We start from the raw sequence: 1,059,083 nt of genomic DNA, 5'->3' as shown, positions 1-1,059,083 counted from the left end.
CGTATTTGAGCCTTTTGGCCTCTATGGAATTGAGGCACCTTGGACTTGCATTCCCACCATTAATTTTCTGTTTCACTGCTAATAATCTCAGCATGGTGAAAAGGACTTTAAAGAACTGGACCGGCCTTTTTGGCTTCTAATACTTTATGTTTGATCATTAGCCAGATAGGATTTCTTGGAAATTGGGTTTTCTAACTTGCGATATAAAGCTAATGAGGATAAATGACCATGCCTAGTGTTACGCTGAACTTTGTGGCAAATGTAACTAAAGAACAAGTGGATCCTACTCAGAAAAAGGGTTGCATTCCATTCTCCTTTTGAGTTAGGGGTTATTTAGCCAGGTTTCCAAAAAGATGCAAAACTTTACATCATGATCTTTATACACTAATCTTTGTTATTCCTTTATAAATCTGCATATCCTTAAGTTTTATAGAGGAAAAGAAAATGAGGAAGGAAGAAGTGATTCTTTTTTAATCCTCACTGAGGATGTTCATTGATTTTTTTTTAAGAGAAAGAGAGAGAGAGAAACATCTATCAGTTCCCATACATGCCCCAATTGGGGACAAACCCACGACTTGGGTATGTGCCCAGACTGGGAATTGAACCTGCAACCTTTTGGTGTACGGGACAACGCTCCAACTGAGCCACCCGGCCAGGATGGAACAAGTAACTCTTAAGGATGTTAAATGGATAAGAAGCTGAGCCAAAGCTGAGCCATGTCTTCAGAGATCTTTCTCATTTTCTTTATATGCAAGGTCTCACTTCAGCATCAAAGTGTGTGCATTTATTGCCATCCTATTAGCTCTTAGGGAGGGAAATCAATTCCAATCACACTTGACCAAGATGGAAGATGTTTTCTCATGAAAAATGCCAATACAGGTTTTTAAAAATCTATTCCAAATGCACTTTCTAATTTTTTGCTTTTAAAATGGCTTCTTGGAACCAGTTTAATTGTATTTGTATTTAATTTTTGTTCTCATCTAAATGTGCATTTTCTGACTGTATAGAAGAAGCTTTGTTATGTAATTTAATAATAAATTAGAAATCTAAATGGTTGTGCCTGTGGCTGTTGGTTTTGAAATAGTGTCATCAAGGCAGTTTGGGGTAGTGATTATGAAGTCTTTCGTTTCGGTAAATATTTCTCATGAGGTCCTGAGACCCAGGGCGAAACAGTACAGGTACTGGAAATCTATCACCTTTTATTCCAAAACATCATATGAATATTCCACTAATAATTTAGCTCAAGAAGTGAAGGAGAAATCTCTTATCAAAATGAAACTTCAGAAGGTATGGTGAGAATGTAAAAATTAGAATTTAGCAAGAAAAATGTTCCCACCCTCCCTAAATAGTGACTTTTTACCCTATTGATCAGAACTGGGCTCTCCACCCCACCAGAGAATTTGAAAATTCCCCATTTCCTATCACCTTCCCAAATGTCCTTATGTTTTCTGGAGCCTTTTTTAAAAATAATGGTATAATTGGGATGTCATTAACCCTTTCAAAATGTACTGATGGGCTTTTAGTATATTGTGCAACTGGCGCTACTAACTTCAGGACATTTTGTCACCCAAAAAAACCCTGTCCCCATTAGCAGTGACTTCCCATCACCCCTGCGTACTTTTCATCTGACCACACTGTCCTCCCTTGCCACCCCCCACAGCTTTTCCCTTTGGTCCACTCACACAGCCCCTGAAGAGGCACCTCTTCCCTGGGTTTTTTTCTGTGGCTACCTCACGTGCACCCACCCGTGTGTGCACACCTCCACACAGACCTGTATAGAACTCAAACCACCTAGTGAGGTCACCGCCTGTTCTTACAGAGAAGGAAACAAGCCCATAAGATTAAGTAATTTGCTCAAAATCAGAATGAACAGTAAAGCAAGGATTTGAGTCTTAAGGGCTCTTTGATACCAACAAGTCTTGTGATAGTTCCACAAATTGCATTTTAAGTCATGCTGTGTGACTAGGAGAGAAGCTCTTAAAGGACCACTAACATTGCCTGCTTAAAGGCCATACACTCAGAATCTATCTAAAGCTCTGTGTCTTGATTATTTTCAAGGAAGGCTAACTACTAGACAAATGCTTAAGAAGAAGAACTCATTTGTAAATCACTTTATAAGAACTAATGCAATCAATTTGTAGAAAATGTTTTTTCTAGTGGCTTTACTTTAAACCAAACTTCCAGCCCAACTCTTTGTCCCTTCCAGTTTAGAACTGCAGAGACCTTCATGGAGACGGCGGCCCAAGCACCTCAGCCCAGGTCCTCAGTCAGTGCCTCCCACACCGGGGCGGTGGTGCGTGTCCCTTCCAGGCGGGAGGGCTTCAACAGGCTGCCGCCCCTACTGAACCCAGCCTTTCCTTGGGAGAGGATCTGAGGCTCTGCCCCATCACACCTAGTCTGATATCAGAGATGCCTAGAAATAAAAACTGGTGGCTGGAGAATCTCACTGAAGTCGTTTGCCATCAGGACATTTTCTCTCATTTCGCTAAAGCAAAAGCCAGGAGAAGATGCAGGTTTGCTGTCTGAGTTGGAACAGAGAGGAGTGGAGGCACTTTAGCCCGATGCCTTCCGCTCCACTTGGCTAAGCTTACCCCCTTGGCAGGGCTGCTCGACTTGCAAAGCTCTTTATTACTTACTCTCTGAAGATGCTTAAAAGCTAAGAAGACTGGGTGCTGAAAGTCTAGCTTTCTGCTTAGAGGAACCCAGCAAGCCCTTGGCAGTGTTCTCCTCACCCTTGTAAAATTACCTTGTAATTGGTTACCTTGATCTGTGCTTGCCCTGATCATCTTCCCTCCTCTGAGATACAAAGCTCTTACGGAACAGTCACTTTCTCTTAATTAGTATACATCTTTTAGCTATTTTCAAACATCTGATTGGTCCTTTACTCATGAAATTGCTAACAGCTTCGGGGGAGCAGGGAAAAAGGGCTGGTGGCTACTTGTAAGTCAGTGCCAAATGTATCATTTAAATATCATTTCGCCCAAAGTGACAAGTCATCTCTAGATGCACTCGGCATTTATGATTCTCCCTCTTGTGGATAATATGCTGAGAATGTGGCATTTGGCATTTTTCACCCTGGAATAAGCGCTCAGTCCTCTCCATTTCCCTCTGTCCCACGTTGCTTGTCCCACAGCTGGGTCCCTGTTGTTCATTCCTGGGCTTGCATGTAACCGCCAGCCCCTGACCCCGGTGCCCCGCCTCTCATCTGACCCTCAACCCGCTCTGCATGTAGCCGAGTGGTGCATCTTCCTAAACGACTTCCCACTCCTCATTGCCCGGCACGAGGATGTCCGGCAGCTCCCAGTGTGTTAGTGAGTTACCTCATGGAAGGCTCAGCTGGCATGTTGCTTCCTTCATACGTGCATGAGTGCATGTGTATGTACATGCATATTCCACACAAAAAGAACAAAATCCTGTTCACTTAGTGAGGTGGGATTGTCCACTTCAGATGAGAAACAAGCCCAAGAGATCAAAGCACAGCAGGTCCTCAAATAACGTCATTTTGTTCAATGTCGCTTCATTATAACATTTATGGATGCCATAGCAAGTTCGCTCTCTTTTTAGCATCAATTAGCCTGTGGTAAAATTGGTTTCGTTACACGTCATTTGCTTAAAGTCGCAATGTACCAATGTGAAGTGAGGACTCACTGCACTGCTGATGGCCGCCAGCTGCCCGACCAGAGCTTCCTCGCCCCCGTGAACTGCAGTCAGCAGTGAAAAGAATGAGGCTTGGAGTCCGAAGTCCTATGTTCTGTCACTGAATCAGCTACTTTTAGGCCGTGGGCAATCGCTAAATCACTCATCTGCAAAATGGACTCTAGCAACTTGATGCAGTTGTAGAAATCAAACTGAATAAAAGATTACAATGGTACGTAATTCCTCAGAGTGTTCTCACAAGTAATGTAGGGACGGGGGGGGGGGGGGGGGGGGGGGGCGTTCCATTAAGACTTCAAGCCCCTGCAGAGCCAGGGCAGGGATCTGTTCATCTTTACATCCTGTGTGATACAATGAATTTTATGCTGAGGCTGTCATGTAACTCCTTAAATTCAATTGAATCTGATTCAGAGCCCCCATCCTGCTGGACTTTGCCAAAAAAAAGGATCTTGGTCACAATTGAATCTCCTTCCTTTCACCTCTTGGGTCGTACAAAGCTCGCAGAAGTCTTTCACAGACCAGAACATCTGGGACAGGCGCTCAGTCCACACTGGAGGCCACTGATAGGTTCACTCTCTGAGCCCGTGTCCTCCTTGAAGCCACTGGCTGCTCTGCTTCCATGTCACCCTTGGGCACAGGGATCTTAGCCAAGGAGCTTCTGGGCCAGCGATTCAGCCCCCCTAGTACACCCCACCCCACAGCCATTCCCTTGAGGTGCTGCCACCCCCAGGAGCACGCTGGGGACTGGGACACTAACTAGCAGGGAGCAAAGCATCAGCTGCCACCAGCGACCCCTCACTTCCTACCACCTCCCAGTCAGTCTCCCACGGCCTCCCCCCACCTTCCAGGATGAACCCCAACTCTCTGAATGTTGCCATCTCCTTTGTGAGGGTGGGGAGCTGAAAGAATGAGATGTTAAATCCCTCAGTAACTCCTCTCTGTGATGGGTTTTTTTTTTTTTTTCAGTATTTGGGACATAGTAGGCATTTATGGTTGTTGAATAAATAGAGGAAGGAATAAAATAATGCCACAAACATTAAACACTCATTTGCTTGTTTGTAAGCTTGGAACCTAAATCCCAGAGATGGTCCCACCCCATGTCTAGTTGTCTCCACATGGCTCAGGGCGCGGCCAAGGGGGGTGCCTCCCATAGCACCACATGATCCACCCATCCAGGCATCTCAACTGGGGCCAACTTTGCCCCTCCCAGGGACATTTAGCAAGGCCTGGAGATATCTTTGGTTGTCATACAGGTGGGGCAGGCTGAGGTGGATTCTACTGGCTGTTAGTAGGTAGAAGCCAGAGATGCTGTTAAACATCCTGCGAAAGGAAGGAGGCCCTGCACAGGAAAGGACTATCCAGTCCCAAATGTGTATCAGTAATGCCAAGGCTGAGAAACCGGCTCAAACAGAATTCCTATGGAAGTTGACAACACCCTCCTCCCCCCGGGATGAACGTTACTCACGTGGGTCCCACACCACCAATTCCTCCTTCCTCCCCTGCCTGGCTCGAGCTGCTTAGGACGAAGCTGCCACGCGTCGTCCTCACTGCCCTTGCCCTGCCTTTCCCCTCCTGCCTCCGCAGGCACCTCTTCTCCCCAGAACACACATCTGCACCATCCCGAGTGACTGGATGTCACAAGGCCTTTGTAAATTTCCTCTTTGGGAATGGCGTCTTTCAAAGCCTTCCCGTGAAACGCTTCCTCCTTGCTTTAAAAAACCCTGCCTGTGAGGAGGAAGTACTTAGCGCGGGAGCTCCTGTGGGGTGATGAAATGTTGGAACTACATAGAAGTGGTAGCTGCACAACAATGCGAGTGAATGCACTAAATGCCACAGAATTGTACACTTTAAAATGATGGGTTTTATGTCGTGTGAATTTCACCTCAATTGTTTAGAAAAAATAAAAAGGACTATTTAAATGGCCTTTCCTCTGGGAAGACTTCCTGACCTGCCCCTCCTCCTTGCCGCCTACTTTCGTCTGTGCTCCCACCACGCCTACCCATAGGTGCTCCATAGTTCCTGAGAGAAGGGGAGAGACGAGGGGAAGGGTGCGCTGGCCCTGTCCTGAAGTGCAGTGCTGGTAACACTTGGAGTGAGTGTTGGCAGATGCTACGGCTCCGCATTACCTGCCGCCTCCCTGTTTTCAGACAGCCCAGCCCTTCCGTTTCCTTGCCCTGAGGTCAGTTGGGTAGAGGGGGCACCTCGGGACAGGGTGCCTGACTTCCCATAATTGTTTCAAGACAGTGCTACTGCCAGTGAGAGCTTGGAGACAAAGAGGGGTTGCAAACTGGCCGCACTGTCCCCTCATAGGAGATGATCACCAAGGAAATCCCACTTCACGGAACTCAGCTGCGTGGCAGTTCCTTTAATCCCCATGGGACCATCTCTTCCACTTCAAGCAGCAGGACTTGGGCCAGTGAGAAAAATGGGGCAGTTATGGAGTGTCTACCAAAATCACAAATTCGTAGAACCTTTGACTCAGCGATTCCACCTTAAAAAAATTTTATCTACAGGTGTAAAAAGACATGTAAGGATTCATAGCAGCACTGACTGTAAGAGAAAGACTGTAAATAGCCTAAATGTCCATCAGAAGGAGGGTGGCTCATGAAGTTATGTACGTTTATATCGTGAAATACTATTCAGTTGTTAAAAAGAAAGGTAGCTTACTATGGGCAGATAATGGGATCATCTCCAAGACATGCTGTTAAGTGGGGAAAATGATATGTATGTGTCATATACACATATATCTGTTTTTAAAGCAGATTTATTGACATACAATAAGCTCCATATATTTAAAGGGAACAGTTTGCTCACCATAATCAAGACAGTGAATGTGTTCATCATCCTCCAAATTTCCCTTGTGCCCCTTTGTGAGTCTCTTCCTGCAACCCCTTCCCACCCCGCACCCCAAGCAACCACTGCGCTGCCTTCTGTCACTCTAGATCAGTTGGAATTTTCTAAAGTTTTATATAAACGGCATCACACAACCTGTACTCTTTCGGAGTGGGCCTGGCTCCTTTCACTGAGCATATTACTTTGAGATGTATGCACGCCATTGTGCGTACAAACAGACCATCCTTTTTTATTGCTGCCTAGTGTTCCATTGTGTGAATGTACACAAGTTGCCCAACCTCTTCTCTGTTGTTGGACGTTTGGGTTGTTCCCAGACTGGGGGCCATCACACACAGTTTTTATGAACGTTCACGTACATATCTACCTACAGACACACAATCCTTTTTCTCTTAGGTAAATGCCTAGGAGCGGAATGACTGAACTGATTGGCAAGTGTGTGTGTTTAACCTTTTAAGAACTTGCCGAGTTGTTTTCCAAAGTCTACCATTTTACAATCTAGTCTATGAGAGTTCCTGTTCATCCTCTTCTTCATCAACATTTCGTATGTCTTTTAAGTTTTAGCCACTCTCATAGGTGTATAGTGATGTCTCACAGTGGTTTTAATTTGCATTTCCCTAATAACTAATGATGTGGAGCGCCTTTCATGTGTTTGTCACCTATGTACGAGGTCTGTCCAGAAAAACTCCAGCCGTTGTTAATATAACGAGAACAGTTTGTGTAACACCGATATAACCTGGCAGCCAAAGAGAGTGGACTGGAATGCACATGCGTGAACAATGACGACTTCACTGCACTAGTCAGTGGGGGCGGTAGACACCGTTGAGTGAGCATGTGTACTGTGTGTCTGTCGCACTCAAAATGACTGATAGAGTAAAGCAATGAATCTGCATCAAAGTTTGCGTTAAGCTTGAACATTTCTTCTGAGAGACTATTCACATGATTCAGAGGCCGCAGCTATGGGCAACTGGCAATTGGCAGCTTCATCACAAGAACACTCCCACTCCTGCATCACATCTTCTGCGGAGTTTTTTGGTGAAACATCAAATCACCCAGGTGACTCAGCCCTCCTACAGTCCAGATTTGGTGCTCTGCATCTTCTGAATTTTCCCAAAACTAAAATCACCTTTGAAAGCGAAGAGATTTCAGACCTTCAGTGAGATTCAGGAAAATATGATGGGGCAGCTGATGGCATTGGGAGAATGATGTGAAGTCCCAAGGTGCCTACTCTGAAGGGGACTGAGGCATCACTGTCCTGTGTACGATGTTTCTTGTGTCTTGCATCTTCTTCAATAAATGTCTCTATTTTCATATTATATCATTAGATACCTTCTAGACAGACCTCATATATCTTTTTTGGTGAAATGTCAAAATATTTTGCCCATTTTAAGCATAGAATATTGGCGAAAGACATTCAGAGGATGGTATGGGTGGTTGCCTTTGGGAATGAGCAGACTGGAGGTAATAGATGAAAAGAACTCTTAATTTCTCACCGCACATATACTGCATTTTTAATTGTTTAAATTACAGTTTTAAAAAAGAGAAATGGACACTTTGAAAAACGTCAGTATTGAAAGCATGCTTTTAATGGATGGATGGAGACTGTTCTGTTCAGCCAAGAGCACTTCAGAAACTCGGCACGGTGGGAAATCGGAGCACCGAACCGTTAATGGGACTGCAAGCATTTTACATCGCACCACATTGAATCATTTATGGTCGTGCACAGGTGGTGATGCTGATGCCTAGGCCGTGGCCCCTCAAGACCCCATCAAACATGATGTGGTATTTCTGTTTAAGTGAATACTGTTCTAGCTTTCTAATTTCCTCCCTCTTCCCTGCTGAAGGTGACCTGTGGAAAGAGAACCCAAGAGTAGCTCTCCCAGCTTGTCCGTGATAAAAGATTTGGTAAAGTTTTCTTCTCACAGCCTGCTTTCTGCTTCGAGCCGTGCTTCCCACCTGGGACGTGACTGAGGTTTGTGGGTGTATTGCAGACCCTGAGTATGTAAGTGCCTCATCCAAGTTCATGTGCTTTTAGGAAAGCAATGGTGAATTAACAAGAAGTGCTTTATCTTCTAAGACCTCTTTGTGACTCTATTCTGGTTCTGCTCTTTGATCCAACCCACTAATCAGTTCATAAAAATTTCACATAAATAAAATTTATTTCCTAGACTGGCTGGGTTCTATCTGATTAATATTTAACTCCAAGAAAACATAGGCATTTGCCTTAAAGAAGTGCTTTATTCCGGGGGAAAGATCTATATATTATTGTCATTATTTGAATGTCTTTGATTATTCTATGGAATTTTATTTCAGCCTAAAACTCTCTATACCCTTCTGTTGAAAATGTCAAATTCTTATGGATCAATTCACTGGTTCTACATCTAAGCTTTTATATTACTTTCTTCCTGTCAAAATTAATGTGTTTGTTAGAGAAATAAGGATCAAATAGAATAATACAAGGAAAATAAAAACTCCCTATTTCCTCAACATTCTATGAGAGTGGCTATTAACACTTGGGATGTTTTTTTCATTTTTAAGTATCTAAACACTGACACGCAGTTTTAAAAATTGGGCTACTTACTATCTTGTGGCCAGGTGTTCCCGTGGAGCACAGCATCGCAGCTTCCCTGCCATTAAATTTTCATGTGCGGCCTACTTTGCAATGGCTGCGTTGAGTTTCATTATGCAGACACCCAACTCCTGATTGTTTAATTGTGCAAGTATAACCAACACCCTATTTTTAAACTATAAAGTGGTTTCCAATTTTTATCCCATTATAAGCAACGCTCAGTTTTTCTTTTTAAAAATCCTCAAAGCAGGATACATTCTGCCAACTCCCAGACTACTGGGGTGTTTGAAGCCTCTTTGTTTCTCTCTCTTCCTGTGTGTGTGTATTTGTTTTCTAACTGGGCCCAGTTGAGCCCCCCAATTTGCCATGAGGAATATCTAGGATCCTTCTTGTAGATTTAAGAAGGGAGCCCAAGAAGGATGATGCTAGAGAGGAGAGCGTAGCACCTCCTAGGGTGGCCCAGGAGTAGTTTTCACGGAAGCGGTGCTGAGGGGGGAACTAAATGACCGCCCCTGAATGGTTCCTTTTAAAACCCTAAGTCTCACGGTCCCCCAGTGCTGTCTATTCTTTGAAACATTCCACCGCCTATGTGTTGATTTACGACTATGGTCATGCTCGATCCTTATTGCACATTAGAATCACCTGGGAGAGAGGGGTTTACAGATATATGTATGCCGTACCTACCCCGGAGAACTTTTGACCCAATTGGACTCTAGTGTGGAATTCGTTTTAAAGTTCTCAGGTGATTCCAACTTGCCACCAGTGGCCAGAACCGGTGCTTTATATTCCAGCGGGGCTTGAGTCGCTGGCCTTGGTGCTGAATCTCTTCCAGCTCCAGGCTTCTCTCAGGGTGTCCCCACTTCCCATTGGGCTCTGCCAGTCGCAAGCAGCAGCTTCAAAAACGCTGATGCATGGAGGAAGCAATATCCCAGCTCACTCAGAGTGATTAGGCGGAAAGATCAGCATTTCACTGCAGCTGCGTCCACCTCCCCAGACAGCCAATTAGCTGCAGAAACAGCAGACACTGCCTAAAGGAGCTCTTCCAGGGCTGAGCTTTTAATGCCCAAAAGAACATTATGTAGCTAAACAACACTATATCCACATCAAACAAAAGCATCTTGCTTTAGGTTACAGTATTCGGTTCCTGGAGAAAGAGGGCTTTGCCTCGGGCCTGGAACTCGGCAGCACCTGGAGAGGAAGGAGGAGCTTGCCTGGCATTCTTGGGACGCAGCCAGCGACGGAGAAAGGAGCATTAGACCCACAGTCAGAAGACGTGGGTTTGAATTTCTACTTTTGCCTAGCAGCATGACCTTGCAATTAATCCAGCAGGTGGTTAATTCCTTCTCTATAGAACAGACATAAAGATGGCTACCATAATAACGCTCTAATTATGTTGTCACTGTGTAACGTAATTCTCGTAAGTACATCAGCAAAATCAGGGCTGCAGAGCTGACGGCTATAAGAGAGATTTGTGCGTTTTGTACTAATGGTCTGAAACCAGGCCCCCTCTTATGCCTCCTTAGTGCCCCTCTTACTGATGTGGGGGAGCAGCGAACACTCAAGGGGGGGCTCGCTGCCACCTTCAACTGTGACAAGGGCAGCGAAGGGGAGGAAACGTGAGGTATGTTCTGGGGGTGCCAGAGGACAGGCAGGTGGGGCCCAGCAATCAGTGGCTCAACAAGCCCCGCGGGTGACTTGGCCGCACACCAACGTCTGAGAGGCGCTGCTCCAGAGAACGCCATTGTCCGGAGACCCACGTTCTACTTAGCCATGCCATTAGAGGTGGTCATTTTTATTTTAAGTTTTGAACTATTGCAAATTGTGCTGCTCTGAACATTCTTAAACATGGGTTTCGGGACACATATGGACACTTTTCTGTTGGTTATACATACCTAGGAGTAGGACGATTGGATTATAGGTGATGTGTGTGTTTGACGTTAGTATATACTGTCAAAGAGTTTTCCAAAACAATTGTACCAATTTCCTTTCCCATCAGCAGTGTATTCCTGTTCCTCCACATCCTCACCAACACGGGGCTGATGGCCTGAATTTGCATTCTTCTGGTGACCAATGAGGTTGAGTATTTTGATATGTTCAGTCTCTATGAGGATATTCCTTATATAGCACCCCTCAAGGTTTTGCATATGTTTAATTGAATTCTTTTTCCAATTAACTTGCCATTATTGAATAAATATATTACGAATATACCTTTGCATTCTGTGGCTTGTCTTTTTACTTTCTTAATGGTGGTTTTGATGAATACTTCTTCATTTTAATGTAACCCAATTTATCAATTTTTTCTGTTATAGTTGGGCTTTTAAAATTTTTAAATGTGTTAATTGGTTTTAGAGAGAGAGGAAGGAAGAGAGAGAGAGAGAGAGAGAGAGGGAGAGACATCAATTGGTTGCCTCCCATATGTTCCCTGACCAGGAATTGAACCCACAACCTTTTGGTGCATGGGCTAGCACCCCAACCAACTGAGGCACACCAGCCAGGGCTATAGTTGGTTATTTTGTATCCTGTTAAGAAATCTTGCCTACCCCCATCGTCAGGAAGATATTCTGCAATATTTTTTTCTAGAAGCTGTATTATTGCACTTTTCATATTTAGAACTATAATCACTCTGCTGTTGATTCCTATGCATGATAAGAGGTATCACATTCCATCTCCTGTATGGATGTGCAGTTGGTCCAGCACCGTTATTGAAAAGGCCATCCTTTGCTCACTGCACCGGTGTGTCAACTTCGTCAAAATCAAGTAACCATATATGTGTGGACTTCATTCTGTTCCGCTGGCCTATGTTTGCTATCCCGAGCCAATGCCACCCTACCTTGATCATTGAATTTTATAATAAGTCTGATAGTATAAGTGCTGCGGCTTTGTTCTTTTCCTCAAAATTGTCTTGGCTATTCTTGATCTTTTGCATTTCTATATAAATTTCAGAATCACTTTGCCAGCTGCCACAAAAAAACTGCTGGATTTTTATTGATATTATGCTGAATATATAGATTGGAAGAAAATGAACAACTTCACAATATTGAAACTTTGAATCCATGTACGTGGTATTTCCCTCCATTTATTCAGAGCTTGTTAATATTTTAGTGCCTTTTACTGGTAGATGCTAATGTCCATCTGATCACTCAGTCCATGCGAACAGAGCCCTTCTCCCTGAACATCCTCCCTGTTGCTGGAGACAATGAGCAGGATGTACAACTGTGGGCTTACACCTCACCCCCATTAGGGCGGCTACTATAAAAGAGCAAAGAACAAGTGGTGGTGAGAATGTCCAGAAGTTGGATCCCTTGTGCACAATTGGTAGTAATGGAAAATGGTGCAGTCCCTATGCAAAACAGTGTAGCAGTTCCTTAAAAAATTAAAAATAAAATTCCCATGTGATCCAGCAACTCTACTGAGTATGTACCCAAAAGAATTGAAAGCAGGTTCTCTAAGAGATACTTGCCCAACCAGGTTCATAGCAGCATTATTCACAATAGCCAAAAGGTGGAAGCAACCCAAGGATCTATTGATGGATGAGTGAATGACAAAATGTGGAAAGTACATACGATGGAATATTATCCAGTCCTAAAAAGGAAGGAAATCCTAGCATGCTACAATGTGAATGAACCTTGAAGACACAATACTGAGTGAAAGAAGCCAATTGCAGAAAGATAGATGCTGCATGATTCTATTTATATGAAGTACTGAGAGCCGTCAAATTCTTAGAGACAGTATAATGGTGGTCACCAGGGACTGGGTAGGGGTGGGGCTGGGGGTGGGGGTAATAGGGAATTAGTGTTTAATAGGTAAAGAGTTTCCACTTTTTTACATTTTATTGATTATGCTATTTCAGTTGTCCTGATTTTGCCCCTTTGCCCCCTCCACCCAGTGTTCCCCACTCCCTCAGGCAATCCCCACCCCCCACCATTGTTCATGTCCAGGGGTCATGTGTATAAATTCTTTAGCTACTCTGTTTCCTATACTATAGTTTATATCCCCATGGATATTTGGCAACTACCTATTTGTATTTCTTAATTCCCTCACTTCTTCACTCATTCTTCCTCCCCCTGCTCCCCACAATCTGGCAACCTTCCAGTAACTAACCTCTTTTCTCTTGCTTTTAAGAATCTCTATCTTTAAAATTTGGCCTTTTAATAATGATATGTCTTGGAGTGGGCCTCTTTGCATCCATCGTAATTGGGACTCCCTGTGCTTCCTGGACTTGCATGTCCATTTCCTTCACCAAATTAGGGAATTTTTCTTTCACTATTTTTTCAGTTCGATTTCCAATCTTTTGCTTTTCTATTCTCCTTCTGGCTCCCCTATGAGGCGAATGTTGGATCTCTTAAAGTTGTCCTAGAGGCTGTTTATACTGTCCTCATTTTTTTTTTTTTTGGATTCTTTTTCCTTCTTGTTGTTCTGTGCACTTGTTTTTGCTTCCTTATGTTCCAAATCATTGATTTGATTCTTGGCTTCATCCATTGTATTGTTTCCCTGTAAATTGTTTTTATTTCACTTAGTGTATCCTTCATTTCTGACTGGGTCTTTTTTATGCTACTGAGGTCTTCACAATGTTTCTTGAGTATCCTTATAAACAGTGTTGTGAACTCTGCATCTGACAGATGCTTATTTCCACTTTATTTAGTTCTTTTTCTGGAGTTTTGATCTTTCCTTTCATTTCGTCCATGTTTCTTTGTCTCCTCATTTTGGCAGCCTCCCTGTGTTTGTTTCTATGTATTAGATAGAGCTACTTTGACTCCATGTCTTGGTAGTGTGGCCTAATGTAGTAGGTGTCCTTTAGAGTCCAGTGGCCCAGCCTCCCCAATCACCCAAGCTGAGTACTCAAGGTGCACCCTTTGTGTGGGCTGAGTACACCCTCCTCTTGTAGTTGAGACTTGGTTGCTGTTGGCAGATCAATGGGAGGGATTTACCCAGGCCAGTCAGCTGCAAGGGCTGGCTGTGACCACTGACCACAAACCTCTGCCATCCACGGAGGATCAGCTGTGCAGGGGCAGGGTGGTGGTGCTCTGATGTGGTCTTTGCTGTCCACTGGGTGCATTGGCCTTGGGGTTTCCTGGGTGGTGCAGGCCAGGGTCAGCCCTCACCTGTGTTTTTCCTGGGGCCACCCTGCCTGAGCTGTAATCTGACATGGCTGATACTTGTGCTGGGTTTAGAGAGTCCCAGGTGAAGCCAAACTGTGAATCTAATCCGGCTGCCAATGGGAATCACTGAAGCCAGCTGTTGCTTGTTGATAGGATTTAGGATCTAAGACCAGCCATTCATATGGAGAAGCAGCTTGGGTGGGCCCATAAATTGGGTGGGGAGGAGCGTCAGTGGATCTCTAAGGCGGGTCACACAGTGTTAGCCGGGTTGATGGAGTTTCAGATACGGCACCAGCTTACCGGTTCTGTGGGGGGGAGGCTCAGCAAAGGGACAATGGCCTCTCTTCGCCTGATGCCAGACACTTCAGTCTCTCCCTATATGCCACTGGTGCCCTTCAAGCTGCCACCCTGGTGCTGGAGCTCACAGGGAGTGAGTCTGAGTAGGTGAGTCCATATGTGGGTTCCCCAAGAAGAACTGATTAAGGCTCCAGCAGCCTCCTCCACTGATTCAATCCCTGCTAGTTTTCGCAACCAGAAGTTGTGGGGACTTATCTTCCTGGCACTGGAACCCTGGGCTCAGGGACATGGTGTGGGCCTGGGACCCCTCGCTCCTGAGATATCCCTCCTGATTTTTTATGCATATGGGTGGGGGGCCAGCCGGTTCCCTGTTCATGCCTCTTCTACCAGTCCGGATGGATGTGGTTTTTTCAACTCCGTAGTTGTCAGACTCCCATTCAACTTGATTTCTGACGTTCTTGAGTGATAGTTGTTCTCTATTTTAGTTGTAATTTTGACATGGTTGCGAGGTGAGCCGAGTCCGCCGCCGCCGCCGCCATCTTCACGTTTCGGTTTTGTAAGATGAAAACAGTTTCGGAGGAGGACGGACGGTGGTGATGGCCGCACCGCAGCGTGGGTGTGCTTAGCACGACTGAACCGTGCACTTAAACTGAGTAAGAAGGTGCACTTTGTTATGTGTTTTTTTACCACAATTTAAAATTCGTTTTTAAACTGTGGGCTTAAAAATGGTTTGGGAGAGATTCTTCGCTGCCTGCGTGAAAGACTAAGCTTCATTTGTTGTTGTCCAGCAGTCACGGCTGTGTGTCCTTGGATAACAACTTCAACGTTATAAGCTTTGATTTCTCATCTGTGAAACAGGGAGACTAATCCCCACCTAAAACAGGCCATGCTGTCGTGAGGATCACATGGGACATTCATGTGAAAGTAAGTGGTACAGAGCAGATGTTCAATAAATGTTAGTTGAACGTGAACTTGTTCATCTAAAACAGAGCTTCTGAGAGTGGAGTGGAGTATTTCATGATTCCCCCTCAGGTAATTAGCATTAAGAATGAGACTGAAGGTTTTCGGTAAACATGAAAACCTGCAATTGACTATGGGTTTCATTCACCTGTGCTCCACCTGTCTGCTCTGTGTTAGCCATCTGCAAAGGGGGTGGCTTTTTCATGTCTTTTGCTCTCTAGTCACAGGATAATGTCCCCAGATGGAGGGTTTCCTTAACTTCTGCATCACTGACTCCCTCCTTTGAGCAGCGAGAAGGCTTCAGGGAGGCAGTTTTCCTCCTCTGCAGGGCCAGGTATCCTCCTGAGAATGAGCCTCCCGGCTCAGACCCTGCCAACCCCGCCACCTCCCCGCACCCCTGATCTGCCCTAGAGAGGTAATCGTCTTCAAGGAGGGCGCCAGGGGGCAGAGGGCTCTCTGGAGAGTCCAGCCCGCTGGGGCACGGGTTCCCCGAGGAGGCCCCTTGGGCAGGTGGCACTCTGTGCCTGAGGAGGAGCCAGGGAGAGCTACCACCAGGGCCGGGACTGAGCTGGAGGACCCTTTCAGGAACATGAGCATGCGATCCAGGAATGAGAACCCTGAGGCTTCATGTTAAAATGATGGTTTGACCCGTGCAGTTAAATCCATGCCAAGCATGGTTCCGGCTGGGTACAGACGAACGGCTGTAGGTGACCAGAAAGAAGACTGACAGCTGGAAGGAGCCAAGATTTGGGGGACGGAAAAGTTTGCATTAAATTTTAAACTGGAAGCTGTCAGAGGCTCTTTTGCAGGCTCACACTTGTCACCAGTGGCTTGTGGGAGACCGTGAACTGCAATAGCCATCTCGGAAGCACTCTGAGATGGTTCTAGAAACGAGGACCCAGAGAGGTGGGGTAACTTATTTTTCATTAAAAGTGCAACTGATACTTGATTTCATTTTGAAGTGATGAATATATGCAGTTGGTGAACTGTTACCATCTCCAGCCTTAATTTTTTCACCATTAGCTAACATAGGTGTTACAAACACAGAGCTTCGCATGGTGGGTGGGTTAAGGTGAACTCTTACATCAAACCAATCCGGCAGCAAGAGGATCTTTAGCTCCCCGAACTGACAACACAAAGGGTTGCCCAGTGTTAGATCACCACAGGGCCTTCGCTTCAGTTCATCAATCAGCTCATCAAACCTCTTTGTCGAATCCAACCTTGCAAAGCCCATTTCCCCATCAGGACACACTAAGGCTTTTGCTAGAGCAGTGTCAAGTGAAAAGGACGTTTCGGCCCCTGAGATGCACTTCAGCGCTTCTTTTTGATGGAAAGCCTTCTTAAAATGGAACCCATATTTCTGATTTGATATGTTTTTTCCAAAAAATGACGGTTTTTAAAAAATCCTCACCCAAGGATATTTTTCAAGCTGATTTGACAGAGAGAGAAATGTTGATCAGTGGTCTCCTGGGCCGGCCCTGGCTGGGAGCAGACCTGCAACCCTTCGGTGTGCGGGGAGACACTCCAACCAACTGAGCCACCCGGCCAGGGCTAAAAAAGGAAGATTTGTTATTATACTTTATATTATGCTATATTATTATTACACCTGCAAGGCCAGGTCTACCTCCATTGCTGGCCACCTGTGAGATCTTGAGCCAATGCAACCGACCTCTCAGACGTCTGTACAAACCACCCCAAAGGTGAGGATGCACGAGGAGTCCCGCGGGCCTGATGCAGAGTGCCGCTCCTTTGCCCTCACTCTGCCCTTCTCAGCGGTGCGCTTGGGTGGACGTGCAGCTCCCGCATCCGGTTCCTGGACTGCCTTCTCTGTGCCCCTCCCCCACCCTCCCTGTGCCTAGCCTGGGACCAGGGCTGCCCCTTCCTCCACAACCCCCACTGCCCAGCATGAAGAACGTGAAGAAATCAGTATACAAAACAGCATGAACTGAGTGATTACAACTGTGGGAAAACAGATATATTGCCCTGGATTCATTCATTCATCAGACATGCAGTAAAGCACCTACTATGTGCCCAGCCCCATCCTGGGCCCTGGGCATTAGCTGTGTATGAGAGACTTAAGACAGACTCTTTCTTGGGCTTCTGTACAACTCAACTTGTATATATTGCATCCACATAACCAGCCGAAACAAAAGCTAGTGGCAAACACTTAAAAAAGAGAGAGAGAGACACAAGGTGGTGGGGGAGAACAGGAAACAGATCAACCACACGAGTTCAGATAGTGCTGGTGCTTTACAGGGAGTAAGTAAGTCCACGTCCCATGAAAAGTGTCTGCAATCTGGGGACACTTTTGTGTGTTCATTTTGCATTTTCCAAGTTTGCAATGATGAGGTTGTATTAATTTTGTAATCAGGGGAAATTAAAGAATTAAAACCCACTGCACACTCTGGGGAAGTAGCTCAGGAGGAGAGCGAGCGTGCTCGCAGGTAGTGGAAGTGTGGAGGCGGCGGGCTGGTGAGAGGTTTTTTCCCTCCATCTTCCCCACTTTCCTTCCCATTGTCATTATGCTGCACTTATAATTAAACCCGCTGCGCAGGGAGCCCCTGTCCCTGGCCCCCTCCGCGCGTGTTTACCTCCTGCCTGTTTAACCAGCGCAAAGGCGGCTCCCAAGGGCCATGAGCAAAACATGAGTTCATCAAGCTCATTCTCCTGGGAGGGCAACCCAGCCCCACCTGGAGCTGTGTGTTCCCCCCAGACACACACACGCACCCCTCCAGGGAATATCCTCAGACCTCGGGAAGTCTTCCCTGGCAAACCTGCTGGAGAGAGCCTGACCCGGGACCTCCTTTTGTCCCCAAAGCCCTTCACAGCCTTGGGGAGAGCTGTGGGGTCTGGTTTGAGGGGTAAGAGGAAATCACACAAAACCTTTCTTACATCCAGGTTCAAAACCATTATGTGGACTTACTGGCATCCACGTGGCCCCTAAATGGACCTCTTGCTACAGCCACAGGCCCTCAGAAAGGCTAATGAGTAGAAAAGGGGCTCTGACTTCAGTGGGGGAAGAAGGAGGTACCTGAGGCATCTGCCCCCAGATGGGGAGATGGGAGGGCAGGGTTGCAGCAAAGGGGACCTGGGGCAGGGGCTGAGAGGAGATTCTGGAGACCAGAGCCCAATGGAAGCACCCAGTTCTAGGATGAAGGTCAAGAGCAAGAGTGCAATCAAAAGCAAAGGCCAGCAGAAGTGAGTCCTGGGGAGGTCCCTGGAGGCCATGCCAAGGGAGGGAGCTTTCCTGAAGACCTGCTTGGTCGGTCAGAGAAGGAGAGGGCACCTGTGCCCGTCTAGCCCCTCTGAACACACCCACCCCGCCCCTCCACCCCCCATGTTGTGCCCACGTTGCCTGTCCTTTCAGTCTGCGAGCCTGGTGTGTGTGAAGGGGCAGGTTAGAAGCGAACTGAAGGCGCCTGTCACTTAAAAGCACTACAGAGTCCGGTGACAATGCAAAGAGCCCTTTTATTATAAAGTGGCAGTTGCTGTATATTAAAAACAAATTCATTTTTAAAAGCCTGGAAGAAAAATGCTCAATATTCCCATTGATTGCCTCGGCTAATGGATTGTAGGGAATATTTTCCCTCCCTCATCCATTCCTATTTTTAAAAGTAATACAGAAGTAAAGGCTTGTCGTAAGACCCTGAGGGTATGCAGTATACGGAATACAAGTGGGAAGGCCGCCTTGATCCCCCCACCCATGGGCAACTGCTGACATCAGTTTGGTGTATAATTTGTATCATTTTTATGGGTTTTTTTTTTAACTTTAGAGAGAGAGGAAGGGAAAGAGAGAGAGAAACATCAATTTGTTGTTCAAGCCATCTATGCATTCATTGGTTGATTCTTGTATGTGCCCTGACTGGGGATTGAACCCGCAACCCTGGCATATGGGGATGGCACTCTAACCAACTGAGCTACCCGGCCAGGGGATTTTTGTGTGGTTTTTTTTTTTTTTTTTTTAAAGAAGAGTTGAAAGGGTGAGTATTGCATTGGCTGGGGAGCACAGAAAGCTCTTGTGAAGGAGGGTTGCTTAACCGCATCTGTGTGCCCGTCTAAGAGTCAGGGTAGGCATCACACCATCAGGCGCCTTGGGACACTGGTCCTTGCTTCATGGTCCCCTCGCCGCATTCCTGGGACAGTCCCAAGAAGACAGGTCTCCTCTCACCCAGAAACCTCTTTGTCTGGCCGGCAACTGTGCACAAGGGCATCCTTGGGAAAACTTACTTGAGGAGCCTAGAATTCAAACCAAGTTAAGAAATGTGTCGAAGAACATCCTCCAGCCAGTGAAAGGCCAGTGGAGGAACTTTGGAGAAACAGGAGTGAACTGAGGCAAGAATGAAGGCTAATCTGCCCCCAACCACCCACCTTCCTGCTCTGACCTCTGCCTCCCACTTTGCCCCAAAGACAAATTCGTGGTGAGAAGGAGGCTTCTGGCTCAGAGCCCTGGTAAGCCTAGTGCTACAAAAGCTGTGAAGAAAGGAGAGGCAGCTCAGAGACACATCCGTCATTCCCAGGTGACCCCCAACAGTCAGGTCTGGTCAGCCTGGGCACAGCAGGCCCCAGCTGCCTGGCCCTGGAGCTTCCTTCCGTACCCCACCTGCCAGCATCTTCCCTCTTCCTGACCCAAGCGGTTGCCATGGAGACTAGTCAGCTGTCCCTGTGGGGAGTCCAGGTTCTCCTTTCAGGTTCCCCAGAGCAACAAGACCTGCTCCTAGAGCCCCTTCAGAATATGTTCCCCTAGTGCTTAAGCCCTGTTTTAAATTATAGGCAAGAGAAAAATTGGAGAGAGAAAACCTGGACACCTATGTGCACAGCAATGGGAGGAAAGATGAGTAGATAAATAAATGATGGTTGGTGCATATTATACAGCCACTAAAAGCGATGTTGACATAAAGTCTTTAATAACATAGGCAAATGCTTGGCTCAGCGAATCTAAAGTAAGTTTGCAAGAAAATGCTCCTCAAAGGGCTTGACGGCACATCACATGTAATAACTACTGCACGTCTGTCCTCTCGGAGACTCCTGTTGCATGGCGGCGTGGTGAAGGCTCCAGAAGCCTTAGAGTGAAACGACGGTGTTTAGGTGTATTTAATTCAGAGCTTTCCTGCTCCGTTGGACGGCAGGGCCCTTTATCTAGAACCCCCTTTGCCAGCCAGAGGGCCAGAGCACGTCTCCCTGCCTCGCTGTCTCCCTGGCGGTCCCTGTGTCTCCAGCAGATGGCTGGCTCCCCACAGCTCCCTGGAGGCCCCCCCACTGGCGCTCCTCGGTCGGTGCACGGGCTGCAAGTCCTATCTCCCCGCCTGCCCCTTGTCTGTGGCCCCTTCAGGGCTGCAGCAGCAGAGTTGATTAGTTGTAACAGATACCACATGGCCTGTAAAGCCTAACATATTTCCTATTGGTCCCTCACAGATCCCCACCCCACGGGCTGGCTCAGGGGGGTTGCAGTAGGAGCTTGGGGGTTGGACTGACTGAGAGTCCATGTTTGTTTCCAGTTTAGAGCCTACGGATCTGACTTTCCCTCCCTTCTTCTTTAAATGGTGCCGATCGTAGGTGTTACTGTAAGATAAGCAATTAATTAACCCCACGACTATCATTCATCTACCCATAGTCTAACTGGGTAGGAGCCAGGTGCACTCACCCGCCTTCCTGACATGGCTGCGCGATGAGCTCAGCACGTTCTACTTTCTCACCTGGACCTTGGCCCATGCCAAACCCCCCACCCCAAAAAAACCCTAGCCAGCTTCTGCCACGGAAGCTAACGTATCGAATGGGTTTAGAGCAGAGGTCAGCAGACTATGGCCCGCAGGCCAAGTGCAGCCCACCACGTGTTCTAGTACAGTTTTGTCGGAACCCAGCCGTACTCATTCCTTTCCGCACCTGCGCCCTCAGAGATGTTGTAGGTCAGGTGCCAGAGCGCCGCAGTAAAGCGCAGGTTGTCATGAAGTCAGTCATGGACTTTGTGCTGGGGGAGGGGCTCGCCTTTACTTTGTAAAAAACTCAGAAAAGCACAGCACAATAAAACGATGTGGGCCTGTGCTCTGTGGCTCCCTCGGGGCCACAGGCCTACAGCGCCGATTAGTAGTAACATGTGACACCACACGGCCCTGCAAAGCCTAAAATATTTCCAATCTGGCCTCTCACAGAGAAAGTTTGCCAATTCCTGATTCACAAGATTCCCCCAAAAGTTTTATGATTACTTCACCCTGTGCAGTAAGGATAGGAAAAATGTCAAGTCTGGTGGGGCAAAGGTAGGTTTACAGTTGTTCATATGGAAAACAATACAATAATTAATAAATAATAATACTATAATAAACTCTGTATTTCATGTACTCACAACTGGAAACCTACTTTTACCCGACTCTGTGTCTTGCAGATACTATTTCAAAGCAAGAAAAAGGTAACCTTGTACTCTAGCAATTGCTAACTGCAAACTAACTGCAATTGATGATGATGATGATGATGATGATGATGACGACGACGCTGGCTTTAATGTGGGTCCTCTTAGCTCTCTGCTTTAATATGGAAGGTGAAAGCAGTTGAGCGATAGGAAGTCGGTATCCCCTCCTGATACAGCAACTTGACGAATCGGTGGCCCCACGGCCCTGCTCCTGTAGAGACGCGTAGTCAGAGGCAGGCGTCACTTAGGACAGGAGCAGGGACCAAAACAAACTTCCTCAAGGGTGGGGCCCTGGCCACAGGCGGGGCTCCCAGGCCCCCTGTGATCTGGCCATCCCCGCCTATCTGCTCCCACCCTCCCTGAGATGTCAGATGGCCTGATGTCCCTGGCAGGACAAACCCCGCCACTTCAGACCTCTGGGTCTTTGCTCAGGCTATCCCCGCTCCTACAACGCGCTTCTTTACCTTCCCTTCTTCCCACGCCTGCACTCCGCTCAGAGCCCTGCTGTGCAGGAAGCCATTGCCCCTGCTCTCAGCTGCTGGGGCTCCCTCTGCTCACTGCCCTGTCCTCCCACAACCCAGACTTCAGTCTTCTTCACATGTCTCTCTTCCCTGCTACACTGAGAGCAACTTGCAAGCAGAGACCACGCCGTCTTCACTCTGGCACGTCTGCTCATGTAACGTCAGCATGTGACTTCCAGCATAGTGTATTTGTGGTGCGATGTTATTTTGAACTATTAACCACATTTTTTTCCATTTTCCTGTATTCCCTTGAATCCTCATTTCCTCCATTCACTCCCATTCCTTACCTCAAAGTAGGAAAAACTCAGGAAAAAGGAGAAAGTGAAAGGACACAATTCTTGGCTTTGAGTTTCAAAAGCCTGGTCTTTGGAGAGAAATAGAAAGAACTGGGGACTTAAGAAATGTAAGCTGAGTCAGAGCAAGGGACTCCCGACCCTCAGAGAATCCTACCCTGGGAACCTCTAGTCGGGAGTGAAGTGAGGAATGCGGGTAGGGCCCGTCTGCTATCTTCCCCCCGCCCTCCGGCTGAGTCCCCGTGGTGGTGGTGGTGGTGGTGGCAGTGAGGGGGACGCGCAATGCAACCTCAAACTGGTTTACAGGATCCAAGAACACAGGGGCCCTGAGCACCTTTCTCTGGCTGAGCAGATGGGAAGGAGAACCCAGAGATGACAGCCTTACCCGGTGGGTCCAGGCAGGCAGCACCTGGGACAGCCAGCCTAACAGTTTCTGCAGCCCCACAGAGCACACATGGGAGAAAACCGATTGCTATTCAGTATCCATTCCCACATCCTGCCTAACAGAACTCTGATTTTCCTGGGAGCAACAGTATATACCCAGCCAAGAAGATTGTATGTCCCAGCCTCCCTTGGGCCTTGGGACACAGCCGTAAGGCTGTGTTACATCAGAATGTAAAACAGGAGTCACTAGATGGGACTCCCATGAAAGCACTTTAAAGGGAGCCTACTCAGCTTTCATATGCCCTTTTTGCCGTCCTCCTTGCCACTTGGAATGGCCGGTGCTGTGGCAGCCATCCTGTGGTCATTAGGCAGCAACAGGCTATGGTGGTGAAGCAGAGACTAAAGGCGTCTGGATGATGACCTCCCCGGGCTGCCTACCTTTGGACCTCTTAAATGACAAAAAAATAACCCTATCTTGTGAAGATCAGTGTTTGGAGGACCTCAGCCAAAAATATTTCTCAATAGAGTTAGTGAGGAAACAACTGAATTATCCCTGGGTGTGTGAGAGGGCAGAGGAGCAGTGGAGCCAGAGCTGGGACGGAAGTAGGGGACTGAAGGTGGACTCAGCAGCCCTCTGCAGGGACTAAGGGCCATGGAAAGAGGATGCCTCAGCAGTGACAGCGAGGACCAGATTGTTGCCACCCCTGTCCCGAGCACCTCAGTCTGCTGTAATCCCCAGGAAAGGGGAAAGAAATCTGAGCTGACTGGGCTTAAATTTCTGCCACCATGCTGGATGGGGGAGAGGAGAAACTTGAGATTCAGCAGGATCTCTCAGAAGCCCCTTTGGCAAAGAAAAGTAAGCCCTGAGCTGAGAGCTGGGGAGGAGCCTGGATGCCTCCCCATTTGCAATCCTCAGCACTTCCTTCCCCTGATGAATTATTCACGTCCATGGCCAGGGGGCAGATCAATAATGCAGGAGGCAGAAGCCCAGGCAGGGCCCAGCTTCCAGCTGACCGACTCTGCCCCCAGCTCCAGGGTGGTCCTCTGTGCCTGAACCTCTGAAATCCATTTGTCCTCAGGGCACCGGGCTGCATACATACCCAGGCGGGGAACTTTGAACAATTTCAGTACCTCCTCTGCCTGCAGGGACCCATTCGGCCATCCGCACAAAGGAACCATGTGCACCAGGGTTGGCCCTGAGCACAGGAATTCCTGCCATAGGACAGAGTGTGAGAGACAGGGCAGCTTCTCAAGGCCCCTCTCCCTCTGTGGCCCCAGTTTGGGCTGTGAGTAGAAGTCTCCACGCGAGCAGCTTCACACCTGCTTGACTTTTCCCATCTCTGAGCAGGTTCCAGCGGGTCCCTAGTGAGGGTCCAGAGGTTGGGGGGAGGGGGGAATCCATGCTTCCTTGGGAACTGTGCATTGGGGGCACACACCCCCCACACACACACAGGCTGCAGCCTCACTGGCAAACACCCTTGGAAGTGGGGTGCAGGCATCTGCTATGAGAGCCCCTGAACATCTGTGGGGTGCCTCTCTTTGTCCTTCTCTTCTCAGTATAGCCTAGATTTGTTTCAGTTTGTTAACGATAGACCACGTAGTCAGTAAGTAAGAAAGTGATGCTTTTTCGAAGGGAGAGCAAAGACCCAGTGGAGAAGGTGTGCCTCAGGTGAGCCTGCAGCAGAGCTTGGTGGAGCTGGCCCGCTGGCTTCAGGAGCCCAGCCAGGAGCTTCCCCGGCTGGAAAGGGCAGATATTCCGAGTCAGTACATTAGGGCAGGGTGTGGCCTGAGTTTCTGCATTTCTGGCAGCTCCAGTGATGCCCACGCTAATGGTCCAGGGACCACACTTTGAGTAACAAGACTCTAGAGTCTAGCCCAGCGGCTCCCAGCCTCAAATGACCGCTGGAATCGCCTGGAAAGCTTTTTAAAAACTGGATGCTCCGGCCACACCCCTGATGGTTTAAACCACATTCTTGAGGAGTGGCAGCCAGGCATCCACATTTCTCAAAGTTCCCAGGTGGTTCCCATGTGCAGCCAGGGTGGAGAAGGCCACTCTGGACCGGCTCAGCTCATGGTTTTACCTGAGGAGGCTGAGGCCCAGCGAAAGGAAGGCCTGTCCAAGGTGACAGCCAATGAGGGAAGGGCTGAGGGCCTGGGCCAGAGAGCTTCCTTGTCTTCTGTTCTGCATCAGGGAGGGCTGGGAATGGAGGAGAGTGGGACTTAAGAGTCACCTAGTGTGCCCAGAACCTCCCTGATTCTGGGGTGCTCTCCAGGCTGTGCCCCGAGAAGTTGTTATTCATGTCCCCCACATGTCTTCAGGAAGTGCCATCAGGCCTCCCACAGCCCTGTGGGTGCAAAGCAGATCATCACCCCATTTGCAGGTAGGGAGGGAGTCAAGTTTAGAGAGGACAGGCTGCCGTCAGTCCTTTGAAATGTCCCGCATTGTGGAAGAGCCAACTTTTCCCTTACTGATTCTAAGACACGTCTACCCTCCTGTCCCATTGTAAGTGTCTACAGTCGGGCTGTGTCTGACCTGATGCCAGTAAAACAGCCAGGCTACCGCGCTGGACAGTAAAGCGCTGGGACTGTTCGTGGTACCGCCCATGTGTGGAAGGCAGCAGTTCACCTGAGTGTCATTAAATTGGTGGCATTACACAGGTCACAGGTCGCCAGGCGGTGCTTCAAATGCCTTTGAACGGGTCACAGCGCAGCACTGAAACACGCTGTAGAGAGACAGGACTGCCATCTGCCAGGCTGGGCAGCTAAAGGACATTGACTTGGCCAACTCCCCTGGGACAGCTCACGGACTTTTTAAGGCAGGGGAGGCCCCTGTCACCAAAGCATTTGAGAAGGACTGTCCTGCTCCCCTGCATCCTGACTGTATGACCTTGGGCCAGTCACTGGGCCTCTCTGTTTTCTTCCCAGGAAAATGGGATGACGCACCTCACGAGGTGCTGTGAGGGTTAAATAACTTGCACAAACCACAGAGCCCGGCGCCTGGAACGTGGGCCATGCTCCCCTGGCCCCTATCCTGGTTGACAGGAATTTCCCCAAGGGGGTCCGCTAACACATGGCCGGGCAGGATTTGAACCCAGGCAGGCTGGCTCCAGCTCCCACACCCTGATCCACTCTACTCCACTGCCTCCTGGGTCCTGTGACTCTCACTGCATTCCAGCCCCACCCCAGCCCTCTTCCCTCGCTTCTCCTTTCCCCATCCTCTGCCCTCAGAGTTGGCAGCTCACCATGGCTGTGTGGCAATTCCTTCCCTTCCCACTGCTTGCCCAACCTGGCGGCTCTCCCCAACCCCCCTTGCACACTTGGCCTGCCTTTCTGAAGTCCTTGTTGCCTTCCACAGTCAAGCAACCCCTGCCTCTTCATTCTGCAGCCTGGGAAATGCGTCCCCCCCACCCCCCCCACATACATCTCTCTCTCTTTCACTTCCTTCTATAGGGCTTTCCTCTCTGGGCAGCAGCAGGGCAACAAGAAGCCGATGTGGGGGTCTGACCTAGGCATGGGGTCAGTTCACCTGAATCCGCTCAGTGTCTTCTGTGCGCCAGGCATGGTGGGACCTGGGACCAGTCCTTGAGCCTCTCCGAGCCTCGGCTTACCAATTCAAACCCCTGGGCAGCGCTAGCAACCCCCTCGGATGCTTTGTGGATTTGCCAGAGTGTGTCAAATGCCCAGCGCCCACCAGGCTGCCAGCAGGTGCGGTTTCCTGCCCCTTCTCTCCACTCCAGAGATCTTTGTTCATGTGCAGAAAGAAGCACCTGGGGAAGATGGGACCTGCCCTACTCACCAGAGAAACTGAGGCTTGGAGAGGGCCAGTGACTTGACCGGGACAATGCCCGATGCTGGCCGTGGTGTCCAGGCTTCCTGGTGCCCAGCCCTGAGATACCACCCCACCCCCTACTCCGGCGGTTGTCTGGGAGCCCTTGATTGGTGCAACCCAGCAGCACAAACACACAGACTGGGGTGCGCATGTATGGTCAGCTTTATTTCTTTCCATGCTGAGAAATACAGAGGAGCGAACTGGTGAGTGTGGTGCCTGCAGAGGGGAGGGGAAGTTCTTGCTTCTCCCTATGGGACCCAGGAGAGGCCCGGTCAGTGCCTGGGGCCACACCGGGAGGCCACTGTGTTCATGCAGCCAGCGGCTGGGCCCACAACGGAACTGGGGTGGCAGGGCCACTGTTCCTTCCAGCTTCAACGAGGCCTGGGGGGTGCCAGGACGCCTGTGGGGTGGGGTCATTGGGGACCTTCCCTCCCACTCTTACCTCTGAAGGATTTCTCATCCTCGGGCCATGTGCTCCTCTCTGATGGAGAAACTGGTCTTTGGGGGCCTCCACTCCTTCCACACACCTTGGAAACCTCTGAGCTACGCCCTTGGATGACTAGAAGACTCCCAAGTTGTTCTTGCCTGAATGGAAGAGTGTTCCAGCTGTGCCTGCTCCTGTGGCTTCTTTCTCACCTGAGCTGGGTTTTGTGTGTGAACAAGTGTGCACATGCGTGGGAGTGCGTGCGAGGCGGTGTCTACACAGGACTGCAGAGGCGGGGTGGGTCTGGGTGCGCGCTGGGCCCTGCGCACATGCTGTCGATGGAGCCCAGCCTCTGCCGTCTTTCTCCCCTGGCGCCTTTCCTCTCCCTCAAATGCTGAAGCTGAGGACCCCTGGGGCCAGCTGGGAGACCGGCAACTGCTGAGCACTCCTTCCAGAGCTGAGGCCTATGACCTCCCATCTCCCCTGGCCTGACCTGACTTTGCAAGTGACACAAATACTCTGGGTCACCCCCAGACTCCCCCAACAAACAGGGCATCTTTACTCTGGCCTCAAAGTTTCCATAAAGCATATCCAACCAGCCCCTCCTTTAGGGTGTGTGGAGGCTGGAGTTTATTCCCTGGTGGGGGACTGACTCAGGAGAGCCTGGCCCAGAGGGATCCCTCTGCTCCCCTCCCCTCGTGGTGGTCCCTGAGGCTGGGACTGCACTGAGGAGCTCTGTGCTAACAGATGCCCTCCCAGGGGCCTATGCGGAGGGTGGGAAAGACTACTAGGGACCCCAAGGGGAGGCATGCTTGGCCAACCTGGGGCCAGTCTGGCTGGGGCCGGGAACCTGCCCTCCCACTGAGCTCAGTAACCCCAGCTGCTGGGCAGGGCCTCCCAGGGTGGGGAAGCCTGGAGCATCCCCCTTCGAGAGTCTAGGAGCCAAAGCCAGTGGGAAAAGTGGGCTCAGCAGAGGTCCTGTGGACAGAGCCTGTATCAGAGAGAAGTTGGGGCAGTATCCAGGGCCAGAAGCCAGTCAGGAGGCCCAGGGCCCCGCTCAGTCCTTTCAGGCATTCCATTAGGTCCTTAGACAGAAGCCATGGTGTCCAGCCCCATCTCCCAGCAGGTAAGTGTACTCCCAAAACTGGGGCCCCTCCCTCTCTCACACACTGGATCCTTCAGCCAAGCTCTTTCCTCAGTCTTGGAATTCTCTAGACCAAGAAACAATAAGCCCTCATAAAGACCCTCTGGCCCACTTCCCTACCGGGAGCACACATACTGCTAATGGCCTGGGAGCCCAGGGGAAGCATCCGAGAGCTGATCCCAAAGCCACCACCAGGGAAAGCTTCTGCTGTTTGCGGAAGGCCAGGAGCACAGGGTGAGGCACAGAGAGAGCATCAGGTGAGGCTGGGCTGGGAGCCGGAGCCCGTGGTCCACCTGTGCATCTCTGCCTGGGGCCCCAAGTTTGTATCCCAGACCAGGGCAGCCGAGGCAGGAGAGAGCTCAGGCCCAGGGTCTTTGCTGGCTGACCTGGGGGAGGGGTGGGGGAACGGGACAGGTCAGGGTCCTAGGAGTTCTTGGTTGGTGCTCCAGACTACAGCCTACAGCCGGGTAGGGAGCAAAAGGTGGACTGGGTCGTCCTGGGAGACTGGCGGGTCGTAGTTCTCAGCAGAGATGCTCCCGAGGCTGAAAAGTTCGGGAAGTGGCCCGTGGGTCCTGCTGTGCCTGTTCCTCTCTTCGCCAGCATTCTTCTGGGCACCTCCATCCTGCTGTGGGGGATTTAGGTGTGGCCGTCACCTCCTTCCAGGGCAGCTGCCCATCTGTGTGCCGGAGGTCCCAGGGCACGTGCTGAGTGTCAGCTCGGTCTCTCGGCTTCTGAGGTGCGGGCCCCAGCTGGGATCGCAGCAGGCGTGTGGCACAAGGCAAGCAAACAGTCCTTCTTATCCCTCCTCAAGAAAAATACAAAGATAAAGGAAGTCCCACGTCTGCTCCGGGTCATGCAGGGAGCGTGCTGCTTCCTACCACAGTTCACCTGTTCGCTGGGCTGGTTTCTTCTCTGTCCGGCAGTATGTGCTACTCAGTAGATACCAGGAGATTGTGGGGATGAGGAAAGGCCAGAACACTGGGGTCAGAACGTCGGGCTGTGTCCATGAGATTTGACACATTTCTCAACGGTTTCACAGTAAATTTAGTTTCCTTCCTTCCTTCCTCTGGCTTTTCCCATCTGATGTGGACTGATGATGGAGTGACTTGGGAGTTGCCCTCCGAGTTTGTGCTTTTGGAACTTGGGGACAGGTGAGCCCTTGGTGGTCACCATCCTGTTGTCCGCAGTGTGTGGGGTGTGTGGGTTGGCAGCACTCCAGCTGGTGCGCTCTGCTAGCGCCGAGGCCTGGTTCCTTCTATTTCTTCTGAACTGTAAGGGAAGGAACAGTGAAGGCAGAGCAGAGCTTCAGGTCCCTGTGTGGAGGATCTGGGTGTTTGTTCCCTAGTGGGACATGGCAACGGGGATCAGGGAATGGTTTGGGGCTCTTAGTGGAACTGCGCTCCTGTCAATGAGAGGGCTGTGGCCTGGATGATTGGCACAGAGCTGGGCATGTGACCCCTGATCATAGAACCGCTGATGCTTGAGTTTCTTACTGAAATCTAACCAGTTCCCTTGACCTTTGTGGGTTCAGTAGTTGTCATGTGCCATCGCAAGTGTCATGGCTAAGATGACAAGCAGCAACAGGTCAAAGGAGACTCAGGCTAATGCCCTGGGCAAGTGGGTTCCTGCCTCTCACGTACCTGCGTGTCTGTCGGACTCAAAGAGACCATGGAGCATGCTTCAGTCCAGGCAGATAGGAAGTGGAGGGTGGGGCTTCCTAACCCAGGCAGCCTGACCTCTTCCCCCTCCTTACTGGCCAGGGTTGCCCAGGACCCCATGGCGGAACCCCACGCTTTCTGCTCCATTTTGAACACTCTGTAGCCTAGACCAGTGCCTCCCAAACTTAATGATTGGGCTGGAAATCTCAGTAAAACGTGGATTCTGATTCAGTGGGTCTGGGGTGGGGTCCGAGATTCTGCATTTCTGATATGTTCCTGGGGTTAGCAGCCATGGCCACTGGTCCATGGAGCACATTTGGAGGAGCAAGGTCTTAGGGGAAAAGCTTAGGATGGTCACTGCAAGGGGCAGAGACCCCTGGGGGCTTCCCAACGTGAGAGAGAGAGAGAGAGAGAGAGAGAGAGAGAGAGAGAGTGTGTGTGTGTGTGTGTGTGTGTGTGTGTGTGTGTGAAGAGAGGGAGGTGGACCACGCTGGCTACGTAGCCCAGAGACTCTTGAAGCTGCATGGGCCTGTGAGCAGCCGGGACTCACCCTGGAAAGTGGTTCCTCTGCTTGGATAACTTCCTTGGGCCACCTCTGGGTGCTCCCGGAAGTGTTACTTTCTGACTTCCACCATATGCGTTGCTTGCCTCTGGCCTGTCCTGGCTGTCTCAGCGCGGACACTTGTGTGGCAAGCCACAGTTTACAAAGACGGTGACATCCATTACCTCAGGTGAGCTGGGGGCTTCTTCCTACCACATTAGACCTGCAAAGCCCTAGGGTCCAACTAGACAGACACTGGCCTGGGGCCCAGGGCCATCAGAGCCTCTTTCTCCACCCTTTCCTCTTAATCCGCGTTCCAGGCATAAGGCGAATCAGACAGCCAGGCCTACTCATCTGGGCGCTGCTGGGGACTGGGCTGTCTTTCGAGAGTGAGAGGATAGGCTGTAGCCCCCATGGGCTCTTCCCTTCCCTCCACCACCCCTGCCCCAGGGGCCCAGGCTGCACCCTTGGCCATCCTCACAGCGAGCAAGCTGGGCCTCACCTGCAATGTTGACGGTCACGGCCACAATGATGATGATGATCCCTACGATGATGAAGCTGATGCTGAGCATCCGGGCCAGGCGGCCCAGCCTCCGGGCCCCGTCCAGGTCTCCCTGTTGCACGCTACCTCGAGACTGCAGAGAGAGAGGGCAGAGACCTCAGGAAGGTGGTCCTCAGCAGCCCTGTGGGGGGCCCTGGCCCGGGCCTCTGGAACATACCCAGTCCCCACTGCAGCCGGCGCTCCAGCCGCCTGGACTCAAGGGGCAGGGACGCCAACCAAGCCTGCCCCTGGCCGGCTGAGGACAGCTGGAAGCAGAACCAAGCAATGCAGAATCACAGAACCACAGGGAGGGACAGTAGACTCTGAGGGCCTGACACGGTGGACCAGGCCCAGGCTACCCTGAGCTGGTGGGAGCAGATAAGCCAGGCCCCTGCAGACCCCAGGCCCAGGCTCACTGCTGTGGCTGCACCAAGATGCTAAGGCTGTCCCTGTGGCTTTTTCTCTGGCCCGATGGGCCTGCCTCCTTTTCTCTGTGACCCCTTCTTGCCACAAAAGAAAAAAAAAAATCCCTGGTCCTCCCCACCCCTGCTCAGCCAAGCCCCCTCCCGGATCATACCAGAAGAGCAGCTGTCTTGGTTTTGAACCAGGAAGGCTGGGCCTGGGGGTAGGGGAGCCACACATGGCTTCACAGGGGACCCACTTGGTACTTCACTCCTCATTGAGCTGGGGTTTTCTCAGCCCTGTGCAATGTGGTGAAACCAGGGGGGTGAGGGGAGTGAGGCGACTAAGGACAGAGGGAATCCTGAGAGGCCCCAGGGGGCTCAGTAGGCGGTGTGTCCCAGGAGATTCCATGGTGGCCCTGTGCCCCTGCCAGAGATGGATGGTGCACTTGTCAACTTGCTGGCAAGGGCTGGCCTGTGTGACCTTGAGTTCTGGCGCTCCGGATGTTTCCTGGACCGCTAGAAGAGGCGGGAACCCACGAAAGGTGTGACTGCCTCAGGCCACTTATCTGGTTATTATTTTCTGATCATTTGAGACTCCTGAGTTCAGAATGGAAATGTAGTCAAGTACCACAATGATGAGGTTGATGAGGATGATGACAACAATGACAATGATGACTTATTGTGCCCTTATTTTGTACCAGGCAGCTTGCTCAGAACTGTACCGAAAGCATCTTTTAGCTTCAAATCATCCCACGAGGTTGGAGGTGTTGCCCAGTTTTTCACTGATTTCACTATTATGAACATGTCTGAGACAAAGCACACAGCAGGGCAAGGAGTGACCCAGTGGGAACCGGTACCAGTGTTGCTCTCTCTGAAGCAGCTGAAGTCCAGAGAGGCCACCCTGCCCCTCTCTGTGCTCTTTACGCGGGCACCACCTCCCCAGAGTTCCTTCACCCCTCAGAATTCTGACCAACCCACTCCCACCCTCACCCCATGGTTCCCTTTACGCTCCTTCCAGGCCAGCCCCACTCTCCAGTCACAGGGCCACCCAAACTCGCTGTGCCCCAAACCATAGCTTCCGACTTCCCAGTTCTGCTCCTGGCCTGGCACTTGCCCAAGCCCAAGTTATTGACAACAGCCTGGAGTCTTCCCGCTTCCTCACAAATCTTCTCCCACCCCACCCTACTAATCAGTTTCCGTTCTTGGTCAATTTCATCGCAACTCCCCTCTCTAGGTCCTTCGCACCTGCCCTAGTTCCAGGTGCCACTTCTCACGTAAGCCAGGACAACCGCCTCCTGAAGATCCCCCGGCCCCAAGCTCTCTTCTCCATTCTATCCCCCAAACCACAAATTCACTCCACAGATAGTTGCACCAGGCCCTGGGCCAGGCCTCTGGATGCAGCACTGTGCAGGGGGTTCCAGGCCTGGTGGGGAGGCTGGCCTCCACTGTGATCACACAAATAGAGGTAAATTTGCAACTGTGGGGAGTGATACAAAAAGAGGTACCTGGTACTATGAGGCCTTATAAAAGGGGGAAATCTAAGAAGACTTCCTGGAGGAAGGACATTTAGACTGAGATGTGAAGCCTGAGTAAGACTTTTTTGAAAAGATTTTATTTTTAGAGAGGGGAAGGGAGGAAGAAAGAGAGGGAGCGAAACATCAATGTGTGGTTGCCTCTTGAGCGCCCCCTACTGAGGACCTGGCCCACAACCCAGGCATGTGCCCTGATAGGGAATCGAACCAACGACCCTTTGGTTCTCAGGCCAGCACTCAGTCCACTTGGCCACACCAACCAGGACTGAAGGCTGAGTAAGACTTAAATAGACCTTTTTCAAGAGGAAGAAGAGTATTCCAGGCAGAGAGAAAAGCACGTGCAAAGACCTTAAGGGAGATCCCGCGTGGCAAATACGTAGATGTGCAATATATCATTGTCCGAGGGAAGCAGGAGGGACTAGATAGAGGCCAGTGTGGATGGAGCTGAGAGAGTGAGCAAGAGGAGGTGGGCGGAGCCAGGCCATGCAAGGAGGAGGTTGGTTATTGCCGGAGGAGCAGCGGCAGCCAGTGAAGATGCAAGGCTAAGGCAGAGGAATGGTTTCTAAAAGGCCTTATGGGATCAGAGAGGAGGTTGGAATTCAGGAGCTGATGCAAAAGATCAGCAAGATGATGGTGACTGAGTTAATCACTGCCTCCCAGTATCTTCCATGGCTGTCCACTGTCCAGAGATCAAAGACCAAACTCAGGTTAGCTCTGCATTTCCTGATTTCATCCTCTCCTATTCTCTTCCACAACCTCTGGGCCCAGCCAATCTGAGCCACCCAGGGTATGAGTACCAACTTCCACATGCCTTTGCTTGTGCTGTTCTCCGGCCTGCATGCTGGCTCCCCACAATACCACTTGTCCACCTCCTCTCCATCCTTCAAGGGCTTGCTCCAATGCCACCTCCTCTGTGAAGCCCACCAAGATTCCTCCACCTTCACAGGAATGATAATTATCCCTAACATTATTTGAAAATGTACCTTGTGTCAGGAAATATGTTAAATGCTTGCCATCCACTAGAGCATTTCATGAGTTAGGGGTTGTTATTAGGCCATTTACAGATGAGGACCTGGAACAAGGAGGCATCGTGAGAGAAGCAACCGGAGATGTGGAGAAAGGCCAGATCAAGAAGGGGCCTGGCTCTCACCAAACAGAATCTGGATTTTGTTCTGTTGGGGAGTGTACAACTGGCTGAGACAAACAGAGGATTTCTCTAAGACAGGAAAGAAAAGGATCCAGTGCAGAGGGAGGGGTGAAAGACCGAGGAGTGACTAGCACCCCAGTGTCCCAGGGCAGCAGGTCCGGTCTTGAGCAAAGGAATGAACTACAGAAAGTGGGCGAGAGCACTCCTGTCTGTGGAGACTGGCTGAATGTGGGTGCAGGTGACCTCACACCTGGACAGGTCTGTAGGTGGATCTGGGCAGGAAGTTGCGAGTGTTAGTGCCTCTGGACCTCAGGGCTATCAGTGACGACAGACTGACATCATCCGGTGAGAGGGAAAGAGAAGGTGGGTCTGGCTTCAGGAGGGCCATAGAGTGGCGCTCGGGCAACAGCCCATCCTGAGACTCACCAGCCCAGCTGGACATGGCAGGGACCAAGCCAGGAGCAGGTGTAGCCTCCAGCTCTCTAGAAGCGGGGGGCACCCTGGCTGAGGACACAGTTTCTGGAGCCAGACCTCCCAGCTCCTTCATTTACTACCTGTGTGACCCTGGACAGGTGGCTTACCTTTACTATGCTTCGATTTCCTCATCACATAAAATTGGTACCCACCTCACTGGGTTTTGGGGGAGATTAAGTGAGATCATACAAGTAGGGGGCTCAGCGTGGTGCCCAGCAAGAGGAAGTGCTCAATGATACAGTAATGAGACACTTTTGTTGTTAACAGGACATCCCCTTCCCTCCACTGGGTCTGAGAAGGATGAAGGAGCATAACCCGTCAACCTGGGCAGAGGGGGGCAGGCCCGCTGTAGAAGACAAGCCTCTCTGGTGGGTCTTGGTGAAATGACCAACAGCACTCCTTTCAGAACCGCCCCAGTTAGGGCATTCATTACATGTTGACTGAGTGTCCAGGAACCTGCCTCTCCTCCCTTTTCTCTTTCTTTCCTCCTCTTGATGGCAGTGGGACGGGAGGACGGGGGAAGATCCTCCTGTATCTGCCTCCCCAGCGGAGCACAGTCCTATTCCATCCTCATGCTCGATGCCCAGCCTCCTCAAGGCTCCTGCTCTGGCAGGTGCTCCATGAGTAGCAAAGCCTCGTTGCTGAGCTGCATCCTACAGCTCCCATTTCTGAGAGAGAATCCTAGCATCGCCCCTCCTGGACTCCCCCTCCAGCGCTCCCCCCTCAAATACAATCGGTAAGATAGACCTTTCTAATGTGCCTCAGCTCTGTCCTACCTCTCTAGTCCCACTCCACTGCCCGAGCCCACTCCCCGAGCACATTTCATCTGGAGCCTGCATCAGCCTCCTGCTCACTGGTCTCTCTGCCCCTCCTTTGGCCCATCCACCCTCTTCTTAACAGCCAAGGTGAGGTCTTTGAAACACAAGCCTGGTCACACGACTCCCATAAAAGGGTCACATTTTTATGCCCCTGTGCCTCTGCACGTACTGCTTCTGCTGGGATGCTTTTTCTCGTTACCATATCGCTACCTCGACGGCTCCTCCTGGTCCTTCAAGAGCCACCCCCAGTAAAACTTTCCTTGGCTCCCACAAACAAGCAATCGGCCCTCCCTGGGGCTCCCACAGCATCTCGCCCCATTGTCTCTTTCTCTCTTACCACCTTGTAGCTTGTCGGTCTCTTTCTTCAGGCTGTAAGCTCCCTGAAGGTAGGGGTCGTGCATCCTCAACCCCGGTACCCTTAGGTAACTTAGAGGAAGATACTAGTAGGTATCCAGTCATTGTTGAGGAAGTAAAGAATAAGAGCAGAGAGAAGAATAAGAGGAGAGTCTGTTTTCTACCCATTGAACCAGCCAGTGGAACGCTCAAGAGTAACGAGACTAATGAAAGAAGTAAGGGTACTGAGTCCCCTAGGAAAGGTATCCGGGGCTTGGCCCCACCCCCTCAGCTATGCCATCTCCAGCTCTCTGCATGGCTGGCCCAGGTCACTGAACTCAGGACTTCAGCACCCCGGCCACACTGGGAGGGAGACGGGGCAACAAAACAGAAAGGCTCAGGGAGTTCAAGGAGGTTCGGCTTTAAAGGCTCTGGGGCTACCTTGAGTCATGACCAAGGCGGGCCGGGAGAGGGGAGCAGGGGAGCAGGGTCGCAGAGGAGTCCTGCCCCCACCTTCCAGAGAAATCCCTGTGAGTGCAGCTCATTCAGGGCCGCGGAGTGAGCGAGGGGCCCACGTGGCTGCTTGGGGATGAGAAACGGAGGGGAGGGCCCGGGGAGGATTGTGTACAGTCACATGGAGCCCGGGTCCCTTCTCTGCCTATGGAGCCACCAGGCCTTGCTTCCTGGTCAGGCTGGGCAGGGCGGACCCGAGCCCGGCTGCTCTGCTGGGTTAGACCCTGCGTCCACACTGCAGTGTGAACCCCTCCACTGTTCTGCACGTCCTGGTTTTCTGACCTGTGACACGGAGGGGAAATACCTGCCTTTCAGAGCAGAGCCCTACTTTTAGGTATAGAAGTTTCTCACCACTAGCTGACACTCATTTCTGAACCCACCCCTCCCTGTCCTGTCCCCACCCCCCCATTAATTAAATGATAGGTCCATTCCTTAACTGCAGGGATGGAAGAAGACCCTTCATTTCTTTAAAAAAAAAAAATTTTATTATTGGTTAGAGAAAGAGAAACATGGATTTGTTGTTCTCCTCATTTATGCATTCATCAGTTGATTCTCATATGCGCCCTCACCGAGGCTTGAACCTGCAACCTTGGTGTGTGGGGACGACGCTCTAACCAACTGAGCTACCCGGCCAGGGCACCCTCATTTCTTTTTATGAGTAAGAGCCAGCTGCTCTCTCCTCCCCACTTAAGTGGCATCATCTTCTCCTTGTACCAAATGGCTTAAGTCAAAGGCACAGGAACAATTGCAGCAATGATTGTAATGACGGTGATTAATAGACCATCTGTGACTGCAGTGGCCGTGGGAACAGTGCGGGGGAATGAATTCAGGCTAACAGAGCAGGGAAGAAAGACACTGGCAAAGTCTGAGAGCGCGCAGGGGGTTGGGGGGAGGGATGCTGGGGAGAGCTGCCTGAGGCTGAAACCAGCCAGAGGAGGGTACCCAAGGGAGGGGATTCTCCACAGCCCCCCCTCACAACCTCTCTCTGCAACAACGCAGTTGCTTCCAGAATGCCCTGACTAGAGGTTAACCCTCCAGTGGCTGAAGAGTGGGGAACAATGGTGGGGAGTCCCGGGGAGGAGTCAGGGTAGCTGCAATGGTGGATGGGAGGGACTGGAAATGCTTAGGCGCCTGAGATAGCAGCTAGTTACCAACTGATTTGGAAGCTCGTCAGTATGTGAAGCCAGCTAACCAGCTGACCAGCTGACTGTCAGGCCTGGTTTGGACTCTGCACTCTTGTTGAGTGAACAGATGAATACATGGATGAACGGTAGTGAGCCTGCAACATGTCAGTTAAATAGTGAGGTTATTTAAACTGTCCGAGAAAAGGTGTGCTGAAGCCACTCTGGACCTCTGCAATGTTCCCACATGTGGCAGGAACAACCTATGGAGAAGGGACTGCTCAGAGGTGCCCATCAAGCCACAGACAGGGCTGCCCACCCGCCCTGGGTGGTGCAATGAGGGAGACTTCACTGTCCCCAAACTGGGTAGAGTCAGAATTGCCTGTCCCCTGGGGATCTGCCCTTTCCCCTGACACTGCGGATTCACTCAGTGTCAGTAATAACAGAAACCACTTCCACTCACCATGTGCGCGCTCAGCGTTCGGTGCTTCACACATATTAACGCATCTAATCCTCCCATGAACCCTATGAGGTTGATGGTTTTATGGCACCTATTTTACAGATGAGGAATCTGAGGCTAAGGAAGGAGGCTGAGTGATTTGGACATGGCCGTGTGGCTTAGAAGGGACAGAACTGAGACGCTCACACACGTCTGATGTGTGTTTTATCACTATTGTCAAGCCAAGACCCACCGCCTGGCACCCGGCTGCCCTCGTGGACAGGAGACCTTGTGGGCATTGAGGAACAGGGCCTTCTCCGCCTGGCCCAGAAGGAGAATGGGTGAGGCCAGCTTCGCCCTGGCCACCGCAGGAGGCTCACGGGAGGCCGCGGCTCTGAGCACGGCTGAGTCTGGACAACTCCTCAGGCACATCCCCTGAGCCACCAGGCCAGCAGGCCACTGTCAAAGGCCGTGTAATCGGTAGGAAGCCACCAGTGGGAAGGATGCTGCTGGTTCATTGTCTTCCGCTGATGCATCTGGGGGCAGGGAGAATAGTGTGGGGAGGGGCAGGGACACAGAGGAGGAAGGGAAATTCCTCCCGCCCTGCATGAGGTTTGGCTTCCCTGGGAGGGGCACACATCCTCATCCCCAGAGGGAGGGAGACGCAGGGTGGGACCCTGGAGGGAGCACCGGTTTGGCTTGCAGCTGATGTGGCTCTTCCGGGTCGTGTGACCGTGGGCAGCGTACTGTTCTGTGCATCCCAGGTGCCCCGTCTGTTAAGTGGGGCCATTTAGCCAGACTCTGTGAGCCACATGTCAGGACACGCTCTGCAGACAGTAAATTAGAAAAGCTGCTGGGGCTGGGGGTCTCCTTCCAGCCCAGATCACAGGTTTGGCTCTCCACCTGGTAACCAGTAGGAGGACCTGAGCTGAGGAGTTCTGAAGTCTGTCCCAGGGCTCAGACACACTAGCCCAGGGGACTGACTGCCTTTCCACACTCTCTGGCCCTCCTTCACCCTGCTGCTGTTCGGGTGGGACTGAGGGTTTCAGCCCTAGGTGAATAACTGACCCCCTCCCTCCCTGGGAAATGGGAGTTTCCTATGAACTTGACTGGCTCCCAGAAGAGGGAAGACAGCTGTGGGCACCCTCTGATTCAGGAGGCAGGCTGTGGAATGGGTAGGAACAACAGCTTGGCCTCTAGGCACCCCGTCCTGGGCTCCCAATCACTAACTAGCAGGTGATTTCACACAGCCGTACTTCCGTTTTCCCATCTGTACATTGAGAGTAGTAGCGATACCTAGACTTCACAGCATTATAGTCTGGCTTAAGTGAGAAGATACATATAACGTATTTGGACCAGTGCCTAACATTTAGCAAGCACATGGTGTTAGTAATATTCCCTCATTCCTGGGCTTCCTCGGGTTCCTTCTCTCTGGCTCCTGGCAGTTCCCTTTAGAAATCCATTTCCACAACTATACTCCACACTTGCCTTGGCTCCTCCTCTGAAATCACAAGCCCCCAATCTCTCTCTCACCCTCACTCTCGCATAGCATCTGCCCTTTGACCTCTCTGAGCCCCAGCCTGTGACCAGCCTCCATCTCCACCAAGGCTATAGCCATCTTCCTGGCCTCGCTCCCTCCCAGTCCAGCCCGATCCTGGGTGCGGCACCTCAGCCGCCCTGGCTCACATCTCCTGTGCCACCTGGTCCTGCCCTCATGGCAATTCGGCCATCCCCAGGTTTGGGTGGGCCCAGTGTCACATCAATGACTCTATGTCTGCAGCTGGACAAAAGCCACACCACCGGGCAGGCTGATAACATCTCAGACCCATGGTCTCCGGCCTCAGCGGAGCTCTCGGGCCATTGACCTATCTGTCCCTAGTCATGTCTCCTCTGCTCTGCCATCAGGCCCTTATTTCTCAGCAAACCACCTTGCCCTCCTTGTCCCTGGTAGCATGGGGCCCCTACAGCATGAACCAATTTCCTTTTCTTTGAGTTTCTATCTGCTTCTGCCTTCACGGCCTCTCCTCCAAGCTCCCAGGAAAGAAGTCCTTCTTCTGAGTCCCATCTCTCTGCTCTTCAGGGAACTCACTTCATCAATCATTTCTGCCCAAGCTTCTCCATCACCGGGGTCCCCAGGGTCCCCAGGGGTCTGTGACTGGCCAAGCCAGGGGACACTCCCGTTCCTATTGAACCTGATCTCTCCGCAACATTTGCCGACTCCCTCTTTCTTCAGACTCGCTCCTGCCTGGGTGTCTCTCCCTCTTTTCCAGTTTTCCTCCCACCTCCTGGAATCTTCTTTTCAAAACCCTCTTCTGTCCACTGCCCTCTGCCCACCCCTTACATGCTGTATGCTGCGGAGCTTTCTCTAAGGCAGTTCCACTGTTTTGGGGGTGGATATCCGGGAGCCAAAGTCAATCACTGCTCCCACCTCCTTAGCAACCCCACCTCGGTGCTGCCTTCCTGGGCCCGCTGCTCAGCTCAGGCCTTCGCTTCCCGGACAGACACAAGAGCCTCCCGCGGGGACTCCCTGACCCCCATCCTGCCTGCTCTCATTCATTTCCCACAATGCTGTTGGGTATTGGTTTTAAAATATGATCTGACCACATCACACCTCTGCCTAAATTTTTCTAGCGGCTCCTGAGAGCTCTAGGATGAAAGTTAAGTTCCCGGAGCAGTCCTTGCCTGCCCCCCTCACCACCACACTCCTGCATCCCTCTCATGCCAAACAGGCCTCGTCTTATCTGAGCACTTCCCAAATGCCTAACTCGGTGCCTGGTGCATAAAGACACATTCGTTCACGGGGTCCTGATTCTCCTGCTCCACTTAGTTCCCTCCCAATAAGCAACTCGCCATTCAAGTGAACGGCTGACGGAATGGAAGATCCGTGGTACCACTGCCAGAAGGTTCCCTGCCCCCGCCGCGGTCCCAGCCTCATCACTCTCGCCTGCACTCCTGCACAGGTCCCCTCTCCCAAATGCCAGGCTCGGAGGGGCCCATTGGTCCCTCCTTTCACCCTACACAGGACCGATCCTCCAAAATGGAAATCTGACTACACCCCCCTCTGGCTCCAAACCCACCGAAGCTTGAAAGTGCTATGCCGAGTATGAAAGAAGCCAGTCGCCGAGGGACCACATACTGTCTGATTCCATTTATATAAAACCTCCAGAAGAGGCCAATCCATACAGACAGAAAGATCAGTGGTCGCTCAGGTTTGGGAGGGATTGAGGAAGAGGTAGGGGGGCGGGTGATAGAATAAAGGCACAGTTTCTTTTGGAGGTGAGAAAAATGTTCTAGCACTGACTGTGGCCCTGGTTGCACTTAACCGTGAACATACAAAAAAATCGCTGAATCATGCTCTTTAGGTAGGTGAATTGTGTTACGTGAATTTTATTTCAAAGCTCTAAAAAATACCCACAACAAACGTGTGATGCTTTCCAACCCTCACCAGGGACACGGGTAGCAGCCTGACTGTGTGCTGGGTGCTGTTCTTAAGCCCTCTGTGGGGCCCGTCTCACTTCACCCTCACACGGCTCCATAAGGTAGGTGCTCTGGTGACAGCCCCTTTTGCAGATGGGAACATTGAGAAGAAGAGAGGTTTGAGTCATTCGCCCAAGGCCACACAAACCTTGTGGTTTTGTGTAGCGCGAATACTTCCCGCAATGTGTTGTAGGATCTGTTTACGAGTTTCTCCCGCTGGACTGGACGCTCCCGGGAATTGGCGGTGATGTCTGGTTTAGCACCCTATTCCCTGCCGCTGGCCCGGTGACGATCACAGCTGACTCAAGAACTTGAGGAGGACGTAGAAATGCGAGCGTGGGCTCACTGGTTTCACAGTCTGGGGCTCAGGTTTCCTTTGACAAAGGCAGCTCTACCTGCCTGCCTGTACCCTGCCACCCCCACCGGGGGACAGATTCTAGCAACTGTGTTCTCCTGGGCCCTTGTGTGGTTTTCCTCCCCAAGGCCTGCCTCCCCTCCTGGGCTTCTCCCTGTAACTGAGAGGCGGCCCCGCCCAGAGCGCTGGCTGCACCTGGGGCCTGGCCCTGCCCCCAGCTGTCCCGGAGTGCAGCAGGCACGCAGGAAGCTCCTCAAAAACCCACCCTGGGCCCTGTCCAGCCCTGGCTCTTGTGCCCATGCCAAGTCCCTCTGACTTAGGAACGCTGCCAGTGAGCCCTGACGTCCTGGTAGGTGGTGCTGAGTTTGGTGGGGGCTGGGGAAGGCGACCCCATCTGGGGACTGGGCATCAGTGGGGTACACAGGGAAGTGTGAGAAAATAGGGACTTTCTAAGAGGACAGCCGGGAGCAGCAAGAGTGACCACAGCTCCAAGGGGCTTGGTGATAGATGACTCAGCAGTGACATCACTACAGAGGGAAGCAGACAGTCCCTCCCTACCCAGTCCTCTGGACTTGACCAGCCCTGGGCTAGCCATTCACTGCCCCCGCCCCCTCTCCTAACTTCATTCTAGAAGTCACTGCCTGCCCCGTCTTTCTCTCTCTCTCCTAGACCTCAAAAGTCACATCTACTGACATTTTCTGTGGCTGCTCTGTAATTAGCTCTATCCGAATGGCTTGGTTTGGGGACAATCCGAGGCAATGTACTCAAAACCCTACAGCACAAGTGTGTGAGAAGCAAAGACAAGCCCCTATGCCCTCCTTGGCATGTGTAGCCGTGCCCTCTGCCACATTTTTCACCCGGGGCCCAGACCTCCCCTACCCTGATCTCAGATGCGAAATCAGTGCAGCCGCCAAGGCCCATGAGGCCCCAGGGAGCACCATCCCCAGGGGAGCGGCCTGGGGAGCCAGGCACCGGGCCCCCAGTGCATGGCAGGGAAGACACCTCTGGCTTTTGGAAACCAGAGCTGGTAAAGTCTAAGAGCGCCCAGGTGGCCCCGGGGCGAAGTGCAGGGGCCACTGTGGGGGGCTGGCTCCCCTCCTGAGAACTGGTCCCTGGGACTCCATGCCAGCTGCAATCTCTGCTGATAATACAGCTCTGCTCAGGAATGACTCCTCAGGAGAACCCTCGGCCACCCCACCACCAAAGACAAGCCCCCCGACTTGGCTGTCTTTCTGTAGTTTGGAATGTAGCCCCAGGGGGCTCCCTGGAGCCCCCTACCCAGCAGGGCTGTGTGCAAAGTCAAGCTTTGATCCAGGAGAAGAGATGAAAGAGGACACAGCAAACCAAAGCTCTCCTGACCCCTGGGCCCTTCTCCAAGGGGGAGCAGAAGGCCAGCCGAGGAAGGGAGTCTCGCCCCCAGGCCCTAGCACCCAGCTCTCTTTTCCCTACACCCACACCAGGCACCAGGGAGCGTGCCTGCCGCCCCTGGGCCCAGCCCCTGCCCTGGAGCAAACAGCAGCACTTACCATGATAGAAAAGATGAGGGGGATGAGGTTGAGGGGCCAGACGGGGCAGAAGCAGGAGGCAATGGCCAGAATAAGGTAATCTCTGGGGACTTCTTGGTCCTGGGCATAAGAGGTGGTGGCAACGGAGGATGCTCGTCTGGAGCTGGCACGAGAGGGTGACCGGGTGAGTGAAGTTTCCTGGTGCCCCCCGGGCGCTGCCTTGAAGGGCAGGCCATGGCCATTCTGCTCCAGGTCCAGAGCCCCTGACAGGGACTTGGACAGCTTTGGGGTCTTGTCATCCTTGTCCCCCACCTTGGTGAGAAGCATCTCCATCTCGGGCAGGTCCAGGGGTGAGGCAGTGCCGGGCTCCCCCGCCGGGGGAAACTGAGGCTGCACGGGGTTGGCCATGTTGGCTTGGACCTTGGGCTGCTTCGGTTCCAGGCTGTGATAAGGGAGTTCCAGAGGGACCTCAGCGCACCATTCCTCAGCCCAGACTGGGGGCCTACAGGTCAGAGGCAGAAGTGTCCCCAGGGAACAAGGGCCAGCTGTGGACTGGGAGGGTCGGCTTCTCCAGGCCAACAGAGTTCAGAGTCTGTGTCCCGCCTGCTGCCCGGCAGAGCTCCTGGGAGCTGGAGACTTCAGTTCCGTTCAAGTTCGAGGTCAACTTTGCTGGTGCTGCTGACAGCACGGATGGGCGGGGAAGCAACAGAAAGCAGCTTCAGGAGCCGAGAGAAGATGCTCCTCTCCAGACTGAGGCTTAGGCTAAGTCAGGGCGGCTGTGTGTGTGTGTGTGTGCGTGTGCGCGCACGCCGCAAGGCCTCCCTCCCTCTCTGCCCTCCTCAGAGATGCTTTCCCTTTTCAATTCCCCTCTCCCCAGAGAACGGCCCAGCAGCGTTCTGCCTCTGCCCCAGCCCAGCCCCGCTCTGCCCAGCCTGGCCCAGCCCAGAGGGACTCGGGCTGGCCTCTGCTTTCCATTGCAGCCACGACACCTGCTCCTCTGGGCTGGGGGCTCTGGACAGGCAAAAAGACAAAGTGGGTCACAAGGGGGTGTGTCTTCAACTGTCACGGGAAACTGAGCCCTCCGCTTTTCTTCCACTGGAGCAGGCTGCTGCTTCCTCCTATCTGTAGGGAAACACCGGGCCCTGAACCCCAACCGTGATCTCCAGCTCCGGGAGGCATGGAGGCTGGGCTCTGGGAGCCAAGGGGAGACTGAGCGCCAGTGAGGCCCCTGCAGGATCTTGTCCGGACCCACAGGGACCTCTCGGTGGGTTTCTGAGCCGCTCACCAAGGTGAGGGGCAGAGGGGTGTTGGGGGGAGTGTTGGCCCCATCTCGCACCCATCAGAGCTTTTCTGTGGCACCAAAGAGTAGGCAGATGTCCTTGTATTAAGGGCCTCTGGGGGCTCGTGCTGACTCCGAAGGCCCTCGGTCCTGGCTGCCTGTCCACTCTGATTCTCGGTGTCTTTGTTCCCTATGTCTCCTCCCTCCATTTCTGCCTCCTTCTCTATTCCCTGCGTCTCTTTCTGTGTCCCCAAAGGAGTGACCTGGGACGACTAGGGTGTGCGTTTGTGTATCTGTGTGTGTAGTTTAGAGGAGGGGCAGCTCAGAGTTGCAGGCCCTGGGGTCCTGCACGAGGGGAGGTAGGAAGTGAGAGATGGAAGGGGCCTCAGAGGGGTCGCAGCTCAAATCCATTCCGATCACAGATTAGAGGACCGAGGCCTGGACGTGGAAAGAGACACCCATCTCGAACTGCATCCTCACCCGACATCAGTCTCTGGTCAGATCTGGTTCGGGGGCTAGTTTGAAGCAAAACGAACCGTTTCAACAGGGAGAAATGGCTTTGGATTGTGTATCTAGTTGGCTTCCAAATGCTGCTTCCAGCGGGGGCAGCGCGGGTACAGGGGGGAGTGTGGCGCTGGAGGCAGTGAGGACCTGGCCGCAGAGGGAGGCGAGGAGAGCAGCGAGGAGCCCCATGCCAGGGGGGCTGAAAGGACTCCTGGAGGCAGATCAGTTTCAAAAGTAGTTTGGGTCAAACGTTCAGGTTTGATAAATATGACTACATTAAATTAAGAACTGTTGCTCAGTAAAGGAAACCCACTGTTACTCGGAAACTACAGACCTCCAGTGCAATGAGACAGCAGCTCCCGGCCCTGCACTGGGCGTGGAGGGCCTTCCTCCCCACCCAGGTCCTCAGAAAGACGCTCACCCACCAGGGGGATGGGGCTGAAATGGGTGTGGGGAGGGGGGAGCCGAGCTCCCTGGCCCAGGAACTTCCAGAAATGTGCTAACACCTTTTGGAACACGCAACTTCCTGCAGAGGGTGGCAAGGTGAGTCCCTGAGACCCCTAGATTCTAGTCAGCATCCAGCTTGGACAGAATTCTGTGTGAGGGCCTGGTAGCTACGCCTTGGGTGTCCGAACTCGAGCCCTCCACAGGCCTGCGGCTGCCCAGCCGGACTCCACATCCTCCAGACAAATGGCTTCAGCGCTCTCAACGTGCCTCGTCCCGTTTGACATGTGCTGTGAGTAGAAAACACACAAAATTTCAAACACTTAGCACAAAAAAGCAGAATGTAAAATATTTCATCAATACTTTGTGCATTGTTTTGACATGATATTTTGTATATACTAAGCTAAATAAAACATTGTTAAAATAATGTCACCTGTGTTTACCTTTTTTAACGTGCCTACTAAAAAAATTTAAAAGGTGGTTTGCATTATATTTCTATTGGGCTATGCCAGCCTCGAGGACAGAACCAGCCTGACACAAAGGGGACTTTAGGACTTCATAAAAACTCAAAAAGAAAAGAAAAAGCCAAGAAGTCCCCAGGGTGGCCATGGCTGGGTGGGCTGGCAGTCAGGACAGGGCGACTCAGGTTCCCTCTGTCTCTGTGAGATGCTGGGCTCCTGGTGCCACCTACTGGCCTGAAGGTGCTGAGGGGAATGACTGCAGGTGGAGTGGAAACTGGGGCGAGGGGGAGATGGGGGATATGCAGGGAGAGGCAGGGAGAGGCAGGGAGAGGCAGTATCTCGTTTGCACTCCAGAGCCGCTGAGCCCAACCCAGCCGGCTACTCCTGTGGCCAGGTCCTGCTCCAGCCTCCCACTCCCTCAAATCCCAGATGAAGTCTTAAGTGGAGGCCCACGGGCCATATTCATTATATAAAGTTGGTTTGGCTCACACAATATTGACTCAACAAGTGTTGATTTTTTTAAAAATCTATTTCACAAAAATATAGGCATTTTAGGCTTTTTAACACAAGGATCTTGGGACCCTGGGCCCATTTTCTGCAGAGCCTCAGGGTCAGCTGCAGCCTTTAGAAGAGAGCATGGAGCTCCTCTGATTCCACCTGCACCTGGCCTGCCTGCCTTCTCTGCCCAGCCAGACAGATGGGTGGCCTCCTTCTGGTCCACAGCTGGCTGCTTCCTAGTATGGACGCAGGGAACTGAAGAACGTCATTCCCTTCTCTGTCCCTCTTCCCTGATGGGCTATGAGGTCACGGAGGAGTGGGCGTAAACCCAACTCCCTAGCCCAGTGCCTGGCTCATAGTTAAGGGCAGCAGGGTGAACCGGAGGAAGATGAAAACTCCAACCAAGCACCCGAGGTGAGTCTGCACCAACACTCATGCCAGTCCTGCCCACCCCCAGCCTGAGCCGTCTGAAGGATGAAGGATGCTGAGGTATGCACAGTGGAGGGGGGATGGACCTGCGCAGTGGAGGGTGTCCTTGCGGGCAGTGGGGTGGGCAGGAAACCTCAGAAAAGAGGGAAGTTGGAGCCTAATCAATGGGGAAGAGGGAATGCAGCCCGTCATGTCCGTGCCCCGCAGCCCTCCCTGCCCTTGGCTCACTGGGGTCAGGAGATCCATGGGGCTGACAGGATGGGGCGAGGAAGCAAATTCCTCTTCTCACTGAGGACTTCCTGGGCCCGGCTCACCCAACTCCTGGGGTAGTAGTGTCTGTACAAACACACACGCACATGCCAAGTTGACGAAAACTCCATGTGATCAGCCCTGGCTGGTGTGGCCCAGTGGATTGAGCCCAGGCCTGAGAACCAAAGGGCCACTGGTTCTATTCCCAGTCGGGGCACATGTCTGGGTTTCAGGCCAGGTCCCCAGTAGGGGGCGCAAGACGCAACGACACATTGATGTTTCTCTCTCTTTCTCCCTCCCTTTCCCTCCTTAAAAATAAATAAAATCTTTAAAAAAACAAACTCCATGTGATCATGCTTCCAACGCAAGCACCCTAGTTTCACACCTGTTAGCTGAGGTCCCTCCAAGGGAATCTACTTGAGATCCTTTGTCCTTCCCGTCATTGCTCAAAACATTTCCCTATTTCCCTATTTCTCTTTGGAAGGTGCTCTAAGGAGACGAATCTTTCACCTTTTAAAAACAATTACAAAAAACACGATGGACATTAACCCCGCTTACACCCCTCCCGCACCTACATGCTTGTCTACAGTCACGATCAGCGGGCACGGAACATTTTATGACCAGCTTCTCTTCCTCACCGTGGTTTCCATTCAGGTAGCAAACCAGAGTGAGCTTTCCCAGGCCTCTCTGGCTGGGCATTTGTGTTGTTTCAAATCCCTCACTATTATGTACGGTGCTGCTGGGACGGCCTTCTTGCAGATTTGTTTTCCTTTTGGATTATTCCTTGCAGTACTTCCATTTTTGTTTTGCCAAGGTTTTCTTTACCAAAAAAGGAGCAGATACACAGTACAACTAGAAATCTGTAAATGTGCCCTTTCCTCCACATGCCCGATGACATTGGGTGTTACGATTGTTAGTGACTTCCGCTGGCGTGTTCCATGTTGCTGGAGAGGTGAGGTCCTGTTTGCTGGGAGGGAGGCGGCGAGTGGGAGGCAACGGTGCAGAAGGCACAGGGTTCCAAGAGACTGAGTGCATGAGAGAGCTTTGTGAGCTGTAAACTTGCTGAAAGTGCTATCGGGTTTTTTTTTTAATCCTCACCCTAGGATATGTTTATTGATTTTACAGAGAGAGGGAGAGAGAGAGAGAGAGAGACATTGATGTGAGAGAGAAACATCGATCAGTTGCCTTCCGAACACACCCGACCCCAGGAATCAAACCTGCAGCCTAGGTTTGTGCCCTGACCAGGAACCGAACCCACAGCCTTATGGTGCATGGGATGATGCTCCAACCAACTGAGCCACCCAGCCAGGGTGAAAGTGCTACAATACTTATTACTCTCTGCCCTTTAAAAGTTAACTCTCCCCTCTAAACACTATTTAAGTGGGCCGTGGGTACTAACTTTATAGATACGTAATTTCTGTCTTTATACATATATCAGTCCTTCATAGCTTTTGGCCATAAGTTTAGCAGCTCTGTCTTACATATGTTTTCTCTCTCCAGTACTTTCCACTGTATACCCAATTAATATTCTCAGTTAGTACCTGTCCTGGTACTAACTGTTTTTCTCTCTATTTGGACAAACCTATCTTGGCTGATAACATCCATCTCTTCAGCAGTCACAGATTTATGTCCTCTCCACAGCAAACAAGTTAGCTTGGAGAAGGGACGTGGTCTTGGGAACATGAAAAGTCGAGCAAAGGTTCCAAAAAGCCTGTAAAGCACACAATTAAAGGGTATTCTGGCCTAGGACCCCCAAAGCCTCAGGGGGAGCCTGTTAGATCAATGCAGACACATATGTACACAAATACTCACTCGTCCGCACATCTGTGTAAGCAGGAACGTGATGTGTGCGTGTCAAAACCCCTCAGAATGCTAGGCAAATACACGTCAGCAGGTGCGTGCGCTCACACCCACAGCCCTGATAAAACAATGACAGTAACTAACAGGTCGTGGACTTTCCATGAGACACCTTCCTACGCATTCTCTGCTTATAACAACCTTGTGAATAGAATATGTCTTAATAGCTTCCAGTCAGTGAGTGCTTGCCTGGGCCAGGCACTATGCTAAGTGCTTTAAATGCATTATCCCATTGAGCCGGCCCCACAGCCTAAGATGGAAGTACTCATTATGTAAGTCCATTACACAGATGGGAACGTCAAGGCTCAACATCATGAGGCAATTTGCCAAGATTACGCTGCTGGTAAGTGAGGAGCCTGAGAAACACGCTTGGAAAACTGGGTGGGGTTTGAACTGAGCACCTTCTCATACGCATGGATTTTTTCAATTTTCTGTTTGAGCGGACCTACAGAGTTGAAACCTGTGCTGTTCGAAGTTCAACTGCATTTCCAGTCTGCAGCTGGGAATCCACATATGTGGACTTCTGCCTGTGCGTTTGGTCTGTGCCCTTAACCCTCCCGTATTTGTCAAAGGTCAATTGTACTTCAAGGGAACTTTCACAGCCCCCAGCTGACCTTCCACTTCTGCTGTACACTCCCTTTTCCACCTGCAGGGGGCACCCTCACCACCCTGGTGTGGAAAGCACCACTGGACCAGTGGACCCTCAGCTCTTTCTATCCTGGAATTTAGGAAAGCAGGGCTTGCTGGTCATAGTACCATGTTAGCAGAGAATAAGAGCCTCAGGCTGAAGCAGGGTGGGAGCGTGGCCCAGGCTGTTCTGTCATATGAGCATAGTAATATATAAACAGGGACAGTTTATGGGACACCTTCTAATCGCCAGAAACTGTGTTTCAGAGGAATGCGAATCCTCACAGCTACCCCGAGGTAGAATCATCTGGGACAGAGGTGAGCAACTAGAGGCTCAGAGAGGTTAAGTGATGCCATGGGTCACACGTGCAGCTTGTGGAGCAGAGACTGGACCTCAGGTTCACCTGTCTTTTTTCTGTGCCCTCTCAGACTGTGGCACTGCCTCTCCATGACAGGGAGGCTCAGTGACCAGGGCGGGGCCAGAGTCCCACATTTCACTCCTATCTGGACCCCTGACCCTCACCACCCAGAGTCAAAGCCTTCCTGTGACCTGTGCCGCAGCCACTTGCTGCGTGAAATTGGGGGTCTCTGAGCTGAGATGCCAAATGTACTGGCCAGAAGGCAAAGCCCCCTTCAATTCTTCTGAGGAACCCTCTCTCCTCCAGGGCTGAGGGCATCTCTCCAGCTCCCATGGGGCCCCCATTCTGCGCTGTGTAACTGTTCTCCCCAGCTGGCAAGAGCCCCACTCTCCACGGAGACCCAAAAGCTCTCAGCCCACTCCTGGCACAGGTGGGCTCTCACCCAGCAAGCGACCCCGCACCACCAGCCAGGCCAGCCTGAGTGAGGTCGGATGCGAGCGCAGGGGCGCTCATCCTGGATGAGAGCAGGTCCCCAGACATCTCCGGGGAGAAAGGGGCTGCTTCCCTGAACCTCCTCCCCATAATCGTTCCCGGATTCGAAGGCCACCCCTCCTCACAGTGGCCCTAGCTGCACTGGTTCACTGGGGACTCCATCTCATCACTCGGGGTACAGGCAGGGCTCACTGACCCCCAGTCCTCGGCCCTACCCTCAGCTTCCTCCTGTGAGACTGGCCCAGACTGTTTCCATCGCTGTCCTCACTGTGGCCGGCTATGATGGCAGATGTGCAGAGATCCGGAGATGGGGCTGACCACATCCTTAGTCTCCCAGGCCTTGCTCCCCCTCTCCCATAATGTCCTTTCCCACAGTGCCCCTCATGCGCTCAGCCACACCTGGAGTCTTGACTCAATGCCACCACGTACCTACCTGGGCCTTCAGGGTGAGTCCCCAGGCCTCAAGTCACTCAGGCCTTCCTGCCCCCCTGGGCCACCGGGCCCAGTCCTGGAGTACTAGTAGCAGACAGAAATGACAGCTTCCTTTTTATTTGGCTGCTTCTGATCACCTCTCCCAGATCACAGACTTGGGGCGTCAGCACAGGCAGAGGCAGGGGACCCCACACTGTCCCGTCAGACCACACCTGGTGCCACCCGCACTCCCTCGTACAAGGCCCCCTGTCCAAAAGCCCCCCTTGTCCTAAAAGTCAACGAGGGATGAAAGGACTCAGAGACATGTGAATACAAAAGTCACGTTCGAAGAAGAGTTCATCAAGTCCAAACGTAAGAAAGGGTCCAGCAGGGTCCTGCTCCTTCCCCGGAGCTGCCACTCCAGGTTGAGATTGCGGAGGTGGGGTGTGCCGCCCCAGGCTTCAGAGCTCCTTCCCACAGGCCAGGAAGCATCAGCCCACGCCCATTCAGTTTTGCTGAGTCCGGTTGGGTTTTTTGTTTGTTTTGTTTTTTGTTTTGCAGTCTTCCCATAGTCGTCCCGCCATTGGCTCCTCCCTGCACTGGCCGGTGTGCTCAGTGAGCAGGCAGGTCAGGAGTGCTGGTAGCTCGGCCCGGAATCCGCACGCAGGTGGCCCAGGGGCCAGGCAAAGGGCGCCCCTGGACACCGGCGCCAGCTCCCAGTGGAGGCCTGGGTCAGACCCTGCGCCTCGGTCACTGGCCGTCCCAGGGGCGTGTGTGGGGAGCACAAGGCACAGCGCGGTGGGAAGAGCCCCGCGGGCGGCGGCGGGCTGGAACCCGAGTCCCCGGCGTCCCCGGCGCGCTCTGCCTGGCCGTGGCACTCCAGATGCCCGCAGGGCCAGCGGGGCGCGGGACTGGCGCGCAGGACCAGGGAGAGCGCAGTGATGCGGTGGATGGCCCTGCGCAGTGTGGCGATCTTGGAAAGCCTCTTGCCGCCGAGGTCGTGCCGCAGCGCCCGGCGCAGCGCGTTAAAAGCCTCGTTGTAGTCCAGGATGCGCTTGCGCTCCCGCACGTTGGCCGCCACGCGCCGCGCTTTGGACCGCACGGGCCGCGCGCGCTTTCTGCTGCTCGGAACGTCCTCTGCCTCGCCCAGGCCGCAAGGGATGCCGTTCTCCTTCAGCACCCCAAAATCCTTCCCGGCCTCTAGGCAGGAGCCCCCCAAGTCAGATCCCTTGGCAGATCCCTCGGCCCCCTTAAGGCCCTTGAGGCCTGGTCCTGGCACACCTCGGTGCATGGCCTTCTCCAGGCCTTGCTGCTCACAAGGCTGACAGTCCCCCCTCTGAGCCTTGGCTCCTGTAGGCTGGGCACTCCCAGGACAGCCCTCTTTAGCTGGGCCTTATGACACCACGTGGCTCTCCGCCCTCCCCATCCATCCATCTCCCTCCTCCTGCTTTATTACCTGCCTCCAGGTAGATTGGCGAGGGAGGGACCAAGAGGAAGAAAGAAAGGAAGGGAGGAAGCATGCAGATTCTTGTATGAGGGGGCCAGGGCAGCCAGGCCACGCCCGGGACAGTGCTCCAGGGAGAACTTGCCCTGCCTCGCTCAAGGGCCTCTCTGGGGTGGCTGGGTTCCACATTCTTCCTCCCCTCTACCCTGCCCCCCAAATAGATTGCCAAATTTCAAGGACCTTGAAAGTTCTTGTCAAGTCCTGTGGGCAACCACAGAGCTGTCACTGAGGAAAACGTGACTGTTCTCACAGGAGCAGTAACGGAGGGGTGGGTGTGATGCAGCAGGGCCTGCCGGTGAGAGGGGCCTGGGGTCACCGGCCTTTTCAGCTAGCAGAGTGAGGCTGTGGGAGTCAGGTTCAGGTTTTGAGTGGGCCTCACTCTCCCCTCCCTCCCTTTGGCTCTCCTTTCTGCCAGCAGAGCTGGGCTGAGTCAGCAGCAGAGGGTGAGGGAGAAGATTGTCTTGTGGCCTTCTGGAGCCCCTCGTGGTACCCATCAGGGGCATCTTTGGGGGTCCAGAGCCCTTGGGCAGCCCTGCCTCATGACACAGCACTGCCATGTTATGAACTCAGTGAACCCACCCGCCACTCCCTTCTCCCAGGGATTTGATTTTTAAACAGGGTCTCGGAAAAAGAATAAAACTTCATCCTAGAGGAAGACCCCCAGTGGAATCTCAGGCATCCCGGGGGGAGTGACTTGGAGCACCAAGACCAGTCTCATTCCTAGCCATGACCCAAATGCCTCCAAAATGCCAAGGCCTGCTGCGGTGTCTGCTGGGATGACATGGGGTTCCCACCCATCTTGCCAAAGGGTACACCATTAGCGCATTATTTCTAACTCTGAATTAGTCTGTGGAGAAAAAGAACTGGGCACTAGGCAACAAATGCCTGTATTTGTGTGACTATTTTTTAAAGATTTTATTCATTTACTTTTAGAGAGAGAGGGGAAGGACAAAGAGAGGGAGAGAAACATCAGGGTGTGGTTGCCTCTTGAACGCCTCCTACTGGGCACCTGGCCCAAAACCCAGGCATGTGCCCTGACTGGGAATCGAACCAATGATCCTTTGATTCACGGGCTGGCACTCAATCCACTGAGCCACATCAGCCAGGGCTAATTATCTGTTTTATAGTCTGCCTTGCCTACTAGATGTAAGCATCCTAAGGTCGTTTGTATTTCTGGGGCTATATCCCCCAAATCTGAACTCTCTGTGGAATTAAAAAGTGAATGAAAGCAGCTAAAACTGGAATCCACTTCTCACCACCCCCACAACATGCACACACAGGCATGCACACAAGCACACGCAGACACACAGAGATGCCTGCCTCAAGCAGAATTCCGTACGGAGCACAGGCCCCGATGTCTGAGCATCCATGTCCACCCCCCAAATAACACCATGTCAGTCTTGATGGGTCTCAGAGTGGGAGGCAGGACGTCAGGTCTTTTAAGTGCTTTATTAAACACCCTCCCCCAACCCCGGCCAGAGACTCCTCCCAAAACTTTGCCCTTCGAGGGCATGGGTGGACACAGGAGTGCTTCCAGAGAATTCTTCTGGACAGGTGGTCAGGAGGGAGGTCTGTTCTGGCTGCATGACCTTGTGCTAGTCGTGCCCCCACTCTGCACTTCAGTTTGTTTTCTTTGCAAGGAAGACCCACTCTCTACAAAAGAGGGCAGGCGGCACCAGCAACATAATTTGCCGGGCCCAGTGCAAAATGAAAATGCGGGGCCCTGTGTTCAAAATTATTAAGAATCTGAAGGTGGTGACAGCAGAGCACTAAACTAGGCTTGGGGCACTTCTAAGCATGGAAGGCCCCCCACCCATGAAGCTGGCCCTGAGTGTGGGATAGAGTAGTGTAGTGGTAATGAGCTCAAGCTTTGGACCCAAACTCACCTGATACCCAACATTTTCATATAGACCTTGGGAAAAGCTCTGAACCTCCGATTTCTCCCTGCAAAATGGAAGTGATACCAGCCTCAGAGGACTCAGTGCATGGAGCAAAGTAAAGAGTGGGCCTTAAGAAATACTGATCTGCCCTGACAAGTGCGGTTGGGCCTCTTCCTGAAAAGTGAAAGGTCGCTGGTTCAATTCCCAGTCAGAGCATATCCCTGGGTTGCGGGTTCGGACTCCAGTTGGGGTGCGTGCAAAGGGCAGCTGATTTATGTCTCTCTCTTTCTCACATTGATGTCTCTCTCCCTCTCTTTCTCCCTCCCTTCCCCTCTCCCTAAAATAAATAAGTAAATAAAGTGTTAAAGAAAGAAAGATGGAAAGAAAGCACCGATCTGGTTATCTGGAGGACAGTCCCAGCCTGGGTGCATGCAGGGAGCCCACAGGACCCATGGTCAGGGGAAACGGATGGGCAGGCCCAGAGCACCCCCATGGAAGGATGGAGATGACCTGTCCACGTATAGCCTTCCCTTCCCACTCATCCCAGGCAGCCTCACAGAGGGGAGCCCCTGCCTGGGGCAGCACAGGAGCTGAGGAGCTCGTGTCGATTAGATGATAAACAAGTTTAAACTGTTTCCGGAGCCAAGCCTTCTTCCACTGAGAACTCACAGTCCACAGGATGCTGCTTAGTAATAATTAGTAATAACAATAGTAATATTGATACTGACTTCTATCAAGTGCTTACTATATATAGGCCAGGCGTGGAACTAAGTGCTTTTTAAACCTACTTTTTCTTAGCCTCACAACAATCCTATACCGAAAGCCCTATTATTATAATACCCATTATACATACTGGGAACTGAACTCCAAGAGAGTTAAGGAACTCGCCCCGAGTCAGGGGGATGAGCTGTGGCTGAGCCAGAATTTCAATTCCGACTCTGCGGCTGCTCTTCGAGGACCAAGCTCTTAACCCTTCTTGGTCTGTGTACCTGTGGTTTCGTTCAGAGAGCATCCCCACCCCCAGCCCAGCCCCTCAGCCCCCACTGACCTCCTGTAGGTATTACAGACCGGCATCTGCCCTTTCAGACAAAATCCAGTGTGATATATTCAAACGTGAAAAACAAAAAGAGCGTGGCTGATATAGAGAAAACTTGGGGTGGGGCGATAGGGAAGGAGGGTCCCCCAAGTGAAGAGACAAGCAGGAGAGAGTGGAGAGTATGGGCTGGAAGCCAAGAGAAGACCAGAGCAGCTCAACTGCCTGCGTCCTGGGCTGAGATTCGCCGCCTGTGGTTTCTTGGACAATTCAAACTCCGAGCGCAGCTGAGCTGATGGCTGCGGGACCCCAGGCAGAGCGCAGAAGTGACAGGCCAGTGCCCAGCAGTTGACCCTACTGCAGGTGAGCAGGAACCCAATGAGCCCCGGGCAGCCCGAGGGGATTCAGGGTCAGCCTGCAGCCCGCTGCGTACCTGTGCTGGGGCGTCTCCACGCCTCTGTGCCTGTCGGAGTTCTGGGTTGAGTTCAATGGCCTGTAGCGGTCACCAGCTTGATAACCCTTCCTCTTCGTGAAGCCAGTCCTCAGCCCCCTCCACCCGCTCCACCCCCACTCCCACCCCACCCCCACCAGAGCTTCCCTGTGTTTTTTTTAATCCCACCTGAGAATTAGGCAGATCATACTGTACTTTCATGTCCACACTGGGACCACATCTGGATCACTTCCATATTCCCAGCTCCTGCCTAGCACAGTGCCCGGCACGACGTAGGTCCAGAAAATATGTGCTGAATGTTGAATAAACGGGGCAATCTCTGCAAATTCATGAAACTCTGGAAATTCCACACCGGTCCGATCAAGCAAGCTCTATATTCAAGTCCAGTAAACATTTATTGAGCACCTATTAAACACCAGGCCCGGTGCTATGGGCTTTCACATGTGTTGACAGCCACAAATGTGTGTTAACTTGTCTTTGAAGCTCGATATTAAAAGAGAAGAAAGTAAGCCTTGCAGCCAAATAGAGATGCTTTAGAATTCCTCCCCCACCGGGCACCTGGGGGAATCTGAGGTCGTCTTAAAGCTGCGGTTCTCAGCAGCGGCATCCTCAACTTCGCAGACTCCACCCTGGATATTCCGAATGCAAACTTCTGTCCTAACAGCAAAGCGGCGTGAATGCAGGCGGAAAGATGCAACAGATACTTGTTCCTCCAGAGTCTGTCCCCGCAGCTATTTCATTTCAGCTTGCCTACCAGCTTTTCCGCAGGGTTATAAGGCCTCGCGTACTGCAATTTAAGTCTTATTCCAGGATAATTTTGACTACACACAATTTCTTTCTTGCGCATCAACTTGAGAACATCCCCACCCACGTGTTGGATGGAGGGAAAATTCACCACAATGGACAACTATGGGCCGCAAAAAAGAAGAGCAGAAGAGCACTAAGGAGAAAAAAATGGAATTGAAACACAAATTTCCCTGCTGCCCCCCTAACCGTGAACCCTCAAACCGACATTAAGAGGTTGGTAAAAGCAAAGAAGATGCCCAGACAGCACAAGTTGCCGGGTGCTGGGAGCGGGCCCCTCCCCAGAACTGGCCCGGATCTCTGCCCTGGTTTCGGACCTGCGTTTCCAGGCCGGCCCCAGCCCGAAATTCGGAGGCCACACCCTCTTGACTTATAGCCGGGGCTCCCGGAGGGAGGCCCCCTGCCCACGAACCCCGGGAATCCGAGGGGTTTCCCTTGGATCGCTGGCTGCAACCCGGTGTGGGGGCTCGCGGGGCGCGGGGCGCGGGGTGCGGGGCGCGGGGCGGGGGCAGGCGCGGGCCCACTTCAAAGGCGGGCGGCGGGGCAGCTATTTCCGCGGCACCTGCAGCGCTGGCGGATCGCGCGCCCCGAGAACGGAGCCGCCCCTGCCCGGGAGCGCCGCTTCTCCGGGCCGGGAGGAGGCGGGCGCGGGGAGGAGGAGCCGCGGCGGTGATTTAGGGCCGGGCGGTTCCGCCGGCGGCCGCGAAGGTGCCTATTACCGCTCGGCTCAGCCTGGATTTCACAAATTCCTGCTCATCCCCTGGAGTTCCGGCGTCACTCCCCCGAGGGAGACAGAACTCCCACCTTGGGGACAAAGCCGGGGACCGGGGCCTTCCGGAGAAGCCGAGCCCACGGGGTCCTGAGCCCTGGACCGTTCCCGGAAAGCGGCCTCCGGAAAGGCCGGCAGCCTCCCTTCTCTCTTAGGTCGGGACCCTCAGCGTTTCAACTGAGAACGGACTCCGTGTGCGGGGGTGGGGGTTGGGAATCAGCAGATTGGGGCTCTGCCCGTGTACTTATTCCTTCATTTATTCAACAAAAATGTATTGACTGCCTCATGTTCTAGGAGAGCTGTAAATAAAACAAAAACCTGTCCTTGTGGAAGTCACATTCTAGTGTGGACAGCAAATAATGAGGAAAATAATCTATGTAGTAAACAAGTACTATTAGAAGTATGTTAGAAAGTGGTACATGCTACAGAAAAAAAATAGTATCAAAAAAGGTAGAAAGCGTGAGTACGTGTTTGAGGTAAAGGGAGGCAGGGTCAGGGAAAGCCCACCTGGGAAGGTGACCTCAGAGTAGGGATTTGGATGAGACAAGGCAGTGAAGCTGGGGAGCGAGCTTCCAGGCAGAGGGAACAGCATGTGCAAAGGCCCTGAGGCCGGAGGGCATCCAGGAACAGCAAGGTGGCCAACGGGGCCAGCAGAGTGACAGGTGAGCTGGGGTCCGTGGCATGGGCGCACAGGCTGCTGCAGCATCTCCCCCTCTTACGTGGCAAGAGATGGAAAGACATGGAACATTTACCTCCTCCCCTCACTTTACGGATCTTTGAAAACAGGAGAGAGACCATGAGCTGTCTACTTGTCTGACTGCTGGATGAGGGCCCCCTCCATCACACCCCTCTCCGGGCGGCTCCCACCTTTGTGTCTTAATTCCTCCCTCCTGCCCCAGGTATCCCCCACTGTGCTCTGGGGGTCGTGTCCTCTTCTCTCCTTTCTGCCTCCACCCCATCCCCTTTGGGGGCCTTGCTCATCCATTGCCCCTCCCTGGATTTTAATGCTTTCCCTCTCCATTCGCCCCTTCCTTGGAAGTACAAGTGCATTCGGGCTGCTTTCTCCAACAGTCCTTCCCTACTCCCTGGAATTCATACCTCTCCCTCCTTTCAGTTCCCTGCCTACATTCTCACCCCTCAGACGCCAAGGCTGGCTGTTGCCACCTTCCAACCTCTAGTCTCCTGAAGCCCTGTTCTCTTTCATCATCCACTGTGATCTCAGCAAACCTTTCCAGGTCAATTAAGTTTATTGAGCACCTACTATTTGCCGGGTCTTGGGTTAAATACTGAAAATATGATGATGAACAAAACAGACATGGTTCCTCAAGGAGCTTGCCACCTTAGTGAAGAAAGCCAGCTAGCGAACTCTTGCAATAGCAGGCAACGGGAGCGTGCGCAAGGTTTGAAAGCGGTGCAGCGGGTGGAGTAGGAGCTTCTCTGGGGGGTCAGGGGAAGGTTTTACAGGGCAGGTGATGCTTGAACTGGACTTCAAAGGATGAATAGGACTTTGCCAAGGAGACAAGGGGTGGAAAGGCATTGAAGACTGAGGGAACAGCATGTGCCAAACCTGGAATTATAAACCTTCATTGTATAATGAGGAAAATACAGTAAACTGACTTCGCCAAACCATGATGTGCAAGACCAGGGACTGGTAGGAGATGAGGCTGGGATCCCTCGGTGTCATGCTAAAAAGCTTGTTTTTTGTCATGTGGGTAACTAGGTACTACAAAGGGGTATTCTGCTGAGATGTGACACGGTCATATTTGGATTGTCAGTAGAGTTCCTTTGAACAGTGTGGAGAGCGTCTCTAAAGCAAACTCCAGCTAGGAGGCCACAGTAAGGGTCCAGGCTGATGCAGAGATCTGATCAGGTCACTGGGGAGGAGAAGGGAGGGGGCATAGGAGGAGGTTGCAGGAGGTAAACAGTCTAGGACGGGATTGGCTGAGAAGCTGAATGCCTCCAGAGCGCGTGGAATTATGGGCCAGAAGATTCGAAATAAAAGAAGGGCTCTCGGGCTGGCTGGCTCTGGGGCTCTCTTCCTCGAGGATGCCTGGGTTTCCCAACGGACGGTATTTTGGACAGGAAGGAACTCCGGGTGCAGCGGGCCTGGCACGGGGTGGCAGGTGCATTCTTTGGGTGTTCCAGAGGGGACGACCTCTGAGGCAGAAGCCTGCCATTCTTCCAAAATTGTGTAGCTTTGTACCTTATGTTGTTTTAGTTTGTAAACTAACCCTATGGAACAAGATAATTAAAACTAACAGGGGGAAATGCTAGGAGAACTCAGGTGTGAAAGAGTTTAGCCTTAATTGATAGGTTTAAGAGATTAAAGCTGTAACTAAAGAGTTAGAGTTTAGCCTTAATTGATAGGCTTAGGTGACTAATGCATGTGGAAAGCTGTTATTCTAAAATTGTGTACTTTTTGAATAGAGACTTCTTGTCTTTATCACTAAACCTCTGCCTCTGGAATTACGCCTAGAGGGCGGTGGCGGGCAGTGGGACCCCACTTGCTGTTGGGTAACAAGGGGAGAGTGGAGGAGCCAGAGCTGTGGGCGGGGGTGAGGGGGTGTTGTACGAGAGGGAGGCTGGTGCCATCACCTGTGTGGAAAGTAGAATGGACACGTGGGGGTGATGATCGATGGGTGCAGCAGAGCCTGAGGCCTGAGATTTCTGAGCAGCCCCTACTGATCGGCGCTGAACTAGGGCTCACTGTGGACGTGGGAGAAGTCTCAGGAGGGGCAGAGAGCTGATGGCACAATGCTCACTTCTTCCTGGGAGGCTGGGAGACCCGGGGCCCCTGGGGCTTGTGGGAGATTTTTGTTCTCGTCGTTGCTGACTGCTGGGCAGCATTTGCACAACCACGCCATCTGGGGGGAGGGCGCCCCCTGGTGGAGCTCTGGGCGGGAGAGGTGTCTGGCTGGGACAGGCAGGAGTCTGGGTCCTTGACTTGAATGTGGAGCAGGTGGCCCTCCCAGAGACACGGGCAGCGGTGGGGCAGTTGCCGTACCAGTGCCAAGGCCGGTGGTCTCCAGTGCCCTGTGGGGGCATCCACAGGAGGTCACTGGCTGCATTGTGGGTCCAGCAACCCCGTTTCCTGTAATTCCTGTAAGTTTCCCAAACTTAATTCCTAGACTTTCTTTTCAACAGATCTTGTGAGAGACCTGGGAGCTGCCCAGTAACTTCCTCTTTCGCTTATGTGACCCAAGTTTGGTTTTGTTATTTACAACCAAGAACCTGGACCACGCAGAGCAGAGAGCAGCAACAGCCCTGTTTCTCCTCTTACCCCAGCCAGCCTTATCCCTGCCATTGGCTAGATGTCAGGCCTGGAACAGGTGACTTCTCTGAGCCTCGGTTTCCTCGGTTTCCTCAGTTTCCTTATCGGTAAGATGGATTGGTAACTCCGTCCTCATGGAATTGAATTAAATGACACCCTTAGTGCAGTGTCTGGAACATAAAAGGCACTGAATAATATTTAGTTATTGTTATTATTTCGTATCCTTACCTGAGGACATGCTGATTGATTTTAGAGAGAGGAGAGGGGAGAGAGAGTAAGAGGAAGAGAAACAGCCATTCTCTTACATGCCCTGACTGAGGCCAAACCCACAACCCAGGCACGTGCCCTGACCGGGCATCGAACCCACGACCCTTCTGTTTACAGGAAGATGCTCCAACCAACCGAGCCTGCAGGCAAACAGCCCTTTTCCATGCCCCTACTCCCAGCCCACAGAGCAACATCCCTCAACCAAGCACCTCCTGACACATCATCCCTTCTTGGTCTAAAGCTAGACAGTTTCTTAGCCCTTCACCTGCGCCCAGCCCTGCTGCGCCACAGCGCTGACAGCAGTGCGGTTGTTTGGACTCTGGAATGAGACCGTTACTTATGAGCTGTATAGCTTGGGCGAGATGCTTCGTTAACCTCTCTGAGCCTGTTTCCTTGTCTGTAACTGGGGATATGTTATAACGCGGCTTCATAAGGTTTGCTGTAAGGATGAAATAAAACAGAACACGGTATGCTTCAGCCCAGGGCCTGGCCTCTCTAAGATGCTCTGTGAATATTAACTTTCTCCTCCTCCTGCCTCTTGGCCCCCTTCCCCAGCCAGCCTGGCCTCTGAGGCTGTAAATCATCCAGGTAACCCAAAGCATCCTCCTCCCTCCCACCCAGTACCAAACTCCTCATCACCAGCACCCTCTAATGACCTGGTGATTAGCTTCTCATTAAGTGATGACAAAGAGGTCTGTGCTTTCAGCCAGGGTCTAATCAGCCATAGATCTGTCCCTGGGTCAGTCAGGGCCAAGCAGCAATTCTGGGTCTAGGGCCTGATTGGGTGTAGACAGAGGGGTCTGTCTCCCTGTCTCCCAGAAGAGACAGCCTCTGCCCCAGCCTGGAATTCTTGAGACAGGCTCCAGCTACTGAGGAGGGGCTCTGTGACCGGTGACCAGTGACCAGTGACCAGGAGGCTGAGCCATGTGTGGTCCGAAGGAACCATTTCTGCCCTTGTGAGGTTCAGCTTTTTCATCTGTCAAATTGGAGTAATAAATGAGAATACCTTTTAGGGTTGGGGTGAGGATAGAATGAGGTAAATCAAATACAAACGTCTAGCGCTTTGTAGTTGTCAGCAAATGGCAGCCATTATTATTGTAGTTATTGCTTTCATTAGTATCAGATTTTTATTTTTAGTATTGGAAACCAGGTGCCAATTTTTCCAACTCCACTTGGTGACTAGTTTATGCTGTCTCCAGTTATTTGTAAGGCTACAACTCTATAATAACAATAATATAATAATGATAATAATATAATGCCACCTCCAGGTATCTCTGTTTAATGCTTGTTTAATGCCTTCGCCACCTTGTTTGTTTTCAGAATTGTTTTTGGGTGCCCTTGGCCTTTTATACCTCTATGGTAATTTAGAATTGCTTTGTTTTGTTTAATCATCCCTATAATTATAAGTATTCTTTTGTGACCCTTTCATACATTGTCTGCGTATGTTTATTTCTCAAGGTGGCTTCCCTCATGGTGGCAGAATGGCTGCAAGAGTTCTAGGAGTCACATGCATACTCCATCATGCACAAAAGGAGGGCAGAACCATCCCAGGTAGGCTGCTTCTGAAATCCTGACCCATAGAAACTGGAATAATAAATGTTCATCATTATTTTAAGCCAGTAAGCTTTGAAGCGATTTGTTACACAGCAGCAGATAATGAATACAGCAGTCACACCATTTCCTAGCCTTTCCTGCAGCTGGTTGAGCTCTCCTACGAACGTGAGTAGGGGGCTGTGCACCGCTTCCAGGTCAGCCCATAATAACGTCCCATGTGCAGCCTCAATTCTCCTTCTTCTTCCTCCTGGTTGGAAGACCTAGGACAGCCACGGGATCCCCCGGCTAAATGATGGTGAGCCGTGCCCTGGCTGGGTTGCTGAGTTGGTTGGAGCATTGTCCCATACACCAAAAGGTTGTGGGTTCAATCCCCAGTCAGGGTACATACCAGGGTTGCGGTTCGATTCCCAGTTGGGGTTCATACAAGAGGCAACCAGTCAATGTTTCTCTCTCCCACTGATGTCTCTCTCTCAAATTAATTTTTAAAAATATCCTTAGGTGCAGATTTTTTTTTAAAAGATGATAAGCCAAAAGGGGTAAGGAGCCTGGGTCCTTCAGCATGCCTGGAGGAGAGCTGCCCAGGGAGGCTGTCTGACCAGGAACACCCACATTGAATGAGCACCTAAGAGAGAGAAGGACACGTGTTTAAACCGCTGAGATTTGGAGATTTATCTGCTACAGCATCTGACATCATCTTAATCATCATACAGAGCTTTACAGATAACTTTTTGATGCAACCATGTTTATTTAAATTTGCTCATGTATTTCCCAATTTCTTTGCTTGGTCTTACTTCCTGCATCTCAGACATTCCATCTGGAATCATCTTTTTCTGCCTCAGTTCCGTTCTTGAGAATTACCTCTGGTGAAAGCCTGCTGGCAAGGACACTCTCGCCTTGACTTCTCCTGGTGGAGTCTGGGTCGATGGTCATGCGTTTTAGTTGCTTTGAAGATACGACGTTGTCTCCTTACTTTTGTTGCTATTGATGAGATGTCAGCTTCAGAGCAACTATTGCTCCTTCGAAGGTAATTTTTTTTCCAGATTTGTTTTGAAAACTTCTCATTGTTTTGGCTTTTGATTTTTCACCATGGTGCATTTAAATTTTTTATTTTTGGGATTTGCTGGACATCTTGAACACATGCATGTCCCGAATCGATCAGGTCGCTCACTCTTACCTGTGCACCTCATTGCTCTCCTTCCGTGTGGTTCCCCAGTCACACATGGAGTAGACTTCCTCACTGTTTCCTTCAATCTCTTCTCACTTTGGCTTCATTCTGCAAGTTTAAAAAGCATTTCCATAAGCTTTGGTTTAATTTGATCCTTCTAACCCCTCAGGAGGTGGTAGGGCAGAGGACCTCTTCTGCAAATGAGGACTGAGACTCAGTATAGTAGGGGAGTCTGCTCAGGGTCACACAGCTCACAGGGGGAGCAGGAGGACAGGGAGGCAGGCCTCTGGTAGCAAAGAGGCTGGATAAGCTATACGAAAAAATTAAGCCCCAGGGACAGATAGCCAGGATTATGAGTCCTGGACCCACTGCCCACTTGCCTGGGGACTACAGAGCCAATCACTTCTTGCTGGGATTTCTCCATCCACAAAATGGGAGCAGTGATGACTGACTTGCAGAACTCTTTGGGGAAATGAATGAGATAATAATATATGCAAGAATCCTGGCACCGAATAGGCATCCGATAAATATTTTAGGAATGAATCAATGAAGTGTTTAGCCCATTCAATTAACGTTAGCTGAGGTTACTATGTTTATATTTTATTTATATAATTATATTATAATTTATTACTGTCAAGGTTGTCATTTCAACAAGACCCTCAGAATTTGGGAGCCTCTCAGGTCTCCAGCCCATCCCTCCCACCCCATCCCCCCATCCCCCACCCCCCACCTCTGCTCCACCCCTCCAAGGCTCCCAAAGACCGCCAGCCGAGCAATAAATCAGACCCCGTAGGCCTCCGCCCCCGGCCTGTAATTAACACGCCGCAGTGCCCAGGACTGGGGAGGTCCCGCCCAGCCTGTCCCAGGGGCTTCCTGCATCCCGCCCAGACAGGAGAGGGAGGGCGCAGGGAGCTGGGGGATCCCCACCACTTTCTTCTGATTTATCGCCCTCTGTGTGAAGGAGATTTATGAGCTAAGGCTGTGTCGGAAGGCGCAGGGGGAGTGGGGCCCAAAGGAGAGGGAGGCCGGTGGTCCCCCCCTCAACCTGCATTAAGTCGTTTGCGGGAGGGGCCCAGGGCCCGGGCTCACAGACCCCCGGTTCTGGTGGCTCGCTCACTCTATCCCCCAGGGCCAGACTCTGAGCTGGGACTTACTGATTCTCCAGGACATCCTCCAGCTTCCTGGTACCTGTCGAGGTTCTGTCTATTCTACTCAGTTACTTCTCGTGGATAGATACGTATTTATTTTTCCATTTGGCTTATCATCCTCCCACCTGGCAGAGCCCAGGTCTGGCTAGGGCGCCTGCTTGGGGTGGGTCAGGGAAGCGGGGAGAAGGGAGTGGACACTCTCCGGGCATGGCAGAAGTCCCCGTAGCTTTAGGACAGCCCTTTGCCATGGTATTGTTATGTCCATTTCATAGATGTGGAAACAGCGTCCCAGAGGGTTAACAGCGGGTGGGCGGTCAGGCATGTGGACTGGTTTTCAGTGTGGGCTCAGAGAAGGAGGAGGGATGGGAACATGGTGAGTTCACCTTCACAGGGACTTGTGGGGGCTTCTGTGAGGAAAGGGGCTTTGGCTCCACGGGCCTGTCAGCAGAGGAAGAGACCACCCAGGCGGGTGTAACCTGTAACCAGACCTCTCTCCCTCTCTCTCAAGTATTTTCAGTAGCCAGTAGTACCAGCCACTCCTCTGGTGGATTAGGAAGCCTGTTCTCAATTGCAACCCCCTCTCCACACACACTTTACCCTGGGGTGTGTGGCAGCTCCCGAGAGGGACTAGGTTTCTCCCCCCAGCAGCAGCAGCACCACCACCACCACCCCCCCGCCCCCCCCCCCCCCCCCCCCCGCCGGAATACTTACATTGGGAGGAGTAAGTGTAACCCTCCCTCACCTCTGCATGGTTATCAGGATGTGGAAGAAAGACCTGTCAATGGAGTTTGAGCCCGACAGCTTCAGGCTCAAATCCCGGCTCCACTTAAACTCTTGGAGCCTATTTCCTCACTTAAAAAATTAGGGTAATAAAACCCTCCTCGTTGGCTAGTGGGAAGGTGAACTACGACAAAATATGGAAAGCATTTAAGAGAGTTCCTGGCCTCCTGGCACAAACGGGCTCGAGCCCGTATTTCCTCCCAGGATGCAGGGCTGGAAACTGTCTGTTTTGGTTTGAATGAGCTACACAGTCAACATCAGAAGGGCTCAGGGTGGAATTTCATGGACTCCAAGAATGTTGGGGCAGGGAGAGATTATCTTATTCCAGGATTCGGAAACTTGGCTAACTTCAGATATGTGTGTGGGGGGTGAGTCTGAATCCCCCCAAATTCGTTCATCGGTATTTATGGAATGTCTGCTTTGTGGCAGGTTCTGCTCTAGCCTATGGCAGTGAGCAAAACAGACGGCAAACCCTGTCCTTGTGGAGCTTACATTCTGTGGTCGAGACAAAGAGACAAAATATGTATTGAGAATCTAAAATGTTACATCTACACTCCTGTGTTGCTCAAACACAGGTACGCAAGGTCTGTCCAGAAGGTACCCAGCCAGGTAATAGGAAAAATAGAGACATTTTTTGAAGAAGATACGAGATATAAGAAACATCATACACAGGACAATGATGCCTCAGTCCCCTTCAAAGTAGGCACCTTGGGACCTCACACAGTTCTCCCAGGCGCCATCAGCTGCCCCATCGTATTTTCCTAAATCTCATTGAAGGTCTGAAATCTCTTTGCTTTCAAAGATGATTTTAGTTTTGGGAAAAGCCAGAAGTTGCAGGGCGCCAAATCTGGGCTGTAGGGGTGCTGGCCAGATCACCTGGGTGATTTGATGTTTCACCAAAAAACTCTGCACCAGACATAGTGCATGGGTGGGTGTGTTGTCATGCTGAAGCTGTCAATCACCAGTTGCCCATAGCTGCGGCCTCTGAATCATCTGAATAGTTTCCACGGAGCAATGTTCAAGCTTAACACAAAATTTGATGCAGACTTGTTGCTCTAATCACTCAGTCATTTTGAATGTGATGGCCACACAGTACACATGCTCACTCAACAACATCTACCACCCCCACTGACTAGTAAGTGAAGTCGTCATTGTTCACGCATGTGCATTCCAGTCCACTCTCCTTGGCTGCCAGGTTATACTGATGGCGCACAAACCGTTCTCGTTATATTAACAATGGCTGGACTTTTTCCGGACAGACCTCATTTGTTCTGAGAAAGGCATCGTTAGGCGATCTCATCATTGCGTGAATGTCATAGACTGCACTTGCACGAACCTAAATGGCAAAGCCTACACCACGTGGTACGACCTCCTACACACCTAGGCCATACGACACAGCCTATTGCTCCCCAGCTCCCGGCCTGCTCACCCAGTCACTATACAGTACAATGGGAGAGTAAGTCAAGCACAAGAAACACCGGTGTGATCAGAGGCACAGTAAACGTGATAAATGAGGCTGCTGGGGTAACACACCACACTGTTTTACAGCAAACTTTTTTGTAAATGGAGTACACACTAAAACAACGATGAAAGTATAGTACAGTAAATACGTAAACCGGTAACAGAGCTGTTTATTATTATCGTCAAGTACGGTGTGCGGTGCTAACTGCACCTGCTGTATGTTTATACACCTGGCAGCACCGCAGGTCTGTTTACGCAGCGTCACCACAAACCCGAGGAACGCTGTGACGTCACAAGGAGGTAGGCATTTTTCAGCTTCTCATTATGGGATCGCCACCAGATGTGCTTTCTCATAGGTATGTCTATATAGGAAAAACATAGTTGTACAAGGGTTTGTACTATGTGCGGTTTCAAGCTCCCACTGGGGACCTTGGAATGCAGCTCCCAAGAGATGGGGGGGGTGCTGCTCTGCTCAATGATGGTGGTCATGTAATGTCTAAATTCTTCCTCTCCAAAGGTGTTCCTTTGAGCTATTTTCAAAGAGTTTTTCATCTTTCAAACATAGGTAACTCAGAAAATACCTTTCTACTCCTAGAATCAAAGCCTCTGGAACTTTGGAAAGAATATTGGGAAATCTAGGCCCAACGTGTGGAAAAGCGGAAGAGTTGAGTGGTGTCTCAGCGCCCTCTTCTGGTCAAGATGTGAAACTCCAGGGAAATGGGTCAACCTGGGCCTGCAGGCAGCCCAGATAGCTGATGAAAGGAAATTTCTCTATTCTGCCCCAGGTCAGCTTCCTCCTGTAGTCCCCTCAGGGGCTCTCCAAATGTTCACGACCTGCAACCCGAAGTCTTTCCACAGGCCCTCTCTCAGCCCACTCTCCCACCTCCTGCGTCATGGAAGAAACATTAAGGTCATCGAGGTAAACCCTCAACTTCCTGCCCTGGCCTAGAAAAGATCTGTCTAAACCCAATTTGAGCCCCCTCTCCTCCTGCAGTCCAAGCTGATCCCGCCTGGTGAGCTGGAGAGCCCCGCCCCTCCCACCTCACAAAACCTAGACTTTATCCCTCTCTCTCCTGTATTTTTTTTCTTTTCCTTTTTCCTTTTCCTTTTCTTTTTTTAATCCTCACCCAAGGGTACATTTATTGATTTGAGAGAGAGAGAAACATTGATCGGTTACCTCCCACAGGAGAACGTGGCCCGACTGGGGATCAAACCCACAACCTTTCGGAGAAAGGGAAGGTGCACAGGACAGCACTCCGAACAACCGAGCCACACTGGGCTACTTTTTTCTTTAATAGACTTTTTTAAAAAATGATTTTAGATTTACAAAAAAATTGAGAGGAAAAGTACAGAGTTCTCCATCCTCTACACCCAGGTTCGTCTATTATTAACGCCTTACATTACTGTAATACATTTGGTACAATTACTGAACCAACATTAATGCATTATTAAGTAAAGTCTATAGTTTATTCAGATTTTCTTAGTTTTTGCCTAATGTCCTTTTTCTATATCTTTGGAATTTCAAATTATTTGGAATTCTTCTGCATTAGAGATTTGTCCATCTCCCCCATTTATTTATTCAATCATTTATTAATTTCCTTATGGACTCACAGATATTCATCTAATATAGATTTAATATAACTTTGGATTATAATCCAATAATACTTTATTTACTTTATTGCTCAAATTGTTCTCTCTCTTATATTTTTTAATTAAAGATTTTATTTATTTTTAGAGAGGGGAAGGGAGGGAGAAAGAGAGGGAGAGAAACATTAATGTGTGGTTGCCTCTCATGTGTCCCCCACTGTGGGGACCTGGCCTGCAACCCTGGCATGTGCCCTGACTGGGAATCGAACCAGCGACCCTTTGGTTTGCAGGCCAGGGCTCAATCCACTGAGCCACACCAGCCAGGGCTGTCTCTTATATTTTTAACTTCTTCCTTCTTTGGTGTTGGACACAAAGCAACATAATCAAGGCTTGCCCTGTGATATTTATTGCAGCACTGTTTCAAAAGCAACACTGGAAAGAACCTACATGCCCATAAGTTGAGGGATGATTAAATGAGTTTTGGGACAACCATTGTATAGAACACTGTGTGGCCCCCTCCCCACTCCCTATCACTTTCTTTCAATGAAACTGGTCTTCAAAATACAGTGATGAAGGCCACAGGCCCTGCAGACCAGCTGAGTTTAAATTCTGGTTCCATGACCTTGGGCAAGTCGCTTACCTTCTCTGAGTCTGTTTCCTCATCTGTCAAACAGTGGTGACCAGAGAACCTGTTCAGAGGAAAGTTGTGAGAGTTAATAATACCCACAAAGTGCCCGGAACTGTGCCTGACACGTGGTAAGCTTCAGTAAACGTTATTTTTTATCGGGATTATTATGGAAAGATCTCCAAAACATTGCGTTGAATGAAAAGAGCAAATTGCAGCTCTCTGCCCCTCCTGTTGGACAGACAGCTGTGTCTTCCTGCTCAGCGCCAGCCACAACCCTGAGACACGGCAGTGAAGGTCACAGTGAACGGATTTGGCCGTATTGGGCGCCTGGTCACAGCGCAGCTTTTAACTCTTGCAAAGTGGATATTGTCGTCATCAGTTCCCTCTTCGTTGACCTCAACTACATGGTCTACATGTTCCAGTGTGATTCCACTCATGGCAAGTTCAAAGGCACAGTCAAGGCTGAGAACGGGAAGCTTGTCATCAATGGAAAGTCCATCTCCATCTTCCAGGAGCAAGATCCTGCCAACATCAAATGGGGCAATGCTGTTGCTGAGTGTGTTGTGGAGCCCACTGGTGTCTTCACCACCTTGGGCAAGGCTGGGGCTCACTTGAAGGGTGGAGCCAAGAGGAGCCCCCATCTCTGCCCCTTCTGTGGATGCCCCCATGTTTGTGATGGGTGTGAACTGTAAGTACGGCAACTCCATGAAGACTGTCAGCAATGCCTCCTGCACCACCAACTGCTTGGGCCCCTGGCCAAGGTCATCCATGACAACTTCAGCATCATGGAAGGACTCACGACCACAGTCCATGCCATCACTGCCACCCAGAAGACCAGGGATGGCCCCTCTGGGAAGCTGTGGCGTGATGGCTGAAGGGCTACCCCAAACATCATCCCTGCTTCTGGTGCTGCCAAGGCTGTGGGCAAGGACATCCCTGAGCTGAACGGGAAGCTCACTGGCATGACCTTTCATGTCCCCTCCCTCAATGTGTCGGTTGTGGATCTGACCTGCCACCTGGAGAAAGCTGCCAAATACGATGACATCAAAAGGCAGTGGAACGGGCATCAGAGGGCCCCTCAAGGGCACCCGGGGCTACCGAGGACCAGGTTTTCTCCTGCAGCTGGAACAGCTGACACTCACTCCTTGACCTCTGAGGCTGGGGCTGATGTTGCCCTCAATGACCACTCTGTCAAGCTCATTTCCTGATATGACAATGAATTTGGCTAGACCTTATGGTCCACATGGCCTCCAAGGAGTAAGCCCCCTGGACCACCAGCCCCAGCAAGAGGAAGAGAGGCCCTCAGCTACTGGGGAGGCCTTGCCCCAAACTGATCCCCCAACACCTGAGAATCTCCAGACCTCCAGTTTCCATCCCAGACCCCCTGCAAAGGGGGAGGGGCTTAGGGAGCCTTACCCTGTGGAGCACTATCAGTAAAGTTCACTGCACCCAGCCCCAAAAATTTAAAAATGAACAACCACAACTGCCCTATAATATGAAGTTTGGGGAGAATACAAATACAGGTATCTACCATCCACCTTCTTTCCAGAATGGCCCTTCTAGAAATGTTCCTTTGGCAAAGCACTCACTATTTCCCCTTCATGCACGCCACCAGCTGTCAGCTTTGCATGAGATGGGTAACTTTCTCCCTTTCGAATACGGGCAGGCATCCTTTCCCACCCATCGATCGTATCAGCGACTTTCAACGGGTGCGCCGCAAGGATTTTTGAAACATGTGATACCTGACTATGCAGTCATGGGCACTGCCCTCTTTTCCCTTAGATTGTCAAATAAAAAAAAAATGACAACCACCAACACAACAATAGCCATCCAGTGTGAATGAATCAAAATTATACCTATTTTTTGATGTGCCATAGAATTTAGTAATTCACTTATGTGTGCCATGAGATGAAAATGTTGAAAATTGCCACGTTATATAATTAGACTTGTTTGTTGTATGTTTATCACCTGATTCTATGCTAGAAACTGAATGTGAAAGGCGATGTCTCCCCCTACTCTTCACAGCGAGGCAGCCAAGCAGCGTAAACACGACAGGCAATCCAGACGGAACACCCACAGCTCACCGTGCAATGCACAGGGTCACAGCCGGCTTTGAAGACCAGCCCTTAACCGTCTCTAAGCAGTGATGGAGAGCCAGCCCTGTTCTTGCTCGCTGACCTCCACTGATGCATCTTGGGAATGGAACACGTTGTTCCACTCCGGTGGGAGGCCCGTTGCTGAAGACTCCTAGTTCCTCTGTTACAGCCGGTGTCCTTCCAAAAAGAACGGCCCTCTCCTTTAATAGTTTCCCAAACGCAGACTCAGGTGTACAGATGAACGTCCAAGTGCAGTTCCAGCTTTCTCAGCCAGTACGTCTTAACGGAGCAAGGCCACACCCCGTTTATTACAATGGCCATACCAATGTGATTTATTCAACAAACACACATTAAACCTTTATATGGATCAGATGCGGTTACTGGTGCCATGAGTACAAAGATGTAGAGTGATCCATTCTGTCAAACAGCACATTTTTACTGAGTGCCTACCAATTGCCAGGAAATGGGGATGCAGAGGTGAGGGTGACAGACAGGTACCCCGTACCCTCAGGGACGCTGATGATACACTCAGGGAGCCCAGGAAAATGTAAAGGAGAACTGTCATTTTTTCCCCGGAGCGCCCTGATGCGGATTATCCAACTGCATGTGCTTTCTTGCAGGTAAATGTTTGTACACCAAACTTTAGAGGCTGAAAAAGCTTATACATTATTTGCAATTGAGATTTTTCTTAACACATAAAAATGATACATTGTTTTCTTTTCTTAGTATGTGCCCTGGCTTCATGGAGGTCGCCTTAGAAAAAACAGATGCGCCGATGTCACAGCTCCGGCTGCAGCGGTTCCCTGACCTCCTTGAAGCAGGCACCTAGGTGTGCTGGCAGGTTTTCTGGAGGTAAGGTAGAAGCCGATGGTCCTTTTCCTTCACTGCATTTTTGATCTATCATATTATTTGACTCCTAAAACTTTGAATGCTTGAAAATGAAAACTTTTCCAGTAAGTTCAAACAGTGGCAAGAACTGCTTGCTTTCAATGAACACAGCAGCACTGGTGATGACGGCCTTGGAAAAACAGCTCTCGGTATGGAGCCCGACTACAGTGACGCCGTACAAGATGAGAAAACGGAAGAGCAAGCTGAAATTCTTCAAAGCACCTTCCGTCCTGAAGAAGATGGCCCTGATCCCTGTGCCCAAGAGTTCAGTGAAAAGCCTCAGGACTCCACGGAGGGGACTGCGTCCTGCCCTGCACTGCCCGAGCAGGCAGCTCTGCTGGGTCCTTTGGAACCGTTCCCCCGCATTGTCTCTTTCTGGGGGTCAGGGTGAATGCCAAGCAACAACTAAGGAGTAATTAGATAATTCAGAGTGTTGGGGTTTCGGTTTTTTTTTCAATTTTTTCAGTTTCTGCTTGGAAATGGATTCTATTGGGGGAGAACCAAGATGGCGGCGTAGGTAGACACACTGAGCCTCCTCGCACAACCAGAACTGACAGAAAATCGAACGGCAAGGGGGACCGACCAAGGAAATAAAAAATAAATATTCATCCAGACTGGTAGGAGGGGCAGAGACGGGCAGCTGGGGCGGAGAGGACTCGCGTGGCCGTGGCGGGACCGAGACTGGTGGAGTGTGGGACGAACGGGGCCGGCAGTCTGACCACTAGCAGACCCTGCGGCCCCACAGTCGCACAGATAAACCGAGAGGGCCAGACTCAGAGTGGCGGAGAACGGGGCAGGCAGAGCAGCAGGTAGCACCCCAGGACCCCACATTCGTGCACAGATAAACCGGACAAACAGCGGGGAGCAAAGCAGACCACACAACCCAGGGCTCCAGCTCAGGGAAATAAAGCATCAAACCTCTGATTGAAAACGCCCGTGGGGGTTGGGGCAGCAGCAGGAGAGACTCCCAGCCTCACAGGAGAGGTCACTGGAGAGACCCACAGGGACCTAGGGCGTGCACAAGCCCACCCACGTGGGAACCAGCACCAGAGGGGCCCAGTTTGATTGTGGGTAGCCGAGGGAGTGGCTGAAACCTAGTGGAGAGTGGAGTGGGCGCCATTGCTCCCTCTCTGCCCCTCCCCCACATATAGTGTCACAGCGCAGCGAATAGCGTTACCCTGCCCTGGGGAACACCTAAGGCTCCGCCCCTTAAAGTAACAGATGCGCCAAGACAAAAAAAAATGGCCCAAATGACAGAACACTTCAAAGCTCCAGAAAAAATACAACTAAGCGAGGAAGAGATAGCCAACCTATCGGATGCACAGTTCCAAACACTGGTTATCAAGATGCTCACAGAATTGGTTGAATCTGTTCGAAAACCAGATGAAAAAATGAAGCCTATGCTAAGAGAAACAAAGGAAAATGTACAGGGAACCAACAGTGATGCGAAGGAAACTGGGACTCAAATCAACGGTGTGGACCAGAAGGAAGAAAGAAACATCCAACCAGAAAAGAATGAAGAAACAAGAATTCGGAAAAATGAGGAAAGGCTTAGGAACCTCCAGGACATCTTGAAACGTTCCAACATCCGAATTATAGGGGTGCCAGAAGGAGAAGAGGAACAACAAGAAATTGAAAACTTATTTGAACAAATAATGAAGGAAAACTTCCCTCATCTGGCAAAGGAAATAGACTTCCAAGAAGTCCAGGAAGCTCAAGAAAGTCCCAAAGAAGCTGGACCCAAGGAGGAACACACCAAGGCACATCATAATTACATTACCTAAGATGAAACAGAAGGAGAGAATCTTAGAAGCAGCAAGAGAAAAGGACACAGTTACCTACAAAGGACTTCCCATAAGACTGTCAGCTGATTTCTCCAAAGAGACCTTACAGGCAAGAAGGGGCTGGCAAGAAGTATTCCAAGTCATGAAAGGCAAGGACCTACATCCAAGATCACTGTATCCAGCAAAGCTATCATTTAGAATGGAAGGGAAGATAAAGTGCTTCTCAGATAAGGTCAAGTTAAAGAAGTTCATCATCACCAAGCCCTTATTACATGAAATGTCAAAGGGACTTACCTAAGAAAAAGAAGATCAAAAATAGGAACAGTAAAAATGACAGCAAACTCACAGTATTAACGACCACACCTAAAACAAAAACAAGAGCAAACTAGGCAAACAGCTAGAACAGGAACAGAACCATAGAGATGGAGATCACATGGAGGGTTGTCAATAGGGGAGTGGGAGGGGGAGAGGGGGGGAAAGGTACAGAGAATAAGTAGCATAGATGATAGGTGGAAAATAGACAGGGGGAGGGTAAGAATAGTGTAGGAAATGTAGAAGCCAAAGAACTTATAAGTATGACCCATGGACATGAACTATAGGGGGGGGGAATGTGGGAGGGAGGGGGTGGGCAGGATGGAGTGGAGTGGGGGGGGGATGGGACAACTGTAATAGCATAATCAATAAATATATTAAAAAAAAGAAAATGGATTATATTCAGTTCCACATGGAAACAACTTAGATCTGTTTTCTTTCTTTCTTTTTTTTAAATCCTCACCCAAGGATCTGTGTATCGATTTTAGAGAGGAATGGAGAGAGAAAAATATCACTGATTGCCTCCTATATGCATCCTGACCAGGGATAGAACCCGCAACTTGGGTATGCGCTTTGACTGGGGACCGAACCCACGGCCCTTTGGTGTACAAGAGGATGCTCCAGCCAACCTGAGCCACCCAGCTAGGGCAACCTATTTTCTTATGTAAGAAGTTATACTTGGGTAGAAGCTCTATCAATTCTAAAATTAGGATTCTGAATAAATATCAAATATTTATAATAGTTAAGTACGTATTCAGGAAGGTCTCCAGAGATCAGGAGACTGTTCAGTGATAGAACTCTGCTGGAGCCCTGACCCCCAGACCAATCTGGAGCACACACCAGGCAACTGGGGAGAGCTGGGGCTGCCTGGGAGGTTCCAGAACACGAGGCTATTTTTAGCCTGGCACAGATGCCCAATTCCCAGCCTCGGGAGGGGGCGAGGTAGGTGGGAAGCAATCTCACTTTTATCGTTTATTCTATTAACCACTTCGGATGCAGCCTGCAATGAGCATCACCTGGTTTCATTGCTAGTTTTCCTTTTCGTGTTCCTTCCTGCTTATTACTTTCGAAACAACATTCTTCCCCAGGGACCAGAGAGGGGTCAGGGAGAAAATGAAATTGGCCAAAGTGACAATGAATAAGGGCAAGGAAAGGATAAATATTCCATCCTGCTCCATCAGCAGAGGGATCGGGTCCAAAAAAACACTTAGCCTCACAAATTGCTCACTTATCTTCCCTGTAGTGAGTTGGTTGCAAATGGTTTGGAAAACTATTGCTGCTAATCAAAGGCGACAGGCCCACGGCTGGAGCAAGGCCAGCCCAGGCCCAGCAGGAGTCGGAGTGGGGCCTGGATTCATTGTCTTTCTCTGGTCCAACATTTTGTGTAGGTTTTTGTTTGATTTCAAAGTGAGATGGTTAGGTCATTATTTGTTAAATTACAGCTTTTAATTAGCGGATCTATTGAAATGAAATGCCTGAAAGAGGCTCACATGCCTCTAAGTTTTTGTTTGGAATTTATAATTATCACTGTTTGGAAAAGATTGGTTGGGGGCGTTAAAGTTTTCTTTTAAGAAAAATCCTCAAATTATATGCTCTTGGGGGAAGGGAGATAGCAGTGTGCTAGACATAGTTTTTACACATGATGCTATCTGTGTTATTACTCACACCCAGGCACCTTGTATTTGCAGAAAAAGAGGGGACTGGTGCTTTTCCCCAGGGTGGGCCCAAGGTGGGAACTGAAGCACCAAGGAGGTAGTGAGTTGGCCGGAGAGTGGATAGCCAAGGACCTGGTTACAGATGGAATTTTGTTCGCCACTGACCCATTCCTGATTCCCCTGACGGTAGGGATGGACCAGCCTTGGTAGATTTTTGTCCTTGGGGATTAGCTTTCTGCATGTGGGAGGAACATTGTCCAGACTTGGGGTCGAGCAGCCTTCTTCCTACTTGGCTCCGAGGATGCTCGCTTAGTTGCAGAACGGTCATGTGTCCAGCAGGGGGCGCGCCACCGCCTGATTTAAAGCTCTTGCCCCCGTCCCTCCGGAAACCACACACCCACCATCTGCTCCAGCGGTGTGCTTTTCTCCCCTTCCCTGTGTTGGTTTTCCTTCTCTATTAACAGCAAGGTTGCAGATTACAGTCTCTGAGTGTTTTGAGAGGCTGTCAAGGCCGGCGCCCCGGTTTTCTCCATCTTTTCACCTGCATCGATGCTCACTGCACAGGCGGCAGAGGCAGCTAGAGGCACCCCCGGAATCTCCCCCAAGACTCCTTCATTTGGGCTCTGCAGGTCCCACCGACAGCTGGTGGGAAGCCTGTCTAGAGCACGGGGTGAGCGCATATTTACTGTCTCTCCTCCCGCTGGAGAGGTTGGACATCCTGTGCCATTGGGCCACAAACCCCATGAGGGCGCAGACTAGGGGTGTCCTTTGATCTATTACCGGCACCCAGCGAAGGGCCTGCCCCAGGTACCCGATAAATACTCGATGGATGAATAACTAAATTCTTGGAAACCGTTATCTTAATTGCTTCATTCTTTCATGTACCGAGCATGTACTGAGTGCCAGGCGCTGCAGAATCAGATTGAAAAGGTAAATCCCGTCCTCAGGGAGATCACAAGCTTGGTGACAGAGACAGGCATGAACCTAGGCAACTACAACTTCCAGCTTTCCCCAGTTAGTGGCTAACTGACTTCATTTAGCCAGCAAAATCACACCAGTCACATAGTAGGGGTGCCTACTGGCTGGATAAGACAATGTCCTTCTGAAATTCAACCACTTCTTTCCTTAGCAGTGAACTTGACTCCAACCCTCTTCCCAGGGTCCAGGGCGTGGGGGCAGGGCCAGATTTCAATTCAGATGCCTCCAGTCTCCTATCACTTTGAAGCTCCAAAGTACACTCTACATCCTATATTTCCGAGGAGAGCAGGCCACTCTGCAAAGGTCACTTCGACCCCAGGCCCTTTGGCTATGCATCAGGGTCTTTCTGAGAGATTTTCCTCAAAAGGAGAGATGAGAAAGAGCCCATTAAGAAATAGCACTTTGCCTAAAGGAGGTTTGGGCTTTTGCTGCTATTGGGGTTTTGTGTGCTTGTTTTGATTTTGCAGTCAAGTATAGATTTGATGTTCTGCCTCCCCATCTTGCCTCCATCTCTATTCTTAATGACCACAGCTACTCCTGTTGTAGGGACAATAAAAGAGATGAGACTCTCCCCCTTTGGAGACAGTGCACAGAAGCAGCCTAGAAACAGGAATTGTTTTCTGATGCGCAAAGTGTCACATTTATGGAAGATTAGCTTTGGGGATTGGAGGGGGGTTCTCATTGTGGCCCGAAGCAACTAGACATATCCCCAGAGCTCTGACGGACCAGAAAGCTGGGTAAATGTTTGGGAAGTGGTTCAATGAATATATTTTGGTCTCTGAAAAAGGCTAGAGCATGAAATAAATTTTAAAAAAAAGACTTCAAAGCTTTTTGACTCTTGCAACAACAAAATGCAAAAATTTAATCTTTATGATCTCATGGTATTGAAAATTTACTAGGAATTTTTTAAAGTCATGCAATTACTCCAGCTCCAGCTGTGTGCACTGGTGTGAATCACATACTGTCTGTCATTTTTATTACAATTCTTCCCTCCATAGCCCCGCAGCAAGCCAGCAAGGGTCCTGATGACTACAATTAAAAGCACTGCGCTGCATGGTTGCACAGGGGAATTCTACCCAACCTTTAAACGGAAGATAACCCCAGGATTGTTTAAACTGTTACATGATACAGAAAAAGAAGGAAAATTTATAAAGTCTTTTTAAAATGTGAGCAAAAGACTGATACCAAATCAGTGAAGACTTCAGTAAAGCACATAAGTATAGAGAATCTCTCTCTCTCCTTTTTTTTTTTTTTTTTTTTTTGCACTTGTGAGAATTTAATGAATTCCCCTGCATGTGGCTTCAAGCTACCAGCACCCAGGCCCCACTCTTCTCCTCAGCTCCTCTGCTGAAGAATTGGGCCTTCACAACGACAGGGTGCTTTGGGAGCAGTCCCTTCCCCAGAACTCTGTAGTAGCCGATCGCACCACATCAGTGATGGGAGTGGCTCCAGTCTTGTTTTTCCAGCATTTACCCGTGTCTGCTCACTGACCAGGTCCACAGTCTATCGCGGCTGGCAGTTGGGCAGAAGCTCTGCTGCTTCTTTAAGTGGTGATGCCTCACACCAACTTTCCCAAAGTTGCCTGGGTGATACTTGTTGAAATTAATCCTGTGATGACCAAGCCACCAGCATTACCTCAGCCTCCCTGGTGCTTCCTGTGCTTGCTGATGCAGCCGTGGCTGTGGCTGTGGCCGTGGCCCGTGTGGCCCTGCAGTTTCATCAGCCTGGATGGCACGTTGGTGGCCAAGATGCCTAAATATAGGGAATCTCATTAATTAATGTAAATGCAAAAAGTCCAAATGCATTACTAGTAAATAGAATATAGTGTATTAAAATTAATATGTCATGACCATAAGGGATTTATTCCAGGAATTGAAGGACTGTTCAACGTAAGGAACTCTACTACCCAAACCCAGAACTCCCTCTCCTGGTGGTAGTGGACTAGGTAATTTAGAACAATCCTCTCTATAAAGAATAATCCGGTATGGCTCAGTGGATTGAGCACTGGACTGCGAACCAAAGGGTCACCAGTTCGATTCCCAGTCAGGGCACATGCCTGGGTTGTGAGCCAGGTGCCCAGTAGGGAGTGTGCGAGAGGCGATTACACATTGCTGTTTCTCTCCCTCTCTTTCTCCCTCCCTTCCCCTCTCTAAAAATAGATAAATAAAACCTTAAAAAAGAAGAAGAATTATCAAAAAGCTGGACAAAATATAACAAAAATATTTTTTAAAGCATCAAAGAGTTAACAAGATAGGAATTAATTACTGGATGAGATCTGAGATAAGATCTTGGAAATGCAATTGAGTGAGCAAAGCACTTCGGGTCACTTCTAAGATATATTTTGGACAGTGCCACAGAGATGGGGGACAAAAGACGGAGTCCACCTAAAGTAGGGACTCTGGTAAACCACCCCACGCCAGAGTACTCATACAGAATCGAAAGCCAGAGGGAGAATAGATTGATTTCTCAGTATACGCTATTGGAACAGCTGAGTAGCCAGTGGAAAAACAAACTTGGATCCCTACTTCACACTGTATATGAAGACAAATTCCAACTGGATCAAAGTTCAAAAAAAGAAAAAGAAAATCATGAAAATAATAGAAGAAACTATGAGAAGATTCTTTTCTAATGCCAGAGGGAACTAGGAACTCAAGGCCAGTAAGTGACCACAGGCTTCAGCATCTCCCCACTGTATCCACAAATGGTCCCTGGTTGGGTTTGGATCTTCTGTCAGTCTTTGTCCTAGGGTGGAAAGGCTTTGGAAGGACTCCTGACTCCCCCCCCCCCCCCCCCCCCCCCCCCCCCCCCGGGCTCGCCCAGACGGGTCTGCAGCTTCTACCCAATCGCCTTGAGCTGGAAGCAGAGCGGTGCCTCTTACTCTCACAGTCGTTCGCTCTTCTTGGCCCTTGCTAATAAGAACTCTGAGGAAGGCTGCACGCACGTGACCAACCTGCTGACTGCCTTCGGACCTCCTCTCAGAGGGCTTCTGAGCAGGGCACCCTACGCAGCAATACAGGCGGGCGGAGGCATCACCCGCTTCTTGAAATGAGCCCCCTGCCCTGCTCAGTTCTCTGGCATCAGATTTTGCTCGCCCTGGACAGAGAGTGAATGGCTGTTTTCAAGGCTGCTGCTTCTGCTGAAAGCATCCCCGACCCTGGCTGGGCCAGGTCACGGGGATGGTTGGAGTGCTGGCCTAGTGCACCAAGATTGTGGGTTGTGCAGTTGGTCCCCAGTCAGGGCACAGAGGGGAGTCCACTGATGACGCTTCACGGTGAAGATGGCACCGGGCAGAGGGACAAAAAAACTTACACTTTCACCAAAAGTGGGGCACAGATGAACATGAGAAGCGCGCTGAGAAGAGGCTCAAGGGAGAGAGCAAAGAAGGATAGAAAGCCAGGGCAGCCTGACCAGCGGGAGCCGCTTGGCACCGGGATGACGAGCTGCACCGGGGCTCTAAGCTTGGGAAGACCGTGGTTGTGACCAAGACCGCCCACGGCGGGAAGGTATTACTGCGATGTCTGCGATGCATCCCGTCCAGGGTCACAGCGATCAGAAGAACCATCTGCGAGCCCAGGCACGTCTGTGCGTGTGGAACGTTCCACCTTGGATCAGGGGAAGAAACGTTTTGAAGTCAATAAGAAGATGCAAGAGAAGCAGAAGGATTACGGTTTTTGAGGAAAGGATGAAGGAGCTCAGAGAAGGAGAGGAAAAGGCCAAAACCTACAAGAAAGAAACAGGAGGAGAATGAAAGGAGGGCTGAGGAGGACTTGACGTTTGAGGTGGAGGACTTGGGACGGGGTTCTCTGGCCCTGGTTCCCCCAGGAAGAGTCACTGAGGCTTTCTGTGCTTGGCCCTCTGCTGGGCTGAACGTGGTGTGTGTGTGTGTGGGGGGGGGTTACTTGGGAAAGTCCTTAAGAGTGACAATGGGGAGGATTAGACTTGGGGGGGGGGGTCCTTCTGCCTTGAGAGAGCACGCAGGAGGCAGAGGTGATGCTATGACACATTCTTTCAGCCCCAGTGTGTCACGGGGCTCACAAGGCCTCTGCCCGGCTGAGTTCCCAGTGAAGGAAAAGCTCCTCTTCTGAGGCAGCTCTCCCAGGACTTCCCCTGCATCTTTCCTTCTTCGTCTGCCCGGTCTTCTCTGAGCATCTTACCTCTATTTTGTGCTCTACCTTTGCTTTAAGTTCGACTCCTGCTCAGCCAGCAGCAGAGAGGTTCTCTGGGGCTCCAGTTTCCAGTTGATGCCATATTCTTGACCAGCCCCCCACCCCCACCTTCCCTCAGTCCCCGTCACTGTGGTTCTCTGGCCACCTGTGGGTGCCGGTGCTCCTCTGCCTGGGCCAGTGGTATGTGTGTACGTGGGCGCGTGAATCTGTCACGTAGAGGGAACCTGAACTAGAACCTCAGAGCATTGCCGCCTTGGGTCCTGATGCTCTCGGCTCCCTCGGGGCATGTAACAGGGAATTAAATGGGGTGAGTGTTTGGTGTGGGTTTGTCTGGTGAGTTTTCCATGTGTAGACTGTTCAGCTTTTCCTGTTTGTTTTATTTTATTGAGGATTACTCTATTTTTGTCTTCCTTGTGAGCAGGCTCTTGGAAGAACCTGTTTGAAGCAAAAAAAGAAAAAAAACATCATATGGGAGCCCTTGGGTCTCAGAGGCTGTTTAGCAAGTACATTAAGTGCATTGATGGGGCCTATTAAAAACAAAAAAAGAATCAACCAATGAATGCATAAATATGTGGAACAACAAATCAATGTTTCTCTCAAATCAATAAACAAACAAAAAAAACACCTCAAACCCTTCTACAGTTGGTAACTTGGACACTCCCACTTTCGGACGCACACCTGGTCACCAAGAGGAGCCCGTTAGGACAAGAGCTGCCCCACATTCACCCTGGGTGCCATTCCATATGAGTTGTGTGCCAGGCAGAGGGTGGGATGAGGCTCACCCTTATCTCCAAGAAGATAAGGGCAGGAAAGTGTGTTCAAAAACAACCTCTGCCCAGAGGAGAAGAATAGAGTGGAACGGTGAGCTCTTGGGAATGGGAGGGCCTTTCGGGGGCTGTTATTCAACCCAGTGCAGACACTTTTGTTTGCCAGCCCCTCTTCTCTGGACAACGCCACCCTGATGTCTCTTGGGGAAATCAACCCTCCCCCCACCCCAGTCTGGCCCCCCGTGGTTTAGGTACAATTAACCCCACCCCCAGCTCCAGCGATGGATCTTGATTGGCTTAAGACAGAGTGTCCCAACTCCAGGAGGCAGTGATTGATTTAAAATGGATGGTTAACCCAAGCCAATAAGGTGCAAGAAAATGTTTACTGGGGTTTCTAGCAAAGAAAAGCCCCCTTCTTTGAGGGGAAATATGTAAATTAGGAAGAATGTAGCCTCAGGAGTTCCTGGCAGCTGTTTTGCCACCACCACAAGGGAGAGCACGCCTGACATTAAAACTGTTGCTGAGGTTGCTGAGAATCCAACAGAGAAGCTGGGACCTGGGCGCATTGGTTCAGTCAATATTAGGCCCCCACCTGAAGTCAGCCCCATCTCTGAACTGCTCACTTATGTGAGCCAATTAATGACCTTCATCTTTTAAGCCAGTTTGACTTGGAGTTTGTTAGCTGCAGTATAAAGTTGTCCAGCTAACTCAAGCCTCCCTAACCATTGCTACAATAAATACAGGTCTTCCAGTGAGAAAAAAAATTGTTAGCTGTTTCTTTTTTTTAAGATATTATTTATTTTTAGAGAAGAGGGGAAGGGAGAGAGAAGGAGAGGAACATCAATGTGTGGTTGCTCTTGTGCACCTCCAGCTGGGGACCAGGCCTGCAACCCAGGCATGTGCCCTGACTGGGAATCCAACCGGTGACCCTTTGGTTCGCAGGCCAGTGCTCAACCCACTGAGCCACACCAGCCAGGGCCGTTACCTGTTTCTGTGCTGCATTGCTAGGTGTTCAGCAGAAGGGCAGGAGCACGGGAAACGTGTAAGGAGGAAATTTGGAATCTGCCCACTTACTCAGCAGGGGAGATGCTGCGTCCCAGGTGACTGAGTCAGGGACATCTCTATAAAAATCGGAGAAAGAGGACAAGTTTGTCCCAGGTGGACATCCCCCAGGATTCCCATTTCCTCTTTATAGAGTGAGGATGATGCATTTGCTAAGCTCTGAGCCCAATCTAGTCCTAACATTCTACACATCCTGTTTCTGTAGAAAGATCACAAGCTTTGCAACTTCACACACCTGAGTTCAGGTCCAGCCAGCACCAGCTGAGCAACCTCAATCAAGTTACTTAACCTCTCTGAGCCTCAGTTTCCAAGGCTATAAAATGGGGATGCTGACCACACCTTCCATGCTGTAGTGATTTCTGTTAGGACTAAATGAAATAGCATGTATCAAGGCCTAGCACAGTGCTGTTATGTGGTATGTACCCCACCAGTGTCAGCTCTCCCTTCTCCATCCCACTGCCCTTCTCTGTAAATGTAGAACAAGCAATGGTAGCCTCCAGCTGTTACCGGACGGGGGCCTGGCCCTGAGCCGGTCAGCCTATGGCCAGCTGTAGTGGGTGGGTCCTTGACTTCCTGTAGGAAAGATTTCACAACACAAGTCCAGGTGACTATGAGGATACATTTATTAGAGCTGGGGACAGCGAAACAAGGAAGGGCTCAGCATAGAAGAAGCAACAGGAGAGCCTAGACTGGGCTGCCTTAGCTCACTAGGAAGTCAGAGAAAAGGGGATTCGGGGAGAGGTTCAGGGGATTAGCATGGGGCAAGTTGCCAGCTGCCCATTGCCTTAGAGTTTAAGAGACACGTGCCTGTGAAGAAAGAAGTGGGGAGAGAAGGAAGGGAAGGGAATGGGGCAGGCTGCTGGCTCCCCAGAGGGAGAGCTGGCAGGCTGGGTCCTTTGTCCTGAGGCTTTTATCTCTTTCTTGGGAATCTCAGGGGAGGTCTCAGGGGAGGGTTTCAGTAGAATATCTATTGGTTCTCCAGGTGTCTCCTTCCAGGGTTGTGGTCTCCACTGATTGGTCAGTGGCAGGGCAGGGGGTCTTTAGTCATTGCAGTTGGTTCTGGCATTGCCCACCTGGTTTTGCAGCTTTTCTGGGCCTGGAGCTGAAACACAACTGAGGCCTAGATGTTATCTCCGGGGAGGAAAGGCCAGCTGGGAACGTTGCTAGGGGCCAGGTCCTTGTTCTCCCAGTGTTGCCCCTTGTGTTCAGCTCTCTCTGTCAGGTTCCCTCTTCCACTTTCCAAGGAATTTTCCTAGTTTTCACTACCCTGTCTCACAGCCAGCGAGCCAAGTCTGGCTCCTGCTTTTATAAATAAACCTTTATTGTAACACAACTATGCTCTTTCGTTTATGTATTACCTGTGGCTGCTTTCTAGCTGCGAGAGGATAGTTCAGAGGAGGGGATAGAGACTGTACGGCCCACAAAGACTGTAAATTTTAGTATCTGATCCTTACAGAATAAGCTTGCTGCTTCCTGATGTGGGACAGAAGGTGTAAGCTCATTTAAGGAATTTCGGTCACTGGGCTGCAGGCAGGGGAAATATTCAGACAGTATGAAGGACCCCTTGCGTCTCACGCTGACTCTGGAGTCAGGATGTAACAGTGAGCGGTGGGATATTGTAACCCACTCCACCTTTCTTTTGACATTGTTTCTGTAAGTGCGGACTCTGACTAATATGTAGCTTGTAGATGAACAGCATGTTTGTGTAAGAATCCTAGTGAGACAGGATAGTGAGAGGCTAGGAAAATTCCTTGGCCAGTGGAATAGGGAAACTGAGACAGAGCTGAACACTGACCGAGCAATATACAACCAGATGCATAAGGTCACCAAGGCGGAAGGCCCCCGCTCCTGGCTGGGGCAAAACTGGGAAAACAAGGACCTCGCCCCTGGGGTAACCTTTCCTCCCCTTTCCTCCCCGGAGATAACATCTAGGCCTCAGTTGTGTTTCAGCTCCAGGCCCAGAAAAGCTGCAAAACCAGGTGGGCAATGCCAGAACCAACTGCAATGACTAAGGGCCCCCTGCCCTGCCACTGACCAATCAGTGGAGACACAACCCTGGAAGGAGACACCTGGAGAACCAATAGATATTCTACTGAAACCCTCCCCTGAGATTCCCAGGAAAGAGATAAAAGCCTCAGGACAAAGGACCCAGCCTGCCAACTCTCCCTCTGGGGAGCCAGCAGCCTGCCCCATTCCCTTCCCTTCCTTCTCCCCCCACTTCTTTCTTCACAGGCACGTGTCTCTTACACTCCAAGGCAATGGGCAGCTGGCAACTTGCCCCATGCTAATCCCCTGAACCTCTCCCCAAATCCCCCTTTTCTCTGACTTCCCAGTGAGCTAAGGCAGCCCAGTCTAGGCTCTCCTGTTGCTTCTTCTATGCTGAGCCCTTCCTTGTTTCGCTGTCCCCAGCTCTAATAAATGTATCCTCATAGTCACCTGGACTTGTGTTGTGAAATCTTTCCTACAGGAAGTCAAGGACCCACCCACTACAGCGGGCGGTAGGCAGACCCGCCCCATGTTGGGTAACGATAGGAACTAACTTCAGAAAAGACAGACTCCAACCTTCAGGCATCTCAGCTCCAGGGGATCTGCTGACCTCCAAAGCCAGGATGACGCACACCGGCCTTATCAGAATGGACGGTGCTGTTCTGTGCGTAGAGAACTTCTCAAACCCCTTCCTTGATCTCTCTCTTCTGTTGCCCTCTCCCTCCTTATAAAAGCCTCTGCCTCCACTGAGAGGTGGAGATGGGCTTTGAGACATGAGTCCCCCATCTTCCAGCTGGTTGGCATCTGAACATAAACCACTTTCCTTTATATCAGCACCTGTCTCTCCAGTACTGGCTTTGTTTGTGGCAGGCAGCCGGACCTGCTTTTGGTTACAATGTGAATCTTCATTCTGAGGGTGGAGGCCAGTCTCTGAGAAGAATGTCCCGCAGCAGGAAAAACTCCCAGTGAAACAGTTCAAGTTTGTCCAGGATTCAGACCTTCCTCAGCAGTGGAGGTAAGTGGTCAAAGGAAGGTTGTCTCCCTAGACATCTCTCTTTCTCTCTCTCTCTCTCTCTCTCTCTCTCTCTCTCTCTCTCTCTCTCTCTCTCTCTCACACACACACACACACACACACACAGCTTCAAGGAAACTACTAGAGTTTTTTGTTTTTAAGTACAAAAAAAAAAAAAGTAAATGTTCTGGTCCAAAGAAGAAACTCCTGTCTTTGAGGGAGCATTTTCAGTGGGCACGGCATTACCAAAACCCCAAAGATTTCCTTGAGTCTGCTTGCCTGCAGGACTTTGCAGTATAGAAAGTAAGTTTAATATTGAACTGGCCAATCAGAGGCAGGGGGCTAATGCTCTACAGACCCTGACTCCCTGATGGCATGGAGGTTATATAGGGCAAATTCATCAAAGCTGTGACCTTTCGGTTTGCAGGTCGGTACTCAGTCCATCCACTGAGCCACACCAGCCAGGAGATTTCTTCAGGTCTGAAGAATAGCTCTGAGGTCTTTTTGGGTCCCTCTGTCTGTTTCAGGGGAAAGTAGCCAGGGGGCAATTTCACCAGGGGGCTCAGGAACTGGAACTTAGTTTAGGTTTGATGTTATCTTTAGCCTGGGGGAGGTTGAGAAGATGGAAGGGTTACAAACCTTGCCTTCAAACCAGGAAGGGACTTCAAATCATCTACTGCAACTTCCCCATTTTGTGGACGAGGAAGCTGAGGGCTCGAGTGGCGATGTGGCTTCCCGAAGATGCCCAGCCGGCTCACAGCAACTCTGCCACTCCCGGCCCAGGCCCTCTTCTCCGCATCAGGCAGTACAAGCCCATCATCATTATAGTGCAGTTGCCCCTGGTACCAAGTGAGGCAGGCATTTGGTCTGGCTTTCCTCACACATAGTCTTCCTTGTGAAAGACACGTTGACAGGGGGCAATGCCTGGCGTCTCTCATTCTGTTCGGCGGCAATGCCAAGCCTGTAGGGCAGGGATTCCCAGAGCGAGGAGCCAACCCCCCAGGGGGAGTACCCGAGATGATTTCAGGTGGCACCACTTTTTAATTTGAAGAGTAATATGTGTATGCTAATGTGTACCAGGGAAGTATATAACCAGAGGCCAAATATATTAATGTTTTATTATGCTCATATATGACTGCTTGGGAGGAGGGCTTGGTGACTAAAAATATGTTCGGTGAATAATAGCATGGGCGCTTTATTAGTCAGGAAACACGTACTACGAAGACGACTGAAGGCCAGGAAATGCTGTGGTGGGAAATACCGACACTGGGGGAAGAGGCTTCAGGAGGGATTTGCCTGTGCCGAAAAGACACACGCGCAGCCTCATTAATTACCAAAGAAGTGCAGGATAAAACCGGAATGAGATACAGTGTTTCACCTTTCAGACCGGTGAGGGTTATGAAGCTTGTTCTCAGTTTGGCGGCAGATAAACTAAATTCAAAATGTCACAGAGATGAATGGCATCGTCTCCAGGACAGAGGACATGCAAATTAATGACAAATCCCATGACGCTGTTGTAGGCGTAATCAAATAAGTGTTATTGAGAAGATGGGCTCCTTTTTGAGGAGAAAAAGCAGGAGAAAGTGATATTTATGAGTTAAGTAAAAATGTTGTCAAAATTATTAGATATGTATTTAAACCATGAATAGTATATATTTTTTCTAGCTTTTTGCACTGAGAAAGTGTATAAACAGTGACTAACTCAATAGAAAAAAATGCTTCTAATATCCTGATGGATGTCTCCAGATGCCATCACCCCCTGAAAGGAACCAGGGCTCTCAGAGAAATATCTGATTTTGTTGCTGGGACAGGAAATGCACAAGATAAGCCTTGAACATCTCGTCCAACGAGCAAGCAGCAAAGCTATCAAAGAGCACACGACTGCGAAAGGCTACTTGAAGGGGCTCCCATTAGTCACGGACGGGGCAATCTGAACATCAGTAAAGATTATAACTACAGTGGATCAAGATACATACATATATTTAAATCCATGAATATATCATTATACTAAAAACAATTCAAAACAAAAGAAAATGTCATTGGTTGCCTTTCAAGGGCATTAGTAAACCAACTCATTTAAAAAAATTGGAAATAAAGGGAAAGAATCAAGATCTAATGTGTTGTTTCCTTTACAAGCTACAGAAACAACTTGTGTCCACCTGCCGTGAATAAGTAAAGAAGATGTGAGATATATCTGAAATATTATACATAGGGAATCCTCTTTTTTAAAAAGATTTTATTTATTTATTTTTTAGAGAGAGGGGAAAGGAGGGACACAGAGGAGAGACACCTTAATGTGTGGTTGCCTCTTGAACACCCCCTGCTGGGAACCTGCATGGGCCCTGACTGGGATTTGAACCAGCAACCCCTTGGTTCACAGGCTGGCACTCAATCCACTGAGCCACACTGGCCAGGGCCCGTATGATTTTTTAAAGAGGACTGTTGGAAGACGTACACAAACTGACTTAAGACGTACTACTAAACTGCGGTATCAAGAAGGGCGGCACTGCCATGAGGCCAGGGTTTGGAAGTGGATCCACACTTAACACGGTCGGCTGACTTTTTACAAAGTTGCTGAAGCATTTTGGTGGGGAATAAAGTGTCCTTTCTAAATGGTGCTTCAACAACTGGATACCTCATGGGAAAAAATAACCCCTGCCTTTACCCTATTCACACTCCAAAATTAAATAAAAGTGGATTACAGATTGAAACTAAAACTATTAAACTTCTAGAAAAAAAAATATGGGAGAAATCTTTGTAATATTTGGTTAGGCAAAGATTTCTGAAATAAAACACAAAGAGTAGAAACTATCGAAAAATTAATAAAATGTACTTCAGCAGAAGTTTTAAAGAACATTTACTGTTCAAAAAGTCATAGATAAGAAAATGAAAAGGCAGACCACAGACTAGGAGACAATTCTTTGCGAAACATATATCTGACAAAGAGTTTGAATAAAGAACTGTTACAACTCAACTGTAAGAAAAAAATCCAATAAAAAATGGACTAAAGATTTGTGCCGATACTTCGCAAAAAGATGCATAAATGGCCCATAAACACTCGAAAAGTTGCTATGGCTATGTATCACTAGTCATCAGGGAAATGCAAGTTGAAACCCCAACGAGATACCATTACTCAGCCTCTGAAGTGGCCACAGTGAAGGGCTGACGACACCAGTTGTCGCCGAGGACGTAGAGCAGGGAGCTTTCATACGCTGCTGGGGGGGATGGAACATGGTCCAGCCACTTTGGAAAACATCGTGTAGCAGTGTCTTACAAAGTTAAACATACAGTTGTCATACAATCTAACAATCCCATTCCTATGAAGTCTTAGAAATGGGAACTCTCCACACTAAGACCCAGGTGGCCATCAGCTTGAGCACGGATGAACACATAGGGGCCTGTTCACCGCGCGGAGTACTGCTCAGCCATGAAAACGCACTATACTACCTTTACGACTCTCTCAAGCTCATCGCACCATAGTTTGTGTGTCTGTCAGTTGGTGATAATACTTCTGCCTCGACACTGTGACAAGGGTTGCACGTGATAAAGTACATTGAAACGCTTCTTCTTGACTCTGGACAAGGAGGAGGGAAGGGAGAAAATTAAATGCGCATAACATAGGGCAGGGGTGTCAAACTCATTTTAACCGGGGGCCACATCAGCCTCCCGGTTGCCTTCAAAGGGCTGAATGTGATTTTAGGACTGTATGAATGTAACTACTCCTTAACAGTTGAAGGAGAGCTCAGCGCTGCCGCCGGGTAGAAACAAGGTGCCAGGCCAGAAAAAACAAGGTGGAGGGCCGGATTCAGCCCACAGGCCTTGTGTTTGCCACCTGTGACAGAGGTGAAACTCAAAAATGTTATGTTACGTTTCAGCACTGATTCCAACACCAAAGATTGTTCTCATTCATGTAACATTCTAGAAAAGACAAACTACAGTGGCAGAAATGACAGAAAACGCTGGCTGCTCGGGACTGGCAGTCAGGAAGAGGGACTGAGTGCCAAGGGCAGGAGGGAACCGTTCAGGGTGGTGGGCTGTTCGAAAGCCCGTCTGTCATGAAGATCACACGCCTGCTTGCAATCGTCAACATTGATCAAGTTGCATATTTAAATAAATGACTTTATTGTATTATACCTCAATAAAGCCAAAAATTAATTAATACTGCTGTGAGGTCCCATTCCTGAGATCCTGAATGAATTGGTATTGGAGAGAGTCCAAGATTGGATAGTCTTAATAACTCCAGGCCATTCTAATTTGTAGTCAGGAGAACTTGCATTTGAGGAAGCAAGCCTGGTGGGAATGGTACGCAAAGGGAGGGGCCTTCTTTTTTATCATTTCTTACCTTCCGCACTCAAAACGGCAGGTCCCACGCTTGCCCAGTCCTTTTCAGGTGACCCTGATCCTTCTGGCTGCACTGTTTCCATTCTCCGCTCTGGCCCAAACTCCCAGCCCTTCCACACTAGCCTCAGATAACCTTGAAGAAGGCAGGGGAGAAGGCCGTTCACACTGAAGTGTGAATGACGGATAGTCAATTTTTCTATTTCCATACAGGTTGCTTGAGTGTCCAAAGGAATTTTTTTAAAATTTTTATTGTTATTCAATTACAGTTGTATGCCTTTTCTTTTTAAGCAGAGCTCCTGGTAACAGGACCTCAGAGGTATGGTCTCACTCTCCCTTTGGGTACAGGTGGTCCAGCCTTAACATGGCAGGAAGTTGCCCTGGCCAGTGACTCAGCTGGTGGGAAAGTCGCCCTGTACACCTAAAGGCTGTGTGTTTGATTCCCGGTCAGGACACAGGGCTAGGCTGCAGGTTTGATCCCTGGCTTGGGCATGTGCAGGAGGCAACGGATCGATGTTTCTCATATCGATATCTTTCCCCCGTTTCCTCTCTCTAAAATCGATAATAAACATAATAAGCATTATCCTCAGGTGTGGATTCAAAAAAAAAGATGCCATGCAGTTAAGGAGTAAAGAGTCCAGATGGAGTACTAATCATTCACTCATTCATCGTTCATTCATTCACTCAACAGACATGTAGTAGACACGGTTTGGCACCGTGTTAGGAGTGGGGCAGTTGGGGGATAAGAGATGCCAGTTGGCCAGAACCAGGATTTCCTCAGATAGCTGCAGCATTTCTTACAGTGTTTATGGCCAGTGCTGGAACCAAGGCAAATAAACCCCTCTGCAGGGAAGCAAGCCTGTCTGGACCTGGGGAGGAGAAGGCTTCAAAGAGAAAGTCACAGGTAAGCTGGGCTTTGACAGGCAAAAAAGGGATCTCTTTCTTTTTTGTAGTCCTCACTGAAGGATATGTTCATTGATTTTAAAGAGAGAGAGGAAGGGAGGGGGGGGAGAGAGAGAGAGACAGAGAAACATCGACGTGAGAAACATCAATGAATCATGGGCTGGCCATCTTGCCTCCACTACACGCTCAGACCAGGGCACGTGCCCCAACAGGGGATTGAACTTGCAACCCTAACTAGGAATCAAACCCTTCACCTTTTGGTGTGCAGGGCAACGCTCCATCTAACTAAGCCACCCAGCCAGGGCCAAGAAAGGGATCTCTCCAGGTAAAGCAGGAAGCAGAGTGGCAAAGGAAGACCAAGGAGGAACTGGGAATGGTGAGGCACCTTATGTGTCTGCATCAGAGAGGTCATGGGGAGGTGGAGGGTGTCCTAGTGAGGCAGCTAGAGGGGGAAAGCAGGAACTGACCCAGGACCTGGTGTGTGTATTTTATTGGGAGGTTATCCTGGGAGCAGGAGGGAGGAAGACAGGGAAGAAGGGAAAGCCAATAGAGAGCTCACCCTGGAGTGGTTCCCACTATGAACAAGTGGGCTCATTCCTGGTGGAGACCACTGAGCAGAGTACACCTCAGAAATGCCTTCCAAAGGCAGGCGCCCGAGGCACTTATTAACCAACTCCCGATCCCACTGGCCATGAAACGCCCCGGGGAATAACTTCCCCCATAGAAGCTTCCATCTGCGATACCCATGAGAGCTTTGTGACTTTGAGAGAAGCCCTAAGGCAGTAAAGTAGAGAGTAGTAGGGGTGCACGCTTGAGGTGAGACCCTAACAGCCCCTGGGAACTGTCCACTGCCGCTGCAGGAGAAATCCGAGGTAGGCCAAAGGGAGGTGGCAGGGGACACAAAAGGCATCTGCTCAGAAGGTGACTCAGATCAGGGGCTGAATGCATTCAGCAAGCAGAAGAAATTCAGGAAATGGGCTTGGAAAAGTAGGCTGGGGTCAGGGGTCCATTGTGAAGAGTCTAGATGCCAGATTACAAAGTTGAAATTTTATTTGCCAGGTTTTGGCACCTAGTAGGTGCTCAACAAGTATTTATTGAATACATGAACGCTAATGAAGACGTGCCCGGGCCAAATCCTTGCAAAGTTACTGGACTTTAGAATCTAAAAGATTGGCTGTATGACCTTTAACCTCTCTGATCTTCCATTTCTCCCTCCCTCTGAAGCGGCAACAATAATGTCTTCTTTACAGGGTTGTTGTGAGGAATTAGATGAGATCAAAGATATATGGCAACTAGAAGTGGGGACTCAATAAACGTCAGCCACTCTCCCCCTGCCCCCGTGATGACCCAAAGCCAAGTAATAAAGCCGAGCTACCCACAAGCTAGAGACAGTGAAGGCTGCTCCTGGGATCTGCTTACAGAAGATATATACTGGCATTTCCAGCTCTATGGGTCCTCGTGGAAAAAATTAGTAGTATTGGTAACAACTTTCTTATACCAAAAGGGAATCATACTGCCGCTTTAATTAAAGGACAGAGTTGAAACTAACCTCCCAGGAAACCTACAAATTCAGAAATTGATGCTTATAGTAACATAGGTTTTTTTTTCCCCATTGTGCACTTAAATATACATATTGAAACATCTTCCAATCAATATGCCACTGACTGGGGTCATCCATCCCTACTATGCCACCTTTCTCATTCTGAAACCTTAACAGCGGCCAAGATGCTTGTGGACGTCATTTGATAAAATACTCCTGCACTGGCTGCTGTCGCCACTGGGATCGCCTCGGTCCTTCTCAGTGGACAAAGGAGACTGTGGTGGCCTCTGGGGAGGAAGGGACAGTCTCTCCAAAATATGAAGCTAAGCCGGTCAATGGTTCTCTCACACGTTAATGTTTCTCTTCCTCTCTTTCTACCGCTCTAAAAATATATAAAATCATTAAAAAAAAATATGAAGCTAAAGTGGGAGAAAACACTTGAGGAACTAGGTGAAGAATGGAGAAATCACACAGACTCAAGTAACATATTTTAAAACATATCCACTCCCCAGTAGCAGTTGGGGACAAAGACAAGCACTGTGGTGAGTCATGCCAGTGGCACACCAAAAAAAAATTTTTTTTTTTAGAGGAAGAAGGGGTATTGGGAAAATGAGTAAACACAGACTTTGTCAAGGAAGGAAATTCTGGAGTTGGGTAGCCGCTGTGGGAGGCCCATTTGCTCCCGGCCTGGAGTGATTCACAAATGGAGATGCCAAATAGGGACGTAAAGGTGGGTATTCCTTCATCTGTCCATTCATTCATTCACCTCCACTCAACAATGCGCAGTTACCTCTGTCACTCTGCAAGAAGCAGCAGGAATATGAAGGCAGAAAAGACACAGTCCCTGCCCCTGAAAGGTTCTGAAAGCAGGGGAAACAAAAGATGCCACTGATACTTATAGTAAAGTGGACCAAGGGCAACAATAAAGACACGTCCGAGATGCAGTGGCGGCACAAGGAAGGGGAGACACCAGAAACAGCTTCTCTGAGTGGGGATCCTTTAGCTGGGCCTTAAAGGGGGATTGCAGTCCCCCGGGCAGGAGAGATCTGTGCCCATGTGTAGGGACAGGAGTTCTGAGGAAGAGGAAAAGGCACCCATGAAGAGGGAGACGTCTTTGGGTACAGCACAGAGTTGGCACAGCCAAAGCACAGGAACGGCAGAGACCAAATGTGGGAGGACCTCCCGTGTCACGCAGAAGAGTCTGGACCGCCCGATGAGGAGCTGCTGAAGGGTTCTGAGCAAAAGCGTGGCATTGTCTCATTTGTGGTTAGGAATTATCTTCCTGGCAGCCCTGGCTGGGTAGCTCAGGTGCTTAGAACACCGTCCATCCAGGACACCAAGGCTGCTGGTTTGCCCCCTGGTCAGGGTACATACAGGAACCATCCAATGAGTGCATGAGTGAGTGGAACAACAAATCTCTCCCTCCCTTCTTCTCTGTCTAAAGTCAATAAAATAAAAAATTACACATTTAAATAAGAATTATCTTCCCAATACCAAGTTTTCAGGGATAGATTAGAAGGGGTTGACAAGCAAGGGGGAGCAGGAAGGTCTGTTCAGATGGTTCGGGAGAGGCGGCTGGCGGGGGGCTGGACAGAGACATTCTCAGTGTTTAGCTCCAGTCCCCAAGGGGCTTTGAAGACATGAAGGATTTCCAGCCCTTGAGGTACTTAGTGTCTTAGAGCACGATTTCCAACCTTTTTCATCTCATGGCACACATAAGCTAATTACTACAAGTATGTGGCACACCAAAAATATATATTTTGCTGACCTGACGAAAAATAGGTATACTTTTGATTCATTTACAGAGGACAGCTATTGTTGTGTTGGCCGTTGTTACTTTTTATATTTGACAGTCTAAGGGAAAAGAGGCCAGTGCCCCTGATGAGTCAGGTATGGCCTGTTTTAAAAGTTCTTGCAGCACATGGGTTTGCGGCGGCACACGGATTGAAAATAGCTGTCGTAGAGGATCAATTTCTTCATTCTTAAAATGAAGGAAATGTGCATCACCGTTAAGGTCCCCGCCTTTCAGCAAGCACGAGACAAATTATCAGGATATCTCTCTACGGGGACAGCGGGGGACCCTTTAAAAGTGTGGTGCGGCCAGGAGCGGAGCGGAGGGTGAAGCGGGAGTCCCTGGCCACCCCACCCCAAGTGCCAGTCCAGGCTGTTGCCCCAAGCTCCTCCTTTTTCTCTCTAGGGGAATTGTTCAGGCCACAAAGAGGAGCTGAGGGTCCTTTCAGGAGCCCAGGTGTCTAGGCCCCTGCAGTCCTGGTTTCCCCGGCCACTGGGGAGGATCCCCAGCTTTGTAGCCACGGGGGCCACTAAGCGCAGCCAATCGGAACTGTCGCCCTTGCCTATATCTCTTTCCGGAAAAACTGTAGGGAGCCGTGGACAGGACACTTTAAAATGACTTAAAAACAACAACAAAGTTTTATCCCAGCTTTGGATTAAATAGCTCTGTGATTTTGATCAAGTTTGTTCGAGGGACTCAATAAATCCCAGCGAAGGACAACTCCGTGGTCAGGAGACCGCTCCTTTCGACACCTGCCACGCCACGTCGCCTTCCCTCCACCTTTTCTTCTTGGCCCAAGGCGCCGCCCCGACCCTGGGCCGGCAGCGCAGCGGAGAGTCGGGCGGCGGAACACAGGCTGGGGGCCCAGGCGCCCCTGCGCGCTCCCTCGCGGGGGCTCCCGCCTCCTCGGCCCGCGCGGTCCCGCGCTCGGGTGCAGGGAGCCCGCGCTGCGGCTGAAGCTGCGCAGCCAGGCTGGCCGCGAAGGCGCACAGCCGGGCCCACGGCGGCCAGCTCCAGGGGTCGCCGGCGCCTGCGAGCGGACAGCGCGGAAGGCCCGCCCCGCCGCGACCCCCTCCCGCTCTCCCGCCGCCAGCTCAGCGCCCGGGCGCTCCTGCAGGGCCTGGCCCCGCGCCACCGAGGCTCCGCCCCCGGCGCGGCGGTCCCCGCGCCCGAGCGCGCGGGCCGGCCGGCCGCGTGGCAGGGGTTGTGGACCGCAGGCTCCGTGCGTCCGGCCCCGGACAGGCCCTGGGCCCCCAGGCGCCCGCCTCCGCCGCGGGCAGACGCTTACGTCAGGGAGGCGAAAACCAGCAGGAGGGCGAGGAAAAAAAAAAAAAAGACACGAGGGCGGAAGGGGAAAAACTTTATTTTTTCTCTTATTCTCTTCTGGGGCTGAAGTGAAGGGCAGGCGACTGCGCCAGCGCGGCCTTCCGGAGAGAGCCGGGCGCGACCCCGGCCGGCCGCGCGGAGGAGCCGGGCCGCGGGGGCCCGAGGGGCGCGCGGCATGTGGGACCCACGGGACTTCGAGCGCCACTGGCAGGCCGAGTTCCCCGGGCAGGAGGCGCCGGTCATGCGGCTGGACTCGGTGCTGGACATGGAGCGGGAGCTGGAGAGCTGCAAAGTTAACCTGAGGCGGCTGCAACAGGTGTTGGCAGAGGAGAAGTTTAAAGTCTCCTACCTGCAGTCGGCCCTGGCAGGGGAGAAGCGGGACCTGGGCTGCGGGCACCTGGAGCGCGGAGACGGCGGCAGCGCGGGAGCTTCGGCCGCGGAGCCGGCGCCGGCCGAGCCGGAGCGGGCGCCGCCACCGCGCGAGGAGGGCGCAGCGGGCTGCGGCGGGGACCTCCCGGGACCCGAGCGCCCCAAGCCGGAGGTGGCCGCCGGGGCCGAGACACCTCCGTACGTGTGCCTGGACCTTCCGACCTGGCCGGTGGCGGCGGGGGCGGGGGGCACCGTGCGCAGTTTGACCGCAGCCATCCACCAGCAGCTGCTGCAGCCTCGCCTCCTCTTCAGGTCCCGGGAGGACTGTGCGCCCCCCGGCCACGACGGCACAGTTCCCAGAGCCCCGAGAGAGGAGCCGTCCTCTGGGACCCGTGCGGGGCGGGGTTCAGAGGACGGCGAGCCGGACGCCTCGGGCGCGGACGATGGGGGTGACAGCAGTGACCACGACTTCGAGATGGTGGACTTAAACGAGAAATTCGTCCTAGGCCACTTGCTCGTGGCCCCCTGCCGGCTCGGGACCCGCGATGAGGCTGAAAAGCCGGCTCGGGCGAGCAGCCCCCATCGCTGGATGCACCTGATCCCGGGGGGCTGGAGGCAGCAGCGTCGGAGCCGCGACCTGGAGCAGCTGGAGTCGGAGGCCAAGGACGGGCGGAGCTCGCCCACAGCTACAGATGAGCCCTCCAGGCGCGGGGCCCGGGAGCACCTGCCCCCGTGGCGGCGCAAGAGGTTCCTTCGGGTGCCCGAGCGGGACTCGCCCAGCCACAGCTCGCCGGAGAGGGGCAGTGACTGCAGCCACAACAGCTCGGACCACGAAGACGGCTCCTCTGCAGGTAGGCGCGCCCCTCTCTCGGCCCCTGCTTCGCGCACCCCCGGGAGCTGCTGATCACCTCCTGCGCCCCATCCCAGGCACTTCCTTTTGCTCCTGTTTAACCTCAGGCTCTTGGGGGGGAAAAGGAGATAAGATTTACTTGTTTACCTTGAAGCCACTTGTGGAACTTAAAAAAAAAGGAAAATGTGGTGCGAAGTGATTTCGACTTGGGCGAGTTCTTGAAAATAAGCTTTATGGCGATGGCAGGGGGTGATGGAATTGTGCTTGGCCAGACAGGGGGATGAATCTTTCACTTAGGCCTTAGCCTTTCTGCTCTGACTATGGAAATATCATCCATTCTCAACTCTTCCAACTCCGCCTCCACAGGCTGGCCAGATACCCTTGGGCCACACTGATAGTACCCTTCTCTGCACAAACTCCGGTCTCCCGTTTCCCCCAGGTTCCCTGATGTGGAAGTCTAAATCCTCCCCTTAATTTTCTGAACTTATCTCTCATCTTCTCCAGCTGTATCTGTGAACAGAACAAATTGGAACAGGTTCTGACTCCGGGAAAGGTACCTAACCCTTAGTGGCCCCTGCCTTTGCTGACTGGCCCTTTTCCCAGGAGGCTGCGCTTGATCTGCCAGCTTCCAGGAGCCTGGGAGCCTGAGTGGGAAGGGAAGGGTTTAGAATCATGGAGTCTTCAGGCTGGCCCAGTGCCCAGAGATCATGTCTAGTGCAGTGCCTTCACTTGATAAAGGAGGAAACTGAAGCTCAGGAAGATTGATTGGTTGGAGTGAGCTGATACGTCCCCTTGGACCTCCTGTCTTGTTGCTGTTTTCCCTCACATCTGCCCTCTCTTCTGACGACAGCACCTGGTCTTGGCCATTTTGCATCTCCTTGTAGTGGTCCGCATGGTGCCTTGCACATAGTATTGAATAAGTACTCGATAAATATTTCTTGAATAAATGTCTCCCAGCCACCCAGCTCCTCACAGGTTGGGGAGGAGGAAAGGACAGGGATGCAGAGTGGCCTGTGACTGCTCCTTTGCTGCCCCAGGGACTGTCAGGGTCCCCTCAGCTGCAGGGAAAGTATAAATTGGTGTCTCTTTGGCTCATGCTGTGACCAGGAACTTCAGATGCCTTCCTGCTAAGCGAAGGAAGAAAAAAAAAAATTACTGATGCTGGGATTGTTCCAAAATCTCCATTATTAGATCTTATCTGGGTAAGTTTGCACTTGAATGAAAAATGGTCTACTTTGCTAAAAGCACATTTGGAAGGTCCATCAAGTCATCTGTTGTGATCAATTACACTTATTCATTATCAGTGATTGGCTACTTTTCCCATAGGTCATGCTTTTGCTGCCTGTGCTAGTAACATTTTTTATGTGCCCCTTTAACTCAAAGGAAGAGTCTGAAGATTGCGTTCTAGTGCCAAGTTCCAAATGCCCTCAATGGAGGCTACTGAAGTGGTCCAGAGCTGCTTCAGAGCTGGCTCCAATCCCATCTCCCCTCAGACCCACATCAATCACCCTGCCAGGTGTGCCCAGTGCGCTGGGTTTTCCCCAGGGGTTGACTTTTATTTCTGCATGCCGTTTCCCCTCTACTCACGGGCACTCTCGAACAGATCGCACCTTGATGCAGAGTAGGAACTGGCATTCCCTCGAGCCTACGGCTACAAAAGGTGGCCCCGCTGGGTGGATCAGTGGTGAAAAAGATTCTCCTTCCTCTGGACTGAAGACTCCAGCCAGGCACTCATGGCTCTGGCTAAGGGTGCCCGGGCTGTGTTTTGGGCCCCATTCCAGGACCTCCCTGCAGGGCGAGCTTTGCAGGGAACCCCTGCAGAGTTGCATGTGGGTGCCCTGCCTCTGGCTCTAAAACCTCCCCAATGAGGAACTGAATGAGGGTGGACATGCACATGCATGCATGCACACACACTCATCCACACACTCCTATACATGTATGTGTACACGTGTGCACACAGTCACATACATGTTGTGCCTTGGCACACACTAGGAGAAAGAGACTTCGGGTATACAGAGAGGCACTAGAGCAGAAGGATTAAGGGCAGAGGTTTTCACGCTGCGGGTAACAGCCCACTGAAGTCATGTGGTAAGGAACGAAAGTATTACCAGGCCTTCCTTGGCCACCCTTGGCCATCCCTGCTTTATTTTTCTCCATCCAGCTCACCAAATTACCACCTCAGATGCTACAGTTTTGCATGTGGATCTTACTCATCCTTCTTTGCAAAAAAATGCAAGCTCCAAGAGGGCAAGGATTTTTGTCTCTTTCATTCACTGACATTGCCCCAAAGCCTAGAACAGTATCTAACATGTTAGGTGTTCCATACATATTTGTTGAATGATATATATATTTTTAAATGGGGTGGAATAGAATAGAAAACACCAGAGTGCATTGCACATGGTCATGGTGAGTATTATTCTGTTTGAAAACTTTGTCTCAATTATGTATACATGTGTAGGTGTATACTGGGTCCTGATATAGAATGTACTTCTTGGTATGGGCTGGACAAAAAGCTTTGAAAACGCTGATAAAGACCATGGGCTCTCAAGCTAGACTGCTTGTGTGATCTTGGGAGAAGTTATTTGAATTTTCTGTGTCTCAGTTTTCTCGTCTGTAAAATGAAGCCAACACTGCTTACCTCATACTGTTGATAGGAGAAGTAAATGGAATGTTATTTCTAAAGGGCTTCAAACAGGTCCTGGCACACAGCAGCTTTACCCATAGTGTTCACCAACCGTGACTACAGGTTGTTGTCTTTGAGTTAATGCTTGCCACTCCCAGATCATTCTCAATCACGGATGCTTTGGGGCTCTGTGGTGCATGTGTTTTTCCTAGTAAGGCCCTGGCTCTTTCTGGTACCTTCCAGGCAGTAGGGCAGGACCCAGGGCAGAGCGGTCATGTTAGCTGGTGAGGCTGTCTTGCTGGATTGGCCCTCGTGCTGTTTCTCCCTCTCCCCCAGCAATCGTGCACATTTTCTGTATTTAGACATCCTTGACTGGAGGTCAGGTTTATCGGGCAATTCAGGCTTTGCCTGCCTCTCCGTCTCAAGGAGAGAAGAGAGCACATGAGACCTCTTATGAAAACATCTTGAGGCAGAGCTACTCCCCACCCCGGAAAAGGGTTGTTTTCTCTTAGATGAGGGCAGGTACCCATACCATTTGGGGTGTTTTTCTACACAGAGTGGCCAAATAAGAATTTAAATTAGTTAGAATGCCTACTTTTATTTCATATTTTAGAGAAAGGACATCAGTTCTCTTTTTAAATTTTACTTATTTATTGTTAGAGAGAGAGGAAGAGAGGGAGAAAAACATCAATGTGTGAGAGATACATCAATCAATTGCCTCTTGCGCACCCCCAAATGGAGACCTGGCCCACAGCGCAGGCCTGTGCCCTGACTGGGAATCAAACGGGCAGCCTTTGGTTCATAGGCCAGCACTCGATCCACTGAGCCACACCAGCCAGGACAGAATGCCTATATTTTTTTAGTATCTTCCTTTTAGTGCCGTGTAGCCTTGGTTGGTACAGAGAAAGACTAGGCCATATTGCCGTGAGTGAGGGTGGTGGTGTGAATGGGGTGGGGCATGGGGGCTGCGCAGCTAGAATCAGCTGCGCTGGGGCATGTGCGCTGTGAAGTCAAACCTGAGTGTGTGTGCTGGTTCTACCCTCACCCGGTGTGAGACTGCGGGGAAGCCACCGACCTTTCCCATCCAACACTTTGTGCTGGCTCCTGTTCAGAGCATTTTACATGTATGAACTCATTTATACCGTGTAACAGATTTATGAGATGGGCACCATGATTCTTTCCATCTTACACTTGCAAATCTTCAGGTCCAGGGAGCTTCAATACCCCTGCCCAAGGTCACCCAGCTTGTAAGTGTCACTTAGGATTTGAACCCAGGCAATCTGACGCCTGAGCCTGTGGGTTCAAATAATAGCACCTACCTCTCAGGACAGTTAAGATTAAGTATAATAAAGTATTTAAAGAGTTTAGCAAAGCACCTGGCACATAGTTCCCATTGAGTTCATACATTGTAGTGTATGTATGTATGTGCATCATTATCATTTTCTTTATCAGTAGAGTCCCCAGAAGACCAGTCCACGTGCTGCTGAGGTCAACCATCAGGGCTGCTGCCCACGTATGGGTTTTTGGGCTGGATTTGGCCCCTCAAGTGAGCAGACCACCTGCTGGAATTTAGACCTCCCCTCCTCAGCTGCCACTCTTGGGCAGCCACAGCCGTGTGCCCACAGGAGGAGGCCCTGGTGTTCTACTTTTCATGCCGTGCCGACGTGCTTCTACAGCCTGTGGCGTCCCCTCTGCCACACGCACTCTTTGTGAACCAAAGTGCACGCTCCTAGCAAAGTCCAAAGGTGGCTTTCAGAGTCAGGTATCCTTTTGACTGGTAGTAACTATTTATCTGATATTCTGGTTTTAGTTCGGATGATAAAGTAGCTATCATTAATATTTTAAATTGGTAGTGTTTTCTCCTTGCATTAAACTTTGCTCAGTGGAGGAGGAGCAGTTTCTATTTTTGCTAACCCTTAAAATTCATTCACTCATCCCACTCAGCGAGGATTTATTGAGGTCTTACTTCATACCGCTGTGCTACGGGTTGAGACTGCAAAAGTTCATGACCTGCCTTTACGTTCTCATTGGCTCTGTGGTTCCTGGGGTAGATATCATAGGTTTTTAAAGATTTTATTTATTTTTAGAGAGAGGGGAAGGGAAGGAGAAAGGGAGCCGAAACATCAATGTGTGGTTGCCTCTCGTGTGCCCCCTACTGGGGGCCTGGCCCACAACCCAGGCATGTGCCCTGACGAGGAATCGAAGAGGCGACCCTTTGGTTTGCAGCCCATGGTCAATCCACTGAGCTATACCAGCCAGGGTGGTGTCGTAGGTTTTTAGATAAAGAAATAACGTGCCAGCAGGTAACTTGTTAAAGCCCGAGATAAGCAGCTAAGAATTGTTATTCAGAACCTCAGCAACATTCAAGAGCCTAGAACCAAAAGAGATCTTAGAGTTCCTCTAATCCTGCCTCTCTCCAGACAGAGGAAGATCCTGGGGCACTAAGAGTAACCTGCGGTCACGTGTTCATGATACTTAAGGTAGGGCCTACCAGCCAGATCTAGGCTTTTCCCATTGTCTCCAATGGCCTTTCTGTCCTGGGATTTGAAGCAGAGAACACGAAAGATGTGAGTCCTGCCAAGGCTGTAGTAACAGGAGCAGCAGACCCGCTCATTTAGCCTCACAGCTAGCTCGGTGGGTGTGAATTAGTCCCATCTTATAGGCGAAGGTGCTGGGACTTGGAGAGGTAAAGACATTTACCCAGAATCAGATGGTTTATAATGGAGCCAGCATTTGAACTTGGGTCAGGCTTGCAAAGCTGACGCTCTTCACTTCCGGCATGTACTGCTGTCCTGGGCCAGCTGTGGAGTTCTGCATTTCTCAGCGTGGGAGGCCCTGCCATCAGATTCTGCCCAGCTGCCAGCGAAGACTTTTTCTTTTTAATCTTCATGGGACATGTTCTTCCTGCTAGGTACTCATGTTACCTATTTCATTTGTAACCTGGTAGGTTTTTCCCCCTTCCTGTTAGTGACTAATGAGATTTTTGCTCCAGAAAAAAGTTCCTTGTGTCCGGCGGATGTGTCTGAATAACTTAAAGAATTGAATTTTCAGCCTCAGCTGTGATAGAGAAATTTTTTTTTTCATTCCCCATTGTGGTGAGACATTAAAAAACTATTTGAGACACACGAGCTGGTGGCTGGCCGTCATTCATTTGTAACCAGAGTGGACATGGTGTCACTGTTTGCTTGGTTCTTCAATGCTGGCCTCCCTCCTCCCCTCGCCCCCACTGTCTTAGCGCCCTCTGCATCTTGTGAACGCTTTACTAATCAGTCAGAGGATGTGGGTAGTTGAACAATTTCTTCCTCCTCTACAGCCAGCCTGAAAACTTTTTTATTCCTCTAGTCCGTTTTTCTTCTTGTTAGGAGACTGTTCACAAAGCCATCGGCTCTATATTTGACTCTGGACCTTTATGTTTTAAAGTCAGGATCTTCATACATTTTCCTGGCTTTGAAATAACGGTACAAATACTTTCTGCATCTGAAAACTGGGTGTGATGTTCCCCAGCTTGCAGGGTTGTTACTGCAGGGTTGTTACACTGGGCAAGTTACTGACTTTCTCCAAGCCCCAGGGTCCCTGTCTGCCAAGTAGGGGTGGTAACGATAGGACTATGTCGTAGACTTGTTGTGAAGCCTCAGTGAGATAATGTGTTTAAAGTGGCGTAGCACGCAGGCGGACATGTAAGAGTTTAATAAGTCTCAGATGGTGTTACTGTTACTGTCCTAAGTACAGGGATTTTCACTTCGACTGAAGCAAGACACAGCCGATATTCATTCTCTTCACGTAATGAAGTTCTCCAAGCCTCTTCGTCTGCCTTTTTCTCTCCTTTCTTACCTTCCTCCAGGTCTGGAGGTGTGTTGCTCCTTTTTTGTTCCTTTCTGGTCCCTGGTCCTTCCCCAGTCAAGCCCTGTCTCCCCCGACATCTGCAAAACTGTTCTCCGGCTTCTTCTCCGCTGCCCTCTACCCACTTGCTTTCAGCCAGTGCTCACTCCTGCCACTGTCTTTTCCTGCGCTCTCTCTGGCATTTGAGATGCCCTCCCACCTCCATTTGCCGGGTCGCAAAGCCAAACTCTCCTTTAAGGCCTAGATTTTTAATGGAACCTTTTATTGGTTAAGATATGGGTTTTCTGCATAAGACAGAAACCCCCAAAAGTGGCTTAAACAGGGTAGAGGTTTATTTATCCCTCATATAAAAGAATTCCAGAAGTAAGCAGTCCAACACCATCAGAAATTCAGGCTTCTTTTGTCTTTCTGCTTTTCTGTCTCAAGGTTGCCTCGTGGTCTAAAAGAGCTGCTGGAAAGCCAGTCATCACATTCATGCTTCAGACAAGAATTAGAAGAAAGGGAATGAGTGGCAGCTACTGGTCTGCCTCTTAAGGCACAAAGTCTCTCTTACCAATTTCTGTGTAGATTTCATTAGCTACCTCTAGCTACACGGGAGGCTGGGAAATGTAGTGTTTTATCTGGGCATATTGCCACCTGTATAAAGTAGGGGCTCTGTTACAAGGAAAAATGGAAGCGTCGATATTGGGTAGGCAACTAGCAACCTCTGGCACAAACGTTTTCCAACTACTCCAGCCCATCTTATGGTTCTTAGAGTGAGCCTGACACTCGCACAATTGTCTTACTGTCGTGCCATCTATTAGTGCATTGACCCAGTGAACAAATAACAATGGAACCACTGCTCTGTGCAAGGCACGATGCCTTTTATGTATGTACTGTGAAGAGTTGCTCTCAAAGTAAGAGGTTAGCTGGCTCCCGGAGAGCGAGGAACACGGCTTGTGCTTCTTTGTCTCCCTCACAACAGTATCTTTCTCGGGGCTGGGCACATGGTAGGCACTTGATAAGTACTGGTTGCTTTGGGAAATATGAATTCCCTGGCTTGGTACTGTGCTAGACAGTTCTGGTTGTGTAAGGGTTGTTTTGGGTTCATTCTTGTTTTGAGGAATCATAGCGGGGAGAGGGGGTGTGGGGTATCTCTAAACATCACGGCTGCATCGTAGCCACATAGACTTGTCCAGGTGTTGGGGGAGATGTGACTGTTTTGGAAACAGGACTCTGTTTATTTACCAAACTAGAAGCAGAAGCAGAAATCTCTGTGCCTGCCTGAGTTTCTTTACCACTGCTGTCTCTGGAGCTGTGTTTGCACCACGTGAACCTCTCCTGTTGTTTCTGCACGGCGCAGCTGCAGAGTGGATCCGCAGTCTCTCCGCAGTGAGCGCCACCTGCGGCTCGTGTCTCTGTCTTCCCGTCTGATCCTCGCTCCAGTCTGCCGGAGACGAGACTGTCTGGAGGGAGGTGGCCGAGGGCTTGTGTCACATCCTGAAGCTAAGAAAATGATTGTTTAAAAATTATTATTGGTACTTAGGAGGAAAGGAACTGGAATATATTTAGCTTCTACTACCTGCCAGGCACTATGTTAAGTATTTAACCTATGTTATCACATTTTAACATTCAGAACAGTTTTCTATTTTGTTCTAATTTTAAAGTACTGTTCTTCTTATAATTTTTTAACCCTCATCTGAGATTTTTTATTGACTACAGAGAGAGGAATGGGGGGAGAGAAAGAAAGAGAAAGGAACATCGATGTGAGAAACACCGATCCATTGCCTGCCGTATGTGCCCCAACTGGGGGTCAAAGCTGCAGCCTAGGTGTGTGCCCTGTCCGGGAATCAAGCCTCCAGCCTTCAGTGTGCAGAACCATGCTTCAACCAACTGAGCCACTTGGCCAGGACTACTATTCTTATTTTTCAGGTGACAAAACTAAGGCTCTGACCAGTTAACTAACAAACCCAAATTTGCTTAGAGCTAAGTAGCAGGGTTATTTTCCCCTCCTTTTTAAAAAATTAATTCATTAATTTTATTAAGACATAATTCATATATTATAAAATGCACCCCTTTAAAGTGCATGCTCATGCCCTGGCTGGGAGACTCAGGTGGTTGGAGGGTGGTCCTCACACACCAAAATGCTGCAGGTTTGATTCCCAGTTGACACATACCTAGGTTGCAAGTTTCATCCCTGGTCCGGGCACAGACGGGAGGCAATGATCAATGTTTCTCTCTCTCTCTCTCTCCCTTCCTCCCCCCTCTCTAAAAATCAGTAAACATATCCTCGGGTGAGGAGTGAAATAGTAATAATGAAGTAAAGTGTGCAGTCACGGTATGTTCACAGAGTTGTGCGGCCATCGCCACTCTATTCCAGACCACGTTCGTCAGGTGGGAGGGGCTGTTTTTGAGTCTAGGCTTCTCCCACAACCGTGCCATTTCCTTTTCTGATTTGCCACGTGTAGTGGTTTGAAATAACCAGACCAGATCTTGGGAAACAGCAGGGCGGGCTTGGGGAGATACGTGCACGAAAGGACCATCCGCTCCTTCAGTTGCTTTCCCATCTTCGAGGCAGTGTTGGTGCCGGATGGGGCTGGCCTTACTTCCTCTGGTCCCATCTTTCCCTGTTTCTGTTTTCTGGACTTGGGGCAGAGGGCAGAACGTCTCAAACTTGAGGTTCCATGAGCACCCCTCGTTCCTGCCATGGGGTTATGGTTGGCATGGTGAGAGGGGCCCTTGTACTGACCTGTGTCTTTTTTTTTTTGTCTTTGTAGCCCAGAATGTCATAGTGCCTGAGATACAGAAGGTGCTTAATAAATGTTCATGAATATTTAGACATTCATTCCATTGCCTCTAATCTAAACCATTGCAATAACCAATTGTTCTGCCTCTAACCTTTCTCCCCTAGCTCCCGGTTGTCTTCCAAATTAAAAACACCGTGGTTGCTCTAGCCCTTAGTCTCATTACACCAAAGTGATCATACTGGCTGGCTGTCCCTTTAAAAAGCTTTCCTCCCAAGCCCTACCTAGCAACTGCATTTTTCATGCTATTGGCCAACACTGGGTCACATGACCATTAGCTGCCCAGAAGGCTGGCCAATCAGAAATTTTAGCTCTTCAGCCTCTGGTGCAGAGAGTTAAGGGGAAGGGGATTATGTATGGCTTTTGGAAAACCGGCTCTGGAATCCTTCCCTGAATTTTGTGCACTCACTCATTTGAGCAATCAGAAAATGGTTTGCTTGTTTGCTACTGGCGTGGGATTCTAGGCCCGTGAAGTGTGTGTGTGTGTGTGCACATTAGAAGGGGACCACTTCTTTTAATTCTAGTATCGCTGCCCCTAGCACAGTGCTGGCATATTGTGTTCACTGAACAAATAAAATAATTACTGTACATTTTCAAGTAAGAATTTTATGGGATTAGAATAGCTGAGCAGACTGTTGGGTTCTCAAAGCATTTAAAATCCTTTTTCTTGGGGAAGGGAGGTGGGTTCAGCTGGGGTGGGGTGGAGGGATGGGGAGAAAAGGCATACAACTGTAATTGAATAACAATAAAAATTTTTTAAAAATCCTTTTTCTTTTTCCCTCCTTGCTGTCTTCTTTGCCTTTATCTTCATCTCTCCCTACCCCCACTTCCCCTCTGTTTTTGGATCAGGACAACCCATTGATAAGACATATTCTAGAGCTGTGGTGGGTTTTCCTCCCTGAAGCCGTTTCTAACTTCACATGCCCCAGGAAGATGTTGGTGCGTGCCCTTCAGCTTACTGCCCTGTCCAGCAGCCCAGCAGTTGAGGATTGGCCATTGTGTGCCCCTCTTCCTGATGGGAGTGTGTTGTTTTCCTGAAGGCGGGCAATGCAGAAAAAGGCTGTTATTCAAACCTGGCCAACGAGGCCCTCCCCAACTAATGGAGACCTGTGCTAGTCATTAGGACTATAAACTAAATTTTTTTGTTTCCCCTTGCTTTCCAGGAACATGGTAGGTAGGACTACATTACTGGTTTCCTTGAAACTGGGTAGGACTATTTGCCTAGTTCTGTTCCATGAATTTGAATGGAAGTGATGTGTGAAACTTCTGGACCAGAGCATCTCATGCTGTAGGCCCACCAGAGCTTTCCTTTCCCTCTGCTATTGCAGTGCCCGGCGTTCTACATGGGGACTGCTCTGTCCGCGAGGGTCCTAGAGGGAGGGAGAAACAGAGCAGAGCTCCTAATCAGCCCTCCATGGACATGTACTTGAGTGAGAAATAAACAACTGTGGTTTTAAGTCACTGAAATATTTGGTGCTTTTTGTTGCTGCAGCATTATCTGGTTTATCCTGACTGATACAGTTATGTACCTGACTTATATTCATACAGAATAGCAGGTGATACTCATGGCTAAGCATTTTTTTTAGAGAATACAGAACAAAAGTAGCAAAAAAAATATATGTATCAACAGACTGCAGAGAGGTCTAGCATAGGCTTTTGGTGCCCTTCCTTCGCTGAGGCTACATAGGAGTCCTCTCTCTCTCTCTCTCTCTCTCTCTCTCTCTCGCTGTCATAGAAAACTACCAAGACATATGTTTGAGTCTCAAGGTTTGAGACTTCAAGATTTGAGACTCTTAAGGGGACTGGCCACATAGGCATATCCTGCTAAACAACCAGCCATGGCAACCAAATATAAGATCCCCCCCAAAATGAAACCAGGTGTTCATTACCAATCTTGATGTTTGTGCAAAGGAACTTGACAAGCCATTACAGCACAGTCCATTGTTCCAGGTGCAAAATTTTGAAACCACTAACATAGTGAAAAGGATAGTAGAATTAAAAACCATGGAAATTAATTTCGTCCATGATCTAGTAGTATATTAACTTCATTTGTGGGGGTAGCGGGCCTAAACGTCTGACTGCCCAGGCCTCTGAGAAATGTGATTTCCTTGGGGGATTTTTGCACGTTTGGAATGAGTGGGACACTCAGAAAACTTCCAGAAGGGCAATGTAATTTTCCAAGGTCTTTGTTAATTAGATTTGTGGGGCCATCCTCTAAAGCATTCATCACTTACACCATTATTTATTTCAAACCATAAAAAAAGAAAGACTTGTGAACAAAAGTTTGAAACTATCAATCTGTACATTGGGGATACCTAATTGTAATGAGATGGTTTTGTAATGCCAAGTGTTTAGTAGGAGTATATACTGTACATATATTTTAATCAGTTCAGCCCCATGAGACTAAGTATTATTATTCCCATTCTATAATCAGGGGTCCCCAACCTCCAGGCCAAGGACAGGTACTGATCCGAGCCCGTTAGGAACCGGGCCGCACAGCAGGAGGTGGGCTTGAATGTAATGGGCTTGAGTCATCCCGAAACCATTCCCCACCTGCACCCCTGCTGCCCCAGTCTGTGGAAAAATTGTCTTCCATGAAACCGGTCCCTGGTGCCCAAAAGGTTGGGGACCGCTGCTACAGTAATAAGTCTAGGAAGCTTGAGTCACTTGCCCAAGTCACACAGCTAATAAAGGGCAGAACTAGAATGGAACCCAGTTCTTCCTGGGGCCAAAGTTACCCTACTCCATCTTATGACTAACTCTTAAGCTCTTCAGGCTGCAGCTGCTCATTCTAAAACAAGGTGATTGGACTAGGTGGTTTTCCAAGCCTATTTTATAAATACTAGTTAAGTGAGATGGGCTGGGACTCTGTTCCGAGGGGTGGGTAAGAGCTTGGCTCTGAATCACAGGAGCCTGAGTTTGGATCCAGCCTGTAGGCTGCTTATTATTTTGTGCCCTTAACATTTCTATAAACCAATTAACTTCCTATAAACCAACTTCCTTCCTTCCTTCCTTCCTATTTATTTTTAGAGAGGTGAAGGGAGGGATAAAGAGGGAGAGACAAATTGATGTGCGAGACAAATGTCCATTGATTGCCTCTTGCACCCCCCAACCAGGGACCTGGCCCGCAACACAGGCATGTGCCCTGACTGGGAATCAAACTGGTGACCTTTTCGTCCACATGCTGGAACTCAATCCACTGAGCCACACCAGCCAGGGCTATAAACCTATTTTCTTTCCTATACAATGGAGATGATTATACCTCACCTGGTGTTGTAGAGATTAAATGGAATATTTTGGAAAATGTATAACACAGGGCCTGGTATATAGTAAGCTCTGTGTAAATGCAAACAGTCACTGGTATGATGGTCAAGAGCATGCTGCCTAGGACTGCATTGCCTGGGTTTGAGTCCCAGCTCTGCCACATAACTGCTGTGTGACGCCGAGCTAACTTAAGGGTTTTTGTGCCTCAGTTTCCATATCTGTAGACTGAGGGTGATAATAATGCGATAGCAATACCTAAGTAAGTTGGTAGGAAGATAAAATTACTCAATATATAAAGCACTCAGCAGCTGACACACAGTAAACTCTGCATTGGTTAATGTCATTATTATCACCACTGTCATTACGGGTTTGGCCTTGTCTCTTGCTGAGATAGACTGTGAAGGTGAAAAATGGTATCTTACTCATCTTGCTGTCTGGTCATATCCCTAACTGAAACCCGAGGCTTCTGGAAATCCTGCAGTTTGAATAATCCAAGAGCCGGAGCAGTGGAGCATCCAATTACCCATGCTTCACAGCTGCAGCCCAGGAGGAAGGTGAGGCCTCAGCACTGTCTAGCTGAGGTTGTGGTCCTATTATGGAGAAAGCCTTGCTTTGTATGCAGCTGCCTTGCCTTGGTTTGGCTGCATAATTGTGCCTTTTTGTTTTATTTTAAAGCATCTTGAGGAATTCAGAGCCCTCTCCCGCGGAGAGCAGAGAAAGCCACAGGGTGTCCTGCCTCTAATGAGCCTTGTGGACTCTGATGGCCCCGCCGAGGCAGCCAGGCAGGGAGCGCACGCGCAGGCCCACACCAGCGTCCACAGGCTCCCTTCGAGCACAGGCCACCATGCTGGACTTCATTATGGGGCTCCCTGAGCACCCCCAGGGGACCCTACGCCTGTCCTCTTTGTCTCAGAAGGGCACAGAGTTGCTTCCTGAATGCTAGCCTTGTTGGTAACCTTTGTGGACTGGCAGTGAGAAAACAGAATTAATTATTCATATCAGCAGGCCTGAAGGAGCTGTTGTTTGCAGGGTTGACTCCCCCTTCTGGCTGCCAGACCCAGAATTCCCCAGGGCCTTTGGACAAGCAGAAGACAGTGTGGCTCTCGAAGACACGGTGGCTCTGATAGCAGAGGTGGCAGTGGCCTGCCTCAGCCTGCATGCAATCTGCGGATGTGCTTTGTTTGGGCTGCAGAGGGTTAAAACAAAATTAAAACAATTTAAAATTGGGAGATTTTACATGAAACCCAGATTTGTGGCTTTTCTCGAAAGATGGGAAGATCTACAATACATGTGGAAATCATCAGACCAAACAGCTGACCTCTGCAGACCAGGCGTGATTCCCTAACTGCTTCAGGCTTCTTCTGGCCCCTCATCCACCCACATTGTGAGAGGAGCGTGTGCAGAGCAACAAACAGAGCAAAACTCTGGAGCTGAGCCGCCTGGCCTTGCAGCCTGCCTCTGCCGCTTACCAGCTGAGCGCCTTGAGGCAAATTACTTAACCACTGTGGGCCCCAGTTTCCTCATCTGCGAAGTGGGGACGGTACTTAGTTTACCTCACACGTTTGTGAGACCTGAGTTAGTGTGAGTGCTTAGGACAGTAACTGTCACATTTTAAGTGCTGCTTCGTTGATAATAGTTAGTAGCATTACGCTGCCTGCCTAGTGTTTTAGGCATTTGAGGTCACTATCCCTGTGTTAAAGAGTTTTCCATAGAAGAAAAAAACATGTATTTCTTTCCTAATGTGCCTCTTAACTCACTCATAAGTGTTTACTTCCTCTTTCAGCCCCCGATCTCAGCCCCTTGGAATGTAATAATTAGAGCAGTGCTACCTACTGTAACTAACCAACTGCAATGTATCAGTGGCTTGAGGCTAAGTTTCTTTCCATTCACAGTAACAGTGAATGCAAGTGCGCCTGATGGGCAGGTTGGCTTCCCATGGTCACTCAGAACCCAGGCCCAGGCTCTGTGGATCTGCCTGCCCTCCTCTGGGTAGTTCTCAGCTCTCAGAAAGCACTAGGGGAACAGGAGAATGAAGACGCACTTGCTTCTTAGCTCTCTTAGTCCAGAAGTGTGATACCCATTTCTTCCTTTTATATTCCATTGGCAAAGACGAGGTGCATGTCCCCTCTTAGATGCAGGGGTCCTGGCAAATGTAGCCCCTGACTTGGGCAGCTGCTCCCCAGCAAAAGCCAGACTCTGGGAGGAGGCTGAGGCAGGAATCCTTGAGGGTCCCCGCGGTCTTTGCCGTCACAGCCATTGAATAAGCCCCAAGTCAGCCTCCTCCTGGACCTGTTTTCTTGTTGCTTCTTTTAGCCTGTGAAATGTTTCCAAGGGTGACTGCCTTGTTTTGGGTTTTTTTTTTGTTTGGTTTATTGGGGAGAGATGGAGAAAAACCACCATTTTATTTTTAATTTCATGCTTCCAATTTGTCCAGGGGTATCCAACCTTTTGGCATTTCTGGGCCACCCTGGAAGAAGAGTTGTCTTAAGGCACCCATTGAATACACAAACACTAACAAAAACTAACAAGCAAAAAAAAGGTTTTAAGTACATTTACGATTTTGTGTTGGGTCACATTCATAGCCATCCTGGGCCGCACACGGCCCGGGAGCCATGGGTTGGACCCCCCTGCTAGGGTTAGGGTGAAAAAAGAAGGAAGAAGTCCTATACGGCATTTCACATCTCTTCAAAATAAAAAGCATCTTACACTACCTTCGTTAAACCAGCTTGCTCCTTTGGAACCACAGAGCCCGTCATCGTAGAAGTCAGCTCACCGTGGGTTCTGACGGAGGGTCTTTGCTGGACTTTGTGTGCAGTCTCTGAAAAGCTAGCACAGCAGAACTTCTTATGAGTTAAGGAAAAGACCTTCAGCCTCTGTGACCGTAATTCAGGCTAAATAATATCTGCTTTAGTCACCGAACATAGGGCTACCTTCCTGCTCTACATGCCCCTTCGTTTGCTATTCTGGTCCCAAATTGACCAACAGCTTTCTCTAGTCCCCCAAATCACAGTCTTTAAGTGAACTCGTGGCAGGCACAGTGTGCAAGGAAAACCCAAAATCTTCGGTGTCACATCTGACCACTTCCTAGCCCGACTTAGCTCCCACCCCAAGCACGTTACAAAACCGAGAGTTTTAGAAACTGAAAAGTGGAAACAGCCTCCTCTGGTTTCAGGCTGCAGCTCGTTTCACGCCACGGCTGGACGACAGGCCAGTTTTAGAACAAACTGAGTGGGTGCTGCTCCATCGGATGGGTTGACTCTTGCTGATTCCATGTGGCTCCGCTCTGGGATTTGCTGGGGAAGTTCACACTCCTTTAGCTGTTTAGCAAAAGGGCGAAAAAATCTCTTCAGTCCAAACCATCGTCCCAGATCCAGCTTCTCCCCCAGCTCCCGTCTTTGTATCTCAGTTTAACACTTGCTCATTCGCCTCTTCTGGTCATTCCCACGTCACCCCCACCTCACAGGGCTCAATGAGGGCAGGAACTGGTTGATGGTGGTAAAGGGTGCAAGCTGTGGAGCCAGATTTATGAGATATGAGGATTTAAAAAAGTTATTTCACCTCTTGTGCCTTGGCTTTCTCATGTGTAAAATGGATGTGGTAATAGCTTCCCCATCCCGGAATGCTGTGAGGATTAAATGAGGTAATCCACGGCAAGCATTCAGTACAGTGCCTGACAGATAGTGAGGACTCAATAAATAACATATCATTCAGCCTCTGTTTTCCTAGCATCTGCCGTAGGGCCTTACGTGTCCCACCTGCTTGACAAGTGTGTGCTGATTAACCCGAAAGGGTGACGGAGGAAATTACTAAACACTTATTCTTCTACTTTTGGAGTAATCAAGATAAAGAACTGACCTCCAGGCGCAGTCCTCTGCAGGAACACTGTCAAACCAGATTTCTGGTTCCCAGCCCCATGGAAGTGGAGTCCCAGCGGGTCTGGGCAAATCCTGCAATCTATGTTTTTAACAAGTCAGGGGGACCCTTGGCCCCCCAGAGTTGGGCTTGATGTGAGGTGGTGGTCAGTCTCTGATTTCTTTTTTAAATATGCACTTTCTAGTTTTATTAAAAAAGAAATTTTATTATAGTTGTCACCAAATATGGAAAATAGGGTGAGGCTGTATACATTATATCCCTTCCCCCCCACAAAAATTCTACTGCGGTAAAATACACACAACGTAAATTTATCATACGAACCATTGTTGGGGGCGCAGGTCAGTGTATTCAGTACACCCGCATTGCTGTGCGGCCACCACCACCGTCCACACACACAACTCTGCTCATCTTGCAAAGCCGGAGCTCTGTCCCCATAAAACAACTCCCCGCCCCTTTCCCACTACCGCAGGCAGCCTCCGTGCGGCTCTCTGCCGCTGTGGATGTGACTCCTCTGTGAGCGTCTCACATATGTGGAATCACACAGTGCTGCTGTTTTGTGACTAGCTGTTTTTACTTAGCGTCATCTCCACAAGGCTCACGCGTGCCGTGTGTCAGAATTCCCATAAGGCTGGATAATATTCCATTTTGTGTATCCATTCATCTGTCAGTGGACACTTGGTTGCTTCCAAGGTTTTGCTATTGGAAATGATGCTGGCGTAACGATATCTTCTGAGACCCTGATTTCAATGCTTAGGGTATATACCCAGAAGTAGAACTGCTGGGTCCTGTCTGGCGAGGCCCCTTCTGCCCATGCAACCCCAAAGGTTGACAATAAAAGGAAGCCAAACGAACAAATGCCAGTTTACTTAAGAACTTTAGGTGCTTCTAAGCAAAATGTGGAGGGAAAAAGCCCTTTTGGGTTTGTGTGTGAGTAGATAACAAGTTGCCAGACAGATGATAAAGTAACCCATTTGCAACAGGAGCCAGAAGGCAGTCGGAGTGAGGAAGCGATCCAAAGCGACCTTTGGCCAGGGGCACACACAGCTGTGGAAAGCTGCGTGATGCTCGGCCCATGGTACAGAGAAGTCCATTGAGATCAGCTACTTTGAAACTTAGTCAGTTGTGGTTTTCAACATGTGGGTGGCCCTCTTGCTGCTCCCAGATAGTGATCATGTTGTTTGAAGGTGTCAGGTTCTGGGTTTGAATGCTTACCCACATTCATTCCCCCTGCTGATCTCTGCAGAGGATGGGCACTGGGGTGGGGTCCCATCTTTCCACTGGGGTAGCAAGTGACAGCCCCAAACACAGGTAGGCTGAGCCTCTGCCTCTCCAAATTCCATTACTTTCTGACTCTCCTTCCTCTGTCAAAGAGATCAGCCTTCACTGACTTAGATGTAGGTGCCATGAAATATGTGTGTGTGTTTTCCCTTTGGAGCAGAGATCGATCGATGTGGAATCAAGGTGGTCACTTTGCTGCAATTTGTAAATTTGCTGAGTTTGTAAATAGGCAAACCTTCTAGGCTCTGATAAACACACCTTTTTTCCGGTGTTTTTTCAGAGTCACTGCAGAGAGCATGAAGTGCTTGTAACCTTCAAAGCAATCAATAAAAAGGTCATCAAAACACCTTTACAAATGTTCAAAGTTCATGGAGTATCTAAATCATCAAGCATTAGAGGGTTAAAGAGAAGGATTTGGACAGTAAAACAACACCTACTTCAAAGCAGGTTCCGGAGAGAAAAGGATTGTGTGCATGATTTTATGACCACGAGACGTTAATGCTGGGCTACCAGAAACTTCCATCCAGGAGGAGGAGAAAGGACTGCAGGCACCATTAAAGCAAACTTTACTGACGCCCCAATCGTGCCAAGCAGTACACCTGGGGAAAGCGTTGAAACTTTTGCTTCAAGAACCTTCCGCTCTCTGTGGGACCAGTCTAGCAAACAGCTTTCCACTGCCTAAATGTACACAGACACCCGTGCTAAGGGCTTGCCATCTTTAACTGGCTCACAGGACACAAGGTGGGACTTTATAAATTGGCCCTGGCTGGTGTGGCTCAGTGGATTGAGCACCAGTCTGTGAACCAAAGGGTTACCGGTTTGATTCCCAGTCAGGGCACATGCCTGGGTTGCAGGCCAGGTTCCCAGTGGGGGTCATGTGAGAGGAGGCAACCACACATTAATGTTTCTCTCCCTCTCTTTCTCCTTCTCTTCCCCCTCTCTAAAAATAAATAAATAAAATCTTTAAAACAATAAATAAATTGTTGGCAGCCACTGCTGTTCAAATACCAAACAGCAATACACCTATTTGCTGGTTGACTAGTAGTTAAAAAGGTGGTAGCACCCATTCCACAGTCTTGGGGGTACATCTGGCCTTTTTCCTTATTTCTTCAGCTCCGGTGCCCACAGGCCTACCAGCAGAAAGTCCCCATTGAAGCTCTCCTTCAGAGAGTCAAAGAGGGAGCAATCGTTGGTGCCTGGATAGCCAGGCTGGCAGAGAACTTATTAGCAAGAAGGACTTTTCACACCACGTGGGACAACAGATGACCGTGGCACACGAAGGCGGTGCGGAATGTACAGCTGGAGACCCAGCACAGGCCGCCAGTGTCCTTGGAGAGGAAAATGTCCGTTCCTCGGTGCTGAGCTTGGCAGGGGCACCTGCTCCTGATACCAGTTCCTTCAGGTCACAGAGCTGCTTCCCGCGTGCCAGCCTGCCCAGGAAGGCTGGGCGGGATGAGTTCTAGCATCGACCACCATTTCCTTTCCATCTGCCGGGACCCGTCTGGAGGAGTGGGGGCAGGGTGTCTGGCTACTTCTCTTTTTCAACCCTTAGAACACAGTCAGTCTTCTTATACCCTCTTCCCTACACTGTAGAAGGGGGGCCACCTCTGATGCCAGGGGCTCCAAAGTGGTCGATCTTTTAAGAGAGGAATTATAAGGTCATTAGGTCTGTAATTCCAAAGGGTTTTTTTTTTTTTTTTTTTTTTTTTTTTTGCACCTCTCTTGCTAGAGAAAAGAAAATAGGGACAAATGTACTCCCTGGCGGGGTATTCCTAATTTCTGCCCTTCCAAACAACTCCACAGTGGAACACATGTGTGTATGTCCCCCGCGTGTGCGCACTTCTCTAGAGAATATCTGGACGTGGAGTTGCTAAGTTGAAAAATACGTGCTTTAAAATATTAATAGATCTTGTCACATTGTCCTCCAAAATGTTGTTCCAGTTTACACTCTCACCACACTTTCTGAGAGAGCCTGTGCACTCTCTCACCAACAGTTGTCACTGCTTTTCACTTGTGCCAGTCTACTGGACCACAGAAGGCATCTCACTGCACACGCGATCCTGATCGCTGGCGAGGTACACGGTCTTTTCCTATACTCCTTATTCCTATTTCTTCTTGACAGATTTTTTGCCCATTTGTTGACTTAATGTGAATGAATCCATTTAATAGTTCACCATTGAATAGTATGCGAACTATAGATTACTTCAGTTAAGAAAACGTGTTTTTCTTTTCATTTCTAGTTCCCAGGAATTTTTTTAAAATTTTCGTTAAGCAGAAATAGGTGTTAACTTTGAACAAATGCTTTTCTCACATATGTTAAGATGATTATGCTTTTTTCTTTCTTAGTCTATTAGTATAGTACATTATGCAAATAGATGTTCTAATGTTGAGCTAGGCTTCTACTTCCGGAATAAGCCCTGTTTGGTCTGATACGTGGGGCTGCAGGTTGCTCCGGGGTCCACTAAACAACTAACTCACTCACACGCAGCCCGGTGTGCGCTGCGCAGTGGGCGGCCCTGAGCTGTGCTGATTTTTAAAGAAACACTGCTACATTCATATGCCAAACAATTAAGATCATTTGCATTATGGCCTAGAAGACGTCGACCTCTAGTTTTCTTTCCCTTTACTGCCTTTACTCAGTTTTAATGTCAGAATTATGGTAGCGTCATGAAATGAGGTGGCTTCCCACCTGCCTCTGTGCCCGGACACAGTTTATGTAGCATGGGCGTTTTCTGTTGGTAAAGGTTTGGGAGCTCACCTTTATAACCAGCTGGGACTTGTGTCTAGATCTGTGCCTACTTGCCATTTACTTAAAGGTTAGTAATTTGTTCAGGGTTTCCCGCCCCACCCCCCAAACCAATATTGGGACTTTATATTTTCCTGGAAAACTGATCACTTCAAATTTTGATTAAGTTCATGCTATGAATTCATGCTTTAAGCTTATCTTTCTGCTGTAAATGAAGTCATGATAAAAAAACATTTTTTGAAAAATTAAACAGATATAAGTGTGCTTAAAAATAAGATATACATCTCCATGAACAAGAAATGGAAGAAAAGCCACAGCCTGTTGGGCTCTGGGTCAGGGAAAGGGGGAAAGGGGGAGGGGGTGGCATCGGGGTGCTGGTCTGCCTGGGTGCTCCTCCTGCCTCCTGTCCGCTGGTCTCCCAGATAGCTCCCCCTGGATGCTTTGCTGCTCCAGGATCGGCTTCTTCCCTGCACCCTACCCCCCATGTGTTGGTAGCAGTCACCTCCCAGGCATGTCGTGGCCTGCGGTTTGCTTCTCTGATCCTCCTCTCCCCTTCTTTCAGGGGTCAGTTAGAATTCCTGGTCCGTGGGAGTACCCGGTGTCACCTTCCTGGGCTGGTACAGGTTTTATGTGAATGTGTGATCTGCACCGTGTCTAGAGATTGGGATGAAGAGGGAGAGGCATCTGACACGTTCGTTACACTAGTGTGGAAACACGCACTCAGTCTTCCATCTGGAGCCAGACACCCCAAAGGGAAGTTAAGTTAGAACTAAGATCTCGGTTTTAAAAACTCACACCCTAGTATACCATGAAGCAGTCCCTGTACTTTGCATAAGTGTGTTTTCAATATAAAAGCTATAAACAGTACTAAAGTCTTTGGAATAAAGCGTGCCAGTTCTCGTCATCTCTCCCCACCCCTTTCGACCCTCTGTCCAGAAGGAACCTGCAGTTAACAGTGTGTCGGTTATACGTCCTTCCCGTCCTTTTATGGCATCTGTACAAGGATTTGTGTATAATTTGTTTATTGTTCCATTTAGTCTCACAACAACCATAAGAGGTTAGTAGTATTAACCCCATTTTGTGGGTGAGGAAACTGAGACCTAAGAGGGTTGGGTGATGTGCCAAAGGGCCCAAGGGGCCCAAGGGGCCCACAGCTGATTAGTTTGAGCCCATGTTTCTCATTTTGAAAAGAGCCAATGCTGCTTTTTCAGATCGAGACACTACACATGAAAAAAAAAAAGTCTTGTTCGGTGGTGTATTTCTCACAAACCCAAAATAGTCCAAGGGAATCCCAAGGGACCCTGAGGTCTCTCACCTGAGCTACAGTCTACTCATAACAGCTGTCCTTTGGGAGACCTAAGTGGGCAAGCCCTTGGCCTGATAATTTGAATTTCAATGGACCTTTATCTGGATTTCAGATCTTCCTTCCTTCTTCCAAGGGCGGTTTAAATCCTGTGAAAAGACATCTCTGAAGTGTGCCTCCAAGAAAGGTTTTCAGGGGCTAGGGATACCCACAGGTCCCCCGAAGTGTCCCTGGGGGAAATACGGGAGACCCTGGCAGTGGCTTCAGCCAGGATGAGTTTGGGGAGAAGCCAAGAGGGGTCTTGGGCAGGTGAACTTGTGTTTTCTTGTTCATTCCCCGTCTTGTTCATTCAAATCCCCAGGGATTTGCCCAGTGGACCCGGCACTAAGACCAGGAAACGGAAACTCTTTGATCTATTTATCGATTTTAAAGCCAGAATAAAGCGTTGGAGCTGGTTTCACCTTCCGCGTCGGCCAGCGGCCCAGAGTGCCCAACGCTTCCTGACGGTTGTTTGGCGAAGGCGTGGCAGCACCCACACCACGCCACACCCCCGGGCCGGTCCCTATCTGCCGCCTTTCGGGAGAGCCAGAGCCTCCCTTCACCCCCCTTCCACGGTGCCGAGGGTGTGGACAAGCCCCCGGAGGGTTGCGGCATCTGCCTTTCCGCAAGTCACAGAAACAAGGCCCCGAGACCTGAATGTATTTGCATCGCAGTCCCTGTGCAAACCTCAAACACCGAGCCCCTCCCCCGACGGCTCCTGGAGCAGCCGCCACGGGGCTTCTGATTTGATGGAGTAGTCAGGCGGGCAGGAAGAGGCCCCCCGCCGCCCGCAAGCTTTGGCCGCCGGTGCTCCGGTGCACATTTAAATGCCGCAGCCGCGTCACGTGGCCGGGAGTCCGCGGCCCCGCCCCCTGGCGGCAACCCTCGGAGAAACTGGCGGGCGGCGGGAGAGCTGAATTTTCCCTGCTCCCGGGCAGGCGGCGCCTCCCTGTTGAGAGGGCCATTTATCTTCAACTCCACTGTTTCCGTGCAGTGTTCCTAAACCCTAAACCCAGGCAGGCTTTCGTCAACGGTCTGCGGATTAGGAAGAGGTGATTCTGAATCATCTTTCCTTCCCCAACAGGATCATCAAATTTCATGCAACTTTACCATGAGCTAGTATGTCAAAATAGGAAAAGGGCGACATGCACTTTCGTCGTCGGCACACCATAGCGGGGGTTGGGAATTTGGGCCTCCTCGTCCGCAGGGGAAATGCCCTGAGATGTGACTGCGTCTTGCGGGTGCGTGTTTTTTTCCTGGCACATTTGTGTTTGGGGAACTGTTTGCAGGAGAGTACGTAAAAAGGCAGCCGGGATACCCTTTCAATTTGCAATTTAGAATGAGAGGTCATGCTGAAGTCCGTGACGAGTAATAGAAATAAACTGGAGATTTCTTTCTATTGTAAGCTGTGGGGCTCTCGTAGAGCTGAATCTGTTATTATTAAGGCTTCTTGGATCGCAACATGTCCCTGTTCTAATACTCAGACGTGCCCAAAATTTATTGTGTGTGTGTGTTGTCTACACACAAATTTCTGATTTTAAGAAATTGTTTGCTTGGCCCAGCATTTTGATTTAATGTTTCCTTTGGATAACCCAAGGTTTCCAATTTTAACAGAAAACTACCCACTCTCTTTTTTTCCTTTGAACACACTTAGACCCTTCAGGCCCAAATTTCCCTTTGGTCCAGGGCGGTACTCCACCTTGGCGCCCTTGAGAGGACTCTGTCCAGGAAGTTCAAGCTGGACTCAACTCTTCAACCTCCACTGTCCCTGAAATCTTCCAAGGACTTTGAGCAGCCTAAAGCTCCTGCCCTTTTTAAGCGGGACAGCCCTGGATTTAAGGCTAGAGGATTGCTTTTCCAGATGGGTCTTCTTTTTCTGAATCTAGCGGCTATTGAATAGCTAAGTTAGGAGCTGGCACATGTCTGAGGAATAGGGTTGCTTTGACTCAAAAAACGCGAATGAGTTGTTAACTCTGCAATGACGATGAGAAGCCTGCAGAACACAAAGGGTGTGGTTGGACTTTGGTAACCTCAGCACAGCGGGCAGTAGCTGTTCAGCAGGCTTGCGGTAGTGTTCTGGGGGAGGGTGGCTGTTCCACTGTTTGCCTTGTTTGGCCCTCAGGAGAGAGAGATGTGTGTGTGTGTGTGTGTGTGTGAGGCTCAGCCAACACAATGATAATAGCTAACATCTTTTTTAAAATAAAGATGTTATTTCAAATATTCTTAGAGAGAGGGGAAGGGAGGGGGAGAAGCATCCATCGGCTGCCTTTCTCCCACAGCCATCTGGAGACCTGGCCCACAACCCAGGTATGTGCCCTGCCTGGAAATTGAACCGTCGACCTTTCAGTTTGTGGGACAACGCCCAGCCCACCCAGCTACGGCAGTCTGGGCTAGCTAACATTTCTCCATCGAATATGATGAAGGCCCTGTGCTGCGTATCTCACCTCCGTTATCTCATTTGATCTCAATCATCTCAAGGTAATTACCATTGGGATCTTCATTTTAAACTGGAAGAAACTGAGGCCCAGAGAAGTTCAATTACTCAGGGACACAAAGTTTTGCACACAGGTCTGTTCGGTCTCCAGCACCCACACCCTGCCCATAACCATTAAAGCCTACAGCCAGAGCAGTAGCAGCACCTCAGAAACCACCCCGAGAAGCCAGTACTGACATGAGCAGCTTTGGGGGAGTCTGCTGCCCGCACGGGACCCAAGGTCTGGCAGCCGTGCCCAGGGGAATCAGCAGGTGTTCAACCTCCCCCCAACCCCCACACCAGGCACCTGGGAGAGGAGGATGGGTGAACCCAAGCCGAGAGTATCAGAGAAGAACCACTACTGTGTTGGCAGTTCTGCTTTTGTAAAAGTATCAGCCTCCACCTTGGCTGGGAAACGGGAACCTTTTGACAAGATTGGCATAACTGATCCCTGGCCCAAGCTGTGGCGTTCTCCTCCTGGCTCTCAGTCCTGCTTTATCAGCTGCCAGGCCCAGTAGATAGGGTGCCTGCCTGGGACGGTGCCCCAGCCCCATTGGCCAAGTGTGCAGGGGAATTCTCCTGGGCATTGCCAAACTTCACCTGCTACATGGGCCAGGATTGCTGTCTTAGAGGGAATTTCACGGATTTATCTTGGCCGTGTGGGGGCTTCCAAAACCAGAGAAGCTGACAAAGCCTGCGTCCAGTTGGGAGGGTTTGTGAGAAGCAGAAGGCTCTCTCCCCACTGCCTCTCCCAGAGCTTCCCGGTCAGTGTGCCCAGAATGGGTCTGCGTCTCAGGGTGACTGGGTACGTCCTGCGGCAGTGGGGTGCCCCGTGGCCTCTGACCGCTGACAGCTTTGTCTTCTTAGCCAAGGGTTCTGTGCACACATTGGCGTTACCTGCATGTGCCGCCATGTGCCAAAGCTTGGAAAGGACTTCTCTCTCTTGCCCTCCTCAGATTGTAATGGCAAACCCGGCCTTCCGCTCCCTTTGTCCCCATGAGGGGTTTGGATTTGGGCACTGACCTCAAGCCTGACTTTCTCTTTACAATTCTCCCTGTACCCACCTCCCCTCCTCCTCAGTTTCCATGGCTAAAGGGCTGATATCAGTCACACAGCCTGCCCCTGCCCCCCAGTGTGAGGTGGGTAGCCCTAACCAACCCCAAGATTTCCTCCTAATCTCAAAGCTGTTGCCCTGCCAGAGGAAGGAAGAGGCCTGGGGCCCCTTCCTGACTACTCCTGTCAGGAGTGGTTCTCAGCTTCCTGCTGAGAAGAGACTTGACCTGTCTCTCGTGTCCCTGGACAGCTCTGACAAGCAGGTGGCATTCCTCCCGCCCCGAGGAACCAGACACATCCCACTTGCACTGTGAACAAACTTGGCTGAGGAGCTGGAGTTTCCCTCTGGGGACTCATCTTTGTGTTTGGGGACGAGCAGACCCCGAGCAAAGAAAGGTTGTCGAGGTTTTGCTCCTCTAGTTAGTGCCTGTCCTGCTGGACGTAACAGGACAGGCGGGGGAGAGAGTCTGGACTGGCCAAGAGTCAGCGGCCAGGCCGCAGAATGCCTGAGCAGGGTCTGGAGACCTGCTTTGGTTATCACTCTGTAAAGACCCCCGCTGCGTGCATGCCAGAAAGGGCGGAGAGTGCTGATCGAGGCGGCGCATTTCAAAATTGTTTTTAGTGTGGCTTTATTACTTTTGCAACAGAAAAAAAGAACTGAATAAACTTATAGTTTAAAAAAACACCTCAGCAGCTTATGTGGTTCACACCTTCCATGTGGTCTTTCGATGACATGTGACGTGCGTACAAATGAGCAAATGACGGGGTGCTAATTGCAGTGTGGCTTCTGAGCCAGCAGCCCCGGTGTTCCTCTCAGCAGGACCTCAGCAGGACTGTGGTTCCTCTGTTTCCCGTTCTTCCCTGCCATGCAGAGCTGGAGAGAACTTCCGATTATCAGAACAAGGTGTCTGTGACCCTGACCTGATCGAAGCTTCCAGAACTTCACCAGCTCCCTCCGAAGAACGAGGGTGCGAAAGGGAGATAGCTCTGTCCTTGGAACCAGGTGCCTGCCTGTGTTCGCAGGATCAGGGAGGCCAGGTGGGAAATCAGCTACTGTGGGTGTCTTGGGCCATGTTCTCCTCCACAAGGCAGAACCTCTTCCTTTTCGATCCCGGAAACCACACTAGAAATGCGCAGAAGTGCTGCCTTGGCTAGAGGTGCCCGCAGGCGCTGATGTTGGGCTTCGTGGTCTTTGTAGGCAGTCAGGGTTCCTTGAGGCCTGGAAGGAGATGTGGGCGGCTTGCGTGTACGGCTCCGTGTGTGGCCTCCAAGACAGCGTTAGGGAGCCAGGAGCTCCAAGGGCCAGAGCGCCTGTGTGGCTGCTTCCTCATCTGTGGTTAGCCGTGGCAGGTGGCAAATAGGGTCTCTTGTACAAAGGCAGCCCAGAGAAAACCAGCCCAGCCTCCCTAAGGACCCCTAAAGAACTAACCCCCAGTGTGGAGGCTCTGGCGCAGCCGCAGCCTCTAGCATGGCTCTGCTCCAACAGGCAGCAGATGCATTTGCCCCAAGAGCCAGGGACCCAAGTGGCAGAGCGGGCCTGGAGCCAGGTCTAGCTGGTGTTAAGAGGAGGCGCTATGTCCTTCCTGGCCTGTATGGAATGGTTGCTTCTGCCTTCTGCTTTGGCTTGCCTGGCATAGAGCCCATGTGCAGGGGCCACTTGCAAGGGATTATTCCCTGGGGCGACTGAACACCACGTCATGATCTCATTTGGGCCTGCACTGGTCACCCTGGGTGGTCCCAGGCTCCCTGTGCTGGCTGCCGGGAGTGGGGAGATGCCACACAAGGCTCTGGGGTCCAGGAAAGGGTGCTCCACCTAGCACCCTCCCCCGCTTGGGTGACCTGTAGTACTCTCATGTGATGAGCCTGTGGCTTTGTGGAGGAAAGAAACTTGCATAATCAGAAATAGGAACCTGGAAAAATAACTCAGTGGGGCATGTGAGGGATTGGGCAATGAGTTGTCTAGAAGATTTGGGGCCCTGAGACGAGGGTTAGGGTGAGGAACCAGGTTTCATCTGAGTCATGGCTGAGACCTAAGGGGATCCCTGGAGCCTGAGACTTTGGAGGGATCAGGAGGCAAGGGGACAGTGTCTTCCTGCCTTCGACCTGTCAGACTAGAAGTTGGGCACGGGGCCCACCCTGGAGGGGGTGGGCAGAGGTGGGAGTTTGAAATCACTCTGCAAGAAGCTGAGGCTGCTGCAACTCCAAGCTCCCAGCCATTCATTCCCCTTTCCACCCCAGAGCATGAGATCGGACCATTTCCTGGTGGCTTTGGAATAGGAATCATTCTCCTTAAAGGCTCCGTACAAAACTCGCCTGGACCTGGGGCCGTCAGGGCTGGAGGCTGCCTTTGTGGGAGAGATGCCTCAGAGACTAGATGACCCTGCAGCATTGGGGGGTCGGGCAGCCCTCCAGTGGGTGCCTGGCCCAGGTGGCACTGCAGGGGAACTGGAATTCGTCAGAGCTTTTGTCTTCTGAAGTTCTGTGGGAAGGTTTCTCAAATCCAGGGTCCTTCTTAGGAAAGCGAATCGCTTAGACCACATCTGGTGGTGTCACCTTCCTTCAGTGGCCTCTAGCTCTGTCCAGAGACTGGGTGTGCCGGGCCTCTCGGGCCAGAGCAGTGGAGATGTGAAAATTTGGATGAGGCAGGTGTAGAGCTGATACCCCAATTTTTTCCTGTATTCCCCTGAGAAGTTAGCTAAGGAATAGTTTTCCTTAAAGTGGTCCTTACAATACCTGGCTGATCCCGAGCCAGGCAGGGCTGGGAGCTGCTCCTGAGAGAGCCGTGCCCCGGAGACTAGGTAACTCTGGTGGCATCGGAAACACCCTCCCTGCCGGGCACACTCTCCAAGTGCAGGCCTTGTGCCCACGGAGCGGTGGAAGGACCCAAGAACTTGTCAGTCTCCAGTTAAGGAGAAAGAGGGTAGAAATGCATCATTGTGTCGTCTTTGCCCTGTCACTTCCCCTGGAGTGTAGTTTTAAAAGCTCTGCTGATAAATCCCTATTAGTGTCAGATGCCAGTGCTAGCTGGCGTGCTCAGGAGCTCGGCTCCCTTGCCAGTGAAGAATCTGGTGATGTCGAAGGCTAGGATGCTTTCTGCAGCATCGTGACGGTAGGCAGGTGGGGTCATGTGGCACGTGTCTCGGCTCAGGCTGCTATAACAAAATGTCATGGACGGGTGGCTTAAACAAGAGACACTTATTTCTCACAGTTCTGTAGTCCTAGAAATCCAAGATCAAGGTTCTTTTTTATTTTAAGATTTTATTTATTTATTTTTAGAGAGAGAAGAGGGGGAGAGAAACATCACTGTGCAATGTGTGGTTGCCTCTCACATGCTTCCTACCAGGGACCTGGCCCGCAACCCAGGCATGTGCCCTGACTGGGAGTCTAACCAGCAACCCTCTGGTTTGCAGACCGGCACTCAGTCCACTGAGCCACACCAGCCAGGGCAAGATCAAGGTTCTTATGAGGACTGTCTTCCTGGCTTGTAGTCTGGCACCTTCTTGCTGTGTCTTCACATGGCAGAGAGAGAGAGAGAGAGAGAGAGAGAGCGAGCGAGCGAGCACGTGCGAGCTCTCTGGTCTTTCTCTTCTCACAGGGCACTGATCCCATCACGGACACCGCACTCATGACCTCATCGAAACCTGGTCACCTCCCAAAGGCCTCACCTCCAAACACCATCACTTTGGGGATCAGGGCCTCAACCTGTGAGTTTTGGGGAGACACAAACATTCAGTCCACAACAGTGGTTGGGGAGCTTGGGCTCTGGACCCAGTCGGATCCGAGTGTGAACTTGATTCTCTCCCTTACTGGAGGAGTGACCTTGAGCCTCTTCTATAAAGTGAGAATAACGACTGTGTCTTCCACTCAGAGGGATCACGTATTAACAATTAGAGTGACATAAAAACAGTAGATTGATGGTTACCGGGGGCTGGGGTGGGGGTGGGGACGCGTTGGACAAGGTCACGAACTTTCAGATATAAGCTGAATGAATGCTGGGGACCTAATGTCCAGCACGGTGACTCTAGTTAACAGTACTCTCTCTATTGTATACTTAAAATTTTTTCAGAGAAAAGATCTTAAACGTTCTCACTTTGCGCACACACACGCACGCACACACACGCACACACAGGTAACTGTGAGGTGAAGGATGCATTGGGTATGTTAACTGATTTTATTGTGGTGATAATTTCCCAATACATACTTGTATCAAGTCATCACACTGGTTACCTTAAACTCACACAATGTTACTGGCCGATTATATCTCAACAAACCTGGGAAGAATAAAGTAAGAGGGAAGGTAATGTACCTAACCCAGTGCCTAGAACGGAAGTACGGAAGCCAGGGACACACTGACCGGAGGGCTTTCAGTGACTGGACGCCTCTGCCTGCAAACACAGGAAGGGGAGTGGGCCCCAAACCTTTGTGAGTGCTGAATTTGAGAGTGTGAGGGTGGGGGTGGGGGGCGGCATCCCAGAAAGGCTTCTTTATAAAGACAGGCCTAAGAAAAGCTACAGATTCTGTCGCATCCCCAAACTCATGCCGAGGCCACCTGTTGTGTTCGCAGTGGTCTGTATAGTGTGCCCCAGTTCCCAAAAGAACCTCCGCCACCAGTCGTCCATGCTGTTCCCCTCTTCGCTCCCATTTTGCCTCTGCGTGATTGTTATGCTCTTTGCCCCTCCCGAATGCCCTGCCTCCCCGCCCCACCGCTTTTGCCAATGATACAATATATTAGGTGTCCTTCCGGGCCCCAGTCCAAATGGCATTTCCTCTGAGGAGCGTTTTGTTATTACCTCAGATCGCAGTGGCCACCACTCCCCTCCATCCAGGCCATCATCTGGACCCACACCAGGCACTGCCTTGGCTCTCGGTGACTTCTGGGCATGTCTTAAATCCACTCTCATGGACGTCATAGGCAAAGGGACCCTGTTTCATATCCGGCTCAGAGAATATTCAATGAACTAAGCAATAACTTTTCTAGCCCTCACAACTGCACTTCCTGAAACATTGGGACCTGAGGGGTGGGAAAGAGGAAGGTTTTTCCTCGCCCTTATCACCTATTTTCTGGTTATGTACCTCTCGGGAGTCATGGACAGGGTGGCTTTCATTCCTGCATGTCAGAGTGAGCAGACCAACGCCCAGAGAGGGAAAGAAGTTCCACGGGTCACACAGCGAATTAGTGGCAGAGCGAGGCCCTGGATTCAGGGTGTGCTCAATTTGCTTCTCTCTCTCTTCTGTCGAGAGAGGTAGTGGAGTGTTGAGGGGCGAAGACGTGGATTCTGGAGCACTCGGGGGTTACTGTGATAGTTCAGCGGTTAATACATGCGGAGTCCTTAGATCGGCTCTAGTGTGGAAGCACAAAACAAGACTCTGTTGCTATCACCTTTGTTATCCCTCTGCCCTTCACTGACAGCCACTACCCCCCACTGCCTGGCCCCTTCGTTCTAGCGGAGAGAAGAGCCCTGAGAGGACTAACTATGCCGGAGCCCCCTCGCTAGGCAGCAGGTAGCTTAGAGAACTAACCTGCGGGGTTACTGACCCCAGGAGCCTAGGGGGACTTGCTGGACCATCACAGACCCAAGGCCCAACAACTCCAATCTTATTGCCTCTCTGTTTCAGGGAAGGGAAAATGAAGGGGAATGTTCTCCCCTCGTTGCAGGTGCCCGGCAGACCAACTGAGTCGGAAGCAGCGTGCCCTCCAGGCTCTCAGGCCTGCCCAGTGCTCACCATGGCTCGGTGCATGCGGCAGCCACAGAGGTCTGCCTGAGCCCTGTCCGTCTGTCTGTCTGCCTGTCTGCCTGTCAGGCAGTCTGCAGACCCTCTCAAGCCAGGTCCTTGGCTTTCAGCATATTTCTCCCATCACTAAGCTGAAAGCAAGGCTTCCCATCTGTCTGGTTCGAGGGACATCAGAGTCATCCCTGCGAGCCTGTGGGTGACAGCTTCAGCCTACCACCCCCTGAGACGGGGAGGCCAGCATTGCTGCAGCCAACCAGCATCTTCTTTCTCAGATTCCCAACGCCTGCACCTTACCAGACAGCAGGAGACACAGGGTGGGCACGCACCCAGAGACTGCTCTTCCCTAGGGCAGAGCTACAGGGTGCCTCCCTCCTCTGAAAACACATTTCATTGCAAATTTGGGGCAGGCCTAGGAGAAGGACTGTGAGAATTGAGACCGAAGTTCCCTTAGTGGGCTGAACCGTTTCTGGGTTTCTATTCCACTTCTGCGTGGGAGCCTGATTGGCTAAAAACGAGCGCAGCCCCAGATGCGGCCGCTTAGCGCAGGAGCCCTGTGCATTAGGGAGTTTTTAGGTGGGGTCTTGTGTGAGCAGCTGGAGAATTAATTGGAGCAGCAATCCTCCTGCCCCAAATCTGATTCTACGATCCTGTTGTTTTTTTCTGAGTCTTTCTGGAGAGTGTGGCTGTTGTCGATGTGACACCCGAACCAGCCCAGACAGCTCTGTTCCAGCTGGTAGCTGGGCTGGCGGAAGCGGCCGTCCTCCCTCGGTCCAGGCCCTTGGCGACCAGAAGCATAGTTGGTCTTCACTGAAATCGCTAGTCAAGGTGCTGGGGTTACAGTGGTAAACAAGAGCGACGTGCTTCCTAACCCCTCGGAGCTCTCAGTCCAGCAGAAGACACAGGCACTGAGTGACTTACGAGGACACTGGGGGATCTGAAACGCAGGTGTCCCTGGTCTGGTGGTTAGGGAGCGCTTCCCAGCGGAAGTGATATTTAAATTAAGACCAGGAGGAAGAGTAGGAAATATCTGGGCAGAGTGGGGTGTGGAGCATTTTAGCCAGAGAGACCAACCTGTGCAAAAGTTCTGAAAAAGCAGGAGAGAACAAGGAGGACAGTGTGCCGGACGAAGCTGAAAGGGGGAGCAGGGGCCAGGTGCGAGGGCCTGCAGTGCCCTCAAGAGGATGTGGGTGTTCTTTCTGACGGCAGTGAGAAGCCATAGATGGGTCTTCGAAGGGAGTGACCTGCCAGGTGTGTTTCAGAAAGTGCTGTCTAGTTCCTGTGAGCTGCTGGGAAACTTTTTCCTCCCACTGATCATTCTAGCGATGATAGCAGCCTGGTGAGCCTGGGGCTGCTCAAGCTAACAGACCCGGCTCAAATGTGGCCGCTGTGCACTTTCACGGACCCCACAGCCAGCACGTCGGTCTTTTCAGACGCTCCCTTCACTGAGACACAAGTCTCATAGGTTGGCCTCTCACAGTCAGCACCAGCCTGTGTTTGTGAGACTGAGCTCGCCAGTCCAGGACACGGGGTAGTGACCTGGGAAAAGGGGAAATTGGGAGTCATGAAATTGCATAACCAGAATCTGAAAGTGCCTTATGTAAAAGTGCACATCCTGGGACAGTCCAGGGACAGGGCGCAGGGCCAGCCTGAGTCACCCCTGTAGGAAGGAAGGCAAAGGTGGTCCCTTGGGGGAACTGTGTGGCCGGTCATCTGATTTCTTCTCGGAGACTACCTGCTGGTTCCAAGCCCGCTGAGTCTGTCTGCCTCCCCCTTCCCAGGGTCCTAGTGACTCAGTGCAGGCAGGGTGCAAGCATGTGTCGAGCTTCTGGGGAAGGGCAGCCAGGGACACCAGCATCCCTTGTGAAGGAGGCCTGGGCCAGACCACTCCCTCTCCCCACCTCTAAGATTATGAAGGTAAAATTCAGGGTGGGCATCAAAGGCAGAATGCTGAGGACAAGAAGAACAGGGGAGGATGAGCTTGCCAGGTAACCATCCTCAGTTCCCCATAACCAAGTAGTGTTCTTACCACTGTTGGCATTTGGGGACGGACATTCTTTGGGACAGTTTTGCATATTGCAGGACATTTTGACATCTCTGACTTTAAAATGCTCCTACATGGTGGTGGAGGGGGGTGGTGGTGGTATTTAGGAGGTGGAGGGATGGAGAAAAACAGAAAAAGAACTCATGGAAAAAATGTATTTCTTGGTGGACAGTAAAAAAAAAATGCTCCTATACTTTACAATGGAATAGTACATGGCTGTAAAAAAGAAGGAAATCTTACCCTTTTTGATGGACCTGGAGAGTATTATGCTAAGTGAAATAAGCCAGGCAGAGAAGGGCAAGTACCATATGCTGTCACTGATATGTGAAATCTAATGAGCAAAATAAACTGACCAGCAAAGTAGAACCAGAGGCGTGGATACATGGACTAGACTGACAGATCTCAGAGGGGAGGTGGATAGGGGTGGGGGCACTGATAAAAGAAGGTGGAGAGATCAGCCAAGGAACCTACTGCATAGCCCGTGGACACAGACAATAGTTGGTGAAGGCCAGGGGATGGGGGAGGGGGCTGGGCGGAGGTGGGCAAAGGGGGGGAAATGGGGACATCTGTTATAGTGTCAACAGTAAAAAAAAAATGCTCCTACCCATTTTCAAATACTACCAACTGCCTCTCTCCCAACTGAGAACCACTGTCCCAGTGTTTATGGGGACAGGGTAAGCATAGCTGTGCTTCAGATCCTGCAACTGGCAAGCAGGGAGCCTGGGAAAATCCCGCCATTGAAAATATCTTAGGGAAGGTTTTGTCCTGTGGGATGGTTTTTCTTCTCAGGCCACTGATGGGGGCTCCTGCTGTCTCCTGACCTCAAATGGAGTTCCTGCTGACTTCCCTAGCCTTGTTGTTGTGTGGAATCTGTGGACTAAGCTCGGATTTTAGCACAGGCTTTTGCAGGCCTCTTAGCTGGACCTCTCCAGGAGGCCGAGGAGCTGCTCTGCTGAGCCACCAGATGGCGCTCCAGAGCCCCACGCTGTCTGCCGCAGGAGCGCTGGTAACAGGAGTGACTGCAGAGGGAACTTGCCTTAAAGAGGCCTGGTCCTTAAAGGGACAGGGCCACACACCCACGAACTTGAACCGTAACACCTAAGCGAGACTCCACCAATGACGAGCACCACTGACTAGGCTGTGATGCTCCTTCGTAGCCTTTGTGAATGTTGAGCTGCCACCTTTGGAGCCAGTCTCCTTGACAGCTTGCCCTCAGCTCCTGTGGCCACTCCTGGGCCTGACAGGGACTGGGTCAGCCTGGTTGGTGGCGTCAGAGCTCCTGGCAGAGCAGCGCAGGCCTGGGATGTGTCTGCAGAACTCTGGCTGAAAGAGCGAGGAGCACAGCCAGCTTCACGGGAACGGTGGCCTCAGAAGGGCAGAGGGCCAGCCTGTGAGCTCTGGCCCCAGCTGGATTCGCCCCTGCTGCACTTGGAGCTGATAAGTTCAGAGCCACTGAACTTTGTCTCTGGGTTTTTGGGACTTAGAGAATCCTTCCATCTCTTCTACTGGCTTCTTTCTAAATGCTGCTGAGGATGCTGTGGTAAGTAAATGAGGAAGGGGCTCTGGATGCTACTCTTGAGCCCTCTGGTCAACTCTCTAGGAAACCTCTCATGTTGACCCCTGGGTGGTGCAAGCTGAGCCGTGTTGGGTAGGGGCCGTCTTAGCTGGGGCTTGGCACGAGAGTCTCCTGAAACTGCAATTGCTTAATCAAACTACGGCAGCGTCTCCGTCCAGAACGCTGGGCTCACTGTGGACCCGTCTTGGGAGCAGGGCTTCCTCTCACCCGGGAAACATGTGGGTGGGGGCGAGGAGCTTCCCAGCTACAGGGACCTGGATGTCACTGTGCCTTCTCCTGGCCAAGGGAGGCAACCAGGGGTGAATGTTGCTCTCAGGTTTATATCTTGCCAGAGCTGCAGCTCTTTCCCATGACTCAAGCTTACACAAAACTTTGGTAGAGAAAGGAATAACTGGGGAGGACTGAGGACCGAGAGTCCGTCTGTGCTGCCTGCAGATCTGACTGTCCGCTGCGAAAGCGAGGAGGCTGGGAAGAGGCAGGTGGGAGGCGGGCCAAGGACAGAACTGTGAGGCCAAGCCTTCTCTCCCTTAGAGGTGACTCAGAGATTAAACATGTGGACTCTGGATTCAGAATCTTGAGTTCATTTCCAAGGTCACCACCTGCTCACCAATGGCTTGTCTTTCTGCTTCTGTGGAATGGAGAGGCCTGGGGAATTTTCTTCTTTCAAGGCCAAGGATTGAGGGTGAATCTTAGAACAGTAAATGCCACTTTATTGTATCAAAGTGAAGGAAATGAAGCACGGAGCGGGAAACAGGCTACCCCAGGGTCTGCTAGGAAGCAAAGTGTACGGTCCTCTGGGGCTGGTAGAAAGCCTGGAAGCCATCTTCTGATCCATCTGGCCACCCACCTGCAGATGTGCAAGCTGAGGCTGGAAGGGCTGGGGACCGGCCCAAGGCAGAGAAGCAGTGGGGTCTGGCTGGGACTGGAGTTCAGGAGACTGTCATTGAACTGCCTGCATGTAGCTCGTCTCCAGGGTCACCTGCCTGGTGTAGTAGCTGTGGTTTTCTTTGGGAACCAGCTCTCTTTCTGCTTAATCATTGGTGGCCCTGGGGGGTTTGCTCTGGATTTCTTCCTCCCTTTCTCGTTGTTCATTTGTTCACTCACTGTAGCCCAATCCAGAGATTACATGTGTGGGCTCTGGATCAGAATCAGGGTTCATTTCCAAGGTCACCACCTGCTAGCCAATGGCTTGTCTTTCTGCTTCTGTGGAATGGAGAGGATAGTGGTACCTATCTCAGGGGTTTATTATGAGGATTAAGTGAGATAATTTATGGGAAGCGCATAGAGCAGTGCCCGGCACTTCGGAAGCACTCAATAAATGTCAGCTGTTGTTAATGTTACTTATTCAACATGTATTATTGAATGCCAATCTGTTGGGCTTTTGACAGAAAGCTGATCAGGGGTCACAGTGTGGTTACCGCTGCTTCAGAGGGTCTACCTGAGTCTCGTTCATCCACTGGACCCCAGTGAGAAGCGATGCAGCCTCAGCTTTTAAAGAGCTGATCTGCCGCGGAGGGGAAACTCTTGGCTCTTTGGCTGTCACAGTCTGCTCTTCCTTTGTGTTTTTTTAAAATTTGAATGCAAAGAGCTCCACCCTCCTGGCCGCCTGTACACCCAGCCTCTGCTCACTGGCGCTCCCTGCTGGCCCCAGAGTGGGGAGAGGCAAGTGGATATCCTCTTCACCAGCAGTGTCCTCTGGGGGATTGCAGCAGTGGAGATGGGGGGGGGGTGGGGGGGAGTTTGTTGTGCACAGTGGAGCTGGGTTGCCAACAGTGAGGAGGGAAGAAAAGTGAAAATACCCGGTTCTAAGCACAGTCACTGTTTTCCATCCTGGCCAAGTGGCTGGTAGAAACAAGAGTTGGTTGTTGGAAAGGCAGTGAGTAGCACACCCCTGGGAGTTACGTGTGAGGCCACTGACCTTCAGAATGGGATACAACTTCTTCCCCCTCAGGTGAGGTGGTGAGGCAGGAGCAGGGCAGTCAGCGTGGGAGGTGAGGAGCAGAGGACAGCCTGCGGACACAGGCCAGAGAGAGGGCTGGGGAAGGTGGGGAGCGTTCACTCATAGGACTGGACAGCGAATGGCTAGTGCGGGCTTGGAGGACGCCTTGTGACGGGTGCTGACTCAGTGCCTCGGGGTGCGGTGTGTGGACAGGTCTACACTTCGCTGAATCAGGGCAGCTTGTCCCCAGGAAGGCACCCCTGCTGCTCTGACAGATTGGCGCTGCTGCTGGCCCAGCACTTCACCTTTGGCAAAATGCAGATGAGAGTAACTCTTTAACTCCTTCCTGCCTAAGCTGTGGATTGGTTGTCCCCCAAACTCCTCCCCACCATCAGAGCTTGGTTCTGGAGGCTTCCGCTCCAGTCTGAAGTCACCCTGCTGCTCAAAGGCCCACACGTGACGTGCCTCTGTAGCCAAGGTTAGAGTCAGGCTGCGTGCTGTTGGCATCTAGTGAAAGCCACCCAGCAGAAGCATCGAGGGAATCTCAAAGTAACTGTCCTTTCCTGGGACACGTGTGAGACAGGTGTATGGTGACAGAAGAGGGCTGGGAGGGTTTCCTAGAAAGTGGTCTTTAACCCATGGACCAGCAAAGATTTCCAGGGACCTTTGTCACCTTGCTTTCACCAGTCACTGACAGTGCAGGCAGCATGCATGGCATTTACAAGCATGAGCAGACGGCACTAGGGTTCAAGTCCCAGCCCTCAACTTACTGGCTGGGTGGGTTACTTAGCTGCTGCTTGCCTCAGTTTTCTCATCTGGGAAATGGAGGGAGCTGAGAGAGTGAGGCTCACGACGAGATCATCTTGTAAACAGAGCACTAAGATCTGAGCCAGGTGCACTGCAGTCGTTCTCTGTCAATTATTAGGAGTGCTCCTCCTCATGGCCTCTAAGATTCCTCTCTCCCTCTCCCCTGAATTGTGTCTGGAGTGGGAGGTCCAAGACAGGATTGGACAGAATGTATGTAGAAAAAAGCAAACTATGGCAACGCTAAGGAGAGCGACTGTAACATTTTAGTTTCAAAAATGCTGAAAATAGCTTGTTCAAGCCTTTGTAGATAAAAATGTAAAATGTATGCAAATGTATGTGACTCACGCAGAAACATACATCCATGGCCTGCTCATAGCCAGGGCCCGGATGTGGCCATCAGGAAAATCCCTGCAGCACGGAGAGAGGGCCGGGGCTGCCTTGGGGGGGGTGGGGGGAAGGGGCAGCACTCCTGGTTCCCTGGGCTGTCCTCTCCTCTGCTTCTACCTCTCCTCTGGGTTCTGTGCCTTCCCAGAGTTCTCTGTGGGAAGAAGAGAGGTCCTGGGCCCCTCTGCTCTTCCACGATCCCTGTCCTCCCTCTGGTTCCTCAGAGAGCCCACTCGCTTCCTCTCCCATCCGGGCTCTATTTCTGGAGCATCTCATTGGAGATGTACGCCTCCCTCTCCGCCAAGCTCCTTGTGTGCAAGGCAGGAGTGGTGGGAGGGTGGTAGCTGAGCAGGGAGGGGCTGCAAGGTAGCAGCCAGGGCTGGAGCCTGGAGGGCTGGGGTAGGGGAGAGCCAGGTGGATGCAGGGAGGGGCCAATGTTACTTGACAGTTCCACTGCAGCTACCTGTGGAGGCTTTCCACAGCCCAGAGCATCTTCCGCTGCACCTCCCAGCCTGCTGTGATCCTGCAGCCACCATCTTCCCCTGGGGCAGCTCTGCAGGCCGCTGCAGGGGCCGCTGCAGGGGCTGCGTGCAGACTTCCTTTCGGCATCATGGTGAGGGTCTGCTGCTCCCCTTAAGAGGAACTAGACCTACAGTTGTTTGGAATGATGAGAAGCCTCCTCCCCCATGCTCTGTGGGTGCTGGCAAGACTGCCCCCCACAAAGGGCAGGGGGATCTGCATCTTGTGGGCCCCTCTGTAGAGCTGGGTCCCAGCTTTGCCCTTAAGCTGCTTGGGGGTGGAGATTTGGAGAGGGTCACCTCCATTATCTGAGGTAAAACCAGCATAAACGGCCCAATGCCTCCCTTCCCTTAGGCTCGGGAGCTTCAGCCCCTGCTGCCCTGGACCACCCTAGGCTGGCCCCACCCCTCCAGTTCCTTCTCTGGAGTCCTCTAGCCTAAGGAGGCCTGCAGAACCCCAAGTTGCCTTGGGTCTCACAGAACCAGCACTCAGGGGACAGGCACCCCTGCCCCACCTCTTCACTGCTTTCGTGGGGTCTTAGGAGGGACTTTGTCTCTGAAGGTTCTGTTCTCAGAGGCGTCTGGCCCCAGACTTCCCTCCATTTGTGTGTGACTATGTGTACATGGTATGTCTCCTGCGCTGTGCTAGGAGTCCCCAGAAGGGGACCCTGGAAGGGACCCAGCAGAGACGCCGGAGCCTCTCCTGTACCCCAGTGTGTCCTTCACAGCCCCTCACTCACCCCCAGCCTCTGGCCTTTCTCCAGCCGCCGCCCCCTGGAGCGCAGGGCAGGAACGGCCCAGCTGCTAGGTCAAGTGTGTTTAGAGAGACGAGGCCTTGTTGAGGTTTGGAAGGAAAGAGTCCCCGGGCGGCCAAGGCTGCCCGCCGGCCCGCAGGACACTAACCCCGTCAGCGCCGCCTCCCAGGCTTGCCTAGGGGAGGGGCCTGGCAGCCGCACCGGCCCCTGAAACTGCGCTTAGAGATCCCGGGGTGGCAGGTGATGTCACCCCTGCGGGCCCGTGGGTCTCCCCGCGGCACCTAGTCTGCAGGTTGCCAGAATTCGGCCGAGCCCAGCGAGGTCAAGAGAAGGAGCCTGGGCCTGCGCCGCCGCGCGGAGAGCCCCGTGGGGCCACGGCTCCGGTGTCACGCGCTGGAGCCCTTCTCCTCCGGGCGTCGGTGGGGACCGCGGCCGCTTCCCCACACCCCCACCGGGTCTGGAGGCGTGCTGCGGCGGGGGAGGGGGCGCGGGAGCCTCGCTCAGATTGGTCGCGGTCTCGGCCCCCGCCCCTGGGCGCCGCGCAGCCCTGGGGAAGTTGCTAGTTGGCGCGCGGGCTGCGGGGCCGAGGCTCCAGGATCCGCAGCGGGGCTCCCCGCGGCCGCAGTGGCCCGCAGGGCTCCCGGGGGCGCGCGGCTGCCCTCGCCTGCCCACCCCCGCCCTCCCAGCAGCTCCGGCTCGCTCCTCCCTGCTACCTGTTTCCCTGCCTGCCCCCCGCCTCCACCCAGCGCTCGCAACTTCGGCCTTCAGGGCTGGCCGCCCCTCCCGGCTCCCCGCCGGCCCGCCCGCCAGCCGCCCGCGCCCTCCCTCCTTTGTTGTGTGCGGAGGGTCGGGTTTCCGATCTGACCGAGCCGCCGCCTCCGTCGCTCGGAGCCGCGGGCATGGAGCCGCTGAGCCACCGGGGCCTGCCGCGCCTCTCCTGGATCGACACCCTCTACAGCAGTACGTGCGCGCGCGGGCCGGGGAGGCTGGGCGGGAACCGGCCCCGCGCCCCGCCAGGCGCCCGGACGGGCGCGGGGCCCGAGCCGCCGGGCTGGTCTGGGGAGCTGGGCGCAGGCTGGGGGCTGCGGGCACCGCCGGCCGAGGGCCCAGCGGCCCCAGAGGCGGGGGAGCGGCGTAGGGCCCCCACGATCGGCCGCAGATGGGGTCCCCGGAGCGGACTTCGGGCGAGTGGGAGCCGGGCGGGCGGAGGACCGACGGGGCCCGGAGAGCGGTGTCACCCCTCTCCCACCTGTTGCGTAGCCGACCACTCTCCGGCCCTCGGGAAGAGGGGAGAGCCCTTGGGGGGTGCTGCCTCCGCTCCCCGACCGCCTGCCCCTCCTGTCCATGCTGAAGCAGAAGGGCCGTTTTGGCAAAGTCCTTGGGGCCGGAGTTTGCCACCCCAGGGGCGTCCTGAGACGTGTGTGTTGCGGGGAGGGGGCGGGCGGGGAGGGAGGTACTGTGTGCGCAGATCTCCGCGGGGGCCGATGGGACGGAGGAGCTGAAAACCCCTGGCCCCGCAGTCTTCCCTGCCGGCCTCATCACCGCCCCCACCTCCACCCCCCCAACAGAAAGCACGAACCTTTTGGGCTTCTCCACGCCCTCACTCCCAAATCTGCCGCGATCTTGTGATTGCCCTGCGCTGCCGCTGGGAATGTGCAACTGATTGCTCGCACATCTGGGGGTGGGGGGTGAGCGCCCCCACCCCGCCTTGCTTAGGTGGCTGATGTGCACACCGCTCCCCTGCCCCACTCCTGCTTTGAGACACCTTCCCCGAAGCACTCAGCGATGCAGGAAGAGGGTCCTGCTGGCCCCGGAAGGAGACAGGTAGTGGATTTTCCTCTCCCCATCACTGCAGTTGGACCCTCCCTCTCCCTTTGCTAGGCTCCTAGCCCTGAGCCCTGAGGCAGGAGGTAGGGGTTGAAGGAGACAGGTGGAGCGGGGTTCTGGCTCTGTCCATGGGTCAAGGACATTTTTAAGAGCCAACTTAGCTCGAATTCCTTATATCAGTCATGTAGAAGGTGGGACGAGAGAGTAGACAAGGATGATGCTTTGGACCCCCAGGTCTGGCCCTGGAGGCTTCTTAGTACTCAGTATCCAGCCCCTGACCTCTGTACCCCCTTGGGTCACCGCGGTTCCTCATACCTTCTCCTCCTTCCTCTTCTCCCTCCTCCCCCACCTCCACCCTTTTTTCCTTCCTTTTCTCCCCCTACCCCCACCCCAGGAGCTCCCCTTGTGATGGTTCATTCTGCTTTGGTTTTTCAACATCAAAGGGGCACCGCCGGATCCCCCGGGTGTCAGTCCCTGCGCCAAGCCCAGCCACTCCATCTGCTCCTTCCCCTGCAGAGGCCAGCACTGTTGGGTGAGGTCAGGGCCCTCGGCTGTGTGGCGTGTGTACACACGTGTCCGCGTGAATGGGAGCCCACATCTGTTCAGAGCCCTGCTGCCGATCAGCTCCTGACCCCCAGGAAGGATTAGTGACCTCCTCTTCGCTGCGCTCTTGCAAATGACAGTCATAACAATGCCTCGTATTCACATGCTGCTTACATTTCTGAATATTTCTGGCTCTTGGTGAAACCCAGGATTGGTTTCCTTATTTCCCAAAGCATGGGACCCTACAGAAACCTGGCTCTGGCGTCCTCTCCATTGCTCTGAAGAAGAATCCAAGACCTGATCATTTCCAAGTTTTCCTCTCTCCCCCTTCCCTCCCTACCCTCCTAAGCAGAGAAGCAACATTGCCTGAGGCTACCTTGCAAATTTCTGACCAGAGGAAGCCTGGGATTGGAAAGGGAATTAGACCAGAGGGCCTCTTTGGGGATGCTTGTTAACCAGCCCTGACTCTGGCAGGCTGGCCTCTGAGCTGTCTGTTCTGCTGCTGCTCTGCCCTGGCCCCTGGGCTCCTGGGGCAGGCAGCCTGATGGAGGGGTGGGAGGGGGCACTGACTTGGCAGCAGTGGGAGGAGTTCCTGCCTCCCTCTTCAAAACAGTTTATTTGAGAGCTGTAGAATGAGGCTTCCTGGGGAGGTGCTGTGCAGTCATGTTTGGGCTGTTAGCCATGAAGTTTCCTCTTGACAAGAGCCTAAATTAAAACAAATACCCGGGCTGTCATTTGCCTGGCAGCAGGGTTTTGTGGCTCCCAGAGGAAGTCCCTCTGCCTCTCGGGAAGCTGTTTGCTTACAGGGCTCACCGTCCTGGGGTGGCAAGTCACCACAAAAGCCAAATCCATCAGGAATTGTAAAGGGGATGTACCTGGGGCACAGGGTGGCCAGCGTACTTCTTAGAGACCTAAGTTACCCAGTGAGAAGGTTTCCTCCTAAGCACATGATAATAGTGTCTAACAGCGATGATGGCATCTCCTGAGGACCTGCTATATGCCAGGCTCTCCGCAAGGCACTTTCCATCCATTCTCTCCAAACCTCACAACGTGGGCCAGATACGTAGTCTTACCTCCACTTTGCAGAGATCACACGCTGGGAAGACTCGAATTTCACCTGGATATGTCTGAGTTTATTCCAGGCCTTGAAATGGTCCAGCAGGGTAAGTGGCCTCGATAACTCTGACCCCGGTCTGTCCATGTGTCTATGGGTAGTGGGGACACGACCCATCTCCAGGTGATCATTAACCCGCCTCAGTTTCCCACCTTATTCCTGTATTCGCCACAGGCCTGGCAGACTGTGTGGGCTTGATTAGGGCCACCCTCGCAGCCCGACCACCCCTGATGTGCTGAGACCTGGTCCCGGAGTCAGGCAGGGCTGACTGAGGCTCAGCTCCCTGAGGCCGGTAACTCTCTTCCCCTAAGGTGGCTGACTGCCAGCCACCCCTCCCCTTCACACCCTTCTTGCCTTCGGAGTTACCGGCTCCTTCTGGCTTCAGCATCTGTGCCAGGAGGAGCATGTCCACTTCCATTGCAGGCTGACAGTCATGTGATAAGGGAGGGTAGCAGCCCCCGCCTCTCCCCTGTGACAGAAGTCTTGAAGGGCTGCAGAGTGGTGTCGATTTGCCAGGCTCGAGGAGATGGGCTGGCTCCCAGCTGCCAGAGTGGGCCAGGACTGATTGCAGCAGGCAGGGTCTTTGCCCCTATACGGTGGTGTCCGCTGAGGGTTCTGGCCACCCCTCTTCCTGTCTCTGTGCCACGAATTTCCCAACATTAATGTAATAATGTCAGCTTCGCCACCCCCCCGCCCCCACCGCCGCCTGGTCTAGATTCTTTCCCCAGAGCTGGTGTAATTCTCTCTGTAGAGCTGTGATCTTCATTTTATCTTCTTTCTGTCTTTTTCTCATCACCTTTTCCACTAAACATATCACTTCCTCTTGGTTTTCTTCTTTATCATGGGATTAGGTTGGATTAAATTAAGTTCTGTGGAAGGAATTACCTCCGAATAGGGGGAGGGGAACTGGTGCTCTGAAGCTTCCTGTGTCCCTGGAGTGGAGGCAGCCTCCACTCAGGTCCGAATTGAGATGTGTGTGCCCCAGGTATGCTAATGATTTGGCACCTCTTCAAATGGAAAGTCTTTAGCCATATGTTCAGGATTTATTCAAAGAGCCGAGGGCTCATTTAAGGTCTTTTCCTTTGCCATTCCAGCCTCTTTTTTGTCCCGAGCCTTTCAGCTCTGGCCTCAAACATTCCTACCCTACTGAGCCAAACAAAAGCTTGCAGCTACTGGGACCGCACAGGAGGCAGAACTCGGCCATCTGTTATTAGAACCTACCTTTCGGAGCTCCCACCTCTTACCCCAAACAGCATTTCCAAGGCACATTTCAGTACGTTAGGAAGTTCTCATGCCCCTTGTAGACTCACTGCCCTGTCCAGGGGCCAGAAAAGCACTTGGGGCCATGGGGACACAACCCATCTCCAGGCGATCATTAACCTGCCTCAGTTTCCCACCGTATTCCTGTATTTGCCACAGGCCTGGCAGACTGTGTGGGCTTGATTAGAGCCACCCTCGCAGCCAGACCACCCCTGATGTGCTAGTGAGCCCTCGCAGGTGGAGGTCTTCTTGCCCTCTGAACAGCCCCAGTCAGGACTCCAGAGCACGGTGGCGGCTGCTGGAGTCTCAGAGGTGGGGCTGGCAGAGGAATGAAGTCATGTGTTCAGAGAAACGTAATTTGTTGTGGTGATTGCTGCTGCTGTTCTTTGGAAAGAAGAAGAAATAGCAGGAACATTTGTGGAGAACTAGCTAGAAAATACAGTGAGATGAGTAGAAGGTGGGAGAATAGTGAGAAACGCCCACTCTGCCTCACTCTGGTGGGTGGGAGGGGAGACGGACTGCTCCCCGAGGTCGGGTCCCTGTGCTGCACGATTGTGGAGCCCACTCCCTGTGCATTTTCCTGTAAAGGGAGGCTGTGGGCGCTGTGGGGATTAATCGGTTAATGTTTACATAAAGTGCTTTGAAGATACGGGGTATTATTGAACTGCTCAGCTGTCCAGCTCATCACCGTCCCCATTCGTGACAGGCTGGCAGAGGAGTTTGGAAGGGAGTGGGAAGGGGGCAAGGGGACTGGCAGCAACGGAGAGTCAGTCCAGGTTCTTAGATGGTGCCTAGCCCAGGGCCTCACGCGTAATATGCCCTCCGTAATTTTTGGTTGTATGAGCGAGTATGAGAGGGGAAAGAAAACTTCTCTGTTCTTGGCTCCTTTAACTCCTTACTCCACTGGAAACCCCAGAAACCCATTAGCTGGCCCATTCACAAATTTCCAGCTGTGTGCATTTGGTAATTGTAGTAACTTACAGTGGAGTCGGAGACCCCCCAAGGGAGTTGCACGCATTGCTAGGGCTTGTGATTGTGTGATTGGAAGACCTCACTGCCAGTGTTGGTGCTGTAGCTGTTTAGCTCAGCTTGAGCTCTTTGGGGGTGAACCAGGAACTACGTGGCTTTAGAACAACTCCACGTCATCTCCACACTGTTTGCCTCTGTCTGGCCCCCGGGGATGGTAGGTAGACTGAGGCGATCCATGGGGCTTGGCGTGCCCACCACACATTCTTACCTGCAGCATCCCAGCACTTTCCACTGATGCCAGTAGGGGAGGCCAGCCCCAGGCTTACCTGCCTCCCGGGCAGGATGGGAGAGACTGATGTTGACTTGTGGCTGTGGTCTGCCTTAGCCTACATTTCAATGGGGCGAGATAGTTGGAGCCAGGGATGCCCCAGACTGGCAGTGGGAGTGTTCTGCTTGTCCCTGAAGCTTAAAGAGGGCCTGTCCAGACCTTGCACCTGGGGAAGAAGAAAGAAATCAGGGCAACAGGAAGACTATAGGATGCTTCCAAATCCCCTGCCCAATGCATTGGCAAAGAGCCCTTTGAGGTGGGGCCAAGTGACACCATGACCAACTGTGGCTGGGACAGCCAGTTTCTCTGTCCCCAGATTCTGACCGTATTAGGGCCTCTTCCTCAGTTTGCCACCCCTATGCTTTATTCCTGCTTTCTCTTCCTTGCCCTTCCTTTCCCATCACACACCAGAATCAAAGTGACTATGAGTTGACTGGCCATATAGAAATGGACCAGGTCGATGTGGTCTGCAGGGGATGGGGCCAGAATGGGTGGAACATTCCCCTTTCTCCACCCTCTTCGATGCCTTCATGCCCTTCGAGACCACAGGTAGACATGGCAGATGTGGTCAGGCTTTTGCCTAAGGTGAGCAAGGTCTCCAGAAGGGGCTGGGCGGCCAGTGCCGATGGAGTGCAGAGTCCTTGTCACTCGGGATGGCGTGGCCATTGGCTCCCCTGGTGTGTCTGTGGAGCTGGTGCTGCCTAGAAAAGCCCCTTGCTGGCTAGGGAATCTGTGGGTTTACTCAAGGCTGTTGGGGAAGGATGTGGCCATAATTACCTCCATGGGACTGAAGGGCTGATCCTATTAGTGTATTGGGCTAACCCCTTCCTCCTGGGCATTGCCTGCTGGCCAACAATAAGCGTTTAATGGATCAAGATTACAGAGCCCAAAGATGTTGTGTAATTAAGCCCAGTTATTCCCCAGCTGGGGGAGATCTCCCCACTGCAGCGATTGGTTTCCTCATTGGTGGCCACCCTGTTCGGCTGCACGCTACCCTCGGCCCTAGCAGTGTGTGGGCCGTCTTTTTGAATGAGTTTCTCCCCTGAAGGTTCAGTTTTAGGAGAAAAAACCCTTTCTGAGAGTTTTTGGATCGGGGCGGCAGTGTGTTCCACGTGACGGTGCCCCCTGGAGTTGTGGGGTGGGGACCTCTTTGGGAAGTGTGTCTGGGTTCTGCAAAGGGGCGTAGCGACCTCATCTGTGGGTCTCTCACAACCACTGGGCCCAGGGAAAAGAAAGCTCATTCCTCCTCCTGGGTTCGTAGAAATAACATTGTTTCCATTTGGTCTAGGAAGGGTGAAAGAAAACGTAACACTTAGCCATCCCTACCACGTGCCAGGTACTGTGCTAGGTACTTCCCTCGAATTGTCTGAACCCAACAAGGTACCTGTTATCATTTCCCCGACCCCGTTTTGCAAATGAGGAGACTGAAGGCTCTGAGAGGTTGGGTTATTTCAGAAGGTCTCCCAGTTTGAGCTAGATAATGTCTCAGGTATATGTAGGAGACAAAAGTAGGCTTACCCTTGTTCGTCAGGAAAATCAGTAATTTAAACCTACTTTTGCCCCACCCTGTGTGTGCGTGCGTGTGTGTGTCCATTCAGCTTTCAACAACAATAACCATTACAGCCACTAACAATTGAGTGCCTACTATGTGTCAGCAGTGTCCCAGGCACTTTCCATGTATTGTCACCAATCTTTAACAGCTGTATTGAGGGGGCAGGCATTATCACCTCTGTTTTACAGGGAGACAACTGGGGCTCAGGGAAGTGAAATAATCCAAGGCCCTAGAGCTAGAGTGCAGCCAGGAACTGAACACAGTTTGGCCTGACTCTAAGCTGCTCCTTCTCCCACAGTCCCTTGCTTTTCACAGAGGTGCCAGGGAAGGCCCCTTGGCAGCTGGTGTTGCACGGAGACTGACCCGTTCACGTGTCTTAGCTAGAATGACAGCTGTGAAGACTTTCTTGGCTTCTCCACGTGGCACTTGAGTGGCTCTCACCAACAGGGCCGCCTTTTCCTCAGGGATGATCCCAAGGAGATCTCCCCAAGGGCACTTGGAGCCCGTGTCCCAGCGTCACCTTGTCCCTGGGATTACTACTCCAAGAAGCACCCAATGTTAACCCGAGAGAGAAAGGAGAAAAGAGAAGGTGGACGTAGGGATGGGGCGCAGCTTGTGCCCAAGTTCCAGAGCAGAGCAGGGCCAGGCGCAGGGAAGTGGGGATGGGGGAAGAGAGGACTTGGCAGGGCCCTTGTGTGCTGGCCTGGCTCGCAGGCCTTTTGAAATTCACCTCCACAGTTTCCAGAGGAAAATAAAGAGAGCCCTGGGCCTTAAATCAGGCCACTGTGCACCAAGGTCCTTTGCCGAGGCCAGGGCCAGCTGGGCCGCGCATCCAGCTTCTGCATTTGAACTCACCCATGAGCAGCATGTTAATGATGGGGCAGTTTGGAGCAGCCCCTGCAGCCCCACTCCCCACACCTGCCCAGCTCCCCCTCCCCAAGCCCAGAGGGTCCTCTGCCTTCCTCCTCCGGGGGAAGCCTGTGGGGGTGAGAGTATGGGGGTGGCTAACACCTCAGCAGACCCCTCTTGGGCTGGAGTCGAAAAGGCCAGAACAAGGTTGGAAGGCTTGTTTCACAAAGGGTTTGTGTTGGGTGGTGAGTTTTTCCCCATGTGATAGAGGGGATGAAAGCAGCCCTGAGCTGACAACCAAAGCAGGAATGGGAACGTGGGGTGGAGGGAGGGGGTGCTCTCTGCCTTTCCCTTTGCGGCTCAGAATTTCAGTGGCAGCGCACTTCCTTCACTGAGCCTGTGGGCCTTTTTAGAAACCCCTGCTTGGCTGGTTAGAGGAACCCACAAGCCCACCCTCTCACTCAGTCATCTGTTTGGAAGGGGGCAAGTGTGGAGTTTCAGTTGCTCCTGACCCCTTCCTCCCACCCCCTTGAACCTGCTACCCCAGCCTTCTCCCTCCTGCTGCTCCACCCTCCCTGTGGTTCCAGGGTTCAGCCAGACCAGAGCCTCAGCCTTGACAAGTCCCCATCCTCCAGGGGCCACCCTGTGGTGCCCTCTGTCCTCGCCCCCACCCAGAGCTTCCCCCCAGCCTCCTGGTGGGGAGAGGTCCCCATCACTGCCTTTCAAGGGGAGAGACATGGTCCAGGGAAGACTGAGGAAATAGGGCTTCCCAAGCCTGAGATCGTTGAGAGGAACAGGAGAGCAGCTCCTGGTGATGGGGATCCTGTCCCTCCCAAAAGGACGTGTTCTCACTCTAGTGCTTCTCCGCAGTTCTTTCTGTGCAGGTTGGAACAGTGCCTCTGTGAGAGCTGCTCGAGCCCTTCTGCACCTTAGCAGAGACGGAGCTGGGGAACGCCCGGTTAATAACCCGTGGCTGGAGCCACCCGTGTCATCCCTGTCAGGAGAGAGGAGCCAGAGGGCTGTGGTGGGGACTGCCAGCACGTAGCATTAAGGAACATTTGCTCACGGATGGCCTGGCCAAAGGAGTCAACTCCTCACCATCGGAAATAAGTTAGCGGAGGTGGAGGCATCTACCCAAGGGAGAGGGGCCTAGAGGAGGGAACTGCTAGCTCTTTAGACTGCAACCCAAACATATTACGGTCACCCCTCCGTGTCCACGGGGGATGGGCTCCAGGGGCTCCTGCGGATGCCAAAATACGAAGATGCTCAAGTCTCTTATACATACTAGTGTAGTATTTGCATATGACCTACACACATCCTCCTGTCCACTTTCAATCATCTCTGGATTACTTGTAATACCTAATACAGTGTAAACGCTATGTAAATACTTGTTCTACTGTTAGGGAATAATGAGTAGAATAAAAAGTGTGTATGCGTTCAGTACAGACACAACCATTACAGGCCTAACTACGTCGTGTCTGTCAGCAACAACATACACTTTTAAAAAATATCTTTGATCCGCGGTCAGTTGGATCTGCAGACGTGGAACCCAGGGACAGAGAGGGCGGACTGTCCATGCGTTTTACACTGTAAGCCAGCGCACACACACACTGAAACAAAAGTTTCACGGGCCAGTACTTCCTGTTTCTGCCACATCTGCATTACACTTACAGCTTTATTCCATTCCACCCTATCCTGTCCTGCCTATGGGATAGTATCCTATCCCATACTATCCTATTTTATTCCACTCCATTAGAAACACATCCGAGAAGTGCTGGTTGTGAGTCACTACAGTAGACGAGATGATCTCAAAGGGCTCTTACGAACCGTAAGGGATAGTAATTCATCAGTTCCGTATATACCACTGTTATGATTTTTCCAGATTCACACACTTATGTTATTATACTTAATGTTCTTCATGTGATTCATTATTTAAAATGTAACTTACTTAGAAAGGAAACTAATGGAAATCTGGACCACTTGCAGTAAGTCAAAAATTATTTTACAAATAACTGCACTAAAAATTAAACAATGTTATTAATGGTAGTTATATACACTGTTGCCTTTGAAAGGATCTAGGTCTCAGTCTCCCAGTGTCTTTGTTTAAAGGGAAATAAACACAGCACAGAGGATAGAGGGATGTGAAAGATGTTGGTACCAAACAGAGTCTTTCTTCTTCAATAACAGAAAAATTGAAAGGAACCAAGAAGGGAATAATTCTCTCAACATGTGATTGAATGTGCTTTACTGTAGAATGGCAAGCAAGCAGGTGCTGTTCACAGGGCTCTTCTGCTTTGGGGTCCCTGCCTACCCAGAGTCAGGGGCTCCATATTTCCCGGGGTGGGAGGGGGAGGGAGAGGATGGTTTTCTCCAGGACCAAACATGTGAGAGCAGCATCTCGAACTCTACTGTGCATTTGAATCACCTGTGGATCTTGTTAAGCTGCAGATTCTCATTCAGGTCTGGGATGAGGCCCGAGGTTCTGCATTCAGGCAGGTTCCTAGGTGATGCCAGTGCTGCTGGTAGCCGTCCGGGGACCACCATTCGGGTAGCAGGGCTCCAGGGTCCCCAATTCTCACTCCTAGGGGATGGACTGCAGATCCCAGATGAAGCCAGACCCTCCTGTAACACTGGGTTCTGGTCAGATAAAGGCAATCCATGACACTTCTCTCTTCTGAGCTTATTTCCCAATAAAACTAAAAATAACGAAGCAATTGATTGGACACCTGATGGGTACCAGACCAGTGTTCTCACACTCATGATCTCATTTAATCCTCACAGTAAACCTGTGAGAGGCTGTTACCCTAATTTCAAGGATGAGAAGAGGGAGCAACCAGTGTGACCCACCTCTGGTGGGGACTCTGGCTTTGGCAGGGAGGGTACCTGCCATGCGGGGGACACACCAGGTCTCTGCCCACCCCCTTCCTGAGGTGCAGAAGCTCAGGCATCTGGCCTTCAAGAGTGTCTCTGTCTAGACAAAACCTTGGCCTCCCCACCCCCTTCCTGCCTGAAGGGCCTACTTCGGTGTTAATGGAGCAGAAAGCCTTGGTTGTTAATTTCCCAGTGCCTCATTGAGAGGGTTAATGAGACACCAGCTGGTGTGCCACCCAGCCATGTAGGAGCGCCATTTCCCCTTGATTTAGGTGGATTTTAGCAGCTCCTGACCAAACGTCCCCCCATGGGCCTGGACGGCGCCTGCCTAGATGGTCAGCGGGCACCGTGTGCCGTCTCTGGGTGTGGAACCTTTCTTTAGAGACCAGAGCAGGAGCAGGTTCTGTCTCTTGCTTCCTGGGAAGGAGGGGTGGGGCACAGATTTGGTGTCAAAAGAGCTGTATCTGGCTTGGGGGGCCCTATGGTGGCTGATCAGCTGCCACCACAGCCAGGCCCTTGCAGGGACACCTGAGCATCCTCAAGCCCCGTCCCTGACCTGAGACATGACCCCCTTTCTAGCTATCTGTGGCTACACTACCTCCACTTCCATGCACCTCTCCTTTTTCCAGAAACCTCCAGTGGGGCATGTTCTTTCCCACCACATTCAGGTCCCCCGTGCTGGGGGGGCCACCCCACACTATCTATTTGGATTTCTCAGCATTCCAGCAAACTCTCCTTTCTGCCCTGCCCCCCCCCCCCCCCCCCGCTCTGCCCTGCCACGGGTCAGTGAGTCCCTTCACCATCCCATAACCAACTTGCACGTGCTCCAGTGAATTCCCACCCAGCTTCAAGCCTTGGCGTGGCTACCGACCTCTCCAGGAAGCACCCCCTGCCTGATTGGAGCACTCGGCTCAGTGCAGTCGCCCAGGCAGAAGGGAACACTGCTTAATCTGGGCCACATCACTGAGCGCTCTCTCACCTATTGTTTGGTAATGCCTACCTGCAGGGTCCGGCAGAAGTACCACCATTGAGTGTGGTGGGTACTGAATGTCTCCCACCTGACGGCCAGCAATTTGAACATTTCACCTAAAGTGTCATGTGGTACGCTCGAGTGTGATACCGTCGTATTACAGAATTACATGCTTAGGATTTTGTAGTAAGAGATCGGTGCAGATCACCAGCTCAAAGAGCAGTTGTTTGTGCCGGGCCCTGTGTGCAGGGCTTCGTGTCTGTTGTCATTTCTTCTCTGCCAAACTCTAAACTCCTTAGAGGCGCGGAGGAGAGTAACAAAGGCGGCCATTGACAGAGTGCCAGCCGTGTCTTTAAGCACTTTTCAAACAATGTCCCCTTTAATCTTTAACCTCCCAGGGAGGTCCCAGCTCTTTTTATCCAGTTTTATGGATGAGGAAACTTTTATTTATTTGTTGTTTTTTTAATCCTCACCCAAGGACATGCTTAGAGAGGGGAAGGGAGGGAGAGAGGGAGAGAAACAAACATCGATGTGAGAGAAACATCAATAGGTTGCCTCTTGCACGCCCCGACCGGGGACCCGACCCTCAGCCCAGGCACGTGCCCTGACCAGGGATCAAACCTGCATCCTTTTGGTTTATGGGATGATGCTCCAACCAACTGGGCCACACCGGCCAGGGTTGGGTCAGGAAACTTTTTGAAAAAGGTTCTAGAGTGGTTAAACTGCTGTCCTAAGGTCACACAGCCGATGAAAGGCCTCGCTGGGCTCTGGACCCGTCTCTCCTCTCCATGGAGGCTCAGCCTGTGCTCTTCACCAGAGGCGCCCGAAGCCCGGTGAGAACCTGGGCGGGGCCCAGGCATCCGTGCGTTTGAAAAGCTCCTCTGCGCGCCCAGTCCCTTTCGGGCCGGCTCTTAACCACGGGCGTTCTCCCTTCCCACAATACCCGGCTGAGCCCCGGGAGTGCAGGAGCTGGGACACACTGTGGCTGGGAGTTAAGGGGACAGGGAATGCCCTGGGGGTCTGAGGGCCATTGCTCCAGCACAAGGGCTGCCAGGAGCAAGGGAGGTGTGAGGAGGGCAGAGCTGAGTGGAAGGGCAGTCAGGGAAGGACATTGGAGACATTGAGCTGGGGACCCGCCCTCTGCCCCAGAGGGGACTCGGGACTCAGGGCCTCACCTAGACTGGAGACTCTTGTGAAAATGCAAACTCTGGTCCAGCAGGTCTGGGGCAGGGCCTCCAATTTGATGTTTCTAATAAGCCCTCAGGTGATGCCCAGGCTGGGTAGGAAGGACCTAAACTATTCCAAGCCTTCCTGGGGGATCTGATTCAGCCACTCACCAGCCTAATACCTCCCTCCTTCCTGTAGGATAAAAGCTAAACTCCTTGACATAGTGTGGGAGCCTCTCAGACACTGGCTCCGCCCACCTCCAGCCTCACTTCCCGGCCCTCCCCATCCTCCAGCCGCACTGAATTCTTCGCAGCTGCCGGGACACACCATGGCCCTCACAGTTGGTGCTTTATGTGCGTGCTGCTCCTTGGCCTGGGGGAACACCTTTTGGTCTTTCTTGGCCAGGTAGAGATGAGGCTGAATGTCACCCCCTTGAGAAGTCACAAACCGGGGAGTAGGCTCTAGACCTAGACACCTGGTCCTGTAGTGAAGCCCTCAAGAGGTTTCTGGAACCCTTCCCTGTCCCTGCTCCCAGCAGAGGTCAGCCCTGGTCCCTGGCCTTGCAGAGCCATGGAATCAGGTGACTGAATTGTCCTTCTTTGAACATTCATTGTTTCTTGCCACCTTTGAGTAAAAATAGAGCCGAGAATGACTGAAGCGAAACTCCCTCTCGGAGTACAGGGGGCCCCTCCCGGGACGGTGTGGGGGGCGCTCTGTGGAGCCTGAGGAGGCCAGGGGCCTCCTGCCTGAGCTCTGGAGAGGTGGCCCTGTGACCGAGGACCGAGGCTGCCAGGGTACTGTGGTCAGGCTCTGGACTCTGGTGCTCCCCCACCCCCCCACCCACCATTGGGACTCTGAGAGCTGCTTTCACTTTAAAGTTTTCTCTCCTGGCTGTCAAAATATTTCAGGACTTCCGGAGGGGTTTCCTTTGGTGCTTCCTGAGTTTTCTCCTGGGCTTTTTGCTTCCAGGTTCCAGCCCGAGGCAGGGGTAGCTCCCGGAAGGGTGGTGGGTGCCACCCTGGCTGACTGCAGCCCTGGTTGGGAGGTCCTTTTCTTTGGCTGCCTGCCCCCTGCAGGGAGGCTCCCTGGTGCACTGGTTTTGGGGAGCAACAGCTCCCTCTCTCTGGGAAAAAATAATGTGTCTTCCTGCCGGCTCCATCCAGGGGCTGGGGAGCGTGGTCTGACTGTGGTTAGGTAATTGAGGGCTCAGTTTCTCTAGTTCTGCGCCTGGAATTCCCTCTTCTGAGAGGAAGAGTGCAGCTGCAGAGAGCAGGAGCACAGCCTTTGAGTATTTGCTGGGACAGTCACCTCGGATGATGTATTTCGCCTCTTAGAGTTTCATCTTCCCCACCTATAAAATGGGAACAACCTTACCAATGCCGCCGCTAGGGTTGCCAAACTCTTTAGCCAATAAAACTATAGGGTGTCCAGTTAAATTTGAATTTTAGATAACCAACAATTTTTTTACTAGTAGTATATCCCACACAAAATTTGGGACCCACCAAATTACTCACACCACACACTTATTTGTTACTCATCTGAGGTTCAGACTTTACTGGATGTCTTGCCTTTTATCTGGTGTCCCTCTCACCGGATTGAATGGTATGCATGTGACACTTAGCACGGGACCCACGGAAGTGCCTCGTGTTCATTACCTTCTTCTCTCCTCCTGCCGCCCCTGGCCCCTAGAGGCCAAGCTGCTGAGAACTTTCTGTGGGGTTGTCACAGAAATGCTGAGATTGTCCTTGGAGAGTTGAGACCCCAAAATGATGACGTGGTTAATAGACAAATGCCAGCAACCGTGCCTGTCACTTGCCCGGCACTTGCTCTGCGTCCCACCTTGTTCCAAGCCCTTTCCGTGTATTCGTTCCCTTCTTCTCGACAACCATCCATGAAGAAGACTCTTACCTCCACTTTACTGATGAGAACCCGGAGACACAGACTAGGTGAGTGACTTGCTGAAGGACGCATATCAATAGCTAGGGGGTGATGAGCCCGTGTGTGAATTCAAGCAGCCCGGCCCCTGTGTTCTTGCTCTTAAAATAGGACGCTACGCTGCATCTTGCCTACCAACTGCCACAGTTAAAAATGTAAAGTTTCTTTAAGGTCAAGGACATGGATACCTACAGGGATGTTTCACAAAGTAGGTCAGAGGGAGGTGCGAATTCCAGGGCTCCCCTAACCACCACGTCTCCCCCCGCCCAGATCCCTGAATGGAGAGAGAGTTCAGCCAGGCTTGAGGAGCTCACAGCAGAGGTTCATATCTTCCTGCCTGCCACCTTCAAATGTTGTGGAGACACCGGTCACGTGTCACCTGTCACCGGGTGCGGAAAACCCTGGTGCATCCCTGAGTAATTGTTCAGAGACTGCATAAAGTGAGTGTCCCTAACGGGCCCAGGCCCCAGGCTTGTCTGAGGTTCATGCCTGCACATCCCAATTCCAGGTCCCCTTCAGGTGTGTCAATTCACACCTGATTGTGCACCGTGTGTTGTCTTCCTTCTCCTTGAGAATCCCCATGATTCCTCAGGAAAGAATTGTTTTCCCTTTGTGAAGTGAAAGCATGTAGTTATTAAAGACTAAAGAACACCTAAAAGTAAAAGGAAGAAAATCCATGTGCCATTGTCCCACCTCTGAGAAGAGCCTTCCTCTTTGCTCTTCTGGGCGGCCCAGCGTCTGGTCATGTGGCTCAACTATGAGCCCCTGGCCGAGGTGAGGTTGGAGGCCAGAGCGTGACCTTGAACAGCCCCATGTCCCAGCACCCACCCCAGGTGCTTGCAAGGGGGATGAATGGGAAAGGGGGCCTGGAAACCAACAGGTGGCGTCTTCCCTTCTCTGCTGCTCTTTCAGGCAGGATGAGGACCAGGTGCCCGCAGTCTCCCTCTCTCAGGCCACCACATGCCCCATCCTCACCCTCCCCAGCCCACCCCAGGAGCACAGTCTGGAAGTGCCCACTGTTGCAAGGCGGCTGCCCCGGCGTCCCAGCTAGTGACTAGAGGCCAGTTTCCAGAATGCTCACGTCGGCAGCACTAGTGGCTCTGCTTGGCTCGAAGCCCAGCTGGAAATCCTTCCCGCCTCAGGCCTCCCCCAGGCCTGCTTCTCAGTGTTGTGGTCTTTCCACATTTTCCAAAGGTTAACTCCAGTTAATTCAAAGAGAAACCTGAGACCAAGAGCTTTGCCTGCTATTTCTACTACTGGCTCCTTCCAGTTTTCTGCCATCTTCCTTTTCTCCCTGTCCCCTCCCTACAAATCCCCAGGGGACCACTCAGTTATGCTGGTTGGCAGGTTGGCAGAGGCCCTGGTTCCTCCATCAGGAGACCAGAGTCCCCAACCTGGTTACTTAGTGCAGCATCCATCAGGATCCAGCAGGAAACAGGTGGCACACTCCGGCTGGGCAGTTTAGGGGGAACTTACACTGGGACTGTGGCCAAAATATGGTCAGGGTGGAGGGGTGAAGGGGGGGTTCTGCCACCTGGAGACACAGAGACTGAGAGGCTTCCTCGCAGGAGCTGTAACCTTCGTGGAAGCACAGGGCCTGGGTGGCCCACAGGGAGGAGCTGGGGGAGAAGTATCCCAGCCTCACCCCCCCTCCCGTCCTCAGATCTCGGCTGGGGCACGAAGCAAGGTGCAGACGCAGGGAGAATGGACCTGGAGGGGCACATTCCAGGAAACTAGCCCGTGTCCAGGTAAAATCATTCTCGTTGACCCCCATGGGCAAGGTGAGGGTTGTGAATACCTGCCCTGTATACATACGTCCCGGGGTTGCTGTGAAAATCAGCTGGTGTGACGAATGGTGACAACATATGTTCGTCACACTGTTTTACACCAGCGTAAGCAATCAGTGTTATCATTGATAAACACTTTTGGGGCACCCTTCACAAAGTGAATCTCACACATTCTCACTTCTGCTGGGGAGCCTCTAATCTCCAAAGGATATGTGGGTGAAGGGAAAAGAAATTGCAAAAGCCTGGATTTGATTCCCAGAGCCCCAGCTTAATATTTGTGTGGCTTCGGGTGAGTCACCTAATGAGCCCCTTGGCAGCGGAGGTGCACTCATTGGTCTGGTTGGGGTTCAGAAGAGAAGGGATGCTGTCATGACTGTTAGCCACCCACACGGGGGGCGGGGGGGGGCTGGTAAGAGGACCTAACAGGTGTCCTTGGCCCAGTTGTAAAGACTTGACTTCTAGGTGAGTGTGGCTTTCTGAAAAGCCCAGGATGGGTGCTAAAGAGGAGGCGAGATTTGAGGGCCCCCTCCTTTGTGTACCTAAGAAGGGATGGCGTACCTGGGCTGGGGTCTGTGGTTCTCTAGAAGGCAGTGAGGCCTGGCCACCACCTACTCCTTGTGTTGCCCAAGGCACTTGGCAGCAGCACTCCCTGGAGGCCGAAAGATAAAGAACAACTCCACCAAGTTACAATGTCTCCACGAGATAAGTGTCCCACCTTGGGAGATCTCCCTGTAACGGAAGATTTATGAGTGAGTAAGTGATCATTACTTTGCATTAAACGTTCTCCTTAGAGAGACCTGGATATGAAACTGATTCTATGAGGTCATTACATCTTAGAACCTCAGTTTCCTCCTCTGTAAATTTGGGATACAATTTATACGTATCAAGCAGTTGCAAAGCTGACATTTGAATAAATCCAGTTATATAATGTGTGCAGGGTGCTGGGACCACGGAGGCACGCAGTGTCACTTTCTGCCGTTTAGCAGTACATGTGACTCGAGGCGCTGTGGACACAGGCCCCCAGGGCTCTCTGTTCCAGGCCCTGTCTGTGCTTTCCTCTGGGGCCTGCCTCCCTGGCTCCAGGCAAGGCCTGCTGTGGTCCCTCCCCTCTCAGCCCTGAAGGACTTACTCTCTCAGGACAGCACCCGCAGCTTCACTCATGGGCCTGCAGTTCAGAGCAGCATCCCTTGTCCCGGCACCGAGTCCAGGCCTTGCAGGGGTCCCCTGCTCTGACGCATGGGTCCCTGGATCTCCCCCTCAGCTTCACTGGCCCAGGCCCAAGGAAAAAGAAGTAACTCCTAATGTTAGCAGTACTATCCATTGCTGACTAGTGCTTGCTGTGTACAGGCACTGGTCAGTTACTTCTCCTGGACTCACCAGCGTCCCCATGGCTAGAATAGCATTTCAGTAGAACTGATTTCTACTGTGGTCCTATGTGTTTTATTCATTTCAAAACATTCTTCTCTGAAGGGGCCATTGGCCTCACCAAACTGCTGTGGCCATGGCACAAAAGCGTGAAGGTCCCCTCCTGGTTCCCAGAGCACTGCGAGTTCCGGGGTCCCTGTGCTGAATTCGCCCTTTTCTGGGCCCTGGCTGCGGCAGTGGCCTTCACCAAACCAGGAGGCGGAGACCTGGGCTCCTGTTCTAGCTCTGGGGCTCCCTGGTATGTGTCCTGGGCCAGGTCCTCGGAGCCCTCAGCGGTAAAATGTAATGGCTGGACTACCCCTACGTGGTGTTATCTATTTCATATGTGAAATACATCATGGATACAAGAGAGTATATACAGTGTCGGGGTTTGGTTTAATAAAGACAAAGCCGACATCCACTTGCCCTCTGTTAAGCTTAAGGAGTCCACTGCCAGTCCTGGGAAGCTACCGCGTGCCTCGCTGAGTTCGTGTGCTGGTGCAGCACACCGCAGACGAGGCCTTACCGCAGACGAGGCCTTAAGCAACAAGGGTGCAGCCTCCCAGGGCTGCAGACCACGTCTGAGACCAAGGTGGCAGCAGGCTTGCTTCCTTCTGCGGCCGGGAGCGGGAATCTGCCCCAGGCCTCTCTCCCAGCTTCTGGTGGTTTGCTGGCAGTCCTTGGCGTTCCCTGGTTTGTAGGTGCGTCGCCTCGATCTCTGCCTTCATCTTCACCTGGCGTTCTCCCCCGTGTCTCTGTGTCCAGATGTCCCCTTTGTGTAGAAGAGTCAGTCGTATTGGTTTAGGGTCCCCCCCCCGATGGCCGTATTTCAACTTGATTACCTCTGTAAGGACCGTATTTCCAAGCGAGTCACACTCGGAGGTGCTGGGAGTTAAGTCTCCAACATCTGTTTTGGGGGTCACAAGTCAGCCTCTCACGTTCATCCTCACCGTCCCCCCGTTGCAGACAGAGGTAACCACCATCCAGACTTTTGCGTTAATTATTTCTTCCTTTTCTTTAGAGGCTTCCTGCATAGGTATGCATTCCTAAATAATATAATTGTGTCATTTTGCCCACGATTTATAGAAATACAATCATAGTATAAATATTTTTCTGTGACTTGCCTTTTTCTGCTTAAAATTATGTTTTTGAGATTCATAGTTGTTTTTGCCTGTAGCTCTAGATTATTCATTGTCAAAGCTGCACAGAATTTCATTATAGAAGTAAACTACAGCTTATTTAGCAGAAATAATGGTACTCCTCCACTTCTGGACAAAATCCACAGCCGGGAAATCATTTCACAATGCGACACAGCACACACACTATGAATACCTGAAACAAGCTTCCTGAAACAATGCCTGCCTTTAGCGTGCGCGATGCTCCTTTTCCATTCCTTCCAGAGGCCACCTGCCGGACTGACTCGTGAGCACTGACAGCCCCGCCTGCAGTGGCTGCACGCACCCCATTCCGTGTCGGGCTCCACGGCCCCGGGGTTCTGTGCTCAGCAGCCAGGCACAGGGCATGGCCCCGCTGCTCTCACCAGGGCTGTCGGCCTGCACACTGTTTGGCACGGGCCCAGTCTGCCTTCTGGTTCTCATCCTTCCATCTGTCGTGTCTGTTGGCTTCTCGCTGCTCCTGCTGGGCATGTTAGAGCTGTGGCCTTGCCCTTGTCGTTTTGCATCTTATGGGCTATGGCCTGAATCCGCCCCCTGGGTGTGGCAGAAGTGCCCTGTAGCAAGAGAGAGGGTAGTGTCTGGGACGAGGCTGCTTAGGTTCCAAGCTCAGCCACTCAGCACCTGTGTGACCTTGGGGAAGACATGTGACCTCTGTGCCTCAGTTTCCTCATTCATAAAATGAGGCTTTCAGAGTCCCTACCTCATTGTGAGGCTTAAGTGAGTTACTACGTGTACCAGGCGCGTAGTAACTGTACTCGTCTGCGTGTCGGGTGAAAGCGCCCCGAGGTCGCGGGCCGAGCGCTCTGCCCCCAGCCCCGTCCCTGTGGCCTCGCACGGTGCCTGGCACACGGCAGGTGCACAGAGTTATCTGTGAGTGAAGCGAAGGGAGCCGCCTTTGCCTTCCTTGAAGGGATGTCTGTTCAGATGCTTTGCTTATTTTTAGTTGGGTTGTGTGTCTTTTTGTTGTTGAGTTGTAAAGTTTCTTTACAACTGCAGGTCCCTGATCAGACACATGATTTGCAAGTGTTTTGTCTTGTTTTGTGGGTTCTCTTGTCACTTTGAAGCACAAGAGTTTTTTTTAACTTCGGTGATGACCCGTTCTCTGTTTTCTTTTGTGGTGTGTGCTTTCGGCGCCACGTCTAAGAACCCGTCACCAAACCCACTGTCAGGAGCTTTACCTTTCTCTTTTCTTCCGAGCGTTTTAGATTTCACTCTTCCGCTCAGGCCTTCGACCCACGTTGAGTTAAATTTTGTATATTGTGTGAGGTAAGGGTCCAACCTCATTCTTTTGTAGGTGACCATCCAGTTGTCCCAGCACCGTTTGTTGAAGAAACTACCGAATGGTCCTGGCACGCTGGTCGGAAACCGGTTGACCATGCGTGGACGTGTTCATTTCTGGACTCTCGAATCCACTCCGTGGACCCATAGATCTGGAAAGCCACCTCCAGCTCTGACAGTTCAGCTGCTCCGCCGGTCTGCTCTCGGCAGCCCCGGGGGCTCCCGCAGGCCGCGTTACCAGGACATGCCACAGCAGATCGCCATCCCCCGATGGCCCCTGGAGATGATCACTTCCCACTTCTGTCAGGGTGACCACTGGGAGGGCCCCGTGTGGCTGGCCCCAGAGGGCTCACAGGGAGGGGGCCCCCAGAGACCTACTTTCCCTCCCTCCACCCGCAAGCCTGCACATCTCCCAGCTCAGGGTACAAGGTCCCAGAGCAGGGCCTGTTTGTGCTGATGCCCAGCTCCTGATTGGGTAGATGATGCCCTTGATGTGGGCCGGGTAGGAGGGAGCACAGGGGGGAAGTGGCTGTCGGGATGGAGAGGACGGGGGCCTGCAGGAGGGAGAGCATTGCATACCTGGCACTAGAGGCATCTTCACCCGGACAGCAGCCTTGGGAGGGAGAGCGCTGCATCCATGGGTAGGCGCCGGGAGCCTAGAGAGTGGGAGGGCCACTAGCGCTCCAAGCTCTCTTCCTAACAGAGCTTCCCTCCCTGTTTCCATAGTGTGTGGGGGGTGGGGGGTGGGGGAGTAGAACTGGGTGACTTGTCCCCCCTTTCTGAGTGCTCGTTCCATGAGGTTGGGAGCCTTTGATGCAGTAAGAAGTCAGGTGGCTCTTGGCCAGTGCGTCCTCCTTATAGAACTGCTGTCTTACCTTGACTCCAGCCGGAGAAAAACAATCCCCAGGGCAGCCAGGGACCCTTGGGATGGAGAGCCAGGAGGACGGGCATGGCGGCAGCCTGGGGGAATTGTAGCTGGCAGGGGCGTTCCAGATTGTGGGTGCTCTCCTGCAAGTGCAGCAAGAGACACCACTGAGCAGAGAATGGTAAAGCTGTACCTGTTGAATGCTAAAGAGCTGGGCTTCCTGTTAATTGAGGGAATCGGGGGTGCTTAGCTGGTAGAGTGCGGGGAGGGTGCTGGCTCAGAAGGTGGGGAAGGGGCCCATGATGGCAGCGAGGCCCATGGGCGGTGCTGTCTGCGTCCCACTTCTCCAGATCTCCTAGGGCCTTGCAGATGGATCTCCCAGAAGTGGCAGCCACTGCGGCGGCACCACAATTGTTAGGGACACGGGAGGGGAATCCACTGCTCTCTTCAGGGCCCACATGCCTTGGACCCAGCCCCTCGCAGGAGAACTGGGGGGGAGAGCGGAGGTTTCTGTAGGGCGTGTGTCCGTCTCCTCCCCCTTCATTTGTTCTCCCACTTGCCCGCCCCTGAGTGGGAACAGCGCTGTTTGAGTTGGAGTTGCTCACTGCCTGAGAATTGCGTCAGCCCCGCCTGGTAGGCTGGAGCGGGAGCCTGTTGCTATGGTGACCACTAGGCCTCAACCCAGTAAGAAGGACGAGTTAGTCACAGGGTGTGGTTTTCCTGCCTAGTGATGCTGTCATGTGATAGGCACATGAGTCTGTGAGCCTGTATTCCCAGCTCTTCCACCAGGAGATGTGTCATCTGCTTAGGTGGCACGAAGGGGCAGCTGCTCCCAAAGCCGTGTGCGCATGTGACCAGAGAACACAAGTGGCTGCCTTGGCCCTTCTGCCTAATTCAGGGGATGGTGGGTGATTTGAGCAAATAAGTCAGCTTCTGGGAAAGGGAGGAGGCCAGGACGCAAGCGTAACCCAGCACAGAGGGCTGCTCCGAGGCCCAGTAACAAAACCCGTCCAGGCAGCGCCATGAGTTTTTCCTGAGCCACCTGACAGCTCATCATCATCTTGCTAAAGACGACAGACTGCCCGGCCAAATGAGCACAGCACCTCAGGTCTCTCCTCACACTTCGCCTATGATGGGAAAGAAGGTCGCACAGGTCGTGTTCCAGCCGCGTGGAGCACCTGCTGTGTGCCGGGCGCTGCACTGGACACTATTGCATCGTTTTATCTCCTCCTTGCCTCCGCTCTGGAGGGTAGGGAGTGCTGTCCCATTCTGCAGTGAGGCGAACTCAAGGACCCAGAGAGTTTAAGGGACTTGTCCAAACAGTTAAACCTTAACCTTTGGGCGTCATGTCCAGTGTTCTCTTGGATTCCAGATGCCCCTATAATCAGCAGATCTTGAGATGTCCAGTAGAGAAACACTGTGCATCTTCTGGAGGAAAAACCATGGCAGTCTCGCCCCAGAGGAAAGCACAGTGTGTGTGTGGGCTGGTCGGCTGGAGCTGTTTCCGGTTTCCCAGCGGGAAGAATGAGAGATGTGGGTGTTGCCTGTGGACCGAGGAAAACCCAGGCAGCAGTTGGTGAGGTCAGGGCAGGGCATCGCCAAAGCCCAGCCTTGGTACATAGGCTGAGTGTGGGATTTCTGCCTAAAGCCCACCGGGGTGGGACTCGTTGTCTGCTGAGTTCTCGGCAGGGAAGGGTCCAGCCTAGGATGTAGAACCAGAGGAGAACTGGAGTTTCTGTGAGAGCCTGGCAGCCATGAGCTCCGACTCGCTGAGCTTATGAGGCCTGGTGATAGCAGTTAATGCTGAGGTGGTGCTGGTACTCTTCCAAGTGCACTTCAGATGTACTTACTCACTTCATCCTCACAGAAACCCTGGGAGTGTGAATGCGGTTATTTCATTCTGCACGTGGAACAGACACAGAGAGGTTAAGTGATATGACCAAAGCCACAAAGCTGGTAAGAAAGGCAGAGCTGGGATTCAAGCCCAGGCAGTCTGGTCCAGCAGCGCATGGACTCTTGACCAAAATGTTCTACTGTCTATGCTCTTCCCTTTTGGAAACAGGATAACGAGTTAACTTGCATGGCCCCCCCAGAGGAGTGTGTGTGTGTGTGTGTGCTCACATGCACACGCACACCCACTTCCCCCCATACACACACCGATACACCAGCAATGGGAGGGGAGGCTCAGGGCTGCACCTGTGAGCTGCTGTGCATTGAAGGCTGCACCTGTGCATTTGTGGGGCCCAGGGAGACCTGAACCTGTGCTCTTCTTCTCTCTCTGCCTTTGTGGTTCCCAGGGGACTGGGTGCTCTGCCCTCTCTGGCGTAGAACCGTAGACTGTTACCTGGGTAGCTTCCTAACTATTGAAGGGCTCCAGGCTCCCGGAAGGAGGTCAGACCTGGAACTAAGAGCGGACAGTGGCCCAGGAGGAGCAGGCAGGGAAAGTGGGACATGGTTGCGGTGTGTGGGCTGTTCTCTTGTGGCTCTTTCGGTGCTGAGGTAACCTGTGTGCCACCCACACAGTGTGCAGCTGTTTCCAGTCCCTCAAGACACCAGACAAACGGGCTTCCTCTCAGTGTCTCTCCCAGGGCCGGGACTGTGGGGGGAAATAATAATGACGGTGTCACCAGGGATAAGCGTTAACATCATTTACTGCATTACTTACTACAGACACTGTTCTGATGCCTGCTGGAACTAACTTGTTTCACTGTCACGAAAGCTCCACGAGACAGTGTCGGGATTGAGTTGGCCAAAAAGTCCGTTACTTTTTTTTCTTTCATAAAATAAAAGGCACATCTTTCATTTTCACCAACAACTTTATTGATTTGGATCTTCTGAGTATGTCGGCTGTCTCCTGCTCTTGGCCTCTAGTGGGTGGAGGCCAGAGGTGCTGCTAAACATCTTCCAGTGCAGAAAACAGCCCCACGGCAAAGAATTTTTTGGCCAAATGTCAGTAGTACCAAGAAACTTCGCAAACACATTCGGTTAGTCACAGCACCTTCTCCATACACTGCACAATTTTTTTTGCCTTTCAGTTGTGTTTTTACCTTTCTTAAAATAATAAAACATAATATGCTGAAAATGTTGCCTGTTTTTTTCCATCTTCAATATTAAAATGGCTGCACAAGAATTCACCCATTTCGATAAGTTGTTTTTAAATGCACACTGATATGACAGCTGTCACAATGCAGTCTAACAAAATTGTTTCTAATGAAGTTAAGGACAACTGAAGTTAAGCACTATTAGAGCCATCATACAGAAAAACGTAATGGACTTTTTGGCCTTATGAAGGAGAACACTAAGGCCCAGAGAAGTTAAGCAAGTTGCCCAAGATCACACAGCTAAAACTGGGATTTTTATTTGGGGAGCCTGGCTCCAAAACTACCACCACCTGACTCCAGAACCAGCGCTATAGTCTTTCAAGGCTCCCAGGGAACACCTCCAGACCTTGCACCTCTTCTCTTGTCCTCAGTTCAGAATCTTGATTTCATTTTCCTGGGAGACGAGGGTGTGTCCACTTGCCTGCACGTAAGCACTGTGCCTGAGATGTGGCCTCTAACATCAGCCAAGTTCTGATTTTTATGGGGACTGTGCCCCTTCTGTCCTGCTCACGTGCCTGGGCATGAAAAGGACATTTCTAGGAACTCTCCAGGGAGTAGAGGTAATTGACCTTGGCCACTGCTGCTCTGGCCTCATCCCGCTGGTCTGTCTGCGCACAGGTGGTTCCAATGTAAACACCTGGGGCAGGGCAGGTCCCGCCAGGCCCTGTGGGCCCTGGTGCCTGTCTCTCTCAGCCTGTCTTCTCTGGCCTCTCTGGCCTGTGGTCTATAACTGCTCTTGTTTTGAGGGCCAAGTTCAAATATCTCTTTTCCTTTCCATCCCCTATTCCATCAACCCCTGGGCTATGTCTAGTCCTAAGCTTGATTCTTGGAGGAGGCTGCCTTCCTGTGGGAGATAAGGCTGGCATCGCTTGCTGCCAGCTGGAAGGACGATGCTGTGTGGATCTGAGTGGAGGACTCGGGAAGTAGCAGAGGGGTAAGGGGAAGTTTCATTTTTCAGCTGTAACCCCCTGGGGTGTACTGCATGCTCCTGGAGACATTGGCATTGGCATTGGTTGGGTGTGGGGCAAGTCAGCTCTGTAGTGAGTGCCCAGGTGCTGCTGGGTAGGGGAAGGAATATTGCAATCAGAGCTGACAAATGCCTGGCAGCCCCTGCCTAGGCCACAGCCAGGCTCGTCCTGTGCCAGGAAGTTGGCAGCAAAGCAGAAAGGAGCTGTGGAGGTGGCACCTGCCTTGGTAACGCAGGCGACTCCAAAGCCCTCTTTGGAAGCTGAGTGGACTCTGGGCCTGGTTTAGTCCCCTTGGCCCTGCTAATTCCCAGGAGAGAGTTTCCGTCTCTGGTATTGCTCCTCCACTGACTGCCTGCTTTTTAAGACAAGTTGTATTTTTTTCTATTTTTTAAATTGTAGTAAAGTACAAATAACATACCATTTAAATTGCTAACCATTTGTGAGTGTGCGGGTCAGTGGCGCTGAGCACGTTCACACCGTTGTGCCGCCGTCACCGCCGTCATCTCCAGAACTGCCCATCTGGCGAAGCCAAAACATCGTGCCCGTTAAACATGAACACCCCCTTCATCCTTGCACCCCCAGCCCCTGGCAACCGCCACCTGACCCCTGTCACTATGAATTTGACTACTCTATCTAAGTAACGTATTTTTTCAGACTATAAGACGCACTTTCCCCCCAAATTTGGGAGGAAGAGGGGGGTGCATCTTCTAGTCCGAATGTAGCTTACCTGGCTCACTACAGGATTTCTGCTTTAAAGGATGTTATTAAATATTTTACCACATTTTTTGCTTCAAAACTTTTCTTCCTATTTTCCTCCTCTAAAACCTAGGTGCGTCTTAGGGTCTGAAAAATACGGTATCTCATATAAATGGAATCATACAGTCTTTTTGCGACTGCTTATTTCACTTGGCACAGTGTCTTCAAGGTTCATCCGCATTGTCGCACCTGTACAATTTCCTTCCTATTCAAGGCTGTATAATATTCCATTGTATGTATAGATCATATTGTATCTGTCCCTTCCTCATTGGTCACTTGGGGCACTTCCACCTTTCGGGTCTTGTGAATGACGCTGCAATGAACATGAGTGTGTCCCAGTCTGCTTTTGGGCTTACTTCACACATCAGCAATAGGCCGTCCTTGGAACTTGGTCAGGGATGGGCCCCCTGACTCAGCCCCAGGAGAGTGGTGGGTAGGTCACCAGGGGAAGGCTTGGCCCTCTGCTGCCACCTTCTGCCCCCAAACACTAGACTGAGGGCATTCCAGAGCTCCTTCCCTCAGCCCTCAGGGAGGTTGCTGCGTTCCTGGTTCTCCCCGGAACAGGAGGAGGATGGCTGGGGCTCACCACGAGCCCAGCATGGGTGGTGTTAAGACAAAGGGACTGTCATGCATTGGGAAGTACATGTGGAGCTTCTCTGAGACTGGCGCTGGCTGGTGAACTTGCATGGAGGAAGTGGGGGAGCGTTAGAGTAGCTGGTTATGCTGCAGAACCAGCTTTATCTTGAAACCCCCATGACTTAACACAAGCCAGGTTTACTGATTGCTCACACTGGTCCATCACAGGTGGGCAGGGGCCTCTGCTCCACAAGTTCACTCGGTACCCAGCTTAATGGAAGCTGCACCATCTGGAACCCATGGCCTTCAAGGTCCCTGCAGTAGGGGGAGAAGGAGAATGAGGAATTGTGCACGAGGGCTGACTAGAGCAATGTGAGTCAGGGGTGTCAGGGCCATAAGGAAGTGGGTCTGTCTCTGGCCTGAGTGTGCCTGTGTGTGTGAGTGTATTTCTGTGCATGTGCACAAAGAGCAGAAGTGAGCTGGCTGGGTGAACCACACTGCCTTTGCTGAGCTCAGCCCTCACGTGTGCATGCCCCAGAGGAAAGATGATGTTCCAGGAAGAGGCCACTGACTTGGGGAGGTCCCCTCATCTCTCCACAGTGGGTGGCAGAAGCAAGCTGGAACAGGCCAAACCACTGATACTCCGGAGGGGAGGAGGACATGAAGTTTGAGGTGCCCTCTAATGGCTCTGTTCAATAGAAGAATTATTTTTAAGGTCCAGAGAGGCTCAGTGTGGAGAGCCAGCAAGCAGCTTGAGTTGAACAACATCGAGTCGGGCCTCCTGAGAGCGATGGCAGAGAGACACGGGGTGTTTCTGTGGGTGTATGTGTGAGGCTGTGCAAGCGAGTGCAAGCTGGGAACGTCCTGGCTGACTTCTGCAGAGCAGGGTGGGAGCCTGGAGCCACTTGGCTCTGGGATTGAAAGGAGCTCCCGGAGTGGAAGGCAAGGGTCGTAGATTCTGATCCTGGCTACTACCAGCACGCAAGGCAGCTTCGAGCACCTTACTGGCCTCCCTGGACCTTCCATTACTTATCTGTTCTCTGAACTGCCCCTTCCTACTTCTCAGCACTAGATTGAGAGTCATTTAATTTTTCATAAATACCCTAAGGACTCATGAAACCATATATAGAAGGGGGCTCCGAGGAGGCCATCCATCCCAGGCGGCTGGTAAGTGGGATTGGATTTGAAGGTCATTGTCATAATGGTCCTTTGATTCTCCCTCCTCATCGCCTCCTGACTGCTTCCCCCTCACCAAGCATTTTTCACCAGCATGTCCGGGAGGGGAGGAAGAGCTGAACCTCAAATCAAATCAGTCCAGGGTCATTACTTGTTATCAATTCATGGTGGTTCAGAGGGGAAAGAGGAAGCAAGTCAAAGGTTTTAACTCTTTTTTTATACTATATATATTTTTAAAATACATTTTATTGATTATGCTATGACAGTTGTCCCATTTTCCCCCCTTTATTCTCCTCTGCCCTGCACCCTCCCACTAGCATTCCCTGCCTTAGTTCATGTCCATGGGTCATACACATAAGTTCTTTGGCTTCTCCATTTCCTATACTATTCTTAACCTCCCCCTGTCTATTTTGCACCTACCATTTATGCTTCTTATTCCCTGTACCTTTTCCCCCATTCTCTCCACTCCCACTCCCCACTGATAACCCTCCATGTGATCTCTATTTCTGTGATTCTGTTCCTGTTCTAGTTGTTTGCTGAGTTTGTTTTTGTTTTTGATTTTTTTAGGTTCTGTTGTTGATAGTTGTGAGTTTGTTGTCATTTTATTGTTCATATTTTTTATCTTTTTCTTAGATAAGTCCTTTTAACATCTCGTGTAATAAGGGCTTGGTGATGATGAACTCCTTTAACTTGACCTTATCTGGGAAGCACTTTATCTGCCCTTCCACTCTAAATGATAGCAAAGCTTTTAACTCTGAACAACCGTTGGAGCCCCGTAGGATTTGTCAGAGTAATCTCCTACATAATTGGATTGGTTGATACGGGGAGAGAGGGAAGAGAGTAGGAAGAGTTTCAGGGACCCGAATCAGCCAGCGGGGCAGTCCCGGAGCACCTGCTATAGTGAATACAGTCCTGGGTGCCTCCGAAGACCAAAACCGAAGAGGCGGTCCTTGCTCTCCAGACTCCTGCCACCTAGTGGGGAAGCCAGAATATACCGAAGTCCAGATGATTTGACTTCCTAGAGGATTTTTTTTTTTGGTCTGCCTGATGGAATGCTCTACTGTTGATGGAATACTCTTCTTGTCTGGTCTCTCTCCTGGCTCTTCGGAGCAGCCCTGTGAAAGGGGCAGGGCAGCTGTGACACCCCGTGTACCATGAGACTCCCAGAAAATGAGTGACTGGCCAGAAGGAAGTCAGTAGAACTCAGATCCAGCCAACCTCGACCAGGGGGGCTCAGCGCACTGTGTTCTGTTGCCTGGCTGATGGGCTACTGGTAGTAGAGGTGGGGGTGCCGAGTCTTGCTTGGGGTCTCATTCCTGACACTCTGTCTGGCACGTAATATGATGAGGAGATGTTTGTGGAATAACTGACTTGCTTATTTACACATGAAGTAAACTGCCATTTGCACCAATATTGCTATATATTTAGTGGGCGTGTAACTACTTTTCCTACAGAGTACTTGGGAATTTTAAGCCCCTCTTGCCGGGGTGGGAGATGTTGTCAAAGTACCAGAAGCAGTGGACTTGGTGGAAGGAGCAGGCTTTAAGTTGTGGCTCAGTTTACTAGCCAGGTGGCCCTGCACAGGACCCAGAACAGTTTTGAACTTCAGTTGCCCCCTGTGTAAAGTGGAGAGTAATTTCTACTCTGACATCCTCCCTGGGGTGTGAGGATGAAATGAGATCCCAGCTGTGGGCTTGCGTGGGGAGGGTGGGGGGACGGGACTGTACAACACTTCCGATAACCCTCCTCTGATAACAGCGTTCCGATCCCCCTCTGAGCTTGGACCCTGACGCAGACACTTTCCCTTCTCAGCCCCGGGCCCACTGGCAGGCCCCCATCCTCTCCCCGCTTCTGGCCCTGGTGCAGACATCCAAGACCTAGTCTTCCTTTGTCTCAGACTTTGGAGCCCCGGCTTTTCCTGGAGGCCACCGTCTCTGCCTCCCTCCCAGAGGGAGCCTGGAGGTGGAGTGGGGGTCATGTGTCCATGGCAACCAGAGAGGCTGAGCGGCACCACACCACGGCTGGGGGCCTTGAGTCAGTTCCCAGCAGCAGGGGCGGAGCCAGAACCCAGCGCTCCAGCTTCTCGTGTCTGCGTCGTCACTGCCCCGTCTTCCAGTTGTCCCTTTGCTGGGCTCATTTCCTTGCTCCAGGCCTACCTGAAGGCCTCAGGGACAGGAGCGGCCATCCTGTGGCCCAGGCGCATGCTGTAGGCCGAGGCTGAGGGCCCAGCGTGAATGGGACACGGGCTGCCCTCCCTACCTGCCCACGTTTACCATCAGAGTAGGCCCTTTCTGCCCACCTCTTTGCCCCCTCCTAGGCCAACCTTCAAGTCCTCGAGACTTCATTCAAACCCTGCCTCTTACAGGAAACCTCTCCTGTGCCTCTCGTGTAGTCCTGCTGTTGGGGCTTCCCCGGCTGTTGCAGAGTTTCGTCCCATCTGACCTCAAGGTGCTTGTCATAAACTGGTGGTTTTCAGCTTTACAACGCATGTTGGTGTCACCCAGGGAGCTTTCAGCAGCCCTGCTGCCCCCGCCAGCCCACACCGACGCAATACCGATCTCTGGGTTGACAGCCAGGCTCCGGTGGCTTCCGCACTCCCCAGGGGATTCCAGTGTGCCGCAAAGGTTGGAACTGGTGTCTTCAAGTTTAAGTTTGAAACTATTTGAGGGGCCTGGAGGGGCACCTAGTAAATGTAGGCCGACCAGTGAACAACTGAGTTGCTGACGGAGGGAGGCCTGCTCTAAAGCCCTGGTTTTGTTTTTCGTTTTTCAAGTACTAGGAGGTCCCTGAGGGCACTTACTGCTCAGGAAGAGGACCAGGGTAGTAATGATGACGATAGCCACTGTTAATTAGCGCTCGCCCTCAGCCAGGTGCCTTGCATTGCATATACTTTCTCTTTGCGAACCCACAAAAAAACCTCATAAGGTACAGTCCTTGTGTGTTGGCCCCATTTTATAGAGGGGGAACCTGAGCCTCTGGAAGGTTAAGTAGCTTGCCCGAGGTCACAGGGCAAGTGGTGATACTGGGATTGGAACCTGGGTCTGACTCGAAGCCTGTGCGCTCCATGCTGTCCTCGCTCCCCACTTCCTCTTCCATCTGCCCCAGAACGGAAGGTGCTGGGGGGTGGGGGGGTGGCCTGTCCATGGGAAAGATGCTGGTCCTCGCTGAAGGGCCCCTACCACTGAGGGGCTCCCAGTGGTCAGCTGGGGTCACGGGGCCCCAGAGGAAGGTGTCCGCTCTCTTGTTCCTTCAGTGTGGCCTCTGTTGAGAACTGTTCTGCCAGAGGCTGCCCAGGTGGTTGAGCCTACGAGACATTATTTAATGTCGTCTCACAACCAGCCTGCGACGTGAGCATTGTTATCTCAAAAGGAAGAAACCAAAGATAGAGGGACTCAGAGCCAGCCAGGTGGTGACAGCGAAGGGCTCAGCCGGGACCCACCCGTGTGCAGCGCTGCCCCTGGCTGGGGCCGGGCTCTTCCTCCCTCTGCTCCAAGGCCCCTCACACCCTCCTCCAGGTGGTCTCTTCCTCCTCCAGACCCAACACGGGCCGCTTCTTTCCCAGAACAACCTGCCTGTGCAGTTCGTTCTGTTTGTGTGAGCCCCGGTTATGCCGGTGAAAGGGCGGGGCTGGAGTCAGACCAGCTGTGTGCCTTCTGGTTTCCCTGCAGCTGTTAGACCTCGGGCGAGCGACTTAGCTCCCCGCCCCCCACCCCGCTTCCTCACAGTGGTAGTGCTTACTTGGTTTACCTTTTTCTTTTGTTAAAAGTTTTTGAAGTTCATCAATGTGAAGCAGATAGCTTAATGAACCTTTACACAGGCCTACTTGTCTCTCCACCACCCAGATCTAGATACAGAACATCTCCAGCATTCCAGAAAGTTCCCCGATACCTCTTCCCAGTCAACATTCACTGCCTCCCGCCGCCCACCCCCCAGGTCTCGAACTTTACACAACTGTGGTCCTACCAGCCCGTGCTTTTCGTGTCCGGTTGCTTTTGCTCAGCGTGATGTTTGTGAGGTTCGTCCAGCACAGGGGTTCTGAGGGTGAGGTGAGGCAGGGCACAGCTCAGTGCTTGGTGCTGTCACGAAGGGCAGTGAGGGTGCGTGAGGCCACTCGGGGAGGTCCTGGGGGGCAGGAGCGAAGTCTGCGCCTGGTTGCTCTGCCACCCCCGATGCAGCGTGTGGCATACAGAGAATTTTGATGTTCTCCGAAGGCTTTTAATGCTACGTCCGTGGGACTGATGGTCAGGCCTGGGCATCCCTTGGCTGTTCTCCCAAGGCTCCCCTCTCCCACCGCCATTTCCAGTTCTAGAGCAGAAAATAAGTTTATCACCTAATGCCATCCTTTGTACCACCCCTGTAGGGAGGACAGGGCCACTCCATGTCCAGCACTTTATCCTGCGCTGATGGGTTCTTAAGAGTGTCCAAGAAGAGGCTGGAAAGATCCCCCAAACGGCCCTCGGCACCTGTTGGGGGAGGGTTGGGGGTACCAGGATGTATCCTGGCTGTGTCCTTTGGTCGCTGGTGCTGGACAGTCTCGAGGGAAGGTTATAAACAACTTGACATCTGTGTGCCCCCAGCTCTTCGGGGACCCCTGTCTGCCCTTTGGGCCTGCCAGAGCTTAAGAGGGCAGAGATGAGGGCCGGGGTCCTTTGGGTTTGAACCTACCCTCTGCAGGTCCACTCTTCACATGGAGCAAAAGAGCATGTCCCCCTGGCCTGTCACCGGTTGGCTCATGTCCTGTCATCTGGCACGGGCTCCATCCATTACAGGCTTGGAACAGGTAACCCTGTGTTCACATGTGGTCCCAGTCTGGTGACTCCGGGAGATCAGGAGGTCACACGGGTCCCCCTGTATTGCAACGCAACAGAGGAAGATGTGCTTCGGGAGGAATTATCTAAAGTTGGAGATTGGCAGCCGGCAAGACCCTGCAGCGGGCATGGCCCTGATCAGTGGTCCCCACTGGGTCCTGCCTGACTCTTAGCCCGGCTTGGGAGGCTAAGGCACTTCCCCAGCGCTCTCTGCGCCCTCAGCCGCCTGCTCACTCAGTGTTCTAGCCATGCTGCGCTATTTATAGCCCCCTTAAGGGACCCTGCTGCTTCACACTTTGAGCCTTTGCCAAGCCTCCTCGTTGCCTAGAACTCTGCTCATGTCCCCCATCTGCCTGGCAAGCACCCACACATCTTTCAAGATGCAATTAATAATGTTAATAACAGCAGCTGAGACCTGCTGGGTGCTTAACCGCGTGCTAAGTGCCTTGTGCGCAGCACCCGGTTCAGTCTTCGCAGGAGCCCTGAGCGCTCAGTCCCTCCGTCGTCCTCTTCATGTTCCTGCAAGTCACCATTCACTGTCCGTTTGCAAGAGGCTGCCCTGCGCCAGGCCCCCTTCTGAGCACAGAGAGGTCAGAAAGTGGTGGAGCCCGGACTGGAACCTAAGCTTTGTGCCCTGCACCCTTGCTCTAAGCCACAGTGATAAACCAGCTCCCTTCAAGTGTCACCCAGGCCCTTCCAGCCGTCCCCTCACCCACACTGTTGCCTGCCTCCCCGTCTCGGCCTCGCCGATCAGCTCCTTCTGTCATAGCATCTAGGGTGTTTATTGCTTATTGGACTGCCTTTCTCTCCCGGGCTGTAAGGGTATCACCTGGAAATGTGTTCATTTTAAGTGGCAGAAAACCCATCATGTAAGAGCTTATATTAACCACTTAGCAAAAAAAAGGGGCCAGCTGTTTGTAGTGTGGCTCAGCACCTCCCAGCATCAGGGAAATGTCTCTGTTCTTTCTCGATCGTTTCTTCATGGCAGCAACCTGGCCACTGTGGCTGTGGTCATCCTATCTGAGTTCACGGCGAGAAGTCTTTTTTTTAACTAACAGAGCAAAAGGTCCCATTCTACTTCACTTGGTCTCGTCGATCAGAACGATGTCGAATAGCTGCTCCTGATTGTGAGAGAGGCGGAGAAAGTGGGTATCTCGCCTGGGAGCGGGTCCGTTGCCGCCTGACAGGAAGCCAGCGTAAAGTAAGCAGGGAGGAAGGGAAGGTGGGTATTGAGTAGGAGACAAGCAGTGTCTGCTAGTGTCCTAGAGAGAAAAGAACATGTATTAATTTCTCTCGACTTCCTAGAACCTGAATGCCTTTTTTTAAAAAAAAGAGTTTGTTTATTTATTTTTAGAGCAGAAGGGAGAGAGAACGGGAGAGAAACATTGATGTGAGAGAGAAACTTCGTTCGGTTGCTTCTTGGACATCCCCAACCAGTTACCTGGCCTCAAGCCAGGTGTGTGCCCTGACTGGGAATCGAACCAGTGACCTTTCGCCTTGCAGCTGGATGCCCAACCCATCGAGCCACAATAGTCAGGGCTGAGTGTTTTACAATTGATTTGTGTTGTCGCATTGCAGGCTTTATTCTATGCACGTACAGACATTTTTATTTCTTTCCAACATAATGCCATGCTGTACGTACTGTTATTAATTTCCTTTTTCTCTTAATAAGATGATGTACATCATCCATATCACTTTTAATGGCTGCATAGCTGTACATCTCGGAGATGCACCCTAATTTACTCAACCAGTTCCCTGTAATTAATCATTTAGGTTGTTTTGAATATTTCACAATCATGAACAGCCCTGTGATGAATAATCAATCTCTTAACTCTATTTTTATGTACATCTAGAATTAATTTCTTAGGACACAGTCTTGGACTGTGCTGAGTTAGAAGCTGTACCAACAGTTAAAAAAAATATTTATTGATTTGAGAGAGAAACATCAATTTGTTGTCCCACTTATTTATGCATTCATTGGCTGATTCTTGTATGTGCCCTGACCGAGGATCAAACCCACAACCTTGGCATATTGGGGTGATGCTCTAGCCATGGAGCCACCCAGCCAGGGCAGGCTGTACCAACTGTTGAAGCTTTGATACCAGTTGCCAAATTGACTCCAGAAAAGCTGTAGCAGTTATACGTGCCCTCCAAGAGCTTCTGAGAGTGCCTGTTCCTGACAACTCTCAGTATTTTTTTAAATCCTTGCTGATTTGATAGAAAAATTGCAAAAAATAGAAGTTTGCATTTGGGCACTTGTAGTTCTTTTTTAAATTTTCTGTTCATTTCTCTAACTCATTTGGAAAGCTGAGGTATTCACCTCAACTTTCTCATTTTTTTCATTGATTTGCAAAAGTGCTTTATCTATTCAGGAGATGGGAGGTTCCCAGGAGAAGGACGCAGCTGAGCTGGGTTTGTAGGCCAAATGGGATTTCACTGGGTGGGCAGGGGTGAAGAGGTTGTTCCAAATACGGGAGCAGCGTGTGCAAAGGTCCAGAGGTGGGAAACAGGGTTGCGTGTTTGGGGACTCTTCATTTCATAGGGCTGCCGTAAAAAAAAAGGATCACAAACTTGGTGGCCTGAAACAACAGGAATTCATTTTCTCAGTCTGGGGGCCAGAGTAAAGTCACAGTGTGGCAGTGTCGCGCTCCTGGCCGAGGCTCCCGGGGCAGAATTCTCGCTTGCGTCTTCCCGGGCCTGACGACTCCATGCATAACTCCAGTCGCTGCCTCCGTCCTCACACGCCTCCTTCTGGGTCTGCGTTTTCTCCCCTGCTGTTCCCTCTAGGGACACATCCTCAGATTTCGGACCCACTCAGCTAATCCAGGGTAATCCCATCTGGAGATGCTCACCGTAACATATCTGCAGAGATCTGTTCCCAAGTCACATTCACGCATACATACACATTTGGGGGTCACTGTCCAACCCGCTACAAGGACCTAGAAAATGTCCGACATTACAGGGCAGCAGAGTATGACCCTGTAAAAGTGAAGTCAGGTGACCACGAGGGGCCTTGAACTGAGGAGTTTGGGCTGTACCTTGAAGTGAATGTGGAAATGTGAAATTTTGAACAGGGAAGAGTGTCGGCATTGCCCCCATGAGAGCGGGTGAGGGTGTGCGGCAGGGTGGGGAGTGGGGATAGTTCAGGGGGTAGGAGATGAGGAGCAGGAAGAGGGAGGAACCTGAAATGACTCCTGGGCTTCCAGCCTGAGCGAGCTGGCACAGAAGGCGGAGATGTTCAGGGAACAGTCAGAGAGATAGGTCTGCAGCCCAGACCTCGTCCTGGAACGTAAAGAAGAGTTGGGAGAGGGAGCACAGTGAGAGGTGACAAGCCTGGAGAACACCAATTTTTTCCCACCATTTTATTATGAAAAATTTCAAACACACATAAAAGTTTAAAGAGTTGTACAGTGAACACCCACACACCCATCATCTAGAGTCTATAATTATCATTTTTCTATACTTGCTTTATCGCACATCTATCCATCCCTCTGAACACCACCAACCCATCTTATTTTTTATGTGTTTCAGAGTAAGTTGCAGACACTTATATCTTAAGTGTACTATTTGATGAATGAATCCACCTGTGCACCCCAAGTCCATATCAAGATACAGAACATTTCCATCACCCCAGAAAGTTCCCTGTGCCCCTTACAGTCAACTCCTGTTCCTACCCCACTCCCAGAGGCAACCGCTATTTTTTTTTAGCCATAGATTATTTTTGTCTGAGAACTTCACGTAAGTGGAACCACATAGGATAGGCCCTTTTGTGCCTGGCTGCTTTCACTTAGTGGGAGAGCCCGCAGGCGTCTGTAAGTCTCACTTCTGTTGTCGCCTGTGTTCGTAGTTTGTCTCTTCTTGTTGCTGAGCAATGTTCCGTTGTAAGGATGTCTAAAGAACATCAGCTTGTGGAGGGCGGGCAAAGACAGAGGATTCCACCAAACAGGCTTAGAAGGAACGGTGAGGGCAACAGGAAAAGCACCCAGGCAGAATACCAAGGAAAACCATCTGGATCAGTAACAATTAGCTTTGACTGCATGTAACATAAAAAACTAAATAACAGTGGCCCTGGCCTCTGTGGCTCAGTTGGTTGGACCATCATCCCATGGCTGAAAGGTTGTAGGTTCGATTCTCAGTCAGGGCACATATGTAGGTTGTGGGTTTGATCTCTGGTCCAGATGGTATGATCCCTGGTCTGGGCGTGTGTGGGAGTCAACCAATGGATGCTTCTCTCTGGCATCAATGTTTCTCTCTCTCTCTCTCTCTCTCTCTCTCTCTCTTCCTTTCTCTCTAAAACCAATTAAAAAAAAGTTCTCAGGTGAGGATTAAAAAAGAAATCCAACAACGACTAAATAACAGTGGTTTAAATAACAGGCATTTTTTTCTCTCATGTAAAAGAAGTCCAGAGGTAGACAGTCCTGGGGTTCCCAGCTTTCTGTTCAGCTATCTCTAGTGCTGGCTTCTATCACTTCATGGTTTAATGTGGTTGCTGGAGCTCCAGCCATTCCATCTACTTTCCAAACCAACTGACAACAGGAAGAGGAAGCATGAAGAGGGCCAAAACCAAACAAACCAAACATACCTTTCAGCTAAAACGATCTCTTTTAGCAGCATTTCTCAAAGTTCCACACATCTCATTGGCCAGAACTTAACCATATGACCCACACCACTAGGAAAAGTAGTGTTTTAGCTGGCCACCAGGCACACAGCCACTCTACATATAATGAGGCTTATGTTACAAGAAGGGAAGTGGATATTGTCAGCAGCCTCCTCGACCTTCTTTCTTTCAAGACCTGATGGCCAAGCCCCAGTCCACTCGGCATTCCTGTCTGTGGTCTTTCACCAGCTGAAGCCCCTGCTTAGCAGATTTCCCCCCTCCCACATGTCCCCAGGGTTCCTTCCTCTTTGAGGGTTGGTTTCTCAGTCTTTTCTGTATCCCTTTGTCTAGTAGGGGTCTCCTGGGTCTCTGACGTCCTGGGCTACGGGGGTCTTATGAAGGGTGGAATGAAAGGGAAAGTGTCTAGGAACTCAAGCAGAGAGTTCTGTGGGTACTTTACTCCTGAGCCTCCCCCTCCTGTGGCTAGCACCTCTCTCTCAGCCACGCCTCCCTTTCCTCCGTGGTCTGTAGACCAAGGAAGGCTGTAGAAGATTTCTCTGGAAGGTTAGTGATATTCAGAGGGAAAATGTTGGCATCCGGAGACAGACCTAGGTTCAGACCTTCTGTGTGTGAATCTCTCTGAGACTCTGTGACCTGCTGCCAGTCTGGGACAGTAGGAACAGCCTCACGGATGTGACTCGGCCCACAGCCGCCACTCTGATAAGGCGGGATTGTGCACACTGGGAGGGAGGCTGGCAGAGACCTTCCTGCCCTGCTGGGACCCAGCCAGCTCCAGGCTGTGCGTTGGAGACAAGCCATACCACCTTCCCTGTTGTGCCTTCTACCTCTGCCCTTGGGAAAGGTCCTGAGAGTGAGGGATCTGGTCCCCTGACCCCTGGGAATTGGTCAGTGTATAGGAGGGTCCGAGTGGCCTGCTGGACTCTGAACTAGGGATTGCCACAGCTGACACTCTGGGCCTTGACTCCGGGAGAAACAGGGCAGCCAGGAGGCTCCTGGAGGAGAGACGGCAGGTTAACATGATGTTTAATTTCCTCCTTGTGCTTTTCCAAAGTGAGCAGGTCTCAGGAAACAACCAGGCTCCCTCCCAGTGCCAGACTTGGGCAGACTGGGTGCTGCGGCTCCTCTTTCTTCTTCCAGTCCCTGGAAATAGCAGAGTTGGCTCACTCCCTGTCTCACTCCCAGCCTCAGACATGGGCCCTTTGTCCTCTCGGGCAGTGGACCCTATCTCCCAGGCACACGGCATGCACACAGCTCAGTGGCTGGATCACTAGATTCTATGGTTCTCCACGTGTGTGCCTGTCCTGGGAAAAAAGGAGTAGCCATGTCCCCGACAGCTTAATGGGCTGTCAGCACGGACTGGAGAGGAAGTCTGCGGGAGCAGGTGCAGCGAGGCTGAGGGAAGCTCTCAGCTGCCAAAGGGCCAGATTGCACTGAGTGTGGCTGTGGCCAGGCGCCCTGGTGACCTGTTGACACCATTCTCAGGCTGCCGTCTGCCCGGAGGCTGGTGTGTTGTGACAGAGGAGGAGGAGCCAGGCCCCAGGGGAGAATTTGGCTCCAGCCTCAGACCTGACAGGGGCAGTGCATTCCTCCGCTCATTCATTCCCTCCACACCCATTTCCTGAGGTCCTGCTGCGCCCAGGGATGACCCAGACACCCAATCCCTGCCCCCAGGGGCCTAGGGACAAAGGGGCAGGATCAACAAGGGCACTAGAAGGCCATGGGCTGTAGGAGTTCTGAGCTGGGACGCCAGGGAGGACATCCTGGAAGAAGTAATATCTGAGCCGATGATGGGTCAGGCCCAGTCAGGGGCTGGGGCGGGGAGGGGGCGGTAGGGCCCCTCAGCCTGTGGCAGGAGAGACCCCCACTTGTGGGGTTTGACCAGGGGCCTTTTGGAGGTACTGCCCTTCTGTCCCAGGGAAGGGGTGGGGTATCTGCGTGGGCGCCAGGGCCTGAGTGGCGCTGGCAGGCAAGGGGGCTAACAGCAGCTCGACTTCCCTACAGCCTTTTCTTCCCTCCTTCTCCGAGGGAAGCCTGCACTGGAATTATAGATGTTCCGTGCTGGCTTTTGAGGAGTCTGTTCAGTCGTGTCCCTGCCAGGCCTCGGTGCCGCCTTCTCACCCACGCTCTGCCAGCTTTGGGCCCCGTCCGTCCTGCACGAGGCCTTGTTCGGAGGTGTTAGGGCTCCCTTGGGTGCTGTTCCACAACCCCCTACCTGAAGCCTGCCCTGCCTCCCTCACCCAGGGATCCAGCTCAGTGTATAAATGGTAGCCCAGGAGGAGGGGCTCAGGAAGTGACATCGCTTGGCCCGCCCCCACCTCCTTATTCCCTATAAAAAGCAAAATGGTGACTCAGAGAGGAGAGTTGGAAGCGTCCTGCCTCCTGCTCCCGCTGTTAATTTTTAGACTTGGAATTAAGCAGGAGGCAAAGGAAACAACAGCTCGAATACGCAACTGACATGCTATTAAGCGGGTGGCAACAGAGAAACCGCTCCTCCCTGGCTCCCAGCAGCCCCTGAACTGCTGGCGCTCCCCAGCCCCGCACGAAGCCCCGGCCCCCTGTGCAGCCCCCGCCTGGGCCAGGCCGTGGATGCTGCGGCCAGGAGCATGGCAGCCGGGGGCCGCCGTCGGCGCCCACTGCGCTACCAGTCCCTGGCAGCCCTCGTGGAGGACTCTCAGTGGCCTTTCTTGTTCCTTGTCTCAGACTTCAGCTACGGGGCAGACGACTACGACGGCGAGGGGAATGAGGAGCAGAAGGGACCCCCGGAGGGCTCAGAGACCATGCCTTACATCGACGAGTCGCCCACCATGTCGCCCCAGCTCAGCGCCCGCAGCCAGGGCGGCGGGGACAGCATCTCCCCTACCCCACCTGAGGGGCTGGCACCTGGGGTAGGTACACCTGCTTTTCCTTCCGGGTTTGGGAAGAGGGGGCTTTTGGGGAGGGGGTAGACAGGCATAGGTGTCATGGGCCAGGCTGTGCTTGGGAGGCATGGGGGGACACAGTAGGACTGGGGAAATTTGGCTGTTTTGGGTGCCCTCGTCAGCTCTTTCCAGTCCTGGACCCCTCTCAGACTAGCTCCCCTCCCACCCCACCTGCTGCTCTCCCTGCCTCCTCTACCAGCCATCTGTTCCCCTGCCTGCTGGTCACCCTCGCCTCCTCTTTCAGCACCCCTAGCAGGACAGGGCCTTGGGGAGGGAACAGGCTCTTCTCTCTGGGCCTGGACTGGACCGTGGCTGCATATGTGACCTGTGGCTGTAAATGTACAAATGCCAGCTCAGCACACCAGGGCTGGCCTCGGTGCTGCCATGGGGTGGCATGAGCTGTGTCTGTAGCATTCCTGAGGGCCAGGGACCCCCATCTAGCCCTCTTCTGGGAAGAAGTGAGCTCTCATACTGTCCACCTCAACTCTTGTCGACAGATGGGAGCTGCGTTCCAAAGGGAAGCATTTTACAAGGACTCATAAGTCTGCTCTCTGAGAGAAACCAGGGGGCTAGAAATGAGGAGAGGTTTGCCATCCTTGTAATTAATGCTGTTCCTGGCCACAGCGACCACTGTATCTGGGCCTAGCTTGTGCACGTGCGCCTGAGACATGAGCAAGCGAGGCAGAAATTCCTGGGGCTGTTATTCTGAAGTTGGGGAGAAGCAAAGCCATGCCTCCGTTGGTGGGGGCAGGGGGGGCTTTGGGTGTCTGGTTCTGCTGGGTAGAGGGCTTATCCAGGTGTGTTTTGTCGGGGGACTCCTTTCTTCCCTCTAATACCCCCAAGGATCCATCACTGAGATGCTGTGAGATACTTGTTCCCCTCCTACAGTGCCCGGTACCCTGCCCCCCATGCAGCCAGGGAGTGCTACCTGGACTCTACCATTTCTCGAGAACCCCCTGCTTCCTTTCTTTCCAGCCTCCTTGGCCACCCTCCACCCCTCTGCTGAGCTCTTACCCCCCCTCTTCTCACACCGGGGTGGCTGTTATAGCCTTTGGCAACAAGGGCCTTGGCAACCAGCTTCCCACTTGGGGAAAGCCACATTGTTGCCATGGCAATGGAGGCAGAGCTCAGCCTGCTGCCAGGCAGTGAAAGTTTGGGAAGGGATGGTGGGGGCAGGTGAGAGGTAGAGGGGGTGTGGAGGGTGTTGGTCAGGTCCAGGCCCCCCACAGCCAGCATTCTGGTGTGTTGCTTTGTGGTCCTAGGAAAGGTGGCAGGTGACGGACAGCCATCTGGGACATATAGGGCAAGATTCGGTCCTGGTGGAAGGGAGAGTATTCCAGGACCTGAAATGAGGCCAACAGGGAAAGCAAGAAGACTGTGGCTTCCCATCTCTGCCGTTAGGTCTCTTCTCGTACCAGGGCTCAGAGACCCCCCGGGCGCTGGGCTGTTACCCTGATGTGAGCAGGTGTGAGCAGGTGCAGGAAGTTTTGAGCTAGGACACAGCACGAGGCCAGGGGTGCTGGCTGCAAGTTGAGAACATGTGGCCAAATAGAGCCACTTGCTGAAGAGAAAAAACATCTTTGCCATTTCCTTCTCGCCTCTCTGCCTTCCTCCTTGCTTCCTGTCCCAGTTCCTTCCCTCATCATGTGACCGCCCTGCTGGGGTGCATCGATTTTTAGATTGGGGGGGTGCTGGCAGGTGCTTTCACTCTCCAGGTGAGCTCATGGTGGTAACGGGGAGGTGCCCCTGCTGGGAGCGTGAGGCCTCAGGGCAGTGACTGACATCTGTTTGTGGTTGCCCCCTCTGCCTGGTGACTCACGAGGGAATAACTTGGTTTGAGGACTTTGAAATCCAGAGATGCTACAGTGACAACTGACTGAAGTGTTTGGGAACCTGAGGACTGAGTTTAACACCGTTGGCTAGAAGTCATGCAAGGCAGAAGCAGGAAGCATTTACCCAGCTTGGGGATCTCAGCGAAGATTCCCGACCAATGCACCGGACCCCCTGCCTCCCCACCTTCCCTCCTGGAGTTGCATTTTCGCCCTTTCCAGTGTGTCACTAGCTCCATCTAGTGGACTCAGAGAGCATTGCTGTTTACATTGGGGTGCTGGAGGGCACTCTTCCTGAGTACTTGGGGAGCAGTTTTAGTTAGAAGAAAAAAAAAGATGAGGAAGAAGAAGAATAAAGGAAGAAGGAGGAAAGAGGAAGGAGAAAGGGGGAGAGAAAGCAAGGAAACCAAGGTTTCTGCTACTTGGCTCTGCTCATTTGGCCAGGCAGGTCCCTACCCTGCCAGGCTTCCTGTTAGGGCCTTGGGAACCAAGGGGACTTGTAGACCAAATTGGACAATTGTTCTGGATATTTAGATATCTGGCCTCTGGCTGTTGGGCTTCCACACCCAAGGGTTGTGGTGTGGCCAATATGCGGCACCTCGTGCCCAGGAGCCCAAGGGTTGGTCTTTGTATTAGTCAGGATTCTCCAGATACAGAATGCATATGTGCATGTGTATATGTATATAAAGAGAGAGAGAGATTTATTATAAGGAATTGACTTAGTTATGGAGGCTGAGAAATCCCAGGATCTACGGCCAGCAAACCGGAGACCCAGAAAAGCTGAGTTATAGTTCTAGTCTGAGTCTGGGACCAGCAGAGCCGATGGCCTTTCAGACGAGAAAGCCAGCAGGCTCGAGTCGCAAGAAATGATGATGTTTAGTCTGAGTCTAAAGCTGAAAAAGACTCACGTCCCAGCTTAACCTTCTGGCAAGCGGAGTTTGCTCTTACTCAGCAGACTTTTTGTTCTGCTTAGGCCACCAGCTGATTAGATGAGGCCCACGCACCTTAGGAAGGGAAATCTGCTTTACTCAGTCAACTGAGTCAAATGTTACTCTCCACCCAGAAACACCCTCACAGACATACCGTGAATAATTTTGTTCAGATGTCTGGGCACCTGCGGCACAGTCAGGTTGATTCATAAAATTAAACTCAGAGTCTTACTCTTCCAGCAGCCCAGAGAACGGGAGGAAGGGGAGCTTTGGATGGATGCACGCCTGCTCCCTCTAGCTGTGAAATGTTGGAGGAGCGTCATAACCCCTCTGAGCCTCAGTTTTCTCATCTCTGAACAGACTGGTCTGTCTAGCTCAAGTGAGGCCCACAGCACTGGGCGCAGCTCACTGTGGGGCCTGAGTCCCCAGGTGACTGGGGCCTGCAAGAGTCCTCACCAGCTTTCAGAGGACTGGGGAGCTGGTCTGATGCATGGTTGCTGGACGAGACTGAACCCACTTTAGCAACCTCCTTTCTGGAGTTGGGTCAGTCCTGCCCCATGTGGGAGCCCGGATGAAGCTAGGTCTCTGTAGCCTCACACACTTTCCACTCCCCAGGACGGCACCCCCACTCCCGAGGTATCAGCGTGAACCCTGAAGCCCTGCCCTGCAGATGCGTCACCCTCCCCGAGCCCAGGCTGAGCAGAGCTCCGCTCCCTGGCAGGGCCACGGCCACAGGTGGTTCAGTTCAACTGACAGTGCTTGCTGTCGTCCTGGGACGGAGAGGCAGCTCTCCATCCCAGCTGACATGCCTCTGCTAAGACCATGGCCTTACACAAAAGCTTGCTCCCCACAAGCCACGGACTCTTGTCTATCCTCTTGGCAGGTGCAGAAAAAGGGGCCACAAAGGAGTGAGAAAAGCTGGGTGTCGTCTCAGTGCTGCCACTTTCTAGCTGTGTGACCTGAGGGATGCCAGTCACCCTCTCTGAGCTCCAGCCTTGCTCATCTCTAAAGTGAAGATACTGAGAATTTCCTCCCTGCTGATTTCACATGGCTGTTGTGAGGCTTCTGTGAAAAGGTGTTAGGCAGGGTGCTTTGTCAAGTCTGTATACATGTCAGCTAGGACTGCTCAATGTCAAAGCCAATCTACAGTTCCTATGATACCCACAGCAGGTCAAAGGGTGTCTGACAAAAGGCCGAATGGCAGGGTTCTGACTATAGCTTGCAAGAGCATCCAAAGATAAGGAGGGGGGAGCTTTGAAATGATTGCCATTGTCCTCCTCATCTCCCTCCCCCTCTCCTTGCCCCTTTCCCCCTCCTCCTCATCACCATCACAGACCCTTAGATTTCCGCTGAGCCTTTTCTGTGGGTTGTCTCGTTTAAGGCCAACCACACCCCTGTAGGTAGGTGCAGTGACCATCATTTTACAGTTGAGAAAACCGAGGCTCAGAGAGGTGGCTTGATTTGTCTCAGACAAGCCAGTGGGGCCAGAGGTTTAAACTCGGCTCTTTCTGATGCCAGAGGTCACTGCCAGGTCTGCTCAGCGAAGCATTTACAGCCCATTGCCGAGCCCTTTGCTGCCCGGGAAATTCACCCAGCTCCAGCCCCGATCACCTCCATGGCCCCCGACAGCAGCTCCCAGGCAGGCAGGCACCTAGGGCTGCTCCCCTGGTGTTTGTGGAAGGGCACTGAGAAGCCCTGGGATGGCCAGGGGGGAGGAAGGGAGGGCACATGCAGTCTTGGGGGATGAAGCTGGGACAATCTTCTGCCTCCTCTTCCCCTCCTTGGTCCCTTCTGAAGACTTGGGGTTTGAGATTCAAGGTTGGGAAACAAGGAGTTTGCTACTAGGTGAACAGAGAAGCCATGGAGAAAGCAGGAGCGTCTGTGCTTGTGTTGCAGTCTGCTCCCGGTGGACTGCACTCGAGCCCTGAGTGGGGCGGGCTAGCGGGTGGTCTTCACGCCTCTCGGTGTCTCCAGCTGCCGATGGAATCAGAGACATACTGTCCTCAAGTTGCCAGCCTCCTGTCTTAGCAGCCTCAGCCTTGCTCCTCGTTTTTCCCTTTCTGGACCCTTGATCCTCACTGCCAGGAGACTGGCTGGCTTCTCCTACGTGCCAGGTGCTGCGCAGGGAGCCCACCGGCCTCGTGGCCACCTAACTCCTCCAACCACAGGGGGAGCCCCTGTGTTGTAGATGAGGAATCTGGGGACGCTCCTTAGCTTGTGTGAGTGGAGAAGGAGGTAAATAGGGAGACTTAGTGCCCTGGTAGTGACCCTTAGCTCCCTCCGGAACTGGCCCTTCCTGTCCTCTGGCCCATCCCAACTTTCACTCCTGGCTGAGAGCTGGCCTTCCCTGATGAAGCACACCTGGCCAACCGGGAGCGTCCCTGTCGCCCGCCCAGCCTGTCTGCGCTCTCCCTCTCGCTGCCAGAGTGCCGGGGTCACATCTGCCAGTCAGGCTGTGTCCAAAGTAACCTTTGCTCAGTGAAGGTTTGCTGATCTCCCACAGGTGCCAGGCATTGGATATGAGGGTGCACCAACGAGACCCATTCTCTTCCCTTGAGCCCTGGAGTCTTTGGGGGTGGGACGGGTAGGCCGACTGACCCACGTAATCACACCAGCATGTGTTAAATTGCCCCTGAAACAAGTGCTGCGAAAGCCCCCCAGAAGGCCTTCACATTGAGGCATTTGGCCACACAGGTGAGCCTCCAGCGGCAAAGGCTGGATGGCCTTCAGGCTTTGTGCTCTGCCAGGGTGCAGGAGGGCAGAGACCTCGGATCAGCAGCCAGGCCCCCCTCCCAAAGACTCTCTATTTTCCATTGTCGCCACCTAGTTTCTCCACTAGTGGGAGCTAGCGCTCTCTTTCTCTGGACGATGCTCTCCTTGACTTTGGACTGGTCTCTTCTACATGGAGGGCCACACAGGCCCTCACCCTCCGGCCTGTTTGGTAGAAAGAGGAAGGGAAAGAGTAGAAGCACTTCCACAGCACTTGCTAAATGCTGGGCACCATTAGAGTGCTTTATAGATACTGACTCATTAAGTCCTCACCCCAGCCCTGTGAGGGGGGCTCCATGACAGCCCCCTTTGTACAGATGTGGAGCAAAGGAACAAAGAGGGCACATAACCCTTATAAGGTCCCATGGCTGGTGAGTGTCGGGGATGCTCGTCACTCCTGTCCTCTGCCACCTCTCCTGGACAGGAGCCTTGGCACCCATTTCAGCTCCCCTGGCCGCGTGACTTTGGGTGCCCTGTAGCAGCATCTGGGTCCCCTCACCTGCAAATGAGCATAAACACCTCCTATATGGAGAGGCTGCTGCCAGAACCAAGTGACTTGTCAGCTATGAAGATGCCTAGTGTAGTACCACACAGAAGACCTGCTCCCCAGGGTGTGGCTGAATGTGAATCTCTCCCAAGATGTGAGAGAGATCCCTCGCTCTGCGTGAGCCCCCAGCTCTGGCTGCTCTTGGACCTTCCCACCCCTGCCCCAGTCCTGGCAGAAGGGGCAGTACTGCCAGCGGCGTTCCTGCGGGGCAGAGGTCACCCTCGAGAGGGTGCCACTGTGGGGCCTCAGGGGGAAGAGAGGCACTAGGACCCAGTTGCTAGAGTTACCTGGAGCCATCTCCCACTTGGCCATCATCTGCCCTCCCTTCTCCTGTCCCCCAACCCCCTGCCCCGTGAAGGCGTCCCCCTCAAGCCCACCTTGCTGGACGCTGCAGTATCACCAGGGGCTGTGAGGGGAGGAAGGAGAAAGTGCTGGGGAAAACAGTAGCCCTTGGCCTGCTGTATTTGGCCCTGGTGAGTGCTCAGCTCCCCCTCGTCAGAGCCTGGTGTCTGGCTCGGGACTGGGTCTGGAGCAGAGTCTGCGCTCTGGAAACGGCCTGGTGGGGGAGACCGTCCTGGGTGTGCACTGTAGGGTGTTCAGCAGCTTCTGCGGCCTCCGCCCTCTAGATGCCAGTAGCAGAGCCCAGTGGTGACAGCCCAAAAATGTCTCCAGACGTTGCCAGATGTCTCCTTGGGAGCAAGGTCACCCCTGGTTGAGAAGCCCTGGTCTAGAAGGAGGTTAGAAACGTGAGGGTCTAGAACAGTAGCCCTCGGGGTGGGGCGGCAGGGGTCGGGGGAGAGGAATAAGAGGTCCTTCAGGGGACATTTGGCATTTACTAAGTGGGAAAAGGTAGGCATGCAGAAAAGACTTAACAAGTGGCAATGACCCCAGGAGGCTTACAGGGCAAGGTGGGGGCTGTCCTAGGGAAGGTAAGTCAAGGCATTCAGGTTGCCTAGATGGTTTCTGTGAAACCAGTTTCTAGCCCTGGATGGTGTGGCTCAGTGGATTGAGTGCTGGCCTGCGAACCAAAGGGTCAGGGCACACGCTTGGGTTGCAGGCCAGGTCCCCAGCAGGGGGCGCATGAGAGGCAACCACACACTGATGTTCCTCTCCCTCTCTTTCTCCCTCTCTTCCACTCTCTCTAAAAATAAATAAGTAAAATCTTAAAAAATAATAAAATAAATTCTTTAAATAAAAGAAAAGAAACCAGTTTCCAATCCTAGGGCTAAGGGGAAGCCAGTAGACACGGGGTCCTAGTAGGCTAACATGCTAGAGAAGGGGTCCGGTACTCTCCACCCTTTCGTACTCATTGCATTTGAAGGGTGTGAAAGTATTACCCAATTAAAATGAAACTATCTGGTTTTGCTCTGGAGGGCAGGATGAGAATAGAGTTACCAGGAGGTAACACTTGAGTAAATATTAAAAATATTTCAAGTGTTAGAAGGCCTCGGAAGGATGCAAGCAGAGGTTGCTGACTGAAGGTAGAGAGACTGTCTCTGGTGGGACTGTGGGTCCCTTCAGCCCTCAGAGCCCGCACCATGGGACCTGTTTTTATAAGAACCACCCGACCAACGTGAATCCTGGATTTATCTTCTTGGGAGACCCTTTGCCTCGCCTCCGGGGTTGCTTCCACTCCCTAAGTATTTTCTGAGCACCTACTTTTTACCAGATACAGTTCTGGATGCTGTGGGGAATTCGTGTGAACAGGGCTTGCCCCTTATCCCCCCACCCCTCCACACACACACAGCGGGAGAGACACACAATCGCTCTGTTTCAAGGCCATCTGTGCAATTAAGGGGCGGTCATGTGACCTCAAGAATCAGGGAGGGGAGCGTGGAGGAGGCAGCCTCAGAGAGTGGGTGGTGTTCTGCCTGGCCACCAGTCAGGAAGGCCATTCTAGATAAAGATGTGAGTTCTGGAATGTGGGGAAATCTCTGGAGGTTTAAGAAAAGGAGGGTGGTCTGGTGAGGTGGGGGGACTGGGCTTACTGGAGGAGGTGGGAGGTGTAGCTAGGAGTGGGCTAGGACCCCCCCCTTCTGTACACCCCCCGCCACGGCCAAGGAAGAGAACAACGGGTGCGCACTGAGGGCTTGCCGCACGCCAGGCACCGCCCTGTGTACCAGCCCTCGCTGCAGCTGGAGAGCCGGTGCCCTCTTCGCCCTCTCTGTACCCATGAGGAAACCGAGGCCACAGAGTCACAGTGACTTATCCAGGGTCACACCGCTGGCCAGAGGCAGACAGGGGAGTCAGATCCGGAATCCAGGGGAGCGTTTTGTTTTTGTTTTTGTTTTTGTTTATTTGTTTTACTATACAAACAGCGTCATGCACTGGCTCATGCCTAACACCTGCTTTGTGCCCCTGACCCGTCTATACGATTTTTGGAATGACTTCTACTGTAACAGAGAAAGAGCAGGCAGAGGGAGCAGCGCAGTCATTGGGCAGATGACGAATCTGACCCCATCTGCGCTGTAGCCAACTCCGCCTGCCCCTGCCCCTGGCCCCCGGCCCCCCGTGAGGTCAGTCCTCATCAGCCCCGGGGATGCTCCAGAAAATCTAGAGGTGGGGCCTATGCTTCTGTCAAGAAAGTGGGGAGGCAAAGAGGAGCGAGAAGGGGCTTCAAGCCTAGGGCAATGCCCAAAGGTGAGACTGCCTGGTCCTTTCCTGGGACAGAAAGCAGAAGAGGTTGCTGTCCACGGTTGGATCAGCTGAGTCACTAGCGAGAGCCCACTGCCCTTGTTCGGGCTGACTTGGCTTCCCTCTGGGCCCAGGACAAGCAGGGTTTTAGAAAAAATAACCTGATGTCAGCGGTAAAGATGCACTGAGGAATGGTCGGTCACACCCTGCTTGAAGCCCTTCCCTGCCTCCCTCTGTCCTGGGGGTGCCATCACGGCCCTGCCTGACCTGACCACTTGACCCCCGCCTACCTCTGAAGCCTCATGTGGAATGTGAGCTCTGCAAGCTTCGTCAGTTTTGTAAGGAGACGATCGCTCAGTGCGAATTCCAGTGCCTAGAGCTGTGCCTGGCACTCGGCGGGTGCTCGGTGCCTGTTGTTTGAATGAATGAATGAATGAGTGAGTGACACTCGCCACCCAGACTGACCCCGGTTCATCTCGCCTCGCACGGTCGTGTCTGCCCCGCAGCCCCCACGGCATGGCTAACCCCTGTTCACTTTTCAGTGAGTTTTAGTGTCTCCTCTTCCCCTCTTGCTCCCTCAGAGGCTCCTGTCTGCGCCCCCAGAGCTCAGTCTACTTGCCCAATCACAGCACTTACCCCACTTCTTTTTTTTAACTTCTTTATTTTCCCTGATTACATCACTGAAAATTCTCACTTTACAGAGCTATCTAATATAGAAAGTGAAAGTCTCAAGTTCCATCCTACAGAGAGTTTTTGTTGAAGAGTTGGTTGTACATTTTAGGTGTTCCCTTTTTTCATGTGACATAGGACATCTATATGTATGTATACATAGCTATACATGTATTTATACATAAAATGGGATTGTATTTCCTACTATTGGTACTGTTATGCAATTTGTTCTTATTTTACTTAATTAACTGGACATCTCGAATATCGGCAATTAGAGATCTTCCTGGTTTTTCTTGATGGTCACATGCAGTATTTCATTTTATGGTAATTCACTTAACCAACTCCCCTGAAAGCGGCGTGGCTGAGTCAGAGGGTGTGAACATTTTAAACCACGGTAGATGTTTGCCTGTGTCCTTTCTGAAAGAGCTGTTCCTCAGCACCATAGTTCTGCGGTCACGCACCTCTCCTGGCACTGCCGTGGCCCACAATGTCAGTCCGTCCCTGAGACGGTCAGCTCCGTGGAGGTAGACGTAGTGTCCCGTTGACGGCCGCAGGCACAATGCCTGGTGCACAGTAGGCGATTAATAAATACTTGTTGACTGAGTGGGTAAGGGAATGAGGGCAAGGAGAATGAGTGGGAGAGAAGGCTGTGGGGCTGAGGAGGGTAAACCCGGTGGTTTTGAGAGCATGGGCTTGGTGAGCGGTGGGTATGTTAGTGAGTTCTCCTTGCCCATGGGGTGTCCACGCCCCTCACTCTGCGACAAGGTGTGGTTCTAGCCGCTTCTCCAAGTACTTCATCTGCCCCTTTTCTCTTCTGTCCTCCAGCCAGCCATGCTTCCTGGGGTCCCTTAGAAAAGGGTTTCCTTTCCCACCTTCCTCCCTTTGCCTGGAAACCCTTCCCCTTTCAAGATGCTGCTCAGAAGCCATGTCCTGTAAAGCTTTTCCTCTGCAGCAGGGTTAGTGCCTCAGTCTTGTGTCCCCACTCTGCCGATCAGTGTGGACACTGCCCTGTTTCCTCGTGTGACCTTCGGCCCCTGAGGGTGGGGCCGTGTCTCCCGGTGGCAGCGCGTTTGTGTGCCAGGCAGGCCTTCTCTCTGGGTACGAATGAGCAAGGGAGTGAACAGATAGATGGACAGGAAAACACAGGGGGCAAAAATGGAATATTACTGTGGTGTGTAGGTGTGAGATGCTGCAAACCTTGGTTGGGGTGGTGGCGTTGGAAAAGAAAAGAAGGAAGAAGCAAAGGGACTTGGTAAAAGGGATGTGGGGCCTGAGGGAAGGAAGAGTCACAAGATGGAGGCGCTGCCGACAGAAGTGGAGAAGCCAGAAGGGGAAGCTGGTTTAGAGGGGGGAGGGTCGAGTGGCCTGTGTATATGGAGTTGAGGGGCATGGATGGGACTCCGAGTGAGACGATCTAGCAGACAGCACAAACGCCACATTTGGAGCTGAGCAAGATGTTGGAGGTGCAGGTGGTGAGGGGCTGCCACTGGCCTAGGAATGACGAGGATGAGTTCTCTGAAAGCAGAGCAGAGGACGGAGGCCTGGGTCCTGAAGGGGCAACTCCACATCGATAGGAAGCAGGAGAAAGAAGCACCAACCTAAACCGGAGTGGTCAGGAGAAGCTGCGGGATTTGAGAATGTCCATACTGCAGAGGCCAAGGAAAAGAGAGGGAGACCTCTGATTTTGGAAGAAGGCAACCCAGGGGCCTTTGGAGCGGCTGCTTCTCTGGAGAGGAGGATCGGGAGCCAGGCTGGAGTAGCTGCAGTGTGGTGGACACGGGGAGGAAGCTCAGGTCCAGGGCTGGCTCAGGGCATTTGTAGGGGAAAGGGAGGGAGCATCACTGGGACTTGTGAGTCACTTCCCCTTGGGGGGGAGGATTGAGGGCCTCTGAGTGCAGTCAGTGTGCCCGGTGGAGCTGGAAGGACATTCTCCTTACTCACTGGAATTTCCAGCCGACTGGGCTGGGGTGGAGTGGAGGTGCCACGGATGTTCAGAGAGCAGCTTCTGAGGGGCTTCAGGGTTTGGGGAAGGACTGGGTCTCAATCTCACCATGCTGAAGAGGGACATGGGGAATGGAGATGAGGATACTCTAGGAGACTTCTAAGGCACCCCTTGCTCCTTTGGATGGGGAAGGGACACAGGAGGGGCCCTTTACCCATGCCACCTGCTTGTCTGACCGTGGGCGCAACCCGTGCCATGGACTTGGAGCCTGTAGGATGGGACACAGAAACTGGCACAGAGCCCTGGGCTGGCACATTTGTGCCCTGGGGAATGCCAGGCCTGGTTGTTCCCAAGCCCTGGGAACAGCCTCATCCGCCCACACCAAATGAGGAATTGTGGCTGAAAGGGCTCTTCAGATGTGCCCTGGCTATTTATAACCCGGCGAGGGCAGGGGCAGGGGAAAACCAGTGACTGAGGGAGGCGGCGGGGCATGGGGTGGGGTGCGCCTCTGTGGAACCCTGTCAGCCCTGAGGCCCCAGAGAGCCTCTCCCAAATCCCTTGTCATTGCAGCTTTGGTGACAGAGAGGAGCCTGTCACTGGTGAGGACAGGTCCTCTTCTGTAATAGAATGGCAGGAGCCCCACCTAGAGCTTAGAGCATCCACAGACTTAGGGAAGGAGGTAGGATAAGAAACCAGGTCCATTTTCTTTTTCCCTCCTCTCTCCTTCTCAACCCTCCACCCAGCTTGGAAGCGCAGCCAAGGGCCCTGCGTTCGTGGTTGACCCTCCTTTGGAATGCATTTCCAAATGAGTTCCAAAGAGTTTGACTTCCCCCCCTGTGGCCACACAGTTGCCACGTGACAGGGGATGGTACATGTGCATGAGGATGCCAGTGGTAGACGCACATGAGAAATCGATGGACAGCTCAGACACTGTGCCATTAAGAGCCACAGTGTCTGAGGCACCTGTGTACTGGGAGAGAGAATTGTGAGCTGGAAGCATCAGGAAGGTTACAAGGGCATCCCTGGCTGGAGAGAGGGCTGTGGGGCTGCTGGGAGATTGGGGTGGGTAGGCTGTTGGCTTGAGTGGGGCTGGAGCTTCGGAGCTTACCGCCCAGAATCTTGAGTTTTCACTTGATCTACCTAGTTGGTGGCGCCTATTATATAGGTTTACAAAAATAAGTGTCTGGTTATTACTGTGTGAGGTTGAATTTGGTTCCAATGAGGAAAGGGGACAGGGGGTATTCAGGGAACCCCCATGCCCTCCCAACTGCCAACCTTCTCTCAAGGAGCAGCTGGCTGCAAGGAGGCAGCAGCCTTGTCTGCGGGCCTACGTCAGTTGCACGGACGTGTTTCATTTAGACCGTGCCGTGGTTTGTTTTATTCTTTACTGTGAATTTTTTTTACATCGGAGTTTACTTTCAATATCATTTTGTATTGGTTTCAGGTGTACAGAGTAGCGGTTAGACAGTCACGTACTTTACAAAGTGCTCCCCCAGTATTTCCAGTGCCCACCTGGCACCGTACCTAGTTATCGCAATGTCGTTGGCTGCACCACGGTCTTTCTTCTTAATGTAATTTATCTGCCGTCATTTTAAAATCGAGAGCTATCACCTAAGAATCCAGATTTCCAGCTTCTCTTGAACAATCCAAAATGGGGCAGCCTTACGCCTGCGTTGCCCCTGGCAGCCATCAGCTGGAGCTTAGTTCACCCAGCTCCCACCTGGCTCGCTTCACTGATTGGTCTTATCTACAGTATAGTGGGTGCTGGAGTTTGCAACCTTCGCCCTAGGTGTTGTGAAAGAGCTTTTCCGGGCGCTGCCCCAAGCTCCTCCCCCACACGAGTGGGTGGATGTACATCTCTAACCAGAATGTGCCCCTTACCCTTTGGGTGGATTCGGCTTTGTAACTGTTGAAGCAGCCAAGGGAAGCAGGCTGGGGGTGGCAGGGCTGGGCATGCTCCCTGTCCTGGGTCGCGTGCACCGGCTCCTGTGAGGCTAGCTCTATTAAGCCCAGGCTGCGATTGAGGGATAAAAGCCCCAAGGAGGTGGTATTGCTAATCTCAGCAACATCTGTGTGTAGATGTGGCACGGAGACCGTGGAGGTGGCCCCGCTGCAGACCCTGGCTTAGCACTGGTGCTTCTGTTGTGGTGAGGCAGATCAGGCCTTCTTGGCACAATGGCTTGTTTCCCCAGCCCCCACCCCACCCCCACCCCCCACCGCCGGCAGGGCTGGAAACTGGTTTCACACTAGGCTGTCGCCTCCACTCTGCAAAGGTGTTAGAGCCTGAGGCAGAGGTGAGAAGAGGACTCAGGCTTATCGGGATTCCAAGGTGACACCGAGGTTGGCCTGGGTCGTCCGTGAGGCTGTGCGGGCAGCTGCTCCTCCGCTCCGCCCCCTGCGTGCTCCCGCCCGGCCCAGGAGAGGGGCTGTAAATAAAGCCTGTCTCTGGGAAGCCGACCTCCCCTTGCGCCTTGCTGCCTGCGGCCTCCTCGCCCCTCCTCCGCGCTCGAGAAGCCTCCGCCAGCCGGCTGGCCCGGTGACCACAGAGGGAACGGCTCCACCTCGCAAGTCAAGTTGTGCATTTCCTGTGTATTAATAGCAAACGCGAACCTCGGAGCCCAGAAAGGGCGGGATCGCCGGGGCCGGCGGCGGCGGCGGCGGCGGCTGCGGGGCGCCGGGACCCACCTCGGTAGCGCCGGCCGGGGAGCGCGGGGGCCCCGCCTGCGCCCGGCCCGCGCGCACAGCAGGAAGGGCCCGGCGGCCGCGCAGGGGCGCCTGCTGCTCCGCCCGCGCGCCTTCCAACGCTGACAGCCCGGACATCGCGGTGGCCGCGGCAGCGGGGGCTCCGCCGAGAGGTGGCCGAGGCCCGCGGGGCTGCCCTGGAGGACCCGCTTCCCCTTTCTCAGGGCGGGACGCGCGCGCGAGGTGGGCCCGCAGCCCCGCGCTCAGGAGGGCTGGGAAGCGGCTGCAGGAAAAGGTTCATAATGGAGCCTTTCATCGCGAGCCGGTGGCCAGGTGCCAGGACTGACTCCGGGGAGGCCAGCATGCTGGTTTAGGCCTGCCCTGCACGCTCTTCACTCCCTGCCCGCCTGCCTCGCTCCCGGGCGGCGGCAACGGTGGCTGCTGCTGCTGCCGCCACTGCTGCGTGGACCCTGCTTCCTGTTTGCCCTCCGCGGCTCCGGCTGCCATGGAAGAGGAAGAGGAGGCAATAGGCTATTTGGACAAGGTTCTGGAGGATGAAGATGTGTTTCTCCTGGAGGACTGCGAGCTGGGAACCCCATCCAGCCCTGGCTCAGGGTCCCCCTTCTTGGTGGCTGTGAAGGTGGGAATGTGACACGCCCTGGATGCTTGCTGAGGGAGGGGGCAGGGCTAGGAGCTCTCAACTGCGAAGCTGTGTGCGGGCAGAAATGGCTGATGGGTGCGCAAACCTCACTCAACCTGAGAGGGGCTGGCGCATGCCTGCGAGGGGCTGAGAGGGGCCGTGCACGCCGGCAGCTGTTCCTGGGGGAGAGGTGCTGCGCCTGCCCCCTCCCCTGGAGCAGTTGTCCTCAAGGGGAGTGGTTGCTGCTTTACCCAGGCCAGCTGTGCCGCGGGCTTTCTCTGGCAGTGACATGAGTCACCTGGTGGGCATGTCAGCGGTATGAGCCTGCTGCCCCAGAGGAGCTGGCTGACTTGAAACCAGGAGGCTATAATTTATTGTTTCCATGGCAACGGTAGGGTAAGTGCACTTAGGGAAGTTCAGGCAAAGGGGGCCACTCTTTCCCAAGAAGACTTGGGGGATCTTGCTAGGACAACAGGGCATTTGGAGAGAGAGAATGAGAGAGAGCGCCGGAGCTCACTGAGCTCCCTTGAAGGAAAAGAACTGGAGCCGCTGAAGAGGGCTCTGGCGGTGACAGCTGGCTTTGAGGCAGATGCTAGGTACATAGTCACTTTTCCTAAGGTGGGCGTAGGCAGGAAACATCTGCGGGACCCCCGCCCGCTCATCTACTCTGGAGCTGTGGGCACTCTTGGTTGTGCCCCCGTGCTGTCAGAGAAGTTGCCTTAAAGCTGGAGCAAGAGGGGACTGGCTGCATCAGTCCCTTCTTTTCTCCCCAGGGGCAGGGCTGCCCCTTGAAACCACACCAGCATTGCCTGAAGCATGGCACACCAAACCCGTCTACCTTCCTTTCTCCTAAGCCCACTTCTAAAAGCTCTAACCTCAGCCTTTTGCTCACCTCCTCTCTGTTCTGTGGCCAGAAGGGGGACCAGTTAGAAAGTATGGCAGGGAGTTCACAGACTGCAAGCCAGGCTGCCTAACTGAGAGCACCCATCTGTGGGCCCCAGGCCTGTCGGCCCAGGCAACACTGCACCCCAGAGGGCATGGTGCCCAGAGCACTGCTGTGGGCAGGAGGCTGTCGCTGGGCCTCTCTGTTCCTCCAGTAAGATGGGCATCACAGCCCTGCCCCACCCACGCCACAGTGTGGTTCCGAGGAGGAGCTAATGAGGATACAAATAGACCGCAGCCGTGGTGGGTAGCTGATGTGTGGAGTCGGGGTGGAGCAGCAGCCGTAGGCCTGGGTGCAGAGCATTGAGGAGCCGTAATGGGAAGCTGGCAGTGCCTGGTGGCCCTGTGCCAGTTCTCCTGGTGCTAGCTCTGAGTTCCGAGGGGAATCTCTTTCCCGATTGGGCCCACGAAGGCCTCTTCACTTAAGGTCTGACCAGCCTTCCCACCAGGAACAGGAAGGGAAAAAGTCTGATTATGAACCAAGAGCGCTGGCTGGTTCAGCAGTGTGTGGGATCAAGGTATGTGGAGTTCCTACTGGGCCTTCTCTGCGAAACCCTTCCCAGCACAAAGGGGATCCTGCTCTTCTGTTGCCATATGGGTCCACTCTGACTCTGGACTCTGGCTTATACCTCAGTCTCAGCCCATGTTTCATTCTGCTTGGAACCCTAGACATCTGCCTTCTCCAGTGTATCCTATCCCCCTTGAGGGCAGGGGCCACGCCGTATTCACTGTGGACTGCCGCATGGTGGTTGGCTGGTGCCCAGTGAATTTGTGGAATGAGCGAGGCTCGCGGGAGCCTGCAAAGGGTGTACCATGTCTCTGGCCTTGTGCCATCTCAGAGGTGTTCTAAGGAGGCAGCGCATGGATGCCAAGGTGTCCTGGGCACACGGTACACCTGAAAACACTGCTCCTCCCAGACTCCTGTGAGTCTTCGCCTCTACCTGGCTGCCCGGGTGTTCTTGGACCCGTCTCCAGCATGGAGGGCGGGGGCCTTTCCTGAGGGTTGGGGAATTCCAGGCCCCGTGTCTCATCCTGAACACCTCTAGGGTGCCTTCCTCCCCTACCAGGCTTGGCTGTCTTTAGTGAGGGCAGACCAGCAGGGCGGCTGGAGAGAGACGGTGAGAAAGCTCATTAGTTCATTCGGCAAACACCGTCAGGTCGGGCTCTGTTCTCAGCACCCTTCCGGGGATGGGCCGGGGACAAGATGAACAAGGTATGGCTGGTTCTGTCAGAGTTCGAAGTTCCGGGGGAGGGGGCGAGTGGGCAGAGAATAGAAATACGATGAGAAAGTAGTCAGAGACATGAGAAGAATTTTTTTAAGTATATTTTATTGATGATGGTATTACAGTTGTCAACTTTTTCTCCTCTTTGTCCCCCTCCACCCTGCACACCCCCTCCCACCAACATTCCCCCCCTTAGTTCATGTCCATGGGTCGTACATATAAGTTCTGTGGCTGCTCCATTTCTTACACCATTCTTACCCTCCCCCTGTCTGTGCTGCACCTACCAGTCATGCTTCTTATTCCCTGTACCTTCTCCCCACTCTCCCCCTCCCTGCTGACAACCCTCCATGTGATCTCCATTTCTGTGATTCTGTTCCTGTTGTAGTTGTTCGTTTAGTTTGTTTTTTTAGGTTCAGTTGTTGATAGTTGTGAGTTTATTGTCATTCTACTCTTCATAGTTTTGATCATCTTTTTCTTAGATAAGTCCCTTCAACATTTCATATAATAAGGGCTTGGTGATGGTGAACTTCTTTAACTTGACCTTATCTGGGAAGCACTTTATCTGCCCTTCCATTCTAAATGAAAGCTTTGCTGAATAGAGTCATCTTGGATGTAGGTCCTTGCCTTTCATGACTTTGAATACTGTAAGGTTTTTTTTGAGAAATCAACTGATAGTGTTATGGGAACTCCTCTGTAGGTAACTGTCTCCTTTTCTCTTGCTGCTTTTAAGATTCTCTCTTTATCTTTAATCTTGGGTAATTGAATTATGATGTGTCTTGGTGTGTTCCTCCTTAGGTCCAAGTTTTTGGGGACTCTCAGAGCTTCCTGGACTTCCTGGAAGTCTCCCTCCTTCACCAGATTGGGGACATTTTCCTTCATTATTTTTTCAAATAAGTTTTCCATTTTGTGCTCTTCCTCTTCTCCTTCTGGCACCCCTATGATTCGGATGTTGGAACATGTAAAGTTTTCCCAGAGGTTCCTAAGCCTCTCCTCATTTTTTTGAATTCTTGTTTCTTCATTCTGTTCCTGTTGAACGTTTGTATCTTCTTTCTCTTCCAAATTGTTTATTTGGGTTCCAATTTCCTTCCCTTCACTGTTGGTTCCCTGAATATTTTTCTTTATTTCACTTTGCATAGCCTTCACTTCTTCCTCTTCCTCTATTTTGCATCTGTACTCAACTATTTCTGTGAGCATCCTGATTACCAGTGTTTTGAGCTCTGCATCCGATAGGTTGGCCGTCCGTGAGGAGGATTCCGGTAGGACGGGACTAAGATCACAGGAGGGGACCCCAGCTCTTGTTGAGTCAAGGCTGGACTGGGAGTGTGTGCGTGTGTGCGTGTGTGGTCAAGGGGCCTTTCTGGAGAGTGCGCTCCTGTCCCCGCCTTGGCACGCTCTGGCAAGATAAACTCTTCTTCAGCGGCTGGTAGGAATCCAAGATGTTCCCTCTTCTCTATTATTTTATTTACTCAGGAGTCCTTACCTTAAATAGTTGTCATGGTCCCGAGCGTGGGTCCCGATGCCAGTCCTACAGATCAACCCTGTCTTCAGTGTAATTTCCAGATGCTTCATCTGCGGCGGGGAGAGGGGGGCAGATGTGGAGATGGCAGTGGTTTTCTCCAGGGCGGGAGCTCGCCTGTCTTGCAACCCACACTCGCCTTTGAGGAGTTAATGATCTATAAGCTGATAATAATGTGAATACTGATAGCAACATCACCTCCCAGCTGTAAAGTGTCGTATACTTTCCAAAAAGCTTTGATACAATTCTATTTAAATGTACAGAGGGATAATAGAGTTCTTGCAATATAAATGCTGCTATTTAAGGGAACTCATTCGTCAGGAATGAAAATCCTTTTATAATGCAGATTAACCCTTCAGGTGTTATCCTGTGCAGGGTTTTTAATGGATTGTCTGAAATGCCTACATTTCCTTTCCACCTGCCCAGATCTCTTCTCCCTCCATGGGCAGTGGTGGGCGTGCCTGTGGCCCCCACTTTGGGTGTTTCTTGAAGTGAGGGCCACATAATGTGCTGATTCGAGAGATGGTTTTACGTGGCACCTGGATATGGATTTTGCACTTCGGTGTGTAGCTAGGTATATACGCTAATGTATATTAGAAAAAAATATGATTCGTACCTCTTTTCTGTGATTTCATATGCCATACATGGGATAAGGCTGTGCTTTTAAGAAGTCAGTTGTAAACAATGTTAAGTAGGAAATAGCTCAGGGGGGATGTGAGTGTGACCAGACTGGAAAGGTGGGGTAGCAACGACTGAAGTTCGGAAACACTCCTGGATCCCACGGGGCCTGCCTAAAGCCTCAGGCAGCCAGGCACCCAGAATGTAGGGATCCACCACGGGAAGAGTGGGGTTTGGGCTCCATCCACCCCCCAGCATTTGCCCCTGTCCTCTCTGCTCTTCTGTTTTGTTTCATTTAAATAATTTTATTATTTATTTTTATTGTTGTTCAAGTACAGTTTTCTGCCTTTTCCCCCCACCCCACCCCAACCCTCCCCACCTCCCTCCCCTGCTCTCTGCTCGTTATTCTCTGAGGAATTTGCTGAAAGACACCTCCCCGGTGCCTGGCACCAGGGAGAGGAGAGAGAGTGGTGGACTCCCTGCATTGGCAACTCGGAGAAGTGCTGTCCAGCTTGAGGCAGATGCCTGGTAGGGATACAGCCTCTAGACCCGGTAGCATCTGCTCCGAGCAGAGCCCGCTGGGTGCTCCTTGCAAACTGGTGGGGCCCGGGAGCTGAATTCTGCTGATGGGGAGCTGCTTGGCCTACGGTTCTGAATGACAAGCAGCTCTTCAGTCCTCATCGTTGTTCTGGAGGAGATCACAGCTCCCATGTCTTGCTTGGCTTAGAACCAAACCTTTGGAGGCTTTTTTTAGTCCCTACTGTAGTGGACCAGGCCAGAGCTGGTTCAGCCTCACTTGTAGACACTGTCCCTCTGTCTGAGTGACTTGACCTGTTGGATTTGGGGGCCTCAAGCTGACAGACTTTGAGACTCTCAGATTGTGTCAAATGCCGGGCCGAAGGAACCCACCGTGGCCGCATTTCATAAGCTCCGCTGCGGGGGGAAGTGCAGACAGTGCTCCTGGGCAGGCATCTCTGCTGTGCTGGGGGGCCCTGAGCTCCAGAGCGCTCGCCCTGGGGGTGCCGGCACGTGGGCACCTCTGGGACAGAGACTGTCTCCCTCACTGTGTCCAGAGTGCCTGGCACCTCGCGAGGCACAAAGGAGTGAGTGTTGAGCCCTGATCATTTATGAGATGAGAATAAATTCAAGAAATTTCAAGAAACAATTGTGAATTTCCAGGTAATTCTACGCCAGGAACACGTGGGGTCTGAGGAAAGCAAAGAAAAGATGGAAGAGTTTTTTGGGGGGGCACAGAGAGCAAGCCTGTTGTGATAAAATGTGCAGTTATAATTTCAAGTCACCTCCACCCCCGACGCCAACTCAAACTCCAGAGTGATTGTGGCCCAAACTGGGGACTCTTGGGGGTGACTTTTTAACCCCTTTGGGGAGCCCTTTCAGGATCGGACTCCAAGGTGGAAGTCTCTTACGGAGTGGGTGGGTCTTGCTGAAACGGGCTGTACACAAGCTATGTGCTCTTGCCCGGGTGGGTGATGGCTCGGTGGGCTACGAACCACCAGGTCCTCATCCAGCCAGCTCTGCAGCTACAGTGTTTCCCTAGTGAATTCCAGGCCCTCAGACATATCCTCGGTTCGCAGGGAACAGGAGGGGAATGGGGCGCAGCAGGGGAGTGCTGGCCCTCCAGGAGCACGGGAGAGTTCCTGTTCTTTGGTCCAGCTGGGGAAGCCACAGGGTTTGTGTGATGTGCAGCCAGGGGCTGGGGCCCTGCCCCAGGCTCTGATCTTGTTCCTTGGAGGGGGGTGCTGCCCACCTGCCGCGCAGACAGCTCCAGACAGCAGCCGCTTCCACTGTCTGTGACTCAGGAGAGTAATGGTAACACCTTCCGGAGTGTGGGATTTCAGTGAGTGAATCCAAGGAAAACTTAGGACTGTGCCTGGTACTTGTGAAGCCACCAGTAAGTAACTACTGTCCCTCCCTAAAGCTCGGCGCCCTTGCTAGGTTCCTACCGCCACTGAAACAAATCACCACACATTCAGTGGCTTAAAACAACACACATTTACTCACTTACACGCGAGTCTACAAGGGTCAGCAGGGCTGCGTGCCTTCTGGAAGCCCTGGGGGAGGGAATCTGTTTCTGTGGCTTTTCCAGCTGCTAGAGGCCTCCTGTGTTCCTTGGCTCGTGGAACATCTTCGAAGCTGGCAATGCAGCATCTTCCAATACCTCGCCAGTCTCCCCCTTCCCTCGCTCTCCTCCTGGGGTCGTGGCACCTTTCCTCTGACCCTCTTGCCTGCCTCTCCTAGGACCCTTGTGATACGTAGGGTCCACCTGGATAGTGCAGGATAATCTTCCCATCTAGAAATTCGCAGGTTGGGGGGATTAGGGCGTGGACCTCTTTGGCAAGACATTGTTCTTCTATCACAAGATCAGATACCAGTTTCCTAGACTGGGGGTGGGGGCAGGGGTGGGCAGCAGCCTCTAGCACAGATCTGCTAACTGGCTTGCTAATGGACGGCCAAGTTTTAAGTCTCTCACCTAGGGAACAGATGGAAGAACAGGTGAGCAATCACCCCACCCCCCGCCCCCACCCTCCCTGCCAAGGGGAAGCACCTGGGGGAAAGCAGCTCTTCCCAGGACCTGGGAGGATGCTTGAAACAGGAACGTGAGAGTGAGGAGTTTGTTGGAGCAGGGGAAGAGCTCGGAAGTGGTGTTTGTGGCTGTGTGACCCTGGGCTAGTCCCTTCCCTCTTCTAAGTCTTGTTTGTTTCCATTTGTATAATGAGAAAATACAGTATCCACCTCAGTGAGGCATGTGGGGGCCAAATGAGAGCGTGGAAAGGACTTACAAGCCTTAATAAATGTCAGGTGCCCACACGTCAGGGGTATCACGTGGTGCTAGGCTCCAGGGACGTGTGCAGGCGTGTGATGCAGGCACTTCAGAGGCCCCCATGAAACCAATGGGGCAGGTAATGAAATGATGGGGTTCCCACAGGTTCGAGGGCCAGTGCCGCAGACTCCGTGAGAGCTGACGCTGTAGGCCGGGGGCTTCAGCTACACCTTCTGGAAGAGGTGGGATTCAGACAAGGGTCTGCTGGGCATTTAGTAACTACTTGTCGAATGAATAAGTAAGTGAAAGAATAACCTGAGTCCCCAGTAATCACATGTTGTTGTGTTGATACTCAGTCCTTGGCAAAATCAGGTGTGAGGGGGCGAACTCCCACGATTGATCCGGCTTTGGTGTGTAGAGTGGAGGGAGAAGGGGCAGGGCCAGAAGAGTCGGCCTTTAGAGGGGGGTGTTGTGGCTCCCCCGCAGCAGCGGGGAGGAGTGGGTCAGGAGGGAAGAGTCGTGGTAAGAGGTTAGCAGGGTGGGCGTTCAGGGCTACATGGGGCAGGGTCCCCACCACAGGGATGGAGAGATGGGCGGGGGCAGGCGGCCAGCTGGGGCCTGTGCCTTACAAAATGAGGCTGCCAGGATAGGGTGGGGGCCCCACAGCTAGTACCTTTCCTTGTGAATTTGAACCTCTGAGGACAGGAAGATACAATCAGAGGTGTAGCTAGAAGGCCACACAGCTGGGTCCCCATGGCCACTTTCACCCCATTCTTTCCATCCCTGCCCTCAGTGTGTAGCTCACGTCCTCTGGGAGCCCTCCTGCCCCTGCGGTGGCCCCCTGTGTGACCGTGCCCTGCCTCGGTCATGGCTCTGATTTCCCTTCTCAACTGTGCCCCCTGTCAAATTGCCCCCCACACATGAGGCCAGGTCCTTTGTTGTCTTGCTCACTGTTAGATGGTTGAATAGGTGGCTGGGTGGATGGATATCAAGTAAGGAAAGGAGGAAAAAGGAATGAGAGAGAAACAAAGCAAGATGTTAGCATACGAGTATGGGTGGTTGTTTTTCCCTTTATATTTTTGTACTTGCCAAATTTTCGGTAATAAATATATTTGGCACTTATCCCCTACAAAAGTGTTAGAGAAAACCTAAAGGCCAGAAAACAGACCAGTCAGGATTCTGGCCTCCTTTCTCACGAGCTGTTGGCTTTTGGTTTGTTCTTGAACAGGTGGAAGCAGGGAAAGGCCTGGAGATGAGGAAGCTGGTTCTCTCAGGGTTCCTGGCCAGTGAAGAGATCTACATTAACCAGCTGGAAGCCCTGTTGCTGGTGAGTATGTGCTCTGGGCCCTTCTGCGCCGCCGCCCCCCCCCCCGCCCCCCGCCTCCGTTGGACAGGGTCATGCTCCTAAACTGCTTTTGGCGTTGGAAAGGAAGGAGGACCGGAACCAGTCCTTCCCTGTGGGCAGGTACTGCTCTGCCTACAGCTTGGCACCCGGCAGCCGGGGCCATTGGCGGAAAGGGCCCCCACTCTCCATTACCTGCTCTGGGAAAGGCAGGAGAAGAAGCACAGCTAGGTTGGGGGGTGGCAAACGCCCTGTGGCACGGGCATCACTAATCAGTCTGTCCAGGTGAGTCTCTACCTCCCGCTTCCCCACTATGCTCTGGGAGTCTCTGTCGGTCCATCGAGTTGAGACCTCCCCATTATTGCTGGTCCCGGTCCTTCCTCCTTCCTGCAACTGTGAGCCATTTGCACCACCCCAAGGCCCTGTGGCAGGAAATCTCTGTGCCTTGGGAGACATGCCATAGCTCTGAGGCATTAGACCAGCCCCAGCCCTTTGTGAAGGTGCCTCAGTTTCCTCTCCAAGATGGGAGCACTGTTGTGAGAATTAGACCAGCAGGGGAGTGCTATTAAAATGTTTTCAGAAAGTGAAAGTACTACACAGATGTTTCAGCCTTTGAAGAAAGTGCTTATTAGATGCGTCTGGAGATTATGCAGAGTGATTATGGCATGTAAAGTTCTCTCCATGGGTGCTTTGCAGTCTGAGACAGGAAGATGATACCAGAACAAAGGGGGAATAAAAAATGGAGATGTGGCCCTGGCCAGGCAGCCCGATTGTTCTGAGTGTTGCCCCGAACACCCAAAGGTTGCGGGTTTGATTCCTGGTCCGGGCGCATGCCTAGGGTGCGTGTTCCATCCCCGGCCAGGAAGAACTGATTGATGTTTCTCTCTCTGGGTCTAATCAGTGCACATATCCTCAGATGAGGATTGAGAAGAAATGCAGATGCAGAGCAGTAGCAACTCACTCTTACAAGAATTGTAAGATACAGATTTATGTGCTCATGAGATGTTGTCTCTCAATGTCCCAGGGGGCTTGGCCTCTATTAGCCAAGGAATAACTGTTGAAATGTGCGGATTTTACTTTGTAACACGCCGGACTGAGTCCGGGGTGAATCTCCCTGGGAGTTTGTCGGAATGCACAGGAATGTTTTCAAGTGTGGCAGATAAACGAGGAATCTGGTCTGGGGCCAGCGCTGGGGCAAGGTCAGCTCTGCCACTAATAACAGCCGTGTTACACTGTTAAACAAATCATGCGTCTTGGCCATTAGGTGATTGACCCAGCATTTCAATACAAATGGGGAAGAAAATAGCAGCACGCATCACATACGTACTATTTGCTGAAACTTGCGGTTTGTTGTATGACTGTGTGCACGCATGTGTGTGCGCTGGCCCATACTGTTTTTTACATGTGTTGTAGGGCTTGAAACCGTTGGCTTTGGGCAAGCCTCGCATAACTTCCTTGAGCCTCAGTTTCCTCGTATGAGGTTGAGAATAATACCATTAACTTCTCTCTCCTCTTCCTGGGGGTTTGGAAGACCAGGTGATCCTTTTTGGGACCTGGTACAGTGCAAGGTACTCGGGCCCTCAAACATTAACTGGAGGAAGGAGGACAGGCAGATGACCAGTCGGACACATGAGAAACACAACTCACAAACTACGAATCGCTGTCCCCAAATTAGAGGGTGGTTGGCATTACTAAAAGGATGCACATTTGGAAGGAGTTCAAACAAGGGAAGAGTGTTCCAGCTGTGAATCCCTGCTTGGCCGCTTATTAGCTCTAGGCCAGGGGTGTCAAACTCATTGTCACAATGGTGGGGGGGGGGGCACATCAGCTTTGCCTTTAAAGGGCCGAATGTAATTTTAGGACTGGATAAATGTAACTGCTCCTTAACTAGGGGCAGGGAGCTCGGCACTGCCGCCGGGAAGAAACAAGGTGCCGGGCTGGGTCCCGAGGGCCTTGTGTCTGCCCCTGTGCTCTAGGCCTTCAGCAGATCAGTGAACCTTCACGCCTCATTTTTTCCGTCTGCAAACTGGGCACACTGGCGTTAGTGCAGCAGGTCCTTGTCATCCTGTTGATGAGACGCCCTAGAGACCTACCTCTTGTGTGTGTCAGTTAGCCCATGGCCAAACTGGTCTTACTTAAAGTCACAGAACCCGTGGAAGGCACTGAGGACTTAACTTTGTTCAACGGGTGGTTGTGAGGGTTCTATGAGTTGGTACCTGAGCTCTGTACAGGAAGCTCTTCGAAAAGAGCCGGAGTGTTCGCTGATTAGCTGACAGTGTTATTTTCTCCAGTGCTGGGAGAAAGTGCAGGTTAGGGCTTGTTTGTCTCTGGAGACACACCCTTGCCCTGAGGGAAGGGGAGGGAAGCCTGCCACTCTTGGTTCCAGCTTGTGGTTGGTTCTCATCTGTCTTTGGGACTGACTTGAGTTTCCGTTTGTCCCAGCAAAGATAACAGATTTAGGGGCCCAGACACTCCCTCCCCACCTCTCCTTTCCGACTAAAGCTCATGCCCCAAAGGCAAAAACTGTGAGGCTGGGGCCCTTCCTCTCTCCTCGGATTTACTTGCTGTGGGCCCCTGATTGGTTCTTTCTTGAGCAGAGCCGAGAGTGAGGGAGGGACACACCAGCCCAGAGGCCTGGTCTGTGGCTGGAGGGCTCCAGGAAGAGGGGGCAGGACCCACCACAGCCACTGCCTCTGCTGATAAGCCTCGGAGATAAGGAGTCAAGCCCTCCCTTCCTCCGTGAACTGGGAACCCTCCCTTCTCAGCTGCCTAGTAGCTAAACCCTTTGCTTTTTGGGGTGATCTGACAAAGGGGCTCAGAGGAGAAGCTCTGCCTTCTCTGAGCTCCCTTCTTCCTCCCAGGCATCACCCCACCCCTTGCCCACAGCTCTGCTCCTACTGTGTTTGATTGTTCTCTGCTTAACACTTCCTGATAGGCCAAGGGCTAGGTGGGTGTACCAACTACTGTGTACAGACGCAAGCGCAGACAGGGACGCCACACCAGAGCCTCTGGTCCTGCCCCTGGTTGCTGGCTGGGCAAGGCTTGGTCATCTGGACTCCTCCGTGTTCCTGGTGGGCTCAGATTACAAATGGAGTGGGTCTGAGAGTCTGGGCTGGGATGGGGAGTGGAGACAAAGCAAATGCACGTAATTCTGCATCCATCCTGCCGCGCCCCCACCCCCACTCTGAGTAATGAGCTGGGTACTAGTCTGGCTGCACCTCCCACCGCCAGGCCATGACTGGCCCTCCTCTCTGCAACTCTCATTCTGGCATTTGCTTTGCAGTTCTTGGGCCGGTTGTGCTCGGGCTCCTTATCTTGTGAAATAGATTAATGATGTTCTTCTGCCTGGGCCCCAGGGGTCAGGAGGTGATAGTTAGTAAACAGGCCTTGCCCACAGCCTCCAGGCCTTCTGGGATGGGAGGGTGGAGGAAGTGGGCCTCGGATTTCTTCCCCCAGTTTTGAAAGGCAAATTGCCGGAGGATGGAGCAGAGAAATGACTGCATAGTCCCACCAGGAGTTAGAACCACCTTGTCCTTCTCCCGGAGAAGCACTGCACGGGACAAGTAGACTCTAAGGTCCCTTAGGGACCCTCTCTGAGAAACCCCTTCTCCCCTGGTAACATGGAGAGCCCTGCCCTGGCCCTCTGCTGCAGGATTGCTGGAGCTGGAAGATGGAGGAGGAGGAGGAGGAAGCTCCTCCCTGGCAGAGGAGGTGCTGGGTTGCCTGCGCCTTTTCGCCCAAACCACCTGAGGCCTGTATTCCAGGTGGCACCAGAGAAAAAGACCTGCCTTCTAGGGTCTCCAGGCGGCCAGGGCACACACCCAGAGCTTTCCTCTCCGTTCCAGTGAAATCAGGGCTAAGACCAGAGGTCCCAGCCTAGTCCTGAGAACCGTCTGGTGTGCCAGTGCAGGCCCTGCCCGTGTGACCTGCTGCTGGAGAGCACCCATTTCTTCCCCTTTTGTAGGCAGAGCGGGAAGTTCAGGAGGAAGCAGAGCGGTTGTAGCTTGTCCTGCATAGGCCGCTCACGAGTGCTTCCCCAGCAGCTTCTGAGAAATCCTGGCTCCTGTGCCTTCCCAGGACTGTTGTCTCCCCACTCCCCCCATTTCCTTGATGCTCGCCTTGGTGAAGACGGTGCTGTGGCAGGGGCAGGGGTTAGTGGTTCTGGCACTGGGTGGTGACGTGGACCCTCCATCGGCCTCTGGGCAGGAGAAGGGGAGTAAGTTACAACAGTGATGCTGAGACAGTGTACCCTGCCTGGAGCGCTGGGAGCCCCGAAGCTGAGTGTGGCCACCGCCGGGAGCTGGGAGAGCAGTATTCCTTTCTTCCCGGCTCCTGGTTCCATCTGTTTCCCTGCTGGGCATGCTTACCCAGGCCCCACCTCTCCACTTGCCCAGATCTTCCCAACTTTCAAGGCCTATTTCTGTCACCTCCTCTGTGAAGCCCTCCAAGTGCACCAGCACGACCTTGAGACCAAGTCGGTTGGTATTCACAGGCCCAGCTGGGTAATGCCCTGTCTTGCTTTGTCCACTAAGGTGTTTCACTTGTGTTGGTCCAGTTTACCTGAGTAGAATATAACATTCTCCAGAGCAAGGATTGAGAGTCATAAAAATACTCTCCTGGAAAGAAAACTGGACCCCATCATTCCCCTGCTTAAATCCCTCCAGGGAAAGCCAGGTCACTGCTTGGGCTTAAAAGCTGCGTTCTTTCCCCTGCTGTGACCTGGCCGCTGACCCGCCCCCACTCCAGCCCTGGCCCACTGCACACAGTCCTGCTGGCCCCATGCCAGCTCCTCTCTCTCACCAAGCCAGTTCCCGCCTCAGGCTGGGGTGTTGAGGACGTCTTCCTGGAATACTGTCCCCTTTGCCCTGAGTCCCCATTTCAGGGTAAATGTCCCCTTCAGCACCTGTCTCAGAACATCCCCTTCTTACTTCCCTCACTGCATGTATGTATGGTTGTGTGTTTACTTCTTTGTGTTTTGTCTGTCTCCCGTACTAGATGGGAGGCTCCACGGGGGCAGTGATCTGCCAATCACAGACAACCACCCCTGCAAACCCACGTCCCAGCCAATCACAGATCACCCCCTGCAAACCCCCATCCCAGCCAACCACAGACCACCCCTGAAACCCCCGTCCCAGCCTAACCTCACATTGTGAGGCACTTGGGATATTATTTGTGGGGCGAGTCATAATAATAGTAGCAGCCAACGTTTGCTATGGCCTTCTAGGTACCTGGTACATACTCAATTATTTTATATAACTAATGGCTTTAATCTTCCTGTCAGTGTTCTTAAGATGGTAGTATCACCCCAGTGTGACGAATGAGGCTGCTGAGGCCCAGAGATGCTAAGTAACTTGCCCACAGCTATTAAGTGGTAGAGCTGGGACTCACACCCACACGGCCTGGCCGGCACCATCCATGGCGCGGCCCATCCTACTCCCCTAGCGAAGAGCTGGACGTTAAGGGTTTGCTGGTCTCAGCGCTCAGTGGGTCAGAAGGAGGCCTTCTGCTTTTTCTTGCCTTTTCGTCATGTCTGGACCTTTTTAGAGCTGGGAGGACCAGGGGGCCGGAAGTTGGAGAACTGTCTGGGTGTCTGAGTAGGAAGGACTTCCTCTTGTGGGCAGGCTTGGGCTCTGCCACCATTGGAGTGTGACAGGTGGGAGCATGGAGCGCAGCCTGGCCAGCAGTGGCGCCGCTGTGGCCAGCTCGAGCTGGTGGTCGTCTCTTCAAGTGAGCCACTGGTGGCTTGGGTCCCCCTCGGTGTGGTGTTCGCTCCAGTCCAGTTCCGACTCACCCACTCCCTGCTACAATGCTCCCCTCGTCGAGGAGCTCACTGCTTCCTCCTGTGACGTGGTGGGGGCAGCTCCAGTGAGTGCACACCCGCCCCCATGACTTCTGCTGTCCCTGCGTCTCCAGAGAGACCCCAACGAAGCCAGGGCCTCTATCCACGCATCAGCCGTGTCCAACTCGGGCTTCTCTCCTCCAGGTGAACGCACCCTCCCCTCCCGTGCCTTCTCTTTGGGGCGGGTTCCGCACCTGTCGCCTGGAGGGCCTTTGGAGGGCAGTCCGGGCTTTGGGCTGAAGGAAGGGCAACCAAAGAGGAGCTCTTTATCCTTCAGGATCAGTTTTGTTTGTTTGTTTCTCCCCGATTATAGAATTAGTGTTTCTAAATCACTCACTGAAGGTGATTTAGAGAACACAGAAAATCACACTGAAGAAAATGCACCCTAGCCCCATAGCCCCACGGTCCCACGGTCCCACAGCCGGGCATGAAGGTGGTGGCCTCAGCCCCGAGCCAGCGCTGGGCGAGGGTCCTGGGTCACTGCCTGTCTTCTCCCCATCTCCACCTCAGGCTGTGCAGCATCTTGGTGTGGGTGACAGGTGACAGATAGGCTTCATTTTGTCTGTCACCCTTGGCATCGAGAAAGAGTCTGAGACCGGGGCCTTGAGAGAGAGGCCGGGGACAGCAGCTTCTCCATCCGCGGCCTTGTCAAGGCAGACCTGCGCAGCAGGAAGAGCTAACCAGGGCCCTGGGCCCGCTGGCACTGATGTACTTGCCCACTCCTTTTCCCCCTCTCTCCCAGCCCATGAAGCCCCTAAAGGCCACAGCCACCACCTCCCAGCCCGTGCTCACCATCCAGCAGATCGAGACCATCTTCTACAAGATCCAGGACATCTATGAAATCCACAAGGAGTTCTACGACAACCTTTGCCCCAAGGTGCAGCAGTGGGACAGCCAGGTCACCATGGGCCACCTCTTCCAGAAGCTGGTGAGTGTCGCGTTGGTAGAGGGTCCTTATACAGGGCCTCAGTGGAGCTGCTGGTGGGGGTGAGGACCAGTCAGCCCTAGCCCTCTGGTTCTCCCTGGAGCTCTCCAAGGCCTGGAGGAGAGCCTGGGCCTGGTGCCTGGACTCCCAGCCTCCCCGTGCAGCCTTGAGTGTTCTAGGGATGCTGGAGACCGGCCGTGTGCAGAGATGCCCCTGGCAGGGCACTGCTTCTCTCCCCCGCTGGGGTTCAGGTTCTCTAGCCCTCCATGGCAGGGGCGTGTGCCTGGCGGACAGGCAGGGGTGGCTCACCTGAGACCTCAGGCATTTGCTGGCGGCTGGGGAGACCATGTCAGATACTGAGCTTCTCCCCTGAGAACCCTGGAGCAGAAAGCACTGACCGCCCGGCCCTCCCACCTCTGCAGGGGAGGGGAAAGGCTGGAAGGGGTAGAATTATGGGGAGGCTTAGTGCTAGGAAAGGCTGGCAGAGGTCTTCGCATGCCCAGGGCTTCTGTGACACCTTCTCCCCTAACTCTGTGTCTGTGTCTGGCTGTTCTCAGGTGTGAATGGGGGGGGGGGGGCGGGAGCAGCGCCTCTCCTCTTCCTCCCCTGCAGTGGTGGGACGGGCTGAGTGGACAGGCCTCGACTTTCCCTGTGCCGGAGAAAACTCTCGCTCGACTGCTCCCAGGGTTTACGCACGGCATGTTCAAAGCTGAACTCATTGTCTCTGAGTTGTTCGCTCTTCCTGCCCCTATCTGAGTGGGCCGCCCTGTCCTCCATCCATCTGGGACTCCCTTCGACTCACCCTTGGCACTGCCCCCTCTGCCCCCTTCTCCCTCTCTCTTACCTCCCCCAGAGTCTGCGTCTTTAGCTGTCACGGCCACCTGCTTGCCCATTGCTCTGGGTCCTCACTCAGACCACAGCTGTAGCCTCATGAGTGGCTCCTGCCTCCGGGCCCACCTCCTTGTCCACCTCCCACCTCTGCCTTACAGCAGGAGTTATCCGAACTTCCAGCCAGGCCTCCTTTCTCCCCTGCTTGAATCCCTTCAGCGGCTCCCCCTTGCCTGTTGGATGAAGACCAGGCTCCGAGCAGTGGCTTAGGAGACCCTTGGAATGCCACCCTCTGGCCATATAGGGCCTCTGGCTGCTGCCTCCCCTCCCCCGCCCCCTGCCCCCCATGCCCCTGACACTGAACTTTCTGTTCTCCGTTCACACTGCAGGCACTCTGGAACTGTCTGTACTTGTGGCTCTAGCTGCCTGAAATGTCCTTCCCCATCTGGTCTGGCTTCACCTGGTCTGTTCCCAGCTTAGAAGTGACCTCCATGGAGAAGCCTTCCCCAGCTGCTCGAATGCAGCCCCTCTGGTTGCCCCCTTGGTGAACACTTTAACTGCCTGTCTCCCCAAAACCATAAGCTCTGGGACGGCAGACTGTTTTGCTTCATTGTTAGACCCCCAGAACCAGACCACTGCTGAATGAATGAGTGAATGAGTACACTGGGACTGCGGAGAACTTGGGAGGGCATTGAGGGAGACCTCCCAAGGTCTGAGGTCTGCGTCCTGAGGGACCAGCAGTGTTGCAGAGACAAGGGACAAGCACAGCTTCTAGGGTCTGAATCGGGGTCTCTCACAGATTAAGCCTGTAACGTCGGGCCACTTACCCAGCCTCGCTGTGACTTGGATTCCTCATCTGCAAACATGAGGATCACAGAAGTAGCTATTCTCATTGGATTCTTGTGAGGACTGCCTGGCAAGTGCTTGGCACAGGGCCGGGAACATAGTGAGTTGGCCAATACTCAGCAGTCAGCCGTGGTCGTTACTGTTGTCGCTGCTGCTATCGTTACTATTACTATTATTAACGTTAGTAGGGAGAGGCGCCCCAGGGGGTGTTGTGAGGGAATTCCTCGCTCCTGGTGCTGGCAGCCCTGGAGTGTCGGCCCCATTCAGGGACACCCTGTCACCACTCGGCCTGGTCCCAGAAACCTGAGCTGATTGGCTTGGGGCAGCCTCTCTTTAGCCTCGGAGGGCAGAAGAGACCAAACCTGAGAGCAGGAGGGTGCCTACCCCCCAGGATAGCGGAAAGGCTGTCCTTGTTTATCTTTGTCACTCTGACCCTGCTGTCCCCAGGGTCCCCCATTCTGGTCCCAGCTCCCTGGGCCTGGTCATGAATGTGCTCCCCGCCTCTCCTTCCCCAGCATCACAGACTGAGATCTGAAGCCCTTGGGGCTGCGGGCCTGGGAGGGGACGGCCTGCGTGGGGCCGGGATAGATGCCCGTGTCTTTTCCGCTGGTCTCCGGGTATTTGATTATCCATCACAGAGAGAAGGGAATTAGCATGCCTGCTGTTTGTTTTATGAGATCACCCCAGTGCCAGGCTGCTGTTTCCAAGCAACATCCGCTTCCTAGTCAACAGCCCTGGCAGGCCAGGCCTTGGGCCCTATAGGTGAGGGTGCCTCATGGAGGTGACAGTGCCCGGGATGGCCGGTGGCCCTGCTGCCCAGGCTCCTGTTTCTGGGTCACCTCCTGCTGCTCCCTTAGGCAGTGAGGTGGGAGGGTAGTGTTCCAACTGAGCGTTGGCCTTGACTCTTCTCGTGGGGAGGGGGCAGGAGAATGCACGTCTGCAAGAAGAATAGCAATGATTTTTACTTTGATGTAGGAGCGACTGGCTAGCACGTCCTCTGTAGCTTGGGACGCCAGTAGGCCAGTGCTTCCCCCTGGAAAAGGGAACAAACACCATCCCTTCCTGCCCTCCCCAAGATGTTTGTTGTCGGTGGTTTGTTTTTCTTTTCTTTTTTTTTTAGAAGTCTGGCCTCTCTGGGGGCTGAGACCCGCATGGCTCTGGCCTTGGCTTCTCCACAAGCATCCCAGTTCTCATGCTCCTCCTGGCTTTCCTGGGCCCTACTGTCAGCTTCCTTGGGCTCTGTCTCTGCCCAGGCTGCTCCAGGCCCCTGGCCTCACCTCTTTGGGCCCCTGAGGAGCACACGGGTTGTGCAAAAAGCAGAGTGGTCCAGGGTAGGGCTCAGGGCAGCACTTTGGTAGGGGCACCGAGGAGGCCCCCCAGCCGCTGAACCTCCTTGCTACATCACTGAAAAAAATGTAAACCAGAAAATCTAGAGAATAGTTTAGCAAACAGCCACGTTCTCACCTCCCAGAATTAACAGATGTTGAGCTCTGAAGACACAGAGCAGAACTGTGTAATCAGGAGAATAAAGCATCACAGACGAAGGCGCAGTCCCTCCCTCCCCTTTGCCTCTGGCCTGTCCCTTCATCCTGGGAGCAGCTGCCGGCAGGTGTGTGGCCTTCTAGGCTACAGTTTGTGTTTTTACTACATATCCGTACCTTCTCATGGCATTGCATGGGCTTTTCAAATGTACATACATAGATAGACTTTCTACACTTTGCAATTCAGTCAGTTGTTTTGAAACCTGTCAGTGATGCTACCCGTAGGTCTCGTTCATTCATTTGAGCTGCGGTGGGGGGGGGGGGGGGGGCTCCCTTCCTGCAAGCGCTGGTGTCCAGTCTTTCCGCTAGAGGAGGAGTGAGGCGGTGAATATCCGCACTCACGTTTTCTGGGGCGCACACACACACAAGTTCCTCTAGAGCAGCGCTTGCCCGTGGAAATACAATGTGAGCCGCGTCGATAATGGACAGTTTTCTAGTAGCCGCATGTCTAGTCTAATGTGTAGGTGTAAAAACGCACAGGTGAAGTTAATTGTAAGAATATATTGTATTGCCCGGGCCTGGTGGCTCAGTTGGTTAGAGCGTTGTCCCGTACACCGAAAAGCTGCAGGTTTGATCCCTGGTGGGGGCGTACAAGTGAGGCAACCAATTGATTTTTTTCTGTCTCTCTCTCCATCTCCCCTTCCTCTCCCTCTAAAACCAATCAGCATATATTTTTAAAAAGAATATATTGTATTTAGCTCAGTAAGTCTAAAATGCCATTTCAACATGCTTGCAATATGTAAAAGTTAATGAGGTAATTTACATTCTCTTTTATATGCTAAGCTGCGGAAACCCAGTGTGGATTTTAGAGTTAAGGCCCCTCTCAGTCTGGACGAGCTACATCTCACCCAGGTGCTCGGTAGCCACACTTAGTGAGTGGCTCCTGTAGAGGGCAGCAGAGCTCTCGGTGGAGAAGTGGGTTTGCTAAGCAGGAGGCTGAACTTTTAATTATTTTAATTATTGGTTATCGACAGATGACGCCCCAAAGAACTGTATTTAAATTTACACCCCACAAGCAGTTTGTGGAAGTGCCTGTTTCCCCACCTCACGCCAACCCTTGATATGACTGGGCTTTTAAATTGTGGCCAGATGGATGGGTATAACATAGTATTTCATTGTCATTTTAATTCACACTTTCACCCTTTGCTCCCTTAAGAGGAAATGCGTATGCATAGCACAGAGAAAGCTTTCCATAAATATTTGAGAAATTGAGTGACCATGCCTTGGTTTCCCCTTTTGCAGAAGGGGAAGATGGCATCTGTTCTGCCTCCCAGAGGAGTCATGAGTCATGAAAAGCTTTGCATCAGGTTCATGCAAATGTGTAGTGAGGCAGGGCCTCTGGTTCCTGGCAGGCGGAGGGAGGTGGGGACTGCTTTGCAGTGCTGTGCCTCACACTTAACATGGGGCGTGGCCCACTGAGCAGGCCACGCCCACACATGCCGGGGGTTGGGGGGGCCCTCCCTGCTCCAGCTAATTCCAGGATGTGAAAGAGGTGTGAGACATTGAGGGGCTTCAAACCCTGAGAGACCTTGATGATGCTAAATAAAGCCAAATGCTGCTGATGAATTGAATTTCTAGCATGCCAAACCAAGGCCCTATCTTGCTCCCCCAAATCCCCCTTGTTAACCTTATTGGCTGAGTCAGTTTCCACAGAAACCGTCAAGTTCAAAGGGATACTGTAGTATAAGCATCCTGCCTTTGCCCTCTTCCCAGCTAGCCCTTTGGAGCCAAGTTAGAGGACCTGAGTGCTCAGGGAGCGCCAGGTACTCTGGTGAAGCTTTCATCCATTCATTAATCCTCTCTCCCCACCCCACTCCTGCCCTCCTCTGTCTCTCCTCTTTCTTCTCCTTGCAGGCCAGCCAGCTTGGCGTGTACAAAGCCTTTGTGGATAACTATAAAGTCGCTCTGGAGACAGCTGAGAAGTGCAGCCAATCCAACAACCAATTCCAGAAGATCTCCGAGGTGGGCAGCTCCCTGCGCAGCCACCCCTGTGACTCGGGGCTTTGGGGGCTGCTGATAGCCTTCTAGCCTCTGGGCCTCTCCTCTCCTGCTTGCTAGTTAGGGAAATGGTCCCCCTGATGGGTAACACTTAGCCTGACATTTGCTTTCTTGCACTTGACATTTTCCCTTTTAATGTAAGAACGCCAATTTGTTTGATTTTTGTCATTTTGTTTTAGGTTATTCTGTTAGAACGGGGGAGGCCAAAAAAAGGCAGTATTTCCCACACTGCAGTGACCTTGAGCAAGTCACTTCCCTTCCGCTGGCTTTTGTTTCTATAGAATGAGGGGTCTGACTTGCCAGACTTGGTAAGAGCCACAGGGACACTGCTTAAAATGCAGGTCGTCAGGCACCTTCCATGGAGCTTCAGTTCAGAAGGCTGGGGGTTGGGGGAGTCTATATTTAATAAGCTTCCTGGGTGATTTTTATTGATCAGGGAGATTTGAGGAAGTCTGGGCTAGGCGGGCTTTTCAGATCCTTGCATTCCCCACGGAGAGCACAGGGGCCACTTACGTGGGGGAGAAGCCACGGACTCTAGCTGGAAATGTGTCTGCTGCTGCCACTGAGCCTTCCCTCCACGCTCCCCTGCAGGGCAAAGATGTGGCATCGTCTGCCAGTGACGTTTCCGTCTCTCGTCAGGGTGGGGCTCTAGGATCCCTCAGGAGCACAGCCCAGCTCACCCCTTTAGCCAGAAAGATCTCAGTGAGAACCCCACGCTGCTGGCCTTGCAGTCAGAGCACCCAGCCCCAGGCTCAGGGCAGGAGAACCCCTCTTCCGGTTCCAAGAAGCGGGAGCACCTAATACAGTTTCGGAGGCCCTGCCTTACAGGCCCCTCTGGACCCTTGGCTTTCTTGCCCCAGCTCTGATGCTAGAAAAGTGGGTGAGATGCAGCATGGTTTTCATGAAACTGGTGGGGTTATGGGTTATAACCGAGTTCGGAACTGGCCTAGACGCAGTACAAGAGTCAGGCGGAGGTGCAGATGTCAACCTGATTACAAGAGCCAGATTGGAAAAATGTGGACTTGGGTCTGTAGCTGCGTTGGGCTTGTTAATGCTTGGAACCGTCCACAATTAAACACATCTACTAGGGGCGGAGAGAAGAGGGCTGAGCTCGGTTTCTCGTCCCAAACACAGGGGCCAGGCGAGTCACCCTCTGCCTCAGAGGACAGAGTGACGGTGGGGAAGTCCCTTTATGTCGAGTCACGAGTCACGAGGCCGGAGAAATGGTGCTTCCCCTCACAGCTCCCAGTTCTGTCTGGGAACAGTCTGGATTCCCTGGCTCTGTTCAGAAAGGCCTGCCATGGCTGCCTGGGTGCCTGGGGTCGTGTATAGTCCAGAGTGGGGAGGAGGGGTCCCCTCTTGTGGTGGGCAGAAACCCCTGCGCTCATCCTGAAGCCCCTCTCAAAGCCCTCTGGCTCCAAGGGCAGAGCCAGCCCATGGCCCGCTGCCAGGCGCTGACGCTGTCTCTCCCTACTGGAGCTGCCACTTAATTACTGCAATTAGGCCCTTCTCCTCTGCAGCAGGAGTGATTTCATACCTCTAGGCTGCACTGGAGGGGGGAATGGAGAAAAATTCCCTAAAACTGGGAATCCAGACACCAGCCAGAGACATCGATGTGAGGAGCTGAGTAACCCCCCTTCTCCCTTCTCCACCTCCCAACCCCAGGCTCAGTCCCTGGGGGTTTTCTCTGTCTAGAAACAGCTGGAGGCAGGCTCAGGAGAAGGGGAGCTCCTGCTGCCTGAGCATTTCCTTCCGCCCAGGCGGTGGGCAGTATCACCAGGGTACCTGACCTTGGCCTCACCTCGCCCCTGCCTTCTCCCCCTTGTGCACTCAGCCCTCCAAGTGGGGATTGCATGACAGCTCCAGTTACAGGCCACACTGGTCTTTGGCAGGAGCTGGAGCTGGACCTCTCTCAAGGGAGATAAGAGAGGTGTGGGGCAGATAAGCTGCCCTGGAGTCTGTTTGCAGCACTCACTGCCTGGTCACTCTGCCTGGGATCCCTGAGGGGCGTTAGCTCTGCTTTCCCTGAGGTTTCCTCTCTGATGCCCAGCATTAGGTCCGGAGGGAGGGGCGTGTCAGTTGGGGCTGGGGGCCCTGTGAGTACCTCCTGAGTAGGCTGTGGAAGTAAGCCTCTTGGCCCCAGGAGCGTCCCTCATCTGTACAGGTGTGTGGGACCCCCTCACTCCTTATTCGAGGAGCTGCTCTTGTCCCCAGGATCAGCTGGTACACCTGGTGCTTGTCCACTCAAGCCCTGCGTGCCCTAGGCTGACATGTACAGACCCCTAAGCTGTGCGTGGGCGGGGGGTGGGGAGGGCTCTGCTCCTGCCGCCTCTGATTCTCTGGAAGTTGCAGGGGAGGGGCTTTAAGGGACAGGTCTGAGGACCATGACCCTGCTGCTGGACTTCACGGGCTCCAGGAGACCAGGGGTGTGGCACAGGGAGGCCCTTTGCCCTTTGGTCTTTGTCTCTCCTGCGTCTGGAGCCCTGGGGTCGGAGCCCTCCTTCCCACTGTGCTCACCTTTGGTGGGGGGGGGGGGCGGGGCAGGCCGCGCAGTGATTCCTCTCCTCTGTTTGGCAGGAACTCAAAGTGAAAGGTCCCAAGGACTCCAAGGAGAGCCACACGTCAGTCACAATGGAAGGTACTTTGGGGGGCAGGCTGGATAACGGCCCCTTCCTTTGTCTGGATTTGTGGACTGTGGTGCTCCGCTTGTGCGAGCCTGCGCACGTTCACGTGGGAGTGTGTGTGTGAGTGTGTGAGCGCGCGCGCACGCGGCTCAGCCTCTGCCCCCAGGCAGCCAGCCAGCTACAAACGTGCTCCTCCTTAGGATGCCAGCAGGCAGCCAGCTCCCTTCCTCCTCCTTCCTCCCGCTGCTGCTTCTCGGTTGTGCCTCCCTCCCCTCCCCTCCTCTCCTCCCCTCCGCTCCCCTCCCCCCTCCCCTTGCTAGAGGAGCACTCGGGAAGCGGCTGCTTGATTCTGGAGGCTGTACAGCAGCAGCGTGCAAGGTGGCTGAGTGGCTGGGCTGCTGACGGGCGCTGGGAGCGATGGCCGCGCGCTCCTGCTCCTGCTGCGGGGACAGAGGCTGCCATGGAAATTCTCCTCATCATTCGCTTCTGCTGTAACTGCACCTATGGTAACCCAGGCCCCTCTCGTGGGAGGTGGTGTTTCTTCCCACCGCTTGGGGCTGGCTGGAGTGGGCTCAAATGTGGCCGTCAAGGTTTGGGGGGCAGCAGGGAAGGGAGGGGGCGCAAGTGGCTAGATCTGCGTTTGCCCCGGTTCACAGGATTCCAGCCTGAAATTGAAGTCTGGGGGCCCCTTGGGGCAGGAACGGCTTAGAAAGGGAAGGACCAGGCTTGAAGGGTCCAGGTGTCTCCCGAGGGTCTGTGTGGAATTGGTGGCTTAGCTTGCGAGGCTGTGGGCAACTTCCTGGAGAGGCTGTTAAAGACAGAAAGTGACAAGACTGTCCCTGCAGGTATAGCAACCTAAAGGGCTGGAGAGGGGTCAGCCAGGGGCCTGTCAGAGTGACAGGTGGTCGGGATAGCAGTGCCCTGGATGAGGAGGGCGCGGCCGGAGTGAGAAGTTGGCAGTCTCTTTGTTTCGGGGAGGAGAGGGGGTTGAGCGCCCAGGGTATTGTGTGCTCAGAGAGCGCGTGCTGCCTTTGAGACACGCTCGCTCTCCTCCCGGAGCAGCAGCGCAGGAGACCCTAGGGGAGCCGGGTGCGGCTGGGAGAGCGGGAAGCAGTGGGCTGCTCCGAGGGGGGTCATTTCTAGTCGCTGGAGACCCTGGAGCTGAGGCGTTGGCACTTAGTGAATGCGGGTGGGAGAGGGGGGCGTGGCAGTCTGCTGCTCCGTGAGGGTCACACGCCCACCATGCAGTGGAAGGGATCAGTGCACACTCTTGGCAGTCCCCTCAGCGAGGGGTCCCGGGACAGACACCTGCTGTCAGCCAGGCTCTCGCTCAAAGGAGGCTGAAGGAAGCCCAGGCAAGGAGGTGTCGGGAAGCTGGTGGCCCTGCTGTCCGAGGCGAGAGGTGCCTTAGGGATGACCCCGGCTGCCTTTGGCGGGGGCGTGGGGTCAGATGTTACCTCTGGGTCTCTGCGTGTTGGAGTGGCAGGCAGCTGGTCCTGTCTCTCCCCTCCCACCAGGGGCTTTGTCTCTGCACCCTTCCCAGTCACTAAGCTTTCGCATCTCCGTGGTAACCTGGAGCTCCTTATCAAAGGCTGAATGGGGGGGAGGGGGGCAGTATGCCAGAGGAGAGATGGTGGGGTTTCCTGGGCTCTCTCCCAGGGGCCACTGTGCCAGAGGGACTGCTGTCCCCTTCTCAGGCTGTCCTGTGTCAGAGGCTCCTGATGGAGGTGACCCTGCAGCTACCCCAGCAGGACAGCTCTGGAAACTCTAGTCACTGGGCAGAAGCAGTCCTATGCTTCTGCCCCCCACCTCAGATTCTGACAGCTTGGGGTCGAGAGGAGAGCTGGGCTGGAAATAGCCTGTTCGAAGATCAGAAGGGAAATTCTCCTTTGATCTGACCTAGGAGTTGGTCAGGTCTCACCTCTGCCTCCCTAAAAAAGGAGGGGGCCAGCCCTTTGCTTCCTCTTCCCTCCCCAGAAGAAGCTTAGTCTTAGTGAAACAGGCCTGGGACCCGGATTTCAGGGTTTCTTTGGTGCCTGTGATGCAGTCTTTGAAGTCAGCCTCAAAGCGGGGAGTAAGGAGTGAGTGAGCCCTCGCTAGTCACACTGTTCAGAATCTTCTCAGCTCCTCCCAGCGATGCCGGTTCTGAGGGTCCTGTGGAGACTCTGCAACTTGGGGCTCACTCTGGAGTTCACGGCTGTTTGTGAGCTCCGCAGGGCCCCGTGCCAGATGCTGTGGGGGGTGTGAAGGAAAGTCATGTGTGACCCAGGCCCCTAAGGAGGGGCTCACCTTGGCAATAAGAGAGGCCAGCTCACCCACCCCTTCCTGGTGAATCTTTCTAACAGCAAGTTACATAACTTCTCTGGGCCTTAGAGAAGTTTCCTGTCTGTGAGATGGGGCTAGTGCTAATTGCTTCCCTCTTTAGTCAAAGGAAATAATGCATGTAAAACAGTACCACTGGACACAGAGCAAGTACCCAGCAAACTAGAGAGGGGCCAGCTTGCTCATGTCAGTGGTCTGACTTTAAGGCACTGTGGGTATTGTTTGCAAAAGTCCTGGTCACAGGAGGCTTCCTGGAGGAGGGGGAGAGATAGGTGCTGCAGCTTGGTGAACGCTGTCTATTCCAGGGACAGGAATGGCATGGTGAGGAGCAGAGAGTGGGAGAAGCAGGGGCAGGAAACTGGCGGGGCAGGTGAGGGGCAGGAACAGGTGAGTGGGGAAAGGTAGGCTCTTCCCTCTTGCATCCTCAGGGGAAGCAGGCGTGCAGGAGCCCTGGGAAGCGTGAACATCGGGTCGCTCTTCCTCCCCTGGTTCCTTCCATATGTGGCTGTGTCCCCAGGGCCCTCTCCTGCACTTCCCTCCCTGCTCACTTCCTCCCAGCTGCCCTTTTCCCACCTGGGCTGAGGTGCAGGACTCGTTCCACAGCTCTCATCAGGTGGACTCTTAAGGCGACCACAGGCATATTACAACCCCTCTGAAACCCAACCCAGCATTTGTGCAGCCCTCTGAGCTTAGCCAGAACCCTCTTCCTCCTGGGACCCGAAAGAGGGACAGAGGGAGCTGACACCGCAGGATCAGCTTTCCCTGAGTGAGCTGGAGGGCCTGCCCCAGCAGGTGTCTGCTGAACTCGCACTTTCTCTTGGATCTCTGGGATTCTTGGGGTGTGATTTCCCCCCAAGATGAGTGAAGCCACAGGTGCATACCCTAAACAGCCTCTGAACTGGACCCCGCCCCCCCCCACCCCGGGCTGATCACTGGGCTCAACCCTCACTGTCCCAGGATACCCCCAGCCTGGTCTTGTTCCTTCGGGCTCCCATAGCCCAGGGGGAAGGGCTCTAGAAATTGCTAAATTAAGAAAGGGCTACAAATAAGTCATGGGAAATATGTTTGCATAAAGCAATGTTTTTCAGTCATTCCTGCATATCCAAATCAGCAAAGGAGCTTTTAAAAAAATGCTGATACCCAGGTTCCACGCAGCCGAGCTTGAGAGTTAGTTGATGCGGTGAGGAGAGGGAGGCGGCAGCTGTGTGTTTTAAGAGCTCCCCAGTGATTCTAGTGGGCAGCCAAGCAAAGACTGCAGATAAGGCTCGCGGCACACCACTGAGACTGCGTCTTCGCCGCTGCCGGCACAGTGTTCCCAGAGTGTCTGCTGAGCGCTGCACAGGGGGTTTCTATCTAGGGCTCTGGGGGACTCTCGGGGCTTGGGGGCTGGCGAGAGCATGAATGTCAGCTCCCAGACCTGTCACCATCTGGTCTTGGGGGACAGCCAATCTAGGGTTCTCCTCGCCACACCAACATCCTGCCTCATTGCTCCTATAGCGGGAGGACAGAGGTCACGACCCCACAGCCAGAAGCATCCAGGTGCAGCAGGACTGAGGGTGAAGCACCCATGTGGGGAGAGGCAGGGCACAGCTGCTTACAGGCAGCTTTGTTTGGAAGTACTGCTCGACCAGCTGCCGCTTCCACCTGTCTCCGCTGAATCCCAGCAATCCTCATTTGCTGTCCTGGTCACCAAGGGGTGTGGCGGATAGGGGCCCTGCTGAGCTTGCATTTCCCCCCACCTCTTCAGGGCTCCCAGAAGCTCCACTTGAATTCCTTCAGGAAATCTGTGCCCCCTCAGCTGCCACTGGCTTGGAGCAGAGCCTTTCTGTAGAGTTGGCCTGCCTCCCTCAGCCTGCCCTGTTCTGTCTGGGGGCTTGAGGGCACGGAGAGGGGTCTTCTCCTGGAGGTGAGGCTGGCTATGTGGGTCAGAAGGAAGCCTGCCATTTCCAGCTGGCAGTGCCAGGCCTTGGACCAGAGGAGTGTGAGAGTGATCGGGCCTGAGGGAGCTGCCCTCCCTGGAAAAACAGCACGTTTCCTGCAGACATTCTGGGGCTCCAGATGTGACCCAGAGTGTGCCGGAGCTCTGCAGGTTAAGGCTAGGCATAGCTGTTGGGGCCGGGGCGTCAGAGAGGGGCACCTGCCTCCATCCCTGAGCCTGGTCAGGCCAGGACAGGTCTAGAGACGGCCCTGGGCGAAATCACACCTGGTGGGAGAGGGCCCAGGCTGTCAGGGCTGTGTGTCTGCCCGCTGTGTTGTCCTGCCTGCCCCGGGGTGAGTGGAGGTGCGAGTTGCCGCAGAACCGCTTGTCTTGTCGGGTGGGTGTCCTGCACGTGGGTGTCTGTGCAGGGGAGTGAGGCGGGTCGGGGGGCAAGACTGGTTCCTAAGGCCTCAAGCTGTTTCTGTGTTTCATCTGTCCTGTGTCCTCCCTGCCTTCCCCAACAGCTCTGCTCTACAAGCCCATTGACCGAGTCACCAGGAGCACCCTGGTCCTACACGTGAGTGTCAGAGCCCTGAGTGGCCAGGGACTGGTCAGGAATTCCATGAGAGACTGAGCCCAGGGGGGCAGGTGCTGGTATCACTGAGCACAGCCCATCTGGGAAACTGGACAGAGGGGCCTCGGGCCTCAGCCGCACCTGCCTGGCCTGCGGTAACCATGCCAGTGCGGCCAGGGCCTAAATATAGCCGGGCCACTAAGCTTGACATTTGGCCAAATGCTCCCTCAGAGGCAGGCACTTCCTGCCTCGCTGTCCCTTGCCTACTGTTCTGCAGTGCCCTTGGAGCAGCTGTGGGGTGGGTAGACGGGTGTCTCTCCCAGCTGCTTGGTGAGATGAGACTCCACCTGGCTCCCTCACCCTGCAACCCGAGGCGGGGAGAGTAATGACTTCAGCAGAGAAATAAAGGGTCCCACTGCCTTCACCCCTGCTGTTCCTAATTTTAGTTCAGATTTCACAGGCATGACCAGATTAGAGTGTGGGTCCCTGAATGCCCACCCCCAGAATTCTTTCAGTGAGAATGGGGTCTCCCCACTGTCTTATTAAAGCCCCTTTAGAACTTCCCTCAACTCACCACCCCAACCCTCTCCAGGACCTGCTGAAGCACACACCTGTGGACCACCCAGACTACCCGCTACTTCAGGATGCTCTCCGCATCTCCCAGAACTTCCTGTCCAGCATCAATGAGGACATTGACCCCCGCCGGACTGCCGTCACAACGCCCAAAGGGGAGGTGAGCTCAGAGCCCAGCGCAGCCACTCGCCCACCAACCAGATCACCCACCCCTGCTCTCCTGCACCCACAGGCAGTCGCCCCGTGCCCTGTGCCTCTGCAGCCCTGGCCTCACTCCCAGCCATGGAGAGGCCTTTAGGCCCTGGGCTAACAGCGTTAAGTCCAGTGTCTCATTTGTCTTCATAATCTTCACTGTGGCAGAAGAGGAAACTGAGGCCTGGGGAGTCTCTCCAGGTGTGGCAGATCTGTTAGCCGTTAAGTGTCAGAACTGGATTCTTTAGCTGTCTGTAAGCCCCATGCTCTGTCCCCCATACCAGGGACTCAGGGGGCTGCAGCTATCTCGGTCTTAAATACAAATACCGCGCCCCCGACCCATACCATGGGTGGTATGATGCCCTCAGGGTCCCCCTGAATGATAATGGCTCAGTCTGAGGAAGCTTTGGGAGTCTGAGGGAATGGGAGCTCTGAGCTGCCTCTGATGAGCCTGCATGAGCAGGTGGGAGAAGCTAGGGAGAGAGCCCTGTAGCAGGAAAAGCTGGTGGGAGAGGTGGCTGAGGCAGCCAGGTTACTGGAAAGTCCCAGGTGAGCACCTAGATGTGGTACAGCAGCTCCAGTTCCCTGGGGGCCCTTCCTGGAGGAAGGGTTGGGGGGGGTGACCCAGTGAGGAGAAGCAATTTGAAGAATCAGAGATAGTTACTGGCGTGGGTCAGCAGCCTGGCCCACGTACAGCACTTCCTGTCCAGCAGAGGGAATTGAGCGGTGTTTAGGAGCGCAGGCTGGCTGGGTTTATGCTCCTTTGTTACATTTATGAGTCCCCAGTGTCTCCTGGGGAGGGAAGTAATGAGGGACAGGATCTAGAGAGTGACTAATGAGCACAGAGAGCTGTCCCTGCTTGCAGCTCCCAGCCCTGGTTTGCAAACCCTGGAATGTCACTTGTTTGTTTGACTCGGGGATTAGCTGGAAGACCTCCAGCGGGCTGATAACACCGTCAGTGTCAGATCATTTCAGTGTATACTTTCGACATACTTACCTACACATTGCAGTGTAACTCTCACGTGGTATGTAAAGCAAGGAAGGCTGGGCCAGACTGTGACAGCCCCGGGGATTCCAGCGCCTCTGAGAGTGGCAGGAAGGGAACTCTGGAAGGTCTGCATGGAACAGAGCTCTGGCCCCTCCAGCGCCCAGGCTAGAGATGGCTGCAGGTTCCCTCGGACACAGCTGCAGCCCCACAGAGGGTAGCCCAGGGCCTCCCATCCGTCTGGGCTGGTTGAAGAATTTACTCAGAAGCAGCATCCACAAGCCTGAGAGGGTCTGCAGGTCAAGTTGACCTGAATCTAGATCAACTTCTTAAACAGGACTGTGGGGTGGGGGTGGGGTAGGGGGTGGGAATGTTTGTGCCCCAGGGTGGAGGAACCAAGTCATCCTGAACTAGGGTCCATCCAGGTAGAGCTGTTGAGAGCTGCGGAAAAGCATCAGGCTCCCATATGTTGATCCCACCTGATGTGCTGGCCCTGTGCCATTCTGCACGCATCGTCCTGGTGATCCCTCCTGTATGGGCAGACATCATACCCCCACTTTACAGATGGTTAAACTGAGGGTAAGCGAGGTCAGAACACTTGCCCAAGTTCACAGCTGGGAAGTGGCAGAGTCTGGGTTCAAGCCCACGTCCATGTGACCCCCAAACCATCGCTCTTAACCACCAGGCACTACGGCCCCTCCCCGCAGCCCACCCCTCAGGGGGACGGTGCCCCTGAGCAGGCTGGGCCCTGGGCTGACTGCGCCTGAGTGGGTGGGTGGGTGTGCCATCCCCCTCAGACGCGGCAGCTGGTGAAGGACGGCTTCCTGGTGGAAGTGTCAGAGGGTTCCCGGAAGCTGCGGCACGTCTTCCTCTTCACAGATGTCCTACTGTGTGCCAAGCTCAAGAAGACATCCGCAGGGTGAGTGTGCATGCGCCCAGGGCTCAAAGTTGGGGTGGAGCTTGACCCTGCCCCCCCGTGGAGCCGCTTAGCAACCTGGAGCAATCCGCATATGTTTTCCTTTTTAAGAACATATTAATTTATTTTATTTTACTGCCTAGTCTTTTTCTAAAAATAAATGATGTTTTTAATTATAAAGATAATATAACCAAATTACAGACAAAAAACCCCATCACCCATCCGAACATGAGCATCAGTCTCCTGCTGCTATATTTCCTTCCAGTTTCTTTAATTCTTACGCGTTTTTTCAGATACTTGTAATCAGAGTGAATGCCCAATTTGGGGCTCTGCTCTCTCCATTTCACGTCATAAGCATTTTCCCTGTTGCTGCCTAATCTTCATAATCATCATTTCACTTTCCTGCATGAAGTTACAAGTAGCTACGCCGTAATTTACTTAAGCATTCTTCTTTTATCAGACATCTCTACATTTTTGCTCACGAGTCAGTGAATATTCATTAAATCCGCTGCTATCATTTATTGAGTGGGTCTGCCATGCCAGGTGCCATGACAAATGCTTTGAATTTATTATTTCTGATCTTCCCAACAACTTTATAAAGTAGGTATTCTTTTCCGCATCTCACAGATGAAAGGAAAGACTGAGAATAGTAAAATAAGTTGCCCCAGGTTGCACAACTACCAGGTTGCAGTAGCCCCACTCTGCGCCATGAGCAGAGAAGGTTGTTTGGTATGCATCCCACATTCTTTCACCTACTGTGCGCCAAGTACGCTGGCTTACAGTCCAGGGAGACGAGCCTTGAGCTTGCTGCCACACTGAGGCGCCAGGACGAGAGGTGGAGGCCTGCGTTCTGGGGAGGAGAGAGAAGGCGGGGTTTTATGAGACTCGGGAAAGGGCAGGGCTCCCTGGCACGAGATCTGAGATGACTTTCAGGCACAGGTGGCAGTCACAGGTAGACATGCCTGTGCCTTCAGTCCTTTGCCCACGACAGACTTTACTAATGAACCGCGGCACTGTTGCTCTTGGGGCTCGAATATGTCTTTATAATCCTCTTTCCAGTACCTCAAGTGACCTCAGTTGATCAGAGTTGGCATTCAAAGTAACGTTTGTGTTCCATCTCTAAAAGGATAATGAGTGTGAGCTAAGTACGGGTAGGCTGGAAGGGAGGGGAGAGTGTGGGACGGGGAACAGGAAAGCATGAGCCCTCTCTTGCTCCTGCTGGAGAGGTTTGGGATGTTTAAAAACAGCAGTCATACCAGACCCGAAGACTGGCAAGGCCAAGGTCCAGAGTCCTCACCACCGCCTGACCCTAGAACCTCCATGCGCGTGTTTCTTGATTAGGCGACTCAAGGACAATGGATCATTTTTGCCTGTGACGAGTTCTCAGTAAATCGTTTTTTAGGTGGTTTGGGGTTCAGCGGTTCAGGCTTAACGAGCCAAGCTCCTTCTGGCTCAAGTCCTCCTCTGGTTTATTGGCAGGAAGCACCAGCAATATGACTGCAAATGGTACATCCCCCTGGCCGACCTCGTGTTTCCGTCCCCCGAGGAGTCCGAGGCCAGCCCCCACGTGCACCCCTTCCCGGACCATGAGCTGGAGGACATGAAAATGAAGATCTCCGCCCTCAAGAGTGAAATCCAGAAGGAGGTAAGCAGGGCCTGGCCTCTGGGCTGGCGTAGGGGAGTCGGCTGTGTTTATTGGGGCCCTTTGAACCGGTGTATCAAGAAGTGCAGGGAGGGGTGGTGGTGAGGGTTGGGAACCTGATGAGGATGGAAGAGGCAAGAGAAGGAGGCCTCAGGCATACACACACTTAGGGAAAGACTTTGGTCTTGGCAGATTAGCAATGAGCAGGTGAAGGGCGACCCAAGGAGTCAGTGCTCAGAGGTTAACGGGGTTAATCCTGGGAAGTTTCCTGGAGAACATGTGTATCAACACTGTAGAAAAGGGAAGCAAGAGAAGAAGGCCTTCCTCAGGGAAAGCAGGACATGTACGAGGGAAAGGGCCTGGGAAGCCATCTACAAACTGACAGGCCAAGGAGGCAAAAACCAAGGAGAGAGGGGCCTTGCATGTCTCAACGCACTTGATCTAGAAATGCACAGAGGCTGGTGCCCTGACCGAGAACTGAGATTCTTCTCAAACACAAGTGAGACATTCACACACAAGGAACAGGTTTTAGGCTGCAAAGGCAATCTCAAATTTTTTAAAAAAGCGATGGTATACCTGTCACATTCACAGACCACGGTGCGGTAAAGTTGGAAGTCAACAACTAGAATATAGTTAAACGTAAGCCTGGCAAGTTAAAACTTTCAGAGTACAGAGGAATGAAAATGGGAACTGCATGAAAAGGAGAGCCCTGCATATCAGAGCCCGTGGGGTGTAGTCAAAGCGCTACTTACAGGAAAATGCATAGCCTCCAGTTCGTGTGTTTGAAAGCAGAGGCTAGCGGAAAGCCCCCAGGAGGCGTCCCCCCCGGTAAATAGCAGGCAGGGCATGGAGGGGCTTGTTTGGTTGGTCTGCTTTCTTCCTCACCCGTCCAGGCTCTGCTTGAGCCTCCCTTCCCCTGAGGGACCTTCCCTAATGTCCACCCACAGTGGGCTGGGGTGGGTGCCTTGCTTCCTGGCTCCCGAGGTTTGCCTCTTTGCTTCATCGGTACTGATTTGTGATTGCGTAGTCAGCTTTTTCCTTTACTGACGAGGATTTGAACTCTAGCAAGGGGCTGTTTTATGTCCCTAGTACTTGGCATGTAATAAATACTTGTTTCATGAATGATTGTTGAGGAAGACGAACAGATGGCCTCTAAGGATCCTTTCATCTCAGACACCTCTCCTTGAACGGGGGAGAAGGCCACAGTAATAATGCCAGGGGTGTTTGGAAGCGAGGGTCTGCGGGGGGTGTGTCCGTCCAGAGGGAGTGCTGGGCCGCACAGGTGTGCCCCCCCCCCTCCACCAAATGGCTGGGCCCCACCTGGCCTCAGTGGAGCCTGTCGCCCCATCTGGCGCTGCCCACCATCCGCCTCTGGCCCTGGGAGCCGGTGGGCTGGGTGCCTTCCCTCCTGCCCCGGGCGTGTAGAATCAGCACTTACTGAGCGCCGCTGGCTGTGGCTGCAGTGTGCTGGACGCCTCAGAGCGACTCGTCGGGGTGGTGGCAGGCGTGCCCATTACCGCCCACGGAGGCGAGTCCCTGGAGAGGCACAACAAAGTCGTTCCCTGAATCACAGAAGCAGCAGTGATTTACTTGTTTGATAACATTTTTTACACTTATTTTTTTCCCCTAATCACCAGCGTAGCCCTGGCTTGTTTTAAGGAAAACTCACAATGCCCAAGTGTGTCGAGTCAGACTGGCCGGCTGCCCCCGACCCCTGCTGTGAGCGGTTCGAGGCTGTGCTTCCCGACTCTCCTGTGCTGGGACTGGGCGCACGCGCTTCTTTTCGTACTGTAGTGAGATTAGACTACAGGTGCTGTTGTGCAATTTAAGCTTTTCACTTAACAGGGCACCTTAGTTTGGGGCTGTCAGGTTCTTCCTAACGGCTGCATTCTATTCTGTTGCTTGACTGCAACAGTGTATGTGGGTATTTAGATTATTTCTGGTTCTCTACTCGTCACAGGCAAGTGTGCAGCCAACATCGCTGCGCTCACGTCTCCTCTCTGGCAGACTCCCTACAAGTGAGATGTCCGGGGCAAAGGGCTTGTGCGTGTACTTGCCGGGCGCCCCTCTGGAAGGGTGCATCCGATTATGTTCCGACCAGCAGTGTGCGAGAGGCACTCACGCCCCACACTGTTACAACACTGGTTGGGGGCCATCGTTACAGTTTTGCTAGTCTACTGGGTAAAAAAAAAATGCTGCAGAAATGAATTTCAGCTGTGGAGTTTGAGTATGGCATGGGATCATACTTAAGCATGAGTTGTTAATAAAAGGACAGGGTTCTTTATAAAATATAAACTTGGAAAATTGGAGAAGAGACACCAGCCAGAGGGAATGGTTTGTCAGAGAACAGGAACAGCACCATGAGGCTGAGGTGGAGGGTACAGGGTGGGGCATGGGGGCACAGAGGCTGTAACCCAGCCTCGGTGGGCCCTGTGCCCCAGACCAGGAATTGGGGCTTTGTGCTGAAAGGTGTCTGAGGTTTTTAAGTAAGGTATCTTGCTTAAAAAAGTGTCCGAGGTATTAATCAGGGTACTGAAGATTTAATTTATAGAGGCGACAGAAGAGGCTAACGCCACTGAAAGAAGATTTTTACTAATGACAGTCTTTAAGAGAAGGGCACACGGCCATGTGGGGGAGCAGCAGGTTTGGCCGGGAGGTAAAAGGAGCATGGGAAACCATGGGAAACCGTGGCCTGGAGCCTGTGTGGCGCTTTCCCAGAGAAAGGAAGGCAGGGCAGGAAGCGGCGTAGGACTGGCTAGTTTGGATAATGTTGGCAGGCGCTGGGCTATAGAGGCTGACCCCCTAGTAGTCTGGTGCCTCGTCCTGGGTGACTTAGGGCAGGGGCATGACGGGTGAGGGTTACATAAAGGAGGAGGTTGGGGATATGTTAGGAATTAGCATGACTCGGGAGAAATAGTTTTCTCCCTGGCCAGGTGAGCCTCCCAAGGTGTCACAGTGTCATAAAGTATTGAAAAAGAAAAGAAATATGATCAACACACAAGGGGAAGGTTGTGCTTGGAGGTGCAGGGTGAGGGGTGGAGCCTGAGTGCCAGGAACACTGTCTGCCCTCCGCCCCCACAGAAAGCCAACAAAGGGCAGAGCCGAGCCATCGAGCGCCTGAAGAAGAAGATGTTTGAGAATGAGTTCTTGCTGCTGCTCAATTCCCCCACAATCCCATTTCGGATCCACAATCGGAATGGAAAGGTCAGGAAGGGTGGGGATGGGACAGAGACATCCCCCTTCCTGGGTCCAGGGCTGTCCATTCTCTGTGGCTTCCGGCCCTGACCTGTGGGAATGAGGGACTCAGACCCCTGATCCTCAAGGAGGCTGCTGTGGCTGCCACAGGGAGGCCCTCTCCCCATTGGTGTGGAGCTAGTGCCCTCTGCTGGCCACCATTGGCACTGCCACTCCTGTCACTGGGCTTCCCCCAAAGCCTAGGGGGTGGTGGTACTTGGGTAAGAAGGAGCTTTGTTGGAACCCCAAAATCCAGGAATGCACTTGGTCTGACTAGGATCCCCCCACTGAACTTTCATCTCCTCTCTTCAGAGCTATCTGTTCCTACTGTCCTCGGACTATGAAAGGTCGGAGTGGAGAGAAGCGATTCAGAAACTGCAGAAGAAGGGTAAGGTCCTGCCCCACTCTGCACTGCCCCGATGGCCTTGTGCATTCCCAAGCACTTTCATGTCCTTGTCTCCTCTTCAGTCCCCACAGTCACTCTATAAAGTGCCAGGGCAGGTGGCTCTTAACTGATGTTACTGAGCCATTGAGGCCCAAAGCATTTAAGTGATTTGCTGAAGGCATACAATGAATTAGTAATAGGACCGGACCCAGAGCCGAGGTCCCCTCTCCCCTTCTCATTCACACTTACACGAGCCTCTTCAGTTGGGGTCCCCCATTCTTACCCCTCTGACAGCACCGATGTGGAGGTTCACAAGTCTTCCCCTTTCTTCCAGTGACTAACTCTGCTCTTAGTACCAAGTGGGTTTTTTGCCCACAGTAGCCCCCAAAGGGAGCTGCGGTCCTAGTGGACCTGCGATGACGTCCTTTCTCTCTCTCCTCCTGCAGATCTCCAGGCCTTTGTCCTGAGCTCAGTGGAGCTCCAGGTGCTCACGGGATCCTGCTTCAAACTTAGGACTGTCCACAACATTCCTGTCACCAGCAATAAAGACGGTAAGATCTGGAACCCACGGCTGCCCAGTCAGCAGGTCCAGTGCCCCAGGGCACTGCTGGGGCCTTCCGCAGGGGCCGTGCCAGGGACAGAGGAAGCTTGAACAGGGGTTGTCCATTTCCCCAGAAGGCCCCAGCGCCTCCCTGGCCCCCGCTGGCTTAGTGCGCTGGGATCGTGTCGTGAATGTATCCACGAGGTGGTCAGACAGTGGAAGCAAAAGACAAGTGTGGGGCAGGGCTTGGGGCAGGAGGAAGGGGAGATGGGCTAGAACAGTGCGTGAGAAGTAAGGCCAGACGTTTCCAGGAATTGGGTCTCCAAGGGCCTCGAGTGCCCAGCAGGGGAGTTTGTTGTTCATTCCAGGCGCCTGTAGGAGGTTTTTGAGCCGGGCAGGGCTGTGATCGGGGCTGGTAACTGGCCTAGAGTGGGTGGAACCTGACTGCCCATGGGTGCTGGAAAGGGGTTTTGAAGGCAAGCTCTCCGCCGCAGGTGAGGGTCACCTGCCCCCTGTGTTCCAAAGAGGAGGCAGAGATGGGCCTTCTCTCCCATTGTTGGCTCAGTGGCTTACTGGCTAAGTTTTACTTTGGAAGGCTAGACTCAGAAGGGCAGCCATGGGATAGCAGAGGGCGAGGAAGCGTGCCCCTTGGGGGTGGCACAAAATCCTAGGTCCAGGAGGGAAGGTGTCGACTGGCCTCCCAGGCTGAGTGGAGGCGAAGGGGCACCAGCTCATGATCGCGGAAGCAGTGGGCTCTGGAAACTTCTTCATCTGGCCACCAGGTGGTGCCGTCAGACCTAGGCTCAGGCTGCATCTCATCCTTAAGTTGCTCACCACCCCCACCCTGGGGGCTTTGCTCTCTTGCAGACGATGAGTCTCCGGGGCTCTATGGCTTCCTTCATGTCATCGTCCACTCTGCCAAGGGGTTCAAGCAGTCAGCGAGTAAGTGTCCCTGACCACCAGCCCTAGGAAGAGGCCAGGTGGGCCATTGTTCATCCTGCCTGGGAAAGTCCCTGTGGACCCACGGGGCCTCCCACTACGCACTTGCTGTGCTCTGGCCTTCCGGGCTGGGGCCCTGCCGCTGCCTTGAGATACGGGGCTTGCTCCCGAAGGCCAGGGCAGGGGCTCCCCTGGGCAGGGGCATTGTCCCACCCTTTGTCTCCAAGTCTGCTGAATTCCTGGGCTCCAGCCTCACATCTGCTGCTCCCAGGCTGCGTGACCTGGGGCAACTCTCCTGACCTTTCTGAACCTCAGCTTCTGTCTCCGCAGAAGCGATTGCCCTTGTTGACACCGACCTAAGAGCAGGCTGCATTACAGCCGCGTGTGTGCAGTGCCGGCCCACTGCCGCACACCCCCTTCTCTGCCTTCTTCATCATCACCTACTAAATCTGTGCGGCTGTTGGCGGCTCCCAAGATACAATTACACTTTGATCTAGTTTTTCTCCTGCAGGAGTTTGTGAGTCAGTTAGACAGGCAATAGTTTCTCCCCATTTGCCAGATGAGAAAACCGAGTCAGAGAGATAAAGGGACTTAACATCACACAGGGTCAGAAACCCAGGGCTCCCGGCCCCCCGGCTCCTCTCCTCTCCACTAGCCCCTTCCCATTCCCTCCTCTTCCTCCCTGGTGTGTGAGGTCTGCCCTGAGGTCTGTCCCCTCGCAGTGTGCCGTGCTGAGGCCATGCCATTGGCTCACAGACGTTCGATAAACATGCATGCGAGGCCTGAGTTCCTGGGTCTCATCAGCCTCCTCGCTCTGTGTTCCCATCACCCGGGCAAACTGCTTACAGCACCTGTCATACTGTTTTGTCACTTCAAATTTGTTCCTCCCGTGCGAGTTCTTAGAGGGCAGAACCACGTGTCCTTTATTGTTGGGTGAACAGGAGCTCAGAAATGCTGAACTAAGCAGTTAATTTCCAGACACCTACTGCGTGCCTGGGCACCTCACTGGGTGCTGGGGAAATACATCAATGTGGCTGGTGTGTGGCCACGCCCTGGCATGTCACAGCCTTCTCAGGTGGATTGCTCGCTCCGATCTTCCTGGCTTCCTGCTGAGTTCACTGACACTGTGCGCATTTTACACAGGAAGAAGCGGAGGCCCCGGGGGCGCAGGGGTTTTCCCAGGCGGCACAGGCAGGTCACATGGGTGGTGGAGTAGAATCTGTGTCTTCTGCCACCAAAGCCCACGCCCTTCCCTTCAGAGCATCGTCCCTCTCAGGGTGGCCGGGACCTCCGCACTCCTCACTCACGCTGTGCTGCGTGTACACGGGGCAGCTTCCTGGATCCTCCCAGACCCACAGAATCCCCTTGTGCGGGGTGGGTGGGGGGCACTGCCCAGGAATATTTCTGGTTAGTACGCTTTGCAGAGCTGTTACACCTACCCAAGTCGGCAGCTGGGCGGGGCACCTCCCAGCTCCATGATGCCCAGCTGTCTCGCCCTTCCTCCTCTCCCAGCTTCATGTTGGCCGGGATGGGAGTGGTCAAAATGGGGTGAGCTGCTCCAAAATCTCTCCTTACCTCCAGCCTGTCTTCACTTCCTCCCTCCAACTGGCCCGGATGTTCATTCTGATCCGTGGGGTCAAGACCTGTGAGTCTTCAGAGTGGCTTCTCGTTCTAGTGAACTCCCTGCAGCCGCACAGGCAGGCCGAGGGCATGGGCACCGTGATTACTCCTGTTGTTCACATGAAAGCCGTCGGGCAGAGAGGTTGGGGGTTTGGGCAGAGCTTGGATTTGAACCCAGACAGTCGGACTCCAAAGCCTTCCCTTTTCCCCCGTGAACCAGCCCCTGGCCCCTGACGGAGGATTTGCACCAAATCAGTAAATGGTGGCAGCCCTTCCTGCCCCCCTGTCTCCCGGCCACCCAGGCCTGTGGTCCGATCTGGCAGAGCCTGGGCACTTTGGGCCCTCAGCGTTGCTCACCTTTAATCTGCACCCACATCCCCATGTGCCCCTATATGCAGCTGTATCTGCTCTGCACCACACCCGGCTAGAGGCAACTTGGGGGCAGCTGAACCTCCATTCTCATGGAAAACAGCCCAGCTGGTCAACTCCCCCCACCCACCGGGCCTGAGCTGTATGTCCACTCTCTGACCTCTGCCCTTTGCCCCTTGATTCATGCTGCAGAGGGTTGGCTGTAGTGCCCCAAAGCCACCCCCCACAGCACACACATTACCCTGGAAAACCTTGGCAGTTCCCGTCATGGGGAGGAGGAGGCTGCCAGGGTCCCAGCCACAGATGGAGCGTGTGGATTGTGGAGGGCCTGGGGCCACCACCCGGTGCTGCGGCCTGGTCAGTTGGGTCTCAGGGTAGAGGGGAGATTTTCCGCCTTAAAAGTCATGAGTCAAAATGGACGCACTAGGGAAAGCTCCGCCTACCCCCGGTCCCAGCTTTCCATGGCTTGGTTACCTGAAGTGCTTGGGGGGGGGGGTAAGAGCTCCGTTCATTCACCCCACATGGGCCTGGCTGAGAGGAGACGAGCCGGGAGCCCTGGGTTTCTGGCCCTGTGTGACGTTAAGCCCCTTACTCTCTCTGTGACTCAGTTTTCTCATCTGGCAAATGGGGAGAGACTACTAGCTATCCGGCAGGGCTTGCCTGCCGTGCGCATGCCTGGCTCTTAGTACGAAGGGCACGGTCACGGTGGCTGCGAACACCAGGCTTCTGCCCGTGTGGTGCTGATGAAGCGAAGGGGTGACAAGAAAGAGGAAAGACGATTTCCGTTACAGTGAAGGGGTATGAAGAAAACAAACGGAGCTGTTGGAATGGGGGAGGCACTTTCGGTCGTCTCAGTGACGGGGGTTGCTCCAGTTTTCTCTCCCCAGAGGCCAGGTGCCCTCCAGAGACCCCCACCTCAACTGCCAGGGATGCCCTGCAGAGGGAACCGGGGTTGGTGGGGGAGGTGGGGAGGGGTATCTCCTCAGTCAGCATGGCCAGTGAAGACGTGACATGAGGCCTCGGTGGTGAGGAGGCACATGATCAGGGATGAAGGGACAGCTGGGCACCTTCAGGGAGGAGACTAGTGTGGCCGGAGGCTGCTGAAGGGGGCAGGAGGGCAGCACCATCTCGGGGGAGTACTGAGGGTGGGAGGAGGGGCAGGTACATTAAGTCCCTTTCCTCGGGCCACACTCAGCGTGTCTCTGCTTGTCCCCCCTACAGACCTGTACTGTACCCTGGAGGTGGATTCCTTCGGCTATTTTGTCAGCAAAGCCAAAACCAGGGTATTTCGGGACACGACAGAGCCCAAGTGGGATGAGGTGAGTGGAGGGGGCTGGTGTCCCCACAGGGACTCCTGAGCTTGTCACCAGCCATCCCACCCCACTCCCTGGGCTCATCATGTCCTGCTGGCTGGGGTGGCTAGGCCAGCTCTGCCCCTCACCCCTGCCCCTTTGACTCCTGATCTCGTGTTTATGCCCCGACTCGGGGTTGCAGCCCAGGCCCAGACTCCCCTTCATCAGTGCTTCAGAGGCCTGTAGAGCTCCAGGAAGGGAGCACGCTGCCCCATGCCACAGGACGGGGTCCCATGGGCCCTCCTCCCCCGCTTCTCAGCCTTGCGCAGTGGGGCCCCCACCTGCCGGATCCACATCTCCAGCTCCAGAGGTTCAGCACCCTCGTTCCGTCTTCCCTCAGGAGTTTGAGATTGAGCTGGAGGGCTCTCAGTCCCTGAGGATCCTGTGCTACGAGAAGTGCTACGACAAGACCAAGGTCAACAAGGACAACAACGAGATCGTGGACAAGATCATGGGCAAAGGGCAGATCCAGGTGAGGGCCCAGATGCGGGCAGGGCTCAGGGAGCTGCCAGGCGGTGGTGCCACTTGAGAAGGCATCTTTGTCACTTGGCTTTGTGGTCAAGGTGCTCGGCCTTCCGTGACTCGGGCTCAAAGCCGGTTTGAGAAAAGTTCCCCTGCGTGGTGGTTCTCCCTGCTGGAGGTGACGTCCTCACCTGTTCTAGCCCCGGACGGCCATGTACACCTGGCTCAGGTGGCTCCTCCACACTCCTGCAGGATGGACTGGAGGGATGTCAGCTCCCTTTGTTTTCACTTCCCGACTCTAGTCTGTGCGTGGCTTTTCCAGGAGCACCGCGTTGCGGGCTCGGAGGCTGTCTCCCCACATGCTGTGTGATTAGCAACGTCTGTTGGAGGTTTGAGGCCCCAGCCAGCCATTGGGCGGGCTCAGGATCTGCTGACCTGCTGAGGGCTGGTCTCCGACTCGTCACTGGGGGTCGCTGGGCCTTACTCCCCTGTCCCTGGCGTTCATGGGCTTACCGTTGGTTTTGTGGGTATCGGCAGGAGCAGGTCCTGAGTCAGTTTCCGAGTGTACCTGCCTCGACTGTGTTTCTGGCGCTCTGTTCATGTATGTGGGGAGAGGGTCCTCGTTTGCAGCCTGTGTCCCTGGAAATTCTCCCAGTTTTGAAGGTGGTGCTCTTCCCTTAACTGTGAAGAGGATGCAGGCATGGGCAGGCATGAAGCCATCCACACTGCACCTTGTGTGATGACCTCAGGCTTTTGACACAGGTGGCCCGGTGTGAGGGTAGATTCTGTAACCGTGACACCGAGGGAAACAGTAACTGGCGCGCCCTGGGACTGAGCCATGGCAGTGGGCGCCGTGGGCTCGTTAACGGTTACATCAGACGGGATCTGGGCGCAGAGCTGAAAGACGTTTTTTTGTTGCAGGAAGCATTTGTTCTCTGATGCTTTGTTGAGGCTTTAGAGTTTGGATCTGGCTCCTGGCTGCGTGTTCTTGCAGCACGGCCCCTTGGGGACCTGCGTGGGCCTCCTGCTCCCCCAGTCTGTTTCAGACTCCAGTGTTTGAAGGGGGGTGGCTCCATTTGGTGGGGTCCTGGCCATCTGCCTCATGTCACCCCAAGTTCCTGAGCACATCTTTTCCTGACGCTGTGGGGCCTGTGCCCCAGTCTTCAGCACTGTCTCCAGGGAGATGGTGTTGCCAGGCAACCATAAGTTGGTCCTTCATTATTTTATTCATTATTTAGGAAATGGGGGCCGAAGAGCGAAAGCTCTCTAAATTCAGTCCTGGAACCTACTTCCTGCAGGGGTAAAGAGTGGGGGTTCCATCTCCACACTCCTGGGCTGGCAGAAGTGATGGGCAGGGACGAGGGGTCCGGGCTGGCCCGTGTGGCACCAGGAGATACCCAGCCAAGACACATGATCAGCTGCCATGTGCCCCGGGCCATTGGTGGCTGTGGGATAGAAGACTTAAAAAGAGTGTCCAGCACAGCCAACTCAGCATGTCCCCTGAGCCCTGGCCCCTCCAGAACCCAGATTCCAGGGCTCGATGGCGTTGCCCCACCTGGACTTCAGCCCTCCTGCCGCCTCCTTCTCACTTCTATCAGCAGCACCAGCCCCAGGGGAAATACCATAAATCATTACATCTTGGAGACAGGAGCAGATGGAGGCACTGGGGGAAGGGGAGGAAGCCAGGTTATGTTTGGCAAAGCAGAAAGCACAGTCTGGTAAGGAGAATGTTTCTGTGTTTAAGCTTCGAGGAATGTTAAATGCCTGGGAGTTGATATTAAAAGAAACACAAACCTTCCTGCTGCCAGCTGACCTGGGCCTGTGAGCGGCCAGTTCAGAGCCGGCGTCCCCTGGAGGGCTTTGAAGTCTCCCAGCGCTCCACCACTCCTGCCCACCCCCCAGGTGCAGCCTTGGTGCAGCCTGTGGCCCTCTGCCAGGGAGCCTTCTTCCCAGCCTTGCGGTGAATTGGGGAGGGAGAGGAGTGCCCTCACCAGGGCTGTGCTGTGCCTTGTAAAGTCCTGATCACCCTGTGACTGTCCTCAGAGACACCAAGGGTGACCAGGCTGCGGAGGGGGCCTGCACCCAGCCATTCCCACGTGACCAGGCCCCACAGAGCCCTGGGACAGTCTGTTCCCACAGCTTGCTGCCACCTCCCTTCCTGTCACGTGTCCAGGGAAGGGGATCTGGCAATCGGTTCTGCTCCCCTTCAGCTGGCGCCACGGATGGAGCTGAAGGTGGCCTGGCAGTCGGGGCCGAGTCCTTGGGGGTGTTGAGGTGGCCTGAAGACAAGGCGGGGGGAAGGCCTACCCTTGCTGCCCTCCTTCCCTGCTTCTTTCTAAGCCCCTTCTGGCTCAGCCCTCCAGAGAACATCAAGCGGCCTTAATTCCTAAGCTGCAGGCATTTGTCCCAATATGAGTCTCCCTCCCCGAGTTTGCTTGGTAGGGCAGTGGGGCCAGGGCGCCTGGAGCAGGGGGCTGGCGGTGGGTGGGGCAGCACTTAGTGACAGACAGAGGGTGGTGTTAATTACCAATCTGTGTGTCCCCCTGCTGTGCTCGGAGGCCCTTTCCCAGCGTTATTGCGTGACCCTTGCAAGAGGTCTGCAAGGAAAATGGCAGCCGTATCCTCCCTGTTTTACAGATGAGGACACTAAGGCCCGGGTGTGTCCGCTGAGAGTGCACAGGGAAGTCCACACTCTCTCCTTTGTGCCATGTCCCTATGTCCCAGGCCGTCACCTGGGAACCTCCCAACCTGAGTGAGGGCTCTGGCCTCACAAGGAGTCTGGCGGGGGAGCTGGGGTGGTGTTCCACCACAGCACCCTGCTTTGTGGCATAAGGTGAGCCTCAGGCTTCTTCTTCTGCTTGGAATCACCTTACCTCTGGGCAGGGGACATTTCTGTCCCATGTACCTGGAGGGAAGCATGCATGACAAAGAGCCAGGGGGCGGGGCCTTCCTGTGCAGGTGCAGTGTGCCCAGCACAGGCTGGCTACTCCCAGCGGTGTAGGGGGGTGGTCTCAAGGAATTGACTGCCAGATTGCAAGACAAGTACATTGACATATTTCAAGCCACTAAAGAACAAGGCAAGACAGCAGTAACGATGGTGATCACATATATCCGAGGGCTGACTGTGAGCCTGCACTGGGCTGGTGCTCACAGCGATGTCTCTGGGGACCGTCAGACTGCCCCGTGCAGTAGGAAAGTTATCACAGTTTCAAAGATGAGAAAGCTGAGACATAAAGGATTAAGTAACCTGTCTAAGGCCAGGCAGCCACGTGGGCAGGGCAGCCAGGGCCTGAGGCAGGCTGGGACCAGACCCAGGCCTGGCCTCTGCTGCTGCCACCCGGTCCCCCACGCCCGTACATCGTGTGAGGAAGCCTGTGCCAGAGGGATTCAAAGAAGGAAAAAGCCCCCCGGCTTGGAGTGAGGGAGGCTTCCAGGAGGAGGCGGAGCAAGAGGGATTTGAGAGCGCTGGCTTTTTTAAATTCCAAAAGTAATGTTTATATTGGAGAGGAGATTGCAGTAATCGGAGATTGACCTGAAACATAACCACCAGCCATCCCTGCTCCCACTCCTCCAAAACAGCCGTCCTATTTCGTGCCTTTTCCCCTTCCTCGAGTACACAAAATTTTATATCGTTTTAATCACAGGGTGCATTTTGTTCTTTTCCTATTTTCATGTGTCATCGTAAACCCCCCTTTTCTGAGGGCTATGTGTAGTCCGTATAATTACCTTCCGTGTTACAACGTCAGAAGTGCCTCATCTGCCTTATCAAAGTCATTTTCCATCATGACCGGCCTGGGGATCGCTGTTTGAGGCTTGTCCTTGCTCTGGCTCAGCAGAAGGGAGCGGGTGGGCGTCCGGGAACGGCGGGGCAGGAGGGCACAGGGAGCCCGCCTGCCCTGAGCAGGAGAGCTGTGAGCGAGAAAGTAAGGGCGAGAGTGAAGGATGAATAAAAGAAGAGGGTTTTAGGCAAGAAGCAATCCTAGGGGACGTTTAATCCCATCTTGTTTTGGGGGGAGAAGAAAACAGACCAGAAAGGGGGGTGACATGGCCACAGTCACACGGCTCATTAGCGATTGAGCTCCGGCTCCAAATTCAGGGGCCCAGTGCCAGGCGGGTCACGCTTGGTCAGCTGCTGAGCAAATGAGTGCATGAAAATACTCATAAGAGGGGGCAGGGCAGACCTGGGCGTCCGTCAGTGACCCTCGGGTTTGTCCCTCGTCACTACAATTTTAGTGTTGAATCCTACCAGCTCCGTGCATTTCTCCTTCTCCAGGCTCAGGAATCCTCCCTTTCTTCACCAGACCTGAGGGGCTGCACCTCAATTCTCTTTCCAGGCCACACCCCTCACCCCCGACTGCCCGCCTCCTCCTGGCTGCCCCACCCCTGCCTGGCCCAGGAACAGCTCAGGCAGGAGGCCCCCCCTCCTTCCTCTTTGCCTCCCAGGCCCTGGGGAACTGCTGTGTATTTATCCCAGTCTATTTCCAACCACTGCTGCTGCAGGCTCCAGATGTGCTGTTCCCAGCGGGGACCTACCCACTGGCTGATTAGCATATTCCCAGGGTCTAGCCCTTGTTGGCTGGCCGGGCCAGGGGGGAGAGCTCTTCCTGAGGACCTCACCGCTCAGGTCCTGCCACCAAGACCTAAGAGTTACCTAAGCCAGAAGAGTCTCCAGGCCCCTGCTCCCTCATTCCCAGCTCAGCCTCAAGCCTGTGGTGCTCCCCCTCAGCTCTATTCCCTGCACCCCCCCAGGGTGGGAGGTACCTTCTCTTTCCTAGGAGCCTTCCAGGGGCAGCCCTCCCTGCATGGGAGTACTCAAGGCCCTGGGGTGGGAGGGAGCATGGTTCCAGGCCTGCAAGGAAGTCCCAGCTGTCCCAGCTCTGGGATGGGAGCACCCCTTCACCCCCAGTTGCCAAGTTCGGGTCTGATGGAGGCTGTCCCTTCTGAAGCTTGGAGCCTGTCTCTGAAGAGAAAAGGGGGGTAATTTCTTTGCCATTCTTGACCTGGCCACTTGGAAGCGTGGAGGGGTCAGAGCTATTAGAAATGAAACTCCGGCCACTGGGAGTGTTCACAGGTCCAGATTGATAAATCCGAGTATCTAGACCCTGTCGCATTGTTTTCCAGTTGTAGGGGAGCACGCGCACCGTTAAGTTCACCCTCTTAATAATGCCCAGGTGTACAGTCCAGCGGCATTAGGTGCGGGCACGCTGTTGTGTTGCCACCTCCACCCTTCATCTCCAGGACTTCCTCCTTCCTCCTCTTCCCCAGCTGAAATGCCGAGGACTCTTAGCCACACCCACCTCCCATCTCTGTGAGGCCGGCCGCAGAGACCTTACTGGGACCTCGCAGAGGAGGGATCACACAGTATCTGTTGACATGTGGCCAGCTGTTGGCTTCTCGTAGTGTCTTTAAGGTTCCCCCACATAGCGTGTATCAGAGTTTCCTTCCTTTTTGAGGCTGAATGACATTGTATGTGTCTACCACACTCTTCTTATTCCTCTGTCGTAGACATTGCGGGTGTTTCCACCTTAGACTTTCTTTGAAGTGAGAGAAAGAGCCTGGTCTCTGAGAGTGGAGATTTCATGACCTTCTCTCCAGACCTTGGGGTGTCCTCCCTTTTCCTGCCCCCAGTTGTCCCTCTCTCTCCAGCTGGAACAAGAGAGTAGGGCCCCACGGCCCCAGAGCACACTGGTCACCGTTCCCTTTCAGTTGTGGGAAAGAATCCGCCCCCACCACGCCCCCCTTCCCTCAGCTCCCTTGTCCACACTCCCCTCAGTCCCTGTTTGGGTGCGGTGAGCGTGGATTCTGGGTCCCCCGGCACTGGGCAGAGCACTGGGCCTCGGGCCGTCGGTTTCTGCCTCTGTTATATGGAGCTAGTTGTCGCAGCTCCGCCCTCGTTACCAGCTCGTTGTGAGGCTCAAAGGGCAGAAGGCACCTCGGAGAGCTGGTCAGAGCGTGGCGTGCCCACCCGCGTGTCGCTCGCCTGTGCGTCCTCTTCTGCCGTGGAGTATGGGGTGGCAGTAAGGAAAACAGAAGAGAATTCTGCTCGTCCAGCCGGTGACGACAGGGCTTTGAGGCCAGCCAGGTCCGGGGCTGAGTCCAGCCTTCTCCGTTCACGCGTCGGGAGAATGGGATAGGTTATCTCTCCGAGCCTCAGAGCGAGCGAGCGACGGTCAGGAGACTGCTCGGAAGGCAGTGGAAGGCCCTCCAGCTCCAGGTCCCTCCCTCTGGCCCCTGAGGGGTCTGCTATCCCTGTTTGAAGGTCGAGCATGCCAGCTTTATTGCCCTAGGAGCCGAGGCTCTGGGGCATTGGCCTACTTGACCCAAAGCCCCTTCCAGTTCTGGCCCAGCACTGGTACCAGAGGTGCTTGGTCCCTCCTCTGGTGGAATGGCAGGCAGTAATGTGGGTCCTTGATGCCTTCTCCGTGTGTCCTTTAGGGCATACTGACCACAGCTGTCCCTGGCCCCCGGGAGTGGCCTGGTTTTGACTAGGGTGCAGGGGGAGGAGAGGGTGGCAGCTGTGACAAAGCATTGGCCCACGAGGCTGGCCAGAGAGCTCTTACAGCAACCCCCAGCCTGGCACCTCGGCCCCAGGCAGCTCCCTGCCCAGGACACCAAAGTGGCCATGCTGGCCATGGCTTTCCAGCCTCTTATCTGGAAAATGGACCCCTTCCCTTCCCCGACTTGGGCCAGTGCACAGCCAGGGGGAGCGTCTGCTTCTAGAGTTCAGTTTTGCCTCCGTCCCTCTGCTCTCAGAGCATGCCCGCGTGCCCCGTCAGCACCGCTGTGCAAGCCCAGGGGCCCACAGAGAAGGGGAGGGGCCGTCACCAGGACTGGTACCCTCCCAGTCTCAGGCAGTACCTCCTCCCCTGGGCCCTGGTGACTGGAGCCATTGTCCTGCCCTGGCCCCGCCCACCCCAGCTGTTTCCAACCGTTTGTCCTCCTGCGCCCCACCTGCTGTCAGTCCTTCAAGCAGGTCTCCATGCTGCCTACTTGGATGCAGGCAGCAGGATGCGGGACAGCCGGGGCAGGGTCCCTTGAGAGAGCCCCCCTGCTGTCCAAAGGCTTTCCCAAACTGGAGCATAACCTCTCCTCGTCCTGCTCAGCCGCCTCCTCTCCCAGGTGTTCCTGATTTGGGAAGCCTGGACTCTGCCGGTTGGATTCTGGAGACAGGAAGCATTCAATACGAAGCAGATGGAGGCTCGAGGCCCCCTCTCTCTCTCCTGCCCCATCTGGGAGTGCCACCTTGGCAGGCAGGCTTGGTGCCTGCACCCTGCCCACCCCGGAGGGTGGGTGACAGGCAGAGAAGCTGCTCCAGGGCCTTGGGAAATGGTTCCTTCAGCCCTGAGAACGTTTGGCCTCTCCGCAAACCACAAGAGGGGTGTGTCCTCTCAGCCCTGGGACTGGAAGTCCCTCAACTCAGGCAGAGGACCCAGCTTTGGTCCCAGCTCCACCCCTTCACAGCAGGGTGGCCTGAGGTGTCCTCTTCAAGTGTGTCTTCTCGAGCCTGCGTGTTACACGTGAGTCCACACAGGGGAGAGCACCTGGCGTATAGCATGCACTCAGTGCGGCTGCCCTCCCTGCGGGGGTGGGGGCTGCAGTGTCATCCTCCTAGAACTCAAAAAAACTGGTCTCCAAGGATGTCCCACTTACGACTTTATTTTTCTTCTCCAAAAATTTGAGGAAAGGACTCAGCAGAGGAATTGCCAGGGACCTGCCTGACTGAGGGCTGAGGCTGAATGTGGATTCTGGGGCATTCTGGGGCCAGGGCTGGGGGCGCTTTAGCTGGGGCCTGCCAACACCTTACTGTGGGGAGCCAGCTGCAGGGCCTGCTGGGGCCCCTCACTGGTGGCCCAGCCTTTGCCATAGCACACTGACAGGTGTGGGCAGTGGTAGCACTTGGTGAGGGTCTGACCCCCAGGTGCAGCCTTTTCCCTGGGGGCTGGGATGGGTACAGCCTGACCATAACCTGGGAGGTTTAAGAGCTGCGCTGCTCTGGCTTTGGGGCCAAGGTGACTCAGAAGACACCTGCCTGCCTGACTAGGTGACATGAGTGTCCTCCCATTATAAGGCCACTGAGGGGAACTCACACCAGGGAAGCCAAGGCCTGGAGTTTTCCCAAAGCAGAGAGAGAAGTCGAGGTAACATGGGAGTTTCATCCGGGAGTCTGCCTGGAAGTTTCCTGTAGAAAGTCCCTAAGCTCCCGGCCTCCACGCCCGCTCCACCCTGAGGGAGAGCCAGCCCCCATGGCCGTGGCCAAGGGAGACAGCAGTTCCATGAGGACTGTCCATCGGGACTGCTCACAGCCCGCCACCCCGAAAGGAGGGTCAGGGGCTTCAGGTTCTGCCTGCAGAGCTTGGGGATTACTGGGAGGGACCCGAAGCACCCCAAGGCGGGGCCGGGGGTGGTGGATGGAAGCGGTATGAGCAGATAGGTTCCATGTCCCTCCTTCAGCCAGGGACCTCTCTCTCTGCTTTTATCTGATTGGGAGGCAGGGAGACTTCAGCATTAGATTTCATTTGGAAAGAAAGGTGGGGAGTGTTCTTTTCGGTTAAAAAAAAAATGATGACTCTATCTGGTCCAAGGTCCTGTTTTGACAGGTGTGGAAACTGAGCCCAGAGAGACAAAGTGGCTGCCAAGTCCCCAGTGACCAGGCAGGACTTGTGGCCAGCCCCCTGGCAACCAGGAGCTTTCTCCTCTTCCCTTGGAGCTTACAGTTGAGTGGGCAAGTCACTTAGTAACAGAGACGGAGAAGACAGAGCTCAGAGGCTCAGTGGATGGGACCTTTCAAGCCCTCCCGCCCAGGGTTATGTCTTCAGCCCTGGCCTGTGCTCCAGCGCCCCCTCCACTCTGGCTGTGCTGGGAGACCCCGGCCACAACCCGGCCTCCCTGTGGGGAGGGGTAGGCCAGCAGCCAGGGTGGCCTGCGCATTGGTCCGGCGGTAGTTGTGTCCATGAGTTGTGTCAGGAAGGAATGGATGGACACGTGGTGGGTGGGCTCTGCATTCTGTTCCTGGGTGGGTTTGTTTTAGATAAGCAAGCAGTTCCCAAACACTCAGGTGGGTTTTCCATCCTTTCCCGTGACCAGTAGGTGGTGAGAATCTCTAGGTGCTGCCAGGGACATGCCTCAAGACAGCTCCTCTGCAGCGTGCGGGCTCCGGGGCTGTTGCCGCCTCTGCGGCCCATCTAGAGCCTCCCGGCACCCGAGAGATGCCCGCGGGGTCGGGGCAAGCAGAGTGGAGAGGGAGCCTGTGTGGGGAGCAGCCGTGCTCTGTGCTGAGCTGTGAGACCGTGCGGGCCTGTGGGGAGCGGGAGGGTCGAGGCACACCTTGGCAGGCTAGGTCTGGGCTGTGGAGCAACCAGCTTCTCATTTCCACTGCCCCTGTCCTAACTCCATGCACACCTTAAACCTTGGGTCTACCCTGGAGCCTGCTCCCCACCCCCACCCTGGGCATCCATGTAAGGTCACCAGTAGCCACTTATCTACAGAGCTGAGATTCCAGAGCTTAGAGAACCGCATCCCCACATAGAGCTGTTTAGCTGTAGGGTCCAGACACTGGGAGTTCCGGCCCGGGCTGCCAGAGAGACCCCCACCGCTGACAGTCACCTCCTTGGAGCGGCAGGTCAGTGGTGAGGCGGCCAGGGCTCCGTCCAGCCAAGTTAGACTATGGCCTGTTCAAGGTCCTCCCCAGCCTGGCAGTAGTAGGGGCGTCTATTCAGCGATGGGCAGAGGAACGAATAGGTGAGTGAAAACGTCATTTCGAGGCTCAGCTCTGCGGTTGCTTGCTCAGTGACGCTGAGCAAAGGTTCCTGTCCCTGGGCCTCATGCAGGCCTTGAACCCGGCAGATACTCAGGAGGTTGGATAGGGAGAAAAACATAGAGGGGTCTTGTTTTACTTTGTGATTCTGCGGAGGGCTCTGCCCGTCCATACACAGGTCTGGATTAGCTTCGGCACAGAGCAGGGTGCGAACACGTGGGGGACGCAGGGGTCACAAAGCCAGTCGTCTGCAAGGGGCTCTCCCACCCCAGTCTCCCCCAGTGCCCCTGGGACATGCCACCCCTCCCCCCAACAACCCCCACACCCTCTACCTGCCCCACCCCACTTTGCCCCCCAGCCCTGCTCCCTCAGGGCCTGCTCCATGCTGTTCCCAGGGACTGGGAAGGAACATCCTTGGCGAACCCCTACCGTGACCCTCCCAGGCCTCACCCTCAGCACTACCGCAGCCTTGGCTCCCAGCTCCAGCACCCGGTCTCGCCCTTCCCCCCTCACTCCAGACTGTCCTCCCTGGGCGGCCTGTGGCCTTGGCCTAGCTGGTCACTCAGAAACCCCTTTTCGTGCCTCAGTGTCATTTGATTGAGGACAGGGACAGAGAACCGGGGTTCTGGCCTGGGCCTGAGGGAAGATGAAAGTCATTCCATTGGGGAAAAGGAGGTCACCCTGGGGAAGTGGCAGCAGCATCCCAAAGTTCTGAGAAAGAGCCGCCTTTCTGTGTTCACACCCCGGAGGATCTGCCTGGAAGCTGCCCCTCCCCCAGCTGCCACCAAGGCAGCACCGGTGGCAGCCCCTGCCTCTCCCACCCACGCATCTCCGGCTGCATATACGCCTTGCTGGCCTTTTCCTCTTCCATTGTGCCAGCTCGTCACTGTAGCCCGATTTTACCTCAGTCACAGGGGTGCGGGGCGGCTGGTCCTGGGTGTTGCCCAGGGTCCTGCCCTGCCTCTCCTCGGGGTCGGCCCCTCTCCCACCCCTGGCAGAGAGCCGGGAGGGGGTGAGAGACGCCTGGACAGCCTCCAGGGAATGTTTTTAGTTCCAAAGACCGTGACATCCGTCCATGTGAGCCTTACAGCCCAGGCTCTGTCTGTCCTGGCAGGGGCCCTCTCATGTCCTCAGAGGCGGGTCCTGCCAGGTGTGGCTGGATGGAGGGGTGGGCAGAGGGGGAGGGGATGTGGTCACTTCCTGGGTGGCCAGGACAGCCTGAGCCTAGCCCATTCAGCAAAGGTGAAGAAGGGTCCATGGTCGGGTGGACGGACCAGAACTCAGATGGCTGCTTTTGAGGAGTTTGCTGGGAATGTTTGTCTTGCACCCACCACCCTGTGGCCTCTGCTCCCAAACCGTGGGCTCCAGGAAGGACTGAGTCAGGCTTGGGGAAGAGAAGGCAAATCTGTGCTACCCCGCAAAGAGAGCTCCCAAGGGAGGAAGGGAAAGAAGAGCAGCTCAAGGGAACAGCCTCCTAACAGCTACCCATCTGCTAAGGCGCTTATGTCACCATGGAGACTAGCTGGCCATCTTTCATCCAATCAGAACTGGCTTTACCCAGACGAGTGTTGAGCCTGGGGTTCCTAAGACAGACAAGCCTAGAGCTTTGGGAACAGGATCTATTCTGTCCCCCTTCTCCCACACACCTGCAGATGGGGGGCACTGCGTTGCCCCAAACTGCATCCTGGGAAATGTGACCCAGATAGAGAGAAGAGGCCTCAGAAAGCCAGCGAGGGGCCGGTTTTGAAGTTAACCAGTCGGTGGTGCCCAGCGCTGACCGTGTGTCTGCAGCAGGTGAACGTGGTCCGCAGTTAGAATGGCACCTTACCAGCCCGTTACACAACCAGCAGTGCACTGGCCGGGCGTGCAGAGTAGAGCTGGGGTGGATGGCCTTCTTCCACGGCAGTTTGGACCACGCCGACCCCCCTCCTTCAGGAAGCTTTCCCTGATTCCCTCGGGCTAGAAATTTCTCTTTCTCGAGACTTTCATGGCATTTATCCGTGCTGTTCTTCCAGCATCAGGCTGGGCTTCTTTTACATGTATTTTTTATTTGTTTATTTTTAGGGAGAGGGAGAGGGAAGGAGAGAGGGAGAGAAACACCAATGTGAGAGAAGCCTCTCGAATACGCCCCAACTGGGGACCGAACCCACAACCCAGGCATGTGCCCTGAAGGGGAATCAAACCAGTGACCTTTCGCTTTTCAGGATGACACCCAACCGTCTGAGCAAACCTGGGTTTCTTGAGGGCAGTGACATTGCTTTGTCCATCTGAGTGTGACGCAGGGCAGGGGCACAGTTAAAATGCGCCAGATGCATCGATGCCTTTCTGCCTCCCGTTGAGAGGAGTTGAAGCCCATACCTCCTCTCCCCTCTTGGGCTGTCAGCTTTGTCAGGCACAGGCTTTCCATTCAGCTCCATGACCCCTCAGCCCCTGCCCCGGGGCCAGGCACAGGGGCCCCCAGTGGAGGCGTCTTGAGTGACATGAGTGGGACGAGGAAATGACTGCAGGGATACACAAAGCCTTTCTGGAGGAAATGGGTTTCGTGGCGGCGAGGGTGAGGAAGCTGCCCTGCCCCTCACGGGGTGGAGAAAGACTATCTTCAGGGGTGGCACCCAGGTGGCCTAGGAGAGGCAGGCAAGGGATGGGTCAGGAAGAATGGCTTAGGCCTCAGCTGGGCAGGGGCACAGGTGCGTTGCTGCATCTGTGGGTCTCGTCCCCTCACCCGTGAGGTGCCGGAGAAGCTGTGTGGCTCAGCCTCAATTAGCGGCAGTGGCTTTAGGCAACCTCAGCTAGGTATGAGGAGGCTCTGTACAGCCTTGGCCGCCCATCTGCACTCTGCAGAAGGTGGTGTGGACTGTAGAGCCCTGTAGGAGATGGGCCTGGCCTGGGTGCCCTGCAGGAACACCCAGAGCCCAGCAGGGCCCCAGGACCCCACCCCCACCCGCCAGGCAGAGGCAGTGCAGGACCAGATGCTGCCACACCGGCTGTCACGGCAGTGCGGGCAGAAGCTTGGCCATCAGCCAGACCTCTGCTCACCGCCTGGCCTGGACTGGCCTTGGGCACGTTGCTCAACCTCTCAGGGTCCTTCTTTTCCTTCGGTGGAAAACGGGAATGCCAGCACTTACTTAATAAGGGGGGAGCACTGAGTGAGTTAACCCGTGTGTGGGTTCAGCGTGGCGACCATCGCACAGAAAACTCTCAGGAAGGGCGTCTCTTGCTACAGTCAGGTCTCGGCTATTTGCAGGGAAGCCACCTCTGTCTCTGATGGTAAACCCCAAGCCCTGTATGCTGGTTGAGACCCAGCAGGAGTATTTCAGAAGCCAAGGGCTGGTTCCAGGCTCTGCCCCACCTGCCCTGGGGTCAGCCAAGAGATGTCCCGACTCAGCTCTTTTCCCTGAATTCAAAGAACCAGCCACACTTCGTGGCTGAGGCCCCGTGGTTGTGAGCACCCAGTGCTTTGGAGATGACCTGGCACTCCCCAGCTGCAGCTGCGTGACCTCCGGGGAGACCTTTACCTTCCTGAGCCCCAATCTCATCGATTCTAAAACCGGGACCCCAACACCAACACCACAAAAGTTGTGAGACTTAAATGCAGTCGGGTACTTCAAAGCTGTTTGCATGGGACCCAGCTCATGGTTGGCACTATGAAAATACTGGTTTCCTTCCTGCCCCGTGCCTCGCTCTGCATGGTATCACATCCTGGACGCCTCTGGGTTTGCGTGCCCTAATCATTTGGGGCTCAGGCCTCTCTCTTTTCTCTGGAACACTTGTATCCGAAGTGTTTCCAATGCTCCAATTTGTATTGTTACCTTGCGAAACAATTCACTTCTCACTCAGGTTAAAATGTTCACCAGCTTCATGGTCAGAAACAAGTTCATGCGTCTCTGGCTCCCTGGGCACCCAGCACGGACAAAGCACCAGCTATCCCCTTTGCCAGCAGGCATCCTCTGCCCCTGGCAGCACAGGCCTTTTTCAGGCTTTTCTGGTGAGGTGTACAGGGCCACAGTTCAAAGTGGCCGTGTGAGGAGCACCTCTTGTTGGGCACTGGTGACCAGTGTCACCCTTGGCTTTTTGCTCCTGTCCCAGGAGAGGGCCCATAGTAGCTGATGCCTTCTGGGGCCCCTAAAGCCCAGGGCGCTGCCCCACTGGGCACCTTCCTTATTCTTTACACTCTGCACAAGAGGTTTGGTGGCTGGTCCATGCATGCTTGTCTGGCCCCATCTCAGAGTTGGCGTTGAGGGAGCTTCCTTGGGGCAGAGTTAGAGGTTAGGACGCAGAGCTCCAGGGCAGTGCAGACCCTTTCCCAGGACGTTGGCAGCAGTTGGTGGCCAAACGCAGCTCCTGCCCCAGGGTGCAGCCCGGTGGTGAAGGGGTTAACCTGGGACCTAGAGGAGAAGGGACTGGATTGTGTTTAGCTGCTTGTCAAACTTTATTTAGTAGGGGCTGGAGGGAGAAAGGCAGGGTCCAGTGAGGAGGAGCCCCAGCCTGCCAGGAGTTAAAACCCGGAGGCTGGCTTTTTTTGGAGGGGGCAGCCTCCGTGCCTCTGAGTCACTTCCTTCGGTGGAGGCGGGGACCTCCCCAAGCTGCTACGGCCGGCCGTCCGTGGTGCACGCACACACTCGGGCGCTGTGCTGGGACCAGCAGGCAAGGAGAGGGCCCTGGCCTCGGGACTCCTCCAGTGACTGTCTCCCGGGAGGAGAGACAAAAGGGGAGGAGAAAGCAGAGCCTTGCACCATGCGCTTCCCTGCTCAACTCCACTAACTGCCCGCCGGTGGGGGGCCGAGCGCACTGTACGCTCCCTCTCCACAGTGGAACTCCTGTGCCGTGCCGCTCTCGACCCGGAGCTGTTGGGGCCAACAGCCGGGCCGCCAGCATGACCGACGTCCTGCCTCAGCCTGACTGTAGCCTGAAGGCGGTGTGCGAGCCCCTGGAGCGCTGCTGCCTGGACCAGCTGGAAGAGCCGGGGAGCAAGCGGCCCCCCAACACCGGCGCCCGGCTCTGGGGCCGGGTGCGCAGCAAGCTGCTCCGCCAAAAGGTGCTGGTGGGGGTCCGGAGGGAGCCTGAGGGGGGTACACTAGAGGGGCTGAGGGAGGCTGGGGGTTGCCGGGCTGCTCTACCCCCTCCTCGTGGAGCTCCATTCCAGCTCCTGCCTGACTGTGGAGCCCTGGGACAGAGCTGGGGTCTGCTTCTAGGTCTGCTTTAGTGGCCTTAATTGGATGATTAATGCTGGTTGCTGCCCCCACGGCTGACCCTGGCTGCTTTCTCTGCGTCTGTCCCTGTCTCCGGAAAAGGGGGTTTGTCTCCTGTGGGAGGGCATTGCCTGCCTTGAGTCTATAGGGGCAGGGATATGAACAGACTAGGCAAGGGGCTCCGGGGTATCAGGGGCCCTCCACAGTGTTCAGCCAAGCCCCTACCCCCTGTACCCAGTGGACATTACTAGCCGCCCCTTTGCTGAGGGGCACTGACAGTGGCACCTCCACACCATCAGCCATGCGAGGTCTCTTTGTATGGGATGGGACCTCATCCCCCACCAGGGTGGGTGGGGGCTGTGGTGGGGAGGCAGAGGTGTGCAGAGTCAGGGGTCTGTCTGCTGCTTCTTCAGGGACCCCCAGCTGACTGCTGGCCCGCTGCCAGCTAGGCACCAGGCAACTCAGTCAGTGGGCCAGGAGTTTCCTGCCCCAACGGGCAGCATAGTCCAAGCTGTGGCAGGGAACACTGCCCATCCCGCCTGCCGCCCCAGACCTGGGTGGGGATTGCAGTCTGAGATAGAAGCTGACTGTCCTGCAGCTGGGCAGGCGGCCTCGGGGCTGGCTCCGGGCCCTGGCATCAGATGTCCGAGGAAGAGCCAGGCCCAGGGCCTAGCACGCAGTGAGTGCTTGGTAACCGCAGACCGAACTGACTGCCCGAGCCAGGTGCCACAGGCCGCCTGAGCTGGCGGCCAGAGCCGTGCCCTTCAAGGTGGTGATAAGGGAGGCTTGGGCTAGTCTGTGTGGCTGATGGGGACTGGCAAGCCCTCCTGTGGCTCAGAAGGGGACCCTTTGCGCAAGTCCTCGCTGTCAGCCAGCAGAGAGGCTCCGGGCACCTGCCAAGAGGAAGTGATCTTGGGCCCTTGGCTCCTGGTCTAGTTTCATCCCCTGCCAGTGGGGTTTACTTGACCTCCTAGAGGTGACATCAGTCCTGGAAAGTGCTGGGCAGGGCAGCAACTTGAGCTGTCCTGCATTGGCCACTGTGTCACCTTCAACCTCCCTGGGGACCAAGCCAGCAGAACCCTGCTGGCCTCAGCTGCTACCAGAGCCCCCCTGTGCTGAGGCAGCTGTCTGTGCCCAGCAGCATGGAGCCATCCCCCCCGGCACCCCCTCCCAGAACCATGCTGAGGCCAGCAGACACAGGCCCAAAGCTCATCACCCAATCCCACCCGTGGAGACTGGCAAGAAACTGACCCAACACGTTCCTGGCCCATTGCCAGCTAATCAGAGCCCTTCTGCTTTACCTGTACCTTTGGAGAGGCACCTGGCAGGTAGGGGGCAACTTTTAAACCCTATAATCCCAGACTTTCCTAGACTTTTTATTCTTTCCCTGCGTATTTGTGACTGGCAGAGCCAGCTTCAGGAATTCTTCAGCGGGCTTCGCCCCTGGGGGCGTCTGGTGGCTCCATGTCCCATGGTGCTCTCTGGGCACGAGTGGCGGGCCAGCCAGGTCCTGGGCCATGGAGCTCATGGGCATCAGTGCAGCTGCAGGGGGCTCCGCCTCTGGGATGCTCTGTGTGGTGGTTGATTCAGTCTCCTGGCCCCTGCTGTGTGACAAAGTAGGTCAGTGTCACAGACATAGGGTCTGCACCGTGGGTGACAGAGGGGCCTTCATTCGCCCTGCTGTGCCTGCCTCACTGTGCCCACACTGGTGGGTGAGCAGCCCTTCCTGTGTAGCCAGGCCCACCGCCCACCTCCTAACTTCCCGCAGCCACATTAGGTTTTTGTAGAGCAGCAGGCTCCCCGCCACCGGAAAGGGGGCCTAGGTCAGGTAGCAGCTTATGTGGGTGGGGGAAGGACGCCAGGTACTGCCCAGCCTGGCAGGAGGGGTCGCCTCGTTAACCTTGCCCTAAGGATGGATGCTGTGGATGCCTGAGACACCTGTGGCCCTCCTGCTTGCATGTAACTGAAGATTCATTCATTACAGGCTGGAAGAGGGTGCGTGTGTGACTTGTCTGGGGGCACTGCTGGGGTGGAAGAATCGGTTCAGATGCAGACGTCCCAGGGTTGACCTATATAAGGGCCTCTGGCCCAAGGAGGCTGCAGTTGCTGGAAGAGGGGAGGCAGGGGCCACTCACGGGCTCTCCTTTGGGTGCCAGGAGACTATGGTTGGGGGCTGGTCTTATCCCCGAAAAGAGTTCTGGGGCCGAAGCCTCGTTCTGGCCTCTGACTTGGCAGTTGGTTTGTTGTGCAAGCACTTAGCAGAGGGGACACGTGGCATCTGGGTTCGTGGGTTCTGCCAGTCCTCTCGGTGTTTTAACCTCGCATTTCTATTTTCTTCATTCTTTTTTTTTTTTTAATTTATTTGCTCCAAATCACACTCAAGGGGACCAGGCTCAGTGCTTGTCCTTCCTCCCATCCTGTCTGCTTCTAGATCCTTAGGTTGCACTTTGGACAGAGAGAGGCTGAAAGACATATCCCAAACCCCACCCCCTGATGTGTCCACAGGTTTTAGTGGGGTCACTCGTGGGAGCCGTAGAGGCCTAGAAGGGCCCAGTGAGGCTGGGCCAGAAATACTTGTCTGGGGGCCTGGTGGGGGGCGTATACTCTAGGCCCCACTCTTGCCTTGCAGCCAAGCCATGCCCACTGAGGCCAGGCCAGATACGGGCCGGCACTAGGGAGGCAAGCAGAACCAGCAGGGTCCAGGGGAGTTGGGGATGGGGGGGAGGTTGGTTCCTGATGCCCCTGTCTCTTCTCTGAGGGGTTCCTGTGTGGGTCTGAGAATTCCCTGCCTCCAAGGAGCTTCTGTCCAGAAGCTGGAGGCCAGCAAGGCAAACTGAGGGGGTTGCCGCTGAACCCTAGTGAGTTCACCGCTCCGGGGTGGGGTTTGCCCCCCTGGCTGCTAGGGAGGGTCAGAGGTGTTACCTGAGGAAGGACAGGGTGAGGGGCCACCTTTGGGCCCCTCGTCTGGGGAACCTTAGGGTTCAGGAGGGTCTGTTTCCTTACCTTCTTGATTGCCTCCACAGGACGGCACCGGGACCCCCAGAGTCTCGTTTAAACGGACGATTGTCCCTAACGGTAGCACCGGTTCTGCAAGCCGCGTGCACTCCCAAGGCGCACTCAGTCAGTTGCTGGCTGTGGAGGGTGCAAGGTGCTGGGGTGTAAGACAGAGACGTGTCTTGAGCTTGTTCATTTTATTTCATGGTCCGGTTCTGGGCATCAGGAAAGATCGTAAAACCTCATGCAGCAGACATGTGTCTGCCCAGGCTGCCCGCTGCTCGGCCCTGACCCCTTCCCCCAGCCCCACCTGTCTGCGCCTTGTTTGCTGAAGGGAAGGGACCCGCATCTGGTGTCTTCACCTCGCACACGCCCGCCCACCCCTCTGGTGTGATCCCTCAGCGGTAGGAGAGGGACGGGGCGCCTCTCCTGGGACTGGAGAACCTGGGACTGGAGTCTGCTCATGTTCTCTGGGGCCGCTGTGAGGGCCAGGGACTGTGACCAGGCCAGCTGGAGGCCTAGGGGAGCGGAGTGACCTCCCTGCATTCCCGAAGACACTGTGCTGCTCACAGCGCTTGCCCCCTCCCTAGAGAGAGAGGACCTCACTCCTGGGGTCACATGGGTGCCCTCCTGACCCCAGTGCTCCCGCTGCCCCACTGAGCCGGCTCCTGAGAGCGCTGTGGGAGTCCAGGAGCAGGGGTCCTTGGCGCCGAGTGTCTGACGAAGGTTATGGAGCCGCCATGCAGACCCGGAGACAACTGCTCGCGACGGTGTGGTGCCTCGGAGGGGGCCGCGGCCCCGAGGTGGGAGACGCCTTGCTCGCTGTAAGTGGACTTGGCAAGGTGCTCTTTCTTGGTACCTAGGGAGGTTAGAAAAGGCACCAGCCCTCCCCAGCGTCTCTGATCCACAGGTGGCTTGGCCGGTCAGCCGAGCTGGGCAGGGTGCCCCAGCTTTGGGATGGCCCGGGACCAGGGGAGCTGAGCCTGCCAACCAAGGTGGCTCCTGAAAGGCCAAGGCTGCCCAAGCCCAGGGATGTGGGAGTATCCAGAGGCGGTGAGGCCCCAGGAGGGCAGACATTTTGGAAAAAGCCCAGAAACTTCTTCAGGTGCTGGTTTGGGGAGCTACCAGGCACTGGTACGCCCCCTGGAAAACCCCAGCCCTCGGCTGAGTGGCCTTGCTTGCTTCCCATGTTGTTAGGAGCTAGTCAGCAGGTGCCAGATGGGCTTGCTTCTTTCTCCCTGTCCAATCATGCTGGCTACAAGAAGAGGGGGTCCGTGTTCTGGCAGCTCCCCAGCCCCCGGAGGAACACATATGTTCCTACACCTGCCTGCCGAGGCCCCAGGAGGAAGCCGGAGTCAGCCCTGGATTGGGGTTCCAATTGAGCCAAGGACTAAGACCCCACTGTCCTCGGTCCCCAGGTTGGGCCCCAGGGAGGTGGGAAGTAGCCACGGGGGCTGCCCTTTGAGATTCCTCAGCAGAGAGGCTGCAAGGGCTCCAGAGCCCCACGGTGATTTCCCTGGTCCTGCTTCGGCTGAGGAAGAGTGGCCTTTACTCCTGAGCCGGAAGCTGGAACGGTCGCTGACCCGGACAATGACCCCAGACAGGGTTGGTGCCTCCGATGTGCAGGGACAGCCACAGCTCCCCCTCCCGGAGAACCCCCACCCCTCAGCTTGTGGCATGCAAAGCCGGAGCAGGAAGGGCGCCCGGCTGGTGGGGCTTGTCCTCAGTCTACTGTCTTGGCTTGATGTACGACCTGGGGCAGATCTTCCCCTCCCTGGTACTCTGGCATCAGCAGAAAGAAGGGGCTGTGCAGGATGGTCCCCTAGATCCAGTTCACATGGCGATTTTGGCCATGTCTCAAGATTCCTGTTCCTAAGCCTTCACCACTCTACACGCTGGGTGGGACGGGTCCTGGGCCACCGCCAGCCATTCACTGAGCATGGGGGGGTAGAGAGGTGAGCAGGGATGCGGACCCGCTCAACCCCAGTCCTGAGGGAGCCCTGGAGGGAAGACACTGGGTTCTCCACCCCCCACGTCCCAGTTATGGTCGTGGTCCCTGACCATTGACGGGTCACCTTCAGGGTGCTGGCCACTCCGGAGGGCGGGGCCCGGGCAGGAGGCCTTGTTCTCGTGGGACTTCCTGCCTGTGGGAGGAGTCTGGCGATAAATAAGGTGATTTCGAGCTGTACAAGTGGCCCTGCGGAAAATTAAACTGGATAACGGATTAGAGAGGAATGGGGCGGGAGAGGCTGTGCTTAGAGAATTTTGAAGTAAGATTTAAACGACAGGAAGGATTCTCGAAAGATCCAGGACAGTACATTCCAGGCTGAGGAACTAGCCAGGCACAAGCCCTGCAACCAGGGGGACCGTGGCGTGTTCAGAGGTAGACAGAGGCTGTGCGGGGAGTGTAGATTACCTCGGGCGGAGTGGGCAGTGGCCAGATCGTGCAGAGCCTCGCAGACCACCACGGGGAGTTCGGTTCTTAGCCTGAGTACGGTGGGAATTCCCCAGAGTTTACGCCCAGTGTTTGTGATGCTGGTGTGCTTTGGGCACAGGCTGAGTGGGCACCGGGCATCGTTCTTAGCTCTGATGTGAGGTAGGTGATAACCTATGAGGTGCTATTATTATTAGCCACTCGTTTTACATATGGGGAAACTGAGGCTCAGGCGGTGACACAGATGAGGTTATACGGGTGGCTTAGGAGAGAACCCAGCGCCCAAACCCGGCAGCCCAGATCTCAGCCATCATACTACCGTCCTGCCGAGGAAGAGCCCCGGAGCCTACTGCAGGCCTGTGGCTGTGTCTTAGCTCTGCGCTGTCTGGGCAGTCGCGGGCCCCGTGGGGTCAGAGCTGTCTGCCTTGCACGGGGCACTCCTGGAAGCGGGGGTCCTGCCCAGCAGCCTTGTGGTGGGTGGTACTGGCCGGTATGCTGCGTGCGGAAATGGGTGGTTACTTTGCATGATGGCCAGTGAACGTGAGGCTCACAGCCTGCAGGGCCCGGGGCAGAGCCCACTGGGAGGCCCTTTAGTGGACACAGGCAGTGGGGGTGCTGGTGCCTCTCATTCTCCCTAACGGGCTCTGTGCCTGGGTGGCCGTCCCGGCTGGGGAAGGGAGGATGAAGTCAGCTGCAGAGGACTTTCATCATTTTTACCAAACAACTCCAAGTTCAGAGGGAGGCCCTTGAGCCCACAGTCATCAAAAAGGCCCTTGCCTTGTCCTCGCCGTGGCAGCTGGCATGAAACTTCCCAGTCGGGACCTGAGGTGGCCTCTCACCTTGGACTCTGACCTCTAAAGTGGGCCCTTCCCATGGCAGAGAGGGCTGCTGGGGGCTGTCTCTGTGCTGCTTTGACCCTGACCACTTCCTTTTCCCCAGTGACCCTGGCCTTATTACCCTAGTGTCCCCAACATGTCCCTGACCTGGGGTGGGGCGACTTCCTGGCTGTTGAGTTTGAGGCCTGGTTCTGGGGCGAAGTCTCCGGGTTTTGTGAGGCAGGGAGGGAGGGGTGGGTGGGCCCCAGGGCTCTGGAGAATTGTACCGACCTTGGGGTCTCCCCAGGCAGCCCAGGTTTGCGTTCCGGCCGCAGCTATGCCCAGCGCAAGGGCTAACAGTGTGGCAGGCACAGAGCAGGCTGGGCCGCTGGAATGCAGAGTGCTGGGGAAGGCAGGTCACAGTGGGTGCTGTGAGGCTAACCTGGCTTCAATAAAAGCCTCATTCAGAGCCGCTAAACCCTTTCCATATGTGAGCCTCTGGGAACTTCAAAGTGCTGGGGAGGGGATGGCGGGGAGGCACACTGAGGTGAAGTGGCCTCATCCCAGTGCCTTGCACCAGCCTGTCGTGTGGCTGGCCAGGGAGTGGGTGCCAGACCTGCGGGCCGAGGGCTGGAGGGCACAGCCTGCTTGGCCTTGCGGGGAGGGCGGGCTGCTAGGAAGGTGGGAGAGTTCACAGAACCTGACCCTGGTCTCCCCAACCCGGCCGCTGAGCTGGAAGCCAGGGTAGAGGCCCAGGCACCCCTCCCACTCCACCCTGCCACGTTGATGGACCCTCCAGTACCCTCCCCACGAGGGAGGGGGGCAGGCTCCTGGCAGCTCCCTATTCCCCCGGTTGCCAGCCCTGCCGTGCCTGTCAGGCCTGTGGTCTGTCCCAATGACAGGCTGGCTCTGGTGTCCCAGGGGACCCAGCCCAGAGTGTGTGCATGCACTTGGAGGAGGGCGGGGAGACCAACCCAGGGCCGCCACCATGGCCACTGGCCTGGGAGCCACAGGAAACGTGCCCCCAGGCAGACAAGACACCTGGCTCCAGGCCTGGTCACAGCCTGGCACTCAGCCTCTGGCAGACGTCCCCAGAAATGCGGCCGACTCTCTGCCTTCTGCTCAGCACCCTGCTCGCCTCAGGGTGACAACTTGGGCACGCCGCACTGACTGCCCTTCCTGGTAAGAAGCACTCAGGTTTTATTAGCCCTAAACACATGCTGGGCTCCCAGGGGAGTCCCTGCCACCACTCAGGACAGGCCCAGGGTGCCAGCCCCTGGGCTCAGAGAGCCAAGGGGGCAGCAGTGCCCGGCCTGGAGAGGGACAGGCGGTGGGCCGGGAGCTGTGCTGGGGGGCGGGCCCCTCAGGGCCTCCGGGCCCGGGCTGTGGAAGTGATGCAGGGAGACTCTGGTGGAAGGGGTGGAGCGTCGAGGGACTGTGGGGGGGGGGTGCTCCTGGGAGCCCTTGGGGCCCCTGGTGAACACTGTCTTCATGGGCCCCCGTCACCCTGGGAGCACCCACGTTACATCCCAGAGTAGCACCCTGCTGGCTGCTCCGTGCCTGTGCCTCCCTTCCCTGAGTGCACTGCCACTTCTGACAGCGGTTGTCCCCGCTGCCCGTGGATGGACGGGGCCACCTCAGGCCCCTCATTGTAGACTGAAGTAACCCACGCGAGGGTGAGGGGAGGGGGCGGTGGCAGAAATCACCAGAAGACTTTCAGCCAGCCCCGCGTTTGGGAGACTTGCCCACCGTCAGAAGGGCCCGGGTTTGAATGTGGGCTCTGTCACCTACTCGGGAGCAGGGTGGGGACCCTGGACTCTCTGGTGCCACCGAAATCCCAAGCACAGTGTGGGGTGGGGAGAGGGGCAAAGAGAAGCACTGGGCTCACCTGCCCCAGGCCGGTGAGAAACCGGCCGGGAGGAGGGGACTCCTGAGGACATTCCCCAAATGAAGGTGATGGCCGCCGTGTGGAGGATGCTCGGGCGGGCCCAGGGCGTCCTCCCTCGCCTGCCCGGGGGTCCTCCGCAAGGCCACTGGGCGCTTCCTGTCCTGCACGTGGGACCGCTGAGGCCCGACCAGGAAAGACGGCCCCCCCAATGCACCTGTCAGATCCGCTCAGGTGAATCTCCTTTGGTGGGGAGGATGCGGGATTCCCAGGAGGAGCCCCGGATTTTATCACCGGGGACCTGGTGGTTCTCTCCTGGACACGTGTTTCTAAGGTCAGCCGCTTCTCCCTGAGAATCTGACCAAGTCCAAACTTGAAGGCAGCTCAACACAGTTGAGGGGCTTCCAGCAGTTGTGTACCGCCCGAGTCTTCTACGACCTGTTTCTGTCTTCTGTGGCCCATTCCGGTCTCCTGTCTGGGCCCCCCCTTGGGGGAGCCCCACTGTGTGTGTATTTCCTATAGGGTGAAGGAAGGGCCCTCTGGGGATCTCCCCAACCTTGCCCTGTGTAGCCCCCTCCCTCGGGTGTTCTGACGTCCTGCAAGGCCAGTGGATGGCGCCTGTGTGCTGGGACCGGAGGGGGAGCAGTCAGGTGTTCCCACGCACCGCCCCCCCGGGGCTGGGGCTGGCCCCGGCCCCTCTGCCCCAGCACTAATCTAATCAGGAAATAGCAGGGTCCACATTTCCCAGGGGTTATAAATAGCCACAGCAATTCAGGCATCATTTCTCTGGAAAATGTGCCATGTCCCTCTCTGCTCCGCGCCCTCCCTTCTCTGTATTTAAATGACATCCTGAAATAGATTTGGCTTCTGGAGAATGCTGACGTCCTGGGAGACAGAGCTTCATTGCTGGGGTGCCGAGGGGCCAGGCAGGCCTCCTTGAGCGGGCACCGGGGCACACCTGTAGAGGGGAGATCAGGCCTGTGGCTGCGGTGGGGACTCGCAATAGGACTCGGAAGTGCCACCTCACCCAGACCTGGCCGCAGACAGGCCGGTGCGTGTGAAACAGCCGCAGATGGTGCCGGCGGGCTACGGGGGCAGAGGGGAGCCAGAGAGTCCTGAGGCCTGGAGTTACCCAGGAAGGCTTTCTGGGAGAAGCAGGGCCAGCTCTGGGCCATGGCATCAGGAGTTACTTTTCCCGTCTCAGATGCTCCCGGGAAAGTGTAGGGCTGCTGCTGCTGGCAGCTAGAACAGAAACGGTGGGGAGAGGAGTGATGGAAGGATCTGTGCTGGAGGCGGCCTGCCAGCACCCAGGTCTGCCATGGTGCCCGACCACGCGCCGGGAGCCCTGATGCCTCCCTTCTAAATAAATAACGGGAACAGCAGCACCGTTGTTGCCAAGAGGGGCAGGCGCCAGGCCAGGTGCCTTACACATGCTCTTGCAGGTTTAGCAGAGCGGGTGAGTCGGAGACTTGAGCGTGTCCCCCAGCTCTCACCTTCTGGGGGTGTGGCTCGTTCTTTAAGCCTCCATGTCCTCATCTGTAGAATGGGGGCAGCTGTGAAGCTTAAGCCTGTGAGGCTTGCCCTGGTGATTAATTGAGATGCTGTAGATAAAGGGCCTGGTGTAGTGCCAGACTTCGGGGAGCTGATTCCAAGTCGTTATCTGCTGCTAACTGCTCTCCCTCACGACCCTTGAGGTACGTAGGTATTTCCCACGAGGAAACCGAGGCTCGAAGAGGTGAAGTGACGTGCCCCAGTGCACACAGTTGGGTGAAGAGTGAACCTTTGGACCCAGATCAGTCTGCCTCTCAGTCCCTACACTTCGCATCGTCTCCCCTCCCCTCGGGCTGTGTCCGGATGCAACTCCAGGACCCATGGAGGGACCCCCGGCTCAGTCAATGGCAGCTGCCGGGGTGCCAGGCCAGGGGAGGGTGGGGCAGGGCAGCGACGTTAGGTGAATCTGGCCAGGTGCTGTGACCATGGAATGGGCCCGAGGGTCACGCTGACGCCTGGAGAGACCTGCATCAAAAGGGGTGGTCACTCCAGAGTGTGTGTCCAAGGTTAGCACCTGCCTCTGTCGACAAAGAGCCGCTGAGGTCTTCCTACTCCAGGTGGCCGCTGCTGGAGGCCAGGGCTGGGGCAGAACCAGGGTCTGTGTCCTAGACCCAGCGCTCTGGATGAGAGGAGGGCCTGGTGAGGGATTGGGACGAAAAGTTCAGAAGGGAGGGAGGCTTCGGGAAACGGAGGCTGAACTTGGGGCTTCCTTGGGGACCCGGTAGGACGCTGGGCCCCACGCCTTCTGGAGCAGAGGCCCTGGCAGCAGCCAGGCTGGTGAATCCACACGCTTCCCCGTGTTTCACTGAGGAGCCAGGGGTGGGGGTGGCGGAGCTCGGTTCTCTCCTGTTCTCAGTTCTGTCCCTCCTCCGGGCTGGAAGCAACTGCTGGAGCCTGGGCCTGGGCTGGAGCCGGCCCACACGCAGACCCCAGATGCCACCAGACGCTTGGGCACCATCTGTCCCCCATGGGCATGGGTGTGATGGTGGGTTCAGGAAGGCCTTCGCCCCTCCAAGCTGTAGGAAGCCCCGGGGCCCGGCTCCCCTCCCCGCCGACCCCAGGCTAACCCAGCTCCAGTTGGCCTCCCTGGCGAGGCCCATGAGAGCGGTGGGGTTCAAACTGTTCTCCTGTCCCCCAGGGGTGGGGCCGAGACTGCCCAAGGGTCCTGTGGCAGGGAGATTGCAATGGAGTCAGTTTGCAGACCCTTAACCCCCTTGGGTGCTCCCGTCAAAGAGCAAGCACCTGCGCGGGCCTTTTTCCATCCCCCGTCAGGGGCTCTGGGCTCGCTGGGGGCCTGGGGCCAGGGTCTGGCCCCTCCTGGGTGCACAGCGGGGCGGGGGTGGCGGCTGCTAAAGAGATGAAAGACACTGTTGCCCGATTACAGATCCTTTCGGGAGCCGGGCGCTTCCTCCGCTTTGTTTTCGACAACACGGATGGATCATGAGCTGAGAGATTATTTAAAATAAATTTTCGTAATGGGTATACGTGCAAAGTAAGGCAAATAACGAGGAAAGAGGTTAAAAATTGCCTAACATTTCTATAATAAAACTGTCTTCAGCCTCATCTACTTTCTCTTCACCTTATTTACGTGAACAAGATGTTTCATTCTTTACATCTTTCAAAACAAAATTAAAAAAATACAAATAGAATTGATGCTGAATCCTGTGTCACCCCAGCAAAAAATCATATTCACATGCATCCATGAACTACATGCCCCACCCATCTGATTAAGAGATGCATTTCCACCAAAATGGCACTTTGCTGCTGAGTATTTACTAAAACTTGTAATTTGTTGGTTAATTTTTTTACTGTATACTCCTAATTATTGTCATAACTAATACAGAATATGATTTAAATATTTGGAACCTTGTGGTCTCAGGAAACTTTTTATTTCCATTCATACAGATTTTTTTTGTTGAAGTAAAATAGAAATAGGATGAGAAATACAAGACTTTAAAATGAAAAAGACAAACTAGGGCAAAAGTCTTTGGGAAAACAGAACAGAAAGCAGCTCGGGGCGAAGAGGCAGTGTGGGGTCTCTGGAAGGGGAAGGAGAGCCTGTTCATACTTTTAAGTGGGTAACAGTGGGTATCAAGTCACTGTGGTATTTGGACTTTACTGAACACATTGAAAAGAATGAGGTAACAGTTTTATTTTAAGACGTAAATATTTACATTATTTGGGAAATTTTATTCCTTGCAAGTATTTGAACTTGCTGTGGAAATGTGCAGTTGTTGACTTAAAAATGTGCCAGGGTGTGTCTAGTGTTCCAGACTTTGTGGGTGCACAAGGAGACACAGTTTGAAGGCCGCTGGGTCAGAGAAACAGAGTCCTGTCCAGGCCCTGGGGGGCGGGGAGTCCCCGTCCTCCCCACCCCCCTGGGGCTCCGGCCCAGTGTGGGGGCCTCCCCTGCAGAGTGCTTGCTTCCTTGGGGTCCGGGCAGCCACGTCCCCGAAGATACCTCCCTGAGCCTTCCCAACGGTTCGGCGAGGAAGGCTCTGCACACTGACTGCCTGCAGCAGCAGATGAAACAGCGAGGCCTTAGCGAGGTTAGAACTGCCCACAGTCACGCAGCCGCCGGCGGCAGAGCCAGGAGTCTGGGTCAGCACCTCTGCACTGCACTGCTGCCATCAGCATCCCCTCCTGTCACTCGAGTGCAGGGACCGGGGGAATTACTGTCTGTGAGCCTCACCTCTGCATCTGCGAAGTGGGTGATAATCCCACCTCCACCGGGAGTGGTCAGGACAGAAGGAGATGTGATGGGCAGAAGTGCCTGGCAGTGCGCCCTGCCTCCTTCCCTGCGTGGGGGGCAGGCCTTCCCTAGCAGGGCAGGCGGGGCTGCGGCCACCCTGAAGGGCCGCCTTCAGGATGAGCCTCCAGCCCCCACTCTGCCTTCCTGACCATTTAGGCAGCTCATGAGCAGCGGCTTGGTCTCTCAGCTGTCATCCCTCCCTCTCTCACCTTCTCTTTTTTTCTTGTTCTCTTCACAGCTGGATCCACAAACTGTGGAAACCAAGAACTGGCACACAGATGTGATCGAGATGAACGGGGTGAGCTGGAGAGATAGGACATGTCTGCACGGTGGGTGGGCTGCCTGACCTCTGGCTGGTGTCCTGGGGGTGCTCCCTGCCCCTGTCCCCTTAGCCCAGCCCCTCTCCCTTGTCCCCCACCTACGCCTTTCTCACTACCGCCCTGCTGGTGTTAGTTCAGGGGGCCCTGGGTGCTAGAGGTAGGCTTGTTTGCAGCTCTGGGGGAGGGGACCCTAGGTTTTGGGGGTACTCCTCAGGTACTCATGCCCTGCCTCACCCCCAACCAGATCAAAGTGGAATTCTCCATGAAGTTCACCAGCCGAGATATGAGCCTGAAGAGGACCCCGTCCAAAAAGCAGACCGGTGTTTTCGGCGTGAAGATCAGCGTGGTGACGAAGTAGGTGCCACCTCCGTGGCCCTCATGCCGGTGTCAGTGCTCAGGGTTCCTGCCAGCCCCCCCTGCCCCCGCCCGGCCCCTGGTCCGTCACCCCCCAGTTCAGTAGTCATGATGGCAAGTGTGGAGGCCGAAAGTGGCCCACAGAGGTGTGCCCGCCACCTCGCGTGCTGCTGGAGAAGTAAATGAGCCAGCGTGCAAACCCTGGGAGACCGCCTGTGAGAGTGCCGGGTCGCCAGCTCCCCGTAATAAATGGGACGGCCTGACCACGATAGGCCCACCTTTTACCTCGGCGGAGGTGGGCTGGGCCCCAGGCACGGCTGGCCCTCGGGAGAGGGTGTGCACCCTCAGCTCACCACCGTCCCCTCGTCTCCGGGACTGGCCCTTGTATGGGTCACCTGCTGGGTCTTCCCTGGCGTTTGAGTCTGAGACCTCTGTGCTAAGGGACATTCTTTCCTCAGTCTTTGGGCTTATCTCCCAAAACTCCCAGCCTTTGTCCCTTGCTGTCTCTCAGCAGGCTGGCCTTCGTGGGCCATGGGGGGTGGGGGGGCATAGCCTCTTTCTCAGCCCTGTCCTTGCCCCCCACTGTCCCCACCCCGGCCTCCTAATTCCAGAGGCTAGAGCTCTCCAAGGCCAAGCTATTCGGGGAGGGGGGCTTTGTAGTCACCACTGGGGGGGCCCCGCTCCATCCTCCCACACGTCCCCTCCCCACAGGCGGGAGCGCTCCAAGGTGCCCTACATCGTGCGGCAGTGCGTGGAGGAGGTGGAGAAGAGGGGCATCGAGGAGGTCGGCATCTATCGGATATCCGGGGTGGCCACAGACATCCAGGCGCTGAAGGCCGTCTTCGATGCCAGTGAGTCTGGGAGGCCCAGCCCAGGAGGTCGCAGGGAGACGGTGCCCCAGCAGGCTGAGCTGGCAGGAGAGCTCTGTGGAACTGGGAGACCTTCTCTGTGGGGAGGCCCCAGTTAGCTGATGGCAGAGGAGCTTTGGTCTGTGGACTCCACAGTCCTGGGGCCCAGGGCGGACCGTTTCTGAATCCCTGTGTCATGGGCCCCTGTCCTTTCTCAGGTTATGCCCCTCCCTCCGATCTCTTTTCCATTGCTACAGATAAGGAAACAGACTCGGAGGTCAAGTCGTTGGCCCGGCCTTGCCCAGCGTGTAGGTTTTGAGCCTGACTTAGGCTCAGATCTTTCTGACCAGCTCCCAGGTCCCTGGGGGGTGTGAGAAAAGGAAACACTTTGAGCCTGGGCTGGCTGGCTCCCGCTGCCCCCTGCCATCTCCGGGACCCCAGGTGCCCACCCTCTGGGAGGGGCACTGCCGTCTCTAGCTCTGGCCGCAAACTGCTCAGTGGTGGCAGACCTGAGCTTTCTCGGTCTTCCTGCCCCCATCTCGCTAGTTCAGGCTACAGCAGCAGCATATGCAGAGTCAGGGAAGCCGAACTGGGCAGGCAGTGCCGATTCCAGGGATGCTGAGAGGGGCCCATGGGTGTTCCTGGGTGGCTGCCAAGCAGACATGTCGGGGAAGCCTGGGGTGGGAGGCTGGGGACATGTTGGCGCACAGCTCCTCTGTGCAGTCTGGAAGCTGAGGCTTTGTTGCATCGTGATTTTAGTGTAAAAAATGTGCACTGCCTTCCAGAGAAGGGCTTAGCAATGGGGAGATTCCAGTTGGAGGGAGGGAGTGCCACCCCCAGGGTTCAGATGTGGCTCCAGAACTCTGCTCCCCGCCCCCTGTCCCCGTGGATCCGAGCCACAGACCACCCGTGGGCACTACGCGCATCTCGCCTTTCTCGGGGACACCGGGCCAGAGATGGAATGGGTGCGCAGGAGGGAGGTGGCTCACGCCAACGAGGCCCCTGACCTTCACCTCCTGTGCAGATAACAAGGACATCCTGCTGATGCTGAGTGACACGGACATCAACGCCATCGCCGGCACCCTCAAGCTCTACTTCCGAGAGCTGCCCGAGCCCCTCCTCACAGACCGACTCTACCCCGCCTTCATGGAGGGCATCGGTGAGGCTCTGGGGCCCTGAGGGCTGGGCTGGCCAGGCCTCTGGTCAGCAGGGTGAAGAGTCTCTGGCTTCCCTTGCTTATCGGACCGCCCAGTGTACCTGAGTGCATGGCTGAGTGGCCAGGGGGGCGAGGTGCAGCCTGCTAGAGCCTGGGCCCAGGGCTGCACCCTCTCTCACCTGCCTCTCTCCCCTCGTGTCCTATGGGCTTCCCTCTGTCCTTCCTCTGTGGACAGTGACCTCCTGCCTTGGAAACCTGGGTGTCCAAGAAAGGCCACCCTATAATGGATGGTCAGGGACCGGTGCCCCAGAGTTAAGGAGAAGCCTGGTTAGGGCTAGAGTGCTCCTGCCCTGGCTGGTGCTGAGCCTTCTTAGAAGGAGCACTCGCTCATCTCTCACCCGTGCCATGGCCGGGGAGGAGGCAGAGGGCCCTGGCTGGCAGGACTCTGGCCTCCAACCTCCTGGGCCAAACCCAGGTCTGGGTGCCCCCCTCCTGCCTCTCTTCCCCTGGGTCGGATCAGGGCTCCAGCCACCGTGAGAAATGAGGAGCCCCACATTAGGCTGCTCCCTGCCGCGCTCCAGCATGGGATGGGTTAGAGAGAAAACCTTCACCCGAGTGCCATCATTGTCTTACACCAAGCCTTACAGACCAGGGAAGGGAGTGGCATCAGCCGCGAAGGCCTGTGCAGTGGGGGGAGGCGGGGTGTCTGCTCCCCAGCAGCCTGCCTCCTGGCTGAGTTACAGGTTGTGGGTGGGCTTCCTGTGAGAACAGGCTGTTCAATAGTCCACCCTCTGAAAGATACCCAGCCCTTCTCTGCAGGGTCTGCTTCCCTGACCCCAGGCAGCCTGGGCTCTCCCTCAGGGTCCTGTAGCCTGCTGACCACAGGGGTGCTGGCTAGGGCCTCCCTGCGTGGGAGCCAAGCCCCTCCCTAGCCCCGTCTCTCCCCACAGCCCTGTCAGACCCTGCTGCCAAGGAAAACTGCATGATGCATCTGCTCCGCTCCCTGCCCGACCCCAACCTCATCACCTTCCTCTTCCTGCTGGAACACTTGAAAAGGTAAAGGACGGGGCCCCACTGGGGGCGGGGGCCGGGAGGGGCAGGGAGCCCAGGGCAGGCCCTGCTGGAGCGCATGTACCAGTTGCAGCACCCACCTTCTCATGGGTGGCAGCCTCCACTGGGCCGTCCCGAGCAGGTGAGAGTTTGCATTTCAAATTTTTACAATTCTGGTTTGAGAAATATTTGGGTCTTAATAACAACCTGAAAAATTGGCCATAGAAGGCTTAGAAAGGCAGAGCTAGAGCCAAAAACCATAGATGAATTTTACAGCCAAAGCGGGTCAGTCAGTCAACTTAACATGTTCGAAAAGGAAAGAATAGACGGCGTCGGGGTGCGTTGCAGGTAGAGGGTGCAGCGCGTCCTGTGTTGTTCAGTCACACACGGCCCCGGGCGCTTTACAGCGTCAAGTGTATTTGTTATCGTGTGTCCTCAAAGAGGTCTTGACCAAGCCTTGTCTGACAGACGGGGGAACAGCCCCGGCCCTGCAGGGATGTGCCGTGGTCAGCAGGGCTCCATCCCTAGAATCCACATCTCCCAAATCCTACACAAGGCCCTTCCCACCTTCTCCCCGCTCGCTCACTCCCTGTGCGTAATCAGGTCAAGCTAAGAGCTGCTGAAGTTGAGGCTGGTGGCAAACTTCAGACTGAAACTAGTCCTGAAGATGTCCTTATCGGTCACTTTTGAGCCCAGGACTGGTCTGGGGTAGGAGTGGGCGGGAAAACCCCCAGGTGTTTTTAAATCCCTTAAAATCCACCACCCAGGACCGAGGAGCCTGGAGAGGAGCCTGGAGAGGGGCCGTGCCACGGGTCCTCCCTGAGCTCAGCCCCGCCCTGGTCCCAGGCTCCCAGCTACGGCTCAGGGGGGCCAAGAGATCTGGAAACTCCTGGGGCTGCTGTCTTGTTTTTCCCATTGTGAGACATTCCCTCTGGTTTGGCCAGGACCAAAACCCCAACCAGTTCCCAAATAGCTTGGCGAGCACCGTGGGGAGGACGCACAGAGGAGCGCGAAGGGAAAATTCATTAGGTTTTCTACCCTGGGAACCAGGCACAGTCTGTCCCCACATCTGGGCCCCTGGATGGGGGGTGGGGGTGTGTAAGTGTAAGGGCTGGGCCTGCTGCACAGCTGCCTGCTGGCACGGCAGTGTTTGCGCGTTTCCAAAGCAGTCAGCGGGCACATCCATGACTCGCCTGGGGGCTGGGGTGAGAGGCACTGCTCAGATCGTGTGGGTCTCAGCCCCAGAAACATTTCCCAGGACCAGGGGGGCCCAGGGCCTCTCTGATGCATTGGGTAGTACTGACCTTCCTGGATGGTGTCACAGGTGGCAGCCCTCGCTGTCACTCGGGGGAAATACCTGCAGAGCACCCGGCCTGTCATGCAAGAGAAGCAGAGGACAATCCAAGGGGAGGCAGCCCTGGGGTTCCGTGAGGTAGGCCCTTCTGGAAAGGATTGGGAGTGTTCTCCTTGGGATTAGGGTTGTTCCTGCCACAGAGCCCTGGATCTAGTCGGCACGTGCTGCGGGGGCTCCAGCTCCCCACTGTAGCTCCTGCCCCTGCCCCACCCACCCTGCCTCTGCCCCGGGCCACGCGCCACAGCCCGCCTGGTCAAGGTTAAAGCACAACATGGTGGAGAGCACGGTCCCTGGAGGCAGGCTGCCTGGGTTCGCGGCCCAACCCCACCACTGGCTAGATGTGTGACCTCAGGCGAGTCACTTAAGCTCTGTACTTCAGTTTCCTCATCTGTGCAGTGGAGATGCTAATACCTGCCCAAAGCACTCTGAGGAGTACGGATTATTATTGGGAAAGGTCTTGGGCAGTAATGTCATTACCTCTGAGGCAGAGGTGTGGGAGTGGGTCCCTGTGGCCCTGGCAGTTTACCGTCGGTTCTGGGGGTGGCCCCAGAGCTGGGAATCTGTTACAGGAAAGTACCAACACAGAGCTGGGGACTGGGTCCCTCGACCTAGTTCCCTGCCTACCAAGAGGTCTCTACCCTTCGGAGAGGAAGTCTACTAACCACCTTCCAGGAGCTTTCATACCTAAGGCCAAGGGTCTGGAGCTCCAAGCAGCTGCTGAGAAATGACTTTCCCCTCCCCTCCCTTTCAGGGTTGCTGAGAAGGAACCCATCAACAAAATGTCCCTTCACAATCTGGCTACCGTGTTTGGCCCCACGTTGCTGAGACCCTCAGAAGTGGAGAGCAAAGCACACCTCACGTCGGCTGCAGACATCTGGTCCCACGATGTCATGGCACAGGTACTGCCACACTGCCTGGGCCTGTGGCTGGCCAGTAGGGGGCGGGACAAGCCCCCCAAGGGGTGCAGAGAGGACAGCTCAGAGCCCCGCACCTCTTCCCTCCTGAGCGGCTGGGCTGATGGTCTGTAAGCTGTCACCAGGGCTGCAGGGCTTTGGACAGTCCTACCTGCTCAGCCCAAACCAGAGGTTACACTAAAGGCCCCTAGACCAGCGCCTAGGTGTTGGCTGCGTTCCTGGGAGTGTCTCTGTCTCGGAAGGGAAGCCCAGGGGTGTAGGGAAAAGCTGGGGCCTTGTCCTCAAGCATGGAAGCTCTAGGATTGCTCCTGGGTCAGGAAGCTTCCTTGGGATCCCCACAAGACCCAGCAGGGTCCAGTCTGAGATAGGATGCCAAGCCAAAGCCAACCTCTGTAGACAGGTTGGAAGCTTATGACAGGTTGGCAAGTGACCCCAGGCTCCTCACCCTCTGCCCTGCAGCGCCCTCTACTGCTGCAAATGGGCAGACACACCTGGGCTGCCGAGGATGGGGAAAGTGGCAGGGGCCAGCCTGAGAGGGAAGGCGGGCAACACAGACTTGACCCCAGCCCCGGGACCATTCCTTCTCAACAGATCAAAGGAGGGCCATGGGGACAAGGGCCCTGCCTCAGTCTCCCCTGTCTCCCCACAGGTCCAGGTCCTCCTCTACTACCTGCAGCACCCCCCCATCTCCTTTGCAGAACTGAAGCGGAACACACTGTACTTCTCCACCGATGTGTAGCGCCAGGTGGGAGCCGCTGTGGGGGTGGCCGAACCAGCCCCTCCAGCCGGGGGACCCAACACAGACTTGAAAGACTACAATAGAAAACTCCCAAACCCAGCACTCCAGCCTCCAAGGGACGCAGATTTCCAAGAACTGGAACGTGCGCACCTTCCGTGCCGCCTTGTACAAAGCCAGCTGACCCGCCCCCAGCCTCAGCCACACCCTGGGCTCCGGCCCGCCGTACCTCTAGTTGCGTCCAATGCTCCATGCTGTTCGGGAATTGTTTTATGTCTGTCTGTCATGCAGAAAAGGTAGTGACTGACCCGTTACGGGCACAGAGACGGCCTGCTTTGTTCTTTCATTTCCTCCAACACTTTTTTTCCTCCTGAGTCCAGTCCAAGGGCTTTTATTTGGCATTCGGTAACCGCTGCCAGCTTAGCCTCTCTTGGCCCTGCTCCCAGATCGCAGTCTCCCCTCGGTTTCCTCCTCCCTCTCCTCCCTCCCAGCCTGCCCGCATGCATGTGCGGCCTTGGTTTGCACTCCATCACTTCGGAAGTTCTGAGGAGGCCCTGGGTGGCAGTGACCACGGTGGCCCGTCGGAGGCTGCCACATGCCACTCCACCCCCCCCCAGGCTTTCCCCTTGCCCTCCACCTGTGGAAGCACACCTGCTTGCCTTGCTGCCTGTGCAAATGTTGGACAAGGAGACACTCACACTAATGCTCAGCTTAGCACAGAGCTGGAAAGTGGATTTCTGGAATTTTCCACCTGAGAATCTCCATTTCTGGGGTTTATCTGTTCTGTCTCCTGCCTACCAGTGAGGCATTTTGACTGTTTCTTCTACTGCTTTTCAGTTCCTTTCTCGCCACGTGCTGTTTCCTTTGAGTGTGAAGACTCAGGAGCAACCTGCTCTCGCCAGGGGGTGAGGCAAGACGCAGGGGAGGTGGGAGAGGCAGCCACTGAGACAACACTGGTCGGACATAACAGGAAGGCCACACAGCACCGGGTGTCCTGAGTTGGGGGGAGCTGCTGTGGGCAGTGAGGAGTTGTGGTGGCTTTTGTGGCAGAGCTAGGCCTCCAGGAGGGCAGCTCATATGGCTGAAGCAGGTGTCCAGACACAAGGAGGCTCCATCCAGAAGACTAGCCCTTCCTGGCGCCTCACGTACCTTGTGTACCTTTGCCTTAGATTTTACATTCTCCACAGCCAAGCACTGCCACGGGGCGTGCTCCCGGGCCTGGCAAGGGCGGGTGTGGTCCAACAGTAGCCAGCCCTCAGGGTGCTGCCGCCCCACCCTGGCTTCTCAGTGCAGCCTTTCGGATGAACTTTGGGAACTCAAGAAGCTGCGGAAGGCTGAGGGGTTACAGGCACCTCCTCTTAGAATTAGGTTTTGCTGGAGACCTTCAATGTTGACGCTGCGCTCCGAAGTCAGGGATCAGCAGGTCCCATTTCCAACTTTGAGACTCCGTTGCTCAGCACTGGAAAAGGGTGAGAAGGGTAGCCAAACGCTTGTTTCTTCCCACGCAAGCAGGAGCGGCCAGCCTGCGGTGGCCAGCCTGGAAGGGCAGGCACTTCTGGGCTGCAGGGGACTGAGTTGTAGTGCAAGCTCCCCGGCCTCCTGTGTGGTGGAGAGTAGATTCCCGGCTCTCAAGGTTGGAGAGAAACGCTCTTATAGCTTGAGCTCAGGGCTGTTTTAAAGGTTGGCTGGCCCTAACGCTGTAGCACTTGCTCAGTGAGAAGTGGGGCCCTTTCTGATCTTGTTTACACCTGTTGCCCAATCTTGGGCAGAATGGTACACATTCTGTGCGCGTCAGATGGAAGAGAGGCCCGAGAGGAGGGAAATAACTGGCCATTTAGCTACCTGTTAGCAGCTTACCTGGGAGCCCTACTTCCTGAGACAGGAGATGGGGAAAGAACTTGAATCTGTAGGTTGCAGCATCTGCCCATCCCTGGAGTCTCTGCTTGGCACTCAGGAGTCGGAATGTGGCACGGAAGGCTCTTGCTTCCAAAGCCATTGATGGTAATGAACTGGAGGCCCAGCTTGAGCTAGTTACAGCCAAACATAGGTGCCTCCCACCTCCCCAAAATAAAGGATGTTTACTTCTCAGCGTCAGGTAGCTATTGCAGCCCCTCAGTGTAGGCAGTGCAATGGGAGGAAGGCTAGAAAGACTGAGAAATGCAGAAGGCTCAGAATGTTTATAAATTCTACCCCCAGAGTGGAGGGGGCAGGTACCAGACCTGGACTAAGCTGCACCAAGGAAACAGCCCATGGATTCTGAGAAACAGGGACTGTGCAGCCCAGGACCCCCAGCCCCTGTGCCCAGCACGGCAGGCTGTGCCAACAGGCCCAGCAGACAGGCCACAGGAATCCTGGTAGGCCCGTCCTCGCTGGCAATGACCACGGGCTGCTGGGTTTTGCCGATACAGGTAGGATGGGACCCTTCATTAATATTTCACTTTAATAAGTTGGTAAGGATATATTTTTTGTCTATGTTCTGTTTCAACTTATGTAGATTATTATAAATTGATGTAAACCACGTGAGAGAAAAATGTTAATAAAAAAATGCAAAGCCCCAACATTTGCACACAACTCAGCCCTGTGGTGCGGACGTGTGTGTTCTCCTGGGCAGTCCAGGGAAGGCCACCAATCCAAAGCTGTTAACTCTTCGGGCTGCACCCAGATGCGCGTTTCCAGGACCCGGTTTACCTAGTTAACTCCCCCTGAGCTTTCCCATGGACCGCGGGGACTGTGGTCGTTTGAGGGAAGGAGTGCAAGCCTTCTCCTTGCTGTTCACAAAGGCCTCCAGGTCAGCCAGCAGCTGTGTGTCCTGCCAGGGACGTGGCCATCAGTATGCTTCAGAGAAATGGCAGGAATTTGTCCCAAGTGAAGGCTTCTTATTTTACATAAACTTTTCTCTCCACTTTCCTTGGATGTGGCTCATCTTTTGGCCTAATCTGCTTGCAGTGAAGCTGCATCTCCTGGAGGGCCCAGCCCCCCTTTAGGAGAGCCAGTGGGGTTAATGGAGGCTCCCATCAGCCCCAGCCATTGGACACTGTGTTTATTCTGGAGATCAGGAACAGATGTCTCTGAAAATTAGTGTTTGGTTTATGAGGTCATACTGACTCCTTGGCCATCTAAAACAGGAAACTATTCATCTCCTCTCGATTCAATAGCCAGTGTGGACAATGCTCCGCTTATTGAACTGACAGCTACTGACAGCCGCAGGGCTCCTCGCTGCCCAGGCCGGCGGGAGGGCAGCGCGTCGGCCGTTCAGTGAGCCTGACCCCACGCACTGGGCTGGCTGGGAGAAGCCGCTGGGCGTCCTATCGTCTTCTTTCGGCAGGTGCCAGGTAGGAGCATGTGCTCTGGCTCTCAAAGTGCTTATAGACGACTTATTTAGGACAGTGTAGAAAACAATTGTGAATTCGTCCTCAGACCTCCGGGGTTGCTCCGGACAGCCTGGCAGCAAAGACGCCTTGTGCCCGTGAGACCCGGACGGGCGTTGTGTAGAATTCACCATAGAAGGAGCCCTGTGCACTGCTCACACTCCAGAGGGAACAGCAGGCATGGCCAGAGGAAGGTGTCACCAGCTGGGTGTGGCGTTATCACTCACGACACACACACGCACACACACTCGGGACGCCTGCGTGTTCAGCCCAGTCTTTGAAATCCGGGTAAGGGTGGGTGGGCTAGAAGACAGCAGGCAAGGGAGAAGGAAGAAAGGGGAGGTGGAGGAGTTACTGCACGGTGGAAAGAGATGTAACCCCTGGCTGAAGGTGGCCAGGACTACACGTCGCCCACCAAGCCCACCTGCCTGCCCGAGAGCAAAAGCCCGGGCTCATCAACTTCATCTTGCCACCAGAGCACCAGAGTAAAGCAGAACCTGGGGCAAATCCCAATTTTTTTAAAAAAGGCTTTTTTGCCCATGGCACACAATTAGGCTGAGCTTCTGTTGTCAGAAAAACGCTACCAGTTCAAGTCAAAAGTGCCACATCAAGGTAATAGAACACACACCAGAGAATGAGGGTGGAGGTGAGCAGCCTCTCCTGCTGTCATTCGGCCGTCAGGGCAGTGACAGCCGGACCCGTCATGTGCTGTCCTGAGCTGGGCCTAGTCCAGCGCTCAAAGCGTAACAGCAGCGAGGGGTTCAGGCCAGCCCACAGGAGTTTTTGGAGGAAGCCAGCAGGACTCACGCGTGGATTGCAGTGCGTCCTAGGAAGGAGCGAGGATTGGCTTCCCGGGCGGAAGGCCCTGGCCAGTGTCATGGTCCCCGTGACGGTACCACCACTGCACAAGCCCCGAGCATCCAACAACCCCACACTCCTCAGGGGCTTTCTCACTTTTCCTCCTCTGGATGTTTAGTCTTTGGCCCACCTGGCACCATTTGGGGGAATTATAAAACTGAAAATAAAAACCATTTAAACTGTAATATAAACATATATTTTTAACAAGGAGAGCAGAATACCAACCAAAATGACACAATTGGCCAAAAAGTATAAGCTCACTTGGCCCTGCCCCAACACGTGAGATGGTGACCCCGTGGAGTTCCCAGGTAGAACAGCTTCCTGCGTCTGAAGTCCCGTCCGCTCCCACAGCACGAAACAATGGGAGGGCCGGGGGTGGTCGGGACTGAATCTTTGTGCAGCTTAATTTCTACCAGTCAACGCACTGACTCCTAAGCTGCCGGAAAGAAAGGCTGGCGTGGCACATCCCCGTCCGGCCTGGCTGGGGTCCCGGAGCAGGGAGCGTGGCTGCTCAGAGGCTGCAGGCATACAGTGGCCAGGCGGCGCCCTCACAGCATCAGCCACCGGAGGGAAAATCAACGTCTTCAGCGTCTGAAGCAAGTGCCCAGGGTGGTGCAGAAAACGCGCCCCTCAGAGCAGCTCTGACCCTGGGCTGCGGCTGTCCTTCCCGGGAGGCGGTCGCTCTCACCGTAGATAGTAGTCGATTGCAGCAGAGAAAGCAGCAAAGCCTCCGCAACCAATGACCCCAGCCTTTAAGCCAGCTGTGAAGTAAACAGAAACGACATTACCTGTGGTGACAGAGGCTGGGTCAGACTGCACTCACAAAAAGTCTGCATACTCACAGACGCAAAGAGACCAGCTCAAGCATTCTCCGCCATTCAGCCCACCAGAGGCCTGCACGACCTCAGTGAGGCCGCACACAGGACCTGAACCAGTGTGCTTCAGCTGAACTGTGTGTTCGCTTAACTTCTCTCGTTCCAAAGAATTACTATTTCCAGTCTCATGGAAACAGCCCCTCACAGGCAGGAAACTGGTTAAGAAAACCAGCCCTTAGAATCAAGTGAAAGCATATGGCCTGTCGCTCGGACTTGTTTATGGACTGAATTCCTGGGACGGCGATCAAAGCAGTCCTGGGGGGAGCGGGCTTCTCGGGGGCCCTGACAAAGCCGAGCAGTGGGAAGACCAAAGGCAAAGCTACTCTCTAAACCATAAGTGGCTGTTTGAGGAGCAAAAGCAGGTTTGTAATGATAGCAAACCATCTTGCCTCTCAGAAAATGAGAAAACAAGCCTTTTGCTTTGGGTAAGTCGAGGCACAGCAGAGAAAGTGGCCCAGCAGTGGACACTGTTAAGGGAGGTCAAGTCGCCGGCGCCCTGCAGCACACTCCTGACGGGACGGCCCACAGGGAGAAGTGGCGGGGAACTGGTTTCTTTCTTCATTGCTTACGGCTGATAGTGAACGTTTCTTGAATACCTCCATTTGGCTTTAGACATTACCGTGATAACTTATACACAGAATTAAGAAAAATGTCTCAGTAATAGAAATGCATGGAGCTGACATTTCAGCATGCCGTGTGGGCAAATGGGCTTCCCAGGGCTGAGTGGGACCTAGCTACGCTCCCTTATTATCCTGCCTTTCGACACACTCAAGGGGGTACTGTGAGGAAGTCCTTCCCATGTTTCCAATATGGGGGGCAGTTCTTCTTTCTAAGACAGATCTAGACCTATCAGTGGTTCTCAGGGGAGAACCCCCTGAGGGGACATCTGGCAATGTCTGGGGACACTCTTAGTTCTCACAACTGGCATCAAGTGGGTGCAGGCCAGGGATGCTGCTAAACATCCTTTAATACTTGGACAACCTCCCCTGCCCCAGCAAAGATTCATTTGGTCCAAAATGTCAGTAGTGCCAAGATAAGAAACCCTGACGCTTCCGAAATTGAGTTGGACACATAAGCAAACATGGTTAGTCTGTCTGAAGGGAAGAATATCAAGTGTCCACATATACCTTGGGCTGTCCCCGGAACACTCATGTTCAGAAATGTCCACTTCCGCACGTTGTCCAAGGCCACAAGGAAAACCACTCCAGGGTTGCTTACTGACCTCTGAAACCAATGGCTCCTCCGGTGACGCAGCCGCTGATGACACTGTTCTTCCAGTCGGACCTTCCCCGGTACTGCAGGGCACAGCAGAGGTGCGGTTCGGAGCGGAAGAAACAAGCAGACAAGACCGTTACGGGAAAAGCACAGGGTTTCTAGCTGGCTAATGTAGCCCCTCCCAAAGGAAACCTAATGTGTTTCTCTTTCAGAAGCACAGTTCTTAGAATTCGGATGTGCTCACAGACGCTTCCTGCCGGTGGTACCAGCGCACTGAGACCGAGGGCAGTGTTTGAGAAGGGACCAAACTCTCCTCTCGTTCCCCAGTGAGTCTGTGTGCGGAATCATTAACCGACTCTGGCCTACACAAAGAAGTAAAGAGCCATGCAAGCCCAAATCATACACACACAACGTCTGCACTAGGGCTATTTAAAGGAAGTCCAATCTAGAAAGCTGCGGACATCTCGATTGTTTTCTAATAACATTAAGATGAATACTTCTCTTCGGACGTTGTAAGATGGCAGTAGGCAGGGGTTTCTCAGAAGGCAGAGACACTCACCGATTCCACCAAACACTCAGTGCAAGAAAACATGGCGCCCACAATGGCAAAATTTTTGGCGTAGGACACTCCTCTCTGCCCCATGTCTTTAAGAACTTCTCTTGCCGTGGGAGTACGATAAGGATCCTTGGGGTCAAAGCCCACGTTGGTATCGATGCCGGCAGTGAACACCCCAAATGCACCGCCCAAGACAAATCCTAAAACCAAACAGAGATGAAGATTTCTTTGACATGCTTTCTGAATTACTGAAAGGGGGTCATACGCAAACAGCGCCTTCTGGGCGGCCACCAGTGAAGAGGACACCCCACACCCAAGCCCTCCACTTGCCTGGTTTCCACATTACACAATCCAGGATTTATCTTGTCCACTGCTGCTTCTTCCCTGTCTCCTCTTGCATTCCCCTCATTTCATTTTCTAATGCTGCATTCCTCAAGATTCAGTCTTTAACCCTCTGTCCTCTCTCCACACTCTCGCACACGTCACCAGACACCCTGGGACTGAGCTACCAACTTTGCACACCACCCCCTTAACAACGGTAACATTCACAACAGTCATTTAGTAAATGCCACGTGCCAGTTGCTGAGGCACTTGATAGTTACAGCCTCGTTTATCCTCCACAATTGTCCTCTGAGGTAGATACTATTATCCTCTCGTTTCTGTAGCTGAAGAAACTGAGGCTCAGAGAGGCTAAGTAACTTCCCTAAAGTCACAAAGCTACCACATGGCAAACGCCGCACTGCTGTCCCCATCTGGCCTTGCTGAGCCTGCTGGACATTTCCACACACGTTCTCTTATCACCTCAAGGTCAATACAGTTGACCCTTGAACAATGCAAGGGCTAGAGGTGCCAAGCACCCCACAGTCAAAAATTCACACGTAACTTTTGACTCCCCCAAAACTTAGTTGTCCTGTAAGATGTAGCGAGGAGCCCAAGAGCCAGCACACATCCCGCCAGCTGGGCCGCCCTGACCACCAGCCGCGCTAACCACCCACCACCCACCAGCCACCACTGAGGTGCCAAGTGAAAACAAAGGAGGCGGCGGCATGAGCCACACAGGCGAGGCTGCCACCACCTCCGCCCTCCCACAGGCTCCAACACAGCCCAAGAGTCCCTGCACTGCCATCATCCTTGCGGAAACCCCGGTGGGGATGTGGCCACCACCAGGGGTGAAAACGCAGAGCCAAAACGTTCTCGCCACTGAAGTCCCCGGCACTAGTGGTCAAGTGGTTCAACATCAGAAATGGATATGGATTTACAAATCGAAGTGACACCAAAGATGTGTCTGTACATCAGACGGCCACCAAGAACAGCCCGCAGAAAGATCTGCGCACGGGAGAAACTGTCGAGTCGAGTTGGATGTAGTTGAAGGAGAGGAGGGTGCTGACGCACCGATGTGACTGGCCAGACTGAGTTCCTGCGGAAGGGAGTGGGCAGGCTGCGGACCTGCGCTGTTAGACGTGGCTACTGTGGCAGATGCCGGGGACCACCCCGTAATCAACGATACGGAGGAGGAGGAGGAGGAGGAAGGAAGGAGCGGCAGCAGTGAAGAATATGACCCCCTGCCACTGGCTGGCAGTTCCTTGGGGGCGGAAGTCCGCTGCACAGTCCCAGTATCACCCTCAGTACCAGCTGGGTTCCCGCCCTACCACGTGGGACAGACCTTTGACCTTCACTCCCAGGTCTTTCCCATCCCACCAGAATGCAGGCTGGTGAGATTGGAGAGATGAAGGATGAAGTCCCAGAGAGAGCACAGCTTCAGGACCAGTTCATCAAAATCCAGCTTACCATCCAAGGTACTGCAGGGGACCTCCTCGCCCACGACCTGCCCCAGCTGTGGGAGAGGCTGAAGGTAAAGAGAATAAACAAGAGGCAATGGTACAAACTAGCCACCTGCTCACCAGGGACACTGGCACCTTACAACTATTGGTGTCACCCCCGTCCTCCTAATGCTCCTTCACAAGATGGCAAAGGGCCCAAGGCAGGTGAAGGGCCATCTGAGAACCCCACTCCAGCCACTGAGCAGTGCAGTTTTAAGTAACACCAGGCTCCCCAGGCACCTTCGCCATCAGCAGACGACCTAAAGAATTAATGGTCATTCAAAAAATAAAACACAAAGCAGACCACAACCTTACCAGCACCAAAGCAATAAAGTGGAAGACTAGTAACCGAGATGTGGACACTGGAATGTTTACACTGGTTCCTTATGAAACAGGTACGAAAGGAGACTGTCGGCCACTGTTCCCAGCCGTGTTTCCAGGAATGCCGGCACAGAAGACGAGGGCAACCTCCCCAGTTTCAGCAACCACTAGGTTTGCACTTTTTTCCCTGGCTTTTACTATTTTGGTAATATGAAAGATGGAATATTAATGCCACATGGGGAGAACCCCAACCAAAGAAATCTGAAATGTACAGTAAATGCCTCCCCTCCACTCCCGTTTCTGTTAATTTTGGATGCTGATCCTAAATTTCCAAGTGTCATCATTTAAAGAGAAATGTGATGCCCTTATTTATTTCTAGGATGAGGGGAGGATTACCTTTTTGCTTTCTTATGTGACTCTCTTTGAAAATGTGCAGCATGAAGTTCCTCAAAAATAAAATTTTTACCCTTAGTTGTCCATTGTTATCTGTGGGGGATTGGTTCGAGGCCCCCCCACGAATACCAAAATCCACAGGTGCTCAAGTTCCGTATATAAAAAGATGTAGACTGAAAAAGATGCATTCAGGAAGTCGACTGCACCCGTGGACTCCCAGAGGAGGACAGAAAACAGGACAGGTATTTGTTGAGAAACATCTGCACATAGGTGGACTCACACAGTTCAAAGCCATGTTGTTCTAGAGTCAACTGTGTATGTTTAATGAAATCATGGGCCCCTTCTCCACATTTTCTTGCTTATGGCTCCTGTCCAGTCACTCCAGCTGCAAACCTCGGCGGCATTTCTGGTTTTTTGCTTACCCCTGCAACTTCATGTCCACAGCTATCTGAGTCTAGAGTCTGTATCAGTCCCACCCTGGAGCACTACAAAGACTCGTTCATTTCAACAAACAGGTAAGTGATATATCAGGGTCAAGCAAATGATGGACAAAGACCCAGTCCATACCTCACTGAACCTTCAGTCTAGCAAATTTCCTATCTGGTTGCCCTATCCACAATTTTCTTTCCTTCACCACTCTCCATCCTGAGTCATGCCCATCACCCCTTGTTACTCTCCTTAAAAAACCATCAATCACTGCCCTAATGCCTATAGGCCTAAAGCCCAAATCCCCCACTCCACCCCAACTTGAAATGACATCTCTCTTCCTCTTTGCCAATCCCCATTCCCTCAATCCTTCAAGACACAGCTCCAGTCTCCCCACTCTTTGGGGCCTTCCAGCCAAACCAAAAAATGTTTCTCTTTCTTCTTTCTACTGTACTTTCACATCTGCATTCTCGCTGTATTCATTTCTCTGTCATTCTCAATGAGATTTCAACTCATCTACAAATGCGGTCAATCTCTCTACGCTGCATTGCACACAAGAGGGGCACTGTACATTCTCATATCCTCAAAAGAGTTTTATTTTTGGTTTTTTTGTTAAAAAAAAAAAAAAAAAGCCAAGTCCACACTTCTTTCCCCTTTGTTGACTGCTGTCTAGTCCACTGGCCACAATGGCCCGTTTTCAAACTTCAAGCCAGCTCCCGCCAGACCTTTGCACTTGCCGTTCCCAATATCTTCGGCATTCTTCGACATATAAATATAAGAATGTTAGCTTCACCAGAACAAGCCTCTTGTCTCTCGCCCAGTCTCTCCACCGCCTGGCCCGTGACGGCGCTCGGGAAAAATTTATTGAAAGAATGATTATTTAAAAGTGACTGAACGAATAGTGAACGGAGCCAGCCATTTTATAACGTCCAGGCCCCAACCCATCGCACCGAATCTCTGATCCAATTCCCAGACGGTCCAGAGAGCGTTGCTAAGGGAGGTCACTGAGGGTGCCGTGAAGGTCGAGGCCCAGAGGCTCCTCGCCTCCCGGGCGCGTGGTCTTCTTGGCAGAGGACCCCGCTGCCACCCAAACCCTCAGCCTCCCAAGGGCGCCCCCTCATACTGTCTCACCTCCCACGCAGGCCAGCGCTGCCTTGAAGGCGCAACTTTCCATCGCCTTCTCGATCATCTTCTGTTCCTCGCTCTTGGCCGGACTCGGGATCCCGCCCAGGCTTCCAGGCTCCAGGAGCCGGGGCTGACGCTTGTCACCCACCAAGTACTGGAGAAGAAGGCTGTACTGCAGCGGGGCTTCGGCGGACCCCGCCGCCTCCGGGTCGGAGCCGCCGGGACTGGGCGCGGGGGCCGCCATGACTGCAGTTGCCCAAGAAACCCTGGCGTCCTTCCTCCTGCAGCAGATTCCACGAGCTTCGCGTTACGGCTTGGCGTGCCTAGGCGCTGTGTCGCAACGGCAGATTCGTCACCGCGAGCAAGTCCGAGGAAGTTGCAGGACTTAAGTCCATTAGTGCGCACCTGGTAGAACTACTAAGTTCCCCCAGAGCCTCTTGTGGTACTGGATCAGGTTTCTGCAGCATTCCCAATGGCACTGACAAGATTCAGATGCTGCAGCGCGTCCTCTACGGGGCTGCCGCGCGGTGCCCACCGGGATTTGTAGTTCCAACTCGTACGCCCAAAACATTTCCCAGGAAGCCTTGCGCTGGCACTCTCCCCAGTCGTCCTCTGTAGCTCTGTACGGGCGGGAGCCGAGCTGTAGCGCGCCCGTGAAGCTGCAGCGCGCCGGGCCGCCGGCAGGAGGCGCCTCGCCACTGCCCTTACAGTCTATTCCTTGCAGGTACTGAGATGTAATGGAAGGTAATTTGTAAATGAACGTGAAATCATGGTATAAATGTATGGCGTAATTGTTTTGTTCAATAATTAAACCTCTGACGGATGAAGCCAGCCAAGGGTTAAGAAAAGTCAGGGGACGGTGTTAGGAAGTGGCGGTGACTGGATGGATGGAGAGCACGAGGAAGGCTGAGGCTGCTGTTCACTGCGGCTGGTTGTTTACAGTGGAATTTGTGATATGACTAAAATTCCTATGAAAAAGCCCAATTTATATTATGTCGAACCAATTAAAGTGTTTACCAGCTTGAAAACTCAGAACCTGAAAGTAAACTGAGATAGCACTATATATGAACCCAGAAAAAACTTTTGTAGTTTTTATGGTACTAAAATAGAACTCAAACTACTGTATTGATCCAGACTAGTGATGTGTTGGGGTGTATCCGCTAAGAGAAACATAATGGAAACAGAAGGTAGTGAGGATAGCCAGTCAACATAGGCAGAGGTCCTTCTTTGGTTGCCGGCGTCCTCTGTGCTGCCCAGCATAGCATACACTTCACCCACTTCTGCTCCTACAACCGCAGGAGCTAGTCCTATGGTTCCCAGGACTTCACACTTGTTGAGTCTAATTCAGACCTCATTTTACAAGACTTCTCAGCTGCATTTGACACTGTTGACTCCTCCCTCCTTCTCTGAAGTTTCTTCACAGTTTCAGTGGAGCTTCTGTCTCCTAGTTTTGCTACAGGCCCTCCAGTTGCTCAGTCTTCTTTGCAGGCACCTCTACCTGACCTTTCCCCCTGTTCCTCTTGGTCCTCTCAAGGCTTCATCCTTTATTCTCTCCTCCTGAAGCTCACTGTACCTGAGCAACTCACCCACACTTGTGGTTTCTACTACCACCTCTAATGCATTAATGACCGCCAGATTTTTATCTCCAGCTTAGGCCTTTTTCATAAGCACAAGAACCAGACAATTTCCATAGGCACTTCTAACTCAACACCCAGACAAACACCCGTTCTTTCCTATGAATGAGGGGCCTAGAGCTCCGATTCATGCTGAGGTCTTAAGGGCCAAAATGGACCTAAGAGATAAGCTGGGACAGGCCCCCAGGCACATCTTAGGCAAGGTGGCCTTGGAAATCAATGGTCTAAACAATTAATCTGTACGACTAGCTAGGGAGCAAGAATCGATCTGAAAATTAAAGGTCCACAGCAGAGTTCACGTGAGATCCAAGGAGGCACATGCAGGAATTCCAGACGTCCGTGGTACATGACGGAGGGGCCCTTTCATGCAACATCGTTGGCCCAGGTTACAGGTGGAGAGAGAACAGTTACAGACACAGAGACAGACACTCTCTCTCCCCCCCCACCCATCTTCTTCAGTAGGTGGAGTGAGTTTCACCTGGTGGAAAACTTGAACCTCTTCAAGCACATTCTAGAAGTAAGGGTTGGAGCAGCATATCAGTGGTCAGAGAGAATGAGGGACACTTATTTATTTATTTATTTAGGGACAGGAAGGGAGGGAGAAAGAGAGAGAGAGAAACATCAGTGTTTGGTTGCCTTTCACACACTCCCACTGGGGACCTGGCCCGCGACCCAGGCATGTGCCCTGACTGGGAATCGAACTGGCAACCTCTTAGTTTGCAGTCTAGCACTCAATCTACTGAGCCACACCAGCCACGGCAACAAGGGACATTTAAAGATGAATTAGATTCACAGGGAGTGTTGTAGGAAGAGTCTGCACACACTGAGTTGGTGACCATCCCTTGAAGGACTTCAGGTAGTGGCACAAACGGGCAGATGCTGAACTGGAGGAGGGCCCGATCATATCTCCCTTGGGTGCCCAAGACCCCCACTGGCCTGCTGTTCCCTCAGTATGTCACTGGAGCCCAGAAGTAAAAGAAATGGCATGAGTGGGATGGAATGTGGAGGTCCAGGTTGAGAAGGGCAGTGTGTCCTCTGTGGATTTGAGTTGTATGTGAATTTGGTAACGGTGAGTAGTCTGAATAATCCCGTTGCTGGTAGGAGATACGGTCCCGTAGCTACTCTTGAGTAGCCAACTGATTTACTGTAACTAGTGGGTTCTGGGCAAGTGCCTTTGTATTTAAAGGGCCTTGACCCATGTCCTCCAAAGCCAGAGTATAGCTAGGAGCTAAGGATGGAAATATGGCATCTGGGAAACTCATGGGAGGAGGAGATATTAAGAAGTTGTGGCTGTAGCTGGGCTGGAACAGGAGCTGAACTACTCTGAAAAGGTGACAATGTCCACCATCATCACCATCCTCCATCATGTGAGGAGTATAGGTCAGAGGTGAAATCTAAGGATGTTTAGGAATCAAGAGTTGGTTCAATCCTTGCACTGCCTGTCCCGTGTGGTTGCAGAAGCCCTGCACACCTGTTTGGCTGGAGTTGCTGGCCAGGAAGGAATGATGGGTCATATGCTACACCTGGGCAGAGGCTGCCCCTACCTCAGCGCACTGCCACACCACCTGTCTCTTTCTCCCCAGAGGTCCCTCCTAGACAGCCCTAGGTCCCCCAAAGATGCCTCTACAGCATCTCTTAGGTCAGCAGCAAGTGAGGCAAGTAGTAGCCATTGCCTACAATTACCTGTCACTGGAAGTAGGTTCACACGACTTGGAGCCCCACTGAAATGGGTAACAACTGTTTGGCTAACGAGCCTGGAGTACATCATGGGTCTCGGGGCCCACTCTAGGGTGGCCATAGGCTGGAGAAGAAGGGAGAGGCAGCGGCACTTTGCTAGCTTCATGTCTAACTTTAAAGCAAGTCACGCCTCCTCAAAGGGCTGGTGTCCAGGGCTTTGGACCAATTTGTTGTGGAAAAAAGCCACTGATTCCCCCTGGTCTTTTGTTCAGCTCTGAAGAAAGGCGCTCAGCTTCACAGGTCCAGCAGCAGCCCAGATGGCCACGTCCTGCCAAGTGCAGAGCAGACTTGATGCTTGATTTGTTAGGAGGCCCCAGGGACCGTTTGACCAGTGGAAGACCCGGATGGAGGCAGACTTGTTTCTCTGCTTTCCCCTCGATGCACAAAGGCATCGGTGACCCCTCTTCCCACTCACCAGCCTCCCCCAGCCCAGAGCTTTCCGTGTCTGATATTACTTTCGTAGCTGAATGAGAAAGCCTGGACATGCCCTGGACTGGCAATGAACTTTTCTAGGAGTGGGACAGCAGGGGTGCAGCTTTGCTGGAGCCACAGGCAGGGTGAGTGGAGTTCTGTATTTTTTGTTTTAACTATTTTTTTTCACATAAAACCACTTATAATTTAGCCCAAACCCTGGAATTTATTTACAAAAATATTGTGTATTTATTCTTACATGTTTAAACTTGAGTCACCTTCAAAGCACTCTCCATTTGATGCCATGCACCCATTGAGACATTTTTTCCACTGCTCAGAACAGTTTTTGACTCGTCGATTTTGATGCCTTTTTAGTGCTTCTGCCGGTTTTTGTTTCACTTCTTCTGCATCGGTAAAACATTTCCCCTTAAGGATTTTTTTCATCCAGGGAAACCAAAAACGTTACGCATGGCAAGATTAGGTGAATGGGGAGGGTGGGGCACAAGGGTCATGCTGTTTTTTGGTCAAAAACTGCTGAACACTCAGCACGGTGTGGGCAGGTGCGCTCATAAATCACCCATCGTGAAATGGGCAAACGAGTTGAAAGAGTCTTCAAAAACACATTCACTGAAGCCAAACACAGCCTCTCACAACAATGCCAGCTGATACACTGACACAGATGAATTCCTAGAATACTCACCTAGTGGGGGAAGCCTGTACTACAGGGGCCCACCCTCCAGAAGGTAATGCCGGGTTTTTTGCTGGGGGTTGGGGGCCATTGTACAAAGGGCTAGCATTATTTCTGCAGTAAGGTGGATGTGTTGAATGGCCCATTCAAGGACGTTCACTTAGTCCAACGTATGAAGCCTTTGTCCTTCGTGCCTGGACAGGAACACTGGCAGCCATATTGAGGCCACATTTCCAGATCAGACCGTGCAGTTTTGAGCAAATGCAGCGAGAACGAGAACCCTGGCCAAATTTTCTCAAATGGCTCCAGCAGAGCTACTGATGACCCATCTTGATCTCTCCGATGCAACGAGGCAAAAGGTTGTTATAATTTCTCCAGCTAGCTGAGTCACCCGTCACTCAAGAGGGCTGTTAGTCTGGAGGAAACACTGGCAAGTAGGCTGTGACCAGGCAGAATAATAAAAACCCAGCACTGAGCACACTGCTTGGGAGTTGCTGCCTCGTACGGACAACAAGAGTGTGTACGATTGAGAGCAGAACCAGGACGCAGGATGCTGAAGCCAACCTGGGTGTCAGGGGAGAACTCCCATCCCTGCCTAAGAGCAGGCACTTAGGTATGAGGTGGGCTCTCTGAAGCCTCAGGGGCAGGATCATTATGAAGGTTGGCAGGAAACACTCTGGGCTTGTGAACTGGGAGCGAAGGACTGATGCCTCATTCCCCATTAGGAAGACTCAGAAGCAAGGAATAGTCTGAACTCATCAGGGTAGCAGTTAGGAAAAAAAAAAAAATCAGAACTCCAAATCAGCCCCTCCCCTACCCTGAGCTCAGAGGAACAGATCGGAGAGGCAGACTAGAAGGCTCCCTAAGGGGGTGTGGCTCTTCCTGCGCATCCACAGGTGTAGGCTGTTCTGGGACTGTGAGGTTTGGGTGAACTTAAATTAGAACTTACTCTCCTCCTCAAAGCTGCTCTTCCTGAGTTTCCCATCTGGGTGAATGGTGCTTCCATGCACTGTATTAGTCTTAGATGCCTTGCTTCCTGCATCCCCTACGTACCTTCTAGCTAGCTTTCCAATGCACCCCTTCCTTTGTGTACTCGTTGCCACTGCCGTAGTTTGGGCTCCAGTCATTTTTCATTTACTAGAACCCATGGGTCTTCGTGCCTCCTACCTTGCTCTTCCCCAAACCATCCACAGCACAGAAATGCCAGCACGTGCTGCTCAGAATTCTTCTCCGTGCCAGGACGAGATCTGAACTCCATGTGTTGCTTTTACAACTAGTGCCCAGGAAGACACATATGTTTCAGTCCAAGTTTAGTTCTTAGTCGAACATTTCCATTCCCAGTTGTCTGCTTCGATATCTCTTTTGGATCTGGAAGTGATGGCTCAGAATCATTCTCAGTCACCTGGGCTCTGTGGGGTCTGGGAGATGAGTTTGGGCTTTTTGGCTCCCCGTCATTTCTCTGACTTGTGCCCTGTCCTCAGTCAAGTGTAAATTAGTAGGAATTATTATCACTATTTCTTCATTTTGCTTTTGACTTGTGATAGCCACTGTGAGGACAGAAGTGCCCTGTTCTGCCCTTTCCAGGGACGGGCCATTGGACTCTAGGCTGGTTCGGTGGGCGGTCTCAGCGTGCTGGGGCGGGTCTCTCCCAGGGCATCATTCTTCGGAAGTTGTATTTACTCACCCACGCCCAGCAATACAGATTTGCTTACTGTCTCTTGTGCTATTGCTTTGGCTTTGCTTACAAAAGGTCGTTGGAGATTTGGCAAACAGTCTGGCAGTCTGGTGGAATGTTTGCGCCGACTTCAGACTTGGAAAACGCTTGGGCTACGTCTGCAAGGGGATCGCATGGATGGGAAGTTGTGAACCCGAGGTTTGATCTGAAAAGTATTGGAGGCAAATAGAAATATGCGTTATGCTTTTCTAGCACTTTGCACTTCTGACTCAGAAAAGAGTTAGGAGGCTTCAAGAACTAGACTCCTGTTGCTTTTCTAGGGGAGAAAATGAATAAAAAGAGCAATATGGTTACTTCCAAAAATGACATACCCAGTTGGTGCCAGAAAGATAAGCAGCACGCTCTGCTATCAGCAGGGAGGACGAGACCCTTCCTCACCTTCCTTCCTCCTGATCCTGCTCGGCTCCCAGCTCTCTATTTTGCTTCACTTACCTCTCTATCAAGCAGTTCCCCTTATCAGTGGGTTGGCGGCAGAAGACCAACTTTTTAAAAAGGAAAAGATAAAACAGATGTGAAAACTGTAAAATAGCATTAATCTACAGGTAAAATAATTCACAAGGAACTCTCAATGAAACAGAGTGCAACTTATTGTTTGAATCCGTTTTAATTCAAATTTTGTTCATTACTCTTTGAACTATGGGGACCTGGCAAGCTTTCATCATCAAACGCTCATTTTGTACCTCAGTTTTGTTGTAACATTTTGCATTTTGGTACATTTTTTCTCTTTCACTTTGCGATGTCCCAATGTACTTAAATATTCCTTTTCCACTTATAGTTTCTGATCTTTTGAATAAGTTCTTTTTGAAATTTCAAAAAGTACTTTTTTCTTGGACTAGAATTATAGCTTCCATATTTTTCTCGCATTTATTTCCTTCAGCTCCTTTCCCCGAGCAATCTGTTACTGTTTCTTAAATATCTTTCCAGATATATTTCATGCATATGTAAACATTATGTTTGTGAGGATATACATAGGTGTTTTTATCCATTTAAAAATTTACAAGTGGTGGCCTAGGACCGCCTACCCATTCTGCACCTTACTTTCTCCTGCGCTGCATCTACAGATGTTCCACGTCAGTGGATGTGATGAGTCCAGGAATCGAGGGGTGGAAATGGGAGCATCATCACTCACTACCACCTCAGTCACCCACTGGCAAACTGTTGGCTCCTTGTTCCCACAACCTTATGTTCTGCTGGCCTAGACATCTTCGTCCCTCAGGGAAAAATGCTCCCACCTGGAGGCACGATGATTCCACCGCACTGGAAGTGAATATCCAGCTGCTTCTCGAGCCTCTGAATTACCCGGCAAAGAAAGGAGTTACTGCGTGGGGCGGGGTGATGGATCCTGACTGCCAAGGGGAAATTGGGCTACTAGTCCACAAGGGGGTGAAAAAGAGTATTCTGAAATGCAAGAGGTCTCTTCATTACCGTACTCGGTGATTAAGATCAGTGGAAAACTGCAGCAACCTAATGTAGCTGGGACTATAATGGCGCAGACCCCTCAGAAATAAAGGTTCAGGTCACTTCACCAGGTAAAGAACTGTGACCAGCTGAGGTGCTTGCTGAAGGCCAAGGGGATTCAGAAAGGGTCGCAGAAGAAGGAAGATGTAACTGCCAGCTATGATCACACGACCAGTTACAGAAATGAGAGCTATAACCATCATAAGCATTTCCTCCTTATGTGGTTACGAATATGTTTGTGTGTGGATATTTGTGTCTGGCAAATATCTTTGTTTCTTCTCTCTTATTCCCTTATCACGTACCATAAGATGATTGACTTTATATCATAGTGTTTAAGTTATAGGATGTCAAAGAGAAGACTCTCTCTCCTCTTTTGCTGACGGGGTTAGTGCATTTTCGGTTGTACACAGGACAGTTGTGTCACGCTGGGTGGAACTGGACCCCTTCCCGTGTTCGCTGGAGAGTAAGTGTGGTCTAAGGAGATGCGCACAACTGCCACGTTGACGAGGGGGAGCCTTCGATGGGTCAGCTTGACTGGGCCACGGGGTGCCCAGATGTTTGGTTAAATGTTATCCCCAATATGTCTGCGAGGGTGCTTCTAGATGAGAGTAGCATGTGAATAGGTAGGCTGAGTAAAGCAGGTCGCCCTCCCTCCCCAGTGTGGTGGGCCTCATCCAGTAGGTTGAAGGCCCGAGTAGAACAGAAGAAGTAAAGTAAGGTGGCGGTGCAATAAGCATTCACTCTCTCTGCTTGTCTTTGAGCTGAGACACAGGTCTCCTCCTGCCTCCAAACGCAGACTCGGACTGGCACTTGCACCATCAGCTCTCCCGAGTCTCAGGCCTCAGGACCCTGACGGGAACTGTTACTGGCTCTCCTGGGCCTCCAGCCGGCTGACCATAGATTTGGGGACTTCTCGGCCTCCATATAATAAATCTGTCTAGCTATCCTGTTTCTGTTCTCTGGAGAACAAGAGTAATAACTGTACAGAGAAATCTCCTTAATTCTTTTCAGAGGCCAGATTACATCCGTGGTGATGAAAGTGGCCTAACTGTGTTATCCTCAGTGATAACACAATGAGGCTCTTCCCAGTGTTTTTCTCATTTCACCAGCATATCAATACATATCTGCACACATACATCCTTGTGCACAAATGCCACTTCCCCTGAAGATCAATGAATGTGATTCATGAATCTTAAAGGTGACAAATACGTATTTGTTCTGTGCATGTTTTGTGTGACATCATATACCTTAGAACGCCACATCCCAACAGGAAAACTCTGTAGTACGTCTGTTCGGTTCAATGTCAGACATGTTGACATTAGAACTATTTAATAACTATTGTAAAACAATAATAGTTTTCAGAATAGCCAGTCAATTCATGTAACATAACTAGCCAAATACCAGTAAGGACAGTCTCGTGAAGCTGATCTCTTGAACTACAGAAGCAGAGAGAGTGCTTTCAGCAGGCCAGAGGATGTTGGCCCTTCTTTTCAGGAAGCCCAATGAGTCTCCTTGGGCCTCTTCTGGTAACAAACACCCACTGGAATTATGATTTTGGAATCCTTTCCATCACAAATCCCCTCTTTCCACGCCCCTTGAAAACGCAGCTGTGATATTTGGCCCCTGACCAAGCCAACAATTCTCTACATTTTATTTATATTTCATGTGCAGTATGTTCAAACTCTCACTTTCCCAGGTGCCAGATGCTGGTTTGGACACTCTCCAGTGGAAAGTGTTTTCCTGTAAAATAATAGAAGTAAAATGCTGAACAAACCGGCTCTTTATATTGGACTTGCACCTAGTTTACCAGAGTTAAGTGCTTTAATAATGACCTCACTACTGTCCCAGATGTGCAGTCCCCCGAATCCCCTCTTCACCTGCCTCCACACCAGATTGCCCTCTGGCTTCCGTAGGGTAGAAGGGCTTGGAGTCGTTTCACATTTCTTCAGTGTTCACGTGAAAGTGTTAGAATGTGGGAATCTGCCTCGCATGCTGTCAGAGGTGCCCGATGTAACCCACACGCCGGTATTTCGAATATGATTTGGGTGAGAAGATAAAGCATGAAACCATTGACAGGATTTCTAAAGATATTTAATAACTTAATGTGTGTTTTGTTAATAGCTTTAACATGTTTTCATCAAAAAGTGATGCTTTCTGTGTTTTATGATAATTCTGTCCCTGCGGGGGTCCAGAATTTTGGCATGACACGCTAAAAATTAACTCAGAAGGTGTGTTTGTGCTACGGTTGTTGCCTGTTTAAAGGCAGTCCTCAGTCCAAAGATCCTATTTGTGAAATGAGCAGCAATGTTAGGTAGATAACAATGTTAGGTATGTCCATAAGAAAATGGACATAATTTTTTTAGAGATTGCCAGTCCACTCTTGGCTGCACCACCACCCACTGCATGGGTTTTTGTGGTAACATTTCACTGAGCTGAAAACCAGCAAAATTCCTTGTTCTATGCTAGAAAAATTGAAAACCTTAGGCATCAAAATTTGTGCCAAAAGCTTGTGGTTCTATTCTGAGGTTTAAATGCACTCTGTAAAGCGTGCTGTAATTTGCGTGTGTGTTTGTGTGTGTGTAAAGCCGCTATAAAATAACACAAGTTTCTGCTTGGCTGCCAAGTATCTCTTTTTACAGTATTGGGCTCTGGTAGATCTCATTTTCTTTTTCACGATTTCCATTAGATGGCGGTAGATGCCCAAGAAAAAACTTCGGAAGGGCCGGTGGAGGGCCTGAGAGGGGCATTTTTTTCTTTTTGCTGGATTGTTGGTAGTTGAGCAGACACACACTGAAGGTCATAGATTGTGGGTGGGCGTGGAATACATTGTGTGTGTGTGTGTGTGTGTGTGTGTGTGTGTGTGGCTGGCAACTTTACCGCAGACCACCTGTTTAATCCAGGTTCTCTCTAGCCTAGGGTAGCATTTGCCAGCTGGCAAAAAAAAAAAAAAAAAAAAAAAAAAAAATCCCTAGAATTTTTCTGAACTATCAACAGACGTGGGATAAGCCATGGAACCCAGTCAGGAGAGCAGCCAGCAGTGATTTAGAGATGCTGCGGCATCTGCTGCACACACTTACGGACAAGGAAGACAGCCACTCGCTGGTGGGGAATGGCCACTGCGGCTGTGGCCTGAAATCCCACAGTACGACCTGCGATCAACCCACAACGGAGAGAATACTTCTTTACGTATTACGGATTCTCTCACGTGTGCCTAGCACCAGATCAGATCAGAAACTACAAAAGAAATATAAGAGGTGGCATCCTCCAGTCCTCTCACAGGAGAAAATACAAAACATACAGAGAAGTAAGTGCCCAGTGAGACCCAGCCTGAGTCAGGAAGGTGGTAATTCCTACAAACCTTTCGAGAGGTCAGTGGGGTACGAAATTGCCGAACAGTTATGCTTTGTGTAGGGAGAGAGAAGAGGGAGAGGAATAAGAAAGGGTAAGAGAACTCCGGTGGGGGGGGGGCGGGGGGAACGGACCGTGGGAATCTTTGGAGAAGTCCGGAGAGAACTGAGAATTTGGAAAGGGAGAGGAAATGGAGGGGCTAGGCCAAGTCCAGCAGCTTCGGAAATGCGGGCTCAGCGGGCCCTTCTTTATTTAGGCCCCGGACATTCCTGTTAGAATGGGGCGTTTCCGGTCAGCTTCCACGCTAGGGTTGTTTCCCGAGCACTTTGGCCACGCGGTGGAAGCCGGCACCCGGTGTCCCAACAGCTGCGGGTATCGCCGGGACAAACCGCGCGGCGAGAGACAGCCAGGGAGGGGGCGTGGCGAGGGCGGGCCGGAGGGGGCGTGGCGAGGGCGGGCCTGTGTGGGCGGGGCTCTCCTCTCCCCGCCGCCGCCGCCGCCGCCGCCGCCGCCGCCGCCGCAGCCTCTGCCAGCCTTGCGGACCAAGAGAGCCGGGTCGCCGCCGCCTGCACGCCCGCGTGCCGGGGCTGCGGTGCGCCAGGATGTCGGGCTTCCTGGAGGAGCTGCTCGGCGAGAAGCTGGTGACGGGCGGTGGCGAGGAGGTGGACGTGCACTCGCTGAGCGCCCGCGGCATCTCGCTGCTCGGGCTTTACTTCGGCTGCAGCCTGAGCGCCCCCTGCGCGCAGCTCAGCGCCAGCCTGGCCGCTTTCTACGGCCGCCTGCGGGGGGACGCGGCGGCCGGGCCGGGGGCCGGGGCCGGGCCGGGGCCCGGGGCAGGGGCGGCCGCGGAGCCGGAGCCGCGGCGCCGCCTGGAGATCGTCTTCGTGTCCTCGGACCAGGACCAGCGGCAGTGGCAGGACTTCGTGCGGGACATGCCGTGGCTGGCGCTGCCCTACAAGGAGAAGCACAGGAAGGTGAGCGGCGCGGGCCTCCTCGGCGCCCCCGGCCTGGGTGCACACCCCGCGCGTTCCTGGGAGCCAGGTCGTCGCCGCTCCTCGTCGGCCAACCCACCCCACTGTACCCTCTGCCTCCTTCATCTTTGCACGCGCTTCCCTCCCTGTCCCTCAGTGTCCCCTTCCTCTGCCTGTGCCCGCCTCCCTACCCGGGACCCCGCCGGGTGGAGGCTCCCGCGGGAACTCCTCGGTGCCTGTGCCAGGCCGCGCCCGCCGGGAAGTTTGACACTCTACGGTTCTCCGACCCAGGCAAGCGTCCTGAGGAGTCCAGAGCCCTGTCCCCACAAGTTGGGAGACTCGCGTAGGGGGTGGCTGCGCTGGGGGTCCGGAGTCCGTGACTCCTATCGCGGGGCCAGAGGTGCCGGGAGAGGCCGCTTTCTTCCTTCAGCAACTGGACTCCTGGCGGATACCTGTGTTGGGTGGGGGAGGGCGCTAGCCCCCTACCCATAATGCTCAAACCAGGAAGTTTCTTTTCGAGAGAAATCTGCTTTTCTGGGCCCCCCCCCTCTCCCTGGGACCCTGGACGCAGAGGCCGAGGACAGGCCGCCCTGCACCCCGGGGAGGTGGCTGCCGACCGTGGCTTTGGGCAAGAAAGGAACTCACTCCTCTACCTTTCCCACTCTTTCTGCACCGCGGCTGAACTGGTGGCCACCCGGGAGCTTTTCATTGTCTGGCTGTCCAGCCATTCTCCCCAGATGCCTCCCAGGCACAGGAACAGACCGTTCTTGCAGATCTCAGTTGCTTGGTTGGTGGGCCACTGCCGTCTTGGCAAGCTTCGAATTAAATGCTGAGCTGATTCCATAGGTGCAGATTGACCAGAAGAACGAGGATTTGGGGAAATTTATTTATACTTCGCTGTCAACTTCTCATTCCTCCCAGTTTACTGCCGAAGTTAGTTTGGGTTTTTGAGTGTATCTGTTGGATGAAGATGTCTGTTTTAGCAAGAGGAATTGAGGAATTTTTTTTATCATGAATTGAAACAGAAAAAGTTTTGGGGTGCTCTTGCTTAATTGGTATGCAACGTGTGAGTCCAGGCCTTTTTCTGAGGAGAATCTTGGTTTATGGACAGGAGAAGGGCTGCACGGGGGGCCTTAAGGCCCCTCTGGGGAGGATGGTAACGGCAAACCGTGTGTTTGTTTTATGTGTATAGAATCTTGTTGAGAAGCATGATTTAGATTTAGTGAGAGCAGGAGGCTTATTCTGTGACCCCAAATGTCTCCAGTAAATCATCCATCGTGAAGCAGTGTGAGGTACAGACTTGGGATTTAAAGTATGAAATACAGTTTGTACATGTAACACTGGAAAAACATGGGCTCACTAACCACACAGAGGCAAAACTTGGCATTTTAAGCCCTTTGTAGGTGATTTTGCCCATCTTTGATTTATGCGTTTGCTAGTGCATTAATAGGAACGGCTAGTCCTTTTTTGCTTTACAGTATGGAACCCTTTGTTTTCCTAAGTGGTCGTTTTTATAGGTCTTTTGGGGAGGAATAATGTTCAGAAAGTGATTTACCAAATAATATTTTCACCATCATGGCAAGTTTCTATCGTAGACCAAAATCTGGGTTAAATAATGTCCTTATTGGGTGATGCCGGTGACTTCTAGCTTTTGCAAACATACAGAGACGGGAAACCGTGACAGACCTGAGGCCCGCTGTGATTTTCACAGTGGGAGAAATGCAGTTGCTGGGTAGTGGAAATGTGCAGCAAATTGAGATGTTTTGCAAACGCTTAAAGCTTTTTCTTGAAAAAGGAGGCCGTTAGGTAGGATATAGGCCATGCCTGTTTCTCTATGCCCTGGCCAGTCCCTTGGCACGAAAAAATGTGGCCTGTGGTCCTAGCCCGGGCCGGCTGATTCTGCCAGGTTGAGAGTCCAGATGACACCAGGCAGACCCTCCTTTGAAAATACAGTTCAGCATGTACGTGTGCCCAAACCCTGCGGTGTTCGCATTTACAATTTTTATTATTTTGCTCCGAGTTTTTCTGTTTACTTTGTTCTCTAAAACAAGTCCATTTTTGAGGCCGCAGTTTCTGTTCTTGGATGCTCATGAATAGGCAACTCAAGATCTTATGCCAGAAACGTTCTTATTTGAGGTGATACAACCAGGTAAAAAGGCTCCAGCTGTGTTTCTTATGGAAAACATACTCTTGGAAATTACAAAAGCCGCGCACTCACTCTGAAAGGAGTTATTTTCCGCTGGAAACCGAAGACGTGTAGAACAGATTCCTTTTCCGTAATTTTGAGTTTTTGTCTTTCTCATTTGAAATTGGGGTGCCTAGAAACCTTCGAGCTTGTGATGCCAGTTCCATGATAAGAACAGTGAAAAGTCCCAGGCACCCCCAGTTCAGGGTGCTGGGTGGGTGATCACCGACCTCCTTGCTGATGGACTCTGTCCGTGTCTCACCAACTATAAAAATAGCTCTAAAGAAGAGAATTTTGTTTTACATTGAAGATAAACCAGAGTTCCAGATTACTGATTTTTTTAAAGTTCTCATTAACATTTGTTCTTTAAGGCCATTCGTATACTTCTTCCCTTTGGGATAACAAAGGGTATGGTTCTAATTAGTTATTGGCTGGCATTTCTCTAAAGAAAATTGAAAAATTATGGTGGGGAAAGAAAATGCTGTGTAGTATTGCTTTTTTTTTCTTCTTTTATTAATTTCCCCTTTTATGTAGTAAGAAAGTCTGCGGATGACCATATATGTTAAGTCTGCATTTTGCCTGGTTCCTCTCACCTTGATTGGAGCTGTGAGAAAACAGCAAGTAAGAGAATTCTGGCATCTTTAAGAATCGTTGATGGAAGGTAGTCCTGTTTCTACTTGCTTTAGTGGAAGGTGCAAAAGTAACCGAAGCTTCGTTGTCTGGCTTCCAAGCACACACTTATTAAATAGCTGTATAAAAATTGTAATTAGGCGATAATAGAACCTTGAGTGAATTTATAAGAGCAGTTTTGTGAGGAAACATAATCCTGAAGTTTACGCAGTTAGACTTGTTTTAAGTAGGTTTGTTTTTTGTTTTGTTGTTCACATTTTTCCGATTTCTGGAGAGAGAGAATGTGATGAGTAGTTGGAAAGTGGTGAAGATTCCGGCTTTGGGATTTGATCAGTGGAAGTTACTTAGTTACAAAGTAGATCTCCTGGATCTACTTTGGCATCACAGAGGAAAGCACTGGTTTTGGGTTTAAAGCCACAGGACTCAGCCTTGCCTGGGCTGGGAGCCTGGTGGGAAACATTTGATCAGGGCGGGTGCGCTGACATGGAAGGGCACCGGTTTGCTGGGTCTGGTTTCGTCCTAGAACTTCCTGCCTGACAAGGGGAAGGAAAGGCCAGGGCGGGAGAGTGTCTGTCAGCACTCAGGACCAGCATCCCTGGTCTACCTGTTGCAGCTGGGATGAGGGAATCTGTTTACTACCCTTTGTGGGTTGCTTGCTCTGTGTGTTTCTTTTGGTTCAGACTAAATCAGAGGCTTGGCCTAGAATTCACCTGAATCCCTTTGGTTCTTTGGATAGGGCAGGATTTGGTACCAACTGAGTCTTACAGCTCCATCTCTCCCAGTTCTTTCTCCCTTAAATCCTAATAACCTAGCCACTAAGAGAATGGTTTTTATAATGCTGACAGACTACTTTCTTTTTTAAAAAGATTTTGTTTATTTTCAGAGAGGGGAAGGGAGGGAGAAAGAAAGGGAGAGAAACATCGATGAGTGAGGTTGTGCCCTGAAAACCCAGGCCTGTGCCCTGACCAGTAATTGAACCAGCGACCTTTCGGTTGGCAGCTGGTGCTCATTCCAGTGAGCCACACCAGCCAGGGCTTTTTTTTTTTTTTTTTTTTTTTTTGACAACTACTTTCAATCAGTGTAGTAAAAGAGAGCAAAAAGGCGCGGGGTTTTCTGCCTTCCGCCTAAGGAGCCTGTACCAGCCAGGAGAGGCGCCCTCTCTTGACTGTGTTTCCTGGACTTGGATCTGTCTAATGGAAAACAACAGTCCAATTAAAGTAATAAGAGCAATTTTCCTTGAGAGGCTTTTTCCTTGTTCCATTATTTGTAATGCATTTTTAATCTCATTTTTCGTCTCTGCATAATGAAGCTGTCTAGTATAGTGCCTGAAAATACGAAGTCTTGCCCATCTGCCTGAGTTCAGATCCTGGCTCTGCCTTTTATTAGCTCTGTGACCTTGTGCAAGTTACCCTATGTGTCTGTGCCACTGGTTCCTCATCTGTAAAGTGGAGATGATTGAAGCGCCTGCCTTACAGGACCGTTGTAAAGACTGCTCGGGATCATGTACACTTGCCTGGCATACGGTATGTGCTTCCTAAGCACTAGCTATTATTCGTTAATACGTTCTCATGAAACTTAGTAGTTCATGTCATAGCTTGAGCCTTTGGAACATCTCACACTGTAGAGTTCTAAAACTGTTACAAGGTGTATTTTTTAACTTTTCAAACAAATGACTTTTATGAGCATACAAAGGTATATAGTTAAGCAGTTGAAAGAGTTGCCCTTGAAAAGATTGTAATTGAGTAGAGAGATCTAGAAGAATGAAACAAAAGCAAATGAATACATAGTTTTAAAAAAATGCCTGGCTAGAGTGTCTCAGTGGATTGAGTGCCGGCCCGTGAACCAAAGGGTCGCCGGTTCGATTCCCAGTCAGGACACATGCCTGGGTTGTGGGCCAGGTCCCCAGTTGGGGGCGCACAAGAGGCAACCACACACTGATGTTTCTCTCCCTCCCTTCCTCTCTCTCTCAAATCAATAAATGAAAATCTGTAAAAAATACTCTTCCATAAAATACTGACAGTACTGATACTGACTGAGCTCCTTTAATTTGCCTTTAAAACAGGGACAGCAGATCAGTGAAGCCTAGGCGTGTAAAGGGTAACAACTTTGATGAGGAGGCACTCTTCCTGAGAGAGATGAATTATGTACTGGGTGATGGTTTCATGGTGTGCCAGAGCTATTCGGCCTGTCTTCCATGGGTGGCTGCTTCCATCTGGGCAGCACGGAAGTTGCAGCTCGCTACTCTTTCACGTGGGAAGAAATGGTCCGTGCTGGGTCTCTGGAGCAGCAGAAACCTCACTCCCTACGATGGAACTGCCTCCCTTCCCACCTCTGGAGTGTTGTAGGATAACTTTGCTCAGACTTGTAGCCTTTGCAGGTTTAATACTCGTCTTCCAGTTAGTGGCAAAGGCCCCACGGACTAGCTGTCCACAGCTCTTGCTAATTAATTTGTCTTTTGATAATGGGTTGGAACGTGAGCCAGAGCTCAGGGGTGAAAAGCAGTGGGTTTTGAGGTTAGGGTCACTGATTTTATTCCGTTCTGTTTTTTTCCCCCGTACTCTCTTTTTACTACTCTGCCTTTGGGTGGGAGTCGTTGTTCTAATATCAGCACAAATTTGAGAAAGAAGGCTTTGTGTCGTATAGAGCAGGGGTTGGGGATGAACAAGCCCCTCCGGGAGGAGGGTCTTCTTTTTTTCTGAGAGAGCGTGGGGCTCCAGCTGGCTCCATTTGAGCTAGAGCAGGCTCATTACTGCACGATATCCTTCCAGGGGGAAAGCGGAGGGTGTGTTTTCTTCCTCACGTTCTGAATCCGCAGTGGCTAACCACCAGGGTGCTTAGTTTTCTGTATTTCATTAATTTACCATTATGTTTAATCAAAGGCACTCGGAGAAAACGGCAATGAATTTAGAATCTTTTTGCTGACTTTCATGAAGCTCTTACATACTGTTGCTTTACTTCTTGCCACAATTTTAAGAGTAAATAAGAATTCTTGAGTCTGAGGAGACTTCCTTGATTCTCTTCCACCCCTCACATCAAAATGGCGCCACGTCTGGTTGATTTGACCACCTTAATTGCTCTCACCCTTGACGCTTTCTCTTCATCCCTACCATCACTACTTGAGTTCAGGTTTCATTCAGATCACTGCGTCCTGGCAGCCTTATCCGGCGGCACCTTGCTTCCAGCGCTGACCTCTGAAATGATGATCTAGTCTAGATTAGCTTTTCAAACTGTCTGTACTCAGCCATCAGTTTTGTTTCGTGTTGTTGATTTCCAGTCAGTCCTGCTCCGCCACCAGTGGCCTCACCACCCCTGACTCCTATACAGCCTGAACCACCTGCGCACACGCTGGTCTCTGTCCCGTTCCACAGGACCAGCCCATCGATCGTGAGCTTGGATGTTGCTGTGATGTCGAGCTGCTGCGAACGTTTCCGAGTGCTCCTTCTCAATTTCCTACTTGCCTGTTGCCTTGGCCGGTCCCAAACCGCTGCACAGGCGCTGGGCTGCACACCCACCTCGATCAGCACTGCTCTAGGCTCTTTCCTGAGTGGAATGATAAGCCCAAAAAGACAACTTAGGTCACTGCACCCTCCTGCTTAACGGTCCTTCAGTAGTGCAGGTCTCAGGGTCGGAGCCTGTTCTCCCGGCCTGTTATTCTCCCTCATCTCCCACGTGTGCTGTGTTTTCTCTCTCGCCTCCCACCTGGCTGAGCGTGGCGCTTCCAAACTCAGCCCTGGTTCCCGGCTCTGAGAAGTTTTCCTGTCTCTTTTCCCTCTGGGAAGGATGCCTCTGTGAGCATCCATAGATTGTATGCACAGATGTCCTCGTAATCAGCCTTTCGTGTGTGTGCGTGGCTTCTTTGGGAGGGGTGGGGGGGGTTTCTTTAGATGGTAAGCTCCTTTAAGATGGAAACCAACCAAAGGGAGGTGTTCAGGTGCTGAGACCTGGATCACAGAAAGCAGGCGTGTGACTTTGAGATTCGTAACTTGAAAGCATGGTCGTTTCCACATCATGTGACCTGGAATGTGCACTTTCACTACTGCTTAGCTTGACTTAAAAATTTATTATTAGAGTTGGGCCTTAACGGAATTGTGCCAGTGTATATACCCACACACAGTATGCGGGCGTTTTGTTTTTGTTTCTTAATTGGTGCCTTAAAGAGCACTTAAATGAGCAAATGGATGCATGACTCCATTGCCCTGTAATTCTGTGCTTAAAAATAGGAAGAGACTCCCCTCTATTTCTGACATGCCAGAAATCTTAGTGCATTAAAATAGTCTCGTGTCTGCAGACCTATCATTCCGTGCTTTTTTAGTTCACACACGGTTGGTGTTTCTCTAACATCGTTCTTCCAAGCAACTCCAAATGCATGCATATCACCTTCTCCCAGCAACTAGGAATCAGCAGATATTAAGCAGTGTCATTGTTTAAAGTAGGTTTGAGTTGGAGAATTGAAGCCAAGAGGACTGATGATATTAGATCAGGGTCACGGTGCTGGCTGCAAGGTCTCGGCCGAACAGCCTGAAATTCAACTCAGTCCTTTCTGTTCATGAACTTGTATCTTAACAAGTGTGCACATCAAACATTCTCCATGGAAGAGGAGGGAGCCGAAAGTTCTCTTTTCAACCGATGGCTTTTGGTGCGGGTTCACCTGGATATGCATAGACTCCGAAATAAGCTGGAGGTAGGTTAACTGCTCAAAGCCTTTGCTGTTGCTTGGAAGACAGAAGAGCCAGAGCTGCTTTTCCGTTGCTGCCTTTGGTGGTGGTGGTGGTGGTTTTTAAGGGCCTCTTAATGATTTGGCTTTTTTTAGATCAGCCAGTGAGGTGCCCCCAACTCCCCTTCATCCTATGCAAAGCCTGCGGGCTGCTCTAGTGCTTTTGTTCCGAGACGAAATTGAACTTCAGGTATCCTGCCGAGATCCTAGGACTAAATCAGTCCTCCCTTTTATGAGGTTTTCAGAAACTGCTGTTTAACTTCCAGTGAAATTTCAAACATGTGCTTTCTGCTTTATGACAAGTAAGAAGTACAGTAATTGAAAGTCGCCCGAGTGCCGTTATTCTGGAGTGAAACCCTGTAATGGAAACTTTTGTTCTGTGGCATCTGTGATTAAAAGCAAACATAAATTTTCTGCTGCTTGCCGGACAGAACTCTTGGGCCAGATATACAATGTATTTTTGCATGACCTACTCTTTAGAAAATCCTCTTTACAAAACAGTGTGAGCCTTCACTGCGGCATTCCTTTCTGTCACCTATCACCCACTCCCCCTTGGATTACTTCAGCGTAGACACCAATTACAGGTAAATTCAAGTAACTTTTCTGCGGTTAACAATGCTTGTATCTTGGAAGATTGTTGAATAGTCATAAAACAGGGTGTGGTGAGTTCTTGCTGTTCGAGGGGTAGAGTTTCCCTCTTTGTTTTTCCCTCGGAGAATTTTATCCAGATGAATCGGTTTTACAGTTTTTTATTTGTCTTTTTTGGTCAATATCCCTGGGATAAAAATCTGAATGGATTTAGTCTGTTTAAAATCAGAAGACGTCGCCTTTTTTCCCCTTTAAACGAGATCAGATCAAGACAGTTTGCTTTTGATCGTGGGGGCTCACCGCGCAGCTGCCCCATCTGGTACTCATTTCTCAGGGTTTGAAGTGGAACACAAAGATTGGGCAGAACGACGTGCAGCAGGGAAGAGTCGCAGCGCTGCCCTCTGCGCGCAGCCCGGCAGGGAGGGCGGCGTTCTTCCGCTCCGGGCACGCGTCGGACTGCAGCTTACGGCATTCATATCCGTGGGCCTTCAAAACGACCTCACTGTCATATGTGAATGTTGAAAATCTGCTGCCCAGCGGATGAGTGTGGATGCTGCGTCCGGATTTCCTGGGTTTGAGTCTTTCTAGCAGTGACTTGGGTGCACGTTACTTCACAGGTGTCAGTAGTTCCTGGTCGGTAAGATGGAGATGGTAGTACCTGCCTTACGGGATTGTTAAGGGTTAAATGAGTTAACATTTGAAAAGTGTGTAGAGCGGTGCCTGGTGCAGTGTAAGTGCCATTTAAATGCTTACCCCAGGCACTTGGATTTCTTTCCATATTTTATGGTTATTCCGATTATAGGAGAAAAGAACTTTCAGCTTTTTCCTTTCCTTGTACTGCCCCCCACCCCGCCCCCACTCTCCGCACCTGGGTCTTTGCATCTAGTGGCCTATCAGATACTCTAGTTTCTTTTCCGCTTCTTACTAGGGCAGCAATAATTACCTGCCAGTTGTTGGCTTGAGGACTGACCCATGTCTTTGAATATGGGTAGAATTCCCGACCAGCTCTTTTGACTAATTGGTTGCTCAGTTTTTCTTAATGGATTCTGTTTTTACTGTCGAGCTGGGAGCGAGCAGGGGAGAGACACTGGCTTGCGCATATTTCTCCTGCCATTCGTTTTGACTTTTTATTACGGAAAACTTCAAACATCACACAGGTAGGGGAAATGGTGCAGGAACCCTGGCGCCCCCGGCACCCAGATGCGATGATCATACACTTGTGGACCCACCACCTGCTCCTCACTGAATTACATTGTAGCCGCTCCCCGATATCATATCTGTTTCCTTAATAAACATTTCAGTAAGTAACTTTTAAAAAGCCATAGCCACAATATCATATCACACCTAAAAAGTCCAGTAATTCCTTAGTATTGGCAAGTGTCCAGTCAGCATTTAGGTGTCCCCGATTCTCTCATCGTTTTTCCGTTGGTTTGTTTGAATCCAGATAAGGTCTACACATTACATTTGGTTGCTATGTCTCAGCGCAAGTCTTTAACCTACAGTTTCCCTTCACCATTATTTGTTGTCCCCCCCCCCCAAACTTCCTGTCTCTGGGTATACCTCTTTGCCAGGTTCCTAGCCTTTTCGTATGCCTGTCTCCCCTTTATATGGGTCTGTAGATTGAAAGTGCCCCAGCCTCCTGCAGTGGAGACGTCCATGTGTAGGGCCCCTTAGAGGCACGGGTGGCTCAAATGCTGTCCTCACAACAGGTTGTCCTTTTCTCCCCCTCTGTGCTCTGCTCTCTGTGTGGCCCCTGACCTTCGGCAGGCTGTTCCTCGTAGTGACGAGACGTAAGGGCCACCCGCAGCCCTGCATTTGCTTTCTGTCCTGCCAGAGCCCCCACAGAAGGAGGCCAGCTTGGTCATCCTGCATTCTAGAGCCTGTTACCCGGCCAGAGTGTGCAATGCTCTTATTGGCCCAGTCTGACTCCTACCCACACCTGTGTGGCCAGAAGTGGGATATGAACCAGGTGGACCGAACCAGGAAGAGTAGTCCCAAGCCCTGGCCCAGTGTGTGGCTCAGTTGGTTGGATCGCCGTCCCATACTGAAAGGTTGCAGGTTCGATTCCTGGTCAGGGCATGTGCCTAGATTGTGGGTTCTGTCCCCAGTTGGGGTGCACAGGAGAGCAACCAATCAGTGTGATATTTCTGACGTTGATGTTTCACTCCGTCTCTCGACCTCCTTTCCCCTCTCTCTAAAATCAGTAAGCGTAAGGATTGAGAGAGAGAGAAAGTTCCCAGACCTAAACAGACTCCAGTGTGGTCTGCCCCAAGCACAGAGAGTAAGCTTATTGCCTCCTTTGCTCTAGATATTATCTAGACCTACATTATCATAGCCTGAGATTGCATTAGCTTTTCTGACAGCCGAATCACACCACATTGACTCAAACTGACCTTTTGGTCAACCAAAACTCCCAAGTCCTTTCCACCAATCTTACACCTGAACAAATGAGAACAGCCCCAAATTTTATATCTACTCTCTTTAAGAATCAGTTTATTTAGGTTTGATCAGGTTTCACAGTCTGTTGAAATCTTTTTGTTTGCCAGTGTGGTCATCCACAATGACCATAGCCCCTTCTGAGTGTAGAATGGTGTGATGATCCCTTCTAGACCTTGAGTAAGCCTGGGGATGGGCCCACCCCCACCTCCTGCCCTGGGCAGACCACTAGAGACCTCCTCCACGTTAGTTTTCAACCAACTTCAAGTCCAATCACTTCTAAACCTGCCTAATTGTATTATTATTATTCAGCCCATATTTTTTCACCTAGGTAATGTGTTTATCGTAGGCGACTTAACAGGTAGCAACTATAACTTAGCAACTATAACTTAGATATTTGCTGTTACCCTTTCAAGGAACCATGGTTTGAAATGACTTGTGGTTTTTGCGCTCATGCTTGCTTTTAAATTGATCTTTTCCTCAGTGTGTGTTTAATAACTGTAATTAGCTATAGGGTCATATTTAAGGGTCAAAGTTTACTTCACCGATCTGTAGTTTGCAGAATCTCCCCCCTTTTTGCCCTCTTGAAAATCGATACTCCTTCCATCTGTTAGTTGCTGGTGATGAACTCACTGACAACAGTTGGGTGGTATTATGGGCATGTTTCCTCCCCGGTGGATGTAATTCGTACCTTAAAGGGAGAGCCGCGAGATCAGCCGTGCACGTGTGGAGCGGTGCCACGTTTGTTTCCTGCAGAGTAGCCTGTAGGAGTAGCTGTGGCCAGACACCCCTGACAATCAGCGTGTGGTGGAGAGCACCCCATTTGTCCCAGAGACCCGGGTCCTGTACTTTCTGAAGGCTGTGTGGCAGTAGTGGCCACCTTGTCCCTGCCCCCCCTCCTCTCATTAGGGCACTAATAGCGCCTGAGGGAGCCTTTTCCTTAATGCCATTTCTCCCCATCAGGCGCGCTTGGGAAGAGAATCTGGCTGGCTAATTAAGTGTGGCATTTTGTTTCAAAATTAGCAAGAGACAGTAACTAGCTACAAAGCAACCCAGGGTCCTTGTGTGGGTAGATTTGTTTTTCTTAACATTTGACTTCTTAGGACGAATCAGTCCATTTATTCTGAGCGATTTACCTTCCTTTAAAATGGATTTGTTTTCTTACCCAAGTGTATTTGCACATTTGAGATTCCACATGAATCTTTTATGTGCTTTACAGTTTGGCGCCTAAGAATTCTGACATTTCGCGTGTTAGACATAAAGGTAAATTGTAATTAAATGCCTTAAAACACTTTTCCTGGGGGAAGTCACTTTCCTAAATTTGCAGAAGGTCGCCGGCTTCAACCCTCCAATGCATTATTTTAAGCTTTTACAAACGTTCTTAAGAGTAAAATACCACCTAATACCCCTTGAGCGTGTCCTCTTTCATTCGGGTCCGTGGAAGGTATTAATTTGCAGGGACTGGGGTGGAACACTCAAGTTTCGAAGCACTTCCTGAAGCACTGTTTTCCCGTGGAGGCTCAGCTTGTGCCTTTTCTTCTGAGACCGTCTGATTCTGTTCTTCGGTTGACACGGCCACAGCGGCGGCAGTTACCAGGCGGATCCAGTCCCCGGAACAAGACACGGTGTGCCTTCCCAGGGAGAGCGGGGTTTGTTTGTGTCTGTGGGCAGCACGGATTACGGCTTTACTGCTGTTTATATTAAAAGGCCATTTACTATATTCCTTTACTCAGCATATACTTAAACTCTATTTTTCCACTTAGTAACTTTTTTCCATTTGCAAGAGAAAGCCAGCGTTTCATTTTTTCGTTGTAAAAATAATCCTCTTTCCAAAGATAACCACTGTTAATAGTGTCTTGTGTATTCTTCCAGCAAAAAATAATAGACGTATACTAAATATATAACTGTCTGTGCTTAAATGTTTTTCACACGGATAGATTAAGCATTGGAAAATAATTTTCATTTTCTGAAAGGATAGTGCCTTCACATGTCACCAAAAATTTTTGAATGAAAAGAAAGGCTTGCAGGGAAAAAAGTACAGCTCTCTCCTGTGGCTGACTATAGTTTGCCTCCCCGAAGCAGCCAGTTATGAGTTTCTTGTGTGTCTCTTCAAAGGTGTTTTGTACATGTACAAGTGTGTGTATGTGTGTGTGTTGGGGGGACTCCGACACATACACAGTATTTTTTAACCAAGCCTCTTAACTAGATCTTGCTCATATTCTTGGCTGCCCTTGCCAGGTACTGCTTTTTCTGTCCCAGGTGGGTAAAGACTAAGCTGTCTCTGCATAGCCCTGTGGCTACTTGGTATCAGTGAACCCCACGCAGAAGCAAGGAATAAAGTCCCCAGAACACTCCCATCAGACGCTAGAAGGAAGCTGGCTTAGCCTGACAGGCTCACCGAGTATGGTGGGCTTAGGGACCTCCGAAAGCAGTCTCCCTGCCCCACCCCCAGCCCCCCCCCCCTGCCCAGGGGCCCCCTTTAGGATGGACACAAAGCAACGGGAAGACAATGTCTGTGAAATACTCTCTGCTGGGCCCTGCCATTTGGATAAATTAGGAAGTTCATTCTCTGAGAATGTCAGTCCTCCTTTGCAAGGGTACTGGATTTTCCCAGGGACAAAAGACTTCCCCATACCCCCAGGCACATACATTATGCTGCGCCTTTTGTGGTGACTAGCATTGGAGGACTCGTATTTAAGGTAGGCTTTTATTTACTGAAGTGTGCTGCATTTCTGGAAAATCCACCACCCCAAAATCCAAAATTAGGAAACATAAAAAAAAGAGGTTATGAGCATTATTTTCATTTTAGAAGATTCTTCATTTTATTAGGCCAAATCATTTTAGATAGTAAGCTTCTAAGAAGTGTTCAAACTGATTTCTTCTACTTAGAAAAACTCCCTTACATCTTTGGATTGGAAAGCATCTATTTTTCTGAGAAAAATGCACAAATATTACATCAAAAGTCACCTTACCTGGCGACACACAACCCTTTCCGAACATTCCTTACTCTTTTCTGTATAGGGCAGCTGAAAAAACTTAGAATTCATTTGGTGGATTCATGTAGGCAGGTTATGGGAATCAAATAGATTTATTAAATTGACAGATAACAGAAATTATGAAAGGCAAACTTTGCAAGATCCAGTGAACCTTAAAAGGGGACTTGATCTAAGAATGGGAAGGGAATAGTGCCAGCTTAGAAGTGAGAATATTTTCTGAACAGCTAGTCATAGATGCAGATGAAATGTGTATCCTGTGGGTCGGAGCCAAACGGTGATGATGCTCGCCTCACCTCGCCCTGAGGGTGTTCTTTAAAGCCGTACATAATAGGAAGACATTGGGAATGCTCCACGTGTTCAACGTGGAGGAGTAAGCACGTTGCAGTGCTCAGGGTCAAGTCGAACAGCTATGACAAACGGTGTTCATGACCTTTGTTGGAACATAGAACTATATACTTCAGATAATTTGTTCAAAAGAGCAAGATCCCAAATTATACAGATGCCGTGGTTACGGCAGTGTTTAAACTGATGTATAAGAAGAAAGACCGAAATACCCCAAATTGCTCATCATTATGTTAGGATAGTGGTGGGTCCCTGATTTTCAAATGTTCTGAATATAATCACTTTTGTAATGAAAACATAAATGTATGTGAAGAAAATAATTGTGCTTTTTTTTTTCCTTCTAATCTGCACCTGAGGACATGCTTACTGATTTTAGAGAGAGAGAAACATTGATTGGCTGCCTCTCGCACACACCCTGACTGGGGACCGAACCGGCAACCTAGGCATGTACCCCAACCAGGAATTAAACCTGTGACCTTTGTGTTTAACGGGACGATGGTCTCACGAACTGAGCCATACTGGCCAGGGCAAGATGGTTGTATTTTTTGCCTGAAAGAGTGTGCACCTGGTTTTTGAATGCTTGTTTTACTGTAGGGTTTTTCCCTCCTTTTGATCTAGTTAGCGGTTTGGTGGTGTTCTCAGAGGTGAGTAAGTAACCTGGCACATAATCATGTCTTACTGAGCAAAGGAATGTGGGGGGAAAGAATTAGCTTGCAGCCCTTTACTTCAAGAAGGCTTTCTGGAAAGAAGAAGTTGAAAGTGACCTTTTAAAATGAGGGGGAGGATAGTCCAGTGGATTAAGAAAGAAAGATATTCCGGATATAAATAACCATGTGGGAATGAAGGGGAAAGTCGAGAAGGAGAAAGTTCACTTGATCCAGCTAAAGGGAGTAGGTGTGGCCTGGAGAAAGACGGTGCACGCTGGGAACCTGATCAGTGACAGAGGCTCCCCCTGCTCAGTGGGGACGTTTTTACCTTGTATAAGGAAAACAAAAGTTCCTTTGGCAGATGGCCAGGAAAAGCCATTTTAGGTGATGCTGACTTGGAGGTGCGAGTTCGTGCGTGAGGACTCTGGGAAGCTGCCTGCGGTGTTCCGTTTGCAAGGTGATGGTGGCCTCTCTCAGGGTTTGGGCTTGGAATGAGAAAGGAGGTCTGGATTCCAGACATGCCACACAGTAAGGAACAGATGCTTTTCCACCAAGGTGGCCAAACTCAAACCAAAGAACTGCATCCTGGGCCAGGTTGCAGAAATGCATTTTCTGTATTCTTCCTGAGATCATAAAGAAGAAACTCCTGGTGAACAGCCTCTGTTTGTTAAATAAAGCAAAGGAAATTCCTCTAGGAGATTTCCACTACTGAGTGTTAGGGGGGGCTGATGACAGGGACCAAGAAGCTCCCAAACCGGATTTCTCACTTAGTGTGTGTTCATATTATAAAAGCAGGGTTGCACGTTGCTTTGCTCTGCTTTATATTGGCATTGCCCAGCCTTGGTCAGCCCCATGGTTCTTGAGTATCTCATTCGCCGCAGGCAGTGTGAGGATGCAGAGAAATGAAGGACAGAGTCCCTGCTCTTACAGGCATTTATAAATTAGTTGGGGAGATGAGGCATGAGATGCACACATACACACATTTGCACACACAGATGCACACATTTAGAGTCTCTAAAGGATGGTGTCTGGTGTGGGAGGGGGTCACTCTGAGAGCCTGGAGTCCTGTGACCTGGTCACACGGCAGCCAGAGAGGCTAGCCTCTCTTGTGGACGACCTGGCTCAGATCCCTCCTGCTCTCTGGCTTTGAGATCTTGGGCAAGCTACTTTAATCTTTCCAAGCGTCAGTCTCCCCATCTGTAAAAGCGGAAGGATAACAGTATGTACCTTGTAGGGTTGCCGTGGAGATTTGCGATGGAACACGATATAAAACGCTTTCAGCATCGTGGGAGGCCGTGGGGATTGGTCGGCGGTGGTGACTGCCGTTCGGGCGGAGCAGAAGGTTTCTAAGGGCAGGGGCTGTGGTGCTCTTCGTCGTCACGTCATTCGTACTTAATGCATTTGGTATAGTAATAAATACTTGGCACAGATATTTACTAAAAGAAAGAATAAGTGGTTTGGACTGAGAATTGAAGAGCTGGCCAGACTCCGGTAGAGAGAGGAATGGAATTCAAGGCATAAAGGTGAGTCTGAAAGTTAAACAAAGGCGTGCATTCTTCTTCATGTTTGTGCTATAATCATAATTAAACAAATGCTCTTATTATATAACATGGGGCGATGTGGTCATTGAATGTTAAGCTGGCAAGGAGACTGAGGCCCAGAGAGCAGGTGGCCACGTGGCCGACCAGCTTCTAGGTTCTTGGTCTCCTTATTGCTGGGTCGGTGGTATTCCTTGGCACTTTTCCTGGTAGCCCTTAAAAAAAAAAACGCCAACCAGTGACTGAGGCGTTGCCAGATTTTGCCCCTAGAACAGAGAGATAAGCATCCTGAAAAAGGGAAATGCTGTAGTCCTATTTTTCCTGAGTAATTTTGTGTATCTTGGCCTCTAGAAAGCAGGACAAGTTCCCTGGTTCTGAGAGCAGAGCCGTTTTCCTGTGGAAGGGCCGGGGTCAGGCCCGGGGTGCTGGTCAGACCTCCTCTGTGGAAAGCCTCAAGTGGCTGTAACTCATCGCTGTAAAAACAAACATGTTACCTCCCCGAACAACAGCACGGAGCACTTAAGAACGGGATTACCAGGGCAGAAATATGGGAAACCTAAAGAAAGGAATTCAGAAAGAGCCAGGTGCTTCAATCTGTGCATCTGGGCTGATGAGACTCTGAAGCGTTAAAGAGAAATTCCATTCTGATGACTCGGGCACAGAGTATTTTTTCCTGTTGGGCCAGTGGGGAGGGGAGAGGAGGAGTGTTATCCTGGGGCCTGCCCAGGCAGTTAGCGCCCTTCCCGTGTTGAGGGATAGCTGGGACCTGAACCCTTGGCATCTGGCCCTGGGGCCTGGGGTCAGGGGAATTTGCCCTGTGCTTCGAGGAGGTTATTCCAACCTGAGCAGGAAGATAGAAGCCAGAGCAGAGAAGAGCAGAGTCAGTACAGAGCAGCCCTGGACACATACTTGGCTTCAGCCTCAAGAGTTTGGAACTGGGCTGCTGGGGCAGGCCAGCTGTTTCACTAGAGGGAGAATTGAGATGTTCAGAAACTCAGAGAGGGAAACGTTCCTGAAGCCAGTGCTCATGGTAATGTCACCTTGGTGTGCCTTAAAGTACTTCCTGAAACCCAGCGCAGGTCTCCTGGAAGCTGTGACTTGCGGTTTGCTATTTAGAGAGGGGAGAGGCGACGTGGAGCTAAGGTGACCGTATGCATGCATGGTCATCTCCCTCCACGGTCACTGTGTGTGGAACTTGTTTTATATGTGTTTCTGATTACAGGCACCTTATTCAGTGTAAATTGTCGACTCAGTACCACTGAACTTTTGGCCTCAGCACTGTGCCCTGTGCCTGAGTAAAGCTCATCTAACACACGTGGCCCACCGCAGCGGGCGTGCACTTCCGAACGCGAGGCAGCACTTCAGCACTGTGCTCGGGGGCCATCTGAACTAGCGAGATCACCCGCAGAAAGCACAGCAGTGCGGCACGAAGCAGACCGCGGAAAGGACACTGTCTGATTTGAAACAAGGCAGAGTGCTGCCTTGTTTAATTAACCTCAGCTGGGGACATGTGTCCTGGGTGACTCAGACCCTTCACCACCACGTGCATGTCTGCGAATGACCGCGGAGGTGTTGCTAGAGGGATTTGGGGTTACAAAAAGTTTTAGCAGGTAAGTGAGTTCACAAGTACGGAATTCTTGAATAATGAGGCTCCACTATACCCATTTTTCTAAAATATCCTGAATATGCAGACCCTCTATAACTTAATTTACTGCTTAACTTTGGGGCCCAGTCCTCTAGCACGTTCCTTTACTCTCCCCTCCTTTTTAATCCTGGGGTTATTTACAAAATTAGGAAATACAAATTTGCAAAAGGAAAAAAAACTTAAAATCATCCAAATGGCCTGAACCGGAGATCATTATTGTTTACATTTTAGTGCCTATTTTTCCAGAGTTTTGAATGCCAATATATATCCATCATCTGTACTCTTGCACATTTATTTATATGTGTAGATATATGCATATATTTATGTATATATACATGTAAACAAAATTAGCATCATACCATACTGACTTATATCACCTGCATTTTGCAGTTCCTCATTGCTGGAGCCCAAAGTGAGAGAGAGGCAGGAGTGAGTGGTCAGGGATTGGGCCAGATGGGCAAGTGTGTGGGGTGCAGCAAATGAAGGGACATCAGAGTGTGGGACTGTGTCCTCACGAGGCCGCTGAAGGGTTCTAAGCAGGGACATTCCACAGTCGAATTAGGGAGAAAACCGTGGTGGCGTGCAGACAGTGGACTCGAGGGAGAGAGGCTGCAGCCGCGCTGCCCGGTGTGGTAGTTCTGCGGCTGCGATCCTCGCAGTGTGGCCGGGCCCAGCTGCGGTGGGCTGTGTTAAACATCTACCGGGGCCCACCGAGGGGGTGTGAAAAAAGTAATGTAAAACCTCTCAATAATTTTTATATCAGTTGCATGTTGAAATGATAATCTGAATATATTGGCTTAAAGAAAATAGATTATCAAACGTCATTCCACCTGTGGGGTTTATTTTCAACTTTTTCACGTGGCCATGAAGGCTTTTTTGACCGCATGTGTTTGTGTTGGACGGCACCGGGCCGGGCGCGGGAGGTGATGAGGGCAGTGGGGTGGGCAGGGGAGGGAGGGCGAGTGGCTCTGAGAAGCATTAGGAGATACGCTTCCTGGCTGCGTCCTGGCTTTGGAGCGTGCAGTGGACTGAATGTTTACATCCCTCCCAAGTCCTAACCCACCCCAATGTGATAGTATTGGGTTGGCCAAAAAGTTCATTTATTTTTTCCGTAGGATGGCTCTAGTAGTGCTTGGTTGTCTTTAACTTCATTTGAAACAATTTTGTTAGATTGTATTGTGGCAGCTGTCATATCAGCATGCATTTAAAAAAAAGATCAAAATAGGTGAATTTCTGTGTAGCCATTTTAATATTGAAGATGGAAGAAAATAAGCAACATTTTCTGCTGAATATTATGCTTTATTATTTCAAGAAAGGGAAAAATGCAATTGAAATGCAAAACGTGCAGTGTATGGAGAAGGTGCTGTGACAGGTTGAACGTGTCAGAAGTGGTTTGTGAAGTTTCGTGCTGGAGATTTCTTGCTGGACGGTGATGCTCCACGGTCAGGTAGACCACTTGAAGTTGTTAGTGATCAAATCGAGACATTAATTGAGAACAATCAACGTTATACCACGTGGGAGATAGCCGATGTACTCAAAATGTCCAAATCAATTACGTTATTGGTGAAAATGAAAAATGTGTCTTATTTTATGGGAAAACCACACAGACTTTTTGGCCAGCCCAGTATTTGGAGATGGGGCCACTGGAGAATAATTAGGGTTAGATGAGGCCATGAGAGTGGGGCCCCCATCGTGGGGGGAGGCCCTTGTTGGAAGAGGCGATCGCAGCTCGCTCCCCGCCAGCCCCCCATGTGAGAACACACGCAGCGGGCGGGCAGCGGTGCGCAGACCAGGAAGAGAGCCCTTGCCAGGCACCTTGTCTGCCAGCCCCTTGGATCTTGGATTTCTGGGACTCTCCAGAATGGGAGAGAGAAATGTCTGCTGTTTATGCTGCCCAGCCTGCGGTTTGTTCCAGCAACCCCAGCTGACTGCGACAGGGGTGAGACAGGAAGACGTTAATGTCACCAACTGAGATAGGGAAAATGGAAGCAGGTGTTGGCTTGTGGGGGCGGCTAGGGAAAGTAAAAGCAGGTGGAGGTGTGCGGCTGTCTAGTTGCTTGGTTACAGCTCTGTGGGCAAGGTAGGTCTGTGCCTGAGACAGATCTCTGGGTCGTCAGCAAATAAAACCATGAGAGGGACTGAGAGTCCTGGAGAGTTTGTGGACAGAGAAGGAGCTGGCCTGATGGGAGAAGCTGGGGAGCACCACATGGACCCGGGGACAGGACAGCAAAGGAACAGAGAAAGGGGTACAAGTGGGGGTTGGTCACAGAGGTCAGGGGAAGGTGTACCAGAGAGGGAGGTGAGCATGAGATCTAGAAAGAGTTCTATAAATCTTCATGAAGCAATTTCTACTCTCTATTAGGGTTGAGAATAACACCTAACAATTATACATGTACTTTGTGCCCAGCACAGCACCGCAGGCTTCGTACAATCGCCCCCCAGGGCACCTGCTGTTGTTATCCCATCGCACAGGCGAGCATACTGAGGCCCAGAGCTGTGAGGTGAGTGGCCCAGCGTCGCGGAGTGACGTGGCACCTGCAGGGCTCCGGCCTTGGTCTGTCTGACTCCAGTGCCCACAATCCGACCTAAAGTTATTTTTGCAGCCCCCAGACTTGCCTTGGCAAGAAGTGGACAACTGTCCTTTCAGCCTCAGTCACAAGTCCATTCAACCACAGGAAAAAATTCTACCCTTCCTTCAGTGCTGGCCTTGTGGGAGCAATGATGATGGATTGAATTGGGGAGAATTTTGCATTCCACGGTGCTGAGGTCAGGGTGTGTGTGAGCCAAGTGGCACTGATGTCCAGGGCTCGGGCTTTGCTCCTGTGACCGCCTGGCCGCCATTCATGCTCTGGGGGTCAGTGCGCCTCCCCGCCTGGGTGCCTCCGGCTGTTGACTGTGCTGCGCCTGTTGCTTTCCCGAGTTTTATGACTTCTGGCCGTGTGGCAGTTCCACTAATGAATCTACAGGACCCCAGGCCAAGGGCAGGGTTGGAAGGCCTCCTGTAGCCCATCCCTCCGGGCCCAGACTTGCCTTACAGGGAGGAATGCCGCCCCCACCCCCAGCCCTGCCCAGACTCATGCCTGAGGTTTTACTGCTTTCGCTCACTTCCATACATGGAAGTGGGGTTGCCAGCCTCTGCCTGGAGAGTGCCTGGAGCCGAGTTTGTTTCCCCACAGCTGACAGACACCCCCTGGCTCACATTTTAAAAGCGTATTTATTTTAAAAGACCAGGGACTGAACCACACATGTCTGCAAAAAGAGAACTGGGGCATCTCAGCAGAGAGAATAGGCAGTAAAAGTTGCAGTCTAGTTCCTGAATGCTGTGGGTACAACACTTACCTCCAACTTTTTTTTTCTTAAAAAAAAATTATTTATTTAATTTTAGAGGGGAAGGGAAGGAGAAAGTGAGGGAGAAAAACATCGATATGCAAGAGAAACATCAATCCATTCTCTCTCACGTCATCTGGGGAGCTGGCCGGCAACCCAGGCATGTGCCCTGACCTGGAATCGAACTGGCGACCTTTCACTTTGCAGAATGACTCTTAACCCACTGAGCCATGCCAGTCTGGGCTGTCCAACTTTGTGATTTTTAGGAAGTTCTAATGATGTGAGCGGTAAACTCTTAAATCTTAAAATAGGTAAAGAAACTTTTTTGGGGGGAGGTACATTTTATAATCATATGTGTACTTATTAACATATATTGATATATATTATATATTCACACACACACACACACCCTCACTGATTTGAGGGAAAGGAAAGGAAATCTGAGGGGCGAGCCACCATGTAGAAGTCCGCTGACGCAACCAAGTGATAGGAGCAGCCCACACTGTCCGACCGGGCCGGAGCGGCCCTTGAAGTTGCCAAGCTCTTGCCTGCGAGATATTTAAGAAATTCTTTGGTTCTTTCAAGGAAATGCTCTCCTGACGCACAGTGCTATGGTTCCTTGTTTTTGTTCTTCTTTTGTTTCGTAAATGAACAAGGAATAGACCTTGTAAGAGTTAGGCTTCTAGAAAGGAATAGTGGACAGCAGCGGATTCCAAAGGAGTCTTGGGAAATAATGAAGTATATTAGGAAGTATATTATAGTAATGTAGCATATTTCTCCTGGAGCTATCTTTACTGGTTTGGTACATAATTTGTTGGTCCACTTGTGCCAAATTTACCGTATTGTCTGGTTCTTTTCCCTGCTCCCATCGCGGCCCAGTTCTTTGGATATGTTTTGCTGGACTTGCTTTGTGCTGTGCCTCACGTCTCTGAGATTTGTTGTAATGGAATCTGAATGATTTGAAAGCCATAATTCAGGATTGTAAAATTCTGGAAGCACGTGATGCACTCTGGTTTGGGTTTTGGGGACTGGATGAGGGGGTAAAAAGACTGATGCTGGTCTGACAGTTTGCTCCCCCCCAACCCTGCTGCCCAAATGCTAGATACTGTCCCTGCCTTAGAGGAGAGATGAAAAGTAAAATCGAACCATCTAGTCCTTTTTTATCGTGATTTATTTTGAGCTTAAAATAGCAAACCGTAAACTTCTTGATCTCTGTCCTTACTCCTTTCCCCTCGCCGGGTCCCTTTCTTTAATGGTATAAAAAATTTTTTGAAATTCTTCCTTGAGTCTTTCCTGTCTCCAGGGAAGGGGGCGGATGGGCACCAGCTTTGTGGTACAGTCCCCATGTGGAAATGAATTCCTTCTTTTACTCCTTTGCTAGTTAAAAGGTTCCCTCCTGAGACAGATGGAAGTGTATTCAGAGGACACTGATTTGTAAGTTGGATGGAAGTGCCTTCAGAGTGAAGGGGCTTCTTTTCAGCAACCTCTTCCCCCCCTTCTTTTAAAAAAAATAATTTCTGAAGCATCAGGCTGTCATCAGCCTACTAAGTGTTTTGCTTCCAAGCGGGACCAAGACTTGGGCAAATTACTTTTCCCTGTTGAGCTCTTAGGCCTCAGCATCATCCTTCCAGAAGCTGCTGGCCAAATGGCTGTTATCACAAGGTGTGGGGCCTGCAGGGGGCCTTGCACACACCCCAGCTGCTGCTCTCAGGCTGAGTAAGTCCCCAGGCTTTGGGGGGAGGGGGCGGGGGTTGGAGGCCCTCACTTTGCTGCCTTGTCCAGACTGAGGAAGGGAGGTGGGACTCTTACAAAGGTCAGTGGGGGGAAGAGGAGACTGGCTCCCCACTCTTCCAGTTCTGAAGCGTGGGTTCCATATTATTGTGGAGAATACAGTTCTTAACCTCAAAGTGCACAGGGGAGAGGCAGGGACCCCAGTTCTGTTAGGTTGACTTCAAGAGCCTTATTCCAAGTGGAACCTCAAGTGGTGGTTTTCAATCCTGGCGGATACGCAGAGTCCCCTGGTGAGCTTTTAGAAATACACATCCCCAGCGCTTGTTCACTGTCATGTCCCCAGCAGACACCACAGTGCCCAGCACATAGGACATGTGCTATGTAAAATTAGTTAAATGCATGGGAAACCCGTTCTGTCTGCTCATAATGCCTAGGAACGTGAGTCAGTACAGTATCTTAGCCAGTCGTTCGTGCACACAGTCCGAGGGAGCCGTACGGTGTGTCCTGCCTTCCCTGTCAAGCGCCATGTGGAGCTGTGAGCTTCGGTCCACCCTGGACAAGGTCTTGCTGGTGATCATTGCTAACGTGCTTTTAAGTCACTGCTCTACCGACGTGTCTTCTGCTTGTGATCTAGAATGAGACTCTTAAATGAAGGGGACGCCGAGAATAGGTAATCATACAAGCATGAGAATTACAGCTTTCATTTATTGGGTTTGCACTCTGTCAGGCCATATCTCAGGGCTTCATTTGTATTCGGAACCCTTTGAGTGAGGCGCTGTTGGACTAAGTAGTTTTCTCAGTCCTGCTGGTAAGCGGTTGAATCAGTATCTGAACTCTGGCCCTTTGCCTGAGCTGTGCTGAACTGCCTAGTAACTGAGCAGGGCTGCCCCCTCAGGAGGCGCCTTCCACGTGCCAAGCACAGAGACAGAAAGCACTTTACGTGTGCTGCCTCGTTTCATTTCCGCAAGAACCCTATGTGTACATTACGTGCCGTGGAGTTGGCTTCAACTCCTAGCAACCCTGCGAATGAGTGGTGTCCACACTGTCCTGTCCTCAACAGCCCTGCTCAGCTCCTGTGGACGCCCGCCTGTGGCTTCTGTTGAGGAGTCAGTATATCTCGTACTTGGTCTTCCTCTTCTCCTGCCGCCTCTGTTTTTCCCAGCAGTGTTGTCTTTTCCAAAGAGCCCTCCCTGCCTTTTTCTGAGGTGCCTGAAGCAGGGCAGCTTGGGTTTTGTCATTTTTGCCTCCAGCGATGCATCAGGCTTAATTTGCTGTAGAGCCCATGTGTTCATCTTCCCGCTGCTCCAGGGTGTCTGTAGATACTCTCTGTAGATAAGCTCCGTCCCCCTGTTTCAAATATGTCCAGTTTTTCTTATCAGCCTTCTTCCCTGTCCAACATTCACATCTGTGCATGGTAATTGGGGGTACGAGGGTGTGGGTGATCTTAGCCTTGGTCTCTAAGGACACATATTTGCTCTCGGTGATCTTTCCTAATTCTTCCATTGCTGCTCTTTGGAGTCTCAGCTTCCTGTTGGTTTCTCTGCTGCGGTCTCCATTTGAATTGATGTTTGAGCCAAGGTAAGCAAAATCTTTTAGCAATGCCCACCGAGCCAGTAAGTGGCAGACTCACTGGATGAGTTCCCTCCAAAGCCCATTCTTTTTCTCACCGTGCCTCACCGTGTCTGCTGGGGAGCATGGTGTTAGGCCCATTTGGAAAGCAAATACGGCCCCTGTCTTTTAGCAGGGATTTCTCAGCGAGGGTATTACCCAGGAGAAGGCAGGCTACGGTCTCGAGCACACCAAACATGGACTCTTAGAAAGAGGAGAGTTCAGAAGAGTGATGGAAATCCCTCCGTTCTTTGAAAACGCCCTTCTGAACTTTCAGGCATGTAGAATCCATCAACCCCTTGTCTTCTTTCAGTTAACCCAGCCTCCCCCACCCCACGTTCACACAGTTTATCTGTACCCCAGGGTGAATGTCTGTCTGTGGCAGCAGAGAAAGAGCCCTTTGAGCAGCCAGCAGGGTGAAAACAGCCAAGGTCCCAGGACCCCAGGGACGTTTCTAGCCTGTGGTTCGCTGCCCCAACCCGAAGGAGATCCTGATTGGCTGATCATCTCTGAATGATTAGGTTTCTCTGAAAGGACAGAAGGGACAAGGCTCTAGAGAAAGAAGGTAAAAATGAATCCGAGAGACAGCAGTGGCAGCCAGTGGGAGAGGCATGCGCAGACACCCTGAGGGGTGGGGGTGGGGGGGAAGGTGTGAGGATCGCTGTGCGCCCTGGGGGCCCCGAGGTCTACTTGCAGACACCTTCCCCAGACCTCTCTACTCATATACTGGGAAAAAACACCCATACCCTTAGTGCCCACTGGCTTCTCAGTGTTTAATTTCTAACTCTGTAATCTGGAACACTGATCTATTCCCCCAGGTTCCACTTGGGGTCCCAGGGCATGCTGGGGTCCCAGGGTAATGCAGGGCAGCAAGCTCAGATACCCACCGTCACTTAAGTGCATGGAACGCAGGGGGGCTTTCTGCAGAGTCTTTCCTTGTGTGCTTAGGGAACAGGAATAACCTCTTCCACAAAGAAACACGCTCCTTGCCTGCCTTCCTGGAAACACACGTTCTAAGCTTTGATAGAGACTCGGGAAAGGAATTCACTTTAATCTCAGCTCTATTGTGTGTAAGTCAGTGGTGTGAAGTGTGGGTCCGGACCTAGAGGCGTTAGAGAGTGGTGGGCCTGCAAACTGGTGAGAGCATCCTTCTTCTCAGGGGCGGCCTCGCTGGAATGCAGACCCGCTTGGTCGAATCTTCCAAACTGCTTACAGAACGTCGAATCTTCTGATCTCTGGTTAATTCAAATGGTGGTGTTGGTTAATTCAAATTTAAAACATTGTATGTGTGTCGAACGACACATCCAAGGGCCAGTTTGGCCTTTCGGGGACCTCTTGGTGGTTTTGGCCTTAAGAGCTACCACCAGTGCATCAGCTGCCAGCTTGGTGCTCTGTGTATACCTGGCCACCTGTGGGTCACTGTGGTGGGGATTTGCTCAGGGAGTTCTCGGGAGCATTCAGGAACACGGAGTGTATGTTTTCCAGGGAGTTCATAGTCTTCGTACAGAGAAAAGGCCCTACCTGGGTCAGCCATAAAGAACATAAGCGATAAAGAACAAGAGAAGCTGGCATCCAGCTATGTCTGGTGGTATGGGCGGAGTCAGAGGCAAGCCCGTCCCCTGAGTGATCAGAGAAGGCCCTGGGGGGCAGGACTTGCCAGGGACCTGGAAGGGGAGGCGACAAGGAGCATTTTAGGGAGATTTCCCAATGTGAGCTCCAAAGCCATCATAACACATACTTTCTACATGGCACTTAATCATTTTCAAAGCACTTCCCCCATTACGTATTCCTGACAACAATGCTGGGTCACAAGGGAACTCACCTTTGCAGACACTGAGGAAAATGTGCCAGGGACTGAGCATCCTGCCAGAGCTTTATCTACTCTCCCCCATATTATCCTCCACACCACTCCGTGGTTATTAATCCCCATTTTCAAGTGAGGAAATTGAGGCTCGGAGAATTAAAGTGATTTACCCAAGCAGTGCAAATTAGCAAGTGACAGATGTGGGATTCAAGCCCAGGCCTGTCTCCAAAACCCAACCTCTTTTCCTCACAAAGCTGTTCTGGACCACACAGCAGTCCAGGTCGGACCCAGGACTCAAACGTGGGTCGTAAGGGGACGGCCCTGGCTTGTTGGGAGTAGAGAAAGAGAAGTCTGCTCTGAGGGTGGGGCTGGAGAGGCAGGCTAGAGATTATACCAAGTGGAGGATGATGTAAGCAGCCGTTAAAGGGCTTCGAGCAGAGCCAGGAGAAGATGACTGTGGCGTTTAAGGGAAGTTATTCTGGTGTGATTTTGTTGGAGGAACTGGAAGGGGAAAGAGGGGCTTGGAAGGCTAATGAGTGCCTAGCCAGGGTGCTCACAGAGGGCATGGCTCGTCACAGGGGCAGGGCCCAAACGGCGGGCATTCAGCCCCTTCGGCACTTCCATAAGTACTTTAAAGAGAAGCGCTTGCTGTTACGAATCGCTAGTATGTTGTTGTGACCTAGACAACCATTCCCGGGGTTCTCTGGGGAGCCCTTCGGGCATCTGACTCCATTAAAAACCAGAATCCATTTCCATTTTGCACCCAATTTTCTCAGGGTGCTTCCCAGTTGGTAGGTGGTTTGTTATCGCTGGTTTTTAAATTTTCTCCAGTGCAGCCCTTGCCTGAAAGAAAACACTGACCCCGTTGGCCACAGTTTAAAACATTTTGATCGCTTCCCAAGCATTTCTGGATCTTTCTCTTTGTTTAGTTTCTAAGAGTGAGGAATAGAAACTCGCTGGGAATCCCAAAACAAAGCTGGGTGTTTTTGAGGTGGAAATGAGGGGAGGGGTTCTCTTCCCACTTGGTTCAGCACTTTCACCCCGCCAGCTGCCCGAAAAGGGGCTTTTTCAGAACCGGGTACTTTGTCAGGGGTGAAAGAAAACAGCTCTGGTCACTTTTAGTGATTTCAAACAAATGAACAACAGCAAAAGTCTACCATACTTTTGGCCCTAGGCCTTCTGGGCAACTGCAAGAGGCCCCCTGGCGCTCCAAGAATGGCCGCTGGCTGAAGCAAAGTGGGCCAGTGAGAGAGCCCACCACGGGGGCGGGAGCACATAGCGAGGCCTTTGCCGCTGACGGGAGGATCACTTGTTTCGGAGGCAGCCCTTGTACAGGGAGGGGCTGTGTAACCTTCTTTTGAAGTCAGAAGTATGTTTGATCGCCTTGGAGTTGGAAGCTGATGTGGATGAGATAGGAACCCGAGTCACCTAGAGTCCAAGCTCTCCTTACAGAAGTTTTTAGCAAGTTATGTAGCAGGCGATTTATTTTTTAAGTGGAAGAGTTATTGAGCTAAATGGCTTCTTTTAAAAAGCTTCAATCTGTAGCATGCACAGAACAATTTGCCATGTTAGCCGTCTTTAAGTGCACATCGCGGCGGCACAGGGCGCTCGGGTGGTTGTGCATCCGTCACCACCACCTACCTCCAGGACTTTTCTTTAAAAAAAAATTGTTTTTAATTGATATCTTTTTTTTTTTAAGAAAGAGAGCAACATCAATTTGTTGTTCTGCCCATTTGTGTGTTCACTGGTTGAGTCCTGCATGTACCCTGAGGATTGAACCTGTAACCTTGGTGTAGGACAGTGCTCTAGCCAGCTGAGCTACCCAGCCAGAGCTTTCTTGTCTTTCCCAACCTAAATTCTGTATCTATTCAATGATAACTCTTCATTGTCTCTTCTTCTAGACCCTAGCAATCACCGTTCTACCTCCTTTTTTTAACCCAAAAAGTACTTATTGGGCTGGTTCCCCACTCATCTTGACGCGGGGTGCTCTTAGTGCTGCGTCCTTCTGAAGGAACCTCCTTTTGCAAGCCCCGCTTTTCCTCCTGTAGTCTGTCAGAGGAGAGCGGAGCAGCCAACACACAAAACGACCGCTTGTGCGTGGCTAAGACGGTGGTGATTTACAGCATCCTGGGCGCTTCACACCCATGGAGTAGGAACCAGGGCTCTGCGCCTGCACTTCTTGTGTTTCCTCTTCTTCTCTCTGGAGAGGGATGAAGGAGACCCTTAGTGGGTGGCATATTGTCATGGGGAGGTTCTCATAGCTGGAAAGGCCTACCATTCTTTCTTTCCTTCTTTCTTTTTAAGTCCTTACCCAAGGACGTGCTCAGGGATTTGAGAGAGAGAGGAAGGGAGGGAGAGAAACATTGATCAGTTGCCTCCTGAACGCACGCCAACAGGGGATTGAACCTGTAACCTAGGTATATGCCCTGACCAAGGATCGAACCTGCAACCTTTTGGTATAGCGGACAACACTCCAGCCAACTGAGCTACCTGTCCAGGGCCCATTCTTACTCTCTGTCTCTAAGAAAAATGTATGTAAGTTGTGGAGAGCAGACCCACCTGGGGTGAGTGCCGAGGACCTTGCCAGAGAATCTTTTCTCCCTTTCCAGAACGCTAAGGTCAGCAGATCCCCTTGGAGACTCCATTTCCCTGTCTGGAAGTCCTTGAACTGGGAGAGTTAATATGGAGTTGAGAGTCAGTCGTCCACAGGGTCACCTCCTGCAGGACAAGTACCTCGGTTGAGAGATTTAAAATTCACAAACATTTTAGTTGAGAAAGAATTATGATACCTGAGCAGGAGCTTACCCTAATATTTACCTTTAGAAATTGACAGGTTATTTAAAAATAGTGAAATATGTTGGCACAGGGAAGGGAGGTTGGAGTCTAGTGCCTGCCTCCCTGGCAGTAAATTAGAAGAGGCCAGCGTCCCGTGAATTTACAGCTCTGCAGTGGAATCCTGTTTTTCAGTGTGCAGGGGAGCCCGTTGGGCTGTTTTAGAGTAAGGCAGACTGTAAGGTGCCAACCCTGGGTGGGGAGGAGATGTCTAGGGCCCAGCTCCGCAAGGGGCGCTGCCTTGGCCCTCAGTGGGGTAGATTTCCGACAGCCCCGTTCTTGCATTTTAAAGTTGCTCAAGGCTCTTTTTCTTGTTTTAACCAAAACATCTATTGGGGCATTTTTTTTCTCATTGCAAAGTAATACAGGATCATTGTAGAAAATGGGAAAACACAAAAGGTATATACGGGGGACGTCCTGTCGGCCTCCCGCCGGAGGCCGTTGGTGTCCTTTTCTCACAAGGCAGCCTTGCCTCCTTCTGTGCTCACGTATTTCCATGTAAGAATCTATTTTAAAAGATGATCTCTAATAGCTACATGGCATTCCACTGCATAAACGTACCGTACTTTGACAGTTCCCTGTTGGGGGGAACTTAGGCCAGGTCCACGTTTTGCTACACTGATCAGCGGTATTGTGAAGTTCTTACATACGTCTTGTGCACACACGTCTGCTGGTTTTCGTAGGGTAAATTCCTAAGGATAGCTGTTGGGTCAAAGATTCGATTGTATCTTTAGTTGTTATTTCCTTTTCATCTGTTCTATCTCAGTTTCATCTTCTTTTTCATTATTTTAATTGTTTTGCCTTTCCCTGTTCTTATTATTGTTCTCAGTTCTACAGAATTGGCTCTTTTGTTTTTTTTTAATTGCCTTTAAATTGAAATTTTTTAAAATGCATCTGCATTTTTAGTTTCCTTACAATATTTCCTCACTCTCAGGCCTGCCCCCCCCCCTTTATTTCACATTTTAGTCTAAAAAGCATACATGTTCCACATTTTCCCTATGGTTTCCAGTGGACTACTTTTGGTCTCTTAAATGCAACGTTGTGCTCTTGTATTGGAGACTATTTCTAGAAGCTTCATAGTCTGTATTGTTTTTCGTCCTTGATGGACAGAGTCCTGTCCGTCCTGTATTGGCCCTGGCAGTGTCTGTACTTTCTGCTTGCTTCTCCGGTGTCTGCCTTGCTGCTGACAGAATCTCTTTTTAGTCTTGAGTTCGTTAGTGTAAATTTACGTCACTATTTCAGCTCTTCAGGATCCCCGTTGGGAGCGGGAAGATGCTGGACACATGGGCAGTTCTAGCAGGAATCTCTGTTCTCTTTCTCCGTGTGTTGGAGCTGCTGCAGCGGGGACAGCTTTGTGCTGGGGACCTTTGCTTTTTTGCTTCCTAGTAACTGTGAGCTGTGACTGTGGCCGGCCCGCCTGTTGGTCACGTCCAGGCAAACTCTCGCCCACCTGCTGCAGATGCCACACCTCTGCCCTTGGGTCTCGCACCCATGCTGTTCAGATGCTGCTGTTTAGAGCAATAAACAGGCCAAGTGAAATGCGTATCCTGTCTCTCAGGTCTCCCCAGAACCTTGTTCCTCAAACTGAGGGGTCATTAGTCGGCTTCTACCTGGGTCTTTCTCATTTAATCTCTGTGCCCTACAGCTGCTCTTCAGAAGGGCAGTTGCCAATCTGGCCTGGACAGCCTTTTCAAATCTGGCCCCAGCTATACTGTTTGTATCCAGCAGTGATTCTTTTTCCCCTTTCATGTCCTTATATGAAGCATAAATCTTCTGGGTTATTACTTAGTGAAGAGAGACTAACCCTAAGCGGCTGGATTCCTCTGTTGCTTCCCACCGGGTGCATCGTGGTCCCCTTGCTGGCCAGCTGCTGAGTGCTGCTCCGGGCTGGGTGACTTCAAAGCCATGGCCCCAGAGGTGGCTGTCCTTAGACTAAAACTAAAACCAAAGACATTTCTGAGCTCTTTAAAAAACTCCTAATAATAATAAAACACCCCGTGAATTCTGTGCTTTTCATGTGGTTCCTAGCCTCCCTCTGCCAGCGCGACCTGTCCCGGGCTGCCGCTCTCGTCCCTTTGATGTCTGTCTCTGGGATGCCTACCTGGAATCCGCGCAGGGAAGGGCGAAGTTGTCGGGGCGAGTGTGTGGGGTAGGAGGGGGGTGAGGAGAGACCCCAGTAACTCTGTGGACGTGTTCAGAGGGAAGTGAGGTTTCACTGGCAATACTCCTGGAAGAACATATGTTCTTCTTGATTAAGGAGAATCGTTCAGGTTTTTCCTCCCTTTTTATCCCCCACCCCCAAGTTTTCGCTTGCAGCGCTGCTTCAGAATTCATTGGGTGGCGGTCATTGACTGGTGGGTTTTGAGGTACTTGTCGTTTCCCAAGTGTTTCAAAGCAGGCTCTCTCCTCTGGCCGTTTCCCTCTCTGGAATGCCTGGGCTCTCTTTTTCCTCAGCCATTAGCGCTCTTTTTTCTTAAAAAATAAACAAAACAAAATTCCACAACAATGTTATGTTTTTATTACAGAGAATTTCAAAAATACACAAAAAAGATAGCCACAGCATGAACCCCATTCGCCACCCATCATCCGGCTGCAACAGTGGTCAGCTCACAGCCAGCCCTGTCTCCACTCGCCCCCCACCCCACTGTTTTGAAGCAAATCTCAGACATTTTCACTTCAGCCATAAATATTTAAGTGAATAATGGTAAGGTCTTTAAAGAACCAATAATGACCTTGCACCCCCAAAGTAATAATTCCTCAATATCATCGAGTATCTAATCAGTGATCAAATATTCCATATCTTACTTTATATATACTTAAGAGTCAGTTCTTAAAATGACATGTACATCTTGATTAATCTCGAGCTCTCTTTTACTTGAGTGTTTATCCAGCCACAGTCCCGGAGAGCCCTAATTTAATGGCTCCTCAGCTAGCGAGGAAAAGTCGGCAGCCCATCCAGCCGCCCTGGCCGGGCCCTCACTCAGAAGCCGGCCGGCCCCATGCCGTGGGCCCTCGCAGCCAGACAGCCCTGGTGGCTGCAGCCCTGCCCCCCCCCCATACCCTTTGGGCTTGCAGGCCCTGGGGGCTGTGGGCAATTTCCCCGTAAAGTTGGACTGTCTGGGGTCACAGCAAATTTTTGTTAAATGTGATGTATCAAACTATCACATTTAAAAATGTTATTTCTGTTTTCTTACTTAACAGACTTGCAGGGCATTCCCTCTGTAATGAGCACTGTTATAAGTGCTTATTATACGTTAGCGTCAGTCAGTATTGTGATGGTGGACACGTGTCCTGCACTTTCTGGGACACTCCCAGTTTTATGGCATTTTTACTTTTTCAGTAAAGGTGCGTGTGTACGTATAAATGTGACCTCTAATGCCTCTGTAAAGTAATTCATATATTCCTGCAGACTGGGTGAGCCAGCGCTCTGACGCCGGACTTGAGGTTCCACAGGCCTTTTCAGTCAGGGGTCCCGAGCATCCTTCTGCCCTCACCGCACAGGGAGGCCCTGGCATTCTGGAAAGGAGGTGGCTGACACACCTCCACATTTCTTCCTGCTTCTCTCCAGCTCTGGGCTTTTCATCCAGGTCCATCTTCCCCCATCCGTGTTCTGTCTCCAGGTCACGTGGGGACGGGAAGGTGTGGAAGGGGAGAATTGCAGGCCACGCCACATGGCGTGTCTGTCGACAGAAGGAGCTTTACCTGGTGTGCCAGCCGCGTGTAAGGGCGGCACCTGTCATGTAGTCACACTCCACGGGGCGCACGGCGGTGGTGCTCAGACAAAGGACAGCTCTTCTACTCTAATGGGGGGGAAAGGGTAAAAAGAAAAAAACCCAAATCTAAAGGGTTTGTAATGGAGAACAGTTCTGGTCTGGTGAGAGCAGATGGCGTTAGCCAGGCCCTGTTTGCACGTCTCCCGTCCGTAGGTCGGGTGAGCGGCATGCTGGTGATATGGAGACACGCCAGCATCCTTCGGAGGACAACTGAAGCGAGCGGGCGGGGTGACCACGGGTCATGCAGCCTGGTGGAAGCAGGGCTGCAGGTGTTATTTGGGGCAGGGTTGAGGGATGCTAAGCAGACCCTCGCGCGGCTGGCATGGCATGAAAGGCAGCTCTGTTCTCCAAAGACTACAGCAGTCAGTGCCCACGTTAATAGCGTTTTCTCCCAGGGCTCTATCAGAGTCAGCTGCTTCTGTTACTCACGGTCCCCTTCTGCGCAGCTCAGGGTCTGACACACAGTAAGCGCATAATAAGTAGTGTGGGGCAAAAGTAGGTTTACAGCTGTGAGTACACAAAACAGAGTTTATTCTTGCATTGTTGTTTATTAATCATTGTATTAATTTCCATACGAACAACTGTAAACCTGCCTTGCCCCTCCCTGTGTGTGTCCCTCGAACCGAATGGGCGCACAGCTCATCAGTCCAGGTGCCCAGCTGGTGCAGCCCTCCATGGGTCCCAGAGCGCTGTCTGTCCTTCGCACGCGACCTCACCGTGCCTCTCTAAACACCATCGCCTCTCTTTTTCTAGGGTCCTCCTAACTCAGCCTCAGCCAGAAGGTCCGAGGGCTTTGCTCCAGCCACACCCCAACCCGATGTTAGAGCTCTCAGTTTTCAAGAATTGCCGTTTCCCAAACCTCATGGCCTAGTCGGCCACCCGCAAAATAACCTTTGGTCTCTCCTTGTCCTGTCAGCACGGTCGTCCGGTGGCAGCCCCTGCCTCTCGGGGTTGTGGAGATGGGGGGTGGTTTTGGCCATCACAACGACCACATAATACAGGGGAGGTGGTGACTCCTGCCAGAGGAGCCCCAGAAACGTAGGAGCTGGGGCGGAGCCCTGCGGCTGTTCTAAGGAGCACAGCAGACTGGCGCGACGGTGAGTGGCGGCGGTGGAGACTCTGTCCAGTGAGAAAGCCGGCCTCGAAGTGGGTTTGGAGAAGGTTCTTACTGGGCTTGGAGTTTGGCCAGACTTGGGATTTTTATTGACTCTCAGCCATCAATGCAAGAACTTTTTCAGAAGCGACCCCCTGGTTTTGTTATTCTACTTCCTAACTTTCCCGTAGTCAGGGAAATTTATTACTTTTATAATCATAAGGTTAAAAATAAAATGCCTACTTAAAAGTAAATGGAAGTTTGAGAACATGGCGTCATTTGCTAAGTTGCGTAGTGAGGTTTGCACCGACGTCTTCTGTCCGTTTACTTTTCGGTTAATAAAGGGTGAGGGGTGTTTGCACCCGAGGCTCGAGGACCCTTGGCTGCTTGCATTAGAATCTGTGAATTTCGTCCAGATTGATAGTGTTCTGGTATTCGTGTAGGCTTTATTTATGATTATTTTTATACATAAAAAACAGCTTACATAAAGGCATATTTCTCCAGCTGACCACATGGAGTTCAGGATAAACAGCCTTGTGACTAACAGGGATCTGGGTTTGCTGTAGAGATCTTGAGTATTTTTTAAGTGCAGTGTAGTAAGTCAGTGGGAGGATAAGATGAAAGGACATTTCAAGATACGCGCTGTGAGTAGTTGCCGTGCGGAGCTGAGACGGGTGGGATCTGCTTTGGCTTACAGGCACCGTCCCCATGCAGAAAGTGCCCGGAAGCAGAGTGCTGCCCGGGACGCATCGGCAGTGCAGGGGCCCTCGTTTTGGCTGGGGTTTGGGAACGGAGCATGTGGTGAGGCTAATTTTAGAAGATCAGTTCCTACCCTTCCCCCCGCTGTACCCTTGAAGTGCTTCTTGTCCCTTCACCCAGTGAGCACTGCGTCTCTCCCCATCCTTTCTCTTGTGTTCTGTGAGCAGTCATTGAATTTTTTGAGACGGGGGTTGCTGCTAATTTTTTTATTAATCAGATTTCCTCCCTTGGCCACGCTGTTCTCCCAGAGGCCTCGCCAAGCGGTCTTAGGTGCAGCCAGCCAGTGAGAATGGTTCGGTGTTTTAGATGCCAGTGCTGCCTAGTCTTCCGTCTGTGGCGACTACTCCCTGAAGTGCAAAGTCACACCAGCAAAGCCCTCCTGTGTGATTGGTTACATTGTGTCTTGGTCCCAGTGGCACCCAGAATGAGACACTAAGTTTTCTGGCATTTTGGAACTTCTGAGGAGTTGGACACGGGTGAATTTTTAGGCCCCCTGGGGGATTCAGGCTGCCAATATTGAAGATGGTAGGAAGGGACTGTTTCAAGTGGTCAGGGCGAATCGGAGCGCGATGAAAGAGCAGGAGTGGGCTGCTTCATCTCTGATTTCCTTTGTGATCGTGGACAGTTCAAATCAATTGAAAGGAAAGTCTTACTAATCACTGACAGGTAGCCTGTCTGAGTCTTAGTTTTCTCCTCTTCATAAGAGGGAGGTGGTTAGACTGAATAATTCCTGAGTTCTCATCAGCACCAGAATTGTACGTGTGAGTATCAGGTGGGTATGTGGATTCTGGTGCGGGTGAGAGATGTTTGAGTTTTCTAAGAAAAACCAGTGTATTGGTTACTTTGGAATACATCATAAAAATAACCTTCGAACTAATGTAGTTAATAGGTGGGATAATGAATACTAGTGATAAGAGCTCCATGTAATGAACAGTTACTATGTATGAGTCATTGTTTTAATTTTTACCCGTATTTGTTTACTTGAGCTACATAACCCTATGAGGTAAGTGCTATTATCGGCCTCATTTTATAGATGCAGAAACCGAGGCACAGGGAGGTTAGGTAACTTTTGTAACATCGCAAAGTGGTAAGGGATTCCGCGGGGTTCAAACGCAGGCAGGCTGACTCCCAGCCCAGCCCCTTCACCGTCCCACCCTCCCGCCACTGTACTTCGTGCATTGTGAACGTGTTGTGTCAGGTGCCCTTGGTGATTCCCCAGCCCGGGGTAACCTGGAGGAGCTGCCCGGCTTCTTAAGGAGCTGAGTGCAGTGGCGAGACAGGGGCTGGTGAGACTGGTAAGTCAGGGGGGTAGGAGGAAGCGGCAGGGTGCTGGTTTGAATTCCTTGTCTTGTGGATGGCAGGCAGGGAGCAGACCACTCAGTGTCATTGTACCTAAGAGACCTGAGGAAGGAGAACATGGGTCCCCATCTTCTGTCGTGCTGTCCCAAGCCTCGCTTCATCCCTCACGCTTTGGGATGAATCTTTCTTAAATGCCACATCCCCTCAGTGGGTCGTCAGAGCAGAGGCTCTCAGCGGCCGGCAGTGCCCCTGCCCTCCATGCTGGGTGCTGCTCCACCCCACCCCAGTCCAGGGTCAGCAGGCAGCCCCCGGCAAGCAAGGCTGGTCTCCGAATGGAGCCCGCACAACAGGCTCGCCTCCATTTTCTTCTCTCTGCACGGGTTGCTCATCCTGCCTGGAATGTCTTCCCTTCCGCTCTCTGCCTGTCCAGATCCAGGGTGACCCCCACGGAGCCTTCTCCAACTCTTGGGTAGTCCCGTTTTGGAAGCTCTGATGTTATTTTCTTGTCAGCAGTTTGGCACTTAGGTTGATCTGTGTTTTTCTTTTGCTTTTCATACTGTACTGTAAGCGCTTTGAAGGAAGGGAGCAGGACGGAACATTTAGATTGCTCCGTTTGTGTTCGGGTGGGATTCAGACCACTTTTAAATGGGTTTCTGGAAGTTTCCCCTTTAATTTCCCTTATTAAGGATGGTTAGGCCCACAGATCAGCTCACCAGCTTCTGGACCTCATTTCTAGCAAGGCTGTTTAGGAGAAATGGAAATGAGCCCTATTTCATGTAGCCAGTAATAAACTTATAAAATTCATGACCCCAAGAGGGAAAATATGCAGAAAATGATAATTAATGACCGTCGCCTGTTCCTGCGAAGAGACTCCCGGGTAACTGTGTCATCGATGACAAGATACTTAGGTGTGCTGAACCGCACATGGTAAAGTTTGTGTTGTCTGCCCGCGTTGGCTGATTCACAGCAGCTTTGGAGCTGAGTGTTGAGAAGGATTCTGAGGCTTTGTCTGATTGTTGTGAGTGTCAAAGGCTCTGTGGGAGGGAAATCGCGGCAGTCGTGACATGTTCTCTACCTTCCAGGAACTCTGGCCCCCTACCAGCAGAAGCAGAAGTGAGAGGCTGGCAAAGCATATGCCCTGGAGCCCGTCATCAGAGTGTATTAGGATGTAAGATATTGCTTCCCCATTTCCACCTGGGTCTATTTTAAGTCAGAAATAGCCAAAGGATGTCTGAGAGGATATTCCGTTCAGAATGTCAGGAGCCAGAAGTGAAGTGCCTCCTGCATCCTTATAACAGCAGATGACTTACGCAAAGCCAGCCACAGGCCCTCCCGACCCACTGAGCTGCTCGGCAAAGGGGTCACCCAGCCTGCTTTTACTGCCCACTGATGGCTGTGCCGACGGGTGCCTCTCAGAAGCCACTTCCTGTGGCAGGGCTTTCCTGCTGGCTCCCACCAGAATTCACACGGGCACACGTCACTTCTGTCTGGCTCTGACCCTGGGGAAACTAGCTCTGGAGGTTCAGTGAAAATGCGTATTTTCTTAGAAGGGTCTTAGGCCTTCGCCTGAGGTATCTTTAATGGGCAGTGAACACTTCAGCTAGAAGAAGGTAACACCAAAAACCGCCACTTTGGGGTTGCCAAGGCCTATGGTTTTCAGATGAGTCCGCACCAGAATCACCCGGAGGGTTTGTTAAAATGCAGATTTTTGGGCCCCATCCCAGACTTTCTGACTAGGGAGGTTTAGGGTAGGGCCCCCAAATCTGCATTTCCGACTAGGTCTCAGGGGATGCTGCTGATCCTGCTGATGCCGTTGATGCTGGTACAGGGATCCTACTTTGAGAATTATACTCAGGACAAAATCATGCAGCACTGGTTGGTAGCCAGGTAGGAGACACCTGGCTTATGATGTCGCTTTAGCTTTTAAAATTTTTTTTAGGTTTTAAATACATTAGATGTATTTTAAAAATTAAATAATACATGCTTATGGCTAAGAAATCAGGCAGCATACATGACTTATAATAAAAAGTGATCTTTCTCTGCTTATTCCTGTTCCTAAAAGCTCGCGTTTTAAAGTGTCTTGGGCCCTGGCTGGCGTGGCTCAGTGGATTGAGTGCCGGCCTATGAACCAAAGAGTCGCTGGTTTGATTCCTAGTCAGGGCACATGCCCGGATTGCAGGCCAGGTCCCCAGCTGAGGGCGTGCAAGAGGCAACCACACATTGAGGTTTCTCTCCCTCTTTCTCCCTCCCTTCCCCTCTCTAAAAATAAATAAAAATCTTTAATTAAAAAAATAAAGTGTCCTGGCTTTTTTCTTTTTTTAGATTCTGGTAATTACATCCATATCTTTAAATAATCTATGTTCCTGCTGCGATTTCTCAGTCAATCCCTTTTCACCATTATTTGTTGCTTTTCTGTCAGGGTAGATGACTGCTTAGTTCACTTAAACCAACTTTGCCTCCTGGGTCCTGTTGCTGTGATTGTATCACCATTTATGGTTCTCTCGATTACACTCAGCTTTAAATGACTTGCTTATGCCTTTAATTCTTGCTCTCAGTGAGGACTTTTTATGATCTGAGAATGTCAGTATCTTTTTACTCTGCCCTCCAGTTCTCTCTCCCCTCTTCCTCCTGTTTTCTTACCCTCATTTTTACTTTGTCAAAGTTGATGGTATTTACATTCTGTTACATAACTGTGATTGAGGCTTTGTGTGCAGGTTGAAATTCATGCTTAGTTTGCAGTTAAAAATCTGTAAATATTGTTCAGGGTGAATTCAAGTGGTGTATTATGATTACATTTTTCTACAGCTTTTTGTTTTCCCTGACGTTTTATAATTACCTCCCCTGCGCCCGTATTATTTGACTCTGTCCTCAATTCCCCCCTGCCCCAAACTCCATTCAGTTAGGTATTCTACTGAGTTCCCCTTTGACCTTGAGAGTCCCCCTTTCTGGGAACTTTCCAGTCTTCCTCCATTCTGGACAGGTTGTCCTGAGTCATTCTGTCATCCTGGAACTTTACTGAATTGACTTTGCAATTGGATTTTATTCTAACTCCAGTCACTGATGGGATCCAAGTTTTTTTTGTAGCCCAGATACCAATTACGGGTGTTACCAGGGAGATCTTAAAGAGCAAAATGCATTTTCAAGAGCAGAGCTTTAAAATTTAGTGTGTGAGTTCAACATAGGTTAAGTGTGAATGAGAATCAGCTGTCTTTGGATTAAGCACCATTATATAGCTTTTTCAAGAGGCAAGTCAAGCAAGGATGCCAAATCTGTCCTCTTTCCAGAGTGGCCCAGCGATTTTGCAGTCCAGATCTGAGTCTCCTCCAGTGGGGTCGTCCTGCTGGCCCTCTACAGGGGGTGGGGGTTGCATGGTATGGTGGGAAATAGCGGATTAAGATGTAACCCAAGTCCTGAGTTGAAATCTTGCCTTTGGCCCCTGTTAGTTCATTGATCCCCCTTATCCCATAGACAGTAAGCTCAGACTTCCCAGAATATTGGGGAGATTAAATAAACCGGAGGATAGGAAAGCACTCTGCAGATCGGAAGTGTTCCGCACGTACACGCTCTCATTGTGCAGTCGCGATCAGATGTTGGGTCTTGCTGCAGGAGCAAAACCTGCAAAGGCTGAAAATGAGAGAGAAAGTTTAACTGGCGTTTAATGCACAATTAAAACAAGTGACAGTAAATTGGACAATGTAATAGTATGACCCAACACCATTGGACTGCAGGAGTCAGTGACTCAGATGCCGGAAGGGGCCAGGCAGGTGGAGTGGAATGAATTGGGCCATGCGGGTGCCCCAAATAGGGACCCATCCGAGGGCCAGGGCAGCACTCCCCTCCAGTAGGTATCACCCTGCAGGAATGAGGTCTTCTGCTTTTTCAAGCTAAAAACCTGAATTTTTATGTGATGCTCGCTAATTTTTACATGCTGTTAGCCATTAAAATTTTTTTTCCTTAACATTGGGCAAGCCAAATAAAGCATATATGCAGTTCACCAATTTCAGGCCTCTACTTTATGTACGGGGATTAAGTGTAAATTGTAAGCAGTTCATAAAACTTATTCTGAGGCTCGCATTTACACGGCTCCTAGTTTTTGGATCTCTGCAGTCAAAGGCCCTACCCCGAGCTGCACCCCCTTGTGATACCCGTACGTGTGAACCGCATTCCCTGATTCCTGCTATGCAAGGGAATTAAGGATAATATCCAGCTGACTATGGCCAGAATGGTGTCCTATAGAACACAGCGAGAAACTTCCTTCCAGGTTAATATTTACCCAAGGGCCCACCGTGTGGGAGCATGCGGGTTCGACTGCTTAGCAGTTCACCTATCCAGCCCTCAAGGGTCCGTCTTGTGCACAAGACCCCATGGAGAGAAATCTCATCGAACGTTTTCCTTATGAAGCCACAGGTGCCAAGCCCACCACCTTCCCCCAAACTGCCCCTCTTACTTTTGAAGTGAAATATGAAGTTGGTTGGATGTCACTTGTTAAAGCAGGGGTGCTGAGCCGGTGCGATCCCCACTTCCTACACTCCGCGCTCATCAAGCACTTGATTAGCACAACACTTTCATCTGCGTTCTCATTAGGTCCTTACAAGAGGCCTGTAAAATAAATGTCTTCCAGAGGTTTGGCCCAGATGTGCTGCACGCTCGTAATTTGTGGTTCTTTATTCACGATGTTTGTTCTCTCTTCCCTTTTTAACCACCACCAGCCCGGCTTCTCAGAGGAGGTGGCTTTGTTAGCCCAGGCCTCTCCAGCTGGGCAGATTCTAGGTCGGAGAAGGGGAGAGAAGTGCGGACTTGAGTAATTCAAGGACAGCTGGTGAGAACAGAGCTAATCTCTAGGCAGTATTTTGAAATTAGCTTCACCCTTCTTCCTTTTAGCCGGTCTCCTTTTTATTTATTTTTTAATTCTCACCTGAGGATATATTTTTATTGATTTTGGAGCGAGAGGAAAGGGGAGAGAGAAAGAAAGAAAGAAACATCAATGTGAGAAACATTAACCGGTTGCCTCCCGTGTGCACCGCAACCGGGGCTTGAACCCACAGCCCAGCTATGTGCCTTGACCAGGAATTGAACCCACAACCTTTTGGTGTACGGGTTGACGCCCCAACCAACAGAGCCACCCGGCCAGGGCTAACCTGTCTCCTTTTTACCTGCCTCTGTTCTCTGCCCTCAAGATCCCAGTGTCCTCTGACTGCTATGCAAAGCTTCCCACACAAGTGCCCCTTCTGCTGCCCCGTGGGCACATCAGCCCAAACCCCCCGGCTGCCATTTGCTTCTTTCACCTGCCATTCCTGCGCTCCCTCCAGCCCTCCATCAGGTCACCCGCTCACCTTCCGAGGTTATAATAAACACTCTTCCTGGCTGCTTCCGGGGGGAAGGTGGGCTAACATATTAAAGAGCAGAGCGTTTTATTCCCTACAAGCATGTTTCCAAGCATGTGCGGGATGGTGCTGTTAGTAAAGAGATGGGGGGCGGGGCACAGAGACTACTACTTAGAATTCTCAGGTTTAGCACTGTCCCAATTTTTAAAAAAGCTTTAAGTGAACCCAAATGTTCCTGACAGGTAGTGATTTGTAATTTTGCTGAGGCACAGATTCGAATTGCAGCTCCGTTCTAACTTTTAACTAATTACAACTTTCTTTGTCAAAAATGGCTCTTTGGGAAAGAAAATCAGCTGCTCGTATAGATGATTGTAGGAAAGAAAAAGCAAAGATGTCCAAAGAAGGGATAGGTCCCAGTCCCCCCCCCCCCAAAAAGGCGCTTTGGATCAATAAAAGGCTACATGATGAAGTTTGCTGGGAATAAGTTCCCCACATACTTCATAGCGAAAATGGAAGTGCATGAAAATCTTACCAGTTGCTTGAGCCAAGATGGAATTTCTTCTGGTGAGATAGAGTTTTGGAGAAGAGTGAAAGGGGGTTAACTTACAGTGGGGGGTGAGACTTAAAAAAAAAATTGGGAAAAATCCAGAAGCCTCTACAACCCTCTCTGTGTTTATGGGCTTGGGGACTCGTGAAGCTGGCCCGGTGTTCTCTGGAATGCCAGGGCTCTGCTGTGCCCTGTCCTTGGACGTGTGCGGGCAGGTGCTGCACGGCCAGCTGTCAAGAGTACTGTGGAGGAAATTCCTGCGCTTGGTTCCTGGGAGGCCTCATTCTTTGACGTTGAAATTTCTGTATCTCTGTCTTACCATCCTTCCTTCTTTCCGTGTGTGTGTGTGCGCCAGTGTGTGTATGTGCGCGCGCCCCCGCCCCCTCGCACGCTTCTTAGCTGCCAGAGGCAATCAGCCCTGAACTGAAAGAAGCAGAGATTCAGCTTGGTGAGACCTTGCACCCGAGTACACTGGCTCCTCCCAGGGCCCAGGGCCAAACTTCAAAGCAAGTAGTTACTTTGCCTTCCCATCCCTGTTCTAGAAGCTCCTCCCACTACCGCACCTCTCATCCTCTGACTGTCCAAAATCGCCACCTAGGCCTCTCCCAGCTCTGTAAAAGCTCTAGCTCCCGCCGGCCTTACTCAGGCGGCCTTTCCTAGTGATGGGAGTTTGGCAGATGAAGGAAATTTACACTCGAAGTGTGAAGGCGGCTTTGAAAGTTGGCGTTTTAAAATTGAACGAGGCTTGGGCATTGCCAGGGGCTGGGGGAGCGGGCATGGTGTGTCTGCATTGAGTGGGTGTGGAGTGTCCCTTTGGGGTGGCAGAAAGGCCTGGAGACTCATGGTGGCGATGGTTGCCGAGTAACGTGGATGCGCTTAATGCCACAGAATCACATGCCTGCCACGGTTAGAATTGTATGGTGTGTACATTTTACCAAGATAATAAAAAAAGGTTTAAAAAAATCAAACAAGACTGTGGCAAAGAATATTAGACAAGTAATAAAAGAGCTTTCAGTAAATTTGGAAAATACAGAGAAGCCCAAGGAAATAGGAACCCTAAACTCCCTGCAGCAAACATTTAGCATTTTACTGTTTATATATCCTTCTAGCCTTTTTACTGTGTAAATCTAATTTTTGTACAAAAGGGGGACTAAACTATGTATTCTGGTCTGTGGTTTTCGCTTAACTATTTCATGAACATTCATCAAATATCCATCAACATGTTATTTTAACAGTTGCTTGATATCCCATCATCCACACCCCAGATAAGGCCCTCTTCCCAGGGTGGTAGGCACTCTCACTGTAACCTATGTATTTACTTTGTACCACTTTTCGGGGTTCATGATGTGCTTGTTTTGGGGGGTGCTGACATGGCTCCTCCTGTAGAGGGTAACTCCTCGAGGACGGGCGCGGGGTGTGCTCACTGTTCTACCCCCAGGCCTGACGCTGTGCCGGGCACGTCGTAGGTCTGCAGACAAAAGGTGAGTAAATGAGCCCCGGCCAGGTGGCTCAGCTGGTTGGAGTGTCGTCCCACACACCCAGAGGTTGCGGGTTCAATCCCTGGTAATGCACACACCTAGGCTGTGGGTTCGATCCCTGGTTGGAGCACGTATGGGAGGCAAGTGATGAATGATTCTCTCGCACATCGATGTCTCTCTCTCTCTCTCTCCCTCCCTCTCTCTCTCTCTCAAACCAATGAACATATCCTCCGGTGAGGATTTTGTAAAAAACTGAATAAATGAGTACATTGTTGGACATTTCACTTTCCAATTTTTGCTCGTTTTAGATTATACAGAAAAGCTCATTTACTTATAGAGAAAACTTTGTACAACTTTGTAATTGTTTTAAAAATTTCAGGAAGTCAGATAGATTCGGTGTTTCTAATTAGTAAAGTAATGCACGCTCTCTGTGGAGTTTCAGAAAAACATAGAAAAGAATAAAGAAGGGAGTAAAGATCACCCACAGTTCTGGTCCTGGGCCCTTGGACAGTTCAAACCGCATGGTAACTCTGTGTTCCTTAGGGGTTTGGGAAATTGCCTCTGAACCCGTCCAAGCCCAGTGTCTTTTTAGGCAGGTGGTAATTTGGTAAGAATGTATAGGTATTCTGCGATCATGGTTATATTCGAGTATTTTACTTCTTAATTTAATTTTTTGGTCTTTTATATTTTCTTTTGAGAGTATCCATTTCATCCAAATGAGCTTTGAACCAGTGGGATTCGGGGAGAGACTGTGAGCGTAGGTCTCAGCCCCAAGTAGCATTGCTGTCACCAGGTAAGACAGGCCTCCAGTGCCGAGTCACCTGATTCCTGAGAGAGGGCAGCAAAGGGCGGGATGGCTGGCCAGTCTCACTCCCTTGTAGATGGAGGTGATCAGTGACTCCCTAGTTCTCGTGAGGATTAGATGAAATGGTGCACGTAGAAAGGTTAGTTCTCACTAAATGGCTATTTTCATCATTCTTCTGTGCTGAACCCTGAAATAGCACCCCCTGGACATCAACTTTGAGTGGCCTTTGTGAGTGGGAAAGACAGAGGATAAGGGGATGTGAACGGCTGGTGGGTGGAGAAGGGACTGGCTGTAGAGCTGCCTGCGGAGGAAGCCTCAGTGCTGCTGAGGCATTTGCTGCTGCGTGTGACAGAGAAGCGATGGGTGGCGGCTGTAGGTCGGCTGGGCTGTAAGGGGGGCTGTTCCAGACAGAGGAAGGGACCTGTGTGGGGGGTAAAGGGGCGGCACAGAGTGCTGGTCCTTCGTTGTAGCTGTCGTGCTGCCTACAGAGGCGGGGAAGGCAGGCTGGGGCGAGGCTGTGAAGGCCAAAAGGGCTTGCACTCATTCCTCATGCAGTTGGGAGCCACTGAGAGTTTTCAAGCCGAGAAGTGGTATGACCCCAGTTCAGGCTTAGAAAGACCGGGGGGGGGGGGGGGGGGCGGGGAGCGGTGAGAGAGACTCGCTGTTGGGAAAGGTTGGTGGGTGGTGACCATTTGTGAGGTGAGAAACAGAGAGATCCTGACCTGGGGGGATGGTGGCGGCTGGGAAGGTAGCTGGGGAAAACCTGGAGACCTTGGGGTCGACGTGGCTGTCGGAGTCGCAGTGGGAAGAGGGGGAGCTGAGCGAGGCTCCGGCTCCTGGAAGTCACACACAGCACCTTCTCAGAACCTAGAGCGGGCTCCACCTGGGCCTTCTCTCATTGTTCACGTCTGACTGGCTTACCCTCGGCCCCAAACTTGAAGGCCCATACCCTTGAGCTAACTGGGTCTTTGGGAAGGCACCCCTTACACTTTGTCTGTGGACCTATCCTGCTTTTGACTAATGAGTCTCACACTTGGAATCCAGGTCCACGAGTGCACGGCTAGCCTTCCCTTTGCCGGCACGGTCAGAGATAGCCCCGCCGTGCGTGTCCTTTGCCCAGCACACTGCCAGGGGTTTGAAGCAGGGAGCTGGGTTGAAGAAATACAGAGAGAGAAGCGGTTTGGGGAAGGCAGGAACCTCAGTTTGGACATGTGAATTGCAGGTCCCCTTGGGATAACTAGGCGGAGACAGCCTAGCCGATAGAGCCACAGAGAGGCTGGGTGAGGAATGACTGAGGAGTCATCAGCATACCAGGCATTGTCCAAGGGGTGGGAGGAGATGAGCTTATCTTTGGGGGAGGAGGAGAAAGCCAAGCGTGGAACCAGCAGCATCTAGGGGGCTGGCGGAGGGGCTGGTGTAAGAGACCAGGAACAAAATCACAGAAGCAGAAGAGCCAGGAGAGGCGAGTGCAGAGTTCCAAGGAAGTGGTTTTAGATGGCAGAATAGACTGAACACTAGACCTGGGGTTTGCCATCAGAAGTCGTCGGTGACCGTGCTGAGAGCGGATTCTGTACCGCTGCAGGGGCAGAAAGCCTTCCTGCAAGAGCCGAGGAGTGAGCGGGGATGAGGAAGAGGTGGTGAGCCAAGAAGCTGGGTGCTGAGCAGGACAAAGAAAGCGGTTGCTGGGGCACAACCAGCTATTTTGGGGGGTGGTACAGATCTCATCTGTGGGTTCAGGAAAAAGAGAGGGAGCAGGAACAGAAAATACCCTCGTGTGCGTGCCCGTCGCTGTTCTAGGTGCTTTATGTACGTGGTCCCGCAACCTTCACTACACGTCTGTGAGATAGATGCTCTTCTCTGTATTTTGTGGGTGAGTGGCCGATAAGGAATAACAATAAGAGCACAGATGGGAGCATGGGTGGTGGGAGGTGGGGTACCAACTCCTGAGATTGGGGGGGAAGGAGATGAGGGGAGAAGCGGGAGGAGGGGCCAACAAGTCCTTAGTGGTTGCCCTCTGTTCTCTTGGTGAAGACGTGACAAGATTGTTGAGCGTGAACAGCTGCTGGGGTAGGAGCCTGGTGGGTGCTGGAAGCCGCTGCCATGGGCCCAGCCAGGGAGCCGATGGAGAATCACCGAAAGGATCTCTGGGCAGTGGAGTCCTGCTTGGCCAGGGAGGGCCCGGAGGGTGGAGAGCAAGGCAGTGTCAAAGGAGCTCGCTGACAGTGTGGTGGATGCTGCCGTGGGAGTACGAGTGATGAGACTGACCCTGGGGTACAGGCTGACGGCGGGCGAATGTGGGTAAGGGTGCAGAGCCTGGGAGGGCACTGCAGACCTGCAGGAGCTGGTGCGGCCGGCCACTTGGGGAGGCAGCCGGCACAGGGAGTGAGAATGTGGGAGGAAGTGGGGTAAGTAAGAGACTCTGCCAAGGCCAGGGGGTCTGTGCGGGCGCTGCTGGGTTGTGAACTCGGATTCCAGGGAAGGGCCTGGGTACTTTCAGGTGCCCCTGGCTGAGCAGAGAGCCATGTGGGCACCTTGGCTCCTTAGGCTCAATTCGAACAATCTTAAGATGTTGCCAGATTCCCCCAAGACAAACAGGTCGCTGTCTGGGAGAGATGAGGGACAGGAAGCAGGATTTCTAAGTTTGAAATCTTGAATTTGGGAGTATTTGGGTATTAAAGATTTAGGGTGTTCCATGCTAAAGGGAGTTGAAGGTGAAGGCCCTTAGCATGGAGGTGGTTCTGGAACTGAGTGGGCAACCTGGATGGGTGATGCAGGTACCAAGGATGTTAGCAGGACTCGAGGCAGAGAGACGGAGGTGCATTTTTCCATGGCGTGGAGGTTAGTGAGTATCAGTTTGTAGGATGAGCAGAGGGAAGTACAGCCAGATGAGCTCACACGCCGGTGTGGTCTGCCAAGATTGAATGGAGCGTATTTTCCAGGTGTTTTCTATCAGGACTGCTTTGCATGTAGGTGGATTTTCTGGATTCCTTTCCAACATTATTTCTCCACTTGTCGCTTGCCTCCAGAGCTATGTACTACCTCATAAACGTTGATTGATGCCGTTCTCTTTCTCATTTGAGGGCCAAATGAGGTGAATGCTGGGATTTCAGCGAGTGAGGCCTGAGGGGACACAGAGTCTATAACTCACAATAAAACTGGGTATATAGAAAGCGATCTGACTTCACAAAACTGGCTGCATTAATTTAGGTCCCAATTACGCTGAGATTATAGAGCTTTTTCATCGTTGTTACAATGTATTTAATAGCATCTTAGATTAAGGAATTGTCGCACTCATTGACAGAACCCTGTAACAAAGGCTGTTTGATTGAGATAATCGTCTCAGAACCATGTCCAATAAGGAAGGAGACTGGGCAGACTTGATTTAACTCATTTTGTTACCCAGATCCTTAAACTCGCCAGGGTTCAACCAAACCCTTTTTAAGTCAAGAAGCAAAGACAGAAGGTGGTTGGAACTGACTTATCGACACAGTAGCCAAAACCAAGACAGGAATTACGGCTCCCTGAGTCCAGGTCACAAATGAACGGCTGTGACCAAAGTCCCTGACGCATTCTGGGCTCCTCCAGTTTCCTTGTAGGTCCTCCTTCCTTTCCCCTGCGAACCGATGTTACAAAGGGAAATAGCCTTAATCAAGACCAGATCCCAATGGGCCCGGGGTTCGGTGGCTCTATTTCTGGCACCAGGGTCTCGGCCTCGCAAGGCCTCATTTGTCATTCTGTGAGTACAGATGGGAAGAGCTCTGTTGTCTGGGAAGAGAGGATAGTGAATTTTCTGGGGGTTTTATTTCTGTTTTTGGTGCGCTTCTAGTTGGCCCATGTTGCAGATTATTTTCTGATTTAGACACAAAACTTTATTTTTTAAATGCAGCTGATATTTCATTTATTCCACAAACAATGAGTTTCTGTGATGTGCCCTGTACTGGGCCACGTGACTCCCATAAAGTTGGGGGACAGTAAACGTTTTGTGACCATCCATCAGGGGTTCTTGTCGACAAAACTGACCACAAAATCCATTTGTTTTCCTCACTGCCATGCTGTTTCCTTTGTTTGGAATGTCTTCCCACCCTTCCTGCCCTGCTCACCCTCTGAGACCCGGATTGGGCGTCACCTGCTCTGCAGAGCCTTCCCAGAGAGCGTTAGCTGCCCCCTCCCCTTGCTCCGGGGAGGCTCTTTGTATGTGCTTCTTGTAGCTCTGGAAGCTGGGGTTTACCTCTCGGAGGCTGAGGCGGGTAGGAACACCCACCTGGGCTAGGTACTCAGACCTGGGTTGTGACGGTGAAGCGGGTCTGCGCCAAGTCCCTGAGGGAGCAGCCCACGGGTACCCGTGCTACATTCAAGGAGTGGGCAGACATAAAAGATGGGACGTGAAGACAGGGGTCAGGAGAGAAATGGTAGCGTGATCAGAGAGCGGAGCAGGTTGAGAAGGAACCAGGAGGATCTGGGACATTTGCCACAAATGACAAGGTGCCCCCTGGGGCTTGGCTTTCAGCTCGTGAGTAAATGAGTCCCAGACGCAGAACACTTCGCCCCTTTGTTCACAGGAGAACAAACAACCTGTTGGAGGCACAGTCTCTTTGATTTGTGACTCCAGCGTGTGCAAGGGAAACGGACACGGAGTGCGAGTCTAGTAACTGTGATCCAGGAACGCAGATAAAGACCCTAAGCGAGGAGATCTTGGGCGTTCTCGCCACCTACACACAAACAACGGTTGCCGTGCGAGGTGACGGACGCGTTAATTAGCCTGCTGGTGTCCATCACGTCACAGGGTATGCGGGTATCAAATCATCACACGGCACACCTTCCATTAGATACAGTTTTGTTAGTTATACCTCACTGAAGTTGGAGAAAAAGAAAGAATAAATAGTGAAACACCAGGAAAGGAAGGGAGGGAGGGAGAGAGGAAGGCAATTCCTTAGGAAGAGGTGAAGATGGTGTTTAACCCAGAGGCCCACTGGCTGCTGTAACTTACCAGCCTAACTGTTCAGGCTCTGGATACTTTGTGATAGTTTCACAGCTCCCAGATCACCATCTTCTCCTTTCATTCCCCCATTTGCTGGTAACACTGACCTGTGAGCTACAGGGACCCCCCTGGAATCCCCGAGCACTCAGGACGTGCATTCCTGGGGACTGGTAGTAGCTGATCCAGTGGGTGCCCTGTCCCATTTCACCAGGCGGGACCATTGCTTAACTGTATCCTGAAATCTTCATTTCAAAGTTTGGGAATATATTTATTCATTCCCTACGTTTTTAGTTCAATAAATTTGGAATTTAATATATTAAGTTTACTTAAAACAAGGGATTTGACCTTTAATCATTTCCAAAAGCCCCCTTGTAAGGAAAAAACGATGTTTCAAATAATTGCATTTTCAGCAGGATGAAGGAGAAAAGAATAAAATGGATCCTGACCACAGGAGCCCGAAAGCATATCACTGCTTGCGGTTTTTCCTGTTTGATACTGGGCTTTCTGGAAGATGCAATTTTCTCCTTCCATTTCTGTTGTCGACATGCCAGGATTTCCAGCAAAGTGGCCCCAGTGTTTCGCTGGAGGTTACTTTTCATTGGAAGCAATTCAAATAAAATCATCGTTCTGTTTCTCCCCTTTCGTTTGACATTTGACTAAAACAATGCTTTGGCAGCTGGACAGGAGCTCTTAAGAGCTTCAGTATTTTTCTGCCAATCTTTGCCTTTCAAAAAGTGCCTTTTCAAAATGTGGTTTAAAACTGAGCATTGAAATAAAAACAGGGCTGATTGCTTGGAGACCAAAACTCTAGGGATGGGGCGGGCGGGGGAGACCTAGCAGGGGAACCCTGGAAGTCCCAGCTCCGCCCTGTGTGGGGTCACCCCCTTAGCCTCTTGTGCCCTGGTCCCTGGGGACGGCCACCCTTGCTTTGTTGGGTCTCCTGTCATGTCGTTGCCAAGCTTCCAGTTCCGGGGCATGTTTGTTGTATTCTTTCTCCATTCCTGCACCAAAGCTGGTGAGCATTGCACTGTGTACCAATTAATTCTCACTTTATTCCTTTCTTAGAAACAATTTCTGGACGTCATCCAGAATTTTACTTTTTCTGTACTCTGAAGGTTCTAATCATAATCCCTCTTAATCTCAATTATAAAATCTTCCTTTTCCAATGCAAGTTCTTTTCTGCCACCCCAGTCCCTTAGCATTTTTACTTACCCTGTTTTCTTTCTTTCCTCTACCTCTGGTCTCGCTGCCACAAACTTCCCAGTTCCTCTGGGAAGTCCTGATTCCCCACACAGGGCTGAAGCATGGTCTCCCGTGCACTTAACAGTTCTCTGTACTTCCCGTGTCGAGGCACGCTCTCTGTTCGCTGCACGTTGAGTTAATTACCGCGCTCCTGTGAGCTCCTCCAGGGTTAGACGCAAGTCTCCATTAATTATCTTGGTTTGCATCTAGTCCAATGCTGGCGCAAGGTGGCATTTAATAAATATTTGTTGGATTGTGTATATACCTGTCTCCTCTGGGAATTTTGCTTGCTACATCAGTTACAAACCCGAGTGTTTGTTTCTAAACTTTCCTCTACCGTTCTTGTCTAACTTCCTCCTCCTTCAAAAAAATCTCCCTTCTCCCTAAATGAACTCGTAATTAAGCTCTTATCCTATCACTGTGCTTTTCATTTCCAGGCTCGTCTGGAACAGTCCACACGCACCGTATCCGTAGTTTTCTCCCTGACTTCCCGTCTGGTTGGATACACCCCCACATTTCCCTGCAGCACTCAGCGCATTCTCCCCCGAAAAGGCTAAACCAGGTTGCTGTGGTCGTCGTTTCACACGTTTCGGTCTCTGCTAGACCGTGTGCTTCTGCAGAGCAAGGAGTCCTTGTCTGTAGGTCCCGGTGCGCGGCAAGGACTCAAAAATGTTCACTAAATAAACACACGTTTGTAGAGGGGTTGCTACATGGACCCCCTGTAAAGAATCTTTGCTTCTCACTGTGGTGGCACGTCGATCGTTCCGTTTTCGCTCTCCCGCTTACACAGACATTAATTTGTGATCAAGTACCAAGAACAAATAGAATGCAGTCAGAATCGTCCCAGAACCTGGGAGGACACACCATTTCAATCAGTGAAGTTCCTTGCTATAACGTAAGTGACCCATGGAGGTGAAAAGAGAAGTTGTTTTGTAATGTTTTTCTTCCTGCTTCATTTTCCCCTGTTCTTTTACTGGAATCTTTTACTGGAAAGGATAAGAAGGAGGAGGTGCCAGGAAGGGAACAGTCATCTGTGAGAACATCTGTCATGTGCTCACTCCCCGGGGACTAGTAGGTAGGTGGAAAACCTGCCTTACTTCTTTTTTTTTTTGGTCCTGTGTTGGCCATAGTCTCTCTGGGAAACTGACCAAATACCTTTCCTTTGCCTGTGGAACTGGGCGTCGTATCGAAGAGTCTCTGCTGTAGCAGGGCGAGGGCCAAAATCTTCATCTGTGTTCACTTCTGTTTGGAACTAGCTAAGCCAAAGCCTCTTTTACTAGAGGCACAGAGGGTTGCTGGGCTCTGGGAAACCAACAAGCCTCTGGGCATTTCAAACAAAATGAGAAAATATGCCTTTCTAGAGATCTGTAGATGGCACTTCGATGAGCTACGTCATGGGTGCTGGCAGTGGTTTAGTTAACAGCTATTTGCTCTTCCGAATTCTCCCAAATTCCAGGGAAGGATTTTTGGTGACTGGTTGTTAATTTTTTTGTCTGACTTTTTAATAGAAAATTAACATATATATATATTCGTGGTCAGAAAATTAAGCTAGATTTTGTGCGTGAATATAAAAGCGATGACTCTAATATAAACCTTCTCTGTGGCTCTGGCTGGTGTGGCTCAGTGGATTGAGCACCGGCCTGCGAAGCAAAGGGTCGCTGGTTCGATTCCCTGTCAGGGCACATGCCTGGGTCGTGGGCCAGGTCCCCAGTAGGGAGCGCACAAGAGGTAACCACACATTGATGTTTCCCTCTCTTCCTCCCTTCTCTCTAAAATTAAATGAATAAAATCTTAAAAAACAAAATAAAACAAAACTTCTGGTTCAAAATACCAGAAACCAGATGACAAACCATGGACTGGGGGAATATTTCTAACATATGACAGAGAAAAGGGCCAGGATTTTAACACATAAAGAGCTCTTAAAATCAATTTGAGTAAAGAACTGAAACAGAGAAAGAAATGTAAACATGTTCATAAACAGGAAGAGATACCCAGTTCCCCTTATAACAACAGAAGTGCAGCTGATAAACTGTGATACGTCACTGCCAGGCTGCCAAAAACAGTGCTGGGGTCACACGCAGTGCTGGTGGAGGAGAGGGCCTCCCACGTGGTCAGAGGGGGTGTGAACAGTCACAGTTTCTTTGGCAGTGCCACTCAAAATTAAAATGTGCATCATCTTCTACCTACCGATTCAGTTGTAAGAATTTATCCCACAGAATTTACAAAATACAAACAGAGTTGTCTGTGGAACGATATTCATCATAGCAGTATCTGCCATTGTTAAAATGCGGAACAAGGTAAGTGCCTGTGAATCAAGACCGCTGGAGGACTTGACGGCACAGTCGCGCCGAGCACCGCTGCCGCCACTGCGGGGACTCGGTCCGTGCTGCCTGGAACGTGCCTGTGTGTCTGGAGCCTCAGTGCCCGGTGTCAGTTTGTTTCTCAGCTCCAGATTCACCCTTCATTGCCTGGCCGATGAAAATCGTTCTGTTCCCTTTAAGTAGTTTTTCTTTCCCAGCGGAGAGTTGCTAAGTTGAGAACTGAGGAGAGATATTCATGCTTATATAAATCTGCATATGCATGAACATCCTCATGGAAGCTGCGTAAGAACCTGTCGAGGGGCGTTACCTCTAAGGGGCAGACTGAAACCTGGGGTGCGGGGGAGAGACTCACTTGAAGTCTTTTACTATGTGCATGTTTTGTTTTTACAGTTAAACTACAAAAGTTTGGTTAGGCATTAAAGAAGGGGGGGAAAAAAAGACTTGCCTTAATGGAGAAACACATTGTTCCTAGCTGGAAATATGAACTATTGTAAAGATGTCATTTAATCAAAATTAATTATAGATTTAATGCAGTCACAGTAAAGAAAAAAATCCCAGGGTGGAGGCAGGGGCCATGGTTTTTGTCGTTAAGAAGCTTAGAGTGTAAGTTTGGGAGACAGAAACAGAATGTTCACCAAAAATGCCTTGAACAGTTAGAAAGCAATATATCAAGTGAGAAGCAATAAAATTGAATACATATGTATTGTGGGAACTTGGAGTCCTTTTAGAGAATAGACAGAATGGAGTTAATCGGCAAAGGATACTTAAAAAAAAAAAAAAGCTAAAAAAAAAGATAAGCTATAACAAGAAGGAATCTTTCTTAAGGTCCGCATTCTCTCCCCTAAAATGGAAACCGCCCGTCCAAAGCCGCCTTCATCCGGGGAGGGAAAGAATTCTCCCTACAGAGTGTTTGCACGGAGAAGCCCTCTGTGAGCACGTCCGAGTCCCTGCGCCACAGCGCTTTTTCTCCTGCCCAATCAAGTGGCCCAGAGGCCTCTACTTTTTCACTCTTGAGTTTGCAAATGACTGAAAATTAAGTAATGAAGGACAGGCGGGAGTGGGTCGACTGTAACAAGGAGTACAATTGCTTGAAGAATCTGGAAACAATACTGGCCACATTTGTTGGCATTAATTCATCGAAGCAATAATGCTGTGTATATAGAAAAAAAATTTTTTAAGTCATCAGTTCTGAGTATTTGTTGCAATTGAACTCTAACTTGGAACTGATGGTAAATTCTTTAAACACACACACACACACACACACACAGCAGACAGTATTATGCATTGGGAGCTTTAAATAATTCCCACAGCATTTGGAAAACATTTTATCATCCCTCCATGTCAGTTACAAAGATGAGAATTTAAGTCCTAGATTGTTTGATTTAGAAGGTGACAGGTTGTCCCGTGCTAGACGTGGGCAGAACTTTTAGTAGAAGACAACAGTGGCTTTTGTAGGTCTTCACGAACTCTTCCCTCTGAAGGGGTGAAATGACTTTTAAGATTTTCTTCTGACCAATAAATTACCTTTATGTTAGGAGTATTTCACAAAGGCTTTTTTACAGCGTCGATGGTGCATAGAAATAGATAGTAAAGGAGCTCTCATTTGCTGGTTTTTCTGAAGCTACATTATTTATTGCGTAGCATTTACCCCTCGTGGAGTTTGTAAGATGACATCACTCACGGTAGTTCTCTAGGACTTGTTTCCTTTGGAACACAAGTTTATAAAACCCCCATTTTTCATCCTTTTCAGAACTCCAGCAGAAGTAAAGAAGTGCTGTCTTTTGTGAGTTGTCACAGGTTGTCATGGTTTTGCTGTTTTTCCAGTCACTGCAGGTTTGTCAAAATGTTTTACTGGGTCTTTATCCTACAGGCGCACGGCAATGCCCAGTGGGGGCGCTGTGCTGTGTTTGGGGGTGTGAGCACGTGTCCTGTCAAACTCCACTATGTCTCTGGAGGGTGTGGCTGAGAAAACCAAAGTGCGTGTGTGTGTGTGTGCGCGCGCGCGCGCGCGCGCGCGTGTGTGTGTGTGTGTACCATTTAATCCGCATTTCAAAGCAGGTACTGAGATGTATCAGATTACTGGCAGGGGGTACATTTATTAAAAGTTCTGGTCCCCGGGTTCCAGGTTTTTAAAACACGGGGATCCCTTCTTCACAGGGAAAGGTTTCATGGCCTCCATCACATAATAGCAGTTGTACTTTTGAGTTTGGGGCCTGCAGTTGGTTTTTGGTTCTCATGTGGTTGGAAGGACCCCACGGCCCTTGCCCAGGGCCCCTGGCTCATTTCGGGGAGCCCCTGCCATGCACTATTCACATTTAACCAAAATGGGGCATCCAGAAGGGTGGCACATGGGTTTTTGAAACAGCCAAATTGACTCTAGAGGAGAAAAGTCAGAGGTCAGGGTTGAAATCTTCCTTTCTTTACAGTGAGAACCCTCTGTGGGCCCATTCAATTAAGATAAATAAAAGGTATGATTACATTTTGTTTCAGAATGTCAACACCTTTTATGTTGGTACCTTCAAGTACAGAAGCAGGGATGCTTTTGATTAGGGGCCACAGGTGTCTAGGGGTCGGGGGATAACCTGGAAGGTAGAACAGAGAAATCGCATGTAGACGGCCAGGTTACTACTGAGCCTCTGTCATCAGACAGCGCTGAGTGTAGTACCGTCGAGGGTCAGCTTTGATGTGCCGCTCGGCGAGGATAGAAACAAAATAGATATTCAGCTGGTTTCAGAAGAGAACCTACATCCATTTTTTTCCCTGCCACTCAGTAGATTTCGTAGCTATTTATAGAAGTGGAAGTGTCTGCAGACGTGCTTCTGGCTACTTCAGCATACTCCAGATTGGATATCTGAAAAAAGGTTCAGTCCACGGTCAAAGCCCTTTCTCCCCCCTCCCCCAACACTGCCATATTGATGTCTCCGAGCAGTAGGGGAACCCGGTGGACTGTGTGGATTCGGAATTTTCCAAACTCATCTGGCCACGGAACTTCCCCGCCTGCTCCTCCATAGTGAAGTGAAGGCCGGGAGACATTGTGAGGAACATACTTTGGGAAAGGCTGATCTTAGATGTAATCTAGATGGACTTCAGAAAACCGGATGCACTTACGGCTTAATTGTAAAGTGAGGGTGCTGTCATCAGTGGTCTTCCTGACTGTCACCAGGGTTGGGGGGAGGGGTCTGTGTCTCCAGGGAGGGGTGCTGATGCCCAGTACCTCAGATGGCCTTTGGAAACAAGGATTTGTTCTTTGCCTACAATTAATTCTCAAAGACAAAAGCTTTTTTGGATTTCCTTTTATATAACTCACTTTTCATAAAATAATTACTACTTCATCACTACTCAAGGCTTAAATTTTCATCTTCATTACAACTGTGTGGGGTGGGGAGGGACATCTTGCAGTGTTTTTGTTCAGCTGCCAAATATTTAGACATCAACTCTCTTCTCAATCTTAAAACATCGGTAGTTTCTATCCACCCAAATTCAAAGATAGTTTGTGAAATCTTGTAAAAGAGTCAGAGGGCTGGAGGAAAGGGAACAACGGGGCAGGGTGGGTGGGTGTGTGGGGTGAGGGAGTAGATGTTCTCCATCTTTGTTCACTAGTTCACAACATTGTTTTGAATTGTCCAATTCTCTTGGAGGCAAAGCTAGTTCCTGCTGGAATCTGCTGATCCGTGATATCTTTATGTTTTTAAAGCAAGGTCTTCCTTTCTTTTTTTTTTTAGATTTTATTTATTTATTTTTAGCGAGAGGGGAAGCGGGGGGGGGGGAGAGAAGGAGAGAAACATCAATGTGTGGTTTCCTCTTGTGGGCCCCACTGGGGACCAGGCTTATGACGCAGGCATGTGCCCTGACTGGGAATCGAACAGGCGACCCTTTGGTTCGCAGTCCAGCGCTCAATCCACTGAGCCACACCAGCCAAGGCTAAAGCAAGGTCTTCATTTTGAAAAAATACCTATTCAACAGTTTAAATTTCACTTGGAAATTATAATGGGATCTTTCTCGTGAAGGAGGTTTATGGCTTCTGATATGGTAACCATGTTAGGGAATTGTGGGTGTGCATCCCATATTGTTTGGATGGCTCCAGGAAGGAAGGCCAGCTGTGTGCAAAATGTTTATAGACGGCAGAGAAGAATGCTGTTGATCTGCAGGCATGATCTATTCTCGTACAGGAGCTGTTTAACAATAATTAGCATTTGCATATCATTGTGCAAAAACACTTCCATATGCATTACAGTGTATGATCCTTACAACAGCCCCATAATGGAAGTTGTATTGACATTTTTAAAAAGAAAATCTCCATTTACATGTTTTAAAGGTTTTATTTATTTTAGAGAGGGGAAGGGAGGAAGGAAGAGAGGGAGAGAAACATCAGTGTGTGGTTGCCTCTCACAGGCCCCGAACAGGGGACCTGGCCCATAACCCAGTCATGTACCCTGACTGGGAATCGAACCAGCAACCCTTTGGTTTGCAGGCTGGTGCTCAATCCACTGAGCCACACCACCCAGGGCTCCATTTACATGTGATGAAGCTGAAGTCAAGGTTAAAATTACTTGCCCAGAGCCATTTAGTTGTAAATGGGGAAGCATGAACTTAAATTTTTTTCTTATTAAAAAGTCTTTTAAAACATAGTATGTACTCATTATTTACAGGCCAATCATTTAGAAATACACAATTTAGAAGTAACCCAGTGCTCTCAACCTTTCTTCTTCTCTCTCTCTCCTTTTTTTAATCCTCACCCAAGGATATATTCATTGATTTCGGAGAGAGAGGACCGGAGAGGGAAACATCAATGTGAGAGACAAACATCAATTGGTTGCCTCCCGTATTTGCCCTGACTGAGAATTAAACCTATGAGCTTTCGGTGTATGGGATGACGCTCCAGTCAACTGAGCCACCCAGCCAGGGCTGAACCTTTCTTAATTGTACTGTACCGATTGCTAGAACTGTGTAGTTCATACAGTAGCCACCAGCTTCATGTGCTTTTCAAGGGCTACTGAGCCCTTGAAATATGACTGGTCCAGACTGAGGTGTGTTGGGTTTAAAATGCACACTGGATTTCAGTGACTATGTATGAAAAAAAGAATGTTGGATATCCTATTTATAATAGCTCATATTGATTATATGTTGAAATGATAATATTTCAGGTATATTGAGTTAAAGAAATTAAGATTAATTTCACCTGTCTCTTACCTTGTTCATGTGACTATTAGGAAATATAAAATTAAATGTGTGGCTCACACTATATTTCTATTGGACAGCAATGGCTAGAACCATTTGTCACGGTTTGCAATAGCATAACTTGTATCTTCCACAAATAAGATGCCTTGATATTTTATTGCCATTCCGTCACGTAACCGTGTCCCCTGCCTCAGGGTGGGCTTCCCTTACTGTTTCAGAGACTACTTTAAGAAGCCTACAAATTATTTGATAATTTTAGTATAATATTTGTGATTGTAATGACACTGCCTTCCTGGAAAGGCTGGCCCCGACAGCACCCTGCTTGTTTGGGGTCCGTTTATTAGATCCGTGGCACTGTGAGTGTGAGAGCGTGAGTTTGTGTGCCGCTCACCTGTGGGCATGGGCTTGTGTGTGTGACCAGGACAGAAAAGGAGAGGAAGATGGGAAATAGATTCTCCCAGGGCTTTGCCAAACCGTGTAGGTCCCCACCCTGAAAGATACTGATTCTTGAAGGACCCGGAGTAAAGATTGGCTTCTCCCACCGCCTCCTGCTCCACTTACAGAAATACCGCCCTGTGGGCGAATCCCTGTTACTGATGGGAATGCACTGAGTCAGAGCAGGAAAAATGCTGAAAATCATCACACCACAGAGAAGTACTTTATAGCCCTCGGCTTGTAGTAGAACGGACACTGTTGGGAAAGGTTTTCCTTCCCATGAGCCTTTTCTGATTCATTGTGTCCCTTCCCTTCACCCCTGGGGGCTATGGGATGTTATAAAAGTGGAGCCAGTTGTTGGCTGAATGGAAGGCAGAAGTCCCCCCAATGACCCCCGAGCACACCGCCTGCTCCGCCAGCCCTGCTCCGTGCTTTCCGGGGTTTCCAGGATAACTGTTAAATCAGCAGATGTTGTTAGGCATGTACCGACAGAGTTTGTTCTAATTCAGTCTGATTATTAAAATTCTTGGCAGGAATTCTACATGAATCACCTCCAAAAAAATTTACATTAAAGTTAATGCTACAAGTCTGACTTCAGCGGGCAAAACAGAAAACTTGGAGTTCCAAGTCTGCAACTGTCTCCTTAACTCCTCCTTGTCCACAGACTAGTGACTTACTTCTTCCTACAAAGGAAGCGGAATTTTGATTAAGGACCTGTGTGGGTGGGGGTCAGTCTGCAGGGGTCACTCCAAGAGGGGGATATTCTGATCTTTGAATTACGACGGATGTCTGGCCCCCTGGCCGTGGGGAGACAGCCCTCCCAAGCCACTTCACGGGCTTCGTGACTGCGGGCCGCGTCCTTAGCCTCTCCACACCTTAGCGTTCCATCCGTAAAATGGGAATAATAAGACCTCAAAGAGCTGTTGCATGTACAAAATGTGCATCTCATGACTGTTAGCTGCTGTTGTGGCTGGCGTTACTGCGGTCACTGCTTGTGCTGACTGTTTTGACAGCAAAGCAGCGATCGTGTGCACGTGGTGGGTTGCAAGCTGCAGCCGTGCGAGTCTCAGTGCTGCGCCTCTTCCCTGCCGCCCTCGCTTCTTTGCAAGTGGTTCCGGGGGAAAGACTAGTCCTGGAGAGCCCGTGGCATTGCCCCTGAATGACAACTGACTTGCAGTAGCCTTCTCTGGTCCCCTGTGGGGGGTGGAGCAGGGTAGGATGGCCCACTGATCAGCGCCGTCTCCCTAATCCGCCTGCGCCTGCCTCTGTCTAGGTGTGCGTGGGACCCTCACCGTGATTTTCCAGGATCAGAAAGACCTCGTGATGCCTTCTACGTGAAGGCCGTGGATATCAGAGGTGGATACCGGGAGTTAAATTCTCTTTTCTGTTACCTTTACAGTTTCTAAGAATGACAGAGCTAACATTGACTTATGTCTGGGATAGATGATATTTGTTCCTTGTACATGTGGGAGCAGGAAGTAATAGGAAACATTGGTGAGAGGTGGGTGGACGGCAGTAATGCTTTCCCTTGGTTTCAGGTTCAATCTCCACCTACCAGCGGGGAGCAAACACCCTGGGGGTATTTTTGGGAGATGACCAGGGAGGGCTGGACGCCGCCTGGTCTTGCTGTCCAGCTGACCGACAGATGGAACTGCATGGGGCTGTGTTTAAACAGCCAGTTGAGGGGAACTTGCATGATGAGTGTTTACAGGACAAATTCCAGTTGATTCCAATTTAGCTAACATTTATTGGGTGCCTGCAACTTGCCAGGCACTGTGCTGGTTTTAACCAATGCAGTGTCCTCTAATCCTGTGACTGTTCTCCGAGGTAGGTTCCGGCGAGGAAGCCAAGGTCAGGGCAGTTAAATACCGGGGTCTCGTTGAGTCTGGGAAGAGCTGGGAGGTGAAACCAGGGCTCCTGTTTCCCAGGCCGAGGTCCTTCCCCGGCATAAACTGCAGAACGGAAGGGAGCTGACATTGGGTAAGGGTCCACTTTCATGCCAGGTACTTATCCCATTAAACTTAGATATCATACCTCCCACCCCCAAATTTGCAGAGGCTAAGTGGACGCAGATTAGAATGCAGATCTGTCTTGAAATCCATGGCTGACCCTCGGGACCACCCTGCCCCTCAGAAGATGCTTTCCAGCCCCACAGGTTGGGTCATTTTTAACATCTGTGTAGCACAATCCTGATCTTTTAAATATTACAAACCTTTCTCTCCCCAAGAAGGAAGAAAAAAAAGGCAGAAATTTTTGGCCCTGTTCTCTTAGGCGTAAGCTTTTGAGTGATTTTTGGCCTTGCTAATAACGTGCTAAAGTTCAGGCCCAGTCCCAGAGGTAAGAATGTGAAAAATTAATGTCATTCATTTTTCTTCTCCTTGAACTAGCAGATCCCTTTTGCCTGTAAATAAACTCACCACCTCCTCCTTCCCACCCTGGGAGGATCCTAAATGCTGGCCACAGTCTGCCCACAGCCTTCCGTGAGGAAGACGATTTCCTCCTGACATTTCCACCTGACTTGCGCGTGTCTGATTCTACAAGAGGCAGTGATGTGTGCTGGGGGAGAGCCTGGATCTGGGAGCCAGATGCCTGGTCCGGTTGACGGGCCACGTCACCTGCGCAAGTCACCATTTCTGAGCCTCCGTTTCCCCATCTATAAAATGCGTTTCTGTCCTCATAAGCATTTTGGCTATATCTTTAGTAAAATGTTAGTGTTAACAACTAGACCTTGAGGAAAATAATTTAACAAGTATTGGGGTTTTTTGTCTGCAGATTTTATAAATTGGGCAGGATCCTCCTGACAGCCAGGAGAACCCCTGACCCTGAGTGTCTGTGACAGAGCACAGGAAATGTCGTGTACCTGAAGAGAAGGGGGGGACGTGCTCAGTTTGCTTTGTTTTTGAAGGCTCAGTGAGTGCTAAGCCCTATAGTTACAATAAGGAATAAGGCAGACTTTGGCCTCAAAGAGCTAAGTCTCCTTGGGTAGAGAGGCCAGCTATATTTTCTTTCTTTCTGTTTGTTTGTTTGTTTTCTTTTTAATTTTTTCTTCTCTTCCCAATTTTGTTATCCCCTTTATCTCCCCCGTCCCTGCACCTGACCACCCTCCAGCATTGCCCCCCGACCACTTAGTTCATGTCCATGGGTCATACATGGAAGTTCTTTGGCTTCTACATTTCCTGTACTATTCTTAACCTCCCCCCTGTCTATTTTGTACCTACTATTTATGCTTCTTATTCCCTGCCCCTTTCCCCCCTATTCTCCCTCTCCCCACTGATAATCCTCCATGTGATCTCCATTTCTGTGATTCTGTTCCTGTTCTAGTTGTTTGCTTAGTTTTTGTTTTTGTTTTTTAGGTTCAGTTGTTGATAGTTGTGAGTTTGTTACCATTTTACTGTTCATATTTTTGATCTTCTTTTTCTTAGATAAGTCTCTTTAACATTTCATGTAATAAGGGCATGGTGATGATAAACTCCTTTAACATGACCTTATCTGGGAAGCACTTTATCTGCCCTTCCATTCTAAATGATAGCTTTGCTGGATAGAGTAATCTTGGATATAGGTCCTTGCCTTTCATGACTTGGAATACTTCTTTCTAGTCCCTTCTTGCCTGTAAGGTTTCTTTTGAGAAGTCAGCTGATAGTCTTATGGGAACTCCTTTGTAGGTAACTGTCTCCTTTTCTCTTGCTGCTTTTAAGATTCTCTCCTTATCTTTAATCCTGGGTAACTTAATTATGATGTATCTTGGTGTGTTCTCCTTGGGTCCAGTTTCTTTGGGACTCTCTGGGCTTCCTGGATTTCCTGGAAGTCTATTTCCTTCACCAGATTGGGGAAGTTTTCCTTCATTATTTGTTCAAATAAGTTTTCAATTTCTTGCTCTTCCTCATTTCCTTCTGGCACCCCTATGATTCAGATGTTGGAGTGTTTAAAGTTGTCCCAGAGCTTTCTCAGCCTCTCCTCATTTTTTTGAATTCTTGTTTCTTCATTCTGTTCTGGTTGGATGTTTATTTCTTTATTTTATTTCAAATCCTTGGTTTGAGTCCCAGTTTTCTTCTCTTCCCTTTTGGTTCCCTGTATATGTTCCTTTATTTCACTTTGTATAACCTTCATTTCTTCCTTCATTTTGCGACTGAGCTCAACCAATTCTGTGAGCATCCTGATTACCAGCGTTTTGAACTCTGCATCAGATAGGTTGGCTGTCTCCTTGTCGCTTAGTTCTTTTTCTGGAGTTTTGATCTATTCTTTCATTTGGGCCATATTTCTTCATCTTGGCACACTTGTTATGTTGTAAGGGGCGGAGCCTTAGGTATTCACCTGAGCGGGGCAACCCTCTTTGCTTCATTGTGGTGCTGTCTGGTGGGGAGGGGCCAGAGAGGGAACAATGCCACTTGCTGGTTCTGCTCTAGCCCTACTGTCCGTCACTTCCCTCACTTCCCACAGGTGAACTGTAGCCTTTCAAATGCTGATTCGCACATGGATGGGTTTGTGTGTGTTCCAGGACCCTGTGGGCCTCTCCCAAGGACTCTCCCTTGATCCTGAGAGTTTCTCCCACTGCCACAACTCCTGCAGATTTTTACATCCAAAGGTTTTGAGTCTATAGTTTCCCATGCTGAAACCCTGGGTTCGGCGGTCTGTCTCAATTCCCAATGATTCTTTCCGGCTTATCGGCTCACGAATGTGGAACCAACTGGTCCACCAGGCACCTCCTTGACTGTGCGTCCTCTCCACCTTAGCCGCCCATCTCCGCCCCTCCTACCAGTCGGAATGAATGTTTCTTTAACTCCTTGGTTGTCAGCCGTCCATGAAGTTGAATATCTGGCAGTTTTGGTTGTTTTTTGTTTTTAAATTTGTTGTTGTCCTTCTTTTGGTTGTGCAAGGAAGTGAAGCATTTCTACCTATGTCTCCATTGTGGCCGAGCTCCTGGGCTGCTCCAAATCCTTGGCCTATCAGTGCAGGAGCAGATCCACCTATATTTTCTTCATAGCTGATATTAATGCCTGCCATTTGTGGTTTTTGTTTATTGCCAACTCCTCTATCACTAGACTGTAAGCCCACGTGAGAGCTGCAACCCGTGTGTCTCATTCACGATCCCGTTTCCTGTGCCCAGCACCGCAATATTCATTGAAGTAATTAACAGGCGGATGAATTATTAAAGGAGGGAAGGAGACAGTCATGATACTGTAACAGGTGCTAGAAGAAAAGCACACACAGGGCAGGGTGGGCACGTGGCGGAGGAGTCCCAGCCCTGCCCTTCTCTGGGGGGAACGCTGCGGGGAGGAGTGTCAGGGTAGTTTTCCCAGGGGTGACATCCAAACTGGTTCCCAGCAGCAAAATAGGAGTCAGGAGATTAAAAATGGGCCCAAAAGTATCCAGGCAGTGGGAAGCGGAGAGGAATTTATTCCCAAAGGTGCATAATGCACAGAACTAGACCAGTGGCTCTCAACAGGGGTCAGTTTTACCCCAAAGGACATATTTGTGACAACTAGGAGGAGAGCTCTAAAGATCCTACTGTGCACCACGGTGCGCAGGGCAACCCCCCTCCTTCCCCCCCAACCCTGAGCTATGGGAAGAACCACTTGGGAGGCCTGGGGGAGGGGCTGAGGTAGGAACAAAGATGAACAGCTAGCCAGAGGGGAGAAAGGGGCAGCAGTGGTGGGTAGTTACTTGAGAATTCAGTGTTGTTCAGCCAGCTCGATACCCGGAGAACTTGTAGGTGCACAATGTCGGGTCATCCTTAAATAATCCCTTACCAGGAACTCATTTAACACCCAGGCGAAGAGCACACTGTATTGAAGGAGTCTGCCGATCACCCTGGGGCTGGGCGGTATGAAGCTAACGGGTTATGCTGTCTGTAGTTTTTCTGTTTCCTTACAGTAATAGCAGACCATGCAGGATGTCACTGAGGCTGCCCAGCATTTTCCTCCTGTTATTAAATTTAAGTGATTGCCTTTCTGCATTTGACTGATGGGATAAAGAATGCATCCGGCCCTGGACGGTGCTTTCAGAAGGAAATCAAGTCTCCTGTTTTCCTCGCAGCCGCAGGACCCATCTTGCTAATTGATTGTCCCCTTAAGCAGCGCTGGGCAGCCCGGGTGGCTTTGCTCCCACTGCCACAGCGCTGACTCTCACCCAGCTGCCTGTCCCAACGGGGCGTTCAGAGTGGGAACGGCCCTCACCTCCACCTCCCTTTCCAAAAGGCCGAGCCTTCACGCTCTCCAGTGAGCCTGGCTTGGGCTTGCCCGGGACCTGCCAGGAGCTGAAAGTTGTTTTCTTTTTCCCACAGGAAATAATTTTCCTGGGCACGGCAGCCCTGGGTTGCCAATCCCTTGCTTTCACGAAAGCTCACGCGTGTGTGACAGTGGCAGCATTGTGGGGCGTGCTGGAGTTTCCATTACAGACGCCCTGTTGATCTGCCTCAGCGATTTCTCTGAGAGGCATAACTTTAACAGGAAGGCATAAGAAGGGACCGGTTTGAAAAAAGGGAGGGAGGGTATTTTCTGGGACACCAGGCAGCCAGGAACTGGGGTGCATTGTTGAGTGGGCACACGCGGGTGGTTGAGCCGAGGTCGGTTTCAGCGGCCTGGGCTGCTTGGTCCTTTCCATTGTTTCAGAGATCTGGAGAGGCTGCAGTGTCTGCTGGGAGAGGGTTCAAGGGGGTTTTGAACAGGATGAGAAGGTCCTGTTACCAGGGACAGCGCTCTCTGTAAAAACATGTCATTCCACAGAACTCCCCTGGGCTGGGGTTGATGGGATGAGAAGTGGGGGGACTGGAGAGCTTAATAAATGTTTAGATTTAGTTAAACGTGAGGTCAAAATGCAAATGAAGATAATAGGTGAAACCATCTAGAAATAAGCACAGTCCTACTTAATCATCCCAACGACCCTGGGAGGCACACAAAGTCATAAGGCCCATTTTACAAAAAGGCTCAACCTTGGAGAAACTGGCAATGTAGAGAACAGTTCACGGTGCTGGGAAAGACGAGGTCTTTCCGAGCTGGACAGGGTTTGGCAGAAGCTTCAGAGTGGCGTTTGATTCCCCGTGTCCCTGCCCCTTGCTTTGTCATGGAGTGTGCCCCAGGGTATTTCTCTTGATTCTATATTACCGTCTCTCCTGTTTCCACTTCTTTGGGAGGCTCTTTCCTTTTAGAGAAGAGCTACATAAGGATGGGGGTGGGGGGCGTGGTGGAAAGAATGGAGGAGAGGAAGGTAATCAGGCCACAGGCAGAAGGGTGAGTCAGGACTCAGGGAAGCCTCAGGAGGGATACATTGCACTCTAGAGGAATCCCCACAATCCACGAACACTTAGAAAACTCACCTTTTCCACCCTCCATCCGGAGCTGTGAGCTGGTACTACTGGGCTGATCACCTTGAGGAAGAAGTGAGAGTGTGTCATCGCCAGGGACGGTGGTTCTCAGCCGGAGCAGTTCTGTCCCACAGGGACACATGGCAGTGTCTGGAGACCTTTACTGAAATGAATAAACTTCAGTTTTTGGAGAAGTTTTAGGTTTACAGAAAAATTGAGCAGAAGTACAGTGTTGTCACAGCCCCTCCTGACTCCCCACCCCCAGTTTCCCATTATTCACATCTTACGTTGACGCGGTACATTTGTTACAACGGTGAGCCATAGTCGTTACGTTATTATTAACCAAAGCCCATAGTTTACATTAGGATTCATTCTTCCTGTTGCACGTTCTGTGGCCTTTGACAAATGCATGATGGCATGCCTTCACCATTCCAGTATCATCAGAATAGTTTCACGGCTCTGAAATTCTCCTGTGGTTTGTGGAGACGTTCTCGATTATCGCAATAGGCGGGTGTTACTGGCATCTAACGGGTCGAGGCCAGACACTCTGCAGTGCCCCCAAGACCGTGCCCCGACAGAGTGTCCTGGCGCTGCGATTGCAAACCCCCGTGCTACAGACACTCGTGCGGGTGTGGCTGTGTGCCTGGTGGGGGTGGGGTGGGAGGTTCCAGTGCTGGAAAGGAACCCGGGGCTTGGCTGCTGGGAGGCCTGGCCGTGCACTGGCAGAAAAGAGGCACCTGGAGGATTTGGACAGTCCTGTGTAGAAAATGAACTATAACTTGCAGGCAGCGTTCCAGCCATAATCCCTGCACACATTCCTCCAACTCTCGCCCTCTTAAATTCAAACCCTGAGGTCTGAGTCTAATTAAAATGCCAAAAATTATAATTATCGGGTTGTGCTTGGCGGGGTTAGCTTCGGTTACTCTCAGATTAAATGCACTTTCTGATTCATCCAGAACTAAAAGCCCAAGTCTTAGGTTCGGGTCCCCACTGTTTAAGCAACATCATTGTTTTCTTGCTGCCTCAGTTTCCTTTTCTGAAAAGGAAGATAGTTGTCCTCCCTGTCCCAACTCAGAGTGTTTTCCTGAGTTGGTATCTGCAGTGGACAACTGTGAGCTTTTGCAAAGCCGGTGTTGTGTGCTGGGCAGCAGCATACACTGTTAAAGACTTAGTCCATTAAAAACTGCCGGAGAAGTAGCATTTTTATGGAAAGGGCTTGTGATGCTGAGGTTTGTGGGTGGGGGTGGTAAGCTACAAGATGACTGCTTTTAAAGACTAGAGATTTATAAGGGGAAAATGCAAGCTTTGTCCAAGTCAGCAGTTCTTGCAGATGGAGGGCCCGTGGTGGTGAGGTGGGGGGTGGTGATGGGGGGGGGGGCTTCTGCCGACCTCACGGTGCTCCATCGATCTTGTCAGGTGGGGCGAGGGCTTTATTCCTCCGATAGGCGCAGGAGGAGAATCCAAAAACCAAGCTCACTTTCTTCTAGAATGTAAGTATGGATAATGAGAAATACTTTTCAAAAATGACCTCCTCCACCTTCATTTTCCCAAAGTCGTAAAACCTCAAATGTCAGGAGAAAAAGGATCTTTTGGGGGGGAAAAATCTTCCTTTGTGGATGCATCTTTGCATTGGAGAGGGGAAAGTTTTGCCAAACAAAAAGGTTCCAACTAAGGCATGTAAAACAAGTTTTATTAAAACTTTAATTATCTCCCACCTGCTGGCACTTTGCGCCGTCGGAGGAAAAGGGCTAATTAAGAACAGCGTTGGATGTGCATGGTGTTGCTGGGTTCTTTCCTCTGCTTAAAGGGTTTGTTCTTAATCAAGCTTGTTTCATAATAAGTAGGTCCAGACACTGAGTTTCCATTTGCATTTCTGACACTGTTTAATTAAGATCCTTTACCCAGAAGGTGTTGACTTGTATTATTTTGAATTTAATGTCTTCCTGAGTTTGCGCCCTCTGCTGGGGGTGTTTTTCTTTACACTGATGGTAGGGGTCAGGAACTGGCCGGGCCCCTATATGTTCTTTGGAAGTGGGGGTACATTTCGTAGGGGAAGTCCAGGGGGAGTCAAAACAAAGCCTTCTGGTGCTTTGTTCTTCACGCTGGAGTACAGAAGTATCCACGGGCTCTGAACTTGAAGCCCCAGGCTCCACCCGCATTTTGTATTTGCAGCCCCCAAGGGTCAAGCTCTCTGCGTGTATCGCTTGTCTCCGCCTTCCTACTGTCTCGTCTTGCCTTGAATCGCACGCAGAGTCACTTCAGGTTTCAGGACTCGGCTTTACAGTGTGTTGCAACAACAGTAACTTCCCCACTTAAGCATTTCACATGCTCGGCGGTGACTGGCCTTACTGCTCTGCCTTCTCCCTGAATCCTCCAGGAAGCCAAGGGTCACGTGACTAGTGGGTGGTAGAGTCGAGATTCGAACCTGTTTCCTGACCAGAATCAAGCCTTTCACTATAGGCTGTGGAGTTTCTCTTTGTGCTCTTAAGACTTAAAAACTCTCGACTTTCTGGCTCTTGGTTTTGCTTTGTTTCGTTTTGACTCTGGAATTTTGAGTGGGTCAGTGTTTGTGTAAATTCCAATGTATCTGGAAAGTCCTCTGCTAACCCCGCTGTGTTTTTTTCATTGTGATTGATAATAGCATTTGTCTGAAGCTCTCAGAGTACCTGACTTTTTTGCAGTTTTTAAAATCTTGCTGAACTTCCTCTGGCCCTGGTGTGAGATGTGGATTATTCTTTTTTTCCTTCATTAAAAACTCCTTAAGCCCAGTCAGTCGTCTGTCCTTTCCTGCAGCTGCGGTGCCCGCACTGCATCGCTTAGGTGTGGCGTGAGCCCAGCTGAAGGCAAAAGAACACCCGCTGGGCGCTTGCTGTGGGCCAGGTGCCTTCTGAACATGGATGATCTCTTCTAGTTGTCCCAGCAACGTGTGTGATAGTTACAGACGTCTGCATTGTACCAGTGAGGGAACCAGGCCTGGAGAGTTCGGTATGCTTGCTCATGACCAGTGGGTTGTATTAGGACGAGGGATCAAATTCAGACCCAGGCCTCTGTGTCACCGAAGCCCCAGCTCTTTCCACTCCACATACTTTCTTTCTATTGAATTCAAATTGGGTTAAATGGAATTTTGCTTTTTCTTAGTAGAAAAGGCTTTAGAAACACACGGACAACTTTTCTCTTTTTTTCCCCCCAAAGCCAAAGAGGCCATCTCTCTCAGTAATGGGAATTGCTTATATCAAGTGAGTGGAAAAACCGGGTCACGGAGCTTCCAGGAGCCTGCGTCTCTGTGTAATTGGCTACCACACACTTTCTCTGTGTTTGTTTACCTGTGGCTGGTTCTGACAAATAAAACGGGTTCTCTTCTTGGCCTCTTCACTTGGGAGAAGGGAGCTGTGGGATTTTAGTGGAAGGAGTAAAGGACTGAAAATGCCTGCATTTGGAAATTTTCCAAATATGTGGTGCAGAAGAAGGTATTCTTACTGACTTGGGTGACAACAGCATCTAAATGACAGCTTCCTGCATCACCCTCCCTAATCACACACCACCCTGTTACCGCAGAACTTCGTACCCCATGCCCCTTCCCGCCCTCCGCCGCTGCGGCCTCTTCCCTGGCAGAGTGCTGGCCAGCCTGCTGACAAGTACCCGTTGAGCTCCTACTATATAAAAGTTCGTTGAACCCAGATTGTCCAGCAAAAATGTTAGAATAAATAATAGAGTGACGTCAAGGCGTTCTTCCTTTTCCTTTAGGTCAGGATTCCTTTTGCTTTAGGTGAAAGCATCGCGAGTGAGAGCTTTTGCTTCTGTACCTTCTTTACATCATATCCTTTCTGGACCACTGGGTTTTGATTCACTTTCTAAAGCTGAAACTTTCAGGATCTAGCAGTTTTCCTCCAGGGCTGTAAAAGTCATTGTATAATTGGCACTGTACGTCCTGTCCCCTTTTCCCTTTCTCCTGCTAAATTATTATTTTTTTGTTTTTGTTTTTCCCCATACCCCGGAATCCCTGGCCGTTCTCTTGCCATAACGACTGCTGGTAGCTTAGCAACGTGGATTGTCTTGAAGCAAAGCCTGTGTGCTGCTGGCCCTCCCAAGGAGAAATCATGTGGAAGTGTCAGGTATCCAGCAGAATATATCTCCTTGGTCTAAATAGCCTTTGGCTTGGTACAGGCAAAGCCCTTTAGTCCAGCTTGGATGTGAGGGGACCTTTTGCTTGCTTAATTTATTGATACTTTTAAAAAGCCAAAGCAACGCTAGCAGGGCCAAGAATAATGTTGGCAAGGGCCTGTACCAGAACATACCCTTGCATGGTTGCCTGACAGGAGTCCAGTCCACCTTACACGCGGTGCCCGGTGGCGGCTTCAATTGAGAAATTCAGCACCACGCTCAGAACGTGATGGGTGCCGAAGGCAGAGCCTTTAACTTCTGATGGGGCCCTCCTCACGCCAGCCTCTTTCTGCCTTTTGTGTGGTTCTGTGCCAGGGTGTTGAGCTGTATTTGGAAGCTTTGTTTAAATTTCCCTGAGGGATAGCAAAAGTAAGTATCACAGTTCCCAGGTGGGCACAGAGCCTTTCTTCAGAATGGGGCATGTGCGAAAAGAAAAAGGCCCGCAGTGGCCCGGTTGCTCAGTTGGTTAGAGCATCCTCTGGTACACCAGGGTTTGATCCTCAGTCAGGGCATATGCAAAAATCAACCAATGAATGCATAAATAAATGGAACAACAAATGGATGTTCTCTGTCATCTCTCTCAAATCAATAAATTAAAAAAAAAAAAAAAAAAAAAAGCCCTGGCTGGTGTGGCTCAGTGGATTGGGCGCTGGCCTACAAACCAAAGGGTCGCCAGTTTGATTCCCAGTCAGGGCACATGCCTGGGTTGCAGGCCAGGTCCCCAGTAGGGGGCGTGCGAGAGCAACCACACACTGATGTTTCTCTCCCTCCCTTCCCCTCTCTAAAAATAAATAAATAAAATAAAATATTTAAAAGAAAGAAAGAAAAGGCTATTCAACTCCAGAGACATTCCTGGCTGAGAAACTGAGCAGAAGAAATAGGGGATTGGAAATAGGAGATGTACAATGGAATCCTTAACCTACCTCCTGCCCAGACAGGCACATCTCGTTAATACAGTCACCACCCAAGCCCTGCCTGGTCTGTGGGGCCCGTCATCCTGACAAGACCCTTTTCTTGGGATTCTCGCCCTTTTACCAGTTCATCCCACCCAGAAGACCTGGCTCAGGGCCGCCCCGTCCTTCCTACCTCTCGCTGACGTGGGTGCCGCTGGACTTCTCTTTGCTACATTCCTCTGTCCTCAGCTACGAATCTGGGGGGAACTCCCACACAATAATAATAATAAATGGGCTTTAATACTTCATTTGTATTGCGTCTATGCAATTTATGAATGTGGGAAGGTGGGCAGCCCTTCTAAGCAGTCAGTGACTGTTTCCAGGATGAGGTCAGCCAGCTTTCTACCAGAAGCTTCAGTTCACCCTGAGACTTTATTGGGGTAGATTAATCACATATGAGCACATGGAAACCATGCTTGTGATCTCTGGTTCCTTAGGTTCTAGGTTGGTGGTTGGGATATAGCTGCTTGAGAACTGTTTGTTCACATTATAGAAACACGTTTTACCAGGACCTTCAGAGGTGGTGAGACACTTTGGTTCAGCCATCAGCTCGGGCTAGTTTATTAATTCACAGGGGGCCATCCATCTCTTTTCTGGTGTCTGAACGTTTATATTCTTCATCCATGGCACTATAGTCCCCCATTACCTAGGGGATTAGGGAGCAAATTAGGAACTAAAAGGTTTTTTAGAAAGACAGGTGGATGGAGAGGTGGAAGGATACTCCCTCCCGCCTGTCCTCAGCTCCTGTGACTGCTGAATTTCCTACTTTCAGAACTTGCTTGTGTGAACCCTGATGTTCTCTGCTCTTTGCTGATCACATCCTGTATCACCATCCGCAGACCGCCCGAGTCTTTCTTTAGCTGTGCTCATCCCACTGACTAGACCAAGGTCTTGTGGTCTTGCCGCCTGCATTTCCATACTTTGAACTCTGAAGTTACCCCAGGCATGTACCTGCTTGCTGGAGCGGATTCCCAAGGGTCTCCTCCTAGGTGATCCCTCCTGAGAGGAGGTTTTAGTTTCTCAGCCTGCGATGTGGAGGGCCAGCTTTCTTCTTTCTTTAGCCTGAGGTCAGGAAGGTGGTGGAGGAGGAGCTTAGAGCTGTGGATGTAATGGAAATTCGAAGCCCCTGCTGGTTGAACTCCAAGAACAAAGACTACTCTTACCACAGCCTTCGAGCAGCTTCTGCTGGGGGAGCTCCGGGGGAAGAAGAGGGAGAAAAGGAGAGGCCTGGGCTGTGAACAGGGTGTTTCCACGTCTGAGAAGCTAAGATTCAGGAAGAGTCAGGTTCCTCTGTCCAAACGTGCTCCTCTCCTCTCCCAGCCTTCACTGCCCGGCCTCACTGGCATGGTTCTTGCCCACATTGATATGAAGAGAGAAGCGGTGCGAAGGAAAGATAGCAAAATTGTTCCTCCCACCCCATTTAAAAATGGGAAGTTTTACATTCTGTGAATTGGTGTCCCAGACACAACGAAGGAGGCAGAGGCTGTATTAGTTGCTAATAGAGCTTCCTCTCACCCCGCCCTTCCTCAGCAGAGACCGGACCACCACCTGCCTGTAGTCTCCTAGTGCCCCGTGGCCTGGCCCCTGGGGACCCTGCTGGCTTCTCTCTGGTGGCTACACAAGGCTGGGGAGAGTGCAGCTCACTTTGCTCACATTCCCCCCGGGTTCCGCAGGCTCTGTTCTCCGTGCAGCTACAGTGCCCGAGCCCAGTCCCCGCTCTTTATCACCTCTCGGAGGATGTGAGCCCTCGCCTCCTCACATCCTCAGCTGTTGATAGTCAGCCTCGCCTTAAACAAAGAGCTTCCCACGAGTGTCTCCTAGATCCTCACGTCCTGCAGCTTCTTGTCCTAGAATCGCTTCCAACACATCACCTGTCCCTTAACACAATCCTCATGTAAAGATTCTCTTCTCAGTTCTGCAGTCTTTACCTACGAGGAGTTGGGCTCTAAGGAATTTTGCTGTTTTAACCCAGAGTCATTAGAGACAGTAAACATACTGTGATCATTTTTCTAGTTCTCTAGGAATTCTAAACATTAAGCCCCGTTCTTGACTAGCACTCACAGCCATGGGAGGGGTTTGAGCAGGTAGCATTGGGCACGTGGGCTGAGCGGGAAGGAGATGCCTGCTGGCCGGTGGCCTGGCAGCTGCCTAGCCAAGCAGACCCGCCCAGCCTCCCTCCATCCTTACTCTTGCAGTGGCCTCAGCAAGGCCACAGTCGCAGTGAGTCTCGGTTTCCCATTCTATAAAAAGTGGATGCACGGCCCTGGCCAGGGGGCTGGAGCATCTTCCCGTACATCAAAATGTTGCGGCTTCCATCCCCAGTCAGGGCGCGTGCAGGAGGCAACTGGTGGATGTTTCTGTCTTACATTGCTTGCTCGTTCTCTTTCTCTCTTTCTTCTTCTCTCTTCCCCTTCCTCTCTCTCTAAAAATCAATGAAAAAATATACCTGGGGTGAGAATTTTAAAAAGTGGATATATATCTATGTAATGACTCAAAAAAATCTCAAAACAGTAGACAAAGTTCCTGAACCTCTCTGAACGTCAGATTTTATCACATATGAACATGGGATGGTAGCGATACCCACCTTTCCAGGCTGCTGCGGGGATTAAATACCGTTCTGTGTGTGAGAGGCCAGGGCAATGCAAGGTATACAGTAGGCACTTCATACAGGTGGTTGTAAGGATCTCGCAGTTAGAGAAGGGAATAAGGCGGTTGAGATGCCTGAGGACTGGGGTAGTGAGTCACTTATCCCCAGGAAGTACTTTGGATACATTTGGATGTTGCCACCGCACACCAGGTAACCTGAGCAGCTTGTCTGTCCCAGGTGTTCACTTCGCTTGTTGGAACACAAAATGAAAATGTGAAAACAAACCATTTTGTGCCTTTACTTGTGTGACATTCCTTCATTCATTCAGCTAATAGTTAAGCTAGTGCCTCTATTTTCCTAGTGCCTGAAAAGTTGAACAGAATAGCCCCTATGAACAGCTGAGTCTGTTTATTCAAAACAAAATCAGTCGTCTCTACACAGAGCAACAATTGCTATTAAATGAGCGAACACACGTAGAGTGCCGGCACCTGGTCCATCGGCATATGCGATCTCATAAGCACTTAAGCCCCGTACCAGTGTGTGCATGTTTGGAGGCGGAGGGGGATATGTTGGAGAGAGCCTGTAAGAATAGGCAATGCTTCACCTAAGCCTTAAGGACGAGTAGGGACTTACCAGGCGGGCAGGTGTGAGGGTGGGGGTGGGGGGAGCACTAAGGGGGAAGCAGTAGGAGGGTGCTGTAGGCTGCTGTGACCCCACAGCACAGCGAACTGAGGGAACTGCCTGCCTTTGCTTGTCTTGCTGAGGAGCTCGGTCTTCATCCTCAGGGCGACTGAGAGCAGTCGGGTGTTTAGCAGAGGCTTTTACTTTTGGAGAAGGACAGACTGGGGGGCCGAAGGGAAATGGTCTGGAGGCGGGTAGAAGAGCCTGAATTCAGACTCCAGCTGGGGCCGGCGGGATGGAGAGGAGAGGAAGGGTGGATTCGGGAGCTATCTAGGAAGTGATGGGGTAGGAACCAGAAAGAGGGAAGGGTGCGGAAGACTCCCAGTTTTCTGGCTTGGGAGATCGGGGTGGAGGGTGTTTGGTGCCATTCACCTACACAAAGAATAATAGCAGAGAAAGAAGCAGGGTGTGGTGGGGGCGGGGGAGAGGAGGCCAATTTAATACAATAAAATGCACAGTCTTAAATGTTTAGTTCACTTTGCTTGGACAGCTGTTACGTAAACATCACGCAAAACAAGAGATAGAACATTTCCACCCAGACAGTTCCCTCATGCTCCTGCTCAGCCAGCCTTGCCCTCTCCCCACACATCCTTTGTCTTCACTCACTCTCGTGATTCAGCCGTTCTAGAGCTTCACCTGAATGGAAGCGCGCGTGTGTGTTACCTGTCTGCCGGTCCGTCTGTATTGTCGCACGATCTGTTGTTTGCCCTCTGCTTCCCCGAGAACTTTGATGTTGTTCATTGCGTTGAATGAACCTGTCACAGTCTCCCCGTTCTGGACGGAGGCCTGAGCTGTTTGTAGTTCGGGGTGGGGGAGGGCTGTTCTAGGCAATCTTGCCCAGTCCTTCTTATGGACACATTTCTTTCATTTCCCTCCGAGAAATGCCTGTGAGTAGAATTGTAGAATTACAGGGTCCGTGTGCATTTACCTTCATAACAGTTCTTCACGGTGGTTGTTCCATTTCATACTCCCACCAGCGCCTAAGAGAGTTCCTGCTGTTCCCACTCCTCCCCGGCACTTGGTGCTGTCACTCTGCTCTGTTTTTGCTGTCCTAGTCCGCGCCGAGTGGGTTTAATTTGCATTTCCCTGATGACTAATGATGTTGGACACCTTTTCTGTATGTTCGTTGGCCTAACTATGCTTTTGAAGTGTCTGACCAAATCTTTTGCCTGTTGTTTATCTTCTTATTATTCATAAGAGTTCTGTATATAGCCTGGGTAGGAATCCTTTGTCAAAAATACATTTGCATAAAGTTTTGGATTTACTATCACTTGGCTCAGCCCGTTCTGAGGCCCTGAGCATGAGAGAGGCATTTGCAGGTTCCTGCCAGGAAACTACAGCAGGAAAGGTGCCGCACTTCTCACAACAGCACGTCTGTGTTGTGAAAGACGGGCGGCGCACTGCGGCGGGCTCCCGGTCCAGGGGGGGACGGGAGCCGAGCACGGCCCACGCCGGCATGGGACAGACTCTGCGTGCTAAGAAATACGTTCATTTGTGGTGCCAGGGAGTCCTTCCCAGCTATGGGACTAGTGTTAGAGTCTTTCCAAAATAATGTTCCTCTGCCTTATTTTTTAAAGAGATGGTAAATTCCAAACCTCAAATACCGCGGCAGAGAGAATGCTGTGACGAACACTCATGCCCCCATCACGGGTCTCAGCAGTTCGCAGCCGGGCAGCGTTGCGTCTGTGTCTCTGCCCTCAGCCCCTCCTCCCCAGTTTATTCCGAAGCAGATTCCAGATGGCGTATCATTTCCATCATAAATGTTTTGGGACGTATTTCTAAAAGATAATGACTCTTTAAAGAAACACACACACATAGCCAAGTAGCATTAGTACATCTTAAAAGATAATAATTCCTGAATATTACTCTATTTTTTACAGCTTGTTCGAATGACCTTTGATTGCCTTTCGGTCATCACTTAGTGCTGACTGAAGACAAGCCAGCTCCTTTCATCCTCACTGGCTCTTCCTGAATCTGCCTGCAGGCTCTTTGGGGTCCTGGGTGGTTCAGGCGCACTCCCGCGTTCTGTCCGTCCATCTCTCTGCGTCCGCTGCACTTTTTTTTTTTTTTTTAACCTTTACGTCCAGTATAACATGAAGTATACAGAAAAGTGCACAGGACATGCATCACAAGCTAATTAATGCCTTATTATAAAGGGGATTCCCACATAACCACGTCCAAATCAAGAAACAGAACCTTCGTCAGAGCCCAGGAGCCTCCAGGGTGCCCCTGCCCTGACACCCCCCCCCACACTCCTGCCCGAAGGGAGCCATCGCCCTGGCTTGTACAGCTGTCACTTCCGTGCCTCTCCCAGGAATTTCCACCTAAATGTGCTTCCCTAAACACTCGCGCCTCTTCGGAGCTTTATATAAATGGAATTATTTACTCATCTTAACATGGAGTCAAATTTGTCAGGCCTTTCATTTGAGGTTGATGCTACGTGTCACGAGAAGACATCTTTCGCCACCCCGAGCGTTTCATCCTAAGTTTGTTCTTTCATGTTCTGTTATCGTTTGTAAACTTCCTTGTTCTGCCCTTTTGTGCTTAGGATTCCTTTTCACTTTTCCCGGGAAGACATTTCACAAGCATTCAGAGGCTAGCTGATGGCTCTTTGTTTTAGCTCCTCACTCCCCGTACAGCAGGTAAAGCTTTCCGATTATTTAGGCTGTGCACTCACCAACCAGAGGCCTGGGCTCACGCTCCCTGCCCCCTGACCTAGAGGGAGCAGGTAGAAGGGGAGGAATTTGGACCTTTTATTTGAGCCACCGGACCCCGGTGTGATAGGCCTCTGGGAGCTCTGGCCCAGCTGTGGGGTTTGCGGAGGAGGGCCTCATTTCAGAGGGCCTTAGCCTGTTGTCAGACCAAACGCCCTGCGTAGTTTCTGGTTGGAAGTACCCGTCCTTCACAGTCAGCTTACTCTTTCGTCCGAAGGGATGCTCTGCTCCTAAACAGAAGTGTGTAGGGTTTGACCCACAGCTCCCTGGCTCTGCCCGCTTGGGGGAGGAAGAGCAGCTTTTCCTCTTTCCCCTGCTTCCTCCCATTAGTCAAGGTCTTCGGGTGTGCCAGCCAGCTCAAGGCCACTTGGAAGATTGTGTGGCATTTCTGTGGCCTCTCCATTTGGAGTCTTGATTGTTTGGTTTTGATCAGAAAAAAATAAACACTTATTTTGAATTTTCTCCCTGACCTATCTGAGCTAAGTTCAAGCGATCTCTTTTAATTCTACCACATGTGAATTGCAGGAAATGTGTTCCTGTTGGGGAAATGGGTCATTTCCAAGATTTTTTTTCTCCCCAGGAAAAGTGTAATTTATTAGTTTGCTAGGCAGAACTTAAACGGGCAGCAAAGAAGCACTTATTGAGACATTTTCTTCTTTTATGGGCCCCTAATCACAACCTTATCCTAAACTTCAGCCCTGGTAGTTAACCCAAAGTTATTAATTAAATTACTTAATTGTACATGTGTAGAAATAAAGAAATATCTCACTCCTCCTCCCACCACCACCAAAAAAAAGGTCAATGTTTTGCACAAGAATTATGCCCTGAATGAGAATTTAAAAAACCACCACCCTATAATGATTTTTTTAAATGACTGTGATCTCACTTTTTTTTTTGCTCTTATTTCTGGTTGAAACCTCACCTTTGAGTTTGGTGCATCAGAAGATTTGCTTGGAATAAAAGTGGAACTTCCATTCCTACCCAAACAAAATAGATCTCAGAGATTCTACTTGAAAGATGAATTGGTCTCTGTCATTTTGTCCATCCCATTCTTCTTGGACCAGACTGGCGCTTCACCACAGTGGGTAATGTGGTTGAATTCCATACCTGTGAGAGAAGCTTCTAGAGACCTTTGGCTTGAAATACACACTTGCTTAGTCAGCCAAGTTCTTTCTTCTGAACCATCTTTTTTTGCTGCCCTCTGCTGGAAGCCAAAAAGAGACAATTGCAGAAAGCTCCCCTCTGTGAGATCTTCTCTGTCCTGTCCCGAGAGAGGGAGAGGTGCAGTCCCATCCACTGCAGCTTTCATGTCGGACGCCGTGTACTCAGCAGTCTGCCGTGGTGTCCTCACCTGGCTGCTGGAGAGACCTCAAGTTCCACGGATCCAGAACGAAGCTTGTTCTCTGACCTCCACCAGTTGTTTTTCCACTCTGTTCTCTCCTCCTTCCCTTTCTTTCTTTTTCTTTTTTTTTAAAGATTTTATTTATTTATTTTTAGAGGTGGGATGGGAGGGAGAAAGAGAAGGAAACATCAGTGCATGGTTGCCTCTCAAGCGCCCCTACTGGGGACCTGGCCCACAACCCAGGCATGTGCCCTGACTGGGAATTGAACCAGCAACTGTTGGGTTCACAGGCCATCGCTCAATCCACTGAGCCACACTAGCCAGGGCTTCTTCCCTTTCTATCTACCCATTCTTTCATTCACTCCACACATATTTGGGCCTTTCACTGGTTCTCCCTGCTTTTTGAGACTCTGGTTAACTCTGATAGCAGTGTCTTACTGACTTAGTGGCCCAAGCGACAAGCCTTGGCATTTCTCAGCTCGCTTCCCCCACTCTCTGCATCTACCTAGGTCAATGCATTTGGTGCAGGGGTTCCTTTACTTGCCCACTGACCTCCAGCCTCGCCCCTTCACACAGCTTCCAGCACGACCTTCCTGTACCAACAGTTCTTCACCTCTCTGCCCTACACACAAACCTTCCTCTCGGTGGGTTAAGTCCCATACTCCTTGGCGTGGACTGCAGCACCTCCCACCACCCAGCCTCACGTTGCTGTCCGACATTGTCTCCAGCCCTCGCCTTGGCACTGAACTCCTCCACACTGATCCACTCCCCGCCTCCAACCCCCATCCACTGTCACCCCTGTGAGCCTCGGTGCCTGCCGCTTCCTCCACCAAGTGTGGCCTTGCTTTCTCTGTCTAGTGGAGCTGTGCTCAAAAGTAAGCAGTACACATTGTCCCTTCAGATGTCACCTCCTCTCAGAAACCTCTCTGCTGTGCAGTTACCATTGGGCTCTCGGGTCTCTGGTACGGCATCTGTCACCTGTTTTAGAGTTAGCTCTGTACTTGTCAGTCTGCCCTTCCAGACTGGGCCCGCAGGGTGCAGCCCAGGTCTTCTAGGTCTGGCCTTATTTCTAGGAGTTTGTCTGAACGATGACAGAGTCAGAGTTGTCCGTGTCAGCCCACACGGCTCCAGGCCCCCGTCCCCGTCCTCCAGGCCTCCCCAGCAGCCCCAAAGCTCCGTGTTCCGAAGCACTGAGAACCTCGCAGGCCTGGCACGGGCTCTGCCCCGCCTCTCGCCCTGCCCCGGACGCCTTACCCCATTCTGCTCGCGACCTGCCTGGTAAAATCCAGTTCCTTCTTTAAAAAGCAGCTCAGATGTCTCCTCTTCTTCCCTCTTCACTTGCTCTAACTTGCAACAAGGTTAAATAATAAAAATGGCCGACATGGCTGTGACCCGAACTGCAAGCCCCAGACACCATTCTCAGCCTGTGGTGCTCGCCACAGAGTGAGTGCGCAACCAACAGTGACTAACGTTGCTCTTATTTTAATAATAAATTATATTATGTTAACTGCATGTTGATGCGTTTCTTTAAAATCATTCTTTTCTCCTGTCATTTTTGTCTCTCATTTATCCATCTGGAGCAGACGCCGGCCGTCTTCGGCGGGACTCTGCAGTAAGAACTGATTGCCTCTGTGACAGAGGGGCGGTGCTTGAGACCAGAGAACTCCCGTGGGAGGAGAGGGGGCTCTGTTTGAGGAGTGAGTGTAGGCGAATTAGAAGAAGTGGGGAAGCGTTCATCCTCTCCAACCCCAGGTTGTCCTACGCAATAAATGCCCTCCCCTCGCTTTTCCTCAGGGAAATGGTTTAAATGCAGGCTTAAACATTTCCCCTTAATCAGCTGTGGGAGGGTTTGTTTTATCTTTGATGAAAGGAGGCAATTTCCTACAAATGCTTTGGATATTCTCATCATTAGTATGAACAAAGCTTCTAGCACTTCACTCCCTCCAGACTGGCTAGCGTAGGGGCTGAGGAGGCCTCAGGTGAGCAGAAGCCAAAAGAAGGTTCCAAAGAGTCTGCAGTTCCCTGATGCTTATCCCAAAGGTCACAGACTGTCTCTGTGAGCTGCAGAAGTTACTGACTTGGGCTCTGTGTTAGTCTGGGTCCTCCAGAGAAACAGAACCCATAGGAGGTATGTGCCTGTGTCTGTATATATTTATGAGTGTATAGATGTTTACAGACAAAGAGACTTATAATCAGGATTTGATTCAGGGAGTTATGGAGGCGGAGAAGTTCCAGGACCTACAGTGGGCAAGCTGACGCCCAGGAGAGCTAGGGCTGTGGGTTCCAGCCCAGTCTGGGTCCAGAGGCGAAGACCGATGTCCTAGTTCAGAGACAGGAAGAGAGTGAGTTCTCCCTTGCTCGGCCTTTTGTTCTAGTCAGGCCTTCAACAGGTTGCATGAGGCTTACCGGCTCTGGGGAGGGCAATCTCCTTTACTCAGTCTGCCGATTCACATGTTAATCCTACCCAGGAGCGCCCTCCCTGATGCACACGGAATACCATTGAACCAAATGTCTGGGCACCCCATGGCCTGGTCTGGTGGACGCGTTAACCATCGCAGGTGCTTGCACGTGCCTCCTCTCTCTCTCTCTCTCTCTCTCTCTCTCTGTCTCTCCCTGTCTCCGTCTCTGTCACTGTCTGTCTGTCTTTTAATGGTGTGGTTCGGAGCCCTGGCCCGTGAGTGTTTGGCAGCTTCGCTGAAAGACTGGGACTTGATACTGGGACTTTCCATCTCATCCCAGGTTCCTCCATTGACAGCTGGTGTCATTTCAGTTCTTTGTTCTCCGTTAGAACAGCCCTCAGCTTTTTTATTTTCCTTTCTTTGCCACAGCACACATGGGGTATGAAATTCCATGCATAACATACTTCTACGGGCACGTCCAAATTGTGGCGCTTCCTCCCCCATCCCCCCACCCCCACATTTCCCAAGAAGTAAAGCGAGTGGCACCACAGATGCCTTGCGACATGTTGCTCATAAAAGCACTTTCCAAGCTTGGGAGGAACTCTTGAGTGCTCCCCAGTAATGCAGCACAGCTAGACTGGGGATGGCTAACACGTGTGATTCCCAGTTAGCTAGTGTGCTTCAGCTTTCTCCACTCAAGGAGGCTTATCTGAGACAAGTGTACGTGCTGTGGTTTTTATTTGAAAAATAAGCGGCAAACTTCCCTTTGAGTGATACTCGTAATAGATACTTGCTGTTTATCTCATCACTGGAGCTGCGGGGTCCTGGGAGGTGCATCCTCCCTGGTGCGTGGTGGTTGCACATGTGGCCCCAGAACCAGAGCTGTGAAGTCAAAGCACACGCTCCAGAGGTGTGGGCTCCGTGTTCAGCCTGGCCCTTCTGTTCCATGACGGTCCTTCAGGCCTCCTGACTCGCGACCAGATTGCAGAAATGAGACCGTGAAAGCTCGCCCCTGACTCTGCCACATCACACAGCACAGCCACGGTGCTTTGCCTTTTAGCGATACATGGCGGAACCAGCGCCTTGCGAGGTGACTTTCCCGTCATTTCCCTAGTGGGTGTCCTCTATTCCTGCGTCGGAGAATTGGAATGGGAAGTCGTTCAGGAGCTAAGGCACTCCAGCAGGGGCTTAGAGTAGGCATCCCCACCTCGGCACTGCTGACATTTTGAGCCAGGTAACTTGGGGGGCGGGGCTGTCCTGTGCATTGTAGAATATTTAACAGTATTGCTGCTCTCTACTGCTACTCTCCACCTACTCCATGCCAGTAACACCTGCTCTCCCCAGTTGTGACAACCAAAAGCGTCTTCAGACATTGCCAAATGTCGCCTGGGAAACAGAAATCCCCGCCCCCCTGGAGGGAGACTGGGCAGGACTCGGCAGTGCACTGTCCGTGGAATACCAGAGAGCAGAGGAAACGAAAGACAGTGACAAGGTCTTGCCTGCGGGGCACTGTCTCCTTCCCTCTTCACGCGTTTCTCCAGGTGACTTAGGGAACTGAGCATTTGAAATGACAGGTCTTTTCCTAATGGGCCGAGCTAAGGAGTGAAGTGTTTCCACTGGAACCTACATACACCAGCTATTCTTACCGCGTTTTTCTAAGGCACTGCGTTTGTGTGCCGAAGAAATCACACTCAGAGTATAAAGTACACGGATGTGAACAGGGACAGGAACTTTGTTTGCCAAAGTGCCTTGACTGGAAGGTCCCGTTCGCAGCTTGGGTCCATTTCAGGTACTTTCGAGGCCTCCCTCCACTTTGTACTCTAGGTAGGTTTGAAGCCCTTATGGGATCAGAACAGAGATGTGATAGGCAGCCCCCTGGAACCTAAAGTCGCCTGCCCCGAGCTTCCTGATCAGAGAGCACGAGCCGCAGCCTGGGGAGTCAGAAGCCGGGACACTCCTGGGTCGGTGTCGGAAGCTGCAGGAGCAGCCGCCAGTGGCGGTTCTGGCTGGCCTCCTCAAGGCACGCCGCCCTTTGATGTAAGCCCGTGTGTGTAATGACTGTCTGCCCTTTAAAGAGAAACAGACTGGTGATGGGAAGGGAACAAATAATTAAATAGAAAAAGAGAGGAAAGGAGCTGTTGGGTGCGTGGGGTTCGCCCACGTCTCACGTTCCTCTGTGAGAACGGCCGGACTTGACGCAGCACTGCGGCCGGGGTAGTGCGCCCTGTCCCCCGCCTCACTTCCGGGGTGACAGAAGCCGCCCTGCGAAGAGCTGACCGTGTGGGTTTCCGCGTGCTCTGCACCTTTCATTTGTGCTGTGATCTCTGAGATGAAAGGAAATCACCTTTTCCTCTTCGCCCCTCTGGGTTGTTCCTTCTGCTCATTTACTCCTTCTACAAACACATGCTTGACTGTGAGCCTGGCACAGGGCCCGTGTGACACTGGGGCTACCGCGGAGGAGGGACGGGTTTCTTTCTGCTCCCAATTCTCTTCTGTCCCCACTGACACCAAGGTGTTTCAGTAACATGGCACAGGCTGGCCAGTGGGGAGGAGATGGAGGTGAGTCTCAAGAACACTGGCAGGGAGGCCACTCTGGAGCTGTTGCAAGGGTCAGGGTCCAGCTAGGAGATGATACGCAGGCCCTGCCCCACAGGCCCCGCCCACAACATAACTTGCATCCCCCACTGCACCCCGCAGAATAGGTCTGGTTCCTGTAACTCTGCGGGTCTTTATTAACAACGGAGAATCTTCATTCAGTACCTTCCCTTACACCTCGGCATGGTCTGCATATCCTTTGCAAGTTAATGGACTATTAATACATTTGTTACATTTCGCGATGCAGACATCTAGGATTTAGGATGAGCCAGAAGGCCAAACTGCTCTTCTCCCTGGCTTTGAATAAAAGCCATCAGTGTCTGGTAGCTACATAGTTTTGTCAAACTTTTCCTTCAACAAAGGAAACCCTACCCCGAACACAGCGTAAGGGACTGGAAAGAATTCCCTGGAGAAGCCAGAGACTCGCTGACCACAGTGACATCAGTTTTCTTTCCCGTGACATGTTTCCACTCGAAGGGTCGGACTCCGGCCCGAGCCTGGCACGGGCAGAGGGTTGGCAGCAAAGACGTTTCTGAATGTCGGCCTTGGCCTGACCCACATTCAAATAATTTGTTTCACTAAGAGTATATATTTTGAGATAGCAAACTAGATTAGCTCACATGCAGCAGTTTAATTGCTGATTCAGTTAAAAAGTCTTCACTTGATATGTCTGGCTACCTCCGAGGCTGCCGGGATTTTTCCTGAAAGAAGAAGCCTTCCTCTTCTTTTTTGTTTTTGTTTTTTGTTTAATTATAAAAGCAGAACTATATGCACATGGTGGAAACATTGTGAGTTGTCCTAAAGGATATAACAGAGGTATAACTCAATAACCACACATCCTCCTTGGAATATGAGTATATATAATATATCCTTTTCTGTGCATTTATAGTCATGCATCTACGTATGGGGTAATATGTGTCTTATTTGTAAAAACACGGACTTGTAAAAAAGTTAATTCTATATCTTGACCATCTTTTCCTTTCAGAACACACAGGTCAGCATTGTATCCTATTGAATGGATAACAACATAATTTCCTTACCCAGTCTTCTGTAAATACTCAGCCATCCCCTAGGCCTTTGCTCTCTCTAATAACGCTAGGACAAACATTCTCACAATGAAATTTGCATACACATGCCGATAATAGGATAAACTTCTAGAATGGGAGTTGCCAGGCTCAAGGGCAGATGCATTGTGAACTTTGATAGACTTCGCCAAGGTCCTTCATGTAGGGGACAGAGCTGGGGCTGCTCTATAGAAAATGTCTCACTCCAGCTGCCGACAGCCAGCCTAAAATGCTGCGAGTGTCCTCTTCCCAGACACTGCTGCTGCTCCTTCATCCAGAGGCGGTAAGCAAGGGGCCACAGATGGTAAGGCAGCACTGACAAGGAGCGGGAACAACAGTTGGCAAGACAGGTGACCTCTGGGGATCACGGGTGCTTGTCTTTTTGGTCACTGTGGGCAAGATGATCTGTTTAGTCCCCTTGTGATTTTACACAAACCCAGGTACAGTTCCAGTTCTGAGATTCAGAAGCCTGGCTCCTGGGAGGGGCTTAAACGGAAAGCAAAATGCCAGAACCAGCCTTTCAATTTCTAGACTATTTAACCAAGTGGGAAGGCCTCGGGGCGTCTGGCCCTTCCCTGGGCAGGAGACAGCCTGCACAGCTCCTGGGTCACCTACTTTTTCAAATTTCATAGCAGTTTACATAACCTTGCATCATCCCCTTTGCTCCTTTAATGCCAAATACATTCCCTAATTAGAAGGGCCCCAGAGTGAGGGATGGGGTAATTATGGTTTCCATTACAATTAGCTTGGAAATGACCTCCAGGTGCAAGTCTGATTTAAAAAAAAATCTCAGATGTTGGACCAGACAACTGTCTGGAGAGGGAAGAAATGCAAGATGAGCTCTTCCAAAGCCTCACACTCACGCTGGCCTAACTGACCGTTTGTCGGTGAAAGAGCCTATTCATACGGCAGAGCCTGAGCGGTTCCTCTGTCTGATTTCCTTCACTGCAGCCCCTCGACCCACTACCTGTGAGGTTGATGTCTGAGCCCCACCTTGCGCGGGGACCGAGAACACGGATCTAACTAATGGAGCACTCCCCAGCATTTTTGTACATTCGGGAACCAACAACGTGAAGAACTGTGGTTTAGATTTCCTGAGGGAATGGATTAAGACTTCTCTCTACTACCAACCTTTTCTTTTGAGAAATTTTAAACCTGCAGAACAGTTAAAAAAATAGTACAATGAATGCCCATCTAGACCCCTCACCTGAATTTACCAGTTGTAATCATTTTGCTACATTAAGTTCCTTAAGTGCTGCTGCTGCTGCTGGTATGGGGAGCTTATTTTTAAGAACCTGATATAACTCTACACATATGTATGAATAGTGGGCATACTATTTTCCCTGAAATATTTAAAAATAGATTGTATACATCATATTTCATTCCTAAGCATTTCCTTAATGTGTCCTAAGAACAAGAATGACCTTGTCATAATAATATCATTATAATACTCAAGAAACTTAACGTTGATAGTGAAGGGTGTAGGTCAGTTGTCTTGTGGAATTTTCCAGTCTGAATTTATCTCACTGTTACCTCCTGACTAGACTCAAGTCCAACATTGGGTCAAGAATACTGTAAAGGTGATGTGTACGCCCTATTGTCTCTTACCAGGGGGCGCGTAATGGTTTGGTTCCGTTATCAGTGGCGAGTCTGTCTGGGCTGCTCTAACAAAATAGCATAGGCTGGGGGCTTAAATAACAGGTGTTTATTTCTCACAGTTCTGGAGGCTGAGAAGTCTTAGATCAGAGCACCAGCAGATTCGGGGTCTGCGGAGAGCCGGCTTCCTGATTCATAGATGGCTTCCTTCTTGCCCTGTTGTCGGGGCCGTAAGAGGCGAGGGAGCTCTCTGGTGTCTGCTGTGTAAGGACACTGACCCCATTCACGAGGGTGCCGCTGTCATGACCTGGTCACCTCCCAAAGGTCCTGTCTCCTAATACCGTCACACAAGGGTTAGGATTCAACATGAATGTGGCAGGGGGCGGGGCAAACATGCAAGTAGGTCTGGTTAGGGTGATGTTTGCCAGATCTCACTCTGATAAAGTCACTTTCTTTCAAGTTTGTAATTAACGAGCAATATGTGGTGTGGAACTTTAGGGTCCTAGGAATATTTTGTTCCCAATAACTTGTCACCACTCGTCACCTAGTGGCTTTAGCATCCACGGATACACATTGGTGATCCTTACCTGAATCTGTGTTTATATCAGTCATGGCAGAATGTTGATCTTTAAATTCTGTCACTCCTTCTACATTTATTAGTTTGTGTTCTTTTACAGAGACCCTTGTGTCCCCTGCTTTTTAGTATCACTTCAGACTCATGGATTTAAAAAAAAAAAAAAATTGGCCCTGGCCAAGTAGGCTCAGTTAGTTGGAGTGTCATCCCAATATGCCAAGGTTGCAAGTTCAATCCCCGGTCAGGGCACATATAAGAATTAACCAATGAGTGCATAAATAAGTGAAATAACAAATTAATGTCTCTCTCTCACTCCCTCTCCCTCCCTCCTCCTCTAAAAATCAATCAATAAAAATTTAAAGAAAATAGGGAAGATGCCTTTATCAAAAAAACTTAATCATGCCCTGGTTGGTGTGGCACAGTGGATTGAGTGCTGGACTGCAAACTGAAAGGTCACTGGTTCGATTCCCAGTCAGGGCACATGCCTGGGTTGCAGGCCAGGTCCCTGGTTGGGGGCGCGTGAGAGGCAATTGATCGATGTTTCTCTTGCACAACGATGTATGTTTCTCTCCCTCTCTGTCTCCTTCCCTTCCCCTCTCTCTCAAAATAAATAAATAAAATTTTAAACAAATTTAAAAAGCTAAAAATAAAACCTGACTGCTATAGTCCATTAAATAAATTATTCTTTTTAGTGCTCCAGTTATTCAAAACTTGATAAATTGGAACCTTTCAATATGGCTTGTAACACGTCTCCAACGTTCTTTGAGTATTTCTTTGCTTTTCTGACACACGATAAGATATTTACGCTCAGCTTGTCCTTTCTCTGCCCTGGACTTGAAATCAGCTATTTCTCTAAGAAACTCTTCTTCCTTTTGGAGGAGAAATAGTATTTAGAAAGCAAGATCTGGGCTTAAAGTGTGCTCATTGCTAGGGGTGTCACTGCTTCCAGACACTCAGTGGGAAGAACTGAGAATTTTGAGTGTTCTTTAAACCTTGCTGTCATGGGCGTGTGTTCCGTTCCCATCACAGGGTGCTGGCTTACTTGCCGCATTGCACGTCTGTGCCCCTGTTGTCTGGCAGAGAGAACTGCGCTTACAGATTCGTAACCCTGATGTTGTGGCCAACAGTAAACCCGCTAAGTAAAGCTCCGGGATTTCTTTTTAGTTCTCTTTGTCCTTTGACTACATCCAGGTAGGGGTGAGCGTCCAGAGAACTACATCCAAGTCACTTGAATGACTTCACTTTTTGTGCAGAAAGTGTAATAATTATCATACGTGTGTGTGTGTGTGTATATATATATATATATATATATATATATATATATATATTTTATTTTTTTTTTTACCCCACCAACCTTCCCCACCCCAGCCATAGATAGATAGATAGACAGATAGATAGATTTAGATTCATATGATTCTGTTCACATTCAACTTCAGGATTTGCTTTTTCCCCTCATGTTTTTTTATGTGATTTTATTCTTTTAATACATAAAATATTTACATAGTCTAGAAGTCAAAATCGTATAAAACAATATACCAAGAGAAGTCTCATTTCTACTATTATACAAGAAGTAACCACTTTCATTACTTTCTGATTGGTCCTTTCTGTCTTCCTTACTGTGAAAGTAACCAGCACCTATCTGTGCATCAGGCTCTCCTGTACGTGCCCACAGGAATGATCTGAGGTGCCGGTTCTCGGGGTCCGCCATGCCCAGGGGACACACGTTAGAAGCGGAGTGAAATGTGGCGCTCCTTGTCGTCCCATGCTCTGTTAAATTGCTTAGTTTTGTCTGTTGCAAAATACAAAACACTCTGTGGGAAGGTAATTAACCAGTGACTGGGAAGAGCAGAGGTGCCGGCCCCTCAAATAGAATGAAGATGTCTGAGTGTGGTTTTGACGGTCCCCTTAATCGCTTTTGGCAGAAGTGGAGCTAACTCCGGTGTCCCGGAGCAGATCTGAGACCCGTGAGACAGATTTTGACTAAGCAGATAAGTTGCTTCTCTGGCGGGCCTTTGAGTGCAGCTGTTGTTTTGTACTTGAGTGACTTGGGTTTCCCTGTCCTTTCCATACAATACTATCTAGTTTTAATCCTCTCCAGCATAAGAGTTGCAGGGAACACATTTTTTCTTCGGAATAAACATCTTGGGGAAGTTAACTTTTCACATTTGTTGTTGTTCCTTACTTGACGTTAAGGAGCTTTTATAAGCAGTGAAAACTAGGAGAAAACCTAAACCAAAAATTCCCCTAAACTCCAAATGACCTCAGTAGGAATGTCTTCCAGTGTTTCAGGTCTAAACTCCTTTGATGAGTTTAGGAAGTGACTTTTTAATCCCACTTCAAAATGACAACCGAACTATTGGTGAATGTGGATAAACCCTTCTAACAGATTCCATGAAATACAGCTTTGGGGTCAGAATGAAGAGCTAATCTTAAAACTATCGCTGGACAGGAAACTGGACCTGAAGGTTATTTCCTCCATGACCGGGTCCTTTTCTTGAGTGGTGAGAGCTCTCAGCCTTTGAACCAGATCCTGCCAATATGAAGTCGCTTTGTCGGTGTTTCCTTGGAGGGCGAGGTCCATTTTGATCAGCCGGGGCGGACTGAGTACACTCCGCAAATGGATCACCGCTGACACGGGCTAGAAAGGGAAGCATGAGACTTTCGCTCATGTTTTCCATTTGTCTTGTCAGAATGCCTGTTGTACTACCACTTACTTAATATTTTTCTGCAAGTATACTCACTTCTAAAATTTAGATTTATATCATTAAAAAGGGGGCATGAGAAGGTGGTTGAGGAATGTTAATCATTCATTGGCATCAAACTAAGACTTTCCCCCTAAAGTAATTGGAAGGACCAAAAGAAAATTGAAAAAGGGGTAACACTTGATCACTGTTTGATTCGATGTTATTTAGTGGGGAATCCTTGTGCCACTTAAAAGATGATCTCCATTAGTATAAATAAAGGGTCCCCTTAGGGAAGCATTGTCTGGGGCCATGTTCTGACTGCATTGGTGATATTTGGGAAGGTGGCAATCATTGGTACAAAAAGCTTTTATGTTCAACTTTTTAGAATGTCTTACTACTAGGGACACCATAGTTGGACACATATTTCAAAAAATCTTATTTCACGTCAAGACACCAAGGTTTCCTCTGGAAACAGAATACACGCATCATACTCTAATCCACGTTCAGAAAAGGCTGTAGGTTGACCTGTGAGGAAGCATAAAATGTGGCAGAGTTCAAGGTGAGTCAAAATAAGATAAACCAGGAAATAAATTGCATAAGAAAATAAGGAAAGGGAGGATAAAATAAAATTATCACAAGACAGCCGGGTGCTCAGTTGGTTGGAGCGAGTCCCGGACCCCGAAAGGTTGTGGGTTTGATTCCCAGTCAGGGCACAGACCCAGATGGGGGTTCAGTCCCCAGCAGCGGCGTGTATGGGTGGCAACTGGTGTTTCTCCTTCTCTCTACCCCGTCCTCTCTCTAAAGTCAGGAAACATATTTTCGGCCGAGGATAAAAAAGACCTATCGTGAGAGTAAAGGTGCATCTCATGGGGACTGTGTCCCTGCTACGTGGGAACACGAAATTTGGCATGAGCTTCCTCACAGCCAATGAGAAAGGTATCCGGTCTCTTCCACGGCTCCTGATGTCTGTGAAGTAAAACCAAGTGCTTAGGAAGAACATGGGCTTTTCTTTCGGGAACCCTCATAGAGGGGAGTTTATACTGTCTGTTGAGTGATGCCTTCAACAATATCTTATTGTAAGTGTATAATTTTTGAGATAATCACTGATAGACGCTGATGGCAGTCCACCGAGGGGGAATCAAGTAAAACTGATTCTAGGAGTGGACCGTGTGGAGTTTGGCCCCCTGCTACTCTGCCTTAAAGCAGGCACATGTTTTAGGTTATCCAGGCGTGTATTCGTCAAGAATCCTCCCCGAACGTGGTTCCTCTCACTCCGGAGAATGGCAGTGGGTTTGGTTGTACTGCCTGGATTTGCCTGGACCATAGGTGAACTGGGGGGAGTTTGGTGCCCAGCAGGAACAGGCTGGAGGGCCCCACTCCTCTCAGAAGCTCGTTTGAATCTGCTCCCGTGCACAGATAGATGGGGGGAGGGGGCGACTGAGTTCCCAAAGTCCACTCAGGGCAGCGTGGTTTGAGACTGAACAAAGTTTAATGTGCATAAAACTAGCCAGGCACCTTGGCCAAGAAAGGAAACCCTCAGCAAACCCCTCACAGGCTACCCAGCTTTGATCCTGGGTCCTGGCGAGCTCTGTGAAGGTAACTGAAGGGAGCCACTTGCCACGTGGGATTGTTACTTAACTTACAAATCAATGAAAAGCCAGGAAGTGGAGGTGTCTACCAAAAATAACAACTTTCACTTTAGAATCCTTGGTGTTTAGCCCTTCTGACAACAGTCAATGAACAAAGTCAGTTGTCTGTTTGAAATGATAAGCTTGGAGAACCAAGATGGCGGCGTAGGTAGACACACTGCGCCTCCTCCCACAACCAGAACTGACAGAAAATCGAACGGCAAGGGGGTCCGACACCAAGGAAATACAAAATAAACATTCATCCAGACCGGTAGGAGGGGCGGAGACGGGCACCAGGGTGGAGAGGACTCACGTTGCCGTGGAGGGACCGAGACTGGCGGAGTGTGGGACGAACAGGGCAGGCAGTCCGAGCACTAGCAGACCCTGCAACCCTACATTTGCGCAGATAAACCGAGAGGGCCGGACTCAGAGTGGCAGAGAGCGGGGCAGGCAGAGCAGTGGGTAGCACCCCGGGGCCCCACATTCGCACACAGATAAACCGGGCGAACAGCGGGGAGCGAAGCAGACTGCGCAACCCAGGGCTCCAGCTCTGGGAAATAAAGCCTCAAACCTCTGATTGAAAGCGCCCGTAGGGGTTGGGGCAGCAGCAAGAGAGACTCCCAGTCTCATGGGAGAGGTCGTTGGAGAGACCCACAGGGGCCTAGAGTGTGCACAAGCCCACCCACTGGGGAACCAGCACCAGAGGGGCCCAGTTTGATTGTGGGTAGCGGAGTGAAAGACTGAAATCCGGAGGAGAGTGAAGTGGGCGCCATTGCTCCCTCTCGGCCCCTCCCCCACGTACAGCGTCACCGCACAGTGACCAGCGTTACCCCGCCCCGTGAACACCTAAGGCTCTGCCCCTTAAAGTAACAGACGCGCCAAGACAAAAAAAAAAAAAAAAAAAGGCCCAAATGAAAGAACAGATCAAAGCTCCAGAAAAAATACAACTAAGCAACGAAGAGATAGCCAACCTATCGGATGCACAGTTCAAAGCACTGGTTATCAAGATGCTCACAGAATTGGTTGAATCTGTTCGAAAAGTAGATGAAAAAATGAAGCCTATGCTAAGAGAAACAAAGGAAAATGTACAGGGAACCAATAGTGATGCGAAGGAAACTGGGACTGAAATCAACGATGTGGACCAGAAGGAAGAAAGAAACATCCAACCAGAAAAGAATGAAGAAACAAGAACTCGGAAAAATGAGGAGAGGCTTAGGAACCTCCAGGACATCTTGAAACGTTCCAACATCCGAATTATAGGGGTGCCAGAAGGAGAAGAGGAAGAACAAAAAATTGAAAACTTATTTGAACAAATAATGAAGGAGAACTTCCCTAATCTGGCAAAGGAAATAGACTTCTGGGAAGTCCAGGAAGCTCAGAGAGTCCCAAAGAAGCTGGACCCAAAGAGGAACACACCAAGGCACATCATCATTACATTACCCAAGATTAAACGCAAGGACCTACATCCAAGATTACTGTATCCAGCAAAGCTATCATTTAGAATGGAAGGGAAGATAAAGTGCTTCTCAGATAAGGTCAAGTTAAAGAAGCTCATCATCACCAAGCCCTTATTATATGAAATGTTAAAGGGAGTTACCTAAGAAAAAGAAGATCAAAAATAGGAACAGTAAAAATGACAGCAAACTCACAGTTATTAACGACCACACCTAAAACAAAAACAAGAGCAAACTAGGCAAACAACTAGAACAGGAACAGAACCATAGAGATGGAGATCACATGGAGGGGTGTCAGTAGGAGAGTGGGAGGGGGAGAGGGGGGGAAAGGTACAGAGAATAAGTAGCATAGATGATAGGTGGAAAATAGACAGGGGGAGGGTAAAAACAGTGTAGGAAATGTAGAAGCCAGAGAACTTACAAGTATGACCCATGGACATGAACTATAGGGGGGAATGTGGGAGGGAGGGGGTGGGCAGGATGGAGTGGAGTGGGGGGGGGATGGGAGAACTGTAATAGCATAATCAATAAATATATTTAAAAAAAAAGAAATGATAAGCTTGCATCATAAATGGTAAGAGAAGGCCTGTTTGTACAACACTTTGCGTTCTAGCGAGGCCTGTGCCCAGCTCAGCTGAAAGTGGGGTCAGTCATCGGATTACTGGAAACAAGTTACAAAGAAGAGAGGCCGGAATGGAAACCTGTTTTAATCTGATTGAAACTGCTGCCCCAGGAAAACAGTTGAGTTTCATTGTGACTCTTAAACTGTTCCAGCCCAGGATCTCAGTGAGCCTCTGTAGTCCAGAGTCAAGTTCATGCCCTTGGCCTCTGACCTTGTCCTGAGGATCCAAAGGTCCTGAGAAACCCCAACTAACCAGTATGCTCTGTTGCCTCTTTAGCCAGGGCTGGGTCAGTCTCACTTTGCTGTGGATCAAATGTCTGGGCCTTCTAGACTCGTTAGCTGGAGTCTACCATGGTCTAGGTGAACTTGGCCATCCGGATTTGGGGCAGACTCAGCCATAGAAAGTGGACTTTCTCGTGAAAGACAAATACTTAGCAAAACCAATGGAGACATATTTTAAGACCTAGTAGGTCCCTGGGCCTAGAGCATGCCCTACAGTGCCGTGCCGGAAGATTCTCCTCCTGCCAGAGCGTGGCCATTCAGCGTCCCAGAGCACGGGCCTCCATGAGAAAGCTTTCCTGGGGGGGTGTCATGTTTGTTTTGCGCTTGCAAAAGCCTTACTTCAGAATGCCATCTCCTCTTATGTAGGGTTTTAGGCCTTTCCTTTCTTTGGCCATCGTGGAAAAGAATTTTGGCAGAGGGAGGCTAGATTGGCCGCCTTATCTCCATCTCCCCTAGGAGACCGCTGTTGAGTTGCCTGTCTCACGTGACAGGAATCACTTTCTGCTGGTTTTGATTGAGTTCTCTGGCACACTGCATAGGATTTGTTATAGCACGTACATTCCCCCTGCCAAGGTACACAGTCTTTCGACCTAAAGGCTTGTTTTATGATCCCCCCCCAACCCCACTAAACTTAATTTATTCTACACATCCCATGGCAGAGCTAAACCTTTGTGGGTACTTGGCCGCCAGGACCGGTGGTGGATCAGATGGGCCATGTCTGTACTTGTTGGAGAACGGGAAGGTGGCTGCCTTCTGGGGCCTACTTTCAGAGAGAGTTGTACAGATCACAACAAAAATTTCAACACCACGTATTCACGAACAGAACTTAGATGTTTATCCTGGAGTAGCGGTCAAGTTCGTTTGAGCCCTAGGGAAGGCATATTGAATTGTGTAGAAAGCATCCAGTCCCTCTGCCTGTCACCCCAGGCACAGCTCCCCTGCCCCTGCTGTGACATACGGACCCCGGAACTCGGACCGAGGAGAGCAGGCGCATCTGTGCGGGCTTCAGGGTCTCATGGTGCGCTCAGGTAGAACGTGTCCATTTTATAGCTTTGAAAACTCCATTCAGGTGAGCAGATGGGATCATTTAAAACCCCTTTAACTGAAAAATATCTCAGCACCACGATTCCCTGTTCCCAGGACCTGCTGTGACTGGGGCGTGCAAGTACCCGAAAAACCTTAGTGAGAAGAGTGAGGTGTGGCAGGAAACGAGCATTAGAGATCGCTATTCTAGATTAATTCATGTAATCAACAAATACTGCTATTGGATGCCGACTTTGCACCAGGAATCCAGTGCCTGGAAGCTGGGGCTACACTGGTGAGCAAAGTATCAGCCCTGCACTCACGGGCTCTACGGGCCAGGGGGGAAGACGGATGTTATTCATGATGTCACACAGATCTGTTATGAAAGTCGTGACCAGGGTTCGGAAAGGGGAGAACCGGGACCAGGACCTATAATGGGGCCTGCTCTAGACAGGGAGGTGGGCAGACATGGCTTCCCCGGAAGCAACATTGATCTGAGATCTGCAGAGCGAGTAAGCAATAACCGGGGAGAGGGGAGCAGTGTGGGCAGAGGGACACCGTATGCTAAAGCGTGTGTCTGGCTCAAATGTCAAGGGACATAAAAATTGCCCTGGAGCTCTCTTAACTCTGACCCTCTGAATCAGCAAGCAGATTCAGAGGGTCAGAGTCGGGGCCCAAAAATCTGTCCCCCTCCCCAGGGCCTCCTGATGCAGGCTGTCCTGGGAAAACACTGCATTAAACCTTGTTGGCAAAGCCCTTTCCTTCCAATTGGCAGTGTTCGCTAGGGAGAACTCCAGGCCTCCTTCGTAAGGGTGGATGCAATCAGGTTTGGCGTAAGTGTAAGCCCAAGTGCTTAGGGGGTCCTTGCCAGCATCCTGGTCATAGTGAGTTTTGTGTTTCCGTGATGGAAACAACCCTGGCTGTGGCCCAGCCAGGTTCTCACGGAAGGGGGAGAGTCATCGCGTTGCCCCCGGACAGCAGCAGGTGTGAGACCGAGCCAGCAGGGTTCCCTCCCTGGCGAACAGCTTTCTGGATGCTCCGGGGTCACGGCCAGCATGCAGGGGTCAGCTGGGTCCCACCAGATTCTCAGCCCCCTTTTCCCTCCACTGCCTCCATTGGCACAGGACCTAAAGAATTCAAGGTGGCGGGACTGTTACTGGGATCGGAGCCGCCAATTAAGCTACATCATGCGTTTTCCACTCTCCCTTTCAAGTCTCTGCTTATATCAGAACGTTTGGACATGAGCTCCTTTAAACCTCTGGGACGCTCGCTAATCTCCTTGCAATACAGAAAGCAGACCTCGGAGCCTTCTGCAGGCAGCAGGGACCAGCTCAAATGCAATAACTGTTTGGGTTTTGTTCTTTTTATTTTGACACTCACCCTCTATTTATGGTAAGCGGCACTGCTTTTCCATTTACAATAGCAATATACAATTTCCTTTCCAAATAAATTGCTTTTACAAAAAAAGAGTTCATTTTTAAAAAAATAAGTAAACAAGAAGAGTTAGGAGCACAAATTGTAAATGATACATGTGCACCACTGAAGTTTGGGAAATATGGGCACTGGAAGGAGCCATCTGGATTTTCTATCTTGTTTAATCCTCAGAGCAACGCTGTGAGGCAAGACGATCATTTTCCCAGTTCACAGCAGAAGTAAATTTCTCGGAGAAGGGAAGAGACTTGCACAGACTGGCCACTCTGCTCCTCCTGCTCTTGGCTGTGGCTGGGGGACGCAGTGAACCGCACACTCCCGGGACCCTTCCCCACCCCCGTCCCCGCTAGCTCTGCCTCCTGCTTTCTGGGCATTTCTCTTCCTGTGGGCAGGCTGCAGCGGCTCTTGGAGGAGCAGGCAGGATCTATCTCCCTTTTGTCCCGCCCTTCTTCTTCATTTCAGCCTGGAGAACTTTGGGGAGTGCAGCAAAGAACAGAGTTCAGGGACACGGGAATCCGGTTTCCCGCGGATTGTTTGGACACGGATTTTGTGGGCAGTCTGGAGCCCAGTTCAAAACTCGCTGACATTTAACAGTTTGGCTCTGGCAAATGTTGACGGGTTTATTGTGCTCTTGAAAATGGTCAGCGTGTCCCAGAAAGTCGATGCTCTGTATGGAGAGGCAATTTGCGTGTGGTTTCTGTTCAGAAGGGCTCAGCATTTTAAGTTTCCTCAGTGAGTGATTAGTGGCATAGTCAAGGTCTGATTCACCGGGACATTTCTGTCCTGGGGGAGAAAGTCCGTCCAGTCGCAGCCTCAGACACTTTGTTTTCGTTCCGTGGCACCGGAGGCTTCTGGAACAGCCTGCGAGAAGGTGCTGGCGCGCCTGGCCTGGGAGTGCCCGCCAAGGACAGCCTCTCACTGAGCTGTCTAGGGAAGGTCACGTTGGTGGAGACAATCCTCCACAGCGACCGCTTCTGAGTGACGTGCGTGCTGTGATACCCCGGCGATGCGCTGTAAAGCATGTGAGGTTTGTAAAAAGTGGCCATTCATCTTGTCTGTAGAAGAAACCTCAGCCTTTCCTCCATCCCGGCTCAGCTCTGGGCAGCTACTTCTGGAGACAGAGAAAATGCAGAACCTTCTCTGCTTGGGAAGTCAAAGAAATGGGGTGCTTTCCTCTGCAAGTTTGTGACGGTTGGTTCACAGCCACTTCCCTTTGACCCAAAGTCTGAGAAGCAGGCTGGTTTTTCTCACGTCTGCACATGGTATTTTAGGCTCACATTGAAGAAGTACCACATTTTAAGGGTTGGTGGCCGGCAGAGAGCACAGAGGCCCTGTTATCTTAGGTGAGTCGTCTTGCTTCCATCCCTGCATCCATGGCACACGGAGTGGTTTTCTCCCCAGGGCCCCAGGATCCCGTGGGGACAACAGGAGAAGGTATATGAGCAAGGAATTTGAAAGGGTTAAGAGCATAAGGTAATTGGCTTTTCTTTCACCGGTGTTTTAAGCAGTGAGGGTTTTGTGCGGCATGCTGGCCCTCCCTGCACACACACCCAGGCATCTGCCTCACCCAGGAATTGTTCACGAGGAACAGAAATTCACTCAAGCTGGCATGAGCAGGTTGGGTCCAGCTCGCAGAACACAGTCGATAATCTCACGAGCATCCAGATCCAGAAGTCAGGTTCAGCTGGGGTGCAGCAGAGCTGGAACGGGATTTCAGATACAGGTCCCTCTTGCCCTCCCCGGGGGCTGCACAGTTTCTCTGATTTGCTTCTCGGTTCTCTGACTCTGTGGTGTCTGTCTTCCTCACTGTCCCTTCTCCATCATCTCTGTTCTTCTCTGCTAGTCCCTGGTCCAGCAAGGCTGCCCCTGCCTCCCCTTGATGTGAGCTGCTGCCCCTACCTGCACCACGGCCCGAACAGACGCTCCACCTTTTCACGTTCCTGTCGCACGTAAACAATGATCAGTGTCTGTCTGATGGGATAAAGAGACAAGGCCGCTTATGACCAGAGGCCAAGGACTAGTGGAGGGAACCCAGCTGCCCAAGGGTCAGGAGGTCGGTGTGGCACCCGCCCTCACCTGTCTGGAGCACACTGGTGGGGAAGCTCCGAACTAACTGAATCTATCTTTGTATCCAATTTCCAAATTCCCAGCAGAGCGCCTGATTGGTGTCAGATCAAGTGTCCATACCTAGGACAGTCCCCTGTGGCCTGAAGCTGGCACCTATGGAACAAACATGCCTTCAGGCTCCCCACAGTGGGGGTGGGGGTGAGTGGAACAAGGAATGGCACCGCAGATGGAGTGTCCAGCTAGCAAGCAGGTTCAGGGGCTGATCAGCCTCCTTTCCTCCCTCGAAGGCAAATAACCTTTGTCCTTAATTTCAGATGCTTGGTAGGTCTTAGGTGGACAGTAATTGTCTCTTGATGAATAAACAACTCGGCGTGTGCATGGTGTACAGCTGACGTCCTGCCAGGCTGAATCTTTAAATATGACACTTGACCTGTCTGGAAAACCCCCGCCCCCTACGTCATGTCCTTGGGTGCCGCTTCACCCCACTTCTCTAGCACATCTAGAACTGGGAGCGCTCATGCTGTTTCCCCTCCCTCGTGCCCACCTGAAGTCTCACACTGAGAGCAGTTCAGCAGCGAGGTGGGCGGCCTGTGTTTTTTCTCTGGAGGAGGCATTTGGAACCAATTGTGCGGTGGCCCCTTCGAGTCAGCTGTTTGGAAGTGAGCAGCGCACACTGGTACTGCATTGTAGAAATGGCTTTCCGGCCAATGTGAACTTTTGTGTTTCTGTGGAAACGCCCATCTAAATTTCCTGCAGGATTTTTTTTTTAAATGGCTGGGCATTAACCTGGGAAATTCTACAGTATTTTTAAAAATTCTGCTGATGTTAAGCAAGCGGCACCAATACCTTTTAGGAAAAAGAAATCAGCATTCAATAATGGGAAATAAATTGTTGATGGCTGACGTCCCGTTGAGAGGGACGAGAGACCAATGAGAACCTCTCCTTAATTAACAGTTTCACCCTGGATCCTTCACTCAGCCTGTTTTACAACAGCTTCGTTCGGCAGAGAGAGAGATGGGGATGGATGTTTCTTTGTGAGGCCAGGGGCGTGGAGCACCTTGTTTTGTGTTGGTTCCCATAGTTAGTTCTGTATTGGGTGTGTAGCTCTTTGTTACTTATCCTACATGAATCACTTGGATGCATAAATTCAAGGACATGTGTTTGCAGCTCTCACACATCTGTCTTGAATTTCATCTTTTCCACCCGGTCTTCTGCTTTCCAAACAATTGACCTCCCTCTTTCTTTCTGTGCCGTGGAACCCTTTTAATGCAAGAGCTGGTAGAGGGGAACAATGCCAGCCACGACCCATTTCTGTACAAAGGTGTCTTGGGGCATGGCAATTGCTGCGTCCTCGTGCAGGGTCCAAAGGGGACATGGCTGGCCCACAGCAGAGCGGCTGGTGCCAGTGTCAGGGCTGCGGAAGAGCCTGGCTTGCTGGGGCCCCGTGAGGCACCGCTCCCGGCATGGGCCAGTCCAGCCCGGTGTTCAGAGGACCTTCGTGTGCCAGGCTCCCTGCAGGAGGGTGCCTTATGCCCATCCTCTTTGATCTTTTTTTTTCCAGACTGGGAATTTTTCACATCATTGTAAATGTTTCCTTTCCTCCCCTGGTCATTTGGCTGGGGCTCAGTGGGACTTCCTGAGTCAGGAAAGCCGTAACAAGGGGTCTAACTGGGCACTGGGAAAGTTCTGCCAAGAAACCGTTTTCTGTGCAGCCAGGGCAAGGAAAAAATGAAAAACCACCCTGATGAAATAACAATCAAGTAGGAAATTGAAAGGAGCGCTCTGCTGAGTGCTAACGGCTCCACGGTGGAACAGGTAGGGATGGCGCTGAAATGATAAACTTCTCTGTAATTCTCACAAACCACACTTCCTGCTCCTGTTTTCATTTGGAGAGGGGACATGGAAAAGCTCACCCTGCCGACTTGTAATTTATAGCATTTGGGTTAGTAGGTGTTATGCAATCGCATTCCTGATCTACTGGAAGCTGCAGAGTGTGGAGCCTATTTGCCTGATTCCTTTTTTGGATAGCAGCTTATTTGGTAGCTATTTAGGAACGATGATGGATGTGTGAAAACGAACTACCGGCTTGCTTGCTTTTCAGGCTGCATCTGTGGTGTCCATTGTGAGAAGCTAGTAAGCGATTCTTCCTCAGCCTGAACCTCATCATCCTCACTTACCAAGTTCCTCCCATGCATAAGGCAATGAAGATGCGAAAGCAGCACAAGGTTTAGTCCCCTGGCTGCAGGAAGGGGGTGGTGTGGGGGGGCGCGCATGATGAAGGAGATGCGGGACGGCCTTTTGGCTCTGAGCCCCGTGAGGATGACAGTAGGGTTCCATGCTGGCGGGGCTGTCTCATGCTACAACGGACCTGGTGGGTCACTTCACATCTTAAAGCTTTCTTGTTTCCATAGCTTATGAAATCCACCTCTTTCTGTCATTGGAGCTTTTTCTCTGGTACCTGGTCCTAGGGGTTCTATCATGGGCAGTGAATCCTGGCTGGACAGGTGTTGTTCAAGTGCTGAGTCTGAGAGTTAGTAGAAAGCCAAGCCTGGAGCTCCAAGGTTATGGCTTGTCAGCCCACCCAGAACTAAGGGAGGGGGGTGCGGAGGGAGGAGTCCTATTGTCCTTCCTCAGAACACCGGCTCCTGGGAGGGGGGCATGTCTGTTTTCAGATTCAGAAGGCGTCTTAGTATGGATTTTTTTTTTTTATTTAAAAGAATAAACCAAACCCTGCCGGCATATTGTTTTGCAAACTCCCTTCATCAGCTACGGCCAGTTTCCAAAGTTCCCAAATTTGATCAACTCCTATTTTGTGTTGAGCCTCATGGGATGGCCTAGGTGGAGTGAATGGAAGGCATCCACCACCTTCCAACTAAGGGAGGGGAGGAGGGGAGACGGCACTGCCTCGACATGCAGCTTCCTCCAGCAGCAGCCCCAGGGCCGCGCGCAGTGGCACTTTCCTTCCACATGGTCCTTGTTCCCAGGGTTCCTTTCTTTATTGTTTTGTTTCAACCTTATGGGCCCTAAAAAAATATGGCGTGCAGATGCTAAGAATTTATTTCTCTTCAGTATGAACAGAACATGCCGGGTAGAACTGGTATGGTGACCCGCCTTTCACAGGAAGTGGCAGATCAAGGGTCCCAGTGTTCAAGTGAAAATGCACCGCTCAGAGGGATGTGGGCGAGCCGGGGCTCTTCCCCGACAGTATCGGCAGAGGGATCCACAGTGACAACAGCCACAGAAACCCTATCCCCCGCCAGAAGTGATTGCCTCTGGAGCTGGGACATGGTCTCTCAGACTCCAGACCAAGTCTGGCTTCTTGTCCTCTCTTACACGGGAACTCCAGCCACTTCTCCACTTCTTTTTTCTTTGTAGCATCTAGCCCTAGTCTGTTATTACTAGCCGCCCCCTTGCTGTTCCAAACCACTCTGCCCAGTGGAGGTTTCGATACCAGATGGGGCTTTAGGAAATCCCTCCGTCAGCTTGTGAGAGTGTTAGCCCGGGGAAGCGGAGCGGCCTTCCACTCCATCTGTGGTGTCGGCCAGAAAGAACTTGGCAGCCATGTGTCGCTTTGTACTCCCAGCGACTGCTCATCTCCTGGCTTGTTGTTGAGTCACCAGGCAGGAAGTTGTATGGCACAGCCAACGAACCTCTTCCGCGGGTGTTACAGATGATACCAGGTCCCAAGTGTTTGGGAAGCAGACTCTCCCAGCCCACTTGAAGAACTGTTTTGCATTTCAGCACTTTTGAAAGGGTGAGAAGAAAACACTTATATTTCTGTCTTTATATCTGCGGCCATCATTGTCATCTCATTCATGTGCTGTTGAGTAAAGGCCAGTCTGAAGGCGCTAAGAAGGTGGCCATGTGGCGGAAGGGGAGCCCAGAACTGTGCTCAGTTCCCTGTCGGCTTCCTCAACTACTGGCCGCATGTGGGCTGCGACCTGCTTCCCAAGCACAGCCTTCACTCTCACCGGTAACCCACTGTGGCCTTCGTCACCAGAATCTCAAGACTGCAGCCCACTGCCAGTGCTAGCGGCCAGGCCTCTCAGCCATGTGGAACACCACCTTTTTATTTCCTAACTTCTCGTGTCCATCTGCATGGTCACCTCAGAGCCCTTTGTGCCTCTGGTGCTTGTGGTCAGAATTATGGGCCATTTCTTACTTTGAGTTCCGCCCCTCCCCCATGTTGAGAAAGAAGGAGCCACAGACCCGATGCTAGTCTGACAAGTGTCTTCATTCCCACCATGTAGTGGAGATGCTGCCGCACCCAGAGCCACTGCTGGGGCAGCAGAGACTCCTCGGCGCTCTCCTCCCTTGGCCGGGGTCGATCGGTTCACCTCCTGGCAGAAGGCCCCTTGCAAAATGCTCTGTGTTGTTTCTGTGGATTGGTCTGGGTCCCCGCCCTGGCCGGGACTGGTGGCGCTGGGGTGTCCTGATCACCAGAGTCAATACCGCTCAGTGAGTGCTCTTGCAGTGTGGGGGCCATGTGTGGGACCCGTTGCCCAGAATGGGCTTTCATACAAGGTCTGGGAAGACGCAATGGGAAGTGTTCTCAGGTGAACGTCGCTGTCTGCCAGGGGTGGCCCTGAGCACTTGCTGTGTGTGACCTATCCTCACAGTAACACTAGGGGGTAGGGACCATGGATCGTTTTGCAACTGAAGAGAGCAAGGCTTGGGAAGGCCCAGTCGTTTGTCCAAGATGGCAGAGGCAGGATGCAAAGCCAGGCCATCTGCCCCGAGAGCCTGTGCTCTTACCCACCACACTCTGCTTCCTGTCTCAATGCAGTGAGGATTTGGGACTCAGAGCACAGCGGTCCCCTTTGGCAAAGGACTAATGGGCAGTGATTGCTTTGTGTTCGGAAACTAACAGGAGCGTATGGTGTGCGGGCCTTTATCCCGGCCATCCGCAGTGGATTTGACATTTGACGGCACTCAGGAGTGAAGAGTTGAGGGGGAAGCCTAGCTTGCTGTGAACCTGTGAGGCACTCGGTGGAAGGCTCGCTGCTGCTGAGGATAGGCCTCTCTGGGATAAAGAGATAAAAGGAGGAAGTAGCCGATCAGATAGATCCTCCACCTCTCATACTAGCAGCAAATCGGTTTCTGTTGTCAAAGAGTATCTTGCAAAATGAAGCAACATAAGGAGTCCCCGCACCACCAGGCTGGGACTAACCTGCATTTAATGTGTGAGGTTGTCTCCTGGCCTTAGTCCTCTATCTGCAGATTCCCAAACTGATACAAGGCCTGCCGCCCCGCCCCCACCCCGCCCCTTCCACCAGGACGGGAACATGCAGCTGTCAAGGCTCTAAGTGGATTTAGAAAGCTCATCACATTTTCCCACTTACTGTCAAGGAGAAACAACAGGATTCTTTTTAGACGTCAGCACCATCATTTGTACCATGTATTAAAAACTTATATACCAGGCAGTGTTCCAAGTGTTATACACATATTTGTCCAATTAATTCTAACAACGACAATATGAAACAGGTATTTTTCATTTTATTTATTTTTAGAGAGAGGGAAGGGAGGGAGAAAGAAAGAGAGGGGGAGACACATCAGTGCATGGTTGCCTCTTGCACACCACCCACTGGGGACCTGGCCCGCAACCTATGCATGCGCCCTGACGGGGAATAGAACCGGCGACCCTTTGGTTGGCAGGCCAGAGCTCAATCCACTGAGCCACACCAGCAGCAGGTATTCTTATTATCCTAGTTTTACTCATGAGGAAGCTGAGGCTCTGAGAGGTGAGGTAACTTGGCCAAGGTCGCCCAACAAGTATGTAGTAGAGTTGGGATTTGAACCCTGGCAGTCTGTCTCCAGAACCACGTTCTTGACCATTTCCCCATACCGTACTGCTTTCTGATGAACAGAAATATTGACTGAAGATTCTACTAACCGAACTCAGCTACTAACCGAACTCAGCTGTGAGCTGTGGGTTCCTGTGGCCACCCCGTCTGGAATGGAAGTGGTTACTACACATGGGTGTTTGAAGTGGTGTGTGTTTGGCTGAACATTCCTGACACAGTCACTAAACTGGGACAGAGCCAGCCTTCCTTGTCGCCCTTTTTTGCTGGTCTGTCCTGGCACTTGTCACAGTCTGCCTCATGTTAAGCCTGTACATATGTACCTGTATCCCACATTGTATTTACTGTGGTAAAACATATGTAGCATCAGATTTACTGTTTTAAGCATTCTCCACGTCTAAACTGGAAGGCTCCTGAAGGCAGACGCAGCGTCTCCCCCGTTCATTTCCCGCCAGCACTCTGACTAATGTTTAAGTAACTCACCCCTGGTGAAGCCCTCTTGGATTGCATGGGCCAGTGAGGTCAGCTATAAAGTGGTTAGAAAACTTACTCTTCTGAGATTTAGAGAAATGAAGAATAAATTTTTAATGCCCCTTCCCCCTAGTCCTTTTCTTTTACTACAGCCTGAAGCAGAGTTGGACCCAGAAGGAGGGCGGGCACATGGTGTTTAATGCTTGGTGCTTTTGTGTGCAGGAAGCAGAGTGAATCCGTTATTTTCCAAACCTCACGCTCTTGTGACCCCTGGGGCCGAGGTCTTCTTTCTGAACGAGCTATATGAAGGGAAAATTGATTGTTAAACTAGCTTCGTAACTGCAGGTCCACGCACAGGGCTTTGATTTCTCATCAGCTAGGGACGGTTCAGACCATTCTGGCCCAGCCCACCGCTTCCTTTCTTTGGTCTCTCAGGCTAGTGTTGGCTTCAGGCAAAGGAGAGCCAGGAAGGTGACAAGGGTGCAGGGATCAAAGGGCTGTTGGATAAAGGGAGGAGAGCTCTAACTCCACTAGCGCTTGTTTTGGATAATTTATTCTGCAATTGAAAGAGCCTTCTGGGCACCCATGTATCCCAAGGAACTAGGAAGAGGCTTGTTCCGAAGGAAGCCCTTTCAACTGCCGAACTTGACTGCTAGCTAGGCATCCAGGCTGGCTGATCCATACACAGTGTTTTCTCTCTCCCTTCCTCCATGTGTTCCCTTCATTCCTTCCTCCATTTGTTCCCCCATCATTTATTGAACACAAAACACGTGCCAAGCACTGTTCTTGGCCAACAGCTGTGCCAGGCTGTGAAAAATTTCAGTCACAAGTCACATCACACAGTGGGAATCACGCCTCAGAAGCAAGATTCGGTCTTAACTCCGAGGATCTGGGGCCAGGTCCTGCTGGAGCATTTAGAATGGTTCTGGGGGAACAGCAGTAGCTGACATTTGTAGTAGCAGCTAACTGTCATCACATCATACCGATTTGTGCCAGGCCCTGTTCTGAGCACTTTATATGTCACACATCTCACCTTCACAATAGTCCAGTGACGTGTGGGCACTGTTATCCCATTTGACAGGTGAGAAAACCTAGAGAGAAATTGAGTAGCTCTTCCGACCGAGGTCACCAGCTAGCAAGTGGCCAGAGTTAGACCCAGGCAGCCTGTGCCAACTCACTCGAGTGTATGCACGGCCTTGATATTGGAGGGTGGGGTGAGGGGAGTTTCTCCTTTCACACTGTGTGTATAATGGGCTGCGGTCGTGTTTGGTTAGGAAGGGTGGGGACACTTTGAAGGGTATGTTTTCAAAAGCCGCTCGCGCTCCCAGAAAGGGTGGCGTTGACTGTGGTCCGCATTTGCTGCAGGGCAGGAGCGAGGTTTGCCTGCGAAGGCTCCGGCCGCCCTCGCCAAGGTAGATTAATCCTGCATCTGTGTTAGCTTTGGCTTGATCCCATGGATTTGCAGCAGCTGTTGAGAAATAAAAACTTAGACCCCCAGTCAAGTGCAAGGCCCCGTCCTCAGAAATGAGAGGCAGACTCCACATCCCACTCAGGAGGTGGGGCTTCTCGGAAATTGCCAGGTTGCCTGTCCCTGTGGCATCTGTGGGCGCTGACTAATCCCGCCGGTGTTTCCGACCGGCGGGGCTGTAGCGTTTGCATTTTTGCAGTCCACCAGTTTCCCCGTCCTGTCCCTTTTGCCCTTCGCCTCATTGTTTCGTGGGTCACTGTAAAAGTGTTTCTGACCAGCGTTCCCAGGACGGTAGAGCTTCCACCACAGCCTCGGAGTCATTAGCCAGAACCAGCCGCGGGGCTGAGGGGTGGGAGCTTTTACAGAACTCGAGAGCCCATTTTCTCATCCTTCTTGATTTTTGCCAAGTTGAGCTAATATCTTCTCTTTTTTTTTTTTTCCATTTCGTCTTTGTTGCGTCTGAATTCGGCACACTAATCATAAACACTCCGATTTCTAGGCTTTGGGGTTTTGCTGTGACCTGGGCTCTGGGCAGCTATGAAAGAAGGTGATTCAGCACTTCCAGCGTGACATCAAAATGAACTTTGGGTGGACTCTTTTGCCAGGACAGTCGCTGGAGGAGGAGCAGGGTTTGGATATAAAAGTCATTCAGTCTTTCCCAACCAGGCAGCGCCAGTCAGGGTTGCCCCTCAGCCTGCCTGTTTGTCTCCCAAGGTCCCTCGGACATGAGCTCTTGCTCCCCCTCCAGTCTTCGGGTTCAAAGGCTGCGGGACGGGGACTGCCCGATGCAGACCCTCCGCCTCCTGCGCTCGTTCCTAATGGGCTGAGCTGCGTTTCACGCTGCAGTCATCCGAGCCAGAAGGTGAAGAAACGAAGCGGGAACCCCGTCAGAATCACATGTGGTGTCAGAGCTCTTGTAAGTGGGGAGAAGAGTAAAACCCAGAGAGTCAGTTTTTAAAAAAAATTCCAGATGCCGCTTTAAAATCTGGAACTCCAAAATGGGAGGTGGGAGGGAGAAGGAAAGAGAGAAGAAGGCAAACAGACTACATAAAAACTGGCCAAAAAAATGTATATGTTCTGCAGAGGGTGCTTATGGCAAAAATACCACTTTTTACAGAAGGAAATCTCTGTTTTTGGAGTTTTATGTACAGCCTACTAGCTCTATACAGTTGATGGATTAACTCTAAAATAGAGTTGACAGGAAAATGTTTCTTTGAAGAGGATGCTGACAAGAAAAGAGGAAAATAAGCATAAATTTGATTCAGATATTAATAATGGGCCCCACGTGTACAGTGCTTTACTTTTCAGAGCGTCTCCACACACATCACCTCATTTACGTTGCACACACCCTGCGATGTGGGTGTCACTGTGCTAGGTGAGGAGGTGTGACCTGCCCGAGGCCTGGTGCCATGTCACCTTCTGACATCTGATCAGATGTCAGGGCCAAGATGGAAACCCAAGCCCCCTAAATTCTGTTTCCTTCCTATACTGCCGTGCTTTCTTCCAAGGAGGAACTTTAAGATAATCAGGAAGGCACTTATGCTCTTAACCAATTAACGGCTCTACTATTGTACCGAGGGAAAATAAGAACTCATTTCTTGGGGCCTTTAAAAGTAAGTACGTTTAGTGTCCAGGCCTGGGTGGTTCTGATCTTCCCCATGCTAAGGGCAGACAGAGGTAGAGACAGCAGGGGGCGCCCAGCTCTGGGTAAGTTTAGAACACAGCCACCACGCACAGTGAGATTTTAATCTCCCACTCTGCGCTTTGGTATCATTTAGAGTGTAGGCAAATGCTGATTTTTACTAGAGGAATTTTCACAACAGGGATAAAGATGGGGCAATAGCGTAGCTCTCCCGGTTGAACCAAGGTCAAGCTATGCACTAAAATGATCTCTTGAGACAGCGGGGTCTTTATCTGGGGTCCACACGGGGATGGGATCAGACAGGCTCACTACCGCGCTTCAGGGGATTCCTGAACTCGGCAAAATTGCACCAGAACTTTTTTGTGCAGGCGCATTTTTCTCTGGGGAAAGGATCTGTATCTTTTATCCTCAGAAGTGTCTGTGGCTCCAAATTGGATATGAAACCACTCTTTTTTCAAGAGGCCTTTTTGAAAACCTTTAGTGGACTTCAGATGGCTCACACACAGAGGTGAATGTCGGAGATCGTTGCTTTAAGCTCCGGCGTGTCTCATGTCCCATCAGCATAAGAAAACCTTCATCAGAGCGGGCCTGTGTGACTTCTCTGACTTAAAGCTCGCTTTCTGATTTGCGTGTCGAAACCCGCATGGTTGGAACGGTCATTCGCATGCCTTGTGCTGTTCCAGAGCAGAGCGCCTGTGATGCAACAGCCTGGGAGAGTCCAGTGCAAATGTGCAGATCACCGGCGGTGACCTCGCGTCATTCCTGAACCAGCGCTGCTGTGCAGCGTTAGACCGCGTCCTGTTAGGCTACAAGAGGATCGACTTTTCAGTGTCGGGTGTATGTCTAGAAGCCTAATTTTCTTTTTCTTCACTAAACCAATAGACCTTTACTTGGAAACAGAAGATTCAACAACTATTGATAAGACATAATCAAGACCTCCTGTCTTTCCCATGGGGAAAAAAAGGGGAGGAGCCCTGGGAGGGGAGGGAAGATAAGGGTGGTAGGTGCTACAGTTCCTTCGCTCTCCAAGCAGGATACTGAGAGAAAAGAAGTATCCGTGTCCTTCTGCCTACACAAGGGACCCAGAAAAAAACAGCCTTCCTTATCTGTCAGTGGGGGAGTCTTAGGGGACTAGACTAGTGCCCTTGGGCTGTCCCATGAGGGCCCACCCTCAGGGCCTTCTTTGTGAGGTTAGCTGGGGGAAGGGAAGGGTCCTGACGCCTGCTGAGGGGCCAAGCATCTAGGGACCAGGTTGCCCAGGTTCTAAAACCCACCATTTAAAAAAAAAAAAAGCTAGCTAAGAGCCAATCACATGCTTACATTTCAAGGATAATATGGGTGCCTCCATTCAAACTGCTCTGTGTAATCACATTGCATCTAACATCTTCATATGTAAGGTTCGCAGGCTGCCATTGACTTTAGGGAACAGTGTAGCTACTCACAGAGAGTCTTGTTACAAGGTTGTAGGAGCCCCAAGTGCCAGGGAAGATGTGACTGTAGTGGTCCCTTACTGCACGTGACCAGGGAAGAATTCTTTATGAAGGAAGGGTGGGTTAGCCTCAGAGTGACTACTAGGAATAACCACAAAGGAATCGTCCATTCCTAGTAAAACTTTTCGCCAAAAAGTTATGGAAGGCTATTCTTTTTGTGTGATAAAGTTTGCCATCTTAACCATTTCTGAGTGCACACAGTTCAGGGGTACTCAATACTTTCACACTGTTGTGCGACTGTCCGTCCCCGTAATTCTTTTCATCTTGTAAAGCTGAAACTCTACACCTATTGGACAGTAAGTCCTCACTCCCCCGGCCCCAGCCCCTGGCAACCGCCCAGCAGTTTCTGTCTTTAGACCACCCTAGGACGCCCCTCCTGCAAGTAGGGTCACACAGTGTCGTCCTTTTGTGACCGGCTTCTTTCACTCGGCATGATGTCCTCAACGGTCACCCATGTTGTAGCATATTGCAGAATTTTCTTCCTTTTTAAGGCTGAATAATATTCAGGACTATTTTGTTTACTGTGTTAAAGACTACCTGTATGAAACCAGTGGCTAATATTGCATACAGTAAAATATTATATATTTTTTTAATATTTATTTATTTTTAGAGAGAGGGAAATGGAGGGAGAAAGATGGAGAGAAAGGTTGCCTCTCACACACCCCCCCCCGACTGGGGACCTGGCCCACAACCCCGGCATGTGCCCTGACTGGGAATCGAAGTGGTGACCCTTTGATTTGCAGGCTGGTACTCAGCCCACTGAGCCACACCAGCCAGGGCAAGACTATATATTTTAAAATTAGCTGTTTTTACAACTCCATCTTTTCGTTTGTGAACTAGATCCTATTCTTTTGCCTATTCAAGGACTTGGTTCTTATATTATTCCTTTTCATCAATTTTTTATTCTATTCTGGATTCTCTCCAATGGCATATGTTGCAGTATCTCCCATCTTTAAAATATTCTCCCTCTGACCTCAAAATGCGTTTTTCCAGCTACAGTCTCACTTCTCTGCTCCCTTTATAGCTAAACTCTTAAAGAGAATTGTCTATAGTCCCACTCGGCCCCTTATCTGCCATTTTCTCTTTCTCTTTTTATAAACTTTCTTCTTTTTTAGCTCCTCAAGATGCTTCCGATGTTGGCAAGAGGACTCAAACTTGTCTGGGCCCCTGGCCCACTTCGGGCGTGTGTGCCAGGCAGAGCTGCGCCCGTTCCCGCCTCTCCCCCTCCAGTGTGCCCTGGAGCTTTACCACCGCTAACAGGGCCACGACTGCTCCCTGCCCCTGTTAAGGTTGTAGGCGAACTTAGGTGCCTGTCTGCTGGTCAGTTCTCAGTTTGCCCCATGTCTTACCAGGATTTGACACAGTTGTCTACTTCAAAACACTTTCTTCACCTGCCTTTTGGGGTCCCAGAGTCTCCTTGTTTTCATCCTACGTCACTCGTCACTGCTTCTCAATCTCCTGTGCTGGTGGCCCCTGGCTGTGCCCTGAAGTCTCTTTTCTTCTGTAGCTGTGTCCTTTCTTGATGACCTCATCCAGGCCCATGACCCCTAATGGCATCCAGGCACTGATGCCCCTGATCTATATTTCATGCCTCACCCTCCAGCATCCAGATTTGTAAGTCCAGGTGCCTGCCTGACATCTCCGCTCGCACATGTAACAGGCAACTCAAACTTGACCTGTGCAAACTTGATTTTTCCCTCTCAGACTTCCCCTCTTCCGTTGTCTCATCTAGGTTCATCACACCCTTGATACACCTTTGCTCGATCCCCCAAACCACAATACATCCTTGATCTTTTCTTAAAAATTTTTTTTTTAATTTTATTGATTTTAGAGAGAGACGGGACTTCCGGCCAAGATGGAGGTGTAGGTAGACACATTGTGCCTCCTCGCACAATCAAAAGAAGGACAACAACAATTTAAAAACAAAAAACAACCAGAACTGACAGAAATCTAACTGTATGGAAGTCTGACAACCAAGGACTTAAAGAAGAAACATTCATCCAGACCAGTAGGAGGGGTGGAGATGGGAAGCTGGGTGGAGAGGACTTGCATCAAGGGGGCAGCTGGCAGACGCAGTGGTCCGGGAGGAACAACTAGGGAGCTAAACAGACCATGCAACCCCAGGGCTCCAGCCTGGGGAAATAAGGCCTCAAAGCTCTAATTGAAAACCCCCTGGGGGTTGAGGCAGCAGCGGGAGAGACTCCCAGCCTCACAGGAGAGTCCGTTGGAGAGACCCGCAGGGTCCTAGAACGTATACAAGCCCACCCACCCAGGAGTCAGCACCAGGAGGGCCCACTTTGCTTGTGGGTAGCGGAGGGAGTGACTGAAAACTGGCAGAGAGTGGAGCAAGTGCCATTGTTCCCTCTTGGACCCCTCCCCCACCTACAGCATCACAGCACAGCCACAAGCTTACCCCGCCCTGGTGAACACCTAAGGCTCCGCCCTTTACTACATAACAGGCCTACTGAGACCAAAAAAAAAAAAGGCCCAAATGAAAGAACAGATCAAAGCTCCAGAAAAAATACAACTAAGCAACGAAGAGATAGCCAACCTATCAGATGCACAGTTCAAAACACTGGTAATCAGGATGCTCACAGGATTGGTTGAATATGGTCGCAAATTAGATGAAAAAATGAAGGCTATGCTAAGAGAAACAAAGGAAAATGTACAGGGAACCAATAGTGAAGGGAAGGAATCCAGGACTCTAATTAATGTTGTGAGCCAGAAGGAAGAGAGAAACATTTAGCCAGAAAAGAATGAAGAAACAAGAATTTTAAAAAATGAGAGGCTTAGGAACCTCCAGGACATCTTAAAACGTTCCAACATCCGAATTATAGGGGTACCAGAAGGAGAAGAGGAAGAGCAAGAGATTGAAAACTTATTTGAACAAATAACGAAGGAGAACTTCCCTCATCTGGCAAAGGAAATAGACTTGCAGGAAGTCTAGGAAGCTCAGAGACTCCCAAAGAAGCTGGACCCAAGGAAGCCCACACCAAGGCACATCATAATTACATTGCCTAAGATTAAAGATAAGGAGAGAATCTTAGTAGCAGCAAGAGAAAAGGACATAGTTACCTACAAAGGATTTCCCATAAGACTGTCAGCTGATTTCTCCAAAGAGAACTTACAGGCAAGAAGGGGCTGGCAAGAAGTATTCCAAGTCATGAAAGGCAAGGACCTACATCCACAATTGCTCTATCCAGCAAAGCTATCATTTAGAATGGAAGAGCAGATAAAGTGCTTCCCAGATAAGGTCAAGTTAAAGGAGTTCATCACCACCAAGCCCTTATTATATGAAATATTAAAGGGGTTTATCTAAGAAAAAGAAAAAAATATGAACAGTAAAAATGACAGCAAACTCACAGTTATTAACAACCACACCTAAAACAAAAACAAAAGCAAACTAAGCAAACAACTATAACAGGAACAGAACCACAGAAATGGAGATCACATGGAGGGTTATCAACAAGGGAATGGGAAGGGGAGAGAGGGGGAAAGGTACAGAGAATAAGTAGCATAAACGGTAGGTAGAATATAGACAGGGAGAGGGTAAGAATAGTGTAGGAAATGTAGAAGCCAGAGAACTTATAAGTATGACCCATGGACATGAGCTAAAGGGGGGAATGTGGGCGGGGGGGGGGGGTGTGCATGGCGGAGGGGAGTGAAGAGGGGGAAATGGGACAACTGTAATAGCATAATCAAGAAAATATATTTTAAAAAAAGAGGGGGAGAGAGAGAAACATCTATTTGTTGTTCCTCTTATTTATGTGTTCATTTGTTGACTCTTGTATGTGCCCTGACCAGAATCGAACCCGCAACGTTAGCGTATTGGGACAGTGCTGTAACCAACTGAGCTACCTGGCCAGGGCCATCCTTGATCTTTTTCTTTCCATCACCCCTTGACCTTAAATTTGTCAGCCTACTCTGTCAGCTCTCTTCAAAATCAATCACATCCTCACTGCCTCTGCTGCTGCAACCCAAGTCCTGGCCACCCCTCTCGGCTCCTGCCTGAGCTGCTGTCAGTGGCCTCCCTGCTGGCCTTTTGCCTTCCATGTGTCTTCCCCTGTGGTGGGTTCCTTCACAGGAGCCACACTGACCTTTTAAAATCTAAATCAGGGCATGCCACTCCCCTGCTATCCACAGCCTATTATATACTTAGAATAAAATTCCGTTATGTTTACCAGTCTGCAGGGCCTTAAAGGTCTGGTCCCTGATTGCCCTTCTGACCTCCCCTCCCCATTGCTGCCTGGCTCCATCCACTCCAGCCTTCCCTGGTCCCTGCTGGCCTCTACACCCTTCACTGGGCCTCAGGTGGCTTTCTCTCATGCGCTTATGGTTCACTCATTGTTGGGGTCTTCTGCTCAAATGCCATTTCTTCCAAGAAGCCTTCCCTGATTACTCTGTAAAATATATACCACTCCCCTCAGCATACTTTGTTCTTACCCTGCTTTGTTTAACTTTTATCAATTACAAGTGTCTGCAGTCATTTTTCTGTTCATGTTCTTGTCTCTCCCACTAGAAGAGAAGCTCTGCAAAGGCAATTTCTTCATCTGCCTTGTTCTTTCTCGTGTCCCTTGTGCTTCGAACAAGGCTGGCGCTTGGAAGGTTCTCAGTTAGTATCTGTTGAATGAGTTTTGGCACTTAACCAGTTATAAACATACTGGGGAAAAACAGTCTTCATACAACAGTTTTTTATATATATATATGTTTATATATATGTTTATATATGTGTTTATATGTATATGTTTATATGTATATACACAAAAGAATGGGATCTAGGTCACAAGTGGTAAAATGGAGTTGTAAAAACAGCTAATTTTAAAATATAGACTCTTAAAAGTAGGTTTTCAGTCTGAAGAGAAAGGCACACTATTCATAAAAAAATAATTAGGCATATATACATATACATATGTGCCTAATTATCTATATATATGTGTCTAATTACCATAAGTAAAAATATTTATATGCCTAATTATCTTTATATATACATATACATATGCCTAATTATCAAATAGGTAAAAATGAGGCAGCAAAAATGGGGTATCTTTTTTCCTGCTAAATTGGAAAGCTAACGCTGGTGATGATGCTGGCGAGGCTGCTGGGAGTGGGCATCACATTTGTCCCTGGCGGCGATCCAGCATAAACATATGTCTGAGCTCTCACGGGTCGTGAGTCATGGGCGATTCCTGTCTCAATTTTTGTGATGTGCTGCATTTCCCATTTTTCCAATAATTACCTTTTGTCTCCTAATAATTACTTTTTAAGCCAGAAAAATCCAATGATCTTAATCTTCCTTTTTTTTCCCCTTTAAAATAAAGAAATTACCCTGGCTGGATCCTTGCACTAGCTAGTTTGCGAAGCTAACCCCAGCAGCCGACGGTCTGGTTTAGTTGCTGAACCTCTTCTCTTAAGACTGTTTACTCTGAATCCTGTACCAGGCATCCCTGGGATGATGCCGTCAGTGCTGGTCTTTGAAAACTAGATGTGCAAAGTCACTCTTGCTCTGAGGGCCTGGGCTGGCTTGGGGATCCCAAAGGAAACGTGGGCCTGGGAAAAACACGCAGCTCGAAGGCGGGGCCCATCCCGTGTGTGGTGGGGTCCCACACCCTTCCTGCCAAGACCCAGATCTCCACAGGCAGGGGCAGCCTAACGTTTCTTGGCAGATGTGCTGCCCAACTCCCTCACTGCCTGGGGTTGAATTAAAAACAATAATCACAGCCACACGTGGCTTTCCCTCTGCTGGACGCAGCTGGACTTCTGAAGCCTGTTTCCTTAGACATATCCGTGCCCTTTTCTGCCCATGCCCAGTAGCCAGCTCTCCTGTCTGGGCCCAGCCCCCAGAAGAGAGGCTCACAGCTGAATCACCGATGGGCCATTCTTCAGTTTCCCCTTGTTTCTTTCTTTCTTGGAGGTGCGCTGAGAGCTCTGCATTTCGTTTAATTATGTCGCCTTCTGGGCTCAGCAGTGACGTTCCCGAGCACCCAGAGGCTCACCTGAACAGTGTTCACCCCCATGGCTGGGAGCATAGTGAGCCCGCACGTACTTGGCTCCTGTCTGTGGGCTGTTGCATTTATGTTGGCTCAGCTGTGTCCCACTGGGATGCTGGCCCTCTAACAGGGCGCACAGTCAGCCTCCAGAACCTGCCAGCAGATTGTGGGTTGTTTTGAGTGGCACCGAGACTCGAGGGCTGGGGCTGGCTCAGGGTATTGCTCCCTAGAGTTTGCTGGCCGAAGGGCACACGCGCATAATGACTGCCAAGAGTCCCGGCGCCTGATGAAGCGGTGAGCGGGGCAGATTTTAACTACTGGTCTTCTGTAGGATGCCCCATCCCTTTTCCCTTGGGGCGGGGGGGGGGGGGGGGGGCCCCGCGGGGCACAGCACAGCAGGGGAGCATCTGCCTGCTGATAGGGTGGAGAGGCACCAATAAAAAGCCTTCCTTTTTTCTTAACCACCTGGTCTGATTGTGTTCAAAAATGCCTGATCCAACTTCATTTTTTTTAAAGGCTTTATTTATTTTTAGAGAGAAGGGAAGGGAGGGAGAAACGGAGAGAAACATCAATGTGCAAGAGAAACATTGATTGGTTGCCTTCTCGAATGCGCCCTGACCGGGGCAACAAACCTGCAACCCAGGCATGCGCCCTGACTGGGAATCGAACCCGAGACCTTTCGCTTTGTGGGATGGTGCCCCACCCAGCAAGCCACACTGGTCAGGGCTCCATGTTCATCTTTATGCTATTAGAGAAAGTGCCAGGGAGAGGTAGGAGAGAGATCTCCTATAGTAAGTGCCGTCCATCCCTCGTCAGCCTCGCCTGTCCACTTTGCCCAGCCAGCCCTGCTTCCCATCAGTGACTCATTTCTCTGTGCTTTTGTGTTTTCCGGTCCCTCCACCCCTCAGGTCCGAGGGGTCAAAAGAACTCTGCAATCAATTAATCTAGTTCGAACTTAACCACCTTTAACTTTTCTTCTTACAGCTAAAACTTTGGAACAAATATCGAATTTCCAACATTCCATCGCTAATATTCCTCGACGCCACCACCGGCAAGGTCGTGTGCAGGAATGGGCTGCTGGTGATCCGCGATGACCCAGAAGGTGAGACCTGGCCTGCCCATCCCATGCCCCGACCCCCGTGCAATCAAAACTCCACGTATAACTTTGACTTCCTACTGTTAACTTCCCGATAACATAAACAGTCAATGAACACTAATTTTGTATGTTATATGGATCGTGTACTGCATTCTCACAATAGCGTAAGCTAGAGAAAAGAAAGTGATGTTAAGAAAACCTGAAGGAACAGAAATACATTTACAGCACCGTGTGTTTTATCAGCACTGTAAGTTCGCATCATGGTTCCGGCTACGTGGCTTTACCTGTGAGTTTTTTCAAACTGTCGGTTAAAAAAATCTACACATAACAGACCCACACAGTTCACCCATGTTGTTCAAGGGTCAGCTGTATATGTAAGTGGGTTCATTTGGCTAAAGAATATTGACTTGGTGAAATTATAGTATTCTCCAGGTCATGGTTAAGACTTTTAAAGGGATCGGAATGTCCCTCCTGGGAGCTTTCATTCATGGGCTGAAGGTGCTGGAGTCCAAGGGGGGAGTTCTGCTTTGGGGGCTGCGGAGGCTGTGAGAAGCTGCTGGAGCCCAGGTGCTGACTGCTGGTGCTGTTTCCACGGCAGCTGCCGCCTTAACAATCAGAGGCCGGCTAAGCGATTTTATTTTCCTTTAGAAACATTACCATAGCAAGGTGGCAGTCTCTGTTGCCCTCATGGGCTCAGCGGTGAGGGCACCTCATTTCTTGATGCTGCCCACGCCCTGCAGGCCTCGGTCTCGCTGGCTGGCCAGCTGGTTGCTCCGCTCACCCTGCTCAGTGGCTGTCGAACGTCTGCGTCTCCCGCCTTGTGCTGCAGGCATAAAAGCGTCCTAAGGCCTTCCTCCCACACGGATTGACTCGGCTACAGGATTCAGGCCTGATTACAGATTTTCCAGTATAAATTCCACCTGCTTCAAAGAATTGCCTTCAGTAAAAACCAGGGCATGATAGAACTAAGTTTTTACGTTTACGTTCTCAAATTCACACACACACACACACACACACACACACTCACTCTCTCTCTCTCTCTCTCTCTCTCTCTCTCTCTCTCTCTCTCTCTCTCTCTCTCCCCCCCCTGAAGCTCCTTAAAATGCTGATGTCCCTCCTCCCTCTGAAATGTTTGGATCCATTTGTTCAGGGTGGGCTTGGCCACCTGCATTTTCAGCCAGTCCCAGTTCCTCCCTCCCATCCTGCCCTTACCCCAGGCAATTTTGAGGCAGTGGTCTGTGGACCACCCTGTGAGAAAACACTGTTGATTGAGCTGAGAGCATATTATTTGCTCTTCCTGCCTGGGGCTTAAGTGTCATCAGAATTCAGACCATCTGGGTTGAGTGGGTTTTACTGTCTCCTTTCCCTATACTTAAATTCTTATCTCACTTGGTTCCCTGGGCCCCAACCCACACTATCCTAACCAGAAATTCTGGGGGTGGGGCCCAGGAGCATCATATTTTAAAATTCCGCAGCAGATTCTAGAACACAGTTGGAATTGTCAGGCGATGCTCCCCCAGCCTGGCCCATTGTCAGAGTTACCGGGGGGGTCTGCTTGGCAGTTTTTAGACACACAGCTTTGGCCCTGGGTCCCGGGACTTGGGGTGTGACCTGGGCTTCTGTTTTCTTCAGAAACTTCCCAGGAGATGGGCCCTGGGATCACGCAAGTTTGGGAACCGTTGCCTGGAGGGTAGGTAGGACTCTGTCATGGAGAAATCCTACTTTTACTCCAGTGTTCTTAGCTGCAGATCTGTGGGTGTGTTAACAGATACTATTTGATGATGAACATGTCACACTCTGCAGCCCTGAGGCCTCTTGGGTCAGAAGCCACACCACGGAAGAGTCTTAACCTTCTCGCGGTCTATTGCCTGTTTCAGGTCTGGAATTCCCTTGGGGACCTAAACCCTTCCGGGAGGTCATTGCAGGGCCCTTGCTGAGAAGTAACGGGCAGTCCCTGGAGAGCAGCAGCCTGGAGGGGTCTCACGTGGGGGTCTATTTCTCCGCACACTGGGTGAGTGTCCGGTCCTTCCTTAGCCCAGACAGAAGGAAGCAGTGGTATCACCACCAAGACCAGCTGTGATTGGCTTCCGGAGGTGGGACTGTTTGGGCATAACTTCCCCGTGTCCTTCCTTCCTCCTGTGCCCAGTGCACTATTGGCATGCAATGAGTGCTTACGGTTATGAATGATAATAGCGGCAAGAAAATGACTTCTTTTGACTGGTCTAAAAGGATAGCTTTCTTAACCCATTATGAGGCGTCTAAGAGGCCCTGAGGGGTTTGTTTAACAGAGGCCTGCCTGCAGTTTGTGAGGGGTGGGGAGGGCACTGTGCTGGATCCTCGCATTAGGAGAGACATGTTTGTTTCTGCCTCTTGTATGACCCGGTTTTGCTGGCCCGATTCTACTGGGGTCTCACTTGCCTGCCCTCTGATGGCAAGTGGCTGGGAAAGGGGACGTTGAAGGTTCAAAGTCACGCTACAGGGTCCCAATCTTGTCTTTCAGTGCCCCCCCTGCCGAAGCCTCACCCGGGTCCTGGTGGAATCCTACCGGAAGATCAAGGAGGCAGGCCAGAAGTTTGAGATCATCTTTGTTAGCGCAGACAGGTAATGTTAGCGCGGCTTTCCTTCCCTGAAGGTGATGGACGTGTCTTTCTGTCGCCTCACGCTTCCCCCTTCCGTAGTGTAGAGCTTGGAGACCGGGATGGGGGAAGACATAGCTGGGAGTATTGGCAGAGGGGCAGGTGCATTTCACGTTTACTCTCAGAACTGTCTGTAGGGAAGCCAAGAAAAACTTGTTCTTGCTGCAAATATGGAGGTACGTCCCAATTCAGACCAGGGTCATTTAAGATTATTAGGGTGCATTTTTGTGATGGGTTCAGCGTTTGGGGTTGTGCTGAAGGGTGTTGGGGGAAGGGTGGAAAGAAAAGGGCAGAGACGCATGACTGGTGCCTGTCTTAGACGGCTATGCGGTCACTTCCCTTTGCTCTGGGCGCTGGCACAAAACCCAGAAGGGCAGACCTTTTCCTGGAGTACGTCAGGTCCTTTTAGCCTCAATTTCCTCTGCGTTTTGCCCTCTCACTGGCTCTACTCCCCAGTGACCTTCCTATATCACACAACTCCGGCCCCAGTTCAAACGGAGCCACCAGCTGCTTCTGCCAGGTGCCTGTCACAGAGCACTCTGAGATGCCAGTGCACGGAGGGTGTCATGCGCTCTTGTGGCCTTGATGTCTGTGCTGTTTCACGCTCGGTTCCGTGGCCTGTGGTCTCGTCCCGCTGTCCCACCGCTCCCCACCTCAGGGCCTATGAGCCGGGCAGGCTTGAAGCTGTGCCAGGTGGAGTAATCACTTGTTTAAAGCTGTAAAACAAGTCTGCTTTACTGAGTGTAATTCACATACAACAAAATGTGTACATTTTAGGTATACAGTTCAGTGAATTTTGACAAATGTGTGGACCAATGTAAGCATCACAGTTAAGATAGAGAACATGTGCATCACTCAGAAGACTCCTTCATGCCTCTCTCGGTCAGTCTCACCCCCAAACCCCAGTTTCAAGGAACCCCCAACCTGCTTCCTAGCGCTTGATTGAATTTGTCATGTCTGGAATTTCTTGCATGTGGAATCATGGTGTTGACGATCGGTTAGAAGTGTGGTCCTGTGCACACCGCTGTTACGTGCACAAAACAGAAGTGTGACGGGAATGCAGTGTCCAAACATCTAGGGTTTTTATAAAAGTAAGATTCATCTGTGTTGAAAAGTGAAAAGGGCCCCGGCTGGGTAGCTCAGTCGGTTAGAGCGTCGTCCCGATGCGGTTGCTGGTTCAGTCCTTGGTCGGGGCACATCCTGGAGTCAACAGATGAACGCATGAGTCAGTGGAAGAGCAAGTCCGTGTTTCCCTCCCCTCCCCTTACTGTCTCTCTGATATCAATCAATCAATCAATAAAAGGTTGGACATGAGTTAAACCAGCAGGATGCAGGGGAGCGAGCTATGGAAGTGGCCTGGTGGTTCCATTTGGTCTCCGCACGTTGTGTGGAGCCCTCTGCTTCCTGGTGGACCCAGAGTGGGAGGAACAGCCCCCTCCTGCGTCGGAACGTGATGATCAGACACCCCTGCATCGGTAGAGCCCCAGGCACAACTTGGTCGAAGGTGGGGAGGACCCAGTGGCGGTGCATTCGGGGTAACAGAGCCTTGTTCCCCCGTGTGTGTCTGTAGGTCAGAGGACTCGTTCAAACAGTACTTCAGCGAGATGCCCTGGCTTGCGGTCCCCTACACCGACGAGGCCCGGCGGTCGCGCCTCAACCGGCTGTATGGAATCCAAGGTAGGCAATCCCGACTCCGGGGCTTGTTGGAAACCTGCTCAGCCGGGCTGTCCACCCCTTTGGCTTTCCTTTCAGAGGGGAAAGAACTTCTGTTTTTCCATGAATGTGCACTTGCTAATTTACCATCTTCTAAATTACATGCGATGAACTTCATGTTGTTGTAGGTTAAGCCCCATTGAAACCGTCCTAAGCAAAGTACTTGTCCAATGAGACAGCTACTTCTCACCCCCGGGCCTCGTGGGTTCTGACATGGCCCCGCCACAGAGTACACGCTCCTCAGTGCCCTGGCCGAAGCCCTGTTCCTTGGGTTTTACTGTCAAGCAGAGCTGCGAGTGGTCTTCGGTTCCATCACTCAGGTGCTTTGAGGCTCAGTTTCCTCATCTGCAAAGTGGGCGTGATAACTCTGCACAAAGACCTGCCGGGAGCGTTCATGGGGTAATGGACATAAGGCATTTCTCCTGGTTCCTGAGCCTAATGGTGAGGGTTAGTGGCTGTTACTTTGTAGGTGAGAAAATTGATTTCCCGAGAATGTTGCAAACCAGGACTTGGAGTACTGATCATGTTTTTTCAGAGAAAACGATTATTAGTGAGGCCACTACGTTTTGTTCTTTAGTATGTGGATGCCTCCTTCCAGCCTTCATCGGCCGGGTGTTTCCTCGGCAGAGCACTTACCGGGCCTGGTCAGAGTTGACTCATTGCCTTTGTATCGGCAGCACCAGGCCCTGATCAGCCTCAGGCAGAGAGAGCTCGTGCCTGAGTCCTCAGGGCTCCATGGGTTACATGGGGAGTGAAAAAAAAAAAAAGACAAGATTTACCTACAAAGTCCACGGCTTATGGGGGAGCGCATCAGGTTCTTTAACTTTTTTTCTTCACCATTTACAGCAAGCACATGGCTGTGTTTGGAGCCAAAGTTTCAAAAACAAGTTGAGTTCTCAGTGGGTGCCCTCAATTTTGGATGTGCCTAGGAGTCTCAGCGGGGCTGGCTGGCCCGCATCCCTAGCCCGCCCCCAGGTGACGCTGGTGCTGCTGGTCCAGGGCCCTGCCTTGGGTATTAGCAGTCCAGGTCTGCTAAATTTCTGAGAATGTTGGAGGCTATGCCTCCTATTACTAAAAAAGATGAAAGCAGTTCCCTTTCCTAAGAGCAGTTGAGTGGCCTGGCATTGTTTACTGGTCTGCAAGGAGAGGCGGCGAGTTGGGCGAGTTAAAGGGGACGTCACGGGCTCCTGTCTCGCGGCATCCTGCTCTCGGCGAGACTTCATGCTGCGTGCTCTGGGTGGGACCAGATGGTGGAGTAGCCACATCAGGAGGGGAGGAAACTTCATCTCCCTTCATTCATTTATTTACTCATTCAACAAATATTTGCTGAGCGACCCTGAGCAAGTTACTTAACCTCTCTTTTGCTAGTAAAATCAGAAGGTTTCAGTGTTGGGCACAGAGTAGTCACTTAATAAATATTTAACTGACTGTCTCAGGGGAAAAATGAGATTCTTACAGCCTAAAAAACAATCCACTCTTGGATGTCAAAATGCTTAAACACAGGCAGCCGACAATATCAGTAACAAGACGGCAGAAGGATGGATCCCCTCACAGAAGAAGAGTGCTTCCCAGGTTCCAGGCCAAAAGGGGGAGGAAAGACGACTCCGACTACGAAGATGGGAGGGGGGCCGTTGCCCTATGATAGCATCAGAATGGATAGGGAAAATATTCAGCATGATTTACTTCCATGAGTTACAGATGAAAACACGGATTTTGTACCTATCACATTTGCAAAGAACTCCCCTGCCAACCAAAATAATAACTATAATCCCCAGGGTCGGGAATAGAGCGGACGGAGCAGATTGCTGGTAGGAATGTAAATCAGGACAACCTTTCAGGAGAGCATTGGTGATATACATCAGAGGCCTTAACAAAATCCATAAAATGTTTCATTTAAAAATCCCTCTTGTGGGAATCAATGCTCAGGAAATTAACCTCAAGCTCCCAGCAAAAGCTGAGCTTCTCTTGAACAGGTGGTGAATTTTTGGTTTTAGGTTATCTCTTTCATATTTGTGTACTTAGAATTTCATTACAGACCACGATTCTTTCTTTGTGTTAGTCCCTAGAAAACCCAGAGATGAATTGGTAACCACTTGAGCCATTTTTGCAACACTGACCATTGCTAGGCGTGCCCTTGACCCTAGCTTCGCTTTGTCTTCCTTTCTTGGTTTCCCTTCGGGGTATGTTTTCATCTGTTTCTATTGGATTTTATCATGCACTTTTGAAGCCACCTGAAATCCTTTTTGGAAGATAGAATAGATTTAAATTCACAGGATTCTATTTCTCAAGCTCCACCAGCACCGAGCTCAGTGGGTGGCCCAGGGCTGCCCCTGAGTGGACAGGGCAGACTTACCTCGGGAAACTACTACAGAGTGGAGTGCAGCAACATTAAAGAGTGTGGTACGGGCACATGGGAGACTGACACTTGTCCCAGAGGGTGGAGCCAGGGTCAGGAGGCCGCTCCACATTTCCAAGCGTGTGTCATTGATGGGGCAGCATCTCTTCCTCCCCAAGGCAGGGAGCTGCGTTGCCCTTTCCTGGTTGTGGGGTCCAACATGATGCAGACCTTCCTGGTAGTCAGTGCCAAGGCCGTGGGGTCAGCTGAAACTAATAAATGACCAAAGGACAGTCTATGTATATAATGCAGAGGCAGTTTGAGGGTGGCGGCCTGTGCCCTCCCCATGCTCTGTGAGATGCTTCAGAGGACCCTTTGTCGTGGGGGTGGGGTGTATAGGCACAGAACAGCAATCTCGTAACAGAGATCATGGGCCGTTCAAGAATTCAACACAAGCTTTGGATGCACCGCTAAGGCTGGAGGGCGCCCTTCTGTGGAGCGTTGGTAGGGCACAGAAAAATTAAGTGGATTATTTTCTGTCTGCCTTCAGAAAGCAGAGAAGGGAACTCTCCTTCTGAATCTCCAGTTTTCACCATATAAGTATTACAGATGGAGGAGCCTTGGTTGTTAGGTGTGGCCAAGACAGCCAGAAAGTGGGTGACCACCACTGAGGAGGAAGAGAGTGGAGTTTACCGAGATCCACTCATGCGGCACCATCTCCGAAGGCCCTGGCAGCGCGTAGGGGTGAGAAGTACGTGCATGGTCCCTGACTTCAAGGAGCCCTCATCTGAGAATCGGAAAGCTGATCTGGAGAGGCTGTGCACCCAGGCGAGCGGTGGCCAGCCAGCCAGCCAGCCATGCCGCAGTGAGAGAATGGGAGGTTCATGAGGACCCCGTTCCAGCCAGGGTGCCTCCACTGCATCCCAGCCCTGCACCTGGCCCGTCCCCCGGCTCCTCATCTGCTGGCTCCATGGCACACACTCCCCTGCCATCTGTGCTAGCCTCTCTTCAGCTTGCATCTGTCTGCCCTGCCACCTTCCCACCTCCTGCTTTCTCACTCTCGGCTTTATAGTCTGGCACAGTGTTTTGTGCCAGCTGCTCCTTGGTCACTGACCTCTTGAGCTAAAGCCTCAGGACTCATTCCTGCGAGCTGCCTGTCAGACGTGGCCTACTGACCGTGATCTGTCTGCTCTGGCCCTGTGAAACTGGAGATGCATTAAAGCACAGTGAAATGAGACTGTAGAAGAGCAATACAACATTCTTATAAAGGTGGCATTTAACAAAGGGCCACATGATGGAATAATCTGAGGTCAGAGAAGACTTGCTTGGAGCTGTTAAGCCAAGGAGGCTTCCTGGAGGAGGTGGCTATGGAGCAGGGCCTTAAAGAATGTATGGGGTTTAGTAAAAGCCTTGGGACATTTCTGGGCAAAGGCCAGAGTAGGTTGCCCATGGTATACTACAGGGAGAATGGGCAATAGGCTGATGATGCCGTGCTGAGGTCCGTGGACTTGACCCTTTGGATTTCTGGAACCTTTTCAAAATGTTGATCGAGGGGAGATCAGTACAGTAGTAACATTTAAGCTACACTGGGAGAGAAATCCCAGAGGCCAGTTGTCCATTGATGTTTCTTTCTTTTTTTTTTTTTAAATTGAGGTAAAATTGGTACATAACATATTAGTTTCAGGTGTACATAGTACACAGTAATTCAGTGTTCTTTACGGTACAAAGTGATCACCACCATATGTCTACTTGCCATCTGTCACATTTCTAAACTTAATTCTACATCTTCTTGGGTTTGAAAGATGCTCACCTAAAAAGGAAATAATTGTGTCCTTCCAGTTACATCGTTTTAGAAGTGTCTTCCCTGCTCACGGAGGTTGCATATGTGGATGGCCCTCGTCACAGTGCTGTGTCCTTGCCCTCCAATAGGATGCTCTTCCCCTTTGGAGCCCTGTAGCTCAGGTCCCTGGTTTGGGGTCATTTCTGAACTCTTCTCTCTAGCCTCAGAAGCTGGCGACTCCTCCCTAGGCTACACCATCCTTTGATTGAATTTTGCATTTCTTTACCTCTGAGGATAATTGAATGCCTCCAGTGTAGCTCTAAATACCTTTGAACTTGAAGGGGTTATATATTCTTTCATACTCTTCATGGCATCACAAAGCTGAAAATTGTTTTTGATTGAGTTCTGAATATTTCTGAGCTTGGTGTGACTCTGGTTGTAACTTCCAGAGTCACTGCACCCATGTGTTCATATGTGTGCCTGTGTAGTCGGAGCTGTTTTTACTGCAGTACTTCCGGCCCCAAACGGGCGGGGATCAGCCCACACGCCAGCGCGTCCTTTGGCGCCCGCTGCCGCACGCACACCACTCAGTTCAGTACGGACGCCAGGTACTGGGTTGGTCAGAAAGTCCGTTGAGTTTTTTCTGTAAAGTAAAGGACACATTTTTCATTTTCACCAATAACTTTATTGATTTGGACATTTTGAGTGTGTTGGCTATCCCCTCCTATTGGCTTCTAGTGGGCAGATGCCGGAGTGCTGCTAAACATCTTCCAGTGCATGAGACAGCCCCGCAGCAAAGGGTTATTTGGCCAAAACGTCAACAGTACCAAGAAACTTCACAAACCGCTTTTGACACGTTCAATCACTCACAGCACCTTCTCCGTACACTGCACAAATCTTTTTATTATTTCAGTTGCATTTTTACCTTTCTTGAAATAGTAAAGCATAATATGCCAAAAATGTTGCTTATTTTATTCCATCATCAATATTAACATGACTACACAAAAACTCAGCGGCTTTAATGTTTTTTAAAAAATTCATGCTCGCAGGACAGCTGTCACAACACAATCTAACAAAATTGTTTAGGATGAAGTTAAAGACAACTAAGCACTATGAGAGCCCTCATATGCAAACGAACTTTTGGGCCAATCCTGCCTTGCCCCCACTTCAGGTGCCACTTGCAAGTCCCAGTCCTTGTGACTGACTGGCTATATACGTCAGGGTTCCTGTGACCTCCTCCTGAGCTTCAGTAATTTGCTAGAACAGCTTACAGAATTCAGGAAAACATTTTACCTACTATTACTGGTTTACTATAAAGGATACAACTCAGGAACAGCATAGGGCAAGGTTCTGGGGAAAGGGCGTGGAGCTTCCACACCTTCTCCAGGTGCGCCACCCTCCCAGCCAACCTCCATGGCCCCAGCACCAGCCTGGAAGCTCCCTGCACGCGTCCCTGAGGGGTTTTACGGAGGCTTCATTATATAGGCACAACTGTTTAAGGCATTGGCCATTCGTCATGAATTCAACCTCCAGCTCTTCTCCCTTTCCAGCAGGTCATGGTTGGGGGGAGGGGCCTGAGAGGGTGGAGCTGGATGTTCCAACCTTCTAACCTTGCCTTCCCAGGTGGCCAGTTCCCATTCTGAGTCTATTTAGGCCACCTGCCCCCAGTCATCTCATTAGCATACAAAAAGCCACTCACCACCCCCAGATTGCAGGGGTCTTAAAAGCTCCTATATCAGGATCTGGGACTAAGACCAAATATTATAACAAAAGATGCTCCCTGTTACCCCTTATGACTCAAGGGAGTATAAGGGTTGAGGAGCTCTGTGCCGGAAACTGGGGGCGAAGCCCACTATTGCCGTATTATTATATTACACAATCACACACACATACACACACAAGGGCAGTGGGAAGGGTGCTGTCTCACGTACCTGGCCCTCAGTGTACCCTGCAGGGCAGGCTCTGGGAGGACCCAGGCTCCCCCTTGGGCTCTGTGCTCCCAGCTCTCTGCACTTTGTCTCCTCCTGAAGCATTTAGGAAGGCGCTTCCACAGAGCAGCTGCAGGCGCACTCCCCAGCACCTCCCAAGGTGAGCCACCTCCCCCTGGCCTGTCCATGCTCCTTGCAGGAAGCCCGCATCTTGACCTGACAGTCACTGTGTGCGCGGAGGTGCAAGGGGGCAGAGCTTCCCGCGCTGTCCTGACAGGCTCCGCCGGAAATGTCTAGTGCAGAAAGGACTCGGCCTCTCTCAGCCTCTGGGCAGCGGGGCTTAGAACGTGCCTGGGCCCAAGTGCCACCCAGCGAGAGGAAGCAGGCCTTGCATACGTGCCAGCAGTTACAGTTGGTCCAGGTGTCCACCCGTGTGGTGGGAGAGTTTGAGTCTTGAGACCGCTGTCCCTCAAGTCCCCATATCACAGAGTGGCAGCGCCCACTGCGGCCCTGATGATGGGTTTGTCCCGGGCTGGCCAGGCCACAAGCCCCACTGCTGCCGGCGGATGCATCGCAGGCTTCCTCCTGCTCTGGACTGAGCCCAGGATGTTAGCCAGCAGCCTTCACCCGCCCACCTGAGTTCACCAGGGCCCTGGCATTCGGCCTCCACCCATTTCCTTTGTTTTCAGAGAGTAGCTGGGTTGCCCCGAGGCGGAGGGCCTCCCTACCCCCAGAGCTTTATGCAGACTGTGGAATTTGCAGCCCTATAAGCTTTTTAAAAATGCCTTTCTGAGGGGAGGGTTTAGACACATTTGGCAAAAGGCAAATCCCATTAGCAATTGTCTAACTAATCCTGGCGGTCAGAGAACACCTTGTTCTTCCCAGGGAGGCTTAGAGCCCCTTCCCTCCTGGGTGAGGGGCCCTAGCTGGTTTTGTGCGCCCCCTCCCCTCCCCCGTCCCCAGCCTTTGGGGAAGGCAGATGGAGCCTGGAGTGGATGCTGGCCCAGCCACCAGGGGAGCAGATGCTTTAGGCCTGGCTGCAGGGAGGCCGTGGTGCGAGGGCCATTCGTTCTCCTAGGATGTGTTTGTCTTCAGTTTCTCTGTTGCCTGCTTGTTTTTCTGCTCTTCCTTCTCTCTTTCCTTTCCCCTTCCTTCCTCTTCCATTTCCCACCTTTCTCCTCTATCGTTCCCTCCCTTTGCCCTCTCCTCTCCCCTGCCCCTTTTAAACAATAGAGTTAAAAAAAAAAAAAAAACAGAGTTGAGGCAGAATCTATTTATTTTAGGTATAAGCAAAGCATTTGGAGACTGTCTTTCAATCAGTGGAGGGCAAGGGGCCGACAGTGGTGTTTTGAAAACAGAGCTCAGTGTTAAAAGGGCTGGAGCAGGTTATCTGGAGATGGCCATGGACCTGAGGTGGGGGAGCTGGCCATGGACCTGGGGGCATGGAGCTGGCCATGGACCTGGGGGGGAGCTGGCTGTGGACCTGGGGGTCGGAGCCAGCCGAGGACCTTGGGGTAGCTGGCCCTGTAGGCAGAGGCTGGGGGCTGCCTCTGGACCTACTGAGGAGCTTCTCTGTTCTGTTTTGTTTGTGCTGTTTTAAGAAAAGGAAAGAAGGAAGGAGTGAGTAACAAACACCCACCTGGGTCTTTGAAACATAAGCGAATGGGAGCATTAAGACAGACAGGTGGGGTTCTCCTCACCTCCCTGCACTGCCTTTCCCCTTCCTGCAGCCCCGGGGACTCGGCCTTATCTGTAGTGTGTATCTTTATAACCTGTTTTCATACGAACTGCACATATACGAGTCCATGAGTAATAGGTAGTCGCGGTGGGTATGTATTTTGGAAGCATACTTAAACGCTGACGTGGTGTAATATTCTGCAACTTGTTCTTCTTGTTTAACATTATGCTCTCAAGATTTAGCCTTGTTGATATTTATGTCTGGTTTGTTTCTTCTCAGTGCCGAGCAGTGTTTCATCGTGTGCCTATGTCATGGTTTATTTATCTGTTGCACTGGGAATGGACACTTGGTTGTTTCTGGTATTTTTATGTTTTCAGAACATCGCCACTAACATCTTCCTGCCCCTCTCCCGATGCAGGCACGTGCCAGGCAGCTTCGGGCCTTCTGGCCGCGTTCAAGTGGGCCCAGACCCACCGCTTTGATTCCCTTGGGTTTCTTGGCGCCTCACCATACAAACCAGCTCTCTAAGCAAAGGAGAGTTTTAGGGGAGCCGGGAGGGATAGAACTGGCAGTCAATGAAGCCAAGGCACGGTTTGTACTGTCAGCCCCACCCCACGCCGACTGCCCCTCGGTTCAGTTTGCTTTTACTCTGTTTTAATGCATTTATCATAACACCATTGACGAAAGCTCGGACGTGTCCATCTCACCCGCATTCCTGCCTCACCGGCACAACTGTTTTCCATTTCTGCGCCCCCTTTGGTCTCTGTCCACATGCGTACTTATCTGCAGTAGTAATTGTACACGCAGCATTGCACGTTCTGTGTGTCCTGTGTAAGGCTACATCACAAGCACATTTCACCTTGCCACAGTCTTCCCCGTGACCTTGGCCGTGGCCGCACAGTATATCCCTCTGCTCACAGGGTAGCTCCCAGCACCCTCAGGTCGTGTTGCCACCTGGAAACAAAGAAAGCTCTCTGGGCTGTAACCTGCCCAGCTTCTCTGTCCCAGACGCCCCGTTGCCGCCACCTCCTTTAAAACCCCCTCTCTCCCTGGCAACAGAAAAGCACCGAGACTAAACTATGGGATAGTCTCAGCACATGTGGCTTTGACATTGTTTTAAATACCAAGAGGCCCCTCCTGGGAGGAAACAGTTTGGAGGGGCTTCCGGGGCCTTGTTCTTTCTTCTCTAGGTTTGGAGGGAGGAGGTCAAGGTGATTCTAGGCTCTGCTTGTGGTCCAGCACAGCTGCCCGGGCAGGGCGCTTGGGCTGGAAGCCCCCTCTAGGAGCACAGAGTATACGTTCTAGGCCCAGAAGTTAAGCGTAGGATGGTGCAGGTAAAAGACACCAACCCCAGGCAGACGTCACACGGTTCCTGGACCCCTTGCTGCGGGGCTCACGTTGTCCCTGTCTTCCATTTCTGTAGCTGACTCCCTCCAGCCAGTGTGGGGGGTTCCGTTTATCCTCCTAGAGTGAGGCACCAGTCTCCTGTGCCTGTGCCTTCTCCTGAGCCGAATACTCAACTTAGGATGATAGAAAGATAGTGATGGCCCTGGCCGGTGTGGCTCAGTGGATTGAGCACTGGCCTGCAAACCAAAAGGTCGTCTGTTCAATTCCTAATCAGGGCATGTGCCTGGTTGCAGGCCCGATCTCCAGCTGGGGGCATGTGAGAGGCAACCAATTGATGTATCTCTCGCACATCAATGTTTCTCTCCCTCTCTTTCTCCCTCCCTTCCCCTCTCTCTAAAAGTAAATAAATCAAATCTTCTTTAAAAATAGGGATGAACTTAATAATAATGAGACCTAATATTTATGGCATACTTACTCTATACCGGATTCTCCGCTAAAAAGCATCTTATACTTGCCATCTTACTTATTCTTGCAACAACCAAATAAGATAGGGAACTGTCACTACCCCTGTTCGACGGCTGGGGAGACGAGGCCCCAAGAAGCTAAGTGACTTGCCTGGATCTGCCTTAGAATTCTAGCCAAACTGCCCCCCGCCATCCCAGCTGGGAAACGGTAAGTTTGAGCAAAGCAGAGATGAGCTGCTCCTTTTCATCCTCTCCAGAGAAGCCCCTTGCTGATGTGCACGTTATTTTATATAAAGGCATCGATTAGAAATATTCCATTCCCTTTAAATTTCCCCTTAGAGGCTTTGCCCTATTTTCTCCTCAGAAGCCTCAGAAGTCCAGGGGAGTAGGAGCAGGGAATCCCTGACGGGGAAGGGAAAGGAAGAGGGGTTGTAGCCTCAGCCTCCTCGCCCACAGCCTTGGTGAGGGAGAGAAGAGGAAGATGGGTGGTGCAGAAACCAGCAGGCGCAGGGGTCTTCCTGTGCTCTCGTCACTTGTCCCCCACCCAGGTGCTGCGGGAGCTCAGTAGAAAGAGCAGCTGCTTTTACTACAGGCAGCCCAGGGTCCCTGTCCCAGCTGGGCCACTTACCGGTTGGATGGCCTTGGATGGATAACCAACCGTACTTCCCACAACCATCTGCTATGAGGGTCAAGGACTGATGGGGGGTTAGAGTCTGTTGAGCCTGGCACCGAGCAGACAAACCAGAGAGGCCAGCCTCCCTCTCCTGCCGGCCCATTCCTCCTGGAGGGAAACATGCACGCCGGGCTCTTGGGCCGAGCTAACCGAGACCCGGTGATGGGGCGGGGGACTGGCGTGGTGCACTTGGATTCTTTTCCCCGTCCACGTGCCAGAAGCGGGCATCTCCGGGGGAAGTCTGAGTGTGTCCGCAGTCCGTGCACCTTGTCGTCTTGGGCTTTCAGACTTGGGCTTCCGTGCTCAAAGACCCAAATACAAGCGGGGACGGCTTTCCCAGAGTCGTGGGGAAGCGGTGGGGAGGCCCGAGGCCTGGTGGGACTGTTCCTTCTTGGAATCAGCTGAGGACTCCTCTGCAGCCAGCTGGGGGCTCTCGGCCCTTGCCTTGCCATCCCGGTCCCCACAGGAGTGGACGTTAGAGAGGATGCAGCCATGGTAACAAAGAAGGCCCTTTAGAGAAACTGCGGCACCCAACCAGAAAGTGGACTTCTTTACCTTCAGATTTTGTTTCTCCTCCCTTCTCTGTCCCCTGTTCCTGCTTGCCTTCCTCAGGCCACCTCGGAATCCTACATCTGGGCTACACGCAGGCCGGCCGCTGTGTCTGACCATAGCAGTGGGCGGGCCTGGTTTAACCCAGCGCTTGTAATTGCCCAATTTTGGAGAGACACTGATTCTCTGATTAAAGAACTTTGCCAAAGCATTTTTGAGATAGGGCACGGTGATGGGAGGCACCCCTCTGCAGCCTTGGGTAAGGCTGCTGACTCCCAGCCCAGCCCAGCCCAGCCCTCTGGGACAGGGAGAACGCGGGCCTCCAGGGGCATCGTGCAGCCGGGAGGGTGAGGCTGGACCTGCCCATGTCTCCTGTGCTCCTACACACAGCCAGCCTCTCAGAGGCCCGGACAGCTCCAGGCGCATCTCGAAGCCCCGTGAGAACTGGCTGCAATGCGCTGCGGTGAGAATGGCTGTCCTCCAGAGCCCGTTTCTCTCAGGGCTTGTTCCTTAACACGCCAAGCCACTCCTTCTAATAAGTGCGAACATAATGGATTCGTTTATTCCTTTTGAAGACAGGACCGCCACCACATGCCTGCTGCGCGGACCGCCATGGCAGGTTAAAATCACCAGGGCCTTATTTCTGGTACCTTAGCGTACCCCCCACGGAGAAGTAAATGTCAGTGGAGCAAATTACCAACTGAATGCATTGGAATCTATAAATATTAAATTGCTCCGGCTTTCACTTGCCCATGTACAATTAAGGCTCTGGTAAGCTGCAGAGGACCGGCGGCTGGATAGTGTGAGGTCAGGAGGAACGGGTTGCTGATGGAGAGACAAGGGTCCCCGAAGGGCTGGGCTGAGGCTGACGCTGTGGGCTGTGGTCGGTGAGGGGTGGCTCCGGCTGCAGGAGAAGCACCGGGTACAGAGAGCCGGGAGGTGGAAAACCCAAATGCAACTGTAACCGAGGGTGGGGTTGCTCTGATTTTTCATTTGGGGCTTTATGGTCGAAGGGGTGTGGGGTTTCGGGAGCTCTGTGTTGCATTTCTTACCCCAGCCCAGGACTCCAGTGACAGGGTGGCAGCGTTGCCCTCTCAGCGTGCTCCCTCCAGGGACTGTCCCCCTCAGAGCCGGTATTGGAACCTTCCCAGGCAGCAGGGCTGGAGTCGGGGGCCCCTGGATCGCTGGTAGCCGGCTGTCCTCCTCCTGTCCTGCTGCCGCCCTGGCCCCAGGCTCCTCCCGGACTTAGCGCCCCCCGCCCCCTCCACCTTTGGTCGAACCCCCGTGGCATGGTGGATTCATGTTGGTTTATGCCTCTGTATGCTGCCTGGGAGTGTGGTTTTTACACCATCATTTAGGTTTAGACTCCTGGCAGGTAGGGGAAGCTTTTCCTGAGTCTTTGGGATAGGGTTAACATTTATCGACCATTTCCATGGGCTAAAACCCTGTGCGAAGTTCTTTAAGTACACAGCTCATCAATCTTTACATAGTGGGATAAGGTGGGAACCTCAGGACATCCACCGTGTGGCCCAGAGAAGTGAAGGGACTTGCTCGGGGTTCTGTGGAGAAGGTTCGTACAGACCTATCAACAGCATCTGCGGCTGCTCAGCGGCTGAGCCTGGATTCTGTCCCCAGGCTTTCCTACTGTCAGTCCTGAGCCGGGTCTTCTCCTGGGTCCCCGTGAACTCTGGGGGGAGCTGTCCCCTCCTGCTGGGGCCTGTGACCAAGCTAGCTCTCTCTCTTGCAGGCATCCCCACCCTCATCGTGCTGGACCCGCAGGGGGAGGTGATCACGCGGCAGGGGCGGGTGGAGGTGCTGAACGACGAGGACTGCAGGGAGTTCCCGTGGCACCCCAAGCCTGTGCTGGAGCTGTCCGACTCCAACGCTGTGCAGCTCAACGAGGGCCCCTGCCTCGTCCTTTTTGTAGGTATGAAGCACAGCGGGGGTGGGGGTGGGGTCAGGGTGGGCGGGACAGGACGGAACTCTTGGGGGCATGTCTGTCCCTACAGCTTCCTTCTGTCATGGAACAATGCAGAGCCTGGGCCTTTGTCTCTCCCAGCAGCCTTGCTTTTGACCCCAATGATTTATTCATGGCTCTCCCCCTGCAGGAGGTGTTCTGGGAGCTGCTGCTGTGCTTCCCTTCCTAGCTGCTTCCAACTGCCAGCTGGGAAGAATAGGTCAGGCCAGAGATGCTTGGGGTGGGGGTGGGGGGGGCCTAATGAACAGACCCTTTGTTGGGGAGGAGGCGGGGCTGCACCGCAGCAGCTGCAGGGGCCGGGCCCCTTCGGGCTCAGGCTCAGCCAGGGCTGCTTCCGCTGATCACCTGTGTTCTGACCAGCTGGCCCTGGGCTGCTGGAGCTGGCCCAGCCTCAGGTGACACCTCTGGCCAACTGCCCCTCTCAGTCTCCCCTGTCTGGCTCGCTGTGGCACTTGGGGGGTGACTGCTGGGAGAGGCTGGAGGACACAGGAACATTTACACTTGGCTCCCTGCAGCCCCGAGGATGACTGATCCCTTTTGCAAACAGAACAACTGCTGTGCAAGACCCTCCACACCCTCTGCCCTGGGACGTGTTGCTCAGCTCCAGCTCCAAGTAGTTTTGGGTCCGAGGATCATGGCTGAGAGGCTGCCATTCCTGCTTCAGTGAGGCAGGTTTGGGCATCTGTGCAGCATCCTGCCCCGTTCTCTGGACGTCTGGTTTGGAGACAATATGCAGACTTAGGGGAATTCTTAAGCGAACTACTTGCAGTCTGGTCTTATGCTTAGAGGACAGAGGCCACCTGGGGAAAGGTGGCCTTGGGGTTTCCTGCCTGCTGCAGCTCCCACACCTTTGTCCCGGGGGCTGGGAAACAATTCTGAACTGCGGGGCAATTGGGAACCTCACTGGCCACCTGCAGGTGTGGAAACAGGGTTCCAGAGGGCCAAAGCGAGCTCCCAGCATCACGGGGTTAACTAGGTACGGATCTAGAGTGTGTCCCACTCTAGAAGACTCGCTGCACCTTCTGGGTGAAAGTCGTCTGCTGGCACCTGCTCCCCCTGCCTCCCAGCTCTGCAACTTGGGGGTGTTGGTCTTGTTCTCAGTTACAGGGTTCAGCAGGAGCGAACCCTGGGGCCCCCAGTGTGTGCCCGCTCCTGGAGGCAAGAGATGCCCCATAGGGGGCTCTGGGGAGCCTGGTTGGGTGCTCTGCGTGCAGCAGCCCATCCCCTCCCAGGTGAGTCTGTTAGCTGTGCCTCCCCACGGCCACCACCTCTGCCATCTTCATTAGGAAGTCAGTGATCCGAGGTCATGGCATCTCATCCTGTGACTGAGAGAAAATCTACCCGGGACCTCGAGTCCTGGCTTAGGGGGAAGCTTAGCTTCCCAGGTGGGTTTGTGAAGCATTCAGTGAAAAGGATCTTGTTCGCTTGGGGCATCGGTGCTACTCAGTGAGGTGAGGTGCTCCTGGGGAGTGTGGTGCAGGAGAGCACTGCGTGGGCCAGCGAGTACCTGAGACCCACCCTCCTGCACCCGGGAAGCATGACCTGCACACCCAGGAACTCTTCCATTCAGGGGCTGCCCAGCTGAGCGATCAGGCCCTGGACGCAGGCGCCCTCACAAGGCACCACTCGCTGACAGGCCATTGTGCTTCCCGTCTCTCTCCCCGTCACAGATTCTGAGGATGATGGGGAGTCTGAGGCAGCCAAGCAGCTGATCCAGCCAATAGCCGAGAAGATCATTGCCAAGTACAAAGCCAAAGAGGAGGAGGCGCCACTTCTCTTCTTCGTGGCAGGAGAGGTGAGAGCACAGCCGGGGCCAGAACAGGAGCCAACGTTTAGAACATGAACGATGGGCTTTTGGGGATGTTGAAGGGTGCCCTGGGTCAGGGGTGATGGTGCTTCTTTCCGGGAGAGCCCATAAAGTATGGCGTGAAAAGGTGTGTCGTCATCAGTCACGGAAAACCATTTCCTGCCTCTGCGGCTCCCTCCCTCCTCGATCAGCGGCTGCAGAGCAGCAGGCTGATGCCCTCCCAGCACGTGCTCATCTCCCAGGCTGCCAGGGGGCGCGGCCACCACCAGGATTGTGGTCCACACTCACTCCCGTGGGGCTGGGTTCAAACCAGGCCCTTGAGGCTTTACAGGGTGTCTGCTGGGTTAGTCCCTCCTCACCGACCTGCCAAGTGGGCTTTTCCCCTTACAGGGGTCCCATGGGGGGCCACAGCTCTGACCTGCAGCCCCCCAGCCAGCACAGGGAGAGTGCTAGGGTTCAAACTGCTGACACCCCATCTCTTTCACTCAAAGCCTGACCCCTGAAGCTGGGCTGGATGGAGCAGAGGGCTTTGCACAGGGTGAGAAGGCCGGGGCCTGCAGGTGTGGGAATATCTGTAGGAAGGCCACACAGGTGTACTACTTTGGTTCCTGCCCCCAAGAGCCATCCTCCACGCATGCTCCACCGCCTCCCCAACTCAGCCAGGCTCCAGCCGTAACCTGGTTATTGACAGACACACGTTTTGAAGCCGCTGCTCTCCTTCCACCCATCTGTCCCTCCAGTTGGTCAGAGCCCCGTGCTCATTTCACGCTGTGTCTGGATCCCAGGAGAGGCAGTGGCAGCCAGACACTCTGAACCAGCACCCATTCATCACCTCCTCAATGGCCTCCCCTGCTAAGCCCTGCTGGGCCCCTTGCAGGCAGCTGAAGTCACCCGGCTCGGCGGCTGTGGGGAGGAGGGAACAAAGCAGGTTCACAGGGCCCTGCGGGGCTGCACGAGCCCACCCCACACAGAGCACACACAGAGGCTGCTCTGAATGTATTAAACTAACCCCCTTCTACTGGCTCTGGGAGAAGAGATGGGGCAGAACAGAAAGAGCTGAGCTGGGGCTGGGGGTGGGGCTGGAGGGCTCCTGGAACTGCTGTAGAAACGCGGCTGGAAAGGAGCGTTTGCGGGTTTTCTACATACCAGGCGCCAAGCCAAGCGCTTCCCCTGCACCACCACATTTGTCCCCAGCTCTCCGGCTGGGAGGTCACCATTACTTTGTCACAGGTGAGGAAGGCGAGGCTCGGGGGGGGGGGGGTGACATTGCTCCAGTGGGGCCAGCCTCCCCCAGCCCCGTGTGAGCTGCTGTTAAATCCATGTTACAGGGCAGGAGCCCTGGGCTCAGAGAAGGGACTTGCCCGAGTCACACGTTGAGTAGGCAGCAGAGAGGAATGGGTGTGAGGTCGGTGTGACTTCAGAGGCAGGACTCTGCTCCTTCTGTCCTTGTGGTTGGCAGGTGAATGGGCCCACCGGGTATTTGGACAGAGGACCTTGGTCATCCATTGTTCCATTCCCTACCTGGCCACCCCACCCTTCCTGTGCACCTCACCTGGGCCCCTGGCCTCGGCAACTCTTGTGGTCCAGTTCTCAGTCCTGCCGAGAAGCACGGCAGCGTGGAATGAGGAGGGACCCCGGGTGCTGGAGCGTCAGGCAGTGACTGGGCGCCGGCCCTCTCATTCCACCGAGGGCTAAGGGGTACCCTGGGCCGTCTTGATCCTGGCCACTCTAGCAGGCAGAAGTCATCCCTTCTGAAGCCTTAATGGACACTAAAATTCATCTCCCTGTGGCTTGCTCAGGGGGAGAGGGGAGGAGAGGTGGTGAGAATTCGATGTACGGTATTTGTCCAGGTGTCCCCCCTCCAACCCCATTTATCGTGAAGATTGTTTATTTGCCCGTGTGGGGGACCTGAGTTGGGTAAACGGTGCCAGAGACGTTGAGTCCCCGGCAGTGCAGGGAAGTGTGTGTTGTTTCTGGCGTGGTGACCGCCAATAATCTTCCTAAAGATTTGCCCTTTGAGGAAGCGACGGGTTTTTTTGTCTCAGAAACCAGAGAGCTATGCATTTCATGGTTCTTGCTCGTCAACAATTAAGGCCAGGAGTACCCCTGCCCTTTCTCGGCAGGGTGACTCGGGGGCTTGTCATTCAGTTCAGAATGTTATACATTGTGTAGTGAGACGACCCCGGGGCGGCATGGAGAGTCTGTTTTCTGTTACCTGCCAAAGAGGGGCGACAGCGTAAAAGGTAATCCCAGATGATTGGCCCCTCACAAATCTTCCTCCTCTGGGAACGTGGGGCATAGGCCACTCAGGTACATGCAGCTACGCTTGTAAACTTCAGCAGTATGTTTGTAGCCCTGTCTTCTCCACTGGGTCTGCAATGCGGCCCCCTGAAGCTACAGGGTGGGGAGGGGCAGCTCTGTTTAAACACCTGCAGAGCTGAGGTCCAGGTTGGCCTCAGGGAATCCTCAGTGGGGCCGCAAATGGTTGAGTGTTGATTGTAAAAGTGAGTAATCGAAAGGCCTCGCATTCTGGCAAAGCAGAGGGCGTGTGAAAGTGGCTCTCCTGCCAGTAAAGAACGGAGACTTGCTGGGAGTTTAGGGTGCCGCAGAGAGAGAACTGGACGAACCAGCCTGCCCCTCCACAAGGCAGGACAGGGTCCACTGCCCCCCGTTCGGAGAGCCCATCTTTCCTGGAGGGGGCCCGCCCTGCAGGGCGGTGAGGGAGTGGCTCCATCCCGGGCCATCTGGGAACCTGGGCCCAGGGTTCTGTCCACTCTTCCTTGAAGACTTACGGGTTTTCTCTCCCTTCTGGTGACTTCCAGGATGACATGACTGACTCCCTGCGAGATTATACCAACCTGCCCGAGGCTGCCCCTTTGCTCACCATACTGGACATGTCCGCCCGGGCCAAGTACGTGATGGACGTGGAGGAGATCACCCCCGCCATTGTGGAGGCCTTTGTGAATGACTTCCTAGCGGAAAAGCTCAAACCAGAGCCCATCTAGGGGAGCTCCAGCCACATGAGACATTATTTAAAACTCGGTCTTCTCTTCCTCCTCCTCCTTCCCTTCCTTCCCTCCGCCCATGGACTTTTCCAGCGTGTCCTGAGTCACACAGCCCAAGTGTCCAACCTCTCTGCGGTGCCTTGTTTTCTGCATTAACTCCTCAGCTAGCACCCTAGGGTGCGCGTCCTCTCAGTAGCAGAAGAACCCACCATGTTTGGAGACTCTGCTTGGGATTCCCGGGGCTGCCGTAGCCCAGCCAGAGCTGGGGCCGCGCCTCTGTCTCCGTCACCCGCTCTCGGTGAAGTGTTTGCCAGAGTGTCCTGCCGGGCGAGCATGACGGGACCATGCATCGGTGCTCTGGCTCACGCAGTTCAGTGACACAGACGGAGCAGGGAAAGGGCCGCCGCCTCGTTAGGCCTCAGCTTAGGGCTTCTGGTGAGAAATCGTTTTCTAGGTGATTTAGTCTGTCTCGGTCTGAGGGGGAAACTCTAGTCTGTCGGTTGATTCTTGGGCAGGGGATCTCAGATCTCAGAGGAAGTTTGCGTTCTTTTCTGGTGAGAACAAAGAAATAGCCACAGCAATGATTCATGGAGTAATTGCTTACTTTGATCGAGCTCCTACCATGGGGTAAGAGCTTCTCATTCCTTCCTTATCTCTTTCTTCCTTGATCTTGACCTTCTCTAAGTTTCTGCCTTCTCATATGAACAGCCCCTACTAGCTTGGAATTTTGTTAGTAAATTCTTCCCCTTGGACATCTTCCCAAGAAGATGCACTTGGCCATGGTTCTTAGAGGAGCACCGCCTCTGGCCAGCACAGACCTGACTCGGCCCAGCTCCTGGCCTGGGACCGCTGGAGCTTGCTGAGTGCTTGGGTCCCCCTTTGGATACCCGTCATTCCCTTTTCTTTTCAAAGCAGAACTAAAACAGAGACAATTTATCAGAAGCCTGGCTTTTTCCTAAGAACCTGCAGAAAGAGCTGTGCCCTGGGGTGGGAGGGAGGGCAGAGGACACCTCCACGCAGAGTAGGCCTTGGATCCACTTTGCCTGGTAGCTGGGCTCCTTATTTGGGCTGAACTGAGCACAAAAAGGAGAGTAATGTCTGTGTTCTCAGGAGTAGGAAAGGAGGGCTTTGCCTGGGGGCGTGCAGGTGTCAGCCTCTCTCCACCAGGTGTCAGGGTCTTGAGAGCAACCCCAGGCCTTACCCTTGGCTCCACTCTCAGCGCTCAGCCAACCAAGACCTTTCATTTGGAAAACCCAGCCCCCCCCCCCCCCCCCCATTTAGCTGTAACACTCTTGCTCCGGGCAGAACTGGACTGTTGATTTGTAGGTCAGAGGTACAAAATTAGTTGGTAATTAGACTGTTACTTGATGTCACCAGCCTGAAAATGCGGTCACCTCGTAAATAAAGCAGGCATCTCTGGACGTTATCAACCACTTGGCCTTTCCTGTCCTTAATAACAAAAGCCTTCTAGCTTGTGGTGCTGTGCCCTCTTAGGAGGTGGGCAGTGGGGGATGGGACACAGGAGGTCCTCTTGATTTTCACTGGGTACCTGGTAGCTGTGTGTCAGAATTGTCGAGAACCCTGAGACCTACCGTGGCCATCCGTCAAATCCTCCGGGAGTTGGGGAGCTTGTTTGGATCAGCGCGTCAGAGGCAGGTCCCTGCAGGAGTTCTGGCTGCCCGCTCTCCTGGGTGGACTCGCCGTTGCAGGTGGTGGACTCTCAGGTTAGACATCCTGGTGGCCACGCGTAGGGGGCAGGTGCTCTGAAGAGCGGGTGGGGAGACACGGGACCCCTGCCTGCGTCTCCCTGTGAAGAATGGGGCAATAGTTGGAGACCCTCCGACCACCTCTATCTTAGGGCCAGGGGCTTCTCTGGGAACCTGCCAGTGTCTCCTCTGGGGGCTGGGGTGGGGGTGGGGACCAGTTGAGGTTCATCTTGATAGAAAGATGGGCGGGATTTGTTTGGACCCTGTATCACGACGACCCTGGAAGAAAGGAGGTCTCATAGCAGCTACTTCTGGGGTGGAAGGAGCGAAGTCCAGTGAGGAGTCCCTCCCTGTAAGTCATCGCAACAGAAAAATCAGTTCCTCTGTGATCCTTCTATGGCCCAGACAGGGCTGACTGAGCTGCTTGCCACTGATGTCAACCAGGTCCTTGACGCCAGGCTCCCCCTTTTAGAGTGGGTGTGTGGGTTACTGAAGGTCACCGGGAAGGCTCACTGGGAAGGCGTTAGGTTTATGTAATGGCGACTTGGGGGGGGGAAGCGCCGGGGGAGGCACAGCCAGTGCCAGTGAAATGTCGTCTTGATAGTGTGAGAGACCTTAAAGGTGATCAGTGCAGGCCAAGTGGGTGGCTTCTTAATTTCTACTAAGCACCTCCAAAATACCTTAAAATTCTTGTCGCTAATTGGAAGCAGGCTACACCGCCAGCTGCGGCGGCGGAGCGGCCGGGTATTCAAGGGTTTCTGACAGCAGCTAAGGAAACCGTGCCCTGCAGGTTGAGGCGGGATGGTGGCTGTAAAAATGCCACCCGGGGGCTCCAGGTTTGTGTTCGCCACAACGACTTCCAGATTGGATCTACAGTTTTCACAACAGAGATTTTTTTTTAACCTGTCCCCAACAATAAAGATCTGCTTGAGATAAAAGGTATGTTGGGGACTGGTGTTACAATGCGAAGCTGCGAATGCCAGAGGGCAGCTGTAAACCAGCTTCCTCTGCCTCTCCACGTGGGCCCCTGACATGAATGGCGCAGGGAGCCAGTACTGCTCTTCTGGCATCAGCCAAGCTCCAAGTGGCAATTTTCAGCCAGACTTTGTTTTTTCCTGTTGCCTAATTAAAGACACTGAAAAGCTGTTCTCTCCTGCTGCTTTTTTCTAGGGCAGCAAAATGAATTCTGCAATGATGTAAAGACATAGTAGGACGTGGTCCAGGAACAGACCCACCAGATCTAATAAGCTGTTGCACTGTCACCTCAGGGAGAAACCACACGTGTGTGCGAGCATGTGTGGAAGGACTGTACACTTGAGTTAGTGCTGGGAGGGACCTGAGCGAGCGTCCGGTCCATGCCCCCTGGTCACGCGGTGTGGGCATGCACACATTCCGTTCACTGTCATTTCCCCTGGACTGGACAGGTCGTGCCTGCCCAATAGGACCGGGACACCACCGCAGTACAGACTGCAGGGAGGCTCGGCCGTGCTCTCTGCAGCTCTGCCCCACATGCTGCTCTGTGAACCGACTGGCAGAGGCCCAGGCTAGGCCTTCAGATTCGCCCCGAAGCGGCTGTTGGAGCGAGCACTTAGCCCACATCCCTCTCTGCTGGTACCAACAGGGACAAGAGCACGCCTGCTTCCCTCCAAGCAGGCTGCTCAAGGGGAAATTCTTTGGGGACAAATAGCTGTTGCTTATTAGCTTTGTTATTGGTGCTAATGGTACAACATGTGCAAAGGGCGAAATATTTTCCAGGAAACAAAAGGCTTGTATGTAGGAGAATTTTATATCAGGTCTGCTTTATGGCTAGGGTTTCTCCTACCAGAAGTAGGGTATTAGAATATTCTACACACCTTATGTGAAAGCATGAAGTAAATATGCTTCAAGACGTGCCCCCCCCCTTGATGTTTGGAGTACTTCCCAAGCCAGGAAATGTTATTAAATTTGAGTAGAACTTGTTCTGATGGACTTAAGTTCCCATCAAATAATGTGCCACGGCATGAAAGCTTCTGTCCCCAGGCCAAGAGGCCAGTGGGAAGCCCAAAGGAGACAGACAGCTTCAAGCCTGGATTTGTGAGTGCTTGTGCCTCACACAAGGAGTCACCCACATGGCCTAGGACCCAGCAGGAGGCAGGATCTTAGGACCAGGGCCATAAAGTAATCTCTGGACATCGGAGGAGAGGGGAGCACCCCAACAGCCGAGAGCCACTCTGCCGGCTTGCACTCAGTCAGTGTGTGGTGCAAGGGAGGCTTGGAGGCCAGACCCTGCTGCGGCCACGTCACCTCCCCAAACTTTGTTCCCTTCTTGCATTTAGAGGAAGCAGCAGTTTTGGTGATGGCCCTTTCCATAAGAGGGTTCAACTGAAAAAAGCTGCTTTTTCCTACAAACAAATGGAGGAGGAACAGAACTGACACCATCTGTAATGTGTTCAGATTTCTCGGTTGCACTTGGCCTTTTGAGCAGCAGCCCCAGCTGCTGTCTCAGCTGCTTCAACGTTGTAACACGGCCACCTAGTTCAGAGACTGTGATCCAGAGCAGTCACGCCGGCTCATCGTTTCATTTGGCTTCTAGCTTATTGCCTCTGAGTATTAATTGATAAAAATGAGATCTTGAAGTTTAAAGGTGTCCAAGTGAGTATTTCCTAAAAAACTAAAAGCTGAGCCAGTCAGATCTGCGCCTGCAGGAGGACGGGGGACTCGGCCAAGCAGGGAGCTCTGAGCCCTGCAGGGCAGCCGGGGTTTTCAGCACTAGCCCTGGAACCCTGGGTGAGGTGCTGTTTTGGAGTCTTTGGTGGCAGAATGACAAAAGTGGAGCTAGATGCAGCTCAGCTTGGATGGTGGTGACATCTGGTATTGCTGTGGACCCTGGGCAAGTGCTCGGTCCCAGCTGGACCCTCAGTGTGGGAGCCCGCAGCTGTGACTGGGGAAAGGGAAAAGGTCTCAGCTCCCCCTGCCCTGAGGCTCCCAGCCAAGGGCCAGGCAGTGGGTCCCCAGTGTGACTGGGACATCCTCATTTGCCCAAAGCTGCTTTCTTAGAGGCTCCATTCAGAGGGGAAAGTTATGCTAGTTTGTTTTTGCTGTGACCACTTCTCATTCAAATGTATGTTCTCCTCCTTTTGGTTCCACTGTCCACACATACTTCACATTCTGCCTGGAGAATGAGGGACAACCTGGATGAGTCTCCAACTTCAGCACCTCTGAGTACAAATGGCTCATAAAGGCCCCACTGGGAAGGGAGGCTCTTCACTCCGTCTTCTTTTTTCAACTAAAACCCAGAAGTCCCCACCCTTCCAGTCAGGGTTAGGAAAGGCTTCGAAGCATGGCTGCCACCTTGTGGCAGAAGTCATGTAACGATACGCTCAAACACAAAGGCAAGGGGCAGCTTGGCCAACCTGACAGCCTCCCTACCAGCCAAGCAGTACTTTGCTTATCAGATACTGCTCCCTTTTTATTTCCTGGGGAGATGGTGACAGACAAATGCTGGTCTCAACACTGAGGAAGAATTCCAGATAGCAATTTTCCAATATTACTCTGCAAACAAGAACTTCACCACTTCTTCCCCTGTAGTCACTTTAAAGAAAGGAAAATTCGCCCTCCCCTGTCAAATTACACCCACAAAAATACGAAAGGAACTCCCAAGGCATGGTGCCACGTAAGCCACGACCACACAGTGAATGCAATCTAGACTTCATCTCCATCTCACACCCAGGATAAAACAGGCTTAGAGGTACTGTCAGGTAGGTACTGTTTTGCATTGTTGTTTTTCTGAACAAGGACAAGGTCTAGGGTTTGTGGTTCTTTCACTGATTTTTATTTTGTAACAAAAACCAGCAGGAAGAGTGATGCAGGGACGGAAGCCGTGGGTTGGTTTCACGCTGAGCACTGCCTGCCTTTTAATGGTTTGCTTCTGGAGCACTTTTCCAAGGTGCTGAGACCAAGTACCAGCAGAGGAGTGGTAGTTTCCTGGGCTGCCTCCCAGACTTAGCCTGCTGGTGTGACGGGCAGTGTGGCCGGCAGACTAGCCCCAGCCTTTATGGGCTCATCTACCCTGTAAAAGCTGATGATCAATCTGTGGGACACTTGCATGGGACACTTGTGTGGGGCGCTAGGCAGGCCCAGACTGGGGGTGAGGTGGGGTGGGGAGGGGCACCAGAGCTGCTGCAGTTCTGGCCCGTAAGCCTGGGGGAGCACAGGCTAACCAGACTGTTCCTGCAAAAACCCCTCTCCTCAAACACGCCAAAGCAGTCCCACCCTGCCACTTGGGGCATGAGTCATGCTCAATCTTCTGGTTCTCTTGAGAGGAAGTTCAACCAGGACCTGGTGGAACCAAAGGAGAAGGGGCATCACAGGTCCTCTCAGGCGTGCCGGCAACTCAGCCTCCCTGGAATGAGCAGCGGAAGGGCTCCCGAGGAACCCTGGCCACTACAGGAGCCACTGCATGGAAGGGATGTGGTAAAACTACACCACCAGTGTCGTTTGTCGTCCACAACTCCAACTACATTCTCTGCGCTTGCAAACGCACTGCTTGAAGTGGGTCCCCCACTTCAGTCCCACCCACCCTCCTCACAGTGACTGAAACAGTGACTACTCTCTGCATCTGCCCTCACGTCCAGGCTACACCCAGCTGGCCCCTGGTAAGTGAGGATCTGGCTAGCTCTTGTCCCCTGGGGGTTTGACAGAACAGCAGGGTCTTGCTGCAGTGTTATGGGCCCAAGGGTCCCAAGTTCACATCCTCAGAACCGCAAGCTCCCTCCCGTCGCAGCAGCCAGGAATGCTGGCATTTCCTAAGCAGTTCCGTTCCTCTGCGCAGGAGAGAGGCTTAACGTAACTCCAGTCACTACGTTAACCAAGTGTTCCGGAAGTGAGTAAAAGGGGTACAGCTTTCCTGACAGATGGCAGGGTTAAGCTGAAGATTATAGAACTGTTGTCCTCCGTTCCTCAACAGAGTCCTCAAAAAAGATATCTGCAGAGGTGCTAAGAACGTACACCACCCCCCGACGGACCAGGTTGTTTCTACCAGCCGCTTCACCAGAATGGGGGGAACCGCATTACCCGTACACAGTGGCTGTAAGTCAGGGCCTGAGCGAACAACTGCAGGGGCAGGGGCAGGCAAGCTGCAAGAACAGCCAGCTACTGAGCACCATCACCTGGGGCCTTTACATCTACATAAAAAATCAGGGGAGATGGGAGATCTCAGAATTTTGACCTTTGTTATTTTTGAGAATAGGCAGAAATCCTTTAAGGGAAATTATTTTTCCAGTAACCAACAGCATTGTGCCTACCTGCTGGGAAGCCACCATTACTAACTCTGTAGGAGGAGCTGGAGACAACCTCAAACCAAGGATGACTTCCACATCCCTTCTCAGTGGCAATTCCTGTCTCTGCTTAAGTGTCTGCCCTTAACCGCAGCTGTCTCTTCGCTTCGAACAGCAGGATGCTGGCGGCCATGGCCGAGTTTAGGCTGTCCACACCCGGCACGACAGGGATCAGCAGCCGCTTGCCCCCGGTGCTCTCGGCCAACTGCAGGGACTCCAGGCTCACGCCATGGGTCTCTCCACCTATGACCACAGCTGCTGGTGCCTCTGTCCAGTCCAAGTCATAACTCTGGACCTCAACTTCAGGGAGCCAGCCTTTACTGGCTCCAGTTTCTAGATCCTCCTCCTCCTCTTCCTCATACTTGTGCAACTTCGAGAGTTGTCGGTCACACATCCAGCCATGGTCACTGGCTTTCTTAGATATCTGGGCCTGGGCATAAAAGCCACAGTTGTCTGCCACGTAGACACGGGTCTCGGGAGGCAAGTAATTGGGTACTGACTCCCAGTCCAGGTTGTTGATGATGGGCACCTGGAAATGCGCGCCCATTCCCGCCCGCAGCACTTTGGGCTCCCAGGCATCCACACAGCCTAGAAAATAGAAGAGAGGATCCAATTAAGGTTACAAACCTTCTACCCTGGCCGGGCAGCTCAGCTGGTCAGAGCATCGTCCTGATACACCAAGGCTGTGGGTTTGATCCCTGGTCAGGGCACATATAATAAGCAACCAATGAGTGCATAAATAAGTGGAATGACAAACTGATGTTTCTCTCTCTCCCCCTTCCTTCTCTCTAAAATAAAAATTTAATAAAAATTTAAAAAACTTAAAAAAATTATAAACCTTCCCAGACAAGGGGACTATGGAATAAATCAGCTAATTTGTGATCAGGAGTTAAAGCACAAAATGTCCCACGGTAGCCTTCATCATCGCTGGCACCTCTGCCTCCCCCATTTCAGCAATGTCCAGCAAAGGAACTGCGGGAGGAACTCCTGTGTGAAACTGGGTTTACTCATCCCTTCAACATCCCGCATATACATCTGCTAGACGCTGTGTGGGAATGTGAAGGGCATTCAAGTCCCCAGCCCTAAGCAGCTCATGGTACAGAAGAAGCACAAACAGGGTAACAAAGCAGGACTATCAGAGGAACATCCCAGAGAACTGGACACTGAGCTGGACCTTGAAGGACAGGAGGGTCTTGTCCGAGAAAGGCCCGGGCGGAGGATGAAGTACCACTGGGAGGAGTGCCACAGTCTGAGAACTGTAAGTACGGGGCGCCGGGAAAACCGACGGGTGGGTGTGGTGGGAAGTAAGACGGGAGGCAGGCAGGGACCAACTGAAAGGAAGCTGGGGACACTGGGTATGAGGAGCTTAGGGTTTTCTTGAGGGGACAACATAATGACACTGAAGATTTTAAAACAAAGTAGCGACAATCTGGTTTGTTTTAGAGAGACCCTTTTGGCTCCAACGCTGAACCTGGACTGGATGCAGGGAAGATGCTAGGGAGAAGGGAAAGAGACGGGAGGCAGTCACAGCAATCCCGGGAGAAGCAAGGCGCCAGCCTGGTCACTTGCGTCCGCACCTGCTCTTACCGGGAGGAGGCTAGAAAAACTACTCTTCTCTGCAGAGGCCCGTGCTAAGCCCAACCACTGCTGCACACTGGCGACACTTCGCCTCCCCCGGGGACCACAGGCTGGAAGAGACTGCAGGTCCAGAGCACCACAAACCTACCACGTTCCCCTGACTTGTTAGCACAAGTCTCCCCATTTCACGTTATTTTAAAAAAGAGGGGCCCAGACTCGTGAGGAGAGCCATCTTAGAGTGACCCCTCTTCTTGGCGCGGAGCACAGGGCAAGGTAAGATTCCCCCACAACCTCACGTCCTCAGTAGTGGGCACCACACCAAGTGCTCCTGACTCTTTCCCTACCTCTTACTAGGCACCAGCATTGTTGTGAAGACCTGAGCTTGGATTACACAGGTACATTTCCAAAACCAGACAGCTCTCAGAGCTCTCAACAGCGGGGCAGCAAGTGCATATGGATGATGGAACCCCAGCGCCTCGCTCTCACACTGGCAGAGAAATGTACCCTAACAATGTGTGACTGGGTGAAGAGTTAAAAGGAGCAACTTAGGCGTCTCGGCAATGGGCGCCAATACTAATTGGGAGGTCCCCTCCCGCACACCTTCCCCCTAAGTTGTAATAGGCATTTTAGGCTTCTCCCAACTGTTAGGTAAGTCTGTTTAGAACCAAGCTTACTAATCCCTATCTCTAATGAGACAGAAAAGAAATGTAATGAGGCTAATTTGTGTTGGGGGGATGTCTGACTTCTGAGGCTAAGAAAAACATCAGAATTTCATAGTTGCGCTCTGTGGAAATCATGCCTTTCACAGGATTCAGAACGTCAAAGAGTTAGAAAGGTATCACATACCCAGCAATCTGGGAATTCAAGATCATTAAATAAAAACTTGAAACCGAGTGTTAAAACTGGCATCTATCTCTTTTCCTGAATGCAGTTCTTTCTTTAACAACCAAGCAGGTGTAGAACTGATTCTGACAGATAACCAACACTTACTGAATTACTGCGTGCCTGGGCAGTGCTCAGTATTTCATGTGCATCAGGTCCCTGAACCCTGGAAGCCGCCCTACCAGGTAGATGGCTATTATACCCACTTCGCAGACGAGGAAACTGACACTCAAACTACTACTCACAGACACGTAACTGATACGGGGCAGATCCAAGGTTCAAACCCATGTGTGTCTGCCCACAAGGCCAGCTCACTTACAAGCAGCCCCAAGTCCCCCCAGTCCCGTGCGCCTTACCTTTGGTGAGTAAGACTTTGCAGCAGCCTGCCCCAGCAGCAGATCTCAGAATCGTCCCCAGGTTCCCAGGGTCGCGGAGATTGTCACAAATCAACAGTAAGGGCAGTGAATGGTGAAGCTGAGTCTCTGGGAACGTCATCTTAACATGGTCGGGTTTGGCAAAAATCCCTGAGGAAACAAAACAGGGAGTATACTTGTCCAATGTGGACACGGGGGGTAAGCTGACTTTTCCTTTACTTATCATTTTTATATTGTTAATCACATGAATACATTCCAATTGGAAGAATTTGAAAATAACGTCCTACCAGCGACCCCCATATAACTGCTATCAATCTTGGCACGTACCCTATTCTCTCAGAACTGTTCCATGCAGCTGCCTCCATATACGTACATCTACCCGTATATAGGTGCTTTTATTCTTTTACACAAAAAGAAATCTTACTCTGTGTTATTCTGTAATCTCATCTAACTATAACATGTCTTGGCGAACGTAACACGTCAATACGTTCAGAGCTACCTGATTCTTTTAACTGCTACATGTTATTGTGTAACTTAAATGTACCACATTTAACTCTTCCTCAACTCAATTGACATTTAGACTGTTTTCGGTTTCGTCCATTATAAACCACCTTGCACGACTCTCTCTGTGCATACGTCCAACTACTGCCCCAGGAAAAACACCTGTGAGTGACATGAACAGTGTGTGTGCACGCTTAATGTTAACTGATGCTGCCAAACCACCCCCCTCCCCAAGTTATTCTAGTTCATTCACACCAGGAATACACAAACGCCTGTACCTACCCTACCAGTGGAGGCAGTGGAATGGTAGCAGGCACCCGTGCTGTAAAAAGACCCTCCATGCAGAGTCACAGCCACCCGACCATTCAGCAGGGCAGGGAACCTTAGAAACCCTTTAACTTCTACTTGAACTGCTGTAGTGATGAGAACTCACAACTTCTAGAGGCCCACTTACATAACTGGATTTCGGAAGTTTGACAGGCAGTGCTAGAGCTTATCTATTGCTCCCTTTACCCCCCTACTCAAATTTGAAATAAGACATGATAAGGACATGCTAAATAATATGTACTTTTAAAAGCCCTGAAATCACAACAGTCGTAGTGAAGAAGGGGCTACTGAAGTCCAGGATGGGCTGGCCACAGCACCCACGTCCCAAGTGGCAAGCATGGTAGAAATGAGTGATACTTTCACTGTAGCATGGAATAGTGACCAGAAATAGCTAGTAAAAGTAGAGTTACTTAGAGTGGGTGGGAAACTTTAATGGTCCAAGTCCTCATCCTCAGGGAGTTCTGGGCACAGAGGCACGGATTCCTGTGACTTGCTGGGTTATAGAAACGAGAGTCCCCAGAATCTTCTCTCCCAACAAATAGTGGCACAGTGAGCCCACAGGCACAGGGAATACACAGGCGCACAGGTATGATGGGCCCTGGACTAAACATCAGAATCTTGAAGATAACTCCGCATGCCCAACTGTGGCTTACTGTCTAAGGGAAATCTCTATATGTACCGCCATGCAACTACAATGTCAAAAAGGGGTAAAGAATTTAGTCTTTCCTATTTAGAAAAAGCTTTCTAAGTGCTAACAGACATCAGTTACATTGGTTAGATACAACCAAATGAAGACAAGGTTTCCTGTTCAATGGGCTAAATGGGTCAATAAACTGCTTACTGCTCAGATCTGCTTCTAGAAAAGGGCTGTCAATAACAGGTGTCGCCACACTGTCAGAGGTTTTGAGGAAATGGGTGGCTAAATATTTTGATAATCATTTTCTTAATTTTTAGTTGGATATTAAAGGTTGAAGAAGTGACCTAAAAAAAATGTGTGAGGAATAAACAGCCAGAATACAAATGACGATGAAACACTGGCTTCAGTTTCCACTAGAAATACTCTAAGATGCATGATTTATATAAGATTTGATTTGATTTAATGACTGTATTTTTCTGGATATCTTAAGAAAAGGTTAGGCAATAACATTTTGAACTTGGTTTAAATAAAACCTATTACCCTAAAACACGTATAAACCAATAATGCCAGGTGCCTACTTCAGTGACACACTGTGTAACCACTGACCCATTATTCCTTGTGGTGTTACTAGGTCGGACCAATCCTTGATATCCTCAAATTTCACCTTTATGAGGCTGACGCCTTTCAGCTTATCAATGGGCAGCTCCTTTAGGTACTCCACACGGCTAAAGAAGACGACTTTGGGCACAGCACCAGCCTTGAGAGCGTCTGCAATCAGCCTGCGACCTTCCAGCAGGATCTTCCCCTGCTTCTCCCGAAACGGCCTGGACTTAACTATGGTCATTACAGTGCTGTGGGTGGAAAACAGACTAGTCGTTACCAAACATCCCAGATACCGAGACACACCTAGCTCCAACAGACACAGAGACAGAAACAAACTTATTCCGAGAGATACTTATTCTGCCTTCCTGGCATAATAAAAACCAGCGGGTGGCACCGGAGTAAGTCAAAGGTTACGGCCCCGCGGCCAGGCGGGAAGAGAAGCAGGACTCCTCCGCAAGCTTTGGGAACACATCACCTCAGCCTTCTGTCCCCAGGTAAAGCCTTATCGTAGCGAAGCCCGGACTCTTCCCAAGTGCTGGGCTTCTGGGACGCGGGCGCCGGAGGCGGCCGCTGCACTCGCGGCGCGTGGGGGCTGCCCTCGGCCGCCGCCTTCTGGGGCTGCTTCCCGGGGCCGCGCTTCCGTTCGGCCGCCTGTCCGGATGGAAACAACACCTTCACGGGGCTCCGCCGCAGCGCCCGGACCCAGCGCCGGGCGTGCAGGTCCCAAGTCTGGGCCACCGGCAGCAACGGTCGCGCGGGCCACCGCACGCCCTTCAGCAGGCTAGCCATCTTCCCCCACGCCGTGGGCTGCGTCACGAAAGTGCGCCGGCGGCGGCCAATGACGTCGCTGGGCTGTATTCGTCCTCTGTGGGCGGGGCGGCGCTGGGTGCCGGACGGGTGCGTGGCGCTGGTGGTCATGGCGACTCGCCGGGCACTGCACTTCGTATTTAAAGTGGGAAACCGTTTCCAGACGGCGCGTTTTTATCGTGATGTCCTAGGGATGCAGGTGGGCGTGGCCGAGGGGGACCGGCGCGCGAGGGTGGCACGGGCGGCGGAGCCTGACCGGGCTGGGAGAGGACAGAGATGAGTTCCAGCCGGAACCCGGGCGTCGGACCTTAGCCCCAGGACTTCCCCTTAGCTCTGCGGGTTTTCAGCTTCAGGAAGAGTTTCGAGTCCTGGTTGGGTTAGATGGCCTTTAAAAGGGGACGCACGCTTATTAGTCGCCGACTATGTGCTCATACACGTTCTTTCATTTAAATTCATTCACAAATAGAAATTGTATATTGAGCTCCCGCCATTGTGGAGGTTCCAGTCTAATGGGAAAGCCAGTAACTAAACAAAAATGCCAGCGAACAATACCTCAGCCTCTTTGGGTTTGGAGCCTTTCGGTTTCGGTAATCATCAAATTTCATACCTCCGTTTCTCTCGGGGATGGTTTGAATAGTCTCTAGGATGCTCAGCCTCTCTGGGCGAATGCTGCGACTTTCCTCTCGGCGGTCCAGTTCTAGGTGTGAAGTCGGAACACAGTCTCCTCTCCCACACCCAGAAGCGGCCTGTCTGCAGCCCTGAGCAGCTATAACTCTGCATAGGTCACTGGGTGACAGGTGAAAGCTATTGGGGAGTTGCTGAGGAGCAAGGACTTCAGAGGTACAAGAGTCCAGTTTAATATAGTGAGTGCAGAGGACGTGGGGAGCAAATATACTGTCTAGTTCCACTGTGCTATGTGGAGGTTTAGTAACAAAGATGAAAACAACTTTGATTAAAGCTGGTCTGGGATGGGAAGGGGGGGCGGGGAATTGGATTTGTACATAGCTACCAGTAACGGAAGTAGAAATTTGGGTGATAGAAAACCACAAAGCTTCAGAAATTACCATCTGTGTACTGGGAAGTGAACCTTCTCCAGACCTCAAATCTGCCAGCACCATAATCTTGGACGTTCAGCTTTCAGAACCATAATAAAGAAATGTTTGTTGGTTATAAGCCAAAAAGAAAAAACCCAAAGCTTTCCTTTAATGTGTAAATGTTATCCACTATTATCCAAATACAACATAAGGACAGACTTAACTCCAGCCTGGGGTGGTCAGGAATAATTCGTGCAGACTTTGCATTTGAGTCGACGTCTAACGATAGGATTTCCACAGACCACGCTTAGAGGGAGTAATAGAAAAACTAAAGAGCCAGCGCAAGGATAAGGTATGTTTGGGAAACACCACTAGTTTTATATGCTTTTAGCTTGGATTAATTAGTTAAAGTTGAGGAGGTAGGGTGTCCCTACAAATAGGCTGGAACTGCTTCCAGTAGTACCTTGATTTCTGTGCTAAGGAGTTTAGATGTTGTGCCACAGTGAGTAGGGAGCTCTCTTGCATTTTGGAACAGGGCAGTGATGCGATCAGTGCTGTGCTTTACAGTGGTGTTGATGTAAGAAACATCTGAACCTGTCGGGAATTTTTATTGTAAGAGTTTATTTGAGCCAAACTGACACAGTGCTGGGAAGGAAGATCTCAAATGCTCCGGAGAATCACACTTTTGCAGTTTAAGGAGGGGACGTAAGGAAGAATACACGGGGATGGGAGAAAGCAAGATGAGGGGATTGGATTACAGGATAGTTAACAAGATCCTGTGCTCTCTTGAGGATGGTCCTGCTTCTGAAGGGTCTGAAAAAGAGGCATTTTAAAGGTGTGTTAACCTAGATGCACAGAAACAATGGACAAGGCTTGCTTAAGGCACAGATAAACTTTTTAAGGAAGTTGTATGCCTGGGACAGACTACCCAGCATGACCTGCCCAGTTAGAATTTCATGATCAGATCACCCTGTGAGGTTACTTCTAGCCACTGGATTTGTCAGATTTAGTATAGAGCCCCTTTTTTTTTGTCCACAGTGGTATTAATGAAGGAGATCAGTAAATATGATTTTTAATTGAACTTTTAAAATATTGTATGTACAAAGAGCTAGCATTTTGCAGTAAGGTCAGTGTCTTGATTGACCCACTCACAGAAGTTCACTTAGTCCAACTAATGAAGCCTATGTCCGTCGCATACTAAGAGAAACAGGCAGCACCTATTGAGGCCGTATTTCCGGATCAGACTGTGCGTGTGGGCCTGGGCAGATGTGGCAAGAACGAGGACCCTGATCGACATCTCTTGATTGGCTCCAGTAGAGCTGCTGGTGACCAATCATCTTGCTCTTTCGTGCAAGGAGGCAAAAGGAAAAGAGCTCCAAATATTTTTTTAAGATTTTGTTTATTTATTTTTAGAGAGAGGGAAAGGAGGAAGAAGAGAAGGAGAGAAACATCGATGTGTGGCTGCCTCTTGTGCGCCCCCCACTGGAGACCTGGCCCGCAACCCAGACATGTGTCCTGACTGGGAATCAAACCAGCAACCCTTCGGTTTGCAGGCCAGCACTCAATCCACTAAGCCACACCAGCCAGGGCTCTAAATATTATTTTTAATAGTCTATGAGAGAAGCGATAGGAGCTTGAGCTGGAGCAGTAGTAATGAGAATCAAAAAAAAAAAAAAAATAGAAACCGACACATTGAGAGCCTACTGTGTAGTAGGTTCTGTGCTGTAATAAGTTATCCATTTTCACAGCATATTAGGAGACCCAGATCTGAAGCAACAGTCCCAGGGATACACAAGTACTAGGTGACAGCCAGAATTTCATGTCAGACTTTTCTAAGGCCAAAGGCCACTTTTTTGCTATATAGCACTGCTTCCCAATCTAAGTAGATTTCACAACTGTGCTTGGTTACCTGGCCCTAAGTGTAAAGCTGTTCTTCCTCACCCCGCTACTTCTAGCCTGGGAAAGATACAAAGCTTACTATCTTCTGTTTGTTTTACAAGTAAAGCTTACAAATGATAATGTCTGTGTTCTGATTATTTTAGTGTGTGCGGACTATGCTGTGTGTAGTACTAGTAAAACTTTACAATTTATTCTGATTCCCTTACCAGATTCTGCGGCACGAGGAATTTGAAGAAGGCTGCAAAGCTGCCTGCAATGGGTATGACACCTTGTTTTTAAATTCTCCTTCAGGCTCCGAAAACCCCTGGAGAACACAAAGCAGTTCCTCAAAGTGGCGTAAATGAAGGAGGCAATAAATTGGGCAACTTCAGGAACACAAACAAGTATATGCTGTGGGAAAACCAATGTCTTATCAAGTGTCTCTTAAGAGCTACTGTCCCTTAGTAGCCATGGCAAGCTGGAAAATTCCAAAGCCTGGTGGAAATTACATGCTTGTTGATGGATTTGCAAAAAATTAAATTAAGGTCAGCTTGGAGGACTGCCTTTATAGGATTCTGTTCCCTACTTTAGAGAACAGGTAAATGAATCTTTTCCTCAGGTAAGTGCCAGCCAGCCAGTCTCTGGAGCCTTCAGTGATGGGGCCCATGCGCACTGTCTGCAGCCACTCTTAGCTGGAGCTGAGTTCATCGCATCCTTATGGGTACTTAAGACCAGAAGGGGCTTGCCCACCCCGCTGTCCCAATAGTTCTTTGGGGGACGCCTGAAGTGTATTTTGTCTGAGGTTACTGGATTCATTTACTTTCTTTTTTCTAGGCCTTATGATGGGAAATGGAGTAAAACAATGGTGGGGTTTGGACCTGAGGATGATCATTTTGTTGCAGAACTGACTTACAATTATGGCATCGGAGACTACAAGCTTGGCAATGACTTTATGGTAAATATTATTGTGTTCTAGACTTTTGCCTACACCTTTCATTGAGGTCACTGATACAGCTTTAGGTATGATAACTGCTGAATGGATGGCCTTTTGGAGTAGTTTAGTGATTAGTTTTATGACTTTTTTAAATATATTTTTTGATTATGCTACTACAGTTGTCCCATTTCCCCCCCTTCACTCCACTCCATCCTGCACACCCCCTCCCACCCACATTCCTCCCCTGTAGTTCATGTCCATGGGTCATACATATAAGTTCTTTGGCTTCTCCATTTCCTATACTATTCTTACCCTCCCCCTCTATTTTCTACCTACCATTTATGCTATTTATTCTCTGTACCTTTCCCCTCTCTCTCCCCTCCCACTCCCCTATTGATAACCTTCCATGTGATCTCCATTTCTGTGGTTCTGTTCCTGTTATAGTTGTTTGCTTAGTTTGCTTTTGTTTTTGTTTTAGGTGTGGATGTTAATAACTGTGAGTTTGCTGTCATTTTTACTGTTCATATTTTTTATCTTCTTTTTCTTAGATAAATCCCTTTAACTTTCCATATAATACAGGCTTGGTGATGATGAACTCCTTTAACTTGACCTTATCTGAGAAGCACTTTATCTGCCCTTTCATTCTAAATGATAGCTTTGCTGGATACAGTAATCTTGATGTAGTTCCTTGCCTTTCATGACTTGGAATACTTCTTTCCAGCCCCTTCTTGCCTGTAAGTTCTCTTTTGAGAAATCAGCTGATAGTCTTATGGGAAATCCTTTGTAGGTAACTGTCTCCTTTTCTCTTGCTGCTTGTAAGATTCTCTCCTTATTTTTAATCTTGGGTAATGTAATTATGATGTGCCTTGGTGTGTTCCTCCTTAGGTCCAGCTTCTTTGGGACTCTCTGAGCTTCCTGGACTTCCTGGAAATCTATTTCCTTTGCCAGATTAGGGAAGCTCTCCTTCATTATTTGTTCAAATAAGTTCTCAATTTCTTGCTCTTCCTCTTCTTCTGGTACCCCTATAATTTGGATGTTGGAACATTTAAAGATGTCCTGGAGGTTCCTAAGCCTCTCCTCATTTTGTTGAATTCTTGTTTCTTCATTCTTTTCTGGTTGGATGTTTCTTGCTTCCTTCTGGTCCACACCGTTAATTTGAGTTCCAGTTTCCTTCCCATCACTATTGGTTCCCTGTACATTTTCCTTTGTTTCTCTTAGCATGGCCTTCATTTTTTCATCTAATTTGCGACCAAATTCAACCAATTCTGTGAGCGTCCTTATTACCAGTGTTTTGAACTGTGCATCTGATAGGTTGGCTATCTCTTGGTCTCTTAGTTGTATTTTTTCTGGAGCTTTGATCTGTTCTTTCATTTGGGCCATTTTTTTTCTCTTGGCATGGCTGTTACATAAAGGGGCAGAGCCTTAGGTGTTCATGAGGGCTGGGTAATGCTGGTTGCTGTGCTGACTCTTACGTGGGGGAGGGGCCAAGAGGGAGCAATGGCACTTACTCCACTCTCTGCTGGTTTTCAGTCACTTCCCCCACTACCCACAATCAAATTGGGCCCCTCTGGTGCTGATTCCTGAGTGGGTGGGTTTGTACACATTCTAGGCCCCTGTGGGTCTCTCCACTGAACTCTCCTGTGAGGCTGAGAGTTTCTCCCGCTGCCGCCTCAACCCTCGCGGGTATTTTCAATCAGTGGTTTGAGGCTTCATTTCCCCGCGCTGGGCGAAGTCTGTCACCTGGTCCACCAGCTGCAGCTTTGCCCGCCCTGCTCTACAATCTGCCACCTCACTGGGTCTGCCAGCCACCGCCTTGCCGCGAGTCCTCTCTGCCCTGGCTTACCGTCTCCGCCCCTCCTACCAGTCTGGATGAATGTTTCTTCTTTATTTCCTTGGTTGTCGGACTTCCATACAGATTGATTTTCTGTCAGTTCTGGTTGTTTTTTGTTTTTAAATTTGTTGTCCTTTTGGTTGTGCGAGGAGGCACAGTGTGTCTACCTACGCCTCCATCTTGGCTGGAAGTCTAAAATCTCCACAATGTTTTCTATTTGAAACAAAACTGCTTGGGTACCCTGGCTTCAGGATGAAATGTGTCCTTCCCATGGTTTGGAATCAAACTCAAGACTTAGAGACATCTTGGAAGGAGACGACACACCTCTACATTAATGATGAACCTGGAGAGGTCACGGGCCAGAGTCATCGGTCTGGTCGGGTCCTGATCACCTTCCAGAGAAGTGTTTTCTCTGGAGTGGATGTTGTGATTGGACTGGGCTGTCACAGCCGATCCTAGTCAGAGAAGGATCTAAGAGGGTTTTTAGGGTAAAGAGAAGAATGCATTCAAGGATTCCAGTTACCGTGCACCTGTTACAGGAATAGTATCGGCCATTTATTAAGCAGTCACCATGTGCCTGCTTAGAATGCCACTGGGACCACATACGTAGCAAGAGAGGAGTGACTAATTTTTACTCAGAATTTACTGAGCAAATCTGCCTTTTGCTAGATATTATTTTGGTCATTTGATCTCACTATTCCTATTTAATTCACATTAAATATCCACTATTTAACTCATATTAAAATGATGATAGAAATTTTTGTGAGAATCAAATGTCTACAAAGTGTTTTGTAAATGGAAAGGACTGCCCAGATTCTACATATTAATATGTTTGTTTTTCTCTTTTTCTCTCTTCGTGCCTCGCACTAATTTATTCATTTAACGGATATTTATTGTGACTTACTGTATGCCGTGTATCTTGTTAGGTCCTGGGGGTACACTAGAGAGTAAAGCATGTTCCCTGCCCCAAGGAGCTTCCCGTCTCATGGGGGAAACCAGTAAATACACAACAAGAATGCAGCGTGATAAGTGCTAAGATTGGGATAAGAACAGGGGAAGCGGGGACACATGGGATAATTCCCAGCCTGTCCCTGGAGAGGTGAGGATTCAGGAAAAGCTTTCCAGAGGAGACATCTGGGCTGGTGAGTGGAGCCAGGGTGGGGTGAGATGAGTGTCCAGAGCATGCGCACTGACCCGGAGGTGAGAGGGACCGCGTCACTCAGAACTATGAGCAGCAGAGTCTGACTGGAGCTTAGTGTGTGAGGAAGAGAGTGGGTCGAGTTGGGGCTGAAGAAGTAGGCTGGGGCACATCATAGTAAGATGTTTTTTAGACTTTATTCTGAAAGCAGAGTGAAGCCATTTTTAAGCAGGGGAATGCCACAGTGTTTGTGATGTGCAAGAATCCACCTGGCAGGGCGTGGAAATTGGGTCGGAAGGGAGCAAGACTAAAGTGTGGAAACTAGGTCATAGAATACAGTAAGTGACCAGCAGCTCCGTAACTAACGTGGTAGTGGGAGCCAGAGAGGAGCGGATGAATTTGAGAGATGTTTAGGAGGTAGAGTTGATAGGGTTTGCTAATGGAGTCTATGCGAGAGTTCCTTTGTGTTTCTCCTCATCTCTTTACTCTCCAGACTTAAATCAGGGAGAGAAAAAGGAGCAAACCCATCTTGGTGCCATCATCATTTAACTGGCTCGAGTCACGTGGTGATGGGTGGGACTGCAGGTGCTCGGGTCACGTGGGTAGAGAACAGCTTGGCGGCTCCACCACCATCTTCCTGAGAGACCTCGGCACTAAAGAGCCCTGATGAAGGGTGCCGTCTGTGCTTCCCTCTTTGTGAAACAAAGAAAGAAAACAGGTTATATATAAAGAACTGCCATATATATAAAGAACTCCTGTACATTAAAACAAAAAGGATCAACAACATTATAGGTTTTTTTTCAAAGGGCAGAAACTGTGAACAAATAGTTCAGAAATTAGAACTGTCTCTTAAATATCGATAAGATGTCCAACTTCCATGCTGCCGCCGGTCACCTCTCAGATCGGCAAAAATACAGTGTGATCACACGCTGAGGTGGGAAGGGTGTTGCAGAACTGCTTCCCTTCCACATTGCTGCTAAAGGTGTAGACAGTACCCCCCAGTCTGGCAGTGTCAACAATGAATGCATTCATTCCTTGACCTTGTAGTTTCATATCTAGGAATTTAGTTTACATCACATCTACTGTGTTAACAGATAGTGAAATGACCTATGTAGTTTTTAAAGATTTTATTTATTTACTTTAGAGATGGGAAGGGAGGGGGAAAGAGGGAGAGAAACATCAATGTGCAGTTGTCTCTCACACGCCCCCTACTGGGGACCTGGCCTGCAACCCAGGCATGTGCCTGACTTGGAATTGCACCAGCGACCCCTTGCTTCTCAGGCCAGCACTCAATCCACTGAGCCACACCAGCCAGAGCTAATATGTTACTTTAAAAAGTGGTTATTGCTTTGGGGAAAGAACAGAGGGGAATAAGGGGACTTGGAAGTGTAGGACAGATGACTGGTTTTAATTTTAAGGAATGTGTTGAGGGAAGGTGTCAGTGAGGAGCTGACATTCGAGCAAAGGCCCAAGGAGATGAGGGAGTTGGCTGTGTGGATACCTTGGGGAAAAGCACTTCCAGTAGAGAAATAGCCCGAGCAAAGCCACCAAACGGCGCCTGACATGTTGAAGAAAATGCAGGGAGGCCAGTATGGCTGGAGTGGGGTGGGGAGCGGGGATGGGAGGACATGGGGTCAGAAATGACATGGGGTCAGACTGTGTTGGGCCTTTCAGGCCTTTATGAGCCATGCCTGAGAGAAATGAAAAGCCAGCAAGGATTTCAGGCAGAGGAAAAACAAGGTGGGGTTTGCTCTCTTGAGAATGACTGCAGGGTGTGTTCAGAAAGTCCACTTTGCTGCAGGGCAGCTGGCCGGCTGACAGGACTGCAGGCAGAGAGAAGCTGTTGCCATAATTCCAGCTGGAAGTGAGGCTGGCCTCATCAGGAGGCAGAAGTGTGCATTTTTAGGTATTTTGATCACATTTAAATTAAAAGATGCCTTGATAGTTGGTATAAACTTTTTGTTTAAAAAGCAAAAAAGAAATTTCTCTCATTAGATCTTTAAAATTAGGAGAGATTACTTTTGGTTTCAATTCAGTGGCATTTGAATTTCTGCCCTGCAATTCACGAAGTTTGGAATCTTGTCCAAACTTAAGAGAAAAATGCCCAAACCCTACTTTAAAACCATTAGAAGGAAATTTTGAATGTCAACTAATTCTTAGGTGATTTGACATTGTCGACCTAAAAAAACGCCCAACCTGCAGAGAACGTTTGGGAGAGTTTATTTGCGCCAAACAGACTACATTGCCAGGGAACAAGATCTCAGGAGCTCATTCAGGAGAATGAGTTTTGCGGTTTCTTGTATACATTTGGAACTAAGGAAGGAAGGTAAGGAAGATTAACACTTAACAAGATTATGTGCTCCCTTGAGGGCGGTTACACCTCAGAGGGGTCTAGAAGAGAGGATTGCACCTGGCATTTCAAAGGTTAACCTAGGAGCACAAAACAGTGGACAGGGCTGCCTTTCAAACTTTCACTGAAGTCATTGTAGGCCGGGGGCTTGACTACCTGCCATGACTGGCCAGTTACACGATCAGATCACCCCTGGGGTCACTGAACTTGGATTTACCCTCTTTGCCCACAGTGTAAAGCTGTTGGGGTTTTGTCTCCTTATCTTGCTCTGTAAAAGATCTGTTGTGGTTGCCCACTTGGATGATACTGCTGTTCTTCCGTCATAGGGTGTCACACTGGCTTCCGGCCAGGCTGTCAGCAATGCCAGGAAGCTGGAGTGGCCACTCAGGGAAGTTGCAGAAGGAGTTTTTGAAACCGAGGCCCCAGGAGGATATAAGTTCTATCTGCAGAATCGAAGTCCACCTCAGTCAGGTAATTATACTAATGAAAGCCCTACATCTAAAGGCATCTTCGATGGAAGCAGAGAGGGAGCTGGACTTCTTTCTCCTGTGGAGTCTTTCCATGTTGACATGACATGCCTTCCCCAAGCCAGTGTGGTTATTTGTTCTCTGAGAAGTTACATTCTTTTATGGGATCTTTATAATTATAGGGGATCTAGACTGGTTTATTCTACTGGTAATGTAGCTATTTACAATACTCTCAGCTGCGAAAACAAAACCCAATTCAAACTAGCTTGAACAATAAGTAAATGTTTTAGCTCACAAAACAGGCATTCTATAAGTAGGGAGGATTTCAACATTAGTTGATTCAGCAGCTCACAAATGGCATTAGGAACTGAAATTTGCTGTCTCACTCCATTCTCTTGTCCACTGGGGTCCGCTCCTCCCAGAGCCGGCGCCCCTCGTCATAGTAGGCGCCTGCATGCTCCCACATTCTCTCCTGGTAGGGCAGGGCAAGACCGGCTTCCTCTTGCTCTTTTTAAAGAGCAGAGCGAAACTTTTATACTAGTCTTTCAGCAAACTTCTTGGTCAGGTTTGCCTCCTGTGTCCATGCGAGTGAACCAATCACTGGCAAGAGAAATGGGATTATCTTTAGACCAGTTAGTTAGTCGTGTTCTCCAGCAGAGGTCAGTTCAGTTTCGGAAACTAGAACGCTGGTTCCTCAGAGGAAGGGAGGAGCCGCCCACCTCACCGACTGCACACACAGCAGGAGAGAACCCGCGTGGTGCGTTTCATTTACGGCAGAGGCAGCCTCATCACAGTGTATTTTCATTCCTGTAAATTCTGCTGCCTGCTCTGCCCAAAGTGAAAAATAGTGGTGACTAGCAAGGGCAATTCTGCCTGCTACTTCACTCAGCGAATATATGGACCTGAGATGAGAGACGTCCTTCTCTTTCCTCCACTGGTCTGCCGCGAGTCCCAGAGTCCCCACATGCTGAGTCTGATTGTTGTGTTGAGTGTGGTTCTCCTGGAGCTCAGCAAAAGAAAGTGATGTGTTCCAGGGTGGGAGGATAGGCTAGCGCTGTGGGACTTATGGGGAGGTGGTATTTCTGTACTTCGTTAGTTGTTTAAGGGATTTATATGATGATTTTGTACTGATAAGTGATTGTTGCTTTATATATTAACTTTAAAACTTAACTCCTGTCACTAATTCCACTGTACACTTTTGCCCTAATCATGGTGTTTCAATATGTAAAATAATGGCAAGCCCCACGACCCTAAGATGATTTTGTCCTTTGGAATGATAGTGCCTTTAGGGCATTAATTTCCGATTGATAACATAGCCAGATCTATCAGTCTAGCCGGTGTCCACGCTTCCTGTGAGCCACTCACTTAGCTGTAGTTTCTCCCACTTGGTACTTTTCCTGCCGCTGCATCCCTTTGCAGGCAGCTGGAATTCGTTGATTTCTCAATGAGCAGGAAAACCAGAGCAGCCTGAAACACCTTGCCTGAGCTCACGATACTGGTATTCTAGCAAATGGGACCGAGGAAGTGAAAACGGAAGGAGGTGTATTGAATTTGTCGTAGCCGCAGACTTGGAGTAGCTCTTCAGAAACTCACTTTACAGTATAAAAGTTTGCAGTAAAGATGTTTTATTATAAGATACTCTTTTTACCAAAAAAACAGATTTTCTCACAAATAGATAAGCAAAAAAAGAACACTTCCCACATATACAGATATAACCACTGAACATTTTAGCATATAGCTTTCCAATCTTTTATCAAACAATAAATGTAACATTAACTATATGTATATATTTATTCCCGTCCCTTTGTGCGGATTCCATTGTATTGCACCGTAGGAAGTTAAACAGTTCTCCACTCCTGGATATCCGTGTCGTCCCCAGCTTTTCGCTGTTCTGAGCAGCACTCTTGCGATGGGAGCCCTGCACGGGGCCACGACCGCTTCTGTAACTGCCCACAGAGGGGCGCTCTGTGAAAAGCAGGGTGACGTTTTAGGCTTTGGACGTATTCTGTGAGACTGTTCCCCAGAAACGAACTAGTTCACACTCTGCCAGCAGACGTGACCGGGAGTTTCCCCGTGCACCACCACAGGCAGCGCTGCAGACTTGCAGAATTATTTGCCAGCTAGATAACCAGATGTTTTATTTGAATTCTAATTTCTTTATTCGTGAAGCTGAATATTTTTCATATGTTCACTGACCATTCCAATTCTGTGTCTTTTGGCTATTTTTCTAGGATATTCATTTTTTCCTGTTGTTTAAAGGTGACTTAACTAATAAGGACTTTGTGTCATGTATTGCAAAAAATGTTTCTTTGTTGTTTAGTCTTTAATTTTTTTTTTTATTTATTGATTTCAGAGAGAGAGGGGAAGGGAGGGAGAGGAACATCGATTAATTAACCTAGCAATATTTCCTTCCTGTTTTTGTATCTTGTGTCAGGTTTAATAAAGTCTTTCTCCACCCCCAAATGTATAAACAATCACCTACTTCTAGTATTTTTATGGTTTCATTCTTTAAACTTAGTCCTTTAACCCATCAGGAATGCATTTTGCCATCTAGTTTAAAGGTGTGGCTTTTCCCCATTAAGTGAGAAGCCAGTTATTGAATAATACTGTGGCCTTTTGTACTGACTTAAAACCCCTTTCTTATCATAAACTCAGTTCTTGAGCCTGTTTTGGTCTTTCTGTTCTACCCCATCGCATGATCTCTCCATTCCTGCTCTTTTATTCTCCTACAGACCCTGTGTTGAAAGTAACTCTAGCAGTGTCCGATCTTCAGAAGTCCTTGAACTACTGGTCTAATCTACTGGGAATGAAAATTTATGAAAAAGAGGAAGAGAAGCAAAGGGCTTTGCTGGGCTATGCTGATAACCAGGTGAGTGACCTTGGAGAGAAATAATCTGTTACTTTGAGTTCGGCTTATAAATGAGGTTAACATGAAGGTTAATTTCTTCACAGTGATTTAATATTTATATAGATAAATAGAATGAATGATATGAAAATTGCTGATAACCTCACCATATAGGTATTTGGGGATCTATCCTTTCAGAGGTGCAGTTGCTGAGTCAGAAGAGATGTAGACAGGACTTAATACTGTAATGATAATGCATTTATCTTCTTCTTTTAAAAAATAACCCAACATTCACCCTGGCTGGTGTGTCTCGGTGGATTGAGCGCCAGCCTGTGAACCAAAGGGTCGCTGGTTCATTCCCAGTCAGGACACGTGCCTAGGTTGCAGGCCAGATCCCCAGTAGGAGGCACATGAGAGGCAACATGCATGGATGTTTCTCTTCCTCCCTTTCTCCTTCCCCTCTCCTCTGTCTAAAAGTAAATAAATAAAATCTTTCTAAAAAAAGCCCAGCATTTGAGCATGATCTAGTCCTCGCATTTTGACCCAGCAGGTCTATTCCTAGGAATTTATTTTACATACCGAACATACATATTCACAAAGAACTGTGTACAGTTATCTGTTGCAGCATTGTTTGTAATAGCAAAATATAAGAAATAATTTAGCCCTGGCTGGTGTGGCTCAGTGGATTGCGTGCTGGCCTGTGAACTGAAAGGTCACTGGTTCGATTCCCTGACAGGGCACATGCCTGGGTTGTGGGCCAGGTCCCTGGTTGGGGCCATACTACAGGCAACCACACATTGATGTTTCTCTCCCTCTCTTTTTCCCTCTCTTACCCTCCCTCTAAAAGTAAATAAATAAAATGGTTTTTTTTTCTTAAAGAAATGATCTAATGTCCTATGGATTAGCAGAATAGTTCAATAATCTATGATTTATCCATAGAATTGATTACTATGCAGCTACCAAAAAGAATGAGGTAAATCTATGTGCTGATATGGTCATATTTACTGGAGAAAAACAAGGGACAGAATAATGTATAAATGATGCTACCCTTAGTGTAAAAAGAAAAGATATGTACATGTCCCGTGTCTACAAGTAGACACAGGAAACTATGCCTCTGGAGTGAGAGTAGGAGAGAGACTTAGTTTTTACTTTATTCCTTTAGTACTCTCTGAATTTTTTTTAAACCACATAGCCTGTTCTAACAAATAAACCACACCCACTTTCTTATTTTTCAGTGTAAGCTGGAGCTCCAGGGCATCAATGGGGTAGTTGATCATGCAGCAGCTTTTGGAAGAATTGCCTTTTCTTGCCCCCAAAAAGAGGTAATGTTTGGTACCAAGTCTTTTGTTTAAGCTCTGTGACCAGCTAGTTCAACTGCTAAGTACCTTGGGCCTCCCCTTTTTTAGGTTCATTCTGATCGTGGCTTTGGTATCAAGTTCAACAGTTGCCTCAAGCGTTTGAGATTAAAAAAAATCAAACAAGTGGCTCCCGGGTTCTTGCTGGTTGAGCGGATATTTCCTCTAGGGCTGATGAGGACCATGGCCTAAGAGGGTGCATGACCCCAGCTCACTTTTCGTTTTCGTTTTCCCCAAGTTGCCAGATTTGGAAGACTTGATGAAAAGGGAGAAGCAGAAGATTCTGACTCCCTTGGTGAGCCTGGATACCCCAGGGAAAGCCACAGTGCAAGTGGTCATTCTGGCCGACCCTGTAAGTGTTACTCAGGAAGGGGACAGGCTGCACCAGGGCTTTCTTTTGAGGTGTCTTTTTGCCAAATTTCTTTTGTCTTTTTTTGGTGTAGGATGGACATGAAATTTGCTTTGTGGGGGATGAGGCATTTCGAGAACTTTCTAAGATGGATCCAAAGGGAAACAAATTGTTGGATGACGTGAGTCTCATTTCTGAATTTACACGACCATAGGTCCAAGGAAGGTGCCGTTGAGTGTGTGTGCGAAGGGCCGAAGCGGCAGGGGCCGGTTCTCACCGTCGGAACCACGTCCTTTTGCTTTGGGGACGACTTCTGAGTCAGGGACTTGTATCTTTATTTCCACCTATGTGACTCTTCTCTGGGTGCAGCCTCTGTGCCCTCCCACCCCCGCAGGCTCCCCTGGGAAACGCCTGCTGCCGTGTGGTGACTATCCCGCTCATTGAATGGAGATGCGCGGATGCGGCCCGCTTTCAATTCCTAGGTGTTTTGGTCATCTCTTCCCCTTCTACAGCATCATTCTCCTCCTTTCTAGTGAATTGTTCTCAAGCCCCAGTGTCTTCCGTCTTTGAAAAATCTTTTATTTACCACATATAACTTCTCCAGACTTCTTTTTGTAAAACTCTGCCTGTGCACTTTCTAATTCTTACCCGCCATTCACACTTCAGCCTGTACTACCCCGGCTCCTGTCACTCAGTGGAACGTGCATTTTGATCTCATCAGTGATTTCCATTTTGCCAAAATCCAGCAAGTACTTTTCTGTCCTCTTCCGACTCGATATTTTAGCAGTGTGCAAGCAGTTGTTCACGGCTGCCCGAGCATCTAACCCTACCTGGTATGTAGTAGGCGCTCAGTGAATACTCCGCTGATGATTGAAGGCATGAATCAGCCTCTCCAGTTCTGTCACTGCATATCGATGTGATGGACCTCCAGCTATCTACTTAGTCTCCTAACTTAAGTTTTCATAGCCAGAAATTTGAAGAAATAAGACTACCCACCAGGAGGATTGTTGTGTGGTTTATAGAGCCTGCCAGACTACCTGCTGACGTAAGAACAGACACTCAATTCATGTTAATTATGGTAGAAGATGGTAGAATAAAGAGCATTTTTAAATTTTACCATAAAGAAAAATAGAATCGTAGGCAACCTGTCAGTTGGCAAATTTGCTAAGTTGTGTCCTTGCTCTCTCATATCACTGGCAGGCCCCTCCTCTTCCGAGCTCTATTCTTTGGTTTAGAGACCCTGCTGTCTACACGCCTGTCTGCCAGCCTCTCTGCAATCCCAGGCGCCTCCTCCTGCGCCCGCTCGCACTCTGGTTGTGTGTGATGCTCGTGCTGTTACAGTGTCTCCTCTGAGCAGATGTCCCCCTCCCTGGTTACTTCTGCTCTTCAGCCGTCCTCATTTCTCTGGCTGCCTCGTTTCTAGTTCCTACTCCTTCTTGAGCTCCAAACAAGTATTTTGTTGTTGCTGTTACTGAGGTAAAAATACACATAGAATTTAAATGTACAGAAATTTACTGGTCACTTTGATGAGTTTTGACAGTCCTATGCACCCATACAACTGTTACTCAAAATACAGCATATTTTCATCACCGCAGAAAGTTCTTTTATGCCATTTCCAGTTAGTGTGCAGCCCCGCCTACCAGGGGTTCTGTCTGTCCTAGGACTTCATGTAATGGAATCATTCAGTAGGTATTCTTTTGTGCCTGGCTTTTCTCACTCAACATTTTTGAGATTCTTCCATGTAATTACACGGAGTTTGTTCTTTTTTTATGGCTGAGTGGTATTCAGTTTTATGAACATTTTTACCCATTCTTCCAAGGGATGTTTGAGTTGTTTCAGATCTTCATTTATTATAAGGAAGACTGCAGTGAACAGTGTTGTGTAATTCTTCTTGTAGACAGACATACGCTTCATTCCTCTTGGATAAATACGTAGGAATGGCATTGTTTTTACTTTGTAAGACCCTGCCAAACAGTCACCCCAAGTGATTGGACCTTTTGACGCTTGTCAGCTTGTCAGCCACATCATACGCAGTCAGGGTTCCAGCTGCTATACGTCCTCACCAACATTTGTATTTTGTTGTTGTTGTAGCTATACTAGTGCAAGTAAAATGGTTTCTCATTGTGATTTTTTAAAAAAGATTTTATTTATTTTTTTTAGAAAGAAGGGAAGGAAGGGAGAGAGGGAGAGAAGCATCGATGTGCGAGAGATACGTCAACAGGTTGCCTCTCGCAGGCCCCCATCTGGGGACCTGGCCCGCAGCCCAGGCACGTGCCCTGACTGGGAGTCTTGCCAGTGACCTTTGGGTTCACAGGCTGGTGCTCAGTCCACTGAGCCGCACCAGCCAGGGCTGTCATTGTGATTTTAATTTGCGTTTTCCTAGTGACCAGTGACGCTGAGCACCTTCTCATATGTTCATTGACCATTTGCTTTTCTTCTTCTGTGAATTATATGGGGGGTTTTATACATTTCTTTGCATAACAGATTGATTTTTACTGCTTCACAATTAAAACTCGAAATATACACAAGAGGGTACAACAGGTCCCTGTATGACCGGCACCCACCAGCTCTGTCCCATAATGTTCTCATCATTCTTTCCCACCCCACCTGTTTTTTGCTGGAGGATTCTAAGGCAAGTCTCAGACACTGTGACATTTCATCCCTAAGTACTTAAATATTTTATACATCTTTAAGACAATTTAAAAGAAGTAAACATTAAGGAATTTTCTTGTTTTTTAAAAAGATTTTATTTACTTATTTTTAGAGAGAGAGGAAGGGAAGGAGGAAGAGAGGGAGAGAAATATCAATGTGTGGTTGTCTCTCACGTACCCCGCACCGGGGAACTGGCCCACAACCCAGGCATTGGCCCTGACTGGGAATTGAACCGGCGACCCCTTGGTTCACAGGCCAGCACTGAATCCACTGAGCCCAACCAGCCATGGCTGGAATTTCCTTACATACCATACTGACATCATCACACTTAAAAAATCAACGGTATATCTTTAATGTCACCTCAAATCCAGTTCTTATTAAAATTTCCCTGATCCACTAAAAGTAGGTTTATACAGTTGGTTTGCCCTATGTGTTTTTAAATTAGCTTTAATGTAATTGGAGTATGTAAATACAGAACAGTTTATAGGATCCATTGAGTTTCACAACAAACTAGTTGGAAGACACACCTCTGATCTATTTTCATTTTAGCCATTCTTGTCTATTCTCTAATCTCTGAATATGCCTTTGCTCACTTTATTTTCCTAGAGTGTCCCTTCTGTTATTTGCATATTTGCTTAAAAATAAGGCCAAATCAAATCTATTTACTTAGCCCTGACTGGTGTGGCTCAGTGGATTGAGTGCAGGCCTGTGAACCAAGGGGTCGCTGGTTCAATTCCCAGTCATGGCACATGCCTGGGTTGCAGGCCAGGTCCCCAGTTAGGGGCATGCAAGAGGCAACCACACATTGATGTTTCTCTCCCTTTCTTTCTCCTTCCCTTCCCCTCTCTCTAAAAATAAATAAATAAAATCTTTTTAAAAATTTAAAAAATGTAAAACCTGTTTCATCTTCTGATAGCTCCTGTTGCCTCAAAGGTACATTCCAGATGCTTTGACAGGGCCCGCCTGGCCCGTCGCTGCTCTCTGATCTTCTGCGCGCCCGTTCCAGCCCCAGCGAGCTGTTTGTTTTAACCAAGATGTATCTTCTTGCTTCCACCCGAGGGTTTTTCTTTTCCTCCCCTCTTATTCAACTTATCCTTCAAAGCTCGGAAGTTTTCTTGGGTTTTCCATACCAAAGTTTGTTTCCCCCACTTTTTAACATTCAGAAATTTCTGCGTGTTTGTGAGGATTTTTTCTGCATATCTCTGATTTAGAAATACTTGTTACCTTCGTCAAAGCCCAGCAGCGCTGAGATTTCATGTGAGTGCGATGCCACACCGTCTTGCCCCCCACTGAGTCCCGCTGCCCAGCACAGCCGTTTTCACCATCGCTGTTGTGAAATAAAAAATACGTATATTTGTTTCTTCATTTCCAGTTGCAGGCAACATCTTCTGACTTCTTGCTGAGGTAGACTGTACACTGATTTTGTGCTATTTCTCCAAGCAGTTAGTTACTCCTTTTCTTTCATGCTATCACTTTGTTTATCATTCTGTTGTAGCACATGTTCCCCCCTCCCATATGCCTTTATGCAAAATAGTTGTTTTCATATGTGAGTCCTCAGCTATCCTCTATGCCCTTCAAAGCCTCAAAGTATGTCTCTACTGCCACACCCAAACCCAAGTTAATACCCACCTAGCTCCTAATGAAAACGGGCATTTTTAAAGGTATTTCAGTACTTGCTTTTTGCCTGAATAAATGAATGTATTTCCTTATGAAACAGCTATTTAGCATATGCTTGGTTTTACTGAACTGGAAGTTTTAAGAGGCTTAGATTCTAAGCCTCCACAAGCCCCACTCCTTGTTCTCAACCTCATAGAACAATAGGATAAAAGGTCTCTGGTGGAACCGAAACATATTGTTATTAACAAGGCTTCCTTTTTAATTAACTGACCCCAAATTAACCAAATAGTACCAACATTGGTGGAATGGCATGGGAAGAAGTATAGAAAAAGGAAATTGTTCCAGGCTCAACAGCTAAAATGTCAGAATAGCTTTTCATCTTTGGCCTCATCGTTAGGCTGAGTCCCAGGAGCACTCCTGATTCCCGAGAGCCTGACCAGGTGCTAAGAGTGACAGCACTTTCTGCTCTGCCGAGGATCCCGAAGCCTGGTGGGCTCCATCCTTGCTCTCCAGTCAGCCACCCTCACTCCCTGGCTGCAGGCCCTTCACTCCACAAGCAATTGCTCAGTGCTCACCAGCATCCTCTGTCAAAGTAATGCTCCACGCTGAACGGACACATTTCATTGGTTAATTTCTTGATTATGAATGATGCAATGAAGTACAAAGTAAACTATATGTTTTATTTTATGGACTTAGATTATTTAGAATATATATCCTATTCTGTTTCTGTAGGCAATGGCAGCAGATAAAAGTGATGAATGGTTTGCTAAACAAAATAAACTAAAGGCTTCGGGCTAACAGAAGACATCCGCAAAAGAAGCATTCGTGATTGCTTCCCGGCACCTGGGGGCTTTGATGTGTCCGTTCGTGATAAATGCTCTCACAGCTTGGTGGTTCCCTGTACGGGCAAGGGAGCTGGGGTGGGGAAGATGTGTGTGTTAATCTTTGAAAGGTCTGATATGTTTTAGGTATAAAATCCTTTTATTGCCAGTCCAGTTAGAGGAGAACTCTTCCTGTAACCTGCACGGACTGGAATGGCACAGTCTGTGTGTAACTGTATTAGATTAGTAATAAATTATTTTCCAGCCTGGGGCAGCTATATGGGATATTACCTTTGGTTGGGATGGAAGGAATTTCATAAGCATGTGGATTTTATGAGAACACCTGTTCAAATAAATCCAAACCAGTTGCTTATAAAGGAGTCTCCAGCACCTGACAATAGTATGTTGTTCCGGTGTCCTGCTCCGGCCTTGACATTTAAACACGTTTTAAACATTTTGTTCCTTGAACGAAAAGATTTGGTTAACACCCCCACATTCCTTGCTTTAAAATTTTGAGTAGCCAGAGAAAATAGAAAGGTCTGATGTATTGTGTTGCTGCATGCTTGGCTCAGTGCTAGTTTCCTTATATAGTTTTTTAAAATATAAGAGAACATGTTACATTTCTTAAAAATTGATTAGATGATTTATTTAGCCTAAAAAAATTTTTAAATGTTTTCCTGTAATTTTCTGTTTGGTTCTATAGAACAGATAAAGTTTAATCACTGGAAACATAATTATATTGGGCATATTTATTATTAAATGTTTTTTGAAGATGTACTTCTGAAATCAAGCTGTTAATACCAACCTGTAAGAGTCATTATTTAAAGTCGTGGGCAGGTTCAAATTTTAGGAAAGAAATTGATGAGATTGGAAGGGACTGACCCAGAGGATACCAGTCCCACAATAATATATATCAAATTACTTGTAAGTGAAATCATGGTAGCCTCTGTCTTCTCCCTTGTTGGCAGGGCTCAGTATGGGAATTTCAGGGTCAATTTCAGCTTCCCTGCTTATAGGATGATCGTATCTTTGCTGAGAGAAAAAAATCACTTCTTGTTTCACAGAACTTTTCATTCACTTTAAATTCTCCATCTTAAGGAAGCAATCATGAGTTTCAAAGCAAACCAAGTCACATATATTCTTGCTCTAGACAAGTGGTTCACTTTTCTTTCCTATACATGGGGAAATTATTGTACAAATTTTGAATAATCAAATAAACTTCTGTGTCTCTTTAGACGATGATTTATTCTCAGATTTTTTATTAGATTAAGTAGTCTTGATGTTTATCTCTAATAATACTGTTCTCCTGGGAAAAAAACTGTACTTTCCCAGTATATCAGGCTGCTGTGACGCGGCTTTCTAAGTTTGCTGGAGTAAAGTAAGTGGTGTATGTAAGTACCGAATGACTGAACACATACTGGATCCCCCTTTATCTGCTTACCTTATGTTTTAACATACCCCAAATATTTTCTCGTAAATGTACGGTTATGCCTGCTAGAAGTTAATGCTGTTTATCTGCCTGGGATACTGGCTTTATGACACCAATCCCTGTTTATTTACCTCATCGCCTGTCATCTCCTCCTTTGTTGTAATCTTTAATATTTTATTCACCCTAAAACCCTTCCCTCTGACTTTCCATTCAACTTTGGCCTTCTACCAAGGAATCGAAACGTTTTCCTCTGCACATTGCAGCTAGTAATTTTCAACCAAAGTTTATGATTACCTTCCCACCTCTGCAGATGGTATGATCATACCATACAAAGGTTTAAGAAACATGGTTTTGCCCAAGCTGGTATTTTTAAACAGATGAAGTTGGAGAGTTCTTCCGTTTCTCCAGATTTATGTTGTTTTCAGAGTAGTCATTTTGCTTTTTCACTTGAGAGGTGTGGAGTCCCAGATAAGTTCAAATACACTGTGGGTATAAATCCAGAAAGGTTTAGAATGGCTATGCTGCAAGAGGTCTCCTAGATCAGCCTAGAAAGTTAATACGAAATGCCCCTCTGCCTGACATCTTGGTGGAATTCGCGAAGCCGTGGACATTCGGTTCTCCTTTACATGACTTTCTGCCCCCCTCCCCTCTCCCACACAGTGCCGTTGTGGTTTAGCAAGAGTTTTCAGGAGGGCTCCACCCTGTCCAAAAGGAGACCACCATGAGGTACAAGATAGAGGGAGATTCCAGTTGGGTCTAAGGTTTGTTGCCTTTACTCTGTAAGAAATGTACTCTGGCGTCAATGTCCAGTGAGGAAGTGCCCTTGCCTCAGACCTCTTTGTAAGTTAATAGAGTCAGTGGTTCAAAAACCACATAGTGTAAAAGGTGCGCACTGAAGAGTCTTGCTCCTACCCGACCCATCCGTCCCACTCCCTCACCTCCAGTTTCTTAGGTATCATGTGTATATATTCATATTTTCTCCCTTTCCTCCATAAAATTTAGCACACTATGTACATTATACCTTGCTTTAAAAAATAATGTATCTTACATTGCTTTCTACAGTCCTAATTATGGTACATTTTTACTATATCAGGTTTTACAGGGATTTATAGAATGTTCCATTATAATTACTATTTTTTAATTTTCTTTAAGATTTTATTTATTTTAAAGAGAAGGGAAGAGGGGGAGAGAAACATCAATGTGTGGTTGCCTCTCACGTGTCCCCCAACTGGGGACCTGCCCACAGCTGTGCCCTGACTGGGAATTGAACCGGCAACCCTTTTGGTTTGCAGGCCAGCACTCTGTCCACTGAGCCACAACCGCCAGAGCTATTATTACTATTCACATTTAATGCAAGTTGTGGTTTTAAAAGCGTCAAAATGTGTACCCTCTAAAGAAGAAAGAACAGTACAACTTTTGTGCCGTGTGGCCCTTGCCCAGTTTATTGTTATACGGACCAGTTCTTCCGTCACTGTGTCTCCTGGGTATACCTCATTCTTAAGTAATGTGCTTAGTCTATAGCAACTTCCTACAAATATGTTAACAGAAGATCTCAAAGATACCCGGTGAGGTTTGGTTTCCTTTGACTTTCCTCTGAAGTCTTTGTGGTGGTTGCTTCTGTTGTTTAATCATCCTTCATGAGTTGGAGCTAACCCCATGTCATGATTTACGCAAATAGTTTTGGGGTTTTTTTTTTTAACATTTTATTTACTTATTTTTAGAGAGCGGGGAAGGTAGGGAGAAATAGAGGGAGAGACACATCAATGTGTGGTTGTCTCTCATGCACCCCGAACTGGGGACCTGGCCTGCAACCCAGGCATGTGCCCTGACTGGGAATCTAACAGGCAACCCTTTGGTTTGCAGGCTGGTGGTCAATCCATTGAGCCACACCAGCCAGGGCAAATAGTTTTTAATTGAGAGAAAGTATTGGGAAGTTCTATGCCACCGCAGACCTGTTGCTTTGAAATGTCTCTGCCAACGTCATTGAGCACTGCTTATCATAGCTACCTGCATGACAGTCAGTACTAACTAAGGGCTAGAAGCCGAGCTCAGACTCTCTGGCCCTTTTGCATGGGTCAGGGTTTGTTGTGCTCCTAAACCAAATCCCATGTACATACATGTACATACTGCCCCCCAAACACCCCCAGGTAGAAACCAGGATTAGCTATGCAATCGTCTCAAGAAAATTTTGGTTGCTAGGCCTTAGATGTTTCAGAGATGGGATTTTGAAACCATCTGCTCCAGGGTTTCTCAGCTGCTGTGTTGTAAGGGGGTGCTGAGCTGCAGGTCTCCCAAAATCCCAACCCACCCCTCCCCATCGCTATCACTTGGGGGATGAGGCAGGCAATCCCAACCCACCCTGCCCCCATCGCTATCACGGGGGATGAGGCAGGCAAAGCAGGGCCAGTGGTAGCTACTTTGCATATCTGAAGGACTTGTCCAACGTTTCAGTAACGTTAAAAGCTGTGCCCGCACTTAGAGCTGGGTAGACGGGCAGAACTCTAACCTCTGATGCGATGTAGCGGAAGGGGCTTCCCGCATCTGCCAGAAAGGCTTGGAGGCTACCCCTACATCATGTGGCCACGCTTGCCCAGACTAACAACCCTCAGTGGAGAAAGGCAGAAGAATCCAGACTGCTGGCCGGTGTAAACCAGTGACCAGTGTGGAAGGAGTTGGAAATGGGGCTATGGAGGAAGATGTGCGCAGGGGTTTAAATACAGGCGCAGCAGCCTTGCTGAGGTTTTTACCACGGTGTTTGGGAGCGTGGGAGCGGGAGGAAGGTGGCTACCTTGACCACCTTGCAGACATGGTCTTGGATTAAGAACAGGAGCCTAGATGAGCTTCTATTTCTTTTCCTGAGCTAGGGTACCCCTGACTGGCCTGGTTTGGAAAGGGGAGGCAAAACTGTGTTTGTGGTGTTTTAAAGGGACTTTAGGATTTAACAGCGACATTCTGCCATTACTCTGAACCTGTATAACTTTTGAAAAAATAGTTCCTTTCCTTTTTTACCAAACTTTAGCATTGAGAGCCACAGTTCTTAACACACTGGTGGGCAAAAAGAACCCCAAGGTAACCCTGTGGAGGTAGGGGGTGGGGGGAGGGGTTTCCCTAACATTGTGATGCGTCAATTACCTCACTAAAAGTGACTTCCCTGAAAACTTTAACTTCATCAGGCCTGGTTCCAGTAGGGGCTTTTGGTAGTAGGACTTGACTTGAGCTTTTTGGAAGACAGAGCCCTTTTCCCCTCCCTAACGTTGGGTTAGTAGTGAATGGATAGCCCCTGGAGAGAAAGGGGCCTCTCAGCCTGCTCTCCTTCCCGGCTCCCCCAGAAGCGGAGCCTCTTCACTGGCCTCAAACCTTGGGCATTTTCCTAGCATGATTTCCTAGCATGACCCCCCCTCTCTACTCCAGCCAAATATCTACATATGATCTGAGAACAGGAAGGCTGGGAACACAAAATCATACCGAAAGCCAGTTTTGATGGAACTTTCCCTAGAGGAGAGATGCTTTTTATACATGAAGTGTATAAAAATACAGCTCCCCAGGACTCTCAGTCACTTTTAGTTTGCTTTTCCAACAGCACACACACACTTTCATGCAGTTGAAGTAATTTATTGATGTCTCAGCTGTGGTCGCTACGGTTTCCAGGCATCTCAGCCAGCAAGGTCTTTTACGAAGCCCATTTCCCTACCAGAGGAGCCATGCTATTGTACTTCATCTTGTTTGACCCTGTGTCCTCCCTAACAAGGTTCCTTTTTCTTCAGTTCTTCCACTTTAGCAATGTACACCCTCATGGCGTCCATCTTGGACATCCCTTTTTTCTTGTTCCATGCCTCCCACTTGGCCTTGGCTTTCACATCCGTGGCAGGCGGGGCAGGGATGTTGCAGTCGCCCTTGGTGGCTTGTTTGTAGAAGCTATACACCAACAGCTTCTCCTGATCACTCACCGGTCCCTTCAACTGCTTTACAGCAGTGCAGGCCAGCTCAAACTCCACTTGGCCCATTGCTGGAACTGAGGCGCGGCCCTTCGGTCTCTTCTAGTGATACCTGGCGCTAGAAGCTGGAGGAGGGTGGCGAGTTAGAAAACCCTGGAGGCTGGTGATTAAGTCTGGGTAGAAGAGAAAGGGAGAAAAGGAGGCAGGATAACATGTGGGAAGAACACAATATTTGTGTGTTCTCAGTGAGAAATCAAATGTTTTTATAAAGAACACACTGCAAACTGGGGCCCATTGGATTGGGTCTCCCCCCACAGTGGTTGGCTCTGGCTCTCACAGTGCATTTTCTGGAGAGGACAACCATTAAATTTCAAAGGTGTCTGTGATAACAGAAAATTAAGGAGCTGCTGCAGCTGTGGTCTGAAGGCGGAGCCCTGGGGGCGATTAAGAGGCTGTGGTGCCCAGCGGTCTGGGTGAGATGCAGAGGCCCACTGCCGGGTAGGAAGCCTGTCATTACAGAGGGGTGCGGCCGTGCTGGTTAGTCGGCAGCCTGGCAATGGACATTCAGTGTGGGGGTACTGGGTGGAGCAGAACTGGGGGTCAGGGACCCACTGGGGTCCAGAAGCAAGGCTGGGCAGGAGACTGGAGATGGGTGGCTGAGCGGAAATGGAGAGGGCCGGGCGGAGGGGCCAGGGTCTAGACCTGTGGAGGAGGAGGGGAGGGGCACGCCGCGACCTGAGGGCGAAGAGGGTACTAGCCTGTTGGCGGTTTGCAGACCTAGGGCCGATAGGAGGCGCTGTGAGTTGGGCGGCCTCGACGCCGCGGGTTCGTAGGTGAGGACCGCGCGTGCGCGCGGAGCGGAGGGAGCCGGCTGCTGACCCGCGCGGAGCCGGAGCTGAGACTGTGGGCGGGGACCGAGGCGCGGCCTATTGTCCCGCCTGCCGGGGGCGGCCCATTGTGCCGTGGTGCCTGCGCAGTACTCGCAGCCGTGCGGGGGAGGGGCGGTCCGCGCTGCTGCCTGCGACGCCGCCATGGACCTAGGTGGGTGTCGGGGTTCCCCTTCTCTGAGCCCACCTGAGCCGAGTCCCGCAACGGGAGACCAGGGCGTTGCTGAGTGGGCCTGGGCTAAGGGAAATCTCCGGGTGGGGGAGGGGTTTGGGAGAGTTGGGGTACCTTTGGAGACCAGGGGTCGTGAGACCTGGGTCTAGCCGCGGCCCCACTGCTCCTTGGCTTGTCTCTTGCCCCCTCGGCCCCTTTCCACGTGAAGGGCCAAACGGGTGTGAAGTTAAGATTTCCTGACAGTGCAGAGGGTTCGTGCACGTGCTTTAGAAAATGCCGGGCTTAGAGGACGCCCGGAGGAATCCCGGATGCCTGGCTGTCTCATTTGTTGAATGGCTGATAAGTTCTTGAGCAAATGACTTAGGCTCATCGATCAAACGGATATGATAATATGTCCACTTGAGAGTTGTGGCGAGTTTTCATTGAGATCACGTGTATACAGTGCCCTGTTCAGTGCCTTGCACGCAGCTAACGTTCATCAGACTAGCGGTTGTGGGGAGCTGTTGTGGCAGCTGAGACGGCACGTGCACCTTCTTCAGAATCCTCAGAGGCAGAGTTTGGAAGAAGGGAGGGAGGAGCTGGTATACATCGGTGGCTCCTTGCCCAGTCTCTTTACTCTTCTGGACATGTTCCTAAGAGGATAAGACCAGGAGCCTGCTCTGGGGGAGTTGGAGTGAGGCACCCCAAGGTGTGCCTGTAATACTAGGCTGTGGAGAAAAGTTCCAGTCCCTGGCCCCAGCCAGCCCCCAAGCGGTGGACTGCTAAGAAGTGTTCGGAGCCCTACACCTGTGGGTGATTTCTGCCCAACACCTTTGTAGTTCCAACATCCTGAGCAACTTGTTTTTGAGTTTTAGTGTTCTCTTCTATAAAACAAGAAAAATATAGTCCTTAAAAGGTCGATTTGAAGATTTAGAGAGACCTTACATGCATACCGCCATGTACAGAGCCTGGCCCGAGTGACAGTCAATATGGAGGAGTGGGCACTCACAAGCACCCGTTAACCAGTAGTGATAAAGCACTTGGGGAGTTTTCCAGCTATTAATAAATGCTCCTGGGGCTTATTCCTGTAATTGGCACGAGTATTTACACAGTGTCTCTGGAAAGTAGTTGTTGGGGGCCAGACATCTCAGCTGAGCTGACAGCGCAATGAAATTAAATCCACAGAGTCATAGGGAACCTACTTTGGAGCCCTGGAGAGAAGCCTGAGCCAGAGAGGAGGTCCAGAACCCACAGAGAGACCCCTTCAGCCACCCTAACCCTCCTTGGGAGGCACCCTTGGCCACTGGGAGCCAAGGTGGATAGCCTTCACCAGAGGGCTGCATCGAAGTGCTGATCCCTTGGCCTTTTGCTGCTCCCATAAATGGTGGAAGGAGCAGGATAGTCTTCAGTCTGCTAGAATCAGGAGTCTCTGTGTTGGCTCTTGGCCTGGGAAGATAGGCTCTTGGGGCCATGATGGACTGAGAGGAGTCAGGAGTATGGGATGGTGAGCAGTGTTCGTGCTCTGATGTAGTTTCTGGGCCGGTGGAAACACCTCTGAGAAAGATGTACATCTTTTCATGTTTCTGAGTTCAGGGAGGTCAAGAAGGGTGATAAGATTCTGATCCTGTCAGCAATCAAAAGATTTGGGGAAAACCAGTATTTATTAAGCACTTCATCGGGTTCTTTGTCTCCTGATTCTTAGTGTAGCTGTATCCTGTTTAACGCTCACCATGCCTGGGAGATGGGGTCGGAGCTAACAGCACCAACCCAGTGCCAAGGGCTTGACTAGGGTGTATCATCTGATCCTCGCAGTCGTTACATGCAGTTTGTGTTATCCCCACACATGCAGGAGGGAGGCTCAGAGAAGTCACCTGTCCAAGATCACACTGCTTTTAAATGCTGAGCTAAACTCATGTCTAATTAAAAATCCCAAGACCTTCCTCGATAAGTCTCAAGTTCATGGCTCACTGAAGGAAGGACTTTTCTTTCTTAATGTAGTGCATTATTTTTTTGGTATATCACTTGGTTTCTACCAGAGAACCAGGGACATGAGTAACTGTTCTCGATGGAAGAAGCTATGGGGTGGATTGTCTCCCTGAAAGGCAGGTCAGTTGAAAGCTGTTTGCAGGACAAGGCTATAAGAGACAAGGGGGAAGGCGGGGTTTGTCTGATTGCTTCCATGCGCACCGCTCAGTTTCATGTCCTGTAACATATCTGGTGGCCCCTGTAGTTTGATATTGTCCTTGTGCCCGCTCTCGAAACCCTTCTTCCCCAAATCCTCTCTGCTGGCCCGTCTTTTGCTTGGCCGGTGGGTGGAGGGTGGGGGTTCTAGCGTCTGTAGTCCAGCTTTTCCTGCAGGATCTCATTCTCTTCGTTGGTTCCGTTGATCCCCTCTGACTTCCCTCCTGAGCTTCCATGCATTTCCATTGGTGGAGGGCATCTTTCCCTTACTATTATACCTCCAACTCCAAATAACCAAGACTTAACAGTGTTCCCTCCAAACCTGTCTGAGTCTCCTGTGTTCACCAGGGGTGCCTGTTGTCTTTCCAGTTTCCACCTAGAGAGTTTGGGAGTCCTTTTTTATTCCTTGGGTAAGTCCTTTTGACTCGAGCTCTGCAGTGGCTCCTAGAAGATCACCACTTTCTTCCCCCACTCCCACCGAGCCTATTTAGAACTCATCTCTACCCTTGATCATGACAGCCAGTTTACTAACTGCTCTCTCTCCTTCTAACCTCTGCTTACTGTTTTGAAAATTTTCCCCACACTCTATTTTACTCGGCTTCTCTCTGTACAGGACCCTTGAATATCTGTGAAGAAATGGCTATTTTGCATGGGGGCTTTTTGCTGGCCGAGCAGCTGTTCCGTCCCAAAGCACTGGCAGAATTGACAAAGTCTGACTGGGAGTGTGTCGGGCAGCCCATCGTGGAGGCCTTGAGGGAGATCTCCTCCGTCACAGCGTGCTCCCAGCCCCTGGCCTGGAGGAGGAAAGCTCTGGTTGTCATCTGGGCCAAGGTTCTTCAGCCTTTCCCCGTCACCCCTTCTGACACTGAAACTCGGTGGCAGGAAGATGTGTTCTTCTCAGCAGGCAACATGATCCCTACCATTAACCACACGGTCCTTTTTGAGCTGCTCAAGTCCCTGGAAGCTTCTGGACTCTTTATCCAGCTCCTGATGGCCCTCCCCACCACCATCTGCCGTGCAGAATTGGAGCACTTTTTGGAGCACATGGCCGTTGACACTTCTTCGAAGGATGTGGCCTTCTTCCTCGATGTCTGGTGGGAAATGATGAAGCACAAGGGCGATCAGCAGGACCCCCTGCTCTCCCAGTTTAGGGCAATGGCCCATAAGTACTTGTCCTCCTCAGACGAGTTCTCCCACCCTCCAAAGAGGTTTAAGTCGGATCCGGACGTGTGTCCCACTATGCCGCTGTTGGCCATGCTGCTCGGTGGGCTGAAGCAAATTCAAAACAGAATCCTGTGTCCCGGGATGAAGTGCTGTGCGTTAGCCAACTTGGCTGACATGCTGACCGTGTTTGCACTGATGGAAGATGACCCTCAGGAAGTGTCTGCGACTGTGTACCTAGACAAACTGGCCACAGTGATCTCCGTGTGGAATTCGGACACCCAGAACCCGTATCACCAACAGGCACTGGCAGAGAAGGTAAAGGAAGCAGAGCGAGACATCAACCTGAGCTCGCTGGCCAGGCTCCCGAATGAAACCGTTTTCGTCGGGTTTGAGTTCATGCGCAGCCTGCTGCGAGAGTGGGGGGAGGAGCTGCAGGCCATGCTCAGCAGCACCCAGGGGACAAATTATGACAGCTACCGGCTGTGTGACAGTCTGACTTCCTTCAGCCAGAACTTGAAGGTCTACCTGGATACCACCAGCTTGTCCAAGGAGGAGAGGCAGGTGGTCTCCGAAGTGGCAGAGTGCGTTGGGGATTTCTTGAGGAAGACGAACAGGGTACTGAACAAGGGCGTGGAGAAGGACATCACCGCCTCGATCGCCATGGCCGTCATTGAGCAGAAGATGGATCGGCACATGGAAATGTGCTCCATTTTTGCTTCTGAGAAGAAGTGGGCCTTCTCGGACGAGTGGCTAGCCTGCCTGGTTAGTAACCAGGCCCTCTTCCGAGAGCCAGATTTGGTGTTAAAGCTACTAGAAACAGTGGCAGAAGTCAGCACGACAGACAGAGCCATCCCCGAATCTCGGATCAAACAAGTTATCAACTTGATCCTAGAATGTTATTCAGACCTGTCCTTGCCAGACAAAAATAAAGTTCTCTCAGGTGTCCTGGTTTTCTGGGGGCGAAAGGGCCTCTCCGAGAAGTTGTTGGCTTACTTGGAGGGGTTTCAGGAAGACCTCAACACGACTTTTAACCAGCTTGCACAGAGCGCTTCCGAACAGGGCTTGGCTAAAGCCGTGGCATCTGTGGCCCGCCTGGTGATACTGCACCCGGAGACCACAGTGAAGAAGGTGTGCGGCATGGCTGTGGTCAATCTCGGTACCCACAGGTTCCTGGCTCAGATTCTCACCGCCTTCCCCGCCCTCAGGTTCATGGAAGAGCAGGGTCCAAATCCATCCACCTCTTTCGTGGTGTCATGCCTCAAAGAAACCGTCTGGACCAAGTTCTCTACACCCAAGGAAGAAAAGCAGTTTTTGGAGCTCCTGCAATGCCTGATGAGTCCCGTGAAGCCCCAGGGGATTCCAGTTGCTGCTCTCCTTGAGCCAGATGAGGTACTAAGGGAATTCGTCCTGCCTTTCTTGATGCTCGACGCGGAAGAGGTGGACCTCAGTCTGAAGATCTTCATCCAGACTCTGGAAGCAAATGCCTGCTTAGAGGAGTACTGGCTCCAGACCTGCTCTCCGTTCCCCCTCATCTTCAGCTTGTGCCAGCTCCTAGACTGCTTCAGCAAGTACTGGCAGCTCCCCAAGGAGAAGCGGCGCCTCTCTCTGGATGGGAAGGATGTGGTGATCCACATCCTGGAGCTGCTCTGTGAGATTGTATCAGCTAATGCTGACACCTTCTCCCCAGACACCTGGGTCAAATCCCTGTCCTGGCTTCACCGGAAGTTGGAGCAGCTAGACTGGACTATGGGCCTGAGACTGAAGAAATTCTTTGAGGGCCACTTCAAGTGTGAAGTGCCAGCCACACTTTTTGAGATCTGTAAGCTTGCTGAGGATGAGTGGGCCTCCCAGGCCCACCCTGGGTATGGGCCAGGCACAGGGCTCCTGGCCTGGATGGAGTGCTGCTGCACCTCCAAAAGCATCTCTGAGCAGATGCTCTCCCTCTTGGTGGTGGGTGTGGGCAACCCCGAGGAGGTCAGGATGTTCAGCAAGGGCTTTCTGATAGCCCTGGTACAAGTCATGCCTTGGAGCAGCACCCAGGAATGGCAGTGCCTTTTCCAGTTGACCAGGAGACTGCTGGAGAAACAGCTTCTACATGTCCCTTACAGCTTGGAATATATCCAGTTTGTTCCTCTGCTCAACCTAAAGCCCTTGGCCCAGGAGCTCCAGCTGTCGGTACTCCTCCTGAGAACTTTCCAGTTTCTCTGCAGCCAGAGTTGTCGTAATTGGCTTCCTATGGAAGGCTGGAGCCACGTGGTCAAACTCCTCTGCAGCAGTCTGACCAGCCTCCTGGACTCAGTTAGGTTGATACAGTCGATTGGCCCGTGGGCCCAAGGACAAGAACAGGACCTGACCCAGGAAGTCCTGTTCTTTTATACCCAGGTATTCTGCCACACTCTGCACATCATGGCCATGCTCCACCAGGAGGTGTGCGAGCCACTGTACGTTCTGGCCTTGGAAATCCTCACCTGCTATGAAGCCCTGAGCAAGACCAACCCTTCTACTAGCGCCTTGCTCCAGAAGGTAAATGAGCAGCACTTCCTGAAGTCCATTGCCAAGAACATTAGCCCCGAGGAGCGGCGCCAAACCCTGCTGCAGAAGATCAGCAACTTCTGATCTGTGTAGATCGTTGAATAGCTGGGCCTCCGCTGGGCCCTCCGGGTGGGGTCTGTAGGGGCTAGAGCCAAGAAACGAACTTTCCAGGTGTGTGAAATTGTGCACAAGCTAAGAAGTTTATGGCAATAATGGTGTAAAGAAAATAGTTTCTTAGGTATTTATAACATACAGATTATAATAAAATTCTCATTTTGAGTTTCATCTTGTCTCTCGAGCCTCATCCCTAGTCCAGGCTTAGATACGCTGCAATTGGACTCAGCTAGAATCTCAAAGATCAAATCAAGCTGGGAGGAATGTGTTTATAACTGGGCTTCACCCTGAAATTTGGTAGGTTCAAAGTTTTCCACCCAGTGGAAAAATTGTAAGGTATGTGTGTTCTTTTGCACTGCAGCCCTCTTCAGAAGTCATTCTGTGGTCTTTTGGAAAGGGCAGCAATTAGGAAAAGAACTATTCTGCCACCAGTTGGCCATGTGATGTGTGTGCCCGAAAGGCCTGTACCACTGTAAGAGGGTAAAAGGAGAGGGCTGGACCAAGGAAATTGGGCGTTGGGGGTGGATTAAGGACCTCAAGAAGATGGGTGGCTTCTGAACTGAGGACTTCTGCCGTAACTCCAGCCATTCGGGGGATCCAGAGGAGCAGTGCTAAAACTAGCTCTGGGAAGCAAGCAGAGATGCTTCAAAGGATGAGTGTAATTATCCTCTGCCCAGGGCAGCTGTCGTGGTTCTGAAGAATGAGTGGGAGCAGGGGATGGTGTCTGCAGGCACATAAAAATGCAAATTGAAGGTGCCCGGGGCCTATTACAGAACTGTGCGGACTGGTTTGGGAGGCAAGGACAGGAAAAGGATGTACTCTAGCAACTCCTTCATATCTATGCCCTCACTTAAAGCGGGGCATTATTCACATTATTCACTTACAGTGGGCTGGCTCTGGGGCCTACAGTGGGGTGTCTGCCCTCCCAGGTCCTAATTGGGATTCACCTACGAAGAGAAAAAAGGGCCTGAAGTTTCAGGAGCACCAGGATTGAACTCCGGGACCCTGCAGTGTGGTGGACCATGAATCACAGAAACGGTGTTAGAGTGAGGTGCGAGGTAGGCCCGTGTGGGAGCTGAAAGCATTAACGTCCCCCTCCCCTCGAACCCCACCTTTGCCAGTTACATGGATGTGAACACAGACCAGAAGCAACACCACACAGTAGCCAGTCAAGGCAGGTCACAGGATGGGTCTTACAGGAAGTTGGTATTGATATATTGTATTTCACAAATGAGAGTAAGTTGGGAAATATTAGTGCAATTTAATCACCACAGGGGTGATTTATACAAGATATACTGACAGTGAACAAAACAATAACAATATTTTGCATTTTTTAAATGGCACCCATTAAAGACAGAAATATTCAAAATTTGAGGCACCGTTACATATTCAGGACTTTAAAAGTTTATGGACAACAGTGAATTAAAAGGCACTTTAAAAAATCTAGCTTTTCACAACCACTTGAAAAGAATTTTGTGGTAGCAGTTCCTAAACCCATCCTAGTTGATAAGGAGCGATTGGCACCAGAGAGTCCCATTTGCAAATGGTAGTGAAGGAGTCCGTCTGCGGACACATTTGGCCAGGGCTGTCACGCGCTCTTGCTCTCTGGCCGCCTGTAGCCACAGCGGCGCACTCACACAGGAACAGGCTTTGGACCCCAAGCTCTGGATTATCGGGAGGCAGTCTAGGCGGGACTTCTAATGGTTTGGAATGTAGAAGTCCATTTCCACTTCATATGAAAAGGACAGTGTCAAAGAGTGGGGTTACCCAGTAAATAGCTCGGTAGCCATCTTTCCACTTCCCCCCTGTAATTTTTTACAAGAGCATCCTGTGTGTGTAGATACAGGGAAAGCTGGGCTTGAAAGGGAATAGTATGTGTGTGTTTACAACAAACTCACAAGTTTGACACTGGTCTTACAAAGTCAGCCTGCAAAGATGCTGACCTACTAGCATCCCTACCTACTCAAGTGCTTCAGGTTCCCATCTCTGCCTCCTACCTGCCCGCCCTCCCCACTAATGCGACTACCCACTGGAAGTCAGTAGGCATGAGAATTCAATGTTGGCACATAGATGAAAGACGGAGGCAAAAGACCAATGGACTGGTTATCTAGTAAACAATAAAAAACTACCTACCCACGATTTCCGCAGGCCAACATCACGAGAAATTATTTCAAGAACCAAGTCATCACTTGCTTCTGCTGGCCCAGTATGTGTGGATATTGCCCTGAGTGTTTGCCAAAGTGGGTAGCCGCCAATATTAGGGCCAGTTGAGTACCCAGCTGTCATCACGGCCCACCCGTCTCCACACCCCATGCTTCTACCTCCCAGAGCCCTTGAAGTAAGACCCAAGGAAGGACCCTTGGGCTTGCATTATCCTTGCTGCCAGGGGAGGTCTGACAGGGGCCACTAGTTGTTACTAAGAAAAGTGCTTTTGCAAAAGGGGCAGGTTAGAAGAGGGAGGTAACACGAATGTTCTTTAGAAAAACTCAAACCCATCTGCTTATCAATACCCAAAAGGCTGAGGCCACCCAGGGCACAGTTTGGTCCGTGGAATACTGAGTGGAAGAGGCAGCTGGTGTGAGGAGGCACCTTCACTGCCTGACTCCTGGGAGCGATTACCCATCCTTTTCGGCCGGGGGAGCGTCAAAGAGCCCGGCTGCCTTCTTGCACAGCAGAGAAAACCAGTAGATCTGGGGAGCGATGAGGAAGGCATTGGCCACGTTGCATAAGAAAGGGATCCGGAACGGCACTTGGAGCAGGTTTAGTTTCACCTGCTGGCCGTAGGAGCAGTACATGAAGGGGAAAAGCAGGATCCGGCAGCAGAAGAAGGTGGTCAGCGTGAGGATCCCGTTCACCTTATACAGGAGGGTGTGCTGCTGCTTTAGCTGCAAAAGAGGGAAGGAGAATGCAGAGTCACCAAGAGGTTGGGCCTCCAGGAAGGGACTAGCCCGAGTCCTATAGCAGTAAAGGCCAAACGTCTAGCTTTCTGACACTTGGAAAATTTGGTTGAGCACTGCTGTATTTATATATACATATATCCTTGTGGGTTTTCCACCAGTGATGCTGGATTTGACCTGAGCCACCCAACTGACAGGAACAGTGCAACAGAGAAAATCTATGGCCAGGAAAAAAACAAACAAAAACGTGAAGGACTGTACCAAATTTGAATCAAACATACAATTTTGTCCCCACTGGCTTGGAAGACCAATTGACCTTTAAGTCTGTTCAAGGGTCTCCTATCCCTCTGTTCTGGCCCTGAGATTTCTCCAAGCCCCACAACACCGCGGAGAGGCAGAGTCTGCCCCTGCACTGTTGCTGCCGTTTCCTTCATACGTGCCTGAATCAGAATTTTGCCCAGCGACACAAATGGAGTGCTCAGTTCAGCCGTGAAGATGCAGCCAACAAAGAAGTCCCCCCGTTCTCCCCTAAGCTGCAGATGAAAGAGGAAAAAGGGAAGTAAGACATGGAAGTTAAGGAACCACCGGAAGGAAAATTCTAACCAGGGCTGTTGAAAAGGGTAACCGTGAGAGGCCATGACGGGGAAGGGACATGCGAAGTGGGCAGGGGCAGACCCATTTAATGCTCTGCTGGTGCCCCTGCTTTGATGGTCGAATCGCTAGGATCCAGAGGCAACTTCTGTTCGGCCGACTGCATCACACACCAAGCTTTCTCTGAATCAATGTCAGCCGGAAGGAACTCCGCAGCCTACTTTTGGGTATCTAACTTAGTCATGCCAAGGGCACTTAGCCAGGTCAGTTCAACAAAATCGGTGCCAGATCCTGTGCTAAATGTTAGGGAGACTTCTTTCAGAATGTAATGTGCTTTACCCTCTCCTTTTGTCCTTTCAAAAAAGCGGCATATAGCATAGCAGAGTAGCAGCTCTGTCATTTGGTACCACTGACTGAGCTACGTAAACTCTTACAGCCCCAGTTTCTTCATCTATGGTATAGGGCTAACAACTTCTAATGTCATTTCTAATTATTAGCAGAAAGCTAGGAGCTTTTAAATAAAGTGCCTGTCAACGGGTAGGCACTCAAAAATGACTAGTTTCTTGTCTGTACTCCCATCTTCTCTTGGGTGAAGTTTTTATGGGAAAAATGGATTGGGGAGAACTTTTGAGGCTATTGGCTTTGAGAGCCTGCTTTTGTGACATCAAAATAATGCAAACAGTGCTCTTGGCACTCTTAGAGCAAATAATCAGTTGACTGAGCTACTCTCATTTTTAAAAAATTCTTATGTTGTATTTTACATTGTTTTTCTATTGTATGAACTAGCAAAGGCTGGGGAATCACAAAGCGCCGGGGGATTGCTGGCAAGGACGATCACGAACATTGCTATGTGCTTTGCCCAGGGGATTCGACTTCGACTTGAGAAGCAGCTGGCGCGACCAGAGTGGGTGAGACTGGAAGCGACGGAAATCCTGACTCCTAAGTATTGGTCTTCAGTGGGAGAAACGAGGGGCCTAGATGGCTGGTGGCTATATCCCGGGAGGCCATACCTGGGCAATTGGCACAAGGACCAACAGAATGGCCACGTGGTGCGTGATCATGAGGCGGTTTTTACTTAGGTAGCTTCGAAAAATGGTGCGGGAGTCTCTGCGGTTCTGTTCTCTAGTTCGGTACCATTCACACAGGTACATGGCGTAGGTGTCATAGACCATATAAGGAACCAAAAACCAGATGTATTCTCGGGCAAGCCAGTGCCTGAAAGAAAGCATACGAGTGGTCCGTAAAATAATTATGGATACCGATTATGCAGGCAGGCTCAAAGCCAACCTCTTCTCAAAAACATTTCCTTCGGCTTTGTATTAACCAGATGTTTTTACTCCAAACATTTTACAGTGAAGATGCTGAAATTGATAGTGTGAACAACTTTCTCTAGAGCACAGGGAAACGTCGAGTCAAAGGCAGAAAGCATCCATGTGTTTAAGTGACTAGCTGTCACTATTTGCCTGACTTAGCTACCCATTTGTAATGGATTTTCTGGCATTTTGTGATATAAGCTGACTTTGATATTGATATCTCTACCAATGATTCAACAGCTCCACCAAGAAACTGGTTTGGAAGGCGTCCCAAATCCCAATCCCATATTTCCGGTTTAACTCCACTCGTTGCTCAACAGTTGGGAGTTTCCTCTTGTGTCTGCTTGTAACCCTCCTGTAGGGAGTCTCCGGCAAGCAACCCTGGCCATTTTCTTTACAATTCTATGGCTCATCCCGATTCCACTCATTAAGAAAAAGATGTCTGGTAATGAGCCCAGAGCTCAAGGACTACCTAACAGCAGTCAGATACCAAACGAGAAGCTGGGACAAAGGACGAGTGTTGCCATTAACTTCGCCAAAGGGGTTGAATCAGTGTCTGCTGAGTCAAAGTGATAGTTTATCACGGTCCTACAGCAGATTAGAAGGGAAGTCTAGAATTGCTACAATTTTGTTCCCATGTGATATATCATAATTCTACAGAAAATTGATGTGGGAAAAAATCTAAATTGAAATCATGTCCTATGCTTGGGAGAATCAGATTCACTAAATCAGCAAATTTTTATTGAGTACTGTGTGTTAGGTAAAAGAAACAATCAGTTTTATGGTTTTCAAACTACCTGAACATCAGAATCACCTGCAGTGCTTGTTAAGACTCCACCCCCCCAGACTTTAAAAAAAAAAAATTTATTCTAGAGAGAGAGGAAGGGGGAGGGAGAGCAAGGAAAAAAAAAAAGAAGAACACTGATTTGTTGTTCCACTTATTTATGCATGCATTGGTTGCTTCTTGCATGTGCCCTGACGGGAGACTGAACCCACAACTTTGGCATATCCAGATGATGCTGTAACCAACTGAGCAACGCGTCCAGGGCCCAAAGACTTTTAATGGTATACATACAGCCCTCAAATCTGTCTTTGTAACTTTGTCTCAGGTGATTTCCTAAGGAGCCAGTCCTCAAAATGCAACATTGGGAATATACTAGATAGTGCCTATTCAAGTTTCTTTCCTGAATGATTCCACACTTACAACAGCATAACTCAATAATGAGTAACGATGAAATAGGCAAACAACTAAGGATGGAAAATATGATATATATGCAGGTGAATTAATTAACCAAATTCCATTTAGTCAAAAAGATGCAGTATTCTACCGCCCACCTATGGTCTCCATTGCTTTCTTAAAGCAATTCCAAGTTTAATAAGTATAAAGAGCTATTAAAAGCTGAGCTGAAAAGCCGAGCTGGGCCTCTCCCCTTGAGTGGAGCCTAGGGTTTTCATATTTTGCACACAGTACTAATTCAATAAGATCTGAAATTGTAACAACAACAACAACAACAACAACAACAACAACAACAACAAAAGATCTGAAATTGTGGCTGCTTGGTAGAATTCCCTCAAGATTCATTAGCAAGAGATTTATTGTCATCTTAACTACCCCCTCGCCTGAAATTTAGCTTTCTTTATAAGATGAAGATAATCCTTGTCTTCCCTGACAAAGTTTTTGTAAAGATTAAAAAACTGAAAGTGTAAAAGTCCTTTTACATAAGTGCTTAAATTGAGAAAATTGCCTAGAGCTGTGACTCTTAGCCCTTTTAGGGATCCTGACCTCTTTAAGAATCTGATGAATTTCTTGGCCACCTACCACATTCTGCATATAAACTGGAGGGATACACAGATACCCCCTATCTATAGACAGTGTACATGAAGGCATAAAGTAAAAAGGCATATAACAGAAAAATACTTGGGTGTATAGTCACCCAAAGGCCTTTTTTGTTTTTTAAAGATGATCTAGTTGCCGGGAGAGCATCCTTGCGCATCCACGTGAAGGAAGAGGGCACAGAAATGTGTCTGTCCCTAAATGTGTGTCCCTGGCACTAAATGTGCAGGCCAGTGAGACAGGTGCCCCCGGGGCTCTCCTCCCACTGCAGAGTCAACCTGAGGGCAGGGTCGGGATCGGACTTCCCTGTACACTATCCCTCCTCAACATAACAGACAGTAGAGTGGTTCCAGAAAGACAGGTGGGGGGAAAAACGGCTTCAAAACCAAAAACAAAACACCACCATTGCCCAGGAGGAAACACTATAGAAAGTAGACCACCATTGTCTTTATGATTTGTTTCACTAGATGCCCACTTCCGGACCGGCCACTGGACTGAGCTCTAACACATATACAAGGCAGTTTTCTCAAAGCGCCAGAACCCTCCTTATCGCCTTCAGCAAATCACAGGAAAGACGAGCAGCATTCCTAAGGCTCTGCCAACCAGACTGCAGGTATCCTGGCCAATGAATGCTCCAGGCAGGGCCCCAGAGAGAGCGCTTCAAAGAACCAGAAGCCACACTCTCACCTCTGAACGTACCTATTTCATAAAGAACTTGGATCAATGGGCCACACTGTCCTCTCACATGCCACCTTAAATCAGGCTTAAACTCTGTCATTTTCTAGCATTTCCTCAGTTTACTCTCTGCTAAGGTGGCCATGCAGAAAGAGGTAAGGAGAGGAGGCGGGAACTAATTATGGTGCACAAGTTTTCCCATTAATCAACTTTCCAACAGCATGTGCTAATAAAAAACTAGTGTCTGAGAGCCACGAAAATGTGCAAACTTAGAAAAAGTTCAGTGCTGATATCTGTACTTTTCACCTGGCATTGGATGTTACCTGTCGGTGACCACGTCTCTACAGTAGATGATGATGACGATCCCAGAGCCGGTGGCCAGCACAGCCTGCGCTGAGGAAACCAGCCTAATGTGCGGCAGAAAAGAGAGAAAGAGGGGTGGGGGAGCGTGCTCAATCCAGTCCCGCGGACAGCATAAAGCCAAACCTCCTGGACCTGACCTTCCCCTAGGCTGCCGGAGCCTGGAGGAAAATGGTAGGGCTGCCGCCGCGCTCCCGACCCCCAGGGCAGCTGGCAGCTGTGTACAGGGGTTTCCTTCCCATCCTGACCAGAGCGGGCAACCCTCCGCCCTACTCCCCTCTCCCTCCAGGACAGGACGCACAGGGTCTTCCCAGAGCCCTGGCCAGCGCCGCAGAGAGGGGCAAGGAACTAGGAGGCAGGCCCCTCGCTTCCTGTCGCCCCCCCTTTCGCACTCCCTGGGCGCAGGGCCAGGCGCAGGCTGGTCCGGGCAGCCCGCGCGCGGCCGGGTGGGGCGGGCGGCGCCGGCGTCGCCGCGTACCTGGTGCTGATCATCAAGCAGTCGTACACGGTCCATTCAGGCCGCGCGCGGCGCAGCCCCCAGGTGCAGAGCGCGAAGAGCCCCAGGAAGAAGAGTGAGCCCCAGGCCAACGTCTGCAGCATGGGTGCTCAGGGCTCGGCGCCTCGATCGGCGCCCTCGGCGTGGCTCAGGTCAGCTCCACTCGGCTCCGAGGCTGCCGCGGCCCGCCCGCCCCTATTTCTACCCTCCACCCTCCACCCTCCACCCCGCCCCGGCCAGCCCGCTGCGACTCCGGCAGCCGCAGAGCGCTGGCCGGGATCCCGCACCGCCACTCCGCGTGACCAGGCGGGCGGCCGCGATAGGCGCGGGCTGGCGGCCCGGGGCGGGGTCTCGCCGCCACCGCCCCTGGGCCCAGAGGCGTCCCTGGGTTCCCCGGCTGGCCTGCGAGTGGACCACGGGAGCTGCCCAGTGGGGTCCCGGTGCCCCGATGCTGCGCCCTGGACAAGCAGCGTGCCAGTGGCCGAGACAGAGGTGGGAAGGGCAGAGGTTCTCGGGGCTTCTTCCCCCTCCCTCTGGGACCAGACAGACAGACGAAGTGCCCACAACTGCCACAGCCCTCCTCTCTTCCCCAGCCCCAGGCGAAGGGGACGGAATCGGAAGGAGAGGGCCCTGAGAAAGCCAGGTAGGAAAACCCAACCTGTGGAGAACACCTACCATCGGAGTGGGATGAGCCCTCCAAGCAGGGGCATTGCCCCTTGCGAACGGAGCGATGGGCATGCCTCCTTGGGGGAAAGAAGGAAAGGGTGGGTGAGCTTGTGGCTATCTGCTTGTCTGTGGCCTGACTTATCAGCTTCCATGCACTCTTGCTTCCAAATTGGAGTCTGAAGGAAATGGCCTTCCTGCAGGCCAAAGATGGCGTTTCCACAGCCTTCCGACTGCTGCAATTTCTCCAGGAGGGATTGCCCCTGAAAGCATTAAATCCTGCCGCAGAATGCATCAGTTCCTCGCAGGGTAGCGTCAAGGTGGAAGGAATATCATGTCTGCAGACTCTGGCTGTGCCATACTGCTCTCGGTTTGGGGTCAAAGTACTACCCAGGGTTTGGTGACTGTTTTGTTTTTGGCAGTGGCTCTTACTAAAGGTTCCAGGCCAGGTGCCCTAAATTTGAGTGGCCTGGAATTGATCACTTTCACTCAGTACCAATTACATCAGCCAATACAGTAACCTCAGCATTACCTGCTTCTCTCCCTCTTGGGACTTACCAAAGTTTTACTTTGCTTTGGTCTGTATCTTCCTCAGCTAATGTGGGGAGAATACAATTCATGTATGTCTACTGCAATTGAAAAGTACTGCGGGTCTCCTCAAATCAACCTCGTGCAAAAGGCGCACAAAAGCCCCGTAAGAGGACTCTGTCTGGAACAATCCCACTAAGCCTCTCTGAGCCTCTGTTTCCTCGCTGTGACACCAAGAGGCTGGATTGCAAGCTCTTTAAGGCTCTTCCAGCTCTAAATTCATAAGACTGTATGACTTTTATAAGGTAACAGATGATGCGTTTGATGCCAATTAAATTTCCCTAACATGGCACTTATGGGTATAGAAACAGATAGTGTAACTACAGTTTTTAACATCTTCCTATATGTTGCTTAGATGAGGGATTTAGCAAATATTTAGAAAGCAGAAAGCCAACGAAAACTGTGAAATTTCTTCCACTTAGGGCAACATTTGTAACTCCCAAATTCCCTGCCAACATTCTTGGAGAAATGGGAAAGACACGTAAGTCTGGTAGCAAGGTCCAGAAGGCGACAAAAAGCCTTCTGTACTTTCACACTTGCATGTGGACAAAGGACAGCTATCTGTAAACTTCCCTTTCTCTCTAGAAGAATGAGTCCTTGTGCACACCACTCTTCATTCCTCACGCATGTATCTCAGTCACTCTGGCTCTCCCGGAGACCAGTGGTTGGTTACAAGTCCGCCCAGCCTTTTCTCCTTAATGGGATCGACAATGTGTACCAAGGATGCTAACACTTTCAAGTGACAGGAGCCAATCTATACCCTATGCAAGAAGTTGTTTGTACAGCTCTCGAGGAGTCTATGAAATGAAAACAAAACAGATGTTTCACGTATGGAAGATAGCTAGTAAAATGTGTTTCCAACACTACGCTTTGAAGTCACCAGAATGTTTAGGTTGAATCACCAGAAAGCCAACAAGCATAAACATGAGTCTCTTCAAGGGATCAAACCCCTGTGGGCAAATGATAAAGCCAAATAAAAAGCACTAAGCCTTTTCGCTACAAACTTCTACTTACCCTTCAAAAGTCTTTTTAAATTTTTCTTCTGAGAGTACATTTATTAAAGCCGGGTCAGGGAAACAAGGAAGGCTTTAGGACAGAAGAAGCAACAGGAGAGAGACTAGGCAGGGCTGCTTTGGCTCTCTAGAAACGTTGCAGGAAAGAAGTGAACCAAGGCAGGGCTGATGTCAGCTCCCTGGGAAGTCAGAGAAAAGAGGGCCTTGGAGACAGACAGATTTAGGGGGTTAGCCCAGGATGAGCTACCGCTGCCGCTGCCCATTGCTCCCCTGGTTGCAAGTCTTGTGGTGACCCACAGAGTTCAGGAGAATGAAAATTCACTCCGAAAGAAGCTTTGAGTGGGCGTGCCCCAGGGAGAGCATGCCACCCTTCAAAAGTCTTGAGTCAAATACTTTGTCCTCCAAGAAGGTTTCTATGTATTTGTCTCTCCAGGCAGATTTATAAGTTCATTTTTAAAACAGATTTTATTTAATTATTTTTAGAGAGAGGAGAAAGAGAGGGAGAGAAATGTTGATGTGAGAAACATCTATTGATTGCCTCTCAAATGTGCCCCAACGGGGGGCTGAACCTGCAACCCAGGCATGTGCCCTGACTAGGAATCAGCAGGCAACCCTTGACTTCCTGGGACAATACCCAACCAACTGAGCCACACTGGTCAGGGCTATATGTTCATTTTCTAACCTGCCTTTGTACTTGAGTAGTGAGCTTTTTTTTTTTTAAATTTGTATGTATGTTTCCCCACCAAACTGTTGGCTCTTTGAAACAGGACCGTGTCTTTTCATTTTGTTTCCCAAGTTAGGCCTGGCACATTGCAAGAGCTCAAGAAATGTTTCATACTTTTTTTTCCTTTTTAAATCCTCATCCAAGGATATGTTTATTGATTTGAGATAGAGAGAGAGAAAGAGAGAGAGTGGGAAAAAGAGAAAGAGAAACATCGATTGGTTGCCTCCCATACACACCCCGACCAGGATCGAACCTGCAACCTAGGTATGTGCCCTGACTGGGGATGGAAACTGACCGTGTACTAGACAGCCCTCCAACCAACTGAGCCAACCAGCCAAGGCACGTTTGATACTTTTTAAAGCTAATATTTATTGAGTACGTACTATGTGCCAGGCACTATATCAAACACTTTGTGTGCATTATCTCATTGGGTCCTCATAAAAAAATCCATAATCATATTTCCAGCCAAGATGGAGGCATAGGTAGATACACTGTGCCTCCTCACACAACCAAAAGAAGGACAACAATGATTTAAAAGCAAAAAACAACCAGAACTGACAGAAAATCAAACTGTATGGAAGTCCGACGACCAAGGAGATAAAGAAGAAACTTTCATCCAGACCAGTAGGAGGGGCAGAGACAGGCAGCCGGGCAGAGAGGACTTGCGGCAAGGCGGTAGCTGGAGGACCCAGTGAGGCGGTGGATTGTGGAGTGGGGTGGGCAAAGCTGCAGCTGGCCGGCGAGGCAGCAGCTGGTGGACCAGGTGACAGACCGCACAACCCAGGGCTCCAGCTCGGGAAAATAAAGCCTCAAACCACTGATTGAAAACACCCGTGGGAGTTGAGGCAGCAGTGGGAGAAGCTCCCAGCCTCATAGGAGAGGTCGTTGGAGAGGCCCACAGGGGCCTAGAGCATGCACAAACCCACCCACTCGGGAAGCAGCACCAGAGGGGCCCAATTTGATTGTGGGTAGCTGAGGGAGTGACTGAAATCCAGCAGAGAGTGGAGCAAGCGCCATTGCTCCCTCTCGGCCCCTCCCCCACATACAGCCTCACAGCACTTCCACCCGATGAACACCTAAGGCTCCGCCCCTTTATGTAACAAGGGGGTGCCAAGACAAAAAAAATGGCCCAAATGAAAGAACAGATCAAAGCTCCAGAAAAAATACAACTAAGCGACCAAGAGATAGCCAACCTATCAGATGCACAGTTCAAAACACTGGTAATAAGGACGCTCACAGAATTGGTTGAATTTGGTCGCAAATTAGATGAAAAAATGAAGGCTATGCTAAGAGAAACAAAGGAAAATGTACAGGGAACCAATAGTGATGGGAAGGAAACTGGAACTCAAATTAACGGTGTGGACCAGAAGGAAGCAAGAAACATCCAGCCAGAAAAGAATGAAGAAACAAGAATTCAACAAAATGAGGAGAGGCTTAGGAACCTCCAGGACATCTTGAAACGTTCCAACATCCAAATTATAGGGGTACCAGAAGAAGAAGAGGAAGAGCAAGAAATTGAAAACTTATTTGAACAAATAATGAAGGAGAGCTTCCCTAATCTGGCAAAGGAAACAGACTTCCAGGAAGTCCAGGAAGGTCAGAGAGTCCCAAAGAAGCTGGACCTAAGGAGGAACACACCAAGGCACATCATAATTACATCACTCAAGATTAAAGATAAGGAGAGAATCTTAGAAGCAGCAGGAGAAAAGGACACAGTTATCTACAAAGGATTTCCCATAAGACTGTCAGCTGATTTCTCAAAAGAGAACTTACAGGCAAGAAGGGGCTAGAAAGAAGTATTCCAAGTCATGAAAGGCAAGGACTTATATCCAAGATTGCTCTATCCAGCAAAGCTTTCATTTAGAATAGAAGGGCAGATAAAGTGCTTCTCAGATAAGGTCAAGTTAAAGGAGTGAACTCCACCCCACAAACTTATATTTGTGAGTAAACAGTTAGGAACAGTGGTTATTAATCAGAAACTCCATTGTAAAACAGAATTATTCTTCCTCGCTTGTCAACTTTGAAGGCAGCATAATAATTAATCACATTGACCTTGAAGGCAGAAAGTACTGAATTCAAATCCCAACTCTGCCACCACAAGTGTGACTTTTGGCAATATTTTAATTACTCTGGGTCGTACACAGTGATGATAATAGATTATTTATTTATATTTTTAATATATTTTCTTGATTATGCTACTACAGTTGTCCCATTTCCCCCCCTTCACTCCACTCCATCCTGCCCACCCGCTCCCTCCCACATCCCCCCCCTATAGTTCATGTCCATGGGTCATACATATAAGTTCTCTGGCTTCTACATTTCCTACACTATTCTTACTCTCCCCCTGTCTATTTTCTACCTACCATTTATGCTACTTATTCTCTGTACCTTTCCCCCCTCTCTCCCCCTCCCACTCCCCTGTTGATAACCTTCCATGTGATCTCCATTTCTGTGGGTCTGTTCCTGTTCTAGTTGTTTGCTTAGTTTGCTTTTGTTTTTGTTTTAGGCGTGGTTGTTACTAACTGTGAGTTTGCTGTCATTTTTAGTGTTCATATTTTTTATCTTCTTTTTCTTAGATAAATCCCTTTAACATTTCATATAATATGGGCTTGGTGATGGAGATCACATGGAGGGTTATCAACAGGGGAGTGGGAGCGGGAGAGAAGGGGGGAAAGGTACAGAGAATAAGTAGCATAAATGGTAGGTAGAAAATAGACAGGGGGAGGGTAAGAATAGTGTAGGAAATGTAGAAGCCAAAGAACTTATCTGTATGACCCATGGACATGAACTAAAGGGGGGGAATGTGGGAGGGAGGGGGCGTGCAGGATGGAGTGGAGTGAAGGGGGGGAAATGGGACAACTGTAATAGCATAATCAAGAAAATATATTAAAAATATAAATAAATAAATAAATAATCTATTATCATCACTGTGTATGACCCAGAGTAATTAAAATATTGCCAAAAGTCACACTTGTGGTGGCAGAGTTGGGATTTGAATTCAGTACTTTCTGCCTTCAAGGTCAATGTGATTAATTATTATACTGCCTTCAAAGTTGACAAGCGAGGAAGAATAATTCTGTTTTACAATGGAGTTTCTGATTAATAACCACTGTTCCTAACTGTTTACTCACAAATATAAGTTTGTGGGGTGGAGTTCATGGGCTCTAATGCTGCTGTAATCAACACCATTATTTACACACACACACACACACACACACCGGGATAATTTTCAAAGCATTTTTACATATATCATCTCACTTGGTTCTCAAAATATCTCAGTGAGGTAGGTGAACATATTATTTTCATTTTATAGATGGAGAAACTCAGGTGCAGAATGGTAAACTGCCTTGCCATCCTAGAAGGTGGCCAAGACAGAATCTGGGGCTCCTGATTCACATTCCAGGGTAATTTCAACTACTTCGTGCTGTAGTGTTCGGATTTGAGGAGTTTTTAATTATGCTTCTTGTGTGGGTTTCAAAAGTAAAGTTTGGATTACTAGACGTTAAGACTCATTTACCAAATCAGAGTCTCACCTACTGAACAGGAATTTATAAAGCACCCGGTCTGGGAGGGCTATGGTGGGATTTCTCTGGGGTTTCTTCTGGCTCTGAGGTATATGACCCTGCCTTTTGGTAGCCGCCCCCATCCTCTCGCTGCTTTAGGCTGCAGTCTATAAACCATTCGGGACAGGATGCAGGGCCCTCCCACGGGTGCCCCTGGTTTTCCAGCCTTAAACTGAAAGTACCGTATTTACTTTGAAAATACGCAAGTAAATGTCATTGACATAAGTCATGGGCGGGCTGCTATCCTCGATCAAGGCTGTTTTCTCATCCAGACAAACGATTCTGCCTTATTTAGAAAAAATGATTAAGGAAAAACAATTGAGATTCACAGGAGACACCTCTACATCCAGAACTAAAAGAAAAGTTGGAGGTCTCCATCCACTCAACTGAAAAAATCATAACAGAGAAAATGGAACTGTCTCCTAAAATAAAAATTTTGTTTCAACCCGCACTTCAGGTCTGCCCTGGGGACACATGAAGCAGAGACAGCCAGAAGGAGGACAAAAGGAGAAATGAAGTGATGGGAAGAGAAATGCAGAGAAAGCTACAGCACAGGAAGAAGACCCACAGGAAGAGCCTGAGATAAATACAGTTCTGGGGAACAGAAAGGCCAAGCTGCACTCTTAGACATGGGGAGACAGACCTAGAGACACAGACCCAGAGCCCGCAGCTCACCGGAGAACTAGAGGAAGAGGGCTGTGAGAAAGGTAAATGAGGCCTCCGAAGAGACAGGGAGTGACAGCTTCGTGTGGAGTGTCACACCCCTTGGGGTTAGCACCAGCGAAAGCCACACTGCTTTCGAAGACACAGACACAGCATGATGAAGGAGGCAGCTGTTCTTAGGACTGAGAATGTGGCCAGGAGGAAACTGGTGGCTCTTCTCTTTTTTGCTCCTGCACTTTGCCCTCCATAAAACACCTTATCAGTAGGGCTTTGCACTGATATTTGTATACGTGTTTCCCCTTTAGACTGTGTACCTGTAATGAACAAGTGGGGACTGTTGGTCCAAGAGGCAGCCACAGCATACAGCACTGGGGTTGGGGTGACAGGACCTGGGTTCCAGTCCTGGCTCTGCCACCCATGGGCTGTGTGACATGGGGACAACTACTTAACCTCCTGTAAAATGGGGGTTCCCCTCCCTACCTTACAGAATTAGATGAGATGTTTTCAAAACTACGTGTTAACTATGGGCTGCTGGGCACAGGCAGGGACTATTTTTCTTTAACGTGGTATCGCTGCAACCCAGTTTCTTGCCATTAAGCTTCTCAATTAACATCCATTGGATTGAAGGTGCCCTGGGCCTGGCCTTCGCCAGAGTCCAGATGCAGCTTCCTCAGTTTTAACCTGGACGTTTGCAAAGGCAAACTAAGCGTAAGAAGCACAGCCGCACCCCAAGCACGTGGCCTCTACAAACAGTGACCACAGCTGCACACTGCAGGGACGTCTTTGCTCCTGTACACAGTGATAAAGACCCCTGTCAATAAAAACAGAACCTGCACACAGGATGGATCATGCAGTGCTTGCGTTTGCAGACTGCTTTGTATGTTTTCAAAGCATTTTCTTTCACATCATACTCATTTCCTTTGTATACATGCAAAATTTTGCTTGTTTGCTCATAGTCACACCTGACTAAGAGTAGTAAGTCTAAAGGCAAGTTAAAAAAACTATTCAAAGACATTGAGCCATTAAAGAAATTACCTTTGAAATGAGTCAGAACCAGCACATCGCTGTGAACAAATTCAGCTGCCTTTTTGAATTATCACAGCAATAATTTTTAGTGTCCTCATGTCTCATAAGTAATTCCATAAAAGGTTTATTTTGTTCAGTCTACTTAACTTGGTGATTATATTTTTAGTTTTCTGATCATAAAAGTAATATGTTAAAAAGTAAAACATGCCCTCTATGGAAAATAATAATCACAACTGAAGCCATTACTGATGGATGTTATTCTCGGATATTAGCATTTAGGTAGGAGTCTTCCCAGTTCTCTTTATATGTATTTAGTTTATATTTGATTGAGATTGTGCTGTAAATTAATTTTGAACATTAATGTTGTACTTATCATAAGCACTTTCAATGCTACTAAAATTTTCAGACCTCATTTTTTTGTTAAGTAATTTGATATTTGAATTATTATAGATTGTCTTTCAAAAGGGGTTATCACTGGTTTTGAAAGGAATTCTTAATTTGGGGAGAGTAGGTTTGTTCTGGTAACTTTAACCTTAAAAACATTAAGATTTCCATCCTTATTAGCACTCAGTTTCTGTCTTTCTTTAAATGTATTTTTAAAAGATTTTATTTATTTATTTTTAGAGAGGGGGGAAAGGAGGCAGAAAGAAAAGGAGAGAAACATCAATCAGTTGCTTCTTGCAGGCCCTCAACTGGGGGACCTGGCGGACAACCCAGGTATGTGCCCTGACGGAGGATTCGAACCAGTGACCTTCAGGTTTGTGGGATGATGCCCAAACCACTGAGCCAATCAGGATGTTTCTGTCTTTAAAGTGGGTATGAAAATATCTGTAGAAACCCAAGCTCCTATTTATCTAGTTTTTTTCTTTTTATAGGCTGAGCTCTATTAAGCTATTTAGTAAACTAGGCGCGTGATATTTGTTAAGAAATGAGGAAGGGAAAAGCCGTTGTTTGCGAAGCTAAGCCCCTAGTGTCTTTTACCCTGCACAGCCAATTTCAACCACAAAGTTAATTACCTCTCAGCAAGATTGCAGGTGAAAACCTAAAAGGCGAGAGGCTAAAAAACAGCGCAGAAGAGCTGGTAAGTGACAAGGGCTTCAAAGGCTTACTAGGGAAGGGAGCTGCATTATAAATGCCCACGCACTTACTTGGCAGCCGAGTGTCACCACTGCTCTGTGACTGACCTCACGAAGTGCTAATGGTCAGTCTCAGGACTGAAAGGACTGTTGGCTTATGAGCCAGACCGAAAGACATTTGCTCCGCAGGCGGAGCAAACTCCCCCGTTGCCAGGTAACTTGATGGAGCTGCCGAGCACAGGTCTTAGAAGGCCTTCAGTAATATTGGTAGACGATGAAGAACAGGGAGCACTCGCTCGTCAAAATCCTGCCGCGTTCCTTCTTTTGTGAATTATAAGTCCGTTGTTTCCTTTGCAGTGTCTTGAGCTTGACTGGTTTGTCTTTGTGTTTTCTTCTGCTTAGATTTTAAGTGTCATGTCCACCCAGTCTGCGGCTGTCTAACACTCTGCTGTTGGGCTCCAACGCGACAGCACACACGCAAACCTTCGAAAGAGACTTCAGCCTCAGAAGGGAGGAGAGAAAACGACCGCCATGCCAAACAATGTGCTACCCTCTCAGGAAGGACTAAGACACTCCACTGAAATAGGGAATGAGATAACTGCAGTAAGGTGGCGGATACATGGCCAACACACAAAAATAAGTGGATTTCCTATCAGCCAGAAATTACCCATCAGAAACTGTAATAGAAAAAAGGGACCAATGTTTCATTTATAAAACCACTAGTTTTAGACCTAACAGGAACTATGCAAGACTCATATGAACAAAGTTACAAACCTTTACTAAAAGACATAAATGCCTAAATGAATGGAGAGCATGACCCTTAAGGGAAGATTCAATGTTGTAAACATGTCAGTTTCCCCCAAATTGATCTATAAATTCAATACAATTCCAATCAAAACCCCAACATGTTTTTAATAGACTCAATAAATACTTTTAAAGCTTATATAAATTAGAGATAATGTGAAAGAATAACCAAGAAATAAATATTTTGAATGAAAAGAAAAACCAGGGATGGGGAGGAATTTACAATATATTAAAACATTCTACAAATTATCATAACGGAAACAGTATAAAGGAAACAAATAGGTCAATGGAACAAAACTGAGTCCTGCCCTGGCCGGGTGGCTCAGCTGGTTGGAGCGTTGGCATGTGCACCAAAAAAATGCCGTGGGTTTGATTCCTGGTCAGGGCACATACCTCGGTTGTGAGTTCGATCCCTGGTAGGGTGCGTTTGGAAGGCAGCTGATCGCTGTTTCTCTCTCTCCGTCCTCTCCTCTGTTTCTGTAAGATCGATAAACGTGTCCGTGGGTGAGGATTAAAAAAAACAACTGAGTCCTGAACCAAACCAGCTAAACTTAATCTGTGGCAAACACATCATACTTGTGAGGCCAGAAAGGACTATGTAAGAAAACCACAGAAACCATTAACCTTCCTTTGGAAAAATAAAATTAGTTAAATAGTGCTCCTCCCCCGCCCCCCACATTCACATCCACCCAGAACCTTAGAATGTGACCTTATTTAGAAATGAGGTCTTTGCAGGTAAAATTAGGCTAAGGATTGAGATGAGACCATGAGACCTTACTGGATTCGAGTGGGCCCTAAGTCCCATGAAGTACACTCATAAGAGACAGAAGAGGACTCGGGCACAGAGAAGGCGGCGATGTGACAACAGAGTGAGAAATTGGAATGCTGCATCGACGAGCCAAGAAATACCAAGGACTGCTGTCAGCCACCAGAAACTAGGGGACAGGTATGGAACAGTTTGTCCTTCAGGTCCTCCCAAAAGGAAACAGCCCTGCTGACAACGTCATTTCAGAATCCTGACCTCCAGAACTGTAAGAAAATAAATTTCTATTGTCATAATGTACCCACCCACGGTAATTTGTTACAGTAGCCCTAGGAAGCTGATACAACACCCTGACAGACACCAAACACAAACATAAATTCCAAATATATCAGTGCCTCACCTGGTGTAGCTCAGTGGATTGAGCACAGGCCAGGGGACTAAGGGGTCGCTGGTTTGATTCCCAGTCAGGGCACATGCCTGGGTTGTGGGCTGGGTCCCCAGTTGGGGGCACGTGAGAGGCAACCACACATTGATGTTTCTCTCCCTCTCTTTCTCCCTCCCTCCCTCCTGCTATCTAAAAATAAATAAACAAAATCTCTAAAAAACCCCCAAATACATCAAAGGCTGAACATAAAAAGCAACACTATAAATACATGCACTGCTGAAGCAAGCACAACACTGTATTAGAAGAACATTTTGAAAAATCTTTTAAATTCACAGGCTAGAGAAAGCTTTCCCAAAGCATGAAGCCCAGATGGCCTATAGACAAGGACGGGCAGATTTGTGTGTATTAAAAAACAAAACCAAACCAAAAAACTCCTGTACATCAAAAGGCACTATTAGCAAGTTAAAAGACGAGTAACAGTTTAGAAAAAAAAATATTTGTAGTACATACCAGAACAAGGGTTAATATTCAGAATAGTCAAAGAGATTGTACAAATTATGAAGAAACAAACGACCCAGAAGAATGATTGAGATGCCATATAGACTGGAAATACACAGAAGAAATACAAAAGGCCAATGGAAGCTTTGTAAGTAAATATTTAAAAGACTGATACTGTCAGTGTACATAACGATACAAGGATACAGGTACTTTTTCAATGCTGGTAGAAGTATAAGTATGTATTACAAGGATATAGTATTGTTTGTAGCAGCAAACGTTTATAATCAATCTAAACATCAAGTAAAAAATACTTTATGATATAGTCAAACTGTGGAATACTATATAGACATTAAAAGGCGAGATAGACCAAAATATAAAGAGCTCCCGAACATGCTGTTAAAGGGAAACGAACACATCGCTGAATAATAAGTATAGCGAGATATGACTTAAGATTTTTTTTTAAATCTGAAAGTGTGGCCCTGGCTGGTGTGACTCGGTTGGTTGGAGTGTCATCCTGTAAACTGCAAGGCCGTGGGTTCAATTCCCAGTCAGGGCATATGCCTAGGTTGTGGGTTCAGTCCCGGTTGGGTTTGATGTTTTTCTCCCTCTCTACCTCCATTCTCCTCTCTCTAAAACCAATAAGCATGTCCTCCGGTGAGGATAAAAAAATAAAATTAAAAATTAAAAAACTATAGGTGTGATTGGCAATACATATACTGCTATACAATCACACAAAGAAAGGTTTGGAAAGCAAAAAACCAAATCGCTAACAGCGCTTCCTTTGGGGAGAGAAGTATGTATGTGCATACGTTGGCTTTCTGTGTATGTGGGGTGATGTGAATTAAGAGGGGGTTTTGCATTTTCCTGTGTTGGATGAGTTTTCCAGTCAAAAGTCATTATTTGTTACATAAACAGAAAAGAAAGGAAAATTAGCACCCACACCTGGAAAGGAATGGCTCTCAGTGTTAAACCTGCTTAGCGCTCTGTGGAACATCATTCAGGATGTGTGTGTGAGTATTTTGAAATAAACTTAGAAATTCAATGAGGAAAAGCACGCTGCCTTGAAAAATACATAAAAGGTAATATTTTTATTTCATTTCATTTATTTATTTTTAGAGAGAGGGGGAGGGAGGGAGGAAGAAAGGGAGGGAGAGAAACATTGATGCGTGAGAGAAACACCGCTCGGTTGCCTCTCATAGGTGCCCCAACCTACAACCGGGCAACACCTTGACTCGAATCTAACTGGTGACCTTTCACCCTGTGGGATGACACCCACCCAAATGAGCCACACCAATAAGGGCATGGAAGGTAATGTTTTAAAACCATGACAAACATGTAACATACTTCTGGGGTCATCACCTATTAAAGTGTCAAAGCATCACACAAGCTCAGGGAAAGCATTGGCTTTGATTTTCCCAAGCTTTCCCCGCTATAACAGGACCTAGGTCAGGAGGTTAGAGAGGCAGGGGAGCAAAAGTGCTGGCCTGCAGTGTAACAGAGTTAGTGTCAGTCTAGCAGGCCGATACTTCGCCTGGCCTTGGCTCCTCGCCCTGCTGTCCTACCTACCTCAAGGACTGTGGTGAAGACTAAGAAACAACGCATATGAAAACATTTAAGCTGTGCATCAAGTACCAAGCACGTGCACTGTATTGGATTAGTCCCTAAAACCATTCACTATCGTTTAGCACAGTGGATTCTATCTGCCCATAAAAATGCTAAACTCTAAACCCATCAGATAAATGTGCCTAGGCCAGGGCAATGAAGGCAAAGAAAAAGAGAAACAGAATAAGCAAAGTGACCATTTTCACTGGCTGTTGACAATATGTGCCTGACACTAAAGAGAGAAACCCGAGTGTGGGTATAAAGATTTGGGGACTAACGATGGCCGTGAGAGTGGCCTCTCAAAGCGGTGAGTCTCAACAAGGGGTTGGGGTTGAGGAAGCAATCAGAATCTTGGACAATACTATATTGAGGAAAGAAAACTTTTTACTGGTTTTCTGATGTAGACCTAACAAAGTATACCTGGGGAAAAAAATCTTGGCTGGTAGAGAATGGGTATCAGCTGCATCTCAGTGATTGTAAGATCGGAGGGATGACGAGGAGACCTATCAGAATGCTGTGTGGGGGAGGGTTGTTGTAAGATTTCTGTGTTTAGCAGAAGGAGGCATGGGTTTTTTTTTTTAAGTTTAAGAAATAATGGGATCCTCCACCTTAAATTTGCATGCAAAATGTTGTGCAAACGTGTATTTTTCTTTCCCTCCTCCAAGGGGTCTGGATTCCAAAAAGATGAAGAACTACTGGTAGAGATCAGAGAAGAGGAGAGGCCGAAGATCTAGCTCAGGGACTGCAACAGAACTCAGGAGGAAGAAGCAGAGTCAAAGAAAGCAGAACACAGGGCTGGCTGCATCCAGCCAGGGTGTTAGATACAATGAATTAATGGTAGTTACATTCTAATGATTGTACTACTTAATGGCAGTTTTATAAAACAAGTGTTTGTGTATTCGTTGTAAGATTTGCACAAAAGAAGCTGTCAGTTCCCCCTATATATTGATTACTTTGTTAAGTAAGTAAAGGAATTACTAGATATGAACCCAATGTAGCCAGTGGGGAAGGGGTCTCATTTAAAATCATCTGGGAGCTAGCGTACACACAGGACTGACTGCCTGAGCTATGACCGTGGGAACAGGGGAGCTACTGAAGCTAGCTGGAGATTATGATCTGCTTAACAAGACTGAGCGTGCACAGAGAACCAGAGTACCAATCAAAACAAAACCGGGTGTCCAGGATATGGAAACATTCAGAATGATACGAATGTCAGGAAATGCCAGGGTCCAGGATATTCAGAACATTCAGAAATTAAAAGACAGCAAAGAACCTGTCGTCATGAAAAGCCAGGTACTAATAACAACCCATAAAGTAGCACCAAGAAAACATTTTGAACAGAATTTCATGTAGAAATTAAAGTATATTCCTCCACTACAAATTGGCCTGGGAGAGGATCTAAGTGCGGTAGTGCCTGGCAGTCCTCGAGGGCCTGAGGGAATTCGGAGGGGGTGATTTTGGTTATCACAGTGCTGGCGGAAGGGGCCACGCTGCTGGCACTAGGATCAGGTACGCCAGGCATCCCACAGTGTTTTACAGGAAGTTTCACAAACGCCCAGCTTTTCCGGAGAAGGTCACTATGGAGAGGGAAGGTCCCTATAGAGAGGGTGTCTTGATCTTATAAAATGTACTCTGCACAATGTCTACTTGATACATTCTAGTACTCCACAAACAATGAAACCAGTTACAAATATAACAGGATATTGGAGATTCATTTTAACAGATTTAGGAAAAACACTGAATTGCAGAGGTGCATGAAATTAAGAGATCTTACTGGGTTTCATTAACAAAGGCTGTTTTGAAATGACTTAATATTTCATCCTATATACTTACCATTTTTTTGGCATAACGTTTCACAAACGTTATGAATTCCTCATTTTGGGGTGCTGTGAATCTCAGAGATGTGCCCCATGACTCCTCGACTGCCTGTCATATACTTCTTTTCCAACCCAGCCTTTACCATCACCTGTTATTAGAGGATAGGGTCTCCAAGGTTTGTGTGTGTGTGTTTAAATATTAGACTGAATTTATGCCTCATTTGGTGACATTTCAAGGTAGAAAATATGTTTTCTGTGGTACCTTGTCATCAGCTGTACCCTATTCCACAGCATGACAGGAAATTGTTTAAAAAGAAAAAGCCCAGCTCATTTGAGAGAATATCAGAAGCTATTTTTGTATCCAAATTTCTCACATCTATAAACTTCCACATTTTATTTAAGTGTATGATCTGTCTTTTCAGGCTTCCCCTTTCTACTGAAGGTTTTTCCCTCTTTTGCTTATCATAGGCAAAGCAGTCTAGCCTGTTATAACTTATTTTAATGCAGTTTTTTAAAGTATTTTATTTATATTTTTAGAGAGAGGGGAAGGGAGGGAGAAAGAGAGGGAGAGAAATATCGATGTGCAAGAGATACATCCATCAGTTGCCTCTCACACACCCCCAGCTGGGGACCTGGCCCGCAACCCAGGCATGTGCCCTGAGGAGGAATGGAACTGGGGACCTTTTGTTTTGCAGGCTGGTGCTCAATCCACGGAGTCACACCAGCCAGGGCATTAATGTGGTTTTTTAAAACATAGTATCTACCTGTATCTCTCCTCTTTTATAGTCCCACATTTTTTGTCCTGTGTAACTTACATTCATTACTAGTGTCTTATCTGCAAAGGGGAGAAAGGAAAAAAGTGATGGAGTTGAGAGCTTCTGAGCAGGGAAAGGTTTGGGGTCAGAGGGGGAAGGCAGTTAAGACATGACAGTGGATGTGTAAAAGGACAATCAATGGAAACTGGGAGCATGAATTTCTACTGGAGATGGCCACCCGGTTACATGACCCTCTATGGCCATGCGGGCTGCCCGGAAGCAGAAAACAAAAATGAGGAGCCTAGGGCTGATGATAGGCACGGTAAACCCGGTCTGGTCACTCCTCTGCTTACAATCCTTCCAAGGCTTTCCATTCCTTAACATGACCTCCAAGAGCCTCCACTACCTCGCACTGCCTATCTCTCCTCTAGTAGCACTTTCCCCTTGGCTTTCAAAGTCCTGTCACCCTGGCCAACTTCTTCATGGCTTTCGCATATTCCATTCCTTTCACGTGTCACCCTCTACTGTCCGCCTCCACCCTTTGCTTCTGCTTAAAATTTACTTCCCCAGAGAAGCCCTTCCTGACCAGTCAGAACACTCTATCACCACAGTTTCTCGACATACGCTTTACTTGTCTCTCATGAGACCTATCACCATTATGTGTTTATTTGTATGAATACCCTTTTCATGCATGGATATAACTCCACGGAGGCAGGCCCTTGGTCTGTTCCGTTGATGGATCATTCCCCAGCACCCAGCCCAGTGCTTAGCACCAGCAGGAACATTTGGTCACACATTCAATAAATGGGCAAGGTTTTCGTTTCGTTTTTAACTACATCTCCATGTTCTCATCTGTTAATGGGGATAGTGATAATAACTACCCGCCTCAGAATTGCCACACAGATTAAGAGAGACAATGCATGCTGAGCATGGTGCCTGGCATGTAGTAAGGGCTACGAAATGTTAGTTGTTATTATGATCATTAAGCATAAGCTCTGTGAGCAACCAGAACTCTCGTGCATTGCTGGTAGCAATGCAAAAAACGATACAGCCACGAGGGGAAATGTTTACCAGTTTCTGATAAAGTTACACACAGACTCATCACACAACCCAGCAATCCCGCTTCTAGGTATTTACCCAAGTGAAATGAAAACTTATGCACACAAAAACCTGCACATGAGTGTTTATAGCAGCTTTATTCATCATTGCTCAAAACTGGAAACAACCCTAACATCCTTCAGCCAGCGAATGGATGAGCACATGGTGGCGTGTCCGTGTAGTGGAATACTACATGCAAGAAGAAAGAAGAAATGAACGGCTGATACATGCGACAGCACGGATGAAACGCAAGTGCATTACGCTAAGTGAAAGAAGCCAGACTCAAAAGGTGACGCGTGTATGTTTCCACTTACGTGACATCCTGGAAAAGTCAAACGGTTGGGACAGAAATCAGGCCAGTGGTTGCCAGGGGTGGAGTGAGGCATGAGGGAATTAAGGGGGGGCGATGATGGAACTGTCTTTGGATTTGACAGTGTTGGTGGTCGTGTGGCTATACACAGCTATCAAAAATCACATCATTATAAACTAAATGGGTGAACTGCACTGCATGTAAATTATTTCTTAATGCAAGAAAATGAAAAGAAAAATCCAAGACAAGTGGGTATTGTTACCTTTTCCTTAAAGAAAAAAAAAGGAATCCTCATTATAAAAGTACTACGGGTTCATTGTAGACATTTTGGGAAAAGGTACAAAGAACAGACATTCCATCACCTGCAGGAGGGTACTATTTCTTTGCTATCATTTTTATAGGCACAGAATACACAGACACAGAAACTGGGACCATGCTATACATTTTGCTTTCTGAAATATTTTATGCACATTTTTCAACATCATTAAAGAATTTTTAAAAGCTATGATTTTATGAATCAATAATATTCTATTTTATTGCTGATTTATATTTTAAGCCTTCCTTTATTGTTAGAAATTATGTTGCTTCTATCTTTTCTTTACTATAACTTTGATAAAACTAAAAAAAAAAATTTGAAAAGGCTCAGAGGGGCCAGGGACTCTTCCATCATGGAATTTCACGTTTAATTGGCAAAACAGCTCTAACTTTGGCTGCAATTTCCTCGTTGTTTTAAGTGTCTGGAGAAAAAGTGGTTCCACAGGGCGATCTGGTGTCGTCTTCTCTGTGGTGCATAAGAAATAGACACCCTAACATTACCTGTATTACGAGCTTAAATTTGCATAGTGCTTTTTATATTTAACTCTCATCGTTGCAGGAGAAGCAGGTGGAGTAATTTGTTCAAGATTACACGGCTTATCAGTCGTGGAATGGGACTTAGACTCCAGGTATTCAGAGTCTCAGAAAGTAAACATGTCCCCAGCGCGGGGCCGGATCTCCCCTTCCCCACCCCTACCCCAAGCAGGAAGCTGCGGACACCCTATAAATCTCAGCTTAGAGGCTTGACACAAGGGGAACTGAACTCCTAAAGTGGGCGCTGTTTCATCCTACATACTGTCTTTGGCAACATCGCCACTTACCAGCTGGGATCATTTCTCCCCCGATGGCAGGGGGACACCTACTGCCACTGACCAAGGGGGCCCTGGGAGCTGAAGGATCGCCGGCTTCGCAGCCCGGCCCGTGCGGGTTGCTGTCGGTCGGTTGCAAAGGTGCTGGGGCTCCCTCTCACTGGGGAGTCCTGCAGGAACGGCCGGGCCCTCCCCAATATCATGGCCCTTCAGTGAGGGGATGAGGGCCCCCACCATCTTAAGGAGAGCTGAGGGGTCAGGTAGGGGATGCCGACTACAGGGCTGTCCGGGAAGACTCCAGGGACGTGACAGCATTGCCTGCGCCCGGCAAGCAGAGGTCAGTCCTCCGCTATCCCAGAGTGCCCCGGGTCCCGGAAGTGCTTGGCTCCCGGAAGCTCCCGGCTGGCTAACAGAGCTAAACCTTTCCCGAGCGCTGCCGCGGAGGGTTGCTGTTCTGCGGCTTGGGTGACTTCAGGAGGCCGGATCCGGGTTGGGGTGTGCATCCGGAGGGAGCTGCGCGGCGGGATGATGGAGGAGGAGGAACTGGAGTTCGTGGAGGAGCTGGAAGCCGTGCTGCAGCTCACGCCAGACGTGCAGCTCGCCATAGAGCAGGTGAGCGTTCCGCCCCCTGAGGGGAGGAGAGTGCGGAGGACGGGACAGCTCTGGGGGTGGGACCTGGGGTTGCGCGGGGTAGAAGCGGTCTTTGGACAGGGGGGTGAGAGTTAGGCACTGAAGGGAAAGGAGATGTTAGGAGGGAGGTGGTGGTGGGAAGGGCTTTCTGAATCTAGGGGAGAGAGCCTTTACTAGGCCTTGGTTGTCTTTGGAGGGTGGGGCATCCTGGTGCGTTTGGGCAGAGCTGTGCTGCCCGAAAGGATGAACCTGGAAGATGGGACCTCAGCGCTGCAACCCCAGATTTGGGGACGGGGGGCGGGTTTAGAGCTGTTCATTCACTTACCAGGCTGGTGTGCCGCTGCTCGCGTAGATTCTCAGTCTAGCTTCTTGTGCGTGACTCCGAATTGAGGGGAGGGCGTAACTTTAATTTCCGAAGCGGATCGCAGAGCGGAGGAGAAAAGGTTGGGCAAGGACCCCTTTACCACACTTAGATGGCTGAGAGTTCCTGCTGTTGACTAGGTTAGGTTAGGTTGAAGAATGTTCCCAAGAGGCTGCCCTTCCCTGCAGGGACTCTCTGCATTCTCTTTTCCAGTTTATTGAGCTTTTTGGAAGAGTAATGATATTAGAAAATAGTGCTTTAGACCAGCGATTTTCCACTGGTGTGCGGCAAGAATTTTTAAAACATGCAGTATCTATTTGGTCAGGGACACTGACCTCTTTTTCCTTAAATTTTCAAATTAAAAAATGACATCAGCAACACAACAATAACTGTCCAGTGTGAATGAGTCAAAATGATACCTATTTTTTGTCAGATTGGCAAAATATGTATTTTTTGGTGTGCCGCAGAATTTTAGGAATTAGTTTATGTGTGCCGTGAGATGAAAAAGGTTGAAAATCATTGATTTAGACCCTCATAGAGGGTATTGTTCCTGATAAAGGGAGAATATCTCTCTTAAAAGAATTGGCAGGAATATGATTTAATAAAAGGGGATTATGCCACATTCAAAGTAAAGCATTACTACTATTAGTTATTTCTATAATATATATATTAATAGTTAATATTTATTGACCATTAACACTTACTGTGGGTCTGCTACTGTACTAAGCCATTTATTTGTATTGTCCCATTTATAGATTCTTGGATGTGTGTTTTTCTAGGAGTGATTGGATTACCCATACAGAGCTCACCTGGCACATCCCGGGGATGCCAGCCCATTGGGCAAAGGATTTTGTTCTCAGGCAACACTGCTCCCCACTCACCTCCACTTGCCAGACAAAGACATTTGCTCTTTGGACCTAGTGGGCTCTAGTCGAAGATACAAATCATAGTCAGTTATTGTTTAACAAGGATTTTGGGAGAGCACGTATTTACTGTTAAGACTGAGTTCTAGCACAGGCTTATCTAATAAGCAGATATCAGAAAAGAGTTTGCTTACCAGAATCACAATATTGAGCCGGTGAAATCCACTACCCAGGGTATCTCTTGACTACTTTTATGATCCGCCTTGTCAAGCTGCAGTTTTTGAAGGGGTTTAGCTACGTTCCTCAGGAGGCAGCGTGCCGGTGTCTGCTAGAGATTGACAGCTCCTGACCACTAGCCCTTCACTCCCTGACACCGTGGGAAACATGAAATTGCTTCAGTGCGAAGTGAATTCTATTACTGAGACCTCACGGAGACATAGCGCATGGGTCTGCTATCAAGACTTTCATTTTTAGTTTTTTAAGATTTTATTTACATTTAGAGAGAGGGGAAGGGAGGGGGAGAGAGAGGGAGAGAAACCAATGTGTGGTTGCCTCTCCCATGGCCCCTACTGGGGACCTGGCCCACACCCCAGGCATGTGCCCCGACTGGGAACTGAACTGGTGGCCCCTTGGTTCGAAGCCCACGCTCAATCCACTGAGCTACACAGCCAGGGCTTCTAATCAAGACTTTCTTAATACAGCCATGTCACCAGCTGGTTTACTCCGATTTGCACAATGTGCATTTATTTTTCCTTGTCATTGGGATTTTGTTGGCTACTGTGGAACTTTCCACTCTTGCACATTTGGTTGGTTGCACCAAGATCCAAGATGTTAAAATTACAGATGTTAGTGAACATTCGAGATTTACTTTTAACATTTTATTGAGCATCTGTTGTATGTCAAGTCTTATAAATAGAATTTACCACCCAGTAGGGAGGAAGGAAAGAACTCATGAAACAAGACAGGAATATGAGTTATTTCTAATCTATCTTTATATAGGTGTTTCCAAGCCAGGATCCTCTAGATCGAGCAGATTTCAATGCTGTGGAGTATATCAATACCCTGTTCCCCACGGAGCAAGTAAGTGATTTCAGTGGCTTCTGGCTCTTCGTGAGGTTATGATGGGTGTGTTATACTCTATAATCCAAGGGGCCTTGATAAACAAGGAGGGATTCAAACCAAACTTCATTGCAACCATTTAGGGGGTGGAGGAGCTAATACCAAATACTGTGACTGTGTTAAAGTGATATTCTTTGTAGACTGAGGATATTATTAGAAATTTTGCCCTTAAATATTTTCCACACAACTGACTTTTACTAGGCTGAATCTTAAGCCTGTACTCTGAAAATATCACACACATACCCTAGCACCAGTCTTAAATACATTAGGTTTTAGTACTGTTTGCTATATAAATAAAGAATGAAAATACAGGTCTTAATATTGTCTTCTCACACCACAATGGGTATTACTGCAGACCCCTTAGAGATGCACACACCCTCTTCTGGAGGCTGTTACTCCAGGCAGTGGGTGTTTACCCAAGGACTCTTGTCAGGGCGAGGACTGGATCACATTCACATTTTAAAAATGCCATCTGGCAGCAGTGTGGAGGGTGAACTGGGGGGAGGCAGAACTGGCGGCAGGAAGACCAGTTAGCAGACCCCTGAGATAGATCCCTGAAGGGGGGTGTTGAGAGCCTGAAGAAACTGGGGTAGAGAGAACAAGATCCCAGAGCTGTGTAGGAGGCAGAAGACACAGCATTCTGAGGCTGAAGGCACATAGAAGCTAAAATCCTCTCATTTACTCAACATAAATTACCTCCTCTGCCTACCTCTGTAAGAAACCTGCGGCTAGAGGGGTGAACGAGGCAAATACGCTCCTTCCCGATATAGAACTTCCAGTCTCCCTGAATAGGTAATGATTGCACCTTTAACAGTTACAAGTAAATTACTGTGACTTTCAATGACTTGTTTGTATAACCATTAATTATTTGTTACTTGCTCTCAGAAGAGTTCTAACTTCTAGTACAACTATAATAAGAGTTTATATTTATTGGATGCTTACTATGCACCAGGCACTTAACAACAATAAATTCTCCACTGTGTTTACATGCCTGTTTTATGATGGAAATAATGGGGCACAGAGACAAAGAAAGCTCAGCTGAAATGTGATAGCATTGCCATGAAGGAAACATGCTAAATCCTGTGAAAGCCGAGCGTACAGGCCTCACTCAGTCTGAGGGATCCAAAGAGGAAATGACATTGAAGCCGTGCATTCTAGGCCAAAGGAAGGGTTTTGAACTTTGATTTCTGGTCTGGCAGGCGGCGTGGTTGTTGGCACCTTTACCCTATATTGGGAGTAAGGAGGAAAAACAGGTTTCAGCGGTAAGTAGGCTATGAGTAGGGTGCACGGGTGAGCTCAGCTGGAACATATTTGGGCTATCCAAGTAGAAATAAGTGGTTGGATAGTATTTGAATCTGAAGCTCATAATCCCCATGATTGTGACTGTCTTGGCATAAATTCTTCTCAGCTTTTTCTAATGGACATGTTCATTTTTTAAAAGGAAGTTGGAAAGGATGGCATTCTGCTGTGTGATTGTCTTTTAGGACATTTCACAGGTAGCCTTTAGAGCTCATCCTTTTCTGAGAAAAAGGAATTCTGGGAATTAGCTGGACATAGATATTTGGGAACAACTGATATAAAGATAGTTTTTTTGTTTTTGTTTTAAGATTTTATTTATTTATTTTTAGAGAGAAGGGAAGGGAAGGAGAAAGAGAGGGGGAGAAACATCAATGTGTGGTTGCCTCCCACATGCCCCCCACTGGGGACCTGGCCTGCAACCAAGGCATTTGCCCTGACTGGGAATCGAACCAGTCACCCTTTGGTTCACAGGCCAGCACTCAATCCACTAAGCTACACCAGCCAGGGCATAAAGATAGTTTCAACCATGAAAATATTTCATTTACTCCGCCCTATCAAGATTGCTGACCCACCAAAACAAAAGTAAGTGTTAGAATTTGAAAAGTATACGGGAAACCACCAGGCTCTCCCATGTTACTGATGGGTTGCTGTGTGATTTGTTTTTAACCTACTGAAGGCAGCGCAAGACATTGGTTGTTCTGCCGATGTAGTTATATGTCCCGTTTTACTATTGCCCCCATGTGTGTGATAATGTGTAGTGGAGTTTCTTAGGCGACTCTGAGAATTTATGACCCAGGGTTACCTTCATTTCCCCAGTCCCAGGTTTACACTTAGCAGTTCATCTTCCAACCCAGATTCCCATGGATCTTAAGGAAAGGTAATAGAAAGTAGTGGCATGGTTTATAATCTCTTTCAGTTAGTGCTATATCTTGGCAAAACTCATCTATGTATCTCATGGACCTGCAGTGAGTACTTGAGAATTGCGAGTTTAGAGTATTTAAAGTAGATGTCAGTATATCAAGAATAAACTTGGTGTCCCTCCCGGGAGGAGGGTATGTGTATGTTTCTATTGAGTGGCAGCTTCTGCGCGTGCGCAGTTGCCTGGAGGCAGGACTGTGGCCTAGAATGATCCCCAGGTGTTTATGACTCGCCAGGCCCAGGTGTGCGGACTCCGGTGTCTGGATGTGGCAGGGCTCGTTGGGAGGTTCTGAAGAGTAGCCGGGTTTGTTGTGTCCTGGTGGAAAACTGGACATAACCTTTGTCATGTTTTTATTAGAGGTTTGACTAAGGAAACCAGATGACATTTTTAAAAATAAACACTAATATAAAGAACTTTGAATAAAGAGTCATGCAGAATTTTTATACAGAAATTTTAGTGATCCCCCCAAATGCTCTGTATCTACATTTTTAAGAGAAAAAAAAAAAGATGCCAAATTACTTCTCATATCAGTTTAATTTTTTTTTAAGCCATATAGTATCTGCATAGAAGGAAGAGTAGAAGGTAATATACCAAAATGCTAATGGTGATTATACTCTGCTGGGGATGAGGGTGATTTTGTGTGTTTCCTGTTATCAGCAAGAATTGCTATTAGAATCAGAAAATACTTTTCAATAATTAAGACGTTTTTAAGTGATTGAATTAACACTGAACAACCACATTACAACAGAACTAGGTGAGTGATTCTCGAAGAGGAGCTGTATCACCTCCGCCCAGGGTAGCTAATCCGGATTCCTGTGGGGTGTTTTCCCAGTGAGAGTCACTGCCTTGGCCAGGCACTTAGCTGATAGCAGGGAGTGTGTCATAGTCCCCAGGTGTATTGGGGTGCAGAAAAACTAGGTCAACAAACATTGTGTTAGAGGTAACATGGCAGAGGGAAAAAGAGCAGAGACGTAGGAGTCAGACCTCAACCAAATACAGCATCTGTGATCTTGGGCAAAGCATCTGTCCTTTCAGAGGGAAAGAGCTTGCCTAGTATGTTGGGGAGGATTCAGGGAAATCATTTTTGTAAAATGGCCACAAGAGTATTGCATAACAGATCCACATTAAATGTTAGTGCCCTTTTGCTTGTCCAGTAGAAAATTTGGAAGACAGCCCTGGCCGGGTAGCTCAGTTCTTAGAGCTTTATCCTGATATGCCGAGGTTGTGGGTTCGATCTCTGGTCAGGGCGTATACGAGAAGCAACCGATGAATGGATAAGTAAGTGGAATAACAAACTGATGTTTCTCTCTCTTTTTCTCTCCACCCCCCTCTAAAATCAATAGGTAAATTTTAAAAATCTGGAAGGTAAAGAGCAAGTGGTCACCCACGGGTCCACCAAACATGCAGTCAAGCATTGTACTTTTAGAATATTTTTTCAGGTCTTTTAAAATCTGTATTCATGGGGTACCTGATATTTTTCAGTGTTTTCCCTTAATTAGCATGTTATCATGAGTGACACTTGTTATTTCAGAGCCTCCCTACCCAGTGTCTTTGGTGGTGGCAAAGGGCCATTGAATATATGTGGCCTAATATATTTAACTTTTCTGTTGATGGCCATTCAGATCATTCCCAGGTGTTTGGTTTCTTAAATGCAGTTGAACACCTGAAGGCATAATATACTTTGAATTATTCTTTTTAGAAAAATCGTTATGTTGCAAGCGAGACCTTCATGTCTAGGGAGCATTAAATTTAAGGAATGGTTACTGTACCACCAAAAATCAATATTTACCAATGTAGAATGACCTTCAAGTTATATTATTGAGTGGGAAAAGCATGGTGCAGGACAATGTGCATTTATATAAAGAAAGGGATATAAGTTATGGATATACTTTAAGTCACAGACATTGCTAAGGATGTGCAAAAGAAGCTGGCCCAGAGCCACTGCCTCTGGAGAGGAGAACTAGGAGTTGGACACGCAGGACTCGGGAGAGGAAGCCTTGCTCTTCACTCTCTGCCCTTTTCTGTTTGAATTTTTGGTCGTGCACATGTTTCACTGGTTTAAAATAGATCACAAGCCTGGCCGGCTAGCTCGATTGGTTAGAACATTGTCCCCACACACCAGGGTTGTGGGTTTGATCCCCGGTCAGGGCACATACAAGAACCAACCAATGAGTGCATAAAGAAATGGAACAATGAAGTGATGTTTCTCTTTCTCTCTCCCCCATCCTCCCTCCCTCTCTTTCCTTTCTTTCCCTCTCTGTTTCCCCCTCCCTCTCTGTTTTTCTTAAAATCAATAAATAAAATAGATTACAATGTTTAATTTTGATATAACTTCCCATTTTTAGAAAAGATGCAGGAATAGTACAAAGAATTTGTGGCTACCCTTCATCCTAATCCCCCAAATATTAACATTTTTTAAATAGTTTTTCTTTAAGTACTAAGATTTATTTATTTATTTTTAAAAATTTTATTGTTATTCAATTACAGTTGTATGACTTTTCTCCCCATCCTTCCACCCCGCCCCAGCCAAAATTTATTTTTTAAAAAGGAATGGGTTCCAGTGGAGATATGCCTGTTTTGCATATGAGGAAATAGAAACTCGGAGAGGTTAGGTGACTTGCCCTCTAGATACACAGCGAGTTTGTTAGTGGCAGAGACTTGCCAAACCCAGGTCCTCCGACAACCCAGGGCCTGTTGCCACAGAGGTGTTTTGAAATGACAGACATGGCAGAGGATTCCTCAATTAAAATAACTTCTCTTTCCTGAGATTTAGCTTTATCTTCGTCTGTTCTTGGATTTGTGAAAATTCTGAGTAGCCACTGGCTTTGTCATGTGAGTGGCCCCATCTGACATCTCAGGCACTTGTGACCTGATTTCCTTAGCAGGCCTGCTCCTGGCAGGCTCCTGGGCTTCTCCTGCCAGGGCACCTGTTGCCGGTAGCGTTTGATAAACACAGCGCTTGCATCACCCCCAATTCTTTTCCACATAGTATATCTGTTGACAGAAGAAAGAGGACTTACAAAATGACATTTTTAAAGCTTGAGTGAAAATGGTGCTGGAAAATTGTACCATCTGTATTCCATTAGGGGGCACCATTTCCTCACATTTTTTGCATGCTGAAGTTGGAAATAGTCCCTTTGTTTTTGCAGTCATTGTCTTAAACACAAATAACTTATATTTACAATAGCAATACATGATCAATATAGAGCAATTAGAAAATATTCAGACAAAAAGAAGAAAAATTTTAAATTCTCTTTTTAAAAAATATTTTATTTATTTATTTTTAGAGAGAGGGGAAGAAAGGAGAGAAACATCAATGTGTGGTTGCCTCTCGGGCACCCCCCACTGGGGGCCTGGGCTGCAACCCAGGCCTGTGCCCTGACTGGGAATCCAACTGGTGACCCTTTGGTTTGCAGGCCGGCACTCAATCCACTGAGTCACACCAGCCAGGGCAAAATTCCCCCTTTTCATAGATTACAACTACTGCTACTGATTTCATAGATTCCAGCTACTAGTATAGATTACATTTATTTATCCTTCCAGACTTTCTTCCTAGTGGGCCTGTACACAGAAGATATTTATTTATTTATTGAAGTATAACGTAATGCGGAGGAGTGCACAAATCTTAAATGTACAGCTTGATGAATTTTCACAAGATGAATTCAACCACGTAACCACCACCCAGATCAGAAAATAAAACATCTCTTTATCTCCCCAAAAGATAACCACCACCTTGGGTTCCAGCACGAGAGAATAGTTTCGCTCATTTTTGAACTGTAGGAATGACATTCCACAGTGTACGCTCTTGTCGTCTGGCTTTCTTTGTGTTGATTGCAACGTTATGTTAGTAAGATTTATCCGTGCTGTTGTATGTAAATTCATTCATTCCCTTTGCTATATTTATTGTATGATTTTTTTCATGGTTACATATGCCAGGGGTCAGGCACACTTTCTGTAAGGGGCTAGATAGTAGATACTTTAGGATTTGTGGACCAGCCCGTCTCTGTTGCAATCACTCAACTTGCCTTTGTAGCTCAAAGCCAGCTGCAGATAATAGATAAATGAATGGGCATGGCTGTGTTCCAATAAAACTTTATTTACAAAAAAAATAGATAACAGGTTGGATTTTTGCAGTACTTTCCAACTACTGCTATACTTAAAAAAAAAAAAGTAAAAAACTGGATCATACTCTATGATTAAATTTTCTGAGATGTCATAAAATAGCCATAAAAGCTCATCATTTCCCTGTAAAAGAGGAATTCCAGGAAATGAAATAATAGCTGGCACTTTTCCTTCTTTATTGTAGTCTCTGGCAAACATAGACGAAGTTGTGAACAAGATTAGACTGAAAATAAGGTAAGTGACACTATATGATTATTAATAATGACAAGCATGTTGTTAATTTAGTTAATCACATTCTAGATCACACTTGTCTGTGAGAACACTGAAAGGTCAGGTTTGCTGTAAGTGGTAATTAAAAAAATAATAATAATTCTTGCCCTGACCAGCGTGGCTCAGTTAGTTGGGCATCATCCCGCAAAGTGAAAGGTCACCGGTTCAATTCCGGGTCCGGGCACATGCCTGGGTTGCGGATTCCATCCCTGGAAGGGGCATGTACAAGAGGCAACCAATCCCAGTTTTTCTCTCTCCCATTGATATTTCTCTCTGTCTTTCTCCCTCCCTTCCTCTCTCTAAAAATACAATAAATAGAATTTTTAAAAGAGAAAATATAAATAAGTAAATAATCTTTTTTTTAAAGATTTTATTTATTTTATTTTTAGAGAGAAAGAAAGGAAAGGAGAGAGGGTGAGAAACATCAATGTGTGGTTGCCTCTTGCATGCCCCCTACTGGGGACCTGGCCTGCAACCCAGGCGTGTGCCCTGACTGGGAATCAAACCAGTGACCCTTTGCTTCAGAGGCCCGCACTCAGTCCACTGAGCTACACCAGCCAGGAATAAATAATTCCTTTAAATCCAGGTTTTTATACAAGCCTTGTGGCGAAGAACTCAATTCTTTGATCACTCTTCAACTATTTATAAAAAGGGAAGGAAGCTGTAACAGGCTGTTCAAAACAGTTGTTATAAAAGGAAGCAAAAGCATTTCTACTATAGTTTTAATGGCTTTATTTCCTTAGCTTTACATTTTTAAAAATTCCAATGGCTTAGATGTGAATGAGGGCTTATATGTGCATCCTTTGGCCACATACCAGCTACCAGTAGGGTCAGATCTGCTGGTTGGCATGGGTGGCAGTGGCCCGGGATTAAATGTCTTGATTAACCTAGGATGTGATGGTCTGGGGTGGTCATCAAGTGTCCTCACTCCCCAATAGCCTTGTTTCGGTTTGTCCCCATCTGAATCTCCAGTTTTGATACATGGTAGATGCTCAAAGTTTGTTTACTCATTTTAATTATTACCATAATGGTTTATGGCATTAAAAATAGATTTCTTTAAAACTTTTGACAAGGAGAAGCCTTTATTAATCCAGGAGATAATATTTTTTCCCTTTCAGCCTTTGGATTTTTTGGGGAAAGACCTCTTTTATTAATGTTTTGTTCAACTGGGTGCCTTAGAAGCGCAAAGAAACCTGTTCATCATTGAGGTGGACGTTTGCTGGTGGAGACCACTAATTGTGCAGGGTTTGCACGGATAATGGAAATTCTCTGACGACCCAGAAATTGCTTGTGAGCCAGTTATTTCCCACTTCCTGCCCCCATACCTTCATTGGACTCTTCACGTGAAAATGGAGTTGACTAAAATAAATTGCCTTGAGTGAGGAACCATCATTAAATGGCCTCGTGGAGCCTCAGGAGAAAGGAACTGGAGGCTGCAGATCTGTCTCCCACGCAGGTTGCACAACTGGTGCCCAGGAGGCAAAGCACTGATTTCATACATTACCCTGGCTCCTTATCCCTTTTAAGGTTCCAGAGGAAGTTACTGAGGAAGGAATTTATGTGGGGGTAATTTGAATTCTCTGGCTTCTTTCCATGAAGTTTCAGCAACTTTCTCATTTTTGGTTTACTCCAGGAAAAATACTAAAAGTTATATGGGTCCTTTTGGACAGCTCTCAATAGTAAGTGAAAATAGCCCTTTTTAAAAAAACAAAGATGATGCGTTAGTCTGTGCTGGGCTTGGCTTCTTGCACTCCCGTTGCTGCTCCACCTGGGTCCAGGGCCCAGTCTTCCTTATACCGTTCAAGCTTGTTTGGTTTCTTGGACAAGTAGGTGCAACCTGCAGAAGTTGCTGGATTAGTTACTACCTTTTTTTCTTTTGGTCAATCTAGTATAGAGATTATTTTAATGATTTGTATCCTTCAACTTTTTTGCTAGGAGACTGGATGATAATATTCGAACTGTCGTAAGAGGTCAAACAAATGTGGGGCAAGATGGCAGGCAAGTAAGTAACTTATTTTTCCTATTATACTCCCCTAATTTCTTTAAAACACAGTGATCAAGTGACCAAAGTGTTGAACTACCTCCTCACAGAGCACTTTCTTTTATCCTTACCTGAGGACATGCTTATTGATTTTACAGAGAGGGAAAGGAGGGAGAGAAACATCGATCGGCTGCCTCTCCTATGTGCCCCAGCCTGGGACCGAACCTGCAACTTAGACGTGTGCCCTGATCGGGAATTGAACCCACAACCTTTTGGTTTGCAGGGTGATGCCCCACCCCCTGAGCCACACCGGCCAGGGCCAGAGCACTTTCTTATTGATCTGCCCCATACACAGCAGGAGACGTACATGACTCGTCCCACTTGTAACAGAGGTAGGCTGCCCAGACCAGGCACGAACTCTCACTCAGAGTCCCTCAGGCCAGGGGCATATCAGCACAGCTCACCCAGGCTGGGGCACGCAAGCTGAAATGAGAAAACCAAAATTTCCTTTTCTTTAGCCTGAGTGTCAGACATCTCTTTTGCCCTCCTACATGTGGAGTACTGTGGCTAAATATGGTTGCTGCTTTTATCTATCAGCTAAGTTGTTGGGATTTTGGTTATTACTTTTGTTGCTGCGAAAGATAACAATGACCTGTGCGTCAAAAGGCATCCTACAGAATGAGAGAAAATACATGCAAATCATATATCTGATAGGGGATTAATATCCAAAATATATTGAGAACTCCTAACAATAAAAATTCAAACAGCCCTGGCTGGTGTGGCTTGAGTGGATTGAGTGCTGGCCTTCAAACCAAGAGGTCATCGGTTCAATTCCCAGTCAGGGCACATGCCTGAGTTGCAGGCCAGGTCCCAGTTGGGGGCATGTGAGGGTCAACTGATTGATGTATCTCTCACACATTGATGTTCCTCTCCTTCTGTCTCCCTCCCTTTCCCTCTCTCTAAAAATAAATAAATAAAATCTTAAAAAAAAAATACTTTTAAGTGCTCGCTTCGGCGGCACATATACTAAAATGGGAACGATACAGAGATTAGCATGGCCCCTGCACAAGGATGACACACAAACTCATGAAGCATTCATAATTTTGTGTTCACCACCCAAAGCATTCATAATTTAAAAAAAAAAAAAAAAACCTTAAAAAACAAAAACAAATAGCCCAATTAACTATGGGCAAAGGACTTGAGACATTTCTGCAAGGAAGACATAAGATTAGTCAGTAAGTACATGAAAAGATGCTCAACATCATAATTATTAGGGAAATGCAAAGTACAACTACAGTGAGATAGAACCTCACACCCAGTAGGGAGACTGCTATCAAAAAAACAGAAAACAAGTGTTAGTGAAGATACGGAGAAATTGGAACCCTTCTGCACTGTTGGAATGTAAAATGGTACAGCGGTGTATAAAACAGTAAAGAGGTTCCTCCAAAAAATTAAAAAATAGAATTACCGTATGACCCAGCAATTCCACTTCTGGGTATATACTGAAAAGAATTGAAGGCAGGGTCTTAGAGAGATCTTCGTATAGCTATGTTTATAGCAGCATTATTCGCAGCAGGTAAAACGTAGAAGCGGAGTGTCCATTGACGAATGAGTGGATGGCAAAGTATGGTGTACGTCTGCGATGGGGTGTTATGCAGCCTTACAAAGGAAGGAATTTCTGACACATGCTGTAATAGGGATGAACTTGAAGACATTATGCTAAATGAAGTAATCCAATCACACAAAAAATACTCTATGGTTCCACTTGTATGAAGTACTTAGGAAAATCATAAAGTCAAAGTATAATGATAGTGCCAGGAACTGGGGGAGAATGGAAAATTATTGTTTGATGGGTACAGGGTTTCAGTTTTACAAGATGAAAGGAATTATGGGGATGGATAGTAATGAGGGTTGAACAATGATGGGGATGTATTTAATACAGTCGATTAAAAATGGTTAAGATGATACATTTTATCATCTTAACAATAAATTTTAACAAATTTTAAAAATCAGGATGGAGATAACATTCATATTTTGCAAAAAAAAAAAAAGTAATGTGACATAGCTCCAGTTCTTTATACCTAGTTTTGTCGGCAAACAGGTAACTGTAGATTCATTTTAGAGTTTTACATTTCCTTTGGATCTAGCTAAGGAGGGCTCCTGGAAGGGAATGAAGGGGAAAAGTATCTGGAAGGGAGGTTTTCTTTAATAATTCAGGGGCCAGATATTATCTATTAGCTATTTTCCTTTTCTTTTGGATGTCTTTTTCCTGTTCAGGCATCGTAGTTCAGAAATTGCTACCTAACAGACATGCCAGCAAGTCTTTTCTAGTCTTCCTCTCACACAACGCCTGGCTCTCCCTTTTCAGTACCAATTCGCTTAAGTCGGGTATGCACCTTCATAATAGCTTCAGTTCTGCTGTTTGTCCTGTTCGATATTTTTTATTACAGCTGATTTCTTTTTAAAAAAATTTTAATTGAATGTATTCGGGTGACATCGGTTAATAAAATTATGCAGGTTTCAAGTGTACAATTCTGTAATTCATCATTTGTATATTGTACTTTGTGTTCACCACCCAAAGTCAAGTCTCATTCCGTCGCCATGTATCCGCCCTTCACCTATTCACCCAGTCCCCGCATCCCTACCCCCTCTAACAGCTGTCAGTCAGCACAGTGATTTCTTAAGGTGTTAATTATGCTACCCAGATTTTTGGAAGGTGGGTGGGGGTATAATCCTATGTAGAAATTTCCTCATCTTATATTCTTAGCTCAGAGGTGTTGAGTCTCTTTCTTCTATATTTTCAGTTTTATCCATTTCTTTATTTTTCCTACATTTTATGACTGACTTTCTTTTCCTCTTAATAATCATCTTCTATTGGTCTGTTTGTAAGTGGTCTACCTTCTTCTTTGTTCTCACAATCAGTATTTGTGTACAGACATACCAGATTCCTAAAACTGGTCCTATTCCCCAGTCCTTGCCTAACTTTTAGTCCTTGTTGCTTTGTTTTAACCAATGAGGCTTCACTTCTCCGGCAGGTGAGGCCTGTGTGAATGGGGTTTTTAGAGGTAATAAAGAGTAAGAGGGAGCTCTCAGCCTCATTCTGTTCTTTAACTTTCCCGCTATATGTCTGGTTGTGTCATTCACATCTTCAGAACCCTCGGGGGCCTCTGTCTACCAAACTAAACCCAAGTTCCTTTGCTTGGCAGCGTGCAGTGCCGCAATGGACCTTTCCAGTTCTGTCTCCTGTGCTTCCTCCACACTGAAGACTTAGTGCTCTGCAAGCATGCCCCGTGCTTTCTGGACCTATGGTCATGTGCTTCCTTTTGCCTAAAATGCTTCTCTTTTTCTTCCAGTAGTTTCATTTCAAAATCTTACCCATCTAAGGCCCAGCTCAAATTACTTCTTTCAGGAAATTTTCTGGTTAGCTTAGCTAGACAAACCGAAGGACTCGGGATTTTAGAACTAGAAGGGATTTGGAACTCCTCTGGTGCACTCCTCTCATTTTACAGTTGAGAAAATCGATCTGAGTACCCTTCGGTGCGTCAGCTACATTCCTTTCTGCCTGCGGACTCCCGCAGCCCATGCTTTTTGTTCGGCTTCCCTGGTCTCCTTTGACTTAGGAGTGAACACGTCTTGTGCCCTTGACTCGTTTGTAAGCTCCGTGAGGCAAGAACTGCTTCTTCCTTATCTTCACGTTTCTCAGAACACGCAGTCCATGTGTAATAACAGTTTATTCAACTGTATGGCGTATTTGGTCTGTGTGAGATTATTTGTTAATTGTAAATTAACAGAGGCTCTTTACCATAAAAACATCATTTTGATCAGTGTATGTGTTCCTTTAAAGTTGTTTAAAATTAGATTTGTATATACTAGTCCCAACATATTACTATTAATAGTAATATTAATAATATTACTGAAATATTAATAACACTACTGTTTACTGCAATTTAACCTGTATTTAGAATGGCTCACTAGGAACCTTAATGCATGTAAGAGAGTCTCAGGTATTTAAAGTTGCACGAATGTGAAAATAAAGTAAATGATTCCTCAGAACTTTTGGTTGGGTTATGCTATGTAGCTACGTACCTTTTAGTCGGTTGTGTTTTAACCTGTGGTCACAAAGGAGCAGTGTCGAGAGTCGGCCCAGCATTAGACAGCTTGCAGGAATGTCGGCCTTCCCCACCTCACGTATTAATAGGTTACAGGTTGCTGCAGAGCAGGGCAGGTCATATTTCAGAGAGCTCTAAGACCAATTTTCAAGAACGTTTAGATAGCATTTCAATCTGTGATGGAATTTTGTATTCGTCTCCTTAGAATCCAGACAAAAAGGAAGCCCAGAAGAAATAATTGCTTTTCCTGTCATCCCCTCCATCTGTCTTTTCCAACAGTTTGTAATGCAAGCTGAGGTAGAGACTTCTCTCCCCCCGGGGAGCCTTTGAGTCCTGGCCTTGTCACCTCCTAAGGGTGGAAGCCTGGCTGTCCAGCCCTGGCCGGCCGGTGGTTTGCTGAAGGGAGACTCTATTGGACTGGCACAGACTGGGGACAGTTATGGAGGTTCCAAAATACTGAGTTTTATAGGTCAACAGGCCCCAGGTTTTTTCCTCTTTGCTGGGACAGGGGAAAGTTTGCTTTCAGATTTTGTTTCCTGAGCTTCTGAGGACCACTCAGGCAGAGAGCAGTAATATGGACAAAAGGAAGTTTTCCTTTCATAAATTCCATCTTGATTGTGTTCAGCCAGAACAGATATGCTTTTATCTGTGCAAATAAGGGGAAAGTATTCACCTCACACTTACGGTGTCTTAAAAGACATTTTTAGCAGAAACACTCTTTCTGAAAAGCTGTATTTCTTACTCAAAAATTATTTGTGGGAAAGGAGTAATTTAGCAATTGAAGACACGACGAGGCCATTTCTTTAGTTTCTTGATATTTCTGAAGTACCAGCTGCCTGATTAGCCCTCTGCTATACACTTTGGAGAACCTTTGATTGCTGACCGCCTCCTGTGTGGGTGGACTTGGGCTGGGCTGGTCTGTGGCCTCTTCTAACCAGACTGTAGGCTCGTACAAAATTATTACTGCACTGAATTCTCCCCATTTTTATCTGTTGAAATCATCAGGCAAAAGCTTTAATTAAATGCCCACATGTTTGAAACTTTGTGGGATAACATGAGTCAGTTCAACAAGTACTTGATCTGATATGCAGTGAAACTTCCAGAGCTTCCCAAGGATTAAAATGGGCAACTTGAAAGTAGGTAGAAAGAGAGTGGAGTAGAGGAGTGGGTTAGGAGAACAAAAAGTCGGCATGTGAAATTTCAGGAGTGGCCAAACCTTGACCAAGTCCCAGTAAGCTGACAGTCACCGAGAGAGGGTCAGCCACTGAGCTTCTGTCTCTTCAGTGGCCTTTGGCCACAATGTGAGTATTGCATCAGAGCAAGACTAATTAGTTTGGAAGGGGAACAGAATTATTACAATAGTTCCGCCTTAATCGTGGGGAAGACGTTCTAGCACCCCTCATGGATTAGCTGCCTAAAATCATGGATAGAACCAAACTTACACCTTTTCACTTAAAGGCAGCACTGTACTGCGTCTCTTTGGCAGATCTGAATTGCCGGCATCACCATTTTTGCTCTTTGGGGCCATTCTTAAGTGAAATAAGGGTGACTGGAACACAGGTACTGCAATACTGTCACTAAGGGGCGGGTAGCATGTACGGCGTGAATATGCTGGACAAAGGGATGATTCATGTCCCGGGCAGGTGCGGTATTTCAGAATAAGATGCAATCTAAAGCTTATGAATTGTTTGTTTCTGGAATTTTTCAATACATATTTTCGGATTGCAGTTGACTGCACGTAACTGAAACCATGCAAAGCGAAACCTCAGATAGGAGGGGACGGCTCTGTTGCCATGTCGAGCTCTGCTCACTGAAACTTTGATTTGGAAGAAAGGTGCGTTAGACAATGGTAGCACGCCATTCCACCCAGTTCAGGAATCCTTTCTGTGACATCTCTGACATTTCATTATCCTGCTTCTGCTTGGAGACTTGCGGCGATGGGGAACTCGCTACTCTGTTATTCCACAGGACAGTCTGTTCCAGTTCTGTAGAGCTTTAATTGCAAGAAACTTCTTTCTTCGACTGAACTGAAGTAGCAAAATACACCTCATTGTAGCTTCTCGTTGATCTCAGTTTTGCCAGCTGAACTGATGTGAGCCTAATCCCGTTTCCTTATTACAGCTTCTAAAATTTAAAATGGATATTATGTTCCTTTTTCTGGGCTAATCATTCTTCGTTTCTTCAACTTTATGATATGATTTCCAGACACTTTATTATCCTCGTTGTCTCACAGTTTGTCAGCATCCGTCTTAAAATGTGGTTCCGGGCCAGGCACACACAGTGTGTGAACCTACAGGGGGCCAGTTTCTAGACGGGGCTTGTTCACTCGGTACCTGGGAGTTTAGGGAGTCTGTCAGCTCCCTGAAATTAATTGTAAAATTTTACATGACCGACATATTTTTGAAGAGAAGATACTGATTTTTCTAGATTCACTAAGGAGTGTGTGACTCTTTAGAAGTTAGGGGCCATTGATTTAGGCACTGTTCTTCCATTTCTTTGGGCTGGGTGACATTTTTGGAAGCTATGTCATACCGTTGGCTTCTGTTGAATTGGCAGTTATCTGGATAACTCCCAGGTCAAGAGTTGCAGAGCCCTGCTGAGCTGAGAAATGGCTCCGGCAGGCCAGTGTGCATCCAAATGTCCACCGGGGGCGTGGATGTCCTGTCTAAAGGAGACGACCACAGTCCAGTCCTAGCCGATTGTTGTCATGTCTGAGTGCAAACCCAAAGTTGCCAGGTCTATCAGTTTTTCACGAAAAGCCAGAAAAAGACTTTTATGTTACCCTCCCAATTTTTAAATGTTGGCCTAGTGTGTTTCACAAATCCTGCAAAGGCCAAACAAAACACACCCGTGGGCCAGCAGTTTGCAGTATCTGCCCCAGGTCTTTTTTATAGGCTTTAAAACTCTTCCCTTCTCTGTTTGTTTAAGAGGTTCTTTGAAATCAAGTGCTGGGCTTTCTGTGTCTCACCCTTGGTTTCATCTTGCTGGTTTTGCTCAATTGTTCCAGCCTGTTGAGGCCTTTTGGAACCTTGATGACCTTCCCAGTTTCTCACCGGCAGGTTTGCCAGACGTGCCTTCTGTGTCTTCATTCAAGTTGTAGACGGGAAAGTTGAACGGGATGGGTTCAGCGCGGGTGCCGTGCTATGTGAGACTTCTCGTTCTTCTCCTTCTTCTCCTCCTTTAATACAAAATGCCAGACTGGAAAACAAAGAACTTCTTCCTCTCATCACTATCTGTGCAGGGTTGTGCTTCTTAATTTTTCCATGTCTTCACTTTCCTCAGGAAATGAGGCTAATCATTCTTGCCTTCTCTTTTCATAGAGATATCATAAAGATTTATTAATTAAATCAGCAAAGCATGTGGCCTTCCAAGGAGAAACTGTTCTCTGCTTCTCATCCCCAAAATTAGCATATCACCTAATTTGGGCCCTGGAACTAAAAGAATTGTGCAGTAGGTGGATGGTAGGACTTCACAGCACAGCGCTGGTCTCCATTGTGTGGGATTTTGCCTCCCGAATGGTCAGCTCTCTAGCCGGGTGATTTGAATCCTTTCCCTCCATCACCTTATTTATTTATTTATTTATTTATTTATTTAAATTTTGATTTTATTGTTCAAGTACAGTTTTCTGCCTTTTCCCCCCACCCCAGCCCAACCCCCAGCCCTCCCTATCTCCCTCCCGTTTCCACCCTCCCCCTGTTATTGTCCATGTGTTCTTTGTAATTGTTCCTACAAACCCTTCACCCTGTTCCCGTGAAATTCCCTCCCCGCTCCCCTCTGGTCACTGTCAGCCTGTTCTCAATTTCAGTGTCTTTGGTTATATTTTGCTTGTTTGTTCGTTTTGTTGATTAGGTTCCTGTTAAAGGTGAGATCATATGGTATTTGTCTTTCACCGCCTGGCTTATTCCTCCATCACTTTAAATGTATCCTTTCTCTCATCTTCTCTGGGAGGAAAACAAAGCCCATTGATGGAAGAAAATAAATGGCATCAGCATTAAAGAGACCATAAATAGTTTGGGGGGGAAAGGCAACCATCGCTCACTTCCTCCTATTGGAACATAAATCTAACACAGTCGAGCTTTTGAAGTACAGGCTCAGATTTTTCCATCAGTAATCGAGAATGGTTAGGCATTTTTGTTTCTTTTCAATTTTTTTGAATTCTATTTTTCAGAATGCCCTCAGATAACACTAAACTTCAGAAACTGCTAGGGCCTGAGAATGACTTGTGAGTGCAGAAAGGTTCGGTGGGGGTCGTGCTGGAGGTGAGTTGTAGGTCAGCCTTTTGTAGGGGCACGGTGTCCCTGGATGTGACCGTGGCTCTGCACCGTTCCCTAGCTGGGGTTTCTTACCCTGAGTGCAGAGGTCAGGTTGGCATGCCTGTATTGGACAAGTTGAATCCAAGTGAATGTTCAATTTTGCCTAGAGCACTAGCGTGCTATTGACTGTAGCCGAGGCAAGGACTTCTAGAATGTCCTTTATTTAGCTCTGTAGTGACTGGCTGCAGTCTTCCTTATCACTGTGCTTCATCCTGCTAATTGCACATGAGCCTCGATAAGTACTTTTTGGCAGAGTGACATGTCTGCTGCATATTGGAACCCTCTGCCACTTGTCCGCTAGATCTCTTCTTTTTAGATAAACTATAAAGAATCCAAACAGCTGTCTTCTCTCTCCTCTGTGTATAAGACTGAGCATTTTATTTGAATCTCTAAGAATTGGGGTAATCGGACATTGTCACTAATGTAATGTTGGGTGGCAGCCTGGTCAAGTGAATTTAAATTTTGGCTCTGCCACACTCTCTCTCTCTCTCTCTCTCTCTCTCTGTGACCTTGGACAAGTTACTTAACTTCTCTGAGCCTCGGGTCCTTCATCTGTGACACGGAGATTTTACCTGCTTCAGGGTGGTGGGGATTAGTTTTTGTTTAAAAGCACTGAGCACAATGTCAGGCTCAGTTGTGCTTAGTTAGTGGCAGTAATACTGCTGCTGCTGATCATGATGTCACCCACCGGCAGATGTGTTCCTAATTCCGTGCATGCAGCCATTTGTCAGGTTCCTGTAGCTTTTCCACCAGCTCCGCTCCTTTCTACCCCTACCGCCCTGCTTTAAAGCAACTCTAGGTTTGCCTGATCTGAAAGCCCCCTCACTGTCCGCAGTGTGCTGTTCTCTGAATGCAAAGTGCAGCACAACTTCCCTGTGTCCGAAATATCTGCTATTGGAAAAGAGGCAGTGAAAGACTCCACTCTCTTGTCCTGTCCTTAAGACGCTTGCCAGGACTGCCCCTCACTCAGGGGTTTAAGGCTTTTTTAAAAAGTCTTCACGTGAGGTATGTTTATTGATTTTAGAGAAAAAGACAGAGATATCAGTGTGGGAGAGTTGCCCCCTGTGCGTGGATCGAGCCTTTTGTTGTATGGGACGATGCTCCAACCCTCTGAGCCACCTGGCCAGGGCTCAGAGGTTAAAGACTTTTGAGAGGTGGGTTTGAGCAGGGGTGAGGGTTGTCAGGGCTTCATGCTTTTCCTGTGGTGCCCACTCGTCTCCTCCACAGCTGCGCCCGTAGGGTGCTCTCGCCAGTCTCCCATTCTGCCTGCAGTTTTTCTCATGAGCACCCAGCAGAAGTCTTGGCAAAGAGCTTCAGAGTGGGTGCAAACTCCCCGGTGGGTGCAGCTCTCAGAGGTTCTGTACTGTTGCACTAACCCTGCACTTGGCCATTAGTAATTTGTTAAACTTCCTGGTTGATTCCTTCTTGCCTGCTTGTATAGCAAGCCTGTCTCCATCTTACATTCTGTCCCATAGGAGAGGCATCCTTTGGTGTTCTCTCTCTCCGCGAAGGGCGGTCCCTTCTTCATTCTCAGGATACTTAGTTGCCTTCAGCTCTCCGACGGGTTCAAGAAAAGTTTTGATTTTTGCAGTTTACTTATTTATTTTTTTCATTGTTAATATAAGAGCCACACTCTTTCCAGCTTTCTGCATCCTAGGCAGTGGATTTTAATATAGCAGAGTGCAAGTTCATTAATAAGATTTCAGATTCCGTATTTCACATGCCATATTGCTAATGTTTAAAAATCTACCACTTTTCATGTTTTGGAGCAGTTTCAAAAAGGATTGTCAATGAGTACCTGAAAAGGGCATTGAAATATTTCTTTTCTAACTATATACAGGGTGGGGCAAAGTAGATTTACAGTTGTGAGTATATGAAGTTTATTCTTGTACTATTTATTAATTATTGTATTGTATTCCATACAAACAACTGTAAACCTACCTTTGCCCCACCCTGTATCTGTGGGAAGCCAGATTTTCATCTTATTTTTCGACCAAAACAACATATTACAACAGATTCAACGCAGAAGCATATGTGAGAGTCTAGCTGGAGTCTGCTAACGCGGACACTGAAGGTATTTGCAAAGACACTGAAACAGGGCCCCTCTTCTCAAGACACTTATTTGGTTTGGGGGAAGTGTAGTTATTTTTCATATAAACATGTTATTTATGTTAACATGTAGTGGGTTTATTATTGTTATTTTATTTTATATTTTTTAAACAGACTTTTAAAATACTTTATTTCATTTTTAAAAAATTTTATTTATTATTTTTAGAGTGGGGAAGGGGGGAGAAAGAGAGGGAGAGAAACATCAATGTGTGGTTGCCTCTCATACGCCCCCTACTGGGGACCTGGCCTGCAACGCAGTCATGTGCCCTAGACTGGGAATCAAACTGGTGACCCTTTGATTCGCAGGCTGGAGCTCAATCCACTGAGCCACACCAGCCAGAGCTTATTATTGTTCTTTTAAAATGAATTAATAGGTAAATATTTTTAAGCTTCTCAGTTTTAATTTCCAATATGGTATAAATCCACATAAATAAAACCTTTTGGAGACCTCAGTTTTCACAAGTATAAAGGGATCCTGAAATTAAAAGTTTTAGAAATGCTCTTTCTGAATAATATTTCAATATTAAATAAGTAGGGATGGCCGGCAGTTTGTTCTTGATTTTAATGGCAGTGACTCCAGGTAGCGTATTTGTTCATTCACTCATTTAGTAAATATTTAATGAGTGCCTTCTGTGTGCTGGGCCCTATTCTAGGCGTTGGGGATAAAGCAGTACACATGGCAAAGGCCCTTCTCGCCTGGAGCTGACACCAACTGTGATGTTTCTGCTCCCAGATTCAGTGGCTGTTTTAGGAGTTGTCCTTATGACCTTGGTTCAGGAAGCCTGTTTGCCAGGAAATAGATGTTGAATTGTCACCTGCCTTTTCAGCTTCTACTAGTATGATCATATGGCTTTTTCATTTTGTTTATTAGCTTATGGTTTTAAAAACATTATAACCCTCAAATACCTGCTGGGTTATTGTGTATTGTCCTTTTAATATATTGTTGAATCCTGGGGTTTTTATCTGGGATTTTTATTCATTTTCAAAAGCTTCATTCCTTTTTGATGACTGAGTAATAATCCATTGTGTGTAAACACCACATTTTGTTTTGTTTTTAAAGTTCAGATTTTTATTGACCGTGTTACAAAAGACGTTTAGTCAAATAGTCCAAAGCCCATGTCATCATCAGACTCCTCAGATTGGTCTTTCTTTTCTTCAGCTGGGGCAGCAGCCATTGAGGGGGCAGGACCTCCTGCTGGTGCCGCACTAGCTGCTGAGCAGGTCCACCAGCCCCTGCATTGCAGATGAGGCTCCCACTGTTGACACTGGCCAGAGCCTTTGCAAACAAGCCTGGCCAGAAAGGATCAACATTTACACCAGCTGCTTTAATGAGGGCATCGATCTTATCCTTTGTCACTGTCACCTCATTGTCGTGCAGGATAAGGGCCAATTAGATGCAGGAGAGCTTCGAGACAGAGGCCATGGTGTGGGCGAAGGCTGGGTGAAGGCTGGGTGAGTGTCGCCGGGACTGGTGCGAGTCACCGGATGAAATGAGGGCCTCACGCCAACACAGCCTTAGCTTCCGCGGAAGGACTGAGCACCTTAGCGGCAGCTGGCGAAAGCCACCACATGTTGTTTATCCATTCACCTGTTCACGGACACTGGGGTTGTTTCCACCTTTTTGGCTGTTGTGAACAATGCTGTAATGAATGTGGACCTGCACACGTCTGTTTGCGTTCCTGCTTCCATTCCTTTCAGTATATACCTAGGCATGGGCTTGCCGGAACATACGGCAATTTTTAATCATCTCAATATTTAATCTCTTTGGAAACACTTTTTCCATATTGTTCTGAACTTTAGTAGATCTATTTTCCACTAGACGAGCACACATTCCTGTTTTGTCTTCATTTAGTTCACACAGACTGTGTATTTCAGATTAGCTATGAAGTCTCAAGTTTTTTGTGTTAAGTACTAATGATAGTGATGCTGACTCCCCACAAAAAAGAAAACTCCTGTGGTTGTTTCTTTTAATTAGCAAGTCCAGCAGTTGGACTGTGTGCTTCCTGACCTTAGAAACACAGCCAGCCCCACTTGTGTGCAGCAGGATTGTTAAAAATGGTTTGGGGAAAGCAGTGTGCCCAGAAGGAACAGTGACGTTTGTTATCCTTCTGAGCCATCTCCGTGTAAATTGGCAAGAAGGTCAGGCATAGCTTTTGCCATCTGCTTGTTTCCATGTTAAAGGCAGTCACAAGTTTAAACTAGAGTTTCTCCATCTAAAGAGGAAAATGCCATTCATCACTACTGTAACTGCTCTGGCTGTTACCCAGGTTACTCTTGCTTTTGACTGCTAGTGGTCAGTGATTTTGGAAGGAAAATTCCATCCTTAGTTTGAGGTTGCACTTGAGAAAAATTGCAGTATTACTGCTGACAGGGCAGGGCTTTTTGGGTTTCAGGTCCTTGACACAAGAAGTTGTTCAGATATGTCTAAACAATGGATGGGAATTTGAAACTCTGCCTTCATGTAAGAACTTGACCTCTTTTTTTTCTCTCTTCCCTCTTTCAGCCATGGAAATACAGGATTTTGAACAGCATGAATTCAGTGCTGTGGTTGTTCTGTCAACATTTCCACTTATAAATCTCTGTTTTCAGTAGCCTGTAACACAGCTATAAAATTTCCTTTGCTCTAATTTGCACTCTGAGGACTCCTCTGGAAGGTTAATTTTGTAAAACTAGAGATAATGCTTTTTTTAGCTTGTTTGATTTGGTATTCTGTAGTCATTTAGATCTGTGATTTTCCACCTTTTTCATCACACGGCATACATAAACTAATTACTGAAATTCTGCAGCACACCAAACAACATATTTTTTACCGATCTGACAGAAAATATGTATATGTTGATTGATTTACAGAGAAAACCCAAAATAATGGTAATTACACTATCTGGCCCTGGCTGGTGTAACTCAGTGGATTGAGCATGGGCCTGTGAACCAAAGGGTGGCCCGTTTGATTCCTAGTCAGGGCACATGCCTGGGTTGCAAGCTAGGTCCCCAGTAGGGGGCGTGTGAGAGGCAACCACACATTGATATTTCTCTCCCTCTCTTTCTCCTTCCCTTTGCCTCTCACTAAAAATAAATAAATAAAATCTTTTAAAAATTTCAACTAAAAAAACTCCCCCAATATCTGGCCTTTATGCTTAAAACTGGCTTTTTAAAAAATTAGGTGCCTGTACTTGTATATGAGGATTTCTGTTACCAAGAATTAACCAGTCACATACAACCTTACATGATGTAACCAATAAAATACAACTCTATGATATGACATATGTTTATGGTTTAAGAAAAGGCATTTACACCAGACAGACATTGTTGTGTTGGCTGTTGTCAAATTTTCATTTGACAATTTAAGGGAAAAGAGGTCAGCGCCCCTGACTAGATAGCCGTGTATTGCATGTTTTTAGAAGGCTTGCAGTGCGCCCGTTGAAAATCACTGGTGCAGATGAAAGCTCTAAAGTAGACAAGACACTCACCCTCCTTCATGTTGTGTTGGAGCACAGGCCAGGATTTCTGACATTTGCTCCCACGTTACATCGTGGACTCTGAACAGATGCTGTGTTCACCTCTAGGTGTTGTGTATTTTACCCCTTAGAATACGGATGTTAGGCAAAATGTGTTAGTGCTTCTCTTACAACGGCCCCCGACTAGCAGGGGGACGTTCCTTCTGGAGATACATACACTGACAGATATATTTGATGGTCCAAATACTGTCTTTCACAAGTCAGAAAAAGAAGTGAATTAAGGAATCTTTACCCCACCTCAGACCTAATTACTCACTCTTGTCTCCTTGTCCTACTTGTGAACTCTTCTCATTCGCAGTCATATGGGAACAGTAGGGACAGATAGCTGACTATAATTCATATGACATCGTTTATGCTAGGCCAAGTACTACGGTTTTTTTTCATCAACTATTTGGAGATTCTGATCTTTGGAGACTTCGGGTCACTGGTCTAGCCTCTTGCGGTCTGGTGCCAGTACAGTTGTCAGCCCTGGACTTGTCCAGATCTCTAGAATGTACTCTTGTAAGACTAATATGTCTTTCTTGATTGATTCACTGTAAGCAAAGACACATTTTTTAAAAAGATTTTATTTACTGACTTTTTAGAGAAAAGGGAAGGGAGGGAGAGAGATGGAGAGAAACATCAACCATTTGCCTCCCACACATCCCCAGCTGCAGACCTGGCCCACAACCCAGGGAATCGAACTGGCAGCCCTTCAGTTCACAGAGATGCTCCAACTAACTGAGCCACGTGGCCAGGGAAAAGACACACTTTGAGTTGCTTTGCCAGTAGGTATATTTTGAGACATTTGCCTTGATCTATAATGCTAATGTCTATAAATGTTTATCTTATATTCTACAAAATACTGTTGCAAATATTATTTTACTGGATCCCTCTCAGCATGATGAAGAAACTGACGAAGCTGAGAAGCGCTCAGTGATGAGAGGAGACCACTGTGTTGACTGTACGCCTGTGGGACTGAAGAAAATTAAGTGAATAGGAGCAGAAAGTAGCTCGGATGGAACCGCAAGGGGTCTACCGCCTTAGGGCTTTGGGTAGAGACGGTGTCTGTAAAATCAGGTGAAGGGACATCTGCATGTCACCACAAAAGGATGTTTCTCCTGAATGAAGATCCATAATATAGATGAGAGTTACTAAGTGTCCAAAGTGAGAAGTGATATAGGAAGATTTGGGGGATCAGAATTTAACTTGGCAGCTGGGAAGTCCTAGCTATTTGGAGGAAATAGTCCTTTTGTTAAACTTGTACAAATTGTTTCTTTAAATGTGCCCCGTTTCCTAAAGTATTGACTTTCTGTACCTTTTATTCAGCAAAAGCAGCCGAGAGCCTTGCTTAAGCATTTCCTTCTCTTTTGTCATTTGGAGTTGCTGCTTTGCTGCTTAGCGTGCAGTCTCCGCAAGGGTTACGTTTCATCACAGGAAGCTGTGCCTGAATGCATTCACCACTTCCAGCTATTTCAGGGCTAACATATTTTAAGTTACAGGTGATAACAGATATAAGCAGAACTTTATAATGCAAATGTTTAGTCTTGTTTGGGCACTGCTGAACTTGTGTTCCAGCCTTGTCTTGTGATTTTTAATTTCTGGCTTGTCTCCCAAAAACCATAAAAATGAACTCTTTGGTTCACATTTTCAGTGGATGTGGTTTGCAGAAACATAAATAAAAGTAACTTAGGTGGAACAGAGCATTTTAATAAATAAGGTGAGAATTAGTCCTTTTGCTCTTTATATTCTTTTGGTCCACAAACTTGGAAAGAAATCTGTGCTTTAAATAAAGCCCCTTCATTCTCAGGGTTTCAGCTGAGGAATTAATATTAACACCAGTGACCCATCTGCGGGGTGCCCATCTGGTGTTTGACCAGGGCAGCCAGACCTAGAAGGTACCTGTTGTGTTGGAGGATCCAGGGAAGCAGGAGGCCGAGCACATGCAGTCATTCACAGCTCAGAGGTTCCTGTAGCCTCTGCTACTGTTTGGCACCATCGTGGGGAATGGGCTGCGTTATTATTGCTGAGTCCTCTTAACGCATCTTCTGCTCCAGCTGGTGATGCCCTGTTTCCATAGCAGCAGCATCTCTCTGAGGTACCCCGTGGCCAGCAGTATCAAGAGAAGGGATGTTCCATAAATAGTCTGCTTACCCCTAGGTGTCTACCTTTAATAGATGTCACGGGCTGCTGTTTAGGGCTCATCAGAGCTGCTAGTCCTCAGCAATACTTTTGGTCTCTTGAGCAGTCCCCTGCTTTCCAAAGGATTCATTACTCATACTTCTCTGTATCATTCTTATAGTTTTGTCTGTTTCTTACATGTGTTCCTTACAAGGTCTTAAAAGACAAGTCCCTGTCTAGTGGTCTTTTTCTCTCAGTGTCTAGCACAGTGCCTATAGTAGGCCCTCACTTTGTACGGCAGGACTGAACAAAAGATCGAAATCTTTCTTCTGGAGAATGTCTCGTTTTCCATGTGGTTTGAGGAGACCATCCCCCTGACCCATGGGCCATTCTTACGTGTCTGCCTGCAGATGTTGAACTTAATCAGCTCACTTAACAAAGCTCTGGAAGATGGGTCGGCACCCTCAGCTCTTATGTGGAATATGGCATTTCATCTTGGAGGTTTGAGAATAATGTTAATCGTTGCCATTTAGTGAGTCCTTTATGAGCTGAGTCCTCCATCAGGACTTTTGCAGTTGCAGAAGACGAAGTTCTGTCATACTGCTCTAGGCAAAAGGGGGGATTATTTGGAAAGCTCTCGTGTCTTGTCTTGAAGAAGTTCAATGGTCAGACTGTCAGATGCTGAAAGAGTAGTGTCTCAGCCGGCCTCGTCAAACCACTGAAGCCCAGGACCGGAGTAACGCCCAGGATATCTCTACCTGGAGACCAGCCCCCTCCCCTTATGGAGGAAACTTACCACGATCTAACTCAATTTCACATCTTGGGGCTCCCACCACCTGAGAGAGATGAACTCTTTTCCAGTGCATTCTGGAAAGTCACAGGAAGACTGCATTTGGCTCAGCTTGGGTCTGGCCTGCCTCTGGGACAGCAGATGCCACAAGAACACGGTGAAAGGAAGATTCCCGGGAGCGAGGAGAGGTACTGGGGAAGCAGTTCCACGGTGCTCATTAGTAAGCCCCCTATCTTTCGTAACAAACAGCCTTTGAGGTAGCTGCTCTTGTACGTCTTCCAGAAGTGGTGAGTCTGTGCCTTCGAGAAGTTAAGTGGCTTGATGAAGATTGCACAATTAGTGGCAAAATCAACATAAAAATCCCAGCCCGCTGGTTCAAAACCTTGCTTTGAACTAATACAATGCATTGCTTTTCTAAACAGTAGGAAAGGAACCAGCAGATAGATGTATAGTTGGACAGTAGAAATAATGGCAGAATAGTGGGAAAACACAATTTTCTCTTCAGTAATCTCAAATATCAGCATTTCTTCTTTTCAAAGAACATAAAGCCATACCGGTTCTGGAAATCAGCAACCTTTGCTTCCTTCCTGCAGTGGCCACAATGGGATCTTAATCCAAAGTCTCTTAAAGACTGCCTGTGGACTCACAGGACACAGGCACTAGAATTCTCTGAGAGAGCAAACTGCAAAATTCGATGCTTCTAAGAACCAGAGGGGGTGTTCATTTCTCAAGGCATTTCCATCAGCTCAGATGCCCTCTTGTCTACACAGGTGGCAGACAATGGTTCTGAAAAATAAAAAGATGAAAGAAGAGAGCGGTAGAGTCTGCCGGGTTCCATGCTGCTTACCCTCTGTGCCATGACCTGGTGTGGCTCTGGGAGCCTGAGAAGTCCACTGAAGGAGGCAAGGAAAATGAGGAAGGATGGTTATAGTTAATGATGCACAAAAATGCAGGGACAGTGTGATCAGTTCTGCTGAGTCTTCTAGGCTAGCTCAGTGGGTTGCTTTGCGTCTCTCAATTGCAGAATGTGAGTTACTAAAGAAGACCAGTACAGTAACTGTTTCCTACTAACACCCTCGAATGCAGACTGCGGCCACGCTCCAGCGCTCAATTCGGAAACTCCAGTAAGGGTAGATTGAAAGCAGACATTTTTGGGTGATTAGTTCTGTTTTTAATCCACATACAGCTTGGGAAGGAAAAGGAGCCCTATTTTATTTTAAAGAGTGTCTAGGGACAGTGCCAGAATCTTTCAGCACATTTTCTGATTAGCCAGGTAGTAAAAGTATTTTAGTATTTTTAGCAAATAAAACCTTAACCTTTTGTAGGTCTTACGATTCTTCCAATTACAAAATGCTCTTCTTTCTGTGTAATCGATTACTAGAAATTAGATGTCAAATATTAGGGTGAGTTGAGAGTGGACTTGGTTGATGGGGTGACTGCTTTAGAAGAACCTTCTTAACTCTGGAAAATGAATTATATTAAATTTCCTTGACTTCAGTACATTGTTATAACAAGCAAAAGCATTCCAGCCTGAAAAAAAAGTCTGGCAGACAGTTTATCTTTCTTTAGGACTGAAATGTAAGACTGTGCGAGTCTTACTTGTTTGCTGGAAGAAAACAGTGGTACCCGCAGCAGAGATCATTCTGGTGGGGTGCCAGGTTGAGAATGGGAGAAGGAGACATAGAAACCCTTTGTCTGAGAAGGGGTTGTATGCTTCTTCGGACCTTCGCTTGGCCCTTTTTGCCTTTCTTCTCTGAATGTCATGTGCCTTAAGGTGTTTGACAAAAGACAGTGGCTATAGTCCCAATAACAGCATCGTTAGTACATGACACAACGAACGACATCACAGAATTCTGTGCAAAGCGTGCCCATAGGTCAGTCCTTTCGGGTGGGCAGTTGCCTGCAGAGACCTCTGCAGTGGCTGTTTGTATTACGACCCAACACTTTTTTAGAAGGCTCCAGTGTTTTTAGAATTTACTGGCCCCCTTGCAGCATTTTGGGCTTTAGACTCCGTATCAGCCAAGCAGGTAACAGTTACAGTGAGTGCGATGCTCTTTTCTGAACCACTGCTTCCGATCGTGCCTGGAGTTAGGGAAAGCATTCGGAGTGGTGGTCTCAGCACTGCTCCTCTTCTGAGAGGTGCCCCGTGCTAGTTTTAATCAGTTGGCAAGTATTCGTCAAGTTCTAGCTGTGCTCTAGCTTTGGTTAGATGCCAAAGGTGAGGTGACAATGTGATTTTGCCAGAATGATCTTTGAGAGTGAGAAGGAGCTACTAATAATTGTACTGAAACTGTAGTCATGAACTGGACCTATGGATGTGGAGACTGAAATGGAATCCTTGAACTATGGGGGTGTGAGAATGAATGCGTATCCTTGTACACACTCTGAAGGATACTTACAGCCCTGTTAGAGAGCTAATACTTACACTCTAAACAATTCCAGAACGTTATTTTTTTCAAGTTCTTTTCTGTAATTATCCTGTTACCTCTCTCCACCTCCCAAATCATTTTCTTCTCTTCTGTTGTATCATTTCCACATAGACATGTGCACACATCTCTTATCTTCAAATATTCACCCATTCACCCTGTCTATTGCCCCATTTCTCTTGTCTTAGAGCAAAAACTTCTTGAGAAAAAGTCTGTACCAGGCGTCAGCAAACTTCTTCTGTTAAAGATAGTAAATATTTTAGAGTTTAGGTGCCATGTGGTCTCTTACAGCTACTCATCTCTGCTATCGTAGGGTGAAAGTGGCCACAGATAATAGAATGGGATGGGTGTGTTCCAAGCAAACGTTAGTTTACACAAACAGGGGCAGGCTGGATTTGGCTCATAGGCCATTGCTTGCTGGGCCCCGCTCTATGCTCTCCGCCTGCACTTCATCACGTCATCATTGTCCACTGCCATTCCCTCGCCACCACTGAGGCTGCTCTTGTCAAGGTCACCATTGACTTCCCTGTTGTCAAATTCAGTAGCAATTCTCTGTCCTCATCTTACAAGCATTTTCAACAATATAGGACATAATTGCCCTTTCCTCCTCCTTCCAACACTTTCGTTTGGCTTTTGTGACACCACAGTCCTGTTTTTTCCCTCCTGTCATTGGTGGGTTTTCTGTTGCACCTTTTCTTTCTCCTTTTCTTCTAGACTCCTGAACACTGGAGTGCCCAAGAGCTCATCCCTGGGCCATTTTCTTTCTCTTCTCTTCTCATCCCTTCCCATCTCATCTAGACTCTCTTCCTAGGTGACTTCTTCCAGTCCTATAGACTGAAATATCATTTAAAAACTGAGGACTTCTAGATTTAAATCCCTGGCCCACACCTGTCTTCCAAGCTTCAGACTCACATGTCCAGTTTGGCTTTTCCACTTGATCTCAGGTAGACTGTGTACCCTGACACACTGGAATTCTCTATTTCCAGTCCCACTGCACCACACACAGCTGCCTGTTGAATCTATTCCGTTCCCTGTCTTTACTAGCTTAGTAAATGGAATAATTCACTGGCTTTTCAAGCCCAAACCTCAGAGTAATCCTTGATTCTTCCCTTCATCATCCACATCCAGTCCATCAGTGGGTCCTGCAGGTTATATTTCGTGTAAATTCCAAAACTGTTCCCCTTCTTCCCATCACCACTGGCCATCTCGCTTAGACCTTCACCTTCTCTCACCTGGACAACAGCAGCTTCCTAACAGGTCTTTCTCTCCTGGTTTCGCTCCTGTCTCTGTATGGTCCCCTGTCCACATAGTAGCCAGGGCAGTCTTTTACACATGTAAGCCACCCGCCAGTCCCTCGTTTAAACCCTTCAGTGGCTTCTCACTGCACTTAGAATACAATCCCATGCTTTTTTCCCCAGGCCTTTGAAGTCCATCATGCTCTAGTTCCTGCCTACTCCTCTAAACTATTTCTTAACACTCCCTGCCCCAGTACCACCCAGCCCTCTGCTGCCTTTCTTTGGGTCCTTGGAAACACCAGGGCCTTTTCTGTATCAGGGTATTACTTGCTGTTCTGTCCACTTGGGTGTCTCTTACTGCAGATCTCAAATCCTGACTCTTACCCTCGAGATCTCAGTTCATTTGCTCTTTCTCAGGAGACCTTCTGTGACCTTCGTTTCCCTGGCTCTCGTCATACTTCTCGTCATGCCTCCATCGCACCTGTCACACTCTGCAAGTCTCCTCTTCATGTATTGCTTTTCCACCGGCCACTTCTCAAAGGAAGTTCCTGAGGACAGAGAAGGGAACCATGTCTGTCTGGTCTGCCATTAGATTCCCAGGACCTACAATAGAGCCTGGCACATGGAAGATATTCAATAAGTATTTGTTCAGTGATTGAAGGAATGAATTAATGAAGTACTGACTAATGTAGGTGGGAGTGTAACTGCCGCAGGAGTTCAGAGTGACGGTTCAGACGAGATCGGGCGCATGCAGGGTGGTGCGGTCGTAGACTGCAGTTCAGACGTGTAGTCTTCAGTTTCGGGTCTAAAGGGAGAATTTGTTTACGGCAGAGCATGGATTTGAAAGATAGCACTTTATTTAGTACATGCTTCTCTTATAACCATTATTTTAAAACACTCTGGCCCAAATAAGTTGCAAAGTTGAACCTCTTTCTAGGAGACTCCTTGGACCTCCCTTCCTTCCCTCTCTCTTCCTACCAAACAAACAAGCCAGTACTGATGATGGTCCTTCTGGGATCCCACAGCACTCTGTACATATCTTTATTATATCTCAATGTTCTTACGGTCTAACCTACTAGCTCTTTGTCTTACTAGATTACATACACTTCTTGAGAGCAGGAATTGTTGATTGATTGAATAAAGCAGATATTAAAATTGGTCCTAGTCCTTGAGGAGCATAGCTGAAAGAAAAAATGATTTTGCAATTATTCCAGAAAGAAAATTTATAATCTAATGTTTAAAACATATCTGCAATATCCCAAATAATCTAAAAATATATAGTTTATTAAGATACTGTCATTGAGAAGTATCTTTCTTAAATGCAGAGGGCTTTTGAGGCAGATGAAGTTCTTCTGAAGAAATACACATTAATTTATAACAATTTACTATTATAGCTACTTCACAAAATTTGATGACATGGCAAGTTAAAAATTTTTTCCTGTCCAATTTCCTAGGTTAATCAACCCAGCATTTTGTTTAATGTGTGGAGATTACAGAACTGAATTATGTCGCTAAAAGGTCTGCAGTTGAAATGCTGGGACAGCCATAACTACTACGGCCGGCGTCCTGCCAGACGGGCCCTGAGAGTGCGCGTCTGTGCACGCGTGCCATGGTCGGCTGGTTGTAAATTCACTTAATAAACGTGTCAAACCCCTACTCTACTCTTGGGAGCACTGCCCTAGGTGTTGGGGAGTCACAGTGAGTGAGACGTGTCCCTGCCCTCTAGGTTTGCGTAGTCCAACCACAAGACATTATTACAAATGTTAAGTATACATAAAGGACCGTGGGCACCCGGTGATGAATGAGTGGATTCTACAGCGTGCTTCGTGTACGTTTATGGGGGAGGGTGTTGGAAGGGCAGAGGAAGTCAGGGGGAAGGCTGGAGAAGAAATGGCACTTGAACTAGCCCATGGAAGACAAGACATTTGCACACAGTCGGTAGCCCTGTTGAACATTTTATTTTGAAGGTTCACTCCTGTCGGTTATAGTTAGACATCCTATAATCTATTCCTTGTCATTTTTATTTTGTTAGAACTTGATTTTGGTTTGTCATAACCTTACGACACCTAAGATTGGGTGGTATAGCAGTTGGCAGTGCTCAAAAGAATGTGTATCCTGGTTTTGAGGCGGTGAATATTAGAAACAGGGAAGAGAATTTTTTAAATTTATTTTTAATTACAGTTGACATACAGTATTGTATTAATTTCAGGTGTACACCATAGTGATTAGACACTATTAATGCGTACTTTACGAAGTGATCGCTGTAAGTTTAGTAGCCATCCATCACTCTGTGTGGTTATTATGGTGTTATTGACCGTGTTCCCTGTGCTGTGCATACCTCACCATGGCTTACTTTACAACGGGCAGTTTGTATCTCTTCATTTCCTTCATCTGCTCCCCTCTGCGCCCCCATGGCAACCATCAGTCTCTTCTGTTTCTATGAACCTGTTTCTGTTTTGTATGTTTGTTTATTTTGCTTTTTAGATTCTGCATGTAAGTGAAAACATACAGTATTTGTCTGTGTGTGACTTACTTCACTTGACATAGTGCCCTCTAGATCCACCTTGTTGTCGCAAATGGCGAGATTTCATCCGCTGTTATGGCTGAGTAATAGTCCTTTGTATGTATGTACCACATCTTTATCGGCTAGTCTGTTGACGGACACTTAGGTTGCTTCCATATCTTGATTATTATAAATAATGCTGCAGTGAACACAGAGGTGTATATATCTTTTTAGATTAGTGATTTGGGGCTTGGGGGGGTAGATACCCAAAAGTGGAATTATTGGGTCATATGGTAGTTCTATTTTTACTGTTTTGAGGAATCTCCATACTATTTTCTGTAGTGCCTGCACCAGTGAGGTGGTGGTTCGTTGTGGTTTTGATTTGTATTTCCCTGATGGTTAGTGCTGTTGAGGCTCAGTGGGGCTGTGGATGGGGTGGGCGTGGACTCACTCAGGGTGTGGCTAAAAATAGGATGGGTCAGATAGTAGGGGGTCTAGAGGTTGTGTATGAGAGGGAAAATTGTCAGAGGAGAACATTATATATGTGTTTCTCTCTACATATATGCATGCATGTATTTGCTCAGGATTTGAGAGTGGCCTGTCCTAATCGGGCCTCACTAGCCCTTTATAAATGTAATGACAAGGCCAACGTAACCCTAGAGCTGTGTGTGGCCATGCTAGGACTTAGGTCATAAGTCCTGGAAATAAACTTAATATTCATACAGCTTTTTACACCTATTATGTCATTAAATCTTCCCAAGGACCCTGGCAGTAAGTGCCATTATCATCGCTTTTCAGACAAGGAAACCGACTCCCAGGGAAGTACAGCTAGTAAGTGACAGCAGAGGCAGGCCTGAGACTCCTGCCCTCTGCTGGAAAATGGAGGGTTTTCTCCTGACGCCACAGCTGTGGCAGGGGTGCTGAGTCTGGACTGCGAAAGATAGGATGGCAGGAAGCAGAGTGGAGACAGTTGATGAGTGAGGTAGTGGAACAGCTGCTGGAAGAGTGTCACTTCAGACTTGGCAACACATGGGCTAAGGGATGACTTCTCAAAAGAGGAGCTGGACATTCATTGCAGAAGCCATAACATAGTCACATCACCAACTGTCCCCACATGAGAAGCTCCTATAAACCCAGAGTAGGAGGAAGAAGATCAAAAGGAAACCGTGTTTGGAAGTGCGCTGCACACAGGGCGGGGGCTCAGAAGAAGAAAGGGTTCCCGATACCAGAAGCGGACCACTTGGGAAACCCAGCAAGGAAAGTGAGATGTAATCCCTACCTCTAACAAGGAAGGAATTTTCTGCAGAGGAAGGCAACTTAAGTTTACTTTTTGAGGATTTTTAGTAAAAAACAAAATGTATGAGTTCATAGTCTAGCGGTAGCTCTTCCATTGGGTACAGCTGAGTTCAGATCATTCTATCAGGGCTGATGTCTTTCTCTCTTGTCTTTCTCTCCCAGATGAAATTCTTCATCTCAGCTTTGCTTTCCTCTTCCCTCTGTGAGGGTGTCCTTCTCAGGGAGGCTGGCTGTTTTTTTGTGCTCGCTAGCATGGCCACACACAGCTCTGGAGTTACGTTGGCCTTGCCATTACATTTATAAAGGGCTAGTGAGGCCCGATTAGGACAGGCCACTCTCAAATCCAAAATAAACAAAGTGCTTTTGATGAAATGAAGCGTGAGTTCTTCCTTTGGCTGCTGCATCTTTTATAAGTACATATGTTCTACACGTGTGTGGCTTTTGCACCCTCACAAATCCCTGAATATTGCTTCCCCTGCTCGCCGAAGCTACTGTGGGTTGTAATACTTTTAATGTGTGGCATTCATCTTTGTAGGTTTTTATTTCAGTGGAAACATTTGGCTTGCCGTTCACTTTAAGTGTCCCTTTCTAACTTCATTTCATTGGTTTCCAAGTGGGGTGCTATAAATATCTTTCAGGTTTGCTGCAGCTCTGGAGTCCCCACAGACAGTTGTGATTTTTTTTGAAGGCACAGTCTTCTGAAACTGCCAAAACTCAGAGCTCCCCCAGCCCCAGCGTAGAGCCACCTCTGTTTCCCTACAGGTTTTGAAGGTTACGGCACACGTACGTGTGCACATGTGCACACACGCGCCCGGATGTGCATGTCCTGTTTATTTGTTGTCGTCAATACGTGTAGTAATCACTGAGCTAGAGGGAAATAGTTTAGCTTTTAAATTAAAACTTTATGGTGCATGTTGGCAAGAATCCTAAGCGTTTGCCTGTATCCAAATGCTGGACTCTGTCTCTACTGCTTTGGTCCAGTAAAATTGTCAGCAGAAGTGCAGTGAATCAAGAGAACTTTATTAATTTTCTTCTGGAGCTGGACTTGATTACAGTGTAGGGACTGGTGCTGTCTGGTTTTTCATCTATTTCTCTTACTTTAGGCACTTGAAGAGGCCCAAAAAGCAATTCAGCAACTCTTCGGCAAAATCAAAGATATCAAAGACAAGGCAGAAAAATCAGAGCAAATGGTGAGTCTAGGTTTCTCCCTAACTTTTTGTACCGGAAGAGGAAGTTTGCGTCTTATCATCACGACGACTTGTACTCATTAATGGGCTTTTACTCCCATTTGCTGCCGACCACAGCACCCACGTCCCTGAAACAAGCCCTGCGAGTACATTCTGGACAGTTCAGGAGGAGGAGCTGCTAGAGACGCCGTGACTCACATTCCCTGCTGCCCCACATTTGCAGCCCTGTGTTTACACAGGACAAGTTTTCTTGTTTCCCCAAAAGAGTTCCCTAGTCATTTTGGATCCCTTTCTCTAGCATTTGTTTACATCATGTATTTTATATCATGAGAAGTACTAGGCTGGTGTTAGCTGCTCAGTGAATGTAAGCCGTTATTAAGATAAACGATATGTAACTTGATATCACATGAACACCAGTCTGGATCTGGGAGGCGGATGTATCCTGCCCATGATACACGCTTATGGTTTTGATTAAGTTCTCCCTCTACAAGTCCATGTCCTCCAGTGGTGTCCTGTGGAGGCCCTGCTGCTGACCAAGAATCCAGCCTCATCCCCGTACTCCGTGGGAGGCACTGTGACATGCCAGCTCCTGGGCTGAGATTCTGACTGCGTAATGTAATGTCTCTGAATTCTAGATTCTTCAACTACAAATAAAGTTAATAGCATCTAGCTCAAAGGGTTATAAGAATTGAATGTCTGAAGAACGCTGAGTGCAGTACTAGGCTTGTGTTAGTTGCTCAGTGAATGGAAGCCATGATTCCTGTCATTTTTTTCCCCTACTTTTTTTGCTTACAAACTGAGCTGGGTGATCCAACTGAAAATACAGGTCATGTGAACATACTACTGGGTTTTTCACTTAAAAAAAAAAAAGATTCTATGTATTTATTTTTAGAGAGAGGGGGAGGGAAGGAGAAAGAGAGGGAGAGAAACATTGATATGCAAGAGGTTCATCAATCAGTTGCCTCTCACATGCCCCCAGCTGGGGGGCTGGCCTGCAACCCAGGCATGTACCCTGACTGGGAATTGAACCAATGACCTTTTGGTTCACAGGCCAGCACTCAATCCACTGAGCCACACCAGCCAGGGCTGGGTTTTAATGGGAGATAGAGCTTTCTAGTGACCAGGTTATGTGTGCATGGTATCAGGACACTCCCTTCCTTCCAGATATCAAAAAGCCTGGGAAAGCATGTTACTCTTCAGAAATTTTCTTGGTCAAAACAGACTTAGACAGCTAGTGGAAGATTTCACCTAGGTGTTGGCCAAGTTGGAGAATGGTGCCCGCCTCATTACTGAGTGCACCTTTCTAGTGACTGAAACACAGAGTCAAACTTCGCTTCTCAAACACCTTGGTTCTTGAACAGTTCGGTTTTTGACCAAGTTACTCACACACACACAAACGTCTTGGATGTCTAACAAAACTTGGGGTTTCTATTCTCTGCCCAACAACCTTTTCGTGCTCGTACCTGTATGCGTCTCTCAGGCAACAAACAAAGGAAATTCAGTTTTCAAAAAAAATCACTCCTCGAACAGTTTTCTGGAATGAATTAAGTTCAAGGGCCCAGGCTCCACTGTACTTGCATTCCCAGATACAGAGTTCTCCCTCTTGGACCTAACGGATCAACAGTGTCGGAATTTTACTCCTCAATTTCCTTCTCACTCCCTGAAGACATTACATGTTAAGCTGATGTTATTGGGTTTACATTTTAATCTTCTTCAAATTTGAGAGAAAGTCTTTCTTTTCTGGAGACCGGACAGTAAATCCTAGTTCCATGAATAAATACCATCTGAATAGAATTAGCAAACTTAATACCATCGATTTTGTCCTGAACCAAGCAGCCCCAGTGGCAGAAGGCATACTTTTCTGACCTCACTCAAGAGGGGATGCATTGTACTCGCTCCCGGGGCCTGTATCCTCCATACTAAATTTCCACTTGGGTCACTCCATTTGGGGCACAAAATAAATTGGTTTCCTTCTCACAATTGAGGATTTTATTACCCTGGGTAAAGTCGGTTGAAGAAATGCCAAATTAAATTTAAATGTACTGATTGGGACTTATTTTCATTATCTATTGTGAGAAAGCCTAGGTTTCCTCCAAGAGCTAACCCAAGGGGGGTTTTATTTTATTTTGCAGTTATAGTTCGCATTCAGTATTATTTTGTACTAGTTTCAGCTGTAACCTGAGGGGGTTTTTTTCCCTGCTTCATTTGCATTATTTTCTTGTAAAGCTACCTGCAGGTGGATTTACATCTTTTTTTTAACCTTCCTCCTTTTTCTCCTGTGGTTTTCAATATTTAGGTTAAAGAAATCACCCGGGATATTAAGCAGTTAGATCACGCCAAACGCCACCTGACCACCTCCATCACGACGCTGAACCACCTGCACATGTTGGCGGGCGGCGTCAATTCCCTCGAGTAAGCAGTGTCCGCTCTCTCCTTTGGGTCCACAGCAAATGAATGGGTCACACATAGAAAATGGCATCATAGGTTTATTTACTTCTCAGCCAGGAAAATCTCGCCATCCTGCCCACTTTCTGCAAACCCGTCCCAAATGTTCAGTCTCCCGATTTGCTTTGTGCCCCCTGCTGTTCCAAACCTAGCAAACACCCTGACGCTTTAAAGTGAGATGACGTGAGTCTGAAGGGGACCTGGAAAGCATGTGGAGGATGACTGCAAGAATACGATCGTTCCGTGTGGTAGATCCCTACCACTGAGGCCCACAGGTGATTCAGGTCCATGATCCCTCCCTACAGCCTCAGCCTTGGCCGGGTTTCCCGCTTGTGCTGGGCTGAGTCGCGCTGTCGTTGAATGTATCGACAGAAACAGATCTTTGATTTATCATTCCACTGAGTTTTTCAAATGCAGTAGCTTCCTGTTTGTTTTATAGAGGAGCTGTAGAGAATGATGCATGAGGACATAGAAATGGTACTAAAAGGAAGAGCTGGTTATTTTCCACAGAGAAGCAGTGTAAGGGCCTCCTTTATTAGCAAGATTCTGCAATGTCGGTTCTCTTCTGTGGTCTGTCTAGGGCTGGGAGATGCCCCTGCCCCAGCTTCAGTGTCATCTCACGTGTGGACAGAGAAAGCATCATCACAGAAATTTGGATGCAGTGTCCAAAGTTGGGGGCGGACGAGGGGGCAGACTCCTTCCTGATCTCTCCCAGGTGTGGCATGAGTTTCAGCGAACCCTGGTCGATTCTCCTGGGAGCAATGATCAGAGAGATCAGAGGCCAGGGGGCGACTGGAGGAGCGACTGCCTGGTCCCTTCCCCCAGACGCTCAGTTTTCCACAAACCATCTGACCAGGCTGTGGTAGCAACATCACATCTTGGCTTGAACTTGATCCTGTCTTTTTAAATGCCTCTTAAGGGAAGTCATAAATTACACTTTTAATTTAAAAGCTCAGCCCTAATGAAGGATTTTGATCTAATAGTTTGTCCTTCCTTGCTGTGTGTATAACTGTTGATTTTATTGACATCCTTTTTTTATGCTTCATTAACCTTTGTAATAGGGAAAGTAGACGTATTTGACAGAGTTACTTAACATTGGCTTAAAACCTACCAATTTCCGATTTACGTTAATGTGTAAATGCACATAAATGCCCTGTGTTGTATCCTGGGAAGATGTGTTTGGTTTGCCCATAAACTGTAATCCTCAGATGGTAACATCCTTACCCGTGTTCCCTGCCAAAAACCTGCTATTTCCATAATACTCAACCCAAATCCCAAATTCATAGTCTTCCCAGATTTCCCCTCCCCCACCCAATGAGAACCCATTGTTCACACACAATCTGTTGTACCCCTACCCCAATAACACATAACTAGTACTTCTGTTCGGAGCTCAGTTCATCCTATTTGGTATTAGATGTGTATCTGTCTCTCTTCCCGACTCAACGTTAGGACCTTGAGGATTTGGACCAGGTCTTACCCCTCCTCCCAGGCCCCGCTGCACAGCACCTTACTTTATCAGTGCTCAGTAAACGCTTATTAAGTCAAGTTGGTGTCTGTTTAAGAGCTCGGAGTAGGTTGTTCCACATCCGTATCTTATGTCCTCAGTGTTTTTCTAGAGTGCTCAACTTCTCATTTCCTTGCAGAGCCATGACCAGGCGAAGGCAGTATGGAGAAGTGGCTAATCTTCTTCAGGGAGTAATGAATGTGCTGGAGCACTTCCACAGGTACATGGCAATTCCCCAGATCCGGCAGCTTTCTGAAAGGTAAGATGTCGTTGGAGAAAGGGACCTTCCCTTTTAAGAAAAGATGGTCCCGGGAACTGCTTAAGCACTTTGCTCAGCATATTCGTTACAGAATCTTATTATAAGAAGGAACCTTAGCTGTCAACCAGTCTAACTCTGTGTGATGCGGACACCCCGTCTACCATGGCCTTACTGACTCCTGACCGTGTTCCAGAGCGCCTGTGCCAGATGTTTGCTGGCCAGCTGCCATCGCAGTGGCCGCGGGCGTGCTGTGTATCCGAACAATTCGCAGTTACCTGCGTTTGTGAAGGAAACTATTCCAATGGTCTATTTCCTTGTAACAAACTGCCACAAGACTCAGAATTTCTAGTCTACCAGATTTTTTAATATGGTTCTGGATTTTTATTAAGCTCTTTTTATTATTTTTAAAGCCCTGGGGTGGGGGGAGACTGCACCACGTGCCCAGTGTGCCGTCTTACAGGGACATGCCGAAGAACTATTCAGGAATGTCGGAACAGAGCTTGGCAGAACACTAGGGAAGTCACCACCCTTTCCCTCGTCCCTCCTAACCCCTTCACACTTAGAGATGGCTGATCGCCATATCCCACTGGGGAGGGAAAGCAGCTAAGACAGCAGACAAACGGCTTTATGAGCTGCAAGAAAGAAGGAAGCTTGGGTGGAGGAGACAGACTTGCTCACAGTGGGCAGGGGAGGATGATTGGGGGCAGCCTCTGCTCCCCCTACCCTCATGGTGATCCAGGCTTGACCTCTTTTTCCCTTTCATTCCTTCGGGCCCTCGCTTACCTAACAGACGCTTGCTGTGCACCTTCTATACCCGAGGCCCTGTGCTGGAGTACTGAAGGCACAAAGATAAGCAATACACACTCTCTGCTCTCAGGGGGGTCACCGTTTTTGTATAGGGAGGGCGGATGCTAACATAAAATTTCAGTGTAGCACGGATATAACAAAACCGTTATACTAGTATTTGCTGTAGAAGGCATAGCAGGATCTTAGAAGAGGAACTGGTAATCTGAACCTCCAGGGGCTGAGGATAGGGGTCATGGAAGCATTCAATTTTAATCTGATTTTAAAAGAATGGGTAGGATCTTACCACCAAGAGAAGAAGGGGGAATAAAAGAGAGAACACGGTGGCGTTTTGGGAGATGATGGAGAGTGAAAGCCTGCCTAGGTCGGCAGGCTCAGAGTCCATATGCCTCGCTAAAGAATTGATTCTTTATTTGGTTGACAGTGAAAGCTTTTAAGCAGGGAGGGGCATGATCTCGTGTATTTTGTAAAAGTCTAGTGGATTAAAGGTACAAGACACGGAGGGGCGACACTATGTTCTGGATTAGGAAAGAGAAGGACCATACCAAGTAATGACCATGAGGTCAAGGAGGTGTGTTGAGGAATTGGTTACCAATTGGTTGGTGGTGTGTGATGGGCATTGTTGATGGCAGGAATGAAGCAGAACTGAATTTTACTTATAAAAAAGCAACATACCACCCTGGATATTGTGGCTCAGCAGATTGAGTGCCAGCCTGCGAACCAAAGGGTTGCCAGTTCAATTCCCAGGCAGGCCACATGCCTGGGTTGCGGGCCAGGTCCCCAGTAGGGGGCGTGCAATAGGCAACCACACATTGATATGTCTCTCCCTCTTCCTCCTTTCCCCTTTCTCTAAAAATAAATAAAGTCTTTAAAAAAAATTAAAAAACAACATAGAGACAAACAAGAAAATGTACTCTTTTAGGACTCTTTGCTTTCTAACATTTTTTTCAAAAAGGTAGTTTTATAAAATTGAAGGAATGATGTGATCACTGTTGTAATGACATTCCCATTATAAAGAGAAAAATCTACCACTTTGTCAGTGTATTTATTTCAGGGCTCCAAACACTCATTATACTGTAGGGCTGCTGCACGTACAGGAGGATTTGCTTTTCTTTTCGTGGAAAACCTCTATTCGTAAAAATTTTGTGTAGGTTGATATAAATTATGTGCTATTAAGTAACACTAAAAATAACACAAGAGAAGAAACCTTCAGTTTCTAGTGCTTGACTAGTTGGTTTTCAAGAGGTATTAAAAGTTTGAGGGAAGTCCAGACTTCTTATTTTTAGCATCATTTCTGGTGATTTGCCTCTGTGATATTTATACAGTGATGGTAGAACCATCTGGAAAGTATAGAAATAGCTGTGTGTTTGGGGGGAGGGGAGAAGGCAACAGAGTTATACCCTTCCCATTGGTTCAGTTCCTCTAATATCTTGCTGTCTGTAAGTTGTAGAAATCGTACAAAAGGATGTATTTTGAAACCTTTGCCTGTACATTTGAAATACGAAGTTTATGGACCTTGATTTGAATATAGCCATTTTTTTTCCAGCTACCCTTCTGGAAAATGCTTAAACACATACAGCACTGAAGGAAAGATTCTTAAAATATCATCTTTACATTACAAACCCTCCTGGCTTAAGAAAGTTAGTGAAAGCAAATGTTTCTAGTAATTAGTCAATATTTCCTGAGAAAGAATGGAAACTTCGTGCATTCTCTCAAAACTCTTAAAACTCTGGGACTCAAAAATATTTTTCAGGGCTATTCCTAATCTCTTATATGTGTGAGAGAGTTGGCAGATTGGGATCTGGTGGTATAGTGATAGGAGAAAATAAAATAGAGAATAAAAAAGCCTGCCTACCGATGTGCCTTCGATAAGTCCCTTCCGAAAGAACTCCCATTTCAAAATTGTAAGTTTCAAAAGTGTAAGGGTTTCAAAAGTGTAAGGGTTTCAAAAGTGTGAGGGTTGCACTTGATAATCTCAAAAGCGTCGGGCTGAGTCACTAAGATTCTGGGTTGAGATTAGAGAGCCTGTCTGTTTGGAAATGGAGCTTCTCTGACTAATGTGGCTAATTAACCCTTCTGTCCAGGACAGACCATATTTGGGAGGTCAGCTTATTGTGAACTGTTGTGGGTATTTCCTTCGGGACTGCCATTCACAAGGTAATGGAAGCATCAGGGTTACTTGTCAACAAATGTTTAAATAATTTTCATAATTTACTGAAAACTGATAGCACGTTTAGGAAAGGGCACCTTTAAACAGCCCTTAGTCACATGGAGTGGAGGATGCTAGAAGCCAGTTGGCTGAACTTTCTGGGCAGCACAGAGAATCTTTCATTTCCTAAAAGTGATCAACACCGAGGTGCCACCACTCAACCAGGCCGAGCTTATTTGGATGCCAGGAGGATTTTTATTTATTTCCTGCCCTGTTCTCTTCCAGTTGTAGCTTGATTTTCATAAAAATGACTAGGAAATCATGGTGGCCCAGTCCAGATACATGCTCTGCTGACAGAGTGTCAGCTGATCCATCTCTTTACAGTAGGCATTTACTTTCCATTGTTAGGAGAGGAAGGACTCCAAAGGAGTCAACTTGAAGATAGATTCTCTGAAGTGGTTTTTTTTTTTTCTAGGATCCTATTTAGGCAACTGGTTGTGAAGATTACTGTTCACATCTCACCCTGAAAATACATGGGGTCGTGGTTTGGGTTTACAGACCATCATTAACGTCAATAAGGCAGATGGTTGCTCTTTCACCTGAGCGCTGATGGGCACTCCAAAAACTATGCTTGGAAGTGTTTACGCGAGGGAACTTGCTCTTCTGCTCCGACATCAATTACATGTCTGACTTGTAGTCACCCGTAAAGATGGGTGCTGTAGGTAGCTAGCACTGTCCGATGGGTGTTGTAGAATAATCAGTGCTGGAGCGGACACTGAGAGGCCTCTCATGCAGGCATCCATCCCCACCCTCCTATTTTGCGTGCTTAGTTATAGCCCATGCAGGCGAAATGACTTCCTTATGATTGTGCGCGGCTCACTAGTGGCACAGCTAAGTCTAGACTATCTCAAGAGGTGACTTTGAAAATGGGTCGAAGATGGCAAGGGGATCTGCAAATCACCACCTGTACTTCACCCTCCTTTCTGCACTCCGGAAGGACCGAGCCTCTGGTTCTTTTCAGGCACCCCAGTTTCAAACCCAGCAAGAAGATGGAGTTAATGGATGGTGGGGTGACAGAGGCAGAGCTGGGACCTTCATTGGCCGAGAGTGTCCCTACCTGGGGGTGGGACTTCCCCTCCAGGAATTGTCCCTATAACTGAGGAGGGGACATCGCTCTCTGCCTGATGTGGAGAGGAGAATAGAACAGAGGAGCCCGGGGCTCTGGAAGCTCTGCTCTGTGACCTGGCACCAGGGGAGTCTGTCTACCTGGCCCATTATGTAGAGTCACAAGACAATTTTACAAAAGCTTGTTCTCTTCTTTCCTATCAGAAATGTTTCCCATTGTCTGTTGGGCAACTCTAGATGGATGGTCTTGATGCTGATTTGGGGAGCTATGCCAGTAATTGCCTTATTTCTGTCATTTCTAGCCCCCTTGGAAACTAACTAAAAAGGCTACAAATCCACCTATCAGAGTGGTTGTAAACATTTTGAAGATAGTGGGAAAACCCTGGAAAGTATTTAAAGAAAAAGCCATACTATGACTGTGCCACAGAGAAATCAGACTGTTTTGGGTCCTGCCTATCCCCTCATTAAAAAAAAAGAAAGAAAGAAAAATTAGGTTGCTAGGCACTGCCTAGTAGCCAAAGAAATTGTGGTTTTGAGCTGTTGTTCTCTTTTTCTAGAAACTTCATAAACTTAATTCCAAAGTAACAGGGTGGAGACCAAGAAAGGAAGAACACTATTTTATGATGCTTTTAGTGAAGATAAAATCTTTGCCTTGGGCTCAGGACAATTTAGCAGCAGTCTGAGAGCTTTGCTCCACTCTAGCTGGGCAGGCGGGGGAGGTGGGCTGGTGCTGGCTGGTGCTTGGCCCAGTGGCTGGTGGAGGACAGGAGCGGCAGGGGGCAATCATGTGAACTTCCTCTCTCACCCCAGCTGCTTCTCCTTTTCACTTACCCCGTCAAATATTTGTTGAGCTCCCAGTGTACATGCAAACCCCTGTGTTATGTACCGGCCTTCCCTTTCTAACTGGTTTTTATTGTAACTCAGTCTTCATATTCATAGTCTTTGAGTGAAATTAAATCTTCATTCAGTGGCCTTTAGTATCCTCAGTTAGCAGTTTATTTTATCATTGGGGTCTTTTTTCTTTCAACTCTGGAAAACATTCTTTTTATTTATTTGTTAAAACTTCTGACCCTGATCTTGGACTCTGGATTGGAAACAAACCAACTCTGGCCCTGGCTGGTGTGGCTCAGTGGACAGGCCTGCAAACGGAAAGATTGCTCGTTTGATTCCCCATAAGGGCACATGCCTGGGTTGCGGGCCAGGGGTGCAGTTAGGGACGTGCGAGAGGCGACCGTTCATTGTTTCTCTGCCTCTTTCTCTCTCCATTTTCCTCTCTCTAAAAATTAATAAATAACATCTAAAAAAAATTAAAAAACACAATTCTGAAACAGTGTGGAGCTCTCCTCCTATTTTTTCCTCCAAGGAGCAGGTGAGCACTTATACCAGTAATCCAGAATGGATTTGTCTTTGACTTGGGCCTTATTGTTATTATTATATAGCATTTTCCCACAGCATAACTACCACCTAACGATATTTTGTAATGGTGAACATACACTACCTCATGACAGGCAAGGCGTGGTCTGGAAGAACGTGGATACGGCCAATCTGTGGGTACAGGAAATCCATCCTGAGATTAAATAGGACACCTGGATCCTGTTCATAAACCTGCTCGATAGTGACCTCCCCTATCGAGGACCCCTCCCCTCTTGCTATCTCTGAGGACTCCCAAGGGTTCTGACCTCTGTAGATCTTTGCATAATTACTTATGAGTATTTGAAAATCACCAGACACTATGTTCTCTTTTCTCTACAGAGTGAAGGCTGCCCAGACTGAGTTAGGACAGCAAATCCTGGCCGATTTTGAAGAAGCATTTCCTTCCCAGGGTGCCAAGGTATTGTTTTGCATTTTCTCTCCAGCCTTTAGATATTATCAACATTCATACTCACTACAGTTACTGTTTCCATTTATCATTCCAAAATTATTTGGTGGCAGCCGTAAGTCTGTTTGCCAAAGGTTCGGGGTAACGAGACCATCCTTGATTTTAAGTATCCCAAAGCAATGTTGATTCCTCATTTGTGTTCTTTTCAGTGTCAAACAGTGAGGATTTGTTTTGGTTTAATTTAATGTGTGTCAAACCTAATATCTTGTCTGCCCAGTAAATTCCTTTTTTTCTCATGGCTGTGTTTTAAAAAAAAAAATCTTCAAGCCTCAGTGTTTTTTAGGATTGTTATATAACTCATTGGTTTCAATTTGGTGAAAAGACAACTGGGAGGGGAGTCCACGGGCTTATGTAACTTGGAGTGACACAGTTAGGAGACTCGCTTTTAACTATCAGAATCCTGTTCTTTGGAATTAATCCCTTTTGCTCTCACTGGTGGCCTAGCCGTTTGTGTTGTGTCTGGGAAGCCCGCAGTATCTCACTTGTGAGCTATTGGTTACACTTCTCATGTAACAAGCTTTGCCTCACTTGGCTGTCTTTGTGCTTGGTTAACTGCCTTTACCTCTACCTTCAAGTCGTAGCAGGCAGGATCTTAATGCTTTGCATCTGTAGCGGAGGGAAGAACCTTCTGAAGCTTTTATTTCCTCTATTATTTGAGCTACTTCAAGAGACAGAATTGTTGAACACACATATGAGCCGAAGTACACACGGGCAGGCAGCATTCTTCGCTGCACTTGGTGGGCGCAGATGGTGGGTATATGCGTTTCCTGGGCCCAGGAACGTTTCCTGGATCTGCGCTATAATTCAGTAACTGGAAATATGTTAATTATTTTTCTTTGTGCTACAGGGGGTAGCTGCCCCAGCTTTGTCGAGTACTACTTTCTATAGGAAACCTGCTCCTGATTTTAATGTCTGCCCATATTATGGATGTCTTCCAGTAATCACATACTTCATTTGTAAAGTCCTTTGAGGACTTTATATTCTTATTCATTCGATGTAACTGTGGGGAATGGAAGTTGCAAAGCAATTCTGTGAGAAGAGATTGTAAGGTATTCATAAATTATAAGCACTAGACTCTTTTGAGTGTGGGATCTGCTGTTCGGTGGTTTCAAGAAGTTTCAGAAAGATGTGGATGAAGCCCAGCTGTGTTGTTTAGGAGAATGTAACCATGACCTATGTTATATCTTTTTTCTAGATCCCACCAGTCAGATGAAGTTAAAATGGTTTTCTTTAACAACTCGTTTCCCTTTTTTTAATCCTCATCTGAGGGTATGTTTATTGATTTTAGGGAGGGCGGAGGGAGGGTAGAGGGAGAAAGAGAGAAACATCGGTGTGAGAAAGAAACATTCATCAGTCGACTCCTGTAATGTGCCCTGACCTAGGATTGAACCCGCAACCTTTGCGGTGTACGGGATGATGCTCCAACCGAGTCATCTGGTCAGGGCAACTTGCTTCCATTTTTTCTCTGACTAGGTAACAAATAGTTTTCTTTTTTCCTTTTAATGGCTGTTGACTTTTCTTAAAGGCCTTGTGCTATTATTTCTATTTCACAACTGCACTTCACAATATTAAAAAAAATTATCCAGGGTAGACTGTGAAGTCCTTTTAAAATGACAAAATCTGAACCCATACGCACATGGGTTTTGGCTTCTACGACTTCTCCATTGGATCAAATGCTTTTATGCGGAAGCAAGAGCTGAGCAGTCAGCATGCTCCCAGGGCGTCCTAACAGCTTCTCAGCGTGGCGCTGGTCAGCGCCTTTACAACTTAGCTCTGAGGCAGCTTGGGTAACACTTACGAAACACTTAAACTTCAGTGGAGATGGATAAATTGGACAGAGTTGACAAAGCAAAACACAACAATTTGGAAGAACTTTACTCATCACCTAAAGTCTATTATTTTTCAGTTGAGATTCAATAACTTTGCCAAAGCTACGTGGCTATTTAGCTAAGCCAAGAGTAGATGCCAAGTGTTCTTTCTACAATAATTCACTCAGCCAGCTGTGTTCAGTCAGTGAGCTACCATAAACTTTATGGCATAAAGAAAGTTTCGGCGAGATTGAACTGCCTTCGGTAATTGTGATGTATCGATATACCCCTCGATGTCCTTCTACTGTTCTTTTTAGGTCAGGGGGCTGATACTGTATTTTACCTTTAGCTGCCTATCTGGATGGTTGGCTATAGTAAAACAAGTCTGGCGGCTTGGGACCTGATTTTAGGTTTTAAATGCCACCCTACTGTTTGGTACACAGCACCTTAAGAATAGGCATCTGAGATTGGAATCAGGGGAAGTGGCACATGTGGAGTGAGCCCGGCGTCCAGATGATTCTGACTTCTGGGCTCTTCCACAAGGTGATTTCAGGTTTGGTATTCAGAAAGCAAAATTTCCTGTGATCATTCCCGGCCACGTGTTTCAAAATGTCTCATTGCGGATTGACAGAGGAGCTTTAGCATCGGCTACTGCACTGCAGCTTAATGATTCTCTCATCGAGGAACAAGGACTAAAATATCCATCCGCGGCAGAAGAATGAGTGTCAGGGGAGGGGGAATAATAACTTCAAGAGAGGAGCGAAGTAGAAGCTATCACAGGCCGTGAGATTTCGAGGCTGTTTCTGGCTTTTGAATTGCTGTATGTTTGTTTTAACAGAGGCCAGGAGGACCCAGCAATGTCCTACGAGACGCATGTCTGGTTGCTAATATTTTGGACCCCAGAATCAAGCAGGAAATCATCAAGAAGTTTATTAAACAGCATCTGTCAGAGTACCTAGTACTTTTTCAAGAAAACCAAGATGTAAGTATCCACCACATGAGATCAGATATTACATTCAAATTTTATTGAAAATTGAATGCTCTCAAGTATACTGATTTATACTTTATTAGTATTACTGTCTTAAAGAGTTGATTGCTGAACCGTGAATCCTAGGGGGCTAACTGTACAGTTTAGTGATTCTTAACCATTTTGGGGTCACTGACCCCTTGGAAAAACTAATGAGAGGTACAGATCTCTCCAGAAGAAGGTAACTGTGCATAAAACTTGCCATACAGTTTTAGGAAATTTACAGACCTCTGAAACCTAGTCATGGACCCCAGGGTAAAACCCCTAGAACGAGTGAAGAGTAGACTAGATTTTTTAGAACCATGAGAAGTAGAGAGTTTGGTTGTGTTTTTCTTGGTTCCGTGTTTTTGCTGTTTCCTTAAACTGTCAACACTACTTCTAAGTACTGGGGTGGGTTTTGTTCCCCAATTTCCTTAGGTGGCCTGGCTGGACAAAATTGACAGACGCTACGCCTGGATAAAACGCCAGCTTGTGGACTACGAGGAGAAATATGGCCGAATGTTTCCTCGTGAGTGGTACATGACCGAGAGGATTGCAGTAGAATTTTGCCACATCACAAGGTATATTCCGGCTCTGCTGACTTTGGTGTTCAGTCAGGCCTCGTGTCTAGCGGTTCCTTGTTGTCTCGTGGGTTGGAATCACTACCTGATGCCACCGAATGATGGACATCACCCTCATATCCAGTTCTACGCAGTCTCTGCTGCCAGCTTCAGTCCGAGACTTCCTTTGGCCTAGCCCTTGCCTTGAACAGCCTGCCTTCTTGACTTCACCAACTCAAGGCTCACCAACCAAATTCAGCTCTGGTGATTCATTGCCCCACATTTTCCCCTATGTCTGTATCGCATGTATTGCTTTACACTTGTACATATCCATCATCAGTTCGCTGTTCTGACTTTATAGAGAGCTAGTTCCACAGGGACAGACGTAGTAGCTACTTCAGTGACATAGAAAACCCTCAGGAAATATTTATTGAACAATTTTTCACACCCTTAATACAGTATTTATAGTCTTTAGATAGTTAATAATATTGGCATCTCAGTGTTTTAAGCATTTTAAAGATCTTCTCATTCATCCCATCTTCATTGTCCATGAGTGTAGCCCAGGGGCTACATAATCCCTTTTTTAAAAAAATTATATTTTAGAAAATGCAGACAACTGTAATTGGACAACAGTAAAATCATTTTTTAAAAAAATTATATTTTATTGATTATGCTGTTACAGTTGTCCCAGTTTTTCTCCCTTTGCCCCCCTCCACTCAGCACCTCACACTCCCTCAGGCAAGGCCCCCACCATTGTTCAAGTCCATGGGTCACGTGTGTAAGTTCTTCAGCTGCTCCATTTCCTATACTGCACTTTACATCCCCATGGCTGTGCTGTGACTACCCATTTGTACTTCTGAATCCCCTCACCTCTTCACCCATTGCCCCTCTGCCCTCCCATCTGGCAACCATCAAAGCACTCTCCGTATGCATGATTCTGTCCCTGTTCTTCTTGTTTGCTTAATGTATTTTTTAGATTCAATTGTCGATATGTATTTGTTGCCATTTTATTGTTCGTAGTTTTGATCTTCGTCTTTTCTTAAGTCCCTTTAACATTTCATATAATAATGGTTTGGTGACGATGAACTCCTTTAGTTTTTTTCTTGTCTAAAAAAGCTCTTTATCTGCCCTTTGATTCTAAATATCTTTGCTGGGTAGAGCAATCTTGGCTGTAGGTTCTGCCTTTCATGATTTTGAATATTTCTTGCCAATCTCTTCTAGCCTGCAAACTTTCTTTTGAGAAATCAGCTGACAGTCTTATCGGAACTCCCCTGTAGGTAACTAACTTCTTTTCCCTTGCAACTTTTAAGATTCTCTCTTTGTCTTTAACCTTTACATTTTAATTATGATGTGTCTTGGAGCAGGCCTCTTTGCATCCACCTTGTTTGGGACTCTGTGCTTCCTGGACTTGCATGTCTATTACATAGTCCCTTTATATTCAAGAGTTAAAGCCCAAGAAGGTTAGATCAGTATATCCGTGACAAAAGCTAAAGCTAGAGTCAACGTTTTTTAGTTTTTACTTGTAGCTATACCATTACAGTGGTGGTAACTGTGTTTTTATTAGTTATAGATTTCCTTCTAATAGTTCACAATTACATTAACTCCAGGTTAATAAAAACTTCCATATCTAAGCATAACTCAGCCACCTTAGAGTAATCCATGTTGGCCACCTGTCTTAAAATCAGAGAATACAGTCAAGTCGCAAGGTTTAAGCACATTGTGGTAGGAGAAGTGTTTTATGGGAAATTGGCTGTGGGTTTTATTTTTTAATAGAATTTTTTTTTAGAGCAATGTTAGGTTCAAACGTGAGAGGAAGAGACAGATTTCCCGCATGCCCTTGCCCCACACGTGCATTGCCTCCCGCATTTGCCTCCCTCATTAACAGCATCCCCCACCAGAGTGGCACATCCGTTGTGATCAATGAACCTACACTGGCCCGTGGTTATCACCCAGAGTCCATACATTAGGATTCACTCTTGGTGTTGTACATTCTGTGTGGCTGTTTTAAGAAACACACTCGCTAGCATAGATTTAGATAACCTTTAGTATTGATTCGAGGTCAGTTGCGATTGTCACTTTCTAAGTCCTGATAAGCAAAGAAAGATGAATTCCTTGAGAAATTGATAAGTAATTCTTTTTAGCCTACAGATCGGTGACTTACAAGCTGACTCTGAAAAATGAAGTCTGCAGGAGACTGGCAGTATTCCAAAGCCAACTAGCCTGCTGTTGTGTCAGCTAGTGCAGCGCTGCTGCTAAGCTTTCGTTGTTTGAGTTTTGGCTAAAATCCTACAGATGTTTCATTATCAGATAAACTTAGTTTGATTTTGTCACTTACTTGTGGGGGAAGATGATCATAGCTCAGTTCTTACTAAGAATTCTTATATCGCTGCCCTGGAACAACGTACATGCTGAAACAGAACACTGGAGAGGCACATAAACAGGCAGGAACCGCGGAACACATACTTTTCACACCGGGGTCTGGTCTTGCGTGTGTATGTCCAGGGTTCCTGCTCTCTGTTCAGGGAGAAGGTCATTTCCTTGGAAGATTGAGGGTTTTGTCATTTGGTAATTAATGACTTGTGAAATTATATAGAAGACTATGCATTTTTATAAGATACTGAGTGTTTCACATATATTATTAACAAAACATTGAAAAATTTAAATATTTAAAAATTGTAGTAACAATGTAAACAAATTGGTGTCCATATCCTTGACTGGGGGATATTTCACCTTAAAATTCTCCAACAATTAAACTAAGTTGGCAACAGACCTCAGGATTTGAAATGGCCACATACTCTTTTTAAAATTAATTAATTAATTTATTTTTAGAAAAAGGGGATGAGAGGGAAAAAGAGAGTGAGAGTAACATCAATGTGTGAGAAATACAACCATCAGTTGCCTCTCGCACACCCCCAACAGGGGGCCTGGCCTGCAACCCAGGCATGTGCCCTGACTGGGAATTGAACCGGAGACTGTTTCATTCACAGGCCGGCCCTCAATCCACTGAGCCATACCATCCAGGGCCTTTTTTTGTTGTTTTAATATAAACTAAAACCATTTATTTCGTCTTATCTTGAATGATCCATTTGTTTGACAATATTCTTACCTCTTTATTTTGAAGGACAGAACTTGCCAAGATTATGCGTACCAGAGCTAAGGAAATTGAAGTGAAATTGCTTCTTTTTGCTATTCAGAGAACAACTAACTTTGAGGGATTTCTTGCAAAACGCTTCTCTGGCTGCACTCTGGCAGATGGAAGCCTGGTAAGACTTCTCAAGGGAGCCTGGAATGTGGCCTCCGTGGAGGGGTGGCGGGCTTCACTTCAGCCTCTCGTGGCATGGTGAGTCCACCCATGGGCTCTAGAGCTTAATCCTCTCCTCCAGGGATTTCCTGAGTGTGTAAGTGCCGAAGGTGCAGAGTACTTTCTGTGGATTTATTGTTTGTCTCTCTGCGGCACTTCGCGTTTTTAGAGTGACCATTCTTATAAGATACTATGATCATTTTACCCAAGTATTGGCCCCATTTTACAGACTAACAATTTTGTGAGTCAGAGGCCTCAATTAGTCACAAATACCGTATTACTTTATTAACTATTGAACTTTATTATCATTTGGATGTTTTTACTTTAGGGTTTGTCTTCTTAATGTCCCTGGTGAGTAAAGCAGTTCATCATGTCTCCATAAACTTCAAAGTCATGTGTGCAGATTTCCATGTCAGAGAGATACCAAAAGATTAAAATGCAGAGGTCACAGGTCTGAGGACTGCGTGCCTCCATTTGCAAGGTGGAATATGATGGTGTTGGTTAAAACCATTTAATCTCCATGTAATCAAAGACCAGGCCCAAAGTGTCTCTCTGAAAACCCTGTTGGAAACCCAGGCTCCCTGATAACACATCACTATGCTTTCTTCAGATTTCTATCCCTGGGGAAACCAAATGTTTACATTTTATAGTAATTTCTGTTTACATCTTTGCACACACAGAGACCTGAGCTCCTTGGATGCAGGAGTCACGGCTGACTCATCTCTGCTTCCTCGTCACACAAAGAGTACACAGACCTTGTGCAGGCAGACGGGAACGAGGAGGGAGGGAAGAGGAAATCAAAGCTGAGAGAGTTATAGCTCATGAATTTCCTTTAAAGCTGGAATTTTTTTTAAACTGCTGGTAACAACAGGGAAGTGATAGGATTTGGTGGGAAAGTCCTTGGATCAGCAATCAAGAGAGACTTATGTCCAGTTGTGACTCTGCTGTCACTCAGTGAGCTGCCTTGTCTGGTAAATGAAGAGAATAGGCTCTCCTGTGATAACAGGGCACTAGGGGAAATAAACAAGACATAAAACCCAGAAGCCATAAAGAAAAGTACTAAAAGATTTGTCATCATAAAAAGAACGAAATTCTGTTTGGGGCGAAAAGGCCATAAGCATAATTAAAGGATATACAACAAACTAGGGAAAAAAAACAACCAGTTTAAGCACTGGCTTCGGCAGCACATGGCCTAAAGCCGGAACGATACAGGGATTAGCACGGTTCCTGCACGAGGATGGCGCGCACATTCGTGGAGCGTCGCATGTTTAAAAGAAATAAAGTTAATGCAAAAAATAAAATCTTTCTCAGGAAAAAACAGTTTAAGCTATGTAAGACACATGAATGGTCATGGAAAAAATACAATAAAAATTATATTTAAAAAACAAATGATTTAGAATGGAAGGGCAGATAAAGTGCTTCTCAGATAAGGTCAAGTTAAAGGAGTTCATCACCAAGCCCTTATTATATGAAATGTTAAAGGGAGTTATCTAAGAAAAAGAAGATAAAAAAAATATGAACAGTAAAATGACAGCAAACTCACAGTTATTAACAACCACACCTAAAAGAAAAACAAAAGCAAACTAAGCAAACAACTAGAACAGGAACAGAACCACAGAAATGGAGATCACATGGAGGGTTATCAACAGGGGAGTGGGAGGGGGAGCGTGGGGGGAAAGGTACAGAGAATAAATAGCATAAATGGTGGGGAGAAAATAGACAGGGGGAGGGTAAGAATAGTATAGGAAATGGAGAAGCCAAAGAACTTATCTGTATGACCCATGGACATGAACTATAGCTGGGGCATGTGGGAGGGAGGGGGTGTGCAGGATGGAGTGGAGTGAAGGGGGGGAAATGGGACAACTGTAACAGCATAATCAATAAATATATTTAAAAAAAAAGAGTAAACAGGAAAAAAAGACAAATGATTAATATCCAGCATACATAAAGAATTCTTAAAAATCAATATGAAAACGACAACCAAAGAAAAATGAGTACAAAGTTCAGAAGGAAATTCATTGAAGAAATAACAGTTGGTTAATCAATACATGAAAAAAATAGAATAAGATATTAATTTTCATACATCAGGTTGGCAAAAAACATAAGAATAACAATGGAGGATTTTAGTACAAGTATGCAAATGGATACTACCTTTTCGAAGAGCAAATTTTGATTATGTATCAAAAATTTAAATGTGCGTGCAGTGTGAGGCAACAAATTCATATCTAGCTATGAAGTCTACAAAAAAAAATCCATACCAAGAACATTTCCAATGTTCATCACTGGAAAATGGGTAAATAAAATGTGGCTTATCCGTCCTGCGAAGTAGCGTGCAGCTTGTAGAAATGGCAGAATGGGAGGTGGATCTAGATGTGCTCCATCACAGGGAAAACCCTCAGATGTGTTAAGTGCAAAATGTAAGCTTGCAGGCCAGCATGTATGGTATAATTTTATTTATACAAAAAGCAAAAAGCATGTTTATGTATATAAATGTGTAAGAAAAAGGTCTGGAAATGATAACAGTGGGTGTCTCTGGGGAAGGAAGTTGGAGCGAGAGGAGGTGGAGAAGCAAAGGCTTTTCTTTTCGTTCTACTCTGGTATTTTGCTTGAATTTTTTTATACAAATGCATTTACATACCTTTTTAAACATATTTTTTACATTTACATACTTTAACAAAGTTATTTTCCTATTTTTTTAAAATGAGAGGCATGGGCCAAAACTGACTTCCAAACTCTTTCCTCTAACAAACCCCAAAGTGGACTCCACATCGAATAACAGCTAACATATTTTGAACATCCACTGTGTGTCCCGCACAGTGCTAGGTGTGTTTCCTAAAGTCCACCACTTCCCTCATCAACTGTAGGAGACAGGTGCTGTACTCATCTGAAACTTACCTGAGACCACATAGCTGATATGTCAATACAGGAAAACTGAGCTACTGTGATTAAAGCAGGGGAGTAAGGGCAGAGATTGGGCGAGAGCTTACCCGTCACTCCACTGTCTTCCCTAGCTCCCACCCTTCCAGTCCTAAAATTCTGGGGCTTCACTGGGCTTCCTTTGTGCCCCATAAGTCCTGCCTCGCAGTAGGTGCATCAGGAGCTGGTCCCTCGGGGCACTGGGCTGAAGAGTGGCGGCAGCAGCTCTCAGTGGTAGTGCGAGGCCCTCCTACTTAGTGCCACTCGTGTCTTCATTAAAGTAAAATAAAACCCAACCACAAAGCACTCTTTTTGTACTTAAACAGAAATATATTTATATGTAATATACACACACTCCTCTGATTGTTAACTCATGTCCAATATTGATTCCTTTTAGTAACAAGGAAAAAACATAGGCCACAAAAGAAAGGAAAATGCCCTTAAAGAAAATACAAATCACAGAAGGAAATAGGCAACAGACATAAATGCCATTGAAAGAAGCGTGTGTCTCTCCTGAGAAGGCCGTGGTTGGCTTCAGCACTGGCTTGACACCCTCATGCTGGCTCCTGTCTGCGCCAGCCAAGCCGTGCTGCTGGCCTGGTTTTAAACAGGGACTCTCGTGTCTTGGAGTTCAGCCCTACAGAGATCTGTTTGGGGACAAGGAAGTTTAAGCATTGAGCACAGGTCCCAGCTGGAAGTGCCCCCTGAGCTCCCATGTTCCAACTGGGCAAGGTCAGGAGAGCCTAAGGTAATCCAGATAACTGTATGGAAAAAGGGTCCTAGGAAAGGATGCTTGAGTAATGTTAGTGTCAGATACCTGTTTCGAGTTCTTCTTCCTCTCCTTTGGCTAGACTGTATGTCCTAGTGATTTTGCGTTTACATTTAGTGAGCTATAGGACTAGAGGGGAACAAGTGGCCCCGTTATGTCTGATGACCAGCATAGCCTGTAAGCTTGGACACGTCAAGTCTCGCTTGTGCTAGAAAATGCCCCAAAGGTCAAAAGAGCCAGAGTAATGTGGGCAGAGAAGGCCTCTCTAGACAAGGCGAGGATACTAAACAAGGTAACCACATGGAGGCCATGAAAAACGGGCAGGAGCTGTACATAAGTTTGTGAAGCCAATACCTTTTCATAGAAAACCACTATAGGGATATCAAAATGGCAGTTGGCCAACTGTTAACCTGCTTCTGTCCGAGGGAGGAGAGGGCTGGAGGTGCTTGCGTCCCAGGGCATTGGGGCCTGTCCCCACATTCACTTACTCTGCCAGGGCCAGGGTCCTAGCTGCAGCCTTCCGTGTCCTGGCAGATGCTCTGCTCTGCAGGGTGGGTCACAGTCAGCTAGGAACACTTGAATCTTTTTCGCCAATCTCTTCCTTTTGGGTCCTCTGGTTTTGAAATTTTCTGATGTAATTGATTTACAAATATCTCCTCCAGTTGCTCAGTTGTTTCCTCTCCTGTCAAATTTGCAAAGAGTTTCAGGTTACAAACCCTTGGCCAGAAAAGCCTACTGAACCATGAGCTCCACAGCTGGTTAGCTGTCTTCTCCAAGACTTCTCCAAATCATTCAACGTCTTCCTTTATGTTTATTTTCAAATCCCCAAACTTCTTTCAGTCAAACTCTTCCCCCGGATCGTCTTTGTGCCAGTTATCATGACCCAGCAACCGTTCTACATTCAGGTGTTAACAAATGACTGCTCCGAATGCTTCAAGGGTTCTCCCTTAATGATTTGTGTCTAGAAGGGCAACAGCGCTCCTCTGGGCTCATCGATGAGGCAGGCCAGCTCTTGGAGGATCGGTTCACTGCAGCCGGCTCTGGGAAGCTGGGGAGGTCGTGCTTCTCACTGTAGGTGTTGTTTACTTGGAGTGTGGTCCTGCCACCACCTTGCCGTGGACCAAGTGGGGCTACACCTCTAGCAGGGACCCTGGTGGATCAGTCTGGGCCACTGACCATGTTCCCAACAGACAATACTGGGAAGAGGCTGCCTGGGCTGAGCCAGGGCTTCCAACCAGCCTGACTCCTAGTCTAGCTGTTGGGCACCCACCTGACGACCTGCCATTCCTTGTCCCTTTACCTTCTTCCCATGCTGCCTTGCTCCTAGGATATGTTTTTTTATTTGTTTGTTTTTTGTTTTTCCCTTTGGAAAATCTTCTGTGGCCACCATTTTATTTCGGGGTATCAGAATAGACTACAAAATGGAGCTGGGTAGCCCGAGACCCTTTACTATATGCCAGATTTCTTAACAAATGAGTGAGTTCTGCAGACAGATAAGAAGTCAGCCAGGGAGCCAAGTTGACCTGACCCCCTCCCAAGCCCACCCCCCTCCACCCTTGACTGATTGACAGTGAATGAGGGTGAGCTTGAGGGGTGATGAGCTCACCTGGAAAAATCTGCCACAGTTCAGCTCCTTCTGACTGATTGCTGTGATGCACCATCTCCTCCTCTCTCTTGGCAGATGCAACCTTGCCATCTGATAGAATGAAAAAACTGTAAAGGGCTTGTTTGGGGTTTTTTTGTTCTATCCCTAACAAGTTTGTAATGTCCTGTGCTGTCCCTGTCACTGGAAGAAGTGAACTGCCACTGCTTTTTGCTGATTGCCTCAACTCCTGACCCTTCAGGAGGGATTCAAAATAGTCTGTAAATTAAAATGTCTTGAAATTAAAAGCAAGCGTCTGGATGTGATTTAACTGTACCCACATGCATTATTAGTGACTCGATGATTAGACTCAAGGTAAACATTTTATTCAGCTTCTAGGAAAGCAAAGTAGATCAGGTTAAGTTGTTATAACTGGTTCACTGAATTTGGAAGTTTATTTTTTAATAAAATTAAATTTTTTCCTATTCCATGCAGCTGCATTTCTCCTTTTCCTGGCCATTGCATAAGTTGCCTTTCTAAATAGAATTGTCCTTTGGCTTATAGGGGTCATTTTAATATAAATTTATACTTGCCCAGTTTTTTAAGTTACATTATAAATGTAGAAGCTATAGGTGTGAGTTTTGACCATGCTGTTTGAGCATCAGAATGCTTGCAAAAGGTCCACTACTTACACCCTACAGCTCAGTCTTCCAGCAACTTAACACCTGCATTAGGGAGAGTATGGGAGAGCAAGAGGGGGCAGGGTCTCTGCAGTTCTGCCAAAATACCAGGAAATAGCTTTCCCTTAGCTGTTTAGCCCCCTTTAGTGTTTCAAAATATTTTATAAATGCTTTTTTATTGATGGATTTTAGAGAAAGAAAGAACAGGGAGGAAGAAATTTCACTTTATTGTTCCACTTATTCATTGGTTGATTCTTGTATGTAACCTGACTGGGAATTGAACCCACAACCTTGGTGTATTGGTATGATACTCTGACCAACCGAGCTACCCAGCCAGGGCCTATAAGTTTTATTTGATGGTAAAGGAATATATTTCTTCATGTGAATAACATCCTAATTGGAGATTAACTTCTGTTTGTTTCCAAGAAGAAAGTAACACATAGTCAAGATAGGAAATTTGGAAATAATAGGCAAGAATGAAAAGGCAGAAAAAAATGTCATTTGTCTTCCCATTAACCAGATAAGAATTTGAGTATGTTTGTTCTATACATTTTATACAGTTAAAATTGTACTTTTTAAATTCATTTTTCTCCGCTTATTTTACTTTTAAAATGGAAATAAAATTCATGTAACAAAATTTCACATAAAGCTCACTATTAGAAGTAGACAATTCCATTTTTTAAAGCATTCGCGCAATTGTGCTGCCATTCCAACTCTCCAATTCCAGGACATTTTCATTGTCCCCAGAAGAACACACCCAACCCCACACAGTCACTTCCAATTTCCTCCTTTCCCCCGGCCCCAGCCAACTACTGCCTACTTTCGATCTCTATGGGTTTGCCTATTCTAGACATTTCATGTAAGTGGAATCATGATTGCGGCGTCTGCAGCTGGCTTCCTTCACTTAATATAGTGCTTTCTAGATTCGTCCATCGTGTCGCATACATGGGCACTTCAGCCCTTTTTACAGCTGAATAACATTCCGTCATGTGGATGTACATTTTGTTGGTCCATTTGTCAGTTAGCTGACATTTGAGTTGTTTCCACTTGTTGGCTCTTACAGCGCTATGAACATTTGTGATTTGTGTACTAGCTCTTGTGTGAACATATGTTTTCAGTTCTCTTGGAAATATATCTGGAAGTGAAATGGCTGGGTTATATGGTAACTCTATTTTTAACTTTTTTAGGAACTGCCAAATTGTTTTCCAAAGCAGCTACACCATTTTACATTCCCACCACCAGTGTAGGAGAGTTTCGATTTTTCTACATCCTCACCAACATATTTTGGTTTGTTTTTTTTTAATTACAGCCATTCTCATGTTGTAAAGTAGTATCTCCTTGTGATTTTGATTCGCATTTTCTTAATGGCTAATAATATTGAACATTTTTTCATGTGCTTATTGGCCATTTGTATATTTTCTACAGAGAAATGTCAATTCAGGTCCTTTGCCCATTTTTACGTTGTTCGTCTTCCTATTATTGAGTTTTAGGAGTTTTTTATATATTCTAAATATATTTTATATATTCTTTATAAATTTCATCATGTATTCGGTATTTGATTTGTGTATATTTTCTCCCATTCTGTGAATTGTCTTTTTATTTTACTCTCTGGATAGTGTCCTTTGATGTGCAAAGTTTTCGGGTTTGATTTAATAAGTCCAAATTATCTGTTTTTCTCCTTTGTTATTTGAGTTTTGGTGTCATATCCAAGGTCACAAACATTTTTAAAATTAAAATGTAAAGTGATCACCCTAAGCGTACTATCCATTTGACACCATACAAGGTTATTACTGTAGTGTCGACCATATTCCCTGTGCTGTACGTTACATTCCTATGACTTACGAATTTTACAACTGAAGTTTGTACCTCTTATGCCCCGTCACCTTTTTTGCCTTTCTCCCCACTTCCTTTCCCTCTGACAACCATCAGCTTGTTCTTTATGTCTGTGCGTCTGTTTCTACTTTGATTTGTTTGTTTTGATTTTTATATTCCACATGTAAGGGAGATCATATGATATTTGTCCTTCTCGGTCTGGCTTATTTCACTTAGCCTAATACCCTCTACGTCTATCCATGTTGCTACAAATGGCAACATTTCATTCTTTTTAATGGCTGGGTAATATTTCATTGTATATGTATACTACTTTTTCTTTATTCATTCATCCATATATCAGTGGGTACGTAAGCTGCTTCCATGTCTCAGCTATTGTATATAATGCTGCAGTGAACGTAAGGGTGCATATACTTTCCGAATTAGTGTTTTATGTTTTGGATAGATACCCATAGGTGGAATTGCTGGGTTATATGGCAGTTCTTTTTTTTTTTTTTTTAAATGAAACTCCTGCTGTTTTCCGTAGTGGCTGTACCAACCCTTCCACTAACAGTGCACGAGGATTCCTTTTCTCCACATCCTTGCCACCACTTGTTATTTGCTATCTCCTTGATAATAGCCAGTCTGACAAGTATGAGGTGATACCACACTGTGGTTTTGAGTTGCATTTGCCTGATGATTAGTGACGTTGAAGGTATTTTCATGTGTCTGTTGGCCATCTGTATGTCTTTCTCGGAAAAATGTTCAGGTTCTCTGCCCATTTTTTAATCAGGTTGTTTGGGGGGGGGTGATGTTGAGTTACATGAGCTCTTTATATATTTTGGATGAACCCCATATTGCATGTATCATTTGCAAATATCTTCTCCCATCCAGTGGGTTACCTTTGTGTTCTATTGATGTTTTTCTTCACCCTGCAAAACCTTTTTAGTTTGATGTAATCCCATTTGTTTATTTTTGCTTTTGTTGCCCTTGCCTGGGAAGCTATGTCAAAAAAATATTGCTAAAACTGATGTCCAAGTTTGCTGCCCGTGTTTTCTTCTAGGAATCCATGGTCACAAACATTTATTTATGTTTTATTCTAAGAGTTTTACAGATTTAGCTCTTTTCATTTAGATCTTTGATCCATTTAATTTTTATATATGATGTGTAAAAATAATTTTATATCCTGTTTTCCTCATGTCGTATCTTGTTTCCTCAATCAGTGTGTAATATTTCACTGTATAGATGTCCCATAATTTCCCTAAGTACCCCTTATGTGCTTTTCAATTTTACAACATTTTTCACTTTTGTAAATAAGGCCACAAAAAAAATGGACATTTTTGAGAACAAGTCTGTTCACATTTCTGATTATCCTGTTATGATACAAGTGGAATTACAGGGTCAAAGGTAGAAGTATTTTCAAGTTTAAGGTAGCCTGTGTTTCAAACTGCTTCCCGAGTTCTTACTGTCTCGTATGAATGCACCTGCTTGGTCTCTCCCGTTGCTGAGCCTTGATATTATTGAGGTTTATTAAGATTCAACAGAAGTGGTCACTGTTTTAGTGCACCGCCTGGTGCTGATGCACTGATGCCTAATGTAGCTCTGCCAGGGGAAAAAAAAAAAAGACAAAGCAATCTGAAAACGATTCTTAGTTAGAGTAGTTCATACTTCCACCCCTCGGTGTATACCCAAGAGAATTGAACATTCTCGTATGTTCATACAAGTACTCGTACACGAACGTTTATAGCAGCACTATTCACAGTAGCCAAAAGGCAAAAACAACCCAATGTCTATTAGTAGACAAATGGATAAACAGAAAGCGGTGTGTTCCTACAATGGAATATTATTCAGCCATAAAAAGGACTGACGTACTGAGACATAGTACAACATGGAGGGACCTTGAAAACACTATATTATGTGAAAGAAGCCAGACACAAAATGCCACATATTATGTGATTCCATTTATATGAAATGGCCAGAAGAGGCAAATCTGTAAACAAAGGTAAGTAGTTGCCAGAGAGTGGGGGAGGGGGAAGATTGGAAAGTGACAGCTAATAGATAGGGGCGGCGTCTAGGGTGGAGAATGTTCTGGGATTGGATAGTGGTGATGGTGATGCAACCCCGTGAATATGCTCAAAAGACACTAAATTGTAAATCATCTTAAAATGGTGAATTTAAGTTAATTATGTCACACTTTTAAAATATTAAGGGTTTTAGAAAATACTGTCTGATTTAGTTATAAATCGTCTGCACTCTTCACATAAATAATTTTTCTAACGAGAAAGAGAGTAACACAGCTGTTCAAGCTCAAACAGAATAAAATATTTTAAAAGAACAATCTCTTCCTTCTCAACTACTGTAAATCCCTCTCGAGAGAGAGACAGCCACTGTTTAATAGTTTGGGGTGTGTGTTTGAGACTTCCTTACAAGCATACACACACACAGAGGGTTTTCTGTTTTGTTTACAGAAAACAGAAAATGTTCCCAAGGTTTCTGAAGAGGATTTTATTAAGTGCTCCTCATCAAAGTATTTTTCAAGCTCCCTCTTTGTGCAGGGCCTTGGGAAAAGATGAAAAACTGAACATGGCCGAGGCTGATGGAGAAAGACACCTGTGAGTGACTGTCACAATGTAAGACATGAGCATGGCGGCACCAAGAGAGGAGTCCCAGTGGTACTGAACTGGGGCGCTTAGCTCTGCGTTCACAGCCCCATCAGCCGAAGCCTCCAGACCATCTCTGTAAGGACAGATTAGGGAGTGGGCTGGGGTCAGGTATTTATGAAACAAGAAATGCAGAAATTGTGGAACTTGCATTTCTAAACCAAATGCTTTCTCCTCCAGGGAAAGGAAACAGATTAGTCTTAAATTTCAGAGTTCCTTCTTTGATCATTTGAAGTGTCCAGCTAGGGCCTCAGAAAGGAATTGGTACAGACAGACCCAGGTATGTATAACTACTGACTAAAGCCAGGTTCTGTCTTCCTAACAGTAAATTAGACAACTTGACTGGCCTGTGGCCCTTGTGGTTTTGGAGGTGTTGGGAATCCCGTGTGGTTTAATTAGTAGGAATTAACTTGCTCTATGAAGAATTCCTCCTTTCTATGTGGACTTGACATCAACTCTCTTTTTTACTCTTTATTTATTTATTTTTTAAATATATTTATTGATTATGCTATTACAGTTGTCCCATTTCCCCCCCCACTCCACTCCATCCTGCCCACCCCCCTCCCTCCCACATTCCCTCCCTATAGTTCATGTCCATAGGTCATACTTATAAGTTCTTTGGCTTCTACATTTCCTACACTATTTTTACCCTCCCCCTGTCTATTTTCCACCTATCATCTATGCTACTTATCCTCTGTACCTTTCCCCCCCTCTCCCCCTCCCACTCCCTAGAATGAATTCTTTTAAAATTGGCAAATTTTAGGTCTCATTTAGCAGCCCCAGAGCTCATGGAGTATGTCATTTGAGTTATTTAAAATCTAAACCCAAACTTGTAGTTCTCTATGGTTTACAGCAGCTGCAAAGCGAGAATGAGAAGTGTGGTCTGGTTGCTGTGACAACGGGCGAGCACAGAGGGCTGAGTTGTGCCCTGACGGCCCTGTGCAAAGGCCCATTCCTTCATCGGGACGTAGAGCTCTAAGTAGCAGGAGTCTGTGTCTGCCCTCAGGGCTCTGTCGGGTCACATTTACCAGTGGGGTAGTGGTTTATTCGGAACTTCATGGGCTCTGCAGCAGACTAGGGAAGAAGGGAGAAGCTCAGTGATCCTGTGCCTTGTAATTTCATGGGCCCATTGCCTTTACTTCCTGACGAGATCCCAAAGAGACAAACTAGTAGGGACAGGATCTGACTTGTGATTAAAGGGAATTATCTTTACAAGACTTCTTGGCCCTGTGCTCCCATTTCTTCCTCTTCTGAGAGTTGCTTCATCCAGAGAAACACAGCCACACTTCTGCCTTGTTTAGTTGCCTGACCCTATTAAATGCTAATGAGCGCCACCACTAACTGAGCTTTCCCTGTGTGTCAGGCATTGTGTGAAGCCACTTTATATACATAGCTCATGCTTTATGTGCATCATCTCACTTAATCCTCATGACAGCTCTGTGCAGCGGGCATTAATATCCCTTCACGTTTCCTGTAGAAGAACCGAGGCTTGGAGACATTAAGCAACATACCCAAGCACAGCCCGACTCCAACCCAGGGTTTGTTACTCAGTTAATGGTGACACCAGCCATGCAGTTGCTCAGGCTAAAGACTGAATGAGCCTTGATTCCTTTTTTTCCTTCACCCTCACAGCCACTCTCTCAACAAGTCTTGTTGACCTGCTCTCCTAAGTATGTCCCCAATCTGGCTACGTTTTCTTGTCTCCACGATGTCAGCTCTGTCTACTCCCATGTGAGCCCTTGCCTAGAACACTGCAGCAGCCTCTTACACTGCTCTTGCTTCCATTACTGTCCATGGTAATGGAACGATCTTTAAAATCTAGATTAGATCCTACCACTTCCCTATTTAAAACTCCCACTGACTGCCCAATTGCAATAAGAAAAATCTAACCTTTACCGTTGCCCGTGCAAGGCTGTGTGTTTGAGCTCCTGCCACCTCTCTTACCTCATGTCTTTTTTTCTGTCCCTCACACTCAACAAGCTCATCCCAGCCTTTGCACCAGGTCGCCCTGCTGAGAATGCTCTTCCCCAGGTCTTTGCCTGAGTGCTTCCCTCTTACTCGGGTCTCCACTCAACTAACACCTCCTCAGGGAGGCCTTCTCTGATCATCCCAGTCCCTGAAGTTTCTTTTCCTCACAGTGCCTCCCGTCCTTACCAGTCTTGTTCAGGGTTGTATTCGTAGTGCCCAGAAGAGTGCCTAGAACGGAGTAGGTGCTTAGTCCGTGATTGTGGAATGAATGGCAAACAGATGCTATTCTTCACCTAGAAAGCTCTGGCCTCCCCACCTCACTCCTCCCACCCCCTTCACATACTTAACTCTGGAGTACCCTTCAGTTCTGCTCAAACATCATTCCCTTGGGGAAGTTTTCAGTGACCCTCTATATTGCATCCCTTCATAACAACCTCTGCTTTTCCTGAATGGCCCTCATCACATGCTCGTGTGATTATTTGGTTAAAGTCCATCTTCCCCACTCGACCATAATCTTCATGAGGGTAGTGGGTGGTCTGTCTTGCTCATTGCTTTACTCATAGTGCCCAGCACATCCATCTGTGAGTGGATGAATGGAGAGGAATGAATCACTTTTTTTGCATCATCTTAGTCCATATTTGGAATGTGCGTACCCCAAATGAATGAGCAAGGAGTTCCTTAGTACCCATGACCCTCAGAAATCCCACTGGGATGTTAATAGAGACAGACCGTGGGAACAGCAAAGAATCCTGGGACTCTTCTGACCCAAGCACTGAGCAAGTGCCCGTGCTATACCGCCCCAGCCGCCTTTCCAATGCTGCCTTTTAGGTTTTACTTCCTACATATCTATCCATCAGACACTCCCGCAGGGAGAGCGGAGCCCAGGAACACCCACCCTCAGTTCACTTGACCGATGTCTACTTTTTGTCATGATTTCCAGTAATTGTTTCTTAAATGAGACAGCTGTGTGTATTGTGAGCTGTTATTGTCAACCCTGGTAAACCTAACAATAGATGAAGAATGTTTAGTTCAAAAATTTCATAAATCCTTGTTCTGTCACTGAATGATTTTAAACAGAGCTTTTAATTCCAGTTATTGACCTGCTCTCCACATATCCAAAGGACCAATGACTCAGAACACAGAGATTCAGCTCAACAGTATGGTCCCAAAGCCCACTGTTGAGCTGGTGGGATCAGGAAACCAACACCAGTAATGCATGTATCGTGTCGTTGAAGCCCCGGCTTCGTAGATGCCCTTTCTCACCGCTCCTCTTTCCCTAGACTACTAGCAGCCCTTACGAAGACAAATACAGCTTAGAAATACTGTTTTCAAAGAAACATTTCTTTCTAAAAGTAGCCTAATTCTAAAAATAAACTTAAATAACTAAGTTGATAGGAATTTTTTTTCACATCAGGCAAGGAAGCCAGAGAACTGAATGTATAAATTTGGGATGTTTGCTTGGTTGTTAGACCCTATTGTTTCTCAGCAGGATACCACAAAAATCATCATCCTGCTAATGATTACCTTGAGCTAATGCATTAATCACAAGGCTTTCTTTGTACACCGAGGCTCTCTCCAGCTATGCAATAGCATCCAAGTGCTTTGGCCCAGAATTCAGTAGTTTATGTGAGCGTAAGCAGAATTATCTCAAAGCCTAATCCAGACACAGACACAGACACAGGTGTGGTTTGTTCTTTTTTTTTTTTTTTTTCTTTCTTTCTTTCTCTTCTTTTCTTTCTTCCTTTTTTATTTTTTAATATCTTTAGCTGATACCCTGGCACCGGCACTTGACAAAGTGTAGTAGGCCATCTGCTGTCCCTCTTGGCCTAGGAATTAGTTCAAGTTTCTCCACTGAGACACACTAAAATGTCACAAGCACATTTAGAAACTCCCTCTGCACCTGGTTTCTTGTCTCCAGAGAGCCATTCCTTGCCCCTTCCCCTCATCCCCAGCACCAGCCAGTTCCTTTCATCCTGCTTGTCCACTTGGTTTCCTTTCTGCTAGAGCTCCCAGCGCCCTGGCATAAACAACATCTCAAGGTCAAATTTGTAAAAAATTCCAAAGAGCTGCCTCGATTCTGTTGTTGCCCTGGAACTATCGTCACCAGTGTCCCTCATATGCATCATGTGCTGCTTCTAGGGTTTCACACACGTTATCACATTTGATTTTTTAAGTAGTCCTATGACTGTATCCTCATGCAGCCGATGCGCCTGCTGTGGTGCAGGGAAGCTAGATGATTTGGCCAAGGCAGCTCTCCTGCCTCCAGCTTTCCCACCAGCCTGTGGTCCCACTCAGTGTTAGATTTTGAAAGAGTGCTCATACTCAGAAGCTGGGAAGTAATTTTTCTCAAGGAGATTTTGTGGTGGTGGTGGTGGTGGTGGTGGTGGGACTTACTTGGGAAGGAACTTTGTAATCTAAAGCACATCAGATTAGGTTTATAATTTGTGCTTTTTTATTTTTTAAAGGTTCAGGCGATGAAGAGGTGGTGGTATCACTCTATTGTTTCTATCGATTCATTGCTGAGGGTGTAAGAGAGACGAGGTCCTGCTAGTTTGCCAAGGCTGGGGTACAGTGGTATTCACAGTGCAACCCCACTGCTGCTCAGGGAGTTGTAACCGGCTCTGCTTCCCCCCTGGGCCAGTACAGTTCTCCTTGGGCAGCTGGTGATGCCCCGCTTCTGGGATGTCACCGTATTGATGCTGAACTCAGCACAGACACCCAGTGGGCATAGCACACTACGTCCCAGAGATCCTGGTCTCACCCATCCTCCTGCCCAGCCTCCTGAGTATCTGGGACTACAGGTGTGTACCACCTCACCCAGCTATAGTTTGCACCTGAGTTCAGACCCATCTGGCATTGATTCATTCATATGTATGGAGCACCTATTACATGCCAGGCACCAGAGATAGTATGGGTAACGAGATAGACATGATCCCTGCCATCATGGAATCCAGGGAGGAGAAGACAAATAAATGAGCAACTATAGTGTTTTAATAAATACCTGGGTAGGGGATGTACCGGGTGGGATGATGACAGTAACATCTAACCCAAACTTGACTTTGGGGAAGGCTTGCCAGTATAAGGGACTTCAAATTTGAAGACTGAAGGATGAGTAAAAGTTTTAGCCAGATGGGGATTGGGATGGGGGTAGGGTGGGCAATAAGGTTTCAAGAAGATGGGAAAGCAGTATGAAGGTCTGGAGGTGAGAACGTGGTCCACGTTGTCTCAGTTCTTGCTCATTGGATCAGATTTCGTGATGTAGCTGTTGAAGAGACTTGGAAAAAGCAGATCAATGGGGAAAGCTCAGAAAATACATATCTCGCTCTCATGTCTTAACAGAAAAAACTCGAGTCTCCACCCCCATCCACCAATCCCTTCCTGGAAGATGAGCCAACACCAGAGATGGAGGAACTGGCCATGGAGAAAGGAGATTTAGATCAAGTAAGTCTGGTTTGCATTTCTGCGTGCACCCTACCCAGTGCTTGTTTCTGAAGATCGGTCTGCTTGCTATAAATGCGATGCTTTGTTGGTTGACCACGGTCAGAGATTACAGCTTTGGTGGTCTTCATAGAAAGCCTTTATCTGAAAGTGTATTTAGAAAACAGAGTGAAACAGCAGCCCTTCCTGCCCCACTTCTCCGCGTCCGAAGAGCCTCACCACTGCAATCAGCGATGCACACAAGCTCCATTAGCCCATGAGGCGGGGCTGCAGAGTTCTGCCCCACCTCATTCATCTTCTCCTGAACCTGTCGGCTCAGCTTTCAGTTGTCCTCTTCACTGGTCCAGTGAGGACGGGAGAGGCTGCACGACCCCCCGTGAATTACAAGCACCATCAGCTAGGAGAGGCCTCTGCTCAGGGTAAACCGATCACTGTGGGCCCGGAAGCCACTGGGGAGGCCTGGAAGCATCAAGGTGACCCAGTGGCATATTTGGAGAGTTACTTTTCAGAGCACACTAGCACTTTCATTTCCTTTGGATTTTTCTGTCCAACTCTAAATTTCCTCTCCCTTCATCCTACAGAACGGTGTTTTTATTTCATTGCCATTTTATGACAGGAGGGGTTAGAGCAATAAATCAGAACTTTTTCTGTCTGGATTAGTGATCCTTTTAATTTTCTACCCTTGGCTCCTAAAGAATTATTTTATAGTATTGCTTTGCTCCAGACACCATCAAAGGGAAGCTGGCTGGGAAGACTAGCCCTGGGAAGCCCGTAGCCACGCTCTCTGCAGCCAACCCCGTGTTCCCAGCACGGTGAGCGTAGGTGTACAATCCTGGCAGGGGCCAGGAGAGCAGAATTTCCAGGAGCAGTTCTGAAGTGAGGCAATAAAATGTGTCTGGTCCATTGATTAAATAATTGTAATAACATGGATACCTCACATTTTTATGGTGCTTTCTAGTTTTAAAGCCTTTTACATGCTTCATTTCATTTCATCTTCACAGTGCCTGCCTCTCATTGTATATGATTTTATAGGGGCTGCAATGCCTGTGGCTCAGAGAGGTTAAGTGATTTGCCCAGGGTCACAGGGTCTGGAAACGGAGCAGCTCGGACTGGAAGCCAGGTCTACCGGTCAGAGACTAGAATTCTTTTCTTGGTGCTCTTTTTATTACACTGTGAGGTCTCAATGAAAAATAGAGGGCATAGAAATGAATCCCACGGATGTGAATGAATAAAACCGATGGGATGGCTTAAGGCTATATCCCAGAGATCTGTGGGATTAAGTGTAATTGATTTAATGCCATCCTGTCAGCCAGCGTGGGAGAAAACAAGGGATTTCTTCTAACGTGTTGGGAGGAAGGGCCGATGGGAAGGAGGAATCTAGATGTAGAGCTTGTTCTTCTGGTGTCTGCCCTGCAGCCACACGGGCTCACCTGCCCCCGTGGGGCTTGCTTTGTGCAGTCATGCCATTTTCAGGGCCCCCATGCCTCCCCACTGCTAGTGGCTGCCGTCGCCATGCCCAGAACTGTGGAGCTGAGCTCTCAGGCGCTATAGTGCCACTGTGAGAAGTTATCCTTTCAGCTAGTGAGCTCTGGATGTTATTAAAGTGGATTAGGGTAGAGTCCCCCATTACCTACAAAATTAGTTTTGCCAGGTAAAATACGACTTTTATTTCACATGAAACTTTTGCTCATTCCGGGAGCCTGAGGTCATTGTTGTAATGACCGAGACCTGCTCATTCCAAGGACACAGAACACAGATATATGCAGTAAAGCAGAGTCCTGTGCTAGGGAAAATGCTAGACTCTGGTCGGTCCTTAACTGAACTATGTGACCTTCAGTAGATTATTTTTCTCTCCGGACTTTCCTAGTTTCTTCATCTTTAGAGAGAACTCATGGCCCTGACTGCTGAGGCTCAGTTGGTTGAAGCATCCTGTAGCCAAAGGGTTGTGGGTTTGATTCCTGGTCCAGGCTCTGTTCCCCGGTGCAGGCATATATGGGAGACAGCCAATCGATGCTTCTCTCTCTCCCTTCCTCTCTTTCTAAAAGCAATAAATAAAAAACGTCCTCAGGTGAGGATATAGAAAAGAAGAGAGAACTAATGGCTTTCAAACTGATTCCATAATCAGATGTCACTGTGGGGGGTTGGGAGGAGATCAGGGCCCTCCGAGCAGAGCATTTTTATGAGCCACTTTTATCGTGGACATCCAGGTAAAATTTCTTTTGAACCAGGGGTTTTATGTGTGTTTAAAAATGAAGTACTAAAAATCCCTGGACTAGATTATCCACTTGCAATTTCACAGGCTGTTGCTTGTTAGTAATAAAACTTACACACCAGTGACTAATGCCTCCTTACGTACCTTCCCCGACCTTGCACTGCCCCTCCAACACTTGTCCTGCTTGTGATTAAGTGGGTGGGAGCTCCAGGATCTTCCTCTTCCCAGCCACTTACTGCTTCCGGAGTGGGGTGCACAGGAGCCCGGTGGGGCACTGGGGAGGCAGTCCACAGGGCGCTGCCCTGAGCTCAGCCCCTAGGGGTGGGGGAGGCCCCTAGTGGTCATCCCGGGTTGCCCAGCCCATTGCAGCACGGCAGTCAGTTTGCCCTCAAGGCCACACTCATGCCCTGCTCTCTGCTGCAGTGTAGGTTATGGGGAAGGGAGAGTGAACTTAAAAAGAGGCATTCGGTTTGAACAATCAGTTGCCAACCTACTCCCAATGATAAAAAGTAGCATATGAAAAGAGACTGAGTATAAAAGAAAGAGGGAAAAGAAAAAAGGAATTTCTGGTTAAAAATGTCCCCTTCTGGTGATGCAAGCAGTTAGATTTAATCTGTTGACGTTGGACAGTAATAAAAGGAAATGGGGCCAGCTGCAGACCTCCTTACTGTGACAACAGTAACCCTGTATTATTCCATCAAACTCCAGGAGGAAATAGCTTAAACATCTGCAGCTTTTGGACAGAATTCACACACTCAGAAATCCAGCCCGAGTGCTACTGCTAAATGACTTAGGATACGCTTTAAGCTGAGAATCAGGCCTTTGGGGAGCGGGGCAGTGCAAAGGGAGACACCAGCCTGAGCTGAAATTCCAGCACCTATTATTTAAACATGAGCACATTAGTAAAGCAGCTATAGGCAGAGGCAGCCCCCTCTGAAAAAAAGGGAACTTCCAGCAATCTCTCCTATTGTTCTCCTCTTCCTTCCCCCTCACACTGAAAAGGCTGCAAGAGGACCAAGAGCTGTGGTGACAGTTTCTCTGTTGTCACTGCTGGGCGGCATGAGTGGGCAGAGGCAGGCAGAGCAGTCACCTGCGGGTGGGTTGGGATGTCTGCTCTGACTGCCAGTCTGAGGGCCAAATTCAGCTTTCCGTGGGGCCTCGTGAAGCACAGGGCCCGGGGGAGTCGGGCCCGGAGGAGTTTGCTGCAGTATCACGGAGACCTTTTCTTTTGTCCCTTAGACTCTGTATTTTATGCTTTCCTGAGTGAGCTCTCAGGCTTGGAGGTTTTTATCATATATCACTTTGGTGCATACACGAAAAGGAAAAGATAATCAAAATAAAATAGATTAAGATATTGCTAAAGTTTTTTCACATTCGAAGTCCATCTCTCCTGTCTCTCCCGAACCACTTCTTTAAAAACTTTTTATTTTGGAATAATTACGTATAGACTTAGAAGAGTGGTGACAGCTAACACGGTGCCTCATCAAAACCAGGGGTTCATTTCAACCGCTGTTTTGCTCAGGCACGGAAGCACTTCCCCGCATGTTCCTGGCCTCCAGGCCTCAGGGCAGAATGCTGCTGACCCGCCCTTTCCTCAGAGCACCCCTCAGTCGTCGCTGGGGTTTTCTGCCAGGCCTCCGGCACCTATCTCCCCTGTTTTCTATTTGATTTTACTTTTTTAAAAAAATGTCAAACTTTGCCCTGTGGGCAATCATGTGGCTCAGTGGATTGAAAAAATGTCAAACTTAGAGAACTTTTAAGAATATTACAAGGATCTTTAAAGTCTTTCGCCTGGGTTTACCAGTTGTTAATATTTTGGTACATTTACTTTTATCAGATCCTCCAACTCCTCTCCCTCTTCTTCCCTCCCTTCTCTCCCTTCCGGGACAATTTGTAAGTTTGCAGATACTATGCCCTTGACCTCGAAGTATTCCAGTAGGCATATCTTAAGAAGAAGGACATTCACTTAAATTACCACAGATCAAAATTAGAAAATTTAACATCATTTCAATACTATTATCTATAGGCTTCATTTAAATTTCATAATGTAGTTGTACTGAAGTGATAAATCAAAACATTGTCAATAGTTGGGAAAATACCCATAAATTAGTAAGTAAATGAAGCCAGAAAGAAAATGTACATGTTGATTTAAAACATGACAACATTCTGCATCACATAAACTCCCTCTTATAATTGCCAGAAGCTATCCTACAGATGTGTGAATATTTGCATCAAGGGAAGAACTACAAATAAAAGGAATAATTATAGTACTTACAATAATTACATTTTAATTAATAAAAAGATATCTGGGTATAGTGGTCATACTTTCCATTTATTTCTAAATTCAGGATATCTGGTCTTACAAAGTTAGACAAATTAAATCACATTGTCAAGTCATTTAACAAAGCACCTATTAAAAAGAGTAAACTAATGAAAAATAGACAGCTCACTTGGGAAATGTAGGACACATGGGTAAGGACCCACCCCTCATACCCATCACACCGCACACCGGGGATCTTCCATTTTAAACTAAGGGAGCGTGGGAAAACGCCCGGCGTCTGGGAAGTGGAGTGGAACTCTGGGTCCCACCAGTTCAAACTCCGTGAACACAGTGTTGGGGTCTCCCATAGCCTCAGCCTAAGGCCTGAGTTTGGCAGTGGCTTCTGGGTGATAAGAGAGAACAGCCCAGACCGTAGTTACGCTTACGGGGAGGACCAGAGTTTCCAGGAATCTTCCAAAACAAGACAAGGAGCTCCCAGAAGGTACAAGTGGAAGAGAGCTCACTATGAGATTGAAGGTCTGAGGCTGACATTTAAGTTTTGGTGATCATTACCAGTTTTTACAGATGCTTTTAATCATTCCAACATTTTATTTTATTTCATTTTTTAGTTACCAGAAGAAGGTAACCGTTATTTCTGTTATGAGGGGCTTACCTTGTCCTGTATTTATTGAGAGACACGAGCAGTTCAATTCAATAAGTATCCTGTGGGTACCAACCTCCACCAAAATTACACTGTAGTATCAACCCCAGCAAAGGTCTGGGGTCCTTCCGTTGGCATCTGACAACAGATGGAATTGACCTTTGTTAGGAATAGAAATATGTAGGAAAATCTGTGTTTACTTTTAGATGTTTTAAAAAGGAATTAAGTAGAAAATACAGTTTCTAAATGTTTGCCTGCCTAAATGACCTGTGTGTCAGTGGTTCCCAGTCATCAATGGGGACCAGTGCTGGTCCAGTGGCAAAATATAAAGACATAATAGCCAGCCAGTCTGCAGTCTTTTTCCTTCCCTTCCTTTCCCTTCCCTGTCCTGTCCTTTCCTTTTCTTCCTTCCTTCCTTTCATCTGTCTGTCTGTCTGTCTGTCTATCTATCTATCTATCTATCTATCTATTATAAGGCCACCAAGTATCTTTTCTTAGAAAGGACTGCCTTTATTCTGCTATTTTTTTAATATTAAAATGTAAAGAGTATGCAGTATTTTATTTTAAGAACTAGTGATGATGATAGAAATTTGCCAAATAAAAAGTTAGCAACCCTATGTTGTCCCCCATCCTTTTTCTTACATGTACTTTTTGATGAAATTCACCAGTCTAGGAACCACTGCAGGAAAGCAAGGATATAACAGAAAAATTCTAGTTTAGGGGATAGGAGACTTCCCATACACCTTTGGGCAGGCTGCTAGGATCCTCTGGACCTCGTTCCTTAGGTGTAAAGAGTGGTGACAGCTCCTACATTGAGCATTGTTGTGAAGAATAGAAGAGATGTTACTTCGTATCAAAGTCCCTGGCCCATAATAACAGTCAGTAAAAGGAAGCTATCAAAATTAGATCATGTGAACACACTTTATAAATTTTAAAGCACTATACAAATATAAGGTGCTGTTATTAGCTAGGATTTAAAATTTTAAAACATCAGCCAGATGATGAATAGCTTCCAAATTGAAAATGCATGTGTTATCAAAGTAGCAGTAAATCTTTCACCATTCAAAGTAAGTAAATGTTGCAAACAAAGCTGGCTTATTGTTCACAAGTTGGCATGAATTATAATGCAGGATATAGTCCCAGTTTAGTTACATTGAGTGCTTATCTATAAGGAGTGAACTTGGAAGGGATGTTTACTTTGAAACCACTTGAAAATTTGCTAAGACGGCCCAAGTATAGAGTTTCTTTTTTCTTTCCTTTATTTTTTCCTTTTACAGCCAAAGAAGCCTAAAGCCCCAGACAATCCATTTCACGGCATAGTTTCCAAGTGTTTCGAGCCTCATCTCTACGTGTATATTGAGTCCCAGGACAAGTGAGTGATAAACATTTTGCTCTTTTCTGTTGCATTTCTCCCTCCTGTGATCATGGTTGGGCTTCCCAAGGGCGCAGCTCTTTCCAGAGGCTGAAGGAAGGCCTTGGCATGCCTGTGACCCTCCAGGAAAACAGTTACGGATATTTTTATGTCTCTTGAATGTTATTTATTGTGTCTATACATCTAAAAAGCCTGATTTTTGACTCTAATAAGGTCCCAAATGGGTCCCAACGCCCCCTTCCCACGCGGGCACTGAGCCCTTGCAGAGCTGTGTATGTCGGCACGCAAGGCAGTTTTCCAGCGGCAGGCACTGGAAAATGGAGAAAGCGAGCCTAATTTCTGGTGTATATGTCTTCAAGCATAATTTTTTTAACCTTTCATTTTGAAATAATTTAGATTTACACAACAGTTACAAAGCATTCTCATAGACCATTGCCCCAGAGAACGTGAACATTTTCCACAACCCTAGTCATCAGAGTCAGGAGGGTAACATTGTCCCGTCAACGTCCGTTTTCTGGTCCAAGCTCCCGCTGTGCATTTAGTTGTTGGGTCTCTTTAGCCTCCTTTCATCTTAAGTGGCTCCTCGGTCTCTGTTGTCTTTCATGACCTTGACGCTTCTGAAGAGTATTGATCAGTTGTTTTGTACAATGCCCATAATTTCGGTTTGTCTGATGTTGCCCCTTGATTAAATCCAAATTATGCAAGAATACCGTAGAGGTCAGCGCATCGTGTCAGGAGGCACGTCACGTGGATCCGTCCTGTTCCTCACGACGCTGACTTTGATCGCTCGCTCTGAGTGGTGTCTGCCAGTGCTCTGTGCTGCGAGGCTACTGTTTGCATGTTAATACGTCTCTCTGTGGGGGCAGACCTTGGGGCTGTGTCAGAATCCTCTTTCTCATCACACTTTGCCCACTCATTTTGACGTCCCTTGATGCTTCCTGCCTGAAATAATTATTTCTGTAGTGTTTACTGAATGTTGATTGTCTGTGTCCGTCATTTCTTCTACGTTTACTAATCGGAGTTCTACTGTAAGGAGGAGCTCCCCCTTCTCCCCCATTTGTTTGTTTATTTGTGTCAGTATGGACTGATGGGTTCTCACCTCCTTTTATGATTATCATCCACTTGATATATGTTCTTCTCCCAAACTTAATGGCTCCAGAAAATGTGTAGAGCAGCCACTGTAGGCAAGTTTCCTTATAGCCAGAAGACTATGTTCGCGTTCCAGCGGCCACTGTACAAGGGAAGGCGGAAGACCCCCTCTCATCTCTGAATCTCTGCCCGCAGCCAGAGTATCCAGACCCTTCCACGCTGGAAGGCAGATCTTGAAAAGGACAGGTTTCTGAGACAGCCGAGCTGACTGGAGACAGGCTGGCCCAGGCTCAGGGGGGAGGCCTGTAGCCTGCAGAAAACACAGCCGGACCAGACAGTGGCTCACACAGAGGGAACAGCAGCGGCTGTGAAAAAGTTCTCGAGGGGAGTTCTCTGGGAAAGCATTTAGGCGCTGAAATCCAGTCTTTTCCCCTCCACCTTTTTTAATGATTCTGTCATGGGTTAGCGAATTCTCGTTTCCAAATATGTTTCAGAGGTAAGGCATAAGATGAAGAGAATATTTCAAGTAGAATCACCAAATGAAACATTATTATTAGTCACCTACTTGATTTTATAGTTTCTGCTCTTTCCCCCGCCAGTGACAAAATGCTTCATATTAAAATCCCAGAAAATGAACTTTGTAAAAGACTTTCTACATGAACAAAAACCTCCTTGCTGATGCCCTCACCCGCCCAACCCAAAAAAGTTCCCTTAACATTTTTTGCCTTGTCACGCCAGTTTTCTTGTTCTCACTCCATTGGGTTTATGTCTGCAGGCACACAGAGGGTAGTAGTGGCTGCGGCGTCTTAGTCCTCTGAGAGCACCCCATCGTCCGCATTCAGAAAGTTTTCTCTCAGGATGTTAATAAGACACCCTAGAGAGGGCGAGGAAAAAGATCAGTTGTTTGCCTACTAGATGAACAGGTCTTAAAGCAACCTACCTGGAGGACTATTTTTAGACAAAGCCCCTTCTCTTATCAAGCCAAATTCTTATTTTTAAAAAGGCTGAATAGCGGTTGGGTCCAGGGTTTAAAGTGCCTATGAGACAACCACATACCTTCCCCAGACCTGCCTGGTCCTAACAGTCATTTCTCTGAACTGCTCTGCTCTCTACTCTCTTCACATGGCCTTGGTTCATATAGAGTGTACTCATTGTTCATGGAGCTTTGGGCCAAGAGCCAGACCTCCCTTCCTTAGGGACTCTCCGTTTCTCTCTGAAAAATGAAGTGCTGGCCTCTCACCCTGCCGTTTGGCCTCCCTGGGATGTTTCCGCAGCACGAGGGAAGTAGCGGAAGCTACTCGTAGGAGAACTGCGTAGGTTGTGCTGTTGTCGCTCCAGAAAAAGCAGCACAAGCTTGAAGTAGAAAATAGAATTCACAAAATCCATTTCCTCATCTGTTAAAGGAGACAATCAGACAAAATAATGCTTAAAGCAGCGGTTATTGACCTTTTTTGGAGACAGATCCCTTTGAGGACCTGATGAAAGCCAGAGAGACCTTCTTGCCAAAATAAATCTTTATAAACCCACACACTATTTTTTTAGTGCAATTTCAAGGGGTTGTCTAAAGCTTCTGCCTCCCTTAAGTCAAAGAGTCCTAAGGCTGGGGAGAAACTCAGTTGGGGACTGGTTTTATACAAGTTACTACTCTTGTAGTTCTGAGTCAGAAATCTTCAAAGGAGGGAAATCTCAGACCATTCACAAGCTCCCAGATGACAGAGACCCGGCCCAGTGTAGTGGAAAGAACGTGGGCCTGGCTGCCACACAGACCTGGCCCTGAGTCAGACCTCTGCAGTCACCAGCCTGGGACCCCAAGCGTGTTTTGTCCTCTCTGTGGTGAAGTTAATGACCCTGACCCCAGTCCCTTCACAGGATTAGTGGTGAGGATGAAATGCGGTGACACACGGGCACTTGGCACAAGTGGGCGGTGCTTAGGAACTGTGCCTGCCCTCCCTCCCATCCGCTATCCTGCCCCGGACTCCCAGGCGGTTGGGTGACCTGCTCAGTGTTGCCGGCTTTCTGTTGGGCCTGGCCTGGAGTCCATCCCCTCACCTCCCCAGCCTCCAGCTGCCCAGGGAAAGTTCCGGTAGCATCTTCTCTGGCCAAAAGCCAAGTAGCTGCAGGACGACTGCAGAGCCAGTACCCAGGCAGGAGGCAGAAGTGGGGATGTCCCCAAAGCCACCCCTTTAACAGGTTGGGCTAAGCTGGCGTCCTCTGCTGTAAGCAGCTTTCTCAATTTTTTGTTTATGTTCAAAGAGGAAGTTAGTACATCTCCTGCTCTTGGTAATGTAGTGATTTTCTTCTGTTGACTCTTGCAGAAGAGATTTCTTTACATAGGCACTTCATTCACTTCATTTGGGTACGTTCTCAGTCAAAGACATATTAGTGACTCCATTTCTGCCCATTCTCCTGAGTTCCCGCCCATGACCGCTGTTGAAATACAGCTCCCCCTCCCTCGGGCTGTGTCAAGCTTAGGGTTTCTCTGTAAGTTCATTTCAAATGTTCAGGATTGTTGCAAGAATTGTACATAGAGCTCCTGTATATCCTGCTCTTGGATCCCTCAGTTAACAGTTCTCTCTTCCCCCTCTCTCTCATACACACTCACCTAGGGGCACATGCTCACGTATACTTGCACGTACATACTTTTTCTGAGCGATACGAATTTTCAAATTGCAGACTGGATGCCCCATTACACCTTAGTACTTTACTGTGTGTTTCCTACAAGTGAGGACACAGTCTGCGTAGCCATACCACGATCAGCAAAACCCGGAAGTTAGCGTTGATACAGTATTACCGTTTAATCCATGGGCCCCGCTGCATTGCACCAGTTGTCCCAGTCATGTTTTTTATAATCCAGAGTTTATTCCAGGCTTATGGGTCACATGTACTTGTCCCTTTCTTCTCCTTCAGTCCAAAAGAATAACTACTCATCCTTCCTTTACCTGTCATGACCTTGAAACTTTTGAAGAGTAAAGGCCAGTTAGTTTGTGGAATTTACGCAGAGGTGGTGCTGCGTTCTCCATAACTCGCCAGGAGGCGCCCAGTATCAGTTTGTCCCGCAACTTGTGGGCATTTTTATTACTTGGTTTCCCTGGTGCCTGCCAGTTTTCTCTATTTACTGATAAGTAATTAATTAGTGCCAGGAGAAATTTTGAAACCCTATAAATATCCTTTTTCTCATATTTCACTGACTTATTTAACCACCTGAATACCATCTGTGCTCTTACTAACATAGTTGTCAAAAGATGATTTTTCTCATTCTGTCATTTCTGTATTTATTAGCTGGCATTGTATCTTAAGCAAAAGTTTTCTCTTCCCCCCATTTATTTATCATAGGGACTCATAGATTTCTATTTTACTCAATGGGTTGTAGCTATAACTATCTCTTTTTAACTTTATGTTGGAATAAATTTAGGCCTATAAAAAATTTTCACAAATAGTACAGATTTCCCATGTTCCCTTCTCCCAAGTTCCCCCAACGTTACCATCTTTCATAACCATAGTACAGTTAGCAAGCCAGCAAGGTGATCGTTGGTGCGGTACTATACTAAATACCAGACCCGAGTTGGATTTCACCAGTTTTCCCACTAGTGGTTTTTCCTTACAGGGTGCATCATTATTGGTGTTAATGCTCAAACAGTCCCTAATTTGGCCATTGGAACCCCTCCAGGCTGGTTTTTCACCTCCTTTTGCACACCCCGGCCATTGTTTTGAGCACTTCTTTTCTGGCACAACCAAATGCACCAGGCTCATCATGTGCCTCCCTGCCTCAGCTCTGAGGCATTCGCCTTTTTAGGATCCCTTGTTCCTTCAGTGGGGATGGTGTTTAGAAACTAAGTTCCGGGCATCCGGTATGTTCATTACTGCTTAGGTGACCTGCTTGTAGGTCCCCTCACTGAGAAGCTAAGGAACATATGTACATGTATATACACATGCCTCTATATCTATTTTTATACCTCTTTCTATATTAAAACTTGTGAGCTCATGCTGATACCTCCAATTCTGATCTAATCACATTTTAATCTTTTTAGCTTTCTCCTTTATGTGTCTGTAAATGCCTTCTACAGCAGTAAGAAACTTAGCTCCCAGGGTCCTCCCCACATTTACTCATTTGTTCCAGTTACCTCTATGCAACCCATCTCCCAGTTGGGCCCACGCCAGACCTTGGCTCCCCAACCCCCCAGGCCATACCAGAGCCAGATCCTTGGCCCCACCTCAAAGGAAGGGGAGAGGGTTACCAATTAGTTTGAGTGCCTTGAATGAACAAGTTCTGTAACTTCCGTGAGAACTTTGGGTGCTTTGTCCATGCCTACCTCCTTGCCAGCTTTTTCTGACTGCCACCTTCCTCCCCCGGTGCCAACACTCCTTTACTTCGCGTTAGAATGTTGTTTCTATAAATGCTGAGCGCAGATCCGCCAGAAGAAACTGCCCTGGTCATCCATAGATAAGCTTGGTCTGCAATATGGTTGTTCTTCTCATTAGGTTGTAGTATTTCCCTCCAGTGATCCTGCTCTGCAGTAGCCTTTGTTCCCAGGTCATTTTATTTATCAGTGGAAGTCTCAGCAGTACTTCATATACCGCCCCCCCCCCGAAATGCTTATACAGTTCTTGGGCAAAAGTCAAGCTACTGGGGAAGAGGGGAAAGATACCATCTTATCCACCACCTGTTTCTTCAAGCTGGAGAGAAGAATGAATAACAGCAATATTATATACCATATATCTGTACAGAGGTTTACAGTTTTGAAATCAAAGCATAGTATAGTGAGTGGATAGAGCTTAGCTTTAGAGTCAGATGGACCCAAATTCAAATTCCCCCTCTGGTAACTTCTGTGACCTAGGGCAAATTATATTATTTTCCTCAGCTTCAGTTTCTTTCATGAAATGGGGATAATAAAGCCTTCTACTCAGATCTATTGTGAGGATTAAACAAGATTGTACATGCCTAGTTTATAGCCCTATAGCTCTAGTGGGAGAGAGAGACCAGAGAAAGATGGCAGTGCACAGCATGAAGGGATAGAGACACGAATAATTTGCAGTGGAAATACAGAGGAGTGTGTGAATCAAACCACAGGCAGCCTTTTCTCAGTTATATCTTCTGTCTCAGCCAGGCTCCTCTCCTCCTTTCCACTCTCTCTTCCTCGCACCATATCTGTGCTCACTTCTGACTCTGTGCCTTAATTCTCTCACCTGAATCTGCTGTGAAACGTTTCTCTCTAGTGTCTGCTGTTTCCTTGGTCTAAAACAAATTGCTCATTTTGTGTATACTGCAAAATCAGCATCGTGGTACTATCTTGGAATCTAAATATCATAAGCATGAGGTTCCTATCTCCCCAAATAGATCAGAGCTTCTAACGGGCAGGCACTGTGCCTTAACCCCAGCAGCATCTGGATCAGAACTTGACCCTTCCTACTCTCCTACTTGGTTGTGATTGCCTTAGGGTACAAAAGGCGCCTCCTTGTGATTCCAGTCAACAGACAGGTCAGTGTTCCTCACATCCCTTTCTCCAGTAGTCCTCCAAGAAGATCTTTCCAGAACCTGGGGTAGTATTTGGTGCTTGGAGGAAATGATAACCTTTCCTTTTTTGTTGCTATTGTTATTGTTGAATTCATTTATATCTCATAAATCTTACAGCCCACTGCTGGATTGGGTCATTCATTCAGACTAAGGAAGCTGTTACTGTTTTCTGTGAAATGCTTGTTTTCTGATGTCTGGCATGGCACAGGAGCTGTGCTGATGCCGAGGGGAGAGTGGAGGGGAAGGGGGGCTTACTCTGCTTTGTTTCTCATACATTTCAGAAAACAACGTCAAAAGTTACCTACCAGACATTCTACAAAATATAAACGTCTTTAGGGTGTTTCCAAGTGGAAATTTTCTTTATGATGTACGATCGTAATTGATTTATAATCTTACCCATCAGGTTGGCTCTGAAATAGGTGGTAGGTGAATTAGTATCCTGACTTCAGCTTCCAGGGGAATCAGGTAAATGGTTGAAGTAAAAACACTTCAGGGCTCTAGTCCCTGTTTCGGTTGGCACTACAGATTTGGAAATTGGAATTTCTCATAAAAAGATTTTTGGCTTCTGTTACATGCTCTCCTCCTCTGTACCAGCCCCTACTCCCTCTCCACATTCCCACCCCTTAGGAACAGAGTGTGGAGGCCGACCAGCTGACTCCGTACTGGGCACAGACATAATTGGGAGATGAGGTTCCCACATCAGCATGAGGAGTGGGCCTAAGGGGAGCAGCAGTCATACAAACATGACCCCTACTCTCACGGAGCTTACAATGACATACGTGAGACAGAGCAGAAGATTCCGCCACTGCATAGCAAGCAGCTTTCACCTTTTGTACCAACTTCAACTTGTTAGAAGAGCAAGTCAGAAACTGCACCAAAGATTAGTGAAAGATTGCCATTATCAATGAGCATTACTGCCACAGGCCCAGGATGGCAGACGGTCGACATGTTTGATGAATATTTCATAACCTTACAGTGTATATTTAAGTGTTAAAAAATAAAGTGTTGGTGTGTCACAGGTGACAGACGTTGAGAGGGAGGTAGAGGATTGTCGTGAGTTGGCGTTGCCTGGCCGCACCTGGGCTGGGTGGAGAAGTGGCGGGAGGACATTGGGGCAGGGGGAGGCAGCCAGGCAAAGAAAGGCACAGAGTCAGGGATGCAGACGGAGCGGGGGTGGCTGAGCGGAGTCTGACTGGCGTGAAGGGGCACTGTGAGGAGGGGTGGGAGATTAAATGGAAGCGTTAAGCAAGAAGAGGTCAGGGTGTGAGGAACGGGGGTGGAGACCCTGGAGTTCCTCCCCTGCTGCTGACCGCTGCCACAAAGGCCTAGCCTAGGCGTGAGGTTCTTTGAGGGCAGAATGGCTGCATCTGGACATAATAAACTTTCAACAACAAAAGCTCTTGAGTAAAATGTCAGTTTTCTCCTATTCCTGCTAATTGATGCTGTGTGTGGTTTTTGTCTTTTTCTTCCTGACTGTTATATAAATACATTTGAAAAGCACAGCTGGATCCCTGTAGCTTTAGACAGCCACCTACAAAGATGCAAAATGTCAAGAGGGGTGTGGACACCCGCTCCCATTTTTCAGGCCGCAGGACTGTGCAAGGAACGACCAATACGGCCCTGCTGGGTTCTCACTAGGGACGACGCATTGTGACTGAAGCAAAGGCAGGGAGACTTGAATGGGGAAGGGGAGAAAATTGCAGCCCTCATCACCACCGTGACCTGGGGCAGGCCTGGAGCTGCTCCAACCCTCCCTTCTCCCAAGACTTTCTATACCTTTCTTGTCTGGAAGTTTTAAGAAAAAACTGCATTAAAGGAGAAAGAAAGCATTGTAGTATTTCTTTATCGTTTCCCTTTGTTTAGGCTAATGATTCCTAAATATCTGCTGACATCATAACCTTTTCGTGTTTTAGGAGGTAGTAGGGTAGAGGGGTCAAAAGCATGAGGTTTGGAGCCAGGCTGTTTGGTTTTGAATTCTGGCTCCCCCGTTCTCTTGCTGTATGACCTTGGACAAGGCCCTTAACTTGTCTGCACTTTGCTTTTTGGAAACGAGGCTAGATTACTAGCTAATTGTACCTATTTTATAAGGTTATCATGAAGGTTAAGTGAAGTTCACTAAAATGATGTGTAAGATGCTGACATAGTGCCTGGTGTATCATAAAGATTCAGAAAATGATTACTGTCACTATTTGGGGTTTTCATTTGTGGAAAGGGGAGATGGTTCTAATATGGTAATAGTGGGACCAGTGCCACACTGAAGTGGTGGATTATGGGCCCAGCTATGCCACTAACTTGTGTGACAAACTTTCTAGGCCTTCATTGTTTCATCCCTTAGAGATTTAAATAATCCTTTATCTCCCTCGCAGGGAGCTTGGGGTTATCCGTGATCATAAAATGCCTTGAAAAGTATAAAGCAGCAAAAAATGCCACATCTCATTGTTGCTGTTGCTGTAGGAGCGGTGGGGTGGTTACTGAGACACTGATAAAAACGAGTCTAATCTTATATCCGAAAAAGCACTAGGAAGGAGTTCCTTGTGGCAGTTAGGCACATTTATTTGCTTTATCTTTCTTGAAACAGAGTAACACTTCAGGCTTTCCTCCTCCTAGAAACCTTGGAGAGCTGATAGATCGCTTTGTGGCCGATTTCAAAGCCCAGGGGCCTCCTAAGCCCAACACGGATGAAGGGGGTGCCGTGCTCCCCAGCTGTGCCGACCTCTTTGTCTACTACAAGAAGTGCATGGTGCAGTGCTCTCAGCTCAGTACCGGGGAGCCAATGATCGCTCTGACCACCATTTTCCAGAAGTACCTCCGAGAATATGCCTGGAAAATCCTCTCTGGCAACCTGCCCAAGTGAGTCCTGTTCTTCCTGGTCCCAGTGAAGTAAGATTCTAAACATACCTGAATATGGTCATCTTTAAGGAAATCCACTCTGAAGTTGTTTACTGAACTGCTAAGAGTATCAAGAAGGAAAACACCCTAATTGAGTTCCCAAAGGTCTGGGACTATTCACTCTCCAAATGATATTCCACAGCTGATCGCTACAGGAAATGCCCACACTGGCTGCCAGCGTAGGACAGTACTTACCATAGCGGACTCAAGGGAGTCGGCCCATTATACAGGGTGGGGCAACTGTACACAGGTTTACAGTTGTTTGTGTGGAAAATAATGCACTAATTAACTACTACTAGTAAAAGAATAAACTGTGTTTCGTGTACTCACAACTGTATACCTACCTTTTCCCCACCCTGTATATGTACTTAATTTACATGGATTCAACAATGGGAACATGGTCAAGAAAGTAGGGTGGCGGTGGAAATAACTTTTAAACAGCGTGGGCAATTTCATTAAGGCCTCATTCAATGAGAATGTATCCTGGGATGATAAGTAGACGAGAGGCATGAGCCTGCTTTCCCTCGGTCTGATTACGTTCTAAAGTCTGTCCTATGGTGTATGCATCTCGCTATGCTAGATAGAGTCGAATGTTTAAGGATGTAGTGAGATGTAGGGGTAGGAGGTTGCATAGCACAGCCCCTAATTAGAGTGACGTCACTGTGTTCACTGGGGCAACAGAATGTTATTATATTGCTTATTACTTGAAATACATGAGTCCACTAGAGTTTTAGGTGTTTTGGTTATACTACAGCAATTTCTATTGTAATAGACTATGATCTAAGGTGATACTTCAGAATTTGATAATTATAAATCATCCCCATGGCTATATTCAACAGTAAAGGCATTAGTTTGTCATCATCACTAAAATGTGTCATATATGGGAGTTTTATATTATTTGGAGGAAGACAATAAAATCCCTGTGCTCTACAAGAGATTTGAAGTAACAGATATGTCTTATCAATGAGAATTTCTTTAACCATGATAAAAAATGATTCTAAAATTTTTAGTAACTTTTGTCCTGACTATCAAAATAAAAGAAGTAGAAGGCACAGAAAAGCACAAAAATCGAAAACAAAAATCACCTATAATCTCACCACCTAGAGAAAACAAGTTTAACTTTGGTATTTATTTTTCCACATACATACATACATACACACACATTATATATACATATGATGTGTATGATTGTGTCTTTGGTTTGTTTCTTTAACAGAATTGAGACTGTACTGCTTATAGTTTTATACCTTGCTGCTTCACTTAACATCATCCAGGGAGCATTTTCCCGTGTGTGTTAGCCAGTGGCTCAGCAGGAAACAAGTGGTGTACTCAGCTGGGATGTTGTTAAAAGTAAAGCAGCTGTGTATTCACAGAAATGGGGGCAAGGTATTGTAAAAGGAACCAGCAGAGGATTATGAAACATCCAAATACTAGTGGGTAATTATTACTACTCTGAAACTCATTTGTGAGCTAGGGCTGTGGACAAAGGTCTGCCCCATAGAAACTGTAGTTCTAGAGGTCCCGTCACTGCTGGGACCACCCTGAAGCACAGGGAGCTGGAGGAGAAGCTATTACTGACCTCTCTCTCCTCTACCTCTCTGACTTCCTGCTGCATCTCCCATTGGCTGAACCCAACAGGAGGCCTGAAGGCCAAGGAGCCTGGGTGATAAGTCTGTGGAAGTCAGTCTCCTGAGCCATAGAGAAGGGAAGAAAGGAGCAGAGAATGGATCTGGGAGGCCAACAGAGAATGGTCGGCACTCGCGACAGTGAATATTCATCAAAACACTTTTAATGATGCCATGGCAATCAAACGTATAGAAGAACCCCAGTTAACTTCTGAGATTCTGATGGATCATTCTCTTAATTGATTGTTTAGGTTGGGTTCACTATTTGGGTATTTTAAATAACACTCAGAAAAGCATCCTTGAACATATACCTCCAGAAAGTTTGTACAGTGTGACGCTGCTACCCCATAGCAGACAGGAGTGCCAGTTCCTCACACCCTTACAAGTGCTGGGAATTAAAATGTTTCAAATCTTTGATTATCAGTAAGACTGGGCAGAATATTTTTAAATTTTTTAATTGATGTTGAGAGAGACATCTATCTGTTGTTCCACTAATTTATGTATTCATTGGTTGTATGTACCCTTACCAGGGATCGAACCCACAACTTTGGCATATCAGGATGATGCTACAACTAGTTGAGCCACCCAACCTAATTGAGTTGGGCAGGTTTTTTTAAAGGAGATATTTCTCTTATTTTTAAAATAAATGCCATTGAATTCTGTTTCTTTTTTAAAAATTAGACCGCAGTTAAAATAGCAGGACGTTTATAACTGCATTTTGACATTTTATAAACATGTGAGTAGATCACATGTAGGAAGGGTTGAGGTGCCTTTTGGTTTCTTGAGGCAATCAGGAGTTCGGGCAGGAACCATGTCTTAGCATTTACTTTTGAACCCCTCCACAGGCACAACATACAGAATTTGCTTAACTGAGAGAAACAATTTAGGATAATCTGTAGCTCTTGGGCTCAAGAGCTACAGATTATCCTGAATGAGCTCTACAGATCAGGAAATTCCCAGCTAAGCAGAGAGTCTGTTCAGCAGCCTTCTCTGTGCATATCAGAGTCATCACAGCAAATATGACTGATTACTGGCCCACTGTTGGAATCATCTCTTCCTATTTCTGGTGGTCAAGGCGAGGTCAGTAGGAAAGGACTCATTGTGTGCGGATTTATTTGGGCCATGTCCAGCCTTTCCTTCCCCCTTTTCTTTGTCTTAAATGTGCAGTTTCCAGTTCAGGAACCAAGTGAGAAGTCCCAGCCTGACTACTGCCTGTTCATTTTCCTCAGAACCACAAGCAGCAGTGGAGGGCTGACCATCAGTAGCCTCCTCAAGGAAAAGGAGGGCTCAGAAGTAGCCAAGTTCACTTTAGAGGAACTCTGTCTCATCTGCAGCATCCTGAGCACCGCAGAGTACTGTCTGGCCACTACCCAGCAGGTGAGCCACCCTGCCTGCCCACTCTCCACTTCCTTTTGCTGAACCATTTAGGCCACTTAGATCAGTTGGTAGGAGTATGGGCCCTAATAAGGCCACATAAAACCTGGGTAGACCAGTTGGCCTTCCACAGAGGAAAAACTAACTGTCCAGCCAGAAGACAGCTATCTTACAGAAGGGCCTTGTTAAAGAAGCCTAGGCAAGAAAGTATGACTGATCACTTCCCCAGAGTTATGTAAGCTACATAAAGGACATGCCCCCTGAAAAGTAGGTCAGTAGCTCTGTCTCTTGTATGAGACAAGCAGGAATAAACTTAAGGGTACTAGGACCCAGCCTTTGGTGGTGATGAGTCACAACCAGTTACTCCATTCCCAGAAGGATTACTGGGCTAAGCAGAATCCTTTGGGCTTTTATGTGTCCCCTGGAATTTACATAGCAGTCCCAATCTGCCAAAACAAATAACCATTGTTTGGATGTTGACGATCAGGAACTGTGAGGCAGGAAAGGGTGATGCCTCTACCAGAGTTCTTCATGAAAACAAGGAAGACCCAGAATAATTTTCCATTCAGCCTTAGATGTGGGATTAGAAGTTCCTTTTCCCATTTGATCTGGAATTCACCTAAGGCCAAGGCAAAAGAAGTAATTGGGGAAGAAGGTTCTGCTCTTCCCATCTTTGGGGGTTTATTATTTACACAGGTCTAGATCGGAGGAATGCAGTCATAAATTATGGTTCAGACAGGACAGCTTGGAGCACCTGTGAGCTAAAGCAAGAATACAGGAACCCAAATCAGAAGTGGTGCCCCCAAAACTTCACAGTCGGGGTTAAACCAGCCAGAGGCAGAGGCTGTACCATGCTTGGGGACATGGTTGTATTGAGTCACACAGGGAAGGATCTGTGAAGGTTTGGCTTTGGAGCCGGAGACAGTGATCCATTTCGTCCCCCAAACTCCCGGGGTAGGACGGCAATTGATCTGTGAGGACCTCCAAAGCAGGGTCACAGAGTCTTTGATGAAGAAACACCATTTAACTATTTCGTGTGGGTTCAGAATGAGAAGGAGTACACACATATAAATAATAGTATTTTAGAAGTAGAATAACCATGGTACCAAAAAAAAAAAGCTATAAAAATGACTCTTAATCCCATCACCCTCAAATAATCACATTAGTAATTTGGAGGGGTTTTTCCTCAGTTGTTTTTCATCGGCACAGTTTTGTATGCTGTGACCTTAACTGGATTTTCATATCCTTTTGTTGCCGTTACATCGGAGCATTCGCATTTCTCCTTTGCTGTACCATCTTCATTATGGTCATTGTTATGGCTACACAATATCCCGTTAAGGTGCATACATAAATTATTTAACAGTATCTCTGACAATTTTCACGCTGCTTCAAGTTTTTACTTTTCTAAGTAATCCTACAAAGAACACCTAATGTTTTACATTATTTTACTAGAACAGATTCTCAGAAGTTCTAGAAGTATTAGTAGATCAGAGACCAGTTTAATGACCCATGATAGGTGTAGCCAGCTTTTTGTTATTTAACAAAAATTGTTTTTACTGATTATAAAAGTAAATACATTCTTAACCCCTATACTGTGATCTGCAAATACCATTTTCCACTAAAAGGGACCAGAGACACTTGCAGAAATGACTCATTCCAGGCTTGGGTAGGGAAAGATGAGCCTAGAACATCATATTGTACAAAAAGCAAGAAGATATCAAAGACCGTGAGAGCCATTTCAAAAGGACTCACCAGGAGCTGTAGTGTGTTTAAGGTACGAGGAGACACAGTACTGGTCCTCACCCCCAGTACTTGTAAATGTGACCTTATTTGGAAATAGGATTTTTGAAGATGCACTTAAGTAAGGATCTGAAGATGAGATCGTCTAGCATTCACGGGAGCCCTGAATCCAATGACTGGATCATTAGCAAGGAGAGGGGGGTTTACCACTTAAAGACACAGGGAAGAAGGACGTGTGAAGATGGAGGCAGAGATTGGAGTGACGCATCTGCAGCTGAGGAAAACCAAGGATTGCCAGCAGCTACCATAAGACAGAACAGAGGCGTGAACAGTTTCTTCCTCAGAACCTCCAGAAGGAACCGACCGTGCCAACACCTTGATTTTGGACTTGTGGCCTCCAGAACTGTGAGGGAACGAGCTGCTGCTGTAAGGCCCCGTGTATGCAGTGATATGTTACGGTGGCCCCAGTAAACTCGCACAGGAGCCCACCTGAATAAGCCTAATGGTCAAAGACGGGACAGAGAAACATCAGTGAGAGTGTGAACTACGGTGGACTGAAACATCAACATGATTCAATCTGTTTGATTATAAAGACTTTTAAAAAATTCATATATCACCTTTGAAGATACTAAGGAACCATGGCTATGAATTAAATACTAGTATGTAAATGGGAAGAAGTTCTCATCCTGCCTTTCCTATGTGACTTGTACCGCAGGATATAACCAAATAATTAACAATGGGAATTATCTCTTTAGGACAGAATGTTAGCTAATAAATGAAGAAGGAAAAATAGAATACCATTCTTTTATAACTCCTACCAGAATGACGGATCTGGGCATTGGCCATCAATGGCTGCTGACATTACGAAAAGAGGGATAGCCGAATATCATATATCCACTGACGGAATACACAGCACCAGCGTGAAGTAGTTTTCGAAAAAGAAAAAAAGAATCTGAACCTGCTGAAGCTTCTACAATTAACCCTGGAACAGTGCGGGGGTTAAGGGCACAGGCACTCCCCGCCAGCCCGGCACACAGTCAAAAATTCACGTGTAACTTCTGATTCCCCCCAAAAAGTAAGCTAGAGGAAAGGTAATTAAGATTATCGAAAGGAAGAGAAATCTTTACTGTACTTACTGAAAAATATCCACATATAAGTAGGCAGTTCAAACCCATGTTGTTCAAGGGTCAATAGCACGTCCAATTACAACTTACAAGAAATACAAGGGACAAAGGAACATGGTAGTTAATATCTTGTGGATGCAATCAGCAAAAGCCAACTATGGGAGAATCCACGGGCCTTAAAAAAATTGCAGGGCCCGTGGGGGGTGGGCAAAAAGAAATGGAGGAGGAAACCAGAGACTTAAGAATCCAAGCAATGAATTAGAAAAATAAAATTTAAAAAATGTCAGTAATTATGAATATTGGCTCACTAATTATAACACTGTTACACTTAACATTTGCATGGAGTATTTTCATTCATTCATTAAAGAGATCTTTCTCTTTTTTTTTTGAGGTTTTACTCGTCTATTTTTAGAGAGGTAGAGAAACATAAATGTACGAGAGAAACATCTATGGGTTGCCTCTCGCACGCCCCCATCTGGGGACCCAGCCCGCAACCCAGGCTTGTGCCCTGACCGGAAATCAAATTGGTGACCCTTTGGTTCACAGGCCGGTGCTCAATCCACTGAGCCACACCAGCCAGGGCCATTAAGGAGCTCTTTATGAAGAACTTATATAGGTAGTTGATGTTAACAGTGGTGAACGAAGTAGCCAAGTTTTTTTCTGTCATGGAACGAAGAACTGATGGGGGAGGTCAGATAATAGATATGTAAGCCAAGCTGTAACTTCAGTTCTGCAGTAAGTGCTAAGAAGTTGCAGTGCTAGTTAGGGAGTTGCCTACACAAGTGGAGTGGTCAAGAAGGGCCTCTCTGAGGAGATGGCATTGGAGCAGAGACCTGAGGGTTGGGAAGGAGACTGCCAAGTGAGGAGCTTGGAAGGGTTGGAAGGGCGGGAGGAGGGGACGGAGCTAGAGAGTTTTTTCAGGGTGAGGAAGTAGAAGTATAAAGGCCCCGAGAGGGAACACACTTTGGTATTTCCAAAACTTTAACTGGTTAATGTAGCTGAAGCCAAGGCAGCAAGGGGGAAAGCTGGAAGTGGGCAGGAAAGATGGACAGGACCCAGATCATAGTTAGAAGTTTGGGTTTTATTTTCAGTGTAATAGGAAGAGGCTGCTGAAGACTTTAAGCATTCATTGTAAGCCTGTCCCGTAATTTGTCTTGTCAGTCCCTTACAAATATACGTGCAGGTTGTTCCTAGTTTTTCAATAGCAAACAACACTAGAATGTGAGCTTAAAGAGAATGAGATCTCACAGTTTTGTCCATTGAAAAACGCCCTTGCTCAGTGATAGAGCCTGGTACAAAATGGGCTTTTAGTGAATATTGGTTGAGTTAATGAGTGCTGCAAAGAATACTTGCATAACTTTGTACATTGTTCTCATTATTCCATTGAAATACTTTTCTAGATGTGGAATTGCTGGCTTAAAGGGTGGTTATTTAACGTTTTGCTTTTTAAATAAATTGCCTTCCAAAAAAGATTACATTAATTTATACACCCCAAACAGCATTTTTTAAATTTAAGACAAAACATCCATTATTCTTAGAGTTTGTGTAATAAATAGGTCTGGGAGTGCGAGGTGAGTCAGTTCCAGGATGTTCCAATTCCTGATCAGTTATATTTTCCTTTGAGGTGGCTGGGAGCGTGGCCAGTGTTTTCCTCCTAGGCTGTAGACTGCTGGAGGCAGGGACTGCTTCTTTTATTTGCCTCGGTATCCCCAACACCCTAACACAGTGGGTGGCGTGTAGGAGCACTCAGTGAATACTTTAATACTGATTTGATTGCCACCCACACCCAGAGGTTTCCCATGCTGAAGAGTGAGCCTGCAGTTGACAGGGCTGGGAGTATCCTAAAAACCGGGGTCTTTTTTAAAATTAGTGAAGGGAATTTTCAGTGTGTCCTAGGAAACAATTCCAGCCCAGTGCTAGAGGGCACAGGTTCTGGAGGAAGTGATTCCTGGTCCTAGCACTTCCTGTCTTGGGTAGTCACTCCTCCATTTCCTTATCTGTAACCTGGGGATAGTAAAAATCTTCCCCATAGAGCTGTGAGAATTAAATGAGTCCATACGTGAAACGTGCCTGGAATTGTGCCTGAATCATCAAACTCAGTCAATGTTAATATTCTTATTAAGGTACTCATTTGGATGATCATTAAGCACATTTTGCTCTTATTTTCTAATAGCTAGAAGAAAAACTCAAAGAAAAAGTTGACGTGAGTCTGACTGAACGAATCAACCTGACTGGAGAAATGGACACGTTCAGCACGTACGTACCTTGCACACTTTTGCCCAAGGCCTGCCCTTCCCAACGTGGCATGTCTCGGGTTGTAGGCTTCAGGTCACTACTGAACCTAAGAGGTTTCCAGGGCTTTCAGTTGGATCGGGATTGTTCCCCACTAGCCGCTACAAAGAAGCATCAGAAGCTGGTGCAGCTGCGCCTCATTCTGCCTCATCGGATACAATCATTTTTAGCCCTTTGGTTTTAATTGTTTCACTGTTAGAGTAAGAAAAGAGAAGAAAGCCTCCCTTGGCCTTCCCTGAAGGAAGGTCAGATCCAAGGCCTCCTGTCTGCCTTCCTAAATCCACAGAGGACCAGCCCCACCTCCAGTGTTTTGGAATATAACGTGTAAGCAGCCAGATCTGAGACATGCGTGCACACGTGCATATGTGTGTGTTGGGAGGATATCTGTCCAAGAAATTCAGAGTAAAAAGCTTTCTTGAGGTAGTTTTTCCTCTGGTGTTACCTTGCAGTATTTTTGCTGTGGTCATTAAATGAGACTGGGATAGGCCAGGCTTTCTTACCGCCGCTTTTTGAGGGAAAATTAGTTTTCTTCTTATGCCATTTCCTCTTTTTTCTTTCTTTTTTAAATTTTTTTAAATTTATTTTTAGAGCGAGGGGAAGGGAAGAAGAAAGAGAGGGAGAGAAACATCAGTGTGTGGTTGCCTCTTGTGCGCCCCCTACAGGGGACCTGGCCTGCAACCCAGGCATGTGCCCTGACTGGGAATCCAACCGGTGACACTGTGTTTCACAGGCCTGCACTCAGTCCATTGAGCCACACCAGCCAGGGCTTCTCTCCTTTTCTCAACTTCCTTTTTTCCAAGTTCTGATTTAAACATTTTGGCCCTGGCTGGTGTAGCTCAGTGGATTGAGCGTGGGCCTACAAACTAAAGGGTTGCCAGTTCGATTCCCAGTCAGGGCACATGCCTGGGTTACAGGCCAGGCCCCCTGTAGGGGGTGCATGAGAGGCAACCACACATTGATGTTTCTCTCCCTCTCTTTCTCCTTCCCTTCCCCTTTCTCTAAAAATAAGTAAATAAAATCTTTTTTAAAAAAAGAAACATTTAGGCAAACAGGTATTTTTGGAGGTGGAAGTGAAAGAAGGATTCTGGGTGTAGCGAATAGGGAGACTAGCTGTGGAATTTTATGTCCTGTGCAGGCACAAACCTGAAGGAGACCAGGACGTGTAACAAGAACAAAGAAAGAACCAAATGTTCCTCATTGTCACTAATTCCCTTTTGAAATGAAACTCAACTTTTCTCAGTTTCTGATGAAATGATGACTCTTAATTTCACACAGGTGCCTCAGACATTTAGAAGGGGCTATGTCATTTAAGAAGTCATTTTTTTAAAAAAGTTGTGACCTACTAATGTGCTTGATTTGCAGTGTCATCTCTAGCAGCATTCAGTTGTTGGTTCAGGACCTGGATGCTGCCTGTGACCCTGCCCTGACCGCCATGAGCAAGGTAAGGGCTCAGGCAGTGCTGCTTCCTGCACGTCCAGGAGGGACCCCAGATGGTTTCCTTCAGCCCTTGTCTGTAGCTTCTTCAGGCTCTTCAGTGCTTAAAGTGCTTGGGAGGAGAAGGGAAGACTCGGTCTAGGAGTTTCCCACAGCGCTCAGTTTGTCTTGCACCTTAGGTCAATTGCTTGTCCTTTGAGAACAAGACAGGGAGCAGGTGTGTTTGGTAAGTCTCAAGATGTTAACTTTGATTAACATCGGACAGATGCTGATGAGAACCTTAAGCGGTCTCACCAGAGTGGGCGTTTTTGTTAGTAACTTCTGGCTCATCTCTTTGCTGCACACTGAGAGGTTTTTCCATCTCTTTCTGAGCTCTGGTGCCAGTGCAGGAACGTTTGATCAGGTTGTGGACCCTGGCGTTTTGCTATCGTGTCTGCGCATCCGTCAGCCCTCAGCCCTCAAGTTTCCTCCTTCAGCGCGTAGCACATGCTGCCTTGTGTGGCTGTTTGGTTTTTATGTACTTGTGTCTTTTCTTTCTAAATGTAAATTCCTTGACTCCATGGACCATATAGAACATAGAAGACTTACATGTTTGTTGATTAATTGAGTTGGAAACAGACAATTCTTTATTGATTTCCAAGCTAAATAACATGAAGCTACCCACTCTAGAACCTTGTAGAACAGGGGTCAGCAAACTGCAGCCTGTGGGCCAAATTAGGTCCATTTCCTGTTGTGTAAATAAGGGTTGTTTTTTTTTTAATTACAAATAGAGGTTTTTATTTGTCACCATTAAGTCTGAATTTTGAACAGATTCTAGGACTTGGGGGCTTCTATCCATCAGCTTGTTCAGCTTTAGCTGTTGCAGAGCCGCTACCTTCACCGTGAAGCTCCATGAGTTTCCCAGTTCAAACTTGGGTTTCTTGAGCATTTCGACTTTCCTAACAAAGACATCATGGAGCAGATAAATAGATGGGCAAGCCTGTTCTGTGTCTCTTCCATGCTATTTGAAATCAATTTATTGACCACTTCTTTCAAGTCATTTGTCTGCGTGATTTCCAGATTTGGCGGACCTGTTGATGCTGAGCATAAGAGGTCTTCCAAGTCCATCACTGCATTTTTTAGTGAAACCAACACATAATAGATGAAGCAAATAACCATCGGTAGTCTTGACAACATGAGCTTCAGTCGTGGTCGGCCGTTTGCTAACCATGGAGCGCATTTTGTCTCCGTGGTAAGATCTGTGCCGTGGAAACTAGTCAGGCAGTTTTTGCCCTGAACGTTCTTAGCTTGAATTTTCTAAATGCAACTTCCTCACTGCAGATCAGCTAGGCCCACTTCAAACACATGACTCTTGAGATCATTAGATGCCATTTTGCTTCCTTGAATTCTTGTGACTAGTGTTTTTCCAATATTTCTTATATTTTTTTAATTTTTTAAAGATTATTTATTTATTTTTAGACAGAGGGGAAGGGAGGGAGAAAGAGAGGGAGAGAAACATCAATGTGTGGTTGCCTCTCACATGCCCCTTACTAGGAACCTGGCCCACAACCCAGGCATGTGTCCTGACCTGGAATTGAACTGGCGACCCTTTGGTTTGCAGACTGGCACTCAATCCACTGAGCCACACCAACCAGGGCCCAACATTTCTTATATTGAACATAGCTGGTACTTTCACATCATACCAGTCTTTCTTAGAAAATCATCAACCGCTTTCTCCTTGGCTCCCCTTTTCCTGCCTTTTGTAAGGCGCTTGTTCTTGCCCACCTCCATGGTGCTGCTCGGAGAGTCGGAAGGTGTAAATAAAGTTTTATTTGTGCATACCCATACTCGTTTATCTGTGCAGGGTGGGGCAAAAGTAGGTTTGCAGTTGTTCATATGGAAAATAATACAGTAATAATACTATGAGAATAAACTCTCTGTTTCATGTATTCACAGCTGTAAGCCTACTTTTGCCCTGCCCTGTATGTTATCTGTAGTTGCTTTTCAGCTACAAGTGCAGAATTAAATGATCGCAACTGAAACCACAGGGCTCACGAAGCCTAAAATAATTACAACCTGGTCCTTTACAGAAAAAGTTTGCCAATGCCTGTGTTAGAGTCTTAGACCGTTGTAGCATTCTTACAAATTCTGGAGAAAGAACTTCTCAGGGCATATACCAGCTAGTAGCAGACAGAGCACAGTAGAAAGAACACCACTAGCTTTAGAATCAGACAGACCTCACTCTCCTCATTTTTCCTTTGAGGGCGTTGAGCAAACGACTAACCTCTCTGGGCCCAAGTTCCCTTATCTGCATGTGCAACATGGATATCTGCTCCCCAGGGTTGTGAGGATGGAGCACGAGGAGAGTGGCTGACCTGGTGCCGATAAACACTGATCCTCTTTCCCTCTCGTCGGGAGGAGTGGCCATGCCACAAGGTTATGTAAGCAGATATTTGGTCTGAATTTGGGTTTGTAGTAGATTGTAAATATTTAACAAAAATAATATTAAAACCAAAACTTAGGCATCAGGGTTTTATGAAGCTAAGTGGGGCGTCCTGAGTAGCTGATGTCACAACGTTTCTATTCAAGAGGCTGATCCCCTCGCCATCAGACGCAAATGTGCGTCTCCAGTATGCTTGATGTTGACAAGCAGGAAACTGCGCAGGCGGATTGAGGTTAACCTGTTTTCTTAAAGGAACGTGGCTCTGAAGATTCATTCTGTGGGCTCTGATCATCCCCTAGCTGCTGGTGAACATTCACTGCATCCTGCATGGATCTGTGCCAGCTGCCATCTCTCCTGGACTGGCACACACTTTAGATGGGAATGCAGCTGGTGAAAGAATTTTTACATTTACCAAAGAGTCGTTTTTTTCCCCCTCAGTAAAACAACAGTTGTAGGGGATTTAACACTCCAGGTGTTGCTTATATGAACTGTCAGTTCACTAGCGCATTTCCCTCAAACTCCCCTCCCACCCCACCACCCATTTCTCCCGCAGACCCACACCAGCAAATATTAACAAAGACCATACCTCCAGAATCTTTTGTTTATGTCATAGGGAAACCACAGGCTTGGGAACTCAGCGGCTGGGAGGCCATTACTCTTTGTCTGAGTCTTCCGGAGTTCCAGCAAAATGAAATGCATGTGATGAAAATGACCAGATATAAACAAGCCAAGTGGTCACAGATTGATTCAACATACACTGTCTGTTATTTGTGCCTGGGTCCTGTTTTGTGTCTTCTTGAGTTTTTTTAAAACTTTTATTTTGTAATCATGCTTATTTCTGGCTCTGATTCCATCATTTTGCTGCTAATTGGACAATTTAAATCAGGCTTTCTCCAGCATGGTGGAGGGGGTTCCAAGGCTGGGAAGGACAGAGACCTTATGTCAAGGTTCTTAGATTCCAGGTGTGGGACAAGAGATGTGTCAAATGAGAGGAATGCCCACATAACTGCAATATAGCACCATAAAAAATCAGTACAATAAGAAAGGTACAAAATACACCCTCTTTAAAAGAGGGGAGAGTTTATATCCAGACGGGAAGATGAGAAGCGCCTTCGTAAGGAAGTGGTATGTGAAATAGGCCACAAAGGATGGCACAGTTTTGAACAAACTCGTGATTAGGAGAGCATTCCAAACAGGGAGATGAACAAAAGTTTGTGAAGTGAGGGAAGCTCAGAACTTTGTCAAAATTGCCGTTCTCATTACACATCTTTGGAATTCCACGGGCTGCTCCATACTTGCACTTCCAAAGTCAGGACTGGAAACAGGGCCGCCCTCAAGGAGTTCACATTCTGGTGGGGAGAAAACTTTGCATTACTGCTACTGTAAATAAATGTATTTTATAAATGGTGAGAATGAATGTTGGGCTTACCAAAGCGGAGTGGGGTTGTTGATGATACCGAGTTTGACGAGGTGGATTGAGCCAAACCATGCGGTCCTGTCATTCCCCTGGGAGGAGACCTCATTCTCATCAGAGATACCCTGAGGCCTCCCTGGTTAGCATATAGGCCCTTTATTGCTTGTCCCTTCACTTCCTTGTCAGTTCTGCAGTCCTGTGCGTATGCCTGTACTCCAGCCTCTGAGCCACTTTCACTGCCCTGAATGCTTTATTTTTTGTGGCTTCCATGCCTTTTCTCATTCTATTCTTCCTGCCTGGAATTCTCTTCCCACTATTGTCTGCCCAATGAGCACATCCTTTAAGAAATGTCTGCCCCCTTTTTAAAAATTGAGGTATAATTCACCCTTTTAAAATGTACAAGGTCTGTCCAGAAAAAGCCCAACCATTGTTAATATAACAAGAATGGTTTGCACAGCATCGGTGTAACCCGGCAGCCAAGGGCAAGTGGACCGGAGTGCGCATGCACGAATTACGATACCTCCACTATACTAGTTATTGGAGGCTGTACACACCGTTGAGTGAGCATGTGCACTGTGTGGCCGTTGCATTCTAAATGACTGAACGAGTAGAGCAATGAATCTGCATCAGATTTTGCGTGAAGCTTGAGCATTCCTCCACGGAAACTATTCAGATGATTCAGAAGGCCACAGCTATGGGCAACTGGCGACTGGCAGCTTCATCACAACAATGCGCCCATTCATGCATTATGTCTGGTGCAGAGTTTTTTGGTGAAACATCAAATCACCCAGGTAACTCAGCCCCCCTACAGCCCAGATCTGGTGGCCTGCAACTTCTGGCTTTTTCCAAAACTAAAATCACCTTTGAAAGGGGACAGATTTCAGGCCGTTGATGAGATTCAGGAAAATATGACAGGGCAGCTGATGGCGATTTGGAGAACTGTGTGAGGTCCCAAGGGGCCTACTTTAAATGGGACTGAGGCATCATTGTCCTGTGTACAATGTTTCTTCTCTCTTCTGTCTTCTTAAATAAATGCCTCTATTTTTCACTTCATTTTCATTTTCATATTACAAGGCTGGATACCTTCTGGACAGATCTTATATAAGTCCGTGTTCACAAGGCCATCCAACCACCACCACTAATTCCAGAACATCTTTATTCCCCAAAAAGAAATCCCATTCCAAGGGCAGGCAAGCCCCATTTCCATCACTAATCTATTGTCTGTCTCTACAGATTTGCCTATTCTGGACATTTCACATAAACGGAGTCACGCAGTATGTAGCTTTTGTGACCGGCTTTCACCACTTAGTGTGACCTTTTCAGTGTTCACTCATGGGGTAGCATGTATCAGTACTTCATTCCTTTTTATGGCTGAATAATATTCCGTTGTACGGTTATACCACATTTGGTTTCTCCATTCATCAGTCAGTGGATATTTAAGTGTGTCCACATTATAATTATTATGAGTAATGCTATGAATATTTATATACCAATTTTGCGTGAATGTATGTTTTCAGTTCCCTTGCCATACATACCTAAGAGTAGAACTGCCGGGTCATGTGATAGCCCTGTGTTTAACATTCTGAGGTATTGCCGAAAGGACTGCCCCGTTTCGCATTCCTGCCAGCAGTGTATCCAGGTTCTCATTCACCAACTCTCTTTTTTTAATTATAGCCATTCAAATGGGGGTGAAGTGGTGTCCTATTGTGGTTTTAATTTGTATTTGCATTTTCCTGATGACTAAGATGTTGAGCATCTTTCCATGTACTTATTGTCCATGCGTATATCTTCTTTGAGGAAATGTCAGATCAAATCCTTTGCCCATTTTTTTTAGGTTTTTCTGGGATAGTTTTCTAATTCATCTTTTTTTTTTTTTCCAATGGAGGGGGTGAGAGGAAGCAAAACACAGGGGAAGTGCCTCCTAAGACCTTACCAGTGCCAGGAACCCAGGGCCTAAGAGGCTAAGAAAGGAGGGGTGGCTGAGGGGTGGGCAGGTGGCTATGGGGTGCAGAGGGACTCAGAGGGAGGCTTCTGTGAGCCACGGAGAGCAGGATACGCGTCCTGTAGGCAGGACATGCCATTTATTGCTGCCCTGGCCGAACTGGGCCTGATGCGCAGCACTGAAGTGGGGACGGAGTAGAGGAAGGAGGAGAGAGACAGGCAGAGGTATGGCGACAGAGAGTGGTGAGAGAAAAAGATAGGCAGAGAGGGAGAAAGACAGACAAAGAAGGAAAGAAAGAGACAGTTAGAGGAGGGAGGGACAGACAAAGACAGAGAGACAGGGACAGAGAAGAAGTGAGAGGTATTAAGAGGGAAGGTGGGAGAGGCAGAAAAAGACAGAGAGGTAGAGATACTTTATCCACTTTTAAATTGGATTGTTTCCTATTGTTATAAAAATTCTTTTTATAGTCTGATTCTAGACCACTTAACTAGATACATGGTTTGCAAATATTTTCTTTTTTCTCGTGGGTTGTCTTTTCACTATTTTGCTTGTGCCCTTTGAAGCAATAAAGTTTTAATTTTGACGAAGTCCAGTTTATCTATTTTTTTTTCTTTTGATGCTGTGCTTTTGGTGTTATACCTTAGACACCATTATTACAAGACCAGTGCACTAACCCCTGAGCTATAGGGCCTGACACCATTATTACCAATCCAAAACTACAAGCATTTTCTTCTAAGCATGTTGTAGTTTTAGCACTTACTTTCAGGCCTTCTATCCATTTTGAGTCAATTTTTGTATATGGTGTGAGGTAAGGATTCAACTTCGTTCTCTTGCACATACACATCTAGCTATCCCAGTACCACTTGTTGAAAAAGAGTTTTCTTTACCCGTTGGGTGGTCCTGACACTCCTGTCAAAAATCAGTAGACCAGAGCTAGATGAGTTCTTTCTGGACAGTCAGCTCTATCCCTTTGATCTATGTGTCTGTCCTTAGGCCAGGATGATAAAGTTTTGACAATTGTAGCTTTGTAGTAAGCTTTGAAATCAGGAAGTGTGAGTCCTCCACCTCTGTTCGTTTTCGAGATTGTTTTGGCTTCCTGGAGCCTCTGGCAATGTCACCATTTTCTATCTTACCAGAGTGTCTTTCTCTTTCAAGACACCACAGCGCATGGACTACCTCTCTACTTCATTATACAATTATTTTTCTATTTCTGTCTCTCCTGTTAAACTTTGAACAACTTGAAGGCTTAATCAGTTTGGGAACTACATAGGATAGCATAGTAACTGCTTAACAGTAGTACAATTGCGTACTAATATTGCTATTTTAAGTGAAATGACATAACAAAACCAGTTTACCATAAACTAGTTGATATAGACAAGAGTTAAGTTCCTGTGGCATTATAACAGAATGACATTGAATAACACAACATTATTTGAGGACTTGCTGTACTGCCTGAATGACTTTGAAGGCGAAGAAGGCAGGAAGAAGAAAGAACTAAAGTTTGTAGACACCCATTTGACCAAAGAATGGCGACAACATAAAACATGGATAACGGTACTGAACAGAGTTTGCTGTGAGTCTTTATAGGAGACGGCAGGCTCGCAGACCTTGAGATCGGTAGGTGCAGACAAGTGCTACTGCGGATGTGTTGCTCCTCAGTTCTCACTTCAATACGTAGCAGCCCGAGCTGACTACAGAAAGGTCAGAACTAGGGGATTCCCACATCCAGCTATTAGCTCCCCCATGGTAGGCAAGAGCCCTCCTCCTAGAAAAGGGAAAACACCTAGGGGCAAAATTTGGTAGAAAACATGCGCAGAGGTGACCTTAAACAGGCCAGGCCCATGTGGAGGAAGTGACGTATGATGCAAGTGTAGTGGTCTGTCTGAAACTGCAACTTTGAGATTATAGTAGTATTGCCGATAGAATAAGTTACATTAAAATGACCTTTCAGACCACTTTCCCCTGGCATATTGCATTATTTTCTTACATGAGCTCTGTGAGATGATAAGAAGTTAAGTCACTTGTCTGTGATCTCTTAGCTAGCAAGGTGGCAGACCCAGGATTCCAACTCGGGTCTCTCTCTGCAGGACTGTACCATATCCTACATACAGAATAGGAGGAAGTCATTCTGGCAAATGTGGAAACTGAGGCAAAAGCAGCTGAAGGGATTTGCTTAAAACGGAAGAGCACTAAGCCAGTGTGTGCCCAGTAGTGCCGGGTTCACAGGAGTATTCGTGCTGACTTGATTCTGAGCTTTCCAGGCATTCACAGACATCCTGGTGGATATTTGTCTTCAGCTTTTCTTGATCAGACGCTGTGACTTTCCTACGGGGAGCAAATGGGCTGAGCAGCCAACCCAAGTATTCCAGTCTGCTTTGTGTATTTCTCCCGGAAAACTAATGAATTGTCGTTCTGGTGTGTTTGTTTTCTTTCTCATAATATGCCCAAAGCCATAAAGCTTTATAACAGCAAAGGAAGAAATAAAACCACCTCTCCTGATTCTTGAAAAAGGGAGTTGTTTGAAGTGTTCTGGTGGAAATATGAAGAGTTCTATTTTTTAAATGTAAATTCTATAAATCCTTAGGAATGAGTGTGACTAATTATGGCTTTACAAGTAGGATTTTTAAAATAAAGTGTATGGCTTCCTTTAAAGAGACTGACGGTCCCCTGGTCCCCTCCTCACCATGTCATTTTTCCTAGGTCTGAGTACAGCACTAGGTTGAAAGAATCTAGTCTCTAAAATCAAACATACTTAGCTTTTTGCCCATTAATGGTAGTTTGGGGGGGTGGGGCAGAAAGAAGAAACCGAACAAATTCAATTTCCTTACAGTCTGGCATGTAATTTCCATTAGGTTTCAGGATTGTGAACATGTACTAATTTAGAAGGCTGCGTTACTATCCCCCAAAGACATTTGGAAATAGCTAGAACAGTCCTCAAATCTGTTCTCATTTTCCTCAGTCATTAAAATGTTGATCTATTTCAGGAATCCCACAGAACTGCGTGGCTAAGAAATCCTCAAGTTCATTTTCTACCTACAATCAAAGCATACCTTTCTTTTTCCATACAAGTGATTTTTTTTTTATTATGACCAAAGCAAATCACTTTCATTATAGGAAATACAGATTTTCAAAAAGAAGAAAATTTCAATCACCCATAATTCCAATTAATGGATACATTTCATACTTTACAGACTCTTCTGTGACCTGTTTTTCTCATTGAGCAGGTCTTCATATTTTCTGTGTCATTGAATCTAGAGTTACCCATACGGTATTATTGCATAGTATTCCACAGTACAAAGTATTCATTGTTAACAACATTTCATGCGCTGTCCTTCAGTAACTATGTAGATTTTGGATATTATCATCATCCCAGTTTTATAGCTGAGAAAACCAAGGCCAGGAGAGGTTGGGTAACTTGCCCAAGACACACTTAGCAGGTTGCACAGGCAGTATTAGAATTCCTGATGGGTGGGCTTTGGATTTCCTCATTTTAAGTACTATGCCCTGCTCCTTCCCTTCAAATGTATGTAATTAATTCACTTTGGATGAATTTTTAGGTTGTTGGCAATTTTTCACATTTATAAACAATCTGGCAATGGACAACTTGTGTGTATGTATGTATATTTTTTTCTAAACATTCCTAATTATTAACTTCAGATTAATTGCCTTAAAGGGAATTGCGGAGATCAAAGCTATGCAAGATGCTCAGATTTTTGATAGGTGTTTTCAAGTTGCTTTTAAGAAAGTTTGTACAGATTTGCAATTCACCTTTCCATTGGCCCAGCAGTGAGTGGGGGAAAGATATATATTTAAAGCCTATTCTGCATGTTTTGCTTTTCCCCTTGGAGCCTCACCAGCGAGATGAGAAGAGCCCGTCCCTCCTCCTCCTCTGTACGACCATCGCATCATCTGCCTGTGTACAACCTCATGCTACACGTAGATCTTGCGTGCTGCAGTTCCTTCAGCTAATTTCAAATTTATTTAGGGTAGTGATGCTTCTTTTGGAAAACAGCATGATAAAATGGAAAGAACATGGACTTTGGATTTAGACAGACCAATTTCTCGATCTCAGCCCTGCCAGCTTCTCAGCTTAACTAGGCAAGCCATGTACTGTCCTCTGGCCTGTCTTGTCACCGATGGAGCAGGAGTAATGCCTCCCACACTGCATTATTATAAGCAATAAGTTTGTTTGAAGATGTCAGTCATGTTGCTTGGTATGTAGTAGGTGCTCAGAAAATGTTCCTTCTCCCTTTTTATTCCCCACACAGTGCTTGGTCTACTGCTGTACATGCAGAGGTACCTGTAAATACAGCAAACGCCTGTTGCATGAGTAAGAGTGGTCCAGACAGGCGCTACGGTGTGTGCATACGTGTGCACGCCTGAGCCCCAGCACCTGAACTGCAACACTAGGTTCCAGCTGCCTGAAATGTTCCCAGAATCCAATGTCTGAGGCTATGTTCTGTGCATCTCTAATCCCCTGAATAGGTGGGAATTTGAATTTTCAGTTGAGGAAAATTAGTTCCTCAGGAGACCTTTCCAAGCTTCACATAGCCATAGGGAAAACAGTTTCATAGTAAGCTAAGTGCCAAGTTCTGTCCTCTAATGAGCAGATTGGTCCGAATTCTCTGCTACAGTGGGCTCTTAGTAGGAAGTGATTATCTCCCCAACCTTCCCTGGGAAGTGTCAACATCAGCCACACACTCCTTCCTGGGGGGAAGGGGGGCACAGAAACCAGGGGCAGTGCTGATGTCCTGGGCCCCGCAGTCTCTCCCTGTGATGGGGTCTTGAAGGCTCGGACATTGTTATCTTGATCGATTCCTTGCTTGTGTTTCTATCAACCCTACATCTTAGTTACTACTTCTTTACCAACTAGTTTTGTGGCTTATATGGTGCCAGTAGTATTCAACCCCACCCTAACCGCCCCCCGCCAACAAAAAGCGCAAAAGGAGAAGCTTCAAGTAGGGAGGGGTAAATTTTAAATGTGAAGTGCCACGTTTACCTGGAAAACTTGGAGTCTTATTTCTATGAATGGCTTTTCATGATGTTTGTTCTTCCAACACAAGCTGCTGTTCTTTCTTTTTTTGAAACAGTGCTTTGCTTGACGGCTGTATATTTCATTAGTTTGTCCTTGAGAAACTGGACTTACCTTGAACTAAGGCCCAGTAAGTGCTTTTATTCTTTTTTTTGTAGTCATTTTTTAGTGAGTGTCTAAGAAGCAGCCTGGTGTAGTACTTCGGCTTTAGACAGATCTGGGTTGTCTCTGCCGTTTATCGGCTGTGACTCTGGGCAAGTCACCTACCCTCTTGGAGCTTTGTGAGCTTCCTCATTTACAGGATTGCTGTGAGAGCTATATGAGATCATGTATGAATAGTAAATGGGATGATATGTGCCAAGTGCCAGGCAAAGTGACCTGCATAGTAGGTCCTAATTAGGTATCTTGGGACATTCAAGTGACAACCCATAACCTAAGTCTTCCAGGATGGATGATAGCAAGCATTAACCATGGGAGGCAATGATTAGACTGAACCACTGCTAACCATATCTTGCAATTAAAAAATAAATAGGATGCCCTGGCTAGTGTGGCTCAGTGGGTTGAGCACCAGCCTGCAAACTGAAAATAAATAGTAAATGCGATATCAATTTTCTTTGTTGTCCAGTACTTTGTTTTAATACTTCAGCCCTGGCTGGTGTGGCTCAGTGGATTGAACATTGGCCTCCGAACCAAAGGGTTGTTGGTTTGATTGCTGGTCAGGGCACATGCCTGGGTTGCGGGCCAGGTCAGATCCCCAGTAGGGGGTGGGGGGCGCATGAGAGGCAACCACACATTGATGTTTCTCTCCCTCTTTCTCCTTCTTTTCCCCTCTGTCTAAAATAAATAAATAAAATCTTTTAAAAAAAAAAACTTCATTAAGTTGACTTAAATGTAAAACCATGAATCTACTTGACTTTTGCTAATACTTCTCTAACTTGACCGTGGAGTTATCACTGGCTGAAGTATTAAAAAGCAAATTAAATCTTTTCACCTCGTCCCAAATGCAGGCGCTGACATGGCCAGTGGTGATCAAGAGGGAGTTGGCTCAACAGCAGGAACTTGGAGTCCCATGTCACTGGCTCTGTCTTGCTTCAAAATTGCTTTGGAACCAGTGACAGGGCATGTCACCACCTCCCTTTTTGGTCTTTTTCTATTAATGGAGAACTGTAATGTTTAGATAATTGTTTATTCACTTTTTGAGGTGTTGAAATAGAAGACGCTGCCAACTTGGAAAACAGTCATTTCTATGGAAGTGCTTCATGTCAATTGGAGGAGGGGGGTATCAAGCTCCTCTCCCCGCTTAGTGTGTGTACCTGGAGCATTGTGCTCCGGGTGTTGCTGCAGAGCTGGGGGAAGCAAGCTGAGGTGCACACATGGACAGTTCCTGTCAATTTTGGCTCCACCCTATAAGCTCATTTAAAGTGACCCAGAACGCTCCTTGTTTGAATGGATCAAATCTCTAAAATGAGATGGAGAAAGAAGCCTCTTGAATAAGATCAAAGAGGATGAGGAAGATATTACCCGTAACCAAAGCAGTAGAATATAGTGTCAGTTCATACTAGACCTTTCTACTCCTCCTCCGTTGTTTGTTTTTGTTTTCTGTGCAGTAAAAAATTCGAGACCCTTTCTATCTGGAGCCTCATTGTGAAACCTTGCACAGGACTGAATGTCTCTGGGCCTTGGTTCTCTTATCTGTAAAATGAAAGTGGAGGTTCCTTCCTGCTTTTTGTGGTTCTGTGCTTATACGTACCTCAAGCTTTTAGAGTATAAATATCTGCTGATTTGAGGAAGCATTAGGGCAAAACAGAAAGTCACTTGAGCTTCCCAGGAGCTGGGGAATCACCCACGTACAGTACGATTCTTTTAAACAAGTTCTCTCAGTGTTGAATTTTTTGTCTCCCCGGGAGCTCTATAAAAATAGTATTTTCTTGCCAGAGACATTAAGGCCTCAGAACCACTGCCCTCCTTCTGTGAACATATTATATGGTTTGTATGTGGCTTAGGATCTTTTTAACAGACAGCCCAGCTCCATTCTGAGAGGCTGACTCAGCAGAGTTCCTCCACCACATTCCCGCTCTTTGCAGGATTCGAGTGCCCACTCCCTGCCAGCTTCCAGGCCGGCTGGAGCTGATGCTGCCTCTCTGCTCCCGTGCTTGCCCAAGGGGGAAGAGACACTACAGCACTGCATTTTCCCTGATTTTCCTCAGGTTGTTAGAGCTTGAGCCAGGCAGGTCTCATTTTTGTCCATGACTTGGTCCAGGACCACGTCAGTCCTCTCAGTGGGTCCACCTCCTCCGCCCCTCCCATCCGCTCAGCCCCTGCCATCCACACGGCCCCTGTGCCTCTTTCCTGCCTGTTCCCCTGTCACTGTCTTACCCGCTGATGGCTGATGTGCCCCTCAGGTTTGCCAGACAGTCTCTCTCCTTTCCTTTGATTGAAATCACAACATAATCCCAAAGGTTTTAGGAGTAAGAATCTAATGTTTAATTATGGAACATTTCAATAATACACAGCTGTAGAGGAAAAAGTACATTGAACCTCATGTACCCATCACCCAGCTTCACTGATCTTGTTGTATCCACTGCTCTCAACCCCAGATTACCTGGAAGCAAGTCTTATGCCACATACCATTTCTAGTTTCCTTTTTTAAAAAAATTGCTCCCAGTTTACTTGAGAGAGAGGCATAAGTTACTTCTCGTCCAGGTTTCACTTGATGTAGCCCAGCCACCTTTCTGGTCTCCCAGGCTCCCAGTCTGCTCAGAAGTAGAGGTCCCTCCCCGCTCTCCCCAGTCCCTTTCTGGTGGGTCAGCTGACAGAAGAATGGGAGCCAATTCACCGGCCCGGTGAGGGGCTGTGTGGAAGATGGCCACTTAGGTGGGACGGGATGTTTCAAGCACGAGGTGGGCAGGGAAGGAAACGATGCCTGAGTCCTGCCTCGCTGTCAAAGAGAAGGTGGCGTACTTGTTTGTATTCACAGTCAGCCGCTACCAACCGGATAAGACACGTTGCCCGAAGCACAGTGGCAGCTGTGAGAGCAAGCTGTAGCCTGATTTCCTGATCTCCACCCATTGCCCCTTCCCTGGTAACAGGTAAGGCTGTCCTCCTATAAGACATCTAAGGGCTTGTCCTGTGTGTCTCCATTTTCAGATGCAGTGGCAGAATGTGGAGCACGTTGGTGACCAGAGCCCCTATGTCACCTCTGTCATTCTTCACATTAAGCAGAACGTCCCCATCATCCGTGACAACCTGGCTTCAACACGGAAATACTTCACTCAGTTCTGCATTAAATTTGCAAAGTAAGTCCTGGAACATTCTCGTCCCTGGGGGATTTCGAGGCCATACTTACCGCAGGTGCGCTCACAATCCAGGTGTCCCGCCATCCAGCTAGAGAGGAAGATGAAGGGAAAGGAACTTAAACTCCAGAGATCTGCTGATCAGGAGGGAGAACTGGGGCTATTTAGAAGGGATTCTTCAAACCAGAGCCAGGCCAAACAAGAATGTGAGATCGAGTTCCTGGCTGATTGCAACAGCACGCACAGTTTATAAGTTACTCAGCGTAGAGTGGGCTTCGGTAGTGTAGTATTCTGGTTGCGGTGGGCAAACTAATTTTTTTGTACCCAAAAGAAGCGAGTAATGAAACTAAATCCCCTGGCGTCATAGATGACGCTACAGCGATGCGGTCATGACCACATCACGGTAGACAGAAATGTGATGGGAGTGCTATTGTTCACAGTCCAAGGGACATAACTGTGTCCCTGCCTCCCCCCGGTTTGAATGATTAAAATTATTTTTCAGTGATTTCATATATACATTCTGTCTTTCCAACATGATAAGCTTTTTAAGGGTAGGCACCATCAGTTCTGTTTCTTTTGAGCCTTCTCTTCCTCCTTCCCCACAGGTGCTCTTACCAGGGCTACCAGAATTTATCCACTTGCGGATGTCCCTGGGTCCAGGGAAGGTACTGGAAATTAGGAAAGGCCAGTCAGGGAGCTCCATGGCCAAGGCAGATAGAGTGAACTGCATGTCTTCCTGCCACATCCTTGTGTGTGGTCGTTTCTGGCTTGATGTTTTGAAGCAGGGAAATAGTTTGGTCCTTTGCCAGCCAGCCAGCGTCTGGCTGTAGCACTGTTTCCCCCGAGACCAGACAGCGTAGAGGGTCAGTGCCTCCTCGGACCAATTAGCAAATAAGCACTTTGGCAAACTTCTCAGGAAAGGGCTTCAGGAGGGTCAGCCCAGTCCAAGCTACTGTATTTAGGTTGTTCTCTTCCAAGTCCCAAAGGGTGATTTAGGACTCCAAGTTTCTGTCTTCCCCAAATATCTCCCTGTTTGTATTCAATTAAGACTTTTTTTCTCCCTCACAAATAAATCCCTGAGGACCCTCAGTTATGGAGTGGCTTATGGCGTCAGCTTCGGTTGTTACTTTGTCAAGGAAAGATAGAGTTGGGTCTCCAGGGAGGCGGTAATGTTTGCACTATGGCAGATGAAGCAGGAGTTGACGTTTCCTTCGCTCTCTGGGTGCTCATTAGGGTGCGTTAAAAGCATTGCTGATAAATCACGTGGTGACACTCCCCGACGCCCCTGGTAGGAACAGTGTCTCTAAAAACTGACTGTGGCCAAAGGTCTCCAGTGTGGTCACACGGGGCTCTGCTTGAGCTAACGTCAAAGTGAACTCACATTCTCTGAGAGCCCTTTCGTTTTTTCACGAAGCCCATATTGCGTAAACGGGGAACAGGATGCCCATCTCTCACATCTGGAAAAATTTAACCTGTGAAATCAGAAAGTGGCTTTCTGATCTAATTTGTGGTAGTCTCTCATCCTTCTAGATTCCCAGTGGGAGACTAGGAACTTCAGAGGTGGGGGTTTCCCCAGCCAAGAGCAATAGCCGCCACCCCCCCCCAAGGGGATGGGAAAGCACTTAGCAGTTACCCACCACGTTGCTGGGACTTCTCCCCAAAGACATGTCCCTGGTGTCTCTATTTTCCTCTCCCCACTCTAGTAGACTAGCAGACACGGCCAGTTCTAGGGCACACCTGAAGCCTACTCTGCTGTAAAGTAGCTCAGGCTATATGCTGTGTGTGCTGTTGCAATTAGGAATTCAATCTCACATTCTTGTTTGGCCTGGCTCTGGTTTGACGAGTCCCTTCTAAGTAGCCCCAATTCTGCCTCCTGATCAGCAGATCTCTGGAATTTAAGTTCCTTTCCCTTTAACTTTTTCTCCTATCCCACCAACATAAAGCCATAGATGTTTCCTTTTGCCTCCACTTGGTCTCTGCAGCAGGAGCCTTTCCTGTGTAAACATTAAGATCAGCCTTCTGATTGAAACTACTGAGTGCCTTCTCTCCTCCACTAAGCTGATTCTCCTCCATTCAGTAATGGAGATAACAGGACAAATCTCTTTATAGTGGTTGGGAGGGTAAAATGAGAAGTCTGCTGTAAACTTTCTGATGGAGTGCTAGTACCAAGCTCACATTCAAAGAGCGGTAGCTGTGCCCTGGCCAGCGTGGCTTAGTTGGTTGGAGCGTTGGCCTATACACCAAAAGGTCGCGGGTTTGATTCCTGGTCAGGGCACATACCTAGTTTGCGGGTTTGATCCTCGGCCAGGGTGTGTACAGGAGGCAACCGATCAATGTTACTCTCTCACATTGATATTTCTTTCCCTCTGCCCCTGCCAAACCCTCTTTTAAACAACAACAACAGAAAAAGTGGTTCCTATCATTATTATTTATTCAACCTGCATTCCTTGAGTAGCTGCTATGTCTCAGACACAGAATTAAGTGCTTTGACTTAATAGATACCGTCCCTATTTTTGTTTGCCTTATAGTCAAGTGGAGGGAAACAGATGTAAACAAATAAGTATAGTAAAGTCTGTTAGCTGTTAGACTAAGGTCTGTGGACTCTGTGCAGAATACGGTTGAAGGAATACAGGGACTGAGGAAAGGCTTCATAGGAGAGAAGGGGAGATGTCCTTGAGCAGAGTCCAAGAGCCATTGTGTACCGACCCACAAGGCCGTGGGGAAGAGGGGGCAGCGTAAGCTGAAATAGCCTGCAGAACCGCACGATCTGCAAGAGCTCGGCTGGTTGGAGCATAGGGGGCCAGGGCTTTGCACGAGGAGCCTGGGGACAGAGAATCAAGACAACCAAGGAGGGCTTTGTCTGCGGCTTCACAAGAGTTTTAATCAGGGGAAGGTCTTGATCATATTTGCATTTGAAATGCCCTTTGGCAGCAGATGGATTAGAAAGGATGAGGCTGAAGGCTGGGAGACTAGTTAGGAAACAATTGAAAGGGTTCAAGTGAGAAAGGGCAGCAGCAGTGGGATTGGTTGGAGGGGTGGACATGGGAGTTCAGGGGAAGAGCTGGTAGCTGATGGGATACCGGGGTGGAGGGCGAGGGAGCTGTCTCAGGCAACCCTCGGTTTCTGACTTGGGTGACTGGGTGGATGAGATCCAGTCCGCGAGCCTGGATTCCAGGGCAGGGCTGAGTCGTGGGCATGCTGGGGTTGAGGTTGCAGCAGGCCATTCCAGTGGGATGTCCAGTAGGTCTTTGGATGTGAGAGTGGGCACAAGTGTACGGGAAAAGACGTAGAGAGAGCAAAGAGGACGGAGGTCACAGCCTGAGAGCAACATGTAAAGAGAGAAAAGAGGGGTGCTGGCCAGCCTTCAGCTCAGCCTACAGACCCTGCTTTATCGCCACTGTGTCTTCTTTGGTCGTGGGCCCTTATGACACCTCCAGGTCTGTCACTCTGGGCCTGGCCTTGATATAGGCATTTCTAGCGCCCACACTTGCCATTCTGCTTTCCTTACTTGGGCCTCTGCAGTTTTTTCCAAAAAGCTCCCCCGACCTATTAAAATTTCATTATCCCTTTCCCCAAACCAGAATCATCGTCAGTTCACCTGGCCAGCGTTGCCCTTCAGTCCCCAGTATGTTGGGGGAGGTCATATATTTCGTTCCTGATCCGACAGTTACTCCCATAACACTTATTTCCTATTTTTGCCTTTACGATCCCATAACTACCCCATGTATACTCCACTCTCATCTCTGTTACGGTGTTTTCGGCTACTGGTAATAGAAGCCTTGACTCAAACTGACTTCTACAGAAGGTGAATTTTTTATTCCATGTAACTGGAAGCCCAGAGTAGGACAGATACCAGGATGGTTGACACAGTGGTTCAGCAATGTCATTAAGGACCCAGGTTCTTCATCCCGCTCTGCTCTCCTTGGGGCTGGCTTCATCCTCAGAATGGTGGGAAAATGGCTGCCCTTATAACCAAATGTAAGAATACCCTGAAGAAGAAGAGAGAGCCTTGCCCCAGCATGCAATGAAATCCTTCCCTCCAGTCTGATTAGGCCAGCCGAGGTCGTGTTCCCATCTCGGCACCAATAACAGTTACCAGGGGCATACCACACTCTGACTGGGAGACTCATCGAAATTCAGCTCTGTAGTGGGGGAGGGACCAGCTTTTCCCCAGCATCCCAAGGCCATGTCCACCAAAATGAAACCAGGGTCTTGGTTGGAAAGAGAAAGAAGGCAAAGGATGCTGGTAGGCCACAGAAGTGTCTTCTCCGTTTCTCAGTTTCCTTATGGAAGGCAGAGGGGCCTTAAAATTTTTTTCTACATTTCTTTACAGAAGAGAGAATAAGCCTGATTTGTCACTTTTTTTTTATCCACAGCTCCTTCATTCCCAAGTTCATCACCCACCTCTTCAAGTGCAAGCCAATTAGCATGGTGGGAGCAGAACAGGTGAGATGAAGTTGTTACGGGGTCTTTTCTTTATGGCTTTGGTCGTAGATCAAACACATATCTTTCTAGCACAGATCTGCTCTGGAGAAATACAGTTGCTGATTTCCCCTGTTTGGGCACCGTGTGATGACTGGATGGCTTAATTCAGTCATCCATGTATTTAAATTTTTTTGTTGAGTACCTACTAAGTACCCAGACAGTGTTCTAGGTACAGGGTATACCACAGTGAACAAGAGAAAAGATCTCACCCTTATGATACTTACATTCTGATAAGTAAAGACAGAAAATATACAATTTAACAAAGAAATTAGAAGATAATTTCAACTTCAGTATGCCGAAGGGCATAAAACTTAGGTTACTGAAAGGATATCCTAGCGGTGCGAGGAAGTAATGGCTCTGCCTCTGAAGGTCAGAGAGGGCTCCTCTGGGAGCTGGGGCTTGGCAGGGACCAGGAGAGACGAGTCCGGGCAGAGGGAGCAGCAAAGGCTCTGGCGATGAGGGATCCCGTGCCTGGGGCAGGGGCCACTGGAGAGCATCACAGAAAGGCTTGTCTTTGTGGTACTGAGGAGCTGTTCACCTCACCGGAGGAGCCTTCCTTCACTGGCTCCACTCCGCTTACTTGGATTCTGTGCCTCAAGGCATCTCTTCCTAGGTTGTATCACCTGAGCACTAACGAGCTGAGTCACATGGTACAGCAGAGTCACCTCTTTTCAGCTGCCACCTACTCAGACTACAGGAAATGTGAGCGGTTTGAGTTCAGAGACCAGTTTAAGCTACTTTTTAAAAGAAACAAACAATAATTTTCATACCCTAATTCTCTAAAAAGCATCTACTTAGATACATTCTCATATATGCACTAAAATAAATCTTCTCCAGTCTTCTAATTAGCAACACTTAGTGAAAGTACCTTTTTTTAAAAGTAAACTACATTTTTAAGTAAGAAGGTTATATAATTCAGAACATTTCTATAACTCCTGCTCTTCCATCAAATTAGTCAGCTTGGTCGAGACTCGACTCTCCCCCAGCTCAGTGACTTGCCCTCACACCGGGCTCTTGGCTGTGCTGGTTCTGTCACATGTCAGGAAGATGGCAGGTTGGCATGTGCCCCAGTGCATCATGGGTCTCTCGCACAGCGTCAAAGCCAGAGATGTAATCTCGATGATTATCAGGAATCTCTTGACTCTGATAAGTGCAGCGTGTTTTTATACTCCTTGTGAGTGAGTGGAGGTTATGAAAAGCCAGTATGGAGTGAGCATTGGGGTCACGGCTTTCAGAATCAGAGACCTGAGGCTGCATCCTGTCTGAAACAACCACTTGTCCGTAGACACGTTACTGAACCTCCTAGCACTTTAGCTTTCCTCGTCTATAGTGAGGGTAATCCTAGTACTGCCCCACGGGGTAGTTACAAGGACTAAACAAGGTAATGCACTTAAAGTGCCTGGCACAGTGTCTGGCACAGGGAAGCCCAATGCCAGCTCGTACTTATTTGCGCTTCCGCAGACCAGGGATGGGACTTTGTTTCTGCTTTCATTTCCCATCTCCCTGCATAGTAACGCCTAGCCAGCGCTTGCCACTGGCTGACCGGCTTTCACCAGGGTCAAAAATATGTATTGTCTCAGAGAACGTCCTGGGAGGTTGCATGGATTCAGGCGCTGACGGTGTCTGTAGTGTCTCAGTGTTTTGAAATTCTTGACTCTTGCATGTCGTAAGCAGAGGACTGATTTCTCTCCATTAGAAACAGCAGCCTGATGCCCCAACACGTTGTCTCCAGTTTCCTCAGCACATGTTCACGGGGCATTGATTCTGTCCAGCTCACTCTCCTGTGTAATCAGAGGAGATGCAGCGTGATTACTATCTGTGTATCGGAAGAAGCTTAAGCGTTTTCAGTTACTAGGTTTCTGTCTCTAGACATGATGAAGCCACTGGACACCAAGTCAACTAACTCATTGGGAGCGTGTTTTCAGGAGACTGCAGCTCTGCCCAGGCCTTGCTAGCTGATTTAGTGTCTGATAATCATGATATTTTCGTATCATCACATGAATCCAATATCCTATCTATTTTCCCCAGATTTTTCTCTTCTTTCAAAGAATGTTAAAATAATCAGCTCAGGCTCAAAGCCTATATCTTCAAAAAAATATCAGTTTAGCCAGTCGTGACTCCTGCTTTGAGATGTGAATGAGAAAACCACCTGTGAACATGTAGTTTTACTTTCTCAGAACCCAGGCAGAGACGAGTGGGTGAGGAGGAGCATGGATCTCAACAGGCCCAGCCTGGGGGAGGGCGTGAGTGGCAACTACAGGGCAACGTGGCCCGTGAAGGGGTCCCGTGGGAAGTTCAGGGTTAGCTGAGTCCATGCTTGCCCTGAACATGTGGACTTAGACACCCAGGCAGTCACGGAGCTGGAGGTGTGTTCAAACAGGCAGCAGAACCGTAGGAATCGAGAAGTTAACAAAGAGATGTGCATAGGCTGAAATCGGTTCTGCCGCCAGTCTTGTAGCTGTAATACAAGCTATAATAAAAGCTGTAAAATGCAAAACTAAGATTTAGCCTAATCTCAGCTGCCTATGCTTGGCCACAAAGGTACGAGATCCTAAATTTAGATTCTACTTTAATACTTGTGCTGAAAATAGGGAAGGAGATATTTTCCTGATATTTATTCTCTTCCTGATTACTACACAGCCTGAATTATTTATCTTGAGCCCTAGAGTCCTCTTGACCAATTGCAAAGGCACATGGAACTGAAGCATACTGGTATTCGTAATGCTTCTTGCTTCTTTGTGATTCTAGAGTATCTTGTGGGATTTGCAGGGCTTATGGCCATGGTATCTATGACTGAGCGCACAGCAGAAATGGAATCCATTCGTACAAACTTACCATGGAGGGAGCAGAACAATATGGTGTAGGGAAAAGAACCCTGAGATGTGGGGTCCAGTCCCCCCTACTGTTGTTAATGCTTCTTTGCTCTGGGCTCAGTTTCTTTGTGTTTAAATGAGAACACTGAACCAGGCACTCTCACACGCCTCTCCTAGGTCTGTCACATTATGGAGTTGAAAATATTTTGAGCAATATTCCCCATGCCTATGAAGTTACCTTATACTCCTTTGTAGTACTGTTACAGAACAGACCTGGGGCAGGGGGCGGTGAACAATATACTATTACCGAATGGAGCCCCCCTTGTGCTCCGGGGGTACCCCCCTGTGCTAGGTCCGCCTTGCCCACTGCCAGGGAAAGACGTCTCTCAATGCAAGAGATTGGTGAAAAGGAAAGGAATTATTTATTTAAAAGGTTATACAAACTTAGAGTAATGACTTAATGTCTTCATTAAAATACTAAAGCCCCTTAGAATACCCACAGATGCACAGTCCTTCCCTCTCCCTGTGCTCAGTACAGGGTACCGTATTGGGTACTGTATCTCGGGAAAAGAAGTAGAAGTCCGTGGCTCAGGTAGCCCCTCGGTTCCCGGCACCATCAGCTGTGTTGCTGCCACGATCTCCAGTTAATCCAAAACCATGTGGCACCTTCTCATGGCCCACCAGCAAGAATCCTTTCACCCCTTTTCTTCCAGACAAAATCTCTCCTGCTTCCTAAGCCACGTGGCAAAAGGGAGCACCCCAAAGTTGCGTGGTCCCAACCAACCATCATGGCTGCCACGCCTGGGTTTAAATCCCAGCACCAATCTTCCTCTGCAGCCCCATTTCCGATTCCTCCCACAATCAGTTACACCTCCCAGCAATCCCGTATTTTTCCAGCCTTTCTTGGCTGCCATAGTAAGTCCAGGCAGGTGTGGCGCCAGTCATCTCCAAGCTCTCACGCAGGGGCTGTAACCAGGGGGAGTTGCCTCCCAGTTACATCCTGGGTGGAAGTCACTCCCATCCCCCTGGCTCAAAGCATGGCCACAGCTATTTAACATATCCATGGAACCAGTTACAGGTTATAGGTATGTTAAATGACCATGCCTGAGGTTATTTGCAAAACTTGCTATACAGAACAACTCTCAATGGCCCTGCTCCATGTGTCCCATCCCCCAGCTCAGACCTGCAGGGTTAAGGACACCCCATATTTTTTTACTATTTTCTGGACACCATTACAAATCCTTCTTTGAGGCCCCCTGGCTGCACTCTGTTACAGTACCTTTATATCTCATGTTGACTTTTTTATTGTGGTGAAACATGTAAAACATACAATTTATCACTGTGACCGTTTTTAAGTGTGCAGTTCAGTAGTGTTAAGTGCATTCACACTGCTGTTCTGCCACCCCCACCATCCGCCTCCGGACCTTGTTCGTCTTCCCAAACTGAAACTCCATTCCCATTAAACACTGACTCCCCATTCTGCCCTCGTCCCAGGGCCTGGCAAACACCGTTGCATTCTACTCTCTGTGTCTGTGAATGTGACGACGCTAAGAACCTGTAAGTGGAGTCATAGAGTATCTGGCCTGTTGCGTCTGGCTTATTTCACACTTGGCACATGTCGTCAGGGTTCATCCATGCTGTCACATGTTTCAGAGTTTCCTTCCTTTTTAAGGCTGAATAATATTCTATTCTGTGTATATACCACATTTTGACCATACTGACTTTTAAATTCACAGAATTCAAAACCATATGTAAAAAAATACGTTTAAAGCAAATCTTAGATGCTTTTTAAAGCTTAAACTCCAGGGAAAGGGAAAGAGAGAATCATGATGATGCAGACACCGTGTACCTTATCGTGGCGGCTGGGAAAACGAGACAATACGATGGTCATCCTCGGGTGCGGCTCTTCTCGGTGCATCTCAGTGTGGCAGTGTTTTAGCTCTCATTGTAAAAACAAAACGTGGACTGATAAAATTTAATTCCCATATATGATAGATTTTGTAACATCTTAGCAAACTTAGGGACACAAGAGAAATTGTTAAATCTGATAAACGATATATACAAAAATTTGTGGGAGGGTATGGATTACATAGGTAAATCATTTGTTAGGATTGCAAAATTAAGAATTATACATTTCAACATATGTAAATTTTACCTCAAAAAAGTTAAGCGAGGGATAGGGAGTGATTAGAGCAGGTTTCTCATGCTTTGCATTATTGACTTTTTTTAAAGTATATTTTATTGATTGTGCTATTACAGTTGTCCCCCTTTTTTTCTACCCTTTATTCCCCTCCGCCCTGCACCCCCCCTCCCACCAGCATTCTCCCCTCCCACTTAGTTCATGGATCTCACATATAAGTTCTTTGGCTTCTCCACTTCCTATGCTATTCTTAACCTCCCCCTGTCTACTCTGTACCTACCATTTTGCTTCTTATTCCCTGTACCTTTTCCCCATTCTTCCCCTTACCCCTCCGCCTCCCCGCTGATAACCCTCCATGTGATCTCCAGTTCTGGGATTCTGTTCCTGTTCTAGCTGTTCACTTCATTTGTTTTTGGTTTTGTTTTTAGGTTCAGTTGTTGATAGTTGTGAGGTTGTTGTCATTTTACTGTTCATAGTTTTGATCTTCTTCTTTTTCTTAGATAAGTCCCTTTAACATTTCATATAATAAGGGCTTGGTGATGGTGAACTCCTTTAACTTGACTTTATTTGGGAAGCACTTTATCTGCCCTTCCATTCTAAATGAAAGCTTTGCTGAATAGAGTCATCTTGGATGTAGGTCCTTGCCTTTCATGACTTCAAATACTTCTTGCCAGTCCTTTCTCACCTGTAAGGTCTCTTTGGAGAAATCAGCTGACAGTCTTATGGGAACTCCTTTGTAGGTAACCGTGTCCTTACCTACTCTGCCTTATGACGCCCTATGTGGGGGAGGGGCCAAGAGGGAGCAATGGCGCCTGCTCCACTCTGCCGGATTTCAGTCACTTCCCCCGCTATCCACAAGCAAATTGGGTCCTTCTGGTGCTGATTCTTGGGTGCGTGGGTGTGTGTACGTTCTAAGACACTTGTGGGTTTCTCCACCGAGCTCTCCTGTGAGAGTTTCTCCTGCTGCCTCAACCCCCACAGGTTTTTCAGTCAGAGGTTTGAGGCTTTATTTCCCTGCACTGGAACCCTGGGTTATGTGGTCTGTCTCACTCCGGAGTTGTTCTTCCCGGTTTTTCCACACAAATGTGGGACTGCCGGGTCTGCCAGCCACTGCTTCGCCTGCCCTGGTCCTCCAGCTGCATCTTGTTGTGGGTCCTCTCCGCCCGGCTGCCCGTCCCCGCCCCTCCTCCCAGTCTGGATGAATGTGTCTTCTTTCACTCCTTGGTTGTCGGACTTCCATACAGTTCAATTTTCTGACAGTTCTGGTTGGGTTTTGTTTTTAAATTCATTGTCCTTCTTTTGGTTGTGCAAGGAGGCACAATGTGTCTGCCTACGCCTCCACCTTGGCCGGAAGCATTGTAGACATTTCGAGCCAGACAATCTTTGGATGTGGGGCTCTCCTGTACGTCATAGGGTATTTAGCAGCATCCTTTACCACCGCTCACTAGTTGCCAGCAACACCCTCCCAATTCAGAGAACCAAAAATGTCTCTCCAGACATTGCAAATACCCTGTGGGGGGTTGGGGGCTGAACCAAATGACCCCCAGGAGAGAGCCACGAGATTAGTCAGAGACGAAGCAAAATAAGAATGACAGAACGCCTTTGGCTGTTGCGGCTGAGTGATGGGGGCTTAAGGGGTCATTGTATTATTGTGTTTGCTTAGTATGTGTTTGAAACTCTCCATAATAACAAGATTTAAAAATAATGATAGTGGTCCACTCAGGTGTAATCCAAAATGAAATTTTATTTTACGGTTGACACAAAACTTCTGTACTTCTGCACTTAAACTAGCTTCCTTCTAGATCTTCTGATCGCAGAACTTATTTGCAGAAGAGGTGAACTCTGCTTCCTCGTTATGTGTGTGTGCGCTTCTGCCCGGACCCTGGAGCTCTCTCCCTCTTGCACGGCCCTTTTCTCTTTCTGAAGAGGTTTTTGAATCTCTGATTTACCCAACCACTTACTTTTCTCTGACTGATTAATGCTGGCCCATCTTGCTTTCCATGAGGCCATCCTTCCTCCTGAGAGCTTCAGGCCTCTTCTATCTCTCAGTCAAAAGAGTTCTCCCTTGGTGCCACCCGCAGCCAGGGGCCAGGCACAGCCATCAGCAGGGCCACCAAGGACCTGGAGATGGGAGGGCCAAACAAGGAGTGAAATACTAAGTGAATTAGTTAGTGAAAAAGAATACAAGTATCATGGTTAGTGGTCAAATATAAAAAGATTTTTCTCTGAAAGATTTTTTAAAATTTTTATTTATTGATTTTAGAGAGAGGAGGGGGGAAGAGAGTGTGAAACATCAATTTTCTTTGTTGTTCCACTTATTGATGCACTCACTGGTTGATTCTTGTATGCGCCCTGACCAGGGGTCAAGCCCACAACCGTGTCCTTTGGGGACCGTGCTCTAACCACTGAGGAACCCAGCCAGGGCGGAAGATTTTTCTCTTGACATTAGGAACAAAGCAAGATGTCTGTTGTCACCATTTCTGTCCCACGTTGCCCTGAAGTGCCAGTCAGAACAGTAAGGCAAAAAATAAAATGTTTTTTAAAAATAAAATGTATACAGATTAGAAAGGAAGAAACAACACTGTCGTTTTTAACAGAGAACACGTTCTCTTCTAGTCAGTGCTTTCCCTTCCTCCCACCAAGGGCGACCACTCCTCTGCCCTCCGTTGCTGAGAGAGAGAGGGGAAGGAGTTGGGGCACAGCCCCGCCTTGGGGGGGTTGTGCATTCCCCCATCATCGTGAACTGCCTGTTCTGCGCCCCCTCACTGAAGAAATTCGCAGCACGTACATGGTTCTTTACCTTCCAGCAATGCACCTCTGCCTCACCTACTCAAGGTTTTCGTCACTACCGATAGTCACAGTGGCCCCCCAAGAACAGGAGGAGCGTTAAGAAGTAAACCCCTCAGCTTTCCATTGCTGGGTGACGCCACCTTTCCCAGGCACAGCATGCCGGCCGTCCCTGTGCCCCAGCAGCCCTGTAACAACAGGAGCCACGCCACTCCCGAAGTTATCGCTGAGGCTCAAACAAATTTGGCAGGTGGCCCCCTCCTGCCCAATGCCTCAGGCCTAAGGAGGAGAGCTATTAGCTATTTTCAAAGAGGGAAGCCAGCGGATTTTCGTGATCAGTGGCGCCTTTCACTTCACCTCCTACAGACAGCTGCTAAGTCTGTCAGCCCGGCTCCTGCCTTTTGTGACTACCTTGCTTTTTATAAAACCTAGGGCCCAGGTTTCCATGTCCTCAGCTGTCCGGTGAGGACAGAATCCGATTGACTGGACAAGGATTGAAAATGTCATATCGCAAGATATGGTAGACCGTAGAAAATTCTGTCTGGGTCATTCGAAACGCTTTCTGTCACTTAAACCTATATAATTATTTATGCATATACTATATCTCTGGGCAGTAGAGAGTATAGAAAAAATAGGAAGTATCCCCATAGGTCTTAAAATATAATCATTGATTTTCTGTCCTACCAACAAATAATAGTAAGACATGACTTTGATTTTGACAAGACTCTGAAAATTTGCGACATGGAAGATAAAGTTGAATCCTCACCAGGCCTCAAATAACATACTTAAAAAAAAGAAGAAGAAAGAAATATTTCTAGTTAATAAAAGTAGAGAAAATAATGTCAAGCATGCCAGCTCACCACTCAGTCAGATCTTAACATGCTCCCACATTTGCTTCAAATCTTTTTTATATAAAGTAAATCATTACAGTTATTGCTGAAGCCCCCTGGGGACCCTCTCCTGCCATTTCCCTCCCTCCCTGCCCAGAGGTAACTGCTATTCTGATTTTGATTTTTATCATTCCCATGTGTTTGGATACGTTCAAATGATTTGTTACAAATGATTCACAAATGATATGTAATTTTGTTTTACTCATTTTCGAACTTTATACACATCATTTCCCCATATGCTTTCTGTTGCCCAACATAATGTTTTTTGAGATTTACCCATATCAATAATGTCATTTGAGTTCATTCAATTTAACTTCAGTATCATATTCCGTTGCATTTGTTTATCCATTCTACTGTCGATGACCGTCTAGGTTGTTTCCAATCTTTTGCTTTTACAAACAGTGAGTGCAGGAAACATTTTTTTCATGGGCAAGAATTTCTCTAAAGGAGATAAGTGTGAGTGCTGTGTTGTGGGTCATGCACCTCTTCAGATATATATGAATCTGATATAGTATTGATTATATATATTACATACGTATATATAAATTCATTTATATATGGAATTTTCTCCTAAGGGCATTTAATTTATACTCTCACTGTACGTATGAATTTTATTATACCATATCCATGCCAACACTTGGTATTACCAGCCTTTTTACTTCTGCCTACCTGATGAGTATGAAGTGTTTACAGCTGTGGCTTTACTTCACATCTCTCGGGTCACTAATGAGGGGAGCCATCATCTCACATGCCTGTGAGCACATGAGGTTCTGTTCTTGCGAATTGCCTATTCAGGTCTTTGCCCCCTATTTTTGTTGTCATTGCTATTCAGTTTGCTGGTCTTTTATGGGTTTGCCAAAATCTGTATGTGTTCTGAATATTATCCCTTTGCCAATACAGCAGATATTCTCCCCCGGTTTGCGCCTTTTTCCTCTGTTTTTGTGTCTTTTTATATAGACTTATTTTAAAGTAGATTTTTCAATCTTTCCTGTGTTTCACATTCTCTACCCAGAAGCGATAAAAAGAATCACTCTTCTTAAAGTGTTTCTTTTTGTATCTAGAGTTTGACCTGCCTGGAACTCTTTAGAGGCACGTACAGGGTGACCTCTGAGGAAGAGCAGAGGTCATTTCCGGTGGGCTCTGGGGAGTGTTCTGACGCTGAGCTGTTTGTAGGGGCCTCGGGCAGTCTCCGCTCATCTCCTCTCTGCATGCCTGGGCACCTTTCTCTGTGAGCTCACGGCCTTTTCAAAAACAAATTCTAGGAAAGTAAGAATTTTCGTCTCTGGAGACCTAGAAAAGTCCAAATGCCCTAGCACTTTCCTTGTCTACAGTTGAACGACCTACCGAGTTTGGCCATTGGCCACATGACTGCATGAAATTACTCTTTCCTTAGTGTAGCTTCCTCACCGTTTTTTAGTTGAGGCTTTATTATTATTATTATCTATAAAATGGGACCAATAAATACGAACAGGCCGGAGTCCTTTGAAGACGAAATGAGATGAAGCATTCCCAGCCTCACTCCTGGCAGTTGGAGGGCCGTCAGGAAAGTTGATATCCTTCCAAATAATTTGCATTGAACGGAACGACAACAAGAGAAGGCAGATTGTGCTGAGAGACTCGTGTTTAAATTTGGTTTAATCTCCTACATCGTCACTAGCATTCAGAGAAATTCAAAATACAGCAATACTGAGGACCGTGCTTGCCCGTTGAACAAGCAGGGAGGCTGCAGTGTGCACGCCGGCAGGTGTGGGTGGGCACGTTCCACTTGGAAGACAGCTCAAGATAGGTGCCAAGGGCCTCAAAAGTGTCCTTATCCTCTGATGTGTCCCAGAGGCTCTGCCTAAGGACATACCATTGGTAGACCTGGAATTATATGTATAAAGCTGTTCAGCATTCATTATTTGCAATACTAAAAACGGAGAAACAAATCATAGGAGAATGGTGAAATATGTTGGTGTTGTACACACACGTACACACAGAGTACTGTATAGCCTTTACAAGTCACGAGAACTTAAAAGGCTGCCAAGGTGGGAAACTAGAATTCAAAAATGTCATATATTAAGTGGAACAGGTCATAAAACTATATACAGTATAATTCTAGGGGGTTTTATACACACACTGACTAGTAGGAATCATACCACATTTACTGTGGCTTCTTGTTATTTTTTCCTGGGTAATAGGAATTATAACTAACGTTTATTTTCCAAATTTCCTCCAGTGCGAATGTCATGCATTTAAAATCAGGAAAATGTTGTTATTAATCAGCATGGGTATACTAGGTGCTGTGTCCATAGGAAGTGGCTAGTAATGTTCCGCTTTGCTCCCACAGCTGCTGCTGGACACCCATTCCCTGAAGATGGTCCTGCTCGACCTGCCTTCCATTGGCTCACAGGTGGTGAGGAAAGCACCCGCCAGTTACACTAAGATTGTCGTGAAAGGCATGACCCGGGCAGAGATGATACTCAAGGTGGGGCTTGTGTCTTCGCTGGGCTTCTGTTAAGGGGGCTGGTCGCCTGGTTGCCTATTCCAAGGAGTACTGGTTTTGAAATGACAGATTAGGGCCTACCCCCTCCAGTCCCAAAGGGCTGTCCACACTCTCTGGCAGGACCAGATTTGGGCCTCATCTGACATTGTTGAGAATCAGTGGACAGTTCTTTGGGGGTCAGTAAATCTTCCTGACAAATGAATTCTTCATTGTAATAGGGTTCTCTTGTAATAAGATTTGGCCAAAGTTGGAGGTTTGGTAGGGTTGCCTCTGTGGCTGACTCAGTGTCTAAGTCAGGGGTCTCTTTGCTTCTCAGGGGCATTTCCAGCCCAACTGGCAGTTACTCCCTCCGCATAAGCCCCTTGGGCTTTCCAAACTCTGCAACCTTACAGGAGCTCCAAACAGATGTTTTGGTAACTGACTCTAATCAGCGAACGCTAATCAGCGAACGGGTTTTCTAAAGCCCCATTTAACAAAATATCATACGTGGGGTGATGTTGCAAACGTCTGAAGTGTTAGGCCCGCTACATCTGATTCTCACCTGTGCTTGCTGAGAAGCAAGGGGGCCTATTTGGGAGAAAATAGAAGATAAATGGAACCATCATGAAAGCACTAAAAATCCAAGGTCTGCAGGGTGACAGCTCTCTCTCCCAAACAGAATGACTCTGATGGTAGCGGGAGGAAAAAGTAGGCATGTGACCCGAGACAGGTGGGACCAGGTAAGGGCTGAAAAAACGGGAAGCAGCCTGGTAATCAGCTTCCTCTGCAGCTGGTTTCCTCACTGGGGAGGAGAGCAGAGTTTGGGAATTATCTGCACAGAATTTTTCTCTCTTTTTTTTTTTTAACTTTTCACAAATAACGTATATTTTCTCCATGTTTTCTAATAAAATATTCCCCTTAGTGAATTTGTACCTTAGGTACAAATATTTATGAAATAATTAACACCAGTTTTCCCAGATTAGCGTGATAGTTAACACGTGCTGAAACCATCTTGATTTTATTCCCAGACAGAAAAATAATCTTGAGTAAATTTGAATTGCTCAGAAAGAAAGTCATTAAAGTTCTATGTTTATTTAAAAAATGTGACTTCATCTTTGTTTCATGAATTTTGTACTTTGAAATGGGAGAATGACATTTAGACATCTCTGCAGAGAATTTCTGAGTGAACTACTCCTTGCCGTTCTGAGTTACATGCTCAGGAATTCAAAACAAAACCAGTCTGCTGGAGGAAGAAAGTCAGACGCTGCATTTCAAACGCAAATGGAAATGAACGCAAGGAGTGTGTTCCTTTCCTTCTGCTTCTGTATTACTTGGGTGTAGTTAAATGAAGTTCCAGATTTTAAGTCTGGAAAAGAGGGAGGCAGCTTTGGGGTTTTTGTTTTTGACAAAAATCTACTTAAATCAGTGCCGTTTGCTGCCCAGTCCTCAGGAATAATGATATGTCGAGACACAGGAGCAGGTACCACAAAACCACGAAGTGTCTCAAACAGGAGCCCCTCTAACACAGTTTGAGATGGTCCTGATGTTCTAAAAATCACCTGGGACTCCACCCCGGCCCTCAGAATTAGAATCTTCAGAGGAGGGACTTAGGAATCTGCACTTGAAAAGCAATCCAGGTGACACTTATGATTCAGGAAATTTAGGAAACTGCTCTGAGTGAATTTCGAGATGAAATAGGCCGTGTGCTTTTGAGATGGCTGCCGCTTAAGGACGTTCTGCCGAGTCTGCTCAGTGGGTGGCCTGCGGGCGAGGCTGGCCCTCCAACCACAAGCTTTCCTTGAGAGCCTGCTCCCGTCTCCCCCTTGTAGGTGGTGATGGCCCCTCACGAACCCTCAGTGGTGTTTGTTGACAACTACATCAAACTCCTTTCGGACTGCAACACAGAAACCTTCCAGAAGATACTGGACATGAAGGTCAATTCGGGGTCTCGTTTTGTCCCCAAGCACAGCCTTCTCACACTCAGTGGTTCCTAACTGGGGGGTGGGACATGGGCCCCGGGAGCTTTCTCAAAGTGCACATGCCTGGCCCAGCGCTGCAGCCTTGTGAAGGGGCTCCAGGTGTGTGAACTCCCTGATTACCTCCCCGCCCAGCAAGAACATCTGCTCAGGGGAAGGGATGGAATGAAGATCGTTGCTTTCCCCACCCCCACCCGGTTTACCTGTCCTTTCTTCCCTCTCCAGTTCTTCTTTCTCTCCTCCCCTATTTCCTGTTTTTCTTCCTCCACTTCTCTCCCAGGCTACTTACTGCCCAGGGCCTGTAACTCCCCATGAAGAAAGTGTTAATCCTCAGCCCAGGCCAGTTGTGCTGTTTGCAGGGCCTCAGCTAGGAGCACACCAGGTGCTGCCCTTGCCCCTGGGGCCTTCCTGGGGCCAGACTTCTCACAGTGCTCCTTTCCCTTTCGACCTCAGGGGCTGAAGAGGAGCGAGCAGAGCAGCATGCTGGAACTCTTCCGCCAGAGGCTCCCCACCCCGCCCTCGGGGCCCGAAGGTTCCAGCTCACTGTCCCTCTTGGCTCCCACGCCAGAACAGGAATCATCCCGCATCCGCAAACTGGAGAAACTAATTAAAAAGAGACTGTAGGAGCACTGGCCAGCAGCCCTCAGCACCCAGCTCCTTGGAAGCCCCCACCTCTCCCGCGCTCACCCTCTCAGTTATGGATCTTGAAACTTCTTGGGACATTGGATTGTTAGTGTGCCCCTGCCATGCCCTGTTTTAATCCCTGCACTAATCGGAGAAGCCAAGCTGAGGGCCCGGTTACAAAAAGGCAGTTTCGATAGCCCCCCATTCCCGCAGCAGAGGCAGCACTGGGCGCGAGGCCCCTGCCCGACACTGTGGCATTGAGCTGCTCTCAGTGTCGCCTCCCTCCCTCTGCTGTCTACCCCCTAGCATGTGGCCCTCTTCCCTGCTGTGCACCTGTCCAGGCAGCGTGGGTGACCAAGCCTGGGTCTCGCCCTTCCGGTGTTTGAGGCTGCCTCTCAGGGCCCGCGTTACTGAAGCAGCAGGTCACAGGTGTAGGAAACCAGTCTTCCTCTATGAGGGAAGTGGAAGCGGGAACGCTCTCCCGAGCGAATCCCAGTTTTGGTACCTGTTTTGTTTCTGGTCCTTTCCGACTTGGCCAAGTTATCCCTGTATTCTCATTTCTCATGAGTCTCCAATTCGCTGTGGATGTACATCCAACGGAAGGTTTCCTCTGTGTCTCCCACGCAGAACTGCATATGCGAGGCCTTGGAAGCAGGTGCCATCTGTGCCGTGGGCTCCTGGCCAGGGTGCGGGGCAGCCCCGCATCTGCCTGGGGGAGAGGGTTCTGAGCTTGGCACACTCACTGCCTGACGTAAGGTTATTTCCTCCCATTCTGCTCCTGACTTCTAGGGGAGGGATTGCCTTCCGTGTAGGGGAACCAGGAGGTTTTCCTAGAAAAGAGTTTCTAGGCTTTCTCCTCAGATGAAGCTCTGAGACAGCCCAGGAAGCTTCTACCCTCTAATGCCCCTCCCAGGCACCCATTTTCGAATCCAGAGTACTTTGCAGAATTATCTGAAAATGACAAAGGAGGTGCGGTGCCAGAATGACATTACTTTATCACTAATGAAAAAGAAGCTAGCCCCATGGGTCCTCAGGAACAGAATGCCCACTGTACAAACTCAGAGTAGGCACAGTCCAGAAGGTCGCCTGGCCGTCCGTCCCGTCCACTGTGGGCTCCGGGCCAGCGCAGCGGTGCGGGAGACACGGGCCTCTCAGAGCCGCATTGGTCCTCGCGCACTGTCCTGCATCGGGACTACGGGTTACAGAGTTCCCCGGGTTCCCTGCACACCAAGCCTCCGGTAACTGACTGTGGCCTTGGTGACTGGCAGCCTCAGCATTTGTTCAGGAGTTGTGAACAATTTGTTGGCCAGGTAGGGCGCGCGCTAAGGAGGAAGGTGGAGTTTTTTTACAGAGCATGCCTCAGGATAAAATTGGGGCATCACATAGCACTCAGCGTAGAGGAGGTTCCCTAAACATTCGTGAAACTTGTGACAGCGATACAGCAGGAAACTCCAAGGCTTGGCAATCTGACCAGAAACTGACCATTTCTCCCCTTCTTGTCTTCCCGCTATAACCACTCCACAGCATCCCCGTCCCTGTCCATCCGCCTTTCACCCAGACTCAGCCCACTGGCCCCGGCCGTCATCCTGGGCCTCGTTTCTTCATCCGCCTCCAGCCTGTTCTTGCTGGTCCATCTGACTCATGTGTTGAGCATCTCAGACTCAAGAACACCGAGAAGAAAATAAGTGGTGGAAGAAAAGGTGTAGCCTTTAGCTGAGCTCGATTAGGAAAAGATGGCTAAGGAGGAAAAGTGCAGGCAGGGTGGGGAGGGGGTGCAGAGAGCCCCGGCAGCTCAGCAGGTGGGCTTCACCGTGCCCACCTCGCTCAGGTGAAGTTACAGACCCTGCGCCAGTTCTTGCGCTTGTGCAGGAAGGGGCAGTGTCTCCAAAGGGCACAGTCACCGCAGGCGTTGGTCACGGCCCTGGGAAACCCGTGGGCAGCCGCACCTGGTTCTCGTCACTCTCGGTGTCTGCAGACTCACTCTCTTTCTGGTTGGTTTGTAGGGAGTCATTTTCTGGATGTCTCCATAATGGCATTGAGATGTCAAGCCCTGTTTCCTGCAGGTTGGTGGTCACCGCCAGGGAAGTTGCTCTCTTGATTTATTACAGCGTCTGTAATCTCGGAGGAGTCAGTGCGTGTGAGCAGGAGTTGTGTGTTAAATGTCTCATTGAGGGCGTCTGAGTGCTCCTGTGCATCCTGTAAGAGCTGAGGGCCTGCATCAGAACCACCTGGGGCTCTGGGCAAACACAGGTGCCTGGAGGGGCTGCGTTTTGGAGGGGTCCTGGCATGGAGGTTGAAAAGTTCCGTTGGTGATTGTAACATTTACTCCTTGTTAAGAACCACTGCAATAGAGAGAAATTTGCTTTATTGAACGGTTCCTGTAGCACATTTTCGTAAACGTGTTTTTTTTCCGGCGCTGTAAGCAAGTGAACGTCCTGTGCGATTGAACTGTACCCAGCGTGGTGAGGATTCTTTGCTGGTGGGCAGCAGCTTTCCTTTCAAACTTGTGTTGATAGTAGGGATGATGCCAGAAAATGGGCTGTCCTCATACTCCTAAGATTCTTCCTGTTTTGATGAGCCCCAAAAGAAGTTTTATTTATTACTGTCACTTTGAAATAGCATGTAAAGGAGCAGACATTGATTAAAACGGTAGCTAACAACTCTGTTATTGATATTGTTCATTCCTCCAAGTGTCTGTAGCCCTTAACGAAAAGTTTGAAGTCACTTTATGTGGTAAAAATAAATACTGGTAATTTACAATTGACAACTAGTTTACTTCTGCTTTTATTATGAACAGACTTCCTGAGAGCCAGCTGAGGGCGCCCAGGCTGGAGAAAGTCCTGTTTGGACCATCACAGGGAACCACAAAGAACAGGGTGTTTTGACCTCCTAATTCAGTTCTGGTGTTGAGGCTAATTGCCACCACTCCTCCCTCTCTTGAGGAACAAAGAACCAGTACGTAGGACCTGCCCACCACCCAGAAAAGGGTGCCTCGGTGACTCCTCAGCACAAACCCACCAGGACTGAGCAGACTGCCAGGGACCAGTGAGACAGTGATGGGCAGATGGTGCGAGCGAGCAGGTCCGAGGCCGCTTGCTCAGTGCCAGGAAGGATACACCAGCAAGGGAAAATGCCCGCAACCCACAGCTGGAAATGTCATCCCTCTCCCTAGGAAGAGAAATCTCCAAAATAACGAGCTTGCTTGAGGGTGAAAGCAGGCGTTTCACACTTCTTGTCCATTCCGAGTGAGATTGCTAAAAATAAAATGATGAGAACTGCATCAGGCCACTTAAACAACGCCTCGGGAACGGGAGCACACGAAGAGCTGGCATGCAGAGAGTGCTGCTGGGTTTCATACGGTAAATAAAACTCCCAGTCTCGTCCTAGTAGCTATCAGAATAGATAGCCTCCCGGACCCTCAAAGTTCTCTGTGGCTCTGTACCTCTGGGAGGTATCCATTTCCTTAAAGAGATTGCTTTTTCGTGTAAATAGCTTTCATTTTCCCCATCTGGAAGTAATTTCTTGGTGCATATTGGAGCATGAAATACTACAGTTAATTAAAGCATTACTGGGTGTCGTTTGCTAGGATGTATTTCCTTACCGTTGACAGAAAACAGAGTGGACCGTATTGGAAAGAATTAGCAAGCCCGTGAACCTCGGGCTCCCCTCCCCTCCGGGCGTCTGCCCTTCTCCCCTGCGACGCTGTGCCCCTCCCCTGCCTCCTGAGGAAGCAGCGCACAGCTCACCGCGGTGTTCCTCACGAGGTCCTGGCACACCCCACTGCGGTGGAAGCCCTCTCTGCAAATATGTATGAAGTGCTCTGCTGCTGATTTGGAAACCTTGCACCCTGAATCTCCCTCCTGTTTACGTTCCCTTCACCTCACCGTTCCCATCGCAGCCTGCTTTTCCATGTGACTGCCGAAGGGATTCCTCTCCTGTACGCAGTTAAGTTAATCCCGTTTCCTTAATAACTGGGTGGGCATTCTGCAGTGAACTTTTTGGGAAGTCTGGTGGTTCTTCCAGCAGTGGAAAAATCTGGTGCAGCGCTTCCAGGAGGTTGGATTCGAGATCATTACCCAGTTTCCATCCTTCATTTTCACCAGCTCCCCACTTCGGCAGGGCAGGCAGGGATCCATCCAGTGAGAAAAGAAATGCTTCCATGTAGCCCACCGGGAAGAACAGTGCGAGATGATTTACCTGTGAGGTTTCCTTCCTCACCTCTGTAACTGGGCGCGAGCAAGGGGACAAGAAGAATGTGTCCATTTGAAACAAAAGCAGCCTAGGATCGGAGACTTCTGAAGAACACCCGGGCTCTGGGTCCGGTTGCAGCACTCGGATGTTGGGCGAGCCATTGGCCTTCTGAGGCTCAGTTTTCAATCTGTGAGAGGGGATTATAGTCAACAGGGCTGTGAAGGGCCCACAAGACCGGCTTGCATGCACATGCTCTGTAGGCCGTGCAGCAGTGTAAGACGTGATAAGTTCATGGTCATTTGCAGATCCTGACCCATACGTCAGGCTGGTATACAACACCAGGCAGTGGAGGAACTTTCCTTCCCCGGGGGGCTTGAACAAAACGCCCAGGTAACAATGTACCTGCTGCTGTGTGTGGGCTGCATCCGCAGCAAACATCACGGTAACTAGTCTTTGCCTTTTTAGAACATGATTGTGTTACCAACTTATCCAAGAGTTTTAAAAGACTCTCCATCCTCTATTCCTCTTGCCCCAGAAGCTGCTATTTCCATAACATTTATGGATAAACTTGCAGGCTCTGAGAGGAGAGCTTCCTCCCTCCTGGTGGTGTTGGCTGGCCTACCCATTGTGGAAAATGGGGCATGTTTCCTCTGAATGCAAATTAGGAGGGTTGCTGAAGACTTCCTTCCAAAAAAAACTCTTTCTAATATGGTATCCACAGACCAGACTTCCAAGTGGCCGTTCCTGGCAGGGACAAAATTCTTGACTGCACCCTTTTTTTTTTTAAATCTACAATGCCCAAAAAATTCTAAGCAAGATTTTCTTGGGACAGGCTGGGAAGTCTTCACCAGCTATTTGGATAACTTTGCAGTTGCCGTTCAGAGAAGTTTCGAGCTTTCCCAAGGCCGGCAGACTCCCTGTAATCAGCTGGAAAGGACTCATCTGGCTCTTCCAATCCCCTTTGGGTTGGTGATGGAGAGCAAGCTGGACGCTGGAGTGATGTTAAAGTGAAAATTGCTAATGCCTTGTCCCCTAGGAATGTCTGTCACTTCATCTGAGGACTCTGGTAGCTTCTGCTCAGTAAGCAAATGGAGTTTGCACAATTGCCAGTCTCCTCCTGTTTTGGGGTAATTTTGCAACAAGTGAGACATTAACATCAGCTCTCAACAAACCTCCCTCGACTTCTGGAGCCAAGAAAAGTATTTGCAAAGTGGATCGCAACTTTCAGGGGGTACAAGGTGGAATGGCGAGAAACTCAAGCTTCTTCTGCTTATTGGCTTTGTGCTGATGGAAAAGGAAGGCACTTTGCGGAGAGGGGGTGCGTACTCGCTAGCTGCTAGAGAGACCGCATTCCAAGAATTCGTTACAAATGAGTGACTCTGATGGGGCTACTGGAGCAGCCACTGAAGAGCTTTAGCAGGCAAATGGGAAAAATACCAAATGTTGCCTAAAGAAAGCATGCGTTCACACACAGACGCTCCCACAACCTCCTACGCCCGCCTGTCACATCACTGGCACTGCTCTCACAGGATCCCAAGTGTCAGCTGGCTCTGTTGTCAGAGGAGGGCCCTGATAGCAGTCAAGGTCAAGTTGGTTTAGCCCTGGGCCTTAGCAGCTGCCCAGCAACTGTCTGGCACGCAGGCAATTAATATCTTTGATCAAGAGAGGGACTGAGAGGTCTGAGTCGGTCAGGGCTATCTGTGCACCTTGGGGGCACAGCGGGGTTGGGGGGAGGGGAGGGCACTGGTATGGATATTTATTGCCTCTTGGATGCGTTGTGATATCCGAGCAGACAGAAACCCCTGTTGAGTGAGTAGGATGAGTGGCTGCGTTTCATAGATACGGACCTGGAGGCCTGGAGGGCCAATGACACGCCCAGGGCTCCGGGGCTCCCCAGCGGCTGGGCCAGGGTTTGGCTCAGGTCTCAGGCCATCGTCTGGCTCCTTGCCCTATACCTGTGGTTTTCAAATGTAGGAGACACCGCATTACAGAGACTGAAATATTTTATGTATTTTATGAGTTCAGATATCTTTCAAAGCAAATCGGTAAGCACACTGAAACTATTTCAGTAAGTAGAAAGCATTTTACTTTTTAATATTTTATTTTGTAAAGATTTTATTTATTTTAGAGAGAGGAGAAGGGAGGGAGAAAGAGAGAGAGACATCCATCGGCTGCCTCCCTTATGCGCCCTGACGGGTGGCAACCCCTTGCTTCGTGGGATGACAACCAGCTGAGCCACACAGGTCAGGGTAGTGGAAAGCATTTTAAATCTAAGTTTGTGGATGAGAATTTATGTATTTTCAATCTCCAGCATCCAATTTATTTCTGTGTCTTTCTTTGGTTACATAGAATAGAGAAGTCATGATTTAATTCAGCTGAGAATTTGTAAATAGCTTTTGTTTTCTTTTGTTTTTAAACAGTCTTTCTTTCAAGTCCAGATACTCTTCAGTCACACAGATGTGACAAGGACCCTTTGTTGTGAGGCTGCCATGGACCCAAACAGCCCTGGCGGCCCACGTTAACACAAAGAGGGTCTTTCTCATCTTAAACATTTGATGCCTGTTGTGTTATTACAGTTTTGAATGTTCCATTTTCAGAATAGGTTTAAAATATGCATTCTTAAAGGGAAGTTAGAATCAAACTTTCGTGGAGCTCCTTCGCCCACCGAAACACCCCTGAAGAATTCCAGTTTTCCGCAAAGTTGGTGTGGAAGGCGCTGCCCTCTGTAACAGCTTATGCACGTGGTTTTCTGAACGAGAGGTTTGGTAGTGTCCCCTGTGGGCAGGAAGGAGCGCTGCGTCATTGAAGTTCACCACCCTTTCAGCAACACACCTGAACTGTGAGCCACCTCCTGCTCTGGCAGCCCTGAGGGCCACCTCCTGGGTTGGTCCTGGCTGCCTTTCGGAAGAACAGAAAGCCAGGAGCCCGCCCCCACCCCGGTACGGGGCCGCCGTGTTCTAAGGACAAAGCAGTGCAACTGGCACCGGCAGAGGGGGCTTGGGCAACATTTGAAAGGAAGCCCATCCTGCTTTTGAAACCCCCACGAGCCCCAAATCTTAAACCTGTGGGCATGCATGTCTGTATGCAATGCCTCCCAACCTTTCATCCCCGGAACAGGAAAACTGTAACATTTGTATTCCCGTGGCCTCTCCCTTGGGAAATCAGTTGTAGAGGCTGCTTGGGCCAGAGGCCACGGGCCTGGGGACTGTGGCCGCTCCAGGGCACCCCGTACCTCCCACAGCCCCAGGGCTAAGGGACCGATGTGGGCATTTGCTGGGCACAATGGCAGCAGCCCAGCTCTCTAGGTAGGAAGCTCTGTGTTGCATCATCCACATTGGGTGGTATGTTGGTTCATTTGTTTTTAGAACTTAAGTCAGATTCCCTTGTTTCAGCAATGGGAAAATGAGGCCCTGAGAATTTCCATCACTTGTTGCCTGGTCACTATGAAAACTGTCTGGTGTCCTGGCTGGTGTGGCTCAGTGGATTGAGTGCTGGCCTGCAAGCCAGAGGGTCGCCAGTTCGATTCCCCATCAGGATACATGCCTGGGTTGCAGGCCAGGTCCCCACTGGAGGGGGCGAAAGAGACAGCCACACATTGATGCTTCTCTCTCTCTCTTTCTCCCTCTCTTCCCCTCTCTCTAAAAATAAATAAATAAAATATTTTTAAAAAGAAAGAAAGAAAGATGACTGGCAAAATCTAAGGGAGCTTGGCACATCCCCCTCTGAACTCAGCCTGACCCTCGGCATGTCTCCCCTTCCCTGGAGTCCTCCCTCCTCCGCCTTAGAGCCCGCCCCCATTTCCCCTTGCTCAGTCTGCTGATCTGCATGGTTCTTTACACTTTCCTCAGGCTCCCAGTCCCCATGGGGCTTTCCTCGTGGCCTTTGTTCCCATTTCAGAGGAGGTCTACGGCCACCACCTCCATTCCTCCCATTCATGCTTTCTCTCTTCTTATTCAGCATCCATCTCAACTGCCTTCCAGAAATTTCTCTTGAAAGCCACTGATGACCTTCTTCTGAACTTTATTCCCACTGCACTCTGCGTTATTTGATGAGTCTTCCCTCGCCCTAGGAATTCCCTCTTAACTCCTTGGATACCTTGCTTTCTTGGCTCCAATACTTCTTGGTCTCCTTCACTAATTTTCCTGTCCTTCTGAGCCTCGAGGTGGTCAAGCCCCCAGGTCCTAGTTCCCCTGTGGTTTCCGCTCCAGCTGCCTTCAGAGAATAGTAAACGCCAGCTGAGCCTCCTGAGGTTTCTCAGGTTTTTAGTTCTCTTCCTTCCCCCCCATCCGACTCCAGGCCCCTTCTGTCCCATCATTAGATCATATGTAACATCTCCCGCTAAACTCAACTCCCTTCCTGGAATTCCCTGTCTGTACGTGGTACCAACTCCCTTTTCAAGTTCCTCAGTCTCAGCTCTCTTTGTCAGTGAATGTGGGTAGTTAATCAGAAGAAGTTTTCTTAATTATGAATGATTACACACACAACAGTCGTGGAAATCAAATAAAAAATCCATCTTGCCCCAGCAAATCAAGAGTCTCCTTCCCAGGAAGGCCTGAGAGGTGGAGTTCAGCCCGCGGAAGCCCTTCTGCATGGTCTCTGGGCCGGGCCACCGAGTTCCTCGGGGCTCTGAGCATTTCTCAGAAAGAGCTGGTGGAACCCTCCCTCCCCCAGGCCTCCTCCTCACTCAGAACCGAACACCGATGGTTCTGAGTATTTCTGCACTGCTGTTTCTACTTGTCTTTGCCTTATAAAATATTGCAATAGTAACACTAATTTTTAAAGTGCAATATAAGTATTCATGTTAAGAAGTCGAACCAATATGGAAATATATCCAAGGTCCTACTCTCCTTCCAGACTTTCTCTGTGTCTCTGCTGTGGGGCAGGGGCACTTTGCAAACACTTAACATTAAGCATATTTGCATATTTTTCTGCAGCTAAACAAAATACCTTGGACATCTTTTTCCTCAGCATATATAGATCTACTCATTCTTTATTGACTGATTGATTGATTTTAGAGAGAGAGGGAAACATCAATTTGTTATTGATTGATTCTTGTATGTGCCCTGACCAGGGATCAAACTTGCAACCTTGCCATATTGTCACAATACTCTAACCAACTGTCTACTCATTCTTTTTAATGACTGCATGGTGTTTCATAGTTCAGATACACCTGTTTATTTAGCAGGTCTCCTATCAATGTATAAATAGGTGCCTTTCATTGTTTTGGCTATTAAAGACATCATGAGTGAAAATCTTTCTGTAGGCATCCTGGCTTCCTCGTGCTCACCTTTGTGCAGGACACCCCCTAGGACTGTCCTGCTTAACAAGATGAAGGACGTACACAGCGGAAGTGTTCCTAGCTCTTGCCAAACGCCCTCTGTGGACACGGTCTTGCTGCGCACTGCCACCCGCCACGTCCTCACTCGCTTCTTGACCTCTAGAGGATGTAGTTGCAGCTCTATCTGTAGAAACCCAGTAAGCGGAAGTCCCCCGTTCATTTTCATTGCACAAAGCCAAATGTGACCCAACCAGAGCTGTGTCTTGCTGCAAGAAAGCCTTCTTGTTGAGCAAAAGCCCTGTGGCTTCCCTCAAAGTCGGGGCTCCTGGAGGACGTGCTTTGTTGGTTTGCTCATGAAAGCAATGGCCAGCCTTTGTACGTGCAGAGAGGTACTAGTTTGGTGTTAGCCTGGGCATCTTTCCTATTCTTTTTTTCCTCTACCCCTTCCCCATCACTCCAGCAGAAGGCAAAGTGTCATATGCACCGTCCTCCGGTGGCGATGGTATAAAGATTAAATTGTTAGCTTCCGAACTCCTGTGAAGACTTTTGTGATTCGAGAGGAGAGAAAATAGGCTGGAGATCCAGGGCTGTCAATGCAAGAGGACTGGGATGTTTTACTTTGGTTTTGTTCCTTAGTCTAAAAATGTGCCTTTGCCCTGGCCGGTGCGGCCCGGTCGGCTGGAGCTTTGTCCCATGACCAAAGGCTTGTGGGTTCGATCCCCAGTCTGGGAGCATACAGGAGGCAACCAACTGATGCTTCTCTCTCACATCAATGTTTCTCTCCCTTCCTCTGTTTCTAAAAGCAGTGAAAATAAGGCCTCAGTTGAGGACAAAGAAATAAAAGTGTGCCTTTAACAATGAAGAGCCAAAATTAGGGAGGACTTTGCATACAGTCCACACCGTCAGCATAGGGACAGTGAATTTCGACTTCAACATTTTTTTTCCATTAAAAAAAAAGGACCAGCATTAGGAAAAACCACAGGGTGTGTATGACATGGTTTAAAAGCTGGCAGGCCCCTGAGAAAAATATCCAGAACCCCACCACTCTGGGCTGAGCCCCGAGATAAGAGACCCCCCCATAAATATGAGGGAATCCTGGTCTAGAAGCCTTTGCCTGGCTCCCAGCAATTACCGCAGGAAACGGCAGGTCCCCTGGAGAGTCCTGTGTGCAGCAAGGCACTGCAGTGCCTGAGAAGGCTGTCCAGCCAGACGGGCCTAAGTAAGCGAGAGTGCGCTCTCATCCCGTCATGGGCAGGAAGTGGCTCCCAAGCTCCCTGAGCCCCCAGAAGCAGTACAAGGGCCCGTTCATTGGAAGAGACCATAAGCTGGGGCAACCAGGATGCAGAGCATTTGGCATACGGGCTTCCACAGCCGAGGATGGCCTTCCATGGCCACACAGAACAAGCTACACCTCACAGAAGCCCGACGGGTGGGAATGTGCCCAGGGACCCAGGCACCACCAGACACCCCAGCCTGCTGCACCATGTTACATAAGCCTCCCCAGATGCCACCGGGCAAACAGGAAGGACAAGAGTAGTCATTACCCAGAACCATTATTTCCCAGAAGATAAGAAACAACACTGAATTTGCAAGTCAGTTTTCCCACTTCGAGACAAAGCAGAGGCCTATGAACTAAATTGAGTTAGTTTAAAAAATGAACAGGGCATTCACCTTTAGTACGGGGTCCATCGTCACAAAACGACACCCATTACCAGTACCAAAGGAGAACAGCCAGCGGCCGTGTGCATTAGGAGAAGGGGCCAGAAGGACGGGCCTGGCTAAGGGGACAGGGATTTGGAATTCAAAGAGGATTTTGTTTGTTTTACTACTTATCTCTTGGCCTTTCCCTGCAGGGTTCCCTAAGGTGGGAGGGAGGCCTAAAGGAAGCCACCCTGCTGCGGGACCACCCTATGAACGTGACCAGGAGGGGTGAGAGGCACTCAGCTGCAGGCAGCAGCCCAGCTCAGGCTCCTGCACCCCCCCTCCAGTCTCAGCAGCGGTGCCTGGGGCTGTGGGCAGCGCCTGGCATGGGGCAGAGGAGTGGGGCCCCCAGCAGCACAGCTGCAGCCTCTCCTACAGGCCCGGTGGAGCTGACCGGGGTCTCAGCAAGGACAGCCTGTCGCAGGGCCATGATGAGACATTGTCATGTAACAGCAGAACCAGAAGCTGGCACAGTGGGGCAGGGGAATGAACAGAAAATTAATAGCAGGCATTCCCGTGTGCACAACCAGATTTATTTACGACCATATGAGAGACCCCTTCAGAGATTTCCAGAAATACTTGTCAGTGGTTGGGGGCAAGAGGGAATAAAATTCCAGTTAACCATGCCTCCCACCCCCACTCCCCAGCCAATATGGTCTGGGAAAGCATGAGACACAGTTTTTCTTTGTACCTCTCTGCTCACCCCAAGTTCTTTCCCCACCCCTGGCTAATTTTCAGGAAAGACTCAAAACTGCAAAACACTTTTCAAAGGCATGTAAATGCCTTCAGCAAGTATCGGGAGTTCCCCACAGTACAGAGCGGCAAACCACAGCCGCCTCCTCCCCCTGTGTACCCTGCTTTGAATTTGGGGCAGGAGAGGAGCGCACTTCGGGGCTACGGCTCCCCCAAGAACACAGCGGGTCAGGCCGTCGTTGTGGCGCGGTTGGGCCCCCTCCTTCATGGGCTCCCCTTCTCCATCCCTTCCCTACAGACCCGAATCCCAGGGGGTCCATGGAGCCTGGAGGCAGCCTTTGGAGTGTGGCTGTGCGGAGCAGCCACCTGTTCCCCAGGGAAAATGACAGCACAGCCTTCTGAAACGCCTGTCAGCCAAGAAGCCAAGGGTCTTAACATCAATTGCTCAACTAAAGGCCATTTTTTCTGGGCTGCAAGGCCCTGTCCAGTGCGAAATGCAGAAGGGAGCCAGGGGTGCAAGTGCACGGGTGCGGTGCCAAGGAGGCCACGTGCCCCAGCTCTGTGCAAAATCCCATCTGGATTTTATTTTGCAGAGGCCACGGCCCTGTTCTGTGTAACCAGGGAGCATTTGGGAAAACAGCTCTCAGCTTACAAATAGGAGGCCTCGAGGGTGGAGCTTGTATTTGACTGGGGTCACACATGGGGTTCCCCACACAGGGACATCAGCCTGACTTTACCCTGAGCTGCATTTGGGATCTGGGTTACTGTCGCCAGCTGGGCTGGGCTAGATCTCATCTCTCCACCTGAGCTGATGGTCTCCCACCTGAGAGGTGAGAAAAGGAGCTGGTCATGCTCGCTCGGGCCCACCTCGCCCAGAACCGCGGAGCCCAACACTGGCGTCCTTGGCTCCGTATGATCCGCGCCACCTCTGGCAGCGCAGGGGCTCGGCGTGCGCAGGCTCCCGGGGGCTGCGTGGTGGTGGAGCTCGTCTTTTTAATTCAGCTCCTTTCTCTGTTGAACATGGTAGTTCCCGTTCAGTGTTCTTTGAAAACTACAACCTTAATCTTTTTTAAAATTTATTGATTTAAAATTTTTTTTTATTGATTTTAGAGAGAGAGAGAGAGAAACGATTTGTTGTTCCACTTATTTATGCGTTTACTGGTTGATTCTTGTATGTGTCCTGATGGGGGATGGAACCTGCAACCTTGGCACATCCAGGTGATGCTCTGACCAACTGAGCACCTGGCCAGGGCTATAACTTTAATCTTAAAATACTTAAGGAAACAAAATGAAGTTCTATTTCTTCAAAGTATTTTGGGTGACATGGGTGCACTGGAAGGAATGGAGGGACTTGGCTGAGTGCTAAGGCTAACCCCTGCATTGTGACTCCCAGCACTCGGGCCGGTGGGGGCGCTGGGACTGCAGGGTGCCACAGGCCCAGGCTGGGAGCCAGCGCTGGAGCCGGCAGGGTTTTTAATCCGCTGCCTGGCAGAGCTGACTAAAGACAAGCTGTTCCGGAACAGTACGCAGCAGCCGTGTGGGGGTCCTGCCCTGTTCTTGTCTGACTCAATCCCCTTCAGGCACCAACTTAATCTGGTGCAGAAAACAGGGAAATGCAGGATGGCCATTCATTGGTAGGCGCCTTTTGTTCCTCAGACCTTCCTGAGAAAGGCCTCCAGCTGGAAGCCAAGTCCTAGGAGGACACCGGTCTCTGTGATCCAGGCAGGGGGACGATGGCCCACTCTGAAAGGACATCTTTGAGAAGAGGCCGCTGGTCATCCTGGCTGTGTGGCCTCGCCCACTGTAGCTCAGCCCTGATTTCTAGGTGCACCCCCACTGCTCTTCGGAAGAAGGCCCACTGGAAGTGGGAAAGGTGGCATCTGTTGTCTTTCAGACAACAGTTGGAGTTTTTAGTTTCAGTTAGAGTTAAAGCTACTTCTGGTGGAAAGCGATCTGGAATAAGATGGAGGAGGAGGATGGGGCCCTTCCAGACGACGGCAGTAGACGCGAACTCACTCAGGGCTGAGAAACACGCCCACGTAAAGGAAGTCCCCCGCTCTCCTCCGGAGAAGAGCATGTGGGCAGGTGAACGTTGCAGGGTTCCCGCTGTGACAACCCCCTGTGCAACCCCACCAGGACGGCCTGGGCTGGTCAGAGGGGCCGGCGCAGGCAGGCAGAATCCCCGGCCAGGCCACAGCGCCCTCCGCCGTCTCTTTGCTCCCCGTGCAGCTCCCCGTCAGCTCAGGCTTATTGCTGAGCTCTTCGACAACCGTCTGAACGCACCTGCGGTTTCTCCTCATTGTCTTTTTTCTTTTTTAATACAGATTGTATTTATTTATTTTTAGAGGAAGGGGCAGGGAGGGAGAAAGAGGAGAGAAACACTGATGTGAAAGAGGAACGCGGATTGGTTGCCTCTCATACACTCCCCTTCTGGGGATCCAACCAGCAACCCAGGCATGTGCCCTGACCAGGAAGGGAACCTACAACCTTTCCTCTATGGGACAATGCCCAACCCACTGAGCCACACCCATCAGGGGGCTCTCCATCTTTCCAGTGGCTCTGTAGAATTCTGGGAGCCAGGCAGGGTGACTTGGGTGCAGGTTGTTGGGGGAGGGCGCTGAGCGGGTCCGTGGGAGTGTGTGCGGAGCCATGGTCCCCACCTCTGCTTCTTTGTGTCGGGCCCCAGCGCTGGAGTCCTCTTTAAGCCCCTACAGTTTCTACCGCACGAGTCTGTGCTGGGCTCCTCTGTAAGGAGGGAGGCCATGGTGGGCAATCAGTTTATGCTTCCGAAGCTCCTTGGCAGTTGTCCTGAGGCCTGATGGAGTTGGGGAGACGTCGTTCTTCGGGATCAGACAGAACTTTCATAGGATGGAGGTTGGTGTGTGAATGTCCTAGGTCCAGTTTAAGGGCCAAGATATCCATGTAACTCCCGGGCCAGCTGCGTGATGACCCCGGTGCCAGGGAGAAAGGGGTGCCCCAAAGGTGTCCCTTTGATTTGCCTGGACCCTCTGAAGCTTGCAGCCTCACGTCTCCTTGCTCACTTTGGCAGCTATGATGTCTCTGGATCTTCTCCTGTCAGAATACGGATAATTGAAGCCCTTCAGAACTCCCCTGAGCAGGTGGAATGCCAGGCTCCACCCCCCACCCCCGCTCCGGCTCTGGGTTTTAGCAGGTTCAGGTGGGGTGATCCCTCCCCACAATCTCTCCACCACAATCCACACTGCAAAGAGGGGCTAAAACTGGCCTCACATGGTGACCTTCCCCAGTCTTGTCCTCTACTTCTTCCAGGCTGATGACCGTGAACACCACCACCCCCTTGGAGCAACTGCCATCTTCCTGGATACCTTTCCCTACCTGGCCAGGCTCGGGGAAGAGCTCCCAGGGTCTACGTGGGAATGCCAGTGGGCAGATTCTCTCCAGGGTACGAGGTCCTCCCACGGCCTGCAGACCATGCTCTCCACAACCCCAAAAGCACTTTGATCCCTCTGGTGATGCCCAGGTTGGGGGTGGCCTGGGACGTCCAGACGGTGGGATCGACGAGGGTCCGGAGGCACAGCTGCATAGTTAGCCCAGCCTCTGAGCCCCGTTGCTTAGAGTACGTCCTTGCACTACGCGTTGGTCTGGACTGTGATTCTGCACTGTTCCCACGGGCCCTGAATGAATGGACGCCCTGTCGGCACACAGGCATGTGCCAGGTTCTAGCTCTGTGGAGGGGATCGTCTGAGGCCAGCCGCCTTGTACCAACTGTATGACTTGGAGCAAGCCAAATCCCTTTTCTGTTTTCTTACCTGACAATGATGAGTGAGGAGGATAGGAGGGCCCAACTTTGCCAACAGATCTCTAACATCTACCTGCTCTAAATTCTGACTCTGACAGGTTGCAGGCAGGACAAGTACCCTTTGTTTTTGTCAGGACACAGACGAGGCTGCCATTGTGGGGACACACAGAGGCCACCTCTTTTCTTCTTCTCCTTCTTCTAAATCCTCACCCAAGGATACCCGAGGAGAAGTTTATTGATTTTAGGGAGAGAGAAAGAGAAACGCTGATGTGAGAAAGAAACATCGATCGCTCCCTCCCACATGGCCCCAACTCACCCAGACCCATCCAACCTGCAACCTAGGCATGTGCCCTGACTGGGAATTGAACCTGAGACCTTTTCGTTTACCAGCTGACATGCCAGCCAACTGAGCGCCCTGGTGGGGGCCAGAGCCAGCCTCCTATCTAGTCAGCAGAGTCCCCCAACCCTGGGCACACCCCGCTTTAGAGCGGGTGCCTGCAGGCTAGGTCTGGGCACAGCTCCAGCTTGAGGCTCTTCGCGGAACACACACCAAAACCCTCAGGTTAGGGTGGCGGTGGGGTTGAGGGTGGGAACTTACTAAATATTTACTGCTAATTTTGGAAGTCTCTGAGAGAAAAAGTTCTAGGTTTGAGAACAGCCAGGTCTACAGCTGGCAGCTACTGAACAGACTTCCCACTCAGATAGGTCTTTCTGTCGAACTGAAAACGAGGCGAGAAGCCCCCAGTCCGGGTTTCAGACAGGGACTCCTGGGAGTGAAAAGCTGTGGCCCTCACCCGGGAGCCCATGGTCCCTCAGACAGCAGTGGGCGGCCTGCTGAGCTCGATCTCCATCGAGGTCCCAGTCCGCTCGCCCACCCCAGACTCTCCCTGGTGGCCTGGTGTGGCCACAGCCTGTTCAGATGGGCACTCAGGCCGGGGAGTGATGTCTCTCCGCGGGAGTCTCCGAGGATCAGCGGAGTAGGCCCTCTTTTCCTGCGGGGCAGAAATGAGAGCCAGAGACAGAGAGCCCGCCCTGCTGAGCCAAGAGGCGGCTAGAGCCATACGAAGCGCATTAACTATTAATAATTTCCAGTTGTTTGCTCGCTGGGTTCGGCCGGCTCCCCAAGCCTCTGCAGGCCGGGGCTCTGCTCTGGCTTCCCCAGACAGCCAGGGCTCGAGGTATTGGCGCCTGCTGGGCCCTGCTGGGACAGGACGACGGGACAGGCGCCGTCAGGGGCCCGGGGAGAGTGGTGTCCGTGTCCACCTGCAGCCGGGAGGGGGCCCGGACGGGCCCGGACGTGGGACCGGACGAGGTCCTCGGGGAGGCCAGCCCGGAGCCCCTGGCGTGCTGGGATCGGTCGCTCCTGGCGGGCTGGGCGGCCGGGCGGGACGCAGCGAGGGCGGCGCACCGCGGAGGCGCAGCGGCCCCTGGCGCCAGGCCTCGCGGCTCGGCCTGTGCGGGGCGGCCCGGCGGGCGGGGCGGGGCGGAGGACGGAGGGCGGGCCCGGGCGCGGCAGCCCGCCAGACTTGGACCGCGCGCGGGCGGCGGGCAGGCAGGGCGCAGGGCTGCCGGGCGGGCAGCGGCCCCGGCCCGCATCTGCGCCCCTCGTTAGTCCGCGGCCCCAGCGCGGGCCCCGCGGCGCGCACAGCCATGGTGGGCCGGCTGAACCTGCAGGATGTGCCCGAGCTCGTGGACACGAAGAAGAAGGGCGACGGCGTCCTGGATAGCCCGGATTCGGGGCTGCCCCCCAGCCCAAGCCCCAGCCACTGGGGGCTCGCGGCGGCGGGGGGCGGCGGCGGCAGCGGGGAGCGCGCGCCGGCACCCGGAACGCTGGAGCCCGACGTGGCGGCGACCCCCGCGGTCCTGGTGAGTGGCTCCCCTCTGGCCCCTTGTGTCCCCCATCCCAACTGCAGCCGGGCCCCGGGAGACTGCCAGCGGGTCTTGCGGCCCCTTTCGGGGCGCACTGTCGGCGCCGCCACCCTCCCGTCGGGACGGCGTGGCCAAAGCTGGGAGCCCGGGGCGGGAGCGCTGCGAGTGCCTGGCCAGCTGGAGCCAGTGGCTGGAAAATTGTCATCGCCTGGGAGGCGCGGGAGCCCCGGGGAGAGGCGATCCGCTGCCTCCTCCCTTCGGGGTGGCAGCCTCCGGTGCTGCCTGGCTGCGGCTCGGCCACATTCCTGCCCCGGCCGTCCTGGAAGGGGCCTGGGGACACCAAGAGGGAAGCCCAGCCTTCCCCGGACTGCAGGCCCTGCACTGCCTCCGGGGCTTTGCCCCTGCCGACGGCGGCTCCCGGGGGCCTTACACCTTCCCGCTGGTCTTGGGGAGAGGAGTGTGCTCTGGCTCCCCAGCTCCTGGATTCAGACAGCGAACGGGGCAAGCTTCTGGGGACTGCGTTAGTCGCCTTGGAGGGACCTTTTGAGAAAAGTCACCCCACGAGCCTCCCCCTTCCTTGTGCCCCCCGTTGTTCTGCCACCTAACCCGTGTCTGGCACGTGATGGGTGGGAGGACTTTAGGTGGGTGGAAACTTTCAAAAATGAATACTTTTATTTTCTTTTAAAATTCTTTTTTAAAGAAAAACACCAAGTCTCTTTTGCCTTAGCAGTCTCTCAGGTGGCGATGTTTATTGCCTTTACCTAGCGCTCAGGGGAGCCCACATCCTGCCTTCAGTCAAAGCTGGGAGAGGGGCCCTCACCCCAGCCCGCCCCTTGGGAGGGAGCGGGTGTTTGCAGCCCTGTCCCCTGGGTAAGGTAGTCAGTGGCAGCTGCTGCTCCTGAAGAACCCACACACTTCGATGGTGTGTGGAATTTTTGCCCCATTGACCCTGCCTCTCCGTGGAGATCACTGCGTTCTCTCATCTCCACGGAAGGCAGCACGAGCTTCAGCTTTGCCTTCAGAACCCCCCAGGATCTGGCTCTTTCTAGCCTCGTCTTCCACATCTCCGGACCGCAGGCTGGTGCCTCTGAGGCTGCTGCCTCCACTTGGCATGCCTTTTCTCCAAGCCCATCCCGCTCAGCCTCTCTCAACACCCACTCAGCCTTTCCACCTGTCAAAGCCCTGCTGGCTCTTCAGTGCCCAGCTTGTCACCTCCTCTGGGAGGTCTTCCTTGATGCTTCCCAGAGCCATGCTAGAGTCTGCGGGCTTCATCCCTGTTCCCTGGTGGCACCTTGTCCGAGTGTTTGTTAGAAGTCCTGCTGCCCTGCCCCACTCCCAGCTTGCACCTGCAGCAAGGTGTGTGCTCAGTGTGTGTCCGGCGGGTGGGCAGGGATGAGGGGGCAGAGAAGGCGGAGGCGAGGGAACCGAGCGCTTGCGTGGATGCCTGAGAGAAGGCTGCAATGTGAGTGCTGGAGAGTCACACGTCTACTCCCGTGGCCCTGTCATCCTGCATGCAGCCCGGGACCGTCTGGAAGGCCCCTGCTCAGTTGGGAAATGTCTGGCGGCCAGGGAGCTGGGGGCAGAGCAGGGCCCACTGTCACGACTGGGGGCTGTTCCCGAAAGCTCTGCAGCAGCCAGTGCCCACACTTCACCGCCCCCCATCCGCTGGCCTTGGTTCTCACCCACAACCCCGCCCCAGCGGGGGCTTACTGAACTCTCCACCCAAATCCAGGTGCTAGGCCCTCTCCCTGGTCCCCTTTGGCTTTTGTATTTCCAACCTACACCTCCAGTGACACCTTGTCCCAGCAACACGGTCAATGTCTTAGAGCCAATCTTCGACCTTCCCTGTCCTGGAAGAGTGATGGTGGGGCTGCCACCTCCCCACCCCGGCCCAAGTGTGGGTCCTTCTCTCAAATCTGGCAAAGAAAATGACAGATTCCCCCATAACCTGGGGACCCAAGGGGCCCTACATGGAAATCCAGGGAGAGCTGGCACCTGTGTCTAGGGTGGAACTGTCTCTCAGGCTGCTTGACGAAGCAGAAAGTCCAAAGCTTTGACCCGATAGGAAGCCCGTTCACCTCGGGCACGCAGTACCCCAGCTCTTCGAGTTTTCTGGAGAGTGGGGAGTGGCACAGAGAACTTCTTGGGGCTCATCTTACCAAGGAGGCTGCGGACCCTCCCTCTTGGTTGGGTGTTGCTCTCTGCAGAGGCAGAGGGGGTGGGGGAGGTTGTCCCCACTCTGCAGTGTAAAAATATCCCTGGCAGCATGGTTTTCTTTGGCCTTCTCGAAAGTGTTGCTGAGACAATGACAGGGTTGGGGGCACATGATTGAGGCTTCTGGTTCGTGGAGCCCCAGCTGGTGAGGGTTTCCTGCCCGCCCTGCTGCGGGGTGGCGCAGTGGGCCCTGGGCCGGGCTTGGGCGATGTCGCTGAGCTCAAGTGTATTTCCTCCTTTCAGCCTTTCACGGAACCTTGGTGTGGAAGGGGCACCTCCTTGGGGTGCAAGACAAGGTCTCCGAGAGCGGGTGACGTGGCTCTTGTGGGGCCACACAGCACGTTCTTGATAGATCTGGGATTCAAACCCAGAGCTCTTGGATCTCTGGCCACTGCTCTTTCCATGCTGTGGGCCAGCCCTTCTCCGGCATCATTCCCAGGAGGGGGCATGAGTCAACTTGGGTGCTCAGCGCCGGGGCCTGCTGTGGGGTGGATCAGCCCGCGGTCTAACTGCGTTCTCCATCCTCACAGCCTTCAGCCTCGCTCCCCACGCCCCCGGCTTCTGCCTGCGCGCCCAAGTTATGCCCCCTGTCCTTTGGTGAAGGAGTGGAGTTTGACCCCTTACCACCAACGGAAGTAAGGTAAACATAGCAGGTTCTGATTTTATTTTATTTTTAAATTTTTCACTTTTTAATTCCAGAAATGAATACTTTTTATTTTTTTATCTTTTAAAATGAGTGTATCACAAGAGTGTGCCAGTGACTATTCGTAGCTCCGGGGCACACTTTCAGAGTTTCTGGTGCATTCTAGGCAATTAAATACACAAACACCCTTTTTGAAGTAAAAACAAGCTCATGTTACATATAAAGTCCTACAAGTTGCTTTTTGTACCTCGTATGTCACGGCCATCAGATGTTGAAAACTTCCTAATAAATTCCTCTTTCCAGAAGCTGGTCCCCATTTCCCCACCCCCCGCCAACCTCCCAACCTGCTTCAAGGTGCTGTAGCCTTGATTTTATAATTTCACTGGGGAAGTATCATTCTTCTTTGGGAATGTATCTCATCCAGGATTATCTGGGGGCAGGGATTCACTGAGAGGCTCTGTTCAAGATACGTCTTTTTAGAGAAAGGAATTTCACTTTTGGGAGCTGGTGGTTTTATAGCTGGAGTTTCAGTTGCCTCGACACAAAGGGCCCTTTGACGTGGAACAAAGCAGGCTCACCAGTTTGGAGGTGAGCAGTTCAGCCCTTTGTTCCTGCAGAGCTTGTATTTTGAACAAAATGAGGACATGACTTCATGACATTAGCTTTCACCAGCTTCTTACCTACTTGCCCAAGGAGAATAGGCGTTCCTCTCCGGCCCGTTGAAAAGAATGCTGATTCTCACTCCCTGGCCGGTGGGTGGGGGCGGGCGGGGGCGGTGTTGTTGGATGTGCCTACGTATATATTTCAGCACTTAGGAAGCTGTAATAGTTATACAGGAAAATGAACTATGCTTTGCTCATATGTAAAGAAAAGTAACCCCCAAATTACCAAAGAAGGACTTTAAATGTAACAAAGTAGCTGCTTGAGGAACACTGACGTTTGGGGGTTTTATGGAAATCAAGATTGTAATTGACTTTGATGGAGAAGGTCAGGTCTCAGAGTCCCTGGGTTTGAGGGGGTCTCCAAACTAAAGGCCAAGGTGGACCAAGTGCTAGAACTTGGTATCACCGAGCATTCAGAAGCAGCATCCAGGGGTTCTGGGTTCCTTCATCCTCCCTTTAAAGAGCTAATTGATCACTTCAGGGGACAGCAAAACTGTTCACTCCTAGTGTGGCGGTAGAATTCACATTGTGATATAACAATTACCACCGACAGCACTTGCTATGTGAACATTCCGCCCAGTCCTTCCTGGGCGCCTTTTCCAGGACAAGGTAACAGAGGCTTAGAGAAGTTCAGAGTAAGGTCGGTGACCTGACGGGGCTCTCACAACTCAAGTAGTGGGCGCAGACTCCAGGGGCTGCTGCCCGCAGAGAAGCAGTGAGCGCACCGTGAACTCTGGAATCTTGCACACCTGATTTTAAATCCCAGCCCCCAGTACTTAGTCCCACTGTGACCTTAGCCCTCTGTGCCTTGATGACCTCTCCCAGGGTTGCCAGGACAATTAAATTGATCCTAGAAGTAAAGCGCTTCGAATAGTGCCACACAGGAAGGGCTTCAGTAACTATGGTGCTTCTAACTGGAGTCCCCACATCGGAAGGTTTGCTCCCCACAAGAGGTCGAGGGTCAGAGTAGGGACCCCAGTGCCCCTAGCTCAGAGGAACACCATCATGCTGCCTTCCATCTCCCACCCAGGTACACTTCCTCAGTCAGGTACGACTCAGAGCGGCACTTCATTGACGACGTCCACCTGCCCCTGGGCCTGGCCATGGCCTCCTGCAGCCAGACGGTCACCTGCATCCCCAACAGCACGTGGCGCAACTACAAGGCCGAGCTGCGCTTCGAGCCCCGCCACAAGCCCGCCCGCTTCCTCAGCACTACCATCGTCTACCCGAAGTACCCCAAGGCCGTCTATACCACCACCCTGGATTACAACTGCCGCAAGACGCTGCGGAGGTTCCTGTCCAGCGTGGAGCTGGAGGCCACGGAGTTCCTGGGGGGCGATTGCCTCTCGGATGAGAGCTGACTCCAGCAAGCTGGGGGGGCTGGACCGGCTCCCCCGCTGCCCCAGTCACGTTGGGCCATGCCACCCTCAAGTGTCATTCATGACCCCGGGAATCTAACCTAGAGACACCTCTAAGCCCAGCCTGGGGAAGAAAAAAATGTCACGCTATCTTATCGTAATTGAGAGAATTTGGTTTTTAAAAAGCGGTCAAATTGTTTTTAAAAGGAGTGTATTTCTAGGGTGCTGCTGCACAGTTCCGTCCCCTCCCCCAGTCTCAATCTGATGAGAAAGTAGAGAGACTACAGCAAAAGGAAAAGGGCCACGGTTTGAAATAGGGAGGGAGGGAAGAGCTCCTCTTCCACTGGCCAGCGTGTCTGAGAAAGAGCGTGGAAAAAGTCTCTGGAATGGAAAAAGTGAGCTTTAAGAAGTTTCAGCCCGGGGCGTCCTCACTGCTCCGACAGCGGTGCCGATGCGGTAAGCTGCGGCGCCCACGTGGGTTCCATCTGTGTGGAGCGTGGCGCTCCATTCCCTTCTGTATTTCCATTTCCATGTCCATTTCCTGTTAACCAAAACGCTTCACATTCTCTAAATCTTTTTCATGACATCAAAAAACCCAAAAAAACAAAGAAAACCCCCACCAAACCGCAGAATAAGATGTTTTTTAAAAAAAGAAAGAAAAGGTTCGTCCCGTGTTCACCTCTCCAGGAGGTCATCTGCAGGGACTCCGGGAGCAGTGGCTTCGGTTCCGGTTCCTTCAGCCGGTTGCTTCTGAGCTCAGGGTCTGGCAGAGCGCCTTGCACCCTTGGCATCTGGTGACGTCTCCACAGGCTTGTGTAACTCTTTTGATATGTATTTTGGGGTTTCCAAATACTTTCCTGTGTTTTCATACGGCAAAACATTGCGGAGAGAGACGACATTTTAAAAGAGTGCTTAGGAAAACTGCTTTTTGGGACTCTGCGAGAGGCCCTCACTCACATTAGGAACTGGCGGCCACAGCTGGGACCTGATGCCACCTGGCAGGAGGCAAGCGTAGATGTTCCTGGTGATCTGGCTCGTCAGCATGGGTGTCCTCTCCGGGGACCCTGGGTCACTGGCTCTTAGGATGTGGATTGTGTCAGCGCCTTAGGTGTGAGCCTCGAGGGAGGACACGGCCCCCCAGGTGCAGTCAAAGCAGAGACGGATGTCCCAAGTCCCACTGCACAGCCTGGGTGCTGTGATGGCACACACTTCCTTTAAGGGTCCATTTTGGTGTAAGTGATACTCGTGGTGTTGGGTGTGACCTGAAGGAACTTGTGATTCAATGATCCCAGACTCGGTGGGCCGAGAGGGGCGGTGGGCCGGGCTGCTGCTGGCCTCCCAACCCGCCCTGCCTCACCCCACACTTCTTCCTGAGGCTTTTGAGTGAAGAAAGCAGCAGATGGCTTTTTCCCTTCCAGTGCTGGGAAGAGCAAACCGTGACTCAATTATGTCAAGTGTTCGAGGGCTAGAGGACTGGAAGCTGGGACTCCCACTGTGTCTCCAGGTTTCTGTTGATGCTTCCAGCTGCCCTGAAAGCAGAACCGCTGGCTCCAGGGCTCCCCGGAGCCACTGCAGGGACTTCTGTTCTGAGGAGAGCAGGTGTGATGATAATCACCTTCATTTAAAGTCATCAGAGGCCTGGAGAGCCAAACCGCCTGGTGTCCTCAGACTTCACAATAGTCAGTCTGTCCCGCTCCTAACCGCACCCCCCGGTGGGGCCTGCAGTGGGCTGGACCGCCCCGAGTGTGTGCGGTGGGGCTCTGTGGGGGGCCCCTCAGCAGGGCTCTCTGGGGCCCCACAGGAGTCTCCTTAGTCGTACAGAACAACAAATGCTTCCTGTGTTTGGAAAAGCAAATTATACGGCATTTATGATAAAAATGGACTTTTCTGTCCAATTCTGTAATCTTGTCATGTAAGGCAAGTGATAAATGTAATTTTTAAATTACGTTGAGAGAATTCCCAAGGCTTTGCCCCGGGCCGGGGGGACACTTGAATGAGGTCAGACAGCTGCGGTGGGCAGCGTGTCAGGAGAGACAGGGGCTGGAGAACGTGGCCTTCCACCACGGCTGTGTTCTGAGATGTCCACACAAGATTTTGGTTTAGAGGGATTGGGTTAAGTTCAGGCAAACCATTCTCGGTGGGGAGAGAATCGGAATTATAGCAGTAGAGTAAGTAGAAATGAGCGATGGTGAATGTGTAATGTGAATGAAAAAGCAGGTTTTATTGGGTTAAGTTATTCACTAGGGAGTGAACTTTAGTTCTAATCCTTTTTCTTCAAACCTGCTTGGTTGCGAGGTGCAGGAAAGGAAGCATGTGAAGATACACGGGCCACTTGGGGGATCGATCGGCGCGGGCCGGGTCGGTCTGCGCGGCGGAAGCCTTGCCGTTCAGAGCTCACTCAGTAAACCAGACATTCCTGAGTGTATCTGGGAGACGGTTTACTTATGAATTAAAGTCTTTTTTCTCAGGCTCTTAAATTATGGCTTTCATGTAATGAGGATGATTTGTATTTTCTGAAAAAATGTTGTTTTCAAATCCAGACCTTTTAACAAAGAACAATTACTTTTCATTGGACACTTTTCCTGCTTCTAACCTTAGGGAGCCCAGAATAGTATTGGACAAAAACTGCTTCTTAAATTCATCTTTGACATCTCTTTCCCACCCCGTTTGCTTTGTGACTCCTTCATATAACAATAAATTATCTTGTAAAAAAATGTACAGATGCTTCTTTTTTTAAAGTAAAATGATAATGTTTTGGTTAGGAAAAATGAGAAGAACAGCTCTTTGTCTTACAGTTTTTTAATATGTGGTTGTATTTTAATGGAAGAATACTTCTGTCTGGAGTTTGCCTTTCCTCGGGATTCCAAGAGTGCCAAGGGCCCCTGGGCACAGAGTTTTACGGAATCTGTTCCCAGACTGGACGCGTTCCCTTCCCTAAATCCCGTCTGCCCTGAAAATGGGGCCCATGATGAGGTCAGATCGGTCCTGCCTCCCCTCCTCCCCTCTCGACTGCCTTTCTCCGCTTTGCAGAAGAAATGCATGTCTTCGTCTAACCATCTTAAATGTACTGGGGGACGTTGCTCTGGTCTGGAAAAGCCTGTAGGTACCAGGCCAAAGAACAGTTAGAAACCTCAGTGTCCAGGCCCCAGGACCCCGTTCTAGGGCTTCCTGTCTGCCAACGGTCCTACACCTAATGTTGTCGAGGGGGAACTCTGGCGGCAGAGGCAGGGTTGGCCTCTGTGGGGACGTCCTCACTTCCAGTGTCTCCCAAAGTGAGGCAGTGGGAGTGACAACGCTTCTCCCGGAATGCCCACATCTCTTCGAGGTCAGACGGATGTCTCCCCAGAGGGCACGTCCCCTGGGGACAGGCGAAGAGGATTGCTAGAAATACGGACAGGGAAGGCGTCGCTTCGTTCAAGCATCGCATTCGTGGCAAGGCCTTATCTGTGAGTCGTTGAGTCACGACTCAAATAAATTTGTCCCAGGAGTGCATGTTATCATTCCTATAATATATTTTTTTTAAAAGCCAGCCTCCTTTTAACAGAAATTAAGTTTCCTTGTCCGATTGGGAGGACAGCGAGGCCTCCTGTTGCCATTAGCTTCTTTGGTGTAAATTTCCCATAAAACAAATGGGCTAATCAGCAGTTCCAAGGTTGTGCTGGAAAAATATTTTAAGTGTGTAAGGTTTAAGTTATGATTATATGGGGGGGTGTCTATGGAGAGGCAAAAGCGTGTAGAAACTAATAATGTTTCCATTTTCCCTTGCAAAATATCTTTCTAAGTATATCAGCTTAAGCTGGTATCCTCAAGAGGAAGAAGCAAGAATAATACGATAAAACTTAGGAAGGCTTTTCGGCATGCTTCGCAGAAATTTAAGAAGTGAATGACTATCGATTAGGCAATGAATCCTGTCGTAGGAAATGCCCCTTTTCAAAATTAAATACCAATACTTTTATTTTAGAGCACAGTCACCACCAAGGGTTTGTTTATAACACTATTTCCCAATGTGATTTCTGTGGAGTAAAATAAAGGTCTATGATCAAGTAATTGGGGGGAAGTTAAAAGTTGAGCAATGCTAATTATATTTACTGCAGGGCTTCTGGGAGCCCTTGTGTTAATCAGCTTTTGTGCCATAACAGCCACCACAGATCACAGTGACACGTAAGTTTGTCAAAGCTGAAGCGGTTACTTCTCGCTCACAGGCTTACGGAGCCCGTGGAGCAGTCTGCCCAAGGCGAGGTGTTGAGTGCGGGTTCGCGCCTCCTGTCTCTGAAGCAGGCTAGGAAGGTTGACTGGGGCACATTTTTCTCACGGAGGAGTTCAGACGATACCAGAGAAACAAGCAGAAACATACAATGCATCTTAAATACCGCCCGGGTGCCCTGCTATTCCCACCCACGTTCTATCGGCCGAAGCAGGTTGCATGGCGGAACCTGACACGACTGGGACAGGGAACCATGCTCCCCCTTGGGTGGGGGAGGAAAAGTGAGTGCTTGCTGTACCTTTAATATGTTCATGTGCACTCAGAATCTCTTCAAGCAGGAAAATCTAGCATGTTTCTAACACGTTGGAACTGAGAACTCGTGAGCATTTCATGGACGGATTAAACTGACAAAAGACATGAACCAGGAACAAAGGCATACGAATTTTGTTGATATTAATATTTGTATGTGCATGAGGGCTTCACAGAAAACAAGTAAAAACCTAAGGAAGTGGTTAGACTTGGGAATGTAGACGCCATTTGAACAAAGGGCGATAAACTGAGGGGAAGTGACCAGACAAAGGAAAGGGAATCGGGCTTCTAGGGCCAGTAAACGGTGGGAAAGTGACTAGGAAATCCACTGGGGAAACTAGTGGACTGTTTACGCAGACTCGCCGGGGTGGGTGCTGGCCTTCCGTCCCGTCCTGTCCCGTCCTGTCCCATCCTGGGGGTGAGAGCTGCTCTCCTGGTTCTGGCCCAGAAGAGAGAGGAACTGGGAATCTGCCTCCTTCACAAAGTGAAATTTCTGCCCTGCTTTCACAGAGATCGGGGGAGAACAAGTAACTTCCTACATCTGTTCACTTGCAGTGGCCTTCAGCTCAAAATAATCCCGATGCCAAAGGGGCACATCCTGGAGTGGCGCGTTCTGGATGCCTTCACCGGACCCCCTGGGTCCAGACTAGCCCCGTCCTTTCTCAGCTGTGTGACCTTCAGCAAGTCCCTAAACTCTCTGTAAAACGGGGGTCACAACCGTTAGTCCTCCGCAGAGATGTCGTGAGGACTGAATGAGCTAATGCACACCAAGTGCTTAGAACCATATGAGTTAAAAGCTATGTGAGTGTTTATTGTTTCAATTATCTCTGGGCTTGTATTTTCCCTGCCAGGAATGCACCCAAAGCACTGGAAGATTGCACTAAAATGTGCATATAAGGATGTTCCTGGCAAAGTTATTTAGAGTAGCCAGAAATGGGGGACCAAGTAGATGACCACGAATAGGGGTTGAATAAAGAGTGCAATAAAACACGAGGCACGCATCACAGCGTGCGGTGTGGGTGACAGTTTAGTGATTTGCAAAGACGTCCATGCTATAGTTTTAAGAGAATCATTAAAAGACAACATATGTGTTATTACCCCATTAATTCTGCCTTCCCTGTGTAGACACATGAATAGAAAAAGACTGGAAGCCTGCATACCAAACAGACGAGGCTGGCTCTCTCTGAGTGGAGGGGCTATCAGGTGCTTTAAAATACTGCTTTGCTTATGTGTGTCTTCTAACCTGTCTGTAATGCACGTGCTTTTCCCGCATAGTTTGAAAAGTAGACCCCGAGTGTAGAACTTTGTACAGCTTCCAGGTGATTTACGTGAAGTTAACCGGAGTTAGATGGTCAGTCTGTCCGTCCCTCAGACCAGGCTGGAGAACTGTAAGGGGGCAGACTTGTTATTATCAACGTTTGCGGGCTGACCAAGTAGCCTGCCACTTTTCATGGGCGTTGGCTAAAGGCACGAGACTCGGTGAGAGACCATGGACAGGTCATTCCTCGCAGCACTAGCGAGAGCGCCAGCCTCTGAGCGGGTGTCGAGCCTCAGTCCCCAGAGAGGGTTGTGAAGAGGACCAGGCGGCTCAGATCGGAAGGGCTGGTCATCCAGCAGTGGAGCTCTGAGCTTAGACCTGGAGTCTCTTGCAGTAAGTAGGAAGCAAATCTGCCCCACACTCTGCAGGGAGACACACCCCGTCCTCCAAGGCCGCTGTCATACCACTGTCCTTTACAAGACAGTCTGGAGCAGAGGCGACTCTCCTCACAAGACGTGTAGACGCAGGAGAGACCTGGGGGGAATCACCCTCAACACCCGTGCCGCTCAGACGTTAATGGACCTGTGAAGCACCCAGGGATCCAGTTAAACTGCAGGGTCTGGTTCAGGAAGTCGGGGGTGGGGCCTGAGAGCTGGCTAAGGAGCGAGTCTCTAACGAGCTCCAGGTGGCGTTGGAGCCACTGGTCGCAGGCCCTCCTTCCCAGCAGAGGCCTTAGGCAGTGCCCGCAGTGCCAAGGGGCAGGGAGTGGTCTCAGGCCTGAGCGAGGCCTGGGGTTGCGACTGAGTGGGGCTGGTGGAGGGAGGTGGAGCCCTTCCTAAACCTTCCCAGCGATGATCAGAGGGGCACATGTCTGTAGTTTGAAAGGCTGGATTTGACCATGATCAAGTACACAGTGTGGCCAGAAGGCCTGAAAGAGTGTCTTCCCATCGCCCGGGGGCCCCCTTGAGCCCGACTGACAGAGGTTTCTACTGCCCCTGGCCCCTCCCCCAGGGAACCTTCTCTGCCAGCCACAGTTCCCAGGAACAACCCCTTCCTCCCAGCACCACCCCACCCTCCCTTAGCCACTGACCCAATTAACAAGCCCCCGTGCTGTTTTTAGCTGGGTCTTGCTGTGCGGTTAAACTCCAGGTTGTGTGCCGTTGGACTCCCATGTACTCCGGAGCCTGTCGGAGGCCCTGCCTGTAGCTTCTTTGTGAACCTGGGCAGGTCACCCACGCTGTGCCCGTTTCCTCGTGTGTGAATGAGGTCATAACACCGTCCCACCGCAAAGAGCATGTGGAGATGGAAGGAAACCATGTCTGTTAAATGTCTAACAGCGTGTTTGGACAGGGGGCCTGATCAATGAACGCTGTGACCGTGTTTAGCAGTCGCTCGATAAACGTTTCCTGAAAAGACAATTAGGCCCTGGCTGGTGGTCAGAGTGTCGTCCAATAGGCCTAGGTTGTGGGTTCGATCCCCAGTCAGGGCGCATACAAGAATCAACCAATGAATGCATGAATATGTAGAACAAGAAAAATCAATGTTTCTCTTTCTCTCCCTCACCCTAAAAAATCAATAACATAAAAAAGACTATTGGGGACCTTCAAGCACGTCTCTTACAAGTTGTGTGACTTGAGCCAGTCGCCTCTTCGCTCTGAGCCTACATTGTAAGGTGGAGATATTCCCACTGCTCAGCGGTCTCGGTGAGGGACAAAGATGGAAGGGCTTACGAACTAGAAGACGGCCTAAAACAGTACCATTATTACAAGGCAGATGGTGACACAAAGCACATACTCTGAAAATGTAACACGGACGGCTCTCTACAGCCTTAGGTAGGAAACATCCCAAGAAGTCACGCAGTCTTGTCTAGCGCTTAACCACCCCCAGCAGCCTCCCCACCCTGCAGGACACGGCATCACTTCTGGAAATAAGCTCAGACCTCCTGTGAGCCCTGGCGATGGGTGTCTGTGGGGCCTGGGTGACACTGTGGGGCCTGAGTGACACATGGCTTCTGGTGAGAAGGTTGGGTTTGGGGTATCCCACTCACTCCTCGGGTCAAGGGCGAGGCCGCTCGCCGAGAGGCACAGCTGACGGCGGCGAGGGAAGAGGCCGACTGTGTGTTAGCTGTTGCTTGCTGTATAACAAAACCACCCCAACATTTAGTGGCCTAAACAACTTTATTATAACCTCACAGGTGTTGTGGGTCAGGAATCTGGGTGCAGCTGAGCGGGACGCCTCTGGTTCAGTCTCCCTCACAGGCTGTAGCCAAGCATCACTCGGAGCTGCGGTCATCTCAAGGCTTCACGGGGTGGACCTGCTCCCAAGCTCACCCCCGGGGCTGCTGCAGGCCGCGGGTCCTCACCGGCTGTTGTCGGGAGACATCAGTTTCTTGCCACGTGGGCTTTTCTTTAGGTGGCCCCCCCCAGAGCAAGAGCCCTGCCAGGGGGAGAGAGAGAAAGAGTGTGTGCCAAATGGAAGCCTCTCCATTTAATTAATGTCTCTCTCTCTCTCTAATTAATAAACGTTGAGGGCAGTTTTAGGGCAGAAAAATTGAGCAGAAACTACCAAGGTTTCCCACGTACCTCAACACTCTCCCCGTTTCCCCTGTCACCCACATCTTGCACTGATGCGGTGCATTTGTTACAACTGGGGCGCCAGTGCTGACACCTCATTATTAACCAAAGTCCGGGGTTTAGGGGTCACTCCCAGTGTCCGCTCTGTGGGTTTGGACAGATGTGTTATTAATGACTCTTATCCACCATGACAGCACCACGCAGGACAGTTTCATCCTTCCCTCCACCTGTGTCCCCCTGATTCATTCTTCCCTCCTTCCCCAAACACAGTCTCCCTTCGTGACCGCATCTCAGAAGTGGTATTCCATCGCGTTTGCCACATTCTATTCATCCGAGTCAGTAGGTTCAGCCCCTGCTCGAGGGGAGGGCGTGAACACCGGAGGCAGAGGTCACAGGGACACCGACCCCCATCAATCTGCACAGAAGCTGTTACACTCCTGGAATTTGTCCTCCTGCAGTGTCCCTGGTGGACGTTCACGAGGCTCACACAGGAGCACGCTGTCCCCAAGTCTGCCACCACTGCTGGTTGGAAGCCCAAAGTCTGCTCGTGGTAGGAGTGTCTGATGGTGAGCTGACGAATAATTCTTCATCCGGAGGGGAAGGGGCAAATCTGTCTACTTGGCATCGATTTCAGGAATTGCTTTGTGCTCTCTGTTGGTTCTACATAGATTCTATGACTGTCTGTTCGGTACCTGTGTCCGGGGGGTGGCCCCGACTCCCCACTTCCTCTGCATATGCTAGGTCTGTGCACAAATACTCCATGTCCTTGGCCACTGAGATCAGCCCACTGACGGCTACATGACCCGTGCCAGGACAGAGACCTTCTCTGGGGTTGGGATGGGCACTAGATAGGGACACTGGAGTGACTCTCTTCTCTTCGAAGAACGACAGGGGTGTCACTGCCATCTTCACAATCCTGTTACCAGAACCTGTGAGACAGAAGCTGACACAGGGGAAGCAGGGGCAATATATGCAGAAAGGGACAAATCTGGATGACCCAGTGTGACCTCCTGGATCCAGGCGTGCCTGAGGCCACAGCCACCCTGGACTGTGGGCTCTATGAGTCTGTCACTCCCTTTGTCAGCAAGCCAGTACTCGATGGGTTTTCTCTGCCCCGCCACTGGAAGGGACCTCGCCGACACAGCCTGGCACACGTGAGGTAGATACTGGGAACTTCTAACCCAGCGGTGGTGTGACTCAGAGCCACTTCTGGGCTTGAGGAAGCTTAATCCCCATGCACTTCCTCTGTCTATGTCTGCAGCCCAGGCTCCCATGTGGCTGTAGGCTGCCAGCAGGCACTTTCTTGTTCGGCCCAAAGCCCCCTCCCCAGAACACTGGGCTTGGAGACCTTTGCTTCATTCCTCCTAGGTTCTCTCTTGCCCCAGACCCCTGTGATGTGTGTACCAGCCGCTGAAGGCATGTTTCTTTGTGAAGCTCACCCTTCAATCAGGTGAGCTCTACACCATCACCTAGAACAGTCTCTCCAGTGGGGGTGTGGCTACCCCAACCTGCAATACCATTGCTCCACTCGCTCAGGACAGAGTGCTTCCTCCTAGGGGCGGGCACTAGCTACTACATGACTTATGTAATTACTGCATTTGGTTCTCACAATGAGATAGATACTTGCATCCTGGTTTCCAGATACAGTAACTAAAGCTCAGAGAAGTTAAGCAATTTGCCTGAGGTCACACAGCTAGCATATGGTGGGAAAGAGATAAAGTCAGCTCTGGTGTCAAAGCTCCTGACCCAGAAATCTCATGGCAGCAAAGCAAGCACAGGCCAGGCCCACCCCTGTCCCCAATGGAAGATGACAGAATGACCGCGGTGGCACCCTGAAGCTGGTGTGCCCTCGGCCCCCTCCCGCGCTGCACCCGCAGCCACGAAGGAGGTGGATCAGAGCACAGGGGAGTTGCCCACTCAGCTGCCCACCCTCCACTGTCTTTACCTTGAGCCCTGAGCACTGGGCGAGGTCCTGTGGCACGTTTCCCATCCCCTCCTCCCCGGGGAGCCACACCAAAGCCCCTGTTCCTTGACCCTTGATCCCACGGGCACTCCTCCACTGGGGCAGCAGGGCGGGCCACTCCTGTCTGCTTCAGGGACCCTGCCACGCGTGGCTGCTAACCTTTGGGGGGGCGGGGACAGGGCTCTTCCCAAAGTCCTTTCACTATTATTTTGCCCCAGGGCGCAATGGCCACAATGTGAATACTCTGTAACTGGCCTTTCCAGGAAGCGAGAGAAGAGGGCTGCCCCGTCAGCTGGGGGCCAGCTGGGGGCCAGCTGGGAAAGATAACCACTTTCACTTAACTTTCAACTAAGCCCTCTGCTCCTAGCATCCTGCATGTCCTTAACTCCTCGGAGGGCAGGGACCTCGTCTTCGACCTCCCCTCCGTCCCTCTCAGGCCCTGCACTGGTTGTGCACAGGTGACCGGTGCTACCCCCCACACCACCCCATCTCTTGGACCTTTCCGTCTGCCTCTGTGTCTGAGGGTGAGTTCCCCACCACGGAGGCAGGCCTGTAGGCCCACAGGTGTGGCAGGCTGGTGGCACCAGGAAATGAATGCCCCCCACCCCCTCCCGGCCCGCAGCCCCTGAAGGCAGGCAGGAAGGAGAATCCCGCCCGCCCCGGTTTCCCTAGGGGGGCTAAGCTCCAGCTGCCCTGCTCGAAACCAGTTTAATAGTGTCCCCAGATTGGCGGTCTCCCCTTCCCCCTTTTCCTCTCCACTGATCTCTCCTCCACCTCCCAAATAATCTACTTGCCCGTGAATCCTTGCCTCAGGGTCTGCTTCTGGGAGAACACAAACTCAGATAACATGGGCCCTCACTCGGTAAATATTTGTGGAAGGGAAGAAAATATATTAACTTGGGACACATAGTATAGTAAGGCCGCTTTAATGCTCCAAAACTTTGCTCGAAATGACATTTTGGGGGGTTAGGGGAGGGTCATGTTTCCAAGAGAAGCAATATTCCTTCTGAGACTTCTCACAATAACCTCCCAGGAGTGAGGTTCTGGAACGCACTTATTTGAAGGCCATATAAGGGCAGGGAGTATATTTAATTAAAAGAAAAAGTCTCCAGGATATCTGGAGTATTCTCTTTGAGCCCACAAAAGCATGCTGTGTGTGGAGTTTTACCTGTGAAATTCACTTAAGATTTAGAATTGCTATAATCTACACACTTTCTTTCTGTGTGTGTGTGTGTGGGGGGGGTTATGGACATCTGTGATGAGAAATGAACTAACAGAGATGCCAGCTTATTTGAGAAAAAGGAATTCTGAGGAGAGCTCTGTGCACTGAGTTGCTTATGTTAAGAAACTGTCGCTCTCTCAGGCCAGTAAGGGCAGCTCGGTGAAGGGAGAGGTGGACCTCCTCCACACACCAGACACCCGCTTCCTTCAGATGCAGGTCTGACGTCCTTTTCTTCTTCTTTTTCAACACGCAAACTAGTGGTGCGGATAAATGACAAGCTGGTATCAGGGGTGGACTTTCACTCCGGCATAGCAGTGGCTAAATCACAGTGTGGGAGCTTTGGAGTAAGGTTTCCTTCAAAGCAGGGGCTGGGGCAGCCGGCTTTGACCGAGTGCTGCCTGCTCCTGGCGCCGCAGTCCTGATCTGAGAGCCAAGCCAGGTTCTCGGGCGTCTCCTTGGCACAGGCGTCCGCGTGGAAGCTCTTGAGGGCCAAAATCCGGTACCGCTTCCTCCGGTTCTGCTTGTATATGCGAATCCTTTCTTTTTCTGCCTCTGGGTTGGCCAGAATTCCATCCCACCGCAGACTCTCATTGACCTGGTTCGAAAGGGTCTCTTCTATTTCTGCCAAGTAGGGGAGACTGACAGAGGGGAAGAAGGAAGGGGCGAGCTTGTTTTGCTCTTTGTCCTGTCTGTGCTCTTGCCTCGAGCCATCATTTTTGCTGGGGCCCAGGACGGCATGCAAAGATGGAGACAGCTGCTGATTCTTCAGGCTTCGGCTCTGTGGTTTATCTGCTGAGCGGATGCGCAGTGTTAGCGTCTGTGGTGATGCCTGCCCTCACCCTGCTCAGGAATGATGGCAAACCCACCAAAGATAAAAGGGGGTGGGGGCCCCTCCTTACCTAGGGCTCAGGTGGCCACGCCCACCAGCCTTGTGCACACCCACTGGCTGGCTATCTGCTTTTGCTCAAGTCGTTTTGGGGAGGGAGGAACCATTTGCTGAGCACGTACTATGAGCCAGGTCCTCTGGGTAAGGACTATCAGCTCTGCTTTCCAAGTGAGGAAACTGAGACTCCAGAAGTCTAAGTAACTTCCCAGTGTCACACAGCCGGTGACAGGGCCAGGGTCTGAATGCAGGCCTGACTCTCCTAGTTCCTCCCACTGTGCCACGCTGCTCCCCGTCCCCCCCCCACTTCACCTCTCCATATGCTCCCCCAGACACTTTCCAGTTCTAGGAGCCTGCGACTCCCTACCCCCTGTCCAGACTTCCTTATGACGAAAGACATGAAGAACAACAGAAAAACTTCCTGTGGCCCACTGTGGAAAGCGACATTATACCAAGCCAGGAAATACTTCTGCTGTGTGGCTTGTACTGATTTTTTTTACATTAATAGCGGTCCTGAATTATATAATACACTGTAGGTTGTTCTTTCGTCAGCTTATTCTTCTTTTGGGGGGAGAGAGAAATCCCCCCCCAAAAAAAGAAAAAAATAAGAAAAAAATCCTCTTTTGACATTCCTATACCTTTCTACTCCCCGAAAAACATGTGGTGTGTCCCGCTGACAGCATGAGGCACATATCGCTGTAATTTCCAGAGTCAGAAGCTAAGCCGCAAAGACAATACATTTCCTAAGCTGGTTTTGCAGACACACACGGGGCTTTTTGACCTAAACTCCAGAAATGACTTCTTGCCTTTTTATTATGATTCCAACTGAAGAAGTAATTATAATCTTCCTATTGCCTCCTTCCCCCAAATTCAAGGTTGACATGGGAAAGACTGCCACTCCTTCTGTCTCCGGCTTGCCAGGGGTACCAGTTCTGCACACAGGGATCAGGGCCCAGGAACTTGAACCCAGGACTAGCCACACTGGAGGTCAGGGCTGCTGTGCCAGGGTCAGTCACTGACAGCCACAGACCGGGAGGGGGGACCACACAGGTGATAGTGGAGACTTAGCACTCATGGGCAGGTGCATTCTGCATCACTGTTATTCTATCTCCATAAAGCGGGTGCTCCGGGCCTTTGTTGAGAAATCCAGTTCTATGAGAGATCAGTGAGATGTAGGGACTCTGTGGGTTTGTGGCAGGTGTTGGTGTGTGTGGGTCTCACGTGTCCTTGAGACTGGACTGAAAAGCTGCATGCAGATAGTCGTGTGTGTACAGGAACTGTTGGGGAGGGGGGTCTGTGCATGTGAGTGTGAAACAGGAAGAGAGGGAGAGAAACATTGATTTGTTGTTCCACTTATGTATGCATCCACTGGCTGATTCTCGTATGTGCCCTGACCCAGGATAAAACCCACAGCCTTGGTGTATCAGAACGAAGCTCTAACCAACTGAGCTACCCGGCCAGGGATGTACCTCAGTCTTATTTTGTGGTTATGTTGACATAAGGGGGCGTTGCTGAGGACGTCTGGGATTGTCAAAGTAGGCAGCAGTGATTGATGGGGTGGTGCGAGTGCAGCCGAAGGCTGGCCTGGGGGGCCAGGGGTTGGGGGACAACAGTCTACGCAGGGAGGATACTACTTCGTACGTGTTAACTGCGAGTCTACATAACACCCAGAGGCCAGGAACCCCTGAAAAATGAGGTGGCGAGGAGGGTCTCTAGGCAGAAGCCTGTGTGTCTGTGTGTGAGGAGTGTCTGCCCCTAGTGCCCTGGTTTCTCCGGCTTGGGGAAAGTCCGTGTGGTGAGGGGGGTCTCTGAGGGAGGGCCTGAGACCTCTGTGGGGAAGGCACAGATGTTTAGGGTCGCAGTCTGCCGAGGGATTAGGGAGTGGAGAGGCTGTCTGTAAAGTTGAGTTGCTGTGTGGGGCTGGCAGGCTCTGTGGAAATAACGCCGGGTATCTGGAGGTTGTCTGTGGAGTGGAAGGCCTCCATGGATATTGAGAATTTTCAGTTTGGGGTCTCTGTGGACACCAATGGTCTTTCTGAGCAGGGGGGGGGGGCATCCCTGTGCAGCGATAAGCGGTGTGTGAGGGGGCGGGTGGATCTCTATTTGGGACTGATGACTTTCTCTTTCTGGTCCCCACTGGTCCCCAGGTAGATGGGGGTCTCTGTGAGGGACAGGGGTGGGTGACCTCAGGAAAAAGACTCAGGTACAGGAGCTGAGGCTTCTGTGCTAGCTGTTCCTCTTACCGTCCCCCTTGCCCGACCCCTCTGTCTTTTTCTTCTTCTTTTTCTTCTTCACCTTCCGTTTGCTGGGCTCTGGGGCGCTGCAGATGGGAGGCAGTTTGGATCCCTTCGTGCCTGCCGAGCAGCCGTCTAGCTCCTCCTCCCCATCGTCCGCGCCCTCGCGGTACCCGGACGCCACGGCCCCGCCGAGGTGGTCCATCCCCCCAGGGGACCGCCACCTGCGCGTGGGGCAGCCCACGACCCGCTGCCGCCTAGCCCGGGGCTCCAGGAGCGGAGTGCCTGCCCAGGTCCACGCGTCTCCGTGGCGACCGCCACGCAGCGCCAGCGCGCGTGCGCAATCAGAAGGCTTCCGCCCAGGTGCCTCCGGAGGGCTAGGTGCGCGCATGCGTGCTTCAGTCTGCGCCGTGGCACGGTCGGCGCTGTGTGTGGGGGGGGGGGGGGGGAGTGAGTAGCGAGATTGTCGATACTTGAGCTAACGTGTATGTGCCTTTTAAAATGCTGTTTGTTCTCTCCTGAACTTTTATCTGCTGAGTTCCAGTCTCGTACATGTCCCCTGGCCTTTCAAACCCAACATGTGCAGAACAAATTTACTTCTCCATTGTTCTCCATCGCGGTGAACAAAACAGCCGGACCGGCCAGAACCCTGGTGGCCTTCCTGCCCCCACTCGCTCCCTGTGCCCTCACCTAGGCTGGGGCCGACCGCCGCCTGTGGCCCTTGAACTTCTGGACACCCCTCCTAACCGGTCTATTTCCAAACCCTCCCCACCAATTCTTTATCTACACAGCTGGTAAAATTAATTGTTAAAGACAATTGGATAATTTCATTTTCTTGATTAAAATCTTCCAATGGGTCCCCATCACAATTCATATTAAAATTGAACTTCAGCTTGGCTTACAAAGCCTGGTATACCCAGGCTTTGTCACCTGCTTTGTCACTGTCACCTGCTTTTCTTTCCAGGTTTATTCACCACTGATTATAGTTTCCAAAAATGGCTGCAATAACATCTCTCATCCCACTCTCTTCTAGAATTCTGCCACTTCCACATCATGAGACAGAGTCTCATTCCACTCCCCTTCAATCCGAGTGGGTTGCTTGACTCAGCTGTAACAGGCAGTATGTGTGAAAGTGTCACTGTGACTTCTTAGGCTAGGTCATAAAAGGTAGCGCAGCGTCTACTTTGTTAGCCTTGCTCCTAGAGACCTGAGCCTCCCGGTAAGAAGTCTAAGCACCCTGAGGCCATCGTGCTGTAAGGAAGCCTGAACTATACCAGGTGGAGAGACCCTAAGACTCTGTGAAGGAAGAGGGAGGTGCCCCCAGCTGCTCCAGCCCCCACTTTTCCACATCTGGCCATAGTCTTGTTACTGGTCAGGGACCAGCCCAGACCTGGTCTGCCTCAGGCCAAGCCTGTATGGGGTGGGTTCTTGACTTCGTGTAGGAAAGATTTCACAACACGAGTCCAGGTGATTTTGAGAGGACCTTTATTAAGGCTGGGGACAGTGAAACAAAGGAAAGGCTTACGTTGGAAGAAGCAACAGGAGAGAGTCTAGGTGGCGCTCTGCTTTGGCCCCCTAGGAACATTGCAGGAAAGGAGTGAGCCCAAGCGGGGCTGCTGTCAGCTCACTGGGAAGTCAGAGAAAAGGGGTCTTGGAGACAGGTCAGGGGGTTGGCCTGGGATGAGCTGCTGCTGCCTGCTGCTCCCCTGGTTGCAAGTCTCACGGGGACCTGTAGAGTTTAGAAAGACGTTAAATGTTCATCCCCAGGAAGGGGCATGGGTGTGCTCTAGGGAGAGCCTGCACTGAGTCTTTGTCCTGAGGGCTTTTTATCTTTCTTCTGTGGGTGAGAATCTTAGGGGAGTGCTTGGGCTTATTCTTTGGTCTGCTGTACTGTTACTTTTATCTTGGGTCTGTTTGGCTTAATGGGGTTTTTGTTATTTGTTCCCCTGACTTTATCTGTCCTTGGGTTTAGTTGGCATAAATGACAATAATTGGGTCTCTGTTCTCTATTTCCCCGACCAGGGAGATTTACGCTGTGTATTCTTTGGTTAGGGAGGGAGGGTATGAAACATTTGCTCTCAAGTGTCCTTGGTCAGGAGATACGGTCTTGCAATTCACCAGCGGGCTGTAAGTTGCTCAAACTGTTTGGCCTTGTTTAATGTTCTTGTCTCAGCTTCCCCATTCCACTTGCCCAAGGCAATCTTTCCCTACCCCTCCATCACAAAGATAGTCGTCTGTTATCTTCAAGAAGCCTTATGGTTCTGAGGTTTTAGGTTAGATACGTGATCCATTTCAAATTAATTTTGTGAATAAAGTCATAGAGGGGTCGAGATTCATTTTTTTCCAAAAGGATTTCTAGTCGTTCTGGCAATTTTCATTGAGAAAACGTCCCTTTCTCTATTACCTTACTTGTCACTTTTGTAGCAAATCAATGCACTGTATACGTGTGAATCTACTTCTGGGCTTGATTCTGTTCCCTTGGTCTGTCTGTCTCTCCTTATACCAGTACCCACCGGCCTGGGTGTTGTAGCTTTGTAGTGAGTCTTGATCTAAGGTAGTGTCAGTTCATCAACTTTGTTCATTTTGACGATTGTTTGGACTATTCTAGAGCCCTTGCTTTTCCATATACATTTTCAAAAAACCTTGTCTATTCCGTCAACATAGCCCGCTGCAATTTTGATGGGGGTCCATCAAACCTGTAAAGTTTGGCGCTCTCATACTCAGGAATAGCAGTCGCTAGAGCTGAACCCCATGCACGCGTGCGTGCTCATGTTGCTCTGCAAAGGCCCCTCTGTTCTGTGTGTCCTCGGTCCTCTCTCCAGTAACGTGTCCAGCACAGCCTGCACATAGTGAGTGCTTGGAACCTGTCCCTTGCCTGTCTGCTTCTGTCCTGAGGAGCTAAGTGAAATGTAGACGACAGAAGTCCTCTGTGCAAATGACCACCTACTAGTGCAGACGGCGAGGGTTTGCATTCCAGATGTCCTGCCCTACTGGCTCTGTGCTTACAGACAGATGCTGGCTGCCCCTCCCCACCCTTTCCAAGAGAGGCTGGCCTGCCTTCCCTCTCAGCCTGTCCTCGCCTGGTCGCTCATCTGACAGGAGGCAGCTTGACCATTTCTCTTCCCAATTTTAGTGAAGGTTGCATCGAAGTTATGCTGAGTTAACCAGTCATCTTTGAAAGAGAAACTTCATATCCAGCAAAGGAATAAAATCTCTTGCCACTAGAAGGAGATTGAACAAGAATATCCCTATTTGATAGATGAGGAAATAGATGCAAAGTGACTTGCCCAGCCTCTCAATCCTCATTAGCTGCCAAGCCGGGCCTGGAATCCGCATCCCCAGTTCTACCAATCTTCCCAGGAGAGCAACCAACGTTATAGTCATGTTCCTTGACCAGCAGAAGAGATCATAGTATCTTCAGTATTTGTTGTATCTTCCTTGTTTAAACTTCCTCCTCGTGGTCTAATTGGATGTTATTGTTCTGAACAGGTAAGAGCTGAGGTTTCCTTCTCTCTAAGGTTCAGGTTCTCCCTTTCATCCACTGCTGATATAGGCACCTCTTGGGTAGAGCTTACAGCTTTGTCTCTTCCTGCTGTTTGCTCAGCCTGGGTCTGTCCAGCTGGCTGGGCTGCTGGTCCCAGCTCTCTGCTCTCTTGGTCTGTCTGTCTCTCCTTATACCAGTACCCACTGACCTGGTTGTTGTAGCTTTGTAGTGAGTCTTGATCTAAGATAGTGTCAGTTCATCAACTTTGTTCATTTTGACGATTGTTTGGACTACTCTAGAACCCTTGCTTTTCCATATACATTTTCAAAAAATCTTGTCTATTCCTTCAACATAGCCCGCTGCAATTTTGATGGGGGTCCATCAAACCTGTAAAGTTTGGCGCTCTCATACTCAGGAATAGCAGTCGCTAGAGCTGAACCCCATGCCTCTATCTGGGCCTCTCTCCTGAGTCCATCTTCCTGAGTAGCCCTAGGGCAGCATAGATAGAAACTCAACAGGCTGGCTGAAGTGTCCAGAACTGTGCCTTCAAAGGTCTTCTCTGTGGAGAATGGAGCTAGGAGTGGGAAGAGCGGGGCAGGCCATGGGCTGGGCACAGAACTCCAGAGCACATTACTGGGAGAAAGCCCCAAAAGTCCAAATTCAGGATGGATTCTGAAGACACATGGCCTTATTCAAATTCACAAGAGCTTTAATAGGAGAAACTTACACACACAAGCAAAGCAGCTGCTTCCAGTGGTGACAGGCTGGGAAGAATCCACACCCCTCCCAGAACAGGTTCCCTTTTTTAAAGGCAGTAAATAGCAGGGGTTAATAGCAAAACCAGATGGCAGGTAGTTGTGTGGACCCCCCAAGAGAACAATGTATCATTAAGTTGAAAGAAAAGTTAAAAGATAACATCAGGCAGTTACCCGGCACTATACCTCATTAACCTCCTTCCTGGGGGCATGATATTCATCTCTGGGCGGCATTTGGGGTAGTCAGCCAAGAGCGAGGTTACAGAGAGTTAAACAGTCAGAAAAAGTTCAACAGTCACAGAGAGTTCAACATCTCCCAGATGCCTTTGCTGCTGGGGCCATATTGCGACTCTAAAGTGAGTTCCCCTACAAGCCTGAAATTCAAAATTCAAATCTGGCCTTCCAGATTGTTAGGAAGGTCTATTTGTCAAGGTAGGATGATAGTGTATGTTTTATTTAACAGTATGTCAATTTAATTTATAACTTTTACTATTTAGACATATGGTATGTAGGCGTCCATTTCTGCTCTTGCCCTGGGCTTTGCAACTGTTAAGAACAGGCCTGCTCTTCATTTTTCCTCCTTTTAAACCCGCTCCAACTACTTCTTGATTTTCACATTATACCTCTTGGTACTTGAGAGGAAAAAGGAAAAAAAAACCCTGGCTGGTGAGGCTCAGTGGATTGAGTGCTGGTCTGTGAACCAAAGGGTCTCCAGTTTGATTCCCAGTCAGGGCACATGCCTGGGTTGCAGGCCAGGTCCCCAGTAGGGGGCGCACGAGAGGCAACCAATCCATTTATCTCTTGCACATCGATGTTTCTCTTCCTCCCTTTCTCCCACCCTCCCCCTCTCTCCAAAAATAAAGTAATAAAATCTTTTTAAAATGTTTGTAATTGAATCTCATGATGGAATATTATATGGGAATAAAAAACAACTATGGTCAAATGTGACCACATGGATGACCCTCTCAAAGGCTGAGTGAAAAAGCGAGTTACAGAGGAACACAAACATGCAAACGCACGGACGGAGAGCAGAGTTGTGGCTGCCAGGGAGTGGAGGGGGGACAATGGGGAGGAACGACTTAGTGGATATGAGGTTTTCTTACAGAGTAGTGACCATATTTTGAAACTAAAAAGAGACGGTGGTTGCACAACGTTGTGAACGCACTAAATGCCTCTGAATCACAGACTTTAAAATGGTTAATTGTATGCTATGTGAATTTCTTCTCAATAAAAAAAGCACAGAGAATGTTCCCATTGACATAAAGTTTAAAACACAGCCTCACACACACAGGCAGCATTGTATGTGTTTGAGGAGGCATGAGCATGCAGTGAAAGTGGAAAGAACTGGGGGGCATGGAGAAGCGCCGGATCGCAGCTGAGGTCACCTCGGGAGGTTGGGAGGGGCGCGTGACGGCGAAGGCTGCACGAAGGGCTTCCGCTGGTCGGAAACGTTCCATTTCTTGGGCTGAGCAGTGGGGAAGTGTGTGCACCTATGTTTGATATTAGTCTTCATACTTTTTGGTACCTCTAAAAATGCCTTCTCCTAGCAATTTGAAACCTCTCCTAACTCCAGCCTGCACATTTCCCTAGGATCCCGTTGTGGACTGAACTGTGTCCCTCTCAAATTCATACGCTGAAGTCCTACCCCCAGCACCTGTATTTACAGGTAGGATCTGTAAAGAGGTAGTAAGTTAAAATGAGGACACGAGTGTGGGCTCTAATCCAATGTGTCCTTATAAGAAGAGACAGGGCCATAGACAGGCGCGGAGGGCCGACCGTGTGAGGACACAGCGAGGAGGTGGCTGTCCGCAAGACAAGGAGCTAAGCCTCAGAAGAAACCGACCCTGCTGGCACCTTGACCTCAGACTTCTGGTCTTCAGGACGATGCTAAGTACATTTCTATTGTTTAAACTGTCAGTCTGTGGGACTTGTCGTGGCAGACTGAGCAAACTCATAGGGATTCTTTGTCCTTTCTCTCCCCGCACAGGTTCCCACAGGCCACAGCTTCACTTCTGTGGTCCTGTTTCCCACCTTATGGTGGGCTCCTCATGGGACTTCCTAGTGTACTCGGCCACCAGAGCAGACAGAGCACAGAAAAAGGTGGGGGGGGCCCACTGACCTGCCATTGGCTGAAGGACTCATCCCTTTACTCCTATTTTCAGCATTTAAAAACAAATCTTTCAGCTCTGACCTGTGCGACTCAGTTGGTGGGCATAGATCCACAAAGCAAAAGGTCGCTGGTTGGATTCCCAGTCAGGGCACGTACCTAGATTGAGGGTTCAATCCCTGGTCAAAGCACATGTGAGAGGCAACTGATGGATGTTTCTCTTCCTCTCATTATCCTTCCTTTCCCCACTCTCTAAAAACAAATAAATAAAATCTTTTTTAAAAACCTATCAGACTTGGGCCTGAATCATGCAGAAGCTGGGGTTCCAGAGAGGAAAATTGACAATGAAGATGCCAGGGGCAACCCTGGCTGGTGTGGCTCAGTGGGTTCAGTGCTAGCCTGCAAACCAGAGTCACCGGTTCAATTCCTGGTCAGGGCACATGCCTAAGTTTTGGGCCAGGTCCCCAGGTGGGGGCATGGGAGAGGCAAACACACATTGATATTTCTCTTCCTCATTCCCTCCCTTCCCCCCTCTCTAAAAAATAAGTAAATAAAATCTTTAAAAAAAAAAAAAGATGCCAGGGGCTTGCAGAACTCCTTTGGGTGACCAAAGGCCTACAGGCGAGGGAGCCCAGTGGCGACTCTGGTGGGCAGCCACCCAGCTGCCCACCGCCCCACCCTGGCAGGCTGCATCACGTCCTGGTTACTTGCGTGGGGGTTCACTTCTGTGGGTAGGTCCCAGGTAAAAGAACCTTGAGGTCAGAGGAAAGTTTCTTCCTTCTCATACTTGCCTGGGCTTGGAACTAGAATGCTTGAATTTGACTCCTACTTCTGCTACTTATTTGCTGTGTGACCTTGGGCAATTACTTAACTTTTCTGTGCCTCAGCTTTCTCATCTTTTAAGTAGTCATGATAATAAGTACTTACATTATAGGGTTGTTGAGAGGATTAGATGAGCTATAATTTGAAAAACATTCAACGTACCTTCCAGCGCATATATGGCGTCAGACTTCATTTTGTTCGGTTTTGCTTTGAATTTCAGACCAACAGACAAGATGGCCTGGGCGCAGTGTCAGCGGTGAGACATTCCCAGCTGCTGGCTGGGCTCGCAGCCCAAGGTGTGCCTCTGTGGTATGTGGACTGTTTAAACCAAAGGCCGCTCTAGACAAGGGCTCTAGAGAAACTTCTGCCCCTCCCTAACCACATAGAAGAACTTGAATGAGGGACCTTGACCGTAATAACAGATTATCAGAGTAAACCTCTTTGGACCTAACTACAGGGCGGGGCAAACTTCTATTTACTAAACATCTGCTTTTGTTGTCACCCTGCAGTGACCCTCTGAAGCCCCCAAGGCGCCTTACCCCACGCCTGGCCCGGAGGGCTTCCATGCCCACGTTCCCTTTCTGTCTCTGAACCTCTCCTGCACGTGAGTCTCTGACTCTGTCATGTATGCAGGGTTTCCATACACATGTACGTATTAAATTTGGTTATTTTGCCTTGACCTGTGTGGCTCAGTTGGTTGGGTGTCATTCCACAAATTGGAAGGTCGCTGGTTGGATTCCTGGTCGGGGCACACGCCTGGGTTGTTGTTTGGTCCCTGATTGGGGCACATACGAGGGGCAGCCAATGGATGTTCCTTTCTCTTGTTAATGTTTCTCTCCCTCCCTTCCCCTCTCTCTAAAAATAAATAAATAAAATATTTAAATTTGGTCATTTTCTCTTGTTAATCCGTCTTGTGTCCATCTGATCATTAGCCCAAAGGACCTTAAGGGTAGAGGAAAGTTTCTTCCTTCCCCACCGTGCGTGGGCTCAGGAGCCAGACGGATTGCTGGGTGTGACTCCTAGACCTGCTGCTTATTTGCTGTGTGACTGTGGGAGCAGTGTCAGTGATGAGACATCCTCAGCTGCTGGCTGATCCTGAGGGGTGACATCTGTCCCTTGAAAACACAGATTTCAGAACACATTCTGCAGTTTGCAAACGCCGACGAGGGGGGCACCTTGTCAGGGCCGCACTCCAGCTGCCCGAAGCTGGTTCCCCCAGGGCTCTGCCCTGACGGCCCAGCGGTCCAGTGACTGTTTCAGCCTGGCCCAGCGGCAGACGCCTGGGGACTCCTGAAGTATTCTCCTTCCGGTGACTCCGGGAGCAATGACACGACCCCTGTCATTCACTGGGTAGCCCCGGACAAACAGCCCACACCAGGGCCTTGGCCTCCTTCAGGCCCCCCACTGCCTGGGTGAGTACACTTAGCTGTTCCCTGGTTCCCTGAGCTGCAAAATAGGGACAATAAGGGTGCCTGTGAGATAGCGCACAGAAAGCGACTACATGGGGTGCGTGAGCTCCTTGAGGGTACTGATCTGTTACTCACGTCTGGGCCATCTCCGCCGGTCTCTGCACACTTCGAGTCCCAGGAAGCTGGGACCTACCCACTTAAGATTCGGTTTGCATAGCCCCTTCCCTACACTACCTGTAATTAAATGCTGTGCAGATGAAGAACCCTCTCTTTGGATGGATTTTTTAAAATCTTCACCCAAGGATATTCTTATTGACTTTGAGAGAGGGAGAGGGGGAGAGAGAGAGACATTGACGTGAGAGAAAAACATCTATCGGTTGCCTCCCTTAAGTGCCCTGACGGGGGATTGAACCTGTAAACTTCTGGTGTATGGGACAATGCTCCAAGCAACTGAGCAAACACATCCAGGGCTCTCTTTGGACTTTAGTTTCCTTTAGAATGCTAATTGATTGTGTCTATACCTCCAGGCTATTTCCAGAACTCAAAGATCTAAGTTTCTACCTGTACTAGTTTTCGTTGATTTATGCTGCTGCCTCCCTGCCTAAGCAAGGGGAAAACCCTGGATCCCGGCCTCCTCGCCGGACAGCTGAACAATGCACTCCTGCTCGCCTCTGCGGGCTGCTATTTAACTTCGAGTGCAGAGGCCTGTTGGTTCTGAGATGAAGACTCCAACCCTCCCTCTCATCGGGACATTCCTGGAAAATGTTAAAGAAAACCAAAGATGGACACTAGGTAATGGTGGTAAAGACACATTTTATTCAGCACTACTGCAGTAGTGGAAAGAGACTTCTTCAGTGTAGAATTGAGCTTGATTCTGATCTGTCTGGAGGTTACTTGCCCTTTTAAAGGGAGAATTGAGCCCTGGCTGGCGTGGCTCAGTGGATTGATTGAGCACTGCCCTGTGGACCAAAGGATCACCGGTTGGATTCCCGGTCTGGACACATGCCTGGGTTGCCAACCAGGTCGGGCCCCCAGTGGGGGGTGCGTAAGAGGCAACCACACATTGATGTTTCTCTCCCTCTCTTTCTCCTTCCATTCCCCTCTCTCTAAAAATAAATAAATAAATAAAACTTTTAAAAAGGGAGAATGAGCCCTGGCCAGGTAGGTCAGTTGCTTGGACCATGGTCCTGATGTGCCAGGGTTGTGGGTTCAATCCCCAGTCAGGGCACATACAGGAATCAGGGGCCTATCGGCCAAAGTTGGCTGGAACAAATGATAAATTCTTTTGAAAGCTTTGAGTTATTTCCAGATAGGAACTGGAGGTGGGGCTGGGTCATCACAGGGATGCTGCGGCCTTAGGCTGCTCGAAACAGTGTTAGACTGTTTCCTTCAAGCCTCTGTGTGTTGAGGGGTGGATGAAATGTTTGAGAGTTGCAGTTATCACAGGCCAAGGTTGAAGCCTAGTCAAGAAGGGGCTCAGAGAAACCCGACTGAAATCTGGTGGGGGAGTGATTCTTGGTCAGAAGGAAGGTAGAAGTCAATGGCTGTTCCTGCTGAACTGAGAGGCCCAGAAAGGAGCAGTACGTTTGTTCCAATGTGCTCACAGGGCAGAAAAAGAACCAAAGGCAACATGGGACCAGGTTGGCACCTATAGGAGAACAGATACAGATTCTCCCCTGGTGGCATTCTGACTGTGGACTTCCGGTCCTTCTGAAAGGTCAACCTTGGAGCGAATCCGAATCCTTGGGAGGACACGTTGAATGTGATTCCAGGCCCCACCTCCAGACTCAACGCTAGAACCTGTGTCTCTGCATATTTAACAAGCCCGCAGGTGACTACAGAACCTAGACCTCTCCTTGGCCTGCCGTAGGTTATTAATGATAAAATGCAGTGGGTCCAGTAGCAAAGAGAATACTTGGCCCCCAGATCTTGGTTTCTAATACTATTCCCCAATAAAAGGAGGCAGGGCTCCTCAGAGAAATGGCCGATTTTAGGACTAGTGCAGGAAATACACAAATGAGCCTTGAGGATCTTGTAGTGCCGGAAAGTAAGGACTTGAAGCTGCTTAAGGAAAAGATAGTGATGTTTGGTATCCAATTATAAGAAGGGGCCGTCGCAACCCGCTCTGTGCCCAGGAGATCCACTCAGAGGGGCCCCGCCTACCAGGTGACCTGAGGCCAGGGTTCTCCAGCCGGTGGCAACAGGTTCCAGGTGGGAGAAGGGCGGGGCGGGGCGGGGCGGGGCGGCCGCCTGGGTCCCTGCGGCTGCCGCCAGAGGGCAGCCAGGGAGCGCGCCGGGCGGCTGGGCCGAACCTGCAGGTAAGTCTGGCCAAAGTGGGGTCAACCCCCCCTTTCGGTGCCCAGTCTCCGAGGGCTGGGGGGTGCGTTTGGACTCGGGGCGGGGGCCGAAGGGGCGTACAGGGCGGCCCTGGTGCGGCAGACGGGAACTAGGAGCTCTCTGCGCCCGGGGAGGGGGTGAGCCCTGAGCCGGCAGGGCGCGGACGGCGCCTGGGCCCGGCCCCCGGGACGGGTGGCACTTTGCGTCTGGCCTGCAGCCGGGCCAGGGGCCCTCTGGGGAGCGTGCGCTCCGAGGTGGAGGCCGCGGGGGTGGCCGAGTGGGGGAGGGGAGTGGGCGGTGAGAGGGCGGGCAAAGGCGGCCGCGGACACCAGGCGGCGCTGGGGTGAGCCTGCCGGCAAGCGAGTCAACAAGTGCGATATTTACCCAGAGCCTGCTGGGGCGCGCACGTGTGCCGGGAACGTTCTGGGTGTCGCCGGGGCTGCCCGTGCCGGTGCCGGGGCTTTGGTGAGGATCCCGCAGTCGAGATGATTGACGTGGGGCGCTGTGGCGGGCCCGGGCCCTGCGTATTTCAACTTCCTTCCATGATTAGATGCCCAGGAGTGTGTGAGTGCGAGGTGGAGGGGTTTCTCACTGGCCACAGTATTCCACCGTTTGCCCTGCCCACCTCTTTCAGCCTGAGAATCATGCCCGGGTTTGTTTTCCAGTCTTCCTGAAAACCACTCCCAGCCCCCAGGCGCAGGCAGAAGGCTTGGGGGTAGTGTGGAGATCCCTCCTGTGCATTCGGCGTGAAGGCTCTGGGCTCACAATGGTGCCCACGACACCGGCGCTGTTAAGGTGGAAGCCTCCTTTCTTGGGCGGCAGAGAGCGCTCTGCTGGGAAATCTGGGAATTTGGTCCCTCCGCGCCCCGCCCCCCCTCCCCGCTGCTCAGAGGCTTGAGGACCAGATCTTCCCGTCTGGGTGGCCGATTACGCCCCCACCCCAGAGGTGGACTAGGAAGTCGAGAGGATGTCTGTACAGTTGACGTGCTGTGTGGGGAAGCCCATCCTCAGTGAGTTTCAGGACCAGGGGGTTTATGTGAGTGATGAGGTTACCTGTGAGGCCACACGAGAGCCTTTGGGCTTCCCAGCCGTCTGCGGGCTGCAGGAGTCGGGGGCGGGGCAGGGTGGGGTGGTCCCTGGTCACCCTGGGAAGAGCGTTGGCAGAGCCAGGGCTGCAGTCCAGTCTTTGCTCCTCCCCACCCCCACACCTTGAGAGACTGCCCTTAACCAGGTCTTCCTGTCCCTCCATCTTCCTCTGACGTCCACTGGCCTCCCGCCTCCTGGGGGGAGACAAACATGCACGGAAGCCATAGCTTCCTTTCCCCTTCCACTGTGGCAGATTCCCAGCAAGTGCCCTGCACCTGCTGCCTACCTCTGGGCCCACGCCTCTCCTCATCCTCCACAGCTTGGCTGCCGGTCCTGCCACTTTGCTGAATCTGCTTCCCTGAAAGTCGTCTTGTTTCCAAACACTGCTCTTTTGTCCACTTGTTCACCTGCCCGGGAAGCGGACCCCTGTGTGCATGCGTCCTTTGTCGCCTGCTCTGCTGTGATTTATGGGGCACTCCTCCCTCCTGGCTTTGTTCTTATTTCTCCACTTTCCTTCTCCTCTTCTGACCCCTCTTCCCTCTTTTCTGGGGCATCTTGTGAGGCCCCATGGTTAGCTTCTCAGGAAGCTCCCCCTCTGGAGTCCAGTGAAAGCTCTGGCTCCGTGGCTGCCCGGTGACACCCCACACTCAGCACGTTCAAGGCTGGCCTGCTCCTTCTGCGCAGCTGCCCTGAATTACTCAGCTCTAGGTTCCCTCCTCCTCTGTCACACTCACTTTTCCCTGAAGTGTCTCTGCCTCTCCCTGACCTTGGACATCTCAGGCCAGAGTTAGAGACTCCCTTGGCTGGTTTCTCTGATGCCAGAATCCCCTCCAGCCCTCACAATCCATTTGGCATATCGCCTCTAGCCTCACGGGCCCTGACTGCTGAGTTTACCCTGATGTTGAACCCTCTCCACTAAGGAATCTTTAGAAGCTAGGAGTTTCCTCCCTCAGGAGGCCCTCTCATTTATCTGCCTCCCTGGCTCCTCGGCCACAGGGCCTCACTCTTCAGACCCAATTTCCTGTCTGGGGTCTATTTCTTTCGCTTCCACGGCCAGCCCTCTTGCCGTTACCCTTTGGGACCCGGCTCAGAAGCCACTTTCCCTGGGAAAGCTGTGCCTCTCCCAGTTGCTCTGGGGGCCCTTTCTGGGCCTTCTCACTCCACTGTGCACATAACAGCTGTCTGTCTGTTGATCGCAGGTCCCTTTGTGTCACTGAACGCTCTTGCCTTTCTCCTTGGTTCCCCAGGATAGGTGCCCTGTAGACGTCCAATTTAGGAATTCCCTCCCCCAAACCTTCAAGATCATCTCCCATCATCCTTCAGAGCCTGCTTCAAACTCCAGCTCCCTGATGGACCGTTCCAGCCTTCCAGGTTCCCACTGGTCTGCACTCCTACTGGGCTTATCGATGGATTCATTACAGTTTGTGCCACCCTAGCTAATAGTTTGTTCTCTGCTGTTAGCTTCCAATCAGATCAGGGCATGAGAGTTACTTTTCTGGCTCTTAATCATAGCAGCTGTTTATGGAGTGGTTGTTAACATGTAGGGCGTGTGTTGATTTTCCAGGTGTTCCCTCATGCGCGTTATCTTCCCCACGCCTGGAGGGTAGGTGCTGTGATTATTGTCTTCCTTCTGCCCATGAGGTCACAGACCCGGAGAGATCCACGCACCTGCCTAAACCACACATCTTGTAGGTGGGCAGAGCAGACAGGGAGGCTGTTACAGGTCCTCTCGGCACCTGGCCCAGATGTGCAGTGTCCTGGTGGCTTGGTCAGTGGGTTGCTTGGGACTCCACTGGAGTCCAGGAAGGGACTTTGTCGCTGAACAGATGGTTAGCGCTGAGACCAGTGACTCAGGGACGCTGTGACATCCATAGATGGTTAATGGTGGGGCCAGTGACATCTACCCCAGAGGCCTTCAAAACTGGCCAAGCCTCGTGTGTGTGTGTGTGTGTGTGTGTGTGTGTGTGTGTGTGTGTCTGTCTGTCTGTCTTAGGTAAGAGTTGTACAACAGAGAATCCCTAGGACAGGGGTGTCAAACTCTTCTTCACCGGGGACACATCAGCCTCTCGGTTGCCTTCAAAGGGCCGAATGTAATTTTAGGACTTGTATAAACGTAGCTGCCCCTTAACTAGCAAGGAGCTCCGGCGCTGCGGCCAGATAAACAAGGTGGAGGGTGGGATTCCGCCCTTGGGCCTTGTGTTTGTCACCTGTGCCCTAGGGGGTCCTCAGGTCATATCTGTCCTGTAAGGCACTTTTTAAAAAGAAAAAGATTTTATTGATTTATTTTTGGAGAGAGGGGAAGGGAGGGAGAGAGAAGGGAGAGACACATTAATTGCCCCCAGCTGGAGACCTGGCCTGCGTGCCCTGACTGGGAATCAAACCGGTGACCTTTCAGTTCACAGGCCGGCACTCAATCTGCTGAGCCGCACCAGTCAGGGCCTGTAAGGCACTCTTAAATGCATCTTTTGGTAAACAAAATCAATCCTCCCACCCCAACAGACTGTTGGACTAAGTTTCTTTAGGAGCTGTCCTTCTCTTTCCTCCACAGGTCACTGTCATATGAAAATGAGTTCCTGCTGTGAGATACAGTTGCCATGGCAACCGGTAGTGCGAGGCCCCAGTCTCTCGATCTTAGGTCCCTGCACTTTATGCTTCGAGGTGCTTTTTCCATCTTTGTCACCTAAAAAAAAAAAGAAAGAAAGAAATAATCCACTTCACTCTCCTTTTGCATGGACATTTAAAACATTTGTTTTTTTCCAGGCAGCAATTTCTGGGCACTGTTGGTGTCCCTGCAGCTTGTCACTGGGCCACTGGCACACCATTAATAATGACCCTGGAAGGGTGCCCCTGGTTTAGGTCACATTTTGAGTGAAATCCAGTGCCCTGTGGGTAAAAAGACAGCAGCCATGCTGCCAGGCATCTTGGCTGCCTGCAGGGCAGAGGGAGCGGGAGTGGGCCCGGGTGGCTGCAGGCTTTCCGGTGCAGCTCTAATCCAGTTGGAGGTGGTGAAATTGTTTGTCCGCAGTTTCTGTCCCCTGGGGGAGGGCCTTGCTCAGCTATTTTGGCAGGGACCACCCAAAGGAGGGTGCCTCGGGTGCTGAGAAAGACAGGGTGCCTTTGGGAGTCAATGAGTGCCTACTGTGTGCAAGCACTGTTTCCATGTTTAATCCTCAGCCAAGTGAATTTATAAGTACTATTTTTATTCCCAATTAATCCCATTTTACAGGTAAGGAAACATGCACAGAGAGGTTAAGTGCTTGCCTGAGAGGACACACAGCAATGAGGTGGTAGACTAGGGCTTTTGTCTTAGGAAGTCTGACTTCTATGGCCACAAATGCTCTTTACATTATTGGAAGGGAGGGAGAAAGAAAGGGAGAGAAACATTAATTGCCCCCAGCTGGAGACCTGGCCTGCGTGCCCTGACTGGGAATCAAACCAGTGACCTTTCAGTTCGCAGGCTGGCACTCAATCCACTGAGCTGCACCAGCCAGGGCCTGTAAGGCACTCTTAAATGCATCTTTTGGTAAACAAAACCAATCCTCCCACCCCAGCAGACTGTTCAACTGTGTTTAAAGAAAGAAAGGGTAGCCCTGGCTGGTGTGGCTCAGTAGATTGAGTGCCAGCCTGCAAACTGAAAGGTCACTAGTTCGATTCCCAGTCAGGGCACAAGCCTGGGTTGCAGGCTGGGTCCGTTTTGGGGCATGCTGGAGGCAACCGATCGATGTATATCTCGCACATTGGTGTTTCTCTTCCTTCCTTCCTTCCCCTTTCTCTAACAATAAATAAAATCTTTAAGAAGAAAAGGAAGGGAGGAAGGAAAGATTGAAGAGGCGGGGCAGATTGGCTTTCTCAAGATTTGAGGCTTAAAGCAATAGTTTTCAACTTTTTACATATGATGGTGGGCAAGAGGCTGCAGTGAAATGGACGTACTAGAATGTGCAGAGCAGCACTGTGTGTAGCAGACGAACACTGGGAATCACCCAGCATCCTCCGGCAGTAGAATGAACAAATAATTGGGGTGAAGACACACAGTAGAACTCTCTAACGCAGTGAGAAAGAAGATCGACAGCCACGCGGAGCAACGGGGACAAACTGCACAAGCCCTGTCGAGCACGGGAGCCAGGTGACAAAGAGCTGTGCGGTGTGATTCCATTTCCGTAAGGGGCACAAAAGGCAAAGCGAATGCAAGGTGTTGGGAGTCAGAGCCGTGGGTCCCGCAGGCTCCAGGAGGGCTTCGGGGGGCCGGCCACCACGTTTGGCTTCTTCATCGGGTGTTGGTCACATAGGTGTGTCCGTATTCTCAGAATTCGTCAATTTTAATCCTGTACCTTTCTGTGTGTGCGTGTGCATGCGCGTCATCCTCCAGTGAAATTTACTGCACAAGGGAAAAGGCAGCAGTGACCGTGCACCCGGGACTCAAGGACAGGCACCCAATTCCCGAGCGGGGGCCCCATTCAGTGCACCTGGAGTCTCGGATTTCTTGAGAGAGGTGGGAGGTGACCTCAGGGTGGGCACCTCTGTTCTCACGGGACACAGCTTTGGGGGCGTACCAACGTCAGTTCTGATTTCCTCCTGTCCTCCTCCCCTCCTTTGGGTTTGGGGACAGCTTGCTGAGCTAGGAGGTAGGTAATTGGGTTTTGCCCAGTCTGTGAAGTTGCCCTTTTCTCGCTGCTGTGAGGCCTGGGGGTAAGGGAGGCAACGAGTCTAGCCTCCTGCTTGTTGTGGGAAGTCAAACTGGCCTGGAGAAACTGCAGAATATGGGTAGAATCCAGACCCACGCAGATCTGCTCAACCCTCCAACAGCAGCTCGCTGCCTGCCAAACAGCGCATTTCAGGGACTGTGCGCCAGCCGGGGAAGCAGGCAGCATTCAGGGGAGAGCAGCCCCTCCTTTCCCATGGCAGTGACACACTGCTGAAAGTACCTTATGTAAGATCGCAGTTAATGGAGTTAGCTCCTGGTGTAAAAGCACTCAGTGAATCACGGACAGTTAATCAGTCGGGTGTTGCAGTGGCCCTTGTGGGATCAATACAAAGTTGGTGGTGGGTTTAGCTGGCGAAGATTGTCAATACGCAGTCCTGCCTGACTCCCCCCGCCCCCACTCATACCTAATTTACGTGTTGGTGCGTTTTCACCTTTGGGTCTGGCCCATCCAAGCAGTTAGGTTCGTGCCAGGGTTTGTAAACTTTCCTCTTGTTCAGCCCCCACCCCCTCCACATTCCCTCCTCTTCTGCTACAGAGATGCAGCATCTTTGGGTGAAATGGGCCTGCACCCCATTCAACAGTCCCCTCAGTGAGTGGCCAGGGTAGGTGGCCATTTGGCCTGTGCTTGGATGCTGCCAGGGACCAGGGCAGCCCGTCTCATTGTTGGACTATGATTTGAATAGTGAGGAAGAGCGATGGGACATAAGCTTGCAAGATGCCAGGTTGAGTCAAAATGTTGCGCTGTAATTGACAAGGAGAAATTTCACAGGGATCAGATTTTATAAAGCCATGGGATCTGAGGCTTGGAAAGGAACATCCCCATGGACATCAATTTGGCAGGACTCATTAAAATAAAAAATGCAGCCCTGGCTGGTGTGGCTCAGTGGATTGAGCGCTGGCCTGTGAACCAAAGGGTCGCAGGTTCGATTCCCAGGCAGGGCACATGCCTGGGTTGTGGGCCAGGTCTCCAGTGGGCCGGGTGATGGGGCACTTGAGAGGCAACCACACATTGATGTTTCTCTCCCTCTCTTTCTCCCTCCCTTCCCTTCTGTCTAAAAATGAATACATAAAATCTTTTTTAAAAATTAAAAAAATGCTTCTGCGCAATGACTTAGGGGTTCCTCTCAGGCAGGGTCTGCCTGTGAGAAGCCGCGAACAGTCTCTGTGGCGGTCTGCAGTGGGGGAGCCACACAGGTGGCGTGTTCGCTGGGGCGGGACAGTTACGTACACTCGCGTTTTCCGTACCTGGGCATTCTGGGCAACTCGTTAGCTCTTTATATAATAATGTAGATGAAGCTCTAAGATTGTAAGATGAAGAAAGCGAGTTTCAAAGTGATAAATACGTGATGTACATACTTTAATGAATACAGGTATATATAACATACACCTACGTACAAAAACATATAGAAAGGTCTAGAAAAATGCGTTCCCCACATGAAATAGCTGTTGTCTGTAGGGAAGGGGGCAGGGACTAGGGCTGCGTGTGTGTGTGTGTGTGGAGGGGTGGTCAAAGGGAAATTTGGCTTTCTCTGTGCTGTTTTATTGTTTAAAAATAATTTTATGGATGTGTGATTTATATACCTCAAATCATTTTGAGCATCCAATCTGTTTTAAATTCTTAGGGGGAAAAGTACTTATGTAATTAAAAATTAATATCTAACTCTGGCTGGCCAGTGTGGCTCAGTGGGTTGGGCATTGTCCTGTAAACCAAAAGGTCTCTGATTCAATTCCCGGTCAGGGCACATGCCTGGGTTTTGGGTCAGGTCCCATACAAGAGGCAACTGATTGATGTTTCTCTTTCGCATCCATGTTTCTCTCCCTCTCTTTCTCCCTTCCCTTTTCTCCAAAACCAATAAGCATGTCTTCAGATGAGGATTAAAAAAAATTTAATTCCTTCGCTGGTGTAGCCCAGTGGATTGAGCAAAGGGTTGCCGGTTCGATTCACAGTCAGGACACATGCCTGGGTTGCAGGCCAGGTCCCCAGTGGGGGCCACATGAGAGGCAACCACACACTGATGTTTCTTTCCCTCTCTTTCTCCCTCCCTTCCCGTCTTTCTAAAAATAAATAAAATCTTTAAAAAATTTAATGTCTAGTTTAGCCGTCTTCCTAATAACAAGATACCTCCCTCGGTGCCTCTCTGAGGCGTGGATGGGCTGCCACAGCAGACTCGCTGTAGGTATAGTGTTTTACATTTAGGGACGGCTCACATAGGCAGAAATTCTTCCCTCTTTTGAGCTGTTCTCTGCTTCTATTGCCCTGCCTCTGAGTCTGTCCTGCCCTTTGGAGCCGTCTCAAATAAGTCTTCCCTTTCCCATGGGGCAGGGTTTTTCACCGGTGCAAGATCCCCGTCATGACTGCCTCCTCTGGGGAGAAGTGCTCACCTTTCTGAGGGGTTCCTTCCTAGGGTGATGTGGATCATGCCTTCCAGACTCTGGGCTGGGCCGGGCACCTGGCTCGTCAACCATCCTTAACGTTTGGTGGAATTGGACTCTCTGCCCCAATGTTGCTTGACTGTGACATAACACTTCTTAAAAATAATGGTCATTTTTCTGCCCTGGCTGATGTGGCTCAGTGGACTGAGTGTCAGCCTGGGAACCAAAGGGTCGCCAGTTCAATTCCCAGTCTAGGGCACAAGCCTGTGTTGCAGGCCAGGTCCCCAGTAGGAGGCGCACAAGAGGCAACCACATATTGATGTTTATCTCTTTCTCCCTCCCTTCCCCTCTCTAAGAATAAATAAATAAAATCTTTAAAAATAATGGTTATTTTTTAAAAATTATAAAAGTAATTCATGTTCATTGTGGAAACATTAAAACTACACACAAAAAAAGAAGAAAATTAAAATCTGTGATTCCCAACTTCTAGAGGTAACCACTGTTTAATGTTTAAAAATTGAGGTCATTCTATATAAATGATTTTGTAACCTGCATTTTATTTAATATGTTTACTTATGCATAAGATTAACTGATTGACTATGTGTAACACATTTTTCTCAATTCAGTGTTTGTTTTTCTATTACTGTTTTTTAAATATAGAGAAGTTTCTAATCTATATGTGGTGTTGTGAACTGAATGTTTGTGTTCTCTGAAAATTCAAATGTTGAGTCTGTAACCCCCAATGTGATGCTATTTAGACGGGGGGGGGGGGGGGGGGGGGGGGGGCATTCGGAGGTAGTTAGAGTTAGGTAAGGCCATGAGGGTGGGGCCCTCGTGGTGGGGTTAGTGCCCTTGCTGAGGAGAGACGCCAGAGAGCTGGCTCCCTCACTCTCTCCTCTGCGTGCACCAAGCAAAGGCCGGGCCAGCACACAGCTGCAAGGCCACTGTCTGCAAGCCAGGAAGAGTCCACACCCAGAACCAAATCCACTAGTGCCTCGATCTTGCATTTCCAGCCTGCAGATCGGTGAGAAGTGAATGTCTGTGGTCTACGCCACCCAGTCTCTGCAGCGCTGGTGATGGCGGCCTGAGCATCGGGAGAGTCCGTGAGTCCTTCCATCTTGTGATTTCCTCCTCTGCTTTTGGGTTTAAAAGATCTCCCCCACCCCGCAGCCAGATAAATATTCACCTATATTTCCTCCTGGGTCTTGGTTTGGTTTCAGCTGTTTCATTCAGTGCTCTCTTTTGTGTTCAGTTCTAATTCAGTTGGAATTTATTTTGGTTTATGGTGTGAGATAAGACCATATCTGATTTGATTTCTTTCCAATTTGTCGACCGGTTCTTTCCATTCAGTTTCTTTCCCCACCAACTAGATTTTAAATTTAAATTTATTTTTGAATGCCCATTATCATCATGTTGTTTAAAATTCAGAAGATACAAAAGGGCAAACAAAGCCTCCCTCCCCCCTTACCCTTAGCCCCCCAGGCTCAGTAATTAGATGTTACTATGTTATAGGTTGTGGTCTTAGACCCTACCTGTCCTCCCCCGACTGACATGAAACGTCACTTTTGTTATACTGTGCAAATGTACTAGTTTCCAGGCTTTCTGTGTTGTAGTTATTGATTTTGAGAGAGAGAGAGAGAGAGAGAGAGAAACGTTAATTTTTTTGTTTCACTTATTTATGCATTCACTGGCTGATGCTTGTATGTGCCCTGACAGGGGTCGAACCCACAGCCTTGGTGTTTCAGGACGATGCTTTCCAGCTGGGGCCTGTGTTTTTGTTTTTTTGTTTGTTTGTTTGTTTTTCTATCTCTTTTCCTCCACCATCATTTTTCTGTTGTTCTTGTGACTTTATGTATTTTAATATCTGGCAGTGCAAGTTCTTTCTTCGAAAAAACCCTTGGTTATTCTTGCCTATTTATTCATTCTTCTATATGATATTTATAATCATTGTTTTTGTACAGATATTATTAGAATCAAAGTTGGACTTGCACTGAATTTATAAAATCATAACTACGTCGAGTTTTCCTATCTAGAAAACTGGTCTGTCCATATTTCTATAAATAAACATTTCTCCTTTTCTGTTATCATTGTTTTGTAGAAACCAGTGAAGTCTTATAGATTTGTTTTTTTTTTAAAGATTTGATTTGTGTGTTTCTAAAGATTTTATTTATTTTTTTAAGATTTTTTTTTCTATTTTTTATTTTTTAGGGAGAGGGGAAGGGAGGGAGAAAGAGATGGAGAGGAACATCAGTGTGTGGTTGCTTCTTGTGCGCCCCCTGCTGAGGACCTGGCCGGCTGTCCAGGCATGGGCCCCCACTGGGAATCAAGCTGGTGTCCTTTCGGTTTGCAGGCCGGCGCTCAATCCACTGAGCCGCAGCAGCCAGGGCAGGTGTCGTAGATTTCTTCATGGCAGTTGTGAACCTTTCTCGTTAGGTTTGTTCCTAGGTGATTTATGCTTTTGTTGCTAGGGAATAAGATTTTGTTTTCATTTTATTTTTAACTGAATATTGTTCGAAGATAAGAATGTTATTGACTTTTTAGAAATTACTGTGAACATATATACAAAAGAGCATGTGAAACGTATTTGTGCAGTTTAAAGAAGAAGAATAAAGCAGTCGTATGCTCAGCTACCTTGAGAAATAGAGCACCAGCAACGCTGTAGAAATTGCTTTTACTTCTCCTTAAATGGATCTTCCTCTCTCTTCATCCCCAGGGAAACGCTAACCTGAATTTTGTTATAATCATTAACCTATTGTTCTGCATTGCGTTACCATATACATTTATATCCTTAAACAATGCATCGTATGCTTTTGAAGTTTTATAAGTAGAATCTCACTGTATTCCAAGTCTGCAAGGTGAACCCTCAACTGGGCAGTCCCTTTGCATTGAACTTTCAAAGTTTGTGGCAGAGCTACTTCAGATGTTTAGGCTTGGGGAGAGTTTCCCCCCCCTAACTTAAAGTTTAGTTGCCAGTTCTGGAACAGTTTTCTATCAGTGCCCTGTGGAACGTGAATGGAGAACACAGGCTGAATTTAGAAGGAGGACTGTAGGAGTGTATATTATTTTCTGGACTTCATTTTTGGAAACAGGGTTCATTTTTCTTGCTTCTTGCTGTGGAGCACAGGGGGCTGGATAGGGGGTGTTCGGTGCGGTTATTGGAAAACAATCGCTAGACCCGAAGTGCTTTCACGCCGCCCATCAGGGACCATCTGCCTAAGAAGTCTCAACCCTGAACTTGTTCTGCTCTAAGTGGGGCCTCGTTGAAAAGCAAAAAAGAAATTAATTCTCTCCATGTTTTGTTTTTTTAATTTTAGCTCACCTGAGGACATTTTTTATTGCTTTTAGAGAGGGAGGAAGGGAGAGAAAGGAACATAAATGTGAGAGAGAAACCTCGATCGGTTGCCTCCCACACACGCCCCGACTGGGGATCAAACCCACAACCCTCAGTTACGGGACGATGCTCCAACCAACAGCCACACCAGCCGGGGCTCCTGGTTTCTTTTCTAATGTCACTGAACCACACAGATGAGTGAGAGGAAACGACCCATCTCCACTGGTCTCTGAGTTGTCACAGTGCTGGTCCTCATTAATATCGGGGTCTGGGAAAGTGTTTGATCAAGGGGAAGCTGCCATGGGTGAAGTTCACCAAGAAAAGGTCAGAGATGAATGTGAAATTCTTTCCAACCCCAAATGGTCAAAATCAGTCCAGGCTGCGTCTCCAGGTTGTCTGTGTTTACCCCTTCGTCATTCCTTGGCCTTTCTCCGGAGCTGGTTCCTGACCTTGACCTTCTCTACCCGCCAGCTCTAATCCTGCTGCCCGCTTTCCTCATTTGCAGAGCCACAGCTTGGGGTCCGATGACCCTAGACTAGACATGAAGACCTTTCACCCACTCTCTGGGCTTCTTACGCTTGACTTGAGCTCAGCACGAACAGGACATGGTTCATTACCTTAAAGTCTCCCCGTCTCAAGGGTACCCCGGAGCAGGCACCTAACCTCTTTGGGCATTTTGCTTGGCCAGAGATGCAGAATGCTGTAGACATGCTGGGCCCGCCGGAGTCCTGTTTGTGGGTTGAGTGGCACACACAGGCACTGTGTGGACGAGGAGTTCAGTGTGTGTGGCTTGTGACGGAGATTTCCTAACGAATGAATGCAGCGCATCTTGTAGCTTATCTGTTTCATAGGGTGATTTTCAAACAGGTGGAAGAGGAGCTCCTCCCTGAAGGGGGCAGGTGCCTCTTCTCGTTTCACACGAAAGTATTTGTGGCCTGGGATGGCCTCAGACTCCCTGCAAACTCACCGTCCAGTCTGGGTGTCATGTGGCGGTGAGCCGGGTCACCCTGGGTGGGGTGATTGAGATCATTTGTTCAGCGTAGCGGGAAACTTGGAAGGGAGAAGTCCCTATATGGAGTCTAAATGGATTTTAAAGAATTGAAACTTTGCATCCAGGTCAATCTCTGAGGTCAGGGCAGAGAGGACAGGTCAGAGGGCAGCCAGGACTCAGCTGTAGGCTGACTTTGCCTTGTGTGGGCCTCGTGTTCAGAGCGTGGGCTCACGCAGCAGCTCGGTAGGGGTGGGAAGTTTGCACTCAGGGGTCACTGCCTTAGAGGACATCCGCTGTATGGCACTGTCAGTGGTGGGCTGTGCTGACTGATGTAGAATGTGGAGTCCGAGGGTGTCAGTGTTGGAATCGGTGACATGCATGGGGGATGGACAACATGTTGAGGCAGACCCAGAGGAGCTGGAATTAGAGGGCTGGGCGGCAAGTGGAATGTGCTGGGAGCACAGGTTTGATGGGCGGAGGAAGGTAAGGTGCCTCTCCAGAGCTTGGCAGGTGAAATCCAGGCAGCCTGTCTGCAGGGGGCTCACCAGGAGGTAATGGTTCCTGACAAACAGGCTAAGCCAGCAACCTCCCCCCTCCACCATGTCTCCTCACGGGAGCTCTTACACGGTGTGGGGGATGAGACCTCAGCGGGGAAGAGGGCTGGCCTGCAGCTGGCCCAGAACCAGAGGCTCGGTGCTCGGGGTCTGCAAGGTTTGGGTGTGTCCTGGGTGGATTGCTTAGTGGTTCGGGGTCTGAGAGCTCCGGGTTCAGACTTGCAGATTTTCACCCTGGCTCCACCGTGTCCTCACTCAGTGGTGTTGAGAAGTTGCTTTGCCCCTGTGGGCCTCAGTTTCCTTATCTGTGAAATGGAAGTAATGAATGATTCTATAATTGTCATGAAATTCAATGAGAAGTCTTAGACAAAGCACTTAGAACAGTGCCTGCCACGTGCGTGGTGGTTATTATTGCTAGCGCTGCTGTCTTCCTAGTTTGGCCCGACCCCTGTCCTTTCGGCCTGGAGCCGCCTGTGCACGGTGTTCGCATTCAGACAGGACGGCCGCTGCTTTGATTTTATATTGACTGCTGTGTCCCATGTGGCCTCCTCGTCTCTGCGGCTGCTGGAGAGCCGGGAGTCAGATGTGCTGCTCAGTTTAATTGTCAGATTTCTGGTGGCATCTCCTCTTTCTGCTTTCTGCCTGGCCTCTGTTCTCTTTGATCCTTAAGTTGTTTATTTTTTATTGCATTTAGCACCTAAGCTGCCTCAAGCTCTCTTTGAAATAGACAGTTACAAATTTTGAATGAATAAATGTAATCGTAGATCACACATTGAATCGTAGTTAAAATGTAAGGAGGTATGCTCTGCCTGCCCGTGTCCCTGTCCCCTCCTCTCTACCTGAGTTCGGGGGATCGGTTGAGGCAGTAAGAAGGGTGAGCCCCTGGGGCAGGTGAGGGTGCAGTACCCCTGCCCCCAGCCCCATAGCAGAGAAAAACCGCCTGTGAAGATGTGCTCTCAGGCCTGGTGATAGAATTGGCGAGAAGGTGGGTGGAGGAAGACAAACTCTTATCAAGTACCTATTGTGCGCCTGGCACAGTGTAGGTGCTTAATACATTTGGGCTGCCCCTGGAGACTGATACTAGTGGTGAGCATCCTAGCTGTGGGACTGTAGAATCCCGGGCAGTTTATCCTGTGAGTCAGGAGGAGGGGTGCCGGCCTGCGCATGGATCGGTCTGGACCCAACTGTGGGCCATGTGGGGCACACCTGTACGACCTACCCTGGGGCTTCTCTCACCTTCAAAGTTGCCAGGGCACATGTCTCAGTCACCTGCCAGCACAATGTCGCTGCGGATAAAGCCTCCCAAATGCACAGACATGAGACAGTAAGTGTTCCGCCCACACACAGCTGTGGGTTCGGTGAAGTGGGGCTGACTTAGGCTGCTCCCCGTGGGCCTCAGTTGGCTTCAGGCTGTGACTTGGGTGTAGGTTTGTTCCATGTATCTGTTATCCCACTTGGACCGGTGGCCACCAGGGCCCATTTGTGTCGTGGTGACAGGCAGTGATGCAAGAGAGCAAGCTCGGTTGCACAAGCACATTTCAAGCCTTTGCTCACATCATATCCATAACATCCCGTTGACCGACGGAAGCCACGTGACCAAGCCCAGGCCAAGGGTCAGGGAAGTACACTGCCCACCATTAGGCCTTGGCAGAGTGTGGCCGTCTCGTGCTGTTACAAGGGGTGAGGACTGACGCCAGTGACTCAAGCCTACTTTAGGATGAGCCGGATTCATTCCCTCAGTAAATGCTTTGAAAGGCTCCCGTGTGCCAGGCGGTGCTGCCTCTGGGGTGCAGGGCTGAACAAGGTTCTTGCCTTACGGAACTTACATTCTAGTGATAGGAGGAAACACTAAAGAGCCACTAGGGAACTTACATTCTAATGATAGGAGAAAACACTGAAGAGCCACTTCATCATTAATTATTTACTTGCAAACAAGGGTCGAGTACCGAGCGCCTGGGGGCGTGTAAGAAGGGCCTGACGCAGGCTAGGCAGAAAGATTGACCTCTCTCAGAGTTTAAAGATAAGACTTAATTAGGCAAATGAGCCTTACTGAGATTAACAGCTGACTTCGGATCTGAACCCATGGAAGCCAAAAGGCAGTGGGATGACAGTCCAAATGCTGAAAAAAAGTCAGCCAAACATTCTATATCCAGAAAAAACTGTCCTTCAAAAAATTCCAGGCAAGCCCTGGCTGGGTGGCTCAGTCGGTTAGAGCGTCATCCCGATACACCAAGGTTGCAAGTTTGACCCCCAGTCAGGGCTCATACAAGAAGCAACCAATGAATGCACAAGTCAGTGCGACAACAAATAGATGTTTTTTTTTCTCTCTCTCTCCCCCGCCCTCCCTCCTTCACTTCCTCTCCCTCTCTAAAATCAATTAAAAAATCCAGAGAAATAAGCTCTGAATTGCTGCTGGCAGACATGCTGTACAAGAAGTACCAAAGGGAGCCCTTCGGGTTGAAATGATAGATTGGGCTCCTAGACAGTGACTCAGATGCACATGAAGAAATAAGGAGCACCTTTAAAGGTATGAATGTACTTTGTTTGTAGCCCTTTTATTCTACCTGCATAAAGCATTAATTATAAAACTGTGTTGGCAGCTTATAATGTACAAAGGTGTAACGGTGTGACATAACAGCACAACAGAGGGGGAGGAAAACAAAGCTACATTAGAGCAAAGTTTTTGTATATATTGACGTTAAGTTGGCATTAGCAGAGCTACATTTTTTTACGTTAAAATGTTCATTGTACTCTCCAGAGCAACCACTAAGAAAATAACTAAAAATATATAATAGAAGTGAATTAAAATGGCAAAATAGAAATACTTATTAAACATTAAAGAAGACAACAATAGAAGAATATAGGGGGAAAAAGGACAGAAGACATACAGAAAGCGAATAGCTAATGGCATAAGTCCTATCTCATGAGTAATTACATTTCATGCGATGGACTGAACACTCCAAGGAAAATGCAGAGATGGACAGGATGGGGGGTGGGGTGGGGTGGGGAAGCCAGCTGTATGCTGTGTAGAAGAAACACACTTTAGATTCAAAGATACACACAGGTGGAAAGTAAAGGGATGGAAAAAGATGAACCGTGCAAGCAGTAACTAAAAGGGAGTTGAAGCGTCTGTGCTAATATCAGACAAAATAGACTTCAGGATAAAAATAGCCACTGGGGGACAAACAGGGTCATTTTGTAATGATGAAAGGGCCAATCCATTGGAAAAACATATCAATTATAAATATACATGCACCTAACAACGGGCCCGCAAAGTACATGCAGCAAAATCTAACAGAAGTGGAGAAACACATAATTCAACAATAATAGTTGGAGATGTCAAGGTCCCACTCTCAGTGCTGGGTAGGACAGGTAGGCAGAGGATCGACACGGAAATGGGCGGCTTGAACGCTGTAAGCCAAGTAGACCTCACAGACTCAGAACACCCCGCCCAACGACAGCAGAATACTCATTCTTCTCAAGTGCTCGTGAAATGTTCTCAGGCGTTACCATATGCTAGGTCATAAAACAAACGAGCCTCAGTAAAATTAGAAGGATTGAAATCATACAAACTGTGTTCTTTGTAGTGGGATGAAATGAGAAATCAACACTGCCCGGCTGGTGTGGCTCAGTGGATTGAGCACGGGCCTGTGAACCAAAGGGTCGCTGGTTCGATTCCCAATCAGGGCACATGCCTGGGTTTCAGGCCAGGTCCCCGGTAGGGGCACGTGAAAGCCAACCACACGTTGGTGTTTCTCGCCCTGGTGTTTCTCGCCCTCTCTTTCCCCCTTCCTTCGCTCTCTAAAAAAAATAAAACCTTAAAAAAGAAAAATTTGTGAAATTCACAGGTATGTGGAAAGTAAACACACTCCTACATAACCAATGAGTCAAAGAAGCAATCACATCACAAGAGAAATTAGAAAGTACTTTAAGGTATATGAGAATGAAAATACAGCATACTGAAATGTGTAGGGTGCAGCTAAAGTAGTGCTTAGGAGAAAATTTATAGCTATAAAGGCTCATATCGAAAAAGAAGGAAAAGTTCAAATCAATAACTTTCTACCTTAAGAAAACAAGATAAAAGAGGAACAAACTATGGTATATCCAAAGCAAGCAGAAGGAAAGAAATAATAAATAATAAAGATTACAGCATAAAAGAGAAGGAACAGATGAGAAAAGGCTACTTACTGTATGAGTCCATTGAGATGAAATGTCCAGAATATGCGAGTTTGTAGGGCTGAAAGTACATTCGTGGTTCCTAGGGGCTCGGGGAACAGCAGGAGTGGGGAGGGGAGGGACTGTGAGTGGGTACAGGGCTTCCTTCGGGGGGATGAAAGTGTTCTGAGGTAGTGGGAGTGACTGCCTAACTCAGACTACACTAAAATTGTAAATGGTGATTTTATGGTTTGTAAATAAAGTCTTAACAATGATGTTAAAAAGCTTTAAAAAGTAGAGTTAATTGAGCAAAAGGGTTTGGGGGAGCAGGGTCGGGGGAACATGCCCCAGGCAGGAGTGTCCGGGCGCTGCAGGCCCCAGAGGAGAGAGGGCGGTGTTGGAAGGGTGGTACAGGGGCCCTGGGTGGGCAGCGGGGGAGAGTTTAGTTTTAGCGCTAGAGCGGTCGGAAGTAGGAAGCCACTGGCAGATTTCCTCGGCTTGTCCCCTGCCAGTGGGGCCGGCATCCTGCAGGGCCTGCTGTCACACTGTGAGGGTCAGCAGCGGACTGGGGGAGGCCCAGGCAGTGGCCAGGGTGTGAGATTCTGTATTTTGGGGAGGTTATTATTCAAGGTCACCCCACCAGATGGAGCCAGACCTAGGTCCCCTGGCACTGAAACCACTATCCGAATCCCCCAAGTTGTTCTTAATCAGCCCCCAGTATGGCTGAGGTCTCCTTGTTTAACGGGGGGGGGGGGGGGGGGGGGGGGGGGTTTGTTGGCCGTAGGGAAGTGGACAGCACATTAATCAGGCTAACTAGACTTGTGGCTAACTAAGGTCCAGCCTGGCTGCAAACAGCAGAGATTGAACAAAAATGGGAATGGGTTGCTGGGGCACGAAGTATCTCCCAGAGGCCCAGGCCCCAAGGGCTGAGTTCAGCACGCGCGCCAGCGGGAAGCCCAGGGGCCCTCGCTCTGCCCTGTCTTTGCTTTAGCCTCTTACCGCCCTGCCCCCACTCTCTGAAGACCGCCTTTCACCTTCACGGGCATTTCTGCCTGGCGGAAGTGCCCCCTCTCTCACTGCCTAAGTTTGGATCTTACTGTGCTGGGGGGCACTTGAATTGAGACTTCAGTCTCTTCGCCCAGCTCCCAGATTTTCCAGGGAGAGACCTCGACATGCCAGCTTGGGCTGGGTGCACTCCTGGGAGAGTCAGCTGGGCCCACGGGGCTGGTCACAGGGTAAACTTGAGGCTTCTGGGTAGCTGGCAGCTACAGTAAGGCCCGGGGAAAGGAGGGACACCAGATGGGATGCCACTTACCCTATGTCAGAGTCCCTCCCCCCACTTCTAATAACTCCTCCCTGGCATCCGGCTTCCCCTAGGGCAGGGGTGTCAAACTCATTGTCACTGGGGGCCACACCAGTTGCCTTCAAAGGGCTGAATGTGTCAATGTCACTACTCCTTGACTAGGGGCAAGGAGCTCAGTGCTGCCGCCAGGTAGAAACAAGGTGCTGGGCCGGATAAAACAAGGTGGAGGGCCGGATTCAAGACCTTATTTTGACACTTGAACAAACAGCCTCCCGACTGTCCCTCCTCCCTCACCCTCGCCTCCACTTTCAGAATAGGCTGGAATGGAGAATTCGTCTTCCTACGGTTGTGAATTCTGTTAGTCCCTCAGAAAGCAGAGGCTGGGCCCCTGCCCTGCTGCAAAACTTGTGAGGAAGGACCCCAGTTACTGTCATTGTCCCATTTTTAGCTGCCGGTGGTGCTGATTCCAGTGCCTGGAAACCCTGGTGACTGTGGAATAAATGGGCCTCTGACTGGGGACAGGAGGGGACAGGAGATGTCTGAGAAGTCCAGCGGGAGGCATGTGTGAGGGTCAGCTGCCAGTGGCCTCACGCAGCCCCTCTGTTTCCACCCCAGCTCATTCTCTGCCCGCTGGTCGGTGGGTAATTCGTGCTGCATGCAGTTTCTCTGTGGTCGGGAGACGTGGCTGGCCGTGGTGGGGGAGGGGGCAGGCGCCCCAGGCCCTCTCTGCGGGAGCAGCCACTTCCAGTCCTGAGGAGCTGATTGATCCTGGCCCGGCCGTTTCTCTTGCTGTGAGAAGCAGGAAATTGAAGTCCTTCAGTCGCAGAGCTCTCAGACATCAGAGCGGGATGAGGGAGAGGACTGCATGCAGATATGGCCTCTGAAGGCTCCTTTCTCTTTGAATTCTGGCAGCATGTGTGGGAGGCCACGTGGTTTGGTGTCTGCTTATTTGCAGCTGTGTGCCGGTTGCCCAGAATGTGGCGCCCAGTCCTGAGGGGCCTGCCAGCGGGTGGCGGCCCGTGGCTGGTGCCCAACCACTCATTAGCAGTCATGAGCCTCTCCGTTTAATTTCGCTCACAACCAAGTGAAGTAAGAAGGCAGATTGTTTCAAATGCATTGGAGAGTCGACGGCAACCTCAGGCTGCCTGGCCGTGGGGAGGGGTGTGCGCGAGAATTTTTTTTTTCCTTTCACAGACACATGGCTGGTCAGAGCCAGGACTAAAAGCCTGGCTTCTGGTCTCTAATTCTGGACCCATGCCCCACCCTGTGTTACTCTGAGTTCTTTCAGGCAAAGACTGTCTTATTCTTCCTGCCATTCACCCATCTCTTCCCTACTTCCCTCATCCTGTTCCCTAGGGGAATCAAGATGCCCATAAGAATATATGGATGTTGCTGGGATATATAAGAGATACAGAAATATGTAGTCATAATAAAAGATAAATTGTGTGTAGATGTTTTATATATGTTTGTGTATATCTGTATGTATGTGTATGTAATTAAACAGAAGTTCATAACAATAGGATCAGGGAAAACGCAGATTAACTAGAAGGTCAAAATCAGGGAGAGAGTTAAATACATATTCAGGCCATAGAGCTGTGCACAGTTGACTATATTTGAACCACAGATTTGGCTCTGAGCTAATTAGCAATCAAAGCAGGAAAAATATTATGTGCACGGTTCATGTGGCCCATAATGAAAAGGATAGCAGACGCCGAGTGCTTTTCCAGGCAATTAGATCTGAAGGAAATGTCTTGCCTGGGTGGTCATCTGCGGGCCCTGAGTGCTGAGGAAATATGTGGCACATATGTTGCTGCTGCTGCTCCTGCGGTGGACGCCCCTGATCAGTCACGGAGGCAGAGGGACCTGGCGGCCCTTCCAGCGTGGCGGTCCAGGCGGCCAGGACAGCGATGGGGCGCCGGCACGCAGGACGAAGCCCGCGTGCTGTTCCAGCACCGGGGGCGATGGAGGTGTCGGGGAGTCGTGGGCGGCCCCGTTTGGTTGTGGCAAGCACCTAGGCAGGGGTGACGAAGGTGGACATGTCCTGTTGACCGTTCGAGGTGTGTTTGCTGTCAAACCCCTCTGGGACCCAGGTGGAGTGGCCGGTCAGGGTGATGAGAGGGGACACGTTTGTCTGGAGAGACCCAGGACATACTAGGAATTTCTGATTCCTCACGGTCACCCGCTCATTCCACAGATATTTAGCAAACACCTACTGCGTGCTGAGAAAGTGCGCCTCACCCAGCGTCCCGTCCTCTCATCCCAGTTAAACTTGACTTCTCAGAGGTGCCTTCCCCGACTCTCCCTCCGCATCAGAGCCCACAAGTCATGTCACCCTGCACTTTTCTCTCGGGGACCTTGTCACAGCCGTGCTGACGTATTTATCTATGTTTATTTGTTTAGCGTCTCCCCCTCTAAGACCTGAGTTCCAAGGTGGCAGGGACAGTGTCTGTCGTGTTCATCATTGTATCCTCGGCTCTCACCCAGGGCCCAGCACATGATAGGTGCTCAGTACTTATTTGTGGAATGAATGAATGAATCAATGAAAGAATAAACAGGGCGCAAAGATGAAGCAGGTGCAGACTGCCCAGTAGAAGAGAAAAGACGTCAATAGAACATAAGGTGGCAAATGCTCGGTGCTGAAGGAAGGGACAGGTGGCGAGCCAAGGGACCTCAGCAGAGGGGAGGCTGCTTCTAGAGGGGAGCGGAGAGCAAGGCTTCCTGGCCCGGCACCCTTGGCTGGGTCTGGAAGGGTGAGGTGGAGGGGAGGGACCTCTGGGGTCCTGGGAGCAGCAGGAGCCAGAGTAGAGGGGCAGAGCTGGAGGAGAGCGAAGACAGGATTACCTGGGACGCCCTAGGGCTGTGGCAGGGAGCAGGAGCAGCTGTCCCTGAAAGGTAGGTCTGAGCCAACTGGGAGCTTGGCCCCCGGGCTTGATTTGGGCAGCAGAAGGTGGGATGTCGGATTTGGGAGTGGAGCAGGGAGGGGGTGAGAGGGACCCAGGCAGGGAGGGGCAAGCTAGGGGAGAGCCTGGGAAAACAGGCGGGCCTGAGGGTGGCCCCTCGGTGGTGGGGGCCGTCCCCCGGGCGATGCACAGCCTTTGCCCCCTGGACTCAGTTTACTGTCTGCCTCTCCCGTGCCTGTTAACCCTTGGGGACCACCTCTGGCCGGCTCCAGCCACGCTGGGCAGCCCGTCCCTCGCTGCTGGCCGGCCCAGCTCTCCAGAGCGCTTTTGTGTAGCTGGTCCACAGAGTAGCACTGTCGCTGACACACTTCTAATTCTGAAATAGAATATGTGTTGATCACAAATGTAGCGTGTAATTGTGAACTGCTTTTATTTCCCAGATATAGATTTGTTTTCCTAATTTATTTAATTTCCTTCCTCCTCAGCTTTTTAAGGTTGTTTTTTTTTTTAGTCACTTATCTAGGGACCTTTTATTTCCTATTTATACTAATTATTACATTACCTTACGTTATACACATGAGTCATTCAGTTTATTCCTTTTGGCCTCCTCCTTGCAAATCTTACATGTGGATTTATGTAGCCGTCTGGCACCTACTTTCCCGTTCCAACTCATTTGGCGGGATTCTGGCCGGACAGTGCGGAGAGGGGACCTGTCGCTGTGATTCTGGGACTGCAGGGTGACGCTGGACAGAGAGACGCCGATGACGTACACGTTCCCCACGAATCAGTGCTGGAGGGTCTCAGGTCAGCATGCAAGGTGCTGACACGTTCCTTGGCAAGGTGTCCTTGGCACGTTCATTCTGGGTGCTTAGTCCCGAAGACCAGCAGCCCGGGGCGGTCAGAGGTGGACGATGGAGCCCGGTGGGCAGGCCAGTGTCTCAGATGACCTGGGACAGCTTCAAGCATTCTTGGGGACATGAGTGAGTGGATGAACTTTCTTTAATGGTCTGGGTGGATGCCATGGGAGAAGCTCACAGGCAGTGACAGAGAGAGGAGATGGCCACACTGCCCAGGGAACGTGGAAGAAGCCCACAGTGGAGGGGCTCCCGCTGGGCATGTGGCTGCTGCAGGGGAGCCAAGGTCAACCTGGGGATGAACACCGGATGCCGCAGAGGACAGCAGCCACCTCCCTGGCATCTCTGGGTCAAGCTGCTGCTGGCACAAACCTCCAAAGGGACAGAGGTCATGAGAGCAGGAAGCTCACATGCAGGAGTCGTAGTGTTTCTGTTCAAATGTCAGGCTCACTCAAGTTAGCGTGTGTGGTGCATTCCTACTCCTTCCCATTTCTGGATAGGTGACTTACTCAGGACCCTCGACTGTAAATCACAGAGACCCAACTCAAACTAGCGTAAGCACAAAGGGGACTCTGGACCTGGCAACTTGGGAATCAAATCCGTGGTTCAGGTATGGCTGGATCCAGCAGTGAGCAATGCCATCGGGATTATGTACCTCCATCTCAGCTTTGCTCTGCTTCATTCTCAGGCTGTTTCTGGTGGTGGCAAGGTGGCCATTGGCCACCCCACTCCCACATTGTTCTCACAGGGAAAGTGTATTTTTCAGCAACTCTGGTGAGAGCCTCGGAAGGACTTGTACTGCTGGGCCTGGGTCACACACCCAGCCCTGACCCCATCACTCTGCCCAGGGGATATTCTAATTGGTTGGCCCCAGCCACATTCATGCTGAGGAGGAGGAAGGAGGGGCCGGTTTCTCCCACCCAGGATGACTAGGCGTGATTTCCTTGGCCTGGAAGAGGGCTCATTCTCACAGGAAGGAATGCTGGGCAGACATACGTGTGTCTGCTATGGAAGGCCGGCAGAGGCCCAGCCTTTGTGCACGGTTGCACCGCTGGCTGCAGCTGGGGGCAGGTGGAAGGGTGCATCTGTCTCGCGGTGCCAGCATGCCCATCCTTCTCGGTTGTGCAGGGGAGGCACCTTCGGCCTCCTCACAGCCTCAGATCTGGTCCCTCCCGGACCTCCAAACCAAGCCAGCCTTCTTGTGCCGCAGGCCACTGGGGAGCACATGAAAGCCAGCCTCCTGCCACTGCAGTTATTCCAGGGCTTTGTCCAAGGTCCCCTCCCGTGACTGACACCACCTCTCCTGTCTCTTTGGCCTTCGGTCCCCGGGTCCACAGATCTGGCTCTGGTGCCTGCACTTGGCCATGTCCCTGCTGAGGTTCGGGTGTCTTTTTCTATTTGCTTGACTTAGCCCAAGGCTCCTCTTGATTTTGCTGCCCCCTGCACTTGCCAGCTATGGGCCTGCCAGGGAAGGGACAGTGGCTGGGCTGGGCTGGGCCTGCCAGCGGGGGCCCCTCCCCTCTGTCGCTCCTCCCACACGCAGAGCGTGTGCTCAGGGTGAAGGACCCACTGGTTCCCTGCGCGCCTGGCTCTGCGGCGGCTGCTTTCCGCAAACTCAGAGATGACCCCCGTCACATTCTTCTCTTTGATACAACTGGCGTCACACATCAGCACTTCTCAACACTTGAGATACAGAACCTTTTCTTCAAATGGAGTCTTCCCTGAAAGTCTGATATATACGATGCAGGCAACAGCCGAGTTGCTCTGGGTTGGGTGGGAATACCCCTCTCCCTTATCCCTCCCTACTTCGTGCTAGCAGCCCCCAAAGAGGTGCATGGCACCCCTTGGGCTCCTTGGAACCCAGTCTTAGAACCTGTATCCCTCTGTCCCTCTCAGGAGCGCCTGCTTTTGTTCTCCAGAGGGGATGGGTGGCCAGAGGGAGGCGGTGTTTTCTTATCACTACAACACTTCCTCTGTCATAGGCTTGTTTGCGCTGTGAAAAGGTCACTACAGAGATCCTTGTCCCCTTCCTTCTCACGATCAGCAGGTGTCGGTGAGAGCCTCACCTCATTACCCTCGTCATCCTCCTCCTCCTCCTCCTCCTCCTCCCCCTCTGGCTGCACGTGGGAGGTTCTGTTTATGACACTGGTCACGTTCTCTGTGCCTCCTTTGCCTTCGTCCTTGGGAGCCACACCCAGCAATTGGGTGTCCCACCCCCCGGCAGCTGAGGCTTTAGGAAGTTTTGGGTTGCTGCCGTCCACTGGAAGTCTACTGCCTAGAATGAATATTTTGGATATCTTCCCATGAAATGTACCCTTTCTAACAAATCTTTGGAAGTCATAAAAGTGGCCAGACTGAAAATAATAATAATAACACCAAAAAGAACGCAAACGTTCCCAGCCTCAGAGGCGTCCCTCTAATAAGAAATGCCTTGTGTCTGTTCACTTTTAGGAGACTGCGTCATCAGGGGAACTGGTCACCAGCACACTGGCCGTGGGCTGGCCCTGGCCAGGCTTCCGTCCACCAAGGGGAATCCAGGCCTTGGTTTGGCTCCAGCTGGGCCTTCCCGGTGGCTGCCACTTACTGACTTAGATCTGAGTGATCTGAGATTGGTTCAGATCCTCAGCAGGGTCACTTCTGACAACTCCGGTGGGCGGGAGAGTGACCCACTCCTCCCATCTGGGGCGCCAGCAAAGGCAGGCCCAGGAGAAGCCCCCTCAGCTCCTGGTAGGTGTTTGGGGATCTCTGGCTCGGAGGGGACAGGAAGGTGACTTTCGTGTTTCCCGGAGCCAGGGGCCCAGAACTCGCTAACTCCTGGGAAGGGTGTGTCCTCTGTGCTGGGGGAGGGCTGGTTAATGGGTGACTGGAGACTTCTCCCCATTGTCCTGAGTCTTGCTGCTTCGGAGGAAGTAGCAGCTAGGGTCCAAGAATATCTGAGAGGGTCCTGGCACATCCTTGACAGTTTCTCCACTTTCTGGGCTGAGCTCCGAGAGGCCTCAGTGGGCAGGGATTGACTTGGGGGTAGCACGGAGGGCCCAGGGCCCGTGTGCTCTGGCAGGAAGTGGGACAGCAGGTGGGCCAGGGGCACGGAGCGGATTGGAACATCCTGTTCTGTAAGGGGTTTTATTGCACCTCATGCTCTGTGTAGGCGCTGGAAGAGGGGCTGCAGGATCCGTGCCCCCAGGTGCTATTTGGGGTCACCCTGGACAAGACTCTGTGAGACAGGACCAGAAAACACAAGGGCCAGAAGGAAGCAAAAATAAAGTGCCACCCTGAGCAGCGTGGCTCAGCTGGTCGGGTGTCGTCCCACAAAGGGAAACATCGCGGGTTCAATTCCCAGTCGGAGCTCATGTCTGGGGTGCGGGTCCGTGGTCTCCCTGGTCTGGGTGGGTGTGGGAGGCAACCGATTAATGTTTCTCTCTCACATCAATGTTTCTCTCCCTCTCTTTCTTCCTCCCTTCTCCTCTCTTTAAAAATAAATAAATAAAATCTTTAAAAAAATAATAAAGTGCCTAAGGAAGGCAGCCTTCCTTAGAGCATGAGAGGATTTTAAGTATATTATACAGTAATAGTAAGTATATTATAAATACAAGCATTTAAAACATTTTAATGATTATGTGTGTTTTTCCATGTGTATTAGAACATAACTTTTTCTTCATTCGCCTTCTGTTTATGGCAGATGATATGGTTTTCTATTTATGGTGGAGATGTAATTTTTCCTTTGAAAATAAGTTGAAGGAAAACACGGAGTTGATTTACAGGAAATGGCAGCTAACGAGCAGCTCGGAGGCCAGGCGGGAGCCGGTGCAGACGCTGGAGGGGGACGGTGGTGCGGGGCGTCCTTGAACAGACCTACTTATTTGTAGTGCGCACCCAGCCTGGAAGCAGGACAGCCAGTCGGGGGCCTAAGGAAGAGTGCCCGAGCCCAAACTAGGGCTGTGGCTGAGGCCCGCGTCCCTGCTACCCAGCCCATCTCTCACTGGCTCTGGCGGGCAGCCCGAGGCACTGCAGAGGCAGGTCTGGGGTGCTTGAGCCGGCCTCGGTCTCTCTGCGGAGAGGCGGTGGAAGCTGGGCAAGGCTGCTCTCAGAGGTGGCCTGGAAGGGAGGTGCCCATGGGCCCCTTCCCCGTGTCTCCTCCTGGCCGAGGGTGGAATGTTCTGGGGGAAGAGGGTGAGGCTAGCAGGAGGAAGCTCCTGTCCCGGCCACTGCACGCAGGCACAGAGTTACTGCAGGAGGAGGAAGCAGCAGCTTCCTGCCCCAGGTTTGACCTGGGCAGCCTGGCTGAGGGCCCCGGCCCCGGTTTCTTTCCCCAGCGGGGCCTGCGGTCATCTGGGTCACAGAGTTTTTTTTTTTTTAACTCTCCCATTTCCTCCTTCTAGTGCAGAGTCCACCAGAGGTTCAGAAATGAGCTTGGTTTTAAAAAGTATTTTTTCCCCAGGGTTTGTCCCCCTCTTTTTTTTCCTTGGAGGGTCTACCGTGCGCTGTGTGTGGTACTCTCACTCTGTTACCAGAGTTCCTCTCGGACAGAACCTGCCGCGGGAGGTGTTCTTCCCTCGGTGGTACCCGAGAGGAGCAGGGCGTGGGGAGCTCCAGTCCCACGATTGTACAGTTGAATCAGCGGAGCCCGATTCCAACCTCACACACGAATGTTGTCTGTAGGTGTGAGGCTGTGGACAAGAGATGCACCTTGGGAAAAATAACTCACTGTCCATTTTCCCTCATCCCGGTGTGGGGCTGCACCCTGCAGTGTGCTGGGCGCCTCTGTGAAATAGGGGTACTGCCGGCACCCAGCAGTGTTGTGGGGGGATTACCTGCATTATAATGCTTGCAAGGTGCTCTGTACGTGTTAGCCTCTGTTACTGCTATTATTACATAGAACTAGAGTTTGCATAATTCTGGACCTAATTCTCCTGGAAGATACGTTTGGGAGCGATCACCAGGGTGGGCGAAAAGCATTGGGTTAAAATAACGTGTATGGCGCAGAATGACATTGGAGGCATCTCGCCTTTGGGCCGGCTGTGTGTGGCCACACTTCTGAGCCCTGGGTGTTGGGGGATGCGTGTGGAGGGGCAGGGGTGTCTGTGTTCCCTTTTCTCTGTCATTAGCCTTACTTAGGAGAAAACTTGAGAATCAAGGTACCCTTAGCTGTGTTCATGGGCTCCCAGGAGGTCCCAGGTCTCTGATCTCGCCAACCCTAAGCTGGAGCCCGTGAGCTCCTGTCCAAATACCCGTGACCTTAGCCAGCTCTTCAGCGTTCCTTTCCAGCTCTGAAATTCCGAGAGGCCTCTTCCTTTCTGGCAGGTCTACCAGGAGGACCCTGTTCTTGGAATGCCTGCCCAATGCCTGCCAAGTGCCTGCTTTTTCCTTGTAGCCCTCCCCAGACTCTGCGCTCTGAAGCCCTCTGGGATTGCTGCAGAGAGAAATCCCGACTGCGCCTCCACTTTGCTCCCGCTGTTCTTTGCACAGTCCCCGCATTTATCGGGGCCAGTGTCCAATTCTTCCACATTCATCCTGCTCATGTGCGACCCACATTGAGTATTCACAACAAAGGAAACAGAGGTGGCCCCTGTCCCCGCGGACCTTACAGAGATGAACAAGTCCACAAAGAAATAAATGCACGCGTGCCAATCGTGATGCCCGCGATGAGGAGGAAGAACCGAGAGCTAGTGTTCGTTGGCCTGGTAGTCTGCAGTGGGCAGTGTGCCCTGGGAGGGCTGCGTGGTGGGGACGGGCAGGATGTTCAGGGAATAAAGGCCTGAACGGTACATGCTGTCCTCATTCGCCGATGGGGACGATAAGATGGAATCGGTAATCGACACAAAACATTTTGAAGGGTGTGACACATACAAATGTCAGATTACTGGTATCACCAGGTTCTTTGTAGAAGAAAATTAAGAACTTTTTCCCGTTGCACTGATAGTGTTTGATTTCTTTAGAAAGCAGTTTTAGGTTTGTAGAAAAATTGAGGGACAAGTACAGACCTCCTGAGTTCCCCTCACCTCCCCCGGCTCCCCATTATTAACATCCGGCACTGACGTGGTGCAGTTGGTACCGTCGATGAGCCAGTGTCGATGCACTGTGGTTAACTGAAGTCCATGGTCTACATGAGGAGTCCGTCCCGGGGTTGTGCATGCTGTGGGTTTTGACACGTGTGTAATGCCACGTAGCTCCCGTTACAGTATCGCACAGAAGAATGGTTTTACCGCGCTAAAACTCCCCATGGTCCACCTCTTCACTCTTGCCTCTCTCTGCCCCCAAACCGCCGATCCTTTTCCTGTCTCCATAGATTCGCCTTTTCCAGACCGTCCTGGTTAGACCCATACTGTACGTATCCACTCAGGTCGGCTGCTTTCACCTAGCAACATGCATTGGAGGCTCCTCCATGTCTTTTCATGGGTTGATACCCCATTTTCACTGTTGAATTTATTTCACTGTTTGGATGTACCACAGTGTATTTATCCATCCAGCTACTGAAGGGCATCGGGGCTGCTTCTAGATTCGGCGATGATAAACAGAACTGGCATCAATATCGCTGTGCCGTGTTTTTCGTGTGGCCGCGAGTTTTCAGTTCTTTGAGGAAACACCAGGGATGCATTGCTGGATTGTGCGGTAGGAGTATGTCTGGGCTAGTGAGACGCTGCCGTCCCGCGGGGAGGCACCACTTTGCAGTGAATGAGAGTTCCCGGTGCTCCACACCTTTGTCAGCGCTGGATATTGTCAGTGTTCTGGATTTTCGCCACTTCGGTCCTACTTGTGATTCATTGATGACATAGGATGTTAAGCACCTTTTTGTGTGCTTAGTTGCCACCTGTATATCTTCTTTGGTGAGGTCTGGTCAGATCTCTTGCCCATAAAATAATGGGTTGTTTGTTTTCTTACTTTTGAAAAAAATAGTGTTTCTCTCATTTAGAATCTTACTCATTGTGTCCGACTTATCTGAAAGGATAAGAATAAAGATTGTGCGTGTATGTGGGGGTGATCCGCAGGGGGAAAGGCCCCCAAACACACATAGCTCTGTGTAGTGTCAAGAAGTTGGGATACCCTTGAAATTAAGAGCTCTGGCTTGGAGTTCAAATCCTGGGCTTTGTCAGGTACTGTGTGACTTTGGGTAAATCATTTCTGTCTTTGAGCCTAGTTTGCTCACCTGTGAAATGAGGGTGTTACAACCTGCTGGGAAAAATAAAGCAGATGATTCTGCGTAGCACTTGGCACCAAGCGTGAAACTGATGTGCCTTTCCCTGCCCCTCTGTAACAGTTTGTGTCTCCCCTGCTTCCTCGTCTTTGAGGCCGCGCAGCCCACTAGAACCCCATTTGTCCCCGCAGTGCACTTCCCAGCCTCAGACCTTCCCGGGCGCCTCTCACTTTTCTTGTTGCCAGACTTGTTCCACTCGCCTCTTCTTGGTCACCCCTTCCACCGGCATGTCCCCTGGGCTGCGTTTTCTCTGTGCCTGCCCGCAGACGTTGACACCCCAGCTCGTCCCCATTCTGACTTCACCGAGGACGAACCGCAGGCCAGTTTTGTTTGAGGGAGTTCTGGCTGATGGCAGCAAGGAAGAGTCAGAGGGGTGGGAATGTGACCTAGCTGATAAAATCCTGCCAGCAGTGGCTGTAGACTAGCTGGTTCCCAGCTGCTTTACACATGGGCCCCGGGGTTGGTTCCCACTGTGGCCTCGCCAGCAAGCCCTCCACCCCTCTAGAGAAGGCCGTGTGGCCTTTCCCCTCATGCTGGTTGCTCTTCCAGGAGATGTTCCTTTTGCTCACCAGGCCTCTGCCCTCCCAGAAGCAGTGCCTTCTGGGCGTCTCCCACAGTACAGAAGGGAAGGCCCAGGAACTGCCCACGACCGCCATAGCTGCCTGGGGACAGAGCTGTGCCTTCTGGGGTGCCCACCAGGGAAGCAGTAGTTCGGTGGTTATGATCATGGTGGGGGAAGGACTATATTGTTCTATTATGAACTGACCTCTTAGGCCATTGGGAGAGTAACACCAATAACACATGTGAAATGCTTAGAACAGAGCTCACACATTCAGTGTTAAGGAAGGATGTGGGCTGGTCTTATCACCAGCAGCTCAGACCCTTTCCACAGGGCACCCCCACTGCCGCTCTCCTTACCCATCTGCCACCTCCCTGCCCCAGCTGCTTCAGTGCCCCCAGGTGAGCTTGGGGGCTTGAAGGCGCATTTTGGAAGAGGGCAGTCCGTACCCAAAGGGATGACCTGTTCAGTTCAGTGCAGCGACATTCACTGACGCCCCTCCCCGTGCTCTTCTGGGGATGGGGGAGTCCAAGGCTAATGATACTGATGACGATGATTATGGTGACGATGACAGCGACAGTGATGGTGGTGGTGATGGTGGTGGTGATGGTGATGGTGATGGTGGTGGTGGTGATGACAATAGTGATGGTGGTGATGGTGATGGTGATAATCATGGTGATGGTGATGACAACAGTGGCGGTGGTGGTGGTGGCAGGCCTGCCCTGAGCAGTGTTCCAGGTCCCGTGCTGGGTGTGCGACTTGCACCATCCAAATCAGGGTTAGACCTGGCACTTTGACATTTCCAACTGGGTAACTTAATGTCGTGGGGCTGTACCGTGCACTGTACGGTGTTTAGCAGCAGCCTGGTCTCTACCTACTGGGTTGTAGCCAGTCACACCCTCCCCCCAGCGTCTCTTGGGGGACAAAATCACCCTAACTCAGAACCACTGATCTGACTTACTCTTCCTGGTAGCCCCGGGAGTCAACTACTCATTTTACAGATGAGGCATTTAAAGGGTAGAGAAATAAATGAAGCTGCCCAAGGTCACTGAGCTACTGACTCTCAGAGCCAGAATGTAACCCCTAGGTACGTGACCCAAAGAACAGACTTGTAACCGCTGCCTTTGTTACTTGGCAGAAGGAGAGTATTCATCAGCCCCTTGGTGGGGCCACCAGGGGCACATGACAGGGTTGGGTCAGGGCCTGCTTGGTCAGCCCTGGCTTCCATTCGCTGAAGTCGTTCGGGGCCAATAAAGCAGACATTTGTGAAAGTCTAAGTTACTGTTCTTCCTTTTCATTTTGTGGAGCCTGCCTTTGTCTCAGAGGTAAGCAAAGACCCTGGCAGACACTGTCACCCCTTCCTCAGCATGCCTGCTCCCTCCAGCCCAGATGCCACGGGCAGGGGGACCCACAGTCACATTTTGAGTCCCCCCTCACCTTTCCCAGATGGGAATCAGCTTCCAGCAGGGAGAGGAGGCTCCCCTGGCAGGTGCCCTCCTATCGAGGCACATCACATCACACATCCCTTGGTATGAGTGATTCCAGATAATAGACACATTTAATACAAAAGTTTTTATTTTTAACTGTGAGAATTTTAAAACCTTTTTATTTTGAAATAATTTTAGGCTTACATAGACGTTGCAAAAATGATAGATCGCCCGTACACCCTTCCCCCTGCTTACCCTGTTCTCAGCTTACCTAACAAATGCCGCTCCTCATTTTCTCCTCATCTTTCATGACCTGCGCACTTTCGAAGAGCGCTGGCCAGGTATTCTGTGGAGTGGCCCGCGGTTTGGGACTGTCTGGCGTGTTCTTGTGGCTGGACTGCAGTTGGGCGTTGCCGGGAGGAATCCCGCAGGAGTGGTGTGAGTCCTGCTCAGGACGGACCACATCGTGCGTCCATGTGTCTCAGGCCTGGTGACGTTCGTCTCCATCACTTGGTCTGGGTGATGTCTGCCTGGTTCTCCCCGGTGACGTCACTACTTTTTCTTTTGTAATTAGTAAACATCTTGGGGAAGATGCTTGGAGACTGTGCCAGGGTCCTGTTTCTCCTCATACTTTTGCCTACTGGTTTCAGTGTCCGCCCCTGGGTCTGGCCTGTGACAGCGGTTACAGTGGTGTCGTGACGGTGAGTCTCCTGTTCCTTCACGCCCTCTACATTTACCAGTCAGACTCTGCTGGGAGAGAGAGCTGCCCCTCTCCTATTCGTTCATTCATTCATTCAATTATTTATATCATAAGCGCTCGCCGATACTTATCTTATTACGGGTTATAATCCAATACAATAGTTATTTCTTTGGTTGCTCAAATTGTTCGCACTTCAGCCATCGAGAGCTAATGTGAACGTTTTTAACTATCACGGAAAAGCGGACCAACAGATTGTGCGGCGAAGCCTGTCGTCCCTCCACCTAGATTCGGCAGTTCTTAGCATTTGACCATATTTTCTTTCTTTTTCTCTCTCTCTCTCCCCTGCCCCTCTCCTACAGTGTTTTCACAAATGTACCATCTGTTGTTGTTTTTTTTAATTGAGGTTAATTTGCAGTTAATCTGTCCCTGTCATAAGGGGTTGGTGGTAAAATGTAAGCAGCCAGCTCCTTGTCCCCTGGAGACTGTCCCTGGCTGCCCTGCTCAGACCCCAGGTTCGGTTTTCGGCTGTGCTCCGCGAGCATGTAACAGCTTTATTGAGATATAACTCACATACTGTGCATTTCAAGTGCACCATTCAGTGGTTTTTAGGGTTTTCATACGTAGGTATAACCGTCACCACAGCTGGTTTTAGAACGTTTTTCTCGTGGCCACAGAGAGGGGCCCGGAGTTCTTTAGGTGTTTGTTACCTGCCTCCCCTCCCCCACCCCGTAAGCCCCAGGCAGCCACTGATCTTCCTGGCTCTGTAGATTTGCCTGTTCTGGACATTTCATGTGAATGGAATCCCATGCCGTGTGGTCTTTTGTTACTGGCTTCCTTCAGCAGGAGGTGTGCAAGGCTCTCCCGTGGTGTGGCACTAATCGGTGCTTCATTCTTTTTTATGGCCGGATGGCACTCCCTTGTGTGGTTTTAGCATGTTCTGTTCACCCATTCATCAGCTGACGGACATCTGGGTTGTTTCCACCTTTTGGCTCTTGTGCACAGTGTTGCTACGAACATTTGTGTACAAGTTTTTGCTTTCAGTTCTTTTGGGTACATACCCAGGAGTGGAATTATGGGGTCACATGGTAATTTGATATTTAACTTTTTGAGGAACTGCCGCAGTGTTTTCCACAGCGGCCCCGCCACTTTACATTCATGTCAGCCGTATACAAGAGTTCCAGTTTTTCCATGTCCTTATCAATGCTTATTAGTTTCCATTCTTTAAACTGTAGCTATCTGCCCTGGCGGGTGCGCCAGCCTGCAAACCCAAAGGTCGCTGGTTCCATTCCCAGTCAGGGCACGTGCCCGGGTTGCGGGCCAGGTCACCGGTTGGGGGCGTGCGAGAGGCAACCAATTGGTGTATCTCTCGCATGTAGATGTTTCTCTCCCTTGCTTTCTCCCTTCCTTTCCTTCTCTCTAAAAACAAATAAATAAAGTCTTTAAAAATAAAAATTAAAAAAATAAAATTGTAGCCATCCTAGTGGGTGTGAAGCGGTGTCTCATGGTGGCTTTGAATTTCCTCGCTGGCTGACGAGGCTCAGTGCCTTTGCGTGGGCTCTTGGGCCTGCGTATATGTGATTTGGAGAAACGTATATTCGTGTCCATTTTTTAATTGAGTTGTCTTGTTACTGTGGAGTTGTAAGAGTTTTGTCTGCCTTCTAGGTTTAGGCCTTTATCGGATACAGGATTTGCAAATATTTTTTCCCGTTCTCTGTGTTGTCCTTTCACCTTCTCGATCACGTCATCTGGTGCAGTTTTGATGTTGACGAAGTCCAGTTTGTCTGTTTTTTTTTCTTTTGTTGTTTATGTTTTCAGTGCTAATAATCAAAGAAACCACTTCCAAATCTGAGTTCATGGAGATCTACCCCTGGATTTTCTTCTAAGAATTGTATAGTTTTAGCTCTTACATGGAGGTTTTCGATCCTTTAAGAATTAAACGTTTCCGACGGTGTGAGGTAAGGGGTCCATCTTCATTCTTCTGCGTGTGGCAGTCTGGTTGCGACGGCACGACTTGTTGAAAGGACTCTTCCTTCCCCATTGAATGGTACTGACGCCCTTGCTGAAGTCAGTTAAATATCAATGTGGGTTGATTTCTGGACTCTCACTTCTGTTCCGGTGCAGGCGTCGTATTATCCAGGCACAGGTTTGTTCGTGCCGCTCTCAGGAAGCATTTGGTCCAGCGGGAGAGTCAGACACATTCAGAAACCACCAGAAACTGCGAGGTACTGGGAAGAGGCAAAGAGTAAGCGTGTCTGATGATGCAGGAGCGAACAGTGGGCTTCAGGCTGGGCAAAGGGTGTGGAGCAGGGACGGAGCTGCCTGAGGGAGGCACGGGTTTGGACACGGAGGACGATGCCAAGTATTTTCGTTTATCTGGAGACAATTTGCCAAGGTGGGATAGAGCCGGCAGATGGTCCTGAATTCCCAGGTGAGGATGAGGGGCCTGACTTGGAAGTGTCTGAGCAGAACTGGGCCTTTGCAGTACCCTCTGGTGGCAGGGTAGGCTGGGTCTGGGTGGGGAGCCTGGAGGCAGGGGCATCACCTGGGATCACAGGGTGGCTGAAGTCTGCGGGAACACCTGAGTCAGTAGTGGGAATGGTGGGGAGCAGGGGCCGCCAGAGACCTGTGCCATCATGCCTGTCTGCTCTGTGGGTGTAGGGTGGGACGACAGCAACAGTTGAGCAGGTTAGCAGAGGCCTCGGTCGCCCACAACGTGAGCCTCGTACCTCTGATCCCCACCGCAGCCTGCTCCGGGAAACCCACAGCAGCCTGCCTCGGTGGTCCCTGCAGGCTGCTCCAGCCCGGTAACACTGAGCCTTCTCAGAATGGCTGGTCGGCCAATTCCTGCATGTCCCGGTTTCTGTGAACTCCTGGCACTCCCCCGAGTTCTAGGAGCATGGGAGATGCTTGGAGGATGCCTCCTAGTCTGTTGCTTTCATCGGGCTCCAAATGCTGAAGCCAGGGCTCCTTGGAGGCAGAGAGGAAGTCCCTGCACTCAGCTCAGTCAGTGGAGCCAGACTGAGGGCCAGGGGCAGCTGTGTGGCCTTGAGAGAGTGGCTTTGCCTCCCAAGAGCGGGGTCTGAGCCCCTTCTCTGGAAGAGAGGGTGTCATGCCATCCCCTTGGGATTGTGATAAACTTCAGGTAGCAGCCCTGGGCAAGCACCTGGCAGGTGGGCAGTGCCCTGTAAAGACGGCTGCCGTCCCTTCCCAGTTAGGTAGCTCAGGGTCAAGCTGAGCATATGCAGGCATGTTTAATTTGTGGACTTCTCCTAAAAGCTTTGAAAATTACTGGCAAATATGCTGGTGGTCCTGTTTGGCCTTTCCCCTGCTCATCTTCTCTGTGCCAAGGCACACTCTGGGGGTGGTCCCCTCTTCTCACTCTCAGATGACCCCCCAACCATTGCCTGAGTCCTCAGCAGTCCTCACGAGGGTGGTTCGTGACAGGCACCCCCACTTGTTTGGGGTCTTAGCCTCTGCTGGCGGAACAGGGAGTGTGCAGAGAAGTTGACAGCTGGCCCCAGGCAGCGCGGCGCTTAACCTTGGAGCGGGGACAGAGAAACGTCTGTTTGTGTTTCCATGAACGAGCAGAGACAGCTGGCCCCAGATAGCAGGCCAGGTCAGCTGGGAGGTGCCTTGGCTACTGCTTTAAGCAAACAGCCAGGGCCAGGGTCCCTGTCCCAGCTCCACGGACTTGGGCAGAAGGAGGATGGAGTCCTAGGCGGAGCCCCGCAGAGCCACCTGAGGGCTGGTGTCCTGGTGGGGCTGTGCAGGGGCTGCTGGGGGAGCCAGCAGTGTGGGACGCTGTTCCTGGGGACCTGGAGGACTGCCCCTGGCGGCACACCTGAGGACTGGGACTTTACCAAGCAGGTGAGAAGCGGTGGGTCTGTTTCCCTTCCAGAGGCTTCTCTGCTTTATAGAGTTTTCTCTTGGGCTCCTCCAACAAGCAGCTCACGTGTGATCTAAAACCAGATTTCCTTTACAAAAATCCTGTTTGCTTGGGACTTTCCAGACACACACAAATCGTGTACATGGATGCAGGCTTGCATTTCTGCACTAAGGACAGACAGCATTAACGGCCCTCGCCGCAGGCGGGGGCCCCCAGCCAGGTGCCTGCAGCCCCCGGAAGGGCTACCCATTTTCTGAGCGGAGAATCCCAGGGGCCTGGACACCTGCTAACTGCGAAGGCTTGATTTCATTCCGATACCCTTTCTGTCAGGCTCTAATTCCATCTCCTGTTCCTTTATTGTGCCAGAGACCCACCTCCCTTTTTATTTTTAGAGTCTGGCGAATCTTATGGAACATTTCTCGAAATAATGATTTTAAATGCACAAACAGGTTCCGAAGGAAACCAATTACATTGACTTATAGTTGACCAGGATATATTTTTTAAAAGCAAACTTTTGATATAGTGATCCATGTGCTCCTTTTTTAAAAAATTGATTGAATTTAGAATGAGTGAGAGAGGAAGGAAGAGAGAGAGAGAAAACTCATACCTCGTTCCGCTTACTTATGCATTCATTGGTTGATTCTTGTGTGTGCCCTGACCAGGGATCGAACCCACAACCTTGGCGTATCAGGATGACACTCTAACCATCTGAGCCACCCGGCCACGGCTGTGTGCTTCTTCACTGAAGCTTTACATAAACAGCCTTGCAGTAGTTCTTTTAACTACTATAACTTAAAGTAGTGGTGAGCACAAATAATATTTTGACGTACATGCAACTCTGTTTTGTGATATAAAAACAGCTGAGATTCTACGGATGACCAGGCACAGGCTCTGATAATACTGTGGTGTGTTGCTGATATTCATAGATAGAGGAAATAGAAAAGTTCAGTTGTGGGTTAATGAAAATAAGGATATAGTTTGTTCCCATCTGAGTTCACGGCCCACCTGTTCAGAACTCCCAAGTGAAACAGTGACAGAGGAGACCGTTCGCCTTGTCTCCAGTGTAGACCCCCGCCCTGGCCCTGAGCTCCCCGGGTGCTCTGGGGGGCACGTTAGGACAGCTTAGACGTCCGTGCACACCTCCTCAGGGGTCCACTGGGCCTGCTGTCCCCCACCCCAGGGTAAGGTTCTGGGCTCTATTTTCCCCAGGTAGAATGGGGTGAACTGTGACCCCCAGAAGGACATGTTGAAGTCCTAACCCCCAAGAACCTCCAAATGTGACCTCATTTGGAGATGGCAGCATTGCAGATGTAATTAGCTAAGACGAGGTCAGATTGGCATCTCCTGTCATCTTAATCCAATATGACAAGTGTCCTTATAAGAAGAAGAGAGACTCAGAGGGAAGGAGGCCATGTGAAGGCAAAACACGCAGGGAGGTGGCCGCGTGGGGTTGCAGAGGGAAGAACGCCCGTGAAGATGAAGATGGAGGTTGGGGTGACACAGCTGGAAGCTGAGCAATGCCAAGCATTGCCGGCAAGCACCAGGAACTGAGAGCGGGGCCTGGGACAGACACTTCCCCAGATCCTTCAGGGAGAACCCTGCCCCGCAGGGTCCTGGTTTTGGACTTTGAGGCTCTAGAAGGGTCCTAAGCCTCCCAGCTTTGGTATTTGTTTCAGAGGCCCTGGGAGACAATACCGTGGGGACACTGGGCCCCGCGGCCAGCCTGGGAGGCTCCCTCCTTGCTGTGTGCTCCAGGTTCACCCCGGGAGCCTGGTTGCCCTGTAGCCTCGCCTCTGTGATCGCCTTGCTTCAGGACCTCCAGAGATGACAAAAGTAAGCTGTGCTTCTGGGACTCGGACGCAGTGTGGGGCTGTTGAAATCGGGGGGCTGGCACTTGAAGGCAGAGGGGGAAGAGTGGGAGGCTTTGCGTAGCATTTTGGCCTGGAAGTAAACCGATTTCAGTTTGACAAAAAGACAGACGGGTTGGGGTCCACTGGCATGGACGTTTTAGACGAGGGTTTACTTTCCTGGAGAGAAGACCCTGCCATGCTAAGCAGGGCCTCCTAGCTGTGCACCACGGGAGCTCTTCTGGGGGTACACAAATCAACCCTGCTCACCCTGAAGCAAACTGGGAGGCCAGGCACGTGCCTGGTGCATAGTTGGCACTCAGCGCATGTTTGTTGAATGCATGAGGGTAATGAAGCCAAAAGTGGCTGCTGCTTGTCCTTCTGGGGACAACAGCAGATGCTTAGCTCTCTGACTCAGCGGGGATGTGCCACAAAACGGGCCACAGGGTGTCCAGGATCTACTGCTCCTCCAAGGGCACCGATGAGAAAGGCTGCAGGCATGTGAGCAGGGGCTGCAGGGTTTTGGAGAGCCCCACCCCTGCGGAGGAATCTGAGCAGAGGGCTGAGGACAGGTAGGGTACCCTCATTTGTCAAACTCTTAGTAAATCCTCCTTAGAAAAGGATCACTGGAGCCCTGGCTTGTGTGGCTCAGTGGACTGGAGCCCGTGAACCAAAGGGTCACCAGTTCAATCCCAGTCAGGGCACATGCCTGGGTTGCAAGCCAGGTCCCAAGTAGGGGGCACATGAGAGGCAACTACACATTGATGTTTCTCTCCCTCCCTTACCCTCTCTAAAAATAAATAAAATCTTTTAGAAAAGAGAGAGAAACTTAAAAGAGAGAGAAAGGAAAGGATCAGTGGAATAAATTCACTCATAACCCCAAACCCTCCTCTGACGCACGGGCTGTGTTCCCCACACAGGGTTATGTGCTGGCAATGCGCCTGCCACTTGCTTCCACTTCTTGCACCTAATCTTGCTGTAGCCCTGTCCGGGTCATTTGTCATTTTGACACCGTGCCCGCTTGTGCCATTGTTGACCATTCCTCAAGTTGGAGTCCTTTTGAGGTTTTCCATGGTTGTAGAGGGTGTGAACCACTTTGCAGAGGCAGGTGTCATGGGAGAGACCTGTTCAGTGCCCAGCCCTGCACGGCACTGGGGGGAAGGCAGGCTGAGGAGTGAGAGGCCGCACTGCAGGGCCTCGAACCCCAGGCCAGGGAGGCCTGGCATTATTCCACCGGCTGCAGTGAGCCCTTGGAGGTGAATGGATGTGTGCCGGACACCTGCCACGTCTCGGGCACTGAGCCAGCCTGCGGATGCCAAGGTGCATCCTGAGAGCTGCAGTCTTTGTGGGGGAAACAGGCAAAGCCCCCTATGAAATGCTGGGGGGATGCCAGGGGGTTGATTTCAACGGAGCTGAGGGAGGAGGAGCTAGAGACTCCCAGAGGGGGGTGCTGGGCCTCTGCAGGTAGACAGCTCCATGGGACTTGCCAGGGACGAGGCTGAGCAGCTGGAGCATGTCAGGGTCCAGGTTCCCGGAGCGCGAGTTCCTGGAGGGAGGTGGTGGCGGGTGAGACTGGAAGGGCAGTTTGGGCCTGATCACGGCTGACCTGGAGTGCGGCCTGGGTTTTCGCTTTGGCAGTGGGGAGCTGCCGCAGGTCTTTAAACAGGGCTTTTACGCATGGCCTGGCCTACGCTTTAAGGACGGCCTCTGTGGCTGCCAAGTGGAGGGGGTCAGGTGAGCCCCAGGAGGTCGCTTTTGCCATGGACTGGGCAGGACTGGGGGAGAATCAAAGTCGGGGTGGGGGAGAAGAGTCACCTGAAGAAGCAGACCTGGCAGGGCGGCTGCGGTGGCCGACAGGGTGAGCTCCAGGGACAGTCCTCAGGCAGTAGCTTCCTGGGGCTCCTCTCATCTGTGGATCCCTGGAGCCCTGCCTTGTGCACTGTCAGCCCCAGACACGCCGGGGCCCTTCGGGTTTCAGACAGGCCTCAGGCTTCCCGTCTGCCTCTTTCATCCTCCCAGCACGTCTCTGCTCGGCTCACCTTATCTTGCGGCTGTTATCATGTTTCCCCGTATCATAGTAACAGAGCAGATGTCAGGGCTGTTGCCAAGGGTTCCCTGGCATATTAATACCTGGGTGTAGAACTGGCAGCTCTTACAGGTGCCTTTGAGGCCTGGGGAAGCACCGAAGCGCACGGCTGGGTGGCAAGTATTCTTTTATATATTTGTCCCTGCTTTTTCTCCCTCCCTTAGAGGCATCCTCTCCTCCCCTGCTTCCCCACCCTGCCCCTCCTCTGCATAGCTAGGATGTAATGGTGTAGCCACTCTCCCCTGTACACCCTGGGCAGGTGCGACAAAGGGTCTCCCAGTCTTCCCTAGGAGGCTGAATGCAGGGTCCAGAGCCTCTTTTTTTCATTTTTTTTATTTATTTGTTTTTAGAGAGGGAAGGGAGGAAGAAAGGGAGGGAGAAAGAAGGAGAGAGAAACATCAATGTGTGGTTGTCTCTCACGCGCCCCCTACTGGGGACCTGGCCTGCAACCCAGGCATGTACCCTGACTGGGAATTGAACTGGCGACCCTTTGGTTCACATGCCAGCATTCAGTCCACTGAGCCACAGCAGCCAAGGGGAGGAAGCTGCTTTTTCAACCTGCACAGGCCACCTGAGAAGGCTCCGGCCTTTTCCCAGACCCCCCTGCTCAGGGCTCTGGCTTTTGCATGTGGGTGGGAATCTTGCCTCTTGGGTCTCCCCCTTGCCTCCCCATCTGGTCTTTTTGGCCTTTCCACTGCTCACCAGTTTGAAAATAAAACTCTGAACAGCTCTAGCAGGGGCTTGGCCAGATGCGGAGGTTGGGGTTGCGATGCCATTTGTATGAGTTGCCCATTGCCATGATAACGCTGCGTAACAACCACCCCCAAACTCAGTGGTTTACAACATTTATGTCTTGGTCCTGAGTCTGTGGGCTGGCAGCTGCTCTTGGCTGGTCCATCCATTTCATTCATCAGGGCTCAGTGGTTCAGAGAAAGCTTCCCGCACTTGGGTAGAAGGATGCTTTTGTTCTCTTGGTGTCCCACACTTTCTGGTGACTCGTGTTTGCCTTTGCACACGGTGTCCCCTCCCAGAGCCTGTGGTTTCCTTCAGCCCTTCTGTTCCACCTGCCATTCTCCGTTCCACCTGCCATTCTCCCTATATCGTTTCTTCTCTTTCCACGAGGTCATCCATCCGCACCACACCCTGGAGGGAGAGGGTCCCTCGGCTCAGTTTTATCAATGAGTTTCCCTGAAATAAAATCAAGAAGGTGGAAGATGCCAGGGTCTAAAGGTGGGAGAGATGACCACACCAGGGAAAGGTGGGGATGAAAGGGAGCTGTCCTTTCTGGGACGTTGGCTTTGCCCGCTTCCTGGCTGGCCCTGGTAGGTGGGGCAGCCGCCCTGTGGTAGGTATTGTGTAATCTTCTCTAAGGGCAGGTGGTTTTGCTCCCCCAGGTATCTTCTCCAAGTCTGGTGCATCTTAGAGACCGCTGCAGGCCGGCAGCGTTGAAGCGGTTGTAAGTTTTGGAGGGCTGGGTGTCGAACAGCAGTGCGCTCCTGGGTTGGTGGCCATTGGCGTTCACGGGAGTTTGCTCTCCTTTCATCCTCACTTTGAGCCTGTGGTGGAGGCAGAGGCCCCACCCTTGTAGAGAGGAACTTTGGGCAGCAGAGGTGTTAGCTGGCCGCGGGGTCACTCCGGGCTCTAAGGCTGGTGCTCCCTTTACCAGAGTCTGAGCCCAGAAGTCTGTTAAATGGGGAGAAACCTTCTTTTAAGTGGACTCAAATGTTTGTGGAGAGGAGGCCTTCTTTTTTTAATCCTCACCCGAGGATACGCTTACTGATTTTAGAGAGAGAGGACGGGCGGGGGTGGAGAAGCATTGATTGACCTCACAACCTTTTGGCGGACGACGCTTCAACCAACTGAGCCACCCAGCCAGGGCAGGAGGCCTTTTTTTTTTTAGTGATTAGAACACTGTATGCATTATTAAAACCAACTTATTGGAGATTTCCAGACAAGTTCTTCCGTCTTTGAGCTCTTAGAAAATACAAAATCCACATCATTCCGACGGGACGCAGTTGCCTCCAGCAGATCTTTGTGTAGTGGGCGGTGAGAGGCCTGCCGCTGGGAGCTTGGAGGGGCTGTGAACGTCGCCGTAGTAAAAGTCTCAAAATAGGTGCAGAAAAATGCCCTTCCTGTCCCTTTTAGGAATCCGTCCTAAAGAAATAACCAGAGGCAGGCACCAGGACTTATGTCCCAGGACATCCACTTTAGTGTCGGGTGTCACAGCACAAAATTGGAGGGGATCTGTGTGCCCCCAAACAGGAAATGCTAACACATGCCCAGAATACCAAGTTACAATTAATCATGTTTTGGAGGACTTTTAATATTGTGAGACAATGTGATAAGAGAGCTAATAGTTTATGTAATAAGAACCCAATTTTATGTAAAATGTACCCACAAAGACCTAGAAAAAAATGGGAAGATCTCACATTAAGACGTGAAGAGCCTTCTCCGGGAGGGGGCGGCGCGTGCATTCAGGCTGTCTCCTGCCGGGGTTCTGCAGGGCCCGGGAGACAGCCTGCGAGGCTGCGCTGTGGCTGTCGCTCCGTGGAGTCGGCTGTGACTACAGCCTTTGCCTGCAGTGCCTAATGCCCAGGGCGAGGAGCTTTTGACTTTAGGGAGATGGAAATTGAACCTTCCTGTAAAAATGTGTTTGTTTTCACAGATCTTCCCCAGAAAGTTACCTGGGCTCATGAACCTCCACCCCCCTCCCCAGGTATTTTCTCAGGAAATCACCACCAGTGAACTCCTGTTCTTGTCCCCACCCCCCCAGGTGGTCCCCTGAGCCCCCTGCTGCAGGGTTTAGAAGCACTGGACAGAATGCAGCCTCCGTGGGCTTGTCTGGCCCAGCGGGTGCACGGCGCCCGGGGAGGCGGCCCGCTGTCGGGCGGAGGCCTGGCCACCCCTGGGGACGCTGAGGAACAAACTGCCTGTGAGTGAACAAGTCCCAGAGGGTGGCGAGAGCCCGTCTCTGCTCTGAGCACGTCTGGCTTGTTGTCTGAATTCTTCCGTGGCTGGGAAAGGCCACCCGGTGAAATAAGCCCAGGTGAACAGTACTCACTGAATACCTCTGTAGCCAGCCCTGTGCCGGGATGGGGAGAGGGGGACATAGGGCCCCGGGGGCCCGCTGTCCAACCGGGAGGGAGAGATGGGAACACCTCAAAGGAGGAGGACGTCTGGGGCCAGGTCACAGGTAAAACATCCGCCTCCCCCAGGCCTGGCTTCCCTTCCCCAGCACCACACACACACACACACACACACACACACACACACACACACACACACACCACACCACATACACACACCACACACGCCAAACACACACACATCACACCCTGTACCACACATACACATCACTACACCACACACACATATACACCACAGCACATACCCCACACATATACCACACACACACACCACATACCACACACACACACACCACATATACCACACACACACACACACCACACATCACACCCTGTACCTCACACACACAGCACATATACACCATACTCCCACTCCCACACGTACCACACACACATACAGCTCATACACACACACCTCTCTTCCTCAGCCTCTTTGTCTCACAGCTGGAAGGGCCTCAGAGACAGGCCTGGCCCACGTGCCCCTCCCCTCCGGCTCACAGAGGAAGACCAAGCTCTCTGCAGCCCCCTTTCCACGAAGCCCGCTGCCTCTGCTCCCCTCCCGGCCCTCGGCCAATTCCACCCTTCCCCTTGTGAATGTGTGGGTTCTCTTTCCCTGCTTTTTACTTGGCTTTTTAAGCCTCCGTTTTGTTCCCTCATCATTTGATTTCTGTCCAAGACACTGACATTTATTAATACAAGGGCACATCCATATTCAACTCACATGACGCTGCACTTTGGAAGTTTTGAGAACCTCGCTCTTAGAGGGTCTGAGCCCGATGCGGCAGTGCCTTGGGAAGGACCCTCCCGACCCCCCTCCTCGAGCCCCCCACTGGGCGGGTTGCAGAGCCCAGCAGGGGAGTGCTGGGTGGTGGTGAGCAGTTTGGCAGAGGAGCCACAGGGTCAAGGGGGTGTGAGGAACAGGGGGACGGGGTTGACATGGGTCAGGGAGCTGGCAGCTGGCTCAGACTGAACGGGTTTGGAGAACCTAAGCCAGCTCTGTCGGCAAGTTCCTAAAGTATGGCTCCTCAAGTTGCCTGTCCTCTCCCACATCTGCCCCCAGGTTGCTCTGTGTACGCGAAGGACAGCTCTGGGAGTGAGAGGGGTGGGTTCAGGGATGTGCTCCCCCCACCCCCCACCTGGCAGTCAGACTTGGGCAGGGGCTCAGGTCCCACTTCCCAGGTTGGAGCAGCCACCAGCTGCCCACCCCAGGATCCTTCCCGAGTCCCCTGCCTGTCCCCCGTGCCTCCCTGCTGCAGCCTGGAAGAGCTGAACCGGGCTTCGGAATAGCACAGGGCAGTCCCTCCAGCAGGTCCATCTCAGCTCCCTTGGGTACCAATGAGGACACTGAGGAAGGATAACTGGCTAGTTCCTGCACTGCCAGTAAGTTTGCATGAAAGCCAGACTTTCGTGGGTTTTTCTCTCCTAACTGAGTCTTCTCTCCGCCCTCCTCAGGGCTCCGCACTTACGGCTGCTAAGTGACCTGCTACAGAGAAAGGAATACTGGCCAAGGGTTAGTAAACCGTCAGTTAGCTCGGTGACCTCTTCTGTTTCTTAACCTCTCCCTTTTCTCTTCTGTCGAACAGAAAAAAACAATGATTAGCTTTAGTAAGAACAGAACAGAATACTCTGTGGGTGATCACAGAGTTGTTCTGGCTAAATTTAAAAAAAAAGAAAAAGAAAAGAAATTGCTGTCATCCCGGCTGGTGTGGCTCAGTTGGTTGGAGTATCGTCCCATAGACCGAAAGGTTGAAGGTTCGATTCCCAGTCAGGGCACAGCAGATTTGATCCCTGGTTGGGACATGTATGAAAACACTCTCCCCGCCCCCCCCCCCCCCCCCCGCTCTTAAAAAAAAAAAAAAGGAAATTGCCCTCAAATGGGTCGGAGGACACATACATGTGAGTTTAGGGGTTCCTTTGTCATTGATCCCCCAAATCTGGCCACACTAGGAAGTGACTCTAGGAAGTGACTCAAAGCGTTATAATGGGGTTTCATCCCCTAGGGGTGCATTTGGGGTGCTTTGTTTGGGGCAGTGGGGAGTTGCTGTGTCCCTACCTGTGTTTGCTGCTGCCTTCTCCTGGATGTCCCCACCTGTCCACCATAAAGGAGGTGACGTTCTGAGCATTAGGGCACAGGACCCCTTCTTTCTCCCCATCCCCTCCCCCTGCCCAGCTCCACACCCTTTTGGTTCAGAATCTTCTGCTGAAGATGGACTTCCCACCCTGGCTTGCTCCTCTCTTCTGTGGTCACTCCTGCTCCGGTACACTGTGCTTCTGTGGGGGTGCTTGACAGGGAAGGGGGGCCACTCCACACTCATGGCGCCTGGCTGCCCTGGAGGCCCCGAGGCTCCAGGCCTTCCAGTCGTTGGAGCAGCGGCCTGAGATGTGGCGGCCCCTGCAGGCCGGAGCAGGAGCGGCAGCCCCTGTGAGGCAAGGACAGGTGACTGACTGCTGGGGCTCCCAGTTTACGCAGGACGTCCTCTCTGCTGGCTAGAGAGACCCTTACTTCCATTTCTGGAAGCTCCCAGAATACAGGGGTCCCCTGCGGTTTTACTTTCTGTGGTTTCAGTTAGCTGTTGTCAACTGTGGTCCAAAACCATTAAACGGAAAATTCCTGAAATGAACAATTCATAAGTTCTCGGTTATGCGCCGTTCTGAGTAGTGTGGTGACGTCTCCTGCCATCCTGGTCTGTCCCGCCTGGGCTGTGACCATCCCTTTGTCCAGCGCATCCCGCTGTGGACACACTGTCCCTGTCACTCAGCAACCGTCTTGGTTGTCAGATCGACTGTCACCGTATTTCAGTGCCAGTGTTCAAGTCACCCTTATTTTACTTAGGGGTGGCTCCAAAGCTCAAAAGTGGGGGCGCTAGCCGTCGAGCAAGCCACAGAGAAGCCGGAAAGTGCTCCTTTGAAGTGAAAAGGCAAGTGCAGTGCAGCGAGATATCTTGAGAGAGATTGACTACATTCACATAACTATTATTACAATATATTGATATAATCATTCTGTTTTATTGTTGTTGTTAACCCCATACTGTGCCTGATTTATGAATTAAACTTTACTCTAGGTGTGCATGTGTGTGTAAGGAAAAGCATTGTGCGGCCACTGGAGGACTCGGAGCGTGTCCCCCGCGGTTCAGGGGGTCTACTCTGTTTTTGAAATAATAATAGTAAAGAAGCAGGGCTACCGAGTTGTAGTACATTTTCAGTGTTTACTTGGAACAGAGTAACGCTTTTCACACTCACACAGCAGTGTGACGGAGCTATTCACAGGATAACAGCGATTTTAAAATAAAACAAAACAAACCACAGTGCACCAAAGGCTGAAAGTGGGACACGTGTTTAAAGTTGTTTGATGAGTCTCATTTTTTTACCCTGTCTGGTTTTCCTGGTTTGTATGTTAGCCTCATCTGAGAGGAGGTCATGACTGAGTCTGAGGAGGGCTGGGAGGATGGGAGCACCACCATGCTGGGCCTGGCCAGGGGGTTCCCACACGTGTCTCCCTCCCAAAGCAGTCCACAGTGGAAAGCAGGAGCCTACGTGTGCTTGCTGAGTGGGATAGAGACACCCCTGTGGGCAAGGTCCTGGGCTTGGTCCCTAGGTCACTGAGCTGCGGTCTGCATGCTGCCCCCTGCTGGTCATCACAGAAATGGGTGACGTTGGGCTGGAACAGCCATTCTCAAACCACAGGCTGGAGTTCCCCAACAGGTCAAGGGGTCTACAAGGTCAAAATTATTTTATAATAATAATAAAATACTTGGTCTCCTTTTCTCACAAATGTACAGAAGGTGAAAAGTTTATTGACGTGATTTCAGATGCCACATTAGAACTAATCTTTAAGAAACAGCCAACGGTTGAGTGTTGGTGCAGCGTGAAGGAGGAGCCACAGTTAGCTGGGAAGGTTATTCAAACACTCCTCCCCTTTCCAACCTTAGCAGACATCTGCGAGAGAGTCTGCGTGTCCCTCGTGCACTTAACAAAACCACTCTCGCCAGAGATCGAGTGAAAAGTCGGGTAGCAACATCCGGCTGCTTTTTGCAAAGCCACCCATTCCACAGCCTTATGAAAATGTAAAACAATGCTATTATTCTCACTAAGAGTTTTTGTTGTGAGAATAGAGTTTTTGTTTTGTAAAGTATGCGAGCATCTAATGAGTTTAGTATTTGAATGAAGTTTAAATCTGTTTCTGTTTTAAATATCTAATACTGTAAGTGTCGATAGATGTGGCCCATATTACTTCAGAGTACTCAAGAATTTTGGTAACAATTTAATGCGACACAACTCCCATACCATCAAAGTCACACTTTTGAAGGGTACAATTCAGCGGTTTTGGCGTGTGCACAAAGCTGTGCGACCGTCACCACTATCCAACCCCAGGACACTGTTGCCCCAAAGGAGCCCTGAGCCCAGTGACCCCCTGGCCCAGCCCTGACAATTGCTAATCTCCTGTCCGTCTCTGCAGACCTGCCTGTTCTGAGTAGTTCATGTAAATGGGGCCGTACAACACACGGTCTTTTGTGTCTGGCTTCTTTCACTTAGCGCAACGTTTTCGAGGTTCATCCATGTCATGGCCAAACAATTTTCCTAGCATGATGAGCCACATTTTATCCACTTGTCAGCTGATGGACATTTGAATTGCGGCCCCTTTTTGGCTATTGTGGGTGAGGTTGCTGTGAACATTCACGCACATGTTTTTGCGGGGATGTGTTTTTAGTTCTCGTGGGTATATACCTAGAAGTAGTTTCTGTGTCATATGGTAACTCTGGCCCCACTAGGAAGTGACTCAGGACTAAGATCCAACCTCAGTACTTTTTTTTTTTTAATTTTTATTGTTATTCAATTACAGTTATATGCCTTTTTTCCCCATCCCTCCACCCCAAACCTCAGTACTTTTTAAGAGTAAAGAGAAAGAAGTTCTGTGTTTGAGAACCCCTGGGCTAGATGGGATTAGAGCAGGGGAGTGCAGGTAACTGAGGATAGCCCCTCATCTTTGCTCTGGGTTGATACCCTCAAAATCACCTCTGTCCCCACCCTCGTCCTCCTGTCTCTCTCTCTAACACAGCTCTTCAGTGGCAAAGAGAAAATCAGGACGCCAGACTGTAGAAGTTAAACCATTAGAAAGGTCTGGGGCTGGGTCACCTCTCTGCAGGATTTCCAGGGTGCCACTCACACCGTGTCCCCTGCAGGTGTGTGGGTGGCAGTCTCAGCTGCAGCTGTGAGTGTCGGCCCTCCTCCATGGCACTGTGGTCGCTGGCTGTGGCAGGACCTCTTGGGGAGCAGAGTCTGTGAAGTCCTGGTTAGCAGAGCTGGGGAAGGCGGCTGGCTTCAGCCACAGCCATGCGCCTGTGGTCTCTGCTCAGGTCCCCTCTGAAAAGAAGGGCTGTCTAGCCGTACCCCCCACCCCCACCGTCACTCCCCCACCGCCCGCCCAGGCCCCTCCAGTGAGGTGAAGTGCTAAGCACAGCTGTACTTGGAGGGAGCAGGCATCAAATGCCCCCCCAGCCCAGGGCTTGCCAGCTAAGTTGAAAATGCAGTTGCCCTCCCGGAGTTACACGACTTTTGAAAGAGGAGCTTGGAGGGAACAGTATTCAGCCGGAGGAGTGATTCTGAAGGTGAGACTCCAGGCAGCAGTGGGCAACATATGGGGATAGGTGGAAGTGCCAGTGTGTGGAGCCTGAGGGACCTGTCTGCCATCTGCACCCCAGCCAATGACATGCTCTTTCTTTTTCCTCCTCTCACCTCAGATGTGACTCCCCCCCACTGGCTGGAGGCTCCAAGCATGGCCGACACCATCTTTGGCAGCGGGAGTGATCAGTGGGTTTGCCCCAACGATCGGCAGCTTGCCCTGCGAGCCAAGTGAGTACCTCCGAGGCCCAGCCAGGTCCCTTCCTTCCTGTCCCTGTTCCCCTCCTTTCTTGGGCAAGATTCAGTCCCAGGGACCCAGAGAGCCACGTTTGGAGACAAGGCCTGTCTAAGAAACGCCATGCTCCACGCCCTGAGCCAGCACTGGACAGCCAGTCACGCATTTCACCACCTGTGGAATTGATCTCCCTTTCTCCGGAGAGGAAAGCGAGGCCGGGCTCCCTGCCCAAGTCGCTCGCCTTGTGAGTAGCAGGGCCAGGACCACGCCGGGGTCCTTCTGACTCCCACACCTGGGTTATTTCTATCACAACAGGCTGCGCAGAGCCAGGCCACTTGCTTTGCCTTCCCTGTTAAGTGCGTAAACCCCTGTCCCTGAGTCTTCTGTCCCTGAGCCCCTGGAGGCAGGCGGGGAGCCGTTGACCTCTGGAAGCCCACCGCAAGGCTGAGCACCCGACGCTGACAGACAGGACAGAGTGAAGGCGCGTCAGTGAGTGCAGAGCTGCACCCAGCGCCAGGCACAGAGCAGCCCCGGGGCACCCCTGGGCTCCGCCACGCTCCTGTCAGGGTCTCTCTGGTTCAGCCTCATCCCCTTGGGGTCCTGGTTTCCCTGTTCTCTCTCATCCTGGTGACTCTCAGCTCCACTTTGGTCAGGCTGTCTCTCCCTACTGTCTGCCTCTGGCTGAAGACCAGGGGCTCAAAAAGGCCTCGCTTGCCCTCCTGTCTCCCTGTCTCTCCAGGGAGTTGGAGGTCCCTGGTGTCAGATCAGCCTCACAGTCCCATTCATCTGTCAAACGTTGCCAATTACCAGAGCCAGCATTTCACAAATAGGACCAAGTTCAAACAATTCTCGATTGGATGTGATGAGCCTGCAGGGACACAGAGCTGAAACATCAAAGGGGGCGAGAAAAATTAATCCGAAATGCCCCGGAAGAGTGGAGTCCTGCGTGATCTGCAGTTCATTTGTCCCTCTCACTGGGATGGCTCAGCCCCGCAGGGGAAGAGACCGGGGAGGGAACCGGCCCCTCTCCCTGTCTCCTCTGGCGCCAGGCAAGGTGATGTGTCCTGCCCGCCTAGGTCCAAGGAGCCAGGGAGAGCTGTGCTGTTGGACCAGGGCCCCATGTGACCCCTGCTGCCCCTCCAGCGGTTCCTTCAGTTTTCCCTGACCTTGGCTTGCACTCAGCAGCAGCCAGAAGCTGTTGTCACACCTTTGAGAAGAGCAAATGCTTTTCTCTTCTCCCTGGGGCATGCTGCCTTGGAGCGCCAGGCCCCGTGTCGTGCCAGGCCCCATAAAGGAGAGCACTGTGAATCCCCTTATCCACTACTCTGAGGGACCCTCTGGAATGCCTGGGAAAATTACCCTCCCTGGCTCTAGCTCAGGTCCATCCTTCCTCCAGCCACAACCTGACATTTTCCAAACCCCTGCCACGGGCCTGGCAGCAGTTGCACAGCAGCGAGGAAGACCACTGTAGTCTTTTGTCTTCAGGTGCGCGTGGGCACAGGCGAGCGTTACACACGTGGTGACCCGTGAGCTTTGTCAGGGGACACAGGCAGCGGGGGTGGAAGGGGTGCTAACTCAATCTGGGAATGGGGCGGGGCTTCACTTAGAGTGTGACATTTATGTTGAGTCCTGGAGGAGGGGTAAGTATTAGATGGAAATACAGGGGAGGGGCTCCTAGGAGGAAGAGCATGCGTGAAGACCCTGAAGCAGAAGGAGCAGGCATGAAGAGGACCTAACAGGAGGCCAGTGTTGACGTGATGTGGAGTGAGTGAGGCGGTGAATGGCATAAAGAGAAGATGGCAGAGGCCGGATGGGGCAGGGCTGGGTCCTCCAAAGACTCACATTCTGGAGAGGGGACAAAGGGCCCCAGTTTGGCTCAAAATAAAGTTTAAGCTCAGTGATGGAGCTATGCCTGGACCTTATGAGAAGTTGGAGCATGGATTCTTAACCCATCTTGGAGGGGATCAAGGAAAAACCTCCTGGAGAAGATCATGTGTAAAAGGAGTGAGCCAGTGGAAAGCGGATTCGGGAGAGGGGCACACTCCTCAGGTGGAGGGCAGGGAGTGAGCAAAGGCCTGGAGACAGCCGAGAACTTGGGGCACTAAAACCAGTTGTTGGTAACGCACCCAGGTGAGGTCAGGGGAGCTGAGGGAGGAGGGCGCCTCTGGGGGGCATACAGGTTGGTGCTGGGCACCACTGAAGGTGCTTCCCTATGGGCTGCAGCCATCTGCATCTAGCAGCTTGTTTGGCCTGCGCTGGCTGTGTGGAGGGGCACTGCAGGGGAACACGCACAGCTGAAAGTGGGAGTGGGGCCTGGTGGAGTAGGGGTGGGGAGCCGTGGGAGAAGTCACATGAGAGGCCTAGTGGGTGGTCAGATGGAGGCAGGAAAGGCAGCTGGGAGGATGCCCTGGGGGAGCCTCAGATGGGAGCTCCCCGGCCAGGAGGCCTGCCGACTCCTCATTTACCTTTAGGAAGCCACCTAACTGTGCCCTGCCACTTTTCTGAGAAGTCAGAATCCTGCCTTGCAGAATGGTGCAAGGCCCAGTGGGAGGGGCCTGCAGAGCACCAGGCTGGCCCTGGGCCCCACGGGAGCTGGGTAGGAGCTGCGCCCCCTGGGACAGCTGGCGGTGCTGGTGCTGTGCCCTCCTGCCTCTGACCGACTTGAGTCAGTTCCCTGTATTTACACATTCTCCTGACCCCCACCTGCCCATCCTGCCCACAGCATGGCCCAGCCCCTTGTGAGCCTGGCATCACCATGGATGGATGCTCAATAAATGCACATTGAGTGAATAACTCTTATAATTTCTCATTAAATGAATATTGTGTGATTGGTTGGGCCTCTGCCTCCCCCAGCAAGCTGTAGTTCTTCAAGGCGGTAACTTTGCCATCTTGCCCATCTCTGTCCCCAGCACCTGGCACAGAATGTCTCAGAGAAGCCGGGACCCAGGGCAGGCAGCCTGGGGCTTGGCCTGCTGCTGCCACTCTCTCTCCATCCAGAAAAATGGAAAGAGTTTGAGTCCGTCCCCCCAGACCCTGGTCACAGCCATAAGGCCCTGGGCCCCCAGCCCACCTCTCCTCCTGCCTGCCCTAGCCACCTCTCCTCTCCTGCAGCTCCGTTACCCTCCTGCCCTTGAACCCTCTGCTTTCAAAATGCTGTCAATCTCCTTTTATCCTTGAGATTTATTTTAAACCCAGTTACAGTTCTTTCCTTTTCCATGGTAAACTCTATCTCACTCTCTTCTATGACTCAGATATAGGTTTTTATTCTTGTCCTGATCATCTTCTGGGCTTCTCCTGCAACACGTCATGCGCCGTGGCGGTGACCTCCTCCCTTTGCACAGCGGGTGCTTTCTGTGCTCCCGCCTCCTGGGGAGCTAAGGTGGCGCTGCCGACCTTGCGAGGCCCAGTAGCTGGTGGGTGGCGGAGCCAGCACATGGAGCCTAGCGTCTGTTCCCTAACACACAGTAGCCAGGCGTTTTGTAGATATGATGGGGTTGGGGTTTGCACTGGGGTGGCCTCAAGGCCTGTGTCGTTCTCTCTCGAGGCTGCAGACAGGCTGGTCTGTGCACACCTACCAGACAGAGAAGCAGAGGAAGAGCCAGTGCCTCAGCCCAGCCGAGGTGGAGGTCATCCTGCAGGTCATCCAGAGGGCCGAGCGGCTCGACGTCATGGAGCAGCAGAGGATAGGGTAAGGGCTGCTCCAGGCCGGGTCAGGAGCAGATCGGCGAGAGGAGAACAAGGGCGCCCAGTGCCAGATCAGTGGGCTGGGAGTCTGGCACCCTTGTCCTGGGGCTGGGTTTTCACCTCCGGGAGAGAGTCAGCTCTGCTTGAATGTCCCTGAGTGCAGACAGGTAACCCAGCCCAGCCCATCTGTAAGGTGGGGATAGCAGCTGATGTGCGGGCCCCAGGCCATAGAGGGTGAGCGAGCATGGTGAAATGTGGCAGGGGCAGTTCAGCTCTGCACACTTAAGGGTCCGCTGTGGTCCAGCAGTGAGGGATTTAAATCAAGGCTGAACCTGGATCGTCCCAATAAGACGCCAACAGGAGATGCTCTCCAGCTTGTTCCAAGCTCTTCTCCTGGCCCAACATCCAGGGCTGACTACGACACAGTTTTCAAACACCTTTGTTGGGGTTTTTTTTGCTTTTTTTTTTTTGTTTGTTTTAATTTGATTTATCGATTTGAGAAAGAGAAACATCAGTTTGTTGTTCCATTTAGTTATGCATTCATTGGTTATTCTTGCATCTGCCCTGACTGAGGATGGAACCCGCAATCTCAGCACATTGGGACAATGCTCCGACCAGTTGAGCTGCAAAAGCAATTTACATTTTCTGGAAAATCTGAAAAACATAGAAAAGCACAAGTGGGAAAACCAAATGTACTGCATTCGTTGCCTCAGGCAGGAATTAATTTGATGCTGATTTCCTTGTGCTGCTTCTATTTATCTTTTTCTTTCTTTTTTTAAGATTTCATTTACTTTTAGAGAAAGGGAGGGAGAAAGAGAGGAAGAGAAACATCAATGTGTGGTTGCCTCTCAAGCGCCCCCTACTGGGGACCTGGCCTGCAACCCAGGCCTATGCCCTGACTGGGAATCAAACCAGCGACCCTTGGTTCGCAGGCTGGCGCTCAACCCACTGAGCCACACCAGCCAGGGCTATTTATCTTGTTCTATTAAATATATGATCATTTGAAAAAGTCAGGCATTGTTGCCCTGGCCGGGTGGGGTCCTGCTCACTGGGGGCGGGTTGTGACCACTAGAGGAGATACTGTAAGCCCACTCTGGCCATTCATTCAAGAACTTTCACTGATTGGCCACTGGCGATACTGCTGCCAACAAAACGGAAGTGGCCGCCAGTTTCGTGGAGGCCAGTGTTGCATCATAAGTTGTCATGAGACGGGGGTCACAGTGGGCTGAGGGGCCGTGGGACCCCGAGCAGAGGCACCTACCCCAGGCTTGGTGGCATTCGGGGGAGGCTCCTGGTTGTGCTCTTTTTCTTTCTTCTCCAGCCTCTTCACCCACCCAGTTGCTCAAACCAAAGTCCTCTGTGTCATCCTGGATCCCCCTCCCCTCCCCTCCCCCCAGATCCATCGAGGCTGCCTCAGAAATGCGGCCCTGCCCCAGCCTCCGACCCCTCCCCTGGGCCTCCACTACCCCCTGCTGCCTCCCTCGCCTCCACGCCCCCCCTCTAATCCTGAGTGCGATTTAAAAATGTCACTTGGCTCAAATCATTCCTCTACTTAAATCTCCTCAGGAGCTTCTCCTGGATCTTGGAGAATAATCCAAACTCCATGTTGTGACCCACAAAACCCACGTAGTCCGGCCCTCCTCAGGCCTCCCACCGCCTGTACCCAGGCTCCCTCCCATGCGCTCAAGGAGCAGCAGCCACATGGCCTTCTTATTCTAGTGCGCCAGGCCCTTTCTCACCCGGAACGTTCCAGGTTGGTCCCTCCACCAAGAATGCTTCCTCCCCCAACTCTTCACATGGTTTGGTCCCTGTCAGCCTTTAGCTCCCAGCTCAAATGTCCTCAGAGATGCCCTCACTGATCCCCACCTGACATGCCCCGTCCCCCTTGTGTCCCCCTCCCCCGCCCGCCCACTTTATCAGTTTGCTTGTTGCCTTGTTTCTGCACTCCCTCCCTTCATTGAACATACGTTCCATGAGAGCAGGGACCACGTTCATCTCTGGCTTGTTCGCTACAATATTCTCAGTGTCTGGCACATCATAGATGTTCAATTAATATTGGTGAGTAAATAAATGATTAGGAGTTACCTCCAGGGAAAGAGGTGAGGCAGGGAACAGTACCTGGGGTGAGGGAACAGCATGTGGGGCTTGGTGTAGCGGGGGGCCTCGTGGTAGCCATGTCCCAGCAGTGGTCAGGCTGCGGACAGGAAGCACATTCCATCTGACTCTGTGTTCTGTGCTGCAGGCGGCTGGTGGAGCGGCTGGACACCATGAGGCGCAACGTGATGGGGAATGGCCTCTCCCAGTGTCTGCTCTGCGGGGAGGTGCCGGGCTTCCTGGGTGGCTCGTCGGTGTTCTGCAAGGACTGCAGGAAGGTAAGACCCTGCTCTTGCCCTGCTACTCTGGCTACCCAGCCTGGACCAGCTGTACTGCTGCTCGTGGCTTTGCATCCTGGCTCCCAGGAGTGCGTGTGTGTTTGTGCATATACATGTAAGCTCATGGTATCCTATGGTTCTTGGCAAGAAGGGTTGGAGCCTGAAGGTTAAATGGCCTGTCCTTTAGGGCCAGCCCTGGGGAGTGCACCTGTGCGTCTCACAGGCCCAGGTGTGAATTCAGCTCTTCCTCTAGCCATGTGACCTCAGAGAACTTGTTCAATATGTCATGCCTCATCGTTCTCACCTGTAAAATAGGGATAATGATAATATGTACCTTAGAGAGTTGGGAGGATTAAATATCATTTGCAAAGCATTTAAAACCTTGTCTGGCACATTAAGTACTCAATAAATGTTATTAGTTGTTGCTAAGTAAATACAGTTTTCCTTAGAGCCAAATTATATGCTCGGGTTTCGCTTCCTGTTCTGTTGGTCTGCTCTCCTGACCCTTGGCCACCCAAATGGGAATGATCTTTGCAGCAAGGCCAAAAGGATTTTGCCCCGTTCTTAGAATATCCCGTCGATTGTTCTAAATTGTGCCGCAGATTACATTGTTTCATACTGAATCCAATACATTTTACAGTAACTTTTTGTTTTTCCTGGAGTTTCAGATTGCCTTTCTTTTTCTGATTGATGAAAGAATAATGTGCTTTCTAACCCTCAAGATTATTTAGCATCTCAATTTCATTCTCTCTTACTTGGAGCTTACGTTTTTGTCCTGCCAGAAACCCTTCTAGATTCTTACTCTTGCTCGAGCTCAGACCAACCGCTGCACAGCTGTGAGCCCGGGACTTCCCTTTACTGCCCTCCTAGTTCAGAGACACTGTTCCCGAGACACCGTGCCTTTCGCTTTTTTAGATTTTCACTCTCAGTTTGCTGGGACCAATCTTTAAGTAACTTCCCTGGGCCAGTCACTCTTAAGCCTGGAGTTATTTTGATGAACAAGACAGAGAAAGAACCTTCTCTCTTGAGAGTACATTGGGTGGGGGAACCCAAAAATTTGGTAAAAAAAAGATCAAATAATTAAGACTTAAGGAGGAATAAATTCTGGGAAGAAGTAGCATGGGATAGAAGACTGGGGGTGGGGTGGGTGGTAACAGCTGAGAGGACCATAAAACATGAAGAAGTCAAAACCTGGAGGCCAGTGGCAACCTTGACAAGGGCATTTGCAGTGGCATCTGACAGGTGGATAAGAGAACCGAGGTGCAAAGAGGTTAATATGCCCAATTAATAAGTGGAAAAACCAGGACTATAGCAAACATCGTTTGCCCCCTGCTCTGTGACATGCAGTGAATGGGCTGGGGAATGTGGATTTACTGGCGAAGGGTCTCAAGGACACTTGGAGGGACTTGGGTGTCAGGGAGGGGAGGGGTGCTCATGTGCCAGCTCCTCCTGAAGCCTTCCTTAAGCGCACTGGACTCGATACCAGCATAGGTGGTGGGCACAGGGACCCGGGCAGGCGGGGCTGTATTTGTGATTTCTGCCTGGGCGGATGGGACTCAGCAGCTTCTGTCCTCCCTCTGCCCCTCAACCCCACAGCCGCTGTCAGCGTTCAGGTTCGCCAGACCATGACGAGGGAGCAGAGCCTCACGTCCTTCCCCTAGAAAGGTTGGGGGCCCCTGCCACAGAGGCAGGCTGCTGCCCCTGCTGCAGAGGGTTGATGTGGACCCCGGCTGGCAGGGTCCATGTGTTGTGGCTGCACTAAAATTCACATGGACTACAGAAGTCCTGTGGAGAAAGAGGGACAGCATGGCCACTCTCTAAGTGAGAGAGAGGACAAGAGGGTGAGAGGGCCCTGACCCCTGCCTGGACAGGCTTTTATTGATTTTCTGGGTACATTACATCAAGGATGGTCCTCATTTACTATGCACATGTTCGCTGTAGGTGATTATCTTTCACAGATAACAAAGGAAAGAATGTTGCTAATTACTTCAAAGAAAAGAATGTTACAGGTCAAAAGGAAAAGTTGTTGAACTGGTTACACTCCATACTTGGGAGGTTTAGCACAGATTTTAGTAAGTTACTTTAGAGGTACGCAGTAAACATTTGCTGCCTCAATTCAGGGTGGGGAAGTTTTAGCAAAAAGCAAGTCTCAAAATGGCCTAAGTACAATGCAGGCCTGATTCCCCACGGTAGAACCTATCCGTGAGTGTGGATCCTGCGTGCTGGACCTCGCTCCCCACTGGCCTTTCCAAGTGGGGGCTGGGCTACATTCCCCATGCCACACGGAATGGTTCCCTATAGAGCGTTAATGCCGGCTGCTCCACAGAGAGCCTTTTTCCTGGGGCACCATAGCAGGCCCAGGGGAGGACCTCTGCTGGGGGTGGGGGTGGGAGAAAATGCTCCTGCAGACATTCTTGCCTCCCCCACCCCATGGTGCCCTGGAGCACATTTCCACTTGAAATTGTTCTTATTCTGCCGCAGGCTGAGGACTGGGTCCTGGCTTGCATGGCCAGGTGAGGAGCCCTTTGAGCTTCTGAGGAGACTTGTCCTGGATAAAAGTGGGAGGAGAATGGGATGGTTAGGGCCCCAGCTGAATAATGGGCATTTGGGGAGGTTTCTTCTTCCATCCTGAAGAAGATTGTGCCATTCATTCATTCATTCATTCATTCATTTTGCAAATAGTAGAGGGGCCGCAATGTGCAAGCCCTGTTCTAGGCTGGCGATACCGTGAACAGACAGACAGATCCTTGTCCTCACGGAGATTATTTTCTGGGGCTGGGCGAAGAGAGACAACCAACAAACAAACGTAAAATCATGTCAAGTGGTCGGAGGGCTCTGTAGTGAGCTACAACAGGGCAACGAGGCAGAGCCTGACCAGGAGGGCCTCTCGAAGCTCAGACCCGAACACAAGCAGCCACCAGCCCCCCGAAGATCTGGGTGGCAAGGAGTTCCTGGCAGAGGGGACAGCAAGCATGAAGGCCCCGGAGGCAGCAACCAGCTGAGCATGTTCAAGAAACTAATGAAACATCTGGGCCAGAGGGAGTGAGAGGTGGGCATGGCTGGTCACACAGGGCTTCATAGTCAAGGTCAGGAGTTGAGATTTGTGCTAAGTTTAATGGGATGCCAGCGGAGCCTGTGGGCAGGGGTGTGGTGTGAGCTGATTTGTTTTTAAGAGGTGAGCCTAGCTGCTGTCTGGTGGGTGGATTGCAGGGGGACATAGAGTGCAAGCTGGAGGCGAGTTCGCGATGGCTGTCACTGGAGATGATGGGGTTGGGGACAGGGCAGCCTGTGGACCGGGCGCCTTCTGCTAGAGAGTCAGTCTCTTCACCGTACTCTAAGCAGATGGGGAAGGATGGAGGGCATGATTAAGGGCCCTTGGAAGGAAAGAGGGTCCTAGACGGCAGTTGGGCCAGGGCGAGAGGGCACTTGTCCCACCCTGCACAGTGAGTGGGTGCCGTCCCCCGTGGTTTGCCAGTAAGGGCCGTTCCCATGCAGGTGGACTAGGTTGTGGTCCCCGCTTGGTCACAGAGCAGCGACCTTGTGCAGGTCTCTCAGTGTGTCTCCGCCTGTGTTTCTTTATCTGTAAACGGGACAATAAAGCTTCCGAACTCATTGCCCGGGTGTGAGCAGTAAGTCAGCTGATGCAGGGAAGCCCTTGGCAGAGGGTCCATTTCGGACACTCAGTAAAGGACACCTGTAGTTGTTGCTATTACTGTTAATCTACTCCAACGTCCTAGCTCTTCGGACTGCCCACGTGCTATAAAGAATGGACCGTGCTGCCCTGGCCGGGTGGCTCAGTGAGTTGGAGCATCAACCCATACACCAAAAGGTCGTGGGTTCCATCCCCGGTCAGGGCACATACCTAGGTTGCGGGTTCGATCCCTGGTCGTGTACTGGAGGCAACCGATCAATGTTTTTTTCTGACATCAACCTTCCTCTCTCTCTCAAAATAATAAACATATGCTCAGGTAAGGAGAAAAAGAAAAAAGAATGGAACTTACCTCCCATATATCTCAGAAGAGGGTTAGTGACGTCCCACGTATCAGTCAGCTCAGGCTGCTGTAACAATATACCACCAACTGGGCAGCTTCAACAACAGAGATTTATTTCTCGTGGCTCTGGAGGCTGGGAAGTCCAAGATCGATGTGCTAGTCATTCCAGTTTCTGGTGAGAGCCTTGGCCTGCAGATGGCCACCTTCTCACCATGTCCTCACGTGGCGGAAGGAGAATGCTGGTCTCCCTTCCACTTCTTTTAAGGACAGAAATGCTGTCAGATCAGGGCCCCACCCTTACGGCCTCATTTAACCCTAATTACCTCCGAAAGCCCCTGTCTCTGATACGGTCACACTGGGGACCAGGGCTTTGACGTTTGAATTTTCAGGGGACACAATTCAGCCCATAGCACCCCACATTCTTATTAGAATTCATGTTTTCTTGAACTTAAAATCGGAGTTCCTACAGTTAGTCCCATGTTTTTTGTAATTTCTATAAAAGCCTCTGGAAGCCCTTGTAGCTATCCAGCATTGGATGCCCGGAGCCAGCAGGGAAACCAAACCCTCCATTTCTGTGCAAGTTCCTCTATAAAACTAGCACTCAGTCACTTATTCAGCCTGTTGCGGGCCAATTCTGGGCTAGGGGAATCCAAAAGGACAAGTGTCCAAGTCCCTTCCCTCAGGTCTTCATGGTCAAAGTGGGAAAGCAGTATTCTCTAGAGCAATGCTGACCATAGCTGGGACCAAGGTTTCCAGGACTAAGAGCAATCAGGAGGGCTTCCTGGAGGAGCTGGCTCCTGAATCCTTCTGAGAGGCCAAGAGTAGAGTGAAGGGCATTCCACTCAGGGGAGAGCAGCACAGCAAAGACATGGAGCTGGAAATGGGCTGGGCCAGGCCCTGACTGTGAGGATGCAGGCCCTGAGGGCAGGGAGAAGTACTGAAAAAAGAAAAAACATAGGAGATAACATCAGATTTGACTTAGGAATGGGGGACTTGTAGGAGGGACAGAGGCCAGATCATGGGGACATGAAGACAGGGCAGAGCCGAGACCTTTGTGTAGTAGGAGATGGGCCTTGTTAGAAGGAGTTCTCTGAGGACCAAGCTGCGTTTGAGCCCAGTGGGCAGGTCCACAGGGCCCCGGGGCCCCGGAGACAATCAGAGCTATCACAGACAGCCTGCAGCCACCGCCAGGCACCAGTTACTTAGGAGAATCAGGAGCTGGACCCAGACCTAGTCCCAGAGTCCCCAGCAAAGCCCCAGTCCTTCCAGGGGCTCTGTGGTCCCGGAGGGGAGGACAGCATCGTCACTTCACTCATCCGACAAACGTGCTGCACTCCCACTGGTGCAGGCAGAGGGTGTGGTGTGGGGACAGACCTGTCCCTGCCACCCGGAACATGGATAATTAATTAGGGATGTGCTCATGTTACAGCCGCAGTCCTGGGGGCCTGAGAGCTCTCACAAGGCACTGGCCCAATGCGGGGGGGGCATCAGGGGCCCCCCATTCCGGGTCCACCAATGGCGGGGGTGCTTCTGTTTGTTTCCATCTCCCCTTTCTGCCCCCTCACCTTTCACAGTGGTGGGCAGCCCTGGCTCCTGGAGGTGTGTGGCCATGGGCAGGCTGCTGGGGAGATCTCTGACACGGGGATTATCCAGGTCCAGGCCTGGGGGGCCGACCCTCAGGTGCCCCTGGCCTCTGGGAGCAGAGCCAGCTCCTGCAAGAGCCCTGGCAGCACTCAGCAGCCACAGCTAACGAGTGTGCAGGCGGGAGTGTGCGGGCGGAACCCTGATGCCCGCCCTAGCCGCCCCTCCGTAATTGGGCCGGCACAACCAGGCTGCCTGCCCTCATTAGGGGAGGGCTGGGCAGGGGAGGGAGGGGGCAGGCTGGTTAATTAGAGAGGCCTGGCACTCCTAATTGCTAAGGCTCTGAGTCAGCCAGCTCTCAGTTTAGTTGAGAGTCGGGCTTCACCAGCAATGGGAGGCTGGGCAGGGCTGCAGGAGCACCTGCCTGAGCCCAGGGGGGGAAGCAGCAGGATTGTTTTCTGGTTTCAGAAAACATGGGTCCCTCGGTGTGGGTGCGGAGGAGTCTGTCAGTGAAACGGTGGTCTCAGTGCCATGTGCTGAGTCCCCTGGGAAAGAGGATGAGACAGCACTGCTCTCTGCCCAAAGCCCTCAGGGGAGTCCAGCAGGGAGGGCTCAGGCAGTGCCTGCTCAGGATGGGCAGGTGCCAGGGGAGGGGCCAGGCCAGAGCCTGCTCAAGGCTCCGAGGAGGTATGTGAGGGGGCTCGAGGGGGCTCGGCCCACACCCCCAGCAGGGAAGCTGGCAGGAACCTGGGGCCACTCATCCCATCATGGGAGCCCCACCCTCCTGACCTCATCGAACTCCAATCATCTCCCAACACCCTGCCTCCAAACACCACCACACTGGGACTTAGGGCTTCACACAGGAGTCGGAGGGGACACAAACATTCAGCCCATTACACCCACACACACAGACAGAAGCCCTGGGGGTGGGGGCAGGATCTGCGTGGGGGCAGGAGCCCTCTGGGGATTCTGATCCTCTTCCTGGGGTGTGAAAACTCTGCTCTGAGGTCCCAGCGCAGGCCTGGCTCAGGGCGGTGGAGAAGCACTTGGGTGGCAGGCCTCCCTCTGCTGCTCTTCCTGCCCTTGCCCACCCCCGCAGCCTGCCCTGCACCACACAACCCCCACTCCCCTCCCACACACCCTCACCTTCACATACCACACATCCCGTGCACCCCCACATACCTCAACAGCTCCCCCCCACTCCCCCCACGTGCCCCCAGTCAGGTTCTGTGCCCTCCCCCCCAGCCCTGCCATCCTGGCCATGGTGGTTCTGGCCAACAGTGACCACTGAGGCTAGTCTCTCACCTTGTAGTGTTCTTCAGAGTTTACAAAGCGCTTTCACAAAAGTCTACCTGTTTGCTGCTCGGGACAAAGCTGTAAGGGAACCAGGGGAGCTGGGGTGGTTTCCCAGTCACAATTGGAGAACAGGGGCTCCATGGAGGCTGTGTGGCCTTCTAGGGTCACCTGGCTGGGTCATGGGGAGCTGGGTCCCCCAGGGGCCTCCTCCGAGCCCTGCTGCCCTGCCCTTCCATGCCTTCAGACCAGAGCATTCACGCCGTGTGCTTCCCCTCCTTGGAAAAGCACGGATCTCTTTCTAAAGAACACAGGAGAAGAAACATCATACTCAATGGTTAAATATTGAAAACGTTTCTCATAAACCCGGGAGTAAGACAAGCCTCTTGCACCCAGGGTTGAACTGGAGGCCTAGCCAGAGCGACCAGGCAAGAAAAAGAAATGTGTGCGCGAGGACTGGAGAAGAATAGCCCAGACCGTCCTTGTCCATGGGGAACACGGTCGTGTAACTCGCAAATCTGAAGGCATCCAAATGCAAATGGCTAGTGTGAGCTGGTAACGTTAGCAGGTTGCTGTGTACAAGTTCATGTACGAGAAAATTGGTATTTCTGTACACCTGAGACCAAAATGAGAGAAAAGAGTCCGATTTATGACAAAGGGGACACCGGCGTGCAGTGGGTGAAGAATGGCCTCCAGGTTAAATACTGTGAGGTCATTTGATGTTCATATGGAAAAAATGGACCCTGACCTTTGCCTTGCACCAAGGCACAAAAGTCTATTCCAGACTGATTTCAGATGTAAATGTGGGAAGTAGAATAGTAAATATTTTGAGGAAAAAGAGGGAAAGAGTCAGAGAGAGAGAAACAAAAAATGAACACAGGAGAAGTCACTTTAAGGTGAAGGAGTGGGTGCCGACAGCAGCATGGGCGATGCCTTTGGGGGCCCCAGGAGGCCCCAGAAGGCCCTGTCAGAGGCCACCCTCCCTCTCCTCTCTGTCCAGCTCTGGCAGAGGCCGGTTGGCTGCCCTCCCCACCACTAGGGGGAAAAGCTTTTCCAGCTACTTTTCCCAAGACCTCCAGGAGCAGCCTGAATGTTCTCAAGATGTCCCCACTCCAAAAACTAAACCCCTGGCCCCGGCTGCACCCCAAGGGGCCAGGACCTGAGCCGGTGGGAAAACAAGCAACCCTTGTGGGGCTTTTACCTCCTTCGGAGCCAGCTCAGCTCCCTGGGCCCATCCTTGCAAATGAAACTGGAATTTCATAAAGGGCTTGTTTCAGCAGAACTTTTTCATTCATTCACCCTACAGCGTTTCACCGGGAATGGACTCTGCCAAGCCCCAGGGGTATTGTGATGGACCAGGTGGGAGGGGCCTCGCCCCCATGCTACTACTGGGGGGTAAGAAGGGCCAGCGCTTCTCTTACTTACTCCGCCAGACACTGTTCTGAGGGCCTGCCCTGTGTGAACTCATGTAGTTTTCCTAATAGCCCTGTGGGGTTGGCACTCATCACTCCCCTTTTACAGATGGGCAGGCGGAGACACAGAATAGTTAAGAATCTTGCCCAAGGCCGCTCAGCTGGCTGGTGGGAGAACCAGCATTGGAGCCCAAGTAGTCTGGCCCTGAGCGTCCTTGCCGTGAACCACTGTGCCACATCCACCCATAGTGTGTGACCTGAGAAAGGGGACACGGACTAAAACAAGTAAACAGTCATCCAGACAGTGGCAAGAACACAGCAAGTGGGCAATGGAGCATCGTAAGAGCCAGGGGGTGGGAGTGGGAAGGCAGCTATTTACCTCGGACACATAGCATGGGCCTCTGTGGGGAGGTGACATTTGAGCCGAGACCACGGTGAGAAAAAGTCAGATCTGGCAGGAAGTGTCCCGAGCAGAGGGGGCAGCATGGACGAGGTATGGGGTTGGAAAGATGTAGCACGAACGAGAACAGAAGGACGGCCAAGGAGGCATGGGGAGGGACAGGGCCCCATGAATGGCCCCCGGAGCTCTGTGGCCTGGCCCTTCCTGGGGGCTGTCCCACCCTGCTCCTTGGATTAATTTGTGTCCTCCAAAATCAGAGGAGGCAATTTAAAAAATTATTTTTTAGCCCTGGCTGGTGTGACTCAGTGGATTGAGTGCGGGCCTTCAAGCCAGTGGGTTGCTAGTTCGATTCCCAGTCAGGGCACCTGCCTGGGTTGCAGGCCGAGTCCCCAGTAGGGGGTACACAAGAGGCAGCCACACATTGATGTTTCTCTCCCTCTATTTCTCTTTCCCTTCCCCTCTGTCTAAAAATAAATAAATAAAATCTTCTAAAAAATTATATTTTAATTTGTAGTAATATATACATAACATAAAATTGACCACTTTAACCATTTTCAAGTATATCAGGAGCATTAAGTACATTCACGCTGGTGTGTGACCATCACCACCACTGTCCCAGAACTTTCTCATCTTGCAAAGCAAACTCTGTCCCAGTGAACATAACTCCCCATTTGCAGCCACCCCTACCCCTGGCATCCGCCTTCCTACTTTCGTCTGTGAACTTGCCTACCATAGGGGCCTCGCACAAAGCGGAATCGTGCACTGTTTGCATTTTTGTGGCTGGCGCATTTCACTTAGCACGCTGTCGTCAGGGCTCATCCATGTTGTGGTAGCATAGGTCAGAATTTCCTTCCTCTTCAAGGCTAGGAGCCCATTGGATACAGACATCCCACTTAGTGGGTCCATTCGTCTGGCAGCGGACACTTGGGTTGCTTCTGCATTTCAGCTTCTGTGAACAGCACTCCTCTGAATGCGGCTGTGCAGATATTTCCCCAAGTCCCCGCTTTCAGCTCTTTGGGGCAGGTGACTGGAAGCAGAGTTGCCGTATCACGTGGTCATTCTGTTGGATTTTTGGAGCTGTCATCCCGATTTCCATGGCGACCACACCACTTCACATTCCTACCAACAGAGCGCAAGGATGAGGGGTGCGGCCTTTGCAGGGGCTCCTTACTGAATGGGGATGCAGTGAAACTCATCCAGTTGCCCCCGCCCCCACTTCGCTCCCTTTCCAAACCCAGCTGTCAGCACCGCTGTCCCTCAGGCGAGGCCACGGAGGCAGCAGCCTCCCCGAGCAATGGCCACTGCGTCCGAGCTGCCTCCAGAGTGGCCCCGCTGTGTCCTTCCTCCTCCTCCACCTAATTCAGATGTTTGTGCCCCGTTACCAAAATGGATTTTTTCATTCAGCTACTGGTGTTTCCTAAATTCCGGGGAAAAGTCACTTAATTCGTCTGCCCTGAGGGCCTGCTCTGGTGACTGCGTCTCAGGGGCTGCTGGCAGGCATTGACTTGGCTGCTGTTGCTGGAGCTGAGGATTGGACCAGACACCACGCAGCATCTTGGAACATCTGCCTGCGCAGGAGTCTGCCGATCAGAAGGTCTCCAGTAATGCACACTCCTTTCTTGCTGCTCTGGCGCCTGCGGCATGACTGTTCTTCCCCCAAAGTAGCTTCTTTTTCACCACTTTCTGCAGCCCAGAGACCATTCTGTTCGCCTTGTGGTGCCGCTGACCTTCAGCTCAAGGTCAAAGGCAGCTAAAGAGCTGCCAAGAATGAGAGTGGGGCCTGGGGGACCTTGAGGCCCCCCCCCGGGTGGCAAGACCGGGAGCTTCCTGGAGACCAGCCTTGTGGTCATCCGGTCATTCCGTCATTGAGTCCGTTCCCGCAGCCCTCTGAAGACCCTGCCCACTTGGCTCACCTGCATGCGAAGCCCCGCCCTTCAGAAGCTCACCCGTGGTAACAGATAACAGTGCAGTGGGAGGGGTACTGTCGGAGTGGAAGGCATGGAGTGATCCAGAGCAGAGGGCGGCAGGGCCGGCCCCTGGAGAGCTGTTGGAGCCAGGCCTGGAAGGGTGGAGACCGAGGTGCCCACCCTTCCAGGAGAGGGCATTTCAGGAGGAGGCACAGCTCTGTAGCACAAGGTGAGAAGGAAGTGCAGTGGGTGTGGACGAGAGAGCAGGGAGAGGGAGGCAGGCCAAGGAGGGTGGAGAGAATGAAGCAAGAACTGTGAAGGGCCTGGGTGCCAGGCTGAGTGTCCTGTAGGCAGCTGAGCCATCACAGAAAAGGGCTGTCTCTTCAGGAATCAAGCGAGCCTCTGGGGAGGTCAAGTCCAGAAGCAGATTTGGCAGGGGGAACATGTGGGGCTGGAGAGAGCCTGTTGGATGCTTGAGAACGGTACCCCGGGGTTGTGTGGCAGAGGCACAGAGAAATGGGTGTTAGCGCACAGCTGTGGCTGCTGCCACTCCCGACCTGGGGGGCTGGTGCCGGCTAAGGAGCAGCCTCTGGGGCAGTGACGCTGCAAGGGCTGGACGGAGCTTGGTTTGTTGTGGTTTTAAAGCCATGGTAGGTTTGCCTTCCAAGTTCCTTTGTCTCATGTCCTCTTAATGGAGGGAAGCCAGTGTGGGGGTTGGCATGTGCTTCTGAGACCACCCCCATCCCCTGCGTATCTGATGTTTCTGTAATGGCATATACCTTTCACAGCTCACCGCAGCCCCCCAGTGGTAGGTAGGCAAAAGACAGTGATTATACCCATTTTCCAGGAAGAGAAACTGAGGCTCTGAGAGAGGACTTGCTCCTGATGGCATAGCCAGGGCCTTAGACTTCAGTTCAGTAGTTTGCTCTCATACTCATTGGGGAGCAAAAAGAGCTGAAGACTTGTAGGAGACTCCCCCAAAGGAAGATGATGTTTGGTGCCAGCTTGCCAATTGGGTGCCAAGGCCATTCACTAAGTGCCCCCAACACTGGGGAAGGGATTGTAGCCCTGGTGCCGACCATCCACAGTATGTGGAAGGGTGTGGCCCCCCGGGCGCCCGCAGAAGCAGACTGCCCCACAGAGTGGGCCTGGGACTTTGCACTAGTGCATCACACCTCCAGGGCTGGCTGGGCAGAACCTGGACACACCTGGGGGTCTGCAAGGGTTTGTGGTTACTGAGTCATGGATGAGAGTGGGCGAACCATCTGTGGGCTTGGGCCAGGGTTAGAGCTGAGCGTCTTCCTGGAGACAGCTGCCTGGCACCCCCTCGGGCCCCTTGCCACAGAGCTTAGGGGCTCTTTTCCCCAGGTCTGGCCATTGTAGATTTGAGAGAACCCAGACAGCAGGAAGCAGTGTTGGCAAATCCGTTTAGCAGCTGTTACCAGGAACAGTAATTTTGTGCCGCCTCTTGTCCTCTGTTGTGGTAAATAACAGATAATGGCATTTCCAGTCCATGGCGTGGCGGGCGCTCCACACGCCGGCCTCACCGCGCTGGCTGCACCCTGCAAGCTGCCACACTCAGAAGACCTGTGATTCTTCATCGCTTTCAAATCAGCCTTGTTTTTCCTGCCGCAGACTGTTGGCTGTTGGCTGACCTGAACTCAAGGTGGATTTAGCCTGAGCTCTGTTCCTCTGTTCCCCTGAGGGAGGGCATCAGGGCGCTTCTCCTGCTGATGAAAGCAGCTGGGCCGGGGGTGGGGAAGGGGGAGCCGGCTTCTCTGCAGAGGCTCCCTCTAGCCCAGGCCTCCAAACCAAGAAAGAAACTGGCCTTTTTAGAGGCAGCTTGAGGGATCTTTCTTCTCCCCCACAAACTGTTTCTCACCCCTGCCATCCCGTCTTCTGTGAGAGAGGTGATTGTCCCAGGCTACAGATGGAGAAACTGAGGCTGGGAGGGGTTCCTATCTGCCCAGGAATCACATCCGCCATGCTGAGCTCTCAGGTGCATACTTTGGAGCCTCCAGCGAGGGAGGCCTGAGCCCCCGGGTGCCACTGCACAGCCTCCCCACCAGGCCCCCAGCTGCCTGCGTGGGAGTCTCATTAGCCTTGCAACTCATCCTCTGCTCCTCCGCTTGCTCATCTTGCTCAAAGGTGGCTCTGATCAGTGTGCGCTGCCCTCCAGCCCTCCCCTTCCCCCCACCCCCGAAGTCTTCAGTGGCTCCCTACTGACTGCAGAATGAAGTCTAACCGCCTCCACATGGTGTCCAGGGCCCTCAGTCCATTCCCTGGGCACAAGCTGCTGACTTTAGCAGCATAAATGAGACACCTGGGTTGGCGTTGCTGAGGCCTGAGGGTCGGGCCTCGCCGCGCCCGGCCCAGACCTGCCACGCTCCCCTTGGAGTTCTGTTCCTGCACATCACCCAGGCCCCTAATTAATCACTAGTGCTGCCGCTACTGGAACGTTAGGAAGCCTGAGGGTGTTTGTCTAGTCCACTGTATTTTCCAAATTAAAAAATCAGTTCCTACAACAGGTATTTACTGGCTTCGAGGATATTTCCTGTGTCCCGGGCACTGGCGGGAGCACGGAGAAGGGAGAGGCTATTTTCACATAAACTGACCTTTTGAGAGTTACGACGATTCTGGGAGGTCAGAGAAGACAGTGCTCACCTCTGGGACAGGTGGGGCTGCCGAGGGGCTGGAATGTCCCATGCGGAGTTGGTGGGGGCAGAGCTGGGGGTGGGAGGGTCTCCTGGCTTTGGCCGGCTGGTCTGTGCACAGTCACTGGAGAGCACTGGAGGCGATTGGCACTCCTCTCCAGACTCACTGTGGGGGCAGCAGGAGGGAGCGACTAGTGCGTGGGGTCAGGGAGGGGGTCAAGGAAGGGGTCACGGAGGAGGACACGCTGGGGTGATAGCCGAAGGATACATAGACGTTTACTAGCCAGGAGTCACGGGCGGGGCAAACGCTTAGAGGCGTGGAAACACCTAGAGTGCGAGGGGCAGGCTGTGGAGCATGGTTGGTAGGCATGGTGGCTTGGCGAGGCTGCAGCATTGGGCGGGGGTCAAGGACATATGCGTGCATCCGTCTTCTTGTCTTTCTGCCCCTCAGCCTGGGAGCCTGGCCATGCTATCTGCCTAGTCCAGGGCCTTAGGAAGTGTTTGCTGAATGCACTTGACATCATTGGGCCCGACCTGCACTAAATTCAGGGGAAGGGATTGTGGGAGGTTAGCCAGAGGCTCCTGTGCCGCCCACGGAAAAGCAGGGCTGTGGTTTCAGGGTCAGGCAGAGAGACTGGTCACATGCCCCGGAACAGCGGAATCTCAGACCTGGGATCTTCTCGGCAGACATGGCCAGGCGCTCCTTGCACGGCCAGTGCCGACCACAGCCAAGTTCTCCCTGCCGGGTGGGGCTTCGGGGCAGTCCCCAAGGGGCCAGGCTCACTTGTGGCCATTAGCTCAGGGCACTGCTGAGGGGCAGGGCATTTGGAGGATGCTGGTTGTGAGGACAAAAGAAATAAAAGATAAAAAAGACCGAGCCTCTGCCTTGACTGTTACTCCGAGAAACAGGCTTCTTTAACAGAGGCTGGACCAGGTGACTGCCAGGTGGCAGGTATGCCCCTGGGTGAAATGTTCTCTGTGGGAGGCCCAGCCCCAGGGCTTCTGGGAAACAGAGGCATTATACAACCAGGGCTGGGCTGGGGGAGCCTGCAGCTGGCTTTGTGTGGCTGTCCATCGCCTGTGTTCATGTTCCCGGCCAATGTCTCCCTCGGAGAGTGGGCCCCCGTGTCTTCAGACCACTGTTGTCCATGAGATAACTTGCTCCCAGTGACATCTGTTTCCTGGGCCCCATATGCATCTTCTCAGCAAGTGTGGGGGTCACAGAGAGCATGGGTGAGAGATCGGGATTCGGACCCCAGTCTGCCCTCCACCTACTGCCCTTGCGTGACTCTGGACAAATCACCTGAGCGGTCTGCCCAGGTCCCCTCACAGTTAAGGAAATAATTCATCAAGGCACTTGCCCTGAAGCCACACACAGTGCGAGTCACGCAAACGTTTGGTTTTGTTACTGCAGACCCAGGTCTGCATCCTGGCTCTGCCACCTCCTCGTCACGTGAACTTGGCCAGGCCACCAACATCTCTGGACCTCCAATAGCCTCATCCCCGACATTTAGATCGTAAAACCTTCCTCAAGGGGCCATTAAGACGTAAATGAGATTAAATGTGATCCCAATCATGTGTGCTGAGCGCTGAGCTTGGTGCCAGGCATGGAATAAGTGCCCAATAAATGGTAGCTGTTATCATCATCATGAGTTGTAACTCCAAGTAACCGTGCAGCAAGGAGCAAGATGGACGTAAGCGGCTCCCTTCACCACCTGGGCCCTCCCCTGCCCCGACTCCCTCCCAGCCGGAGCAGAGGCACAGAGCCGCAGGCCGCTGTGTGCCGTGGCCGTCCTGGGAGACCACTGGCCCGATCATCCCTCAGCAGTCCCGATGGAGCCCCGTGGACCTGCGGCTGGAAGTCTGGGGGACATGACGAGCTCAGTTTCCGTCACTTCCGGGAGCCCGGGCTGGCAGTCAGGCACAGAAGCAAGAAGCTAAGGAAGGCTCCAGGAGTCTAGTCCCAGGACTTGCTGGGGCCAAGCAGGGTGGAGCAGGCCAGGTTCAGGGCTCAGGGAAAGAAAGTTAGATGACGGCGGTGGGACTCCATCTGCCATATAGTCGTCCTCCCCTGGCAGGCTGGCCCAGGCACAGGGCAGGCCCGAGGCGCATGCCAGGCGGGGAGACTAGGAGGGGTGTGTTCCAGAACCCTCGATAGACCCCTTCTTAGAGGAGCGGCAAGTTCTTCTGCATAATGAGTGCTGGTCTTCACATAGCCCTGGAGGGAGTGGCCCATCCCCACACAGGCCTCGGCACACCCGAAAGGTCCCCTCAGGTGTTTGCGGGAACAAGCGTGGAGTCCCCACGTGGCTTCCAGACCAGGAGCTGGTGGGCCTCCCCCTGTCAGGGGTTCCGAAGCCCAGGCTTCCTTTGGGTAAATAAGAAAACTGCGCATTCTCTTGTAACACTGAAATTTCAAAATAATATTGTATTGGAAAAAAGCGAATTTAATCTTGAATCTCCTTTCCTGTTACACGTGTCCTCTCCTCAGGCCCCAGAGGTTCTGTCACCCCCCTCAGAGGAGAGGGACCCACATGGAGTCGCCACTGCTGGCCTTGGTGAGCTGTTCACAGAAACGCCCACATGAGGGCCTCACCCCCGCCTCTGGGGTGGATGTGGGCCCTCGCATGAGGCAGCGCTGGGTCCGGGAACTGTCCCTGGCTGTCTCCTCCAGCTCCCTGTCCCTTCTGCGTTTATGTGCATGTCTGGCTTATATGCACACAGCCCTGCGTCGGCGCCCTTCAGACTCGTCACACGGAATGTCTGTGCACGCAGGCCCCGGGGCTGGGACACCTCACGCGCAGCACGGACCTGGCGCCCGGCGCTTCCTCCACAGGTGCCTGTCGAATGAATGAATGAGTTTCTCGAGACCAAGTGCCACGGCTCACACAGTCCCGCTTTGATCGTACACTATTAGGTTGGCGGCTGGTTTTTTAAAACCTTCCTCCCAGCTTCAGATTGAATAACCCTCCTCCCCTCCTTTGCCCAGCTCTTGTTTGAAACCATGGTGCATGCCCCTTGGGCCCCATCGAGAGAGCTCAAACCTCCTTTGTTTCCCATGTGCTTTGGAAAGGAGGCAAAAACCAGGCACACAGCCTCTGGGCTCAGAAGCGATGCTGAGGATACCTGTGGCCAGGAAGAGTTAAGGGGCTGGTGGGCAGGCGGGCGGGCGGTCCCATCCTGCTTGATCTCCCCCTACCCCCATCAGATCCCACAGTGGGGCATGAGGGCTGAGATGATCCAAAGCCCATGCAAAGCATGATTTCTTTTTGTGCGTTCGTGAATGGTCATAATCAAGAGCTGCTTCTGTTGCCTTTCTAACCCTCCTCTCCACCCCAGACACAGTGCTCACTGACTAGTGAGTGGCAGGTGGAAGGAGGAGGTGTTTGGAAGCGAGTCCTGAGCTCTGCAGTGCTTCCTTTCCTCGGGGACAGGCGGCTGGGGGCGGGGGACTTCACAGGCCTGGGGCGTGCGGGTGGTCCGGAGCGATGTCATCTGAGGGAGGGGAGGGTCTCCTCCGAGGTGGCTGCAGCCTGGCAGAAGCCTGGTGACTAGAAGAGGCTTGGCAGGAACTGGGTAACGACACCTGTCGGCGCAGCCGGGGTGGAGGAAGGCCGATGTTTCCCTGGTGGGGCATTAGAGTGGGGACCAGAGAGACACTTGCCTTCCTTCTGAAATTCTTCTCTCGCAGCCTCCTGGCTTCCTTCTCAGACCAAGCAGCAGGTGACTGGCATTCAGGCTGTATGTCTCTGGGCTCTGGTGACGCCATATTTGCAGTGGTCAAGGCTAAGGTCAAAGTGCCCTGTGCCCCGCTGGCCCCCAGACTGTGTCCTAATGGATGGAAAGAGGGGCCTGGCTGTGCGCTCTCCCAGTTGGGGCTTGACCTGGTCTGTAGTTGCGGAGGTGGGGCCCAGACCCAGAGAGCCAGCGCTGTCTTCATTTGGAGTGTGGGGGAGAGTGAGCGCTTCGAAAAGTCTCTTGTCCAGGCAGCTACCCGGGGCTCAAACGGGTTCACATCCCACCTCCCTGTGGTCAAGTGACTCGATGTTGAGCCTCAGATTACCTTATTCGTAAAACAGGGACATCAGTACCCACCTCCCCAGGGTGTTGTGGAGCTGAAAGGAGGTTCTACATAAAATACCTAGCTTGGGGCCTGGTGTAGCTGAAGTGGTCCCTAAATTATCAACTATACTGTGCACATCAGTATTTAAACTGTGTAAAGCCACAGGGCACGGGACTTGGCTTCCAGATTCTGGATAGATGGCCACGGGGCCGTTTCCAGCCCCCCGCCCCCCCCCCCCCGCCCCCCGGGCTGGTGGAACACCTGCAAGCCTGGGAGACGAGCAGGGCTGAGCCCCTGATCAGAGGTCAGTGACCCAGTGACACCGTGGGGTGCGGGGCGGGGCTGACCATCTGCTTTCAAACCACAGTCTCCCAAGAAGTTCTGTCTCCTGGCTATCTGGGCGTGTATTTCAGCTTCTGTAATCCAGAGGTCCCCAGGCCCCTGGCCGAGGACTGGTACTGGTCTGTGGCCTGTTAGGAACGGTGAGCGTGAATGTAATTGGCTTGAGTCATCCCGCCCCCCACCCCCAGTCCGTGGAACAATTGCCGAAAAGGTGGGGGACCGCTGCTTTAATCCACCCTGACACACAAAATCCAGATCTGGTCAAAAAATGAAGTTGGGGGCGAGTGATTTCCCAAAACATTTAGCATAAGCTTCCTTTAAATAGGAATTCTGCTTATCCATTTAAAATAGGCTTTGACTTAGCACAGTTTGATTTACATTTTGGCCGATATCTCTCTGCATATATTGACTTCTAAATAGCTTCAGGCACATATACATATTTATGTGCTAGGAAATCACCCTGTGCGTTCTGTCTGTAACGTGCTTTCCCCCCCCACTTAATTTATTGTGAATATTGCTCCATTTCAGTACCTGTACCGCTTCGCCGTGATTGTTTTCACTATTTCTGTTTCTACCATCATTTTTATCGCTGCGGAGCTTCCCCTAAAACACAACCGGATTTTTCCGTGTGGGAGATTTGCCTTGCAGCCACGAGAACACCGCGTGTGATGGAGAGCGCACGTGTGGCGTCACGGCGTCACGGTGCTTCCTGTTGAGCCGCCGTCATCTGCTCCTAGCCCCTCCCGCCCTGCTTCTTGGGGTCCGGGGTCGGGGGTCGGCCGCGCCGTGAGCCTCGTTTGCAGCAGAGTTCCCGGGAGAGACTGTCTCATTGTCCGTGCCAGCTGGTTGAACTCCTGGAAAAGTCCTTTTCCAAATGAGTCTTGCCAGTTCTCCTCCGTGCGGCGGGACACTCGTCCAGGACAGAGGGCTGTGCCTCATTCATCCTCGTCACTCCTAGAACAACACCTGGCATCCAGGGTTGACTAAACCTTTGTTGAATTGAAGCACCAAATAGTTTCAAGCTACCCGTCTTCAATAGTCATTTCTGCAGCACAGCTACGTTTTCCTGCCGCCACGTACCGAACATTGGGGCACTTTCATCTGTGCTCGGTTGGCTGAGCGTCACGAACGTCGCTGTCTGAGTGATAGATGGCTATGCCGCCGAGCCTTGGGGCCTGTGGAGGGGTGCGTGGCTCTCCTCCAGTTACTGAATGTTCTCGGACCACTGTTCCTGAGACGCCTCAGGGTCTGCGTCCCCAGCAGTTTTGCTCCCAGCCCTGCACTGGCCCTGCAGCCTTCCCATCTAATGATCGGAGTCGGTTTGGAAATCCCCCCGTGGAGCTGGGGCTCACTGTGAGGATGGGAAGGCCCAGCCTGGGAGCCAGGGGCCTGAGCTCTGCTGCCCCTCGCCGAGAAAAGACACTTGTATTTCTTGCCTCTTGGCTGCGGTGTGAGAAGATGAAGGTGCTGATAGCAATGGAGGTGCTCCAGGAAGTCCAGGGGTACCCCAAGTGGCCAGGATTAGGAGGATGTTAAGGAGGGCACCCAATCAGAGTCTGCACACACAGGCAGCCTGCAGGGTGCTCCTGGGGCGGGGGGAGGGGCAGGAAGAAGGAGTCATGTGGGGTGCGACCCTTCACAAAGGACACTCCGGGTCATTCCACTTGTGGTGTGGCCAGCCTGAGAGTGAGGCCTGTCCAGCCAGCGGCCCCACTGCCCCTGGACACTCTCCGGGTGTAGGCTCTCCTGTCCCACTGCCCTGTGCTGCCCAGCGAGTGTTTCGCGTCTCGGTGCATCTAGTCTCCCCAGTAACGGGCACATTCCAGCAGGGACCACATCGTGTGTTCTCATTGTCACACTAAAAGTAGCTCCTGTTTGTTCACTCATTTATTCTGCAAATACTCATTGTGCCAGGCACTGGAAATAGGACGGTGAACAGAACAGACATGGCCCCTGGGGCACCGGGGTGGGGGGGGGGGAGTAAAGGCAGTCATGGGCCACGTGAATGAGGGTGAAATTCCTGAGAGGTGAGGACAAGAGGCAAGAGCCAATTATTACGGAAGCTCCAACCAGATAAGAAGTCAGGGAAGGCTTCCTTGATGAAGGGGTGCTTTTGCCGAGATCTGAACAACGTATAGGTTAGTGAAGAGAGGATATGACCACGTGCATGCCAGACAGAGGGAGCAGCATATGCCAAGGTGCTTTTGTAGGTAAAGCACAGGGAGGGCCGGGGACTGAAGGCTGGGCTGGGTGCGGTGGAGCAGGGGGAGGGGCTGGCCAGGAGGCAGGGGCTAGCCTTAGCAGGCGGCACACACCGCATGAAAGGGGTTGTCTTCATCCAGAGAGCAACAGGAGGCATCTTTGGAAGCTTTCAGGCTAGCAGGAGAAATAACAAGATTATATTTGCATCTTGAAAAGATCACTCCTACAGGAGACCTGCTGGGAGGGGCCCAGGAGGGGGCAGGCAGCCCGGGTGGGGAGGGTGACGCAGGGGAGTTGACAGTGGAGAGTCCATGTTCTTGGACATGGATTATTCGGGTAGGAATGAGGGGGAGTGAGGACGGAGGGTGATTCTGCATTCTGGCTTGTGTGACTGCTGGGTGCTGGCATCCTTTCCTGATGGAGGCCTGAGGGAGAGGACTGTGGTTGTCGCCTGTTCTTTACCCTTTGCTGTGCCGAGTGCGCTCATGACTTGTCTCCCTTGGTCCTCTCCACTGTGGCACCACCGCCTGTGACCACCGTTTCACAGACGAGGGTCAGAGAAGGTTAGCACCAAGTCCAAGGTTTCGTCTTGCGCTGCCCCGCCCCAAAGCCTGTGTCCCGTGGTCTGTTCCCCAAGCTGCCCCCTCTGCACGTGCGCTCCAGGCTGGGTGTATATTTGCAAATGGAGGGCCTAGAGTGCCCGAGACTGGACGGAGGAGCTCGCACATGCCGACTGGTGGCCTGGGCTTCTGTCACATCTGCTCTGCGTCAGGTCCAGAAGCCAGACTTGGTGTGTTTAACCCTCAGACACAGTTCCAGGCTGGGGGACGCACGAGGCAGCCACACCAGGGAAGCCAGTGCTCACTTGCCCAGGGCAATTCCGCTCAGTGCCAGCCCGTCCCAGGCAGGGAAGCTAGTGACCACCCCCAGGCCCCGGGGCCGTCCTTGACATGGCTGTGCAGTGTTCCCTTAAAGTCGCAGCTGGCTCACACTCTCTCTCAGTGGCTTTTTAAAATACTACCTGCTTAATTTTCTTTTTTTGGATCCTGGGAATAAAGACCAAGCCCCTAGGGGAAAAGGCTCATTAGTCTCTCATTGATTCGAGATTTAGTAGAGTAGCAATTAGGTATTACTTGAACTGGAGCATGTTATCATTTTGCTGGCCTGGATTCCCCACCCAGAGACGCTGCACAGCAGAGAGGGGGCGGGATCTGACCGTGGGCTCCACCACTGAAGCCTGGCAGCCTGCAAACAGGGCTGTGCGTGGGCGAGGGGGGCATCCCTCGTCAGGCCACCCCTGACTCCCACAGCACCCCATGGGGCAAAGGCAGGAGGGAACGTTTGGGACATGCCACCCATCCACACACATACCCCCACCCCAGCATGGGAGCTGACCATCATCAGCCTTCGACCCACCCAGCCTCTGGGGGGCAGCTGGCCCACACCCCTTCTGTCCCCAGTCAGGCGGTCCGCTGCTGTGGCCTGTGGGTAGAAGACAGGACGCAGCTCTGGGCTCTCTCCCCTGGTTTCTTTCCCTGCCCCCAGCAGCGCAGACGTTCAGTCACTCAGACGATGCTTATTGAGGGCATGCGCACGCCCATCCTTCAAACCCTGCTTACCTCTCACTCCTGCGTGCAGCGGGGGGCCCCTCAGGCTTGGCAGGCTGACCTGGGACCGAGCGTGGGGTGCTTCACTGGGAGCACACAAGGCCTGGGCCCTGCCGTCCCGGCACGGTGCTCCAGGTGGGCGCCCTGCAGGTGATGGTTACAGGAATCAGTGACCTGGAAGGTGGGCAGGAGTCAGATGGAGAGGGGTGGGCTGAGGTGGGGTGGAGACGAAAGACACCCCAGCACACGGGTCTGATGGGAAGTGAGGCCTTGTGGGGGAGTAGCAGGAGCAGGCCATGGAGGGTGACGGGGTGCTGAGGTGCCAAGACCAAGGCCTGGGTCCGCTGGCCCAGTGCCAGCCAGCAGGACTTCCTGCGATGATGAAAATCTTCCATTTCTGTGCCATTCGATATGCTCACCACCAACCACACGTGGCTATTGAGCGCCTGAAATCTGGTTAGTGGGACTGCGGAACTGGGTTTCTCATTGTATTTAATTGTAATTAATTTTCATTGAAGTAGACACATGTGGCTGGTGGCTACCACAGCAGACGGTGCAGGTCTAGAGGAGGGTCACGCAAGGGTTTCGAACAGGGCACAGGGGCTGTCGCTGATAATAATGACCAGCACTTACTGAATGCTTATTATGTGCTGGTTGCTCTTCATGTGTATCTCAGTTAATAACCCTCAAGATAACCCTTGGGGATAAATATTATCCCGTTTTACCAATGAGAATGTCTGGGGCCTAGCGAGGCATGAGTGGCTTGCCCAAGGGCCCGCCCAGGCCTGCCCCCTCCACCCCCACCAGCCTGTGCCCAGGGCACCAAGCTGCGACCAGGCTCAGAGCTGTGTTTCTGGAAACTAAACCTGGTGGCAGTGCAGGGCAGCGTGAGGTCGAGGCCCCAGGGGGACTGAGCTCTAAGTGATCCGGGTTGACACAGGTGAGGATGAGCCCATTTCTAGGGCTCCCCATGTGCAGAAGCAAAAGAAAGGTCACTCTCCCTGTCAGGGGCTATGTCCTCCCCAAATCCCCGTGCTGCAGCCCCAACTCCAGTGTGATGGTGTTTGGGGTTGAAGCCTTTGGGAGGTGACTAGGCTTCATGAGGCCATGAGGGTGGGTACCCACACTGGGGCCGGCACCCTGGTAAGAACAGGGAGAGACCAGAGCTCTCCCTTCGCCCTGTGAGGACGCAGTGAGCAGGGGCAAACGTAAAGGGCCCTCACTGAGAACCCAGCCGCACTGGCACCCCCGTAGGAGTCCCAGCCTCCAGGACTGGGAGATGCGTGTCTGTCGTTTAAGCCCCCTGGTCTGTGGGTTTTTGTTATAACGGCCCAAGCTCACTAAGACAGGGGCAGAAGCCATACTCCCCCCACCTTTGCTTGATGTGCAGGGCAGGGAGGCCACAGAGTGGGAGGGAGGCTATGAGGATGCCGCTGGGCCTGAGCTCCCTGCCTGCAGCTAGAAACCCCTCTCCTGTGAAGAGCGGCTACCCTCCTTCCTGAGGAATAGTGAGGAGGGCGGAGCCAGACTCCCCAGCCCCAGTCGGGGCTCCAAGAACCAACGTCAGGGAGCTGGTGGGCACATGCGTCTACACACCCATCCCCAGCAAAGCCTCGTTCCAGGTTGTTCTGTCCACTTCTCTGCCCATTTATTTATTTTATTTTTTAAAAGATTTTATTTTCGGAGAGAGGGGAAGGGAGGAAGAAAGAGGGAGAGAAACATTGATGTTTGCAAGAGATACATCCATCGATTGCCTCTCACACACCCCCTACTGGGGACCTGGCCTGCAACCCAAGTATGTGCCGACTAGGAATTGAACCGGCAACCTTTCGATTCTCAGACCAGCTCTCAATCCACTGAACCACACCAGCCAGAGCTGCCCATTCATTTGAGAGCCATCAGCCACACTCCCAGGCATATGAACCAGCAGCTCCTTGGAGAGCCATGGGCACCAGCTTGACACCAGGCCCAGGAGGGCATCATCCAGCTCTCCTGAGGTCTGGAAGAAAGGAACCTCCCAAATCCCGATGGTCCCTAACTAGCTGTAGGACCTCAGGCAGTCTTTAACCTTTCTGAGCCTCAGTTTCCTCCCCTGTATAATGGAGATCCTAACCACCCCCCTCCTTCCTCCTTTGTTGCCTAGCACAGACAATTGCTCGGGAAAGGGGAGCACCTGGTCTTCTCTCCTCATTCCCAGCGCCACTGTCTCACGGGGAGGGGGCAGAGCACTCTGCTTGGAGGGCAAGCTGTCGGCAAACCCTATAAGCACGTAGAAAACGTCATAGGAAAATCTCTCCCCTTGAAGGGCCACACCTCTTCACATGTGCACCAGTTACTTATCCCGGTAGTGGGAATTAGCGAGGAAAGCAGCCGCCTGGCTTCACACCTCCTTCCTCTCTCTTTACCCCTGGGAGGAGAGGCCTGTGTGTGCTTCTTGAGGCCCACCTTATGGGCTCATGGGGGCCCTGCCCCAGAGGTAGAAAGGTTGGGAGTGAGAGTTGCGAGGAGTATTGAGCGGCAGCTCCAGTGGAGAAGAAGCTCCAGACCAGGCAGGGATGGTGGCCCGAGGCTCTGGGGTCCAGGCTGTTGCGCCCTGCCCCGCCCCCCCGCCCCCCCCCCCCCCGCCCCCCGAGGCTGAGCCCCGGGGCTAGCACACAGGCAGCTTGGCCCCTCCCCTTTCTGAGGGACAGCAGCACAGCAGTGAGCACCCCAGACAGAGGACCCTTCCAACATGTGCTGCACCTCGGGAGACCCAAGCCAGGACCCTTGCGGGAGCTGGGAAGGGACCCCAACTGTGACTGCAATGGACTTTCTTGCTAGCCCAGGGAGCTGAGGGCTTGGAGAAGATGCCATTTTATTTGGAGAAACAGGAGGAAAGTGACGCTTCTCATACCCTAGTATTGGATGGTAGCAAATGCATACACCCCGAGAAGGTATCAGAGCTTGCCTTCCGCCGAGAGCGGGCTCCCGCTGCAGCGCTGGGCTCAGCTGCCCAGTCAGGCAGTGACAACGTGCTCTGGGAAGCCAAGTCAGTGACATTTTCCTCTCCGCGAAGAGGTGTGCTTCTTGCTCAGTCGGTAGCCTGCAGAAAAGGACAAGCAATAGATCCAGCCTTCCCTCCGTGAAGGGGGCGGGTGGGGGGCAGGAGAGAACCCCCAACCTGCAGGGACTGGGCAGCTTCCCCGTGGTAGAAAGATGGATCAGCCCTGCGTGACAGTTCTCAGAGGAGGACCTGCTGTCACTGAGTCAGACGGGCCCCGGTTAGCCGGGAGCACGTCTCAACCCCACCAAATCCCCCACCTTCTTGCGCATTTCACCAGCCTTTCCCAGCACCTGTGCTGCTGGGCATTGGGGGGAAACAGAGTACGTCTTTAGAAGTTATGAGCTTAAGCAGCTCCGCAGAAAGAAAAACACTGCAGGAACTGGGTTCTGGCTGCTTATGGGTCCGAAGAAGTTATATGATGGCTTGAGTCACACCTGAGGTGAACTTGGCAAATTCTCAACCTACTCTGAGCCCCAGATTTCCCACCCGTAACATGGGCCTAAAGCTTACGTAGTAGGATTCCCAGAATCATTTGATGGAGAGACTTGGCTTAAAGTGAGACCTCAAGCTGTCACTGGAATTTCTCGCTGTGTCGTCTCCTCCCCTGGTCGGGCACCTGCGTGGTGCGGTTGTCGCGTGTTTATGCACAGACGCGTGCTTCCTCTGTTGAATAGCATCACCTCCTGCCCACATTGCCAGGAACGGACACGCTCTGCGGCGTACAGGGCATGTCGTGTCCCGTCGCCTGGGCTCCCATCTTCCGCGGGAATGGGCGTTCGGGCGCTTTCCAGTCCTCTGCTGTTGAACAGGATGCGGCCGTGAGATCTGCAAGCTCGTCAAGCTCGTGTTTGCTGTGCTCCTGCAGAACGTGATTGTGGGGGCGAGTCTGTACCGCGGCGATCCGTGGATGGGCACAGCCATTGTTCCCCAAAGCCACCCACACACTTTGGATGACCCGTGCCCTTGGGGTTGTCTACCCTTCTGGCCCGAAGCAAAAGCCTCGGAATACGGCACAGGGTTCCTCGGTCACAGTTCTGCCAGCCCCTCAGCTGAGGAGGAAGCAGCTGAAGTGTTTACCTTCCCGTGTCCTCTCTCTTGTAGAAAGTCTGCACCAAATGTGGGATCGAGGCCTCCCCTGGCCAGAAGCGGCCCCTGTGGCTGTGTAAGATCTGCAGTGAGCAGAGAGAGGTAGGGTGCCCAGGGCAACTGGGTGGGGGGCCTGGGGCCGGGTCTGGGCCCACCCCATTTGGGGAAGTTCATGGTTGGGCATGGGGAGAAGCTCCTCTGGGGATCAAGGAGGACCTCGTGGGGGTGACCAGAGAGAAGAGTGGGAGGGGTCAGCTGCTGGCTTGCTCATTTTCAGGGTGCAGGGGCGGCCGTGGGCCCTGGTTCTGCTGTGCCTGGGGTCGTGGCTTCAGTGGGAAGCCCTTCACACTGAGTGGAGGTCATGTGGCATTGGGAGGGGCGTCTATTATTATAGCAGCAGTAGTGGCCACCCCAGCTTCAACGTTCACCAGGAGCCTGGCACTGCGCTCAGTTATTTACATGTATGAATTCGTTCCATCCTTTCACAGCCCCCCGTGTGGGTGCTATTATTATCCCTTTCTACCGACAGGAAATGGAGACTCGTGGGCACCAAGCTGGTTGGTGCGGGAGCTGCAAATAAATGCAGCCGTGGTGTGCTGCGATGCTGCCCCCCGAAGCCCCTTCCGGTGCTCAGGCTTTGTAGTTCTAGTTCTGACCCCTTTTTAGGGGAAGAAATGGAGGCTCAGTGAGGCAGCAACTGGTGGGGGGCTCAAACCTGCATCTCCTAACCCCAAACCCAGGGCTTCCCTCACTGCACCAGCGTCGGCAGCGGGGCCAAACCAGAGCAGGACGTTGGCCGCTTCTGGGGAGGGTCGTGACGCAGGGATGGGGGGACCAGAACAAGCCCGGCAGAGGAAATATGCCCCTGGTTTTCAGGTGTGGATTTTTTCTTTATTATCTTGCTTGGCACTTGGTGCGCGCTTTTCATCTGAGGATCCAGAAACGCCTTCAGTTACGGGAACTTCTCAGCCAGGCTGTACTCGAACGTGGCTGTCCCGCCCTCCCCTGTCTCCACGTCTGGGAACCCATACCTCGTAGGGCCTCTCAGTCCATCCTCCGTGGCTCCCAACCACGCTTGTTCATTTCTTTGTCTTTCTGGGCTGCTTTCCAGGTAAATGGTTCGGTGCGGTCTTCCAGTTCACTCAGTCTGTGGGACTTCCTCCCACCTGTTGGTGTTGTTGATTACCTTTCTTAGCATCAGCTTTCCTCGGGTGCTTTGGGACTTGGGTTTGCGTGGTCATCTCGAATAGGATCAGTTTCTCCCACTTTCTCACCTCCACCCAGGCCCTCCTGGGCGTCCCCGCGCAGAGCCAGGTGTCTCTGGTTAGTGAGGAGCCTTGTGGCCGTGGTGACAGTGGGATTATTCCCAGAGCCCTGGCCGTGTGCTGCTTCCAGCCCCCCTCAGCCTTCACTCTCTCAGGTAAGCTCTAGTTGGGGGTGCAGGTGAGGAATCTCTGCATTTATCAGCCTCTTTTCCCAGATGGGAAATCTCTTCACCAGCCCCCATTTTCAGTGACTCTGGCTCTCGTCTCCCACCTCTCCTGGGACGCTTTTAGTCCCTGTGCCCTGGACCACCAAGCCCCCAGGTGCCTCCACCTGCTTCAGAACCCAGAGCTCCGCAGGCTGCACCTTCGCAGCTCCTCAAAAGAGCAAATATTTGGAGTTTCTTACCCACTGAGATATACGTCCTGTTTTTGAACACAGATCAGTTTACCTGTTGCGTTTGGAGCCGTTTCTCTGTCACTGCTGTGTCTTTAGAACAGGAAAGCTTCTCCACATGTGAACTCACATTCTGTCTTGCCGGAGGCCCCTGGTTGCTCGCTCACCCTGAAGCGGAGGTGCCAATCTCTGTTTCTTAGAGAAGCTGTGAGAATTCGGCGAGGTCATCAAATGTGCGAAGTGCCCATGTCACCTCGCACGGTCACGCCGTCAGTGTTAGGGGCCTCCCTCTCTCCCCCAGCCAGAAGGGCCCTCTTTGAACTTGAGGTCCTCCTGGTCTTCCGGGGTCCCATTTAAGATGCCGATATTGATGAGAGAGGAAATTTCTTAAAACAGTATCTTGTGGGAGACACCTTAGCAGGATGAAGTCACAGCTGAACTGTTAGAGGACAGAGATGAAGGAGCTGTCATGGAAAAGAAGGTGGACGAAAGGAAAGACGAATGTGGCAGCCTAGTAATTCAGTGGGGGGGCTGCAGAGGCAGTGGTCCCTGTCCATCCCCGCCACGAGCTACCCTCGCATCCTTGACCGTCCTGAGATGCCACCTGCGGGGCTCACCACCAGCCCATCCTAATCTCCAGGGCACTGCGGTGGCCAGAAAAACCTGAAATAGCTGAGGATGAATTTTCTTCTCTTTCCTGAGGCAAAAAGATTAGTCTGTGCGTTATGCTACCAATTTGTCCTTGCACTTCTACAGTCCAGCTAATTTAGCGGGATGAAGGATGCTACAGTCCGTCTCTGCAGGACCAGGCCAGCTGCGGACGTTCAGTAGGCGTGCATGGGCCATAAAAGTGTGTGTGCCTGCAAGTCTGGGTGCCCGTGGGTGCCGCACGCAGGTGCTGCCTTTTCCTGCCTGCTGTAGGGGTGGGAGAGTGACAGGGTAATTGGTTCCCTAATGCCTTTTTTCCCTTAGAAAGATATCTAATCACGGCAGAGAAATAGCTAAATAGAGCATTTAAAATGTCATTTTAAGTGCCGCATAGATAGCTCGTTCTGAATCTGTGATAAAAACGAGGAGTCCCGCCCTGGCTGGTGTGGCGTGGGGGATTGCACGCTGGCCTGAGAACCAGAAGGTCGTGCCCGTTCAATTCCCGGTCAGGGCACATGCCTGGGTTGCCAGCCGGCTCCCCCGTTGGGGGCATGCAAGGGGTAACTGGTTGATGTTTTTTTCTCACGTCGGATGTTTTTCTTTCTTTCTTTCTCCCTCTCTTCCCCCTCTCTCTAAAAATAAATAAACAGAATCTTAAAAAATGAGTTCTGTCCTGCTGTAGAAGCCACATCCCAATGGAAGAACTTAAGTTTTCTGATGGAGACTGGTATACCGCTCTGCCCGAATGCTCTTATCTTTCTTTCTTTCAGATGCTTCGCTTCCATAATCTCCGGCTTTTAAGTATGTTTTAATTCTGGAGTGAGATGAACGCTGGTTAGACGTCCCTGGGGCTGTCAGGTTAGCATCGCTGCCTGTTTTGCACGGTGCAGCGGTGTGTGCCTCAGCCCTCTGCTCTCGAGGGGTCAGCGGGCTGGTGTGGGTATCCCTTCGGGCCCTCAGCACACGTTTCCTGGGCATCTTCCACGGGCAGGCAAGGTAGCTCTTCTGGTGGGAGGGAGACCACAAACAGTTAAGTAAGTGCTGCTGTGTCTCAGGTGGTGATGAAGTGCTTGGGATAAAGGTAGGAAAAGGTGCTGGGAACAATGGGGGTAGCTGTTACTTTATATGGGGGGTCGGGGAAGGGTTTCCTGATAAAATGATGTTTGATCAGATTTCGAAGCATATTGTGTGGCTGTAGGGATGGAAAGCATTTTAAATGGAGGGCATAGTGAGTGCAAAGGCCCTGAGGCAGGTGTGTGCTTAGTAATTTTGAGGAATAGCAAGGAGACCAGTGTGGCTGGCTTTAGTCGGAGTGGGGAGAGGAAGTGGCAGGCGGAGACGTGGCAGGCGGAGACGTGGCAGGCGGTCAGATCATGCTGGGCCTCGCCGACCATTGCAAGGACTTTGGCTTTTACTCTGAGGGAAGTGGGGAGTCTTTGAGGGTTGAAGTCAGGGAGACACATGACCTTCACCCTCCCCCTAGTTTTAAAGGCTACTCTGGCTGCTGTACTGAGAATAAACTGTAGATTATAATGTCAGAGTCAGTATTATATTTTATCTTTCTTACTTAATATTACCCCAGATGTTTAAGTTCTTGACTATTGTTCCCCTAGGAGTTTTCATTTTAAAAAATATTAGATACATTTTACCCTTTTCTGATTATAAAGTTAATAATGGGTCATTGACATTTACAATGTGTAAAGTAATACACACCCCAAATACCTATAATCTTACCATGTAATCACTGTTAACATTTTGGCATATTTACTTCCCATCTTCTGCTTTTTTTCCCTTTATATTGTTGAACCCATGCTTTACAATTCACATATATCATAACTAGTTCTCGGCGTGGTCATTAACTCCTTATAAACATTCTGTCGTATGGATATTCCGCCAATTTAAGACATCTATTTCCTTTCCCCTCTTACTAGTAACTGCACGGTCTGTATGCACAGCTTCTCGGCCACGTTTTACATGAACAGATTCTCAGAAGGGAAAAATAAACATCGGTGTCTATATTCCCTCTTTTCTTATAGACACTTGAGTGATTACTATGGATTTACCTCACAATAGGCTGGTATGTGATTTTAATCTTTTTAAATAAGATGCCCGGCTGGGGTAGCTCAGTGGATGGAGCGCGGGCTGTGAACCAAAGGGTCACCAGTTCGATTCCCAGTCAGGGCGCATGCCTGGGTTGTGGGCCGGGTCCGCAGTGAGGGCCATGTGAGAGGCAACCACACACTGATGTTTCTCTCCCTCTCCTTCTCCCTCCTTTCCCCTCTCTCTAAAAATAAATAAATAAAATCTTAAAAATAAATAAATAAAAACACAGTAAGAGCACATCGATGTGTTTTCTTAGTCTTTGCTATACGATAATAACTGTTGCCTTTGTACAAAGAAGACGACTGACGACACAGTCGGCCAGAGTCTTCTGCACTTGGACTCCTGTGGATTTGCGCCTGTTGTCTGCCAGCCACACGGGAAAGGGCCACCGTGAGGGAGAGGCAGCAGGTGGAGAATCGGCACCCGGGGAACTAGAGATGATAGTGAAGCCATGAAAGAGATGTAAACAAGGTTTTAAAATTAATTAAAAGTGATAAGAGAAAGCATAGCAACCAAATGCAACAAACAGGACCCCTGAAAAAAGAACGAGCACGTTTGAAAAAGAAACAAATGAACCATTTTCATTTCTGAAAATGAGTGTTGTTAATGAATTTTAAAACTCAGTTGTACTATATCTCAGTGACTTTTAGGATAATAACCATGTCATTCCCATTAACAACCACAGATATTTCCTTATCATTTGCTGCTTATGATGGTGGTGGTTGTTTTTAATGTTTCATCACTGGTTGGCGCTCCCGACAGCCCGGAGCCCCTGGTCCACTGTACCGGTGGTCACGAACGTGCTGGTTTGTGACCGCACCAAACTACATTCTTTGCCCAACTAGCCGTTGCCTTTTCTCAGCCTGCCGCTCACATAAGCATTCATTTTCCCAGCTGCCCGCCCCACCTCATCTCCACCCCTTCTGTGGGCAGGTACAGTCTCTAGTCACTTCCCTGGTTCCCCCGCTGGTACCTTAATAAACTCCGAGCTGTGTTCAAGATGTAAAGAAACGGAACAGGGAATGAAGCCGTCCTCAGCGGCCTGGTTGACGGGCACATCGAGCACACCCGAAGAACCCCGAGAAGGACCTGGGAGCCGGACGGACGACGGTTCCCAGTGCCGAGGGTGCAGCAGAGGCAGCCGTTCAGGGGAGCCCGTGATGTCCCGTTGAGAGAAGGAGAAGCAGATGACAGGGTCCAATGCCCGACACAGCGCTGTTTTCAAGGCCAGAGCCGAGACATGGGGAGGGGTCGGAGGCCAGGCTCCCGCTTTGATTCCCCTTTAAGTAACCTGGCCGGGATGGGGGGGTCTGTGCGTGTGCAAAAGTAGGTGTACAGTTGTGAGTACACGAAACACGGTTTATTCTTTATTGTTATTAATCATTATATGATTTTCCAGACAATCAGCTGTCAACCTACTTTGCCCCAATACATATGGAAATTAAAATTTCCGTCTTGCTCTACCTAGGTCATTTTCACTGATTTTTGCATAGAACGAACATATTTGGATGTGTGATTCAGAAAAGCTTTTTAATTATGCTTTTGCTTACTACTTTGTTCCTGAGTATTCACATTTCTTCCCTCGGGAGCACGTTTCATTTGAAGATGGCGCTTCCATTCTGTCTTCTGTATCCATCGTCTTCCTCCCAGTCAGTTTCAACTCCTTTAATTTTTCCTCCACTCTGAAAAGTCTTAAAGCTCCTTTCCCACATCACTGATTCCTTTTTTTTTTAATTTTTTTTAATTTTTTTATTTTTTTGCCTGACTTTGGCGGTTCCTGGTGTTCTGCCTGGAGTGCGTACATTTATATGCTGTCAAATGCTGTGAGCGCCGTGGCCCCAGGGTTTACCAGAGGCAGCACGCACGCCTCTCGCTGCCTCTTCCTTTGCCTAGGATCTTACCTGGGATGCTCTGCTTGCTGCACAGGGGGGCACCTGTGACTGTCCCGTGGCCTGGCCCCTGGCCATTAGAACTAGGGTGGACGTGGAAATGTGCAGCCTCTGGTTTGTGCTGTTTCCTTGGTTCTTCCTGCCTCTCCCTGCCTCCCACTACTGAGCTTTCCTGAAAGTAGTGTACCTTCCCAGAGGCAGCGCCTCATCCCAGCTCCTTCTCACGGCTGCCTGGTTACTTTCTATTATCCTTATTTATCCCAAGGATAAAGACAGGGTTAGAGGAGGAAGGACAAATTCCTGTGTGGCACCAGAAACCAATAGGCATGCCATGCCAGTAAGGCTGGCCAGGAAGGGGCTCGGACCCTGCACCCTGGTCCCTGCCAGGCAGGCAGGGCCCAGGTGGGCAGGGACGCTTGCTCTGTCCAGCCCGCTTGCCTGTGTTGGAGGCAAGACCGCCTGTAGGTGGACGTCAGATCCCTCCTGTGCCGGCGTTTTCGTGCCCTTCCTTCCCACACATTCACAGCGTGTGTTTGTGCAACGTTGTTGGGGGTGGGGGCTGCGTCAGGCTTCTCCGGAAACTCATTTCACTTGCTGTTTAACCTTTAACCCCATTCATTAAAAAAGAAACCAAAGTGACTCATTTAAAGTTATACTGTAATCAGTGGAAACGTTAATTGGAACGTAGATTCCCCAGGATTCTTGAAAGCATTCCTCCAGCCTTTCTAAAAGGTATCTTTGAAGTAAGAAGGCTTCTCGGAGGATGCAGGCGTTCTTTGAGGGGGGTGCTCTAGAAAGGGGCGAAGGCCAGTCTGTAAGTATCTGAAAGCTGATTAAGACAACTAGATCGCAGTTCTCTGTTCAGCAGAGGCTCAGCCTCCCCAGGTCACAGGCATCCTGACGTAGCTCAGCAGAGGCCTTGCGCCCAGGTACTCACGGTGTTCCCTGCAGTGCTTTGCATATCAAAGGGCTCAGGAAATGTTTGTTGACTGAAAGAGATGTTTGCAAAAAAGGAAAGCTGGTTCCTTGTTCAGATCACCTTAGAATCTCTTCCCAGCAGGGTGCTTTTGGTTTTCCCGGAAGCCTCATCACAGATGGCACTGGCTGGGGTCTCTCCATGCCATTGGCGGTGGGTCTGCAGTGCTGCCTCCGGGCCCCTCTCTCCTGCTTGTTGATGGACTGTGAGAGGACTTTGTGAATAGGGAAGTGGCTTTGTGTGGGGGTCTTTAAATCAACTCCAACCCTCCCAGCCTGGAGCGTGACCAGTGGCCCAGTTAGGGCCCCTGGGGAGAGTCCACCTTGGCTCAGGCCTGCGGGAGGCCGGGAGAAGCAGGGGTGCCCTCCCTCCCAGCCAGCGCCAGTGGGAAGCAGCCCTGCCAGCCGAGCCCAGCATCCCTGTGGCACCTGCCTCTCTGGCGGGCAGCCTGGGCTCAGTGCAGGCTGCCATCTGCTTCCCCACGCTGGTTTTCTCCTGGTCCTGCTGTTACTTGCAGTTTGGATTTTTGCTGCAAACAGCTTTACCAGAGGGTCCCCTCCAGAGGCCCGTGAGCACAGTCAAGAATGGGGGCCAGCGCTCGGGTGGGCGGGAGGGTGGCTGCCTGAGCTCCTTGCCATCTGTGTATAGCTCATTCTGGGTTGCTGTCGCAGCGTCCCTAGCAGACCCGGATGGTCACACTTCCTCAGTGTGTTGGTCACCTCCCACGCACCACGGCTCTGCCAGGCAGACCCACTATCAGCGCAGGCTCCTGGCCTCCCACACACGTGGAAGTAGCAGAAGAAAGAGACTCCTGACGCCAACCAGCCCCCCTTCCTCCCATGTTGGGGCAGGGCAGTCTCCCACCCCCTCCTGCCCCTTGTCTGGGGTGCCTACTTGGGCCTGTGTCCATGCATTGGAGAAGGAACTTGCTTCCTTTCTGAGATGCTGTCCAATCCAAGAGGGAACCGACTTTCTCACTACTGTGCTCGTCCACTGAGCCAGCTGTCCTACCCGTGCACACCAGGAGGACCCCGTCTGGCGTTGAGTAGTGGACATTCACTGGGTCCCCACTATGGGCCAGGCAGTGACTATCTGGCTTCCCCCCTCACTGGAGCCCAGTGAGGTGTTGCCCCCAGGTGACAGATGGGGAAACTGAGGCTACAAGAAAGGTCCCTTGCCCAAAGACACCAGGTTAATAATTAATGGAACCAAAGGTGTGTTTGCCCCCAAAACACCTTCTAACAACTGTCTTTCTATTAATTCATTAATTAATTCATTCATTCATATAATAGTCACTGAGTACTTACTGTGTTCGGGGCACTGTTTCAGGCCCTTGGAAAATTGCAGTGAACAAAATAGCCAAATGCCTCTGCCTTGAGTTTGCATTCTAGCAGGGGCTGGGGAGGGAGAGAGGGAACAGACAATGAACACAACCAAACAGACGAGCAAAGGACACAGTATGTTAGGTACTGAGTGGGAGGAAGAAAGAATAGAACAGGGAGAGGGATCTGGAGGGCTGGGTGGAGGCTGTGGTGTTAGAGGTGAACCGGCTGCCACGTCACCCCCATGAAGAGGGCTCATACGTGAAAAGCAAAAAATCACAAGTGCTGGTGAGGACTGGGGAGAGCGGAACCCTTGGGCATTGCTGGCGGGAGCGAGAATGGTGCGGCCACAGTGGAAAACGGCACGGCAGTTCCTCCAAAAAGGAGTGAGCTAGCAGTTCCGCTGCTGGATAAACGCCCTAAAGACCTGAAAACAGGGACTGAGACAGACACCTGCCCACCCCTGTCCACTGCAGCATTACTCCCAAAAGCCGAAAGGTGGAAGCAACCCAAGCGTCCCCTGTTGAGTGACCGGGTAGACAAAGTGTGATGTATGCCCATCATTCCTGTTGCTCAGCCTTAAAAAGGGAGGAAACTCTGGCATAGGCTCTAACATGGGTGAGCCTTGAGGACAGGATGCAAAGTGAAATAAGCCCGTCACAAAAAAGGCAAATGCTGTAGGATTCCACTTATGTGAGGTCCCTGAGTAATCATGGTCCTAGAGACAAGTGGTAGGATGGTGGTTGCCGGGGCAGGGGCAGGGGGTGAAAATGAGGCGCTGCTGTTTAATGGGCACAGGGTGTGGGTTTGGGGAGATGAAGGGCACAGTAGCGCATCAGTGTGAACGTACCTAGTGTCCCTGGACTGCATACAAAAAATGGTGAGAAGGCTAAGTTTTGTGTTATGTATATTTTACCATCATTTGAAAGGGGAAGGGGCTACTGGCCAGGGTGGTTCTCTGTGAGAAGGTGAGAGGTGAGGAGTAGTGGGGAGGCCAGTGGCTTTCTGGGGACGGAGCAGCCCAGGATGGGGTCCTGGGTTCCCTGGGGCAGGCACGGGAGGGGTGGGTTGGTCCCAGGACACTTGTCCCTGGAGAGAGGGGACGTGGGTTGAGGTGTTCCATACGAAGCCCCACGGCCCATCAGGAACGTGGCCCAGATCTCTGAGTGTTCGGCTGTCACACCACTGCCCCGCCCCTCACTCAGCCACCCTGGCGGGTGCTCAGCAGAGTGTGTGACCAACTTAAGAATAACAAGTTGCAGCCCTGGCTGGTGTGGCTCAGTGGATTGAGTGCTAGCCTGTGAACCAATGGGTCGCCAGTTCAATTCCCAGTCAGGGCACATGCCTGGGTCGTGGGCCAGGTCGCCAGTAGGGGGGCGCAAGAGAGGCAACTACACATTGATGTTTCTCTCCCACTTTCTCCTTCCCCACGCCCTGTCTAAAAATTAAAAAATAAATAAATAAAAATAACAAGGTGCAGAGCCGCTTCCCTGTCCCTGTGGGTGCAGTGGTGTTACGGCATCCTGATACCACAACCCAGCTCACCTGCCCCACCCCCACCCCACTCACTCCCTGTTAGGCCCCCACAACCTCTTTTCCCTGCTCAGATACCCTCCTGTTTGTGCCCCTCGGGAAATGGGCAAAAAGCTGGAGAGGAAACATGTGAATCTGGCTGTTTTCTCGCATTAATTGGAATAAAATGTTGCATCGTCACGTCTTCCTGCTCTTTTTGTTTGTTTGTTTGTTTGTTTTTGCAGATGCCCAGTGACATTGGCTGGCACAGTTTGGCACAGCGATGTCCTACCCCTGGCTAGCTGTCTTGAAGTTGGAGACTGGGGAGTAGAGTGTGGCTCTGTTCTTCAGGGAGTGTTTAAGCTCCTAGGGCACAGGTGGCAAACACCGGGCCCGAGGGCCGAATCTGGCCCCCCACCTTGTTTCATCCGGCCCGGCACCTTGTTTCTACCCGGCGGCAGTGCCAAGCTCCTTGCCCCTAGTTAAGGAGTAGTTACATTTATACAGTCCTAAAATTACATTCAGCCCTTTGAAGGCAACCACGAGGCTGATGTGGCCCCTGGTAAAAATGAGTTTGACACCCCTGTCCCAGGTAGTGCCCAGTCCTGGAAAAACCCACCCCCCATCCCCTCTCCTAAGGAAATAACTGTGGTGACGGGAAATCCCTCCATGGAAAAAGGGAGCAGAAGAGAACTGGTATTGTTTGGGATCATCCCCCGGTACAGAGAGGTTTGGGGCCCTTTGTCCCCATTTTCTAGTCAAACGGAAGCTCTGGGACCTTAAGTGACAAGTCCCGTGGCACAGCAGAGCTGAGATTTGACTCTGGGCTGTCCGGCAGCCTCTTGCCACTAGACCAGATTCTCCATCCAGCTTTCCACCAAGCCTGTGACCACCCCCTTCAGGAGGGAATAAGTCCTCAGCCTTCCTTTTACAGGCTGGCCTGGAGGCTGGAGAAAGATGGGACAGATGAATGGAGGTGGCCCCTCAGCCTGTCTCCCTTCAGTTGCCAAAGCAGGTCCCTACCCCACTTCTCTTTGTCCCAACTTTGTACATTGTTACATCCCAGACGGTCTAACGCACCCGCAGCTGAAGCCCAGCCTGGCCCTGACTGTCATCTAGGGCATCTCTGGACCTAGCTTTGGCTCCCAGCTCCGGGTGGTTGTCCCCTTGACCCGTGAACTTTGCCTGCTGCCCCCAGCCCTGCATTGACTGGAGGGCTGTGTCACAGTGGCAGCCAGCTCCGGATGCTCCCTGTTTGCAGAATAAATCAGAGAGGCCCGTTCGGCGGGGGTCCCGGCTGCTTCATCTCCACATGGCACCTGTCACCTCCTGAGCATCACCTCCTATGTGTGATGCTCTTCCTTGCACCCTGCACCTAGCTGCACCCTGAAGAAATTCTCACATCCTCCCCAGGGCACTTGAGCAAGGGTGCGCGTGGCAGCAGCTTTTGTAAGAGCAAAAACCTGGAAGCAGCCCAAATGTCCTTTCACAGTGGAATGGGCAGGTAGACTGGGGCTATGGAATAATTCACGGGAGTAAAAGGAGAACTGCCGCTAAATTCAGCAAAGGAAGAATTAAAAATATAATGAGCAAAAGAAAAAGAAAACAAGCCACCAAAGTATACATGATGATTCAGACATACGATGTTTGGAAACAGGTAATAATAAATACTTTATTTAGAAATGCACACATAAGTAGTCTTTTAAAATAGAAAGTGAAGCATGAGATTGCTTTACCCAAGAGGGCAGGCTTCTTCTCCGATTTGGTAATATTCAGTTTCTTCATGATTTCACAGGTGTTTACTTGAATATGGTTCTTTGAAATGTACCATATTTTTCCGGCTATAAGAAGCACTCCCTCCCCCCCAATTTGGGGGAGCATGGGGGTGCATCTTATAGTCCAAATGTAGCTTACCTGGCTCGCCGCAGGAAGTCTTCCGGTCCCGTGCATCTTCTTTTTTTTTTTTAATATATATTTATTGATTATGCTATTACAGTTGTCCCATTCCCCCCCCTCACTCCACTCCATCCTGCCCACTCCCTCCCTCCCACATTCCCCCCCTATAGTTCATGTCCATGGGTCATACTTACAAGTTCTTTGGCTTCTACATTTCCTACACTATTCTTACCCTCCCCCTGTCTATTTTCCACCTATCATCTATGCTACTTATTCTGTGTACCTTCCCCCCCTCTCCCCCTCCCACTCCCCTATTGACAACCCTCCATGTGACCTCCATCTCTATGTTTCTGTTCCTGTTCTAGTTGTTTGCCTAGTTTGCTCTCGTTTTTGTTTTAGGTGTGGTCGTTAATAACTGTGAGTTTGCTGTCATTTTTACTGTTCATATTTTTTATCTTCTTTTTCTTAGGTAACTCCCTTTAACATTTCATATAATAAGGGCTTGGTGATGGTGAACTTCTTTAACTTGACCTTATCTGAGAAGCACTTTATCTTCCCTTCCATTCTAAATGATAGCTTTGCCGGATACAGTAATCTTGGATGTAGGCCCTTGCGTTTAATCTTGGGTAATGTAATGATGATGTGCCTTGGTGTGTTCCTCCTTGGGTCCAGCTCCTTTGGGACTCTCTGAGCTTCCTGGACTTCCCAGAAGTCTATTTCCTTTGCCAGATTAGGGAAGTTCTCCTTCATTATTTGTTCAAATAAGTTTTCAATTTTTGGTTCTTCCTCTTCTCCTTCTGGCACCCCTATAATTGGGATGTTGGAACGTTTCAAGATGTCCTGGAGGTTCTTAAGCCTCTCCTTATTTTTCCGAGTTCTTGTTTCTTCATTCTTTCCTGGTTGGATGTTTCTTTCTTCCTTCTGGTCCACACCGTTGATTTGAGTCCCAGTTTCCTTCGCATCACTATTGGTTCCCTGTACATTTTCCTTTGTTTCTCTTAGCATAGGCTTCATTTTTTCATCTGGTTTTCGAACAAATTCAACCAATTCTGTGAGCGTTTTGATAACCAGGGTTTTGAACTGTGCATCCGATAGGTTGGCTATCTCTTCCTCGCTTAGTTGTATTTTTTCTGGAGCTTTGAAGTGTTCTGTCATTTGGGCCTTTTTTTTTTTTTTTTTTGGTCTTGGCGCGTCTGTTACTTAAAGGGGCGGAGCCTTAGGTGTTCCCCGGGGCGGGGTAATGCTGGTGGCTGGGCTGTGACACTGTACGTGGGGGAGGGGTCGAGAGGGAGCAATGGCGCCCGCTCCACTCTCCTCTGGATTTCAATCTTTCGCTCCGCTACCCACAATCAAACTGGGCCCCTCTGGTGCTGGTTCCCGAGTAAGTGGGCCTGTGTACACTCTCAGCCCCCGTGGGTCTCTCCAACGACCTCTCCTGTGAGGCTGGGAGTCTCTCCTGCTGCCGCCCCAACCCCCAGGGGCGCTTTCAATCAGAGGTTTGAGGCTTTATTTCCCCGCGCTGGAGCCCTGGGCTGCGCGGTCTGCTTCAATGCCCGCCGGTCCGGTTTATCTGTGTGCGAATGTGGGGCCGCAGGGTCTGCTAGTGCTCGGACTGCCTGCGCCGTTCGTCCCACACTCCGCCAGTCTCGGTCCGCCACGGCCACGCGAGTCCTCTTAACCCCAGTGCCCGTCTCCGCCCCTTCTACCGGTCTGGATGAATGTTTTTTATTTCCTTGGTGTTGGACTTCCTTGCCGTTGGATTTTCTGTCAGTTCTGGTTGTGCGAGGAGGCGCAGTGTGTCTACCTACGCCGCCATCTTGGTTCTCCCCCGTGCATCTTAAAGTCCGAAAAAGACGGTACTTTGTTTTCATACGCTTCCGTATCTACACTAGATTTCACAGGCACACACCCAGAAGATGACAGGAGACCACTAAAATCAGACCCCCAAAAAGCTTGAGTCAGTGAAATGGAGAAAAACCTTTAAAATCCCCCAGAAGGGAGGGGGGAAAACCCCAAAGAGTGGAAAACAATAAAGGAGTCAGTGGTGAATGTGGAAGAGACAGAAAGCAATGGAACCTCAGAATTACAGGTTTTCCTCAAGGAGGAACAAGACCAATTGGAAATGGAGCAATAATCAAATCCATAACCAAAGAAAGCATCTCCGACTCGAGGCTGTCCCTGGCTCAGCTGCTAGCCCAGCCCAGGCGGGGTCAGCCCAGAAATGGGTTCACGTTTGCTTTGGAATATGTTTCTGAGACTGTGTTTAAACATAGGATGTTTGTTGTTCTGGGAATTGAATCAAAATCACAAAGCTCTTCTGAAAAGACCTGGCTGGGTACAATTGGCCTGTCCAATTTTCTGATCCAGCGCTATTCATTTCCTGTGTGCGGCCCACTCCATCTGGGAACAGAGGCTGGCCTCGCAGCCAAACACCGCGGGAACACGTTCGCCCTCTCTCAGATGTGTTGGAACAGAGAAGAGCGTTAATATTTGGGAGTCAAAGGGATTCCATGCTGCATGCAAATGAAGAGTGAGAGGAGGCATACAGGCAACATCAACAAAGCAAGTAAATTGAGACCAGTGGTGAGCGCATCCTTAGCCTGCATGGATTTGTGGCACATGCAAGACCGTTCTGGACAAAGGGAGGTCTCGGCAGGAGGGACCAGAGGCTCCTTGGTAATGCAAGGAGGGGGGGCGGGGTGGTGCTCGTGGCACAGACCCTGAGTGTGGACCATGAATGAAGAGGGGGTGAGGCCAGCATTGGAGGCGGGCCTGCCCCTCTTGCCCACCCCAGAGGTTCTCGCTGGCCCAGGGCACGCAGCCCCGTGGCCATGGAGAGACATCACTGACTGTCACCTCTCTCTCAAGATGGCAAAGGCTGCTCGGTGGTAATGGTGCAGAGGCGTCTCAGGATCCAGCCCCTCCACAGGGGTTCACGGAAGCCCAAGCACTCCCTCTGGTTCTAAAACAATCTAGCCTAAGTGTTTAAATTATCGGTCAAGAAAACAGCACCCGCAGAGTATTTTTCTTCTCACTGCAGTTTTCCCTTTCCACTGTGCTGGCAATTGCCAGCCTGCCAGGCTGACCTGCTTGCTTGAAAACCCTCTTGAAATGAAAAGGAAATTTGCTCAGGCCCTGGCGAGGGCTCCTGCTCTTGGGCTGAGCACCGAGCTGCCCCCAGGGATGGAAGAAGGGGCACTGTGGGCTCTGTCTTTGCTGGGGCTTCATTTCCTGCGGGTCCTCTGGCTGGGACACACACCCCTGAGGTTATAAAGTGATATCCATTAAAATGCAAACACACAAGTGCTCCTGGGAGGGGTCTCACTCCGATTTCCATTACCACTTGGGTCCTGAGGTAACGCTTTAGAAGGGATTGGTGGAGAGTCACAACCTGATGGTGTGGGAGGGGAGCCCCCTGTCCTGCCCTGCGCTTCTCACAGCCCTCTGTGGGCTCAGGATCGTTCTCTGGCGCTGGACACCGCAGAGAGGGAAGCCACCCCGAGCAGAGTAGCCCAGAAAGCACAGCTCTTGGGTGGTAGAGGAGAACAGAGCCATGGACTTCAGCCTTTGTGGATTCATGCCACGGGGCCACCCATCTACCGGAACGTTTGATCTCGATCTTTCCTCGCTCTAGCCCAGTCTTGACACAGGATGGGGCTGAGTAAATGTTGTTTGAATGAATGACTCTCTGTTCACTACCTCCCTCTTCAGAAGCTGTTGGTAAGCTTCATCTTTCTGAAGGAGTGGAAGCAAGCTATGAGGGAACGTGGCTGCTCTACACTCAATTCCACCAGAAGAAAAAAAGGCAAGAACGAGGAAAAAACTGAAACAAAATAAGAAGAGTGGGGAGAGGGAGGGAAGAAGGGAAAGAAAAAGAAAGAAACCCATTAGAAAACCGAGTATTTCAGTATGATAAACCTTTTTTCTAGTTTTAATTCTGCTACTTGTCTTATATATATGAGACAACTAGCAGTAAAAACTACAAAGTAAATATATATATATAATTTTAAAATTTGGAACCAATATCTGTCTATCACATTGTAATAGATACTGTTTCTGCCCAGCCCCTTGCCTTTAAGAATGAGGAACCCAGCCCTGGCTGGTGTGGCTCAGTGGGTTGAGTGCCAGCCTGTGAACCAAAGGGTCGCCGGTTTGATTCCCAGTCAGGGCACGTGCCTGGGTTGCAGGCCAGGTCCCCCGTAGGGAGCATGTGAGAAGCAACCACACATTGATATTTCTTTCCCTCTCTTGCTCCTTCCTTTCCCTTCTCTCTTAAAATAAATGAAATATTTTTTTAAAATAAGGAACCCAATGCTTTTTTTTTTCCAGCCACTTCTTACTTTTTCTTGAGACAATCTGGCATTTGGGGTCAGATTATTATTGTTAACTGATTATTTGATATCTGTTTTTAAGCATCACTTCTTTCACATTTTTACTACTTTGTAGTCGTCTTTACGTTAGCTGTTTAGACTGCATCCTGTCTTCAGTGCGGTTCGCTGCTCACCTCGTTTGCTGGTCCTGCGAGTCCCCCATTCCGGAGCTTTTTATTTTAATTCATCTGCTGGTCAACTCAACTATACTTTTGAGCAATTTTTTAGGAAGACCAGATGCACCCCTGTTTTCTGCCTCTGCTGGTCCCGGGCCCTTCCTGGGGTAAGAATCGCAGCCACGTTGCGGATTACAGGGCAGGTGGGGGTGCCCTCCTAGGCGTGTGGGAGGCAGGTCCTTCCTTGCGACTTGCTTCCTGCTCCACCGGACAGACTTGCAGCCGCGCCCCCGCCCCAGCCGCGCACGCTGTGCGAGTGCTGAGTCTCCATCCTACCTGAGTAGGGCAGCAGGCGATCCAGCTCTCTGTCAGAACTGTAAGGTAGGATGACCCCAAGCTGGTGTGAGCAACAGATAGTATTTCTGACGCAGAATCGCACTAAAATCGGATGTGTTTGTTGCCTTAGCACATCTCGTGTCTCCTTCCTCGTTCGGTATCAGTGTGTCCTCCTTGGCTGTAATCATGGCTTTTCACACTCAGCTTGTCGCCACGGAAACCTGGTCAGAGGGTATCACCCAGCTGTTTTTGAGAACAGCAGCCCCTCCGACCAACAGCACGGCAGGAGGGACCCTGCCTGTTTTCCCAGAAACCCAGCTCTGCCTGGCTTACTGCTGGGAAGCCCTGGTCCCCTTTGAAAAACTGTCCAGCTTTTCCCCATTGTCAAAACTGCGACCCTGGGGGTTGGGTGAGTACAGTGATGTCTGAGGGGCAGCTTGTTTTTCTTCGGGAATTTTCAGTGGTGTGAACTCATGCCGTGTTCTCGAGCTCACCATAATTTGACTAAGTCTTTTCCTATCTTGTTTCACTACAGAATTTTTAATGACTGATTTCCTTTTCTGAGCTACCAGCTGTAAATGGGAAAAGGAGCCCTATAGTAAGCCCGACAAGCTGGATGTGGGGAGGGGCCCCTGCATCGCAGGCCTTACAGGCTAGATAACCAAAAGTAACCACACAGGATGGTCTGATCACAAATTCCAACTGGGCAGGTCATAGTGGGTAGTCACGTCCCAGGCCTGTGGCTTCTTAGCAGAGGTCAGTCTTTTCTTTTTTTTTTTTTTTTAAGATATTATTTATTTTTAAACAGAGGGGAAGGGAGGTTAGAAAGAGAGGGAAACATCACTGTGTGGTCGCCTCTCCCCCTACTGGAGACCTGGCCTGCAACTCAGGCATGTTCCCTGACTGGGAATCAAACCAGTGACCCTTTGGTTCACAGGCTGCCACTCAATACACTGAGCCACACCAGCCGGGGCCTAGCAAAGGTCAGTCTTTACCTTATATGAGCCCTGCCGGTTGTTCTTAGGCATCTAGGATAACATTCCTTTGAAATATCAGGGTACCCCCATCACACCAAAGCCGGAGACCCAGAGCCCCTCGGTGTTATTTTGTTCCCCCAAATGCAAGCTCTATGCACTGTAAACGTTAATAATTAACAACCCTGCGCCCACCAATGTGAACGTGTTTCTCCATTTTGCTTTTTCTCCATCCCCAGAGGTTTCCCTGCTTTGCTTTCTGCCGCCTCCTTAATCTACCCCCCGTGGACTGCAGGTACTTTCCTTATGTTTTCTCCTTTGGTAAATGGGAACCAAAGAGACAAATCCTGAATCTAAAAAACACAGAACACTTTGTTTCCAGGTCAGTTCTAAGAGCTGACTATCAATAAATAGCATTTAAGTTCGCAAACCTGGGTGTGCCTTTGTGCGAGGGGCAGGGGGGCAGGCCCGGAGCCACCCGCCCGGCCTCCAGTGCTCTGTGCTGCCCGGTGCGCCACGAGTTTCCCCTGCGTCCACTTTCCTCACCTGAAAAACAGAGCCGATGGTGGTTTCTGTCTCAGGGTTTGTGCGAGAGTTAAATAAGGTATATGTAACATTTTTGAAATGGTGCTTGATGCATATGAAGTGCTCAATATTTACTAGGGATTAAATTTTTTATTTTGTAAACATCAAACCCCTCAAGGTCAAATGGTATGTGAGGACCACATTTGGCTAACCTCCTGGACTCCCGGACCACACAAAGGAGTGTTCCTTGCGTCGTGATCAAACGGAACCCTTTTTAACTCCTTGTTTTGTAGAGCCACATTGCGTTTTAGTTGACCCAGTATTCGGGCCATGACTTTCTGGTATGGTTTGTAGTTTCCCTGGAGTATTTTATTGTCCTTTTTCCTCATTGACCGAAGAATAACGAAACCTTATGTCCTTTTGCACAGCCTCTTAATTTTGCCTTCTGTGGCGCAGCGCCTTCTCTTTTCCCATCAGACCCTCTCCTGGCTCTCGCCTATGCTAATTCCTAACAGCCACTTTCATGGGATTTCCCTTCCACTCGCCTCCTGAGCTGGACACACTGTTTCTGGCAGCCTCTGTCTTCCTCTTTCTTGTTTTCCACCTGGGTTTTGCTGGAGCTCATCCTTAAGTAACTTCTTAAAAAGGGAATGTGCAAGGGAAACCTGGAGTCATGCAAGTCTAGAAGTCTCTACTCTGCCCTCGTGTGTGATTGACAGTCTGACTGAGAGTCTAGGTGCAGAGTTGCTTTAGCATCCAGTGTTGCCGATGAGAAGTCTGATGCCATTCTGGGTTTCCTTGTAGGAGACCTATTTTTTCTTTCTGGATGACTCTAGGATCTTCTTTTTATATTTCTAACCAATTTTATAAATATATGTCTATTGCTTTTTATTTTTCGTTTTTCCTGCCTTATATTTAATATAAACCTTTTAATCCGAAGACTTATGTCCTCCTTCAGCTCCAGGAATTTTTTTTTTCTATTGCTCTCTCTTTCTGGGAAGTCTGTTGTTAGGAGTTTGACCCAAGGTTGAGCATTTGTGTGTCTTATTTCTTTCACGGTTTTCTGTTTCTTCATCTTTATGTTCCACGTCCCAAACTTCCTTATTTCTATCTTCTATGCTTAACCTTATATTGTTATATTCCTGCGTGGTGTTTTTAACTTCTGGGAGCCTTTGTTTACCTTCCAGTTGTTCCTTCTTCACAGCATTTCGTATTTGACTGTATGAATGGCTGTATATTTTAGGTCCCTGAATTTAACTTGCCCACTCTACTAAGTTAATTAGCAACCTATCTGATTATTTCTTTTTCTAGAAGTGTCAAAACAGGGGACGGATGTCCTGCCAGAAGTGTGGAGGCTTAAACAGCTTAAAACAACAACCCTTTATTTGCCCACAACTCTGCAGCTGGGGCTGGATGGTCCCATTGCTGGCCTCGCCTGGGGCCTTTGCGTGGGCTGCAGGCAGCTGATGGTTCCCCTGGGGCGGAGGCCCCGGAAAGCTCACTGCTCTGCAGTCGGGGCTGGCTGCTGGCGCGTGTCTTCCTTCTTTCCGTGTGGCCTCCCATCCTCTGGGGCCCTGGACGAGGCTCTCCCACCTGATGGCAGTGGTGTTCCAAGTGGCCAGGCCTCTGGCTGCCAGGTCAGAAGTCACATGTTACTTCTGCTACATTCTGTTGGCCAAAGCAAGTCATAAGCCTAGACCAGATTCAAGGTCGTGGAGAAATAGACTCCACCTCTTGATGGGAGGAGAGGAAAATAATTTGGGGCCGTGTTCCATCTACTAAAACTTCCCGGGCAGCTGCTCCCGTTGTCCTATTCAGCACGGCTGCCTGGGCAGACTGCCTGTGCGGAGGTGCGGCGGACACAACTGGAGCTGATTTCTCACAGTTCTGGAGCCTGACGTCCAAGATCCAAGATCGAGGTGCCGCAGATTGATTGGGTTCCTGCTGAGAGCTCCCTTCCTGCCTCGCACTTGTGTGCTGTCTCCTAGGTGTCACAGGGAGAGAGAAGCTAGCTCTGTAGTGGCTCTCCTTATAAGGCCAGGAATCCCATCCTGGGGCCCCACCCTCAAGACCTCAGCTAAACCTGATCGAGTCCCAAAGGCCTCACAGCCAAACACCGTCACATTGGGGGTTTGGGTGTCGATGGATGAGTCTGGGGGTGGGGCACGATTCAGTCCACAGCCGTCTCGGAGAGCCAGAGCTGCTCTTAGGTAAACCGAGTAGCTTAAAGCCTTGACGTTTGGGCATGTCCAGTAGTCTCCGCTGCACGGTGGGCAGGTGGGGCTCGTGGGGCTTCTGATCCGGTGCAGGAAAGACACAGACGCGTAAGGAGGCAAGCATGACAGTGTGTGTGTTGCAGTGGGAGACCTGGAAGCTTCTGGATTAAAATAGGCTGGACTTCCTTATCCCAGTCCAGAGAAGTGCAAGAACAGCAAGTACAAAGGCCTGGAGGGAAGAGGCAGCTTAGCTCGGTCAGGGAATGCGAGCTGCTGTATCTGGCTGATCCAGAGGGGCAGGAGGAGGTGGGAGATGAGGCTGAGGGAGGTGTGGGGCCAGGCGGAGTTCTGGGGTCTTGCTGGCCATGCTTCGGAGTTTAGAGTTCCTGGGAGGCCAGTGCGCTCGCTCTCCCATGCGCGCGCTCTCTCTCTCTCTCTCTCTCTCTCTCTCCCCCTCTCTCCCCCTCTCCCCCTCTCTGTTCAGGTAAGGGGGTAGGGCGGGCCATGCCGCCTCTCTGCCAAGGTGGGTTGACCCTTTAAGAGACCCTTTTATTTTATTTTATTTTTATTTTTATTTTTGATGCTATTACAGATGTCACGCATTCCCCCCTTTGCCCACCTCCACCCAGCCCCCACCCCCACCTTTACCACATTGCTGTCTGTGTCCACCGGCTGTGCATAGATGCATGTATGTTCTTTGGCTAATCTCCTCCAGCCCCCCACCCCCTCCTCTCTGGGGTCTGTTAGTCTGTACCATGTGTCCATGCCTCTGGTTGTATTCATTAGCTTCCATATATGAGTCAGATCTTATGGTATTTGTCTTTCTCCGACTGGCTTGTGTCACCTAGCATAATGTTCTCCAGGTCCATCCATGCTGTCGCAAAGGGTAAGAGTTCCTTAATGTACCGCATCGTTTCCTTCCACTCATCTGCTGATCTCGGCTGTTGTAAATAATGCTGCTATGAACACAGGGGTGCATATATTCTTTCTGATTGGTGTTTCAGGATTCTTAGGGTATGTTCCTAGAGGTGGGATCGCTGGGTTAAATGGCACTTCCATTTTTAGTTTTTTGAGGAAACTCCACACACACTATTTTCCACAGTGACTGCACCAGTCTGCATTCCTGCCAACAGTGCCCTCGGGTTCCCTTTTCTCTCCCCCCTCGCCAGCACTTATTTGTTGATTTATTGATGGTAGTTAAAGTGACCAAAGTGTGAGCTTCAAGACCCTCTACAGCAGGCCACTTCCTGAGGCATTTCATGACCGGGCCAGCCTGGAGCTTGTCAGGCAGACAGAACATGGTCTCCCTGAAGACCCCACCTTCTGTCCCCTGGGGACAGTTCTTTGCTTTGCCTTCTTCGCTTGTTCAGCCAGTCAGTCAGTCAGCAACATCCCTGCCACACACAGGCTCCTCGCGGGCTCCCGGGATTTGGGGGACGGCACCAACACAGCCCTGCCCTTGAAGAGCTCACAGCTCCCTTGCTGGGTGAAGCACTAGACCCGCAATACCGGGTGGCCTCTGGGAGCTCAGCAGAGGCACTCCATTCTTCACAAGTTGGCACAGGAGGCTTCCCAGGGGGAATGTCACTGCTTGGTGGAGCTGAGGACGAAGGGCACCCCGGGTAGAAGGAGCAGCATGTGCAAAGTCCACAGACTGTCCCCCTGCTCACACCATGGGGTGAGGGGTGGAGAGCCTGGACCCCTCCCCCGAGCCCCTGCGGTTGCAGTCCTAATTGCATAAGAGGGGGAGAGACAGTAACACACATAATGGGAGGAGCACTAGGCAGGGAGAGAGGGCAGCATCCCCCTCCTCCACCCCATCCTCCCCAGTGGCTGGTCCTCTAGGCCTCCCCTTCTTTCCAATAGGGCCTGGCAATTACCATCTTCTCCAGCCACAGCCACTTAGGAAATGCCAGTGATTAGCGATTGTTATCATGGTAATTAAAATTCCCTCGGAACAGCTTGGCTAATAGCCATCAGTATCTGCAGTCAGGTTGGCCGTGAGCTGAAACAGGAATGAAAACCTGGAAGCAGAGCACAGAGCGGTGCTGCGAGATGCAACGCCATTGGCCGCCCCAGGCAAGTGCCATGGCGGCTGCGAGGGTCTTTTCTCACGAAATGGCATTTTCAAGGCTGGCTGCTTTGCTGGCCTTATCACAGCAAACCACATGTGGGAGCAGAGTGGGGCTTTGCAGCACTGCACAGCTTCCTCGGGTGGTGAACCTTCTCTGATCTGCGGCCCCAGATAGGGCGGGGTGGGGGTTAATTCCAATGGAGAGCTTTACCTGCCACTGTGCTGGGGGAGGGGGCCGGGCAGTGATGCTGGGCAGTGAGTGATGGGCCCGGATACAGGGAGCAGAAACCACGTGATTAAAAGCTACTGCCGTGCATTTTGCAGGGCAAGGGGTGGGCATCCAGGGCAGAGAAGGTCAGAGGATGTGCTTAGATTGGCATCAGAGGAGGAGGAGGGGCTGCTCGGAACTCAGCCCCGCTGGGATCTCTCAGGCCTCACCTCACCAGTCCTGCTGTCTGTGGGGAAGGCATTTCCCAAAACACTGACAGTGTGTTTTATGCACCGCCACCCAGGTGTGCCCTCCATACCAGGGGGTGTGCCGGTGTTCACTCCTCGAGCTGGTGCAGGATCACCGGCCAGTCTGGCCTGGTCAGGTCTCTGCCACGGCATCAGGCCCTCCCCTGGACCCAGTGCTGACCCGAGGGAAGCACACAGGGCCCTGGCCCCATTACAGGGACTCAGGGAATAGCTGACCAGCCCCCTGGGCCCTGGAGACACACTGCAAGCCTGGCAGACCCCTGGGGGCATTGCTTCTGCTGAGCGTAAATATCCAGGCAAATTGTATGAAATTGACAGGGAGCTTACAGGTCAAAAGTGGTTGAATACCATTAAAAACATTGACTATCAGCAGTTTCATGCAATTCAACCAAATAGTTTAAATCCTGTACTCTTTATCGTGTTTTCCAAAAGCATTGGGTGGTCAGTGTTTTTTATTGGGGTGGGGGGGGCTTGGAGATGGGTTGTTGTAACCGGAGGTGAGGCCGATGGTATGGGGCCCTGACTGTAAGGTACCCGGTCAGGCAGGGGCAGCGGGGGGCTGTGGGTCACGCTGGTGCTAGAGGAGGGACTGGGAGCACATGGCTGCCTCATGCTGTGGAGTTCATGGTCAGGGAGGTTCACTGGAGCTTGCTCTGCACTGGTATGCCTTTGTTGGGCACTTCCTCTTTATCCTTCTTTTAATCTAAGACAGTAAATCCATTTGGTTAATTGCACAAACTTGAGTGAAGCCCTCAGGCCACTTCCCCAGGAAGGCGAAGGCGGTATGGAGCGGGACACATTCCGGGGAGCGTCCCACACTGCCGGGTCAGCCGTTGGACAGTGTTTACTGGGCACGTGCTACGTCAGGATGCGCAGGGAGATGGAAGGTACAGTGGTGAGCAAAAGCACCCTGACCCGCCCTCCAGGATGGGAGGCCCTCGAGGGAGAGACAGATAAGCATGAAAGGACCAGACCAAAGGTGGAGGCAACCCAAGTGTTGGATGGATGGATAAAGAAAATGTGGTGTAACGGGCAGGGGACTATTATTCAGTGTGGAAAAGGAAGGAGAAATTCTGATACATGATGTAATATGGTGAAGCCTGGAGGACATTGTGCTAAGTGAAATAAGCCAAATACTGTATATATGTGAAAAAGACAGATGCTGTGTGATTCGACTCATATGAGGAAACTAGAGTCGTCAACCTCATAGAGACAGAAAGTAGAAGAGTGGTCCCCAGGGACTGCGGGGAGGGGGGATGGGGGTTGTTTAATGAGCAGAAATTTAAGTTTTATAAGATAAAAAGACTTCTAAAGATCCGCTACTCGACAATGTGAATGTACTTTACTGAACTGTGCATTTAGAAATGATTAAGGTGGAAAATTTCATGTTATGTGTATTTCAATATAATTGAACATATTTTTAAAGGTTATTTACTTATTTTTAGAGAGAGGAGAAGGAAGGGAGAAAGAGAGGGAGAGAAACATCGATGTGAGAGAGAGGGAGGAACATAGGTTGGTTGCCTCTTGCACACACCCTGACTGGGGATTGAACCCACAACCCAAGCATGTGCCTTGATGGGGAACTGAACTAGCTTTATGGATGATGCCCAGCCCACTGAGCCACACCAGCTGGGGCACAACTGCATGTTTTTTAATTAAAGGGAAAGAGAGAAGCATGCATGCTCACGAGCTGGCGCAACAGTCCCAGCCCCGCAGGGAACGCGGGGAGGCTGTGACCCGTGGGCTCACTGAGCACCCATGGAGTACGTGGCCCCGTGGCCTCCCCAGACACTGCTGCCGTGTTTCTTGGTCTCTCCTGATGAAAGCCACACAGGAATGAGGAGTGAGCCACATCTCTGAGTCTCCCTCAGGGTTGTCCCATCCACTCTGGCCAGGCACTAGGGGAGTGTGCCCCAGGGGTGGCAGCGGGGTCCTCATCCTCCCCCTGCAGCACCTCACTGGTGACCTCAGGACCTGACAAGGCCACCCCCGAGCCCACCACCCCATGGGCACCGCTCTGGAGCAGGGTCTCCCAGACCAGACCCCGCATCCCACTAGGAAGTGCGGTGCAGCAGACACGTAGCGCCCCAATGGGAACTCGACTTCTCTGGGGGAAAAAATACATCACCATCTAAATGTACACACGTCCCTTGACCTGGCAGTTCCACCCCTGGAATGTTTCCTCAGGCAATGACGGACCCCCGTCTGATGACGCGTGTGCAAGGTGGTGGCCACAGCGCTGCTCACAGAGTGAAAAATGGGCAACAGTGTAAATGTCCCTCAGTGCGGGGCCAGTTTAATTAAGTGTGACCCAAACCATGGAGTCATTAAAGCGTGGTGCTGGGGACTATTACTTATGAGCACAGAACAGCTGCTAGGATACGGAGTTAAATGGGGGCAGAAACCATTTGCCTCTACAGCACAGGTGGCAGACACGAGGCCCTCGGGCCGAATCCGGCCCTCCACCTTGTTTTATCTGGCCCTCCACCTTGTTACTACCCGGCGGCAGCTCCGAGCTCCTTCCCCCTAGTTAAAGAGTAGTTACATTCATACAGTCCTGAAATTACATTCAGCCCTTTGAAGGCAACCGTGAGGTTGATGTGGCCCCCGGTGACAATGAGTTTGACACCCCCGCGTCTCTGTGATGCTGTTCTTTTAAAAAAAAAAATTGTGCATGTGCCCAGAAAATTCACAGCATCATGTTAAACAGGGCTCCCTCCATGTGGTAATGTTATGAGTGACCTAAGGTTTCTCCATTTTACTTTTTTGTTATTGTCCTGATTTTATCACCTGTGTATGTATTTCTCACCTCAGGAAGGAAAAAGAGGAAGCGGTTTCCATGGAAGGGGTGGGAGGCAGTGTGGTACAGGCAGCCAACCCCGGCCCCGCCGGTCACACGTGGCTCTCAGGGCTTGCTTCCTGTGGTCCCTGCCCCCCCTTCCCAGGGCTAGCCCATGCTGGGGGCATGAGGCCAGCGTGCTCAGGGGAGGGCAGGCAAAGCCCACGCTGACACTGGCGTGAGCAGATGAGCAAGCCTTCGCCTAGAGGAGGGAGGTGGAGTGAGCCCCATCACCTCCAGCTGGGGCACCTGTTCTCAGGAGCCATGCAACAGCTCCTAGGGACAGGGTGGCCTGGGCAGCTGCTACTTAGGTTAGTTCTCTCCCCCTTTGTGGCATCCCCCCCCCAAGGCGTCCACTCTGCAGGACGCTTAGTGTCCACGAGGAGAACCCACTGAGGGCTGATTCACTGCTCAGCCACAACTCAGTGAGCCGCTACTTCGGATCTGCAAACGTTGGGGTTGAGACTCCACGGCCTCCAGTGTGGACTGGTGGGTTAGCCTTGGGCAAGTGGCTTCACGTGTCAGAGCCTCAGTTTCTCCATCTGAAAAGTGGGAATAATAATGGTGCCTCCTCAAAGACTGTTACATGAGATGCCTCTGGGAACGGGGGAGGAGACTTTTTAATTGTGTACTTTGTGAATTTTGGGTCATGTGCGTGTGTTACCAATTCAGAGAGATAGGCATGGTAGGAGAGCTGTGAGAGAATCAGAAAGGGTGCTCTGAGGGGCCTCTGTGCAGCCTGCACCCCACCAGACGGCCCTCCCGCAGAGGGGAGCTGGGAGGAAGGGATGAGTGACTCCAGCCAGGGACAAGGTTTGGACTCTGGCCCTGTGCCTGGCCCTCTGGGGTGTGAAGCGGCGACTGCTGGCCACGTGGAGAGGAGACGCACGTCACTCAGCCAGTGATCCGTCAGTGCAGCCCAGCTACACACTGGGTTCACACACACCCACGGCTGGGGCTGAGTTTCTCGAGGAGAGCTTGCCGGGCGGTTCCCAGTGCGAAGCATCACGTGTCCTTCCGCCCTGTTGGGGGACCCTGAGCATGTTCCCGCAGTGACAGAGCTGGGCCCCACCTGGTGCTTCCCTGCGTGTGTCATTGGGCCCTTTTGTTTCTCTTTTGTTTTGGTTTTGAGTCGCCCCCGTTAGCAGCCGCAGCACTAAGGGGGCACAGAGGAAGTTGGGGAGTGGGGCCACCATCCTAGAGAGAATCAGGGCAGACCTGGCCTTCTGAGCTTCTCTTCCCCTTTTGAGTGGCAGACTCGGTCCGTGGGTGGTGAGGTTGTCCCCGTGCGTCGGATGAGAGGCCGAGAGGGACAGCAACAGTCATGAGCATCCCGCCTGTCGAGTGGCCACTCTGTGCCCGCCCTGGGCCGTGGGCTGACGTTCCTTCTGAGTCCGATCCACACAGCCACCTTGTGGGACGGACACTGTGCCCATGTCTGCCTACAGGTGATGAAACTGAGGTCGGGGTGTGTCCCCAGCCGTCAGCTGCTGGGTGACAGATCCAGCATTCAAACCGCCAAGGCTTCCTCTTCCCTGAAAAGGTCACGTCGTTCTTTCTGTCACACATTCCCACTCTCATTAGAGACCACAAGTGTATTTTCTGCGCCAGGGAAGAGGAGAGTGGCCCTGGGTGTCGTGTGAAGTAGGCATTGAGTTCAGGCCCTTGTCTCCGTTGGTTGCTGGTTGTGTCATTCCAAGTCACTCTCCTGACAGGTTCCAGTGCTGTGTGCGGCCCAGCCAGCCTCTTCCCCGAGCCTCCAGAGTCCCAAGGGGGAGGGGCAGGCAGGAGGTTGCAGGTGGCTTCTACTGAGCACTTTCCAGCTTTGCACCAGGAGGGGCGGGCAGGCCTGCGTGGGTGTGCAGTGTGAGGGGCGGCTCTGCATTCTGCGCTCTGAGCAGCTGTCTCCCCACGCTCAGGTCTGGAAGAGGTCAGGGGCCTGGTTCTACAAAGGGCTGCCCAAGTACATCCTGCCCCTGAAGACCCCCGGCCAGGCTGCTGACCCCCACTTACGACCTTTGCCTGTGGAGCCAGTGGAGCAAGAGCCCAGAAGCACTGAGACCAGTCGAGTCTACACGTGGGCCCGTGGGAGAGGTAGGTCCCGTTTGCCCTCTCTGTCGTGATAGCAACTGACATCCGGGCCGTCAGCCAGCCAGTGCCATGGGCACTCGGCCAGTGGCCGCCACAGTCTCCACGTGGCTCATACCGGTGTTTCATCCCTCTGTGTGCCCTCAGCTTGCCACCTGCACCCCCGTGGGTGGCTGGACTGACCTCAGCACCGTGATTGCTTGCAGCCTGCGGGGGCATCCCACACACAAGCACTAATTGGAGGGTGGGGAATGCCGAGAGCAGCACTATAGATCTTTGCAGAAACGTGATGTCAGCTGCGGTTTTCTTCAAAGTATGAAAGTGTGTCTTTCTAAGGCAGGCCGGTGCCATCTCTTCTTAGCACTTGTCTTGGGTCTCAATAAGGGGAGAGACTGGGCTTTCCGGGCCCTAGTGAGGAAAGTGACTTGTGCCCAGGGCCCCTTGGTATTTGTGGTGGCTGCACCCAGGGGGCCACCATCAGAAGGGGAGCCCCAACCCATTGGCAGTTACCATATTTTACCATGTATAATGCACACCCACATTTGTGCGCACTATATATGAGATTCTTATACCAATGGTGTGTAATCATTATACCCATGTATAATGCGCATCCTTATTTTTCCCTCAAAACTTTGGGCAGAAAAGTGTGTATTATGCACAGCAAAACCTGGTATATATAAAAGTACTTGTGTTCTTCTGTGGTTCATGTGGCTTCAAGGTCAAGTCTGTGGCTGGAAGGACTCCGCCACATCTGCTGCTGGGAAGCCCCCCAAGCTTCCAGGGGTTGCAGCTTCCATCTGATTCCTTCTCATGTTGGTCTCCTGGTCTCCTGGAAGCTGCCAGCTCCCTGGCAGTGGACGGGCCCCAGTGAGCGGCCTTGGGAGTGTGGCACAAGGACGTCACCAGGCCTTTCCCAACCGCTGCCTACTGGGGAACCAGTCGTTGTTTTTCCACCTTTCAAAGCGGTTTCTCTCTCCATCCCAGGCCCCACCATCACCAATGCCCAGGTGCCAGGCAGCTGGCTGGGGTCAGACCTGCAGTGTGTGGTCCGGGTCAAAGCAGGTATCATAGGCCCGGCCCTCACGTCACCCCCTCCAGCCAAAACCGAGCTTGAGGCCGGGGGAACAGGGACCATCCTTGGGGTGGGGTCTCCCCCACCACCTGAAAGCTGCATGTGGGCAAGGCCACAGCTATCCTGGGCAGCCTGATTTCTCAGTACGCAGCATGGGAGAGGCACAGGAGAGATGCTATTAGATGCATGAATGAACCGCCCACCTGCCCCAGGATATTCAAACACCTGTGGAGGGGTTTCATTAGGGCCTGCAGGCTCCTCTGGGTCAGGGGTCCGTTGGACAGCGCCAGGAAACACTCGAGGATGTTAAGGTCTCCCCACTCTCTTGAAGAGTCTCATCGCAGGCTGCTGCCTGCAGGGACCCAGGGCCAGCATCCCCCTTCTGCCCCGAAGTCCTTGCTCCCTGGCGTGGAAGCTGATCCCGACAGCCGCACACTGTCTCTGGCCCTCCCCCATCCCGCCCCCACCCCAGCCCCTGTTCCTCCATCTCTGCTTCTCCCGCTCCCGCTCCCACTCCCTCTGGCTGGTATACCTGTGGCTCCGAGCTCTCCCCGCTCTTCCAGCCCACCTTGCTTTCTTTCTCCTGCCCTTTTGGAGCAGGAAAGGTAATCAATAGATACAAGCCACGAACTTTTCAGTTCACAAAACCATCAAATGAAATGTATTGATGTTTCTGAGGCAGGTTCCTTTTCTTCCTCCTTTAAGTTTTCTTTGTTAATTTTTAATTGCAGAAGCAGACACAATATATTCTAACAAGTTAATTCAAAAGTATATGAAAAATTAAAATCTCTTGCCATCATCTCCAAAACCCTTTCTCCCTGTTCCTGCAGCCAGATACTTGATATTGGGGTATTTTTTGTTTTGCTTTGTTTTTGCTTTTGTTCTAGTAACAGAAATAGGCTCTTACTCATAACTCACCATGTTGCTTTTTTCACTTAAAAGAATATCATGGGCATCCCTCCAGATCAATAGGTACAGATTTTACTTTATTATTTTTAACAGCTGGATAAAATCCCATTATATCCTGTATTGTTATTTAATTATTCACCGATTGCTGGACTTTCAAATTATTTCTGGCTTTTCCTGCTGCGAGCAGTACCGAAACAGCCTTCAGTGTATGTGACACTTTATTCCCATGGGGCAGGTTTCCAAAAATGGAGTTGCGTGTGTTAAATTTCAATAGTCCTCGCCAAACTATATTCCAAAAATGTTTTCTAAAAAAAGCTTTTATACTCATTTATTCCTGCATCCTTGCCTGCCATGAATAGTATTGGTATTTATCATTTTGGCAAGTATACTAGATGAAAAATGATATTTTGTTATTTTAATTTAAAACATGTGTGTATCTCTTTGTATCTTTATTCATTATTTAGGTCCTCTTTTCAAAAATTACCTGTTTAAATACACTGATCATAGTTTATTAAATTATTTTCTCTTATTGATATGTTAGAGATAGTAAATGGGTCACAAATATTTTTCTTCTTGACTTTACATTTGCTATAGTGTTTGCCATTCAAAAACACTTTTTTCTCAGTTTTCGTGAAGTCAAGCATGTCTGTCTTTCGCCCTGTGGTTTCTAGGTTTCCTGTTTTGCTTTGAAACGTCTTCCTCTCCAAGGTTAAAAATATCTGTTAAATAAAAAGTTTAAGTAATATAATAATAAAAGGAAATTACCTAAAATGATACGATTACCAAAAAGGGAAAACGTCTAGCACCAAATACCACGTAAAGCGGTAAAGCACTGGGGCCATGTTCTATCAAAATGCAAACCGGGCCCACCCCATGGTCCCCATCGTTCAACAGTGTTTTATTGTATTTACCGAATGTAATAGGGCAAGAAAATAAAATAGCCCTGGCTGGTGTAGCTCAGTGGGTTGAGTGCCCGCCTGTGAACTGAGGGCTCCCCAGTTCGATTCCCAGTCAGGGCACATGCCTGGGTTTCTGGCCAGGTCCCCAGTAGGGGGCGTGCAAGAGACAACCAACAGATGTTTCTCTCACACATCCAGGTTTCTCTCCCTCTCCTTTTGCCTCCCTACCCCTTTCCCTAAGAGTAAATAAATGAAAATCTTTTCATTTAAAAAAAAGGAAAAGAAAAGAATATCTTACTATTAGAAAAGAGAAGAAAGTCTCTTATTTGCAGATGAGGTGATGGTAAGCCAAGAAAGCCCACGAGAGTCCACCACAGTAAACAACCCACTAGGATCAATAGGAGAATTTGGGAAGTGATAGCATGTAAAATAAATCAATAGTTTACACAAAGAATCAATGGTCTTACTCTATGCTGACCAATTAGAAGTAGAAATGGGCAAATCCATTCAAAATTGCAGTAAAAATTATAGAATGCCTAGAAACATTTTCAAAGACAATTAATTATAGGCTCAACAGTCTTATCACAGGACAAAAGTAAGACATGAACAGAGAGGCAGATAGGAGTCTTGACGCCTCCAAATTAGTAAGTGGAACAACTGTCGGATTCCCGGTGGAGTTTTCAGGGAGAAGTGAATTCGGATGTTTTTCTTACCCCTTGGATAAACAAAGGTGGAACGTGTTCGCCTTAAAACAAGGAGGCGCCGACACACACTGTAGCGTGGATGAACCCACGCAGGCGTCACGCTAAGTGAAAGGAGCCAGAGACGAAAGGCTGTATAGCGTGTGATTCTACTTCCATGCAGTGTCCCGAAAAGGCAAACCCATAGAGACAGAGAGCAGCCCATGGATGGGCGGGAGCTGGGAAGATGGGCCGGAGCGTGGGGAACGGGGAGGAACTGCTAGTGGGTGCAGGGTCTTTCAAAAGAGATGAAAATGTTCCGGAATTAGATGGTGGTGGTTGCATGACTTTATGAAGATACCAAAAACCCACTGAATTGTGTCCTTTTTTTTTTAATATTTTATTTATTTTTAGAGAGAGAGGAGAAGGGAGGGAGAAAGGGAGAGAAACATCATCAATCAGCTGCCTCTCGCACATCCCCAACTGGGGACCTGGCCCACAACCCGGGCGTGTGCCCTGGCTGGTAATCGAACTGGTGACCTTTCAGTTCACAGGCTGGCACTCAACCCACTGAGCCACACCGGCCAGGACTTAATGGTGAACTTTCAAAGGGTGAATTTTATGGTACATGAATTATATTTCAATAAAAAAATTCATCAGGAAGTTCAAGAGTAGTTTAACAAAATATATATTTTTTAAATAGCAAGGGTAAGGGGAGGAATTGCCTGACCAAATGTTAAAGCTTACTCTAAACTTACTTTAATCAATAGAAACAGTAGAGTGTTCACACCAGAATAAATAGAATAAATAAATAGAGAAGTGGACCTGAATAGAGAAATAATAGACCTAAGAATGTATGGGAGCTGAGCATTGGTAGCTTTTCCACTCCAAGGGAAAATAACAGGTTTTGCATAACAACCAGAGCATAATTGGACTCCCATCCTAGTCCATGTGCGTCCAGAAACACATTGCAAATAGATTAAACTTCTACGTGTTAAAAATAGCACAGTGAATGTATTAGGTAAAGATTGGCCGTATTTTCCCCTCCGGGTTATCTCAAACAGAGCTAGTGACACTCCGGCACCCATGGGACAGGTGGGCCGACTGCCTGAGTTTGCTACCCCCTCCTCAGGACAGGGTGTCGACTTTGGTCCAGGGTTTGCCCGCAGGCCCCTTTGGGGAGCCCCCTACAAGCTTGCTCGGAGCAGGACATTCATTCCTAATTCAGGGATGGGCAGGGCACTGTGAGACCTGAGTTTCTCCTGGGGACTAGCCCGGGGCCTGACCTGGCTACCCTGGGGAGAGGTCTCCACCCTCCCAGCCAGTCAGTCCTGACAGAGTGTGGGCTCCATGCTGATTTCTCCTGGCAAGTGATTGCCGCTCCCAGTTTATGGCAGCAATCAGTAAAGTCAGCTTTTGTATACTCCCAGGTATCTCTGTTCCCTTGTGAAATATAAGGTGGAAATGGTGAGACCAGTACTTCAGTCTCTTGGGTCTTAATCCCTTTGCAGCTGGGCCCGCCTCTTCTGCAGGTTTCTTTCCTTTGATCTGGATTCCCTCCCTGGAGCTGTGTGTGGAGGAGTAGGAGTCGGGGATACCGTGTGAGTCTTGCATTTGGGGGCAATAAGAGATTACATTTTTTTCGTAGAGGAAGGCAACTGCAGCCGGTTCAGCAGCTCGGTGACATCACGACATGTCTTTGCAGGCCTTGCTCTTTCTCTCATGGCCCCTTGACAGCTGCTGCAGTTCCAGCCATCACTGGAAAGAAAGGAAGAAAAGATCAAGGGGGACACTGGGAAATGAAGCCTTCAGCTTCTGCAGCCCTTCATTATAATAAAAGTGGGCAAGGTTGCGGGGGAGGGGGGGAGGCGGGGGGCGGGGGAGCCTCGTTTCCTACGAGAGCTGGAGACTTGAATGAATCTGACTGAAGTCACTGCGTGTGGAAATCAGTCTCACACTGGATTTGTGATGGGGCTTCTTGTTTTCTTCAGCCCCAGTGCTGTGACCAGGAGCCACCTCTGCCTGGGTCTGTCCTGTGGCTGGCCTGCCCAGCCTTCCCCAGCTGTGGCTGAGTGCCTGAAGGGGGAGGTGTGCGGGGAGGACTGAAGCCCCAGGTCACGAGTCCAGACAGTGTTCAGTGGGCTTTCTGGGACGTATGTCCTCTTCTCCGGTGGGAGCAGAGAGCTAGGGCTCCTAGGAGACTGTCCTCTGGGATTTGCTGTGTTCGCCTCTCCCAGGGAGCCTGAGGCCAGGAGGGGAGGGGCCATCATCCAAAGCCTTTGACAGGCCCTGTGGCCTGGTGGTTTGGGAAGTCCTTTCCACTTTGTCCTCCAGCCCAGACCCCAAAAGTCCCCAGACAAGCACAGGCAGGTGCCTTGAGCTCCCTGTCACCTTGAGGTGAATTAACTTCCTGGTCTGCATTGAGCCCTGGGTCCCACGGTTCCTCCCCAGGATCCTCAGCAGTGGGAAGCCTCCCACCCCCTGGCCTCAGGCATCCCCCTGAGCAGAGTACCAGCTTCCTGGATGGATTTGAACAGAATGACTTGCCAGTTCACTTCAAGGACTGTTCTGAAAAAGTACTCAAGTCTTGGCTTTGTTCCAGATGAGTGGTTTTAAGAAAAATAGGAGTTTCATTATCACTTCATTGGTCTGATAGATTTTAAATAATTTTTTTAAAATTCTAAACTGTGGTTCTGTTTGCAGACCAGTGAAAGCAAGCTTTGGGGCAGTTTGGGTCGAGCAGTCTGGTCCCAACTCAGCCTACAAATGCATACGGGGGTATCCTTCCCAAATGGGCCATCCCTCGCCTTTCCTCCCACCCCTGGGCCACCATCTCCTGCTCCCTGGAAAAGCCTAGTCACTGGTGCTGTGCCGGCTTCAGCCAGAGCTCCGTGACTCACGGTCATTATCTCATCTGATGCTCGGAACAGCCGGTGGGGCAGCTATAAGCGGCGAAATTGACGCTTAGTGATGGATGGAGAGTGGGGAACCTGCCCAAGGTCACGTAGTCTGCGGCCAAGAGGGCCTGGCACCCAGGCTTCTGAATCCTGGCCCACACGCCTCCCCTCTGAGTGCAGTTCAGAGTAAAGCTCTTGCCCAAATCGCTACACACGCTTGCTTCCTTCTTTTGGACTTAGTGGGAGGATTTGGGGTTGCACGGGGCAGAGCCACTGAGGCCCAGCTCAAGTCGGGGCATGGCTGCCGGGTGGCAGAGGAAGGTCTCCCAGAGGCAGAAACAGAGACAAAGGCTTTTGAGGCCTTTGGGGACAGGAGTGTGGCAGGAGTGGGGACAGAAGTGTTCCCTTCTTCTCAGGGAACTCTTGGACCAGCTTTATCCCCCAGCCTCTGCCTGCTCGGGAGCTTGTACTCTCTGTATGCCCTTCAGTCTCAACATCTGCCCCCACTCTCAGGGCCCCACTCAGCAGGGAAGGGATTGGCCTGGTTCCTTTCTGCTTATGCCGCCTCTGTTTGCAACTAGCCTGTATCCCATCAGACATAATAGATGGCATGGCCAGTTAGTGCTGCTTTCCCCCAAAGCAGAGCTGGGACAGAGCAGGGGGAAATTTGTGTCTTTTGCTCAATAGCCATTGAACTACAAAATTGGGTGTTTGTATCTGACAGAGTAGTAGTGAGCTCCCTGTCACTGGGAGCATTCAAGCAGAACCTAGGTAATAATGGGTTGATAAACTCACTATGGGCTTGTTAGTGTGTATCCAGAGTTATGCCCCCATATTATAGCCACGGCTTGGGGGACAGAGATACATTCTACAGTCCAAGATGGAGAAAGCTACGCAGCCCATGAAAGCCTTAAACCCGAGACCTCTGTCTACTTAGCACAAAGCTGCAGCCGACTAAGCTAATAAGCAGTTCCGTGGCAGCCGTTTTTCCATCAAACGCATATGCTGTTTCCTGACTTCTTAACGCAGCATGCTATTTATACCAGTAGATCCATTCATTCTTAATGAGCCACAGTTGTGGATTGTAAAATGTTTTATTTTCAGACAGGATTGCTCACTGCCCAGAGCCAGCTGTTGCTATGCCACCTTCCTTCTTTTTCTGTTCCCGAGAAATTAACATTTCCAAAGCTCCTCAGAGGACTCAGCTGCCCTCTCCCAGCCACCCCACTCACCCCAGTGTTTCCCCAGCAGGCTCTGGACTTGCCACGTCTGCCACGGCAGCCTGGATGTGGTGCATGAACTTCCTGCAGCCTTAGGAGCAGCTGGGAGTGTGTGCTGTGCGCAGGGGGCCAGGCTGGCTGAGGCTTGGAGAAGCGGGCAGAGCGAAGCAGGAGGAGGGCTTCCGTGCGGGGAGTTGGGGTGCCATCTGTCCTTGGAGGGTTGGACCTCTGCCGCTGTTACAGGTCGCAAGCTGGCGGAGCAGCGACTCGATCTGGCTCAGTGCTCTAAATTCATTGACAACTTTTTAAAATGTAGAGAATTCTCATTTAAAAGAATATGGAGTGGTTCTGGCTTCTTTTTTGAAATCGGAAGGCCTGCCCATACTGCCACTCCCTGGAAAAATGGGACAGGCTGAGTGAGTAAGGCTGAGAAGCCGCTTCCCCTGCACACAGGGCATGGGGTCTCTGGTCTGCCACAGTCCCTCCCCTCCCTCTTGTCTTTGGCACTCTTTGATCACTGCCTCTGTGGGATTATTAAGAAGGAATTAAAGTAGGTCTTGTTTCCACATCCCTATGAAAGGATACCTGTTGCAGGAAAGTGGGCCCACTTCTCTGTGGCAGTGAAGCGTTCCCACAGGCAGCCCACTTCGCTCACGGACCCTTCCACCTGAGCGGTGGAAGACAGCAGCCTGACCCTGCCACACCTCTGTGTCTCTTCTCCCTATTCAGACCCACAAAGCCTGCCCGTGGTAGCTCTGCGCCATCGCCTCCCAGGCCTCACCAATTCAGGGCTGTCAAACTCATTTTCACCGAGGGCCACATCAGCCTTGTGGTTGCCTTCAAAGGGCCTAATGTAATCTTAGGACTGTATAAATGTAACTACTCCTTAACAGTTAAGCAAGAACTCAGCGCTGCCAGGTAGAAACAAGGTGCCGGACTGGATAAAACAAGGTGGAGGGCCGGATTCGGGCGCCGACAGGCCTTGTGTTTGCCACCTGTGATAAGGGGTCAGGACCTGCCAAGCTGATGTGTGCTAATGGGGGTGCCAGGCAGGAAAGCTGGGGTTTGGGGGGTCTTGGTTTCCTCATGAGGAGGATGGGGATGAAAGGCAGGGACAGGGAGTTTGTGGTCTTGCAGCTTTCATATCCTAGAGTTCCAAAGCCGAGGGATGAAACTTCGTGGAAGAATTTCTGGCAGGAGGTAGAGTAGCTCCCAGATCATGCGCTGAGGCTGCCTCTACTGGGAAGAGCACCCCCATTCCCGCACTGGCCCCGCCCTCCCCGCTCACGCTCACACTCACGCACTCGCACAAGCAGTCCTGCTCCGTGCTGCCAGTGAGATCCGTCCAACCCACCCAGCACCCTCATGCCCCTCCCCCGCACGCTGTGCCTGTGTCTGCTCAGTGCTCCTGGGCGGGCTGACTCTCCCTTTGAAAGTCCTGTCCCTGGGGTCTCGTTCTGTGCTGAATTATCACCTTCCCCGCCTCCGGCCGCTCTACTCCTTGTACAGGTTCTAGAATCCTGCGGAGCTAGAAGTGCCTGAGGTGTTTTTTTAAATATGTTTTACTGATTTGAGAGAGAGGGACATAAATTTGTTATTCCACTTATTTATGCATTTATTGGTATATGCCGAGACCAGGGCATCAAACCCCCAACCTTGGCATATCAGGACCACACTATAACCAACTGAGCTGCCTCTCCAGGGCGAGATATATATAAAAATATATGTATTTAATAAATATATAGAATAGAATAGAAACCACCAAATTATATATATAATATAATATAATATAAATAATAGAAACCACCAAATACACACACAGACGCGTGAGCCAGCAAGGACTATTTGGAGAGGAGGGAGGGAGAAGCTGTCTTTGAACCATCTGCAAAGGGTGCTGTGTGTCCAGCCGGGCTCCTGAGACCCACGGACTCAGCTCCTCATAGTGTAGGTCTGCTGCCTGGGTCCAGAAAATAATTGAACAAAAAAATCATGGTCAGGCAGCCCTGTCTGTGGCTCCTGCCAGTCATTTGGGGAACTGAATGCCATCCAGCCCACCAAGGTCAGGAGAAGGGCATGGGATGCTCGAGCCCACAGCGGGCCCCACTTGGGCAAACACTGACCGCCGGCCAGTCATTGGTCTTCTTGTGTAGCTGTCTTTCTGCTGGGTTCAGCTGAGGGCCTGAGTACCATGTGCCCTGTGCAGGTGAAGGAAGCCGGCCTCAGACCTCAGTGTCGAGTGGCCAGATTAAAACAACAACACTAGCCCTGGCTGGTGTAGCGCAGTGGATTGAGCGCAGGCCTGTGAACCAAGGGGTTGCCAGTTAAATTCCCAGTCAGGGCACATGCCTGGGTTGCAGGCCAGGTCCCCAGTTGGGGGCATGTGAGAGGCAGCCACACATGGATGTTTCTCTCCCTCTTTCTCCTTCCCTTTTCTCTAAAAAATAAGTAAATGAAATCTTTAAAAAAAAAAAAACAAAACAGCAACACTAGCAGCTGCCGGGGGTTTTACAGTCGCTGGTGGAAGGCTGTGCTGGGGGCCGTGCAGCCACTATTTCAGGTAATCCCCTGGCCACCTGTGTGGGGGGCATGCTATTGCCCCATTTTATAGAAAGGGAAACTAAGGCATGAAGAGGTTAAATAACTTATACCACGATCTTGGCATGATGGAAAGAGAAACCCGCAGCGTTCGGAAACTCTGCCCTTCCCCTAAGGCCCAGGGAAGGGGCGGCCTGGCCACATCTCAGGTAGCTGTGTTTCCAAGGCGAAGCCCATGCGCACTAATTTGTCCTGACCTTCAGGGCCCGTGGTGAAGCCAAACACTAGCCGAGTGCTGGTGGGTATGAATGGAGGAGCCAACCCCAGAACAGAAGCCCTGGGCTTCAGGAAATTGCCTTTGCCCCACCCCTGCCCCCAGCAGCCCCCTGCCTGTCTTGGCGGCTTGGGGATTAATTTTTAAGACCAGAAGGCCCTCATTAGCCACACTACTGAGGTCAGGGGCATGGCTGTCGCTTCAAATTTGCCCGAACCTGATGATAGCCCCAGCTGATTGGTTGATTCCAGCTGCAAAGTGAGGTCTGGGGGCTCCTTGCCCCCGGTCTGAGCTGAAATAGGAACGCAGGGCCCAGTCCCCCGAGTCAGACTCTGGCTTTGGTTCAGCTCACGAGTGCCAGACCTGGGCTAGGCTCCGCCTTGTGCAATAAAGCACATCCTCCGTGGCCGCTCACCTGTCTCACCAAGTAAACCTACAGCTTAATTCTGCCCACTCTAGATTTTTCAGCCTTTGGGGAGCTGGGTGAAGTGAATAAATCCGGACCACCTGTCCTGTCTGACTCCAACAAAGCCTTAGGAGAGAGCAGCACGAGCTCCCCTCAGCTCAGCAACTCCACCCGGGGCCTTCTGCCCGTCACGGGGTGGAGGCGGCCACTCAGACAGGCCAAAGCTGATCTCCCTTTGCTGGTCCAGGCTCAGCCACAGAGACTGGGTGGTTCTCTGCACCCCCTGACCTCCATACAGGAGGGAGGGACCAGGCAAACCCGGCAGCCCATCCCTACCCTCCTGTTCCCAGCACTGAGTCCACCGGCCAAGCAGGGGCTGAGGTTCCACGCCAGGTGAGGGGCAAGCCCAGAGGCCAGGAAGGCCGGACCCAAAGGCATGTGGAGGAGAGGCCTGAGAGCAGATACAGAGACAGACGGAGATGCAGAGAGTTTTGTAAACATCAGCAAGAGAAGCACAGAGAGACGAAGGAAAAGATAGAGACAGAAGGATGGAGAGCTGAAGTTAAGGAACTAACGGAGGCACGTTGTTCATCCCAGCAAAGGAACAGGCAGGAAGCGCACACTTGCTTGGCTTCATCGCTGCCATACATCAGAAGCAATGATCTGCCAGAGAGGAGCAGTGCAGAGCACAGCTAAACCAGACTAGTCCCTTGTCCCTTAAGTGCCTGAGCCTAGAGTCTTTCTCTTGAGCCAGCAGGGCTGTTCTGGCCCCAGAGAAGCCCGCCTCTGGACTTTGCCTTTCCTATTCCCTGTCACAGATGCCAGGCCCACACAGGTTCCAGCATTTCTACCTATAAACCAAGCCTGTCAGCCTGTCTTTAAATGTCACCTCTTCCAGGAAGCCCTCCCTGACCCCCTCCCCCTGAACACTCGCTGGCTCTCTTTCAGGGTATCACATTCTCTCTAAAGGGAGCTATTCTTATCTTCCATCCACCTATCTCCTGTTCTATGTGGAGAACCTCAAGCAAGAATAGGACCACAGGATTTTGGTGCTGGCGACTATATCACTATTGATTTGAGGATTTGTCTTCATTATCCGGTGCCTCCTGTCTGTGAGTCTGAAGGAGGGACTTAATTAAAATCAATGGCAAATGAATAAACAAGCACAGAAAACCCTCCAGTCTCCAGCTCTGAATTCCCAGCCTGGTCTGGGCTATCCCTGCTGGTGTCCCCTTTGGCAGCCTGGAAGGGGGACAAGGAAGGAGGGTTCCCTGTGACCCTCCCCACCTCACAGATAAAGCAATGAGGCTCCGGGTGGGCAGGCAGATGGCCAGTGAAGGTCACCTGGATCTCCTGACCCCGGGGTCTGACGGGGAAGGAGGCTGTAAGCCTCTCTGGCCACCGCCTGGCCCATCCCTATGAGGACAGGTTCCCGGCTTGGGGCCACCTTTCCCCGGTCCAGGCCCCGACTCTCCAGGGCCAGGAAGAGAGTTTCCAAAACAAAGGAAGGACCTGTTTCTCTGGCAGGGCCTCAGCTCGGGCTTGGAAAGACCGCAGGCTCTGTGTGAACAGTGCTCTCCTTGCCCCTCAACCACCCCCCCCCCCCGCCCCACCAAGGCCCACTCATCTTGTGTCCATGGCAACTGGTCTCAGACAGCCCCTCCCCCTTTAGCCTGTCCCTGGCTCAGGCTGAGGCCACCAGCTGCCTGGCTCGTCCCACTTGAGTGTCCTTCAGAAGGAAGCTGGGAGGAGGTGCCTGCTTGGTGGAAAGCCCAGCCCTTCTGGAGATGGAGCTGGCTGCCACCGCCGTGCTGACCACTGTCCGGCCTCCTGGCTCTGCGCCGTGAGGTGTCCTGTCCCCGGGAGGGCTCTGCAGACAGTCAGCAAGTATATCCTGAGTGCCCGCTCCGGCCGAGGCCCAGGGTTGGGGGCTTGAGGGCAGGCCCCAGATGTGGATTAAGATGTATCCCCTCCCTCGAGTCGCGCCAGGGACAGTTGGGGAAGTCAAGGCAGGCATTCGTAGGAAAAGAAAGTCAATGCCAGGCAGTCATGGGGACAGCAAAGGGGAGCCTGCCCCCACCCCCTCCCTCCAGGCCTGGAGGGACTTCAGTAGAGGCTCAATTCAGATGGGTTCCTAGAAGATGAATAGGATTCAAATTTTAAAAAATATTTACAGGCTCGCCTTGGCCAGTTGGCTCAGCTGGTTGGACCATCGTCCTAGACAACAAAAGATTGCCGGTTCGATTCCCGGTCAGAGCACATACCCGGATTGCAGGGTTCCATCCCCAGCTGGGATGCGTAGAGAAGGCAAACAGTCAATCTCTCTCACATCGATGTTGCTCTGTCTGTCTTTCTCTCCCTCCTCTCTCTAAAATCAATAAACGTATCCTCAGGTGAGGACTTTATTAAAAATTTTGTAGGCTTGTATAGCTTTTTAAACTTGCAGTGCCCTCTGCCATACTTGGCCTTACTTTACTGGCAGTTACTACTGTCTCCATTTTGCCGAGGAGACGGTCGAGGTCTGGAGAGATGAAAGTATGTGCCCAGGAGCGTCCAGGACAGAGAAATCAACCGTAGGTGCTGGGAGGGAACAGAAGTCTCTCTCTCCACATTGAGGCCCCCGCCTCTAACGGGCAAAGGGCCCAGAGAGAAAGCCAGGAAGGGCCTGTAGGGAAACAGAGGACGCCTGGCCTGCCTGGCTTCTGAGGGAGCAGAGCTGTTCTGGGGAGGCTGCACCAGAGGTGCCCTGCACACCAGCTGAGCGGGAAAGAGCAGGGATTCCCACGAGAGGAAGGCCTGGGTTCAGATCCCAGCTCGGCCTCCAAACGGCCCTTGAAGACACGTAGTGTCCTCAGCGTCCCATGAAGCACAACTTGGGAGCATAAGCGCCCCTGGAAAAAGTGAGTCCACCCCGTGAGGTTGGCCTTGGCATCGGTGACCCCAGAGGCAAGCCCTGCGCCAGGGGGTGTGGGCCATGATTTTAGGCGGCCCCCTCGAGTAAAATAGCTCCCTTTTATCAAGCACCTGCCATGCACCAGACGCCACCTGCGTGACCCCTTTTAACACTCACAACAACCCCAAAAGGGACCCTTTGTCCCCCAGTTCATGGGTGGACCTGCTGAGCACAGATATGTGAAGAAACTGGCCCCAGGTTACATGACCGGGAAGTAGCGGAGCCAGGGCAGAACTCGGTCTCTCTGACTCAGAGCTGGTCCCTCGTCACCACCCCACACTTCCCTTTTGCTGCCACCAAATGGAGCCCCAGACTTGCCAGGCATCTCTGTAGGATCCCAGGCTGTGGGCCCCGCCCTCACCTGACTCAGTGGGCACAGCGTGGGACTCTTCTCCGCAGCCGTGCCAGCTTGGTGGGCTGCGTAAGGCTAATTGGGGATGTCTATGCATTCCCCGGGGCCTTATCATTTTTCCTTTACATTAAAAAAAAAATTTGTTGTTTTTAGTATGCAAAACTTTCCACCATCTGCTTTGCCTTGGCAGAGTGTTTGCTGAAAATATCTCTCTTCCTCTCTAATTCCCATAATGTCTGGGGGCTTTGGGAGCTTCCGAGCAGAGCAGCAGCAGCGCGCGAGTGCCTCCCAAGCTCCTGGGCTGCCGCTGCCCTTGTGCCGGGCGGGCGGATGTTGTGTGGTCCGGACGTCGCATCTCTCCACCTCTCAGCCAGAGAGGGGCACTGGGGTCTCTCCACTGATGGAACAAAGCAGGCCTGAACTCTAGAATCCCACCCGGAGCAGCTGTCCGGGTGGCGTGTGATGAAGCCCTGAGAGATGGTGCCCAGGGTCACAGAGAGAGGTGGTGGCAGAACAGAGCCAGGAATCCAGTCCCCTCAATCCAAGTGCAGGCCTGTGAGGTCAAGTGGCCAGTGTCCCGCCAGTCCCCTGGACCGTCCCAGGCCAGGTGTCTCCACAGGGCTGCAGCTGTCACACCTGTCCTCTCAGGCGTTCTGGAAAGACTTTACAAAAGGGAAGGCTTCCCCCCACCTTCATGTGCCAAAACTCTTGAGTTTCCATGGAGACAGTCAAATTGCAAATTCATCCAAGAGTGAGCCAGGGGTGGAGGGTGGGGGAAAGCTGGCTGATCCCCAGAGGAGCAGGCATGGCTGGTGCTGGCTTTCATCTTCAGCAGCAGACAGCCCTTCTGGGGCAGGCTGGGGAAATCTCAGGGATGCCAGGCCCCAAGCAAGGGGTCCAGGGGTCAGGCCTGTGGAGGGGAGGGCCTTGCATCCTCCCTGCCTCGTGGCAAAGCCCAGGTAAATCCATTTGGTGACACCTCCTTGGGGAAGTGCTTGAGACAGTCTTCCTCCTGGGGTTTTCCCATCTCCAACCTGAAAAATCAGATGTGAGCAGCATACAAGAATTCATCACCAAGCTCTCCTAGACTCCACCTTGGGGGAATTAGAGGGGGAGAAAATCAGCCTTCAGACATACAGCGTTTTGTTGAGGATGGAAGAGCAAGGGCCGAAAGATATATGAGGCTAAACGCTTTGTTCATAGACCTGAAAGATTTACAGTCACAGCTGCTCTGCAGGCAGGAAGGTGGCTACGGCAGCTGAATGGCAAATTAGCCAAAGTTTGGGTCTCACAGAGCCCTTGAAGCGCCGAGGCCCGGCCCCACCTCAAGATCCTAGACACAGGGAGCAGAGATGCTTGAGCCCAGGGAGATGTACCCCCAAAGAGAGTGCGTCTCGGCTGGCTGCTTCTCTGCCCTGAGATGCCTCTGTGAGCTCCTTGTCACCTGGGGCTATCCCCCCGTTCCGTGTCTGCAGCCCTTTGGGGTCTGTAAAAGGAGACAAAGAACAAGCCAAGCAACTGTAACTTGAGGAGGTTTTATTTTTTCAAAACCTGGTGCAACATAGGAGCCCCAAGGGATCTAGGCGACATGGCACCTGAACCCACCCCCAGGGTTGATGCTTTGGACAAGGCATACCCCCCCCCATGAAAACCGCTCTCCCAGTGTGCAGCCCAGCACAGCTTTCTTGCAGTTAAAACACACGCCCACTCCCAACCTAATGCTGTGACCAGGTACGACAGGTGACAGGAGGGGAGGAGGGTAAAGAAATGTGATACATGAGTTTGCCCCTGTGACCCAGGTCCTGGGACATTCCTACCCATTGCCTCTGTGGAGTTATTGGTACTTTTGTGCTTTTTTGGCATCCGCCCGTTAGCACCAAAGATCCTGGCACTGTTTGAACGCCATGGGGCCCCATGTCCTGCCTGCCCCAGATTTATGAAGATCCTGCACGTCAAGCGTGGGAGAGATGGGACCCTCCAGGTCGGGAGGGGTAAATAGGTCATCGTCCTGAAGCATCTCTGGCAGAAAGATGGGGAAACCAATGTGAGACCAGTCACCTTGCTCTCCCAAGGGATTCCCACTGCTTCACTGGCTGCCGGCCCCCACCCCCTGCCTCCGGGGGTGGGCAGGGGGACAGATTCCTCCCTGATGCCTTTGCAGCTGCCTCCTGCACCTCCCACTCCGTCTGGGGACCCACGGGGTTGGTGTTTAGTCAGTCAGTGAGTCAAAAACACGCAAATGCTTCTAGAACCGCCACCAATTGTGTCTGGGCTCAGTGGAGTCACGATCATAGAAACGCAGTCCAGGACCTGAAAAACGATTGCGAAGTCAGGCCTTTACTTGTATCTCTCCAATACTGTAAAAGAGGTATGTGGACCACAGCACCCCCACCCCCATCCCTGTCTCTTGACTCTACATCACAAAAGCCCAAGAAGCAGTCCTTGAGGACAGGGGAGGAAAAGAAACAGGACAGAAAAGGCAGAATCCTGGAGCACAGTGAAGGCATAGCCAGGGACAATGAGGTTAGCCTCGCTCTTGCCCCACCCACACGGGTCAGGCTCTGCAGGAGAAGCACGCCAGCCTGATTCAGGGTGCAATTTGGCCCCTGCCGGAAAGGAGCCTCGATTCTGCTGGGGGAACACATGCACAAACACGTACATCAGAACGTGGTTGGTGCAGGTGTAGCAGAATGCACAGGGCACCTGGAGGAGGTGGTACCCACCTGAGCCAGGAGAAAAGCGGTGGGTGAGGCACCCTGAGCAGAGGTGGGCAGGAGGTGCTAACTGGTACTTTGTCAGGAGCTCCAGGCCCGTGGGGCCAGAGGACCCTGGGTTAGGAGAGCAGGCTGTATGGGACGAGGCTGGACTAGCAGACAAGAGCTTGGGCTTGATCCTGTAGGTTATGAGGAGCCTTTGCCGAGGGGTGACTAGGACTTGTGTAGTCGCTGGAGAGAGAGGTGAACGGATATTCTGTGTGGCCAGCACGTTGAAATACATCTGAGAGGATGGACAGAAGGATGGACCGCTGTCCTGGGGGAGCCCTGCTTCCTGCTGACTGTTAATGCAGTCTCCGCCTTCTCCACTTGCACTGCTCCAGAGGGGTCTGGCGGGTCAGATGAAAGCTCGTAGCCACCCTCGGTGTGGATCAATTTTGTTTCCAATCTCCTCTCCCACAAATGGGCCCCTATGGCCCTGGGTTGTTTGGCAGATCGAATAAGATAATGCTCACTGGGCACCCAGCATAGCGCCTGGCAGAAAGCGCGCAACCCTCCTAACCGCCCTCTGTGACGCGCGCTTCGCATCCCCTGGATTAAACCACTGATTCTCATCATCCCATCGCTGAGTGAGTCACCTGGGAGAGCTGCTTACCTGTAATCCCAAACCTTGCCGCGCAGTTGTACCTGCTATAATTACGTCTTTTAATTAAAAGTTATGTAAAGTCACAAAAGAATCAGAAAAGACAAAGAGTTGTCTCGCTAAAACCAAGACTTTGGAAAGCCTTCATAGCAGCCACTTGCTTAAAATAGCTATTGAATTAGAAGTGGGCAGGGCAGCTGTAAAACCAGGGGAGAGAAACAGGGAGTAGAGGGTTCTGCCCTCATCTTGCTCTGTCTGCCCCTCAAGCTCGGCTCCAGCGTAAAGACGCTGGACCTGGACTCAGCCGAGCATGCCTGCAGTTCAGACCTGCAAGACCGGGTGGACCCAAGCCCAAAGGAGCACCCAGGCTCTGCAGCAAAAGATTGGCAAATGGATGTACATTTCTATGCTTAAAGTTAAAATAGAACGTTTAACATATGAATATATCCCATATTATGACTCCCACCGGTGACAAAGCAGCCAAATAGTGTTCCACTTAGTCCAGGAAAGAGGGTTTCTACCACAGTGGGTGTTCACTGTGAGGGATTTTCTCCCTTCCCCTCTCCCAGGGCTCCAACCCCATCAGCCCAGCTCCCTTCTGCTGCACCCGAGAGGCCTCGCTGGGAGTCACCGGGTGAACCGGGATGAGAGCCCGGCCTGGCGGCCCCCAGGCCCAGCCTTCCGGTGGAGTCGGAGTGGTCGGGAACACAGGCTGTGGAACCCACGGCCAGAGTTGGGATCCTGGCCGATCCCCTTACCACACTGGGCAAGTGCCTCGGTTTCCTCACCTGTAGAATGGGGGCGGTGCTGTTTCTGACCTGACGGTTGTTCCAAAGCTTCAGTGAGTCAGCTCGTGTAAAGCCCCGGAGTCTCCCATAGGGTCAGCAGGGCTGGCGCTGCCGCGACTGCAGAGCGACGCCTGGCGCCTTTTGGTGCAGCCAGGTGCAGGGCTCCGGGCATTTGTGCCTTCACCGAAGGGGATCGTCGGCTCCTATCACAGCGGCAGACTTCTGATCCCAACACAGGGAGCAGGTGACATGTGGGGATGATGGCCCTCCCCACTGGTCTTGGTCATGCTGGGCCCGAGTTCCAGCCTCTTTACCTCAGGACTCACCCCTCTGTTGGCAGAAAGGGGTAGCCTGCTGCCCCATCCCAGGCCATTGTTCCTGTGCCCCAAACACATGGGCCAGCTGAGGTTCTGTGCCACTGGGTCCTGGCAGGAGGGAGGTCTGCCCTGGCCCCCTCCGCCCAACATGCCTGCTGGTGGTGGCCAGTAGCGGTGACCTCCTATGCTGGTGTCTCTTCTTTCCAGTGGTTTCCAGTGACAGTGACAGCGACTCGGATCTCAGCTCCTCCAGCCTGGAGGACAGACTCCCGCCCACTGGGGACAGAGACCTGAAACCCGACAAGTCCTGCGGGGAGTCAGGTGAGTGTGGTAAGCACACCGCTGGTGCAGGTAGCCTCGCTTCCTCGGGCCTCTGCTCCCCAGCAGGTGTCGGCAGTTTTTCTGGACCAGGAAGGAGGCCCGGCCCTGGGGCTGGGACGACCAGGAGCTAACATCTTAGCACCACTGAGGAGTGGCGTGGAAAGGCGGCATGGGTGTACATTCGGGGGGGGAGGGGCAGGTCCAATGGCCACCCTGACCCTCGCCCACACACCTGGGCTCCCTCCCACGGCTCCCTGTGAGCATCCCAAATGAGATGTGGCCTCGTGAATGATGGGGCTGCGAGAGTGAGGTGAAGTTCTCCGGACGGGCTCGGTGCTGCCGGCAACCTGCGGTGGGAGCCCCTGCACGCGCTATGACCTCTTGGGCCTTGATTCCCACTCGTTAGCACCAACGGGAGGGTCTCCAAAGCTGCCTCAGAGTTTAACATCTCTGAGCTCTCCTCAGCGACCCTGCTGTTTGAAAGAGAATTAATTGGGGCCCCTGCTGGTGCAGCTCAGTGGATTGAGCACCTGCTAACTGAAGGGCCACCGGTTCGATTCCCTATCGGGGCAAGTGCCTGGGTTGTGGGCTGGGTCCCCAGTTGGGGCCATGTGAGAGGCAACCAACTGATGTTTCTCTCACACATCAATGTTTCACTCCCTCTCTTTTTCGCTCCCTTCCCCTCTCTCTGAAAATAAATAAAATTGTGTGAGAGAGAGAGAATTAACCAGGCCTCGAGGCTGGTGCAGACAAGGGGTCACATTTTCCTCTCCTTTAAACATGTGAGGGGCCTTCCTGGGAAATGGGCCAGCTTTATTCAGAGTTACTCCAGAAGGTAGAATGGGATATTTGAAAGATGGCTCAGGGAGGCTGATTTCAGTACCTAAGAAAGCTGTATAATAACTGCCCCAACCTAGAATGAAATGCCCTGGCGTGCTGTCCCTGGACAAAGGCTGGGTGACCTCCTGCCAGAGCTGACAGGGAAGGAATTCCTGCTGGGATGACAGCTGGGACCGGACCAGAGATGACACATGCCTGGCACACGTACTTGTACTTCCACTCCCGGGCCTGTGGCAGGCATTACTAGTTGATCACGATACACTTTCCCCCTGAGCCTGATGTGGCCTCAGAATCCTGCTCAGTGAGGTTTTCCAAGTGGTCGATGTCAGTGAGTGAAGATGATGTCAGAGATGAAAACTGTTCCGAACTAGAAGATCTCTTCGGCCCCTCAGGCCAAAGATTCTACCTTAGGAAAGTGTGAAGGAAACTTCCTGCCAGCCTTGGTTTCCAGGCCAGGTTCTGCACTCCCCTCCTCCTCCCCTCCCTTCACACCAGCTCCCAGCTCTGACCAAGAGGGCCTAGTGGATAGGAGAAGATGGAGTACAGTGTCACAGGCCCCAGCTCTGCTCTCTTGGCTGGGCAAGGACTGACAGACATATCTGAGTGAGGATCCTTGAGTTAGTAAAGGCAGCAATTAATAACCCTTGGAGTTCACTGAAATATATACCCTCCCCCCACACTCACACCCTCATTCTTTGAAGGCAAGAAAAATTCCTCCTTGTGGCCAATTTTCGTGTCGGTGACTTAAATTGTTCCTTAGTGAACGGACCTGAGGGCCCACTCGGTGGCCTTTATGCGAGTTAGGTAGACCAATCCGCAGTGGCCAGAGGGTGGGGTCACCTAGAACATGGCAGCCCTGTGGGGGCAGGGGTGGCAGTCCCCAGGGTAAGGGGCTCTGGGCAGACGGTCCCGCAGACGCCCATCACAGATCCACACGAGATGGCTTTATGTGAGCTCACCGTCGGGTTGAGATCATCCCCGTCTCAGTTTGTGGTCCAAATGGCCCAGCACTGAGCCATTTGGGTTCACACACGGTCTCTTGCAGGTGGCAGCGTGGAGTCCCCAAAGGTGGAGCTTTCCCACCCACCCAGCCACCTGTCGGGGAGCCAGAGCAGCCTGGCCAGCGAGACTGGGACCGGCTCTGCAGACCCACAGAAGGGCACCCCTCCCTGGCCTGACCCAAAGGGCCCCGGTGAGTACCCAGCCACTACTTCTAACCCCCACCCACTGCCCCCCTCCCCCTCCCCCAGGGCCCTCCTCTTCTCCCACTCAGTCCTCCAGAACTGGAAAGTGGTAGATAAGGTTTCCAATCCTGTGTATTTACTGAGCTCTGTGCAGACATTGGGGAAACAGAGGTGCCAGACCCCACCCTGCCCGCAGTGAACAGAGAGGAACTGTAAATCAATCGTGGCAAGCATCCCTACCCATCCTCAGCGACCGTAACAATGGGGTTAGCACACTCAGCTTTAGAGCATGTGACCTTTCATCCCTGTCTCTGTGACAGTCCCAGCAACTCCCATTTCGAGAGGGAGCACCGACTATGCTCCAGGCAGTCCAGCGCTCACCAAGCCCCACAGTGTGCCCATCCGGGGTCCTAGGTGCCCTTGGGGACAGTCCTCGGCCACTAGAAACCTACCATGTAGCTGAGGAAGCCAAATCAACTCACCCAGAACAGCCCAGCCCAGGGCAGGCCCAAATCGGAGGGAGAATTTGGGACTACTGAAGCTGTTGGCACTGGGGCCCGGCCTACCCTTGCACTGCCAAGGTCAAATTTTGTTCTATTGGAGGAATGGGCAGGAAGCTTGGCACCCCCATTTGATGGGCATGGAAACCAAGGATAAGAATTCAAGCTCCCACCCCTCTGTGTGCCTGCTGTCCTGGTCTGGCCAGCTTGGGATCCACGATGGGGGTGGGTCGGGGGAGGTCTCCTCACACTCAAGCCAGAGAAAATTGTGCAAGTGATGTTCGGCCCCTAGTCTCTTTCAAGAAGGAAGCCCCAGCTGCACTGGGGACCCCTGGGGCCAGAGGATCCACAGTGGGCGTGGCTCATGTGTGGGTGGGCGTGGCAGCTGACCTCCCAGCTGGTTCCTTGCTGGAGCCTAGGTGTGCGGGCAGGCACCCACCAGGAAACCAGGTCTCGCCCGCTCCCCACTCCCTGCCCTCCCCCCTCCTCCTCTCCCTCCCCTACCTACAATTCCCAAGAAGCTGCGGGGCAGGGCACCAAAGACAGGCAGCAGGTGGGCAGGGCTGAGAGGGAGCCACCTCGGGCGTGGCCATGAGTGGACCCACTGCCCTCCCTCCGGCCTCCTGAAATCCTCTATGGGGGACAGTTTGGAACCAGGCAGGCCAGAGTCCCAGTCCCAGCCCTGCCACCCACAGACGTAAACTGGGGTGAGCCATCAGATTGAACCATGTGAAACTGCATTTTTATCGATAAAAAATAGGTGAATATTGGCAATTCAATGTGACTCAACTTAATATCCGATCTCTCTGCGCCCAGCTCCACTGCCCCTAAAGTGGGCCCATGTTGCGCCCTGTGGATCGCAGGGGGCAATGCAGGGTGTGTGTGCAGTGCCCACAGGTCATGGGGGGGCAATGCAGGGTGTGTGGTGCAGTGCCCACGCTGAGCAGGTCTTAGGAAATGTCCGGTAACAAATGGGGACGCTGTGTGGAAAGAGGGTCCAGTGCGCAGAGAGGGTCCCAGGGCCTGAGGCACAGCTTGGAAAGGACCAGCCTGCAGGAAAGTCGTGCATCCCCACATCTATTCACCCCGTCTGGCAGCAGGAGATCACCTGTGTTGTCACCTGGGTCTCGATGGACGCACAGAAGCTCGGGCAGCAGACTTTGCCCGGGGTGCCAGCCCCCCCGCCCTCCCCGCAGCCCCCGTTGGTTTCACACAGGGAAGCTGCCTCAGGTGTGGGGCTGTGCCAGTGAAGAGCCCTCCTTCCCTGCTGTCACCTCTATTTCATTCCCAAAGCTCCAGCTGTCACCAGGGAGGTGCCCTGCCTCTGCTCACCTTATAGTGGCCTTTTTTTCTCTCCCCCAAAGGCAAAAGGCACGCCCGGCCGAGCCCCCGCCGTTGACGTGGCCTCCGATGACGCCCCCTGCCTGCCCTGGGCAGAGGCCTGTCTGTGCATGGAGCGGGCTTTCCAGGTGGAAGAGGCTGAGAGAGAAGGAGCGCCTGCACGCCGGAGCCACACCCTTCCTGGCTCCTTCCCGACGGTCCAGGAGGCCTCACATCCAACCCTGCGGGACGTGCCCCTGAGTCAACAAACCAGTGGGCTAAGTCCGCTGCCCCCCACTCAGTGCCTTTCTGCTCCTCTTCTTTCCCAGGAGCCCTCCCCACCACCCACCCACCCAGCCATTCCACTCAGCCCTAACCTTTATTTATTGTCCTCCCCGGACCCCTCCTGAGTCTCCCCCCTGTGTGTATTTCAAGTTGGCTCTCGTCTTGGGTTGGGCTGGAAGGGCCCTCAGACCCACCTGGCGGGGCCCCCACGTGCACTGCGGTTTCAGAGGGCACCAGGTGGGCTTTCTCCATGTTTGTATTAAAATGGAAGAAGAAGCCCAGTCCTGAGCATGACCCTTCAAAGCTGAGCTGGGCCGCTGGAGACAGAGGGTGGAACCCAGAGCAGGTGGGAGGAGACTCCCCTGCCTTTCCCTCCGCCTATGGCTCCGGGAGCTGAGAGCAGCACCCTCCCCTCCCTCGGGGTGGCCCAGGAGCCTGGCTTTCTGTCATTTCTTCGAGCCCCTCCCTTGGCCTCCCCGCTTCTCTCCGCCTCTCCCTGCTTGAGCAGGGCCGTGGTGAAGACCGAATTCCCTCACTGAAGAGCAGCGGAGGCCCAGTCCCCCGCTGGGGCCCGAAGGCTTCCCTAAGCCGTTAATTCACTTCTCTTCAGTAGGTTCAGTTTGGCATGAAAAATACTTAATTCAAAGCACAGTCAAATGCTTCTGGAAAACCCTTCCCTGAAGAGAGAGTAAATGTGTTTGTGTGTGTTGTTGTCTGTACCCACCCACCCTTCCTCTCCGCCCCCAGTGCCCCCCACCCCCAGTCCTCCAAGCCCTCAGGCCCCCACCGTTGGCTTTTGCACCATTGCTACCAGCAGATGGTTAAGAAAAAAAACCCTCACTGCTTCCCCATGACAAGTTAGCCTCAGAATGAAAATAAAGATGAGGATTGCGTGGAGCCCGTGTGCTCACCAGAGGGCCAGGATCGCCTGTGCTTCTGACCTGCGTCAGGAGAGAAATGGAGGGAAAACGGTGATGCGTTGATTGCGGGGAGACTTCCTGGGCCACAGTGAAAGGAATGAACTGGGGCTGTGTATGTGAAGAGCTTATAAACCTAACACTGAGTGGAAAAAGCAAGGCCATCTTTGTAAAAAAAAAAAAAAACCATACAAATAATCAAAATGAGTCTCATAAAGTTATATATATGTATGTAAAAATGTTTGTAAAATGGACAAAGACTTCTGGTTAAGTATGGTGGACCGAACCGTATTTTCTCTGCCCCCCAAACTCCCAATAAAATGGCATGAAGGAATGAGAATGGCATCAACTATCAACTCCAGCAATGAAAAGATAGGAGAGGAAATGGCAGCAAGTAAGAAACACCTGGCCCTGGCCAGGCGGCTCAGTTGGTTAGAGGGTTCTCCCCACGTGCCAAGGTTGCAGGTTCGATCCCCAGTCAGGGCACATACAAGAATCAACCAGCGAATGCATAAATCAGTGGGACAACAGATTGATGTCTCTCTCTCTGTCTTCCCCTCTCTCAAATCAATAAGTAAAAACTTTCAAAAAAGAAAGGTCTGAAAATTTGAGAGTTAGTATAACTTGTTCAGTGCCAGCAAAATGTCTGCAAGAGAGAAAGCCAGCTGGGAACAAGCCCGGTTGCTCTGCAGCATCCCCCCGATGCTTAGGGCTGGGAGGGCCAGGTGTCCCTAAGGCGGAAGTTCAGGATGGGTGTGAAAATAGTACTGCTTGGAAGAAGAGGTGAGACCCCCAAGTCCCTTCTCCCAGCCCCCACGGCCTGTGACTGCCCTGCCTTTCCCTGACCCTGGCAGAAGGCAGGGTGGAACTAGAAGGTCTGGATTGGCACCCCAAGCCCGCCAAAGACGGAGGTAAGGCTGCGGTTAATAGGGGAGACCCTCAGCACCCTCCCCCCAGCTCACAGCCAGGCCTACTCCCCAAGGCACGACATGTCTGTCTGGGAAACTGACCAAAGAGAAAAGCTGGACAGAGCCTGATGTGGGTGATTCCCCAGTCTCCACAAGGAGACCCCGGGCCACCAGCCCCACCCCCGTAGACGGAGCTTCCGGTTAGCTTTGCTGCATTGCCCTCAGTGGGAACAGCCAAGGGCACCAGCAGAGACCAAAACCAACAACCAAAATACAGAGACTCCACCATACAGAAGAAAGGGGTCAGAGTACACCCCTCTGCAAATATTCACCCATGAAATGGGAAAAATAATGTTGTTTTTAAAAAGGAAGTGTTAAAGCTCTTAAAATATACAAGTAATAGAAAATTTTCCACACTGCTGTCTGTGTCTATGGGTTATGCATATATGTTCTTTGGCTACTCCCTTCACCTTTTTCAAATAATGTATTTATTTATTTATTTTTAGAGACAGGAAGGGAGGGAGGAAGAGGAGGAGAGAAACATCGATGTGAGAGGGAAAGCAGTTGGTTGCCTCATGCTCCCAACTGGGGACCAAACCGGCAACCCAGGCATGTGCCCGGACCAGGAATCAAACCCTTGACCTTTTGCTTTGTGGGACAAGGCCCAACCCACTGAGCCATGCTGGGCAGGGCTGCCTTCACCTTCTTTCATCCCTCCCCCACCCGCTGTCAGTCTGGATGTTCCACATATCTATGCCTCTATTTCTTTTGTGTTTTTTATAAGTTTATTTTATTTTTTATTTTTAGACAGTGGGGAATGGAGGGAGAAAGAGAGGGAGAGAAATGTGTGGGTGCCTCTTGTGCACCCCCAACTGGGGACCTGGCCTGCAACCCGGGCATGTGCCCTGACTGGGAATTGAACCAGTGACCCTTTGGTTCACAGGCCAACAGTCCCTGAGCCACACCAGCCAGGGCTGCTTGTCAGTAGATTTTGTTCATTAGATTCCACATATAAGTGAGATCATACAGTATTTGTCTTTCTCTGACTGGCTTATTTCATTTAGCATCATCATCTCCAGGTCCATCCATATTGTCGCAAAAGATAAAATTTTCCTCCTTTTTTATGGCTGCATAGTATTTTGTTCTATAAAATGTACCACAGCTTTTTCATCCACTCATCCACTGACAGGCACTCGGGCTGTTTCCAGATGTTGGCGATTGTAAATAATGCTGCTGTGAACATGGGGGTGCATGTATTCTTTTGAATTGGTGTTTTGCTATTCTTAGGGTATACTCCCAGAAGGCAGCGTCATTTTTAATTTTTTGAGGTATCTCCACACTGCTTTCCGCAGCGGCTGCACCCGTCTGCATTCCCACCAGCAGTGCGCACAGGCTCCCTTTTCTCCGCATCTGCGCCAGCACTGTTGTTTGTTGCTTTATTGATGTGGCCGTTCTTGCAGGTGTCAGGTGCTGTCTCGGTGCGGTTTTAATGTGTATCTCCGTGATAGTGACAGTGAGCATTTTTATCTTACGTCTATGGGCCATCTCTATGTCCTCTTTGGAGAGGTGTCTATTCAGGTCCTTTGCCCATTTTTTAATTGGATTGTGTGTCTTCCTGGTGTCGAGTTGTATTAGTTCTTTGTACACTTTGGAAAAGAATCCCTTATCAGATATGTCATTGCTGAATATGTTCTCCCACACAGTGGCTTCCTATAGTAGCAGAAATTAAAAAATGCATTAGAAGGAATGGAAAATGAGAGGAAATCTCCCAGAGTGTAAAACACAAAAACAAAGATGTAAAAGTGGGAGAAAAAAGCCAAGAAAATTGGACAACCAAAAGATAAGAGCTGTGCAGAAGGTCCAATGTCCAACTAATAGGAATTGAAACCAAGAAACAAAATACAGGAGAGAAAATTGTTGAAGAAACGACACAAGAATATCTCCTAGGGCTAAAGGAAACAAGCTCCCTAGCGAGAGGACCCACCAGGTGCCGGGCACAATGACCTAAACTCACAGCCACGTGGATGGCCACCGCCCTCGTGAGCAGCCAGGCGGCAATAACTGTGGACAGGGATGCACGTGGCCCGCAGCCGCAGTGTAATGCCCAACACCTGAGTTCTTGCTAAAGCAGTTTCCCACTCACTCTCTAGGTCTGGGCCAGGGCTGAGAGTGCGCGTCTAGCAAGCTCCCAGGTGATGATGCCCAAGCTGCCGGCGGCGGGTCCACACTTTGAGTGGCGCTGGTCTAGGGAAGCGGTTTTCAGCACTGGCTGCTCATCGGAATCACTGGGGCAGCTATACAAGCACTCCTGCTGGACGCACCCCCAGAGGTTCTGGTTTAATGACTTGGGGGCACAGCCTTGACATCAGGACCCTTTAGAGGTCCCCCCACAGTGTGCTGGCAGAACCAAAACCATTTCCCCATAGACGCTCTTCTACATGGGCTCCAGGAGACGTGCACGGAGGGTTTGTAGCAACACCTTCTTATTAGCTAAAAGTTGGAAACAGCCTAAATACTGTAGACAGAGGAACGGATACATAATTACGGCACAGCGAACCTCAGGCTAACACGCGCGATGAAAATAGGGGCCACACTCAGCAAAGATGACTCACAAACAGCGCTGAGCAAAGAAGCAGGCGGCAGAAAGATAAATACATCCTGCCACTGTCTATATAGAGATTGTTTCAACACTCACAATGTTGTATATTAACATATATTTTATGCAGTGAAAGAATAAAGAAATGCACAGGAAGGATAAACAACAGATTTCAAGATACATCTTGAGAAGACATGCCGTTAAGGAAGGACTTCGACTTTATTGGTAATGTTTTGGTGATCTAGTGACAGGGAGATGGGTTTGAAATATATATGTAATAATATTTCATTATGTATTTTACAGGGTGGGCAAAAGGAGGTTTACAGCTGGGGCATGTCCTCTCGCAGCTGCCTGAGAAAGAATGTATGGGAGACCTTTTTTTAATTTTCTAAAATATTTTTTAAAGACTCTATTTTTAGACAGAGGAGAAGGGAGGAAGAGAGGGAGAGAAACATCAATGTGTGGTTGCCTTTCCTATGCCCCCAACTGGAGACCTGGCCCGCAGCCCAGCCGTGTGCCCTGACTGGGAATCGAACTGGTGACCCTTTGGTTCGCAGGCTGGCACTCGATCCACTGAGCCACACCAGCCAGGGCAGAGATCTTTTTAAAAAGAACAAAAAACACATGTCTGGAAATATCTTCATTCTACTGTCACTAGATTTGGTTGGAGGTAACTCTAGATTAGAAGTCACTCCGTGAGAGAATTCAGAAGATGCGGCTTCCCCGTAATACATCACGATGATACGTCACGTCGTCGTCCATATAGAGATTCTTATTGAACACTCAAACTGTAAACCTCCTTTTGCCTACTCCTGTGTTTATTACATCTGTATTACTTTTATGTCTGAAATCTTTCAAAATAAAAAAATGTAAGGAATTACGTCCTATAAAATTGTAGGACACCAGGATAAAAATCCCAAAGGGAAAAAATAAGTCCCAAAACCTTCCAAAGAGAAAAAATATATAGGTCACAAACCAAGGGTCAGAGATTAAAATGGCACTGAAATTCTCAAAGCAGATTCTGAAGCCGAACACAGTGAAGCAGCATCTTCTGAATTCTCACAGGGATCCCTACTCTATTCGTATGTTCAGCTAAGTCTCAGTGATGGCAGCGTGAACATATGTTCAGACGTGTGCGTGTGTTTTAAATTTACCTCCCATACATTCTTTCTCAGGCAGCTACAAGAGGATGTGCTCCAACCAAACAAGGGAGAAAGCCAGGAAAGAATGTCGGGGACACAGGATACTAGAGATCCTACACAGGAGAGGGGCACAGAGAGTCCCCTGGAGGATAGCAGTGGCTATCGTGATGTATAATGTATAAAACGGAAAAAGCAAGAAATAGGGTCAGCATAGATTTCTGTACAAAGGCGAACACCAGCAGCAGCGGCTAAGAATTCTAAGGGTGCCTGGAGAGGGCCTTGAGGGGGGACTGGGGGCTGCCACCCTAGTTACAAACTTTGTAGGAGAGTTGCCCCATTTATATACTACACTATATTTCTAACAAGAAGATTTTTTTTCACGGAAAATACATATAAAACTCAGGATAAACCCCTGGGGGGGAGGTGAGAGCCCTGAGGCTGTAGCAGGTGAAGGAGATAGGGACCCTCAAGGTCCCCTGTGTCCAAATATGCAGCCGGAGAGGCTGGTGCCTCTGCCTCCCAGCCCAAAGCTACCTCTGTGCTGGGACCAATGGCCCCTTGGACCCCTGGGACCTGCTGCAGCACGAGCCTCCACACTCAGCTCCCACCAGAACCCCGTGCCTGGGCCAGACCTGGTCCAGGAGAAGGACCCAATCCCACAAGCCCTCAGGGCGAATCCCAAATGTGTTCCCCCAGGGATGTGTCCCGGGGTTGATGGGGTTCTAAAGTGGTTTCATGGAAGGTTAACCCCAGAAGCCCTGGGCTTTGTGGGGTCCGGGGAAAGGGAAAGCATCTCCCCACCGGGGCCTGGGAGCTGCCAGGAGTCAAGAACTCTTTGTGGGCTGGTCTGGGAACCAAGAAATCCTTTCTTAACAAAAGTGTTGACTCTCAAGCAACCAAGTTACAAATTAACTTTTGAAACTGAGCCTTCTAGGGTGCGGGGTGGGGGAGGGTTGTTTTATGTCATCTGTTAAAATCGGGGAGCACAGAAGTGACTTAATTTGTCCCCTGTAGCGGATAAGCTGAGTCAGTAGTCCCTAAAAGAGGCAGTGGGTGGGAAGCTCATGAACTTGGGACAGACAGCTGCTGTCAAACTCCAGCTCCTGCTGCTGCAGACCTGACTGATGGGTCCTTCCCTGTGCCCCCACTTCCCCGTCTAGGAAATGCGGATAACACTTCCCTCCCGGGATTACTGTGGAAATCAAAGCCCTGCCGGGGCACGTAGAACTCCTACCACTGCTGCTAGTTACTACTCCCGGAGATTTCGGATGCGCGCGTCTCAGGCCGTGAGGACGTGAGGGCAGTGGCTGCGTGGGGCCTGGGGAGTAATGGTGCTCAATCCATTCAGTGTTTTGGGGGCAGCTGCCAGGTGCCAAGCACAGTGTCAGGGGCTGAGGTTCAGGCGTGGACAAAACTGACATGACCCCTGCCCTACCCGCGTTGTTAAAACCCAGGTTACTGAACGCCACCCCAGAGCTTCTGGCTCAGAAATCCAGGGTCCGGGGCGGATGGAGACGCGCATGTTTGCGTCCCCAGCAGATGCTGGTGTTCCTGGTTGGGGGGCCACATGAGAACCTCTGATCCGGTAGAAGCAGTCCACCCAAGTTTCCTTGGACTGCCCTCCCTAAACCGACCAGGCAGGGGAGCCCCGGGTGGGTGAAGCACCCCACTGGCAGAGAAAACGCAGCCCCCACAGGCGGAGGGGACCAACCTCTGACGGAGTCCTGCCGTTGTGTCTCACCGCTGGACAGATGTGCTGCCCCCAGCTGTTCCTTAGCCTTGGAGCTAAGAGCATCCACAGGCCCAGCAGGGTGCGAGCCACTTCCCCCACAAAGGTGGGGGCTGGCAGCTTTCCCAGTGAAAAAGCGCCCACTCCGGCGTTGCTTCTCAAGGTCCCCCGAAGCCTGCAATCCCTGTTCCTGCCTGTTCTTGCCTCTCCTGTCTCTGCCTGTTCTCCCCAGTGCAGGGTGCAGTGGCCGTGGAGAGGGAAGCTGCTGCCAGGAGGGAGGCCCGTCAAGGACTCCAGGCAGCGTCCTCGCTGCCCCGCCTCCTCACTCCGCTTTGTTTGCTGACAACAAACAGCCCAGTGCCACTGAGCCGGGAGAGATGCAGCAGCGTTCTGCTGCGTAATAACCATTATAGCCACCATTTGTTGAGTGGAGCACCTGCCACAGGCTTTGGGGACCCTCACCCACCTATGAGACAGACACTCCTACTGTTCCCATTTTACGAAAGAGGAAACTGATGCCTGGAGAAATCAAGAATAAGAGCCCGTATTCAAATACAGGGCAGTTGGATGCCACAGACTGGGCTCGGTGGAGGGTGGGGGTTTGTTGGTGAGGACAGGGCAAGATGCCGAGGGCGGGGGGAGCCAGGAGCAGACGGAGGGGCAGAAGGGCTGTGCCGGCAGCACAGATGGACACTTGTAGATGAATAGGGGAAAGTCGGCCCTTGTCCCACTGGGGCATTTTCCCACTGCTAATATGACCAATGAGGATCGAGCCCAGTTGCCGGGCAGAGACGTCCCACGTTGGACTCTGTCTGCTGCCCATGGCCAGTGTGTCTGAGGACACCAGGTGCTCTCGTGAGTCCTCATCGGGACACCGGGGAGGTTCAGCAGGGCGCCGTCTTTTCAGGCCACGTGTAGGAGGGGGCAGGAGTGGATTTGGCCAGAAGGTTTCCTGGGGCTTCCATCATCCAGGTGGCCTCAGGGCCCTGCAGCCAGGGCCCGGCTCTGGACTGACCGGCCACTGCTGCCAGGACTGCGGGAGCCGCACCTGAGCTCCCAGGAGGAGCAGCCCTCGGCACATCTCCCCCTGCCCCGACACCTGCCTTTCCTTTAATTTCTTGTTGTGGTCAAAATGTACATGAATCTACCACTTCAGTCCTTCTGAGGGTACAGTTCAGTGGCATTAAGTGCACCCACATTGTTGTACAGTCATCCCCACCACACCTCCAGAACTTTTCCATCTTCCGAAACTGCACTCTGCCCCCATTAAGCAGTAGCTCCCCACTCGCCTCCCCCCACGCTGGCAGACACCATTCTACCAGAAGTGGGACCGCCGGACCGCCTGGCAGTTCTAGTTTCGCTTCTCGAGGAAGCACCATTCTGTTTCCCCAGCAGCAGCAGCCTCGTTCCCACCAGCAGGGCCTGAGAGTCTGCCCGCCCTTCCTCCTAAGGCAGGAGGCTGTCCTGTGTCTCTTTGCACCCTGTGCTTCATGGCCCAGGGACCTCAGCTGCTCCCTCGATGGCCGGAATCGCACTGGCCAGGGTGCTGGCCTCATGGGCACGGGCAAGGCCACGGTCAAAAGCTCGGCCTAATGCTCTGCTATCACTATCTTGAAATTCTTAATTGTTCTGAATAAGGGCCCCACATTTTCACTTTGCACTGGGTCCTGCAAGTTGCGTGGCTGTCCTCACTGGCCTGGCTGCTCCTCTCAGGTGCAGGCTCTGTGAGTCCGGCCAGGTCGACGGCCAAGGCCTGACGGGCAGCCTGGGTTGGGGGCCGGAGCCCCTGACTAGGCATCTGGGGACACAGGTCCTCGTCCTGACCCTGCCGCCAGCTCTCTGCGTTTGTCATTGCCCATCTACAAGATGGAAGAACTGGACTAAATAGAGAGTTTTCTAATTCTCTTCCCCAGAGCTCCCTGGGGTGGGGGTAGCGAGATGGGAAGTCCCAGGGGCCCGTTGGGGACCCAGCCCCATTTTCACCGCCAGCATAGGTGCTCCCCTTTGACCCAGCGTCTCTACTGCGATCCCCAGCAGGAAGGAGGCCAAGACCAGATGGAAGCCCCTACAGCCGCTACCTACACTCCGCCTCTGGGGAGGCAACAGAAGCCTCCGACATAAGGTAAGCAGGTGGTGGGCCCCACTGTGGGAGAGGTGCCCCCGATAGGAGCCGGAAATGCCCTGGAAGGGGAGATGGACACACGCACACACGTCATACCCTGGTGCACACAGGCACAGAAACACTCAACTGTCTAGGAAATGGGTGTGACCGGTCAGTTCAAATTGCTCATCCAAGGGCCAGAAAGGCTCTGCAGCCCCAGGGAGGGATGAGCCCAAAGGAAAAGCTGGCGCTGGCCCTGCCCAGACCACCTGGGGAGAAGGACCCCCAGGCCCCGTACTCAGAACAGTGGCACAGCTCCTGCCAAGGCTGTCCCCTGCAGAGGGGGGCCTCGATGCTCCAGTCGCCTCCTCCCTGTCCCTTCACAGCCAGGGCTCTGCCCTGCACGCGCTCACCCCACCCGGCCCCGCCCAGGCTGCCCTTGTGCAGAAAGCCAAGGTGATCGCGGTCTCCCCATCAGCACCATGAGGTGGGGGCAGGAAAGGCAGCCAGGCGGGCAGAAAGGGAGACCTGGAAGAGCCCAGATGAGCTGCCCGAGTCTTCGCTGAGACAGACGGCAACTCTGAGCTCTTTGATGCAGACCCCGGGACGTCTGCAGCTTCTTCAGTGCCAATTACACGGGAGAACTAATTCGGCGAGCTCACCCCCTGCCTCTCAGCAGATGCTCTTCGGGGACATTTAAGTCTGACTGTACCTGCTGAGCTGCTGACAAGTGAGGCCTCTCCCTCCTTTCCTCCCTCCCTCCTTCCCCAGTGCACCTTCACAACTTTCTACCAGGCCCTGTCCTAGGGAAAAGGGAACCTAAAGCTGGGTGGCATCATCCTTGTCCCCAAGGCAGGGCCCGCTCAGATCAGTCCCCTCCCTACACCCGATGCCTGGCTCTGCCTCTATCCGGGGTGTGGCAGAGCTGGTTCCCTGGAGTCCACCTTCCCTACTGGCACCTTTAAGGCAGGAGTCCTATCTTATTCATTTTTAAATCCCTGGTTAACTGTCAAGAAATACTGCCGGACTGGTGGATGGGTAGATGGATGGGTAGGGGATGGGGTAGGGGAATGGGTGGATGGAGGGTGGGAGGGAGGAAGGGAAGCAGGATGGGATGGAGGGGTGGATGGAGTGCTAGTGTTGAGCAGATGGCTGGAGAGATAGGTGAATGGATATCCTGCGTGGACCAGCATATTGAAATACATCTGAGAGGATGGACAGAAGGATGGACTGCTGTCCTAAGGGAAGATAGATGGACAGAGAGACGGATGGATGGATGGAAACAGTCCCAGTTCCAGCGTCCATCTGTTTTCCATCCCTAGGGAAAGAAAGGCCGGTATATCTGGAGCCCACGTTTCCCAGAAGTTGTGGGGTCCCCCGCCCGGGGCTCATTCAACTGAAAGCAGCTGACAGGCCCCCAGTAAAGAGTGGATGTTGAAGCAAGTCCTGGCTGCTGAGAACCAAGGCTTTTGGGCTTCAGTTAGTACCCTGATGGGGCAGCCGGCCACGCCTCCAGGCTCCAAAGCTGCCAGTAGGGAGAGAGTAACAGGTCTGGCCTGCCCGCCCCCTGGCTGTTCACACACTATGTGGGCCAGCCAGAGCCCCACAGCCTGCCGGCTCACCCTGCAGGCCGCTGAGGGGCATGGATGATGTGAGGCCCATGTCAGGACCCCAGCTCCGAGCGCCCCCAGCCTGACTCAGCAACCCCCCGCCCCCGAGGCTGCACCATTAATGTTTCCTGCCCCCCACCCTTAAACTCACAAATTCCACCCATGAAACCCCCTGCAGCACTCCTGGTGCTAATAAAGCAACCTGGACAGGTTTTGCAGATGGGGATTAACTGGTTTGCTTCACATGTTAATTAGCCAACCCTAAATATGTATGCAGATCAGAATTTAAATTAATTTACACAGAAGTATTTTTAAATAAATCACTGAAATGCGCCGTGGCACCTCTCTCCTCCCTCTCCTCAACTCTGCAGCCTCCAGAGTGGGCGCCCGTGGGCCGGTGGCCTGCCAGCATGGGCCTCAGTTTCCCTGTTAAATAAAAGGTTGGACCCGCTGTGCCCCGGGTCTCCTGGCCCCGAAGGTCTGTGCCTTTGCAGCCCCTCTGCCCGAGGCTATGGGTTGAGACCCGGCCTGGTACACCAGGCCTCCCAAAAGTAGGCGCTGGGAAGGAGTCCATCCCCCTGCCCCCGAGGCTCCGGCTCCAGGATCGCTGTGGGCGGGAGGGAAACCCTGGGAGCCCAGAGCCACCGAGAGAGTGGTCTTCCCAGGCGGTGCACGTCCCAAACGTGGCCTTTCCCAGCTTCAGGGCCTTCCCCCTCTAAACAGGCATCTGACTTAGTTCCGTGTGAAACACACCCGCGGTGATCTGAACGGTTGGCCCCACAATTCCTCCTGGGAAGGGAACTGTCTTTGTTGAGAAAAATACTTTTTAAGGCTGATTGTGGATGATCCCGAGGACACAGTTCAACCGAGAGACCAAGGCAACAGAGATATTAGAAATGAACGGGAATTTAGAGAAAGGAGGAGAGGTCAGAGGGTGAAGTCAGAGGTGGGGGATGAAGCAAGGGGCTCCCGAGTGAAGCCCCAGAGCCCCCACAGGGCCACCGCCCCCGTGGAGGAGGCTGGAGGACCAGCCTGTCACGTTCCACACGATGCTGCTTGCGCTGCAGTGACATGTGCCGCTCCTCGCCCACCCGGACGGTCCACCAGGTCTCCTGCGCACCCAGGTGCCTTGCGGAGGAGCACGTGGGGGCACAAGGGGCTGAATTACACATGCAAATCTCTGTAGTTCAGAACCTTGCATCTGGAAACTCAGATCTAACCCCCAGTGCAGCACTAACTCAGCCAAAGCAAGAGGTGACTCAAACGCTCCAGGATTTTGCAGAAAACTCATCAAAGACCTTGGCCTTCGCCGGGACACCAAAGTGGACTTTGAAGGCTCCTCTCCCAGATCTGAGGAGCCAGGGTGACCCACCATCCCAGCTTCCCCACAAACAAGGGGCTTCCCAGGAAGCAGGCCTTTCAGTGCCAACACCAGAAAGTTCCCAGGCAAACTAGGAGGAGTTGGTTCCCCTAAACAGCTGACATCCGGGTCACACGTACCACAGCCGGACGCTGGACTAAGCTCTTCACACACTTCACATCAATTAGTTCTTGCAATGCTGAGAGGTAGGCACGATTCTCCCCACTTCGCAGATGAGAAAACTGAGGCTGGGAGAGGGTAAGCACCTTGCACAAGATAACACAACCAGCAGGTGGTAGAGCAAGGATTTGAACCCAAGGCCCCTTCTCTTAAGCTGTGTGCTTATCCACATAGTTTCCTAAGGAGGCTCAACTTGCCGAAAATGGAAACCAGCATCCTTAAGCAGCCTCACTCTGGACCCCAGTGCAGGGCCTGGGTCTGGGAGTCCTCTAGTTTCGTGGAACCTCCCCCCCTTCTCCCCTGCTCCATTCCTGCTGACGACTCTGCCTTCCTCGGGGCCCCTGGCTGCAGGCCCGGGCAGGCCTCAGCCACCCCTACCCATCAGCCCAGCAGAGACCTGTGGAACACCCACCTCTAGAGTCAGAAAGAAACAAAAATGCCCCCTTTCCTGCCCCCATCTGCTTCTCATCCGCTCGGAGGGCAGGAACAGCATTTCCCGCCTGGCCCAGGGATTTCCAAGCCAGGAATTCAAAGAGCTCAGCACGGCATAGACTCAAACGGCGTCTGCTAATGGAAATAACAAGATGATAAATTATTCCAGGGAAAGAGCAATTTTCCTTATACCTTGCTTGACTCAGAAAACACTGTGATCGCAGTAGAAATTGGAGGTGTCAGAGCTGGTATCTGGGGAAAGAGAAATGAGAGCGGCATGCCCTCCCGTCAGCACAGCCCCGGGGGGGGGGGGGGGGGGGGGAGGGGCGTGGGGGTGAGTGTGAGGTCAGTCCCAGGCCAGCATACAGCTGGCTCCGACTAGGGCGTCCTCCCCGGAAGGCCCGGGCAGCCGGACCTGCCACCAGCTGGCTAAAGAGGCTTCAGAGTCAAGGGCAGAAAGCCCCAGTCCCAGAGTCAGGCTAAGCTGTGCTCCCTCCCCAGCACTGGCACCAGCTGGCTGTGTGACCGTAGGCAAGTCGTGGAATCTCTCTGAGACTCCTGGAGGTGAGCGTCCTGGGGGTTACACGAAGTTACTATGGCACGGGCTCCAAATGGTGCCTCGTTCGTGCTAAGGGCAGTGAATCCTCTGACCCGTCCACTCTCTCCGCTGTGCCCACTCCCCAGGATCAGAGGGGGCACAGAATAGCTACCAGGCGCTGGGTACAAGCGGCAGCAGGGGTTGTGGGACCTGCCAATGAACACATGACCCTGGGACCCTCTGGTTACCAGGTCCGTCCCAAGGGGCAGCTCCCAGAGGCAAGCTCCTGCCCTGCGCAACAGGGGCGATTCTGAGGGGCCCAGCCTGACCCCCCAACCCCGCCAGGGCATGCACACTGCGCCGCCCCAACTCTCTGGAAGCTTCCAGATCAGTGAAATGTACCCTTTCCTGTGCCTTCGTGGATTTCATTTTGGTTTTCTGAGAGCTTTTTAGCCAGTTTTATGAAAATCTTTCCAAGATATGGAAGGAGTGCCCTTCTTTTTCAGATCAACAAGTAAGCCCTTGTGTACCTGACTGGACTGCTTGGGGTGCTGTGGGCTGAGGAGACCTCTCTGCGTTTACACTAAGCAGCCCCAGAGTGTTGGGGCCGCTGCCTTCCCCCAAAATGCTCTTGCTAATAAGCCAACCCCAGACAGTCCTCCCAGCCTCCCTCCTATCCGCCGCCCGAGCCCCTGGAGAGACCGCGTTGGCTGGTGGAAGGAGATAAACTTCCCCAAATCACTGTTCTTAATTCGCAGTAAGACCGAAGCTCGGCTCGAGCTCTGTTCTAAAGACATTTTTTTACTGTTCAAAGGCCTTTGATTCCTTCACTTCTCCCGCACCGGCTGAATTCCTGGGTTGAAGTTGCCTTGAAGTTTGACTGCCAGAGAAGAAAAAGAGTTTTCCTCTACGTTGTTGTTAATTCAACGTTTGAGCTGGTAGCATAAAGACTCCAAACATCCTGGCCAGGATTTCCTCAACCACACTGTTTTGGCAAATGCAAATACGAAACTGGGGAGGACAGATACAGAAGGAGAAGCCCCGACTCCCGGCTGAGCTGGGCCAACCAGGGGGCGCCCCAAAGAGGTCCAAGCTTCAGAGGATCCATACGCCAGCAAAACCTCCCCCAGGTTTGGGGGCTGCCATGCTCACTTTTCTATCTTGCCAAGTAAAAATATAAAAACATAACCATCGTATACTATCAGCCTCATTTTAGAAGAAAGAGAAGAAAAAGATTCAAGAAAAAGGCCATCTTTTTAAATTAAGGGACTTTCACTTTGTGAACACCGAACGACGTTGTCCTCTGTTTTTCCCGTTTTGCCGTGGCGGGGTAAAAACTTCATCACCCACCTGCTCTGCCAGCTTTTGCAAGCCGCCCAGGCCTGGGGCTGGACTCGACTCCTGGGTTCCAGGTTCGAGGGGGACACCGTTGCCCTGGCTGGGGCTGGGTGTTTCTCTTGCCAGCTGGCCAGACACTCAGCCTGGGTTTGAATCTGGGGCCAACTTCCTGTTAGCTGTAGGACCCTGCAGAAGGCCCCGGGCCTCCGTTGCCCCAACTTTAAAACGGCAGTGGTCTCCACGCACACCCAGGGACCAGCAGTGAGGGCACGTGCCTGGCACCCTGTGTGGGCTCACTCGTTATTTGCTGTTGCTTTTTTGGTGAGGCCCCCATGGCCCCTTGCCGGTCTGTGCAGGTTCAAACCACTCCAGGTACAGGAACGATCTTTGGGGACAGGAAGTGTCCAGGCCAGTGAGCAGGGACATGGAGGATTCAACTCCTGGCAACGCAGGACTGGGCTGGCCCTGGGGCTCCTCAGCGAAGTCCCCGGAGATCGCACCCAGCTGTTTCCCTGGCGCTGACACTTTATTTAGCAAAGGCCCTCAGCAGGCACCTGGGCAGAGGACAGGCTTCGGGTAGAGGCCAAGCCCTCCCAGCAGGGAGGGGCCTGCCCGTGACAGGGCATTTCTCAGGCCTGGACCCAGACAGGGGCCACCAGGGGGTCCCACAAGGCTGAACCCCCACCTCCCAACACAGAGACAGAGCCACCCATTGACAAACTCTTCAGTGTGAGTGACAAAGGACCTCTGCACACTGACTCTGGTCCGCTGAGCGGGTGCTTACCTGTGGGTAGGTACACAGTGCCTCTGTGTGGGGCTGTGTGCACCTGTGTGTGTGTGTGTGCAGGCGTGTCAGTGTGCTTGTGCGCACATGCTGAGCATAAAAGGATTTAAAAGTTGGTTCTGACACCTCTCTCTCCCTTTCTACCCACCCTCCTCCTCCTGCCTCTCCTGCTTTCCCTTTTCTGGACCAATAAACACAAGCAACAGAGGGGACTAGAAAGGGCCAGGCGGACTGGGAATCCCTTAGGTCTGGATTTGAATCCCAGCTCTGCTACTTCCTACCCCGGGGACACCGAGAAAGTCACCCGGCCTCTCTGAGCCTCCGTTTCTCGTCTGGGGGTAGAGTGTTTGCCCCACACACCAAAGAGCGGGAACGCCGCACAGACGCAGAGCAGCTGCGTGGTGGGGCATCAGCTGCAGGCTCCGGGCTCCGTGGCTGGGCACACAGCCTGACCTGCTGGCTTTCTGCTCTGTGACCTTGGGGGGTTTCTCAGCCTCTCTGTGCCCGGCCCCCATCTTTGTCTCTAAGAACACTCACTCGCCTTACACAGTGGGTTAAATGGTGATGTGCGTAATGCTCTCAGAACAGTGCTTGGCACAGAGTAGGAGCTTTAGAAGGGGCAGTTATTAAAATGTGTGTCAAAAAGCATTTAGAGGCAGAGAGAAAACAAAAAGGCATTCAGATGTTCGAGGGATGGAAGTGTTCTAAAATTGGGTCTACTGATGGTTGCACAGCTCTGTAAATTGACTAAAAATCATTAAATCGTACACTTTCAATGGCTGAATTTTATGGTGTATAAATTATACCTCAATAACGCTGTTTTTATAGAGCATTTAGAGCTAAGTGAGAAGGCGAGTTGCAGAACACTACACGCATGGCCGATGCCATTTATGACAAGCTCCGCGCTGTGTAGAACGGCTCCTCCCTGGTATGAGCAGGCACGGTGAAAATGTCACACGGAGCCTAGGACGATACACATTCATTTCATGATTACGCTTGTCCCCTGGGGTGGGCATGGCACTCAGGAAGGGCCATTTTTATCTGTAATGTTTTATCATATTTATGTTTTTAAAAGACCAAGAAACCTAGGCAATGATGTCGTGAAAACTAGAATACGCAGGGGCAGGGGAGGAGCCCCAGGTGGCTGGGGGTGGGGGGGCCACCCCCTGCTTCCTGGCTTCTGGGAGGGCATGGGGTGCTCACGCAGCTGTTTGCCTTCTGACTGCGCATTACGCTGTGCGTCTGCGCTTTATGCAAATGTCTGTTATAATTCACATTTTTTAAGTTGAAACACCTTTCTAAAAGAGGATGAAAGTGTTCACTTTGGTGGGTATGTTTTTGGGTTTGTTATGTTCACCTCTGTACTCTTGTATATTGAAATTCAAAACAATTCAAACTAAATGCCTTGCAAGATCAGGTGAGGATTATGGAAGTCAATTGGCCACTTCTGGGAAACACACCCAAGTGCCTGAAGAAAAGGGAGGTGGCAGGCATGGGACGCTGCCGTGGTCCTCCCTCTTCAACCAGGGTGGCCCTGGAGCTGCCTCTGCTGTCCCTAGTCCCCACAGGCGCAGCTGGGCTGAAGCGGGCCCTCAGCCTGCCCCCCAGGCTCCCAGACACCTGGAGCAGCAGGCAGACACAGGGCGAAGGGGCCTCAGACAGCGTCCCTGATTTACCAGGCTCTCCACGTCTCTGGCTGATGGATGACCCTCCGCTCCTTCCTACCCTCCCTCTTCCTTCTGAATGCTGCTGTCTCCAAGGCCACTGCCTACTTGCAGTAGGAACAGAGAAGGCCGGGAGGAGTGGCTGGCGGGCCTTCCCTCCCTCCTTCCACCCAGCTGCCCTACCTGTAACCCTGAGGTCTCCCGACAGCCCCACTGGGCCTGGCTGGCCCGGGGTTCCTAGGTGCTCAGAGCCCTCCCTCCCACCACTGCTGAAGGGAATCAAGGCTCGGCAGCCAGAGGCCAGGCGGGGTGCTGGGTGTCTGTCCCCAGAGATGTAAACAGGCCTGAACACAGCTGCTCTGGCAGGGTTGTCAGGCCCCTCTAGGAGATGGCCTTGACCTGAGCTCTAAAAGGTGAGAACGAGTCCCCCATAGATGATTTGGTGCAAGGGCATTTTGGAGGCGTTGCTGGCTGGTGCAAAGGCCCTGAGGAGACCCAGGCTAAAATCTCTGGGCCTAGGCAAGGGAGGGTAAGATGAAGAGAAAGAAATAGATTCCTTTTCACGACTAAGAATCCTCAGCCATGGCCCTGTGGGAGGGCGTCAAGGTGCAGTCACCCCCAGCGCCACCAGAACCCAGGCAAGGCACAGGGAGCAGCTGCAGGAAGGCCCTGCCGCCTAACAGGGTGGGCTTCAGGCCCTGAGCCAGGGGCTGTGCTCCAAGACTCCTAGATGGCAGGAGAGGGAGCCAGCTTCCCCGGCCCCAGGCTGGGGGAAGTGCAGAGCCCGGAACCCTGGTCCTGCCTCAGAGTTACCATGTGACCTCAGACAGGTCAGATCACCTCTCTGGACCTAGGTTTTTGCATTAACAAAGATGTGCGGTGCTTGTGGAAGGCCCTCCTGCCCCCCAGCTTCAGAGCCCTGGGAACAGGGCTGATTCCCCAGCCCCCTCTGGGCCTGCAGCCTGGGCTCAGAGGGCAGGGAGGGAGCCTCCCCGGGGCTTGGGAAGCACATCGAGTTTGACCCCACAGCTCTAGGGCCACAGAGATGAAGCAGTCCCCTCCAGGCCCTCCAGAAACTTGACACTGTTGAGGAAACACACAGGGGAAGGGTGACAAACCTTGTGACGTGACACAGACACGGATGAGGGGCCATTGTGGGAAGACGGCCTGAGCAGGGTGCTGCCGGCAGCGAAGGAGTGCGCCAGGGAGGGTGAGGCCTGTGAGGTGGGTGTTTGGGGCCCCGGGCTGCACCGTGGGAAGGGGCTGCCTGTGCTGTGAGGACCCCTCATTATCCTGGAGGCTTTGACTCCAAACCAGACACAGCGAAGCACTCCACACACTGACCCAGCAGGCAGGAGGAGCCCCTGGGTCTTGGGTCCCAGGGAAATTCGAGTGATGCTCAGCACGGGCCTCAGACCTCCTCCCCGCACTCCTGTGGGGCCCCACACCCCGTCCCACCCCAGGTTTCAACCAATGACAGCGGTTCTGCAAACATACCACACTCTCATGCTGGGCCTTAGCACACGCTGTTCCCTCTGCATGGAACCCCACCCCTACACCCCGATCTCCACCCCCCTGCCAGCTTCCTCCACCTGCTTTGTTGGCCCAGCTCCTCAGCTTTCCAGGTTTCAGGACTGGGGCTGAGGCCTTGGCTCTGGCCTGGCTGCTGAGGACATAGAGCTGGGGCCCAAAGAACCAGCAGTGGGGCAGGGAAGGTGGGGCCGCCGCTGCTGACCAGGCTCAGACCTGGGCTCTCTGAGGAGGGCTGGGGATGAGCCGGAAAGCCTGGCCCTGTGGGAGTGCGGGTCCCTGGCCACTACCCCTTGACAGGGGCGATTGGCCCAGAGCTGGCAGGCGCTGTGGACAATGTTAGGCAAACATTGGGGGATCAGCCAGGCTCATCCCCCTCACATGCTTGCAAAAAGCTGTGCTCTGTCATCTTCAGCTTAAGTATGTGTGGCACACTTATCCTGTCAGTGGCAGTTGGGGTAATAGTGACTGTCACAGCCAGGGGTGACAGGGCTGAATGCATCAGGGCTGGTGATGGTCAAGGGCATGGATTCTGGAGCCCCATTGCCTGGGCTCAAATGCTGATTCCGCTTCTTTCTAGTTATGAGACCCAGGGCAATTGACGTAACCTCATTTACTTAATATAATAGTTTGTTGTAACCATTATATGTTGACTTTGATGGGCAATAGAGAAATATAACCAGCACATCAATTCCCACCGCAGATATTATTGTTAACTAATATTTAAAGCATTTTTGAAGCACGGTGATTTTTAAAGAGAGCTATTAAGTGACTAGTAATGCAGGTCCCAGCTGAGAGGCTGTTCACGGGTGACGGAGCTTAGGGAACGCCACTTTAGGCGCCTGCTTGGCTGTGCTCTGGGCTTTCACCGGGGCCATAGCTTTTCACACTCCTCCCCAGACCCTGGGACTCCCAGAGGGTTTGGGGACGGTGGAGATGCCTGCCTGGCGGGTGAGGACTGGCCAGTGGCAGCAGGAGAAAGTGAGTGATGTTCTGTCCCTCGGACTAGGCGCCCCCTCTCTGGTGTCTGATCCCCCCACCCTGCCTGAGCTGCACACGTGGTTTAGGAAGTAATTTGGCCACAGGGCATGGCAGGGCCCAGGCGGCGGCCATGGGCGGTGCTGGCTGAAGTAGAGCCTTCAGGAAGGTGGTTGGTGACCGACAGGCCCGGGTCTGGGCCCTCTGTGCTGGCTGGCAAGGCGTCAGAATGCTGGGGAGGGGACGGTGGGTGTGTCTGTGGGGGCTGAGGCACAACTGTCGGTAGGAGCCTGGAAGGGATGTGGGAGGGCTCCACCGCCCAGGGTCGAGGGGGGCCAGGCTGGGTGAAGTGGTGGGGCGGGCCCAGGTCCCTAGAGGTCTTGTTTATTGAGAATCTGGGACTCTGAGGCACGGGGACAGGGCTGGGAGCAAGGCAGCAGTGGGAGAGAGCATGGGGGCAAGCTCAGAGCCATGTGGGGCACCCGGCCCACCAGGTCATTGGGGACAATGGGGACAGACGTCCTGGTGGGGAGCTAGGCAGTGCTCAGCCAATATGAGGACTCAGGAACTGGCCTCTCCGCCTTGTAGAAGTCACAGCCCCCACCTGTGGGGGTCCTGCCTGGTGGGGACCCACCTCCCGCTCCCAGCTCCACCGCCCCCACCATGGAACGAGGGTTAGGACCTGTCTCAGGGGCCAGAGACTCAGACAGTGCCTTCAATGACTGTAATTTTTTATTGAAGTACAGTCGACAAACTTAGTTTCAGCGCATAACAGGGATTCGATGTCAGCGTGCACTGTGACAAGGTTTATTCTTGTAACGATAATTTATTCTTGTGACAGGGAGCCCGGTTCACACGTCACGCGGTTAGTTACAAGTTCATTCTTGTTATGAGAACTTTTGAGATCTACTCTCTTTGGCTTATCAATTTTAATGACGCAATTACAAGTTTGTTTTCATTGAGGGCTTATTTTCTCCTACTTTATTATTGTGGTAAATATACCTAACATAAAATTTACCATTTTAACCATTTTTAAGGGTACGGTTCAGTGGGGTCAAGTCCACTCGCAACGTTGTGCAACCGTCGCTGTTACCCGTGTCAGAGCTTGCCGAGCATCCCCGACAGAGACTCCGCACTCACGAAATAGTAAGCGCACCCCCCAAACCCTGAGAACCTCTATTCCACATGTTTGTACTCAAAAAGCACAGAACAGGAAAGTTTCCGTTTCCCAGTTTCCGTCCCAGATTCACTATTTTTATGTTTCCTGTTTATCTTTTCAGAGGTGTCAGGCTCATAAAAAGATACATAGGTGTATACATTCTTTCATTTACATACAAAGGAACACACTGTCTTAGGCCTCTTGCTTTTTTATTTAACAGTATGGCTGAGATGAAAGGGTTTTAGTGCATCCGAGGATCAATATATCTTCAATTTTCAATTTGCTGTATTGATCCGTTGGCAGTGCACACCTGCCCTTCGGAGGGAAAAACGGCAACTGCACCTCGTCAGCAAGAGCAAATGAAAACCAACGAGAGGCCCTTTCACACCCATCAGTCCAGCAAAAATTCAAAGTCTGGCGAGCCCAGGTGTTGAGGAGGATGTGGAGGACTTGGAGCGCTTGTGCACAGCTGGCGGGAATGGCAACGGTCACAGCCACTTTGGACAGCAAGCTGACACTCACTGGTAGAGCTAAAGACACACATGGCCTTTGACCCAGCAAGTCCCTGTCAGGGAGCTGTGAAGAAGCTGTCCTACCTGTGGGCCAGGACACGGGAACATCTACCACATCAGGCTTGTAATAGCAACACGTGGGCACCGGCCTCGATGTGCAGCCACAGGAGAAAGGAGAGACAACTCGTGATGTGTTCGACACGGAATACTATACAGCAATGAAAACGAACAAACTGTCGCCGGAACAAATCTCACTAACGGGGGTAAGTGAAAAAATCAGTTAAAAGAGGAAGTGTGCAGTATGCTGCCGTTGACAGGAAGCGTGAAACACGCAAAACAATACCGGGTATTGTTCGTAGATGCGCAGATGTGGAGCAGTTGTAGAAATGAGTGTGTGGGGGGGATCGTTATGAAATTCAGGCTAGTGATTGCCTCTGGAGGAAGCAGTAGACGGAGGAGGAATATCAGGGGACTTCAAAATCTTTTTTTCATCCTCACTCGAGGACTTTTTTTTTCACTGCTTTTGGAGAGAGGAAGGGAGAGAAAAACGTCGCTCAGTTGTCCTACTGCACATGCCCTCACCAGGGATCGAACCTGCAACCTTTCGGTCTATGGGATGGCGCTCCAACTGACTGAGCCACCAGCCAGGGCTGTGATATTTTTTTTAACTGTTGTGAAATGTAACACAAAAGTTGCTGTTTTAATCATTTTTAAGTATACGATTCAATGGCATTGTTTACATTCATAATATTGTGCACCTATCACCACTACTTCTCTCCAAGACTTTCTCTTCGTCACCCCAAACAGAAACACTGTACTCATTAAGCAATAACTCCCCTCCTCTCCTCCCCCCACCCCAGTCCCCTCCAGCCTCTGCTCTTGCTGTCTCCATAAATTTGCCCGTTCCAGGTATTTCATGTAAGTGAAATAATACAGTATTTGTGCTTTTGTGTCGATCGTATTTCACTTAACATGTTTTCAAGGGTCATCTACATTGTAGCATTCCTGATGCTACATTCCAATGATGTAGAACTTCATTCCTTTTTAGGGCTGAATAATATTCCACTCGCTCTGCAACATTTGTTTCTCCACTCATTTACTGATGGACATTTGGGCTGTTTCCCTTTGGGCCATGATAAGTAATGCTGCAACGAACATGGCTGCACAAGTACCCGAGTCCCCGCTTCCGATTCCTTTGGTAGACACGTAGGGATGGAATTGCTGGATAACATGGTGATTCTCCACTCAGCTTTTAGAGGAACATAAAATTTTTTTGGACCTGGCTGGTGGGTATGGGCTGTCTACATCATACCTTAGGCCTTTTTTGTATGGCTGAAATATTTCATAAATTTATTTTACTTTTTAAAAAGATTTTATTTATTTATTTTTAGAGAGAGAGGAAGGGAGGGAGAAAAAGAAAAGAAACCGCAATGTGTGAGAGACACATCAATCGGTTGCCTCTTGCACGAGTCCCACCCGGTCATGAACCCACAACCCAGACGTGTGCCCTGACCGGGAATCGAACCGGCGACTTTTTGCTTTGTGGGATGCTGCCCAACCAACTGAGCTATGCCAGCCAGAACAACATCTCATAAATTTAAAAAGTAAAGGGAGTCCTGCCTGAGTTGCAGATTCGGTCCCTGGTTGGGCCACATGCCAGAGGCAACCGATGTTTCTCTGACAAATGGATGTCTCTCTCCCTCTCTTTTTCCCTCATTTCTCCTCTCTCTAAAAATGAACAAGTAGCCCTGGCTGGTGTGGCTCAGTGGATTGAGCGCCGGCCTGTGAACCAAACAGTCCCCGGCTCGATTCCCAGTCAGGGCACATGCCTGGGTTGTGGGCCAGGTCCCCAGTGGGGGACATGCGAGAGTCAACCGCACATTGATGTTTCTCTCTCTCTCTCTCTCTCTCTCCCCCTTCCCCTCTGTCTAAAAATAAATAAATAAATACTCTTTTAAAAAAATGAACAAATAAAGTCTTTTTTTAAAAAAAGTAAAGTGAGTTCAAAGTAGAGGCCACCATTTGCATTGGTCCTGCCTTCTGAATCGCATCAGCAACTCAGAGCTATTTGCGGGAACATTTGCAGCTGTCGGCCCTGGGTCTCAAAGTCTCCAGGTAGAGCTCCTCCCCGTCCTAACCTGCTCACCATGCTGACACGTCACTCCCATCCCACTCGCACAAGACACTGAGCATCCATGCTGTCACCTAAGCCCCCAGTGACACACACCCCTTGTCCTCCACCAGGGTATTTCTGGAGCTTCCCTGAGGATTCAGCGTTGTCCCTCCCTGGCATCTGATCTCCAGTCGGAGGCAGCCTGATCCTGGGCTAAGCCCCTCCCGGCAGGTGAGCCTCTCACCTTGACGTCTCTCCATTCCAGCAGCCCACACCGTGGCCCGTGTGGTGGGAGAGAGAGCCGCAGTCCCTGCATTCAGCCCCTGAGCGTGAGCTCCAGGTCTGCCTCGTGCGACCTCGGCCCAGGTCCTGCATCTCAATAGGCCTCAGCTGGCTTACATGGAGAGCCAGAGGGGTAGGTGAGGTAGGGGCTCACACATCTGGAGTCTGCAAACCACTGGACAGCTATCCTGGCGGGGCAGGAGAGAAGGAAACGAGCATCTCTTGGAGCTATTTAATTAATCACAGCAGCTCCAAGAGCATTTGCTGTCTATAAAATAGCATCATTAGGTAAGTGTTAACTTTTCCCCACTGATAGGACTAGTGCTAGTAAATGTACTGTGACAAGTGTAATGCATTTAGGAGAAAGTGCATAATAAATTATCAGAAGGAGCTGCATTTTTTAATATCACTTAATACATCAAGTTTGCCTCTCAGCTGCCACCGGCTACGCTGCAAGCTTTTACACTGACTTGCTTACGTTGGCGCTCCACCACACTTCCCGCACCAAGGCCACGGTCGGGGCGAAGGAAGAGGCAGTGATCGGCCAGAGTGGATAGCTCCCCCGTCCCTTCCTGACTTGCCCTTAGTCTTCAGAATCTAAAGGAAAATGGGCCTTCGCTCGTCACCGCACCCCCTGCAGAATGCAGCACTGGGCTTGTCACAGGGTAGGCGCCCAATAAATGTGCTAAAACGTGTTTTCGCAAAAAGTGAGCGGACAGGGGCTCCTCTCCATCAAACAGCAAGCGCTGGGAATTCCTCCATCGGCCCCGCCTTTGGGTTAGAAATTGCTGTTAAAATAGAGAAGGTTCTATCAGCGCAGCCTGCCAAGCTCTGCCAGTAATCAGGAAAGGGTGGAAATTGGGGGTTCACATTAGGCCCCGGCCACGGAGGGCCCTTTGTCCCAGAGCACGCAGACACCAGCCAGAGGTGCCAACCAAGGACATCCAGCGAAGTGCATAGTAAAGGTCACTTCCTCTAAACTGCCTGTCACCTACTGGAAAAGGAAAAGCTTTAACCGGTGGTTCTCAGCCAGGAAACAGGCCATGCCGCCCTCAGCAGGGTGTATCAGACCCCCACTGGGACTCTGCCAGAGCGCTCCCCGCCCTCCGCCCCCCCCCCCGCGTCCCCCCAGGTGTTGTTGCACATTGAACGGGTGTGGAGGCAGCAAAACAGGCGAGAATCGCTGTATTAAACCATTAGCGCCTTCTAGCCCAGCAATTCTCACAAAAATAATTGTGCACAAAATAATCCAGGGGTGCTTGATATGAGGCACCCAGAGTCTCCACGAACATATCTGAGTCAGTGGGCATGAGGAAGGAGCCCCAGACCTGCATTACTAACAGGTGTCCCGTTGGTCCAGGTGCCAGCACCATCCTTCCAGAACCCTCCTCTACCTCATCGGACAGGAGCCTTTGTGTGTTGCCGGGGGTGGGAGCTTAGAAGTCTGGGAGAGGAGCAACTGGGGGAAGAAAGGAGGGCATACAGTTCCCGAGGGGTCTGGCCAAGGACAGACTCTACCCACTTCACTTTGCCAAGGGCTGGCTCAAAATGCCGAGCTGCCCACCCAGCACAGGGACTGGACATGACATGATTGATGGGGTCTGGACCCGTCCAGCTGCTTGAAGTCCCCCACGCACACCAGCTGGTGCCCCCACCTTGGCGCGGACGTCCACTTCTCAACGCACTTTTCCCTGCGTCCTCACCCAGTCCTTGCAGGGGACAGAGAGAGCAGCTAACTGCACTTCCCTGGTAGAGAAACTGAGGCACAGGGAGTATGATGGTGGTTTGCACCAGGAAGGCAGAGGCAAGAGAATCGGTCCAGCAGTTCACCGACTGCCTGTTGCATGCCGGGCCCTGTGCAATGCACTTTCTATGCACCTCCACCTCCAGTTTTCGTGGGGTTGGCTACGGCCTCCTCCCCCGCCCAGGGGGAGACCGAGGGCCTAAGTCAAGTGAGACACAGGAGGAGGGAGCCACTGGCTTTTGGGTCCAAGTCTGCCTGACTCCCCAGCCCCCAGGCTTTCTAGGAACTGCACCCCTGCCCAGATAACACCAACTCTACCCCTGCGGAGGTCCTGCTTCATCTCGGCTGGGCTCTGGGCTAGACACACTCAGACCTTGGAGTGGCTCTTGGCTCAACCACTTGCCAGGGGTTGGCCCCACATATGGCCTGTGTTTCTCCAGCCAGCATCCTAGGTCCCCTGGCTCTGCGCTTTGGAGTCTCAGCCCCTACCCCACTTCTCCTAGACGCGCCCCAGAGCCAGCACCTGCAGAGCCAAGAGCCATGAGATGGTCCTCTGAAAGGCCAGGTTAGAGCTGTCAGCCCCCTTCTGTGCCCCCTCTGCCCCCCAGTGAACATGGGTATAGCTTTAATGTCAAAAGAACACAGGATCAGCGAGCCAAAGGGTCGCCGGTTCGATTCCCAGGCAGGGCATGTGCCTGGGTTGCAGGGCAGGTCCCTGGCTGGGGGCAGGCAAGGGGCAACCAGTCCATGTATCTGTTGCATATTGCTGTTTCTCTCCCTCTCTTTCTCCCTCCCTTCCCTTCTCTCTAAAGATAAATAAATAAAATCTAAAAAATAAAAATAAAAAAAGAAGAAGAAGAACACAGGGCCAGGGGCCAGAATATCCATGTTCCCATCCCCGGTCGCTTAACGTTCAGAAGCCTTAGTTTCTCCAGCTGTAGATGATGACAACACCCTTCTTATTCCTCAGGTGAATTACGAAATGATGGTTCAGTGTCTGTATTTTAATACCCTGTGTCATTACATAAGCGCTTAGTGATGCAGCCACCTCTGGCACAGAGGAAGTCATTCTGTGTCTATTGAAGGACTAATCCCCGCACGCATTCCTGGAAATGAGAAACCCATCGTGTGAGGCTTCCAGGCTCTCCTCTCCTTCCCTTGGCTTTTGACTCTTGGAAGGCTGAGTTTTCTCCCACCAGGACCCCGGATGGCCCTTAGGAGCCTTCAGGCTGGTCCATTTCCACTGTAACCCCCGCTTACTCTTGGCCCTCTCTCTCCTCCCCTTTTCTCTCTCCTCAGTTTGGGCTGTCCCCATGCAAGAAGCCTCAGGAGAAGGTTTAGGGAACGAGGTTTGACCTGTGTTTCCCGCTGTGCTCTGATCCCTGGAGCTTTGCAGGGGTGAGGAGGGAGAGGCCAGGGAGGGGGAGTGGAAGCTTCAGGAAGTCAGGACACTGGGTTCTAATGCCAGCCCTGCCATCAGCTAGCAGCCACCCTGGGCAAGTTACCGTGTCTGCACCTCAATTTCCCCACCGCAAAATGGGAACAGTAAATCCCGCTTATGTCGTGGGGTAGTATAAGGAATCAGCGAGATGACATCCTTAAACGTCCTTGGCACAGTATACCTAGGTTTTCAGCGATGGGTAGTGACCGTCACTACCCAGCGCAGAACTTTCCATGAAACACCCTGGCTCTTCACCACTTCTCACCCATGAGTCTTATCTCCCAAGGGAAAGGGAAAGAGAAAGCAACCCCGTTGAGCGCCTCTTATCTGTCACACTCTGCGACAGATGGGGCCTCGCCATAAGGCTATGAGGTTTGAATTAGCCCCATTTCACAGACGAAGACATGGAGGTTCAGAGAGGTCAGATGATCTGCCAGAATGACGCACCTGGAAGTGATGAGGACAAGGCCTCCCCTCCTTTCTCCCTGCTCCCCACACCGCCCACACACACACACACGGTTTATGTGGAGGGAAGGGCATAGGCTGGCAGCCCCCTCGTTCAGACTCCAGGAAAGGACCCAGCCAAGAAGATAAGCATTCCTGATCTGTCAGTAGAAACCAGACAGTAAACAGATTCCATCCGTGCCCAGGGCTTTCCGGGCACACACCTGTATAAGCAGCAGCCCTTCCCAACACAGCTCTGTTTCCGGAAAGCAGGACAGCAGCCAGGGCTGAGCTGTCTGGGGTTTGTTTAGTTATCTGACCATGTGAAGCCAGAGCCACTGGGCAGACCACACCCTGCCTCTCCACCTCCGCCTCATCCATCACTCCCCAGGAAGGGCTCCTCTGCCAGGGCCCTGCCTGCCCTCACCCCGCTCCTGACCACAGCTTGTGATGGAGGCTCTCACTGACCCTGCCCCCAGGGGTCCCTTCAACGGCTCACTGGCTGAGGGAGGGACTGAGTTGAGTTTACAGAGTGTTTGTGTGTGGTCTGAGAGGCAGTGTGAACAGCTGGGCCAGCAATGACCTTGGACAACTGAGGATGTATACGTGTCCTGCTAGTGTGTGAGCAGCCTGTGCCCACACTCCTAGGAGTGTGGCTGTGTGTCGCAGTAGAGGGGTGTGTGTGTGTGTGTGTGTGTGTGTGTGTCGCGGAATCCCCGATCACTTCCGCGGTGTGTCTGTGTGCCCTGGCCGGCGTGCGCGGGGCGTGGAAGACTGCGCGCAGTCCGCTGACTGCCTCTCTGTGCCCGTGTGCTTGTGTTATCTCGGGCACTCAGCCAACTCTGCATGGATGCATACGCCTGTGTGTGTGTCCTGCAGATATGAGCCAGTGGACACTTACTGCCAAGTGTCTACACGTGTTTGTGTGTGCTTGGAGTGTCCTTGCACAGCTGCGTGTGCCCCGAGAGAGTGAACGAGACCCAGCAAGTCCTGGCACGGGCGGGAACGTGCGGAGTGTGCATGCTGCGTGTCCCTCCTCAGCTCCCAGCTTATCCTGCGAGACGGTGCGTGAGTGGAAGGCGCCCAGGTGGCCCTGCCCCCGTGTGTGCGCGCGCGGGGTCCCGGGCCGGCGCGCGCCGGGGTGAGAGCGAGTGAGTGCGGCGCCGCTCGGCTCGCTCGGCTCCGCGCCGCCCGCGCAGCCCGCACGCTCGCACTGCTTGGTTGCTACCAGGGTGACGCGGGCTGGGCCCGCCCCCTGCCTGCTGGCCCCTGGCACTCACTTGCGCCCGCCGCCACCAAGCGGGTAGCAGCCGCGTCAGGGCCGTCCTGGGGCGCCGCCGGCGCTGCCCAAACGCCCCCGTCGCTTCCCACCGGCCTGCTGAGCCGCCCCCGGGCCGGGGCCGCGCCAGACCAGGCCGGGCTGCGCCCGGGCGGGACCGCGCTGCCTGCATGACCCTCCGGCGGCGCGGGGAGAAGGCGACCATCAGCATACAAGAGCATATGGCCATCGACGTGTGCCCCGGCCCCATCCGACCCATCAAGCAGATCTCCGACTACTTCCCCCGCTTCCCGCGGGGCCTGCCCCCGGCCGCCGGGCCCCGCGCCGCTGCACCTCTGGACGCCCCCGCGCGCCCGGCCGAGGCCAGCGCTGGCCGCCGCAGCCCCTCCGACGGCGCCCGCGACGACGACGAGGATGTGGACCAACTCTTCGGAGCCTACGGCGCCAGCCCGGGCCCCGGCCCCGGCCCCAGCCCAGCGCGGCCGCCCGCCAAGCCGCCCGAGGAGGAGCCAGACGCCGACGGCTACGAGTCCGACGACTGCAGTAAGTTTCCGAGTCGCTGATTTGGCACCCCTCGCGCGGCTCGGTTTCTAAGGCGCCCGCCAACCGCGCTGGCCCCTCGGTCCCCCTGCGGTCTGTCCTGGTCCCTCGGCAAGCACGCCCCGCCGGGTCGCGGCCCCCTTGCCCGTTCCGCGCGCTCTCCGCGCGCCCTGCAGACCCGGCCCGGACACCTCCCTGGACCCCGACCGGAGAGGTGGGAAGTTTGGGGCGACCCCTGGGGCTGTCCCATTTCCGAGGTCCGGCTGCCCAGAGCCCGCGCCGCACCCCCTCTCGGCCGGCCGCCCGGAGCTCCGGCGCGGGCGGCAGCTTTTGTTCCCGGGAAGGGCGGAGCTGCGCCCTGGGGAGACACCAGTTGCTGCTGCCCGCGCGGTAGCTCTCTGCCCCGGAGTCCGCTGCGGGCGGGCCCCTCGGCCGAGGACGGGACTGGAGCGGCAGGGGCCGGGGGCCAAGGGCGGGGACGGGCCGGCCTCCCGGGTGGGCCCGGCGGCCCGCAGAGCGCGGCGGATTTGCTGGCGCGCGGACCAAGGACCAGTGGACTGCGGGGCCGCTTGTCCTTTGGGAAATCCTTGGCGATTCCTCCTCCCGCGTCTGTGGACCCCCGCCACTGCGCTCGCCCGGCCTGCCGGCCTTCGCCCACCTGTTACTCCCACTTCCCCGGCCAGGAAGGGCCCTCAGCCCGCGCCTCCTCCTCCCGGGACTGAGCCCCCAGCCCCAGCGAGCAGGCTAGCACTGGGGGTCCCCGGGGCCGAGGCCCGGCCGGCGGGCGCTCCTGGCGCCCTTCCCGCCTCTGAGGGTCCCTGCCGCGCCCGCCACGGGACTGGAGGGGGAAATGGAAGCTGAAGAGGTCGCTGCCGGTGCGGAATGGGTTTGAGCGGGATGGGGGTGGGGAGGGGGGAGCGCTGCTTGCAAGGCTGCAGCCCCAGCCACGTCCCTCTCAGACCGGAAAACCAGCGTCAAACGCCAGCCCTGCCTGGGATGTGGACCTTTCGGAGCAGGGGTCACTCGCGGGCGTCGCCAAGGCCCTCCCGGCCCCATCCCCCGCGCAGCGCAGCGAGGTTGGCTGCGCCTGGCTTGGGTGCTCGCAAGGGCCTCGGGCTGGGAGTCGGGAGTTTCCCCTAGGGCACAATGTGCCTCTGGAAGCTGATGGTGGGGGCTCCCAGCGCGCCTGGGATGGGAAGGAGGGAGAGGGTGGCAGGTCTCTCATCGCCCACCCGAGGAGGCCCAGGAGGAGTGAGCAGGCGGAGGCCCATCAGCTGAGGTGGGTCGGAGCCCAGGCCTGTGGGGAAAACTGCCGGCTCTGCACTTTCCCTGGGCCTGAGCCCCAACCCTGTGGCCAGAGGTTCTCCTATTGAGGCCCTGCCCTCCCCCACCCCACCCCCCGCGTGGGGGTGGGGAGCAGCCCTGTGCCTCCACTTCCCTGCCAGCTTGGGGAAATTGCATTGGGAGAGTTTATTGGCCTCAGGGCTGTGCCCTGGCTCCCCTTGCCCCCCGTCCCGTTCCTGGCACCCTGGGCAAAGCACACCCCCTTACTTGCTGTGCCTCTGGGCAGGCCCTAACTGGGACTCAAGTCACCCGTTTGGACGCCCTGAAGAAGGGAGGGGGAACTTGTTCCTGTTTCTAGCATCTCTTCTTCCACTCCAAGGGAGCGAGGGGGCAGAGCAGGGCTTCTGCCTGAGCTTCAGGCGGCCCTCGGGATGCGACCAAGGGTTGCCTGGATAACATACAACAAAGAGGGGAGAAATTTGGTCACATCTTTGGGCTATCCCTGACCCACAGACAAGGAGGGGACCAGAAATTCCAAAACTCAGGCCAACTGCCACATCTCCAGTCCGTCACTCGGCAGTGCTTCACAGGGCACTGTCCCCGCAGCAGAGAGCTCACTGTCCTCGCAGGGACGGGCTCCCTTGGGGTCAGCGGTAGGGAGCAGTCCCAGACACAGTCTCCCCAGCCTGGCCTGTGGGCTGGCCACACCCCTACCACCAGCACACCCTGCTGAGAAGAGCTACGGAGGGGGAAGTGTGTCGGAACCAGGGCCAGTCTGGGCCCCTCATCCCCTTCAGGGAGCAGCCCACCCTGGGCTTGGGTCCCGTCCGTGGCTGAGCGAACATCCAGGCGTGGGGGCACAGAAATCTTGGCTCCTGGCCACAAGGGGACTAAGTTCTGGGGCAATGGCACTCTCAGGCCACACCCCCTCTCGGCTCTGACAACCAGATCCCTAGGATAAGCCTAAGTGATTCAAGCCAGATGGTTCTTTACCGCTTTAGCCAGGGTTATGCTATTTGCTGCCCTAATTATTGGATTATCTCTCTTCTAACAAAAAAAAAAAAAAAAAAATTAGGGCAGTTGCTGTCTTGTCCAAGGCCAAGAGTGAAGTGCTGTTTATTCATTTGGCCTTTCCTTCTCTTTAAAGCTCATCCATCCTTATTAAGTCACCTCCAGTCACAAGCACCAAGCTGACATGTTCCAAACTGATCTAATAGAGGAGTAATGACGGACAGAAAACGCAGTGAATGTCAGAAGCGGCCCGCCCCACCCCAGTTGGTCCATAGAGCACCCAGCTGAGCTGGGCTCCAAGGCTTACTGCCCTCCAGACGGGCCCCATGGCCCACCGTCCGGGGGGTGTACCTCTTCCTGCCCGCCCACTCTCCACCTATGGAAACCCAGTCCGTTCTTCAAAGCTGTGAAGACTAGAATACTTTGGGTTGTAGGTAGCAGAAAACTGAAAGTGTGTTAAACACTGAGGACCGTTGAGGTCAGTGGCAACAGGGCAGATTTATGCAGTAGCTCATTGGTTACATCAGTGGTGATGGTTCTATTTGTCTTTCCACTTAGCCATGCTCATTTCCTCTTAGGCTGGCTTCCCTCATAGTCCAAGGTGGCTGCTGCATATCCGGCCATCACACAATAAGAGCCTAACTTTGATAAGGATCAGTTTCCTCTCCCATGTCTCATTTTAAGAGCAAGGAAAGCTCTCTCAGAATCCCCAGGAGACCTGTCCTTCTGCCTCATTGGCCAGAATTGCATTATGTGCCCATGTTTACACCTGGGCCTGGGGTGGGACTTATGTCAGGGAGACCCTGAGCAAGAAAAGAGTACGGAGTCACTGTGAGGCCTGCCCTGAAGGCCCTCACCTGGTGCCATTTCCTGGGCCCGGCTGGCAGTGATTTCCCTTCCTCTGAGCCAGCATGTCCTGCGGGACCCTGTTTTTATGCACTCGGCACCACAAGACCAACTCTGCCAGGCACTGTGCTGGGCATAGAGATTCGGGCAAGGCTGAGGCACAGTCTCTGACATCAGGCAGTTTATGAAAATCAGCATGTACAAACAGCCCAGCGGTGAGGACAGCCAGGCAGGACCCCGATGGAAGGCGTGGCTTGCAGAGCTGCCCCACAGACAGCACCCTAATCAGGGGGCTGGAGGGAGGGAGAAAGCAGGCTGTTGGAGTGGAGGGAGGCAGGGAGGTGCTCCAGGTAGAGGGGCTGCCTCTACCAGGTGCAGGGGTGCACAGGTGCAGGAGTGTAGGAAACAGCCCAGTGGAGGCAGAACAGTAAGCTGAAGTGGAAAAAAATTAATGATGAGGCCAAAGCCACCATGTCTCAGAGGAACAGAGGACCTTGAATGCCACACTGAGGTGGCCGAAATGAGTCCAGGAGGCAGCAGAGAACCTTTGAACAATTTAAAGCGGAGGGATGAATAGATTTATAAAAGTCTTAACCCTCCGTCTCCGAGCTCCTGGGAAGCGGGGATGTATGACTCATCCCTCTTTGTACCCCCTGCAGTGCCCAGCTCAGTGCCTCAGTTTCCCCAAACACGAAATGCTTTCAACTCAGGTGTAATCATTTATTAGATTTTTAAAACAATTTGAGAGGCTGATGTCTTTGTTAAAAAAATTAAAAGAAGCAGATTTCCTACTCCCCAGAGTGTGTGGGGGAGGAAAGCCCAGGTGCAGACCAAGGTCAAAGTGACACTGTCAGTCCCGTCGGTAGAGCAGAGGGGTGTTCAGCCTTAGAGGCGCCCACAGGGGCTTGAGTTTGACTTCCTCGGAATTAGCCCCATTAAAGCTCTATAATTACCAACAAGCGGTGACAACTCTCAAAGGCCCATTACTGACCAACGCTCATTATTTTTCCAAGGATGTAAACTTCAGCCAGGACACGCGATTGGAGTGACTCAAGGGCAGGGCCCGGGACTCGCACCCACTAGGCCTTCACCTGCCCTGAGGACCCTCCTCACCCAGGCCTCGAGCCCAGGGTGCGTGTGCAACCCCGAGGCCCCGCTGCAGGGCACGGCCAAGCCCTCCGTGGTCCCCAAGAGCAACTCTGCTCTTCTCTCTTGTTTCGCCATTGCATTCTCCTGAGATTTCAGCTAAACTAAGTGGTACACAAAAAAATGTGGAAGCCACTAAGCTTAAAGATGGGAACTATCAGGATGGAAATGAAGAGGCCTAGATTCTGCCCTGGCCGGGTGGTTGAGTTGGGTGGAGCGTCATCCTGTGCACCGAAGGTTTCAGGTTCGATCCCCAGTCAGGGCACACACTTGGGTTGCAGGTTTGACCCCCAGTCGGGGCGTGTGTGGGAGATGGCCAGTGTTTCTCTCATTGATGTTTATCTTTCTCTCAAATCAATGAACATATCCTCGGGTGAGGATAAAAAAAAAGAGGCCTGGATTCTGTGTCCAGCCCTGCTGTGCCACCCTGAACAGGTCACCTACCCTCTCTGAGCCTCATTTCTCTGAGTGGGAAATGAAGACTTTGGAGTACAATGCCCCTAAGAGAGCTCCGCCATTGTGAAGTCTCTCAAAATGGTCACTGAGCCCTGGCTGGTATGGCTCAGCTGGTTACTGTGTCCTCCCGTAGACTTGAAGGTCTCGGGTTCCATCTCCCATCAGGGCAACATAACTAGGTTGCAGGTTCGATCCCCGATCGGGGCACATATGGGAGGCAACCAGCAACTGATCGATGTTTCTCTCTCACATGATGTCTTTCTCCCCCACCCCACTCCAAAGCAATGCAAAAAGTGTCCTCAGATGAAGATTAAAAAAATAATAATAAAAATAAATAGTGACTGAGCTTCTATTTATAAACTATTATTTCTTACAAAACTTTCATTGAAGTTCAAAGAAATTTGTCAACCTCACCCAGGGGCGACACTGGGCATGTTATTCCTTCCCGGAAAGTGGTAACAGGTGTGAGCCCCACCGAGCAGCCTTGGCCCTCCTCAGACAGGGGAGTCTGGAGACCCAGTGGAAGGGGCTCCCCTCCCCTCCCGGAGCTGTTTCCCCGTGGGAAGCAGGTGGCCCCTTCATTGCCCTGGCTTGTTCTCCTCTGGGATTGGGAAGCAGGGAGAGACCATGGAGTGTGCATTTTAACATTGGGGCACCACACGGAAGAGCAGCGGGAGGGAGGGTTGGGTTGCATGGACCGCCCACGTGAACCGAACATCTGCTCTTTGCCGGTGGCCCAGGTGTGGCTGAGGCATGGCCCCTGCTCTCTGGAGGCTAATGTCTGGGAGCAGCAAGCCACGGATAGGCCCGAACTGAACAGCAGAGTGATGGCCTGTTGCGTGAAGCCAACAGCTTTGTAGAATATTATTACAAAAGCATAGACCTGGAGAAAGTTGGGCCCGGGGATAGTTTTAAGAGGCATGGGGTGATATATACCTCACCTAGAGCGCCCTCACCCGCCCACCTGCATGGGGCGCTAGGAATACAGGCAGCAAAAGGCTGGAGACATTTAGCCTTAAAGTAACACGGTGTTCTCAGAAGAAAAAAAAAATTTCCCTTAGGCTCACTGAAGGCCTGTTGACTCCTAATTGGACACAATTCTAACAAGTATTCTCACTTGGTTTCGTAGAATAAACAAGTATCTATTGAATGGGAGGGAGCAGGTCGCGCCGGCAGGTGTAAGCGCTCTAACAGGGTGCGGCTGAGGGCAAAGCAGGAGGCAGGGAATGAGGGACACCAGGGGTCGCCTGGTGGAGGAATCGTCTCACACCCCCTTCCGTGGCTGTGCCACGGCTGTGCCACAGGACAGTAATTGTCATCACGGCAATGACTCAGTTACCCAGAGAAGTGTAAGCGACAGTTGCCTGTGCTACTCACAAAGCCTGGGAGGGGAGTGATCCAGTTTGGAGCGAGTTCATTCCGGAAGGTGTCTCAGAGGGGCAAGTACAGTTATCTAGAAAAGTCACCGAAATGGATCTGCCCCTTCTATAATTATCTCCCAAGCGCTTTCCGTACCGCAGGCGTGTTCTACAGCACCATGCTGGGAGGTGCGCGCTCCAGTGTCTCCATCTTGCGGAGGAAACTGAGGCAGGCTGCCAGAGGTCACACAGCAAGGAAGTACAGAGCCGGGATTTGAACCCAGGGTCATGTGCCCCCCAGGCAAGGACAGAGACGTGGGCTGTGTGCCTTGTCCTGGGTTAGAAGTTGGGGAGCAAGGCAGATGACACGCCATCACCTCAGAATGAAGGGCAGCTCCAGTGCCCCGGCCTTAATTTGCCTGTTTCTCTGCATCCCCAAAACTTCGCCAGGCCTGGGCCCCTGTGCGAGCCCAGGACCTGCGGGCAGTATGGTCCGTGTCACCCACTCAGCTCCGCCGTTGTCACAGTGAGAAGGCATCTGTGTGCTTCCGCCAGAACGGGTGGGTGTGGCTAGGCCCATGGTGGGTGTGGGCCTAGCCACTCATCAATCTGCCACTCCACCCCCCACCCTCTTGTTGGCCTGTGGTTGGATGCCCCTTCCCCAGCCCCACTGTGCAACAGCCAACTCCTATTCAGCCTTCAGGCATCACCTCCTCCAGGAAGCCTTCCCTGAGGACCGCAATTCACATCAAGGTCAGGCACCCCCCCATCACTCCTGGTCCACCAGACTCTGTTATGGCAAATTCTTTTCATCTGTTACTCCCATTGAGCTGTTCTTTCCTTCGGGCAGAAACCAAGCCTTATTATCTTCATCCCTAGAGTCTGCATATGACAGACATTTGGGAAGGGAGGGTGGGAGGGAGGGAGGGAGGGAGGAAGGAAGGAAGGATGGAAGGAAGGAAGGAAGGAAGGGAGGAAGGAAGGAAGGAAGGAAGGAAGGAAGGAAGGAAGGAAGGGAGGAAGGAAGGAAGGAAGGAAGGAAGGAGATACCAGCTGACCAGCCCAGGAGGCCTCAAGCAGGATCTGGGCTTCTAAAGACCTCCTGCAGATGCGCACTTGCTGTCCAGAGACTCACGCCAGGCCCGCCCCCACCGCAGCTCTCATCTTCCTGCCGGGAGCCACGTCCACACAGGAGGCCACAGCTGCCCTGTGTGACCGCCCCCCAGGGTGGCAGCTGCGTCCTCTGCCTAGCCCTTGGGAACCTCCCCCCCGCTGCCTTATCGAGGCTTGGTGGTTACAGCAAGAGAACCCGCTGGCTCCGCAGGGCCTGCCCAGGCCCCCGAGGGTCCAGAGACCAGGGAGCCGCACCCTGAGTGTTGCTGGGAGGTGGGCAAGTAGACCGGCCAGTCAGCCTGCAGAGCCTGCAGCCTGGCAAAGCCTCGTCTCTTCTGCCTTCTCACACACCCCTTGTGACATCTAACGCATGAGGGGAACTGAGACTGAGGCCCAGGGCGTCAGGCACTCAAGGAAGACGGGAGAGGACAGCAACTTCTTCAGCCGAGCACCCCTGTGCACGTGGGGGCCACGCTGGCCGGCCCCAGGGTCAGCAGCACAGTGCAGGGTTTCAGGGCCTGGGTCTCCCTCGTGGACCTCCACTCACGGACACTGGGGGCCACTGACCTAGCCTCTCTGAGCCTCAGTCCCTCATCCAGAAAGTGGGAACAATATCGCTCACTTCCCAGGCTTGGGAAGCTGGGTGGAGGATTGACGTGCCATAGGTGCCTTGCTGGTGGCGGGTCATTGTGACATCGGCACCCCGTCCGACCTCACAGAGGTGGGTGACGCTTCTCCACTGTGCAGCTGATGCATGACCTGAGCCCCCCTTTGTCCGCAGCCACCCTGGGCACGCTGGACTTCAGCCTCCTCTACGACCAGGAGAACAACGCCCTGCACTGCACCATCAGCAAGGCCAAGGTAGGCCCCCGGGCTCTCCATCCCCAGGCCCAGGGTCCTGGAGGAGGGGCTCAGGGTGGCAGGCCAGTCCTCCCCTTTCCTGCCCATTTCCTGTTTAGCTGTGTGGGATCAGGGCTTGGAGAGAATGTTTGCCTAAATCATCTCAGCTGCCCTAAAAAGCCCTCAGAGGGAAGTGTGGGGGAAGGAGCAGAATCCGAGAAAGGGGAGGGGAACGGGAGGATGGAGGCCTGGGCGGGGCTTTTAAGGGACAGAGGCTCCCGGAGCTGGCACGGGGCTGTTGAGGGGAGAAGGGTGCCACTGTCCCACTCTGGACGCTGAGGCCACTCCGGGCAGGAGACTCATCTCCTGGACTCCGGGCCTGAGCCGTGCTCTCCGGGTCAGGGCCGGGGCGGCCCTGCCCGCTGGGCTGGCACACGCCAGCGCCGTGTTCTCAGCCACGCTGTTCCCTTCGTGCCCCACACATCGCTCCCTCGGGGAGGAAGGTGCCCAAGTTGATGTTCTCTCGAAAGGTAAGGACGGCAGTACAGCCTAGTAGGACGTCCCAGTAGAGTCATAGAAGGGCCTGGGCCTGGCTCAGAGCCGGGAGCTGCTTGGGCCCAGCTCTCCCCAACCCTGCACCCTCAACAGCCCCCCAGCCTGCGAGCTTCTCTGCCCTCCCTCCCACCCACCAAGAGGGACAGGCTGCCTGCCACTGCCCCAGCTGTGCCCCTCGCAGCTTGGGCCTCAACCCTGGACTGCCAGGGCAGGGGTGAGGGTCATCCCATTGGGCACCTAGAGGCCTGCAGGCTCCATCCCGACCCCCACCCTGTCCTCTGGGAGCTGTCTGGGCAGCGATGCGGAGCACGCCCAGCCTGGCATGGCTGGGTCTCCAGGCCTGCCCTGGGTTTGGGCTGAGAACCTGGTGACCCCCAGCTACGCCAAGGTGGAGGGCAGATGGCAAAGTGCAAATAGACCCAGCTTTATACAGGTCGTCCAGGCATGGGGACGGAATGGGCACTGGCCGCCCAGTCACCCTGACCAGAGCCATCCCTTCTCCCCACGCCAGACACAGGGCCCTCCTGTGCCGTGTGCCCTGCCTTCCAACCTGGGCCCCAGATAGCCTGTGCAGGTATAGTGGGGTGCGGATCTGTGTGCGTGTGTACAGGTCTCTGGGCACCTGTGTGTGCACACATGTGTGTTCATTTAGGGGTGTGTCACTCGAGGCATTTGAGGTGGGGGATGGGAGGACCCCAAGCTCCCCCATTCTCCGGGTCATTCCCTGCTTAGATCCAGCTCTGCAGAGGAGGGGGAGGCATGGGCATGGGAGGAGCTGGGGCTCTGGGTGGGGATGTGGGGAGGAGCCCCAGGGCTCAGAAAGCTGAGGCAGGGCTGACATGCAGAACCCCTCAGGGGATTCTGGGAGGAGGCCAGGTACCTGGCACCAGACCCTGGTTTGGCCGCCCTTCCACCGGGTAGGCAGAGCAGGCTCAGTTTGCTCACCTGTAACACAGGTTAGTCATCCCCACCAACGTGGTGGCCGTGAGCATCAAACAGTCAAGTTCCCGATGCTGCCCTGGAGCACGGTGCCAGGCAGCAGGCGCCCACCCACGCGCACACGGACACGAGGGCCCTCACATCCACAGAGGAGCTAAGAAAACTGGCAGACCTCCAGTCTGGGCACTTTGTGGGAGCAGGCAAGAGGCCAGGAAAGGGACTCGGGTTTGGAAGGGCCGCCTCGCTGCCATGGTGGGCGAGGGGCCTCTGGGACAGGCCTCGTCCAGAGCTGCCCCACTGAGCGGGGCAGAGCTCAGATACCCCGCCCCCGCCCTCAGCCACTTCTCTGGCTTCTTCCCAGGGGGCTAGCATGTGGGGAAAGAGGAGCGAACCCCCCTTGGTCAGCATTACCTCCTCACCTCACACTCCAGCCCTGGGAAGTGAGGACTGTTAACCCCTTTTACAGATGGTGAAGCCAAGGCTCAGGAGACCAAGGAACTCCTTCAACCTGTGTGCCCCTCCCAGAAGCAGAGCAGTGGGTGATGGGAGGTGCCCACCTGGGGGCTCCTTTAAACTGAGGTGGGGGCAGGAGCAGGAGAAGAGCCTCAGCTCCCCTGGGAGGTAGGCCTGGTCAGGAGCAGCTGACTAGTTCACCCAAGTGACGTCATGGGGTTGTCAGCTCAGCTTACACACGCCGCAGCTGCCTGTGTCCCTGTGCGCCATCACGAAAGAAAAAAGTACAATTTTCAGAAACAGAAGCAGGCGTAAGGTAGCTAAGCCCTGTCTGTTTATGGGTCCGCTAGTTCCCTGGCTGGGCACACCGATTGTTCTGAGAGTGAGGGATGCCACCTTGTGGAGGGACCCGCCGAGGCTGGCCAGCCAGCTGTGTGGCCTCCACAGACGCAGCCTGGTCTCCGGGACAGAGACCGTTTTCCTATAGCTACAGAGGGACGAGTGTGGATGGGTGGACAGGTGGTCCTGTGGATTTGAGGTCAGTGAGGGAAGTTTTGTTTGGAGAGTGGGGGGAGGGGATACAGGAAGAAGGAAGGGCCTGACGAAGCCGGGCCCTGAAGGCCTCATTCAGAGAAAGGTGAGTCACCTGGCCTCCACGATAAGGGGACGAGGAAGACAAAGGCTGCTCTGCCCAACACCCCGTGCTGGCCCTGGGCAGGCACAGTTGCGGGAGGGAGATCACGCCAGCGCTGAGCCCCCTCGCTGCCCCTTCTCAGAGTGTAGCACCAGGGGCTTCTGTGAAGAGGGTCATGAACGGCCTGAGCCAGGTGCCCGGAGGCCCTGGCGGCTGTGTCCCTGACCCCCAGCTCACAGCCTTTGTTCTCTTCTGCCCAGGGACTGAAGCCAATGGATCACAACGGGCTGGCGGACCCCTATGTCAAGTTGCACCTGCTGCCCGGAGCCAGTAAGGTGAGGGGGTCTGCCCACGGTGACAGCCCAGGCCGGGCTTGGGGCACCCAGGGATGCCCATAGCTCTCACACCCGCCTCAGAGCCCAAGCAAGCTGATGGGACCTCAGCCATTCACCTCCACCCGAGCACCCAGTCAGCCCCACAGCCTCCGGACCTCCCAGGGCCTAAGGTCAGCACTGCCTGCCTTCTGAGCTGGCGAAACTCTCCAGAGAAGTTCCAGGCCAGCATTTCATAAGGCGCAGTCTTAGCTGGAGGTTAATATTATGTTTTTAAAAAGGGTTCCGCCTTGGCCGGGCGGCTCAGTTGGTTGGAGCTTCGTCCTGTACACCAAGAGGCTGCAGGTTCAGTCCCGCGTCAGGGCACGTACAGGAGGCAACTGATCAGCGTTTCTGTCTCACATCGATGTTACTGTCTCTCTCTCTCTCCCTCCCCCGCTTGCCTCTCTAAAGTCAATAAAAGCATATCCTGCTCTGGCTGGTGTGGCTCAGCGGATTGAGCACTGGCCTGCGAACCAAACGGTTGTCAGCTCGATTCCCATCTACAGCACGGTCCTGGGTTGTGGGCCAGATCCCCAGTAGGGGACGTAGGGCACAGGAGGCAACCACACATTGCTGGTTTCTCCCTCCCTCCCCCTCTCTAAAAATAAATAAATAAACTCTTTAAAAAAAAGAACATATCCTGGGGTGAAAATTAAAAATAAATAAGTAAAAGGGTTCTGTGGCCGGATAACACTGGGAAACGTTGCTAATCAGGCTTCTTTACTGCAGGCCTTGCCAGAGCCTTTAACGTGATGGTGGACCGCTCTGTGCTGGGCCACCGGGGGTTCAGTGGGCAGCGCCTGCCCAGTTTGTCCGCAGAACCCACGTTCCCATGCCAGGTGGCCCAGCAGGCAGATCAAGAGCACGGTGCATCTGGGAAAAGAGAGAAAAAAAATTTAGTAAAATTGGCTATGAAACAAAAGCACCAAGGTGACCCTCAGCCCTGGAAGATCAGCTCTTCGTCAGCTTCCTCGCATGTGCCTTACAGCTCAGGGTTGTTTCCTTCTACATTTCATGGAGGGAAGGTCACGTCTGCTTTTCAGATTTGGGTCTAGCCCGTCCTGGGGCCCACATACATCTCAAGGGGTGAGCTGTGCAGACCCATGTCAGCGGGGCACTGGACTACCGACCAGTTTTGTTTCTCGTGGAGGCCAGGGGGAACGAAGGGGCACATGGGCCACAAGACACGGGAGTGTGAGCAGCACAGCCCTGTGGCTGGTGTCCTTCTCCTGGCCTCTTTCTCTGAAGCCAAGAGTGAGGGAGTTCCTTCCCGGCCCTCAAGTGGCCTGAAAGGGAAGAAGAGCCGTTCATGGGAGCACCCTCTGGGCAGAGAGCCTCCCTGGCCACTGGGGGACTCCTCTAGGCCAGCTAGGCATCCTGCCCACAGCTCAGTAGCCACGGGCTGCAGGGCCTGAGCCAATGCTGAGCCAAAGACCCTCGGACCAGTGTGCAGAGCCGAGGCTCACCCCCACCCAGGAGAACCACTCAAAGTCTGGGAGGCCAGGGCCATAGGGGAAGTGACAGTGGCCCTGCAGCACTGGGCTCCCCGCTGCAGGGCTTCCTGCTGCAGGGCTCCACATCAACCTGCTGCCCTTGGAACTTGCCGGGCTGAGGGCCTTGGGACCAGGGAACACACCCCACTCAGGAGCTCAGTGACCATAGTCCCTAGACTCCTGGGACCTAGAATGGCAGTGCCTGGAGGCCGAGTTGTGGGGACCCCCACAGGACTTTTCAAGGAAGAGAGCTGCCAGTACGCCGTTCTTATGGTGGGGAACCTGGCACAGAGGGCGATAAGGCACTGAGCTCCACAGAGCTCATGTGAGGGCTGGAGCTGCGCTTTGAACCCAGGCCCGTCCGGCCCCAGGCTGGGCCTAGTGTGGCAGAACCCAGATCTGCAGAAGCACAGAGGAAGGCGTGGAGGTGCCTCGGCAGCTTGGGCAGGCCACCACCCCACAGGCGTTCTCTAGGGAAGGTGACATTCCAGGGCGAGGGCACAACCTGGGCAAAGGCAAGGAGGTATGAGGGAGACAGTCCAGTCCCACAGGCTTCCCAGCAGCCCCGCACCCAGCCCCAGTCTCCTGCAGACCCTACCCCACACACGCCACATCCACACACACACCACCTCCACCCACACCCACACACCTCCACACGCACACCACACACACCCACACACACACCACCTACACACACCCACACACATACCTCCACACACGCACATCCCCCACATGCCACCTCCACACATACCCACGCACATAGCTGAGCAGGGAGCCCCCGTAGGGCTGCAGGAGTGCCTCCAACCACACAAATTTCTTACCTTCTAGTTCTGTAGCTTAGAAGTCTGACATAGGTCCCAAGTGTCAGGGGCTGCGGTCCCTTCTGGAGGCTCCACAGGAGGAGCTGTGTCCCATCCGTCTCCAGTGGAGAGAGGCTACCCATCTCCCGTCTTCAGAGCCAGCAAAGCCGGCTCTCCTCTCCTCTCCTGCCTTCAAGGACCCGATGATTGCACTGGGCCCCCCCAGATCGCCTAGATAACCCATTTTATTTTATTTTATTTTTTGACTGAGAAAATAACTTTATTTTGTTTGGGGGCGCAGGCAGGGTCCAGTCTCAGAACTTCTGGAACTGCTTCTTGGTGCCCGCAGCCTTGGTGACCTTGAGCACGTCTTGCTCAGGGGCCGGCACTCCCCCACTGTGACGATGTCGCCGATCTGGACATCTCTGAAGCAGGGGGACAGGTGCACTGACATGTTCTTGTGGCGCTTCTCGAAACGGTTGCACTTTCGGGTGTAGTGGAGGTAGTCTCGGCGGATGACGATGGCCCTCTGCATCTTCATTTTGGTCACCACGCCAGACAAGATGCGCCCTCGGATGGAGACCTGACCAGTAAAGGGGCACTTCTTGTCAATGTAGGTGCCCTCGCTGGCCTCCTTGGGCGTCTTGAAACCCGGACCGACGTTCCTGTAGTATCACGGTAGCTTCTCTTTGCCGGTTTCTCCGAGCAGGACCCTCTTCTTATTTTGAAAGATGGTGGGCTGCTTTTGACAGGCTCACTCTGTCCGAATGTCCACCATCTTCGCAGCCGCCTGAAAAGAAAGCGATGATCCCATTTTAAAGGCAGCTGGTTAACGACCTTAATTCCCCTTTACTCCCAGGTTTGGGGGGGTGGGGGATGAGGACGTGGTCTTCTTCAGGGGACATTATTCCGCCCACGCACTGTACTCCTTCTCACTCACAGGATTTTGCTTTCTCCAGGCGAATAAGCTCAGAACAAAAACCCTCCGAAACACTCTGAACCCCACGTGGAACGAGACCCTCACTTACTACGGGATCACGGACGAAGACATGATTCGGAAGACCCTGCGGTGGGTGAGGGCCCCGGCCGTGGGCCCCCCGCACCCGCACCGTATCCACTCCCCGCCCACCGCGGAAGCGGAGAGTGCCCGGTGTGTCTGAGCGGTGGCCGTGCCCTTGCCTTCCAGGATCTCCGTGTGTGATGAGGACAAATTCCGCCACAACGAGTTCATCGGGGAGACAAGAGTGCCCCTGAAAAAGCTGAAACCCAACCACACCAAGACGTTCAGCATCTGCCTGGAGAAGCAGCTGCCGGTGAGTAGGCCCTCCCTGCGGGAGCTCAGGGCCAGCCGCATTTACTGAGCACCTACTCTGCGTCTGGCATGGCTGCAGGTGCTGGGGAGACAGAAATCCCTGCCCCCATGGAACTTGAGCAGGAGACAGACCCAAACGGGTTAAGTCACTCATTCAGATCCTGTATCACAGTGATCAAGGCCAAGGACAGCATGGGAAGGGCTGAGGGTTTAGATGAGTGCTGGGGAGGGACTCCCCGTGCTGCAGAGGGAACAGCAGCGTGTTCCCTGTATGACATGTGCTCAGCCTGCTGGGGGCACAGGCAAGAAGCCCATTGAGTGCAGCAGAGAAAAAGAGGGAGTGTGTTCTAGGAGTGGAGAGCAGAGGTTTGGGGGTGGGGAAGCTGGGAAGGACTCAGGCCTTCACCCTGAATGAGATGTGCTAGGCAAGGGCTAGGGCAGCCAACTACACCTTACCAGGGTCCCTGGGCTCAGAGTGGCAGAGAGGAGGAGTGCGGAGAGCAGTGAGAAGAAGAGCCTGGCCTGGCCTGACCTGGGCAGGCCCAGCAGCACCTGGGTGAGTGTGCCGGCAGATCTGCGTCCCTGCGTGTGGGGCCGCGCACCTGGAGGATCAAGAATTGTTAACTGGGATGCAGAGGACCTTGAGAGGAGCAGCTGGGGACACGGGAAGTCAACTGGAACATGTTAGGCACGAGGTGCCTGTGAGATACCCAGAGGAGACAGAAAATAATTCCTTCCTAGAAATTACAATTGTTTGAAAATGATGTCAAAGCCCATTCTGCCCCCTGGCCGGCTGCAACAGCTGAGCCCTCCCAGAGCCTCTGTCCCGTCATCTCTCAGCCCTGCCTCCCCTCTGTCGGAGGCCTCACCTTCACCCCGTTCAAGGGCTATGAGGGTTTGGCCAGGAGGCCCCAGGGTCCTAAGAAACCATGACCTTCTGACAGCCCAGTACAATCCCCTTCCTGGGACAGTGCCCCCAGAGGCCCAGGCAAGGGGAAAGCAATAGGGGACAGAGCCCAGTGGCTGTGCCCCACGTGCAGGGCCTGAGCCCTGGGACAGATGGTCAAGGCCAGGGAACAAGTCACCTGGAGGCCAGAGCTTCCTGCCAGAATCCCAGCTCTGTCTTCTTGTATAATTTGATCAAATGTTATTCCCTTGTCATGTTCTCTCCACCCATAGACATTTGTGTGATGGGTATGACCTTTCTTGTTTTATTATTAGTCACTAACCACAGGTAACCCAGTTTTCCCAAACGATCTATGTCACTTATAAAAGGCAACATCAACTCCTACTGTACTTGTGTTCCTGGGATTTGATCCCCAGCATAAAGAAGCACCTGTGTGTGGGGGTGCGTGTGTGAGCTGTGTATGAGAGCCTGTGTGAGTGTGTATTGCATGTGCACGAGTGTGCATGTGTGGGCGCATTGGAGTGTGTGGACTGAGAGTGTGAGGGTGTGTGTGTGCACATGGATGGGTGAGAGTGTGCGTGCCTGTACTCGGGGCGTGACTGGGGTTCTGCTAGGGGCTCGTTAGTCTGGTTTCAGGGACACGAGGTCACCACGGGACTGGACCGCTCTGGCAGTGAAGACACGTTTTCATGATACGTTTTAGATTTGATGTTGTCTTGAGAACTGATTGGTTCTCCGTAAGTGCTGAGTAATAAACCAGTTTAATGGTCTTCGTATGAAATGACCCAAAGCATTTATACCACCCCCCGAAATAGCTGAAAATATCCACGCTCATTTATATTGTTTAATTTTCACACATCACACAAACTAGCACAAGAGCCATGGTTTAGTGAGGCCCTAGGCCAGAGGGGCAGGCAGTTGACTCGCACCTGCCTAGTCTGGTCCCCACCCCTAGGCTGCCTGAACACTGTGTTGAGAAAGATGCTGAGGCTGCATTTGAGCTCAGGGTGTGTGCTGTGATCCATTAGCCATGTCTGCTCTGGGTGTGGGAGTTGGAGAAATCGATCCTTCCCTCACTTCACAGGAACCCCATCTCCAAGGAGGTGTAGGCGTGGCCCCTGCCGACGAGGGCCCATGTGGGGCATCCCTTTAGTGATAGGCAGAGTACAGTTGTGGGTAAAGGGACATGGCTGAGACTCTGTGGGAGAGGAGCCTGGCAGAGGGACCCTTGGGAGCCCTGGGGCTCCAGCTGGGTGTGTCTGGGTGGACAGAGGGTGCAGGAGAGGGGTCCATGTGAGCAGCAGCCAGAATGTGGGAACAGGTGACCTCAAGAGGATGAGAAATGGAGAAGCATCGGGCTGGCTGCAGTGGGGAAGCCAGACAGTGCAGCCCAGAGCTGAGGTCTGATCCCAGAGGTGGGCACAGGCCTGGACGGCCTCCATCAGCCTCCCGGCTCTCCCTGGGCGTGGGAATGTGTCAAAGCTTTGTCTTCCATGTTTTCCCAAAGGGGGCCACCCTTGAACCCTGAGAAGCTCTGGGAAGCACCTGCTCCATTTGTCCTGGGCCCATGGATGGCCTTGGTGGCCCGTGGCTGAGGGAAGGGATGGGAGCAGGGGAGCACAGCCCAGTGACTGCCTGCCCCACAGGTGGACAAGACGGAAGACAAGTCCCTGGAGGAGCGGGGCCGCATCCTCATCTCCCTCAAGTACAGCTCGCAGAAGCAGGGCCTGCTGGTCGGCATTGTGCGCTGTGCACACCTGGCTGCCATGGATGCCAACGGCTACTCGGATCCCTATGTGAAAATGTGAGTGTGTGGCCAGGCCAGCCACCTCCTCCTCCAGTTTCCTCAGGGGACAGGAGGCCCATGTGACAAGGTCAAGTGGTTTGTGGGGCCAGCACAGACCGCGCGCCTGCAGCACAGTGGGCACAGTGCCACAGGAACGACTCTCTTCTGTGCTCCTTTGGCAACTCCACAGGTTAAGTTTACCCAGCCCCATTTCACAGATGAGGAAACTGAGGCCTGTGGAAGTTGCGTGGCTTCCCGGGGTCACACAGATAGAGAGTAGTTATCTCCTGATGCTCCACTTGGACTTCCCCGTGACCGCAGGGCCCAGGAGGGGCCACAGCAGATTGCAGGAGGGGCGGGAGGGGGCAGCCCGTGCCAAGAGGCCGGGAGATCCGGTGAAGGAACTCCGCAGTGGACTTGGTGCTGCCTGCCTGCCCAGCCCTGCGCTGCCGCCACAGGTGCACACAAGGCTCTGCCCAGCCCTACCAGCTGGGGCTCGTGGCAGCACTGGGGAGAGACACTAACTCAGGGGCCGTGCAAGGCAACCTGGGCCCGAGTCGTGAACCCATACCCAGATAGGGGCACGGGTTGCTCGCTCTGAGATGCAGGCAGGAGCTGGTGGCCCTTCAGGTAGGGATGGATGAAGCAGGCGTCACGGTGCCCGCCATCGGTGCTTTGGGCCACCCACAAACCAAGGTGGATGTTAGTCTGCATTCACAGCGAGGCTGTCCCGAAGGCTGGGCATGGGGAGGATCTGGCTCAGCAGAGAGGAGGTGCTCCTCTCCGCTCCGAGGAGCAGAGGGGTTAGGACAGGCCTGGCCTGAGGGGCGCTGAGAAGGTGCAGGGGACAGAGGCCACGGGGAGGCCCGTACTGCCACATGGCACAACTCTGCGGCCCCTTCCCACTGGTGGCTTTCATATTTCTGTCAGTGAGATGACAGAAATGGCGCACTTTGGAAAACAGCCTGGCAGGTGCTCAAAAGGTTAGGCCTGGAGTCACCACGCGACCCGGTCATCCCACTGCCCGGCGTGTACCCAAGAACTGAAAGCGGTCCCACAAAAACATGCGTGTGAGCGTCCATAGCAGCGTTGGCCATACAGACAGCAGGCGGAACAGCCTAACTGCCCGCCAGCTGCTGAATTAGCAACATGCGGCCCACTCACACAAGGAGCGTTATTTGGCGTAAGAAGGAGTGAAATGCCGATTCACACTACAGCGTGTGTGAACCTTAAGAAGCCAGCCACGAAGGCCACGTACGCTATGGTTCCGTTTACAAGGCATGTCCAGAACAGGCAAATCCGCAGTGACAGCAGACGAGTAGTTGCCAGGGGTCAGGTAGGTTGGGGGAGACAGGGGTGACCACTGATGGGGGCTGGGTTTCTTCCCGGGCGATGGAAACATTGCAGAACCTGATGGTGGCTGCGCAACTCTGGGAATGGACTAGAAACTGTTGAATTATATACACTTGAGCAGGGTGCCTTGCACAGCATGTGAATTATATCTCAGTAAAGCTGTTATTTTTTTAAATCCGATGCCGCCAGGCTCCAGGGGCAGCACCCAGGTGTCATGGGGCGCTGACCAGGACCCGTGGGGAAGGTCAGGGGCTACTCATTTTCCACATAAAAAACAACAAGGAACTGGGCCCTCACATCAATCATTAGCAAAACCACGATGCCCAGTGGATCGGAGACCCCTGAGCAGGGAAGCGCTGGGAGCAGCCAGAAGACAAACAGGATACTCCATGACCCCTGGCGGGAAAGTCAGCGGTTCCAGTAAAGTAGGAAGTGGTGCGCCCTGTGGCTGCATCGTTTCCCTTCTCTGTATCCTAGAAACCCCTGCCCGGGGAAGCTGTTACTGCAGCCCTGCTCCTCACAGTGATAACCTGGAAAAAGCCAAGCATTCATCAGCCGAGGCACAGCTTCACAGCGTGTGGCATAAGCATAGAATGGGTACTGCGTGGCTAAAAATGAATACTTAGGACTAGAAGGATTAGCATGGACAGCTCTCCAAAACATGCTAAGCCCAAATGCAAACTGCAGAACGGTTGAACACAGTGTGATGCCGTTTCTGGCCGTTTCTTACTTTTTTTCCCCCTCACCTGAGGACATGCTTATTGATTTTAGAGGTGGGGAGGGAGAGAGAGAGGGAGAGGAACATCAATCGGTTGCCTCTTGCACACGCCCTGACTGGAGATCGAACCCGCAACTCAGGCATGTGCCCCGACCAGGAATTGAACCAGCAACCTTTCAGTTCACAGGACAACACTCCAACTGAGTCGCATGGGCCAGGGCCCCAGCCCCAGGGGGTGGTCTGAGGAGGACAGAAGGGGAAGGGACTGGAAAGGGGAGCAAGGTGCCACCGCCTGTAACGGTAATGCTGGAGTTCACTTATGGCAGGAGATACAGTCTGAAGCAAAATGCTGTGATGTTTTAAAGTCAGGCTCCATGGCCACTCCCCAGGTTGACAGGAACTCAGGGCCTCTGCTGAGTTATCCAGAAAGCAAGGTCTCACCTGGTACAACAGAGTTGGAGCAGGGTGCCCCCGTGGCTGCGGCCTGCGCCCCAAGACAGGGCACCTGTGAACTGAGAAGAGATTCAGCCAGGGAAGTGCCAGGTATGGGTGCAGCGCTAGATGGGCCAAGGCCTTCTGTCAGCACCCTTATTTTTCTACGCCTCACCCCGGATAGCATGTGCCTCAGTTTTCCCAGGCTGAAGATTGACCCCCAATCCAGCTTTTCAGAGTATGAGGGACAGCACCGGCACCACGCTGGTAATAGCCATCACTGCCGCGTGCAGGCGGGGCCAGGCCTCACCAGACCCTCCTGAAGCCCTGCGCTGTCACTGCGGTTACCGTCACCACACTACTCCCGGGTGACTGACCAAGCTCAGGCGACTCATGAGCCCTGCTGGCCAGTGCAGGACAGAGCCAGGGCGGGACAGAGACCAGCGGCCAGGCCTCCGGGCTTTGCCAGGCCCGCTCCTGGCCCACGCAGGTTGTACTCAGGGGCTCACAGGAGTGCAGAGGGGAGGCGGCAGGGAACTCCAGGCAGAGGGGACAGCACAGGCTGGAGGCAGGACAGAGAACAATCCCTAGGGGAGCCGTTCATGGCTGGAGGCCCTGGGGCTGGTGGCCGCCAGGGGGACCCGGCGAGGGGTCACTGGGTAGTCACTGGCCATGCAGCATTGAGGGCGTGGGGATCCTGGAACAGCTTTCCTTCAGGGGACTCCCAAAGGGGGGGGCCCATACTCCCACTGGGTGGGGCTCCCCTGGCCTTTCTCCTCACACCCAAAGAGGCAGGTCAGAAAACAAAGCTCCAATAAACAGCCGAAAGGTCAAAGAAGCCTATGGAAGCTTGTAAGGAACTGAAGACATTCACCATATCTGGGCGAGGCACTTAAGGGAAACCTGTTCCAAAAATCAGGTGCACGGAAGTACACTTCATACACAGTGAGTGCTGCCTGCCTCCACAGCCAAGGCGGACTGCTGCTCTCAGACTTTCCCCAGCCAGCCACTGGCTTGCTTTCTGTCTCCTAGTGCTCTGTCCCCGGGTTTCCCATCGAGGCCACCGTCCAGCGTGTTAGCTTTTGAATCTAGCTTCTTCCACGCCACACACTGCATTGGAGACTCAGCCGGGCAGACGCACGGCCTGTAGCTTAGACCTTCTTGCTAAGCAGCCGTCCGTCAGACAGCTCAGCTGCACGTGGCGCGTCGGTCCACCCGCCGAAGTGCCTGTGGGTTGTTTCCAGTTCGGGGGTGACTGTGTAGTGCTGCCAGAGGACAGGGGTTCGTGTGGACATGTCTTCATTTCTTTCCCCCACCCCCAGCTTTTGTCAATATGTATTTTGTACAGTTTCGATAAGGAACCAGTATTATTTATGTAATAAAATCACAACCCCAAAACTAGTAAGTGCAAAGTAAAGCAACAGTGAGATAGCACTTCCTGCCTTTCAAACTAGCAAGGAATTTGTATTGTTGAGTTTACTGGAGTAGCCCTGGTTAGTAACATTATATACATTTCAGGTGTACGACTGTATGACGCCGTATGTTTACTCTGTCGCGTGCTCCCCACCCGAAGTCTCGTCTCCTCTCCTTCCGTCGCCTTGTAATTTAACCCCCTTCCCCTCTGGTGTCCACCATTCTGTTGTATCTTTGAGTTTGTTTTGTTTGTTCATTTGTTGCTTTTTGTTTTGTGTCCCACATATGGGTGAGAACATACCGTTCTTGTCTTTTACCTTATGACTCATTTCACTTAGCACAATGCTCTCAACAGCCTTCCATGTTGTCGCAAACGGCGATATTTCATCTTTTCTCTTATGGCTGAGTAGCATTCCATCATATATATACACACGTGTGTATATACACACATGTATATACACATATATATTCATGTCAAAGATGCTTTATCCGGGCCTCCACTGAAGGACGTTCAGGTTGTTTCCGCGTCTTGGCTTTTGCACGTAACGCTGCAGGGCGCGCAGGGTATGCATCTTTACGGACCCCGTTCTCAATGTTCGGGGTCGACGCCCAGGAGAGGGACCGCTGGGTCATGTAGTAGCTCTGTTTGAATTGTTTGAGGAGCCTCCCTACTGCTGTCCCGGAGGCTGCACCACTTGCATGCCCAGCAGCAGCTACGACGGTCCCCTCTGCTCCTCCCAGTTTGTCGCCTTGCTGATGATGATGGCAGCCACTCCAACGGGGTGAGGTGGTGTCTCGCGTGGTTTTGATTTTCGTTTCCTGATGATTAGTGATGTTGAGCATGAAAATAACATCTGTGTGTCTTCCTTGGAAAAATGTCTATTCATATCCTCTGCCCATTTTTTAATCCAAGTTTGTTTGTTGAGTTATGAGTTCTTTACATATTTTGGGTATTAGCCCCTTCTTGGAGGGATCATTTGCAAATACCTTCTTCCATTCGGCTGGTTGCCGTTTTGTTTTGTTGACAGATTCTTTGCTGTGCAGAAGCTTTTTGATTTGATATAGTCCCACTTGTTTATTTTTGCTTTCACTTCCCTTTCCTTTGGGGTCAAGTTCACAAAAACCCCTCTGAGACCAAGGTCCATAAGTTTAGTACCTGTGTTTTCTTCCACATATTTTATTGTTTCAGGTCTTATACTCAAGTCTTTAATCCATTTCAAATTAGTTTTCATGTATGGTATCAGGTACGTCTAGTTCCTTTCCTTTCTGTGTGAGTTTCCAGTGTTTTCAACATTTATCATCATTTATCAAAGAGACTTTCCTTTGTATGTTTGTGGCTACTTTCCCAAAAATGAGTTGCCCATAGATGTGTGGCTTTATTTCTGGGCTGTCACTTCTGTTCCGTTGGTCTGTGTTTGTTTTCCTGCCAGTACTGTACTGTTTTGATTACTGTAGCTTTGTAGAATGGTTTGAAGTCAGGTAGTGTGATACCTCTGGCTTGATTCTTTTTTTCTCAGGATTGCTTTGGCTATTCAGGGTCTTTTGTAGATTTGAAGAATTTTTGTTCTATTTCTTTGAAAAGTGCCATTGGGATTTTAATAGGGGTTGCATTGAGCCTGTAGATTGCTTTAGGTAATGTGACCACTTTAATAATGTTAATTCTTCCAACCCATGAGCATGGACTCTCTTTCTCTGCGACGGCATTTCCAGTCGCTGCCAGCCATGGCTGTTGGCACCGCTGTGCTGTTTAAGGTTCCCAGCCACCTGTACCGGGGCCTGCCGCAACCGGACATGGGGCAGGGCGATGTCTGCTCCTGGGGGAACACTGCTTCCGCCCCTCTTACTCTCTGGGCCGAGTGTGAGGGCTGCAGCCCGACTTCCCTCCACTGCCACACTCTGGAGCCACGGCAGGCGCCACACTGCCTCTGTGGCCACCATCCCTGACCTTCCCCGGTCCCGCCTCCCCTGTCCATTCCAGTGTGCCGTCAGATGTTCTGATGCATGAAGCTCTCAAGCGTGTTTGTGTTGAACAGGGGACCCTTTGTTGAGTGAGAGTTGTCCAGCTTGTTATTAATTTAAGGGAAGAAACAAAGAAGTCTTCTCGCTCTGCCATGATGCTGACGTCCCCAGCAAGGATTTTTTTGTATTATATTTTATTGATTATACTATTACAGTTGTCCCAGTTTTTCCCCCTTTCCCCCCTCCACCCAGTATCTCCCACTCCCTCAGGCAATCCCACACCTTTGTTCATGTCCGTGGGTCATGCGTATAAGTTCTTTGGCTACTCCATTCCCTATACCGCACTTTACATCCCCACGGCTGTTCTGTAACTACCCGCTTGTATTTCTGAATCCCCTCACCTCTTCACCCATTCCCCCACAATCCCCTCCCATCTGGCAACCATCAAAACGCTCTCCGTATCCATGATTCTGTCTCTGTTCTTCTTGTTTGCTTAGTGTGTTTTTTAGATTCAATTGTTGATAGACATGTGTTTATTGCCATTTTATTGTTCCTAGTTTCGATCTTCTTCTTAACTAAGCCCCTTTAACATCTCATATAATACTGGTTTAGTGATGATGAACTCCTTTAGTTTTCTCTCGTCTGGGAAGCTCAGTATCTGCCCTTCCATTCTGAACGACAGCTCTGCCCAGCAAAGACTTTTAAGGTGATGGTGCTCAGCTGTGTCGAGGGCATCGCAGGTCAGCTGGTGGCCTTTCCGGAGGGCCGGTGGGCGAAAGGAAGGCAGAAACTCGACAGGCGCATGGCTCTGGGGGCGTCATTCACTCCCAGGAATTCGGTAACGTGTTCACCAGATGTTTACTGACCTGCCTGGTGCCGGCGCTGAGATGAGTGCCAGGGAGCCGGTGGTGGGTGACAGACGCGGTCCCCACTGCAGGGTGCCCTCGGCAGGGGCTTAGAAATTGTTACCCAGTCCTCTATACAGGACAGGCCGAGCGGCTCTGCAGAGGAGAGGTTCTGAGCCTCCTGTCCAGGCTTCTGAACACCAGCCCTGCGCCCAGCAGCTGTGTGACCTTGGGCAGTTCCCTCTACCTCCCCGAGCCTCACAGGCAGACATCAAAGTCTAAGGCACTCATGCCGGCAGGGAGGGGGGGAGGGGCTGACCCGCAAGCCAGGCTTCCTTCTCCCCTTGGGAAGCATCGGTTACTGCCCCAGAGGCCTGTCTCTTTCCTCAGAGCCCCAGTGAGGGAGCGGCCATGGTTGCACAACTCCAGGAATATACTAGAAACCGCTGTGCTTTATACTTTAGAAAGATGAAGTTTATAGATCTTAATAAATCTACTCTAAAAAAAAAGATAAGTTCTAACAAGGGACAAACACCGGTAAAATGATTTTCTGGTGAGAAATGTGGGCTTTGTGAACATCGGACTTGCAGGATCAAGGAAAGCCCTCTTTGCTAGAGGGACCAAGGGGCTCGTGGTAAGGACATTCCAGGAAAGGGCATGTGAACAGCAGTCCAGGTGAGGAAGGAACGGCTTGTCTTTTCCACGGTAGCTCACCGCCCACCATTGCCACAAAGCAGTGCGGGGGACTCTGATGCCCAGGGTGAGCAGGGGGCCCATAAATCTCTGTCCGAGGACAGAAAGCTCTTCCAAGCCCTGCTGGCTCCATGTGTGCCCACAGCCTCCCCGCCCTCTGCCTGCCTATCCGCTGCTTATAATTCCAGATACCTGAAGCCAGATGTGGACAAGAAATCCAAACATAAGACAGCAGTAAAGAAGAAGACCCTGAACCCAGAGTTCAACGAGGTACACAGGGCTGGCGATGCCACAGGAAGTCGTCTCCCTCTCCCCCGGGGCAAGGGGACTGGGAGGAACTGGGTTCCCAAGGGTCACAGCTTGAAGGACAGGAAGAGAGGGTCAGAAGGGGCTGACAGGAGAGCCCCTCGCCATGGGCGGCAGGGGAGAGGTTCTGGCCAGGCTGAACCAGGCCTGGGTGCTGAAAACAGAGGGGAGGGGCAGCCTAGAAAGATCTTCAGAGGATGGAAGTGACAGGATTGTGGTCAATTGGACATGGAGTGAAAGGGGAACAGAGCCTGCAGCAGGAGTGGAAGTGGGGATGCTGGGGGGGGCGGTGATTGGGGCGAGGAGCAAGAGAAGGGCGAGCAGCACAGGGACCTCGGGCACAGCCTGAGCGGCGCAGGGACAGACAGAGGAGACGCGTCCAGAGAGGGGCTCCACCCACCAGAGCACCATGGAAACCAGTGGGAGACAGGACTCCACAAAGAAGGGAGTGGTCAGCAGAGCTAGACCCAACAGAAGTCAAGTGCAGCAAGGCTGAGAAATGTGAGTTGCTTTGGCAATAAGGAGGCTCTTGGGAATCTGGAGACAGAGGCTTCAGTGACAAAAGGGGGGGTGGTTGGGATGAGGGGACCTTCAGGACCCCTGCCAGGCTTCAGGCACCTGTGAGCAAGCTCACTGAGAATCTACCATCGCCACCGTCAGGCATTGGCCGCCCTCCCACTCACCCACCCACCCCTCGGTCCGTGCCCTCACCACACCCTCAGAGCCTGCCTGGCCACACGACGTTAGCCGTGACTCTCCCCTTCTGGCCACTAGGAGTTCTGCTATGAGATTAAGCATGGGGACCTGGCCAAGAAGACCCTGGAGGTCACTGTTTGGGATTACGACATTGGAAAATCCAACGATTTCATTGGTAAGAACACACCGAGACTGCCATTCAGCCACATGCCTGTTCTGGCTTCAGTGAAGGGCGGTGGCCCTGAATCAGACTGTAGCCCTTCCGTCCTGGCCTCTGGGGAAATGTGGGGCCATAGGCCACCTGCCCCCACACGAGGGGCTTCAGACCTGGTCCAGTCTGACTCCATATGTCCGCAGAAGAGACAAGCCCAGAGACGGAAAGGGGCCTGCAGGGTCACACAGGAGTCTGAGGTGGGGCAGGGGGGAGATGGTGCTAGTCAGCGCCTCAGGCTGGACTCCGAGCCCTCGTGGCCCCAAATCCACAGTGGTCTGTGCACAGGAGGGCTCCCCTGGCCCTTTCTTGTCTTTTGTTGTCCCCTCCCCTTTGCCCCTAACTCAGCCCAGCACTGCCCTGGTAGTGCACTGTCGGGTAGCAGTGGGGGCAGGACCCCAGGCCCTGATCTGGGGCAGGGGCGGCTAAGAGCACGGCAGTGCGGTAGGACCACTGTCCACCCTTAGAGCTCCGTAGGCAAGGTGGAGAGTCTGGCCTTGGAGCAGGGAACTGGGAGGGGGTGGGGGGCAGCACTGGCTCCGGAGAGATGGGCCAGTGGGAGCGCCTGCCCCCAGCCCAGGCCCCTGGCTGCCCTCTCCACTCCCCTCCCGCAGGCGGTGTTGTTCTGGGCATCAATGCCAAGGGCGAGCGCCTGAAGCATTGGTTTGACTGCCTGAAGAACAAAGACAAGCGGATCGAACGCTGGCACACGCTCACCAACGAACTCCCTGGGGCCGTGCTCAGCGACTGACCAGCCCCCACCTGCCACCACACCCATCCTTGCCTGTCACTTGGCCCAACACAGGCCTGGCCCTGGGCTTCCTCAGCTGCTACCAAGGGCCTCAGCCCCCACGTTGGGGGAGATCCAGGACACTTGTTCGGACACAGAACTGCTGCAGCCCCCCCCCCCCCCCCGGAGGCCACGGAGGACCCGGCCACTCCTCAGAGGACCCGAGGAACACCGAGGGCAGAGGGCCAGCTCTGCTTTCAGCCCCTGGGTCCTGATAGGGCCAGAGGTCGGAGAAGAGGAGCTTGGCCTCAGCACCCACTCCAGGGACAGGGAAGGGGCCGTCCAGGAGGCGAGGACCCTACTAGAGGTCAGCAGTAAGTCACAGGGGATCCAGGCTGAGAGAACAGGAGTACAGGGGTGCCTTGATGGGGCCGGTGAGAACCAAGGGGGACATTAGGAAGAGGGGCGTGGGAGGAGGAGATTGGGGACAGGACTCTGGCCACATCTGTTTGTCTCTGGCTTTACTGGGCAGGCGGGAAAAAGTTGACCTGAGAGCCAGGAATCTAGTGAAGCTCCTAGAGCCCCCAGTGAACACAGGCGCTTGGCAAAGGCTTCACTCAAGGATTTCACAAGCCCCCAGGGACAGAGGAATGAACCCCAGTGCCCGCCCTCAGGGAGTTCCCAGTCTAGTCACAGAGCAGGAAACAAACCACTACAGCGAGAGTGAGGACTGCCCAGGCCAGCCTGGCCTACCTGCTAGTGCTCTGGATTCTGCTGGGAGGGCAGGGAGGGCTTCATGGAGGAGGTCACGCTGCAGCGAGGCCTGGAAGGGTCGCGGCGTGTTTAGGCAGACGAAAGCGAAGGGCAGTGCAGGCAGGGGAAACGGTCGGCAAAGGCCTGCAGAGGAGAGACCCGTGATTGGGCCAGGGACTCTGGGAATCTCTGGGGCGCAGGGTTTGTTAGGGCAGGAGTGGGGCCCAGGAGTGATGGCACCCAGCCCCACTCCCTCCCCATCCCTGGCTGCCAGGCCAGCAGGGGCTGCAGCTGTGGAGGAAGTGCCGGAAGCCCTGTGGGGAATCACGTTGGTGTGGCGACAGGTTCAGCCCTCAGACTGTTTGCCCACCTCTGATCACTTCGTGCTCCCAAGGAATCTGGAGGATGGATCCTGCCTCTCGTTCTTCCCCAGAGGAAACATCAGGTCAGCTGCAGTCAAGACAGAAAAGGGTCCCTTGTTTTGCATGAAGAGCAAAAATTCCTCCTTGTCCTCACCCTCCTCCTCCCTTGCTCTGCCTCCCCTGACCTTCAGGGTTTGGGACTGGGTGTTGGGGGGACCTCAGGTGGTTGCCCATGCATCCTGGCCATACTGTGGCCACTGATGTCCCTTTCAGGAATACTTGGCAACAGCCCAAGGCCTTGATTCTGGGAACACTGAGAGAGACACCCTGCCTGGTAGGCCTGTCTGTACCCCAAGTCAGAATCTCCAAAGTGGGGCTGAAGGCTGGGGGCCTGGGTCGGAAGCCCCAGACTTTTCCTGCCTACCTAGGGGCCTTCTGGAATCGTGGATGTGCAAGTGCACAACCAAAGGACTTCCGTGTCTAACCTGTCACTGCACTGACGGGAAACAGAGCCCAGAGAGGGAGAGTAACCTGCCCCAGGCCTTGCAGCCTTACCACAGCGGGGGCCGACCGGCTCCCCGGCCCCTGCCCCACTCCCAGCCCGAGCTCTGGGCACATTTAGGGGAAGTAGGGTGCTGGGCTCACACATGGGAGTTCCTGCTAGCTGCCTGCCTAGAGCTGTCCCCTGCCTGCTGCCCACACATACCAACGCCAGCGGCAGGGCTCACGGGGACACAGGGTTGACCTGCTGCTGCAAACACAAAGCACACCACCATCTGAGGCCTGGGGTGATGATGTGACTCCCACAAAGTACCCATCAGCCCTTTCCCTGTTTTCAGGGAACTCGGGACTCCAGCCCCCACACAGTACCTGGCAACCTCTGCTGGTCGTGAAACGTTGGTTTTCCCATCTTTAAGAAGGCTTTGTGTGCGTTGAGAGTTTTACATGCACTGTCTTGAATTTTCACAATCCTTGTGTCTGGGTGAACTATGGGTATCTTCTTTGCTTTTTGGAGGGCCTCACTCGGAGAAGAGACTCATGGCCTCTCTGTAAAGGCAAAGCTACAAGGGGTTGTGAGATACAGAGGGAAGCAGGCCCAGCTGGGACAAGAAGCTGGGACTCCTAGCACCCAGCCCGGGCCCGCTACTGCGCCAGGCTGTGCAAGTGTAGACCGGGGCCTGAGAGATGGTCCCAGCTGACCACAGGCTGGAAGGTGGGGCTTTTGCACAGCCAGCCCGAGTGGAGGATGAGGCGCTTGGACAGAAGGGCCCCCAGAGAGTAACAGAACCCTGGCGCTGTTCTAGACCACTTGCAGAATGTATCTGTTAAAGAAAAGGCTCTTTGAGAAGCTGCAAAGCTCTGCCTTTAACCCCAAACTGGCATCTTTCCTCTGATCCATTAGACCCACAAAGATGGGAAATTTGACACCAAAAAAAAAAAGTCATTCCAAAGTCGGGTGTCAGTAACCGGGGTCTCCCAATGCACGCCACTGTACTCCACCGCCTCCCTTCCTGGTCTCCACCCCACCCACCATCACCACTAGCCAATCCCTGACGGGCCCGTCTTCCAACACTGAAGCGGTAACCTCCTGACCTCTAGTGGCGAGAGCGAGGAACTGCACCTCCCGGCCCGTGCATGTCCAGCCTTTGTTCCTTCCCAACCGACAGAACCTCCCGATGCATGGACTCTGGCTGTCGTCGACACAGACTCTCGTGCACTGCTTAACACCGTTTTGCTACCATGTGATGGCTGCAGAAACCGTCCTTAAACTGCAGCCCCACACACAATTTTTGTACTTTCGTCCGACCTACCCGAAGGTGTCCTTTTTAAGTCTTATTTGTTAATATTTATAATGACATATAATCCAAAGTAAATGGAAGCGTTCATTGTGATCCTACCGGCTTGAGAGACTCATTTACTAGATTTGAATGGACGGGCAGGAAAGGATGAGAGAATAACATTGGGCTTAATCAGCACATTTTCTCATTTACTCCTGACCAAGAATCCATTTGAACTAGGTTCCCATGTTACAGATGAGAAAAGTGAGGGGTTGAACCTCTGGTAGGCGACAGAACCAGGAGGCAGGTCATGTCTTCCAAGACTTTTTGCACCAGAAACAGCATGCCATGCTGTCGACCACCCACTCAACAAACAGCTGTGGCAAATTAATGCCAGGCACTAGTCTAGGCTCCTAGGGCCGATTCATCAGCAAGACAGTCAGTACATAGCATGTGTATGTTAAGGGAAAAAATGGGCATAAAGGAACCGTGTGGGCCAGGCTGGCTGGGTTTAAATAGGGAGGTGAGGCGAGCCTGTGGACAAGATGACTTCTAAGCTAAGACTTGGAGAGGGTGAGGTAGAAGAGCCAGCCAAGTGAAAGAACAGCCGGTGCCCCTATAGGTGGGGGCAGGCTTGGAGTGGCCGAGGAATTGCAAGGAGGCCCACGTGGCTGGAGCAAGGTGGGGCAAGGGAGGAGCGATAGATGAGGGCACGGGGCACAGGAGACCAGACAGAGAAGGGCTTTGTAAAGACTGGCTTTCACTCTGTATGAGGTGGGAGCTTTGTTTCCAACAGGCCACCCAGCAGAGAACAAACCTGGGGTCTGGGGCAGGTGATCAGTTCCCGTCTGGAGGTCCCTCTCGTGGTGGCGTGCCAGTGAGTCCAGGGTTCAACATCTAAATGGTATCCAGTATCCAGGGCAAAGTCAGTTGGGTGCCAATCAAAGCCTGCTGAGACATGACTTCGGTCAAGGTGTAGGTCACCAGCCTCCCTTGACAACCACCTCTGTGCTGGCCTAATTTTCCAGGCATCCCGCCCATTCTCTGGACTACCTGATACCCTTCCAGTGCATTCCTTTTCTGCTCACATTAACAAGAGTCAGATCTTGTTATTTTGGACAAAGAACACTGCCTGGTCCTCTAAAGCAATCTGATCATCTAGGTCTCAAGTGTTACCTCTTTGTGAGGCCTGCCCTGACCACCTCAGTCACTTTCTCCCCCATCATCCTGCTTTATTTGCTTCACAGCACTTACCAACCAAATCACCTTGTGCGTTTGCTCATTCCTTTCTCCCCTCACTAAACTTCTTGAGAGTTGGCGTCACATTTTTCTTATTTACCTCAGTAACTCCAGCCCAGGACCGAGCACTGAGTAGCCCTCCAGTATTTGTTGAATGAATGGGTCAAAGTTGTCACCATGGACACTGTTTGAAATGAGCCAAATCTGTGTGTCTGGAGTACGTGATTATACCTTGGGTCTAAGCCCAGATATGTGTACAAGACTTCTGTTAGCACCAAAGACTCCTGGGGTACAGAAGAGAAAGGACCCCACGTACCACAGTTATCCTGAGTAGAGAAAGGGAGCGAATGAGAGGGGGAGGGGCAGGGGGAAACGGGGAGAAAGACTGGAAGGAGAAAGAAGACTGGAAAGGAGAAAGACTGGAAGGAGCAAGGAGAGAAGGAAGACTGCAGGGGACTGAGGAAAGAAGTAAAGGGATGGCAAGAATGGGCCTGGGAAAAGCTACAGAAGCAGGCAGGGGTCAGGAAAGCCAGCTCTCCACTGCATACTCAGGGATCCAGGGGAAGTGACAGCCCAGGGTGGCCAAAGACATGGCTTTCTGTAGTGTCCAGTCCCCAGGGAAAGTGCTCCAGGGACAGGCTGAAGAGAGGTCTAGAAACAAATCACACCAGGAGAGGCATGTCCCCACACCCAGGGCCAGCAGGAAAGGGGACGGGGAAGCCAACTCATTGTCCAGTGGCCAGTGTTATAATTAATCCTGATCATGAAGATTCCCGGGTGCATAAAGCAGCACTGTGCTAGACTCTATGAGACTGTTAGCCCAGGAAAACGGTACAGAACCAGTCTGAAGATGGATGCAAAATGAGATGGCGCACTGAGGGCAAGACTGACAGAAGGCTCGGAGTTCAGGCCTGGGCTACGTGAGGCAGGGACAGGGGAGGAGCAGGATGTGGGCACGTGTGGTTTCCAGGAGTGACACCGCCCTCTGTGGACAAAAGACTTGGCCAGCACAAAGCCTGTTCATGAGGACACCCTGGAGAGGCTATGGTGGGCAGCCTCCTCCAGACTACTCTGCTCTCCTAAATGTTCCCCACAATGAAGGCAGCATCCCCACACATCTGCCCCTGAGCCGAGGGAGAACAAGGACCAGTTGGGTACAAGCAATTCGTTCCTTTGCTATTTCAGCAGGGACTCCTTAGACTCTAAGAAAATAACAGGGACCTGAGAAAGGCGCCAAAATTCCATTAGTGGCAGTAACACATAGGGCTCTGAGACGTGCACACTGCTCCGAGTGTGCACACTTAGTCCTCATCGTCACAAGGTACTGTTTCAATCCCCACTTTGTAGAAGAGAAAACTGAGGAGCAGTCGCATGCTCAAGGATCATTAAGGGACTGAGCTGAGATTTGAACCCAAGCCTGTGGCTTCAGAAACCACTCTTCAGTCTACGATACACTGCTGGATGCAGATGGTGGGCCGAACAGAAGACTCTCAGGTCCCACTTGCCCTCAGGCTCCCGGGACTAGCAAGGTGCTGCTCTGCCAGGCAAGTTTCCCAAGGCTCACCCTCAGTCCTCCCTGTCAGTCCCGACCCAATGCAGCGCTCTCCTCTGCGCAGTGGGCTCCCATTTGTCACAAGCCCCAATTCCCCTGGGTCCCATGGATCTGGAGATGTGAAACTGGAGCACTTCTGTGGCTCCCCAGGGGCCAGGTGTGAGCCTCTGTGAATGGATCACATTATAGGAACCAGCAAACTGCGAATCCAAGAGCTCTCAGAGCGTCCCGGGTTCTCCTCTCCACCTTCATCCTTTTACCTCTCCTCACACTCACTTTCTCAGCTGGTTCTGCAACACATAATGATCCAAAATGGTCGCCTCAGCCCCAAGTGGGGGTGGCTTTCTGCTTGGCTCACCCCACCTACCTGGGAATGTTTTCTCTTAGTTTTTCCTGAGAGCAACAGCTCGCTCCAGGTTACAGCTCACCTCCTTGGGTCAAAGGGTCAGGGGACGAGGTCACAAGGTAAAACCATGGCTGTGGGCAGGACACACAGGGTCAAGTATGCCCTTCATAAGGTCCCTGAGCCAGTGGGAAAGGAGGAAGGAGAGGTACCACCCAAGGGAAAGGAGGGACAGAAGCCAAAGACCAGTGCCACAAGTATATTATGCAGAAACCATTCAAAAAGCAAAGGCCAGTAAGCAGCCCAGAGCAAAACACTAAAAAACACAACAAAAATCCCATAAACGATCAAGAGTGAATTAATTCCATTGTGACCCACATGGAGGTTAGAAAGTCACGCAGCCATTTCCATTTTAATTATGAACATGGCAGGGTATCTTGGCAAGGTGTGACAGAAAGTGAAGGGACAAAGGAATGGGCACAGAGTTCAATCCTTTTTATTCTCAGTATTATATATATTGGTAAAATATACTTAAAATTTATCACTTTAACCACGTTTTAAAACGGATTTTTAGAGGGGAAGGGATAGAGAGAGTGAGGGAAACATCGACGTGTTAGATAATTTCACCTCTCTTACACCCTGACTGGGAACTATTCCTGCGACACTTAGGTTCACAGGCCGGCACTCAACCCACTGAGCCACACCGGCCAGGGAGTCATTTTAACCATTTTTAGGGTCACAATTCAATGGCACTAAGTACATTCGTAATGTAGTGCTACCATCACCATTATTCCTAGAACTTTACCAACCCAAACAAATTAACAATGAACTTCCTACTCCCCCTCACCCCAGCCCCTGGCATCCTAAGTACTTTAAAAAAAAAAAAAAAAAAAAAAAAAAAACACTTTTAAAGGCTTCCTTCCTTGAGGATATCTGGACGATGGTGCTGCAGCTTCCTTTGTTTCCCAAAGGATGGTATTTTGGATGGGAGAAAGAACTCCGGGTGCAGCCTAGGATAAGGCTGGCCTGGCAGAGGCTGGCAGCGTTATTTTTCTTTAGGTGTTTCTAGGAGGGACAGGCTCTAAGGCAGAAGGCTGCTGTTCTTCCAAAGTTGTGTAGCTTTTGTACCCTATGTTTTACTTTGTATATTAACCTCATAGAAACAAGATCATTAAAAACCAACACGGGAATGCCAGGGGAACTCAAGTTAAAGATTTTAGCCCTAAATGGTAGGCTTAAGTGATTGAAGCTTTAACTAAACAGTTAAAAGACTTGATCCTTAATTCATAGGCTGAAGTGACTGATGCATGTGAAAAGACTGGTATTTTTTTTAAATCTTTTTTTATTCAAATACTATTCTGATCATTCACGATCCAAGAACATTCAAATAATAAACCAAAAATAAATAGATGTTAAAGACTGATCTTCAAACATTGTAGCCAGTGATGCCACGCTTGCCTACGATCTCGCCGATGTAAAACCACATCCACACCTCAGCGGCCACCAAACCATTCAGCACAGCTTCCTTAACCGTGAGCTGTTTGAAGCTACCAGTTTGAGCACTATTGACTATTTTTTTCAAGCTCTGAATAGCTGTTGGGATCTCAGCAGGGGTTGGAGGAATCAGCTCAACCTTGGCATAGTGCCAAAATGTGGCCATCTGAGGTTTTGAGTAAGTCACAGCAGCATTTATCAGCACTGGGGCCTTCTCTGCGAGGTTACGGACAAATTGGGCCATGATTGCTGGTGGGAAATTCTGTGGTCCTGCCGACCAGCTGAATGTCACCCCTCGAAAGGCAAGACTGGTATTTCAATGTCATGTAGCTTTTGAATAAAGACTCCCTTCCTTTCTCACACACACACAGCTTTTAGAGAGGGAAGGAGGAACATCAATGTGGGGTTGCCTCTGGTGCACCCCCTACTGGGGACCTGGCCAGCACCCCAGGCATGTGCCCTGATTGGAAATCGAACTGGCAACCCTTTGGTTTGCAGGCCAGCACTCAATCCACTGAGCCACACCACCCAGGGTACTTTTCTCTTTGAATTTGCCTATTCTGGGTACCTCATATACCTGGAATTATGTATTTGTCCTTTTATGTCTGGCTCATCTCACTTTAAGTAGTATTTTCAAGTTTCCTCCATGTTGTAGTATCAGAACTTTAGTTTCTTTTTATGGCTGAGTAATAGTCCACCGTGTAGAATATGCCTCATTTTATCTATTCGTTCACCTGCGGATGAACACTTGTGTTGTTTCCATTTCTTAGCCATTTGTGAATACTGCTAGGAATGTATTTAATTTTTATTGTTATTCAATTACAGTTGTGTGCCTTTTCTCCCCATCCCTCCACCCCACCCCAGCCAAACCCCCCTTCCTCCCTGACCTCTACTCTCCCCCTTGATTTTGTCCATGTGTCCTTTATTGCTAGGAATATTTTTAAATATTTACTTTAATGTTTCAAAACATATGGCATCATCTGCAGAATTCCACGAATTCCTCACAGAATTTGTTCCCAGCCAGCCATCAAAAAACAAAAGTTCCCAACCGTTAAGTCTTACTGAGCTCCCAGCCCCCTCGGAAGACCTGCCTGCACAAATGCTCTTCTCCCGCTTTCTTCTGGGTTTCTGTCCAGATTCTTAGCTATATTTCTTGGCATTATTTTTATATTGTGTTTGCCCTAAGTATCACCATATATCCTTCATCTCTGTCTTCTTAGAGTTACTATCACATTACTTCAAGTAATATTTTGAAAGTTGCAAGCAAATGGATTCATTTACCACCCCTGGCTTCCTCTCATGCTGTAGTTATCGTATGTATGATGTGCCTACATATATTAACCCCAAAATATAGGTCTATTCTCTTTGCTTTAAACACAAAATATTTTTTAAAAGATTTTATTTACTTTTTAGAGGGGGAAGGGAGAGAGAGAGAGAGGGAGAAAAACATCAATGTGAGGTTGCCTCTCACGTGCCCCTTACTGGGGACCTGGGCTGCAACCCAGGCATGTCCCCCGACCGGGAATCAAACCGGTGACCCTTTGATTCACCGGCATGCACTCAACCACTGAGCCACGCCAGCCAGGGCACATAAAAAAATGTTTTAAAAACCGGGAGTGAAATAAGTCTTTTAAAAATTTACTTTCATATTTACCGTTCACGTGCTCTTCCGTTTCTTCCTGTCGCTTATGAGTGTCAGCTGCTCTCCCCCGTCTTTAGCGTCACTAAAGACAAACTTCTGGTGTTAACATCTCCTCACCCCAGAAATTTCAGGCATAGGCTCATGAACATAAATGCAAAAATTAAATAAACAGAACTTCAGTAAATCAGATCCAAAAATAATGTAAAGGATAATACATAACTGGGGTTTATCCAGAACGCAGAATTGGTTTTAACACTCAAAATGCAATCGATGTAATTCACATTAACAAACTAAAAACAGAAACCCGTATGACCATCTCGAAAGGTGCACAGCAGGCATTTGATACAGCCAACTCCCATTCTTGACAAAAAAGAAATCTCAGCAAACTGAAAATACCAACGAACTCCTCAACTTGATACCGGGCATCTATAAAAAACTTTCAGCTAACACCATACTTAACAGTGAACGACAGTGCTTTTCTCTGCAAGATCAGGACCAGCACAAGGATGTCTGCTCTAACCGTTTCTGTTCAACATTGTACTGGCGGTTCCGGCCAGTGCGATCAGGCAAAACAAACAGAAAGTGTCCAAACTGAAGAAAAAAGTTAAAACTTTATATTCACGAGCAGAATGATTCTCTGTGAAGAAACCCTGATGAAATCTACAAAACCAAACACCAGTGCTAGCACTCGGACGTTGAGCTCAGCAAGGCTGCAGGGTACCAGGCCAATGCACACATGTCCATTTTATTTCTATATACCAGCAATAAGCAACCAAAATGGAATTTTTAAAAGCAGGAATTTTACACATCAAAAATTATGAAATATTTAAGAATAAACCTGGCAAAAGTGAAAGTACAAATTATTGCTGAAAAAGACCTAAACTATTAAAAGATACCTTGTTCATGAATCAGTAACACACATTATTCAAAAAATAATACTGATGGCAAATCATCACATAAAAAGATGCTGATCATTAGTCATTAAAAAAGTACAAATTAAAATCATAATGAGATGCCACCATACACCTATCAGAATGGAAAATCTTGAAGGACTGACCATACCAAGTGCTGGAGAGGATGCAGGGAACAGGAGCTTGCAGTTACTGCTGGTGGAAATGCGAGATGGTACAATCGCTTTGTCAAGCAATTCTGACAGTTTCTCAAAAAGATACATACCTACCGTACTATCCAATCACTCCACTCCTATTAAAAAGTATATGCCCACATAAAGACTTGTACACATTCATAGCAGCTTTATTTGTAACAGACAAAAACTGAAAACTGAAATGTCCATCAGTAGGTGAATAAACAAACGTGGCATATCAAACAATGGAATACTTCTCAACAATAAAGAGAATGAACTATTGATACACACAAGATGAATGAATCTGAAAACAATCATGTTGAGTGAAAGGAGCCAGACACCACTCCTAAAAGGAAATACTGTATGATTCCATTTATATAAAACTCCAAAAAATGCAAACTAAGGTAAGTAACAAAAAGCTGATGAGTGGTTGCTTGGGGGTTGAGGAAGAATTTACAAAGTACAAAGACATTTTTGAGAGCGAATGCTGATTGTCTTGATTATGATGGTTTAACAGGCGTATACATATTCCAAAACTTAAACCATATAGTTTATATAACACACTTTATATGTCGATCATACCTCGATAAAGCTGTTTAAATGAAAAAGTTATCTTTCAGAAATTTCCTAAAGATAGACAAGTACACAGTGTTTTTCCTGTTACACATATAACACATTAGTATCTTACTTCTCTCATTTAACATTATATGCAGGTATCTCTCTGTATCAGAAATGGTTTACGTCATTTTTTGTAACAGCAACACAGTATACATAGTAAGGGTGTACCATGATTGACGGGCATTTAGGTTATTTCTAATTTGCCATCCTAACGCTGAAATGCGAGTATTTTGCATATATTGTGGGCACACTCACACAAGCAAGGGGTGCATGCACTTAACACTTTCACTTATATCATCAAGAAGTCCTCTTAAAAAACGTATCTCAGGACCTACATAACTTAGAATAAATTAATTTAACAAGGTCATGAAATACAAGATCAATATATAATATTACACTAACAATTTGAAAATAAAACTTAAAAATACTATTTAAAATAACACCAAAAATTCAAATACCTACAAATAAGCCCAACAAAAGGTACCAGACCTCTCCAGAGAAAACCACAAAAACATTTGTTGAAAAAAATTAAAGACCTAAATGAGTGGAGGGGTATATACTATGTGATGAATTTAAGGACATGATTATATAGACATTGATCCTTCTCAAATTTGTCATAGATTCGATAAAATCCTAATCAAAATCCCAGGTTTTGTTGTTGCTGTTCAATTATTGCAATTGACAGGTTTATTCTACAATGTGTATAAAAGTGGAAAATGCCAAGAATAATCAATACAATCTTAAAGAAAAAAAAGAACTCAAACCACCAGATACTGATTTCAAACCCAGTGTTCCACTGGCCCTAGGACAAATAGACCAATGAAACAATATCTGGCTCTGGATCAACTGAATATCTACACAGAAAAATACTTTGTTTTCTAAAGGTCTTATTTGAGAGAGAGAAGAGAGGGAGGGGAGAGGGAAAGAAACACTGACTGGTTGTCAGGGACCTGGCCCGCAACCCAGGCACGTGCCCTGACCGGCAATCAAACCAGTAACCCTTGGGGTGCATGCTGGCTCTCAAACCAGAGCCACACCAGCCAGGGCAGAAAAATATTATTTTTAGTATCTCCCTATTATTATGGACAAAAGCTCCACAGGATTCTAGTTCTAGATATGGGGGGGGTGTCAAACAATGCTTTTAAAAAAATAACATAAAAGATTAATGATCTTGGGGTAGGCAAGTATTTCTTAACAGGACATATAAAGCACTTACCTTTAAGGAAAATATGGATACACTGGACTGTATAAAAATTAAGAACTAGTCATCAAGAGACATCAAGAGACATCAAGAAAATGAAAAGCAGGGCAAAGAATGGAAAATAATTGCAGTAACAACCCCAAAGACAAACTCTTCCTAAAAACCAGTAAGAAAATGACAATCCAACAGAAAAACAGGCAAAAGGGGGTATTTAAGAAAATACCCAAATGTCCAATAAAGCTATTAAAAAGTTCTGTCGCATTAGTCATCAAGAAAATGCAAGTTAAATTCAGACTACCACTGTACAAACTCACCTGAATGCTACAGCTAAAAATAGCGACCAGATGAAATGCCCGAGGATGCGGTGCAAATGGGATTCATACTGGTAGTGCTGGAAAACAGCACCACTTTGAAAAGCTGTTTTGCAGTATCTACTAAAACTGAACTACTGTGTTCCCTATAACCTAGAGGAAGTCCATTCTTAGGTATACATGCTACATTAACACATACATGTATATACCAGAAGACATGTACAGAAATGTCCAGAACATATTTGTAACATTCAAAAACTGAAAATAACCCAGTTTCCATCCACGGAATAGAGTGGTACACGCACACAACACAAAACTAGGGCCATGAAACACACTACTCCTCAGGTAATGACATGGACTAAAAAAAGTGTAGGATTCCGTTCCTATCAAGTTCAAAAACAGGCAAAACTAGCTGGTGGCAATAACATACTGGTTTAGTTGCAGGAGTAATCACTGAGGGAGCTTAAGGGAGTATTCTAGATTCTGGTCCTGTTCTATTTCTTGATGTGAGTGGTGCTACAATGGTGTTCCTTCTGTTAAAATTCATTAATAAATTGCATATATTTGATATGTTTTCTACACTCGCATTTTAAACTTACTTTAAAATTACTTGATATACAAATGTCAAGAGAAACTTTAAGAACAATTTGCAGCCCTCCTCACATACAGCAACCCTGTGGTGAGTGATGGTGCGAGAGTACCAACCCAGGATCTTCCCCAAACAGTAACTGCTACAGGACAAGTTGGGTTTCTTTAAAAGCTAGGAGGTGATGTATTTTGGAAATATTTCCACCTGAAGTGGCTAAAAATGAGTTTGACTTTATGGTATTAAGACTTTGATTCTCTAGAAAACTCAGTCACAGCACTGTAGCAACTTGACAATCTACAATCACAGATTACCTACTTGTCCAAGCTAACCTATTTTAAAGAATCACTAACTGTAAAAATGACTATTTCTTGAACTTAGAAGCTATTAAAAAACGGTCTAAAAATTAATCTAGGTAATAAGCCTTTTAAGACCCTTCCTTTTTAGACAGCAGCCACCTCAGAGCCTTAAATGTACTTATCATTTATATTCTAATTCAGTTCTAATACATATTACAGCTTTTCAAGGGGTGTTTCAATTGTAAAACATATGCTTAACTCAGAAATGTTAAAATATATGGATCTAAACAATCACTTTAGGATAGAGAAAACAGTTCCAATAAAACAAGTTTTGATAAAGAACTAAAAAGTAACCGAACTCTGAAACCTGCTTGAATAGTACCAGTCCCGCGGCTTTGGGTAAGTTCACCTTCTTCCTATTTGCAAAATGCAAGTGACGGTTCACCTAATTATCACCACCTCTGTGCTCTACAGTTTAAGAATGACTCAGTGCCTGGTACATAGCTAATAGTCAATGTTAGATCATTACTGTCAATATCAATTACAAGCCTAGTAACTCCTAAGATATGAAACCAGAGGGTTGGGTTGCTGCATCCAGCACCACCACTTCCTCTGAAATGTCCCAATTCCTTTAATCATCCATCTTAGAATCCTACCAGGAATCCCTGTGAACAGTTATTACTTGCAACAATTTTCACAACAAAAATCTTTGACAATTTTTTAGTGCTCCTCCTTTCTACTAGCCTAGAATCAGTAACAGCTAGTTTATAAACTCTTAAGTGGCATTTGTCTGGGGCAGGAGCCAAGTCAGAAGTTGTATTGCATAACTTCCCCTTAGAACGATCTAACTATTCAAGTTCATTCTCTTCTTCCCAGAAGCAAAATACATTAGATTTGCTTTTCTGGCCACCCATCCCACAACCCAAGCATAGGTATCGATACTCATTTATTGGTGCCAAAACTTTAGAAAACACCTGTATTTAAAACTTTCTACAAATCAAAGAATTATATTTAAAATACAAATTAACTGCATTCTAGTTATAACGGTAACTCAAGTTTCTATGGACATCAATTGATCCTTGAAGATGACTAAACCTTAAGTTAAAAAACACCTCACCTGACCAGTTCTAGGAAGTGGGAGTGACACAGTCCCTACAGGGTTGTCACCTTTCTGCAATCTTCTGATCTTAGTGACCTTTCTGAAGACCTGTACCAATCAACTCTCTCAAGTGCCTCACTGGTTTCCTTGGGTGGCAGGTTTTCCCTCAATACGCCGACTGCCACAAACTTAATAATGTTCATAGCATCCTATTTGCTGAATGAAGTCTACACAGCTAACTAAGGAACCCTTCCCCTAAATTCCTGGTACAGAGTGATGTATATTAACTAAATTATCTATTCACGTTGATGCACAGTCTGTAGAAGGAAACTACTTAGTGTCCCTAGAAAGGGGTACCATAGCTATACCATTGCTTGACCATGTGTACAACTGAGAATTTAATTATATTCTTCTCTGCTCCTGCCACTGACCTTGGTGGTGGTAGTGGGGATGGGGGTAATTTTACCTCAGCCTGAGAATTATTCTAATATTCAGCCATATTTGGTTATACAACTCACAAATCCATACTAGGAAATGATCTATAACTGCATGTGTATTAAATACACATTTGTACTTTAATGATTAAAATGCTGTATCGCTACCTGGTTTATTAGACAGGATGGGTAATGAGTTGACGTGGACTACTCAAGTGTTCTTCACAGCCAGGCTACAGGTCATTTCCCCCCCAAAAAATAATGTATCATCATTGGGAAACAGACAAGCGATTTATGGAAAAAAAAAATCTTTTCACATTCAGGCAAAAAATACCATCAGTGTGTTTAGACTAGAGATTTTATTTTAGAAAGATAAAAGATGGAGGCGCAATAATATTTGGCATTTTTAATTTAGGTTTGTTTTATTTAAGTTTAATGTTAATTCCATGCTGTGTTTCAGTAAGAACAATACAGATTCTGTATCTGTGGCTCCAGTCAGATATCCAGTAGTACAAATTAGCTTCAAGTTACACATACTGAACAAAAGAGGTTGAGCGAGCGAAGGAGGGGGGCCAGGAGGAGGGAGGAGAAGAAACAAAGAACTGAACACGCATGCAGGCTTTTCCATACCACCTTCATTGCTAACCTGCTTCAGAGGGAGAGTAAAAGTAGGCAAGAATGAGCAGCCACGGATTGTTGAACTGTTACCAGCACCATGCTTTTCTGCAGAATTTGAAACACTTTTTACAGCAAAACCATTACAACAAACTCCCCAAACAACCAACCTTTAACCACTTCAAGCTAACACCCAGTTAATTTTAAACATTGGTATAAAATCCAATTTGAACAACTAAAAAAAAGAAAAATGATACCACATATGCCTCTATGTGTGATTAACCTCTCTCTTAGATGCTTGCTTCACCAAAAGTCTACTGGCTTCCAATGTAACTTCCACTGCTAATGGTTTCCTTGCCACATCTGGCAGGAGACGATACGATAATGCTGAAAAAGCCTCTATACAGTCCTGTTAGTGTCTTAAAGAACCTAAAAGCTGGACCAGTAAAATCCACAGAAATTCACTCTTGCCTTTAAGAACTTTTGAAAACTGTTTTTAAAAAAACCAACAGGGCAGGAACCTAAATTCTGAGACCAAATGTAAAAGTCAGATTTGGTGGTTCTCAGTGACAATGGGGGAATTTCCAAGGGGGGGTGGGATGGGAAGGAGTGGGGCGGTCAGAGATGGTTTCTCTTGTTGGCTTTTATGTCTCACTGATTTTCATCTTCCACATCCTGCAGCGCTTCTTTATTCTGCTCTTCACCTGCAAAGGAGAACGATAGTTAATTATTTCATACTGGCTACATCAGGCTGTCGTGGTCACAAAAGTATCATTCCAAGCATAAAACTCCTTATATTTGCTACAATTGGTATTAAACAAAGACAAGCACAGAACTTCTATCATCCTTGACATCTGAGATGCCTAAGCCAAGAGGTAGGTGCTGCTGGATCAAGGTCCTAAATGGTCAATAGTCAGGATGAAAAAACCAAAACAAACTGATACATAGTAAAAGTCAATGTTTTTAGTAACCATATTGTTAAAATGATTGTCAAGCTTTCATGTATATTGTGTCAAAATACTCTTTCTCAATAACCTCACACCTCATCAAGAATCAGGAATATTTTATAGTTTTTTGCAAAATCTAGTTTACCCACAAGCCTCACATCAGAAATACTTCAATGAAGAGAACTGAGCAGTAAGTGCTCCAAAGGACTTCTACAGTTCTGGAGAGAGGGTTCTGTTTTTGTAAAAATGTTATGTTTTGTATCTTGGCCAGTCACATCAAACCATAACCAGACTTCTCACTCCAGAGTAGAACAGCATGCTCAAAGTAAACCAGGTCACTGAGGTTATTAAAGAAGGGCATTTAGACTAGTTTTCTCATGCCATTTTTCCTTTCCCTTTAAACATGGCGATTAGCCTGAAGAGTTTCAACTGTACTATGACATGCAATAGAAAGCCAGCCTAAGTATCTACCTTTTCATAAGCATTAAATATGTCAGCCACATTAAAGAAGCATGCAGGCTTTCACTAAAAATTAAAACAAGTGACATTCTTTTGTGCAGTAACAAACCACTTGTAATTCCTATATATTACTAGTTTGATTCAAAGTAATTGAAAAATCAATGAATTAATCCAACAATCATAGTATGACAGTTCAGACCATCCATCCATTCATATTGCTTGTTGAATTACTTAATTAGGATGGACAAATGACACTGAGACTGGTTATCCACAGATATAAAACAGTTACCTTGAGAAATGCTTTTGAACAGTCTTGCCCTGGCCAATTGATTAAAGCACCCAAAAGGTCATGGGTACCATTCCTAGTCAGGGCACATGCCTAGGTTGCAAAAGTTTGGCCCCTGGTTGGGGTGCACATGAGAGGCAACCAATCAATGTTTCTCTCTCACATCAGTGTTTCTCTTTCCCTCAAATCAATAAGCATGTCCTCGGGTAAGGATTAAAAAAATAATAATAAACAGTCTTAAAGACCTTGATATGATAAATATAGATGTTGTCATGGCAACAAGGGTTAAGTATTAGTCATTTTAAAATTTCCTTTTGTGATAAAATGTTTAACATTCGTATGTGACTCTAAAAGGTACTTGAGGTACATAAAGATTTTTGACTCAAATCTAGAAAAAGACATGCAAAGAAAGACAAAAATACCCATTTACTGAAGAAAGAAATGATGGACCACACAACTATTCTTCCCCAAAGAACAATGATGTATTCAAATAGGAACATTTCACTCTCATTTTCAACAGCAATATACTGTTCCAAAATATAGTTAACAGACAACAACAGAGCACACTCTGATTCACTCATAAGCAAACACTAGATTTGCCAAAAGTTCCAAGTAACTTTGGCATAAATATAGTCAGATAAATCACTCCCAACCAAAGGTGACAGAGGGTAGCAAATCATAAACGTCTTAGAAGGTTTTGCATCCTGGAATGTAGAACAGGCAGTTTTGTAAGCAACAGGATGATGATGATATATGCAAGCATGATTAGTGAAGAACCAAAACTAAAAGCAGAATTCACTGTGCCATGGTAATGACTTACAAAGTAGTTTTTAGGAAAGAAGAGTTGGGTTTTCCTTTAGGAATCTATATTGCAAGGAGAAAGGGAGGGAGAACAATCACATGAAAGCAACATTACAAGGAAAATAAACCGAGAGAGCAGAACAAAGGAAAACATCAATGACTTAGAGGAGTCAGATTTTGGTCTTTTTTATTTTGCATAAACTTCACTCTAAGAAATACTTTGTTCCTTTTACCTTTAAGAGGATGAAATAATATCCTTTTAAAAGGTATACAAAAGAAAAAAGTTTTCCTTGGATATGTTATTTCTTTGCCCACTGTTTGTAGATTTGGGGGGAGGAGGAATGGGAGGTAGAAAAACACATTTCCTCTTTGTGGATTTGTATATGAAACAGTCCTCTGACCACAGGTTAAAAGAAAGGGACTGGAAATCACTTCATGAGAAAAAGTTGTGATCCCTTTAAAGAATTATGTTCCAACAACATTAACATATTCTGCAGTCAAAAACATAAAAGTGTTTAAGTAAAAACCACATACATTTCTTCCTTTAGAAATCTTCAGTTCAAATATTTTATGATACCATTTTTCCTGGTTACTAAAGTAAAAAATGAGAAAATCAACTAAATATTGGGTTGAACAAAAAGTCCATGTGGGTTTTTCCCCCATAAAATGTAAGACACATTTTTCATTTTCACCAGAAACTTTGATTTGGCTATTTTGTGTGTGTCAGCTATCTCCCTCCCACAGACTTCTACTGGGTAGACGCCAGGGATACTGCTAAACATCTTCCAGTGAGTAAGACAGCCCCACCGCAAAGGATTATTTGGCCAAAATATCAATAGTACCAAGAAATTTCACAAACCCCTTAGACATGTTCGATCACTTACAGGACCTTCTCCATACACTACACAAATCGTTTTGTGTTTCATTTGTGTTTTTCACTTTCCTTGAAATAATAAAGCACAGTATGTCAAAAACGTTGCTTATTTTCTTCCATTTTCAAGATTAAAATAGCTACATAAAAATTCACCAATTTTGATGTTTTAAATGCATGCTGGTAATGACTATCACAATACAATCTACTAACAAAACTGTTTCAAATGAATTTAAAGACAACTAAGCACTACTAGAGCCATTGTACAGAAAAAGCCAAACAAACTTATTGGCCAACCCATTCTTAAACTAAATTCAAGTAACCACCTGGAAAACTGCCAATTCCATGACCATAATTCTCTTATATTCAGCATTGATTCTAAGTCACAAAACCAATTTTATTAAAACATTATGCAATACTATACCTTTCGGCAAAACTGGGAAACAATCTCCTAGAGTACCCGCAACAATTTATAAATTCAGATAATTTGTTAATTTTACTAAAAGGTCAAGACACTACTTGGATTTTTCAGTGTTAAATTATCATGTCTCCTAATTCCAAATATTTTATAACAAAGCTCTTAAATGAAAGTTATTTTGTTTCCACTGAAGTTAACTGTTCAACTTAAAAAGTAAGAAAGTAATTGAAGCAACTAGATTTCACTAAATTAAAAAAACTTTTAGGCCCAAACCAATGTGGCTCAGCAGCTGGGCATCATCCCGCAACATGCAAGAAAGGTCGCCAGTTTGATTCCCAGTCAGGGCACGTGCCTGGGTTGCAGGTTCAGGTCTTGGTTGGGGCATGTGCAAGAGGAAACCCATCAATGTTTCCATCAATATTTCTCTCCTTTTCTCCCTCCCTTCCCCCATCTCTTTAAAAAAAAAAAAAACACGTTTTTTTTAAATTTAGGATTAACCTATGCTAATGTTAAAGCATCTTGGGATAAAGAACCTTCCCAACTATGAAAACATAAGCAGTTTAAAGAAATGTCCTATTTTTAAATGACCCATTTCATAAAATGACACCTGATAACCAAGAAAAAGATTATCTTTTGTTCTGTATACTCTTGGTTACCAGTGATAATGAACAACAGTAGCACTAGAAAATATAAGCTAGCTTAACAAACTCAGTTAAGGAAACTGGCATCAAATGGCTAAAAAAATAGCATTTTCTACACAGGTCACCTTCTTTTTATTTCTACCCTCAAAAAAAAAAGGTCCCTGGCTCAGAGGGATCCAGTTTACTTATTAGGTCAATACCGCTTACCGAACTCTCCACATGCTGTCCTTTTATCCCCTCAAACGGGCGGGTTTATTAGTCTTCTCAGAGCTGAGGGTGACTATGGAGAGTCCACAGCTATTTGGCCAATTCTTAGTAGTTATTGTTAGAATACAACAGAATTTTACAGCTGGAAGGAACCTTAGGTCATTAGTTCAAAGATGATAAATTGTTTCTGAGTCCCACTGATTGGTGGTAGTGGATGCCTGAAGTGCTGTGTTGAAAAGTAATCGGTGGCTCCATCTGAATTTGTTGGGAAAGTGTACAAGTAGGTCACATGTGCTACGTGTCTCAAGCCAATCCTCATCAACTATCTTAATACTTCACAGAGCTAGTGAGCTCTAGAAGCTGAATCACCCAATTCTCACTTTAGCACCATAACCCAAGATAAGTCTAAAACCTGACTCTAACACACTGAGAGTCATGAGTAAGAAAAATGACAATTTACATTCCTTGATACCCCTTTTCAGAAGCACCTTTAAGAAGTATAATGCTTCTTGGTTGGTTTGACAAAAACTACAGCTAGCCTCAAGCAATACAACATATGCTTCATTTGGAGAACACAACACTGAAGGATCTACCACTAAAACTGACGACAAACTTTTTGTTTCTGCTCCCTACATCACTACCACTGTAGAACTACCTGTGGCTACATCACACTAGTTTGTCCTCCCTTGTTCAATGACGTATTGTGTATGAAAATGGTTCTTTGGAAATAGGAACAATAAAATCTCCTTTAAAACAAAAAGTGACAAATTTGGGCTTTTACATTTAGAATAAACAGTAAACCCTCCACCCCATCATAAGATTAAGTACTATAAGCTACTCTAGTGACTGTTACTACTGAAAACTCTAATAAAAACAAGACCACTCCAGCCCTGGCTGGTGTGGCTCAGTAGACTGAATGACAGTCTGCGAACCAAGGGGTGGCCGGTTTGATTCCCAGTTGGGGCTGATGCCTGGGTTGTGAGCCAGGTCCCCAGTGTGTGTGTGGGGGAGGGGGAGACACGACATGAGAGGCAACCACACATTGATGTTTCTCTCCCTCTTTCTCCTTCCCTTGCCCTCTATCTAAAAATAAATAAAATCTAAAAAAAACCCCCCACCAAAACCAGATTACACCAGACCTCTTAAACAGGACCTAAGGGCAGGGCATTTCATTTACTGTACAGAATCCATAGGAAAACATTCCTTTTTTAGATAAAAGATTTCTGGAGAAGATGCTTCATAAGTGTCTACAGATACCATCTAGTTTAAACCTGAGGACACCACTCAGCCAAAGGAAGTGATCACGGCATTCAAATACAATTAACCTTAGACCCCTAAAATTAAATCTGAGATAAAATAAACCACTTCTCTCCCTCCACCTTTCAAAACACAGTGTGAGAGAAGTAAACTAAGTTTAGCAAACATTAATTAGAGGTAAAACTTTTAAACCTTTAAATATTAATAAAAGATCCCCTTTTCTAAACAGGTCTTTTATTTTATAATCCTATAGCCCAGAATGGAAGACTGTACTTTGATATCTTTTCATGAAAGGTAATAATTAAACTTTGATAGTCTGGAGGATAGAGGAAACTGTAGCTTGATGTAAAGAAATACCAAGGAATTTCTAAGAGTAAAAAGATCCAACAATGGAAAGACACACATTTAACTTGAGTTTCCTTACCATCACCCTGCATGTCTGAAGTCCATAGTGTCAGATTATCACGTAACAACTGCATGATAAGTGTAGAGTCCTTATAGCTTTCTTCACTCAGCGTATCCAGTTCTGCAATTGCATCATCAAAAGCTGCTTTTGCCAACCTACAAGTATTTACATAAGTGTATTATAAAAATAAACAAGTCCAAAAACAGATCATGTTAAGATATTGCTCTTTTCTTCAATTATCCCACAATATGTAATAATGACACTGAGTACTTGGGTTTAGGCATTGAAATAAAGGAAAAAGCTCATGAAACTGATGAAAATTAACTCCCTACTTAATTCTGTAATCTAGCAACTTGTGAGCTAAGGGAACTTTTGGAACATCACTTCTTACTACGCTTTCAATAAGCCTATCAGTAAGTAGACTATATAGACCAAGTTCCAAACTAAGGCACCACCAAAATATATAAATAAAGGTATTTCCAAGTTCCAGTCAATAGCTCACTTGTTTAATAAATTTTGATTAAAAAAAAAAAATTTGGACAGTATCTCACCAAAAAGAGGGTAATACAGAACCCATGGAAATATAATGATAAAAGTCATTTGCTATTATTTTAAACGAAACAAAATCCACATTTACTGAGTACTGTATACCATGTACACCGAGTAATGCTGGATACCAGTGGGGAAACAGAAGAGACATAATTAACATGAGTCCCCAATTAACTTAAAAACATCTAGGAATAGGATGCATAAGTAACATTATAAAAAAAAGTTATGTGCTATTCTAGAGAAAGTGCTGCAGGGACCCATGAGGAAGAGCAAGTGGGAAGTCAAATTTCAACAAGTAGGGAAAGAGCAACCTGGCAAACTTCAGACTAAGGCAAAAACAGGAGAAATGGCATGAAGGTAACTGAATTTGAAGCCATGTATATGGGACGGCTAGACTGGAGACTAACAATAAAAGATTCGACCAATACTATCAGCTGAACAGACAGCTGTAACTTCTTCAGTTAAGACATACACCTATTTTAACAAATTCAAGTAGCCACTTAGAATATTTTAAGATGAGTATTACTTTGCATTCAAATGAATCTACCCTTACATCAGGAAAATCTCCCCTTTCATGGAACATTCGGTTTCTACTTATTTAAGACTACTGAAGTTACAAAGGACAAATACAGATGGCCCTTAAACAACATGGGTTTGATTTGCATAGGTCCACGAACACATTTTTTTCAAAAGTATATTGGAAAATTTGAAACTTGCAACAATTTGAAAATATTTGTAAATTTCATGACCCAGAAATAACAGAATTAATAAAGTTAAGTATATCGTGAATGAATAAAATGTATGTATTTTCGCTTCATGATTTTCTTAACATTTTTTTGAGCTTGCTTTATTGTAATAATACAGTATGTAATACCTATCACATAGAAAATATGTGTTAATTAATGTTTATGTTATTGGTACAGATTCCAGCCAAAATAGGCAAATTCATAAAGACAGAAATTAGAAATTGTAAGGGGAATATGGAGTTATCACTTAGTGGTTATAGTCTGTTTCAGGCGACGGAAGAGTTTTGGGAATAGATACTGGTGCCAACTAAACTGCATACTTACAAATGATTAGAACGATAAATTTCATATTATATTTATTTCACCATAATTTTTACAAATAAAAAGCTACATACATATGTCTTATATTCCTTCAATCTGTATAAAAAAATTGGACAGTTTAACATCCATCGTTGAGATGGAAAACTTTATATTAAAACAGAAAATACAAAATGGCACATATAGAGCATAAGCATAACCATATTAAAAATATACCTACAAAGACTGTAAACTAATATATAAAAATTAAGGTAATTTAAAAATTAATTCTTCTCATTCCTTTTTCCCACATTCTAACAAGTTAGAGATTCTTTTTAATCTAACCAACAAAAATTTCCCCCATCAACATAATTTTCCTATATGCCCTCCTAGTGAAATATCCTAAATGCCCTCCTAGTGAAATGAAGGAGGTCTGTCTTGAATTGAGATACATGTGGCTTTATATTACCAAGCATTTTCATTGAGAGCCAAAAGGATGCTTTTATTACATGGCCAAGTCTACAAAGGCCATCCCAGGAAAAAAAACAGAAAACCAAGTAGTCATTCTCCTTAGTAACCCTTTCCAATTTCATAGTGAAAGCTTCTGTTCTCCGTAACTTACCTGCAGGCACGGTCAGGGGAATTAAGAATTTCATAGTAGAATACGGAAAAATTGAGAGCAAGACCTAAGCGAATAGGATGCGTTGGTGGAAGTTCTGTCATTGCAATATCACTAGCAGCTTTATAAGCCACTAGGCTGTTCTCTGCAGCCTCCTTCCTGTCATTTCCTGTGGCAAATTCAGCCAGATACCTGTGGTAGTCCCCTTTCCTAAAACAAAACAAAACAAAATGACAGAATTAGAAATAATGCGTTTTAAACAAAAAATAACTTAAAACTTTTCTATGTGAAAAAATATATTAAACAATTAACTGGTATACTTCAATCATTTTTATAAGTCTCTTTCAGGAATAACTAACTCATCTATTTAGTTTTCCTCCTTAAAGATTACATATTACCAAATATAAGCAAAACCCTAGAGATTTTAACTAAAAACCTCAAAAAGAAAACATAAACAATCTATCACTTGGCAGACTAGAATTAAGTATCAAGAGTGGTTCCAAAGAAGAGCACAATTATTTGTTAATCATGACATAAAGCTTCCATATAAAAATGTTAAGATTGAACTACATAATGCATTGCTGTAGCTAGGGAGAATACAGTAATAGTCTGACCATCTTAAATGCAGTAATATTAGTATTTCATTAGCAATGATTTTGGAAATAAGAATACAAAAATTAACTTTTGAGAATCACCCCTCCCATGTAACTATCCCTCCAACATTAAATAATTATTCTTCAGTAAAAATTGAAAACCTACACAGAAAAAGTGATGATTCTAAGAGGGCCAACATTTAATCTGACATTTTCCCTTCCAGTATAGAACCTACATTTTATAATAGAAAACCTTGGACTCGCCAGTGTTAGCTGCTGGAATGAGGTGTTTGTCCAGTACATCCAGAATGTCACAACAGATTAACTTTAGTTCAGTCTCAACCTGAAAAAGAGGTCAAAACTTGTTTAAGTCAAGTCCAAGAAATTATAAATTACAACACATTGTACCTCTGGTTTTCAAGAAGAGAGCTGTATTAAACAGAATATACATGGCCTTTTCAAAGCCCCTTTCCCCTCTTGATACAAAAAGCAGAGAACAGTTTTCTCGAGGTTATAGAAATTATTTCTATGTACTATTAATCAAGTGTTTTAAAAATCAACTTGGGCATGTGGGGGAGGGATCAAAAAAATGAACTCAGTTCAGGTACAGAAGAGTTAACACTGATTACTACTAAGTGCTGCACATTTATGTTAACTTCTCCAATGAGGTAGCAACTATTGTCTTTATTTAACATGGGAAAACAAAGATAACAGCATTTGTCTGAAGTTTACCAAAAGAAGTTAAAGTGCCCTGCCTGGTGTATGTAGTTCACCGGACTGAGCACAGGCCTGCAAAGCAAAGGGTCTCCGGTTTAATTCCCAGTCAAGGCACATGCCTGGGTTGCAGGCCAGGTCCCCTATAGGGGATGTGCAAGGGGCAACCACACACTGATGTTTCTCTCCCTCTTTCTCCTTTCCTTCCGTTCTCTCTGAAAATAAACTGAAATCTTTAAGAAAAAAAAAAAAAACCAAAAAACAAAAAACAACTTAAAGAGGCAGAGCTAGGATCTGAACAAAGGCAGGTTGCATGCCTGCCATCACAATTTTAAGGAACAAAATAAAAATTGAAACTAAGGCAATGTGCTCACATTCCTAAGCACTATTATGCTCACTAGCCAATCACTTTCACTTTAGTGGTAGATGTCCATAGCCAGTTATGGCACCAAAAAAAAAAAAAAAAGCCTCTCAATTCATTTACCATGCCAAAAAAGCACACCATCCTAAACACACCTACATGTCTTACTCTCCACTTTCTATTAATTCAAGGTGACACTGCTAACCTTTCCAAATTCTTCTCACGTCCTCTGTAACCTTTCCATTGTAAATAATTCTCCAGTTTTCTCTTCTCCTATAATCTCATCCTGATCCTAAGTAAAACTAGCTGTTCCCTGAATACCTCCCCTTCTAGCTTTTTAAGGAATGACTGCTCTAGAAGGAATTTCTGAATCATCCTAGGTCTTGCTCTCCTGTTACTCCAAATCCTTCCTCCTTGGAAGTTTACACTTTCAGTTCTAATTTCTCAATTACTGTAATCAACAGAATCTTTCATCCACATTCACTGAGGATCTGTAGCCTACCTCTCCAATTCCTACTATCACACTGAAGTATTACCACCCGTGTTCCTTTGAACATAGTTCCTTGATCTCAACTCTATGACCTTCATTTGTCAATACCACTCACTGTGGCTGCTCTCTCCCAGACATCTTAAATTCTAGTATTTCACTACTGGACTTCTAACTTCCTTTTTTAGTTTCTTTACTTCCTGTTATTCATACTAGGGAAATATTATGACATCCAGCCTGGTCTTTCACCTTCTCCCAATTTACCAAGCCTCCTTTCTGCTTCCTGCTTAGCCCAAATCCCCATTCCAGCACACAAGACTTCTCTTTCTACCTTCTCATTTCCTCATCCCTCTGACGCACCAAACCTGTCTACTGACAATCCACACATATTCTTTATTCCAACTTATTTGAGGGTAAGTCACAATGACATCAACTCACCACCTTCTACGTGACCCCAGATACATGAATCACTCAGAACCCTCAGTTTTCCCATCTATAAATTGAAGTAACTACCCTTTATAGGGGATCATTTAAAAATGTGTTAGCCCTGGCTGGTGGAGCTCAGTGGATTGAGTGTGAGCTGGGAACCGAAGGGTTACCGGTTTGATTTCCAGTAAGGGCACATGCCTAGGTTGTGGGTCAGGTCCCCCATGAAGGCCACGTGAGAGGCAACCACACATAGATGTTTCTCTCTCCCCCTCCTCTCTAAAAATAAAATTTTAAAAAATAATAAATAAAAATGTGTCAAATAGCTTTTTGCTGCACACAATGCGCTCCCATGTTTTTATACACATTATAGATGGGATTATCATAAGCATCCTTATTTTTCCTCTCAAAAATTTGGGTAAAAAGGTGTGCATTATACACAGCAAATATGGTACAATATCTTACACCATTATATATCTCCCCACTCAGAACAATGCCCAATAGAACTGGAAATAGTCCATAAATGTGGATCCCCCTTCCCTCCCCTTAATAAATTCTCCATTCTATTTGTGCCTGCTTATGTAATTTCTCTCACTGTACTCTGGGTTATAGGCCTATCTCTTCCACTAGGATCACTTTCTTTAATTTTTATTTATTTATTTTTAGAGAGAGGGGAAGGAAGGGAAAAAGAGAGAAACATCAATTGGTTGCTTCTCATACACTCCCGACCAGGAACTAAACCCAAAAGCTAGGCACATGCCCTAACCAGGAATTGAACAGGAGACCTTTCACTTTGCAGGATGACATCCAACCGAGTCACACAGGTCAGAAAGTTTTTAATATTTTATTTATTTGCTTTTAGAGAGAGGGGAACAGAGGAAGAGAAATGCCATTGTGTGTTAGCTCTCGTGTACCCCCAAACTGGGGACCTGTCCTACAACCCAGGCATGTCCCCTGACTGGGAATTGAACCGGCAACCCTATGGTTTGAATGCCGGCACCCAACCACTGAGCCACACCAGTCAGGGCCAGAAATACTTTATTTTTAGGTTCAGTTTCTTAAAAGCAGCACTGACATTTTGAGCTACATAATTCCATGTCGTAGGAGGTGGTCCTATGCACAGCAGGATGTTTACCAGCATCCCTGTCTTTATCTACTATATGTCAATAGCACCCTCCAAGTTGTGACAACCAAAACATCTCTAGACATTGCCCAATGTCCTCTGAGGAGCAAAAACACCCTCTGGTGGACAACCACTACATCAATGGCTATCAAACTTTCTGACCAAAATTCACAATAAAAACAGTCCTATATAAATGTATATACACGCTTATACAATACTGAAACAATACCTTCATGAAATAATGTCCAGTGCCCTCTGACATTTTTCTATTAAAAAAAACAAACAGTAACTACACTGAGATCCATAAGGACAGTAACTATTTCTCATCTTTGCACCTATAGCACCTAGCAAATTATGTGGTGCAGAAGAGGCACACAAATATTTGTTGAATTGCCCTGGTTGGTAATTTCAAGTCACTCTATAAAGTTACCACAGTAAAAACAAAGACTGATGTAATTCCCTACTTGTGCGGTGCTGAAAATTGAACACCACCCTCTGCAGCTTACAAAAAATTCACCTCTGTCCAGAAATACTGTAGTGTGTATTCCTAATCCAGGTAAGCAAAAGATGACAGCACATTAAAATGTATATTACATGTTTATAATATATGGATGTACTAGCCTATGATCTAAAATATCTAATACCTAAGACACCTTCCTTGCAAGATGTCTAGAATATAATAATCTCACCATTTGCCGATATTCCCGAATCATTTTTAGTTTGTCTTCTCCTCCTTTGTTTTCTTCTTTCTGTTCAATGCTGCTGATTATTCTCCAGGAAGCTCTTCTAGCTCCAATCACATTTTTATATGCAACAGATAGGAGGTTCCTTTCTTCAACTGTCAATTCCACATCCATACCTGCTACTTTCTTCATTGATTCCACCATTTCTGTAACAGCAAAGTAAAATGAGACCTTACAAAGTTTTTAAACACATCCCTTCCACAGGTCTTTTTTCTATCAAGCTAATGCAAAACAAAATACTAAAATTTTAACATAGAAAATCCTTTGCAATCATCAAAACTAATGTGAGTGAAAAACTAAAAGTATGTACAAGAAAATAAGAGCCTACAATAAGAGACTGTTGTATGGTGTCACAACTTCAAACAGTACCTTATATACTATGGTTTGGAGGAATCTCTATTTTCTTTTAAAGATGGGGAAGGGAGGGAGAAAGAGGGAGAGAAATATCCATGTGTGGTTGCCTCTCACGTGGCCCCCCACTGGGGACCTGGCCCAAAACCCAGGCATGTGTCCTAAATGGGAATCGAACCGGCAACCCTTTGGTTTGCAGCTGTGCTCAATCCACTGAGCTATGCCAGCAGGGCAGAAGCTCTCATATTAACTAAGACTGTGGCTGGTGTGGCTCAGCGAACTGAGTACCGGCCTGTGAACCAAAAGGTCGGTTGGTTTGGTTCCAGGTCAGGGCACAGGCCTGTATCGCGCGGGCCAGGTTCCCATTAGGGGGCGCATGAGAGGCAACCACACATTGATGTTTCTCTCCCTCTTTCTCCTTCCCTTCCCCTCTCTCTAAAAATAACATTTATTTTTTTTAAAAAAGAAAGAAATTTACAGGCCTAGTCTAGCCCAGGCTGGTGTGGCTCAGTGGATTGAGTGCCAGCCTGTGAGCCAAGGGGTCACCAGTTTGGTTCCCAGTCAGGGCACATGCCTGGGTCACAGGCCGGGTCCCCAGTGTGCAGTGCGTGCAAGGTGACCACATATTGGTGTTTCTTTCTTTCTCCCCTCCCCCTCTATCTAAAAATAAATAAAATCTTTAAAAAATAAAAATAAAAATTTACAGGCTCTAAAGTATATTTTCTTTCAAATTATTTCTAAATGCAATAAATTATATTTCCCAAGTAACGGTCATGGATGGAAGGGGAATGCAGTCATATAGCAACAGCTTTGAATGTTCCCTTCCTTCCTCCTTTAAGGGCACAGTCCATCTTCATGAATTCATTCATGGGCAAAACTTTTGATGGTTCCTACTTATTACCACTAGGTGGCAAGCAAAGAAAAGGGCCAAATAAGTCTTGCAAGATCCCAAGCACAGGAATATAAATAGGTAATGCAATGCATGATGAATGCAAAGAACTAGAAACAGCTCAATAAACACTACATGAATAAACATATTAAAGAAAACTATGCTTTTGTTAATAAACGAAATGCCATATTACCATGTGGCTGTCCAACTTTACTGATTCAGATTTTTGGTGATGAGACCCAAGGATCTGCATTTTAACAAGCACCTCTAGCATACATTAACACGCTACATATAAGCGTACCTCAAGAAATGATGTGGACTGTGACTTTATGAAACATTGCTAATGGTTATGTTAAATTACATGTAATCCCAGGAAAATATATTTCAAAAAATTATCCTTTCATGCCTTGGCCGGTGTGGCTCAGCTGGCTGGAGCACCATCCTGTAACCCAAGGGTTTCGGGTTGATTCCTGGTCAGGGCATATACCTAGTCCAGGTAACAAATCCAGGTGGATTTGATTCCCAGTCCAGGTAACACATAATGCATACAGGAGGCAACCAATCAATGCTTTTCTCTCACATCAATGTTTCTCTCTCTAAAAGCAATTTAAAAATATCCTCAGGTGAGGATTTTTTTTTTTAATTATCCTTCCAGGATTATCAGTTAATAAAAATGTTAAGATGGTATATGGTCTTTGGAAAAACAACTTGGTAGTTTTTTAATACAGTTCAACACCAGAATTCAGCAATCCCACTCCTACATAGTACCCAAGAGAGAAAACTCTGTATCTTCACAAAGACGCTTACGCGTATGTTCACAGTAACTTTATTCACAATAGCCAAAAGATGAAAACAACCCAAATGTTCATCTATATGATTAACTACTACTCAAAAACAAAAAATAATCTACTGATACTCGAAAGTAAACACATGGATGAATTTCAAAAACATCATACCAACTGAAAAAAGCCAGACCAAAAAAGACAGTATGATTCCACTTAAATTTATAGAAAATGCACAACTATAAAAACAGAAAGCAAATTAAGTGGTTAGCAGGGTATGGGGGTAAAGTGAGGGCTTGTGTGCAAAGGAGTACAAGAGAAATTTGGGGAGAGGGGATAGAATTACATGTTAAACTGTGCTGGTTACACAGTTAATAAATACACTTATTAGCCCCGGCTGGTGTGGCTCAGTGGATCGAGTGCCAGCCTGAGAACCAAAGGGTCAGTGGTTCAATTTTCACTCAGAGTACATGCCTGGGTTGTGGGCCAGGTCCCCAGTTGGAGGCACACAAGAGTCAACCACACATTGCCATTTCACTACCTCTCTTTCTCCCTCCCTTCCCGTCTCTAAAAATAAGTAAAATCTTTTAAAAAATACATTTATTAAAATTTACTAAATTATATATTTATACTTAAAAGTGGTATATTTTATCATATATATATTATACCTCAATAAAGCTAATTTTTTAAAATGTAGTTCTGAAGGATAGGGAGTATGGTAATAAGACCATTAATTTGTAAGAGCCTGCAGGCATTCATTTAAAACATCCAATTTTTTTTCCCCCTGGCTGGTGTGGCTCAGTTGGTTGGAGCATCATCCCGTAACCTAGAGGTTGCGGGTTCAATTCCCAGTCAGGGCACATGCCTGGGTTGCAGGTTCGGTCCCCAGTCCGGGCGCGTACAGGAGGCAACCAATCAATGCTTCTGTTTCGCATCGATGTTTCTCTCTTCCTCTCTCTCTAAAAAGCAATGAAAAAAATGTCCTTGGGTGAGATAAAATAAAAATAAAACATCCAATTTTTTAAAATCCTAGTCACAAAAAAAGGCTAAATTCAGGGGCAGTAAAGTAGAAGGGTATGATTTCAAGCTCAATTCTGTATACTAGTTTATTCTCAAAAACTAACAAACATGCCTCAAAGTGAAACCCACAAATACAGAGAAACTGAGAGTTGCCAGATGGGAGGGTGTTTGGGGACTGGGTGAAAAGGGGGAAGGGACTAAGAAATACAAATTGCCAATTACAAAATAGTCACAAGGATAGAAAGTGTAACATAGGGAATAGTCAATAGCATTGTAGTAACTAAATATGCTGCCAGGAGAGTGATGGTACTAGACTTATGGGGGATCACTTTTTAAGTTATTTAAATGTCTAACCACTATGCTATACACCTAAAACTAATATTGAATGTAAAGTGTAATTGAAAATTTTATTTTAAAAATTGAAACCAATTTCTCTTTTCTAAATTGTTCCCAACAAAGCAATGAAAAAACCTAGCTACACCAAAAACAACATTAATTATTTAAAATTGGAAGGCTTTGCAATATAATATATTTAACAACTATACACAAATATCTAAGACCATCAAAAACTTAACAATGCTATGTCTCTGGGTACTATTCCAGGTGGTTTAGATTTTCTTCACAGTTTTATGCTTTGAAATTTTTCAACAATGAACATTCAATATTTTTACAATGTGAGGGGGAAAATATATTTAAAATTACTCAATGATATTCTACTATCCCAGATTCAATTAGGTATATAATCCCCTGAATTTATAGAGAGCCACAAAATGATGCCCTAAAGACTGTGGTATAACTACAAAAGCAGCAGCTATCCACTTTTATTGTAACAGCTTTACTAATCTATAACCCATATATCATACAATTCGCCCATTTAAAGTTCACAACTCTACGGGTTTTAACATATTCACAGAATTGTACCACAATCACCACAATCAATTTTAGAACGTTTTCATCACTTGATAAGGAAAAACTCCAGCTCTTTCCAGCAAGCACCAAGGCATCAGCATCTCCAAGAACAACAGGCAGAAGACCAGGGGCAAGAGAAAGCCCTACCTCAAGAAGTGTAAGTATGAGCTGGGCACCCTGCTGTTGCTAACACTGACACTGCCCCCACCCCAAGCGAGGAGGCAATAAATATGGTGCCTTGAGTGGCTGGATGTGGGTAACTTCTGGGGTTCCGAGTGTTGTATACACAAAACAAGGATTACTGATGCATCCACAACAAACTGGTGTTCACCAAGAACTAGTCAAGAACTGCATCATGCTCACTGAAACTCTGAGTCCCACTACGCACTGCCACTGAGCTGCACAAAGGGAACCAAGCTGACTCCTGAAGGACAAACATTTTAAACAAAAAGGAAAAAAAATGTTTTCAGCCCTAGCTAGTATGGCTCAGTGGATTGAGCTCCAGTCTATGAACCAAAGGGTCACTGGTTCAATTCCCAGTCAGGGCACATGCCTGGTTTGCAGGCCAAGTCCCCAGTTGGGGGCATGGGAGCGGAAACCACACATTGATGTTTCTCTCCCTGTCTTTCTCCCTCCCTTCCCCTCTCTCTAAAAATAAATAAGTAAAAATCTCTTTAAAATTTTTTTCCAGAAGAAATATGAAAGGGAAAAGAATGCCAACATCAGCAGGGCAAACTTCTTGTATGCACTGCTTCAAGACCAGGCCAATGCGGCTGAATAGACAGTTATGTGCTAGAGGGCAAGAACTGGAGTTCTGAGAAAAATCAAGGCCCAGAAAGGCAAGCAAATAAAAACAAATCCCTCTCCCTCCTATCTGAGCTCATGTAATAAAGGTGTTTATTGAAGCGAGGGAGGGAGGGAAGCTGATGTCCATTAGGAGTCACTCCCTAGTTACCCCCAATTCCCTCAGCCATAGGACACCACCAAATTACTGTCTGTCTCTATGGATTTACCTATTCTACACATTTCATATAAACTGAACCACATAATATGTTGTCTCTTGTGACTGGCTTCTTTTACCTAGCATGTTTGAAGTTTCATCCATAGTGCAGCACCTGTCAACACTTACTATATGGATATACCACATTTTACTTATCCATTCATCACTTAATGGACATTTGATTGAATTTCCAATATTTTTTGGCTATTGTGAGTAATGCTTCTATGACCACTGATATAAATATGCTTTTGAATCTGCTGAATAAATACACCTAGAACTGGAACCACAGGGTCATATGGTAACTTTTTGAGGAACTGCCGGAACTGTTTTTAACAGGGGCTGCATCATCTTACAATACCACCAGCAATCTAGGAGGATTCCAATTTCCCCATACTCTCCTCACCAACACTTAAGTTTCCTTTTTTTAAGTCATTCAAGTGAGTGTGAAGTGGTAGCTCATGATCCTGATTTGCATTTCCTTGATGGCTAATGATGGTAGGTATCTTTTTATGTGCTTATTGGCCATTTGTGTATGTTCTTTGGATAATACTCACATGCTTTGCCCATTTTTAAATTGAATTATTTGCCTTTTCATTACTGGAGTTGTAGGAATTATTTACTTTTAAACCCCCAACTTCTCACCCCTCATCTTCAGGAATTTCTCCATTCCTGAAGTTAGTAGATTAAGGAATAGGAGTATGAGTCAGGAGAGGAAAAAGCCTTCCTTCTACTCTTAAAAGTTCTACCATCAGTGCCTTGTACCAATAACTATAATGAAGTTATTGTTGGTGTCACCCATATCCTTTTAACACCAGCAACATAAACATGATCTGAATTGCAGCATACCCCAAAAAGTTGATTTATGCAAAAGTATAAACCGACCACATTCTCAAAACCTCCATTAGCAAAGGATTAACACCAGTTATATTCACATAAATTTCACTACTCAACTAGCATTTCATGAAATCATCATAGCAGCAACTATATTTCATAAATTTGATCAAGGAATTTCTGAGATGGAGAAAACTGTCAAACCTGTTTACAGCAGGTATGTTCATAACTTATGAACAAGTGAACTGCGACTCATGGTCAAACCACTACTTGCAGATGCACAGGAAGTTGGGTACATAAGGTCTGGGCTCTGTAGTGGCTCACAGAATTAAAGTGTCTCAGCCCTAGCTGGGTAGCTCCGTTGGTGGGAGTGTCCTCCAGATATGCCCAGGTTGCAAGGTCAATCCCCAGTCAGGGAAAATACAAGAATCAACCAATGAATGCATAAATAAGTAGAACAATAAATCAATGTTTCTCTCTCTCTCTCAAATCTATAAATTAAAATAACAACTTTTTTAAAATAATTATCGTGCTGCCCTGGCTGGTGTGGCTCAGAGGATTCGGTGCTGGCCTGCAAACCAAAGGATTGCTAGTTCAATCCCCAGTCAGAGCACATGCCTGGGTTGCGGTCCAGGTCCCCAGCTGGGGGCATGTGAGAGGCAACCACACACTGATGTTTCTCTTTCTCCCTCCCTCCCCCTCTCTCTAAAAATAAATAATTTTTTTTAAAAAGAATTAATGTGCCTTGCACCAAAGCGTACTGGGTTATAACCATGATTTCTCCCAACATGGGGAAAAAATGTTTGGCAGTTGTTGCAACACGTAAAACTATAAAGCTAAAAGTAACTTGCCTGAAGTCACACTAGCCAGAACTCAAACCCAGACAATTAAACTTAAGTGCCAGAGGTCTTAACCGCATTCACTAATTTCCCCAAGTAAAGTGCTCATAGAAACAGAATCCTTTTTTTTTTTTTTTACAGATTTTATTTACTTATTTTTAGAGAGGGGGAAAGGAGGGAGAAAGATAGGGAGAGAAACATCAGTTTGTGTTTGCCTCTCACACGCTCCCTACTGAGAACTGGGCTGGCAATCCAGGCATGTGCCCTGACTGGGAATCAAACTAGCAACCCTTTGGTTCTCAGGCCAGCACTCAATTCACTGAGCCACACCAGCCAGGGCAGAAACCAATTCTTAAGTCCAAGAACACTGAAGGTGTTCACTCATGGTAAGAAAGGGCCTTAGCATCACACAGTTCCCTAAAAAGTTTCAGTCACTTGAGGTTCTGTAGAGATCTTGGCTTTATGTAAAGGTATGGATCAGTTGGTCAATGACCTTTTCCTCTTTGTCTAGGAAACTATTCACCCCTCCAGATCAAACTCAAACACCTTATTCTGTAAACGTGTTCCCATCAAATATTACCTTCCCAAAAGGGCATGAACTGTGTCCTCGTATTTCCAGAAAAGAACAGTATTTAATGCCACAAATGGCACACATACTTGATGAAAGAACGAGGAGGGTGCCCTGTCTTGTGTGGCTCAGTGGATTGGGCACAGGCCTGCAAACCAAAGACTGCTGGTTCAACTCTGGGTCAGGGCTCCTGCCTAGGTTGCAGGCCAGGTCCCCAGCTGGGGATGTGCAAGAGGCAACAGAGCGGTGTTTCTCTCCCACTCTTTCCCTCCCTCTGAAAATAAATAAAATAAGTATTTAAAAAAGAAAGAAAGAAAGAAAAAGAGTAATGAGAGTAAAACTATGTTTCATAGATTGAGAAATATATTCTGGTGGGCTTGACTGAACATGTCCTAGGTAAACAAAACCTGTTGAAGCATCACCTCTAGAGGGAACCAGAGATTCTATAGTCCTTTCCCAGCAATTTCAATAGGCACTTTTGCTGTAGCCGGTTTTATCTGGTAGAAAATTTTGTTATATCTGACCTAAAGAAATCTTGAAATCCGAAGAATCATCTTGAAGGTCTGAGCTCAGTTCATTAAATATGTAAAGGAAATGTAGTATAGGTATCCTATGTCATCATACTTTAACAAAATACCTATACATTATTAACACCCCCAACTAACTAATAAGACTATGACATCTGGACTTAAAAATATGAAATGCCTAATATTATATAATCTGATCTTAAATCCTATAAATGAAATGACTTAAAGGAGAACATAACACAATCTCATAATACAGTACAAGAGTCAAGGCATTTGTGACTATTCTGACAATCTAGTATATTGCAGTCTAATTAATCTATATATGATCAATAAATGGCAGGCAGAAAAGTATAGGGTTATAAATTATCTTATATATAAAACACGTGTCTGCTTGGTATAAAAAAAGAGCGGGGACAGGGTAATAAGCCCATCAAAGCGATCTATGCAAAAGATAAAAAAGTGCCACTTTAGCCCTGGCTGGTGTGGCTCAGTGGATTTAGTGCAAGCCTGCAAACCAAAGGGTAGCTGGTTCAATTCCCAGTCAAGGGCACATGCCTGAGATGCGGGCCAGGTCCCTGGTTGGGGACACCTGAGAGACAACCACATGTTGATGTTTCCCAACCTCTCTTTCTCCCTCCCTTCTTCCCCTCTCTCTAAAAATAAATAAATAAAATCTTTTTTCTAAAGTGCCACTTTATACAATAACCAAATTTGATTCCCAATCAAGAGCTCCCATAGCAAAGTAGTTAAGGAAAAAAAACAAGCTCCTTCCATTTTCCACTTAAAACACTATGATGATCTACCACTTCATAGCCATTAAGATGGCTACTATAAAATAGAAAACGTGTTGGCGAGGATGTGGAAAAAATGGACCCTGTGCCCTGTTGATGAGCATGCAAAATGCGACAGTTGCTGTGTAAAAAACAGTATTGCCATACGACCCAACAATATACTCTTTTGAGGAAGGGAGGGAGGGAAAGAGCAATAAAGAGCAAGGAAGAGTGAGAAAGAGCAAGAGACAAAGAAAACCAAAGAACAAACTGCCAAACTTTTAACAGGGGCTGCACTATTTTTACATTATCACCAGCAATCTAGGAGGATTCCAATTTCCCCATACTCTCACCAACACTTGTTAAGTTTCCTTTGTACACTCACGTTCATAGCAACATTATTCATAATAGCTAAAAGGTGGAAACAATCCAAGTGTCCACTGATGGATAAATGTGTAAGGAAGACACACATAAAAACACACAATGGAATATTATTCAGCCTTAAAAAGGAGAAAACTCTGCAATTGCTACAACATGAATTACCCTTGAGGACATTATGCTAAGTGAAGTCACAAAGACAAAATACTGTACAATTCCACTTACACGAGGTACTTAGATTAGTTAAAATCATAAAGACAGAAATTATAATGGTAGTTGCCAGGGGATAAGGGGAGAAGAGAATGGAGAGTTACTGTTTTATGGGTATAGCTTTAGACTTACAAGATGAATAGATAGCAGTTATGGCTGTACAAAAATGTGAGTGCATTTAATACCACTCAACTGTACACTAACAAATGGTTAAGATGGTAAATTATGTGTATTGTAACATAATTTTTTAAAAGCTATGATGAACTATGTGGCTCTGAAGTCCCCCTTCTCAATGAAAAATAATCCAGAGATGACAGACATAATGACAATGCAATCTTCAGTTGACTGGAGACTGTTGAAGAGAAACTCCTCCAAAGACCCAACATGAGAAGAAACTTAAGACAATAAATTTGTTTCTGGCTTGCATGAAAGCAAGTTTCCCAAATCACCATGTCAAATGGAAAGAATGCAAAATTATCTTAGGGGTAACACAACACTATCATGGGAAAACGTCAAGGGAAAAAAGCAAGGATACCTCTGCAAATTGTGAAACTCTCTATAAAACTAACTCACCTTGTAATTATAAAATTCACTTCAGTAAAAATATCACAGTGTTACCAGTAATACTTTTTTTAAAAAATTTAGACACTAAAAAAAATATCTCTAGATGAATTATTAGTTATCAGGCATGGATGTTTGAAACTGGTAGTTTGGAATCTTTCAGAGTATGTTTTATATGCATACATCTGGACTGACATATAGAGAAGTCTTTACTCCCTGAGATAAATATAATAATATTAAATGAGAATACTTCTTCAAAAGAGAAAGATCTGTTAAATTAAAAGTGGCAGAATAAGACCTATACTTTTCAATAAAATGCTGGCATCTTTCCCTCACATTGAGTTTAATCACGTGATTATTACCTTACAAACATTTCACAAAATAACAAAAAAGGAGAATAAATACAATAAAGAGAAAAGATTCACCATCAGAAAGAGCCATTCTGCACTGAAAGAAAACAGCAAGGGTAAGAGAACAAACATATTGAAGCTATTTTCCCAGATGCTGAGGAAAATAGTATTTTATCCTTTGATGATAAAGGCAAGATAAACTTAGGAGGGGAGTGTCAATAGTTTAGACTTCAGGAATGTTCCCATTTTATGATTATCAGAGAAACTGTTAATCCTGAGAGCTAGGATCCCTGTATAAGGATGAATGACTCTTAGCATGCCCTCCACTTGTATCTCCTTTTGGAGTGATTTTCCTTTCTCCTAAACTCTAAGGTTCTCCAGAAAACTTGCAACCAGGGGAGCAATGGGCAGTGGTAGCTCATCCTGTGCTAACCTCCTGAATCTGTCTCCAAGGCCCCCCTTTTCTCTGACTTCCCAGGGAGCTGACATCAGCCCTGCCTTGGTTCACTTCTTTCCTATAACATTTCTAGAGAGCCAAAGCAGCCCCACCTAGTCTCTCGACTGCTGCTGCTTCTACCCTCAAAATAAAAATAAGATGAATGGCTATTGCACCATACATAGAAAAATGCATGTCTTCTGGGCTAAAAGGGAAAAAGAGAAGTACAGCAGCAAAGGAAACCCTGACGTCTGCATTTGGGGGATGAAGGATGGGAGAGGGGTCCCAATAAAAAACTGAAACCCAGACCTGTACCAGCAATAGTACTGGGAGAACAGCAATATCAAAGACCAAAGGGAGAACAAGCAGGCCTGAGATAAAAGAGCTCAGGATGGACAGGTAAATGTCTCCCTTAAAATCTGCATACTTAAAGTTTCAAGAGATGCAGTTTAGAAAACCAACAACTGAAAAGGATCTCTGCCAGAAAATTAAGTATGCACAGAAGGGGAAAGTGTTATGATTCATTCATACTCCAAAGCATGCCATGAAAGCAAAATGTCCTTCATATGGCATGCACATACTTAACATACCAGCCAGAAAATGATTTTATTCATCTTTAGAGAAGCTTATAATTTTGAAACAACTCTACCTCCCTTAATATTATGAAAAGCAGAGAAGCCTGGATATAATCTACTTAGCATCTCAAAACTGAAAACACAAGAGACAATAAACATTTTTTAAACAATCAACAGTCGAGGTCCTGGCTAGTGTGGCTCAGTGGACTGCATGCCGCCCTGCAAACCAAAGGGTCACTGGTTTGATTCCCCGTAAGAGCACATGCCTGGGTTTCATGTCAGGCCAGGGGTTGGGGGGTGCATGAGAAGCAACCACACATTGATGTTTCTCTTCCTCTCTCACTTGTCTTTTGCCTAAAAATAAATAAAATCTTTAAAAAAGAAAAAAGAATCAATAGTCGTGAACTGTGATTGATAACTCTATATGCCCAAAGGATTAAGCAAGTGGGCTTGGAAACCATATAACCACCCAAATCTCAGAGGGTTGACATAACAAAGGTTTCTTTCTCACTCAAATGTCTAAGTGAGGGTCTTACATCATGGAGTTGTACCTTTTGATATTTGAAGCTTTCCTTCTCAAAAAAGCAAGGGGGAAAAAAAAAAGCCTTAGGACAGCTCAGTTTGTTAAAGCATCACCCCAATATGACAAGGTTGTGGGTTTGATACCCAGTCAGGACACACATAAAAATCAACCAATGAATAAATTGTTTCTCTTTCTCTCTAAAATCATTTTTTAAAAGGAAAAGCAAAAAAATTAAAGAGAAAAAAAAAGAAAAAAGCAAGGTAAGAAACATAAGAATCAGGAATGGTTTTTCACCGCCTCTACAGGTACACCCACAAGAGTGGGCAAAAATAGGTTTACTTGTTCATTAAATTACCAGTCATCATTACATGTAAGATAAGTTATAAGTAAGAATACAAAATAGTAAAACCAGTAACACAATAAAATAATTAAGTAATAACAAGAATAAACTTTTGTGTACTCACACTGTAAACCTACTTTTGCCAACCCCTGTGTAATTTCTGCTCACACTTGACTAGCCCAAACACAACCCTGATGCCTAAGTAGAAGTTGGGGGGGAAAATGGCAGAAACATTATAGTGTCTCAATATATTACACACACACACACACACACACACACACAGAAACCATACTTTAAAACAAGGACTGACAAGTAAAATCAGACATTATTTAGATCCACAAAGAAACTACGGTCAAATAATACATACCACAAATTTTGTCTATGGTTAATGGCATCAAAGCAACAACTTAAAATGTCCCAAGTTTAAATTGCTTTTATTGTATTTGATTTTAAAAGTATGAAAGTTTTTTGGAGGGAACGATTCCAAGACACTGCCCTGGCTGGGTAGCTCAGTTGGTTAGTGTCATCCCCATACCCTAAGGTTTCAGGGTCCATCCCTAGTCAAGGCACATACAAGAATCAACCAACAAACACTTTTAAGTAAAACAACAAACTGATCTCTCTCTCATCAATGAATAAAAATTTTAAAGCCCTATCCAGTGTGGCTCAGTTGGCTGGAGTGTCCTGTGAGTCAAAAGATCACAGGTTCAATTTCCTGGTCAGGCACATGCCCAGGTTGAGGGTTTGTTCCCGTTAGGGTGTGTCCCCAATCAGGGTGCATGGTAGGAGAGATAACGGATCAGTATTTCTCTCCTCCTCTCTCCCCCTTCCTCCCCTTCAATAAAATCAGTAAGCATGTCCTCCAGCGAGTATAAAAAAAAAAAAAAATCCAAGGTACTAAATCTAAGTGGAATTTATGCCATACAGATCTTGACTTAAGAACTAATAGTCAAAAACTGTTTGACTAGATTTACACAAGAGAAGCAGTCTTCACATGGATACTTCTATCTCATGAAACCATTAAGGGCATTTCTAAGAAAGTTCTGTATGTCAATGTCCAGATGTTATGTTGCTTTCGAACGATCTGATGGACTTAACCTCCAAGGAATGAGTGAAATTACTAGCTAAGCAAATTTGGAAAATCACTAAACACTGTCAATTCGCAAACAATTCAGTGACAACATTCAGGTTTCTAAAAGATCCAAATATCTTGGTAGTAAAGACTCTGTTAACACTTAGGAATATATAGATAGCAATTAAATTTCTTTTGAAGAAAGTATTTGCTCTATCACACTAACAAATACTCTACTGGAGATATCACTTTTGTACCATAAAGCATGGAAAAGAAATTTGACTATAACAATTTTAAGGGCAGTTATTATAGGTTATCCATAAAAGAAATTCAGTTAAGCGCGGGCAGTCTTGACTGCCATTATTCCAGGTGATCTTAAATGTCTCTGGGGAGAGACTCTAACCCAAAGCCCAATCCCTGCCCCACTCCTCCATGCCAGTCTAGCTAATCACACTTGAGCAACCACTCCCCAAAATTTGAAATCATTATTTTTCTCCTCTGTGGCCACAGCAACCTTTCCTGTCAGCACTCTCATTCCTGCTACTCTTGTGTTCCTACCTTAGGGAAACAACTATTTCCTCTAAGTCAAAGTTTCCTGGAGGCATCATTTCCATCCCTACCCAGCAAAAAAAATAAGAAATAAAATAAAGAAAAAAAAATTCGGTTAAGGTACCTATGGAACATGATTTCTGACAGAGCTACACTCCAATGAATCCATCAGATTAAGCTGATTACAAAACCATTCTCAGCCAAACTGACTGATCTTGATGGTTAAACATTAAATCCCTGACAAATTTGACAATTTTAGTTTTATCATACACAATTCAGCTGTTTTACGTCTGCTCAAGTTTGTGATACCATCATCACTTCACAAGGCTATCTGCACTTCTATGGGTATGCTTCCAAATCTCTTAAGAGCTCTATGGGATGCTAAAACAAAATTTTTACATTACTCAAAATTCTAATTCAGCTATTATACTTTAATTCCAATAGTAACTAATGTGGAAAGGATCTAAGGATGCAATAAAAACCTTAAGTCTGTAGCTTTAAGAGAAATATATCACTCATATTTTCCTATGAAAATGAAATGCCATAGCAGTAATCACTAGCTATGTTTAGGTAAAACCAGAAAAATGTTATGAGATGTATCTTAAGAGTTGTGTTAAAAATGAAGTTATAAGGGAATAATTTGAAGTCAACAGTTTGGCAAGATTGGAAGCCACTCATGGGATTTTTAGAGCAAAGGTTTTAATGGCTTAAAGTGAACAAGATTAATAAACTGACATCTAAGTACATTTTGTGTTGAGTACTATGAAAGAAACAAACAGGATACTGAAATAAAAGCGGTCTGGAAGCCTCTCTAAAGAGGTTCTTTTCTATTCTAGTAACACTTTTGCCATTCTTGTCATATCTACCTACATTTGTACTCTTCTTAGACCAAAAGACACACACACTTTGTGAAACATAGCATGGTTGAAAAACACCAGCTTTATAAGCCAAAAATATTCAGATTAGATTTTCATTCCATCTTATGTGTTTAATTACATGCTGTTTGACCTTCACAAGCTTGTTTCCTCACCTACAACTTGGGAGATACCTCTCACTTAGTTATGAAAGTTAAAATGAGATTGCGTAGTAAATTCTCTGGCACATAATAGGAAGTCGATAATGTGTTAAAAGCATCTCTTTGCTTGCCTGTCTTTTAAGATAAAAACACACGCACACAGTAATTGAAGAGGATGTAGGACAGTTTTCCCTAACAGCTACAGCCCATAATGCCCTCAGTTCTTCTCTAAAATTCCTGTATCACAGAATTTGGTAAGGATAATTCTTATTTTAAGCCACAGTTCTCCTTAAGTCTTCAAACTCCTTTATAGTAGTTATTATCATAAATTATCATTCAGAAAGGGAAACTCATTCCCAAGACATACTAAATAAATACCTGTTGATTACAAAGTCCAAGAATGGACTTGTAAGAGAAATCCTTAGGAATGCTTCTGAAGGAGACGAAGGGAATTCCTAAACATATCAACTCATCAAAATAGAATATAAAAATACAAGGAAGAAACAAGGAAAAGTGACAAATCAACAAGCTATGGAAAGACTAAGAAATCAGTAAGGGCCCTGGCTGGTGTGGCTTAATGGACTGAGCGCGAACTATACGGTCACCAGTTCAATTCCCAGTCAGGGCACATGACTAGATTGCAAGCCAGGTCCCCAGTTGGGGGCATCTGAGAGGCAACCAACTGATGCATCTCTCACACATTGATGTTTTGCTCCCTTTCTCCCTCCCTTCCCCTAAAATTATTTTTTTTTAATCAGGTTAAACCTGATTAACATTTATAAATTAATCTAAGGTTATATTAAATATTTATTCATCTACAAAACAGTAGTATACCCTCTAATACTATACTTGGGCAAATACATCCACATAATTATTAACCATTGTTTGTTAGAAAGTTTTGTTAGACAAAACCAGAAAAGAGTGCAGTAATGCCATAGAGATTCAAATACTCTCAAACTCAGATTCCTGGCAATTCCCTGACTGCTGGAAAAAAAACAGCTGAGATGGCCTCTAGACAAAACCTTTACAAGGTCAATCAGGCAAACCTAGCTGTATATCCAGAGATAAGCATTAAATTCAGAGTACAGTTATGCCAATAAATTCAATTAAAAATTATAAAATAAAAAATGTAGAGTACGGACCAAAAGCTTAATTTTTAAAAACATTTTAATCCTCACCTGACAATATGTTTACTGACTTTTGAGAGACATCGATGTGAGAAACACCAATGGGTTGCCCCACTGTATGCACCTCAACCAGAGATCAAACCCACAACCTACCATGTGCCCTGATTGGGGGGGGGGGGCCTGAATCCATAACCTTTTGGTGTACAGGATAATGGCTCCAACCAACTTAGTGACCCAGCCAGGACCAAAAGCCTAAATTTTTAATTAGCACCCACAGTAATTCTAATTCAGTCAAGCATTTGAAAAACAATGATCTATTCCAGTGGTCCTCAACCCTAGCTGCACACTAAAATCCCTATAGGAAGTTTTTTCTAAAGATAGAGTCACCCTGATAAGCAGGAATCGAACTAGAAACTTTTTGGTTAGGGGATGATGCTCCAACTCACTCAGCCACATTAGCCAGGGCCATCCCTCATATTATTGATTCCAATATGCTATTGGTATAACATGCATCACTATTCTACGTAACATTAATAAAGATAAATGCTGCCATTTGCACCATGACAAACCAATTGACTAAGAAAAAAATTTGGATTTTAGAGATGTTTAATGTAAGTTTCCTTTTGATTTCTTTTTTAAATTCCTTTTTAAAAAATATTTTACTTATATTTATTTAAGATTTTATTTTGAGAGAGAGGGGAAGGGAGGGAGAAAGAGATGGAGATAAACATCAATGTGTGGTTCCCTCTTGTGGGCCCCCTACTGGGGACCTGGCCCACACAGCAGGCATGTACGTGCCCTGGACCAAGAATCAAACCGGCAACCCTTTGGTTCGCAGGCCTGCACTCAATCCACTGAGCCACACCAGCCAGAGCAAAACCACACATTTTTAAAGTTTTCATATTAGTCTGGCTAAAATGGTCCAATTTTGTTTTTCAAGGGTTTTTTTAATGTTCACAATGTTTCACTGAAAGAAAGGCATGTTGCTCAACAATACATGTATTACTTCTAAGAAAGAACACATTATATATTACCCACATTAGGAAACTTATTCGCATTAAGCATCTCTGAAATTCAAATTTTTTTAGTCAATAGTTTGTCATGGTGCAACTGGAAGTATTTATCTTTATTAGTATTATGTAAAATAATAATGCATGTTATACCAACAGCATGTTGGAGTCAATAATATCAGGGATGGCCCTGGCTAAAGTGGCTTAGTTTGTCAGAGCATCGTCCCCTAACTGAAAGAATGCAGGTTCGATTCCTGCTTCAGGCACATACCTAGGTTGGGGGTTTGATCCCCAGTCCAGGCCTCCTATGGAAGGCAACCAATCAATGCTTCTTTCTAGCATCTATGTCTCTCTCTCTCTCTCTCTCTCTCTCTCTCTCTCTCAGCAATGAAAAACATGCCCTCAGGTGAAGGATGATGATGATGATGATGATAGGTATGTTTTTGTTTATAAACGCACTGGTACTTGACCAAAGAGAAGTTCTGAAAGTATATTCAAATTGTTAACAGATATTTCTGGAAGGGCAGAGTACTTGTCAGTATTTACTTGATACAGCTGTAGCTTTGTTTTTACACTTAATTTTCACTTTTGTAATAAAAAATAAAACAGGAGTGGGAAAATGTGTACACATTTTAACTAAAGTTTAAAATTTTTAAATATCTGTTTTTGCAACAAAAAGTTATGTACTATATATTCGTAAGCTGGTGGTACTATAAAAGAGAACAATGGGAGCACACAAGCCAAACCTTTAGGTTCACTTTGACCAGAAATTTTCCACACTGCTCAGAATGTCTCTTAAGCAACCCAAAAATTACAAAAAATTACACTTTGGATATGTTTCATTGCAGTACTACTAGGAATATTCTAGCAAAAAACTTGTATAGTTTAATTAGTATGTTACATAGCCAATAAAAATATTTACAAACAGTCCATGATATCAGAAAAATGTCCATAATATAAAATTAAGCAAAATCAGATAAAGATGTACATAAAACAAAACAGTAAGACAAAAAACTTTTGCACAAAAAATACCAGGTACTGTAAGTTTTCTTCCCATCTTTGACTTCTCGAATTTTCCATGAGTATATACAATGTATATATACAATACATTTATATTGAAAATGCGGAATATATGCAGTACTGAATACTTGAACTGGAAAATATCCAAGTTGCTCAAGCCATTTTAATGCAATTTAACCACAGCTACTATTTTTAGTAATGTTTGTCCTCCTAAATTCCTGTGATTTACAAGTGTCAGTAATTTTTAAAATCAGTTTCAGATTTTTAAGCTTAAAAACCTGAATAATATCAAACAGAAATAAAAAATATATTTTAATACTTTAAATCACATCTTGCTAGTGAAGTAAGTCTACCTGGTCTACCCAGACTTAATCTCTAAAATAACAAACCAGAGCCCTTCCACCATGAGGGGAACACAACAAAAAGGCACCATCTATTATCCAGGAAGTAGGTCCTAACCAACCACCACACCGAATCTGCTGGCACCATGATCTTGAACTTCCAGCTTCCTGAACTGTAAGAAATAAGCTTCTGTTGTTTATAAGCTACCCAGTCTGTGATATTTTGTTAGAGCAATCTGAATGGACTAAGACCAAGTCCTTGTACACTGTAAAAATGTAAACTGCTTTAAAAAAATTGCTCCTCAAAAGTTTAAACTGAGTTACCATAAGACCCAGAATATCCAAGCTCATGTACAATACCTAAGAGAAATGAAAACATTTGTCCACACACACACACAGAAAGAGCAAGCCGAACATTCTCCTAATGTCTTCAAAATCATGCAGAACTGAAACAGACCACTAAAACAGGATACTGCTAGTGTTCCAAAATTTTTAGCTTTTAGAAATGGAGAAAATTAAACTGGGAAACCATTAAGGCAGTGTGATAAACAAGGATAAAAGGTAAAGACCAAAATGACTAAAGATTGGCATTAGCATTCTGAAATGAGGAAAGGTAATGGTCAACAAAGGCCTAAGAAGAAAGATGCAGCAGGTTCTACAGTTCTGAATGCAGAAAGGTATCATCCCCATGAGTCTCAAAACTGGGGAACAGGAAGGAAATTCCCTTTCATCAAAACTAACATTTCTCCCCTTAGAGTTTAAGAAGATACTCTGTCAGGCAGCCAAATGTGTTTAGCTGTAGTACAAAGGAAATGAGGTAGTAAGAGGTTGGGGGGGGAGGGTAAGTGACCTAGGACACTGATATATGAGGGGGTAAAAAAAGAAAAAGAGCCCAAAGTCTAAATCTCTTTTCATAGTTTTAGTAGTATTAGAAAACAAAACATCTGAAAACTTTGCTTTGGAATACAACAGGAAAAAAAAGAAACAGATATAACCCCTATACAGTTCAGGAGAAGAGTTATACTATTTATTCTATGTTACTTATTTCTCTAAGTCTTTGAACAGCTAAGAAACCCCAATTAATACTTCACTTTTATAGTAGTACATTTAAAAGTTGTAGAGAAAAAATGCTCACTCTACAAAGAAAAATATTTTGTATTAATACTTTTTGGAAAAATCTTTAAAAACAAAATCACAGCTGTTATAAGTGATATTTTCTAGTCAAAGAGTACACAATGTTTTGAAATTTCCATGGTAATCCTATTATAAGTTTTTACTAATTTACAATTTAATTTATTTTGATCAAATAAAATCACACAAATTCTTAAACAGGACATTTAACATTCTACAACATAAAAGTGCTCACAACCAGTCCAAGGTCCTAGAAAATCCTTAAAAGACTAACCACCATAGATTAAGTAGTATTAATTGGTAGCTTTCTACTGATCAGAACTCACTCACTGTCCAGGGCTTATGCGAAACCTTTAGAACCACATTCCACAAAATCAGTTACTGTACAGGTATTCCCCGTTTTGAAAGTTCATGTTAACACTTCCCTTTTTTATTTTTTAACCCTCACCCAAGGACATGTTGATTGATTTTAGAGAGAAGAAAGGGAGGGAAGGGAAAAGAAACACCCAGTATGCACCCCAATTAAGGATTGAACCTACAACCTAGGTATGTGCCCGGACCAGGGATCCAATCCACAACCTCTTGGTGAAAAGGATGACATTCCAATTTAATCACCTGGCCAAAGCAACACCACTTCACTTTTAAGGAAGACTTACATTATTATGCCCTCATTGGTGTGGCTCAGTGGATTGAGCACCATCCTGGGAATTGAAAAGTTGCTGGTTCGATTCCCAGTCAAGGGCACTTGCCTCGGTTGTGGGCCACGTCCCCAGTTCAGGGCATACAAGAGGCAACTGATCAATGTATCTCTTGATGTTTCTCTCCCTCTTTCTCCCTTCCCCTCTTCTCTAAAGGTAAATAAAAATCTTTAAATAATTCTCATAATGTAAGAAAGACTTACATTACTAGTAGCTATCTTCACTAAATGAAAGAAATCGAAGAGGATTTTCACTTTTAGGAAAAAGGTGAAAAGCAAAAAGAACACTCAGCACTTGCCATTAGAGGCAATACACACCCAGAGCAGAGACAAGCTCCTTTCTGTGACCTACAGTCAGCATCAAACCACCATAAGCTTTGAAGCGTGTCTACAAACGTTCTCCACTTATTTTGTACATCCCTTAGCAAAATGGGTCCTAAGGTAATTGCTTCTTTACTTTAAGCCACAAGTGGCAAACACAAGGCATCCGGCCCTCCACCTTGTTTTACCCAACCTGGCACCTTGTTTCTACCTGGTGGCAGCGCTGAGCTCTCACTTAACTGTTATACAGTCCTAAAATTACATTCGGCCCTTTGAAGGCAACCACGAGGCTGATGTGACCCCTCGGGTGAAAATGGGTTTGACACCCCTGCTTTAAGCCATTTCAGCTTATGAAAGGTTTCATAGGAATACTTCTTTCAGTTGCGAGAGGCGGGGGAGGGAGGGGATCTGTACAGGTGTGCTATGACTGCTTTCTTAGTAATCTGGGACTGCTAACATGCAAATATTTTAACACTGATTTACTTGAGCATTTTCATACTATGGAACCTTTCACCCCAAATTCAGACAACAGGTGTTAGTCTCTTGAAAATTAACCTGGAATTAGTATCAAAAGAACTACATATCAGCTCAACATGGCCAAAGTATAGATTATACTGCTTGGGAATATATTTAAACAACCTTCACTTTCTGAATATGCAAATTTCCAATAGAAGATTAATAATTTTATTTTGAAAATTACCCATATTTACATAAACATAACTTATAGACTAAACTCATGAATATACTTGCTAAGAAAAACTCAAAAAAGGTAGGTTATCTTCCAATCTGAGCACAGTAAGTCAACAGCAAAGACATTTACTTCATCATTCACATTGAATGGGAATTTCTCACAAATAATAATGCTACCTGTCCAATATTATTCTTTGCAGTTTACAAAACCTCACAATTTCACAACAACCCGGTAAATTAGCAGGCAAGGCAGGCATCATTAATCCCCATTCTACAAACAATAAATTCAGGTGATTTCAAGGCCTTTGCATCTTACAAAATATTGAGTCAATTACTCTTATTCATAGTGTAATATGTCTCCTTTGAATGTTATACATAAACAAAAAGTTAAAACACTTTTCATATTGCTTCAGCTAGAAAAAATCCTGACCTCATCACAAATCAAGCCTACCAATGACAGATCTGCCCAGCTATTGTGATGGATCATTGGAAGAAGGGTAATAAAGTCAAGATTAAGTTTCAAAAAAGATAAACCAGGATCATGGTCATTTGTTTTCTAAACTACACAGGCTTTGATGGTCTAAAAGGATAGTCATAACAAAGTATGGACGGGAGTGTAAAAATGCATTTGGGGGAAAAGGTCTGAGCTTAGGACAGACACTAAGACCTAAGTATTTTTTCTTTTTCTTTGTTGATCTGAGAAAGAGAGAGAGGAATATCTATTTGTTGTTCCACCTGTTTATACATTCATTGGCTGATTGTTGTATGTGCCCTGACCAGCGATCAAACCCACAACCTTAGTTTATGAGGACAAAACGCTCTTACCAACTGAGCCACCCTGCCAGGGCTAAGTCAAGTATTTTTAAACACAGATCTGTTCAAGGTAGACATACATAAAACCAACATACTTGGCTTTCACAGTATCACTCAGTGACTATACTCCATATGCCAGCAAGTTCTATTTTCAGCAAACTACCATATCCTTGGCTTTTCCAGTTCCTATTTGGAGGACTAGGAGGAGGAGGAGGAAATCCTTCACTTTGCCTCTAATCGGTCTTAAGTTCTGCCAAATGTTGACTTCATTTAAGAAAGAAAACCAATCTGAGGACTTAGATGTAAGGTATCTCTATGGTAGAGGGATGGACAAAGCTTAGGAAACTTTTTTATGAATTTCTAAACAAGACAACCAGTAGTAACAAATGGCCTTAAAAATAAGTTGACTACAGAGGCAAGTTTGCAGCTCAGGACAATCCCAGTTTACACATACAGCACTATTGTAAGTTGGTACCCCTTCATTTCACTGTATCTAGATTTGGATAATAAATTATGACCCTTTTATTATTTATGGCTCTTGTTATTATTGGGTTGGCCAAAAAGTTCGTTTGTTTTTTTCCATAAGATGGTTCTAATAACACTTAATTGTCTTTAACACGTTCACTTGAAACAACTGTTAGATTGTATTGTGACAACTGTTATACCAGCATGCATTTTCTAAAAACTTATCAAAATTGGTGAATTGTTGTGTAGCCATTTTAATTTTGAAGGTCAAAGAAAATACACAACATTTTTGGCATATTATGCTTTATTATTTCAACAAAGGTAAAAACGCAACAAATGCAAAAAAAAAAAAAAAGACACAGTATGTGAAGAAGGTGTTGTGACTGATGGAACGTGTCAGGAGTGGTTTGCAAAGTTTGGTGCTGGAGATTTCTCACTGGATGATGCTACACAGTCGGGTAGACCAGTTGAAGTCGACAGCAATCAAATTGAGACATAACTGAGGTCAATCAAGCATATACCACACAGGAGATAGCCAACATACTCAAAATATCCAAATCAATAAAATTATTGATGAAAATGAAAAATGTGTTACTTTATAGAAAAAAACAGACTTTTACAATACAATTTAGTAAATTTAAATGAGCTTCTGAAATTGTTTTAGGAATGTGACTGGCATGAATATTTAATGAGTTCAAACCATAAAGTTATGTTGACAAACCAACTTGTCAACTTGGGTATCAGTATGTAACTGTATCAAACTGTTAACTAACCATTTCAAAAACAGTAAACAGTCCTGACCGTGTATCAAAGTTGGTTAGAGCACTGTCCAGATACACCAAGGTTGTGGGTTTGATCCCTGGTCAGGGCACATACAAGAATCAACCAATGAACACATAAAAAGTGGAACCACCAACACATGTGTCTCCCCCCCTCTCTCTCATCAATAAATTTAAAATTTTTTTGAAGATTTTATTTATTTTTAGAGAGAGGGGAAGGGACAGACGAAGTGAGGGAGTGAAACATCAAATGTGAGAGAAACACCACGTGCACAAGAACCAACTGATTGGTTGCCTTTAGCACACCCCCAACACAGGGCCTGGCCCAAAACCCAGACATGTGCCCTGAACAGGAATCTAACCAGCATTGACCTTTAGGATTTCCAGGACAATGCCCAACCCACTGAACCACACCAGTCAGGGCTAAATAAAATTTTTTAAAAAAAACAGTAAACTATTTTCTGTTGCTGTTCCTCACTAACCCTTAATGGAGACTGTTTGACAGCTATCTAGGCTACTGCTTAGAACATTTGTGAATCATTCACCAACCTTTCTCCCCCTAAGTTTTACATTTACATCAGTAACTTAAGGGCTAAATCCATTAAGACAAAGGTGAAGGGGGAAATGTTTCAAAAGCACTTTACAGAAATGCATGGCCTTAGCCATATCCCAATACAGACACTGTGATAAACCAAAGAAACTGTATACAAGAAAACATTCTGAAATTACCTAAAATCCTCATTCTAAATTCACTGTGCCTTGAGATGGTTTTTTGGAAAAGTATGAAGATATTTTATCTACTATTTTGATAGATACTAGTCAGTCAGAAACACAAAGACATATTATTTGAAGTAACTGCTAAAGACATATGCAGTTCTACCACCACCCCCAGGGCACCATCTTAATTACACATAGGTCTTTTTTGAGTGGCTCAGGAGAAAATACTTATCTGGTCTGAAAGACAATTTCTGGCCTTGCCATTTACTAGCCAATTAGTCATGAGATATAGGGAGCTAAATCACTAAATATTCTCAAATTCACTTTCCTGAAACATGAAATGGCCCACACCAATGTTATATGAAATAAGTAAAAATTTTTGTGAATGCTGTCTGTGCAGAGATAAGTTCTCTCTATATATATGGCATTATGTAATTAAAATTTTAAATTTTATCCTGACTGTCATTACTATTCAAATACACACTTTTCTTAAATATAAGGTAAAAGCCTGGCAATACAAGCCTTACGGCCCTCTTTTAAAATACATACATATATATATATACACACACATATGGCCCTGGCTGGTATGGCTCACTGGATCAAGCACCAGCCTGCAAACCAGAGTGTCGCTGGTTCAATTCCCAGTCAGGGCACACCCCTGGGTTGCAGGCTGGGTCCCCAGGTGGGGGAGTGTGAGAGGCCAAGCACTCTGATGTTTCTCTCCCTCTTTCTAAAAAAATAAACTAGCAAGATCTTTTAAATGATTATATACATACATATATATATTATATATATATGCTTTCTTGGGGTGGGTAGGGCAGGGGAGTGTAATGGAGGAAAAATGGGACAACTGTAATTGAATAAAAAATAAAAATATATTATATATGCTTTCAGATAGGCTTCTTACAAATTTAAACCTTATCTGTAAAATTAGATACAATACTACACTGGGCAGAAACTTCACTTGTTATACCAGGTTACAGAAATTTTTAAAACATATTCCTTTGACCAAGCTATGAAAGGATTAAAAAAGCCTGTTAATACAGACTTCCAACATGTTTCCTTGTACTTACTGAATCCGTATTTTGCTCAGTTTAATACTTGCCAGAAGTATTCTTCCCCTACTAGCATTCAAATTGGGATCTTTTCATATAAAGTTGAAAATGGGTGTCTAAGAATGTCCACAGTAGTAAGAATTTGACTCAAATTGCAATGATTCATGATTACATTATATTCTAGTGTTGTAAGCCAACATAATAGATTGAAGTATGCACAATACTGTACAAAAGTCTATGGTATACACAAGAAAAGCATCTGCTTTAAATATGAAGACTAAAAGCTACCAGTAGGAGGGATTTTAAAAATTGTGTTAGCCAATTCTGCTTATACTTAGTAAGGAAAAAAAATACACTCAATAAAGTTAACTCCATTAACTGAAATAGCAATTAATTTCAACATTAAATAAAATAGCAATAAAATTACTGCCCTACACTCAAGAATTGATAATTAACCTTTTTTTTTTTTAACTCATAGAGATGAGGCTGTGGTATTGTTACAGAATGGCTCTAAGCAGTAACTCGAACAGATGTATTCCTCATGTTGATACATTCATACAGAGTGAATCAAAAGTGACCATCAAAACTTATATGGAGCCAAGCATCACATCAAGGTGAAATGACAAAACCAGCAACTACCCCACAAACCCAAAGGCAGTGAGTGTATGCTGACCCCTCTACTCTCACAAAATGTTAAAAGTACTCACTGTCCCCCTGCCCCCATATTCTCTACTTTACCGTGGTTCACATAGACGGGACCGTAAGAGTTAGTTCAGGAATGCTGTAAGGCCACAGACTTCCTTAACATGTCTAGGAATGCTATAAAAACTACCCCTCAGACTACTTAAGTGATGCGACACTAGATTTAATCTTCAAGGTGAACAGCTGTAGCTCCAAACCTCGGTATTTCCTATCTGTTATCTCAAAATTGTTCTTTTTCTGAACACATTTTAATTCTTCCTCCAGCGCTTTTTAAAAAATCCTCACCCGACAATATGTTTACTGACTTCAGAGAGAGGAAGGGGGAGGAAGAAAGAGAAACACATGCGACAGAGAAACATGCACTGGTTGCCTCCTGTATGCATCCCGACCAGACCAAGGTTCAAACCGGCAACCTCCAGGTGTATGAGCTACCCAGGCAGGGCTCCAGTACCTTTAAATAAATCATACAAATTAATTCAAATTCCCCAGGGTAGAGTTAACTGATGCCACAAGAAAGTTTAAGTATTAGATTCAACACAGCATGTGAAATAAAAGATGAAGGTACTGCAGGAACAATGAGAAAAAATCAGTATTTATATCCAAGTACCCAAAACCAAGTCATTCAAACACTCTCTCACCTTCTTTCAACACACTTGATGAATGTGTGACTAAAACTATGGGATCATTTCTTTGTCACCACAAACACTTAATTACTATACCCAATAAAGGAGTGGACACAGGTAGTCTGATTCCTGATAACTGTCTTCCTCTTCTTCCCTTCCCATGAATCCCTCTCTACCTTGTGCCCAACAATCGCAAGAGTTCCTCTCTACCTGGTACAGCCGATCTCCTTCCCCCCTTAGATTCTGAAGGAGAAACCCAAGTGCATGTAATGATGTGGCTCTATCCAGAGTGCTATGTTGAATAACCAGTAACAGATTTGGTAAAAAATCCTCGGCACTCAATCCCAAAATATGATTATCACTAAACTGTCACGTTTTTGGAAACTACAGTCATGAGTTTCCAAATCAGTTCTTAAAACAAGTTTAAAAAAAAATCTTCCTCCATGTCCTTTTTGGTTATCAGAGCCTAAAATCCCTACATAACAGAAAGTATTCAAATATAATTTCAAGTTTCCTCCCAAGGGCACTAGCAGACTAAGAGGGGAACCTATTTGGAACATGAGGGGGGGAAAGAAAAGAAAAAAAACTTGCATTAAGAGGATACCTACTTGTGTTTGACTTTTTAACACTGAAATAAAGACAAATCTGACCTTGAGCTGTACTTCCCATCTCACTCCCCTCCCCCTCTCAACAGGAACTTTATTCAATACAAATAGCAATTTAAGGACTTACAAAACAAAATTTAGTGCAGTATCTTCCCCAAGTTTGAGTTCAAATCCTTTTCTCCTAATTTGCAAATTCCTGAATCCTAATGTATGGTATTAGCCCTGAGGCTATTCACGTGACAACCATTCAAGGAAAGCAACGGTCCTACGGAACATTTTGAAAAATAAGTGGTTTAGTAGTTAAGAAAAACCTAGAGATCAATGGCCCTTGATTCCAACCATGCATGTCCCAAGAGCATTAAAACCAGAGAAACCACATATATGATTTTTTGTGTTTATAATACATTTTAACGGATGTGGGGGTAATTCAAGTACCTCGATCCAAAACGGGGGGAGGGGCAATTTTTAAAAAGCAGCAGCCTGAACTCACTACACAGAAACAATGGGCAATTCGATAAAGTTGTGGAAAATGACGAAAGAATCTTTATAGTCAAGAAGCAATGAACAAAGAAGAACTGTTCACATCTGTACATAAAATCATTTATTCCAAATGGGGAGAATGGGACCCCCCCCCCCATATTCAAAATCCCAAAACCCAAACCTCAGCTGAGTGCTTGGGCTAAATTAAGATCCCAAATGAGCTACGAATGTGCATTCCAAGCCCGGAGAGTCAACCCAAATGCAGTTACTAAACATTATTTGAAATAACTTTATTTTTCAACAGGTCTTTCTCCATTTGTCACAATGGTGCGTGGAAACAGCCAAGTCATTATTTTGACACAGGCACTGGGAAAGGACTACGAATCACGGGCTCCTTGTTTCCTGGTCACTGTTCTACCCACCAGAACTCACGGCTTACGGAGACACAAAACAATTACAGGCACTTCGAACTCTCCGGGGAAAGTCCAAGGAAAGGGGGCGTGAGGAAGGTTTTTCTAGACGCCCCCCCCCCGAAGCAGGCGAGGGTGAACGTAAACCCTCACTACGAGGTATGCCGGCCTACGGGAGACACACGATCGCAGCATCTCAGCCTCCGCCCAAGGATGATGTGCAGTGATTCCAGCCCTCTCCCCTTCCACCGCCTCATTCAAGGCTGCTCCCACTCCAAGCCCAAAGAAGACCTCCGCTCGCTCGGCTTCTCCTTTGTGAGACTCCAGAGCCGCCGCCCCACATTGGGCCTCCGGGGAAAAGCCACCGCCCCCAACCGCCATATTTCCCTGAAAGGCGCCCGCGTTACAGCTCCTGGTCGCCACTCTCCCCCGTGTGGCGGGTGTTTCTCCCCCCATCACCCCACTCAATTGTTCTCCACATCCCAAGACCGGCCAGAAGCTCCCCGGAGAATTGCTCGCTCCGAGACGGCACCCGCCATCTCCTCCCCCCTCCCTCGCCGGGGGACTCGCCCTCCCCCCCAGCCGCCATTTTACAACCAACTCCTCCACCCCATCGCCTGTGCCTCTGGGCTGGCGAGTGTCTGCAGCTGAGGACACTTAAGGGGTCAAATTCCTAAGCCTGAGGCCTCCCACCGCTCCCGGAGACCAAAGGCCATTTCCTGCTCCCCGAATCCACGTCCCCGGGCCAGGCTTCGAGACGATGCCGCCATTTTGTCTCTTGCTCCCAGTCTCTGTGGGCGGCGGCAGAGGGTCCGAGAATTCCAGCCCCCGGTTGACCCCCCAACTCACCGTCGTATCGCTCAGCCTGCTCGGCCAGCTTCGCCTGGTACACCAGATCCTCCCGATCATCCATAGCGGCAGCGGCTCCGGCAGGGTCTGCGCGACGGATGGAAGCGGATAGCGTCTCCGACTCTCTCAGCCTCTCGCTCCGCGTCCGAGCAGCAAAAATGGCGGCGCCTCAATCCGGGACTTCCGCCTGCGCACGCGGACAACTGCTCAGCTCTATGGCAACCGCTCCCTGGCAACTGGCGCGGGGGGCGGTCCGGGAGCTCGGCGACCGAAGAGGCTGGAACCAGCTAGACGCCCCTCCTCCAGGGGGCCCAGCTGGTGCGGAAGATCCTAGGCGGGAACTGCGACTGCGGGAAGGAAGAGCGGCCTCCGGAGAACGAGAAAGGCCTGAGGCGAGGCCGGGATGGATTGCTCCTGCAGAGAGGGAGCCAGTGAAAGCGGAAGGCTATAACGGTTTTTTAATGCCAAGCCTTCCTCCCTGAAACCAACTCCTCTTCCAGTTTGCCCTTGTTTTCTCAGCCGAGCCTAGTCCCGGGCCTTCTCCATACTCTTTTAACCCCGGGGTAAAGAGTTGGGCCCTGCTCTAATTGGTAAGGGAAGAAGAACTCCAGTGTTCACACCTCCGCTTCACCCTGGCCAATCGTTTTCTTCTCCTGCGCTTTAGCCGTAGTCTTCGGTTGAGGCCCACCATGGACAGAAACAGGGTAGTTGTCTAGAAGCCTGGTCTGCAGTGCAGGGTGCAGAAGACTGGGACCGACATCACGTTGAGATTGAGGAGACAGGAAGGAGGACCTGGTCGGTTTTGCGTCCCAGTGGATTCCCAGCACCTTGTGGTCTTATGACATCGGTTGCAAGAATGAAGCTCAGATAATTAGAGCATAAGCCATGTGGTAAGATCTGCAATAAATGTGGAATAAAAAGCTTAGAAATAAATTATTAAGAACCTTGGGTGGCAAGCTAAGAAGCTTGCACCTTATTCAGTGAGCACAAAAAAAGCTACTTTTGATGATTTTTTTTTTCATGGAGGATGATACCATCATCGTTTGTCTAACAACATATACTTTAGAAAGATTAATAAGTATGGTATAATAGTGATTAAAGGAGAAGATAAATTATGAGGCTATTACACTAACACAGGCAAGAGGTAATAGATGGTAGCAGTGAAAATAGGAAGGAGAGGGAAAATAGTAGTACATAGAGAGGCCACAAGAGTTTGTAGCTGATGGGATGTGGAGATCTTGTGAGGGCCAAAAAATTAAAATTGATTTTCCATCTTCCCACCCTGAGTCACTAGGATAATGAACAGCAGTACCATTAACAAAAAAAAGTGAGGAGCGATGGTAGGAAAGTTTGCTGATGGAATGCAGAAAGGACAGTTCCTTTTAGCATATGTTGGTTCCAAGATTCTCAAAGATCACTCAGTAGAAATAACCAGGATGGAACTGGAAAAAAGGGAGACTGGTCTTCCTACCTGAAGGGAAACTGCCATGGAAGCAGGTAGAGAGTGTCGGAAGGTAGAAGAGGACCAAACACAAAACCTTGGAGAATACCTACTTTTAAGAGAGAGGTGAAGGCAAAAGACCCCAGCAAAGGAGACTGAGTGGCCCCTTATTGCATTACAAATTAAGCCCCTTCACATTTTAAACAAACGTCAAATTTCAATGGTAAAAGACGAGGAAAATACCTGGGTTCTATTCCTAATTCTATAACTAAATAAATACACATTTACTTACTTATACCTCCAGCAAGTGATTTTACCTCTGAAGCTTCATGTTCATGCTTCGAGAAACTGGAGACCATATGTTAAGCCATGAAACAAGTCTTAAATGTTAAAAGACTGAAATCATACAAAATATGTTTTCCTACAACAATGGGATGTAATTAAAAATTAATCACAGCTGTGACTGGGGTGGCTCAGTGCATTGAGTGCTGTCCTGAGAACCAAAGGGTCGCTGGTTCGATTCCCAGTCAGGACATGTGCCTGGGTTGCAGGCCAGGTCCCCAGTAGGGGGTGCATGAGAAGCAACCACACACTGATGTTTCTCTCCCTCTCTTCCACTCTCTCTAAAAATAAATAAATAAAATCTTTTTTTTAATTCACACTTTTTTTGAAATCCTAGCAAGTTCCGAAAAGCAAAACTTGAGTTTGCCACACACGGAGCACTGTACTGAATCCACACGAATGAAGTGGTGGAGGCATAACACACTGTAGCCGATGTATACAATATAGGTTATGCGCAAATACTACCACAACTCCATATTATGTAAGGGACTTGAGCATCTGCAGATTTTGGTATGTAAGGGGGGTCCTGGAACCAATTCCCTGCAGATGTAGGGGGAAAACTGTATGTGGAAATTAAATAACACTCTTAAATAAAAGATGACTCAAGGAAGAAATCACAAGGGAAATTAGAAAGTGCCTTGAGATGAATAAAAACAAACACAATGCAGACTCACAGATGGAGAGCAGGATGGCGGCTAAGGGGGAGAGGTTAGGGGTGGAGGGATTGAGCAAAAAGGAAAAAGAATTCATGTACATGGACAACAGTGTGGTGATTGTGTGGGGAGAGGGGCATAAGCAGACTAATGGTAATGGAAAAAGATAAATAAAAACCAAAATGTACTAAAAGTTATGAGATACAGTGAAAATAGTGCTGAGATGAAAAAGTTTTTTAGATATTATTTATTTTTATTTTTAAACAAAGGGGGAGGGAGAAAGAGGGGGAGAAAAGCATGGATATGTGAGAGAAACATCAATCGGTTGCCTCTCATACATGCCCCAACCAGGGACCAGGCCCACAACGCAGGCTTGTGCTCTGGCCGGGAATCTAACTGGCGACCTTTGACTTTGTGGGACAATGTCCAACCAACTGAGCCACATTGGTCAGTAAGGGCTCAGATGAAAACGTGTAGCTGTAAATGCCTACATTAAAAAAGAAGGATCTGCCCTGATTGGTGTGGCCTCAGTTGGTTGAGCACCCTCCAGCAAAGAGAAAGGTCGCCCTGTTAGAGTTTCAGTCGGGACACATGCCTGAGTTGTGGGCTCAGTGCCTGGTCACAGTGTGTAGGAGAAGCAACTAATCAATGTCTCTCTCTCACATCAATATTTCTCTCCCTCTCTTTCTACCACCCTTCCAAGATTGGCAGGGGGTGGGCGGGGCGGGAAGAAGGGAGGTGGGAAGAAAAAAGAAAAGGAAAGAAAACAAAAAACCTTAAGTTAACCTAGCAGAACACCTTAAGGAACTACAAAAAGCAAACTAAACTGAAAGCTAGCAGAAGGGACAAAAATAAAGATTAAAGTGGAGATAAATAAAATAGAAAACGGGTTGAAAAAATAAAATCAAGAAACCAAGAGTTGGTTCTTTGAAAAGGTCAACAAAATTGAAAAAGCTAGATTGACTGAAAAAAAAACCCCTCAAATTACTAAAATCAGGAATCAAAGTGGGGAAACTACTTCCAATCTTACAGAAACGAGGGACCTGAGTATTATGAACAAGAGCGTGCCAGGAAATCAGATAACAAATGAAATGGACAAATTCCTACAAACATACTGTAATATCTCGATATGGTAAGAAGTATATATTTGGTCTTTGTCCTTGGTTTCTGGCACAGAGCTCCAAAAACTCTGGTAATTTACCAATAGGGGTGAGGACTTTGTTCTTTATAATAAGTCCCTTTCAACCATACCTAGATTTATGCTAATGAGATGGCTCTTGGTGGTCCCCTATAGAGCTTCAGATGGGGGCTAGTCACCAGAGGAACCAACCACACGATTAGAGGACTAGACCTTTCAACCCCACTTACTCATGACCCCCAGGGATGGGGGAGAGGCTGGAGACTGAGTTAATCACCCACGGCCAGTGAACACGCCTAGGTAACGGAAGCTCCATAAAAACTCTAAACAGTGGGATTCAGAGAGCTTCCAGGTTGGCGAGTGCATCCACAACACCACAGAGGGACGGACAGAAGCTCCTGTGCTCGGGACCCTTCCTGACCTTCACCTATGTGCTTCTCCATCTGGCTGTTCGTTTGCATCCTTTATAATATCCTTTATAATAAAGCCATAAGAGTAAGTAAAGTATTTCCCTGAGTTTTGTGAGCCATTACAGCAAATTATCAAGACTGAAGAAGGAGTTGTGACAACTGCCGATTTGTACCCAAAATGGAGAGGTTTGGATAACCTGGAGACCCACTACTTGAGGTTAGTATCTGAAACGGGGGACAGTCATGTGAGACTGAGCCCTTAACTTCAGTCTTGTGGATCCGCACTAACTCTAGGTAGTAGCAGAACTGAATCAAATTGTAGGACACACAGTTGGTGTTGACAGAAAATTGAAAAATTGCTTGATGTGGAATATCCACACGTTGGCATCAGAAGCGCTGCATATAGAAACAGATCACAGTACACTACCAAAACTGACTAAAAATAAATAGAGTCTGAATAGCCCTGGTCGGGTGGCTCAGTTTGTTGGGGCATCATCCCATATACCAGAAAGGTTGCGGGTTCAATTCCCCACCAGGGCACATACATAGGTTGTGGGTTCAATCAGTCAGGGGTGCATGTGGGAGGCAACTGATCTATGTTTGTCTCACACAACGATGTCTCTCTCTCTCCCTCCCTTCCTCTCTCTCTAATAATCTATAGACATATACCTGGGTGAGGATTAAATATATATATGGCCCTGGCTGGTGTGGCTCAGTGGATTGAGTGCTAGCCTGCAAACCGGAGGGTCGCTGGTTAGATTCCCATCAGGGCACATGCCTTGGTTGCGTGTTCCTGCCAGGTTCCTGGTGGGGGACACACGAGAGGCAACCACACATTGATGTTTCTCTCCCTCTCTTTCTCTGTCCCTTCCTCTCTCTCTGAAAATAAGTAAACAAAATCTTTAAAAAAAAATAGGAAAACATCCTCCCAACAAAGAAAATCCAAGGACCACATGGTTTCACTGGTTAATTCTACCAAACATTTAAAGAATTAACACAATAACACAAATCCTTAAGCTCTATCAAAAAATAGATGAGACCCCTGGCCAGGTGGTTCACTTGGTTGGACAATCACCCCATACAACAAAAGGGTGCAGCTTTGATTCACAATCAGGGCACATACTTAGGCTACAGGTTCGATCCCCATTCGGGGTGCCTACAAGAGGCAACCAATCAATGTTTCTGTCTCACATCAATGTTTCTCTCTTTCTCCCTTTCTGGCTAAAAGCAATAACATATCCTCAGGGGAGTATTTTAAAAAGTAGGTGAGAGAATGCTTCCTACCTCACTATATGAGACCAGCATTACCTGGAATGTAATAAAAGCTAAATAAAGCCACTACAAGAGCCCTGGCTCACTTGGTTAGAGCATCGCCCTGATGTGTCAAGGTTGCAGGTTTGATCTCCAGTCAGGGCACGTACAGGAAGCAACCAGTGAGTGCATAAATCAGTGGAATGACAAATCGATGTCTCTGTCTCTTTCTCTCTCTTCTTCAAATCAATAAATAATTAAAAAATAAAGTAAAAGACACTATAAGAAGAGAAAACTACAGGCCAATATCTTTTATGAATATAGATATAACATCCTTCAACGAAATAACAGCAGACTAAATTCAGCAACCTAGCCCTGACCAGTATGATTCAGTTGGTTGGGCATCGTCCTGCAAAGCCAAAGGTCTCTGGTTCGATTCCCAGTCAGAGCACATGCCTGGGTTGAGGGTTCAGTCCCTGGCTGGGGCACGTACAAGAGGAAACTGATAGATGTTTGTGTCTCACATTGATGTTTTCCCTCTTTTTTTTTTCCTTCCTTCCCCTCCCTCTAAAAAAATAAAATGAAAAATTTTAAAAACTTAAATGCAACAGCATATGAAAAGGATTGTACATCATAACCAAGTGGGATTTAATCCAGGAATATAAGGATGTTTTAAAAATCAATGTAATTAATATCCTATGTTAACAGACAGAAAAGAGAAACAATATGACTAGCTCAACTGATGCAAAAAAAAAAAAATTAACAAAATCCAAAGCCCTGGTTGGGTAGCTCAGTTGGTTGGAGTGTCATCCCGCTATGCTAAGGTTGTGGGTTCGATCCCCAGTCAAGGCACATACAAGAAGCAACCAACGAATACATAAGTAAGTGAAACAACAAATTGATGTTTCTTTCTCCCTTCCTCTTTCTCTAAAATAAATCAATTAATAAAAATGTAAATTTTAAAAATCCAACACCTTTTCATGATGAAAACAATAAATTAAGAATGGAAGGGAACTGCCTCAACATGATTAAGGCTATACAGGGAAAACCCACAGCTAACATCATACTCAATGGTGAAAGACTGAAAGCTTCCTCCCTAGATCATAAACAAAATAAGATGCCCCTTTGCCACTCCTACTCAACATAGTACTGGGCGTTCTAGAGCAATTAGGCAATAAAAGAAATAAAAGACATTCAAATTACAAAGGAAGAAGTAAAATTACTTCTGTTCTCAGACATGACCTTATATGTACAAAACCCTAAAGTTTCCACCAAAAAACTATTGGAACTGAAAAATGAATTTAGCCCTGACTGGTGTGGCTCAGTTTGTTGAGCGTGATCCTACAAAGCAAAAGGCACCAGTTTGATTCCAGGTCAGAGCACATGCCGGGGTCGCAGGTGCAGTGCCCTGTTGGGTGTGTATGAGACGCAGCTGACTGATGTTTCTCTTTCACATTAATGTTTCCCTTTCTTTCTCCCTCCCACCCACCTCTCTAAAAATAAATAAATGAAATCTTAAAAAAACAATTTTATATACAGTAGCATCAAAAAGAATAAAATTTCTAGAAATAAACCAAGGAGGTGAAAGACTTACACATGAAAAACTACAAAACACTGATGAGAAAGGCCATCATAAACAAATCAAGAAACAAGTGCTGGAGAGGATTCGGAGAAAGGGGAACCCTAGTGCACTGCTGGTGGGAATGCAGACTGGTGCAGCCACTGCGGAAAACAGTATGGAATTTCCTCAGAAAGCTAAAAATGGACCCGGCAATTCCACTGCTGGGATTATATCCTAAGGACCCCGAAACAGCAATCCAAAAGAACCTATGCACCCCACTGTTTATAGCAGCACAATTTACAATAGCCAAGTGCTGGAAGCAACCTAAGTGTCCATCAGTAAATGAATGGATCAAAAAACTATGGTATATTTATACAATGGAATACTATGCATCAGAGAGAAAGAAAGAGCTCCTACCCCTTGCGACAGCATGGATGGAACCGGAGAGCATTATGCTAAGTGAAATAAGCCAGGCAGTGAGGGACAAATACCATATGACCTCACCTTTAAGTGGAACCTAATCAACAAAAGAAAAAAGCAAGCAAAATATAACCAGAGACACTGAAATTAAGAACAATCTGACAGTAACCAGAGGGGAGGTGGGCGGGGACAGTGGGGGAAAGGGGAAAGGGTTTTCAGGAACAACTATAAAGGACACATGGACAAAACCAAGGAGGGGTGGAAGCAAGGGAGGGAGGAGGGTTTGGCTGGGGAGGGGGGAGTGGTGGGGAATAAATGCAAACTGTAATTGAACAACTAATAATTTTTTTAAAAAACCACAAAACACTGGGGTAGTGTAGGGGTTAAAAAAAACTACAAAACACTGCTGAAAGAAATTAATGAATGAAAATAAATGGAAAGGCATTTGTATTGTAGGATTAGAAGATTCAGTATCATTAATATAACAATATTATCCAAAGTGACTTCCAGATTGAATGCAATTCCTATCAAAATCACAATAGCACATTTTTGCAAAGATAGAGTGAAGCAGCTGAATTTGCTGACCTCTAGAAAACCCTCCCAACTCCATCAGACACCTCACAGCAGTTAAAGCCATGGACTCCGCTCTTGGACCCCTTGGGTTGGATGGCTGCTTACTACCCGTGAAATGGAACAAATTAGTTTTCTATAAAATGGGAATGACATTTTCCTCATAGGAAAAAGAATTAACTGGGCAATTACATGTAAAGAACGTGATGCTCAGTAAATGTTAGCTATATTTATTAATGTTTCTATGGTCCCTGCTTGAACAAGAATCAGAAGTTCGCGTCATAAAATACAAATGAGAGAGTTCAAAAGCAGTCGCTATAAATTCAGCACAGACATCAAGATCAGCACTGAAGAAAAGCCACTGGGTATAGCAATGAGGTTATTGGTGACCTTCAAGAGCAGATTCGAAAGCAGGTTGGAAGCCAGATTGCATTTGGCTGAAGCACTGAGGCGGCTAGAAAGTAGAAGTGGTATGTATGGGATTCTCTTGAGAAGAATAGCAGTGAGGAGGTAGAGCGTGATCAAGAGAGACGAATGGCCAATAAGGGGGGCCAAATAACAGAGTCGGTCCACATGTTCACAAACCCCACCCACTCTCCAAAGCTGGTGGCCGGGATGGCTACAGGGCTGTCACAGACATGCAGATATTAGGGGTAACCTCCTCACAACCACAGGGTCTCTGCTCCTGAATTGTGTCTCCCAAGACTGGCTGAAAGCCTGCTCTAACCGAAGGTGCCTATTCCTAAGAAACAGCTGAGAAGGCAGAAATCTTAAACCCTAATCGATTCTCTGACTGTACTGCCAGTTCTTCCAACAAACAGAATTAAAAGGACCACAGATCACTGAGAGGGCAACAGAAGTACAAACAGAACCATTTTGATATGGCACCTGGGGTTATAAGCAGATATAAAAGGCCATAGTGCCGCACTGAGGCGGCTCCCAGGGTATGGTGCTGCCCTTCTCGCCGCTGCTGCCGTGACGGGCACTTCGCATTCTGTTGAAAGTCCTTTAAAACAAACACCAGGTCGCTAGGTCACATTCTTACGTACAAGTCTCCCAACTTTAATAAAGAATTTGCTTTAAAAGAAACAATAATTCACTTGACCTGTCTTGAGTAGAATGCCCCCAGACATATGGCAGCGTGCTAAACACTACAAGAAGGAAATAAGACATTTAAAAAATTTGATTAGTCGTTGCCTCCAGGATCTTGCAGGTTAGTACTTAGGTGGGGGAAAAAAAGTAATTCTGTTTTCATTTGCAAAAAATAGGCTACTTACCTTTATTTTTTCTATTTTTAGAGAGAAGGGAAGGGAGAAAGAGAGGGAGAGAAACATCTATCAGTTCCCCTCACCCGCCCCCAAGTGGGGACGGGCCAGAACACAGGCACGTGCCCTGACAGGGAATTGAACCGACAACTTTTTCATCTCAGGCTGGGCACTCAATCCACTGAGCCACACCAGCCAGGGCTATTTTTATTTTATACCATTTAGAATTTGTTTAATTTTTTTTACTATATACTACTTTTACAATTTAAATGTATTTATGAAGATATGTAGTCATATGAAAAATTTTCACAATGCACGATTAAATGTAAAAACCAAGAAATCCAATCACATTTCAGTATTATTGAACTGTTAAAAATACAATTATACTTAGAAGGAAAGATCAGAAGGCTCTGGCTGAGTAGCTCAGTTGGTGATAGCACTGTCCAGATACACCACATAGCACTGTTGCAGGTTCGATCCCAGGTCAGGGCACATACAAGAACCAACCAATGAGTGCACAAACAGGTGGAACAACAAATCCATGTTTCTCTCTCTCCCTTCCTCTCTCCCTAAAAAATCAATTGAAAAAATCAGAAAAACACATTAAATGTCAGGGTTAAATAGCCCTGGCCAGAGGGTTCAGTTGGTTGGAGTGCCCTCCCATACATGGAAAGGTTGCCAGGTCAACTTGTGGGCAGGGCACATACCTAGGTGGCAGATTCCATCCCTCCGCCCCACCTGCCCCACATCATGGTTGGAAAGGGAAGCAACTAATGTTTTTTTCTCTCTCTCTCTCTCTCCTTCCCTCCCATTCTCTCTCTCTAAAAAAATTTAAAAACATATCCTCTGGTGAGGATTTAAAAAAATAATGATTTTTGCAATGGTGTAATTTGTGTCTTACTCTGTTCTCAGCCACAGTTGCCTGCTGTCAGTAAGCTGGCTCAGAAGGGTGACGAAAACTTACTGAGCAAAAAAAAAAAGATTTTAAAAAGTTAAATAAGTTTTGTTTAAGGGTTACAGGTATTTTATGTTCAGATTTGTGTATGTGTTCATAAATATCTTTAATTTTTGTTATTGATTTGAGAGACAAAGAGAGATTGATTTGTTGTTCCACTTATTTATTCATTCTTTGGTCGAGTCTTGCATGTGCCCTGCGTGGGGATGGAACCTGCAACCTTGGGTTGTAGCAGAACGGCTCTCTAACCAACTGAGATATCCTGCCAGGGCCATACATATCTTTGATTACGTGTTACTTTTGGAGGATAAAAAGGTGAACTAAAAGAAATAAAAATAACTTCCGATACAATATTGTTCTTCAGATTGCTTTGCTCACTTAGTATATCATGAATCTCTTTCCAATACAATAGTCCCTATAAAGCTACTTTGGTCTTTTTAATAACTATGCTATTCTCTTGTATGGATTTTACATCATTTAATCAATCCTCTATTGATAAACAATTCAGATCTTCAAAATGGTTTGCCATCATAAATAATACCGCTAGAAACCCCTTTACACATACACAAGAGCATTTCCGGGTGAGCAATCATTAAGTCAAAGAGCACGCACATGTATTTGTTACAGTTTATATTGCATTGCAACGTACAGACGAGTGCACCAATCGTGAGTGCACAGATGAGCTTTTCACAGAACGACGGTAACTCATGTTGACTGCATCACCTTCCAGAAACAGAATACTACTCAAGGCCCAGAAGCCTCCTGTGCATGCAGTTTTTTATGATCACTGTAAAGTTTCCTTTCAAAAATATTAAACCACCCCTTTCCCCGCCATTGTGGTCCGTGAGGTTTGTTCTTCCCCACATCTTCTCACTAGATTTTCAGGATCAAGAGGTTGCTGGCCAAGAAACAAAAGCAGAATCGGCCCACTCCCCCGTGGATTCCGATGAAAACTGGTAATAAAATCAGGTACAACTCCAAGAGGAGACATCGGAGAAGAACCCACCTGGGTCTATAAGGAAGGGCACATCAGAGATGCCTCACATATTCGTGCCCTATTTGTGTCGTCTGCCTCTTGAAGTCACTGAGAAGACCACCGCTGTCGGGACAGTTTGGCGTTTTATTGAGAACTGGATTATTTTTCCTTCAGTAGTAGGTTGGTTCATTAATAAATGTGAAGCCATTTAAATTTCAACAAAATATTAAACCAATTAATATGAGTAATCAAATAGTATTTGAGACTGCCAGGTTCCCACATCCTCACCAACACAGAATATTATCATATTCTTAATTTTTGACAATTTGATGGGTGAAATGGGAGTCATGTGTCATTAACTTGCATTTTTTTGGTTCTTAATGAGTTTGAGGATTTTATCATACACGTTTTTCTCTAACTTATCTATTATTATTCTTGTTCATTTTTCTACTGAGTATTTTTCTTATTTGTAGGAATTCTTTATATTGTATGGATGTTAACCTTTTGGCTGTTATATATGATTCAAATATTTTCTTCTCCTTTGCCATTTGTCTTTTAACTTTATGCTGCCTTTTAAATTAAAGAAGTTTCAAATATGTTATAGTTAGATTCTTCAATTTTATCCTTTTGGGCTTCTCAACTTTGTGTCATTATTTAAAAATCTTCCAGAAATTCACCCTGGCTGGTGTGGCTCAGTGGATTGAATGCCAGCCTTTGAACCAGTGTCGCTGGTTCGATTCCCACTCAGGGCCCAGCCATGGGCCAGGTCCCCAGTGGGGAACATGCGAGAGGCATATTGATGTTTCTCTCCCTCTCCTTCTTCCTCCCTTCCGCCTCTCTAAAAATAAATAAAATAAAATAAAAAACCTTCCAGACATTCAACAATACAAAAATATCTTTCTATACTTTCTTCTTGTTCTATTATAGTTTTGCTTTGAATATTCAGATTTTTTTTCAAAATATTTATTTTTAGAGAGAGGGGGAGGGAGGGAGAAAGAGAGGGAGAGAAACATCAATGTATGGTTGCCTCTCATGCATCCCCCGACTGGGGACCTGGCCCGCCTGCAACTGAGGCATGTGCCCTGACTGGGAATCAAACCAGCAACCTTTCCGTTCACAGGCTGGCACTCAATCCACCAAGCCACACCAGCCAGGGCTAAACATTTAGATCTTTAATATATTTGAAATTGTGTGTTAGGTAGAAATCTTGTTTTAAAAGATTTTATTAATTTATTCTTAGAGAGAGGGGAAGGCAGGGAGAAGGAGAGGGAGACAAACACCAATGTGTGAGAGAAACATTGATCGGTTGCCTCTTGCACATGCCCGACCTGGGACAGGGTCACAACCCAGGCATGTGCCCTGACTGGGAACCTAACTGGCGACCCTTCGCTTTGCAGGTTGGTGCCCAACATACCGAGCCATCCTGGTCAGGGCAGAAATCTTTTCTTCTTTAAAAAAAAAATCAATATGAGAGATTAAAAAAAGGAACAAAGGAAAAATACCAAAAAAAGTCAATAGGCTTAATGCCATTAAAAATAAACCCATCATTTCCCAACTGATTTGAAATGCCATTATCTTTACTAAGTACCAAATTTTCTTATGTCTGATTCTACAATTTGCTTATTTCCATTGATCTGTCTATTCTTATTTCAGTATTTTATTTATTAGAGTAGCTTTATAGAACATCTTCATATGTGGTAGAATCCTTTTTTCTTCAAAATTTCAACTCATTTCAAATGAACTGGAGAATTAACTTGAAAAGTTCCTGCAGGATCCATTTGGATTTTGATAGCGGTTGCCCAAAATTTACAGATTAGGAGAGAATTGGAAAGCTTTGACTCCAGATGAGTCTTCCCACTCAAATACATTTCTGTAATTTTCTTCAAGCTTATATTGTATGATCTTACTTATATTTGTATAGTTAGATGTATAGAGGTCTTACATGTTTCCAGATAATTTTGGTTACAAGTATTTAGGAGACTATTGATACTATGAATGGGCTCTCCCCTTGCTTTTAAGTTTGGACTGTTACTGCTGGCATGCAGGGTGGGGCACAAATAACGCCCCTCCTTTATCATAAAATCTTTTATTACAAAATCATAAGCATGTGATTCTGTAACATAACACACACTCAAGCACACCAATGATATCTTTGGTGAAATGTTCAAATTAAAACTACAAATTATTACACCCATATTATTGCCCTACCAACCACACTCAAGCAGGCATTTCTTCTTCTCGACCCTGTATATGAGAATTAATGATTTTTGAATAGTTATGCATCCAACGTCCTTACTGAATTTTTATTTATTTATTTATTTACTTACTTACTTATCTGTCATCCCCCAAGGATATATCTATTGATTTTTTCATCTATTTTTATGTTTTGTTTTTTAAGAAAGAGGGATGGAGGGAGAAAGAGAAGGAGAGAAACATCTGTGAGATGGAAACATCAACTCTTTGCTCCTATGCACCCTGATCGGGAGTCAAACCCGCAACCTTTTGGTGCATGGAATAATGCTCCAACCAGCTGAGCCACCCGGCCAGGGCCCTGATAGTTGTTTTAATTAAGTTAAAGAGATCCTTCTATTTCTAATTTGGTAAAGAGTGTTTATTAAAAGCGAATGTTGACTTCACCCCGGCTGGTATAGCTCAGTGGATTGAGCGCCAGACTGCGAACCAAAGGATTGCAGGTTCAATTCCCACTCGGGCACATGACCGGGTTGCAGACTGGGTCTCTGGTTCGGGGCGTGCAAGAGGCAACCACACATCTATGATTCTCTCCCTCTCCTTCTCCCTCCCTTCCCCTCCCCCTAGAAATGGATAAATGAAATCTTAAAAAAAAAAAAAAGTGAATGTTGCCTTTTACTGGATGCTCTTTCAGGCTCTATTTTTATGAACTATGGTTTCTTCTTTAATGAGTAAGTGTAGCTAATTATAATAATAAATATTCCAATATTGAATCATATTTGCATTGCTGGAATAACTTCTTCTTAGTTATAGACACACGTATATATCTACATATATACATACGTATGGCAGGCAGCCAGTGACTGGCTCACCCGGGGACACGTGTGAGTTCTTTGGAGGGTTCTGCAGGGCTTCCCTCCATGGGAGGCTACAGGCAAGCAGATTCAGCTCATCAACTTACTGTCTTGTCCATTTAACCCTCAAGAAAATACCCACATTCTTATCGTGCCAAAAGATGGGAGCGCAGATGGCCCCCCTGGCACCTCCTCTCGGCCCTTCCCCCTCTCCTCCACCCTCCTGTCAGGTGCCCAGCGACACCTGGGCCCACGAGCAATCCACCGCATCTGCATCCTTCTACTTCTGTGGCTGATCTTGGATTAACATTCTGTTCTCCAAGTCACTTGTAAAACCCTTCACTTCCACACCTCTCAAGATTCCATGACATACGAATAAGATTATAAATAAGTGGCTTGAAGACAATAGTACATTAGTAAGAAATTAGGTCTATACAATAGCCAAACAACGGAAGCAATCCAACTGCCCGTCAATAGATGAGTGGATAAAAATGCTGCAGTATATTTATGCGATGGAATATTACTCGGCCATCAAAACTAATGAAATCTTACCATTTGCAATGGTAAGTTTGTATGGGCCTAGAAGGTATTATGCTAAGTGAAATGAGACAGTCAGAGAAAGACAAATACCATATGATTTCACTCACATGTGGAAGCTGAAGAATATAAATGAAAAAACAAAACAGAAACGGGCTCATCACCCTGGCCAAGTGGCTCAGTTGTTAGGAGCACCGTCCTGTACACCAAAAGGTTGTGGGTTCGATCTCAAGCAAGGGTGCATACCCAGTTTGCGGGTTCAATCCCAGATCAGGGTGAGTATGGGAGGCAACCGATCGATGTTTCTTTCTCACGTCACTGTTTCTCTCTCTCTCTCTAAATATCAATTAATACATAATTTTTAAAAAGTAAGACTCATAGATACAGAGAATAGACTGATGATGGTTGGCAGAGGAGAGGGAGGTTGGGGGGCTGGATGAAAAAGGTGAAGGGATTGAGAAGTACGGACGGGTGTGACAGAATGGTCACGGGGAAGTAAAGTCCAGCAGAGGGAATATAGCCAATGATACTGTAGTAACTACACACATGTAGGGCGCCAGCTGGGAACTGTATGTCAGGGGGAACGTTTTGTAAAGTATATGATTGCCTAACCACTCTGCTATACACCTGAAACCAATATAAAATAATACTGACTGTAAAATGTTATTGAAAAGTACAATTTAAAAAAAGGAAAGAAATAAATGCTTATATTGGAAAGCAAAAAAAAAAGAAAAGGAAAGAAAGAAGTTAGGTCTACGCTTTTGGCCATTCATTAATTATTTTTTTAATTTAACAAAGTTTAAGAACTTATAGAATACTAGTACAAAATAGAGTCAAATATCTGTCAGATCGGTAGAGGATGCATTTTCAGCAATAGACGTAAAAGTTGACTATTTTCCTGGCCAGTAGCTCAGTTGGTTAGAGCAACATTCCAATTCGCCAGGTTCTGAGTTCGATCTCCGGTCAGCGCACGTATGATGTTTCTGTCTCTCTCTGTCTCTCCCTTCTCTGAGATCAATAAATTTAAACACTGACTTTTTTAATAAGTAGTAAATCCAAAAAAATATGATATAACCCGATCATTCGTTCATGAGGAAACTTAAGGGAAATATCTTCATTCTCATTGGTAATAAAAATATACAAATAAAGTGGTGCCGATATACTTTTCAAATTGATTTTAGGGACAGCGAGGAAGGAAGAGTGAGGAAGAAACATCGATTTATTGTTCCACTTATTTTATGCATTCATTGGTTGCTTCCTGTATGAGCTCTGACCGGAGATCAAACCCAAAACCTTGGTGTATTGGGACGATGCTCTAACCTACTGAGTATCTGGCCAGGGCTCAACATAACTTTTAAAGATTTTTATTCATTTATTTTTAGAGAGAGGGGAAGGAAAGGAGAAAGGGGAGAGGGACATATATGTGGGAGAGATACATCGATAGGTTGCCTCTCGCATGCCCCCACCTGTAGACCTGGTCCACACCAGCCAGGGCATGACTCAATATAATTTTCAGTTTCAGGTGTAGAGCATAGTGGTTAGATAGTCTAAATTATCATTTACAAAGTTGAGCCCTGGCTGGTGTGGCTCAGTAGATTGAATACCAGCCTATAAACCAAAGGGTCACAGGTTCGATTCCCAGTCTAGGGCACATGACTGGGTTGCGTGAGGGCCGGTTCCCCCATGGCGGGATGCATGAGAGGCAATCACACATTGATGTTTCTCTCCTTCTCTCTCTACCTCCCTTCCCCTCTCTAAAAATAAATAAATATATATATATATATATTTTAAAGTTGAATAATGGTCATGGCTGGTGCAGCTCAGTGGACTGAGTGCCGGCCCGTGAACCGGAAGGTCACTGGTTTCATTCCCAGTCAGGGCACATGCCTCGGTTGCAGGCCGGAGCCCCAGCTGGAGGTGCGGCGGAGGCAACTGATGGATGTATCTTTTGCACATCAATGTATCTCTCCCTCTCTTTCTCCTTCCCTTCCTCTCTCTCAAATAAATAAATAAAATCTTTAAAAATAAATAAATAAAAACTTGAATAAGGGTCCATACTTTCCAGGTTGCTCTGCTGGCAGTGTTGAGCACTGACACACACTCTTTGGAAAGCAGTACATTTAAATGTGGTAATAGCTGTGACACTGAAATCCTACTCCTGGAAGTTGTGCTAAAAATAATTCAGTGAACCAAGCGGCTGTATTCATGAAGATATTTGTAATGTTTTCCTATTAGTACTGTAACAAATTACCACAGGCTTTGTGGCTGAGGCTTAAAACAACACAAATCTATTATCTTAGTTCTGGGGGGTAAGAAGACCTAAAATCAGGGTGTCCGCAGGGCTGTACTCCCCCTGGAGGCTCTAGGGCGGAGTCTGTTTCCTTGCCATTTCACTTCTAGAGTCGGCCCGCATTCTTCGGCTCTTTGTGCCTTCCTCCTTCTTCTAGCGCCCCGTGCCAACCTCTGGTTCCATCGTCACATCTCCTTTTTCTGACTCCGACCCGCCTGCGTCCCCCTTGTCAAGACACTTGTGGTTGCTTTGGGCCCGTCAGGACAACCTCCCGTGTCCAGGTTCTTAATCTCAACTGCAAAAGCCCTTTTGCCATCCACGTAGATAACATAATCACAGGCCCCAGGGATTAGGATGTGGACATCTTTGGAAGACCATTATTATTTTAATTTTGGAGAGAGGGGAGAAGAGGGAGAGAAACATTGATGTGTGAAACACCCATTGGTTGCCTCTCGTTCATAGCCCGACCAAGACCCAACCCATAACTCATGAACGTGCCCTGACTGGGAATTGAACTGGAGACCTTTGGCTTGGCAGGACGACGCCCAACCAACTGAGCACACTAGTCAGGGTGGAAGGCCATTATTTTGCCTCCTGTAATATCACTAACGGATTTTGCTATACAACCACAATATTATTACACCCAAGAAGATGAACATTTATTTTGTAATATTATCTAATATCCAATCCATGTTCAACATGCCATGACTGTCTCAAGGGTCTTTTTCTTATGGGTTTACCTGATAAAAGCTAAGTTCACACAGGGTCTCAATTGATAGGTCTCACAAGTTTCTTTTATCCGTAACAAATTTCCCTTTCTTTCTTTTTTAAGCCATTTATGTTGTATATCTCACATCCTAGATTGTTTCTTCACTTTCTTGTTGTTACTTAACTTGTTCCTTTATTCCTCATATGTCCTGTGAACTGACAGCTGAATTAGAGTCAGGTTTGATTTTTTTTTTAATTTGAATGCCTCAGAGGTGGTGCTTCTTGTGAGTTTCCTGTTGTACATATGACTTCACAGGCCCTCCCGTCAAAAGGTGGAGTCTATCTCCTCATTTCTTGAATCTGGGCTGGCCTTGTGACTTCCTTTAATCAATACAATAGAGTGGAATTGATAGCGTGTCCATTCTAAGGCCTTAGGAGACCTTGTGTGATTCTGCCTGTTTTCTTGGAATCCTGTCAACAGCCATGAGATCTAATCCAGGCTACCCTGTTGGAGGATGGGAGATCATAGGAAGCAGAGAGAAAACTGTACCAGCTGAGGGCCATCCAAGACCAGCCAGCCCCCAGAAAATGAGGAGCTGACCTCACACTTACAAGACTAGCTCAGACAGAAGAACTGCCCAGCTGAGCCCACTCTAAAGTGCTGAACTGCAGAACTGTGAAATGAATAAATGATTTTTGTTCTAAGCCACTAAGAGTTGGCCTGGTTTATTTTATAGCAAAAGCGAACTGATAATTTTCTTAAGTCCCTAGGGTTGTTACTCCCACCACTCAGTTTGCTTTTGGTGACCTCTAGCCCACCTACCCTGTTTTTCCCTTGTTTCACATACATACCCTGGATACCTGCTGTGTCAAGCCAGGCTGGGTATTGGAGATATAACAGTGAACAGTCTTGTCTTGGTCTTGTGGCAGGCGCACACACAGGCAATTTCAGTTCAGTGTGATGTTAAAACAATAAGCACATATTGCCAAGAGAGGACATGGGGCATCTAATCCAAATTAGAGTCATGTAAGACTGGCACTAGAGCTTACATAAGGTGAGGGAGAAGGTGAGCCAGATAGAGGTTTAGACTGTTCAAAAGGCTGGAGGGGAGAGTAGGTGGTTCAGGTAAAGAAAAGACAAGAAACTCAGTATGGCTAGAGTCCAGAGTACAGGAGGGAGAGCGTGGAGAGGCGAGGCTGTATGCAGAAGCAGGAACCAGAACATGAAGAGCTCCGTATCCCCTTGCAGGAGTTTAGATATCTGCTGAAGGGGAACCTAATCCAGTATGTATTACAGGAAGAGCACTAGGGCTTCAGTTTGACAAAAAAAAAAAAAAAAAAAAAAGAGGGTACAAAACTAGAGGCAGGAGACCAGTTGGGTGGCTGTTCAGATCATCCAGATGACATCTCATCTGGCAGCAGCAGTGGGGACAGAGATAAGTGGATTGACTTTAGATGCTTAGGAGTTAGGGCTTGGTAAATAACTAGAAATGGGAAGACGAAAAAAAGGAAGGAAGAAAGAATGTCCCCAGATGATTGACTTGGCCAAATGGTGCTAGACACCGAAATAGGGAATCTCTGGAGAAGAGCAGATAGGGGAAGGGAGGATGAGTTCAGTTTGAAATATGTTGAGCTTTTTAAATTGAATTTATTGGGGTGACATTGGTTAATTATGTTTCATGTGTACAATTCTATAACACATCATCCATACATTGTATTGTGTTCACCACCCCAAGTCTAGTCTCCTTCCATCACCATTTATTCCCCTTTACCCTCTCCTACCTCCCCCCACCACCCTTTCCCGTTGGTAATCACCATACTGTTGTCTATGAGGGTTTTTTCCCCTTAATCCCTTCACCTTTTTCATCCAGCCTCCCTACATCCGCCCCTCTGACAGCTGCCAGTCTGTTCTCTGTATCTGAGTCTGCTCCTACTTTGTTAGTTCGTAAGATTCTACATATAAGTGCAATCATACGATATTTGTATTTCTCTGTAATATGTTGAGTGTGAGTGCCTTCAGGACGTCCAAATGGAGACGTCCAGTAGGCAGTTGGATGTATCTAAGACCTGACAATACTTTATATATTTGTTAACAAGTTGAAAAAAAAAGGAAGGATAGGAGGTGGCTGATTATTGAGGAGTTAGGAACTAGAAGTTCCCTCCAGATGGAAGAACAAAGGTTTTGGGAAAACAGTGAGAGCTGGAAGACTAGAAGGTAGTGGTCAGTGTAAGACTCCAGGGATGCAACAGTACTAGACAATGGACTTGAGATGCTCAAAAAAAATGAGAGGCCAAGCAGATGAATGGGCCACCTCAGATGGTAGCAGAAGCTTGGGTGAAGAAACACTGTGAGTCAGACGTCAAAATCTTTAATACATGAGAGGAAGATTTGGTGACAGCAGTAAAGAGGGCAGGGAGTGTGGCAGGGTGGATGGCATGGGCTTCAAAGACAGAGTCAAGTCCCAAAATGGGGGCATGTGTGGTCAGGGAAGGGAAGACTCAGAACAGCTTGAGGATGCCAGGAACAAAATGAGAGGTGACTAGGGGGACTTCACTCCGGGCAATCACCAAAGATGACAGGCACGTGAGCCATGGAATGAGATGCTTGGCCCCTGCTGTCCCGGTACGGATCATTCGCGCCTCGCAAGGGATTCGGTTCCACTGCAGGAAAGAGCGGCAGCCCTGCAGCAGTGCTTCTCGAAGAACAGGCCAGGGATGAAGTTGCCAGATTTAGCCAATGAAAATACAGAATGCCCAGTTAAATTTCAATGTCAGGTGTCATATGGGACGCGCTTATACTTTTTTAAAAAAGTTTATCTGAGGTGCCTGAACCAACTTACAGATTTCTACAAAGCTTTGGCATCATGTGGTTATAACCTGCCGGTTAGTTAACCTCTCACCTCTCCAAATCAACTCCCTTGTATATACGGTAAGTCAAGAGCATGCTAACTGCTGTGACTATTAGACCTGAAAACATACAATGGCTGACCACAAGTTTATTTTTTTGCTAACTAAGCCAGTCACTAAGCTGGAGAGGCCCTTCTCCATGCAGTATGCAGTCATTTAGGGCTCAGGGGGATGAAGGGTCTGTCCGGGGTGTCCTCTGCTTTCCAGCCTGATGGGAAGGAACAGGGAGGAGGAGCACCTGTGGGAGGTTTCTACAGGCCAGGCCTGAAAGTGGTGCAGACATTTCTGCACAATCCATTGGCTGAACTCAGTCACAGAGTCGTATGTAATGGCAGTGGAGCCTGGGAAATGCAGTTGAGCAGTGTGTACAAGAAGAAGACAACAGGGACTTGAGTGAGCAATCTCTGCCACACCCTTTATGAGGTCTTTATGAGGTCTATCTGCGGGTCCCATGCGGGTCAAATGATTCTGGATCAATAACCTTCGCTTTAGAAGAACAGGCACGGGCGCGCACACACACACCACATCCGAACTGCTACAGAAAATGTGATTAAGAACAGAATTAAAGATCATCACACTAATTTTTTCTAGGTATTGCAGTTTGATAGCCCAAGGTGCTCCCTATCAAATAGATCTCATTAAAAGGAAGAGGAAAAGTCCATTCTGTGGTTCAAAATCCTAGCTGCTAGCCCATGGAGTTGGTGTTATAGCCTTCCATTAAGATAAAATTTACCACAAATCATTCCAAAACAAATGTTCCCCCGAGTCTTTGCTTACGTAAACGTCAGTTGCCATGACAACAAAAAATACTGCCCTTGATCATATGGCAGAGCTTGCTAAGGAACAAGAAGCAACTAGCTGGTCTAGACACAAACCTAATCCCACAGGCATGCCCAACAAGGGAAATGAGAAACTAGGGCAATTTTTTATTCAAAAGAAAAAGTAAAAGTAGGGGGAAGAACTTGATTCTAGTGGGAGAAAAGATGTGGTCGAAGAATTTAAATAAACCACTTCCTCTTGTTACATTCTTTTTTGGGGAATGGGATCTGGCTGTCTCCTCTTCCTTGTCACTGTATTTTGCCGTGCAGAATGCCCTCCCGTGTATAATGCGCACCCACGTTTTGGTGTATTGTACATGGGATTTTGCCATTGGTGTACCCATGCATAATGCGCATCCTTGTTTTTCCCCTCAAAAACTTGGGCAAAAAAGGCACATTATGCATGGCAAAACATGGTACGTCACAAGACTCCTAAAAGGATTTGGGTCCAAGACTCAGGCCACTTCTTTCAACTTCCAGCCTACCTTGACATTGGTCAGCATGGGGTCATGCCCCCTCACCATAATGTGGAGAGAATTCACAAGGAACCCGCTCCTGCTAGTTGCCTTCTTCAGTTGCTGCCTGAGGGCTACATATTCTGAAAGACCTAGATAATGACAGGATGAGTGATTACTCTGGATAGCATTTAGGGCATATTGAGCCACTTTCATTATAACTGACATTTCAGGTCACAGGATCCGGACTGTTTGAAAGTATGGCTAAAGCTAGGAATTAAAAATAAGATGCAAGTGAATAATCTTCATGGTTTGAGTATAGCTCCACTCTTACGTGATCCAGTCACCACCCCTTCTGTGGAAAGGAAAAGGGACCTCGCCACAGGGACGCACCCAAACCCTTAAGGCTGGGCTTTGAAAAGCATTCCATATTTCTGCAATGGAAGGACCTTCCTAAATGGCTTTTACTCTGGCCAATATTAAAAATGAACCTACGTTCTTTGAACATACACAGGATCTGGGATTCAGGGCGGGGGGGGAGGGAGCAGCTGAGAGGTAACCAGCTAGATCCCTATTCCCTTGCTGAGGACACAACCCTGCTAAGGAAAACATTGATTTGACAAATAAGTATTGCCTGCTGTGGAACAGGTCCTGTGTGGGCTCTGGAGATGTAATGAGCAAATGAGATGCGGCTCCTGTCCTGCTAGGGCTGGTTTATATAGCCTGAGGAGATGGAATGTAATCACCAGAGAAATACATAATTATGATCTGAGAGGAGTGCTGTCTAGGCGAATGATGTGGTTATGAATGGGATTTGGGGGTTCGAGGAAGGCATCTCCGAGGAATGGACATTTAAACTGGTAAGTAACAGTTGTGGTAGGGAGGTGGGAGAGGGAGGGTTTCTTAGAGTGAGGAGCTGGAAGGAAAGCCTGCCAAAAGCACGGAGGTGGAGGTAAGATGGAAGAAAAGGCCATCGCGGAGTGTAGGCTACCCTATGGAATGCACACTGGGATCGAGAGGAGACCATCAGAAAGCTTTCTAAGCCAGGGAGTTCGTTCCACAACCAAGTTTACCTTGTGGGAAGATCATCCTGGTTGCTCTGTAAGGGATAGATTGGGGAAAGTGAATAATCAGGAAGGTTGTCCCAGTGGTCCACAGGAAGCATGATGGCTGCTTGGGAGCTGGTGGGGAGGTCTACAAACGTGCAACAGCAAGTATTTGGGAGGCGGAGCTGACAGGACTTGGGGATGAATTGGCTGTGGACAGGGACGTCTGTAAATGGGCCTCCAACTTGAATGTTAAGCAGAATAATCAAAGCCAATGTTTACTGAGTGCCGGGTAGTTGTGCATGGAGCAGGGACACCCGGTTGAGGTGGCAAGAGGGGCTGTGACCTAAACCACACTGTTGTCTGCAAAACCAGCACAGGGGAAGGGGAAGGGGAAGGGGGCGCTTTTTCTACTGGTTACTCACAAAAAGGTGTGATCTGCTCACCAAGCTTTGTGTCTGGTGACCTTGACTGAAACACTTAGAAACACTTAGGAGTTACGGGTATGGTTATTCCTAGAGCATAAGATCCACAAGGGCAGAGTCTATTCCACAGGAGCTACCACACTTAGAACTACTGTAATCTGATCAAAAAATTCTAGTCATTGAAGCACCCAGATAGCCAAGAAAATATAGTCAAACCCGCTTGGTGATAATGGATGTTAAGAGTACCTCTTTTCTGTGGCAGTAGGCATCTTTGAGTTCATATGATGTTTTCTCAAAAAAAAAAAAAATTACAAAATGATGATGACTGAGGTTAAGATTGCTATCACCTCTTGTTGGCAGTCTTTGGACACTGTGGCACCACCAGCAAGGCAGCCAAACCGTTGTTAGAGCCCCGAGCTACAAAGGGCTTACGGGAACCCAAAGTCAGGCTGGAAGCCTAGGAGCACAGCAAGGTAGCACTGAGTCAGTACAGGAAGCTGCACGAATGGCAGAGTGACCATACGAAGCTCCATCCTGCAGTACATGAAACGCTAGGCTAAGTCCGGATGTATCTAACCAGCAGTGTTATACACTCTTACACAGTACCAGATCCACTTTCACTCTCAGAACAGATTTTTCCAGCATAAAGGAGGACGAACCTGCCTGTAACCTCACCTCCGTGTTCCACTCTCCTAGTTGCCCTGCTGGTACTCAGAACCTTAGAGAAGCCCACCAGCTTGAAATGAGGCTAGAAACTCCATCAAGTTCTAAAGGGACAGAGGAAGGCTTTGAACCAGTGAACCTTCACGTCTAATCGCTCCTTTCCATTCCCAGACAGCTAGAATGTCCATAATCTCCCCCATTCAAAGTGGGAAAACAGAAAAGGTCCTGCCAAGCCAGTTCACCTTTAAACATTTAGTCAATATTTGAGTGCTCACTTGCCTAGGATTCGACACAGGTCTAAAATCTAGGCAAATCAGGCCAACCACAGAAATATTGGAGGCATCCCCTTAACCAACAGCAAGACTGACAGCTCATTTACTTCTGCTTGCTTTCATTCTGTATCCCTAGCAGGGGTGCCCAACCTTTTGGCATCTCTGCACCACACTGGAAGAAGAGTCATCTTGGGCCACACATTTTAAGGTTTGATGTTGGGCCACATTCATAGTCATCCCGGACTGCATGCAGCTCATGGGCCACAGGTTGGACACCCCTGCAAGGATCCTCACTGCTCTTTGAACCGCACTTCTTTTCAGTTAAAAGAAATCCTCATCCAAGGATATATTTATTTTTAGAGAGAGAAGGGGGTGGGAGGGTGGAGAGGGAGAGAGAAACCTCAAATCAGTTGCCTCCCAGAAGTGCCCTGACCAAGGACTGACCCCGAAACCTTTTGGTGTATGGGATCACTCTAATTAAATGAGCCACCTGGACAGGGCAGGAACCTCACTTCTTTTTCTTTTTAAGATTTTACTTATTTTTCAAGAGAGGGGAAAGGAGGGAAACATCAATGTGTGGTTGCTTCACACGCGCCCCCTGCTGGGGACCTGGCCCACAATCCAGGCATGTGCCCTGACTAGGAACTGAACCAGCAAGCCTTTGATTCATAGGTCCGTGCTCAATCCACTGAGCTCCACCAGCCAGGGCTGAACCTCACTTCTTGATGACTTTTTTTAAAATTATTTTGTTGTTGTTCAATTACAGTTGTCTGCATTTTTTTAAAGATGTAGTCATTTACTATTATAGAGAGGGGGAGGGGGGAATGGGGGAAGGAGGGAGGGAGAAAAAGAGAGGAAGAGAAACATCAATGTGTGAGAGATCACATCTCACATGCCTCAACTGAGGGCCTGGCCAGAAACCCAGGCATATGCCCTGACTGGGAAGCAACATTGTGGTTCGCAGGCTGCCACTCAGTCCACTGAGCCACACCAGTCAGGCCTTGATGACTAGTTTTTTTTTGCCTCCCACCTTATTCCCCCATTTCTTTTTCTTCAGGATACCTGTGGCAGCAGAGCTCCAAACTCTTACCCTCCTCTTGCCAAAATTAGAACTATTTTCACATTTTCGTCTATGGAGGGGCCTCTTCTCTCTTCATATCTGTAAGATGAATAGAACTTAATCTGAAGATCAGGGTCACAAATATAAAAACTGGTATGAGCACTCCAAGCTATGTAAAGGAACCCAACACTCAATGTTTTTTTAAAACACTGTTTTGGCAGCTTATTTTTTGGTAGAGTGTCGAAACATTTTTTTATCACCTTGCAGTTAAGCGTGTGAATGCCAAAGTTGACTCCCTTTGGAGTAGGTTCCTTTATTTAACTCTGGGTGGACGCTCCGCTGTCTATGGCAGTAAGTAGGTATGTTTCGGGTCCAAGGAAGAACACAGCATAAGTGACTGGCAAAGACTGTCCTCTTCATTTATAAAATTCAACACCCATGTAACACAAAACTATAGTGTTATGTCAATTTTAGGTACATATATTCACACACTGTGTATGGGTCTGTAACTACCTACCATGAACATGTGCTACTTAAATAAAAGAGGAGATACCTGGGTATCTGTATTAACATTCTAAAAACCTATTGTGCAACATCCAAGCTTCTCATTTGCTTTACAAAGCCCCCTGCCACATCCCTATGTTCTTTACACCCACATATAACCATTTCTGGGTAAGTTTCATGTTCTCTGCTCATGTCATTCCAGATTTCCAATTACATAATCATTCTTACATTCCCTTCGCATCAGTATTTCATGACTCCTGGAGACCCTTTAAACCACCACCAGTGATTAATCCCAGCTTCAGTGAGTACCCACCGAGTGTGCTGTTTCTCATTATCTGGCTGTAGGCTCAGTGCGCACAACCATTATTCCCTAAGCATAACAGACTTAGCTCTTTCGTGAAAAATATTCAAAGATTACTTTCTTCAAAAGATCACCAAGCCAAACATTTGGCCATATTTTTATTTACTACATATACTATAAACATATACAATACATGCTACAAAAAAAAAAACATTTTTCAAAATTTAACTGTCAAGAAAGTGTATAGTGTTATAATACAATGGCACATGTTCGTATTTATTTCAAATTTGTTTGTTTATCACCCATTTCAAACCATTAATAGTGAAATGTTACTTAAGGATAATTAAAAATCTATTTGCATTATTAACAATAAACAGTTCCAACAAATTAATAAGAATTAACCAGGTCAAATATTAGTATCCAAAAATTGGGCTTTTGCAGAAATGATTATATAAAATATAGCAGCCAATTTCGCTTTGCTCTGTGACAATGTATATATGCACTTGAATAGGATTCTAGTATTTCTTTTTGGAAGATACTTTTAAGTCCTGTGATTTCTTAAGGTCCACATCCAGCCAAATCCAACCTGACAGTTCATATAATGGCTTCAGACAACCCATCACTGAGAAATTCTTATGATTTAGGTAGAGTTGCATGTTCCACTAATATTACATAATATGAAAACAGACATTATAAGCCAATATCATAATGTCAAAGGCAAAAGAAAATACAAACATTCAAATCAGTTGTGACAAGGTTTTTCTACAAATATTTTAGATGTCGTACTTTCAGGAAAACAAGTCTGAATGCGCATTTGGAGTTTACAGTATGTAAGCTGGAACTGGAAACTTAACAAAGCTGTCAGATGGAATTAAGTCTAGTATTGCAAATGTGTTCACTCAACACTGAGCACCCACTATGTGCATCGCACTGTGCTAACATTTTAAAAAGTTGAGTATTAATGTCTTTATCAAGCATTACCTTAGTGTGAGGTAAAAATATATTAAATTAGCGTCAATTCATTAGTTTATCTGTGGTAATGTATGTAGTCTTGTGCCAGCTGGCTTCCCTGTGCCGTACAATGAGCTTCTGCACACTTCTCATTCACTCACGCGAACATCTGCACACCAACGGTGCCAGGCACTGTGCTGGTCACTGGGAGGCCATGATTTGGTGTACACTGCAGAAGGCAAATTAACCATTACCTATGCGAAGAATTCAAAAGGTAGGTTTCTTTTCTAAAATGAGGCCTTAGCAAAATATAAGGAGGTGTTTCTGTTGGTCATACCACACCACAGACCAGTTAGTGCCTTTCTAGACTAGAAACTAGCCTTGAAAATTTCATGTTGTAGTCTATATAGCCTAGATCATTTTTGGTCTCAGAACTCTATTCTTTGGAGCACCTGACCCTATAAAAACCATTCCATACTTAAAAGGATTTGTAAACTAAACTTGAACATAAAGAAAAAGAGCCAAAAATGAAGGCAGTTTATAATGTAATGTCCTTCAAGCACTATTCTGGCAATTTGAATGAATAATACCGAAGTAATTCATGATTGATTCAAACATTTTTCAAAGTGCTAACCCTATCCCCAGACTCATGTAATTTTAACTTGACTTTTATACAAGTTGCACATAAAGCAAAGGGCAGAATTTGGCCCCACAACCTTCTATGGAATATTCTAAGTGATTGGTCCTTCCACTCCAAGCAGAAGTTAAGAATTCCAAAGAACCCCTAAGAGGATACTGGCACTCGGGAGAAAGGTCCCTGCGGGACCCCGTCAGTCAGGAGTCTAGTCAGCTGCGGTAGCACTGTGAACCTACTGTGGCCCCTTGAGGGAAGGCAGAGAGCTGAGTCTGGCTGTCCGCTCAGTGAATCCAATCCTGGCTTAAAGCTACGCACTGAATAAAGTGCTCTGCATATCCTGCTTGTCATCTGGAATGAAAATGAACACTTTTTTGGAGAATTAACCTATCTGCGGGAAAGGATGACAAGGGTTCAAAGAATCCCAGGAAAAAGTATGAAGCATTGACTAGGAAGGAAGACAAATGCCTCTAGTAGTGTCCTCAGAAATCCCAGGATTTGAACTGTCAGAATGAGTCATACAACGGTCATGTTCACAAATGAAAAAGCAATCCCACTGGGTACGATTCACATGGTACATGATTACTTCACGGGGTGAAAGGGAACAGTCTATTGCCATTTGATAGGATGGTTTCAGAACGAAAACAACACCATTGGGTAAATCAGGGTGAGCAGTGTGCAACGCTTGTCTTCTGTCCATCAGTTTTCCACAGGTTGACTCGCACTGCCTGAGAGAAAGGAGGCAAGATACCTATACCCCCTAACACCCTCAGGCACGGCAGCTACCACCTAAAATTTCCAATTCAGAAGTTAACACACAAGCCCTCCAGTTTTGTACCCTGAATGTGGTAAATGGGACTAGGGATGTAGTAGTTCAGTCTAAAAATAATCACAGGTAACAGAACGCTTATATAAACTAGACTGTTTTGACATCTGTAAGAAAATTGTATAGATGGCAATTGAAGAGGAAAAAAAAAAAGATTGTTCCCATCTGTCAGCAAAACTGTTTGTTGAGCTATACTCAGCTGAAGTCCTCATCAGGATTCTGTTGATCCAGCAGACGGACATGTGTGAATGGGAAGTGACCTCGTTTGCCATTACACTCCCCTTCCCACTGACCACTGACATTAATCTTCGTAACCTTTACCAGCTCACCGACCTGCAGGAGGAGAATAAGGAGAGCACTTTATTTCCAGTTAGGAATGAGAGCGGACAGACTCCATTTCCTGATTAGGCATACCCTGCCCACATGACTGCTCTAGGTCTGACATTACAGAAACGGCTATTTGCTGCCTCCCAAGCCCCAGCCACCAGAATGATTACTTGTGGTTAATGCAGGCAGGAAGGAGTGATTTTAGCAGTGCAGAAAAACACACAGAATACAGAAAACAGAACGGATCCTAGAGAAATGATACTTTTTGGAAGTCTCAAGTGCCTTTTGGTAAGCAAGCCCAACTAGAGTAAGCTACTGCTCCTTTTCTTCATACCCACTACTTTTAGTTTCCTGCCTTCCCCACAGACCCAGCCTAGGGAAAGAAGTCTGCGTGCCACCCGCCCCCCCCACTCCCTACGTAAAGCAGTGGCACAATCTCCCAGCCCACTCTCACACATATCCTGGCCTGTCACTGCTTGTAGAGCAGAAGGCAATAATAGAAAGCATACTTCACTTGGTCCTAGAAAATGAAGTGTTCCCATCATCTTCCTACCAAGGCAAGGCTTTCCCCATTTGGGCAGGTACAGGCAAAAATTCCAAATGTCCCTGGCTCCCTGCAAAGCCCTCCCACCTCACCCCACCATGCACTGACAGACTTGACTGCTCCCTCAATGCCACTTGGTACCTGTTCATTAATAAGGGCACATCATGTTTTTATTGTTACAAAAAGCTTTGTGTTACAACATCAAATATAAAGATTTGAGCCAAAAAAAAAAAAGATTTGAGCCCTGGCTGCTGTGGCATTGACTACCGGCATGTGAACCAAAAGTCGCTGGCTCAATTCACGGTCCAGGCACCTGCCTGAATTGCGGGACAAGTCCACGGCTGGGAGTGTGCAAGAGGCAACCAATGCATGTATCTCTTGCACATTGTTTTCCCCCCCTTTCTCCCTCCCTTCCCCTCTAAAAGTAAATAAATAAAATCTTAACAACAACAACAAAATAGTCCTGGCTAGTGTGGCTCAGTGGGTTGAGTGCCAGCCTGTGAACCAAAGGGGTGCAGGTTCAATTCCCAATCAAGGCACATGCCTGGGTTGTGTGCCAGGTCCCCAGTAGAGGGCGCGAGAGAGGCAACCACACACTGATGTTTCCCTCCCTCTCTTCCCCTCTCTCTAAAAATAAATAAACAAAATCTTTAAAAATAAATTAAAAAGATGAAAAAATTAAAAAAAAATTTAAATAGTAAAGTCAGCCTGATAGAGGGATTCACGCTGTGGCAAAATATTAAACATATTGCCCTGGCTAGTGTGGCTCATTTGGTTGGAGCATCATCCCATAGACTGAAAGCTTGTGAGTTCGGTTCCCAATCAGGGTGCATGCCTGGGTTATGGGTTCAGTCCCTAGCCTGGGCACATGCAAGAAGGCAACTGATCAATATCTCTCCCTCCCCTTCTCTCTAAAAAATAAAAAATAAAAAAATCAATGGGCATGTCCTCAGGCTAGGATAAAGATAAATATATAAAATATATAAAAGGTTTAAAAGATATAAAACAACATTTCGTTTAATATTTGGAGATAAGGCCCCAGAAGTCACCGGACTAAAGAGCTCACAGCTAGCTTTTAACTGTCAACAACTGAGCATACAAGTGGCTTTTTTAAGCATAACTGTTCATTTGGTTTTGTTAACAACTAGTGTTTATTGAACTTTCATAAAGTACTGTACAGGATATTTTCAATAAATTATTTTCTAATCACTGTAATAGTCCTTTTAGACAGGAATTGTTCTCATTTTACAGGTGAGAAAACTGAGATTCCGAAAAATTACATGATACACCTGAGGTCACACAGCCAGTGGCAGGGCTGGGGTTTAGGCCAGGAGTATCTGGCTGCAAAGACAATTTATATTCTTCTTCCTATACCAGGAACTTCCAAATTATGCTGCCAGGGCCCTATGGGTTCCCTAAGAAGGTCTGCAGGCCAACTACTGACCAAAGTCCACTCAGTTCCAGGTCCAGGGCCTTCTCTAGAACCAGTCTGATCTCATTCAGAGGCAGCAGCTTCCCTACTGCCCTGTCTGTAATTTCCTAAAGAACTATCTGAAAAACAGAGGCCTCAAGTGGTTGTGGGGGTCATAGGATGCCAGAAAAGGAAACCGAAACCAGGGAATATTAGAGAGACAAAGTGCAGGTGGGAAAAAGCAGCAGCTCAGCCTGCTGATACTGTAAAGATTAACAAGGCTGATAGTGTAAGGGGAGGAAAAGGAAGAATGATACTGCATGTACTTCCTGGCAAACAGATCTGATCCCTATTCGCTGCCAGCACCAGGGTTCTGTTTATGTCCAGCAATCTTCCAATTCAAAGTTCCTGACATCTGAGCAGACCAACTATGTCAAGTAAAGATTTTTATATAGTTGTCAGGGACAGGAAGACCAGGACATCAAGTGAAAATTTCCTTGCTAGTAAAATCAATCTGAAAAATTTCTTCCTTTATCCCCTCACTTGTTTCCTTCTTTTAAAAACTCTTACAGTGTTGCAGCCTGGGCTGGTGTCACTCAGTGGATTGAGTGCCAGCCTGCGAACCAAAAGGTCACCAGTTTGATTCCCAGTCAGGGCACATGCCTGGGTTGCAGGCCAGGTCCCCAGTAGGAGGGCGCTTGAGAGGCAACCACACATTGCTGTTTCTCTGCCTCTTTCTCCCTCCCTCCACCACTCTAAAAATAAATAAATTTTTAAAAAAGAAAAAAACCTTAGTGTTGCAAGAAGCTAGGCACAACATCAGCTCTGTAACACTTGACAGTTGCTTAGTGAATTTTCCTTGTGCCTGTCCTGTCAGCTACCCTGACTCCTCACCCTTCACTCACACACACGCACACACACACACGCATACACACATACAGCATATTACTAAAATCAGCATCCCTGCGATGCTAGCTCCTTGCTATGTTCAGGTTAATTGCAGCACCCCCATTTAAAATATTTATTTATACTATCTGTCAAAACAGCCATGTCATACTAAGTGTTATTCTGGTAACTAGACCTAGAGTAATGTAAGTCCCCCACTTAAGAAAAATAGTTTCCCTGGCTGGTATGGTTCAGTGGATTGAGCGCCGGACTGCGAACCAAAGGGATGCAAGTTCGATTCCCAGTCAGGACACATGCCTGGGTTGCAGGCCAGGTCCCCAGTATGGGGTGAGAGAGAGGCAACCACACATTGCTGTTTCCCTCCCTCTCTTTTTCCCTCCGTTCCCCTCTCTCTAAAAATAAATAAATAAAACTCTTTATAAAAAAAAATATATATCTGAGGGGAAGTGTATGCTCTTGTCAAAAATCTAAATAGCCACTCCTGTTAGGTTCTCCAGATGGGGACAAAGGGGCCAATTTCTTTCAAGAGGCTGGTTGGATGACATCCCAGCTAATATCTCTAAGAGCTATCATATCTGAATCCATCATTTTATTGATGTTACATACAAAGGACACACGGGAACATTTTGGAGTGCTGGAAACGTTCTACACTTTCACCTAGGTGGTTATCACATAGGTGAATATGTATGTAAACTGAGAGCTGTATACTTATGATCAGTATATTTTACCAAATGATTTCAAATCTACATAAAAAGGTGTCAAGAAGAGAATGGGTACATTTTATCCAGGTTTTCCACGTGTTTTGTAGAAGATGGTTCTTTAGGATACATCCTTAGTAAAGCCCACCATTCTACTCGATACCAAAATCTAGGTTTCAACACCTCTTTTCTCTCGGTGTTCCATGGTCTTTATTTTTAAAAATTCAAAGTGTCATAGGGCAGCAGGGAATAATGGGGAGAAAATGGGGACACGTGTAATTGAAGAAGAAAATTTTTGTAACTAAATAAAGAAGTAAATTTGAAGTGCTGTGTTACACTGCATCCCACAGAGCCGTAAACAGAAGGCCGGATGCAGCGTGGACCAGCCCAGCCCCTCGCTGCCAGCACCACAGACCCACCAGGCTTGCCCACACATGGACAGAACCTGCCACGCGGTCCGCCCTCAGACCTTTCTTCTTCCGAAGTTCACAGGGAGAAAAAGCAGGGGCACATACAAGGCCAGAAGTCTCTTGGTGGGGAGATTTATGTGCAAACCAGACCTCTGGACAACATTAGAACCACCTCTGATGTACATACATACTCTTGATTTTACCGAACAGGGGAAGGGTCAGGAAAACCGTTCCATATTCTGGAATTCAAAATCTTTTAGGTTCCTGGCAGAGAAGCCCAAACATCAGGGGTGAAAGAAAGGCTATGCCATGAACAAAACGATTCTGATTTTTAAGTGGATAAAGAAAAAAGTTGTAAGCAGTCAACTGGGCTAATTAACTCACCCAAAGTGGCCTCGAAATACAAATACTTCGAGGAAGACCTTATTAAAATTAACCATTTGTACCCAAGGGGTGTTATTCCTGAATATTCATTCAAAGCTCATGGGGACTCCTGGGGTCAAAAACAGACAAGCCCCTGGCCTTGGCCGGGTAGCTCAGTTGGTTAGAGCATCATTCCAATACACCAAGGTTTCAGTTCCATTCCCAGTCAGAGTACATGCAAGAATCAACCAATGAATGTATAAATAAGAGGAAAGTAACAAATCAATGTTACTCTCTCTGAAATCAAAAAACAAAACAAAAAAAACAGGCCATACCCAGGTAGCTCAGTTGGTTGGAGAGTTGTTCTGTAATCCAAAGAGTGGTCAGGGCACATACCTAGCTAGCTGTGGGTTCACTGCAGCTGGGGCGAGTATGGGAGAAAACCAATCAAGATATCTTTGGGTGAGTATTAAAAAGAAAAAAAGACAAGCTCCAAAGGCAACACGGCTGTCCTTAGAGACCACATGAGGCCCCAGTGCTCCAACAGTTCGGAAGAAAGGGTGGTTGTCAAACCTGGTGGGCTGGGGGTGAGGAGGAGGGTAAGAGGGGCAGGGCACTCTAGGAAAATGGTGCCAAACCTTTTTTTTGTCTCTGTAACTTGTTTCCTGAGCCCATTTTTTAAAAAGAAATTTAAAGAATTTTGAAAATTACTTATTTTCAGAGGGAGGGGAAGGGATTGAGAAAGAAAGGGAGAGAAACATAAGGTGCAAGAGAAACATGGATCAGTTGCCTCTCACACGCCCCCGGCTGGGGACCTGGCCTGCATCGCAGGCATGTGCCCTAGACTGGGAATCGAACCAGCAACCCTTTCAGTTTGCAGGCCAGCACTCAAGCCACTGAGCCACATCAGCCAGGGCCCTGAGCCCATTTCTCCTACAGCTCACTTCTTCCACCTCTATGACCTCCTAAATAAACTTTATTTCATAGTTTGGAGGAAAAAAAAAGAGAGAGAGAGAAAAAACGGTGCTATACGAAGTGCAATTTTTTCTCTATAATGGTGCTACACTAATTGCAATTCATCACACGTTTCTGAATGCATACTCCTCCTTTTGTTAGGCAACAACTTATAAGGCAGAATTCTCAAAGGCCAGACTAGGGAGGATGAGGCAGATACATAAGAACTGGAAGCCTGGTATACTACATCAAAGATAAAGAAAGCAAAACTGAATACTTGCCCCAGATATGTTACAATCTTAAGATACAAAGTAATGTACATACTAATCAGTTAGTGCAGGAACAACCTTAATTCTAATATTACTGATTTCAAAATTCAAGTTATAGAGGGGGGAAAAAATCCTAGTCTGCATGCCAATGAACAAGAAAGAACTTACAAAGGACTGGAAGCACTACATGGCAGCTAACCTTTCTTTGTATGAGGCAGAACTCACTACCACCTTGTAAAGGAGAGACAGTGATTCTTCACCACCAAGGTACTGTTTTAGTGTGCAGGCAGTTCCTCAGCCTCCTGATACTACCACCACATCCTTAGGAGCAAGTCTGCAAGTAAATCCTGGTGTGACCTGTAAAGAGGACTGACTGTGGTTAACTTGCTTCTTCACTCGCAGGCACCCGGATGAACACAGATTTCATTGCTAACTCTGTGCAGTTCCTGAGGTAAACCACCATCTGGTACAGATGTAGTCAAATCTGTAATTGGTCCAGGAGCAAAAGATTAACAAATCGATCTTTATCAAAGAGTTCTACTGATAATGAGAAAGAAACTGGAACCCAAATGGCATTAGTACCTGGTATTCACTAAAAAGACATCAGGGAGCTGTGTGACCTCCTTTGCTGGTGTAACCTAAGGGGACTGACTGCTTTTCTAGTTTCTGTCTCTACTACCCAGCAGGAAAGGCCTCAACAATTGCCAGCATTCCTGTGATCCAGGCTTGCTGCAGGATTCCAGTGGTCTCAGGGCAGGAAACACACACACATTCACATAAGTAAAGCCATGGAGAAGCAAGTAAAGAGATGGAACACAGGGGCCTTGTCTTCAAACATAGCAAGTACACAATTGGTAAATATTTTAAGACTTGGCTGAACGAGAAAATAAGAAAACTACAACCTAAGCTAGGTGTCAGCAAACTATGTCCCATGAGCCAAATCCAGCTAACTGCCTGTTTTTGTGAATAGTTTATTGGAACACAGCAAACTCATTTGTTTTGTCTATGGCTGCTTTCTTGCTGCAATGGTAGAGATGAGTGGCTGCGACAGAGCCTGTACGACCTTTACTGAAAAGCTTGCAGACCCGTGATCTATGGGAAAGGTAGTATTTAGGGCCCATCTACAGCCCTTCACATCAAGGGAAACAAGCAAGGACAATTTAGCAGTAATGATTCACTTGCCTCAGAGATGGACTAAAGTGGTCATGAGTGGTATTGGTAGAAAATTGCAGGGCTTTGAGATTTAAGTGTTTGTTAGGTTGCCAAGTGAAAAGAAAAAATAGCCCTGGCTGGTGTGGCTCAGTGGATTGAGTGGTGGCCTATAAACCAAAGGGTTGCTGGTTCGATTCCTAGTCTAGGGCACATGCCTGGGTTGCAGGCCAGATCCCCAGTGCGCGTGAGGCAATCACACATTGATGTTTCTCTCTCCCTCCCTTGCCCTCTCTAAAAATTAAAGGAAAGAAAAAAAAAAACCCACCACATCCTAAGATACATCTTACCCTGGTTTTAGTCCAAGTCAGAAAAGACCTGCTAAGCTCAATAACTGATAATGCTTAAAACCAAGTTCCCTATCCCCTTGCTGAGAAGCAGGGAGGTGACCGACCACATATAATCGGTACATTTTAGCTAAACATAAAGAATTTTCTAAAAACGAACACTGACACTGAACTAATCCTGAGGTTTCCAAACTATAGTGTCAGAGGCACTGCAGCAAACTCAGAGGGGGGGCACAACATGTTTTAAATTTTGAATGGAAACACAGCAATACCTGCCACCTGCACATGAACTGCTAGCTCAAGGCGGTCGACAATACTGACGTTAGATCACACAGCATTCCTTTCAACAACGTCTTAGCTTTGCAAAGGTGGGTTTTGGCAGTTGCTGTGATAAAGAACAAGCACCCCATGAAAATGAGGGTGGTAGTGTTCAATACGATCCCGAGGTTTAAGAAACTGTTCGGTCTAACAGGTGTATACCTACCTCATTAGTTAAGTAACTGCAGTTACTTAAGATTAAAATTAAAATACTTTTCCTTTCAATTATGTTCATTGTATTTTTCAAATGGGTACTAATTATTGGAGTGCAAATATTTCTGTTGTTTGAACCTACCTACTTAATAAATGGAACTGTTACATATTTCTTCCAGCTTGGGGCACTGTGCAATAGTACTGAGACGTAATGGGTGCTATGAACCAAGAGAGTTTGAAACCTCTGGACTACACTGTTGTGACTGACAGTGCGTTCCCCAAAAGTGCAGATATTCAAACAGATGTTTAAAAATCACCTATGAAGATACCAGCGGGCCTGCCTTCAATGTCTGAGAGGCTGGATTAGTTGCTTCCGAAATCTCTTCCCACTGGCATTCCATGTTTTCAAATGAAGATGTCCAAACAGGCTGGAAGGATGGGGGACAGTAGACACCTGTCTCAACGAGCAATACAGAAATCTAGGCCTACAATACCAGAAAGACAAGCTGGCCACAGCAGGGACATGCCACTCATGTTCTTTTAACTTCCAAACTCATTTTTTCTGTTAACAAAGGGGAATTTGGGGCCTTCACTCCTATTTTCCATACATAGGTTAAAAGGTCTTAACAACTTATGTTTCACAGAGTTCCATGTGGGGAGATGTGGAGTTGCTAGAATCACCACTACATATAACCAGGGACCCAAAGCACATCACGAATTCCCCATCTGCGCCCTCAACAGGGTGAAGCCTGAGAACACCAGAGAAGCCACTCGGTTACTCTGAAGTTTCATCATCTCTCAAAGGAAAACTGCCAGGTTGAATCAGAGAATGAAGTTACAGAATTATTGTATTTAAATATACTGCCATTGTTTTGGACAGTCTACAGAGGCACAGCAAACTTTAACACCTGCAGTTTACAAGATAAGATTCATGACTGTTCCAGCTTCCAAGGGGCCATGAAACAAAAGTCTAAGATCGAAAAAATGAAAGGTGACTCCATATAACTGTGGTGTAATTTCTAGCATTTCTACTTCAAAACACTCAGCATATCTTCACTTGTTTAAAATCTTGTCTTAACCAGGAGCTCCAGGATAGAAGATAGTATCTGTCTCGTTCAGTTACATTCCCCCAGAATATGAGTGGCTGGCCCACAGAACTGTAACAGGCAGAAGGATACTCCTGCTTTGGTTGTTAACTAGAATTATCCCCTTCTTTCCAGAGTCTTCATCCCTACTAGAGAAATCTGGTTGTTAACTAGAATAATCCCCTTCTTTCCAGAGTCTTCATCCCTACTAGAGAAATCTGGTGGGTGGAAAAACAGGAAGTATCTAGAAATTTATATTCTAGTGGGGGACTCTGGACACAGCAAATATACCATGCAAGAAATATCTACCTGTAAGTGAGGGCAGGTGGTTCTTTGAGTACTGTGTTTTTCATTTTTGTTTTTAAGATTTTATTTATTTTCTGAGAGAGGGGAGGGAAGGAAAAACAGGGAGAGAAGCATCAATGTGCTAGAGAAACATTAGTTGGTTGTCTCTAGCACACCACCACCAAGGGACCTGACCCACAACCCAGGCATGTGCCCTGCCTGGGAATCGAACTAGAGACCTTTCAGTTCACAGGCCGATGCTCAACCCATTAAGTGACACCAGTCAGGGCTGAGTATTATGTTTTTAATTTATTGTTTGATAATACAAAAACCCTTTCTTCAAAATAAATACATACATACATACATGCATAAATCTTAGCCCTGACCAGTATGGCTATTTGTTGGGCTTTGACCCGCAAAGCAAAAGGTCACCAGTTGGATTCCCAGTCAGGGCACATGCCTGAGCTACAAGCCAGGTCCCTGGCAGGAGACATGATCTTAGAGAGACCCTAGCATATAACACAGTTAAAAACAGAGTTACTGCCCCAGCTGGTAGCTCAGTTCACTAGAGCGTCATCACCATACATGAAGATTGCAGGTTTGATCCCCGGTCAGGGCACATCCAAGGATCAACCAAAATAAGTGGAACAACAACAACAAAAAATCGGTAGTTCTAGCTCTTTCTCACTAAAATCAATTTTAAAAAGTTACTTTAGCCCTGGCTGATGTGGCTCTGTGGACTGAGCACCGGACTGCAAAACAAAGGGTCACCAGTTTGATTCCCAGGTAGAGCACATGCCTGGGTTGCAGGCCAGGTCCCCAGTGGGGGGAGCACAAGAGGCAACCACACACTGATGTTTCTCTCCCTCTCTTTCTCCCTCCCTTCCCCTCTCTCTAAAAATGAATGAATAAAATCTTTTTTAAAAAATTAAATTAAAAAAATAAATGAATAAAAAGTTACTTTAGTTAAGCAAGAGAAGGAACTCAGAGCCTTTCATCCTCAGTTTCTCCCTCTCACCAGGCACCTCCTGGGAACTCTTAGGACACTGATTATCTCTAACGTCTGGCCCAATTCTACAATATAATGATTCTATTGTACTTCAACTATAACTTTTTAAAGATTTTATTTATTTATTTTAGGGAGGGGGAGGGAAGAAAGAGAGGGAGCTAAACATCGATGTGTGAGAGACACATCAACGGGTTGCCTCTTGCTCGCACCCCAATAGGAGACCAAGCCCTGCAACCCAAGCATGTGCCCTGACCAGTAAATCAAACCAGTGACCTTTGGCTTTATGGGAGGATGCTCAACCAACTAAGCCACGCTGGCCAGGGCTATAATTTCTTATTTTAAAGAAAAGCAAAGCCCTGGCTGGCGTAGCTCAGTAGATTGAGCGTGGGCTGCAGACCAGGGGGTTGCCAGTTCAATTCCCAGTCAGGGCACATGCCTGGGTTGCAGGCCAGGTCCCCAGTGGGGGCCACATGAGAGGCAACCACACATTGATATTTCTCTCTCTCTTTCTCCCTCCCTTCCCCTCTCTCTAAAAATAAATAAATAAAATCTTTAAAAAAGAGAAAAGAAAAAAAAGAACCCTTCCAGAAAAAGAAATATATACATAAAATGCAATGATTCTAATGAATCAATTTTAAGTTAACGGTATACTGAATGTCAACTATAAGTGAAAAGTATTTCAAGTTAAGTGTAAAACTCCACTAAAATGTACCTAGCTGGTCTACAGGTCTGGATTTATAGTGGGTCAAACACAACAATAAATGTTTTTTGTTGTCTTTTTTTTAACCAAAATTCAAAGGTCAGAAAGCCAGCCTCCTAATCTTACTTTCCAGCCTCATCTCAATAGGGACCAGGTATAGTTCCTATGAAAAACCAGGAATGAGAAAGGAGAACTGTGCTTCCCTGCACAGACAGTACAACTGAGGATATGCTGTCAGTGAACCCACATAAAACCTACACTGAGGAGGGCAACAGCAGCATTATAAGACAAAAATAGCCCTGGCTGGTATGGCTCAGTGGATTCAGTGCCGGCCTGAGAACCAAAGAGTCGCTGGTTCAATTCCCAGTCAGAGCACATGCCTGGGTTGCGGGTCAGGTCCCCAGTAGGGGGCATGTGAGAGGCAAGGACACACTGATGTTTCTCTTCCTCCCTTCCCCTCTCTAAAAATAAATACATACATAAATACATACATACATACAGAAGGTCTTTAAAATAAATAAATAATCACAGACTAACTTTGGGTACGGTAGAAAAGGCCCCAACGTAGACCTGGGCCCATCATCTCCATCTCCAGCTGGTCAGAACAACCCATTCTGTCTGTCTAAACATCAGGGTTTTCCATATGATGAATAAGGATAGCTTAGGTCCTTCCCAGCTATAGAATTCTATGATGGTAAACTAATACCATGCTTTTAATCACATAAGAGGTTTTAAAACTATTACTTGGGTATTTGTTCTAACTTGAAAGAGGGTATCTTCGGCAATCAACACATGTGGCTCCAAACCAATATCCAACCAAAAAAGAAGACTTACTGAAATCATACACGAATGTTCTACTCTTCTTTGTTTCACAAGATTTATATTTCACAGCAGAGAGAGCAGCTCAACCACTTTGGAGTACTAAAGCCTCTAATCAAGGGAGGCATCATTAAAAACAATTCTCTTTCAGAAAGAAAAATGCAAATGGAAGCAAAACCAATGTGATCTCTATTCTCTCCTGGTGTCAGCTGCCTTGTTCGATGACCGCTGTTTTCACACTCCAGCCCAGTGCTGACAAGGTCTACAATGAATGTCAAGGGTCACACTGGTCATGTTCACAGCACCATGTTGGATGTTGCCATCATCTGCACTTAAATAAAAACATGAGGCTAGAAACTTATTTTCTTTATCTACCAAACTCTAAGTGGGAAAAAGTGGCCAGGCCTAGACAACCAACATTTCATTTTTCTTCCAAGCGGGGACATGAAACTTTTAAGTCACAACATGATCTCAAAGAATACATACTTCAAACACACATTTTCACCCTGGCTGGTATGGCTCAATGGATTGAGTGCCGGCCTGAGAACCAAAGGGTCGCCAGTTTGATTCCCAGTTAGGGCACATACCTGGGTTGCGGGCCTTCAGTGTGTAAGAGAGGCAACTGCACATTGATGTTTCTCTCCTTCTCTTTCTCCCTCTCTTCCCCTCTCTCTAAAAATAAATAAAATCTTTAAAAAAAACTCCCCACATTTTCCAGTCAACTAACCTTCCTTTGCTGTCCACTAGCCAGAATGTAAAAGAAAAATTTCAAATCCAATAATATCAGAGACTGGTTTGTATAAATTCTAGGTTATTCTGTGGGCCAGCAGTCCCACTTAGACGGGGGCAGCTCTTCCTTCTCAGTGTATGAACATGACCAAGGAAAACAAAACTCAGAGGAGTTCAGTTTACAAGAATACACATTTGCCCCTTCTCAGCTAATCTGTGCACACTCTCAGAAAGCTGCCTGCTTACGTTCAGTTACAGTGTCAGCAGGCTCTGAAGGATGGGGTGGCATGCCACCTCTGTACAAGCTTTTATGCTGAATTACTAACTCTGCGTAACTCGGAAAGGGGGAGGAGAAGAGGAACAGGGAGAGAGGAAGGGAAAGACAGGAAGGAATGAGACAAGCCGTGAGTGCTCAAGAGAGAGAGAGAAAGGAATAAGCACAATGCAGTGACTGGCCAGAGAAGACAGGCTACCAGGGATAACTACTTATCAGTAAAAGGCAGTAATTTATTCCTCAGGAGGAACCGGCTTTCTTACCTGCAAAATGTATTAAACAGCAAAGACCAAGTAAACCTGCTGCTCCTTAGAATTACTAATTTTAGAAATGTATCTCTTTACACCCCTACTATGCTTTGCTTTTCCTCCTGAATTCTTACTTGAACACAATCAATCAATGATAAGGAACCCCATGCCCTGAAAGTAAACACATTTTCTGTGGGAAACTTAATGAGTGATAGGAACCACTTATCATACTCAAATCTTTGTGAGCCCTCATTTCAGACAAGGATAAATGGAAAGAAACAGATTAGAATGTAGACAAGAAAAAAATATTTTAGGTTAATTTCTGTGAATTCAGGTGGTGTTATTAAAGTAGTCAAAAGTATGTTTAGTAGGTCAATCAGAACATTCAGTTATACAGTTTTAAGCTTACTCATTCCAAAATAGGTTTTCCATAAAAAAGAAAACCCAACTTTAAATGCCGAAATCAGTACTTAGTGGTTCAACATCTACAACATCACAGTGCTGGCGCTTGTATGCAGCATTCCTACAAAGCTCTAAGAGGTCTGAAAGGGAGACCCTGTAGCAGATCTCTTCTTTCTATATTTTGCACATTATGTACCTCCAAAGCCAAGGCTGTCTTGTCGTAGGCATTAGGGACTCGCTTCTGGATTACCCTGGCATAAATGGGCCCATTCTGGAGGTTAGGGAGCGGAGTGTTGACGCTGGGTTGGGCATAGGGCCCAGGCTCCGGCCCACCCAGTGGCTGTGGGTGGGAACCCTCCTGGTTACCTCCAATCAGAGCCGATACTGAGGCGGAGGCAGGTCTATACTTCTCCACGTAAGGGACTGGAATCATCCCCCTCTTGCCTTCGCTGTCCTCTGCATTCCACCACTGCTCTTCAGGTTTATCCCGGATTCTCAGGATGTCTCCTTTCTTAAAGGGAAGATCTTCTTCATCATTCCCATTAAAGTCAAAGAGGGCTCGCACATACTCTGCCTCCTCCTGCCTGAGAATCACTCCACTACCCTGCCTGGATCTGGAAACTGGTTCTATCAACGTTGTAGTGTCCAAATAGTGTATTTTGTAGAATTCCAGTAAAGCAGGCAATGAATCAAACTCTTGATCGCCTATTCGGAGTCTGGAGGGGCTCACCCCTGGAAAAAAATAGAGCAGGGTATTATTTAAAGAAGAATTACACTGGTGATAAAAACACAGGTTATAAGCATTCCCCACCCCACCCCCCCATTTAGTCAATATTTAATCAGAAAAAAAACTGTCTAGAAAAAATAACTACTTCTCCTCATAGTAGACAAACCATCTTTTGTAGCTGAAACATTCCCAGGAAGCAAGATGCCCATCCCCACCTGCAGCAGAGAAGGAACAGAAGGCCATGTCAGACCGAGCCACTCAGGACATGCTGTCATGCCCGGTCAAAGACAGTTTCACTCTCCCAAAATGTTTTATTGCTGTCCCATTTGCACAGTAGCATAAGGTTCAGGGTTTTGCTACAATCTTATTTTCAACCTCAGGAAATGTAGCAAGCTCCTCTTTTTCACAGGTCCCAGCAGCTATTCCAGGAAGAGGGGGAAGGACTCGGTATCTATCTACACTAGGCTTATACATTTGTTCTCTTCACATCTAGAATGTATTCTACAACTTGAAAGAAAAACAGTTTTAAGACTTATTGCTGGTATCAATTTCATTTGTGACAACAACAACAACAAAAAAGCTTAATTAGGCAAAACCAAAGCCCTGAGGAGCCTAAACAGAAACTAAGAAACTAACTACTTAAAAATCAGTTCCTAAGGGCTTTGCTTAAATAAAACATGGAAACTGGATTGTTCCTTTAGAAGCAAATGGGACACACACACACACACACATACACACACACACACACAAAGTAAACAAAGATGCCTGGGAAGAAATAAAGTATTAAAATCCTCAACCTCTGGTGATACACTGAGGATCCAAGGCAAAGGACATATTAGGAATGCTTAAAATTCTCAAGATGCAGAGACGTGTGTGGCCCTAGACACAGGTTCCACTTCAGACCCCTCTCTACCCTGAGTTCTAGAATTGAAAAACAGTGAACACACATCGATTCAAGAAAGTAAGTTTTCTAATGAGGAATACAAACCTTTTACTTGTACTCTGCTAAGCACCCAAAATATCAAATCATCTTTATTAGATTTTTTTTTACCTTTTGGTTTCCTGGTAAGTAAATGCTCTATAGAAAATTGTTTCTTGATTTTTTTAAATTTCCCATATTCTTCAAGAACATGACTTTGAATGGCTATCAAGTATTCCCAACTTTTTATTAGTGAAATGAAGCAGTTATGAGCATTTTTGTTCTTATCCATTAATGAGTATTTTTTATTACTTCCTTAGGATAATCTTGAAATGTAACCGCGGATCAAATGGTAAGAACATTAAGATCTATGTTGCCAAATTGCCCTCCAAAAAGTTTGTATATTTTCTAACTCCCACCAGTCGTTTGTGAGTTCCCATTTCCCTCATGTCCTTATCAAAACAGCGTTTTAAAAATCACTGCCAACCGCTCTGGCTGGTGTGGCTCAGTGGGTTGAGTACCGGCCTGCAAACTGAAAGGCTGCTGGTTGGATTCCCAGTCAGGGCACAGGCCTGGGTTGTGGGCCTTGTCTACAGTTGGGGGCTTGCAGGAAGCAACCAATAGATGTTTCTCTCCCTCTCCCCTCCTCAATAGTAAATAAATAAAATCTTTTTATAAAATCACTGCCAATTTATTAAGAAATGTTATCTCTTCTGAAATATCATCTTTAGTTGTTTTCACATTACTTGTACTTCTTTTGTAAAGGTTACTTGTTCAAGTCCTTTTTAAAGGGAAAAGAGCCAATGTACCCTCTCCACTTGTATTTACACTGGCCCACCCGTCTAAAAGCCATAGAGATTAATGCTGTGAAATAGGAACACTGTGGTAGTCCAGATGTCTAAATTAATTTGCCACTCAAAAAAATGAGACCCAATTATTTTGTTCAATGTTAGAAAACATTTCCTCCAGAATGACCAGAAAAACTACATTTAAAGCTCTCTACTGGGGAGGGGTGAAAAGATAAGCTTTGCAAGTTAAACAAAAGTCCTCAGTACAGAATGAGTACTGGTGAGAGCCTTCTCTTTTCACCCAAATGAATGATGAGAGACCAAGACGTGAGTTAAAGGAGAGTTGCACATTTCTTAAATTACAAAAGTCCATCTGTGGAATTCACAGCTGTAGGCTAAAACAAGTTAACAGCCCACACTCAGTATCGCTGGCTATTTCTCCAACTCAAGATGATAAAATAGATGCCCAGACCTGGGACTGTCCATCTATGACAAACTCTTAGGCACCAGCAGAACGTAACCCAATAGTAGTTCCAAGTACAGGATTGGAGACACGAACTTGGTTATGACCCTACCAGAGCATGGTGGTGCTAACTCTGGTGTCCCTCTTCACTGAAGTAGATCACCAATGAGAAATTATTGTCACTCCAGTCTGGAAGGCGAGGAGATGCACGGCCACCTTGCCTGTCACCACTAGGCCAATTCAGTGATTCTCCAGGCCAGCTGAACTATGTTCAGGAGAAGGTCGTTGTGAGCTCCAAGGAGAACTACTTAGCACTGCTGGATGAAGAAAGGCTCTGGGGCTGAGTAGCAGACAGACCTCACATCAGCAAAGAGCCCATGCTTTAGAAAAATGGTCCTCATAACACCTGGGAAGCAAAGCTCCCTTGCTAGAGCTCACCCAACTACATGCCAAGGGGCAACCACCAAATGGTTTCCACTAGTCGTCTTTTTTGGACAGTGGTTGGCAGACAGTGAGTGCTCAGTAAGTGTTCGATGTTACTCTTAATGAATACAACTCTAAAGACAGGGAAAGTTCAATGAAAATCCATTCCCAGCTTTGAGCTCACAGCTAGGTTGGGAATACAAAAGCATACAAAGTGTGGTTGGTGAGCAAGCAGCAAAGCAGCATGTTTTAGGAAGACATCATTCCACCACTGCACCTGCCTTTCACTTTCAACTGGAGATGTGTTCTCAAACACACACACAAAATAGTGTAGCAACAAAAAACCGTGTTCTCGGATACAACAAAACCACAATGAAAAAGCAGTTCTGACAAGCTCTAAACATTTGCAATGCACCCTTTTAATTCTTAGAAAGAACACAACCACTCCGTCCCCCATGGTTATGGCTCCATTACTGTACTAGTCCAAGTAAAAAAAAAATTTTGGGGGGGTGGCATTTAGAAGAACAAGTAAGACCACTAAGCCAAGTCCCTTACAAAGATCAGTGTGAGAATTCTGAACACTGAAGCTTATCTGCCATAAAGGTAGGACGTTGGCTAAATTCATTTCTTGTTAAAATGCTTCATGGTGTAAACTGGGTCCATTACGATTTCCCCCACAGCTTCGCAATCCCAATGGTCACAGAAATACAAGTTAAACACCAAAGGAAGTCTTTGACATTACCTATACATTCTTCATCTATTCTAAAGGCACTACAATAACTGCACAGAGGAATACCTGTTTTTGTGTGCTACTGGAACAGTTAGATATATGGGGCGGTCAGGCTTTGTTGATCCAAACTCCAGAAGGGGAGGGAGAGGGAAAAAGAACATACAAGTTACAGATACGCCCAAACTTCACCCCAACTATGTGTTCCAGTTCCTTTCCCCTGGTTCATCTCCTTCCAACCACAAAGAGCCAAAGGCAGGAAACAGAAGGGCAGGAAAGGACGCAGATATAGTCAGTCGGTCTAGAGAACAGAACCAACAAAAGGGTTCTCATTGCTGGGACTTTAGAAAACCTCACTGACTTGTTCTGCATCCAACTTGTGCTGGATTCTGAACGTGCAGTTTAAACCAACACATTCAGAAATCAAAATCAACGCGAGCAGCCAGGGCTGGTGTGGCTCTGTGAACTGAGCGCTGGCATGTTCCATTCCCGGTCAGGGCACGGGCCTGGGTTGTTGGCCAGGTCCCCAGTTGGGGGATGTGCGAGAGGCAACCGATCGATGTTTCTCTTGCACATCAATGTTTCTCTCCCTCTCTTTCTCCCTCCTCAACTCTCTAAAAATAAACGAATAAAATATTTTTAAAAATCAATACAAGCAGTTGTTTTGGTTTCTGTACATGCTCATCCTATTATGTTTAAGCATTTTAGCCCTTGGGTTACACCAGTCTTTACCCTACCGCTCCCTCAAAGTTTTATGAAGAACACACAAGAGCTCTGCGGGCTAAAACAGGCCAAGTGCCTTCTGGCATGGATACCACCACAACGGCTCCATCACTAGCCTCTTCTGGACCTCACAGCACCTCACTCCCCCCTTTCTTTACTCCCACTCCCTCTCTTCCTTCTCCTCAGCCTATGGTATTTACAGAGGTTGCATAGATGAACACTCCCCATTGACTGTCCAATACAAGGGGCTAAAAAGACCACTGACTTCCACTTGTGAGGGCATCCTAAAGAGGTATCAATATATGGCCTCCTGGGCAAACAGAACTTTTACAAACGGTGGATATTAGCATGGTACTTTGTAGATTCAGACTGACTGGGTTTGATCAATCCTTTGTCATTTACTAGATGTATGAACCATTTTTTAGTATCTCACGGGAATAAAGTTCCCCAAAGTAGCCAATATATTATAGGTGCTCAAGAAAAAAACAAAAAGAAAAAAAAAAGAAAATTCAGTTTAATACATCCCCAACCTCTGAATTTCTTCAGAAAATTTCAATTTTTCCCCAAATCCAGAGTCTGCTATTTCCCACAGAAGATTCCACAGAATCTCAAGCTGCTTCTCAGTAAGTTCTGCGGTCATCGCTTCTCGGCCTTTTGGCTAAGATCATGTGTAGTGTCAAAAAGTTCTGTGGTCAAGTTTGAAAAAACCCAGAGTCCAATACCTGCCTCTCTCGGAGGGTCATAATTTCCCACGGGCATAGTAAAGGCTTGGAGAAGTCCTGCGCCAAATAAACCTACTTCTTTTTACCGGGGAGTGTAAAACCTCTCAGTCAGTCAGTGAAGAACCTTCCCAGAACCACTGAATGAAGGGATACTCACACTGAGGGACAAAACATGAGGACCAGGTTTGAGAGCTGCTGCGCTAAACAAATGAAACAGAGATGCTGAAGGTAGGAAGGGGTCGCAGTGGGCAATCAGCAGTCCCACGATCTCCAGAGAAGTGGCTTCAGCAGCACAAGCACCACCTGAACTTTTGCCCGCCCCAACCCCCAAAATGAGGTAAGTTTCTACGCTACCCTCACCCACTGGGGCAGTAGGTAGGCAGCTTTCAGCTGGGCACCTAATATGCACCATCCTATTTCCATTTACTGGATCCAAAGTCCTTTCACACTTCTTGATGCACTGCCCCCACCCCCGCCAGCACTTAGTCCCTAAGACATGCTGGGTATTTTTAAAATTTTTTTAAATTTTATTTATTTTTAGAGAGAGGGGAAGGGAGAAAGAGGGAGAGAAACATGGATGGCTGAGAGAAACATCGATTGGCCACCTCCCACATGCCTCTAACCAGGGACCTGGCCGGCAACCCTTTGGTTGGCAGGCCGACATTCAATCCACTGAGGCACACCAGCCAGGGCTTGTTTCGTTTTGTTTTAATTTAAAGATTTAGAGAGGGGGAAGGGAAAAAGAGAGGGAGAGAAACATAGATGTGAGAAACATCAATCAGTTGCCTCTCTCAGGGATCCAAACCGGCAAACCCAGGCACGTGTGCTGACCAGAACTGAACTGGAGACCTTCCGCTTTGTGGGATGCCACCCAAGCAACTGAGCCACATGGGCCAGGGCCTAAGACATGCTGTTTTAGCCTGCACACTACCCATGTATTCTGGACCCTCTCAAAGCTCCGAAGTTTTCTATTTTGTTTCAACTCCTCCCTCCCAACCTCAGTTATGCTCGTAACATTAATATAACTAATACTTATTGGGTATTTACTATATGCTAGCCCATTCCTAAAGATTTAATGCACTAAAACTGTTAAACCTCCCAATGACTCTACGATATGTTACTATTTTCCCTCTTTCGCACATGAGGAACTGAGGCAGAGGAAAGTTAAAGAACTTGCCCGAAGTTACACTAAGTAGTGTCAGGTATGATTCAAACCCAGGCTCCAGAGCTCAAGCTTGTAACTACTTACCCACCTCACACTTACTTAGTTTTGTCGACTGGTCAAGGTCTAGTAATACCTCATTGTTCCAAGAGGAAGAAATGAGTGGATCAATGATTGCAAAGCCTTCCCAGGAGGTATACCTTGAAGTCCCACCTGACAGAGTATGACCCATAGACTTGACCAAGCCCAGCCCTATGGCACTGGAGGGGCACAGCCAGGGCACTCCCAGGCTATGGCCACATCCATATTCTGCGAAAGTTGAACACCCAAGGAAAGTTAAAGATGGGTTCACTGGAAAAAGGTTCAGAATTCCTGGTCTATTTTATCCCTAAGCCTCTACAAACTGTAGCTAAGCCATTTCCAAACAGACTGTCCCTACGTGGTAGGCTCTCTTTGGAGCACACCCACACCCTTCTTCCCTCTCAGGTGTGCACCTTCACTCTTCTCTCCTGGATGCTCAGGGTCCCCATGAGACTTGCAACCAAGGGAGCAGTGGGCAGCTCGTCCCAGGCTAACTGCCTGAACCTGTCTCCAAAGCCCCTTTTCTCTAACTTTTCAGTAAGCTGACAGCAGCCCCCCGCCCCTACCCCGGCTCACTTCTTTGCTACGTTTCTAGGGAGCCAAAGCAGAGCACCACCTCCTGTTGCTTCTTCCACCCTAAGCTCTTCCTTTGTGTCACTGTCTGCAGCTTTAATAAATGTACTTGCAAAATTAAAAAAAAAATTCTACTTATTATGCCCACAAGATACATTATATTATCCTAAGCAAAAATCTCATTTTCCATATTCAATTTGCCAAATAATGATTTTAAAGCCTCTTCATCATTGACTTTTAGGTAGCAGATATGTATTGTCTGAACACTAACGCCAATTTCTTTTTCTTTTTGTCAATTTCCTCATCATCCTTTCCTTTTGCTCTTTTAAACAGAATCTGGGGCCCCAGGACAGACACAAAAGTGCTGAGTCCTCTAGGAGCACCGTTGAGATCTCAAAAGGAAACTGGCCCTGGCCAGGTAGCTCAGTTGGTCAGAGCACTGTCCCAACACACCAACGCTGGGGGCCCCATCCCCAGTCAGGGTACATTCAAGGAGCAACCAATGAATGCATTACTCAGTGAACCACAAATCAATGTTTGTTTCTATCTCTCTCTCTCTCTTTCTCTCTCTCTTGTATGAATAGAATTTTTTTTTTAAGTAAACTGGCTTTGCTACAGTGTAATAGGGAGGAATACAGTGTAATAGTGTCAGCTCTCAGGTCAGAATTCCAGGGTTCAAATTCTGGCTCAGTATTTACAAGCTGTGTGACCTTGGGCAAGTTACTGACTCTCTGATTCTCAGTTTCCTCATCTATAAAATGGAATTTTTTTAATAAATAGAGATCACAATACATTCCTCACTAGACTGTATATAGACAGTAAATGAGATGAGGCGTATAGTACTCAGCAAAGCGCCTGGCATAGAAGAGCCAGTCAGTAAAATTAGCTTTTTAATATTATGTCTTTTGTCCTTCTAAAATTCAGAGGTTTATATTAAAACCTCTCTGTGGTTTCAAAAGAAAAAGAGCTTGAAGAAGGAAGGTGAGAACAAAGATTAAATATTCTTTATAAAGACTAGTGAATCGATCACCCTACATGGACAATAGGGTGTGCAGCAGAAGGGACTACCACACTGCCCATGAACTTTCCCCACCCCACTGACAAACTTCAGCAATCTTCCCCTCTACCGGGCCAAGGATCTGAACTCCTGTTATGAAAAGGTGGAACTCAGTATCGGGTAAGTGCCGAGATACAGTCACACCGCCAGGTGTGAAGAAAGCTCAAACCAAAAATCCTGCCCGCTGCCACTCCAAAATTTGCAACCAATTAAACACATACACAAACAAGAGGTTGAGAAAACTGAGTTCCACTGACAGTTTGCCATCATGTCGCTGTACTGTAACAAAACACCCTGAATACCAGGGCATTTTACAGAAGAGTGTACCTGGCATGGGGCAAATATGTCACATTAGTATCCCCATCTCATGTTATAATGCTATTAAACCAACCGGACTGAGAAATACCTGGGATAATTTATAGACTTAAAAGATCCCATATTCTTTGAAACTGGTATGTGTTAACAACAGAGACTCACTCTCACTCCCCTGTCTCCCCATTTCTGGCCAGAGTAAAGAAATCTACCCTGGGACTATCCTAAAAGGGTAAGCCTGCAAAGGCTGGTTCAGGAACTTCCTAACTCCCTTGAGACCGGCCTGTACCTAGTGTCCGCTGGTCAGGAGGAAGTGCTTCCACTTGGGAACAGTGAGAAGGCGCTAGGCCTCTTGGTGCTGCCACACAAAATATCACCTCGGAAGCACTCCATCCGTCACAAACCTCAGGTAGTAGGGACATAAATCTCCTCCACAGTCCCCCAACAATGCCATGTCATGGGTAAGACAGTCATATCTCAATGATCCCTGACGAGGAAGACCCAATGCAGATCATTTAAATTCTCAGAGCATCTGCCGGGCAAGAGCCCGTTCCCCACATCTAAAAAGACTCAGGCCACAGCCCCAACTTACTGAGCAAGAAGAGGCCCTGGAGTACAAGAGTGGCAATGTTTAAGTCCCAGGAAAACTGAAGTTCCTACCATTCACTTTCCGAGAAGGGATTGTTTTCCTTGTCTTATTTCTGGTTTGTTTCCTGAAAAAAAAAAAATCTTCCTTCCACTAAACACTTTCAAAACTAGAACCTCCTAACTGTGGAGAACCGTTTTCTGGACAGTAAGATCTCTTAGACAGTCAGCCGAGCACAGACTTATTCCGGACTGGCCACAAAGGGCTTCCCTTCCATCATCAAGGCACTAAACTCACCTCCGCGGAGGAAAAAGTCGGTAAAAGTATTTTGGAAAAATGCCCAAGAAAGGAAGAAGCTGACCGGTTTCCTGAGGTTGTCTCCATCCCTCCTGGCCTGTGTGTGGGGACTTCCTACCAAAGGCCACCAGTGGAGTATAGCCAAACCCGGCTCTCCAACATTGCAGGAAATTGTTTCAAGCCTAAAAAGCCACTTGTAGGATTATCGGATTCATTCTGGGCACTGCTGCCAAGTGATGCCCCCGCAGTGCCAACATCCCCCTCAGCTCTTTGTCCCCACGTTGCCCAGCCCTGCCCTTGTGCCTGGGCCGGGCGCTAGCCCCACCCTGGGGCCAAAGCAGTTCCCCTTCCCCTGGGCTGTCCTCCCAAGTCACACCCAGAGGCCTGGGTCAGCGGCTCCTCCTCCCCCATGCACTCCCGCTGGACTGTGGGAACCAGCCCCAGCAGCAAGGCGCTCCCTGCCACGATCACTCCAGCCCTCTGCCCACGTCCCTCGTGGGGGTCAGCTCGCGAGGAGCAGCCAGCCAGGCTGAGGAGTTCCGCGGCCCTCACCCCCGCCCGGGGCCTCCCGTCCTGTCCGTCCCTCACCGGGCGGAGGCTGGGCGGGCGACGGTGGCACCGGCGGGCGCGGGCCGCTGCTGTTGATGATGTAGTGGGAGACGCGCGAGTTCTCGGAGACGCTGAGCACATAGTCCCCGGGGCTGGTGCTCGAGTCCCGCACCAGGAACACCCCGTGCCGCTGGCCCTGCAACAGAGCCACCGCCTCCTGCCGGCTCAACCGCCCCCAGTACCAGCTACTCCGCTCCTCGGAGTCGAAGTTGCCCGCCATGGCCGCCTCGGTGCCTACACGCTGGGCCGCCGCCGCCGCCGCGCGCGCGCCTCTCCAGCCCCGTCGCCCGCCGCCCAGCGGACCGGCTCGGGTCTCAGCCTAAGAGCAGCGCCCGAAATGGCGGCGGCGGCCGCGGGCCTTCCCGACCGGAAATGACGCACTCCCTATCCCCGGGAGGTTGCCGGGAAAGGGACCACCGCCCGCCATTGGGAGAAGGGCAAGGGACAGCTCGCGCAAGCACTGCGCATGCGGCCTCATGGGCGTCGCCGCCTGGCGAGAACCGGAACTGCAGAGAAGAGAGAGGCGGGGCCTCAGCCAGCAGTTGCCGATGTTTGTGTATTTGCTGTTGACTACGCGGTTCCTCGCTCCATCTGTCTTTAAGTTCCTGAATGGCCCGGGACTTCAAGGGAGTAACTCTGAGACGATATTGAAATAGAAAAGATTGTATGGCCCCAGGGCCTGAGCTACCTGAGACGGTCTTTTTCTGACGGTTCCTTCAGCTTCTGCCTTCCCACGCCACCTAAAGTTCTTGTTTTCATTGATTCATTCAGCAGTTATTGACACATTTGCCCTGTGGGTGCAAAGGTAATCAAGGCTGAGCCCTTTCCTCACTGAATTCTCAGGCTAGTGGGAGGAATCAGAAACAGTCCAAAGGAATGCCATGCTAATGAATAAGGAACAGACAGATGCTCTAGGAACATAGAGCAGGGCCCCCTAATCCGGTCTGTAAAGGAATGCAAGAGGGCTTCCCAGAGGAGATGGCATGTGCTGAATGAATGTTGAATGACAAGAGGGGAAGGGCATTTAAGACAAAGGAATTCTTGGGTTTTGGCACAAAAAAAAAAAAAAAAAAAAACCCACAAAGGGAACACAGTGTGCCAAGTCTGGTAGAAGTCTAGAGTTCTCTGTATTGAGGCTCTCAAGTCATCTGCCCAGATTCTTGTAAACCCTACTCGTGGCCAGAGGTATCGTCTGCTCTCCGTACCTTCATGATCATCCCTCTCTATTTCATATCTGTATCTGTGTTCCTTTGAGCAGACTGCTTGTCTTGCTGTCCCTAATTGCACTGCACACATCTGCCAGTGTGCCCTTTCTAAATTACAGCTCGGAGACTGGCTGCCCTGTGTAAAACTTTTAACAGTTGCCAGGTGTTAAAACTCCCAATTGAGCTCACAGCATAAAAGTGGACCACAGTCTCATCTTAACTGCTTCTACATGAAGCTTATGTTTCCTCTTTCTGAAACACCCTTCCACTCCTTTCGGGACCTCAAACTCAAATGCCTCCCCTTTCCTTTCCACCACGTCCCTCCCTCTCTGCACGGGCAGCACTGTGTTCACATTATCTCCATTGCAGTTCTTACCCAATGTATTGTAGTCTTTCATTTGCAGGTCTGTTTGTGTCCCACAGTAAAGCACCTCAAACGCCAAGCATCTTGCATAGGACACACCCCGTAAATGTTTCACAAAAACAGCTAACAGCTAACATTTATTCAGGGAATACTACTCTCCAGGCATAGTGCTGCCCTTATGTGGATCACCTTATTTAATCTTCTCAACAACGTTATGGGTTGGTATTTTACAACTATCTCCATTCACAGTGAAGTTCAAAGACAAAGCTGCTAAATGGGGAGCTGAGATTCAAATCCTGGAAGAGAAGAGAGCTACGGTCACTCTGTTTTACTCTCAGACATCTGGGATAGGAATGGTGGAGGTGGCAGGTGGGGGAGGATGGCAGAAATAGGCATTTTAAAGAATGAGTCAGCCCTGGGTTATGATCTTACATGAATAACACACCTCTTCCAGACCCACTTCACACACCCCTGGGCCTGCTCCAGGAAGGGGAGAGGGGCAAAGACACCTTTCCTGCTGTGGATGACTCATCATGGTGACCCTGGCTTAGTCACAGCTTGTCACCACAAGCTAGCAGCAGAAGCCACCCCAGTGTGAATTCTGCCCTCTGGGAAAGAGAAGTCCCTGCCCCTCACCTCCTCAGGCTTTGAGGCAGGACTTGACCCAGAGACTTCCTGTGAGGCCCCATCCTCAGGGCATGTGAGCATGATGGGGAAGGAAGAGGGGAGGGGAATACTCTAAGAAGGGAAAAAAGGAAAGCACAGACAGAAAGAAAGAGGAAGGAAGGAAGAAAGGAAGGGATGCAGAGAAAACAAATCATAACTAAGCTGGAAAATAAGCAAGGAGGTTGCCCCAAGCAGCTACTGAAATGTGTTCTACCTTGGAGCACAGACAATCTACTAATTCAGAAAAGCAACCGAGTAGACACAGGAGAGGCCTTGGGACAAGAAGGCAAGTCCACTCTGTCCATTTTCTCCTTTCTCTTTTCTTCCTCCTCTTTTCCCTTTCCTACATCAGGCTTTGCAGGAATAATGGCGGCTTTCGCCCCTCCACCCTCACCCCATAAGCCTGAGACCTGCCTTACAAAGAATGTGACCTTCTTGCTTAGAAAGGGCTCCTGGTGTTGGGGGTGGGAGTGGGGAGAAGCAGAGGTGAATGAGGGTGAAAAAGGGAAGACTGCCCTGTGGAAGAGAAAAACATACCAAAGTTCTTTACTCCCTATCCCAATCAAAGTAAGACATTTCTTATCGTAGCGGCGGAGGAGGAGCAGGGAGGTCAGCGACCTACCTGCCTGCTCTGTTTCACCTAAAATAACCAGAGCGGCCACATACAGCTGTGCAGGTCGTGGACTACGCAACTCCACGGTACTGCATGGATGGAACCCTCTGGAATTGGGCTACTCATACCCATTTTGCCTTTAAAAAAAGAAAGGCAAACAGAACAGAAAGCTTATTTGTATCAAGATGACAAAAATTAGCCCTGAGCACTGGCCTTCAAACCAAAAGGTCACTGGTTCGATTCCCCAGTCAGGGCACATGCCTGAGTTATGGGCTAGGTCCCCAGTGGTGGGGGTGTGAGAGGCAACTGATCACTGTATCTCTCGCACGTTGATGTCGCTCTCCCACTCCTTACTCCCTACCCTCTCTCTAAAAGTAAATAAAGAAAATCTTTTAAAAAGATGACAAAAAAATTATTATTTAGAGAGAAAACTGACAATATCACCTTCCAAAGCAGGGGTGTCAAACTCATTTTCACTGGGGGCCCCATCAGCCTTTTGGTTGCCCTCCAAGGGCCAAATGTAATTTCAACTCCTTAACAGTTAAGGGGTAGTAACATTTACACAGTCCTAAAATTATTTCGGCCCTTTGAAGGCAACCGCGAGGCTGATGTGGCGCCTGGTGAAAATGAGTTTGCCACCCCTGTTCCAAAGTGTGTGTGAGAGAGAAAAGGTGGGTGTGTGTAGGCACAGTTTGTATTAGTGGAAAACTATACGTCTTCCCTGTTCCCATTCACGTATGGAGATGGAGAAAGAGAGAAAGGAGACAGAAACTTGAAATCTCCTTCTCTGCTGGACTGTGAGAAAGATGCCCCACCTCCAGCGGATAGCCCTTAGTTTTGCAGAGACAAGGACCAGTCAGAAATGTGCAAAGATAGAATCTGGGGGCAGACACTGGGGAAGAGCTTGGGTGAAATGTGAGAGGATTCCAAGGAGGGTCTAGGGGAGCAGGGTGTGCTGGGAACCAAGGCAGGAGGCCGGACCTTCTTGGAAAGGCCAGTGAGGTGCTCCCAGCAGCGACATGCTATAGGACTGTTGAACTGAGCCTTCTGCTTTGCTGCAAAGTAAACCCCCCTTACTGCCCCCATTCTTTAGGAGAGCTGCTCCCACAGATGCTTTTGTGGGGAGGAATCCAGGAGCAGGTGCCAACTTCCCTGATTCCATCCTCAGGAGCTGAGAAAATCAAGAACATCTGAAGGAGGTGAGATGCAAATACACCTGTCTTCTCCCCCCTCTCCTTCCCTGCTCATTCCTCTCTGGCCGCACGGCCTTCCTCCTTCTCTAAGGAGCTTCCACGCTTTGCACTTGCCATTCCCTCTGTTGGGTGTCCAGTCACTCCCTCACCCCCTTCAGATCTCTGTTCCAGTGTCGCCCAGCCCCCTCGGGGAGGCCTGCCCTTACAGTCCATTCGAAACTGCCAAGTGCACACCCAACTCCTCTCTCTTCTCTATTTGTTTTTCTAGCACTTACCTCCTTTTAATCCATTATATAGTATACATATTAGTTTTATGTATTGTCCTCTATTCCCCTCTAGAATGTAAGCTCCACAAAAGCATGGATTTGGGTCTTTTTTGTACCTGCTATATCTCAGGTACCAAGGCTCTCCCAGGGAGCCTGGCACATAAGTAAATACTGGTTTAATGAATGAATGTAGAGTTGGGTGGAGGCTCATGCCCACAGCCAAAATTAGCTTCCTACAACTGGATATCTGCTGGAGAGCACCGCACTTCCTGCAGGATGGGAGCCGGGGATGCAAACCGTTCTTGGTCACCTCTGTGAGGTCACTCTCCCATGCATACCAATTGGCTGCAGAAAGGAGTGTTGTTACCGTTGTAAACCTGGTCATTGCACCTAATACAATGTTTATCTTATCTGTTGACTTCTTAGAGCCACAGTTACTACTGATAGAGCAAATTACTGTGGTGCTTTCATTTTTCTGGAAGTCAAAATCTAGGTGTGCTCACAGGATAGTGTCAAGCTCAAGACAGTCACACCAAACGTGGCATATCATTCATTGATAACTTTTGCCCTAGGTGATGAACCTAAACTCAGCAGGTAGCCTGACCCTAAACTAAAACTTTCTTTAAGGCCTGCCATTCTTTCTGCCTGCAATGCTGCTCCTGCTCGGAAAAATGCTTAGCCATCTGCTGATGAGTTCTGTGGTTGCAGCTTGCAACACTAATTCCCTTTCTTTTGGAGGCAGCGCTGATTTTCTTTTGGGAAGTCATCTGCCCCCACTCTTGGTCCTTGCGGTCAAGTGTGGTGCATGCCACTTCTGGGTTTTTTTTTTTTTTTGGCGGGGGGTGTTTGTAGACACACGACCCAGGCCTGGCAGGCACATGGCAGAGTAAGCCCACTTCCCTTAACTACGATGATTGGGTCAGGGAATAGCACCTCACGCAAGCTGTCCACTGAGAATGGGCTGAGACTTGAATTACTCAGAAAGAGGCACTTTTTCGCTGCCTCTGCTGCCAACTTCATAGAATAAGTCTGGTGCTGTTGGTGGCTCTTGCTACCACACCACAAGGCAAGGCTGAGCAAGAGTTGGTTGCAGTCACATCTGTGACATTGTCTAAACACCTGAGAGCAGCCCAGCCCTGGGGCTGTTAGGTTGCAAATGCTAACGTCTTTTTCTTCCCAAGCCAGTTTGGATTAGGTTTGTCACTTGCAGCAGAATTTGGAGACTATCCTTTGAAACCTACCTCAAATGTCATCTTCTCTGTGAAATGTTGGCAAGAGCACTCACCCTACCCCGAGTCAGGAGTCAGTCTCTGGTATGTCTGCCCCTTGGCACCTGCACTTCCCATACTGGGCTGCATTTCTGTGCACCAGGCTTCCCTGCTGGGCTGAGGCCATGGGGAAGGAACTGTGTGTGATGTTTACCTCCCCCCAGTCCATGGCACTGGGCCGGGCTGAGCAGCCCTTTGGGAGGGAGACAGTCAATGAAAAAGCAAGTCCGTGTTGCGGCTATTGGCCACACTTGCCCTTCCCCTTGGGGAGGGAGCCCTGCCTCCTTCCTTCCAGGGACAAGGCAAAAATTCTAATACAAGATCCCTAGCTGCCTTCTGGGGGTCCTGTCCCTTTCTTAACATTCACAAGGAGACCAATGTTGGCAAACAGTATTGGTTTATTTAGTGTTTCTCTGGATTGCAGAAGTGTCAGCAGTGGGCCAAGACCTCAGGAGAGCAGAGGCAGCTGGGAAGCTGCCAGACCCCCTGGGGAGGTGGTGGGGGAAGCAGCAGAAAGAGGTGATGCTCCTGAAGCTCCTCCCAAGTCCAGCCCCTTCCCCAGGTTCCCCAGACAGGGAGCAGGTCAGGGCCCAGGCAAGGCCTCACATCCTTGAACTGGGGCCAAAGTTATGTGAGCAGGGTATTTGTGGTTCTAAGGCATGGACCCAGGCAGAAGTACTTCTCCTACCTGGCGGCCCCCAATGGTGATTGCTGGTCAGGGAGCCACACGCTCCCTTAAGACATGAGCCTGTGCTATGGGGCTCCCTGTCTCTGGCAGAGGCAGTGAAGTGTGCTGAGAGGACAGGGCTGCAGTCCTGGTTTTGCCTGCAGGATGAAGGGCAAGTCCCTTCCCCTCTTTGACCTACTGTCTGCTGCTGTCACACCAGGAGGCTGGACTGGATGATCTCTCAGTCCTCCAAACTCTATTGTCTGACTCCTTCCCCCACTGCAGGACGCCCTCAGGCTAGGCTGAGGACATTGGAACAGCACTTTTAAGGCAGGAGGAAGGGGGCAGGCAAGGGTGGTCTCAGCCCCCGGGTGATGTCGAAATGGGCTGCAAAGGGTATAGGTGGGTAGGCAGGCAGACAAGGTGCCAAGGGAACAAGGAGGACAGGGTAGCCTGGGCAGGGAAGAGTGCACCAGGGCCCAGAGCGCCCAACCTCTGAGCTGCATTCCCTGCCCTGCTGGAGTCAGGGAAAACACATCCAGTGTGTCTGGGGGTGGGAAAACGGCGTTTTAAAAAAATAGTTTCCTATGAAGCGTCAAAAAATCTCAGAGAAAATCTCAGCAAAAAGTTCCCATCTCTCAAATATTTGGCATTGGCAGTGGGGCTGGCATATTTGCCTCTGGCCCCGGCTTTCCTATTGCTGTGGCCCGGCCTGGCCCACTCCTGGGGCAGCTCCTTGGCCCCCGCAGCTCCCTCAAGAGAGGGGAGAGCAGGAGACAGGAGTTTGTTGGTGGACTTTGAGGTGTCCCTGGGTCCCTGTCTGGAAGTTTGAGTCTTTGGTAACTGGGAAGGGGAAGAGAGGATAAGCAAAGCATTGGGAGGTGGGAGGGTCCAGTGGGCGCCTTCATCACCGAGAGTTCAGCCGTGGGGCCACCTGGGGGCAAAGGGAGAAGTCCCAGTGGTGAGCAGAAAACAGACAGAGGTGCATCTGGCATTTGCCCTCAGAGGGTAGGGACGTGCAGCAGCAGCAGCCCGGTCCTGGACACTCTGATACTGCCCCCACAGGACTCCCTGCCCTAGCCAGAGTGGGCCTCTCCTCCCACCCAGCACACCCCCAGACCCCCGAGTCCTCCACACCTCCCCGTGCTGCCATCTTTATGACCCTCTGCACTGTGGGGGCTCAAAAGTCCCCTCTGTCTGGTCCCCAATGGGCAACGGGATGACAGGAGTGGTATGGTACCCAAGGACTGCCAAGGGAGCCTTGGCCACTGGAGGCTCCACCCCAGTCCTGGGCCATCAGCAGGGAAGCAGGCATTGGTGTCTGCTGGGTCCCACTCACCACAGCCAGGTGACCGTTCTTGGCCTTAGTGATGAGCAGCTCTGAGCCAGGTGTGAAGTCAATAATGCCGTCCCTGCCGGGGCCCCCTGCAAATGTGATGCTGGAGGGAACGGGTGTGTGAGGACTGCCCCCATGTGTACACAGCCCCCTCACCCCCCCAGCCTGCCTCACCTGCCCTGGTTGATGTTGATGTTGTTCACACGGTCAGCGCTGAGGGCCGTCTTGGTCAGTGTCTCAATCACGTGGTCACTCTGCAGCACCACATCCCCCTGTGGGGCCCAGACAAGGGAAGAGGTCAGGCTCTGCCCAGGGCTGGAGAACCCACCCACCCTGCCGCCCAGTCCCCGCAAAGGGGCACCTTCTGCTTATTGTCCTCACGCTGTACATGCAGCACAAAAAGGCTGTCGCTCAGGCTACTGACGGAGATTCCTGAGGGGGAAGGGCAGAGGTCAGGGATCAAGGGTCAGAGCAGGGGCCTTCCCTATGCAGCCCTGGACTCTGGCTCACCCACCGGTCAGGTTGGCATAATCAATCCTCTGCTTGACCTTGGCATCCTCCACGATGACCACGGCACTGGGCGTCAGCAGCAGCTGCCGGGGTCGGGGCTTGTAGCCCTTTCGGTCATATTTCACCACAGGCACGGCATACTGAGGACAGAGGGTGGGTGAGGGGCAGGAGCGGGCTGAAGGGGCTCCAGGGAAAACCCTCTCACCCTCTGCCCAGGCCCTGGTGCCCCCACCCGGGCCTGGGCACCCGAGTAGCAAAACTGTGCTGGACTAAGCTGCAGGCAGGGTCTCACCTGGATGGGCTCAGTGCCCAGGGCCTGCAGCACTTTGGGGCTGATCTCATCTGCACCTGCAATCCAGACGGGGGAGAAGTCAGAGGAGAGAAGGAACTAGGATGCTGATGCAAGGCTTGGGCACCGGAGAGTCAAGGGCTCACCAAGCCGTGTGCTGATGAAGAGCCTGGGGACACTCTGGGGGTAATTGTCCTTCTTGCCCTTGAAAATCTCACTGGCCACTGCTTTCTGATGCAGCTGAGGAGACAAGGGTAGGGTGGAGGGGTGTCAGACTATAAGGACTATCACAGTTGGGGGTGCAGGCCAACCCCAGAAGCTGAGGCACTGAGATAGCCCCCCTTACCCACTCTCCAGGCCCAACACCAGGAGCCTGAGCCCTGCCCCCAACATGTCCATTACCCCTCCTCTACCTTACCCCTGGCTCCACCAACCAAGGCAGAGAGTCCCCTATAAGGACCATGACAGCCTTGTTAGGGTCCAAGCCCAACTTGGGTGATAATTCCCCTCATCATGCCCTGGAACCCCAATATTCAGCTTCGACATGGGATTTCGAAGCTGGCTGATTGCTAACACTCAAAACCACTATAGGTTACCTGAGCCGGCTGGGTCTTTTGGCATCTGCCAATATTGAGTTGGCAAATACAAGGCACATTGGCCACCTGTGTCTGTCTCCAGAACCATGGCAGACATTATCAATTGATTAGAATGAACTACAGCCTTTTCAACACAGGGCTCTGGGTCTCTACCAGTCCAGTGGAGCTGGTCCAGAAGGTGAACCCTAATTTCCACCCACAATCTACTCCAGCCTCTGCTTCATACGTGAGGCCAAAGAGGGGCTGGGATCCATTTGCGGTCACATGGTAAATCAGGGGTAAAGTGCTCCCCCCAGGCCGGCACTCTTCAAGTGGTGCCCGCTGCCCCCTCGCCAGTCCACGCCTGCCGCCTGGCTCTGCAGACCTGCTGCTTCCACTCGGGGCTGATGCTCCGGCAGTACTTCCACACCATGTTCTTCATGCACAACTCCCGCAGCAGCTCTGAGGCCTGTGGGCACAAGCCACATCAGGGCACCTGGACAGCCTGGCTCCCTTCCCTCCGAGGACAGCAGGCATGTGCCCACTGCCAGGCTCTCGCCTGCGCGACACCAATCCAGTCTGGACAACCCCTTGCAATCCCAAGTTATTTCAAAACAACTGGCCCTCCACAGCCCAGCCGCGGTTCCCTTCCCTCAGGGGACCCTGCTGACTGCTCTTCTGGCCACGTGATTATTGGACCCCCTCCACTGAGTGCTTTGAAGGTCCCTATGTCAGCAGAGAGGGCCCACAGACCTCACGCAGGGCAGGTGGTGGCGTGGGCCAGGAAGTGTCCAGGACAGTTCGGGGCAGCTGCCGCCGCAGGTTGAGCAAAAAAGAGGTGCGCACGTGGTCCAGGAAGAAGGCATTCTCGGGGCAACGGGGTGCATGGCGCAGGATGAAACCGCGAATGAGCCTGGGGGTGGGGGCCCAACGGGCATGAGGGTGAGAATTCTGAGAACAGACCCCTGCACATGCCCTGCTTTGCACCCCCTTACAGCACCCTGGTGCTCACCGCCGGATCGTCTGTGCTGCCCACTTCCTCTTGGCGGCCTTCCTCCGTCCCAGAGTTCCCCGCCACCATGACTGGATGCAGATGGCTGCAGAGACCACAGATGGCTGACCTCTATCTCCTCACCATGGCGGCACGCCCCAGACCATGCCCCAACCAAAGACCCCAGGGCCCCCCGAACCTGATCGCTTCACCCGGAGGAATTTCTGCCGCCAGTGAAAGCCCCTCCAGGCAGCCTGGATCTTCGTGGCTGTGGTTGGGAAAGAGAGTCAATTGGCCAGAGCTCAGGGGAACTGGCTGGGAGCCTGGCTGTCAGAGCTGCCGGGGCAGCAGGAATGAGGGAGTGGTTGAAGGAGCTATTGAGTGACAGGATAAAATAAGAAGGGACAGTAAATGAAAGCAAGTAGGAGGGACCAAAGGAATGTGGGGACATGCTCAGAGTTTGTACCCAGGGACAGGACAGATGGCGGGTGCTGGGGTTGGAGCTGGTAAGGAGGGCAGCTGAATGTGGGCGAGGTGGACTTCCTGGAAAAGGAGCTGGAGTGCAGTGATTTATTTCCTGCTCCCCGGAATGGACCCACTGGCACAGGAAGGGTGGGGCCTCTCTCTCACCCAGGCTCTGCCGCCGGACCTCCAGGGCATCCTCTGTGGCAAACAGGGTCTTGGGAAAGCGGATGAAGATCTTGGTCCTGGGAGGGCAGCAGTGATCAGCCCCTGGTCCCCCCTCTGCCCCCCGGGCCCCAGGAGTGGGCACCACTCACCTGCCCATCTTGTACTCTTCCGGCTTGTAGCCGAGATGCCTGACCAGCACAGCCACCCCGTCCTGAGGCCTTCCTGCCCATGTAGGCCATGTCTCTGGGCACAGTGACTTGTACCTGGGGCGGGAGCAGAAATGCTCCCAGATTCTACCCCAGCCAGCACCCTTCTCTAGGGGCCCAAACCAGCATTCCTGGGTCCCTGTGGGGAGGTGCCCTTAACTGGAAGCTCACAGAGCCTGGGAGGGGGCTGTTATCCCCATTTTAAAGATAAGGCAACTGAGGTATTCTATCTGCCCAAGGCCCTGGGGCTGGAAAGTAACAGAGATAGAATTCACACCTGACTAATTCCCCAGACCATGAATTCAGGATAACCACAAGGCTGCTCTCTCCTTTCTGAAATGATCAGAACCTCTGTCTTTCTCATAAGCTTGTACCATTTCTCTTAGTGACAGGTAAGTGGATGCCTGAAGCACGGACCCCTGCCCAGGCGCTCCACCAGGGCAAGACCTGGGGGGGTGTTCTGCCAAGTTTGACATTATGCCCGCAGAGTGGAAGGGCCCCTGGCATGGGTCCCACTGCTCAGAGCCTCAGCATCCTGTCTCTGAAATGGGGCCAAGATTCCCTGATCTCCCACCCAGGTTCTAAGAGGCTCCTACCCTCTGGACCCCTTTCCCTGGCACTGAGCCAGGCCCCGCCACTACCTCTGCAGGAAAGCCTCATATTTGCGGCGATAGGCAAAGCCGGCTCTTCGGACACGCAGGTTCTCCATCAGCCCCAGGTACTTCACCTGGTGCCGGATCAGCACCTCATCAAAGCGGCCTGGAGGAGGGGTAACAGGGTAATCAGCGGTTTGCACAGACAGATGGCCTGAGGCCCTTGCCCAGAGGCTCGGCCCCACAGGACAACGGATGGGAGGGGCCTACCAGGCTGTTTGGCGTCATTGGGCTTGATGCAGCGGATGTAAGCGGGCTCCTTAGACTGCAGGATCTCCACTAGCTGCAGGAGGCTCATCTTGAACTGGGTGGCCACCTGGTAAGCCAAGGTGAATGGGAGGTTGGCTGGAGCTGGGCTGAGGCCCCTTATCCCAGCCTGGCACAGCCCCTCCCTGGGGCCAAGCAGCAACAAATCCCACAACTACCCACTGCCCTGCTGTGGCCCTTCCTCCCACCACCCTTTCTCACAACAGAGGAGACAGACAAGGCCCATCTGCACCACTCTGGCTTGGCTAGAGACGTCAGTTCAGGAGCATCACTGGGGTCTAAGAATCCTGCTCAAGTCTCGATACAACCACGATCCTACCTCTTTCTTTGCCAACCACTCTTTCTTTTTCTAAAGTTTCAGGGCCACGTTCCTAAACAATGTGTCCCACACCTATGCATTCAGCCATCACCCCTGCACACTGCTCTCTGCGGAACCGTCAAGCAGACTCCAGCAGACTTGGAATCTATCGTAGTCCCATTCATGACAGGAGCACCAAGAAGGGGCAACTAATCCAGCCTGTGGGGTGACGGGTGTCAGGAAAGGCCTCGTGGACATGATCTTCAGCTAAGATCTAAAGGATGTGTAGGAGACAGCTGGCAGGAAGAGAGGAGAGGAAGGCATTCCAGGCAGAGGGACAGCCTGAGCAGAGGCTTGATGGGCACAGGGAGCGACAACAGCACATGGATCCAGGTGGGAGGTAGAAAGGAGGGTTAAAAGCAGGCAGAGGCAGCATCAGGGCAGGTATCCAGGGGCTGAGGGGCAGCTGAGAAGTGTTCAGGCAACAGGAGTGGGCAAATCTATTGGTTGCTTGGATGAGGGAGGCTGGGGGAACTGAAGAAGAGTCAGGGATGCTGCCCAGGTTTCTGGCTTGTGGGACTAGGTAGCACATGATCCCTGTCCTGAGTTAGGGACACAGAAGGAACAGGCCTGGGGGACTGGGAACCCAGGGCCCATTATACAGCTGTGGAGTCTGGGGTGCCTGGGGGAGACTTGGCATCGCTGGGTACGTGAATCAGCTTGCTGGAGAGGCCTGGGCAGTAGTGGATTAGCAGGTGTTCTCGTGGGGGGATACTGAGGCTGAAGATGAGAGTGCTAGATGTGGGGTAGGAGGAAGGGGAGGGCAGGGTTCCAGGGAATCAGACCCTGGGCAACATGCTGCCTCCATGCCTTCCCTGCCAAACATGCCTCAGGCCACAGCACTCTGGCCTGTCCTCCCCTGATGCCCTTGCTGCCCTGGGCTCCTCTTGTCAAGCCCAACAGCCACACCTCTGCCCTCAGCTCATTGGAGCTCTCCCTGAAGCTGGCACTGCTGGCCACACTTGCCTTTCCCAGCCTCTTTCCTCGATGATGTCATTCACCTGGTCTTTTTGGGACTCTGTTTTGGGGCCTCTTGCTGCCTACAGTGCCCTCCCATAGGTCCATCCGACAAGCACCTACTCATTCCCATTATCACAAATGCTTCCTCCTCCAGGAAGCCTTCCCTGAAGTCCTCATTCCTTTCACTCCCTCTGCCAGTTTGCTGCTCCCTATTCTAAGTCTCCAAAGTACCCTGCTCGCATTTCTGTGAGAGCACGTATACATGTTTGTATTCTAAGTGCCTGCTAATATGTGCTACCAATGTCTGCTGGGTGAGTGAATGCATGCAAGTGCCCACATAGAAATGTGTGTGTAGGTATGTGCGTGTGTATATATGTGTATATATATACACACACACATACACAGGCACAGATGCATACACACAAGTAGGCAGATAACACACCCATAGGCAGCGTCCTAAACACACGCAGATGTGCACACAGGCACCAGTAAACACACAAGCTCTCGTGCACACGCAGGCACTCATCCACGTGTGCATGCACACGCCCCCTCCGGTCCCACAGCCTCCACACCGTCTCTGGCCGCTTCTTGTCACTGAGCTCACTCCGGTCGAAGCACTGGCTCATGATGGGATTCTCCGAGCTGCACATGGTCTGGAGGGCAGAGCAAGGGATCAAGGTGGTAGTATGGGGGGAAGGCAGGACAGATTCCTGGGGCACAGGTCATTTGGGGCCAAACCTGGAGTCACACCCCCAAGTCCACCTCACCTCCTTCAGGTTCCGGAAGAGAAGGTCATTGTTTTTATCCAGAAACCCTGGGAGGGGAGAGCAGATGTGAGATGAGAAAGAGCCCCCCCTCCCTGCCTGCTGTGGGGACCAGCCCCAGAATCCTCACCGGTCACACTGTAGGTGACTTCCCCAGCATAGTGCAGAAGGCGGAACTCCCCACGGCCCAGAGATTTCCTGGTGCGTTGGTCAGCCAGCTTGTGCCTGGGTGGGGGGGTGACAGGGAGAGGGAGCTACAGATTGCTGGCCTGAGCCTTGCTCCCTGCCTGCTGCAGCGCCTTCAAGAGGAAACAGGCATCCAGTAAGGAGCAGGCATGCCCAGTGTCACCCCATAGCCCACTCTGTCGTGTGGCAGATGGGGCAAGGCCATCAGTCTCCCTGCACAGAGGTGGCCACTGAGTCTTGGGGAGGGAAGACAGTCTTGCCCAGGTTCCTTCTGTGCCAGGACCAGGACCTGGGCCTCTGCACTGCCAGGACACACTGGGTCAAGGGCTACTCCCGTGCCTCTTGCTGCTGCATGACAGGTCAGAAGGCTGAGCACTTGCCCACTACATTTTAAGAATGGAATTTGCCCCAAGAGATTACTTAAGTCTTAAGCATGTTTATAGCCTTTAGCCTATTTTCTACTTTTAAGAACTATTTCAAGCAACTAACCAGAGACAGAGGCAGAGATTTAAGGCACAAAGATGTCTGTGGCAGCTCTGTTATCTAGCAGAAGCCCGGAGGCTGGCCAGGAGCCCCCAGAGGCTGGGTGAGAGCAGTGGGGTGTCTGTGGGGTAGAGCCGTTAGAGGAAATGTTCTGAGGAAATTTCTCTGATGATACAGGAACCCTCAGGACATCACATTACCCTGAGCTTTCCACAGTAAGTCGTCACTTAACGTCATCAATAGGTTCTGGGACTTTGATGGAAACGACGTATAATGAAACCAATTTTACCATATGCTAATTGACATAAATAAGTAAAGTTCCCACAGCATCACATCAATGTTATAACAAAACATTGACCCAGTAAGTTCTCAACTATGAAAAAAAAATGTATAGAAAAAGGCAGGAAGGAAATGCCTGGAATTGTTACCAGTGGTGACCTCTGGGTAACAGGACTACAAGTGACTTCTGCACACGTTCCAGCTTTCCTCTAATGAGCAACATTATTTTTACAATCAGAAAAAGGGTTTGAATAAACTATTAAGCACAAAATCTCAGGGCTTTGGCATTTGTAGCCCTAGAACTGAGTCCCAGCTCTGTAACTTACTAGATGTGGGATAACTTTGGGCAAATGACTTCTCTTTGAGCCTCAGTAAAATGGAGACAGCACCGCAAACACCTCCTTCAGGGCTGCTTCAGGTTAGAGGAGATGGTGTGCACAGAACATGCAGGACAGAGCGGGACAGAGGGGCTGGCTTCCTTTCTCCCTCTCCCCACTTTAGGGGATTCCTTAAATAAAAAGCAATTTCCAAACAAGGAAGCTAAAACAATCTTAGCAAGTTTCATTCTCAGAAAAGAATAAGGAAGAAGCTCCTGGCTTCTATCTTTGTGGATGTCCTGTGAGCTGCAGTCTTGCGCGCCTGTGCTCAACTTAGCACCTCCTACGGTCATCTCTTCGTGGCTGCTGTTCCAAGATTGTGAGGGGATCCCAGGCTTCCACAGGCTCTCCCCAAGTGAGGAGTTTCCCACTCACGTCAGGAAGTGTGGATGGTGCTTGACTGTGTCCTCCAACTTCTCCAGGAAGGTCAGATCCGTGGCCTCGCCAGGGCGCAGACACTCCTCATCCTGGGGGGAATGGCACAGAGTGATGGATGTGTCAGGAGCAGGCCTGGAGAGCACAGGAAGTTCAGGGGCACCATGCAGGGGGCACAGACACAGGGAAAAGAGGCAGGTATAGGGACCTCCTTGAGACAACTTCCAGATCCAGCCAGCACCTCACCTCACCCTCCATGCACAGCCCTGCCCTGTCCCTGCTCCGCCCCACGCTCTGGCCCTCTGTGGACTGGCCGGGGAAGAAACGGGAAAGAGTGACGTCCTCCCACCTAGTCCCTCACATGAGTCTTTGGAGGAACAGAGAACTCACCAAAATGGAAATGATGCCCTTGAATTTCTCCTCTACCAGATCACAGATGATCTTGTTGTTGAAATACTGGACGGGCTCCCACTGAGGAGTAAAGGGAAGGAGGGCATCATCATGGGGTCCTGGTGCCTCTCCGGGACCAGCCTGGGCTTCCTATGGGGCCTGGGACGCTGGCACGCCTACACTCACCGCGATGCCCTCTGCCTCATACTCCTCCTGTTCCGACTTGAGGGTCAGTTCGATGAAGAGCTGCTGCAGCTTCTCGTTGCAGTAATTGATGCAGAACTGCTCGAAGCTGTGAAGAAAGCACGAGAGACCACAGGAGCTCAAGGGGGACACAGGACCAGGGATAAGGGAAAGGTGGGCAAGGGCCCTGAGCAGCTATGGGAAGAAACACTGATCAGGACCCAGGGTGGTCGGGGAACCACTGACGGGAATGACAGAGGCAGGGGAACAGAGGAGAGGGAGTGGGACAGGGAGACGAGAGGAGAGACAGGCCAGAGGAGGGGGCACTGACCTGTTGTGCTGAAACACTTCGAAGCCGTAAATGTCCAGGAGCCCAAGGACAGTGGTGCTCCGCCAGCTGGGGCTCTCAGCGTCCTAGGGCCAGGCATCCAACCAAGAGCATGGGTCCCCACGTCTGCTGGCCCCAAGCTCCCAGCCCCCAGCCCCAGGCCTCCCTGGTCTGCCTTCCCTGCTGTCTTGGGGGCAGCTTGAGTCATGCCCTCACCTTGGAGGCCAACGACCTGTTGATCTTCCCAACCAGCCAGGTAAAAGTTCTACTATACACAGCCTTCGCAAGAGCGTCTCTAGCATAGGCAGCCTGTTCCAGGTTCAGTGGGCTCAGAAGCTGCGGGTGTGACATGAAACAGGGAGATGAGTGCCGAAGGTCCCTTCCCACCCCATCCCCTCTGGGTTGGGGCCGGACACCAGGAAACTATGCCTGTTCTGCCCTCTCACTCGGGGGTGTGGTGGGAAGGGCCACAGGAGAGGACACAGTGGCCACACCGGCGGGAGGGTGGTATAGGGACAAGAGGTCTCATTCCTAGAGGTAGCAGTCTTGGTTCCAGCCTGATTCCATCACCCTCTTCCTGTGTGACCTTGGCCAGCTCCCTGTGCCTCTCTGAGCTACCTGCCTTTTGTCTTTCCTGAGACAGGGCACATGCCTGGGTTGTGGTGCTGAGAGGTCCAGCTGAACAGACCAGGGGAAGGGGCATGATGAGAGCTACCTTGGAACACCTGCCTCCCTCACCTCCCCCCCCCCCCCCCCGGAGGCAAAGGCTTGGCCTCACCTCCTCTCCCTTGGCGATGATCTTCCTGTGTGTCAGGGCTTCCCGCAGTGTTGAGCCATCCACACCCAGGAGCTGTCAAGAGGGGGGCACATGGTGAAGGTGCCCTTCCCCTCGCCCAGCTGCTCTGCCCTTGCCCGCTGCTCACCCTGCTCACCCTGGTTAGATACTTGAGCTGATTCTCAGTGGTGACCTGGGCGTTGCTCTCCTCGTCGGCAGCAAAGTGGATGTTGCCCAAATGCAGGACACTGGCCACGATGCTCAGCAGGTCCTGGGGGACAGGCAGGGGCAGATGAGGGTCACAGGAGGGACAGAGTGTTTTCCGAGGGCGACCAGAGGATGGTCAGAGGAAGCAGGGACCAGGAGGTGAAGTGTGTGCGAGGAGAAGGGCGAGCAGGTGAAACCGAGTGGTACAAGTGGACTATTTTCAGAGAGTGAAAGGAGGAAAGGGAGGGTCCCCAGCAGAGGCCTCACCTCCACTTCATCCTCAGTGAAGTTAATGACCGTGAGCGCCTTCCTGACAACCTTCCAGTCACTCTTGTCATTGATGGAGGAGACTTTGGCACACTGGCCCTGGAGGAGGGGCAAAGCTGGGTTAGCAGCCCTGGTGATGGGCTGTTCCCCCAGTGGCGCCTGCCCTGCCTGCCTGCTACTCACCTTCACCAGGTACAGGTAGCTCTGGGGGTTGCGTTCCAAGCCCAGCCTTCGCAGTGTCTCCTCTTCGCCCCCCTCCAGCAGCTGATAAAAAATGTGGAAGTTCCTCTCCCCATGATTCTGGTGGACCACGCGGGACTTCTCCAAGAGGTAACTGAGGATGTGGCCACCCACAGGGGCACCCTGTGGGCAAGACAGGACATGGTGACTGCTCAGGGGGGGCTGGGGAATGGGGCCCATCTTCCCTTCTCTCCCCTGCATTCCTGGGCTCTAATTCCAGCTCTGCCACTAGGTGCATGGGCGCAGCAAGCTACCCCCTCTGCCTCAGTTTCTTCACTTAAGAAATGAGGACATGCGACCCTATGTACTTGTCAGCTCCACTTGGATGCACAACAGGCGTCTCAAACTCAACAGGCCTGACACCGAACTCCTAAGCCCCCTCCTTGGGCTAGCTCAATGAGCATCTCCCATCAGGTCCATGGTTACTTCATCCTGTTAGGTGTTCAGGACAACATATTTGCAGTCCTCCTCACATCCAGTTACACAGCCAATCCTCTGCCTTGACCTTCAAAAACCCTAGAATCCAACAGCCCCCCACCTCCAATGTCGCTACGTTGGTTCCAGCCACAGTCATCTGTCACCTAGATTATAATTATTATTTTAAAGATTTGATTTATTTACTCTTAGAGAGAGGGTAAGGAAGGGAGAAAGAGAGGGAAACATTGATGTGTGAGAGAAACATCGATTGGTTGCTCCTCATACACTGACAGGGGACTGAACCCACAACCCAGGCATGTGCCTGACCAGAAATGGAACCAGCAACCCTTTGCCCTGCAGGACAATGCCCAACCAACTGAGCCACACCACAGAAGGCTGTCCCCTACATTATGATTGTATCAGCTTCCTAACTGGTGTCCCTGCTTGGCCTGGTTCTCTGACCACCTATTCTCAACAAAGTGGCCAGGACAATCTTTTTAAGAGGAAAGTCAGATGCTGACACACTTGTTCCAAATCCTCTGATGGCCCCCTTCCACTCAGAGTTTTAAAAAAAACCAACAACAAAAGTTCACACAAAGGCCCTCAAAGGCCTGCACTATTCGGCCTCTCCTATTCCTTGACCCCTCACTCTCTTCTCCAGCCACTCTGACCTCCTTGCTTGAAAGCACCAAACACCCTCCCACCTCAGGGCCTTTGTGCTGGTTATTCCCGCTGCCTGGACCCTCTCCCCCAATATCTGCACAGCTTGCTCTCCTGTCTCCATCAAACCTCTACCAAAATGCCACCTTCTTAGTGAGGCCTGTCTGTGTTCTTTGAGAGAGCAACCGCCCCCCCCACTTTATTTTTGCCATGGCACTTGCCACCTAGATTATGTTTTTCTGTTTACTGTCTACCTCCCCGGAAAGCAGGATTATTTGTCTGTTTTGTTTCATTGCTGTAGCACCAGCACCTGGAACAGCTCCTGGCTCACAGTAGCAACTCCATAAATATCTACTGGTGCCACAGACCTGATGGGTGGGTGCCACTGAACGGGAGTCCCATGCCCCGCCCTGGCACACCACAGGTACCTTGAAGTCAAACTGCACGTCCATATACTTCCCAAACCTGCTGGAGTTATCGTTCCGGAGGGTCTTGGCATTTCCAAAGGCCTAGGAGCAGAAGGGGTATGAGGGATGCCAGCCTTCTCTCCCTCCTCCCCTCTCCCCAGAGATGCTCTGGCCCCTCACCTCCAGCACAGGGTTGCTCTGTAGCAGCCGGTCACGCACAGCACCACCCCGCTCAGGGGCTGGGCAGGTCTCGGCATAGAACTGCAGCAGCCGCTTGGTGGCCTCCGTCTTGCCTGCTCCACTCTCCCCAGAGATCATCACCGCCTGGTCTCGACGCTCCGTGCGTAGTGCCCGGTACACAGTGTCGGCCACCGCAAACCTGGGACAGAGGCTGGTCAGGAGCTCAGGGGGTAGGGGTTCAAGCAGATGCATGCAGTGGGAGTCCCACAGGTAGGACCAGGGGAGTGCACTCCCATATCTGGTTGGAGTTCGCTTGTGGGTGGGAGCTGCATGTACCCTTGAAGGTGAGGACTGCGGGACCCCCAAGGATGTGGGTGAAAGGAGTCGTCACAGCTGTGGATGGGTCACTTTCAGACAGAAGATGAAAGGGATCACTCATGAGTAGGGGTGCTACATGATATTCAAGTGGAGGTTGGGGTCCCTCATAGGTAGGGCTGCAGGTCCCTTAGAGGGTCACTGAGGTTGGGGGCCATGCCAGGTAGAGGTGGGTAAATAAGTCAGGAGTGAGTGTGAGTTGTGTGGGGGCTGCGGAGGTCCTGCCCAGATGGGGCTGATGCATCTCAGTGGGGGGTGGAGTCAGTGCAGCGTGAGGGACTATGGGATTCCTCACAGATGTGAGCCTCGATCCATCCAAAGTGGGAGGTCGGGGGTCATTGTAGACTAAGGGTCAGGTGGGGTCATCTCCGATGGGGAGGCAGATCTCACTCACAGGTGGGGTGGCACCTCATAGAAGCTGACGCCCCGATAACGTTCCATGTGCTGACGGCTGTAGATCTGGAGGTCCCGGTAGGGGTTGACAGAGACCAGGACTGGGCCAATGTAGGTCTGGGGGTCGGGGGAGGAGGGTCAGAATTTTCTCCCAGAGGCCCCTGATGCCTCTGGTCCCGTCAGTCTTGCCTCTGAGCACCCCAGCACCCCCACTGTCTTCCCACTTGGGCCTCACGTAAATGAGATTCTCCCGGAATCGTCGCCGCAGGTTCTCGATGAAGGCAGCCTCACTGGTGAAGTTCTCCAGCAGCACAAAATCCTGTACCCCCACCCGGTCCCGGGCGGTCAGTGCGCTCTCCATGGTCACCCGCACCCCGTCACTGCCCAGGGCCTGTTGGGAATGAGCCATGGGAGAGGGTCAGGGCCACAGTGTAAGGTAAGGCCACTTCTCCCCACCACACACAGCCTGTGGGATTGAGAGGGCAGCCAGGGGTAGGTGGACATAGGCGGTCTGAGCACAGGACACAGAGAACATCCAGGAGACGGACCATGCTGGGTACACTGGGTCTGGGTCACAGGAAGCCAGCACATGGAACAGAGGACATGGGTGACACAGAACAGATCCCTCTCGGGGCACATGGGGTGTGGACACAGGCACTGGAGCACAGAGGACACTAGAGGACACAGGAGCAAGACTACCGAATCCAGGGAGGTGCTAGTTTTCTGTGGAGAAAGGAGGGTCAGGAGAAGGAACTCCAACAATAACAGAAAAAGCTCTGTTGACCTTGGACAAATCCCCTCCCCTCTCAGGGCTGCTTCCGTCTCAAGAAGGAGGGGTTGAGTTAGACCAGGTGACTTCAGGTTTCTTAGCTCCAAGCCATGTGACAGGTGTCTTGGAGGACAAATAGCTCAGAGTGAATTCTGCGGGCGGGGTAAGGGGTGTCTCTCTCATCCCCATCCACCAAAACCGCCAGAGGCAGAGTGTCTAGGCAGCAGGTAAGAGGCCACCCCCAGGCCATAGGAGAGGGATATCCCAGAGGGCTTCCCATCCCAGCTGGACTCAGCCCTCACCCCATAAGGGGGGCCTCCCTCCCAGGGCCCGGCCACACCCTCCCCATCAGCTGCCAGGCTCCCCAGACACCCTCCTCCACTGAGAACCCTGAGAGGCCTCAAGGGGGTGGGGGTTTTACCACGGAAAGCCCAGCTGCCTGCCTCCAGCTGCCTCTGGGGCCCACCACAGAGTAGGGTGAGGGGCAGGCTCAACAAAGCCCTCACCCCACAACATACTCTCTTCAAAAAGGGTCTGGGGGCTCTCGGAAATTGGCCCCCAAAATGTCATGGGTCAGAGAAGAGCAAGGTGGCGGTGGTGGGGTTTAGATCCCTAAGAGGCCACCAGGTCTTCTCCAAGCACGGACCACCCAGACCTCTGGCCATGGGCACCCCTCCGGGTCTAACCAGGGGCCTGCCTCCCCCAGGCCTGTCCCGCACGCCCCCTGCGCCCCCATCCTGCCCTGAAGCTGCTAGCAAATCTGGCCGACGCTCCCGCCCCCTAGGCGCTCTGGGCGACGGTCTCCGAGCTCTCAGCCTCCCCCACGAGTGAGAGAGACAGGCCCCTGGTCCGAGCGCCCCGCGGCCCTCCCAGCCTCGGCCTCCTCGGCTCCAACTTTCTGGGACGTTTTTCCACCCGAAATTCCTGGGCCGCGCCCGCTTCCTGACGGGGCCGAGGCGCCGCCGTGAGGCAGGGAGGGACGCCCGGGCCCCCCGCCCTGCCCTCGCCCTGCCCTCGCCCTGCTCACCGACGCCCGGTAGCGCATCCTGCCCGGCCGGCCTGGCGCCCTGCTCCGTAGCCGGGGCTCTCCGCCCGGGGCTCGGCGGCGGCGGCGTCAGGGAGGGAGGGGCCGCCCCGCCCCCGCGCCGCCCCCTCAAGGAGCCAGCGGAGCGCGGGACTCCCCGGGCGCCTGGGGCTCCCCGGGGCTGGGACTCCGGGGTCCCTCTGCAGTTGGGGGATTGGCGCTAAGGGTGCTCTGGGGGCGGGGGGTGGAGGCGAGGCTCCCCGCCGGGCAGGGGCTCCGCTTGAGTCAGGTTTTCCAGGAGGGACGTCGTAGGTTCCAGGGTGGGGCCCGGAACCCGCGCGGCCGCCGCGTCTACACCGACCCGGAACTCACTTCCGGGCCTGTGTCTACACCACGCACCAGGCCGGGCGCGGGAAGAGCGCTGAGGCCCGTGGGTCGCGGAGGAAGCAGGATTTCCCTCTCCCTTCCCCCCAACCTCAAGTCCAGGCAAAGTTAAAAATAGCACGAAATGTCCAAATACGGCCGGCGCACCCAGGAGGGCGGAGCCTCCGCGCAGGGTACTGTCCGCCCCGGTACCCGCTCTTTGGGGGGTGTGGGCCCAGTATCTTTAAGCCCCGAGAGAAACTCTTTAGGTTCCCGCGTCACCCACAGAGCGCGGGCCCAAGGGACAGGGACAGCCACAGAACGACTTTGCCCAGAGCAGTGTGTGCCCGGCCCCAGTGGAGGTCTCAACTCCCCATCTGGGAAACCCACGGCCGACTTCCAGCATTTGGGGCCAGTACGCTTCTTCCCCATCCCGGACACCGCAGCCGGGGCTTCCGTGCCCCGGGGCCTCCTCACCTCTGTCCCTCCTCTGGATGGGGCCTCCCTCTATGGTCCCTCCGGATACGCCCACACTTTCTGCCCAGGACCCCCTCCTCCCAAACCAGCCCCCAGCAGCCCCACCCTGGCTGGACTTTGGGGAGGCACCACCCTGAGGAGAGAACTCGAACCCAGACCCCGCCGCTGGGGGGGTGGTGATGGCTAGTGCTTGCAAAAGGCTGGACGGAGTATTTACTACAAGCTGTTTGCAAGCAAGTCCGTCATTTCACTTCTCCGAACCCCCTCTTCTTCCTCAAAATGAGGCTAATACCTGCCTAAAAAGGGTTGTGGAGAAGGCTAAAATACAGCCCTAAGGCACCTCCCAGGCGCTCGGTAAACACCACTTCCCCGTCTCAGTCGGACACGCAGCCCACACGTGCTGGGCGCCGACCCACTAGGAGCCGGGCCCAGGGCTAGACAGCCGCTCCGGCGGGGAAGCCCCTCGGACCCGCCCACCAGTCACTGAGAGCCCTCAGTAGCGTCACTTGTCCCCGCCCCCCATCTGACAGATAAGGAACCTGAGGCGCAAAGCCGGACACACCGACTTATCCTGGAGGGAAGAAGGCAGAACCTGCACCCAAAGCTCCCTTGAGCCCCACCCTCGGGCCCGGGCTCCCCGGGGAGGGGGAGGAAGCTGCGGCAGGTGCGGGCTACAGCCCCGTGGGGAAGGTTCATTACCTCGGGAACAACAGCCCGGCCAGAGCCGCAACCCGGGGAACCCCTCGAGGCGGGCGCCAGCTGGGAGACGGGGCCCCCTGGAGGGGGCGAGGGGACTGGGAGCCCACGCGCGCAGCTGGGACAGGGGTGGGAGCGGAGGGGAGTGGTGGTATGAAACGCCCCCGGCTGAGGCGGGCTCAAGGCAGGAGGGGGCGCACGCTGTGGTGGCCCCAGGTTTAAACTCCAGAGGGAGCGGAGGCGGGGAAGGGACTCAGTGTCCAGCCCACCTGGGCCAGGGGAAGGAGGTCCCGCGAGCTCCCCGCGGAGGCCGGCTCTCTGCGGGGAGGGGGGACTGGGCGCCGGGACCCGAGGGGCGGAGCCGGAGGGTGGGTGGAGCCTCGCGGCCGCAGTGTCCGGCCCCCGCCGGCCGCGTCAGGCAGCTGGAATGAGGGGAATCCGCGTGCGGAGGGGTCCGGCCGGCCATCCCCCACCCGGAGCCGCGCCGCCGCATTCCCGGGATGCCCTCTGGCGCCCCGGTAACCACCGCCCGGTGGCAGAAGGAGGGCGCGTCCCCGCGGCTGCGCGGGCCTGAGGGCGGGCTCCAGCCCCAGCACAGCCCTCCGCAGCCCGGGCTGCCCTGCCCCGCCCCGCCCCGCCCCCCTGGACGGAAGTGCCTCCGGGAGAGACGGGGTAGAGAGACACCGCGACGACGAAGGCTGCGGCGCCGGGGCACCCTGCATTCTGAGCCCACCAAGCCGAGAGTCTGTGTTGTTATCCCCGTTCCACAGACGGGGAAATTGAGGCGGGGCAGGGGAATGACCTAAGATCTCAGGCCTAGGAGAGAGGGGAGTATTAGGGGACTGAATGGTAATTTAGAAAAATATAACAAAGATTATATATCTTAAAAAAAATCTGCCCTGGCTGGGGTGGCTCAGTGGATTGGGATGCGGGGCCATGTCCATGGTGGGGGGCGCGTGGGGGGCAACCACACATTGATGATTCTCTTCCTCTCTTTCTCCCTCCCTTCCCCCTCTCTAAAAATAAATAAATAAAGTCCGCATCACAGGCATGTGCCCTGACTGGGAATCGAACCAGCGACCCTTGGCTCACCGGCACGCAATCCACTAAGACACACCAGCCAGGGCTTGAAAATAAATAAATAAAATATTTTTTTAAATTCTATTTTAAAAAAATCCCAGGACCGGTAAAAGGAGGGGTGGGATTGGAACCAGGAGCTCTAGCACTCATTACTCCGTCAGGGCTGCCCCAGAGCCCGGAGATTTCCGAACTTCTCTGTGAGGGTTAACAGCTACCCCACCAGGCTCTCACCTTCCTCAGTGACCCCATGACGGCAGCGCCAGTAACAACCCTGTTGGTGTTACTATCGACATGTAGGCCTTAGGAGGAGCAGCCAGGAAGTGTGGGCCATGGCCTTTGGGACCCTAGCATGGCCCTGGACCTAGCGGCTGGGGTGTACCCATGGCCTCTGAGTGACCCAGGACTTAATTCCTAAGGCTGCTTCTGGGTGTCCTCCCACCTGGGGACATGTTTCCAGAGGACCGGGATTATCTAGTGCCATTTACCTGGTATGGGGCAGGTGCCCCCAAGCCTGACCTTTGGGGAGGACAATGGGTAGCCTTAAATGTGCCCCCAGCCCAGGACCAGGGCCACGAAAGCCCGGAATGGGTGTCTGAGGACCCCCCATATCGCTGCTATAAGCGAATTTTACTGAGGCAGCCACAAGGCCTCTTGGGATATCAGAAAGAACCAGAGCTTATCTCACCAGCAGTGCTGTGCTGGGAACAGAACAGGTGCTCAGTTTATCTTTATAAAACATTTTAGGGCGGGGCCCAGGCAGGACTGTTCCAGACTCAAGGGAACTGTTGTGAGGGGGAGTGGGGAGGAAAGGTGATCACTCTGGGGCTCTACCTGATTGCTCACAGGACCCAGTCGAGTCCAGTTCCAGAACCATGGGCCTTTGGCCTGCAAGAAGCTTCTGCCTGGGGGTCCAGCAGAAGCAAACGGAGCACCTTGCCCCCTAACCTACCCTCCTTGTTCAATATTCTGTACGTAGGGAGGCAAAGGCCTGCCCTCCCTCTCCCCTCCACTCCTCACACCAAGGAGTCACCACCTGCTAAAACCTTTCTTTGGCTCCACTATTACTGTTCCACTCCTGGACCAGGCGGCATCCTCCAAACTAGCTTCCCTGTCTTCCTCCCATTAACCCCTTTTCCCACAGCAACCTGTGGTTTTTACAAATGCAACCCGATCAATTAACATCTCACGTTAGTAGACTGAATGTTTCCAGGGCATGGGTCCATCTGCCAAGCCTGTACTTCACACTCACTGCTCCTTGCCAGGCCCCCACTGTCCTCAATTTACCCCACTGCTCTTACATTCCTGTGTGACCACAGGGGTGGCCCTCTCCAGTCCCTTCTCTCCCTGTGCCCCACCACCACACATAGCCACGATGAGCTGCTCCCACCACTGCCACCAGCCACACGTGGCTCTCTAGGCTTCCTGCCTTTGCACCTGCAATTTCCTTGGCCCTGCACCCACTTCCCCTTCCTAACTGAATGACTCTTAGTGATCCTTGAAGACTCAGCCTAGGTATCACCTCCTCCAGAACCCCTTCCTGACTCCCTCCAACACTCAGCCCCCTCTTTATCACAGTGCGCTGTAATCGCCGCTTTCCTGGTCAGTCTTTCCCAGGAGACTGCTCCCGCCTGGAGCATGCACCCAGCCTGGCACAGTGGGGTTCAGTAATCCCTTGTAGCCGCCTGTGTGAATGAATGAATCACAGAGCAGACGGTGTAAGCAGGAGGCCAGAGCGTGCCAGCAGTTGAATAAGGAGGTGGGCCAGCCATTCATTCTCATTCATCTGGAAGCCCCCCATCCGCTACGCTCACAGTGGTCGAGGCGCGCGGGGCCCCTGGTAACACTTGGCCCAGGGGGCGGGGAACGGGAAGGGGCGGGGCGAGGCGGCCTCTCCGGAACCAGAGGCAGAGAACGACCCAGGGGCGTGCTGGGTGCCTGCGTCTCGAGACCCCAGCCTCACTTCCCCGCCCTCTCGTTACCCACTGGTAATCTTAAGTGTCCGCCAGGCCGAGCCCTGCCACCATAGGGTCCTGGGACCCGGCACAGATCGGGCCAAGCCGACCCTCGGCCCCAGCGACCCCAGGGTCGGTGACCGCTTCCCGCAGGGTAGCGGAGGCCTCCCGTAGCCACGAGACCGCTGTCCGCCCCGCGCCCGCGCCGGCGCCCAGCGTACTCACCGACTCGGCTGTTTCGGTGTGCGGGCGGGGGCCAAGCTGGGCGGCGTGGCCGGCTCCGGAGTCCGCGGTCCCGGCACGTTCTCCCCGCCCAGGGCCCGCCCGGGGCCGGGCTGCTGTCTGTCGTCATCCCTGGCGGGGCGCAGATACGGGCTCGCGCGCGCGCTTGCGCGCGCACAGCCTCCTGCCCAGCACAGTCCCGGGCCGGCCCGCCCTGATCTTGACCCAGTCTTAGTCTGCGGAGACTTGGTGCCGCACACTCCGCAAACAGCTACCAGGCCCAGGCGAGTCACAGTCACACATACACACAGACGCACACAAGCCCGCGCCTTCCTCCAGCAAAGAGCCGGCCCTTTCGCTGCAGTACTGCGTGGGTGCGCGCGTCTGAATGGGTTCTCCTGACGCACCATTCTAGGGCCACTTTACATTCCCACAGCAAACCCGACCCTCCTCTGTGTGGCAGGCCAGGTCGGTTCTTTTTGTGACTACGTCTCTCCCTTTCCTAATCACCGCCCCCACCCCCCGCCCCGTTCCGCTCAAGCCACTGCTCTCAGCTGGACAGAGGAGGCCTTGACTGAGCTCGTTCTAGGTGCCTGGAGCTTTACATGCACTAGTCCTCTGACCTCAGAGCAGCCCAGTCACCTACGTGTTGTCCTGCCCAGTTCATAAGCCAGCCACTGAGGATCAGGGAGCAGGAGGAGAAGGAATTCAACCTCAGGTCCCCACTGTGAAAAACCCTGCTCCTAGTGATGGTTAATAGTGTGGCACTTAAAACCTTCCCCCTTCTTTCCATATACTGCTCTTATCCAGTCTGTTCCTGTCCCACCATGGATCGGAACCCTTCCCCACTGCTCAGCTCTTTCCCAAGGGGTTTGCTTGAGAGAGGGCTGGGGGTGCTGGAAAGATACTGACGCCCTTCCTCCCTACCCAGAGCATCCCAGCTTACCAGTTTGCAGGGCCTATGGGGATGAACCACACGGATGATCTCGCCGGTGGGGATCAGCTCCACTTGCAGCGCCATTCCGCTTGTTGCTGAGCACTGAGGCCTCTAGCAAAGGTCTGCCTGCCTGCCACAGGCTATGGCTGCTCCTGGAGCCAGGGATCTGGCCTTATGCTGGGATAGCCACTTGGTTCAGCTTCAACTTCAGCCCCAGGGGATATGTCTGGTCCAGCTCCTCAGGACACAGCTGGAACAGCCCAGGTCTGATTGGGAGGCCTCTTGGCCCAGAGGGTTGGGTCAGGAAGAGGAGGGGCTGAGTGATGGAGGAAATGCCTGTTGTCCCAGGTAACCAGAGCAGCTGATACAGACACCATGGGATACCCTGGGCTCCAGGTCAAAGGGTAGGAGGACTTTCCCCTGGCAGCTCCCTGGCTGGGCCTCTCCCCCTGCCCACTCGCTCGTGTCAGCTGGAGAGCAGTGACCACTCCCCAAACCAGCATGCACATCCCGTCCTAAGCCAAGAGGATCCATCAGAAGGGACTGCCCCTCCTGCATGCCCTGTCCCCTTCCTCTCAATTTGCTTGCCTCCCATGGCAGCATGTGAGCCCCTTGAGTCTGGAAGGGCAGGGCTGTTGGGGGCTGGCCATGCTGGGCAGAGGCAGTTGACCGGCTGGAGAAGCAGGAGGGCACTGTGAGAAGCCGCCTGTACCAACCTCCTCTAGAGACAAATGCTTGGGAGGTTTGTCCCTGGCTGGGTTCCCTGGTTGTGGACTGCCTTAGCCCTGCTGGCTCCTTACTTTTCCATGAGCACCCTCAGGTGTCCCCCACCCTGAATGTTCTTGTTTTTCTATCTTTATTGTTGCTAAATCAAGCTGACACTTTCCTGGCCTGGGACTGAGCCTTGGGTCTCCAGCCATTCCTTATAGGAAGTGAGAAGGGGGAAGTGGATGGGGGGAAGTGGGAGGGGTGAAGTCCAGTGTTGGGCAGTCACATTCCCCCAGGCACTGTTCCCTTCCCTCCTCACAGCTTCCCCCCCACCCTGCCCCCGAAGACCAGCAAAGCTTCCTTCCTTCCTCCAGGAAGCACATCTATCCCTTGCAAGCTCATCCCCGGCAGCCACACAATGGCCCTTATCAGCCGTGGAGCCAGGCACAGGACCCAGAACACATGGAGTCTCACATATTTCCTGTTTCCACCCAGAGGGTCAGGGCTGGGCCCAGAGTGGCCATATCCTGACTGGGGCCAAGAGGAGGGAAAGCACTCTCCTTTCCCGCCTCTCAATCCCTGTTGGTCCCACCCCTGCCAGGCTAGGAGGGGCCCTGCAACATGAAGCAGGTATAGGGGCCAATGTAGACTTACGGGGAAGGGGAGAGGTGGGCATGTAGAGGACATGCTTGCTCCACAAGGAGAAACAGGGGTCCCCTGGACTCAGGAGCCCTGGAGATCCAGCCCCAGGGCTACATTAATCAGAATGAGGGGGTAGTGCCCTGGCTGGTGTGGTTCAGAGGACTGAGGGCCAGCCTGTGAAACAAAAAGGTTTCTGGTTTGGTTGCCAGTCAGGGCACATGCCTGGGTTGTAGGCCAGGTCCCCATTTGGGGGCATACAAGACGTAATGAATGGAGGTAAGGAATTGACATTTCTCTCCCCCCCCCGAAAAATGTATTTTTTTTTTTGTTGTTTAACTCGTTACAACTATGTTGTGAATAGGTGCATTACTTGTATTTTATGGACAACTGAGACTATGTGGGTGGAGATGGAACTCTGATTCAAACTCAGGTCTTGAGCCAGTTTCTGCTTCTGGCCCTGCATAGCCTCTGGGCTGTGGTCTGACAAATGGAGGGTGCCATGTGACAGCACGGTGATGGCCATGCATGCGAGCCACAATGAAGTGGGCAAGCGCAAGGGCTTGGGGTTCCTCAGGTGTGCATGTGTGTGTGTATTGGGGACAGGGAAAAGAGGTTACATGGGGAATGCCCAGGTAGGGGGCATCTGGGGCAAAGACGAGATGGATTTTGGATAGCTTAACTCAGGACCAAAACTCAAGACTAAGGTGTGAGGGAGTGATGTATGAGGAGCCACTGAGAGCGGAGTAGGTACCTTTGTTATCAGCTCTAGGACACCCTTTCTACTGAGCAGCAGAATGAATGAAGTGCCCAAAAGCACACTTCAAGTGGGCCAGGGACCCAGAGGGCTACTAGTTCAGACCACACCCCATTCTCTCCCAGGCAACATGTCATTTGCAGACCCATAGTCTGGAGCTACAGGGCCCTCATCCTGGAGTCTAGCAAAGGCCCCTCACTGTGCACCCCTTCCCACTGTCATCACAAAGGAGTCACACACACACAAGTGTAAAAGCCATGTTTCTCATTATCCCCCCATGTAACAGAGAAAACACAGACAGTCAAGGCCCCCTAGGAGCCAGGGGGATAGTTCTTGACGGCCCACATGGCTCCCAGGGTGGAGTATGGGATGCAGAGCAACTGGAGTGTTCCTCAGTTCCACGTTGTAGGACTGCTGTGACAGTCAGAGCAGGCTCCCTGAGGTGTCTTTTCCTGGGAGAAGGGCCATTGAGTCACCAATGGCTGGAGACAAGTGGTAGGAGTAGGGACAGCCATGTCCATATAGCACCCGGAGAATGCTCTCTGAAGACCCCCAGGGCCAGATTCTCTGAAACGTCTTCATTCTGGCCTTTTCCACTGGCCCCCACTTCTAGGTCCCGCAGTGGTCTAAAGAGAGGGGAGGTTCCTGGCCAATGACTGCAGGCAAGGGGAGGGGCAGATGAGCTCAACTGGGCAAAGACTACCCTGGAAAAGCCTGTGGCCGCAGCTCCTCTGCACCTGCCAACCCTTCACAAGATGCCAGGTTGGGGGCATGATCCACCAGCGGTGAACCAGGGCCGAGTGGGGCACAGGCAGGACACTCAACCTGCCCACTATCCCTAGATAAGAGCCTGGACAAAGGGGCCCCTCCATCTCGCCCACTTAGTCATGCTGCTTCTGCTCAAAGCAAGGATCCCAGACCTTCTTCCCATCCCTCAGGGGGACAGGGGACGGGATGCCAAGACTCCTGGAGCCCGGTGCTGCTGTGCAGGTGGGTCGGTGGAGCCTGTACAAATGTGAGCATCTCCCCGTCCCAGGCAGCCTGAGGCCCAGGATGTGGTGAGGACAATGCAGGCCGGCGCCAGATGGGGCATGCGTCTGGCAGGCCTGTTGGGGCAGGACTGAGACTGTGGGGGTGGGGTGGGGATGGAATCGAGAAATGAGATGTAGTCTGGAGGGTCCTTCCCACCTTTGGTGGACGATCCCCAGGTCTTCACCGTTGACAAACTACCTGGTTTTACTCACATCTCAGCAACAAAACCCTGTATTTAAGTGACCAATGCCAGGGGTCTGGACTGGAGAGAGCAAAGGAGTGTGGCTAGAACCCCCCTTGGGAGGTGAAGGACACTTGCTGCCTCCTTGGGGGGCAGGGCCGGGCCCCCAGTGCTCCTGGAAGTGGCGAGCAGAGCTGGCTGCCAGCTCTGGCCTCCGCCCTGGATTCCTCCTCATCTAGGCTCACATCTATGGTTGGGATTCACCCAGCAGGTCCTCCAGGAAGGCGCAAGGCTGGATCTGTGGGGATACAACAGGCAGTGATGGGGAGGGGAAGAAAGGACAGGTTTTCCTCCACATCGTTCCATCAGTGTCATTCACCAACTGCTGTAGCTCCAGGTACAGGTTGGCTCCTAGGCCTGTGGCCTCGGGAAATGGATGAGGGGCTCAAGCTCAAGTCCTCTATGCATGTTCCCCCACAACCAACCACCTTACCTTAAAGGGACTGCTCATCCCCACCACGGAACGTAGATTGTTGCTATAGTAACAGAGGAGAAACTGACCCTCAGTCTCAGGGATGTCGCTGACGTTGATGTAAACCTGGAGGGGAGGGTGGACAGGAATGGGGTCAGCTCCAGGGCCCTGGGTCCCACCCAGCTGTTAGGGACAAGTCACGCAGCAGGCAAGCCCTCCTGCAGGAGATGTGCAGGAGGCAGGGCAGGTACCTGGTTCAGCCCATCACTGAAGGACAGCTGGTTGTCCCAGACCCAGACATAGGACACGTAGTCATGAATGTGGCGAAGCCCGACCTGTGGGAGAGGGGATCAGGTGGTTAGTGGTCTGGGAGGACACAGGACCTACGGCAAACCCTAAGGTGAGGATGGCCGCACCCCTAGGTTTGGCTGGCATACCGTATGCCCTCCCTTTCATTACCAGCCCCTAGGTGAGCTCTTTAGTCTGTGCCCAGCTCCCACGAGTCCCAGGATGGAGAAACCAGAGGGATGAGCCTGACGCACTCCCTGCCTTGCCATCACATCACCTTATACAGTCCAATCCAGTCCCAGGGGCTGCTGGGGAAGTCTGGGGTCAAGGTATAGCTGACGAGCATGTCGTTCTCCATGGTCCATAGGCCCTCTGGCATCAGGGTGATCAGCGGGACAGATACCAATGGCTTCAGCTACACAGAGGGATTGGAAAGAGGTTGAAAATCCATAGCATCATTCACTTCTCTGAGACAAATGTCCTTACTGTGCCCTTCCAACAAGTAAGGGTCAGGGGAGGGGCACCAGGGTGGTAGGCACAGAACGCTGGGCTGCCCTGACAAAGTAACAGGCCTTGGCTGGCCACCTGGAAAGAGAAAGGACCAGGCCCTGGTCAGTAGCTCAGTCGGTTAGAGTGTTGTCCCAATACACCAAGGTTGCAGGTTAGATTGTACAAGAAGCAAGAATGAAGGCATAAATAAGTGGACAAACAAATCAACGTTTCTCTCTCTACAATCAATAAATAAAATAAATTTTTTTTTAAAAAAGAGAAAGGACCAAAGGCTTGACAGGGGCAGCTGGCTCTGGCAGGAAGGACAGCGCAGAGGGCTGGCTGGGGAACCAGACAGAGTCCAGTGCTGAGGGGTAAGGGCGGGAAAGAATGCGGTGAATTGCTGACAGGTTTAAGGAGCCAGGTAGCTGCTCTTAGGCATTCAGGGTGCGTGACCCAAAGACCCAGACTCAATACTTCAGGGGAGGGTGCCTGTGGTGAGAACAGACACAGGCATGTGGAAGGAACAGATGGTAGACAGGCAAACGAGGACGAAAAGGGGAAGGTTGAAGGCAGCCAGCAGCTCACAGGTTAACACTGACTTGGGCAGTAGATGGTAAAGCACGAGGAAGGAGGGAGCTCCCTCTGCAACCTGACCCAGACAGGTTCAGGACAAATAAAAGGAAGTCCTACCTCACATAGCAGGTAATAAGCATAATGGAACTCAGCCCCAAGGGACAGTAACCAGAGGAAATGGAAACCTATTCATTGAGGGTTCCGGGAGCACATTTCTGGCAGGCAGAGCCATCAACAGCTCCTCCGAAGAGCTGGGATCCCTGACTTGGGAGGGAGGGCAATCATGTCCTCCTACAGGTCTCCCCTGGGGGATCTGCTAGGGGATTAGAATCCAGGGCCGGAGGGTTTGGGGATGTGACCCAGCATGGCTGCCCCTCTGCCAAGTGCTGGGCAACCCGGAAGTTCACCTCCAAGTCAAAGGTGCCAGTGACAGGCTTATGGTCACTGATGGTGTACGTCATGTGGCTGATGTAGCTCCTCAGAGACAGCGAGAAGTGGGGGGCTGGCAGGCTGGGGGTGCAGGAGCCAGTGTGGGGCTGGCGTTTCAACCTCCACAGGATACGGTCAGTCCATGCAGGCTTGCGTTTTTTCTCACTGGGGGTGGGGGAAGAGAACGGGGAGAAAAGAAAGCATTGGCAGGAGAGCACTAGGTATCCCCACTAGCTTGCTGGAGCCCCTAACACCAGGGCCCACCAGCAGCCATGAGCCCCCCGGGGCCAGAGCTGGAGCATGGACGGCCTGGCAGCAGGAAGGAGCGTGCCCAATAGAATCACAAGTATGCTGGCCCTTCTCAGACTCAGCCAACGACCCTCAGCCTAGTCTACATTTTAATGAATCAAATGGTGACTCAGAAACATTTCATTTCAAAGCTTTTCTTATTTTTTAAGCAGCAGCAGCAGTAGATCAAAGAAACTGAGGTTTGGATTTTGGAGTCAGACAGAACCTGAGCAGAATTTGGCTTCTCCCTTACTAAACGTGCAACCTTGGGAAAGGACAGGGACACATATAGGGAATGCTCACTACATGCCTGTGATTGGTAGTTTATTTCACTCTCTATAGGTGCATAGATCAAGGCTTGGAGGGGAAGTGACTTTCCCAAAGTCACAGAGCTCCCGAGCGGGGGAGCCAGGGTTCGGGCCAGGCAGCCTGAGCATGGAGCAGGTGCTCTGCACCACCAGGCTGGGCCCTCTTAGAACTCAGCTTCCTCCCCTGTCAAATGGAGAAGATAACTAGTTACCTCCCGGGGTTGCTGAGATGATTCAATAAGATAAAGCACAACAACTGTTTAGCACAGTGCTTGGTATAAGCTCTCTGTAGACACTGCCTATTCTGGTTCTTGTTCTCAGGAGTCAGCTGGGACACCTCCCACCTGTTCTTCCATTTTCCCTGAGAAGCATGAGGACCTACAACCCGGGACACAAGAGTGTTTTCTTCCACTAGGTAACTGTAGCTGCCCTCAGACAGACAAGTCTCTGACTCCTAACCCAGCCCTGCCCTGCTCAAGCAGCTACTGGTTATTCTTTAAGATGGGCTGGGTACCCAGGCCTCGCCCTACCAAATGGAGATCCTGGGGTTGGGGAACAGTTGATATTTCTGGGTTCCTCCAACTTTTTAAAAAAATTATTTTATTTATTTTTAGAGGGTGGGGGAGAAGTGGGAGAGAAACACTGACAATTGCCTCTTGCAGGCCCCCAATTGGGGACCTGGCCTGCAATTCAGACACGTGCCCTAACTGGGAATCGAACCTGATACCTTTCGGTCTGCAAGGCCGGCGCTCAATCCACTGAGTCACACCGGCCAGTGCTCCGGCACGGCTTTGAATGAACCACTGAGTGGTAAAGCCTGGTCAGATGGGTCAGATTTCCTACTTTAAAATCTTTAAGTTTCATTGCCTCTAGAATACGGTCAAGTCTCTCAGGTGCAGCTTTCAAGGTGCTCAGGAGCCTGGTGCCTCTGCCTTCATCTCTTCCCACTGCCCCAGACCCACCCCACACTGGAGATTCTCTCAGGCCTTAGGACTTTTACTCAACAAGGGTATCCAATCTTTTGGCATCTCTGGGCCACAGCGGAAGAAGAGTTGTCTTGGGCCACATATTAAATACACAAACACTAAGGAAAACAAAAAAATCTCATGTTTTAAGTAAATTTACGATTTTGTGGCGGGCGGCATTCATAGTCATCCTGGGCTGTATGTGACCCTTGGGCCGTGGGCTGGACACCCCTGCCGGTCTAGAAGTTTTTGCCTGGAACACCCTTCTTCACAGGGAGAGGCCCAATTCCAACGATGTCTTTGTCATAAAGCTGTCCCTGTCCTCTTCTCTTTCCTCCAAAGGGTTTACACCAGCACTTTCACCATCCCATCCCATCCCATCCCATCCCATCCCATCCCATCCCATCGCAGTTGTCTGTTTCCCGGTCAGCGTAGTGGCTAGTGTGTCAACTGGGAAGGCAAGGCCTGGCTCCTGGAGTCCCCGTGTGCACTCAGCGTTAGTACAGAGCCTGGCACGTAGTAGGTGCTTGACAACTGCTTGTGTACCCAGACTAACTTAACCCCAAGCTCAATCTCTCACCTCAAAAATGCCCATCTAATCTTAACGTATCTGTACCTTCATCGGCTTACAGTCAGTTAGAAATGTCATGTGTGTCTTCTCCTTTATCCAATTACTATTTTAAATAAACATTTCTTACATACTGTTGTCATTTCAACAGTGATACAGTTTTCTAGCAAGAGATGCAGAAATGGTTCCTCAGTGGTGAACTTGGACTTTAGGGTCAGAGACCAGTCAAGGGAAGGTCCTGCCTTGTTAATGAAGAGCCACGTGGTGCTGGGCTGGTGAACACGTGGAGGCCGGGGAGAGTGGTGGGCCTGGGAGCTCCCAGCTCTTTCCCCACACCTTGCCCTTGCCTCTCTTCCACTTGCAGGTTCCTGAGTTACATCCTTCTATAATAAGCCAGTAATCTAGTTTTAAGAGACAAAAAGCCTAATGTGCCCTCGGGCAAGTGACTTCATCACTCCAGCCTTGGTTTCTCCAACTCTAAGATGGGCTGATAACAGTACCACTTCAAAGAGCCACGGTGAAGATTAAATAAATTAAGGCGCATCACGGAGGTAGTAACTGGCTGAACCACCACATCCCACATCAGCTTGGGCCTCCCTGGACTGTTTCATCGGTTCACTCTTCTGAGGAGTGTTCAGGGTGGGCAACCAGAATGCGGTCTTTCTATCCCACAGACTACACCCCGTCCTGCACATTCAGTGCCTAACATATGCTTAAAACCTGGTAATAAACCTCCGGAAATGTACCACTCTCCCTTTCAAAGCATTTCCTTTCCCCAACTTCCCTCCGAGTCGAGAGCCCAAGATTTGCTGTCCCGTCAGAATCCTCCCCAAGGCCTGGCCACAGCCAGTCTCCCTTCCTCCTCAGTACCTCTTGGCCTGCCCCGCTTTTCCATGGCCTGGCCCAGGCTCGCCCCTGGCCCCCTGTAGGGCTCCTCCTTTCAACGAGATTCAGAGATTCACTGAGCCTTACGTGCCAGGCCAACTGGAGAGTCCATAAACGAGATTGACAAGATCCTTGAGGAGCTTGTTTGAGCAACAAAATGAACAAATAAGCAAAATAAATGTGTACCAATTAAATATTACATACATTCCCCCAGTTCTCCATTTCTAACCATAGTGCAGCTAAACAGGGGTCCTCTGTGCATGAGGCAGTGACAGGTGCCCCAGACACTGTTCTAATCCTTCCGACACTGGAAGGATGTTACAGACCCCGTTTTTCTCCTACAGGACAACGAAGTTCAGAGAGGTCACCCTGTCCGGGGGAAGCAGGGTGCTTGCTCCGTCTGCCGACTGTTAAGTCCGCGCTCCTTCCACCTCACTCTGCTCCTCCAGCTTGCCCGCCGCGGCCAATTCACAGCTGCCAGAACGGTCTTACAGTGTGACATGAACGGGGCCTCTAATGCTTTTTGGCTGAATGGTCAGGACTGAATACAAGAATTGTTTCTGGAGATTAGTATGCCCTTACTTAAAAAAAAATTAAAACCAAGTAGCTTTGCAAGATTTTCTCAGTTTAAGAGCCTAGAAAACTGAGCCAATTTATTGACCCAAAAGTACTGATGTGTTCCATTTTGAGGTCTGAAAGCATTTTCCCCTCCAGCTTCCTGTAGACGGTTTCTAAGTGTCTCCCTGAACTCTGCACACGAGTCCTGACTAGATTGATCATAGTATCCTCTGCCCACTGCCTAGCAGAGAGGTTGACTGGGTTCATGTAACAAAACGCTATTGCAATCCCTGACTTTAACAGGATTGCTGGCCCTCAGCCCTTTCAGCCTCCCCTGTAATGGAGCTGACCTCGGTTCTCATTACATCTTGGCTCCGGAACACCGTCGTGGCTGGGCAAAGCTGCCTCCCATGCCCTGCACACAACTCACTCACAGTCACTTTGTACGGCTGGGACAGGCTCCACTCAATCTGCCACTCGTCAGTGCTGCTGACTGATTGGAATGCCTGCCCTTCTTTCTGCCAAACTCTGCTGCCTTTTTGACAACTCTTGACTCCTCCTGGCTCCAGCTGCTCCCCTCACCATCTGCCTCAACCTCCTTTGGCACTTCCACGTAGAGTTCCGGGACCTTCTATCTGCCAACCAAGGGACCTGAGAGTGTGTATTCGAATCTCTTGTTATGGGTGGGTCCCTCTACTAGACTAGCTGCTCCTTAAATACTGTATCTTTCCCTTTTGTCCTTGCAGGCTCCCAATGTAAACATATGCCAGGCACTACGCTACATTCTGGGGATGGTCATAAATCAGATCCTACCTGTGCGCTCTGGCAGTCGCAGCACAGCAAGAAAGGCTCACTGTGTCTTAAGGCAACACAGAAAGTGTGGTGCACACAACGCTTCAGCCTAAGGGCAGGAGGGAACTCTCAGTGAGACGGGGAAGGGTGGGTCAGGGAGGGCTCTCTACTAGATATGATGTCTGAACTGGTTGTCAAGGATGAACACCAGTCTGATGAGGCAGGAAGGCTTCTGCTCCCAGTGTGGGGCTCAGGCCCTGGCCCCTGGCCCCAGCCAGCAATATTTGAGTTTTCATGGCCTCCTGTAGTCCTGGAGGACATTCCTGGAGGCACACAGACTCGAGTTCAAATTCTTGCTCTATCATTTACTGTTTACTCTCCTCCTTAGATATTGCAAGACTCAGTTTCCTTATTTGCAAAGAGTCAGTAACAAGTGCCAACCTAATGAGGATATGGTACGAATTCAGTGAAGTGATGCAGGCAAAGCCCTCTGCACAGTGCCTGGCAAGAGAAAGTGCTCAGTCACGTCAGCCACCATGTGGCCTATATCTGTGATGTGGAGCTAAGTATCTGCCTGCCCCTTAGCAAGACTTTGCTGTCCTGATCTCGCTGCTGGCAAAAACAGCAGTGACTTTAGAGGCACTGCAGGCTGGGGGGAAGCATTGTGAACCAGGGTCCAGAAATGCAGGTCTGAGCCCCAGCTCTGCCATCCTGTGCTACGCCACCTGGGGAAGTCTTTTAACACATTGGAGCCTCTCCGCTCAATCTCAGTCTAGCCAGCTGCAGCCAACACCCAGCTGTCTGCAATAACTTTCATACGGCCTCCTGATGGTTGCCACATCACACCTGGGGGTGGGGGTGAAGGGACACTTGGCTACGTGGCCTGTCAGCAGCTCTCTTCCTGATGGCAATGGAGGTTTTAAAGTTAATTGGCGGCGGGGGGGGGGGGGGGGGGGGGGGAGAGAGAAGAAAGTTGTGGGCTAGGCTGTGAACTGCCTATGAAGAGGAGCAGCCCCTCGGAGCTGAGAATGGTTCCAGCCAACAACTAGCAAGAAAACGGGGACCACAGATACCATGAGGGAATGAACTGTGCCAACAGCGCGAATCAGCTCAAGCCAGCACCTGAGTGCAGCCCTGTAAGAGCAGAGGGTCCAGCTAAACAGTGCCTTCACTGCTGACCCGTAGAGGAACTGAGAGAGAACACATTCGTGCTGCCTTAAGCTCTTATATTTGGGTTGGTTTGTAATGCAGTAATGGCAAACTAATATAGAAACTATTCCAACTTTTTTGTAAATTAAGGAGGACACAAATAAATAAAACACAAATAACCAATTGTGACCATTGTAAAATAAATCAAATAAAGTCAATTGGTGGAGGGTTGAGCTCCCACGGCCCCAGCATGGCCCACCAAGGCCTTATAGTTGCCATGACCCTCATTTCTGACGCATGGCTGGGGGACGGGCAGTCTCCCTGCGGCTGCGGGCCTGGGCCAGCTGCGGGCTGCCCTCTTACCTCCTTCCCGGCCCGCTCGGTTGCCCTGGCCAACCCTGTCTCCAGTGTTCGTGGCCTGTCCTGGTGTGCATGCGCAGGCCATGACCCCACTCTGTCTTGCTCCACACTCCTGCAATGGCTCACCCCGTTTCTTGGCGGGGACACTGTGACTATCATACAAGTGCGAGCACCGGGCTGGTGCTTCTACCTCTCGCCTTGGCCTGGCTGTGAAAATACCTATTTACCCACTAAGTCCCAGAGGCAGGGGTTGTCCTGGAGGACCTCCTATGTCCATCAGAAGACCGTTCTGATAGGAAGAATAAATGAAGGGGCTGTTACAAGTAAAACAAAAAAATACCACCCCATAACATGTAAGGGGCTCTTTTGCTTTCCTTGCCCTAAGTTGGGCCAGGGACCTCTTGCCAGAGCTGCTTTTACCCCTCTCCCTAAGCCTAAGGTTTGGGTGGTTACCCTTCTCTGCTTCTTAGAAAGGTTTTCAGTAAAACTACCACCTGAAGACATGGATCTAAAAATAATAACGGCAGTCATTGCAAGTCATTGCAATAATATCAAGTCATCGCAGTGCCTGCTGGGCGCCAGATGCTGGGCTTTATACATGCAAGGTCTCATTCAATCCTCAACCCAGTGGGTGGGCGGGTGCTGTTATCACCCATTTTATAAATGAAAGCCAAGCCTTAAATATCTTGGCCAAGGTCATACAGCAGATGCAGAGCTGTGCTTCTAACTGCTAGATGCACTGTCTATATTTTTCCCCATAAAATTCTCCACTGATGACTACTACTTCACCTTCCTCAACAGTACCTGACCCACTCACAGCTAGGGCAGGAGTACTCAATACCAGCAACTGGCTGAGCCAAGCGCCTGTCTGGGGAGGACCAGAAAGCCCTGGGGAGTGGGGGCAGGGGTCCCCAGAACACTGAAAAGCAACCCCTCATAAGTCGGGAAATCAGCTGCCTCCTTTCTCCTCTGGCCCTACCCGCCTTGCTGCTCACCCCTGACCCTTGCCAGCACCGGCTCCCCCATCTGCCTTCGCTGAGGACAATCTGGGACAGCTCCCAAGTTGGGGTCCCAGAGGGGGTGAGCAGCACTGCTCCTGGGAGGTGATGGCTGGGTCTATTCCCACTTCACTAGCACTTCTGTTCTCAGGCAGCTCCCTCTGCCACTGGGGCAGCACTGCTGGACTCCCAGACCTCGTGGCTCCCCGCCTCTTCCTCACAGGCCAACTCCAGACCCCAGGTAGGCTGACCCTCTACTGGTGGAGCCCCTCACCTGGTGTCATAGTTGTTGGAGTTCTTATCAAACTTGTAGGTGGGCGGGAAGAGCAGAGGGCCCTCCTGGAACTCCCGGAGCAGCGGGTCACACCTCTTGGCAATGCTGAGCTGCAGAGAAAGGCATGGCCCCATCTCCCAGTGGTCCTGACTCCACGGCCCAGGAGCACACTCATTTAAAGGATCAGCCATCGAGGTGAGGTAAGAGTCAAGCAATGCCACTTCACTTCCTCACAGCTACAGGGGCAGCCTCAGCACCCCACCCCCACCCCCAGGAAAACAGCTGAAACCCTTCGCAAACATTACCCCACAGTCCCAGGGGAGGCAGCTGCCTGCCATTTCCCAGTCCTTGGACTACAGGGACCAGGCTTTGAATTGCATCTCTCTGGGAGCCACTAGCAGACATGTGTCAGGGGAGACGGGGGTAGCCAGGGTTCCCCAAATGGGTGGTATCTCATCCTCCAGGAGGCAAGCAAGCCTGGGGATGGGAAAGACAACAGGGATACAAGGAGGTTGGTGCTCAGCAGGCCCAAGCCCCTCTCACTCCCTGTGATCATGCACACCCAGCAGCTATACTGCAGTTCCTCCAAATGAACACTAGGCCCTGCCAGGGCTGGCCGCCCCACCCCCAGGTGCAAAGCCCTGTTAGACTCCTCCCTGCTGGGGACAGGGATTTCAGAGAACTGGGAAAGGGGAACAGGCACTAGGGAACCCGGGCAACCCTCCACCCACTTCATGCTGGACCTCTACCATGGGCTCGGATCACCCCTCTGGACCCCCTCACCCCAATCGTACCTGATCCTTCTCCCACAGGTCACTGTAGCACTGGCGTTTTATGGATTCCCGAACAAAGTGCAACCCAAAGTCCTCAATCCGGAAGTTCATGTCTCCAAACCAGACAATGAGGCTTCAGAAAGAAAAGAAGGCGGCCTGAGGTTTGCGATGAGGACAGAGAAAGAGGTGTGACAGGCGGCCCAGGCCGGCTCCCTCCAGGGGCTGCAGGTGAGAAGTCAGATGCTGGGAGACGGTTAGGTGAAGTCCAGGGCATAGACCCAACAGGACTGGTCTCTTGGCTCCCACCCCACCGGTCAGGCCCAAGAGACCAGCCCTGAGGGCAAGTGGCAAACACGAAGCAGGCTCTAGCCCTCCCGCCCTCTCCCTCCCTCAATCAGCCACCAGGCGGATGTTCAAGCCCAGCCATGCTCAGAAGTGGCCAGGGCTTCCAGGGAGGGGAGGAGGATGGGTCCCAGACCTGAGGCAGGCAGAGCCGGGTAAGAAAGCAGATGGGGTATCAGGGACGAGGATGGGAGAGGGTGGGAGAGGAGCACAGACTACCTCTGACTGGGCGGCAGTGACTGGGCAGAGGACATTTGCCTGGGCTGGCGCGGGAAAGAGGGCGGGGCAGCAGTTTGCGACCGCATGCTCACTCATGGTCCAGGATGTTGGGGATATTGAGTCCTTTAAAATTCTGTGTCTCCAGGATTCGGTCAAAGTGCTCCAGCCGCTGGTCATTGTTGGCCATGTGCGGGGGCAGATGGCAGTTGACGATGCTGACATAATAGCCGTAAAGCTTCAGGCAGATGTTGACACCCCCTTTGTTCCCCTGGTAGGACAAGTGGGCAGAGGCGCTGGAAGCTGCTGTGGGTGGGACACACCTCTCTTTTCCTACTGTAGGCCTGAGGGGAGATGGTCTCTCCTCCCCACAGGATCTCCCAGGGCCAGACATTCCACTTCCCAGGGCAAGCTCTCCACCTATGAGCCCAGCTCATCCAGCCTGAGGTCTCAGGATGCTAAACCCCCGGAGGCAGGAGACGGGGTATGCCGGGCACCAGCCTGGCCAGAATGCCAAGACTCATTTTACTCCTCCTCCCATTTGCCCAGCTCTAAAGCTCCCAGCCCTTCCCATGATTCAGACAAGACTCAGTTCTTACCCAGAACCCGAAGAGGCCAGTGGGGGTGGATTTTGTAGACAGGATCTGGATAAAGGGCAAATGCTGACACTTGGCAAAGAGCAGTAAAAGGAGTCCCTGCATGCGGACGGAGGAGACCTGCAGGACAGGGGAGGACAATGGTCATGCATTTTCTCGCACAGGCTACGTGGGTCCCTGCCAGGCCCTGTGCCACACAAACGCCCTTCCCCAGGGTCTATGGTATCTCAGGTCAAGTGTCAGTGTTTCACCCCCTTTAGCTGCTAAATGATGCACTGGAGGAGCTGAGCACGTTTGTGTCTGTTCCTGGGCCTGGGGGCTGAGGACAGAGAAGGCAAGGGTGCCAGGGGACCCTGCCATCAGGAGGGCATCGACTCTCAGTCGATGTAACTTTCTGCCCTGGCTGGTGTGGCTCAGTGGATTGAGAGCCAGCCTGTGAACCTGGGGGTTACTGGTTCGAATCCTAGTCAGGGAATGTGCCTGGGTTGCGGGCCAGGTCCCCAGTGGGGGATGCTCGAGAGGCAACCACACATTGATGTTTCTCTCCCTTTCTTCCCCTCTCTCAAAATAAATAAATAAAATCTAAAAAAAAATTTTTTAAAAGCCCACCAAATGGTACTGCATATGTTATAGCTCAGTGGAAATTAAGAAAATGCTCCCCCCAAAATAATTATAGATGGTGGACAGCTGGATGTTCACAAAAGCAATGTAGAGGGGATGGCAGCGAGAACAAGTGTTCGCAGGCTGGGGAGAATAGCTAGCATCTACTGAAGTGCTGCATATCCCATTTAATCTTTACACCAGCCCCGCAGGGAACCACTGTCCCTGGTTTTCAGATGAAGCACTGAGGCTCAGGGAGACTAAGGAACCACAGGACGACCTGGATAGAAACATCAAAGCACCAGGCCGGCCAAAAGCCCCGCTGTGTGGGGTCGTGGAGGAGGCGGGGCTCGAGAATGGGCTGCAGCTAGTGACCCCCCCTCTCAGATTCAGGCCGTCTACATCCACCACTCGAGTAGCTGCTTCCGGAGCAGGAGGTGCAGAGGCCAAGGAGGAAATCCCCGGGTGGGGAGCGTGTACTGGGGCCTTCCAGGAATTATGAAACTTGATCCTGCAGGCCAGGAGCTCTGGCTCCGTGGAGGCGTCAAAGCAGGGGGAACCCCAAACCCAGGCCTGAGTGAGGGAGGTGTGAGAACGTAGGGTCGGGCAGTGGTTGCTACAACTGTGTCCACCACCCCACCTTCCACCCCGCCTTGGTTTCTACCCTTCACAGGCACATACGGTAATGAAAGTAAAGGGAAGACTATACTACCAGGGACAGACTCCCAAGGGAACGAATAAAGATTTGGGAAGAGTTTCAAGTTTAATCCTCACCCAGAGCTGATTGGGGCAGGGGCTCCACTGCAAAGGCACCAGTCCACTTCAGGAAGAAGGGAAGTGGAGTGGTGGGGGTAGGGCAGGGAAGCCTCAGCCTGGGAGAAAGGGTGGGGCTGTGGGGAAAGGCAGGAGATTTGTAGGGGAAATTCTAGTTAGAGGAAATGAAGTGGGTGGGGCTAAGGAAAGGCCTAGAAAGGAGGTGAGTAGGAGTCCTGGAGCCAGCCAAGGGGACAGCCCCAGGCTTCTCGACCTACTCCTGTCCAAGAAATAGGCTGCAAAGGGTCACCCCTTCACCTCCGTTCTTGGCTGGGGATAGGAGGGTCATCTGCTTTGGGCACCAGGCCCTCAGGCTGACCTCCCAACCTTGGGAGGCGGCATGGGTAGAACGGGTTGTGTCCCTGCCACAAGCTGAGCTCATTTCCTTGGCTCAGTTCCATTCTACCAATCCCTTGCCAGTTAGCTGAGGTGCAAGGAGGCTGCTAGTCTTGGGAAGGGAGTGGGCGGTGAGGAGAAGTGGTTCTGCCCTCTGAGAGGATCTAGCTCCCTGTCTGCAGGAGGAGGCCTGAGTTCGGTCTGGAGGGAGCCAAGGGCTCGGGGCTGGCATTTTCTAACCTCAGCAGCAGGACCAAGTCATGCATTCCCTGCTCCTGGCTCTGCCCTCCTTGGGAGGAGTCACAGCTCTTGCCTTGGCGCCCTTAAACACACTAGGGTAGCAGAATTAATTCTAAAGAAATCCAGTCACCCAGTGAAGGGAATAAGGCTATTCTGGTATTTTCAAGAAGTACTGCATTAGGTGCTTTAAATGGGAGTGTGTTTCATCTCTCAGCTATGCAAAGCAGAAAGGTGAAGATCGGCAATCAGGAGGCTTCCTGTGGATTCTCCCAAGAGCTAAATAATTCCCCCAAGAATTCCTGTGGATTCTCCCAAGAGCTAAATAATTCCCCCAAGAATTCTGACCCTTCAGACTGACAATCCTTTTACTCCACACCCATCTCCCCTTTTCTACCCCTGGGCTCCTGAGAATTTGAGATGCATGACTCTTATAATCAGAAGACACCCTCTGATACCAGAGGGTTTGCCACGGGGTACCTGCCAGCCTTAGAGCTCACCGGTGTGGTGATAAAGTATAGTAGTTAAGAATATGGATTATGAAGTTTGAAAAGCCTGCATGACTTCTGAATCTTGGTTTTATCTGTAAAATACCCACATTTCAAGACAGTTGTTAAGATTTTTAGATGATGTAATAAAGAGCTTATTTATAATGCTTAATACCATGTAAGAATTCGATAAATGGTAGCAATTATTACTATACTGAGATATTACATGCTAGGCATGTGAGGAGAGACTGGCTAGGGATGGGGTAGGCCCTGAGCTGTTAGTAAGCCCTGCTGCACCTCCCCAAGGAATTCTCCCAACCTGAAAAATATCAAGGTGTAAACTAACCCCTGGAGTCCTTGCTCTGCTCTAACTACCTTGGAAAGGCACAAGGCAGGCAGGAGCCTCAGGGAGACAGGTATCACTGAGGTTTAGGCCTTTGAATAAATGGGAAACAACACAAAATCCTGAGTGGGAGACCAAAGGACTGGGGGGTTAGTGAGTGACAAGAGGTAGGACACATTTCCCAATTGCCCATGAACTTGAGAAAGTTACCTTGACAAAGCTGAGAGGGGAAAGCACATCCATGAAGAAACTGCTCCATGGGTCTTCAAAGGCAGTGTCAGCAAGGAGGCTCATGATCCCACAGTCCATTTCCTGCAAACTGCCAGGCCCAGGTCAGAGGCTCTCCCGGCCTGGAGGGAACTGCCTCTGCCACCAACATTTCGTACTGCCCTCAGCAGACTTTCAAGCCTTGGATTCTCATGGCTATGATCTCTCCCTCCCCCAGCTGTGAATCGCCAGCCCCTTGCTATGGCTGACCCAGGACAAGAAGCACTGGCCCTGATGGAGGCTAAAAGCTCCTAGCCATTGGACTCCAGAGCGAGGGAGGAAATTATAGTGGTTCCCCGTGGGGACAACTTGGGACTGGTCAGGCTTACCTGATCTCAGATATAGAGGTGAGTGAAGGGGCCCTGCAGACACCTACCCAATGACATACATGTCCAGATTCAGGTTCTGGTTGTTCAGCTGAAGGAGATTATCGGGGTCTAGAGGGGGTGCTGCAGAGGCCACATTCCATGTCACGACATGTATGCTGTGGAAGGGATGAAAAGTGAAGTCATGGAGGAAGGAGGATAATACCTTGCCCAGGTAATGGACGGGGGCGTAGGCCTGCTAACAGCTGCACCACAACTCACTGCTATCACAGTGGGAAACACTTTTCTGCATCTGATGGTGGGAACAGAGGTGCTGAACTACAAGCCCTCCATCTTCCCCTTTGTCCTCTCAAGCAGGAAATTCCCACCCTGGATTGGCTTCTCCACGCAGGCCGAAAGCTGCCCACATCTGGCAGCGCTGGTGCTGCTGACACTAGGAGAGCTGCCAAAGTGGGCCCCGAGGTTCTGGGGTCAGGCAAGGGAAGGGGTGGAGAGTCAGGAATTTATTAATTTCATCGACCATTCACACTGCAGCTATCATCTATGGCTCAGTTAGCAACTCCCCACTCCCCATTCTTCAACTCAAGGGGCCCTAGGATCGCCAGAGTGATTCTGGAGGTTCAGGTTTCACCTTTTGACAAACCTCAGTACCACAAGACAGGAATTTCAAAAATAACAGATATAACACCACGTTCCCTTCCTCTTTCCTTCCTTTGGTTGGGATCCCTGATGCACAACTAATTCTGCCAGCATTTAAGAGAGCCTAAGGAGATGATTCTACCTAAGAGGTCTCTTAACATCTCTCTCCAAAGTCTGCCGTCTTTTGGGAAAAGCCATCAGTTAGTGATATGCTCCGTCTTAGCTTCACAGGAGCCCTAGGGAGGCAGCAGAACCAGATGGGTAACTCTCGTTAACACTGGATCCCATCAGAGGCTCAGGAGAAGGAGAGGCTTGCAGATCTCCATGGCATAGTTACAGGAACACTCCGAGGAGACCCAGGCAGTGCTGAATCTGGGGAAGGCAGTGGCTACAAACCCTGTGGAGAGCAAGAACAGCCACCAAGCCTCAGGTGAGTCCTAGCTACACCATGCAGCAGTGGCAGATCTACAATGGCAGAGGGTCAGAAAAGGGCAGGTTATCCCAAAACATCTCTTCTCCACCACATCCTTGTTCTTAGAGGTACATGTTCTAAAAAAGAACAACTTGAAGAAACTCTTGGCCGGCTTAAAGCAACTTCCTGCTCCTAGCCGCGAACAAAAACAAAACACAAAAAACACCTTCTCAGGCACTCAGCCAGAGATTCTGTGCTTCGTTTGTTAACGATCTCCCCCTGCTGTCCAACTGGAGATTAAGAAAGGCAGCCCTTTTATTCCAAGATTCCCTGTTTGCCCAGGGACCTGATCTAAGTGAATGGGAAGCAAAAGTCGGGATTTCTTGCCCAAGTTCTCAAGTCCCACGATTAGCAGCAAATCCTTGCATCGTGACCTGCACTAAGTTGGTGCTTAGCGTTGTTCCTCGTTCCAGAACAAGCACCGGACCAAGCTATTGTCACTTCACCAAAGCATCTGATCTAAATCTGATTTCAAATTTTAGGAGGTCACAACGGGATCAGGCAGACCCCGTGATGTAAATGCTGATTAAAAGAACAGATTTCTACCCTACAGCTGAGGCGACAATGCTTCGTTATGTCTTTAACTTCAAACAGCCCAACACTACTGCCTCCTCCAGAAGCCAATTGGGCACCTCCTGGGGGGCCCCAGTGGAAAGTAGCTGGGCGGCTTGAGTTGGGAAGGCGCGTAGGGCTCGGACTTAACTTAGCCTGCTCGACACTGGGATAGTATGGCAGGACCTCCGAACTAGAAGCGGCTCTGTAGGCCTGGTCTCTTCTCTCCCAGTCTGGTTCTACCCCAGATTCGCAGCCCTAATTGGGTCGGAAGAAGTGATCCGGCCTTGAGCTGTCCTTCCTCACCTGAGCTTCCTGCCTCTCGGCTCGGTCGGCTTCAACGGGTTCACCGTCGCCATCGTCCCCACGCGGGTGGCCCGGCCACTCGCTCCAGCCGGTCCGATCGATCAGCACTACGCAGAAGACAGCAGGTCCCCGCCCGCTCAGTCTAGCCGGATTGTTTTCCTTCCGGATTCTGGACCTACGCCTCGGCTGCCGTAAGGGGCGGGGCTTGAGCGCGCGGGGCACTCTGTATGGTGAGGCCCGGGGGAAGGGGCGGTACTCTCAGCAAGCGCGAAAAGGTGAAAGGCGAAGGGGAAAGGCGCGGAGGGGACCTGGCGTGTGAGGCGTGTCCTAGTGTCTACAGAACCCGACGTAACACTGCCCCGCCCAGCGTGCCGGGGTGCGGCTGCCCCGATGCCAACAACCAGGCTCTGCTAGCCGTCCTCGCGGCTCCCAGACTGCACCGCGCGAGGCCGGCTGGGAAGGGCGGTTTTCCGGCGTCAGCCGTGGGCACACTCGTAGGATAGTCCTCGGCTCTTGCAGATATTGCTAATATCCAACCTGAGATCTCTAAATGTATGCGCTGCCCATCCCGCTACAACTTCCCACGCCCGGAGACCCAAAGAGCGAAGTGGGGAAGGGGCGGTCCAGCCACTGTCCTGCTAGTAACCCAGTCTTTCCCCTATCCAATTCCAGGTAATCTTTCTCCCGTTGGTCTTTGGGCTCCTCCATTCTTCGTTTTCCACGCCCACGTTAAAGTTTTTTTCGGTTTTCGCTTTTGGACACATTGGACATTTCGGGGTTCTTGGACTTTTAGAAAATTAGTCGTCAATGAGTGAAAAATAATCGCTGCCTCTATTTTACGACCGAACAAGAAATGGTTACTTACTTTGTCAAAGATTAACTGATTTTTTCAGATCACTGGTTCTTAATATTTGGGGGGAAAGGGGGTCAGCGAGGACAGTGCATGGATCTGATAAGAGCCGTGACTTTGCCCAGAAAAATTCAGTTTTACAGACAAGCTTCATGAGGTTCACAGACCCAGAAACAAGGTTAAGAACTATTTTTAAATGTGTTTTGCTTGGTAGGATGGGAAAAAGAGGAAGAGGTAAAGACGGGAGATAAAAGCAAAAAGGAATTACTGCCAGTAGGAAATGGCCAAATTACTTTCAGATATGTTGTTTGCAAAGCAAAATAAAAGGGGATGTTTCATTTTTTTAAAGATTTTATTTATTTTTTTAGAGAGAGGGGGAGGGAGGAAGAGGAGAGAAACATGGATGTGTGAGAGATACATTGATGCGTTGCCTCTCACACGCCCCCAGCGGAGGACCCCACAGCAACCTAGGCATGTGCTACGACTGGGAATCCAGCCAGGGGCCCTTTAGTTCGCAGGCCTGCAATCAATCCACTGAGCCACACCAGCCAGGGCAAGGGGATGTTTTAATGTACGGAAATCTACCTGCAAAAAAAATTGAGATACCTTGTACCTTCCCTAATCCTTCCCTGGTAAAATAGGAGACATTGGCAAGAGTTGGAGGGCATACAAGTTGTAAACTGGACAGAAGGGCATCACCAATAAGTGCGACTCCAGAAAGCTCTGTCTAGGATTTTATTAGACTGCTTTTCTCCCCAATATACCTGTATTGGAAGATTGAGACAAAAAGGCACAAACTCACATTAAATAAGGTAATCTAATCAAGTCTACAAAGGTATTTTGTAAAAGAAGTAGCACTAGGAACCAACCAAAATAACTCAGAGTGTCCCAGCAGGGACTGTAAGAGAACTTGGGAAGATTTACTGGTACCCATAATACTGACCCTGTCCCTGATCTCTCTCTGTGAGGCCAGAGCCCAGCACCACTCCCACAGAGGCATTGCCGCTTCCAGCTGGGACTGTTACCTTGGAAATGTAATGGAAGCAGCGGATCTGAAGGGGTGTGGCACATCCTCAGATACTACCCTGGAGCTGAGCCTTTCATCATAAGCCCCTGTGAGTGCTAGCCAGTTTGGGGGGGGGGGGGGGTGTGAAGGGAAAGGGGGATACTTAAAAAAAGACTACACCGTTGCCCAGCAGCAACTCTATCAGAAGGGATGGAATAGACCAGGGAAATCCCTCCTTATGTTTATGTGGGCTGGCGCCCCAGATCCAACTGACTTCAGGAAATTCTAGCTCAGCTCATGTGGATGCTTTCCAACTGGGGCAACAGGTAAAGGCAGGAGGAGCCAGAGAAAAGGCAGACAGCGCAAGCCCCCACCAGAGCTGGAATGATATGTGTGGATCTCAGAGAAGAGCTGAAGGAAGGAGACTAACATCTGACCCTCAAACCCCCTAAACAACCGTCGGCTTAGAATATTAACAGTTGTTTCTCCCAGGATAACCCACATCTGGACTTCACTGAGTTGACGAATGAAGAAGGGAGAGCGTTAAGCATAAGTATAATTATAGCTGATAACAGAGCTTGTAGGAAAACATTTACATTTTTCTCCAGTAGGAACACGTCTTCTTCAACTTTCCCAGTCAAATAAATGCTACTAGCACTTGGGCTGGTAATAACCACCTGAACTGCACCGGATTGTTGCTACTATAGACCCTATAAAGTGAGGAGACTAAATGGAGGGATATCTGGTTGGAAACGGGCTTCGATGAAGGTCAGAGCTAATCATGTGGAAGGGTCTGAGTCTGTGCTCCCTTGCCCCAGGAGGGCCACAGGGACACATCCTTCAGGATGTCACAGGTGAAATCCTGTGAGAGACTCCCTTATTGCACTTAGAAATAAGGCAAAACAAACTGACAGAAACGTGAGGATAAATTTTCCCGTCCTCCTTCCCGCTCCCCCAACAGAGATTTGGTTTCTCTCATTAGCAGCTGCACGCAGGCCAGCATGGGCTTGGGTCACTGTGCACTTGGCTAACATTACTTCACAAGGGAAATGCTAGGAAACAAAACAGCAATCTCAGAATCACCCGTCGGGAAAGGCATATCCGGGTTCTCCCAAGTCATAGGAAACTCGGAAGTGCTCAGCAGCTTCTGTTCCCCTGGAGCCTGGGCTCTCCGAGGCCTACTTTGGTAGAGTTCTGTACTATGGTCACTACTTGCTTCTGATTGTCCAGGACACAGCTCATCTTAAGGGCAGGACGAACTGAGATCTTGATTCCCAAATCCTTTCCAGCAACTGGAGACAAGAGGGAACATGTTCTGCTGGGAAGAAGCTTTTGCATGCTCGTTTTGTGCAGCATGAAAAGATCAGGACTGTTGGGTCCTGACCAGCCTCAAAGACAGAGGACAAGAATCTAAGAAAGCACAGAGAAGAGAGGATTATTGCTGAGTGACAGCACCAGCCCAAATGGGAGGAGGAGCGTGGACACACAGAGCTCCTCCGGGGGACAGACTAACTGTATATATGGGGCAGGCTCAATTCTAAGGGCCACACTGGGTAGGCGCCTCCAGGTGGAGAGCCGACCCTGGCATATTACAGGCTCTGTGGAGATGCAGACAGAGTGGGCAACAGGAGGGCTGAAAAGCCTTAGGTATTTCTAAGACTAGTGACCAGAGATGTAATGCCTGGGGCAGGGGTTATTTGTATGTGTAAAATTTCCAAAACAGACTGGCTGGGCCTTGGGTATTTCCGTGGTGCTTAGAACACTTGAACAACGGGTTACTGGGAGCAGAGGTCAGAGTTCTGAAGCCACACTGCTGTTCTGTGGAACTGGGGGGAAAAACTCTGTATTTCTAATCCATCCCCTTTCCCCATGTGAGCACTCAAAATTGCAAAGATCTGCCCAGGAAGCAAACTACCTCAGTTTATCCCAAGGCTGAAAACAAACAAACTTAAGTCATTTAAATCACCACATCACAAAAGGCAGCTATTTTGAAAGACTAAAAATGTCACTTGAAAATAAAGGGGAGGACACACAGAAATGGGTTGAGGACACAATGGCTGGAGAGGGAGGAGCTGTAAATACAGCAGCCTGCATGCCACATATCTCAGAGGAGCAGGCTCCTGCACACACGGGCTTCATAATACCAGAGGGTCTATTTGTTCACAATATTAAAGGGCATCTAGAATTGGCTACAGTAGGGGATCGAAAGTTGCCTGAAGAATGGGCACAGAAAGGCTGCATCCGAAGATGGCCTGTCACTCGGGAGGGTGGAGCTGCTGGGCCTTCCTGTTGACCACTGTCTTGCAAAACTGGAAGAGAAATACAATTGTTAAGGAAGCAACAGCAACAGAGAAAAGCAAACACTGTAAATCAGTAACTGGGGAATTTCAAAAGGGAGAAGGATGCCAGTTGGTGTACTCGGGGTTAGGGGGAGGGGCCAAAGTTTAAGGGTGGAGCAGCTCCTGAGACACTGGCATTGCAACAATCTACTTAATCCTCCCCTTTTATCTCCCAGAAGTTCTCCTCAAGCACTCTGGGGCAGGGCGAGCGAGCAGAGGTTTGCATCACTGCTGGTGAGACCCCAGGCCTCTTGAGCAACTTGGTGTGAGGGGACAGCCAGTTTTTATTTGATAAAATGATCTTCTCTCAGAGCTGATGGGGAGCAAGGCCAGGTTTTTCATTCCATGACAAAATGCACTCTGAGCTGCTGGAAAAACAGCAGGTCTGGAGGTGTGTGGGGCACTGGGAGCAATCGGAAGGAAGGGAATTACGAAGGGAAGATCGATAACATCCCATCCTGGTCCTATGACCACGGGAGAAATACCTGCCAAGCTCCTGAGAGATGTTGCCTCTGACGAGGACAGCTACTTCGTATGGGGCCAGGGGCACAAAAAGGAAGGAAATGAAGCACCAGCCATAACAATAAATGCAGACAGACTTTCCAGGTGATGCTATCAGCTGGGAGCTAGGAACTGGCTCTGGCACGGGGTGGGGAGGGTACAGAGTGTCCTAGAATGCCAGCCTCGACTTGAAATGGCTCAAGTTAGGAGAGGAAGAGTAATTAGTTGCAGATAAGCTTCAATTCTGCATCCGCCATGCCCCCGTCTCACCACCTTGTCCATGTCTCTGGGTAGTTCTTTGTAAAACTGCATGTGTCTGAAATGTCCTAACAGTCATCCTTTCTTTCACTGGAAGCCCAAGAGCATGACAACCTGTTTAGCATGGCAGTCATTATTCCTAGGGAGCAGGATGAGAAACGAAGCCGATTTTCTGACTCCATAGGGAGCTGCTGAGGCCTTGAGGGCCTAAACCAATTTTAGCACCTATGACACACACACAGGGGAACTGGGTACATACAGTGCAGAAGGGGGACGGGTGGCTTTAGTCATCTGCTGTCATTCCTTTCACTGGGTCCTTTTGTCTCATCTGAAACCGAAAAAAAAGAAGAAATGGAAGCTCTTGCTGTTGATGGAACTCCACCACAGATACATCATGCCCTCACGGTCCTGCCAATAGACAGGGTGGAGCACTGTGTGTGCCCAAAGTCAAGCAGAAGAATAGAATTCTGCGTCCCTACAGCCAAAGCCGCACCATTTGCAGCTCTGTCACTGGTCCGACCATCCGTGATTCCTGCTTCTCTCCGCTACACCCCAGTGTTGGGGTTTTGTTCTTAAGTTCCTGTCTTTCTCTCTTTCGATCATTCAACAGATATTTATGAAGCATCGCTTTTGTGCTAGGCACTGCTCCAGGCCTGAGGATTCAGCAGTGAACCAAAATGGACCAAGTCTTATTACAGGGGAAGTGTTACTTTATAAGCAGACTACAGAAGGCTTCTCTGATAAGGAAGTGAGTGGGAAAGTCCTCTGGCTCCCTGGAGACAGGAAGACAAGACAGTGTTCAGGCAGAGGGAACAGCAGTTCTCTCTCCTGAGCTCTGTATTGAGGCTTCACCCATTAAGTCAGGTGGGCACGGTATGGTACCCACAGTTAAGCACAAGAACACGGGTATAAAAGACAGGGGACAGATCTCAGCTTCAAAGAAGTGTGAGGCTGCTGGGAAGCAGTGGGGTCTTCTCTGGAAGCACTGAGTGGTCCCTGTCACTGGCACCTCCTAAGAAGTGGACACAAGTTCTTGTTGGGCATCCTGTGGTTGTGATCTTTGTCAAATCCTTTCCGACTTGACAGTTCTATTTGTAGAATGTCTGTAACGTGTATTTTAACTTCCTGTTAGACATACAGTGTGTCTGGCAGAAGTAACGCCTGCTTGAGTGTGGTTGGTAGGCTGTGTGAATACCTCGCACGAGACGGACCGCAATTTGAACATTTCGCCTAAAATGTCATATGGTGTGCTTGAGTGTGATATTGTTACTTTAAAGAGTTACATGCTTATGATTTTGTAATCAAAAGGGGTGTTATTTGTGCCAGACCCTGTATATTTTTTATTCTCATCCAAGGACATGCTCACTGGTTTTATAGAGAGGGAAAGGGAGAAAGAGAGGAAGAGAAACACCAATGTCAGAAACATCAGTTGGTTGCCTTTTCTACGCACCCTGACCAGGGACCAAACCCACAACCCAGGCATGGGCCCTGACCAGGGAATCAAACCCGCAACCTTTCGGTTTGCGGGATGATGCCCGACCAAGTAAGCCACAACCAGCCAGGGCCCATTAGATATTTCTTTCCTATCTATGAGTTTTCTGCTCAATTTTCATTCTTTATTCATTCAACAAATTTTGAGAGCATAAGAGCATGACCTCTGGAAGAAACTGCCTGAATTATATTCTGGCTTCATCACTAATTGTGTGAACTTAAGCACATTACTGGACTATTCTCTAGGCCTCAATTTCCGTAATAACATAGGGTTGTGGTGCAGACTAAAGATACTCGTGTGGAGCAGTTAGCACAGCAGAGGGCTTGGCGTGGAGCGTACACTCGGTACATGTTATCTATGTTGTTGCTTCTTTGTTCCTGGGGCGTGTGCATGTAGACGAGCTCTGAAGAATCTGGACTTAAGCTCCAGCCCTCCTCAGAGTCACTGCTCACTAAGACTCCAATACCAGCACGTTTTGCAGAGATTCTCTCTGAGTAGTGACAGCTCTCCACAGGGACACATTCTGAAAATACACTTCCTGCCACCTTCCAAACCTGTGTTACGTGTTCACACCCACACCTGGGAGACCAAATGGAACGTGGGCATGGTAAAAAAAAACCTCTCCTGGTCCTCCCCAATTCAGGCCAAAGTTTCCTCAAACATGGTCAAAATAACTGCCTGGGTACTTGCTGTAGATTCTTGGGTTCCAGACCTGATGAACCAGACCAATAGGAGATGGACCATTAGTGAGTCATAAAATAACTCACTTTCCCTGGCCCAGCAGAGATCCTCCGCTCCCAACAGGAAAGTCTATTTTCAGACACTGACTAGTCCCAAACCTGTGAGTAGGCTCTTAGCTCCACCTGGCCAGCCTGTCTCCTGTAGATTTTGCTCAAAACCCACTTTCCTGAATGACATCTTTAAATTGTTATTGCTCCTGTAACTTTAGTTGTCCACGTTAATTAATACCTGTTATTACGATGTATTAAGTCCTAAGGGTTTGACAGATTCAAGAGTTTCCAACATGGCAGAAATCTGTTAAGGATAAGGGCACTGGCCTAGTTTTAAAAACACGAAAACCCTGTGGTGTCAGGTTGGAATTGAGGTTATTGTATATGAACACAGTATGTAAGGTAGTATAGAAATAAATGTAAAAGTTCCCTAGCTCTGTCCTATGAGAAGGCCTGGGACAGCAACACCCCAACAGTAACGAGCACACCTAGCGGCCAGACACACCCTCCACTAAAAGAAACAGGGCTCCTTGGGGATGTGGCCGATCATAGGGTTGAGTCACGGGAAGGACAAGACCAGCCTAGGACACCCTGTTGTGCTTCAGGTGAACAAAGGTAACCTTGCCAGTAGCTAGATAGGCAGAATACAAAGAAAAGAACGCTGAATCTGTGATATTCTGGCCTAAAATACATAAACTGGATCTAATCATGCAGAATCACTCGAAATATCCAAATTGAGAGACATTCTTCAAAGTGCCTGGCCTGTAACCATAAAAAACGTGACGGCCATGGAAGTCTGGGAAGAACTGAGGACTGTCACCAGACTGAAGGGGACTAAGGGCTGCAGCGGCGGCCCTACTTTTGTCTGGGTTGCACCCTTCGCTTTAAAGGAATGGAGTCTCTTGACCTGACCAGTGTGGCTCGGCTGGGCGTCATCCCGAAGGGTGAGGGGTCACCAGTTCAACCCCTGGCCAGGGCACATGCCTGGGTTGCGGATTTGATCCCCAAATGGGGCACATATGGGAGGGAAACCCACAATATTTCTCTCTCTCTCTCCCTCCCTTTCCCTCTCTCTAAAAATAAATAAATAAAATCTTAAGAAAAAAAGAAAGGAATGGAGCTTCTGGGTAAAGGGGTATTGTATTCTTCTTGCCATTTTCTATAAGTTTGAAATCCTTTAAAATATTTTTAAAAGACAAGAACATTCTTAATTAAATGTCAGCTCACTAATGACCATTCACATAAATTTCTAATAATCAAATAATTTAATATCATGACAGCAAAGTTCCTTGGGCCTCAAACAGACCCTTGTATACCCTGAGAGTTCACTGCTAATACAAAGCAAGGTCCTGTTTGCCTACTGCTTGAAAACAGATGTAACTTCCTGCCCTGGCTGGTGTGGCTTAGTGGATTGAGTGCCAGCCTGTGAACCAGGGGGTTGCTGGTTCAAATCCTAGTCAGGGCACATGCCTGGGTTGTGGGCCGGGTCCCCAGTGGGGAGCGCTCTAGAGGCAACCACACATTGTTGTTTCTCTCCCTCTCTTCCTCCCTCCCTTCCCCTCTCTAAAAATAAATAAGTAAAATCTTAAAAAAAAAGAAAGATGCAACTTCCTATTGGGGAACCTCATAGCACTCCCTACTCTCAGAGACAGGCTGTCCCGCAGGGCACCACTGAAATGAAAATGCATTATTTCATTCTTACAATGAAAGGCTCTAAGAATGCGTATTTCCTGTTTCCTGGGGCCTAAGTGACACGAGAGATTTTATCTGAAGTTTGCAGTGTTCCCTGGATCAAGCCACTGCAGGAGATACACACACACACACACAGAGCTGAGGAACATTAAAACAGAAACTCCTAGTTTGTTGGTTTTTTCACAGTGGTTTCCTCTAGGGCTGCGGCCACGGGTTGGAGGAAAGGGACTTTCATTTATCTATTTAATTTATTTACATAGATGTATTTTTTAATATTTTCCATATCTTTTGAAAATTGCTTCTACCAGAAAGTATGAAACACTCTTGCCGTGGCCGCACAGCCCAGCTGATTCGAGCACCGTCCCAGTGCGCCAAGGTGGAGGGTTTGACCCCCAGCCAGGGCACACACAAGAATCAACCAATAAATGCATACGTAAGTGGAACAACAAATCGATGTCTCTCTCTCGTCCCTCCTCCCCACTTCCTCTCTCTCTAAAGTCTATAAAGTAAAGAAACACTTCTTTGACTTGAAGAATTAGTAAATAGACCCATGTCAGCATCCTGGTTGTGATACTGCACCGTCGTTCTGTAAGGCACTGCCATCGGAAGAAACGCCTGAAAAGTAACCACAAACCATGAGCACTCCTGAAGGAACACAGAGGCGAGGCACAGGCAGGCTTGTTTTTAGAGCCTCCTTAGAAAGCCTCTATAAATAGGTTCAGCCCTTTGGGAAGGCAATTTGGCAATACGCAATAAGAGTCCTAAATTCTCTAGTTCCAATTATAGAATTTATTCCAAGGAAATAATCCTAATTACCAAAAAACCGGAGTGCACAAAAATTTTCATCATAGCGCTGTGACAACAGTGAGAATCTGGAAACAACACGCAGGAAAGTTCCACACCGGACAATGACAGAACAGAGCAACGCGTGTGTCGTGGTCAGGAAGACCTCCGTGAAGAAGTTTTTTAGAGGGAAAACGCTGTTACATGTTCAGAGTAAAAGGTAAAACAATCGCCTGGCACATGTAATACAATCATAATTAAATAAAAGTGTGTAGAAAAACCTGAAGTGCAGGAAAATGTTTCTAGTGGTTATCTTTCCATGGTTAGAGGGCAGTGATTTTTTTCTCTCTACTTTTCACTATTTCCCCCCAAATGTTTAATGTTTATATATTACCTTAATATTGAAAAATGAAACTGCATTTAAAAAGAAAATAAAAATCACTCCCATATTTCAAGATGTTATACAATGTTCTCGGGGGTCATTGTCAGGAAGGCCAGAGGTAACTTAGACCCCACAGGACAGCCTCGTCCTCCACATACCGGGATCCCTTTGCCTCGAAAGACCTCATTCTTTCCTCTGCAGACACGACTGGAATCTCAGGTTCTAATCTCCCATGGCCCAGCAGGGGAGCTATGCACCAAGCAGTTTCTCTTTATCAGCCTAACTCTCAGAACTTATACAGGATGGGGCAAAAGTACATTTATAGTTGTTCGTATGGAAGTGATACATAATTAATAATAAAATAAACTCTGTGTTTCATGTGCTCACACCTGTGAGCCTACTTCTGCCCCACCCTGTATTTACCACAGTCCCAAACTGGAAGCTGCGTATAGTGCTCTGCCAGACACTTCACCGCACAGGTAACCAGCCCAGAGTTTAAGGCTTAAAATCTGAAACTGATGGTGATCCCTCAGTCAAAAAGCCACAGGATGAAGCAAGGGACCTCTACACCAAGACTCAGGTGATGAGAAAGGGACAGGCACGTTTCCGTGCAAGCACACGGATAGGGAGACCGGCCTCAGGGAGGCTCGGAGACAGCCCCCAAGGTAGGCCAGCTGAGCCAGAGTGCTGTGTAGCCTCTCGGCTCCATCACGAGGTACCAAGTCTAGAGGGAAGGATTATGGCGGAATGGGAAGACTCATGGAGCCAACAGGAGCTCAGAACGGAGGACCACAGGGAAGGATGGGAGAGGAGATGCAGTGGAATCTTAACCATGTGCTCCAACACACACCATCTCCGTTGTTCTTCCGCCGAGTGTTCTAGAGAGTCCAGTTAAATAGGGAAACAAGTTTTCTTAAAGATTTAAAATGAGTTCTCCTCTCCCAGGCTCATTATCTCCAGAACTAATGGCCAAAGGCCCAGGAGGCAATTGGTTCAGTGAACTGAAAGGTAGCCCTCACTTCTCTGAGTCTCAGTTTTTCTATCTATGAAATGAAAATAATAGCTATGGCCCAGGTTGCCATGGAGATCTGATGACATAATATGTGCAAAACCCTTACCATACATGATAGGCACACAGTAAGACCTCAATAAACAGACGTTAGCTTCTAGTAGTAACAAAAATATTTTTAGTTTTAGAAGCTAGTGAGTTCCCCATCACAGGAGGTGGCTGAGCACAAGCCGGTGGGAAGGCTACAGAGAGGACTCAAGCACTGGACTTATAATTGGACTAAATGACTTTCTAGGCACCTTCTTCCACTTTTATATGAGTCTCTTAAGAAAGCAAGAGCAAGTGAAAGGGAGAAAAAAGGGAGACAGGCAGGGAGGGAGAGAGGGAAAGGGAAGAATGGAGGGTGAGGGAGAAACACGGAGAGGGAGAAAGCGGGGCGGGGGAGACCGCTTCCCTATGGGCGCACATTTCCTGACATTTTTCTTTTTAGGGCAAAGGACTAACTTCTTGATCCGTGTTTCTCAAATCCTTGAGCCTCATCCAAGAATGGTGGGTCCACCTCCAACAGGGACCAGAGTGCTATCGGTGGTGACTGTGGCTGTATGGCAACCCCTCAGAACTCAGAAAAACCCACTCACGCTAGACTACTGTGCAGTGATTTAAAGAGTAACAGTTACAACTCCTGTTGCAAACTTGCAGTGAATCCTGGGAGACTGAATACATGCATTTATTGCTATTCCTCCCCCAAACATTACTACAATGACGGTGAAAGAATAGAAAAAAAGACATGAAGTCATGAAGCCAGTAAGAACAGAGGAGACAACAGCAACTAAGAGATGATAGTAACATTCTGGAAGGTGAAAACAGGATGGATGAGTAGCGACTGATTTCCAGAGCAGCCCGAGCTGACACCCAAGTGCTGTGAGGGGGAGCCAAAAGGGAGCAGACCAACGTGTGCCGCAGGTTCTCCCAAATCTTGGGAACTGGAAGTACCAGGAACCTCTGAAGGTGGGAGTAAAGGTGGAGTTGAAAATAGGTGACCTGTTTAAAGAAAGAAAAAGAACAGTGCAGCCCTGGCATGCCCTCCCTCCGTTCTCACTGCCTCCTGCTGCCGCAGCAGAGCCGGCTCGTTCTCGCTCTCCGAACCGGCTGAGGGAAGCGGGAACGCGGTACGCCAGGCTCAGCAAAGAGCCAAGGGGACAGGATGCAGAACGTGACAGGGTTAAGTTAAAGCTGCCCATAGCGGGGGAGCCTGCCTGGACCCTTCTCCAGCTCCGCTCCCAGAATGCTGGCTGCCTGTCCATCCCCCCAAGCAGGACACTGGGGAGTCCTCTCTAGATAAAATGACCAGCCCAATAACAGTAGACTCAGGATTCTGAAGCGGGGGACACCAGCGAAACCCCCTGACTACCCTGCAATGCAGCCCACCCACTGATTCAAAGAGCTTACAATCAGCTTTTTAGAGTTTCATTCTTAAATGTGGCCCAGGACCACCAGTCATTTCAGGAAAGCCCCTAATGCAAAACACAGAGTCCAACAAGAAAAAGGAGCTCGGAGGAAACAAAGACTGTTTATTCACTGGAGCAGAGACACCACAAAACCCAAACCCAAAAACAAAAACTAGAACTTCAGAAAAGGAAGATAATGCATGTAGGAAAAAACAAAAAGTGCTTTAGAAACTTAGAAGGTTAATTTCTGAGGTCCAACTTCTAATAAAAATTCCAAAAAAGGAACAAAGAGAGGGGAAAGAGTTGTGAAATAGATAACACAAAAACATTTTCCAGAACTGCAGAGATCTTTAGATCCAAGTGTTCACCAAGTGGGAACAAAATGAATGAGAATGGGCTGTGCCAACTGCATGACTATACCACGCATATCACACACCAAAGAAACCAAACCATTCATGGAGAGACTAGAAAACAAAACTTGAGACAGACACATAAAACTAAGCTAACGGAAAGAAGGGCGACAATTACTAATTCTTTCTTTTTCTAATACATACTTTAAAAAAAATTGATTTTAGAGAGAGAGGAAGGGAGAGAGTGAGAGAAAGACAGACAGAAACATCAGTTTGTTGTTCCACTTATTTATGCATTTACTGGTTGCTTCTTGTACGTGCCCCAACCAGGAACTGAACCTGTAGCCTTGGTGTGTAAGGACAACACTCTAACCAACTGAGCTACCTGGACAGGGCAATTACTAACTTTTTAAAACAAACAAACAGCCTTGGCTGGTGCAGTTCAGTGGATTGAGTGCCGGCCTATAAAGTGAAAGGTCAGTGGTTCGATTCCCAGGAAGGGCACATGCCGGGGTTGCAGGCCAGGTCACTAGTTGGGGGCGTTCAAGAGGCAACCAATCGATGTATCTCTCATACAACAATGTTTCTCTCCTTCTCTTCTCTCTCTAAAAATAAATAAAATCTTTAAAATAAACAAATAAAAAATATATATATACATACCCACACACACAATAAAGAAAAAAAAAACAGAGCAGACTAAAGTGCTCAGTTGGGGAAAAGAATGACAGGGCTGCACCAACATATAACATGGATGAACCCCAGGCTGAATGCCAGCCTGTGACACTGAAGGATGCAGAGGGAGAGTGTGAGTGGTAGGTGGAGAAAAACAGCTAAATCTTCCCTAGAAAAAAGTTGACAGCTAATATCAAAAATTGAGAAATTAAGAATTAAGAGCACAGGTATATTATTTGGAAGTATGGATATAATTAACAAAAAAGCACCCGACCATAAGAATTAGGCTGCATTTGTTAGACAGTGGGGGGCTGGAACTCCAGGCTAAACCCCCGAAGCCTTTGCGATCCTCCATTTGGTAAATTTTTCTTTTTGTCGGGACCAGGGTGACCAAAAGACTCAGGTGTCTCTTATGTGGTCTGAATGGCCAGAGCCCTGGATGTTAAATTCCCCTACATGCAGAAGATCCTTAACAGAACAATCAGAAATTGTACCCCAAACCCTGCCACTCCCTGCCAAATGTAGCTGAATGAGTAACCGACACAGCTGCCTTCAACAGGAACTAACTCAGCACACCATTTAACCAGTGACTCAGCCCAGGAAGTGTCGTCCTGGACTGCAAACCACTCCCCTGGGGGCTGCTGAGGAAGGCGGGGCTGCTACACCGCACAGCACGGGACACCCTAGCACCCAGCTCTGGAGCTCCCCTGAGGCCCTGCTGGAGAGCCAGGCAAGGCCAGGCAAAGCAATGTTTGCCAGACACCCAGGCTCCATGCCAACCCACCCAAAGCAAGAAGGCAGATCTTATGAAACAGAGCTTCCTCCCTTATTCTTAGCCTCAAGAAAGCAGGAGAGCCCCAAATGGCATTTAGAGGGAGAAGAGGCCTAGTGATTAAGAGCTATGGCTCTTACCCTGACCTTATCACCAGCAGGCTATGTGACCCCGGGCACATGCTGAACTCAGAGCCTCCACCTCCTTATCGGAGTGTGGGGATCACAGCGGTGCCCACTCGGGCGTGCGGTGAGGCTCACAGGAGCGGGTGTGTGTAAAAGCCCTCAGAACAGTGCCTCAGACACAGTCAGTATGTGAGTGTTATCTATGACAACCTCCTCAGAGTGAACCTCACAGGGAGCATCTGCAAACATGGCAGGGGGAGTGTTAGGTCTTCCGACTCCCATGAGGCATAGAGCCCTTCTTCTGGGAGTCAGGCCAACCACAGCACCCCCCCCCCCCCGCACCCCCCACAAAACAAAGGCTTCAAATTCTAAAAACAGCTCAAAACCACCTTACAGAGGAGTTACTTCTGTGTGTACTGTTGTGTCCTCTGTGGGTCACGTGTGTGGCACTCACGATCAGCCCAGCCTGCCTGCTCCTGGGGGGGCACCTCCGTCTCTGTAGCCAGCACGACCCCCCACCGGCTCTGAAGCAGCACTGCAGCAGCTGTATTATTCACCTGGCACTCGGCACGACTGCCGTATTTGTCTCTATGGATATGCCAAGACCTCAACTAGACTGCAAATTCAAGGGCACAGGCTGATTTCTGCCTTACGGTTCCCTGATTGCCTGGCATTAGACCTTACCCACAGGAGACAGGGACATGTCCCAGATCCACAGAGCAGTGACCTGCACCAGCGCGACCATCTCCTGCACGTCCCCAGAGTCTTCCCTGGGCGTCCGCTTACCTCATCCAGCTGTCTCTTCGTCTCCTCTTCCATCCTTCGGATGTCGTCCATAGTCAGGTCAACCCACTTATCGAGCCAACAGAACAGCTGCCTGTGGAAGTTTGTAAACAGACGCTTCTCTTGCTAGAAAAAGGATGGAACGTAGTTGGAACCCAGAAGATGACAGCCACGGTTGTGGGCCCCCCCGCCCCCATGATCCCCACCCCCAATACCCACACTTCAGTGGTGAGGCTGGGGAGGAGTGATGCCTGGCTGGCTTGTCTGGATCAGGCTTCCAGTCCCGTAGGTCAGTGACTTTTGCCTTCACATGTCTAACAGGTGTGGCTTCAAGTAGGAGAGAGCCCCCAGGAGAAAATGGGTGTCTATCTCACAGGTAGGCTCTGAGCCCAAAATGCTACCAAGACAGGCAACCCATGAGCTCACAGCTAAGCCAAAGCCCAAAAACAACTGTGCCAAGTTTCCTCCTTGGCCAGCAGCTACGAAATAATAGTCTAACAGTGAGGCTCTAGCACATCTGAAAAAAGGCTATAAAAACTCCTTATGTTTGCCCAGTTCAGTAATTCAGGGCACTGGAGAATTCGGCTTGCAGTGCCTCTTGCCTTTTGGCTTCAAGAAAAAAGAAAGACTGAGTTCTATTTGTGTTTCATCATAGGAAGCCTCTTCCTCTTTCCTTTTTCCCCCCCTCAGTTTCCTTCCTTGTCACAGTGTGTCCTTGGATAGACAACATTAAACTAAAAGACAGTTAAGTACAAGGACAAGTGGGGGTCTGGGAAATCAAACTGAAATATTTGAATGTCATCAACCCTAGAAAGTAAGTCACATGGGTTGTATGATCTTCCCTTGTTGGGCAAAACACCCTACTAACCCATAAACACTGGGAAGGCCTCACCCTGGCTCCTTACCTTATGTATAAAGTTTTCCACTTTGTTCTGTAGGCCCCACCACTTGAACTTGACAGTAACCAGTTTGTATGCACACATGTACGGGCAGTCTTTCTGATTTACAAGTTCTTGCTGTATTAGAAACACACCCACAGGCAGGCAGGTAACTAACAGGGCAGACTTCAGGCTCTCCCTTAGCCCAGCCCCAGCCATTCCCTTCTTCCATTCAAGGGAGGAGGCCCACCCGCACTGTGCCCAGCCCCCTGGTGGTTAAGAAGTGAACTGCACCTTCCAATTGGGGCCCAAGGGTCCTCGTCCTGTTTTGATAGATTTAAATTTTGCTGGGTCTTCCTCTGCTTTGTAATCCTGAGAGAAGTGGTAGAATTGGGAGTTGGGGGGAGAGAGGGAGGAAGAGAGACATAGGGAGAGAGGAAGACAGGAAAATGCAGGGAGGGAGAGAGGAATCAGATTTGCCATCAAAGTACACATCATGCCGGTATTCATGCTGCCGGAGCACAGAAAACATTATAAACAGGACACAGAACTGTTTACATTTGCCCGAGAGAGGCGTTCTGTGTGACCCTCTCTGCTAGGGCTTGTTTTCAGCGTTACCATATGCAAGTGTCACCCGACAATCTGAGCAAGCAGGCACTGTCGCCATTTAAAGCGGGGGTTTTCAACCTGCAATAAGCACCCAAATTGCCAGGGATGGCTTTATCAAAACACAGATTTCTGGGCCACTCCACCAGAAACCCAATGAGTAAGAATATCTGCAGGTAAGAGCGGCATAGATATATATATATAGATATATAGATATATATTTTTTAACCTCTGAAGGTGATTCTAAAACACACAGCCAGCGCTGAAAACAAGTGGCTGTCACCCCTGAAATCTAACTGATCTCTCTCTAGCTTGTTTTTTTTAAAAAAAATTTAAAACTGGCTTGTTTTAATAAAATCATTGTTGTATAGAACATAATAGATTGTTCAATGTATTGCTATATGTAACCTCTTGCGTATTATTGTCAGTCTCACATCATTGATTTCTAAGGTAATCAATGCTGTGTGTTAATCAACCGTAACAAAAGTTTAATCTTTGGCTGTTCCTCTGCATTGACCAGGGCCTCAGAAAAAGCAAACTCATCACAGCAACTACCTAACAAACATAATGAGATCACGCACATACACACGGTCATAAAGTATTTCCCAAAGCTAAGGAGATTATTCATGTGTGCTTTAAAAAAGTAAATCTGCCCTACCTCTGCTTCTCTCCATTCATATGAAACAACCGGAGTTGACAAAATACTCAGCCGTACTCTTTGCTAGTGTGCCTGTTTGAGAAATACCTGGGTATGTATGTATATTCAGCCCAAGAAATTCAGCCTGTATACAGCCCGTAAGCTGTACACTTACGATATATTCACTTTGCTATGTATGTTATACTTCAATAGAAAAGTCCACTAATCTTTTGAGGGTGGGAGTGGGAATATCAGGTAAGGAAGCACAAGATGGTTTTCATATATTTTTGGAAATGCACAAGTCGAAATAGCTTAAGTGCACAGAGTGAGTCCAGGAAAGAGGTACCATACCCCTGGGATGGGAAGGGCACACACTATTCCTATTAACGGGCAGAGAGCCAGATCCCTGCACCCAGATCCCAACAGGCCTGCCAGAGAGGAAGACTTCACACTGAGTGAAGGAGAACTGCCCTTGCCTTTCCTGAACCTCCTCTCTGGGAGCACAGCGGTGCGTGTGGCAGACCCGCGCCCTGCGCTCTCCAACTGTACGGCTGGCAAAGCACCGTCCTTTTCTAGCACCTGCTGCCATGTCTGTTACTCTGAGAAGCCGCTACCAGCTTCTTGAGGGCAGGGGACTTATCTTTTCACATATCTGGAACAGCCCTCACCTGGAACACACAGAACAGAATACCCCAAACACAACAGGCAGACAATAAAGTTTCTTAGTTGCTGGGTTGGAAAAATAAATTTGAGACCTAGTTTCAGGCTCAGTGTTATTTCAGCAGGGCAAATCACCCCCGGACTACCAACGGCACCAACACTGTCCAGTGATCATGTCCAGAGGCCAAACAGGACACTTACATCTGAGCCACTATTTCTCTGCTGGTATTCCCAGGTCAAGATGAGGGAATTATTAATACTGATTTAAAAAACAAAACAAGTAATACCCAAGAGAGAACTTCCCTTTCAGCCAAGTTGGGTCTGGTTCCCTGGTTTCTCTGACACTTAGAGGTCATTGCTGCATCTCAGGGCCACCCACATCTCTAAATAGTTCCTACCTTGCTAAGTACTTGGCTTCGATCTGCAATGTCTATATATATGGCTTCCACATGTTTCCATGCCTCGGGCTCCAGTTTATGCACCTGCAGGAACAAGGAGGACCACTGTGTAGTTTGGTTTTTTTTTTTTAATTTTATTTACTTATTTTTAGAGGGGAAGGAGGGAGAAAGAGAGGGAGAAATATAAATGTGTGGCTGCCTCTCACACACACCCCACTGGGAACCTGGCCCACAACCCAGGCATGTGCCCTGACTGGGAGTTGAATCAGCGAACTCCTGCTTTGTGGGCCAGTGCTCAATCCACTGAGCCACACCAGCCAGGGCCCAGTGTGTAGTTTTTATCAGCTACAAGCCACCATTTACCCGGAAGGGACACCAATAAACAGCTATCCCCAGAGCCAGAGATGTGAGATTTCTATTGGTAAAGAATTACACACAAAACCTTTCAAAGGAATGGGAGGACGAATTTTAAGTGGACACAGGCTTGAGAACTAATGCTCTGACTTTTCAGCCCAGGCACCACTTCAGCGGGCCAAACACTCTCAGGGCTGCCTACAGTTACCTACATCATTTCCACTTCCCCCTTTGTAAAGACTATAAACATCTGTGGAGACAGTGCTTCCTTAGCCATATACTGTTTATTTTGATCTTTTCAGAAGTTAATTCGAAAAGGCTATACATGCCCATGATATAAAACTATGACACAAAAAATGTGCACAAGGATATGATAAAGACTCACTCTTTCTCTTGCTTGTCTCCCAGTCCCCTCCTGAGTTAACTCTACTGGTACCAGATCCTATGCACTTACAAACATCCATATGCAAAGATTTTTCTTCTAATACAAACGGAAGTACATATATACTTACCGTTTTGCATCTTGCTTTTTAAACACTGAACAATAGCCCTAGCTGGTGTGGCTCAGTGGACTGAGTGCCGGCCTACGAACTGAAAAGTAGCCAGTTTGATTCCCAGTCGGGGCACATGTCTAGGCTGTGGGCCAGGTCCCCAGTCGGGGGTGTCTAACTGATGTCTCTCTTCCTCTCTTTATCCCTCCCTTACCTTCTCTCTGAAAGTAAATAGTCTTAAAATTTTTTAAAATAAAAAATAATAAAAATAAACAACAATATATCTTGAAGATTTTCCCCTATCGGTTGTTTTTTCCCGTTAGTTCTTTTTACTTTTGTTTGTTTTTAAATCCTCACTCAAGGATATGTTTACTGATTTTAGAGAGAGGGAAGCGGAAGGAGAAAGAAAGGGAGAGACACATCAATGTGAAAGAGAAATATCAATCAGTATGGACCCTGACTGGGAATCGAACCCGCAACCTTTTGGTGTACAGGACAACGCCCCAATCAACTGAGCCATTTGATGAAGGCCCTAATATATATTTTTTTATACTTCCCACAATATATATTTTTTAAAGATGTTAATTTATTTATGTTTAGACAGAGGGGAAGGGGGAGAAACATCAATGTGTGGTTGCCTCTCGCATGCCCCTCGCTGGGGACCTGGCCTGCAACCCAGGCACGTGCTGACTGGGAATTGAACTGGTGACCCCTTGGTTCACAGGCCAGCGATCAATCCACTGAGCCACACCAGCCAGGGCAATATACTACTTTTTATTTAACAGGGCTCTCACATTAACAGGGCTCTGGTATTGTTTTTAATCTTTGGCTATAGAATGCTACAATGAATCTTCTTGTATATGTTATTTTTACTTCACACATATGTAAACATAACTGTGTGGAACTGCAGGGGTAAAGGACAGGTGTATTTTAGAGATTTTATTTATTTACTACTTTTTTTTTAAGAGAGAGAGGGGGGAAGGGAGGAGAGAAACAGCAATGTGTGAGAGAAACACTGATCGGTTGCCTCTAGCACTCTCCCAACATGGGACCTGGCCCGAAACCCAGGCATGTGCCCTGACTGGAAATCGAACCACCAACCTCTCAGTTCACAGGCTGGCGCCCAATCCACCGAGCCACACCAGCCAGGGTGATAGGTGTGTTTTGACTTTGAGGAGTTAGTGGCAAATTGTGCTCTACAGAGGCTGTAATTCTGATGTTTCAAAAATACAGTTCCTCTGTGCCAGGAGTTGCATCTTAGATCAATCCCAGTACTACAAAAAGGCCTCTACGGTGGCTTGGAGATCACATTTTGCAAATCAGAAGCAGAGCAATCCCATGCTGGTAGGACAGGTCTAGACAGAGACCACGAAAAAGGGAAGCGCAGAGAGGACCCCCGCAGGGATGGAAAAGGTACAGGGCAGAGCCTCCATACCCTGCTCTGAGGCATGGAAGCCCTTGGAGCTCTTGGGAAGTGCTACTTACATTCTCCTGGGTGCCAAGATCTGGTTTGTGCCAGGTTTCAATTTTAATCAGAAAGTCTTCTTTCATGTACTCATTCTGGAAAGGGGGGAAAAAAATATGTTACAGTCACCAGGCTCAAAGTTGGAGAGTAACTGTTATGGGATCATAGGCAGTCGGGAGACTCCAACCTCTGCCTTACGGTAACAGCTAGCCTTACTGGGAGCCCGCAACAGGCTAGGGTGCGGTATCTTGCTCAACCCTCACCCTGTCCTACAAGGTCAGTAGCAATGTCACCCTCATTTTATAGATGAAGAAAGTGAAGCTCAAAGGGGCGAGGTGACTTCTCTAAGGCCACAGAGATAACGATAGCGCTGGGCCTCAAAATTAGGTCTGTATGACTTCCAAACTCATGACTCAGCCTCTCTGCCACACCTCCTCATGCGCAGGCACTCATGGTTACGTAGCAGTGTGAGAAGAGCTCAGGACCCCCCCCCCCCCTCACCAACCACGAATGTCCATCACTGCCCTACTCCCTCCAGCCAGCCTTCTGCAGAGGCCTGATGTTCTCATCTCAGCAGATTAACTCTTCATGCTCATTACTACCTTCCTCTCTTGGTACTTTTTAAAAACTGGAACTACGCAAAGGAGGAACACATTAGTCCATGAACTCCTTAGCAGGGATTAGGTTCCCAAGAACCGCCTATGCTGACCTGCAGGGACAAGGCACTGGATGAGGATGCTGAAGGGTGAAGAAAAGGGGCAATGACGTGGTCATGGAAGAGAAACCTTGCTGACTCCATGATGTTGCCAAGGGTCAGTGCTCCCTGGGGTCAATAGATGCCCAATGGGAAATCCCACTCAGGCCGGCTGACCTGAAGTTCCGCACAATCCTGGCGAGAGCAGGGGAGAGCCCCGGGTCACTCTGCACACGTGAGACCCAGAGCTAGGATGTCAGGGCCCTGACTGCTGCACCTGGCAAAGCCACATGCCAGTGCAGCTTAAAGAGGCTACTTCGCCAATTAACAGGTTCCTCCGTAGGGCTGAAAGGATTAAGCCTCAACAGCTCCAAAAGTCACCCAAGAGAAAAAGGAGAACACCCAGGAACCTCCAGTGCAGTTACATTTTTATTTCTTCTTATAAATCATCTACAATCCCATCACCTCTGCCCCCCGCCCTGAAGATACTTACTGTAATAACTGCTCCAAGGAAGGGACATGGAAAGAAGAGAGAAAAAGATTAACGAGGATGAATAAATACCTGCCCCTCAGCCCCAGAGATGACGACAGCGAAGAGTCCTCCGCTTCCTGGGGCTCAGTCCACAGTCACCTCCCAGCCCCGGGGTGTGCATTTGGTACCTTAGACGCACCAACCCTCACGTTTCAATCATGCAAAGGTCCCAAAGGACCAAATCTGGAATTTAATTTAAAAAATGCCACCATCAGCTCCTTGGGATTCTTTCCAGCTGGGCAAGGAAAGGGGACTGGCTCTGCCTCAGAGAGTCTCCTGGTGTCCCTACTTCGGGGGCACGGAGCAGGGAACTTCAGACCAGGCCCTGTCTATCTGCCTTCCGCATCCCTCCTCTGCTGTAACCTAACCTCTCACCCTCCATACTCCTGCTCATTGTAATGAGACCCCCTCGGAAAGCACAGTTTAATTATTTATCAGAGAAAATGACTGCGGCTCTAATGTCACCGGGGAATGGACCAGCTCTCGTCCTGCCCGCGGCCCGGATCATTCTGTACCCTCTGAGTTTGGAGCTTCTCCATTTCTGATGGGCGCCACACTGCCATGTTTGGACATTCACGGGACTAACAGTCAAACCCCAAAACTCCAAAGCTGCAGCTAAGGCTCTCTCTGAGATTGAGATGAGGGAAAGCTGAAATGTAAGGAATAAAATCTACCTGGTATAGAAACAATCCAAGAGACTGTAAGTAACTTCCCCGAATCCAATGAAAGAACTTGGAAAAAAGCACGGGATTAAGATTATAACTAAAAGGCCTATTGAAAAAAGTGGTCTGCTATCAGCTTGGAGAAAATTGTGTTAACAAAAAGGACACAGTGAGTATAATATCCATCAAGGGGAAGTCCAAAGGGGCCAGTTTGGCAAAGGTTCTCAGGGGCTGTCCTAGGAGGGGTAGCCCCGGGCTGCAAACGTGGCACATCTAGCAGCCCCACCCCGAGAACGAGAGGCGGTGTCAGGCTGGCCTGGTTGGATGACGCCATCCCCTAGGGTTCTCCAGCTAACCACCTGATTCTGAACCCATGTTCTCCAAGCAACCTTCTCCTTCTAGTCCGGCCTCTGTAAGGACAGAACGTGCTAATCGACGGACACAAGAGCCTGATCACACAACCAAGTGGGCATTTTCACTACATACTGGCATTCTGATCATACTTTGGTTTTCCGTGTAAAAGAGCCCCCAAGAAAAGAACGCCCTAATCAGCAAACAGGAATATGTGGTTTCATTACTAATTTTGGATTTCAATATAACTTAATGTATTGGCATATGAGGTTTTTATGCCTTTGTCTTTTTCTTTCTTTTTTTAAATTTATTGATTTGAGAAAGAGAAACAGTGAGAGTGAGAGTGAGTGAGAGAGAGAGAGAGATCAGTTTGGTGTTCCACTTATTTATGCATTCATTGGTTGATTCTTGTGTGTGCCCTGACCAGGGACTGAACCCACAATCTTGGCGCGTCGGGACCCTACCGGGCCAGGGACCATCTTAGTCTTTTTGAGACCTTGAAAAATAGATCCACTCAGTTCCGACCAATTAGGTTTCTGAATCAATGAGGATGATGACCCTCTGTGGCCTTTAATGCCACCTTGGGTGACCAACTAACCTTCCCTAATCTCTAGCTCCTGCTCCGCCGAACACCTCTGCACTCACAGCACTCCCTTCTCCTCAAACTGCAATCCTGAGCACACTGGAAGAGTCCAGGAAACTCTTCGAAGTTCCAAAACCAGGCTCTCCAAATAAGGTACTTTAAAGCCAGTGCTTAGCAAGACAGTTCAGCCAAGGGTTAAGGCTAGAGGGAGGGGTAGAAAGAGAAACGTTTTTCTGTTCCTCTTTTCATTCACAGACCAAATCCTACCTCACCGCCTCCTCACATCCCAACCCGTCAGCAAGGAGAAAGAGACAGAAATAGGTAGGAGGACAGAAAGAGCCGATAATGAGTAAAGTATTCCAACTCCATTTTCATTCCACTCAGAATAAGCTTAGAGCCTTCCAAAGCATGAGGAATTTATTCCATGCTCCTTTATCCATCTTGCTTCAAACTTTGATCTACTTGGACCAAGCTTTGATGTCTGAATTAATCATCCTTCTCCCACCAACCCCCAGAGGGAACTGGGAATTAGCTTTCTTTATTTTATTTTAAAAGAGCAAGAGTCTAACGGGACAGATCTGAGATTCAACATATTCATTTCGTACAATGGTGACTATGAGTGTGACATTGGCACCCGCTGAAGAAACCTACCTTCCCCCACCCCTGCCTCCTTTCTGTGGAGTATTTAGAAATTACTGTTATCTTTTATTTCTTTTGGCCAAAGATCAGAGCAATATGTAAGTGAGCATTTGACGGCTAGAAAAACACCCATGTCAGCTGCAGCACACTCCCCGGACTGCACAGAGAACAGTGGCATCCCTCAGTCAGCACAAGCTGTGCACCCAGAACCCTGCCCCAGGCATGGAGGAGTCTGTGCTATCTGTTTGCCTCCTTTACGCCAAGTTGGCGAAGGATCTTATGACGCATGCTCAATGCAACTCTCTTAGACATCAAGAAAATTCACCTTCGGCCCTAGAAGCAGACATACCCAGCCACAGTGCACACAGTCTTTTAAGAAAGTGTGTGCATGCCTCTCGTCCAAGAATTTAACAGCTTCTTGCCCAACGCTTCCCGAGTAGTATTTGCACTTTCAGCTACAGCAATAAAACTCACATACACACCCCAGGTCCTGTCAATGGTTGTTAATCTCCTGCCTCAAGGTTCTTAAGGATTGGAAAGGGCAAGGACCCTGTGCTGTAGACTTTAATCATTCCCAAGTTCACAGGATAAGGACCACAGGGGTGGAACATCATCATCAGATACAATTTAGGGAGTGCCGGGTCCCAATAAATAAGGCGGGTGAAGCAGTACATGTGGGCAGAGGCTGGCAAGAGGGCCCTGCAGCCAGACTGCCTGTGAAAACAAATGTAGGTGGACTGGGGGAAGGGCCACCCCCCTCAGAGATATGTTCCAGGGGACCTCTAGGAAGCAGCCTAGGACACGGATCAGTGCCAGCTTGGGCCCTCCAAGAGGTCTACTCTGGAATCCTGGAAAGCTAGGAGTCTGAACTACTCAGAGGGAATCCCCGCGAGTCTAGAACAGAAAGTTTTCTGTCGAGGTTCAAATCTTTCCTTTCCAGAAACTCCACATAGGAGACTGGCCCAGGTTGAGAAAATGCACCCCCCCTCCCACCTGTAACTACAGAACATGCTGGTTTAGTGTAAGTCAGGGCCCTTAACAGCGACTTCCCTCCTCCTCGCCTCCCATCCCTCCACCCAAATCTGGCACATGCACAGTCCAAGAGTGACAGAACATATCTGAGGTGTAGCTGATTCTAAGTCCTGAGTCATCAAAAATTGGGCTGATTTCCACCTTCCCCCGACATCATCAGCGCTCCTTCGATCCTTCGCTACGTTCTCCTAGTGTCTGGGCCTGGCCCGGCCCCAGGGCAGGAAGGTCCCGCCACAGGCCCCTTTCTACCACTGACTCTCTCAAGAGTCCCTGGCCTCGACGCTGCTTTTCAAGCCAAACACAAATGTATCACATTAAAACTGGAAATTGCAGTATCTAATAATAAGAGAATGGTTTAAAAAGATCACAGCACAGTCATACAATGCAATGCAGAGCAGCCACTACAAATTTTAGAAAATAGGAGACTATACAGTGACAGGGAACAGACTCCCCATTACTGAGTAACATAAACGACTTAATGGTTAACAGGATGTGATCCAAAACTTGTCCAGGAAACGTGTCTGGAGATTTTATATAGGTGTGTATATGTAAGATTTGAAAAAAGGACTACAAAAAAGACATTAAAATGTTAACAGTGACTACCTAGGAATAAGAGAACCATGGGTGGTTAGTTTCTTTTGTTTGTATGTACTTTCTAAACTTTAAACAGAGAACATTACTTTTGTAATTAGTAAAAACAATCAAAATTATCATATGATCCCCAAATAAGAGGGGCTGGCTCTGGGCCAGCTGGCTGCCACACTGTACTAAACACCCCGGACAGCACGGGCCTCAGGTCTGAAGGGCGTCCCTAAACTCCTCCGTCCACTGGCTTAATCTGGAGAATGAACATGAGACCCCAAGCCCCAGTTCGTCCCCACCACTGGGTCTACTTGACCACATCCTCTGCCCATCTTGGGGCCCAAACTCCGGCTTCTCGCCAGGTCTGCACTCACCAGTTCTGCAATAGGGGTAGGCATTCCACGCTTTTTCGTGAATATTCAGGGCTCCCTCTGGGGCCAGCATTCGAACAAACGTGGGCACCTTGCTGTGGTGAGAAAAGGGGTTATGAAAAGAAACGGAGGAAAGAATTAGAAGACAATGGGCTTTAACACCACATTCTTCCAGCCACCGCTCCAGCTTCTTCAATGGGGAACTGACAAGTAAATTTCCATGAGATAAGTAGGTTACTCATGTGTGTGAGAAGCCACCTGTCAGAGCCTGAACCTGCAGCTCACCTGGCTGCTAATATCCACCCACGTCTTGTCCCACCACCCACCAGGACAGGACAGGAGGTGAGACCCCAGGCTACCTGCTATGGCGTATTAGCCATTACATTATCAATGTGATGTTTTCCAGAGCTCACTGGGCCCAGGGCATTATATTCCAAACTGCAAGGATGAGCTACCTCCAGGAGTATACCAGCCCAGGTTTATGGGCCAGAGAGACTGACTGACTGACTTCAAGTATGGGATCCGAGATGATCTGATCTTCTGTTGTCAGTTCTGGGGCGCCAGGAGGCCCTCAGGGCCATCTGCCTCCCAGGACAAAATATTTTCTTCTATTTAAGTCTTCTTATCTCAGGTTACAGAACAGTATGTTTAGTAAGAGTCCATGTTTTTAAAGATTTTATTTATTTTTAGAGAGAGCGGGAGGGAGGGAGGAAGAGAGGGATAGAAACATTGATGTGTGAGAGAAACACCAGTTGGTTGCCTCCTTGTATATGCCCTGTCCAGGGACCGAACCCGCAACCCAGGTATGTGTCCTGACCAGGAATCGAACTTGTGACCTTTTGCTTTGTGGGACGACACCCAACCAGCTGAGCCACACTGGCCAGGGCCTGTTTTGTTATTTCTTTTTTAAAAGAACAGATATTCCTTTTCCTTAGTTTTCCACTGGTATTCTAAGCAGTCTTTAGCAGGCTCCAACAAGCTCATCAACTTTGGTGCTTGAGGCCCAAGAAGAAAGAGCTGACGCCAATAGCTATCTAATTCAGAGCACTCGGAGCAGCGCTCTGAGATTCATTCACTCACTGACATGCTCACTGGGATAAGTGTTTCCATGTACCAGGCACCTGGAACCACACAGACTGGCTCCTGCCCTCAAGGAGCTGACGTTTGAGTGGGGAGTACAACCAGCTGGGCAGAGGACAGCACTGAGTGTGCCACAGTGGGTGACCACAGGGCTCTGGGGGACAGGGCACCGGAGAACATGGTGCTGGCAGCATGGTGCAGGGGGAGGCTCCTCAGAAGAGTAAGGATGAGCCCTGGCTGGCGTGGCTCAGTGGATTGAGCACTGGCCTGTGAACCAATGGGTCACCGGTTTGATTCCCAGTCAGGGCACAGGCCTGGATTGTGGGCCAGATCCCCAGTTGGGGGTGCGTGAGAGGCAACCACACACTGATGTTTCCCTCCCTCTCCCTCCCTTCCCCTCTGTCTAAAAATAAATTTTTTATTTTTTTTTAAAGAAGAAGGGTTAAACGAACATATAGAGTAGAGAGTGAGTCAGACTGAGCTAGACACAAGGATAGGAGCTGGGTGGGAAAAACTAGGAGAAGAGAGAAGTTCAGAGTAGCTGGTGTACGGTATAAAGTAAGAAACACAGGAGAACCTGCAGAGGCTGGGTCATAAAAGATCTCGTAAGTTACATCAAAGAGTATGGCCTTTATCTGGAGGGCAAAGGGAAACCATCTATAGTTTTCAAGCTGGGGAGCAACCGGTCTGTCTTCTAGAAAGAGCACTCTCAAAGCTGTGTGAAGTGGAAAGCAAGGTGATCAGTGAGGAGCTACTATGGTAATGAAGGCAAGAGATGATGAGGGAAGCAGAAAGGTTGGCGGTACTAAGGTGACAGAACCAACAGAACTTGACTTGATTAAGGGATGAGAAAGAGGGTGGTGGGGAACCCACGCTCCAGACTGGGGCAACGAGATGGCTCACGGGAAGCTTTGGTGCTCAGAGGACAGGTGGCTGTGGCATTCAGCACTTTTTCTTTTTTTTGCAGCTGAGTGTTTGGAGTTAAGGGAATAGTGGCAGCAGCTCCAAGTTTACACCCTGCCCTGTAAGCGAGACGGCAGACAGGTCCCACAGACCTCCTCTCTGCAACTCTGGTTGGGCCCCTTCTATCAACCTCACTCTCTCTTTTCAAAATCCTCTTTAAAAAATACAAATGCAACTATGGAGAAGACAAATCTTGAGCCTTTAAAAAACATTTTTTTAAAATTTATTTTTCAATTATAGTTGGCATACATCTGAAGGCTTATTTTAATGAATTGTTAATGGCTCGGTAAGGGACTGGTTGGCAGTCAACTCTGAGTGGGGAAGGAGGAGGAAGAGCAGGCTGAGAGGAGTAAGCACACTGACAAGGAAAGGGGAGCACAGCGAGAGGCCCCCACCCCCACTTCACAGGGCTGCCTTCCCCCTGGCGCCAGCACTCCCAGAGTCCTGCCCCTCTGGGCCCGCGCCCCGGCTCCAGAGCAGCAGACAGCAAGCATTCAGTGAGGGGTTTTACCCAAAGAGGATGAAATTGGTTTTAGTTCAGTCTGGTGACGAGAAATTAAGACTCGGGTTTAAGTTGCACAGCAGGGTGGATGTACTTAATGCCACTGACCTGTACACTTAAAAATGGTAAATTTTGTGTTTGTATATTTTATCACAATTTTTAAAATAGTCACGTTAATTTTTTCCAGTTTTGGGTAACCTGCTTGGTTCAACATCCATTCAAGCTGGTCTATGTTGACCGTTGCTTTCAACCCCCTCCAGATCAGCTCAGAGTTTGCATGCAGGGCGGGCAAACGTAGCTTATCATTGTTAGTAGGGAAAATAATACAATAATTAAAAATGATATAAGAATAAGCTCTGTGCTTCACACAGTCGAAACCGTAAACCTGTGTTTGCCTCGTCCTGTAATACTGTTTTAGTGAGGGACTCAGCAAATCTGTGTGGTCTGCTAAGGGTTTTAGTACACAGATCAGTTCAGATATTTAAATACTTATGGCTTTGATCCGAAGAGCGGTACCAAAGTTTCTCTGGTAGCTCATTTCACAATATCGGAATTTAAAATGCTACCTGATCCAGCAATCCCACTTTCAGAAAGGTTTGCTATAGATTTACACACACAGGCACGTGAAAAGGTTTGCACAGGAGCTTTACTGGAACACTCTGTACACATCTGGAAATGACTAGCAACAGATGTCAAGAGAGGACAGGTGAAACAGCTCGCAGCACACCTGTACAAAACCATGCCGAGTGTGCTCCCCAAGAATGAAGCTGAGCTGCTGGCAGTGAGACAAAGCGATGCTGTAAGCAACAAAAGAGCAAAGTCGAATAGCTCCGTAGGGTATGATCCCACCCGTGCTGAGATAACAGTACAGGAGAGGCACACCCATTCACACCCCCCCCTCACACACACACTCACAGACAATGAGTATCGCTGGGAGGGCCCACACGAAACTAAACACTCTCACCTTTGGGGACTGGGAGCCTGGTAAAACAAGTATTACTTTTATTTAAAAAAATAAAAATAAGAAACAAAACAAAAAGCAACCCCTAAAACCTTTAAATGAACAAAGGAGTACATGGGTCTACACCCACTCGCACAGGTGAAGCAACCTGAGCAGCCAGCTAATAACCTGGAAACCCCCAGTTAGCCATTCTCTCCACTCCCCAACCAGGCCAGCTCCAGGCTCTGCTGCCCAGCCACCTACCTCTGTAAGTGGTAGATCTTGTGTGTGTACTGGCCTTTCTCCCCGTCCTTCTCGTAGGGCTCATTCACCAGGACCTCCACGCCTTCGCCGCCACCCGTTTCATTTTTGCTGGCCTCGGCCACAGAATACAGCTGTCCTACTTGATACTACAGAAACAGAGACATGGGAGTTACTGACACTGAAGAATCTTCGCAGCAGGTACACACTGTCCATTTGCCATGAACTGACCGATTAGTTCGCTCTGGGGTCCCCTCATCCAGGAATTCGTTCGGAAGCTTCACACAGGGCCTTGCCCAATTCCATCCAAAGCAATTGAGAATGCTGCTCCGTGGCCTCTCTTTAAGCCATCAGATGCGTTTATTTCATCCTTCCCATTTCCACACCACCTCCCAGGTTATAGAGTCCAAGGTAGCTTTTGCCCTGCTCTTAAGATCTCAAAGCAAAATCTGGGGTAGTTGCTAGAAGTCCGTTTATCGCATTCATTTAAACAGACTAAGACATGACTTCCTGCTCCAACGGTGAGCCCCTCCTCGCCCTGCCAGCAGCTCAGAAAAGAGCCTTGCAGGCAACCAGACCTCCGGATACCGTCCAGACTCCTGACGGGGCTGGTGCCGGCGCCCTGCTTCCCACATTAGAGGGCACAGATCCCTGCCCCTCGGTCTCCAGTGGCTGGGTGCACCCTCTGTGTTGGCACTTTCTACATGGCAAAAGCCTAGTTTTCCTTTATTTGGGTCACATGCCACCCTATCAAGTCACCAGTCAAGATCACTGGCCTCCTCTGACCCCTCAGGACAACTCAGTGTTAGGGCCAACGACCTGGGCAGTGCCCAGGCCTGGCCCTGTTGCTCGCTTCTCTCTGAAGGAAGCTGTCTAGATAGAAAATAAGGAGAAAGGAGAAGGAACAGGAGCATTTAATGCAGGAAGTTGCATCTACACCGCCAGATGCACCTTGCCAGTCACTGCCAGTGCTAACCAGGCACAATTTAGGAAGTATGAGAAAAAGGTTACCCAACATGTTTTGGGGGGGAATAAAGGTTTTCCTTGCCCTCTTATGTCCCCTTCCCAACCTACTGGTACTCCCAAGAGTGAAAGATGAGAGCATTTTTCTCCCTTTGAGATGAACACAGACAGGCTGTGTCTTTGGGCAGTTGTCACTTAAACCACTGCCTGCAACGGCAAGGAGCAGAGGCAGCTTCCACGGCTGTTTCCCCTCAAATGTGGAGGCTTACTCAACCAGGCAGCTTCGTAAGCACCACAGGGAAATTTCTGGGCAAAGTCTGGGAGGGGAAGCAGCCGACCGGGACAATTTACTGTTCACCATAAAGCTGAAAGAGCCCTACCTTCCAAAGCAAAAACCCAGGACAAAATGCCAAGGAAAGGCTCAGGCAAGCCACCAAAGCTCAGTTAATCCCATAAAGAGGAGCACTGGGGTGACAGCCAGTTATCTTGACCTTGCTAATCCACAGCAACATCAGTGTTGCTTCAATGCCCCCACGGAACCCCAAGCTGTCCCTGTGCCTTTCCAAGGCCACCCCCTAGCTGAGGCACACATGAAAACCCCTATCAAGTGGGTCAACATTTGGCTGAGCCAGGGGTTCCTAAGAAGGAGCAGTAATTCTGTTTCAGAGAAGAGTCACAAGAACACCTAACCACTGACTCAGCAATCCTAAAGGGCAGCCTGGGAAAAAGGTCTGGTGGCAGGGGCTGCCGTTGCCGGCTGGTGGTGTTCTTTGGGGTGCTGCTTGGGGAGGGGCTCCTAGAAGAGACTAAGCCCCTTCATCTGTTCCTCCTCAGCTGCAGGAATCAGGGGGCAGGCTAAGGGGATAAGGGGATCAGTCTGTGCGAGGCATCTTCCCCCCTTAATCTCCCTTGATACTCTGATCCTTTAATCCATGAGACAAGTGAGGGCAGTTTTGTTAATCCAAAGGAGTAAGTAACACTGGCCTCCACAAGCCACTAGTGAAGGACACTGTCATTGTCCAAGGGTGCCTTTTGGCATAGTGGCTCCACATCCTGGGAAAGCAGAAAGCAGCCACACTCAAACGGGGTGAAGGTGGGAGTGGGGATGAGACCATCATCCCCGACATCAGACACAGCCTTGTGGAGACGGGGATTCCAGCCGCCTCAGGCCTAGGATATTGCTCCTTGCCCTTGAGATTTGTCCCCTGTCCCAAAGAACTAAGACACTCAGCTGAGAAAAACAAGAGACTCCACCAATTTGGCAATCTGGGAGCCAGAGCCCACGAAGATGCTGTGGGTGGGCCTAAAACAAACTGACATTAAACAAACCAGCACAGCTGTCGGTTCCACCCACATGGCCCTGCCAGGCCAGTTAGCACAGGGGAATGGTGTCACGTGTCTCTGGAAATAAGAAGTGAAACAGCCCTGCCCACAGGAGAGGGTGGGCGGCCCTGAGCCAGGAATCACTGGTGGACACACCTGTGTGCAACAGCCAGCGTTTTCCTGCTCTGCTGCAGAACGCCCAGACACCCTGCACAGGGTTAGTTAGGCCAAAGGCTCTGGCCAGCCAGAAGCTAATTCCATCCCAAAATATCAATGCAAGCCATCAATGGTTATAAAGACATGGTTTTCTCTTCTCTGTCTCCTCTTTTCTCCCTAAATCAGAAAGCTCTGAGGGCCTCAAATCATGGTCTCCCATGAGGAAGTGAATCCATCAGCCGCACAACACCAGGCTGTGCGCACGGAAACCACAGTCAGGATGGGGTTATTGATAAAGACCGAGAAGGCTGATCATTACTTGTTTCTTCTTTGACCTCCCATTCAAGTTTTTCTGGTCTTCTAGAACTAAGGTTCAAGCCATCAAAAGAGCAGCTTCTGCTTCAACCCTAGGCCATGCGCTGCTTTCTCAACAGCACTTGTAGCTGGGAGCAGGCTGACCACCAGCAGGCAAACGTGAATCCTCATCAGTGCTAACTTCCGCAGCTCCTGCTTCCACTTTCAGCTCTGTTCACCCGCCCCACCACCTCCTCAGTGCTGCAAAAAAAGCCATCACAAGCTAAAGCCCCAAGGCGCATACACTCTAGAAGTTCCCCCCTTTCCCACCATTCCTGGGCTGCTACAAGCAGTCAGTGTTGTGGACCCTCCCACCACACCGCAGAGCAGCCAGGTGATGCCCCAGGCAGGTGCTGGCCCTCCTGCGTCTGCCACGCTGCTTAGAGACATTCCCACTCTCTATCCCATCAAGAAACTCCCTGTGAAAAGGTCCATTTCACCCATAAATGCCAAACTGAGGTGCTCCCAAGTTCCCAGGGACACCTTCCTGACTGGGGGAGTGGGGTCGTGCTGTGCAGCAAAGAAGGCGCCATCACACCCCCAAGAGCGGAGTTCCAGGGCAAGAGATGTGCTAGGCCTTCCTGCCTGGCCCCTTGGCTTGGCAAGTCATCACTTGCTATTTTTCATAAACGCAGCAAGGTCCCCAAGCCAAAGCCCATCAGCCCAAGCATGCGGTTCCCTGGCCCTAGACACCCCTGAGGTGCCTCCAGGGATCGCAGCATCTATCTGCACCCCCACTCCCACCCCGCTTCCCCAGGCATGTTTCTCTTGTCCTTTCCTGGGACTCCCAGATTATGCTCCAGCCCACCTCTGGTTCCCACCCCCAGGTCTCCAGGGCTCTCCCCAGACATGCAGCCAACCGCTGGAAACAGCCCTCTAGGAGACTAATACCTGCCCACAACTTTTTTTTTTTGGGGGGGGGTCAAGAAACTTGGTTATTTGTCTCACTTAAAGTGTGCGGTGGGCTCTGTTGGCCTGATTTCCTTTTTCAAAGGTCCGTTTCATATTTGGAACAGATTGGAAGTTATCACGGGGGCTTCACACCGACACTGCAGGAAGAGCGCGACTGGGGGCACTGTGCTGGCTGACAAACTTTACCCAGACTTGAGATTCTGGAAGTGGGGGTGGGGGAAGGGCTATGGATTCAGAAGGAAGCAAAGAACAAGGCTGAGCCAGGAGAGGACGGTGGAGGAAGTTTAGAGAGAGGGTGGGACAAGGGAGGCTCTGTGACGCTTCTCTGGTGTCCAAGAGAGCAACTCTGAGTCAGCACGGCCTTTACACTTTCTTGTGGCAAATCCTGCCAGATCCTCATAGACAGAGACGACAGGCCCAGGAACCATAAAAGGACAGAGGGTGAGCCAAGCCCATTTGCTATTCCCTGCCCTCCGTAAAAGGAGGGTTCTGGGCCTTGGTCTTCCCAGCAGTCACCTAGAGTGCAGCCAGGGAGGGCCTCAGAGATTTCCTGCCCTGCTGGTTTGTTGCACAACCAGAGAGCGCCATGCACACTTCCCAGTCAAGTCACAGAGGTCCCAGAAATGCTCACACTCAATCCCTTCAGTAACATGTCTCCGAACAGGCCCAGTCCCAGCAAAGGGGGCTGATTTAGTCTCTGCTCAGTCAACTGGCATGCCAATATCAGGAGGCAGGCTGCACACAGTGGCCTAGGTACACAAGATAAGCACCTCGCCTCCCCTGTGGGTGGGAACGCAGACTGGAGCAGCCGCTATGCAAAACAGTATGGAGGGTGCTCAAAAAATTAAAAATGGAACTGCCTTTATGACCCAGCGATTCCACTTCTGGGTATGTATCTAAAGAAACCCAAAACATTAATTTGAAAGGATATATGTACCTCTATGTTCATTGCAGCGTTATTTATAACAGTCCAAGATATGGAAGCAGCCCCAGTGCCCATCAATAGACGAGAGAATAAGAAAGCTGTGGTATATGTAGATACAATGGGATATGACTCGGCCATAGAAAAGAAAGAAATCTTGCCACCTGCGACAGCATGGATGGACCTAGAGAACATTAAGCTAAGTGATATAAGTCAGTCAGAGAAAGACAAATACCGTATGATGTCACTTACACATGGAATCTAAAGAACAAAATAAACAAACAAACAAAACTGAAACAGACTCCTAGATACAGAGAACAGACTGGTGGTTGCCAGAGGGGAGGAGGGCGGTTGGAGAGCTGGGTGAAGAAGGTGAAGGGACTGAGAGGTACAAATTGGCAGTGACAGAATAGTCAAGGGGAGGTTAGGTACAGCACAGGGAACACAGTCAGGGATATTGTAATAATTATGTACGGTGCCAGGCGGATACTGGAAATATTGGGGGAACAATCTGTAAAGCATATGACTGTTTAATCACTATGCTGTACACCTGAAACTAATACTAATAGTATTGAATGTAAACTTTAATTGAAAAATAATTTTTAAAAAAAACTTCCTTTCCTATCCTCAAAAAAATTAAATTAAATTTTAAAAGTAAGTGCCTTCCTTCGACTGAAAGTAGCACCAGGAAAGTTCACGTTGCGTACTGGTTACCTCTACGTTAGAACAAGCATGAAAAGCACACGCAGAGTCTGGGCCACTTGGAGCAATTACACACAACCACGGATAAAATGAAGGAGGACTTACCTCATCTACAGACACAGGTAGGATGACTCGACTACAAGAGAAGGAGAAACAGTAACAATTCAGGTTCTGAACCCTGCCCAATGTTCTTAAAGCATCACCTTAGAAGAGCATTAAACACTGTTGCACCTGACACCACACTCGCTCTCAGAAACCTGGCAGAAAATGGCCCCCAGTGCTTCAAGGCTAGGACCCTCCGTGCCCTCCGGTATCCCAGTTACAGCCCTGTGACTCAGTGCGAACCTGCGCCCCAGCCAGCCACTTTGCAGGCAGGCCTCTGACATTGGGAACTGTCTTCTCCCCCTCCTCCACTAATCTCCCCAACAAAACTTGCCAACGAGTAGAGTAAAACAGAGAGGTTAAGACAGGAGGACCCACCCCTGAAAACTCTGAAGCCAAGGTAAGTATACAGGCCCTGGGGATTCATATCTCTGTGGATCCAACCTCCCAACATACAGCCCTCAAGGTGAAAGTTCAGGAAGGGGCCAAGCTCCTCCAAGGCTGAATCACTCTAAGCATGGGCCAACCACCTCTACTCTGGGACAAGACATTACAGTACAAGCTACTATCACAAAGCCACCAAGAGAGGAGACACCTAACTTGTGTCTGGACCTCCAGAAGCTGTCCAAAGGCACCCCAACTGATCACTGTCTTTTCCTTCTCCCTTTCAATGACCACCAATTCTTGGAGGTACCACCAAAAACCTGAGAGAGAAGCCACGGCCAGCGAAGTCCCCACACTGATCAGATCTCCACATTGGTACGACAGCTAGCGACGCTCCTCCAGATAGCTAGCATTTGTCACTCAGAGCAACAGCCAACCCCCAGTTGAAAGCTGTGAGGTCAGAGGGCTGATACCAAAATGCTTGGCTGCATTCATAGAAACCAAGCCAGCTTCCAAGCTGAGATATCAGTCCCCAGACCCTAGCTGGAACCCCTGGAGCCTCCTGTGTCTCAGGTGCTCGGTGAAGCACGAGCTGCTCTGCTCTGTCCTGTGCAGTGGTCCCACCAATCAGGATCCGTGCTCCAGGCTGGTGAGTAGTCCACTCACTATTTCTAGTTCCACAAAGGTCCCTCGGGTAGCAAGGAGCACACAGCGGGGTCTGAGAAAAACATCACACTACATGCAAAGCACCAGGCAGAAAAGTAGCAGGAAAAACAAAACCAAGTCTTTACTGCCTGCTAACTCCCCTCCTCCAGAATGACTCAAATAACTTAAATCCTGCAGGTCATTGGATGCTGCTACTAATGCTCTCCTCCCATTAGAAAAGGCCGACAATGCAGAAAAATACTTCCAAGTTGGAGGCCACATTTCGGCACTGTCAGTAGAAACTTCCTAGAAAACAATCAGCCTATTACCTTCAAGAACAGCAATAAAAATCACATCTAAGAATTTACAGAAATCAAATCAAGGAGAATCCTGTTAGAGGAAGTGTCAGAAAAATCAACAGAGACACCCTTCAGACCTTGGATGGGCACCAAGTCTCCTTTCTACCAAAAGAGAAGGGCATCAGCCAGTTCCTGATAGGATGCTCACACCCGGGCATTTCTCCCTGGCTCCTTGGGAGCAAAACCACTCCAGCAGCAATTCGGTGCAATTCCAGAGGATAGGGCCACAGAGGCAGTGCTGGGCTGAGACTGGAGCTGTGCTCACTTCACTGTGACCTTCACTCACACCCTTCCCAGAGCTGCAGTGCTGCAGCCACAGCCAAGTGTCTCAGATGCCCCCCTCCGAGTCCCCTGCCGAGGGATGCACACAAGTGCCTGAGCACACACAGGGCACAAGCCAGGCAGGCTCTGCATCCCCAGCACCTTGGACCTTTCCCTAGTAGGCTTCAAGGGGAGGAGAACAAAGAATGGGAAGGGAGAATCTCTCTTGAAAACTCACTCAGATCTCTTCTGAGTGAAGGTCCCTTTCCTTCCCTGTCTGACCTTCTTTACAAAATTACCGGTTTCTACAGATTCTCAGATTCATCTGGGAATAGAAAAAAAAAGGCTCTGGAAAATGGCAAAAGCCTCTTTTTTGGACAGTAAAGATTAGAATCCAAAGTGCACCATGCTCTGGCTGAATCAACATCGGCTGGAAGTCAAGAAATAAAGGCAGAGGGCTTCCAAACAATACTCTAGACGAGGGGTCAAGCTGGCATGACACCTGAGTTTCTGCTCCCCGTTATCCAAAGCTCTGCAGCCTAAATGTTGTAAACACCTCGGAGGAGCAAGTCAGATGGGGCAAAGTGCCTTCACTGACCAACGAAAACAGCCCTCCGCACACCTGCTTGGCTACCGAGTGATCTCCACCAGTTGCTCTCTACTTGGACATCTCTCACTTCCAGAATTCCTGGGCCTCTGGCCCAATGCTGTCCACTAGCCCTCCCCTCCAGGAAAGCACAGTCCTACTGTAAATGGCGCACACACCCCTCCAATCTCTCCTCTTTGCAAAGGGAAAAAAAAAAAAAGTCCTGAGATGCTTCCTTGGAACCAGGAGTTTCAGGGATGGGTCATCTCACAACTGGAAAATATAGCAATCCCAACATCCCCACCTGCCATACAAGCCCCTGGACTTCAGGAGCAAGCCTGTCTCCCTGCAGCTCCTCCCTGAAGTCACTAGTTTCTCACCCCTTCGTCACTACTGAGGAACTCCCTCCCCCTTCATTGCCTTTTCCCAATTAATGGCTTTATGGCAACCTCTTCAATTCCTCAATTCCATCTCTTTGCACCAAGGCTGAGAATTCCCTAGAGGTAGGTTGCCCCTGTTCCCCACCGCCACTCCAGTGATTCCTATATTTATTCACAAACATACTCTTTCCAAACTATTCTCTACCCTGGTAACATCTTAGCCCTCTCTATCACTCCCTCATATCACTTCAGCCCCTGCGTGATATTTTCAGGACTCCTTTCCCAAGTGTCCCTGAGTCCCAAGTAATCACCTTAAGCTTCTTCCCCCAATACCTCCTCCTCCGTACCTACCACTTGGGCACCACATCATGTGCCCAAGGGGTGGGTCTTTAGACCCTTCCCCTGTCACCCAAGCCTGGCCCTCACTCCCTAGTCTTTCTCTTTTATCCACTTACTACAATCTTTCTCCTGATGCCTAGGGCAGCCATTCATTCTCCAGGTTCTCCTCACCACTCCTTCATCTCAGCTCCATTCCTGAAGATGTCTTATCTGATCTTCTGAGCCCCTTAGTACTGTGCACCCCCCACAGCGCTCCCCCCACTGGCTGGCTCGTGGACTGGCCTGCCCTTGTCTAACTGTTCCTCAGCCCCTCAGGCAACTCCTCCCTCTCCGCAGGTCCTCAGCGCTCGAAGCCACTCCTGCAGTTCTGGCCGGTCCCTCAGTCCCCCAGCCCCCACCGTAGAACCACCCCACATCTCACCGTGTGCTCTCGATCCCCTCAGGCCCTCATGCCCTGTCCAGCTCTCACTGTCCCCTTGACCCTTTCTCAGGCCCTATCGGGCCCTCATTGTCCCCTGGGCCTCTGCCCAGGCCAATCTGGCCCTCACTGCCCCCTGGGCCCCACCTCAGGTGCCGTCCGTCCCTCTCGATTCCCGTCGGCCCCACCTCAGGCCCTGTCCGGCCCTCGCTACCCCCTTGGCCCCCGCTGGGCCGCCCAGCAGCCCATCCCGCGCTCTCCATCCCTCCGGGCCCCGTCCGGCCGCTGCATCCCCTCCGCCAGGCCATCAGCCTCCCTGGTCGTCATCCCCGACTCTGCCTTGCTCCTCGCTTCCGCACGGCCGGGCGGACACTCACTACTCCTTGAGCAGCACCATGTCGCTTCGCGGCTCGGCGGCTGCCCGCTGCCCGCCCGGCTTCCCGCCCGCTTCCCAGCGGCCGCTCTCCCCGTGGCCCGGCCCGGCCCGGCTGCCTGTGCGTCTTCGTCGTGGTCTGCTCCGTCCCCGCCGCTCTCGCTGCGCCGGCTCCTGCGCCCTGGCCTCACCGCCTCCCGCGCCCCTGCCGACGCCGCCCGGAGCTCCGGTTCCGCAGCACCGCGCGGGGGCGGGGCGTCTCTGCGGCAACCAGAGCGTCACACGCAGCGGCGCGCGCTGACCTCAGCGCGGAGGCGGAGTCTGCTCCGCCCCGCCCCTCTCGTCCTTAAACGGGCCGTAGCGTCAGCGTCAGTGGTGGGCTGGGGCGTACCTCAGACCCCGCTGGTAGGCGGAGCAGACGCCGAGGGGTTGGGCGGGCTCCTAGGTGTGACAGTTCTGTCGCCCGAGCAGACGCACCTGTATGCTGGGCCTCCCCAGTGGGGTTATTAGAGATCTAGGAAAGGGTTGTCAAAAAGATATATTAACGATAGCCAACTTTACGTGCAAGTGCTCGACTCCTCAGGACGACACTACCAAAAAACACTGCTGATGTTTACAATAAACTCAGTATTTTAAAGAATGTATATGTCTCTGAAATAATTTACATCTTTTTTCCACAGGCAAAATGAAAGGTGATATGCAAAACTACTGAGAATGGTTTTATATTTGATATGAGCATAGTGGATTAATTGCCACAACTTACCCACCAGAAAGAAATAAATGATAATAAAAGCTAACATTTATTGAGCATATACTATGCACCAGACATTACTCTAAGTGCTTTCCACGTATTAACGGGTTTTGTTTTGTTTTGTTTTGTTTTGTTTTAACTGATTTTAGAGAAAGAAAAAAACATTGATTTGCCCAGGGATCGAACCCACAACCTTGGAGTATCGGGATGACGCTCTAAACAATGGAACTACTAGGCCAGGGTCTGTTCTTTTACATCTAGCAAGCTTTGCTTGGGGTGTGCATAGGCGTCGGCTCTCATTCGCAGGGGCCACAGCACTCTTCGACTGCTCCCCACTGTGAGCCAACAGCCCCACTGTGGGAAGAGAACCCCTGGTGCCCGATGCCCTGGAGTCCCAGGCCTACCTCTTGCCCCTGTGTGACCTTGTGCAAGTTACCGAACCTCTCTGTTCTGCCTCAGCGTCTTCATTGGCAAAATGGAACAATGATAGCGCCTGCTTGGAGGCAACGTACGGAAAGCAGTTTTGTGCAGTGCGTGGCACATTCCAGGCTATTATTGTTGGGGGGAGGGGTATTGTGAGGAAGGAAAGATGGACACTGCTGCCCCTCAAAGCTACTTCTACATGCTCCAGGTTTAAAAGGAGAAAACGAAGTTAATCTCCACCGTTTGTGGGTGGGGGCGAACGCGGAGAGAACGCTTCGAAGGCCTGGGCTGGGAGAGTACAAGGTCGGGGGCGCTGCCTGCCCGCCCCTACGTGCCGCACACCGCCCCTCTCCCGCTTGCGCATCTTTGCACCAAACCAAGTTGTTGCCAAGTCCCGCTTCTGGTACTTCGTGTCTCAATTGAAGAAGATGAAGAAATCCTCAGGAGAAATCGTGTACTGTGGGCAGGTGTTCAAAAACTCCGCCCTTCGGGTGAAGAACTTTGGTATCTGGTTGTGCTACGGCTCCCGCAGAGGGACCCACAACATGTACCGGGACCTGGCTACCGCGGGTGCCGTCACCCAGTGCTACCGAGACACGGGGGCCCGGCACCGCGCCCGCGCCCGCTCAGTCCAGATAGGAAGGCGGAGGAGATCGCGGCCTGCAAGTGCCGCCAACCGGCAGTCAAGTAGTTCCATGACTCCAAGTTCAAGTTCCCACTGCCCCACCGGTCCTTAGTCGCCAGTACAAGTCGCGCTTCAGCATCAAAAGGCTCAACGCCTTCTTTTAAATGCAGGGCCTCCCTGTTCCCTGGCCTGCCCAATCAAACTCCTTGGCGAAATCCGGGAAGAAACAAACAAACAAGAAAGTTAATCTCCAGTGTCACAGTGATGTTTCCGTCTCGCAGGCCTCCCTGTTTCCTTCCCTCTCTGCATCTCCGTCCGTACTTCTCTATCTTCTCTCCATCTACCCCTCTAGCTCCACTCTAGCCCTCCTGCTATCAGTCTCTGTCTCCCCTATCTCTTTATCTTGCCTCTCTGTCTCTTTGTTTTTCTGTATCCGTTTTAATCTCCCTCTTGTTATCTCTCCTCTCTCTGTCCCTTTTCATTTCTTTGTCTCTCTT

At 49.8% G+C, this 1,059,083-nt stretch overlaps 19 protein-coding genes, 2 long non-coding RNA genes, 3 other non-coding genes and 7 pseudogenes across 48 annotated transcripts; 16 read left to right on the top strand and 15 right to left on the bottom strand.

Moving 5' to 3' along the window:
- The first annotated feature begins 10,147 nt into the window (after window positions 1-10,147).
- On the top strand, window positions 10,148-11,280 carry LOC123480237 (uncharacterized). Its single transcript, XR_006656155.2, has 2 exons — window positions 10,148-10,402; window positions 11,070-11,280. It is a non-coding gene; the product is annotated as an uncharacterized lncRNA (long non-coding RNA).
- A 15,720-nt stretch (window positions 11,281-27,000) lies between these two features.
- On the bottom strand, window positions 27,001-44,125 carry LOC112308920 (trafficking regulator of GLUT4 1). Its single transcript, XM_024565214.4, has 3 exons — window positions 43,304-44,125; window positions 31,126-31,258; window positions 27,001-29,693 (listed from the first exon to the last, which is right to left on the bottom strand). The coding sequence occupies exons 1-3, from the start codon at window positions 43,688-43,690 to the stop codon at window positions 29,680-29,682; spliced, it is 534 nt and encodes a 177-aa protein (XP_024420982.1). The 5' UTR covers window positions 43,691-44,125; the 3' UTR covers window positions 27,001-29,679.
- Window positions 44,126-51,520: 7,395 nt separating this feature from the next.
- On the bottom strand, window positions 51,521-52,183 carry BHLHA9 (basic helix-loop-helix family member a9). The gene has a single exon (XM_024564998.2). The coding sequence runs from the start codon at window positions 52,181-52,183 to the stop codon at window positions 51,521-51,523; it is 663 nt and encodes a 220-aa protein (XP_024420766.2).
- Window positions 52,184-72,329: 20,146 nt separating this feature from the next.
- LOC112308695 (zinc finger matrin-type protein 2 pseudogene) lies at window positions 72,330-81,163 on the top strand (annotated as a pseudogene).
- Window positions 81,164-95,635: 14,472 nt separating this feature from the next.
- ABR (ABR activator of RhoGEF and GTPase) lies at window positions 95,636-269,231 on the top strand. 7 transcript variants are annotated; one of them, XM_045199150.3, is made up of 23 exons: window positions 95,636-97,019; window positions 176,644-176,828; window positions 199,812-199,910; window positions 206,507-206,692; window positions 211,759-211,866; window positions 214,480-214,540; window positions 219,291-219,343; window positions 219,933-220,073; window positions 221,888-222,009; window positions 223,486-223,651; window positions 226,730-226,852; window positions 227,195-227,270; window positions 227,714-227,818; window positions 228,676-228,750; window positions 231,958-232,055; window positions 232,429-232,560; window positions 260,163-260,222; window positions 260,489-260,598; window positions 261,310-261,449; window positions 262,471-262,605; window positions 263,553-263,658; window positions 265,758-265,905; window positions 266,570-269,231. In XM_045199150.3, exons 1-23 carry the CDS (start codon window positions 95,975-95,977, stop codon window positions 266,657-266,659), a joined length of 3,564 nt encoding a protein of 1,187 aa, XP_045055085.2. In that variant the 5' UTR covers window positions 95,636-95,974; the 3' UTR covers window positions 266,660-269,231. The 7 variants fall into 7 exon arrangements, with proteins under 7 accessions (XP_045055085.2, XP_024420966.1, XP_053767777.1 ...); XM_024565198.3 differs by lacking the exon at window positions 95,636-97,019 and adding an exon at window positions 131,590-131,607; XM_053911802.2 differs by lacking the exon at window positions 95,636-97,019 and adding an exon at window positions 136,539-137,006.
- Window positions 269,232-271,062: 1,831 nt separating this feature from the next.
- TIMM22 (translocase of inner mitochondrial membrane 22) lies at window positions 271,063-278,088 on the bottom strand. 2 transcript variants are annotated; one of them, XR_002975177.3, is made up of 4 exons: window positions 277,620-278,088; window positions 273,532-273,728; window positions 272,885-273,052; window positions 271,063-271,643 (listed from the first exon to the last, which is right to left on the bottom strand). XR_002975177.3 is itself a non-coding variant. In XM_024565220.4 (4 exons), the coding sequence occupies exons 1-4, from the start codon at window positions 277,855-277,857 to the stop codon at window positions 271,567-271,569; spliced, it is 585 nt and encodes a 194-aa protein (XP_024420988.2). In that variant the 5' UTR covers window positions 277,858-278,087; the 3' UTR covers window positions 271,063-271,566. The 2 variants fall into 2 exon arrangements, 1 of the variants encoding a protein (XP_024420988.2); XM_024565220.4 differs by having other exon boundaries at window positions 272,980-273,052; window positions 277,620-278,087.
- On the top strand, window positions 274,702-276,193 carry LOC112308928 (Y-box-binding protein 3 pseudogene; annotated as a pseudogene).
- An 11,035-nt stretch (window positions 278,089-289,123) lies between the features above and the next one.
- Window positions 289,124-429,708, top strand: NXN (nucleoredoxin). The gene is made up of 8 exons (XM_024564674.3): window positions 289,124-289,598; window positions 404,851-404,968; window positions 406,840-406,973; window positions 407,463-407,563; window positions 409,169-409,275; window positions 421,813-421,992; window positions 423,714-423,838; window positions 426,673-429,708. Exons 1-8 carry the CDS (start codon window positions 289,227-289,229, stop codon window positions 426,853-426,855), a joined length of 1,320 nt encoding a protein of 439 aa, XP_024420442.2. The 5' UTR covers window positions 289,124-289,226; the 3' UTR covers window positions 426,856-429,708.
- A 2,106-nt stretch (window positions 429,709-431,814) lies between these two features.
- MRM3 (mitochondrial rRNA methyltransferase 3) lies at window positions 431,815-439,588 on the bottom strand. 2 transcript variants are annotated; one of them, XM_053912141.2, is made up of 4 exons: window positions 439,254-439,588; window positions 438,782-439,026; window positions 436,693-436,860; window positions 431,816-434,464 (listed from the first exon to the last, which is right to left on the bottom strand). In XM_053912141.2, exons 1-4 carry the CDS (start codon window positions 439,565-439,567, stop codon window positions 433,947-433,949), a joined length of 1,245 nt encoding a protein of 414 aa, XP_053768116.1. In that variant the 5' UTR covers window positions 439,568-439,588; the 3' UTR covers window positions 431,816-433,946. The 2 variants fall into 2 exon arrangements, with proteins under 2 accessions (XP_053768117.1, XP_053768116.1); XM_053912142.2 differs by lacking the exon at window positions 439,254-439,588 and having other exon boundaries at window positions 431,815-434,464; window positions 438,840-438,978.
- Window positions 439,589-439,628: 40 nt separating this feature from the next.
- Window positions 439,629-460,090, top strand: GLOD4 (glyoxalase domain containing 4). Of its 2 annotated transcripts, XM_024565093.3 has the most exons (9): window positions 439,629-439,784; window positions 442,728-442,777; window positions 443,332-443,452; window positions 449,077-449,221; window positions 451,950-452,086; window positions 453,298-453,384; window positions 453,656-453,769; window positions 453,861-453,947; window positions 458,768-460,090. In XM_024565093.3, the coding sequence occupies exons 1-9, from the start codon at window positions 439,695-439,697 to the stop codon at window positions 458,831-458,833; spliced, it is 897 nt and encodes a 298-aa protein (XP_024420861.1). In that variant the 5' UTR covers window positions 439,629-439,694; the 3' UTR covers window positions 458,834-460,090. The 2 variants fall into 2 exon arrangements, with proteins under 2 accessions (XP_024420861.1, XP_071075414.1); XM_071219313.1 differs by lacking the exons at window positions 439,629-439,784; window positions 442,728-442,777 and adding an exon at window positions 442,831-442,849.
- A 5,095-nt stretch (window positions 460,091-465,185) lies between these two features.
- GEMIN4 (gem nuclear organelle associated protein 4) lies at window positions 465,186-495,109 on the top strand. 6 transcript variants are annotated; one of them, XR_011650376.1, is made up of 5 exons: window positions 479,714-480,058; window positions 486,424-486,673; window positions 488,280-488,372; window positions 489,134-490,481; window positions 493,449-495,109. XR_011650376.1 is itself a non-coding variant. In XM_024565203.4 (2 exons), exons 1-2 carry the CDS (start codon window positions 465,252-465,254, stop codon window positions 471,217-471,219), a joined length of 3,177 nt encoding a protein of 1,058 aa, XP_024420971.2. In that variant the 5' UTR covers window positions 465,186-465,251; the 3' UTR covers window positions 471,220-472,519. The 6 variants fall into 6 exon arrangements, 1 of the variants encoding a protein (XP_024420971.2); XR_008425239.1 differs by lacking the exons at window positions 479,714-480,058; window positions 493,449-495,109 and adding an exon at window positions 479,448-479,567 and having other exon boundaries at window positions 489,134-490,598; XR_008425238.2 differs by lacking the exon at window positions 493,449-495,109 and having other exon boundaries at window positions 479,714-479,907; window positions 489,134-490,598.
- On the bottom strand, window positions 472,564-479,535 carry TLCD3A (TLC domain containing 3A). The gene is made up of 5 exons (XM_053912140.2): window positions 479,398-479,535; window positions 478,883-478,966; window positions 475,748-475,952; window positions 474,587-474,679; window positions 472,564-474,134 (listed from the first exon to the last, which is right to left on the bottom strand). The coding sequence occupies exons 1-5, from the start codon at window positions 479,517-479,519 to the stop codon at window positions 473,865-473,867; spliced, it is 774 nt and encodes a 257-aa protein (XP_053768115.1). The 5' UTR covers window positions 479,520-479,535; the 3' UTR covers window positions 472,564-473,864.
- On the bottom strand, window positions 489,076-498,080 carry LOC128779236 (uncharacterized). The gene is made up of 3 exons (XR_011650378.1): window positions 497,900-498,080; window positions 489,929-490,012; window positions 489,076-489,214 (listed from the first exon to the last, which is right to left on the bottom strand). It is a non-coding gene; the product is annotated as an uncharacterized lncRNA (long non-coding RNA).
- A 185-nt stretch (window positions 498,081-498,265) lies between these two features.
- VPS53 (VPS53 subunit of GARP complex) lies at window positions 498,266-625,567 on the top strand. Its single transcript, XM_024565206.4, has 22 exons — window positions 498,266-498,499; window positions 500,741-500,821; window positions 507,385-507,434; window positions 509,406-509,472; window positions 534,951-535,037; window positions 537,331-537,446; window positions 539,123-539,242; window positions 545,073-545,151; window positions 547,846-547,989; window positions 548,452-548,594; window positions 551,695-551,836; window positions 567,598-567,699; window positions 574,107-574,201; window positions 583,410-583,652; window positions 586,546-586,693; window positions 591,728-591,810; window positions 593,209-593,287; window positions 607,238-607,386; window positions 611,760-611,829; window positions 622,828-622,965; window positions 624,792-624,896; window positions 625,392-625,567. Exons 1-22 carry the CDS (start codon window positions 498,413-498,415, stop codon window positions 625,560-625,562), a joined length of 2,499 nt encoding a protein of 832 aa, XP_024420974.1. The 5' UTR covers window positions 498,266-498,412; the 3' UTR covers window positions 625,563-625,567.
- On the top strand, window positions 510,454-510,557 carry LOC112308972 (U6 spliceosomal RNA). The gene has a single exon (XR_002975183.1). It is a non-coding gene; the product is annotated as a U6 spliceosomal RNA (small nuclear RNA).
- On the bottom strand, window positions 520,872-522,020 carry LOC112308914 (large ribosomal subunit protein P1 pseudogene; annotated as a pseudogene).
- LOC112308980 (U6 spliceosomal RNA) lies at window positions 553,043-553,146 on the top strand. The gene has a single exon (XR_002975189.2). It is a non-coding gene; the product is annotated as a U6 spliceosomal RNA (small nuclear RNA).
- Window positions 625,568-642,699: 17,132 nt separating the features above from the next.
- Window positions 642,700-648,143, top strand: RFLNB (refilin B). Its single transcript, XM_024565227.4, has 3 exons — window positions 642,700-643,069; window positions 645,817-645,926; window positions 647,622-648,143. The coding sequence occupies exons 1-3, from the start codon at window positions 642,854-642,856 to the stop codon at window positions 647,950-647,952; spliced, it is 657 nt and encodes a 218-aa protein (XP_024420995.3). The 5' UTR covers window positions 642,700-642,853; the 3' UTR covers window positions 647,953-648,143.
- An 11,023-nt stretch (window positions 648,144-659,166) lies between these two features.
- Window positions 659,167-662,889, bottom strand: LIAT1 (ligand of ATE1). 2 transcript variants are annotated; one of them, XM_024565002.3, is made up of 2 exons: window positions 662,605-662,889; window positions 659,167-660,270 (listed from the first exon to the last, which is right to left on the bottom strand). In XM_024565002.3, the coding sequence occupies exons 1-2, from the start codon at window positions 662,798-662,800 to the stop codon at window positions 659,777-659,779; spliced, it is 690 nt and encodes a 229-aa protein (XP_024420770.3). In that variant the 5' UTR covers window positions 662,801-662,889; the 3' UTR covers window positions 659,167-659,776. The 2 variants fall into 2 exon arrangements, with proteins under 2 accessions (XP_024420770.3, XP_045055015.2); XM_045199080.2 differs by having other exon boundaries at window positions 659,167-660,267.
- A 10,532-nt stretch (window positions 662,890-673,421) lies between these two features.
- Window positions 673,422-805,719, top strand: RPH3AL (rabphilin 3A like (without C2 domains)). The gene is given in 10 exon segments (XM_053910484.1): window positions 673,422-673,490; window positions 722,340-722,451; window positions 726,000-726,143; window positions 728,382-728,511; window positions 754,109-754,195; window positions 781,945-782,119; window positions 800,980-801,093; window positions 802,979-803,094; window positions 803,096-803,125; window positions 804,982-805,719. Coding segments are annotated over 9 exon segments (1,239 nt in total). The 5' UTR covers window positions 673,422-673,490; window positions 722,340-722,374; the 3' UTR covers window positions 805,348-805,719.
- Window positions 805,720-833,994: 28,275 nt separating this feature from the next.
- On the top strand, window positions 833,995-864,213 carry DOC2B (double C2 domain beta). Of its 2 annotated transcripts, XM_053910482.2 has the most exons (10): window positions 833,995-834,546; window positions 842,539-842,618; window positions 843,101-843,127; window positions 845,439-845,513; window positions 848,805-848,914; window positions 849,032-849,158; window positions 851,711-851,868; window positions 859,452-859,533; window positions 860,344-860,440; window positions 861,091-864,213. In XM_053910482.2, the coding sequence occupies exons 1-10, from the start codon at window positions 834,174-834,176 to the stop codon at window positions 861,225-861,227; spliced, it is 1,266 nt and encodes a 421-aa protein (XP_053766457.1). In that variant the 5' UTR covers window positions 833,995-834,173; the 3' UTR covers window positions 861,228-864,213. The 2 variants fall into 2 exon arrangements, with proteins under 2 accessions (XP_053766457.1, XP_053766458.1); XM_053910483.2 differs by lacking the exon at window positions 843,101-843,127 and having other exon boundaries at window positions 833,996-834,546.
- LOC112308611 (small ribosomal subunit protein uS17-like) lies at window positions 847,966-848,623 on the bottom strand (annotated as a pseudogene).
- A 4,425-nt stretch (window positions 864,214-868,638) lies between the features above and the next one.
- On the bottom strand, window positions 868,639-869,018 carry LOC112308834 (ATP synthase subunit g, mitochondrial pseudogene; annotated as a pseudogene).
- Window positions 869,019-876,341: 7,323 nt separating this feature from the next.
- On the bottom strand, window positions 876,342-918,083 carry YWHAE (tyrosine 3-monooxygenase/tryptophan 5-monooxygenase activation protein epsilon). Of its 3 annotated transcripts, XM_045199201.3 has the most exons (8): window positions 917,898-918,083; window positions 892,455-892,548; window positions 889,514-889,713; window positions 885,950-886,056; window positions 885,124-885,330; window positions 882,928-883,064; window positions 879,129-879,172; window positions 876,342-877,320 (listed from the first exon to the last, which is right to left on the bottom strand). In XM_045199201.3, the coding sequence occupies exons 1-7, from the start codon at window positions 917,955-917,957 to the stop codon at window positions 879,165-879,167; spliced, it is 813 nt and encodes a 270-aa protein (XP_045055136.1). In that variant the 5' UTR covers window positions 917,958-918,083; the 3' UTR covers window positions 876,342-877,320; window positions 879,129-879,164. The 3 variants fall into 3 exon arrangements, with proteins under 3 accessions (XP_045055136.1, XP_045055135.1, XP_024420368.1); XM_045199200.3 differs by lacking the exon at window positions 879,129-879,172; XM_024564600.4 differs by lacking the exons at window positions 879,129-879,172; window positions 892,455-892,548 and having other exon boundaries at window positions 917,898-918,079.
- A 9,741-nt stretch (window positions 918,084-927,824) lies between these two features.
- LOC112308983 (small nucleolar RNA SNORD16) lies at window positions 927,825-927,918 on the top strand. Its single transcript, XR_002975192.1, has one exon. It is a non-coding gene; the product is annotated as a small nucleolar RNA SNORD16 (small nucleolar RNA).
- A 663-nt stretch (window positions 927,919-928,581) lies between these two features.
- Window positions 928,582-928,932, top strand: LOC112308700 (large ribosomal subunit protein eL39-like; annotated as a pseudogene).
- A 15,119-nt stretch (window positions 928,933-944,051) lies between these two features.
- On the bottom strand, window positions 944,052-970,286 carry CRK (CRK proto-oncogene, adaptor protein). Of its 3 annotated transcripts, XM_053911755.2 has the most exons (4): window positions 969,869-970,286; window positions 960,087-960,452; window positions 958,655-958,739; window positions 944,052-946,653 (listed from the first exon to the last, which is right to left on the bottom strand). In XM_053911755.2, exons 1-4 carry the CDS (start codon window positions 970,107-970,109, stop codon window positions 946,638-946,640), a joined length of 708 nt encoding a protein of 235 aa, XP_053767730.1. In that variant the 5' UTR covers window positions 970,110-970,286; the 3' UTR covers window positions 944,052-946,637. The 3 variants fall into 3 exon arrangements, with proteins under 3 accessions (XP_053767730.1, XP_024420438.1, XP_024420439.1); XM_024564670.3 differs by lacking the exon at window positions 958,655-958,739 and having other exon boundaries at window positions 959,917-960,452; window positions 969,869-970,285; XM_024564671.3 differs by lacking the exon at window positions 958,655-958,739 and having other exon boundaries at window positions 969,869-970,285.
- Window positions 970,287-975,844: 5,558 nt separating this feature from the next.
- On the bottom strand, window positions 975,845-997,990 carry MYO1C (myosin IC). Of its 4 annotated transcripts, none has more exons than XM_024564778.3 (32): window positions 997,722-997,990; window positions 990,428-990,583; window positions 990,194-990,309; window positions 989,425-989,623; window positions 989,266-989,346; window positions 987,704-987,883; window positions 987,521-987,619; window positions 987,204-987,317; window positions 987,050-987,121; window positions 986,488-986,607; window positions 986,275-986,357; window positions 985,947-986,052; window positions 985,761-985,841; window positions 985,371-985,462; window positions 983,801-983,895; window positions 983,674-983,720; window positions 983,479-983,559; window positions 981,532-981,637; window positions 981,310-981,427; window positions 980,612-980,725; window positions 980,463-980,539; window positions 980,032-980,100; window positions 979,854-979,938; window positions 979,595-979,754; window positions 979,227-979,310; window positions 978,413-978,506; window positions 978,270-978,325; window positions 977,982-978,117; window positions 977,829-977,899; window positions 977,642-977,739; window positions 977,471-977,570; window positions 975,845-977,065 (listed from the first exon to the last, which is right to left on the bottom strand). In XM_024564778.3, the coding sequence occupies exons 1-32, from the start codon at window positions 997,794-997,796 to the stop codon at window positions 977,039-977,041; spliced, it is 3,192 nt and encodes a 1,063-aa protein (XP_024420546.2). In that variant the 5' UTR covers window positions 997,797-997,990; the 3' UTR covers window positions 975,845-977,038. The 4 variants fall into 4 exon arrangements, with proteins under 4 accessions (XP_024420546.2, XP_053766955.1, XP_053766954.1 ...); XM_053910980.1 differs by lacking the exon at window positions 997,722-997,990 and adding an exon at window positions 996,779-996,912; XM_053910979.1 differs by lacking the exon at window positions 997,722-997,990 and adding an exon at window positions 991,989-992,455.
- A 2,069-nt stretch (window positions 997,991-1,000,059) lies between these two features.
- Window positions 1,000,060-1,017,915, bottom strand: INPP5K (inositol polyphosphate-5-phosphatase K). Of its 2 annotated transcripts, XM_024564756.3 has the most exons (12): window positions 1,017,735-1,017,915; window positions 1,015,816-1,015,923; window positions 1,015,383-1,015,491; window positions 1,012,359-1,012,475; window positions 1,011,855-1,012,030; window positions 1,011,223-1,011,334; window positions 1,010,429-1,010,538; window positions 1,003,262-1,003,448; window positions 1,002,067-1,002,204; window positions 1,001,753-1,001,836; window positions 1,001,523-1,001,627; window positions 1,000,060-1,001,327 (listed from the first exon to the last, which is right to left on the bottom strand). In XM_024564756.3, exons 1-12 carry the CDS (start codon window positions 1,017,785-1,017,787, stop codon window positions 1,001,277-1,001,279), a joined length of 1,350 nt encoding a protein of 449 aa, XP_024420524.2. In that variant the 5' UTR covers window positions 1,017,788-1,017,915; the 3' UTR covers window positions 1,000,060-1,001,276. The 2 variants fall into 2 exon arrangements, with proteins under 2 accessions (XP_024420524.2, XP_045054992.2); XM_045199057.2 differs by lacking the exon at window positions 1,017,735-1,017,915 and having other exon boundaries at window positions 1,015,383-1,015,484.
- Window positions 1,017,916-1,019,305: 1,390 nt separating this feature from the next.
- Window positions 1,019,306-1,057,044, bottom strand: PITPNA (phosphatidylinositol transfer protein alpha). The gene is made up of 12 exons (XM_024564644.4): window positions 1,056,792-1,057,044; window positions 1,053,046-1,053,076; window positions 1,047,612-1,047,757; window positions 1,043,866-1,043,957; window positions 1,039,604-1,039,611; window positions 1,038,437-1,038,511; window positions 1,036,107-1,036,190; window positions 1,034,100-1,034,177; window positions 1,033,833-1,033,943; window positions 1,032,931-1,033,053; window positions 1,022,948-1,023,016; window positions 1,019,306-1,021,899 (listed from the first exon to the last, which is right to left on the bottom strand). Exons 1-11 carry the CDS (start codon window positions 1,056,809-1,056,811, stop codon window positions 1,022,972-1,022,974), a joined length of 813 nt encoding a protein of 270 aa, XP_024420412.3. The 5' UTR covers window positions 1,056,812-1,057,044; the 3' UTR covers window positions 1,019,306-1,021,899; window positions 1,022,948-1,022,971.
- LOC112308701 (large ribosomal subunit protein eL20 pseudogene) lies at window positions 1,056,810-1,058,866 on the top strand (annotated as a pseudogene).
- Window positions 1,058,867-1,059,083: the final 217 nt, after the last annotated feature.

This window comes from Desmodus rotundus, chromosome 9 (genome assembly GCF_022682495.2).
Source record: "Desmodus rotundus isolate HL8 chromosome 9, HLdesRot8A.1, whole genome shotgun sequence".
Classification (NCBI taxonomy): domain Eukaryota; kingdom Metazoa; phylum Chordata; class Mammalia; order Chiroptera; family Phyllostomidae; genus Desmodus; species Desmodus rotundus.
This window is presented reverse-complemented; position numbering and strand designations above follow the sequence as displayed.

Bases quoted from the DNA above. Each gene is read 5' to 3' on its own strand.
- LOC112308920 (XM_024565214.4), bottom strand. From the start codon at position 43,690: ATGGCCAACCCCGTGCAGCCTCAGTTTCCCCCGGCGGGGGAGCCCGGC. The intron at 31,259-43,303 runs GTAAGTGCTGCT...CTCTCTCTGCAG, and splicing joins CCCTCATCTTTTCTATCATG to TCTCGAGGTAGCGTGCAACA.
- BHLHA9 (XM_024564998.2), bottom strand. From the start codon at position 52,183: ATGCACCGAGGTGTGCCAGGACCAGGCCTCAAGGGCCTTAAGGGGGCC.
- ABR (XM_045199150.3), top strand. From the start codon at position 95,975: ATGTGGGACCCACGGGACTTCGAGCGCCACTGGCAGGCCGAGTTCCCC. The intron at 219,344-219,932 runs GTGAGTGTCAGA...AACCCTCTCCAG, and splicing joins GGAGCACCCTGGTCCTACAC to GACCTGCTGAAGCACACACC. The intron at 220,074-221,887 runs GTGAGCTCAGAG...CATCCCCCTCAG, and splicing joins TCACAACGCCCAAAGGGGAG to ACGCGGCAGCTGGTGAAGGA.
- TIMM22 (XM_024565220.4), bottom strand. From the start codon at position 277,857: ATGGCGGCCCCCGCGCCCAGTCCCGGCGGCTCCGACCCGGAGGCGGCG. The intron at 273,053-273,531 runs GTGAGTGTCTCT...TGTGCCCTGCAG, and splicing joins CTGAGTGTTTGGTGGAATCG to TACCGGGGAAGGTCCGACTG. The intron at 271,644-272,979 runs GTCAGTAAGCAA...TTTACTTCACAG, and splicing joins AGGAGCCATTGGTTTCAGAG to CTGGCTTAAAGGCTGGGGTC.
- NXN (XM_024564674.3), top strand. From the start codon at position 289,227: ATGTCGGGCTTCCTGGAGGAGCTGCTCGGCGAGAAGCTGGTGACGGGC. The intron at 289,599-404,850 runs GTGAGCGGCGCG...TTCTTCTTACAG, and splicing joins ACAAGGAGAAGCACAGGAAG to CTAAAACTTTGGAACAAATA. The intron at 423,839-426,672 runs GTGAGAGCACAG...GGTGACTTCCAG, and splicing joins TCTTCTTCGTGGCAGGAGAG to GATGACATGACTGACTCCCT.
- MRM3 (XM_053912141.2), bottom strand. From the start codon at position 439,567: ATGGCTAGCCTGCTGAAGGGCGTGCGGTGGCCCGCGCGACCGTTGCTG. The intron at 439,027-439,253 runs GTGATGTGTTCC...TTCCACCCACAG, and splicing joins CCTGGGGACAGAAGGCTGAG to CACTGTAATGACCATAGTTA. The intron at 436,861-438,781 runs GTCAGTGGTTAC...TTGTTTCCTCAG, and splicing joins AACACCACAAGGAATAATGG to GGATTTTTGCCAAACCCGAC.
- GLOD4 (XM_024565093.3), top strand. From the start codon at position 439,695: ATGGCGACTCGCCGGGCACTGCACTTCGTATTTAAAGTGGGAAACCGT. The intron at 442,778-443,331 runs GTATGACACCTT...TCTTTTTTCTAG, and splicing joins TGCAAAGCTGCCTGCAATGG to GCCTTATGATGGGAAATGGA. The intron at 453,385-453,655 runs GTAATGTTTGGT...GTTTTCCCCAAG, and splicing joins TTTCTTGCCCCCAAAAAGAG to TTGCCAGATTTGGAAGACTT.
- TLCD3A (XM_053912140.2), bottom strand. From the start codon at position 479,519: ATGCTGCAGACGTTGGCCTGGGGCTCACTCTTCTTCCTGGGGCTCTTC. The intron at 478,967-479,397 runs GTACGCGGCGAC...GCCGCACATTAG, and splicing joins TGCTTGATGATCAGCACCAG to GCTGGTTTCCTCAGCGCAGG. The intron at 474,135-474,586 runs GCACGTATGAAG...CCTCTTTTGCAG, and splicing joins TGGGCAAAATTCTGATTCAG to CTAAAGCAGCAGCACACCCT.
- VPS53 (XM_024565206.4), top strand. From the start codon at position 498,413: ATGATGGAGGAGGAGGAACTGGAGTTCGTGGAGGAGCTGGAAGCCGTG. The intron at 500,822-507,384 runs GTAAGTGATTTC...TCTTTATTGTAG, and splicing joins CCCTGTTCCCCACGGAGCAA to TCTCTGGCAAACATAGACGA. The intron at 539,243-545,072 runs GTAAGATGTCGT...TTTTCTCTACAG, and splicing joins ATCCGGCAGCTTTCTGAAAG to AGTGAAGGCTGCCCAGACTG.
- RFLNB (XM_024565227.4), top strand. From the start codon at position 642,854: ATGGTGGGCCGGCTGAACCTGCAGGATGTGCCCGAGCTCGTGGACACG. The intron at 643,070-645,816 runs GTGAGTGGCTCC...CCATCCTCACAG, and splicing joins CGGCGACCCCCGCGGTCCTG to CCTTCAGCCTCGCTCCCCAC. The intron at 645,927-647,621 runs GTAAACATAGCA...TCTCCCACCCAG, and splicing joins TTACCACCAACGGAAGTAAG to GTACACTTCCTCAGTCAGGT.
- LIAT1 (XM_024565002.3), bottom strand. From the start codon at position 662,800: ATGGACCACCTCGGCGGGGCCGTGGCGTCCGGGTACCGCGAGGGCGCG. The intron at 660,271-662,604 runs GTAAGAGGAACA...GCATCCGCTCAG, and splicing joins GGGGTCGGGCAAGGGGGACG to CAGATAAACCACAGAGCCGA.
- DOC2B (XM_053910482.2), top strand. From the start codon at position 834,174: ATGACCCTCCGGCGGCGCGGGGAGAAGGCGACCATCAGCATACAAGAG. The intron at 851,869-859,451 runs GTGAGTGTGTGG...TTATAATTCCAG, and splicing joins TCGGATCCCTATGTGAAAAT to ATACCTGAAGCCAGATGTGG. The intron at 860,441-861,090 runs GTAAGAACACAC...CCCCTCCCGCAG, and splicing joins AAAATCCAACGATTTCATTG to GCGGTGTTGTTCTGGGCATC.
- YWHAE (XM_045199200.3), bottom strand. From the start codon at position 917,957: ATGATCGGGAGGATCTGGTGTACCAGGCGAAGCTGGCCGAGCAGGCTG. The intron at 886,057-889,513 runs GTGAGATTATTA...CCTCTTTTTCAG, and splicing joins TTCGGGAATATCGGCAAATG to GTTGAGACTGAACTAAAGTT. The intron at 883,065-885,123 runs GTAAGTTACGGA...AAATACTTGTAG, and splicing joins TCCCCTGACCGTGCCTGCAG to GTTGGCAAAAGCAGCTTTTG.
- CRK (XM_024564670.3), bottom strand. From the start codon at position 970,109: ATGGCGGGCAACTTCGACTCCGAGGAGCGGAGTAGCTGGTACTGGGGG. The intron at 960,453-969,868 runs GTGAGGGACGGA...ATTTTTTTCCAG, and splicing joins GCCCGCCCAGCCTCCGCCCG to GGGTGAGCCCCTCCAGACTC. The intron at 946,654-959,916 runs GTACATAATGTG...CTCCTCCTGCAG, and splicing joins AGACAGCCTTGGCTTTGGAG to GTCGGTGAGCTGGTAAAGGT.
- MYO1C (XM_024564778.3), bottom strand. From the start codon at position 997,796: ATGGCGCTGCAAGTGGAGCTGATCCCCACCGGCGAGATCATCCGTGTG. The intron at 990,310-990,427 runs GTGAGGCCCAAG...CCCGACCCCCAG, and splicing joins TCCGGGAGAATCTCATTTAC to ACCTACATTGGCCCAGTCCT. The intron at 987,884-989,265 runs GTACCTGTGGTG...TCTTGCCCACAG, and splicing joins ACGTGCAGTTTGACTTCAAG to GGTGCCCCTGTGGGTGGCCA.
- INPP5K (XM_024564756.3), bottom strand. From the start codon at position 1,017,787: ATGGCGACGGTGAACCCGTTGAAGCCGACCGAGCCGAGAGGCAGGAAG. The intron at 1,015,924-1,017,734 runs GTGAGGAAGGAC...TCCCTTCCACAG, and splicing joins CCGAGAGGCAGGAAGCTCAG to CATACATGTCGTGACATGGA. The intron at 1,001,628-1,001,752 runs GTACCTGCCCTG...CCTCCCCTCCAG, and splicing joins TCAGTGATGGGCTGAACCAG to GTTTACATCAACGTCAGCGA.
- PITPNA (XM_024564644.4), bottom strand. From the start codon at position 1,056,811: ATGGTGCTGCTCAAGGAGTA. The intron at 1,036,191-1,038,436 runs GTAAGTAGCACT...TTGTTCCTGCAG, and splicing joins ATCTTGGCACCCAGGAGAAT to GTGCATAAACTGGAGCCCGA. The intron at 1,034,178-1,036,106 runs GTAGGAACTATT...CACTTCTCTCAG, and splicing joins GAAGCCAAGTACTTAGCAAG to GATTACAAAGCAGAGGAAGA.